The sequence below is a fragment of the Rhinatrema bivittatum genome, chromosome 6 (genome assembly GCF_901001135.1).
Source record: "Rhinatrema bivittatum chromosome 6, aRhiBiv1.1, whole genome shotgun sequence".
NCBI lineage: Eukaryota > Metazoa > Chordata > Amphibia > Gymnophiona > Rhinatrematidae > Rhinatrema > Rhinatrema bivittatum.
In genome coordinates, this window is record NC_042620.1 from 218,649,747 (window position 1) to 219,599,035 (window position 949,289).

General features: G+C 42.9%; 2 protein-coding genes across 2 annotated transcripts in view; both read left to right on the plus strand.

The window, feature by feature from the left end:
- Positions 1-284,428: 284,428 nt before the first annotated feature.
- On the plus strand, positions 284,429-830,257 carry LOC115094679 (connector enhancer of kinase suppressor of ras 2-like). The gene is made up of 13 exons (XM_029607931.1): positions 284,429-284,592; positions 285,239-285,300; positions 332,993-333,156; positions 440,779-440,981; positions 472,926-473,013; positions 545,852-545,893; positions 595,733-595,852; positions 665,789-665,848; positions 723,248-723,316; positions 778,979-779,125; positions 796,457-796,581; positions 804,892-805,103; positions 830,157-830,257. The coding sequence occupies exons 1-13, from the start codon at positions 284,429-284,431 to the stop codon at positions 830,255-830,257; spliced, it is 1,557 nt and encodes a 518-aa protein (XP_029463791.1).
- A 14,384-nt stretch (positions 830,258-844,641) lies between these two features.
- Positions 844,642-949,289, plus strand: part of LOC115094680 (connector enhancer of kinase suppressor of ras 2-like) — a 334,885-nt gene continuing 230,237 nt past the window's right edge. Inside the window, exons 1-2 of the mRNA XM_029607932.1 lie at positions 844,642-844,734; positions 851,615-851,854. Coding sequence (XP_029463792.1) covers positions 844,642-844,734; positions 851,615-851,854 — 333 coding nt within the window. The remainder of the gene's footprint in view (positions 844,735-851,614; positions 851,855-949,289) is intronic.

Below are 949,289 nucleotides of genomic sequence, written 5' to 3' on the forward strand. Positions count from 1 at the left end.
TTATCTATGTGTTCCGTGATTTTGTTCTTTAGAATAGTTACTTTCCACTGTTTTTCTCAGCACTGAAATCATATTCACCGGTCTGTAGTTTCCTGGATCGCCCCTGGAGCCTTTTTTAAATATCAGGGTTACATTGGCCACCCTCCAGTCTTCAGGTACAATGGATGATTTTAATGATAGGTTACAAATTTTTACTCAAAGGAGATAACAGGAGAAGACAAGTAACACAGGTGTCTAATAAAGAGAAGAAGGATGAAGAACTACTGGAGTGGAGAATTGGAACTATGTTGTAAGTAACATATAAAATGGAGTAGAGACTATACTTGCCAACCATATGGGCGAGAAGTTCACCCAACCACCCTAAACTATAGAACTGACAAATACGAATGGAATTGGCTTTATTACCTAAACTGCTGTAATGGAAGTTAAAGTCGCAAGTCTATTAGGAACTGAGAATGTAACGTCAAATTGTGAATGAGAACTGTAAAGAACTTTCATCATTTTCACCATTCCTCAACAAAAGTTATAGTGGAAACCATATCAGCTTCCAGCGCGATTGTTGCTGCTTTCTACACTGAAGTAATCATCAATGCTGTATACAAGAATTTTACAGGAGGAGCAGAGTAAATGCTATGCACAGGGCCTAGAAGATTATTCTTCCCCACCCCCAGCTCAGGGAAGCATGGGCACTCGGATGAATCAACACTTGGGAAGATTTAACCTGTCTTGAGGTTAAATACTGACCCTCTTGGGCCCAGAAGCAAGTTGCTTCCCAACTCCCCCTCCCCCCCGTTTGGAGAACCACTGGAATTGTAGTGAGTTTGTTTCGCTAAAGCAGTGCCCAAAGGTGTGCCCCTCTATCTAGGGAAGACCTGACAAAATGGGTTAAATATCTATTTACTGAAAGCTGCAGAGCTAAGAATCCACAAACTTACCCTCGTAAAACTCTCTCTCTCTCCAGGCTGTGTGCCTGTATAACAGATGGCAGCTGCCTGAGCTATGCATTTAGAGGGCTAGAGGCGTGTTTAGTGGGAAGCCAAGGTTAAGAAAAGTCAAACTCGTGTTACGTGTTTCTTTTGTGGTGCATGTGTATATTTGTAATAGTTTCAGAATAAAAATGTAATGGGCCAGTTTTTAGAATAATATATTTGCTTTTTTAGAAGGGTTTTCTTTTTTTTTTTTTTCTTTGTGCCCCAAGCCCTATGGTGGAATGCTACATAATGTCATCATAGAAAGGCAGCCCGATATTTCCCCATGGTCTACTAATGAGGGGTTACGTTAGAGAACACAGCTTTGGGCTCACGTGCTGAGCCTGAACTGGGCACGTTTTTGCTATCTAAATTAATCTGAGTTAAAGAAAAGTATTTCTTGCTGGTCAGAGAAGGGGGGAGAGTATACGAAAGATATTGTTCTTATCATTATGTATGGTTTTTTTGTTCATTGCCCAGGCCTTTTTATGTTGGGTGAGCCACAAATTCAATAAACGTAAATGTAATACCAGGAGGCCTAGTAAGGATCCAAGCATTCCAGCTGTACAACAGGAGGAGTCAGCAGAATACAATAATAGAACACACACTAATCAAGAATAAACATAACTCCTCTTTCAGTGACTGAAAAGGGACACAGTTTTATTTAAACTTAACAAAAAAATTTTTAAACCATAACTTATCATCAGCTACCCCATAGAGCTGCACTGTCAATATAAAGCAACGGAGGAAAAAAAGAACGTTATTTATTTCGATTGTGTGTCGTTTCTAAAATGACAGAAATAAAATAAAAAAATTAAATAGAAAAACGAAAGGAAAGATTTTCCATGTGCACCCCTGCTAACCCACTGGCAAACAGAGTGGAGTGTGGATGAGAAATTAACTTGTACATTCTAACTGATCAGTGCTCTATAGTAAGCCGACTGTCCAGGATCATATTGCACTGTGGGTGAGGCTCAGAAGAACCTGTGGCCATGCCTGCCCCATGCTGTGTTGTGCTGCCTCACCTTCCCAGGGTCTTCCCCAGTATGAGGAAACAATTTCACAACATCAACCTTAACTATCACACCCCTCACAACTATTAGTGGCCCGGGCACTAAAGTAATAGTGGGCACAGTCAGCTTAGGTGCCTAAGTGACTAAGATCAACACATAACCACCTTGTTGTGCCAGTGAGGTGCCACCACAGGAAGGACCAGTAAAGCCTTACTTGGTTCCAGCTTGCCCCAATCTTTAGGTGTCAGTGTTTCGATGGGCATATTTATTTATTTATTTAAACATCTTTATAGTTCGAAGATCTGAAAGTCTTGTTCTCGGTGAGGCATAGCATAGTGGAAGAGTAGCCTAGACCATTGCTATTTTTCATCAAATTGTAGGGCCTGGGGCCTGGAGCCTAGGGGGTGCTGTGGGCTCCATTAGCCCACCAGTGATTCTAAGGTATGATGGGGGGGCCTGAGGGGTGGGCTAGAGTGGGGATAGTTTTGAGGCTGGGGTGGTTGGAGGTCAAGGGCACAACTTTTTCAATGGGGTGGAGTTGGGAAGGGAGGAGAGAGATGTTCACCATATGATTTACAAAAAAAAAAAAGTGTATATATATATTTGGCATTAGGACCACCTCGAGAGGTGACGGGGGTGATGGTTGGGAAAGGGGGTCTCAAGATGCCCATGGTTTTGGGACCCTAAGGAGAAAGGAGATTCCTTCTGGCTGTTTGGACTCTATAAGATGCCCAGGAGCATCGGATGCATGTTAATGTCCCAAAGCTTCCAGGGAAAGTTAGCTACAACTCCTGAGTTATAGCTACAGTAACTTTCGGGATTCAGCTTGACATTATTCAGGCAAACAAGGTTATTCTTTTTAACCCCCTGATAGAGCACATAAAATATTGAGCAGCTTGGACACCATTGGACTGCTAAGTATCAGGCTCTCAGGTTTGAAGATTCAGTCATTTGGGTTATGCAGATGGTGAATGAGGCCCATGCTAGAGGCAGTGGGGTAGGTTGCTCCTCTTGGGCTGGACAGGGAGATCCCTTCTTGGATCTCCCATCTATGAATCTTGGTCCTTCTATATGTCTCTGGATCCTCATTGATGGTCATTCAAGGTGTGTGACTAATCACTAGGGATGTACAGCCTCTAAAATTGTTTGATTTTCTTTCTTTCATTTTGTTTTTTTCCCCATAATTATCATTTAGTTTAATGATTTTTTTTGTTTCTGTCCCTTACAAAAATGAAATAGATATTCAAAATTTAAAACCTCAAGAAAACAAATGAAAAAGGGTCCTCCCCAGGCCCTCATGTACTCCTCACCCTCCCCAAAACATCTCAAGGCCTTGAATCAATGCAGCCCCCACTTACCCATCTGTGAGGGTCTATTGTTCCAGAGAGCAGGAGGGATGCCCATTCACCTGCTCCTAGGTCCTCAAATTTCAATGCTGCCAGTCATCCCCGAGTGGCACAATATTGTGATATAACATGGCATATTCTCAGAGCTAGCTGGTGCCATTTTCTATACGGAGTGGCAGAAACATAAAACAGACATGAACTTCCAATTCTGCAAAGAGCATGCAAAGAAGTATAGAGCAGAAGTATAGATGAAAAAGGTTTACACCTCCTAACAGCTTGAACTCTATATGAACCATCCAAGTAAACAGTTTGAACTAGTTAAGTTATAAAAACCTATTTCTCAGACCACTTTTATATTCACAGGGGCCACAAAGCAGATCACTTCACCAAATTCTTTATGGATAAGATCCTAGTGATATGTTCCTCCTTTGACAACTTTTCCTCCTTCACACCTTCCTTATCCACATCCTCTCTATCCACAGGAACATCTCAACTACTTCTAGCCAACACCAACCTAGCTGACTTTAGAACCATCGCCCCTAAAGAGGTGGAAAATATCCTCCAGAAAATTAACCAGGCCCTCAGTCCACTCAACCCAATTCCTCGAGTTCATTTGCAGCCTTAAGCAAGGACTAGCCCCATGACTTTCCAATATAATCAATAGCATCCTATCCCAATGCTTTCTTCCTGACATGCTTAAGGAAACAGCAATTAAACCAATCCTGAAGAAGCCAAACTCTGACCTCAAAATAATTGATAACTACTGTCCAGTCTCCAGCATCCAAACTAGTTGAAAAGGTAGTCTACTTCCAACTACTTGACTTCCTCGAAGACAGAAACATCTTCCACCTCCACCTCCACCAGTCTGATTTCAGGAAAGGCCACAGCACTGAATCTGTCCTACTTGACTTAACCAATGGAATCCATCTAAACAGAGAGCAAGGTGATGACTCCATCTTAGTATTTCTGGACTTTTATGCTGCCCTCAACACAATTGATCACAACTTTTTGATTCAGCACCTAGAGAATATCTGCAACAAAAGTAATGCCCTTAGGTGCTTTAGACTTTTATGTCCAACTTTTTATGTCCATGCCTAAAAAAACTGGTATGTGGAGTACCTCCGGATTCTTTCACTAATTCTTTTCAACATCTACATCCATCCTATCTGCGATCTGATTCTGCCCTTCAACATTGAATGTCACCTGTATGCGGATGATATCCAACTTTGCGTTAAATGTAGGTCTGACCAGTCCTCTCCCATCGCCAATCTCAATAACTATATGACAGCAGTGGCCCAATGGCTCAATGACTATAAACTCAAACTTAACCCCTCCAAATCTGAACTCCTCTGGTTAAGTTGATGATGTCACCCCCTACAGTCCATTCTCTCCCTATCAGGCACCCTTCTTCAACTCAGAGACTCGTACGAAACCTAGGGGTCGAACTTGATCATTACCTCACTATGGAAGCCCACATTTCTGAAGTAGTGAGCGCCTCCTTTATGTACTTCCGCCAGATCTGGCAACTATGTTGCTACTCAAGTCAGCACAACCTTGCATCAGTTATCCATGCACTCATCATTAGTCATTAGATTGTAACTCTCTTCTGAACAGTATCTCTCCAAGATCTGCTTGAAATGACTACAATGTGCAAAGCATGGCAGCCAGAAGCCTGGAATGGACCAAACCATCAGACCACATAACACCCATCATCTACAGACTACACTAGCTACTATTGAAACCAGGATTAAATTAAAAACCTTCTGCTTCATCTTCAACTATGTGATCAAAAAGGGCCTGGAGTATCTCTCTGTTCTCCTGCACCCCAGCTAGAGAACTCCAATCTTCACAAAAGGCCCTTCTTTCCTCCCCACCCCCTGACTTCTGCAAAATTGAACTGCACTAGACTATTTATTTATTTACTTTCAGCTGCTACGCTCCCAAAATCTGGAGTGAGGTTTCTTTACCCATCCACCAGGTACAAGCTACCTCACTTTCTGGAAAAAAGCCCCAAACCATGACTATTCAACCAGGCCAGCTTATTAGGAATATTAAAGTTTTTCCCACTCTTAGTCCTTATGCCATACCTTGAATATGGTTAACATTGAATGCCAATCATGTTATAATTCTTAATTTTTGTAATGCTCTTTGAGTCCAAATGGCAAAAGCAGATTAACATTCGAAAGTAAATAAATAAATACATCTCCCACCAAACTTGACCTAAGTTATATACCCTCCTAGACCACTCCTCTATAGAATCATCTTACCAGCTCCCGTAAAGGGAAACCCACAGTGGAACCTCTTAACAATTGTATCTGGAATATTCCCATTAACCAGCATATAACATACAGTAGGTCAACACTTTACTTTGAAATCGACAGCTCAGTGTGCTGCAGCAGTCAAAAAAGCAAACAGAATGTTAAGAATTATTAGGAAGGGAATGGTTAATAAAACGGAAAATGTCATAATGCCTCTGTATCGCTCCATGGTGAGACTGCACCTTGAATATTGTGTACAATTCTGGTCGCTGCATCTCAAAAAAGATATAGTTGCGATGGAGAAGGTACAGAGAAGGGCAACCAAAATGATAAAGGGGATGGAACAGCTCCCCTATGAGAAAAGGTTGAAGAAGTTAGGGCTGTTCAGCTTGGAGAAGAGACGGCTGAGGGGGGATATGATAGAGATCTTTAAGATCATGAGAGGCCTTGAATGAGTAGATGTGAATCGGTTATTTACACTTTCGGGTAATAGAAGGACTAGGGGGCATTCCATGAAATTAGCAAGTAGCACATTTAAGACTTATTGGAGAAAATTCTTTTTCACTCAGCGCACAATTAAGCTCTGGAATTTGTTGCCAGAGGATATGGTTAGTGCAGTTAGTGTAGCTGGGTTCAAAAAAGGTTTGGATAAGTTCTTAGAAGAGAAGTCAATTATCTGCTATTAATCAAGTTTACTTAGAGAATAGCCATTGCTATTAATTGCAGCAGTAGCATGGGATCTTCTTGGTGTTTGGGTACTTGCCAGGTTCTTGTGGCCTGGTTTGGCCTCTGTTGGAAATAGGATGCTGGGTTTGATGGACCCTTGGTCTGACCCAGCATGGCACTTTCTTATGTTCACTGTTTCTTATGTCATGCAATGGTGCTTCACTGATACTGCAGCCCATACTATTTTCCTCTTACAAATCTCCCAAAAGAGACTCCATAGGGTTCCTCCACCCAAAGTCTCTCCAAATACCTAATCTCCAGATGTGGCCCCAATTTGGGAGTCCCGTCATATTTTATTTCCATGAAATTGCATAGTCATTGAAAGCAGCTCATTAACATTTGCGATACTGGAATTAAAAATACCGTACATTAGTAAATGCCTTAATGCAGTAATACACAGTAAATACCAAACACAGCTTAGCAAATATACCTCTGAGAATGTAAGCCCTCTAGGGATAGGGAAATACCTACAGTATATGAATATAAACCACTTTGAAATGTTGAAAGGCAGAATATAAATCAAATAAATACACAAATAATAAAAATATAAGCATAATAGTACACACAGTCAAACATAAAAGTACAATGATCAAATTCTCAATTGGTTACAAAAAAACTAATATACTGTAAATATGTCCAATCTAGCATCTGATTGATGCTGTCGATGTGCCCTAAATAGATCTGTACATAATTTATTTTTGTGTACTATTATTTATTTATTTAAGCATTTTATATACCGTCATTCCAGAAGAAGATCACAACGGTTTACAAAATCGACATTCATATTATAGGTCCACCAGATATTTAAAACATATTAACCCTAGGGTTAATATAGTAAATTGTGCTACATAATTTCCATTTCAGTAGTCTTTATACCTTAGTCAGAGTTGTTTCACTCATTCCTTGTCGTTCATTCTTCTAGCATTTACTATGTTTTCTTAATATTGTAGTTCTCTGAGTATTGATATATTATGTTGTATGCATTTTTGAAGAGCCAGTTTTTCAGCTCATATTTGAACCTCTTTCTTTCAGTTATCAGACCAATGTCTCTGGTAGAGAATTCCACAGTTTGGACCTGCTATTGAAAACATTCTGTCTCTTATTTGTGTTAGGTGTATATTTTGTGTTGTGGGCACAGTTAATAGACCTTTATTTTATTTATTTATTTATTTAACAGTTTTATATACCGACCTTCATGGTAAATAACCATATCAGATCGGTTTACAATAAACAAGAATATAACTGGGGTCGCAATTCAAGTAAACGAAAGGTAAACAATAGGTAGAAATGAGTCAAAGTTACAATCAACAGGGTAAGAGAACTTGGAAGCTTGCAGGAAGCTGGAAGGAAGACAAGGCAGGAATTAAATAAATACAAAGTGATAACATATGAATGTTACTGTATCGAGCTGTATCAGCTCGATACAGTAACATTCATTTGAAGATTTCTCGTCTGTAACGAGCTCGCTGCGCACAATTCGGACGCGTAAGGCAAACCAGCGATACAGTCTCCAGTTTCGCGCGTCCGTAGCGCTTCTTAAAACAGACGCGTAACCCTTCCCCACCCGGCATGTAAATGAACAAATTAGCTGGATAATGAAGGAATTAGCTATTCCCCTCCGATACCGTAACGCGTGCTCAGGTTATCTCATTAGTAATGCACTGTTTTGCCGCGGCCGTAACGTCTTAGTTTACCGCCTCCCCCTAGTAGGAGTTAGGACTGTGAGTCTAGTAACAAATCCATCGACACCGCTTAAGACACTCAAAAACAATAAAACACAATAAAAAAAAAAAAGCGATACAGAGATGATCGAGAAAATGTAATGATGTGGGACACATAAAACCTGTCAGAAAAAAAAATAAAAATTTTTAAATACCTGTCGGAGGGCCGCGTGGGTCCAGGCGGCGGCGGGAGCCGGGTGGTCGCGTGTTAAATCTAGGCCGCGGGCGGGTGGGCGCCTGTTCCAGGCGGCAGCGGCAGCGGCGGCGGGGGGACACGAGTTAGTTCGAGACGGTCGGTGGGCGGCGGGTGGTCACGTGTTAAATCTAGGCCGGGTCCGCACAGGCGCGCATTCATTCACTGCCGGTGGGGCCCCCACCGGCAGTGAATGAATGCGCGCCTGTGCGGACCCGGCCTAGATTTAACACGTGACCACCCGCCGCCCACCGACCGTCTCGAACTAACGCGTGTCCCCCCGCCGCCGCTGCCGCCTGGAACAGGCGCCCACCCGCCCGCGGCCTAGATTTAACACGCGGCCCTCCGACAGGTATTTAAAAATTATTTTTTTTGAACACTCAGGTTTTTACAAATTTTGGTATTTTTTTTTTCACTTCATGGTGCCTGTCATTTCAAATGACATTTGAAATGACAGGTACCAGCGCACCCTGGTTACTGTATAGGCGCTGTATTAAGCGCCTATACAGTAAAATGGGTTACGCGGGCATAACCCTTCCCTACCGCTTTAAAGCCGCGGCATGCATTTGCATGCGATTAGAGGAGAGTATCGGGGAGTTAGTGAAGAGAACTGTGCGTGCGGGGAGGAAGGGTGCGCCTGACACTGCCGCACTGTTATTACCGCGGCCTTACAGGATCGACCCAATAGTGCGTACGGGTTAAAGCATAATGGTGCCTTAATCTGGAAGAGTCAGAGTCCATTTGTGAGAATAAACACCATGACGGGTGAAGGACAACTAGTGCTTGTTTGGTGGGTCGGCGAAGGCTTGGTGAAAGAGCCAGGTTTTAAGTCATTTTCTAAAAGTTAACAGGCAAGGCTCTACTCTGAGGCTTGATGGGATGCTATTCCAAATAGATGGGCCAGCTATTGAAAAAGCTCTGTCCTTTGTCATCGAGAGGCGTGAGGCTTTAGTAGGAGGGAATTTCAGAGTGCCTTTGAGAGTATCTCTGGTTGGTCTGTTAGAGGAGTAGAGTTTGAGTGGGATTTCCAGGTCGAGTTGAAGATGATGATGGATAGCTTTATGAATTACTGTGATTGATTTGTATAGAATTCTGAAATTAACTGGTAACCAGTGTAGGTTCCTGAGGATGGGAGAGATGTGTTCGCTGCGTCTGGTACTGGTCAGCAATCTCGCAGCCGCATTTTGTAACATCTGCAGTGGTTTGGTAGTGGATTTGGGGAGGCCTAGGAAAAGGGCACTGCAGTAGTCTATTTTGGCGAACAGTAGCGCTTGGAGGACTGTCCTGAAGTCGTGGAAGAATAAGAGTGGTTTAAGACGTTTCAGAATCTGTAATCTGAAGAAACAGTCTTTGGATGTAGTGTTGACCATTTTCTTAAGGTTTAGTCGATTGTCTAGTATTACCCCAAGGTCTCTAACCTGCTTGCAGGTAATGTGAGGGCTGTGTGGTGATGGTGGGGAGATATTGATTTCGTTTGAGGAGATATGGAGCAGCTCTGTCTTAGAGGCGTTGAGAACCAGGTTTAGGCTGTTAAGTAGGTTAGTGATGGATAGAAGGCAGTTGTTCCAATGGGTGAGCGCTTTTGAGATTGATTCTGTTATTGGGATTAGAATCTGTACGTCGTCTGCGTACAGATAATGAATTAGGTTGAGGTCTGTTAACAGTTGGCAGAGGGGGAGGAGGTAAATATTAAAGAGGGTAGGAGATAGGGAGGAACCCTGAGGTACGCCAAGAGTTGATTTGTTTATGGGTGACTCTTTATTGTTGATTTTAACTTTGAAAGTCCTATTGCTGAGGAAGGACTTGAACCAGTTGTGGGCAGATCCGGAGATGCCGATGTCTGTTAGGCGATCCAGCAGGATGGTATGGTTGACGGTGTCAAAAGCCGCTGAGATGTCTAACAGGATTAACAGAAAGGAGTGTCCTTTGTCTAACCCCATGATAATATGGTCAGTGAGTGAAATGAGAAGGGTCTCCGTGTTGCGTGATTTACGAAAACCATATTGCGATGGGTATAGGATCTTGTGGTCTTCGAGATATTCAGAAAGTTGGGTGTTTACCAGTTTCTCCGTTAGTTTGGCAACGAATGGGAGGTTCGAGATGGGTCTGAAATTAGCTAAAACATTCAGATCTAAGTTGTGTTTCTTGAGGAGGGGCTTGAGTGAGGCGGTTTTTAGACTGTCTGGGTAGCTTCTATGCGTTAGAAGACTGTTTATGATACTGGTCAGAGGTCCTGAGATCGCATTTGGGATGAGAAGCAGGAGTCTCGATGGGATGTTATCGGCCGGATGGCTTGATGGTTTCTGCCTTTTTAAAAGGGATTCAATCTCTTTGGTGGAGATTGACTCAAAACTGTCGAATTTAGGTCTAGTGAGAGACTGGGGATTCTCACGTGACTTGGGAGGTGTAGTATTTGAGGGCAGGAGGGCGAGAGTATTTAAAATCTTCTGTTGAAAGAATGAAGCGAGTTCATTAGCCTTGTAAAGAGCATGTTCATCTGGGATAGGTGATAGATTTTGTGATCTTAGTGTTCGCTGTGGTGTATATGGTTGGAGATTCCATCTATTAAGCAGGGGTTTCTTTCGCTGATGATGTTAAAAATTATTGTTAGTACTTTATAATGGATTCTGGCCTGTACTGGGAGCCAGTGCAAAACTATCTGTGAGGGAGTGATGTGGTCAAATTTCCTTGCCCCTAACAGAGGCCTTGCAGATGCATTTTGTAGTAACTGTAGTTGTTTTAGAAGTCTTGAAGAAAGACCCAGTAATAGGGAGTTACAGTAATCCAAATTTGAGAAAATTAGTGTTTGCAAAACAGTGCAGAAGTCCTTGAATGTTAGTAATGGTTTCAACCAATGTAATATTCACAGCTTGGAGTATCCTATTTTAATTACTTTGTTTATGTGCTTTTTCATTGTAATATTCTCATCAATATGTATTCCTAGATCTCGTACTTTTCATAGGGTGTAATCTGAAAATTGCCCAGGTCTATGGGTGGCGGCTTAACTATAGCCATACGATTTCCGTTTTATTTGTGTTTAGTGTTAGTTTAAGCTGTGTCAGTTCTTACTGTGTAGCCTTCCTGTACGTTGACAGTGTTGATGTTGTATTTTCAATTGATTTGGTGAGTGGAATCTAGAACTGTATGTCATCTGCATATAAGAAGAAGTTTGATTCCTAGTTTTGTTAGTAGTGTACACAACAGAAACATTTAAATGTTGAAAAGTGTTGCTGATATTACTGAATCCTGGGGGACACCTGTATCGACAGGAAAAATGTCAGATATGTGGTTGCCCCATTTGACTTGGAATGTCTGGTCGGTTAGGAAGGAAGAGAATCATTTGAGAACACTTCCTTCTTTTCCAATTTTTCTCATCTGGTCCATGGTGTCACAACCTGTTTTTAGGCCTTTTAGAACCAGGGAATATAATTCATCATTGTCAGACTCTATACTACAGGGGTTTATTAAAAATATGATTAGGGTTTCTGTTGAACAGTCTTTTCTGAGTCCGAATTGGTTTGAATATAGAATATCATTGTCTTCTAGGTAGCTTTCCAATTGAGATAATACTGTTTTTTCTAGGACTTTTGCGACAAAAGGTAAGTTGGATATTGGTCTATAATTTTCCCAATCATCCGTTCTGCCATTTTTATTGTTTAGGATTGGTTTGATCACAGCTTATTTCATTCTATAAGGGACCAAGCCTTCTGAGAGTGAATGGTTGACTATGGTTGCAATTGTTGGAGTGATTGTGTTGTGTACTATTTTCAGGGAACTTGCTGGGATTGGGTCAAGTGGATGGGTAGTTGGCTTAATTTTGGTGATGATTTAATTTATTTCCATTTTATGTACTATGTCGAATGTGTTCCATTTAGGCTGCCCAAGTTTTTCTTCAGATTCTTTAGTTGGCAAGCAAATGGGAAATTGTGTTTTTAGCTTATTTATTTTATCTAAGGGTGAGGTGGCATATTCATTGTAGGCATTCATTGAGAAGTTGTATTTTTGTGTATTTATTTATTTATAGGCTTTTATATACCGAAGTTTAGCTAGCCGCCTTCACTCCGGTTTACATTTAAAACAACTCGTTACAATTGAGAACACATTTTGGATAAACATTTAACTGGCTTGCAACAGGGGGAAGAATGGGTTGGTATAACCATATAACTGGATTAACACAGGGGGGGAGCAAGTTAAAACAGTTTAAGCAAAGCGGGAATAATTATCGGCAGGATATTCAACAGGGATGGGAGATCGCCAGTGATGCAATGAATTATTTATTCGTCAGGTTACTTGGAGGAGGATGGATCCTTGATTAAGTGTTTTACAGTTTCAAAGTGTAGTTTGGAGTTGAATATTAACCTGTGAATCTGCTTTGTATAGTATTCTTTTTTTGATTTGTTTGTGGAATTTGCTAGAAGAGATCTGTATTTTTCTAAGGATTCTGTAGATGGGCATTTTCGCCATTGTTTCTCAGGTTTTCTCAGTGTTTGGTTCCTCTTAGTTCTTCGTTGTACCATGGATTCTTATGTTTAGGGATATTCTGTTCATTTTGGACCATTTTTTGTCTGTATAGGGTTGCAATATCATTGACAGTTTTTTCCCAGGAGTCAAAGGCTGAGGACGTATTAGTTTGTTTAAAATTAATTTGCTTGTTTTTTATTGATTCTTAAAGTACATCTGGTTTTATCTTTTTTCTGAAGGTTAAGGTTTGGTTAATATTGAAGTTTGTTTGCTTTGTGTTGAGGAGGGTTATGTTTGCTTTTATTAGTTGGTGATGAGACCAGGGTAATATTTTGTGGGAGGTATTGATTAGACAATTATTGTAGTTGACAAATATTAGATCTAGTATATGTCTTGCTTTATGAGTGGGGTTGTTTACAAACTGTGACCATCCCATTGCTTCCATTGTATCTAAAAAGGTTTTGTATGCTGTGGTTTTTGGTATTTTATCAACATGTAGGTTAAAGTCACCTACAACTATTATGGAGTCAGGTGATGGAAATGCTTTGCTGAATAATTCAACTAAAGATGAACAGTCTTTTTGAAGTATTCCAGGGGGGCAATAGATTAATCCTATGTTAAGTTGTGGTGCTTTTAGTATGGCCACTTCGTAGGGTGGGTTGATCTGTACTTTGAAGGTTTAAGTTTAAGATCTTTTTTTTTTTTTTTTTTTTACAGATTATTAGTAGACCCCCCCACCGTTACGCTTTTGTCTGGGGAAGTGAAAGACATCATAGTTGGGTTGATCAATTTGATATAAGAGGACATTATCTTTGTCGTTCAACCAGGTTTCTGAAATGCAGAAGATAGTAGGATTTAATTCATCTAACAGATCATTTATCGGTGGGATTCTTTTTTTTGACAATGACTGAACATTCATTCGTAGAAGTGTAAACATTAAGCAGGATGAGATTACAGTAGAGTTGTAAACATTAAGTGTAAACATTAAGCAGGATGAGATTACAGTAGAGTTGATATTCATTGTGGGGAGGGTCTCCCTTGTATTCCTTATTTGCTTCTTTTTTTGTGTTTTCCTTCTTAGTTCACCACGTATGCCCTGACCAAGTATGGGCTCAATGGTATGCATATGCTCCCTTGTTAGGGTGGCCTCAGTGAACTGTGCGGAAACTACCAAATGTCACCAGGGCTTAGGTTTCGATTACTTAATGCATATTCAGCAGAGGAGAAGACAGCTTGTGCCTATGTGTAGGTTTGAGACATGTTAGCCTTCCTTTATTGTTTTAACAACTGGCATAGATCAATGATAGGGAACAGAAGTTTCAGGCATTTGGAGGTTAGTTAGAAAATAATTGGTTAATCTATTGGATGTCCAGGAAGCATGGTTATCTAAGCATAAGGCTGCTAAAAGTTACTGTGGAAAGAGAATCTCAGGCTAGTACATCAGGCACGCACAAAGGGGAATGCTCCTTTGTGGTGCTCCTTGCGGGCACCAAGGGCACGTGCCTCCGGTGTTGCCACTGCTCTTTTGCCTCCTCGGTGGTGGGTGGGATGAGGTGGTCCAGAGGGCGAGCGCAGTCCCTCTGGTGCCAGCTTCCTCAGTTGGGAGGGGGCGTCCCTCCGTTTGGTGCTAGGTTCTTCTGAGGCCTCATCTGTGCCTCGCAGTTCCCTCCTCCAGAGGGAGAAACACTGTGGAAGCGAGAGCCGGTGTTTATGGCTCTGCGCCGGTCGAGCTGGTTCCTTTGCCATTGCCACTGCTCTTTTACCTCCTCAGCTGCGGTGGGCAGGATAGGGGCAGTACTGAGGGTGGGCGAAGGCCCTCTGGCGCCAGCTTCCTCAGTTGGCAGGGGGAGGGGGGGCGTCCTACCATTGGTGCTGGGTTCTTCTGAGGCCTCACCTGTGCTTCGCCGTTCCCTCTCTAGAGGGAGAAACGTTGCAGAGGCGAGAGCCGGTGTTTGGCTCTGCACCAGTTGGGCTGGTTCCTCCGGCATTGCTGCTGTTCTTTTGCCTCCTCGGCGGCAATGCCGGAGGAACCTCCAATGTTTTAACAAACTTACAAACTTCTTTATTTAACTTTTTCCTGCTTCTGTCTATACCCTTCATGCATTTGTCACCTCTCCATGGGGACCTAACTGAAACTGCATCCAGCCATATTACTTTACAAACATTAGATCTTATGTTCATTCTAATGATTACATTTATGCCCTTTACAGATCTCATTGTTCCTCAGGAGTATAACTGAAATGTCTGGCTTTTGACTGCTTCCTAGCCTGTTGTAATTGTCAGGGCAGTCGCTGGACAAAATGGCACCCCAGACCAGGGTTGCTTTTGGTGGATCTTCTTCCCTTTTGAGCTTCCATGCTCACAGATTCACAGACAGTGAGTAGCACCCCTAGACTTGGCACCCCTTGCGACAACCCTAATAATAGATCAAGTATCATCTGGTGCCACCTCATTCCCTTTCTTCCCATCTAATGAAAGGATGCTTTGTAATGTGGAAGCCCCATCTGTACTGCTTGGTTTGTCAACTGCTCTTTTCTGCTCAGAGTATAAATGAGTGACCAGAGATATAAACTCTTTTTGTTGCTGCTGTTGTTGTTGCCTCTCTATTAATTCAAATGCAATCCTTGTTTTGGAAATAGAATTTGAACCTGCTGAATTCAACCTCCCAGTTTCAATTCGCCCATCTGTCAAGTCTTAGATGCCAGCCAAAGCTGGCTCCTCCCCTACAGTACCCAGACATTTGTTTCGATAATTAATATCCTATTAAATTTAAAACGCAATAGCCTGCTGCTATTTCCGTGTTTAAGAAATATTTCCCTTCCCTCAGGCCTGATCTGACTGAAGGACTCAACAGCTCCCCCTGGCATAGAGAAGGTAATTTGGCTCTTAATAAGTGCATCCATCTGCTAACTTCCTGCTGGTCTGTTTCTGATTTCTTTAGAAGAGTCTTTATCTGCTGTTGGCCTACATGTACCTTATCTGCTGCTAGGCTGGAATCAGAAGGCACATGCTCCATTCTGGCCCCTAATTCATTGACCCAGAAAAAAATTAACAAGAATGTCATCTTTTAAGAGTTTAACTTTGTAATCAGCCCACGCTGTACACAGCGGAGCTCTGATCACTACATGTAATATGCTGGGCATGATTCTCTCTTATTCTCCTCCCTAAGTCCTTTCTATTTGTCGGTAATGACCTCTTAAATCCTTACTTCCCTCTAATTTAGCAAAGAGGTTGATGCCAGCCAAATATGAGCCAGTTTTTGCCTTTGAAGCACTCTCCTCTAAAGAAACTAAAAATTGGTTACACAGTATTATTGTATGTGTAATAGGGATGTGCAGACAAAAAGTTTGCGTTCATAAGTTGATAAGTTGAAGGTGAGGGTCCATTTCGTTCAATATGGACATATGGAGAATCCCATAAGTTGAGGGTCTGTCCATACGTTCACCGGTTCCCTAAATAAAAATTTAAACCCCTCACCCTCCTTAATCTCCCCCCAAGACTTACCAAAACTCCCTGGTGGTCCAGCGGGGAGTCAGGAAGCCATCGCTGTTTTCCTTTGCGAGGAGCACGTGACGTTGGCGTCACGTCGGAGTGACGCGGACGTCACGTGTTTCTCCGCGCCTCCGCTCTGGGACCCCCGTCGGACCCAACCGGAACTTTTGGCCAGCGTGCCTCTCGTCTGTTCTTCAAGGGCCAGCCAGGTGTGGCCCCTGCTGGCTCCTCCCTGGGCGTTGTCTACCTCAGCTCTACAAAGGGATTCAACGTTCAGTCTCTTTGCCTTCGCAAGGCGTTGGTCACTCCTGAGATCCTCGTTCCAGGAGCTGCCTTGTGTTCCAGCCTTCTGCAAGGTCCAGTGTTCCATGTCTCCAGTTGTTCCAGTCCTGATGTCTCCAGTTGTTTCAGTCCTGATGTCTTCAGTTGTTCCAGTCCTGATGTTCGCTTGTTCCTGTTCCTGCCTTGAGGTCTGATTCCTATCCGGTATTCATGATCCAGTCCAGATATTACAAGCCTTGCACCTTGTTCCTGAAACTCGCCTGAAAGCTAAGTGCATTGCCTTTGAACCTCTTGAAAGCTAGCACCTTGATCCTGTGTCCTCCAATGTCCTGGTACCTCGCGGCAAGCCACGCAGTGGTCCGTGACCAGCCCTCGGGGCGGGCTGATTAAGGCCATCTGTGACGCAAGCCATGTACCTCGTTTCTAAGTCTCTGAGAAGTCCTTGTTCCTGACCCTGTCTCCTGCCTTGCACCTTGTTCCTGAAACTCACCTGAAAGCTAAGTGCATTGCCTTTGAACCTCTTGAAAGCTAGCACCTTGATCCTGTGTCCTCCAATGTCCTGGTACCTCGCGGCAAGCCACGTAGTGGTTCGTGACCAGCCCTCGGGGCGGGCTGATTAAGGCCATCTGTGACGCAAGCCATGTACCTCGTTTCTAAGTCTCTGAGAAGTCCTTGTTCCTGACCCTGTCTCCTGCCTTGCACCTTGTTCCTGAAACTCGCCTGAAAGCTAAGTACCTTGCCCTTGAACCTCTTGAAAGCTAGCACCTTGATCCTGTGTCCTCCAATGTCCTGGTACCTCGCGGCAAGCCACGCCGTGGTCCATGACCAGCCCTTGGGGGGGGGGGGGGGGGGCTGATTAGGGCCATCTGTGATGCAAGCCATGTACCTCGTTTCTAAGTCTCTGAGAAGTCCTTGTTCCTGATCCTGTTACCTGCCTTGGCTGCCGGTGTGCAGCAATCCTGCTTTGGCTGCCGGTGTGCAGCAAACCTGCTTCTTCTCTGTTGCCTTGATGTCGGTGCCTGATCCAGTTCCTGATCCAGTCCCATATGTTCTGCCCTTCGTCTTCATCTGGCTCCTGAGCCTTCTGGCCTGTTGGGCCCAGGAGTGGCCAACAGGTGGGATTCGTCCCTGTGCTTTGGAGCTTCCCTTCCTGCCAGCCGACGGGGCTTCGGATGTCAGTATTCCAGCATCGGAGTCCGCTTCGCCTGGATCTCTCCTGCATTTTCCCGTTCTCTGCGTGGTCCGTGACCTGCCCTCCAAGGCAGTGTTAGGGATGCGTGGGACAGGGTGGCTCGTGTCTCAGTCCCAGGAGTGGTCTGAGCAGGGTGCCCTGAGGGACTGTGCTCATGTCTTCCTTCAGTCCTTGTTCCTGAGTCTACATCTGCACCTTCAGTACCTCGCTTCAGAACCTACCTCTGCATCTTCAGTACCTGGCTTCTGAATCTACCTCTGCATCTACAGTACCTCGCTTCAGAACCTACCTCTGCATCTTCAGTACCTTGCTTCTGAATCTACCTCTGCATCTTCAGTACCTTGCTTCTGAATCTACCTCTGCATCTTCAGTACCTCGCTTCAGAACCTACCTCTGCATCTTCAGTACCTGGCTTCTGAATCTACCTCTGCATCTACAGTACCTCGCTTCAGAACCTACCTCTGCATCTTCAGTACCTTGCTTCTGAATCTACCTCTGCATCTACAGTACCTTGCTTCTGAACCTACCTCAGCATCTTCAGTACCTCGCCTTTGAATCTACCTCTACACCTTCAGTACCTTGCTCCTGAGTCTACGTCAGCACGCCCAGTATCTTGTCTCTGAGTATTCATCTGCACTCCCAGTACCTTGCTTCTGAGTCTACGTCTGCACTCCCAGTACCTTGCTTCTGAGTCTACGTCTGCACTCCCAGTACACTGCTTCTGAGTCTCATCTGAATCTATGTTCCAGTCTTCGCTGTCCTGGCCTCCGTCCGACCTGCCGCTTCGTGCCGTACCCTGCGGCAGGTCCGAAAGGGCTGGGAACGGTCAGAGGACTGTTCACAAGACCAACATTGCGGCGTTGGGTCTTCCGAAGCGTGCAGGTCCGGAGGAGGGCCTGTCGCCTGGTCATCACTCCAGTCTTGCTTCCGTCCTACCCATGCTCGGGCATGCCACGCCTCCTGCGGCCCTCTTCGGAATCCTCTGGGGTCGAGCCGCGGCCCAAGGACACACCTCTCTCAGGAAGTGGGATCGCTCTCCGAGCGCTCCACAACAGTTAGGGCTGGTCAGCTTGGAGAAGAGACGACTGAGGGAGGATATGATAGAGGTCTACAAAATCATGAGAGGTCTAAAATGGGTAAATGTGAATCGGTTATTTACTCTTTCAGATAATACAAGGACTAGGGGCGGTCCATGAAATTAGTAAGTAACACATTTTATTTATTTATTTATATATATATAAAATCATTATATAATTTATTTTTCATCTACTATATGGACACCTACTCTTCCAGTCTCACAAGATAAAATATTTACATAATTTATTTATATAAAATGTCTAAATAAATAAATAGCAAGTAGCACATTTAAAACAAATCAGAGAAAATTATTTTTCACTCAACATTTAAGCTCTGGAATTCATTGCCAGAGAATGTGGTTAAAGCAGTTGTGTAGCTGTATTTAAAAGGTTTGGATAAATTCCTGGAGGAGAAGTCCATTAACTGCTATTAATCAATAGGGAATAGAAATTGCTTGTTGCTGGCATCAGTAGCATGGAACTTATTTAGTGTTTGGGTACTTGCCAGGTACTTGTAGCCTGGATTGGCCACTGTTGGAAACAGGATACTGGGCTTGATGGTCCCTTGGTCTGACCCAGTATGGCATGTCTTATATTCTTCAGGTAAAAAATATCCACAAAAAAAAAAAAAATCAGATGAAATCTCCATGGCTGCTTTTCCCTTAGGCAGTTTTCAAAGGGACTTAGTGCAAAGTCTGTGGGGAAGAGTAACTTCAGACTTTGCAACAATCTGTATATCTTTGAAGATTGCTCCCAAAATAATAAGTATTAACCAACAGGTATACATATGGGAAAAATGTTTAATCAATAGAGATGATTGGGAGGAACAGTAGATACTGGAAAAGAGTTTTCCATGGGTAAAGAAATGCGCGTCCTATAGTGAGAACCTCATTCAGCACAGAATTGTACAGAAATCATATCATATGTCAAAGCCGGATAGTATCTATGAACATGACATCAGATTTATTGGTAATTGGGGTATTTTAATACTTCAAACAAGTTTTTCAAAATTCCTGCCAGTTGATAAAATCTAATATATGCCTCATTGGCCTGGATCATTGTTCTGGGGAGGACCAGATAACAACAAATAAAATGCATGCTTTTAGTATAAAAGATAAGGTATTGTTAGCTCTTACATAGGGGGCCGATGCTATAAAAAGCACGGAAAGCGGGCGCAGAAAAGTTTGCACCCGCTTTCTTAACATGCACATGGCGCCTGCAAGGGGGGCGTCATGCTATAAGCAAATCATGGGGTTGCGCTAGCAAGGAGGTGCTAGGGTCGCTTGCGCGACCTTAGCGCCACCTTGCTAACGTGACCCCGCGGTTACCGTTAGTCTGCCGGTTATGAACACTGACGCCGAGCATGTCGGCATCTGTCTTCAATGCGGCGGCTGAGGTTTTTGGTTTTTTTTTTTTTTAACTTTTAAAGAAGTACAGAAAAGCAGTTTTCTCTGCTTTTCTCTACTTCTTTTCAATGCGCTCAGCTATTAACGCCTGCTCCAGGCAGGCGTTAATAGCTGAGCGATAAATGGGCGCCTGAGATGCACATTTATTTTTTTGCATTGGAGTGAATGAGTAATAGCCTCATTCACATGCATTTGCCTGTGATGAGCGCTATCTCATTCACTCTGCTTCGGACGTGCGTTAAATAGGCGTTAATCCCCCTATTGCATTAGGGGGAGGATTAGGGCCTAATTAACCCGCGTCCGACTGCGGGTTATATAGCGCGCTCGGCTGAGCGTACTGTATTGCATCGGCCCCATAGTGAATTAAACATTAGATATCACTGAGATTTCAGAAAGGTGAGAGTATTCTGAGGACAGTCACTGTACCTGAAAGCAAATCTCTTTTCTATGTGTTCTTCTTTCTCTTTCTCTTTCTCACATTCAGCCTCTCCCTCATAATTCTTCTGCCTTTCTTTATCGTCTTTCGTTTTGTATACCCATTTCTCTTTCCCTTTTCTCCCTCAACTAGTTGTCGATCCACTCACATGTTTGTACCGAAACAAATTTTGCCTTATTTCATGGCATCAATATATTTTATGCAGGCATATAGAAATGATAGGTAGTAATAAACATCTTTCTTAAGGCACAACACTTAAAATGAAACACAAATTATATTTTTAATAGCAGCACAAATCAGTCCAGTAGTGTACAAACCATCTGCTTCTTTGTAAATTATTCAGTTCAATAGTTCATCTTTAACCCTTGTAATATTTATGAAACATTGCTCTTCCTGCCTCCTTCTTTTCAGAAGCTGTCAGGCAATGTCCTTGCACTGAAAAGGCTGCCACAGGTTCATCCCAGAGGTGACTGAATGCATGTCTTCAAAATGGTACGAGTGTGTACTCATCTGGATTGAAGCTTCTATAAAAAGCCTATAGAAGGAGCCTATTATATTTTCCTGATTCTTGGAATGCATTTGGGCGGAGCAATCTGATTTGTAACCTTTTGTTATCCAAGTTTATAATTTGAGGAACGCAGAAAAATCACTCTGATAAATAACAGAAGCCATGTCACAAACAAGTCTGGTTTTCAGGATATCTACAATGACTATCCATGAGATAGATTTGCATACGATAGAGGTTGTGCATCCAGATATACCTCATGCATATTCTTTGTGAATATCCTAAAAACCAGGCCTGTTTGTGGCACTCCAGGAGCGAAGTTGCTTACCCCTTGATTAGAATGTTTGCTTATCTTTTAAAGGAAAGGCATCGCAAAGCTCAAGCATAAAAAAATAAAAATACATACCTTTTGGGTTTTATCTTTTTTTTTTTTTTTTGTCTGATGTGTTTTGAGAATTTTTTTTTTGCTTTCTCAGCAAACTAACTGGGTCATTTATCAATATGCGTTAGGGCCTTAATGCGCGCGATAACACCCTAACGCACATGATAAATAATGCAACACAAAATGAGTATGCAAATTAAAAAATGAGCATTCCAGTGGGAGGAGTTTGGGTGGAGTTTATGGAAATGAGGGTCTGCTAGGGCGGAATGTGATAGGGTAATGCATACTAATGCGGGATTTAACCCCGGAAATAACTACACCTTTTTTTTTTTTTTTTCCAATATAGTGAAAAAAAACTTTTTTATTGTGTTGCTGCGGCCGTTATTATGGATCGCGTGGATGATTGTGGCTATTATTGTGCACGATAAAAAGAGTATTCTATCAGACACATGTACCAGGCCCTCCTGGGCCAATAAAAGCACCTGATCTTACCCGGTCTAGCTTCCTAAAGCCATAATGTTTTTGGCAAGTTTACTGGATGCTTTGGGAGGCTTTGTGCAGACAACAAGCGGAAGAACAATAACCTTAAGAACAGGCAAGGACTGTTCCAAGCCCTCTTGGAGAAGTCCCTGCACCGGAGGCTGAGCCACAGGCCCGGGGCCCAGGGCAGCACCTGCCATGCAGGTGGCCACGGCAGAGAAGATATAGGGAGCGTATCTGTCTTCCCCAAGTGTTGTTGCTGGAAATGCCAGAGGATTATGTGGTTAGAAGATATTGCCTCAGCTCTCGAGCTATCCTGGAATTATATGAAGAAATCCAAAGGGACCTGAATCCCATCACAGAAAGTTCCTACGCTGTGCCTGGCCTCACCAAACTGTTGGCCACCCTGCAATTCATGGCAACCGGCTCCTTCCAAAGACAGTAGGGATCAAGGAGGGGGAATGTCTCAAACCTCTTTTTCCCACTGTCTGGACCAGGTCTTCACAGCAATCTCTGACCACATTAATTGCTACATAGCATTTCCTTGGGACAGTCAGGACTTGATGGACTTGAAGAGAGGCTTTTATGCCTTCACAAACTTTCCCACTGTTCCTGGAGCTATCAACTATGTGAGCCAGACACTTGCAGCTGCACATTTCAGCTCCCTACAGATCAACCACACCTTGGCCATGAGTCACTTTTCAAGTAGGCCTATGACAAAAGAGTGATGTAATGAGAGCATTCAGTGTCATAGCCAGAGAGAAGGGCCATTGTATGGTCAGAAGTGATATATGTTCACTATGGAAGAAGCTAATGGGTTGTTATAACGTCACTATGACCAGCCTATAGCTGTACAACCCATTGGGCCCCCACAGAGTGAAGACATAACTACTAAACCTATAGCCAAGCATTTGCACACCTATTGTATTGGACAGTGTATGGAGCTGAACACTAGCTAGGGTGTCCTCCCTTTCCTCACTCTCCCTCCCTTCCCCTCTGCCCTTTTCTCTATCTCTAGCCTGTTGTCCTCCTCCCTCTGTCCTCGCCTGCCTATCCCCTTCTCCCTCTCACCTCCTCCTCTCCCTTTCCTCCTGCCTAACTCTACTCCTACTATTCCTCCTCCTAGCAGTCTTGCCTTTGTCCTCCTCTCCTTATGCCTCTCCTCTCTTCTCTCCCCATGCCTCTCCCGCTCCATCCTTCACTCTTTCTCACCACAACCACCACTCCTCTACTCCTCCACCACCACTCCTCCTCACTCTTCCACAAAAAAGACTGACAGTCAAATGTGACAAACTAACGAAAACTTTCACACAGAGAAAATCACTAAAGACAAAGGAACAGGGAATCAGATGCGAAACACAAAATAAAGGACACAACACTCAGAAATCACTAGCTAAACTCCTACTCCAACCTCTCTCCAACAACTCACCTCCTCTCCTCTGTCTCTCTCACACCTGACACACCCTCAAAAAGGCAGCTTCAGGAAGCCAGGAAATATAAACTGCAAAAATAATGCGCCACACACTATCAACGCTAGCAGCGTCAAATGACGTGCTACTTGCTGATGCGAGGTGGCACACGATAACGTAATGTGCTTTGTTACTTGCCTATGCGATGTGGTAGACAGGAAATTAGCTTAACCATGCGTTTTTTTTTAATCGTGGGTGCTATTTCCTCTATATTTATAGCATTTTGATAAATCTAGACCTAAGATACCGATGTAATAAGATCCACTGGGCCGTGCGTGCCTTTTTTGTCAACACACCTTACTCATGATGCAGTAAATTTTGCATGCAACAAATGCATGCACAAACCAGCATAAAACTGTGCACACAAATTAGTGCTCCTCCATTTAAATCCCATGTTAATGAAGGCATTAGCTATTACTCCCTAGTGCAAAGAAATGCACAGACTTAATCACATTTTCTTAATACTGGAACTTTAACTCTTGGTCAGAGATGGAATGAAATTAATGTGGCTAATGTCAGTCTATGGGGCTGAACCTAAAGTTCATGGTGCAGGGGTCCCGTATTTGGAATTTGAGTGTAAAGCAAACTTTTTGCATGAATCAAGTTTTCTCTGCCTGAAGCATATTTTAAGAGCAAAGAATATGCTTTGCATACAAATTTTTTACAAGCGCTCCAATTGTGTTTTGTGCACATTTATGTGAGAAGAAACTCTTTGTGTGCAGAAAACATGTTTTAATGTGTATAAATAGTGTTTTCTGCGCACATTTTCCGATTAGTGCCCTTTTTGTTAACTTCCATTTGAAACCACCAGAGGTGGCAGTAGTAAGTTGAAGTGTCCGGCAGGGCTGAAGTCCCTCAGATACTGGAACAGCAATCCCAGGATGGCTGAGCTGTTGAGAAACTGTAGACAGTGAGTAGGCAGGGTATGCAGAGTTCATGAACAGAACTTAGATGACAACACTCACAATAATGGTCTCGGAGAGGCTCAGCAGCTGGAAAGGGTAGGCCCTCGAGGAGCGAGTACCTGGTTTCCAGAGAAAGTTCTGAGAGAGCAATGGCAACTCACAATGATGTAGGCAGCGATAGCTTCCAGGCAGAAGAGAATCAGCAGAGAGTCAGGAACGAGGGCCCTCGAGCGAGTACCGCTTCCTGTCTGTAAACCTGAAGGGCAAAAAGAGAGCGACGCCCCCGAGGAGCGGGTACCTCTGGTAAGTCTGAGGAGGCAGAGTAGCTTGGAGGAATCCTTGCTAACTCTGTTTGTTAGCAATAACAATGACCTTTAAATATTGGAAGTGGATGACGTCATCTCAGGGGGACGCCCCTGAGGTTTGCGCCCTTGCTGGTACTTCAATCGGAGCGTGTGTGCCCTAGGCTTCAGGCAACATGGCGGATTTGCAGTGTCGAGCCTGTTCGGGGACGCCGGAAGGAGTCGGCAGGGAGACGCCACGGCAGCCAGTCATCCTTCAACCCCGGAGGGAGTCGCCACTGAGGTAAATAGGGCGGAGTGAAGACGTCTGGCAGCGACGGTCGCAACAATATCGGAGCTTCTATGATGCTAGGTTGTCACACATTCCATTCCAACCATTGCAGGGACTGGAGCTGAGGGGCATAAATAACCATAGTTGTCCCTATGAAGGTTATATAGTGGTGACAGTCGAGTTTCCCCAGCACCTTACTGGGGGAGCACAGCAGCTAGAAGCTTTAATGCTAGTGTGTCTAGATTCCCAGTTTGGAATCCATATCCCTGTAGTATTAAGTACCAATTTGCACATGTTTGGCCGATTGGCACAGGCATGCCAGGAGGCTATGGAAGGCCGAGACTGGCATCCCTCCCCAGATGTAATGCTGTTACAAGTGTACTTTGTAGGTGGACAGCACAGAAGTGAGGTGCTGGACTTAGTGGGGGAGATAAATCAAAGGAGCAAAACCCCTATTGAAATATCCTCAGGAGGTGTGAAGGAGTTAAATAACCACTTGATAGTCGATGCCACCTTTGCACACAGCACAGTGATAATTGAGGCACCAGCAAAGGACCGATTGCCTGCAGGATTACTGGTGCAGAATGGTGTACTAACTCTAGATGGGGGACGGACACAGAAAGTATTTGTTAGGCTGACGAATGAGCCTAACCACTCTATCCACTTACCCCCAGGTATCAGAGTGGCCACAGTGAGCCAAGTGGAGGCAGTCAGAGAGTAGAGTCTAAAGGGAGGTGTTTTCCAGCTTGGGAACTCCCTGATTCCCCCATCTTGGAAGGTCAGACTACAGGAAAAATTAGCACAACATGCTAACATGGTCTGAGTGGGATGGGGTGTGTGCAAAGGATGTAGAACACTGCATACGTCTTATCGATGACACCCCATTCCAGGAAAGATCAAGGAGAATAGCCCCAGGTAGGGGTGTGCATTCGTTTCTAACATATTGGTAATCCGCAACGTATAGGGCCATATTCGTTGTATTTGTGGGGAAGCGAAACGTATCGTGATTCCCCACGAATACAATGAATCTTCGCCGAATTATTCGGCCATCTAAAGGAGCAAATTTAAACAAACCCCCCCCCCTCCTGACCCCCCCCCCCCCCCCCCAAGACTTACCAAAGCTCCCTAGTGGTCCAGCAGGGGGTCTGGGTGCCATCTCCTGCACTCACGCCCTCGGCTGCAGGTATTCAAAATGGCGCCGATAGTCTTTGACCTTACTATGTCACAGGGGCTACCGGTGCCATTGGTCGGCCCCTGTCATATGGTAGGAGCAATGGATGGCCGGCGCCATCTTGTGCTCCTACCATGTGACAGGGGCTGACCAATGGCACTGGTAGCCCCTGTGTCATAGACAGGGCAAAGGCTATTGGCGCCATTTTGATTACTGGCAGCCGACGGTCCGAGTGCAGGAGATCGCTCCTGGACCCCCGCTGGACCACCAGTGACTTTTGGCAAGTCTTGGGGGACCCTCCTGACCCCCACAAGATTTTCCAAAAGTCCCTGGTGGTCCAGCGTGTTCCTGGAGCAACCTCCTGCACTCGGGCCATCGGCTGCCAGTATTCAAAATGGCGCCGATAGCCTTTGCCGTCACTGTGTCACAGGGGCCGACCAATGGCACCGGTAGCCCCTGTGATATAGTAAGGTCAAAGGCTATCGGCACCATTTTGAATACGGCAGCCGAGGGCGTGAGTGCAGGAGATGGCTCCCGGACTCTCTGTTGGACCACCAGGGAGTTTTGGTAAGTCTTCGGGGGGAGGGGTCTGGAGGGTGGGGGGTTGTAGTTAATTCAATTTAGCCAGGAAACGAATAAGAATGAACGCATGAACGTATCTGGGGCCCCCCTTGCCGAATGCAACGTATCTGCCCCCTGACGAATACGAATACCGAATGCAACGTATGGTGTCCCTCTGCACATAGCTAGCCCCAGGTGACTTAGCTGTTGTGAGAAGACATCTGGAGGAGCTCAGACAGGCAGGGATTATCACTGAATAACATAGTCCTTATTCCCCCCCCCCCCCCCCCCCCCCCATTGTAATTGTTAGGAAAAAGGATGGGACAGTACGTCTGTGTGTTGATTACCTTTCCCTAAATTCCAGGACCATACCTGACCAGAATACTACACCATGAGTTGAGGTTTCCCTTGACTCTGGTAATACCTACTACGCAGGTCCAGGACAAATATTAATGAGCGACGTTGACAAAGAGAAGACCACATTTATATGTCAACTAGGGTTTTACCAATATAATTAATTCCCCCAGGGGGTCTCAGGTGCCCCAGCTACATTTTAAAGGTTAATGGAGAAGCCTGTGGGGGAGATGAATCTATTAGAAGTGCTAGTATACTTGGATGACCTGATAGTCTTGGACAAATGCAAATTTTGTCAAGCTGAAGTTAAGTATGTTGGGTATATTGTTTCTAAGGAAGGAGTGGCCACAGACTCTGATAAGATAGCTGCCCTCACTACCTGGCCCCATCCAGCCAACCTCAAAGAGTTACGTTCCTTTCTTGGATTTAGCAGTTATTACAGACGGTTTGTGAAAGATTATTCAAAGATTGTAAATCCATTTTTGGGGCTGATGCATGGTTACCACCCATGAACAAGAAGCAGAAGCATAGGGTGTCTGAAAAGAGGGAATATTAGAAGGTGTCAAAGTCCTTTGGCATAAGATGGCGGGCAAATGGGGCGAATCCCCAGTACCGCGCCTTCCGGAAGACAAGTCAAGGAGAGCCCAGCGACAGCCTTCCAGGGCCTCCAGGGGCAGAAGCTCGCAGCGCTTCAACCCATACAGGAGCAGCTACCAGGCGCCCCGCCCTCCGGGTAGGAACCAGTCCTTTCGGAACAAGCACAACAAGAGGGGAAACAGCTCGGGCTCAGGGCCCGGCCGCGCTCCGCAATGAAAATCAGCCAACCCATCCAAGGGAAGCCATAGGGGGCAGACTGGCCCTATTCTACCAAAGATGGGTCGAGATAACTTCGGACAAGTGGGTCCTAGCCATCATCCAGGAAGGGTACTACCTGGACTTCATACGCACTCCCTGGACAAGTTTGTGGAGTCTCCCTGCCATGACCCCACAAAAAGGCGGCAGTGGAAGTTACACTGGCCAGGCTACTGAACCTCGAGGCCATAGCTCCGGTGCCTCCTCAGGAGAGAAACTCTGGTCATTATTCCATATATTTTCTCGTTCCCAAGAAAGAGGGAACATTTCGACCAAGCCCAGCCACATGAACAGAGGCTCAATGCTATCATCCCCAACCTGGACTCTGCTAACTACAGATGCCAGCCTACGGGGATGGGGAGCATACTGCGAGGAATTAACTGCCCAAGGGCAGTGGAACACAGAAGAGGCAGGATGGAACATCAATCGCCTAGAAGCGCAGGCAGTCAGACTCGCCTGCCTGCGGTTCGCCCAAAGACTCCGAAGCAAAGCGGTCAGGGTGATGTCCGACAACGCCACAACGGTTGCCTACATCAACAGACAAGGGGGAACCAGAAGCCAACAGGTGTCACTGGAGATAAACCCACTGATGGCATGGGCGGAAGCAAATCTACAGGAGATCTCCACCGCCCACATCGCCAGGAAGGACAACATCACGGCAGACTTCCTCAGCAGAGAAAGTCTAGACCCAGGAGAATGGAAGCTGTCTTCCGCAGCCTTCCGGATGATAGTAAACTGGTGGGGAACACCGGAAATGGACCTTCTGGCGAACAGAACCAACGCCCAAGTACCCAGATATTTCAGCCGCAAGTGGGATCTACAATCCCAAGGGATCGATGCCCTGGTGCAGGCCTGGCCACGGGGGACCCTACTATACGCCTTCCCGTCGTGGCCCCTCTTGGGCACAATCATTCACAAGATACAGCTTCACAAGGGACTAGTTCTTCTGGTGGCCCCGGATTGGCCAAGAAGACCATGGTACGCAGACATGAGAAGACTGCTGGCAGGGAATCCTCTATCCCTGCCCCCTCTCAGGGACCTGCTACAACAGGGTCCGGATCTTCCACGAGGACCCAGCTCAATTCTCTCTTACGGTCTGGCCATTGAGAGGGCTCGCCTGAAGAAGAGCAGATACTCGGGGGCGGTAATAGACACCCTCCTCCGAGCATGCAAGTTCTCCACATCGTTAACATACATAAGGATCTGGAGAATATTTGAAGCCTGGTGCGAAGATCACGACATCAAGACATGTTCACTTAAAGTTCCCGTGATGCTGGAGTTCCTATAGAGCGGACTCCAAAAAGGACTGTCCCTCAACTCCATCAAGGTACAGGTGGCAGCACTGGCATGCTTCGGCACCAGGGGCGAGAGCGATAGCCTAGCCTCTCACCCGGATGTATCACGTTTTCTGAAAGGGGTCAAACACATTCGTCCATCTCTGAAGTGGCCAGTACCTCTGTGGAATCTCAACCTCATTTTGGACTTCCTATCGGGAACCACCTTCAGACCTCTTTGAGGGCTATCACTCCATCAGCTGACCCTGAAGATTGTCTTCCTACTGGCAGTTTGTTCAGCGCGACGCATATCTGAACTACAAGCGCTGTCTTGCCGTGAACCCTTTCTTAGGTTCACTCCGGGATCCATCCAGCTGCGCACGGTACCGTCATTCCTTCCCAAAGTGGTCTCCCACTTCCATCTGAACCAGACCATCTCGCTCCCGTCAGCGGGAGCCCTGAAGAATTCGGAAGAAGCCCGTGGTCTGCGTCACCTCAACGTTGGCAGAATCCTTTCCAGATACCTAGAAATGTCAGAACCCGTACGGAAGACGGACCACTTTTTCGTCCTTCACAGCGGGAAAAGACTAGGGGAAGCAGCCTCGTGGGCAACCATAGCCCGATGGATCAAGGAAGTCATCAAGGCGGCCTACGTAGAAGTAGGGAAACCTCCGCCTCTACAGATCAAGGCCCATTCGACCAGAACCCAGGCAGCATCCTGGGAAGAAACAAGAATGATGTCACCCGCCGAGATTTGCAGGGCGGCGACATGGTCCTCCATCCGTACCTTCTCCAGATTCTACCATCTGGATGTTCAGGCCCGGGAGGACACGGCATTTGCAAGGGCAATACTGAGTGGGTCACAGGCAGCCTCCCACCCGGTTTGGAAGTAGCTTTTATACATCCCATTGGTTCTGAGTCCATCTGCTACACGCTAGGAAATGGAGAAATTCGTTACCTGATAATTTCGTTTTCCTTAGTGTATTCAGATGGACTCAGCAGCCGCCCTTGGCTGCCGTCATGCATGGTATTGCAAATGATTCAAGGGTAAGCCTCCTTTTTGTTTACCTAGGTCTCCACCCGGCTGGGTGTCGACGCTTTCCGGTTGAGCTCCCTGGTGGTCTCCAGCTATACTCAATCGACTAGTTCAAATTAATCCAGTTAATCAAGTTATAACATTTATATAGTTACGAAGTTATACAAGTTAATCAAATTAACCAATCGGTCAGTCAAACATATATCCACAATGCTTTGCAAGGAAGAATACTGAGGATCTGCACTTCCTGCAGGGGTATATGTACTAGGGGCTGACATCAGATTGAAATCTGATCCATCTCCAACTGCTAGCACGAGTACACTATACCCATTGGTTCTGAGTCCATCTGTCTACACTAAGGAAAACGAAATTATCAGGTAAGTAATTTCTCCAATGTACTGCTCCCTTGGGTTTTTGCAAACCAAATGCATGAGCCTGCATTTTTTAGCATGAAATCTTAGCTGCCGGACATACACTACTCCTCGAGTTTTGCTAGATCCCTTCTCATATTTTCCACATCTTCCTAGATGTCTATGCTATTGCATATTTTGGTATCATCTACAAAAAGACAAACCTTTCCCAATGGTCCTTCAGCAATATTACTTAAGAAAAGATTGAAAAGAATCAGTCCAAGGACCAATGCCTTCAACACATCACTAGTAATGCCCCACTGCTTGGAGTGAACTAGTTACAATTTCATCTGCTGTGCAGCCTCATTGTACTTTGATTCTGACTACTATGCTGCCTCCCTACTTACAGAGGCCTCTAGTGAGCTCTGTTCAGAGCTATCCAAGCCATTCTTCAATGGCCTCCAGACTCAACCTATATTGTAACCTCTGCCCCACTAGAAGTCCTCAGTGAGCTTAGCCTCCAGTCTTGCCAAGCTCCTCTTCACTGCTTTCACATACCCAAGCTCCTGTCCTATGTAAATCAGCCGTGTCATCGTATCCTTGCCTTCTCTTGAAGTCACCCTTGGCTCTTTGACCTGGCCGCTGCTCCTTGCCTTGCCTTGTGGCCTCCATGCCATCTTACTCCTTGCCATGTGGCCTATCCGAGCCTTCTTGTTTCCTGCTCCTTGCCTTGTTGTCCTGGACCTTCTGCTACCTTCTACCGTGCCCTGTGGCCTTCAGGCCTGCTCTCAGTTCTTACCTTGCTCTGTGGAACCATGTTAAAGGCCTTATTGAAATTCAAATATACTACATTTAATGCTCAGCCTACTATGACTTAAGCTGTGCATTGCTTTAATAAAAATATAAATGATAATTTTAAAATGAACTTGTGCATATCGCTGTGCGAGCAAAATTATGCTGGAATTTTTAATTGTGCCCACATGTTTTAAAATACACCAACCGCGTGTATTTATTTATTTATTTAAAAACTTTTCTATACCATTGCTAAGTTAAATACCCTCGCAACGGTTTACATGTAGGCACATATTTAATGTCGATAAAAGTGTACTATAGTACATTCTAACAGGTGCCATTAAAGGTTCGGTTACAATATATCAATATACATAGTCATTTAGCGAAGTAGATCATGACCAGATGTACCAGGGTACTTACTCGGGTAGTTTTATTACACATAGTATTATATTTATGTTTATTGTGGTGTAGAGTTCATAGACTAATCTACTGCAAAGTCCTAAGTACTGTGTGTCGGTACCTTTCTATCTTTTCCTGACTAGTTTCGCTCTTTTTACCCGTCTCTTTGTAAAATGCTTGTCTAAAAAGCCATGTTTTTACACTTTTCCTGAATGCCTTGAGATCACTTTGTAGTCTGATCTCTGGAGGCATTGTGTTCCAGATTATGGGTCCTGCTAGTGATAGGGCTCTTTCTCTCACTTGGATCAGTCTTGCTGTTTTAACTGATGGAATGGTTAGGAGTGCTTTATTTGCTGATCGGAGGTTCCTGTGTGGAGTGTGTACCCGTAATGCTGTGTTTAACCTATCTGATTTCTCATCATAAATTAGTTTGTGAATGATACAAAGGGTTTTGTATTTAATTCTGTGTTCAATTGGAAGCCAATGTAACTCTGCTAGGGTTTCAGTTATATGGTTCCTTCTTTGTTTTCCTGTTAGTATTCTGGCTGGTGTGTTCTGAAGTATTTCAGTGGTCTTAATGTCGTATTAGGTAGTCCTAGCATAAGGGTGTTGCAGTAGTCCGTGCTGGAGAAAATTAGTGCCTGTAGTATTGTTCGGAAGACATTTTGAGTTAGTAGTGGTTTAAGTTTTCTGAGTACCATGAGCTTTGCATACCCTTCCTTTACTTTTAGTGATATGTGTTGTTTCAGATTGATTTCGGGGTCTATAATTATTCCCAAGTTACATACTTTTTCAGCTAGTTCAATTTTCTGGTTACCTTTGAGTATTATTGAGGTTTGACTGATTTCAGAATTTTTTCGTTCTAAGTGTATAAATTCTGTAAGTGTAAGTATGCTCCTAATTTTAAGAGGTTACTTGAGCACAGTTTGCGTGCGTGTCTTTCATAGAACTTTGAGGAGCTTTTATGCGCGTGTATAAGCGGATTTTAAAACATGTTCACGCGAGCCACTATCCCAGTTTTCCAATTAGTCCACCAGTTTGTCCAGTTAACATCAAGGTCTTTCAGACTCTTCTGGTTCTTCATGCTGCAGGCCCCCCCCAGTTGATCCGGATCACTCACCTTGTTCTATAAGCTCTAAAGTTCGGGATCTATGGACTTGCTCCTCCTCAGGAGCAGCAGTAAAAGTAAGCGGATATCTCGCCGTACATGCACGGCTGAGTGTTGGCACGCCCCCTGAGCACATGCTGAGCTTGCATGCGGCCACATACATGAGTATGTAGCCATTTTTGTGCAAGCAATGCTTTTGAAATCAACCTCATATTGTATAACGTTTCCTTTTAATTGGGTATATAGTGCCTGACACAAGCCACTGGAAATCTGATTTGATGAATGCTAGATGTAAAAAAAACAAATAAATAAAAATGAGGGATTCCGATTTCTTTCCAGTACCGGACAACTCCAGAAGTTTAAGATTTTAATAAAGTGAAAAATGAAGTAGACTGAGAAATAGTACAACAGGAAGGGAGACTGGACAGATTAGAAGGCTCTTATGGCCTTTATCTGCCTTCGTTTTCTCTTTTTCTAGTGTGGCCATTTTTATTTATTTATTTGATATATATTCCACCTTTCAGCCATGGAGTTTGCAAAAGGGAAAACTGAACCATTAGATAGTGACAGCCCACTGTGGACAAAAATGATTTACAGTGCTTTATGCACCTGTATGGATAAGCTGGGCCCTACTACACGTTACAAAACGGTAAAAGGAAGCAACGTTTCTCCCAGTTGGCTATAAATTAACAGAGAATGAATCTGTATGAAGACTAGTAAATAAAATGTTCCTTTTTATACACATCCTTCTAGGAAGATGATCTATAATCTCAGTTACGTGGATAATGTAGCAAAACTAATGGCCTCCATTTGTTTCCTATAATGTCATCCCTTCCCCCTATTATTTTAGTTGCGAATAACTTATGTGAGGGGCAATGATGTCTTCATCCATGTAGGCTAACTCTGGCTGTCCAAACTCACTGCTGTTTCTGAATAATTGACCTTTTAGAGAAAGTGGAAGTAATTGGACCCATAAGAGTTGTTTTGGACACTGGCGCTGCATTTATGTTTTAATAACTCTTTTACATGTCTGCTGAAAAGTCTGTTTAGAGTCCCCCAGCCTAAGTACACTGGAGGGCAATTTCCTATATCAGTTATTAGAAAATTGCCCCATAATGCCTTGAGCCCACCTCTGTCTTTGGTTTCATGTTCTTACAGTCAGCATGTAAACAAACTGGGGATGGGTGAGCCTGCTCAAATTCCATTTCAAGTTTTATGACTTTAATTTAAAATTCAGCTGACACGGAAAAGTTATTTTGTTGTAGTGAGTAATAACTTACATTAGATTTACTTCAGTAAAGTCCATTAAAATAGGAAAAAACTGAGTGGAAAAATGTGCTATTTCATTGTGGTTGTACTAAAGGGAAACCTAAGGTCATTGATGACATCCCCCAGTTAACAAAAAAAGCTTTTACATATTAGGCAATGAGAGGTAGTGCTCGCCTCAGTAAGCTTTTTGGGGTGAGATTTGAATTCTCTCTGCTTCCCGGAGACGAGGTGAGAAATACAGGCCGTTTTTCTTTTTGTGTCCATGCAAAATTACATTATTTACAGGTCACAATTCAATTCTGCATCCTACGTCATCAATTTATCTCAGGCATGCATATATGGGATTAAATATCAGTCAGCATAACTCTATGTGGTGAAAAAGCAACCCTTGCTTCTATTCACAGGCAAAGTGCCAAAAACCTCTAATGGCCATCTGCCTAGGCTTCTCAAATTGAAATTCACTACCAATATATTGACTCTCAGGCTATCTAGTCTGAAGTGTGGGTTCTGTCTTCCTAATGATATGCCAGCCACTGTTTCTTTTTGACTGCTGCTCTCTACTCTTCTGTCTAATTACTTTCACTTGGACCGTAGGCTATATTCCCTTCAAACTACAATTCCCAGCAAAGGTATATGGGTATGCAAAAATCTACTCCTGTATTTTATAAACTATGGCTATATAATGCACAATAGTTGTAAAATCCGTGTAAATGTACTCTGCAAGATGCATGAGCATGCAAAAACAATGCGCAAATACATAGTGCTCTTATCTGGATATATTTGAACCTATCTGGCTATTTATCTTCTTGTAGATGCCAAGTGAAGATTTTGTTATTTTTACAGGCTTTGGATGATTAATTGTTGACAATGTCATTGATGGAAGTATATGTATTTTTGGTGATTTGCTGTACTGTTTGATAGAAAAGATGGCAGCCGACGGCCCGGGAGCGGGAGATCGCTCCAGGGACCCCCACTGGACAACCAGGTACCTGTAAAACGTTTTGGGGGGGGTCAGGAAGGTGGGAGAAGCTAAGGGATTAGTTTTAAAGGGTCGGGGTGGGTTTAGGGGTTATTTTTGTGTGCCGTTTTTCCTGCTCTCCCCCAAAACAATAAGAGAACCCCCCACGAACAATATTGTGGGGTTTTCCTATCATTTTGGGGGAGCCCCCAATTTCTGACTTTTTTGAAAATATCGACGATATTTTCAATATTCCGAAGCCCGATTCACATCCCTAGTGCAGTAATAATGGGAGATTTCAATTACCTTACATTAACCAGAAACGTGGTATCACGCTCTTTTTGTTGTAATTAATTAAGGGAAGTAACATCTCTTATATTTTAAGTAAAAATCAAAAAGTATACATAAAAAGTTTCGCTTTGAATATTGGGCTTCCTGGACCTATGATTAAAGAGGACCCATCAAAGTGCATAATACAAGTGTAACCTTGAAGCACAGTATTTACATTAAGTCGAAGAAAGTTTAAGAAGAGATATTGCATTTACAACAAAAAGAGCGTGATACCACGTTTCTGGTTAATGTTCATATAAGTCGTGGGTTCACACATAAAGAGATATTTCTTATATTTAGATTTCAGTTACCCCAATATTGACTAGGTAAATGTAACATCATGACATGCTAGAGAGATAAAGTTCCTGGATGGAATAAATGACAGTTTTATGGAGCAATTGGTTCAGGAACTGACGAGAGAGGGAACAATTTTAGATCTAATTCTCAATGGAGCACAGGATTTGGTGAGAGAGGTAACGGTGTTGGGACCATTTGGCAATAGTGATCATAACATGATCAAATTTGAATTGACAGGAAGGGGAACAGTAAGTAAATCCATGGCTCTAGCACTAAACTTTCAAAAGGGAAACTTTGAGAAAATGAGAAAAATAATTTTAAAAAACTGAAAGGTGCAGCAAGAAAGGTAAAGTGTGTGCAACAGGCATAGACATTGTTAAAAAAAATACCATTTTAGAAGTGCAGTCCAGATGTATTCCATGCTTGAAGAAAGGTGGAAAGAAGGCCAAACAATTACCAGCATGGTTAAAAAGTGAGATGAAGGAAGCTATTTTAGCCAAAAGATCTTCATTCAGAAATTTGAAGAAGGATCCATCAGAAGAAAATAAGAAAAAAGCATAAGCATTAGCAAGTTAAATGTAAGACATTGATCAATAAGACAGGCTAAGAGAGAATTTGAAAAGAAGTTGACTGTAGATGCAAAAACTCATAATAAAAAACTTTTAAAAATATATCTAAAGCAGAAAGTCTGAAAGGTTGGACCATTAGATGATAGAAGGGTTAAAGGGGCACTTAGGGAAGATAAGGCCATCGTGGCAAGACTAAACACATTTTTTGCTTCTGTGTTTACCTGAAGAGGATGCTGTGGGAGGTGTATTTGGATTTTCAGAAGGTGTTCAGGAGACAGTTTTCAAGGGTGGTGATTCAGATGAACTGAACCAAATCACTGTGAGCCTGCAAGATGTAGTAGGCCAGATTGACAAACTGAAGAGTAGTAAGTCACATGGACCGGATGGTATAGACCCCAGGGTTCTAAAAGAATTAAAAAATGAAATATCAGACCTATTTCAATTAATTTGTAACCTATCATTAACATCAACTATTGTACCTGAAGACTGGAAGGTAGCCAATGTAACCCCGATGTTTAAAAAGGGATCCAGGGTGATCCAAGAAACTGTAGACCGGTGAGCCTGAGTTCAGTGCCGGGAAAAATCGTGGAAACTGTTATAAAGAATAAAATCACAGAACATTTAGATAGATATGGTTTAATGGGATACAGCTAGCATAGATCTACCCAAGGGAAGTCTTGCCACACACATCTCCTATATATTTTTGAAGGGGTGAATAAATATCTGGACAAAGGTAAACCGGTAGATGTAGTGTATTTGGATTTTCAGAAGGTGTTCGAAAAAGTCCCTCATGAGAGGCTTTTAAGAAAACTAAAAAGTCATGGAATAGGAGGCAATATCCTTTTGTGGATTACAAACTGGTTAATAGACAGGAAAAAGAGAGTAGGATTAAATGGTCTGTTTCCACAGTGGAAAAAGGTAAATATTGGAGTGCCTCAGGGATCTATACTTGGACCAGTGCTTTTTAATATATTTATAAATGATCTGGAAAGGGGTATGATGAGTGAGGCGATCAAATTTGCAGATAACACAAAATTATGCAGAGTGGTTAAATCTCAAATGGATTGTAATGAACTTCAGGAGGACCTTGTGAGACTGGAAGATTGGGCTCCAAATGGCAGATGAAATTTAATGTGTTAGGCTCCATGTTAGGAGTTACCACCCAAGAAAGAGATCTAGGTGTCAAAGTGGATAATACATTGACATTTTCGGCTCAGTGCTGTGGCAGTCAAAAAAGCAAACAGAATGTTAGGAATTATTAGGAAGGGAATGGCGAAAAAAAAATGGTGGGTGTCATAATGTCTCTGTATCGCTCCATGGTGGGACTGCACCTTGAATACTGTGTGCAATTCTGGTCATTGCATCTCAAAAGAAGTTATAATTGCACTGGAGAAAGTACAGAGAAGGGTGACAAATGATAAAGGGGATGCAATGGCTCCTCTATGAAGAAAGGATAAAGAGTTTAGGGCTGTTCAGCTTGGAGAAGAGATGGCTGAGGGGGGATATAATAGCGGTCTACAAAATCATGAAATAACTAGAACAGATAAATGTGAATTGGTTATTTACTCTCTCAGACAATAAAAGGACTAGGAGGCATTCCATGAAGTTAGCAAGAAGCTCATTTAAAACAAATTGGAGAAAATTCTTTTTCATTCAATGTATAATTAAGCTCTGGAATTCATTACCAGAGGATGTAGTTATGGAAATTAGTGTAACTGGATTTAAAAAAGGTTTGGATAAGTTCCTAGAGGAGAAGTCCATAAGCTTCAATTAATCAATATGGAATAGGAGCTTGGGATCTATTTAATGTTTGGGTACTTGCAGGTACTTGTGACTTGGATTGGCCACTATTGGAAACAGGATGTTGGGCTTGATGGACTCTTGGTCTGGCCCAGTATGGAATGTTTTATGTTCTTATGTAAACCTGCCTTGCCATTGTATCTTTGCCTTCTCATGGGTGTCATCCTTGGCTCCATGACCTGGCCCCTGTTCTTTGCCTTGCCTTCAGGCTTTCCTGCTCCTTGCCTTGCCTTGTGGCTTTCGGACCTTCTTACCTTGTGGTCTTTCAGCCTTCTTGCTCTGTGCTTTGCTTTGTGCTCTTCAGCCCTCTAGCCCCTTGCCTTGCTTTGAGGCCTTTGGACCAACTCTGCCTTGTATCCTGCCTTGAGGCCTTTGGGCCTACTTTGCCTTGTACCCTACCTTGAGGCCTTTGGGCCTACTCTGTCTGGTACCCTGCCCTGTGTCCTTTCCAGCCCTTCCTGTAGCCTTGTGCCTTTGGGCCCCTTGCCTTGTTGCCTTCAGACTTCTATGTTCTCTGTTCTGCGATATCCATGTCTACCTTGTCTAAGTCATGCCCTAGTCTGCCTTGCCTGGTATTGTCTTTGTCTACGCTTTGCACCTTGCTCAGTCCAGCCCTTGTATTCTTGCCTTGCATAGTCCTTGTCTGTACCTGAGTTCTGACCTTGCCTTGCCTTAGTCAGTGTTCTTGACTAGTTCCAGGTTCCGCCCAGTATCTAGCCTTGCCTGCACTCCGTGTCTGTTGCGTCTGTCGGTCGCAGATGGCTGAGACCGCTCTGCCTCACCTCTCTTTTACCCTTTTCCTCCTCCATTGGAAGAATGGCTGCCTCCGCTACTGTTTGCCGAAATCTTCAGTGTTTCTGAGCCAGCATGGGTGTCCCTGTCCGCCATGCTTCTTCCTGAGGCCTCCTAGGGCATGCGCATGCACGCTGCCTACGTTTTTGAATACGTCATGGCGGGAACCTCGGGGGCGGCCCCAACGCATGACGTCAGTACCACAGGGTATTTAAACCTCCGCTCCAATTGAATGAGTTAGCAAGGACTTCGGTTTTGCTACTCTGACCGCTTCTAAGCTGCTCGCTTGGATTCCTCACTGCCCCTCCGGGGTATCTCGCTACTACGGAAGCTCTGGGTACCCGCTCCTCGGGGCCTCTCGCTTCTATTTGTCCTCCAGGGTTAATCTGCCTAACCTTAAGGACACCCGCTCCTCGGGGGTCCTGTCTGCTTTCTTTCAGGAACCCTTGGCGCTCCTAGGTACTCACTCCTCGAGGGCCTATTCTGCTCAGGGTATCCTGCATCACAGACCTTGGGTCCCTCTCTTCATTCTACCACCGAAGGAAGTATCAGCATTGCTACTCTGTGAGTATCGCTAAGCTCCAGCTTTCCTTATTCCACCCTTCAGGTTCATGGCCTATCCCGTGCTGTGGAACACTACTGGACCTTTGCTACATCTGGGTGAGACCATCATCTACAGAGACTGTCTGAGCACTATATCTCTGGACTACAGCACTGTCCGCTCCTTGGGCAAGTTTCTACTCATCAATTGCAGTATAATAAAGCTTTCTCTCCTCAGTGTCTGCTTACTAGAGTCTAGCCAATCATTGTGGTTCCCCACGGGGCCCCTCCCCATGGGAGGAGTCATCACCACTTCGACCAAGAATCCACAGTATGCCATAAACCCATCAGTGTCCAAGTCTTGCCTGCATTCCATGGCCAAGCCTTGTTCCCGTTTGGCTTTGCCTGTCCACCCATGCCTGCCCAGTCATGCCTATCCAGTTTGCCTTGTCTAATCTGGTTCCAGCCTGTACAGACTCAGTATCATGTACTGCCACCACAAAGACCTACTGGCCCCCAAAACCCAAGGGCTCAACCTGTGGGGGAGGAGGCTGGCTAGGCAGAAGACTGGTCCTTGTCTATTTCAGAGTCCTGCCTTACAGTCCTGTGCTACTCTCCAGGTGGGTTTCCCTGATTCCAGAAACTGTGATAATAATAAGAAATCAATACAACATTGATTATAGAAAACAAACAAAGCAACAGGAAAAAAGAAGACACAAAATTGGGTACGTATTTTCTTTAATACGACGCTTTAGTCTAAAGTGTTTCAAGAGTTATTTTAATCACCATTTCAAACTCTCAGCAGACTTCTTGCAAATGCAATGTGTGTTCTTTTTTTGAAAGAGAGTAGCATGAAAATGTAAAAATAATATTTCTGTGAAGATGCATAGAGGACGGAAGTCAACTTATTAGGTGGGGATTATTTTAGGGAAAGCAAGTAACTAAACAAACATTCATAAAGGAAAATCTGCATGGTGCCTGCTATGCAAGTCCTGGTAGTATGTTAACAGCTGGAAACCATGTATTTTTAAACAATGCATGTCAAAGTATCAACAAACAATGTCATTATGTTTAAATGAGGCTTTGGAATTGTTTATGTCTGGCCAATTTATCATTTTCAGGTCGTGTTTGCAAATTACACTGTTTTCATAGTTGCTTTTTCTGAGCCAGCTACATGGCTCAGACTGCATATTTCTGTTCTGTGGTATGGGGAATCTGGGTTTGGGTCCCTTTCCATTGAGGTCATTTCAGCTTGTTCAGAGATGGTAAATTTAGGACCAAAAAGGAAAAGAAGACTGTGATGGCCAAAATTTTATAAGATTTTATAAGATACGCGGCTACGCGCGTATCTTATAAAATCCAGCGTACTTTTGTTCGCGCCTGGTGCACGAACAAAAGTACGCCCGCCCGTACATTTATAAAATCTACCCCTTAGTCAAAGTATTAGGAAGATAAGAATGATTATTTCAAGAACTGATACCATTAGACTCTAAAGAGATGTAGGGGTTGATACACCTCTGGCTTTTTTGCCTCCTGAAGGTGAATAGCAGCTGAATATCAGGTTTTCTTGAATATCTACTGTTATAAAAGGGGATATTCAATTGCAATTTGGTGAATTTTTAAATTCTCAAACAATTGTTCATAAGGTACAGATGTTCATTTCTTTAAAACAAATGAAAATGATACAATAAATGAGGCCATTTTTGGTTTGTTCCAAATGGAATGAACTATAAATGACCTTCTATGAAAATATCTGAACAGTTTGGGGTATTTTGTATCCGTTGTTTAAAAATGAAAAAGCAAACAAAAGCAGGCCTCCTGTGGCCCTGTAGATGATGGTCTCTTACTCTGCCACTATAACTTGGGGCTTGGGCATGCCAGCTAGACCTCCCTGAGCCTAGTCAAGGCCTCCCCAAGTCATAAAGCACAGTTTCCTGTTTCCAACAGTGGCCAAGCCAGGTCACAAGTACCTGTCAGGATATATTCCATGCTGCTTATCCCAGGGATAAGCAGTAGATTTCTGCAACTCCAGCTTAATAATGGTTTATGAACTTTTCTTCCAGGAACTTATCCAAACCATTTTTAAATACAGCTACACTAATAGCTTTCACCACATCCTCTGGCAATGAATTCCAGAGTTTAATTATGCATTGAGTAAAAAAAATATTTTCTCTTATTAGTTTTAAATGTATCACTTAGTAACTTCATTGCATATCCCATAGTCTTTGAACTCTTTGAAAGCGAAAGCAATCTATTAAAGTTTACTCCTTCCATTCCACTCATTATTTTATAGACCTCTCTCATATCTCCCCAAGCCATCTCTTCTTGAGCCTTTCCTCATAGGGGAATTGTTCCATCCCCTTTATCATTATGGTTGCTCTTCTCTGTACCATTTCTAATTCTGCTAAATCATTTTTGAGATGCAGGGACCAAAACTGCACACAATACTCAAGATGAGGTCGTACCATGGAGCGATTCAGAGGCCTTATGATAATCTCTGTTTTATTCCACATTCCTTTCCTAATAATTCCTAGCAGTCTATTTGCTTTCTTGGCTGCTGCTGCACACTGAGCAGAAGATTTCAAAACTCTCTGATCCCCGCTCTTGCCACAAACGTAATCCAGCTCTGCACCTGAGCCTCCCCAGGCCTCTCTCAGCCCCTTTTAAAATCTGCTCCCACATGGTTCTCACTAATCCCCCTTCCTGTGGTCATAGTAAAATCTTTAAGGGCAGGATTGAAACCCACTTGCTCCTGCCTTAAATCCTAGAACTTTAAAAATGGTGCTGTCCATCTGGAACACTGTACCAAAGGGATGAATGGTGCCATTCTTAAAGGTCCAGGAGCTGGGACAGGAGCAATGGTCTCCTGTCCCAGCACGTGAAGGGGGTAAGTGGGACGGGGTTTGGTGTTGGAGGTACCTGACCCTAGAGGTTTTTAATGGGAGGGCAGGAGGGACTTGGGGAGGCGTAGCAGTTTAGGCCTGGGCACCAGACTGAATTACGTTTGTGGCAGAACTGGGATTCTGAGGGGGCCTAGGGAGGCCCAGCCAGGCAGGCCTAGGTCCCGTGTTAAATTATGGCAAGGCGGGAAGGTGCATGAGGACCATGGACAGCCCATTTTTTAAAACAGTTCATTTTGTTTTGTTTGGGGTGTTTTCCATTTAATGTTTTTCTTCGGTTTAGCAAATTAACTGAACATTAAAAAAAAACCCCCCAAAAAAACCATAATGAAAAATGAACCCAACTGATAATTTAGGGACTGCACATCTCTATCATAAGATCATGAGTACAGATATTAGGAATAAGCAAGTGGTTGAACACACCTATACTTTCCATTGTTGGATTCTCCTCTGCCTTTACACTTGTCCACACATGACTATCCACTAGGGATGTGCACATTCACTATTTTGAAGCATTCCTCTTTTGGATTTCAGAAAGAGAGAGAGTCTATTTCTGTAGCTCTATGTATTTCAGAGTGAAAAAAAAGGTTTAAATATTTACTTAGGATTTAGGAGAGAGCACAGTAGGCTACTAGGCTTAGGTTGTGGTTGCCTCTTGTCAATGAGTGATCTATCTTTCTATTTAGGGTTACAATATAAAAAAGAATTTGAGGTCTGTGGAGAGACAGTGTTTCACCTTCTCTAGCAGATACGAGGACGGATCTTTGTGTTTTGTTATTCTGACTAGAAGATGTATAAAACTGTGGCCTTCTCTCTCAGTGTTTGTGTTTGTGTCTCTTGTTGTACAAGCACACAATATAGTAGTCCGTGTTTTGTTTCATAAGAAAAGTGTCTGCCTGCTGTATGTGTGTATCCCCTCATTACTGGATGTATTGTAAAATTAGCAGTGCCAGTAATCATCTGAATAAAATTGCATCATGTAATTGCCAAAGCCTGTGTCATCAAAAAGTAAATTTGTTAGCAAGAATGGGATAGGAAGGGGTCTAAAGGGAAAGCCTATTCCTGTACAGGGAACTAGTGCCAGCATGGATAATTTAAGGACTAGGGGGCACTTCATGAAGTTAGCAAGTAGCACATTTAAAACAAATTGGAGAAAATTATTTTTCACTCTATGCATAATTAAGCTCTAGAATGCATTGTCAGAGGATGTGGTTAAGGCAGTTAGTTTAGCTAGGTTTAAAAAAGGTTGTTGCGTGGGTCAGCCATCCTGCCTGGCATCCGATCCCGATTACCTTCACTGGGGCTTGCCACTGTCATCGGGGTCTTGCCTCTCCACCCCGTCGCTGTCGTCCCGCAGCTGGCCTGCTTCTCTTCCGGTTGGCAGCGTGGCAGGATGCTCCGATCTGGGCCGTGGCGCGGCTGACAGGATTCCAGGCCATGGTCGGGGCCTGCCACTGCCATTGGGGTCCTGCTACAGGGCCCGAGGAGGCATGGGGCTGCTGTCAGCCGTCTCCAACATTCTTCTGCCTCGCGTCCATCTTCATCTCCTGAAAAACAGTCGGAAGAACCCATGCAGTTGGGACGTGATTGCTTGACTCCTGAGGAACATCAGAGGTGCCACCAGGCTGGACTCTGCCTGTACTGTGGAGAATCCAGTCATTTAATCGCTCGCTGCCCTGTCCGATTGGGAAACTCCCAGGCCTAGGACTCACCGGAGGATTGATCCTAGGTCTGACCTCACCTGTTCCCCCATTAACTTTGCCAGTAACACTCTCCATATGAGATTGTGATTTCTCCACCTTAGCCTTGGTAGACTCCAGAGCTCGTGGGAATTTCCTGATACATGATCTTGTAGAGCAGTTGTTAATTCCTACTCGTTCCTGTCCAGTATCATTGACTCTCTCTTCCATTAGAACATAAGAACATGCCATACTGGGTCAGACCAAGGGTCCATCAAGCCCAGCATCCTATTTCCAACAGTGGCCAATCCAGGCCATAAGAACCTGGCAAGTACCCAAAAACTAAGTCTATCCCATGCTACTGTTGCTAGTAATAGCAGTGGCTATTTTCTAAGTCAACTTAATTAATAGCAGGAAATGGACTTCTCCTCCAAGAACTTATCCAGTCCTTTTTTTTTAAACACAGCTATACTAACTGCACTAACCACATCCTCTGGCAACAAATTCCAGAGTTTAATTGTGTGTTGCGTGAAAAAGAACTTTCTCCGATTAGTTTTAAATGTGCTACATGCTAACTTCATGGAGTGCCCCCTAGTCTTTCTATTATCTGAAAGAGTAAATAACCAATTCACATCTACCCGTTCTAGACTCTAATGATTTGAAACATCTCTATCATATCCCCCCTCAGCCTTCTCTTCTCCAAGCTGAAAAGACCTAACCTCTTTAGTCTTTCCTCATAGGGGAGCTGTTCCATTCCCCTTATCATTTTGGTCGCTCTTCTCTGTACCTTCTCCATCTCAATTATATCTTTTTTGAGATGCGGCGACCAGAATTGTACACAGTATTCAAGGTGCAGTCTCACCATGGAGCGATACAGAGGCATTATGACATTTTCTGTTTTATTCACCATTCCCTTTCTAATAATTCCCACATTCTGTTTGCTTTTTTGACTGCCGCAGCACACTGAACAGACGATTTCAATGTGTTATCCACTATGACGCCTAGATCTCTTTCTTGGGTGGTAGCACATAATATGGAACCTAACATTGTGTAACTATAGCATGGGTTATTTTTCCCTATATGCATCACCTTGCACTTATCCACATTAAATTTCATCTGCCATTTGGATGCCCAATTTTCCAGTCTCAGAAGGTCTTCCTGCAATTTATCACATTCTGCTTGTGATTTATCTATTCTGAACAATTTTGTATCATCTGCAAATTTGATTACCTCACTCGTCATATTTCTTTCCAGATCATTTATTTATTTATTTTTTTTTTAATTCTTTATTTATGAATTTAAGTTTACAAACAAAACTATTCATATTCGTATTCAATATTACATTGAATTCTTAGGAATCAGGAACACATAATGAGTTTCTCATATATCATAACAATTATACAACTTAAATCTTAATAACTTATTGTCCTGATTCCATGTTACTAAACAGAGTGGGGAGCCATAGAGCATTTTTTAAACTAAATTATTCAATTCTATTAAAAAAAGAGACAGAATTAAAACAGGATCATTTAATCCTTATTAATATTTGGATCCGGAGTTTCTGCCCCCCCTCTCTGGTTTCTATGTTCTTCTAGAAATCTCTCTAAATCAGTTGGATCATAATATATATATTTTGTACCATCCACATACATAATGCATTTACTGGGAAATCTTATAAATGCACGCAACCCATATGTTCTGGCAACATTTGCTAAACTAATAAACTTTTTTCTCTTTAGTTGAGTTTCCTTCACCACGTCAGGGTAAACCCATACTTTCTGACCCAAATACAGAGAGGATCTATTCTGCATAAATAATTTTAACACTTTATCCCTTTCCGAAGAATTGGCAAATTTAACCATTAATGTTCCTCTTTTTTCAATTTGGGCAGAGTATGAGGTTTCTAATAGATCTGTTACATTTAAAGTAGACTCTTGTGGAAGTACTTCTATGTTTGAATTTGGATTTCTTTCCTTCAAAAAGTAAGCATTCATGATTATGGGGAAATTTTCAGATGTAATTGATAAAATTTCTCTAAGATAATGCTTAAGTTGTTCCTTTGGAGATGTTACTCTACATTGAGGAAAATTAACAAATCTTAAATTACAATATCGTACTACATTTTCCAAATTTTCTATTTTTTTAATTAAGATATTTTCTCCTTTTATTATCGATGTCTGAACTTCTTTTATTGTATTAATTTCTTCTGTTACCTTCACAAGAGCCACTTCATTATTTGTCACCAAAGGACTTATATTTAACAGTGTGGATTGCATATCTTTTATGTTGGTATTTAAACTCACTATATTATTCTGTAAAGATACTATCGCTGACCATAACATCTCTAAAGAAACATGCTTTGGACTCCCAGCATTTGCATTTGAAGTAGAGGGTAATTCTATTACATTAGATAGATGTTGTCTAGAGTCCACCCCAAGGAGGGGGGCTGGCATACTTCCTCCAGTTACCAAAGCTTGCCCACTTATGCTCTCAGTCTTTCGCATCACCATTTGTTTTGGAGGATCAAGTCCTTCCGTTTCTTCCGGCCTTGCTATCAGCTCACCATCATCCTCCTCAAACGGGTTAATCCCATCAGACGTCATCCGTACTATGGGTAAACCTGGTTCTCTGGTGATTACATAAGGATTCGAGGGGAGCAGCCTGAGCGGACCCACAACGAGGCCAACGAGTGACGTCAGTGCAGGGCGTCTGCTACCATAAAGGAAGCGGCAGACGGCGCGCAATTGCCGCCGGCGCGCTTCCTAAGCCGCGCGCTCCGTAAGGGGCGCGCTGGCTTGGTCCGGCTTAGGCTGGTGTAGGCTGGTAGGCGGCCTCGGACTTTGGCCTTGAATGAAAATCATTCCCCTCGTCTCCAAACCTGGATACGTTTGTGATTCGACAGAAGAGTGAGTAAAGACTTGCAGTTTTGTTATTAAATGTTTGTAATTGAACTATGCCGCATACTAAAAGAAAAGGTAGGGTAAGGCAGGATGCCTCAACCCCAGCCAGACCTACCTTGGTTCAAACAACACTAGTAGGTCTTTACTCAAACACAGGAAATAAGACCCCAGAGAGTCCCATTACAACAGAGGATATAGAGCATATGTCCTCTTTGTCGGGAGAGGTCAGTCTAAGTCCTGGGGTCCCAACCACACCCGCACCACCAGATCATTTATAAATATATTGAAAATTAAGGGTCCCAATACAGATCCCTGAGGCTCCACTGCCCACTCCCTTCCACTGAGAAAATTGTCCATTTAATCCTACTCTATGTTTCCTGTCTTTTAGCCAGTTTGTAATCCACCTATCCCATGACTTTTTACTTTTCCTAGAAGCCTTTCAGGAGGAACTTTGTCAAACGTCTTCTGAAAATCCAAGTACACTACATCTACTGGTTCACTTTTATCCACATGTTTATTAACTCCTTCAAAAAAGTAAAGCAGATTTGTGAGTCAAGACTTGCCTTGGGTAAAGCCTTGCTGACTTTGTTCCATTAAACCATGTCTTTCTATATGTTCTGTGATTTTGATGTTTAGAACACTTTCCACTATTTTTCTTGGCACTGAAGTCAGGCTAACTGGTCAGTAGTTTCCCGGATTGCCCCTGGAGCCCTTTTTAAATATTGGGGTTACATTAGCTATCCTCCAGTCTTTAGGTACAATGGATGATTTTAATGATAAGTTACAAATTTTTACTAATAGGTCTGAAATTTCATTTTTTATTTCCTTTAGAACTCTGGGGTGTATACCATCCTGTCCAGGTGATTTACTACTCTTCAATTTGTCAATCAGGTCTACCACATCTTCTAGGTTCACCGTGATTTGAATCATTACCCATGAAAACCTTCTCCAGTATGGATACCTCCCCAACATCCTCTTCAGTAAACACAGAAGCAAAGAAATCATTTAATATTTCCATGATGGCCTTATCTTCTCTAAGTGCCCCTTTAACCCCTCGATCATCTAACGGTCCAACTGACTCCCTCACAGGCTTTCTGCTTCGGATATATTTTAAAAAGTTTTTACTGTGAGTTTTTGCCTCTACTGCCAACGTCTTTTCAAATTCTCTCTTAGCCTGTCTTATCAATGTCTTACATTTAACTTGCCAACGCTTATGCATTATCCTATTTTCTTCTGTTGAATCCTTCTTCCAATTTTTGAACGAAGATCTTTTGGCTAAAATAGCTTCTTTCACCTCCCCTTTTAACTATGCCGGAAATCGTTTTGCCTTCTTTCCACCTTTCTTAATGTGTGTAATACATCTGGACTGTGCTTCTGGGTTGGTATTTTTTAACAATGACCACACCTCTTGCACACTTTTTACCTTTGTAACTGCTCCTTTCAGTTTTTTTCTAACATTTTCTCATTTTATCAAAATTTCCCTTTTGAAAGTTTAGCACAAGAGCCATGGATTTGCTTACTGTCCCCCTCCAGTCATTAATTAATATGATCAAATTTGATGATCACTATTGCCAAGTGGCCCCATCACCATTACCTCTCTCACCAAATCCTGTGCTCCACTGAGAATTAGATCTAAAATTGCTCCCTCTCTTGTCTGTTCCTGAACCAATTGCTCCATAAAAATGTCATTTAGGGGGAGCGAGGAGAGGAAGTGGAGAAGGGTTTCGCCCAGCCCCCAACTTACTTTGCTGCATGGAACCTGTTTATTTCATCTTCGCAGGTGAGAAGAACCGACGCCGGCTGATGACGCAGAGGAGGCGGGGTTTAGCCCTATAACCTCGGCGGCCCAGCGGCGCTTAGTTGGGGAGCGAGGGGAGGAAGTGGAGAAGGGTTTCGCCCAGCCCCCAACTTACTTTGCTGCAAGGAACCTGTTTATTCCATCTTCGCAGGTGAGAAGAACTGACGCCGGCTGATGACTCAGAGGAGGCGGGGTTTAGCCCTATAACCTCGGCGGCCCAGCGGCACACCGCAGCCGCCGGCGCGTCGCCTAAGCCGTGCATGCCCCTTCGGCGCACACGGCTTGGTCCGGCATAGTCTGGGGTCTGGCCATAATTCTCACCTCTCTATCCTGATGGGGAGGAAGAGAAAGGCGAAGGTCTTCACTTCATCACCAGTCCCACAACAACTGAGAAAACAGCGGTTCCCAAAAGACTCCAGAACAAGGTTTTGTCTTGGTCCCATGACTCCCATGTCGCTGGTTGCCCAGGATGTGCCAGAACCCTGGCCTTACTTCAGCAGTTCTATTGGTGGCCTAATATGCGGAAAGTTATCCGGGCAAACGTGGATTCTTGCCCAGTCTGCATGCATCAGAAAGCTCTGGTGGGATGCCCTTGGGGGCAGTTACAGCTGCTGCTGGTCCCCAAGGAACCGTGAACACACATATCCACTGACTTCATCGTGGCCCTCCCAATTTTGCAAGGCAAGACAGTTATTTGGGTAGTTATTGATCACTTTTCAAAGATGGCCTACTTCACGGCATTACCTGGCCTTCCTTCGGCTCCCCAATTGGCTCAATTCTTTGTGCAGCATATCTTTCACTTGCATGGGCTTCCTAGGCACATTACTTCAGATCAAGGCACTCAGTTCACTGCGAGATTTTGGTGGAACCTCTGTAAGTAGTTTAACATAGCTCTAGATTTCACGACCGCTTATCACCCCCAAGCTAACAGTCAGGCTGAGCATATTAACCGTTCTCTAAAGCAGTTTGTGAGAAACTACATCAGGGCTTGACAAGATGATTGGGCTGATTTCATATCTTGGGCCAAGTTCTCACATAACTCACATCCCTGCACAGCCACAGGACCTTCGCCATTTCAGATCGTCTACGGCAAACAGCTGCTCCCACCATTGCCACTGCCTTTGTTCTTCTCATCTCCGACAGTTCAGCTGACGACCAAGAAGTTAAAACAAATGTGGATCCATACCCAATATATGATTCAGGAAGCAGGCTTGATGGCCAAAAGGTTCACAGACCACCACCGCAGACTGGCACCCCAATTCCAACAAGGAGAGAATGTTTGGCTCATCACCCGCTACATCTGCCTGAGGGTGCCATCCATGCGTCTGGCTCTTCGCTTCATTGGATCCTTCACAGTGCTCAGACAATTGGAACCAGTGACATACCAACTTTGGCTACCTACTTCCATGTCTCTCTTCTTAAGCCCCTCATAATCTCCTGGCCTGCCTGGAGAGTACCTGATCCACTGCAGCTTGCTGCTTGGAGCCATGCAATCTATCAAGTGAGAGAGATCCTGGATGTATGGAGATGAGGTTGAAGGTGGGAGTACCTTCTGTCCTAGGAGGGATAAGGGCCAGAGGAGAATTCATGGGAACTGGCTTCCAACATCTTAGACAAGAACCTAATTAAGCAATTCCATGTGGATCATCCAGGGAAACCCAAGACTCCAGGAGGAGGGCTTAGAGGGAGGGGTACTGTTGCACAGGTCGACCACCCTGCCCGGCATCCAATCCTGCTTACCTTCGCTGGGGCCTGCCGCTGTCATCAGGGTCCTGCCTTGGGGGCCTGCCTCTCCTCCCCGCCACTGTTGTCCCACAGCTGGCCTGCTTCCCTTCCAGTCGGCAGAGTGGTGGGACTCTCCAGGCTGGGTCGCAGCGCGGCCGATGGGATTCCGGGCTGTGGGCGGAGCCTGCCACTCTCATCAGGGTCCTGCTTCTCCTCTCCACCACTGTCGTCCCATGGCTGGACTGCCAGGCAGCAGCACAGCGGGACGCCCCAGGCTGTCTTGAAGTGGCACTGCCAGCGTTTCAGCTGGCTACCTACTATAAGGATAGTCCCTGCACTCTACCAGTGCCTTGGCAGCAAATCTCCTAGCCTGGCTTCCTGAGCTTCCTGAATTCCTGAGTTTTCTGGGCTTCCTTTGTGTTTCCTGAGTTTTCCGAGTTCCTGTTCCATCCTGTTTTTCAGACTGATTCCTGCCTCAATCTTTGCCTGGACACTGACCAAGAGTATCACCACCTGCCTTGATCCTTGCCTGGACATCGACCACAGAGACCCCACGTAAGTCCAGCCGGCCCCGATTCCCGAGGGCTCAACCTAAGGGGAACATGGGCTGGTAGTAGTGAAGCTCCAGCGGGGTCTCTGCTCCTCTCCAGCCTTGTATGCTGAAGGTAGGGACTTGTGGGGTTTTTTCTCACAGATAGCAACAACTCCCCTTTGGTCCAAGGGTTCACTGCTAGAACAAAGGTTTAGACAAGTTCTTGGAAGAGAAGTCCTTAAACTGTTATTAGTCAAGTTGATTTAGAGAATAGCCACTGCTTATTACTGGCATTAGTAACATGGGATGTATTTAATGTTTGGGTACTTGCCAGGTACTTGTAACTTGGATTGGTCACTGTTGGAAACAATGCTGGGCTTGATGAACCTTGGTCTGACCCATTATGGCAACTTCTTATGTTCTTCTTATGTTCAGTGATCATACTAGAAGTACCCTAAATAAGATAAAGAGAGGATATTTAGGCAGGGAGGTAAAAATAACTGGTAGAGCAGCTGCCTGCTCCCATTTCCTCCTCTACTGTGGTGAAGTAGGGACAGAAAAAGGCAGAGTCACTTCATAGTGGGATCAGTGGTGGTTGGGAGTCAGTGTCACTAGGAGTGAAGAAGCCAAAAGCAATACAGTACCTCCACTCACTTCTGCTTCCTCCTGAGAACTTTCTGAAGAAGGTCTTTAGAGGAAGTAGTGATTCAGCTCACCATTTACGGGATTTCCAGAGTCAAAGGATATTGGACAGCTAGTAACTGAGGAACATACGGGAAGTCTAGTTGCAAGCATGCTATTCAGTGAGTGGCTGCAGGAGGCAGCACGTGATACTGTCATGGCAGAGAATACTCAGTAGGTTGAGCAGGCAGTGGACAGCGTGATAGATACCTCTGGCCTTTTCCCTCCTAGTTCACCTTCAATTCCAGCCTCAGCTGCGGCCTACTTGGATCTAGAGAGGGAAAGGGGATCCTGCAAGACATTGGAAATGTGGACGCACTTTAGAGTTGGGGAAGACCAGCATTTTGCAGAGTGCATTCATTGCTGTAAGGCCATTAGACGAAGAAAGATACTGGGCCACCTTACAAATAGTGGCATGTAGTATCATTTGAAAAAGGAAAACCCGATAGTATTGGTTCTGGGGAGGCCACCAATACCAGTCCGGGGACTCATCTTCCACTCAAAGTAACAATAGCAGGAAACCCAGAGAAAATGTGATGTCTCTTATTCCTTACCTATGGTGACATCAGCAGAAAGCCATCGTGGAGCAGATGGCGTAGATAACCAAATCACTTTCCTATAGTAAGAGGCGGCAGAATCAAAGGCGGTGGCACGCTGCATTGGGAAAATGATTGCCCTGGATGACCAGCCCCTGTAGATCATGGAAAATGCAAGTGGTTGATGTATTCTTAACCCCCCCCCCCCCCCCCCAATTATAAAGTGCCCTCTAGGACAACATTCAGTAAGCATGCTATCCCCATCCTATACACTCAGTACTGTACTTGCATGTAGGCGCAGCTAAGGTGAAGGGGAGATGCATCCGTTTCACTAGCAACAGCTAGACCAGCCAGAATGTATACTCATACCTGCCTCTACCTGATGGCACGCTGGTGGCAGCTAGATGAGGCAGAGGCAGGCAGTAGCTCTAGTCGGGGTTGACCAGCAGGATACAGAGGGCCCGTAGTGCACACTCAGGTGATAGACATCATCCTTGCCAATGGAGATGGAATGAATAAGTGTTTCAGAGTATGCAGATAAGACGGTGTGGAAATATTAGTGTCGGCAGATGTTTGTGTCCTTCTTACCCTTAGATTATACTGACATCCTGCTACGAGAGTGGTTTCCCTGACTTCTGTGAGGGAACTGATGACCTTACCAGAGCAACTTTACTTGCATGATAAGGGAGAATGAGGTAACTAATGCATTATGTAACTTGGAGCAGGACAGTCCCCCAATACTTGACTATATACTTATTTTCACCCTATTTGACCTCCTGTACAGTCTCTGCCCAGCTTTGAATAGTAAATATTTGTATTTACTGGTCTCACAACTGGTCATCATCTTTTTTAAGCCCATTTTTTATATGTTTGAAGACTTCTCCCTAGTCAGCCCTCAGCCTCTTCTTCTCTATCTCCTTCACCCTTTCTCTTAAATCACATTACCTAGAGCTCTTCATACTTTGGTTGATCTTCTCTGACTTTCTCCAAAAGCTCCATGCCATTCTTACATTTTGGAACCCAGAGCTGACACTGGTAGTAAAAGTCCCACTCCCTACTAATGTCACATGGCATGTGAGAATTACTTCCCTTCTCCTACATGTGATACTCCTATAAATATATCCTGAGAGGGAACATCACTCTATCAGAGAAACATTATGCCAACACCTCCAGGGCATTCATTTGAGTGGAAGCAGTTGTCCTTTTTTAAACTTCTTTGAGAGAGTTTTGAGTTTGGATTTTTTAAACAAAAATCATTTGAAGCCTTTCTCAATAAGCACTTGCATAGTTCTGAAATAAAATGAGGCTTGGTTATGCTGTCATGGTAACAGGCTTTAATGAACATATTTAAATATCTAACATTAGAAGACTGTATGCATTTTTGAACAAGGCTACTATTCTGTGGCAAACTGTTCCAGACCTGCATATTTCATAAAAGCCTCTGAGTAGAATAATTCTCAGAGGGATGTCTAGTGGTTTGATATTGTGAAGAGACACTCACTGGTCAAGATGCTATTATGCAACATTTTTAATTTTAATTTTTTTTTAAAGAAAATTTGGTGCAAAGGAAGATTATGGGGCCTAGGCTAGCACACGAAGACCATTTATTATGTATGTGGAATGCAATCCTATGTGTGCTAAACCAGTCCCTGAAGGTGTCAATCTATTCATACTAAAATTAACATATAAGTGCATGTAAATTAAGGTCTGTCAGATGCAAATTAGGCTTTAGTAGACACATGGGAAATAGCTTGGAATGCTCTCCTCTACCCACTATTTAAAATGTGCTTTCTAAGGCCTAAAATTTAACAGCTGCTATACCCCAGTCAGGGTATGTAGTTTTAGCATGCATTCTTAGTTAACACCAAGCATTGTGGCTAAGGGATAAAGGTGATATGCAAGAGGTGACACAAAAGTTTACTCACAGGCATTTTGGCTATAACATTTTTATGCAGTTTTCTTTCAAAAAGAAATCTACACAAACACACACTTTAGATCTCCTTATACAAATCACATTAATTGACAAAAAGAAAATATCTTTGCAAATACAAGATTAACGTATGACAAGTGGTTTTCAAACATTGTTGTATGTGTAAGGCACTGATTTTACTGCCTTTAATAAAGGGTCATGCCTCAAGTTTCTATAAAATGGCATGATTATGATTCCCATAGTTGTCCTCGATGTGGTTCGTTTATCCAAAGAACATTGTAGTCATTCTGAGCCTTGGGCCAGAATAGCAGTCTGGGTGACAAAGCTGATATGAGGTCGACAATTACTTTTGTTTGACTGCAGAGTTCATCTCAAAGAGCTTTAAGGTCTTCTTGGATTGTGTCATTCTGTTACTGTATCTCCAACCAGACCTGGCATTACTTTGAGGTTTCCCCACCACTCTTTGGTTCTCTAGAGTGATCCAAACCCACCTTCATATATCTTCAGGTTGCATACACAAGACACTACTGGGACTAAGGCCACTCCATGCCCCACCACTGCAGGGTGACCATAAAAGATGGGTTGAATGCTAATGCCCTCTGGAGTCAGAGCTGGCAGATTCCCTCCTTGGCATCAATAAGATGGATGTGCCAGAACTGTGTGAGGCACCTTCTAATGACAGATCTTCTCTTTGCAGACTGTCCTGAATGGATATCATGTTAGGGTAAGGGTTGGTCATCCTGAGAGAGTGTGGCACAGCCTCCAAGATGATGATGTTTCATGTTCTCTACAGTTTTCCTGAGGTACATGCATTTGATCTGATTTTTGCTTCTGAACTTGTGTAGCATCTACATGAGATTTGGTGATCTCTAGGATAGAATATGGAAATTGTGCTTTTTTAGGATTAGTTGCATGTAAATAATGTTAATGCTATTGATGCTGTTTTGTAGTGTGTGTGTTAAATAATTTGATGCATGACATTGATTTTTAGCACTTAATATAAGACCCACGTAATATAGCATGTAAAAGAAATCACTGTTAATACAAAACCTGCTATATAAGGAAATTCTTTGTAGGATCAAGTTTACCTTCATATAATGCCATTAATGAAATAGCTATCGTCTCTGTGAGCCCAAAAGTTGTTGGGCTTCATTAATCATTAGGTAACTTGATCTAGTCTGTTTACACTTGTGCGGATGTATTTTGTTAAAGTCCACTTCCCAAATAAAAGTTTTTTACAGTAACGCTTATCTTGTGCTGCTAGATTAAGTGTGGCCAATTCTGTGAGGCCGACATCTGGATGTTTCGGAGCGAAAAGGCTCCTTCTTCAAGGGCTTGACATTGGCAGTGTAAAGCACTGTCGATTTGTAAATTGTCAAGTCAGCGAACTGTTCAATGACCAAAATTTCGGCAGGGCTGGCTGTGGATGGTAAACTGTCACTGCGGTCTGGTCTGCTTCGCAATGAACTTGGCGATGCACAAGGTTTACACTCGTACCTGTGAGTTGTGATGTCAGAATGCTGTTCGGATGACAGCAATTTCAGCTCACCGTGGCTGCAGGTAGTGAACTGTCACTGCGAGCTGTGCTGCTTCGCGAGTAGTCTGAGTGATGCTGAAAGCTATCGCTGCAAAGTATGTGAAAAAAGTATTGGCGGCTCTCAACGGTGAGGAGGTACTACACCTTTAACCGGCCTGCACTCCTCTTTCTGGTTTTTTCAATGTTATGCGGCGGCTCATCGGATCACCTTCCGGGCCAGAAATGCGCCTACTTGGAAACCGACATTGAGCATTGAAACAACATCCCCTGAAGACAAATCTTTAGATTTGAAACGAGGCCTCGTTGGGAGCAGTAATTCGATTCATATAAGTCGGTGTTGTTAAAGCTAATGATTTCGTTAGAACGAAGGATCAAGTAATTCATGCTGGAAACACAATGGTGCTGAGTATAGGCAAGATATAAGAAACCTTTTTGCAGGAAAAAAGTCTTTTTAGAATTTTATAAATCACATTGGTTGTTTAAAGAGTGTGGCACGCAAAAAAAAGCATAATAGACACAAAAAAAATTCAAAAAAAGTAGAAGAGGTTGGTTAATGATTATAAGAGCAGAGCACATTACATGGTGGTAATGGCATAACATCATTGTATGAAACCTTCCACCGCACTTAAAAAAAAAATTTTTGTCATTAAAAAAAAGGTTTTTTTCAAATAGAGACGTTGTCCATTATAACATTCAGTTAAGATTGAGTAACACCACGGTGTAACAGAAAAACATAAAGATTTAATAAATTAAACAAAGTGAGAATGGAGGGGTCAGGAGTGGTATTGGTTTAAGAAATATTTTTATGCATCATATGATTAATCCTACATCATCCTGATAAAATACAATTCTCAAAAGTATGCATAGCGTCAAATCAGTAAGCTATACATATATCACATGAAAAACACATTAATACTAAATATTACTCAAACACTCATAAATGACAATAGACTCCTCATTCCTATCTCATACCATTCATACAGTATATAATCCCAACTTATACATAAAACAGACAATGTTTAATAACAATTTATGATCTTACTATCCTAGTAACTTAGACTCAGATATTCATCTTGGATATGTTGTCACAAAGTTACATCATAATGAAGTATTCTTCATGTCTGCTGTTATAGTATCACTGTTATAACTTTAAGAGCCTCGAGTTGTCCCTGGTCTTCCCTGGAGATTGGATAAGTAACGGCCGGGGTAGGTCCTGGCAAACAATACCTTAATCTTTTGGGTGGGTGGAATTGGAGGTCCACTTTAAGAGCCTCGAGTTGTCCCTGGTCTTCCCTCCAGGGTATTGTTTGCCAGGAACTACCCCGGCCTTCACTTATCCAATCTGTGGGGTTACAGATGGGTAGAAGTAATGCCAACTCACCTCCTACCCTAATGAAATCTATTAGCAATGGCATAGTTGACCGATGCCATAGTGTAATGTCAAAATTATGCCTTATCAGGGCCGGCTGGTGCCATTTTGTTGTTCGGATCCCTGTGGATGAGGTAAATGGGGTTCACTTATTCCTGGCCCCAGGAACGTTTTGTAAAGGGTGAAGGGGCAGAGAGGAACTTGGGAAAGGCCCCATTTTGTATTTTTATGGTATTTTTTTTAGTTTATTTAATTTCTGAAAAGAAACAGAAACAAAATTTTCATCAATGAAACAAAACCCAGGCAAAAATTGAAACAAAATTTTTGAGGCTGCATACTCCTAATAGGCAGCAGCATTCTGCCATCATCTGATGGACTTGGTCGCCTCTCAGTCTGAAGCTTTAGGCAGGCCAGGATTTATCAATGGGCACACTAGGCCTGTGTTTAGGATGGCAAAAATCTGAGGGCAGCAGGATTACTGATGATTTGCTGCCTTCTAGCTGTGCTGAATCTTACTCCACAGAGAACAGTGCCCTGCTTTCTGATCCAGCCCCTTCCCTCCAGGCAGTGTGCAGGAAACAGGAGGAGAGGGGTTGAGCCTGGAGCAGATATAGCAGAGCAAAGAAGAGCTATTCTGCTCTAAAGTCCATCCCCTCACATCCTGTCATTCAGGGAGGAGGACAATGTTTGGGTGGGAAGTTAGAGAAGGGATGCAAGAGGGAGCAGGACCTAAGCAAGATAGGGACATCTGTCTCCTCCTCCTCCCATTTCCCTCCCCCCTCCCCCCTTCAACTACTGTAATTCAGATCCTTTTGCCCTTGATCTTGGTTCCTATCTCCCTGGTACTGGAACCTCCCTACTTTGCAACATCTCCTTTCTCACTAGATTCTGGAACCCAATCCCTCCTACTGCCTCCTTCCCTTCCTCAATCCCAGAACCACCCTCTTTCTCTTCCCCATCTCGGATTCCTGATATCCTTACCCCCACATTCATTACTTCCTCGATCTTCCCCATCTCTCATACTTTCCATCCCTGCTCCTCTTTCCATCTTACGCTCCTTTCCCCCCCCCCCCCCCCCTCATCCCCAGTCCTCTCGCCTTCTCCTCACCCCATTCCTGGTCCTCCTCCTTCCTTTCTCCGTCCCTGGTACTCTCACCCTCTCCCCCATCCCTTCCTTTACCGAAATCCCTTTTTCCTTGCTCACTAAAAATATATAATTTATACAGACATAAGCACTGTTGGAAAACTTTTTTTTTTTATAATGAGATATAAAAGATGGAAATGTTTGTCAATGTGCTTCAGAATATTCACATTTTGGGGTTTTTTGTTTTTTTTTGCCACAGAATTTACCCCTGAGCTGCCGCAGATCACTGTGGGACTGTGCCTTAGACCTTCTACACCCTGCTGCCTGTCCTAAGGGGGTGGCAGCACCAGCGGTGCCTAGGGACAGCAAAGCTTGAAATCGGTGAACGATTTCATTTTCAGGTACTGAGGCCAGCCAGAGAAAGAATTGTTGCTGCCGACTTGTTACATTTTTGATAAAGGCAGAACCCCAGGGTTTGTTGTTTTGTTTTCAAATGAAAGCAGCAAGCAGATTAAAAATTCTAGTTTGCACTTCTTTTCAAAACTCTCCCTGCCCACTGTTTTCTGTGGTGGCGCCCCCTGGATAACAGTCTTGACAGAGGTTACCCTCAGTGAAGATTTTGTATGCGCTTAATGGTATTTAATTTCCCTAATGCAAGCTCAGCATCTCTCCTGTTATTTTCAAGTGCCCTGCATTATAGAGCAGCTGGGAGAGGAGCTGGGCAGGAAAATGGCTTTTTTTTTTTTTTTACTTCTCCCAGGTGTCAGGCGGGAGACGTATAGGATTAATCAGGGCTGCGATCTAAAATTCTACCAGCAATTTATTTTTTCCTTGCCTTTATAGCACCGGGGAAAAAAAAAATGTGTTCTTTATTCTCATTCCAGATGATATGATGACATTGCTATCCTGTCTTTTTCTGTGACAGCTTATTTCGAGTGACCCTAGCGTAAAACCACAACAATTTGGTCGTCATAGCAGTCGAGTTTTCTCTGACGGGAGATCCCACATCTGATTAGGAGCAGAGAAGGATGAGCTTTTCTTGGCACAGGCCCGGACTGCGCTCTGTCAGCTATCATTTTTATACTGCTCTTAGTGCAATCAGAACATCGCTGGGTACAGCCTTGTTGTAAGCGAGTGTATATAGAGTACGTACTGCACCATCTCCTGATTCAGTGTGCTTCAGTGTATTGCAGGCTGAGTGCAGTGGGGGAGGTGCTAGAGCTGATCAAGCAGTGTAATTTTATACATTACTGAATCAGTGCAGGAAGAACCTGGAGGGACACAGCATCAGCTCCTCTTCGGACTGCATTGTAAGGTATCCCCCACAGCTCTCTCTCTCTCTCACCCCAGCCATGCTCTGAGAGATTTATTTTTTTACCTTCTTCCCTGATCTTAGTGTGAATGATAAAGTGATCCTAATGATGGCTCTTGTCATGGAACCTATTAGCAAATGGACGCCCAAGCAAGTGGTAGACTGGATGAAAGGTATGATCAGTATAATAATATGTTCTATTGTGATTTGGCTGTTTGCAATTGATAACTTTTGCATTTACAATTTGTCATTGCATAGGTTCCAAAGATCTGCAGTGGCTGCTGTATCATATTATACTTCTCTGAAAGGGGAATGCACACAGCCTTGTAAAGTGTGCAACATCATGTTGTAAATCCGTGCTTAGGAAGTAGTACTGATATAATGCAATTGTGGGCATATGCAGGTAGAACTAACAAGTATGTGCAGTAAGACCCCTCCTGCCTTGCAAAAGCATGATCAGACTGGGTTTTTGCTTTATCTTTCAGTTTGCCCTGATTGCATCTGGCTTCTGAAATCAAGTGATATGATGCAGTGGGTTAGGCATGCATGCAGTACTTCGGTATAGTTTCAGAGCAGTGTGCGGGGGGGGGGGGGGGGGAATGAGTGATACAGCAGGTGTTTGAAATATGGGATTGTAATGCACTCCCACAATGACAGGTTGGTGCTGGGGTGAGCTCTCTTGCATGATCTCGTTGGCAGGTGCCTCTCCGTTTTGTGTGTGCACACATTCTGTCAGCATCGCAAGTACTGTTTTAGGAAACGAGAAGGGGGTGAGCCGAGCAGAGGCATCTCTGGGGGAACTCTTCCAGATAACTTAACAGGAATCAAGATACACAATGAAATGTTTTCCTCTTCTGTCTTCTGCTGTGTTAAATAAGATTGATTTGGGTAAAAGGAGGATGACACTTATGTGGTACTATGTCTTTAGCAAAATATTTGAATGTGCTTTGCCTTAATAAATTAGAACACGCTACCATATTTCTATGCTATTCCTACCAAACGTCTTCCAAAGGCCACTTATTTTTGTTATCCGAATATCTTCTGCAACAGCATATTGAAGAAAATGAAGGCAGTTTCTGAATGCTTGCATGTTATTGGGGAGGAGATGGTGTTACACTAGTTCTTAGCATAGAATAATTGACTTCCAATAAAGTATAGGGCTAAAAGCAAACACATTTCCCTAAGTGTAATCCTTTCAAATGTCGTCCTGACTAGGAGATTGGCTTGGATTCTATTCCACTTCAAAACACTTTCAGAATTTAATAACTGAGGATTATCTTTGATAAAACATTCTTCCTGATAATATTTAAAAATAGGATGTACACTTGATTGCCTTAATGCGGTCAGCTTCTGTGGGAATGCTTGAAGCTGGCTTTTTGTCAGTCCTGGGAGGAAGAAGTTGCTAATTATCCCAAACAGTTCATCCAGGATACAGACTGAAATTGCTAGATATGCTTTATATCTACATCCAATTGACATTAATTGAAATAAGACACTGCATTTGAATGAGACGGGATTTTTATGTAAATGCACAGGTAGAGATAACACCTAGCAGAACTGATAATCCAAAAAATATACTTGTTGGTTCATTTCAAAAGCTTCACAGAAACCTTTGCGAAAAGCTTGCCTTAATCATTGGGAGGACACCATAGTGAGACTGGCAGACGTTCCACCAGGAGGGATTCTTTCTTTTATACTACACTAACTGGAGATATTACTGTGTTATTGGCAATTGCATAGTGTTGTTCTTCAAACCTAAAAATGCCCTCAGTGTATCTATCTATATATATATATATATAGATAGATAGATATAGATAGATATAGTACATGATTGTTAGCAATTAGATAAAGGTTTTATTTTCATTGACATGAGCAAGGGGATATTTCTGTTGGTTATAAGCCCCCTCCCCTCCTCTCAATAATACAGAGCAGAGAGAACTCTAGTTTAGTCCTGCAGCAAAGCATGTCTTCCACTTGAGCACATGTGCATTTCTGTAGGGTTGCAGCTAATTGACATCCATTATGCATGTTTGTTCCATAGATGAATGACCTCATACTTGAAAGCATGCTAAACTAGGAGATAATGTGGACTTTCAGGCTGTTTGATTTGGTTCTTGCTAACTGGCAGTGCCTCTTTAGATGTCATCAACTGCTATGAAAGCTGCTGGGCAAGTGACATCAGTCATATTTGAGTGGTCGGAAATAATTTTGAATCATTACTGCTCTCCTGATACCAGTGCAGTGCTGAAAGTTTGAAAACTAATGCTGCTTCTACTGTTGTGCTTCTCAAAAATATCCTGACCTCACAAGCAGGATATCCATGATGAATATACATGAGATATATTTGCAGAGACTGGAGACCCAGCACATGCTAATTTATAGATATCCTGAAAACCCAACGGGTCATGAAGTCATTAGGAGAGATTTGAGAACTACTGTCCTACTGCATTCACCTAGCCATCACTGAACAGTGGCATCTACTGGCTAGACTTGGTGTATATACCAGCTAATGGTTGTTGCTAGGATGGCTGGACTAGACGGGATGGGCAGGTGGAAGACTAAAAAAGGGGGAAGGGATTGGAACCCCCTCATGGCATCATGGCCTTAATAAAGACTATTTCCTGTTGAACTGGAAGCCAACAGAGTAGAAGGAGCCTCCCAGGTGAAATATCAAAAGCTCGAAAATGCTTCCTTGGTAGTTTATTTAAAGGTTTTTATATGGATTGTGTGATGACTGAGTCTGCATCCATTACTTGCTTGCTACCTAATGAGTTTGAAAAACAGCTTCATACTGATTGTAAACCACTGATTGTAAAGCACAAGATAAATGGCCTTCAGCTCTCACAGAATGCCTTTCCAACTGGCCTGAAAATAGTTTCAGATATATTGTGAGAAAACTGAATGAGGTCTCGCTTGGGAGAATCAGCCATCTCTTAAGGTATGGCCGATGATGTGCATCACATATGTTTGTGCGTGTGTGTGTGTATATAGACAGGCAGACAGACACATAAATGTACACAGATATATGTGATGCACACCATCAGCCATAACTTAAGAGATGGCTGATTTTTCCCCTATACTGTTCATGATCTATAAACATTAATATATAAAGAAAAAATTGAATTGTAGTCTGATATACAGTACTAAATTATTGCTTAAAGTGTTACGTGAAAATAAAAAACCCCAAGCAGCCCTTAATCCATCTTGGATAATCAAAGGGATACTGTAAAAGCTCACAGAAATCTGGATGGCTGTTCACCTCAGGTGCTGGATCTGACTGCATGCATACGCCACTCAAAGAAATAATGTCTGCTGTACCTTAGCTAATAATTTAACAGGCAATTCATAAACAGTAGGAAATGTTTAACTTTACTGCCCGGGTGCTCAACAGTAACATGCATTCTACAATTTTGCTGTAGCCATTTGAGTCCTTTAGTTATTTGGCATACCGCAGTTTCATTAATTGTATTTATTCATTTAAGTGCATTTGAATACAGTAAACAGGGCGAAATCCTGCAGCGCTTGCCAATGCTCTTAAAAATATAATCTGTATGAATCATTGTGGAATCACCAAAATTCAAGTGTGTTCATATGACAAAGTCTGGCAATTTCACCCTAATTAAGTTAATCATATTGTGACACATATTGCATGCCCTATTTAAAGCTATAGATTTGTTCAATAAAAAGTTGTGTATGTTAAATTAACTTAAAAATTCACATGGTTAATAATCCTTAACAAGAATAAAACTATAGTCAGCTGAAAGCACCTGGTCTCGTAATTAAATGCCATTGTGATTACCTTTATTTGACAACAACTCTTTATAGCAATTACAGTACTTGCTTTACAAGGTTTGTGATAGCTACAAAAGTTGTGGGAGAAAGGCAGCGGATTATCTGAAGGCATTGGGGGAGTATGTGTTGGGGACGGACCCAGCATCTGCACCTTGTAAGTCTCTGCTCTGCAAAAGGATGGTGAAATTATTTGTTCTAGGAAAGCTAGCACACTGGGCAGCTTGACGTTCCATGCATCATGCCCAAGGTGTGCTTGCTTGATCAAATTATCGTGATGGCGCCCCCTGCTTTTGGCAATCTCACACAAAACAAAACTCTGCTGCCAGCATCCCTGGCAAGGGCACGTGGCAACAGACTGATGTTCTCTGAGGTGCAATCAACAGGTCATTAGCATATCCCCACAAAAGAACTTCAAAGATCATGTGGAAAGTCAGTAAATGGCAAGTGGAAATTTGGATGTCAACTGGAAGAATAAGAACTACTCTAAATGGAATTTAAAAGTCAAATGACTGCTATAGCCAGCCTCTTGTAACCCTATAAATACATATACTCAAAAGAACTACCACTAGAATTCACTTTGAACAAAAGATAAATAACATTCATTTTCTACACTAAGTACAATGCTCTTTATCATTCCATTCCCAGCTTGCTTGTCTGAGTGTGTTGGTTGGTTGCTTCTTGATGAAAAACTCTTGTTTGACTACTGGGCATGCTTCTCCTTTGTGAAGCATCTTTAGTTTTCCTAATTGGATTTATTACTCCTCACTACCTCACTTTTGGTTTGGTTGGCTCATGGCACTGATCCTTGGCATGATCCTCTTGGCTTGCTTTGTTAGATGTTCTGCTTTTGTATTCCTTGCTCCTGGTTTGGTGAGTTCAGTAGGATGCAGGTAAGAGAAGGCACCAGCAGGGTTTGAAGCAGTGCCAGTGTGGAGATGAAGGGCTGCGGCCTTAGCAACAGAGCTACCTGATATACCGAAAGTATATACTGTATCGCGTGCACAGGCCACTCTCCTGTGCGCGCAATACAGTAAATAAATTTATTTAAATTAGGGCCGGCGGTAAACGGAGGCGCTAGGGACACTAGCGCATCCCTAGCGCCTCTTTTCGGACAGGAGCGGCAGCTGTCAGCGAGTTTGACAGCCGACACTCAATTTTGCTGGGGTCGGTTCTCGAGCCCACTGACAGCCACGGGTTCGGAAACCTGACGCCAGCAAAATTGAGCATCCAGTTTTCAACCCGTGGGCCTATTTCAACATTTATTTTTTTTTTTACTTTTTTTAACTTTTGGGACCTCAGACTTAATATCGCCATGATATTAAGTCGGAGGATGCACAGGAAAGCAGTTTTTACTGCTTTTCTGTGCACTTTCCCAGTGCCGGCAGAAATTAGCGTCTACCTTTGGGTAGGCGCTAATTTCTGAAAGCAAAATGTGCGGCTTGGCTGCACATTTTGCTTTCTGAATCGCGCGGGAATACCTAATAGGGCCATCAACTAGGGGTGTGCATTCGTTTTGAACGCATATGTAAAATGCAACTTATTTTTTTTTTAAACTTAAAAAAGTGATGATGCGCAACGCATCGCGATTTTCAACTTATTCATCATAGCTATGTTGAATACGTTGAACCTAAATAAACACTTAAACCCCCCACCCTCCTGACCCCCCTAAGACTTACCAAAACTCCCTGGTGGTCAAGCGGGGAGTCAGAAAGCCATCCCTGTATTCCTTTGCGAGGAGCACGTGACGTCGGCGTCACGTCGGAGTGACGCGGACGTCACGTGCTCCTCCGCGCCTCCGCTCCCGGACCCCCTTTGGACCCAACCGGAACTTTTGGCCAGCTTGGGGGGGTCAGGAGGCGCGGAGGAGCACGTGACGTCCGCGTCACTCCGACGTGACGCCGACGTCACGTGCTCCTCGCAAAGGAATACAGGGATGGCTTCCTGACTCCTCGCTTGACCACCAGGGAGTTTTGGTAAGTCTTGGGGGGGGGATTAAGGAGGGTGAGGGGTTTAAATTTTTATTTAGGGAACCGGTGAACGTATGGACAGACCCTCAACTTATGGAATTCTCCATATGTCCATATTGAACGAAATCAACCCTCAACTTCAACGTATCAACGCAAACTTTTTGTCTGCACATCCCTACCATCAACATGCATGTGCATGTTGTGGGCGCTATTAGGTTCAGGGGGTTGGACGCGCGTTTTGGACGTGCTATTACTCCTTACTGAATAAGGGGTAAAGCTAGCACGTCCAAAACACGCGTCCAATTGCGGGTTAACAGTGCGCTCCGGTGGAGCGCACTGTTAACCCGCAATTAGCGCACTGTACTGTATCGGCCTGAAAGAGAGGTTAAACTAGTTAAGGGTTTTCAGCTTGGTGGGGGTGGGGGAGGATTCAGGGCTACGAAATTGTGAATGGAATATAACAGGAGAATAAGGAATGGTTATTTACCTTTTCAAATAATATTAGGACTAGGGGACACTCCTTTAAGCTAACAGGAAGCAGATTTAAAAACCAATTGGAGAAAGTACTTTTTCACTCAATGCACAATGGAGCTGTGGAATTCGTTGCAGGGGGTGTGGTCGAGGCAGCTAGCATAGCTGGGTTTACAACGGGTTTGGACAAGTTCATGGAAGAAAAGCCCAAAAATAGTTACTAACCAGCTGGCTCTAGGAGATCACCACTTGACATAGGGAGTGAGCAGCAAGAAGTTGGATCTAGGTATAGCATGCTGGGCTCAGTGGACCTTTGGTGTCACCCTGCATGGCCAGCCTTGTGTTCTTTCCAAGAAAGGAGATAGTGGCCATTCCCTCTGCTGAGCTGGATTGCTCAAAGCCAAGTTAGATTTCTGGGAACTAGGAAGTTGATCCAAGAACCTGAATACCCCCTGAATTCCTTAGTCAGGCGCACTCTCTCCTCTGCTTCTGGTCGATTATCCAAGCTTCAGTTTCCGTTTCCAGCTCCAGCACACTGGACCTCCTCTCCTTGTGACAACCCAGCTCCTGTTCATGCTTTACCAATGCGGCTAGGGAATCTAACGGATGCTTGTTGGAGCAGAGCTCCTGGTTTGAATGGTGCTGCAGCATACTCCTTGGTACATTATTTATTAGTTTAAAATATTGCCCACATCCTCTAATAGTCTGGGCTTGAGTACAATGTCCCAGACATAAAAAAATAAAGACCCATTACTCCTGGTTTCACTGGCTGGAAGTAAGGGTCTAACCAAAAGTGATTTTTTTTGGGGGAATGCAAGATTAACCTGCGTGGGCACTGTAGTCATCCCCCTGCCCTGCTCTGTCCTATCCCCACCCCTGGAAACAAAAAGGAAGGCGATCAAGAAAAGCCGTGAGGAACAAAAAAGAAAGTGACCGGAGGTCCTTCAGGAGTTCTTTATTAGTTGCCCGACTCTAGGCCTGAGTTTCGCCTAAAAAGGCTGCTTCAGGGGCTTCTTTAAATATCTCCAAAGGATTTAGAGATATATTCTCTAATGCAAGCAGGTGTTATTAATCCTTCCATCAATCGGGATTTCCTCGATTGTGGTCAAGAGCAGTTTAAAATTCAATGCGCGTCTGGAGTCACACAAAATTAAACCAAACACTTTGATGGCCTCAGACATTTACAGGCCTAGCCCAAAGGCAGTGGTGTTTCTCCTCCTCCTCCTGAAAGGAGCAGAGGATCATGGGCTGGCAGTGATTCCAGTGCCTTTAGGCCCTCTAACTGCTCTCATTTTAAGGGCTGAATCAGATGGGACGCGACCCAGTTACTAGGAGTAGGGACTTGAACCTAAAGTGAGGAGGCAGAGGCCCCTGAGAGCCACCCTTTGCTACACATCTGGTTGGAAGTGCAACTATATGGTGCAACGCTCCTAATGCCTTAAGGATTTTATATTGTGACCTGCTTGAGGAGAAAATAAAGACAGCTGCAGAGGCAGGGTGTGGCTGAGGCATAGTTTATAGTGTCAGGGGCATGCAAAATGAGTGAATATGACCCTCAACATCCAGAACAGCAGGAATAGAAAGGATAGTGTGTTCCCCTCTAGGCCATTCAGAACCCCTAGAAAAAAGAAACCCAAACAGCTGTGGATGGACTCTTTCGCTTTCTTTTCTACTTGAGAACTCCACCCCCCTGAAAGAAATCCATTGTCTACCTGATAATAAAGAAAGACCTTTTTATATATATAGGGAGAGTGTTTCCTCAGGTAAAGCAGTGTGTAGCCCCCTTTTCTAGTGGTTGCTGTGAAGGCAGGGACCACACTCAGTCCCAGAGCTTAGGCCTTGTAAAATCCACTAAACCCTGCAATGTATTCTCCAAATGTGTGTGTGTCTGGGGGGTTGGGGGTGGGGAGCTAGACTTCCAGGGCCCAAGGCATGATGTGAATGTCTCTTTCTGTGGCTGCAAGCTCAGTACCAGAGATGGCCAATAACCAAGATGGATACATGAGTAGGGTGCTCCAAAATACAAGTTTACTGTTCAACGTGTGCAAGGTTAGTTAAATGCCACCAGGTACATTTTCTTCTTGGTACATCCATAATCACTTCAATAAATAAAGTCACAGTGATTTGTGTCCGTGTACCCTTAGTCTCTTCGCAGGGGTCCCCCTTTCTTCCTGTGTGGAATATAAGGCTGCCCAGAGTGCAATAAAAAGGGTTCTCCTATCCCACATGGATTTTCCCTTCCAAATATCTGTAGTCCACAGCTTGACTCTGAAATATGCCGAACTCTTCTTTCCTGTTTCTCCTTGGCAGAAACACCTGATGGGCCTCCGGTTCCTCCGCTTTCCTCCAGATGGCATTCTTTCACTCTCCCAGCCTCCTTCTAGAAATCACTGGGACCCTTCAGACTGAAAGCTCCAAAATTAATGCAAAAAGGGGGAGAAAAATCCTTCTTCTTCCCCACTCCTCTCTCATGGACAGGAAGGGGGTGTGCAAGAAACCTCCTCTCAAACTAAAATGAAATCACACTTCCAAAACACTCAAAAATCATTCAGACCACAATCACTGGCTGTTGGACATGAGCCTACAAATTGATCCAATTGCTTCCTAACCTTCCCAGCAAAGCAGTTTTAAGTAATACTAAGAAAAAATAGGGGGACCACAAAATCAGATCCTTCTCTTCCACTCCCAGACTAAAACATGGCAGACTAAAGCTAGGGGGTGTCCTGCTCTTATAGAGGCAGGAAACTACCATTGCAACAACCTCCAGTGGGGGTGCTGTGGCAAAATGGTACCCTCCTCTGCCCTACATGACTTGGTCCTAACATTAAACTAAATGACTAGCAGAGATCCCACAGGAGATCTACAGGTGCTTTACCTATGGAAATAGCCTGCCTGATGAGAAGTGAGTAAACTTCCAGCCTACGTTTATCCATAGCCAGCAGAAGTGCTCCCAGAAGCAGGGTTGGCAGGGAGTTGCACTTAAGCAGCATACTTTTGCATTTTCCAAAGTATGCACCTATATTTTGCTGAAAAATCTGTGCACAAATTAGCACGTGTAATTGTGTGCAAGTAGTTTGGGTGGGGTATATTTTCAAAGGGAACATATGCACATAATTGCTTTCAAACTCTTGCAGGCTGTTACAAAATTATTCCCACAAAGGCTAGTCTTATATCTTGATCATGTTTTAATTTCTTATGTTGCATATCAGAGCTTGATTAAAGATGTTCCCAGTCGGATGAGGACTTTGATTTTGCAAGTGAGGTGAGAAGTACTGATGTTATTGCTATCCAGCAGCTATGAAATTCCAAGATGCTCCACTTTGCAGCTTTATTTTTGAAATCCATGATAAGTCATTTGCTTTGCTTGCCTACTTTATCAGGGGCACATATATTTGCTTACTACATTCTGGAGTACATGAAGAGGTTTGCTAATTCATAGATTCCTGAAATACACATTGAACTGTTTTCCATTCAAAACGGTGTCTTTGATACTTCCAGCTTCCTTTCTATTGTCCATGAGGATCAACTCATAGACCACCCTCCTCTCAAATACAATGATCTCTTGTTTTTCCATGCATTAGTCCAGGGTCGGCAAACTTTTTTTAAAGAGGGCCACATTACTGGCATTAATCAGAGCCGAGGGATGGAATCCCTGTGAGCAGGGGGGATGACCCCCTTAGAACTCCACAAGCCGAGGGGGAGAGGGGGATTAAAGTAGCAAGTATACCCTACAGTGAAGAGGACCAACGCAGCAACCATACCAATACAAATAATAATTAAACAGAATGAATACATAGAATAACATCAAACAATAAAAAAACTCATAAAAATGTTCCAAACACCCATAAAATATTTCAAAACAGACACATCAAATAATACCCAATAATTAAAATTTGGGGAATTTTTTAAAGTCATTACTTTCTCCATTCCTGGGAACTTTTGATTTCCAGATGGCCTGAGATTGTTATAGATTAGCATTAGCGGGCAGAGAGGAAGGGGGATTGTTGCATGCACACACATGTGCTCTCTTTCTCCACCCACACAGACTTCCCAGGCAGACATCCATTCATTCTCTCACCCTCCCCAGGCAAGCTCCCATTAATTCTCTCACACACCCCCAGGCATGCACCCATTCTTTCTCTCTCTCTTTTTTCACACACACACACTCACACACAAACCCCCATTCTCTCTCACACACACAGACTCCAATGCAAGCACCCATTCATTCTTTCACACACACCCAGAACCCCAGACAGGCACCTGTTCAGTCTCTTTCACTCACGCACATACACACAAGGCAGACTCAGGGCCTTTCTTACTCCCCCACTGCTGTGTGACGATCCATTGTCCCTGCAGAAGCCCTCTGCTTTACTTTTCCTCGCTCTGCAGGTCCCGTGGTATAAAGAATTTGCAGGTGTAACAGTTTCTGCATCCTGGTCTCGTGTATTGCGAGATATGAACTGAGAAAGTGCTGCCTTCGTGAGCTTTTAATACCAAGGCCTGCAGCAACGACAGTCTAGCTCAGTTTGCCTGGCAGTGCAGATGCACAGCTTCTGTGCTGCTGGAAGAACTGAAGAGACAGGCCTCTCCTCATCTTCGCCACCAGTGGGATGAGTTCCACTGGCAGCCTGTCGGGACTTTCCTTATCTTTGCCGCCGGTGGGATGAAGTCCACTGGCAACCTCTCAGGTCTCTTCTCTTCTTCATTGCCGGTGGGATGAGGTTCACCAGGGTTCTCTTCTCCACCAGTGGACAGCAGCCGCACGGGGGCTCCCTATTTTGGCTGTCAGTGCACAGATGATTCTAGCTGGGTGATACTCCTTCTCTTTCTGCCCCGCTGTTCTTCCTATAATTGGTGGGGCCACGCTGCTTTCCCTACACTGACGATGTCACCTCCGGCTGCCAACATCCAGGTTGAAGTCATCAACAAGGGCCTGGGATGGCATCGTTGGCCATCAAGGGCCATTGTTGATGACATCGTTGGAAGGTGCCAGCGGGCTGGAGATATTGAGGAAAATTGAGGAGGAGTGCTGGAAAAAATCTATTGTCTGGCCGGGTTTGGCTTGCGGGCCGTAGTCTCATTAGTGCCCTTAGAAACTCTACTGCAATGGACTTTGACAATTTCTTGAAATGTAAGTAGTTGGTTGCTCAAAAAAGTAAGGTTTTGAACCAGAATATTCTCATTTCGTTAATGGACTTTCTTCTTTGGGGGGAATTGATTAACTCCAGAGGTTTGGGCCTTCATTAGGTAAATAGTAATGGATGGGTTTTCCAGAATATGTACTGCTATTTGTTTGCTATTTGGCATGCTTTCAAAAAAGAGGCTCAGAGCATACAGGAGGCAGATCCCACCTCTAGTTTCCATTATTTATTTATTTATTTATTTATTTAAAATTTTTATATACCGACGTTCATCAGGGATATCACATCGGTTTACAGTGTAACTGAAATTGGCGCCTGGGAAGGCGTTTTACATCGAACAGATATAACGAAGTAACATATAAATAAATGAGGATGCGATTTACATCAAACAGATATAACGAGTTAACATAAGAACAAATGAGGGGGGGAGATAAGGGCGGGAGATAATCAAACAAAACGTTATGAGCAAAATTTACAAAAATTTACAAATATATATAGAGAGTATCAATATATACAATGTACAATGTAATTATTGAACAATAGTAATTGAACAATAGTAATTATTGAACTCCTCTCCATTGCTGCTCCTATCCACAAACGGTATTCACTGACCTGGATAAGCAGCTTTTCTTCACCTTCATAAGGCCTCAACCCCGACTTCCTCATTTCTTCTGGACTCACTATTGTCACCTAAGTCCCAGCGGTCCGGGTGCTCATGGGCTCTTCCCGGGGGTACCGCGGACTTCCAGGGTGAAGCTTCTTCACAGTTCGCTGTCTGCAATCTGCCAACCTGGCCTTCTCTGCTGCGGAGTCCCCTTTCCAACTCTTCTCCGCACGGCCGGCCCAAGGGTCCACATCTCTGGTCACAACACCAGTATTAAGACCTGTCATTCAGATACATGCATTACTGAGCCCAGAAGAAAACCACAAAGGTCATCAAATGTCAGAGAAAAAGAAGATGATTTCTTTATTGCAAATCAACAGCAAATTTGTCGTTATAATTTTTTCACCCTTCCCCAGTGGCAGTGTCATGTACACATGCTGCATTCTTCCATAGACCGAAGCACGCCTCTGGGTATGCCTTTCCGGAGTTCATCCGAAAACGTATGCTATGGAAGCCTATACATACTTTCATCTGGATAGAGAAAGGCAGTTTTCAGTTAAGCATTTTACCTGGGTAAATGGGAAATTGCCCTCTTAATAGACCTATTAAAAAGCAACAGGTGTATAGCAGGAAAGAAGTCAAATACTGTACAACTACACCTCCTTAACAAAGCCCTGGGAAGGAATGCATGCATGCATTTGTTTATGGGAGACATGCCCAATCTGCAGCACACCAGATCTCTGGAGAGGCTTCTGCAAGCATCAGGTAGTCAGGGGAAGAAAGTCAGATACAAGGGGTCTTAGAGTTACACTCAGAAGCATGAATAAAGAATGCAAAGACAGGATATGCAGAAGAGAGCAAACATACAATGTAACCAAGAAAACACAAAGACTAGAAACATGATGACACTACTTAGGGAACAAAGGAACAGCATGTAGCTTCTGCATGCAGGAGAAGACCGCATAGAAAGCAGAAAAAAGAAAACACACCACAGCATACACATGGACAGGCAGATGGACAGAAGGAAGGAAGGAGGCATTGTGTTAGATGATTCACACAAAAAAGAGAGGAGAGCACAGCAGGTACCACACTAGTAATCTAGATAAAGACAGGCAACATATTAAAAGACACTTGCAGACACATCCTCACACATAGTTATAATTATTCTAATTATTTATATTTTATTAACCATTGTGATGGTATTTCCGAACGACGATATATAAAACTAATAAATAAATAAATAAATAAATAAATGATGGAGGTCCAACATACAGGGAAAAATACATGGGGTTGGTCACTTCCAACAGATCCAGCTGGTCCTGTGGTCCCTTGTACCTTTTGAGGGTCCTCCATCAATCTGGGGCATCTAGCCCTCTCTACTTCTGCCTCAGTCCAACCTCCGGACCATTAACAGGCACCTCCTGAATTCTGGTTTTGTTTGAAAAGACACTCATTAGTGCAGTGTTTCCCATCTCTGTTCTAGAGGCACATCTAGTCAGTCATATTTTCGGGATTACCATAAATGAATATGCATGAGATAGATTTGCATACTATTTCTCCAATATATGAACATCTACCTCACGTGTATTCATTCTGGCAAACCTGAAAAACTGACTGGATAGGTGTGCCTAGGAGATGGGATTGAAATTATCTCTTAAGTATATCTGTACAGTGCTTCTTATGTCTAGTAGCACTTTAGAAATGATAAATTGTAGTATTTATTATTATTATTATTATTATTATTTATTGAATTTATATTTTGCTTAGTTCACAGTACATGATAGTATTAGTAGTAATAGAAACACTGCATTAGTGGACTGAGTCCAACAAGTGCAAAGCAAGTATTAGTCGATAGAAAGACTCACTTGTACTCTAGCAGCAAGGGTAGCTGATTGAGTGATAGTGCCTTTGTGTCTGATAGATAAGGCTCCAGTGGCCAGTGTTCCTTGATCCACTGTTTATATGGAAGTGGTTTGTGACTTTTTTGAAATCATAACAGTAACATAGAGGGTTAAAGTTTGCATGGTGCATATAAAAGAAAAGTGCATGGCTAATGTGAGTGAAGAATGCAGACTGAATATTGTGTAGATGGGAAGAAGGGTTTGTTTTTTTATATTTTGACGCATGCTGGCTTTTCATAGCATCAGTTCTTCCCGCCCTCCCGCTTGCATTGGTAGTTTCTTTTCAGACTGACATACATGTTTATTTTTTAACATGTGTCTGAATGCTGTGATTTCCCTCATTGGTTCCTATGGACTTAGGGTGAATACGTGTTTCTGAGAGGATGCAAATGAGATAGTGTGAAGCTAAAGGTGTCAGCAGGCATTTTTGTCGTCTTGTCCTTTGATAGAATTTATATTACAGCCCAAGCATGCTCAGTGTGGTTTTTCTGCCTTTTTCTTTAGGGGGCTGAGCTATTTTGCATGTCAAAAAAGGAATAGTAGGTTCCTGCAGGGGGAAATGAGAGAACTACTGCATTCAGCAACTCGGAGCAGGATTGGCCTGAAATGCCTCATTAAACGTGCATGTTCCAATTCAGCCTCCTATGCAACCTGTTCCAGTTTTTAATAACAAATATTTTTCTTGTATAGGTGCCCAAACAGCTTTTCACCTTTCTGGGTTCAAAATGTGTGAATGGAAACCTAATTATTTATTGTATTTTTAAAACATACATGATAATTTCCACAGGCTGGCACATGCATACAGCATCATATCCTACTCACATCCTAAGGTAGAGTTGTATGTTAATGAATGAAATCTGAAATGTAATCACTTGATCAGGCTGCTGTGTGATATCCTGGATGTGTTGTAATGACTAGGAAAGAAAGCACTGGTATAGCATTGCACTTATTTTAAATCCAATAATAATATCAAGAAAGGTATATCAAAATAACCCTGTTATAATCCTATTAAAACACTTATGCTGAATTATGCTGAATCCAGATATTGGAACTATGCAATAGAACTTGTGCTAAAAAGTTTGAGCATGCAAGCTGGTAAAATATTTTATGTTCAGGTTAAAACCACACTTAACATGTTGTGTAATAAATTTTACTGAAGGTATGCTACATTGTGCCCTCAGTAGCATGGCTGTGGAATTAACATGGATGTTAACACAAAAATGTTTGACATCCACTTTAGCTGTGGCCCAAAATGCCCCATGTTAACTGTCCCTTTTACTTTTGGCTGGTTAGCACAAGAGATTTCATCTCTACTCAAACTGCTGTACAGAGATGAAGTCCTTCTCGGTATAGCATTACCTGCCCCGCGAGATAGGTATCTCTCTGGCACAGCATCGCCCACCTCTGCCAATGGGCATCACCCTGGTGAGTCAGGAACCACAATATACATCATTCGTTATATATGTTGAAGGACCTCCTAGTGGCATTATTCGAGAGGGCAGGTGGGCTCTGACCTCCCTCCTGCTCATGAAGATCCTGCCCCATTTAACTGACAAGACCTGGGTTTGGAGAGGGGGGCACTCTGGAGGTGCAGGTGCTATGAAGAGGGATGTACTTCATGCACCAGGTGGGGATGTACCAGTCGGGAAGGGCAGGTCAGACTGTGCCGAGTGGGGATTGTGGATGTTAATGCTGCTTGGGGAGTGGAGATCGAGAGGGGACTTCTTTCTCTGTGTCATAAAATCTCCCATTCTAGCCATCTGAAAAAGAAAGGACTGGGTAGCCTGGGGAATTTTAAGCCATTGTGCATTCAAAAAATGTAACACTTTTTTTCCGAGGTAGTTAAAGTTTTTCCTTTCACTGTACTTCATGTTTAGTATTCAATACTTTTATCTTTGTTTTTATACCTTGTTTGATTGTTATGCATGTTCCTTTTAATTGTAAACTGCCTAGTTCCACTTTATGTGTACATTTGCGGTATATAAAAACCCTTTAAATAAATAAAGAAATCATGGGTATAGAGACCATTTACATATAGGTATGCATAAGTTTTAATGCTTACCCACTAATGTTCTGAAGGACTGTTTTTAGCATGCACGATAAGGCCTTCTTGCATAGTGTACTGTTTTTAGAGTACATAAAAGACCCTTACCAACCATGCCCCATTATAACAGTTCATGGATATCTAAGTCCTTCAGCTTTCACTCTAACATTACACTTAGGGTGTGTTGTAACAGCCGGGAAAAGTATTTCATGTGTAATCCACTAAGGGTGGAAATTTAGACCAGCGGAATAGAAATGCTGTAAATAAAATAAATATTTCAGGGGTCCATTCTCAAATGCCTACTTGGGAACTATGAGAGTTAAAATGGGGTTTCCATGGGTAGAATGACTGAATCTGCCAGAGTGGTTTTCCCACCAGCTCATGGGTAGAATGACTGAATCTGCCAGAGTGGTTTTCCCACCAGCTAAAAATCTGCATTTACTGTAGTTTTCACAGTGCTTTTAGGTGCAGTTAAGAGAAGCAACTGTAGCTTGGTCAGTGGGAGAAAAGCAAATGCATATATTCAAGTTTCCAAAAATGTATGTGCAGAGTGGATGTATGTATTTTACACTTTCTTTTGAGATGATTTAATGTATGCATGTATTTTTTTCCACATAACTATCTCATCTTCATACACAACCTAGAGAGAGAGTTTGTGTTTGGCTGTCAAGTAGGTTTGTGAAGACTGAAAAGCACCTAGGCATTTTATTATCATAAACATTAAGTATCTTCACGAGGCACCACCTGAAGAATAAGAGAGATGTCTCCTACTGAACATATAAATCTATATGAATATGTATTTTAAACAATTATATTTTGATATTATGGCTATGCATGCAATAAACTAATAGGGCTTTATTGTTTGTTTAATGGTTTTTTAAAAATTCTAATTGAAATTTGGACTCTGGTAACCTGACAGGTATTCCATTGTTAATCTTTCCATATATGAAAATATAGTGCAAGTCAGAGTTTGGGAAGGACATAATATAAAGTAAGATGGGTATAAGTTGAGAGGTTAAGTAGTTTAGTGGTTAGAGTAGCACTGAGAACCAGGGAAACTCCTTATGACCTTGAACAAGACACTTCATCTTTCATTGCCTCTTGTATATACTTATGCCCTAGTATAATAAGGTGTTCACGCATCTTTCTGCTTATAACTTTGCTCCCAATTTGACGAGGAGTTTAGCACATGAAAGTTATGTGCACAGATGTGAGTAAAACTATGTGTAGAAATTAGTGCTCCTCCATGCAAATCCTATGTTAATCAAGGCATTAGCTATTACTTCCCAGTGCAGCAAGGTGGGTAGGCTTTACTCTTGTTTCCTAACAGTGGAAATGTAACTCCTGGTCAAAACTGGAGTAAAGTTTCTGGGGCTAGTGTTAGTCCATGGGCTGAACCTGGAGTTCATGACAGAGGGGTCCTGTATTTACAGGAGAATTTTTAAATGAGTTATGCACATAATTTATTTATTTATTTGTTTTTATATACCAACATTCGATCGAGATATCACATCGGTTTACATGAAACTGAAAGGACGAATAAGGCATGGGCAGCTTATTTTTACAGGATAGCTTAGAACTTTACATGTTACTATTAGGTTAAGTAAGGTAGGGCTAATGGAATATGTTAGCAACTTGGTTTCTTGAGTACTTAAACATGATAACGTAATTTAACTTGAACTTAAATAGGATAGCTTAGATTAATTAGAACTTAATAACTTAAATAATTTAACAGATAGGAGCAAAAATATGTTAACAGAGAGACTGAAGAAATTACGGAGACAATTGGATATTTCATTGAGAGTGAGAAACTATGTTGTTATAGTGGGCATGGGGGGGCCTTTAATGGACAAGCTTTGAACTTATTAGTTTGTTCACTAATATCCATATTAGTGGAGGATTTCCTGGGGTTCAGGAGGCGGGTTGATGGAGTTCTGGTAGTTGGAGGTGTGGTAAATGTTAGGTTTCTGGAGGAAAGGCTTTTTGGAAGAGCCATGTTTTCAGATGTTTTTTGAAGATTTGAGTCGAGTGTTCGATTCTAAGTTGTGGTGGTAGATTGTTCCATAGTGAGGGTCCTGTGACTGATAGAGAGCGTTTCCTGATTGTGGATAAGTGCACTGCTTTTGGAGGGGGGATTGTGGGGAGCCTGGATTCGGTGGAACGAAGACTCCTTTGTGGGGTGTAGAGGTGGAGGGATGTGTTAAGCCAGTCCATCTTGCCATTGTTCAGTGTTTTATGTATGAGTGTTAGGGGTTTGTATTGAATTCTGAAATTGATAGGTAGCCAGTGAAGGTCCTTGAGGATGGATGTGATGTGGTCAGATCTTATGCTGTTTGTGAGGGATCTTGCAGCTGCGTTTTGGAGTAGCTGCATAGGTCTCAGGGTGGAGGCTGGGAGGCCGAGGAGGAGGGTGTTGCAGTAGTCGAGCTTAGAGAATAGTAGAGATTGGAGGACAGTTTCATAGTCTTGGGAGTGGAGAAGCAGTTTGAGTCATTTTAGGATCTGTAGTTTGAAGAATCAGTCTTTTATCACTGTGTTGATGTGTTGTTTGAGGTTTAGTTCGTTGTCAAGTATGACACCAAGGTCTTTTACTGAGGGGGTTAGCTGCTTCTCCGTGTGGGTTGGTGCGGAGTCAAGAGGTGTGGTGGGGTCTTTTCTTTTTTGTCTGGGTATGGAGTAGATATTGTAGATAGCTTTGAGGAATATTGCGTTGGTGCTTTTAAGCCAAGATTTGGTGATACAAAGAATATCCGGACGGTTGTCTAGTAGTAGGTCATATAGAATAGGAATTTTCTTGGTGATGGATTGGGCATTGATTAGGAACAGGGTGAGGACAGTGAAGGTGGACCAGTGCGCATTAGGGTTAATGTGGATAGAGGTGATCAATCTTGAGTGGAATGTGTGGTTCCTGTGGTTTCTATTGGGTTTGTTGGTGTGAGGTAGTATGGAGATGGGGTGTGTCTCTGCCATGTTGAGGTGGTTTGTATGTGAGGGTGCCGTGTCAGATGGAGGGCACCTTGAGTCGGTGGTGAGGCGGGGGTTGTGTATTGTAGAGGTCGAGGGAGAAGGTCTTGTGGGCAAATTGTTTGTATCGGATTCCTGGGAGGGACTGGAGGGAGGTAAACAGGTGGGGTGGCACAAAGGGGCGCACTAAGGGGCAGGCCCCTTTATCATACTCCTTCGGCGTGCGACGCCTGCAGCCTGCGTTCACTCTTTAAAGGGCTCGAGTCGCGCCGATGACGGTGTTGCGGTGGGTGGAGCTTACCGCCATTGCGAGGAGGTTGCGTTGGCCTGGCTGGGGAGCCGGCGATGTGCCGGGGTCGGCGATTGTGGAAGCAAAGCCCTGTTACATTCTATCATAGCAATTTTCAAAAGGCATTTACGCGGGTAAATCCTATGGACAATTCAATGGCATATATTGTAGCAATTTTCAAAAGCCACTTACACACATAAAAATAAGTTTTACATGTGTAAATGCACTTTAAGTGTATAAATGCTTTTGAAAATTAGGTCCTTAGCCTTTATGCACATAAAACATGGTCTGTACACAAGTGTGCAGAATATTAGGGATGTGCAGCAGGGACGGATTTGTCCCATTCGGTATTCGTATTCGTTGGGACCCAAATCCGTTGCATCCATTCTCGGGGGACCCCGATCTGTTCATTAGTTATATATGTATTCGTTTCCCAAAAAACCCCCCATCCCAACCCTTTAAATTTAATTAACTACAACCCCCCCCCTCCTGACCCCCCCCCCCTAAAAGTCCCTGGTGGTCCAGCGGAGGTGTTGGAGTGATCTCCTGCACTCGGGCTGTCAGCTGCCGGTATTCAAAATGGCGCCAATAGCCTTTGCCCTTACTATGTCACAGGGGCTACCGGTGCCATTGGTTGGCCCCTGTCACATGGTAGGAACACAAGATGGCGCTGGCCGTCTTTTGGCACCCATTTTCAGCTTAGCGTGCTTTTTTAAAAACTCCCAATGCATTAGCATACCATTAGGTTATTACAGTGGGAGTTAGCTCTTTTTTTAGCACATGAAGAAAGAAAATGTGCACTGATTTTCAGCACACATTGTTTTTTTACTCCTGTGGAAAATACCTACTGTCCCTGATTTTAACTTGCCTTGAGCTTGGATTTGGAGAGATGTGTTATAGGCCCCACATTGTGGAACCCATTGCTTTCTTCCCTGCATTTCATTAATGATTGTTGTGTGTTAGAAAACAATTGAAAGTCCACCTTTTTCAAGAAACTTTTCAGTAAAATGATTGTGTATTTTAATATTATGATTGTGTGTGATGTGTGTATATTGTATTATGATTTATTATGCATTTTACTTTGATTATGTGATTGTGTTTTGATATTGTATTATGTAAATGAGGTAAACAGTCTAGCATAGTGGTTCTGATATAGGTGGGTAGCAAATGTTTTTAAATAAATCTAAAATTGTAAACCAGTTGAACCGGTCCACTCTGAAACCTGAAGCCAGTTTGAAAACCAGAGGTGACAGTGATCATAATAAGCAGTGGAGCAGAGTAGAGAATTCAACTACAAGGTCTGTGAAGGGTGCGCCTCTGTACAGGCTTCTCCTGAATCTTCGCCAAGTTATCAGCTTCATCTTCCTTGTATCTGTCTGGAGCCTGCCTTGCACTCAAGCATGGTCCGCGACCAGTCCCGTGGGTCCACCCTGTGGTGGGCTGTGTAGGGCGTGCTGCGACGCAGCCTCAACCTAGTACTTGACTTTGATCCTGAACCTTGTTCCTGAATCCTCATCTTCAGTACCTTGTTCCTGAACCCTCGTCTTATTTATTTTTATTCATTCATTCATTTATTTATTTATTTAGAATTTTTTATATACCGACAACCGTTTGCACATCATATCAGTTTACAAGTAACTTGGAACTATATAGGCGGGTGCCTTTACATAGAACAGGCTTCAGTACCTTGTTCCTGAACCCTCGTCTTCAGTACCTTCGTCTTCGCCTGAGTCTTCGTCCAAGTACCTTCGCCTTCGCCTGAATCTTCGTCCAAGTATCCATGTCTTGCCAAGCCTCCGTCTGCCCTCATCCTTTGTCCGGCCTGCCCCCTATTGCTGTTCCCCAGCGGTAGGTCTGAAAGGGCTTGGAACGGTCGGAGGACTGTTCATTGATCAACATTGCATTGTTGGTCATTCTGGGGCATGCAGGTCCGGTAGAGGGTCAGACCTCCCGTCTCCTTGTCTTTGTTCCAGCCTTGTCCTGCTCCTTATTACCCGTGCTAGCACCAGCTCACCTCCCGCGGTGTGTCTTGGGGCTGCTCCCTGAGTCATGCCAAGGCTCAAGGGCTCACATCACCCGTTCCAGAAACAACCGCGCCTCCTCGCTCGCAACAGAATCCGAAGGACATAAGCTTGGTCTCGACGAGTGCACGTTCGTAACAGTCTGATGTGATGGAGCCTATTGAGAGACCTTCCATTTTTGTTGTAAATATTTGTACAGGTTTCCCAAAGGTGCAGGAAAAGATTGTTTGCCCTCCCGAATACCCTACCACTGGATCTTGGCATCAGCTATCCTCCCATACTGGGTCTCTGGCTGCAGTTGGTTCTCTTTTTCTCCTGTATCTTTCTTATGCTATGACTACCATCCTTCCTCTTGTCTTTCTTCCCATTCTCTCTGTTGTCTCTTTTTATCCCATTCCCTGCTCCTTTTTGTCTTTCCTGCTGTTTCTGGTCTCCTGTATCTACATTTCTCTCTTCTGTTCTCTCTTGTGATCCTGTGGCTTGGCAACAAAAAAAGAGAAAAGCTCCTAGATGTTTTGAAGTTTTTGATGCTCTAAAGTGCAAGCTGATAACAATTTCTGGTGTACTTAACACCTAGACAACTCAAGAATTTTGTAGCAAATTGTATATAATAAACAGAACACAATGACTTAATTGCAGTCCAACTACTTTGAAGAACGTTTTATGAACATACATAAATTAACTTTTAAGATTCTCAGAGCGTGCTTTAAAAGTTAATTTGTTTCGTATGCCCATTAAAATTGTTTTTTATAGTTGGATTGCAAATCCAATTCTCTGAGTCAAATCTCTGGCTGCTAGAATGGCAATCCTGGAGGAGTTGAGGCAGACAGAGAAGTTCATACAGGAGACCTACAGAGGCATAGTAGTAAATTAAAACTCCAGTCTGGCAGTCCCTGTTCTGCCTTGGAGGAGGAGGAGCAGCAGCAAAGTCAACTAGAAGGAAAACATCACATTGGTGTAGCAGGAAGTGACCTTGTAACTAGGACCTGCTTTCCAGGCAATGCAATATCCTCTCGTGCTGAGGTTGGGTCTTTAAGGGCTTGTGCCCCAGAGGGATGGTTAAAATGGCCGCCATAATTGGTGATTCTGTCATTTGGAATATAGGTAGCTGGATTTGCTGGTGGACATGAGGATTGCTTGGTAACTTGCCTGCCTGATGCGAAGATGGTAGACTTCATGTGTCACCTATATAGGACTTTAGACAATTCTGAGAAGGAGATGACTGTCAATGTTCATGTGGGTACCAATAACATAGGAAGGTGTGGGAGGGAGATTCTGGAAGCCAATTTTGTTCTTTTAAGTGGAAAGTTTAAATCCAAAAACTCCAGGGTACCATTCTCATAAATTCTCCCCGTTCCACACACAGGACTTCAGAGACAAGCAGAGCTCCGGAGTCTCAAAGTGTGGATGAGCTGATGGTGCAGGGAAGAGAGCTTTAGATTTGAAAGGAACTGGGCAATATTTTGGAGAAGGTGGAGTCTATTTCAAAAGGATGGGCTCCACCTAAACCAGTGCAGAACACAGCTGCTGGCAAAGGAGATAGAACATCATTTAATCTAGAAAATGGCAGAAAGCTGACAGCCACTCAGCAGTGTATGATTTGGAGAGAGGTATCTCTGAGTGATACAAACAAAACAGGGGAGTTAGACCATCCCAGTACAGAGGTTCCAATAAATGCAAAAGTAAGCCAGGAACCTATGAGAACAGAATGTCAACTGCTAGAATGTACAAACAAATGCATACTTTGAAATATTTGTATTAAATGCCAGAAGTCTAAAAATAAGTTGAAAGAGTTAGCATGTGTAGCTTGATTGAAGAGGGTGACATTACTGGCATTTCAGTCACCTGGGGAAGAGGACAAACAATGGGACAAATTGTATCACAGTGACAGAGTGGATCAAATTGATGGGGGGGGGGGGGGGGGGGGGAGAGGGAATGGCGCTATATGTTAAAGCTGGCACAGATTAAAAAGAGGATAAAGATCCTGCAACAGACCAAATGCACTGTGGAATATTTATAGATAGATAGAAATTTATGTGTGACTAGGAAAAGTATAATGGTGAGGGTTTATTACCTTCCACCTGGCCAGGATGAACAGACAGACAATGAAAGGCTCACAGAAATTAAGGAAGCCAACAAGTTTGGCAACACAATTATGATGGGAAATTTCAATTACTCCAATATTAACTGGGTAAATATCACATCAGGACATGCTAGGGAGGTAAAGTTTCTAGATTAAATAAATGACTGCTTCATGGAGCAGATGGTCCAGGATCTGAAAAGAGGAGGAGCTATCTTATACTTAATTCTTAGTGGAATGCATTATTTGGTGCAAGAGGTAAGTGTAATGGGGGCCACTAGGCAATAATGCGATCAAATTTGACATTAAAGAAAACTACTACACTAGCATTTAACTTTCAAAAGGAAGACTATGATAAAATGAGGAAAATGGAAAAAACTAAAAGGTGCAGCTGCAAAAAGTAAGAGTTTACACCAGGAGTGAACATTGTTTCAAAATATGATCTTGGAAGCCAGACGCATTTAAAAAGGCCAAACAACTGCCAGCATGGTTAAAAATTAAGGTAAAAGAGGCTGCATTTAAAATGAAGAGAGGGTCCAGGTGAAGAAAATAGAAAAAAAGCATAAGGATCTGTCATGTTGAATACAAACCATTGATAAGGTAGGCAAAAAGAGAATTTGAAAAGAAGCTTGCCATAAAAGCAAAAACTTTTTCTAATGAGTATGTCAAGCACATCCAAAGTAAGAAGCCTGTGAAGGAATCAGTTAGGCCATTAGATGATCAAGGGTTAAAAGAGACACTTAGGCAAGATAAGGCCATAGTGAAAAGACTAAATTAATTCTTTACTTTGGTGTTTATTGAGGAGGAGGATGAGGAGATACCCATGCTGGAAATAGTATTTAATGGTCATGATTCAGAGGAGCGGAAGTCACCTGGATAAGATGGTATATACCCAGAGTTCTGAAAGAACAACAAATGAAATTGCAGAACTATTACTATTAATTTGTAACCTATCATTAAAATTGTCAATTGTACCTGAATATTGGAGGATGGCAAATGTAACACCAGTCTTTATAAAGGGCTCCAGAATTGATCTGGGAAACTACAGAGCAGTGAGCCTAATGTGAGTGTCAGGAAAAATTGTAGAAACTGTTCAAAAGAACAAAATTACTGAACATATGAATAGACATAATTTAGTGGGACAGAGCAAACATGGATTTACCCAAGGGAAGTCTTGTCTTGCCAGTCTGCTACTTGTTTTTGAAGGGGTTAATAAACATGTGGATAATGGTGAGCCAGTGGGATATAGTGTATTTGGATTTTCAGAAGGTGTTTCACAAAGTCCCTCATGAAAGACTCTTGAGAAAATTAAAAAGTCATGGGAGAAGGGGCAATGTCCTGCTGTGGATTGTGAATTGGTTAAGTATTAGGAAACAGAAGGTAGATCTGTACTGGCATAGGTGCTTTTTAACATATTAATAAATGATTTGGTTAAGCGAACAATGTCTGAGGTATTCAAATATACAGACAACACATTTTTCCAAGTTGTTAAATCACAAGTAGATTGTGAGAACTTGCAGGAGGACCTTGTAAGACTGGGAGACTGGGCATCCAAATGGCATTCAGACCTGGGTGAGCCCTTAGCTAGAGAGAGTGCAGGTTGGTGTGAGGGGAGGTTACCATTCAAATGCAGCCTCTCCCTTTGAGGGGTCTGGAATGGCCATCCCCCATAGAGTCTATTTAGGCGCTCTCCACAGTGAGCTTGGGAGGCAGTCCTTTGGGTTTTGCTGAGAGTTAGGAGGCAGAGAGGGGTTGATATTTTTGTTATTTTTCAGGCCCAATCAGAAGAAGCAGGCTAACCCAGCCTAGGCATACCTACCAGGGTCGGGAGGGATTTCCTCTTCCAGTCCACAATCTGGCGGGTTGGGATTCTCCCTCTGGGTCTATTTTCAGGGATTTTGAGATGTTTCATGGTAGGATCCTTGCGAGACACCTGGGCCTTTCCTGGGTACAGGGATTGGGGGGAACCCTGTGTCTGGGATGCCCAGGGATAAGGAAGAACCTGCACCTGAAGTGGTGGTGACCCACTGCAAGGAACAACTCCGTTGTTATCATTTTTTTTGGGGGGGAAAAGAACTATTTTGTTAGAAGATCCAGGTGGAAGTTTTGGCTGCCATTCCTTCCTGCCAGAAACAAGAGAACTGCTTGTTTCAAAGGGGATCCTTCCCATCAGGGATCCAGGGAGAGAGTGAAAGAGACTGTGTAACCTCAAGGAGATCCAGAAGATCTGCTAACTGTGAGTGAAGGAAAGCAACATCACTGGGGACACCTATTTGGTGATTTACCACCTGGGGAGAAAGAGAGAAGATCTACTCTTTGTGCCATAGACTCATCATTTTTATCAGTTCTGGATGGGGTTTGGACCATCCTAAAAGACCCTGCCCATCTGGAACTCCACTTCATTTAATCCAAGAGAGTGGATGTTTCCCTTGCCGTAATATAAGTGAGTCCTGCACAGATAGAGGGAAGAGTCATTATAATTAAAGAAAATTTTGTGGTGCTGCAGTTTGAGTTTTGTGCCATTCATCATTAATGTTTAAACAGTGAAGACCTTATTTTGGACACTAACCCAGTAACTCCAGAGTATTTCTTTTGCACTCACTGTGCCTATCTTAAGGATAAGTAACCTCCAAAAGGGACTTCAGAGAACATCAAGGAATGTGCAAAAAGGTCACCCCTGTCACATTGGGTCATGTAAGTGTATCTCCCCCTCCCCCCCCCCCCCCCAACTACAAAGGACCAGGCCCTGGGAGAAAGAGGAAATGTGAAAGAGCTAGCCGGTGACAGGTTCCAGCCCCAAGGAGTAACAAATTCTTTTATGTCCCCACCTATGCAGGATATGCCCACTGGGGTAGGGATACATGAATAAGTGCAAAGCAATGCATTTAGAATTTTATTTTACAATAGCACACACTATTTATTTATATTTATTTATTTAGGATTTTTATATACCGACCTTCTCAATACAAGTATCAAATCAGGTCTGTTTCCATAGAACAAAACTGTCGCGGTTAAGGCGTTACAATAAACAGAGTTTCTGAACATAAGAACATAAATAATATTACTTAGACAACAATAACTCGTCAAAATAATGTGAATAAATATAGGGAATGGCTAAAAAAGGGGTAGTGTAACTTGGGATATACAGTTAACAGAAAACTGTGTTGATGGGCAAAAACATGAGTAATGCATGAGCTCGAAGAACTAATGCATCAACAAAAGAGTATTTTCAAAACAAGTGGGCTGTCCAGATCAGGCGTGATTGGGCCTAGAGGGGGTATGCACGGTCGAGGAGCTTATAGTGGACTATTTTGCTCTTTGACTGGTGTCAGAACGTTCCTGCAATTCTGGATAGGCTTGCCGGAAGAGCCATGTTTTTAGGTTTTTCTTAAAGGTTAGATGACAAGACTCTTGGCGTAGATCCGGCGGTAATGAGTTCCAGAGGGTGGGCCCGGCTGTGGAGAGTGCTCGTTTTGTTAGTGAAGTTTTCATCAGGGGAGCATATAAGGAACCTTTGTAGTTGTATCTGATAGGTCTTTGTGATGTGTGAGGGCGGAGTTGCGAGTTTAGATTTAGGTGGGTGATGCCCATAATATCCTTGTGGATCATTGATAGTGTCTTGAAGGTAATTCTGGCTTTTATAGGAAGCCAGTGAAGGCTGTGAAGAATTGGAGTGATGTGGGCTCTTTTATTTGTGTTGGTGAGTAACCTCGCCGCAGCGTTCTGCACCATCTGTAAGGGTTTTGTAGATAAGAGCGGAAGACCTAGCAGTAAAGAGTTGCAGTAGTCTAACTTAGACAGAATTATAGACTGGACTACTAGACGGAAGTCACTAAAGTGGAGGAGTGGTTTCAGATTTTTTAGCACTTGAAGTTTGAAATAACATTCTTTAGTTGTGTTGATAATGAAGGATTTAAGGTTGAATTTATTGTCGAGACGTACCCCTAGGTCTCTGATGGAAGGGGAAAACACTAAAACCTACACCATCCCTCCCATGGCCTCCCTCAGCTTACCTGAAATGATAAGGGTACAAAGAAGGGCATGAGTGATCACAATCACGCCTGCCCTGCCAGTGAGGTATTTAAAAATAGTGCCAGCTGACCTGAATGATCTGTACTTCAAAATAGCACCAACCTCAGGTCAACCAGTGCCATTTTTAAATACCACACTGGGAACACAGAAGCAAGGGGGGATCAATCCTGCCCCTCTTTGAATCTCTATCATTGCAGATAAGCTATGGAGGAGAGGGACTGGAGGGTTCAGGGAAGGGGTGAAAGAAAGCCCAGGCAGACTTTTGTATATCAGATGGCATGGGATTTTATTTAAAATGACAGCAGGGGGTTCATAGTGAAAGAAAACAGAAACCAAATGCAATTATGTATGCTTTTCTTTTGTTTCAGAGTTGACACAAAATGACATAGGGAATGTTGACATTGCCTATGTCGTTTCAAACAGCTGCATATCCCTTGCAGACAAAAATCTGATGGCACCTTATAGCCGAACCAACATATTGAAGCACAAGCTTTTGAGGTCAAGAGTCCACTATTTCAGATGCATGTGGCGACGTGGACTCTTCTCTGGGAACACTCATCCCTCAGTAAATCGTTTTGTCTAGACCAGTGATGGCGAACTCCAGTCCTCGAGTGCCACAAACAGGCCAGGATACCCACAATGAATATGCATGAGAGAGATTTTCCTACCTAGGAGGCAGTGCATGCAAATCTATCTCATGCACATTCATTGTGGGTATCCTGAAAACCTGGCCTGTTTGTGGCACTCGAGGACTGGAGTTCGCCATCACTGCTCTGGAAGGTGCCACCAGCCTTTGTGCCATTTTTTGCTGTTATATACAAACACAGCTCCCCGTTTGGAAGTTTTGATTCAAAAGCAGTTTATGTCATTCCAGATTCTGTTTGAGATTTGTTAGGTGCAGCTGATTTATTTTATGTCTCCAAAGACATAGCTAAAAGCTTCTTATTCGTTCAGGTCAGACTAATTAAACTCATGGGTCGATACTGAAAAGCTAGCTGGCTAGCTCAGTGAGCCAGATAAACTCATTTGGCTAACTTAGGGCTAACTTCATTTCCCAGTTTGTGTCTATGGGAAAACCCCTTAGTGAATCAGTACTTAGCTAAGATATCAGCGGTGCGGCCACGCCACGGAATATACCTGGATAAATTTAAAGAGCCCACTTTCGGTTTTTGCAAAACTTAGTAATAACAATATACCAATACTCATTCCTAAAAAGAATGAAATGAGAATGACATCGATGATCTTGAGCATCTTTCAGTCTAGAGCAGCCTTTCAGAACGTTGTATTGTTTTTAACCAGAAGGGGCCATATTAAGCAGAAGAGAAAGGAATCTGACCTGATCTCGTGTGCATGCTCAGAGTAAAAAAAAAAAAAAAAAAATGGTTAGCAATGACCATTCTTTGCAGAAAACCATTTCAAAACGTGCAACTGCAGCTCTCTAGAACCCACTAAATTCAATCTCTTCTGTATTTTTTTTTAATTTGAATTAAATACATTTAAAAAAAAGAAACCAATAAGCACTTAGGATTTCCATAGCAACGTGTATTGTGGCCATGCGTATAGAGATTGCATTAGACAATTTCAAATGTATCCCCGTGCATACTGCGCGTTGCTAGAGACCGATAAGACTGGGAACTTCTTTGGAACCACTCTTGCTCGTTTTATAAACCTGCTTTATTGGCTGAGATGTGAAAATCAGAATTAGGATAAAATAAGGGTCTCTAAAGTACAAATTTCAGTCGGTAGCATTCCTCTAGTTTCTAGTAGTAATTTCACAGGTTGTTCAAAGACAGGGTAGCCTGGCTGCAAAAAAAAAAAAAAAAAAATCTGCAGTGATATTGCTTCCAGTAAGCATGGTTCAGATAGAAATATCAGCTATTGTCCAAAACATGAGTGCATCTTGAAAAACAAATTTCTTCATTACCAGCAAGGGATGCAGATATATTAAAAAAAAAAATTAATTCAGTTGGTACACTGATTAGGTATATTGCATTGATCCTGTTCAGAATAATTATATGTTTAGCTGAAGGGTTTCCTTAGTATGTAATTCTCTGATTTTAAACTGGCTCATAACAGAAGGAGGAGGAGAAGGCGAGCGAAGATGCTGATGACGCCAGTGAGCTTTGTTAACATTCACAGCGTGCCGCAGGCTCTGGCAAACCCCTTTCAGCCTTTCCACTTTTCATTAAATCGCTCCCTGCATCGTGGCGGTGTGTGACCGGCAGTGAATCTCCCTACTACGTAATGCATGAGAGCTGAAAGCGGGCTGAACCCACTGTGATGACAAAGCCGCACCTGCAAGATTACATGTGCTGAATTTCAGAGTACTATGCTTTTTCCCAGCTTTCTTCATGGATTTCACAGATGTGAACTTGCCGGTAGCCAGTGTGTTGCACAGCACAGCATGATTGATGGTAGCAGCTGGCCATGGCTAATACCTATAATATTTACAGATATAGATACACTATGCAAATAGATTTTCTAGCCCCAGGTGTATACAGGCACATACTAGGTAACCAGTCTTCATGTACGGCAATGTTGCCTGGTCAATAGATGATACGCAGGAAGATGGAGCCTATGGGGGTTTTTTTGGGTTTTTTTAGAACAGTTTGGTTTTTCAGTTGAAAGTGTTTTAAAAACCTTGCCAACATCTAGGGCTTGCCTGGTGTCTTACTGGCAGTGCTGCGCGCACTGCCAGGCAGAAAGCCTACAGTTCAGTCCCTGTGTCGGGTCAGCTGAGGCTAGGGATGCTGCAGAGGCAGCGTTCACAGCCCTTGAGGGATTGGATAGGAGGTCGTGATTAAGGTTGATACAGAATGGCTCCCGGCCTCAGGCCCGTTGCTGCGGCGACCAATCTAGGAAGAGGGGGAGGGAGGGGGTCTATGGTTCTAGAATCCCAGCATTGGTTCCAGTTGAGCTGGTAGAGAAAAAGTCAAAAGAAGGACCGACCAGGGTGCCCCCCCCCCCCAAAATAACACATGTAATTTAATATGCTTTGGTTTTCCTGTGTACAAAGAATGCAGGGTCTCAGACTAGAAAAGTTCCGGTGCCACAGGCTCTCCATGCTGAAGGGACAATGACCTCCATAATTAGGAAAGAACTTCCATTAGCACAGTGGATGAACTGCAGAATGGATGAGCCAAAGGTGGACGGCTGGGAGCGGCTGAGAAGAGACAGAAAGGACGATCCACACAGATAAAATCGTCACCAGCCTCTCCCCCTTTCACATTTCCCCATCCAAAAGTCAAAATCGAAAATTTTTCATAAGCTACTATATTTTTCTTTGCTCGTAAATTAGGGAAACTGAATTCCAATGGATAATTACTTAAATAATCATTCAGATATTTAGAAATTTTAATCAATATCCAGTAATTGTGGGCAAAAGAAAATATTCTGTAGGTGCATCATGCTCTCCATTCTTATATAGAAATATCTAATAATAATAATAATAATAATAATAATAAAGAGGAAAGTTGCCCCACACCTGCATTGCCAGTATGCAAATTGAGCTCTGCCCCCTCCCTCCCTGTACTCTCCAGCTACACCCCTGTCTCTCTGTATGGATATTGAGCTCTTCCTCTCACTCTTCCTGTATGCTCCAGCTCTGCCCCCCTCTCTCTCTCTGAATGGTACAATCCCCTTCCTACTCCCACACAGAACCCCTAAGCTCAGCCTGCACTCTCTACTACCACACATCTCAATAATTCACTTCCTACACTCCACAATATTTCCCCATACTTGGGACAGGCTTTTACTACGGTACTAGTAGAAAATGACAGCAGATAAGAACCATGAGGCCTATCTAGTCCACCCAATTTCATTCCTGGTGCATGCTACATACTCCAGTTGATCCCTGCCCTTCTTTTCACTCCTTTGCATCTTGGCATCCTCTGTGCTTGTCTCACGCTTTCCTGAACTCTTAACGTTTCTGTCTCTATCACCCCATTCCATGCACCCCTATTCTTTCTTCCAGGAAAAAATATTTTCTGATGATGCTCCTTCCTTGGAGCCTCATACTGTGATATCTTGTACTAAAGCATTCTTTACACTGAAAAAGGTTTGTTTCTTGTGCATTATTTATACCTTTGACATATACGTATTTAGGTCCTTCAGTCTTATCTCATATGGCTTTTGTTGTAGACCCTGCACTGTTTTGGAAGCCCTTTTCTTGACCACTTCTAGCCTGTCCATATCCTTAAGCCCATTTTGATACTCTTGAACTTTTACATGCAATATATTGTTTTTATTGATTTGTGCCTCAGTGTACTATGAAAGATGTATCTTTAGTGTATATAGGACCTTTTTAAAAAAAGATAATTACCGTCAAACACTGCAGTTTCTCAGCTGTAGTTGTGGCCCTGCTTTGAGTGGCTAATAAACTCCCCAAGTGTAGTATACATTTTTGATATTGTGAAAAACACATAAGAAGGCATTGTTGATGTGCATAATCTTAAAAAGAAAATGTTCAGTTCATCCAGGTCAAACTACTCACTATGTCCTGGCCAATGTAGCAGGACATATGTTCTGATTTAAGTCAAACCAAGAGATGGGTCTTAAAACATGATGAATAATAAATTGAGAGCAATTTGCTGTTAAATTGTGTTAAGAGCTAAATGTAGTTGTGCAACTGAAAAGTGTTTGATTTTTATTGAATGCTAATAATAGTAATGAACCATGCCTTTAAACACAGGGCCAAAATAATTCTGGAAGCATAATAGAAACTGATGTAACTTACTTCTGTTTTCAGACAGGCTGTCAAAGAATAGAACAGAATAGAGCAAAGGTTCCTAAACCTGTCTTGGAGGGCCCCCCCACCAGCCAGCTGGGTTTTCAGGATATCCACAATGAATATGCATGAGAGAAAATGTCCATGCTTTGGAGACAGTGAATGCAAATGTATCTTATGCATATTCATTAGAGAGATCCTGAAAATCTGATTGGCTGGGGTTTCTCCAAGACAGGTTTGGGAATCACTGCAACAGAGCTTGTGGCCTTTCTTTATCTGCCACCTTAAGACCCATTTTCCCTTAGTGTAGCAATATCACAGACTATTCGGTTTCCAGCTTTCTAGAATTGTCCCGAAGCCTCCAGGGATTAAAAGGTGACTTCCAAGACACTTTTGCTGAAAACTCAGGGAATTCTCAAAGCAAGAAAACTGAATGGTGTTAACTGAATTGTTATCCGCTGCTCATCGGTTTTACATATACCTGTAGACTACATATAAACCAGGACTACTAAATACAGCGCCAAGGCTTAAAGACAATGATAACAAGACAACCAACTTTTTAGGATAAATTCAAAAGCCCTTATTTAATTTTTTAGCCCAACGAATGCAGTTTGGATATAAAGTTTACAGTATTTCTAGCGACTTTTTGATATTGTATTTTTCTAATGTACTTGAACTTTCTGTACATATGAAAACGCGATTCTAACAGACATGGTGCTTACTTTCAACTGAAGAAGACAGCTCTTGGTAATAAATGAGTTACAGAAAGCCTATCTCTTAAAACCATTACATCGTTTGCCAGGAACTGGTCGAAACCAGAGTTGGCCTCCTTCTTTCCAGCTTTGTTTTCCCCCCACAATGAAGGATTGCTCTGCTTGTCTCATGCTTTCCTGAATGCTGACGCTGCTTTTGCCTCCACCACCTCCACTGTCAGGCTGTTTCAGGCAGGGCTGGTGCTTCCATTAGGCGAGCTAGGCTCTCGCCTAGAGCACCAACTCTCGTTGGGGGGGAGGAGCAAACTCTCCAGTGTGAGTTCCTGGCTGCGGTGGTGGCTGAAGAAAAGAGGGGAGAATCCCAGCAGGGCTGCCAGTAGGAATCGATCTGATGGTGAATGAGTAAAAGAGGGAAGACATCCTGGGGGGTGGGGGTGGGGGCATGGCTGGGGATGAAGGGAGGCAGGAGGCTGTAAGAGTCACCTAGCCTAGGGGGCCTCATACTTTTCCCATCAGCCCTGATTTCATGGATCTACCACCCTTTCTATGAAGACTCCTGAGCTTATCTCCTTTGAGCCTAATATCTTGTTCTAGAACCTTCTTTCTACAAGGAAAATACTTGTCTTTTGTACATTTTTCATTTGACTGCCTCCACTTTTCTTTGAGGGGATGCATATTTAATTCTTTAAGTTGCACTTCAAAAGGATTATGAAGCAGCCATCCACTATCTATGTGAATTTGACTGAATAGTAGGGTTTTTAAAAAAATATTTTCATTTAATTGCATTGTATTTGTTAACTTTTATGCTGCCTTACCAGTTCACCAAATCATTATCTGATGAGAGTTCCACTTGCAGTTGCTCAGGTAATCTTGTCTAAACCAGCAGTTAGTGGTGACTGATAAACACTTACTTATAATTTGTATCTATATTGTATGAATACTAGCTGAAACCTGCAAAACCTGCCATCAAATGTGTATTTGCATTGAAACACCCCTCTTCCTTCCCCACCTCTTCCTATCATTCCCCCCCATTTCACCCCTTTCTACCCTTCTCCTTCCACCCTCATCCTGTCGTCCATCTTCTCTTTCTCCTTCACCATCACGATAAGATTTCCTTTGTCACCGCAGCCTCAGGCTCTCTACCAATGTCGAATTTATGGCCTCCTGCTATGCCATTATTCTCACTGTGTGTGTGGTCCATGCTGCCAATGGAGCCCTTTGATGAAGTGCATGACAGCGCACATGTTGCTTTTACCACTGGCCATGCTCCTGAAGCCTTGCCTGTGATTCTGATGCAGTTGAACTGCTGCTAAGGATAGGTGTAGCCATCTCTCCTGCACCTTGCTCTCCAGCTCTCTCACACTGCTGGCTTGCTTCCTCCCGCCTTCCGCTTCTGTGGCTGCTGTGTTCCTTCTTCAGCCTGCGCAGAACGAGCCAGCTGATAAAGCCATTTGCTGCATTTGCCAGCCCATGTTGACCTGTGGCACGGTTTTCCCACAGTGCCTCCTCCTAGCCCAGGTGCATAGGTCCTCACAAGTGGAGTCTGTCTGTCAGAGATACATAGGCATGTGCGTACACACTGCTGTCCCCAAACGAAAGGATACTTGCAGAAACCTAACCACATTTTATGAATACACTAGCTGAAACCTGTTGAAATGCCCAAGAGGCCCTATTCATTATTGTCTTCCCTAGTCTGAACGCAGCACTCCCTTCCACTCTCCTAAGCCCTACTCTAGCATTTCCTTCCCTTTTCCTCAACCTGACCCCAACACACTTGGAACCCCCTCCCAAGCTCCACCCCAAATACTTTCATCCCTCCTTCCCTCCTCACTGGTCCAGTGTCAGCACACTATGATGCCCTCTCAAAATCTAACCCCAGCGCACTCTGACCACCCTCTCCCAGCTGGATGCAGCACACTTTGACTCCAACCTACCTAAGCTGACTTCGGCACACTCTGACTTCCTCCCCTACCCAATCCTATCACACTGTGACCCACCATCCCCAACTCAATCCTAGCAAAATCTGATCACCCCCCAACTCCCCAGCCTGACCCAAGCACTCTCTTCTCCCCTGTCTAGCCTGGCCCCAGCATATTTCTGACCACCCTCCCTAACCCAAACCCAGCACACTTCTCACTGACTATCCCTGATAGATCCAAGCACTCCTTCTCACCTGCCAAGTCTGACCCCCATCCCTAAACCATTCTACCCACCCTCTCCCATTACCCAAAACAAATGAAACACCAGGAAAACCCCAAATACTCCACTTAAAAACCAAAGGAAACAAAATTATCCCTCCCACCAAACCCACTTTAGCCAAGGGCCCCGGGTCCCTAACCTCCCCCCACTCCAGCCCTTACCCTATCACGGGTGTGTTGGTCTTCCTAGGGCAGGAGCCATTCCCAGTCACTCCTACCCTTTAGTTTTGCAAAATAGCTAGTGCCTTTTTGTTGTACGTTAGATTTTATCATACAATATAATGGCGCTGACCTTTGGGTTGACCAGGGGCCATTTTGTAAATCCAGAGGAGCAGAAGAGAAGAGGTAGAGGATGGCTCCTCACCCCAAAATCCATGTGGAACTGTGATGGGGTAAGTGCTGGGGTGGGATGAGGCTGGGGGGGGGGGGGGCATGGAGGATGGGAGTCCTGGTTGAAGCAGGTGCAGTGGATGGGGGGAGGGACTGGAACCTTGACCCACATTTTTTTACATTTTATAATTTTGTGGCACCCTATCAGTTCCCAGCCAAGACACTGAAGCCATGCATATTTAATATATATATATAGTACCCCAAGAGTACAATGATAATTTTTACTGTAATCTGAGAAAGTCCATTCCTAATCTGTTTTATTAAGTCTTGAATAGACAGAACACAAATGACTGAAGCTGAGTTGTCTGTTCTGATTGTGGGTGCTATGACAATCAGGTGCAACATAAAACAAGAAAACGGAATTGTTGCCCATCCACCAGAATACATGTACGTTTCTCAGCTTGGTGATCCTAACCAGAAAGGAATAATGTGCTCGTTGACCGCAACATTTTTCATATTGAAATTGCAAAAGTGCAATAGTGTGAGTGTATACCTTCTATATAATAATAATAAAAAAGTTTCTATCTGTCATATCCCATATCTGTCATCCATTTTATGACGTCATAAAATTTTTTTAAATCAGCTTTTAAAGTGGCTGTGAAGCAACCAGGCAACCACTCTGACAGCCAGTAGCTCAAAACCCCAATTTTGTTTCTCTTTGACTTGCTGAAAAGATCTTCTCTCCCCACCCCACACCGACATGGACACACAAAGACACACACAAACAGGGAATTTAGGGGGCTTCTGAGGCTGAGGGAGGGAACTGAGGCTGAAGGGAACTGTTGACCCTTTCTGCTGAGAGAAGGAAATAAACCGTTGAAGGGGGACAACATTAAGGCTTGGCAGGGTGGGGTTGGAGAGGTAGAAATCGAAGCTTGGGGTTGAGCGGGAATGACTGAGGCCAAGAGGGGGGTGAGCACTGAATAAAGGATGAACTGAGTGGATGAGGAGAGAAAAAATTTAGGATTGAGTGGGAGGAAGGAGAAGGGTGAGGAAAGGTCTTCAGATTGAACAGACACACACACAACACATGCACATACACAATGTAATGAATTCCTTTAGAAACATTTATTTATTTAAAAAAGTCTTGTATTCCACAACCTCCTGACACTTAGCATTCGGTGTGGATGACATAACACTCATAAAATAAACATAAAATTCTGCTTACTCCTTGGAGTACACCTTTCCAGTTTTGAGAGGGAATGTATTGCATCTGTATGACGCCATAAATGTTTCAAGCTCTCAAATCCAGTCTTTACTAATAGAATACTCATCATAAAACACATAGGGGCAAATCTTTAAAGGTACGCGCGGGCGCAGATTTGTTCGCGCAATCTGACGCGAACAAATCTATGCCCGATTTTATAACATGCGTGCGCTGCCGCGCACATGTTATAAAATCCAGGGTCGGCGCGCGCAGGGGGGGTGCACAATTGTGCAACCTGCGCGTGCCGAGCCACGCAGCCTGCCTCTGTTCCCTCCGAGGCCGCTCCGATTTCGGAGGGAACTTTCCTTCCGCCTCCCCACACCTTCCCCTCCCTTCCCCTATCTAACCTATGCAAGATAGGCTCAGCGCGCCCAGGGGGAGGTTTGAAAATCTACCCCATATTGTGCATGCATATCCCAGGCTACCCAGAAGCTGCACACACCCGCAGCTATCTGTAGATTATCCCAGGTTATCTGCCACTTTTTAGTAGATTGAAGTTTACACAGCTTGCAAGGTTCAATACCTTTTATTTAATTTTTCTTTTTTTAAATTGCCCTTTCAATAATGCATAACATATATGCATACAAAAGAAATACAGTATCTCAAAAGAAGAAAACGATATAAGAAAGTAAAAAGAAAATATTTAAAAAAGAAAAAAAATCAAGAAAGAAATTCCATTACTGTGTTATCTCTCACTAAAAGTCATGAACAATGTAAAAAAAAAAAAAAAAAAAAAAAAGTACCTTTTAGCCCTTGATATAGCAGGGGAGCTAAATTGTTGTTGTTGTTATTATTATTATTATTATTATTACAACTATTATTATTGTAGAAACCCCAGGTCTTCACCAGATGGCCCTAGATCCCTGCCCTGGTAGTATAGCTAGCAGGACAGACCATTCCATATAGCACCTCCCCCAGAGGATGGCTGTGATGGTTTGATCTCTGCCTATGAGGAGGGACTAGGAGTAGAATAAGTATGATCAGTTTGAGTTAGCTTTTGAAGAATGAGGATCTCTTTTTGATTTCCCTGTCTGGGCCTATCATCCTCCTGGACATTTTTTGTAAAGAGGAGATTACTGTCATTGCCTGTGTGGATCTTCCCCTAGTGTCTGAGAATGGACATTTGTTAGAGTTTGGCTATTTTTGGAATTTGACTAGTTTGAAACTCTGGTCCAGACCCAGAGAAGGACATACCTTGGATCCACAAGCCAGGGAACTGAAGATCTGTTTGCAAGAGAAAGAACAGTAATGACAGTGTCACCCCAGAGGTGATGTTTTTCTTTTTTTTTTTTTTACTTTGAAGTGATTTTCCCAATTTTCTTGTTTTGAGAAGAGGTTTAGAACCACCTCTCCTCACAGGGGATCTGGGCTGTGTATAGCCTGGTTCCCATTCAACTCCAAACCTTTCCTCCAGAGAGGTCACACTAGCAGAAGAGAAGAGAACAGAAGCAAGATTCCACCCTTGGGACAAAGGACACGGGCTGGGGTGACAGAACAGGACTCTGGGGACCTCAGGTATGATTTTTTTTTCTATTACAGAGATTTTCCACACACATAGGAATCTCCTTGCCAGCAGGATATCTTGTCACTCAACTGTGGGGATGAGCTCTATCCAAGACCTAATTCTGAGGGCATGTACATTGAGGAAAAAAGACAGAGTCTACCGTGTGAACCCCAGATTTGAGCAGAGATATAACAAGAACTAAGCATCAGTAAGTTTATTTTGAACTCCCAAACTGTGTCCTGTCCGGTCCCTGCAGCACCATCACACAGAGAGATAGTATAGTTCCACCCAGGAAGGAAAAAGACACACCACTGTCTGGACCTAGGAGGACAACCTTCCCCCCAGAGCAAAGACCCATACCTTAGGACAATTAAAGAGGGGAAAAGATGCTAATGGAATCAACCCCAGCTACAAATTTTTTTGTGTTCTCTCAGGAAAGCGTAAAATCAACCAAAAAAGGGTTACATTATGACTTATTAATTGCCTTTTCAAAAGCATACTTTCACTCAAGGCAGTGTATAGCAGGGAAGTGTATAACAAACTGTATTAGAATTGTACAGTAGGTATAAAATAAGAATATGATATGGATAATTAATTATAATGCATGATAGAAGATTGGACATATAGCTAAAGTCAGAAGTTATTATGAATGCATAATTTTAGACAGTCAGCTGTAGGATAGGCATCAATATAAATAGAATTCAAATATTTATTTAGACTGATTTGATCCTATATAGATATTCATAATTAAATTGCTGAAAAAAATGTAGAATATAGGCTCGGTGTGTGCAGGGAGTGATCAGTTGCTCTTGCCATTGAATGCTTGACTAAAGAGCCAGGTTTTAACTTGCTTCCTGTAAAGGAGATAGTTGTCATTTTGGCATAGTATTTCTGGTAGTGAGTTCCGGGAAACAGGGGGTTGCTGTTCCTGAGAAGGCCCTATAACAAGCTTCAGAATGTTCATTCCAATTGGTAATATATAGTAACTCAATCTATAACAAGTATATCAAAGCAGCAGAAATATCTAAAACTGTGAATCAATGTAACTATCACAATACAATCCCTTAATAGTATGACTCAGAAAGAATAATATTAGGGCTGAATACACTTCTGGAATATCCATAGATGTATTTCTTAGGAAGGATTTCAAATGAAAGGGATTATAAGATGAGTCCCTGACATCCTGAATCTTAGTGAAATATTTACAAGGAATCCTAAATACCATGGGCAAGAACCTCTTGATGCAAAAAATTGAACTTTCTATGCCTTTCCTGGCTAGCCTTAGAGTTGCTTGGAAGATCCAAATTTTATGTCCCATAAAGAGTTTCTCAATAACCAGAAGAGTTTTCAATATCCAGTCTCCTTCAGGCTGAAAAACATTGGAAAACAACAGAGTGGCCATGGTGATATCCTCTTCCAGTGGTGTCTCGAACAATTGGTTCATGTCAAGATGCCTGTACAAATCTGACCTGGCAAAAGGTTTTCCCCAGACAACTTGTGTCTCTTCTTGGAAAAGAATCTTATACATCATGAGAAAAGATTCCACTGACATTCTCAGAGTTTTAACAAGATACTTCTTAAACATATCCCCGGGAGAGATTAATGTGGATTTGGTAAAGTTCAGAAGCTTTGAAGCCTTGAGGTGTCTGCTGGTATTAGGACTGTATTATCTTTAGTAGTCATCAGTTTGTCAACCTGCAGTTCTGAAATGTGTATTTCAAGAGGTAAATGTCTTGAATCATCAGAGTGAAACATAGGAGGAAGATTTAGAATGTAATTCTTTTATAGATCCTGAGATATCCAACCGTTTAGAAATTGACTGTTCCATATTTGTAACAGCCATCCAGAAATAGTATAAAGTTATTGTCTTAGGACATATTAGAGTAGTATAATCTAGAGTAGTATAATCTGTCCAACTGCAACTGCAGAAAGAGGATGAAAGCTTGTTTTCCAATTCTTAGTTTTCACAGATGGCACACCTCCCACAAAATTCCAAGGGCCTGGTTTGCAATAAGACCAGGTCCCAAGGGAAATCTATCTTCCTTTTTCTGGAAACCAAAACATTCTCTTCAACAATTTAGCCAGGCACCAGCGCACTGCCCAAGTCTTGTGGTAGAGTTGATTGACCCTCCTTGTCTATCTCATTTGGCTTCTGCATACAATCTGATGGGGCTAGGTAGGGGCACCAGTACTTTTAGCACAAGTGAAAGTAGTCACACCTTGGGACTAAGTGGCATCTCTATCTCCAATGGGGAATGTAAGTCTTCTGCCAAGGTTCCAGCTTGGGTTACAGCATCATGAGAAGTGACTTGGTCCATTGGACCAGTTTAATGGGAAAAGGACTTAGAAGGGAAAGTCCTCAACTTCCCCTGTCTCATCACCATATCGAGTCAAGTTTCATGGTTCAGTAGAATGAAAAAAAAAATACCAATATGGAGCTCATGCATGTGACCGTCTATTATGGCCATCTTGGAATCTGGCATAAAACATTTTATATCATGCATTCATGTGTACACATGAATATTTTGTATTGTGCATCGGCTATATAGTATAAATTTCACTATGCAGTTACTGCAATGCATAGTTTGAATCAGGCCATTAAATTGATCCTGCATTAATTTCAGTAAATATACAACTGGAGATGATTATATACTCTGACATCATTAAACGAGAGGATAGTCATTAAATAATTATGTCGATTCAGGGAAAACTATTTTTCTGATCCCCGGTCATTTTTATTGTGTACTAGTTCTAAGTGTGAAATTCTAGTAAAATGAGCAAATATAACCAAAAGGTCATAGAGCAGCCACTTGTCAGGGATCCAAGTGACTCATATTTTCAAAGTGTCTGTAATCATTGAAGGACCACTTTACTATCTATACAGTTAACTGGTGGAAAAGTTATTGAAAATGCAATAAAAGTTATGAAGGGTATTTTTTACAGAGGCTGTAAGGGATTGTAGATGTGAATAGAATTTAGATTTGTTTTAGGGTTGATATTATTATTATTAATTTTTTTTTTTTGCTGTTTCATTTGTTTCTTTTTCTGGAATTTAAGAGCAACACACTTCTTTATGACATAATAAATAGTAGAGTTGACAGTTTCCTGTTGTAAGCTACAGCATGGTAGAAGGGAAACAAATTAGTGCTGTATCTGCACATACAGAAGGCTGCAACATAAACAAGGCTTTATAAATTGCACACTAAAAATAAAAAGCAGATTAGAGGTGACCTTATTTTTCTTTCTCCATAGCCTGGAGCACTTTTATTTCCACAGCATTTTTCTATCCATCAGTGTGTTCTGATATAACTGCTCTGCGTTTATTAGAGGCAGCCATCATGTTCTGGAAATCTAAACAGTAATAGGCATTTGGGCTGTCAGTTTTGAAATGTCCACTGCAGAATATGGGACTCAGGTTTCCATTACACTGCACCTACCATTGGTGAGAGATACTGGTTATCTACTGGTATTGTCTCGAATAATATATCCATTGGTACTATATTTAGAACATCCTTGCAAAAAGCCCAGACAACCTGTTCTCAGTTTATGGCATATGATAATAGTCATTATGAAGCCAGATCCCAGCGTGGATTGGAATGCTGACCCTTGCATCTATTTAATCAGTTTGTTATTTGATACTTCAATATTCTGTAGCAGGCTGAGTGCAAAGGAGGGTGTGCTAGAACTGAATCAGTGCAGGAGGACCCTGGAGAGGGAACATAAGAACATAAGAAATTGCCATGCTGGGTCAGACCAAGGGTCCATCAAGCCCAGCATCCTGTTTCCAACAGAGGCCAAACCAGGCCACAAGAACCTGGCAATTACCCAAACACCTAGAAGATCCCATGCTACTGATGCAATTAATAGCAGTGACTATTCCCTAAGTAAACTTGATTAATAGCAGTTAATGGACTTCTCTTCCAAGAACTTATCCAAACCTTTTTTGAACCCAGCTACCCTAACTGCACTAACCACATCCTCTGGCAACAAATTCCAGAGATTTATTGTGCGTTGAGTGAAAAAGAATTTTCTCCGATTAGTCTTAAATGTGCTACTTGCTAACTTCATGGAATGCCCCCCTAGTCCTTCTATTATTCGAAAGTGTAAATAACCGAGTCACATCTACTCGTTCAAGACCTCTCATGATCTTAAAGACCTCTATGATATCCCCCCTCAGCCGTCTCTTCTCCAAGCTGAACAGCCCTAACCTCTTCAGCCTTTCCTCATAGGGGAGCTGTTCCATCCCCTTTATCATTTTGGTTGCCCTTCTCTGTACCTTCTCCATTGCAACTATATCTTTTTTGAGATACGGCGACCAGAATTGTACACAGTATTCAAGTTGTGGTCTCACCATGGAGCGATATAGAGGCATTATGACATTTTCCGTTTTATTAACCATTCCCTTCCTAATAATTCCTAACATTTTATTTGCTTTTTTGACTGCCGCAGCACACTGAGCTGACGATTTCAATGTATTATCTACTATGACGCCTAGATCTCTTTCTTGGGTGGTAGCTCCTAATATGGAATCTAACATCGTGTAACTACAGCTAGGGTTATTTTTCCCTATATGCAACACCTTGCACTTGTCCACATTAAATTTCATCTGCCATTTGGATGCCCAATCTTCCAGTCTTGCAAGGTCCTCCTGTAATGTATCACAGTCTGCTTGTGATTTAACTACTCTGAATAATTTTGTATCATCTGCAAATTTGATAACGTCACTCATCGTATTCCTTTCCAGATCATTGATATATATATTGAAAAGCACCGGTCCAAGTACAGATCCCTGAGGCACTCCACTGTTTACCCTTTTCCACTGAGAAAATTGACCATTTAGTCCTACTCTCTGTTTCCTGTCTTTTAACCAGTTTGTAATCCACGAAAGGACATCGCCTCCTATCCCATGACTTTTTAGTTTTCGTAGAAGCCTCTCATGAGGGACTTTGTCAAACGCCTTCTGAAAATCCAAATACACTACATCTACCGGTTCACCTTTATCCACATGTTTATTAACCCCTTCAAAAAAATGAAGCAGGTTTGTTAGGCAAGACTTCCCTTGGGTAAATCCATGTTGACTGTGTCCCATTAAATCATGTCTTTCTATATGCTCTACAATTTTGATCTTGAGGATAGTTTCCACTATTTTTCCCGGCACTGAAGTTAGGCTCACTGGTCTATAGTTACCCGGATCACCCCTGGAGCCTTTTTTAAATATTGGGGTTAGATTGGCCACCCTCCAATCTTCAGGTACAATGGATGATTTTAATGATAGGTTACAAATTTTAACTAATAGGTCAGAAATTTCATTTTTGAGTTCCTTTAGTACCCTGGGATGCATACCATCCGGTCCAGGTGACTTGCTACTCTTTAGTTTGTCAATCTGGCCTACTACATCTTCCAGGTTGACAGTGATTTCGTTCAGTTCGTCTGACTCATCACCCCTGAAAACCAACTCCGGAACTGGTATCTCCCCAACATCCTCACTAGTAAACACGGAAGCAAAGAATTCATTTAGTCTTTCTGCAATGGCCTTATCTTCCCTAAGAGCCCCTTTAACCCCTCGGTCATCTAATGGTCCAACCGACTCCCTCACAGGTTTCTTGCTTTGGACGAAGCATTATCTTGGCTATGGACTGCACTGTAAGATCCCTTCAGCTCCCTTACCTCAGTCGTGCTCCGAGAGATTTGTTTGTTCCTTTTCTTTTCTGATTTTAGTGTACTTCAAACTTATTAACAGCTAGAAACCCAAGCAGACTGGATGAGAGGTATGATCATCTCAAACACTTATTTTGAAGTTTGCTTCTGGACAGTTTCCACCTCTGCTCTTGAAGTAAGTTATTTCAGTGTAGAAACAGATCTAGGAGGTGCATCAAGCTGGCCTACTGCCATCACAATCTGTATGAAAATATGTACAATCCTTTCTTATAAAAATAGTACTCTAATGCATTAATGGGATATATGTGTGCTCTAAAGAGCAGGTGTAACTTATGGAATAATATTCAAAGAGAGCATACGTGTGTATTTACTCTAAAACCTGTGCTCGATGGTTTAAAAATTAGATTCTACATGATTATATTTCAAAGGAAAAGGAAACCTTACACATCTAAAACCATCCTCAGAACCTAAGAGTAAATTACAGAATAAAATTTATATTTCGCAATGTATGTACATTATTTTTTTTTGCTTTGTAATTTTGTACTGTTTGCTGGTTGCACACTGCTTCAAATGGTATGTTTCAGGAAATAGTATAGAACAGTGGTTCTCAACCGTGTCCTGGGGACCCCCCAGCCAGTCGGGTTCTCATGCATATTCATTGTGGATATCATGAAAACCCGACTGGCTGGGGGGGTCCCCAGGACAGGGTTGAGAACCACTGGTATAGAATATTGAATATGGAGTCATTTATCTGGCTAAATATTAGACAGATAAAAGTCATTATTCAACTTAAATTTAGGTGGATAAAAAGAGGGTAAAGTTATCCAGCTAACTTAGCCAATTTTTAACTATAATCAGCTAAGTTATCTGGCCTTCTGCTTAAAAAAGCACTCTTATGCTTAAAAAAAAACAAACTTGACCATGGGTCTACCAGAACCCCGAGGGCCTTCGTTTTCAGCACAGGGATAGCAGTAGGCTGCAATTTCAGGCCCTTCCAGCATTGTTCTGGCAGAGGGCCTCATTTTCCAATATCGCATTGGATACCAAAAAGGGGTGTACCTTATGCTAATAAGCATGTGTATTGCAAAATCTTCTAACAGGCCTGTTTCGAGAGAGAGAGAGAGAGAGAGAGAGAGAGAGAGAACACCTTGCTATAGTTCCTCCTCCCTAGACAGATATTTGTATCCCTATGGGAGGCCCACCTAGTAACTCGAGGTGAGGTTTAGGTATTAGTGTAGGGGCTAGGGGCCACTTTGACATTCAACGTGAGATGTACGAACAGAACAGTGGTCTCTTGTGAAGATTTGCTGGCCTTCGGAGTGAGGAAACTCACTCCAAGATGAGATTTGTGCAATGTTCTCTCCACCTAGCTTGTTGTTACCCAGGTAGAGAGTCCATCAAGCTAAGTGGAGAGAACATTGCACAAATCTCATCTTGGAGTGAGTTTCCTCACTCCGAAGGCCAGCAAATCTTCACAAGAGACCACTGTTCTGTTCGTACATCTCACGTTGAATGTCAAAGTGTCCCCTACACCCCTACACTAATACTTAACCCTCACCTCGAGTTACTAGGTGAGCCTCCCATAGGGATACAAATACCTGTCTAGGGAGGAGGCACTATAGCAAGGTTCTCTCTCTCTCTCTCTCTCTCTCTCTCTCTCTCTCTCAGGCCTGTTAGGAGACATCATGAACTGTGATAAACCTTTACCAGCTGTAACACAAATGAGAGGTGTAGTTATTGGCCACCCTAACAGTGCAGCTGTTTCACAGCACACAATAAATTCTCCCTACTTTACATTTACTCCACTTCCTGAATACAAAATTTGCATTCGCAAATCACGTTAACTGCTGTTAGCGCGATTTGCAGAATTATCACACGCAGTAACTCCTTGGAAAATGAGGCCCTTAGCCAGATAATTTTAATCAGGGTATTCAGTAGAACATTTATCCCACTGAATATCTGGCTAAATTTAGTTGAATAACTTGTCCACTGGATGCTTTACTGAACATTAATCCCATACTTTATAAAACTGAAAAGTGTACCCCCTAAGTGAAAACTCCACCCCCAGCCGTGCCCCCAGGGACACCACTGTACAGTCCTGATAAACATACATGCAATCACACCATTCGCATGCAAGTTTACCCTCACATCGGACAGGCAAATAAAACGGTGTTTCATTCAATTCAGACAGGCATGTGGAATGATATTTTATTCAGGGAATGCATTAGAAAATTACTCCCTTTGAAATCTTCATAGGGCTTTTGAGTTGTAAACATGATATAAACAACGATGCCATTGTAATGTCATGCGCAGAAATTATAAAATGTGAAATCATATTTATTTTTACTTGACTGCTGAGTATCCCTTCAGCAACCAAGTCCCCCAAGTGAGAGAGCGTCTTTAGGTTAGTCTTGGCATTGTGACTAGGGATACCAAATGGATCCAGATACTCAGAACAGATTGATCCAGTCCTGGTCTTTCCCCAGGGCCTGCAATTCTGATTTCCCCAATGCTTTCTTTAAGATAAGCAAGATTTCAAGTCTCTGGATGCAGTGGAGTAAAACGGGACTGTTCCAAAAATCTGAAGCAAGTTTGCAACTCTAATTATAACACCTTTCCTAATGCATTTGGGTATTTGCTGAGTTGAATTCCAGTGGTTGAAGCAAGACCATTGCAATGCACATGGACTAAAGGTCAAAAGCTGAGAGTGACAACAATCTCCCTCCAACATATGGGTCACTTGTAAGCATTACTCCTCATAGGAAATTGATCAGTTGTAAAAATCACCAATAACAATTCTACTAGTCATTAATAACGATATTTTAGTTTATTGCTGCATTTGACTTAGCATTATCCATTTAAATAATGCCTGTGATAATGAATGCTCTTCAGCTTTAAGAAAACCTAAATTCAGTTGACCCAAATGCAAAAGCACACAATCAGGAAACTTCAGTAAATTTAGCTACAGAGTACTTGAAGACACTTCACTTGAAGAGCTGTATTTATTGTTTAAAATGGAGAAATCCCACAACAGTGCTAGTGGTGTTTAAGAGACACTTTACTATTATATATGAATGAGTCACTGTGGAAATATACATATTTATGGATTTACCTTATATTAAATGGCATATATTATCCTCCTAGTTATACTATGACACATATGCTAAGCCATAGTTAACCCTTTGGTGCCCATAGCCCGATTTTCACTGTCAACATGCATTAGAAATAATGGTAGTATGTCAGTACCTGAGGATTCAAAGGATTAAGGGGCTTATGTACTAAGGATTTTTGCCATAGACAAAAAAGGAATAATTTTCCAACAGCCTCCACAGCAGTAAAGTCTGCGTGTACATTGTACGCGCAGACTTTACTGAGGATTTCTCGAAGCAAACTTATGTGTGTAAGTTCACTTTGAAAATACTTGGGTAATTAGTCAAGAAAGCACACATAGGGCCGGATTTTAAAAGGGTTACGCGCATAAGGTACGTGTGTAACCCTTCGAAAACGGCCCTGTGCGCGCCGAGCCTATATTGCATAGGCTTCCGGTGCGCGCAAAGCCCCGGGACGCGCGTAAGTCCCGGGGCTTTCTTGGGGTGGGCGTGTCGGGGGCGTGACGCAGTTGGTGCATCACCCGGGGGCGTGTCAGGGGGCGTGACGCGGTCGGTGCATCATCCGGGGGAGGTGCCGTGGGCGTGGTTTCGGCCTGGGGGCATTCCAGGGGCGTGGCCGCGGCCTCTGGACCAGTCCCCGGACCGGAACATGGCGCGCGGCAGCCAGCCTGGTGCACGCAAAATTACGCCTGCCTCTAGCAGGCATAACTTGTGCAACAGAGGTGGGGGGGGGGGGGGTTTAGATAGGGCCTTCAGCCAATGCTATTTTGATGTATGGCAATACAGGCTTTGGCACTAGGCCTGGCCTAGGACTAGATCTCAGTACTAGCCCAGCCAGGGCCTAAGTTATGTCTTTGGGCCTAAGTACTAGGCACTGAGGCTAAAAGTAGGCGTTAGTGCTGAGTCCTGGCATAGGCCTATGCTTAGACCCTGGTGCTGGGCCCAGACCTGTCCCAGGCCTAGGTTTTGGCCCCAGTCTCCAGCCCAGGCCTAGGCTTCAATACTGGGCCCAACCTGGCACTAGCCCTGGAATTGGGCCAGGTAATTTTTTGGCCAGAAATGCCCACCTAGGGCCACTGGAGGTGCATTTTTTAAAAAAAGGCATGAATATGAAAACATTCCAAAATGTTTGTGTATTTTCGTAGGATACTATTTTCTGTCCCTATCATTTGGAACAAATAAAAAACCCAGCATATATTAACCCTATCATCTTCTCTGCCAATCACCATTCCTTAAATTGCATATGATTCATAGGAGAGATACGATCTGCAACAAAAAGCTGACTTTACAATGGAAGCTAGCTAAGAAGCCATGTTTTAACAAGTTTTTGGAAAGTTAAATAATCTGTACAGGCTGTGGCTCTTAAAAGTAATTGATTCCAAATAGTCCGGGCTTTACAGCTAAAGACCCTTTCATGAGTCCTTGAAAGATGGGCCCTTGTCAAAGAAGGACTCCTCAACCAAGTAGATTGCGAAGACCATAAATGGTGATGCGGAGTAATAGACAATTAGAAAAATAGATTGGCTCCTGACCTTGTAATGACTTAAAAGTCAGACAAGGTATCTTAAATATAATACAAAATCCCACAGGATGTCAGCGGAGATTTTGCAGAATAGGGGGGGCGTATGATCCCTGTAATGGGCATCAGAAATAACACAGGCGGCTGTGCTTGAAGAAACAGTCTGAAGGTAGCGTAGATTCTTCTTGGGCAATCCAATCAGCAAGCTAATACAATAGTCTGCCCTTGAGGGAAGACGTGCCTGCATCGCTGTTTGTAGCAGCTATTTACCTTGAAAAAAACTAACTTGCTTTATCAGATGTATGAAGACAAAGCAGGTTCTGCAGTCAGCGTGGATATGATAAGACATGGAGGACCTCTCTACCTAAAGTAGAAGAATTGCAACTGAGAGGACTGGATGGGCCAATTTGGCCTTTGTTTGCCATCATTTCCTGTGTTACTATCAAGAAGCCAAAACATTTATCCATGCTTCATTCAAGCACTTAGATGTGCCAGCTCCAAGGAATTCCATGGAGAAAAGGAAATGAGGAAAAGAAATTGGAAATCTTGTCAAATATGACTGGAAAAGCAATTGTATTTGCGTATTGATGTCAGAAGGGCTCTGGAAGGCTCACATGCAGGTAAAAAAAATAATTGTAAAAAAAAAAAAAAAAATTCTCTCTTATCTTGGCTGCACATTTTTTTCCTGCTCTCGCCCATTCATGACCAGCAGGGTTTGATTATTGCTGCCTTACAGCATGTGCACTTTTTAACCCATCTGGAAATGCGGGCAGGGTTTGGCCAGGGGAGGGAAGGTATGTGTGCAGGGATTGCATTTTCCATCAGGGAACCTGCTACAACATGGGGCACAAAGCAGGCGAATGCTTCGTGGCTCTCATTGTGCCTGTGCCCGCCATTCCTCATTTTCAAAGGGGAGACTTACTCTTACCTTGCCCATGACTGCCTTGAATTGCTCCTTCTCAGGATAATTGCCCAGCCTTCTGAAGGGCTTTCCTTAGCCAGTAATTGCCCGATTTCATACTGGCTCATGAAAAAAAAAAAAAAAGACAGAGAAATAGGTAGTAGCTGGGGTGCAGTTGTTGTTGTGGGCTTGTTAACATTCCCCGCACATAAGCAGCTCTGGCAACCCCTTTCAGTCTATGATGCTGATTACATCCTTCTCTGCTTTATACCATAGCAAAGTGCACAAACAGTGACTCACCCCCATCTACATCATGCACGAAAGCTGGAACCGTGCTAAATATTTCCAGCTGATCACTGGCCATGCCACTTTGCTCAAGTCTGCCTAGAATTCTGCTGGGGAGAATGAATATGAATTGTGTACAGATAATCCTGGCGCTTGACTTGAAAAATATGTTTTTAGGAGATTGTGGGTGTTAGTGCACTCAGTTTACTTCTACCATGCTCAGCAAAAAATTGGTTTAAGAGAAAAATAAGCAAATAAAATTCAGTAATATTGGTAAATCTGATCTTCTTTCTGGAGTTAAAAAATAATGTTTGTAACCAGTTATGATGTATTTAGAACTTGTGAAAATTGCTCAACATTGCTTGGGTGTCTGGTCCATAATAGCTATACATTTTGAAATTGAACAAAAGTGAAAATGATAAATATTGCTTTATCTTGTTAAGTAACTAACAGAAGGCACATAGACACTTAGGGAACTTCTTATAAACTACTTTGGCAGTATATTAGACGTCTCTCATTGCCCAACTGTAGAGAGCGCTAAATAGCAATTGTTACAGAGGAAGATAAAACGCACCGGTTCCAGTACAGATCCCTGGGTTACTGCACTGTTTACCATTCTCCACTGAGAGAAGTGACCAGTTAGTCTTACTCTCTGTTCCCTGTCTTTTAACCAGTTCACAATCCACAACAGTGGCATAGCCACAGGTGGGCCTGGGTACACAATGGCCCAGCCATTTATGGCTCTGGCTCATGAAATAGGACTGCCTGACCCCAGAGGAAGAGGCCTGCAGGATGACTGCTGTGGGACCCCATCCTGTGGTGGCTGAAGAAGGGGTCTGATGGTGCCTGACGAAGATACCGTGTGTGTGTGTGTGTGTGTGTGTGTGTGTGTGTGTGTGTGTGTATGTATGTATGAGTGAGAGTCTGTATGTGTGTGAGTGGGGGTCTGCGTGTATGTATGCATGAGTGGGTGCTTGTATGTGTGGGAGCGTGTGTGTGTGTGTGAGACCCTGTGTGTATTTATATGTGTTTGAGTGCATATGTGTATGTGTGTGTGTGTGTGTGTGTATGTGTGCCTATCTGTATGAGCCTCTCTCTGCCTGTGTGTGGGAGCCTGAGATACAGGACTTTGCAGACAGAGCATATTAGTGAAAAGTACCCAGTGTGGCATGGGTTGTCTGATTCACAAATGCGGTACATTTTCAAAAAACCAAACAAAAATGGAAAAGATAAAAATGTACAAGTACATTTTCAAAGGGTCGCACACGTAAAAAGGGGTTACGCACAAGTGCCGTGCCCTGCAAAAGAGGCGGGCTGTGGGGGCAGGGTCTGGGCAGGGAGGGGTGGGGCAGGGGGTGGGCCAGGACTGTGCCATTAGCTGCTGTCCCAGGGAAGTGTGCTGGCCAAAAATACTTCTGCTCGAGAGGAACAGCAAGTAATGAAATAAAAAAATTGGGGGCAGCAAGGTAGGGGTTAGGGGTCGGTGTGGAGAGGGGAAAGGGAAGGAAGGTTAAGCAGGGGATAGGAAACTTCCCTCCCAGTCCGCTCCTTAATTGGAGCGGACTGGGAGGGAACTGGAAAAAAGGGCAATCGTTTCGCCGCTCGTAATTTGAAAATCCCCCCCCCCCCCCCGTGCGCTCGCACATGCGCGTGTGGATGTGAAAATCCAGCGTACATGTGTATGTGGACATCAGATTTTTTTAACATGCACGCACCAGCACGCATATGCTATAAAATTGGTGCATCCATTTGCAAGTGCGCATGGTTTTGAAAATTGACCCCTTAATATTCACAAATTAAGAGAAGAGCCTATATGTGTTTGTTTGTTTGAGAGCTTGTGTGTCTGTGTGTGTTTGTGTGTGGGTAGGTGCCTGAGAGAAAGGGCTTTGCAGACAGAGCATATTGTCTTTGCACAGTTCACTTTCCACTGTTCAGGGTGCCACCTGGTGGCACAGACAGACAAAACAATGTGACCGATTGATAGATAGATTACAAACAAACTATTTTACCCTTAGAATTAATGCGGTCTTTAATATGGATCATCTGGCTTAACGGAATGTCACAGAATCTTTCACCTCTAAGTCATTGGTTCAAATTCATCTCAGGTCAGTAGGGACTTATAAAAGTGATCTGTGGGCAATCAGTTGGTGGTAACTCAAAAGCTAATATTCAAAAACTCTCTGAGCAGGTAATATAACTGACTATCTTCAGATGAAATTTTCAGGTGAAAATTTGCCATTCAAAATGTGACTGGCTAGATTTAGTTCTGCTGAGTTCCCAGACTACATTTACCTGGTTAGTAGTGAAATTCAGGCACTAAGTGACTAAGGTCTCTTAAAAAAAACAAACTAACAAAGGTGATCCCTTCCTCCCTCCTACACCCAATATCAAAATGTAAAAACATCCCTCAACAATGCTGACACATTTCCTGTCTGCCTCTTCCAGCCTGCCAATATTTGTTAAAAATAATGACAGCCAGTATTCTTAAAAAATGACAACCTAGGGGTCTTGAGTCCTTCCTTGCTTCCTTCCTGCCGACCCAAAGTTGAAAAAAATAATGACTTTTAGGAGCCCGATGCCCACTTTTCCTTCTCTCTCTCCTCTAAAAGTAAAAAAAAATCCCCTCCGGTCAGGGATTCCCTGCCTCCCTCCTACTATCATTAAAAAAAAACCTGCCCAAAATAGGAGAGTGCCAGTTAAGGATATTACCCCTCCTCACCTGCTGTCCTCAAAAGGAAACACTATTTAGTGGACAGCAGAGAAAAAGGGGGAGGGTTTCTAGAAGGCCCTCACCTTTCTGGGGTAGGAATACATCCTAAGGAGGGAGGCGAGCAGCTGGGGAGATTTTGGTTTAATGATAGCAGGAGGAGACTCCCATACTAGAAGGGATTTTTTGCAACTTTTAGAGGAGGGAGGAGGGAGGAGGGAGGAAGGAGGGGGACATTGCCCTCCCGTCAACATTATTTTTTTCTAAATCTGCCTGGCAAGGAGGAAGGGGTTTCTGGCCCCCTGGGCTGTCTTTTTTTTTTTTTTTTTTTAAAGAATATCAGCTGAGCGGGAAGGAGAGCTGTAGTTACCTGGGTAACTTTGCCTAATCACTAGCCAACACTGAATATCAGGTGTAGTTGACTTTGGCCAAAATCATAAGCAGGCTAACACATCTGTGATGTCTCACAATCCCCGTCCCCTAGTGAGCAAAATAGGGCCATGTAATCCCTCCAAAACCTTCTCCCCCTAGCAGACACCTTCCTTCTCATGCAGGCAATCTCCTCCTCCAGCGACGATATCTCTTCTCCATCAATTTTTCCAAGCATACACCACTTCTCGGAGTAAAACCCACCCCCTACCCAAAGGTCAAAACCCCTCTCTCTCTGCCTGGCAAAAGCCCCCACCTCTTTCTTATTGCCTCCTGGACCTCTTCTATGTTAGGATGCCCCCCTTATCTGAAATGTCTGGTGGCAGAGTACCCTAGACAGGGCAATCTCCACTTGCTCCTGGCTCACCACTGCGGGCCTTACCCAAGGCTCTGCTTTTCCCTGCACATGTGGGCCAAAAGAAAGCCTTGGGTTAGCCAACATAATTTTGAATATTGGTGCAGGCAACTGGGGGATCACTCCTGTCCACGTGACCCTGTCCCCTCACATTTCGAGTAAGGGTGGCGTCCTAGGGAAAGAAGGTCTGGGGAAAAGGGGAACTTTTGGCCTTTGGGTGGAGGAGGAGCTTGCTGGGGGAGCGGGTATGCTTGGAGTATATCTCCAAGGAAGAGGAGATACCTGCTGAGGGAAGAAAGGCTCAGGGGAGAGGAACTCTGGGCTACATGCTCCCTTTTTGCGGGTGGATGCCTCACAATATTAATTTTGGTAACTTCCTAACATGGTATTAACTAACATGGCATTATTTAACACCCTTTAATAAATATCACACTTATGGTGGGACACTAAGGCACAGCCTCTTAAGTCCCCTTGGATTTAGTGGACAATAGTTGAGCAACAGCAACCTGCCAGCACCGAAGCAGATGGTTTCTGGGGAGTTATAATCTGCTGGTTCTAACGCAGCCACCCCATGGCCTGCAGTGTCACCAGGTCATGCTTTCTTTAAGCTCATCCAATCTGCCTAATTTTACAGCATCTTTGGCACAATGCCATAGACTGGCTATGCCTTCATTCAAGTTCCAGAAGCATTCACATTGCGGCCCCTGTCAAATTCCTATAAATCAGTGAATTCTGCTGGATACCTTGCTATCAATTTTTGATGAAGACATGGAAACAGAGAGAGAGAGAGAGAGAGAGAGAGAGAAGTAGACAGAATTAGTTAAAATGGAGGTCTATTGTAAAAATAATTTATAATATCCATCATTGTTATCAAATGAAGGTTGGTAACTATGGTGTGCCAGTATATGATCTAATGAAAATATTTTAATGATGTCTGGATTTTCTCCCCAGGGTACTTGAATTGCGTTAATTCTTTCTATTATGATTCAAATGATCCTTAATAGAAAGCAATTCATTTCATATTATATTCCAGGCGTTTAATATCTGTCTGTCATTAGATATCATTAATAAATCCTTTTATTTTCATTATAGATTATGTTAAGGGTTGCCCATAAAGCTAGAAAATGTAAGAGGCCTGACATATATGAAAGACATCCAGAATTTTAACAAGGGTATTATTTATTAATTTCATTTATTTTGTAGAGTATTTCTGGAGAAAGGATCAGATATTCAGGTAGCTGATTAACATAAATTAAAATATACATGCCAACACCCCCTCTAATAGCATGATTGGAAGTCCCCCTGTCTAAATCCCACATAATACAGATATGTTTATTTCACATTCAAGCACATTTTCAATCCTTTATGCTTGGTTAGTATTATTTTGTTTCTTGCTCCCTTCTAAAAGAAGAGATATTGGCCAATACACAAAATATAAAGGCAGGCTGGAAATTAAATACATGAACATGGTCATACACACATATACGCATCCTGTACCGTTTCTCTGAATACGAGTAAAAAAAAATTGAAATGTATGTCCTTTTTTCAAAAGGCTTTTGCCACAGACTTAAAATGGATGCTCTTTGCATGAAATTTCATGGACGGAAAACTCCATACTTAAATTATTTTAAAAAATTAAAAAAAAAGAAAACAACACAAGAAAGATGACTTAAATTCTCATATTCAGAGCCAAGTAATAAAAAAAAAAGTCTGCATCTGCGATGTCATTTTTTGTGACCAAAACAATATCATGGCTGGATCTATTTCCAGGCCCTTTGTGATGAGCTTGTTGGCGGACATGCTGGCTTTTCACAGAGATTACACACGGCAGACTGGCTCATGACAGGCTCGATGAGTCATAGGGGACCTCCAGGCAAATTTCTCTTTCCGCTTCTCCTTGCCTTTATGATACCGCTAATAGCTAACCAGAGTCTTTGGGAATTTCCATCGTATTCCCTCTATCTCATTTCCAGTTTCTGCCGGCTGATGCACATTGAAACAGATTCTTCTTCCACCGTACAAAGACAGTGCACAGAGAAGGAGAAAAATGAAAAATCCTTTGATTTTAAAAAAATACTTTATTTATTTATTTCTGTTGAGAGCAAGTGACAGTAGTTAAAAGAATGCAACATATGCTGGCATAATCTCCATAATGCAGGGTATAGGGTCAACTTCATACTGAAATACAACTGCCAACACACCAAACAATGAAGCCCCCAACTCATTTTCCATATTAGCTAAGAAACACACAATAACTTTGCTCTTAAGACCTCCACTCCCTTCCACCCCCCCACACACCCCCATCTTGGAATTATTTCAGGGTTTCAATCAGCATGTTGATAAGGGGAATCCAGTTGAGATAATATATTTTGATTCCCCCCCCCCCCCGCCCGAAAGATTTTGATAAGATCCCTCATCATAGGTTCTTAAAGAAAGTAAAATAAGAGAGATAAAATAAAATGTCATTTCATGGATCAAAAACTGGTTTAAAGATAGGAAAAAAAAAAGGTAGGAGTAAACTGGCAGCTACCACAATAGAGGAAGGAGAACAGTGGTGTCCTATGAGGATCTGTGCTGCCAATAGCGCTGTTCAGCAGATACATAAGCGAATTGGTAAAGGGAGTAAGGTGGCAAAGCTTGCAGGCAGTACAAAATTATTCCTGATAAAGCCAAAGCTGAATGGGTGTCACAAACCCTACTGAGTGGGTAATAAAGTGGCAAATTAATTTCAGCATAGATAAGAGGAAAGTAAGACACATGGGCAAAAAAAACCCCCCAAACCTCTTCACTTCTCATGCACAACAATGGGATTTAGTGTGGCTCTTGCCTTTCAAGAAAGATCTTGGAGTCATTGTGGATAATTCTCTTAAAAAAAAAAAAATCAGTTCAATGTGCAGCAGCACACAAAAAGCTAATAGATTGTTAGGAATTAAGAGAGAATTAACAAACAACAACTGAAAACATCATAATACTATTATATAAATCCATGGTATGCCCACATCTTGAATACTGTGCACAGTTCTGGTTGTCCCATCTCAGAAAGGGCAGAGTACACTTAGAAGGTATAGAGAAATTTTGGAAGACAGATCAGTCACAGGCTATATAACATAACAGTTAAGGGGTAGATTTTCAAAACTTACGCGCATGTGTCCATGTGCTGGCACTACCCGGCGCGCACACATGGACGTGTGATTTTATAATATGCGCGCGCATGTTATAAAATTTTGGGTCAGCGCGCACAGGGGGGGGAGGGGGGGGTGGTGGTGGTGGTGGTATAAATTTGCTAATACGTGCATCGACACATCGGGGCCTTCCCCAGTTCCCTCCCAGTCGGCGCTAATTAAGGAGCGGACTGGGAGGGAACTTCCCAACCCCCTACCCTAACCTTCCTTCCCCTTCCCCTATCCTGCCCTCCCCCTATCCCTATCCTAAGCATCCCATTTTTTTTTTGTTTTACCTTTTGCTCTTGCCAAGGAATAGGAGCAAGTTGTGCGCGCTGGCACCCTGCCGGCTCGCGATCCCCTGGCACAGTGGCAAATGGCCATTGTGCCGGGCACCTGTAGCCCCCCCCTGCTCACCTCAAATCTCCAATCTGGCCTCTCCGCTGATTCCCAAACCTCTACCACAGCCCCTGTTACCCAGTTTTATAGAGAAGGCTCTCCCAGGGCAGCAGAGACCCTCAGTTACTCCTTCTCCTCTAATGCCATCATTCATAATAGCGCCTGCCAAGCTGAAGTTATTTTTTGCTCCATATCTTAGGGGCAAATGGGAGAATTGGGTCAGCATCGTTTTGAATGATGTTGCCAGCGGAGCAGAAGTGACTGAGGATTTCTTCAGCCCTTGGGGTATTCTGCTTTATAAAATTGGGTAGGGGGGGCAGTGTGTCCTAATTTTGGAGATTTCAAGAAACAGGTTTACATCTAGGTTTAGGGCTTCATGGTATTTTTATGTTGAACGGGGGTGTCAGGGGAGAGCAGGGGGACCCAGAGAAGCATTTCATATGTGTGTGTGTGTGTGTGTGTGTGTGTGGGTGGGTGGGGGAGGAGGAGGAAGGGTAGGGAACTGAGAGGTGGTGCATAAAAATGTGGGGTTAGAAGCTGTCCTACTCTCATCTTATTGGCCTTTTACGAGTATAGCAGCAGGTGCCCTCTAAAGCATTGACAGGCATATGAGCCTGCAATGCTCTAAAAAGGAAAGGTAATTATATCTCTTGAGGTGTAGACAATCTACCAGGAATAATGCAGCTTGTGAGGTTTATTGCAAGACAAGGTACTCCATGTTAATATTAATGATCTGCTTTGCATACATTTGCATGTGATGCAGCTCATTGATTTGTGTATTTCATCTGATTTTTTTCTGCATGATAACAAAGTTTTAGTCATAATATGAGGTGATATTAAGGGTGAAAACCAAGCAATACTCATCGCACACAATAAAATATACAAATAAAATGTCATTTAGATAACCTAAACTCCTAGACTGAGCCTTTAGCATTGAACAATTTGAAAATACAGTATACCGTGAGGAAGTTTCTGCCATACACATAAGTTGGGAAAGCCTCTTGCTCTGTGTCCTTAGGAAATGAGAACATTTGAACCATTGTAAGATCCTTGGGTATTATTTCTTCCCTATGAAGCCCCTGAGCAATATGAAATGTTCCTGAGACAGAAGGGAAGCCCAGTGTTTTTAGGGACGGTGGTGATCCACAGAGGGATGAGCATTGTCTTGGGGAATGTGCTCTGTTGCAGGGAGAGGAGTCTTGGTGTTTTATGTGTGCTGAGCTGGAGCATGCTGCAGGAGCTGAGAAGATACTATTCGCAGGAAAATGCCTGGCTCCTGGTGCTTACACGAGGACTATGAATACAAACAGTGGGGCGTTCCCATCCCAGTGATGACAGAATCCAAGACTGGGACAGTAAGAATAATTGAAATCATTTCAATTTGTGAAACCTAGGAACACAAACAGTGAGATTAAACCTTAATAAGCCCTGAAAAGAGAGGGATTTGAGAAATATATAAACCTCTTAAAAACTTGGAGAAGCAAAACATTATGAGAGTATGATCTAGAGCTGAAAATGTGAATCTGAACCCTAAAGCTTAGCACAGCAGCTTCTGATGTCTTATGCCCCCTCAAATGTTCTTGTGGAGCCTCTTATAAATGTATTTCCAATGTAAATAAAAAATCAGACCAGTGGGAACCACATTTGTGGAGTGTCTGCAGTTTTTCCAGGATCATGACTATGTTGAAATCAGATGCCACAGAGAGGACTTGGATCTCCTGTGGCTTTAAGTGCTTTCAACGACAGTCCACACCATCTGATTGACCAGTGAAGAAGGAGCCCTGAGACCATCAGGCTTGGCCCCCCTGAACAAATGATTACACATATGCAGCCCCTCTTCCGGTGGTTATCCTGGAAGGAAGGGGGGTCACACAGGATCTCAGAGCTAAAGCCACCATAACAGTCTCCAAGCCCTAGGGTCAGAATTCTTCCATCTGGGGGAAAGAATACTCCTCCAAAGCCCAAGGTGTAGTGTTCACTCTATTTCTCTCCAACGTCTGTTCAAAAGATGTGAGTGCCACCATAATAACCTAGACTTGGAGGATGGATGTCCAAACAAAGCTTTACCATGGCAATTCTTCAAAAGCAAATTCTGGCACTATGCACACCAGCTCCGAGCACAGCGAATTGTTGTCATAGTTCTCCAGCTTTCCTTATCAGTGCAAGTGTCCCTCAGCAGATGGACCAGGGAAGAACTTACCCTCTAGGGCATGAAAAAGCAAGACTTCCCAAATAGGAAGAAATCCTCTTCCAAAATATTGGCAGACAAAACAGCCTCAACACTGAACAGCTCCCGCTTGTAGTGCTTCTTCCCAGGGTGAAGACTCCGAGAGTCTCCCGATGAATCAGAAGGCTCTTACTCACAGTTCCCTTTCTCCCGATGACACATGGGATCTTTTGGATGAGAGGGTCCGGGCAACAGAGAACACGCCACTCTTCTAATTTTCCCCACTCTAGGGCAGGATGGGTGACAGCGAAAATCTTTCTCCCAGATCCACAAAAACAAAGTCCTTGCTCAAATGTCCAAAACTGGAATTCTCTTGCATCGACCACCAACTACAGATTGTGCCCTGCAGCAGGCAGAGTCTTCCCTATCCTGGCCACCCTAGGAGAGGGGACATCCATGTAATCCCTTCCTAGGCCAAAACTAGTGAGTTCTCTCAAGACACTCCAAAAAAATTCAGCAAAATCTTAGAAACACAAAACTGGAGACAACCCAACCAGACAAGATGGGCTAGAAATGTAAGCCTCTCTCCCCTCCTGGCATATAGACCGTGAGGCCAGGTCCTTGGAGTAGGCCCAACTACAAACAATGAAAAGCTCCTTCTGCTTCTAAACTCCACAACAGAATACTGCCATTGCCATACTGATCTATGATGTCATCTGCTTTTCTATAGACAGGAGGGCCTCAGTGGAGGTGCTGTTCTGAAAATGATACGCCCCTCCCTCCACTGCCTAAATCCCACGCCTAGCTGAAAAAGGTTGGGAACTAAGAGCATCTAGTGTGATCCTAAAAGGCTGCCACACAAATCACAAAAATGAACCTGCCTGCTGAAAATAGAAAGTAGCTTACTATAGCAGGGCCTTTCTATGATGCTTTAGATTTAATTCTGCAATGCTGTTCCTGAACAGGATCATTAAAGGATCTAGTTTTCTGTTTCTTTCTGTTGGAAAATTCATGCACAAAAGCCATCAAAACAACACCATATTAGCTTCTGATATTAGCAGTGTGAAACCTACTGTTGATAGAAGTAATTACAGCAGAATGCAAGCAGCTTTTGAACTTGCAGATTACAGTACAATCAAGCCTAAAATAAAATAATTAAAGAGCAAATGTGTATCTGGTTTTTTTTTTTCATGTAAATGACTGATATTTTCCTACTTCTCACAGATTGGATGTATAATGGATGTATAATGGGTATGTTTTCAATGCACTGTCTTTAGTGCTTCTAGCTGACTGATTTATTGGATTGCTTGGGTTATTTCCTGTGTTCAAGGTGGGTATATCTTTAGCAACATGGGTCACTGAAGCATTTTGCATAGCGGTGATCAGTTGTGATTGATGCTGGCTGAAAAATAAGCATAGCTGCCATAGTTTTTAAGGGTGAAGGTACATCACAATGACCTGCTTTCAGCAAAATATGCCAGAGGTTTTAGCAGAAGAAACACGCCTATGTGGGGATATTGTGATGGTCTTCTCATCTACTATATATTCTTGTAAGAAATACATTTTCCTGAAACTTACTTCTGATTAGTTTCTTGCCCTACTTTTGCATGTTTGAGTTATCGACAGTCTCTATGAAAGGGAATTCCAAGTTATTTGCTTTCATCATAAGCAGCTGTGAATATTAATTTATGGTCAGGGTCCTTGTTTTGTAGGCTCCTTCTGTATAATTTATCTAGTCAAAAATTTCCAGACAGAAGCTTCTGAGCTGGGTGGCCTGAGACAGTATTCTTTTTTTTAACCCAGCAGTTTTCCTCCTGCTTCTTCGGGCTTTCCTGTTCTATTGGAACCAGGGTTGAGATCTGACACCATGAGACTTCATTTGCAACTATGCAGGGATTCCTGCCCCTACTTTATATCCTCTCTCAGATTACTTTTGTCCAAGTCATTGCAGCGCCAGCCCTTAGCTGGGGACCAGACACTAAGGCTCCTTCTGGAACCCTACAATCATGGCCCCCAAAATCCAGCCATTAGGTGTCACAACTGCATGATAACTATGATTCCCTCCCACCCAAGGGCTGTAAAGCAGGCAGCATTCCCAGACCTGGTCAAACCAGGTAATGGAAGATCTGTGCTAGGAATCAAACCCTGGTCCCTCTCCATAGCAGTGGCCAGTACTGACACTAAATCCCCAAGCTGCCCTAGTTTTAACATCCAGGCTGCATGATATTTTTCCAAAGAGGTAAGAAATGAAGGAATGATATTTTTGGAGTTGCAATTGAGCAAACTGAAGCAGCCATTGATGATGTGACCTGCACATGGTTGCACATTAAAAGAATGGAAAATCATTTTAACAAACCTCAGGAGTTCTCCTCACTTCTATTTCAACAATCTAATCACTAGACCACGCCTCCTCTAAAGCCTCCTCTAAAGCAAGCAAACCTGACCTTATTTTATGGGAAGCATTGATGAAATGAGGTATTCAGCAGTGGCCACCATAGAACCCATGTTCTAACTGAGCAAGAAAGAAAGTAATCTTTTTGCAGACCTAGTCTGTTTTATAGCCCCCTGTATTTTGCAAATCCGTTAAATATATCTCTAGCGGAAGCCTAGTTGGGTATTTTGCCAGCATCTTGATTGTATCTTTCTGTATTAATAATCCTTTAATAGTTGGGAAGCTTTTTTAGCTTCTGCTGCTTTATCTGTTCTGTTTAGCAATAAAGTATTCTTCCTTCATCAATAGTGCACTAGAAGCATTAGATTATTCATACTTTGTTTTCTAAGCATACATTAACTATGTGTGTGGGGAGTAAATTTATGACCCTTGCTTCTGGGGAATTTATAACAATAACAATATATATGTGTTGCTATAATAATCTATGCAAAATATCTAAATGTTGAACATCCCCCAATAGACAATACATCCAAAAATTGAATCCAACTAGTCTGGGCATTACATTTGGATGATTGCAAATGGTGATTATTTACTTAGACTATATCATTAGATAGTCAGACCATGGGACTTTGTGCTAATATTCTTTTAGCCTCTTATAAAGTCTTATTAATCCAAATCTGCAGGATTCACTGTGGAGGGGGGAGAATAACCTCCTGGGCCCTGGATGTTAGTAGTTGCTCACTGTAGTTGGTGCCAGTAATCAACTCACACTAGACTAAAATCTGATATTCCAACACAGCTTTTCCTGATAAGTTTCTTTAAAGATGAAACATGGCACTATGTGAAAGACCTTTCCCAGTTATAAAGTCCATAATACAAAGTTTCTTTAACAATGAAGTCCCAAACAGATCCTTTCCTACTCTGGGGCTATTTCCAGGGGAAAATCATTACAAACTGTGACCTGAAGCTGAAGAAAACTCTGGTGAAGGTCTTTGCAGATACAATGTGCAAATCATACCTCAGACCCGTATATGTATATATAGGATAAATGACTAATCGAACCATCTAGAAGCTAGAGGATGGTGAACTTACTATTTCTGGGGGTGAGTGAGAGGGAGGGGGACAATGAAAGGAAAGGGAAAGGAGGAAAGAGCAGTGGGTGGAGAGGAGAGCATGAGTGACATGAATGGGAGAGGAAAATGAGTGAGTGAGGAGGAAAGAGAATGGGGTGAATGAATGGAGCAGAGGAGGTGAATAAGAGGGGAGGGGTGTGTGAAAGAAGTGGAAGATGAGGCGAGGGGGTGAAAGGAAGGGGAAGAGTGTTGGTGAAGGGAAAGGAGAAGAGGGGCTTAATGGGAGGGGAGGGCATGAAGAAGAAGGTGAGTGAGAGGAGATGACAGATGAGGAGGGGTTGAGGGAAAGGGATGAGTGAGAAGGGAGGGAGAAGTGAGAGGATAGGGATAAGAAGTGAAGGAGTGAAATGGAGGGGATGTTAGAGAGAAGGGAATGAGGAGAGGGGGTAAGTGGGAGGGGAGAGTGTGAGTGGGAGTGGGAGAAGAGGAGGTTGAGTGAGAGAAGAGGAAAATCAGTAAGGAAGGGGGGGGGGGGAGGGAAGGATGAAAGAGAGAGAAGGGAAAGAAGCATACCACAGAACTTTTGATTTCCAGTCACCCTGAGATTGTCGTGGATTAGTGAGGAGAGAGGAGGGAAATAATACACTTACATGTTCACTCATACTCTTTCACACTTATACATGCTCACTCTCACACCACATTCACTCACATACACACACTCTCTCACACATGCATACTCACTTCTCTCCCTTATCCACACACACACATGTACACTTACCATGCCCCCTCACACTCAGATCCCCACAAATATTCACTTCTCTGCCTTTCACACCCATACTCATTTATTCTCACCTCGAACCTAACAGTCATAGCAGCCTTCTCTTTCCTCAAGCACTTGGGATCCCCCCTCCTCCTTCTTCTGTATCATGGGCCTGCTGCTTCTGTTTTGGCTTCCCTGCACGGGCCTGACACTACTGCTCTTCCTGTTAGGAGGGCCAATGTGGCACATTTTTCAATCCCCCGAGAAGGGAGCTACTGCTTCTGCTTTTAATCCTTCTGTCATGCAGGAGCCAACACTCTTCTTTCTCTTCCGAGAACGGGGCTGACACTCCACCTCCTTCAGGCCCATGCTGCTCTGGTGACATTCTCTGTCAGGTCCTGCTCCTGCAGCACCCGGAGTTTTTGGGTGTTGCCCTGGAGACCCGGCAATTCATTCAGGATTCTGGAGTCTCCGAGCCAAATCTGGAGAGTTCCCAGATATGAAAAGGAGGGGAAGGAGTGACTGGAGGGGATGGTGAGTAACAGGAGCACAACTCCTAGTGTGTGTGTGTGTGTGTGTGTGTGTGTATCTATCTATCTATACAGATATATGTATATCTATATACTGTACATGCATAAACACACACAGTGCATTCCACTTGTGTGTCTTGTTATTATTAAAGGTGTTAATATGAATACTTAGCAATCATAACACATGGATGACAATTGAACTGCTTTCCGAGTGGCTTAAAAGAATAGATCAGTGGATGCAGCACTAGACGGAAAAACATTGCCATGACTATGGCCAAGTATCCTTCACATAATGAAATAACCATGACACTTTTTTTCTTATCACATATATGCACATCCATAATTCAACTCGTGGATCAAGGGTCATATACAGCTTGAAACAGTGGTATAGCCAATTAATTGTCTCAAAGACAATAACCACCAAAGCACAGTTACTTAACATTTTAGATGCTATTGATTTAATTTAAATCATTAGTTATTTTACTTGCCTTTCACAAAAGCACTTCAGGATGAGTTACAAAATATGTAGCAAAAAGTTATAATATACGTCACATAACTAAAGGTTCTGATTTGCAGTTAGAATCAAAAACCCTCCATAAAACACCCCTGCTGAGGAATTTGGGTTTTTCAGTTGTAAAAGAAACCATCAAAAATATTTTTGCCTCCTGGAGCTCTGGCTCCAGTCAAGTGATTTCATCAGAGCAGGGAACAGGGCCGGCGGGGAACCCAAGCCACATCTGATCAAGAAGAAGTGCCACAGGAGGAGTGGGATTGGCAGAGAACCCAAGCCCTGCCGACCCAAGAAGTGGTAACCCTGGAAGAGCTGGGCTAGTAGAGAACCCAAGCCTCCAGCAGTCTAGTGGTTAGTTAGAGCAATATGTTACAAGCATAAATTTACAATTTATGAACACATAGGATCAGAAGCCCTAAATGTAACTCACCAACAAACAGGAACCACCAACCCTGCAAGAACACCTAAACCAATCCTGATCCACCCTACCAGGCTACTCTTAAAAATAAAATCACAAATAAGGCACCAAAGCCATTGAAGAGAAGACCAGTTAGCTCTAGTAACCTTCATTCTTAAAATGTCCCAGAACCTGCCCTAACATCAGAGGGAACCCCTGACCCACAATTCCCATCAACTGTCATCCAAAAGTAACCACCAGAGGGAAAAACACTCTCCCTCCCTCCAACCATTCATCCAGCCCATCACTACAATGCCGAAACTCAAACAATGCTTTCCTTATGACACACACACAAAAAGGATTTTAATTGGCATCTGAAAAAAGTCAAATCCCCAAGTAACTTTAAATGCTGCAATAATTTATTCCATAGCAATAAAACTGCCTGGGGAAAAGATTGATTTCAAGTGGAAGCAAAATAAATATCTTTTTTTTCAGTGAAGGAACCTGCAACAGGTTTTCTCCCCATCAACATAAAGGACGCCCATGTATAATGTTCTGGATTCAGGATATCAGAAAGATCTCATTAATCAGTCCCGTCTGGATGTTACCTCAGACACCATCCAAAACACTTTCCAGAAAGCAGGTTTGTATATGTGCCAAAAACTGGCCTGTCTGAGGAATCCCCCACTTCCTGTCATCCCATGAATTTGAAGCATGCATGGCTAATTGGCTGCAGATATTAATGAGTCAACATATGCAGAGCTCACAGATACAAAGATCTATTGCTGGCAAAGATCTGTTGTTGGCAAAGCTGAAGACACTGAAAAAGGGAGGACGTGAAGATGATGATGATGATCTGCCACCAACAACGGCTGAGATGTTGTTCTGAAGAAATATGCATGATGGGGGTAATTTTCGAACTGCGCCCCAGTTTTCAAACTGAAAGCTCAAAAGTATGCAAGTAACTGTAAGCCTCTTCCTATCCCCACACCTGCAAGCGCCTCTTCTCAAGGCCGGTAAAGTTATGCACGCAGTGGTACTATGCATGTATGTTCACCCCTCACGCAGGGAGGGCAATTTCCAAAAACCCATCTCCACAGGCAAAACACTTTCATCCCGTGGGAATGGCTTTCAAAATTACCCTCTCTGTGTGTTGAGACAAGTGATTTCTATTGGTTTCATGAATTTGAATAAAACCTGGAGAGGCTTGTCTGCCACAACGACACAGCAGAAAATAAAAATTCACTCACTTCATCAAATGAGAAAGCGCTGTTGCGAGGTTAGAAATTGCAGATAGTTTTAGCTTCAGAATGGTGCAGTAGCACATAACTGGTGTGGTTATGGAGCACATTTAAGGCAGTTACATAGGTAATGCGGAGGCAGCACAGACAGTGAGATGTGGAAGTAGTGTGAGATTAATAAAGGCTTTTAGCATTCAAACCTCAGAGCCAAGAAAATCTAGCACATATAGGTAGGACAAATGGAGTGTAGAGCTTGAAGGGTAAACGTTATTTGTTACAAAATGTGATCATAAGAAAATGCACACATAAGACTGATAGTCATAGAGAAGGTAAGGAGGTTACAATTTGCTATTTTAAACATCATTCTTAATTTCAAAGGAGAGAGTTATGATAATCAGCTATTCCAAGCTTGAAGAGGTATGGCGGACAGTAGTTAGAATGAAATATTAGGATGTTTGAGAGCCCCCAGAAAAAAGAGAGAAGGGGAGGAATGATGAGAAATTCACAAAAGGAATTTCCCATCAATATCTCGAGTGAGAATGTTTAATTAGTGAATTCTGCCTCATTATATTGTGGTAACTGGAGGAAAGGGAAAATAAGTGTGCTAGTCTTTAACTGCTTTCTTAAAGGGAATGCTATGTAAGCATCTCTGTAAAATGTCACTACTGAATCTCATTTGCATCCTTTAATCAAACACTGCATATTGCTGCTGTTTAAGTAGTTCTCATAGGTTATTAGAATTCAAGCCAATAGATATCTCACAACAGATTCCTACAGCCCTGACACATTATAATAGCTCCCTAGTTACTCAGTCTCAGACGTAATGGCTAGCAATCAGTAGTTTGATTGGTAACCTAGGCATGACCAGAATTTCATAAGTATCTTTCCAGCCCTGTCATACACTTACGCTGTACAAACCATGGATAACTACCAAACTAGCTCAAAGTTAAAATAGGGATATAAAGTCCCTATTTTATTGCTAGGTAAAAACATTTCACCACCAGTAGAGGAAATTATGTGCCAACATTTAAGCGATAATTTTATAACATTGTGCATAAGTCACTTCCGTTTTCAAAGCATTCTTATGCATTTATATTCACTTTGGGAATCATCCCACCAAATCTACCGGCGCACAATTACACCTGCTAAAAACATCCACACAAATTTCCATGAAAGTTTACGCACATAATTTATAAAAAGCAAATGTACACGCACAAGTCCAAACTCCTCCCTAACTCCTCCCCCTCAATCCAGGTAAACCAATGTGTATAAAGGACACAACACATATAAGTTTACCTGAATAGTGGGCAGGCAATTTCATAAGAGGTCATTTCCACACGTTAAGCACTGTTTTACCCTTGGAAATTGCTTTGAAAACTATTCTTAAAAGTTGCATTAATGTGACATAAATGGAAGTGCAGACTTTCTTTGTTTTAAACTGCTAGTTTATTGATTACCTGGATGAATGAGCTGAGCTGCTATTTACAAAATAACAGAAAGCGACATCAACTTCTCAGTAAATAAGAGAAAGAAAAGGAGAGAAAAGAAAGGGAATGGCATGCTAGTACATTCAAAAGATCTCTAGCCACCTAACTTAGAGCCAGATTCTTGAGAAAGTAAAATTTAAAAAGAACGTGCTGATTTTATAACATGCGTGTGTCGCTGCGTGCATGTTATAAAATCCAATACCTGCATGTACATGTGCGCCCGATTTTATATTGGTGCGTGCATGTGCACACGGGTTCCCACTCACCCGCACAAGGGGGGATATTTTGTTTAAAAGTGCGCGATGACGCATAAGGGATTTCCCCAGTTCCCTCCCATTCCGCTCCAATTAATCCCTAATCCCTCTACCAATCCTTCCTCCCTTTCCCCTCTCCTCTCCTCTCCTCTCCTCCCCTCCCCGTAAACCCACCTACCTACCCACATTTTTTTGTTTCAGAACTTACCTGCTCGATGGAGCAGCAGTAAGTTCCACACACCGGCCGGCTGCCGGCGCACACTTCATCGGGACAGCCCCTAATGGCGATGTCCTGGCCAGCTCCTTGCCTGCCCTGCCACGCCCCCACCCCGCCCCCTTTCAAAACCCTGCTCTTTCGCGTGTATCAGGAGATAAACGCTTCGCCGGGCTGTTTTGAAAATGCACTCAGCCCAGCTACACACATATCTCCCGATATTTGCACACGGCAGCTTTTAAAAGTTGGCCCCTAAGGCTTTTCTCCCATTTTGTGTCTATGTGAAAAACCCTTAAGGCCTGATTTTAAAAAGCATTTACTTGAGTAAAATTGGGTTTTACTTGAGTAAATGCATTTTACTCGACTAAGTAGGCTTTTGAAAATTGCCATAATATATACCATTGAATTGTCCATAGGATTTACTTGTGCAAGTGCACTTTACTCAAGTAAATGGCTTTTGAAAATTGCTATGATAGTATCTTACAAATTCTCACATAATTCCTTTGACAATTACCTTCTTAGAGAATCAGGTACTTTTGCACCTAAATCTTCCAAAATGAAAATTTCTCTCCCCCCACTTGAGTACCTAAATTTAGAATTCCTATTTTCACTAGGTTCCTAAATTAGGTCCCTAAAAAGTGGATAGGGCCACCTTAGGGGGAACACATTTGCCGGCTAGCACTGATTATCTGTGCTAGACCCCAAACTTACGGCTAGATTTATCAAAATATTACCTGCATGTTCCATTGAGGGGTGGGGAGAAAGAGAGAAAGAATCTACCTACAAGCCTCATGTAGTAGTTAGCTATTTATGCTACTATAGGAAGCCCATCTAGTAACCCGAGGTGAGGTTTAGGTAGTAGTGTAGGGGTTAGAGGCCACTTTGACATGCAGAGTGAGATGTATGAATAGAACAGTACACTCTTGTGAAGATTTGATGTCCTTCGGAGTGAGAAAACACACACAACAATGAGATTTGTGCAATGTTCTCTCAACCTAGCTTGATGTTACCCAGGTAGAGAGTCCATCAAGCTAGGTTGAGAGAACATTGTACAAATCTCATCTTTGGGTGAGTTTCCTCACTCCAAAGGTCATCAAATCTTCACAAGAGTGTACTGTTCTGTATGTATGTCTCACTCTGCATGTCAAAGTGGCCTCTCTAACCCCTACCCTACTACCTAAACCACACCTCGAGTTTCTAGGTGGGCATCCTATAGTAGCATAAATAGCTGTTTACTATAGCACTACAGCTAGAGGCTCTCCCTCACCCTCCCACATCTAAGGCCCCCTCCCTAGCCTAAAAATGCCCAAAACAGAATTCATGGAAAAATCACAATTTGCATTATGGGCATATTGCACAGCTTAATAATTTTCAGTGTTAAAACTGCAATATCATGTGCAATGGCTTTGCACTTTGTGAAGCCAGCCCACTTTTACAAAATTTCTGCCCCCGACTCCTCCCCAATCCCTCCCCTTTTAAAATTTAACATCGCACCATGCATTATGGTGCTTTTCACATGTGTTAAGGCATTTTTCGCATGCGAAAGTGCCTTAACGCATGCGAAAATGCCATAACACGGGTTGGAAAATGGCCCTATTAGGTGCCAAAATGTAGGAAAATAAATAGCAGGCCTAAATTTAAAGGCCTCTGAACTAGATACCTAAACTTAGGAGATTTTTGAGCCAGAAACATAGTTGCCTGAGTTTGGCTAAACATTTCCCTAACTGGGATGCACAGGTCAGTTGCTCAGCTTTCTTTGACTTCAGTTTATTGTAATAATCAGCTGTATGAAAGACTGTTCACCCTCACATTTCTCAACATGCTTTCATTGTCATGGGATGGAGAGTCTAATGTTAAGACCTTTATTTGGTGCATCACCTTGCTTGCGATATCTCACTCCCTGTTTGAAATATAGGGGACAAATTTCAATGACTCATCTGGCAGCAAAGTGTGTGGGTACTTTTGTACCTGTGCACTTTTCGCCAGTTTTCACAGAGAAACTAGCTGAGTGGATACAAAAATATCTGTGTACTTTGCAACCAATGTTTGCGTGCCTGGGGCTCTGGGGAGAACGTGAAATGACATTCATGCTTTCTCCGTTGTCCAAACATGCTCCCATTTACAGTTAAATATAGCTGATGGTGTATTTTTTTTTTTTATATCGGTTAATGTTGTCAAACATGCTTTAAAGAACAATCCATGCAATTCAGCTCTGCAGAGTAATTATTGCTCCTGAAGCACACATATATTGCTAAAATGGAAAGTAAATAGCTGGAAGGATATATCTACTATATACATGATCCATTTCACCTGCTGAGTGACATAAGCTGCTTGATTTACAGAATGGCGCTGTCCAAAACCCCTATGACTGGAATGCATCTTGCTCATAGGGGCAGATGTAATAAGACTCGTAGCACGCCGCAAAAACCAGTGGAAGCGCGGGATGTAATATCGGCTGCATATGCTAATTAGATACATGCATAAAATCCACATATACCAAAGACATGCACCGTTATGCACGCAGTAATGCGCACACATGGCCCTTTGTAGTAAATTGCCCAGACATCAACGCAGAAACCCACACAGACATCCATTGGGTGTGAGCACCCACGACTGAGTCTCGGAACAAAAGCCTTTCTTTTTAAAAAAAATGAATAAATTAGTGGTCTGGAAGTTGATGAGAAGGTGGGTAGAGCAATATCCAACCCCTTCATGATTGGATACCGACCACTGGCAAGAGCGTGAAATGCAGATCGGCGAGTCTGCCTCATCAAGAAGCTGCCTTCTCTCTACCAGTTCCGTCCGCTGCTTATTTGCCAAAAAAAAGCATCAAAAATGACCTCCACACTGGCGCTTTCACTTAACTCCTGCCCTGACCAAGGTGCTAAAATTCTGCATTAAAAACCCCGCACTAACCTGATCTCCCTGCTAGAGTGGCTCCCCTGCATTCCCATGATTAGATAATCGCCTCCTTTGCATATCATTAGCATGCACTCACACAGAACCTGTTAGGGGTTTGAAAGCGGGTTTATACACGTGTTTTTTCACACACACAAACCCTTATTACATACCCATCTAGGGTTTACATGGGAAACCGCTCGCATAACCACATGTAACATGCACTCACAAACCCGTGACAGCTTTAGCATTGCTTATTACATTGACACTATGGTGAGGATGTAATGCTTGTGCTTATCTGGCCACCATGGCATGCAAATTTCTTTTTTTAAGAAATATTAATAGGTTGAAAGTTCATTCTGCCTTATTAAAGCTTCTTTTATTTTCATATGGTAAAACAAGTTTAATTACATTCAGCCTCAATTTAGTTTTTAGGTTTGTAGCTACTGTAAATCATGTTTCATGCATTTTTCCATGCATACAAGATTGATTGCCTTCATTTGATCTTTCTCCAGCTATTTGTCCTTGAGGAGCAAGTGTGTATGTTTGGGATGAAGAGAGGTGGCTAATAAAAGTCAATGGGAGAATATACTGGGAGAAGTAAAAGGGGCATATGGTCTAGTGGCTGAGCATGGCCTATAAATCATCTGGGTTGCCCAGTTTGCATATAAAACTTTCCCTGGCCTTCACTGGCCAGGTTTGGTTGTCAGCTCTTTTACTGAGATCTAGAAGAAACTAATGCTTTAACATGTTAAATACTGGTCTCTGTCACTACTGCAAATACAAATACATAACTTTGCATACCCACATCCAAAAAAGTGTGCTGGGATTTCACATATAAATTCTGTTCTAGCTTGGGATGTCACACATAGACTGTGCGGAAAGCTCGAGTCAGAGCTAGGGCATAGTCTCCTGAAGGAGTTTAGATCAGGGTTAAATGATCTCCGCTTCAGGGAAAAGCTGGTTATTCCGTTTCTGAAGGGTGATTTTTAAAGTATCAGGGGCTGAATACTGTCTGAGAAGTGGGGAGGGAAAATGATATTGCTTGATGGATGGCATCCCATGGCTTGGTGGCTTTAGCTGCTATAGTGTTTTTAATGCTTATCATGATTTTTAATTCTTTTCTATTTTGTTCTTTGTTTTTTTTTTCTGTGTCTTTTCTGTTGGATTGTGTTTTATCAATGGCGAAATGGCCTAACCTGCATGTGGGCACACATGTGCACGCATTCGTCAGCCCGAACCCAGGGACATGGTCATTTTATAACATATGCGCATATATGCATGCATGTTAGAAAACAGCCTGACCGCGCACACATGTGCGTGCAATTTTAAGTGGGCGCATGCCTATGTGTGCTAGTGCCACTTCGACCATGTAAGTAGGGAGATTGTAAAAGACACGTGCGCTGTTGCATTTGTATCTTTTCCCAATTCATTACCAGTTGGCACAGGTAAGGGATAGGACTTCCAAACCCCGCCTAGTTTAATAGCCTCCCTTCTCCCTTGTTAGCCCCGACCCTTAAACCCCCACTGATCTATTTATCTTAATTTTATTACTTACACATCCTCCATAGGAGAAGTAACATTTTCTGCCCACATCCCGCCCTTTTTATGGAACTTTTCATTTGTGTGCTCAGTGAGAGATATGTGTGTACTCGGACAGCTTTGAAAATCTGCTCGGCATGCGCTCAGCATGTTTACATATTTCCCAGTTTTGGCATGCGTCGGACTTTTAAAATTCAATCTTATTTGCGTATGGAACCACATTAAATTACAGCTACACAATGCAATGCAAGGTTCCACATTGGGAGTTACCATTCAGGAAAAAGGATATTATCGTTGTCATCATTGATAATATGTTGAAATCCTCTGCTCAGTGTGCAGCAGCAGCCAAGAAAGCAAATAGAATGCCAGAGATTATTAGGAAAGGAATGGAGATTAAAACAAAGAATTTCATAATGCCTCTGTATCAGTCCATGGTGTGACCTCATCTTGAGTATTGTGTGCTAGGGATGTGAATCGTGTCCTCGATCGTCTTAACGATCGATTTCGGCTGGGAGGGGGAGGGAATCGTATTGTTGCCGTTTGGGGGGGTAAAATATCGTGAAAAATCGTTAAAAATCGAAAAATCGAAAAACCGGCACATTAAAACCCCCTAAAACCCACCCCCGACCCTTTAAATTAAATCCCCCACCCTCCCGAACCCCCCCCCAAATAACTTAAATAACCTGCGGGTCCAGCGGCGGTCCGGAACGGCAGCGGTCCGGAACGGGCTCCTGCTCTGAATCTTGTCGTCTTCAGCCGGCGCCATTTTCCAAAATGGCGCCGAAAAATGGCGGCGGCCATAGACGAAAAAGATTGGACGGCAGGAGGTCCTTCCGGACCCCCGCTGGACTTTTGGCAAGTCTCGTGGGGGTCAGGAGGCCCCCCCACAAGCTGGCCAAAAGTTCCTGGAGGTCCAGCGGGGGTCAGGGAGCGATTTCCCGCCGCGAATCGTTTTTGTACGGAAAATGGCGCCGGCCATACGCGTATGGCCGGCGCCATTTTCCGTACAGAAAATGGCGCCGGCAGGAGATCGACTGCAGGAGGTCGTTCAGCGAGGCGCCGGAACCCTCGCTGAACGACCTCCTGCAGTCGATCTCCTGCCGGTGCCATTTTCCGTACGAAAACGATTCGCGGCGGGAAATCGCTCCCTGACCCCCGCTGGACCTCCAGGAACTTTTGGCCAGCTTGTGGGGGGCCTCCTGACCCCCACGAGACTTGCCAAAAGTCCAGCGGGGGTCCGGAAGGACCTCCTGCCGTCCAATCTTTTTCGTCTATGGCCGCCGCCATTTTTCGGCGCCATTTTGGAAAATGGCGCCGGCTGAAGACGACAAGATTCAGAGCAGGAGCCCGTTCCGGACCGCTGCCGTTCCGGACCGCCGCTGGACCCGCAGGTTATTTAAGTTATTTGGGGGGGGGGTCCGGGAGGGTGGGGGATTTAATTTAAAGGGTCGGGGGTGGGTTTTAGGGGGTTTTAGTGTGCCGGCTCACGATTCTAACGATTTATAACGATAAATCGTTAGAATCTGTATTGTATTGTGTTCCATAACGGTTTAAGACGATATTAAAATTATCGGACGATAATTTTAATCGTCCTAAAACGATTCACATCCCTATTGTGTGCAGTTCTAGTCAGCACATCTCAAAAGAGATATAGCAGAATTAGAAAAGGTACAGAGAAGTGGGACCAAGATGATAAAGGGGATAGAACAATTCCCCTTTAAGGAAAGACTAAAGAGGTTAGGACTCTTCAGTTTGGAGAAGAGGTGGCTGAGGGGAGATATGATAGAGGTCTATAAAACGAGTGGAATGGAACAAGAAAATAAGAATTGGTGGTTTAATCTTTCAAAAAATACAAAGACCTGGGGACACAATGAAGTTGCTAAGCTGTACATTTAAAACTAATAAGAGAAAATATTTTTTACTCAACACATAATTAAGCTTTGGAATTTGTTGCCAGAGGATGTGGTCAAAGTTGTTAGTGTAGCTGCATTTAAAAAAAGTTTGGACAAATTCCTGGAAAAAAAAAATCCCTAAACCATTATTAAGGTGGAGTTGTAGAAATCCACTGCTTATTCTTGGGATAAGCAGCTTGGAATCTGTCTACCCCTTGGGATCCTGCCAGGTACTTGTGACCTGGCTTGGCTACTGATGGAAACAGGATACTGGGCTCCATGGATCTTTGCTGTAACCCAGTATGGCAAATCATGTTCTTATATTATTTGTCTTTGCTTTTTTTAAATTGTACACTGCTTTGAACTGCTTTTATCTAAAAGCCAGAGAAGCAGTTATCAAATTATTGAAAATGAATTTCATTCTGAAACATTCTGAATAGAGCTTTGTTAAATATGCTATGTATGCTCTTTATAAATAGCTCCAGAGGTTTCAGAGGTGATCCTGGAACTACACACTGGTGAGTCTGATGTTGATCCTGGGTAAAATTGTAGAAACTATCCTGTAAAACAAAATTACTGACAATCTGGATGGACACAGACTAATGAGACAGAGTTAACATGGATTTAGATTTTTTTGAAGGGATTAACAAACATGTGGACAAGAATGAATTGGTTAATATAGTGTATCTGGGATTTCAGAAGCAGTTTGACACAGTGGCGTAGCCAGAATTGATTTTTTGGGTGGGCACAAGGTTAACATAGGTGGGCACAAGGCATGCAGGTCTACTAGTTGTTTTCTTACTGATAAATAATGCCATATACTGCACCCTAGAATGGCTTTCTAAGTAGTTTGCAACAGCCATTATGTGTCATGTATGAAACTTTAAAATAATTTACTTCAATTATTTCAAGTATAGAAAACAATCAAATCCAATCATATAATAAAACAAAAATTAATGTATTCTTTCATGAACCATCTTTGCAGAAACCCAGAAATCTTCATAAATACAATAAAATATAATTAATCATCAGAACAGGTGCAGCGCAAAGCTAGGGCAATTCACATTACAAGTAACATGAAAAAAAAAAATTTAAATTCTGGTGTAATCTCAGCAAAAAATAACCCTCCACTGCTATTTTGTGAAGTAACAAACTCTTGCAAAGAAAGAGGCATCTGGAACCTTGCCAAACAATCACAGCACTGACTCTCAGGATTCAAACAGCAACCTTATGAAAAAGCAGCAATGCAAATACTACCCCAGGCCCTAGAACATTAATACATCACCTACGGGAATAACAGAACAGGCTGGACTACTACTACAGAGAAACTATATGCTAGAAATACTCATTTCTGTCACAAACAGGCAAAACTGAGACCGACCCTTACCTAATATAGAAATAAGAGACTATAAATTAGAAACAGAAACATGTAGATAAAGCCAAAATAGAAAGCCTGAGAAACTAAAATGTCTGAACAGTGGAATACTTAAGAAAGAGCAAAATACAAAAATATAAGAATGCACATTCCCAAAGATGACATATTTAAATTGCTAACATCTCTCTCTCTCTCTCTCTCTATATATATATATATATTTTTTTTTTTACCTTTGTTGTCTGATCTTTGTATTTTTCTAATCAGTTGGTCCTGGTCTCTCTTTCCCATTCTTTCCCTTGTCGCTCATTTCTTAATTCCTCTTCAGTGTCTTTTCTACTACTGTCTTCTTCCCTTCCACACACACACAAATATATACATAAATGCTTTCTCTCACAGACTCCCTCACACACTCAGGCTCTCACTCTCATATTCTCTCCCCCCCCCCCCCCAGCTCACATTCTCTGCAGACACACATACAAGCTCTCACTTTCTCACCCCTCCCCAGGCTTATATTCTTATGCACACACAGACGCACATCCAGGCACCCATTCTCATCCACACACACAAACCCATTCTCACATTTAAGGTCCCATTCTCACCCACACATACACACTTTCAAGCACCCAATCTTTACCCACATATTCAAGCTTCCATTCTCACCCACACACACAAACCCAGGCTCCCATTCTCACCCATATATATACACATTCAAGCTTCCATCCTCACCCACATATTCAAGCTTTCATTCTCACCCACATATTCAAGTTTCCATTCTCACCCACACACACAAACCCAGGCTCCCATTCTCACCCATATATACACACATTCAAGCTTCCAACCTCAACCACATATTCAAGCTTCCATCTTCACCCACATATTCAAGCTTCCATTATCACCCACACACATTCAAGACTCCATTCTCACTCCCATACACACCCAGGGTCCGATTTTCACCCACACACACACAAGGCTCCCATTCTCATCCTCACATACACATTCAAGCCTGTGCACAGTTTCCGCTTCCTCCCCCCAGAGCAGGAAGATCAGCTGACCTCTCCTGCTGCCACTGGCCTCCTGCTATCTTCGGGCCGTATGGCCGACCGATCTTCCTGTTTGGGGGGGGGGGGGAGGAGAGCGGAAGCGCCGCGCACAGTTTCCGCTTCCTCCCCCCAGAGCAGGAAGATCAGCTGGCCTCTCCTGCTGCCACTGGCCTCCTGCTATCTTCGAGCCATACGGCCGACCGATCTTCCTGCTGGGGGGGGGGAGCGGAAGCTGTGCGCAGCGCTTCCGCTCTTCTCCCCCCCCCCCCCCCCCAACAGGAAGATCGGTCGGCTGTACGCAGGAGACCAGTGGCAGCAGGAGAGGCCAGCTGATCTTCCTGCTCTGGGGGGAGGAAGCGGAAACTGTGCGCGGCGCTTCCGCTCTCCTCCCCCCCCCCCAAACAGGAAGATCGGTCGGCCATATGGTTGTAGGACCGCTTCCCCACGTGTGCCGTGATGGCGCGCCAAGCATGGGTTCTCCTCTTCACTGTCGCGGGGATGGGATCCCGCGACAGCCTTGCAGTTCTGGTGTCAGTTGGGTGGGCCTGGGTCTAAATTGGGTGGGCAGCTGCCCACCCAGGCCCACCCGTGGCTACGCCACTGGTTTGACAAAGGCCCTCATGAGAGACTCATCAAGAAATTAAAAAGTTATGTGATAGGAATCAATGTCCTATTGTGGTTGGTAATTGGCTAAAGGATTGAAGACAGAGAGTAGGACTGAATGATCATTTCTCTCAATACTGAAGTGCCCAAGGGATCTTTAGTGGGACTGGTGCTTTTTAATATATTTATAAACGTTCTGGAAAAGGGAGGTGATGAGTGAGGTGATCAAATTCATGGATGACACAAAATCATTCAAAGATGCCTGATCACTAGCTGATTATGAGGAATTGCAAGAGGATCTTGCAAGATTGGGGGATTAAGTCTCTAAATGGCAGATGACATTTAATGTGGATAAGTGTAAAGTGATGCATTTACGGAATAATGATCCAAACTATTGATATACAATACAGGAAAAAGATATTAGAATCATTATGGACAATAGTTTTAAAACCTTGCCCAGTGACCAGCAGCGCTCAAAAAAGGAAACAGAATGTTAGGTATTATTAAGAAATAAACTGAGGATAAAACAATATCATAATGCCTCTGTATCAATTCATGGTGCAACCGCACCTTGAGTATTCTGCATTTCTGGACATCACATCTCAAAAAAGATAGTGGAACTAGAAAAAGTACAGAGAAGGATGACCAAAATGATAAAGGAGATGGAACAGCTACCCTATGAAGTAAGGCTAAACAGGTTTGGGCTCTTCAACCTGGAGAGAGATGACTGAGAGAAGATATGATAAAACCATGAGTGGGGTGGAATGAGTATATTGGAAACAGTTATTTACTCTTTCAAATAGTACTAGGACTAGGGAACACTCTAATAATAGGGAGCACATTTAAAACAAATTGGAGAAAGTATTTTTTTCACGCTGGGGTACATTTTAAAACACAGCGCGCGCACGTACTTTATAAGATAAGAGCGTAGCCGCGTGTATCTTATAAAATCCGGGGTCGGCGCGCGCAAGGGGGTGCACATTTGTGCAACTTGCATGCGCCGAGCCCTGCGCGCGCTGCCCTTTCCCTCCACCTCCCCCACCTTCCCCTCCCTTCCCCTACCTAACCCACCCACCCAGCCCTCTCTAAACCCCCCCACCTCTGTCGCACAAGTTACGCCTGTTCGAGGCAGGAATAACTTTGCGTGCGCCGGGCCGGCTGCCGCGCGCCATGTTCCGGTCTGGGGGCTGCTCCGGAGGCCATGGCCACGCCCCTGGAATGCCCCCGGGCCAAAACCATGCCTGTGGCACCGCCCCCGGATGACGCACCGACCGCGTCACGCCCCCCGACATGCCCCCCGATGATGCGCCGACGCGCCGACGGAAGCTTATGCAATATAGGCTCGGCGCACGCAGGGGCGTTTTAAAAGGGTTATACGCGTACCTTATGCACGTAACCCTTTTAAAATCCGGCCCAGTGTGTACAATTAAACTATGGAATTTTTTGCCAGAGGTTGCGGTGAAAGGAGTGTAGCTGGGATCCAAAAAGGGTTTGGAAATGTCCATAAACCTTTATGAGCCATGTAGATGTGGGAAAGCCACTGCTTATCCCTGGTTATAAATTAGAAGGATTGGATCTATTCTTTGGGATCCTACCGGGTACCTGTGACCTGGACTGGCCACTGTTGGAGACAGGATGCTGCCAGATGGACCTCTGGACTAACTCAGTTTGGCATTTCATATGTTCTTATGCTCTAAGAGAGCTCCTGCCAATCAGTGTCTGTTATTATGTATAGTACCGGCTTCCTATACATTTTTTACCTCGTGAGTTTTGTGCAATTGCTTTGAAAGAGTTTCAGACTAGATCATCAAGGAATGGATCAAAATTAGTTTTGAAACTGGTTTCAAATGCATTGCGGGAAAACTAAACGAGTTGTTTAAATCTTACTGTTCTTGCTTGTCTGCACAATGCAGACATGCATGCATCTGCAAACGATGGTCATACTCGCAGATAGACCGCTACAGCACTAGAAATAGAGAGCTGCAAAAAAGTGGTCCCCTTAATTCTTACAAAGTACTATCTCATAGTTTTCCTGCATTATGGGGCAATTTTGTAACAGCACACCTAAGGAAGTCGGTAAATAAATGACATTAATGTTCAAATCAAACTTACGTGCATACGTTTGCTTTGAAAATGCCCCCCCCCCCCCCAAAAAAACCCCCAAAACCTACGCACACACACAAATATACCTGCTAATTTGCATGTATACAATTTTTGGGGAAAATTACATGCACACTTTTGAAAATGTAAAATGATGCATGTAAGTCCAAACCCCTCCCCAACTCCACCCCCAGAATGCCTCTGCTCACTCTGCCTTTGCTCACTCTGGGTGAACCTCTGAGCCCACAGGGCACAAGCATGGAAGCTTTCCCACATGTCAGGCAGGAAATGTTATATCAAACCATTTTTGCTGATAAAGCACAGTTTTGCCTGCGGAAATCACTCTCTCTATTTCCTCATGATCAGAGCTCTTAAGTATTGCATGACTAATCCGCTGTTAAAAAATGCTGCTCATACCCACTAAATTTTTTTTTTTTTTTACAAGATTTGGCAACTGCCAAAATCTCTCACACTTGTTACAACCAAAAACAAGTTGGAAGCAAAGGAAGGGGGTTGGGGGAAGCAGTCATAATTAGAATAGCTACTAGGAAAGTAACACAAATTAGAGTTGAGGTGTATGGAAGTGGTAATCATTACAAAGTGGAGTGAGCTAGGAAACATTCAATCACATTGAAATGAATTGAAGTTCCTTTGCTTTTTTCATTTGCACTGTTTTAACAAAACAGTGCTTAGCATTGTAGCTTACCTTGCTATTCTAATCAACAAGCTTTGTTCTCTAATAGTATAATTTTCTTACCATGACTTAATGCCTGTTTCATAACAAAAAAGTGCTATGTATGTGATACTGCAAGGAGAAAGAATAACAGGAATGGTTATTGTCCCCCTCAATAATGGATTCCTTTCTTGCCTGCCGACACATGCTGGGCTATCACTGAGTCCAGAGCTAGAGAACTATTACAAAGTAGGTAACAGATCAGTGAGGTACTGCATTTACTAAAGCCCATGGAGGTCACTCTTCCCTTTTAGGGGTCAGTAGCTTTCTATCCATACAACAGTATTGTGTCACTAATTTCCCTGATGGATAAAAATATCACATGAGCTATAAGTGATCACACGTACATAGCCAGAAGCATAATAGTAGTTGGTACTGTAGCTAGTAATGCCTCAACATTTTGGAAAGTGTGTATGTATATATATACATATATATATATATATATACTTTTCCAGCACATGCAAGTTTATCAAAATATCTTTTGAACATCAGATTGGATATTTGTAGACATACACTGAGAAACCTGAATTGCTCATTAAACTTTACAGTACATTGGTTAACACTTGTACAATTTTGCAATGTTTTAGCTGTTAGTAGTAATATATGTAGTGAATGAAGGCAGAAAAAGACCAAGCAGCTCAGCTAGTCATGCCAGTTATTTCTGTCCACACTGTTAAGGACATATCCCAGTTGGCAGCCATAGGGCGTGACTGCTTGTAAGATATCACTCCCTAACCAGAATGGTTTATATTATCCTTCTTTTTAGCACTCCAGCATCTGGAGATGTGTAATGTATTTAGTTGTGTATTGATTTATTTTTATTGTAGTAATATCTTATAATGTAAATTGTTTCTACCTGCTTGATACACGTGATCCATAAATAGAAAGAAAACAATAAATAAATGAGCATGTTTAGTTCATACCCAGTACCCCTCCTATGTGAAATGACAAAGCTGTTGCCCAAACATTTGGCCTTCTAGATCCCCAGCATAGCTTGAAGTTCCAACATGGAGAATCCTTGTCTTCTCAAAAAAGATAACTCAATAAGACAGTTTGTCTCATATCTAAATCCTTATCCCTCTGAATGAAGCTTAAAGGGGCCAATGCAATACCATGTGCTAGGTGTAGCGCATGGCTTAACCTGCGATTGGACACGCATTTTGGACGCGCGTCCATAAACCCCCGATGCAATATGGGGATTAGCACATCCAAAACGCGCGTCCAAATCAGCGCATAGCTAATAGCGCTCAACACATGTAAATTCATGTTGATGAGGCTATTAGCTATTACCCACCTATGCAAAACAAAATATATATATTATGCACCCTACATGCACATTTTTACTCTCAAAAGTTAACGTCTGCCCTGGAGATATTAAGTCGGAGGAACAGAAAAATGAATAAGGTAAAAAAAAAAATTTTTTTTAATGGTCTGACCACCCCCTGATGGGCTAAGCGGTCCTGGTCGTACCCGGGGATCCTATATCTGAAAACAGGAATCCAAGGTCCGTATAATAAAATCGCCCTTGCCAGATTCCAAATCTCCTCCCTCCCTGCCGGGAACACCAATAAGGAGTGAATAAATTAATATTAAGTGCCTGACACTTATTATTCATTTTTTACTCCTTCACTTACTGCTGATTGGTCCATTCACTGTCACATTTCAGCGAAAGGGCCAATCCCTTTTCCCAAGGCTGTCCTGAAAGGGGATTGGTCCTTTCACTGACAAATGTCAGTGAAAAGTACCAATTGGGAACAGCTCCAGCAGGAGTTCCTGGCCAGGAGGGAGGAGATTTGCAGTCTGGCAAGGGCGGTTTTATCATATGGACCTCGGATTCCCGATTTCAGGTTCAACCCGGACCGCTTGGCCCATCGGGCTAGAGCTAGGGGGGAGGGAGCTTAGGTCAGGTCAGCTGCTGGGCACCCATTCATGTCTGCTGCATGCCCAATGCCAAGGACGTGCTAGGGACGCACAATTTTCCCTAGCACATCCTTTTTAGTACGGCAAGTCATTTAAATATTAGATTGGGCACCCAGGAGAGGTGGTTGGCTGTGCGTTAGGAAAGTGGGCGCTCAGTTTCTAAGCGACGATATTTCATCAGCCTGAAAGTTTCTCCAGAATTGAAAATCACTAAGAAAAGCATTCCTTTCTCTTAGTCTTTCAACACAATAATCCATAACTCCTCTAGGTATCTCTTTCTAATATAGAAATAGAAAAAAAGCCATTTTAGCAGCCTTATAACATGTTCCTTTCTCCTACAAGGCCACACCTTTGAGGAGAGCCCTACATATAAATACATATAGAAACCCCTTAGATTCCCCACTAAGTAATACGTACCCTATAAACAGGACATATTTTAGCGTATAGAGTAGTTGGTGTGATCCATTTGTAAGAGCAACCAGAATGGATTGTGCTGTGAACAGGAGAGATACCCCTAGCCTAGAGCTCTCTAGAAGTAGTTTTGTGATGTAGTATGTCAAAGAGAGTTCAGTTTTGCTCTCTCTCTCCTGCAGTGAATTGCAGGAGGCACCCAGGCAGCAGGGAAGTAACTGCAGACAAAGATCTGCAGGCTCTTTCCATACTATTTTGGAGAGATCCAGAGGGAAAAGCAAGGCAAAGCTAAAACTTTCCATTCCTATTTTTCTTCTCTAAAGATCCAAGGTCATGGATGTAAGAAGCAGCGAGGGTTTCCCATGTGTGGATGATGGTTTTGCTCCTTTTGTCTTCCAGTAAGGAAAGAATCCTAGTGTAGAGTTGGGAAAGTTCCAGTCTGTTTTCCAGAAAGGATCTAGAAACTGTGCAGCTTCCCTTTGTGATTTCTTCAAGAGAGTAGGCATTTTCATTCTGATTCTTCCCGACAGTGTGAGCTATTACCAAAAATATGCTTCAATCCATTGTAAAGGAAAAGCGTCAACATCTGAAGGAGAGGGGACTCTCCTTCTCTGGAGCAGTACAGCTAAAACTGGATCCTAGATACCAGGGATGTCCTCTTGTGGTATAGGATTATTTATGTGAGAGGCACTAGTTTGTCCATTTTCAGTAGGACTCCTAGACAATGTTGTAAAATGCTGGATAAGGGGGTGATCAGCCTTTTTATTGCTTTGAAACCCATTTATTTATAATAAATTATACCCCACCTAATTGCCAGACATCTGTTCAGTTTTTGACATGGTGGAACATTCAATTTTACTGGACCATCTGTCACACTTGGGTATAAGCAATACAGTTAAGAATTAGTTTTGTTCATTTTTGGACAAGAGATCTCAAAGAGTATTTTGGAACAACTCATGGCTGTTAAAATGGGGAGTTCAACAGGACTGAGTTCCATCTCCTTTACTTTTTAATGTCTGTCTTTGGCAATTATGGAAAATCATCAGACTGATTTATTTTTACTATATGTATGCCGATGACATTCAGCTGTGTCTCCCATTGAAGTCGGATCATACTGAATCACTGAAAAGTTTAAGAGAATGTCTTCAGGCTGTAGGGAAGTGGATGCAGGCTAATAAATTAAGCCTAAATCTGAGAAAGTTGGAGCCCCTATGGGTAAATAGAAGCTCTGAAACAATCAGTGATATTGATATTTTATTACATAATGTTTCCATCTCTCTTACCCAGTCTGGGTTTTATCTTAGATTTGTCACTTAATATGGAAGCTCAGTTAACAACAGTATCAAAGAAGGCAGTTGTTAAATTACATTTTTTGGGGGTAAATCCACCCATTCTTGGAAAAGGCTGATTAAAACAATAGTCATGCACTGCTGTTATCAGGTCTCAGTAATTGTAATGCCTTCCATGTGGGGATTCTGAAAAAGAGTACATAACTGTAGAAACTTCAAGTCCAGACTGCTGCTGCTGGAATGATTGCAGCAGGAAATTGGAGAGAAACGATTACTCCTACTTTTAAGGACTTTCACTGGATTCCTCTAATTTATCATGCTCAGTTTAAAATTCTGTTTTTCATTTTGACAGCATTGCATGACATGGAGCCTTTTTATTTCAAAGACTGCCTGCAACATTATGTTCCTGCTGGACTTTGCTTTCTGTTAATGAAACCCACTTATATTGATCTTTTATGTCTTCTTGGTTAAAACTGGTCTCAGGTCTCTATCCCTGTTCAAGCTAAGGGGGTCATTTATCAAAATGCGATTTTGCATGTGTTAAGGGCTTATCGCATGCGAAAAGCCCCGTTAACGCATGCGATAGTACCATATCGTATGGTGTGATGCAAATTCAGAAAATAGGGGTGGAGACTGTGTGGTAAAGTTTCATTGCCTTTTGTGATGTCTCCTGTAAGGAGGGAGGGAGGGAGAGAGAGAGAGAGAGGGAGGGAGGGAGAGAGAGAGACTTTGTTGTTACCCAGGTACAGAGTCCATCAAGCTAGGTTGAGAGAACACTGCCCAAATCTCATCTTGGAGTGAGTTTCCTTACTCCGAAGGTCATCAAATCTTCACAAGAGACCACTGTTCTGTTCGTATGTGTCACATAGAATGTCAAAGTGGCCCCTAACCCCCTACACTCATACCTAAACCCCACCTCGAGTTACTAGGTGGGCCTACCATAGGGCTACAAATACCTACCTATGGGGATCTCTCTCTCTCTCTCTCTCTCATAATGTGCACTAACCTAGCTCTTCACATAGGTAATTAGCACAAATTGCAATAAACTGAATTTTTGCATAAACCACACCCCTTTTGCAATCGCATGTGGTACTTACTGCATTTTGATAAATCCAGGTCTAAGTTGGAAACAAATCTTTGAGTTTTTAGATGTTCTGTGAAAAGCTGGTTCTTTCATTTGGCATTTGCTGTGTGATTTTCATCAGGATTTCATTTTCTTTTTTAGCATGTTATGTTTTTCATTCAAGGGCTCTTGCAGTGAATTATATTGTCGATGTCATTATTTTAATCCTGTTGTATTAGGTTTCTTATTCTCTTTTATGCTTGTTAGAATGTAGGACCATAAAGCCCTGAAATTATACACTGCAGATATATTGTGAAGCTCAAGCCACAGGCAATGGAACATTGGCTTACTTGAGAAGTGTAATTTTACCATGGTAATTCAGGCACAGGAAAATCCTTTTACTATTATAAAATATACCTGTGCTGTATTATTGTATCGTCCATGGCAGGTTTTGAATATTCTAAATTCTGTAGTAGAGTTAGCAAACAATCAGTAAGAGGAAATGAAGTTTATGATGTCATAATTATGAACTTGTAGCCCAATAATTGCATTTCTAGCTATCTGGTCTGTCAGTTTCAAATTTTAGTTATATAATGCAAAATATAAAATATTAGAGAGTATTTGGATACAGGAACTATAGTATTGTATCAGACAATTCCTTTTGTTTTCCATACATGGTTGGCATATGCAGCCTACCAAATGATAATACTGAAACTACTGTTTGCAGCTTCTTTTTTTTTTTTTTTTGCTTCGCTTATGCTCTTTGAAAGCTCTGCTTTCAGATTTCCTTTTGCCAGTTTCCTGTATATAAGGTCGGACACTATCATCTGCTGTTATAATCAATGACATTTCACAAGAAATTTCTAAACATTGCAGATCAGGGGTTGTATGGCGAGTTACCTGTAGAGATCTGTATTGTAGTTTGTAATACTGCAGCTACTATCACTTGTTTCCTGTTAAGCACATGCATACAAAAGTAAGTGTGCTCTGTAAGTGGAGAAATAATGTGTGGAATAAATGCTTAGTTTTAGCATGACAGGGAGGGAGAATGCATTGATGCTTTGCAGATGCTGGGTTTGATGGGGAGCCTGGCACTTTGCCAGTGCTACCCCATTCCACCATGATTCCCAGTTTTTTTGAATGGTTCTTCATCTTCTCCGTGTTACTGGCCATGGATTGCCAGTTTTAAACAGCTTGCACCATGTGTTCAATCTTTCTTTGCAAGTAGTTTTGTGTATCCCTCTGGGGTAGGGGAATATCTACAGTACTTGAATGTAATCTGCCTTGAAGTGCCAGAAAGGTGGAATATAAATCAAAACAATAAATAAATACACCTAAGTTGCAATTCTGTTTGCGAATGATCAGCGGATACTTGCCATTGTGAATGCTGGCGGTCCTCAGCAGTGCAGTTTCCTACTGCTGATGGCACTCTTTGGATATTTTTTTTTTATCTCGATTATTGTTCATTTAATAGCAGAACTGGTGTTTTATGGTATTATGTTCAGACTGTGCTTTAGGAAATCCAGTCAGAGATAGTAATTTCACCCCATGGCATGTTATTGAGGTAGTGAATGATTGACAAGTATTTTTACACTGCAGAGAGTGCAATAATAACACATCAAAGAGTCATCTGTATGAATCATGCAATTGTGTAATCAGTACGTAAAGTGCTCTGGTTAAAGCGCTATATGAGAACGCATATTTTCTATCATCACTGCTGGACCCACACATCTAAATTTATGCAACAATTTAACAAGGAAACAGAGAATATTATGCCACTTAAAGATTCTTCCCTTTTTCCCTATCTACTACTATACCGTAGATCCTTTTTGTTCTTTGTGTTTACTCTTGCTTCTACACCACTAAAAGTCTTCTGAATTTGTTCAATGCTTGCTTGAATTCTGTTAGGGTATTTGGTTCTGCCTGCCCCACTGGGAGGCTACTTCCTGCAGCTGATCTCTTTCTGCTAAAGAAATACTCTCTTATATTCTTCCTATATCCTCCTCCCCTGTGCCAAAACTAACTTTCTGCACAGCAAATGCTTTGCCTTTACATTATTTATATTTAAAGGCTCTTGAGTGCCTCTGTTAAACCACTTGTTCCCCTCCCTTCAAGCTATACTTACTTAAGATCTTAAGTCTCACTCCTAAGCTTTAGGGTGCAGAATTCAGGTACTGTGACCATTTACAGCTGTGTGCAAAAGTTTAGGCACCCTGTAGTCAAATTGTATATTTTTATGAATCTCTAAGAGAACAGAAGTTGATACACAACCTCTACATGGTACAAAATTAAGCATACACACAGTGTAAACACTATAAGAGAGGGAAATAGTATCACAACTATTCACTCAAACGTTATATTAAACTAGACTAGAGACAATATCATAGGCAAAGTGCTCACACTCAGTTCTCGATCTGCTGTCTCTCGCCCTCAATGGGCCGCAGGCAGTAATCAGCCTGTGAGCTCAACGGTATTTAATCATTTATTGTCTCCTGTCTACCCACCCCTCACTCCAAAGAACATATTTTATTTAATCAAATAATCTGTAAACCATGAAAATACAAAACTAAACAACTCATGTATTTATCCAAATCTATAAAATTTGCTACCGGTTGGGTAAGTAACCCACTACTAATCAACAAATATTAAGCCACATCAGTGGTCATGTAAATATCAAAAGTGTACTTCCATTATCCACCCCGACATGGTCCATGTTTCGACTCACAAGGAGTCTTTTTCAAGGGGAATGAAGATGATAGATCACTATATCACCGGTATATTGTTTTCATTCAGTTCCTGTGGAAACATTATGAAAAAATATGCGATTAAATTAAAACCAAAATCCTCAACCCACACACACACATACTAACACTATACTCCCAACTACTGTTCAACTGAACAAACTACGTTTGGACTTAGAGGCTAACAAAGCGATGCAAACATTATCTTTGGAAAGGCTCAAACATTCAGTCTGAAACATATCATTCAATGTGAATTGAATGATATGTTTCAGACTGAATGTTTGCCTATGATATTGTCTCTAGTCTAGTTTAATATAACGTTTGAGTGAATAGTTGTGATACTATTTCCCTCTCTTATAGTGTTTACACTGTGTGTGTGAGTTAATTATTGAGAGGTGTTGCTTCTGTTTGAGTGATTTTCTAACAAAATTAAGCATAGCATCTTTCTGCAAATCATAGTGCAAAATCACTATTTGCTGAATTTAACAAATCAAAAATTTATTTATTTATTTATTTATTTATTTAAAATCTTATATACTGAAGTATAGCAATCTGCCTTCATTCCAGTTTACATGAGAACAACTTAATACATTATATGAACATTAGAACAACTTATTACAGTAAGGGGTAGATTTTCAAAAAACACGAATAGGCGTACTTTTGCTGGCGCATCAGGCGCAAGCAAAAGTACGCTGGATTTTAGTAGATATGCGCGGAGCCGCACGTATCCACTAAAATCCTGGATCGGCGCACGCAAGGCTATGAATTCTGTATAGCCGGTGCGCGCCGAGCCGCGCTGCCTACCCCCGTTCCCTCCAAGGCCGCTCCGAAATCGGAGCGGCCTTGGAGGGAATCCTCTAACGCCCTCCCCTCATCTTCCCCTCCCTTCCTCTATCTAACCCACCCGCCCGGCCCTGTCTACACCCCCCCCTTACCTTTCTCTGGGGATTTACGCCTCCCGGAGGGAGAAGTAAATCCCCGCGCGCCAGCGGGCCTCTTGCGCGCCGGGCCGCGACCTGGGGGCGGGTACGGAGGGCGCGGCCACGCCCCCGGACCACCCCGGGCCGTAGCCACGCCCCCGTACCCGCCCCCAAAACGCTGCCGACACGCCCCCGAAATGCCGCGACGACCGGGCCCGCCCCTGACACGCCCCCCTCGAGAACCCCGGGACTTACGCGAGTCCCGGGGCTCTGCGCGCGCCGGTAGGCCTATGTAAAATAGGCTCACCGGCGCGCAGGGCTCTGCTTGCCTAAATCCGCCCGGTTTTGGGTGGATTTAGGCGAGCAGGGCTCTGAAAATCCACCCCTAAATGTACATTTGAACGAGAGACTCATTAATTGAACGTCTATTACAGTCTAGGAAACTAACATTTCTAACAACACGTGAATTAAACATATATATGAGTGGACCATAAGATAATTTATCCAAGTTACGTAGTAACTAGAGTACATCATCGAACATATGGTGCGTTCATCCTCAGACATAAGGTGCATATAGCTTTTTCGTGTATGGGTTTGTTGGGACTGAGGGAAGAGTCTGAATTCGGTAGGCGGAGGGGTCAAGACTTATTATTAACTGAAAATGATAAAATAGTGAATATGGTATGTGCAAAAGTTTAGTCACCCTTTCAGTCAGTAATTTGTAATACCTCGTTTGGTGCTTCTAAACGTTTCATGTAGTCATCTTTCTTTCTTGCTTTTGGAATTTTTTCCAATTCTTCCTTCCAGATCTCTTCTAGCTCAGAAATATTCTTAGGTGGCTTTGCATGCACTGCATATTTCAGATCTCCTCACAGATTTTCAAATAGTCTTCAAGTCTGGAGACTGTGAAGGCTGTTCCAAAACTTTCATCTTTCTGTGCCATTAGCTGCCACACAACCCCAAAGCATAATAAATCTAACACCATGCTTAATGATTGGCAAGATTTTCTTTTCTTCAAATATTTCATCCTTCCCCCCCTTCCAAATATTTCTTGTGTAGTTGTGACCATATAGCTCAATTTTTATTTCATTAGTCCAAAACATTTTATTCCAAAATGTTTCAGGCTTATCAAGGTTGTGTTTTTCATACTTTATTTAGACAATAACTTTTATGATGAGGCTATAGGAAAGGCTTACTTCTAATAACTCTCCTATGCAGATCATTGCTGTATAAACGATGTTGTACTGTGGACTTGTGGACAACTATTCCAGTGTTAGCTGAACTTTTCAGCAGGCTGTTTGCAGTTATCTGTGGGTTCTGTTTTGCAGATTTCACCAATTAGGCAATTCAGAGATTTTTATTGGTTTTTCCATATCTTACCTTGACTTCAATAGCTCCATGTAACTACCATTTCATAACAATGTTTCTGACAACTGAAATTGTTAGCTGGAAGCCTTTAGAGATTTTTTTATAGCCTTCTCCTGATTTCTAAGTGTTCTTCGTTTTCAAATGCTTGGAGAGCTGCTGCTCAGATGAGCCCATGGTTGTTGAAAGTAGACAGAACAACAATCAAAACTGAAAGGTTAGAAGGGTCAGAGTATTTGTTCAACTGTATAATTGTCTTCACCTGACCAATTGAAGGTCTAATGAATCATTCAAATTTTTGGATCTTATTAACAACTTAAAAAAAAAAGTAGAAACAAATGAACTGGAAGGGTGTCCAAACTTTTGCACATAATATATTTTCAATCTGTTCAAATCAGCAAATAAATAGTAATTTTGCATTTAAAAATTGCAGAAACATGTCTTTAACTTTGTACCCTACAGAGGTTGCATTACTTAGAGATTCATTGAAACATACAATTTATCCAGGGGTATCTAAACTTTTGCACACTACTTTTATATCTTTATGCAGCCTCCAGAATTAGGTGCAATATTCCAGATGAGATGTCACCAATGAATTATACAGGTTTTATCACTTTGTACCTTTTTGTCATTCCCAGGGCTTAAATTCAGCCAGAGCTATCTGTAAATCAATTCTAGAAAATATTTTTAAACAATGGTAGCGCTGTAAGTAGGTATTTTCACTTCACAGGCAGATCAACACAGCCAACTCATGAGCTTTGAAAATATTCACTCGCAGTGCCAGCATTGTGTGGATGGGAGGAACGGCGGGTGATGAAAGAATTGTGACACGCTGCCCGAGAAGTCTAATAATGCAGAGATTCCTTGGAAGCAGGGCCATTGCAAGCATGTTTGGTGCCCTAGGTGAACCTTTGGTCATTTACCCCCTCCCCCAACTTAACTACCAGTGGCAGTGGCTCTAGCACAGCACTCTCTTCTTTGATAATATTGGCTGTGATACAGCACCCCTCTAGATCTCATACTGGCAGAATTTAGCTGCCCTCCAAATTTTGCTGCTCTATGCAATTGCCTAGTTTGTCTAATGGAAGCACCAGCCCTGCCTAGAAGTTACGAGATTGCATAGGGATCCCCCCAGAAGTTACAGGATAGATTCATCAGTGGCAAAGGGGGACAGAGAGCGGTTTGAAGATTCAGAAAATAATTTAGGAGAATTTACTATAAGCCCTGGTAATACCTTTTGCTGTGCATGGTAAATATCTGATGTGAACATCCCTAAATCCGTCTATTTGATGTTCATTAGTGCTGTGCACCAAAATGTATGACTATTTTTGCATTAAATCTCTGTTTTCATGTTGTTTAAAACTCCTTTTTTGAATTTACATATTTTTCCTCTTCCTTTAGAGTGTCAGTCTTCTGACAGATTTTAGTGTCATCTGCAAAAAGACAAACCTTCCCTTCTAGCCTCTTTACAATATCGCTTACAAAATCAATGAATAAAACCATCTCCAGGCCTGCTTCTTGTGTTACCCCACTGATCACTTTCCTCTCTGGTGTCTGTCATTAGATTATTACCTTAGGCTGTCTTCCTTGTTTCTTAGCACTGACTTATCTTTTTTGCACAGAATAATATAATATTTTTTCCTCTGAATTGTACTGTGTGGCAGTAAAAATGGTCAAACCCAAAAAGACTGTTATAAAGATTTAGAAATGTGCCCTTTCAGAGATATTTGGCATTGTGCATAACATCTTAAAAGTTAAACCAATGGATTTCAAAGTTCCTGCCCCAATAAACTATGCTACATTAAAGCCCAGGGTGGTATTTCTCAGATACAGAAGCCCTTAGTGGCTAGTGTACTGGATATCTCACCCAGTACTCTGGCTCAAAAGTGGGAGAAGGACTCTAATGTAGTGTTATCTTCTGAACAACTCTGTCTCACCTTTCTTAGGACTCCCAACTTGACAGATAACATGGAATTGAGAGAGATTCAATATAAATTCCTGCATAGGGCTTATTTTTCCCAGGCAAGAGCATTCAAAGCTAAAATGACTGAATTGGCTACTTGTGTAAAATGTATGAATCGCAGAGGGACCTTGGCACATTCCTTCTGGTTTCGTCCTGTGGTTCAATGGTATTGGGGGAGAATCATTGGATTCTTAAGTGATCTGTTGGGACAATTATTATCACTTACAATGGAAGCAATACTTTTTGACAATCGTTCAGGCCTACGCATTAGGTGATGGAGAGGAGGAGGGGCTTGAAGTTTGTTCGAAAAGCTTTTCTAATGGGGAAGTGGGGGATTTTGCTCATGTGGCGAAGCCTTGATTTTCCACCTTTTTGGCAGTGGCGTAATCTGTTGCACAGCATGTTGCATATGGAGAGCCTGACATGCAGAACCTCCTTTTGGCACAGACAGGACTTTCTGACTTTTTGGGATCCCTGCCTGCAAAGGTTGTTGCCTAGGAGCCAAAGCAATATGCTTAACTATCCGTGATGTTCTCAGTGTCGCTTGTGGCAGATACAATGCTCCATAAGTGGGAATCCAAATTTGAACCCAGCGAGGGAAAAATTTATAGGGTGTTTCTTGTAGGCCAATCGTCTATATGAGATTGAATAGGAGAAGGGAGAGGGAGAGGGGAGAGGGGAGAGGGGAAGGGTGATGTGAGGGGAAATTGATGATATCTGTAACCAAATATTGTTTGAATGTTCACGGATCCTGGGATACCCAAGAAATAAATATATGCCTGGTTTATGGTTTCATTAGATTTGGGATTATCAGTAAAAAAAAAAAAAAAGGTTCCTTCTTAAGAGGGGGATATAAACAGTGATAAATTGTGAAAGTATTGGTAATTGTACCTTTGGAAATTACTCAGAGAGCATAAGGAACAAATGTACACTGGGTCTTGTTTGTATTGTTTCTTTATTTCAATAAATTCAATGATTTTCACTTAAATTCCAGGGAGGCTAAGTAATCTGAAAAGGTGAGAGTTGAACCTTTGCCTTCAAGGCTTTAAGCTTTGTGCTCTAAATCAGTGGCAGGGCAGAGCCAGGGTACTTTTGTAATCAAACAGAGAGTTGTCTTGCTTGACTCTTTTTTTTCTTTTTTTAAATGACAAAGAATATACCCTAGCTCCAGTGAAAAATCCTCAGAGAGAAGTTTAAATGACAGATGGAGTTTCCATCCCAGCTTCTTACACCGCACTGTTAACAGATTACGTATTCTGGAACTACAGTTGATCTTTTTTTATGCTTCCTAACATACGGGAATGTTGGAAAGAATTATATGAAAGGGATCGATGTCTGTTCCTCCATCCGTCTGTGCGTCCATCTGTAGGCAAAAAAAAAAAAAAGGGGGGGGGGGGGGGGAGAGACAGGAATTCACCATATTTGTCAGGCAGGAAGAAAAGGTGAATATCTCTAGACGAGTTTGAGAACTGGAAACATCAGGCCAGTATTTTCAGAGAACTGAGCATCCTGAAAAACAACCTTGCTGCTTTTGTGCAGGAAATTATTAGAAGCTTTCAAACTGTTTCGAGTGCTGACCAGTGATCCATTCCAAGGCCCCCTCTCCTCCCACCCTCCCAGCACTTTGCCACAGAGTAATACAGGCAGAGAAAGGCAAGAGACAAGGAAAAGAACGAAAAGAACTGGCAAAGGATGCACAAAAGTTGCTTCCAAAGTACATGCACACTAAGGAAGTGCTATCATTTGAAACAGCAACATTTCCTATTTTGTTTCCTTTCAGTTTCAAAGCAAAATAAAAAAAAAAAAAAAGAAATTTAATTCATTGTATTTTGTTCCATTTTACATATTGTTGTGACTAAATAAATACAAAAAAACCCCCCTCTTAGTCTGGGTAGAGGTGCAGGTCCAAGACTTTCCCCCAGTCCACCAAACCTACTTAAGCAGGTTTAGTAGCATGGGGAGACGGGTACTTTTATTTAGTTTTGCTTTTCAGGTTTATTTTATTTTATTGTGGATAAACAAAACAAAATGAAAAAAAACAAGAAAGAAATAAAAGTAAAAAACAAATACAAAACTAAATGAACGTTTCTGATGTTCACAGCCCTCTACACTACCCTCAAACACATACACACACTCCACATTCAGTCACACATCCTTCCCCCACACATCCCATACTCACACCCACTCCACACACCCCACCCCAATCCACAGCCTCACACCCACCACCCCACACACATAAATCTAGCCCCCCACACCCCTCTCTCTCACACACACACACACACACACATCTCTCATGTACACCCCATACTCATCTCCATATGCCCTCACATGCACCCACCATATACACAAACACCTCCACACACATACACCTATCTCTCTACACCCCACACATACACCTGTCTCTACAAACACACATCACACACACACACACACACACACACACACACACACACCTACTTCCAGCATACCCATATACAACTATACCCCTATAGAGACAGATAAAATAGATTATCCTGCTTCTCAATTCAACTCCACAAACTCTTGTACACATACATACCGCCCCAGACACTTTCCTCAACTACACAAAACTCCTGCACCCACACCTCTTTCCTACACACAGACAAAGCTAAGCCCCGCAAAACTCCAACACTCTCCAACTCCCCTTACACACATAACCCGGCCAAATATTTTCCCCCAGAGAAACCCCTCCCACAAACCTACCCAAAGCATCCATCCCCCAACAGTCTGCGGACACCTACACACCCCCTCTTACAACCTCCACATACACACCCATACCTCCTATATTCCCCCACATAACCCTTCTACACATATCCAATTTACACACAATCCCCATAAACACCCCCCATACACACATTCCCTCAAAACTACATGTGCTACCTGCAGGTGCCCAGTCATACCCCTCAAAACACACCCCACAATCCCATACATACAACTCCCACAAACCATGCAACACAGCCTCCTACTGACCCAAAAACATACACCACATATCCACTCCTCCAATATCTCTCACACACATACATACACACACTACACATAGCCCTATACCCCCACATACACACCGCCACATTTCCAAAAACACATCTGTCACCCAACCACATGCACACATACAGATGTCCTCCCACACACAACCCGCCCACACCGCACATCCCACTTATAAAGTTCCATACACCCACATCTTTCATTCCTCCCACAGACACCTATTAGAACATAAGAACTTATAATCAGAATAAAGAATTTCAATCATTAGAATTTCCAAATTTAAAACTGTTGCCATACTAGGTGCTCATGTGCCGAATCTGTTACCATACTAGTTGCCATACTAGGTCAGACCGAGGGTCCATCAAGCCCGGCATCCTTTTTCCAACAGTGGCCAATCCAGGCTACAAGAATCTGGCAAGTACCCAATCCAGGTTACAAGTACCTGGCATGTACCCATTCTACAAATCTATGTTGGAAAGAACTCCTGAAGCCACACCTCTGCATGCTTTCCCTGCTTGCTAGATGCCTGGTGCTAACATAAAAGTACACACTGTTGTGTCAAATAAACCTGTTCCTTCTAGAGGGGAATTTTGCTTTGTGTCTAATGAGCATTATTTTAAGAGAAGGTTTTTGAGAATGATTGGAGCAGTAGAAATTGACTAACCTATTTCTGGAAGACAATCAGCCTTTGACATGATACTGTATATTGATTCTATTCTGGGCAATGCTAATTGAACAGACTCAGGATTTCACAATGTTTTCAACTTTTAAAAGAGGTCATATCCGTGCACTGAGATGGTAAATGGGCATACTCAGACATCCTTGCATTTTCTTAAGATATACAGTGTAGAAGATTCACTCAAATAAGAGGACCATGAATTCAACAAAATGTTCTGTACTATTTATATAGGCTATCTATTGATCTGTAAAATGTAAGCAAACATTAATACATTATTACAGTTGTCACTTTCAGTAATGTCTCACAGTAGCTACTCACAGATTCTTTCTTTCTCAATACGGTTGCATTTTAAACTATATTTCTGTGATGCATTTACAAGAAGAATGGAGTAAGGAATTATGCATAAACAATAAACGTAAATTTTGATGACCCATAAGCATTATATACCAAAGAATATAATACAGTTTTAAATTTGGAAATTCTGATGATTTAAATTTTTTATTCTAATTATTTACCTGGCATTTGATTCTGACATCTGCTTTTTACAATTTAAACCTTTGTTATATATATTTTATAAAATCTACTCCAAGAATACACTTGTACCAAAAAGCATAGATATCTCATATAATCCATACATATACAAATAAAGATTAAAGAAATACAGTCAAAAGAGCCTAGTCCACAAAAAACTTTGTGCGGTTAAGAATTCAAAATACAAAGAAAAGAGAGAAATCCTTCAAATAGGAACATTAAAGGATGTAATGCTAGGACAATTGTAAGATGAGAACTTGAAGGAGAGGCAGGGCAGATTATGAAGAAACCACAACAGGAATTAGATTAATATTGTTACTGAGGAAGGCAGTCAACTAAGAGGGCTCAATAAAACATATGTATACCCGCCTTAGGGCATATAAAATGATGGGAAGATTTTCCCTACTGAGATAAGGGCCATCTCCCAAATTTATTTAGTAAGCTCCAGTTCTATGGTTCATGCATATGGTGAAGTGGGCCCTGAGGAAGACAACAGGGGTATTTTACAAATCTCTGGACTAAAATGAAGAGGGATCTAGGAGCATTATCCTCCCTTCCATGAACTCTGACCCTTACACTACCCCATAGTGCTGGCAGCATTAAGGCAATAAGAAGAGTCCTATCACGCTTAGATAAACACAAACTCAACTATATTTCTGGTTTTAATCCAGCCACTACATACAGGAATAGCATAGTGTAAATATATAAACACGGAATACTCAGAATTCATGGGATACAAACACAGTAACTCTTTCCCACAGTATACTATGTGGTAGTACATAGGATGAGTGTACACAGTCATTCAGTGTACCCTTGAACATCACTTAGATCTCCCATCTCCACATTCCAAACATTCTACAGGAATATAAAAATTACATTTTTACACCTGTAAGTATTCTTCCTCTTCTATATCTCAGCCATGAGGAACATGTACAACACTCCTAGATCCCTCTTCATTTTAAACACCAGACTCCGATCCATGGGTGACATATAGATTTTAGGGATGTGAATCGGGCTTCGGACGATTGAAAATATCATATGATATTTTCAAAATCGTCAGAAATCGGGGGCTCCCCCAAAACAATAGGAAAACCCCACAATATTGTTCGTGGGGGTTCTCTTATCGTTTTGGGGGAGGGCGGGAAAAACAGCACACAAAAATAACCCCTAAACCCACCCCGACCCTTTAAAACTAACCCCTTAGCTTCCCCCACCCTCCCAACCCCCACAAAAACTTTTTACAGGTACCTGGTGGTCCAGTGGGTGTCCCAGGAGCGATCTCCTGCTCCCGGGCCGTCGGCTGCCACTAATCAAAATGGCGCCGATGGCCCTTTGCCCTTACCATGTGTCAGGGTATCCATGCCATTGGCCGGCCCCTGTCACATGGTAGGAGCACTGGATGGCCGGCGCCATTTTTAAAGATGACGCCGGCCATCCAGTGCTCCTACCCTGTGACAGGGTATCTGTGCCATTGGGAGCATCAGCAGACTAATGCGCCTGCCAACATGGCTGCCCTCTCTTACCTCACCCTCGCCCCATATCCAAAAATAAGTGTTTGCTGGTTTATTCTTATTCTAGCCCTCCATAATTAGGTCTTGACTTGGTGATGTTTCCATGTTTTTTCTTAATTTTTTTTTTCTTATTATTATTATTGTGTAATTACTCACTACTTTCTTATGTCAAATAATCTTCATTTGTAATTTGGAAATCCAAATAAAAATAGAATGCCTAAAGAAGGTTTTGTTGGGGCTCAAAGCTCACTCCCTCCATTGTCAATAAAGGGTCTGCTGTAGACCGATCCCTCCACCTGCCTCATCCATCCAAGTATCAATAAAAGGGTCATTTTCAAAGCTCTGTCCATAAGGAAAATGCTGCTTTACCTGTGAAAATGAGCTTTCGCAAACTGGCTTGCCATATATTTGGGTAAACTTACATGAGTGTGACCTGCATGCATATAAGCTTACTTGCATTGATCAGAGGTAAGCCTTGGGGCAGGCTTGGAGAGGGATTTGTACTTACATGCTTACTTTTACATTTACAAAAGCATGTGTGTAATTTTTTCTGAAAAAGCAAAGTGTGCAAAAATTAAGAGGTGTAATTGTGAGCAAGACATTTTGAAGGGATCATTTTCAAAGGGATGCGCTTTCCTTTTGAAAATTTTTGTACACTCCGCAAGCCATTGACTTTAAATTTATGCAAACTGTTACAAAATGAGTCTCTAAAAAGCCTGCTTCAGCTCAATCCTCTGCTCCCACCTCTTCCAATCAATGTCATTGAAAAGCCTTTATGTCCCAGTGTTGCCTCTCCTGACCTTTCCCTACCAAGAATCCACCCTACCCCATCTAGTGCTCAATAATCACAGATGAAGGCAAGAGAGATCCTCACTCCTTCTGTGCCCACTTACTCTGATGGGCAAATTGACATGGACTCACTTGATGTGCTCTTTCGCTTCACATATCAGGTTAAGCTGAAGCGTTTGGAGTGAGTAGCACAGGAGGGAATTCCTCTTTTCCCCTATCTGCCATTATTGACCATTGGATGGGGTAAGACAATATCTGTCTCTGGGGATGGGGAAGGATATTGGCCCATAGGGGGTATTCATTGATATGATTGGGTTGGGGGGGGGGACGGGGACAAATTGGTTCCCAGATTATTCTTCTGGGGAAAGGAGGAGGATGTTACGTAATGAAGGTCCTTCAGAATTTGACTTGGGGGAGTGGTCAGAGACAGGACATCTGGGTTGGCGTACTACAACTGTTACAAGCCACAATAATGCAGATATGTTATTGTCTTTGTGTTGCGGTCTCCACCGCTTCCCCCCTATCTGCTGTGCTGGGTGCTCACCTCCAATGGGAGAAACGCCGCTTCCATGGCTCCGCAGGACCTTCGGGGCGTCCGCCATTGCCAGATCATCTCGCTGCTGCCACGCGCGCGCGCAAGGACGCGCATTATGGACGCATGGCCGCCGGAAGTCTGGCCCCGCCTGGGTTAACGACGCCACGCCCCAAGCCAGATTTAATCGGCGTTCGCCTGCCTTCTCATTGCCTTGCAACGAGGGTCGCTACTGTTAGTAGTTCTTAGTTGCGCTTCTACTGTTCTGCTTCCCGGTTGACCTCTGCTCGTTCCTGACTCTGCTTCTGCCTGCCGCCTGCCATTGACCACTGCTCGTTCCTGACTCCGCTTCTGCCTGCCGCCTACCTTGACCTCAGCTTGTGCCCGACTCCGCTCCTGCTTGCTGCCAGCCTCCGACCTTGGCCTGTTCCTGAGTCTGCGTCTACTGGCTACAGTATGACTGGGGTTCGTCTCCATTCCTAGTCTCCACCCGTTCCAGCTCTTTTGCACGTTACAGACTCCAGTCCTGCCTTCAGCTGGTCACAGTCCACCATTTGCTACAGACTCTGTTCCTGTTACCCATCTGCTCCGCTCCACGGCTTATTACAGACCCAGGGCCTGCTTTCAGACTGTTTCCATCCAGCAGGCTAGAGACTCTATCTGACCGCCCTGCTTGCGTTGGGTCTTCCAGCTCCCTGATTACTGGACTCTGTAGTTACCCCTTGCCCAGGCCTTCTTTTCATAGAGACTGTACTGAGCTCCTAAGTCCCAAGGTTCTAGGACCCTACGGGCTCCTCCTGGGGGGTTCCTGGTTCCCGGGTGAAGACCTTTGCCTGCGGCTCCGCCTCCCGACCTACTCTGCCTTCGGGGTAGTTCGGCTCAAGGGTTCACAATAGAACTGCAGCTTCCCAGACTGCAACACTTTGGTGACACATATGCATTCCTGGCACCAGTAAAACATCCTGTTAACACTGATGTAATAAAGTTTTATCCCCTTTAGTATATCAAACATTAAATCAGGACTAACACCTTTGATAAAATTGGTACATTATCAGTCCATTGCTATCTCCAGGGATGTTTGACTGCCTGTTAAAATGGGTGCCTGGTAAAAATCTGGGCGTTTTAATTTCTCCCAGTGTCTAATGATGTCTTGATTTGATAGTCTTCTTTCTGTAATGACATTTGATGTCAGGAAAAATTGACTTAATTTAAGTTCTTGAATGTATGAGCAGCACCAGTCCCCGAGCTGTCCTGGACTTGGCTGAATTTGTATTTTGACTACCTATACTGAGCTCTAGATTCTAGCTCTTTTCTTTCTTTGACACTTTTCCTAAACACATTTGGGTTCATTTTCAAAAACCCACTGAGCAGGAAAGATAACCGGGTAATTTTACCTAGTTTTGGTTAGCTGGATTTTCATCCTAACCTGTCTGGTTAAGTTTTCAATTGAAAATTTTCCTGAATTTAGCCAGAAAAAAAATTTCACAGCTAGCTTTAAACCTGCTATATTTCTTCTTAAAGTTAAGTGGGTAATTGAACTAGCTAGTGTTGCCAACTGGCTCCAGATTTTCAGGACAGGTTGATCCAGTCCTAGTTTTACTCCCCTGCATGCAAGTACTTATATTATTGCTTTTTTTTTTTAGGGAATGCAACAGGGAAAACAGAATAAGTTCTAGTATGCAATGGGGTAAAAAACAGGACTGGATCAACCTGTCCTGAAAATCTGGAGCCAATTGGCAACCCTAGATCTAGCTAATGCTAAAATTCAAGGCTCAGCAGATCTTCAGTTATCTCTAGGTCCAATAAAGCTACTAGAAGTCTACATTGCAAATTAAGCATATGAAATAACTTCTTGTTAAATGATCTGAATAGCAAAAGAAGGTTGATAAAGAGTTATTCCTTTAGGAGCCAAGACACTGAGTTTTAATATCTTCCATGTGCCAAGCAAGAGGAACATTAAACTGATGAAAACATCTAATGAATTTGCACTGCAGAATGCTGGATTACTTCATTGGTCTGTTTTTTTTTATTTTTTTTTATTGCACTGCTAGTGATTGCCACTAGGGACACCAGTGTGTCAAAACCAAATCCATCACTAATGGGGTGGAGGCATGGGGAGAAGACCACATTGCTGAAGCAATATGCATTTGTGGGAAGTCAGACTATTATATTAGAAAGCTATTAAAAATGACACTCATAAATCTTGCCAAAGAAGAATTTATAAGCCAGGTTTTGGCCCAGGTGCAGGAAACAGATAAAGATAATAAGGGGATGATTCCACAAACTTGCCAAGAACCCCCCCCCCCCCCTTGGTTGAAGACATTATGCACTCTGCAGAGCAAGATTTCATTTCTTGATGACTACTCTAATTACAGACTTCTAGCAGCTTTCAGTTTATAAAGGGATTGGTTTAGTGAGCAGGCACCTGCTTTGAAACAAGCGCCCTTTATGGATCACATGGTGGTAAGGCAATGCTGTAGGGAAACGTGAAGTAAAAAGAAATCTTCAGCATTTTCTTTTGTTGGTAAAGTATGCGTGATTCGGAGCCATGTGCACTTGCATATATTCTTCTTACAGGCACACCACCTGCATTCAGCAAGCACATTGCGTATTTTTAAGAGTGAAGTATGTGTACTGCATACCTACATATTTGTAGTGGCTTACATCAGACTACTAAAGTGTATACAATTTCAGAGATGCTGGCTGTCTTAACAAAAAGGGACAGACCTGCATTTACAACAAAAAAACCCACCTTTTCTGTTTCATCTCTCATGTAGTTTATCATGTTCAGAGCATTTAATTGGGAATGATTAAGGGACTGGTTAAGTTTTGCCCACAGCCTTTCTGCTTCTCCCCCACCTTCTCAAAAACCTTACAGTATAACTTAGCCCCGCTCCGATTTCATAAGGTGCACTTGGCAGTGCACCCATTTTTGTGCAAGCAACTTTATTCACGATTTAACAAGGAGTTTAGCACATGAAAACGTGCGCACAGATTAGGCCTCGGTCATGCAAATCCTCTCTTAAGTGTTATTCCCTAATGCAGAGAAGTGCGAAGGCTTAACCCATGCTTCTTTAGTGCTGAAAACTTAATTCCTGGTCAGAGGTGAAGTTTCTGGGTCTAGTGTTAGTCTATCAGTCCAAACCTGGAGTGTTTTTTTTTGTGGGGCTCCGATATGCAGGATTTATGTGCATAGATCAGGATTTGTGCACAAATCATGTTTTCCGTGCACAAATCATGGTTTATGTGGCTTGCATTTAGCCACATGCGGCTACAAATGTTGCCACTTTGCTTTTTAGACAGATAACTTTTCAGATATCCATCTAAACGGCTTCTGAATATCGGGCTCCTAATGAATAAAATATTGTTTGAATTGTTCCTATATGTCTGGACCACGGCACTGTAGAGGGAATGCAAACTAGTGGTTGGAACTTGAAGCTCTAAAACATGGAGATCCCCATATAAATTTCATTCCTGCCACAGAAGCCACTAGGGATGTGAATCGTTTTAGGACGATTAAAATTATCGTCCGATAATTTTAATATCGTCTTAAACCGTTATGGAACACAATACAATACAGATTCTAACGATTTATCGTTATAAATCGTTAGAATCGTGAGCCGGCACACTAAAACCCCCTAAAACCCACCCCCGACCCTTTAAATTAAATCCCCCACCCTCCCGAACCCCCCCCAAATAACTTAAATAACCTGCAGGTCCAGCGGCGGTCCGGAACGGCAGTGGTCCGGAACGGGCTCCTGCTCCTGCATCTTGTCGTCTTCGGCCGGCGCCATTTTCCAAAATGGCGCCGAAAAATGGCGGCGGCCATAGACGAAAAAGATTGGACGGCAGGAGGTCCTTCCGGACCCCCGCTGGACTTTTGGCAAGTCTCGTGGGGGTCAGGAGGCCCCCCACAAGCTGGCCAAAAGTTCCTGGAGGTCCAGCGGGGGTCAGGGAGCGATTTCCCGCCGTGAATCGTTTTCGTACGGAAAATGGCGCCGGCAGGAGATCGACTGCAGGAGGTCGTTCAGCGAGGTTTCCGGCGCCTCGCTGAACGACCTCCTGCAGTCGATCTCCTGCCGGCGCCATTTTCCGTATGAAAACGATTCGCGGCGGGAAATCGCTCCCTGACCCCCGCTGGACCTCCAGGAACTTTTGGCCAGCTTGTGGGGGGCCTCCTGACCCCCACGAGACTTGCCAAAAGTCCAGCGGGGGTCCGGAAGGACCTCCTGCCGTCCAATCTTTTTCGTCTATGGCCGCCGCCATTTTTCGGCGCCATTTTGGAAAATGGCGCCGGCCAAAGACGACAAGATGCAGGAGCAGGAGCCCGTTCCGGACCGCTGCCGTTCCGGACCGCCGCTGGACCCGCAGGTTATTTAAGTTATTTGGGGGTGGGGGATTTAATTTAAAGGGTCGGGGGTGGGTTTTAGGGGGTTTTAATGTGCCGGTTTTTCGATTTTTCGATTTTTCGATTTTTTCACGATTTTTCACGATATTTTACCCCCCCAAACGGCAACAATACGATTCCCTCCCCCTCCCAGCCGAAATCGATCGTTAAGACGATCGAGGACACGATTCACATCCCTAGAAGCCACTGGTCTGTGGACAAGTCTCTCATAAGAAGAGTCAAATTGTATCCGGTTAACATTTTCCAGCCTTTCATTAAATCAGGCTTGTTAATGAGCTCTGTCCCATGCTCTGTAGTTCCATTCAGAACTGCTTATTACATGGCGACTCTTCTCAATTGAAAACTTGTACAATGAAAGCGATTTGTTTTCCAAAATTGATTTCCTGCCTTCTATGCCTGTGACAAAGCTCCTTGAAAATAAAGTCCACAGAGTTTCACCCAGCGGGGCACTAAGCCACTGCTTTCCATGCATTTCCCCCCAGGTTTTGACTTTTAGGAGTGCAACTGAGAAGTTGCCATGTCAAGGATTCAGCTTACCCTCTAATGAAGGACTTTTGTCCTGACCTATTTTTGTAAAGCTTAACGGAAGCAATCCCTGCAGGATAGCTGGTCAGAAGAGATCAAGGGACACTGGGAACAGGAGATCATCTGGAGAGAATAGCCAGGAAGAAACCAGAGCGGCATAACAAGTCGATGAAAGCAGCATTGCTGGCATCAGCCTGCCACAGGGCTCTGATCCTAGCTGGATGTTTCTGTTAAAACCTATGATTTGCTTTCAGTGTAACTTCTGAAAATATTTTTCTTTTTCTTTTTTTTTTTTTTTGGTTTATTCTCTCTTTGGTTTCATTTTTTTTGTCTGTTTTGTTTATTTAAAACAAAAGAAACAAAATAAAAAAAAAATAATGACGTGAAATAAAAAATGGATGTGTCCCCTTTCCCCGCCAACAAAAATATATTAAAAAAAAAACAAACCTCTTCCCCACCCTGCTGATCCACCTCGGGTCCCCCCTTCCTAGCATCTTAGCCCATCCGTTGACTCCAAATGAGGCAGGGGTTACCTCCAATTGCTCCTGCTCCCTCATTGCCATTTTTCAAAATGGTATTGGCGACCCAAAGCCAGTGCCATTTTACTGTACAAACTGGAGAGCCGCCAGCCTTCTGTCACCAGTTCCATTTTGAAAAATAGCAGTGGTGGGGCAAGAGCAACTGGAGATCGCCCCTACCTCATGTGGAACTGATGAATGGGGTAAGATACGGGGGAGGGGGGGCCATGTAGAGGCTCGGAGGAGGGGGATAGAGAGAGGGGAGCCCAGGATTTTTTTTCCAAAGCAAAATGAGATGAAAACGCTTTTCTTTTTCAGTTTTCATTTGTTTTGTTTTCAAAATGAAAGGAAAATAAACAGGAAATTTTGATGAAATGTCATGTTTCATTTCCAACAAAAATATATCCCTAGTAATTTCATGAGCACAGTCATTTAAGAGTAGACTATGATGGGGGCCAGTCTGGGCAATCTTTTACAATAGTGGCATCAGAAAAAAAAAAAAAGGATACATCACATATTCCACCCAACCAATAGCATTTTTTCTAAACTATTTTCCCACCCATTTTATGAATTTTATTGCAGAGTATGAGGTCACTGTATTAAGATGTGTTAACATCAGCTGTTAATATGTTAATTGGCTTATGTTAATGGCCTATGCTAATGATATGTAAATGATTTTTGTATTAATTTTACTACTGTTAAAGGTAGAGTGTTAATACAGACGATATTGAAAAAGCATAACTACAACTTCCTAACTACACCTACCTGTTAAGCTCCGCGGCCACAGACGGCTGTGGCCACCATTGGTCACCTCCCATTTCACAACTTTGGCTCCGTTGGGTGAACTCGCAGCTTCCGCCAGCTACCACCGGCCTTCTGGCCTCCGTTCCTGGGCCTATCTGAGCAGCAAGGAAGCTCCCGACTGCCATCTTACCCATGGGGTTCCTTAGGCGCGCGTGCGCACTCCCTGACTAGCCTTAACCACTTCTTGGCGGGAACCTCGGGGGCGTCCCTACCAGATGACGTCACTCTGCTCTAATATTTAAACTGGCCTGCCCAGACAGCCCGTGACTTGCCAACGAGTTCACTTGCTGTTCTTCAGCTTCTACTCGGCTTGTTCCAGTTTTGCTTCCATGGTGTGAGACTACTGGGTACCCGCTCCTCGGGGTTCCCCCTTGTCTCTTGGCTATCCGCTCTTCGGAGGGCCTCTCACCCGGATTCCAGCCTGCCTTTTGCCTGAGGCCTTCTATTGGGCTTCTACTTACTTCCTGTCGCTGTGAATACCACTTTCTGGATCTTTGTTCTGATTGCTATGTGGGATTCCTCGCCGGTGTACCCCACCCTGTGGAACATTGCTGTGAGGACTCACTTCTGGGTTCCCCCTGCTCTGCAGACCCACACGGTGATATCATCTGAGGAACTCTCGCTGGTGTACCCCGCTCTGCGGACCATTGCCATGAGGACTCACTTCCGGGTTCTCCCCTGTTCTGCGGACCTGTGCTGTGTTTTCATCTGAGGAACCCTCGCCAGTGTACCCCGCTCTGTGGATCACTACAGTGTTCTCCCACCAAGGAACCTTCCTGCATTCTCCACTACTGATTCAGTGTGTTACAGTGACTGTACTTTTCGGCACCCCCGCTCCTTGGGTAGTGTCGCTTCCCCCTTTGACTCTTGTCTCAAGCAAGTCTGACGTCAGCTTTGTGCTGCCATTCCGTGGCCCACCTCCAGGGGTCATCCTCTATATCTCCACCTCTACGTCTGCTGTAGCTCCATCCTGTAGCCGAGGCTCCGCCTCCTGACGGTGAGGCCCAGTGGGGCTCATCCCCCTGGGTGACTCCACCTCTCATCTCGGCCAAAGGGTCCACTCACTTATTTATTTATTTATTTATTTAAAAACCTTTCTATACCGTCGTTTAGTGATATACCATCACAACGGTTTACAGATAGGCAAGTAAATAAGTTAGGTTTGGATTATAATTTATCTAGTAGGTGTCAATAAACTTTTTCAGTTACATGATTCAAATAATATACGCTATATGTGATGTGGATTGTAATTCCATTTATGGAATATCCATACATGAGATATACAGTACTTTCTTTTTAAGAATGATAGAAAATAAAAAGATAGCATATATGTTATCTGGTGACTTTTACCTGTGTGTAGGAGTTCCTTTCTTGTTTATTAGTACTACCTATTCCCCACTCTCACTTTGAAAAGCTTTTTTGAAAAGCCATGTTTTAAAACTTTTTTTGAAGAGTTTTAAATCTCTTATTGATCTTATTTCGAGTGGCATTGTGATCCATAATATTGGACCGGCTAATGATAGTGCTCTCTCCCTCACTTGGGTCAGTGTAGCTGTCTTTACAGAGGGTATGGTTGGTAGAGCTTTATTTGCTGATCTTAGATTTTTCTGGGGGACATGTAGTCGTAATGCAGTGTTATCCTAACACTACCACTTTGTTCTTTGTGTTAACAGCTCTGAGCTTACTTTTATATGTTTTAACACGTTATTTTTCTATGCACTAATAGATAATGAGCTGTTTTGCATCTTATTACCTCATTTGTAGAGGTTCTTGATTTAAAAATCTTGCGCGCTAATTAATAAATGTATACTAGCTGCTGACACCTGTAATCTAGTTTATATGTGTTGACAGAGCTTTTAATATGTTAATGCTTGCAAAAGCATTAGTGTATTTAGTACATCAGCCTATAAATCTGCTAAACAAATGGTTCTATAGAATATATAATAATCAGAAAGGTTAAGATATACAAATGCCTATCACATTTTACTGTTTTTCTGTCATTTATAGTGTATTATCACTGATATGCTAATATCAAGTCAAAATATTATTTATTCATGACACACTTTTCCAACAAAAAGAGTTCAAAGCGAGTTATATCAAATTTTCAGAAGAAATTCAGATACAATTTCATTAAAACATCTTTGGGTACAGTCTACAGTGTATTGGGATTTCACTGGCATTTCATAAGAAAAAGAAAAGAAACACATTTCAGGATTGCATATTTGTAAGGCCAGGAGAGTAGTGTAGTTTTCTTTGGTGGGAAAAGTGGCTTAGTTGGAGTGACTGGACTGGTATCTTGTGGGGGAGTTTGAGAGTTTTTCAGCAGATCCAACATGGATCGACATGTAACCCTTACCTGGGGGGTTTAGTCCTAAGGGCACACAGTATTTATAACCTCTGGGTCTGCTCCGGATAGCTGAATCCTTCCCAGTTCGACTCTTGATCCGTGGCGGGTAGGATTCTTTTTATGGGGGAGACTCTCAACTATGGCCTAGACAATGACAGAAACGCTAGTGTGTCCCTTGTATGTATTTATAGCTGTGGCATCCCCGGGAGGGAGATGCTTGAATAAACAAACAGGACCAGGTGCTGGGTGTTAAATAATAATTTACTGATTGGTTTAAGGCAAATAGAAGTCCATCTTTAAATAGTTGTGCAGTTACAGATGATGTCTTTACAGATAGAGGGTTTCACTGTGAGTAGGTGTCCTTTTCTTTCAGCACACTGGTGGAGCTTCCCATGGTGGTGTAAGTTGTGTACTCAGAGCTCTTCCTAGATCAAGGATCTCCTGCTGGCATAGTAAAAATCTTACCTTACAGTCCAGCATCTTCCTGAACACCCAACCCTATGTTCTGGTCCCAAATTAGTGGAGAATCCGGTTGGAGTCTCCTTGCTCTTCCTTGATTCTATTAAGCTGCTCTGCAAGGGTGACTCCTTGGCTTGAAATGTCTTTGGGTGAGAACCTGCTGATCCAGCCAGGCTCCCAGTGAAGACGGGTGGCTTAAAACATCTTCCTTCTTGAAAAAAACAGGATACATTTTGACCAACAAAAATCTCACTCAGAATGATCTGTCACCGGTCTTGCCCACCTAGGGAGTAGAGTGGTACACATTTATTTATTTATTTATTTGTCTATTTATTTATTTATTTAATTAAGATTCTTATATTACGACATTCCTGTATAAAATGCAAATCATACCGGTTTACAATACAACAGAACAGACGCAAGGATGCGATACAAGGAGCTTTTGAACATTTGAAACCTTGAAACATTTGTACATGAAAAAAAGGAACAAATACAACCAATAGAACAAACAGAGATTCAAAACAAGTCAGAAAGTGTTGATGTGCCAAATACCTGTATCGAAAAGATGTAGAAGAAAGACGAGTGCATAATATAGGTTAACTAGGTTAGGAAGCTAGAGCTTAGGTCTGCGGGTCTGAGGTGTAACTAAAAGTAAGACTGAAGGGGAGGGGCTGAGTATGGGGCAGGAAAAGAAAGGGGGGGGGGGGCAGAGAAGGTATGAAGGATGGAAAGAGGGCCCCAGATAATGCATAGGATGAAAAGACGCGAGAGTGGCGTGCAATTTGTCTGGGGGGCCCTTGTCAGTGTCCGTGTAGAGGCTTCAGAGAGTGCTTAAGTCTCAGGGAAAGCTTGACTGAAGAACCAAGTTTTGAGTTTTTTTGAATGTCTGAAGGCAGAGTTCTTGACGAAGGTCCGGGGGGAGCGTGTTCCATAGGGTGGGACAATCTGTGGACAATGCTCGCTTTCTTAAGGAGGTTTTAGCTGGGGGGGCATACAGTGAACCTTTGTAGGCACTTCTGACCGGTCTGTCTGAGGTGTGCGGACGAAGTTGGGTGCTTAGCTTGAGGGGAGAGAGGTCATGGATGTCTTTGTGGATCATCATGAGAACCTTGAAGGAAATCCTAAATTTGATAGGTAGCCAGTGAAGTGACTGAAGGATGGGAGTGATGTGGTCTCTTTTTTTTGAGTTGGAGAGAATCCTGGCATCGGCATTCTGAACCATCTGCAGTGGTTTGATTGTGATCACAGGGAGACCTAGGAGGAGGGAGTTGCAATAATCGATTTTGGACAGGATAATGGATTGCAGCACCAGGCGAAAGTCTTGGAAGTGAAGAAAAGGTTTCAGTTTTTTAAGAACTTGTAATTTGAAGAAGCATTCTTTGGCTGTGTTTTGCACAAAGATTTTGAGGTTATATTGGTTATCAAGCAGAACTCCTAAATCTCTGACGGAGGGTGAGTGGTTAATGGAGGTTTTTGCGAATTGTGACGAACTTGAGAAGGTGAAGAGTACATTGCTTTCGTCCGGCAAAATGATGAGAATTTCCGTCTTGTTAGTATTGAGGACCAGGTTTAAGTTGGTGAGAAGGTGGTTGATTTCTTGCAGACAACAATTCCAGTGGGACCAAGTTTTTTGGAGAGAGTCTGTGATTGGTAGAAGAATCTGAACATCGTCAGTGTAGAGGTAGTGTGTTAGTTTTAGGTTAGTGAGGAGATGGCAGAGAGGGAGCAAGTAAATGTTGAAGAGGGTGGGTGATAGTGAGGATCCCTGGGGAACTCCGAGGTTGGATCTGATGGGGTGTGATTCCTTGTTGTTGATCCTGACCTTGAAGAATCTGTTGTCAAGAAAAGATTTGAACCAACTGAGTGCCACTCCCTTAATGCCTATGTCTGATAGCCGCTCTAGGAGGATGGAATGGTTCACCATGTCAAAGGCTGCAGATAGATCTAGGAGTGCTAAGAGGTAAGGTTGTTTTTTTTCCAGGTTTAGGAGGATGGTGTCAGAAAGAGAGGTTAGGAGGGATTTGGTGTTAAGCATTTTGCGGAATCCAAACTGGAATGGGGAAAGAATATTGTTATTCTCCAGGTATTCTGAGAGTTGTTTGTTTATTATTTTTTCCATAATTTTGGCGATCAGAGGTAAGTTTGCTATGGGTTGAAAATTTTCTGGGTCTGTAGGCGAAAGGTTGGGTTTTATTTAGTAGGGGTTTAAGTATTGCGAGTTTTAGTTGGTCTGGAACTCACCCTTGTGCCTCTTCAGTCCTCTGGCTTGAGAACCCTTTTGCCTCTTTTGCCTCTTGCCTCTTTTGCCTTTTGCTTCTTCAGTCCTCTGGCTTGAGAACCCTTTTGCCCCAAAGGGAAATGCGGTAAAAATCTAACTTAATGAACTAAATACTTAGGGATCCTCTGGCAGGTTGTGCACAGAGGCCAATCCCCTATGTGTTTCAGATGTGTGTCTTTCTTCAGGGGAGTCTCACGTTGGAAATCTCCAACTTTGCAGGATTCTTGCCTCGCTGGAAAGTTTACTTCACATCGAATTATCGTTGTTACTTCCTTTTCACCGCTTTATCTTGTTGTTCACCGCTCCATACCAACGAATGGATATCATGAAGATCAAACTGATCCCATTTAAATATCCAACGTGGATGCACCAAGGAGACAATCATAAGCGCTCTAACCATTGAATAAACTCATACCAAGTTCACCTGTATGTTGATTGCCGCTTACTTCACATTGAGGGGCGTATCTTCGATGACATCACGGCTTTAATCGGACCTGACAGGGAACTGCTTCTGGCCTCCTCCATAGAATGTGCGGACCTGGTAGGTACTATGCAGCGCTGCACATCCTCCGTTGTTCTGTATGGCTGCGATACTGACAATGAATCACTGCGGAGACTTTAAAGTTTTATAACTAGCCATACCTTAAACCACAAAATGGCTGGTTATTAGGGATGTGAATCGTTTTAGGACGATTAAAATTATCGTCCGATAATTTTAATATCGTCTTAAACCGTTATGGAACACAATACAATACAGATTCTAACGATTTATCGTTATAAATCGTTAGAATCGTGAGCCGGCACACTAAAACCCCCTAAAACCCACCCCCGACCCTTTAAATTAAATCCCCCACCCTCCCGAACCCCCCCCAAATAACTTAAATAACCTGCGGGTCCAGCGGCGGTCCGGAACGGCAGCGGTCCGGAACGGGCTCCTGCTCCTGCATCTTGTCGTCTTCGGCCGGCGCCATTTTCCAAAATGGCGCCGAAAAATGGCGGCGGCCATAGACGAAAAAGATTGGACGGCAGGAGGTCCTTCCGGACCCCCGCTGGACTTTTGGCAAGTCTCGTGGGGGTCAGGAGGCCCCCCACAAGCTGGCCAAAAGTTCCTGGAGGTCCAGCGGGGGTCAGGGAGCGATTTCCCGCCGCGAATCGTTTTCGTACGGAAAATGGCGCCGGCAGGAGATCGACTGCAGGAGGTCGTTCAGCGAGGGTTCCGGCGCCTCGCTGAACGACCTCCTGCAGTCGATCTCCTGCCGGCGCCATTTTCCGTACGAAAACGATTCGCGGCGGGAAATCGCTCCCTGACCCCCGCTGGACCTCCAGGAACTTTTGGCCAGCTTGTGGGGGGCCTCCTGACCCCCACGAGACTTGCCAAAAGTCCAGCGGGGGTCCAGAAGGACCTCCTGCCGTCCAATCTTTTTCGTCTATGGCCGCCGCCATTTTTCGGCGCCATTTTGGAAAATGGCGCCGGCCGAAGACGACAAGATGCAGGAGCAGGAGCCCGTTCCGGACCGCTGCCGTTCCGGACCGCCGCTGGACCCGCAGGTTATTTAAGTTATTTGGGGGTGGGGGATTTAATTTAAAGGGTCGGGGGTGGGTTTTAGGGGGTTTTAATGTGCCGGTTTTTCGATTTTTCGATTTTTCGATTTTTTTAACGATTTTTCACGATTTTTCACGATATTTTACCCCCCCAAACGGCAACAATACGATTCCCTCCCCCTCCCAGCCGAAATCGATCGTTAAGACGATCGAGGACACGATTCACATCCCTACTGGTTATAAAGGGCCTGAATAACCAATCCAGGCTCTCCTCAATGGGAGAAGTGCGAGAGGGATGGATAGCTCAAGATGCTATATTTCTGGAAAAGGAACTAGGGATATTTAGTGATGGACTGGAAGGTCTGGCCATAGACATATTAGAGGTCAATATGTAGCTGTTATGGGTTTAGGTTGGCTGGTACAAAAGCTACTTCAAATAGCCAGACTTTCACTGTTTTCCTGAGGATAAGGAGGTCTGCAGAGGTTCTGATGTATGGGAGTAGGGAGTTCTAGATGGAAGGGGCAGAGCTTGGGAAGATCGCTCTCATGGTCCTTGGGGATGGCATCACAAGGCGGACCTGTGAAATTGAAGCATTCAGGAGGGTTCATTGGGGGAAGAAAGAGCTGCTGAGGTAGGTAGGGGGTCCGACCTTTGAGAGATTTTTAGGCTAGGGTCAGAATCTTGACACTGGTATGGTAAACTGTTGGCAGGTAGTGCAAACTTTTCAGGATTGGTGTTATTCTATCAGACTTGTGTGTGCTCATTATCATGTGAGCAGCAGGATCTTGAATAAGCTGTAAGTAGTGGCTTAGGGTGCTGGGGATTCTTACATTTAAAGTATTATAATAGTCCAGGCATGGTCTGTAGGTGATATTAGCATACAATGATTTAGATTAGGGGCTGGTAACTCTGGTCCTCGAGTGCCAGAGAGAGACTGGATGGGGTGGTGACTGGTGAGCGAGGCAGCCTTGTGTGTGTGCGGGTGACTGGTGAGACGGGAAGTGAAGGAGTGACTGTATGTGGAGACAGCATAGAGACTGGATGGGGTGGTGCTTGCTGAGAGAGAGGCAACCTGGTGTGTGTGGGGGTGACTGGTGAGAGAGAAGCAGCCTGGTGTATGTGTTTGTGTGTGTGTGGGAGACTGGTGAGTGACTGGGATGGTTGGAGGATGTCATATCACCCCATTCAATCACACCAAGCTTCCTTTCTTTCCCACCCTCCCACCTTCCACCACCCCATCCAGTCTCACTTCCACCTGTTACCACATACATTCACCACAGTCACTCCCCCTCTCACCAGTCACACCCCTCACACTATGGATATTCAAAGTATACATATCCCAAAATGCCAGAGCCCCTTTTCTAAAATATACATCAGACTGCCTCTCTCTCAGCAGTCACCACCCCATCCAATCTCTCTCCCACCTGTCACCCCATGCAGTTAACCAACTCATTCCTCCCCTTACAGTCTCCCCCTCACAGTCTCCCCCCCCACACACACACACCAAGCTACTTTTCTTTCACCACTCACCACATCTTCCACTCTCTCTCCCACCTGTCACCCCATATGTCAGCCCAGTCACTCCTCCTCTCACCAGTTACCTCCACATACACCAGGCTGCCTCTCTCTCACCAGTCACCACCCCAAGTCTCTTTCCCACTTGTCACCACATACAGTCATCCCAGTCACTCCCCCGCTCACCAATCACCCCCACAGATCAGGGGAATTCAAATTATACATATCCCAAAATGCCAAGGCCTCTTTCCTAAAATACAAAGTATTGGCGAATTCAAAATATGCATTTATATTAAATGCTTTTGCTGACTTGAACTTGATGCTATTATTACATTACTTGTTTGTTTACACTTGTTACCAGACACTGGCCACCCCCCCACAAGCACCATCTTGTAATCTTGGCAACACAAACAAGTAACTAAGGAGACAGCCAATGGGAATGCAGAACCATACTTCTAGCTAACAAACCGCTCCCCAATTGACCCTTTTTAACTTATGGTAATATCCAGTTAGTGTGCATTAACTCCAACATTAGAGAAACCAGAAATTACCCCCCCCCCCCCCCCCCGAACCATTAAAAAAATGAAATCAAATAGAAAATGACACGAAACAAAAAAAAACCACAACCCCTTCACCCCCCCCCCCCCCCCCCCCTCCAAAACACACCACTACTAGTTTCAACTCTCCCTTAGGGCATTGGCAGATACTACAGACTTTAAGAAGTACTGAGGAAAAAAATAAGGAAAGACCTTAAGCAAGTAAAAGAGCATGAAAAAAAGAAAACAAAAGGAACAAGGATGCGAACTAAATCAATAGTGTGCATTCATCCTGAAAGGTTAAGGGTTGTTTCTGGTTAAAATTGATTTGGTAATTGATTTCTGTTGCATGCAGCTCTAATAAATGCACTTCTAAATGGACCATACTAGTATGCTGCAGGCCTGCTGTGTACCATTTATTCTATCTGACTGAGGCTATTATTTTTATAGTTAGAGGTCTCTTTGCGTACAGCAGCATTATCTGTGTTATCGATGAGCACCTGTGAAGAGTACACCACTGATCCCTGTTTGTTAGGTTTAAATGGCAAACTTCCCTTTTGGTGATAAATTGAAAAAAAGAACGCTGATTACCTTTGCTAGAGATGATTGATACTGCAGTTTCTATAACCTGCAGTTCGTGGCATTTCTAGAGAAAAAGTTTCAGGCCTACTCTCTAGGCTCACCCACCTAAGGTTCATTAGGGGATGGTGACAAAAGCTTACAGGTAAGGAAGAGACATTGCAAGCAGAATGTATCCAAGTTTTTTTAAAGCTTTTATTTTCCTAACCTTCCTTATTTTTGCTCACGAAAGATTATGCTCTTTTCAGTGCAAGGTGATGACGTTTTACATATGCCGAGCCATTGTAGAAATGGTATTTGGTTCACATGAACACTGAAGTGAGATAGAACAAGTGACTGGTACTTTAAGAAAGCAGTAAGAGGTTACAGTTGTAAGAGCCAGATTTACTGATTGATAAAAACAAACAGGAAATCCCACCACAAAATTGCCAGGTTTTTCTGACCAGAATGATGTTTATCTTTTACATTAAATGTAATATTTTAAAAAAGTAATCTTGCAGCTACACACAAAAAAACAAAAGTTATCCTCTTTCTCAGAGCGCTCCCTGAAACAGGTAAGAAGCCATATTTAGATGCTGAAAAATAGGAAAAAACTGGCTCGAGCTCCAGATCAGGATTCTCCACTGGGGGACAAATAAAGCTGCAAGACTTGAGGTCTGCCACATAGTCTGTCGTTAATAGAAGTTCACACAATGAGTGCAGTTCCAAAACAAAATATACTTTTACTGAATCCAAAATCCAAAAACTTTCAGTAGCTCTGTAAAGTAATCTCCAAGCTGGCATCTTCCAGGACCTCTAACTGGGTGCGAATTGATGAGGAACCAATAATGGGAATTATGCCAATTTTACTACTAAATAGAGTTAGAAGGCTTTGCATGCCTTTCTTTGTTCTTACTTTAATTTGTCTCACAGCTCTCCTCAGTCCTTCTCGATCTCACTCACAGTATTCAAATCCCAAGCTGGAGAGAGATCCCCTGGAGCATGCAGCTCTCGATGCTCCTTCTCAGGGTGGGAAGAAGGGGCAGCAAAATTCTTCCTCCCAGACCTTCTAACCAAAATGTCTTTTTACCCCCCAAAACTGATCTTAACCCCAGAGTTATTCCTTGCTTCAAGTCACCACTTCTGAGGGGCAGGTCTTCCCTGTCTCTAGGCACCCCAAACATGGGGTTCCCTACATCCCATGCTCAGGAGAGGCCCACAAGGCTCCTACCACAAAAATTCAAAGAATCCCACAAAATATCCTAAGAACAACCCAGCCAACAGGTTAGTGGACTGAAAAGGATGCTCCTTAGACCTTGCCCAGGAATTGCAGGCAGATGGTACCTGAGTCCAAGTAGGCCCAAAAACCAACGAAGGCAAAAACTCCTACATTTCCTCCTAACTCCAACTCAAAGCTACACTAATCCCAGAGCTCACGGTTACAAGCTGCTTATATTAATTCACAGGAGGCCAACCATCCCAGCACCCTTAAAGCAAGGGGCTGTATTGAATGGTTCCACCTCTTTTCCCTTCGCTAATCTAAACTGCTTTCTGAATACAGGAATACCCGGGACTTAATGGTAATGCGACTGTAGTGCCAGTTACATCAGCAAGAGGCTATCTTCAGATGCTGCAGAGTGGGGATAAACTGGCTGCAACTCTTGATCAGGATTTTCCTCGGGGGGGGGGGGGGCACCAAACGATCTGCAAGGCCTAAGGAGATTACCACATAATCTCTCAGTAAAAGAAGTCCACACAATGGGTATAGTTCCAAAACAAAATCATAGTTTTACTGAAGTCCAAAAGATAGGTAAAGAAGTGCAGGACATACAAAATTGCAACAGTTTGTAAAATTACACAGTCCAAAATAACCAAAGTACAGCTTCTCATGCATCTTGATTAAATGTAACTACATCCAATAAACAGAACCCCCCCCCCCCCCCACCTCAATAGTCTCTTCTATTTATGTGGAAAAAACTGTTTTATTTATTCAAATGTCTCATAGATGAAAGGTGGTAGTTTCATATATTTCAAGGTACCATCCAGGTTACCACCAGCCACCTGTATTATATATTTGTAGTGCCACAAAAATATTTCAGATTTTTTAAATATTTTTGAAACAGTCCATATAGCTGCTTATTTCAATATAAACCATGTTACTAAATTGCTCAACCGAGCTGTACTTAGCTTCTTATTATTCCAACATGGCCACGTTTCAGAATCAATCCTTCTTCAGTGGCAGCAACGTGGTAAAAATCCCTCTGATTATAACGATGTCATAGCAGCTGCAACAGTGTAGCCTAAAAAATGGCAAACAAAATGCCTTTTTACCCCCAAAACTGATCTTAACACCAGAGTTATTCCTTGCTTCCAGTCACCGCCTCTGAGGGGCAGTTTTTTTTTTTACCATGTTGCTGCCCCTGAAGAAGGATTGATTCCTACAAGAAATCTCTTGATATGATTTCCATTTGCCTCTCCAAAATTAAAAGATGGCCTGCGGAGAATAAACTTCAATTAAATATGGGTAAAACTGTAATTGTTTATTTGGCTTGTTACCTTTTGCAAGAAGTCCCTAAAGTTATGATGGTGGAGAGAAAGAACATTCCAGAAGTAAATCATGCTAGGAACCTTGGTGTAAAAATGGACTCCTCTCTGTCTATGAAACCCCACATTAGTGATGTTGTGAAGAATGCATACTTTAAGCTCCATATGTTGCACAGATTAGGTCCATATTTGAATGAATCAGACCTGAAGACTGTGGTTCATTCTTTGGCCCTGAGCTGACTCGACTATTGCAATGCACTTTACCTCAAATGACCCTCAAAACATTGTAATGTGTGCAGAATTCTGCAGCCAGAATAGCATTAGGGACCTCAATCCGCCAACCTATATCACCCATTCTCTCAAAATATATTTGGCGGATTTGATTTAAAATATCGATGTTAGTTTTTAAAGGCCTACATGGCCTTGTGCCTGATAGCTTTAGTGCTTGTCTAAAAATGTATCATCCCTCTAGGTCTTTGAGATCTGCCTCTCAGATTTTATTGGACATTTCCTCCTTCAGACTTATTAGATTGGATGGGTCACAAGAAAGATTGTTTTATGTACAAGGATCTGAGCTTTGGAATGTGCTGCCACTTCCTAAAAATGAAGAATCTTCTTCATTTTTAAGTTCAGGAAATTGGTCAAGGGTTTTCTTTTTCAGCAAGTTTGTAATTGTTTTTAACTGATTTTATTACCTGATGAGCACTAGATTTAAATGACTGCTAATACTCTATTTTTACAGCCTTACTTTTAATATTTATGCTGGGTCTTGTACTATGTGTTTTTATAATGTGTTCAGTGAGTATGATTTTAATTTTTTGCAGCTTGTCATTTTTTTTCTTTCGATGCAGAAAGACTATAGCAGGATATATATTTGCTTGGCAGCAGGAAATGTGAAGGGCAGGAAATATAGAGTGCTGGATAGATATTAAGCTCTTTCTTTAGCTTGTTTTTACCATTTTTGTTATGTTTTTTTGCCTATATTGTTTTATGTTTTTTATCTTATGTTCTGTTTTAAATCATTTTCTGTTTGTTTTATATAACTTTATGAATTGTTAAACTTGTAAACCATCTAGACTTTATGATAGGCATTATATAAATATTTCATAAAACATTCATTAATACATTAATACATGTATTAATCATAATTATATTGTATAATTGATATCAGACTCGTTTATGGTGTACTATTGATTGGGTGGGAACTCTGGATGAACTGGGGGGAGTTCAAGCTCAAGTCAATGTGATATTAGAGAGTCCTCAATACATGCATGTTTAGATTGGTTCTTGATGACCTGGAGAAGGACTGGATGAACTGGTGGAGGAATTGGAAAACTTGTAATTTCACTTGTGTGTGTATGTTTAAAATATACTGAATTAGGCACATAAATCAGGTTTTACATTTGTGCTACTTTATTTTCATGCATAAAATATATGCATATATATTTTTTAAATTAGAAGGAAATGCATTCAGTGCATTGAAACACTTGTTTTCAATGCATTGCATGTATTCATGCTTAAGCATACAAACGTGTATATTGGGATACACTTGCATGTATTTTAATAATACCCACATATAATAAGGTGCCTGAGCTGTTCTCCTGTCTTCTGTGATATTTGATATTTCAGTAAATCAATATATATTGGCTAACAAACTGCTGCCCTAGAAAAATCTCTCAATACCACATTAAGGGAAAGTATACAATCAATAAAAAAAAACATCAAATAATGTACATTCATAAAAAAAAATTATTTACTTAAACATCTTATAATTTAAATCAAATTAACTATACTTATAGGCAAATGTAAAGAAATGTACATGTATACTATTTATACATCAAAAACATGTAGAACATATACATAAATAAGTGCCAGTCATTATCCACATATAGTACACGCATACTATATAAAAACTAAACAGAAAAAGTCCAACAACAGATATTACTAGATTTGCAGATAAGTGATGATATTAATATGTGAATTCCTTCTAAAGGAACAGTCAGATCTTTAAATCATGAATTCCTGCTATATGAACGATCAGAACTTCAGTTTATCCCATAGATCATTATATGGGAGATTGTCCCTAAATAAATATGCTGAAAATATAATCCTTCATTGAAAACAAATCTCAACTAGGGCCCAAGTTTCACCTCTAAAAAGAGGCTGCTTCAGGGGAACTGAAATAAAAAGAAATATAAATGACCAAAAACATTTTTTTATAATTAATAATTCTTTATATTTTAATATTTTCTCATCCAAAAAAAACTCTTACTCACCAACAACGATCTTATACCAAAAAAGAAGCGAAAGGAATATCTGAAGTGAATCAAGCAGGAAGCATTTTAAATACAATTTTACACAGTAACTCCCGATCAGCATGGGTCTTTCTTTGTTACATGCCTTGGCTGTACTGAAGCTGTCTACAGAAGATACAAACCAAAAATGCTTCACACAATTCAATCACATAAATTTTGCCAAACCACCACAAAATCCCTAAATCAAAAATTATCCCTTTCTGCCAGAACACAGATTCGTCTTATCGCGCAAAGTAATAAGCAAGTGAGATATAAAGGCAATTCAGGGAACTAAAGACACTGCTTACTAAGGGGGTCATTTTCTAAAGGGATTGCAGGCGAAAAGTCCTTTTTTGCATGCAATACCTAGATTAGGGCGGAGTCGGGGTGGAGTCCGCACCGGAAGGGGAGGAGTCAGGGTAGCAGGGGAGGAGTCCGGGTGGACTCCGTGATGACTTCACTGACGGAGAAAGGTAAGACTCCTTATCGCCTCCAGTAGCATGCCCAAAAGCGCCACCTTTCACGGTGGCGCTATTGGGTGCGAAAGCCGGCAGCGATAACACCGTGGTGGTGCAATCGCTGTTGGATTTCGCAGGCCCGCCCCCCGCTTCGCCCCCCCCTCCACCCCCGGTGCTGCACGATTCTCAAAGGCCTGCAATTTTAGAAAATCCAGGCCTAAAGTGGGAAAGTTTAAAAAAAAACCACATGAAAACAGCAATGACTGAACTTAATATTAGCCTGAAAAAATACAGACGAAAACTATGAGTAAATGATATATCCATATGAAATCACAAAATAACTCTTTTAGATATTATTTATATAAAGTGTGTGCTGACCTAATTGAAGTAACCCACCTTTTACAGAAAGAACCTCATATGACTGCGATAAGAATGCTTCAAACGGCTACAAATAAACAAAAAGCATTTTGTTATAACTAGAGCAAATAATGATGTGAAAAATAAAAAGACAACACAACAAACCTACCACAAACAACCGGCAGTGTAGCGATTTCTACTAAAAATAGTTCAGCCAACGAGACTGCAGGCAAGCGATTGCCGTGTTTTCTTCCCTTTTAAAACTGACCGGATGATACAAAGTAGCCAATCAGAGAGAGCAAACAGGTGTAAAAATCAACCAATTACAATCTGCCAAACCAAAACCATGACAGAAACTGGAATGTTGTTACTGCTATACTTCAACATGGGATCATCCCATGGCTATTTTTATCATTGCTGAATACACAGTATTAGTCACCCATAGCAATATAATTACTAATTTAAAAGAAATATTTTTTTAAAAGATGAAGTGTCTTAAATATAATGTATGAAAATAGGAAACAACCAAAACATTTTTTAATATAGCACCAAAAAATAAAATGTATAAAAGTAAACAAAAAACACTCAGCAAAAAAACAAAAGACAAAATAATAAGATTAACCCTTCTAAATAAAGAAGAAAAAGATGTTATCCACAGAAATAAAAAAATTGAAGAATAAAAGAAAAATCATAGATTATATAGAAGTATTATATAAAAATGCCCCACTCTATCTTTTCATTGAGTCCATTCAGAATCACTGAATTCAAGCGAAAAATCAATTTTTGCTCCACCTTAGATACAAATTTAGATAAATCTCCACTGTGAGTATGCAAATGGACCTGCTGTATAGCAAAAAACTGCAAATCTGTGGGTTCATGTTGAAGCTCAAGCCAATGTGATATTAGAGGGTCTTCAATACGTGCATGTTTTAGATTTCTACAATGTTCAATAATCCTTGTTTTCAAAGAGTGAGAGGTCTTGTCTACATATAGCAATCCACAGGGACAAATGATAAAATAGATAAGATGTTTAGACTGATACGTAGTGGATGTACATAATCAAAATACTTGTGATGTCCTAGGATGTTTAAAAATCTCTAAAGAGAGGGACAAAGTACATCACTACAATTGCCGCAAGGGTGATGTCCTTCAGAAATTTCAGCCTCTGGATTCCTGGGGTCAAATAAAAAGGAAGAAACCAGTTCATCTCTCAAGTTTTTCCCCGCTTGTAAGCAAATAAAGGGAATTCCTTAAAGATATCAAACTCCCTGAGGATTGGCCAATGAGTTTTGATAATCTGCACAACCTTATGTACATTAGGAGTGTGTGGTAAAACACAAACAATCCTATTGGTGGGGGAAGGGGAGCCTTTGTGTAACAACCATTCACAATCACAAAAATGTGCCCTCTTATTATGCTTTCTTAATCACCTTATAAGGATATCCCTTCTCTATAAATGTGGAACACAGAATTTCTGCCTGTTCTTTAAATTCCTCCAATGTTGAACAAACATGATGAAGACTGAGGAATTGGCTCACAGGTATGGCTTCCTTCATTTGATGGGGATGGCCCCCGATATAGCATGTTTGTAATTATCAGCTTTTGAGGAATGTTTTATATATCCTAGTCCATTCTGGAATTGTGACAAGTTATGGCTTCACTACATTGATGATGTTTTTTGATTTGGAGTGGGGATGAGACTTTATTCAAAATGTTTTTTAATTTTCTAAACTCTTGTGATCCTAATGTACATTTTTTTATATACCACCAGTCCTTCTTGAATAGCTTTTTTGGACATGTGGGTTATGCACACAAACTCTGGTCTGGAAACAACTTTACATAGAAAGAAAACAGATTGTAATTTCCTATTAAGATTTGATAGTTGCCATCCCCGATAGTATTGGAGATATTCAATTGTTTTATTGCCTGAGGTAGTGCAGAGTAAACCCACTATAGGGTGACTTGCTGTTGTAATGAATGTTTAATTCAATCAAAAATATTGAAATGTAAAAATATCATATTGGAAGCCCAGATTAGATGTATTCCATGCCTTAAAAATGTAGAAAGATGTAAAAAAAAAAAAAAGAAAAGAAAGAAAGATTCATAGGCTTGCCATTGAAATTATCAAATTGTGCTTTTTTTTCAAAAGCAATGTAGATCTGGCTGATTAAAGTTGCCAGCTGGCCCTATTTTTTTTCAGGCCAGTTTGAACCATTTCTGCTTTCATGCCATTGTATGCAGGGACTTATAGTCTTAAGTTTTCTATGGGAAATTACTAAGTATATTACAACTGCAATTTTAGGCATTTAATCAGGGGAAACCAGAACTGAATCAGCCTACTCTGAAATTTAAAAAAAGACAATCAAACAATGGAGTCAATTGGCAACCCTTGGAAAAATATAGTTGTACAACTTTTTGTCCAAGACTTGAATCTTGTATGCATGTTTGTGCTACCAACAGAGCTGTAAACAGGCCAATTGGAACCTTTAGCCAAATGAAAACATGCACCCTCACCTCTAACACAACAGACAATACCATAAGCTGGGAGACACTGTTAAATGTAGGGGGCTTTGATTTTTATTTTTATTTTGACCCAGCAGTTTCCTCCTACCCCTTTGGGTTTCTAGCTCAGTTGGAACCAGTACAGATTAGTAGGGATTAAAATACCTGTCTAGGACATAGGCACTATAGTAAGGCTCTCTCTCTCTCTCTCTCCCTGAAACAGGCTGTCTGGTACTATCGTGGACCGCGATAACCCTTTACTGGCCCGTAGCGCAGTCCGTAACACAAATTTGAGGGTTGTAGTTATTAGCCGCGATAGCAGCCGCGCTAACACTGTGGCTGTTTCGCCGCACTAACACTGCGGCTGTTTCGCCGCACACGATAAACTGGTTCCTGCTTTACATATGCTCCGCCCCAACTCTGCCCCCTGAATACCAAATTATTAATTTGCATTTGCAAATTGCGTTAACAGCTGTTAACGCGATTTGCGAATTTATCGCACGCGGTAAACTGCTTGGAAAATGAGGCCCTTAGTGTTTGGGTACTTACCAGGTTCTTATGGCCTGGATTGGCCACTGTTGGAAACAGGATGCTGGGCTTGATGGACCTTTGGTCTGACCCAGTATGGCATGTTCTTATGTTCTTATTATTAGACATCTTTATAATACAATGACATGGATAGCGGAGTAAAAACTTTGCTCCTATCGCTGTTACTTCAGGTTTTAATAACAAAAACTCTTTTCGTCTTATTTGAGTGGGTCTGGCCAGATCCGAAAACAGTCGAACTGTTTGACCATGGAACAGAGCACTCAAATTTTTGAAATATGCTTTCATAATGAAGGCAAAATCCTGTTCTGAATAACATGACACAAACAATACTGCTCTGTCCACTACTTCAAAGCCCGAAATTTCAAGATATTGGGTTAGATTAAGAAAATCTGGGTGGTAACAGCTTTCTGAGACAGAAAGTTTATCTTCTTGAATGATGGAATTTTTTCTTCTTGGAGTTTTAAAACCTCTTTGAGATATCTTTTTAATGTTAGCAAAGGTAATTCTCCCATTATCTTTGGAAAATTCAGAATTCTAATATTCAAATATCTTAAGTAATTTTCAACCGCTTCCAGTCTACGCGATAGAATAGAATTTTCGCGGGCAAGACCGCCAGTAGTCTCCTGTATATTCTTGACATCTTGTTTAATTGCTTCCACAGTTTGTGTCTGCTGTTGTAAAGCTAGACAAACCTTTTTTATCATTTGGTCTAATTTCTTCTCAACATTTCCTACCCGAAGTGTCTGTTCCTGTAGCAGTTTCGACATACCTGTCATGAACTCCGATACGGAGTCCATAGTCACCACCTCTGGTTTAGTAAAATCTTCTGACTGCGCTCTTGATGTCCTGGGGAGATCTCCCTGTGCTCCTTCCTCCTCCACAGTGGTTTGGGGCTTCCAACCGCCCTTCTGCTCACGGGGTCCCGGAGTACTGAGTCTCCTGAGGCTGCAATCGCTTCCGGTTCAGCTACGGAGATCCCAGTCGACTCAGAGCGTCCGACGGATAAACCATCTTTCACCTCAGCATCTACCGACGCTCCCGGTGAAGAAGCTAGTGGTGGTGGTCTGGGGTCTGGCGGGGACAGCATAACATCCCCCGACGAGAGTAAGTCTCCTCTCCTTGCTCCGTCAATGGGGCTTAGCCCCGGCGTTATTTGTATCGGCACGGCGTATTGTGAAATTAACCTCTGCTCTGGGGTGGTAACGGGTTCTGCTGGGTACACCCGAACCTTACCCTTGCATTCATGCAGCATATCAACAGCTTATCTTAATGAGATACAAATGAGGTACATCTTACTGCGGATGGTAAAGTATGTGTATATGAGTACACACACATGCATGTGGACAGTAAGGTGCAGTTAAATTATTTATATTAATGCATTTTGAATTTTGTAACACATGCACTTTGCTGAGCTAATGCTGTTTTGCATACTTTTGCATATAATTACCTCATTATCACGGATTCACATTACTGCTATCACAAGCTAGTTTACCAGTGCTAACAGCACTGTTAATGCACATTTACCGTTTGTGATCCATGATGCAGGCGTTTAATGCGGGTTAATGCTTGAGATAGCATTCATGGGAAAAGCCCTGGATCTCATAGTTCTTATACTAAGGATGACTGGCTACAGGAGTACAAGAAAGTATTGAGCGTGCATACTACAGACAGATACTAAAGCCCCTTTACTGAAAGCAACCTGATATACAATCCTGTAAATAATATATGCATTGATTTTGCACCAACATACTTTGTGAATGAGACCGCATGCAGTAATTTGTTAAAATGTAGTACTGTAGTAATGGCTGTAAAACATATTGACCCCATGCTGTCAATAAAATAAAGAGGTCACCTTGGCCAGGCCTATGGTTCTACAACTAGTTTCTGAAATGTTAAAATATTTTTGGAGTATAATCCTCATTAGTCTCTCTAAGAACAATACTTGTACTGTAGACATCTACTTCATAACAATTTTTGTTTTGCTCTAGAAGAGTAAATGCACTGAAACATTTAATGTGATTGCTAGGGCTACTTGTTTGTGCTGTACAACAGTATATTTCAATTGCTTGCTTGTATTGTTAGATGCTTATTAACAAAAACATGCATTTAAAGGCTTAACAACTGTGGAAAATACACCTTACAATCAGCAGCAAATAGATGAGATCAAAACTGTTCAAGCAAACAGAGTAGTCTTAAATAGATGAACATTGCATGGGTTATTTAAATATTATCTGACCCAAAACAAACTCATGAACTATCTTCATATGTATCAAAATATGTATTAAACATTCAATAGTATTTTAATAACCAATTAACTTCTTGAAACATTTCATTAGATGCCACTTTGCTGTGCTAAAATGCTTACAGGTTTAATGAGCGAACAATTGATTCATTTTATAAATTTATGATAATATCGCTATAACTAGAGATACTGTATGTCAAGCATATTAAATTCTGTAAAGCCACTTGAATACGTGCTGGAATTCTATTAAGGCACAGTTCAATGTACATTTGATGCCTACTTTGAATGGCTCCAAGTTTTGCATACACTGGGAGATATCTTCTCTTGTGAATTGTTCATTGTCACACAATTATAGCCATTTTCAGAATATGCAGGGTAATCCACTCACAATATATTTTTGTGGCACCTTTTTCTTCATTGTTTATCCTGGATTGATCAGAGAGCAACACAATATTCAACAAACACATCTGCATTGATACTTGTGTCACTTTATTTGTGACCAGTGAGAATTACTGAGGGTATAGAAGTTTATTTTTGTTCAGTATGTAATAATTTATCATTTCAACTTAAAGTAACAGCACTATAAGTTTGACTTACTCCAGAGGTCTGGGCCGCACGTGGATGAATAGTGTCCGAAGATGGTGTTTTTACCAAATATCTATTTTCATAAAGGAGGATATTCAGCCACTGAATGGATCTGAAAGAAAAACAACTTACTGGGAAGAGTCCATAAAAAAGGTTTTATTCACCTTCCCAAGGCCTCTCTCCCAAACAGATTTACTCCTACTCTGAGCAGCAGTAAAACCTGACAGCCTCACTTTTGACTGTGTAGCTCCCATTATTTCCTATGGGAGGAAAAATGTATTTTCATTTTCTTTCCCTAATTTGGAAAATCATGGCAGTGAGCCACTGTCGTTTTTTTTTTTTTTGTTTTGTTTTGTTTTAACTCTGATTCCATTGGCTTGAAGTCAGAAAAAAAATTCTCAGAAAAGATTTAAGAAAAAGTCCCATTTCAGTGCTCTTCCTTGCCACTGAAAGAATTGCAAATACACAATTTGGTATAAATATCATCATTTGTATGATAGACCCTTCAAGCCCAGGGTCAGGCATTTAGCCTGGTCAACCTTAAGCCACAGATAGGAAGAGAGTTCGGTTCTGAGGGCATTTTCTTAGAAGAGGATAAGAAGCTAGGCCCGAGGAGAACAAGGAACCCCAGTGGAAGAGGCACAAGCTGAGGAAAGGCCGATACGAAAAAGTAGTGAATTACATTACTGTATTCTTGCTTTTGAAACCTGCTAAGGTAAGCAGCACTGTTTCCGTTTGTTTTTCTGCATATAATAAAAAAGTTTATGAGTAAAGAGCCAGAATCTAACCTGAATCTATTCTCTAGTCAGTCATAGACTGCTCATGGTGCCACAACATGGTAAAAATATTATCATTATTCTTTTATGTTGCTTCTGTGTGAAAGCACAAGAAATGAAACAAACATTTTGCCAGTGTTGCACTTTTCCAAGAGCAATAGAAATCTTCAGCATCCTATACTTCTGCTGATAAACCCAATAAACATCCTCAGCCAGCACTCTAGTACATTGGAAATATACCTGTTTCTAGTGGCAACAGCATAATTTGTAGTGTCTGTGCTATCCAACCTCACTGCAGCAAGTGCAGTCATCAGTAAAATGCAAGGATCAATTGTCTCATACCATGTACCCATTTAGAACTGCACACAAAGGAGGGAAATGTTTTTTCCTAAATCAGCTAAGCTCCCAACTTGGAATATATGCTATGGTTCATGATGACAAAACTGTCTACTCAAGTCATCCTTGGCTACTAACCACAAATTTGTCCTCAGTATAAGGCATACTAATGCATGCAGTCAGCATGAACAACTGCTTCGGTTTCCATGTTGCTATAGCTCAAGTTGAAGATATATGACTTCTCTCTCCTGATGTACAGATACTAGGAATATGCATTCATTTGAAATGAAATGGAAAATTTTATTGAAATTTCGCATTTTGTTTCAAACACAAAAGAAAAGTAAACATTTTGCATGTTTTGTTTGTAAAAACACTTAACACCCTGTAAGTAGACATCCCCATGACAAAATTTATGCCACCCCTTCCCCCCCCCCCCCAAGTCCCATGGACTCCCACATGCCACATCTGCATTATGTGATAATGGCACTGGTCTTGAGTCAACTGGCAGCCATTTTGAAAACCAGGATAGATGGGGCAGGAGCGACTGAGGATTGTACCTGCCCATGGAAGACTTGTGGATGGGGAAAGATGTAGCATGGGAGGTCTGGCAGAGGAGCAGCTTTTTTTTTAACTTTGCCCATGCCCACCATTTGCTTCTTTTTTTCATTTTTACTTTTTGTTTCTTTTTATTTTATTTTTTGTTGTTTATTTCACTTTTGTATTCTGCCTTTCTAACCAAACTATGAGAGTCAAAGTGGTTTACAGAAAGCATAAAATACATCATTTAAACAAAATATAATATAGAAGTCAATATACATCATCATTAACATCAATCAATCACAATTACATAAAATATGAAAAACAATTAATAAGTCCTACTATGGCATGTCCAACCCTTACTTTTATTAGGGAATTCGATCATTAATAAATACACTTCCTCCTTGTAAGTAACAATAATTCAATTATATTACCTACTAAAATCACGAGTTATTTGCCTGAAAACCTATGACAAAATAAAAATGAAACAGAAAAACAAAAGCAAAACAAAAAGCACAGCAATGAGCACTTTCTCCAGCAATCTTCCTTTCCCACTGCAGCAGTATGCGCAAAAAAAACAGAGTTAGTCACCATACCTGAGTCAATATCCATGTTGCTTGGAGACCCTACTCTGTGCCAAATGTAGTACAGGCCCAAAAAAAAGCCTACTGATAAAATTGCTATTAAGTTGGCTGCATAACTTACATGAGAACTAGTCTGCTATGACCTGCCAATGCGCCTCAGTCCCCCTCACAATACTGTCAGCAGCTGCATTGGGGGTGGGCAGATGGGATCAGGCCCCAGGTTAGGATTCACATCATCTGGCATGCCAAATTCAAAGCAATGTTGTGCAGTATGCAACATACCACAATAATATCAGGCACATTCTCTGGTGTGTATTGTAATACTCCATCAGAACAGTCTATGCAACTTCAGTACTCCAGTTGTCTGCTCAGTGACCAGCCTTGGGGTGGCGTGTGCTACATTATATCATCCCTTGATGAAAGCAGAGGAGTTAGCAGCCGTGGTTTGCATTTATGTCTTGCATCTCCTATCAAAAAAGGAAGAGGGGTATAACAATACAAATAATGTGAATAATAATATGTATCTTTTGAAAAACATAACTGCAGAATGGGAACAACAAAATTTCTGATATAATAGGTGCTTGCCCTAAAGAGCATTGTTTGAACACTTGTTAACTTACCTTCCCTTCATTGCCCCTCCTCTCTCTCGCATCCCTTTCTCGTCCTTCTTTTAATCCACAAGAAGTATGTATGTGCGAAGGGCACACTTCCCTTCATGGACTATCTTCAGAAAGGGCACATATCTCAAACCATCATTCTGGATGTCTCTTCAGCTTCTTCCCTTTCTTCCCTTTCTGAAGATAGTCCTTGAAGGGAAATGCGCCCTTAATACAAGTTCTTTTGGGAATCATTAAGTAGTCCCTATAATGTGACATGGATTTTTGAGAAGCAGTTATCAGTTGTTGGACATTAGAAGTGTTTTCTAGAAATCAAGATTGTTTATGGACTACCTGGTTAAGAACAATGCTTTAGGTGTCTACCTTTTGAAATATTTGTTATAAGGGTTCTCCTTGTTTTAAATTTGTTGTCTTTGGGGCACATTGTATTTGTGTGGGTAGGTTGTTGATGACACAGGTGAGAGTATTTGTTGGAATTTTTAGTTTGTAGTTTTTTATCTTTGTGACGAGTAATTGAGGTGGGGTGGGCTTTTGGATGTCTGGGGAGACATCCAATTTGTTGTTTTGGGTACATGTTTTGGGTACATGAAAGCCTTTCCAGATACCAACTGAACCTACTTTCAACCTTTGACAACTCCATAATGTTCTTTCTCTTTTAAATTGGCAGGTTTTATTACCTTGGTTATTCTTTTTTATCTCATTGTTAATTTTTCTCTCGCCTTCTCTACATTCCAAGTTGCATTTTGTCCCTGTTTTATTGTAACTGCTACTTTCTTCTTCTATCACATGTTAATGTTTTAAGTTTTTTAAGTATTTATCCTTTTGTCACACCCTGTTATTTGTAAACCGGCATGATACGACTTCCATCGCGAATGCCGGTATATAAGAAATTCAAATAAAATAAATAAATAAAATGTTATGTGTAAAAAAAAAAAATTGTATTCATGTTAAATTGTTCTAAATTATTTTGTAATTGTTGTGTAAAAAATATATAATTTATTTTGAATAAAAATTCTATGGAAGGGATTTTTGTGCCTTATAAATTATATTAGTAAGTTATGTATACCTATCCTATTTCAACTGATTTGCAATAACTTAGGTGGGTTAGTGTTTGTTTAGTGATAGCCAGATTTTTTATTTACCAGATTGAAAGCACAACTTCAGCTATGATGTTTAAATATCTGGTCTTGTTTTAAAACTATTTGTAATAATTTTAACAAATACATTTCAAGCACATATTTGAAGAATATAGCAAATATAGGGGGTCATTTTCAAACGCTCATCGCGTGCAATACCATGCTGGGGGAGGAGTCGGGGCGGAGTCGGGCTCCGCGGCGTCTTCGCTGGCGGCGATAAGGTAAGCCACGTTATCGTCGCCAATAGTGCGCCCAATAGCGCCACCTTTCACGGTGGCACTATTGGGTGCGAAAGCCGGCAGCGAAAACTCCTCGGTGGTGCGAAGGCTGCCGGCTTTCGCAGGCCCACCCCCCTTCGCCCCCCCTCCGCCCCCGTTTTTCTGGATTCACCATTCTGCGATAGAATGGTGAATCCAAACCATAATTATCTAAGTACTGATTCACTAAGGGTTTTTCGCAAAGACACAAAGTGGCATAAAAACCTTGAAGGTAAATTTTAAAAGATACGCGCAAGCGTCCATGTGTGCGTGGTTCCCGGCACCGATTTTATAACATGAACACATTGACGCGTGCTTGTTATAAAATCAGCTATCCTTGTGCACATGCGCACTCAATTTTATATTGGCACGCGAGAGTGCCGACTTGTGCACACAAAGGGGGGGGGGGATTTTCTTAGAAATGGACGATGATGCGATAGAGCATTTTCCCAGTTCCTTCCCAGTTCGCTCCAATAAAGGAGCAGACTGAGAGGACATTTCCTATCCCTCTAGCTAACCTGCCTGCCTTTTTCCCTATCCTTCCTGACCCTTAAAAACCTCCCTAACTACCCTTTTTTTTTTGTTGTTTTTCAACTTATCTGCTCTACGGAGCAGCAGTAAGTTACACAGGCCGGCTGGCTGCCGGCGCGCACTTCAGCGCTTTATTTTGCTGTCCCAACCCACCCACGCCCTGCACACAGCCCTCCCCTTTTGTCTCCTCCGGTTTTTCCATGTGTACCGGAGATACACACGTGGCTGCGGGCCTTTGAAAATGCCGGCAGTGTGCGCGCGGCCCAACCATGCGCGTATCTCCTGGTATAGGTGCTCGTAGGGCTTTTAAAATTAGCCCATTAATGAATCTGGCTCTAAGATAGGTGATTCTTAATAAAAGCCATCTTTCTATAGAGTCCCCAATAAAAGAGGGGGAGATTAAAAAAAAAAAGGAGACAATAGTATTAACTTTATATAAGATAAAGAAAAAAAAAAGGAAAATAGCTTAAAGGAGAGGACATAAACTAATCAAGTAATGAGTCCTAAGGTATCCTGTTGGTCTATCCATTAATTTCCATCGTCAGTCTGAATAGAAATTCTTGCTTCAAGAAAACTCCTAAGCTGCTTAGGGTCAACATCTATCTATCTATCTATCTATCTATCTATTTGAAACCACATATATCCCGTGCTCTCCAAGACTTGGGTTGGGTATAACATATCAGGAAAAAAAATCAGCTCCCAGGGTCAAAATTTCATGATACATCTGTGGAAACCCTTTCCACTTATTCTGCATCATCCTACAAAGGTCAGTAAAAATCCATACCTTTTGACCCCAAAACAAGTTCTTCCTAGTTCTAAAGAAAAGTCACATAATTGAATTCTATCTGATTTGAAAACAAAGGAAACAAGAAGGGTGGCACAGCTAACATCTTCCTCCTGAGAATTCTTAAGGAATGCTGTTATTTCCAGTCTGTCCACAGTCACTTGTTCCTGATCTTGCTTGCCTCTGTCTGTAGGATCCTACACAAGTTTCTTGCAAAGAGTCCCCATGTACCTTCAAAATATCCCTCAGGTATCTTCTAAAAAGGTCAATAAGGCTCCTCAAAGGAACTTGCGGAAAATTAAGGACTATCAAATTGAGGTCCTTCAATCTGTTTTCCAACATCTTTTCCTTGGGGCGGAGACCCATACTGTCTGGTAAGATAGTAATGTTAACAGTCTGCATAGATGATAACTGCACCTCAAGGGTCTCCAATTTACTGCTATGAAGCATTTCTGTATTTTCCAATCTAGGCACCTCTCAAATGGACTCCAACATATTCACTTCTAGTCTCCACAGGCTTCTGTTTTCTGACTCAGAAGCCCCAGTGGGCCTCCGTTTCTTAAACTCTCTCGCAGCAAGGCCCGCTCCTCCACAACACTTCCATGTTGTCCTGGTGTTGCTCTAATCTCTAATGCAAAAGGCTGTGGTGTCCTCAATGACTCTGTCCTAGCAGGAACAGATGCCAAAGATTTTCTGAAGAGTTCCCTTGCACTACTCCTCCCAAGGACTTCCACAGTTCACTGCTTCCTGGAAGTGGAAATAAACCACGGCCATTGGGGCTGAGGGAAACCTCAAGCTGGAAAGAAGCTCTTTTGTCTCTATCAGCAACACTAATTTCTGGCCCCAACGCAGCTGAACCTCTTAGGACTACGAAATGGCAGATAGACTGCTGCAAGGATATAGAGTCAAAAGTGAGCAAATATACTCGACCTTTTTTCTTCTTCCCCTTTGAATCATAAAATTCAGATAGAAAAAAAAAAAAAGGAAAGCACTGCAGAAAAAGCCCAAGTTGCACTGTCCTACACTTCAGACACCATTTTGGAATCTCCATAACCTGATCTTTTACATTTTTTAATTTTGAAAATGAAAGTCAACATACATATACTAAAGCAAAATGCTATTGGACAGCTCCATACACTTATGCTCCTGTATCTTACATGTGCAACTTGCGCATTGCCTTCTAGCTAACCTAGAAACACAGAATATAATGGCAGAGAAGGACCATTAAGCCCATCTAGTTTCTGATGAATATTTAAGGTCAGTTCATGTGAGTATAAAGTATACAAGACTATGAAATATTCAATTTTTTGGGTAGATTTTCCCATTTGAAGAATTAATTAGGATTTGTTAAGATTTTTTTCAGCAATCAGCACAAATATCTATTTTAATCCAAATTCTTAGCAATTAGGGCCTGATTTTTTTTTTTTTTAATTCCAAAGCACATTACAGGAGGAAAATACTCTTGAGGAATTATCCATAATTGTTTGGAAGGGAGGCAGATACCAACTCCGTAAGAGAATCAGCAAACAAGTAGTTGTGCAGAAGGACTCATAGCCACGGATTGTATTGTCAGTTATTTTCTTTTCAGTCTAAGTAGGGGATTTTTCTTCTGACATGCTTGCAGGAAAAGAAAATGCCATGCAGAAGCACTTGTCTCACTTAAGTGGAAAGAGAGCTAAATTAACATGCTGACCATGATAATGAAAACCAGCCATGTGGTGCAAAACTGCTAAAGTAGGTTAGATTTAATGGAGGAGTGCAGCAGAGCTAGAATAATGAAGAAGTGGAACTGGAGGATCTGGCACTTACTGCTCTGGGTTTTTTTTTTTCCCTTTTAGTTGGCAGCTAATGGCGTCATATATTATGGCTGGTTGGTTACAACCTTTGTGAGAACCATGGACCAGGAGAGAGTTGATCTCTTTCTTGCTGCTCTTTGTACCGCATTTCGTTCAGTCCATTGCTTAGGGTTTTCTTAGTTGCTCTTTGAGGATCCTAATTTTAAGAAGGTGTCTCCAGTTCTGTTCCCATGGGGAAAGCCTTTGGAAAGCATGGTTGAAGACAATAGAAGAAAATCCTGCATGCAAGTATAGTCTTCGGGAATTCAAGAAATTACACTGCTTCTGTTTCTCATTGGACATACAGGAGGATTGATTTGTCAGGATCTACTGTGACAGGGTTGCTGCACTGTTATGCAATTTTAATGATTTCTGCAGCTATTGCTTCTGATAGCCTCAGTTTTGGAAGGCTCCTGAGTCACATAAAAGACGCAATATCTGCAAATATTCAACCCATGGAATCTTTCTCATGCTGTAAGAACATTCAAGGAATATTTGATTCTTTCCCAAATTGATGTATTGCTCTGAAAATTATTTAGTATACGTCAGACTTATGGAGAATTACAATCTATTGAAATATTGGTTTTTTTTCCTTTTCACCGTGTTCAGCATGCATCATAATACACGGTGCAGCACACTGCATTTGATTAGAAATGATATGACCTGGGATAATGAGGTTGCTTTGGGATGTGCTGCCATTGTAATGGCCAGGGAAAAATTGCATAAACATTACAAAGCCTTAAAGCTAAACAAAATCAGTGAAATTGCTCAGGGATTTTGTCAAGGTACATGCAATAGAACTATATAGTAAGGTGCACGGACTGATTCTCTTGAAGGAGAGAAATAATGTGAGCAAAGGTCATTAAACATTTACTTTTAGCTGCAATTGAAGCCTCTACAGTGGCAATACATAACAGAGCTTTTTTTTTTTTTGCTTCCTAACAATAATGGATAAGGATGTCTGAGCTGCAGAATGCTCAGAGTGCCCAACATGAAGGCTGAAAACATTAGACAAATGTTTTCTTTCAGTCTGCTCTTTATGTTTCTAGATGGTTTCTTTAGATTATAAATGCTGTATACAGAAGTATATATTTTATTTTGACATTTGATTTACATTTATTTACTTTAGTATTGGCATAATATTTTAGACAATTTTGCTTTTTTTTTCTCGCCAAAATGTATTTTGCAAATTGGAGAGAACATGAGTGACACAGTAAGGCTTCCCTATGGACTACAGAGCTGGACATTTATGTCCTTAGAATTGCTTGCTACTATAGACAGACCGAAATCTCTCAGCAGCCCATGTTTTTGGTCACATATTGATGGGTTAAAAATGCTTTATTTGCTTACATTGGGGGTAGATTTTCAAAGGGTTGCGTGCGTAAGATACGCACGCAACCCCAGAAAACCTACCCCTCCCTCCCCCTGCGTCGCCGAGCCTATCTTGCATAGGCTCGGCGACGCACGCAAGCCCCGGGACATGCGTATGTCCCGGGGCTTGCAAAAAGGGGCGGGGCATGGCCTGAGCTTCCAGGCACAGCGGCTATTTGCTGCTGTGCCCGGGATCGTGGGCCGGCTGTTGGCCGGCGCGCATAAGTTACGCCTGCCAGGAGGCAGGCATAACTTCTTCAACAAAGGTAAGGGAGGGGGTTCTAGGTAGAGCTGGGGGGCGGGGTTAGGTAGGGGAAGGGAGGGGAAGGTGCCGGGGGGCGGAAGGAAAGTTCCCTCCAAGGCCGCTCCGATTTTGGAGCGGCCCTGGAGGGAACGGAGGCAGGCTGCGTGGCTCGGCGCGCACAAGTTGCACTATTGTACACCCCCTGCGTGCGCCGACCCTGGATTTTATAACATACATGCGGCTGCACACGCATGTTATAAAATCGGGCGTAGATTTTAAAATCTGACCCATAGTTTACAATAGCAATTAGACCCTCTACGGAAAATGTCTTTTGGGGTCAGTGATGTTAGGGAAAATTAGTGGTAAGTGACCAGATGAGGTCTACTCCTCTGGAAATTATTAATTATGATGACTATACATGTAATAAACCACCTCATTTTGAGAAGGTCTGCTTTTGAGTTAGGATGTCCTTGACTTTTGTGTATGATCTACAGACTGTGTATCATTTGTAACATGGCAATTGATCTTCTACTTTATTAATTTTTTTCCCACTTTTTGGTACTTCAAAGCAAGTTATGTTCAGGTACTGTAGTTATTTTCCTATTCCCAGGGGACTTACAATCTGACAGGGTCATTTATCAACTCGCGTTATGGCATTTTCATATGCGAAAAATGCCTTAATGCATGTGAAAAGCACCATAATGCATGGTGCAATGCTAATTTTTAAAAGGGGAGAGATTGGGGGTGGGAATTTTGTAAAAATGGGCTGGCTTTCCAAAGCTATAACATTGCATAATTTTAATGCTGAAGATAACTACACCTTTTTCATTAGTGTTAAGTTGAGAGAGAGAGAGAGAGAGAGAAAGAGAGAGAGAGACTGAGACTATCTATAAGGCCCTTGTAGTAGTTAGCTATTTAGGCTACTATAGGAGTCCCACCTAGTAACTTGAGGTGAGGTTTAGGTAGTAGTGAAGGGGTTAGGGACCACTTTTACATGCAGAGTGAGACGTACAAATAGAACAGTACACTCTTGTGAAGATTTGATGTCCTTCGGAGTCAGGAAACTCAGACAACGATGAGATTTGTACAATGTTCTCTCAACCTAGATGGGTTCTCTAGGTTGTCTGAGTTTCCTCACTCCGAAGAACATCAAATCTTCACAAGACTGTACTGTTCTACTACTACCTAAACCTCATCTCGAGTTACTAGGTGGGCCTCCTATAGTAGCATAAATAGCTAAACTACTACATGAGGCTTGTAGATGGTCTCTCTCTCTCTCTCCCTCTTTCTCTCTCTACTGAGCACTTTGCAGGTAGGAAAATGCAATTATATAGATATTACTGCAAAGTTAACACACTTTGCTGTAATACCTATGCAAAGCACTAAGATAACACACATTGTGATAGATAAACTATTACCATAATAACACACCCCTTTTTATATCACATGCAATATTTACTGCTTTTTGATAAATTTGGACCTCAATTTGTACCCGATGCAATGGAGAGTAAAGTGACTTGCCCAAGGTCACAAGGAACAGCAGTGGGATTTGAGCCCTAGTTGCCAAACCTGCTGCTCTAACCACTAGGCTACTCCTCCACTCTACTTCAGTAGGAAACTATTTTTAAGCTAATTTCTTTTAAAGGAACATTGAGCTATATTAAAAGACGACAGAAAGGGCAATGTCCGGAGGTCTCTAGATTTCCCTGGAGATGCAGGCTGAAGATAGCAAAGCTTCTGCTTAAAAATGCTTGGGGTCTATTGAAAGAATATATGTTATTGCATAAAAAGAACAAAATAAGTGCTACTACATACACTTAAAGATATGGAGTGAGAGGATGAAAAAAATGCTTTATTTTAAATATTCTTCCACTGTGTTGATCTGAACTAATCAACTGAGGAAAGGTCGATTGTGCATCCATTGGCATTAATGGGAGCCTGAGACTCAGTGGACTGGCATTGAGATAACATGGAGCCTTAGTTTTCTCGATCGATAGATATAAATATTAGCACAGGAAAGATACTAAGATCAGTGGATCTCACTTAAGCCTTGGTGGTCTTATACAACTAAGCTTTCCATTTTAAAGCTTTCATACCTTAGCTGGAATTCCCTTGCATTTAATGCCTTTCCCGGTTCCTTTATATCATTTTCCCCCTTATTTTAATTGTACTACCATCCTTGAACTGAGAATCTACTGCAAATAGAATATCCCATGTTAAGAAATTCCATGTTGTGTGGCAAACTGGCAAGTGTGTTAGTACAGGGTGGCCCATGGAAAAGTGGCCCACCTCCAATACCAGTGCCACACAGGCAGGTTACTTTTCCATGGGCTACCCTGTATATATGATTTCTAAGCATGTCTATACAATAAATGAAGCATAAACCATTCACATGACTTTATAAAAACATTATAATTGCTGTACTGGGTCAGATGGAAGGTCCATCAAGCTCATTATTCTGTTTCCAACAGTGGCCAATCCAGATCACCTGAATACCTGGCAGGATCCCACATAGTAGATAGATCCCATGTTGCTAACATCCAGGGATAAATCTATCTGGTTAATATTTATGGACTTCTCCAAGAACTTGTCCAAACCTTTTATAAACCCAGCTATACTATCTGCTTTTACCACATCTTCTGGCAATGAATTCCAGAGCTTAATTCTGTGTTGAGTGAAAAAGAATTTTCTCCAATTTGTTTTAAATGTGCTACTTGCTAACTTCATGGAGTAACCTCTAGTGTTTGTATTATTTGAAAGAGAGTAAATAACTGATTCACATTTACCCATTCTATTCCACTCATGATTTTTCATAGTTCTATTATATCTCCCCTCAACTGTCTCTTCTTCAAGCTGAACAGCTCTAGCCTCTTTAGCCTTTCCTCATAGAGGAACTGTTCCATTCATTTTGGTTGCCTTTCTCTGTACCTTTTCCAGTTCAGCTATATCTTTTTTGAGATGAGGCAGCCGGAATTTCACACAGACTATAGGTGCGGTCTCACCATGGCACGATACAGAGCTATTATGACATTCTCTGTTTTATTCTCCATTCATTTCATAGTAATTCCTAACATTTTGTTTGATTTTTTGATTGCCACCCGTACATGAACTGAGGATTTCATGCATTGTCCACTATGATGCCCAGATCCTTTTCATGGGTGAAAACTCCTAATATGGAATTTAATATTGTATAACTATAGTGTGGGTTAATTTTCCATATGGGCATCATTTTGCACTTGTCCACATTAAATTTCCATTAATTCCATTAAATTAATTGCCATTTGGATGCCCAATCTTCCAATCTTTCAAGGTCTTCCTGCAGTTTTTCACAATCTGCTTGTGATTTCATTACTCAGAATAATTTTGTGTCATCTGTAAATTTAATCACCTTAGTGGTTGTTCCCTTTTCCAGATCATTTATAAATATATTAAAAAGCAATGGTCCCAGTACAGATCCCTGAGGCACTCCACTGTTTACCTTTCTCCACTGAGAAACTGACCATTTATTCCTACTCTCTGTTTCCTATCTTTTAACCAGTTTGCAGACCACAACAGGACATCACTTCCTATCCCATGTCTTTTTATTTTACCTGTAAATACAGAATATGCTGCATGCAAAGGTCTGAAGGAACGACTATGATTGATTTTAAATCTAATAGTGATGATAAAATAAACTTTCCTATTTACAGAGGTTTGTTATGTGTGAATGAAAAAGCGTGCTTTATATAAAAGTTTTCTTTATAGCATGGCCAATGAATGATACTCAGAATAATAGAATATATTTAGTTCTATTTTATACATTTACACCAAATATTCTACTTGACTTTTATCCAAAGACTGCTGTACATGATTTTTTTAGGTCAGTTGGCAGTCACTGTGCAGATGCCGCCTATAATAAGGCATTTGTGCTCCCCACCCCAGGGCTACCTCGGACTTACCCCACAGGCCCTCGTTGTCCTCAGTAGGGGGTGAGGGCAGTCTTTGTTCTGACCACAGGTAATGGTGCAGGCCATGTGGCTCAGTGGCCAGGGTCTAGTCTCTCCTCAGTGCACTGATGCATTGTGATTTTCTTTTTATTTGATCTGATTTTATATTCCACTTTCCAGCACTTCAGAGTGGATTATATTCAGGTACTCTAAGGTATTTCTCTGTCCCCAGAGGGCTTTCAATCTAACCCCTAGATTAAGCACTAAGCAGCGATGTTTTATCGCAGGAGGGTGTTGCCGCGATAGTGGGGGCCCCCTCCCCTGAAAAGGCTTTGTGGCTGTATGGTGCACTCTTTTGTCTCAAAACCAAACACCGTGGCACAAAATAATGGGGCGATCAGCCCTTTAATGAGATGGCAGCCCCAACCTCACAGGATTGCCATCACCTTAAAGGGCTGCTGGTTTGAAAAATAAATGTTGCGGAAAACGAAGAGGTTGAGTGGGGATCAGAGCTGAGCTATGTCTCAACCCGGGAACACCAATTGGGTGGCCCCCAACTTCCCCTAAAATATAAATTTAAAAAATGCACCTGTGTGGCAACAGTCCCACCCCCACCCCCAAATCCCGCCAATAAAATAAATGCTCTGGCTCCAACCCTCCATTCCCATCCCCATCCCCCACCCTCCAAGTGACACTGATGACCCTCCCAAGTGACACTAATGGCCCTCCCAAGTGACACTGATGACCCTCCCAAGTGACACTGATGGCCCCTCCCCCCCAATTTTTAAAAAGTCTAGGGTCCACCCCCTTTTCACATCTGAATGTACCTTAAAACAGATCTTGCGCTTGGCTGAGTGCACCCTCGCACCCAGACCAGTTGGCACCATTTTTCAAAATGGCATTCACCTAACCATGCTTCAGCCATGTGACTGGGGTAAGGGCCAGGGATAGGACCTCAGCCAAGTGGCCTGCATCTGATCCTCAGACCTTACCCTAGTGCACTTGGCCCCGAAATGGGATCTGTTTTAAGATACGAGGGGGAGGGGGTGCAGGAGAGGATTAGGGGAGAGTGTGTGTGTGTGTGTGTGTGTGAGGTTTCAGTGTTTTGTCATTATTTTTTTTCTACCACTTTAAATCTGCCTTGGGATTCTCATGACCCGCATTAAGGTCCTGGGCCTCCCACAACACACATTTCAAATAGGTGTTATTTTATGTGGCTAGACCACCTTCTCGGTCAGCCGTGATAAAATGTTAGCAGCAAATTGACAATGCATAACCTTATTTGTATGCATTTGCATTATTCATGCTTTCAAATGCATGCAAAGGAGGTCATTGTAATAGGGGAGGGGATCTGGGCGGGTTGATGCAAATTATCATCCATATTGTGCACTAGAGCAGCGCTTCTCAACCGGTGTGTCGCGACACACTAGTGTGTCGCCAAACACCGCCAGGTGTGTCGCGTCTCCCGGTGTCCCACTGCCCCATTGTACTTTCCTTCTCCCTTTTTCCAGCCCCCGCGGTCCAATTGAAAGCTTCCTTTCTTCCTACCCCCACTGCCCAATGGGAAGCCTCCTTCATTTTGCCTTCCCCCGCGCAGGCCAATCGGAAGCCTCCTCCCTGCCAGTGGTAGTAGGAAGAAGGGAGGAAGCCTTTGATTGGCCGGTGAGGCAGGCATGGCACTGTCCGGGAGGTGGGTGGGAGGAATAGCAGTGTAGGACCCCGACGAAGCAAGGCCGCTAAGGGAGCCCAGCCCCGTAGCGGTGAAGAGAAAACCCAACCCCGACGGTGCAAGGCCGCTACGGGAGCCCAGCCCCGTAGCGGTGAAGAGAAAACCCGACCCCGACGGTGCAAGGCCGCTACGGGAGCCCATCCCCGTAGCGGTGAAGAGAAAACCCGACCCCGACGGTGCAAGGCCGCTACGGGAGCCCATCCCCGTAGCGGTGAAGAGAAAACCCAACCCCGACGGTGCAAGGCCGCTACGGGAGCCCAGCCCCGTAGCGGTGAAGAGGAAAACCCGACCCCTAGCGATGAAGAGGAAACCCGACCTCTGACTGAGGCGCCCATCCCCGTGGTGCCGAAAAAAGAAGGCCCGCCGGATTAAAGCCACGGCGGAACCGGAGCCTATCCCTGCAATGAAGGAAGAAGTTATTTTTGGTGAGAGTTGGTGTGTCTGTGTGAATGGGGGCCTGGGTGAGAGCTTGTGTCTGTGGGTGTGAATGGGTGCCTGGGTGAAAGCTTGTGTCTGAGGGTGTGAATGAATGCCTGGTGAGAGCTTGTGTCTATGGGTGTGAATGGATGCCTGGGTGAAAGCTTGTGTCTGAGGGTGTGAATGAATGCCTGGGTGAGAGCTTGTGTCTGTGGGTGTGAATGGGTGCCTGGGTGAAAGCTTGTGTCTGAGGGTGTGAATGAATGCCTGGGTGAAAGCTTGTGTCTGTGGGTGTGAATGGATGTCTGGGTGAGAGCTTGTGTCTGTGGGTGTGAATGGGTGGCCTGGGTGAGAGCTTTGTGTCTGAGGGTGTGAATGGGTGCCTGGGTGAGAGCTTGTGTCTGTGGGTGTGAATGGATATCTGGGTGAGAGCTTGTGTCTGTGGGTGTGAATGGGTGCCTGGGTGAAAGCTTGTGTCTGAGGGTGTGAATGGGTGCCTGGGTGAGAGCTTGTGTCTGTGGGTGTGAATGGGTGCCTGGGTGAGAGCTTTGTGTCTGTGGGTGTGAATGGGTGCCTGGGTGAGAGCTTGTGTCTGTGGGTGTGAATGGGTGCCTGGGTGAGAGCTTGTGTCTGAGGGTGTGAATGGGTGCCTGGGGGAGAGCTTGTGTCGGAGGGTGTGAATGGGTACTTGGGGGAGAGCTTGTGTCTGTGGGTGTGAATGGGTACCTGGGTGAGAGCTTGTGTCATTGGGTGTGAATGGGTGTTTGGGTGAGAGCTTGTGTGTAGGGGTGTGAATGGAAGCCTGGGTGAGAGCTGGTGTGAATGGGTGTAAGAGCTTTTGTGTGTGATTGAGAGCTTGTATATAAGAGAACATGAGTGTGATTGAGAGAGCGAGACTGGTCAGGGAGGTGATGTGTTTCTGTGTGAGAGAGAAACTGGTCAGGAAGATGACTGGTGTGAAAGAGACCGAGACTGGTCGTGGGGTCTATTTGGGGGTGTGTGTGTTGTGAGTGACTGGTTGTGGGTGCTAAGGAAGAAGATTGAGGACAGAGCTTCAGCAGCCCTTGCTGCTTCTGGTTAGTGCTATTGGCCTGGAAGGGAAAGGAGTAGGAGAGTTGCTGGAGAAGGTAAGTAAAGGTGGCTTTTTAAATTTATTTTTCTTGATTGACTGCCATTTTAATTATTGGGTATTATGCGATGTCTGCTGTTTTGAAATATTTTATTGATATTTGGACATGTTTTAATAATTTTTATGAGTATTTAATTGAATATTATTCTGTTCAGCAGCTGCTTTGTAACATTTTTGTTATAACTTTACAATGATTTCTGTGGGGCTCTGTAGCAGCTTGGCTTATTCTGTTTTCCCAATAGGAAATGTTTTTAGTGTTTAGGGCCTGGTTTAATAGTTGTATTTCTTAGATAGGGTTGTTACTGTTTGCGTGTGTTCCGTAATACAGGTGTAACTTTGTGCAGGTTAGTTTGTGTGCATTATTGCAAATCCTGAGTCCGTTAGGTGCTATATTTCTCTTTCCATTTCTCCAGGTTCGCACTGTATGCAGAGTGGCTTTTTTGGTTTTCCGTTCCAGTTTCTGTCTCTATATTTATAATTTGTGTTTTTTCTGTACTTGGTGAAGGTCAGTTCTGGGTGTGTGACCAAAGTGAGGTGTTTTACTAGCATGTAGGCATTTGTATCAATCTTATTTGATGTGTTTTCTCAATAGGATATGCATTAGTGGTAAATTACTGTCTTTTCATAAGGAAGGCTATTGTGCCTGGTAGTAAAGGGAGTTTGTTTTTGCTTTTACTGAGATGTCATCAGAACCAGAATATCTTTTTTTTTGTACGGTGAGTTGTACGGGTTATGCCCTAGATCTGCTCTGCACTCATTGCTGAGGGTTGAGGGGAGTCCTGTGGATGCAGAGTGCATGTTTACACTTAGCCCCGTGATGGTCACATGTTCAGTGTGTCACGCATATGAGAACCATTTGTCAGGTGTGTCCCGGCCAAAAAAAGGTTGAGAACCACTGCACTAGAGCACTAACACAGCCCGAGGCATTACCCATAAATTTTGTACCTGAGGCATTGGATTTATTTATTTATTTATTTTAACATTTTTCTATACCGTCGTTCAGTGGGTACCGTCACAACGGTTTACATTAAGGCACATAAAAATGATGCTAAAGTATATCAAGTTACACTGGTGCCATTAGGGATCAGTAACATAGGGCCTCATTTTCTAAAGTATCGCAGGCCTGCGATACTTTAGGGAATGAGGGGCGGGGGGCCGAAACGGGGGGCGGGCCTGCGCTGCTGGTTTCGCACCCAATAGCGCCACCATAGGAGGTGTAGCTATTGGGAGCGAACTAGGACGTGAAAAGGGCCTTACCGTTTCGTCGTCCGTGGCGTCTTCGCGGAGTCGGCTCTGGTGATGCCCAGACTCCTCCTCTTCCGGGACCGACTCCGCCCCCATTTTGGTATCACACACGAAAAGGGACATTTCATGTGCGAAACGTCCCTTACCGCGTGCGATACGTTTAGAAAATAAAGCCCATAGTTTGTAAACAATAATAATTGGTAAGTGTAATGAATCATGTCCATTTCTCCTTGTAACAGTTTAGGATACGAGATTAGCTTTATCATTGTACTTTTGTCCTTTATTGATGAACTAAAAATGAAACTGAAACTAAAATAACAAATAACAAATTAAATTATACACATATTGATTTTGGTTATGTGTTTGTTGTGCAATTGTTTGTACCTGCATTCCCCTGGGTACTATTCTCCTTTCTCTTTTTGATAAGCTTATTTAAAGAGCCAGGTTTTTAAATTTTTTCTAAAGGTTTTGATGGCTTTAGGATTTGAATGCTGGTTTCCCTGGTTTATGGTCTACTGCTCTAGCCATTAGGCTATTCCTCTACCTCATACATGGTTGACATGCTGGGCATGCTGGTGATGATGCAGACATTGGCAGGTCCTGTGACTGGTTTCAATGGAGAGCACCATCATAGGAAGGCACTGCCAGCATGCCTTCTTGATGCATCAGGTGCTTTGGTGGTGACATTTGCTTTTGCATGCCCCACTATTGGCTGCAATAGGCTGTGCTGATGTTGGTGTATGTGTGAGTGTGTGTTGGGGGGCAATGCCAAATTTAAAAACAGAACCAACCCCAGCTCATGCCCTCTTGCATCCATCACTCCGAGGGCTCTGTTGATAATTTACCTGCCCCTCCCAACCTATTGCTATATTTATTTATTAAAGAAGGACACTTAGGCTTCCCCTACCTTACAGGGCTTGGGCCTATTAATAGATGTGTACATGTCAGAAGAGTTTGTTGTCTTCTTTCTTTATTATCACTGTTGTGCCGAGATATTTGAGCCTAATACTGGGAGAGGTAGGGTAGGGGAAGATCTAAAGGGCTCACATGAGAAAGACACAACTTTTGTCAAAGCTTTAGTTCAATCAAGTGGAGGATCCTGAGGCATAGCAGCAAACAGGCCTGGCAGAAAGGGATGAGAAGGCACATAACGCTGCTGAAGATGGCAGGGCCGGCAGTCTTGCTGTGTGTGGCAGCCTGCCTAGTGTGGCCACCTCCCTGAGGATTTCAGCATTAAGAAGGCTCAGCTGATCAAAGGCAGATCTTGGAAGACTACTGAGTGGCGGCCACGTGGTGGCCTGAGAGCTCCTTCCAGGGGTAGGGGAAGAGCTTAGGCCATAGGTAGGCTTCAGTACCTAAAATTAGATTCCATTTTTAGGTATCTAATAAAGGCTACAGCACATGTTATCCAATATTATCTGGTTTTAACTGCTCTTGTGTAATCACTATATAAAGTAGGGAACAGCACAGCCAAGTGTATCATTGATGCCACAGTTACATAGCACTCTCATATTCAGCAATGTTCTTAGATAATTCTCAGGTCAGTCCATTAGAAAGATAGCAATCACAAAAAATCTAGTTTGGTCTAGAACTAATATGATTACTAAGACGCAGTGCTTTCTCGTCCAGATTTATAAGTTTTTTGCTTATAGACATAGAATAGAAGAAATCCTTTAGTACATATGATCAATCAAATAATTAGGTCCTCAACACGCAGGAATGAACACACTGCAATGACCTACACTTGAAGCTTTGGATAGTTTCTTCACTGAATTATCACTCCAAGAAAAATCCTCTTCTTTTATTTGCAAAGTTAATTAGAAACGGCCCGGGGGAAGATTTTATATCAGATTGTATGATTGTGGATTTGCTGATTAAATAATTCATGCTACTCTGCTTATGGTACTCAGTTCACCAAGATTTATGATTTAGAGGTTTCTGGCAGAAAGATATGCAAAGATTTTGATGAATAGAAACATTCAAATCCTAAGTTAAAACATTTTGCTCAGTGGTCTAGTGCATCTAATTAAATCTTATTTAGTCTGGTCTATAGCCCAAGCCTTGCTTGGAATTATGTAATACATTAGCAATTTGCATGAATCTCATTATCCCTTTTCTGATATGCAACATTGTTCTGATATCACCTATATCTGCAATTGGGCAGAAGCATTCTGAGCATGCTCCATAAGAACATATGAACAAAGAAATTGCCATGTTGGGTCAGATGGTTCCATCAAGCCCAGCATCCTGTTTCCAACAGAGGCCAAACCAAGCCACAAGAACCTGGCAAGTACCCAAACACTAAGAAGATCCCATGCTACTGATGCCAGTAATAGCAGAGGCCATTCCCTAAGTCAACTTGATTAATAGTAGTTAATGGACTTCTCCTCCAAGAACTTATACCAACCTTTTTTAAACCCAGCTACACTAACTGCACTAACCACATCCTCTGGCAACAAATTCCAGAGCTTAATTGTGCGTTGAGTGAAAAAGAATTTTCTCTGATTAGTCTTAAATGTGCTACTTGCTAACTTCATGGAGTGCCCCCTAGTCCTTCTATTATCTGAAAGTGTAAATAACCAATTCACATTTACTCGTTCAAGACATCTCATGATTTTAAAGACCTCTATTATATCCCCCCTCAGCCGTCTCTTCTCCAAGCTGAACAGCCCTAACCTCTTTAGCCTTTCCTCATAAGGGAGCTGTTCTATCCCCTTTATTATTTTAGTCGCCCTTCTCTGGACCTTCTCCAATGCAACTATATCTTTTTTGAGATGCGGTGACCAGAACTGTACACAGTACTCAAGGTGCGGTCTCACCATGGAGCGATACAGAGCCATTATGACATTTTCCATTTTATTCACCATTCCCTTCCTAATAATTCCTAACATTCTGTTTGCTTTTTGACTGCTGTAGCACACTGAGCCAATGATTTCAATGTATTATCCACTATGATGTCTAGATCTTTTTCCTGGGTGGTAGGTCCTAATATGGAACCAAACATTGTGTAACTACTGCATGGGTTATTTTTCCCTATATCAACACCTTGCTCTTGTCCACATTAAATTTCATCTGCCATTTGGATGCCCAATCTTCCAGTCTTGCAAAGTCCTCTTGCAATATATCACAATCCGCTTGTGATTTAACTACTCTGAATAATTTTGTATCATCTGCAAATTTGATAACCTCACTTGTCGTATTCCTTTCCAGATCATTTGTAAATAGATTGAAAAGCACCAGTCCAAGTACAGATCCCTGAGGCACTCCACTGTTTACCCTTTTCCACTGAGAAAATTGACCATTTAATCCTACTCTCTGTTTCCTGCCTTTTAACCAGTTTGTAATCCATGAAAGGATATCGCCTCCTGTCCCATGACTTTTTAGTTTTCTTAGAAGCCTCTCATGAGGGACTTTGTCAAACACCTTCTGAAAATCCAAATACACTACATCTACCAATTCACCTTTATCCACATGTTTATTAATCCCTTCAAAAAAAATGAAACAGATTTGTGAGGCAAGACTTCCCTTGTGTAAATCCATGTTGACTGTATTCCATTAAACCATGTCTTTCTATATGCTCTGTGATTTTGATTTTTAGAATTGTTTCCACTATTTTTCCCGGCACTGAAGTCAGGCTCACTGATCTATAGTTTCCCGGATCACCCCTGGAGCCCTTTTTAAATATTGGGGTTACATTGGCCACCATCCAATTGTCAGGTGCAATGGATGATTTTAATGATAGGTTACAAATTTTAAGTAATGGATCTGAAATTTCATTTTTGAGTTCCTTCAGAACCTAGGATGCATGCCATCTGATACAAGTGATTTGCTACTCTTTAGTTTGTCAATCTGGCCTAACAAATCTTCCAGGTTCACAGTGATTTGGTTCAGTTCATCTGACTTATCACCCTTGAAAACCATCTCTGGAACTGGTATCTCCCCAACATCCTCATTAGTAAACACAGAAGCAAAGAATTAATTTAGCCTTTCTGCAATGGCCTTATCTTTCCTAAGAGCACCTTTAACCCCTTGGTCATCTAACAGTCCAACCGACTCCCTCACAGGTTTCTTGCTTTGGATATATTTTAAAAAGTTTTTATAGAAACATAGAAACATTTATTTATTTATTTATAACTTTTCTATACCGAAGTTCAAATAACAGCGTTACTTATCACTACGGTTTACATTGCAACCATAAAACAGACAGTAACAATAATTGTCTTACAATGAACAAGGAGGAAATAAACTTGGATACAACATAAGCAAGGGGAAAAGCTAAGTGTCAAAACTAGTAAGAACTGGATTATTGGGGTAGTGGCCAACGGGTAGGGAGGTTGACTGCTGGAGGGGGTGAGGGAAGATGGTTATTACAGCTTTATTGGAAATCAGAATTGTACTGCAGGGAAAGTCACGCTTGAGGTGCTAAAAGTGATCCTTCCCTTGCACGGGTGCTGCAGTGTGACCCCACTTCTGAGCACCACAGGGTGGGGGCCTCGGGAGAGCAGCGTCCTGTGCTCCTTAGTGGGAAGGGGCACGGATTCCTTCTCACCCATGAGCTCTGGCTTCTGGCTTTCAGGAGAAGCTTATGCCTAGCGGGCTGGAAATTCACCTTTAATTCTTACAAAAAACAAACCCTCACACCACTGAAACATAGAAATGACTGCAGAAGAAGACCAAACGGCCCATCCAGTCTGCCCAGCAAGTTTCACACTTTTTTTTTTCATGCTTATCTGTTTCTCTTGGCTCTTAGTAACCTTTTGGTTCTATTTCCCTTCCACCCCCACCATTAATGTAGAGAGAAGTGTTGGAGCTGCATCTAAGTGAAATATCTAGCTTAATTAGTTAGGGGTAGTAACCGCCGCAATAAGCAAGCTACACCCATGCTTATTTGTTTACCCAGACTATGTAATTCAGTCCTTGTTGGTTGTCTGTATATAGATCCACTTTTCTTCATTCCCCCTCCATGGCCAACTTCCCCCTCCATGGCCAACTTCATTTTAAATTCTCTCTTCGCTTGTCTTATCAATTTTTTACACTTAACTTGACAATACTTATGCTTTTTCTTTTTTTCTTCAGATGGATCCTTCTTCCAGTTTTTGAAGGATTTTTTTTGGCTAAAATAGCCTCTTTCACCTCACCTTTTAACCATGCCAGTAATCAGTTTGCCTTCCTTCCACCTTTCTTAATGCGTGGAATACATCTGGACTGCGCTTCTAAGATTGTATTTTTAACAATATCCATGCCTCTTGAATGCTTTTAACCTTTGCAGCTGCACCTTTCAGGGTTTTTCTATTTTCCTCATTTTATCAAAGTTTCCCTTTTGAAAATTTAGTGTTAGAGCTGTTGATTTACTTATTGGCCCCCTTTCTGCTATTAGTTCAAATTTGATCTTGTTATGATCACTATTGCCAAGTGGCCCCACCACCGTTATCTCTCTCACCAAATCCTGCATTCCACTAAGAATTACATCTAAAATAGCTCCCTCTCTTGTTGGTTCCTGAAACAATTGTTCCATGAAGTAGTCATTTATTACATCCAGGAACTTTGTCTCTAGCATGTCCTGATATTACAATTATGAGGTCAGCTTAAACTAAGCGTAAGAAACTAAAAATACACATTTCAGTCACACAATGCCTCAGTTCAATATACTCAAAAGCAATTATGCAACTCAACTCCCTAGAAATCAAAGGGGAATTAAAAATAGAAATCTTGTTTATATGCATAAAATACATATTTGTAAAGAAAATGCCATAAAAATTGTCGGATAGGAGTTAAAAAAGTGTCTCATTTTGTAGTAATACAAATATCAAAATGAAAAAAAAGGTCTCATGCACCTAGTAGTTTTCACTTTAGAGTTTAAAGTAGAAATTTCCAGCATTTGGGAGTTTCCTGGGATAAAAATGATTTTGATTGATTTCTCTGGCCCATCTCCGAAAGGCTGGGCTTCTGTCCAAAATTATAAAAGTGATTCCATGCATCAGCAGAGGTGTCATCAACCAGGAGGGCTAGCGGCAGCAGAATGCTGTGCTCTCTGAAGCTCCACGGAAGGAAAGGGAAGCTGTGTTTCTAGACCCACAGGGAGAGAGTGTTTGCTCATTAATTCAAATGGATGGGATTCCTAGAGAAGTCCTGCAAGGAGTCAACACATCTACTTTCCCAGCGAAAAGGAACAGTGTGCATTGTCCTCAGATCTACTTGCACCAGCCAGGTATTTTTGATACTGCACTTTTCTATGTAGAAGAAGAGGATCTGCTAGTTCCAGAGGTGCTTAATGGGAAAAAAAAATAGCCTTTGTGGGAACACAAAGAAGTCCCAGTTTCTCAATCAGTTTTCTCAATCTGAGTGAGAAGTGGTATTTTTGGTCAATCTGGACTGTGTAAATATACAGACTGTTTCCTGTATGATTTTCTTTTCATCCTGTCCTGCTTTACTTCATTTTTGACATCAGTAAAACGTTATTTTGGCTTTGGAATGCAACTCACTGTGTGGACAATTTTCATTAAGAGATGTGTGAGTGATCCCCTGGGTCTTACAGCTATTTTTCCCTCATGGAAGAATCCTAATCCAGAGCGGCAGCCAGGTGTTTCTCAACCCTGTGGCATCTGAAGATGACCCTGTTTCTGGGCGTGCCCTGGACAAAAGGCAGCGGCATGTGTGGCAGATTCCCTGGTCTGCCACCAGATGGCCCTAGCTCCTTTATTATAAAAATAATACTCAGTGAGACGTCCATTCCTTTTCAGTCCCTCACAACCTGGAAGGCTGTGATTGGTTGTCTCAGGGTATTTAGTGAGGTGATCAGCAGGTTTGGTGTGGTCATTTCTAGTTAGCTCTTGGAGAGGCAAGCAGCTCCTTTGTGCTTCCCTTCTAAGTTGGACCCCCTAGTCCAATTTAAGGAGCTTTATTTTTTTTTTTTTTTCGAGGAGGTTAACCTCAGTACACTCCCTGACTGAGAGGTCCCTCCTCATTTTTGGATGAGAGAGAGAGATTTTCCAGATTCCTCTTGGATTTTCTTTCTGGGGAAAACCTTGACTTCCTTGGCGAAGGTCCAGGGGCTGAAGGCCTGTGAGTCTTTTTCTACTCCCTAAAAGAGGCAACATAACATCAGCCACAATGAGATTTTTGAAAATAAGAAGGTAATTCCCATTTTGTTTGTGGGAAGGTTTTTTTCATCCACCCCCCCTCCTCACTGGGAAATAGGGCTGGGACAGATCATGGAGAGCCTCCACAGGATCTCCACAGGCTGGGAGACCGGGAATAAACAACTGGACTCAGGTAGGATTTTTCTGGTTCTAAGGGGATTCCCCCAAAAGTAAGGTTTCTCTGGCCCCTGGGACAGCTTATGCATTTAAAGCACAAGGTCTGCACTCAACCCCAGGAGCCTGAGTCAAAGGACACATACCCAGAGGAAGAATAACATCTGTAAGTCAGGCAGCTGAAATCTCACACATGTGGATAAAATTTAACTTTAAAGAACCAGTAGATTTTTATTTTGAACACCCAGTACCTTGTCCTGCCTGTTTGTCCCAGGAACAGCATTACATTTACTGAGGAAGAAGGAGCTAGAAATGCACCACCACCTGGGCCAAAAGCTTAAGCTTCCCCCACAGAAAGAACCCACCCCCTTGGGACAAAGAGAGAGAGGGGAGAAGCACTGGCCAGCGTAGCCCCAGAAATAGAAAATTAGTTTGGGTGCCCTCGGGAAACTGAACTCCCCGGCCAAAGGGTTACACATGCAGATAGAATACTTTTCCAGGTAATTGAGGCAGAAAAACTGCAGTGTGATTCATGTAGCAAAAATGAGTTTTCACAAGGCTGGCCATGTGCTCAATAGCGCTGGTGAACTGATGAGCACTGCTGTAGCACTTTTCAGAGCTAACAGATAAGTGCAAGAACAGAGGTAACAGCAAGGACAGTGCAAGGGTATTAGGCACCCTAGGTGAACCTTAAATCTTGCGCCCTTCCCGTTACCCACCTATCAGCAGCATCCACTTCTCATTCTCCCCTCACCCTCTGCCAAGCCCAGCATTCCCTGTTCCCTTTGCCACTGGTGCACAGTGACTAGCATCTCCTCACTCTGCTTCCCTGCCCAGAACCAGTCTTCTCTTTTTCTCCCTCACTCAGCATCCTCCTCATTCTTCATGAAACTCCCTGCTCAGCACCCCAGCATCACTCCAGTCTCCTTGCCGCCTTTTTGCAGTGCTCAGCATTCGCTCTATCTGCCCCCTATTGCCCAACATCCTCTCAGCACCCTTTCTCTCTCTACCAGCCCACAACCTCCCTTCACAGCACCCCATCTACCCAGCTTCCCCTGTGTCTCCCCCCCCCCCCCCCCCCCCCAACATCCATCGATCATCCATTCCCCCCCTCTCTTGTGGTGCCTTGCCTTAAAAGTAGGTAGGTGGCCCCTGGAGGATTTCAGAGATTTATGCTGCCCCTCAAAAATAAAATAAACATTTTGGTGTTCTAGCAAACTGCCTAGTTAGACTAATGGAAGAACCGACCCAGATTACAACCAGGGCAGGAGAAGATACCAATTATTACCAGCATACCACATAAGAATTAAACCTCTCCTTCATCATCATGACTTCCGTTTAGTTTTGCAAATTCTACTATTATCCAAATTAGACTATTGCAATTCTATACTCCTTGGACTACCTTCTACTACCATCACTCCACTTCAATTATTACAAAATGCAGCTGCACGACTACTCGTTAATCACAAAAAATCGGATCACATCTCCCCAGTACTAAAATATTTACACTGGTTACCTATTCTTTATAGAATACAATATAAGACTATGTTTCTTATTCACAAAATATCATATAATAATATGACAAACTGGATGGTAGGGATGTGCAGAGGGATGCCATACGTTGCATTCGGGATTTGGATTCGTCGGCGAGCAGATACGTTGCATTCGGCCGTATGGCGCCCTGATGCGTTAATACGGCGATTTCTATTCGTGTCCCAGCTAAAATTAAAATTAACTACAACCCCCCACCCTCCTGACCCCCCCAAGACTTACCAAAACTCCCTGGTGGTCCAGCGGGGGGTCGGGAGCCACTCCCTGCACTCTCACATCCTCGGTACCGGTTTCATCATGGCGCCGATAGCCTTTGACCTACTCTGTCACAGGGGCTACCAGTGCCATTGGTCAGCCCCTGTCACATGGCCATCGGCGCCATCTTGTGCTCCTACCATGTGACAGGGGCTGACCAATGGCACCGGTAGCCCCTGTGACAGAGTAGGTCAAAGGCTATCAGCGCCATGATGAAACCGGTACCGAGGGTGTGAGAGTGCAGGGGGTGGTTCCCGGAACCCCCGCTGGACCACCAGGGAGTTTTGGTAAGTCTTGGGGGGTCAGGAGGGTGGGGGGTTGTTTGAATTGATTTATTTAGGTGGCCGAATAATTCGGCGAAGATTCATATATTTGTGGGGAATCGCGATACGTTTCTCTTCCCCATGAATACAACGAAAATGGCAACATCCGTTGCGGATTGCCAATACGTAGGAACCAAATGCACACCCCTACTGGATGAATACAATCATATCTTTCCAAATCTCAAGGTGATCCCTACGATCCTCTGACACTGGTCTTCTTGAAATACCACCTTCGAAGAGATCCCGTCTTACCTCAACAAAGCTACGTGCGTTCTCAATTGCTGGTCCAACATTGTGGAATTCACTTCCTATTGAATTAAGACTGGAAAATTCTACTCAAACCTTCAAAAAGAATTTAAAAACTTTACTATTCCTAAAAGCTTTTCCAATATAGTTATTATAATTATATATTAATTTTTACTCTACTTTAATTTTTACTCTATTTATTCTTTTTCATTTTTCTTCTCCACTATAATTCTCTCTATTATTCTATGTAACACAATTATTTTTATATTTTTCACATTGTAACTGTTTATCTTTTTTGTTGTATGTGAACTGATGTGACGGATATGACTGAATGTCGGTATACAAAAAACAAACAAATAAATAAATAAATAAGGAGGACATCACCACATACAATATTCATATCAGACTTCCGTCACCATACAACTCCTGCTCTTCCATTCCTACTAAATGGAACTCCATCCCAAGGATCACAACTACACCTGTTCATCTAGGCAGGGAGTGGAGGAGGGGCTCTGCCTACATATATGAACCTCACAGCCCTTCTCAGGAATGGTGACCCCCAGCATGGGGTGTGAACGAGCGATATGACTTATGGGGTTGAACAAGCAAAACAGGGCACATTTAGCCATGGATTTGCACCAGTAATCAAGGCAAAGTAGTTTTGCTTTGATTATTGCCCAAGGAAATATTAACATGCAGAGATTTGCATCTGACTAATCTGTATGTAACTGCTCGGCACAAAAGGCATGTTTTTTCATTCTCCCTGCCCCCCCCACCAGACGGTTTCTGCAGTATGTGGGTAAATATAAATGTGTTGTTGAAGTGCGCATGTACCTTTACCCGCTTACAGGGTGGGTAATAATCAAGGGACCCATTTCCATGGATAAAACAGCTTTACCTGCAGAAGTGACTTTGATAATTGCCCTCTCTGTGTGTACATTAGCTTGTGTGATTGAGAAATGACTGTATGTTGTAGTGCTGACTAGTGTTGTAAATTACCCAGCTACATGCTGGATTTTGAATATCCCTGGCACTTATCCGGCCAATTGTTAGCTGGATAAGTCATTATCCAGCTAAAATTTAGCTGAATGAATAAGGGGCGTTTTGGAGGCATTCTGGGGTGGAGCTGAAACAGCCGAAAACGTATTCATTTAACTTCGATATTTGGAGTTACTGGATACGTTATTCAGCTATGTGTATGTGGGCAGGAGGAGGGGTAAAGTTTTCTGGAAACCTGTTCCCAGATAACTTGAAAGTAACCGGTGGTATTGAAAGAATATTGCCGGTTAAACAGTGACTACCGTAAAAAACAAAGAAAGAAACAAAAAAATCTCCCGAGTTAGCCTCATACTCCAATTCTCCACCCCACTGGAAAGCTTTCTGGACCTATTGGCTGATCCTGGAGCCCCCAGAAAAAGTAAATCATGGGGCTTTAAGCCCGAAAAGCCTTCTGCTCTCCCTCCAAATGACCAAAACACTATTAATCTGAGGGCCATCTCACTAAGCCCCTCTCCCCTTTCTCCCCACCACTGCCAAGAAGTCCCCAGCTATACCCCCCCCTCCCCCCCGAAACCTCAAACCGTGACTGGGAGTTTAGAACTTGCATTCAGCTCCTAGTGTTTCTCTGACAGCAACGCTGATTGCTTACATGACCAATGTTGCTGCCCGAGCATGATTGGATGCACCGGGAACAGGATGCAAGTTCTGAGCTTCCAGTCCTAATTTGAGGTTTGGGTGGAGCAGGGTCTGCTTGACAGGGTGTGGGGTATATTGATGCAGCGCTCAGATTAATAGCGTTCCGGACTTTGGGGGAGGGGTGGAATGGTTTTAAGGCCTAAAGGCCTTAAAACCATTCCACCCCTCCCCCAAGGGGGTTATTTACTAAAGGTTTTCTCCCATTTTGTGAGCATGGGCAAAATGCTTGGTAAATATGGCATTAAGTTTGTACCTGACGCACTGGAGTGTGGTATGATTCACCCAAAGTTGAATTTGAACGCTGCCTTCCCTGAGTTTTTAACCTGCTCCTCTAACCACTCTGCTACTCTTCTCTAGTCGGCTACACTTGTCTCTGCTCCACTTTTGCCTCTTACCCCTTTAGCATAGATTTTATGTTAAAATGAATGTGAGCAAGCTCACATGCATTATCTGTGCTGTTAATACACATTTACCTTGTGAGATACATAATGTAGGTGTTTAACATGCATGAACACTCGTGTTACATTTGATACAGTTTAGTACGTTCATCCCTGTATAGAAAAGCATTTGCATGTATGTAGAAAGTGTGTGGTATTCAAATGCAACCATCAGGAATGACTGAATGCAAATAAAAGAAAGCTAATCCCAGAGTTGGATAAGCAAGATGGCATGAATGTTATCTAGGCTAATGAAGATGCCAGAGCAGGGTAAATCAGCTTTTGCAAAGGCAAGTAACACATTTCCTGTTGGGAAACACAGCACTGGTTCTTTAAAAGTGGGTCTTGTATGGGAAAATTAACCAGTGTTTTTTAAAAAAAAAGGATGATGACAACTTATTGGAATGTTACCTAATAGAATAAAAGAAAAGAGTTTGTTTCCTATTTTGACCCAGGGAAGAAAAGTTTCAAACATGATCAATGTTTCTCCTTTAGGAAGGACTAGGAGCAAGAGTAACTGTATTTAGGTCTAATGATTGACAGAGATGAATAAAAAAGCTCAGATATATTTGAATAGGAGTTTGTGAGCAGGTCTGTGGGTGGAATGGAGGACAAAAAAATAAATGCTATGTCGTTCCTCATTCTACATACTCAATATCATTGGGAGGCGCATCTTTATATTGTTTTTGGTTTTGCCAAATATTTCCTGTATATATATATTTTTTTTTTTCAGCATTTGATGTTCAGGGCCTTTTTGCTCTTTGTCTTCCAGAAGCCAGACTTTTGGGTAAACTGAGCCATAATAAGTTACATATACATTTATCTTTCTAAATTTAGGGAGTTAATTACTTGAATGTCTGTGCTTGAGAAAAGTTTTCATAAATGATTAAATTAAAGTGATCATCATGAGGAATCTTATGCTTAAAGCTTCTGCCACACATCATCAAATTTGGATCAGAGTAGCTTGTAGCTAAAATATGATCATTTAAAGATATTTAGATTACTCTCCAGCACTCAGCTTATTGCTGTTCAGACAGAAATAATTAGTACTTTGAACCATGGATCTTATGAAGTGCAAATATTGAGGGTTCTGGCCTGCATGCGTTATTGGATTGTTTTGTTATTTTATGTATTGTAGTGTTATGTTCTACACTGCCTTGTGCGTCAAGCAAGGTGGTTAATAAGAACTTAAAAAATAAATAAATAAAATATGGAAGCCTGCATGCAACCTTAATTCAATACTTTATATTTTTTTTTTATTTTTTGAGTTTGCTGTTGCACCAGGATTGCTTTCTTTTCAGGAAGCACCTGTCTTTTGAAGCCATTTGCTCTTTTGCCAAGAAACCTCAGAGCAGTTCCTTCAAAATCTGACATTGTTGTGGAGTCTGAAACTCATGGACCCTGGCAGCTTGTTGGTGTCATCCCCATAAGCCTAGGGATGGACTCTAAACGGACTTGAACCACTAAGAAGCACAAACAAATCCTGGTCTGGACCACTGGGACATGACAAGTCTTGCAAGGACATTATAGGCATGTCATGGAGGTGATGTGCTAGGGCCTGGGAGGTGCTATGACTGCCGCTACAGGAGGTGTCCCTGCTGATAGAAAAGCACCTATCAAGGGCTCAGTCACAGAGGTCAATTACCCTCCAGTTCTCACTCAGCAATGGAATCTGAGCCATACTAGGTTAGCTCTCTGAATTGGAATCTATGCTAGGTGCCCTCACCTTCTAACTTCCGGTGCTGGCCATTTTCTGGCATTTGCGCTTGTTTCCATGGGGACTGGAACTTAAATATTATTCTTCTGTAATTTCTTCATCTTTTGTTTGCAAGGTTGATTTGGGGAATTTCAAGTGTACTTTTCTACTCGCCATGGTGCTTGCAGACCCATAGATACCCACTGCAAACTTTGAAAATCCTCCTCTTCGTGTATATTTTCTTTCATGGACATGGGGAAGGCGATAGCAAGATTTATCAATTTTACGCACCTACGCCAAATAGTGCAAGTCCTGATCGCAAGCGTTATCTTTCCATATACTTGCGACAGCTCACCTTGCTTGAAACAGGCATTAGGGCTGTGCATTTAATGTAAAGCAAATAGTAATTAGAACCAAATTGGGCATTTTCATTTTGGTTCATTTTTCCCCTAAACAAATGTAAAATCCCCCAAATTTTGGGGGTTCATTTGTTTCTGAAAATAGTGCACACTAATTTTCTTTATAGTTTGTTTTATATAAACGTCTGGTAACACCACCCATCCCTCGTAAAAATTGGATTGGTACTTTTAGGTTCTTGTTCCTCTTAGTTTTGTACTGTACTGTTTTCTCATTATGCATATACTGATTGTAATCCATTTTAAACACAATTTGTGGATTATGTGCAGTAGAAATGTTCGAAATAAATACTTCCTGTTTCCTAATTGAAAAATGAAGATCCAATTCCTCAGTGAGGTCAATGTTCAAAGCCATTTACTCTGGTACAAAGCATTTTGCCTACATAAGGCGGGTGCAGCTCTCTGTGGTTACGTGGGACCCATGGCAATTTTCTTTTTTTCTTTAATCTGTTTATTTGAGCCAACAGACAAACAAACATCCCAGACTGCCACTTTCACTTTGATACTTGGAACAAAGCCCAAGGCCTTCATCTCAAGGCAGACATTGAAAATTGCCCCCAGTGCGTTGAAGTCTGGAGCTGATGTGCAAGAACAAACATTCACCACCTCTAATTGGTCAGTGGAGAAGGAGGCAGATTGCAGAAGCATGACTTCGGCAGGGAGGCAAAGTAGACAGATTATGCCAAGTCAGTTTGGAAATGAGAAAAAAGTAAAAGGACAGAAACCTGATCAGAGTCTTTAAGGGCCTGCAAGAGAATTTAGAACAGATACAGTGCCTGGGGGATGGGGGGGAGAGCGAGGAGGCTTTCTCAGGATGCAGGAGGAGAGAATAGACTTACCTGCTTAAGCTGTCAGAGTGAGAATGACAGATAGTGCAAACAAGCTGCCAAAAGGAAAAAAAAAGTACAGTAACACCAAACAAGATGAATTTGTGCAGCACGAGCTTTTCGAAGAGTCCATCAACATAAGAACTAGAACATTGCAAGGGTTTCCTTATTTATATTTTATTTTTTGATTTGGGCTATTTTTCTTTCTCATTTGAGCTCCCAGCAAAATTGGCACTAGTATTTATTAGGTTATGGCGCCATGAGCCTTTATTCACCTCTTGTTTGCTTCTACTACTAATAATCATCATTATTAAAGCACTACTAGACATACTCAGCATTGTACAGATACATAGAAAAGACAGTCCTTGCTCCATGGAGCTTACAATCTAGTCAAGATAAACACACAAGAAAAAAGGAGGTGATATTTTCCAACTATAAGTCCCTGGTGAAACATCATTTGGAATAATGTGCATAATTCTGGAGACTGCACCTTCACAAGGATATCAACAGGTTAGAGTCAGTCCAGAGGGGCTAATAAAATGGTCAGTGGTCTTCATTCTAAAGCACATGGGAACAGACTTAAAAGATCTAAGCATGCATACCCTAGAGGAAAGGTGGGATAGGGGAGATATGAAAGAGACATTTACCAAATACCACAGAGGTGTCAATGTACAGGAGGCAGTTCTCTTTCAATGGAAAGGCGGCAGTAGAACAAAGAGGGGTTATGGGATGAGTGTGAAAGGGGGCACATTCAGGAGGAATCAAAGAAAACATTTCTTTAAAGAGAGGGTATTGTATTCATGGAACAGCTTTCCAGTGGAGATTGTGGAGACAAGGACAATATCTGAATTCAAGAAAGCATGGGACAAGAAGAGTGGATCTCTGAGGAAGGGGTAGGAATTCTACATACACAGTAAATAGTAAATACATAAGAATTGCCATATTGGGTCTGGCCAATCCAGACTACAAGTACCTGGTGGCAGGGATGGATTTAGGATTTTGCTGCCCTTAGGCACTTTTGTTGCTTTTAATCCCCCCACCTTCTGTAACAATCTCTTACAGGGTAGCAGAAGACAATTTTCTGCAGAATAAGATTCAGCAGAGCTGGAAGGAAACAAATCTTAGCCATCCTGCTGCCCCTAAATGTTTGCCACCCTAGGCACAGGTATAATGGGTGCCTATTGACAAATCCAGGGCTGCCAGATGGGATCCGAAGCAGTAGATATATCCCATGATGGTAACACGCAGGGATAGGTAATGACTTTCTCTACATCTATCTAGTTAATAACAGTTCATGGATTTCTCCAGGAACTTATTCAAACCTTTTTTTTAAACCCAGCTAGGCTAGCTGCCTTTACCACATCCTCCAGCAAAAAATTCCAGAGCTTAATTGTGCATTAAGTGAAAGAATTTTCTCCAATTTGTTTTACATTTGCAACGTACTAACTTCTTAGAGTATCCCCTACTTTTTGAATTTTGAGAGAGTAAATAACCAGTTCACATTTACCCTTTCTAGACCTCTCATGATTTTAAAGACCTCTATCATATCCCCCCTCAGCCACCTCTTTCTCTAAGCTAAACAGCCCTAATCTCTTTAGCCTTTCCTCATAGGGGAGCTATTCCATTCCCTTTATCATTTTTGGTTGCCCTTCCCTTTACCTTTTTCAGCTCAGCTATATCTTTTTTTGAGATGCTGCAACCAGCATTCTCCATTTTATTCTCTATTCCTTTTCTAATAATTCTTAGCATTCTGTTTGCTTTTTTGACTGCTGCCACACAATGAGCCAAGGATTTTAACATATTATCCAAGATGATTCCTAGATCCTTATCCTGGGTGGTGACTCCTAATGCAGCTATAATTTGGGTTCTCTTCCCTACATGCACTTGTGCTTTTCCACATAAAATTTCATCTGCCATTTGGATGCCCAGTCTTGCAAGGTCCTTTTGCAATTTCTCACAATCTTCTTATAATTTAACAACTTTAAATGATTTTGTAACATCAGCCAGTGTTATCACTTTACTCGTTCCCATCTCTAGGTCATTTATAAATATGTTAAAAAGCAATGGTCTCACTATGGGGCACTCCCAACTTTCTCCATTGAGAAAATTGACCATTTAGCCCTTCTGTCTGTTTTATATCTTTTACCTAATTCACATGCCACAAAAGAACATTGCCTTCTATCCTATGACTTTTTAATTTTCTCAAGAGTCTCCCATGAGGTACTTTGTCTATCGTTTTCTGAAAATCCAGATATACTATATCAACTGGCTCACCTTTATGCACATGTTAATTCATGCCTTAAAAAATATGTAGCAGACTGGTTAGGCAAGACTTCCCTTAGCTAAATCCATGTTGGCTTTGTCCCATTAAACTATGTCTATCTAAAATTTCAGTAATTTCGTTCTTTATAATAATTTCAACTTTTTTTCCTAGCACTGACATCAGGATCACTGGTCTGTAGTTTTCTGGATCATCCCTAGAACTCGTTTTAAAAACTGGCGTTACATTGGCCACCCTCCAATCTTCATGTACCGTAGCTGATTTCAAAGATAGTTTACAGATTACTAATAGTAGGTCTGCAATTTCATTTTTCAGTTCTTTCAGCACTTGGGGATGTGTATATGTGGAAGGTTGTTTATTTTTCAGGGTATATAATACTGTGCTGTATACTTTTCTAAAGAAAACATTATTTTCCTATTGAAACAGAACACTGATCCCTTGTTCGGTCCTAATAAGAGATGGCTTTGATTCCTTGAGATAGCACAGGGGTGGCCAGCTCTCTTTCTCAAGAGCAACAAAACAGGTCTGGTTTTCAGGATATTCACAATAAGTATACATGAGATAGATTTATATTTACTGCCTCCATTGTATGCAAATATATCTCATGCATATTTGTTATGGATATCCTGAAAGCCAGTTCTGTTTGTGGCTTTTAAGGACTAGTGTTAGCCATCCCTGTTATAGTGTGTCCATATAAAGATAATGTGTTTGGGAAAAAAAGATTGGAGGAAGAGACAAATTGTCCCATGTAATAGTATTGTCCTCCCTTGTGAGAACATCTACTTTGGTTGGGTTTCAATTCTGCTTTTAAAGCTGCATCTGAATTTTAGGAAGTAAAAAGGGGTTAAATCAACACCTGCATTTAGAAGATTAAAATATCAAAATGAAATAGAGGCTTTATACAGAGATACAAGGAGCTTGCAACTTAAAATATTGAAACTATAAAAGTATAATTGAGAAAAATGAAGCATTCCCATCCATCTAATACAGTAGAATGCTCTGTTATTCTATTAAAAATATGGTAACTTTTTTTTATTTGGAAAAGACACAGTGATAAAATGTTCAGCTGAGTAGAGTGTCCATATGCAGTGCTATATGCTCTGTTGCAAACCAAATTCCCATAAGTAGCTTAGGTTTTTAGCATTTTTACTGAGTCTACATTTCTTAAGAAGTGGTGTCACCTCATTTGAATGTCGCCATTTAGGAAAAGCTACAAGATGAGCTTCGAAAAGTCTTCAAAGATGAAAATTCAGTTAAAGAATTGGAGAGCCAAGGTCCAGTTTAAATAGTGTTGTAAGAAAGAAGGCAGGTCATCTGGATGAGTTATTATTAGATTTCCCTGCTGGTAATTGCATGAGTCATCCATTTTTCATCTGATGACAACAAGAGTTGTACTTCACTAGCAAGTTTAATTTATTTTACGATGAATCAATCTTGCGTTTGAGCATCTATATAGGTATAGGGGGATCTCTTATACCAAACCTCAAGGGAAACTGTGCCAACGACAGTGATTGACATACAACCCATCAGCCAAAATGTTAACTAACCTGACCATTATAAATTCCTTTTTAGCTGCATCTTGAAACAAGTTAAGACTTTTATTGGTTTTATTCTTGTTTTCAAATGTGAAAACAATGATTTAAGGTAATGCAAGTAGTAGATAAATTCCACAGTAGCATAGTAAATGATGCCATCAAAAAAGACCAATTGACCCATCTAGTCTAGCATCTAACTTATTAAGGACATATCCCAACTATCATAGATTGTATTTGCTTATAAGATATCTATTGCTATCCAGAACACATTTTTCTTGTTTTCCTCCTTTCCAGTCCATCAGCTTGGGTAAATAAGTATACAGGATGCCCTTATCAGTTCACATCCAGTATCCTTCCTGTCCCATGCTAAAGCACAAAGCTGTTGCCTGAAGGTCTAGCTTCCTAGGCTCCCTTACATAGCCTGCAAGATAGATCCGGCTATGTGAATGCCTGCAATTCCTCTGGAACTTATAGTTATTACTATACTTGTAGCCTGCCAGACAGACCCAGCTAGTTTGATTCTAGGTCCATTCTGTAGCCTGTCAGACAGATTTCTTTTTTTTTTTTTATCCTTTATTGATGTCCTATTTTTTTGTTTGGCACCGTGGTTATGTGAGTGATTAGAGTGAAATATTGTATGCAAGGGATAACACATGAAAAGGTATCCTTGCAAACGAAAGGGGGCCACTGAAGCAGGAGGCTGAAGACTGAATATCTTCAGAGATCAAGAAGTTAGATATCATGTTTCAAAAAGGGAAAAGCACTATTAATTTTGATGTGGCTATTTGTGTCTGTGCCAGAGGAGCTATGCAGATTATGGTGTTGGACAACAGTAAAATGCTCCTTTTGAGCTGTAGATAGATATATATAGTCATTCATCATAAAAAACAACCTTTGAGAATATCTCTATCTCCTTCCTCTGCCCATGAAGTGCACTTTACTAAACCTCCTAGATTTTTGAGTCATAAACAATGGCTGAGAAAGAGAGAGAGAGAGAGAGGCATTGATAGGAAGGGCATTGAGAGAAAAAGACTGTTAAGGATAGGGGGGTTTGATAGAGACTGCTGATGACAGGATGGGACGGGGGATGCGACTCATCCAAATACCCCACCCTGTCCCCAGCAGTCTATCTCTCAATTCTCATGTGTTCTCAGCAGTCTCTCAAGTCTATCCCCACATCCCTAGCAGTCCTCTTAGTTTCAAGTCTCATCCCCCTACCCCTGTTCCCAGCAGTCTCTCGCTCATTCTCTATTCTCCACCCTGTCATCTCTATCTCAACCACCCATTGCCTCACCCTGTCACCAGAGCCTCTCTTCTCTGAACACACCACCAGGACCTTCCAGTGGTCTTGCTAAGTATTTAAAAGTCTAGGTGTTTGGGCCTACAGGCCTCTGCCAAGATTCTGATAGCAGAATCAATCATGATCACCTCTCTCCTCCCTCCCCCACCCAGAGAATGAACCTATAAAAAACACATGAATGGATAACAGATTTTTAGGGAGCAATTTTCAAATGATTTCAGCAAGTAAAATGAGAAGTTATGCATGTAAATGGCATATACGTGCTCAAGTAGTATTTTGTAAAAACCTGAAGCATGTGCATTGCACGTAAATGCAAATGAAAAAATAAATGAATGATTTAGGGGCATGCTGGGGAGGGGTTCAGTAGTTCATGCACAAGTTAGCATTTTGTAAGCGGTATATCCCCACACCTTGTCAGACTTATAGGCACACTTTTACACTGGCTAATTGAGTCACGGAAATCAAACCACTCTTTTTGAGTTAAATGGTAGGAATCAGGGCAAAGTTGTGGATGGTCTAATACTGCATTGGCCTATCGGCGCTTGGAAAACGGGTTTTTATGATTGAGCACTCTCTTTTCTAACGCATGTCGATGCACCTCTCCGGGGCATCTGATGTAATATTTAAATGGGCTGCCGTGGTAAAAAAGAGGTGCTAGGGGAGAGGTGGCTGTCAGCGGGTTAGGAATACAGACACTCAATTGCACAGCCACGGGTTAGGAAAATGAACACTCGTTAATTGAGCATCCCTTTTCCTAACTTGAGTGCTAGCATACTTTTTTTTTTTTTTTTAAGGTTTTTCCTTTTTCGGTTCCTCTAACTTAATATCGCCACGATACAGCAGTATTTTTCTGCTTTTCTGTAAACTTTTTGGGCTCTTCAAGAATTAATGCCTGCTCCAGGACAGGCGTTAATTTTTGAGGGTAAAAAATGTGTGCGTCGGGTGCACATGTTTTTATTGCATTGGGGGGAAATAGCTAATGGCCTCATCAACATAAATTTGCATGTGATGAGCGCTATTAGCTATGCACTCGGTTGGACGTGCATTTTGGACACACTAACCCCTGTTTTGCATCGGGGTTATGGAGGCGCATACAAATTGAGTGTCTAATCACAAGTTGAGCCGTGGGCTGTGCCCAGAGCATGGTATTGCATCAGCTTGTAAGTGAACTGGTGGAAGTGTGAGTGAACTGGTGGTGGTGTGGGTGAACTGGTGGTGGTGTGGGTGAATTAGTGATTAAAAATACATGCACAAATATTTTCATACGTGGAGTACACCCATACTTTATAAAACACTTGCCTCTGCGCGGTAAATATGCACTCATCTTACAATAATTGTGTGCGCAAAATATGCGTGTACTTTAATAGATATAAAAAGTATGCAGCTTTCCATCTTAAATAATGTATATCTACTGAAACATAATGCATGTACTTTTGGGACAGAGATATGCAGTATTTTATAAACTGTGCAGCCCCTGCCTTCACTTTACTAAATTTTGTGAATAACATATGCTGAAACTACATAAATGACAAATAATATTTCAATACCTTTGTGTCATTTTGGATGGGGGAATACACAAATGATATAACAAATGTTGATATTTTCATGTCATTTTAAAATGACTGCACATCCCTCGAGGTTAATCTTCAGCTCTCTGTGCAATTCTCGTACTATGAATATGTCAAGATGATAATATTAGGTTTCTTTTATGAAATAATAAAGCTGCCATAAAATTTGCTCGGCTCTGGAATTTTTGGAGTAGGCTCTGAGAAGAGCTTTTTAAAAACATCATATTTTATCTCATGAGCACACAACAGAAAACCCACTGAGATAGTTACATTGCTGATTTTGGTTTTTTCTAACTTCAGGGAGAATCTTTTAGAAAAATATTGCAGCCTGATATTCAACAGAATTGAGAGCAGACAAGTTATTGAGTTAAAATTAGCCAGAGAACTTGTCCGGGATATGCAGCAGAACACTGCTAATTAATAAGTGCTTTGATGAATATAGCCAGACAGAGTCATAGTTAGTCAGTTAAACTTGTCCAGCTACCTTTAGGAGTGTTCGCAGACAAGACCAGACTCAGCTGGACAAATTATATTAGCTCTGAAAACTTATCTGGCTAACTTAAATTCATCCCTGACTGACCCCGGGACTGCCTCCAAATTATATGCATAAGTTTTATCCCACTAATTACTTAGCCAGATTACTTGGAGCTGGTCAGAGTGCAGGAATTTTAAATGCCTATGGTTTGTCCAGTTAGGTCCCAAATTTAGCTGGACAAACCATTTAAATATTGGCCACTTATAGATCAATTTTTAAAAACGTGTGAACAATCCAGATTTTAAAAAGCCATAAAATAGGCATGTAGGTACCTGTGCAAGGAATAAGGGGGTAGAAAGAAGGCGAGGCATTCTGAGGTGGAGGGGGGGGGGGGGGGGTCAAGACTTACACGCATAACTCTGAAATGGAAAACCACAAATTGCAGCACAAGTATGCTAGATATCCACATAACTTTACTGATGCTCCTGATGAGATGTAGATGTTGAGTTTTAGAGCTCATACAACAGGGTCACCATCAGCTGGATAAGTATTTATCCAGCGAATTAGTGGCAAACCTCACTAGATACCCTAATTGACAGTGGCTCGTCGCTAGCAGACAACCAGATAGATCAGTCCTTAATCTGGGTAAGTGGCCGTGATGGTCACCACTTACCCAGATACAACCCTAAATATTAGAAGATTAAGGAGCTATGTACAAGAGCAAGAGCTGTGGGTTCATGAAAGGTCAGGCCCCCGATGAAGAAGGGAAGGTGGCAAGAATCCCATGATGCTTTCCTCTCACTTTCCTGCGTTAAAATATGCGTTCAGCTGATGCTGAACGTACATTTTACAGTTTTTGCTTGCCTTTTAACTCTTGATGCATTTGCATGCCATTATCTTACTGCATCGGGAGTTAATAAAAAAATTAATCCGAGCGTTAATTACTAGCGCACATTTTTTTTTTATGGTCATATTATTGCATCAGCCTGTGAGTTTGGAAAGAATGAAATGGAAACTTGCACACCTTCTCCCTACCCTATTGTACCAACGAGTGCATTTCACTGTGAGCTGAGGATGGATCACATGCAGTTGCTGATCTTTTTGACTTCTGGGAACTGGACCCACATCAGCTAAGTTCCTCCCAATGGTCGTTGACTGGCAGATTTGACAGGTTCCGGGAAATCCCTGTATCCGCTGTTCTGTAGCGCATGCCCTCAGCAGCAGGGCCGGCACGTCCATTAGGCGAACTTCGGCGGTCGCCTAGGGTGCCGAGCTGTAGGGGGCGCCGAAGAGCAGCCACGTGGTGCCGCGGGCGGGGGCCTATCCTGCTCGCGGCAAAGAGAAATAGAGACTGTGTGCCGAAACAGGTAGGGGGGTGCAAGGGTCACCTAGGGTGCCCAATACCCTTGCACCGGCCCTGCTCAGCAGGGAAGAAAAGCAGATGCAAACCGTTCTCTGAATGGAATCCTAGCCCTGTACCCATTCTACGCAGGAAGAGAGTTTTCTGCCACATTCAAACATGTCAATGGGACTGCTTACGTCCATGGTGCTAGTAGTCAGGTTTTGCTAAGCAAAACGTTTTTTGAAGTTAATTTGTTCTCTCAGAATCCCCTTTTCTGTTCAAGGCTTTCATAAATGATTCCTACTTGTGAGCAAACTGACATTTGCAAAATGACTAGAGCTGTCACGCGGCCAGTGTTCCTTCGAATTTTGTTGCTAATGGAAAAGAAAAAGGGCTTCTGAATTTGCTGCTGATGTCATTCCTGATCTTGCTGTTTTTTTTTTTTTATGGGGTGTGTGTTGGCAGTGGGGAGAGCGCTAGGGGTGGATTTCAGGTATGTCACTATACATTATGGGATAGATTTTTTAAAAGGTGCGCACGCACGACCATGTGCGTGCGGTTCCTGGCGCGCACACATGGATGCGCAGAATTTATAACATGCGAGCGCCAGAGTGGGCATGTTATAAAATCTGCAGGCTGCGCGCACATGCGAGCTGGTTTTTAAAATCCGCGTGCACATGTGTGGGCGGCACACGCGGGTAAAGGAATTTTAGTAAGTTACGCTGGGCGATGCAATCGGGCCTTTCCCAGTTCCCTCCCAGTCCGCTCCAAATAAGGAGCGAACTGGGAGGGAACTAGCCTACTCCCCCTACCTAAACCCCCTCCCTCTTCCTCTCTCCTTCCCACCCCTTAAACCAGTCCCAGCAACTTAGTTTTTTTGTTTTACAACTTACTGCTCCCCTGGAGCAAAAGAAATTTGCGCTCGCCAGCCAACTGCCAGTGTGCGCCATCCCAGCCAGCCTCTGTCCCGCCCCCACCTCTCCCTGCCCAGTCTACGCCCCCTGGCCCGCCTCTTTTTCAGGGACTGGCAATTGTGTGCATATCAACACTTTCGGATGTGGCCGGGCTCTTTTGAAAATGCGCACGATGTGCGCAGGGCCCAGCCACACGCGCAAGTGCCAATATTTGCGTACGTGGCTGTTTTAAAATTCGGCCGTATATTTCCAGAACCTGAAGATTTTGTGGTCCAAGTTCTAATCCTTTCAGTATTGGAAATCTCACAATGGCAGCACTTGTGCTACCTTAAACTCAACTCATTTCCTTGAGTCTCAATCAATTCTATGGGAAATGGAATGAATACTTTTTAGAATTCGAGTTTGATGTTATTATTACTGCTCTCCTCCTCAGCAGATCTGAGGCTGTTGGGTTCAGGTACAAAAAATAGTGGAGTAATATTCAATTTGCTGGCAAAGCAGACAAGTTATCCAACTATGGTTAGAAAGATAACGTCCCAGATATTCAGTGGGATAAACGTCCCACTGAATATCCCTGATTTAAGTCTGTCACGTTTGGCCGGCCATGGGGCAAGCCTGCAAGTGGCTGCACTTACCAGTGGGCCCCAGCGCTCCACGCAGCTCTGACACTGCCATCCTCTTCCTTCCGGCATCCCTCTTTAGGTGTGTGCGCGCAGCAATGCATACCCTAAATCAGCACTATGGCAGGAACCTGCAGGGCCAGCCCGCTGCAGTGATATAATGTGGCTGGGTTTTTAAACCCAGCTGCGACTCTGGCTATATGCTTCAGCAAAAGGACTTCGCAGTGCAAGTTGCCTTGTGTTCCTGCATTCCTGTGCCTTATCTTGTCCAGCCTTGACTTCTAGTCTTGCCTCGTCCAGCCTTGAAATGTCCAGCCTTGCCTTTCAGCCTCACCTCGTCCAGCTTTTCCTTGTCCTATTTGTCTTGTCCAGTGTTTCTGTGTGTCTTCGTCCAACCTTGGCCTGACTCTCTGGATCTTGACCTCTTGCTTGGACCCGACCACAATTGCCTGCTACTTAGACTTGACCCCTGGCTTGGAACTGACCATTCTTGCTAGCTGCCTGCTCCGACCTTGGCCTGTTTGACTCTGTTAATCTGTTGCCTGCCCTGACCTCACGTGCTTCTGGACTTTAGTTCTTCACTACACTGGGGACCTGCCTAAGTCCTGCCGGCCTCCAGAACACAAGGGCTCAAACTGCAGAGGAAGTAGCTGGTAAAAGGTGAAGCTCCAGACTGTTCCGCTATAGGGCACGTTCACTAGCTCCCGGCATAGGCCTAGTGAGTTTGCCCTTGAGGCTGAGCCAACCATACCGCAGCACAAAGGGCTCACACACCCGCTACCCTTCATAAAGTTATCCAGCAAATTATAGCCAGATAACTTTAAGCTGATATCTTCTGAATATCACCAGTTAGGTTTAAAGTTATCTGGCCTTATGAGGCTAGATAAATTTAGCCTTAATCAGCTATATTCAAAATAATATAGCCAATCAGTGCAGGCAGCAGATTAAAAAAAAAAAACAAAAAAAAACATTGTGGTCCTAATGGCCCTATCACTGCCCCACTCATCCAAAGTAGAACATAAGAACATAAGAAATTGCCATGCTGGGTCAGACCAAGGGTCCATCAAGCCCAGCATCCTGTTTCCAACAGAGGCCAAACCAGGCAAAAGAACCTGGCAATTACCCAAACACTAAGAAGATCCCATGCTACTGATGCAATTAATAGTAGTAGCTATTCCCTAAGTAAACTTGATTAATAGCAGTTAATGGACTTCTCCTCCAAGAACTTATCCAAACCTTTTTTGAGCCCGGCTACACTAACTGCACTAACCACAGGGTCATGCCAGGTTGAGCCTGCAGCCCTTCCAAAACCCCCTCCAACTCATAAAAAGTTACCTTGAAGGGCTTGTTCCGCCTCCCCCTTTCATCACCTGCTTCCCAATCCTGTCAAATATAAACCAGAATATGGCCTCTAGGGCCCTCCTTCCTCCTCCATCCAGTACCCCGTCCCAACCCTTATCCTTCCAGAACAGGAGGAAAATGAGAGGAGGCGAGGGTAAGGAAGAGAGAAAGGGACGGGGGAAGACAGAAGGAGAGACAGGTGGAGGGGAAGGGGAAGGAAGAAGAAAGAGTTAGGTAGGAGAGTGTGAGAGGATTGAGGGGGGAGGCAAGGAGAGGGAAGAGAGGAGAGAAAGGACTGCACAAGGCTAGGGTGGTGAATGGAGAAGGGAGGAAAAGACTCCATCTAGGAGGGGGAGAGAGGACTGTACTGGCCCTCACAATAGGAGATGCATTGATAAGGTGCATTTAGGTGAGTACCGGCAGGAATGGACACTGACTAGGAAAGGGTCATGGAAAGAGCAATGTAAAGCAAGAGACCCATCGTACGATCAGTGACATTACCTTTTATTTATTTTTCTATAAATGTAAAGGAGAGCTAGAAACAGAAGTTTGAGAGTAAAACAGAAAGCAAGATGGCAGAAATCCAGAGGTTTTGTATAAAGCAAAATTATTTCTCCAGTGCTGACGTAGTTCTAGAGCCTTAAACTGTCATCATCATTCGCACTCTTAAAAATAACAGGAAACATTGTAGCATAGTAAATGCTGGCATACAAAAAAATCCACTACCCAGTTCTTCCCATTCACACTGCCAGGGATATAGCCCAGCAGCTGCCACTCAGATATTTCTCCCTATCTAGGACAGTTTTGGTTGTCTTCCTCCTTTGTACTTTACCCTTTTGGGGAGCTGAGCACGTGAGATCCTTTATTTAATTCACATCCAGCACCTCTTCCTTCCCATGTCTAAACACAAAGCTTTGTATTGATCACGAGAGAAGACGGCACATGAGTGAGCTGGAGAGTGAAGGAAGGGATTGAACTGGCTAAAGGGAGGGAAGAGAGAAAGGGAGAAGACTGCATCCGGGTAGGGGAGAGAGGAAAGAGTATTGAACCGGCTCTCTTGCTAAGAGATTCACTGATTCCAATGTAGAAATTCTTGTATCAAAGTGACAGGACAAACCACACTGGTAGAGGATGGCACTGTAAGTTAAGGATGGCATAGAATCAAGCAGGATAAAAGTTCTCTGCAGGAAACAAAGCACACTCTGGAATCTTTTTGGATAGAAATTCCATGTGTGATGGGGAAGGGTATAGCAATGGTGATATACTATTGTCTGCTTGGCTAGAAAGAAATGTCAGACTGTGAAATGCTAACAGAGATTAGATAGGCTAATGAAATTGGCAACACACTTTTATATTGATTGGAGGTAAGGTTCTAGATTCTATTAATGACTGTGTCATGGAGCAGCTGGTTCTGGGGCCAACAAGATGGGGGAACTACTTGAGATATAGTTCTTAGTGGAACTCAAGACCTGATACAAGGGGTAAATATCATAATACAAGGAAATGACATAATGACTAGAAAAAGGCTATCAAGTTAAAATACTGCAGTAGCATTTAATTTAAAAGGTAGACTGCTTATATGCTAAAGGCCCTTCAATATCTTCATAATGTCACTGTTCATTTTATTACTGGGCCACACATCCTTGAGCAAATCACAAATGTTTTGGCTAAGTTGCACTGGCTTCTAATTCAATGGTGTGTGAAGTTTAAGTTTGCTGTCTTGGTGCATAACCTTCTTCAGCTCCACTCCTTTTCCCTGGGCTAACGTACTTTTGAAAATGAATACTTCTGTAAGAAATTTATGTTCTCTTAATTGGGGCATATTAGTAATTCCATTGCATAAACGGGCGTAATTGCAAGAGACACAGGAGAGAACCTTTTCTGTTGCAGTTCTGAATCTTGGAATTCTCTCCCCATCCATCTGCGTCTTGAAACTGAGACAAAGAAATGTAAGGCTAAGGTAAAAAATTCCCTATACAGATTAGCATTTTTGTAAATATGCTGTTTTTTTTTTCATAAAAGGATTTAACTGGCCAGGTATTGTAAATTTAGTACCTTTTGACCCTGTCAATTATGTGTGTTTTCATATGATTATGTACATACCTTTGTAAATTGTTCAGAGCCTCATGCACCAAGCAAATCATACATTTTTAATAAAGATAAAGGTAAAGCCTATGATAAAATGAGAAAATAAAAAAAAACTAAACTAAAAGAAGCAGTTGTCAGAGTTAAAAGGTTGCATGAGGTATGGAGATTTTTTAATAATGTAATCTTGGAAGCCCAGATAAAAAGTATTCCATGCATTAAAAAAGATTGAAAGAAGACCAGCTGTATGATTAAATGGTGAGATGAAAAAAGTTATTAAAGGAAAAAATGGCGTCTTTCAAAAAATGGAAGGCAGATCGAAATGAGAATAGCAAAGAATATAAGCACTGGCTAGTAAGGTATAAAATATTAATAAGTCAGGCTATGAAAAAATTCAAAAAGAAAAATGCCATAGAGGCAAAAGCTACTAAAAGCTTTTTCAAGTACTTTAGAAGCAAGAGGCCTATGAGGAAGTCATTTACCATAAGCAGAAAGGGACGATCAGGGAGCACAGGGCCATAACAGAAATACAAAATGAGTTCTTTGTGATGTCTTTACTGGTGAGGATATTGGGGAGTCACCATAACCAATAGGATCTTTAATAATGATGATTCAGAGGAACCCTTTCAAATACTACTAAGAATAGGTGACACTCCCTGAAACTAACAAATAGCAGATTTAAAATAAATTGGAAAAATTATTTTTTTCATTCAGTGCACAATCAAGCTGTGGAATTTGTTACCAGAAGATGGGATCAAAACATCTAGCATAACTGGAGTAAAAAGCAGTTTGGACAAGTTCCTGGAGGAAAATTTTATGAACAATTGATATCCAGGTAGACTTGGGAAAGCCACTGCAAATTCCTGGGAATAAGCCACAAAGATTGGATCTACTCTTTGAGATTTTCTGGATACTTCCTATTGATTGGCCACTACTGTGCTTAATGGACCTTTGGTCTGACCCAACATGGCATATCATATGTTCTTATGAATGCTAGTATTGCCATTGCCTGAATATCTGATCTCCGAATCTCCCATGGACTTTCCAGATGGTACCCTCTTACTAACAACATTTTGCATCGACCCGGTCAACATGATTGCTAGACAGATTAACTGCATGAGCATCTGGGTTTCTACTAGGACTTTAGTTATTATTGTACTTGCAACCTGTCATACAGATCCCGCTACTAGTTCATTCCATCATCACATAGAAACAGTGGCAGAGAAATGTGCTTTGTGTCAGTCTGAACCTCTTTGCTTTTAAGAGCTATGACTTGTACGTTTTTCTTGGCACAATTATGCCATGTCATCATATGGTAGCTTTAATTGATTACTTGAGCAGAGATGACCAGCAAACTCTAATTGCTTTGTGTGTACGAATTATAGAAACCTTCTGCACTTACTCTCACTGTATTCAAACACTGTGATGTCACCATCCTTCAGGAGATAGTGAATTGTGATGTCATGAGCACTAAACAGCACTGAATAATTAGTGAAGGTTAATAAACAAGTACAAAGGAGGTTTCTTCCCTCAAATCATTCAGCAATCATTAATCTGAAGTAATTAGGCAATACAAATATGTAATGACAAAGCGTTATTTAATATATAAGTATGAATCTCTTTCATATATATATAAAACCTATTATATACACCTTTATGTGTATCTTAATTTAACTCTATTTCTGTCTATACACACTGTATATAGATAGATATCACTCACAGTATAGAGGTAAATATTTGTTATATATTTTAGAGGCTTATCCTGTGTGATCTCAGCTGGCCTCAGAACAAAATAACTACATTTAAAATTTAATTCCATTCATTAGATTTATCATTTCCATGCTAAAAGCTGGGGATCATGCCTAATTCAATAAAATCTTTAGAAGTATAAGGGAAAAATACATTTTAGTATTCCAAATGTTTTCCATAAGAGGTGGAGATTTCAGTTTGATTCATAGCAACATCAAAGTGCAAAGTTCTACAATATTCTGTCTTGCTTTTGATTTCATAAAACAGTCTGTGTGCTGTACTACTCTATTTCTCATCATGTGCAATATTCTTCATAAACCTCTCCTTGAGAGACATGACCCCTAAGAAAGAAGCATGTGAAACGTACATTAGTGTTGTATCCAGAGGAGAAAATTCAGGGTGACTTAATAACATTCACAGCAGGGCATAAAGAGGAGACTGAGGATAAGACAAGAAGAAGCAGGTTTAAATTGCAGTACAAGGAACAAAGGTAGATTCTAGGAGGAACCTTCTAAATTTACGGTTAGGCAAGTAATGGAACAAGTTACATAAGAAGTGGATATCATTAAAGGAAGGGTTTTTTGTTTTTTGTTTTGTTTTGTTTTTTTAAGAACAGATTAAAAGCATGGGAAGAGAAGGGTGGAATATAGACCCTCTTGAGCAGGTCTGGATTTATGTAAGACCTACTAGGCCCTGTGCTTAGGGCAGCAAAGTTCTAAGGACAGCAAAGTTCACCTCTCATTCTGCACCTCTGCACACCCTTGCCTCCGGCTAATTACCAAACCAATTTGATTTTCATCTCTCCCAGCCAAGTCTCAAGTCTTTTCATTCCGGACGATCTCAGGGCTCCTTCCAGCAGTGCTGTGAGCAGAAGTTAGCATGCACGAGGACAGCTGAGTCAGCCCGTGCCCTGAAGCTTAAATACCCCACAGCGTCCCGGTTTCCAGAAGGCTTCTGTGCAGGAGTAAGGCCTGTTAGCATGCCAGCCATAAGCCAACTCAGTCCCCATGGAGAGACGGAGCTAGCTCACTGACTGACGGAGAGAGTGCTGAAGTCTACATTTTAGGGAAGGGAAGGATTGGAGATCGGGTCGGAGGGAGAGGATGCTTATCTGATCAATTTGAAGGTCTTGGGGAGGGGGAAAAAGATCTGTTGGGGGGGAATGGGAGGAAACTGAAGTCCTGGTGGAGAAGAAGGGGAGGAATTCAGAGGTCCATGGGGAGGAAAGGAGAGGCAGCGCAGTCTCGACAGTTAGTGATGACCAATGGCAAAAGGGGAAAGCTGTCATTACTCATGACATTAAGTTCAGCTTTATCTTTCTATGATTCTGTGATCTAGTTCCCAGCATGAATAAGATGGATTCCTTCATTAATTGTTTTGTTTTTTGGGAAGAAATGTGCTTTCATCAGTCCAGAAGGTACTATAGTTTGCAGTGGTCTTTGGCCAAAGAGATTGGTATTGCAGTGGCTGGGTTACATTGGTGATGGGTGGGGGGTAGGGATGGGAAAGGTGGGAGAGGGGATATAAAAACATTGGAAAGAGCCCTGGCTAGTTCCAAATGAAGGCTCATATTGCCACAGCAAAATAGAAACCAGCTCCAATTGAACTGGAAGCCCAAAGAAGCAGCAAAAAAACCGCTGGGCCAAAAAAAAAAAAAATCCACCCTTTATTAATTAATGTAATTTATTTCTTTATTTCCCGCCAATCCATAGGACTGCCCCTAGCAGGGTGCATCATAAAAATATAAACTACAGCAACGTGTAACAAAACATTGCAATAAGGACTACAAATAACATCCTGGCACAAACAAACAGACTTAATAGGCTTATAACCTGAGTAAACTGATCACAGCATACTTACAAAGCCTGACTGGTATTTGGTGCTTTCACCTGTTTATAAAAACAAAAATGAATGTTTTATTTTTTTAAATATTTCTTACCTTTCTTATTGACAGCTTCCCTGACTCAGCTGTTTGAAAGCAAAATGTCAGTTTACAGCCGAAGCTCTAGAGCAGTGGTCCCCAGCCCTGTCCTGGGGGCCCACCAGCCAGTCGGGGTTTTAGGATATCCACAATGAATATGCATGAGAGAATATATGCATGTTATGGAGGCAGTGCATGCAAATTTTCTCTCATGCATACTCATTGTGGATATCCTGAAAACCTCACTGGCTGGTGGGGACCACTGCTCTAGAGGGAGAGAATTCCACAACAGGAGTTCTGAAAGGGGATTGGTCCTTTTGCTGCCAGCTGCCAGTGAAGGGAACCAATCAGTGGCCAGTGAAGGAGGGCCTAAAGCAATATTAAGCACTGGTACAGCTCTGAGCTTTATCTGCATTGACTGCAGCCCGGAGCTAAGGTCTTCTCCTTCTCCAGCTGGGAGTCAGGGCAGGGGGGAGGGTTTGGAATTTAGGTGCTCTGATTTAGAGCTCACTACTTACATTTTTTGGACGTTGGTGGGAGGTCCATTGTAGCCTGCTTCTTTTCTAAAATTATATATTGTATGTCGTCTCTACCTCAGGAAGTTTAACTCCAGCTCTGGAAAAATTCACGCTAAAACAGGAGTAAAAACCAGAGCTAGGATTAGCATTCCTTATTACATCTGCCCCCTAGAGAATGTTTTCTGGCACATTCTACTGTTGGTAAAACTGCGTTTGGCTGAATGCTCCTCTCTGCATTGGTCTGTGAGGAAGAGAAGCTGTAAATTGCATTTTGTTCTTTGCTGTGCTGCTTATCTCTGCTGTGGGAATCCTGGGAATTCATCCATTGTTCAGGCTTTTTTGTTATTTTTGCTATTGGCTTCTGGAAATACCAGAAAGGAAAAATAAAATGTTCCTATTGTTTTGGAGATTCCCTTTAGCGTGAGACATCTTACTTAATCCTAAGGCATGGGTTTCATGGAGTGAGCCTATTAATCAAGGTAGGGGGGGGAGAGAGTGAAGAGGTGTGGCCCATGGGGTACAGTCAGATAATTCACAGAGGGGAAGGGAGGATTTATGGTTGCTTTCCTTATTCATCAAGAGATTATTCAGCCCTTGTCTCTGGGCAAAGCCCACGTCACCATCTGCTTGACATACTTTTACTTTTGAATCCACATAGACTGGTGTGAGGCTCCAAAACCAGTATTAGATACTCTCCCACTGTATGTGCCACAACAGGGGGGTTACATATGCCTAGGGACCACAGTGAATTTCTTCCGGGTCAGCTCTGGTTGCTGTTCCAGAAGCTTTTTAACTGCAGCAAATTCACTTTTCATGAATTTGCTGCAGTTCAAGGCTCCAGAGACAGGGAAAAGCTGCCACACGCAAGCATTTTTCAAATCTGTGGAGCAGGATGCTGGCACTTCCTGCCTGCTGATTTCATAAGATCAGGAGCCATGAAGTGCTGGCAACTGGTTCACAAGCTTCAAGACAAGTCATGGTGCTAGCTGAAGATATTAGGCCAATGCCCACCTGTCCCAAGCTATGGTGACTGATGGAGCTCACCCCCATCAGCTGCCAAAGAAAGATACCACCACCCACCCAACTCATCACTTCCCGTGGTGGCTGACAGAGCTCATCCCACCAACCTCCAAAGAAGGATGCCACTTGACCTGGTGCAGGAAAGTAGGATAGGAAGGGGAATGGGAGTGGGAGGAAGAGGAGAAAGAGGAGGAGGAGGAGAAAGAAGGTCTTGGAGGGTGGGGTGGAAAGTCAGCACAACCCACAACCCTCAACCTGGAACCGTTTTTCATACAAAGTGACCAATGCATACAGAAAACAGCATCATATGGCAGATTTAGGAATATAGAGTAGAGATGTGAATCATGTCTTAACGATCGATTTCGGCTGGGGGGGGAGGGAATCGGATTGTTGCGGTTTTGTTTTTTTAAATATCGTGTAAATCGTAAATCGGGGGAGGGCGGGAAAACCGGCACACTAAAACATCCCTAAAACCCACCCGACCCTTTAAAATAAATCCCCCACTCTCCCGAACCCCCCCAAAATGTCTTAAATTACCTGGGGTCCAGTGGGGGGGTCCCGTTGTGATCTTCCACTCTCGGGCCACAGGTGCATTGATAGAAATGGCACCGGCGCTACCTTTGCCCTGTCATATGACAGGGCAAAGGTAGCGCCGGCGCCATTTTGCTTCCTGTCCCCCGACGTCACGAGCATAGGAGATCGCTCCCGGACCCCTGCTGGACCCCCAGGGACTTTTGGCCAGCTTGGGGGGGCCTCCTGACCCCCACAAGACTTGCCAAAAGTCCAGCGGGGGTCCGGGAACGACCTCCTGCACTCGAATCGTGTTGCCGTAATGGAAAATGGCGCCGGCCGTATGGCCATATTGCCGTACTGCAAAATGGCGCCGGCCATACGGCGCCATACGGCGCCATACGGCCGGTGCCATTTTCCATTACGGCAACACGATTCGAGTGCAGGAGGTCATTCCCGGACCACCGCTGGACTTTTGGCAAGTCTTGTGGGGGTCAGGAGGCCCCCCCAAGCTGGCCAAAAGTCCCTGGGGGTCCAGCAGGGGTCCGGGAGCGATCTCCTATGCTCGTGACGTCGGGGGACAGGAAGCAAAATGGCGCCGGCGCTACCTTTGCCCTGTCATATGACAGGGCAAAGGTAGCGCCGGCACCATTTCTATCAACACACCCGTGGCCCGAGAGTGGAAGATCACAACGGGACCCCCCCACTGGACCCCAGGTAATTTAAGACATTTTGGGGGGGTTCGGGAGGGTGGGGGATTTATTTTAAAGGATCGGGGTGGGTTTTAGGGATGTTTTAGGGTGCCGGTTTTCCCGCCCTCCCCCTTCCCCTCCTTCTTCCCCCGATTTACGATTTTTGACGATAAATGGGGGGAATTCCTATTAAATATCGCCTCTAACGATTTTTGACGATTTAAAATATATCGGACGATATTTTAAATCGTCAAAAAACGATTCACATCCCTAATATAGAGGGAGATATTTTAAAGAACCCATCTATTAAGTAAGCCGGATGAGACCTATAACTTATATGGGATATTCAGCATCACAGCTATGCTGCTGAATATCCCCACTTTTGGCACTATTTAGCCAGATAAGTTATATCCAGAAAATTTAAACCTGCTTTATGGCAGGCCTAATTTATCTGATTAACTTAACCGGATAAGTCTGAATATTGGCACTTATCCAGCTAAGTAGCACCGCCCCGTTAAGTCCATTGCCTTCTCCCCAAGTTAGTTGTGTACGAACTTACCCCTAAATTTATCAAAATGCTATAAATATAGCAGAAATAGCGCCTGCGATAAAAAGGGGCATGGTTAGGCTAAATTTCTCTTTTCCCGCATTGCATAGGTAATTTCCACAAGATGCGATACATTTATCACACCTGCGCTATTTTTAGCTTCATGCGCTGATCAATGCATCACAGAGTGTGTTACCAGGAAAAAGTTTTTATCGCATATTTCATTCAGGGGAGGAAGAGGGAGAGAGAGGGAGAGAACACCATGTCACTCTACTATTTATTCTTCCGAATCCAATATAAATCTTACACAAAACGGCTCACTGCCTCAAAATTTATCAACTAACAAAAAACAATTATATTTGAGGATTAATGCTTAAAGGCATATGTTGTGATTTGTAACGCTGTTTAGGCGCCATATTTGAATGCTGTGAGAGAGCGGGTGAAAAAGTGCTAACGTGAATAGTGAGTACCATTGAGTGTTTAGTCATTAAGAAATGTATTTATAAGAAGATAATAACAAAAATGTGTTTTTTGTAGAATATTGAGCAGTAAGCCCCTGAAGCAGGCGCACTTGTTGCGCCGAAACATTGACAATGTCGGGCAGGAAGCCAGCCGATAACAAACAAATGAGCACACAATAAGCGAAGATAAGTAATTTTATTAAGTTACAGTACTAAATAATTTTATTGAATAGAGAGATCACATAACAATATAATGGTGATTAGTTTTCACGGGTAAAAAAGAAAAATTTTTTAAGAAAAGTTTTTGGTGATTTATTATAAAGAACACAAATAAAACAGGCTTACCAAGGGGCAATGGTAGATGACGTGATTTAACAGTGCCGATACATGAGAAGGGTTGTAGCCCTGTATAGGGCAAGAGCCTGTGAGACTGTGAGCACTTCTATCTGATACCTCCCCCGGTATAGTTTGTTAAAGCGTTACAAATCACAACATATGCCTTTAAGCATTAATCCTCAAATATAACTCTACTATTTATACCACTGTAAGAGGGGGGGGGAACTTTTAACTCAGAATGGGGTTTGGGGGTTAGGGTAGGTTGGGGGGCAGTTTGCATACACTTTTGGCAAGTCTTGTGGGGGTCAGGAGGGTCCCCCAAGACTTGCCAAAAGCCCCTGGTGGTCCAGCGGGGGTCCAGGAGCGATCTCCTGCACTCGGGCCATCGGCTGCCAGTAATCAAAATGGCGCCGATAGCTTTTGCCCTTACTATGTCACAGGGGCTACCGGTGCCATTGGTCAGCCCCTGTCACATGGTAGGAGCACAAGATGGCACGGGCCATCCAGTGCTCCTACCATGTGACAGGGTCCGGCCAATGGCACGGATACCCTGTCACATGGTAAGGGCATGGTAAGGGCAAAGGGCCATCGGCGCCATTTTGATTAGTGGCAGCCGACGGCCCGGGAGCAGGAGATCGCTCCAGGGACCCCCACTGGACCACCAGGTACCTGTAAAAAGTTTTTTAGGGGGGGTCGGGAAGGTGGGGGAAGCTAAGGTATTAGTTTTAATGGGTCAGGGTGGGTTTTTTGTTTATCAGCTCGGGCACAGCCGATAAACAAAACCGCGATCGGGCCCGATGAAAAAAAACCCACATGTGAATCGGAACCGGAATCCGAACTGATTCCGGTTCCAATTCACATCTCTAGTGGATAATACATTGAAATCATCAGTTCAGTATGTTGTGGCAGTCAAAAAAGCAAACAGAATGTTAGGAATTATTAGAAAGGGAATGGTGAATAAAATGGAAAATGTCCTAATGCCTCTGCATCCCTCCATGGTGAGACCGCACCTTGAATACTATATACAATTCTAGTCACTGCATCTCAAAAAAGATATAGTTGCAATGGAGAAGGTACAGAGAAGGGCAACCAAAATGATAAAGGGGATGGAACAGCTCCCCTAAGAGGAAAGGCTAAAGAGGTGAGGGCTGTTCAGCTTGTAGAGGTCTTTAAAATCATGAGAGGTCTAGTACGGGTAAATGTGAATCAGTTATTTACTCTTTCAGATAATAGAAAGACTAGGGAGTACTCCATGAAGTTAGCATGTAGCACATTTAAAAAACTTATCAGAAAAAGTCCATTAACTGCTATTAATCAAGTTGACTAAGGGAATAGCCACTGCTATTACTGGTATCAGTAGCATGGGATCTACTTAGTGTTTGGGTTCTTGCCAGGTACTTGTAGCCTGGATTGGCCTCTGTTGGACACAGGATGCTGGGCTTGATGGACCCTTGATCTTACACAGCATGGGGCAGATTTTCAAAGGGATACACACGTAACCCCCAAAAAGCTGCCCCTGCCTGCCCCTGCGCGCGCATAGGCTCGGCGGCGCAGGCAAGCCCCGGGACGCGCATATGTCCCGGGGCTTCGAAAAAGGGGCGGGTCCGGGGGCATGGCGGCAGATCAGAGGGGGCGGTCCCGAGTCCTCCGGCACAGTGACCTGTGCTGGGGACTGGCGAGCTGGCGCGCGCAAGTTACGCCTGCCCGGAGGCAGGCGTAACTTCTACAGTAAAGGTTAGGAGGGGGTTTTAGATAGGGCTGGGGGGCGGGTTAGATAGGGGAAGGTGCAGAGGGGCAGAAGGAAAGTTCCCTCCGAGGCCGCTCCGATTTCGGAGCGGCCTCGGAGGGAAAGGAGGAAGGCTGCGCTTCTTGGCGTGCGCAAGTTGCACAGCTGTGCACCCCCTTGCGCGCCAACCCTGGATTTTATAACATGTGCGGCAGCATGCGCATGTTATAAATTCGGCTGTGGATTTGTTTGCGCCGGGTTGCACGAACAAATCTATGCCCCCATGCAGGTTTAAAGATCTGCCCCATGGCAATTTCTTATGTTTTTATGACTAGTGAATGCCAAGAAAAATGCAGTTCTCAAAGTGAAACAGACATTGAATGAGACAATGTCAAGGCCTGGAAAACACTTGTCATGTGTTATCACATCCTGTTTCATTTGAATGACTTTTTTTTAAACATTGCTCCAGCCCACACTTTTTCTTTATGATCAACACTGTAAATAAAGCCATTAAAAGGTGAAACTCATTTAGTTTGCCTGTGTTACATTTCTTGGCTGCTAAAACTGAGAGAACAGTTGCTTGGGGGGCCACAAACTGATATCGCCATTGCATCTTGGATAGCAGAGAAGGAGAGTGCTCTCCAATCCAGTTCCCCTAAATCATTACTTACTAGGAGAAATGGGAGCATGAATAATGCCGATTGAAAGATGCAGGCTGTAAGAAGGCTGAGGGAAACTCATATAATTGTGCTAAGTGGCATTGTGACAGTGACATCCTGTTGATTTAATTTCAGTTGCAAAAAACCCCAACACTTTCTAGGTCAGAGAACCTCTACATACAACCCCGGCAATGCTGTGCATTCATTCTTTATCCTGTGCATTCATTCTTTATCCTGTGCAAAGGCCCATTATTTCTATCAGTAACTACTCATTAAAAGGTAACACATTTTATTTGATAATATTGTTGACCCCATTTTCAAAAGACGTTTTGCAGTATTGGTTGCTTTTTTTTTTTTTTTTTACTATTCAGATACTGAGTTTTATGTTTTTGCCTTTTTTTTTTTTATGCTTGGTGAATCATTTTAATGGAAATAATGGCTGGCCAAATCAAACAAAAAGATCAGCTCTTGTTTGGTTTAACAGATTGACAATGCCCCTATGTCACTGATTTTTAGAAGAAGGTTATTGAAGATTATACAATTTAAATAGGATTTAATTATATAAAAAGTGAAATTACACTGACCAGCATTTGGACAAACAGTATTTGCCTTGCTTCATTTGTTTTTACAGTGTAGGGCACGAATTATTTTTCTGTTTTTGCTACTTTGAAACACTGTAGCTGGATGCTTTTGTAAAGGAAATCCAACAACTTTTCCAAACATGTGCGTGCCCAGCACTAAGAATGCCAGGGGATGCAGGGTTTGGGGGTTTTTTTCACATATATTTTGGTGCTATAAAAAGGTGATGGGAATAGTTCTCTTGAAAAATAATTTGCCAGACCGGAAAATCTTCCAGTACCGATAAAATGATGAGCTGAACTAATGACTTTCTTTCCACATGACTTAGTGAGAAGAAAACAGCTTTATTTAGGTGAAGGGTCTTTGTGGCTTGATGTGCTTCATTTTTGTGACTGTCACAGTGCTTTGTGGTGTTCTCAAGGTAGCCTCCTCTTTTTATTTGTATTTTATTAGGTGAGAGCAGAAAATGCAATTGGTATATCCTCTGGCTTCTCTTTGGTGAACACTCATACAGGGTTAATTCAAATATCTGGGCCCAGAGAAGCCTTTTCTGCAACCAGATAGCAGCAGTGCCTCAAAATCTTATACTGGGAAAGCCTGAATCAGACTGATTTGCCCAATGGACCGCTCTAGGGAATAGTCTTGGTATATCCCTGATAAGTGGCTGAATACAATCATTTTCTTGAAGGCAGATGAATTAATTATCAGGAGTACATTTGGAATCATTTCAAAATTTCAGCCAAAAGAAAAGACTTCTGCAAAAGTGAAACCATCAGTCGTTGTTGGGTTTTTTTTTGTTTGTTTGTTTTTAGTAATACTGCATATTACAGTATTTCCAAAATATATGTTTTTGTATTAGTTCTTACAGTGTTTAATATAGTGCATTTTATTGAAGCAAATAAGGTACACACTGCAGAAAATGTAACTGCTAAAGCAGATTTTAATGAAATGAATTTCTCTCATATGAACATCTTCTAGACTAGTTAACTCATTCTTTATAACAGAATTTACTTTTATAGGAAAGACAAACTGTAATCTGGTAAGATTCTTAGACATGGAGTAGCATGAGGTTCTTTAAAAAATGCTTGAGAAATGCACTATAGTTTTGCAATAGCATTTTTTTTAGAGATTGAATGGAGTATTTCAGTTTATTTTTCTATAAAACCATAGAGAATATGTTGATAATTAAAAGGATTCTTGGCTCTACAATTGTATACTGCTGGAATTCTATATGCAATTTAAGCTGACTAGGACCTAATAGGTCACTTATTTAGCAAACAAGAAAATTCATTTGCTAAAAAAAAAGCTGGAATATACATTAAAGGTTGCAGTGATTGGGTTGCTTTGCCCTTGTGTTTCTGATACTTTAGAAGAAAGGAACAAAGCAAGCTGACATGGACACAGTGTGCAGTTTCAGGAAGATTTGTGTAACCTGTCAGTGTGATTTGAAATGTGCGGAGGACTTCCACCTTGGTTAGTTTAAACCATTAACCTCAGTAATAACTAGAAGGTTGTGCCTGAGGATACCTAGCCTTCAGCTGTAAATTTATTTTTTTGCAATTACAGATATAATTCAGCTGGAGCTATCTGATGGCAGCCTATTCATGTCAAATCACAAGTCATGGAGAGCATTTGAAGTCTGATATCAAACTGAACCAACCCTCCGTTGCATCTTAAACTATTGGCCTGTAAAATTACTAAAGGTCTTTTTAAGGAAATCATCTGACTCAGATCAAAAGGCATCTATTCTTTTGGTTGATGAACACTGAAGGGAAAGAGAATTAGGAAGTGATATTTTGATTACCCATAATGACTGGTCAGAGTAGTATTAGAAGTAAGGTAGCTGCATCCAGTTTTCAAATTCACATAAATAGGTAAATAGTGGGAGAGAGAGAAGAAAGCTCTGAATTAGAAATACAAGCGTATGTGAGTGAAAAATGTAAGCTCTGCATGATAGATTTCCTATGAGAGCTTGACAGATATAAGTGAAGAAGTTATTAGAAGAACTTCAGATATGTTAGCCCATTTTCCTAAATCCTCTTGCTCAAGTGTAGAGTGCTTCACTTCAAACTAATGTCATTAGGATTCTACTGAGCACATTAAGTAAGATACTGGCTTAAATAAGACTTAGCATTGAAAGCAGATCAGATCAAAGTTATTAGGGCACAGGACCAAACCTAAGTTCAACTTCCATTTAATACTGTTTACTGTTTGATCATATTTTTAAGGAGAGAGGCACATCTGTTACAAATTCACAGCTATGTGTCAGTAAAGGAGGATGCCAGGAAATACAGGCAGGTTAGAATGACTTATGTGGTGAGTAAATTAATGGAATCACTGCTAAAACAGAGGATAGTGTGGTTTCTGAAATCCAGTGGATTAGAAGAGGCAGCATGCTTTTACTAGAATTAGATTTCTTTGCAGACAAATCTGACTGATTTCTTTGACCAGGTGATCAGAGAGTTGGATCAGGAGAGCACTAGATATTCTGTACTTGGATTTCAGTGAGGCCTTTCACATGGTTCCACACAGGTGACTTATAAATAAACTGAGCACCTTTGTATGGGCCCTGAAGTGACTGACTGGATTAGAAACTGATTGCTTGAGAGGTGACAAAAAGTAGTGGTAAATGAAGTTCATTGTGAGGAAAGAGGCATTACTTGTGGTGTGTGCCACAAGGATTGGTCCTTGGACTGATACTTTTCAATATTTTTTGTAAGCAATATTGCTGAAGGACTATTACAAAGGTTGGTCTTTTCAGATTTTACCAAAATCTGCATAAGGGTAGACACCTAGGAAGATACAGAAAACATAATAAGGGATCTAGCAAAACCTGAGTCTGCAGCTAAGATTTAATGCTTAAAAATGCAGAGTCAAGAATTGCAACAGCAAAAACCCAAGGGAGTGGTACAGTAAAGGAGGTGAAATTCTTCAATGAATGAAACAAGAGCGGGATCTGGGAGTGATCATATTTGATGATTTCAAGGTGGCAAAACAGATGGATAAGTTGATGGCAAAAACCAGAAAGATGCTTGCGTGCATAGGGAGAGGAATTAATCAGCAGCAAAGGAGATGATATAGCTCTTCTATAAGTCGCTGGTGAGATCACATTTGGAAAACTGTGCACAATTCTGGAGATCGCATCTTCAGAAAGATATAAACCAGATGAGGCTAATTCAGATGGTGGCTACTAAAATGGCCATTGGTCTTCATTGCAACATTTATGGAGAGATATTTAAAGAGCTAAATATGTATATCCTAGAGAAAAGGCTGGATAGGGAAATATGATAGACATTTAACCTTCATCCTACCAACATATTTTACATCACAATCTTACCAAATGTGGTCTAAATGGACCCCATGCAGTTTTGCTGATTGTCCTGTGTGCCATGATAAGTTCTGTGTGCCCTTGATGGACATCTTCCTCTTGCAGGAATATCATTTGGTTGACTAACAACAGGTGGCTTACTGGATTCGGTGTCACAAAGTTCCGATTGCTCTGACATGTGATCAACCTCATCATCAGAGTTGTCTGTATCTTCAAAATCAGAGTCATCATTATCCTTGAAAATTGCTTTCAGAACATCTGCAGTAGAATACCGAGCATATTTCTGCCTAGAAGACCCTCTTGTAGACATTTTTACCAACTGAAAATGCAAAGAATCAGTAGTTATACATTTTTAAACTTGCTTAATTGAAGGTCGCAAATTCTGGGGTCTTTGGACTCCAAATTAAAAAATAGCTGCTGTAGTAAGAATAAAGAAGAATAGTTTAGAATAACATTTGAATCAGACTTAGCATAAGCTAAGTGACAAATTCCTAAAATGGCGGCTGAAAATAATTTCTGGTGTTTATATAGCAGAAGCATATTAGTGCGTGGGGTCCAATTGGACCCAGTTGGTAGGATGAAGGTTAAATACCTCCAATATATCAATGAATGGGAGGCAGGCCTTTTTCAATAGAAAGGAGGATCTGGAATGAGGGATCAAGAGATGATGGTGAAAGGGGGTACACTCAAGAAAATATTCCTTTACAAATGGATGGTGGAACAGCCTCCCAGTGAAGTGGTGGAGACAAGGACAATAGCTGAATTCCAGAAATCATTGGACAAGTGCAGGGGATCTCTGAAGAAGTGGTAGGGATTGTAGAGTTGAGCAGTTGGTATGGATGCACAGATCGCATAGTCTGTATGGTCTTTTTCTGCCATCATGTTTCCATGGTTCTATGACAGCAAGCTCTTTTTTCTGGAAAAAGTCACGTAAAAGTGGATTAAAGTTTTGTATTTAAATAACTTTATAACCCCACCCTTTCATACATTGCATTGAATTTAGGAGGTCACAAAGTTCCTCAGGCAGCTTTTCTATTTTCTGGACCTCTCTTCCTCTTGCACATATCTCACAGTAGTGGGGAAGTTCTACCTCTGGGCTCCTGGTCCAGTCATGGATACAGTCACTCACCCCTCTCTTCCTTGTCACTGATCAGTAATATGCACAGGTGGGAGATCTTCCATTAGGGTCCAGCTGGTAATAAACCATGGAATCAAAGGATGGAGGTCAAATAAAAATTTACTTAAAGTTTGAAAAGAAAGATCCAGGCCAGTATGGCAAAAATTGAAAACAGCATCAAGAAAAACATAATCAAGAAAGCAAGAGTCTCTTTATCCATGGTACATCCCCCAAGTTGTTCTCCCAACTGAACCAGTGTCCAACTAAAAATACCTTCCCCTTGAAGGGAAGAGTAATCATTTGAAACCACTAGCATCAAACAAGGGTAAGATAACCAAACCTCTTGATTCAAGAAAAACGTCAAAGAGGGTAACCCCAATAGTCTCTTCAAAAATCTCTTCAAAACAGCAATAAATCCCCAAGGCTTCTCCTCTGCCATTATGTGAATGCAAAGATAGAAAACCTCACGGACTCAACCCTTCCAGATGCCAGGGGTTTGCCCTTCTCTCAGGGACTGGAACAAAACTTCCAAAATGTAATATTGTTCCAAAAAGACTCACAAAACTTTTCCACAGCTCCACTCAACTTTGGGCATAATCCACCAGGGAAGCAGAAAGACCCTCAGGATGACTCATCTTTGGGAGAGGCAAGGACTCATGAGGAAATTTATATCTCTGAATCACAGCCCACATAAAGCTGGGGATATAGCAGGGGGAAAACCCCAGAAATGCAAAAATCCCTAAGATGCTGAAAAAACAGGGCAACTTGAACTAGCAGGTGCTATAATTTTAAGGGCTAAAACTCAAAGCTTGATGGTGCTACATTTAAAAGAACAACAAGGTAGCAAAGTAGATCATGAATGCATCAGCTGAATAATCATAGCATCAGTTTGGATCCTAGAAGTGGTTCCTTTCTGACTAATTTGGGAATCTGGTGAGTGGAAGGGCATAGTAGTCTGATGGAATAGGAGGTAAATGAATCTGGATATATTTATATGATAATTCGTACTAGAGAAGTGAAAGAGAGTTATTGGGAAGTATCTCACCATGTTGGTTACATCTCATATTTTAAATTGACTATATATACTGTAACTGTGGGAAGCTTACATTTAGAGGACAAAGATTGAATGACGAATTGTAATAGCACCATAGTAATGCAGTAAGTGACATTCTTAACATTACTAAGACTTTGATGGGAATTGTCATTAACAATAAATGGACAACTGTCAATCATAACCATATGGTAAATCATAACATCCTCCTAAACCGACTCTCAGACATAGGAATTATAGGTTCAGCCCTCAGATGGTTTGAATCTTTCCTCAGTAATAGAGGCTATAAGGTAAAAATTAAAAACATGGAATCACCTCATACTAATGCTCCTTTTGGCGTCCCCCAGGGCTCCTCCCTTTCACCCACCCTGTTTAATATCTACATTCTCCCCCTCTGCCACCTACTTTCAAACCTCAAACTCAAATTTTATATTTACGCAGATGACCTTCAAATTTTAATCCCTATATCCAAATCATTGGACTCAACACTCAGGTTATGGAACTCTCATCTACAAACTATAAACCACTACTTATCCAGCCTCAACCTTGTGCTCAACACTTCTAAAACCGAACTCTTGCTAATTACTCCAGAAGGTAGTCCCATACTTCTCCAATCACAAAATATTCCACATATATCACACGCCAGAGATCTTGGAGTCTTAATCGACAGTCACCTGAACCTAAAGCATTTTATAAAACACACTACTAAGGAGTGCTTTTACAAGTTACAAGTACTCAAAAAACTCAAACTGCTCCTATTCCACTACGATTTCAGATCCGTCCTCCAAGCCATTCTGTTCTCCAAGATCGACTATTGTAACTCCATTCTGCATGGTCTTCCAGCCTCTACCATTAAACCGCTCCAGCTGCTACAAAATGCAGCGGCAAGGATTTTGACAAATACCAATCGGAGAGAGCATATTTCTCCCATTCTAAAAGATCTCCACTGGCTCCCAGTAAATTTCCGGATCCTCCATAAATCTCTCACAATCATTCATAAAAATATCCACCATCAAACCCCGCTTGACCTGTCTCATTCTCTCAGACTGCACTCGACAGCCAGGCCTTTAAGGGATGCTTACAAGGGATCTTTACACGTTCCTACAATCAAATTAGTGCACCACGCATACCTCAGAGACCGGTCTTTTTCTACCGCAGGCCCTTCCATGTGGAACGCCATGCCTCCGGACCTCAGACTGGAGACTTGTCTAACAACTTTTAAAAAGAAACTAAAGACATGGCTGTTCAGCCAAGCCTTCCCCTCTACAAACTCCATTGCCTGATCTAGAATTGTACACCACACATCTCTGTAAACAAAACTCTCCAAATTTTTCATGCATAATATCCATTAAAGAGAGGTTGGCCCCTTGCCCCCTCTTCTGTATATAGTATTTATTCTATTTTATTTCATTTTATTATATATTTATTACTCCGTTCACCCCTTCTTTATTTTCCTACTCCAAGTTAAGGCTTCCTTGTTATAATGTAACTGTATGCTCTGTATCTCTTGTTGATTGGTTAATTGTATATTCTGCTTAGTTCATTGTAAACCGAATTGATTTGATTTGTATCAAGAAAGTCGGTATATAAAAGCCTTAATAAATAAATAAAATAAATATGCAACCCCAGGCTGGATTCCTCAATGAGGAGTCCAATGAAACACTTAACTTTCAAGAGCTCAAGATGTCTTCACTTCCAATACCTTCCATAAGCCCACTCTTTCCAGGATTCCATGTCTGAAGTGGGGGAGAGATTATTCTTCAAGGCCCTGGGTATTCTAACAGTCTCTGAAGTGACCAATAATAAGCATAACTTACATCAATATAAATCAAATAAATAAATAACTTTACTGATAATTGATAGTAAAGTGATGTGAATGATAAATTACATAATTGTTTTCCAATAAATCTGTGACTCTGCAACAATGGTATTATCTGATCTTTATTTCTATATCCATCCCAATTTCAGGGGCAGTTTTGGAACTTCCTCCCAAAATGATGGATATGATACTTCGGCTGGACTTGACACAATTCAATATCCCATTTCTTATATCTTAAGATGTATTGGGTAGGCTTCTTTCTGCTTCTCTAACCTTCCATATTCTCTTGATGGCACCACTTCCACTCCCCCCCACAAATCCTCTCCAGAATATCTTGATGATATTTCAAGTAGTTGTCATTGGATGGGTGCCACTGTTCTCTTTTCCTTCTCCCTTCCTCTTCAGGGTCTTAGTTGGATGTCTATGTTTATTATCAATCTTCAGATCTAAGTTCACTTCTCCTTATCTATTTCTGAGTATGACTTTGATCCACATGGGGTTTCTGAAGTAACTCTTTGAGTTTCCCAATATATTTATGCTTTTGCAAATTGATTTTCATTGTCTGCTGGTCAGATTCCTTATATAGGTTTTTCTCTTGTTTTGCAAATTCTGTTGCCTCTTCCAATCATGTGCTGGCAAATCCTCACTCCCTTTCACTCATTCAAATGATTGTCCAAGCTTCAAGATGGAGATCCATTTTGGCCAATTACTTTCATACTTCAGCATTTTTTGAGTACTAGGATCTATCGATACTATTAGGTGTACTTCAAGGCCTTTAATAGGAGTTCTATATGTTAAATCCATTTCTATAAGGCTCATACCACCTTCAGCTCTTGGAATGTACAATTTTGGCAAACACCAATTCTTACAGATTACCTGATGTGCATGAAGAAGTTTTCCTGTTTTTACATTCAACTGTTTATGATTTTTATTAGGCCAGTATACTATTCCAAAATTAGAGGAGAGAGCAGGAATTGCAAGTTGAGAGTTTTCTTAACCTGGCTTACAACTCTCTTGTTGTTATTTCAGACCGTTCCATAGTTTTGATGTTCGCCCATTACATATTTTCCTGTATGCTGGGTAACATTTGTATCTCTTTTGTACTCTACAGGATCCCTATATAAAGTTTTCCAAAACTCTTTTGTTTCAGCTTTAGTTAGTGGTATTTTAACTGCACTAATGGTCTTTCCCAATTCCCTATAGAATTGATTTGGGCTCTGCCTAAATATTTTATTTTGATATCTTCCCTTTCTAGTTTCTTATTATCTTTGCAGCTCTTGTAATTCTGCTGCTATTTTCAGTTTATTATTGCAGTATATGAATTTCAGATCTTTGGTTAGTGTAGTATATTTCAGCTTGAGATTCTGAATTTTTTTCTTCATTTTTGATGTCTTCATCCTTTTGAGGTACTTGTTTCAGTGACACCTCCATATGTAATGAGTTCATTTTTCTTCTATATAATTTTTCCAAGGAGGGGTTGGTTTTTCCCCCCTTGCTTCTGACCTTGCATCTTTATTGGTTGGACTCTCTCAGGAATACTTTTTACTGCATAATATTGACTTCATTTATTGCTGTGGTATCCATAGATGGACTCTTTAGACATATTCTAACCTTCATCTTACTATTTTTTCTTTAATAATATGCACTTTATGGTATCCTTCAATGTTATTTTTATTTTTAGAATTATTGATGCATGGACTTATAAGTAATCGATACGCACAGATTTAAGGTAGATTGTAAGTAAATAAATAAGAAGTGGGGTACCTTAGGAAGGAGTAAGGAAGTAGATGCATTGGGTATAAACTGCATATATTTAATTAAGGAATAAGTTTTAGGAAGCTCTTAAAAACACATTTATTTCATGGTGCTTTTGCACAATGTGACTGAAGTTATCGTGAGCAATTCTCTATATGTTATGTAAGCTAACACGATGTTTACTGATGCTGTCTTACTGTTTGATTTTATTTAAAATAATGTATGCCTTTGTTGAATACATTGTATTATTTTACTGTGTTTTTATGTTCTTTCTTATTGTAATCTGCCTAGAAGAGGCCTTGGCAATAGGTGGAATAAAAATCACTGTAGACAAATAAATAAATAAATAAATACATAACATTAAACATCAGTTGGATAAATGTATCCCAAACATGGGTGAATCTGTGGTCAGGAAGACTTCTGGTGGGTAAGTACTAAAGGATGAGTCTCTGCGGTAGAGTCTAAGGGAAGGCCTAGTTAAACAGCTAAGCTTTCACTTTATGTACTTTACAACTGTAAAGTACATTAAGACCCTACTTGGTTGGAAGGTGTTAAATACACACAAACTTTTACTTTTCCATGAGGAATGTTGGAGAGTTTGTGTAAGACCTGGATTTTGAAGGAATTCATGGTGCTAAATTCAGATTTTGTAAGCTTCCCATGTTTAGCTAGTCCTATTAATCCAAGATTTGAACTTGGTATTTCTTATTGCTTGGTCAGTGGGATTTAAGATTATTTAATCACAGTCGTCTGACTAAAATAGTCATGTGTCAACTGGCATCTTGGGCATAACTGATTCCATACAGTCTGTATTAAATCATCTTGGATTTAGGGTTAAAATGGGCCGAAATGGACTTTGTCCTCAAAAGCTCATGCCTCAATAATTTGGTTAGTTTTTGCTACACCAGACTAACACAGCTATCCCTCTGAAGTTCTTAAGAGTTCTCAGTTTCTGTACAGAGCAGTTAATTATGATGTATCAGTTTTCATGTGAAATCTCCTCAGTCAGACATATAGAATTCCCTGGTAATCCTCATCTTCCAAAAGCAATTGTGAGAGTCATTCCTTTTAAAGTTGTGCTAACTTTACGTTGTCTCTAGGCAACCAGCATCACATTAGGATCACATCCTTCTTTACTTTTGGTCACCTAGTTCTATGGACTTGGTTGCTTCCAACCTCATCTCTTTTCAGTCCTGAAGGGACAACTAACCCATAGTACTCACATTTAGTGGCTTGGGTCCTCATACTTCCTCCAGACTGAAATTTCAAAAGGGTTGTTCTACATGAACTAAACAGGATCATTATTTTGCACAGCATGGGAGCTGAATAGCGTTCCCCTGTTCTATGCTGTCTACTTGCTCTAACTGTCTTAGGCAGGGCATTCCTTCATCTGTCTAGATAAACAAATTCCAGCTCCAAATTCTTTCCCTCAGCTGGAGTTATGTAATATAATCCGGGTTCTAGTCAAAATGTACAAGTCTCTCTTACAGATACGAGTTCAAATCCAGTCCAGGAGAGACAAGGAGGAAAATGTAAAAAAATATATTGCCAGCAGTTCTGATGTAGGATTCTGAGTATCTTGTAAGTTTCCTTGTATCCATTCTCATTGTCTTTGCTCTGTAGAAAACATAGTTCTTTGAAAGCTGAGATTTTTTAAATCCAGACAACAACAAAAAAACTGAGGCAAACCTCCACAGATTAGTGCTCTGAAGACCTGTATATGTTATGTTTTGGTATGGATGTGAACCCTGGGCCAAGGGGAGAGATGACTCCGCCCACAGGGAGGAACCCTGCGGGCCTCACCATCGGTAGGCACAGCCTCAGAGGCTTAGGACACAGCTGTAAGAGAGAATTTATTATAGAGGAGAAAGAGCAGAACCCGTGGCACGGGGAACTGCAGTTAAAGAACAGTTCTTGAGCAGAACCCGTAGAGTGGGGACTGTAGTTGAAATACAGTTCTTGAGCAAGGGGTATGCCCAGGGTGATACCTCAGATGTGAATATCCGGTAGAGGCCCACGGAGCAGGATACGCCAGGCAGCCTTCTCAGAAGTGAAGCAATTACCTCAGGTGTGCAGATCCGGTAGTGGCCCGCAGTGCGGGGTACGCCAGACAGTCTTCTCAGTGGTGAAGCAATTATCTCAGGTGTGCAGATCCGGTAGTGGCCCGCAGCGTGGGGTATGCCGAGGATGACTGTACAATGATGGTGATGCTGAGGTAGTCAGAGGTACGAAAGCTCAGAAGGTTCCTGAAGAAGTTGAGGCAGCAATCTGCAGCACAAGGTATGGTGAAGCGAATCCTGCTGAGGAGGAGGGCATGGTAGTGGCCCGAGGCATGGGGTGCACCGCAGGGAATCCCAGCAAGGCTTGGTAGAGTTGAAGTACGAAGAAAGTACTCACGAGACGTGGTTCCAAGAGAAATCCTGAGAAGTAGAATAAACAGGAGTTCAAAGGCAGGAAGGCACTCCAAGGAGCAGATAGCCTAGGAAGGCAGAAGAGCCCCTGAGCAAGCCAGGAACTGGAACTGGTAGTCCAAGAGAAGTGGATTCAGCAATGAGGAAACTCCTTGCTAACTCGTCAGTGCATAGGGCCAATGTATAGGGCCAATGCATAGGCCAGTGCATAGGGCTAACTCGTCAGTGCATAGGGCCAGTCAGTGCATAGGGCCAGGTAGCGAGACTACGTCATCCGGAGGGGACGCCCCCCGAGGCCCACGCTGTCCCGGGAACACCACTCGTCCTAGATTTGATAGTGCAGTGAAAAAAAGAGGTGAGCATGAAAGGTCGCAGTCACAGAGGATTACGCCACCTCCTGGCACTGAACAACCCAGGTTTTTTCCTTTAAGGCAGTTAAAATTTTACAAAAGAAGTGCTCATAGATATAACTTAGTCTATAATTTGCAGTCAGCCTAAGCTAAATTGCAGATTACTAGTTGGCCGCCATCCTTTAGGTAACTGAAGAAAGCTTATTTTACAAAACCTCAGTTACCACCTTCCACAGCCAACTTCTTACCTTCAATTTTTTTTTAGGAAGGATGCATACTACAGGTTGCCTGTTGTGAATGGCCTCGAAAAGCCTTGCATTCTGTTGTGAGTGAGCTGTTTTAGTGTGCCCTTGGGCCTCAGCCCGACCCCAGGCGAACCCAGGACCGACCCGAGGGTTGACGGCGTATTCCAGCGTGGCTGGTGGGCTGACCCTCTGCCAGGCCTGCAAGCTCCCAAGGCCAACATCCGAGGATGTTGGAAGTTGAATGGTCCTCCGACCATTCTGAGCCCTTTCGGACCTGCTGCGAACAGCATGGAGCAGCAGGCCTGGCCTGAGGTAGAGGGCAGTCGAGAACCTTGACACGAAGACAGGACACTGGTAGATATATACGGTAACAGGGTTCAGGTACTAGAACCAGACAGGAGCTGCAGTAAGACTCAGGTACAGGAACTGCAGCAGGACTCGGGAATGAAGACATCAGGAACTGTAGCAAGACTCAGGTACGAAGACATCACAGAAGACACTTGGGCGGAAGGACAGTTGCACAGTCTCTCAGGGCGCCCTACTCAGCCCACCCGTGGGACTGAGTCGGGGACCACCCTGTCCCACTGCGCGCCCTACACAGCCCAAAGGCTGGTCGTGGACCACGAGGAGAGCGGGACATGCGCAGGGAAGATCCAGGCGAGGAGGAACTCCGATGTCGGGACCAATGGCATCCGAAGCTCTGACGGCTGGCGTGAATGGAAGCTCCAAGCACAGGGACGAATCCCACCTGTTGGCCACTCCTAGGCCCAACAGGTCAGAAGGCCAGGAGCACATACGAAGAGGCAGGGAAGAACATCCGGGAAGGAAGGAACATCTGGACGAAGGTCAGGACCGATACAACAGGATACCTGGACGGGATTTCTGAATGGGACATCTGGACAGGACATCTGGATGGACATGTAGACAGGAACCTCAGGCACGAAGACAAGATGAATGAACAGGAACTGAACAGGAACTCCATGGAGAAGACAGGAAGTCCTGATGGAGCTCTGGCAGGCAGGAGCCTCCAGAAGGGTGACACTCCGATGCAAGGCGAAGAACAGACTGAAGTTGAAGTCTTTACAGGGCAGAAGCAGGAAGTCCAATTAGAGGTGGGGTCAGCCACACTTCCTGTGGCTGGCCCCTTAAATCAGGCAGAAAGGTGCATGCCGGCACCTAGAGGAAGCAACAGGAGAGTACAGGACTGCGGACAGTGGCACTCTCCTGCATCTCAGCGCGGAGACCAGGAAACGGGCAGGCAAGCTTCGGGGCAGCCTCCAGGCCATACCACAAGGACCTCCCTGATGGCGTCGCGGCTTCCCGCCGGGAAGGGTGACCCGGGGCGGCTCCCGGACTGCGGGAGAAAGAGCAAGGCCGCGGCTCCGGCCGCACAGGAAGGCCCAACTTCGGGAAGATGAGGGTGCGGCTCCAGCCGCGTGGCAGGCCCGACGGCGGCGTCCCTGCCGCGTCGGGGAAACAGCGGCTTGGGGTAAGTGAAGCAGGCAGATTCACAACATTTCCTCTGTAGTATGCATCCACTCCTCTTTTTCTGTGGGGTAACATGCTTCTCTCATTTCCTGTTCTCCGGAAACCTCTGTGACTGGGGAAGAAGGGAGATACTCCATCTCCTCTACTTCCTGTGTGCATCCCCTTTCATTCAGTACAGGGTCTCCTCCTTCAACTTCTCCCCTATTACCGGGCCTAATTCCCCATTGGGTCTTCCACAGGGGTCCTCTGTTCCCTGGAGGAGACACTCATTTGGGTGATTTTTCCCTCTTATTTCCCCTATTTCTGCTTCTTTTTTCCCCAGCTTAGCTCTTTTTTTATGTTTTATACCTAGAGAGAGCAATAGGTTGACACATTCTCTGGCCTTATTTCAAGTGGGTCAGGGTCCTGTCATCACACTAACATATTTCTATGTTCCACCAGCATATCTCTACATCTGTTCCTTAGATGTCTGGCTCTGTTTTGTCTATCTAATCTGAGCCCTACCACTAAGAGACTCAAACATAGGGTTCACTGGGTCATTCTGCGTTGCCCAGGAGTTAAATTCCTATAGCATCTAAAATGGATATGCAATGTTCCTGGTATTTCCACCATTTTGTTACTATTCTTTGATCTGTTGTAGTCCTTTCTTCAATAATACTTGTCACCATTTCCGATGGAATCCCGGTGGTTCACTAGTCAATGGTTGGTAATGGAACCATTTTCATTAGCTTATAGAGATCGAGTTCTTATTGAAAGAATAAAGACTGGTAATACATCTCCCTTCCCAGATAATGCAAATAAATTTAATAAAGGTGGGGGGTTCTTTCCCACTGCGGAATAATAATTTCAATAATGACAAAACATGCATTTCATTCCCTTCTCTATTTCTCATCCTTTTCCCTTCTTACAGCAACCTGGGGAAAGTTAACAGCTGAGCAGGAGGCCTAACCTGCCCCTTATCCTACCTAAAATGTCCCCTAAGATTTCAGAAATCCTTGTGTATGCAGTAAACCATGCTAATCAGTGGGCAGGAGTGTGGCACAAAGACTAACGGAAGGCCCAAAGGGGAGATAGGAGATAAATTAAAGTGGTGGCTCTTTTTAAACGGTTATGACAAGATTGATAGAGGAAAGATGCCGCCTGTTTAGGCTCATTTCATTGTGACTGCAGAGGAAGTAATTACAGCGGCAGGGCAGAGGTGGAAAGAGAATCCCTGCACTGTGAGAGGACGGTTAAAGAATCCATGGCCTACCTTTGCACTGGGATATCAGTAGGAATCAGAATCTTCAGCATCCCATGAATGTACAGTGTGGGGATGTTTTCTTTCATTTTTATCATTTACAAAAGAGATCTAGGCCTATGAGAGGTCAATGTATTTTCTCAACTTCAAGAAATACATTGCTAGTTTTCAGTTTTTCCAACTAGATCAAAGTTAGCATGAACATTTTTGGAGATTTTTTAGTTAATGGAGGAATATGAAAGATGTAATTGATTATCTTTTGGACAATGTTAAGAATAAAACCATGAGCAGTTAATCTCATTAATTAATTAAGAGACAAAGGGCTAGATTTAAAAATATACTCGCACGCAGTCCGTGCGCGCGCGCACATGGACGTGTGATTTTATAACATGCGCGCGCTGGCATGCGCATGTTATAAAATACCAGGCAGCTCGCGCAAGAGGGGGTGGAATATCACAAAATCGTGCGGCGATGAGGTCGGGGCCTTCCCCAGTTCCCTCCCAGTCTGCTCCAATTAAGGACAGGAGCGAACTCGGAGGGAACTTTCCTACCCCTTACCCTAACCTCCCTTCCCCTCTCCTCACCACCCTCTAAAACCCTTTAAAACATTTTTTTACCTTTTTAAATTTAATTTTACTTTTTGCTTTGCAAGTTACTTCAGGGCCTGACCTCAAGTAATTTGCGTGTGCCGGCAGCTGGCCGTCGCGCGAGACTCTGGGACAGTGAGGAATGGCGCTGTCCTGGGCCGCCCTGCTTCTCCCCCCGGACCACCCTGCTCTGCCCCCCAGACTGCCCCCTTTTGAGGGCCCCGGCACTTACACGTGTCCCAGGGTTTACGCGCAGGGCCAGGCCTGTTTGAAAATTGGCCCGGCACGCTTAATACCCGGCCACGCTCGTAGACCCCGGGATTTATGCGCGCTGGGGCTTTAAAATCCGGTCTAATATGTTTTTTTTTGGGATAAGAGAGATGTCTTCAACCTATTAATTAAGTATCTTTGAAAATATTAATTACTGAAACATCTGTTGGGGTTGTTTTTAAATTTAATTTTATGTTTTGATGATGTTTTTTCATTAACCGAGTTTCTGAATAAAGATATTTCAATTTTTTTGATGTGTTTTTCAATTTTATTTTATTGAAAGCAAATTTTCTATCAATGTACTTGAATGGAGATTAATTTGTGGGGCAAATGATGAAACATCTGCCATTTTGTTATTACTTATTTTATTTTGTAAACCATTGTGACTGACAACAGATCAGTGGTATATAAATACTATAAATAAAATAAAAATAAAAAAGTGGTATATGCCTGGCAGCATCCATATGTATATGATAACACTTATAGATTGCTCTTTACTTATTTATTTTCAGTACTTATAGTCTGCCATCTTTACCCAGCTTGTTGGTTCATAATGAATATTCATGAGATGTATTTGTATTCAGAAACTGAAGTTTATGGTCAATCTCTTTCTATTGTTTATCCTGAAAGCCAGACCTGTTTGTGGCCCTTGCTGACCAGAGTTTTAGTCCCCTGGTTTAAAATATTACATGAAATCTTAGTGCTACTATGAGGTCCATGTGCTGAGAGGGTAGTTTTCAAAGGGACTTCTAGTAGTGCTTTACCCTCAGAAATGACCCGTTAGAAAATTGCACAACTGATAGGTGTGTAAAATTACCTGGATATGCATTGTATGCAAATATTTTTGCATGCATAGGGGAGAGGTATTCCAGGAAGTGGTATCTGGGTGGGGCTAGGGCTTACATGCATACTTTTTTATTTTAAAATATATGCACATAAATTCTCTCAGCAAAACTACACACACCAAATAGTGAATGTGCATGTGGTTTTGCTGGGATAATATCAAAACAGACTCAGGCATGTAAGTCCGCTTTGAAAATTGATGTAACTTGTGCCCATATTTGCCAGCTAATTTGTTACCCTATAAGCTATGTCAAAACTGGCATGATAATACACATTATTGGATGGTTTTAATGGAGCCAGTATATTGGGTTTTAGCTTCTCTTTTACTGTACTACATTAATGATAGAATGCATGGTGTTCCCATGGCCATGTCAATGCTGCTGTGCTCTGTAGCCAAGTATTCCCCATGCTAACCAGCAGAAAATAAAAGGGACAATTATTGATAGGAATCCCTACCTGCTGTGCAGAAAAAAAGGCCTCTGGACCTCTGTTCTCTAAACACCAGTACTGTAAAAGGCCTCTAAGCCTTGTAACCACCCCTCTTCCAATATAGCAAAAGGCCTTGTTCCTCTCTGGTACAGTAAAATGCCTTTAGGTCTTGTTCCCCACCCACTACTGCAGAAAAAGGTATTTGGGCCTTCCCTGCATCACCCCACCAACTAATTTCTTACCTCCCGCCTTCCCCCAGAACCTATGAAGGCATCTAGTTGCAGAAGGGAGAGTGTCTCTCCTGACAAAATTCATACTTGTGCTGTGCTATTTTGAGTTTGGCAGTGGCTAGATATGTGTGAAACATTCTCCCTCCTGACACCGGTCACTTTTACTGACTGCAGAGTGTTACGTCCGTCGAATGCAGACGGCTGCGACCACTTTTGCTCACCTTATGCCTTCCTGCATCGACTCCTCTGGGGATACTGGCGGTCTCTGCCAGCTACCACCGACCTGCACACCCTAGTTCTCGGGCCCTCCCGCATGGCGTGGACGCTGCCGACCGTCATCTTGCCCTGGGAGTTCTCTAGCCGTGCGCGCGCTCTCGGGCCAGTCTTATTCCCGTCATGGCAGGAACCTTGGGGTGTCCCCTCCCGGATAACGTCAATACTCTTGGACATTTAAGCCGGCTGGCCCTGCCTGCCTACGACTTGGCAATGAGTTCCCTCATTGCTGAATCCACTCACGTCAGACTTGCGTTCCAGTTCCTTCTTCCTTGATGAGACGTTCTGGCCCTATCCTGTCTCTGGCTGTCCGCTCCTCAGAGGGCCTTGCTTCTTGGACTGCTATTTGCCCCGTTCCCCGGGGCTTCCTCTGGAATGCTTGCTCTACTACCGTGAGTACCCTGCTTTGCGGACCATTGCCTTACATATGCTACTGTGGACCCTCATCGATGTACCCCGCTCTGCGGACCATTGCCGTACCAATGCTATTGAGGATCCCTCATCGGTATACCCCGCTCTATGGACCATCACCGTTCATCTCTACAGAGGACTCCTCCATGGGGATTCCCCACTGCACAGATCTGTGACACATCAGTGTCTGTGTGACTTTCTGTTTCACTCTCCGCTCCGCGGGCAGTGTCACTCTGCTCCTTTAATAAAGAACTCTAAGGACATTCTAGCTAGAACTGACGTCAGTTCCCTGTACTGATGTCCTGTGGCTCCACCCCTAGGGGTCACCATCTCTAGCTCTACTGCCCTCTTCTCTCCACTCTCTCTCTCTCTCTCTCTCTAGCACCTGTTGCTATGCACACCTCTTAGCTGAGACCTCGCCTCCCGACGGTGAGACTCACAGGGCTCCTCCCCATGGGCAGTACTATCTCTCACCTCGGTCCAAGGGCCCACATACTCACAAATCCTAACACAGAGTTGGGGAGGGGAGGATAAGAACAAGAACAGGAGGCCATTTGATGTGGAGTGAGAAGGCCAATATCTTTTGGATTGCAGATTTATTGGGTGCACCTTCACCATACTTACTTATACCTTCTGAGTTGTAATTAACTTTGGTGGACTACGTGATCCATGTTAACAGTTGTTAGGTATTCATATTGGAGAGTACTTGCGACGTGAAATCCAAATGAGCAGATTTCAAATCTTTTCATATTTCTAATTTACATGTGCATTAACATTGCCCTTGGGATGTCAGGTTCTCAGGCTGAGTATATTGAAACCCATTCTCATTCAGATTCTAAACATAACATTATTTAAAACACAAGAACAGCAACTTAAGTTCATTTCACCATAGAGCTTGAAGAATTCAAATACAAGCTCTCCTGAAGCATGGGTTATAACTTAAGCAAGTTCAATATCAGTTTCAGCTAACTATAGTCCCAGTCTTAGGTAATTCAGTCAGCAAACAAGTCCTCACAAACGGTCCAATTCCATGGCCATCAATTCTAGATAGCCTCAAATAGTATTCAAAAATAGAGCCAGGTATCCAATACTTCACTTCATCTCAAGCGTCATGGAGCTTACTCTCTGAGTCTGGCAGTATAGGTAAGTAGTCAGCAAATAGCTTGAAATATCTTTTGTGTTCCCAGCAGCCCCTTTTCCAGTCCCAAGAACCCATTTGGTTCCTCAGAGACAGGGTCACTGGTTCTCCCGGTAGAGTCAGTAAAAGATTTCCACCCTTGTATTAGCTTACTTTTCCAGTGGTTCAAGGGCAAAGCACTAGCCTCCCACCTAGGCAGATCCATGCCTGAAATCCACCAATGCATGAATGTAGTAGTACCTGAATATAATCTACTTTGAAATGTCTGAAAGGTGGAATATAAATCAAATATATAAATAAAAGGTGGCCAGCCTTGACGTGGGGTACTGGTGGTAATGCTAATCCGCACATTGCATTGTATGTGGACACCTTCATTTAACACACGCATCTACACTAATGACAATTAGTACATTGGCCTCTTAATCCACAAGGGCAAACTGATTGGCATTTGCCATATCTTGTTAATTATACTGACCAATTACTCATACCTGTATATTACAGGTGAGCAGAATGTCCACTACATCTTTGATAGAAAGAAGCTACAGGATTTTCTTAGAAAACCTGTTTACTAATGTCTTTCAAAGTGATGGACAGTATAATACATTTATTAGATAGTATAATGATATAATTAAATTAATCTCAAACCCTTGAGGTATTTTATGGATTTGCCAAAGAAGCACTAATATGAGAGAAGAAACATTATTAAATAGAACTCTAGGGAAAGAACACATTAATTAAGGAATACTGGAAATAGTAATTTGAGCTAGATCTAAATCAATAGTTTGGATCAAGTACTGTAACATGATGGAATTAAACAGGTTATGTAAAAATGCGTTCAGTACCTGCTGACCAGATGGAAGCTTTATGTAGAATATATTACAGTAGTTTTTATACATATACTACTATATCTCTGTATGTGGATTAGAGCAAAGGTGGACAATTATGATACTCGAGGGCTGCAAACCAGTCAGGTTTTCAGGATATCCCTAATGAATATGCATGAGAGCTTCTTTTGCAGCAGTTCAAGATGCTGGGGTCTGGGGGCCGATTTGGTGGGAGACATGATAGATTTAACCTGCCCCCAGACCCCAGCATCTTGAACTGCTGCAAAAGAAGCTCTCATGCATATTCATTAGGGATATCCTGAAAACCTGACTGGTTTGCAGCCCTCGAGTATCATAATTGTCCACCTTTGCTCTAATCCACATACAAATCTTTCTTTTATTTCTGGTTGGAAATCTGAGGTCTGCAGCGGTTCTAATCCCTACAGCAGAGATTCTCAATGCTGTCTCAAAAACATCAAAGATAGAACAGATCATGTGTTTTCCAAACTCTAACCCTTTGTCTACTAGTGACTGGAGAGCATCTTGTTGCTTTTGAGGAAGCTACTTGGCCACACCCTGATTTTGCTTCAGCAAGTCCCACATATACTGACTTATGAAGAGCTGGAAAGAAGCTAATCAGTCGTTGAGCATATCCCCCTGTTAAACGTTTTCCTAAGTGTCTCAAGGGTTCTAGAGTCCTTTCCTAATGGCACTGAGGAATGGGTTCTAGAAATTTTGACATCATTTTCCCAAGCCGGGGTCCTTCGGATGATGTCATCCATATCTGTGGGTATGTGTGAAGACTGACATTCTACATGTCCATGGAGAAATAAATCCATATTCATTGTCAAAATCTTGAAAATCTGACTGGGTTATGGCCCTCAAGGACTAAGTTTGGAGACCTCTGATATAGAAGAAAAAGAGGGAACAAATTTGTGTGATAACAGCGTTTCAATTTTATAATGGCAATTTTTGTCAGCTAGTCAACTCTGAGTCCTGTAATTCTAGTTCAGTCAGATGTTGTGCCAACCCAACTGCTAACAAATTGGCAAAGCATGGGCCTAACAAAAGATTACTTTCTGGTTTCATCCCATTTTATTGTCTCCACTCATCAACTCAAGTATTATAGCAGCAGTCCTATGGATGGATGCGAAATGCATATAGATTTTTTTTTTCTGAAAAAAAAAAAGCAGTGCTCTTTGCTTTACTGAAAGGTTTCTCAACTGAGTAACATCTGTGCATCCTTAGGAAAGGAAGCCATGACTAGGAGCAATGGCATATTGCTATACTGGCAATGATCATTTGAGGCTCCTTTTTCAGAAGTGATCAATAAAAGGTCTCACAACTTCCAAAAAATCTATTTTTCTTAAGAATCAGTACAACTACTAGTATTCTGCACATTTAGACTCAACATTATATTGCTTTATCCATTCTACCTTTCTGACATAGAAATTCTGTTCCTTTCTCAGTTTAGGTCCTTATTACATCACCATTTTGTAAGCAAGGTAGAGCAATGGGTTTTGAAATAATATACAATAATTACTCTGCAAATGGTAACTGTATGTACTTCACAAGTCCTCTTATCCAAGTAATGTGTATTGATGGTGCATACTTCTGGCTAAGCGAAGGTGTAAGTTGCAAGGAATCCTGTGAAATCCTTTTAGCATGGAAATGTTGAATCTTCAGCTTTGGATAATTGGATGTAAATTATAAACCACCATATCACGCCTCTTTAAATTATATTACAAAATGTGGGAGCTGGTACCTTAAAAGCATCACTTTGTCTTTGTTTTGTTTTTGAATCTATCATAGGTTTATGTAAAGAATTGTTCGTAATGGTCATTCTCATTTAGCATTTTCCAGGTCTATAGTTTTCACTACAATTACATATTTTTAAACAATTAATCCATTTTACACTTATAAGAATATACATTTATGGATGTGAATCTGTATTTATAGAAGGCAATATTTTCCTTGTGTCTTCTTTGTTGACAGTTGACTGAAGGATGCTAATATCTTTGTCCGAAGACTAAAATGAAGATATCATAGTTGATATGAATGCTATAAAACTAGCAGTGTTCCTTAACCCTTAGATTCAAAAAGTCAAGGGAGTCATCTGAACAGTTGAAAAGATGGCTGTAGGTTTAAGGAGTGGAGGGATAGCCTAATGATTAAGCCAGCAGGCTATAAGCAAGGAAAGCCAGAGTCCAAGTCCTACTAATATTTCTTTTGATCTTGGGCAAGTCACTTCACCCTCCATTGTCTCAGGTATAAACTTAATGCCCTCTAGGAAGAGGGAAATGCCTCGCACACCTGAATGTAGTCTGCTTTGAAGTAATAAAAAAAAAAGGGGAATGCAAATAAGTTATTAATAAGCTGACTCCATGGCTTAGCAGCAGTATTGTGCATACCTATGCAGCACCCATGTAGATTATTTGGGTTTAGATGTAATACTCACCTTTCCAAATCCAAGTTCATGACAAATTACAATTGAGTACAGTAGGTAGTTCCTTCCCCCCCCCCCCTATTTTGCATAGGCTCGGCGGCGCGCACAAGCCCCGGGACGCGTGTATGTCCCAGGGCTTGCAGAAAGGGACGGTTCGGGGGCATGGCCAGGGGGCGTGGTGTCGGCTCGGGGGCGGGTTCGGGGGCGTGGCCGAATGCCCCGACACAGCGGCCTATGTCGGGGCCTGCCGCGCCAGCAGACATTCGGTGTGCACAAGTTACAACTACCCGGAGGCAGGCGTAACTTCCTGGATAAAGGTTAGGAGGGGGATTTAGGTAGGGCTGAAGGGTGGGTTAGATAGGGGAAGGGAGGGGAAGGTGGGGGGAGGTGGAGGAAACGGGCAGCGCGCGCTGGGCTCAGTGCGCGCAAGGTGCACAAATGTGCACCCCCTTGCGCGCGTCAACCCCGGATTTTAAAAGCTACGTGCGTATCTATTGAAATCCGGCGTACTTTTGTTTGCGCTTGGTGCGCGAACAAAAGTACGCGCTCACGCTTTTTTTTTAAATGTACCCCTGTGTTTTTGAAATTTGTTTGAAACAAATGCACATTTCTAACCAGCATTCCTTACAATATAAGGACAGAAGAGAGGATTTACAACAAAGAAGTCCTTGAAAAAGCGCCAGATATCTATTGTGGAAGGAATGGTTGTGAAAGCTGAGCTTTGGTAGGCTGGTCATGTTAGAGAACACAATTTCCAAATATGTGCTCTACAGACAGCTAAAAAGTGGGCACAGATCACAGGGAAGAAAATGCCTGCAATTCATGGACCCCTTCCTGTACCTGCTGAAAATTGCAAGGTACACCTTAACAGCTGGGAGGAATGGCCTTAGACAGGGTCAGATTGAGGCAGCTGTGTAACTTGGCCATCCATAGGGGCCGATGCAATACAGTGCGCTCAGCCGAGCGCAATGTTTAACCTGCTGTCGGATGCGGGTTAAATAGGCGCTAATGCACCCCACTAATGCAATAGGGGGATTAGCGCCTATTTAACGCGCATCCGATGTGGAGTGAAGGAGTTAGGCTATTACTCATTCACTCCAAATGCAAAAAGATAAATGTGCGTCTCAGCAGGCATTAATAGCTGAGGGCATTGAAATGAAGTACAGAAAAGCAGAGACATTTTTTTTAAAGTAAAAAAAATAAAATAAAATAAAATAACTCGGCCGTTTTCATTACTGGCAGACAGGCAGGTTATGAAAACCAAGGCTGAGTTTACCGGCGTCGGTCTTCATAACCGGCAGCCGCAGCGGGTCGCATTAGCAAGGAGGCGCGAAGGTCGTGCAAGCGAGCCTAGCGCCTCCTTCCTAGCGCGACCCCCTAATATATATATTGCTTGGTGCCCCCCCTTGCGGGCGCCATGCATGTGTTAAGAAAGCGGGTGCTGAAATGTCAGCGCCCGCTTTCTGCGAAGATTATTGCATCGGCCCCATAGCTTGGAAACTAAGCAAATAGAAAAGAAACCGAATGAGTGAGGAAAGATTAACTCTGCCACATCTTCAACTGTAGGTTTCACCTGTGACACCTATGGTTTCATTTGCAGGTCAAGGATTGGCCTTGTATCGCATCAACAGACACAAATATATTTCGTCAAAAACAGTTGCTGAGAACTCATATGTTATCATCAACCAGTGACTCCATCATATATATATATTAATACCATGCACAAATTGTGCTAAACTCTGATCTGTAGCATCTGATTAATTTAATACATTATACTTGTTAAAATTGTAAAAGTATTTTATTGTGGCAATTGTTGGTCAGATTATATTGCTTGCAGGACTGTGGGGACATAATCTTTACAGGCCTGCAAGTTCATTTTCAAGAGGTTTTTTTTTTTTCCCCCATGGATATCCCTTTAAAAATTCTCTTCTACGTTAAGAACATAAGAACATGCCATACTGGGTCAGACCAAGGGTCCATCAAGCCCAGCATCCTGTTTCCAACAGTGGCCATTCCAGGCCATAAGAACCTGGCAAGTACCCAAACACTAAGACTATTCCATGCTAGTAATAGCAGTGGCTATTTTCTAAGTCAACTTAATTAATAGCAGGTAATGGACTTCTCCTCCAAGAACTTATCCAATCCTTTTTTAAACACAGCTGTACTACTAACTGCAGTAACCACATCTTCAGGCAACAAATTCCAGAGCTGCTTTTCTAGTAGGAAATCATGTCCTTACATGACAGAAAATATCTGTGAAGGAGAGTATACCTCATTTGGCTGTATTCCTCATCTATTCCCCCTTTTTTTTACTCTCATTCTTCTGCTTCCAGGTCCTTGTTCCTCTATTACCCCTGCAATAACCTCAGCAAAAAAACCTGGCAGCTCCTGCAAGGTCTTGATAAGGCAGAATTATTGCTCACTGCCATCTGCTTTGCTTTCTGCCCTCCCAAGCTACAGTGTCTATGTCCTGGAGGTCCCCCCTTGGCCTCACTGTGTACACAGCCATTAGTACCACCAACCTTAACAACCACCACTGCTCCCGTCTATGGCTGGCAGGACCTGTGCCCCAATTTGTGTCCCCAGCATGGCGTAATCCAGCACCGCTGCTCAGCTCCCCCAGTGCAGTCTAATCTAATACCGTCGCTCAGCTCCCTCAGCATGCCATAAGCTTTGACTGATGGATCGCATGCAGCACCGCATGCTATGTGCTGTCTGTTCTCCCTGGCGCAGGGCACAGCAGTGAATACAACACACACCATGCAAAGTGACTGCTTTATAAATGTATATAGTAATGTGATAAAGATATGATTTTTACATCACAACGTTTATAAAACGAACTTCACTTCAGTCTATCCTTTTCCTGGTTGAATGCAATGTGAAACTGAAACATAGAAAATATAGAACTAAAAAAAAAATAATAATTTTTTCATATTGTGATCGTCACAGGATCTACATTCCACACAGGAAGCAACAACTAGAGAAGTGAAGCCGGGATACCGGGGGGAGGGGGGCATATTTCTGTGAATATTTATATTGTTTGTAGATGTGCACCACTTTGATATCAGTTTGAAAGATAGAAAAATCTAATCAATAAGCTAAACTAAGCTCAAGGGCATAGAAGTTAGGCTTCCCTCCCTCCCCGCTCAGAATGAATCTACGCCTGGAGCCCCCCCCCCCCCCCTTTTACAATTAGGGCACCGGGAACTGGGCGGTTTACACATGCAAAGGTGAAAATTCCCGAGAGAGATATTTCCAGCCTAAAACAGAGCCGTCTGATTTTTTTCATGAGGACAAAAGGAATGTTCCCAGCTATTTTCTGGCAGCGGTAGGGACAGAGAGGTAGGGAGCCACAGTAGTACTGACTGTCTTAGTTTAAATTTTCCTTTACCTGTGCTATGCATAGTGAAAAATAGTTTTGAAGAATACTTTCTAGTCGGTGAAGGTTGGATGCCACAAGAGCTGAGTGCATGTGTTATCATATTATCACTATTGAGTTTGTCTTTATGTTAATGTAAAGACAACTCTTGAAACAATCATCCATGCACTGCTTGTTGATTTCAAAACGGGCCGCCCAGTTTGGCTCTGGAGCAGTAGCTTCCCCTCTATGGAGATGGCCCCTGGTACTCATCTAGCACCTTTGTTAAATTCATGCAACTTAAAGGGCCGGTGCATCATGGTAACATTTCATAACCTCCCTCACACATAGGTTTTTGGCCAACCTTACTTAGAATCTTGTCATTTCCAGATAAACACCGTTAACTTTAGGTGCTTGGATTTCCCCTGCTATACTCTTCCAAAGATCCCAACAGCTGGAGATCTTCACTCCCAGTCCTCTTAATCTGCAGATATGCAGGTAAGACTCCTCAGTTCACTGTACTGGATTGATACTCTTACTGTGGTTTTTCTCTATCTCTTCCTCACCGCAAAATGCTGCTGGCGCTCCCAGTGCGATTCTGGAGATAAATTCTACAGCCCTTCTCCTATCCTGGGGAGATTTCCAGTCTCCCTCAGTTAGGGAAGAAATGAGAAACTTTTCCTGCTGGCAAGTCAGCAATGCGCTAAATTTCTAGGTGCCCCTATACACCTTGCGGAGCATCCCATAGTTGCACACCCTGGCAGAGGTGCATAATACAAGGACTGATCCATTATTATTCCTGTGCTATAGAGTATAATAAATGCTAAGAAACCAAGTGGTCCCACAAAAAATTAAATGTTCTTAATGTATACTCAAGACATATGTGGTTTCATATATATATGCATTTTGGGTTTTTTTTTTTAGCATTTCTGTACAGAGATACAACAGAAATCCATGGCACACGAAATTATTTCCAAAACCAATCTTTTACTAGCATTTGGTATGACTTTGCAAAACAAGAAATGGAACTGAACTAACAGTAATTTATTTCTTTTTAAACACAGAGAATTTAAAATAGATTTCTAATATTTTTGAGAAACTGGAAAACAAAGGACTTTTTGTTTTGGTTGTGGATAGTACTGTATGAGAATCAGATTTATTCAGTATTTGGACACTGTGATTTTATGTATTATACATAATACACCCAGCTTAACTTTCAGCTCATTTTTATTCACATTTCGCTGGGCTCCGTATCAAAAGGATTTTCCCCATTCTGTGTTTTTGGCAAAACTGACTTTGTGGTGCCTTGTTTTACTGTTTTGAAGCAAACAATTGAAATCCAGTGGGTCTGCAGACGAGAAATGGCATCTTCCTGACAGAAAAGCATCGTTTAGAAGCCTAATAATACCACAAGGACAATAGTAGACTGGATATTTAGTTTGTGATTTGTTGTGCGCAGCTTTAAATACATAGTCCAGCATACTCACGGGTCATCCCATATTCATTAAAACAGTTACTCTGCTTGCTTATAAGTGTAACAGGGTGACAGATTCTCAGCTGGTCTGCAGGCCCTCAGTATGCGTCAGATCCTGCCCCTGTAGTGATGTCAGTGCGCTATAGGCATGCACAGAGTGGGCTCCAGGAGACTGAGGACAGTGGAGGAAGTCCTGGGACTCTTAATTCACAAGAGTTCTGCATTTGAGGAGGTCTGAGAAGAAGAGATGCTTTTCAGCACCAAGCCTGAGAGGATTATCCTTCGGAGATTTCAGAAAAAAACAACAACAGCTTGCCCTAGGAATGTTCTAGGGCATTGCTGACTGACACCCCCCCCCCCCCCCCAAACCAGCCAGAGGCTCCAGCAAGAGTGAGACGTGAGAAAGAAGGAAAGAAACAAGTTCTGCTTTATCGAATGGAACTGGGAGAGCCCAGGGAGGAAGGGTACTCACCCCTTTGGGGAAGGCTGTAGGTTTGGGAGAAAAAAGACTGACTTTATTTTTAGCTTTATTGAATCTGGATTTTGTGTTCCTGGATTGGTGCATTATTCACTGGTATAACAGATTGTTGGAGTTTTGTATTGCTTGTGAGGCTACACAATGCAGTTTTTAGGCCATACACTAAATATAAATTAGCTGGATGAGAAAAAAGCATACTTATTAGTGTAAGAAGGCCCCAAACTGCCTCTTACTAGAATTTTAAGGTCTAAAGTGTGAGACAGAATACAAAAGGAGTGTTTAGAAGAGGTTTGACATTTCCCAGTGCACATACCTGGGAACTTTTGTTTTCTGAGATATTGCCATGAATTAAGGGTGAGGGTGGGCAGTATAGGCACCATCTTTCTCTTTTTTTGATACCTGTACACATTCATGTTCACTCTCATACTGCCTCACACAAATACACACGCTCACTCACACTCTTCTCATTCTCCCACACACATATATACTCTCACTCACATGCTTATTCTCATACATTGCTCACTTGTACTCTCTTATACTTCTCCCTCACACATATGCCCACTCATTCTCACACACAGTTGCCTATTTGAACGTTCTTATACTCACATAACCATTCACACATGCACATGACATCTCACATTCACACACTGTCTCGCACACAGATGCCCACTCACTTCTCTTCATCTTCCTCACACACTAGGGATGTGAATCGTGTCCTCGATCGTCTTAACGATCGATTTCGGCTGGGAGGGGGAGGGAATCGTATTGTTGCCGTTTGGGGGGGTAAAATATCGTGAAAAATCGTTAAAAAATCGAAAAATCGAAAAATCGAAAAACCGGCACATTAAAACCCCCTAAAACCCACCCCCGACCCTTTAAATTAAATCCCCCACCCCCAAATAACTTAAATAACCTGCGGGTCCAGCGGCGGTCCGGAACGGCAGCGGTCCGGAACGGGCTCCTGCTCCTGCATCTTGTCGTCTTCGGCCGGCGCCATTTTCCAAAATGGCGCCAAAAAATGGCGGCGGCCATAGACGAAAAAGATTGGACGGCAGGAGGTCCTTCCGGACCCCCGCTGGACTTTTGGCAAGTCTCGTGGGGGTCAGGAGGCCCCCCACAAGCTGGCCAAAAGTTCCTGGAGGTCCAGCGGGGGTCAGGGAGCGATTTCCCGCCGCGAATCGTTTTCGTACGGAAAATGGCGCCGGCAGGAGATCGACTGCAGGAGGTCGTTCAGCGAGGCGCCGGAACCCTCGCTGAACGACCTCCTGCAGTCGATCTCCTGCCGGCGCCATTTTCCGTACGAAAACGATTCGCGGCGGGAAATCGCTCCCTGACCCCCGCTGGACCTCCAGGAACTTTTGGCCAGCTTGTGGGGGGCCTCCTGACCCCCACGAGACTTGCCAAAAGTCCAGCGGGGGTCCGGAAGGACCTCCTGCCGTCCAATCTTTTTCGTCTATGGCCGCCGCCATTTTTCGGCGCCATTTTGGAAAATGGCGCCGGCCGAAGACGACAAGATGCAGGAGCAGGAGCCCGTTCCGGACCGCTGCCGTTCCGGACCGCTGCTGGACCCGCAGGTTATTTAAGTTATTTGGGGGGGGGTTCGGGAGGGTGGGGGATTTAATTTAAAGGGTCGGGGGTGGGTTTTAGGGGGTTTTAGTGTGCCGGCTCACGATTCTAACGATTTATAACGATAAATCGTTAGAATCTGTATTGTATTGTGTTCCATAACGGTTTAAGACGATATTAAAATTATCGGACGATAATTTTAATCGTCCTAAAACGATTCACATCCCTATCACACACACACACACTCTCTCTCTCTCATGCTCACATATTTGTTCACTTTCTTTCCCTGTCCCAAACCCTCACTGGCAACAGTGACCTCTTTCTGGCCCACAAGGCAGACAAGATTCCTCTTTCTTCTGGCCATGTGCATTAATGCTGCCTCTGCTCCTTCCAGCCATGTGACTGATGCTTCTCCTTCTTCTGGCTCATGTGAGCTCAGGTAACTTCCTCTTCCAGGGCCCATGGCCCACACAAGCCCCTTTAGCAGCAGCACTGGAGTTTTTCAGTGTTGCCTGGAGACCCAGCAATTCATTTAGAATTCTCTGGGCCAAACCCGGAGATTTTTGCTGAGGATTTCTAAGTTTCCTGAAGATTTGTGTCAGAAGGATTGCTTCAGAGGCTGGTGAAAGAGAATTGGCCTTTGTGGGAGTGTGGCCGTAATAGACCAGTTGCCAGCAGTCTAGGCCTGGTCCACCTTAGCACAGGGCATTCTGGGTCCAGGGCATCTCCTCTGAGCAGGAATAAAGCATAGACTCAGAGGAGAGCAAGGCATGCCTGGAGAGAAAGAGAAGGCAGCTCCTTATAACATAACTGACTGTGACGGGGTCTATGTCCCAAACCTGAGAGGTCAGTTAAGAACCCCGGAACCAAGGATTCAAGAGAAGGGGGGAAGGAAAATACGGCAACACCCGGCTAGAGACGTCCCTTGGTTCCTTCCCCCGGAGGTTATAGGACCAGAGGAACCACAGGTGTGGGAGGTTGAGGGTGGAGTCTGGGAACCAATCCTTGGCTTCAAGGGGAGGGCCAAATTGAGGAGGAAACTTTTCCAAAGCCAATCGCCTACAATTGGGGGAGGAGTTTCCACAAGATAAAAAGGACTCCCTGGGCAAGCAGTGTCAGTCTCCTGCTGGGGACTGAGGAGGAAGGAGTGGATTACCTGGCTGCCCTGGGAGACTGTGACACTGGATATTCCCTGACTGTGTGAAGGACTGCAACCACTATCACAAAGAAGGTGAGCGTGGGGACTTCTGTTTGTTTGGATGTATGACAAGGATATTTTTGCCTGGAGAACTGCCAGCGGGTGGTTGTATCTTAGGGAAGAGGAAAACATCCCGAGAGATATGGTGGTTGGTGGCAGTTAGGCCCAGTGGGGCCAGACTCTGGAACAGAGTATTTAAGTTGGTTGGAGATGAACTTTTGAAGCCAGCCTTCAGGAACTGAGTTGTTGGCTCAGTGGGGAAGGCATCTGCCTTCTATCCAGGTGGAGGGGGTTCAAACTCCACCTGAGGACTTTGTAAAGAATATTAACTTTTAACCTGCTATTTGAGTTTCTGAGTGACCAGGGAAGCTCATTCAGGGATTAGATCCTGGGAACAGACATGGACCGGTGAAAACATCACACTGACCTATTGTAATTGTTTTACGGATGTTTCAGACAGGCATATGATTCCTAATTTCCTTTAACAGCCATGCCATGCTCACAGTGTATACTTTTGAGACTATTTCTTTTCCTTGTTTTTACCTTGCATGCTTTTATTCATTTTTTGTCATTTCTACTTTGTCCTTTTATTTTGTATGTTTTTATTCATTCCTTAATTACTTGTACCCTTTATTAATTTTATATTGTAATATAGTGTTTATTGTTATAACCTTGTACACTGTTAAGATCATCCCCACAGACTGATGGTTTATAAAAGCAATAAATAAGTAAATAAAAGTACTGCCAGATAAGCAGTCTTGAATTATGTTTGTTGTGCAAGAGAAAAGTGGGGTCCAGACTGTGATTCTGTCCTCCAGCCAGCCACAGACTGCTTGTGCTCTGACAGGGAGCTCAGATGGAAAACTGCCTAGCAAGGGAAGTTGCTGAGAGCTACTGACTGAAAAAGGAATCGGTCAGAGGCTCATCTGCTTGAAAGAAAAAGATCAGCAGGGAAGAGCCCAGAGAGGAGGGTTCCTGCCAGAGAGAGCTTACCTTTAGGGTGTACCGAATTTGATACTGTGATAGACTGTTTCTTTTTTGTGTTAAGGGACTTCATTTTTCTATAGCAAATGGTGCCCTACACGGTATTTATTTATTTGATTTATATTCTGCTTTTTCACACTTTTTTCAGTGCTTCAAAGTGGATTACATTCAGGTGCTGTGGATTTTTGTTTCCTGCAATTAAGTGACAAGTAAAAGATTTTCTTTTTTGAACTAGAGTGTTTTGTTCCTTGCTAAACTGCTTACAGAAGAGCTCCAGGTGAGAACAATCCTGAAAGGTCATGAGGAAAGCCTGCTTCCCCCCCCCCCCCCATATGCAACAAAATGGCTGGAAACCATCACCCAATGAGGAGAAATGACATTTTTTGACCTACACACCTGCAGTGATAACTTTATTACTACCTCCTTTGTTCAGATGGCCCTATAAATGGGATATTTGTTTGATATCATGGACCTTTTAATGGCTGAAACATTTAATGTACCATAATTTAAATAAAAAGCACTACATCTAACTATAATAAAGCGGAAAGTTGCCCTGCACCTCCATTGCTAGTATGCAAATTGAACTCTGCCCTTCTCCCTCCCTCTACTCTCTAGCTATGTCCACCTCTCCAACTCTTCTCTGTATGGGAATTGAGCTCCACCCCCATCTCCAGTTCTGCCCCCTCTCCCTGTATTGTCCAATCCACTCCTTACTACCACATATGAAAATAGAGCTGTACTCTCCAGCTCTGCCCCTCTCTCAGAATACTCCGTCCACTCTCTACTACCACATAGTACAGGCTAGCTGTGTACACTCCTTGCCCAAATGGTACTCACGTAGGCCCTCTTTAACCAGGTCTTAAGTAGTGAATATAGGAGCAAAAGCTACACAGTAGACTGGCAGTGGTTTTCAAAACAACTGGTTTATTGTAACTTAAAGAACAATATCCATGCAATGACAGCAAACATAATCACCATGAACAAACGAACAATGGCTCCTAAGATTTATTTATGCTTTTTATATACCATCGTTCCAGCGAATGATCACAATGGTTTAAATAAATTGCATATAAGGCCAGTGTATAAGTTCATATTCATTAAAGAAGAAATAATTAAGTAACAGTTATAATATTAATATGTTCAATAACATTATTTAGAGGATGCAAAACAATTCATTAGGTAAGAGTTTTTGTTAGGAAGAGGTTCTGATATATTAGACTATAAGGGCCGGATTTTAAAAAGGTTACGCATGCTGGGCTTATTTTAAAAAGGCCCGGTGACGCACGTAAAGCCCTGGGATGCGTGTAAGTCCTGGGGCTTTACTAAAGGGGTGGTCCAGGGGCAGGGCCAGAGGCCTCCAACACAGTGGCCATTGCCGCTGTGTTGAAGGATTGCGTGCTGGCAGCCTGCCGGCGGGCGCAAAAGGTAAAATTAAAAATTTTGGGGTGGAGGGGTTAGAGTAGGGCTAGGGGGAGGAAAGGTTAGGGGAAGGGGTGGGAAGGTCAGGTTAGGGGGGAGGGAATGGGGGAAGGCCGCGCAGCTCGGCGCGCGCAAGGTGCACAATTGTGCACCCCCATTGCACGTGCCGATCCCTGATTTTATAACTTATGCGAGCCTGTGTGTACATGTGCGCTTGCACACCTTTTTAAAATCTACCCCTATAAATCTATAACCAGGGTAAAGAGAGAGGATTTATGTTCGTTCATAGGCTTTATTGAAAAGCCAGGTCTTCAGTTCTTGTTTGAATCTCTTTTTTTTTCTGTTAACATTCTTAAAGGACCGGGTAGTGTGCAAAGTTTTGGTCCTGCAAAAGAGAATAGACGATCTCTTATATGAGATAGGTGAATGTTTAGATTGGAGGGAATACATTCTTAAGCATCTCCCAGTTTGAATCAACATCCTTCTCCCAAAAGATGAAAAAAGGGAAATAGAGCTTCAAAACTGTGGGATAAGAAGGCGAAGAGGGGATATAATAGAGGTCTATAAAATCATGAGAGGTCTAGAATGGTTAAGTGTGAATCGGTTATTTATTCTTTTGGATAATAGCAAGGCTAGGGAGCACTTCATGAAGTTAGCAAGTAGCACATTTAAATTAAATTGGAGAAACTTCTTTTTCACTCAGCGCACAATTAAGCTCTGGAATTTGTTGCCAAAGGATGTGGTTAGTGCAGTTAGTATAGCTGGGTTTTAGAAAAAAAAAAAAAGGTTTGGATAAGTTCTTGAAGTGCATTAACTGCTATTAATCAAGTTGACTTAGAGAATAGTCACTGCTACTACTGGCATCAGTAGCATGGAATAGACTTAGTTTTTGGGTACTTGCCAGGTATTTGTATCCTGGATTGGCCACTGTTGGAAACAGGATGCTTGGCATTTATTTACGGATTTTTTATATACCGGGGCATGTAAGTAACATCACCTCGGTTTATATTCAAACATTAATTCAGCATAGTGCTTTACAGTATAACATTATAACTGAAAGAGTACAAAACCATGTATAACTTTGTATAAAGAAAATAAATATCAATTTTGGTTGCCTGTGGAAGTAAACTAGAAATGATGGACCCTTGGTCTGACCCAGTTTGACAACTTCTTATTTTCTTACGCTCTTAACATTAAATCCTGTATGAAAACAGGAAAACTCCAAGATTTCTTCGGCCTCCTTAACTGTCAGACAAGCATTCTCATTCCTGCTTCTTCCAGGAAGGGGGAGGGGCTTCCCTTCAAGACTGGTGAGATCAAAATAAAAGGCCCATTCTCTAAGGCAAAACATCTTTCCTCTGTGCTCGCCATATAGGGAAATCCCCTTCTAGTCTGTGAGGGCACAAAAATAGGATTTCTCTCCGATATCCCCTTTTGTAAACTGTGGGGCCAACTGGAATCACCAGCAAACAAAACTCCAAGCTTTGCCAAAACAAAACTATAATCAAAGCTATAGCCAAACACAAGTTGAACATCTTCAACTGCAGTTTATATAGGGAAGCACCGACCAACCCCAACACCCGGGGAGGATCTAAAAATGCAAAAAATCTCCCAGCAGACGAAAAAGGGAAAATGTTTGGTAAGGGACAGGGTACAAAGCCACCATTACACATGAATAGTAAATCACTTAACATTGGGGCAGGTTTTAAATCTTACACGCGCGGGGTACATTTGTGTGCACTACCCGGCGCGCACAAATGTACACCCCATTTTATAACATGCACGCATCTTGCGCGCCCCGAGCCCTAGGGGAGACCCGATGGCTTTCCCCGTTCCCTCCGAGGCCGCTCCGAAAGCGGAGCAACCTCGGAGGGAACTTTCCTTTCGCTCCCCCCACCCCCATGCCCTATCTAATTCCCCCCCCTACCTTTATTGCAGGAGTTACGTGCGCCGGCTGGGTGCCGGCGCGCCAACCCCCGGCACAGCCGCTATGCCGGAGGATTCGGGACTGTCCCCGGCCTGCCCCTTTTTGAAAGCCCCGGGATATATGCGCGTCCCGGGGCTTGCGTGCACCGCCGAGCCTGTGCAAAATAGGCTCTGCGCACGCAGGGGTAGGTTTTAAAGGTTTACACGTGTAACCCTTTGAAAATCTACCCCATTATGTTTTTCTCACTAATGGAAGTGTTTGCCACACTAGCATGGTCCAGTAGTAGCATGCATGATGACCAAAATCTGTCTTGCATGCTAGCTACTTGTCAAACTCCTGCAGTGTAACTGGCCCTTTTGCTTTGTCCAGCACTGCCTGGCCAGAGAAACCATCTTCTAAATCAAGACTTGATGTCACTAGCACTTATATTTCACACTATATCTTAATTTCAGTGTGTGTGAGGAGCTTACACCAAATTTAAAGTCCACTAACCATGCCATGGAAATGTCCAATACAATCTCATTGTACCTGGCTAAATTTTAAGTGGATCACAAGCTCCTAGACAACAGTTTGCAGGGGAGTAGGGGGAGGGGAAATATTCAAATTTCAGACAAGCCCTTTGAACTTCTAAGCTTGTTCTCCCATTCTGTGTCTATAGGAAAAAAACCAAGTCAATCAGACCCTTAATAAACAGTAAAGCATTTATCTCTCTAATATGCCAGAAATATTTGATTCAAAGCTTTATTTTTCAAGAACAGATTAATTATATTTCTATTAGAATAATGCTATTTTCCATGGAGAAATAATGATTGTAAGGGAAATGAACTATTGAGAATATAGTATATCTACAGAGTACTCCCATTTCAGAAATAAATAACCTTAAACATCCTATTGATATTATGTCAGAGAATTCTTTGCACCATGATATCTGTAGAGAGACATCCCACAGGTGCATGACCAAAGCTCGAATCCTTTGACTGGACATTATTATTAGACATGGACTCTAAAACCAAATGCAATGTTATTGTAAATAATGCAAAAAAAAACAGGACTTTTTCAATACTGCCTAATTAGAGCTATGCCCAGGAAGGACTGGTGTTCAATGTTAGTGCAGAGCGAATCTGGTTTTATGAGAGGACACAGAACTTAACTTGTTCAGGTCCAACCACTTTCTATCATAGTGCACATAGCTCTGCCTCAGAGTTTAAGACCAAGTCTGGTTTTTGGTTTTTTTTTTTACTGCACATAAATACCCAGCCAAGCTTATTATTGTCATGTTCAAAATGCTGTCATGTTTGGAGACATTCTGGGACTTTGACAGTGGCTTTCGATATTTTTCCCATTGTCAGCTGCCATACTGTTTGCACCATTAAGTAAATGTCTTCTAAACAGTACCTCAGGGAGCTATTATAGAGTAGGATGACTCATAACAGCAGGTTTTGCTTTTCTTCCAGAAATTCTACCTGGCATAAAGGCGCATTTAGTTAACCAACCAAACAGATTTTTGTCACTCTTGCATGTGGCTTTTATTTTTTATCTGTTTTGTTATTTCCTTTGTTTCTTTTTGTTCTGTGTTTTTTTTTAAGTGGAAGGGAAACAAAACAAAGGAATCCTCTTTTATCCTTCCAAATTCAAACTTCACTTCATGGAAATTGATTCACTAAATTCATTGAACTTTGAAACAAACCAGAAGTTGCAAAGTACACTCAAACCTCAAACTTAAAGGTCCATATTCAAACGCCATTTAGAATTTAGCAGGATAAGTCGGGAGGCGATCCGGTGGTGGGCAGGAGCTGTTCCAATATTTGGAGTTAGCTGGTTAACTTATCTGGCTAATTGCATCATTCATCAAAATGCGTGCATTAATACCATAACGCAAGCAAAAAACACTGTGGTGCATATGCAAAATATTTTTTTTGGGGGGGGGCAGGATCAGGGAGGATTTTGAGTGTGATTTAGGTAAATGAGGGCAATATTGCATGCTATTGCACCTTTAATGCCGGAAATAACCACCTTTTTTCCTGGTGTTAGACTGTACAATAAGCCTGAAATGGCCATATGGTAATACATTTTTGGAATTATAGGGGGGGGGAGAGAAATCCTCTGGGGAGGGCCTCACTCTGTGCACCTATTTATATCTCTATAGGAGGGTCACCTAATAGGTCAGGGTGAGGTGTTGGTGGTGGTTTAGGGTTTAGGAGCCTGTTTCGCATGTAGAGTGAGACGTACGAAGAGCACAGTACACCTTGGTGATGATTTGACTCTGTTAGTCCATCAAGCTAGGGTGAGATGACATAGCACAAAATTTCATCTTTTTTAGACTTTCCACACTCCAAATGACGTCAAATCTTCACCAAGGTGTACAGTGCTGTTTGTACATTTCTCTCTACATGTGAAACTAATTGTGGGTGTTATCAATGCGTTAGTAACACTTTTTGATGAATCTAGGGGTAACTCTGGTCAGGCCATAGGGCTATCCTAAAGTTAGCCGGTTATACATAACTGGCTAATTTTAAGATATCTGGGTATGTTCAGTGTCCCCTAAACTTCATCAAAAAAAGGGGCTTCTTGGTGTTACCCCCTGCTGAGCACTAGGTATGTCCACAGCCTAAATTGGTTCATGCATTCATTTTTCAGGAGGTTTTTATTTTTCATTTTTTAGGCTTTTATTTTTATGGTTCATTACTTAACTAAGTATTGCAAATAGCATCCAGGCTACAAGAACTTTGCAAAAAAAACAAAAGCTTAACATTTTAATTTTTGGGGGCCAAATTCATTTCATTTGATATGAAACAAAAGCAAGTTCATCTGTTCCATTTTTATTTCAAAACAAATGCACATCCCTAATAAGCAGTGACACATGTTGCAGGGTTCAGGCATGCAGCTTTTGTGAAAGAGATCAGGATAAACCTGTCGGGCCCTATGAGGCTCACACTCCACCAAATAAACTGTCCATACTCGAGGTGCTGTGTTCCAAATAAAAACAGGAGTTTACTGAATAAAGCAAAAGTCTGAGCAATCAGAAAACAGCAAAGAGTCTAGAGCATAGTTTCCTCAAAGCCATGTAAATGGCTTTTGAAAATTGTACCCCTAAATATGTATTTTTACAGGATTGTTCTGGGAAGGCTGGTGGTGGGGTCATCGTGACTGAGCTGGATTATGAAAATCACAGAGGAGGCGGTGACCTAAGGGTCTGAAAGCTAATGGGGGAGGGGATGCAAAGCTGAAAGTTCACTAGAGTGCCTAGCCTGGTGTACAAGGTAGCCCCCTCCCCTATTTCTGGTCTTACAATAGATTTCCCTCTCCTGTGGACACAAAGAGAGCGCACAGCAGAGTCCAGTCCCTTGGCTGCTCTCCCTGGTCTTTTTAACACCTCATCACTAATTGTCTCTTTTCCCTACTGCCTGCCCCCCCCCCCCCCCCCCCAATGACTCCTGTATTCCTCCTCTGACCCATCTTTTGTGGGATGGACCACACTGTCACTCCTGGATGACACTGCTCCTTAAGAAGCTCCCAAGATTGGAACACTCCCCATTCTGAATACAGTGAAGCCAGGAGGGCGTCACATTGACTAATTATAAGCAATATCTGGAAATTCTGCAGCAATTATACCCTTTCCAGTATTTTAGTCAATTTTTATCAGTCAGGCCAAGCATTGGAAAATCAGCAATACATAAAGCTGACCCCCCCCCCCACCCCCCAAATAAAAAAAAAAACCAACTAACATCTTACGTCTTCTTGTTTTTATTAATCCACACTTATAGGGCTGATGTAGAAAGAATTACAGGAATTTCTAGCACACAAATTCTTTCCTAGCATATGGAGCATCTTCATGTGTGCATACATGTAGGGATTAATATGTACGAATCAGGCCTTTTACATGTAATCACTGTGGGATCAATTTACTCGCACTCATTCTGACCTTTGGAAGCTGAATAGAGGGCGTATGTCTTATGCAAATCCATGAGAGAACAAAAGAACATAAGAAGTTGCCATACTGGGTCAGACCAAGGGTCCATCAAGCCCAGCATCCTGTTTCCAACAGAGGCCAAACCAGGCCACAAGAACCTGGCACGTACCCAAACATTAAGTACATCCCATGCTACTAATGCCAGTAATAGCACTGATTGTCCCTAAGTCAACTTGATTAATAGCAGTTAATGGACTTCTCCAGGAACTTATCCCAACTACACTAACTGCCTAAGTACATCCTCTGTCAAATTCCAGAGCTTAATTGTGCATTGAGTGAAAGAATTTTCTCTGATTTGTTTTGAATATGCTACTTGCTAACTTCATGGAGTGCCTCCTAGTTCTTCTATTATTTGAAAGAGTAAATAACAGATTCATATTTACCTGTTGTAGACCTCTATCATATCCCTTCTCAGCCGTCTCTTCTCCAAGCTGAACAGCCCTAACCTCTTTAGCCTTTCTTCACAGGGGAGCCTTTCTGTCAATGCACCTCACTCCTACCCTGTCAGACACCCTGCTATTCCAGTACTGTGACCCCCCCCCCCCCTCACCCACAGCTGTCAATGCACCTCACTTCCATCCTGCAGCACCTCATGCTGTTCTTTGACTAGGTCTCTCTTAAGGAAGCTGCAAGCTTTAGTGATTGTTTTGCAATGCCTGAACTGTGCATTAAGTCCATGGACAGTTGCAAGGAGCGACAGAGAAGATCACCATTTATGAACAGTTTTGGATCTTTCATTGCCCTTGTCTCCAGTTTTATCAGAACTGTGGAGCACTGCTAGACATAGGGAGGAGGGGCATCCAGTCTACTGATCCCAGCCAATCAATGCAATTCCTGGCTAGATATCTCCTCCCTAATCCTCAGATCAGCAGATGAATGCAGTCTCCTGTCCTGTCCCCTTTTCCTGCCTCCCTCAGGACCGGTATGGGGAAAGCTAATGGAAATGCCTGCTCTACCTGCCAGGCCAGCTCAGCTAGGATGCCACTAGAACGGATATTTATAATCCCAGCCTGGGTCAGAGTATCCCAGGATAAGTTCTCACTGCAACAACACATGAAAAGGAGGAGGCCCAAGAATCTGACGCTAGGATTTCCCTCCCACACCCAGAGGAGATGAATGGCCGTGGACACCAGCTCAGAGTATTTCCAGCAGGCCAAGCACTACTTTAGAAATGAGACTGCCCAGGATCTCTTGAATGAGATTAGAATATTGACCAACTGGTCAACATTCAGTGACCTGCTTGCTCAAAGCTAGTCCAGTCTAATGACCTAGCCTGCCTTTTCCCATTCAGAGTTACAAGTCCATGCTGCTATAGAGCAAAACCAAGACTGGGTCAAACTGTTCTTCAAAAATGGAGCCAAGTGGTCCCTTTAGCAAAGGCCAGATACTCCCAGCATGCTAAGTTCCTTCTCCATCAGTTCCTTCTCACTTTGCCAGCCATTCTCCAGGCTCATAAACTGCATCTCTGCAGGGCCTGCCCAGGTTTGTCTTCTCCAGCAGTCTGCAGGTTGACTTTCAATGGTCCTTTAATTGAGACTGCTTGTACCTGGCCGAACCTGTCAGGTTGGAGTTCTTCACCTGCCTCTGCCTAGAGACTTTTTATCCTCTCTGAGCTGGCCTCTGCCAACATATTCGGAGGCCAGTTCCTCCCCTGGGGCTGTTTGCTTGATGCCTATTTATTAATAACCCTGTGCAGGGTCCGTTCACCCTGCCAGATCAAGCATTTAATTTCGTATAATCTCTGAAAGAGAACACCAGAGAGAAACTATAAAAAGCAAAATCGTTTGCAAAAGAAAATGTGGACCTTTTTGGTCCAGTTCTTAAACTTGGCATTATGGGGGAAAAGTCAAGCAACACTTGGTAAGATTTTTTTATTTTGATAATGATAGGAAGTTTGACTGCACTGTTCTGAGGCTTATCTAATACCAAGCTGACTGTGACTTAGGATGCTTTGGTGCATGTAAGGTACTAATTTTTGTAAAAACAAAAACAGTGGTATGAATAAAAAATATTTCAGGTTTTTTTTTTCAAATACCAGGGAAAGCGGTACAGAAAGAAAAACAGTAGCAAAAATAAGAACATAAGAAAATGTCATACTGGGTCAGACCAAGGGTCCATCAAGCCCAGCATCCTGTTTCTAACAGTGGCCAATCCAGGCCATAAGAACCTGGCAAATACCCAAAAACTAAGTCTATTCCATGTAACCATTGCTAATGGCAGTGGCTATTCTCTAAGTGAACTTAATAGCAAGTAATGGACTTCTCCTCTAAGAACTTATCCAATCCTTTTTTAAACACAGCTATACTAACTGCACTAACCACATCCTTTGGCAACAAATTCCAGAGTTTAATTGTGCGTTGAGTAAAAAAGAACTTTCTCCGATTAGTTTTAAATGTGCCCCATGCTAACTTCATGGAGTGCCCCCTAGTCTTTCTACTATCCGAAAGAGTAAATAACTGATTCACATCTACCCGTTCTAGACCTCTCATGATTTTAAACATCTCTATCATATACCCCCCTCAGTCGCTCTTCTCCAAGCTGAAAAGTCCTAACCTCTTTAGTCTTTACTCATAGGGGAGGTTTTCCATTCCCCTTATTTTGGTAGCCCTTCTCTGTACCTTCTCCATCACAATTATATCTTTTTTGAGTGCGTCGACCAGAATTGTACACAGTATTCAAGGTGCGGTCTCACCATGGAGCAATACAGAGGCATTATGACATTTTCCGTTTTATTCACCATTCCCTTTCTAATAATTCCCAACATTCTGTTTGCTTTTTTTGACTGCCACAGCACACTGCACCGATTTCAATGTGTTATCCACTATGACACCTAGATCTCTTTCTTGGGTTGTAGCACCTAATATGGAACCCAACATTGTGTAATTATAGCATGGGTTATTTTTCCCTATATGCATCACCTTGCACTTATCCACATTAAATTTCATCTGCCATTTGGATGCCCAATTTTCCAGTCTCACAAGGTCTTCCTGCAATTTATCACAATCTGCTTGTGATTTAACTACTCTGAACAATTTTGTGTCATCTGCAAATTTGATTATCTCACTCGTCGTATTTCTTTCCAGATCATTTATAAATATATTGAAAAGTAAGGGTCCCAATACAGATCCCTGAGGCACTCCACTGTCCACTCCCTTCCACTGAGAAAATTGTCCATTTAATCCTACTCTCTGTTTCCTGTATTTTAGCCAGTTTGCAATCCACGAAAGGACATCGCCACCTATCCCACGACTTTTTACTTTTCCTAGAAGCCTCTCATGAGGAACTTTGTCAAACGCCTTCTGAAAATCCAAGTATACTATATCTACCGGTTCACCTTTATCCACATGTTTATTAACTCCTTCAAAAAAGTGAAGCAGATTTGTGAGGCAAGACTTGCCCTGGGTAAAGCCATGCTGACTTTGTTCCATTAAACCATGTCTTTCTATATGTTCTGTGATTTTGATGTTTAGAACACTTTCCACTATTTTTCCTGGCACTGAAGTCAGGCTAACCGGTCTGTAGTTTCCTGGATCGCCCCTGGAGCCCTTTTTAAATATTGGGGTTACATTTGCTATCCTCCAGTCTTCAGGTACAATGGATGATTTTCATAAGTTACAAATTGTTACTAATAGGTCTGAAATTTCATTTTTTAGTTCCTTCAGAACTCTGGGGTGTATACCATCCGGTCCAGGTGATTTACTACTCTTCAGCTTGTCAATCAGGCCTAACACATCTTCTAGGTTCACCGTGATTTGATTCAGTCCATCTGAATCATTACCCATGAAAACCTTCTCCATTATGGGTACTTCCCCCAACATCCTCTTCAGTAAACACCGAAGCAAAGAAATAATTTAATCTTTCCGCGATGGCCTTATCTTCTCTAAGTGCCCCTTTAACCCCTCTATCATCTAACGGTCCAACTGACTCCCTCACAGGCTTTCTGCTTCGGATATATTTTTAAAAGTTTTTACTGTGAGTTTTTGCCTCTACAGCCAACTTCTTTTCAAATTCTCTCTTAGCCTGTCTTATCAATGTCTTACATTTAACTTGCCAATGTTTATGCTTTATCCTATTTTCTTCTGCTGGATCCTTCTTCCAATTTTTGAATGAAGATCTTTTGGCTAAAATAGCTTTTCACCTCCCCTTTTAACCATTCTGGTAATCGTTTTACCTTCTTTCCACCTTTCTTAATGTGTGGAATACATCTGTAACAATAAGTACTACATTGAGAACAAAACCAGCAGAGCCTCTATACCATCAATCCCTGAGTTTTTTTTTTTTTTTTTTTTTTTTTTTTTTTTTTTTTTTTTTGGTTTCCACCCAAACCCCCCGGCCCCACAAACATACTACACTCAGCCCCCATTCACACCCTAACCTCCCCATGCCGCTCCCTCCTTTGGGGACCAGTCCAACATGTATCCATTGAGTCGCAGTCCATCTTGTAGGGATGTGGGAAAGGATTCAAAACAAGCAGTCCAGCAGGCACAATAAATTTTGTCCGGCTGCCGTTTGCTCATCAGGAAGTCCAGTCGCTCCAGTTGTGCTAATGAGGCCATTCTACCAAGCCAAGCTGCCTCCGATGGTGCAACCAGCAGCTTAGTCCATCCAGCCAGGATAGCACAACAAGCCATCATAATGCCAACACATTCAAATTTAGACTTGGAGCGGCTGCCAGGGGTCGGGTTGGATGATACGCTAGTTATCAACATCCGATCAGAGACGCTGGGAGGTACTCCAGTACAAGTTCCGATCACTGCCAAAACGGCCTCGGAGGACAACTTTCAAAGGAATTTGCTCAGGTAATGAAGCAATTACCCTCATTTCCTGGGCAGAAAATCACCCTCCCTTCAGAGGTCAAAAATATGGAAGTCCATTAACTGCTATTAATCAAGTTTACTTGGGGAATAGCCACTGCTATTAATTGCATCAGTAGCATAGGATCTTCTTGATGTTTGGGTAATTGCCAGGTTCTTGTGACCTGGTTTGGCCTCTGTTGGAAACAGGATGCTGGGCTTGATGGACCCTTGGTCTGACCCAGCATGGCAATTTCTTATGTTCTTATGGTCCGTAGAGCCTGAAATGGTCGGGGACATTTTAGCAGTGGGAATGAGGTAACATACACACAATTGGAAAACTCAGAGGGACTTTCATACCCTCAGTCCCTGCCGGCCCAGAACTTTCAAAGGAAATCTCCAGGGGAAGCTTTCCTTTGGCAATTAGCTTGCAGGTCTGTGGGGATGCTACAAGGTCTCCACAGGTGCGAAAATTGCCCCCAAAATGTGTATTTGATTTGTTTTTCCTAGACCGGTATTCCTCAATGAAAGACCAGTGAGGCAGTGGCACCTCCTGCGGACTCCATTCGTGGCTCTTGTTGCTGTTGCGTTTTTTTTTTTTTTGTCAATCCCCTGGTTCAATATCTTTTTTTTTTTTTTTTTTTTTTTTTAGCCAGTTGGCACAGAATCATCTGCAGGTGGCGCGGGCCAAACAAAAGGAAGCTTCCTGTGCTGGTCAGTGAGGGAAAGGTGTGTTGGCTGGTGCTGGCTGCGGTGGAGTTGTCGGTGTGGGTTGATGTGGAGACGTTTATTTATTTTAGAGTCATTTTTTTTATACCGAAGTATAACATATTGCCAGGAGAGTAAAATAAAAGAAGTTAAGAGGGGAGGTAGATCTGGACATGAGACATGTCAGTGGACTGCAGGGGCTGAAAAGGAGCAGTGTAATAGGCTGCTGCACAGTGGTCAGCATTCCATACCTCAAGGTCCTGAGTCCAGCATGGCTCCTGGCATCCTGATCATCTGATGCAGCCTGCCATTCTGTCTAAGGGGGCCTTGCAAACTCGGCTGTTTTAGAAGCCCAGCACACAGGGTTTTCTATAGGCACAGCCTGGTGACATCACTGCTTTATTATAAAGGAAACTCAATCATGAGCAACAGGTTTTGGTTCTGTGTGTTCCTATTCTCATTGCATCTTTCATCCAGGGCACAGCCTGATCCTTTCCCTTGCCTTGCCCGCTGCCTGTCTTGACTTCTTGCTCGCCTCTTGACTCAAATTGAACTCTGCCTGCCCCCTGATGTGGCATGAACCCTGCCCTGCCTGTAACTAAGCCTCTGCATCCTGATTCTGTTTTGGTGCCTTGTTGCTCACTGTCAGCTACAGTGGGTCCAATGGAAGGGAAGGAGGAGGCAGCAGCGAGTCATCAAGCACCGCTGAGGGGGAGATACCATTGGTGGCTGGCTATGTGTGCCAAAGGAAGCAGTAACCAGAGGAGGAGATCTGTCACCTAGCAGGGATCCAGTGTAAATTAAGATGCTGTTGCTTTGGAGCTGGGGCAGAGTTGAGCTGGTTGCAGCCGTGAGGGTGGGAGGGTTGAGAGGGTGCCTGAGTAGGGGGTTTAAGAGACTTCTGGAGTAGGGGGTTGAGAGGCTTTTGCAGTAAGGGGTGGAGATTGAATGAGAGAGAGTCTACTGAGCAGAGGAGGCTCAAGAGAGGCTGCTGCTGCTGTGGACTGATTCACTCTGACCCACCACAGAACAGGCAGAGCACAGGCAGCAGCAGCACAAGCTACACTCGGAGGTGGGTGGGTAGATGATGGCATTGACACACGCCAGTCAGCAGTGTTGCTGGCCTGCTAGTACAATACAGGATGACGTTTGTTGGCTCCTCCAGCCCTTTTGGTTTCAAAGTGGGCCCTGCTTAAAAATTAGTGAAGACCACTGCCCTATAACATATTTAGTTATAGACTAAATACCCATGTCATTACTTGCTGTGCAACCACAATTTTTTCCTAGTCTCTGTGTATTTGATACGTTGGCAGCATCTGTTCTTGTCCTCCTACTCCACCCCCACCTTCACCCCCTTACCCATATGTTAGTACATCTGCAATCGTCAATAACTTATCGTTATGAATTGTGCAGATTTCACACAAATAACTTGCAGGAAAAAAAATATGGAGACCAAATATTTTAAGGTGAAAAATATTAATTGTGGTGAGGACACTGTCAACATGTAAGATTACTTACTGCAAATTATGTTTATGAAGGAAAAAAATGGCATAAGCAACAGTAATTACAGTAATTTTTCACCTTACCCCATATCAGTGTTGATGTGGAAACATTGCCGGCTTTCTGTTTTGTGTCTGACATGGGCATTTGTTCATCTCCAAGAGAAATTCTGCATGATTCATCAAGTCTTCTCATTATTCTTGCCTGTGTGCTATGCAATCTCTGGAGTTGTAAACATGCCACGCATTAATACCCACTTCTGAGCAGGCAGTGGCCAACTAAAGGGGATAACCCTGGGGGGAAACTTTCAGTCCTGCCTGCTGCAGGTTATAAACTGGGGGACATTTTCACAATGTGGCAAAATACACATTTACACTTGTGCCCACTTACGTTTTTATGGTTTTTTTATTTGTAATATTCCGCAGTTATGAATTCTCATTTAACGCTGGTACAAACGTCCCCATGTTGTTTGCCCCTGCGTTATCTATAGAGAGCGTGGGGAAGGAGGGAGAGAAGAAAAGACACGTATACATTTGAATATTCAATATACCGGTACTTTCCTCCCTGACCAAGTTATGCCCACCAAGAACACAGAACAATTTTCACCCTGGGGATCCAGCTTATTATCTTGCTAGATCCCTTTGAAAATTCCCGATTGTGAGAACAATTTTGAATGGCCATCCTAGCTGCAAAATCTGCAGGGCCTTTTGACCTGTTGCCCTTGTAGCTAATTTTGCAGATGGCCTACAAGATTTGTGGGAGAAAATTCCCCCAGTAGACTTTTAAACATGATTTCTGTATGGGCAAATGTTTCATGCAAGTGTTTCTATGCATTTGTAACCTGCTGCCATGCTGTCTCTCTAAGCAGGATTTCTCCAAGGGGGGTAGGCTTTGGGTGTACCTTATTTTCTAGTCTCTCCACCTTGCTTGCTCTCATTGACACCAAATAAAACTACAGGATTCACTCACTTTGAGCCCAACCATCTCATTTACTTTCTAGCACATCTGTGATTCAGAAAGTGCAGATTCCTGTTATGAGGCAGTTGAATTCAATAGAATTCCAAACTGTTAGCACATCAAATAGCTGTTATTTCCATCTGATGCAATTCAATAGATCAACATCAGAGGCTAATTTAAAACAAATTTGATTCTTTTTTAATTTAAAAGGAATTTGGACAAGTTTCTGGAGAAAAAGTTCATAAATCATTATTAACCAGGTGGACTTGGGGAGGGACTGGGGTAAACCACTACTTATTCCTAGGAGTGAATAACAAGGAATTGGATCTACTCTTTGGGATCTGTCAGGTATTTCCTAATTGGCCACTGTTGGAGACAGGATGCTGAGCTTAATGGACCTTTCAGCTGACTCAGTATCTTATGTTCTTATTCCCAGGTAAATGACTTTGGAAAAGTTTACTCTGTATGACTGAAGGAAGATTGCCGCCACATGGGTGACTGATGTTACTGCAATATTAACATAGATAACATTTTGTACTGAAATTTTAAATTGTGGAATACAGCTCAGATGATGCCACTGCTTTGTCTTGCTGGGAGAAACGCGCTACAGTTTCAGTGCTATCATGCTATGATCCGTCCATTTTCCATCCCGCTAACATTACTTTTTTCTACCCAAGAAGATTTTAAGATTGTATGAAACAATTTTCTAGCAAAATACTACTATGAGTAGAGAGATTGTATGCACTTGGTTTTGATGGTGGTGAAGGGGAAAAGAGAGGTTTGAAGGAGGATTAAAAAGAGAGAGCAGGCTTTATTGTGGGTTTTAGAAATGTTTCCGCAGCACTGAGTTTTTACTAGGGCCACAGCCCCTGGTTTCCTGCAGCAGATTTTTCAAGATTCTGCAGCAAGAGTTGGCAAATTCTGTGACAGATTTTTTTTTAAAATTCTGTGGCAAATTAGCCTAATTTTGCTGCCACGGTTTCACCTGTTACACAGGCTCTCCATGTCAAGGTTCAGCCTGCTGCAAAGTCTTCCCTCCACCAGGAGTCCTCGGTGAACCTTGCCTATAGCCTTGCCCTGCAGAAATGTTTAGTCAGGAAGAGATGATTAATGGTGCCACCAGATCCCAGCAGTCTCCACTTGCAACTCATAGGCTGCTAATGACTGCAGTTCAGTCTCCTAAGAGAGTAGCATGCACTTTTTTTCTCTCCTGTCATTTGCAGGGATTTTTCTAGTTACAAAATCTGGTTTTGGTAATTAGCTCTGCTCCTGCTACTCAGAATCCTCTCCAGCTTTCTGCTTCCACCACAGCATTAGTTCTGCTGTCCAGGAAAGTTAGTGCTTTGCTCCAGTCAACAGGGAATGAAACTTCCTGTAATACCTTCTGCACACCCCGTTTCCTCTTCCCAGCCTAACAGAAATGAACTCCCACCACAGAGAGACTCTGAGCCAGTGCTCCACCCCCAGAGAAACTCCGAGGGGCCGATGCAACAAGACGCGCAGTAGGAAAACAGGCACTCGTATCGCGTGCCCGTTTTCCTAATGCGTGCGCAGCCACATGCACTGGGCACCCAATGCAGTTCTAAAATGAGATGCTGCGTTAAAAAGGATGAGCTAGGGAAAAATTGTGTGTCCCCAGTACTCAAATGCATTGGGCACCCAAACTGCAATGGGCATGCATCAGTTTTATCCCGCTTCTGGCCAATTTCGCCCCCTTCCTATTTTGCGTGTATACTTTGCGTGTAAAAGTGTGTGTGGAAAGTATGCATCCATTTCATTTTTTTCTTTTTACATTAAGCCATTACATTATACCTTTTTATTTTTAAACACCAAGCAGTAGATTTAAGTGTCACAACAATACTGAAGTAGGAGGAACCACAGAGGACAGTATTTTTTAAATTTCTTATGAGCCCTTGACTTGCAGATTGACATTAACGCCAGCAAAGGGGCTGGAGTTAAATTTGCTGCATTAAATGTTTGCGTTGGGTGCCTAGAAATTTTCTGCATCGGGGGGGTTTAACAGCTAATAGCCTCATCTACATGGCATTTACATGTGATAAGCACTATCGGCTACGCATTTGTTTGGGCATGCGTTTTGTACGCGCTAATCGCCTTATTGTAACAGGTGCTAGTCTAGCGCATACAAAACGCACGTAAACCTGTGTGCTAGGCTGGGTGCACTTTATTACATCGGCCCCTGAATTAGCACTCCAGCTAGAATGAGTCTCAGAACCAGTGCTCCAGCCACAGAAGGACTCTGAATAAGAATTCCAGTCAGGCAGAGACTCTGAGTCTGTAACCCAGCACCAGAAGAGAAGCACTGTTCCAGATGCCAGCTGCCAGAAGGGAGATGCTGTTCCAGATGCCAAGCACCCAGAGAGTGGTGCTATTCCAGATGATGAGCACCCAGATGGAGGCACTGTTCCAGATGCCAAGCACTCAGAGGAAGTTGGTTTCAGATGCCCAGTCTTCAAATAACCCTGAGCCGGTCCAGCCACCTAGAGACCCTAAACCAGTGGTTCCACCATCGAGATGCCCTATGTCAGAGACCCAGCCTTCGACAGTCTGTGTCATAGGCCCAGCCTTCAAGTCATCCTATAAAGGAGGCTCAGCCATCGAGACATTCTGTGCCAGAGGCCCAGCCATCAGTCCAGCCTTGAAGAGACTCTGTATCATGAATCCAGCCTCAGAGAGACCTTGACTCATTAGTCCAGTCTCGGAGGAGTCCTCAGCCCATAGTCCAGCCACAGAGGGGCTCTAAGCCAGCAGCCCAGCCTCAGAGTCCTTGAGCCAATGGTCCAGCCACTAAGGAACTCCAAACCTGCTGTCTAGTTGTGGAGAGATGCTAGCACAATCACTTGCTATCTGGCCCTATATCTCAACACTCTAGAAGCATTTATCTAGCACTTCAGTACCCCAGGGAACCTAATCCAGAGCCTCAGTATTACAGAGAATCTGACTCTACAATTCAATGTGCCAAAAGTGCTAACAATACATGAGTGAGAGACGCTTTAATTATGTAGTTGACCATTCATAATAGGCTTCATCGTAGGAGCAGTATCGTTATATGACTTAGCTTTATTTATAATCATAGGTCAGTTCCAAGTGAACATATATTTCAAGTGAACATATATTTTTTGATTTTTATATTTGCTTAGTGTAATTCCAACTTTACTTAGATATGCATGCTATTTTTAAGTTGACTCTGAAGCCTCACATTCTCAACAAGCCCGGCAGGGGTCCATGTTTCGAATGAAGCTGCTCTCTTTCAAGGGCTCAATAAGAGTCTATGGATAAAATGTATATAATGAAATGTGTATCACCAAAATTATCAAAGGGTTTAAATCTTTGCTACTCTGTAATATTGACGCACTCCCTGTAACTCTCTACTTGTATACTGATAAGGTATGTCCTGACACACTTTTATGGTTGAAATTGTTTTTGTTAAAAGTTATCTCAATGTCGGCTGTTTCCTATATATATTGTTGATCCAATTTCTTGTATTCATTTATACACTTGTTTTTGCAGAATTTATGGTTTAACGGTGCTTTCCCTCCCGACGCAGCCAGTTGGCAAAACACAGGGTCCGTGTCGGGGGACCCTGACTTTGCATTGGAATATTATAATTAACAATGGAGTTGCCATATCAATACAAATAAAAAATCAATTCGGATCAACAAAATATTGACTGCATATCTTATGTAAGGCCTGGAGACCACAAAGCATAAAGCAAGGAAACTGTGGCTAAGTGAAAGAGCCAAGAATTACTCTATGAAGAGCAAACACTGGCAAGGCAGGGTTATTTAGGGCTGGAGCTTGGGTGTGATGTGAGCAGTAAGGAGAAGCTTGGCAAGGCTAGAATTGAAGCTCACTGAGATCCCCTGGTGGAGAGGAGGCTGCACCACAAGCTGAGACAGAAGGCCAGTGAGGATAAGGCTTGAATAGCTCTGAACAGAGCTCTCTGGAGGCCTCTGCTAGTGAGGCAGTGTCATCGCTGTCAGACTCAGGGCAGGGTGAGCCTATGAAAGGTGGTAAAATCTTAACTTAAGGCATGACCTCCCTTTGCTAAATTCATATTGCCTTCTCCTGATTAAAGCATGCTTATCCATATGTTTATCAATTTTGCTTTTACCAATAGCTTTTATCATTCTGCTTGCCACTGAGGTCAGGATCATTGGTCTGTGGTTACATGGTTCATCACTGGAGCCTTTTTTGGAAATTGGTATTATGTTGCCCACCCTCCAATGATCAGAGGCAGACTGAAATGATAATTTACAGATTACTAATAACAGATCTGCAATTTAAAATTTGAGTTCTTTTAGAACACTGGGGTGAATACCATCAAGTCCTAATGATTTGTTACTATTTAGTCTGTGAGTTTGCTCTAGCACCTCTTCAAGATTCACATTGATTTGTTCCAGTTCCTCCAAATTATCACCTAGAAAGATTGTTTCTGGTATGTGGATGCCCCCAAAATCATTCACACTAAAGACTGAAGTACAGAATTCCAAACATATTAGAATATAACTCAATACATCTGTAATTAGCTTTCAAGATCTTGTAAACTTATTGTAACTGTTCTGTTACTTCACTGACCTAACAAAGAAACATATAGAAACATAGAAATGTCGGCAGAAGAAGACCAAATGGCCCATCTAGTCTGCCCAGCAAGCTTCACACATTTTCTCTCATACTTATCTGTTTCTCTTAGCTCTTGGTTCTATTTCCCTTCCACCCCCACCTTTAATGTAGAGAGCAGTGATGGAGCTGCATCCAAGTGAAATATCTAGCTTGATTCGTTAGGGGTAGTAGCCGCCGCAATAAGCAAGCTGCACCCATGCTTATTTGTTTTACCCAGACTATGTTATTAGCCCTTATTGGTTGTTTTTCTTCTCCCATGCCGTTGAAGCAGAGAGCCATGCTGGATGTGCATCGAAAGTGAAGTATCAGGCACATTTGGTTTGGGGTAGTAACTGCCGTAACAAGCCAGCTACTCCCCTCTTTGTGAGTGTGAATCCTTTTTTCCACATTTCCTCTTGCTGTTGAAGCTTAGAGCGATGTTGGAGTCACCGTAAGCCTCTGTATGTTTATTTAATAAGGGTATTGACTCCAATCAGTAGCCATCATTCTGGCAAGTCACCCACTCTTCATTGGCAGCCTCTTGACTTTATGGATCCACAGTGTTTATCCCACGCCCCTTTGAAGTCCTTCACAGTTCTGGTCTTCACCACATCCTCCGGAAGGGCATTCCAGGCATCCACCACCCTCTCTGTGAAGAAATACTTCCTGACATTGGTTCTGAATCTTCCTCCCTGGAGCTTCAAATCGTGACCCCTGGTTCTGCTGATTTTTTTCCTTCGGAAAAGGTTTGTCGTTGTCTTTTGATCATTAACACCTTTCAAGTATTTGAAAGTCTGTATCATATCACCTCTGCTCCTCCTTTCCTCCAGGGTGTACATAAAGGTAGCATTAGCTTTCAAAAGCTAGTCAAAGATGTATTGAGTTAGTTGCTTACAATTTGTTCGTTGATCCTTATTTCTCCTTATTGAGCCGAAAAGATTATAAATTTCAGTGAGCTTTGCAATGGGAGCTGAAAGTCCAGGAGTGAAGCCCAATATGTCATATATAGAAATGAAATGTCTGGTTGTCCTAAATATGCTGCTTAGAGCTCTATTTGTTAATAAAATAAAAATAAATGTGATTACCCTTAATTGGATGATAATAGTCCAACATTCAACTCAACTATCCCATGACCCATGTTCTTGTACTGGATAGTTACCTGAGTACAAACAGATCTAATTTATCAAGTGTGTTTTTTTTTTTTGTTTTTTTTTATTCCCACAGGCTCAAACGTTAAGAAAACCCTTGATAAATCATGCCTGAAGTTTTCAATTGCTTCTGTTGTAAAGTAACAAGCAATTATGAACAAACTGAAGATGGCATTCTTGCCAAATGCAGAAATAAACTTCCTACATTTAATTAGTTCTATAATTTGGGAAGGATGTGCTGATTAATCGACTAATGGATTGTAATCATTCTCAGTCCTGCCTAGTGACTCACGGGAACTTTGGAATTAACTCGATTCATCATCCTGGTTAGCCTGTTCAGCATTTCTATGTTACCTTAGAGAGAGGAGAGTGTATGTGTCCCTGATTATCATCGCCAAACTGCTTCCAGTCTGAAACTAAACAAAATCGACTTGCTGAAAAGATTAGCTTATTATGGACAAAGAGCAGCATCTAAAAATAAAGTCACCAAATAATTTGATGTTCTTTTGCACTAGTTGGCTTCATTGTTATCTTGTCAAATGTTTTCTAGTTAATCAACATCACAGTTTCTACACTATTTTACTTCTGTTATGATGTTGAAAGATTTATTTAATAGAAAGCAGAGGACACACAAACAGGCCAATACAGTAAAGTGGTGAGCGCCCGCTTTCCTAAGGCACGTTCAGGCACCTCTCCTGGGCGCACGATACCATATAGGGATGTGAATCGTTTTTCAACGATTAAAATTATCGTCCGATAATGTTAATATCGTCTTAAATCGTTATAGAACACGATACAATAGAAATTCTAACGATTTATCGTTAAAAATCGTGTTAGTGCGCACTAACGGGAGTTAGTGCGCACTAACTGAAAATGATACAAATAAACACTTTCCAGGTCACTGAAGGTCAGTTAGGAATGAATATGTGTTTGTATTGGCTGGCTGCCCTCTTATCTATTGATGTTACCAAGGTTACCACTGAGGTGATGGTTGGGGGGATGGGAAATGGAAACAGTTGGAAGCTTGACAAAAAAAGTAATGTAATGATCAGCACTCACGTGACTAGAACTTGTTTGTTTATTATTTTTGTTAGCAGGCACCTGAAATGCTAGTGCATGTTGAATTTGCCAATCACTGTGCATTTTAGAAAGGTGGTCCTGGCTGGAACTGTACACAGTTCAAATATATGTAATTGATTGTTGGTAAGTGTATTTTTTAAGTAGCCACACTGGCACAAGTATGTTTACTTTTTCCTCCTACTTAACTCACTAGCTCAGCTTTGTAAGAAGGGCTTCTCTGCTTGTGTGTTTTTGTTTGGTGTGAGGAGAGCAGAAACATCAGATCTTTATTCAATCTACTACAGTCATCTCTTACAGTGCCCTATCCCTATTAATACCAGGAGTGTTGTGATCTTCCTGCACACAGTGCCCTAACCCTGATACCAGTCTGAGACAGCTCCCTCCCTGCATTACTAGTGAGAGGCTGGCTTCACAGACAGGGGGGAGCTGCCTGACCCTCACTCAAGCAGAGAAGCCCTTCTTACAAAGCTGAGCTAGTGAGTTAAGTAGGAGGAAAAGTAAACATACTTGTGCCAGTATGGCTACTTAATAAATACACTTACCAACAATCAATTACATATATTTGAACTGTGTACAGTTCCAGCCAGGACCACCTTTCTAAAATGCACAGTGATTGGCAAATTCAACATGCACGTGTCTGCTAACAAAAATAATAAACAAAGAAGTTCTAGTCAAGTGAGTGCTGATCATCACATGTCAAGCTTCCAACTGTTTCCATTTCACATCCCCCCAACCATTACCTCAGTGGTAACCTTGGTAACATCAATAGATAAGAGGGCTGCCAGCCAATAGGAACACATATTCATTCCTAACTGACCTTCAGTGACCTGGAAAGTGTCTATTTGTATCATTTTGAGTTAGTGCGCACTAATCGGAAAAAACAATTTTTAACGATTTTTCAACGAAATAATCGTGCCAAACACGATTTTCTTCTCCTGCCACACGATTTCTATCGTTAAGACGATATGGAAAACGATTCACATCTCTAATACCATATTTAAATGAGGTGTCGCACTAAAAAGGAGGCGCTAGAGACAATAGCTTGCCCCTAGTGCCTCTTTAGCAGCGGAAACCCAGGAGAGATGGCTGTCAGTGGGTTTGAAAAATGGATGCTCAATTTTACGAGCGTCCATTTTCCTAACCTGACCCGCCGGCACATTTGTGTTTTTTTTTTTTTTTGTTTTTTTTAACCTTTTGGTTCCTCCGACTTAATATTGCCATGATATTAAGTCAGAGGATGTACAGAAAAGCAGTATTTTCTGCTTTTTTGTACACTTTTTCGAGCTGCTCAGAAGTTAATGTCTGCCCTTGGCCAGTCGCTAATTTCTGAGCATAAAATGTGCAGATCAGGTGCACACTTCTTTTTCTGTATCCCGGGCGAATAGCTAATAGACTCATCAACATGCATTTGCATATGATGAGCGCTATTAGTTTCGGAGGGTTTGGATACGTGGTTTGGATGTGCTAAACCCCTTGTTGTATAAGGGGCAGTGGACGTACGTCCAATACACGTGTCCAACCATGGGTAAAACAGTGTGCTCAGCTTAGCGAACTTTACTGTATTGGCCTGAAAATTAACTGTAGAATGAATGTTGCCACAACTAAGGATATTTATTTGTCTAGAGTTTTAGAGTTCTTTCAGACTTAGGGCTATCAGTTGTAGAAATGGCCTTGGGTGGTGACTCAATGTGAAGAATAATCTCTCTGTGGCTCTGAACGCCAAGCCTAGAAAAGGACTACATACAAATTAGGGATGTACCTTCATTTTTTGAGATTTGTGCATATAAATTTCTATGTGTTTAAAATTTGATTTTCTGCATGTAAGCATAACTTAGGCAAATAAAATTCAGTGTTATGCATATAGAATGGCATTTACACACAAGGATGGTAACTTTCCATCTGGCGCATGGGCTCAATTTGGCGCGTGTGCGTCAGTGTACATCCACATACATGGACATTTTATAAATTGTGCACACGTATGCATGCACGTTATAAAATAGCCTGGCCACACGTACATGTGCCCAATTTTAAATGGGAGTGCGCCTAGACGAGCAAATCCTGATTCTACCGCATAAATTAGGGTATTTTGTAATGGACGCACACCCTCACCATTGCCAGTTCATCCACAAGTTCACCCAGTTAAGAGCTTGGTCCTTTAAACCCGGCCAAAATAGCTAAATTCTTTTATTTTTAAAGTTGCACCTCCTCCATGTGTCAGAGGACTGGGGCACTCTCTTGGCCTTGCCCTGAAATGCCCATACCCTGCCCCTTTAAAAATCAAGTGAGATGTGCACCTAGTAGGAGATGCGTGTGTATCTGGGGGCTTTTAAAATTCAGTGGGTGTGCGCAAGCTCAGCTTGTGCACACATCTCCTGATTTTTGCCTGCTCTGGGTTTTTAAAATTCACCTTAACTTCTAAAAGCAAATGGTATATTTGAACCAAGCAACATGAGAATGAACAGAAACAAAATTAACTGAACACACCTACACCAAATAAGAATAAACTGTACTGCATGAATGGTTCCATACTGGTCTCAACTGTCTGTAGATTATATATACAGCTTGCATCCTATAGGCAATCGATACATTTTCAACTTTTATCTAGAACAATTGAACTATAAACAGGATAGAAGAGGGAATGCCAAAAAACATTATACTAGTATCGCCTCTTCTTTCTCTGACCTGATCAATAGGACAAAATGTTCTCTTTTATGAGAGGACCCTAGGGTGTTCAATACTTTTGAGGGACTAATTTTAAAGCAATCCTTCTGAATGGAGAGTCCACCTGAGTGCTTTATATTTACCTCCACATAAGAGTGAAGTTTCTCATCCAGGGAACTAGATCTCGCTCTTCTTTTATGCTGGCTCTTTTCTGCAACAACTTCTGTCTAACTATAAGCTATAAGAATGCAAGAAGTACCATGCTGGGTCAGGCCAATGGTCCATGACCGAGAAAATACTTTCTTAATTTTGTTTTAAATCTGTTACTATTTAGTTTCATGGAGTGTCTCCTATTCTTGGTACAATTTAAAAAGGTAAATAAGTGCCCCCTATTAACTTGTTCAGTACCACTTATGATTTTATAAACCATCTATCGTTAGGGTTGCCAACTGGCTCCGGATTTTCAGGACAGGTTGATCCAGTCCTTGTTATACTCCCCTGTATGCAGGTACTTATATTCTTGCTTTTGTTAGGGAATGCAATAGGGAAATCAGAATTCATCCCAGCATGCATTGAGGTAAAACAAGAACTGGATCAATCTGTCCTGAAAATCTGGAATCAGTTGGCAACTCTATCGTGCCTCTTCTCTAAGCTGAAGAGTGTTAACCTGGTAAGCCCTTCGTCATAAGGAAGCAGTTCCAACCCCTTCATTATTTTTGTTGCCCTTCTTTGTACCTTTACTAATCTTTTTTTTTTTATAAGATGGGGTGACCAAAATTATGCACAATATTCAAGGTGTAACCACACCATGGATACATACAGAGACATTATAACATTTTCAGTTTTATTCACTATTCCTTTCCAAATTTCCAACATTCCATTTTCTTTTTTGATTGCCATCACATACTGAACTAAAGATTTCAATGTTCTTTTACTGAGTGGAAATGCCTAATGTGTACTTGTACTTAGGAGTATTATTTTTCCTGTGTATATTACTTTGCATTTTTCTACATTAGTACCCATATTCATAAGTGTGCTATGTTTTAACACTTAAAAAAATGCATGTTGTTATAGCACTCTTTACTTCTAATGGCATGCATTTTTGCATGCTAATGCATAATGCACCTTTTTTGAATAGGGGTGTATATTTCTTCTGCTATTTAGATGTCCAGTTCCCCAGTGTCATAAAGTCCTGAAATAATTTTGTGTCATCTACAGATTTCATCACCTCCCTAATTACACCCCTTTCCAGATCAGTAATAAATCAGTTAAAAAGCACTGCACCTAGTACAGATCTCTGGAGCAGTGTTTACCAGCTCTCTCCTGGAGGCACACATCAGGCTCGGCATGACCGGGTGTGCATACTGCGCATTTACACGGAGCGGCACACCCGGGGGGGAGGGCGTTAGGCCGGCGGCAGCAGGAGAGGCCGCAGGGCCACTGGCAGAGTTCAACCCGTCGGCAGCTAAAGAAGGAGGGAGGATGCCGGCAGGATGAGCTCTGCCAGCAGCCTCTCTCCTTCTTAAGCTACCGGCGGCCTGCAGCTTCTCTCCTTCCTCGTCGCTGGTGGGTCTGAGGCCAGTGGAAGCAGAAGGCAGGTACCTAGATGGGCGGTGATGACATGGCCACTCCTTCATTTTGCCTGCGTAGCCAGAAATGCTGGATCCAAGCGGGTGGGAAGAAGCAGCAGAGAGTGTGGCGTGTACGCCCTGCCGGGCTGTCACAGGCAACGACAGCATCGGCTCTGTCTGCGCAATTATTTGAGCATAGAAGGAGGAACAGCAGCAACAGCGGCCCCCTCTGGTGCAGGAAGCAGAGCAGCAGGAGCCCCGAGGCCTCAATAAAGAGGAAGAGTCCCGGCTGCCAAGGAGGCTGAAGGAGAAGGCTGCTGCTGTGCTTCTGACAGGGAGAGGGCAGGAAGTGAGTGAGTGTGTGTGTGTGTGTGTGTGTGTGTCTGACAGCATGCCTGAGTGTTTGTGTCTAAGTGTTGGAGCATGTCTGTGGGAACGTGTGTGTACGTCAATGTGAGAGAGAGCATGTCTGTGTGTGTAACGCCAGCGGCAAGGAAGGAGAGAGGCCGCAGGCTGCCAGTGGCTGAAGGAGAGAGGCCATAGGCTGCCAGTGGCTGAAGAAGGAGAGAGGACCTGGTGGAGCTCAATCCACCAGCGATGGAAGACGGAGCCACCGGTAGCTGAAGAAGGCCGCAGGCAGCTGAAGAAGAAGAGAGGTCACTGGTGGCTGAAGGAGAGGCCCGTGTTTTGGGTGTCCGTGCACAATTTCCGCTCCCCCCCCCCCCCCCCCCCCAAGCAGGAAGCCTTTGGGCCATGGTGGACTCATCCCACCACAGCCTGATGACAATAGGAGGCCCTGTTTGTAAATATGACTTTTTCAGGCTCTCCCTAGAGCCCTTATTCTCTTACTCATTTTCTCCCAGTTCTCCCCTCCCCTGTTCCATGTAATTTCAACCTTTCGTTACAATGTAAACCGATATGTGTACTTTAATGTCGGTATAAAAAAAGATGTTAGATAAATAAAATAAATAAATAAAATGTGTAAGCTTGTATGTGTGTGAGTGAGAACCTGTGTGTGTCTGTGATAGCATGTGTGTGTGTGTCTGGTTGTGAACCTATTTGTGTGTTTCTATGAGAGCCCGTGTGTGTGTCTGTGTGACAGCCTATGTGTCTGTATGAGCACATATGTGTGTGTGTTTATGTGTCTGTGAGAGCCTGTGTGTTTCTGACAGGCACACAAACACATACATATATAATGTATCTGTAAGGGAGAAGGAGCCTGTGTATGTGAGAGAGAATGTGTGAGAGAATAAATGGGTTATTGTGTGTGTGAGAGAGGGACGATAAAATATGTACAGCCCTACCTCCCCCAAATCTACAATGATCTCAAGGTGACGATCCCAGGTATGGCGAGCAGGAAATTTTTAAATCCTTATTAGTTTTAATTATTGGGTATAATTTGATGTTCCTGCTCTCTTAAAATATTTAATTTAGGAGGGGGGAATAAAACATTTTTTAATTATTATATTTTGTTACTCATCAGATGTTTTGAAATATTTTATTGGTGTTTGGGAAATTTTGGATACTCTTATTAACTAGTTTGAAATATTTATTCTTTTTATGAATATGATTTTACTATTATGATTTATTTCTTGATTTTAATATTTAATGTTTTATGAAGTATGGTAATGTTTCTATTTTGCCATTGTTCTGCATGTAGGGGCTGGATTTTTGTGGGTTCCAGTTCAGTTCTTCTCAGCACGTTTCTGTTTATACTTTCTGATCCCTTCATTCTGTATTTGTTGAGGTTCTATCTGTGTTCTGCATATGTGATGGAGGTGAGGGGGTGGGGTGGGGTGTGTCTCTTTCTTGGTCTACCACAAGCAACTGTACGTCCTTTACAATTAATACAAAATGCAGCTGCTCGCATGTTATACAATACGCCACGGTCAGAACACATTACTCCTGTTTTACAACATCTGCATTGGTTACCAATTACATATCGCATCACTTACAAAATTTTAACTACAATACATAACCTACTTTATAATATCAATTCCATCTGGTTATGCTCTTTATTGCGAATCTACAGACCATCTCGACAACTCCGTTCTATTGATAAATGTATACTTGAAGTACCTTCTATAAAATCTGTCAGTTTGGCACTCACCCGTAAACGAGCTTTTTCTGTTGCCGGTCCAGTACTTTGGAACTCACTGCCTGAACATATTCGTCTAACTGCTAGTCGTACAGAATTCAAGAAACTACTAAAAACCCACCTTTTTACTCAGGCTTACAATATATATTAAGTTTACCATAACATATATATTCCTTTGTATTTTACGTTTATTTTATGATTTTAATATGATTGCATATGTTTATGATCTATTTGTCAACGTATTGTTAGTATAATATTATTTGTGTATGTATTAATATGTAAACCACCTAGACGGATAGTTCCCTACCCATTGTGCGGTATATAAGAACTGTAAATAAATTAAATAAATAAATTTTAAAAACTATAGATTGCAGGAGGGAGCTGGGCTTTAGTTGATGGGCCGGGACAGAGACTGAAGAAATCGGGAGGGTGGGGGGGGGGGGGGGGGGAGCACAGTAATTGTTCGCACAGGGCAGCAAAAAACCTAGCACCGGCCCTGACGCACATAATGAGTCAAGTTATCAGGATTGCCACAATAAATGTGTATGAAAGATTGGCATACACTGGCTCTCCAATGTATGCAAATATTTCTCATGAATATTCATTATGGATATCCTGAAAAGTAGACAGGTTAGGAAACACTTCTCTGGAGCACTCTACTTTTTACCTACCTCCATTGGAAAAAAACAAATATATAATCATCCTGTCCTTTAACCAGTTACTAATCCACAATATGACATTGGCTGCTGTTATCTCAATACCTTTTAATTCCTGAGGAGTCCTCATGTCTTCTGAAAACCCAGATGCACTATATTGACTGACTCACCATTGCTCAGTGGTATCCACTGTGGTGAGGCCTGGCTGGCATTGTGGCGAGTGCCGTGAGCTGTGAAATGTAACATTGGTCTTCTTTCATCCTTTTTTAACTTGTAGAATACATTTTATCTAGGTTTCTAAGAAGTAATTTTTAAATAATTTCCATGCCTCCTGCAGACTTTTTAACCTTCAGAATGGCTTTTAGATTTTTTGAAATTTCCTTGTTAGTTATATTCTAGTCTTATTTCTTAAATGCTACTATTATAATGCTATTTATTATTTTTCCTGCTGTGATTGTCAAACTTTTTACCAAATGATTCCACTTTTGACACCAGATCCTGTATTCCACTATTACCTCTTGAACCAGGTCCTGCATTCCACTGAGAACTAGATTAATTAGCCATCTGGTGTCAGGCTGTAGGCACTATACAGGAGTACATTCACTAAAAAAAATCACAACATAAAAACAAGAGAAAGATAAAACTAATATGCATAGAGTAACTTCTCTGTTCATCCTTTCCAGGACTGGTTATTCTGTGAGGAAGTCATTTAAGCATCTAGAAACTGTATTTCCTTAACATGCCTTGAGGACAAACTCACCCAATCGATATTGTGGTAATTGAAATCTCCCATTATTATTCTGTTTCCAGTTTTAGTAGCCTCTCTAATCTCTGTTGGCATTTCACAGTCTATTTCATCATCCTGGTCAGCTGGATGGTAATATGCCCTGACTGCTATATTCTTCCTCATCACATATGCAATTTCTATCCAGACAGATTCCAGAATGCAGTATGTTTCCTGCAGACATTTTTATCCTACTTGATTCTATGTCATCCTTAATAAATAGTGTCACCCAGCAATAGGGTGATCTATTCTGCCATTCTGTTGGTTATTGCCCAAGATTTAGTTTAAAAACTACTCTCTGTTGCTGTCACAGAAACGTGGTTTACGGAATCTCATGACTGGGATACGGCAATACCAGGCTATAACTTGTTAAGGAAGGACAGAGAGGATAGGAAAAGGGGAGGAATGGCTCTTTATGTCAGAAACAATATCCAAGCATCTTAGCTGCAAGGAAGATGGGGCAATGAAGAAGCACTATGGGCCGATCTAGAAAAAGATGGGGCATCCATTTTTATTGGAGTGGTTTACAGGCCTCCAAACCAAAAGGAAGAACTGGACAGAGATCTGGTTAAAGACATCCAAAAGATAGGAAAGAAGGGAGAAATGGTGATCGTTGGAGACTTTAATATGCCAGATGTAGACTGGAGAAACCCATCTGCAGAATCTAATAATAGTAGAGAAATAGTGGATGCCCTGCAAGTAGCTTTGTTCTAACAAATGGTAATGGAACCCACGAGAGAAGGAGCTATACTCGACTTAGTGAGCACTAATAAAGATAATGTCTCTGGACAGGTGGGTGCCCACCTCAGCAGCAGTGATCATCAAACGATATGGTTTAATATCACAAAAAGGATATGGAAAAGAAGCACAAAGACCCAAGTTTTGCAGTTCAAAAACATGGACTTTGATGAAATGGGGAAGTACCTGGAGGAAGAACTAAAAGGCTGGGAGAACGAGAGAGATGTGGAACAACAGTGGACCAAACTAAAAGGAGCAATTACCAAGGCAACTAATCTATATGTTAGAAAAGTAAAGAAAAGCAAAAGAAAAATGAAACCTATCTGGTTCTCAAAGGAGGTGGCTGACAAAATAAAGGCCAAAAGAACAGCGTTCAAGAAATATAAAAGATCCCAAAGGGAGGAGCACAAAGAAGAATATCTGGTAGAACTGAGGGAGATGAAGAAATTAATCAAGATGGCAGAAATATTAAACGAATACTTCAGTTCTGTATTCACTAAAGAGGACCCTGGAGAAGGACCATCGCTAGGTAACAAGAAACTGGAGGGGAGTGGAGTAGATGTAACTCCATTTACAGTAGAGAATGTATGGGAAGAGCTGGGGAAACTGAAAGTGGACAAAGCCATGGGGCCTGATGAGGTTCATCCCAGGATACTGAGGGAGCTCAGAGATGTGCTGGCAGGTCCGCTGTGTGACTTGTTCAATAGATCCCTAGAAACGGGAGTGGTGCCGAGTGATTGGAGAAGAGCGGTGGTGGTCCCGCTTCACAAGAGTGGGAACAGAGAAGAGGCTAGTAACTACAGACCAGTGAGCCTCACTTCAGTAGTGGGAAAAGTAATGGAGTCACTGTTGAAAGAGAGAATAGTGAACTATCTACAGTCGGGAAAATTGCTGGACCAGAGGCAGCATGGATTCACCAGGGGAAGATCCTGTCAGACAAATCTGACTTTTTTGACTGGGTAACCAAGGAATTGGATCGAGGAAGAGCACTCGATGTGTTCTACTTGGATTTCAGCAAAGCTTTTAATACAGTCCCGCATAGGAGACTGGTGAATAAAATGAGAAGCTTAGGAGTGAGTGCCGAGGTGGTGGCCTGGATTGCAAACTGGTTGATGGACAGAAGACAATGTGTGATGGTAAATGGAATTCTCTCTGAAGAGAGAGCAGTTTTAAGCAGTGTACCGCAAGGATCGGTGTTGGGACCAGTCCTGTTCAATATCTTTGAGCGACATTGCGGATGGGATAGAAGGTAAGGTTTGTCTTTTTGCGGATGACACTAAGATCTGCAACAGAGTGGACACGCCGGAAGGAGTAGAGAGAATGAGACGGGATTTAAGGAAGCTGGAAGAGTGGTCGAAGATATGGCAGCTGAGATTCAATGCCAAGAAGTGCAGAGTCATGCATATGGGGAGTGGAAATCCGAATGAACTGTATTCGATGGGGGGAGAAGGGCTGATGTGCATGGAGCAGGAGAGAGACCTTGGGGTGATGGTGTCTAATGATCTGAAGTTGGTGAAACAATGTGACAAGGCGATAGCTAAAGCCAGAAGAATGCTGGGCTGCATAGAGAGAGGAATATCGAGTAAGAAAAGGGAAGTGATTATCCCCTTGTACAGGTCCTTAGTGAGGCCGCACCTGGAGTACTGTGTTCAATTCTGGAGACCGTATCTCCAAAGAGAGACAAGATGGAGGCGGTCCAGAGAAGGGCGACACAAAAGGTGGAGGGTCTTCATCAAATGACTTATGAGGAGAGATTGAAGAATCTAAATATGTACACCCTGGAGGAAAGGAGGAGCAGAGGTGATATGATACAGACTTTCAGATACTTGAAAGGTTTTAATGATCCAAAGACAACAACAAACCTTTTCGGTCAGAAAAAAATCAACAGAACCAGGGGTCACGATTTGAAGCTCCAGGAAGGAAGAATCAGAGCCAATGTCAGGAAGTATTTCTTCATGGAGAGGGTGGTGGATGCCTGGAATGCCCTTCCGGAGGAAGTGGTGAAGACCAAAACTGTGAAGGACTTCAAAAGGGCGTGGGATAAACACTGTGGATCCATAAAGTCTAGAGGACGTGAATGAAGAGTGGGTGGCTCGCGGGAATGATGGCTACTACCTGGAGATAATACCCTTATTCAAAAAATGTACACACGGTTAATGCGACTCCAACATTGCTCTAAGCTTCAACAGCAAGAGGAAATGTGGGGAAAAAAGGATTTGCATTCACAAAAAAACAGGGAGTAGCTTGGTTGTTACGGTGGTTACTACCCCAAACCAAATAAGCCTGATACTTCACTTTCAATGCATATCCAGCATAGCTCTCTGCTTCAACGGCAGGGGAGAAAGAGACCGATATTTCACGCATATCCAACATAGCTCTCTGCTTCAACGGCAGGGGAGAAAGACATATCCAGCATAGCTCTCTGCTTCAACGGCAGGAGAATGAAGAAAAGTGGATCTATATACAGACAACAACCAACGAGGACTGAATTACATAGTCTGGGTAAACAAATAAGCATGGGTGCAGCTTGCTTATTGCAGTGGTTACTACCCCTAACTAATTAAGCTAGATATTTCACTTAGATGCAGTTCCAACACTGCTCTCTACATTAATGGTGGGGGTGGAAGGGAAATAAAACCAAAAGGTTACTAAGAGCCAAGAGAAACAGATAAGTATGTGAAAAAAAAAAGTGACGCTTGCTGGGCAGACTGGATGGGCCTTTTGGTCTTCTGCCATCATTTCTATGTTTCATTCTGGTATATTTCTTACCCTTGCATCAAGTGTACCTCTTTGCATCGTTCTCTGAGATGCCTATGATGGCTGCAATCTTTGTTTAGTACTATACATTCAAACTCTTCAATTTAATGTTTTATACTTTTAGTATTTGCATATAGACACTTAAATGCATTCTTTTTATTCCTATCTACAATCCACGTATCAGCAGTTGTTTCAGATAATATGGAATCATTCATATCGGCTGTTCTTCAGTTAAATCCACTTAACCTGTCTTAGCTTTTTCTATATCCTCTCTAGCAGGATACTCTAATTCCTCTGTTTTAATAGTATCTTTCAAGATACCATGTGCCACTGAGTGACTGTTGGTTATTCCCCAAAATTTAATTTAAAAACTACTCTCTGGCAACCAAATTCCATTCTGTTTAAGATAAAGCCCATTTCATCAGAATAGACTCTTCCTTCCCTGGAATGTTTGCCAGCTCCTAATTAATCTACAGCCTTTCTCCTAGCACTCTCATCTCATCCATGAATTAAGAATCTGAAGCTCAGCCTGCCTCCTGCGTCCTGTATGTGAAATGGGGGTATTTCTGGGAATGTCATCCAAGAGGTTCCAGATTTCAATCTCTTACTAGAAGCCTACATTTTGGCTCCAGGATCTCTCTTCTGCACCTTCCTATATCATTGGTTCCCGTATGTGTGATGACAACTGATTTCTCCCCAGCACCCTCTAATCTTATCTAGGGATGTGAATCGTTTTTTGACGATTTAAAATATCGTCTGATATATTTTAAATCGTCAAAAATCATTAGAACCGCGATACAATAACAATTCCCCCGATTTATCGTCAAAAAATCGGGGGGAGGGGAAGGGGGAGGGTGGGAAAACCGGCACACTAAAACAACCCTAGAACCCCCCCAAAATGCCTTAAATTACCTGGGGTCCAGAGGAAGGGCTCCGGTGCTTGTAGAAATGGTGCCGGCGCTACCTTTGGTTTTTCCATACGGAAAAACGATTCGCGGCAGGAGATCGCTCCCGGACCCCCGTTGGACCCCCAGGGACTTTTGGCCAGCTTGGGGGGCCTCCTGACCCCACAAGACTTGCCAAAAGTCCAGCGGGGGTCCGGAACAACCTCCTGCAGTCGAATCGTGTTGTCTACGGCCGGCGCCATTTTGCGCAAAATGGCGCCGGCCGTAGACAACACGATTCGACTGCAGGAGGTCATTCCGGACCCCTGCTGGACTTTTGGCAAGTCTTGTGGGGTCAGGAGGCCCCCCAAGCTGGCCAAAAGTCCCTGGGGGTCCAACGGGGGTCCGGGAGCGATCTCCTGCCGCGAATCGTTTTTCCGTACGGAAAAATGATTTGCATGCAGGAAGTCGTTCCCGGACCCCCGCTGGACTTTTGGCAAGTTTTGTTGGGGTCAGGAGGCCCCCCCCAAGCTGGCCAAAAGTTCCTGGGGGTCCAGCGGGGGTCCGGGAGCGATCTCCTACGCTCCTGACCTCGGGACAAAAAACAAAATGGCGCCGGCGCTACCTTTGACCTGTCATATGACAAGGCAAAGGTAGCGCCGGCGCCATTTCTACAAGCACCGGAGGTCCGAGAGTAAAAGATCACATTGGGCCCTTCCTCTGGACCCCAGGTAATTTAAGGCATTTGGGGGGGGGGGTTCGGGAGGGTGGGGGATTTATTTTAAAGGGTCGGGGTGGGTTTTAGGGATGTTTTAGTGTGCCGGTTTTCGATTTACACGATATTTAAAAAACCCAAACGGCGACAATCCGATTCCTTCCCCCTCCCAGCCGAAATCGATCGTTAAGACTATCGATCACACGATTCACATCTTTAATCTTATCCAACTGACACATGAGTTGTGTTATCAGGCAGGTAAATTACTAAGCAATCCTCACAGTCACCAACTACCCAACTAATGATCCACAGAAAATATTACAACTACCATTTTGTAGAAGATTTGAAACTTTACAGCTCCTGTGATTATCATTTATTGGAACAAGTCTGAGTAATGAAGACCTTTTCAGATGACATCAGGATGACATTTGACCTGGAGAATTGTGCTAAGGCAATCTTGTTTAGTGGAAAAATAAGCAAAACTGAAAACAGTTTTCTGACTGAAAACTGTTATATACAGGAACTTGAGTAGGATGTTGCAATAAATATCTAGGAGTAGATGAAGGTGCAACAATCCAGCACAAATCATTGTGTGATGGGGACCCTAAATCAGGTCCTGGTCATTTGAAATGGTCCTTGGGAAAATTCAGGGATGTCACTTGGGGGTTATGGTGATGAATCATCATGGAAGGGATTTATTAACGGGATTTGCGATATTATTTTAAGAGAGTATTATGAGGGAGAATCACGAGAGGTTTCCTTGAGGTCAATGTAAGGTGGTTCTCACAGCTGGAATTGTGGTTCCTGCTGCAGAGTTCTGAGAGTTGAGTGGGGAACTTCACAGCTCCTTAGGGGACATCTGCTTTATGCAGTCCAGCCAGACAAAGTCATGAGAGGCTAATTAAGCACTACTTGGGACCTGAGTGGTGTCCAGTGGCAACCCTGGAGGGATATGTACAATAACCATGTGGAAATCTAGGGATGGTAACTTTCAAACTGGCTTGCAGGCACACTTTGGTGTGTGTACCTGCAGCCATTTTATAACTTGTATGCACATGTGTGCCCATTATAAAATAGCCTGGCTGCTCACACATATCCACTCAATTTTAAGTGGGTGGTACCTAGATGAGAAAATCCCAATTTGACCTCGTAAGTCAGGGTATTTTATAACAGGCGCACATCCATGCCATTGCCAGTTTCACTAGTTTGTTCACCAGTTCATCCAGTTAAGAAATAGGTCCTCCAAACCCCCCTGGTTTGATAGTCTGCACTCCTTCCCCCCCCCCCCCCCCCCCCCCCCCCCGTCACCCAAGCCCTTTAAACCCAGTAGACATTTCTAATTTCTTGTATGTTTTTGTTACACCACCTCTATAGCAGAAATAAAGTTATGCGGCAGTGGCCCTAGGTGGGCACATCTCTTGGCCATGCCCCACCCAGACCATGTGCATGCAGTGGGAGATATGCGCACATCTGGGTGGCTTTTACATTTCAGTGGGTGCGTGCAAGCCCGACTTGTGCGCATATCTCCCAATTTTGGAGCGCGCCGGGCTCTTCAAATTCACCTTTAAGGAAAGGATGGCGCTTTGATTGATAAGAATTCTGTGAACAGATGTGAGTGGGTACTGACTCTCATCTGAACTGAGGAAGAATAGGAGGCATGGTTTGTACTATGGTATTCAAGTAAAGATTTGGAGGAAAGTATTTTGTTTTTGCTGATGTTAGTGCAGTGTCAATACCGTGAACCTGTGAACCCTGACTTAATCAGTGAATTTTAATATTGTTCAACTCTGACTGCTGAAAACCACAGAAATAAAAGTTTTGTTTTATTTGATGATACCTTTTGAGTGAGACCTTCTTTTATCCCAAGGGGTGGGTTCATGAGAGGTATCTTTCAGTGATAGAGCAGGATCTTAAGAGTTTGGATTTTTTTTTTTTGCAATAATCTTTTTATTAACATGATCACAATAACAATCATGACAAAGTTACAAAACATTTTGACCATAACATTTCCAAAACCCCAAACTTTTAAACACTGTCAGTCAATCCCTCAAGCAAGGAAACACTATATCAGGAAGCTGCTAGAGATACTCTTAACCCTGCTATTGTTCACACTCGATATACAACAAAATATGTATCACTCATCCTTATAACAAATTTAAATCACCTAAAATGTCTCTTCTTTCTATACATGCACTGGAAGGGACATAATATATGAGCCCCGGATTTTGCTAAATATAATTCATGCTTTTTCAGGTTTCATAGTTGTCTTAAATTCCAAATACAGCAGATTTAATATCCCTGCTTTCCACATTAAAAGGTCAGGGCCCACTTCCTTAAGCCATTTCATCAACATCCATCATTTTGCTACCAAAAATACCTTGAGTAGAAATAATTTGTGATATTTACCAATAAGCATATTATCCAGTGTATGCCCAAGAAGACAAAGGACATTGTTCTTGGCACTGCTTCCTTAGAGTTATAACATGATGAGAAATAACTTCCCAAAATCTCTGTATATCTGAACATTCATAGAGACAATAGAATAATGTCATCCATCCCACATTTTAGACATCTACCAGATTTTGTACTACTAGACTTAAAGGCTCTTAAGGGCAAAAATATCATCCTACGCATAATTAGAGCTCATGAAAAGCCTCATTCTCTGTGACTTTATATATTAAAGTTTTAATACTATACATAACTTCTTGGATAAGTTGTGTATTCATGTCTTTCCCACATACATCAGCTAATGCAGAGAAAATATTATAGTCTTTGACAGTGTACAGAAATTTGTAAAGGCTGGACATTGTACCTTTATCAGCTTTAGATTATTTTAAAAATCTTTGAAAAATTGGTAAGGTATAATTAGAGAGAGGTGATTTACATTTTGCAGCAATATAACAAGAGTTGAAGGTAGACAAAAAAAGTCTTTCTACTGGAAACCCAATTAGTAAACAATATTTAAGTGGCAGTATGGGCTCTGTGTTTGGTGTTACTTTTGAATTGTTCTAATACCTGAAAACTCAAGAACCTTAAATGGATACATCTTACCAGGTACAAATAAGCTACCTCCTATAGGTAGAAAATATGAGAGGGGCAAGAGAGGTTCAATAGACTCTCATGAACTTTGAAGCATATCTAGCATCATTTATAAGCAGAGAATTAAACCAATATTGTAGGATGTTATTTGTACCCCATTCAACAAATATTTCAGATTTATAGGCAAAGCTAGTCACTTCTCCATCTCTAGATCTGAGTAGCTATTTCTGTCCAATAGCCAGTCCCCTAAAGATCTTAATAAACAAGGCATATTGTAAAATGGAAACCCCATGCCACCCTCGTCTCTGGGTATCATTAATTTCAAAAGAGGTAACCTAGTTCTCTTATTTTTCCACAATAATTTTGCTCATATACAATTTATTATTCCAAAATCTTTAAACATCACCAGAGGTAGCATCGAACAATTCTACCTTACAGCGATAAAGAAAAAAACCATCCAGGTCTGTAAATTATTCTTAGGGAGATTCATTTTCAGTTTTTATTTTATTTTGCCTGGGAATTTTATGCCAAAAAATAAATTACTGAAAAAGTGACTTTTCCAATTATTTTTCTCTTCTACGTTACAACAAAAGTCTTTTTTATCCACAGATTCTTTTGTTATAACCTTGAAATTCTCAGGAAAAATAAAAACATATTCTTAAAATCCCACATCAAAGTAGAGAGATTACACAAATATCAAAATTTTGGATTCTTATAAATCACAAGGCCCAGATACTTAATAGTTATCTCCTGCTTATCTTAAAAGGAAAATCTTAAAGATTTTGGATTGAATGGGATGCAGTCAGGGGTGGGGGTAGGTCACAGAGGGGAATGGAGTAACGTGTTTACTAGTACCCTAACTAGCTTGAGGAATACAACCCTAGCCTCTGTGCCAGGACCATTGACAATTTTTTTTTATTTTTGTGAATCCACAGAGATGAGTGCTTAGCACACAAACTGGCACCAGACAGGCAGAGATCTTCATTTCAGTTTTTATTTTTCTTGAGAATTTATCCATTTTTATTACAGAAGGAACAAAAACGGGAGAGATCAGTGGAAAAAATGCCATTTTTCTGGGCAAATATAATGTTTGTTTTTGTAATAAAAATTGATAATTCCCAGTAAAAATAAAATAAAAATTGAAAATGAAATCCCTACAGGCACTCTATCACTAAATGTGTCCCAAAAGTGGGTGTACAATTGAGAGAAAAGACCCACAAAGAGTAGTGCTAGAGACTGAAGCTGTTGAAAAGTGCTTTAACAGCAAGGAATCAGATCGCATTATTAATTAGTTTGCAATCCCTTGCTCTGTCATACTGCTTTGGAATCAGACTAGTCCCAGAGATTTCAACCAGTTGAATGGAAGAAGAAATTTTCTCCATGCCCACCAGCTGATTTATAAGAACCATTGTACATCTCAAGAGCTGAAGGAGGAGTGGGTCTTATAGAAATAGATTATACATAAGGAGTAATTATCATAAGCCTCCATGTACAATTAACAGCATCAACAGACCAAAATATTCGAAAGTGCTGATGACAGTAAATGACCAGAAGCAGCCTCCATGCTTAAACTTGGACAAGCATTCTGAAGAATAGAATGAATCTAATTTAATCCAGTCTTAGGTTTATACACCAACTTTATGGTCCACCAAAGGACTACCCAATACTGTTTACAACAACATAAAATATATAATAAATACATAAGACATTAACACAATCAAAATGCATAAGCTAATAAAAATATTGTTTTTGTAATACTTTATTAACACCGTTCCTGGCCTCTCAACAAGTTCTATGGGGAAATCAAGTGCTGCCCTTACAATCTAAAATAAAATAATGAATGAATGAGAATCCACCTATACACATGGGGAAAGAAGCAACAAAGTTGGCACAGAAGAGACAAAAATCTCTTTAAAGAGTTAGAGCAGCAAACAAGGAAAAGCTAGTGGCAAATGCACAAATTCAGCAGGAAAATAAAAGTTATTTCAACAATTCCTGACACAGGAATGGTTGGTTGATTAAACAGGGAAGAACTTAAATCTAAAGATGAAAGACTGATAATTTCAACACAGGACAGTGGACAAAGACAGATGGTTCACAGCCAGCAAAGAAAAAATGGCCAAATGCACAGTCCTGGAAAGGGTTACACATCTCATTGCTGGGTGCGATGTGCTGATGTCAGAAGAAAAGAACAACACGGTGGCATGGTTCATCCACTGGAAACTGTGTAAACACTCTGGGATCATGATCCTGACAGAGCTGCAGATTAATGAAGAAGTTTTGACCACATAGGACACTCCCATTCCAACTGAGAGAAAGCTTGATGCTGGAAAACCAGACACGGTGGTAAGAGAAAGACAAGCACGGTATTGCTAATGGAAGTGTCAGTAGCAAGCAACTATTTTGTTCTATGCATGGAGAAGATGATCGAGTATCAAGAGATGCAATGAGAGATCAAGAAAATATGAAAGAAATATAGAGAAATAATCCCAGTTAGATTGGGAGCCCTTGACTTGATTAAAAAGCTCTTTTTGGTGCCATGCAAGCATTAAGAAGAGTACTGCCAGTAAATGTGAGACAGGGATGGTATCTTTCAGTCTGGTATGTGGGCACACATTTGGACACATGCATCAGACCACGCCCATGGATGCTTCCATTTTATAACATATGCACACAAAACATAAGAAATGCCATATTGGGTTAGACCAAGGGTCCATCAAGCCCAGTATCCTGTTTCCAAAAGTGGTCAATCCAAGTCACAAGTCCATGGCAAGTACCCAAACATTAGATAGATCACAAGCTACTATTGCTTATTAATTACTGTAATAGCAGTTTATGGATTTATCCTCAAGGAACTTATCAGAATGCATTTTAAACCCAGTTACAATAACTGCTGTAACCACATTCTCTAGCAATGAATTCCAAAGCTTAACTATGCATTAAGGGGAAGATTTTCAAAGACCTATGCGCGTAAATCCAGGAGCATTTACGCACATAGGGAGGGTTATGCGTGCCGGGCCTATTTTCAAAAGGCCCAGTGGTGCGCGTATGTCCCGGGGCTTTTCTGAATGGGTGGGCATGTGGTAGGGCAGGGCGCAGCAGGGGCGGGGCAGATGGTCTGGGGGCGAGGCTGGGCAGTCCGGGAGGCTTGGCCGAGGACTCCAGCACAGGGGGATCACGCACCGGCAGTTGTGAGATAAATGTATGGATTTTTTTTTTCTGGCTGGGGGCGGGACAGGTAGGGGAAGGGAAGAGAAAGTGTGGGGGGGGGGGGGGGGGAAGGAAAGTTCCCTCCGAGGCCGCTCTGATTTCGGAGCAGCCTTGGAGGGAACGGGGAAAGCTAGCTGGTCTCCCTGAGGGATCGGCACGCGCAAGGTACACTAGTGTGCGCCCCTTGAGCGCGCCAACCCCTGATTTTATAACATGCACTGGCTGTGTGTGCATGTTATAAAATCGGGCGTGCATTTGTGTGCATCGGGTAGCGAGCACCAATGCACGCCGCGCACGTACTTCTTAAAATCTGCCCTTAAGTGAGAGAGAATTTTCTTTGATTTGTTTTAAATGAGCTACTTGTTAACTTCATGGAGTGCCCCCTTATCTGAGAGAGTAAATAACTGATTTACATTAACTTGTTCAACTCCTTTCATGATTTTGTAGATTTCTATCATTTCCCCTCCTCAGTCGTCTCTTCTCCAAAATGAACAGCCCTAACTTCTTTAGCCTTTCCTCATAGGGCAGCTGTACCATGCCCCTTATCATTTTGATTGCCCTTCTCTGTACTTTCTCCAGTGCAGCTATATCCTTTTTGAGATGCAGTGACCAGAATTGCACACAGTATTCAAGGTGCGGTCTCACCATGGAGCGATACAGAGGCATAATGCATCCTTCGTTTTATTTTCCATTCCCTTCCTAATAATTCCGAACATTCTGTTTGCATTTTTGACTGCCGCAGCACACTGGGCTGACGATTTCAACGTATTATCCACTATGACACCTAGATCTCTTTCCTGCACGGCTGTTATAAAATAGTCTGGCCATGTGCACATGTGTGCCATATTTTAAGAGGGAAGAACTACAAAAATACAAATCCTGAAACATGAAAGGAGTGGGAAACAAAGCTCAAAGAGACCTCATATTTAAATGCCAAAAGGCTAAGCGATTATGAGCTTATGGTAGCATTAAGATGTTCTAATCATTGGTCTCTGTGGGCTATGTGTAGAGGGCGCTTCACCATGAGGCTGCCCAGTATGCACTTTAAGTCTGTGAAGTTCTTGAGATACGGATCGCTTGAATATTAAAGCTTAAATCCGATGATGTACTTATCTTGTGGAGTAATGTCCGTTGACTAGCCTTGGGATGATAAAAGAGTGGTAAACACCGACATAATCCCGACACTGAGTGTTTCGGAGCAGACCTCATTCTTCAGGGGGTCGGGTGCCACTGAGACCGGCTCTGTCGTGATCTGGAGGGTAAATTGCTTACTAGAAAAGAATAAGTACAAAAACATATGTGCAAAATGGTCCCACTAAAATGTAAGTACTGGCGCGAAAGTGCAGAGGAACACTTACTAGTGCAGAAGTAAATTATTTGTGCGGCGATGCCGATTGTGTCCAAATGTAGCTCTAAAATAGAACAATTTAAAATCTGTAATAATTGAGCACAAGGATAAGTTTTATGTTGAGAAGGAGATAATAATACCTGGTCCCCACAAGATACTGACTTATGCGATGCTGGTCTGTAGTCATTCGCTTAGCCGTGAGACATCTATCGGCGGTGAATGACAAAAATGAACGCTGACCTTTAAAGAGGTAAGAAGCCCGACAATTTTAAATCCCCATTTAAAATTTTCTATGACATTCGACAAACATCAATTATCGTTTTTGGACATTCTCATCTCCAAAAGCTCAGGTGGTATTCAAACATCCCTTTTCAGAAAACCCACTGACAGAAACAGTTTTTTAAATTTGAAAGTCACCACCCACGAAGGTTCAAGGAAGGACTCCCTGTGGGTCAGTTTTTCTGCATTCGCAGGATTTGCTCTGACCCGCAAGATGTTTTGCAACAAAGCATTACCCTGAGCGAAAGATTCCGAGAGAAAAGATACCCCATAGGCACCATCAAGAGGGCTTTTAAAAGGGCCAAGTTTTCCCTCCGTGAATCCCTCTTACAGTATATGAGCAAGAAACAGACTTCTCCCTTAATTTGCGTCCTGGAACACACTAATCTCACCCAACAGATTAGACAATCCATCCAACGGAATTGGCATGTTTTAAGCCCTCATCAGATTTTTGCTACATCTCCCATGTTCGCATATAGCAGAGGCATCAACATTAGACAACAGGTGGTTCGTGCCACCCAAGATCTTGATCAGACAATTGGACCCCCTGGACAGACACATTGCGGGAATTGCAGTTTTTGCATTCAAGCTATTACAGGTATCGAATGGCAAGACCCCAATACCCACGTACGCATTACACGCAGACATTCTGTTCACTGCAATTCCGATTTTGTAATCTATGGACTTTTTTGCCCATGTCAAAAAATATACGTAGGCAGAACCAAACGTAAAATCAGGACCCGACTCGCTGAACATTGGAGTCGTATCAAGAATCTGGATCTTAAAGCCCCCATTGTACAACATTGTGTTACCCATCAACACAAGTTTGAGCAACTACAGTGGCTCATCATAGAACAAGTAATATCTTCATGGAGGGGTGGAGACAGGCTCTCAGCCTTGAATTTAAGGGAACAACAATGGATTCATCATCTACGATCTGTGGAACCACTAGGTTTAAATGAAAAAATTGAATGGTACACTCTCATTTAAGCCTCCTAGTGACGTACCTGCGTGTCAATGTTCTCTCTCCTCATCAAATTTGCATCAATGCATTGTGTTCTCTTTCTAAGATGGCGTTGGGTATGACGTACATGACCATTTATGGACAGTCTTGGGTTCTCCCGAACAGAGAAACATCTAATATGGCGCCCGTTGATGTCAGTTTCCTTTTTTGGACAAGTGGTCTGTTCAAGATGGCGCCCATAGTGACGTTATATACCCATCTAAGGACACATCCTCCAAATTGGCGGGCTTCTTACCTCTTTAAAGGTCAGCGTTCTTTTTTTGTCATTCACCGCCGATAGATGTCTCACGGCTAAGCGAATGACTACAGACCAGCATCTCATAAGTCAGTATCTTGTGGGGACCAGGTATTATTATCTCCTTCTCAACATAAAACTTATCCTTGTGCTCAATTATTACAGATTTTAAATTGTTCTATTTTAGAGCTACATTTGGACACAATCGGCATCGCCGCACAAATAATTTACTTCTGCACTAGTAAGTGTTCCTCTGCAATTTCGCGCCAGTACTTAAATTTTAGTGGGACCATTTTGCACATTTTTTTTGTACTTTATTCTTTTATAGTAAGCAATTTACCCTCCGGATCACGACAGAGCCGGTCTCAGTGGCACCCGACCCCCCCCCCCCCCCCCCTGAAGAATGAGGTCTGCTCCGAAACACTCAGTGTCGGGATTATGTCGGTGTTTACCACTCTTTTATCATCCCAAGGCTAGTCAATGGACATTACTCCACAAGATAAGTACATCGTCGGATTTAAGCTTTAATATTCAAGCGATCCGTATCTCAAGTACTTCACAGACTTAAAGTGCATACTGGGCAGCCTCATGGTGAAGCGCCCTCTACACAGAGACCAATGATTAGAACATCTTAATGCTACCATAAGCTCATAATCGCTTAGCCTTTTGGCATTTAAATATGAGGTCTCTTTGAGCTTTGTTTCCCACTCCTTTCATGTTTCAGGATTTGTATTTTTGTAGTTCTTGCTACTGACTTCCTGTCCTTGTGGATTCCTTAATTTTTGTATTGATATTTTAAGAGGGAACATGCATGTGCACATTTATCCAGCTTCTACCTTGTAAGTTGAAGGATTTTAAAACTGGCGTGCACTGACGCCATTGCCAGTTAAACCAGTTCATCCTCAGTTTGCCCAGTTAAGGGGTAGGTTCTCCAAACCCCCCTAGTTTAATAGCCTTCACTCCCCACAGTTAGCTCTGCCCCTTAAAACCCCACTGATCTGCCTATTTTTCTTTATTTTATAACTTATACCTCCTCATAGCAGAAGTAAGCTTACATGGCAGGGATTCTGGGTGCACGCACGGGTGCGTAATTATTTGCACGGGCATCTCTCTTTCATGCCCTGAAACGCCCATTGCCCCAACCAGACCATGCCCATGCCCCGCACCGCCTTTTGAAAACTTTGGAGATGTGTGTGCTGTGAGAGATACGTGTTTATCCAGGACGCTCTTAAAATCCACTGCCTGACTTATTCACACATCCCCTAAATAATATGTGCACCAGGCTTTTAAAATTCAGTGAGGTTCATTCTTACTATTGTATACGCATTAACAAATCCATTTGGAGACACTGCCCTAACAGCCACCCAGTTATCTGCATTCCTAATGATTGAATCACTAGTAAAACTGGCAATCTTCTCTCTACACTCCTGGGTACACAACTCTGGAGACATTCTCTCTGCAAGAGAGAATAACATATCACCTGGAAGGCAGGTCCCAGAAGCAGGATCGGTTCCTGCCAAATTTTGTTTCTCCAAAATAGCACAGAGGCTGCCAGGTGGGGCTGCTCTATTATGTTCCTGAAGTTCTTTTTTATTTTTTTGCCTCACTATATCTCTGGGTCTGCCACGCTAGCCTCTAGACTAGAGACCATACTCATTCTCAGAGCTAGAAGCTCTTTCCATTAGAAGCAAACATGCTCTCTCCAGAACAGGCAGGTAATCACACTTGTGGCACTCAGTACGAAAGACTGGATAGTCCTTGTCCCGCTGCTGGACTTCTCTCTATCTTTTTTTGGTTTTTTTTTTTAATACAGGATGTTAACTGTTAAAAGGCCGCGTAGGTGCACAAGTATGCGCGTATGCCAGCTTGCGCCAAAGGACGTGGCCATTTTATAACATACGCAAATATATGCACGCATGGTATAAAATAGGCTGCATGCTCGCATATGTGCGCACAATTTTAACAGGCGCACACCTGTGCCTGCAAATGCCGCTTCTATCACGTAAGTGGGGGGGATTTTAGTAGACAGGGGCACCGACGCAATTACCAGTTTTCCCAGTTCACCCAGGTAAGGGATAGGACTTCCTAACCTCCCTAGTTAAAAAGCCTCCCTTTTACCCTATTAATCCTGACCTTTAAAACCCTGCTCACCTCATTACTTTTTTTTGTTTTCTGACTTAGACGCCATCCATAGCAGAAGTAAAGTTATGTGGTAGGGGACCCTGGTGCGCACTGGTTTCATTGAGAAATCCAAGAATGCCCATCCCATGCCCTCACCCTGCCCTTTTTTTAAAAAACATTTGTGTGCATAGCGGGAGATATGCATGTACTCAGGAGCCTATTAAAATCCGCTCAACATGCACCAGCCCGACTCGTGCATGTATCTCCAGGTTTTGGCACGCCGGGCTTTTAAAATTCACCTATTAGCTCCTGTTTTTGCTTCTGTAGAGGATTCTAGCCAGAAGATTTCAATGTATACTACCAGCTATGTCTCAGCCCCTCCTACAGCCTATTCTTTAATGGGATTAAGTAATCCCTTTGAAGCCTCTGATTTAGGATGAGGTATATTGGTTGTTTAAACAATCAGGTACAATGCCCAACTGATTAAAGTAACCCATTTGAAATCTCTGATTTAGGAGGAAGTTTATTGACTAACTCTTTTCTAATACAATGATCTCTCTGGAACATGCAGATGAACTCAGATTGGCTAATAGTTGTCCCTGCACGGAATTACCTGGAACATATCAGGAGACAGGGGTTATATTAACAAAGGAATTATTAGCATAATTATATTCAGACTAGCAAAAAAAGGGCATGTAAAATATCATTTCGAGCCTCTGTGCTGCTCAAACAATTATTGAATAATACATTTTACAAAATTTGAACTATGATACTATTATAATACATTGTATGGCTGACAGTGTCCTAGTTTATTGTTTGGTCTTGGTCTTATATGGTAAAAACATGTAGTAATGTCATTAGTTATGCAACCAGTTGTTCCATATTGAAGGAAACTGGGGTCGAGTGGCAAATTTGTATTGATACTTTTGAAATTAGAATATGGTTGTACAATTGATATAGGTACATGAGAGGAAATATGTTTTAAAAAAATTACCACAATATTTTTAGATATGGTGTAGCTTGCCCGTGTAGCTTGCCCGGGTAAGTTACCCAAATAAATGTACCTTGGTAACTTGCACTCTGCATTGACTGCATTGCCAAATAGACTGAAATAAATCCAAAATTAACAGGATAAGTGTAACCAGGTAACTTAAAGATTTCCTCTTGGCATGATTAAAGTTATTCAGATAGCTTAGCCAGACAATTTTGAATATTCATGTTATCTGGCTAAGTAGGCCACATAACTTTGGCCCACCCAGAAATGTCCCTGAAACACCCCCCCTTTATCCAGGTACATTTTATTCAGGTAATTACTTAGCTTGCTTAAAGGGGCAGAAACATAAAACCTCAGGGTTTGTCTAGGTAACCTGAAATTTACCCAGACAAGTCCCTTTGATTGTAAACTTTTTATTGTTCAAGAAGGAGAGGTGAGGATTATAGCAGTAGCTAGCATGCAGGAAAATGTGAACACATATTTGACAGTATATCTCTATCTTTATCTATGGTACACCTACTCATCAATGATGCTGATGTTAATGAGCAATATAGCTGTTTTGTGATATGGATGAATACTTGCTAGAAACTAAACCTTGGGTCCATAGCCGGGGCAGCACAGAATAATGAAAGAGGGATAACCAAAAACAATGTGGATGTTCATACTAATATAGTAGTGCTACATGGACTGCTTAATGCTCCTTAATAGAGGCGATGCTTATAATGTGACAGTATGACCATGGTGAAATGTATTGCTGTCAATTGAATGACTTTGAGGGACATATAGAAGAAACACAGTAGCCATGAAATTCATTATAAAAAAAAATATTGCCTTAGAGTAACATTGTGAATCTAATATAAATACTCAAAATTAATGAAATTGAAAGTCATGAATGCCCTGACAACCCCAAATTCAGTACCCCTTTGCACTTTCATTAAATCAACAACATCATAAATGGTTTTCTATAATATTTAATATTTTCCTTGCAGGATACTTTATAATTGTGCTAGTGCATTCAGCACAAGCTATTCTGTTACCATACATTGTAAGACGTGTATTATAATCTCTCTCTCTCTCTAGTCTGTAAAATAAAACGGAGATATTGAATTCCATTGTTTATATGCAGTATCTGATATTCTCTTATATATATATATATATATATATATATATATATATATATATATATATATATATATATATATATATATAGTCCTTTTGTATTTCCATTACATGCACTTACAGTTTTAGTCACATTTCCATTTCAGTTGACTTCCATAGTACTCACAACTCTGAAGACAAATATATTGGACTTGGCAAGTGAAAACAGGAGTAGGCTCCCTTTGTGTTAATGTTTCCATTTTCCCCCTGCATCTCTCTGCAAGTTCCTTTATTCCCATGTCTTTAAACAGGGGATTTACAGATGACCCCTCGTTCTCTCACCAGATCTTCCTCTTACAAACTTTCAAACTTCTCAATGTGAAGAGCTCAGTTGACTAGAAAGAAAAAGGCCAGGGCGGTATTGATCCGAGCTTGTGATCACTCTTTCAGCACTGTGTTCCTCTTGCCTGCAAGGCCTTGGTAAACGTAGTAATACAAATGTGGAAACAGTGTCTAGAAGTGTTTTTCACACCAATGTTTTTTTACTTTCACAAAAGAGCATACAGTTTCAGAGGTGGCAGTCTTACCTAGGTGTCACTGTATGTCACTGTACATCTGACATACAGTAATTCATAGCTTCAACTTTCATAAATGATGCACCTCTTTAACTCTTTTCTGTTTGGTCAGTCATTGCAAGTCTTAGTGGTGATGAATTTTGGAACTGATACTTAATGATATTCTAAGGATTAATTAGCTGGCATTACTAGAACCTTAAAACAACTAGTCTAGAAGCCTCGAGTACTTGAAGCGATATTGCTATAACTGTGATATTCCTAAGAGAATAGATTCAAATGGAAGCTATACTGCACACAGAAAGGAGCAAAGTAAAACAGGCCATTATTATCAGGTATTCTTTGTTTACTCATTCAAATAACTTCTATAGCATTAATGCTTGGATTGTGGAAATCTAGGCGTGGTACCGAAGTATTGCTCAAAATGCAAATGAAAATTAATTGTGCCAAGCTGTTGATCATATTCCTTTTTCAATTCTGTATCCCTGAACAATTTGCTGAAGACAGGGAAAGTAGGAAAAGGAAAATAAAAGGCATGCACATTACAGACATCAATTATCTGCTGCAATGTCACAGTAATATGATGTTTCTTGAGCAAGACATTGGTTAAAACCCTTGAGCATCATTTCTGGATTTTCTTGTTGTGAGTCTCTTGCAAATTTATTGTGCTATTATGATCAATAAAAGACAGCAAGACAGTACAATGTTCGGTCATTGCTACCCTGAGGCTTAGCAATTTCATATCTACTAACTTACTAGTATAATGGGTCTATATAAAAAGCCAATAGTAATAAACATGATGCTTATGGTAATAATAATTGCCTTTTATACAAATAGGTTCTCCAACATTTTTTACAATTTAAACTTCTAAAATATAAGACAAGACATAATTGAATGTAAATATAGTTGTGATTCCTTTTACAAGGTCTAACACTGTAATCAAGAAACTTTTTAAAAAGGGATGAAAAGATTACTCCTATGGAGGACAATTTTCAAAGCCATTTACACAGGTAAATTGGTATTTACCTGTATAAATCGATCTGGCTGAAAATTGCAATCCTCCGTGCAGCTAAAAGTAGGTGTGGACTTCCATACTTCTAACTGGTTTAAGAGGAATTAGTGCATGCGTGTGTGTGTGAGAGGGCAAACACCATGTTTAGGTCAGGGGAGGAAAATCAATCATGTACATGGGGTTATAAAGGTTTGCATGCTATTTCTCCCCCCCTCCTCGTACCACTGCCACCAGAATGAATAGGTGCTCTTAGTACGCTTAGTTTACTTTCATTTTCAAGGAGAAACTACTTGGATAGATCCTCTGTGAAATTTAGCTACAATGTACATGCGGTAAAAATATTTACATAGGGGCAGATTTTACAATCTACGCGTGGGCGTAGATTTGTTCGCGCAACCCGGTGTGAACAAATCTACATCTGATTTTATAACGTGTGCGCTGCCGCATGCATGTTATAAAATCCAGGGTCGGCACGTGCAAGGGTGTGCACAATTGTGCAAGTTGTGTGCGCCGAGCCACGCAGCCTGCCTCCGTTCCCTCCGAGGCCGCTCCGAAATTGGAGCGGCCTTGGAGGGAACTTTCTTATCGCCTCTCCCCACCTTCCCCTATCTAACCCACCCCCCAGCCCTACCTAAATCCCCCCTACCTTTATTTGAGAATTTAAGCCTGCCTTCGGGCAGGTGTAACTTGTGCGCACCTGCCGGCTGCCGGTGCGCGGTCCCTCAGCACGGCAGCTGTTCTGGAGGCCTCGGCCCCACCCCCAGAACGCCCCGAGCATATGCAAGATAGGCTCAGCACGCGCAGGGGCAGGTTGGGGCAGCTTTTCGGGGGTTACGCGCATATGTTACACGCGTAACCCTTTGAAAATCTGCCCCATACTCTGCAACTGGGAAGGCTACTCAAAATGGTCCATTTAATAAACATTTTAAATGCCCAATGGAATTTACTGCAGATTGTAGGATTTACAAAGGTTAAATATTCATCTCAAACAAAGAATTAATAATGTCTAAAAGCATTATATCTGAGATTTTATTAAGCACATTTTTCTAGTACCAGATAATTATGGGTAAAAATAGAATGGCTAAAAACACATAAATGGATTTTAAGCCAACAAAGTACATGCATACTTTCACAAAGTGCATATTTTAGTTGTAGCAAAAAAACAAACAGAGGTGTTCAAAGGGGTATAAATTTAAAGAATGTATTCGCAGAACCCTAATCAACGCATATTTTTTTACACTCTTATTTGAGACGACTTTAAGTACATGTGCACCTTTTATCTGCATAACAACTTGATCATCAAACAAAAACTAGAGAGTTTATTTGAAAATTAGGTTGATTTGTGTGCGCTGAAAATCACCCGTGTTCTTTGTTGTCAGGTTGCTTATTGCAAATGTACCCTTTAAACTGTATATACTTGTAGAGAACCTTTGGCAGCTCCACTAGTTGGCCTAAGTCAAGACCTGGGTTAGAGAGAATGTGAAATTGGAGCAAATTGCTTACTACAGCAATCTCTCTGAGAGGTCTGAAGTGGCAGGGCAGATTGTTTCAGTCTTGTGGGTGGCAATTTTGGTTAGCAGTTCAAGGAATTCTTTTTGTTGGTTTGCCAATGGCTGGTGGGCTAGGCCTCCCAGGAGAGGAAGGAGGCTGCAGTGTATGGCTCTGGTCCACAACCTGGCTGATGAGGTTGCCTCTGGATTTTATAATTATTTGAAGTACATTTGGACTTGATTTTTTTAATTTATTGGAATCCCTAGCCCTGGCTCAGGGAGGAAAAATTCCCTGCCCTGGGCAGACTAGAGAAAAACAGATCTGCTATCACCATCTCATACCCAGTGGATGGACAGTGGTGACTGTGCTGAGAAGTCTGTTTTGAATATTTTTTATGATTTTTTTTTTTCCCTTTTTGTTTGAGAGGAAGTTTTTGCCACCCTTCCTATTCAGAAATGGAGAAAAGGACAGGAGTTTAATTTCCCTGCTATGGCTGCATCTTTCAGTCCAAAAGACCCTGCTTTACCAACTGGAGAGGGGAATAAGGAGTAAGAGGATTTTATCTGGAGACCCTCCCACTGGAGTCTCTGCCCCAAGAAAGAAGAGTTTGAGAGACTTGCAGGAACATTTGGATTTCAGGAATGTTTTTTTTTTGTGGGAGGGTAGTTCTGCCTACAGCTAAGAGACCCCTAGTCTACCTGGGATTCTTGCTTTTCCATTGACCTGGATAGACTCCAGACGCTGAGGAACACTTGCATAGATAAGGAAAAGTTGTTGGAAAATCTGAATCTAGACATGAATATTTCATGAAATAAAGGTGTATGATATCAATTAATTACACCTGAAGATCTGTTACAGCAAAGTTTAATTTTGGAACACCCATCCAGAGTGTCCAGCCTGTTTATTCTGGTATCTATACACACACCCAGCTTGCTCCAACAGTTAGAATATCAAGTGAAGAGTTTTTCTGCCTATACCTCGAATCCTGGAGGTCTGTCTTCCTACTTCCCTCCCATTTGGAGAATCCATGCCCTGGGGCTGCTGGACTGTATAAGGACTTATCCTTGGGATTTAGTGTGACCTCTGCCTTTTCAGAAAAATCTAGACAAGTGGCTACACAATGTACAACTTTACAAATAAGAAACGCTTGAAAAGCTAGATTAAAAATCCAAAGTAAATAAGAATATCAAGTGATGCTATAGAAGGAAGCCCTGAAAATCTAAAGGGAGAAAGTGGTCAAAGCAACCAATCATTTTAAGGGGGTCATCTGATTCAATATCTGTTAGTCAAATTCTTAATTCCAATTTCCTTTATGTATCTGATTTTTCCCAGAATTTTCCTGTTTTTCCTTGTAGATCTCTATCTAACTTTCTTAGACTGTGATTTATCAAGATATTTTCCTATAGGCCAAGAATGGGAGAAAAGCCCCAGTGAATCAGACCCATAATGTGAGAACATGTCTTAGCGTTACCTTAGCATTATTCCTTCTGCTATGAGCCAGTAAAGTTTGATTCTAAACCATCTCAGATCTATTTGCAAATTCTATTCTTTTATCAATTTAAAACAAACTTCCTCTTATATTTATTTATAACTTTTATATACCGAGGTTCAATTAACAAGATTAATTATCACTTTGGTTTACATTACAACTAGCGACATTAACAGAGACTGAGTCTTGATTTACAATGAACAGGGTAGAAATAACTTGGATAACCTGGGTAAAAAAACAATGAACAGGGAAGAAATAATCTGGAATAACATTCTGGGATACATAATGTTGGGTGAAGCAAAATAGAGAATTGGGTCTGTATAACATGGGTGAAGAACAGGGAAAATTGAGTAGGGGAGGACTATGAAGTCCTAAAGTTGGTTAGTGTACTCATGATGCAGATAAGAAAATGGCTGAGGTGAATAATTATGGAAAGGCTTGTTCGAACAACAAAGTCGTAAGTCTCTTCTTAAAGGTGATTGGACATTGTTCCAGCCTCAGTTCAGGAGGGAGCAGGTTCCATTGCTTGGGGCCCGAGGCGGATATAGCTCTCTTACTGAAGGAGGTCTTGGTGGTGGGTGTTTGAAGGATTCCTCTCTGGGCAAGTTTGATTGGACGGACCGAGGTGTGGAGTTGCAGAGGTATTGTAAGATCCAGAGGAGTAATGTTGTGTATGGCTTTGTGAATGACTGTTAATAGTTTATGAAAGATTCTAAACTTAATTGGGAGCCAATGAAGATTCTTTAAAAAGGAGTTATATGGTCCCTCTTGTTGGATTTTGTGAGGATCCTGGCCGTAGCGTTCTGTAGTAGCTGGAGAGGTTTGAGTGAGATATCAGGCAGGCTGTGAAGGAGTGAATTGCAATAGTCAATTTTGGAAAATATAATGGCTTGCAAAACTGACCTAAAATCGTGGAAATGGAGAAGGAGTCTTAGGCGTTTTAGAACTTGGAGTTTGAAATAACACTCCTTTACTGTGTTGTTGATGAAGCCAGATAAGTTCATTTGGCTGTCTATGATTACTCCGAGGTTTCTTACCTTGGGAGAGAAAGTAGGGGACATTGGCTGTTGAACGTAGTTTAGTGGTACACTGCCATTTTGTGTGATTAGGATGTATTCAGTTTTGTCGGTGTTGAGTAACAAATTGAGCTTTGAGAGGAGGATGTTGATGTGGATGAGACAGGCATTTCAATGGAGAAGAGTTTTTTGCAGCGAGTAGGTGATCGGTATCAGAATTTGGACATCGTCTGCATAGAGGTAAAATGTAAGTTTCAGCTCAGAGAGTAGATTGCAAAGGGGGAGAAGATATATGTTGAATAGTGTTGGGGATAAGGATGAACCTTGAGGAACTCCTAGGGAAGAGATGAAAGGGGGGGATTATTTGCTGTTAATCTTAACTTTGTACTGCCTATTTTGAAGGAAGGACTTGAACCTGTTTAGTACGGTATTTTTCTGGCCAGAGATACTAACCACAGCTCAAAATGAACTCCTGCTTGTGTAATCTGGCCTAAAGATCACAAACCAGGGCTTTCGCTGGAATCCTGGTCCAAGCTATCCAAGCAGGTGCTACATCTCATCCATTCTAGAGGCAATGGGGCCGATGTAATAAGACCTGAGGTGAAATCGACGCTAGTTGTCTGCTCTTAATTAATTATTTATTTTAGTGCGCGCAGCAAAAGCAGGTGCCTCTGCGGAATGTAATGAAGGACAGGTACGCAAATGAGATGTGAAAGAAAATCCACGCTAAAGTAAAACCTGCGCAAAATCGCATGCAAACACGCGCACCAAGGCCCTATGTAATAAACTGCGCAGAAACTCACATGAATGTGGTGACCCATGAGTGATTCTCGGGGCAAAAACCTTCCCCTTTCATAAAACAGTGAAGACGTTAGTGGTCTGGGAGTGGGACTGAAGGTGGATAGAGCAACGTCTAACCCCTTCATGTTCCATCTCCGACCACATGGAGCCGTAGCGATGGTTACCAGTAAGTGTGGGAAATGCAGCAGAGGTTTCTTCAGCTAATCCGCAAAATGTACCACAGCATCTGGAAAAAGTGAAGGTAATCCACTGTTATCCCAGGCCTGCATGGACCCACAACCACACTAATGCTGGCAAAGGAGAAAACCGGCCTCTAGACATGGCGCTTTAACTTAACTCCTGCCCTGACCCAGGCGCTACAAAACCCCCGCACTAAACGCTGCGCGACTCCCTGCACAGCCCGTGACGTGTTTGTTTGCCTCCTTTGCATGCCATTTGAATGCATTGGTGCAAAGCCAGCATCAGGTTTTTAAGCGAGTTTAGGCAGGCATTTTCCTCACGCCGAGCATGTTATTACATCCACTCGTAAGACTGGCCCGGGAAAAACGAGCACAGACCCGTGCAAGTACGTGCAAAAAAAAAAAAAACCCCGCAGCAGCTTTAGTGCAGCTTATTACATGGGCACCAACGAATGCTGACACCTCAGCAGGAACAGATTTTAGACTCAAAGCCCAGCTTGGTAATGTAGAGAGCAACTGTTAAGGTCTTTCAAAACCCAACCTGTGGCTTGGAGGCGCTCAGTGTTCTCATGAAGGTCGTTAAGTTTTAAAGAAGAGAGAAATAGCACTCACTTTAGGTCCTGCATCATTTAACCACCCATTCCTGTGGAATGTATATTCAGCACTTCTACTTATGGTATTTCTGTACTCAGTTTTGGAAATGATAAAATACTTTTTCCAAGCTTGATCACATCCAGTTTTTGTGGTGGCAGCTTCAGAGAAACAATTATTATGCATGTGGAAAACAAAGGAAACATGAATAATAAGCAAAAGCTGAGCATAAATCTTTTTAGGCTCTGGTCAGGACATCTATGAAAAAGATGTTAGAGTGGGCAGATAAAAACCCTGGCTTTGACAAATGAATTAGTTCAGTATTTATTTACACCCCGCATTGTTTTATAAGCTACTAATTAATAAAGCAAATGCAGGCTTGATTCTTTCGCAGCTACTCGAGATATTTTCAACAGAATCCAGAATACAAGTTTGTCCTATTTCTTCTGCATCTATTGGTCTTTAGAAACCTAGGCTGCCAACGGCAGCTGCTAGGCAGAAAAGAAGTGGTAGAAAAGGGTGAGCTTTCTCCTCCTACTCATCTCCTCTCTATCCCATAACCCTCAGCCCTCACCCGCCTTTCATTCTCAATTTCCTTTCTCCTCCCCACCCTTATCGCTCCTGCGGCGGCAGTTCTCAGTTATTCATCTGTCTGGCTCATTTGCAGTAGATAAAATATATAATCAGAGGTCCTATACGTGACACAATATTCACCAAATGAATCATTTATTTATTATTTAACAAATTCAATATAAATTATCCTCCTCTAATACATAGGAACTCCTAACTAGACAATGGAATAAAAACCTCAATCATTCATTACCCCCAGTCATACTTTACACATACATACCATCCTCTAAAAAATACTCCAACATGATTAGTGTGTTTACCACATATCTTGTGAACATTTCATATAATATACAATTTGCTCTCTCTCAGTGTATACCTCATGAAATATTAAATGTCTCTCTTATATGTTTACATGCCCGACGACGATCTCGTTTCGTCCACCGTAGCAGACTTCCTCAGGGATATATTCAAAAACACAATAATCAATCACGTTGAAGTTAAATATTGCACTTCCCGATCACCATAAAAAACACCCTGTTTCTTCTCATAACCCTACTCCATAAAGTGCCTTCCCACGTCCAGCAGGAACTCCAAAACTCATAGCGAAGTAACCGAACAAACTCTTTCTACTTCCGTGTCCACATTACTGCCGTACTTCATCAATTATGGCTTCCCTTCACCTCCATGTCTCATGGCGAGATAACCAGCTGCACTCTTTTCACTTGCTTCTCCGTATATTCTTAAAAGGACTATTAGTATTTACGATATTGTCAAGCTTCTTCAGTTGAGACTTCCCTTCATCTCCTTTCACTAAGACCACCAAACACATCTACTTCTTGAATATTTCTTAAACCCGACACGTTGTCTTCTTCCGATTCGGCATGCTATACTCAAACGGTCGAAGCGTGCCGAATCGGAAGAAGACAACGTGTCGGGTTTAAGAAATATTCAAGAAGTAGATGTGTTTGGTGGTCTTAGTGAAAGGAGATGAAGGGAAGTCTCAACTGAAGAAGCTTGACAATATCGTAAATACTAATAGTCCTTTTAAGAATATACGGAGAAGCAAGTGAAAAGAGTGCAGCTGGTTATCTCGCCATGAGACATGGAGGTGAAGGGAAGCCATAATTGATGAAGTACGGCAGTAATGTGGACACGGAAGTAGAAAGAGTTTGTTCGGTTACTTCGCTATGAGTTTTGGAGTTCCTGCTGGACGTGGGAAGGCACTTTATGGAGTAGGGTTATGAGAAGAAACAGGGTGTTTTTTATGGTGATCGGGAAGTGCAATATTTAACTTCAACGTGATTGATTATTGTGTTTTTGAATATATCCCTGAGGAAGTCTGCTACGGTGGACGAAACGAGATCGTCGTCGGGCATGTAAACATATAAGAGAGACATTTAATATTTCATGAGGTATACACTGAGAGAGAGCAAATTGTATATTATATGAAATGTTCACAAGATATGTGGTAAACACACTAATCATGTTGGAGTATTTTTTAGAGGATGGTATGTATGTGTAAAGTATGACTGGGGGTAATGAATGATTGAGGTTTTTATTCCATTGTCTAGTTAGGAGTTCCTATGTATTAGAGGAGGATAATTTATATTGAATTTGTTAAATAATAAATAAATGATTCATTTGGTGAATATTGTGTCACGTATAGGACCTCTGATTATATATTTTATCTGTGATATAGACAGAGGCACTGCACTAATTGTGTGTACCTGTTCATTTGCAGTAGAGACTGAATCCTGCCTCCACTTTTCTGAGTCTTAGGCAAACAAAGGGAACATGGGTGCCAGTCCTCTCAGCTGGGAAAAGCCTCTAGCAGTTGTACCATTTGGTCTCCCACTCTATCATCCGGGCAGCCACCTGAGCAGCTAAGCTACGTTCACAGTCACTCCTGGGTCTGGTTACAGCAAGGCTGCTATTGGATAAAGGGAGCTCTGTCCATTGGAGCTGCCCCTTCCCTCTGTCTGCTGTACACAGAGCAACTCAGGAAGTGCTCATAAATATTGCTCTAATAAATGAAACAGAGAAAGACAGACATTGGCTTGCTCTGTGGAGAGTTGGTCTTTCATTTAAGGAAAGATATTTGATGGAGTGATCACACCATTGCACCTTAACACCAGCTGCCACTGTAGAAAATGATGGCAAATAAGGATTTCTTTATTTATTTTTAGACATTTGAAATTCTACTTTTCCCCAAAGTGGATTACCACAAATTTAAATGGAGAGGCATTTGAACAGTGTATAATCAGAACCAGAAATTATAATTAGAGTGGAACTGGGATCCATGATCCAGCATAGCAAACCCATGTATTTAACCTGGAGTCCCTTTTGTATATGGCAAAGTCCCTAGTCAGGATACCAAATGGTTAATTTGGGAGGTTGAAGGTCTCTGAGGAGAAGGCCTAGCTGAAAAGCCATGCCTTTGCCTTTTTTCCCCTGAACTTAAGTTAGCATGGCTTCAGGCACAGGGTTAGGGGTTAGGGGTACTTTGTTCCAATTTTTTGGTGCATAACTGCTGAAAGTGTGAAGTCTGGTGCAGGACAATCTGGGGAAGAACCATTTGGGAGGAGGAAAAAAGTTGGGAGAGGTACTCGGGGGCCTGTTTATTCACGTATTTGAAGAAAAAGCAGAGAGTTTTACATTTAATTCTGCTTTTGACTGAAAGCCAATGTAATTGATGTAGACTAGATTTGATGAGGTCAATTTCTTTGGCACTTACTGAAATTCTAGTGACAATACTTTGGAGGAGCCGGTGATGCTTTGCACTAGAGATGTGAATCGGAAACAGAATCGGTTCTGATTCCAGTTCCGATTCACATCGTGGGTTTTTTTTCATCCGGCCCAATCGCGGTTTTGTTTGTCGGCTGCGCCCGAACCAATAAACAAAAAATCCACCCAACCCTTTAAAACTAATCCCTTAGCTTCCCCCACCCTCCTGACCCCCCTCAAAAAACTTTTTACAGGTACCTGGTTGGTCCAGTGGGGGTCCCGGGAGCGATCTCCCGCTCTCGGGCCGTCGGCTGCCACTAATAAAAATGGCGCCGATGGCTCTTTGCCCTTACCATGTGACAGGGTATCTGTGCCATTGGCTGGCCCCTGTCACATGGTAGGAGCACTGGATGGCCTGCGCCATTTTTAAAGATGGCGCCGGCCATCCAGTGCTCCCTCCATGTGATAGGGGCCAGCCATTGGCACGGATACCCTGTCACATGGTAAGGGCAAAGGCCATCGGCGCCATTTTTATTAGTGGCAGCCAACGGCCCAAGAGCGGGAGATCGCTCCTGGGTCCCCCACTGGACCACCATGTACCTGTAAAAGGTTTGGGAGGGGGGTCGGGAGGGTGGGGGAAGTTAAGGGATTAGTTTTAAAGGGTCGGGGTGGGTTTAGGGGTTATTTTGTGTGCCGTTTTTCTCGCCCTCCCCCCAAAACAATAAGAGAACCCCCACAAACAATTTCATGGGGTTTTCCTATCGTTTTGGAGGAGCCCCCGATTTCTGATTTTGAAAATATCGTACGATATTTTCAATTGTCCGAAGCCCGATTCACATCCCTACTTTGCACTGTATTGTGAGATGCCATAGAACAGGGAATTTCAGTAGTTGATTCAGCTGCTGATTAACGCATGGATTAACGTAACAAGATTGCGTTTATCATGTAAATTGCGGAGCCCACCCAATTTGCTTCCTTGTGCTGTGCCATAGACCACAGTCAATCTCTGGCTTTCTCATCAGCTTTTTTCAATGAAGGATTTTCTGTGCTTATCCCAAGCTTTTCTGTAACAGTAGTTTTGGGGTTTTTTTGCCTCCACACCCCCCCCCCCCCAGTAAGCTTCCAGAGCCAATGAATGATCCAATATCTGAAGACAATTGGGCTCTGTCATGTTTTTTTTTACACGTTGCAGAAAGATAAATGGTTCAAGGAGCTTTGAAAGTTGTCCTGAAAGATTTGCTTCAGTACATAACTTCCTGCACACCTTCACATTTTGTAGACTAGAAACCAAGGTGTGCAGTCTTTGTATACTTTTGGAAATCTTAGGTTCTGTCCTGTTTCTGATGGCATCTTGCACTTATTTATAAGGCAAAATCTTCTGGATTTACAGTTATATAGAGATGTTGAGATCTTGATGAAAATGTATTTTCTCAGTAAATGAAAGTTTACTTCTCCTGCCAAATGTCACACATGACTGTGAACGCCTTTGATCTCTCCAACACTTAATACTAAATTATGCAACATTAAAGTGTTATTCTTTTTATAACTTATAGTAGTTAATTAACCATGTGCTTTAAAACTGTCAAAAGACTTCAGAATCTAGACCAGTTCTTACAAATTAAAAAAAAAAAACACAGGAAGTCTTACTTCCACAGCTTTCCAGTGGAAGATGTGCAGACATGTTAGGTATTTTTTCCTTTTGCTTCCTTTTCTGAATTTTCACTTTTCTTTGGTAGGCCTTGATGACTGTCTCCAACAATACATTAAAAACTTTGAGAGGGAAAAGATCAATGGAGAACAGCTGTTGCATATCACACATCAGGAACTTGAAGAATTGGGTATTACCCGCATTGGGCACCAAGAGCTCATTTTAGAAGCAGTTGATCTGCTCTGCGCATTGGTAAGTCCTTTGTTTTTATTTGATTCTCCATTTGATGAGCCAGTCTGGCTCCAGCAACTTCCAGTATGGAGTAAGATGATTACATTTCCTCCAAATGTATTTTCACACTGTGAGAGACAGGATACTAGGCTTGATGGACCATTGGTCTGACCCAGGATGGCACATCTTAGGTTCTTAAGCAGTTCATCTTCCCAGATTAAAGCATTACTACTGCACCAGTTGGATCCATTTTGGTTCCGCCATGACTGAAGTTTGTAGTCTCTTTCTCTAATAACACAGGCAACATATCAAATTCCAGAAAGTTTTCAGAAAAAAAACCCCAACCAGAGAAAAGTAGCTGCTGTTTATATCAACATCTGGTCATCTAAATCTTCTACAAATTAAATGTAATTCATATTTTCAAAAGTTTATTTTATATGCATGTTGAACTCTCTTTGCAAAAAAGAATTATCCTGTTTTTAACTTCTGGTGAAACCCTTGGCAATAGAGTCCATAGTAATGAGTGTATTTTATTTTATACAATTAAAGTACCTTTTGTCCTTTGTAAATATAATGTATGATCTTTATTTAATGCACATGTGCCAGATGGCATAGAAAATTGGACTACAAAATGATGAAAAGAAAAAGAAGAAAACAATTATTTATCCTTGTAATGCAAGATTACCTTGGTACCAAACAGACATCCCTGACGTACTAAATATTCAAAAGGTATTCTGAGTAGCCTAATGGCTTTGCAGAAATATAAAGTATATTTTGAACAGGCAATCTGAATTTGGCAAGTGATTAACTGAACTCTAGCAATTATGACCAATGCATACAAAATGAGGTTTTCAGCTAAAGCTATAATCATCTATTTCAACCATTTCTCATGCTTCCATTGTATATTTGTTAGGTTAGTGCCTTGGAAAACGTACTAGATTAATAAGAAAAATAAAAATAACATCATTAGATTGCTAGTCTGATGTACAATATTTATAGAAGTCAATATGCTGAGTCATGACATTTCAATATTCAGCTACGAGCAGTGGCCACCACTTATATGAATCGCTTTTTATCCCGATAAAAAGTTTTCCAGATAAGTGAACGACAGAATGGGGGTGTTCCAGGCGGACCTACTTCTCTGGCTAGCTTGAGTGGAGAAATGCCAATATTTAGCCTTAACCGGCTAAGACCTGGATTTCTCATTTTGCTATAAGCTTCGTATGAATACGTTTTCTGGCTAGCTCTGAATATCGGAGTAGCTGGATAACTTATCCAGAATGCCTCCAGAATACCTCTACGTAATCCAATGAAGTTTTAGCCAGATAATGAGATATCCGGCTAACGTTTAGCTGGATAAGTGGGGCAAACGTTGAAAAGTCGGCATTTAGCCAAATAACTTGTGAGTTATCCAGCAAATTGCCACTGCATATTGACCCCATTTTTTATTGTGTACATAAATGGGAATAATGCACAAGTATGAAGAAGTATACATCTCTGTATTATAATGCAAATCAGTTAATTTGTGTTTGTTGAGCAGTTGGCCAAGTTGCATACATCCATCTACTCACCTTTTTTTTTTTTCTGTTATACATTAGTACGATTCCTAAATTCAGAAAGACAAATCAAAGACAATAGGTTAAAGGTGCATTTCAAAGGAGTTATGTGCATAAAACTAGCATATATGTGCATATACATGCTATTTTATAAACATCAAAATTATGTGCATATTTTTGGTATCACATGCACATTTACCTGAAAAAAAGAGTGCTCTAGGGATGCTCCAGGGCAGGACCAAAAGCAAAGTGTGCAAGTTGCTGTTTTATAAGAGATGAATGTGAACACATTCGGCAACTTATTCACGCAATTTTATACCTGCTAATTGTCTAGCACAAATGATATTGAACTCATCTGTTGTCTGCTGTTGTTGAGTGGGAGTTCTGGGTAGTCTAGAAGGAGCTCAGGGTAAGTACTAAGAGATCTCGATGAACTGGAGACAGACTAAGTGAACTGGTGGCGGTATCGCGTGCATGTCTTAAAACATACCAACTTTCGCATATAAATCAGGGTTTTACATAGGCACGGAAAAAAAGAACTTGCTTATGTTGATAAAATAGGTAGAGAAAGTGCACACTTTCAATGCATTGCAGATATTTGTGTGCAGCCAAACATATATGCCCGATATGTGCGGGTTATAAAATGCTGTAGTACATCTCTGTGTGATCATAGATGCTCATATATGGGGCCATATGTAATCAATCCCCACTATTAATGAGGTCAAATGTATATATGACAAACTCTCTCTACCCCACCATGTAAAAAATTAATAATGTAGGACAAGGAAGGTTTCATACATCATCTGCAACATGCCTCCACAGCCTTGTATACAGAATATTGTAAATAGTAATCATGAACCAACCTCCCTCCTACCTTTGATTTTTTTAGAGCATTTTTATGTGAAAACAAATCTTTCGTGTGAAAATTTTTTTTTTTATGTGTGTAGTGCTTATTTAAAAAATGGCTATACAGCTCAGCCTGCCTAAATCCATTTAAACATTCAACGCTATCCCCTTTTTTTTTTTTTTTTTTTTTTTTACCGCTGCTGACACACTATTGTGATAGACTATTGTGATAGACTGTGTAATTGAGGAAGCATTTGGAGTGTCAGCAGCGGTAAAAAAAAACCGTGGATAGTGTTGAATGTTTAAATGGATTTAGGCAGACTGAGCTGTATAGCCGTTTTTAAAATAAGCACTACACACAAACAATTTTTTTTTTTCACATGAAAGATTTGTTTTCACATAAAAATGCTCTAAAAAAAAATCAAAGGTAGAAGGGAGGTTGGTTCATGATTACTATTTACATTATTCTATATACAAGGCAGTGGAGGCATGTGGGTAGAGAGACTTTTTGTCATATATGGGGCCAAACAGTTAATTTTGTATGTCACCTGAAACATTACAGCCTGCTCAGTAACGCATTCTTATCACTTAAAGATTTAGATTGTTTGACATTGAGCACAGTGTTGCTGAAAGGTGAGATATAAGGTTATTCAATAAATAATAATTAGGGCTTCTGATTTTAAAGGTGAATTTTAAAAGCTGGACGTACACCAAAATAGGGAGAATGATGTGCATCTGGCACTTGCGCGTGTCTACTTGATTTTATACGCGTGCACAAATGTCGATGTGTGAATATTTCGTAAAGTAGAAAAAAGAGGAGCAGGCATTCTAGAGCCCAGCCAAGACATGTGCGGGACGCACGCCCAGGTCTTCTGCTATGGAGGAGGTGTAAGTTTAAATTAAAAAAAATGACAGCCATCTGTGAGGTGTTGGAGGGGTCTGGGTGAGCTAGGAGGGCATGCAGGCTAAAGAACCAGAGGAGTTAGGAAGGCTTAGGAGAAAACTGGGCAAACTGGTGGAGGACCTGGTGAAACTGATCCTCGGCTGGATGCCTGTCTGTTGTAAAATAGAGGCAGTTGCACGGCTGTAAGCCGACTTGCGTTGCTGGTTGCCCACAAGCTTAAAATTAGGTGCACAGATCCTTGCGCCTAGGTTGTTTTATAACGCGTTTGCCTATGTGCGCACGTTATAAAAGTGCCGCGTCTCTGGGCACCCGCCGACACACGCATGTATATGTGCGCCCGTTTGAAAGCCACCGTCTTAGGTTTTAACCGATAAGCACCACTAACACAACCCAATGGAGAAAAAAACTGAAAAAAATCACCACTTCCCTTAGTGTTCCCTCATTCTTCCTCTTGCCTGCCTTGGATCCTGTGTGCTGTTTTGGGGCCTTTTTTTTTTTTTTTTTTGCACTGATGACTTTTCAGCTGCACAATAGTTATGTATTGAATTCAACTAGGAAAAGTATCCAGCATTGGTATCTGTATAGCAACAACACTGTTAAATGCTGATTGTCTGCACTCTCAAAGAACCCCTGATTACTTAGCTGAAAAAGAAACACTACATTTACAATCTAGAAGCACCTAAGAAATGAAAGCCTAATAATAATAATACGCTGGTTCCACTATTAAAAGCAAACTAGAACACTCATTAAAAAAAAATCAAATGAAAAAGGATAAATGTGTGACTGACACCTTGCAGAGTTATTGGTCGATACCAGGCTGCAGCATTTAGCATATTCTTCTGTCTAGATGAGAGCCTCATGTTTATGCAACACTGGCTTCTTATTTTTCTCATTATCCAAAACAAGTCTCACGTCAGGTATCCTTATTTAGCCATTCCTCATATCATACCATCTGTTCCTCTCCTTGCATCGTTTTCTTCCAGACAAATTCATGAGAATTAGACAAATATATTATTCACACTGGTATATAAGGTCCACAGGGATACATACTTTGACTCCTGGTCTATGCTAACAGTCTTCCCCCCTCATACTTGATTTTTCATGCAAATTGCACAGCTGAGATAAGATAGGAGAAGCACGCTTTCATTTTTTTGGCTCCAAATTGGCTGTCATCCAGTGGAAATGCTAATATACCTCTTCCTGTGGGAACAAGAGAAGTGCTTTAATGTATCAGTTCTAACCTTCTGCATTGCTTTCTCTCCCCAGGCCCATTTGATCCCGAAAGCACAACATAAAAAAAAACTTGATTCCAACAGTGTGACTAGAGATGGTGAATTTCTTCACAATAGGTTTGTTAAAGTATTAATTCAGCAAACATGGAAAAATGTTGCTGATTTCTCAAATTGTGCATTATGGATCTTAATGGAAGGAATTAAAAAAAAAAAAAAAACCTCTGCAATCCAAATATCTATTTTTGATCTTTTAAATATATCCACAGCAGATTTTTCACAAAGTCAAACAGATCCATCGGATTCAATTTGATAGAATTTCCCAGATGATCAGGGTGAATTGCAGTTTTTTCAGGAAACCCTAACCTGGCTGAAATTGGTCTAGTTTGAGTTCCACTGAGAATTGCTCTGCTCATGACAGGTGACTTATGGCATGAACAGTTTACAGTTAAATTTGCATCAGAGGGATTTTGGCCTTATATGAATTGGATGGGAATTTCAGATTATGTCCAATTCCACTGGTGAATTCTGTTGAATTTCCCTCAGTGCATCTGGTTGAAATTCTAAGGAAATCAAACAAATTCAGTTTAGAATTTCAGAAAATCTGAAAGCAGGCTCATGAGCCGAGTTTTTTTTTTTTTTTTTTTAATGCATTTCTGATAGGATTTTCCTTCAAAGGTTTAGACATATAGCCCCCAATATGGGGGCATATAGGGAGGGCCACAGACCATGCAAGGTCCCCATGACCTCCAGGGGTTCCTGCAGAGGGTGGGGAAGTCCAGTCCTTTCAAGGCCTTTCGGGTTTTGTTTGGTCACCTAAGGGGCTCTTCTTCCTCACCAGTGCAGTCACACCACAAAAAACCCTCACTCTACACTCCCAGGCTGTTCAAATCAGAAGTTCTTTACTGTAACTGATGACAGGGTAAAACAAAGTCCAAAGAAATTTTCTGGTACAATGCACCAGAACTGCAACACAAATCCACAATACTGGGAAAAAAATAACTCTTGGTCTCTTCTCACACGCCCTCCTCAAAAGGTAGGCTCTTCGGAGAGGTACCCTTCTACCCCGGGCCCTCCCAGTATCTGTGGGGTAAGGCAGACCTTTTATCTTCTCTGTTCCCCTTTCTCCGTTTTTCTCTGATTTGCCTTTGATCAATCTTCGACTCTGTGGACTTTTCTAGATAGGATGCCTCTCTTCTGGCATTCATCCCTCACATTCCAGGGAATCCCTTTCTCCTTGGAGCTCATTAGGCTCTGATGCACTTTAGGAAAACGTTAACCTTTCACTCTCTTGATTCCCAGGAATTCCCTCTTCCTGTAGCCTTTTCCCTCAGATGAGGTCTGGCCAACCTCTCCCTAGGTCCCAGCCACCTCCTTTGAGCAAGATCAATTCTCTCCTGAACCTTTCCTGTGGAGCGATATATCCACTCTGTGAAGAGGCAGCCCCAACACACAAGAACTCAGGGTCCTCTCCTTCTTGCCCTCTGCATTATATGGTGCAGGGGTTTTTATATATTCACAATACCCCTCCCAGTGGGGAGGAGTATTCCTCCTTATCACACTGACATCACTCAAAGGGCAAAGGCTAGTGTGACCTCTGCCATTCTGAGGCACAGAAGGACATATTCGTAAGGGGCAGAACTACCTGGTAAGGGCACCCCCGTCACATAAGCAGTTTGCCAAAACTGCTCAATTTCATCAAATGATTTGAACCTATTTGAAGAACTTTTCACATCTCTAGTCAGTTTCAAAATGCAAATAAAATTAACAGTACAAGAAGCCCCACAAGGAGGCTCATGCAAGGCAGATACACAAGATACTTTGATTCAGACTACAATCAGGCAGATTTCAGCCTAATGTGAATAAAATAAATTCTGCTGATTTTTTTTCAAGATCCATGGGAAAATTCTGCATATCTTAGGTAAATCTGCTGAAATTCCTGGTAGATTGAGTGGATTTACTGACAAATTATTGTGATTCTGCTGTGAATTTTCCCAGCAGTTGCCCTTCCTTCTTTAAAAGAGGTTCATTAATCAGTTTGTTGAACCGGCAGATTATCAGCATAATATAAAGAAGTTTGCACATCCCTGAAATTGTACATAACTATTGATATAATTAGGAACTATTGCACTACATTATCAGTTTTAAAATGCCACAAACCAATACTCAACTTTCTACCTATTCAAAGGCAATAAAATTCAGTTAAGCAAATGCTATTATTATGGAAGTGTTGAGTTTGGCGGTCCGCAAGCTTGTTCCGCAGACCGCCGCTCTTACCTCCAGCCCCGGACTCAAGCCTGTTCCCGCAGATGCCGGGGGAGACCTCCCAATTCTCTAGCTACATCCTGATGTGAGCTGCTGGCCTTCCCTGCTCCAGGGACCTCCGAAGTTGCTCCTCCTCATCAGAGTGGCAGACCGCCATGTTCAGCCAGCATCCGTTGCCGCCTCTGTCCCGGGTTCTCCTAGGAGCAATCATGCGCCGAGCCAGTTGCGGGAAGCCATGGCTGGCGCTGCCTGATGTCATCACGGGGTCTCCACTATTTAAAGCTGGCCAGGTCACCTCCTGAATGTCTTCTTGTTTGGATCAAGTCCCTCGTCATGCCTGTGATGCCGTCGCATCAACCAAGTGTCTCTGGCGGTGATGCCGTCGCATCAACCAAGTGTCGTCTTGGGTGATGCGACGGCATCACCCAAGTGTCTTGTCTGTGGTGCCGTCGCATTGCCCATAGTCCTGTCTACGTGTCAAGGCCTCAGTCTGCCCTGAACCTCAGGCCAGGCCTGCTGCTCCATGCTGTTCCATGCAGCAGGTCCGAAAGGGCTCAGAATGGTCTGAGGACCATTCAACTTCCAACATCCTTGGGTGTTGGCCTTGGGAGCTTGCAGGCCCGGCAGAGGGTCAGCCCGTTAGCCACGCGGAGCCTGCCATCAACCCTCGGCTTGGCTCTGAAGGTCTGGGCCTGGGTTGAGGCCCAAGGGCACACTAAACCACTAGAGTGTAACAATTTTACTATTGGTTAGGTGGGAGGACTGGGTGAACTGGGGGGAATTCAAAGTGAAGAACTAGGAGGTCTTGCTGACCTGGAGAAGGATTGGCTGAATTGGTGGAGGTATCGGCAAACTGGTGATTTCAGTTTCAAGGGTATGTTTTAAAACATACTGACTTCTGCGCATAAACGGGGTTTTAATCGAGCAAGTCGTGATTATTTTATTTTTTTTTGCATAAAGAATATAAACGCATATGTTTTTATAAGTAAGAAATATACATACTTTAAATCTATTGAAATATGTGCTTTCAATGCAGTGCAGGTATTCATGAGTAACCATACATAGACATAATGTTTGGAGCTGGACATATGCATATTTTATAATCTATATGTACCTCACATGTACAGGCTATAAAATGCTGTCATAGACTTCCACAGGGTCATATACATACGGATATGGAATTATGCAGAGTTGTTTGAAAGTTACCTTCTTAGCCAGTTAAAACTGATTTTTAGTGCTGGCTGGCTGAGGTTAGTCTCCCAAATCTGAGTGACTTAAATCTAGGTGGCCATATTTTGATTACCTAGATTTTAAGCATATTTTCAGATGAAAATATACCAGCCTAAATTTGACAGAAAATCTGAGTGGCTAAGTTAGGTGCTCAGCTACAAAGTGAAAATCAGCTCAACAGTGATTGGATGACTTAGAATTCCTAATACTCAAACAATTCATACTAATTCAGTCAGGAGCATCACTAGGCACAAGCACATGGGTCCCATGCATTCATTCAATTTGAAAGTGCCCCAAATTCCAAGAGAACCCCAGTGCCGCTGGGAGAGTCTCCAGCCACCCTAAGTAGTGATGTCATGGAGTCACATGTGTGTCTCTCTCTCTCTCTCTCTCTTTCTCTCTGAACCCCCAAAATTGCATACCTCTTGTGCTCGATCTCTACCTTTTCCTTGTCTCCCGTTCCATGAACTACTTGCAAGCCCCGATCTCTCTCATGCTTCCATTGTACCCCACCCACTACCAGTACCTTAGGTGACTGCCTAGTCCCATTTAATCCTTGTGCTGGCCCTGGAGAATCCAACAAAGAGAGACAAGGCTCTGTTGTTGTTACGTGTGTTATAGTGGATCCTTGGGTGCTGTGGAGATGACCATGCCCACGGGGAGGAGCCCTGTGAGGAGCCACAGCACTAGTTTAGACTCTGATACACAAAACACCAGAATTTGAACTCTTTTATTATACAGCTTGTAGTAGCCACCAGGTGGCAGTGGTGAGTTGCAGGCTCATGGACCTCGGCAGAGGGAGCCCTTCTCTCCTGGATGATGTCAGGAGGTTCCACAGCAGGTTACCCAGCATGGAGTTACTGTGGATGAGACAGATGAGAGATTAGATTACTCACTCGGTGTTTGCTGTTATGGATGTTATTCCACCAGATAGTTGTAGATGGTACAGGCACTGAGGCAGGGAGAGCAGGCCCTCGAGTAGCGAGTACCTGTTCCCTGAGTGGCACCTGAAAATAGAACAGAGGGCACCCAAGTTAGTAGTAACCCTGAAGGGCAGAGGTAGAGTTTCCTGCAGGCAGCAGGGAAGTGGTAGAGTAGCGTAGACAGGAACAATTCAAGTCTAGTTCGAGCCTTTCGAGCCTTTGCCAACTCAATGAGCTAGCAATCTTGAGAAGTAGATATACCCGGATGGCGTGACATCAGATGAAGGAATGCCCTCGAGGTTCGCGCCACTGGGCGTACATAGATGTGGGTTGCGTGCGCACGCGCACCCTAGCAGTTACCTTTGAGGAGCAATGACATATGGCTGCATCATAGCCATTCCGGGGACACCAGAGAGGTTGGCTTTACGATGCTGTGGTAGCCATCTTGCTCAGGTAAGTGGGAGGAGCCGAGATAGGGGTGCAACAAGCGGGGCGAAGCCGTTGAAGACCGATGGACACAACAGGCTCAAGCTATCTTCATGTGAGGTGGTGAGCCTCCTGTGCAAAATTACAGACCATAGGTTTCCCTGCCTAGACTGTTGCTGCTGCCACTTGTTCATATGCCAAGAGCAGGTTGCTCACTTGCAGGGTCATTCATCAAAATGCATTATGGCGTTAATGCACACGTTAATGCCATAACGCATGTGATAATAGCACTATTGCACAGTGCAAATGCAAATTTTGGGAAGGGGTGGGATTAGGGAGGAGTTTGGGTGGGATTTATGAAAATAGGGGTGCTATTGCATTGTTTTAACACTGGAAAATAACTACACATTTTTTCCTGGCATTAAGCTGTGTAATATGCCTGAAATGGCTGTAATGCAAATGGTATTTTGGCCATTTCTGGGCTTGGGAGAGAGGACGGTGAGAGAGAGAGAGTAGTCAACTATTTATAAGCCTATAGGAGGGCCAGCTAATACCTCGAGGTGAGTTGTTGGTGGTGGTTTAGGGTTTAGGGGCCAGTTTTTCATGCATAGTGAGAAGTACAAACAGCACAGAACACCTCATTGAAGATTTGACGTCATTTGGAGTGAGAGTCTCACAAAGATGAAATTTTGTACTATGTTATCTCACTCTAGCTTGATGTTACCCTATTATAAAGTCCATCATCTAGGGTGAGAGAATATAATAGAAATGTCATCTTTGCGAGACTTTCCTCTCTCCAAATGACATCAAATCTTCACCGAGGTGTACTGTGCTTTTCGTACTTCTTAACACCTCACCTCGAGCTATTAGCTGGCCTTCCTATAGAGATATAAATAATTGACTACTATGAAAGCCTTCTAGATAGACAGTCTCTCTCTCTCTCTCTCTCTCTCTCTCTCTCTCTCTCTCTCTCTCTCTCTCTCTCTCTCTCTCTCTCTCTCTCTCTCTCTCTCTCTCTCTCATGTAATGCTACCTATGGAAAGTGCTATGTCACCACAGGGTGTGGTAACTCTAAACATACTCCTGCAGTATTACAGCATTTTGATGAATCCAGGGGTTGGAGAGGAAGCTTCAGTTTCCCCATCTAGCAATGCCTCTGTCTTCTTTATAGGCTGTTTTGCCAAAACAATATTCTCAGTGGGGAAGAGAGGTCATTCAATTTTAAATTCTTATCATCTGATTCATCTTTATTCATGACATGAAAATAATTGTAATAGAGAAGAACTGAAAAAAAATAGCTTGTTAATTTCATAATAAATATTCATATTGTTACAGGCTAGCAACAAATATGTTAGTCTAAACTATTCTATTAATAATGTCATTTGTGTACATAGAGATACTTCATGTCAATCTTCCTGCCAGGTGTTTGAACACAGGGATGTTCAGAGAGTTGCTCAAGGTCATCACAGGGACTGCTGTGGAGAGAAACTGAATGGAGGTGCCAGATTTACAATTCTTTCCTCTAATCATTTTAGCAGGCTTTGTGTACATACATTTAGGGGATAATTTTGGAGCAGCTCACATATATTTCAGAGGGAAAATTTGTGCATGCTCTCTCTTTGAAAATGATCTCACCAAAACTAACTGCACACATTTACATCTGCTATTTTATGTGCAGATTTTTTCTGTAACAATTTACAAGCATACTTTAGGAAAAATAAACCCACTCCTGGGAATGTCTCTGCTCATAGTGGGTAAAATTATGCTATATGCTGATAAGTTTACCTACACACCAGGCGGTCAGTTTTAGTACATACTATTTCCATGGGTAAAGCACTGTTATATCCGTGAAAATGGTTTTGAAAATTACTCTCTGTGAAAGTAATTTTATAATAGTGTGCAGTAGGTTAAATTCTGTGAATATCATTTATGTGCAGACTTTACCTCAAATTTTCATAGCACACTTATGCACATAAATTTACTTTGAAAATCTGTGTATAAGTGGCATTGGTGATGTCCTCTGAAACTTCTTACAGGGTTGTGGCAATGGGATAGCAATACAGTTCCATTGTGCCTATGTGTGAGGATGCATATGTACATGTTCCACCTTTTCCCAGGCTTCTGTGCAAAACTGCATGCAGAATGCAAAAGCCTGCACCAAGTTCAGGTGATTGTTTTGCACATCCACCCTAGTTACCCGTGTTGGGTTTTTTTTGTTTTTTTTACTTCCTAGATCACTTGAGGTACTTATGCTCCAGGGGTAGAAGGCTTCACAGTTGAAATTTCTGTGAAGGCCCAACCAGGCCTCCTTCATGGTCTAAGCATTCCTTCAGAGTCCCCTGGATGGGGAACAGTATGTCCTCATTGGCCACCACCAGGGAGACCAGCCTGGCCATGTCCCTGGTGGTGAAATCTGGCTGTCTTGTTGGGAAGATACTCAAAGCCCCAAATTGGTAAAACCAGAAGTCTTGCAAACAAGGGGGAATATCACACCATGCCCCTTTAGATATGAGAACAGATTTAGTATAATCGAGCATATATCCTGAGACACTATTATTGTCCTGCAGTACCTGAAGAAAGGCAGCCACTACCATCACCACCACCTCATACTGCAGTGGCACAGCAGCTAGACCCGCAACCCAACTGGCAGTCCTAGATCTCTGCATCAGCACCCTCCCCTTCTTGTCCCCATCCTTGTAGAACATACACCCCCCTTTTACCCTAGGGACCTCAGGACACAGGTCCTGATGGTAGCCAATCCTGGTTGTGCAGCCTCCCTTTGAATCTGGCCAGCACCCCATAGCAGCAGAGGCTGGCTCTGTGGCTGGAGCTGTGGCGCCAAGCCCAGACTCTTGTGCCCATGTGGGCAGCTGTCTAGATGATGGGGGAAGATGCCCACAAGATGTGTGCTGATCTACAGTGGCTAGTGGATGTGGTGGAACATCTTGTGCAGGTTCAAGAGGAATTCACAGCTGCTCTTGAACTGGTGGGCATGAGGCAACCACCACAGCCCTCAGGCCCTAAGCCTATTAGGACCTGTCAACCAGAGGTTCCTGGAGCCTTTTGTTTATGAACATAGTTATCTTCCTAGATTTTTCCATTTCTATTCCATTTTATTTTTTCTAAAATGTAAACTGCCTCAGGGTGGAGACCTTGTGCTTTGGTGTCCTAAGCCAAGGGAGTGAATGTAAGAACAGACTCCCAGTGTTTCCTTGAGGGGCACCCCTGAAAAGCCCTCCTTGCTACTGGGCTTTGCATGGTTAAGTATAATCCACCCAGTCAGTCTCCTGGATGTAGAAAGGGAAAGCAGGGAGGGGTAAACACCCTAAATTTACCCCTCCTCTAACAGGCAAACCCCCCCCCCTAACTTTAATATTTAATTGTTTTCTTCTTTTGTCCACAAAGATTATAAGAAGATTTGAAAAGAAAAATAATTGTATAATTGTTTCCTCCAGTATGTGTCATCTTCTTTTGCATGCCTACCAGCATTTCATCCCAGAATCCAGACCTTTTCAGGAAAACAGACTGTAATTACTCTCACACCTATACACGGCCTGCATGCAGCTAGACAGGCAGCCCTTTCCTCTGTCCTCTATCCTTCACTCATCTACTGTTACAGCTGCCTCAGTTTAGCTGCTGTTTATTTGAGTCAGAATTTTAGGCTTAAGCTTCCCTGAATGACCTTGTTGTAATGGGCTCACCACTACAGATTTTAAGTCATCATGTAGGTCTGACTTACTCAAAGTGCCAGAGATGTGAGCGCAGCCAAGCCACAAACAATGGTTTAACCTACAGAGGGATACATCTTGTCTTCTTCAACACGACAAACATCACACAATGAAAATAAAAATGTTAGTGCGCACTAAAACGAAATTTGGATCTTCCCGAATTTTAAAGGCTCGAACCGTGGTGGGCCAAAACGAAGTCCGAACCAATAGGTTCGGGCTTCGGACATCCCTAGTACTTACTGATTCTTTTCAGCCACCAGCAAGGTGATCCAATTTTCTCAGTGCTCCCACTGGAGCATGTTTTAAAATTTGCTGACATAGCATGTAAAAGCCAACATGGTCCTATTGAAGACACATGTGAGCTAGTTGTGCTCGAGTAAGCTCTTAAAATTAGGAGCAAACCTACACGCGGTTGGTGCGTTATAAAACATACACGGGTAATTGGGCACACGATTAAAAATTCTAGCGTATCCTCACTCACACGCCGATACGTGCGTGTATGGGTGCATGCGTTCTCGTTTTAAAATTGACCTGTAAGTTTATAATATTCATGTTGAATATCACTTTACTGACACCCATTATCAGCCCCAGTGACTCTTGCACCCCTCCAGTAAGCTCCAGTGACACTCACATTCAGCTGCATTCACCAGACACACACAGAAACAGAAATGCTGTGTTATTCCTGGAAAAGTTCCCCCAATGAATAGAAGTAAACCTAATATTAAAAAAATGGACTAACCTAACAAAAAAAACCCCCATTATAGCCAAACTCACCTCTGGGCAAGGACATAGATTTAGCGTCCATACCCTCTTCCTCTACTTCTAGATGGCGCCGGCCATCCATTGCTCTTACCATGTGACAGAGGCCGGCCAATGGCACCAATAGCCCCTGTCACATGGTAAGGGCAAAGGACCACTGGCGCCATTTTGATTACTGGCAGCCAATGGCCCGAGAGTGGGAGATCTCTCCCGGGACCCCCGCTGGACTATCAGGGACTTGCAGAAGTTTTTTTTTTGGGGGGGGGGGGTCGGGAGGGTGGGGGTTGTAGTTAATAGAATTTGAAGGGTTGGGGTGGGTTTGGGTTTTTTTTTGGGGGGCAGCCAAAAAAATCTGCCCGAACCGCAGGAAAACAAAATTTCCCATGGCAGGCAGATAACGAAGGCTGAACCGAAAAGTTCGGCTGAATCACATCTCTAGTTTTGAGGTTCAGAACAAATTACCATGTTTCCCTTGACCCATGATGGTTTCAGTGAGGATAGTTGGTTCCATTATTCTAGCTGTATGGTATGGTATGGGCAGAATTTAATTAATTTTATTCAGGCGTCACTTCAGGCATGCACAAAGGGGCAAGCTCCTTAATCGTGCTCCTTCATGTGTACGCCTCACGGCACAAGCACGTCTGGCGTTCATGCCAAAGTCTTATCTGGCGCTGGGCTGTGGTGGGCAGTCTCAGGGGTGGGCAGTGGGTGGGAACAGTCTTGCAGGTGCCAGTTTATTGATTCCTCTTTCTGGTTGGGATGGGGAGGAAGCGCGCCTCTAGTGCCTGGCCAGCCTTTTCTCCCACCTCCTACCTGCTCCCATTGGTCCTGGAGTAGTCCTCTTCGGCACCTGATGGTCTTGGTGGGCAGGCACCGTGCTCCTGTGCCTCTGCTCCAGCGTTCACACTGAGGACTTGTCTGGCGCTGGGCTGCAGTGAGAGGTCTCAGGGGCAGGCAGTAGGCGGAAACAGTCTTGTAGGAGCCAGTTTGTTGATTCCTCCTTCTAGGGGGGTGGGGGAAGGAGCACATTTCTAGTGCCTGGTCAGCCTCCTCTCCCATCTCCTACCTGCTCCTGCTGGCCCTGGAGTTGTCCTTTTTGGCACCTGCTGGTCTTGGCGGGCAGACACCTCGCTCCTGTGCCTCAGCTCCGGCGTTCACAAAACCCTTTAAAAATTGACTCCTAAGTGTACAATTTTCAAAACTGCATCTTGGTGTAAAGTCCACAGGTATTTTTACCTGCAGGCTTTGTACTAATTCTCAAAGGGAATGAACATGCTTACCTACTCTTTGAAGATTACCTAGGGAAAAAGTACCCCTAGAGGTCTGCACCTTCTTTTCCTGTGGATACCTTTTCCCTCTAAAACAATGTGCCCAGTTTTGAAAATGCAAAACTAGATGCATTATTTCATTCCCCAAACTGACCCCTGCTCCTGGGAATGCGTCCAGCCAATATGGATAAAAATATGCACATTGTGGCCCAATCCAAGTTCTTTTTCCTGCGTTTGGGTAAATAACCATTTACACAGGTAAGTAGCTTTTGAAAATTGACTTCCCTGGCAACCAGTCTATAGTCATGTCTGAGTAAATATAAACCATTCAGATTTATTTTACTATCAAAAAGGGCTCATAATTCAGTGGGTTAAGGTCAAGGAAGCCTTACTAAGAATATGATCATTTCTAATAACATTGTTATAGTTGAAGACTAACAGTATCAGTGTCTTGGTGACAGACATAATGAGCACTATTTGTAAAACAATTTGCAGCAGACAGAGTGAAAAAAAACTCTTCTGAAATCATATCCCAGTATCTCCATAATCAGAATGCTCCTCTTATCTGTTTAGTATTATTGCATCCTGATGGCAGGCCTAATCTGTTTCTTACCAAGTTTTTACAACACTTTCTATCTCCTTTCTTCTCAGTGTCCTATTTCAGTGTAACTTTAAATATAAGGTAGATATCTGATTTAATTGCATAGTTAAGCTACCTTATAATGCATCTATTATATTACAGATATAAAAATGTTAAAAGTTATCATTTATCAGTGGATCAATGGTTGTAAATATTACAATAGATGACAATAAATACGAATTCTAAGTTTTAAATGTTAAGTCTATGAAGACAGACATAAATCTGACGTATAGTAGAACTTCACAGGGATTAAAGCCTGGCCAGCATGCTGTAGATGAGCTTGCAGCATCAGCTCAAAATGTCTGTTAATGGGTAAATATAATATACGTTTATTGCAGGCCATAGCTATATTTCCGGGTCCAGCCTGCAAAAAATGAAAATGAGTACAAGGTAGACCATATTTCAGTAAATGCCAAAATGATTATTCTGTAATTAGTTAAGATTTCAGTATTTTGTGATTTTTCTTTTTAGACAGAAATATGAAATGTCAAAAGTAATAATGGACTGTGTGATGCCTTTGAAATCTGCAGACTTTGATGATGGGAAAACGGTTATTAGTCTTAAAGCTTCTCTTTCCTCCCCCATGTAACCCTATTTCCCTTGAAAAAGGGAGAAGAGACCATTGAATCACCTGGAAAGGACATTTAAAACTATTTAGCAGTTTTAACCATCTGCTGTATCTCCAGCCTGATATATATGGTTAACCACCTGCTGAGAGGGCTGGGATATGAATACCCCAATAGTTTGGGACAATTTTTCTTATATCCAGGGTAGCATGAAGAGACTTTTCAAAAGGTCTGAGTTTATTTTTGAGTGGGGGGAAGGGGTGAAGTCCTTCCTCCAACCATCTTTTTCTTTAACTGCCAAGTGAAATTATTTAGGGCAGATGGATAGTTTGTTTAGAATCAAGTGGTTGAGATAAGTGTGAGTTAGAAAGTCTGGCTCACAGTATTGCTATAAGAACCTTAAAGGAGGGATATAGGGGAGCAACATCCTTACTGTAATACAAGCTTAGGGCCGGATTTTAAGACGTACGCACGGGCGTACATTTGTGCACGCAACCTGGCAGGCATAAATATACGCCAGATTTTATAACATGCGCGCGCAGCCACGCGCATGTTATAAAATCCGGGGTCGGTGCGTGCGAGGGGGTGCACACTAGTGCATCTTGTGCGCGCTGAGCCCGTTCCCTCGGAGCAGCCTCGGAGGGAACTTTCCTTCTGGCCCCCCCACCTTCCCCTCTCTTCCCCTACCTAACCTGCCCCCCAGCCCTACCTAAACCCCCCCCCCTAAGATTTATTTTATAAGTTGCGCCTGCCTCTGGGCAGGCGTAGGTTGCGCGCGCTGGCCAATGACTGGCCCGCGATCTCGGCACAGCGCCAAAGGGCCTGGAGGCTCCGGCCCTGCCCCGCCCCACCCCTTTTTCAAACCCCGGGACATATATGCATCCCAGGGCTTTACGCACGCCGCTGGGCCTTTTGAAAATAGGCCTGGCGCGCGTAACCCCCCCTATGCGCATAAATCCAGCTGGATTTATGCGCGTAGGGCTTTTAAAATCTGCCCCCTAATGAATTACTATGGTTGAGAAAAATAAGGTAAAGTACTTTTCAAATCTATGTTTTATGTACAGCTAATAAAATTATATTTTGCTTTCCTTTACAAAGTGAAATGCAAAACAAAGGTCTGAGTTTTGAATATTTACTAAATGGAATGTGATGATATCTCATGCTTATTTGCCATCCTTGATTTCAATATTCATCAGTAGGGATGTGCATTCGTTTGAAATGAATATGCAATCTGAAATGAAAATGGCTATTTTCAGTTTGATTCATTTTAAAGAAACTGAATTCTTGCTTGATCCAAATCACCTCCTCCCCAAATTTGGAGTTTCCCAAGATATTTAAAAAACATCACTCATCCCTGTGGTCATACTGCAATATGGCCATAAAACAAGCTGGAGAAACTCCTTTGAATAAGGACCGCTCTCTCTATATATATCAGCAAACAAACCTAGCAACCACATTACAAAATTCAGGCCAGAGAAAAGTAGGTACTTGGTTGAATTTTCTATAATTAATAGAATTTGTAAAATCTTTCTGCCATTGCTATAGCTTTCTTTATTTTCCTTGACAATTTTCTATTGATCATTGTTTGTAATGGCGTTTATTTTTCATTTTTCCTGAGAAAAAAGTGTAGGGAAATTCTCACTGGTAGAACATACTCTTTTAGCACTACGGGTTACGGTACTAGGTATTATGCAACAGAAATCCTCCACATTCGGATTTCTGTTTAATGTTTAGCTAAAAAAGCCAAACATTTAGAGTAATTATTTTATAGTCTAATTTTGTAAAGGAAGATGACAGAAGCTGTGTGGGTGGCTCACTCTCTGCCCCTGAGCTCAGTTTACACTTGATAATTCATGGTTTTTCGGTACCTTTTTCAGAGGCCGTGAGGGACTTGGAGGGTACAGCTGGATATGTGAATGTCCTTAAGGTCACAGGTGAAACTGATTATTAAATTTGGTTTCTTTGAACTTCATCTAACATTTATTTTATTTAAAGAAGATTTTTGGGCCATGGTTATTTGTATTGACCACAGTTGATTATTATAATTCTCTTTGCATAGGCCTTCTCAAACATCTGCAATGGCCTTGCAGTTTTTATTGAATGCTGCTACCCATTTTGTTTCTAGTTGTGCTTTTCGAGAGCAAATCATACCTTTGCTGAATGAATTGCACGGTTGTCCATTGTACACAGGGTAAAGTTTAAGATTCTTATCCTAGTATATAGAGTCTTATGAGGGGAAGGGCTTTCTTATTTATCTGATTTGGTTTTGAAATATATCCCCTCTCATTTACCTTGGTTAGCCAATAAGCGACTATCTGTTCCTTCTTTAAAAAGAGTGAGCTTGTAGGGAACCTGATGAAATATTGCTGATGCAGGGATATTATTATGGAACTTCCTCCCCATTGAATTGTGGCTTTTACAGGATTACTGACTCTCCAGGAAAACGTTAAAAGCATTTCTGTTTGTAGAGGCCTTTCTCAGTTAAGGACATGATGCTTGAGGATTTTTCTGAGCAGTTTGTATTGTGAATTTTTTTTGTTTGTTTTATGTGTACATTATATGGGATTTTTTGGAATGTGCTTAGCATGCTTGCCCATTAAATGCAAAATACAAGTTATTTTAAACAGACAAACAAATACATATTTTGCATGTATATTTTCATATTGGGCCAGATTTTAAAACTTACGCAGGGCATAGATTTGTGCACACAACCCGGCGCGCACAAATCTATACCCGATTTTATAACATGCATGCGCTGACGCATGCATGTTATAAAATTGGAGCGGCCTCGGAGGGAACTTTCTTTCAGCCCCCCCACCTTTCCCTCCCTTCCCCTATCTAACCCACCCCCCAGCCCTAACTAAATCCCCCTCTACCTTTATTTTGGTATTTACACCTGCCTCTGGGCAGGTGTAGCTTGCGTGCACTGACCAAGTACTGGCACACGATCCCTGAGCCCAGCGGCAGTGGAGAGGCCTCTGGCCAAGCCCTGGGACATACGCACGTCCCGGGGCTTGCGCGCGTCGCCGGATCTATGCAAAATAGGCTCGGCGCGCGCAGGAGCAGGTTTTTGGGGTTAAGCGTGTAAGTTACGTGCGTAACCCTGTGAAAATCTGCCCCATTATGCTTTGTGGCTTGGATATGTCATAAGCCCTAAATATAAATAGAGATATACATTTGTTTAGAAGAAATAGGTAATCCAAACCAAAATAGACCACCATTTTTGTTGTGGTTTGTTTTATCTGAAATGAATGTAAAGAATTTCTGAAAAAACAAAAAAAAAATGTTTAGGTTATTTGTTTTATGAAACAGTATGCACTATTTGCAAATAGTGTACACTGTTTTCTGAAAACAAATAACCCCCAAAAATGAATGAAAATTGAATTGAAACAACCAAATTGGAAATATTTCCCATGTACATCCCTAAAATAAAGCCTTTTCAATAAGTAAATTCATTTACTTATTAAACTATAGGAAGGTAACATTTTCCATAATAAAGGTATTTCAAGTTTGAGGAAGAAAAATTCAGAGACAACATGTCACATTCTAGACTGTTATACAGTGGATAATTAGGTTTAATTAGACTCCATACCAGAGAGACTAAACCACACAATCTGAATAGGAAGAATTAACTTCTTTATTTCCCAGGGACCCTATAACCTTTGCTGACAACACATTTAACACAGCCTTTAACTGAATATGACACTCCACATCACAAATGAGGAAAGATTTCTTTATTGACAAGATGGTAGATGCCCAAAATAACCCACTAACACAGGTGTGGAAACCCAGTACTGTGACAGAATTCAAGCAGGCTTGGTACAGCTATAGAAGACAATGGTAGGGTCTGGGTTGGGAAGCTGCAGAATTGCAATCGAGCCACTCTTAACTCCCTCAAGAGCAGAGGCAAGGAGAGAGGTGATGAGGAGAAAACAAGAGATAGACAAAGGAAATGCAGTCCAGCAACATAGAGAATCATGGGATAGCTGGGTTGGAACTAGCAGGCCACAACTCCTCAGAAACCTACTGAGTTGGTGCTGGCAGGTTGGTAGCAGCTGGGTACTGTTCAGCAAGATGAGAACAAGAAAAGAAGGGGCAGATAAAGGAAACCGACCTAGTAACATCACAGGGCATGGGTAACAGTCTAAAACTCTTCACAAACCAAATAGGTTGATATTAGCAGGTTGGTGGTGGCCTGGCACTGTCCAGCAAGGTAATGGAACCTAAGCAGCCAGATGTTCAGGCAACAGCCTCATTAATTTTGGAAGCTGTTTAGATTAGCACAAAACTTGGTAGAAAGACATGAGGGGAGGGGATGGGGTTAGAGAGGTGCTGGGTGCTGGATTGTTTATGGGAACTTAAATGTTTATCTGCCCTGGATGGTAAAGAACCAAAGAGAAAAGCAATGATACACTTGGATAAGAAGTGATATCCTACAAGCAGTCAGACTTCTGTGGCTAACAGCTGGGATATACCCTTAGCAGTATAGACCATGATGACAGGGCAAACTGGTCAAGCCAAATAATCTTTATCTGCTGTCATCTACTATGGTACTATATATGTTACTAAGTATGCCTGTAATTCTAATTAGCAACTTTACAGAGGCTCAGAGTAGTGCGGTGGAACATAGATGAATGTGCTAAATACAGTGTAGTCTTGGCAGTATAAATCCTTCATTCTGCTAATGTTTATTGACTGACGTAGAACTTGATTTCTGGCCTTCATACAGATCCAAATTAATTTCCAGAGTCCACATTGCCAGATGTGCACCGACTGATTAACAACTAAGAATTATATTCTCAGTGATTTTAGTCACTGTTTTTTATGTCAGTTCTATTTATATTCTGTTTGTAATTAGCTAGGAGTAAATAGAAGGTCACATCCTCCTCTTGGAATTCCAGGCACAGTGTAGAACCTCCTCGATTTGCATAGTTCTGATCCACGGTGGAGAGTGCACATAAAATTGGGTGATGACATTTTTAGTACTTTCTATATATTTATTGATTGACCGCTGATACCAATCTACACAATTCTGGGGCTTCAGCACTGGTTGCTGCATTATAAAAACATGTCATCCCTTATTAGACAAATCTGAGATGTGAGATGTACCACAACTCTCAGTGCAAACTGTTGTGATATTTGACATGCATGTCGCTTTCATATTACAGCAAAGAAAGAAAGAATCCTAATTCAACCTGTTCTGTATTTATAAATGGAGAGGATTCAGAATTAAGGGTAAATATTAGCTTTCAGAAAAACCTAATGTGAAATGCACAGATGGCCACAGCTCATTTAGAACGGCTAATAAGGACAGAAGTATGTTTTACTACTTACTCCTATTTAACTGTGTGCTATTTCAGCAAATATACATTAGTGCACTGCAGCAGTCATTTTCTTCCTTGCTAATGTTCAATATATCTTAGATGTGCTACTAATAGGCTTGAGTACAGTTGTCCTAACAAAATAATATTCCACTCTAACTGTAAATTACTGGCACTTCTACCATGCAAAATCTCTTTATTGTGTTGGTATGCACAATGTCATATCTAAATGATGCGCTGGCTATAGTTGTACAGTTCACAGTACAAATCACAGATTGTTATACGTGTACAGTAGTAAATAAAGTATATTACTGTGAACTTGGATAGCCCAGTTCAGTTACTTTAACTACTCACTATAAACTATGTCCAAGTCACTTAATCTCCTTGTGTCCAGACTAAGGGGTCAATGCGAATTAAGGCTAATGCAGTATTAAATATGTTTTAATGCAAATTAATACTTGTTTTAATGTATATCACCTGTAAAGGAATTTATCCAAGGGGTTTTACATCAATAAAGGGCTAATAAGGAGTGGAGGTGATGAGTGGTATACAGTTAGGCAAACACCATAGAAGAGAGTATAGCGCTATGAAATTTCATGGATCCTTGTCTTAAGGGATTCAATAAATCAAACTTGAGAAAATTAATTAAATCAACATATTCTTCATTTATTAATTTGCTTGTAGGCAAATCTTTCGGTCCTCCGACACAGACCGTATTTCACCACAAGGGCTGCGTCGGGAGGGACAAAACAATAGTAAAACGGTGAAGTCTATAGCCTGGAAAAATAATAAGAAGAAACGTGCAAGTTTTTAACCAATTTGATGAACAGTATGGCGGCTCCCTGTGGAGCTTGCACGTTTCTTCTTCTTTGGGGTACCTTCAGAAACCCTCCCTTAAGGAGACGCTGCCGTTAGTAAACCTGCAAGCTGTTTTGAATTCCCTCCGTAGGGCTCAATACATTACATTCAACATTTTCTACTTTTCCAGGCCACAGACTTCACCGTTTTACTATTGGGCTTTGTCCCTCCCGACGCAGCCCTTGTGGCGAAACACAGTCCGTGTCGGGGGACCGAAAGATTTGCCTACAAGCAAATTAATAAATGAAGAATATGTTGATTTAATTAATTTTCTCAAGTTTGATTTATTGAATCCCTTAAGACAAGGATCCATGAAATTTCATAGCGCTATACTCTCTTCTATGGTGTTTACATCAATAAAAACATGCATAATAAAAATCAAACAGTAACTCACATCAACAAGAGAGATGATAAGAAACTGATACTCAAAAATGCTGGTAAGATATGAACCTGGCAGCCCAGTGGCTTAGTAATAAGTGCTATGCCCTGCCATGCTGCCATTCCTCAATTGGATTTTCTGCATCCCATTTAGGCTGGGAAAGAAAGAAATTTTCTTTTCTTCTCATAGAAAAGTATGGGATCCATACCATACTACCTTCTTTTCTCTCACTTTATATTTCATTTACATGGAATATAGAAATAGTCTCAGGACAGGGATCTAAGACTGAACAATTTTGAAAATATTTCTCAATGCTTTTAAAGAAAACAGAAATTGTGGTACTTACTTATAACCCCATCTTTGGGAGTAGTTTATTCTCCGATGGGACCATTAAAGAATTTCTTAATCTCTGGAGCTGGTTACTCCAACTAGTTGATACTGTCTCTTTTCCACAGGGCTGAATTCTTTGTTGGGTAGGGAGAAAAGTTTTACTTTCGAGGTCTGGAGTGCTGGAGGTCCCCTTCTTTTTAACCTTTATCCCTGGGAGAGGGAGTATTCTATCTCTTCCACCCCATTGTGTGTTATAGTACCAATAAAACACTGGAGACCTCAAGATTCGGTCCAAATCAAAGACTGTAAATTTAAAGCCTCCGCACGAGCACAAGTGCACGTGTGTTTCTTGGCACGTGCACATCAATGCGCCGATTTTATAACATGTGCGCGTTTATACATGCATGTTATAAAATCAACTACCTGCGTGCACATGCACGCCTGATTTTATATTGATGCGCGCATGTGCACGCGAGTGCCGTCTCAATCGCATAAGGGGGGATTTTAGTATGTTGCGGGGCATGCCCTCTGGCCCTATTAGAGGCTTGGAGGCGCAGTCCCATCTACGGTAGGATGTGAGCCCTTGGGCCGTAGCACGGCTCAGGGAGGAGCCCCAAGACACACCATGGGAGGTGAGCTGGTACGAGCACAGATGGAGCAGGAGCAAGGCTGGAGTGAAGACAAGGCGAGGATTATCCGGAACAGGAACTAGGCAGGCTCAGCCCTCCACTGGACCTACACGCACCAATGAGATCCAGCAATGCAATGCTGATCTCGAGAGTAGCCCTCTGGCCACTTGAAAGCCCTTTCGGACCTGCTGCTTGGGAACAACGAGTGTGTGAGGCTAGATGGAGACTGAGGGCAGGAACATGAAGACAAGGGCGAAGGCTCAGAATACTCAGAGGATTCAGATGAAGACTTGGTTACTCAGGAGACTCAGACTCAGACTTGGATACTCTGACAAGGACTCAAGATACTCGAAGACTCGGACAAGGGTTCAAGATATTCAGAAGACTCAGACAAAGATTCAAGTTGCTTAGAAGTTTCAGGCAAGGATTCAAGAGGCAGGTGAAAGTACTGGGTGAGAACTGCATCTCAGTGCGCCCTACACAGCCGCCCATAGCTGGTCGCGGACCACACTGTACGTGCAGCAGATTCCAGAGGAGGATGTGGAACTTGAGTCTGGAACATGGCAAAGATTCAGTAGAGGCCTGCACCGGGGCGTGCCCTACACAGCCGCCTGTGGCTGGTCGTGGACCATGCTGGAGTGGAGCAGGTTCTGCCAGTCATAGGCATGGACGGCTGCAGGCACAAGGGAACTCCATAGACTGGGAGCGAGATACTCAGGAACAAGGCTTTAAAAACAGAAGTCTCCTGGAGTCTTTCCGTTGCAGACGAGAAGAAGGCCTTGTACCATGAGAGACCCTACACAGCCATCCCATGGGCCGGTCATGGACCACGTCAAGAGAGGTGGACAGACGAGGGACCTGGGAACTGGATGAAGAGCTGAAGATGAGACGGACAGAATCAAGACAGGAACATCAGACATCAGGAACAAGGATCATGGCACCTCAGGACACAGGGCATCTGCACACAGAACATCTGGAACATCAGGAACAGAAGACAGGTGACGAGAGAGCTCTGACGAGGGACGAGACCAGGGACATCAAGGAGACAAAGTTCAGGAACACGAAGAACATGGAACATGCTATTACTAACAACGGTAACATGGAATAGACTTAGTTTTTGGGTACTTGCCAGGTTCTTATGGCCTGGATTGGCCACTGTTGGAAACAGGATGCTGGACTTGATGGACCCTTGATCTGACCCAGTATGGCATGTTCTTATGTTCTTATGAAGATCCATCAAGGCACAGGAGACCACGGAAGATCTGGAATGGAAGGAAGATCACAGACACTGTGCAAATCCAATCTGAAGGCCCTAAGGAATGACATCAAGGCCCTTTTATAGGGCTGAAGCAGGAACACGCTGATGATGTAATTGACGAGGGCCGCGGGGCTTTTCCCGCCGCTGGCCCTTTAAGTGTTGGAGAGAGGCACGCGCCCGCACCTATGCAGAAGCCAGGAAGCAGCAGAAGAGCATCGGCGGCATCCTTCCGCATGGGAGGCCCAAGGAGCGCTCTCTGCCACGAAGACTGAGGAAGACACAGGCACCAGCAGGGACAACTTCCCTGCCGTTCGAGGACCCTGGCAGTGCTCCAGCCGCGAACAAGAAACATCGGGCGGCTCAGTCCTGCCACGCGGAGCAGGAGACGGCTGCGGCCTCTGGGCCGCGGAGGACAGCATCAGTGATGGCCTGCCACGAAGACAGAGGAAAGGTAGGGAGACTGCCCGCGCATGTTGCGGGCAGGCTCACAACATAGATGTGTGCGGTGACACAATAGGCCTTTTCCCCAATTCTCTCTCAGTCCGCTCCAGTAAAGGAGCAAACTTCCTAAACCTCCTACCTAACTTGCCTACCCTAGATTTTTTTGTTTTAAAACATACCTGCAGTCCGTAGCAGCAGCAGGTTACGCGTACTTCAGATTCCCGGCATGCTTGTGCGGGACTGTGCTTTAATGGCGCTGTCCCGGCCCGCCCTACCCCTTTTTCGTCTTACCAAGTTTCTTCACATACCGGGAGATACATGAGTGGCTACAGGCTTCTGAAGCTCCGCTCGTATCTCCTGAATTTCACGTGCGCAGGGCTTTTAAAATTAACCCTTAAATCTTTACTGAAGGTGAAACAGAATTGGTAAATGGCACAATTAACACAGTCCGTAGTACCACAGTAGCTTTTATTTTACAGTCTCTTCCCTCAATCTGTGCACAGGTCTCAAATACTAAACAAAGGGAACTTCCACACTCTAGGGCCTGGATGAGTGGGATCCCAAGAGGGCAGGGTATTCCTTGTTGTAAAAAAGGAAAAAAAAAACTTTCCCAACTGGTAGTTTTAGCAAAAACAGTCACTGCATGGAGAGTTCAATTCTCTCTTTCCCCAGAGGGTGAAGACTCCTGATGGATGTCCTCAAGGTTCTTACGCTTGATCTTACTCACAGTTAGTAGGAAGTCACTGTAATTCTTTTTCTTTCTTTCAGGATCCCAGAGGGGAGGGATCCCTTCAGGAACAATCAGCTTCAACAGTTTCTCACCACAGGCAGGAAAAGGCAAAACATTCTCCTAGGCAGCAACAAAAATCTCTGTCCCCAAATCAGATTCAACACTAGAGGATGCTGCAGTGGGTTACCAGCATTCCTCTTATTCCAGAGTAGGTCCCAGTGGGGCAGGAGTTCCCTACCCAGGGCCCCCCAAGGAGAGACTTCACCAAGACCTCTCCCCAAGCAGTCCTCTTACAACAAATTCCCCAAACAGCCACCCTGCACCTAAGGTGTAGAGTCTGTGACCTGTGCCAAAAGTTGCAAGTTGGTTGGAGTATAAACCTCTGGATAGGTCCAAAAATCTAACTCAGACAAAACAACCTCCTCCAAAACTCTCAACTAAGACTGTCCCATGAGCTGCTTTATAACCCACTAGGGGGACATCCATTCCAGCACCTTCAAAGGGAGGGGCTGTACCTAATGGCTACTTCCCTAACTATTCCCTCTAACTACACTATCTCGAGCTGAGGATGCTCCCAGGCTTTACTGGTAACAGAACCAGGTGTCTGTTACATATATTTGTAATATACACCAGAAAGAGCACTAAACCTCGGTCCCATATATCAAATCAACATAAAACGGGGGAACCGGCAACAAAACAAACACTCGCTCTTCCATCAAAACAAAAGTTATTTGTAGAATATTTTGAATTACAAGAATTGTGGTAAAAAAAACAATGAGTTTTGTAAGATGCTGCATCAGCAAGCCTGACAACGTGTTCTGTAGTGTCCACTAGAATCATCCGGACTGATAATCATTTGCGGCTGGATGACAACTCCTTATTAGATGACATTCCTTAAACAGCTCCATGCTTTGTAAAGGTTGTAAATATTTATAAGCTGTGTCCCGTCAAACTTAATAAAGTCTAAACCCGCCCGACAAAGGCCGGTGTTTTGCTACAATACCATGTAGCTTCTTCAGGGGTAAATTGAATCAAATCTCTGAAAATGTTAGAGAAACCAAGTATCAGAGGTGGGACAATTTTTAAACAAAATTTGTTCTTAGCTTGTGTGTTGATGAAGAGCATCAACACACAACCTAAGTACAAATTTTGTACATCAACAAATTTGTTGATGGAGAACATCAACACACAAGCTAAGTACAAATTTTGTTTAAAAATTGTGGGTATTTGACCACAATTCTTGTAATTCAAAATATTCTACAAATAACTTTTGTTTTGATGGAAGAATGTGTGTGAAGTTTGTTTTGTTGCCGGTTCCCCCATTTTATGTTGACATATATTTGTAAAACAACTTTGGCAGAACCTACTTATTACATCAGTATCCTAACACATTATTTAACCACACATGTCCCTCCCTATCATGCATGTCTCATTCACACATCTTTTCATACATATCTATATTTCCTGTATCTACACTGTAGACATCGTGCATATTCTAGAGACATGCATTCGTTTTTTCCGAATTGGAAAATTTCAAGAAAATTGTCCCATTAGCACGCACTAACAAAAACTAACAAAAAGTAACAAAAAATAACAAAATCTAACTGTTTTTGTTAGTGCGCGCTAACTCCTGTTAGCGCGCACTAACTCAAAACGATTTTTCGCGAAAAAAAAAACCCGAACCACAAAAAAAATGACATTTTCAGTGGCGGCCAAAGAATAAAGAACGACATGAACACAAAAACGATTCACATCTCTAGCATATTCCTGCATTCATACTCATCAATCATGCTCACACATCACTAAACCTATCTATGTAAAGACACAGTACAGCAAAGCTAAACCAAATACATGTTTTAAAATGTTTAACCCCTTTCTAAGAGTACAGTTGCTTCCATTAGTTGTGGGTCATTTACATCTTTTTTTCATTAAGTAGGGCTTTCTCTTTTTTTAACCACTTCATCCTATCACCTCTCCTCTTCCCTTTCAGGGCTTCCTATTTTAATCTCCTCATCTGCCAATCAAACGACTAGCATTTCTTAGTAGGACTAAAAATGATGAAACATGAGAGAGGATTTTCCACAGACACAACAGAACCCAAATAGTGGAATGCTAGCACTACCAGACATATGCAGCACTGTACAGATAAACATACTGTAAAGGATAGTCCCTATTCCACAGAGTTTATATTCTAGTCAAAATGAATACTGTGAATTAGTTCTAAGCAGGAAATAATGAATAATACATAACTAAACACCTGCTCACTCAACTAAAGCTATGTTCCTCAAACACACTACTAAATCATTTAATTACAAAAAATGATTAGGACTCAAATTTCTGGGAAGAAACTATTTGCAGAAAATTCCATGAAACTTATTTACTAAAAATTTTTTAAAAGCCTTCAAAGAGTGTCAGAGCACTGTGAACTGAATATACAATTCTTTAGGCACTCTAATTTTCCATATAGCTGCTGACATCTTTCATCATAGTTCCCCATTTGGTGAACATTTTTTTGATAGAAAACCATTTATAAATACTTCTTTGAATTTTCAAAATGTCTTACATAGTCCCAATGTGCTTCTCAAATATCTCATAAAAGTTACCATATAAATGCAGTCTAATAGACAAAATCACTCAGCTTGCTTGAACCAGTCCCATAATGTTTCTTTTTAAAATCTCAACATGAGCCGCATTCGATTATAATCCTGCATCAGGGGATAGTCACTACATCCAAGTTTTCTTACTTACTGCTTTAATGGCATCTGCCACCAATTCATAGGGTTACTGCAAAATTGGAAAGCCACCATTATTCAAATACTTCCCGGCCAATCAGATGATAACAAGTGTCGAATTATGATTGGACAAAATTGCATACATTACATGCTCTCTCTATATGCCATTTTTTAAAAGTTCTAAACTTATCCAATCAAAAATGAACACGTGTAAATCTGTAATAGGTGCTTCTGTCATTTAATGAGTACGTGAGCAGTTTATTTATTTAGCACTGATCCAGATTGGTAAAATAAAAAAAACCACTTAATTAAATTAAAGAATACCATTCTACTTCACCATTGAGTCCATATGGCTGGACTGTATTCAAAGAATGGATCCAGAACTTTTCTCTTTCATTTAGTCTCAACATTTTATCACCCCCTGCCATGATGGTTAAACATGTTGTTATGCTGGTCTAATGACGCATTTACCGTAATTGGTTATTGCTTACAGAGCTACGGTGTTCATTGAGGTGGACTTTAATAGCCCAGCACGTCCTCCCAATATACACCAAGGGGCAAGGACAGACAATGACCCATGGAGAACAGTCCATGATTTCTTTTCATGAAATGCCATGAACAGTCCAAATGAATTCCTCTTTGGGCTGTGAGCAACTGAAAATGACCATTCTCAAACTCAGTTTCATCACACACATCCCTGATCATGGTATGGGTTACATACTCTTTAATATTTCAACTTCTAGTGAAGATGAAACAAGGAAGTTCAAAAACTTTTTTATGAAGAGACAAGATCGACTAATGCCTCTTAACTAGACAGAACCAAATATCTCAAAATGTGTTTAACCCAAGAGTCTTCCCTTTGCAATTGATAGGACCACAACAATTGTCAATTATCATATTATGCTTGCTTAACTGCTGTTTTAAGATAGTATTTTGGATAATCTCGCTGTGCCAATCTTTGGTGTAAAATGCATGCTTGAAATTTAAATTCATCATCTGATGAGCATAAGCATTGTAGTCTCAAAAATTGTCCAATCAGAAGACTCAACTTCTGCCTTCAAGGATGAATGCTTTCAAATCGCAATAATTTATTTTTCTCTGTAGATTTTCTATGAATAGTGGTGCTCAAGCTGCCAGCTTGCTTATAAATATTGATGTTCAAAAATATTTCCCACTGATTACGTTCAATGGAAACTTGCAAATTCTGGTTTAAAGAATTAAACCAATTTTGGAATGTGTCTATATATCTTTGCCAAAGGTGGATGTTTGCAAACCAATGTGATGAATACAGAAACTTCCAATGTATATTGGGAGGATGTTTCGGGCTATTAAAGTCCGCCTCTGTGTGAGCATGGAAAAAGTAAGCTACCTGATAGAAAACAGTTCTCATCTACTGCTTCTTCTGCTTTGCATTGGAATGCAGTATGTACTGTAGTTAGACATGTAGCCTAACCATAGCATGCAGAAGGAACTTAACACATCTGGAAACAGAAGAGTGACAGCTCTTCCTTTGAACCATATGTAGCAGAATATGTCCCTGCTGTGGGAACATTGCTATAATAGAGGTGAATCCTTTAAATGCCTTTTCAGAGCCACATTTGTGAATACACCACACATTATGTCTACAATTTAAAATAAATTGCAGGGAGTTTGCAGACCTGTACCTGCAGGCCTGCAAGCCAACTTTTAAAGTGATTGAGAACATTTCCTCTATTTTATCCTAAACTCTACCATATTATAGTACAATTGAAGCTCACTCAACTATGCTATCAATCTATGCAAATACAGAATAAATGCATTAGTTAAACGTTTATATGGAAATTAAATTTGGTTCTTCACCATCTGCATTGTCAAAACCATGTGTCAGTGAAACAGCTGCTAGTGTTAACATTCTTGGTCTAATCTGTCTGACTCTTTCAGTATTGAAAGAATACAGAGACTGTTATCATGATAAATCTTTTTAATTATGTGTTTACTGGAAGTTTTGTCCAGGACAGAAAGAAGACCAACAGAAGAAAACAGTAAGGGTGTGTACAGCCATTTTTTTCATTTTGTGTTGTTTTTATTTTTAGGTTTCTTTTTTTGTTTCATTTATTTGAAATGAAAAAAATTGAAATGAAAAAAAAGAAACAATAAACAAATTAAAACAAAAACTTTGTCCGAGCCCTGCCCTACAGCAAAAAAAGAAAAAACTAAAACAAATCCCAGGCCCTTCCCCAATGTTCCCAGCCTCCCCAGGACCCTCATACCCCATGATTTCTTTAAAATCCATTTAAATCTTCACAGGGCAGGAGCAATCCCTGGTTACTCCTGCCCTGTTGCTGCCACTGTTTCAAATGGAATTGGCAGACCAAGGCCAGCACCAATATTACTTCTTTTCATACAAAACTGCGCTGCCCAGCCTCAGGTAGTGCCACTTTATATGGAGCAAAGTAATAGTGGTGCCATTAGAGACAACGGTAGAGCAAAAACGATCAGGGATTGCTTCTTCCCCATGAAGAATTAAACAGACTTTAATGACTTCATGGAAAAGGAGGGATTGGGGAAGGGCATGGGAGGTGGGGTTTTTTTTTTCCAGTGAAGGAAAACTAGTAACATTTCAATCATTTTTCTTTCATTTTAAACTCGAAATGAAATGGGAAATGTGAATAACATTCTTTATTATGGGGCGGAATTTAAAATGAGCGCGAACAGCCTACTTTTGTTTGCGCTCCAGGCACAAACAAAAGTACGCTGGATTTTAGTGGATACGCGCGGAGCCGCGCGTATCCACTAAAATCCTGGATCGGCGCGCGCAAGGCTATGAATTTTGTATAGCCGGCGCGCGCCGAGCCGCGCAGCCTACCCCGTTCCCTCCAAGGCCGCTCCGAAATCGGAGCGGCCTCGGAGGGAACTTTCCTTTGCCCTCCCCTCACCTTCCCCTCCCTTCCCCTACCTAACCCACCCACCCGGCCCTGTCTAAACCCCCCCCCTTACCTTTGTCGGGGGATTTACGCCTCCCGGAGGGAGGTGTAAATCCCCGCGCGCCAGCGGGCCTCCTGCGCGCCGGGCCGCGACCTGGGGGCGGGTATGGAGGGCGCGGCCACGCCCCCGGGCCTTAGCCACGCCCCCGTACCCGCCCCCAAAATGCTGCAGACACGCCCCCGAAACGGCGCGATGACCAGGCCCGCGCCCCGACACGCCCCCCTCCGAGAACCCCGGGACTTACGCGAGTCCCGGGGCTCTGCGCGCGCCGGGAGGCCTATGTAAAATAGGCTTCCCGGCGCGCAGGGCCCTGCTCGCGTAAATCCGGGCGGATTTACGCGAGCAGGGCTCTTAAAATCCGCCCCTATGAGTTTTCTATGTTAAAAGATGGATGTTTATGTCTAATGTTCGGCAAGGGGCAATAAGGGAGGGATGACGGCCACGTGGGTTAAGGTGGCGGCTGCTCGCGTTAATGAAATGAAATGGGAAATGTTATCAACATTCCTGGAAGACAAGGACTGAATTTAATATAAGAGATTGGCTGGAAGCCAAATGGCTTCACACTTTTATAGATCTCCAGGGAGCACTTAGATGAACTCTGATTTTCCTCTGAGTCTAGGGCCACTGGCAGAGACAAGATGCTGAGCTTGATGGACCATTGGTCTGACTCAGCGTCGTATTTCTTATGGTCTTCTAATGGGATCATTTTCAAATTGCCCACTTAAGTGCAATGTCCATGGGTACTTTGTACTCATCAAATTTTTGCCCAGTTTTCAAGGGAAAAGTATGCGCATACTTTGTCTGTGAAATTTGATCCAGGTACAAAGTGCCCATTGACTTAAGCATCTGTTTTGGGTGTGGTTAAAATTTGTATGGAGGAAAACACATTTTTATTTTATTTTATGCTTTTTTATACCGACGTTCGTGGGTACATCACATTGGTTTACAAAGAACAGGAGATAGAACATGAAAGCTTACATATAACATGTTGAAACAGTTTGGAAAACGAGGGTAGGAGCAAAAAACTTGGGTGAGGGGAAAAAGTTGGGTGATTAAATTTAACAAGTTAACAAGAGTATACACAAGAAAAATATGTATTTGAAAGCAGGATGACAGGAGAGAGGCAGAGGGAGGGAGAGAGATGAGGGGTGAGGGAGGAAGTCGGGGTGGGAGAAGGAAGGTGGAGGGGGATGAAGGGGAGGGAGGATGTAAAGTAGATTAGTTAAATGCCTGTTGGAAGAGCCAGGTCCTACATTTTTTTTTGTAAACTTTTGTGAGCACGATTCCATACGTAAAGTAGGGGGCACTGAGTTCCAAATTGAGGGTCCTGCAATAGATAATGCCTGGTCTCTTGTGGAACTGAGGTGCGTGAGTTTGGGTGAGGGAGTGCATATGGTCCCTTTGAATGCAGATCTGGTGGGTCTGTTTGAGGAATGTAGATTTGAAAATACAATCTGCACACATAATTTTACAATTCTGCTGAAAACACCCCTGACTGAATGCTACTGCTAAAATCATCTACTTCTAATTGAATTGAGTAAGGGTGACTTTCTGAGATCCAGTTTATTGCCTACCCAGAGGTAGGCGCTAATTTCTTCGGGCACCGGGAAAGTGCACAGAAAAGCAGTAAAAACTGCTTTTCTGTGCACCCTCCGACTTAATATCATGGCGATATTAAGTCGGAGGTCCCGAAGGGTAAAAAATTTAAAAAGAAAAAACGAAAAACCAATTTGAAGTCAGCCGGCGGCTATCGGGTCGAAAACCGGACACTCAATTTTGCCGGTCTGGTTTCCGAGCCCATAGCTGTCAGCGGGCTCGAGAACCGACACTGGCAAAATTGAGTCGGCTGTCAAACCCGCTGACAGCCACCGCACCGGGCCAAAAGGAGGCGCTAGGGACGCGATAGTGTTCCTAGCGCCTCCTTTTGCCCGTTTCTACCTCCAGACCTAATTTAAATACTGTATCACACGCACAGGCGAGTGGCCTGTGCGCGTGCTGGGAGAGCGGGTGTTTGCCCGCTCTCCCGCAGACTTTACTGAATCGGCCTGAAAATTAGCTAACACTTATGCAGATACAAAACCCACATACTTTATTGCGAAGTGGGTGACATCAACAGATGTGGAGAGAGAGAGAGAGAAAGAGAGAGACAGAGACTTTTTATAAGACCTGCATAGTAGTCAACTATGTATACCACTGTAGGAGGGCCAGCTAATAAGTCGAAGTGAGGTTTTGGTGGTGGTTTAGGGTTTTGGGGCCAGTTTTACATGCAGAGTGAGATGTACAAACAGCACAGTACACCTCGGTGAAGATTTGATGTCATTTGGAGTGAGGAAAGCCTGACAAAGATGAGATTTCTACAATGTTCCCTCACCCTAGCTTCATGGACTCTATAACAGGGTACCATCAATCTATGGCGAGGGAACATTGTAGAAATCTCATCTATGTGAGACTTTCTTCACTCCAAATGGCGTCAAATCTTCACCAAGGTGTACTGTGCTGTTTGTTCATCTCACTTTGCATGTCAAACTGGCCCCAAAAATCCTAAACCAGCACCAAAACCTTACCTCGAGTTATTAGCTGGCCCTCCTATAGTGATATAGTTGAATACTGTGAAGGCTGCCCCAGAGGCTCTCTATCTCTTTTCTCCACACCACTCCCCCTCTCCGCTCTCCTCTCTCCCTCCCTCTCCCCAAGCCCAGAAATAGCCGAAATATAATTTTCAATCTTTATCACAAATTGCAATATGCCCATTTCGGGCATATCGCACAGCTCAACACTAGGAAAAAAGGTTTAGTTATTTTCGGTGTTAAAAGTGTGTGATAGTGTAACGTACGGTGAGATAGTGCCCCGCATTTTCGTTAATCCCTCAGAAACCCCTCCCCAATCCCTCCTCTTTCAAAAATGTGTATTTCGCCATGAGGTACTACGATTATCGTGTGCATTATGGCGTTAACGCATGTGTTATGCCGATATCGTGGGCGTTATGCCATCATCACGGGCGTTAAATGCCATAATGCATTTTGAATAATGACCCTGTTAGCTAACTAGATTTGATTGAAAATTGCTTTCTGTCTGTAACCCCCTTTTCCTCAGGGATCACCTTCAAAGCGATGTGAGTGCCACTGCTGCAACCCTAGGAATAGGTAATGTCTTCCAGTGATCTCCTGGGGATCAGACTGTCTCTGAGAGGCCCAAGGGAAGGCTTACCAGAACACAAATCCAATGTCTACACTTCTAATTGGTTCCAAAATAGAAGATTTTTATTTTGTAAATTCAAATGAAAACATATCATTTCTTCAGAAAAAGGCTTCTTAAATTTGTAGTAACAGTTCAACAGCTTTAATACATTTCTCCCCTGTCTTCAAGTATTTCTTTGAAGAAGAGGCTCCAATTCAGACATCAGCCCCAAGGCTTTCAGGGCAACATTCTTTCAGAATCAAAAACCACCAACAAAAATCTTTTCTTTCCTGGAGTTTCTCCAGCAGGAGTTCCATCCCTTTCTCCTCGGGTCTCCTCCCTCTGAATGGCTAACAGGAATCTTCAATATCTGCAGATTTCAGAATCCTACCAACTCTGGAGTACCCCTTGGCTCTTTTCTTCTTTCTCTCTCTTTAAGTTGCCTCTCCAGCATCTGAAAAAATGTCTCCCCAACTCCTTCCCCATAGAGGAATTGTACCTTCCCCTGACATCATCCTATCTTCCTCACGCATCTGTAACTTGGCAACAAGCATTACCTCCCCCCTCCCCCCCTTAGTACACCTCCTTACAAAGGATGCTTGCATAGGGCAAGAGGTCTGCACTTTGCACAGAACTCTGGGTAAACTCTTGACAGCAGGAACCATCCAGAAAGTGTTAGAACCTTTTTAGTAGGGTTACACGTCAAATCATGTTCCCAATTTCATGAAAGGGAGACAGTAACATATAAAATTGAAAAAGAGTACCTTAGCTAGTGAGAGGTAGCTTGCAGGAATCAGTAAGCAAGTTAGTAATAAAAACATCTCAGAGGGGGAAGGCTTCGGATAGGTACTGTGGCTTTATTCAATAAACAATGACTGGAAACAATATTTTATGAAAATAGAATCTCAAGTGATCTAAGACAGGTGAGTTTTTCAATGAATAATGTTTCCCAGATTTGTTGAATCAGTCCAATGGTTAGAGGGGTTTCAGTTTTTATAATAAATGTTTGGCTGCTATTAAAACATGAAGGACATTCTTGGGGGGAGGGGGGGGGTTCAGGGGGAGGGTATAATTTAGTTGCCATGAGGTCAGGGAATAAGGATAAAGGATGGTATTGTGTTAGAATTTTAATTATTGGCCTCCATAACCTCATTAAAAAAAAACACTGGATGATATGACAATACCTTCTTTTGTGAATAAAATTATCTGGGAGCCCACAACACATGCAGCATGCAGGTGAAGCAGAGGAGAACATTTTTGTGTGGCTCACTGGGTTGATATACTATCAAAAAGTATTGTATCTTATGTTTCTAAACAGGAAGTGTAGCTATGAGTCTGTATAATTCTTTTCCAAATATTGAACTATTGTTGGTTCATTAGTTGGATTTGGAAGTCTCTTGTTCACTAATCATAATAACTGTGGGCCTTTGAGTTCTTATTAATGAGTATATTGTAGATTAAAGATATCAAACCCTATATATTTATATAATGTTCCTGTAAAAATAGTTTATAAAGATGAAGTTTTGGCTTGAAGGGTAGATCTAGAGGAGTCACTGTCTTTTTAATATTTTTAAGTTGCATTCTCTGAGCCACTGCCGCTCCCCTAGGGCTTCAGCTGGAGTGCTATGGGGGATCCCTCCAAGCCATGTTGCTCCCAAGGCCAGGGTTCAATTCATCTCTTGAGTTATTGGGTCCTGGCTAAGCCCCACAGCGCCAGCACATGGTTCATTTAGTCTGCCTGCCTGTGATGTCAGCGTCACAGATGGCCAGACAAAACCGAACATATGAACACTTATTTTATTTTATAAAATGCAGAAAAAAATAAAATGTTACCTTCATTTCAAATTACAGTGTATTTCAAAACAGTCCATTATAAACTCTCCTCCATAATTTAATATTAATAAGAGATCAAGTGAGGTGCTTTTTCTAAACTTCTTTGGCAATTACAAGTATTAGTTATAAATATGTCACAATATTTTATGGCCAGTTTGCTACAGAACATTGCAAGTTAACATGAACAGGAATAGTAACAGTGGTTTTCTGTTAGCAATAGTTCAACATGCGAAAAGTGAAAGACTCATGGTTTTGCCTACAGAGCTGTCAAATGGCAAAAAGTAGGAGAAAATCCAGGTTGCTTGGCATTTTCCAAAAGGCTTAGATCTTATTTAAATGTTTGTTCCAGCAAAACTGTTATGTTATGAGTAAAGTCAATAGTGGACCCTTGGGCCGGCTGAGGTGGACAGCGTCCACAGGAGTTAATAAGCCGGGAGGCGGCACTCAGCTGGAGCGGACTGATGGCGTCTTCACCCTGGAAACCCAAGACCCCCCCAGGAGGAGCCCGTAGGGGTCCGAGTCGCTGGGACTTAGGAGAATCGTGAATGAGTCCAAGGTCTGTGGCTGGCTGAAGACAAAGGAGAATCGTGAAGAAGACCAAGGTTCGAGGCTGGCAGAAGACAAAGGAGAATCGTGAAGAAGACCAAGATTCGTGGCTGGCTGAAGACAAAGGAGAATCGTGAAGAAGACCAAGGTTCGTGGCTGGCTGAAGACAAAGGAGAATCGTGAAGAAGACCAAGGTTCGTGGCTGGCTGAAGACAAGGAGAATCAGGAACCGGAGCTGGAGTCAGGATATGTAGACAGCAAGTAGAGCCCAGAGCTGGAGCCAAGGCACAGCAGGACCAAACAGAACCTGACCTGGAAGCAAGGCACGGCTGGGACAAGCTGGAACCAGAGCTGGAAGCAAGGCACGGCTGGAACAAGCAGGAACCAGGGCTGGAAGCAAGGCACGGCTGGAACAAGCTGGAACCGGAGCTGGAAGCAAGGCACGGCTGGAACAAGCAGGAACCAGGGCTGGAAGCAAGGCACGGCTGGAACAAGCAGGAACCAAGGCTGAAAGCAACGCTGGGAAGCAACTAAGCACACAGTAGAGTGACCTCGTTGCAAAGGCAAAGCAAGGAAGTCAGACGCTGGTTTAAATAGCCGGCCAGCGTCTGACGTCAGGAACGGGGCGGTTCAGCACTTCCGGGTGCTGGACCTTTAAGAGCCCCCTGCTCGCGCGCGCGCGCGTTGCCTGGCAGTGGGAGGAGTCTGAGTCGTCCCTCGGCAGCGTCTCCACGTGGAGAGAGACGCTGCCATGCGGCCCTGCAGGCCCCAGGAGCAACGGAACGCGGCGAGACCGGGAGAGGCAGCAGAAAGGTAAGGACCCGGTCGCTAGGCTAGCGACCGGGACCGCAACAAAAACTGTGCCAGACAACCCTTCTGCTTTAATTACAACTGTCAAAGCAATGCTGGAAGCCTCCAAGACTGCGATGCAAGTGTATTTTTATTTATTTATTTGCATTTAGCTCATGTCTTTTCATTAGTAACTGAAGGTGAGTTACATTCAGATACAGTTAAGGTATTTCCCTGTCCCCTGAAGTCTTACAGTCTGAGGTAATGTTCAAATGTATTTACGTGCTTAAAACTTAAAACATGTAATTGGATAAGTTCTTGGAGGAAAAGTCCATTAACTGCTATTAATCAAGTTTACTTAGGGAATAGCCACTGCTATTAATTGCATCAGTAGAATGGGATCTTCTTAGTGTTTGGATAATTGCCAGGTTCTTGTGGCCTGGTTTGGCCTCTGTTGGAAACAGGATGCTGGGCTTGATGGACCCTTGGTCTGACCCAGCATGGCAATTTCTTATGTTCTTGTGTGCTTAAATGGTCTTTCAAAAATTGCTACTTTTAAGCATGTAACTCCTTTGAAATTTCACTGAAATTTCAAAAGGTCTATGTTCATAAATTAACTTTATGCATGTAAATAGGTTTCCTCCTCCAGCAGCTTGGAAAACCACAGCCCATGCTCTTCCGATCAACAGCTCCTCCCAGTGACTCATGTAATTTCCTTTATATTTTCTGGACAAATGAGCCACCCTGTAAGGATGGGCCCTAGCAAACCCTCAAAAACCACTTTACACGCATATAATCTCCCATTAATTAGCCTATGGTGGTAGCTTAATCAGCCTTACACAGGGAAGATTAATCTGAGCATATTCAGTACTACTTGCAGGAGTGAGGACAGGAAAGCTGAAATACCATGGTAATAACTGGAATAGGTAATTTTCATGGTAATTAGATGTAAGCTAGAACAAAAAAATGATCTATTCAATATCTGTGTTTGATGCATGACATTTCTCATGATAAACTTTTACTATCATTTTTAAATCACATTCCTCCAAAAGCACCAGATTGAAAAAGAAATACAAATATAGAATATAATAGCAGATGAGGACAGTAAAGCCCAGTGGTGATTTTTTTTGTGAGGTCGCTGCTTCCTTTTCCCCATTGGGAAAAAAAATGGAAGGTGGAGGCCACCGCTGACTCTGGCCAGTATTTTGCTTTTTTAAGAAAATTGCTACTAGTAAGGCCCATCAGGTCTGCCCAGAGTCTTACGTGCACATGGCAAATATGGCCATGGCCATAGGCGCCACTGTCAAAAGGCGCCATTTTAACGCTGCAATGTTGGGTCTCAGTAAGTGGAAAAGCAGATCGGCCCACCGGCCACGCTGATGATTCTGGTGGAGCCCCATTGCTTTTCCATTCATAGGTGTCGGAATGGGGGGGGGAGGGGTCACCAACAATAGGAGAAGCCTCATTGGTGGCAGTGGTGCCGACACATGATTTTCTTAACTCTGCTCACCACTGAAGTGCTGCCACAATCCCCTCCCTCACCCTCCCTGTTCCAAATAATGGAATGATTGCGGCCTTGCAGTATGAGCTGCTTCTTCCTCCTTGGCTGTCGGCATCTGATGACATCATTCAGGCACCAGCAGCGGGGGAGGGAGGAAGCAGCCCACACTGTAAGGCTGCAAGCCTTCCATTTTTCAGGAGCAGGGATGGTGAATGAGAGGATTGCGGCAGCACCATGGGTATGTGTACTGTTAAGGAAATCATGCACTGGCCACTTGCGGTGAGTGAGGGGACTGTGGGTGAGAAAGTGTTGGAGGGGAACAAGACTAGGGATTGGAAGGGGAGAGGGGACTGGGGAACAATATTTCTGGGCAATAGGGGGGCTGGGAGGGGAAAGGAAACTTGGGAGCTCAACTGCTGGGAAGTGGAGGTCTGGAAGGGGATGGTAGCTGTTGAGCAAGACTGCTGGGGAGTAGGGGGTATGGGTGGGGAGAGGAGGCTGTGGAGTAAGACTTCTGGGATGGGAGAGGGTTCTGGAATGCAAAACTGCTAGGGAGTGTGGGATCTGGAAGGGGATAGGCACTGGTGAGTAAGACTCCTGGGGAATGGGGTGTCTGGGAGTGGGAAGGAGAGGAGAGAGGAGCAAGACTGCTGGGGAGTTGGGGGTCTGAGATGGGAGAGGGAGTTGGGACCAAGAGTGCTGGGGAGTAGGGGGAATAGGAGCAAGACTTCTATGGAGAGGGGGCTTAGGAGCAAGATTGCTAGGAAGAAGATGTCTGAGAGGGGAGAGGGGGTTTGGAAGCAAGAGTGCTGGAGAGTGGGGGGTCTAAGAGGGGAGAGGGGACTTGAGAATAAGAGTACTGGGGGAGTGGAAATCCAGGATGGGAAAGGGGACTGGAGAGCAAGTCTGTTGGAGGTTGATAAGCATGACTGCAGGAGATAGGTATATGAGATCCTGGGTCTGTGTGTGCATGTATATGAGAGCCAGAGAGTCCATACATGTGTGTGTGTGAGAGCCAGAAGCCTGTGAATGAGGAATGAGTGTGAGACAGAGCCTGTGCGTGTTGGTGTGTGAAAGAAAGGGGTATGAATGAGAGCCTGTGTGAGAAAGGGGTTGTGGAATTTCCACTTACTAAGTCCCCGCTGACCCAAGCTGTCTATTTCGATGGGGCCATGCTGCTTCGGAGGAGGAAGAAGTACGTGCCCTGCTTTGCCCTCCTGAAAAGAGACCAAAGTCAGAGCTAGGTCGGCCCCTTTGCTGGAAGTTGTTCCCTTGGCCATGGGCAGGGGTGGATTGGCCTATCGGGGGATCGGGCATCCCCCGGTGGGCCGGTTGCTCTGGTCACATGGTCTGCCGAGCGCGGCTGCGACAGAGCCTCGCTCGGAAGACCACAGGGTATCTTCTGGGCCGGTTTTGGGGAAAATCCCCGGACTGACCTTTACCCGGAATCCACCCCTGGCCATGGGAGTTGAAGAAGGAAACTACTGCTGCTTCAATGGAGGGGGGGGGGGGGGGGGGGGGGGAGAGTGAGAGAGCGCATGTATGTGGGAGAAAGAAAGTACATATGTGGAACACAGAGCATGTGTGTGTGTGTGAGAGAGAGAGACAGCATGTGTGTGTGAGAGAGAGAGACAGCATGTGTGTGGGAGACTGACCCCACTTCCTCTCTGTCTGCTAATCCATGACAATTTTTAAGGCATCAGGAAATTAATAGTTTCCAGGTATGGATAATGGGGGATTTTTTAAAATCCATTAGTTTTAATTATTGGGTGTTATTCTATGTGGTGTTTGAAATTTTTATTGGTGTTTGGAAAATTTGTATGAGTTTTTAATTATTGAATGTCATTCTGTTCATTAGTTTTGAATTATTCTTTTTATTGGTATGGTTTTACTAGTTTTATTTTTTTTATGAGGAATGGTAATGCTTTTGTTTTTCCATTGTTGCACTGCATACAGGGTTTGGCTTGTTGCGGTTTCCAGTTCAGTATTTGTCTGTACAGTTCTATGTATACTTTATGTTCTCATTCTGTATTTGAGGGTCTACCTGTGTTTTGCATGTGTAACTGACATGAAGTATTCCAACAGTGTATAGTTTATTTGTAGGGATCTATAGCAGCTTGGCTTATTCTGTTTTCCTAATAGAGGGTGTATTGGTGTTTTAGGCCTGGTGTAATATTTGAAGTGCTAACTTTCATAGGTAGAGTGGTGTTTGAGTGCTGACAGTTTTGTTTTGATACAGAAAGTTTATTGCATTGTAATTCTGTTTGGTTTTTTTGTGGCTCTCTGAGAGTCATGCCTATGCCCAAGAAGCATTACAGTAGGCCTAATACTATATAGGTTCCAAGTGCCTCTTGCTTTTTTACAGGGTTTTCTGGTTGGCACCACAGCAGTGCATGTAAATATAATATACACATTATACGTGATATTTTTACCTCAGAAAACTCTGCTTTGAATGTCATTTTTCATGTAAAATGTTATAAATGCATAATTTTTAATTGTGTGAGAAGGGTGTTATGGGGTGGGGGTGGCAAAGCCGTAAGATTTTCCTAGGGTACTTAATATACTTACACCGGCCATGGGCATTGCTGTACAAATATTTAACAGAGTCTCCCAACTCATGGTGTCGTGTTGTGTAATGGGTGAGTGTGCAATTTTTCACTTGGGCATAGGTGCCACATTGCCAGGCTATGGCTCTGGGTCTGCCCAATTTACTTCCTGTTGCTTGTTGTAGAAACCATTTGATGTCTGGTTCTCCTTCCATTTTTCCGCAGCTATAGATCCTTTGTACTTATCGCATACTTTTGCTAATTCTGTTACTGATTTTGCTTCCAACATCTCCACTGAGTCACCATACCATGCATCTACCATTGTTTCTTTGAAGATATATTTTCTAATGTTACTCTTGGACCTATCCCCATATCTCTTGTCCTAGAACATTTTTTCTAATGTTTGCTTCTTGTACATCATTTATATCATTGAGATATTTGAATGTCACTAATCATATTAACCTTCTCGCTCTTCTCCCTTGGGTGTACATATTTAACTCTGTAATCTTATTTCAAAGGAGTTATGGGACAGACTCTGTACCATTTTGGCAGCCTCTTTCAGGACTGCTGCACCTCTAGCTATATCCTTTTGGAGTTATGGTCTCCAGAACTGGACTGATGAGGTCTCAACAATGACCTGTACTTCAAGCATTATCACTTGCATTTTCCAACTAATCATACCTCTCTCTGTGTATCTTAGTATTCCTCTGGCCATGACAACCAGTGCCAGACTTTGGATAGGATGCACTCTGTGGAAGCCTGAAGGCGCCTTGAGCTGAGGGATACCCTGGGTGCTTCCAGTATTGTCCATTATATTGAAGATCTGGTACAGAGCCGATTTTCATGCACAGTGTCAATTTTTACCCTGGGCGCCATTTTCTCTAGAGTCAGCCCTGGTGACAACTGTAACCTTTTAAGGTTTTGCAACCTTATAGTCAGCAGATATGATCACCCTAAGGTCTCTCTCCTGATTGGTTTAGGTTAGTATCTTACTGCCTATAATGTACTGCTTACTTAAACTTCTACATTTCAAATGCATGACTGTGCACTTTTTTGCATTGAATTTTAGAAGGTTTGGATTATCTGTAAAACTAGTAGAAAAATGACATAAGCAGAACTATTAATGGTCCTAAGAGGTAAAGTAGTTTTGTTATTTGTAAATTTCATTTTAATTCTACTTTCATAGGAGGCATGAACAAACATGAGGGAAGGTTTTAGGTAGATGGTTAACCAGTTCAATTCAGCAACTTTATAATTCAATGAGCTGTAAATATTTCAGCTAAATTCCCTAAACAGACTTTTCTTTGAGAATACATCCCACAACTTTGTATTGTATAACACTACCCGAGGTTAATATCACCAGGAGTACAACTGGACCCATTTATGATTTACTGAAATCAAAACCAGAGCATTATGAATAGAGGGGGCAATTTTCCAAGTGTCCACACTAGAACAAAGTCCATTAGTACTTTTTAGCAGCAGGCTTTGCACCACATTTCAAAGCAAAAGTATGTGCATGCTTTCATTTCTGTTTATCATGCAGATGCTTTTTTCGTGGAAAATAAAATGTGTATGGAGTTGAAAATGCAATATCTGTGTTATTTCCTTCCCCCGACTTAAACATGTCCCCTCCTTTCAATGCAGGTGTGAGAACGAGCGGTGATTCCTACAGGCCTGGAGACAAACTAGTCTGATTCCAGCCTTGCTTAAAACTGTATATCTTTATTACAGCTTCACACATGCACAACAGTAGACTGTCTTCCCTTCAGAACAGTATACTCCCTTTGCTTACAGTTCAGTAATGTTTCCCTCAGTACTCAAAGTTCAAATTTGTCTCAGCTCAGTGTTTGGATAGTGTTACGTTACAAGAGTTGCCTTCCTCCTGGAGACCAAGGCCTGAGCTAGTTATCCCCACCTGGATCCCAGCTCTTATTCCCCAGTGTTTGGTTATGCCCTCTGAGCTCCACCTGACCTGCAGGATTCTGCCCATAGAGCATACTCTCCTTAAGGAATTTAAGGTGGACCAGGAATCTAGCCTGGTCCTGCACAAGTAAATAGAAAAACACTAGGGGCATTGCCTCACATATATCTCCCCTCAACTTGGACCCATCAGGCCAAGTGTCCCTACTCCCTCCTGGATCCCATCCAGGAGAGTCCAAGACATCCCATTCCCCTTCCTCTCGCTTCCTACCAGCTATGCTGGGAATGGGGGCATAGTAACATGTTCACCCCATCTCTTAGGGTTACCCTCGACTGTATCACGACCACCACCCAGAGTGCCTTTCATACAGTGCTCATCCCCAGTTCTTTAACTAAGTCCTTTGCTGGCTTAGTTTGAATTTCACCCCGATGGAACTTTATGGACCGACTGGTGAGCCATCAGTGCTGGTTCCTCTATAACCTACAGTGTCTGCTTACTGGCATCTGTTATCTCTGATGTAGAGTCCCTCCTTGGCTCCTCTGGATCCTCAGTTGCTTGAATTTCCACAGTACCATCCTCTGGGATCTCTGTGGACTCTTCCTCCAGGTTCTCTACAGCACCTCCCTGTGGGCTCTCCGTGATTTCCTCCTCTATATACGCTATACTCTGTAGTGCCTCCCCCTGGGCTTTCCTCAGTTTCCTCATCTGTAAAGTCTGCAGTGCCTCACTCTGGGCTCTCTGCAGTTTCCACCTCTGTACAATCTGACCACTTGCCCACACCGATCTCTGGCTCTTCCTCAGCCTCACTTGCTGGGGTCTCCACAGCCTCATTCTCTGGGCTCTCCATGGAGTCTCTCACTTGCCTTTCTGTGCCCTCTCTCTCTGGGCTTCTCATAGGAGTTGTCTTTGGACACCCAGTAGTGTTTGGGCACCCTACAGGGTCTTCCTCTGGACCTCTTGTAGTGCCGATTTCCAACTCCTTAATACTGCCTTCTGGGAAGTCTGTGTTGCCCTTTCCAGGGCTCTATGACCCCTCTCTCAAGGCTCTTTACCACCCCCTTCTCAGGGCTTCTCATGGGAGCAGTTTCTGGACTCCCAGTAGTGTTTGGGCACCCTATAGGATCTTCCTCAGGACCACCTATAGTGCCATCCTCTGGCCAATTGGTGTTGCAGCCCACTGGCCACTCTGTAGTACTCCTTCCTAGGCACTCTGTGTCACCATTTCTTGACAAGGCCACAAGAATCCACTCCAAACAGAAGTTGACCATGGCCCATTGTGCTTCCTTGTTCCATTTTTACTCAGTCTAGGCCTGCTGCCTCCTTGCAAGGCTCTCTTATCATTTCCTATTTCCCTCCTGAGGATTCTAGATCAATGCTTGCCAGCTTCCTTCAGTCACAGTAACATAGTAATGATGGCAGAAAAAGGCCAAAATGGTCCATTTAGTCTGCCCAGCAAACTTTCCAAGGTAGTAACTGCTGCTCCATGCAGGCTACCCCCACATTTCTGTTAAGAGTAGTAACTGCAGGTCTGTGCAGGTTACTCCCAAGACCAGGGTTTGAGTCCTGCTGTTGCTCCGTGTGACCTTGGGCAAGTCACTTTACCCTCCATTGCCTCAGGTACAAACTTAGATTGTAAGCCCTCTGGGGATAGGGAAATACCTACAGTACCTGAATGTAAACCGTTGTGATATCTCATCTCAGATCGAATGTCGGTATATAAACAATAATAAATAAATAAAAATAAGCTTTTTTTATTTATTCCCATCCTCTCTCAGACTGCTGCATCTGCTGCATTCTGATGCTGCAGTACCCTGGCTACTCCATTCCAAGTTTTCTTGTGGGTACACACTTTCCCTGCAAAGTGGCTTTCTTGCTGGTAAAGGGCCCCACTCTGTTTCCATTCACTGCACTCACAGCCCACTCTGGGAGCTTTACCAGGGCCATATCCTATTCAGCACAGCTTGGTTGCACCAGTCTTCCTTTTTCTTTTCTTTTTTCAAGGCAAAAAAAAATGAAAAAAACCCTGCATAATCAGTATTAACTAAATCACTTTTAATTCCCTATCTACCTCCATCCAGGCTTCTCCCGTTAGCCAGTACAAACCTACCACTTTCTGGCTGTCCCTGCAACTAGGCCCAATCACAATTTCCTCTCTACCTGAAACCTTTTTAAACTTTTTTTTTCTTCAGGGCAGCTTCAGAGCCACACCCTTTCACAAACTACTGTGCTCTGTGCACCCCTGAGCTCTGTAATTTGTTTTAGAGACATAAGCCCCCTGTGTTCTATACTGTGTTTAGAACCACAGGTCCTCTTCAGAACTTTCTGTACTCCATACAGACACTTTCTTGGAGGCTGAGGTTTTTTTTTCTGTGCAAAGCTTTAGAAAAAAATCCCATGCATTACATCATATGTTGGAATGAACGGTGATTCCCAACAAGCCTAGAGAGTAACTAGTCTGATTTCAGCCTTGCTTAAAACAGTATATTATTAATAGTTTCACACATGCACAACAGTAGACTGGCTTCCTTTCAGAACAGTGTACTGCTTCCCTCGGTATTCACAGTTCAGATTCATCTCAGTTCAGTGTTTGGACAGTAGAGATGTGAATCGGAACCGGAATCTGATCGGTTCCAGTTCCGATTCAAATCTTTAAATTTTTATTGTCCGGCCCAATTGGGTTTTTGTTTATCGGCTGTGCTCGATCCGATAAACAAAAAACTGACCCCTTAGCTTCCCCCAACCTCCCGCCCCCCCAAAAACATTTTAAAATTACCTGGTGGTCCAGTGGGGGCGCGGGGAGCGATCTCCAGCTCTCAGGCCATCGACTGCGCTAATAAAAATGGCACCAATGGCCCTTAGCCCTTACCATGTGCAGGGTATCCGTGCCATTGGCCGGCCCCTGGTAGAAGCATTGGATGGCTGGCACCATCTTTAAAAATGGCGCAGGCCATGGCCGGCCATCCAGTGCTCCTATCATGTGACAGGGGCCGGCCAATGGCATGGATACCCTGTCACATAGTAAGGGCAAAGGGCCATCGTGCCATTTTTATTAGTGGCAGTCGATGGCCTGAGAGCGGGAGATCGCTCCCCGTGCCCCCACTGGACCACCAGGTAATTTTAAAATGCTTTTGGGGGGGTTGGGAGGGTGGGGGAAGCTAAGGGGTCAATTTTTAAAGGGTCGGTGTTTTGTTTTTATTTTATCGGGCCATCGGCGCCATTTTTATTAATGGCATCAAAATGGCACAGATGGCCCGAGAGTGGGAGATCGGTCCCAGGGCTTCCACTGGACCACCAGGTACTCGTAAAAAGTTTTGGGGGGGTTGGGAGGGTGGGGGAAGGTAAGGGTTTAGTTTTAAAGGGTTGGGATGGGTTTAGGGGTTGTTTTGGTGTGCCGGTTTTCCCGCCCTCCCCCCAAATCCCCGATTTACGATTTTTCATGATAAATCGGGGGAATTTCTATTGTATCACGCACTCTAATGATTTTTGATGATTTAAAAAATATCGGATGATTTTTTAAATCATCAAAAAACGATTCACATCCCTATTGGACAGTGTTACATCACAGGAGTTGTCTTCTTCCTGGAGACCTAGGCCTACTCTGATTATCCCCACCTGGATCCCAGCTTTTATTCCCCAGTCTCTGGTTATACCCTCTGAGCTCCACATGATCTGCAGGATCCCACCAATAGAGCATACTCTCCTTAAGGAATTTAAGGTGGACCAGGCATCTAGCCTGGTTCTGCACAGGTAAATAGGAGAATACTAGGGGCACAGCCTCACAGCAGGTAGAAACATGCATGCCATAGAATGCCACCCATACTTTAACACACATTGAAGGAAGCATGTTTTAGACAGACAATTTACACACACAAGTTTCTATTTATCTGCATAAATAGCTTTGAAAACTTCTCTCATACTATCTTACAGGGGCATAACCCTGTTGAAGCTTTCATGACTATCCAGTGATTGTGTAACAGTATAATTTAAAGCAAATATAGGTACTATTGTCCTGACAATACATTTTTCTATGGGTTTTCTTCCAGCTTTAATTTTGTTTAGTCTTTGGATATTTTTTTTAGAGAGTTGGATATTTCAAAACTATTCTTAGAGAGCACCATGAAAAACAATGTCACAGTTGACACTAGAGTAATTCATATCCTAGCTTGCAGCCTTATCTGAAAAGCAGATAACGGAATAATTAAGAAAAGTGAATTGCCTTCTCATCCCAAAGAGAGGTCCTCTAGAATAGAGTTGACATACATTGGCAGGACAGCTGAAGGTAGTTTGCATTTATTCACCTGATGTGTAGATACACCAAAGATTTCTGTTTTCAATATTGTCAGTTCAATATTATTTTTCTTTGAGTCTATGAAGCTCATGACTAAAAGCACCCATTATTTTGCAAATTTGCACTTCACATGCAAAAAGTGAAATTGTGTGCGTAACTTACAATTATGTTCACTATTTTGACTTTTAGCATGTGAAATACCATTTGTAAAATAGTTCTCATTTGCAAGTAGTAAAGTTTTGTGTATAACCTGCTATGTGCACACTAAAATTAGTATATCAACACAAGTAAATCTCTATATTTTTAATCTAGCTAGAATCCTGGCTTGAGTGTATTGAAATAACTGATTTTAAGTTTTAAAAAAAAGCTGATAGCCTCTGGGTCTAGTGCCTCCACAAGACACTGCAGGGGTTCATTAAGAATTAGTATATAGAAGTAATATAAATTGTTCAGATGCCTCTCCAGAGATACACATATTTGAGCTTATGGCCAGAGAAGTTGAATTTTTAATTTGCTACCCATAATATAGACTGATTTCTTGCTGACATTGTTCTATTTTCTGCTATATTTCCTCTGTTCCATGATTTGAAATCTCTTTATATTTAATCTAGCTAGTGTTTTTTGAATCCTGGCTAGTGTGTATTGTAATAACTGTCTTTGTAATTTATAGAACAAATGGCTGGTATCTGCAGGATACTCATTTATTGCACTGTGAAAATGATTATCAACCAATAATTGGGCCTATGTACGTATAGGCATTGAGGTTGATATTCAAAAGCCATTTAGATGGATAACTGAAAAGATTTGAAAAGTTATCCATCTAAATGGTTAAATTGGCATATTTAAAGACTTTAAATATATCAGTCTATATGCGCCAGAGAGAGGATTATTATTATTATATATATATATATATATATATATATATATATATATATATATATATATATATATATATATATATATATATATATATATATTATATATATACCATTCTCAAGCTCCTCCACTGGCTGCCTATAAAGCAAAGGATCCTATATAAAGTACTCACCGTAATTCATAAGTCCATTCACAATATCTCTCCTCTTCAATTATGTAACCAACTACGCCCTCACTCCTCCTCTAGACCCATCAGAGGAGCATATAAAGGCACACTCTATGTACCTTCAACAAAATCCTCGCATCATAAACGTGCCATATCTACAGCAGGCCCCATTCAATGGAATGCGCTCCCACCAGACATTCGGCTTGAGTTCTGCCACTCTTCATTCAAAAAAAAACTTAAAACCTGGCTCTTTAGCCAAGCTTTTCCAGGACCATGATCATCATTTTTTCCCCTCCAACCAGCAAGAACATATCTTCTTCACAAACCCCCATTTTCCATACCACTACCTACTTCGGTATCTAATCTCTTGCTGCAGGACACTTGAGACTTTCTCACTTATACGTTATAATTTTTATGCTCAATAAGACCTGTCAACTTAATTGTTTAAGTCTTTTTTTTTTTTTTTTTCTCCTTTATCTTTTGGTCATCAATGTTACAACGTTATTGTTAAATTTTGAACTTATGTACACTGTTCCAAGTTTCATAACCTTGTTCTATGTAATGCCTTTTGGCAATTTTCATGTTCTGTTTCAATGTAAACCGATGTGATCTTTATTTCATATAGGAACACCGGTATATAAAAATCTAAAAATAAATATTATTGGGCTAGAATTTAGCCACATAACTCAAGGGCATTTCTGAGGCAGGCGGGAGGTGTTTCAGGGAGGAGCAGAGTTAGCCACATAAGTTAATCGCTGACCTGTCCTAACGTTAAACAGATAAACATATTCAGCTATCTTTAAGATAGCTGGGTATATTCAACAGTGTGACTGTGCCGCTGAATATGCCCTACTAGTTAGCTGGATATGTTTATCCAGCTAACTAGCCGAGTAGCTCAGTGGCTGAATAATGTTCCCATTATTGCTAATGTAACCACTCCAATATTACTACAACAGTGTAAGACTCTTCTTTTAGCTAACACTGAAAGTTATTGGGGTTTTCATATATACTTTCTCTTCAAAACGGGCTCAGTTTATTGGGGTGCTGTTCTAGTAAAAGACAGTATACACAGCAATTTAATTGTTTCAAATAGTATTATGCATGGATCCATTCTGGGAGCAGTTACAGCTGTACCAGAGAGCTGGTTGAGAAAAGCAGCAGCCATTTCACTGATAACATCAGCTGCAGCTTCCTTCCTCTCTAGCTCCTTCTCAGTCTGCCTCGCATTCTTTGCAGGAGCATGCCTACTTCCTTCAGACTGGACAAATTTGCCTTCCGCTTGGGAATGACTGTATTCTATCAAAGGAGTTTTGTAATAGTGGATTATTCATTTATTAATTTATTTATTTATTTATTTTATTTAAAAATGTTTGTATACCACTTTTACAATTTGGAAATTAATCAAAATGGTTAACAAAAACATACATAATCTGTTTAAAACTATAAAATATAATTAACTAAAAACAAAATAAAATACGTAATAATTCATCCAAACAAAGACATACCAAACATAGTGCCATCATAATTATTAAATTCGTAGAGTAATTAATGAGGGAAATGTAATGAGGATATGAGAGTACTTTAGTGATTATTAATTTATGTTTGAGGGTTAGAGTGTTGTAAGCTTTCTGAAACAAATAGGTTTTTAATGTTTTCTTAAATTGTTGTACTGAAGGTATGAGATGGAGAGAATCAGGTAATGAGTTCCTTAAAATGAGGCCTGCTACCGAAAAAGCCTGTTTTCTAGTTAATTCAAGTCTGGCCAGTTTAACTGTGGGTATGTCTATGAGATTTTTAGAGAAAGATCTGAGTTGTCTAGTAGGCTTGTAAATGTGGAGATAAGTGCAAAACCATGTTTAACATCTACTTTAAATGCATGTTATCCTGGTACTAACTAGTTGCATGCACATTAGTATTAATGCCAGTTCCCTGGTGCTAACACTAATGCATATATTCATTAACCTAACTCCTTCAAAATATTTACATTACTTCATTAGGTATTTATGATGGATGTGCTATCCAGCATTAATATCTAAGTGGATGGGATCTGCCTTGCATATGCATATACCTCAACGCAGTTTAAGATCAGCCACCAAAGGATGTTAGTAATTCCCACAATTCATCAAGCTCATTTGGGAGAGATGATCCCCAATTAATTAATTAATGGTTTTAATTAATTAATGGTTTTAATTTAATTAATTTGGAGAGGAAGTAGTTCCATGCATTAACTGTCTCTTTCATTTCAGGCTGGTTAATACAGTGCCACACATGAGAGTGGTATCACTGCCATGCTATCTTTAATGCAGTCCTTTTAAAATTCTTCTTCCTAATAGCGTCATACATCCCACTTTAAAAATGGATGTGAGCTACCTGCATTACAATCTGTCAATCATGCATGTTGTTTGCTGATTTTTAACTGAGGATAGCACATAGACCTCCCCCCTCTCACGGCCCCTGCAAATTACAATAAGCTATTCTCACTCAGGTTATCAGAGAGAATGTTTAATGCAGTAATTTCCTGATGATTTTGAACAGAAAAAGCACAGCTTGAGTTTTTCATCTTTGCTAATATGGTAAGAGTGAGAGTATCAAAGTAGCTTTTGCTAGTAAATGAATTGCATATGACCCTGGAGTCAAATGACATACATTTAAATTTTGAAATACTTGGATGTGATGCAATTTACCATACAAAATAACCTTGCACAAATCAAATAATTTCCGAGTCACAGACACAAGAACCATTATAACCTTTGTACTAATTGGCTGCTTAGCTCTTGACCGCCACGCCTGCAGCTTTTTTTTGATTGTCAGATTTCACTTGACAATCACCACTGTTAAGTGCTCCAGCAATGCTGATTTGACATTTTGTCATCCACTCAGCTCGAACTAATTTTTTCTTCTTTCTCTGTGATACTCAGGGTTCCATCTCTTATATCCTATCCCATATCTTATATCCCATTCCACTCTAAAAAAGGACCTAAATCAGCTAACATTAAAAAATAGAACAAAATAACACAAAAATAAAAAAAACCATAAAAAATATATCATAAGCAATTAAATGCAATAACATTCAATATTCCTATATAAGCTTTCAGCCATTTTCTTTATGCATTGCCCTGCTTCTAGCTAGAGCACATTTTAAAGGAAAACACCATGCTCAAAATTCAAAGTAGTTGATTATCTAGTCAAGTGAGAACACTGTCTGACTGAATAACAAATCAGAATAGAGTGGGAGCTAGTTTACCTAGTTCTTTTCTATTGCAGGTGAGAACATCCAGTTTGTGCTTGCAAGGGCAGCAGAACAATGATGTCAGAAAGCCTTTCATATCATAGGATAAGAGGATATTTGACATTGTTGACTGAAGTTGTATCTGTTGAAATAGAATAGATAGAAAAAACATTTATCGAACCTACAACTAGCTCCCAATACCCCAAATCAATATTTGCAAAAATTAAAGACACAAAAAATGTTCACATGATATCCTTAAAAGTACTAAAGGGTTAACATCTCAGCAGTTGAAATGTATATGCACTGACTCAGAAGTGTACCCAAAATAATCCTTCAGAGATGTTACCAGGCATGGATAAGGTAATATACTTTTCTGTTACAGCTTAAAACTGTAGGGAGAACATCATCTGAAACAGCTGAGGGCAGACTGCTATAACATTACTAAGTAGCAAAAGTTGTCTGAAACTCCCTAAGAAGTAAAATTCATAAAAGGAATATCATATTACCCACAGTAGTGACTAAAGAATGAATGGAAGTGATTTTGTTAGCTTAATTTAATATTTAAAGTGCTGCTCAGGTAAGAAGGAGGATCAGTTTAATTAATAATAAAAGAACTGAAATGCAGAAAATGAATCAGCTTTAGACAGGGGAATGGCTTTGTGAAGCTCTGAGAGAATGTTTGCCTAAAACTGAGTGGATGCTGAGTTTATAATACAAAGAAGGTCTAAGACCACTAATTAGAGAAACTCTGCTAAGTCCCAAACCTGAGAGGGCCTGAAGCAATACTGAATACAGCAGTATTGCTGAATTCCATCAGTTGAATAGTGGAAACAGAATCACTTCATCAGTCACAATATCATTTCTTACATAAAAAAGTAAAATAAAATCACATTTTAAAAATCTATTTCCTTCATTGTATAATTTAAGATAGAGGAACTGAATTATTCTTTGATTTCTTATATTCAGGCCGATACAATAAGAATCACGGGAGAGTGGGTGCACCATGTTGGGTACCTGCTCTCCCGACGTGTGCCCAGTAGGGATGTGAATCGTGTCCTCGATCGTCTTAACGATCGATTTCGGCTGGGAGGGGGAGGGAATCGTATTGTTGCCGTTTGGGGGGGTAAAATATCGTGAAAAATCGTGAAAAATCGAAAAATCGCAAAACCGGCACATTAAAACCCCCTAAAACCCACCCCCGACCCTTTAAATTAAATCCCCCACCCTCCCGAACCCCCCCCAAATGACTTAAATAACCTGCGGGTCCAGCGGCGGTCCGGAACGGCAGCGGTCCGGAACGGGCTCCTGCTCCTGAATCTTGTTGTCTTCAGCCGGCGCCATTTTCCAAAATGGCGCCGAAAAATGGCGGCGGCCATAGACGAACACGATTGGACGGCAGGAGGTCCTTCCGGACCCCCGCTGGACTTTTGGCAAGTCTCGTGGGGGTCAGGAGGCCCCCCACAAGCTGGCCAAAAGTTCCTGGAGGTCCAGCGGGGGTCAGGGAGCGATTTCCCGCCGCGAATCGTTTTCGTACGGAAAATGGCGCCGGCAGGAGATCGACTGCAGGAGGTCGTTCAGCGAGGGTTCCGGCGCCTCGCTGAACGACCTCCTGCAGTCGATCTCCTGCCGGCGCCATTTTCCGTTCGAAAACGATTCGCGGCGGGAAATCGCTCCCTGACCCCCACTGGACCTCCAGGAACTTTTGGCCAGCTTGTGGGGGGCCTCCTGACCCCCACGAGACTTGCCAAAAGTCCAGCGGGGGTCTGGAAGGACCTCCTGCCGTCCAATCGTGTTCGTCTATGGCCGCCGCCATTTTTCGGCGCCATTTTGGAAAATGGCGCCGGCTGAAGACAACAAGATTCAGGAGCAGGAGCCCGTTCCGGACCGCTGCCGTTCCGGACCGCCGCTGGACCCGCAGGTTATTTAAGTCATTTGGGGGGGGTTCGGGAGGGTGGGGGATTTAATTTAAAGGGTCGGGGGTGGGTTTTAGGGGGTTTTAGTGTGCCGGCTCACGATTCTAACGATTTATAACGATAAATCGTTAGAATCTCTATTGTATTGTGTTCCATAACGGTTTAAGACGATATTAAAATTATCGGACGATAATTTTAATCGTCCTAAAACGATTCACATCCCTAGTGCCCAGCCACCTCTCCTGGGTGCGTGATTCTTAATTTAAATGAGGGATCACGCTTATAAGGAAGAGGTGGCTGTCAGCGGGTCCCGACAACCAATGCTCTATTTTACCGGCGTTGGTTTCTGAACCCACTGACAGCCACGGGTTAGGAAAACGGAAGCTGGTAAAATTGAGCATCCATTTTTCTAACCCGTTAACCAGCGGGCAGATTTCTTTTCTTTTTTTTTAATTTTTGGTTCCTCCAACTTAATATTGCTAGGATATTAAGTTGGAGGGTGTACAGAAAAGCAGTTTTTTCTGCTTTCTGTACACTTTTTTGGGTTGCTCAGAATTTAATGCCTGCCCTTGGGCAGGCGTTAATTTCTGAGAGTAAAATGTGCAGCTTGGCCGCATGTTTTACTTTCAGTATCCCGGGCAATTAACTAATAGCCTCATCAACATGCATTTGCATATGATGAGTGCTATTAGTTTTCGGGGGGTTAGCTGCACGTTTTTGACGTGCTAACCTCCTTATAGTATAAGGGGTAGTAGATGCACAGCCAATTGGGTGCTAAACGGTGTGCTAGGCCGAGCTCACCATTCTGTATCAGCCTGTTAGTTAGCTAGAGAAATTCAATAAGACTACAAGACACACAGGGAACATACTAGCATACCGGAAGATACCATCATAAATAGAGTAGATAGATATGTGTCTGTTTATTGATTTTGAAAAGAATAGGTTAGTAGGGTGAAGACAGCACACTCAGTATCCAAGGGAGTTACATTGAACCTGTGCTCAAAAGCTAGTAGCGCTCTCTAGCAGCTGAACTGGGGTAAAAAAAAGTGTGCACACTAACAGTCATGTAACTGGACAAGTTAAAATAATCAAAGAAAGAGTACAAAAGATACTGACATAGATGCAGAAAAAGAAAAGAGAGATATAACACACAAACACAGAAAGAATGAAGGAGAGACATTAAAAGGTATGTTTTAAAAGCCCAGCACATGCCAAAATCAGGAGATGCCCCATATACAAGTCAGGATCACGTATGCCCACCGAATGTTAAAAGCCACTCAGATGCACACTAATCTCCAACTGTGCACACATCTCATTTGATTTAAAAAGGGGCATGGTGTGGGTGTTCTGAGATTTGGGGCATGGCCAAGAGATGTGCACATAAATACTTATGCGCCCTGGCATGTGCCAAGGTCCATTGCCGTGTAACTTTATTTCTGCTATGGAGGAGATATAACTTAAAAAAATTAAAGAAATTAGCCATACACTGGGTTTATTGGGTCTGGGGTAACTGGGGGGAGTACAGGCTGTCAAACCAGGGGGATTTGGAGGACATAGCTTGTAACTGGGTGAACTAGTGGATGAACTGGTGAAACTAGCAATGGCATGGACGTGTGACCATCATAAAATAACCTGACTTACGAAATAAAATTGGGATTTGCACAACTAAGCATGCACCTACTTAAAATTGAGCATGTATATGCAGCAAGGCTATTTTATAATGTGCGTGCATATGTACATACAAGTTATAAAATGGCCACGTATTTGGGCATGCGCCGACACACATGTGCCAAAATGCATCCGTGTGCCAATTTGAAAGTTACCGTCTAAGGGGGTCATTTTCTTTTGCTTTTCACGTGCGATAGCTTGCCGGGGGCGGAGTTGGGGCAGCGAGGAGGCGGACGCTGTGATGTCTTCGGTGGCGGCGATAAGGTAAGCACAGTTATCATTGCCAGTAGTGCGCCCAATAGCACCACCTTTCACGATGGTGCTATTGGGTGTGAAAGCTGGTAGTGATAACACTGCAGTGGTGCAATGGCTGCCGGCTTTCGCAGGCCCGCCCCCCCGTTTTCGCTAGATTCACCATTCTGCGTTAGAGTGGTGAATCTAGGCCTAAGAGAGCATACTTACCAATAAGTGCTCCTCATACAATGTCAGGAAACCTATAAAAGAAAAAGAAAAACAAAGAATCAAATTCTTTTAATATATAACAATGGATAAGACAAGTTATAGTAATACTAGTATATTTATAACCTGCACTAATACAGAATGTGTTTGAGGCAGTTCATAGTAAGAGCAAAACATATGATGATGATATGAAAAGAACCAGTTCTACAACAAAGAAAAGAAAAGAGTTAGAATTTGTATTAAGTTAGTAGTTAACATTGGAGTTGCATATAATATTTTTGACAGTATTTTAATTATTCTTATAATAAATTTTAAAAAGAAAAAGGACACAATCAAATTATTTTGTCATTACCCCATTTCCTTTTCCTATTACCCCTGTTCTCTCTCCCTTCCTCCAGGAGACTAGATTGGGTAGGATTTTGACCCCATCAACTGCACCCAATAGGTGACAGAGATTTCTGGGGGTGGTCATGGGAGAACACCATGAGCTCCTAATTTACATCAGCACCTTTCCACTGGCCACGATCCCCTCTGGTGAAAGGGGTTTCACTCACAGGAGTTTTCACAGAACAAAGGATTACAAATTATAAAGATAAACATGCAGAGAAAACTGAAATGTAAAGTCCGAGAAGTCAGACTCTGAAAAGTGGAATATAAGAAATGCATATTCCCAAAGATGGCATATTCCAATCACTAAAAACGCTAAATAATTTTTTCTTTAATTTTTCTAATTTTTAATTGGTTGGTCTCTCTTTTTACTTTTCCCTTGTTGGTATTTTCCTAATTCCTACTTTCTAGGATCTGTTCTCTTTATGTTTTTTCTCTCACACACACACACACACGCGCGCACACACACACACACACACACACGCGCTCTCATTCTCACATATTCTCTCTCTCAAACACACAAGCTGTCACTCTTGTATGATTTCCCTCACAGGCCTCTCACATGCTCTCAAACCAGCTGGCTCCAGATTTTCAGGACAGGCTGATTCAGTCCTAATTTTATCTCACTACCTACATGGATTTGCAGTCTTGCTTTTCATAGGGAGAGCAGTAGTGACACCAGAACTACAAGTCTCTGCAGGTAGTGGGATAAAACTAGGGCTGAATCGGCCTGTCTTGAAAATCTAGTCAGTTGGTAATCCTATCTCAAAAATATACACACACATATATACACAGGCTCTCACACAGACAGGTTCTCACTCTTAAAAGGTCACACACATTCACACAAACAGGCTCTTGCTCTTTTAGGCTCACACATTCACACACACACATACAGGTTCTCCCTCTTCTAGGCTGGCATTCCAGGGTCCTCTGGCTGTCCAGGATGCCATGGACCGTCAGGGATTGCTCAGAAGGGCAGAATGGACAGTAGTTTTGAATCCAAGTATAATACAAAAATTAAAATTCCTATAAAAATAATGAGCTGCAGCTACTAGCAGGAATTGTATTGCTGCCAATGCAAAGGCTTTGATTTGTGAGTAAAAATACAGGCAGAATACTTTATAAACAATTTTCCTTCAAATGGCCTACACAACACGTTAAGGCTCATTTTTATATAAAACAATTGTAATTGAATCTGGAAAGGGAATATTCTTTTTCAGTAGCTAGGCTCCATACTTCATTTCAAATGGCAGCATAAACAAGTACAGGGATATTTTTAAGGATTAATATTTACATAATTTGCTGTCTTACATTTATTTTCAGAGCATATTTTTGTAGTTCAAATTTTTTTTTTTTTAATTATCAAGTAATACGTGTAACTATGACAGTACATTTAGGAAGATTGCATACCTTTAGCCTAATATATGAATGTTCATCTTTATGCAACAGCCAGAAGAAGCCATTATAGTATCTTGTATTCCCCTGATCTTGAGCTAAAGTGATGGAGTTGAATTTGTTTTTTGGTTGATCATCTCAATTTGTTACATCTCATTTTTATCATCATCTTATTTCTCAACAAGGTGACAGTAAACACAGCTACTCAGTAGGAGACTAAGCTATCATTTTCAGCCAACAGCCCTTTCTGGAAGTCTCAATAAACTGAAAAGCACTTGTGTGTTTAACAAAAGATATATCCATCTCACCACTGAATAAACTTGTTGTACATCTAGTCTCTGTCAAAGCTTCATTGCACAAGACAGAGAATAAGATCAGAATAAATGTTAAACAGAGCAACATAGAACATAACAGCAGATAAAGGCCATATGGCCCATCAAGTGGGGATGTGCATTTATTTGAAACAAATGCATTTTTAAGAACAAAAAAGCTGATTTTCAGTTAATTCCAAATCCTTCAAAATAAGAACATGCCATACTGGGTCAGGCCAAGGGTCCATCAAGCCCAGCATCCTGTTTCTATTAGTGGCCAATCCAGGCCATAAGAACCTGGCAAGTACCCAAAAACTAAGTCTATTCCATGCTACTGTTGCTAGTAATAGCAGTAGTTATTTTCTAAGTCAACTTACCATATTTTCCGGCGTATAAGACGAGTTTTTAACCCCTGAAAATCTTCTCAAAAGTCGGGGGTCGTCTTATACACCGGGGGTCGTCTTATAGGGTGAATAATTACCATATTTTTTACTCCATAAGACACACTTTTTTCCCCCAAAAGTGGGGAGAAAAATGTCTGCGTCTTTTGGAGCGAATATAAAAAATAAATAAAAATCTAACAAAACCCCCACCCTCCTGACCCCCCCCCCCCAGACCTGCCAAAAGTCCGTGGTGGTCCAGCGGGGGTCCAGGAGTGGTCCGGGAGCGATCTCCTGGACTTGGGCCGTCGGCTGCCAGCAATCAAAATGGCGCAGATGGTCCTTTGCCCTTACTATGTCACTGGGGTCGACCAATGGCAGCGGTAGCTCCTGTGACATAGTAAGGGCAAAGGGCTGTCGGCTGCCAGCAATCAAAATGGCGCAGATGGCCCTTTGCCCTTACTATGTCACTGGGGTCGACCAATGGCAGCGGTAGCTCCTGTGACATAGTAAGGGCAAAGGGCCGTCGGCTGCCAGTAATCAAAATGGTGCCGACGGCCCTTTGCAGTTACTATGTCACAGGAGCTACCGCTGCCATTGGTCGACCTCAGTGACATAGTAAGGGCAAAGGGCCGTCAGCGCCATTTTGATTGCTGGCAGCCGACGGCCCAAGTCCAGGCGATCGCTCCCGGACTGCTCCTGGACCCCCGCTGGACCACCAGGGACTTTTGGCAGGTCTTGGAGGGGTCAGAAGGGTGGGGGGTTGTAGAAAACTAATTTGGCAGATCTTGTGGAGGGGTCAGGAGGGTGGGGGTTGTATTTAATTAATTTGGCAGGTCTTGGGGGGGTCAGGAGGGTGGGGGAAGCTGAGGGATTAGTTTTAAAGGGTCGGGGTGGGTTTTTTGTTTATCGGCTCGGGCGCAGCCGATAAAAAAAAAAAAAACCCGATCGGGCCGGACGAAAAAAAACCCACGATGTGAATCGGAACTGGAATCAGAACGGATTCCAGTTCTGATTCACATCTCTATTACCGGTACCTCCTTCTCTGCCTCTCAGATCTCGCACATGCACGTTTGCGCCGCTTCACTGCAGTCCTCAGGAGCGAAATCTGAGAGGCAGAGAAGGAGGTACCGGTAATAGGATACAAGGGTGGGCCAGAGGGATGCGTTACTGCTCTGATAGTCTTGGAGACAGGGAAGGCTGGGCAAGCAGGGAGAGCTGACCAATCCAAGCAGAATTTGTATACAACAACCAGCCAATCGCCAGTAAGGTACATCGCTTGCAGTGATTGGCTGGTTGTTGTATACTGGGTACCACATACAGTATTGGTTATGTAGTGACACAGAAGGGTAGTCTTATACGGCGAGTATATCCCAAACTCTATATTTTAACTGGAAAAGTTGGGGGTCGTCTTATATGCCCAGTCATCTTATACGCCGCAAAATATGGTAATTAATAGCAGGTACTTAACCAGTCCTTTTTTAAACTCAGCTACACTAACTGCACTAACCACATCCTCTGGCAACAAATTCCAGAGTTAAATTGTGCGTTGAGTAAAAAAGAACTTTCTCCGATTAGTTTTAAATGTGCCAAATGCTAACTTCATGGAGTGCCCCCTAGTCTTTCTATTATCCGAAAGAGTAAAATAACTGATTCACATTAACCCATTCTAGAACTCTCATGATTTTAAACACCTCTATCATATCCCCCCTCAGCCGTCTCTTCTCCAAGCTGAAAAGTCCTAACCTCTTTAGTCTTTCCTCATAGGGGAGCTGTTCCTTTCCCCTTATTTTGGTTGCCCTTCTCTGTACCTTCTCCATCGCAATTATATCTTTTTTGAGATGCGGCGACCAGAATTGTACACAGTATTCAAGGTGGGGTCTCACCATGGAGCAATACAGAGGCATTATGACATTTTCTGTTTTATTCACCATTCCCTTTCTAATATTTCCCAACATTCTGTTTGATTTTTTGACTGCCGCAGCACACTGAGCCGACGATTTTAATGTGTTATCCACTATGACACCTAGATCTCTTTCTTGGGTTGTAGCATCTAATATGGAACCTAACATTGTGTAACTATAGCATGGGTTATTTTTCCCTATATGCATCACCTTGCACTTATCCACATTAAATTTCATCTGCCATTTGGATGCCCAATTTTCCAGTTGCAGAAGGTCTTCCTGCAATTTATCACAATCTGCTTGTGATTTAACTACTCTGATCAATTTTGTATCATCTGCAAATTTGATTACCTCACTTGTCGTATTTCTTTCCAGATCATTCAGAAATATGTTGAAAAGTATAGGTCCCAATACAGATCCCTGAGGCACTCCACTGCCCACTCCCTTCCACTGAGAAAATTGTCCATTTAATCCTACTCTGTTTCCTGTCTTTTAGCCAGTTTGTAATCCATGAAAGGACATCGCCACCTATCCTATGACTTTTTACTTTTCCTAGAAGCCTCTCATGAGGAACTTTGTCAAATGCCTTCTGAAAATCCAAATATACTACATCTACCGGTTCACCTTTATCTACATGTTTATTGACTCCTTCAAAAAAATGAAGCAGTTTTGTGAAGCAAGACTTGCCTTGGGTAAAGCCATGCTGACTTTGTTCCATTAAACCATGTCTTTCTATATGTTCTGTGATTTTGATGTTTAGATCAATTTCCACTATTTTTCCTGGCATTGAAGTCAGGCTAACCAGTCTGTAGTTTCCCAGATCGCCCCTGGAGCCCTTTTTAAATATTAGGGTTACATTAGCCACCCTCCTGTCTTCAGGAACAATGGATGATTTTAATGATAGGTTACAAATTTTTACAGTGCCTCTGAAAAGAACAAAAATGTTGTTTACATTAGTTTTTATAAGTTTGTGCATGCAGTTCATAGTAGTGTAGAGACTCTTAGGCCTCTACCAGATGATCCTATATCCCAGCCCTGGAGATAACAGCTAGGAGGGAGAAACCATTCCCTACAGCACCTCCCCCTGAGGATTGCTGCGATGATTTCATCCCTGCCCAGAAAAGGGGGCTAGTCTAGGAGCAAGTGTAGTCTTTTGGTTTAGAGTTCGATGAGTGAGGGGCTGAGTTAGGGCCTACCAACCTAACTTACCATTTTGTTAAAGAGGAGATGCCTTGCAGTGCACTCCCTGCCTGTGAGGATCTGCACTTAGCTTGCCGAAGCTAACTTTTGTTAGAATTATAACGTTTTATTCTGGAGTTTGTGGGCTGAGACCCTGGCCCATTTTAGAGAGGTACAAGTCCCAACCCCTGGGCTACAGGTGAGAAGATGTGTATGCTCTTTTCCCAGTCAGTGAAGGGGAAACAGTGACTCCTAACATTAGAGGAAGACTTTTTGTTTGGACTTTGAAATAGTTTCCCCTTTTTGATGAGTGAGGAGGTTTTTTTGTACTACCCTTTCTCACACTGGAGCTGGGCTGTGATAGCCTGGTTTCAGTGACCATCAGACCTCTCCTCCAGAGAGGTAACATCAGGAGCAGTCCAGAGAGAAAAGCGAGATCTATTGGAGACCCACTACTGGATGGGTCCACCCTACAGGACATAGGACACAGGCTGGGGATGAACTAGACTCATGTGGACATTAGGTACCTTCTCACAGTTAAGGATTTCTCTGCCATCAAGGATATCTTAGTCTCACACTCCATGAGGTATAGGTTAATCCAGTCACTAACATTATCCCTATGTGATTTTTCTATATAGGGGCAGTAGGAAAGATTTTGATATTTTTTATTCCTCTCATTGCTATAACCCCACCTTTTTTGGGGATAGGCTTTTTGGGGTATAAAGAACTTTGGAGCATGCCCATAGTAGGTAAATTAGATTGTTTGAAAGAGCAGTTCCTTGAATAATCCCCTTCTGCTTCCTAACCTTAGTGAGAAGTAGTACCTAAGAAAAAAGAAGAAAATCAACCGCTTTACTAGACCCAATTTCAACACAGCACTAATGCAGCTGCCATCTTGGTTCCACCTGGTTGACTCTTGCTGTGAAAAATGTCCCTCTTGTTCTATTAATTGGAATAAGAATCTATAAATCAAAGAATATGCTTGGGATTCGTGGAAAAAAGACAGTGAAAATTAACCTAGCTTTATTTTTTTAAATCACACACACACTGCAAATTGACCAAGCTTTCTTTTTTAAAACAAACATATACTGACTGAAAACCTAGCTAATCTGTTAAGACAAATAGACAGAATATCAATTTACCCCATAATTTCTCTTGTCAACCAATCTTTAAGTCACAAAATTTCCCAGCAAAGTAATATTTAGATATCTTCAATCACCAGCAAAACCACCTTCTGCTCTCAGTACTCCCACCCCTTGGATTTAATTTGAAATGGTAGCAGAACAGTGTTACAAATTACCTTATGTGGAATGAATATGACTTGTTAAAGTAGTATGTGTGATATTTAAATATCCTATCCAGTTTTGTGTAAAACAATTTGTGACTCTTTTGCCAACATGGCTGCTCCTATGGGTTAAAAGGGAATTATGGGACTTTAGCTTGAAGAATTTAAAAAAAATATTGACTTAGTAAAATTGTTAATTGGTGCCAGATGAGTATCACTAATTACCATATGTACTCTTGAAATACTTCACAGTACACTGAGCACACAGCTATCTTTAAAGGCAAAATTCTATCTGAATACAAATTACTGCCACAAAGAGCTGAGATAACTATCACATTTTTTAAAGGTGTCTAAATGAGATGGCTTACCAACAAGTTAAATTTCCGGCTTTTATAAATGGTAAATGATGAAAAAAATGCAATATCAACATTAGCCTATGATGACACCACTAACAATGAAAACTAAAACTTTAGAAATGTTTTTGAAGGGTGCTCATATTAGTCAGGTTCCTGGTCTTGCAAACTTTACAGCAATGCTCTATGTATGTTTACTGCATTTGATATACTTCATATTTGTACAATTGTACATTTCAACCCCCCTTGAAAGTCCATAAGGGCACAGTTATTAAAATGATGTTGTGAATGGCATAAGCGTGAGACCCTCTTGCCGTGGCGTAGTTGATATGACCTCGTGGGCAGGGCTCTAAAGTCTACATGGGCCAGGCTACAAAAAGGTCCAGAAGTCTGTGACTAAGGTCAGATCAAAAATCAGGCAAATTAGACCAAACAAAGCTGAAGGAACAGGTAAGGTTGGAGAACCAGGCATGGCTAAAGACTGTGACTGGGGCTGAAGATGAGGATAGAGTGAAGGCTGTGGCTGAGGCTGAAGACAAGGCAGGCTGAAAACTGGGGCTGAAGCTGAAGACGAAGGCAGGCTGAAAACTGGGGCAGAGGCTGAAGATGAATGCAAGGTGAAAGACCTATGTGCTTCTGTGTTTATTAATGAAGATATTGGGGAGATACCAGTCCTGCAGATGGTTTTCAGGGGTGATGAGTCAGACGAACTGAACAAACTCACTGTGAACCTGGGAAGATGCAGTAGGCCAGATTGACAAACTAAAGAGTAGCAAATCACCTAGACTAGATGGTATGCATCCTAGGGTACTGAAGGAACTAAAAAAATGAAATTTCTGATCTATTAGTTAAAATTTGTAACCTATCATTAAAATCATCCATTGTACCTGAAGACTGGAGGGTGGCCAATGTAACCCCAATATTTAAAAAAGACTCCAGGGGCGATCCGAGTAACTATAGACCAGTGAGCGTGACTTCAGTGCCAGGAAAAATAGTGGAAACTATTCTCAAGATCAAAATCATAGAGAATATAGAAAGACATGGTTTAATGGAACACAGTCAACATGGATTTACCCAAGGGAAGTCTTGCCTAACAAATCTGCTTCATTTTTTTAAAGGGGTTAATTAACATGTGGATAAAGGTGTACTGGTAGATGTAGTGTATTTGGATTTTCAGAAGACGTTTGACAAAGTCCCTCATGAGAAGCTTCTAAGAAAACTAAACAGTCATGGGATAGGAGGCAATGTCCTTTCGTGGATTATAAACTGGTTAAAAGACAGGAAACAGTCAGAGAGTTAGTGAAGCTGGGTTCAAAAAAAGGTTTGGAATAGTTCTTGGAGGGGAAGTCCATTAATGGCTATTAATCAAGTTTACTTAGGGAATAGCCACTGCTATTAAATTGCATCAGTAGCATGGGATCTTCTTAGTGTTTGGGTAATTGCCAGGTTCTTGTGGCCTGGTTTGGCCTCTGTTGGAAACAGGATACTGGGCTTGATGGACCCTTGGTCTGACCCAGCATGGCAATTTCTTATGTTCTTATGAGGTGACAAGAAAGAATCATGCCTGGGTTTAAATACCCAGCAGGGTTTAAATATCCAGCTACCTGACGTCATCAAGAGGCTTCTCTCGGTGGGACGTCCCAGCCACAGGCCACCGCTGCAGCCATCGGGGTAAGTGCAGCCGCTCATGGGCCATCCCTTAAGTGGCAAATGTAACAACTGAATGGTGCTGTAAAGTATGTAAGACCAGCCACCTAATATGAGCACCCTTCAAAAACCTTTCTAAAACTTTGGTTATCACTGTTAGTGGGAGATAAAGCCATAAGCCACACACATATGATTGTAGTTTTCTGACATACCATATATAGCCTCTGTACCGATCTGGTCCTGGGCAAAGGGGCTCATGGGGAGGCTTATGGCCTATGATAGGCCCTATGATCTTTTGGTTTTCCTGCATAGGGGGCAAATAAGTCTATCTTTTGAGGGTTGGGGGCTGCTACTACTGCTACTACTGTAAAGCACTTTAATTGTGAACAAATTGAGCAGAGATTGTCTTTTTTGTGTTGGTACAGTGCTGCGTATGTAGGATAGAACTAAGGAAAGGTTAATTTCCTTAGTGCTACCCTACATACGCAGCACTGTACCAACACACAAAAAAGACAGTCTCTGCTCAACAGAGCTTACAAACTAATAAGACAAACATACAGGGCAAGGCACTTGGGGTATTTCATAAAGCAAGACAATGGTTAACAAAGAAAAGAAGGTTAGGTTGGCGATCTTATGCTCATCAGCCGAGTCAAAACACAAAATCACCACTCAGACTCCAATTTGTTCACAATTAAAGTGCTTTACTGGCACTGGTAACAGGTACAATACAAAATCCAAAACAGGGATACACCAAAAGCTAGTGAACCATTCATCAAAGAAAGGCCAAAAAATACTCAGTCTCTTTTATTGCAGTATGCTGTATCCCCACAAGTCAGGGGAAGAAACTCATCTTCCCTTAGGTATCCCTTTGTATTTGCTATGTAAGGCAGTTCTCCTTTCCCTTTCCCAAATATTTCTCCGACAGCAGTGAGCTTCTGGCTGACTGTTGTCTCAGAGAGGAAGTTTAATGGGACTCTTCCTCTACTGGGTAGTTCTTTTTGCAGAATCCCACCAAGGATCAAGCCTCTCTAGTACACACTTCGCCAAGAATTCTCTCAGGACCAAATGAGGTGTTTTCACTTGATCTCTCCTCGAAAGACTTCTTCTTGGCTCAGGAAACCCCTCAGAAGTTCATTATAGAATCCCAAAACTCTTTTTTTGTTTTTGTAAGACCTGGTGTGGGAGACCGAGCAGTGTTTCCCTGGCTGGAGACAGAAAGCCACACTGACTCCAGTCTCTCTGGTGCAGATAAAACTTTATTAAACAAACACAAAACTTCACAATGGACTTTCTACCTTAGCAGCAATCACTTATACACACAGTGGCTGCATACTGCCTTTTTCTGGGCAGTGTACACTCACTCCCTTCTGGTTTGGACAGAGAATTTTACAGAAGCTGCCTTCCTCCTGGAGGTGTAGGGGCCTCCTGAACACTGCTGGGCTTGCACTTTTATCCCAACCCTAGCTGGGTCCCACCCACAGAGCTCTCTCCCTCTGTGGGATTTAAGGTGGACCAGGCACCATCCCTGGTCCCATCGCAGGTTCAAAGGGGCGGCACAGGGTTACCCTGACCCTGGGCTATAGCCATCTTCAATGGTCAGGATCTCTTCTCCTGCAGCAACACTGCTCCTTAGAGAAAATGCACTTTCTTGGACCTCTCATGTAGAGGGACACAACCACTAGTACCGCTCTGTAAAGAGAAGGATGCCCTCAGACTGTGGATTATAGACTGGTTTCTCCAACCTCTGAACTTTTTCCCTCTAAGAGGGGAAACCCTTACTGAGCACTCTTCACAAGGAGAGGCACTCCTGATTCTCTCAGCCTTTGGGTGGCTAAGGCTGACTTCCTCAGTCTCTAATCTCGCAAGAATCCACTGCATACTACTCCTGCATCATATGGGTGCAAAAGATTTATTAAACAAGTGACCCCACCCACTGGAGAGAGTCAAACCTCCTAGCACACTCCAAGCAACATTCACCACACTAGCAGTACAGGGTCTGTTGAGACCACTGATCCTACACTGCTGGCACACTAGGTCTTTTGAGACCACTGGAACCCTAACAGATAAGGGCAACTGTACTAGTAAAGGGCAAATTTGGGGTCCCCCTTAGCAAAATCTAGTAAAAGGGTTTTTCCAATGTACTGAAAAAATTCTATGCACAAGGGGGCCACTGATATCCGATTTTCTGTGAGACTGTCATTTTTGAGAAACGATTTACCATTTAATTAGAGATGTGTTAACTTTCCTTTAATAGCTTTTTCAATAATATAATTAAAAAAAAAAACATTTTCTTGCACTTTTGTGCAATTATAAATCTTTTGAATGCATTGGGGGCTTTTAAGTGCATATATTTTCAAAGCAAATAATTGGTACTTCAAGGTAAATAAAGGAATGAATGAAGGAGGAATGAAAGAGAGACTGCATCTTGGTTGGAAACCAAAAGAATTCTAAAATGGGCCTATTGAGGCTAGAATATGAGTAGTTCCAGGGCAGTGGAATGTTTTTGGGTAGGAGACACCCAAAAAAAAAACAAAACCCCAAGCTCCGCCCTCCAGCTCTTTACTGCTTCCTCCCAGCATGCATCTCTCCCCTCTCTGCCCAGCAGCATTCACATTTATTTACTCCTCTTTATGGCCCCCCAGGCAGCAGAAATGCCTCCATTCAGGGCCTCCCTCCTCCATTCCCCTCCTTGCTGGGTGAGGTGTTGCAGCTCAGCTCTTTTCTTCTCCTTCGGGCCTGCAGCTACGACTGCAGCAGAAGGCAGCGTGGTGAGGAGGTGGTAACTCTCTCAGCCCAGTGGGAGAAGGAGATAGAGGACATGATGGCAGCAGGAAGGAGCACAAGGTAGAGGAGAGGTGGTGGCATGTACAGTGTGTGCCTCCTCCCTGTTTTCTTTAACTGTGGCTACGTCACCTGGCTCACAGAATGACGTGGGAGCTACAGGTGATCTGACTGGTTGCCCGGCTAAAAGCTAGTCAGCTCTGGCCCAAGTGGCCTACCCCATTACACAGCCTGTGAGTAGTTCTATCTCTAATCTTTGGGTATATTATTGTTAATTGCTTGCTCCGAAATATTTAGAAAAGTTACGTACAGTTGCTAACTAACAATATCGCAGTAGGGCACAGGTTAAGAGGTGTAATCTAATTGTTTGGTCTGTCATGCAAACTGTTTCCAAAAATCCATTTGAAATGAAATAGTTTCACTTAATTTTGAATACAAAACAAAATTAAACGGAATGAAATTAAATTTAAGCCAGCCCCCATCTCCAACCTGGGGCCCACACTGAAGAAAAACTGGGCCTGCTAAATTTAAGAAAAAGCTTCAGCTCTGGGGCTTACAGCCAGGCCCCCATCCTACTTCTTACCCCATCCACCAGATTTTAAGGATACGGGAGCGAGCCCCAGTCGTTCCTGGCCCATTGATGCTACTTCTCATAATAGCGCTAGCCATAGGTCAGCTGGTGCCATTTTGAAATTTTGTCCTACAACAAAATGCTTCTGGCCCCTTGGCTGGCTGGTTCCATTATGAGAAACAGCAGCAACGGAGCAGAAGCAACTGGGTATGGTTCCTGTCCGATAAATGGGCTAAGAGGCAGGATGGAGACATTTTGTTTAAAATTTAGAATACTTTTTTTTTTTTTTTTGTGTGAGATGGGGCCTGGATCTGGCATGCTTTTATTTTATTTTCAGGGGGGGTTTTTCCCCCCATTTTGTTTGTTTTTTTGTGCTTTAAATACAGAAAATGAAACAAAGACAAGAAATGAAAAGAAATACCCCCCCCCCCCCCCCACAAAATGAACAAAAATCGGTGCAAACCCCTAAAATTCAGCTGTCAGATATTTACCATATTGAAATGCCAGAAAAAAGAAAACAAAGGCAAACTGGTGCGGGGGAGGTTAATCCCTGGCAGACGGAAAGGTTTGTTCAAGGGCCACACAGAGGGAGAAGGTGGCAGTGATGATAGAGAAGGTCTTGTTTCATAGCTGCAAACACTAGACTATGTTGCTAAAACTATGAAGAAAAAGAAAAGTTTTTCATGAAATCTAAGTACCTATCTCTAGTCAGATGGCATCTAACAGGTAAACACAGCAGACAACAGAAAATGTGCAGAAAAAGTTCAGTGTCCACACAAACTTTTGTGGTATAAGTTTTTCATTTTAAACAGCAACTCCACAGTGTGTAAATTACAGCATCTTTGATTATCTGCTTGCAGAAGTGCTCCTGTTTGCTGTTTGGATTATCTAACAGGTAAATTCATCCTTGATAAGCATGGGATTTCACAAATTTTCCAGCTACAAATGGTTAATTTATGATTGAAAAATGAATTCAAATGATCACAATGTAGCTGTCAGACAATGAAAATACTATTAAACAACTGAGTAAACATTTGGGCAAGTTTAGTGATCTTACTTTAAATACCATGAACTTTGATTATATTTGAAGATACTTGATGTACTCAGCTGGGGTCTGCTGGTTTCCGTTCCCTTCATCAATCAAATGTACTGCACTGACCTTTTCTTTCTCTGATATTGATCTCACAGTTCTGTGAAAGCCACTAACAGCATTCTCAAATCTATCATGATAGAGGCCTTTACGGAAGCCTTGTGTGCATCCACAAGTTCATTACATAGGGCTGCTCTCTTATCTTTCAGAAAGCTTTGAATCATCAGTAATGCTTCAATTATTACCAGCTTTATGAAGAAATTGAGCGTGATGCCACTGCTTTAACTCTAGGCAGACGAAAATGCCACCTGTATTCTATGTTTTATCATTCAAGCTAATAGGTAGAGTGTCATCGTAAGGACACGTTTAAAAGGAAGCTTCTCTGATTTAGTAAATATGTACTGCAAGAAGTCATTTGAGCACCTCTCAGGGAGAAAAATGTGTGCTCGTCATGACCTTATTATACTACTATATTTCAGTCCTGGATTCTCCTAGGCCTGTGCCCAGGGTAGTAAAAATCTGAGGGCAGGGGACTTGCTGAAGATGTACTGCCTTCCTGCTGTCTGAATCTCTGAGAACAATCTTTGGTTTCTTGCTTCAGTCTTTCCCCTTTCAAGAGGCAGCAGAGAAAGGGGGGTGGGGTGTTAATGCTGGAACAGGCAAAGCAGTTGAAAGAAAAGCTTCTCTGCTCCCTAATCCAGCCCCCCCCCCCCCTTCTTGTTGTTATCCTTTGTCTGGTGGGTGTGGTGAGGCCCGAGGCGGTCCCTGCAAGAAATGATTTCGCTATTAAAGGGGTAGTGCAATTATCTGAAGTGTCGGCTGACAGTGAATATTGTAAGAGGAGATAGAGAGGGAAGGGGAGAGAGTGATGGCACCAGCTGTGCTCAGAGGTCACAAAAACCTGAGTCTCTGATTCAGATTTCTCTCTGGGCATGGCAGGTTTTACATTTAATACACAGAGTGGTTAAAATGAAAGGAAAGACGATCTTGGGACAATGGCAAGCAAAGAAACATAGATCTTGTTCATGTGTTGACCAACTGTTGCTGAATACTGTTTGTTCTGATTGTTTGCCACTTAAATAAAAAGCATTTTGGAAAAAAGAAATAAGAGGAAACACATTTACAAAATAGTGGTAACTGTAAAATAAAATTACAGGGTACAAAAGGAAAAATAGCAAAGATAATTCCCAGGTTTTGGTGCTGGTCCATATTGACCCTGGTTATATTATATATATTTAGTTGCTATAGCTGCTGTTTCTCCTTTCTCCTGTTCATTCTTTGATTTTCTATGTCAGTTTTGGGAAATAGACATCTCTGATTCCTGTAGTTTGCACAGTACAGGAGAAAAAGTTTTTCTGTTTCTCCAGTGTTGCATTACAAACTTTTCTGGCTTCTTGAGGTTTCCACTTCAGTTTTTCATCATCATCGTCTATTTATTCCATGCTTCTCCAACTAGAGAGCTCATAGCATGTTGCAGCAAATCAACATTTACATTTTTATTTTGTCTGCATATTTCTATTTCTAGTTTGGTCACTTATTTTGTATTTGGTGAGGGTCTGTCTGTGCTTTGCAATTTGAATATATGATAGCATGAAGATTCTTTATAGTGATCTGTAGCCATCCAGCTTGTTCAGTTTTCCAATCTGCACCTCCCACTAGGAGGTGTATTAGTGTTCTAGGTCACATTGCAATATGTTCCACATTTTCATACACTGGGTTGAAGTTTGCATTTTGGGTGTTAGTGCTGTTTGGGTTCAGCAGGCTTGCTACATATTTTATTTTATTTTGAAAGAATCTGTTACTCGCATGCTACAAAGATCGAAACAAGGTACAATAAAACATCCATAAAAATCAATACGAACAATTTAAATAAACATTCAACATAAACTGCTGTATGAAAAATCAGTATCCAGATACAAAACATAGAAACATTACATGAAAACTGATCACTATTGACCTTAGGCTATCCGTAGAAGAAAGCTTAATCTGTTAGACTGAATGCTTCCCTAAACAAATGTCTTAAGCGTCTTTTAAAACAAAGCTGTATCTGACATCAGGCATAGAATTTTGGGGAGGAAGTTCCACAAACATGGACCTGCAGCTGAAAAAAGCCCTGCTGTGAGTTTCAGCAAGATGTGCAAGTTTTGGTAAAGGTACCTCTAGGAGACAACAGCAAGCCATTCGGGATGGTTTGGAGATGCATAATACAGAGTTAATCCGCAAAAGAACAATATTGTCATCAATTTGTGAATCAGCATCATGATTTTAAATTGAATCCACCATTGAACTGGAAGTCGATGTAAATCAGAAAGTATAGGTGTTATGTGAACCCGAACTGGAGTGGCAGTCAAAATGTGCTGCAGAGTTTTGTGTTAGTTGTAAAACTGTCAGGGAATTAAGGAGATCAAGAAAAAGAGAGTTGCAATAGTCTTATAAGAAAAAGCAAGGCTTGTAAAATACTATGAAAATCTGTAGGATCAAACAGTGGCTTTAACCTCTGCAACAAATATAGTTTCATAAAGGCAGATGAAACTACAGCTTTTATATGTGGGCACTTAGACAAATCACTACTAATGATCATTATGTTCTGAACCTTGGACTTAAAGGGCAATGAGCAATTTTCAAATATAAATTCTCTAAGGGTATGTGAAAAGAGGAATCTGCTCAAGATGATTGATTCAGTTTTATTTATATTGAGAAGCAACTTGTTATGATGGAGCCAATGCTTGATAGCTGAAAGACAAATACTCAAGAATTTTAAAGAAGATGACCAAGACATTGTCACAGGTATATCATCCATGTAAAGTTTGTAATTTACAGCAAGTCTTACCAACAGCTTACATAGTGGGGTTAAATAGCTGTTAAACAGGACCACTGAAAGAGCAGAACCCTGTGGGACCCCTATACACATTGGCTGCCAAGAAGTATTAGATGCAATTCAGACTTGCTGTTTTCGACTGAACAACCTCTGCCAATTGGGAAATCATAATGTGATAGTTAATTGTATCAAAGGTAGCAGATATATCTAAAAGTACCAAAATGTATATGACTCCCATATCAAAACCATAACAAATTTTGTCCATACTTGATAAGAGCAAGGTTTTGGTGCTAAAACAATTCCTGAAGCCTAACTATTGAGGATCAAAGATCAAATGGTCCTCTATAAAATCTGTCAATTATAATACAGCAGATTCAATCATTTTTTACAAAAATGGCAAAGAGGAAATGAGACAAAAATTGGCCAGTACTGAAGGGTCCAACACAGGCATTTTTAATAGAGGAGGACAGGAGGCCAATTTTAATGAATTTGGCATGATCCCTTCAATTAAAGACGAGTTTGAAAGTGTTTGCAATAAAAGGGCTAATGTCCTCTCTAATCAATAAGGCTATAATGGGCAAGTAGAGGAATTAATTTTGGCAATAATCTGCATGACTTCAATGGATGTGACAGCATCAAGAGTTCAATAAACTCCTATCAGAGGCACTTAAACATATAGGCTCAGCAGAATAGTCAGGAAATCTGCATAAATCAACTGTTTTCTGTATAAAGAAATCTGCAAATAATTGACATTGCTCAGGATCAGTACTTGCATTTGTCTCATTATGTAAATAAGTCACATTGGTAAACATTTTTTCAGTTTTAAATAACTCCTGAATATTACTTATAGAGTCCCTGATTCATTTAGAAAAATCAGATGTTTTGCATCATTTACCTTACTACGGTATTCATCCAGCATATTTTGATAGATCTCAGCATTTTGGGCTGTTGGTATATGATGTCATTTGTGTTCCTTTCTACACAGTTGTCTTCTGGCCAATTTTAAATTGCTTGTCAACCATTGTGATGTATAACAATCGTTCTTTAAAGTGCCAATTAATCAATAGTAGACTGAAGCGAAGAGTGAGAACTATCAACTGCAAGAAGCAACATAGACAAATCAGTGGTTAAAAGGGGTGGAACTGAAGTATCCCTTAATAGGTCTATGTCAACATGCCCCCACTTCGTGACAGCATAATATGTGTTATTGTGTAAAAGATTGGATTTTGACAATGAGATGTAAAGGGATATCAAATAGTGATGTGACCAAGGAACTTTTTCAATAGTAAGTTTGGAGGCCTCATGAATGGAAAAAAGATGTTACAAAATATTAAATCAAGAGTATATTCAAATTTGTTCATAGGATGGTGAATACACTGTTCCCAACTTAGGGCAACCATAGAATCTAAGAATATTCCACAAGATGGAGATAAAGGCAGCTCATCTATGTATAAGTTGAAATCACCCAATACAATGCTAGAATGTAAATCAACATTTACATTGGATAACAACCCAATTAGGGAAGAGAAATTATGTAACAATAAGCCAGGGGGACAATATGCAAGGCAGGTGTCAAGAATAGGAGAGGACACCAAGGGCATTTCATATAAAGATGAAATATCAGTTATTATCTTAGAAAACTGAAATACTGTTAAAAAATTATCAAAAGTCCCCCTCCTCTTTCAAAATCACATAATTATGAAAAAAAAGAATACCCCGGGGGGCATAGTTGATTCACCAAAGCATTATCAGTATTAGTAACCAAGATTCAGTAATACAAACTCAATCTGGATCATTATCCCCAACTAAATTTTATTTATTTATTTTTATTTAGGTTTTTTATATACCGGCATTCATGACCAGGTTACATCATGCTGGTTTACAAAGAAACAAGGGGTGCATCAAACAGTAGAACAAAACTGGTGCATGGGGGTAGCAGTTACAAAAAACAGGGGTATAAAAACTGGGAGAGGAAGAAAAGATGAACGGGGAGGAGTAAAAGAACTGTATGGGGATAAAATAAATAACTTATTTTATAAAATAAATAACTAAATTATTCACAGTACCAAATGGAAGCATTGTTATAGGAATTTGAGGCGGTTATGAGTTGTCCGGGAAGGCTTGTTTGAAAAGCCAGGTCTTCAATCTTTTACGGAAAGTTGGTAGGCAGGGTTCTGAGCGCAGATTTGTGGGGATGGAGTTCCAAAGTGAGGGTCCGGCTGTCGAAAATGCCCGATCTCTTGCCGTTGTGTGTCTGGTGGATTTTGTGTTCGGTACCTGGAGGGCTCCTCGGTGGACTTCTCTGATTGGTCTTTGCGAGGTATGAAGGCTGATAGGATATTGAAGGTCCAGGGATGTAAGGTGATGGATTGCCTTGTAAATGATGGTGATGGATTTGTAGATGATTCTGGCTTGGATGGGGAGCCAGTGAAGATTTTTTAAGATGGGTGAGATGTGGTCTCTTCTTTTGGAATTTGTGAGGATTCAAATAAATAAAAAAAATAACTGGATTTTTCCCATGTAACAGATTGTGTATTGATTAAAAAAAATATATATATTTCTGAAAGGAGAGAAAATGCAATGAGTGATCCTTTAATAAAACATTTATGGAAATTTAGACCTCAGTGCCTTCTATTCCTGGTGACAGTAGAAATAGCTTGACCTGAACACATGGTAAAGAAAAAAGGCATCTGCCAAAATAAAACACTCCCAAAAGGTGCACGAAGGAGCGCCCATAAAACCCCACATAAAAATATTCAGCACATATGTCTTTTTGGCCTGTTACCTGGAAGGAACTGCTGCCGGATCCTTAGCGTACATCAGCAGGGATCCTTACTTCTCTTTTGATCATCTTCCCTTGGGCCTGAGTATGCTTTGTGGCACTCTTATAGCACTCCATGCATGCGATGAAGTGCCCACACACCTCTGCGTGCACGCCTTTGGCATCCACTCGAACCCTTATTCCATTGCCCTTGCTGACATCAGCAAGGCCCGGTGGGAGATGGATATGCAGGTCCAAGGGAAGATGATCAAAAGAGAAGTAAGGATCCCTGCTGATGTACGCTAAGGATCCAGCAGCAGTTCCTTCCAGGTAACAGGCCAAAAAGACATATGTGCTGAATGTTTTTATGTGGGATTTTATGTTCCTTCACAGATTTCCTCATAGTGGGAGGGAGTTTGTATCGCTGTTACTGAGATGACGCCAGAATTTAAAATGTATTTTTAGTATGACAAGTTAGGGGAAGCATCCTAATTCTCCTCTGCACCCATTATTAGGAGTGTTTCTATGGATAGGGAATATTTATTTGCAGAACTGGAGCTGCAGGATAGGGATGTGTATTCAATTGAAAGCAATATGGAATCTATCCCATTTTTGGTTTAGTTCATTTCAAATTAAATGGATCCCTTACTTTTTATTGTTGGCAAACAGCGTGCATTATTTGCCAAGAAATGTAAAACAAAATCATGTGCCCACCCCCCACATTCCCTCAATCCCTCATGGTCCCCTGCCCCCCCCCCCTCCCTATTACTGCTTTCATGGCTCTCTGTGGATATAAGCAGGAGCGATCACTAGTCAGTCCTGCCCACTCGTTAGGTTTTAAAAATGGCGCCGGTCTCAGAGTAGGCCAGCACCAAGTTCTTTACAACACTGTCCAAACATAGTGAAGGTCAGAATGATAGAGAAGGTCTTGAAGGTAATAAAAGAGAGGATCTGGGGTCCAGTGGTTTTGTTTCATTTTAATCCAGTAAATATAGAGGGGTAAATATTCAGCTGCTAAGTGGCTAGTTAAGTTAGCCGGATACCCATATGTGGCTAACTTAATCGAGATAGTCAACACCACTGAATATACTCGGATAAGTCACAATTAGCCAGATGTGTGGTATTGGCTAACTCTAGACCGGTCTATGGCAGACCTAGTTAGCCGGTTAAGTTAACTGACTAACTCCAGATATCGGAGATAGTCGGTTAATTTATCTGGCTGACTCAGCTCCTCCCCGGAACATGTACCTCCTGCCCCAGGAACGCCCCCAACTTACTCGGCTAAATTCTAGCCGGGTAACAAATTATCCAGCTAGAATTTAGCCCGTTAAGAATTTTAAAATGTGGCTAAGCCATTTAGACGGATAACTTTCCCATTATCCGTCTAAATGGCTTTTCAATACGTACCCCAAAATATTTTTTTTAAAAAAACCTTCATAACTTAACTAAATCTTTCTTTGTTGATTCCTTAGTTTCAAGATGGCAAATACAAATAATTTTCCTTCACACCTACAGTTCATAAAATGTGAAAGAGTTTCTTATATGATAATAGCCTGTCATCTGTGCATGGATGCTCTGTAACTTTAAGCTTATATATGCTTAACCTACTGTTAAAATCCCCCTTTTATGCTTCTGAATGTAAGGAATGTTGGAAAAAATTATGTAAAAGGGGTTCATCTCTATCCATCTCTGTCCTTCCATTGGCATAATAACGCTCCAAAAAGGGGATGAAAAGTCACCAAATTTGGCAGGCAGGAAGCAAATAGGAATATCTCACATGAGTTTAAAAAAATAAGCCAGTATGTTTGGAGAACAAAACCTACTAAACCCTCCATTGCTTCTGTGGGAAACAGAAGCTAACATCCAGTAGGGCTTCTCACTCTGCCAGCACTTTGTCAGAAAGCAACAAAGGCAGACAGAGATAGTTAGCGAGAAAAATAAGTGAAGCAGCTGTTGAAAAATGGAGCTGAAAGGTACCTTCCAAGCCACTTTGTCCCCCTACCCCTACAATTTAAAGTCATCCCCACACACATATACCCACACATGCTGGGAGAAGATAATATGGGGCGATTGTAAATAATATGAATTATACACAGGGGATGGTAACTTTAAAACAGGTGCACGAGCACACATAATCAGTACATGTGTATATGGGCGTGCGGCCAGATACGAGGGCAGTTTTATAACATGCGTGCACATATGTGCACATGTTATAAAATAGCTTTGGTGCGTGTATGTGTGCACCTAACTAATTTTAAGCTTGCATACGCACAGCAGCACAAATCTGCTTTGGGATGCGTAAGTGGGGGAATTTTATAACAGGCGCGCATGCAAACGACGACCAGTTTCACCAGTTCATCCGCTAGTCTGCCCAGTCTGCAGCTAGGGCCTCCAAACTTCCCTGGTTCTTTAGAATGCACTTCTCCCGATTTAGCATCCCCCAGCTCCATAGAGTTGCCCAAGGCGATTTGCGGTATCAACTTGCATAAGAAAAACAGACAAAAACAAATCTTAAAAATTCACATCACATAAAATCAAGAAAGAGAAACAAGGTAAAAGCAAAATAAAGCTGCATCATCCACTCCTTGCGCAACAGCTTATCCAATTCTAGTAAATAACTATACTAATGTTAATGTGGAAACATAAATAAGTGCTTAGAACTGAAGGTTATGAACCAAAAAAGCCAGAATTCAAATCTTGCTGCTGCTCCTTGTGACCTTGGACAAGTCACTTCATCCTCCATTGCCACAGGTACAAACTTAGGTGGAGATTCACCATAACTGCTATATTTTACAGTGGGACAGGTGAAATATCGGAGGTGGCTTTCCTAAGTTATTGAGTCCCTCCCTGCAAAATATTTCAGCCATTTCCCCATAATATTTTTTATCGCAAAAAAAAACCCCGGGATAAAAAATATCACACGGGAACATGGAAAAATACGCGATGGTGGCCCACTTGGACTGGGGCTGTCATCGTGTTTCAGGGCCAGGTGAGCCAAAAATAAGCGCCCTTCCACTGTGCCAGAGTCCCTCAGGAGTCTGGCGAGGCCCCCCCCCCCCCCACCCCCCACTGTCTGTCGAGGTGGCTCCTTAGTAAAAAAGTAAAAAATAAAACATTTTAATGCCATGCGATGATGTCCTGCCCCCTTCCCAAACCCGTCCCTTTAAAAAAAAATAAATATATATATATATATATATGCCCTCTAGGCTCTGGGACAGTCGATGCCATTTTCCAAAAATGGCACCAAATGCCCTTTGCCCCTGTCATGTGATAGTATAGACTGGACACTGCTATTTCGAAAGATGCCAGAATATAAATAAATAAAAAATAAATAAAAAAATCATCTCACATTTCCCATACTGTCCTATAGTTTTGTGATAGTAGACTGGCTCAATGTAGATCTTGAATATAACTAAGAACAAGAAAACTTCTCTATACCCTTCAAGAAATCTATAAGAATCAGTGTTTACCAGGATTGTACATTCCAAGACCTGAAGGCAGTATGGATTCTATACATACGGAACTGCAAATATAGGCTTTCAAGCATACCTAACAGCATCAGCAGATCCCAATATTCAAAAAGCACAAAGGTACAAAAGCTGCAAAATAGATCTCCATCCTTAAGCTTGGATGATCATTGCGGCAAGTGGAAGGAATAAATGAGAATTTATCACCGCATGATGGGAAAGGGTTGAGGTAATTGAATTTGCCAAATAAGAGAAAAAAAACAAACACCTTGTGCTGCTTAGCCCTCTCTCCCCTCCCAGTCTCCAGCAGTCTTGTTTCCAGCCCCCTCTCCCCTACCAGACCTTCCAGGCAGACTAACATGCAGCACAATAAGGCATGAACCAAAATCAAGAAATATAAATCAATCATAATAATAATTCATTCTAATAAAAATAATATTTCAGAACAGATGAATAGAGTGTCTAATAAATAAGAATAAGGATAAAAAAAACTTTTAACATTTCCCAAAATTTAATTAAATATTTCAAAACAGCAGACATATCAAATAACACTCAATAATAAAAACTAATAAGTATAAAACAAATTCCCCCTCACCATACTTAGGAACTTTTGGGTACTTGACATGGACTTTTTGGGTTCTTGCTAGGTACTTGTAGCCTGGATTGGCCACTGTTGGAAACAGGATGCTGGGCTTGATGGATCCTTGGTCTGACCCAGTATGGTATATCTTATGTTAACTTTTGATTTCTTGTCATCCTGAGATTTTCATGGATTAGTGGAGGGGAGGAGGGAACATATACACACATGGCCATTCACACACACACACACACACATACACACACACACATGCAGCCTTCTAATTTCTCTTTTTCTCACTCCACTCACTCTCTTACTTGACAAAATCATGGGATAGGAGGCGATGTCCTTTCATGGATTACAAACTGGTTAAAAGACAGGAAACAGAGAGAAGGATTAAATGGTCAATTTTCTCAGTGGAAAAGGGTAAACAGTAGAGTGCCTCAGGGATCTGTACTTGGACCGGTGCTTTTCAATATCTATGTATAAATGATCTGGAAAGGAATATGATGAGTGAGGTTATCAAATTTGCGGACGAAAGAAAATTATTCAGAGTAGTTAAATCACAAGTGGATTGTGATACATTACAGGAGGACCTTGCAAGACTGGAAAATTGGGAAGCCAAATGGCAGATGAAAATTAATGAGGACAAGTGCAAGGTGTTGCATATAGGGAAAAATAACCCTTGCTGTAGTTACATGATGTTAGGTTCCATTTTAGGAACTACCACTCAGGAAAAAGATCTAGGCATCACAGAGGATAATACTTTAAAATCATCAGTTCAGTGTGCTGCAGCAGTCAAAAAAGCAAACAGAATGTTAGGAATTAATAAGAAGGGAATGGTCAATAAAATGAAAAATGTCATAATGCCTCTATATCGCTCCATGGTGAGACCACACCTTGAATACTGTGTACAATTCTGGTCGCCGCATCTCAAAGATATAGTTGCGATGGATAAGGTACAGAGAAGGGCAAGCAAAATGATAAAAGGGATGGAACAGCTCCCCTATGAGGAAAGACTGAAGAGGTTAAGGCTGTTCAGCTTGGAGAAGAGATGGCTGAGGGGGGATATGATAGAGGTCTTTAAGATCATGAGAGGTCTTGAACGAGTAGATGTGAATCGGTTATTTACACTTTCGGATAATAGAAGGACTAGGGGGCATTCCATGAAGTTAGCAAGTAGCACATTTAAGACTAATCAGAGAAAATTCTTTTTCACTCAATGCACAATAAAGCTCTGGAATTTGTTGCCAGAGGATGTGGTTAGTGCAGTTAGTGTAGCTGGGTTCAAAAAAGGTTTGGAAACGTTCTTGGAGGAGAAGTCCATTTACTGCTATTAATCAAGTTTACTTAGGGAATAGCCACTGCTATTAATTGCATCAGTAGCATGGGATCTTCTTGGTGTTTGGATAATTGCCAGTTTCTTGTGGCCTGGTTTAGCCTCTGTTGGAAACAGGATGCTGGGCTTGATGGACCCTTGGTCTGACCCAGCATGGCAATTTCTTATGTTATGTTCTTAAGTCTCAACCTTTCAAAACAAATCATTTTGTGACGCCAAGGAGGTCTTCAAACTATAGAGGGCTCTAATTTTCCCCTGGTTTTTGATTAGTAGATAATCTAGAGTTCTAAAGACACCTCCTGAAATACAATTTATATTGCAGGAACTATTAGGATGCAGTTTACATGACTTCCTCCCAGTTTAGCTCAATTTAGTACTGGTACTACTTGCTCCCCTTATTATTATGTACTTTTATGACTGTAAATTGCATCGAGTAGTCCTTTGATGGACCAGCAAGGCACTATATAAACATCAGATTGGATTAGATAACAAGCACAGGGCCAGCAGTCAAACAATCCCACATTTTCTCATTTACTACACTATTCTCAGTGCTAATGGATTCAATACTGCTTCACAGATGGATTTAAAAAAGCTATAAAATCTTAACAGGAGAACTAATTATTGATAAAGTAACTTCTATATAGACCTGTAATCTCTACACAAATTATTTTATTGAGGGTTCTTATATTTTGTATTTACCTCTAAAAGGAAAAGTGGAAGGGAACACTGTGAACAGAAAATCAGATTTAAAAACATGTTTACTAACCATCAGGAGGAGAAAAAAGCAAGGAATAGATATGGAAAATGACCCCAGCATGCTATAGAGCTAGCTAATTTGCATGTCTGTCTCCTTCTATTGATGGGTAAACAAAATGCTGAAAGGAGTGGGAAGCCAGTGACAGGCAACACAGAGCATCAGAATAACATTATATTAACATAGTTTTATGAAAACTACAAATCATGGTTTGATGCTTCCTATGTCCTTTATTTCAGAGGCAAAAGCAGACCAGTTGCTGGCCTTAAAATATCCCATGTGAAATGCTCAGGGATTAAGAGTCGACTGTCATGTTTCTATGCACATGCAATTCCTAGAATATATTTGGAAAATTAAATTCCAGGAATAATCTGTATTTGGAATGAAGGTGCTATAATCAAGTTGCAATTCTTCCCTCCCTCCCCTATCCCTTCCCACTGTTGTCTTCCGTACTGCTCTAACCAGTAATTATACAAATCACCGTACTTTCCTTGTCATGTTAGCAGTCTTTAAGAATACATTTATTTCCTTCCTTTTTTGTCTAAATCATGCCTTCCATGATCTACCTTTAATTGTCCATTTTATTCCAAGCTCTCTAGCCAAGCTTCTCCTTACTCATGAACTGTGCCTACAGATAGAGAGGGAGGGATGAGCGAACAGATAAGGGAGCCATCCAGGTTCATAGTTTAGGAAAATTGAGATTGAGTCAAAATGGATTTCCCATTCCAGTGGGAGGATTTAACTGATACAACCTCATCAAAAGAGTGAAGAAATAAGTTAATGTCATGTATTTATTTATTTATTTTGGATTCTTATATACTGACATTCTTGTATGATATACAAATCATGTCGGTTTACAATACAACAGAACAATCGCAGCAGAGGCGTTACATTGAAACATAAAAACATAGCGTCTAATAACATATAATATAATACAACCGAACAATCACTGCTAAGGCGTAACATGAACCTTATAGTGTCTAAAAGAATATAAATATGCAAACATATGTACAAATGCTAATATAGCATAAGGGGGGTCTTAAAGAATAATGGCACTTTAAAACTTTGACGCATAATAATCAACATTCACATAATGTAGATGAAAATATGACAGAGAGAAAAAGAAAGAAAGGTAGGTAGGTATTATAGTCCTTGTTTTTCACTTCATATCAGGAAAGGGCTTAGTAGTGTAGAGTATAATTCATTTCCCCATGCATCACCCTAATCCTCTATGACGTTTGTAATTTCTAAATTGGAATTGGTGCCATATACTACTGTAGGTATCACGTTTCCATACCAGCTAATGGGAGCGTATACATTTTTATTAGGTTGCTGAAGAAAATTTAGGGTGAGAGAATGGATACAACCAAAGTATACCTAAAGGGATCATCAGAAATAATAATAAACACCTCCTTTCCCTCCTCCCCCCAAAACGTGACCCAGGTTTACAGTATTTTGTTCCATCACCTTCCCAATCTCTCCATCTGTGGCTTAGAAGATGAAATGCTTTCTTTGTCATTGTGCTTTAGCAGTCTATGATTGTTTGAAAAGCCAATAATGTGAAAACAGCTGTTTTCGGGGCCCTCATTTCCACCCAGTCTCCATATCTTTCTGATTTCCTGTCTTCTGGATTGATGAAGTGTTTCATATTTGCTTGTGATGTTTTCCCTTTAGAAATAACCCTGCATTATGACTGTAGAGTAGCAACAATGATTTGTGATTGAATTTGCTTTCCATTTTTTTTTAATCTCTTTTCATGACACATAAAAGCAATGGAAAAATCAGTTGCTGTTTTTCATAAAAGATCCTTTTATGATTTTGTTTCTGACATGAAATATTGTATATACATGTGACTTGCGTTCTAGTTGTTTATTCATACAAATGGAAAATTATCTTTTTAATGAAGCCCTCTCTATCTCTGCTGGTTGCCTCTGTTGACCTATTGGGTATCTTTGGAGGAACAGCTACATGTTGTTCACATAATGGATTAATATAAAATTAGTTTCATGGTAGATGTGCGGCCAAAGCTAACTGTAAGCTTGTCAGCACTTAGGGATTCACAGAGTGAATATGGATTTGTTGGCTTTCCTTACGTATCAAACAGCCAAGAACATTTCTTCTGTTGCTTGATGGTGTCTACTAGAGGAACGCATGGGAAAAGTTTTGTTTCATTTAAGTTTTCTAGGGATTTTTTTTGGCTGCATTTAAAAAATATTTTTGTTTTATTTTGTTATTTACGAACATAAAATGTGTTTTTATGCATGCACCTGTTTGCATACATGCATAAAATCAATGTTATACATGTAAATACAATTTTTGGCACCTAAAGACTTGAAGATGAATTTTAAAAAAGACGCACGTGCACAAAATAGCAGATGCATGAGCAAATAGCGCATATTCACGCTCGTGCTAATTTATAAACCTCGATATACACGTGGAAGTACTGGTGCGTGAATATATTTGCGTACATAAAAAAGGGGCGGGCCAGGGGTGTTCTGGGACGAGGCCAACATTTACACTTATAAGTTGCAATTTTATAACCTGCAAACATAGTGGGGCGGATTTTAAAAGGAGCGCGAATAGCCTACTTTTGTTTGCGCTCCAGGCGCAAACAAAAGTACGCTGGATTTTAGTAGATACGCGCGGAGGCGCGTGTATCTGCTAAAAACCTGGATCGGCGCGCGCAAGGCTATGGATTTTGTATAGCCGGCGCGCGCCGAGCCGCGCAGCCTACCCCTGTTCCCTCCAAGGCCGCTCCGAAATCGGAGCGGCCTCTGAGGGAACTTTCCTTTGCCCTCCCCTCACCTTCCCCTCCCTTCCCCTACCTAACCCACCCGCCCGGCCCTGTCTAAACCCCCCCCTTACCTTTGTCGGGGGATTTACGCCTCCCAGAGGGAGGCGTAAATCCCCGCGCGTCAGCGGGCCTCCTGCGCGCTGGGATGCGACCCGGGGACTCTCCCGACCCGGAACTCTCCCGACACGCCCCGAAAACACCGCGCGGTTCGGGCCCGCCCCCGACACGCCCCCTCCGAAAACCCCGGGACTTACGCGAGTCCCGGGGCTCTGCGCACGCCGGTAGGCCTATGTAAAATAGGCTTACCGGCACGCAGGGCCCTGCTCGCCTAAATCCGCTCGGTTTTGGGCGGATTTAGGCGAGCAGGGCTCTGAAAATCCGCCCCAGTGTGTGTACAGCTGTTACCTGCGCATATTTACGTCTGCTATTTATCAGATGTAAGCCAGAATAGAATCCTTTATAGCCAAATACCTACTTAGTGAAGGGTCAAGGTAAACTGGGGGGTGCAAGCTGAATAATCAGGGGGGTCTAGATGATCTAGAGAGATAGACTGGCCCAACTGGCGGACTAATTGGTAAAACTGGTAATATCCTTCATGCGCGCATGTTACAAAATATGCAAAACCTGTGCGTTTAAAAGCCAAAAACTGCTAAGGAAAATCCGCAAGCAAAATTTCCTCGTTTGAATAGGCATATTTTAAATGTGCGTGCACTTGCATGGATGATACAGAATTCATCCGATTGTGCGCTCATACTACCATAGGCGTGTATATGGGCGCATGGGCACTTGTTTTAAAGTTACCCTTTTTATGCACGATGCAGGGCCAGTGCAAGGGGATTAGGCACCCTAGGCGAGCCTTCTTTCTTGCGTTCCCCCCCCCCCCCCCCCCCCCCGGGTTGCGCCACCACCCCCCGGTCTCTGCCCCGACTCCTACCTCATTCTCGATCTCGCCCGCCGACTGGGTGGTTTTCAGGGTCGCAAGCAGGTTGGGCACTGCTCGCAGGCTGCCAAATCTCCACTCCTCTTTGCCACCGCTCGCGGCCCCATATGACTCGCACCCAGTGGCGCACCAAGGGTCTCTGGCGCCCGGGGGCCAATGCATTTGTGCGCCTCTCCAGCATCGCCCCCTTAATCCTTCTTGTACTGATGCTTAAGGTCACAGAAAATCAGTGGCATCTTTAGACAGAAGAATTTGGGGGGGTGGGGAGCCAAAATGACATTTCTTCATCACACCCACCTCTATAGCATGGATCCTGCTTTAAAATTGGTTATAAAAAAAGTGTTGTTAAAAAAAAGTCCAAAGGGTCTTCTGCGTAATTTTAAAAAGCTGGCCAGTTTCACAATATAAAATTTTGATAGCCTCATTCAACTAATTCTATTTGGCTATGAGAGTGAAGTCTGGAATATATAGGAAGGGACAGAATGTCAATATAAATCCTGCACCTCCAGTTCTGTAACTTTCTGCATCCACTGAAATTCCCCCAAACAATGGAGCTTGGATATTTCCCTTACAGCTCATCATACTAAAAGATATTTTCAAATTCTGGTGTCAGCTCACAGTAACAGCAGCACAAACACCTTCCACTGCCAGACACATTGTGAACTAACACAAAACCCTGCAAAAAAGACCCTCAAAATCTATACTGCAATCCCATCATAACATAATAGTAATAACAACAAGGACTCAAACAACAATAACCCTACCTGTGAAAAAGGGCAAATATTACACTGGGTCCTAGAATAACAATACACTACTTACTGAGGAAACAAAACAAACCAGATTGCTATTGTTATAGTTAGTGAGGTTTGGGTGGACCCTTGGACACTGTGGCGGCTGACCACGCCCACAGGGGGAAGTCCCATGAGGGGCCACAGGTCATGCTCAGCTCTGGACACACAAACACAGATAGCTCTTTATTTAGACAGTTTGAGAAACCACCAGAGTTGGCGGTAGTGAGTAGAAGATGTAACCTCGCTGGGCTAGTATTCCCCAGAGCGCTGGAACAGTGGTTCTTCCGGTAGCAGTTCTGTAGTGGAGAGAACTGAGAAAGTGAGCACAATAGAACATTCACAGAGTCCCAGATATGGAGAAGCCCCGAGATACGGAGAGCTGGCCCTCGAGGAGTGAGTACCAGATCCCTGGAGGTAGAGAGACTTCTGGCAAAGTACTCACACAACGGTTCCATGTAGGAGATGGCACTGGTGCTGGAACGGGGGCAGGACCGCGAGGAGCGAGTACCTGGTTCCAGGGAGACAGCTCTGAGGAGTAGATGATAATAGTACTCACTGATGGTGTCTGTAGCGAATTCTTCCAAGTAGAAGAGGAGATAGATGCAGGCAGCGAGTCAGGGAACATGGGCCCTCGAGGAACGAGTACCTGATAGCGACCTGAAAGAAACAATGAGGACCCTGAGGAGCAGGTACCCCGTTAGCAGAAAGAGTCCAATGGGAGTTGGAAGGCAGAGTAGCTGTGTACGGAGAGCGAATCCCATTCATAAGATCACCCTTGCTAACTCAACGGCTAGCAATAAACAGTAGGCTTAAATATCCAGGCAGCATAATGTCATTACAAGGGGGTGCCCCTGAGGAACGCGCCAATGAGGAAATAAGAATGAGGGTCATACGGTGCGTGCGCGCCCTAAGGTACCTGAAGAGCACAGTGGGAGGCAGCGCCCAAGCTGGTCCACGGACGCCGGAGAGGATGGCAGGCGGACGCCACAGCAGCCAGGCGCCAATGAGGAGCAGGAGGAGTCGAAAGAAAGGAAAGGTAGGTGGAGTGAAGCTGTCGGGAAGTGACAGTACCCGCCCCCCCCTTCAAAGGGAAGTCTCCTCTGCGGGTACCAGGTTTTGGTTTCCAAGGATACGAGAGATGAAACTGATTGAGCATCTCTTTGTCAAGAATATTAGCCAGAGGCTCCCAAGAATTTTCTTCGGGGCCAAAACCTTCCCATGAAAGAAGGTATTCCCAAGCCTTGCCTCATCTTCGGACATCAAGGATAGCTTCAACCTTATATTCTAGGTCATCTTTTGCATTGATGGGAGATGGTTCCTGAGGCTTGAAAGAGAACTCACGGAGATTGAGTGGTTTCAAAAGTGAAACATGAAAAGCGTTATGGATGTTTAATCCAGGTGGTAGCTTCAGACTGTAAGTGATGTTGCCAAGACGCCGGAGGATTGGAAATGGTCCAATGTAGTGAGGAGCAAATCGAGCGGAGGGTATCTTCAGTCTAAGGTGCTTAATGGATAGCCAGACTTTGTCACCAGGTTGAAAGATAGGCGCTTTGGAATGGCTCGATCACTCGCTTTGGTAGCATTTCTTTCGTCTGAGTCCATAATTGATGGATATCATCAGCAGTGGATTGAGCTGCTGGGGACGTCACTGAGAGCTTCAGTGGAAGTGGCGATGGTGGTGAACATCCATATACCACTTCAAAAGGTGTTGATCCAGTGGATGAAGCTGGATGAGAATTAATGGTAAATTCAGCCCATGGTAACAGTTCAGCCAAGTTATTCTGACGGCAACTCACATAGGCCCGAATGAACTGTTTCAGAGTCCTATTCATCTGTTCTATTTGACCATTTGATTGAGGATGATAGGCAGATGTATAATCTAGAGAGATGTAAAAAAGCTTGCACAAAGCCTTCCAGAATTTTGCCGTGAACTGTGATCCTTGATCCGAGACTATGTGCTTCGGTAGGCCGTGAAGGCGAAAGATGTGGGTTATGAAGAGCTTCGCAAGCTCCAAGGCTGAAGGTAAGCCAGGCAGCGCCATGAAGTAGGCCATCTTGCTGAAGTGGTCGACTGTGACCCAAGTGGTATTTATACCTCCAGAGAGGGGAAAGTCAACTACAAAGTCAGTAGCGATATGAATCCAGGGCTGTTCCGGAGCTGGAAGCGGTTGCAGCAATCCCCACGGTTGGCCAGAAGTAGGTTTGTGCTTGGTACAAGATGCTACATACGAGACTGTATCTTCCTTGATAGTTGGCCACCAATAATACTTCTGGAGCTTTAGTAGGGTACAGCGTTGACCAGGATGGCCAGCTAGCTTGGAATCGTGCGCCCAAAAGAGCACTTTTTTCCTGAGGTGTTTAGGCACAAGACTACTTTCTTCGGGTCGATAATATGCTGAGGTTCTTCTGGAACATCCTCCAAGAGAAAGGAGCGTGACAAGGCATCAGCTCTGGTATTCTTGTCTCCGGGGCGATATTTGAGCACAAAGTCAAAACGGTTAAAAAATAAGGACATCTGGCTTGTCTATGGTTAAGACGTTGCGCATGGCGGAGATACTCTAGATTTTTATGGTCCGTAAACATGGTAATTTGATGTTGAGCGCCTTCGATCCAAGGCCGCCATTCCTCGAATGCCAACTTAATAGCCAGGAGCTCTTTATTGTGGGAAATATAAGCTTTGCCAGCAAGCCATATCAGGGTTTAAACACTAACTTCCCTTCTCCTTGACATTTGCCTGAATAAAAGCATCACTTGTGCTTAAGTCTCTGCCTGGGAAAGGATACCTGTTGGCCCTGAATTCCTGGGGGAGGGGCTGGGTGTTCCCTAGTCAGAGGCAGGACAAAGTCAGGAGGTATAGATTTCAGCAGCCAATGATATGATCCGTGCACACCCCCTGAGCCAAAGCCAATGGTGTAATGACTCTTCTGTTGGAATGGAAAAGTAGCCAATCATGTAATGACACATCATCTGCCTTTGTAAGAATGAACAATAAAAGAGAGGGCCACACTGTGCTCAGCCCTTTTGACCTGCCTACCATGAGAACTGCCTCAAGTGTCTTCTTTGCCTCCATACACAACATGTGGTGACCCTGACTGTGATACTCTTTGCTCATTCGGCTGGACATAGCTTAGATGCGCATCGTTCAACAGATCTGCTAATCGTAAGTATATTAAAGTACTTTTTAGTATATTTAAGTATTTTTTAGCAAGTTTGTTCCCCACACTCGTGAGCAAATGGGAGGTGATTTATCCATGCAGCAGAGGCTACATGCTAAAGAGCTGCAGAAGATCATCAAGAATCATTATTTTGTTACCAGGGGGGAAATAGCACAAGTGAGATTAGGGGATTTAGAAAAATTAATAAGTGAAATAGCTTGCCGCTGCCCTTGGTATTCAGATACAGGAACTTTAAATATACAGGACTGGGTGTCAATAGGCAATTGTCTTCATACTGCTCCAAGGTCCCCAATCAGGCAGTTATTGTTATGGCAAAAATGTACGGAAGCCATTGAGCACATGGGGATTAAAAGTCTCAAACAATCTTCAACCCATGTGCCTTTAGAAGCAGACAGTAAAAAGGCAGGCAATACACTCCATTCACCTACCCTTCCCCCCACCTTATCTTCAAAATCCCTCAGAGCCAGCAAATTCTTTGTATCCTCAGCTCCCCATACCTACACCCAAAGCACAAGCCATTCACACATCTCCGCCCTCTTTAGAAAACCAGTTCCAGGGCACAATTAAGCTACAACCTGGCATGGGAGGGGTGGTCCGCATGGGGTTTCAGCAGGAGCAAGAGAAAGGAAATCTTACAGGAGAAGAATTATTAGAAGGGCTTCAAGCCTTTCCCATTACAGAAAGGATCAATGATCAAGGCGGGACAGAATATAATTGGACCCCCCTTCCCTATAGTATCCTCAGAGAACTCCGTACAAGCATTAAGGAGACAGGTTTCCATTCCTCTTACACCCGAGGTTTGTTAGAGGGTTTGTCTAATGGCTACAAATTAGTTCCCCAAGATTGGAAGGATTTATCCCGCATGCTCCTTACCCCAGCCCAGTATGTAGTATGGGAATCTGAATATCAAAGGGAAGCATTAATAGCAGGAGCCAATTCGGGTGGCGCTTACCTCCCAGAACAGCTATATGGGTCAGGTCAATTTGCTACCATGGAACAACAAGCAATTGGCATACCAGCGGTCGCTTATCCAGCATTAGTCCGCTGCGTGAATAAAGCCTTTAAAAAGGTCCCCGATTCAGGGAAGGTTACAAAGTCATTCACAATGACCCGCCAGGCAGCCACAGAGCCCTATACACAATTTATTGATCGCTTGCAGGAAGCCATTCGGCGACAGGTAGACAATACAGAAGCAAGTGTGGAACTCATAACAAAGTTAGCTTTTGAAAATGCAAATGCCGACTGCCGTAAGGTTTTACAACCCATAGTTGGCAGACCTGATTACACCCTAGCAGACATGCTTAAAGCATGTGCAGATGTAGGTACCCATGCTTTTCAAATGGATGCCCTCGCTCTCGCCCTGCAGAAAGGCCAACCCAAAGGTACATGCTTTAATTGTAAGAAACCTGGCCACTTTAAGCAACAGTGTCGAGCCCCAGGTGGCGGAGCGCATAAGAGAACCGACTCTGCAGGGGACCCCAGATCACGGCCAAAAACTGTGTGCCCCAAATGTAAAAAAGGGTTCCATTGGGCTAATCAATGTCGAAGTACTGATCAGGGAAACTAGTTTCCGGGCCAGCAACAAGCCCCAGCCCAATTGTTGCCACCCCCATGATTCGAGTACAGACAGCCGCAGCAGCAACAGTCGGCAGCGCTGGCATAGATCTTGTTAATCAAGACACCAAATTTGTAGCATTCCCGGGGCAGGTCACCCTGATGCCCTCTCAGCTTACAGGCCCTTTGCCTGAACAAACCGTCGGGTTAATTCTACCTCGATCCTCTGCAAGTAAAGCAGGGATCTTTGTTATCCCAGGAGTAGTGGATTCTGATTATGAGGGTACTCTTATGATTCAATTTGAAACAAAATCCTCCCTCACATTGCACAAAGGGGACTCCTGGGCACAGCTAGTCATGGTTCCATGTGTCTTGCCCGTAGGAGAACAGCAGACTGCCAGAGGCTCCAGCGGCTTCGGATTTACCCGAGCCCCGGCACTGCACCCTAGTATCCTAGCAGTGACTCAGGCAATCAAAAAAGAGAAACCGAAGAGAACCTACTTGCTAGACGGTAAGCCCTTTGAAGGCATTTTAGACTCAGGAGCCGATGTCTCAGTCATAACCGCTGATAACTGGCCCACTGACTGGCCAACAGTAGACTCCCCCTCGGTGTGGGGGGTAGGGGGACGGCAGCCGGCTCGCCGCAGTGCTCGCTGGCTAACTGTGACAAATCCCTCTGGCTCAGGCACAGCAAACTTAAAACCTGTAATTCTCCCCATACATATTAACCTTTGGGGACGAGATTTGATGAGTCAGTTTCAAGCCCGGCTAGTAATAGAAGATTAAGCATGTCTCACAGTAAACCCACTGCTCTCCCCTTAGCTTGGAAATCCACCACCCCCATCTGGGTAGAGCAGTGGCCCCTGCCTAACGATAAACTTCAGGCTCTCAATGAGTTGGTAAATGATCAATTAGTTGCTGGTCATATTGAACCCACTGTTAGTCCATTTAATACACCTGTTTTTGTTATAAAAAAGAAATCGGGAAAGTGGAGACTCCTCCACGATCTTCGAGCCATTAATGCTATTCTGCAACCTATGGGTCCGCTTCAGTGCGGCACCCCAAACCCAAACATGATTCCTAGAGATTATCAAATTTTAATAGTAGATCTGAAAGACTGCTTTTTCACTATACCACTGTGTGAAAGGGATAAACAATTCTTTGCCTTTACGGTCCCTGTTTTAAATAATCAGAGACCTACTAAACGTTATCAGTGGACTGTTCTACCACAAGGAATGTTGAACAGCCCCACATTATGCCAACACTTTGTGGATAAAGCGCTGCAAGGGTTTCGAAAGCGTTTCCCACATGCATTGATATATCATTATATGGATGATATCTTAGTGGCTGCACCTCAAATCCCAGATGACTGGCTGCTCCATTTATCCTCAGAACTAGCCAAATCCGGGTTGAATATTGCCCCTGAAAAGGTGCAAAAACATGAACCATTTTTATATTTAGGTCATAAGATGCTGCAGACTTACTCAAGTCCTCAAATCCCACAGCTAGAAATGAATGATGCTTTTACATATGTACAATTACAGCAACTACTGGGATCCATCAATTGGCTGCGGCCCTATGTGGGTCTGCCTACCCATATGCTCAGCCCTTTATTTGATGCTTTAAGGAATAAGACAAATCCATCAGAATTGATCATGCTAACTCCTCAGCAGAAACAGATTTTCCAACAGGTCAATGAGGCACTGAAACTTATATGGGTAGACAGATGCGCTGACAATGTTCCCTTCACTTTAATCCTGATTCCGACCGCGAAACAGCCTACAGCAACCTTAACACAACTAGTCGAGAAGCAGACAGGGAACAAGACGCTAATCATTGAATGGTTATACTTGCCACACTCTCCTTCGCATACAATTAGCATGTTACCGCTTATGCATGCAGAACTAATTTTTAAAGGACGAGAACGTAGCAGAGTTTTGCTAGGACTTGATGTAGCAAATATAATAGTGCCTTTACCTCTTAGGGACTGGGAAAGGATGTTATGTCAATCAGCAGTACTGCAGGCTGCGCTGGCAGAATATGTGGGTAAGATTTCCTATCACATACCATCAGATCCTCGTATCCTTGCATTTAATCAGGTCCCACTCTCAGTCTATCCAGGACTATCGCCTACCCCTCTTCCCCAGGCACAGACGGTTTTCACCGATGGTAGTCCGAAATGGGGAGCGGTCGCCTGGCAAGTGCAAGGAAAATGGGTGACAAAAATTACACCACCTCAGCGGTCAGCGCAGAGAGCAGAACTAGCTGCAGTCATTCTCGCCTTGCAATGTTTCATGAATGCTGATTTAAATATTATTTCTGATAGCCAGTATGTTTGTAACGTTGTTTCTTCTCTTCCAGGAGCGTATGTAACCCCTTCATTAGATGAGAATCTGTTATCCCTTTTTCTTACCCTGCAGTCAGTCCTCCAACACCGCACACACCAACTCTACATTGCCCATATCAGAAGCCACCAGCCTTTCCGTGGATGGATTTCTGAGGGCAATGCGGTCGCAGATGCGGCCACAAAACAGGCAGTGCTTAGCGTCACTCCCTGGAATAGTCACTCCATGTTTCATCAAAATGCTAAGTCTATCGCGAAACAATTTGATATCCCACTAGAGCAAGCCCGAGCTATTGTACAGCAATGCCCCCAGTGTTCACAAGTCACCTCTGCCCCTTCCATGGGTGTGAACCCACGAGGCTTACACGCCAACGAAATCTGGCAGATGGATGTAACCCAATATCCCTCCTTTGCCCCCTGGAAGTTTTTGCATGTAACCATTGATACCTTCTCACATTTTCTATGGGCCACGCCCCAAAAAGGAGAAGCTACCAAGCATGTTATTAATCACTGTATAAAAACTTTTTCTATAATGGGGTTACCCTCTGTCCTGAAAACGGATAATGGCTCTGCTTATAGCAGCCATTCCTTTGCTGAATTTTGCCAACAATGGAACATTAGACACATATTTGGCATTCCCTACAATTCCACAGGGCAAGCCATTGTGGAGAGAGCCAATCTTACCCTTAAGACAGCTCTTGACAAACACAAACAAAAAAGGGGGAATGCCATTGGACTTCCCACTAAGCAAGACTGGCTGAACAAAGTATTGTTCACTTTGAATCATCTAAACATATCAGGTTCAAATCAGACCACAGCCATGAGTAATCATTATGGGACTAGGGTTAGTCACCCACAGCCATCAGTTTTGTATAGAATATTTAATGTCTGGTACGGTCCCGTCCCCTTATCAAAGGGACGAGGATATGTTTCTCTGCTTGCTTCCACAGGTATATCAAGCCGTGGAAAGATGGAAAGGTGTCCAGGTCTACAGGACCCGATCCCAAACTTCTCCATGAGTCTCCACAGCCCTCAGAAGGACAGAGATCGGACTCCTTGCAAAAAGCAGCACCACATGACCTGGGGACAGATCAAGGCCCTATCCAACAAATCTGCACAACTCTTAGAACAGCAAGGCCTTGAGAAAACTCCAGAGAACTTATTAGCCGCTTTTTCTTGCCTGAATGCCAACTCATTAACAATTGTGTTCTGCATCCTCCTCCTTTGCCTTATTTCTCCAGCTATGGCGATTTCAGAACAAGGACTCTGACAGAACAATATGTACATCCTCGATGCACAGAACTTTTCACACCTGTTGAATCGAACAGACTGTTGGATCTGCACACACATGCCAACCCAAGCCTGCGGAGAACTACTGATGCATGCTGTACCATTTAACCTTACAGTATGGACTAATTATCCTTTACAGAGAGGTTTTCATTAACTCTCCAGTTAATACTACCATACTACACATTGGTAGCGGTATTCAAGAGACTGCCGCTCTTTGTTGGGACTATGATACAGGGGATGGAAAGGGAATTCAGGTGGGAAATATCCATATTGTAACCGAAAATTTGTATTAATCACTGAACACTTGCATAGTTATACCACATATATGTATGCAATTGGCAGATTTCAGGATGTGCAGTGGGAGACCCAAGCAGGTACAGAAAGTATAGAGGGGATGAAGGATTTACCTTTTGTAGTTATATAGCCCAAATGATAACCAATGACATATCCACTAATCTGTTAGGAAACATATGGATGTTATGTGGGCGTAGAGCATATATGTACATTTCCCCAAGATGGAGAGACAGATGCACTTTAGGCTACATCCTCCCCTCTTACTATGCAGTCAAAAATTTACCCAAAGCAAGGCTCCGTAACAAAAGGGAGGCGATTAATAATCCCATAGAAAAGTTTACAGAAACTCAGATAGCTAGAAGCCTGTTTCCCCCAATGGGAACAGCTATAAATTACAGAGACTTACACATCCTAGCTAACTGGACGACTGCCATATTTAATCAGACAGTTCATGCATTAAAACTACTCACAACAGAAGTTTCTCAGATTAGAGAAGTAGCATTACAGAACAGCTATACCTTAGAAACCATTTTAGTCTTAAAGGGTGGTGTTTGTGCATTAATTGGATCTCCTTGCTGTGTGTACATATCAGTTTATAAAGCAAACCTCACACATACCACAGAGCAGATAGAAACCATGGTTGCTGATGCACCATTTTCAGACAGAATACCAACTTCTCCATGGGACTGGCTATGGTCCTGGCTCCCTGATATTTCTGGTCTCAAAAGGGTGATTTCTATTATAATTACTGTAATTGTCTTAATTATTTGCCTGTGCTGCTGTATTCAGTGCATACCCAACCTCATATCCTTACTGAAACCTTGCTCTCAGCCCAGATATAAAGATGTCTTGTATGCTGCTTAATGGGGAATCTTGAGCCCTGCAGAGTTGGCACACCACCTGCACCAGCTCTGGGTGATATGGAGATTCAGGAGCTCATCGGCAGCTGGCACACCACGTCGAATCAGCTCTCTTCTCTCCATAAGCCCCCTTCCCCTATTTCCAGCCCATACCATGACATAACAGATTTCAGTAAGGGTCTAAAGCTTTATTTGAGCTGCCCTAAACAAAAACAGAAAGGGTGAGATGTGGGAAATATAAGCTTTGCCAGCAAGCCATATCAGGGTTTAAACACTAACTTCCCTTCTCCTTGACATTTGCCTGAATAAAAGCATCACTTGTGCTTAAGTCTCTGCCTGGGAAAGGATACCTGTTGGCCCTGAATTCCTGGGGGAGGGGCTGGGTGTTCCCTAGTCAGAGGCAGGACAAAGTCAGGAGGTATAGATTTCAGCAGCCAATGATATGATCCGTGCACACCCCCTGAGCCAAAGCCAATGGTGTAATGACTCTTCTGTTGGAATGGAAAAGTAGCCAATCATGTAATGACACATCATCTGCCTTTGTAAGAATGAACAATAAAAGAGAGGGCCACACTGTGCTCAGCCCTTTTGACCTGCCTACCATGAGAACTGCCTCAAGTGTCTTCTTTGCCTCCATACACAACATTTATCTCCGATCCCATAGTTCTTCTCTGCTGAAGAGAAACGTCGCGAGAAGGAGCAGGGACGTAAGGATTTGGATTCTTCGGTTTGGCTCAATACAGCTCCCACACCGTCATCAGAAGCATCGACCTCCATGATGAATGGCTTGTTGGGGTCTGGATGACACAGGCATGGTTCAGTGGAAAAGGCAGTCTTTAAATCCTCAAACGCGGATATGGCCTCCGCAAACCATTTAGAAGCGTTGGCTCCTTTCCGGGTCATTGCAGTTAAGGGCACGGTTAAAGAAGAGTAGTTCTTTATGAAGCTTCTATAGTAATTAGTGAACCCCCCAAATCATCTCAGGGCCTTCAGGCTGGTAGGTTGGGACCAATTTTTAATACTCTCTAATTTTTGGGGATCCATCTGGAAGCCATCTTTAGACACAATGTAGCCAAGAAAAGGCACAGAGTCCTTATGGAATTCGCACCTGGATAGCTTGGCGTAGAGCCGATGTTCTCGGAGTCTTTGTAGTATTTGTTTGACATCCTCTAGATGAGTAGACAAGTCCTGAGAAAATATCAGGATATCATCTAGGTACACTATGACACTCTTGTACAACAGGTCCCACAAGATGTCGTTCATCATGTTCTGGAATACAGCGGGTGCGATGCACAGGCCAAACGGCATTACTAAGTACTCGAAATGACCATCTTGAGTATTGAAGGCTGTTTTACATTCGTCGCCACAGCGAGTGCAAACTAAGTTATAGCTCCCTTCAGGTCAAGATTCGAGAATATCTTGGCACCTTGAAGTCAGTCGAACAGCTCTAAGATTAAAGGCAGGGGGTATCAATCTTTGATCGTGATCTCGTTCAGACCTCGATAGTCGATACAAGGACGTAAGGTACCGTCCTTCTTCCCCACAAAGAAGAAGCCTGCGCCGGCTGGAGACTTTGATGGTCTAATGAATCCTTTCTGTAAATTCTCCTCGATGTCCTCGGACATAGCCTTATTCTCTATTACAGAGAGTGGATAGACACGTCTTTGGGAGGTTCAGTGTTCGGTTTCAGCCTTATGGCACAGTCGTAAGATCTGTGCAGAGGGAGGATGTCAGCAGCTTCTTTGGATAACACATCAGCGAATGATGCGTATTGAGGCGGCAGTCCTGGCATCACTGGAGTTGTAGGCATGCAGAGGACAGAAGAAACATCCTTAAGGCATTTGCTATGACAACCTGGGCCCCAGCGGGAGAGTTCCAAGGTGGCCCAGTCGAATTGAGGCTGATGTGATTGCAACCAAGGTAACCCCAGAATGATAGGGTGCATGGCCTTCTCTAACACAAAGAAGGAAATCGACTCAGTATGGAGGGCTCTGGTGCTGAGGGTTACTGGTTTTGTGCGATGGGTCATGTCACCCGGCAAAGGCTCTCTATGGATAGATGATATGAGCAGTGGAATCTTCAAAGTGACGAGGGGAATCCTCATATGTTTCACTAGGCGTCGAAGTATAAAGTTGCCTCCTGCCCCTGAATCCACCAGGGCAAGAGTTTGAATTTCGGATGGTCCGCAGATCAGGGAGACTAGGAGAGAGAGCGGAGGAGAGGGCGTAGTAAGGCCTAAGAACAGTCCTCCCGCAAGACTTAGGCCCATCCGTTTCCTGGATGAATTGGGCATGTTGAGACATTGTGACCAGCTTGTCCACAGTACATATACAGGCCATGCCTCTTCCAAAGTCTTCTCTCTTGTAAAGTCAAGTGACTGCGACCAAATTGCATCGGTTCCTCTCCACTGGCGACAGGTATTGCTGGAACCATCTGAAGTGCAGGTTTAGCACGAACCTCCCTCTGAACCGGTCCTCTACTAGGCTTGAGTTCTTTCACCTTATCACGAAGCCGGTGGTCAATTCTAGTAGCCAAAGCCACTAGTTCATCCAGCAAGTCAGGTGTCTCACGAGCGGCCAGCTCGTCTTTCAAGCGAGTATCTAGACCTCTGAAAAAGAGGGTTTTCAGACATTTGCAATCCCAGCATAATTCGGTAGCAAGAGACTTGAACTCTATTGCAAAATCAGCCAGTGGTCGGTTGCCTTGCTTCAGGTCCACCATAGGAGAACCAGCAACAGTCACTCGAGCAGGATCATTAAAAACGGATTTAAACAAATCCAGAAATCTGTCAATATTCTGCAGAATTGGATCGTTACGTTCCCACAGCATTGAGGCCCAAGACAAAGCCATTCCATCAATATAAGATAGAATATAAGTAGTCTTGGCGTAGGCTGTGGGGAAGTGAGAAGGCTGTAATGCAAAATGCATGCAGCACTGATTTAGGAAACCTCTAGTTCTTTGAATCTCTCCAGAGAACGAACTGGAGCAGCTAGAGGTACCATAGTCTTTATAGTTACTTCATTACTGGAAGCAGCATTTTGATTCTTCTGTGCGTGCAGAAGTGAGTTTCTCCAATGCGTCCTGTTGTTCAGCAATGCACAGGGCCAGGCCGGGAATGGCCTGCAAGGCATTGAGCTGTGCCGGATCCATGGAGTTAGCAATCTGTTACAGTTAGAGAGGTTTGGGTGGACCCTTGGACACTGTGGCAGCTAACCACGCCCAAGGGGGGAAGTCCCGTGAGGGGCCACAGGTCAGGCTCATCTCTGAACACACTAACACAGATAGTTCTTTATTTAGACAGTTTGAGAAACCACCAGAGGTGGCGGTAGTAAGTAGAAGATGTAGCCCGGCTGGGCTAGTATTCCCCAGAGCGCTGGAACAGCAGTTCTTCTGGTAGCAATGCTGTAGTGGAGAGAACTGAGAAAGTGAGCAAAATAGAACATTCACAGAATCCCAGATATGGAGAATCCCCAAGATAGGGAGAGCTGGCTCTCGAGGAGCGAGTACCAGATCCCTGGAGGTAGAGAGACTTGTAGGCAAAGTACTCACACAGTGGTTCCACATAGGAGATGGCACTGGCGCTGGAACGGGGGCAGGCCCTCGAGGAGCGAGTACCTGGTTCCAGGGAGACAGCTCTGAGGAGTAGATGATAATAGTATTCACTGATGGTGTCTGTAGCAAATTCTTCCAAGTAGAAGAGGAGATGGATGCAGGCAGCGAGTCAGGGAACATGGGCCCTCGAGGAGCGAGTACCGGTTACCTGATAGTGACCTGAAAGAAACAATGAGGCCCCTGAGGAGCGGGTACCGCGTTAGCAGAAAGAGTCCAATGGGAGTTGGAAGGCAGAGTAGCTGGGTACATAAGAACATAAGAACATAAGAAATTGCCATGCTGGGTCAGACCAAGGGTCCATCAAGCCCAGCATCCTGTTTCCAACAGAGGCCAAACCAGGCCACAAGAACCTGGCAATTATCCAAACACTAAGAAGATCCCATGCTACTGATGCAATCAATAGCAGTGGCTATTCCCTAAGTAAACTTGATTAATAGCAGTTAATGGACTTCTCCTCCAAGAAATTATCCAAACCTTTTTTGAACCCAGCTACACTAACTGCACTAACCACATCCTCTGGCAACAAATTCCAGAGCTTAATTGTGTGCTGAGTGAAATAGAACTTTCTCTGATTAGTCTTAAATGTGCCACATGCTAACTTCATAGAGTGCTCCCTAGTCCTTCTATTATCTGAAAGAGTAAGTAACCGATTCACATTTACCTGTTCTAGACCTCCCATGATTTTAAACACCTCTATCATATCCCCCCTCAGCCGTCTATCATATCCCCCCTCAGCCGTCTCTTCTCCAAGCTGAACAGCCCTAACCTCTTTAGTCTTTCCTCATAGGGGAGCTGTTCCATTCCCCTTATTTTGGTCGCCCTTCTCCAGTACAACTATATAAATCCCATCTGTAAGAACAGCCTTGCTAACTCAACAATAAACAATTGTTGAGCAATAAACAGTAGGCTTAAATATCTGGGCAGAGTGATGTCATCACAGGGGGACACCCCTGAGGAACGCGCCAATGAGGAAATAAGAATGAGGGTCATGCGGCACGCACACCCTAGGGTACCTGAAGAGCATGGCGGGAGGTAGCGGCCAAGCCGGTCCGGGGACGCCGGAGAGGATGGCAGGCGGACGATGCGGCAGCCAGGCGTCCATGAGGAGCAGGAGAAGTCGCAAGAAAGGAAAGGTAGGTGGAGTGAAGCTGTCGGGAAGTGACAGTCTCAACAGCTATAGATCCCTATACAGACACTATGGGGTGGATTTTATAATTTTGCGAGCGCGTACTTTTGTTCACACACCAGGCGCGAACAAAAGTACGCTGGATTTTATAAGATACACGCGTAGCCACGCATACCTTATAAAATCCGGGGTTGGCGGGCGCAAGGGGGTGCACATTTGTGCAACCTGCACGCGCCGAGCCCAGCGCGTGCTGCCTGTACCCTCCGAGGCCGCTTCGAGGGCGAAGGAAAGTTCCCTCCGAGGCCGCTTCGATTTCGAAGCGGCCTTGGAGGGAACTTTCCTTCGCCCTCCCCCCACCTTCCTCTCCCTTCACCTACCTAACCTACCCCCCCGGCCATATCTAAACCCCCCCTTACCTTTGTTGGCCGATTTACGCCTGCTGAAAGCAGATGTAAATCTGCGCGCACCAGCGGGCTGCTGGCACACCATCACCCGACCCAGGGGCTGGTCAGGAGGCCTCGACCACGCTCCTGGGTCGGCACCACGCCCCCGGGCCCGCCCCCGAAATGCTGCGTCATTTAGGGACCGCCCCCAACATGCCCCGACACACCCCTTTTACGAAACCCCGCGAGGGCCCTGCGTGCGTAAATCCGGCCGGATTTACGCGTGTAGGGCATTTAAAATCTGGCCCTATATGCTAGCAGAATCTCTCATCATGGTCACACACACAGAGCAGAGACAGACCCTCACCAAATACAGAATACAAAATAAAGGAGCACAAATTAGACAAAAACTGAAATGGAAACCCCAAGAAGCCAGACTCTGTGTATTAACAATGGAAAAACAGAGCTATCATTCCTCATAAAACAAATAAAATCAAGAAACATAAAGCATCAGTTATAATAGTAAAACCATACTAATAAAATAATATTTTAAAACTACTGATAAATAGAATTTCTATTAATTAAAATCATATACATTTTTTACAATTTCCCAAACACCAATAAAATATTTCAAAACAGCACATATATCAAATAACACCCAATAATTAAAACTAATAAGGATTTTAAAAAGCCCCTGCTGTCCCTTTCTGTAGGAGCTCTTGATTTCCAGTCACCCTGATATTGTCGAGGATGAGGAGGTTATCCTCTCTCTCTCACACATACTCACATGTCCATTCTCTCTCACACATACACTGTCACATGCATATATATTCATGCTCTTATACCCATCATAACCTCTTTCTCTGACACTGACACACCCTCAGGCTCTAAGACATTCTCTCCCCCTCCACCCCCCTCCCCACACACACACAAACTCTTACTCCCCTGGATTTTCTCATACACACTTATGCTCTCACTCTCACTGGCTCCCTCACATACACACCCAGGCAATCTCCCAATCATTCTCACACAAACACACACACCCAGGCAAGCTCCCAGACAGTCTCACACCACTCCCTCACCATCCCCCAGGCATGCACACATTCATTCTCACACACAGACCCCCAGGCAGGCATCAATTCATTCTCACACACACACACACCACACACAGGCAGGCACCTATTCTCCCACATACAAACCCCAGGAAGATACCCATTCATTCTCATACACAGACACACCCTCAGGCCAGCGCCATCTTGTGCTCCTACCATGTGACAGGGGCTGACCAATGGCACCAGTATCCCCTGTTACATAGTAAGGGCAAAGGCTATCGGCACCATTTTGAATACTGGCAGCCGACGGTCCGAGTGCAGGAGGTCAATCCCGGACCCCCGCTGGACTTTTGGCAAGTCTTGTGGGGGTCAGGAGGGTCCCCCAAGACTTGCCAAAAGCCCCTGGTGGTCCAGCGGGGGGTCCAGGAGCTATCTCCTGCACTCGGGCCATCGGCTGCCAGTAATCAAAATGGCGCCGATAGCCTTTGCCCTTACTATGTCACAGGGGCTACCGGTGCCATTGGTCAGCCCCTGTCACATGGTAGGAGCACAAGATGGCACAGGCCATCCAGTGCTCCTAGCATGTGACAGGGTCCAGCCAATGGCACGGATACCCTGTCACATGGTAAGGGCAAAGGGCCATCGGCGCCATTTTGATTAGTGGCAGCCGACGGCCCGGGAGATCGCTCCAGGGACCCCCACTGGACCACCAGTGGGGGTCCAGTGGGGGTCCCTGTAAAAAGTTTTTGGGGGGGGTCAGGAAGGTGGGGGAAGCTAAGGTATTAGTTTTAAAGGGTCGGGGTGGGCATTTTGTTTATCGGCTCGGGCACAGCCGATAAACAAAACCGCAATCGAGCCCGATGAAAAAAAAACCACATGTGAATCGGAACCGGAATCGGAACCGATTCCGGTTCCGATTCACATCTCTATAAATAACTGCTTACTATGGTGCCACCCTTAGAGGCTTTCTCTCTCTCCCTCTCCCTCCCTCCCCCCCCCCCCATCTCAGGCCCTTCCCCAGCCTAAAAATGCCCAAAACAGAATTTGTGAAAATATCACATTTTGCATCATGGGCATATTGCACAGCTTAATGCTAATGAAAAAGGTGTAGTTATTTTCGGCATTAAAACTGTGCGATATCATGCGTTGATGGCTTCACACTTTTCAAAGCCAGCCCACTTTTACAAACTTCCCGCCCCCAACTCCGCCCCAATCCCTTCCCTTTTACAAATTAGCATCGCACCAGGCGTTATGGTACTTTTTGCATGCGTTAAGGTGAAAACACCTTAACGCACGCGAAAACGCCATAATGCGAGTTGGAAAATTACCATATTAGGCAGGTAGATTGGGTTGAATACTTTTTTAAAGCAGACTTATGCACATAATTCCCCTTTGAAAACTGGCATAACTTAAATAGGTTTTTGTGGACTTTCTTTTGCAGGATGTTTGAAATTTAACCTCCATATTAGTGGACTTGAAGAAGACGATACATTGAATTGTTATGTATTATTTTTGTGTGGTATCAGTGTTGTTCTCAACAAGAATTTCTTGGATGTATACATTTTAAATTTCAATAAAAATACAAAATAATCACAATAACTTGGAAAAAGATTTCTTCTTGACTAGACATGGAGCTGGGCATTAACAACCAGCGGACATGCATTACGTATTGTAATGTTTTTTCTTTTCTCAATAAAACAGATTTAAATATAAAAAAGTAAAAAATAATAGCATTTTCATGTTCACAATTGTGTCTTCCTGACTTCAGTCACCCATGGAAAATCAGAACAATCTGTAGCAAATCGCTCTGCACAATAAAATACTAACACATTGAGAGTCTGGGTTTTTTTTTAGAATGGGGATTAAATTCCTTTTGGCACATTCAATGCTCATACAGTTTCCCTTTTTTTTTTTTTTTTTAATTGGGTGACATTAGCATGACCGTGGGTCGACATATTATGGCCAGTTTCATTTTAACAGAAATTTCATTGACTTTCTGCAATAAATGAGCCCAAATACTGCAAGAGTTATTTATGAACCTGCAAATGTTTGTAAATTTTTACTTAGGACCAGGGGCGTAGCGAGGGTCTCCGGCAATGCATGTGTTGTCTCCCTTAGCGCAGTTGTACTCCTGTTTAGCTTGGGTAGGTATTTGACACCCTAGGACTTATGCCTAAATCTGATCTGAAGTCGCTATCGCTGGCAAGAAGTTTGAGAAACTTGGGAAAGCTCGTCTTGGAATAAGACAGTACTGAAAGTACCAGACAGACATAACCGTACACAATTAAATGGGCAGCCACACCAGTGATCAAGGAAAATGTTCTGTAAGGACGTCTGCCCAGTGCTGTGAGACAAATGAGAGGACAACATACCGGTATCTCCTGTCTATGTAACTGCTGATCAGGGGCCTACAAATTCTATACACTACTGATCTCATTATAAATGATCTTCTGTTTCATACCCAGAAAACAGAAAATGAACAAATGCAGACTACTGTATGCATTAAGCTGCCACAAGAAACACTTTGCATTTGATTTTTATAAGAAAATAGCCAGTAGGTTTGCATTAATTGAGAAACAGTGTTAAATACATAGAAAAGTTGGTGGCTGTTAGCTTGCTATCCGTGTTTAAAATTCATAGGAATGTGTCTTTGGTTTTTGATTGCTGTCTTCTCCCTGATGTCTTTGGAAAACTACATGTGTGGTTATGGTACAGTCATTTTTTCATTTCATTCTGATTAAGGGGGTAATTTTGTAACTGCCAGCAGACTTTACACCAATTTTCCTCCAAATCTGGATAGTATTTGGGGGGGAAAATACATGCATACTTTTGAATTTGCCAGAGTATGTATGTAATTCCAAACCCCTCCATGACCCCACCCCTGGTAACGCCTCTGCTCACTACAGGAAAACGTCCGTGCATACTGGTCTTACATGCGTTCAATTGCCTGCATGTCAGGCAGGCACTTTTGTAAAAGACTTTGAAAATGACTCTCCTTATGTCATTATAAAAACTTATGTTGGAGATACCAAGGCAAAGATCTGAATTTGTAGGGCGTTTTGAATCCGTTAGGAGTAGTTTCCCAGAGAGGCGCACAGGTATGCTAGATTGTGCACAATAAAGACGTAAAGGTGAATTTTAAAAGCCTGGCGTACGCCAAAATCAGGAACACATGCACATGCAGGGCTTATATGAGCCCACCGTATTTTAAAAGCCGTCTACATTCTGCCCATTTAACTCCCGCTGCCGAGCACATCTCACTCAGAATCAAAAAGGTGCACGGTGTGGGCGGGGCCAAGAGATGTGCATCCGAATATTTACGCGCCTGGGCGCGTGCCCAGTTCTAGTGCTGCGTAACTTTACTTCTGCTATGTAAATAAAAAAAAAAAGCAAGCCATTCCTGAGGGGTTTAAAGGGTCTGGGATAACTAGAGGGAGAGCAGGCTATTAAACTAGGGGGATTTGGAGGACCTAGCTCTACACTGGGCAAACTGGCGGACAAACTGGTGAAACTGGTCTTGGCATGGAATCAAGACGGTAATAAAATTCCCTGACTTATAGAGCCAAAACCTGATTCGCGTGGTGGGGCGTGCCTACTTGCAAAATTAGACGCAGGCATATGTGCGCCGAGGCTGTTTTATAATGTGCATGTATGTTATAAAATCGCCGTATCCCTGGGTGCTCTTTGAAAGTTACCGTCCCTCGCTGTGCGGTTTCGGCTAGTCTTGTTGCCCTGCTGGGTCTCCTCACCACAGGCAACACCGAAGTGGAGAAGAACTCTTCAACTACATATTGCAAACCTTCTTCACCAAAAACTGCATTTCAAGCTTCCCTCTGATTAAAGAAAGTTCAGACTGGGCTGATCTGGGGATGGAGGCTGAGGATAAGCTTCACTTCGTTGGGGGAGGGGTGGGATATGCTGAAGTTTGCAGGAGAGAATTTCCCATCCTAGCTCTTCAGAAAGGCGCTCAAGACTGCAGAATCCTTCCCGAGACTGCAGCGTCACTCTCTGTAAAATTCTGGGTTATCTCTTTCTTAGTGTATTGTTCCAACTTTATATCTGGGCTCAGCTGTGTCTCTGTTTTTTTCTCTGATTGGAGTGTCACTCATACTCGCACTCTGTTGAATATAGATTATCCTTCTTTTCAAGCTTTAATAACAGAAAAATTTCTTCTCGGCTATCGCACTTTTCCACTTGATCAAACATTGTAATTAAAAGGATGCCTCACAGTATGAAATAATGAAACACCTTTTTAGACATTTTCTTTTCCTTTCTGACTGAATTTAAGAAATTGAAGCCATTTTCCTGACCTGCCTGATGATAAAATTCCTTGGACACTGTTTTCAAAATATGTTTGTAACAGATACAGAATGGGGAAGCGTTTCTGAAAGTAGGATGCCTTGCTCTAACTACCTGGCCCGAAGAATTTTCCTTCCTTAGCGATATGCTGCACAGCACACATTAAATACATTTTGTATGCAGGGTAAATATAGCTATAGATTTATTCTGTCATTTCATGGCACCAAATGAATAAGATGTGCAGATGCTGTTTGATCAATGATATATGTTATGCTAATCTGAATGGCCTTTAGTCCAGATAAAGTTTATCTTGGCCATTGGTTTGCAAAATTTGGAGGTGTGGAAACATTTGTACCCAGGAGCAAACCTCTACAAACAAAGCTGAAGATTCCCCAAGCCAGCACCACCATCAATTTTGCTCGGCATCTGACACCAGAGTGTGGGGGCAATTTTGAAAGCTACACAAGGAGTTGCAAAATCCATCAGTCCATTAACCCAGGGACCTTTGCACCACTTCTCAAAGGGAAACTACGCATGTCCTTTCCAGTTGAAAATTGGGCCAAATGTCCTCAGAACTTTGCACCTGCTTTAACGATGGATACTTTTTCCCTGAAAAACAACATGCATTGTTTGGAGAATGCAAAATTATGTATTCAGTGGCCTCCCTTAACCTAAGCCCGCCTCTGAGCTCACTTACTTTGCCCATGGATAAAAGTACCCTCATTGAGGTCCATATTCAAAAGTCATTTAGGAGGATAATGTAATGGTTATCTGTCTAAATGTCTTACCTGGCTATATTCAGCCCTTATCCAGCTAAATTCTTGCCAGGTAAAGGGGCGTTCTGGGGGAAAGTGGAGTTAGCTGTCTAACCAGCCAACTAGCACAGCCCAGACCACATTCTTCATCCCCATGCTTACTTTAACCAGGGGAAAGGGTGAGCAATTTTCAATCAGCTTATATACCCGGGGAAACTGCTTTTTTTTTTTTTTTTTTAAATTACCCTTCCTATACTAGTGCTCACTTGCCATTTGCACTGTGATATTACACAGCCAAAATGATAAAACTGTAATTCCTCCTCTGAATTTTGATCTTGCACTTTTTTGCACTTTATTAGTGAACAAGCATAGCAATTATTTTAGTTTATTTTCTTTAGAACAGCCAAATAAAAGTCATGGATGCTTCGGATATGTAATAATAAAGTCCTTAGAAAATCTTTTCCTTTTATTCTATTTCAGAATTATGGTTTGGAGACAGAAAACCTGAGAACGCTTTCTCACAAGCTGAATGCCTCAGCCAAAAATCTTCAGAACTTCATAACGGGTAGACGGAGGAGTGGCCATTACGACGGCAGAGCCTCCAGACGACTGCCAAATGATTTCCTTACCTCTGTTGTTGATCTGATTGGTGCTGCCAAGAACTTACTAGCCTGGCTGGACAGGTAAGCTGGAATCATTCTTCCTCTCTGTTCCTTGCTCAAATATGAAATTTGAATTATGCTAAAAATACAAATATATTAAAATATAGTTGCAACATGAATTAACTGAAAACATGCCTTGATATTTTGTGGCGGATTACTATGGTGTATCTCAAATTCACATGACCCTGGATCATTTTGGTCTATGAATACAGACTCCCTTTTAATTCCATGTCTCATGACATCTCACAGGATACCACGAAATATATAAAAATGAAATACCAACTCACCCATGTTGTTCTATCTATAATACAGAAATACTTACAATAATGGCTATAGTAAGGAATAGTTTCTGGCTTCTGTTTCCATAAAGTTATCCTATTCTATGTCTATACATTTTGAAAGTAAGGCCCATCAGATCATATTCCACCTTCAGAACTTGCACTTTTTGCCAGGTTTTTGAGGAAGTCTGCGACTTTCCATGTCACATGTGCTGCAGGACCATAGTGCAACAGAACCCCTTGCATATAACGGGGGTCAGGAACTCATGCTGAAGCTTTAGTGTATTTAGGGGCAGATTTACTAAGGCACCTTTTCCCATTCTGTGGGAAAAATGTTAGCAAACCAGGCCCATTGTATGGCTATGATATTTCAGAAAATTCAGGATGCTGGCATAATGCAAATGAGCCTGTGAGAATGAATTTCCTTGGTTTACAACAGGTGACTATGAGGCTGATTTACTAGAGTGAGAAAAATATTGTAAAATCCCTTTTGTATGGAAAAATGGAAAATAGTGTGCGGCATTTGTAATAGCATGCACCATTTTCCTTTTTAGTATGTGAAGTGAACTTTGCAAAATGCTTTGGCTTTGTAAATAGTAAAATTTCATGCAGAATTTTACACTTGCAAAATGTTATTAAAATTAATAGGTATTAATTGCTGCAGTGTAAAATTATCCAATGCAGCTCATTAACTATTAATGCATAGTAAAGCAAAGCATAAAATTTGCTTCACAAAAAAAAAATTAACTACATCTCAAAGAGGTGTATTTAACAATTTTTGCAAAACCAAGCAGCAAACTTATCTGTAATTTTTTCTACTGGTCTTGTTTGAATAAAAATCCTGGTAGAGAAATTGCATGTGCACATTCGCAAATAGTATGTGAAATCTGAGGAGCATTAGTACATTGGCCCCTTTGTGTCCCATTATTTAGGTTAATTAGTAAAAAAAAAGAAATATACAAATGTAATTAAACTGATAGGCATGATGGGAATACATTCTCATTCTTATATTGACAATGAAATAATGAAATAATTCCAGTGTAAATATGAAAGCCATACACTGAAGTTGTAATCAGTCTGGCATAAGTGAACCAACTATTTTACCAGTGATCCATGGTGGAAGTGTTAAGTTCATTATGAGAATGCCATTTCAACACCTGCTGTGAGTGGCAGGTCATACTTGTGAAGACTGTTAAATATAACAGCTGTTTTAAGTTCTTAACCTTATATATGTAATTGTACTGTAAACTGCTCTGATGGTTTTGTTAATTGAAGTGCGCTATATCAAATAAATAGTAATTGTTGCGTGTGCTGGCCGCGGCAGGCCTGCAGCCAGGCCCTCTTACCCTTTGTTGCCTAATCCAGTGTCTGGATCCACTTCCCGAGCCGGCGGTAGGCCACCGACTCTGTCCTCGGGCCACCCCCGGTATTCCTGATGCTACGACAAACTCCTGTGGTCCACGACGGGCCTCTCCGCGTGGCCCATGGAGAGACGCCGCTGTCCAGCGCCTCACTCCTCCCTAGGTGCGTGCATGTGTTTCACTGTTTCTTTTAAAGAGCCCATGGCGGGAACTTGGCCGCGGCCCCAGATGATGATGTCGCTGAAGCTCAGGTATATAAGGCCGGGCTCAGCTCCTGTTAGTCGCCTTTGCAACAGGTCTCCACACTGGTCGTGCACTTAAGAACATAAGAAATTGCCATGCTGAGTCAGACCAAGGGTCCATCAAGCCCAGCATCCTGTTTCCAACAGAGGCCAAACCAGGCCACAAGAACCTGGCAATTACCCAAACACTAAGAAGATCCCATGCTACTGATGCAATTAATAGCAGTGGCTATTCCCTAAGTAAACTTGATTAATAGCCGTTAATGGACTTCTCCAAGAACTTATCCAAACCTTTTTTGAACCCAGCTACACTAACTGCACTAACCACATCCTCTGGCAACAAATTCCAGAGCTTTATTGTGCGTTGAGTGGAAAAGAATTTTCTCCAATTAGTCTTAAATGTGCTACTTGCTAACTTCATGGAATGCCCCCTAGTCCTTCTATTATTTGAAAGTGTAAATAACCGATTCACATCTACTCATTCAAGACCTCTCATGATCTTAAAGACCTCTATCAAATCCCCCCTCAGCCATCTCTTTTCCAAGCTGAACAGCCCTAACCTCTTCAGCCTTTCCTCATAGGGGAGCTGTTCCATCCCCTTTATCATTTTGGTTGCCCTTCTCTGTACCTTCTCCATCACAACTATATCTTTTTTGAGATGCAGTGACCAGAATTGTACACAGTATTCAAGGTGTGGTCTCACCATAGAGCGATATAGAGGCATTTTCCGTTTTATTAAGCATTGCCTTCCTAATAATTCCTAACATTCTGTTTGCTTTTTTGACTGCTACAGCACACTGAGCCGACTATTTTAAAGTATTATCCACTATGATGCCTAGATCTTTTTCCTGGGTGGTAGCTCCTAATATGGAACCTAACATTGTGTAACTACAGCAAGGGTTATTTTTCCCTATATGCAACAGCTTGCACTTGTCCACATTAAATTTCATCTGCCATTTGGATGCCTCCCGGTGATTCCTTTGTGTTCCTGTTCCCTTTCAAGTTCCTGTTCCTGTTATTTATTTATTTATTTATTTAAAATCTTTTCTATACCATCGCTAAGTTATATACCATCACAACGGTTTACAAGTAGGCACGTAAATTAATATAGGTGGATGCGTACTATAGTACATTCTAACAGGTGCCACAAAAGGTTCAGTTACAATAAATCATTAAAGACAATCAATTGTTTAGTGAAGTAGGTCATGACCAAGTGCATCTGTAAGGTACTGTTCACGGTTAAAATTCATATTCATAGTGTTTACAATTAAGTTTATTTTGATGTAGAGTTCATAGATTATTATAATGCACATTCTTAGAATAGTGCTGTGTGCTGGTGCTCTTCTGCCTATTCCTGTATATTTTCTACTCTCCAGTCTCTTTATAAAAAGCTTGTTTAAAAAGCCATGTTTTTAAACTTTTCTTAAAGGTTTTGAGATCTCTTTGTAATCTGATCTCTAGAGGCATTGTGTTCCAAAGTGTGGGGCCTGCTAAAGATAAGGCCCCTTCTCTCCCTTGGGTTAGTCTTGCTGTCTTTACTGAGGGAATGGTTAAGAGTGCTTTATTTTCTGATCAAAGATTTCTGTGTGGGATGTGTACTCATAATGCTGTGTTTAGCCAGTCCGATTTTTCATAATGTATTAGTTTATGTATGTTACATAGGGCTTTGTATTTAATTATGTGTTCAATAGGTAGCCAATGTAATTCCACTAGGGTTTTAGTTATATGGTCCCTCCTCCTTTTTTTGGTTAGTATTCTAGCTGCTGTGTTTTGAAGTATTTGAAGTGGTCTTAATGTTGTATTTGGGAGTCCGTGCTGGAGAAAACTAGTGCCTGAAGTACTGTTCTGAAATCAGCTAGTGTTAATAGTGGGTTTTAGTTTTCTGAGTACCATGAGTTTTGCATAGCCTTCTTTTACTTTTAGCGATAAGTGCTGCTTTAGATTGATTTCTGGGTCCATTATTATTCCAAGGTTTCGTACTTTTTCAGCTAGTTCAATTTTCTGGTTGTCTTTGAGGATTATTGGAGTTTGGATGATTTCAATATTTTTCCTTTCTAAGTGTAGAAATTCTGTTTTTTCAATATTAATCACAAGTTCCATTCAGTTTAGCAGTTGCTTTATAAGCTAGGTTTAACGTTTTCTCTATTCCTTGATTGGTAGAATTAGTTGAATATCATCTGCATAAATCCTGCTAGCAGATGGCATAAGGGCAGCATGTATATGTTAAAGAGGGTCGCAGACAGGGCTGATCCCTGCGGTACTCTTGTTTTGAGATTGACTTTTTCTGATAATACGTTGTTGATCTGAACTTGAAAGAACCTTTTATCTAGATATGAACTAAACCAGTTTATTGTTTTGCTGTGTAATCCAATTTCTTCTAGTCTTTTTAGTAGTATTTTATGGTTTACTGTGTCGAAAGCTGCTGATAAGTCTAGCATTATTAGAATGTAATGTTTACCACTGTCAAAACCTCTTAGAATGTTATCTGTTAGTGAGAGAAGTAGTGTCTCAGTGCTGTAGTGCTTTTGAAATCCATGTTGCAATGGATACAGTATGTTATTATCTAGGTGTTCAGCTAGCTGTTTCTGTACTGTTTTTTTCTATTAGTTTAGCTATTAAGGGAAGATTTGAGACTGGGCGGTAGTTATTCAGGGTCAGGGGGTCACTGTTTTTTTTCTTTATGATTGGTTTTATAATTGCCCCTTTTAGAATATCTGGCATAGTTCCTTCTTCTAGGGATAGGTTTATAATCTTAGCTAATGTAGGGGAAACTGTGTTGGCTGTTTTCTTGAGTTCAAATGTTGGTATTGAGTCGATTTTGTGTGGAGCCAGGTTTATGTTTTTAAGCATGTATTCCACTTCATTCCTGTGTTCCTGCTACCCAGCTTTCCATACGGACTGATCTTCTCCTGGACTCGACCACTGCTTTGCCCAACTAAGCTATTGATCTTCTCCTGGACCCGACCTTTGCTTTGCCCGGCTACGCTATTGATCTTCTCCTGGACCCGACCTCTGCTTTGCCCGACCATGCTATGGATCATCTCCTAGTCCAGAACTCTGCTTCGCCTGACCATGCTACTGATCATCTCCTAGTCCAGACGTCTGCTTTGCCTGACCATGCTACTGATCATCTCCTAGTCCAGACGTCTGCTTTGCCTGACCACACTACTGATCATCTCCTAGTCCAGACCTCTGCTTCGCCTGACCACACTACTGATCATCTCCTAGTCCAGACATCTGCTTTGCCTGACCATGCTACTGATCATCTCCTAGTCCAGACCTCTGCTTCGCCTGACCATGCTACTGATCATCTCCTAGTCCAGACGTCTGCTTTGCCTGACCATGCTACTGATCATCTCCTAGTCCAGACCTCTGCTTCGCCTGACCACGCTACTGATCATCTCCTAGTCCAGACCTCTGCTTCGCCTGACAATGCTACTGATCATCTCCTAGTCCAGACGTCTGCTTTGCCTGACTATGCTATTGATCATCTCCTAGTCCAGACCTCTGCTTTGCCTGACCACGCTACTGATCATCTCCTAGTCCAGACCTCTGCTTTGCCTGACTACGCTATTGCTTCTCTCTTGGACTTGACTTCAGTCTTGCCTTGACACCGCTCCTTGTTTGCCGCCTGCCCTGAATTCAGCCTGTTCTATGATGCTTCCACTGTCTATGTCCTGGACTTGGCCTTTCAGGCTTCGGCCTGTTCTTGCTCGGGCGCCCCCTGTCAGACTTTGGTTCCTATTGGTGCCTGGGTCTCTGGGACTCTGACTCGTCCAGTACAGACTCTTCAGTTCCGCTGTTGCTGCCTCTGGGCTGACCTCTCCATCTTCTCATCGATGACTACATACAGAGGCCCACCTAACTCCAGCCAGCCACGGTACCTAAAGGCTTAACTCATGGGGAACGAGGCCTGGTATTGGCAAAGCTCCAGCCGGCCTCCATCAGTCAGCCCACTCCGCCTCCCCATGGTGGGGACCCGTAGGATCCCTCCTATGGGTAGCGTCAACCCCACCTCAGCCCAATGGTCCACCTCCTGCGCAACAGTAATACAAATTTTTGTTTAAAGTATTCTTCTGTTTATAATGATGTTATACAGAACCTTTTCTTTTAAGCAGTTGCTTGTATTTACTTATTTTGAAGTTATAAATAAAGAGTCTAAAAATAGCAATAGTAATAAAGTATTCACCACTTTCACTCCAGGCTTTCACTCCCACTCTATCAACTGCCAGTACCACTATCATTCCATTCTCTGTAGCATTAAATGTTTACTCCATTGCAAAAAAAAAAAAATATATATATATTTCTACATGATCCAAAATTAGAATTAAAACAGTTTAAATAAAAACATTCTGAAACACACTTTGCTGTGATGGCCCTTAAGGAGGATTGGGCCAGATAGCTATGGCTGGCCTGTTCTGAGGGAGTTTCTTATACACCTCCTCACAAGTTCACATTGAGGAAAGGGGCGCTACTACTGGTGTGCCTGAGTTTATCGGTCCTTGGACCTGTTCTTTTCAAAATTTTCATACATGATATTGCAAAAGGACTATTGGAAGGTTGTCTTTTTACAGATGATAGGGATATACAATCGTTTTTCCCAAAATAGGCAATGTCAATGATATTGCCTAATTCGGAATGGTTTGGGAGAACCAAAAAATGATTGAATTTTTTCCGAAATTTTGGAAACAATTCATTTTTGAGTTAGTGCGCGCTAACCTGAAAATCGGGGCCCTCCAAAAAAAAAAAAAAACCCCAAACCGCGGGAAAAATGAAATTACTGCTGGGGGGGGGGGGGGGCCCGAAACGAAGCCTGACACAAAATTTGTACCCGAAGCACATTGCTAACAGATGAACAGATGATACCAATATCTGCAACAGCTCAGACAGCCAGGAAAGTGTGGAAAACATGAGGAGAGATCTAGCAAAACTTGAGGAATGGTCTAGAGTCTGAAAGCTAAGATTTAATGCTAAAAAATGCTGAGTCATGTATTTGGGCTGCAAAAACTCATGGGAGTGATACAGTATATGGGTGAAATTCTTCCATGCAGAAAACAAGAGTGGGATCTGGTGGTGATCATATCTGATGATCTCAAGGTGGCAAAATAGATGGATAAGGCAATGATCAAAGACAGAAATGCTTTGGTACATCGAGAGAAAAATTGATCAGCAGAAAAATGGAGGTGATATTGCCCCTGTATAAATTCCTGATGAGAACTCATTTGGAATACTGAGTACAATTCTGGATATAAACCAGATGGAATTGGTCCAGATGGTGGTTATTAAATGGTCAGTGGTCTTAACTGTAAAGCATCTGCAGACAGATTTAAAGATCTAAATATATATATCCTAGGAGAAATGCAAGATAAAGTAAATATAATAGAGACATTTAAATACCTCCAATGTATCAATGCCCAGGAGGCAGCCCTTTTTCAACAGAACATAGGCTCTGGAATAAGAGGTCATGGAAGGTGGATGAAATGGGGTAGATTCAGGAGTAATCTAAAATATTTCTTTACAGAAAGAGTGGTAGATGCATGGAACAGCCTCCCAGTGGAGGTAGTGGAGACAAGGACAATATCTGAATTCAGGAAAGCAATGAACAAATACAGGAGATCTATGAAGGCATGGTAGGGGACTGAAGAGCTGATCAGCTGGTGTGGACAGGCAGACTGGATAAGACATACAGTCTTGTACTGCTATCATATTTCTATGTTTGTGTCATTAAACTCAAACTACATTTTCTCCTTCACCACTGCATGAGTCCGAGAAGATTCTCAACTGTTTAGGATCATAGAATATATATCTGTCTGTCATTATTTACTTACTTCAATTTTTATTCTGTTTTACTTATTCAAGCTCAAAATAGATTACAAAAATTTGATCAAAACATGGCTAATATTTAACACACAGAGACTTACTCTTCAGATTTATCACATACAGTAAAAGAACTAAAAAACAAAACACACACACACATATATAATACTAAATCTGCATTATATATCCTATCAATTAATTAACACATTTGCAATCACTAACTGCAAGAATATAATACATCAGTAAATAAACAGGGCTTCAACAGAAATCTTGGACAATGCAGAGTGCCCCCAAAGTAACCACATTTCTAGGAGCCATTTAAGGGACAAAACTGTTTCTGCTTCTCTAATTTCTCTTAGAGGTGTTTTCCACAACAAAGAAATGGCTAAGGAAAAAACACTGCTTTTAGGTTGCCACCAATTTAGATGCCTTCAGCGAAGGAATGCAAACCAATATAATCCTTATTAACAGAATAAATTTACAACAGCCTGCACAGCAGTAAAGTCTGTGTATACATTTTACATACAGGCTGTACCGAGTATTTTCCAATCAAATTTATGTGCATAAACTCACTTTGGAAATTCAAGGGTTATGGATGAGCATGTGCATAAACGATCTCACACAAATGTACACCTGTTCCAAGTAGGTATGGGGTAACTTACACATAAAAATAACTTTAAAAAGCAAAGGTATGTGCACAAGTTGCAAGTGTGCCCCAGCTCTGGCCCCAGAATGCCTCTCCTCAGTGTGTGCAGAAGTGCTTGCTAAGCCAAGTTACGTGCATATTTTTATGCAAATAGAGCCCCAGCCAATTTTGTAACACCCTTTTGCGTGCATAAAGCCATGTTTTATCCATATAAATGGCTTTGAACATAAGGCCCAAGAGGAACCCAGAATATGACCTGGAGCGTAATTACTCAAGCGACAAGCCAAATAATCTGGGGCAATGCCAAGTTGACATTTAAAGGTTACAGTATTGGCTTTTAACTTAATTCTAGTTGCAGTAGCCAGCCAGGGAAGCTTAGTTAGTATAGGCAAAATATAATCCCACCAGCCACAGCCTAAAAGTAAACGTGCAGCAGAATTTGGAATCAACTAAAATATCATCATCTTGCTTGCTGCCAGCTCTAGATATTATATTACAATAGTCTAGACGTGCCAATAAAACAGCCTGGACGATGGCTGTAAAACATTTTAAATCAAACTATGGACATATCACAGGTAACAAAACAAAAACAAAAGCATTTTTGAGTAAGATCTGATAAGCAAGGTTCCTTGGTAAGGTTACCATATATTAACTAATTAATAAATGTATTTATTTATTTTGAAACACTTATAAACCACATAATTTGTTCAAAGACAACCAAAGTGGTTCATAAAATTTCACATTCATAATTTCCAGAGAACCCCCAAAATAATATAATTAATTAAATTAATATAGCAAAATACATCAATAAAAATAATAATAAAAACTAATAACAGGTTACTGCTGCCCCTCATATAATGCTCATCTCCTATTTATGGAAATAAATGAACCTTCTCCAACTTTCTGAATTTCAGGTAATTACTCTCATTGCTAACTGTCCCTGGGAGACTATTCCATAATAGTGGGCCACTGACATGAATGCTCTGTTAAAACCACAACTTGATTTAAACTTAAAACCATGGTATTTATTTGCGATGGGAATTGTTTCAAAGTTATGATGGTTCTATTTGCCTTAACTTGAGAATGTTGGTGTTACTAGGGTGAGGTAGGTTAGATGGGGAGTAGCTCCCAATGCATTTGAATGTGCTCTACCCCTATTCAAAGGACACGTGTCATTAGGAGGGGGTTTGAGAAGGGGGGAGGTAGAGGGATGGGTTGGTGTGGATTTCGGGCTCAGTTGGTGGTATAATTGAATTCAGAGTCCAAAGATGATTCAGTGCTGTAAGAAAGTTAAATGGGTGAGAACCTGGGCTGGGAGGTTCTTGCTCTTGATATGGGAATCTTAACAGATTTGTTTTCATTTCTTAGATAGAATAAGTATCAAGGGAATTAAACTGAACTCCTTCAGACATTGTGGTTTTTTCAGGAGACATTTGATTGACGGTGAACCAACCAAACTGAAGCACTGGTGAATGGAAGATATGCATTTTGCTTTTGCATTCGCCAGATCAGCCAGCGCTGCCATTTTAATTCTTAATTTACATCTGGTCATCAGGCAGGAAATTAAGGATTCTGGGAAAGCAATGTCTGATCTCGATAGCTGAGCTGTTCCACCGATCAGTAATTTTATGTAATTTATATGGCCCTAATACTTAGGAACATTTTTTTTAATGTCAAAATCATGAAGCTTCTGATTAATCATATGGATGACTGCCTGCTAGTGGGGTGGGCAACATCAACTGCATCCATGATTCTTTTTTGGATAAATCTAGTAGTCCACCTTCAGAACAATTGAATGCAAAGAAAGGTATTCCTTTTCTGAATGATAATTTGCATCTAATAGATGCTTGGAGAATTTTACATCCTTTTGAAAATGATTTTACACATCTACCTAGGTCTCATTCTGCTTTCTCTAGAATTAATTATATACTAATCTCTAGGAACAGTTTTTCTAATGTTATTGATTCAGGAATTGGAATGATGATTTTTTTTATTGTACTAGTTTGGGTCCAGGAAGCAGTGGGTGAGGAAAAAGGAGGGCAATGAAGGTGGAGATTCCCAGTTTATCTGACTTCTGAGCAGGAATTCCAAGAGTTTTTAAAAGAAAAATGATCTGATTCTGTGAATAGAGATCACCTTTATAATCCAGTCCTATTTTGGAAGATCTCCAAAGTAATCCTAAGGGGAGACATAATAGTGGTTGTCATAAAAAGGAAACATGACATTGATTAAAGGCTATTAATTAGAGCAATAACTAGAAAAGGACAAACAGAATCAAGCCCAGTAGAATACTAGAGAATAAAGAGAAGCTTTTTTAGCCATGCAAATAGCAATTAATTCTCTTTTACACTTTTGTCAAAAAAAAGTATATTTTATTATACATTTAAACTTTACCAGCATAGAGACAAGGCAGGGAAGTTAATTTCTAATTTAATTACAATCTCCAAACTAGTCATCTTGAGGTTCATAATCAGAAGCATTTAGGGGGTCATTTTCAAAAGGGGTCGCATGCGAAAAGTCCCTTATCATGTGCGATACCTAGATCGGGGTGGGTTCTGGGCGGCGTCTGCACCAGAAGGGGAGGAGTCTGGGCAGCACTGGGGCGGATGCTGCCCGGACGATGGTGCTATTGGGTGCGAAAGCTGGCAGCGATCGCACTGCGGAGGTGCGATCGCTGCCGGTTTTTGCAGGCCCCCCCCCTCCCGTTATTGCTGGATTTTCTAAGGTCTGTGACCTTAGAAAATCCAGGCCTTAGCCTGCTAACTCAGAAGTTAACCAGCTAAATGAATATTTGAGCACTTATCTGGCTAAATTCAGGACACATAACTGGGAGGAGTTGAGTTAGCCGGCTAACAGGGTCATTTATATAATTACTATAAGGCGTTAAGCCCCTTTAATGCATGTTAAAGCACCATAACACATGGTGCTTGTGTAAAGACATGCAATAGGGCTTTATCACAATTTGTGATTTTTTCACAGATGCCATTTTTAGCTCCTGGACAGCCAGCCTAGCTGGCAGGGCCCTTCTACAACCATGGGGGGGGGGGAGAGAGAGAGAAACTAGCCACAGTGCCCTCATCCTAGGTAGGTATTTATATCTCTATAGGAGGCCCACCTAGTAACTTGAGGTGAGGTGTAGGTATTTGTGTAGGGGTTAGGGGCTACTTTGACATGCAGAGTGTGATGTACGAACAGAACAGTGCACTCTTGTGAAGATTTGATGACCTTTGGAGTGAGGAAACTCACCCAAAGATGAGATTTGTGCAATGTTACCCAGGTAGAGAGTCCATCAAGCTAAGTTTTTCCCAGATTTCCTAAAAATGCCAGTCACTGGTTATAAATCCCAGATCTGCCACTGTATAATATGCTTTTGTGAACTCCAGAACTGCTATTGTATAATGCACTGGTTTTTTCTTCCCTGTTCCCCTCCCTGTATAGCATCAATTCTTGCCCCCCCTTGGAATATGTAACTTACCTTCTGTAACTCCCCCTGTATAGCATTAACCCTGCCCCCCTTGGATTATGTAACTTACCATTTGTCATTTGAACTCATTTTATCCCTCTAGATATATATATATATATATATATATATATATAAAAAACCAGAAGACATCGCCTCAATCAACCAACTCCCTACCCACTTGTACAACATATTCTCTATACCTAGACTCAAAAAACGAGGAGGTGGTCTCCTTCTTGCAGCAAAAAATACACTAGGAATGTCACTACAAACTACAACATCCTCTCACTCTCTAGAATTTGCCGTATTCAAATCATCCCACCTACAAATAGGTCTTATATACGCCACCCCAGGATACCTTGAAGCTGATCCATCACCGTTGATTGAAAACATAGTAAAGCATATCAATACTGACAAACCAGTGATACTCCTGGGGGACTTTAATCTCCACGTGGACACATCCCCTCGCTCACCCAGTTGTGAAACCTTCCTAGACACACTAAACCTCATGGGTTTCAAACAATTAATTAATGAACCCACCCATAAAGCAGGTCATACGCTGGACCTCATTTTCATTAACCATGAACTTACTCCTGCCACCCACCCAACATGCCTTCCAGTTCCCTGGTCGGACCATAAGCTGATCAAAGCCGTACTAAACATAAACCTACCTACCCCCCCAAAAAAGCAGAACAACATAATACAATTCAAGAAATTGTGCAGCCAGGAAACGCTCAGCAACAGCCTATCTGGAGAACTTAACCAACTGAACCTCACAAACACGGAATCAGCCATATCTTCCTGGAACAACATTACCAAAAAAGTGGCCGATTCTACATGCCCAACTATTACCAAAGCCTCTCAAGCAAACAAAGACAATAGGAAACCTTGGTATACACCAAAACTAAAATCCATCAAACAAGAACTCAGAAAAAAAGAACAACTTTGGCGTAAAAACCCAACATCTGCGAACCTCACGGCTTTCAAGTCTACGATGCACCTATACAGAATATCCATCCTCCAAACAAAAAGAGACTTTTACTCACAAAAAATACACCACTTCATCTTCGACCCCAGAGCGCTTTTTTCTTTGGTTTCATCCCTCACTAAACCACCACTGACAGCTATACCAGATGAGAAAGCGGCGAGCAAAGCAGAAGAACTTGCAACCTACTTCAAAAACAAGATCCCAAACCTACTAACTCAGTCCAACAATAACAAAAACACTACGACAGTAACACCACTAGTCGCATCTCCTTCACAAAAGGCAAGACTTGGGGAATTCGAACAGACATCATCTCTAGAGATCGAAAACATCATAAAGCTCAAACCTTCCTCACATCCTCAGGATACCATCCCAACCAACCTCCTCATCACTTGCGCTAAAACCATCTCCAAACCCATTGCACAAATCATTAATTGCTCCCTCGCTCAAGGGTTAGTCCCTGACCCTCTCAAAATGGCAATCATAAAACCACTCCTAAAAAAACCTAATCTGTCCCCAGATAACCCGGCCAATTTTCGCCCAATAGCTAATCTACCCTTCATCGCAAAAATCTTGGAACGAGTGGCAAATAAACAACTAACAGAATACCTAAACAATAACAACATCCTCTCCCCATCGCAGTTCGGCTTCCGCAAATCTCGAAGCACGGAAACCCTCCTAATCTCATTAACGGACTCCATCTTACTGAATCTTGAAAAAAGACAGCCTTGTCTTCTCATCCTTCTAGACCTAAATGCAGCATTTGACACTGTAAATCATAACACTTTAATAGATCGTCTGTCAGACATTGGTATAAGAGATGTGGCCCTCAACTGGTTCAAATCATTCCTACAGAACAGACATTATAAAGTCAAGGTCAACAACAAGGAGGAATCTCAACCAGTCACCTGCAACTTGGGAGTCCCACAAGGATCTTCACTCTCACCAACCTTATTCAATATATACCTGCTCCCACTCTGCCAGCTCCTCCTCAACCTAAATCTTATCTACTACTTATATGCAGACTATGTTCAGATACTGATTCCAATTACCGAATCTCTCCAAAAAACTCTGGACTTCTGGAACACATGCCAACAAGCCATCAACAACTTGCTCACAAGCCTCAATCTGATCCTCAATCAAAACAAAACAGAATACCTACTCATCTCCCAAGACGAAACCTACACACACCCAATTACCAACCTGTCTTCTCAATTAATATTGTCACCACAAGTCAGAAATCTAGGAGTTATACTAGATAACCAAATGAACTACAGATCTCTCATCAAGAACATCGTAAAGGATGGATTCTTCAAATTACAAGTCTTAAAAAGACTGAGACCTCTCCTCCATTTTCAAGATTTCCGATTAGTTCTACAGGCAATCATTCTTACTAAAATAGATTACTGCAATTCACTACTACTGGGCCTCCCTGCAAACGCCATAAAACCTCTTCAGATGTTGCAAAATGCTTCAGCAAGGATCCTAACCAAGACTAACAAAAGAGAACACATCTCACCCATTTTAAAAAGCCTACACTGGCTTCCCGTCAAATTCAGAATACTCTTCAAAGTGCTCTCATCAATCCACAAGGCACTACATAACATTGCCCCACTCGAGCTCAAAATACCTCTCCAACTCCACACCTCCACTAGACCAGTGAGACAAGCCTACAGAAACAACCTTCAGATTCCACCGATGAAGTCAGCATTAAGCAAAAGAGCCTTCTCTACAGCCGGTCCCAAACTCTGGAACGCTCTCCCGTCAGACCTCAAATCAGTGCAATGCCCTACTACATTTAAAAAAAGACTAAAGACCTGGTTATTCAACCAAGCTTTCTCATAATCATCAATCTGCGGAACTTTCCCTGCCAAGGATCCCTTCTTTGGTAACCAGTAGAGAACTATATAAATCATCTCTAGTTCTCTCTAGTACCCCCAAAGAACTATCAGGTCATCTATGAATCCTTGGCAGTCTAAAAATCAAATTCCCAGCCTTATACCTATCACCTATTTCCTTAGCCAACATTTGGCTCCGTAGCATTTACGTTATGTTATTAACCCCATATATCTGTATCCAAGTTCCTGCTACCTGTTCATTGTAAGACATTAACTTGTCAACGTTTCTGTTTAGAATGTAAACCGAATTGATCAGTAACTCTGTTATTGGAAAGTCGGTATATAAAAGTGCTAAATAAATAAATAAATACATAAATAAATAAATAAATAAATAAATATATATAGTTGCTCTTCATTCGTTGTTGAATCTATTTAACCAATGTTTACATTCCTATTTTTCTTGCCTCTGCTTTAGTTATTCTATTCAGTCATCTTCCCTTTACCCGTTATAATGTATTTTCCTCGCTTTGGTTAATATGTGAACCGACATGATGTGCCTTTCTAATGTCGGTATATAAAAATTACTAAATAAATAAATAAATAAATAAAAATGTATGTATCTATCTGAGTGTATATATATATATATATATTTGATATTCTGCCTTTTCTTAAAGGTGGCCCAAGATGAAGAGAACTTAATGAGGCCCAAGAGACTCCATAAGAGAACAAATGAGGTTCTAACGAATATCCTGTCAGTGTATGTCCTGTCACTAGTAAATGGTACACTGAAAAGAGGCATACCTGAAGAGGCTGCATGACTCAATGAAGATTAAGCAAAAGCCAATAAAACTAGGCTTAGCTTAGGATGCATCTAAGCATGTAGCTATAACTGTAGCAGCTGTAACACTGGAACAGGCTCAGGATCAGGAACCCAGGAGAAAGGCATGAAGCAGAAACAATGAAGCAGGACTGCAGAGCTGGATGTAGAGTAGGAACACTAGAGCAGGACTGCAGATGTAATGCAGGAGCAAGTTCAGATAAGCAGAGGTTCCGGAGGATGTATCCCAGGAGTCTGTTTTATCAGAAAAGGTGTGCCTCTGTCACTGACCTTATATACTGTCACCAATCAGGACATACCCTGTGATGAATCAATGGGACCTTCCAAGGGTGTATCTATCTGGCAACTGGAGGGTAAATGTCCTTCGCTCTGTTGCTGCCTCTGTATCTCCTGTGGATGCTCTGCAGCTACTGGTTTTGTGGAAACTGGGACCCTAGACGGTCATACTTCTCCTGAGTGGAACCAAGGATGAAACCCACCATTGGCAAAGAGCAAAGTTTTCATTGACTGACATTGTTATATGTGAATTGGATCTGGTCATTCTAGTGATTGTTACAAAATCATCAAAGGTACTGCTCCAGGGTTTGATTTGCTAGTTTAATCTATCTATTGCATTATGGATTATACACTGATAAGTAGACCTGGATGTCCTGTAGTCTTATTATGTCTCTACAAAATCATGCTCTACCATTACCTGTGATCAGAGATCACAGGTAATGGTAAACCATGGAGCAGTATCAGCTATCTTAACAATATCTCTGCAGTTTCCCATGCTGAGGGAAAGCCCTCCACTGCAATAAAGTACACCATCTTTGAAAATGAGTCCACTGCTACTAGTATCATGAATTCTCTTGAGATAGGGGTCATTTTGTGATGAATTCTAGGGCTATCCATTCCCATAGTATGGATGAAACTGGTACTAATACTGGCATCAAAAGTCCTTGTGGGCTTTCCCATGGCATCTTGGTTCTTGTGCAGATGTCATGGGACATTACATATTCCTTGAAATCCTGACCCCAATCCTGGCCACCAGAAATTACAGCTTAAAGCTCTCTCGATCTTCATATGCCAAGGTGTCCTACTAGTTGGGAGTCTGTAACACTTCTAAATGTAAAGCCCCTTTTAGCAATTACAACTTGTTTCGCCAGTCCATTTCCTCTTCTTTTCAAAATTCTGCCGTTCTCTATTTCCAGTCTTGATCAAATTTCCCCCTCGTTGATTTCTGCTTAATTTGTTCCATGATATTCTGCTATCTAATGCCCATTGGTATCTCCTTATCAGGTGCCTCTTCCCCTTCTCGCTGGAACAGAGCATCTGCTTTTCTGTTTTGGGACCCTGGTTGATTGGTCAGTACATAGTTGAATCAAGAGAAGAGCAATGCCCAGCACTCTTGTCTGGAGCTCATATTTTGGGTGACCTTTAGGAATTCTAAGTTCTTGTGATTTGTGAATGCTTAGATTTTGTTGCTATTCCCCCTTCAGGATATGGTGCCATTCCTTAAATACCATCTTTATTGCTAGCAGCCTTTTATCGCTAGTAACTCTTTATTATAAATGAAGTTCTTCTTGGGTGCTATCAACTTGCTAGAGTAGAAGGCACATGGGTGGAGTAAGTTCCTTGGCACTTTTCTCTGAGACAGAATTGCTCCTATGGCTGAAGTATCTGCTTCTGCCTCAGATGGTTGCTCCAGATCAGGGTTTACCAAAACCAGGACTTTTAGACATTTGAACACCGGTTGTTGTTTGGAGGTCCATTTGAATGGGACACTGTGATAACAGTAAAGTCTCATCTAGAGAGCTATGGCTGTAGCTTTTTGAGAGCCCACACTAAGGCCATGCATTCTTTTTTAATAGTGGCACTTCTCTGTCCAGAAGTGTAATGCTTAGGTGCACCATGGAGGGCTCTTCTCCTTTACTATCCACTTGACTTTATACAGCTCTGATGCCATAAGTTGAGGCAACAGTCTGAACCACAAATCTTTGATTATAGTCTGGTGCAGCCAGTACTGGAACAGTAGCCGGTGCAGTCTTTAGAGCAAGAAAGACTGTTTCACATTCTGGTGACAGGAGATGATATGGGGTAAGATTTTTTTTTTTCTTTTTTTTTTTTTAGTAAGATTAGTCAGGAATTTGGCTGTGGCTCTGTACTGGGGCACAGAATTCCTATAATAACCTATAGTCCTTAAGAAGAATAAAACCTTTGTCACAGTCTGAGGAGTTGACCAGTTCTATATTGCCTCTATTTTAGCTGGTTCAGGCTTTAACTGTCCACTTCTTACCCTGTGTCCTAGATACTGGACTCCTACCTGATATGTGCTGGGTTTGATTGTCAGGCCTGCCTTCTGGAACTGATCTAATACCCCAGTTAAATGGGTTATATGGCCATCCCACATCTGACTATACATGATTGTTGTTTATTTATGTATGTGCATTTGTAGACCTCTTTTATTGCAATCATTGTTTATATGGCATAATCATTTTTAAATAAATGTCATCTGGATATGCCCACTACAGGCTGCATATAACTAGCACCAAAGCCGTGTGGTCAGCCTTTATCATATTTACATGAAAAGTACACTGTTTTTGGGGATTCATAGATATTGTTATGATCCCTGGTTGCGGGATGCCGTGACTGGGCCCCTACCTCTCCTCCAGCCAGCCCCGAAGCAGCACCCGGTGGTCCGTTGCTCCCTCCGGGCCGCAGCCTGGCCTTTCTGCAGCAGCGTCTCCATGAGGGAGACGCTGCTGAGCTCCTGAACATCCTGCCCCGACTGGGCTCCGCCCCCATAGACACATGCGCATGCAGAGCCAGCCCATTTAAAGGGACCAGCGCGGGAAAACTCAAGTCACCCTTCTCCTGACGTCAGATGCTGGCAAGTATTTAAATTGTGCTCACTGTTCCTTCTTTGCCTTGCAACGAGGTTCCGTCTTTGAGGTTGGCTAGTTGCTGTCTTTGTCCTTGATCCTGCGTGTTCCTGGTTCCTGCTCCTGCCTTTCCTTACCATCTCCTGACTTTGACTTCGGATTGTCTTCCTGGCTCCTGACCTCGGCTCGTCTCCTCGCTTTGACTTCGGATTGTCTCCCTGGTTCCTGACCTCAGCTCGTCTCCTGGCTTTGACTTCGGATCATCCTCCTGGCTCCTGACTTCAGCTTGTCTTTGGCCTCTGCTGACTGCCACCTGCCCTGTCCCTTGGCCTGATTCTACTTCTGGCATCTCTGCAGCCCACCTTAATTTGGAGTTCTTCTCAACCTTCGTCCTCCAGAGACTGCTCCTAAGTCCAAGCGGCTCGGGTCCTCACGGGCTCCACCCAGGGGGATCGTGGGCTTCCAGTGGTGAAGTTCCTGTTGGTCTCCTGGCTCCAACTTCTTCTTTGCGCCTAAGTCCAAGCGTCTTGGGGCCCCAAGGGCTCCTCCCGGGAGGATCTCAAGTCTCAAGTGGTGAAGACTCTCTTGGATCTCTGCTTCAAGTCCGCCTCCCGGCTACGACTCCATTGTGGGTTTTCCTCCAGCACTGTATTACCATCTTCTAGCCGGCCCAAGGGTCCACAATTGTAACAGATATGACATAATTAATATCTTCTGTGTGCTGAATGACCTTATAAGGCCCCACCCAGTTAGTCTAGTTTATTTTGACTTACTGGGACTAGGACAAATACTTCCTGATCCTCTAAAATTTCTCTGAGTTCCCTATTCAAAAGCCATTTTGGGGGCCCTGACCTGTGAGGAGGGAAGGAGCTGACATGGCCTGCCTGGCACAGAGAAGTGGTGAGAATCAGTGAGAGACCAGCTACAGCTGAGGGACTCTGACGTCATCCGCCAGTGACCACGAGCTGAAAAGCCCGCGGGAAAAGCGGCGTACTGCATGTGACTTAGATCGACTTTAACCATCTTGGATCATTTTGGGAGTTATTTTGTAGTTTTATGGGGCATAAAAGAAAGGAAAATTTGTCACCTCCTCTCCAGCCCCACAAAGATCCAGCCCTATGGACGCTCATATTTGCAGGATTTCGCCGCAAAGGGACTGCGGTAGGGACTCTTCTGAAGTCTCGCTGAGTCCTGGCACAGGCCCAATCCCTCTACAGCCCCCACCCGGAATATCAGGAGGAGAATTTAACTTCGAAGAACATGCAAAAGTAAGTGATTTAGATATTGCTTCTCAATCACTGAATGCTGCTGGGACATAATGTCTTTATTGGAATTTTCAAAATTAATAAACCAAAAAATTAACATTATTATGCATAATTCATGTAAATAAATATAACAGCAATAATTTTCAAATATCTGAAAAATGTTCTTAATACAATAAAACAAACTACTGCTATATTTAAACATATAATGTGGGGGCCTCATCATGAAAAGTAAACATTTCATAGTAAATAAAATAACATCAATAGAGGGTAGGAACTATGACATTTTTATTCTATTTGGCTTAACATAGGTGATACCTCGTTCCCTAATTTTACTTGACTTTTATCTCAAGAATTTTTCCAAATGTAAGGGTTGTGAAAAAATAAACTTTTTCCCTTAAAAATTAATAAAGCATTTGCTGGGGTACTTAAAAAAAAAAAGTTGCCCCCAGCTCCAGTGCTCCATTTTTCAGGGCTAAAAATTGCCTTCTCCTGGCCTGAGTTGGCTTGGAGACATCAGGAAATATATAAACCTTCTGTCCGCAAAACAATATATCTTTGTTCTTGAAAAATTTATCCATAATGAGCTCCTTATCTCTTTCTAAAACAAAAGACACAAACAGTGTTGCTCTCTTATTTATCAAATCTATGGACTCCTCCAAAAAGGTAGATACACCTGGAGTATTCTCTCCTTCCCTTCCAGGTGCACTACCTGTTTGGAGGGGAAAATAATAAATTTTCGAGATAGCTGGTACCTCCTCACATGCTAAGATTTCTCTTGCATACTTCGCAAACATCTCAAATGGCGAAAGCAGTCTGGTAATCGGGAAGTTTACAATACGCAGATTTTTTATACGCATAAAATTTTCCAAATTTTCCACATTTGCATGTAAAACTTCCATTTTCTTAACATTATCCACTTCCATAGATAAATTCTGCACAGATGTTTCTATACCATTTAACCTTTTCCTCTGCTCTTGTATAAGAATCTTATTCCGATTAACAATGGCACCAAGGGACAGGTTCATTTGTTGCATATTAGAGTCCAATTTAATCATCATCCTCCAGATATTCCCCAACGTCACATTGGTTGCATCAACGGTGTCCAACCTTGCGCTACCAATGCTAGGCATTAGAGTTCCCTCACCTGCTTTTTGTCGATCTAATTCCGAAAAGCCATTTAGAAACATAATTCAAAAGTTATCTGTCTAAATGGAAAAACTCAGGTTTGGTGACTCATGGGCCTTCCCCGCGAGCTGCCTCACTCACCCCAACGATGATGGCAATCCTCTGTGGCTTGGACGCCACCAGCAAAACGGCCCCGCTGGGCATGGTATAGGACATTACCATGCCGCCGCTCCTCCGTCTACCCTTAGGCACCGGTGCGCAGCACCTCTTAAAGGGCCCATAGTAGGAAAAGCTCCATGGCGCCTCAGGATGACATCAGCAGCTCTACCCTATATAAGGGCTCACCAGACCTCCCTGTCTCACCTCACCAACAAGTCCTCCTACCCTTGGCAGTGCGTGTTACTTGTTCCTGATCATCATGCCTCGTCTCTCCAGCCTGCTCTGCCTCATCTTGTCCAGCTTTGCCTCGTCTCTCCAGCCTGTCCTGCCTCGTCTTGTTCAGCCTTGCCCACTCTGCCTGCCCTGTTGTGTCAGTTCCGTTTGCCTTACCTTTGCCTTCCTTCAGACTGACTTCTGGATCTGACCCATCAGGGGTGGCTCAAGGCAATCTGCTGCCTGAGGTGAAGGCTGAAATGATGCCCCCCCCCCCACTCATGGCCCAGTGCAGGTGAAATCACCAAGGGCCAGGGCAGGGGGAAGGCAATGGAGGGTGAAGTGACTTGCCCACGGTCACAAGGAATGGCAATGGGATTTGAACCCTGGCTTCCCCTGTTTGCCACCCACTGCTCTAACCACTCAGTTTTTGGGCTGTTCTTTTGTTCTCAGTCTTCAGCGTCCACACTAGGGGGCACTGGAGAAATGGTTAATGGGGCAGGATGGCCTTTGGTTGCCCCACCTCCTGGGTCTAAAAATAGAACTCCTCCATTCCCTATTGCCTGTCTCCCACCCTTCTCCAGGATCTGCTGGGGGTGTGAAGGGTTGGTGAATGGTGGGAGTCTGTGTGTATGACACAATTTCTCTTAGGGCTGATACAAGGGTATTAGATGCCCTAGACAAACCTTACAGCCTTTCATTCCCCCTTTTCTCCCCTCCCAACATAATTAAAACGTATGCATTATTTTCCATGTTAAAATGCATTAACTTTCCCAACATAAAAAGGCAGATTGCATATGGAAAACAGATATTTAAAGTACAATCTTCTGAAGTAAAAATATCACTTACAACAACATATATATTATATAGGCATACACTGCAAATAAAACCCCACACTTTCAATAATAAAAGTTTAATAGGCTTAATAAACTCCCTTTCTCGTAGTAATCAAGGTGGTTTACTGGATCCCATATGGTGTTAGGCCTATGGTAAAGTGCACTGGGTGTGGACTTGGCCCTCAGAAAGCCAGGGATAAGCCTTCCATATCATAATTGCCAGCACACAACCTATGAAAAAGCCATACTGTAAATATTACATCAGGCCCTAAACACCAATACACCTTCTATTAGGAAAACAGATTAAAGCCAGCTTGTTGAAAATCCCTACACAGAAACTACATGCTATCAGAATACCTAAAGCCTAAGTCACATAAGCAGAACACACATAGACTCTCACAAATACAGAATAAAGAGATCTTAAAATATAAATTGAAACATGCAGACAAAAACTGAACTGGAACTCACAAGAAGCCAAACTCTGTAAGCAAAGCAAACACAATCAATAAATATAAAACATTAAACATACCAATAAGAAAAATGTCAAATCTGCTAATAAATTCAGCCAATTAAAAACACATAGAAAAATGTTTAAAATATTACCAAACACTAATAAAATATTTCACAACAGCAGATACATCACATTCAATAATTAAAACTAACAAGTATAAAAAACAATCTCCCATGCTCCTGGGAACTTTAGATTTCTAGTCCTCTTGAGATGGTTATAGATTGAAGGAGGGTGCACAAACTTTAACCTCTCTCACACACACACATATATACAGGTACTCTCACACTCACACACATGTGCGCAGGCACTCTCTCTCTCATAGACACACACCACCCACTCAAACACACACACAAACCCACCCTTACCCTCACACACCCTTACCCACCCACTCTCTCATATACACATACCACCCTCACATACACACACACACCACCCCCACCACCCTCTCATATACACACATACCCTCACCCCCTCACAAATACGCCCACCCTTAACTTAACTTAAACTTAACTTAAGCGGCTAATTCTGATCGTGCTGCTGACCTGTCCTAAAATTAGTTGCATAAAACACATGCTGCTAACTTTCAGAAAATTACCCCTCTATTTCTAGCTAAATTTAAGATTATTGCCTCTCTGTTTCTAACTTTATGAACATACCCTGTCTTTTGCTTGTTTGTGTTGTGAACCTGCCCGCGAGGAGCCCGGGCAGGTCCCTTACCGCCCGCAGCCAGTCGGGCCGCTGGCGCTGTGTCCTTCGGCGGGTGTGCCACTGTCGCCGGGCTCCTCCCCGACTGCCTCCGGCCCTACGTGGCGGGGTCGAGCTGCCAGGAGGTCTCCCTCGCAGCCGGGACAGCCGCTGCCGCTCCTGTGCCTCCTGACATGGCTACAACCGTCCTTGGGGTCCTTGGATGGCAGGGAGCCGTCCTCACCGATGCCGGGGTCTTCAGCCGGCAGGGAAGCCGTCCCTGCCGGAGCCTACTGCTGCCCAGGTGCTTGCCCGGCAGGAAAGCCGTCCCTGCCGGTGCCTGCAGCTTCCTGCTCTTCCTGCAGCCTGCTATCTCTCCACCTTCATGGCAGGGCTGCCCCGCTGCCTGCCTTGCTTCTCCTCAGGCCTTCCACGTGGCTAGGGACGCCACCAACCTGTCCTCCCAGCTCTCCTTAGGCGCGGGCACGCACCTATCACCTGCTCTTCATGGGCCAGCCAGGTGTGGCTCCCTGATGGCTCCTCCCTGGGCGTTGTCCTCTTCAGCCCTACAAAAGGGCTCAGCGTCCATTCTAGCGTTACCTTCGCAAGGAGTTAAATGCTCCTGGGATCTTCCTGGCCTTCGCTCCAGGAGTCGTCCCTGTTCCAGCTCTTCTTCAAGGTCCTGTGTTTCCTGTTCTTCGTTGGAGCTCCTCGTCTTGTCCAGTTGTCCATGTTCCAGTCCAGATGTCTGCCTGCTGTTCCTGATACCCATGGTCAGTCTTGTTGTCTGTCTTCCAGTTCTTGCAATGCGTGATCCAGTCCAGACATTCATCTCCTATTCCTGATGTCTGTGATGTTCTTCTCCTATTCCTGAAGTCCGTGTTCCAGTCCAGTTGTCCTGAACCCCAGGTTCCTCGTTGTCACCCTTCTTAGCATGCCACGTCGTGGTCCACAACCAGTCCCATGGGCGGGCTGTGTAGGGTGCCTCATGGTGCAATGCCTTTCTCACTTCTGCAGCACAAGCCTCCGGGAGACTTCCGCTTGTATCCTTGTCCCTGGTCTACGGAGTCCCTTGTGCTTGCTCCGTCCATGCCAAAGATTATGCTTGTACCAGTGCCGTCCCAGCATGGTTCGCGATCAGCCCCTGGCGACTGTGTAGGGCGTGCCCCGGTGCAGGCCTCTACAGCTTCTGAGACATGCTCCGTTCATAAGAACATAAGAACATAGGAACATAAGAACATGCCATACTGGGTCAGACCAAGGGTCCATCAAGCCCAGCATCCTGTTTCCAACAGTGGCCAATCCAGCCCATAAGAACCTGGCAAGTACCCAAAAACTAAGTCTTTTCCATGTTACCATTGGTAGTAATAGCAGTGGCATTACTCTTCTCATCTAGAGGCTACTTCGAGTCCAGCGTGGTTCGTAACCATTCCCGCGAGTGGACTGTGTAGGGCGCGCTGCATCGCAGTCTCAACCCAGTACTTTGATTGAGTCTTCTGAATACCTTGAACCTTGCCTGAGTCTTCTGAATACCAAGTACCTTGTTCCTGAGTCTCGTTTGTGCATCCAAGTACCTCATTCCTGAGTCTTGTCTGTGCATTCAAGTACCTCGTTACTGAGTCTTTGTCTGAATCTCCATGTTCCAGTCTTCGTTGCCCTGGCCGCCATCCAGCCTGCCGCTTCTTGCCGTTACCCAGCGGCAGGTCTGAAAGGGCTTGGAACGGTCGGAGGACTGTTCATATGACCACCATTACGTTGATGGTCTTCCTGAAGCGTGCAGGTCCGGAGGAGGGTCAGTATCTTCAGTCATCTGTTTTCAGTCCAGCTTCACTCCTGTCCAGCCCATGGAGTGCATTTCAGTGCAGGCTTGGTTTCATCAGGGCAGCCTGGTTTTTACTTGAAGTTTAGTAAAGCTTTTGATATGGTTCCATATAGATTCATGAACAAAATGAGAAACTTAGGAGTGGGAGCCAAGATAGTAGCGTGGATTGCAAACTGGTTGACTGACAGTAGACAGTGTGAAATGGTAAATGGAACCTACTCTGAAGAAAGAACGGTGTTGTTGAGTACCAAAAGGATCGGTTTTGGGACCGGTTCTGTTCAATATCTTTATGAGCAACTTGGAGGGAAGGGATAGAAGGCAAAGTTTGTCTATTTGCGGATGATACTAAGATCTGCAACAGAGTGGACTCGTCTGAAGGAGTAGAGAAAATGAAAAGTGATTTAAGAAACCTCGATGAGTGGTCAAAAAATTGGCAGCTGGGATTTAATGCCAAGAAGTGCAGAGTTATACATCTGGGGTGCAGCAATCCAAAAAAGCTTTATGTGATGGGCGGTGAAAGACAAATGTGCATGGACTGGGAGAGGTAACCTTGGAGTGATAGTGTCTGATGATCTGAAGATGGTGAAGTAATGTGACAAGGCAATAGCTAAAGTCAGAAGAATGCTGGGCTGCATAGAGAGATGATTAACCAGTAAGAAAAAAGAGGTGATAATGCCCTTGTACAGGTCCTTGGTGAGGCCTCACCTGGAGTATTGCATTCAGTACTGGAGCCTGTATCTCAAAAGGGATAAAGTCAGGATATAGGTGGTCTAAAGAAGAGCGACCAAAATGGTGAGGTGTCAGCTAGGGATGTGTTCTTTTTTTCTGACAGATCGGGCTACGGGTCGTTTTTTTTTCTCGGCAATTTTCACCAAAAAAAACCCCCACCCCAACCCTTCAAATTTATTTAATTACAACCTCCCCACCCTCCTGACCCCCCCCCCCCCAAAACTTGCCCAAAGTCCCTGGTGGTCCAGCGGAGGTCCCAGGATCGATCTAAAATGGTGCCGGCCATCCATTGTTCCTACCATGTGACAGGGGCCGACCAATGGCACCGGTAGCCCCTGTCACATAGTGAGGGCAAAGGACCACAGGCACCATTTTGTTTATTGGCAGCCGACATCCTGAGAGCGGGAGATCGCTCCCGGGACCGCCGCTGGACCACTAGGGACTTTAGGCAAGCTTTGAGGGGGTTGTTATTAACTAAATTTGAAGGGTTGGGGTGTTTTTTGTTTTGTTTTTTTTAAATAAATGTGCTCCTCCTCCCCACACTAACCTGAACAACAAATTTTCCATGATGTTTGGGAAAAATCCGTATCGGGATTTGGGTCCTCTGCCCCATGACGAATTGGACTATTTCTTTGAAATTTTCCAATTCAGCAAAAACAATTGCACATCCCTAGGGTCAGCATTGGAAGACTTATGAGGAGAGGCTGAAGGATCTAAATATGTATACCCTGGAAGAGGGGAGGTATGACGCAGACCTTCAGATATCTGAAAGGTTTTAATGATGCACAATCATCAAAACTTTTCCATTGGAAAGAAATCAATATAACTAGGGGTCATGAAATGAAACTCCAGGGAGGATGACTCAGAACCAATGACAGGAAATATTTCTTCATGGACAGAATAGTGAATGTCTGGAAAACCCTTCCAGAAGAGGTGGTGAAGTCAAAAACAGTCAAGGAATTCAAAGGAGCTTGGAATAAACAATGTGGATCCCTAAAGGCTAGAGGTTAGAAATAAAGAAAAGAGTGCATGGGGGTAACTGGGGGCAACTTGCTGGTATGGCTGTTGCTACCCTTAAGACATAACAGTATCAAGGTTTAATGAAACTCCATCATTGCTCTCTGCTTCAGCGGCAGTGAGTGAGAAAAGAGAAATTGGATTCAGACAGCAACCAACAAGGGCCCCAACATTTACGGTTTGAGGAACAAATAAACATGGGGGTAACTAGCTGTTGAAGCTTACTACCTTTAATCATTAAACCTGATACTTTTGATGCAACTCCAACATTGCTTTCTGCGTTTACAGCAACAGTTAAGGGAAATTGGATTCAAAGAGTATCCGAGGGCCCCGACTTTTATGGTCTGGTAAACTGATAAGCATGGGGGGGTAACCTGCACAGTGCTGCAGATACTGGCATAAGCTTGCTGGGCAGACTGGGTGGATCATTTGGTCCTTTTCTGCCGTCATTTCTATGTTTCTATGTAAGTGCTCTGTGCACCTGCACTGCTAACAGATTTTCTCATGTCTAAAATCCTTAGGTTTTTGAGGAAGACTTGAGGTTTTATTGACTGAACCCAAGGTCACAAGAACATTAGACTTGGGACCTTAGCTGGACTTAGGTCCTTGCTCCTGCAGATACTGTCTTCTTCTCTTAACCAACCAAAGATCAGCTAGCTCACCTGCTTTTTCAGAAGTAAGAGTCTAGTAATCTTATATTTACTCTCACACATCCGGATGGCATGTCTACAGAAAATGCTCTGGGACCATCAGGTAACAACAGTCCTCTAGACTTTAAAGTTAAGAACATAAGATTTGCCATATTGGATTAGACCAAAGACCCATCAAGCCCAGTATTTTGTTTCCAATAGTGACTAATTCAGATTACAAGTACCTGGCTGGATCCCAAAAAGTTGATAGATTCCATGCTTCCCATCCCAGGGATCGGTGGTGGATTTCTCCAAGTCCACTTTAATAATGGTTTATAGATTTTTCTTCCAGGAACTTATCAAACCTTGTTTTAAACCCATCTGCACTAACAGCTTTTACCACTTCTTCCAGCAACAAATTCTGGTGTTTAATTATGCATTGAATAAAGAAATATTTTCTCCTGTTTATCTTAAATATATTAGCTAGTAACTTCATTGCATGTCTCCTAGTTTTTGTACTTTTATAGATTTCTATCATATCTCCACTCAGCCGTCTCGTATCTAAGCTGAAGAGCTCTAACCTATTTAGCCTTTCCTCATAGGGGAATCATTCCATCCACTTTATCATTTTGGCCACACTTTTCTATACCTTTTCTAATTCTGCTCTCTTTATTGAGATGTGATAACCAGAAATGCACACAATACTCAAGATGTGCTCACACCATGGAGCAATACAGAGGCATTATAATATTTTCTGTTTTATTCTCCATCCTTTCCTAATAATTCCTAACATTCTATTTGCTTTCTTGGCCACTGCTACACACTGGGCAGAGGATTCCAACATATTAACCATAATGATGCCTAGATCCTTTATCTGGGTGATGAGTCCCTGTGAGGCAGTGCCCCTATGTTCCCCCTTAAACCAGTGCAGGACCAGGCTAGGTGCCTGGTCCCCTTTAATTCCCTTTGTGAGAGAGAGCTGTGTGATTGGGGCCAAACAGGGGAGGAATAAGAGGAGGGACCCAGGTGGGTTAGTTAAACCAGGCCCAGGCCTCCAGGAGGAAGGTAGCTCCTGTAGAATATTGCTGTTCAAACACTGAGCTGTAATGAAGCTGTGTGATTACTGAGGGAAACGGTACTAAACTGTGAGTAATTGGAGTACACTGTTCTGAAGGTAAATGCAGTCTACGAATGTGTATGTGTTAAAGTGGTAAATAAAGATAAAGTGTTTTAAGAAAGGCTGGTGTCAGTTCAGGTTTGTGTCAAGGGATCATCGTCCGTACCCACACTCTTAATATGAAAACTTGCATTGTGTAGCTATAGTTTGGGTTGTTCTTCCCTATGTGCATCACTTTGCACTTGTCCACATTACATGCCATCTGCCATTTGGATGCCCAGTCTCCCAGTCTTGCAAGGTCCTCTTGCAATTTCTCACAATTCTCTTGTGATTTAACAACTTTGAATAATTTTTTATCATTAGCAAATTTCCTCAACTCGCTCATTGTTACCATTTCTAGGTTATTAAAAATGTTAAAAAGCAGTAGTCCCAGTACAGATTCCTAGGGCACTCCACTATTCACCTTTCTCTATTGAGAAACCTAACCATTTAGACCTACTCTCTGTTCTCTACCTTTAACCAGTTCTCAATTCACAATAGAAAATTGCCTCCTATCCCATGACTTTTTAATTTTCTCAAGAGTCTTTCATTAAGTACTTTGTTACATGCTTTCTGAAAATCTAGATACACTATATCAGGGGTGGCCAATCCTGGTTCTTGAGAGCTACAAAAAGCCCAAGTTTTTAGATATTCACAATGAATATGCTTGAGATAGATTTGTATACAATGGAGACAGTGCATGCAAATTTATCTCATGCATATTCACTGAGGATATCCTGAAACCTGGCCTATTTATGACTGTTGAGGACCAAAGTTGGCCACCTCTACAATATATCAACCTGCTCACCTTTACATGTTTATTTATACATTTTAAAAAAAATGTAACAAACTAGTGAGGCAAGACTTCTCTTGGCTAATTACAGGTTGCATTTGCCCCATTAAACTATGATTATCTATATGTTCAGTAGTTTCGTTCTTTATAATAGTTTCAACCATTTTTCCTGACACTGTTCTCAGGCTCACTAATCTGTAGTTTCCTGGATCACCCCAGAACCATTTTTAAAAACTGGTGTTACATTGGCCACCCTCCAATCTTCAGGTATTCAAGCTGATTTTAATGATAGTTTATAGATTACTAATAGTAGGTCTACAGTTTCATTTTTCAATTCTTTCAGCACCGGAATGAATACCATCTAGTACAGGTGATTTGCTACTCTTTAGTTTGTCAATTTGCCCCATTACATCTTCCAGATTCATGGAGATTTTTTTCATTTCTTCTGAATCATCACTTTTAATTATCACTTCTGGCATGGGTATCTGACTTACATCTTCCTCAGTAATGACTAAAGCAAAGAATTCATTTAATCTCTCTGCTAAAGTTTTACCCTTTTACTCCTCAATCATTTAATGGTCCAACTGACTCCCTCCTAGGCTTTTTGCTTCAAATATACCTCAAAAATGTTTTATTATGAGTTTTTGCTTTCGAAGTCAGCTTGTTTTCTAATTCTGTCTTTGCCGTCCTTATCAATGCTTTGCATCTAATTTTCCAGTGCTTATGCTGTTTCCTGTTTTCTTCATTCACATCCATTTTCCATTTTTTGAAAGACATTCTTTTGGCTAGAATAGCCTCTTGCCTCACATTTTAACTATATGGTAGTTGTTTGGCCTTTCTTCCACCTGTTTTTATGTATGGAATATATCTGGTCTGGGCTTCCAAAACGGTATTTTTAAACAACGTTCATGCCTGATGTAAACTCTTAACCTTTACAGTTGCTCCCTGTAGTTTTTTCCTAACCATTTTCTTCATTTTATCATATTCTCCCTTTTAAAAGTGAAATGCTATCACAGTAGATTTCCTTAATATCCTCCTCCATTTATCAAGTTAAATTTGATCATGTTATGATCATTATTGCCAAGTGACTACAACACCATTACCTCTTACATCAAATCATGTATTCCACTAAAACTCATTAAAAATGTGTTATTTGCAACTATTTTCAACAGTAGAGTGAATGACTGAGAGGACTAGGTTGTTTATACAAGACCTTCAATGGTCGCACTCTGGCTTAAAAGTATCCCAGCTTACTGACACCCACTTTTTAATTTTACAGTAGATCAAGCTGTTGGTAGCAGACAAATATTAACAGTTAACCCCAAGTAGAATTACATCCCTTTCATTTTGTTTGGAATTGGCCATTCCTTCACTCTTGAAATTTTGTACAGGTCCATTTGTAAGTCTTCTGGTAATATTATGTAGCTTAAGAATTCTAAGGTTTTTTTGTTGAATTTCCATTTCTCTAGTTTCACAAATAGCTTATGTCTTCTTAGTCAATCTCGAGCCTGATGTACCATTGGTCATTGTCTGCTAGATTCTCTGAAAATATCAGAATGCCATCTAAATAAACAATAACATAATGTTCTAGAATTGCATTAAGAAGATTTTGGAATGTAGCTGGAGCATTCCTTAATCCAAATAGCTATACTAGGTACTCAAAGTGTCCATATTAGGTAGGGAATACCATTTTCTATTCTTCCCCACATCAGTTGAACTAGGCTGTAGACTCCCTTAAAATCTAACTTGGTGAGGATTCTGGGCAACCTGGAGGCACTCCAGGAGCTCATAAATGAGAGGGTGTGGGAACCAACATATTTATCAATATAAATACCAAAAATAAAATATTAATAATTGAGGACTTGAGGGAGTAGTCACTGGAATTTTAACAGAATCCTGGATCAGCTGTATTCCCTGGTCATTTATTTTCAGTCTATTCATGGGAGCAAGAACACGCATCTTGACTGCTCATTTTCAGCTAATGGATGAAGTGTTAGGCATGACTGTGAATTGCACATTTTTTGCCCACCTCCATATTACATAGAACAACTTTTACTGTCTTCTCTCCTAGTGAATGTGAATTGTGCCACATTATTTTTAAGTTATGCTGAAGAAACTTTTTTCTTAGAGTCAAAATCCATTCACCAAAAAGCCATCTAGCTTCAGTTATTATGACTTCCACTGACAAATTGGTGTGTGATGTGAACGATGCCTTAGGGAAATCTTCAGACATTGTGGTCATGTTCAATTTCATGTCTTTTAAAGTCTTGTCCTTCGTCTCTTCCTTTGCCACAAGGTAGTGGACAGAAACTTGGATTTGTACAGTTAAATTCAGAGGAGTACTGTTTCTGTGGAAACAGCTAAGAGTTAAAATAAATTGTCTGAGCAGCCAGCCATTAAATCATACCACTGACCCTTTGAGTAAATCCTAAACTCAGTCTGCCTGTAAACTGCAATGCATTCAGTAGCAAAATACATTCTTTCGACATAGCACTGGGATATTTTAAACCTGGCAAAGTCCTGGAGATTTTGATAAGGCGCTATAAGGTTATTATTGTTGCCGGTTGTTAATATTCCCAGCTTCTCCAGGAAATAAATAAGCATTCTTATGACATTAAAAATAAATGGCAATAGGCGCATCACATTGTATCATGGATTAATAGGAGTTCCTAAAAATCTATTGTCCCTCTTTGGCAGGTCTCCATTTGTCAGTGTGACCGAATATTCACTGCTGAAAAATAACATTGTTCAACTGTGCCTGGAATTAACCACCATTGTGCAACAGGTAAGCGGTGATATATTAATTATTGTATTGTACTGTGCTGGAGCTGTGTTACCTCACTTTCACATAAGAGTAAAATACAGAAAGCAAGGTGAATTCAAGAACCTTTATAAGTGTGAAAAGGGATGATGAGAGTCATCATAATGAAACTGATATTGTATTGCACGATTCAGAGTAGAAGCTGAACTGAAAAGATTTGCAAATTGTGTTGATGTCCCTTTTCTAAGATAGGCAGGGCCAGGGGTGTTAGGGAATCTGCTACACAATATATGTGTGAGAGATCTGCTTTTTGAAGAATGAGCCAAAAATCATTATACCCCACAAATAAAAGTGCTGTATCTTACAAATACTTATTCTGAGAGAACTGTCATGGTCAACGGTAAATTGTTCAACACAAAAGTGACTTTTACTAAAAAAAAATCCAAACACCACCGCATTCTTTGTATTCACGCATTGATTTTTTTTAACTTCCAATTCCTTAATCTCTAAGATAACCTCTGCAATGATTTGCCCCATCCTAATATCACATCATGCAGCTATCACGCTCACCTGCAATCTCACTCACTCAATTAGTATCAATAGACAATGGCGGTTCAATCCAACGCTCCTTGTGGAGTCTGAATTCTCCACTATAATTGAACAGATCTCAGAATATTTTCAATTTAACACCACTGATAATATTTCGGCTACTTCTTTATGGGACACTTTCAAGGCTACAATACACGGAGAGATTATCAGCTATTCCATTCGACGGCATAAACTACAAAAAGCAGAATTGAATATTCTCCAACAACTAGTCACTTCTCTTGAACAGGAACACATCAAATCTCCTTCTCCTTCTTCTCTGTTTACATTAGTCAAACCCTGATATCAATATAATCAACTTCTCAGCTCCCAAGTTCATCTTTACACCTTTCACTCCAAAGACAATACTACACTGGCAATAATAAATTCGGTCACTTATTATCCTCTTACCGTAAAATGAAATCTGAGAAAAAATGCATCGTCAAGATCTTGTCCTCCTCTAATGAGCTGCTGACTAAAGAAGCCAACATCCTGCACACATTCCAAGACTTCTATGCTACTTTATATCAGTCGGAATTTTCTCTCTCAAACATCACTGCAAGACTTTTTCTCTATCATAGCTCATCCTACTTTGACACCTGATCAGATGGCTGCATTGGATGAAATGATTTCTTCTGGGGAAATTACAACTGTTATTTCTTCTCTTGCTCCTAAGAAAGCTCCTTGACCTGATGGATTCACCTCAGACTTTTATCAAGCATTCAAGAAGACCCTTGTTTCTCATTTACATGATTATTTTTCTTTTCTTTCTCAAGGTACCTCTCCTTCTTCTTTCACGTAAGCTTGTATAGTAGTGCTTCCAAAGCCAGGTAGAGATGAAACACATCCAGCTAATTATAGATCAATTTCTTTATTTAATACTTACTGATTATAAGATATTCACTAAAATTCTGGCTACTAGACTCTCCCGAGTTTTAGGTATATTGATTAAACCGGATCAATCTGGATTCATCAAGCATTACCTTATAGCAAATAATACCCGTCTCTTTTTGCATATCCAACAGGCTGTCTTTTCCGCTCTGACTCCGGCAGTTGCAGTCTCTTTGGATGCGGAAAAAGCTTTTGACCAGGTTGAGTAGCCTTTTCTATTTGCTACCCTTCAGTGATATGGTCTCAGTCCAAAGTTTTTAGCTTGGATACAATTTTTATATACTTCTCCCACAGCTTTTCTTTATATCAATCAACAGATGTCTCACTCTTTTCCATTATATAGGGGCACTCATCAAGGCTCTCTTCTTTCCTCATTTCTATTTAATCTGGATTTGGAACCATTGCTTTTGGCTCTAAGACAAACTGCTACCATTCAAGGTATACAAATTGGTTCCGAAATTTTTAAGTTATCCGCATATGCTGATAATGTCCTTCTGTTCTTACTGGATCCTTCCAAGTCACTCCCACATCTATTTAACCTCATTTCGGCTTATTCTTCTATATCTGGATATAATTGGCATAAAACTGAACTCCTTCCCCTGAACTATTCCGCCTCTACAATTGACCTCACACAATTCCCTATAAAGTGTCACATGGCTTGAAATATCTAGGGATCAAATTTTTTACAGATCCAGCAGTAACGATAGCTCAAGGGGAATCCAATATTTTTCAAAAATTAAAAGATCTAATATTAAAATGGTCACCCCTGTATCTCACCTGGTGGGGCATATTAGACACTATAATAATGGTCCTTGCGCTCAAAATCACGTATACTCTGTCCATGCTAGCCATTTTTTTCTCTACAGATTTCTACAAGCAGATCGATAAATTGCTAGTTAAATTTCTTTGGCAAAATAAAGCATCCCAAATTGCCCTCTAAATTAAAAGCTGCCAGAAATAGAGGTGGAGTTAATTTTCCTGACTTCTACGCTTACCCCTAGGCATTTATTTTTAACAAGGATATCATTATTTTAAGGTAGACCAGATACATAAAGAACTACCTCACTGGATATCAATAGAACAATGTTGTATAGCTCCCTTTCCACAGTATTGTTTCCCCGGTATGACTCTTCCATCTAAAATTTCTGTCAATCCCATATTAAGGTCCTTGCACAGAGCTTTCACAGAATTGGACTCGCTTAAACCAGCTCACACTCCTTCTTGGCACACGTCCAACCTAGCTTCTATTTGGCACAATCCTTTAAATATGATTGGGGGCCATCCCCTTCATTGGCCCTTATGGCAAGGGAAGAATATTTGGTTACTATCCTCTGTCCTACCATCCGGTTACTATATGTCCTTTAATCAAATGAAAGCTTGCTTTGATTTACCTATTACTCAATTTTATGCTTGGTTACAACTACGGACTGCCTTACAAGGTACTGTCTTATCTCAATTTTCTCTTGATAAGTCGCCATATCTTTTGACGTTTTATCAAGAATATGGGATCAAAGGTCATCTTGCCTCTCGCCTATTCAAAATCATTAAAAGCTTTTCAGTACGGCTCCCTATGCAGTCTTTACAGCCAGTATGGTCCTTAGATCTTGGTCTGGAACCTACTTATTCCATGTGGGAATACATATGGATGACTTCTATTCGCATCTCGCTCTTTTCTAGTTTGTTACAGACTTCCTTTTTTTCATGCACAGAGCAGTTTGGACTCCTTGGAAGCTTCACAGGGCGGGTCTCATATCTTCTCATGCTTTCTGGTTCTGTTCAGCTGCCAAGGCCACATTGAGTCATATGCTCTTCTCTTGCCCTTATGTGAATACATTTTGGCAACAGCTCTGGGCTACAGTCTCCTTAATTTTGAAGTTGGATCAGCCCATTTCTTACTCAATAATAATATTAAAAGGAACTGATCCATCCATACAACTTCCACTACCTCATCATAATTTATTAGATTTTTTTCTTAACAATTGCCCAACATAATACCATGTCCAACTGGAAGCGTAGCGAGTTGCTATCTGAACATTTATGGTGGAATACGGTATGTTTATTTTCTAAATATGAGAAGGCAATGGCAATTAAATTTGGTAGACTTACTAAATGATCAAAGGTGTGGAAGCCTTTACACGACTATATAGCTTTGTTATAACTATTCTGCTATTGTGGACTGTGCTTGTTCCCTCAGATGATGTGTTGTTCATTTGCGTCTATAACTTCCCTTTTCTTTCTTATTTTCTTTCCTTTTTCTTTTCTCTCTTCTTCTACCTCTTCTAGTTTTTTCTCTTCTGTCTTTCCTTGCTCTCTTATTCTTTCCTATCATATTCTTATTGTCTGAATATGTGCATTGTAATGACAAACCATATGCTATGCACCGTGTATTTGTTGATTATTCGGTTGGCCTGTTTATTTTGTAAGTTGTCCAATCTCAATAAAAATATTTCAACAACAAAAAAAAAAATCCAAACACAAACAAGACCCTATGTCACCAAAGAAAAAGGCTGTTGGTAAGAAAACTGACACCTCCCTTACTATGAATAGAATAATAATAATAGAATATCACAGTGTAACTAATAATAGAATACTGCAAATAATTGGTACACTTGGTATTCTTTAAATCATTACAATATTTGCTACAATGTGTTTGTAGGACCTTTCCTCACAGAGTCAAGACATTTACCAGGCTCCCTCTCATGGTAATTGGTCCGTTTTACTTTGTATTTTTTCCATTTTTTTAAACATTATTTTTAAAAACTCTTTTCTCATTTTTTCATTTTTTCACACACCATTTTCCTACAAACTTAATCCCACGCTTGAAAGTCAGTCACTTTTCAAAAATTAATACGTTCATGAACAGTACTTATCTGGGATGTACAGATAAGTAACTTGGCCAACTTGTTTCTGGAGGGGTTCAAATGTTTGTCTAATTACCAAACAGAATTCTGAAATGGGTATATTAACAAGATCATTATGGTCTCAGGACAAGTTGATATCCTATCTTGATTAGACCAGAGGCAACATATTCTACTAATTCTTTGACATCTGTCCTCAGATTTTGATTTGGTCGACCATTTAATTGTGCTGGAAAGATATAAAATGCTGGGTTTAGAAAGGAAAGTTCTTAAGTGGTTAGCCTCATTTTTGCTGATATTCAGCTCACGATCTCCTGAAATGTGCTTACTGATAATAGAGAACTTTAGATTAATTTATTTGAAGATTCAGACTACTGTAGACTGGGTTAAACAGAGTAAGCTTATTCTGAATGTGCAGAAAATGGAAGTTTTGCATTTTCATAGTTTTAAACCTGAGCCAGGATTAGCTCTACCCAATGGTTAGGTAAGTATCATTGAAGTGGTGGGTATATTATTAGAGGCAGACTTGGGTATGGCATCTCAAGTTGCACAGTTAGTCCAAACTGCTTTTGCTAAATTCAAATCGATCAGGAATCTCCAGGTGTACTTAGAAACACAGAAACATAGAAATGATGGCAGAAAATGACCAAATGGTCCATCCAGTCTGCCCAGTATGCTTATGGTAGTATGCGCCGTGTTTTGCAGGTGACCCCCATGCTTATCAGTTTCCCAAATCATAAAAGTCAGGGCCTTCGCTGGTTACTGTCTGAATCCAATTCCTTGTTACCCCTTGCCATTGAAGTAGAGAACAATGATAGAGTAGCATTAACAATATGTATGCTTATTGGTTAAGGGCAGTAGCCAGCGCACCAGGTTACTCCCATGTTTATTTGTTTCCCCAACCATAAAAGTCAGGGCCTTCGCTGGTTGCTTTCTGAATCCCATTCCCCCTTTCCCCTGTCATTGAAGGGGAGTCAATATATAGAATGGTAGTTCAAGCAGCAGTGTTTTCATACTTTTTCTATTGCAATTGCTTGTCTGTGGACCTTCCCTAGAGGCTCGCATGCAGGCTACAAAAGGTTTGAGATATAGCTGCAAGAATTGTTCTTGTATATCCTAAATCGAATCCTACATCTCTTTTACAAAGAACACTTCATTGGCTACTCGTAGATCTTCAGTCTCATTTTAAACCTTTATGTTTAGTTCTCCATGCTCTAAGAGCACACAGTCATTTGTATTTAAAACAGAAGCTGAACAGATATATCCCTGGGTGTTAACTGTGCTCTAGCCAAGCAATATTATTGCATATTCTATCATATAAGGAGGTGAGAAGATTGCTTCTGAGATCTGCAAGTAAGCTGTGATTTCTCCTGTATTTCTTTAGTTTTCAGTATATAATAGGGACCCCGTACTGTATTTTCCTCCCTAAGATCCCAGGTATTTTTAGTGTCACTGGGGCCAATATTTAGTGCCACTTAGCCAACTAAGGGGGTTATTTTTCAAAGCGTTATCACGTGCAAAAAGGGCCTTTTCGCATGCGATATAATGCAAATTAGCTGGAGGGGAGGAGTCGGGGTGGGGAGGGGTAGGAGTTGGCCAGGGCACCACTGCCGGCGGGTATGTTAGGAACATTCTTGCCAGCAGTAGTGCGGCAAATAGCACCACCTTTTACAGTGGCGCAATTTGTGTGAAAGGCTGCAGCCGGCCACACCGCGGCCAGCAAAATCGCGCCATGGCCATGTGAATGGCTGCAGCCTTTCACAGTCCTGCTCCCCTTTGTCCCCCACCCCCTTTTTTACAGGATTCATCATTTTGCGAAGAATGATGAATCCAGCCCTAAGTCTGAATATTTGCCATGCTCAGTAGCCACCACTTAGTTTTTGTTTATCCAGCTAAAGAGTTAGCTGGATAAGTGAGGGGCAGGATGGGGCATTCCTGGGTGGAACTACTTAGCCAGATAATGTAAGTGCCAAAATTCAGGTTTATCTGACTTAGGGCCAAGTCCATTGAGACTTTTCTCCCATTTTGTGTCCATGGGAAAAACCCTTAGTAAATCAGGTAATTAGCCAGATAAATCTAAGACATATGTTGACTGCCTAATTATAAAATAGTTAATCATATTCAGTGGTGTGGCTGTACCACTGAATATCTTGGCCTAGTTAGTTGGATAAGTTTATCTGACTAACTTGTTCAGCTGGATAGCGGCTGAATATTGGTAGACTTCGGTTTTAAGCTAGTAGTAACTTGTTTTTTAATAATAATTGACTATGCATTTTTTAGAGTAATGCTTTTTACTGATGTTCCTGTTTTTGACAAACGTTTGAAGGAGGGTAGATGGTATATAAATGTTTAAATAATTCAAGTTTATATGGAAATTTTGCAGATATGTGCTGATGCATCTTTTATCTGTGAACCAATGAAATTTGCCAGCAAGGTATGGCTTTACTAGATAATGTGAAGATGATGTATGAGAGTGCAGGAAGTAATGAAGATCATCTGTGGAGTATGCGTTTGCATTACAAGGGGTGTGAGAATCTGTGCACTGACTTAAAAGTGACAAACTTAATGGACGTCAGTGTTTTACATACACAGAAAAAGAAGGTAGACAGATAATTTCAGAGAGATTTCTTGAATCTGTGTCATGCACTCAGAAGAACTACCATATATGTGGCTTCAACTGTAAAAAACAAAACAAAAAAAAAACCCAAGAAGAACCTGCTGATTTATTTGCAAAAGTGTAAAGGTTTTAAGAGATCTCCTGGGAAAGACAGTGAACACATGGAGAAGCAACTTTTCATACAACTAATAGCGAACACATATCTTGACTAAATGTGACTGAATGAGCTTTATAAATAACCACAGGTTCACTTGAGAATCTGTAGGAAAGGGTTTAAAATGCATGATGCAGTAGGCATCATATATTCATATATGGGAGCATGCTCTGTGTAATAGGGGTTGTAAAAATGTAAGTATGGGTCTTAAAATATATCATAAGGGAGGGATATCATTAAGAAGTGTACAAATTAATTCTAGGAAATTCTTGGAGGTATATAATGAAATATACTTAACTAAATGCAGTGAGTTAGATACTTATGTAACCCTCCCTAGGGAAGGCATGTGGGTGGGTAGGGGGCAGTTTGCACTTCCACGCACTACTAAGCACTGACCCATTTGTTGCAGCATTGGAGGACATACTAATTCTCTCATAGGGACAGGATAAACTGTAAACCCTAAAAGAAATCACCTTTAAAAATAACCAGTCCATACCAAAGTGTTATGTTACAAATAGAAAAATAGCTTTTGCTTAAAAAAAATCAGAGTTCAGCAGGTATAAAAAAAATGGACACAGTCCAGATTTACAAAAATTACAGCAGAAAAAATTGTTCTTTAAGTTCCAGTACTCACTATAAAGCAGATGAATTCCTTAGGCAGCTTAAGTATTACTCAGGAATTCTGGAATCTCTTTACATTTTCCCAAAAGCCTTTGACTCTTTAGATCCCAATAAGAATATAAGAACTGCCATACTGGGTCAGACCAAGGATTAATCAAGCCCAGTAACCTGTTTCCAACAGTAGCCAATCTAGGATCCAAAATAGATAGATTCCATACTGCTTATGCCCAGGATAAGCAGTGGCTTTCTCCAAGTCTACCTGGTTAATAATGTTATATGGACTTTTCCTCCAGGAACTTGTCCAAACCTTTTTTTAAGCCCAACTACACTAACTGCCTTTATCACATACTCTGGCAATGCATTCCAGAACTTAACTATTTATTGAAAGCAAAAATATTTTTATTGATTTGTTTAAATTTTGGTAATTAACTTCATGGAGCCTTCCCTGGTCTCTGTATTTTTTGAAAGAATAAACAACTAATTCACATTTACCCATTCCACTCCATTCATGATTTTATAGAATTCTGTCACACCTCTCCTCAGCCTTCTCTTCTCCAACCTGATGAGCCCTAATCTCTATAGCCTTTAGGGATGTGCAGACCAAAAGTTTAAGTTCATAAGTCCATAAGTCAAAAGGGGGTCCCATTTGCGGTCAATATGGACATATGGAGAATTCCATAAGTTGAGTCTATGTCCATATGTGCAAATAAAAATTTAAACCCCTCACCCGCCTTAATCCCGCCCCCCCCCCCCCCCCCCCCCCAAGACTTACCAAAACTCCCTGGTGGTCCAGCGGGGTCAGGACGCCATTCCTGAACTCCTTTGCAAGGAGCACGTGACGTCGGCGTCATGTCGGAGTGACGCGGCGTCACGTGATTCCCCTCGGGTTCGCTCCCGGACCCCTCGTTGGGCCCAAAAGGAACTTTTGGCCAGCTTGGGGGGGCCTCCTGACCCCCCCAAGCTGGCCAAAAGTGCCTTTTGGGCCCAACGAGGGGTCCGGGAGCGAACCCGAGGGGAATCACGTGACGTCGGCGTCACGTCGGAGTGACGCGGCGTCATGTGATTCCCCTCGGGTTCGCTCCCGGACCCCTCGTTGTGCCCAAAAGGCACTTTTGGCCAGCTTGGGGGGGCCTCCTGCTTCAGCATGAATGTATGAGCTTTATCATAAATATCAATTTCCTGAATCTTGCTGGTTAATCACCAGCAAATTCACTGGATTATCTAGACTGGAAATTCTGCGTCTTCTGAAGATTATATCAAGCTAAACACTTTGTAAATGCTATTGCATTTCATTTATTCTAGGTTTTGTTTTTTTGGTTTTTTTTTTTGCTAGGAGAGGTCATAGTAGTCTGTAAAGAAATACATATTAGACCCCGAGGGGAATCACGTGACGTCGGAGTGACGCGGCGTCACGTGATTCCCCTCGGGTTCGCTCCCGGACCCCTCGTTGGGCTCAAAAGGCACTTTTGGCCAGCTTGGGGGGGGCCTCCTGACCCCCCCCCAAGCTGGCCAAAAGTGCCTTTTGGGTCCAACGAGGGGTCCGGGAGCGGAACCGCGATGGACCACGTGACGTCGGAGTGACGCGGACGTCACGTGATTCCCCACGCGTCCGCTCCCGGACCCTCACGGAACTTTTGGCCAGCTTGGGGAGTTTTGGTAAGTCTTGGGGGGGGGGATTAAGGAGGGTGAGGGGTTTAAATTTTTATTTAGATCAACAATCGCGATTTCCAACGTATTCAACATAGCTATGTTGAATAAGTTGGAAATCCGATCGTTTACGCCTCATCATTTTTTTAAGTTAAAAAAAAAAAGTTGCGTTTTCCATTTAAGTTCAAAACGAATGCACACCCCTAATAGCCTTTCCCCTTTATCATTTTGGTTGCACTTCTCTGTACCTTTTCTAGTTCTACTATATCTTTTTTTTAGATGCGGTGACCAGAATTGTACATAGATCTCTAGATGAGGTCACACCTTTGTGTGATACAGAGGTATTATGACATTTTCCATTCCTTTTCTAATAATTCCTATGATTCTGTTTTGCTTTTTTGACTGAAGTTGCACATTGATCAAAGGATTTCAAAATGTTGTCCACGATGATGCCTAGATCATTTTCTTGGGTAGTGACTCTTAATATGGAACATATTTGGATTATTTTTCCCTATGTGCCTCATTTTGCATTTATCCATATTAAATTTTGTCTGCCATTTGGATGCCCAGTCTCCCAGTCCCTTAAGGTCTTCTTGCAATATCTTTGGTTGTAATTTAACAACTTGGAATAATTTTGTCTTGTCTGCATATATGATCAACTCACTTTCCAGATCATTTATAAATAGGTTATAAAGCACCAATCCCAGTACAGATGCCTGGGACACTCTACTATTTACCTTCATAAGAATATGAGAACATAAGATATGCCATACTGGGTCAGACCATGGGTCCATCAAGCCTAGTATCCTGTTTCCAACAGTGACCAATCCAAGTCACAAGTACCTGGCAAGTACCCAAACATTAGATAGATCACAAGCTACTATGGCTTATTAATTACTAGGGGTGTGCATTCGTTTTGAACTTAAATGGAAAACGCAACTTATTTTTTTTTTTAACTTAAAAAAAAGATGAGGCTTAAACGATCGGATTTCCAACTTATTCAACATAGCTATGTTGAATACGTTGGAAATCGCGATTGTTGATCTAAATAAAAATTTAAACCCCTCACCCTCCTTAATCCCCCCCCCCAAGACTTACCAAAGCTGGCCAAAAGTTCCGTGAGGGTCCGGGAGCGGACGCGTGGGGAATCACGTGACGCCGCGTCACTCTGACGTGGCGCCGACGTCACGTGATTCCCCTCGGGTTCGCTCCCGGACCCCTCGTTGGGCCCAAAAGGCACTTTTGGCCAGCTTGGGGGGGTCAAGAGCCCCCCTCAAGCTGGCCAAAAGTTCCTTTTGGGCCCAACGAGGGGTCCGGGAGCGAACCCGAGGGGAATCACATGACGCCGCGTCACTCTGAAGTGGCACCGACGTCACGTGAGTCCCCTCGGGTTCGCTCCCGGACCCCTCGTTGGGCCCAAAAGGCACTTTTGGCCAGCTTGGGGGGGCCTCCTGACCCCCCCAAGCTGGCCAAAAGTGCAGAGGTAAAAGTGCAGAGGTAAATTAAGTAGCCATCACTTGGGAGAACCATCACCAATGAACTCTCTAGAAATAGAATGGTGAGCTGAGATACAACAAGATAATATATCTCAATTGCTTAAGTAGGCCATAACTTTTGATGAGCATAAAAAATAATCAGTATGACTATGTGAGCCATGTCAAAGCATAATCCCTACTAGAGGGATGCAAACCTCTCTGTACATCTCTAAAATTCTTAAATTTGAACAAGCTGCCAAGAACTGGAAACTACAACTGCAGAGGACCTATCTTTTAAGATATCCATGCATAGTCTTCCCCCAATCCCCTCCCCCCCCCCCCCCAAAAAAAAAAAATAGACCTGGGAGAATGTTGGGCTCAAAAGGAACTTTTGGCCAGCTTGGGGGGGCCTCCTGACCCCCCCAAGCTGGCCAAAAGTGCCTTTTGAGCCCAACGAGGGGTCCGGGAGCGAACCCGAGGGGAATCACGTGACGCCGCGTCACTCCAACGTGACGCCGACGTCACGTGCTCCTTGCAAAGGAGTTCAGGAATGGCGTCCTGACCCCGCTGGACCACCAGGGAGTTGTGGTAAGTCTTGGGGGGGGGGGGGATTAAGGCGGGTGAGGGGTTTAAATTTTTATTTGCACATATGGACATAGACTCAACTTATGGAATTCTCCATATGTCCATATTGACCGCAAATGGGGACCCCCTTTCGACTTATGGACTTATGAACTTAAACTTTTGGTCTGCACATCCCTATTAATTACTGCCATAGCTGTTTATGGATTTATTGTCTAGGAACTTATCCAAACCTTTTTTAAACCCAGTTATACTAACTGCTGAAACCACATCCTCTGGCAATGAATTCCAGAGCTTAACTATGTGCTGAGTGAAAAAGAATTGTCTTCGATTTGTTTTAAATGAGCTACTTGCTAACTTCATGGAGTGCCTCCTGGTCCTTCTATTATCTGAGAGAGTAAATAATTGATTTACATTAACTTGTTCAAGTCCTTTCATGATTTTGTAGACTTCTATCACATCCCCCCTCAGTAGTCTCTTCTCCAAACTGAACAGCCCTAACTTCTTTAGCCTTTCCTCATAGGGCAGCCGTTCTATGCCCCTTATCATTTTGGTCGCCCTTCTCTGCACTTTCTCCAGTGCAGCTCTATCCTTTTTGAGATGCGGTGACCAGAACTGCACACAGTATTCAAGGTGCGGTCTCACCATGGAGAAAACTGACCATTTTGTCCTACTCTCATTTTCCTATATTTTAACCAGATCCCAATCTATAATAGGACATTGCCTCCTATGTCATGATGTTTTAATTTTCCCAGGAGTCTCTCATGAAGGACTATGTCAAACAGTTACTGAAAATCCAGATATACTGTATCCAATGGCTTAGCATTATCCAGATATTTATTCATGCCTTCAAAAAATGTGGCAGATTGGTAAGGCAAGACTTCCCTTCAGTATATCTGTGTCAGCTTTGTCGCATTAAACCATGTCTATATATATGTTCAGCATTTTAATTTTTTTTTTAGAATAGTTTCTTCCTTTTCTTTCCCAAAGTTACTCAAAGATGGCTATATCAATTCCTTTGCCAGACTATCCTTTCTTCCTTAGAATCAGGAACTCAGCTTAAATCTGAACACTTTGGGTCTCCATAGAATCCCTCTTCTGTTTAGAGATTAGAAAAGAGAGGCCAATAACTCTCTCTCCTTCACGAACTCATTGAAAGCCACAGCCCCTTGGTTGTCCCTCACTGGCTTCTTGGACAAACCTATCTGGAACCTTTTACAGCAAACTCCATACACAACTTTTGAATCCCCCCCAGTAACCCATAGAGTTCCCATTTATCGTAATAGCCTAATGCTAACCAGCCAATTGGGATTTCAGGATATCCACAATAAATACCGTATGTATGAGATAGATTTGCAAACAACAGAGGCAGTGCATGCAAATCTATTCATGCTTATTCATTGGGGTTATCCTGAAAACCCAACTGGCTGGCTGTGTTCCAAGGACTGCATTGAGAGCAACTTGCCAAATGGCCTACCCTTATGGCAGGAGTGACCAAAACGGGTCATCAAATGCCACAAACAGGTCTGCTTTTCAGGATATTCATGTGAGGGAATGTACAGGAAACTCCCCCAGAACATCTTAAGGGACTGGCCACAGCTCAGGGTTCCCCCAGTTTCCTACCCCCACCCTAACCTCCCTTCCCTTTCCCCTCTCCTACCCGCCCCCTATCCCTATCCTAGGTACCCCCAATATTTTAAAATTACCTTTTGCTCCTCCAAAGGAGCAGTAGCAGGTTGCGCGTGCCGGCATGCGATCCCCCAGCATAGCGGCAAATGGCTGCTGCACCAGCACCTCCAGCCCCGCCCCAACCCACTGGAACGCCCCTTTGCTGAGGCCCGGCTCTTGCCCGTGTAACAGAGGTTTCGCGTGCGGCCTGGCCTTGCGTGCATATTAAAAGGGGCCCGGCCGCACGCGTAACCCCTGTTTTTTTACGCACGTGGGCCATTCAAAATCAGTCCTTAAGAGCAGAAGGTTTGTCTTAAAAAAAAAAAAATAAAATAAATAAATAATTCAATGCTGTTCATCTCGTAAAAGATCTCAACTGCTGAGTAACAAAAAAGCGTAATTCCTCCCTTTATGTTTGTTTAGCAGCCATCCAATGTTGTGTCAATGGAGCCTCTACTTGAAGAATATTTAAATTACTGAGATGTTCAATTATCCTTGTTTTTAAAGGATATCTAGTTTTCCAATCTACATTAAAGCACAGGGACATAGAGTAACATATATAACACACCTTGAAAGACAAATAATAGATGACCTTATAGATGACCTCAAGAATTATTATTTAGTTGTCCGTGGATGGACAAAAGAAGTTATGAAAGTGAAAATACACTGCATGTACCCAAGGATGATGTTCCCAATCGCCACCAGGCTCCAATGTGTTAACAGATGGTGGATTATAAGATGACAAGAAACCTCAAAGATTTCTAGCATGTTTAAATGCAAAAAGGGGTGGTTTGCGAAACACAGGATGGTCCTGGAGAACAGACCAATGAGGTTTTATACTGTCTGTATCTACCTTAATTCTATCATAGTTCAATAACACTCATGCCATCTGGTCTGAATGCACCACAGGTTTCTTCTTTAACAATAACTCCCAATTGATAAAGAGAGCCCTCTTATTGGCTCTTTTAACAACTCTATATGGATAACCATGCTGTCAAAACCTTTCCATCATATCTTGAGCTTGGACCTTGAAATCAGCCAATGAAGTAAAGAAGCTATGTAGTCAAAAAAAAAAATTGACTGACAGGAATGTTATTATCCTTCATTTACCTAGGATAACAACTGTCAGAATGAAGAGAGCATTCCTGTTTGCAGGATTCTAAAAATGGAGTAAGAAACTCACCATCTACAAGCCTAAACCACATATCTAAAAAAGAATTTTCTGAAGCATTCAATGAATATGTTAACCATAAATATGGATCACAAGATTTTAAAAGAGAATTAAAAACATTTAAACTCATCAAGGGATGCCATAAAAAATGTCATCAATGTACCTAAACAACAAAAGTGAAAGCTGATAAACCACACAGAATCAAACGGGAATGTGAACACCGTGAGTGGAACAGATTTTTTATGCTCATTTAATGGACCTCATACAAGGGCATCAGATAATGCTAAATAGCTTATAAGTTAATGCGCCGTCCAGTATAATCATGGGTCATAAATGAATTTTTTCTTTGCTTCGTGAAAGAGTCCAATATACAAGGTGAAATACAAATATCATATAAGGCTTATTATGAGTTGTTCCAATATGCCAAAATAGTCAAAGGTTTTTTCACTTAACTTAAGGTACCACAAAGAAACACTATCTTTTTTTCGTGTAGGAGCCTATTCTGCAATGCAAAGAATCTGCGTTGAATTCCCCTCCAGAATTCTGCATGTGCCCCACAGAATTCATCACAGTGACCAGGAATAGCAATGACAGAACAGCAGACTGGGGAGAGTTGGTGTTGGTCTACACATTCTGGAAGAGATGAGCTTGTAGTGCTGGCTTTGGCCTGCACTTTGCGAGCAAAGGAGGAAGCAGTAGGGGATAGAGTGGAGCCTGAACGAGGGAGGTACTAGACAGCAAGCTTAGAGGTAGATAGGAGAGTGCTAGGGTTCTTGCTAAAAAGGGGATAACAGACAGAGATAAAGCTAGTGGGTGTTTCTGGATTGAGAAGGGAGAACTGGGGTAGAGGAGCACTTTCTGTCTGTTCCCACTCCCAATCCAGGAGTCAAGCTTGGGTGGCAGACAAAGAGAAGCTGGGACTCCTGATTAAAAGAAGGGGCAGACATAGAGAAAGCTAGAGGTTCATGCTGGGGTGAGGGGATAGAACAGGAATGGATAGAGAGAGAGCTAGGAAGAGGTTCAAGACTTGTGGGGGGAGAAAGAGAAAGCTGGGTATTTGGCTGGGGGGACCATAGAGACAAAGTTGGAGAAGGAGAGTCAATACTGGGGGGAGAGAGGGAATTTACTCGCCATTGAGGTCAGACTAACTGGCCTGTAGTTTGCAGACTCCTTACTTCCACTTTTGGGAAGAGGAACCATATCTGCCCATGTGATGTGTCCAATCCTTTGGAACCAGGCCGAACCCTAAAGAAGCATTGAAAATGTCAGACACTAGTGGAGCTGCCAGAAGACCCCTAATGCCCTTGGAAAATATGATAGTACTGTCTTTCCAGACAAGTTCATCCTTAGTTAAATAACTGGAAATTGTATTTAAAATTCTGCTAAATTCAATAAAAATATATGAACACACACAAACAGTGATACATAGATCACTGAAAAGGTTAGGCTAATATAGAATGCAATTAATTTTATTCATCAATATTAGCAAATAACATTTGGAGGGCAATAAGTATCAAATTTGTTTGATACAAGCTCATTATGTTTTATTTTTTGTGTGTGTATTAAACCAAAGCTTCCTGAGCTGAGGCATAGAAACTTGCAATGCTATATTTTGGAAAGCTGAGGATGGCTATGAGCAACTTCAAGTCAGTTATGGCCAGCCATTCAAATCCTTGGCAACTTCACTGAGGTCTCTGAAGCCACTGAAGAATTCATGTTTCCTGTAGCCTCAAGAAGTTCAGTAGACAACCTATGACTAACTGCACCATTTCAGTGACGTAAATTGAACTGACACATTCTGTTGTAGGCATGGATCTTTGGGCTAAGGTAGAGTTGGCACAACCTGCTACAAGGAGCCCTGAAGGTCCCCACCGTCAGCTGGCAGAGCTGGCCATGGCAGAGGCCCAACTGGAGCTTCACCTATACCAGCCCTCGTTCTCCTTAGGTTGAGCTCTCGGGTCCCGGGGCCAGCAGATCTTAGGCGGGGGCCTCTGCTGATGAGCTGGATGTCCAGAGAAATGGTTGGGCCACAGGCCAGAGTCTGAGGCAGGCTGGGTTCAGGCATAGTTAGAGGTAACCAGTGGTCAGTGGCAGGCAGAGATCAGGCAAGTTGACAGTCAAGCAGGCCAAAGTCAGAACCAGAGATCCATCCAAGGGAAGGCAGGACAGATAGGCAGGCAGGGAGATGAGGAATAGCACAGGTGAGCAGAGATGACACAGAAGAACTGAAGACTGATTTCAGGATGAAGACAAAGACCAAGAACTGACCTAGACCACAGGAATGAACAAAAACCAGGAACATGCTGAGGCAACTTGCTCTACCAAAGTAGTGGACCTATTGCCAAGGTGTCCTGAAGCAGGGGAACTGCCCTTTTATAAGGTAGCATTGATGAGGTCATCCGTAGGGGCCATGGAGGCTTTCCTGCCATGGTCCTTTTAAATCTGGCAGAGTGTCGCGTGCCTGCCTAGGAATGTCACAGAGCAGAGGCAGCACGAGCAGAGCGGCCTGCCGCGGATACTCTTGGGGCTTTTCCTGGCCTTGGGGCTGGAGGTAAGTGTGGCAATCTGCAAGGCAGGCCTACAGACCGCCAAACGCAGTGGGGTAGATTTTTAAAAAGTGCGCCTTCGCGTACTTTTGTTGGCGCACCAGGCGCAAACAAAAGTACGCTGGATTTTAGTAGATACTCGCGTAGCTGCTAAAATCCAGGATCGGCGCGCGCAAGGCTGCCGATTTTGTGCAGCCGGTGCGCGCCGAGCCGCGCAGCCTGCCTCCGTTCCCTCCGAGGCCGCTCCAAAATCGGAGCGGCCTCGGAGGGAACTCGCTTTCGCCCTCCCCTCACCTTCCCCTCCCTTCCTCTATCTAACCCACCCCCCCGGCCCTATCTAAACCCCCCCTACCTTTGTCGGGGGATTTACGCCTCCCAGAGGGAGAAGTAAATCCCCGCGCGCCAGCGGGCCGCTAGCACGCCGAGACGCGACCTGGGGGCGGTTCCGGAGGGCACGACCATGCCCCCGGGCCCGCCCCCGAAACACCGCGTCCTGCCCCCAAAACGCCGCGCCGAACGGCCCCGCCCCCAACACGCCCCCAAGAAAAACCCCGGGACTTACGCGAGTCCCGGGGCTCTGCGCGCACCGGCAGGCCTATGGAAAATAGGCGCGCCGGCGCGCAAGGCCCTGCTCGCGTAAATCCGGGCGGATTTACGCGAGCAGGGCTCTTAAAATCTGCCCCAATACATTTATCTGTACATAGTACATAGTTGGACTGAAAACATTCTGTGGAATCAGAGCAGGATGGTCAACATGCAGACAATTTAGAACACTGGAGAAAAAATGGTGAAAGACTGACATCTTATCTTCTTTTATCCCTTTAAGAGACTTTTCTTTAATTGAAGAGAGAACCTACTATAACTTTCAGGAGAAAGTTTGGTTTTGAATTTAGAGATATGTGTGTGAGCTCCTTAGTTTTTTAGTTATAATTAATTTCTCAGTGGACAGATTTCTATTAAAATTATATTTAGTTTCCATGTAAAAAATATTAGAAGACAGTGGGAGGCCTAGTTTCATCAGCTAAAGAAGCTGGGAACATAGAAGATTATCTATTTGCACTTTTGGGTCAAATATTCCTTTGATGCCTCTGCAGCATTCATCCTGATTTCTTCTTCAGTACAGAAAGTATTCAATTAGTCTGCTGAGTTGGAGGTGCCTAATACAATTTTTTTCCTTGGTTAACATACTAGCAACAAAATATCTATTTTATTGGCTATAATTGTCTTTTAACCATTCTTGTTCCTGGCAAAAATATTTTCAAGTTAGACTTCCAGTCTGAACTGGCAACTGAAGCCTAAATCTAAATTATTTCTTTAATTTGTTTATCAGAACTTCATTCTAGACATGCATAATCTTTTAAGATCAAAGACTACAATGTTCGTAAACATGAAATAATAAATTTGAAATCACCCTGCTTTGTGAAAGACTATATTTTCTTAGGATTTTATCATAGATACAAGAGTTGAAAAGCCAATTTAAAATAGTTCTATAGCAGTGGGTTTTTATCTTTTACCACATTAAGATCCTCCTCACTCCCCAAATAGTTTCAGACACTGAGCTCCCTTTACCTCCTATTTTGTTTTGTTTCATTTCAATGATCCAAAATAACTAATCTTACTGATCAAAGGAATACATCCTATAGAAAACCTCACTAGGCCCTCTCACCTTCAGCAGTGAAAGGGCAGGTGGCTGGAGCTAGATATGGGAAGGGAGGGGATTTTATATGCTTTTCTGCCCAGGAGAAATATCTTACAAGTGGACAAGTTCTATGGGCGTGATGTAATAAAAGCCACACTGAAATAGGAGTAAAATTTTAGCCTGGGTTTTGGTTAACAGGCACAGGATGCCTGTTAACCAAAACCCATGGAAATTGAGCAGGAGTAAAAAAAAAAAAGTGCACCAAACAAAACAAAAAAACCCACACTAAAATGTGAGTGAACCTGTAAAATCCACACTAATGCAGAAAAGTGCTTTAACACTGAACTAGGGAGATAAGTGCATGAATTTGGAAGGAGTGTGACCAAAATGGCCTTGCATGCAAGATTAGCGCTGGGCATCTCAACCTGAACACAATTTCGCTTGCAAGACCATTTGGACAAGGTATGCCAAGTGAAATGAAATAGTAAACTCTCTGTGGCAGGCACCTTCAGCTGATCAGTATGTACTTTGGAACTGTGCATCCTGATTAGGGTACAAATTAGTGTGAACTGTAGTACCTGGTCCAGAGAGCTTACCCTTTCATCTCACTTGGCATGCCTTGCTCAAATGACCTTGCATGCAAGGAAATGCCCAAGTCAAGTTGCAATCTTGCCTGCAAGGCCATTGCGCCACAGCGCCAGAGCATACTGGTTAGCAGTAGATGCCAGACCCAAAGAGCTTACATATGAGTTTTTCTTGCCATGACTTGCCACAATGGGGCAGGCACCTACAGATGAACAATACACACTGGCACTGCGGCACAATGGTCTTCCATGCAAGACTGGCACTGTGCACTGGGGAGGAGGTGTGCGTGTGGGTGTGGGTGTGGGTGTGTGTGCACTCTGTCTAAGCCCATTACACTGTCCCTCTCCCTCCCCCATGTGTTTGTGTGTGTGTGTGGGGGGGGGGGGGGTGGGGGGGGTGGAGGGGCAAGTGAAGGGTGTGTTATGTGCTTGTACATGGTTGGGGCAACTGAAACTGCTTCAGCTGGCACATTGCTGGAAATGTAATTCCTGGATCTTAGGTAGCGTAAAAGCTAAGTCACATTTCTGGTGCTGTGTTCATAAGGTAGTGTGTTCCTACCAGACTGGTGCAATAATAGAATAACTTTGGTCACTAGAAATGTGAGTTTACTCCACCTCAGACCAAGGAAAGAGTTAATTTTCCAATGTAAGCTCTCTGGCTCATACACCTACAGCTGAACAAAATGTAAGCTCTTTGGGGCAGGCACCTTCACTTCAACAGTATGCACTTTGGTGCTGTGAATCCTGACCTCATTATGCTGATCAGCTGTAGGTACTCTCACCCCTACCCCCACCCCAGAGAGCTTAGGCCAAAATGACCTTGGAAGTGAGAATGTGCCCCAAAGTTGGGATGTACACTAGAAATGTGAATTAAGTTTTACTCCTGCTTTGACCCAGGAGTTACATTTCCAGCATTGAGAAAATGTGCTTTAAGCTGTCTGCCCTTTGACACATCTCCCTGCATTGCTGGGGGAATAGCTAATGCCTTCTTTTACATGGGATTTGCATTCACCCATGCTCCTGTTTTAGCTCCCGAGGTCAATTTCCCACGGACAAATGCACGCTAAAATAGGAGTATAAACCTGTGCTAATGTCAACATTCTTTATTACATTGGCCCCTATGGTTGGCAACTGGGATATATCCTTCATAGCATGAAGAGTAATAACTGGCAGACTAAATGGGCCAATTGGTCATTTTCTGACATCATCTACTGCCTTACAAACGTAGTGCATTCCTGAAAATGACGTTAAAAGTGAGCTGTACATTCCAGTGCATTACCAATGCTTCCTTATATTTTACTACATTATGCAACTTTTATGCACAGCACTAAGTCTTAAACCCCAAGAGCCTTGTATCCTCATTTCTGCGCCAGAAGGCGTTGCTTTCATAGAAACATAGAAAAACATAGAAATGACGGCAGAAAAGGACCAGCAGTCCATCCAGTCTGCCCAGCAAGCTCATGGTAGTTTCTGCCGTGCCATAGAAGTCACCCCCCATACTTATCAGGGCTCTTGTTGCTTGCTGTTTGAGTCCAATTCCACGTTACCTTCTGCCGTAGAAGCAGAGAGCAATGTTAGAGTTGCATACACATAAAGGCCAGTAAACATTTCCACAAAGCTATGTGGATAAAAATGGCAAGTGCTTTGCTTCTGTTATATTTGCTTTTATGGAATTCAGGTCCATTTTATCCAGCGGGCCAAACAGGCAATTGCCCACTGCCTGGGTACCACCACTGTATCAGAATGCCTTGTCAGACACTTGGTTCGGTGATTGTTGGCATTCATCATCACTATTTCAATGAATCATGAGACACTGTGATGCATGTTTCCAAAGTGTGAAAAACAGTTTTCAAAGATGACATGCAGAAGATTGCATCGACACCATGCCTGCCATGTCATGCTGATGAGTTGGCTATCACAATTTATGCTGATAAAATTACTGGTGAACCATCGGGGAGGCTTTTGACATCTGTGCCTGTGCAATTCCACCCAGGTAAATACCATCACCTGATATGATTATTAAGACCCAGAAGATCACAAGATAGCAATGGTATATAGTATTTTCTTAAAAGTAAGTGTAAACAAGGATAGGTCCATTAGTTTATACTTTGCCCAGCACCCAGCAGTGCCTTAACGCGGCCCTGATATTGTGGCATGTTTTAAATAGGAAAGGTGCATAATAAAGCTCCTTTCCTGAATATCACACTGTTCTGCCTTTACGTTCTACAGTCCATAATCTGGGGCTAATGCTAGACTCCAGAGAGATTATCTATGGAGGACCAGATCTCCAAACTCACTTTGGTCAGCTTCATTTGATAAGACAACTGCAATCATATTTATGCTCAGCTGATCTCACAACCCTTATTCAAGCTTTGGTCATTTCTAGATAGGACCATTGCAATGCTACCTACACTGGCTTACCGCAGACCCACATTAGAAAGCTGTAAAGAACTGATCCAAGCATGGCAGTAAGGGTGCTGTGTAATTGCAATGATAGATACATTATTAGTCCCATATTGAAAGACCTTCACTGGCTCCTAGTTGACTTCAGGGTTCAGTTTAAGACATTATATAATATATATATATATATATTTCTATTTTTTTAAGTAGGGAATTCTTGATGTTATGACTTTGCATATTTTTATTTTTGTGCTTCTTAAATGTTTAAGTTGTTTTATGATACTGAGGGCCTGCTTTATTAAGCATTTCTGCCATAAATCAGGCCCTTGGATTGTTCTTAGATTCAGTTTTAATGAGTTTTACAGCATCTTTTAAATTCTGGATTACTCAGAGGTCTATATTCAGACACAGTCCAGATAACAAAGTTACTGGGTCATCCATCAAAATGTGTTAGGGCCCGAACGCACATAATCAGAGGAATTAATTACAAATTTGAAACCACCGAAGAATTTCTATCATTTGAATTGATGAAAAGTAGGTCCCTGAACCGCCCCTAACGTATCTGGCTAAATTCCAGCTTCCTAGCATATTAACCGTCTTGAATTTAGGGAGAATAAAGCTGGGTAAGTCATTTAAACGGATAACTATTAAGTTATCCGTCTAAATGGGTTTTGAATAGGGAACTCTTGATGTTTTGCACATTACATTTCTTTTAAGTTTAATTTGATGTCAAGGCTTTATGATGGTTTTTAGTGATGAAGTGTTTGGATTTAGTACACACCTTTTCATCGGTGGCTCACGGTGAGTTATATTCAGGGACAGTAGGCATTTCCCTATCTCCAGAAGGCTTACAATCTAAGGGCCTGATTTACTAATTATTTTTTCCAAAGATAGAGAAAGGCAGAAAAGCCTTCGTAAATAAGGCCCTAAGAGGCTGATGCTATATTAAATGCAGATTGTGGGGCTGACTTTTCAGCGCCCGCTTTCTTAATGTGCGCATGGTGCCCGCAAGGGGGGGGGGCACATGCTATAAACAAATTAGGGGGCTATGCTAGCAAGGAGGCGCTAGGGTCGCTTGCGTGACCCTAGCGCCTCCTTGCTAACGTGACCCAACGCGGCTGCCGGTTACGAAAACCGACGCCGGTAAACTCGGCATCGGTTTTCATGACCGGCCTTCTGCCAGCAATGAAAACGTACACGTTATGGCCGGTCATGAAAACCGATGCCGAGTTTACCGGCGTCGGTCTTCATAACTCGGCGGTCTGCCAAGGTATTTTTTTATCTTACGTAAAAAAAAAAAAGTACAGAAAAGCTGTTTTTTCTGCTTTTCTGTACTTTTACATGCGCCCAGCTATTAAAGCCTGCTCCAGGCAGGTGTTAATATCTGAGAGCTAAATGTGCATCTGAGACGCACACTTTTTGTTTTTAATGTGGAGAGAATGAGTAATAGCCTCATTCATATGCATTTGCATGTGATGAGCGCTATCGCATTCACTCCGCGTCGGATGCGTGTTAAATAGACGCTAATCCCCCTATTGCATTAGGGGGTGGATTAGCGCCTATTTAACCCGCGTCAGAGTGTGAGTTATACAGTGCGCTCGATTGAGCACACTGTATTGCATCGGCCCCTAATTTTGCCCAAGGTCACAAAGTGCATCAGTGGGATTGGAACCCTGGCTTCCCTGATTCACCGCCTGCTGCTCTAATCAAGGCTTTGTGATGCATTATCTATTTTTAGTGATGCTTTTATTATTTTTATCATGTTGAACATCACTCTACGCATTGTTTGGAAGGTAGTCTAAAATTTGAATAATTAAATAAGCAAATAAATTAAATGGACTCTCAATATCAAAACTAATTTCATTTGCATATTCCCAAATGTTGAAAAGAACTCTTCTAATCTGACTTTCCAGCTAGATAATCTTCTACATTTGAAAGATATAACCTATCTCAAGTTGTATTCCTTAATATTCTGGAAGCCTTCTGGCTTTCAAAGAAAGCATACAGATGAATTTTAAAAGCCTGATGCCCACATCAACTAGGGGATGCGTGAATATGCTGAGCTGGTACGCGCCGAGCAGATTTTAAAAGCCAACCAGATTTGCGTGTATTTGCCGAAGGATGCACAAATGAAAAGTTTTAAAAAAGGGTTGGAGCATAGGCATGGACTAGGCAGAGAATGGGTGTTCCTGAATTGTAAACTAAAGTTTGTGCCTAAATACTTATGTGCAGAGGCGTGTGCAGGGTTCCCTGCCACGTAACCAACCAGAAAAACATGGAGCATCTGGCTCAGGCTCAGAGACTGAACCCCAGGCAGGCTCACTGGTCCTTATTTTTTTATCAATTCGATTTCGAACTGCGCTACCGGCTTGCTGCCAAGAACCACTGGGCAGATGCTCTCTCCCAATCTTTCAACACTGAAGGAACGCTGGATCTGCCACAGTCTATCATTGACCCAGCCAAGATTGTGGTCTCCACCACTTGTACTGTATCCCCTGGCAAGATAGTAATACATCGCCACCTGCGACTAAAGGTTGTAGAATGGGCACATGATCCCGTCTCTTTGGTCATCCTGGTATTGTTTGGACATTGGAATGTATAGTGCCACATTACTGGTGGCCCCACCTAAAACTGACATTCGGCGTTATGTGGGATCTTGCTTCACGTATGCTATGCACAAAAGTATCAACGTATGATCATGGGAGACTGCTGCCAGCCCCCATGGAACCCTGGACCCATGTGGGCACAGATTTTGTCTATGATCTTCCTCTCTCTAGCGGTAACACCACCTATAGGTGGTTGTGGACCGATTTTCGAAGATGACACATTTTATTCCTTTAACTGGTCTTCCATCCGCTCCTGAACTGGCCAGATTGTTTGTGCAGCATATCTTTCGATTACCTTGCCACATTCTCTCCAATCGTGGGGTCTAGTTCACTGCTCATTATTGGAAGGCTTTGTGCCAGTGATTCAGAATCACCCTGGATTATACTTCTGCCTATCACTCTCAAAGCAATGGGCAGACTGAGCGGGAGAATCAGGAACGCAAGGTGTTTCTGCGAGCATATGTCAACTGGGCATCATTACTAACCTGGGCTGAGTTCACCCACAAAAACTTCTAGGCAGATTTAAAGGTCAGGGTTAACAGGGGGGAAGGAAGGCTATTTTAAACTAGGGGGGGGGGGGTTTGGAAGTCCTATCCTTTAATGGGGCGAAATGGGATTCAACTGGTAAAACAGGCAATAGCGTCGGCATACGGCTTTTAAAATCCCCCCACTTATGCAGACGAAGCGGACTTGCATGCACAGGCACGCGTCTACATAAAATTGCGCACACATGTACATGCGGTCAGGCTATTTTATAATATGCACGCATATATGTACACATGTTATAAAATGACCACATCTCTGAATGCGGGCCAACGAATGCACGCACATGTGTGCCTGCTCACCACTTTGAAAATTGCCATCTAAGGGTCCTAAATTACTAACCCCCTGTAAAATAGCACATTTTCATGCTGAATACCACAGTTCAGTAAATCCCACATGAACTTTGGGGCTGTTGCAATAGAGTGTGCTCAGCTGAGTGCACTGTTTAACCCGCAGTCGGGCGCAGGATAAATAGGCGTTAATCCAACCCCTAATGCAATAAGGGGATTAGCGCCTATTTAACGCACGTCCGACGCGGAGTGAATGAGAGAGCGCTCATCACATGCAAATGCATGTGATGAGCCTATTACTCATTCACTCCGAATGCAAAGAGATAAATGTGCGTCTCAGATCACTCAGATATTATCACTCAGATATTAACGCCTGCCTGGAGCAGGCCTGCCTGGAGCTGGTGTTAATAGCTGAGCGCAATGAAAAGAAGTAATGTAAAAAAAAAACTCGGCAGACCGCCAAGTTATGAAGACCGACGCCGGTAAACTCGGGCTCGGTTTTCATAACCGTTTATCGGCGGCCATTTTCATTACTGGCAGATGGCCGGTTATGAAAACCGAGGCCGAGTTTACTGGCGTCGGTCTTCATAACCGGCAGCCACGGCGGGTCGCGTTAGGAAGGAGGCGCTAAGGTCACGCAAGCGATCCTAGTACCTCCTTCCTAGCGCGAACCTCTAATTTACATATTGCATGGCGCCCCCCTTGCGGGCACCATGAGTGTGTTATAAAAGCGCACATAATTTCATCGACCCCTTTGTTTTGCCCTGGCACCACTGGGGTAGGAGCAAGTGGGGAATGTGAATGCTCTTGCACCCTCTAGACCACCAGGATGTAGGGGTAAACCTGGGGATGAGCCAGAAGTTGGGGGGGGGGGGGGGGGGTTTGACCTTTCTGCAGGGGGTGAACGTTTTTCTCAGGAGTGGGCCTTTAGGCATGGGGCAGGGCTTCATTGTTGCTAACATTTTTTTAAATGTATGGGCTGGGTGATGGTATGGAGGGTTCACACATGGACCACCAGAGAATTATTACCTAAAGAGGGGAAGGGGGGATTCTTATAGGGCTTTTCAGCCCCTTTAAATCAGTGTCCCTGTTAGCATCACCAAACACCTTAGCCTGGCAATAATCCTGGGGGGGAGGGTGGGGTATAACTAACTTCACTGCAGTGGTGCAGTTTGTGAAGTTTCACCACTGATTGCTAGGGCAGGGAGCTGTTTGTCCCTGATTTTGAGGCCAGCAAATAGCTTTCGTAAGTTTGCAAAAATTGCAAATTCTGGGCCAGATTCATTAAGGCTTGTCTCCTATTTTGTAACCATGGGGAAAACCCGTATAGGTGAATTTTAAAAGCCTGGTGCCTGCCAAAACAGGGAGTTATGCAAGTATGACTGGCCAGTGCATGCCGAGAGGATTTTAAAGCCGCTTGTGCACGCACGTATGTCCCAGTACTATGCGCACAAGTGAGAGCCCAAAAAGAGGTGGAAATGGGCATTCCAGGACTTTAACATGAAATGTGTGAGTAAATATTTATGCACACAAGTGCACACCGGGATCCCCTGTTGCATAACTTTACTAATAATGATGGATCTGTAGTATTAAAACAAAAAAATGAGGCTAGTCAGCAGGATTTCAAGGGTTGGGGATAACTGGGGGAAAGGGAGGTTAATAACCTAGGGGGGTTTGGGAGTCCTATCCCTTAACTGGGTGAACTGGGAATGAAATGGGAAAACTAGTAATGGCATCAGCACTCGTCCCTTCTAAAATTCCCCCACTCACACAGTGCTGCATCCGTCGGTCTTTGACAGCTTCGCCCCGCCTACCTCTCTCTACTTGACGCTCCTCCTGCTCACCTTGGACTGATGGCCGCCACGGCGTCTGCTTGCCGACCTCTCCAGTGTCCCTGGACTGGCTTTGGTGCTGCCTCCCACCATTCTCCTTCAAGGTACCTCTAGGGTGCGTGCGCTCTTGCCAACCTCATCTTTATTTCCACGTTGGCACGAACCTCAGGGGCGTTCCCCTGTTCTGATGTCAAAACTCCAGGGTATATCTGCCTACAGCATTTGCTAGCTCATTGAGTTAGCAACAGGACTCTTACGATCAGGATTCTTATGATCGGATTCGAACGGATGGGATTCGCTCTCCGTTCCTAAGCTACTCTGCCACTTCAGCTCTATCTGGAACTCTTACTACCCTTCAGGGTTTCTAACAGGGTACCCGCTCCTCGGGAGCCTCTCTGCTTCTTTCAGGTGCTATCAGGAAACTGGTACTTGCTCCTCGAGGGCCCATGTTCCCTGTGTCGCTGCCTGCAACCTCTACCTTCTACTTGGAAGAACTAACTACAGTTTCCATCAGTGAGTACAGTCACCATCTCTCTCCACAGTGCTGCTTCACTGGAATCAGGTACTCGCTCCTCGAGGGCTTGCTCTCTGCTCCGGTGCCAGACCTCTCATCTAGTGGAATCTCTGCTACTGCTAGTGAATACAACGCTACTGAGTCTCTCTGCTCTAAGGGATCAGGTACTCGCTCCTCGAGGGCCTGCTCTCCCTGTCTCGGAGTTCTCCTATTTCTACTTGGGACTCTGAATGCTAATCTTATTGTGTGCTCATAACTCTGTCTCTTTCCACTACAGCACTGCCTACAGAGGATCTGCTGTTCCAGCATTCTGTGAGAGATGCGCCCAGCTGGGCTCCACAACCACTACTCACTACTGCCATCTCTGGTGGTTCCATATACTGTTTAATAAAAGATTCAAATCTGTGTTTGTCGGTCCGGAGTTTAGTCTGACACAGTGGTCCCTCACGGGACTGCCCTCATGGGTGTGGTCAGCTGCCACAGTGTCCAAGGATCCACCCAAACACCATTAACCATAACACGCAGTAGAGGTGGCATTTGCGCACATATGCACGTGTCCATATAAAATTGTGTGCAGATATACATGCATTCAGCATTTTATACCATGCACGCATATCCTTTGGCATGTGTTCTGACTGGTGAAATGGTGGACTCTTGAGCTCAGACGAGATGGATACTACCGCCGGGGGAGACCCCTGACAGTCCCCATCGTCGGGAGGCAGTTCCAGGAGAGAAGAACCAACTGGACCTTCACTTATACCAACCCACGTTCCCCACAGATTGAACCCTTGGGTACCGGGGCAGGCAGGACATAGGCGTGGGTCTCTCGAAGACGACAATCCCAGAAGACAGAAGGCTGAAACGACATCAGATGTGCCAGAAGTCAGGGCAGGCAGCAGACAAGACAAATCAGGGATAGTTCAGAGGTCAGGGCAGGCAGCCAACAAGCAGAAATGAAGAACAGACCAAAAGGTCAGGAAGGCTGGCGATCAAGCAGAATCCAAGGACAAAGCAGGGTCAAAACCAGGAGAGCAATCCAAGGTGGAACAAGGAGCAAGGACAGGAACCAGGAGTAGGAATCAGGAATGCATCAGGCAGACAACTCGCATTCTAAGACAGAGCAGGACCGGTTGCTGAGGCGATGGAGAAGTGGTAAGACAGGGTATTTATACCTGCCTTGCCTGATGTCATCTTCCTGGGCACGGGGGACTTTCCCACCTCTGGCCCTTTAAATCCTGGGGAGTGGCACGTGTGCACACCTAGAGGGCCTGCGGAGAGCATCAGTGTCGGCAGCGTTGTGGAACTCCCCAAGGGCAGGCTGCAGTGGCAGAGGCTGGCGCCGACGGTAGGAAGCGGTGAAGGACGGAGCAGGAGCGAGCCTCCTGCTCCGCCAAGGTGAGGGGGCCCGGGCGCGGCCTCATGCTGCCACAGCACCTAACAGCATGAGCTGGCATATGCGCATATTTGTGTGTCCGCACACCAGTATCAAAGTTACCTTCCCTGTGAATCAGGTGCTCTTTGTATGAATTGCATTTACCATAAGATAATGCCTTTTACCACATGGTAATCACAATTTGCAGCTTAGTAAATAGGCCCCTTAAGTGAATTTCCAAAATTATAGTCCTAAGTGGTAGACTAAGTTTTTTGTTTAGTTTACAACTTTAAAATATATCTTTTCAGTCTCTGATAAGTAGATCTAGAAGGATTATAGAACTTGGTATGAGCATGCTAATCTGCAATATCAGGTAGGGGTGTGCATTTGTTTGCAACGTATTGGCAATTCACAACGTATCTGCCATATTCGTTGTATTTTTGGGGGTCACGAAACATATGGTGAACCCCCACGAATGCAACATGTCACCAACTAATAAACCCCCACCCTCCTGACACCCCCCCCCCCAAGACTTGCCAAAAGTCCCCGGTGGTCCAGCGGGGGTCCTGGAGCGATCTCCTGCCCTCGGGCCGTCGGTTGCCGGTATTCAAAATGGCACCGATAGCCTTTGCCCTTACTATGTCACAGGGGCTACCGGTGCCATTGGTCGGCCCCTGTCACATGGTAGGAGCACAAGATGGCGCCGGCCGTCCATTGCTCCTACCATGTGACAGGGGCTGACCAATGGCACCGGTAGCCCCTGTGACATAGTAAGGGCAAAGGCTATCGGTGCCATTTTGAATACCGGCAACCGACGGCCCGAGGGCAGGAGATCGCTCCAGGACCCCCGCTGGACCACCGGGGACTTTTGGCAAGTCTTGGGGGGGGGGGGGGGCAGGAGGATGGGGGGTTATAGTTAATTAAATTTAAAGGGTTGGGATGGGGTTTATTTTGGGAAACGAATACATATGTAACTAATGAATGGATCGGGGTCCCCTGAGAACGGATGCCATGGATTTGGGTCCCGACAAATACAAATACCGAATTGGATGAATCCGTCCTTGCTGCACATCCCTAATATCAGGTTCCATTAGTGGTTTTAGCAAGTCATTCTGTCCTTTGGATACATTGGACAAGGCACACTTTGCCTCTGTCTGATAAAAATCCAAATAAATTATTTTATAGGAAGGACATTAGCCTGTATAGATTGGCATTGTGCTCTTTGTAGCTCTGCAGTACATGCATGTGTCATACGCATATGTCTGTTTCATTTGTTCTCAAATACAATGTGACTTATCCAGGCAAAGCAGACAAAATCTTGCCAATACTGCAACTTTTGCCCGAGAGAATTCTATTCACACATAAGTATTGGTTGCTCTTGAACAAAGATGTCAGTGATTCAATTGCTACTTTTATTTTTACAGGTTTGCAGCTTTTGTCTTCAGCTACTTTCCAAAGGCCTTTATTTGAAAGAAAAACAGTGTTTTCACATACGAGCTGTGACTAACCAGTGTCTTATTTGCCATTGATTTTATTGCTTTTTGCTCTTCCAGTTTTGCAGTATTTTCTATAGCTTTCTCTGTTAGGCACACAGTATTTTCACACACAAAAGTACTCATTGATTAAATTCTCTTTTCAGTCTCTTCAGAAGCTCACCAGATTTTCCAGCATGCTAGCTTTCCACTTCTAAAGTCTTTTTCTGTGCATTTCAAAGCTAAATCATCTCAGTTTCTTTCCCTGCTGAACTTTATTGGCACAAATTACAAACTTTAGGTAATTTCTTATTTGCTGTTCTAACTCAGTGTATTCTGAGTTATTTCATTCTGAATGTTGCACAAATCATTCTTTACAATGAACCTGCATTGTGTTGCATCATGTCGTATGGCCACTGCATTCAGAGACGGATTTAGGAGTTTGCCAGCCCCTAGGCACGGTTGCTGCTGTCGTTGCCCCTTGGGTAAGGTCAGACAACAGGGAGCAGGAGGTCTAAGGCACAGACCCACAGTTTGCTGTGGCAGCTCAGGCATAGATTCAGTGGCAAAACTGGAAAAATCTGAAGCACATCGGCAAACATTTCCATCTTTTTTACTATAAAAAAATGAAGTAATTTTCCAACCTTGCTTCTGTCTGCATAAAAGCAAGTTTGCTTACCGTAAATGGTGTTTCCGTAGATAGTAGGATGAATTAGCCATGCTGTCTGGGAGCATCTTGTGACCGGTCAGTAGGCGGAGTTTTCTCAGTTAGTACAGAGTTTTGAACTCTGTATGGCTGCGCAGTAAGCTTCCCGCGCGATTGCCTTGTTACCTCATTCTCTTGTAGCCAAGCGAGATGTACGTGGAAATGTTTTTTGGTAGAATCTGTAAACTGTCTAGGGAGGTGGGAAGGGATCGCATGGCTAATTCATCCTGCTATCTACAGAAACACCGTTTATGGTAAGCAAACTTGCTTTTTCCCGTCGATAGCAGGGCTGAATTAGCCATGCTGTCTGGGAGTCCCAAGCTCCCAGGTTGTGTCCATATAGTAAGTTTTTATGATTTGAGGACACTATCCTTCAATAAAGGTAGACAGTCTTATTCTGTATTTAGGGTTGACAGAACTGCCGAACCCAGAGCTGCATCGGAAGATGTTTGCTGTCCGAGTAGTGAGATGTGAAAGTATGAAGGGAAGACCAAATTGCCACTTTGCAGATGTCCAGTAGTGGAACTTTCCTTAAATGTGCAACAGATGCTGCTGCTGCTCTTATCTGGTGTGCTTTTGGTTTGTTGCTCAAAACAATAGAACATTTATTGTAGCAGAATTCAATGCATTGGGATAGTCAACTAGCAATGGTTCTTTTGGAGACAGGCTGGTTTGGATTATTAGGGTTAAAAGAGAGGAACAATTGAGATGGTCTTCCTTGAGATTGAGTCCTTTGTTTGTAATAAGCTAACGCTCTTTTACAGTCTAAAGAGTGCAGAAGCTTGTCTAGGTCATTATGATGAGGTTTAGGTTTGAAGATTGGCAATGTAATTGACTGGTTTAAGTGGAAAGCCAATACTACTTTAGGAAAGAAAGTAGGATGAGGCCGAAGAGTGACCTTATCATGGTAAAATTCTAAATAAGGAGAATAGTGAACCAAGGCTTGTAGTTCATTTACTGTCTGTGCTGATGTGACGGCCACTAGAAATACCGTTTTCCATGTGAGGTATTTATTTTTATTTATTTATTTATTTATTGTTTTTGTTATACCGAGTTTCATGATAGGCATCACATCAACCCGGTTTACAAATAACAAGGAGTGTAAAGCATAATGTAACGTAAAAAACAATATTTTCAATAAGAACCTTGAACTTTAAATACAGTGAATCAGAAAAAGGGAGAGGGAAAGTTACAAAAAACAAGGAAAATAAACTTGGGATGGAAGGGGAGAAATTGAACAGCACAATATTTACATTTCAGCCTATTGATACATTAGAATAGCAAGTGAAAAAATAAGACTATGAAACAGTACATAGGTAATCAAATGAATAAATATGACAGTTGTGAATGGTAATAGTATGATAAATATTTAATAATATGTATGTATATATGATATATATACATATATATATATATATATATGATATATATAATATTATGTATAATATATATAATATATATTATTCCCCACCATTATGTACCATATTATGTATAATATATATAATATTATGTATAATATTATGTATAATAGTATGATAAATATTTAATGTGGCATGAATCTAATGGCTCGAAAGGAGGCAGCATTAGCTGTTCAAGGACTATATTGAGATTCCATGGTATAGGTGGCTTTGACACCAGTGGCCGTAGACGTAGCATGCCCCGCATGAATCTGGAGATCAGCGGATGGTTGGAAATGGGAAGTCCATTATGAGAGTGGTGGAAAGCTGCAATAGCGCTAACATGCACACGAACGGAAGCCAACGCTAGACCAGCAAGGTAGAGTGTATGGAGATACTCTAGAAGTTACGTGGCTGTAGATGAGAATGGATCTAGTTGTCGCAGTTTAGACCATTCTGTGTAACGATGCCATATTCCTGCATAGTTACGTCTGGTTGAAGGTTTCCTGGATGCAATGAGAGTGTCTTCAAGTTGAGATGGCAGACCCAGGTGGTTTAATAAATGCCTTTCAACCTCTAAGGTGGAGGGAACGATACATTGGATGAAGGAGGGACCCCCCTTACTGAGTTAACAGACGTGGATGGTTCTCTAGTGGAATTGGTGGGTGAATGGAGAGCCGCATGAGATACAGATACCAGGGCTGCCTTGGCCATGCTGGAGCTATGAGGATCATATCTGCTGTGTCTCAGTTGCATTTCTGAATTGTCCTTGATATTAAAGGAATGGGGGGGGGGGGGGGTAAAGCATAGAGCAAGCCCTCCGCCCATGGGATGAGAGAGGCATCCGGAGCATGACGAAGTTTTCTCAGGTAAATGGAGCAAAATGCTTGTGTTTGATGGTTGCTCTCTGTGGCAAAGAGATCTATTATCGGGTTGCCCCAGCGTTGAAAAATCCTTGTTGCTACTTCTGGATTCAAAGTCCATTTGTGTGGATGAAATATTCTGCTGAGGTGATCCGCTGTGACGTTGTCTAAACCCAGAAGGTAAGTGACTTGCATTGAAACTTTGTTTGCTATTGCCCATGTCAGTAGTCAAAGTGTTTCCTGACAAAGGATCCATGAACCTGACCCTCCTTCCTTGTTTAAGTAGAACATGGTGACTTGGTTGTCTGTGTATACCATGAGATGCTTGCCCCGAACTTGAGGGGAGAAGGTTTGAAATGCTTTCCAGATGGCTCGAAGTTCCAGGAGGTTGATCTGTTGTGTGCTCTCTTGAGGAGACCAGAGACTTTGAGTCTTTAGATTGCTCAGATGGCCTCCCCAGCCCCTCCTGGATGCATCCATTGTGAGGGTAAGTTGATGGGAAGCTAACCGGAAAGGTGCTCTTGAGGTCAGGTTGTTGGTGTTTTTCCACCATTGAATGTCGATGTGCATTTGAGTCGTAAGTTGTATCCTGGTTGAGAGGGGTTGAAAGTATTGAGACCATTGATTCTTTAGTCCCCATTGTAGGCGGTGCATGTGTAGTCTGGTGTAGGGAATTACATGGATAGCTGCCGCCATGTGACCCAATAATTGGAGGACTTGACGTGCCAAAGTATATGATCGGTTGCATAGACGTCGAGCTAGTGAGGATAGTGTTTGAATCCTGTCCTGCGGAAGGTACGCTCTCTGTTGTGTTGTATCGATGAGTGCTCCAATGAACTGTAGTGTTTGGGTCGGTTGCAGGTTGGACTTCTCATAATTTATTATGAAGCCCAATGTCTAAAGGCAATTGATTGTTTGGAACATGTGATTCCATAGAGTAGCCTGATCCGAGGCTACTTAAAGCCAGTCGTCCAGATAGGGGAATATCTGGATTGACAATTGTCTGAGGTGAGCCACCACCACCACCGCTAAACATTTTGTGAACACTCTTGGGGCCGAATATAGGCCAAAGGGTAGAACTTTGTATCGATAGTGGCTGTTCTGAGCTTGAAAGCAAAGGTATTGCCAGGAAGAAGAGTGCATGGGTATATGGTAGTACGCATCCTTCAAGTCTATGGAACATAGCCAGTCATTGGGCTGTAGGAGGGAAAGAATAGTCTTTAGAGACTTCATCTTGAATTTTTCTTTCTGAATATATTTGAGATTCCGTAGGTCTAAGATGGTTCGAAGACCTCCAGACTTCTTTGGAATGAGGAAATAATGGGAGTAGAATCCCCGATTCTCCTGTGATATTGGAATTCTTTGGTTTTGTAGATTTTGTAACTGTTCCTGAAGGTACAGTGAGTGGGTTGATGTATTCTGGGGGGAGGGAATATGAGGGAGGCATGGGAGTGTCACAAAATGTATCTGGTAGCCTTCCCTTATGATGATCAGCACCCAAGAATCTGAGGTAATTGCCTCCCAATTGGCTTAGAATAGCCGGCGGCGACCTCCTATGTATGTGGTAGAGGTGGCTTGGGATAGCTGAAAAAGATAGTCTGTTTTTGAGGGAGTGCTGGTGCTGGCTTTTGAGGTCGTTGTTGATGAGGTCGTCCACGGGATTGATGAGTCTGAGATTGGTATCTCTGGTGGGAATAATTTTGCATTCGATAGGTATTGTATGGTTTAAAGGGTGCCCTTGAGTAGAATTTCTTCCTGAATGAAGGGTAAAATTTTCTGGATGAGGTATGGGGGTCCATAGGAGAAGTGAGTGACAGTACCGTGGTACTCTGTTCTTTAAGAAGGGTAACGGTTTCCACAAACTTCTCACCAAAAAAATTGTTTCCTAGACATGGTATATCTGCTAATTTATCATGGACGTCCTCTCTTATAGCACTCGCTCTCAACCATGCCATTTGTCTTGCTGCTAAAGCTGTAGCTGAAGATCTTGTGGAAGATTCAAATGACTCATACACAGACAGAAGTAGATGATGAAGTCCTTCTTCCATGTCTGTAAATGGCTGTGGAAGAGTATTATCAGAGGCTAAACATATGGGCTGTAATCTCTGAAGACATTCAAATAAATACTAGATTACGTAAAACTGATGGTGTTGAATTTTTGTTGCTAGCATGGATGAATGGTATACTTTATGGCCGAAGTCATCCATGGACTTATGGTCCTTCCCTGGTGGTGAATTGGCATGAAGTTTTGACCTTTTCGCCTTTGATAGTGCAGATTCCACTACTATTGAGTTGTGTGGCAATTGTGTGACATCGTAAATTGTTGAATTACGCATACTGTACTTGAAGTCCATTTTCCTTGATGTAGCTGTGGTGGTAAAAGATTTCTCCCACATTTTATGAAGGACTGTATCCAGTACTGTATGTGGTGGTAGAGCTGTTGGATCTGGAGGCATTTCGAATATTTTCAGTATTCCAAGAATCTCTGTCCTAGGATCAGGAATCTTTCCCGTCTCTATATTTAAAAGAGAGCCTACTTTCTCGATGAACTTTGTGTAGGACAAGTCTTCGGGAAGGGAATAAGGTTCCAGGAGACCTTCTGGAGGGTCAGATGGAAAACCTGTAGATGAACCAGGGGATGATGGCCATGGCGAGTCTGGAGAGTCCGGTCGATCAGCAATTGGAGATGGTACTGACAGCTGAGAGGGAAGGAGTGGAGTTGGCGAAGGCTGAGAAGGCGCAAGTGAAGGCTGAGGATGTACTGTATTGAGATCTTGAAGAAAAGTATTTAATGCTTGCAAAATCTGTAACATCGCTTTAGATGCGAGAGGTTGTGCAGGTCCTGAAAAAGGAGCTGGTCCTGAAGGCATTGTGCTATGAGCGAGTCTTGAGGAGGGGATTGTGGTCTACTAAGGGTCATCTAAGTACCAGGTAGGGGAAGAGATGAGATTTAGCGCATTGACTGAATTGCAAGAATCTGAAGGGGAACGCAAAGAAATGAGTGAATGCAGGTACAGGGAAGCCAAGAGTGAAACAGGCATGTGAGGTGCTGAATTATAAAGGACAGTCTTGGACAGTTGCTGTTTCATTATAAAAGTGAATCCCCTGAGGCAGGACTCTGTCTGAAACACGATCGTGTCGGGATTGGAACTCCTAACGGATGAGTATTTAAGTTCTTCTGGTATTTTGAAACATAGCAAACTGTGAGCCAAAGTTGGTGTTAAAAATTTTCAGCAGCACGTTGGTGACAAAGATTTTATTGAATGGACAAAAAATATAAAAAAAAATACATTAAAAAAGTTGTTGTAATAAAAAGTAAGGTGACCCTATACCATATTAGAGTCTGTGGTCAATCACAGACCCTTAGAGTAAGGGGTCTACATATGCAATTTTGAGGTTGGCTATGGAATTGTGTTAAATTGATATTGACCAGTTGAACCACGGTTTCAGAGTTGTGGCTACTAAGGGAAGACCCATGAGAATCAGAATCTTCACTAGAGATGTCTGAGTCATGGACAGAGACTAGTCCCAGATGCTGGTCAGAATCTGTGTCACTAGGTTTTGAAGATGTTAAATGTTTCATTTTTTGTGACTTTTTAAGTCATTCGTGACTTAGCAGTATAGGCTGCATCAAGGCTGGTGTCCTGTTATTTATTTATTTTATTTTATTTATTTATCAACTCTTATATACCGTTGTTCAGAACACAAGGTTCTATCTTTACAGTTTACATAATACAAGTAAAAATAGTAGGAAACGGGATAAGTACAATAAAATATCAATAAAATAATAAAATAGTTAAAACTATTCACAGTAAAAACTAAAAAAGTTAAACAATAAGGATAAGATTAATATAGTTAAGAATATAAAAGATAAGCTCTACGAAATGGATTGCAAACTTATATATTGTCCTGAGCACTAGTTCCATATGCTTGTTGAAAGCACCACGTTTTCAATTCTTTCTTGAATTGCTTCAGGTCATCCTGCACTCTCAGTTCTAAAGGTAAATCGTTCCAAAGCTTCGGTCCCGCAACCAAAATAGCCCTCTCTCTCACCTCCTGGGTTCAACTCCCAGATGAGCCCTTTGGTTTATGCATCGGAATTTGAGGTTGACTCGATAGCTTCGCACGTTTTAAACCATGATGTTCTGCTGCGTCGTGTGGCATAGACGCTGTATGCTTAGATGCGCCTTTGTGTGCCGAGTGGTGCACCAATGTGTTGTGCACGCCGATGTGTTGTGCGCACCATTGTGCGCCGATGTGATGTGCGCGTCACTGTGCCCCGATGCGTCGTGTGCGTAATTGTGCACTGATGTTTTGTGCGCGTATCTGTGCGCTGGTAACTTATGCGTGTAGCCGTGCGTCGATGTCTTGTGTGCAGAGCCGTGCACCAATGTATTGTGCATGGAGTTGTGCGCTGATGCATCGTGCGCCGACTTGTGTGCCAATGAGTTATGCACAGGGCTAAGCGCCGTGCGCATCCTGGCGCCGACTCGCCGTCCAGCTTCGGCCGATTTGATTTTTTATGACCCGATTTCTTCAGTGGCGATGAGTGGGATCGAGCGAGTTCAGTAAACTGAAACCCACACAGCTCATGAGGGGATTCCTGTGAAAGAGGAGTTGCGGCCTCAACTCCCTTCACTGGCCTTGGTGGATTGACCGACCTGGTCGAGGTATCCTCTAGCGATGCAGACCTTTTTGACAGATTCTTCTTTGGTCTCTTCGGTCCCGGTGAAGACAGCGTTGACGATACATTTAGACGCGCAACTTTTTCTGCACGCTTCCTTTGGGCTCTGGAAGACATACGAGCACAGTCCCGGCATGAGACTTGGTTGTGTTCCGGTCCCAGGCAAATATAGCAGTAATTATGTCCATCTGTAATGGACATAATTTTACCGCATTGGCAGTACTTAAATCCGGATGGCTTAGGAGCCATCACTGCCTAAAAAAATTGAAGAGAAAAACAAATTTGAGAAAAAATCTCTTCAGAGACGAGGAGGAGAAAAACCCCGCGTGCAGACTTGCTTGCGGAAAAAAAGAGACTGAGGTAACAAGGCAATCGCGTGGAAAGCTCACTGCGCAGCCGTACAGAGTTCAAAACTCTGTACTAACTGAGAAAACTTTGCCTACTGACCGGTCGCGAGACACTCCCAGACAGCATGGCTAATTCAGCCCTGCTATCGACGGGAAATGTATTTTTTTTAAGGTGAGGAAAAGGGATCTTAAATATCAGAACAGGGGTGAGATCTCAGGGATGGACAAAAGAGAAGGAGAGGGGGAGAGGACTAGGGATGGGGAGAGGAAAGGAAGGGGACTAGGAATGGGGAGGATGGGAGGTGGGGAAGATAGAGAAAAGGGGGAAATCGGGACTGAGATGGGAGGAAAAGAGGGAGAACAAGGGAGGTTCTGAGACTGAGAAAGGAGGAAAGGGAGTTGGATATATTGGTGGTGGGAGGGGTTCTAGGAACTGGGGAGAAGGGAGAGGAAGAAAGGGAGGTTTCGAGATTTGGGGGATAGAATCTGAGATCAAGGGAGAAACAACATGAATTGCAGTGGGTGGGGGAAGGGGAAGGGGTGGAGGGAGGTGTCCCGACTGTGCTCTGGTCTTTCCCCCCCTTACAGTTCCTCTCTAACTTCTCAATCTGACATACATGCACACCAGCACCAATCTCTTCTCTCTCACCCACGCACACACACACACACACTGCCCCCTTCCCCACCCCATCTGATCCACTCTCTTCTCACCCCCAGTGATCCCCATTCAGCCCCTTCCAATCTTACCAAAATGATCCCCCTTCGCACTCTGTGATCCAGGTTCACTCCCCTCCAATTTTGTTTCCTGCCTGCTGCCTGGGAAGGGAGGGGCTGGATCAGGAAGCAGAGGGCTATTCCCTCCCTGCTGAGAGAGATTCAGCACAGCTGGAGGGCAGTAAATCTTCAGCCAGCCTGCTGCTCCCCCCCCCACCCCCCAACTAAGCATAAGCATAGGCCTAGTGTGCTTATTGACAAATCCAAGCCTGACTGCATTACTTAACTTTAAAAAGTATAACTTTTTCATACCGGGCTATATTTCAAACACATATTTGGTTAATAGTTAAAATTAATAGTTATGTCCCCCTTCACCAACTGGATAGTTTACCTTTAAGAAACATTACATGATCTGTACAATGTGCATTAGAGATGTTCCAAAACTTTTCTTTTATAACCAAAAGGTAGAAGTAATGGCCTGTTCATCACTAGCAAATATTCACAAGGAATGGCTTTTTATATTTCCCTGTCATAGAAAGAAATCATGTAGAAAGCAAGAGAAGGAAAAAAATATATATATACACAGAGAGAGAGAGAGTATCATTGTTTTTATGTGTCTCAATGAATAGTTATACATCAAAGATCAGCCCCTTTTTTCACTCATATCTGCACTGCCTCTGCTCTGGACTCTACAGTGCTGTGTAGTTATGAAGAGATTTTCAGGAGTTGGTAATCTATGACCATTTATTCCTTATTGTTTAGATCCTTGACTGCATTCTGACTGGTTGCAGCAATGTAAGTAGGGTTCCACTGGTGTGCATTTGGACTGCTGTATACATTAGTCAGCACCAGAGGGTCACAGCTGGTGGTAACTCCCAAGCAGAAACAGAGCTGAAATACTGTTGTGCTAGTCTCCTATCAAAGATCTAACCGATGTGCATTCTTTTCAGAGCCTGTTTCCTTTGCTTCTCATGCAAGGACAGAGACACTTACAAATAAATTACAGTCGGGGTTGTAGAAGTACCCCAATATAACATGGAAGAACAATCAGCTACTTCTTTGTGTGCAGGTTAGCTGAAATGACAAATTTTCCATTATACATGGTTCAATGTTGGTATAATATTTTCCAAGCTACCTAGTCAGAAATGTTAAAAATAGAGAGTGTGTGTGAGGGAAGGGGGAGGAGGGGAGAGAGGGGTTTATACTACACTCACCTGGTATACTATACTAATAATTATTTCACTGCTGTACTTTATAGGGATGTGAATCGTTTTAGGACGATTAAAATTATCGTCCGATAATTTTAATATCGTCTTAAACCGTTATGGAACACAATACAATAGAGATTCTAACGATTTATCGTTATAAATCGTTAGAATCGTGAGCCGGCACACTAAAACCCCCTAAAACCCACCCCCGACCCTTTAAATTAAATCCCCCACCCTCCCGAACCCCCCCCAAATGACTTAAATAACCTGCGGGTCCAGCGGCGGTCTGGAACGGCAGCAGTCCGGAACGGGCTCCTGCTCCTGAATCTTGTTGTCTTCAGCCGGCGCCATTTTCCAAAATGGCGCCGAAAAATGGCGGCGGCCATAGACGAACACGATTGGACGGCAGGAGGTCCTTCCGGACCCCCGCTGGACTTTTGGCAAGTCTCGTGGGGGTCAGGAGGAAATCGCTCCCTGACCCCCGCTGGACCTCCAGGAACTTTTGGCCAGCTTGTGGGGGGCCTCCTGACCCCCACGAGACTTGCCAAAAGTCCAGCGGGGGTCGTGTTCGTCTATGGCCGCCGCCATTTTTCGGCGCCATTTTGGAAAATGGCGCCGGCTGAAGACAACAAGATTCAGGAGCAGGAGCCCGTTCCGGACCGCTGCCGTTCCGGACCGCCGCTGGACCCGCAGGTTATTTAAGTCATTTGGGGGGGGTTCGGGAGGGTGGGGGATTTAATTTAAAGGGTCGGGGGTGGGTTTTAGGGGGTTTTAATGTGCCGGTTTTGCGATTTTTCGATTTTTCGATTTTTCACGATTTTTCACGATATTTTACCCCCCCCAAACGGCAACAATACGATTCCCTCCCCCTCCCAGCCAAAATCGATCGTTAAGACGATCGAGGACACGATTCACATCCCTAGTACTTTATCTTTATTTGTACTAGGCAGGGATGTGTAGACCAAGATTTTTCATTTTGGTTTATTTTTTCATTATAGGGGGGTTTTTTTTGTATGTTTGTTTGTTTTATTGTTCATTTTGGTTCAGTTTATTTGCCAAACCAAATTAAACATTAAAAAAAAAAAACTAGGGGCACTAGAGAGCATCATACAAGATGGGTGCTTAGACATGATGTTCTAATAAACATAGGAAGGTCCATTTTCAACCACTGTGCAACTCGGCTAGTTAGCCAGATAAACTTATCTAGCTAACTAGCAGGGTATATTCTGCAGTGCAGTCATGTCACTGAATATACTCTACTATCTGAAAGTTAGCTGGACAAGTTTAATTTTAGGAGAGGTCAGTGGTATGAACAGAGTTAGCCAGATATATTATCTGGCCTACTCTGAATATTGAAGTTAGCCAGATAATTTATTTGATTAATTCCACTCCTCCCCAAAACACCTCTTGCCCAAGTCTGGAATGCCCCTTAATTCAGCTAAATTCTACCTGGTCTAGTTATTCAGCTAGAATTTAGCTGGATAAATCACTGAATATGCAGTTTTTGCCATTTAGATGAATAACGGTTAAGTTATCCGTCTAAATGGACTTTTGAATATGGACTTCAGGATTTCTTGCATCTTTTTGCCTAGCTTTTATCTTGCTATGCATAGGAATATGACTCCATCCAAATTTGCAAAGGAAGAATCCATTTCTTTATGCCATCAGTGGGTAATTATGAATAAACTTCGTTAGGTCAAAGACTTAATAAAAAAAAATTTGGATACAATGTCTAAAACTGTAATGAACCTGATAGAGTTTAAGGAGAATTTTCCACTATGGAAAAGAAATCAGAAATATTAGAGCAGAAAGTGCATACCATTCTTAAACTGCGGGCTTGCAATGTGTAGTTAAGAAGATTGCAATGCTGGAAAAGAATTTGGAGGACTTGAGCAACAGAAGCCATAGAAATAGCCTGCTGATTTTGGGAATTTCTGAGCTTGCTGAAGATTCTAATGCTATTGGGTTTCTGCAGAATTTTCTTATCAAGCTTTTGGATCTTAAATTTGATTAGCCTTTCGTAATTGAGTGGGTCCATAGAATGCCATCTTCTCAACCTCAAAGATCTAAGTTCTCAAGAGCATTTGTCCTGTGACGTCCAAAGTACCCCCATGCACTGGAGATCTTACAAAACGTTAGACAGAGGGCTCCACTCAGATACGAAGGGCATTCAATTCTTCTTTTTCCTGATTGGAATAAAATGATGGTGCAACATCAGAAACAGTTCATAGTATTCAAAGGCCAATTGAAATGTGTAAAAGCTTATTAATCGGTATTATCCTGCAAGGATGAGGGTGACAGTCAACAACACTACATGGAACTTTGATAATCCATCGGTGCTTCAAGCCTTTTTCAAAGAGCTGCCGGGACCTGCTATGAAGGTTAAATGACCTTTGTTTCACAGTTAACTGTTGCTGCTGCCTTTGGACCTGTTGGGGAACAGTTGGACTGTTACCGGACATTTAATGTGCTTGACTTAGTATTACAAATATGCAGTATTTTTAAATTTGTTGCTCAACCATTAGTATTGGACGCATATACCTTATCTGACTGATGCATTATTATGAGAGTGTCACTGATATGGTTGAGTACAAGTGTGACATACACTTATGGGACTGTGCTTCTTTAATAGTGCTTTTCATTTGGTTATATGTTTTGAATGGTATGAGTATGTCCATTAGCTTGAGCAATTTGTAGATGTGAGTTATGCTCTTACGGGAGGATTTTAAAAGCCCTGCTCGCGTAAATCCGGGCGGATTTACGCGAGCAGGGCCGGCGCGCCTATTTTGCATAGGCCGCCGAGGCGCATAGAGCCCCGGGACGCGTGTAAGTCCCGGGGTTTTTTGAAGGGGGCATGTCGGGGGCGAGATGCGGGACCGGGGGCGTGGTGCCGGCCCGGGGGCGTGGTCGAGGCCTCCGGACCAGCCCCCGGGTCGGATGACGGCCCGCCAGCAGTCCGCTGGCGCGTGTAGATTTGTCTGCTTCTTGCAGGCGTAAATCTAGGGACAAAGCTAAGGGGGGGTTTAGATAGGGCCGGGGGGGTGGGTTAGGTAGGGGAAGGGAGGGGAAGGTGAGGGGAGGGCGAAAGAAAGTTCCCTCCGAGGCCGCTCCAATTTCGGAGCGGCCTCGGAGGGAACGGAGGCAGGCTGCGCAGCTCGGCGCACGCAGGCTGCCCAAAATCAGCAGCCTTGCGCGCGCCGATCCAGGATTTTATAAGATACGCGCGGCTATGCGCGTATCTTATAAAATCCTGCGTACTTTTGTTTGCGCCTGCTGCGCGAACAAAAGTACGCAATCGTGCTTTTTTTAAAAATCTACCCCTCAGTGTTTCAGTGTATGCTGGACCAGTGTGTGCATCTGCGTATAATGGTGGTGGGTTTGTATAAGAACAACACTGTCCCGATATCTGTGGGTACATTTGTTATTTTTTTTTCTCTGTGAAGTAAGGCTGTTTTTGTCTTCTGTACCTGTTGGGTTGATATTGTGCTCAGCATTTATGGGTTTATGTGGTCCTGCCACTCAGGTAGCAGCATCGTATGCTGTGGTGTAGAGAACATGCAATGTAGATCCCCCATTCATCGCAGTTGGTTGAGCCTTTGTGCGCCATGGAGTTGGAAGGTGGGAGAGAAAGTGGTTGCCGCTACTGTGGTAGTCACTGTTAGTCAACAAGCAACACTGGGGATATGCTTCAGAGGAATCACCTCTTAGACCACAGGCTTGCCTTTTAGGAAGGGGGTTCAAAGCTGGAGAGCATAAGGGAGGAAATTCCTTAAAATATCTGTATCTATAAACCTAAGAAAAAATATATTCACATGAGTCCTAGTCATAATTGACATGCTACCCTATGGTTAAATAGTTTTCTTTCCTTAGTTCTGTATTTCCTCATGGTTGTTATAGTATAGCTGGAATGTATTTTATGTGATGTGCACAAAATGAAACCAATATTCTTTCCATTTAAATGTTTACCTTAAATGCCATGTATCAGTCATCAGACAGTAAGATATCTTGCAGCTAGCATGTGTATTCATAAATTAGCTTTGTAGGTATCATAAATGCCTGAAGATACAATCTATCTGTATTAAATAAAAGTTATTGCCATACAATTTCACAGAAGACTCATTCAGCAGATACCACTATTGAATCCAAGTAATTAACACAGAAAACCTCAATGGAATGCAAATATTTCAGACCTGCTACTTTATTAAGGAAACATTAGTCTCACTAATAACACAACATTCTATTCTCTCCATTTTGCTTGCAGTCTATCAGAACATACTTTCAACATTCCCTCAAAACACCTGTACTAAAATGAAGCAGATAAGATACATTTTCTCCATTTAAACCTACTTCTAAAATATTATTTTTGGATTTATTGTAATCCACAAGTGCTTTTACGTACCTATATCCTGAATTTAGTCTTTAATGATGATTACATTTTCCTTGGAATAAGGAAGCAGCCCTGAGTTATTTATTTATTTATAACTTTTTTTTATACCGAAGTTCAGGTAACAGAATTACTTATCACTCCGGTTTACATTATAACAAGTAGAAAACAATGACAACATATGTCTTACAATGAACAAGGGAGTGAACAACTTGGATAATATAACATAACATAACTAGGAACAGTAGCAGTATGCACTATTAGAGCGAGACTAGCGCATGGGGAGGGAGGTTTGCTAATGGGCGGGGAGGGGGAAGGAAGGTTGTTCATGGAGGGGGGGAGGAGAGGGAAATTTCTTATTGATGAGTAAAAACATGAGCATAGGTTCTGGACGTCAACAGTATGAAAACAGTCTATGGGACAGTTTTCATACTGTTGACAGTTACATATGTGAATGGATTTCCTGTTACAGTAGGTTAATGTTCTACTATATTGTCCTTTCAACTCTGAAGATGTATTTCAGAGCTAAGCCAGGGCTCATGTCACATGGTTTTCTGGCTTCCAGCATAGGCTAATATGGGTCAACCCTATCATCATGAAACTACCACACATTAAAGTATGATTCAACGTACTTGACCGTGTCTTGTCAGAAAAGGACTGAGCTCAGTGGCAGTGCTGTGCACTACCATGCAGAGGAGCTGAGTTTGATTTCTGGGTCAGACTTTCCATTCCTTTGGTGGGCTGAGGATGTTACGGAGGCAATGTTCACAGCCCCTGGAGGGGGGAGGGAAGGAGCTCTAGTCTTCACATGATGCCATGGTCCAAACCTAGGGGGCCATAGTCGAAGAGCTCTAGAAGAGGACCTGGTCTGTGGCCCACAGCCGAGGATTATCATCGCAATAACTGATCTAAGTGAGTTAGGACTCAGGAGGGGTAATATAGAAAAGGGGGGAAAAGCCAGGTAATTGAATAAGAAGGTTCATGAACTCGACAGCAACTGGTTACAGTTTTAGCTGGGAACCCAAAGGAGCAAGAGGAAGCTGCCTCCTTCGCCTGCACCCAGAAAGAATTAAAAGACCCATGACAGATAGGACAGGGGGTAATATCAGGCTAAACCGATGCTTTGGCAGAACTGTGCTTGTCTGTAATATGCAATATTACTCTCCCATTTTTTTCCCCAACAGTAAAGCATCTCCACAGTTACGATTAAAATACTCATAAAAATACAGCACCATTTTTGCTAACAGTGAGTTCAAAATAAACAAGAATGAATTCATCAATCGATCAATTAATTCATTAATTTTGTTGCCATTTAGTTGCAATAATATAAACCACTGTCTTAGAGTGGAAATTGATCGTGCATTCGTGCATTCTTGGTATTGCACGTTACAAAAACGCCAAGCTTCTAGATTTATAAACACAGGGACAGTAGACTTCAAACCGGTGTGTGGGCACACTTTTACGAGAGTGCATCAGTGCGCGCCATCTTTGCGCATGTTATAAAACAGCCTGGCTGCGAGCACATGGGGGGTCAATTTTACGTGGGCATGGCACCTAAGCACATAAATCCCACTTCTACCACACAAGTTTGGGGAATTTTAAATGGGCCGCATGTCCAGGCCACAGCCAGTTTCACCTGTTCATCCACCATTTCACCCAATTAGCAGCCAGATCCTCCAAAACCTCTCTGGTCTGATAGTCTGCACTTCCCCCAGCTACCCCAGACCTTTCAAACCCCTGAGAAATGGCTCTTTCTTTTTCTTTTTAAATTTACCTCCTCCACAGCAGACATAAAGTTGCACGGCAGAGGATCTGGGCACGCGCCCAGGCGCGTATTTACGCACACACATCTCTTGCCCATGACCAAAGCACCCTTGCCCCACTCCTTTTTGAAACCTTTTGAGATGTGCGTACAGCGGGAGATCCGTGCCCATCTGGGCGGCTTTTAAAATTTGGTGGGTGCATGCTTATCTCATGATTCTGGCACACACCGGGCTTTTAAAATCGAACTCTGTATGTGGAAGCTTCATTAATATTAAACTAATTTTAGAAAAAAAAAAAAAAAGGTCTTTTTAGAAATAATCGACTCCAGTTTCTGGAGGTTTATGCACTTTTTTTTTTTTGTTAAGTAAATTCAGCATCATCGAAGACCTGATTATAGCAAACCCACCTGATTTGGCTAGGTTGAAATTAGCAAATACCATACAAAATCTTATTATTTTGATTTTTTTGGCTTCCAAAATTAGTAATTGAGATCCAGGTAATTTGTTCTTCGATATAATATATATGATACATATACAAGGGGAATAGAAAGAAGCCTTGATCATTATCCCAAGCACTTCTTATTTTAGTTCCCATCAATTTAGCTGGTATTCTGTCCAAACTACCCTTATTCCGGGCTAATAGTTACAGTCGAGGTTCTGTCATTCTCATTAGAAGAACATTTCCGTTTAGCTGTTGTGTGAAATATTTAGGGACCCATTAGTTCCTAAAGCTAACAGTGTCTCTTTGGCCTCCTTTCAAATTATTTGCAGGGGAAATTAAAAAAAATGTTCAAGGTAATTTGTAGGTTACTAAAAGGCACACAGTGGGTAGAGGTTGATTATTATATTGAATTTTTAAATTTTGTAGCGAGCATGATGAGCTTGCTTTCCCTTCCATCTGTAATTTATGTACCTCTTGTTACCAAAGTATCACATTTTCACTGCTGTGTATTTTATGGAGCTAGAGTGTGGGAAAAGATTTGGGTGCAGGGCAAAACCAGTAACAGAAATTTAAAAAGGTATGGGATAAGCAGAAATCATTCTTACAAAGTAACACAGTAAATAACAATAAAAAAAAGACCAAAATGGTCCATCCAGTCTGCTTAGCCAGCCTCATTTATTTATTCTGTTACTTTATTGATTTTTATTCGGTTAATATAGTAACTGCAGCTCCATGCAGGTTACCCCTAATCTTCATTCCCATTCTTTAGCCACTGTGTTTATTGCAAGCTCTTTTGAATTCCTTTCCCATCCTTGTCCTCACTACCTCTTCTGGGAGAGCTTTCCATGCATCCTCCACCTTTCCCATGAAGAAATATTTCCTGATGTTGTTCCTGAATCTACCCCCTTGGTGGATCACATTATGATCCCTACTTCTGCAGCTTTCTTTCCACTGGAAAAGGATCGATTCTCATGCATCATTTTATACCCTTCAAGTATTTACTTGCCTGTATCATGTCCCCACCTGTCCCTTTCTTCCTCCAGGGTGTACATATTTAGATCTTTCAATCTCATCTCATATGGCTTTCGATACAGGCTGCACATGATTTTGATTGCCTTTCTTTGGACCTCTTTGATCCTGTCTCTATCTTTTTTACAATATGGTCTCCAGAACTGAACACAGTGCTCCAGATGAGGCCTCAGCAATGATCCATTCAGAGACAATATCACTTCCTCTTTCCTGCTGGTTATGCTTCTTTCGATACAATCCAGCATATTTCTGGCCTTAGCTACCACCTTGCCACGTTGCTTTTCTGCTTTCATATCATCCGACACTATCACCCCGAGGTCTCTTTCCCAGTCCGTACATAGTATTTCTGGCCCCCATCACACACAACTCCTTTGGATTTCTGTACCCAAGATGTATGACTCTGCACTTCTTGGCCTTGAATCCCTTGTGCCAAACCTCTGACCACTCCTCAAGCTTTCTTAAATCACTTTTCATTCTCGCCATTCCTTCAGTGTGTCATGTTCAAATCTTTTTATTTAGTTTCCTTTTAACATATACAAGGACTACATACATGCCATACAGTGATGAGTGGTTTCTGCACACCATCATGTGTAAGGCAAAGTCAACATGTGTGTCTTAGAAACAGAAATGACAGCAGAAAAAGACCAAATGGTCCATCCAGTCTGCCCAGCAAGCTTAAGGTAGTAACTGCCACTCTCTGCAGGTTACTCCCATATTTCTCTTAAGGGTTGTAACTGTCGCTCTGTGCAGTTATCCCCAAACCTTATGATACCCATAAAAATTTCAGCTAGTAATATTTTTTACTGGGTGATGAATTTCCTTGAAAATTCAGACAGTGTTGCTTGATGTGCTCTGCTTATGGACTTGGCCTAAAGAGCAGTCCTGTGCATCTTCCCTTTTGTCTGCATATCAGACCCCAGACCATAGAAGTCAGGGCCCTCTTGGTTGTTTTCTGAATCCAATTCCCCTTTTCCCCCTGCTGTTGAAGCAGAGAGCAATGTTTCAGTTGAATTTACAGCATCAAGGCTTATTGGTTTAGGGTAATAATCTCCCTAATATTACCCTAATTATCCCATACCCCTAATTATTACCCTAATTGGTTTAGGGTAATAATTTAAGGGTAGTAACTGCTGCACCAGCAAGTTATCCCCATGCACACTTTATTCGTTCCCTTTAGAACTTGGCCATGGAAGCAGTCTTGTGCTTTTTTCTCTAATGTCTGGGTATCAGTAACGGCTGACCTGAAATCAACTGTGGACAATGGTATTGGAAAAAAAAGTAAATTGGGCACATCAGATGGGTTTTACGATCCTTATCTGCGATCATATTCTATGTTTCTATGTATGTTCAGAGCGTTAGGAGAAGCAGAAATGTATCACCAGCAATGAGGTGCATCAGACTATACACCCCTGATGTACTGATATGATTTCACAGTACATTCATCTGTTTTGTTATTTCAATGAAACTACAGAAGGGACATCTGCTCATGTATACAATACTGTAAAAAAACCAATTCACACTTCATATTACTGCAGCAAAATTCACTGTTCTGGATATTGACTTTTACATGAATGAATGCTAATATCAGAAACCTGAAAGTGATGTGAAGAGTAGCTTTAAACATGAAGATGGGGGAAAGCAAACAGTTGCTCAGCAGAAGAGTTAGAGCATCCCAATAGAGGTTCCAATAAAAGCAATAACAATCCACCTGAGTTAAGAGTCCAAAACACTCCTGTCAAGCAGATTGTTAATACCAACAAAAAACATAGGCCTAGATTTATCAAAATGCGGTAAGTATCGCAAAAGGGGTGTGGTTTATGCAAATATTCAGTTTATTGCAATTTGCGCAGAGCTAAGTTAGTGCAAATTGCGATAACATTTTCAGACTTTGTGGTAGGTGCCAGGCCTGTTGTATTTCCTGCATACAACCACTGGGGGGGGGGGGGGGGGCAGAGAGAGAGAGAGAGAGAGACTGGCCATAATGTCATCTCCCTAGATAGGTATTTGTATCCCTATGGTAGGCCCACCTAGTAACTCGAGGTGAGGTTTAGGTATTAGAGAAGAACATAAGAAAATGCCATACTGGGTCAGACCAAGGGTCCATCAAGCCCAGCATCCTGTTTCCAACAGTGGCCAATCCAGGCCATAAGAACCTGGCAAGTACCCAAAAACTAAGTCTATTCTATGTTACCATTGCTAATGGCAGTGGCTATTCTCTAAGTGAACTTAATAGCAGGTAATGGACTTCTCCTCCAAGAACTTATCCAATCCTTTTTTAAACACAGTTATACTAACTGCACTAACCACATTCTCTGGCAGCAAATTCCAGAGTTTAATTGTGCGTTGAGTAAAAAATAACTTTCTCCGATTAGTTTTAAATGTGCCCCATGCTAACTTCATGGAGTGCCCCCTAGTCTTTCTACTATCCGAAAGAGTAAATAACCGATTCACATCTACCCTTTCTAGACCTCTCATGATTTTAAACACCTCTATCATATCCCCCCTCAGTCGTCTGTCTCTTCTCCAAGCTGAAAAGTCCTAACCTCATAGGGGCCACTTTGTTCTCTCCACCTAGCTTGATGTTACCCAGGTAGAGGGTCCATCAAGTTAGGTTGAGAGAACATTGCCCAAACCTCATCTTGGAGTGAGTTTCCTCACTCCGAAGGTCATCAAATCTTCACAAGAGACCACTGTTCTGTTCGTACGTCTCACTTTAAATGTCAAAGTGGCCCCTAACCCCCTTCTCTAATACCTAAACCTTACCTCGAGTTACTAGGTGGGCCTACCATAGGGATACAAATACCTATCTAGGGAGATGATATTATGGTCAGTCTCTCTCTCCCTCTCTCCTGATGCTCTGGGAGCTTCACCTAAAATAGGCCTTGCAGGAGACATCACAAAAGGCAATAAATCCTTACCACCCAGTCACCACAGCCTAACACAATTCAAAAAGGTGTAGTTAAGTCTGTCCAATAGCTCTTTGCAGACAGGCAAACCCAGCCCACTCCTATTTTCCAGATTTGCATCGCACCATACGATAAGGTGCTATCGCATGCGTTAAATACGTTTTTGCATGCGGAAAGGCAATCAGTCCTTAACGCATGTGAAAATGCCTTAAAGCATTTTGATAAATGACCCTAATACTTTGAAATGTGTGTATGCTAATGCCAGAAGTCTAAAAAGTAAGCTGGGAGAGTTAGAATGTATAGTATCGAATGAAGAGGTAGATATAATTGGATCTCAGAGACCTAGTGGAAGGAGGATAACCAATGGCATACTGCTTTACAAAGAAAAAAAGCATAATAAAAACTTTTTAAAGTATATTCAAAGGAGAAAGCCTGTGAAAGAGCTGCTTGGACTGTTAGATGATCAAAGGGTTAAAGGGGCATTTAGGGAAGATAAGGCCATTGCAGAAAGACTGAATAAATTATTTGCTTCAATATTTACTAAAGATGATGTTGGGGAGATATCTGTATCAGAAACTGTTTTCAATGGTAATTCAGAAAAACTGATACAAATCACTGTGAAGCTTAAAGAGTAGCAAATTGCCCAGTCCAGATGGTATATACCCCAGAGCTCTGAAAAACTAAAAAATGAAACTGTAGCTCTGTTGCTTGTAATTTGTAGCCTATCATTGGGATCATCTGTTGTGCCTGAAGACTGGAGAATGACCAATGTAACCCCACTCTTTAAAAAGAGCTCCAGGGATGATCCTGGAAACTATAGACCAGTCAGTCTCACTTTAGTGCTGTGAAAAATTGTGGAAACTATTCTAAAGAACAAAGGGCCTCATTTTCTAAAGTATCGCAGGCCTGCAATACTTTAGGTAATGAGGGGTGGGGGCCGAAACGGGGGGCCGTCCTGCGCTAGCGGGCAGCGATCGCACCGCCACGGTGCGATCGCTGCCGGTTTTGCACCCAATAGCGCCACCATAGAAGGTGTAGCTATTGGGCGCGAAGTAGGACGCGAAAAGGCCCTTACCTTTTCGTCATCCGCGGCGTCTTCGTGGAGTCGGCCCCGGTGACGTCTTGACTCCTCCTCTTCCGGGGCTGACTCTGCCCCCATCTTGGTATCGCACGCGATAAGGGACTTTTTGCATGCGAAACGTCCGGTAAATGACCCCCAAAATCACAGAACATATAGAAAGACATGGTTAAATGGAACACAGCCAGCATGGATTTATACAAATGAAATCTTGCCTCACCAATCTGCTACATTTTTTTGAAGGAGTTAATAAACAGTATGGGGTAGATTTTAAAAGGGTTACACGCGTAATATATGTGCATAACCCTTTTAAAACCCTCCTGCGCACGCTGAGCCTATTTTGCATAGGCCCGGCGACACGCGCAAGCCCTGGGATGCGCGTATGTCCCGGGGTTGGAAAAAGGGGGCAGGCTGTGGGCAGGGCAGGGCGGTCCGGGGTGGGGACAGGGCCAGAGCCTCCAGGCACAGCAGCCATTTGCTGCTGTGCCCAGGACTGCGGGCCAGACATTGGCCGGTGTGTGCAACCTGCGCCTGCCTCCAGGCAGGGGCAACTTAGAAGTTAAAGTTAAGGGGGAGTTTTAGGTAGGGCTGGGGGTGGGTTAGGTAGGGGGAGGGAGGAGAAGGTGGGGGGCAGAGGGAACGGAGGAAGGCTGCGCAGTTCGGCGCGCGCAAGTTGCACAATTGTGCACCCACTTGCGCGCGCTGACCTTGGATTTTATAACAATTTCTGATCATTACAGTAGTTCAACTTGCCTGAAATGACGTGAATATAGAACAGTGGTTAACAGCCCTGTCCTGGGGACCCCCCAGCCAGGCGGGTTTTCAGGATATCCATAACGAATATGCATGAGAGAAAATGTGCATGTTATGGAGGCAGTGCATGCACATTTTCTCTCATGTATATTCATTGTGGATATCCTGAAAAGCCGACTGGCTGGGGAGATCAGGCTTGGGAACCACTGATATAGAAGAACTGAAACTATACTGTTTCTATTCTGGATCTAATTCACACCCCTATGATTTGCCCTGAATTTTGGTTGGTAACAATTTTCAGTTTTGATCCATCTCAATGACGCTGAATATAGTGACCTCATAGTATTTTCTTCTGCTAGATCTTTCAAATATTCAATTAAATATCTCAATTGAGTAAATCTGTAAAAAATCTTCAACACCACAGCCTTTTCTTAAAATATTTTTTTCAAAAAAATTTTTTTATAGCTGGAGAGGAAAGTTTCATACTTTGCTTAAAATGTTTAAAAAAATGTTTTGAGAAAAGGTTGTGGTGTTGATGAATTTTTACAGATTTACTCAATTGAGATATTTAATTGAATATTTGAAATATCTAGCAGAAGAAAATACTGTTCTATGAGGTGATTTGTTGGTGAAATTGCATAATAAATTTTGGTAGGGATGTGAATCGTTTTCCATATCATCTTAACGATAGAAATCGTGTGGCAGGGCAAGAAAATCGTCTTAGGCACGATTTTTTAGTTAAAAAATCGTTAAAAATCGTTTTTTCCGATTAGTGCGCACTAACTCGAGTTAGTGCGCACTAACGGGAGTTAGTGCGCACTAACTGGGAGTTAGTGCGCACTAACGGAAAATGATACAATTTGACACTTTTCAGGTCAGTTAAGGTCAGTTTAGGAATGAATATGTATTCCTATTGGCTGCCCTCTTATTTATTCATGTTACCAAGTTTCCTACTGACAGTATATGGGGGATGGGAAATGGAAACAGTTGGTAGCTTGACAAAACAAGTAATGTGATCAGTCAATGTGACTAGAACTTGTGCCCTAACCCTGATACCAGGGGTATTGTGATCTTCCTGCACACAGTGCCCTATCCCTATTAATACCAGGAGTTTTGTGATCTTCCTGCACACAGTGCCCTATCCCTAAAACCAGGGGTGTTGTGATCTTCCTGCACACAGTGCCCTATTCCTGATACTGGGGGTGTTGTGATCTTCCTGCAAGCAGTGCCCTATTCCTGATACCGAGGGTGTTGTGATCTTCTTGCACACATCCCGGTATCAGGGATAGGGCACTGCATGCAGGAAGATCACAACACTCCTGGTATTAATAGGGATAGGGCACTGCATGCAGGAAGATCACAACACTCCTGGTATTAATAGGGATAGGGCACTGCATGCAGGAAGATCACAACACCCCTGGTATCAGGGATAGGGCACTGTGTGCAGGAAGATCACAATACCCCGGAGGAGTGAGGGTCAGGCAGCTCCCCCCTGTCTGTGAAGCCAGCCTCTCACTAGTAATGCAGGGAGGGAGCTGTCTCAGACTTCACCATCCTCCCCCCCCCCCCTCACCCACACACCATTCACTAGCTGGGACATGGGGGAAGTCAGGAGTGAGGGTCAGGCAGCTCCCCCCTGTCTGTGAAGCCAGCCTCTCACTAGTAATGCAGGGAGGGAGCTGTCTCAGACTTCACCATCCTCCCCCCCCCCCCCTCACCCACACACCATTCACTAGCTGGGACATGGGGGAAGTCAGGAGTGAGGGTCATGCAGCTCCCCCCTGTCTGTGAAGCCAGCCTCTCACTAGTAATGCAGGGAGGGAGCTGTCTCAGACTTCACCATCCTCCCCCCCCCCCCCTCACCCACACTCCATTCACTAGCTGGGACATGGGGGAAGTCAGGAGTGAGGGTCAGGCAGCTCCCCCCTGTCTGTGAAGCCAGCCTCTCACTAGTAATGCAGGGAGGGAGCTGTCTCAGACTTCACCATCCTCCCCCCCCCCCTCACCTACATACCATTCACTAGCTGGGACATGGGGGAAGTCAGGAGTGAGGGTCAGGCAGCTCCCCCCTGTCTGTGAAGCCAGCCTCTCACTAGTAATGCAGGGAGGGAGCTGTCTCAGACTTCACCATCCTCCCCCCCCCCCTCACCCACACACCATTCACTAGCTGGGACATGGGGGAAGTCAGGAGTGAGGGTCAGGCAGCTCCCCCCTGTCTGTGAAGCCAGCCTCTCACTAGTAATGCAGGGAGGGAGCTGTCTCAGACTTCACCATCCTCCTCCCCCCCCCCCCTCACCCACACACCATTCACTAGCTGGGACATGGGGGAAGTCAGGAGTGAGGGTCAGGCAGCTCCCCCCTGTCTGTGAAGCCAGCCTCTCACTAGTAATGCAGGGAGGGAGCTGTCTCAGACTTCACCATCCTCCTCCCCCCACCTCACCCACACACCATTCACTAGCTGGGACATGGGGGAAGTCAGGAGTGAGGGTCAGGCAGCTCCCCCCTGTCTGTGAAGCCAGCCTCTCACTAGTAATGCAGGGAGGGAGCTGTCTCAGACTTCACCATCCTCCGCCCCCCCTCACCCACACACCATTCACTAGCTGGGACATGGGGGAAGTCAGGAGTGAGGGTCAGGCAGCTCCCCCCTGTCTGTGAAGCCAGCCTCTCACTAGTAATGCAGGGAGGGAGCTGTCTCAGACTGGTATCAGGGTTAGGGCACTGTGTGCAGGAAGATCACAACACTCCTGGTATTAATAGGGATAGGGCACTGTAAGAGATGACTGTAGTAGATTGAATAAAGATCTGATGTTTCTGCTCTCCTCACACCAAACAAAAACAACACACAAGCAGAGAAGCCCTTCTTACAAAGCTGAGCTAGTGAGTTAAGTAGGAGGAAAAGTAAACATACTTGTGCCAGTGTGGCTACTTAAAAAATACACTTACCAACAATCAATTACATATATTTGAACTGTGTACAGTTCCAGCCAGGACCACCTTTCTAAAATGCACAGTGATTGGCAAATTCAACATGCACTAGCATTTCAGGTGCCTGCTAACAAAAATAATAAACAAACAAGTTCTAGTCACGTGAGTGCTGATCATTACATTACTTTTTTTGTCAAGCTTCCAACTGTTTCCATTTCACATCCCCCCAACCATTACCTCAGTATTAGCCTTGGTAACATCAATAGATAAGAGCACAGCCAGCCAATAGGAATACATACATACATATTCATTCCTAAGTGACCTTTACTGACCTGGGAAGTGTGAACACTTTGTTTCATTTTCTGTTGGTGTTCGTTAGTTTCCAGTTCCATTTCCCATCCCCCCAACCATCACCTCAGTGGTAACCTTGGTAACATCAATAGATAAGAGGGCAGCCAGCCAATAGGAACACATATTCATTCCTAACTGACCTTCAGTGACCTGGAAAGTGTTTATTTGTATCATTTTCAGTTAGTGCGCACTAAATCGAGTTAGTGCGCACTAACGGGGAGTTAGTGCGCACTAACTCGAGTTAGTGCGCACTAACACGATTTAACGATTTTTAACGATAAATCGTTAGAATTTCTATTGTATCGTGTTCTATAACGATTTAAGACGATATAAACATTATCGGACGATAATTTTAATCGTTGAAAAACGATTCACATCCCTAAATTTTGGATCCCTCTTAAAAACGTAATAGTTCAGTGCGTTTGATTGCTGAATACAGTGAAACACTACCAACATTTGTGAACAAAAATTCTAAAGGTTTGTGCATTAGTGTTTCTGGGAGTAGAGGTCAAATGACCTCTACTGGTCAACCCAAAATAAATAAATTACATTAGTGTATGTTTCATCTGAGTCTGATAAGGATCATGTTAAGAACATAAGAACATAAGAAAATGCCATACTGGGTCAGACCAAGGGTCCATCAAGCCCAGCATCCTGTTTCCAACAGTGGCCAATCCAGGCCATAAGAACCTGGCAAGTACCCAAAAACTAAGTCTATTCCATGTAACCATTGCTAATGGCAGTGGCTATTCTCTAAGTGAACTTAATAGCAGGTAATGGACTTCTCCTCCAAGAACTTATCCAATCCTTTTTTAAACACAGCTATACTAACTGCACGAACCACATTCTCTGGCAACAAATTCCAGAGTTTAATTGTGCGTTGAGTAAAAAAGAACTTTCTCCGATTAGTTTTAAATGTGCCCCATGCTAACTTCATGGAGTGCCCCCTAGTCTTTCTACTATCCGAAAGAGTAAATAACTGATTCACATCTACCCGTTCTAGACCTCTCATGATTTTAAACACCTCTATCATATCCCCCCTCAGTCGTCTCTTCTCCAAGCTGAAAAGTCCTAACCTCTTTAGTCTTTCCTCATAGGGGAGTTGTTCCATTCCCCTTATCATTTTGGTAGCCCTTCTCTGTACCTTCTCCATCGCAATTATATCTTTTTTGAGATGCGGCGACCAGAATTGTACACAGTATTCAAGGTGCGGTCTCACCATGGAGCGATACAGAGGCATTATGACATTTTCCGTTTTATTCATCATTCCTTTTCTAATAATTCCCAACATTCTGTTTGCTTTTTTGACTGCCGCAGCACACTGAACCGACGATTTCAATGTGTTATCCACTATGACACCTAGATCTCTTTCTTGGGTTGTAGCACCTAATATGGAACCCAACATCGTGTAATTATAGCATGGGTTATTTTTCCCTATATGCATCACCTTGCACTTATCCACATTAAATTTCATCTGCCATTTGAATGCCCAATTTTCCAGTCTCACAAGGTCTTCCTGCAATTTATCACAATCTACTTGTGATTTAACTACTCTGAACTTTTTGTGTCATCTGCAAATTTGATTATCTCACTCGTCGTATTTCTTTCCAGATCATTTATAAATATATTGAACAGTAAGGGTCCCAATACAGATCCCTGAGGCACTCCACTGTCCACTCCCTTCCACTGAGAAAATTGCCCATTTAATCCTACTCTCTGTTTCCTGTCTTTTAGCCAGTTTGCAATCCACGAAAGGACATCGCCACCTATCCCATGACTTTTTACTTTTCCTAGAAGCCTCTCATGAGGAACTTTGTCAAACACCTTCTGAAAATCCAAGTATACTATATCTACCGGTTCACCTTTATCCACATGTTTATTAACTCCTTCAAAAAAGTGAAGCAGATTTGTGAGGCCCTGGGTAAAGCCATGCTGACTTTGTTCCATTAAACCATGTCTTTCTATATGTTCTGTGATTTTGATGTTTAGAACACTTTCCACTATTTTTCCTGGCACTGAAGTCAGGCTAACCGGTCTGTAGTTTCCCGGATCGCCCCTGGAGCCCTTTTTAAATATTGGGGTTACATTTGCTATCCTCCAGTCTTCAGGTACAATGGATGATTTTAATGATAAGTTACAAATTTTTACTAATAGGTCTGAAATTTCATTTTTTAGTTCCTTCAGAACTCTGGGGTGTATACCATCCGGTCCAGGTGATTTACTACTCTTCAGTTTGTCAATCAGGCCTACCACATCTTCTAGGTTCACCGTGATTTGATTCAGTCCATCTGAATCATTACCCATGAAAACCTTCTCCATTACGGGTACCTCCCCAACATCCTCTTCAGTAAACACCGAAGCAAAGAAATCATTTAATCTTTCCGCGATGGCCTTATCTTCTCTAAGTGCCCCTTTAACCCCTCGATCATCTAACGGTCCAACTGACTCCCTCACAGGCTTTCTGCTTCGGATATATTTAAAAAGTTTTTACTGTGAGTTTTTGCCTCTACAGCCAACTTCTTTTCAAATTCTCTCTTAGCCTGTCTTATCAATGTCTTACATTTAACTTGCCAATGTTTATGCTTTATCCTATTTTCTTCTGTTGGATCCTTCTTCCAATTTTTGAATGAAGATCTTTTGGCTAAAATAGCTTCTTTCACCTCCCCTTTTAACCATGCCGGTAATCGTTTTGCCTTCTTTCCACCTTTCTTAATGAGTGGAATACATCTGGACTGTGCTTCTAAAATGGTATTTTTTAACAATGACCACGCCATGACCATGTTCTTGTCTGAAAGAGTAGATTTGCATCCTACTTTGGTTGTTTGACCTCAGAACTGAGTTTTTAACATAAATCTTTGTCCTCATTGTGTGCCCAGTCCTGGTTTCATAAATCTATCCCACTAAGAGCATCCAGGGTAGTCATGCAAAATCTGGTCGAGTCTAAAAGCTACATGTGCATCAAGGCCGGGAGATACACGCGTAACTCATCCTAGTGCACGTTGCATGGATTTTAAAAATGACACGAGTTTGCATGTATCTCCTGCTACGCGCATACACATTTTTTCACAAAGGGGTGTAGGCATGGTCCGGGCGGGGCATGGGCGGGACATGGGTGGGCCAGGACTGCACCATGAAGTCTGCACGTAAGTAGTTACATGCACAAGCGTGCGCCAAGGTCCCCTACCATGTAACTTTACTTCTGCTATGGACCGCGTGTAAGTCATGTAACAAAATAAATAGGCTGGTCAGTGAGGTTTTAAGGATTAGAGCTAACAGGGTAATAGGGAGGCAAGTTAACTAGGTAGATTAGGAAGTCTTCTCCTTTACTGGGGCGAACTGGGAGCAAACTGGGGAAAAGGGCACTTGCGTCAGTGTGCGTAGCTACTAAAATTCCCCCCACTTAAGCACATGAGGTGGCATTTGCGCAGATATGCGCGCATCAATAAAAAATCATGCACACATGTAAGCACGTATAGCTGATTTTAGAACACGTGCATGAATGTATGCATATACGCGCAGATGTTATAAAAGCTTTGCATCCATGTGCCCGCACTGGCAAATGCGTGCACATGTGCGCCCACGCACGGATCTCAAGATTCACCTCAATATACTTAATAAAAGTTGTAAGTTAGTGAGCCTACAGCATTTTATCTCATGCTGCAAAAGTATACAGTATATTTGGGCCCACTTGAGTGATATTTGATCCTTTCCTATGGAGATTTACAATGTATACCTAAATTTATTGCAGTGTGCTGCATAACCAGTGTGCTGGGTGTGCCAAAGAAAGACTAGAGTCACTAGGTTAGTATCTAAATGAATATTTACTGATGGAAACAATGAAACTGGCACAATCTTAATTCGCAGCAGCACAATGATTTCTCTAGTCACAATTTCCTCCTTAATCTGTGCAGGAAGTTCAAATGCCAGCCAGGAGAATTCCTACCCTCAAGAGCTTGGAAAAATAGGATCCCCAGTTGGGCAGGGAGTCCTTTTGATGGGCAGAACCACCCCCTCCAACTGGCAAAGATATTATTTTGCAGTCTCTGCACAGAGAGATAAACTCCTCTCTCTCGCCAGGGTTTGGAAGCACCGGTTGGTTGGCTTCTTGAACAGTAGGCTTTGCTTTTGCTAACAATTTGTTGGATTAGTCTTGCCTAGTGTTGCAGTCCTTGTTCTTTTCTTTCTTTTGGATCCCCGATGGGAGGAACCCCCATGAGGAGGACTCTTAATGCTCCCAGCAGGACAGAAGGGGCAGTCAGAACTTCCCACCTGGATCTTGAAATTAGGTTTACAAAACTCAGGAAAACTCTGGGGGTGGCTCCCAGCTGGGGCCTACACCCCCCTTCCTCACCGAGACTCAAACGGAGGGCAGGACTTCCCCTAACCTGCCCAGGCCCAAACCCAGGGTTCCCCCCTGAGTCAGGCTCTGGACAGGCTCCAGAGAGGCCCCAATACTTAAAGAGAAAAAGTTCCAAAAAATGCCCCAGAGGGGACTAACCCAACCAGACAGGTTGTGTGCTGGAAGGGAACCCCTCCCGACCTTGCCTGGCTGGCTGATACCAGCTGGGCCTGTAAAATAACAAAAATCTAACTCCTCTCTATCTTCTGTACTCAGTTCTAAACCCAAAGGACTGCCTGCTTAGCTGTAGCAAGGGTGCGGTTATATAATATTACAAGTGGGATGGTCATGGCAAACCCAGCAGAAGGAGGGGCTGCATCTGCATGGACCTCCCAACATCCATCCTCCTCCGACTAGCTGACACTGTCACTAAATACCATGGGCTTGCTGGTAACCCGAGAAGTGTCTGGGTTACATTTGGCTAAATTAGCCCTGGAACGCCCGTTTTCTCTCCGGTTAAATTAAAGCCAGATAAAAACATATCTGATTAGAATCCAGCTGCATAACTGGCTGAAATTGCCATCTAAACGGCTTTTGAATATCTACCCCATTATATTTATCTATAAGGGACTGAAATTGTGGAATCTTGAAATGCAGGCTTATTTAGAAAACTGATACAGAAAAAGTTCAATGTAAAAACTGTATCGGTTAATTCAAAATGATGTCCTTAGCTGAAGAAAACGTGACTGGGATGGAATATCTCAGTAGACCCGAGAAAGTACCTTTTTTTTTTTTTTTTACTGCTATGTTGTTTCATCCATGCTCTCTTGAAACTTGATAGGACGGCTTTTAGAATAAATTGTTGACTGTTAAAAGCTTATACCCTTCTAGTTAGACTGCCGGGGGAATCACTGATGTTCACATTTTGTGCTTTCCACTTGACAAGGAGAAACATCAGTTTCAGCTTCAGAGCTGATCTTTGACTAAGTAAAGAAACTGCAAAGAGCTGGAAAAAATCCCATGTGGGACGAGGGCTGTATGAGATATGTGGGGTCACAGATGAATGTGTTCTTTCAGTTATAGGCCAGCATTTAGGATAGGAAAGAATTTCCCATAAAATATTGTTTTTGCTTTTGCTAGGTTATTTGAATTTATTGAGGCATTCTATACTGAAACGTTTTGTTTTATTGATTGTTTTCTGAGGTAAACTAATGCCTCGCCTAGTACAACAGCTGTGACATGCTGCAAAGGAGCAAGAAAAGTCTGTCAAAATACATTGTCATATTAGAGAATGTAGGGTTTTGTTGCTGTTAACATTTTTAAAATATAATACCTTATATCCGTATTTTAATTCCTACATTCCTGTTCATTTTCTTGTCATTTCTGACATGTCTAGTGGTGGAATCATTTATCTGACATACTACGGTCCTTATTACAACAAGAATTTCCTCCTTTCTGTGCCTATGAAAAAAATATTTATTGAATAGGGCCCTAAGAATCCTAACTCATCCTGATAACATCCTTTATTATTACAAAATTATCAGAACATAGTAGCACAGATGATAGCAGAAGGCCTTCTCCGTGTGCAGCCCAGTATAAGAATACGACACCAGCACAAATACATTTGACAGCTTGTCCAAGACTTTCAAGATGCTACCGAAAACTTTGTTGTTTTAATAGGCTTTTAGTTGAGCAGCACAGACTTCTTATTGATAATTATCTGCTGTTAAGATCACATTCTCTAGTTTACTTTATAGCTTTTCCCATGGGAAGCAGGAGGTCATGTTTTCTTACGTCCTACTATTATTTATTGATTTTTTTTTTTATTGTAAACCATTTTAAATAGAATATTATTAAACAGGATGTCATCCAAAAGGAGAAAAAAGACCTCAGAGACTCTATACCTGTTCTCAACGGAACAATATGGTATTCAAGAGGTTGTGTCAATCGTGGGTCTTAAAAAATCTCCAGCCACCTCATTTACATTTATTATTTCAAACAATTTTTTAAATCATATTTATTGCTTTTTTATTTTCTATAAAAATTTCATGAACGATTCAACACTAGTACTAGGATTCATGAAACCATTAGGGTACTTAATGTATCATCAAACACTTCTTTCAAATGAAGCATCTGAATGATATAGTGTTTAGAAAAATACCCTTATCTGAAACTTGATGTTGCATATATCCATCTTTTTACATGCAAAAGCAACTGTTTTCCATGTTGTTTTTACTAGTAAATGTATAAACCAGATAAGTGATGGGTTATTAGCTTGTAAAAATACAACAGCCAAGAAGACCTTGTTCAGAATGAGAGCCAATGTCGGCTAATGTTTCACCATATAGGTTGTGTCAAGGCTCAAACTTAACAGGAAATTTCTGCATCCATAGTTTTATCTTCAGTGAAGTATCACTACTATAATTTTCTGATTCAATTAAAGGTAGAGTTTCATAAGTTTTTTTTTTTTAGTTTAATTGATTAAGTTATATTTTGCATCAAAGCCCTGTGGCTAAATAATACTGATGAGATTTTCTTATCCCAGCTTTGCCCATCCTGTCATCAGGTTACAGCAAATACAGAAGGGGAGAGGTAAAGCTGTTCTTGTAATTTATCATAATGTTTTAGATGTGAGGTTGAGTCCAACCCATCAGCTACTCGGTGCAGAATGTCCTTGTGAGGGAGTGCCCCTATGTTCCCCCTTAAACCAGTGCAGAATCAGAACATAAGAACATAAGAAAATGCCATACTGGGTCAGACCAAGGGTCCATCAAGCCCAGCATCCTGTTTACAACAGTGGCCAATCCAGGCCATAAGAACCTGGCAAGTACCCAAAAACTAAGTCTATTCCATGTAACCATTGCTAATGGCAGTGGCTATTCTCTAAGGGGCGGATTTTCAGAGCCCTGCTCGCCTAAATCCGCCCAAAATCGGGCGGATTTAGGCGAGCAGGGCCCTGCGCGCCGGTGAGCCTATTTTACATAGGCCTACCGGCGCGCGCAGGGGGCGTGTCGGGGGCGGGCCCGGTCGTCGCGGCGTTTCGGGGGCATGTCGGCAGCGTTTTGGGGGCGGGTACGGGGGCGTGGCTACGGCCCGGGGCGGTCCGTGGGCGTGGCCGTGCCCTCCGAACCTGCCCCCAAGTCGCGGCCCGGCGCGCAAGAGGCCCGCTGGCGCGCGGGGATTTACTTCTCCCTCGGGGAGGCGTAAATCCCCGGAGAAATGTAAGGGGGGGGTGTAGACAGGGCCGGGCGGGTGGGTTAGATAGAGGCGGGTGGGTTAGATAGATAGTTCCCTCCAAGGCCGCTCCGATTTCGGAGCGGCCTTGGAGGGAACGGGGGTAGGCGGCTCGGCGCGCGCCGGCTATACAGAATTCATAGCCTTGCGCGCGCCGATCCAGAATTTTAGTGGATACGCGCGGCTCCGCGCGTATCTACTAAAATCCAGCGTACTTTTGCTGGCGCCTGATGCGCCAGCAAAAGTACGCCTATTCGCGTTTTTTGAAAATCTACCCCTTAGTGTACTTAATAGCAGGTAATGGACTTCTCCTCCAAGAACTTATCCAATCCTTTTTTAAACAAAGCTATACTAACTGCACGAACCACATTCTCTGGCAACAAATTCCAGAGTTTAATTGTGCGTTGAGTAAAAAAGAACTTTCTCCGATTAGTTTTAAATGTGCCCCATGCTAACTTCATGGAGTGCCCCCTAGTCTTTCTACTATCCAAAAGACTAAATAACCAATTCACATCTACCTGTTCTAGACCTCTCATGATTTTAAACACCTCTATCATATCCCCCCTCATTCGTCTCTTCTCCAAGCTGAAAAGTCCTAACCTCTTTAGTCTTTCCTCATAGGGGAGTTGTTCCATTCCCCTTATCATTTTGGTAGCCCTTCTCTGTACCTTCTCCATCGCAATTATATCTTTTTTGAGATGCGGCGACCAGAATTGTACACAGTATTCAAGGTGCGGTCTCACCATGGAGCGATACAGAGGCATTATGACATTTTCCGTTTTATTCATCATTCCTTTTCTAATAATTCCCAACATTCTGTTTGCTTTTTTGACTGCCGCAGCACACTGCACCGACGATTTCAATGTGTTATCCACTATGACACCTAGATCTTTCTTGGGTTGTAGCACCTAATATGGAACCCAACATTGTGTAATTATAGCATGGGGTTTTTTTCCCTATATGCATCACCTTGCACTTATCCACATTAAATTTCATCTGCCATTTGGATGCCCAATTTTCCAGTCTCACAAGGTCTTCCTGCAATTTATCACAATCTGCTTGTGATTTAACTACTCTGAACAATTTTGTGTCATCTGCAAATTTGATTATCTCACTCGTCGTATTTCTTTCCAGATCATTTATAAATATATTGAACAGTAAGGGTCCCAATACAGATCCCTGAGGCACTCCACTGTCCACTCCCTTCCACTGAGAAAATTGCCCATTTAATCCTACTCTCTGTTTCCTGTCTTTTAGCCAGTTTGCAATCCACGAAAGGACATCGCCACCTATCCCATGACTTTTTACTTTTCCTAGAAGCCTCTCATGAGGAACTTTGTCAAACGCCTTCTGAAAATCCAAGTATACTATATCTACCGGTTCACCTTTATCCACATGTTTATTAACTCCTTCAAAAAAGTGAAGCAGATTTGTGAGGCAAGACTTGCCCTGGGTAAAGCCATGCTGACTTTGTTCCATTAAACCATGTCTTTCTATATGTTCTGTGATTTTGATGTTTAGACCACTTTCCACTATTTTTCCTGGCACTGAAGTCAGGCTAACCGGTCTGTAGTTTCCCGGATCGCCCCTGGAGCCCTTTTTAAATATTGGGGTTACATTTGCTATCCTCTAGTCTTCAGGTACAATGGATGATTTTAATAAGTTACAAATTTTTACTAATAGGTCTGAAATTTCATTTTTTAGTTCCTTCAGAACTCTGGGGTGTATACCATCCGGTCCAGGTGATTTACTACTCTTCAGTTTGTCAATCAGGCCTACCACATCTTCTAGGTTCACCGTGATTTGATTCAGTCCATCTGAATCATTACCCATGAAAACCTTCTCCATTACGGGTACCTCCCCAACATCCTCTTCAGTAAACACTGAAGCAAAGAAATCATTTAATCTTTCTGCGATGGCCTTATCTTCTCTAAGTGCCCCTTTAACCCCTCGATCATCTAATGGTCCAACTGACTCTCTCACAGGCTTTCTGCTTCGGATATATTTAAAAAAATTTTTACTGTGAGTTTTTGCCTCTACAGCCAACTTCTTTTCAAATTCTCTCTTAGCCTGTCTTATCAATGTCTTACATTTAACTTGCCAATGTTTATGCTTTATCCTATTTTCTTCTGTTGGATCCTTCTTCCAATTTTTGAATGAAGATCTTTTGGCTAAAATAGCTTCATTCACCTCCCCTTTTAAACATGCCGGTAATCGTTTTGCCTTCTTTCCACCTTTCTTAATGTGTGGAATACATCTGGACTGTGCTTCTAGAATGGTATTTTTTTAACAATGACCACGCCTCTTGGACATTTTTTACTTTTGTAGCTGCTCCTTTCAGTTTTTTTCTAACAATTTTTCTCATTTTATCAAAGTTTCCCTTTTGAAACGAGAGCCTTGGATTTGCACACTGTTCCTTTTCCAGTCATTAAATCAAATTTGATCATATTATGATCACTATTGCCAAGCGGCCCCACCACCGTTACCTCTCTCACCAAGTCCTGTGCTCCACTGAGAATTAGATCTAAAATTGCTCCCTCTCTTGTCGGTTCCTGAACCAATTGCTCCATAAAGCTATCATTTATTCCATCCAGGAACGTTATCTCTCTAGCATGACCCGATGGTACATTTACCCAGTCTATATTGGGGTAATTGAAGTCTACTATACAGAAACAGTTAATAAGTATTGTGCAACGAACCACACTTATCTCACAACACATGTTGCAAAAGATTTTTTAAACTTTTATGTGCAGAAATTTATCTCACTATGTGGACCATCATACCACCCTTGGTTGATTCAGGCAGTAAGCCACGCTTTCAACCACAATGGGTCACTTTTATGCATCGGTCCGATACAGTCTTTTGAATTGCTTCAATTTTCTACTTTATTTAATTTGCTTTTTTTATTCATTTTTTGTCCATTTATAATAAAATGTCTTTTAATGATGTTAGAAGCGGAATTGCCTTACTTGAGCGGAGCGCCGCCGCACTTCCGAGCTGTTACCTTCACTCACTTGTGCAGAGCGTCACCGCGCTTCCAAACCTCTATTTTCAACACTGCCGTGCTTAGTGGGCAGGGATTTCCGATCAAAGGTGCTCGTGTAACTTAGAGCTCCTGTAGTCCGACGTACGTTTCGCAGTTGTGCTGCTTCAGGGATTCTGTCCTAATCGGAAGATTTGGGCTTAAAAACGCAAGGTTAATTCCCGCCAAAATTTCTTCAATGTTTAAATGCCTTCATGTTGGCTTTCGTCTAATTCATGCAGTATGTAATGCCTACGAAAATGACAATAGATGTGAAACCACATATATTTTTTGCATATACTTTTTGCACTGACATTTTTCAACAGAAAATGTGCACCTCCCAAATGAATTGTAAATTAAGCATGGTTGTAGTCTTCTCTTACCGCGTTTGGTCGCCTAGTCCTCTTACCGGCATTCTACTGAATTGCCGCGAGATCTAGGCTGATTTTATAGTATCACCCCACCACACCTGTATAACTGATTTGACAGGGGAGTGGATTCACATGAAGTGAATCCACTCAATTTCCTTGTTGAGCCCACCAGGGGTCACTGTGTGTAATTCGAAAATCCATCGTTGTTCACATTGTTGCAATTTTTTAATTCGGTCTCCCTTTCTCCAATGTGGATGAATGATTTCTAAAATGGTCCATTTGATATCAGAGAAATTGTGATTATGATCTCTGAAATGTGTCACCAACGGTTCTTCAATGCGCCCCGTGTTGATGCAGCATTTATGTTCAGTCAATCTGGTTCTGAACGGGCGCTTAGTCATGCCCACGTAAATAAGTGGGCACGGACAAAAGATGGCATACACAACAAAAGAAGATTTGCATGTTGCTTGAGGCAAGACTCTGTCATTACCACTCTGTATCGAAAACCCAGTGACCGCAATAATCTTTTAAGATTCGATAGTTTTCACCTGACCACATTCAAGTTAAATTTACCCGTTGGTCAGTTCATGCGTATACGGCGATTGTGCACAGACAATTCGGAATTTAAGAAGCAGTCTCAAATCTTGGCAGAAAGATTTTTGCAACGAGGATATCCACTGTCGAGCGTCAAAAAAGCTTACCAACGAGCCCTTTACTCCAACAGGGAATTTATGTTTTTGCCAAGACAACGTGAGGATTCGAACCAACAGACCATGGTGATGAGGCACACACTGGCCACCCCAAAGATCAGTAGAGCCATCCGGAGACACTGGGCAATTCTTCAAGAAATCCATCCTTCATTCAAGGAACCTATTCGGATCGCTTATTCTCGAGGCAGAAATATTAAAGACCAAGTGGTTCATTCCAGCCTCCACAAGTCCCTGAATGTCGAGGATACAATTATGGCCTGTGCAAATTGTGCCCATTGTGCTTTAAAATCATCACAGACTGTCATTACTTTACCATCAGGTCGAACAATCTCCCTGCCTCAAGCAACATGCAAATCTTCTTTTGTTGTGTATGCCATCTTTTGTCCGTGCCCACTTATTTACGTGGGCATGACTAAGCGCCCGTTCAGAACCAGATTGACTGAACATAAATGCTGCATCAACACGGGGCGCATTGAAGAACCGTTGGTGACACATTTCAGAGATCATAATCACAATTTCTCTGATATCAAATGGACCATTTTAGAAATCATTCATCCACATTGGAGAAAGGGAGACCGAATTAAAAAATTGCAACAATGTGAACAACGATGGATTTTCGAATTACACACAGTGACCCCTGGTGGGCTCAACAAGGAAATTGAGTGGATTCACTTCATGTGAATCCACTCCCCTGTCAAATCAGTTATACAGGTGTGGTGGGGTGATACTATAAAATCAGCCTAGATCTCGCGGCAATTCAGTAGAATGCCGGTAAGAGGACTAGGCGACCAAACGCGGTAAGAGAAGACTACAACCATGCTTAATTTACAATTCATTTGGGAGGTGCACATTTTCTGTTGAAAAATGTCAGTGCAAAAAGTATATGCAAAAAATATATGTGGTTTCACATCTATTGTCATTTTCGTAGGCATTACATACTGCATGAATTAGACGAAAGCCAACATGAAGGCATTTAAACATTGAAGAAATTTTGGCGGGAATTAACCTTGCGTTTTTAAGCCCAAATCTTCCGATTAGGACAGAGTCCCTGAAGCAGCACAACTGCGAAACGTACGTCGGACTACAGGAGCTCTAAGTTACACGAGCACCTTTGATCGGAAATCCCTGCCCACTAAGCACGGCAGTGTTGAAAATAGAGGTTTGGAAGCGCGGTGACGCTCTGCACAAGTGAGTGAAGGTAACAGCTCGGAAGCGCGGCGGCGCTCCGCTCAAGTAAGGCAATTCCGCTTCTAACATTAAAAGACATTTTATTATAAATGGACAAAAAATGAATAAAAAAAGCAAATTAAATAAAGTAGAAAATTGAAGCAATTCAAAAGACTGTATCGGACCGATGCATAAAAGTGACCCATTGTGGTTGAAAGCATGGCTTACTGCCTGAATCAACCAAGGGTGGTATGATGGTCCACATAGTGAGATAAATTTCTGCACATAAAAGTTTAAAAAATCTTTTGCAACGTGTGTTGTGAGGTAATTGAAGTCTCCCATTATTACTGCACTACCAATTTGGTTAGCTTCCCTAATTTCTCTTAGCATTTCACTGTCCATCTCACCATCTTGACCAGGTGGACGGTAGTATACCCCTATCACTGTAGTCTTCCCTGACACACAAGAGATTTCTACCCATAAAGATTCAATTTTGTATTTAGTCTCATGCAGGATGTTTATCCTGTTGGACTCTATGCCATCCCGGACATAAAGCGCCACACCTCCTCCTAAGTGCTCCTCTCTGTCATTGCGATATAATTTGTACCCCGGTATAGCACTGTCCCATTGGTTATCCTCTTTCCACCATGTCTCTGAGATGCCAATTAAGTCTATGTCATCATTTACTGCTATACATTCTAATTCTCCCATCTTACTTCTTAGACTTCTGGCATTAGCATACAAACATTTCAAGGTTTGTTTTTTGTTTGTATTTTCATTCTGCATTTTAATTGATAGGGATAAGTTAGAATTTTTTAGCTCAGGTGAGTTTTTAGTTACAGGCACTTGGACTACTTTTCTAATTATTGGAACCTCACTGTCGGGATGCCCTAATTCTAATGCATCATTAGTATCCTTTAAAGATACCTCTCTCCGAACCATGTGCTGCTGAGCGACTGTCGGCTTTCCCCTTTGTTCTAGTTTAAATCAGGTTAGGTGCCTAGTCCCCTTTAATTCCCCTGATGAGAGAGAGCTTTGTGGGTGGGGCCCAGCAGGGAAGCATAAGAGCTGAGATCCATGTAGGGATAGTTAGACCAAGGCCAGTTCTCCAGGAGGAAGGCAGCTCCTGTAGAATATTGCTGTCCAAACATTGAGCTGTAACAAAGCTTATTGAGTACTGAGGAAAGCAGTACTAACTGAGAGTAATTGGAATACTCTGTTCTGAAGGTAAAGACAGTCTACTAATGTGCATGTGTTAAAGCAGAACATAAAAATAAAGTGCTTTAAGAAAGGCTGGAGTCAGGCTGTGTTTATGTCTCCAGGCCTGGGGGACCATTTCTTGGTCCCACATATGGTGTCATGCATGGGATTTTTTTCTCTAAACCAAGAATAGAGGAAATCCCAGCCTCCAAAGAAAGTTTGGTGCATGTGTTACCTGCCAGAAGCAGTTTGGAGGCCAAACAGTTTGCAGAAGAGAGAGGGATGTGTCTGTTTGGAATACAGAAAGTTGTGAAGAGGACCTGTGGTTCTAAAATGAAGTACAGAACACAGAGTCCTGTGGCTCTAAAACAAAGTAGAGAGCACAGGAGCACAGAGCATGGTGGCTTGTGAAAGGGTGTTGCTCAAAATCTGCACTGAAGAAAAAAAAAGTTTCAGGTAGAGAGGAAACTGTAAGTGGACCTGGGTGCAGGGACAGCCAGAAAGTGGTAGGTTTGAACAGGCTAGAGACAGAAGTTCTGCTGGAGATAGATAAGGATTTAATAATAAGCTAGTTAATGCCAACAGGGATAACAGCATACATTTACAATTTCCTTTACTTTATAATTATCTTCACTACACTCTATGACCTGTTCATCAGAGTCAGGACCATCATAGTTGAAGAAGAATTCTGCAGAAGCTCTTTTAGAGCCTGTCAAACTGATAATAAATGCTTCATTGAGAGAGGAATTTTACCATTTGGCCTTAAATCAGCAGCAATTCATCTGATCCTGAAAAGCCCTTATTAGATCTAAAATGAAGTAATAATATCAAATATTCTTTTTATAAAATTATAAAGTGGGCTGTGACTTCTCAAATGACAGACTTCCTAGAAGACAATAGTCTACTAGATGACCAGCCATCTGGCTATTGTTGGAGTCACAGAACTGAAACAATATTGGTGGTTTTAATGGTTCACCTGTATAGAGAGTTTGATAGAGGGAAAGATTTACTATTTTTGCTGCAGGATTTATCCACTGCTTTCGATGTAGTGGGTCATCATATTCTGTTAAGCAGGCTATTCAAGCTGGGGATGACTGGTATACCATTTAATTGGTTTCAATATTTTTGCTGGAACAAACTTACAAATTATTGTTGGTGAAAACTCATCTAGTCCTTAGATATCTATGTGTAGTATTTCACAGGGATCACACATTTAACCAGATAGATGTGGAATCCCTAGTTAGTTTGTGGGATCAGAAGGTGTCCTTGGCAATTGCCTAGATAGCCTCAACTAAATGGTGTCACATCATCTTACTGCATGGTTTACAGATAACCTTAGACAAATGAAACAGGGACATTGTCCTGAGCACCTTTATTGCAGAATCTTGATCTGAGAAATCTTCATCTATGCATATCTTCCACTAATCCCAAATCACCCCTCCCCCTTTTTGAGTGCTCAGAGGTAAAATCAATTTTTGAAAACTGTGTACTTCACTGCTTTTCCCCCCAACCTTCCTCTATTATTATTATTATTATTATTATTATTTTGTTTACTAGTCATATGAATATATTGGTTGCCCTTGCTAACAGGCCATATTCAGTGTTATTTTTGCATTGCTCGATTTAAAATAAGAAAACTGCAAGTTCATATTGCACTTCACTACATTTAGAGGTAGATTTTAAGACCTGCGCGTGCGCGTCCATATGCATGCGCTACCCAGCACACACACATGGACATGCGATTTTATAACGTGCGCGCAGGCACGTGGATGTTATAAAATCGGGGGTCGTCATGCGCAAGGGGGTGCACAGTTGTGCACCTTGCGTGCGCCGAGCCCGCGCTGCCTTCCCCCCCGGCCTCAGAGGGAACTTCCCTACCCCTCCTACTCCACCTTCCCTTCCCCTAACTCCCTCGCCCCCAGCCCTAAGCTAAGCCCCCAAAAACATTTCCCACCCTGTTGCGCCTGCTGGCCAACTGCAAATGGCCACTGTGCCGGGAGCCTCTGACCCCACTTCGCCCCTGGACCGCCCTGCCCCACCCCCGCCCCGGGATTTAGATGCGTCCCGGGGCTTTACGCGCGTCACCGGGCCTTTTTAAAATAGGCCTGGCGCACGTAAGTCCGGTTACACGTGTAAATACTCCAGATTTACGCATGTAACGTTTTGAAAATCCGGCCCTTACTGTTTACTTACATAATATTAGTAAAATGGTTAATTACAGTTTAATTCTGGTGTGATGATTTTATCTGGTCTGTGGTGCCATAAGTGAGAGGTTGTTTGGGAAGGGCACAGAATTGTGTATTGGGGTGTCTCACCCCCCACTCAGGCTACAAACCTGAAGATAAATCATATTAGTAAATATAATTTCTCATGTGGTACTCCCCCACCCCAAACACAGTCCGGACTGGGGGGGGCAGCACACGATATAAATATTCCAACCTTTCTCAGTTTATTCTTTGCACTATAATATCTAGAAAGCTCTTTAATCCAAAACCATAAACATAATTCTAAGATGAAAATAAAGGCATGTACCAGAAGTGTATCCAAACTGGGCTCCATTGAATTCCAGTGCAAAACCTGGTGGAGATTGAACCGAGCAAATATCCTAATACTCTCAAAGGAACTTACTGAGGCAAATCTGGAGGCAAGTTGCGAGCAGAAACAAAATGTCCAGAAACTTCCTAAAAGTAATTCAAAACAATGTAAAACTGTGTAAATTGCAATATAATATGTCATACATAAAGAACGATTAAAATATTTCCTATGGCTAGCTCTGTTCTGTTTCAGACAACTAATAAGATCCCAGTCAATTCTTCAGAACGGTGATAAAGAATGTGAAATATCTGAGATCGTAATAACTTTCTTAGAATTTCATTAGGCTGTTCATCCCCTACTGTAGCAGGCAGAGCACCCTGTTGCTTCCTCTCGCTTTTTGCTATATTCCATTTATTGCCCAGTTCTGTAGAACAAGATGCTTTTCTCTCCACGTTCCTCTAACTGCTAATTCATATACACTGTACATTTTCCTGGGTATTTCCATTTCTATCCAGTCTCAAAACCTATCTTTTACTCTGGATTAATCAATGGATATATCATACATTCCAGATGCAGCACCAAATGTCTCCTTCAGTTACTCAATGAAAACATACAAAATCAGTGCATACAAATGTTACATTTTTGTTATTTTTTTGTTTTACTATAGGATTGCACAGTGTATGAAACAGAAAATAAAATTCTTCATGTGGTAAGTAATCCCTAAACTATTACTGCTTTATTGTATAAAAACCTGCTAAAATAAGGTCTCTTTACAATTCCCTACAGTTTATGTTATGATTTATTGCTGTATTGTAAAATACAAAAATAACCCTAATACAATCCAAGGACAGAGTATACAATGGTTCCTTACAAATCGCATTTGAATGTGAACTATATCCTAGCCTAACCTGGATGAATTTTCATGCTTTATGTATTATGATACATAGCAGTCAAACATGAAGTCTCCAGACTACAAACATTGTTACAGGTTCACTCTGTGTGGATATGGTAAGGACACAAGGACACAGCAAAATCTGCCACTTTAAAACCCAAGGCCAGTATCCTGCAGACTCCCTTCCTGACAGGCTCCACTACTCAAAACCCTTCACACCACAGTCACACATGAGCCAGCACATCTCCAGATACCAGTATAAGCAGATTTTTATTATCAATGCTAAGTTACACTCCAGAAAGCAAGGCAGCAAAGGTAATGTGCAGATATAGCAAAGATAATAGTTGCAATGATAATAATTTAGTACAAACAATTTTCTTGCTTCTGTCGATGAGGATGCTCTCCCTCCGTCTGTCCCTCTACCATCTCCCTCCCCTGCCTCTGTTGGTTATACCCTTTTTGTCTGTATGTCAAAAGGCATGTTTTGAAGAGACATATAATTTCCCAAAACACGGTTCAAGGTGAGAACTCTTTCTCCACAGATGCTGCACATCTAATGTTTACTTCTTCTGTTCTCACAGTTGTTATACAGTCAAGTGATGTGGGGTCAGTGTGAGAATTGTTGAGTTCAAGAAGGCCTTCCTTGTGAATATACCCTTAACCAAACTTGTCAGACTTTGGCCAATCAATTCCATTTCAAACATGTAGAGGAATATCAGATCAATACCATTATTTGCACCAAGTTACAGTAAGAATTGAAACCTACTTTAGACTTGACTAGCTTCTACAATAAGGATTTTATAGAAACATAGAAATGACATAGAAACATAGAAATGACGGCAGAAGAAGACCAAACGGCCCATCCAGTCTGCCCAGCAAGCTTCACACATTTTTTTCTCGTACTTATCTGTTTCTCTTAGCTCTTTGGTTCTATTTCCCTTCCACCCCCGCCATTAATGTAGAGAGCAGTGATGGAGCTGCATCCGAGTGAAATATCAAGCTTGATTAGTTAGGGGTAGTAGGGGTAGTAACTGCCGCAATAAGCAAGCTACACCCATGCTTATTTGTTTTACCCAGACTATGTTATTCAGCCCTTATTGGTTGTTTTTCTTCTCCCCTGCCGTTGAAGCAGAGAGCTATGCTGGATATGTGTGAAGTATTAGTTTTACTTCTCCCCTGCCGTTGAAGCAGAGAGCTATGTTGGATATGCGTGAAGTATCAGTTTTTCTTCTCCCCTGCCGTTGAAGCAGAGAGCTATGTTGGATATGCGTGAAGTATCAGTTTTTCTTCTCCCCTGCCGTTGAAGCAGAGAGCTATGCTGGATATGCATTGAAAGTGAATTATCAGGTTTATTTGGTACTGATATATTTTTTATTTTGTATCCTAATAAAGAGATGCACTTGTTTTTATTCCTCATGTCTCCTGCAGTGTGCTTTATGTTCATAGCTTCTACAGCCTTTGAATGAACATGCTGCAACATTTTTTGAATCTTGTTGGGGCACTAAAGCTTACCGAGTGGCTCCAGGCTATTCAATTCAATTTCAATTTATATCTTACTTTTCCAGTTCAAAGCAGCTAACAACAACAATTAAAATACAGTGCAAAATCACCATGAATATACATCAACTCATTCTCCTGCCTCTCAGAGAACGAGTCCACTCTCTGGAGGCCAGAGTGGCAGACCTGGAGGAGCTGAGGCAGAGAGCTATGTAGAGGAGACCTTAGCGATGTAGTAGAGTGGTCCCAATGGCTGTCTAGCATCCCTTGCTGTGGCAGGGATTGATCCTGTAGCTAGGATCTTCCCTTCAGATGATGTCTTATTCTCTCTCACTTAGGATGTGTTTCCAAGGCCATATGCCCAGGAGGGAAGGTTTAGAATGACTGTTATAGTGGGTGATTCAACCACTAGAAATGTAGCTAGCTGGGTGGCTGATGTGTGTAAGGACTTCTTGGTAACTTGCCTACCTGATGCAAAGGTAGCTGATCCCATGTGCTTCCTAAATAAGATTTGAGAGTGTGCTGGGGAGGATCTGACTGTTGTAGCATATATGAGTACCAAAGATAAATGAAGGTACAGGTTCTGGATGCTAAGTTTAGGTTCTTAGGTAAGAAACTGAAATCCAGAACCTCTATGGTTGCATTCTCAGAAATGTTCCCCTTTCCACATGAGGACCTTAGAGGCAGGCTGAGTTCTAGAACCTCCATGTGTAGATGAGACGATAGGTTAAAGAAGAGGGTTTCAGATTTGTTAGAAATTGAGGAACATTCTGGAGAAGGGGAAGTCTATTCCAATGAGATGGACTCCACCTTTCCCAGAGTGGAACCAGGTTGCTGGCACTAACCTTTAAAAAGGAGATAGAGCAGGTTTTAAACTAGATGATGGAGGAAAGGTGACAGTTGCTCAGAAGTGCATGATATGAAATAACATATCTTTGAAGGATACTAACAAAACATGGAAGTTAGAGCATCCTGATAGAGAGTTTGCAATAAATGCTAAAGTAACCCAAGTACCTTTAAGTAAAGATAGAGCAGAAAGATTCCAAATTATCTCTGTCAACTGATAAGTAGGTTGTTAATACAAACAAATAAACATACTTTGAAATGTCTAAAAAGAAGATGGGAGAGTTAGAATGCAATGACATCTGAGAGACCTGGTGGAAGGAGGATATCCAATGGGACACTGTGATACCAGGGTAAAAATTATATCACACTGATAGGATGGATCAAATTGGTAGAGAAGTGGCTCTATAAGTTAAAAACAGCATAAAGTCAAACAGGATAAAAGTGCTATAGGAAACAAAAAACACTGTGGAATCTTTATTAATAGAAATTCCATGTGAAAAGGGGAATAGAATAGCAGTAGGGGTGTACTACCATCCACCTGGCCAAAATGAATAGTCAAATGAAATGCTATCATAAGGAAGCTAACAAAATTAGCAACACAATAATAATGGGTGATTTTATTTACCCCGGTATTGATTGCTTAAATGCCACATCAGGATATGCTAAGGAGGCAGAATTTCTAGATGAAATAATTGTCTGCTTTATGGAGCAACTGGTACAAGAACTAACAAGACAGGTAGCTATTTTAGACCTAATCATAGTGGCACACTCAATTAGGGATGTGAATCGTTTTTTAACAATTTAAAATATCGTCCGATATATTTTAAATCGTCAAAAATTGTTAGGGCCACGATACAATACCAATTCCCCCGATTTATCATTAAAAAATCGTAAATCAGGGGAAGGGGGAGGGCAGGAAAACCGGCACACTAAAACCCCCTAAAACCCACCCCCGACCCTTTAAATTAAATCCCCCACCCTCCCTAACCCCCCCCCCCAAATGCTTTAAATTACCTGGGGATCCAGCGGTGGTCCAGAACGGTGGTGGTCCGGAACGGCCCCCTCAATTGAATCCTTTTGTCTTCAGCTGGCGCCATTTTGCAAAATGGCCGCCGCAAAATGGCGGCGGCCATAGACAAAAATGATTCGACGCAGGAGGTCGTTCCGGACTCCCACTGGACTTTTGGCAAGTCTTGTGGGGGTCAGGAGGCCCCCCCAAGCTGGCCAAAAGTTTCTGGGAGTCCAGCGGGGTTCAGGAAGCGATTTCTTGCCGCGAATCGTTTTCCGTACGGAAAATGGCGCCGGCAGGAGATCGACTGCAGGAGGTTGTTCAGCGGGGGTTCCGGACCGCCGCTGAATGACCTCCTGCAGTCGATCTCCTGCCGGCGCCATTTTCTGTACGGAAAACGATTCACGGCAAGAAATCGCTTCCTGAACCCCGCTGGACTCCCAGAAACTTTTGGCCAGCTTGGGGGGCCTCCTGACCCCCACAAGACTTGCCAAAAGTCCAGCGGGGGTCCGGAACGACCTCCTGCGTCGAATCATTTTTGTCTATGGCCGCCGCCATTTTGCGGCGGCCATTTTGCAAAATGGCGCCGGCTGAAGACAAAAGGATTCAATTGAGGGGGCCGTTCCGGACCGCCGCCGCTCTGGACCACCGCTGGATCCCCAGGTCATTTAAAGCATTGGGGGGGGGTGGGGGATTTACTTTAAAGGGTCGGGGGTGGGTTTTAGGGGGTTGGCTCACGATTTTAACAATTTTTCACGATATTTTTAAAACCCAAACGGCAACAATACGATTCCCTCCCCCTCCCAGCCGAAATCGATCGTTAAGACGATCGAGGACACGATTCACATCTCTACACTCAATTTGGTGCAAGAGGTAATGGTGTTGGGACCTTTTGGCATTAGTGATCATAACATGATCAAATTTGACTTTATAACTGGAGGAAGGACACTATGGCAATCTATTGCAATAGCATTCAACTTTCAAAAGAAAGTCTATGATAAAATGAGAAAACTGAAAGAAGCAACTGCAAAGGTTAAGAGTTTTCATCAGGCATGGACATTGTTTAAAAATAGCATCTTGGAAGCTCAGATCAAAGTGTTTCATGCATTAAAAAAAAGTGTAAGAAAGGACAAATGGCTGCCGGCATGGATAAAAGGTGAGGTGAAATAGGCTATTCTTGTCAAAAACACATCTTTCAAAAAATGGAAAAGGGATATGAATGAAGAAAACAGGAAACAGCAATAGCACTGGCAAGTTAAATGCACACATAAAGCCCATAGTAATATGGCATAAAAAGACCAAATGGTTCATCTAGTCTACCCAGCAAGCTTTCCATGGTAGTAACTGCCGCTCCTTGAAGGTTACCCCCATGTTTCTGTTGAGGGTAGTAACTGCCACTCTGTGCAGGTTATCCACATTGTTCTGTTAAGTGTAGTAACTACCAGTTACCTTCAAGCCTTATATTAAGGGTAGCAATAATTACAATCCAAACCATCGATAAGGAAGACAAAGCTAGAATTTGAAAACAAGCTTGCTCTGGAAGCGAAAACACATAATACAGCAAAAAGCCTGTGAGGGACTCATTTGGACCATTAGATGATTGAGGGGAAAAAGAGGCAGACAAGGCCATAGCAGAGAGATTAAATTAATGATTTGGTCTTTACTGCGAAAGATATAAAGCAGATGCTAGACATGAAACTTGAAGGTAATGATTCAGAGGAACTAAAACAAATCTCAGTGAACCTGGAAGATGTAAATGGGAAAATTGACAAACTAAAGAATAACAAATCACTTAGACAAGATGGTATATATCCCCAAGTGCTGAAAGAACTGAAAATTAAAATTGAAAATCTATATTAGTGATCTATAAACTATCATTAAAATGAAGATTGGAGAGTGGCCAACATAACCCTAGTTTTTAAAAAGGGTTCCAGGAGTGATCCAGGAAACTACAGACCAGTAAGCCTGACATCAGTGCCAGGAAAATAATTGAAACTATTATAAAGAACAAAATTACTGAACATATAGATAGTCATAGTTTAATGGGAGAAAGCCAACATGGATTTAGCCAAGAGAAGTCTTGCCTCACCAAACTGCTACATTGTTTGGAAGGTGTGAATAAACATGTGGTTAAAAGTGAGCCAGTTGACATAGTATATCTAAATTTTCAGAAAGCATTTGACAAAATATCTCATGAGAGACTTTTGAGGAAATTCAAAAGTCATGGGATAAGAGGCAGTGTTCTGTTGTGGACTGAGAAGTGGTTAAAAGATAGAAAGCAAAGTAGAGCTCAATGGTCAATTTTCTCAATGGAGAAAGATGAATAATTGAGTGCCCCAGAGGTCCATAGTGGGACTACTGTTTTTTAACATATTTATAAATGACTTAGAGATGGGAACAATGTGTGAGGTGATCAGATTTGCTGATGATACAAAGTTATTCAAAGTTGTTAAATCACAAGAGTATTGTGAGAAAATGTAGGAGGACCTTGCAAGACTGAAAGACTGTGCATCCAAATGGCAGATTACATTTAATGTAGACAAGTGCAAACTAATGCACATAGGAAATAGCAACCAAAAATATAGCTTCACAATGCAAGATCCTATATTGGGAGTCACCATCCAGAAAAAGGATCTAGGTATCATCATAGATATGTTCAAATCTCCTGCTTACTTTGTGGCAGTGGCCAAGATAGCAAATAGAATACTAGGAATTATTAGGAAAGGAATGGAGAATAAAACAGAGAATGTCTTAATTCCTCTGTATTACTCCATGGTAAGACATTGCCTTGTGTGCAATTCTGTTAGCCACATCTCAAGAAAGATATAGCAGAATTAGAAAAGTTACAGAGAAGGGCAACCAAAATAATAAATGGGATGGAACAATTCCCCTCTTCAGCTTGGAGAAGAGATGGCTGAGAGGAGATATGATAGAGGTCTATAAATTAATGAGTGGAGTGGAACAGATAAATGCAAATCAGTTATTTATTCTTTCAAAATGTACAAAAACTAGGAGACCCACAATGAAGTTACTAAGTAATACATTTAAGACAAACAGGAGAAAATATTGTTTTACTCAACCAATAAGTAAACTCTGTAATTCGTTGTCGGAGTAAGTGGTAAAAGCTGTTAGTGTAGCTGAGTTTAAAATTGGTTTGGAGACGTTTGTGGAAGAAAAGTCCATGTTACTTATCCCTGGGATAAGTAATATGGAATCCATCAACATTTTGGGATTCTGCCAGGTAATTGTGACCTGAATTGACCATTATTGGAAATAGGGTATTGGGCTTGATGAACCTTTGATGTGACCCAGTAAGGCAAATCTTATGTTCTTAATGTATATCGCCACAATAAATAAAAATCATTCTAAAGATATCTCCACTGATATTTATAGAAACAGTAAGATACAATTAAGATTCACCCACCCCTGGCTAAGCCTGTCCTTTTTGTCCCCTACTGCACCCAATGGACTTTAGTTCTTCTTTTCCATAAAGATTGGAGCTAAGAGTTCACTGATACAGTAGAATAAAAGGAGGGCTGGCTCACCCTGATCCTGATGACCTGTAACCATCTGGGAGCCCGATGGCCTGGTTATAATTGTGTATGTGTAGGACCACTATTAAGTAGAGAGTAGACTTCTCAGTTTGGATATTATATATCAGGTTGTAGCTGTTTGTGTATAAAGACCTGATTTATGCGCTCCACTTGCCTTAAAAAGCACTTTATGGTAACAGCCCACTCTCACTCTCACTGCAGTTTGGCTAAGTGAAGTCACTTTTTGGGGAGTGGGAGTGGAGTCAATATTCAGAGATCATGTGAGCGGATAACAGGTTAATTTTAGCTTTGTATCTTTAAGGGGATTTTTAGCAAACCTATCTTGCTATATTTTCCACTGAAAATTCACCGAAATCTAGCTAATTAAAACTTGACCGTTTGCCTTTAGGACAGCTGTTTGTGTGGCTGGGGTTGCCTGCTTAAACCTAGCCTGTCAGTGCTGAAAAACAGGGCCCGCCAGCAAAGTCATAATCCTGCCCCAAGAAAACCCCTGGAGATGCCCTTTTTTTTGTCTGGCTAAATTTTCCCTAACGTGTGAATTTGGGGAGAGTTAAATTTAGCTAGTCAGCAGGGGACATTTTTTTTTAAATGCAGAGATTTAACTGGCTGTCGAAGTTGACTCCATACTGGACAGCGGTGATTTTTCAACCATTTCTGCCAGTTTGTTGAGCAATGGTGATTGCAAGAGGATGAGGAGGAGGAGGCAAGGCCTGCCCTGCAGCTGCTCACACTGCACTGCACTCCGCACCAGGAACTCCGCCAGTAGAAATCTTTACTAACCCTCTCCTCCTGTCCTGCCCCCCCCCTTTTTTTTCCAGTTGGGGCAGAGTTCCTAAGCAGCTGTAGCTGAAAGTTAAGGTGCCCTCGGTGAGATTCAGATTCAAATTACTTTACTGGCATGACAATTTAACTCGTGAGCCTGAGTCGGGGCCTGCTCCCCTCACATTCCACCTCCTGGACAGCCAAAGAGCAGAGCAGATGCTGCCTCATTCTCAAGCCAGCTTGTTAAGATTTAGCTACAGTTGCTCCCCTGAGGACCAGCACCAAATAGGAAAACGGTCCACGGCGTGGGGGTATTAACTGTAGTCGTTTGGCTGGCTGGCAGAGGGGAGAGAAAGGGAGGGTGGGATTTCCCTCTCTCTTTCCCTCCATCCTGACTGGGATGGAGGGAAAGAGAGAGGGAGATGTTTTTTCTTTCATTGTAATGACCAACTGGTGGTTGACTGGATGGGGGGGGAAGGAAAAAGAGAGTGTAACATTTGTCCGGTCACGAGGCTGCCCCATGACCAGTCTCACTCACCGCAGAATGCCTCCGGTCCTTCCCAACGCCACGCGGCTCCGGCGCAACTGGGATGCCACCACATCTGTCCTGGCTTGGGCCTCTCTAGGTGCGTGCGCACGCTGCACGGTGCCTCTTAAAGGCCCCATGCTTGGAATTCTCCTTCGGCGCCTCCCAACAACATTAGCCAGCCCAGAGCATTTAAGGACCAGCTGTTCAGTCAGTCGTCGAGTCAGCAACAGGTCTTCCTGCCTTGCAGTGCATGTCGCTAGTTCCTGTGTACCTCATCTTGCTGTTCCAGTTCCTGCATTGGGTTCTTGCTGTCTTGCCTTGTCCTCGTGCCTTGCCGCCTTGTGTGGCCCCCTACCTTGCCTACTCCTCGCCTGTCTTGCCCAGTTCGTCCTGCCTTGTCTTGTTTCCCTGCCTTCTATTTGGTCTGTCTTGTCTATCTTAGCCTGACTTTCCGATTCTGACCCCTGCCTTGGATTCTGACTTCTTTGGTTTACTGCCTGCCCTGACCCTTGGCTTGGACCTGGACATCATCTACTCACTGCCTGCCTCACCCCGTGGACTGCACTTGACCTCCGCTCTGCATGCTGACGGCCCTGACAATTATTGCTACCTGGACTCTCCCTATCCACCCCTTCAGGTAATCTTGCCTAAGCCCTGCCAGCCCCTAAAGGCTACTGACCTGCGTCAACCATGCCACAGACTAAGGACTCTCTGACTGTGACAAAGAGGAAGAGATTTTTTTCAGTGATCAATTGATAGCTGGCTGGAAGGGAAAAGGCAGTATTTTTTTTTCTTTCTTGAGGACAATACTGTTGGCTGGCTGGGTGAGGGAAGGGGGAGAAGAGAGAGAGAGAGAAAGCACTTTTGTTTTCATAAAAGCAACCTTTTTTTTTTTTTTTAGAAAATAATTTTCTTAAACAGGCTGGCTACCTTATTAAAATGACTCTGACCAGCTGCAGGGATGACTCATGAAATTAGACTGTGTAGAGGAGGGAAGATGGCCTCCCCCCATCACATTTTTAATTTTCTGGGGGACACCCTTTGCCCCCTGTTCATCAACACTGCAGCCAGTCCAAATAATTTAAGGAAAAGTACCTGATCCCTGGCATACAAAAGATTGAGGAAAAACTGCTGTACAGAACTACAAAGTCTAAATTACTCTAGGGTTTTTTTTTTTTCTGCATTTATTAAGTGATCCAGTCTTTTCTGCATTCAAGATCACATTCTAACCCTCAAAGCATGTAGGGTAGCCAAATCCATCTTTCTAAATAATCTTGCACGGGAAATTATCTATTATACTTCCATTCATTATGAAAAGGAAGTGCTTAATCATTAAAAGATAACAGCCACAGCAGAAGCAATTCCTGGCAGGTCTTCATAAAGGTGGCACAAACACAAAATTCATGGCATAAACACGGTGCAGCACTCAGTGGCATACACTCTGGATCGTATTACACAGAGTGGGTTAATCTGCTCTATTAGTGCAAAGAAGAAACTATTGCTGCTGAGAGGGAATTGTCTACTCATGTTAAACATGTTTTTTTCATATATTTTTCAACACGTGCAAAAACCTTTACTTGTCTATTTCAAAGGCTGTGTTCAGCTAATGGCACTCCATTTCCTGGAGGGAAATGTAACAGATGTAAGCAGCGTGCAGTCTATTTTGTCTGATTTTCAAAAGCATTGATGCACAGAAAACCTGGTTTAGGTGGACACATTGCCGTTTGGACAGCAATTTTGGGGGCTATGCATGGAAACAATACTCATGAAGCATGATTTTCCATGGGCATTTAGCGGCATGGAAAGAAGGCATTCTGAGAGGAAAGTTGGGGCTGGGACAGTATTTATGCAAATACTTTTGATTTTCAAGGCATGTGTGTAAAATTCCACATGCACAAAGTTGTAACTTCTCTTGAACAGGTATAATTTTGTGCATGCGCACCACATCGGATTCTGCACACACTGGCAAAATTTTCAAAGTGGATTTATGAGCAGAAAATTGCTTAGAAAATTCAGGGTAAATTCTACCACTAAAAAGTGCCTGCAGACAGAGCTGGTGATACAAGGTGTGCAAACTGTGCATTTGCACGGGGCAGCAACTCTGAGGAGGCGGCGTCTCATACCAGAGTTGGGTCAGTGTGGTATGCAGTGGTGGAAGAACACCAGCTCCGTTTGTCCTCCTCCTCTATACAAGCAGCAGGAGTAGCCGCGCATCACGGTGGAAATTTATCCTAGATTACTGCCTTTATCTCTTTCTCTCACTCCTCCCTCCCCACAAATTCTGTGCTGGTCATGCTCAGCCTCTGCTTACCTGCACAAAAGAGGATGGGTCTGCTGGAGCCTGAAAATACCCCCAGTATATACTGACATTATGGAGATGCAAAGAACAGGAAGTGCTCCCCTAAAAAAATTGCTTGCCACCCTGGTTCCATTCCCTTTTCCACCTTGCGGCAGTGGGGGGATCTAGAAAACAGGAAGGGTGTGCTTGCAAAAAGGCTGCATTGCCAAAAAGCAGCAGCAAGCAAACAGAAAATAAATGTGGGAGCCAATCCGTGAGCAGGAGCACTCAGCCCTGTGGCGACCCCACCCCTAGCATGGATTTCCTAGGTAGCAGCAAGCAAACAGAAAATAAATGCAGGAGCCAATCAGTGAGCAGGAGCATTCAGCCCTGCCCCTTCTTCCACATGGGTTTCCTGTTACCTAGGAATAGCATCATTATAAACCCAGGGGCTTTGGTTATTATTAGGCCGGAACAGGCAACTAAGGCACTCTCTTGAGAGTCTTCAGAATCGTAGTGGGGTTCAGTCCCCACTCTACATTTCTCACTAAGCTCTACCTACTCTCAACTCGTTCTACCTCTTTCTACCCTCTGAACTCTTTCTACCCTTTCTCATCAATATACGGTTGCCAGGTCTTGAATACAGCCTCCCGCTTAAGAGGTGGGAAGGATTTAACTGAGATATATTCAAATGTTAACAATCGGAGCATTCTATTTTCCCAATGTGGTAGACGTGGAATTTCCTTTCCTATCCAGACTGCCAAAATAGTTTTCTTGGCTATTAGTCCTGCTTTATCTGTAAATAGCTATTGACTCCTATGTTTAATATTTACCTCCAAAAGCGAGGAACATCAATTTCTTATTGACATCCAAAAGGAGGCAATGCCCAGGCAGGTCCAAAACCCATGCAGAATATCACTTGAAGAATCTCCGCAGTTAGAACATATTGGCTTTTTACATAATTTGGCCTGGTATGCCCTATTTGGCAAATAATATATTTTATTTATTTATTGTTTTTATATACCGACATTTGATCTCAATCAAGATATCACATTGGTTTACATTCAGGTACTGTAGGTATTTATCCCCAGAGTGCTTACAATTGAAGTTTTTGTACCTGAGGCATGGAGAGTAAAGTGACTTGCCCAAGGTCACAAGGAGCAACAGCAGGACTTGAACCCTGGTCTCCTGGTTCATAGTCCACTGCTCTAACCACTAAGCTATTCCTCTCAAATTGTAATTCTCTCAAATCAACATTTTCAGTAATGTTGATAATATGTTTGAAACAATACTGCATGTTTATGGGTGTTAAGTTAAAATCTGAGCTCCCTGACCAACGTTTGAGAATTTCAGAGAAATCATTCTTCGCTTCGAAATTCTTAATTGCTTTTGAAAATGTAGCACACTTGGGTTTATGTACTCACTCCCCGAGAAGAGCTCTTCTAACTTCACCCAGGGTTCTAATTAGGAGTTAGTAAAACCAGTAGATGTAATGTAGTGTCTCACTTGAAGATACGCGAAAAAATCGGAATGTGGTAATTTAAACTTCATTTGTAATTCGTGAAAGCTATGTAGAATATGAGAGTTAGGAGAGAACATATGGTGGATGCGTGTTAAACCTTTCTGGTACCAATCTATGAAAACCTTATTCTCCACTTCGGGTCAGAACTGGGGGTTTCCATAGATAGCCAAAAGTGGAGAAAGTGTCCCAGCAAACCCACAGATTGACAAATGTGAGACCCTGCCCGCCTACAGGAAACAATGATTAAATAGCAATTGAAGCCAAAGGGGATTGCTCTGGCCTCCAATTGTAATAAAGCAAACAGGGACAAGTTCCCAAATGACCTTTGTAAATGGAGTACAGGAGAGAAGTTAGAGGTTCCCAAGAACCAACCCCTTATGTGTCTCAACATACAGGTGAGGTTATATTTTTGAAGATCTGGATAATTCAGACCTCCCTGAATAATGAGTTTGTGTAAGTGTGTCAATGAGAGCCTAGTCTTTTTCCAGTTCCATATAAACTGTCTGAAGACTTTATTAATCTTCTGCAAATCCGTTCTACATATACAAATGGGTAGCATCTGTAATAAGTATAACCATTTAGGTATCTCCATCATCTTTATTAATTGAATCCTACCGCTCAGGGATATAGGAAGTCGAGAACAGTGGTGTAAATTTGTCTTCATTTTCTGAAGCAGGGGACCTACATTAATTTGATACAATTGACCAAAATTCATAGGAATCTTGATTCCTAGTATCTCATGTCCATACAAACCCATCTGAGCAGGACCCCCATTCCCTCTTTAAGTCCCCATAGACTTCTAAAGCCTCAGACTTATCTCTATTAATTTTAAGACCTGAAAATTGCCCAAAACACACCTGATGGGCCAGAACTTTTGGCAAAGAATTTAAAGGATGTATGAGAAAAACTAACACGTCATCTGCAAACTGCAATTTGAAAGATGTATCCTTAACTTCTAAGCCTGTAATTGAGCCATCATCACTGATTTTTCTTAATAGCGGGTCTATGGACAATAAATAAAGCAGAGGAGATGGGGGCATCTCTGACGTATACCTCTTCAGATATTAAAAGCTAAGGAATTACCACCATTAGCTAAGATATGGGACACCGGATTAGCATATAAGAGTGAAATCCTTTTAACAAAATCTCACCAAAAACCAAATCTTTCTAGGATCAAAAAAAGATGAGGCCAGGAGACCTGAACAAAGGCTTTTTCAGAGTCAAAATTAACTGCAATGGATGGAATCAAACGATGTTTGCAGTAAGCTATTGCCATAATCAACTTTGTAATATGGGACCCAGCAGTCCACCCTTCACAAATCCTACCTGATTAAGAGAAATAATGGATGGAAACACTAAACTTTTAACCTATCTATCAGCTAAAATTTTAGCATAAAGTTTTAAATCACAGTTTAATAGGGAAATGGGTCTGTATGATGCTGGGTGTGTTGGGTCTTTCCCAGGCTTTGCCATCACGGTTATGTAGGTCATATTGAAGTCTTTTGGGAATGCTTTCTTAGATAGAGCTTCTGCATAAAACGACTCATAAGTGCAATAATCTGTCGCTGTAATATTCTGTAGTAATCATATTAAAGCCATCTGGGCCTGTGGCTTTACCTTATTTACTCATTCTGATAGTATTCAGAATCTCAAAAGACTGAATGTGTTTACTGAGAGAGTCCAATTGTTCAGTAATTTGTAGAATACTCAGATACTGGAAGAAAGAATTCTCCTCAACCATACCCCCTGTCCTATCATCACAGAATAAGAACTCATAAAGTCTCAAGGTCTCGCATATGTCTGAGCGCTTAATAGCCCATGTGCACTGGCTAATCTTTAATTTTTCTATATAAGTTTTACCATGTCAAGCCTGCACTGCATTATTAAGAATTTTACCTGCCTTATTCCCATATTTGAAAAATGTGTGTCCAGAGTATTAGAGCATCTCTTGTGCTCGCTGGTATAAGCAGGCCTGCAAGCTGGCAAGAATGGAATTTTATTCTGACTGAGTCTCATCAGTCAATTGCCGTACGGTCGGCGCCATTTTGCAGTACGGCAAAACGATTCGAGTTTAGGAGGTCGTTCCCGGACCCCCGCTGGACTTTTGGCAAGTCTTGTGGGGGTCAGGAGGCCCCCCCAAGCTGGCCAAAAGTCCCTGGGGGTCCAGCGGGAGTCCGGGTGCGAGCTCCTGGACGCGTGGCATCGGGAGCTAGGAATCAAAATGGCGCCGGCGCTACCTTTGCCCTGTCACAAGATAAGGGCAAAGGGCCACCGGCGCCATTTCTCTTCACAGCAGCCGTGGGCAGAGAGCGGGACATCGCACCGGGATCATTGCGCCGGGACCCCAGGTCATTTAAAACATTTGGGGGGGGTTTGGAGGGTGGGGGTTTGTTTTAAAGGTTCGGGGTGGGTGTTAGGGTTTTTTTGGTGTGCCGGTTTTCCCACCCCCTATTTAACGATACAATACAAATGCCCCTGACGATAAATCGTGGGCATTTGTATTGTATCGTGCACTCTAACGATTTTGGACGTTTTTAAAATTATCTGACGATAATTTTAATCGTTCAAAAACGATTCACATCCCTAGTGGGGGTTCCCTTATCATTTTGGGGGAGGGCGGGAAAAACGGCACATAGAAATAACCCCTAAACCCACCCCAACCCTTTAAAAGTAACCCCTTAGCTTCCCCCCCCCCCCCCAAAACCTTTTTACAGGTACCTGGTGGTCCAGTGGGGGTCCCGGGAGCGATCTCCCGCGATCTCCTGCTCCGGGCCGTCCTCCCGCTCCAGGGCCATCGGCTGCCATTGGCCGACGGTCCGGGAGCAACCTCCTGCACTCGGACCGTCGGCTGCCAGTATTCAAAATGGCGCCGATAGCCTTTGCCCTTACTATGTCACAGGGGCTACCGGTGCCATTCGTCAGCCCCTGTCACATGGTAGGAGCACAAGATGGCGCCGGTCATCCAGTGCTCCTACCATGTGACAGGATCCGGCCAATGGCACGGATACCCTGTCACATGGTAAGGGCAAAGGGCCATCAGCGCCATTTTGATTAGTGGCAGCCGACGGCCCTGGAGCGGGAGGATGGCCCGGAGCGGGAAATCGCTCCCAGGACCCCCACTGGACAATCAGGTACCTGTAAAAAGTTTTTTGGGGGGTCAGGAGGGTGGAGGAAGCTAAGGGGTTACTTTTAAAGGGTCGGGGTGGGTTTTTTGTTTATCGGCTGGGGCGCAGCTGATAAACAAAATGCGATTGGGCCCGATGGAAAAAACCCACATGTGAATCGAAACCGGAATCCGAACCGGTTCAGATTCACATCTCTATAAACTAATGCATGAACTGTTGGCAGGCCGGGAAACTTTATTTACACTGTTCATCAAGAGCAAGGAACAAACGATGGCCGGCCATTTTCAAACTCCAACATAAAACAATAGGGAGATAGTTTACCAAGTTTTACCACTTAAGGCAAGCCAGCTACAAATGAGCTTGCATCTTTTGCTTCCTCAAACATAAGTATCTTGCCAGCATGCCATATTCAAAGTTTAGCCAGAAATTGCAAATGGAATCAATTGAAATTGTTTTTTCTTAAGCTCTGTATAAATTGGGGTAAACAGTTTGTGGCGCTGAGCCACTTTAGAAGAGAAATCCTGGAATAGTTTAACTGAAGTCTCCTGGTAGTCCACTTCTCTTTTTTTTTTTTTTTTCAAAAGGCTTGCATCAGCTGTTGTTTGTGGAGCCAGTTTAATGCCTTGGCAATGAATATGTGGGGTTGGTTATCTCCCTCCCATCTATTCCCTAGGCGATGGGCTCTCTCAGTTTCTAAGACCCCCACAAGTTCTGTCAACTCTAAAGCCTCAGGCAGCCAGGTTTCTAAAAAGGATTCCAGATTTCTATCTTCAATAGTCTCTGAAATGCCTACCAATCTTATATTGCTGCTTCTCAACCTATTCTCCAAATCATCAATTTTAACTTCCTGAGCTCCCAGTACCTTTTCCAAGGCTGAAAATTTATTTGTAATCTCAAGGGAGTCATCTTCTCAACTTGATATCCTCCCTTCAGCAAGTTCTATTCATGGATATAATTCAGAAATTGCATCTTTGAGATCAGTAATCTGTACTGCTAAGTCCTTAAATCTAGAGTCCAATGCAGAAACTACAGCATTCGTTACCTGCAGAGTGAGATCTGCAATAGTGTTGCTGTTTAGAGGTGGAGAGGCTGGTTTCCATAAGAACATAAGAAATTGCCATGCTGGGTCAGACCAAGGGTCCATCAAGCCCAGCATCCTGTTTCCAGCAGAGGCCAAACCAGGCCACAAGAACCTGGCAATTATCCAAACACCAAGATGATCCCATGCTACTGATGCAATTAATAGCAGTGGCTATTCCCTAAATAAACTTGATTAATAGCAGTTAATGGACTTCTCCTTCAAGAACATATCCAAACCTTTTTTGAACCCAACTACAATAACTGCACTAACCACATCCTCTGGCAACAAATTGCAGAGCTTAATTGTGCATTGAGTGAGAGAGAATTTTCTCCGAATAGTCTTAAATGTGCCTCTTGCTAACTTCATGGAATGCCCCCCCCCCCCACCCCAGTCCTTCTATTATCTGAAAGTGTAAATAACCAATTCACATCTACTCGTTCAAGACCTCTCATGATCTTAAAGACCTCTATCATATCCCCCCTCAGCCGTCTCTTCTCCAAGTTAAACAGCCTTAACCTCTTCAGCCTTTCCTCATAGGGGAGCTGTTCCATCCCCCTTATCATTTTGGTTGCCCTTCTCTGTACCTTCTCCATTGCAACTATATCTTTTTTGAGATGCGGCGACCAGAATTGTACACAGTATTCAAGGTGCGGTCTCACCATGGAGCGATACAGAGGCATTATGACATTTTCCGTTTTATTAACCATTCCCTTCCTAATAATTCCTAACATTCTGTTTGCTTTTTTGACTGCTGCAGCATACTGAGCCGACGATTTTAAAGTATTATCTACTATGATGCCTAGATCTTTTTCCTGGGTGGTAGCTCCTAATATGGAACCTAACATCGTGTAACTACAGCAAGGATTATTTTTCCCTATATGCAACACCTTGCCCTTGTCCACATTAAATATCATCGGACATTGGGATGCCCAATCTTCCAGTCTTGCAAGGTCCTCCTGTAATGTATCACAATCCGCTTGTGATGTAACTACTCTGAATAATTTTGTCCGCAAATTTGATAACCACACTCGTTGTATTCCTTTCCAGATCATTTATATATATATTGAAAAGCACCGGTCCAAGTACTGATCCCTGAGGCACTCCACTGTTTACCCTTTTCCACTGAGAAAATTGACCATTTAATCCTACTCTCTGTTTCCTGTCTTTAGCCAATTTGTAATCCACGAAAGAACATCGCCTCCTAACCCATGATTTTTTTAGTTTTCTTAGAAGCCTCTCATGAGGGACTTTGTCATATACCTTCTGAAAATCCAAATACACTACATCTACCAGTTCACCTTTATCCACATGTTTATTAACCCCTTCAAAAAAATGAAGCAGATTTGTTAGGCAAGACTTCCCTTGGGTAAATCCATGTTGACTGTGTTCCATTAAGCCATGTCTTTCTATATGCTCTACGATTTTGATCTCTGCAGCAACAGCCATTTTGTCTGGGATCTCTTTCACTTTTTTTCCTTTTTCCCCTTTTCAAGAGCATAATGCCAGGTGATTTTTTTGCATATATTTGTCTAAGGACATAAGTTCTGTCCATAGATGTAGAAGCAGATAGTAAAGAGTCATGGATGCCAGAGATAAAGAAGGAGAATGGGGGGGATGGTGACCAGATCCTGAACCCACAAGTCTATCCAGGCTGCACCACATCACGTGACTCCAAAATTTGAATACTTTTGTTGTATTATGAGTTGTAAGAGGGCAGGGGAGTTTCAATGGGAACTAATTTATCTGAAAGAAATGATTATGTAAAATATTATGGGACTTAGTTCAAAATGGACCAGAACCTCCTACATTGAATTTACATTTTGGGAACAGCAGAATTTTGTTTGATTTGACTTTTCTGGTGCATAATTCATTCTTTTGTCTGCAGGACATACCTGGTATCCCTGAGATTTTTGTATTGGATCTGAAATATTTTGTGTTAAAACTTTGACTGTGAGGCCAATTTCATTGTGTTTTTACTCCTAACTTTCGGAGTTAGGCTTCTACATTGACCTTTATGAAAAATAAGTGGGGCTGACTTTAAGGTTTTAGTTTCATTAGGATCCTACATTTAAGGATCCTAAAATGTGGGTAGCTACAGGAGCGGAGTAAAGGCAGGGGGAAAAAGTTAGGAGTTTAGTTCTAATTTTTATCTCTAGGCACCTAATTTAGGACCCTAAGTCAAGGCAAATGAATAGCAGGTCTAAATTTAGGTGAATTTTCATCTGAAAACATAGGAAGCTTATTTTCTGCTGAACTTAGGCTCCTAACTTAAGCATTTAATTTAGGAATCTAAATTTAGGAGCTTGGCTTTTTTTGAGTAATAGCTTTTATGTATATTTTGAGAGTAAATGACTGCAGTTTTCCATGGGACACTCCATTTGACAGCCCCCTCCTCTTCCCTTCCAATGAATGCTTGCTCAGTACTTGTACAGGGAATAAGTATTCCAGATTCACCCAACAGGAATCTGTTAGTCTTGCTTTAACCCTGCCACAACAGCCCCCTATAAATAGGATCAAGGCACTCAAAGTTATTGCTGAAAAAAAAAGAGAAGCTCATGAAGGGCTCCAATTGAATCCAGCGATGGTGGTGCATTCACTTTGCTGCCATATGTTGGATTCACACATTTACATAGGGAACGGTAAGCACTGAAAACAATCCTAATTTAGCAGCACCAGATTGCTATCATATTATTACTAAGATGGTTGGTTTTCCGGTGGACCCCACCCCTGAGCTTGGTTTGCCGGGCTTTTGCTAAAGTATTATTAGCAGCAAGATTCCCTTTTGCTAAACACTGAAAAACTCCCCTGTTATTATCATTGGCAAACACTGTTATTCTGACCAATCCCTTGCACAAATGCTATGCTATGAAGTGAATTTTGAAAGGGATTTCAAGGATAAAAATACTATATACTCTTATAAGTAGCAAGTACATGCATATATGCTATTTTATAAACCCATAGGGGTAGATTTTAAAAGCCTTGCGCACGTAAATCCTGCCAGATTTATGCACGCAGGGCACTTGCACACCGGTGCGCCTATTTTGCATAGGCCGCCGGTGAGCGCAAAGCCCCGGGATGCGCATAAGTCCCGGGGCTTCGTAAAAGGGGAGGGAGGGGCGTGTCCGGGGGAGTGTTGGCAGGCAGGAGGTGTGTCTGGGGGCGTGTCCAGGGATCAGGGGGCGGTTTGGGGCGGTCCCGGGGGCGTGGCGACGGTTCGGGGGCGGGCCGGGAGGGCGGTCCCGAGTCCCCCGGCACTGCGGCCTGTGCCGGGGGATGCCGAGGCGGCACCCTCAAGTTACGCCTGCCTCAAGCAGGTGTAACTTGCACAACAAAGGTAGGAGGGGTTTTAGGTAGGGTTGGGAGGCAGGTTAGATAGGGGAAGGGAGGGGAAGGTGGGGGGGATGCGGAAGGAAAGTTCCCTCCGAGGCTGCTCTGATTTTGGAGCGGCCTCGGAGGGAATGGAGGCAGGCTGTGCGGCTCGGCGCACACAGACTGCCGATTTTGCGCAGCCTTGTGCGCGCCATCCCCGGATTTTATAAGATACACGTGGCTACACGCGTATCTTATAAAATCCGGCCTACTTTTGTTTGCGTCGGTTGCACGAACAAAAGTACGCACATGCGTACTTTTTTAAGATCTACCTCAGCGAGTTCATACATTCTACATGAACATCTTACTGGGGAAAAAAAGTGGTGATCCAAGGCTATTTCAGGATGGGGTTCAGACGGACTTGTGCAAGTTGCTATTTTATAAGAGGTATACACGCATACATTACCGAATTTGTCCAAACATTTTTATACCTGTTAATGGATTTGTGAAAGTAAAATCAGATTTGTCTTTTATTTGCAGTTTTGGGTGGGAGGTCTGGGTGAACTGGTTAAAGTTCAGGGTGAAGTGTAAGAGCATCTTGGTGAACTAAACTTTGTGCACTAGAGGTGATATCGGCAAACTGGTGAGTCCATGTACATGTGCAAGAATTTTTAGAACGATATGTGCACATACTTTTCATATTTAAATCAGGGTTATTAAGTGGACATTATATATTTTTAAACACCTAAAATATAGGTGGCTCTGGTTATAAAATAGGTAGGGAAAGTATACGTTTTCTGGCATTAGAAATACTCGCATATGTTACAACATAAATCTCCATACATCCACTTAAATGCACAAATTACATACCATGGACCATTTTTAAAGTTTTTGCTCCTAATAAGGTTCTTTATGGGACTATTATTCCATAATGAGAGTCACCACGGATTAATCCAGTACTATTTCAGATTGACTTTTTACATTTTCGTTATGAATTTTGCCATAAAGAGAACTCTTGGAGAAATGAAATGGTGCCTTGAAAGCAGATTTTAGCTTACTTTCACAAATCTATAGTTCACAGCAGGTTCAACATTTGTTTTTGGTTTGGTTCTCTGGGACTTTCATTATGGCAGAGGTGCCAATTTGTAAAGCTCCGATATTATATTTGTCACAGTACATCTGTTGTATTATATTTTATCCCCTGGATATTAATGTTACATTTTCTGATTTCTGTAAATGTCTGTCTGAATTATAAATACTGTTTTGTTTTGTTTTTTAAAGAAACGTGACCTGATTCACATAAGAGCAAATCTTTAAACTTACGCGAGGGCGCAGATTTGTTCGCACAACCCGGCGCGAACAAATCTACGCCCGATTTTATAACATGCGCACGCTGCCGCAATCATGTTATAAAATCCAGGGTCGGCGCGCGCAGGGGGTGTGCACAATTGTGCAACCTGCGCACACTGAGCCGAGCAGCCTGCCTCCATTCCCTCCGAGGCCGCTCCGAAATCAGAGCGGCCTTGGAGGGTACATATTTTTGGTCCCCCCCCCACCTTTCCTTCCCTTCCCCTATCTAACCCACCCCCCAGCCCTAACTAAATCCCCCCCTACCTTATTTCGTGGAGTTACGCCTGCCCCAGCACAGGCCACTGTGCCGGAGCACTCAGCCCCGCCCCTGGACCGCCGTCACGCCTCCTGCCCCGCCCACAGGCCGCCCCAGGACATGCGCGCTCCGAGCCTATGCAAGATAGGCTTGGAGCGCGCAGGGGGAGCTTGGGGCAGGTTTTGAGGGGTTACACACGTATCTTTCTTGCGTACCCCTTTGAAAATCTGCCCCTAAGCTTTTTTCCTCATACATGCAGAATGGGAACAAAGCTTTAAAGGTGAATTTTAAAAGCCTGACGCATACCAAAACCGGGTGATACATGTACAAGTTGGGCTCGCGTGCACTGAGCAGATTTTAAAAGCTGCCTGGATACACGCGTACTTGCCTCTATGTGCACAAATGAAATGTTCACAAAAAGGGGCGGGGTTTGGGCATGGTATGGGCGGGGAATGGGAGTTCTTGGATTTTAACTTGACGATAGCGCTTATATACATTTCCACATAATCTACCCCGAAACCATCCAAACTTATACATTCCCACATAATCCCCCCCCCCATTCAGATTCCCAGCCTCCATCCCCCCCACCCCACCCGCCCTTTTTCCCCCCCCTCCTAAGGCTTTCCCTTTTTTTCCCCCTCCTTAGGCCTTTTTTTCCCCCTCCTTAGGCTTTTCCCCCCCTCCCAAGGCTTTCCCCTTCGCCTCTCCTTGCCCGCCCTTCCCCCTTTATCTTCCTACAATTCTACAAAATTGTTCAATTTAGTCCGATATAATCAGTCCTATGCTAATTGTCACTAATGTAAATATTCCTTTTTTCTGTAAATAAGTTCCTTCTATTTCTTATGTTAACGGTTGTTTTTTTATACTCTCACTCATGTTACCTATCTTTCCCTCTCTTCTTCCTGTCTCCCTTCCCCCCCCCCCCCCCCTTTCTGGCCTGCTCCCATCCCCCGGCCCCCTGTTCATTGTAATTTCCTCCTTTAACTGAGTTACTTGTAAACCGGCGTGATGTGCCTCACGAACGTCGGTATATTAAAAGTTGTTAAATAAATAAATAAATATACTTATGTGCTCAGGAACTCGCTGGGAGTCCCTTGCTGTGTAACTTTTCTTCTGCAATGGATGATGCGCAATTTATAAAATAAATAGCAGATCAGTGGGGGGTTTTAAGGTTCAGGGCTAACAGGGAAGAAGGGAGGCTATTAAATTAGTGGGGGTTGAACGCCTATTCCTTATCTGGGTGAACTGGGAATGAACTGGGAAAACTGGCAATGGAATCAGCATGCGTCTTTTAAAATCCTCCCACCGACGCAGTAGAAGTGGTATTTGCATGCTTGGGCGGGCATCCACTTAAAATTGCATGCACATGTGCATGTGGTCAGGCTATTTTATGACTTGCACATGTACATGTGTATGTTATAAAATTGTTGCGTCCGTCTTGTGGGCCAACAAATGTATGCGTATGTGTGCCCACACACTGGTTTAATAGTTACCTTTTCTGAAAACCAGACCCTTAATGTGAAGGATGCATAAAAAGTACATTTCTTATTTTGTAAATAATTTTGCAAGAATGTGTTAATGTTTTCTATTTTTTCACCACAAAATTTGATGCTAAATTTTTCCCTAAGTGCAGTAACGAAATCTGCTGAAAGTTTTTGCAGAAAGGTGAAAACCTATTAGGGCAATGTCTAGGGAAAATGGGGAGACTAAGAATTATGGCTAATTCTTGCAAAAAATAATGTGAGGTAGGTCATTTATAATGTGCTGTTCTGAGCAGTGTTTGAAAAATGAAGGCAAAGAGATAGTTTAATGAATAATTGCAAGTGTGAGAACTCCACTTTTGGTCCCCTTTGCTTTTGGTATGACTTTTTTTTTTCACATCGCTCCTTCATTTTTCTTACCTGTATAAATGGGTTGCTTGTAATGAAACATTGATTGCTCTGGCTTGCATTTTTCCAGGTCTGTTTTTCAACTCACAGCACCATACATTCTGGCATTTGTAGTCTCGTTGCCCAGTAGAATGGTGAATCCAGGCCTAAGTTTGCACCTGAAAATGAAGTGACTTGCCTAAGGATATAAGGTCCAGCAGCAAGACTTGACCCCTGGCTTCTCTAATTTTTAGTTTATTGCTCTAATCACTAGGCTACCTCTCTATTCCATGTTGCCTCTTATCTACAGGCAATTGAGATGAGGTTCCTCAAACTGAACTTTTCTACCTAGTTTCTGTTGCGACCGTAGCTGCTTGATGTCCTCACTCCACCCTCTTTACCTCTGTGGCGACTCCCTCCAGATCTGATGGACGGCTGGATGCAGTGGCATTTCCATGCCATCTCTCTCCGGCGTCCCCAGACCGGCTCGACATTGCAGATCCGCCATGTTGCCTGAAGACCTAGGGTGCACGCGTGCGCTCTGATTGAAGTACCAGCAAGAGTGCGAACCTCAGGGGCGTCCCCCTGAGATGACGTCATCCGCTTCCAATATTTAAAGGTCTCTATTTTGCTAACAAACTGAGTTAGCAAGGAATGTCATCAGACTCGCTTCGGCTATCCTAGCTACTCTGCCTCCTCGCACTTACCAGAGGTACCCGCTCCTCGGGGGCCTCGCTCTTTTTCTTTACTTTCAGATTACAGATAGGAACCGGTACTCGCTCCTTGAGGGCTCATGATCCTGGATACTCTGAAGATTCTCTACTGCCTGGAAGCTATCGCTACTACAAACATTTGTGAGTTACCATCGCTCTCTCAGAGCTTTCCCTGGAACCAGGTACTCGCTCCTCGGGGGCCTAAACCTTTCCAGCTCTTGAGCTTCCTTGAGACCTTATGTGAGTTTTGTCATCTAATTCTGTTCATGAACTCTGTCTACTCTGCCTACTCACTTTCTACAGTTTCTCAACAGCTCAGCCATCCTGGATTGCTGTTCCAGTACCTGAGGGACTACTAGGGATGTGAATCGTTTTTTGACGATTTAAAAAAAATCGTCAGATATTTTTTAAATCGTCAAAAATCGTGAGTCGCGATACAATAGAAATTCCCCCGATTTATTGTGAAAAGTCGTAAATCGGGGGAGGGGGAGGGCGGGAAAACCGGCACACCAAAACAACCCCTAAACCCACCCCGACCCTTTAAAACAAATCCCCCACCCTCCCAAACCCCCCCAAAATGTTTTAAATTACCTGGTGGTCCAGTGGGGGGGTCCCGGTGCAATCTCCCGCTCTTGGGCCATTGGCGCCATTTTGGCTGCCACTAATATAAATGGCGCCGATGGCCCGATTAAAAAAAAAAAAAAAAAAAAAAAAAAAAAAACACCCGACCCTTTAAAATGACCCCCTTAGCCTCCCTCCCCCAAAACCTTTTAAAATTACCTGGTGGTCCAGCGGGAGCGCGGGGAGCGATCTCCCGCTCTCAGGCCATCGGCTGCGTTAATAAAAATGGCGCCGATGGCCCTTTGCCCTTACCATGTGACAGGGCAAAGGTAGCGCCGGCGCCATTTTGAAAATTGGCAATACGGCCCGAGTGCAGGAGGTCGCTCCCGGACCCCCACTGGACTTTTGGCAAGTCTTATGGGGGTCAGGAGGCCCCCCCAAGCTGGCCAAAGGTCCCTGGGGCTCCAGTGGGGGTCCGAGAGTGATCTCCTGCACTCAGGCCGTATTGCCAATTTTCAAAATGGCGCCGGCGCTACCTTTGCCCTGTCACATGGTAAGGGCAAAGGGCCATCGGCGCCATTTTTATTAACGCAGCCGATGGCCTGAGAGCGGGACATCACTCCCCGCGCTCCCGCTGGACCACCAGGTAATTTTAAAACCTTTTTTGGGGGTTCGGGAGGGTGGGGGAGGGTTTTTTGATTATCGGATCAGGCACAGCCGATAATCAGAACTCAAATCGGGCTGGGCGATAAAAAGTTTAAGATTTGGATTGGAACCGGAACCGATCAGATTCTGGTTCCAATTCACATCTCTAGGGACTACAGCCCTGCTGGGCATATCAGCTCACTACTGCCACCTCTGGTGGTTTTCAAAACCTGTTTAATAAAAGAACTATGTGTGTCTGTCTCCATACTCAAGCCTAGCCGGTGGTCCCTCTCGGGATATTTTCCCGGGGGCGTTGTCATCTGCCACCAGCCCAGGGATCCACCTACAACTATATCAGATTCATTACAGATTGCTACTCCTTAGCAAGACGATATCTGAGACAATACAAGACTGCTGACTCCTCCTCCTTGGGAGCCAATAATAACAGATTGCTAACTCCCAACTCTAACTGCTGATACAGTACAGTGCGCTCCGGCGGAGCGCACTGTACTGTATTGGCAGCGGAGCACACTGTTAACCCGCGATTGGACGCGTGTTTTCAACGTGCTATTACCCCTTACTGAATAAGGGGTAAAGCTAGCTCGTCTAAAACGCACGTCCAAACCTCCCGAACCTAATAGCGCCCACAACATGCTAATGCATGTTGATGGCCCTATTAGGTATTCCCGCGCAATTCAGTAAGTAAAATGTGCAGCCAAGCCGCACATTTTACTTTAAGAAATTAGCGCCTACCCAAAGGTAGGCGTTAATTTCTCTCAGCACCGGGGAAGTGCACAGAAAAGCAGTAAAAACTGCTTTTCTGTGCACCCTCCAACAGTTAAAAAAGTAAAAGAAAAAAAAATTTGAAATAGGCCTGCGGCTCGCAGGTTGAAAACCGGACGCTCAGTTTTGCCGGCGTCCGGTTTCCGAACCCGTGGCTGTCAGCGGGCTCGAAAACCGACGCCGGCAAAATTGAGCATCGGCTGTCAAACCCGCTGACAGCCGCCGCTCCTGTCCGAAAAGAGGCGCTAGGGATGCGCTAGTGTCCCTAGCACCTCTTTTTACCGCCGGCCCTCATTTAAATAAATGTAATTACTGTATTGTGTGCACAGGAGAGTGTCCTGTGCGTGCGGTGGGAGAGCGGGTGCTCGCCCGCTGTCTCGCGATTTTTACTGTATCGGCCCGACAGAGCTTTCCTACAGATTGCTAGCTCCTCTCTTCTTCAGGAGCCCGCAAAACAGATTCTAACAGTTTCTTTTAACTCCAGAGAGGTTTTTATTGTATATCTGTTTGGATAACATGATTTACAGGTGGTATATAACATTTTAATAAAATAAAAAGGTGGTGTCTAATTTTAGGACTGTGAACATATTTACATTCCCTTGGCTATCAATGAAGGAAGAAATGTCTTGTAATTTGTTTGAGGACATAGCTTCCTCACTACAGTAACTGGTACAATGATTTTTGCCTTAAAGAGAGCACTATGAAGACATGAAATGTTGCCTTGAAAGCAGATTTCAGCTTACTTTCACAAATCTATAGTTCACAGCAGGTTTAACAGCTGTTTTTGGTCTGGTTCTCTGCAAGCTCTTTCAGTGCTTTGCAACATATTTTGTGCCATGAGCACAGAACACCTAATAAGGGTGTGATATCACCTAATAGGGGTGAGTATGGCAAAAAATGAATTGTGTTTTGTTTGATTTCTTTGTTTTTTGTTTATTTTACTTTCTGCCTTAGGAAGAACAGGATGGTAGTGTGAGTGGTTAACTCCCCCATGAGGGAGAGAGTAAATGGTAAGATCCTATGCTCTGTGACTCATTGGCACTATTTTATGTAGTGAACGTTTGTGTTACCCTTATAGGGCAGCATGTCATGGCTGCCTCTGGTTTATTTTATTTGAGGATAAAGCCTCTGTGGGATCAGGAGATGAGACCTGGTTCAGTGGAGGAGTCAGATAGCTTTCCTTCATTTAAGGATCATGCTTATACAATGGGATGGGAGTTTTATTTATTTATTTTCCCTGCTTTTTGGGACTCCATGACTCACCCCTTTCCCACCCTCCTTGTCTCAGTTGTTTGGTTTCCCCTTTTTGTATTCTTTTGGGTTTTACTGAGTTTTTTCCTGCTCTAGGGGCTCAGTTGTATTTTGGTTAAACATCTAAAGGAAGGGGTTTCTTCACTGGGAAGGAACCCAAGATCATCAGTATCCTTGAGGAGGGATGATGTACAGTCATCCAAAAGTGAGAAGAAGAGAGAAAGGAGGAAAGAGGAGTCATCATGGATCCTGATTAGGGTTCACTCCTATCTATTGAAGGTAACTGGAGAAGAAGAGTATGACCAGGCCCATCATAGGTACTATGAAATGGGAGTAAATTTCTACTGGAGAGGAAGGAGACAAAAGACTGCGTTATTGGCTACATCTACATTGGACTATAATTTTAAATTTCCATTTACATGGAAGGGAAGCTAATGCTTTTCCTGAACCATGCACGAAGGGAAAAGGATGAAATTTAGGTGATTTCATAATTTGACAACAGAAGAGACGTCACAAATTTTATTACGACCTAACAGTGTAACCTCATGACTCGGAGTCACTGCTGTAAAGAACATTTAATCATTACACTATACTTCAGTAAAGATTTTGTTGGAAATCATCATCGCTTCCAGTGTAGTTATTGCTGCAGTATATACCTTAGAGAAATCATTAGTGCTGTTTACATAAACTGATAACTGAGATATAAACCAAAGCAATGCACAGGGCCTAGATCTTTCTTCCTTCCCACTCAGGGAATCATGGACACTCAGATAATTTGACATCCTGGGAATATCTGACTGTGAGAACTGGTTCAACGGGTGGACCTCTGGGGCCTTTATGCAGTACTTACAGCCCAGGGGTTATTCATATTTTCATCTATTTGGTTTGTTGTGTACATTTTGTTTTTAGCCACACAATTGTTTTTTGTAGCAAACCCTACTTTTTACAGTTCATGTCAATTTTGGAATGACAAAAATAATATTTTGTTGGTTTTTTTGTGTCATTTCAGATGGGAAACAACACAAAACAATATAACAAATATTGTTAATATTTTCCTGACTCTCTAAAATGACTGAACATCCCTACTGACTAACACTTTTCCTGATTTTGGTCAGCAATAGGTAGATTTTGGAATTCCTGTCTTAAAGAACCCATGCACTGCCAACCACAGAAACACCATAGTCCAGGCTTCCCAAACCTGTCCTGGGGCCCTCAGAGCCAGTAACGTGTTCAGCATATCTACAATAAATTTGCATATCATGGAGATTCTGCATATGCAAATGTATCTCATGCATATTCATTGTGGAGAACCTAAAAACATGACTGGCTATGGGGTCCCCAGGGCAGGTTTGGGAAGCCCTGCTGTAATTTGTTCACTTAATTGCTGATCCCTCGTTATTGTACAGTTGGATATATGTTGAAGATTTAAATACTTTCTAGCAATAAGTTATGAAGGTAATTTTAAAACAAGAGTGCATGAGCCCATACACACATGTATCGGTGCACAAGCAAAAATACTCTGGAAGTTTTAATCATGCACACACTTGCATGCACATGTTTTAAAATACATCTAAGTATGCTCCTAATTTTAAGAGATTACTCAAGCACAGCGTGTTCCATAGGACTTTGTCGGCCTTTATGAGCATATATAAACTGATTTTAAAACATGTTCACATGAGCCACTTTCCAAGTTTTCCAATTAGTCCATCAGTTTTCTATTTAATATTGAGATCTTTAAGACTCCTCTGGTTCTTCATCCTGCAGCCTGCCCAATTGAGCCAGACCACTAACCCTGTCCTATAAGCCCTAAAGCTTGAGACCTACAGACTCGCTCCTCGGCATAGGCCAAGTTTGTGGTGACCTGCCATGGCCTTGGCCTACACAAAAACGAGGCTTCGGCCTGGGCCTAGGCCTTGCCAGTGGATCCCTTACCGGACAGGGTAAGTGGAGGCTGTGGGGATTCTTGCTCCAGTATTTTTTCTGGGTGGGAGGGATGGGTGGAGGGAATGGGAGGCCCCATTTCCTTTGGGGTTTTTTTTTTTTGTCTTTGGGTTGTTTTTTTTAAAGTTTGATTTATTTATTTTTTGACTAAAGAAATGAATTAAATATTCAACAAAATGAAATTCATGGGGAAAAAACCTCCCGAAAAAGAACCAAAAAAAGAAAACGATTTTTTTAACCCTGCACATTGCTAGTTGATTCTCCCCCATTAAAGTATATTTATGTGATTGGTAATTTTGTTTTTCAGAATATCTTATACCATTTTGAGGGGCATTAAAATCAGGCTCACTGGACTATAGTTTCTCACATCATATCAATGACCTTTTTAAAAATTGGTATCACATTGGTCACCCGTTAGTTTTCAGGGTATTGTGGTTATTTTAAATGATAGGTTGCAAATCACTAGAAACAGGTCTGAAATTTCATGTTAGATTTCCTTCAGAACACTGGGCTGAATACCATCCTTTCCTAGTGATTTGTTATTCATTAGTCTATCAATCTGATTTTTACATCCTCCAGTTTCACAGTGATTTTGTTCAATTGTTCAGTTGTCGTTCTGTTGTGGGTATGATCCTAACATCCTTTTCTGTAAAGGCAGAAGCAATTCATTATTTTAGTTTTCTAATATTGCCTTGTCCTTCCCAAACATTCTTTCACCGTTTTATCATCTAGCAGCTCAAATGACTCCCTCACAGGCTTTTTGCCTTGGATGTACTTGAATACATTTTTATTTATTTATTTATTTGTTTTTAGTTTTTATATATCGGTGTTCCTGTATGACATACAAATCACATCGGTTTACATTGAAACAGAGAAAGAATTCACCCGGAGGTGGTACATGGAACAAGGGGTACATGAACTTGGATAGGGGAAACTGTTCTAGCTAAATTATAGCTTGGTCCATAAAAACAAACAACCAGATAACTGTCTAAAGAATAAAGTAATCTGTACAACGATAATGGGGAGTAGATATAAATACAGCTTGTGAGAGTAACGATCGGTAACCTGCGGCAAAGAAATGCTGGTAGGGAACATTGTGCCTAGAACGACCTGGCCTAGAAACGACCTTAATTAGATCAGAAAATGAGAATAAGCAGAGGAGCTAGCAGGCTTGATGCGAACAGGGGGCTTATGTTTCTGGAAAAGCTTGGCAGAAGAGCCAAGTTTTGAGTTTCTTTCTGAAGATCGAATGGCAGGGTTCTTGTCGGATGTCTCGAGGGAGCGCGTTCCACTGTGTGGGGTCTGCTGTAGATATGGTGTGTTTCCGAAGGGAGGATTTTGTTGGGGGGGGGGGGGTTCATAGAGTGTGCCTTTGTAAGCTCCTCTGATAGGTCTGGTTGATGTATGAGGACGGAGTTGGGAGCTTAGGTGGAGCGGGGAGATGTTATGCGTGGCTTTATGGATAGTTGTGAGAATTTTAAAGAGGATCCTGTATTTAATGGGCAGCCAGTGGAGGTTCTTAAGGATGGGGGTGATGTGTTCTTTTTGTTGGTGTTGGTAAGAATTCTGGCTGCGGAGTTCTGAACCATCTGGAGGGGTTTGATGGTACTGGCCGGGAGCCCAAGCAGGAGAGAGTTGCTCTGGAGGCAGTGTTGCTCTGGAGGCAGTGCATACAAATTTATATCATGCATATTCATTCTGGATATCCTGAAGACCTGACTGTCTGGGGATCCTCTAGGACAGCTTTGTGAACCTCTCGCTTGAACCTTGAAAGGAGAGGGTAGGATAGAGATGGGGAAATTTTATTTTAGGTGTAAAACTGTGTTACTTGTCCAGAAAGAATGAAGCCAGTAGGTAATCCTAACTGTGGTCCCATATGCAGTATTTTATGTTGTATGCTGAGCAGTTATTTGAAAACTACTGCATTGTTTTGAACCATTTTTCAACTTTTATAATGGCTCTTTTTTGGTGGGGGGAAAAAGGAGAAGCCATGTCACAAATACCCAGAATAGGAAACTAAAATAAATCTTTAAAAATTTAGCTTGAAATGCCCATGCTAGTTCCAATTCTGCTGGCAAGTTACTTACTAAGTCATGATACATGGAGCAGCCCCGTGACATCCTGGGATTGTTTTTCCCCATAGCAGCCAGTCCCAGATTACTATGTATCCTGTTCCACACTCACAGCCCTCCAGCAATTTCTAAACAAATCACTGTGGGAGTGGAGCAGGTACTGACATTCAGAAACGAGAAAAGTCAACTAAAAAAAAAATGTCCATGCTGAGAACTTTATGCCTCTATTCTTTCCCAGGCACAAGTTGTCCACCAAGGAACATAAAAAAGCTGCAGTGTCTGCACATATAAAAGTTAAAAATCACTATTGCTACCATTGATATGCTAGAGTGCATAATGTTGCTCATAACTTTAAATTTCTGTTGAGAAAGGAGCAGCATTGTCTTCAGAGATATACAGCGCTTTTCATTAGAATGATGATATTTTTATACAGGGAAAGAGATCACAATGATGCCCCTAGGAAAAAGAGGCTGCTGTTATTGTGTTTGAAGATGATATTTTGTTATTTCTTTCATGGGCACACATTATTAGAACGCCACACTAATGAGGCTGCAGCTCTAACAATATACAAAGCTGCTACAGCTCAGAAGACAAGTTCATATTTCTTTTCAGCATCATTAAAGTGCATACCTATGGTAAAGAAGGCAAAATCTCACTAGAAAGAAGCACCCAGCCCCATCTTTTCAAAAGGCATAGCATTTCGACAGCAGTGCTCCGAGTAACCTGTCTGCACAGGTTCACTGGCTTGATGCTCTCCCGTAGTGTTGTTTTTCCAGAATATTCTGTAACAATTGCTTCGTTATGAATGCTCAGACTTAGCAGTTTTATTTGGCGCTAGCTGTACCCAGCCACGCGTTGCCATGGCTCAGTCTGGTTTAATTTCACAATGCGCATTAGCTCTGCTCCTGCCGTCCCAACTCCCTCCCCCCCCCCTTCCCCGGTGGTGAACGGACTGGCTCGGCGATTCTTCTACCCTTTCCTCCTCCTGTGTGTAACTGTCCGGCAATCCCTACTCCCTCCCCCCTTCCCCAGTGGCGGAGGAACGGTCTGAGCCATTTCTCGGAGCGGCGACTCGTCTGCCCTTTCCTCCTCCCCTCTGTGACACCCAGCACATAGCGCAGAGCTCTATGGTCCGCACATGCGCGGTAGAGCTGCTCTCTACTGTGCATTTGTGGTCCGTTGGTCAGAGCCCATTTATATTGTAGATAGCGTGTGTTGCTTTATCGTCCAACAGATGGTGCTGTTTTTCCAAAAAAAACATGGTTTTACCTTCACAGGTGTGACATCTATATAATATAGGTATGTAAAAACACGCGCGTATTCGAATGCAACGTTGTGTCAAAATTTCAAAGCAATCGGTGAAGAACTTTTGGAGAGTTAAGATTTTGAACAAACAAACATTTACCTTTTTATTTATATAGATGCTCCAATATTTTGGACTGTGCTAAAATTCTCACCTGGACCTGTCCTAGTTGATATGGCTAAGCTGCGTAGGTACATCCGACACTACAGCAATCCTTTTTCACAACTTTTAAATTTATTTTTCATGTAGTACTTGAGTGACAAAAGGGATACTTTTAGGGATTTAGATACACAAGGTCAAGCATTAAAATATTCTTTTCTTCCATTGAAAGTGACTTTGAATCAGTGACAAAAAGATTTTTTGCTTCTTTCACTTTTCAAGGAGAAGGTGCTCACACCTCCCTACTGAATTCTTTCTAATTCTATTCCTGGTCCAGGGTTAAAAACACAGCAGGATACTTCTACCATGAAAACTGAAATGTTGACCTTTTTCTTGTAGGCATTTCATCAAAGTTGATGTCCCTTTACTCTCAGATTTAATTAACTTTAACAATATTTTTAAAGAGGAAGGGTAAAATGGGACCTTTATCCTCTGCAAACAAGAAAACTGGACCACAAATATATTCCTCCTCCTCTCTCCACTGCTTCCTTGAGTAGATTTAGTGATCCAAACTGACTATGAAGTAATGGTTTTGAGAAGGCTAATACTTGATCTATCCTTTGCAAATTACATGTACTGCTACAAAAATCCACTCTGGCATGTAAAGACATAGGGGCAGATTTTAAAACTTATGTGCGGGCGTAGATTTATTTGCGCAACCCAGCGCGAACAAATCTACGCCCGATTTTATAACATGCCCGTGCTGCCGCGCGCATGTTATAAAATCCAGGCTCGGCGCGCGCAAGGGGGTGCACACGTGCACTTTGTGCGCGCTGAGCCTGAGGGGAGCCCCAATGGATGTCCTCATTCCCTCCAAGGCCGCTCTGAAATCGGAACGGCCTTGGAGGGAACTTTTTTCAGGCCCCCCCCCCACCTTCACCTCCCTTCCCCTATCTAACCCACCCCCCAGCCCTACCTAAATCCCCCCCTACCTTATTTTATTTGTTAAGCCTGCCAGAGGCAGGCGTATCTTGCCGGCGTGTGAACCCCCGACATGGCCAGAATGGAGGAGGACTCGGGACCTGCCCCCGGACTCGCCCCGGACCGCCCCCTGACCCCGGATGCGCCCCTGGACCGCCGTCATGCCCCCCGGACCCGCCCACTTTTGAAAGCCCCGGGACTTACGCGCATCCCGGGGCTTGCGTGCGCCACCGAGCCTATGCAAAATAGGCTCGGCACGCGCAGGGGCATATTTTATCAGGTTACACGCATAGCCTTTGAAAATCTGCCCCATAGATTTTAAAAGCATTGCTTGCGGAAAAATGTCCACATTCATGCATATGTGGGCTGCGCGTGAGCAATGCGGATTTTAAAAAGCCACAAATTATGCATGTATGTACCCATGTGTGAGTGAGGAATAAGGGGGCATAAAAGGGGCAGGGCATGGGTGTTCTAGAGTGGGGCCAACACTCACGCACATAATTCCGTATTTTAAAATTGAAAACCGCTGCACGCATATTCTAGATATCGTGTAACTTCACTGCTGCTGAGGTTTGGAGGCCTGGTCCTGGTGCCTTGACCTAGGTCTGATGCTGGGGCCTAAGCTGGACGTTGGTCCTTGGCAAAGCCTAGGCCCAGGCCCAACTGGTCCCAATGCCCCAATGAAACAAATTGCCCTTTATTCATTGCGTTTTGCAAATTCAGTTAAATGTATGCAAATCCCTATAATCAACATGTTTTTGGAAAGGGATGACTTCCCCTACCAAATTATTAGATTTTTTTGATGGTGTTAAATAAACTTGTGAATAAAGATGAGCTGGTTGATATAATATATTTGGATTCTCAGAAGGCCTTTGACAAAGTCCCTCATAAGAGACTCCTCAGGAAATTGGGACGTCATGGGACAGGAGGCAGTATCCTTTTGTGGATCGGTAACTAGATAAAAGACAGGACTAAATGGGCTTTCCAAATGGAGAAAGGTCATTAATGAATTGCCTAGGAGGTCTGTACATGTGCTATTTAGCATATTCATAAATGATTTGGAGAAAGGAAAAGCAAGTGAGATGATTAAATTTGCATCTGGGACAAAATTATTTTGAATCATTTAAAACAGCAGTAGATTGTGAGGAACTATAGAAGGAGACTAGGCATTTAAATGGCAGATGCCATTTAAGTGGAAAGAAATGTACATAGGGAAAATAATCCAAACTAAAGGTACATGATGCTGGTTTCCATGTTAGGAGTCACCACACAGGAAAAGGATCTCAGAGAACTTGTAGACAACACCTTGAAATCTTTGGCTCAGTCTGCAACAGCGGTCAAAAAGTCAAATAGAATGTTAGAAATGATTTGGAAAGAAAGAGAGGAAAAAAAACCGAGCATATCATAATTCCTTTGTATAGATCCATGGTACGACCACACCTTGAGTATTGTTTGCAGTTTTAGTTGCCCCGTGTCAAAAAAAGACATAGTAGAAGTAGGAAAAGTACAGAGAAAGGTGACACGAATGATAAAGGGAATGGAAAAACTCCCTTATGGAGAAAGTTTAAATAGATTAGGACTCTTAACTTGGAGAAGAGATGATTAACAGGGAGACTAACAGAATGATGAATGGGTGGGGGGGGGGGGGGAATTGATAACTAGCAAATGGATATTTACTCTTTCAAATAATACTAGGACTGGGGGATGCTTCATGAAACTATCAACCAGCAGATTTAAAACATATCCTAGGAAGTGTTTTTTCTCTCAGCGCATAATCAAGCTATGGAATCTATTGCCAGAAGTAGTCAAGGCAACTACAACAGTGGGGTTTAAAAGAGGGCTGGACAAGTTCCTGAAGGAAAGATCCATAAACATTGATTAGCCAGGTAGACTTGGGAAAGCCTGCGCTTATCCCTGGGAGTGAAATACAAGAAGTAGATCAACCGTTGGGGATCTGCCAGGAGCTTGTGACGCAGACTGGCCAGTATCGGAGACAGGATGCTGGGTTTGATGGAGCTTTTTATATGGTATTTATCATGAAATATCAGACTGTAAAATGTTATGCCTATTGTAAAATGCATTTTAAGACCAAATGCTTTTATTGACTTATGGTTAAACGTAGATCTAAGACAGAAATTAAAGTAAAGTAATGTTATATTTTTTTATTGAATGCTAGAAACTGAAGCTGAGTTATTCCTAGAGTAAACCATTTATAATATATTTATAAATGACCTAGAGATGGAAACAACATGTGTAGTGATCAAATTTGTTCATGATATAAAATTATTCAAAGTTATTAAATCACAAGAAGATTGTGAGAAATTGCAGGAGGACTTTGTGAGACTGAGAGACTGGGCATCCAAATGGCAGATGATATTTAATGTGGACAAATGCAAAGTGATGCACGTAGGGAATAGCAACCTAAATTATAGCTATACAAGGCAAGGTTCCACACTGGAAAGTCACCACCCTGGAAAAGGATCTATACATCATTATGGATAAGATATTGAAACCATCTGCTCAGCATATAGCAGTGGTCAAGAAAGCAAACAGAAAACTAGGAATTATTAGGAAAGGAATAGAGAATAAACAGTGTCATAATGCTTCTGTATCACTCCATGGTGAGACCTCACCTTGAGTATTGTGTGTAATTCAGGTCCATAAAGATTTTGCGGAATTAGAAAAGGTACAGAGAAAGGAGACCAAAATGATAAAGGAGATGGAACGATTCCCCATGAAAGGTTAAAGAGATTAGAGCTCTTCAGCTTGAAGAAGAGACGGCTGAAGGGAGATATGATAGAGGTCTATAAAATGAGTAGAATGGAATGGGTAAACGGAAATTGGTTGTTTAATCTTTCAAAGTACAAAAACTAGGGGACACAATGAAGTTACTAAGTAATACATGTAAAACAAATAGGAGAAAATATTTTTTACTCAATGCATATAAACTGGAATTCATTATTGGAGGATATGGTAAAAGCTGTTTGTGTAGTTGGGTTTAAAAAAGGTTTGGACAAGTTCCTGGAAAAAGTCCATAAACCAAAGGTGGACTTGGAGAAAATCCATGCTTAACCCTAGGATAAGCAGCATGAAATCTATCAACCTTTTGGGATCCTGCCAGGTACTTGTGACCTGGATTGGCCACTGCTGGAAACAGGAGTCTGGGCTTGATGGACCTTTGGTGTGGCCCAGTATGACAAATCTTATTTTATGTTCTAATCACCAGAATCCATTCTGAGTCTAGTACTATTCAATATTTGTATTAATGATTTGCATAATGGACTATAGAGTGCACTTGCAAAACTTATGGATGGTATTGGGTTGGTTACAATGGGCAGGACACTAAAGAGAGAGATTAAAATTCAAATTATTCACATTTTGGAGACATGGATAGTAACAAATTGATACTATAAAGACAAATATAAGGAACACTACCTTACAAAAAAAATCATAAATATGAAATGGGGAATGACTGATTAGGCAGTAGTACTGTTGAGAAAGATCTGGGAATTATGGTAAAAACCAGGAAGTAAGAGGCCAGTGTACCGAAATGTATTAACAGTACTGTTAGCTTGCATAAAATTACTTGCAAAAGTTTTAGAATGAAATCTATGTTAATAGGGTAATGAGATGCAAAAGTATGCAAAATAGCTTATTACCTTTTATTGCAGCAAAAAAGTATACATTCAAATGTGCAAAATGTACCACAGACACATTAACTCCAAAAAGCTCTGGGAGAAGAAGTAATGTTTTTTGCGTTACCATCTGCATCTATGTGCATACTTTGCTCTATGCCATAATTAATGCATGCCTCATTTCCATCTCAACCCTTGATTCACACACAAAACACAGGATTTGTCAGCATTAATGACCTTTAACATATTTTGTGCATCCCCTAAATATGAAGTGACAATATGGTATTGTTATAAGTAGAGTTCTAGGATTCCTGCAATTCTACAGTCATGACAAGGACTGGTCCTTGCCATGGAATTGGCTGGTCTCCCACCGAATCACAGGAAATGGGGGACCAGGTCAGGGGGCAGTGGCTGGCCAAGCACACACATGCACAGCAGGACATCCTAGCCCCACCCCGTTGATCTCTTTTCACACCCCCCCCCCCCCAATTCCCATAATAGTCCAGACCAGCAAGAGGCGTCGGAGAAGAAGGAGATCAGCAGTGCCTCCCCTCACCCCAGGGCCTGATCCATGCTTTCAACCACATGGTTCAGAGCATGAGACACTAATTCTGGGTGGTAGAGGATGAAGAGTTTATGGCTTGAAGCAGCACCACCTCTTTTCCTTCCTGCACTCCAGGAGCAGCATGGGGGAATGTAGAGGTGAGGAGGGATTAGCACAAAGAGGGGCATTTTCTATATTTTTTTATTCTCTCTGCATCACATAAGTAATGATGGGATCATGCTTGGCAAATCAGAATTTGAAGTCATCAGAGGGATTTGTAGTGAGTTATGGGGGTAACAGGCCACCTAAATTTGAAATGAAATACATGCATAAGTCACACCAATTTTCAAAGCATTCATTTTTAAAATTATCCTGCCAAAGCTACCCACACACTACTGCACTTGTGCTATTAATGTGCATGCACATTTTTAAAGAAATCTTGCTGCATATTTCTGAAAATATGTGCTTAATGTAAACTGGTCCACAAGCCCACCTCTAGGAACAGCTCTACTTAGTCCAAATAAACGTATGCGCATAAAGGACAGATGCACATAAGTTTATCCACATATTGGCAGGGCAAATTTTTATCAGGCCATTTCCTTGGGTAAAGTGCTGCAAGACATGCCTTTGAAATTTACTCTCCCTATGGGTGATCTCTGGCTGAAAATACTAATTTTAGCTGGGCAATAAGTCTATTTTATGAATACAGAATGCACATATATGGAGACGATAGGAAATGTCTTTTTTTTTTTTTAAGATTGTGATTTATACTTTTGCAGTTTTATAGCTGAAGCTATAGCATTGGCAGAACCTGCCATGCAGTGAATCCATGTGGGATTTTTATAACCTCCATCAAGATATATTTTAGGACTTTTCAAAGACTTTGCTAACAGTCATGAAAGCTTTAAACATCACTGGCAAGTCACAAAGTTGCACACTACATGGAAACATAAAAGGAAAGTACTGTTAGCTTGCCAAAAACAAAATTAGTAAACAAAAAAAACCCTGCAAAGTATTTGGCTAGAGATGATACCTTTATTAAGCTAATGAATATTTAAAAGAGATTGGATGAGGAAAAGATGGTCATGGTGCCAATTGCTGGTATCTGTGAACAGTTGTTGGCCTCATGTAGGTATTATCCCCACTAAACTGTTTTGGGCTTTTAACTAATACTGTATCATGTTTATGTAAAATAATAAGTAGACTTTAACAAAGTTACATCTCTAATGACCATGTCTGAATCTGGTCTAATTCCTAGGCTGCGTAATTTGATCACGCCTAACTTGGTTCCAGTAACAGTCAACCACCAGGAAAAAAGTCAGTGGGGTGAATTTTGAAAATGTTATGCACATAAAAATTTCCAGTATCGCACAGGAGCAAAGATGCACTTAACACATGTGCTGTATACACCAAAGCGCAAATAAACCTTTACTTGGTCAAGTGTTGCATTATAAGTTTTTTTTTTATTTCACCACGGTAACTCCTTCCAGTGAACCACAGTATTTTACAACAGTCCCCAACACGGACCCGTGTTTCGCCAGTCCGGCTTTTTCGGGGGGATAATTTCAACAACAATCTGAAATTAAAGAAGAATTTTGCATTGACCAATATACAAACACTGGGTAAAATTGAGGCAGAACGAAAAATCCAACAGTTAACATACCTGTGTCACAGTGATTTCAGAATTATCAGGAGCACAAAGTGCGGTCTCAGGTGACTGAATTTAAACCCTGACAGACTGTTTTGGCGCGAAACTGCGTCGATGACAAACACAACCCACCAACCAATCAGCAGCCACTTCCCCTAACGTCATACCCAAACTTAAATAAAATAACTCCATTCAAGCTCAGCATTGAGGCCATTGGGGGCTACTGTATTCAAAATAAAGATCCATTTTTGCTCCCTTCTGATCAAAATTGTAGAGAAATCACCTCCTCTAGCCACTTGACCAAGTAAAGGTTTATTTGCGCTTTGGTGTATACATGCACATAAAAAAACACTAGCGCATCCCTAGCGCCTCTTTTTCGGACAGGAGCGGCGGCTGTCAGTGGGTTTGACAGCCGACGCTCAATTTTGCCGGCGTCGGTTCTCGAGCCCGCTGACAGCCACGGGTTCGGAAAACGGACGCCAGCAAAATTGAGCGTCCGGTTTTCAACCTGCGAGCTGCGGGCCTATTTCAATTTTTTTTTTCTTTTTTCTTTTACTTTTTATAACTGTCGGAGGGTGCACAGAAAAGCAGTTTTTACTGCTATTCTGTGCACTTCCCCGGTGCTGAGAGAAATTAACAGCAGTAAAAACTGCTTTTCTGTGCACCCTCCAACAGTTATAAAAAGTAAAAGAAAAAAGAAAAAAAAATTTGAAATAGGCCCGCGGCTCGCAGGTTGAAAACCGGACACTCAATTTTGCTGGCGTCCGTTTTCCAAACCCGTGGCTGTCAGCGGGCTTGAGAACCGACGCCGGCAAAATTGAGCGTCGGCTGTCAAACCCTCTGACAGCCGCCACTCCTGTCCGAAAAGAGGCGCTAGGGATGCGCTAGTGTTTTTTTATGTGCATGTATACACCAAAGCGCAAATAAACCTTTACTTGGTCAAGTGGCTAGAGGAGGTGATTTCTCTACAATTTTGATCAGAAGGGAGCAAAAATGGATCTTTATTTTGAATACAGTAGCCCCCAATGGCCTCAATGCTGAGCTTGAATGGAGTTATTTTATTTAAGTTTGGGTAGGCGCTAATTTCTTAAAGTAAAATGTGCGGCTTGGCGTGTCGGGGGGCGTGTCGAGATGACGCGCCGTTTAAGGGGCGCGGCATTTCGGGGGCGGCGACATGGGCGTGGTTTCGGCCCGGGAGCATTCCGGGGGCATGGCTGCGGCCTCCGGAACAGCCCCCGGGACCGGACCACGGAGCGGGGCACCCGGCCGACGCGCGCAAAGTTACGCCTGCTTTCAGCAGGCGTAACTTTGCCAACAAAGGTAAGGGGGGTTTTTAGATAGGGCCGGGGAGTGGGTTAGGTAGGGGAAGGGAGGGGAAGGTGCAGGGAGGGCAAAGGAAAGTTCCCTCCGAGGCCGCCCCAAAATTGGAGCGACCTCGGAGGGAACGGAGGCAGGCTGCGCGGCTCGGCACGCGCAGGCTGCCGATTTTGCGCAGCCTTGCGTTCGCCAACCCCAGATTTTATAAGATACACGCGTATCTTATAAAATCAGGCGTACTTTTGTTCGCACCTGCTGTGCGAACAAAAGTACGTGCTCGCGCAACTTTTTTAAATCTGCCCCAGAGGCATTTAAATCTACGAGTATTAAATTTTCCCAGGGTAGTGGGAGAGATCCCACTACCCTGGGATTAACTTAAGAAGATATTTCCTCGATGTTTTGGAGTTTACCACAGAATCTGCTCCCCCCCTGGATAAAGTGAACTTTCTAAAAGGAAATCAAAATATTGCAGCTAAGAAGATCAGTTAAAGTACTTTGGAATGAAATATCATGACAGGATTAAAATGGCATGATATTATTTGATCACAAAAACAGATTGCTCCATCTGGGAAAATGTAGTTGAAATGAATGACATCTCATGGGATGTCATATATCACATTGACTTAGATCTTTGTTGAAAATTACAAACAAATCTGCCTTGTGAAAAATGCCCATGAACTGGGTTCAAACTGTAAAATAATTCAAATTACTGTCGTCTTCCAACTGTTTTTGGAGACTTTGTGCTGAGTAGTTCTTTGACGCAAAAAGAGATTTCTTGTTTGTGTTTCTAAGTACATAACCATTTGGGGATTCTGGCTATTATGATTGACTTTCATCTTTTTTTGTCCTTTGAAGGTTAAGTAGATTTCTAATTTAAATAACTTTTTTTATTTAATTACTAATTTATAAACCACCTTTCCAAAATTGTGCTCAAGGATAGAACTTTAAAACTGCAGCTGGATTAGCATCAAGTAGACAAGTAACAATACTAGAATAATACATATAGTGCAATCTCTCTTTAGGGATTCTAAAGATTATTATTTTTATTTATTATTATTTATAAACTTTTCTATACTGCTATTAGTGGTGACATCATATCGGTTTACAGCAGAACGGCAGGTGGAAATTACAATAAACAGGTATCAGGGGAGGGATTACCTAGGAATAGAGAATTAGCAAAGAAATGTAACCAGTAAAAAACATCAACTAATTGTATAACAATAATTATGACAGAACTGTGTACAAGGATTCAGCTACAAGCTGGCAAGGCGGGAAAGAGGGGAAAAAGAGAAGGGAGGTTTAATTCTGTATTTGGATGAGGCCCTTATTATTATTCAGCAATTTTATGTATCACCATCTTAATTTTATGATGAGTTCATAGTTATAAAATGTTGTTTGATAGATTTTATTTTATTGATATATGTTTTTAGTTCTTTTTATTGTAAGTTTTAAATATAATGAATGCTTTTAAGATGTCAATTGCCCTGAGCTGAGGCAGTGGGTGGTATATAAATGTTAGTAAAGATAAAGATCTGCAAATCTTTCAAAAACAAGATATACCAGAGATCAGCAACTCCCATCACGACATGCAAAGCCCTCCCAAGTGGAATATCACTCACTGCAAAACGGAGGAAAGGTTTTTGAAAATGCTCTTGTTGCCGACATTTTGCAGCCAGCAGTGCTGGATAGGGTGCAGTGGCAGAGGTTTGTTGGCTAGGATCAGAGAAGGATCAATCCCCTTTGTGATAGCAAACATCGAAGGGGGTCACAATCATCCCTCCCCGTACTGCTCCTTTGTCAAGCTTTTATTGAGGTGGATGGACCTCTCCCTGGTGGTACAGCAACCGCACTAGTGGTTTATTGCTAGAGAGAGAGGGGCAGCTTGGACCAGGCCATAAAAGGTGTCTGACCCCCCCCTCCCCTCCCCTTGGTTAGATGCAAAAATTATGAATTTCCAGTTGCATTTGAAAAATCTGAATAGTTTAATTAGCTGCGTAAGTTCAAAGTAGTACTGAATATACTACTGAGGTTTTAGAAAGATTTTCAGATAATGCTTCATGGCTTATGAAATTAATTTCAGGTGTTAGGACACTCTAAATTGGATTTCATGGGATTTTACGGAACCACATTTAGGTGCTTTTTTTCGCTTTAGATTCACTTAGAGAATCCACTGGGGTTTTCCAACAAGCTTGGGCCAGGCTGAAATCAGACTTCAACCTGAAATTATTCACACATCTCTCATTCTACCCACTTGCAGTTTAAGGGATTGGCAGTGTAAGGTTTGTAGGACAATAGAGGCATAGGGTAGACATCTTATAAGACAGACACTTCTAAATTCAGATAAATGAATATTCTCAGATGCATTTCATGGCACATATTCTGATATACTCAAGAAATGGTTGAAAACTGATGGATGTAGCTTTCACTATGACTTTCAACTAAGAATTAGTAGACAGAATCAAGTTCATTTTCAAAGGCCGGAGCACGTAAAAACTGGGAGATACACACATGGCCGGGCCACACGCATGCCGTGGGGATTTTTTAAGACCCGCAGCCACGCACATATCTCCCGGTACATGCGGAAGAACCGGGAAAGCAAAAAGGAGAAGGCCATGGGCAGGGTCTGGGCGGGCCTTGGGCAGGCCTGGACAGCGCCATTAGACAACACTGTCCCAGTGAAGCGTGTGCCAACAGCCAGCTGACCCATGCAAGTTAGTGCTGATCCAGCAAGCAGGTAAGTATGGAAAAAAAAAAATCCTAGGTATAGGGGTTTTAGGGGTCAGAGAGGATAGGGATAAAGGGAAGCAGGTTAGCTCGGGGGTTTAGAAAGATCCCTCCCAGTACTCCCCTTTATTGGAGCGTACTGGGAGGAAACTGGGGAAAGGCCTAGTCTGTCGCCATGCATATCTTGAAAAATCCCCTCCCCCCCTTATGCACGCGAGTCGGCACTTGCACACACGTGCGCGCGCCGATTTTATAATCTGCTCGCGCATGCGAGTTAGTGGATTTTATAACATGCGCGTGTTGACGTGCACGTGTTTATAAAATTGGCATGTCCATGTGCGCGCGCCGAGAACTGAGCACACTTGGATGCCCGCGAGTGAATTTAAAAATTCACCTTTCTGATTTTTCTTTTTAAATAGATAGGCTATTTTGAAAATCAGCCCCATTCAACCTGAGAGGTAGATTTTAAAAGCCCAGCGTGTGCGTCAGTTAGGGGATGCGCGCACAAGTGGGGCTTGCATGCGCTGTCCGAATTTTAAAAGCTGCCCGGATGCACGCATATCTCCTGCAGAGTGCCCATTTCACTCTGTTTCAGAAAGGGGCATGGTCTGGTTATGGTCTGGGCAGGACATGGGAACTTCAGGACGTGTCCAAGAGATTTGCACGGCGCTCGCCCATGTCCACTGCTGCATAAGTTTATTTCTGCTCTGGAGATGGTGTAAGTTTAAAAAAAACCCCAAAAAACTAGCCGTTTTGGATTTTGTAAAGGTTTAAAGGGTCTAGGGCAGAGCTTTCCAAACTTTTCATGTTGGTGACACACTTTTTAGACAAACATTATTTCACGACACGGTAATTCAGTCTACTAGTAAACCAGAGGTTAAAGGTTAAACGAACGAAACATATTTCGACAATTTATGTATGTTTCCTTAAATATATACATAAATAAAATGTTTCACTACACAACCTATCTCATGAAAACCTTAAATTTATATTAAAAATATATATTCCAAGATTCGTTATTGTTATAATTTATGAGAAACAATAATAAAACAAATTGTCTGTCCCCCACACACTCATCTCTCTCCTCCCCCCAGCACATGTCTGGCCCCCACACACTCATATCTCTCCCCCTCAAGCACATGTCTGTCCCCCCAGCACGTTTGCCCCCCACTCACTCATCTCTCTCCCCCCAGCACATGTCTGGCCCCCACACTCATGTACCTCGTCTTTTTGATTGTTGCCAGTTAAGTGCTTCACTCCCTTCCATGATCACCAGACACTGCTGCTTGCAGTCAGTACTCCTCATGGCCAGGCCTCATCGGCAGCAGCAGCCAATGCAAGGATGGCTGGGCTCGTTCCACCCACCAAGCCCCCCCAAAAAACGCGATTGACAGCAAAAATCACCCAATAATAAGCAACCCATAAACTGAAAAAAAAAGTGAATCTCTAGAAAAAAAAAAGTCCAAACTCGCATCAGAGTTGACCGGGCTTGCGCGACACACCTGCACACTGCAGGCGACACACTAACGTGTCCCGACACACAGTTTGGAAAGCTCTGGTCTAGGGTAACCAGAGGGAGTGAAGGCTATTAAACCAGTGGGGTTTGGGGGACCCAACTGTAGAATGGGCAAACTGGTGGATGAACTGGAGAAACTGGCCAAGGCATGAGTGCGCGCTCACCCTGACTTATATGCTAGAAACCCGATTTATGCGGCTGGGTGTACACACTCTTAAAATTGCACACATGTGAGTACCCTGGCTATTTTATAATGTGCACCCAAGTTATAAAATGGCCATGCACCTGGGCGTGCACCGATGTGCGTCCACGCGCCACTTTTAAAGTTACTGATTTAGGTTCTGATTTACTGACGTGTAAGTCATGTAACAAAAAAAGCTAGGCAAGTCAGCGGGGTTTTAAAGGTTGGGGCTAATAGTAAAAGTGAGGCAAGTTAGCTAGGGGGTTTAGGAAGTCCTCTCCTTTACTGGGGTGAATCGGGAATGAACTGGGGAAAGAGGTAATTGCGTCAGCGCGCCTACCTACTAATATTCCCCTCCCATTTATGCACTTGAATCGCCTATTTGGGCTCAGATGCGCACATCAAGTAAGTCTTGTTCAATGTAAGACAAGACTATGTCATTGTCGTTTGCTGCTTGTAATGTAAACCGAAGTGATAATTAATTCTGTTAATTGAACCTCGGTATATAAAAGTTATAAATAAGTAAATAAAAACAAATCAATATAAAATTATGCGCACATGTACACACGCATAGCCGATTTTATAATATGCATGCGTAGCTGCGCATATACGCACATATGTTATAAAATTGCCGTGCCCATGTGTGTGCACCGGCAAACGAGCACACATGTATGCCCACATGCGGGTCTTAACGTTTACTTCATTCTGTACCTATGGGAAACATGCTTAGTAAATGAAGCCCTAAGACTGTACCTGACTGGTCGATTTTCAAAGGCTTGTGCATGGCAAAACCAGGAGATATGCACCCGACTCAGCTGTGCGCCGGCTGCGCGGATTTTAAAAGGGCCGCGTCCATGCATGTATTTCCCAGTACGCGCATAGAAAAAGTTTTGTGAAAAAGGGGCAGGACATGGGTTTGGTCTGGATGGGGCATGGGTGGCCTGGGACTGCATCATGAAATCAAATACATGCACAAGCGTGCACAAGAATCCCCTACCGCTTAACTTTACTACTCCTATGGACAGTGTATACGTTGTGTAACAATAAAAACAAAGCTGATCAGCGGCGTTATAACACTTGGGGCTAATAGGGTAAAAGGGGGGCAAGTTATGTAGGGGGTTTAGTAAGTCCTCTCCTTTACTGGGGCGAACTGGGAGAAAGGCCTAATGCATCGTCACACGTTCCTAATAAAATTCCCCCTACTTGCTTGCTCGAGACTGCATTCATGCGCAAGTATGCGCAGGTAGCTGATTTTATAACATGCGTGCGTATATGTGCATATGTTATAAAATTGGTGCATCTAGGTGCGCGCACCGGAAAATGAGTTCACATGTGCACACGTGCGCAGGTCTTAAAGTTTACTTCTGAGGCAATAAGAGGGTGAGATGACTTGCCCAAGGTCACAAGGAACAGCAAATTAAAGCCAGCTCATAGGAATAACCACTATACTTAGCCAGCTAGTACTAAAAATCAGTGAGAGCAAGCTAAGGACCTGATTCATGAAGGCATTTTCCCATGGACACAGAATGGGAGAAAAGTCTTAACGAATCAGGCCCCAAGTTCTCTCTAGTAATTCCAGAATCCAGAAAGCCCACAGATTGAGTGGATAACTAAGTAGATACCAGGCTGTTCAGCAGGAGAAAATCTCATCCTAAGAGATCGAGCCTTCCAGCTCTGTAGGCAGGTGGCTAAATCACTTTGAAAAATCTTCCCCAATGTAAATATCCATCTGTAGTGACAAAGAAAGAGCACCATGTATAAATAGCAATTAAAAACAAATACCTTCAACTATTATAGAATGCCACCACCAGAGTACTTACTAATACCCGAAGAAATGAACATATCACCCCCATCCTAAAAGCCCTAAACTGGCTACAGATACACTTCAGAATACTCTTCAAAAGCCTAACTTTAATACACAAGACCATACACAATCGAAGCATACACTGGCTCAATGCCTCCTTCCATCCTCAATCCAACCAAAGAACCACCAGATCCACCAACGGAACCATACCAATACCCTCACCTAAACTAACACCCCTATCCTCTACCCGTGAACGAGTTCTATCACTTGCTGGTCCTTCCATCTGGAACTCCATGCCCCGAGAACTAAGACTAGAACCCAACACACAAAATTGAAAAAAAAAATTGAAAACATGGCTGTTTAAACAGGCCTTCACATAACACCCACACACACTGACATCCAATACACAAGACCATACACAATCAAAGCATACATGGGCTCAATGCCTCCTTCCATCCTCAATCCACGCAAAGAACCACCAGATCCGTCAACAACGGAACCATACCAATACCCTCACCTAAACTAACTGTTACGTCCATCGGTCTCAGACGGCTTCGACCTCTGTGCCTCAGCTTTCTTTCTTCTCTCTCCTCAAGCCTTGGGAAGATGGCTGCTGTCGGATCTTCATGCCACTCTCTCCGGCGTCCCTGGAATGGCAACGGCGACGGTGTTCGTCATGTTTCTCCTGAGGGCCTCCTAGGGTGTGCGAGCGCACGCCACCCACATCTTTATTCACGTCATGGTGGGAACATCGGGGGCAGCCCCCTCGAGTGACATCACGCCGTCTGGGTATTTAGCCTGCCCTTCGTTTGCTAACAAACTGAGTTAGCAAGGATTGGATTGCCTCCGGTCTAAGCTACTCTGCCGCTTCCTTGATGCTGCTGGAAGCCCTCTCTGCTCTCCGGGACCTTTCACCTCTAACCTGGGTACCCGCTCCTCGGGGGCCCTGTGCTTTCTTTCAGGTGCCTATCTGGGATACTGGGTACTCGCTCCTCGAAGGCCTGCTCTCCCTGTCTTGGTGCCTACAATTCAACTACTTCTGCCTGTCAGGATCTCCATCACTACAGCTATCTACTTCAGTGAGTAATCTAACCTTACTCGCAAGCTCAGCGCTGGGTGCCTGCATCCTGGACTTCCTCTTCTACCTTGCGCTGCCTACCATCTATTAAGTGTGGGACTGGTATCCTCTGCCGAGGACCCCTGGACTCCTTCTACTGGGTTATCTCACTGCTGCCACCTCCTGGGTAGTATCACCAAGCTGTATAATAAATACAAATCTTCTGTGTCTGCGTGTATAGAGTCTAGCCTAGTACTGCGGTTCCTCACGGGGCTCCTCCCCGTGGGAATGGCCATCACCGCAGTACCCAAGAATCCACTCCAACACCTCAAACCATAACACTAACATACCTCTCCTCTACCCACGAACGAGCTCTATCACTTGCTGGTCCTTCCATCTGGAACTTCATGCCCCAAGAACTAAGACTAGAACCCAACACACAAAATAAAAAAAAAAATTGAAAACATGGCTGTTTAAACAGGCCTTCGCATAACACCCACATACACCAAGCCCGAAACACTAGTCTCTTCACAAAAAGCATGGTATAAAGTTTCTTTGTTGTTTTCGCACTAATAATTTTTCATTCTATATATTGCAAAAGCATCGATGATTCTTTTCTCTCTCACTGCTTACCTTAAAGCTTCAGCCTACCTCCTATAACCTAACTACCTTTTAATTTGTTAAGATGTTTCTTGAAATTCTGAGATGTAATTCCCTTTCTTTTTCCTCTAATTGTTCCAATGTAAACCGATGTGATGTGCAAACAAATGCCGGTATAGAAAAATTCCAAATAAATAAATAAATAAAAATATAGACAAAGAGTTTGGTTATTTCATGTTTAAATCGTCCATTAGCCATGCAGTGTACTGTTTTGAAAGAATTTTCCCATTTTGTGCACATGGCATACATTATGAAGGTGGCAATTTTTTTTAAGATGACATTAATTCTGCTTCTGGAATACATATAATATACATCCTGCAGGTATATGGTCCACACTCCTGTCAGTAAGAGAGATGCGAATATATTTGAGTAAAAGCTCTGACAAAATGACCGCTTCAGCAAATTAATTTTGAGCATGGAGTTCAATGGAGAAATGGACAAAACAGGTGAAAATGGAAAATTCACGTTTCACTGCATTTGCAGACCTCATTTCTTTTGTTAGCATTGCATTCATTTTTCCATTTTCTGCTTTCCATACAAAAAAATCTCCCATGAATGGAAAACTTTTGTGACTTTGCAATTTTTATGACATATTCAGGTAAAGAAAATGTGCCTTTTGAAGCATTCTTGACTGTAGCACAAAAGAACAGCTTTCTTGCCTCTGATCTGTATGTATTTGACCTTTGGATTAATGCAGTGCTTTATATATATATATATATATATATATATATATATATATATATATATATATATATATATATATATACTGTCATAAGCAAGGTGAATTAAGAGGGTAATTTTCAAACAGCCTGCCTACGTTGTACACATAGATTTTCCCACATATTTTCATAGGGAACTTGCGCACGTAGGATAGCTTTGAAAATACTCAGGTGATTGGCCGAATATGTGGACACATTCACTTACGTAAAGTTACACCCCCTTTTTGAAGGGCATAATTTACGTCTACATACTTCCATGCGTTCTTTTTAAAAATCACAATGTATGTGCTGACTCCACAACCAAATTGCCCCACAGAACACCGGGTTCCGTAGGTGCTTCTATATGCGCCAAGTCCGGGTTAGTTTGAGAACCTCCATTTGCACACGAAAAGCCAGGTTTTATGCACGGAAGTGGCCTTGCAAATTACCTCCTAATTACTCTACCAAGATTCAGTGTTATATTTTGCTCTGTGCTATCCTTCAGTGTGCTAAAGCATTGCCTGTCTGTTTTGCTAGTGTAAAACATTATCGGGAATCTGTGACCACATCATCTCCCTCTCATCCGATTCCCTGGTGTCCCAGTCAGCACATCTAGAAGTTGTTCACCTCACCAACATCATGCCCAGCGAGGGTCTGGTAAGTAACATTTCCTCTTAAGTAAAGGAATATTGCACCCCAGAGACAATACATTAGAGAGTGCATTTCTCAATTTGCATTTTGCTGTGTGCTTTCTTTGCATTTGTTAAATGCAGAGGCTTTTTTCACTTTCGCAGTGCTTTTGCAAGCCTCAGCTGGTTTCTTGAAGTACTTTAGCTACAGGGAAAGTCTGATTTGTCTCCCATAGCAAATACGTGATGAACAGGAATGGAACTACAGAATTCCTTACGTAGACAAACTGGAAACACAAAATATTTCTTGAGACTTTCTGTCAGACCTGTTCAACAAATAATCTTTTGAGATGTACTTAGTCTTTTGGTTTTGTTTGATTTTGTTATTTGTCTCATAACTCTAGCTGAATTATTGTATTTACCTGTATTGATTTTTGAGCCATGTATTTTGGAGTCATTGAGATACATTTTAACATGTACTTTGGTCTGGGTTGCCTAGAAAAAAATGCAAGTATCTAAGAAGCCAGTGTACTAAAGTGCGATTAACATCACCTGAGTATGCATGTAAATGCTTGCTTTTTTGCTCATACTAACAGGCGATGTTAATGACATGCAAATGAGGCCAGATGGTAAAGTATGTGCATGTTTTATCTATAGACCTTATAACAAAAATCTTAACTACACCTCCCCAGGTGTTAGCTCATTTTCTCACAACAAAGCATTTGTAAAATAATTTGCACATATACTTTACCTATGCATTAATAGGTAATGAGATGTTAGACATAATTTTGTATCTCATTACTTTCCAGCCTGCTTTTTGCGTATGAATGTGAAAAAGCTAAAGTTCACATGTAGCGCAAGAGCACCTGGTTTACGTATGTACTTATATTTGTAAGTTTAAGCATGCTTTAGAACATTGGCTTCTGCATTTTAACTGTAAATCCTGAACTCTGCTGGATAAAAGATATCAGTAAAGTATACCAGTGCTCTAATATTTTCAAATCTTTATTACATTTAAATGTACCCACCACTCATAAATCATCATAACTTAACTTATATAGAAAATACACAAGGCATTCACAGATATCATAGAACTACCACACACAAAAATCTTTTCATCTACATCCATTCAATCACAATTTTATAAAAACGTTTCCCCAACATGTTTCACTTATAAAAGCTTCTTCAGGGAAAACACTTAAAGGTGAATTTTAAAGGCCTGACGCGCGCCAAAACTGGGAGGTGAATATGTCGGGCTGGTGCTTGCCAACTGGATTTTAAAAGCTGACCGGAAAAGTGCTTATTTCCTGCTGCGTGCACAAAAATATGGTTCCAAAATGGGTCGGGCGTGGTCTAGGCAGGGCATACGCATTTCAGGATTTCACATTGAAACCAGCGCGTAAATATTTCTCCGAGGACAAGCAGGATGCTAGTCCTCACGCATGAGTGACAACATCAGATGGAGCCCGATGCAGACAACTTATGTCAAAGTTTCTAGAACTTTGACAAGGCACACTGAGCATGCCTAGCATGCCCTATACTACTTGACCACGTGGGATCCTTTCTGAGTCTCTTTCTTTCCACATAGCTGTGAGCCGCACGGTTAGATTGAGCTAAAAACTTGGCTTTTTGCCTTGTAGAAAACTATTTTTTGCGTTTTTTCACAATTTTTTCTCTTTGATCCATCGCCAGGTCCCTCTTGGTGCCTTCTCATAGTATCTCCAGTTAGGGTTTTCGGCATTTCGGTAGGTTTCCCTTCACAATCGATTCCCCCATGGTAGCAGTGTCTCAGTGCCATAAATGCTCGCTGCCATCATTTGACTTTCAGCCCTTTAGTTTTGCCTCATCATGGCCATGTCCATTTTTTCCAATGCCCCCAGTGCCTGAGGGCTATGTCTATCACTGATCCTCATGAGGTTTGTAGCCTCTGCCTGAGTGAGATTGCATGATGTCTAGGGTTTGGCACTTGTGCGCCCAGATGTCCTTGAAGGGATGTTGGCTTAGACTCGACAAGATAGATCAGCTCTTCGGGTCGAGAAAGCCTGAGCCATTGGCATCGGTGACATCGGCATCGAAGGACCTTGGAGCTGCACTGATGGGCACCATGCCATTGACATCAGTGGGACCGTTGGTTCTGTTGAGGGGCACTGGAGACAGTCCGTTATCGATTTCCTCTGGGCCGAGGATGCTGGGTTCATTGTCTTCGATCTCGACACCGGGGAAGGATCTGGGCTGAGCATCAAGGGAAGACTAAGAAGCATCACCACCGGTCCCCATTGATGCATGGTGCTCCTAAAGCAGCCCTGTGGTGAGGAATTCCAATTCCTCCATCAATGCCTGGGGACCGCGGATCCCCCTCACAGATCTAAGGAAGATCTGACCACCCCTCTGTCCTCTCAGTCAGTGATGGTATTGGAAATATTTGAGAAGGAGCTGGAGTGCCGAGTCCAGCTGACAGTGGAGCAGGTGCTGCAGGGCTTTGGTCCTGTGGCACCAACGTCACCGGAGCCAGGCTGCCCATCCTTGTACTGCATCTGGAGAATCTCAATGTGCTCATCTGTGTTTTACTGACCAAGCTGGCATCTGTTCCTGTAGTGGCACTGTTGCCCAGAAGGGCACCAAGGTGTCCCCCTACTGATACAGTGGTCATCACCGGATCCTCCGAGGAGGAAGCTCCACTGGGGTCAGTGGAGGCACCAAGGCCTGTAGTTTCCTGTCCAATTCAACTAGTGCTTGCACCTCTGGGCATAGGTTGAGCACCTAGGGCCCCATCTCCTGTGGCATACAGTGAAGATGCGAGTCTCTATGACCCCTGGGGGAATGATCAGATAGAGTCCTCCTCTGAGGACTCAGATGGTCTCCTATCAAACTCTTTTCCTCAGATGAGTTAAGGAAGTCTCCACCTGAGGACTTAACTTTCGCAGAGTTTATGAGGGTGATGGTGGAGGTCATCCCATTCCAACATTTTACAGAGGAGGATGCATGGCACAAAATGCTTGAGATGCTTCAGTTTATGGAGCCTTCTAAGGAGATTGTGGTGGTCCCGATGCATGAGATCCTTAAGGATTTGCTGTTGAGAATTTGGGAACCCCCCCTCACAGCAGTGGCATAGCCACGGTGGCCCACCTACTTTGCACTCAGGCCAACCCATTCAGAGTTACCCAGCACTTGAGAAGAGATGCCCGATATAAGGCCATCGTGAAACTCATCCTGACCTTCGCAGGGCCATCATGGAGCTCATCCCACGTGGCCCAAGAACAAGCTTGACCATGCAGGGCTATCGTGGAGCTCATCCCACATGGCCCAATGCCCAAGAGCCCCAATCATCACAGGGCCACCGCGGAGCTCCTCCCGCATTGCCTGAAGAGAGCCCCAACCGTCACAGGGCTGTCGTGTCGTTCATCCCACGTGGCCCAATAACTGAGGCCCAACCATCAAAGGGCCATCGTGGAACTCATCCCACGTGGCCCAAAAAGAGAGGCCCGACCATCAAAGGGCCATTGCAGAGCTCATCCTGCAAGGCCCAAGAAGAGGCTCGCCATCACAGGACCATCACGGAGCTCATCTAGAATGGCCCTACACCTGAGAAGAGCCCTGATCATCTGAGGGCCATCGCAGAACTCATTCTGCATGGCTCAAGAAGAGAGGTCTGACTGTTGAAGGGCCATTACAGAGCTCATCCCATGCAGCCCAAGAAGAGGCCCCACCATCACAGGGCCGTTGCAGAGCTCATCCCACGCAGTCCAAGAAGAGAGGCCTGATCATTACAGTGCCATCTTGGAGCTCAACATGCAAGGCCAGATAAAAGGCCTTGCAGCAAGGAGGCACAGAAGAGATGGAGAGGCCCTAATAGAGTGTGTGTTTGTGTGTGTTTGTGCATATATGAGACAGAGACAGAATGGGAGTGAGAAGCATCTGTGTGAGCATGTTGTCAAAAAGCATGGGATTGAGAAGCCGATGTGTGTGTGTGTGTGTGTATGAGAGAGAGCATGAGAGTGAGAAACCTCAGTATGTATGAAAGAGAGCATGAGAGTGAGAAACCTCAGTATGTATGAAAGAGAGCATGAGAGTGAGAAACCTCAGTATGTATGAAAGAGAGCATGAGAGTGAGAAGCCTGTGTGTGTGTGTGTGTGTGTGTGTGTGTGAGAGAAAGCATGGAAGTGAGAGGCCTGAGTGTGTGTGTGTGTGTATGTATGAGAGAGAGCAAGGGAGTGAGAAGCCTGTCTATGTGGTGTGTATGAGAGAGAGCACTAGAATGGGAAGCCTACCTGTGTATGTATGAGAGCACAGGAGTCGAGAGCCTGTCTGTGTGTGTGTATGAAGGAAAGCATGTAGGTGTGAGAGACGGTTGATGTGAGAGAGCATGTGGGAGTGGAAGCCTGCATGTGGGAGAGAGCATGTAAAATAGCCTGTGTGCGGGGAGTAAGAACAAAGTGATCTCAAGGCATTTAAGAAAAGTTTAAAAACATGGCTTTTTAAACAAGCAATTTACAAAGAGACGGGAGAATAGAAATTATTCAGGAATAGGCAGATAAGCACCGACACACAGTACTTAGGACGGTACAGTAGAGTAGTCCCTGAACTACACATCATAATAAGCATATTGATAACACCATGTATGATAAATTTACCTGTGAAAATACCTTCAGTACACTCGGTCATGACCCACTCCTCTAAAAATTATTTTGTCTAATGATATATTGTAACTGAACCTTTGACGGCACCTGTTAGAATGTACTATAGTACACTTTTACCCTACATTAAATATGTGCCTACATGTAAACCTTTGCGATGGTATATAACTTAGCGACGGTATAGAAAAGATTTTAAATAAATAAATAAATAAATAAATAAATGTGAGAGTGGGAACCTATGTGTACGAGTGGGAACCTGGGTAAAAGAGAGTATGTGGGAGTGGGAACCTGCAAGTGAGAGCCTGCATGTGAGAGTGAAAGCCTAGATATGAGAGAGAGCATATGAGAGTGAGAGCCTGTATGTAGAGAGAGTATATGAGAGTGGGAGGCTGTGTGTTTGTGAGAGAGAGCATGCAAGTCGGAGCCTGTGAGAGAGAAAGCATTTGTTTGCGAGAGTGCATGTGAGAGAGAATCTGTGTGTGTGTGTATGATGGAGGAAGGAAAGAAGAAACAGAATAATAGGGACTCTGAAAAGGGAACTAGGAAAAGACAGACAAAGGGGAACAAAGAGACTGAGACCAACCAATTAGAAAAATAAGATCAGACAATAAAGGTAAAAAAAATTACTTTGACTTTCAGCAATTGGAATATGCCATCTTTGGGAATGTGCATTTCTCATATATTTGTATTTTGCTGTTTCGTCAGTATTCCAGTGCTCACAGAGGCTGAGACTGGTTTCACAGGCTTTCCATTTCAGTTTTGTCTGTGTGTTTGTTTCTAATTTGTAGTTCCTTATCCTGTATTAGGTAAGGCTCTGTCTTTGTTGCACATGTGTGACAGAACTGCAGTATTTTGGCTAGTGTGTAGTTTCTCAGTAGGGATTTGTAGCAGTTCAGCTTGTTCTGTATGCCCACTACATAGGGGACGATGCAGTACAGTGCACTCAGCTGAGCGCACTGTTAACCCGCAGTTGGACGCGGGTTGTAGAGGCGCTAACTAATCCCCTTATGCAATAAGGGGATTAGTGCCTCTACAATGCGTGTCCAGCGCGGAGTGAAATTAATAGCGCTCATCACATGCAAATGCATGTGAATGAGGCTATTAGCTATTCAGTCCCAATGCAAAAAAAAAAAAAGTGCGTCTAGGACGCACATTTTAGCAATCAGAAATTAACGCCTGCCCGGAGCAGACGTTAATTTCTGAGCGCTCCTAAAACTAGTACAGAAAAGCAAAAAAACTGTTTTTCTGTACTGCCTCCTACTTAATATCATTGGGATATTAAGTAGGAGGAACAACTCTTTTAAAAAAAAAAAAAAAAAAAAAAAAAAAAGTTAAAAAAAAGCACGGCAGTCGGGTGCAGGAAGCGGACGCTCAGTTCACAAGCGCCCGGTTCCTGAAGCCCTGGCACATCCATGGGTTAGGAAAACAGATGCTGATAATTTCAGTGCCCATTTTCCAAACCTGACTGCCCACAGTGTAAGGAGTGAATAAATCAATATTAAAGTGTCGGGCACTTAATATTAATTTATTCACTCCTTTACTTATTGCCCATTAGTCCTGTTCACTGACATTTGTCAGTGACAGGGCCAATCCCCTTTCAGGACAGGCTTCTGAAAGGTGATTGGTCCTGACACTGACATGTGACAGTGAAGAGACCAATCGACAATAAGTGAAGGAGTGAATAAATTAATGTTAAGTGCCTGATACTTTAATATTGATGTATACACTCCGGTGCTGGTGGTCAGGTTGGGAGAATGGACGCTGAATTTATCAACATCAACATCCATTTTCCTAACCTGTACATGTGCGCTAGTTAGGAAAACAGTTGTTGATAAATTCAGCGTCCGTTTTTTTAACCAGCAGACAGTCGTCGACAGCATACCTCTCGGGCTCACGCTGTCAAGGAAGCGCTAGGGGCGCGCAATCGCCCCTAGCACCGCCTTGACAGCGCAAGCCCTAATTTAAATATTGAATCGCGACCTCAGGAGAGGTGCCTGGGGACACATTAGCGCAACGTTTTTGCATCGGCCCCATAGCGTATTAATGTTCTAGGTCTTGGTGTAATGTTTGCCTTTGCTGCCTTTTGTTAGATAAGGTTGCTGCTGTTTTGAGTCCTGAGAGTTAGTGCTGTTATGGTATGGCATGGGAAGGTTCTAGGTGTTTTGTTTTTTTTTAGGGATTTATCTTATTTCACAAAGTGTTTGGCACTGGAGGAAGTTTGTTTTGCTGCCACTGAGGTGGTACCAGCATTTGAATATATTTTTTTTGCATGTCCTTGTTCTGTTCTGCACTTGTTGCAAATCTTAAGCTCTTATGATGATTAATATGATTATTGCTGTTTTATTGTGCATATGATATTCTCTGCATTTTTGGAAAGAGGATTCATAAAAGAATACATTTATATTTGTTTTATTTCATAATTGGATCTGATGTTTCTGTTAAACGTGTTACCTTTTTTTTTAATTTTATTTTTATGCTTTCAATGGTTCACACAAGGAACACCTTGATCTGAAATAGGTTGTACAATTCAAGATATAACAAAGAAAAACGGTATTTTACAAAAATATTCATACAGCCTCAATTATTAAAAAACAAAAAGGGGGCGGGGAAGTCTTACATCAACGAGCAGATTTCAGGAAATAAAGTAAAAAGAAAGCAATGAGAACCGCCAGTTTCCATCTTTTTACCGGTTTAAGCCTCAGGAGAGTCTAACAGCATACGTTCGGGCTGATACAGTAAAGTGCGCTCCAGCGGAGCACACTGTTAGCCCGCATTTGGCCATGAGTTTTCAAAGCGCTATTTTTACCCCCAAAACTAATAGTGCAACTACCCAAAATCCCATCTCAGCCCATCACCTCAATTGGACTTCATAGGAGCCCTACTAGATATGGCTCAGGCCAAGGCCTTTCTGCCTTTCCAGAAAGCCATCACCTTGGCAACCATTGTGGCAGAGATTCAACAGAGCCAGCAAGTGTCAGTCTGGCACATGTTGAGGCTGTTGGACCACATGGCCACAACTGTCCATGTTTACTCCCTTGACACGCTTACACATGCATAGAGCCCAATGGACCCTGAGGTCACAGTCGTGCCAAGCCTCTTAGAGCCTCCAAGATTTCATCCAAGTCACCACGTCTCTCAGGAACTCATTGTCCTGGTGGTGGGTACTTTCCAATTTGGAATAGGGGATCTCCTTTCGGAGTCCACCTACTCAAATTGTTCTAACCACGGATATATCTACCCTGGGGTGGGGAGCTTATGTAGATGGGATCAGCACCCAGGCTCTGTGGTCCACTCAGGAATGTTCTTGTCAGAATAACTTCCTGGAGCTCAGGGTGATCAGGTTCGTACTATGGGCTTTCAGAGATTGGCTGTCCAACAAAGTTGTCCTGATCCAGACCAACAACCAAGTAGCCATGTGGTATGTCATCAAGCAGGGAAGCATGGGATTGTACCTCCTGTGTCAAGAAGTGGTCCAGATCTGATCATGGGCCCTGTCCCACAGGTTGGTGCTCAGGGCCATGTACCTGGTTGGGACAGAGAATGTAGTAAAGGACAGGCTGAGTCGAGCCTTCAGACCAATGAGTGGTCCCTGGACCATTAGGTAGAAAATTGGATATTCTACCTCTGATGGAGCCTGGACGTAGAGCTATTCATGTACCCCTGCAACAGGAAGGTGCCTTGGTTCTGCTCCCTGTACAGGTCAGATGGCAAACCAGCCTCAGATGCCCTTGCCCGTCATTGGGGCCAGGGACTTCTGTATGCATTCCCTCCGATTACCTTAGTGGCAAAAACTCTTTTGAAGCTTCGCAAGGACAGAGGGATTATGATCCTCATAGCCCTTCAATGATCAAGACAGGTCTGGTTTTCACTCCTGCGGGAGATGTCCATCTGGAAACCGATCAATCTCTGTACTTCTTCAGATCTCATCATGCAAGATCAGGGCAGGTTGTGGCATCCAATCTCTAAGCCCTGTCACTCACAGCCTGAATGTTGAAAGGATAATCCTGCAGCCGCTTGATATTCCAAGGGATGTGTCTTGGGTCCTGGTGGGAAACCCTTCCACTAGAAAGTCCTGTGGACTGAAGTGGAGGAGGTTTTCAATGTAGTATGAACAGAAGGCTCTAGATCTGTTCTCTTGCCCCACACAAAAACTGCTTGATTACCTTCTACACCTATTGGAAGCTGGCTTAAAAAACAACTCCATTCAAGTTCATCTTAGTGCAATTGGTGCATACCATCACAGTGTAGACGGTACGCCCATCTCTGTACAGCCTATAGTTGTACATTTTATGCAGGGCCTGCTTCATTTGAAGCTTTCCCTAAGATCTCCCGCTGTGTCTTGGGACCTCAACTTGGTGTTAGCTCAGCTGATGAAAGCTCTTTCTGAGCTGCTGCACACCAATGATCGGAAGAACCTGACCTGGATAGTCATATTTTTGGTGGCGATCACTTCAGCGCACAGGGTCAGCAAGCTACATGCCTTAGTGACTTATCACATTATACTGTTTAATCATGACAGGTTGGTCTTGTGTATACACCCTAAGTTCCTGCGTAAGGTAGTGACGGATTTCCTTCTTAATCAGTCAATCGTCCTGCCAATTTTCTTTCCCAGGCCCCTTTCACAACAAGGTGAATGATCACTGTACAGTTTGGACTGCAAGTGAGCCCAAGCCTTCTATCTGGAACAGACAGAAGCTCATAGACAGTAACCCAACCTTTTGTTTCTTTTGATAACAACAGGTTGGACATTGCCAATGCCAAACAGACACTATCAAATTGGCTAGCAGACTGCATCTCCTTCTGTTATTCCAGTTGGGACTGCATCTTGGGGCTCATTCTGCAGAGCCATGGCAGCATCAGTTGCCCACTTGTGAGCAGTTCCCATGGAAGAGATCTGCAAGGCTGTGACATGGAGTTCTCTCCACACATTCATATTACATTACTGTATGGATAGGGATGGCCGATGCAATAGTAGGTTCAGCCAATCTAGTCTGGAAGCTGTTTGAGGTATAGAACCCAACTCTCCCAACTTAGGGCCTGTTGTTTGGGTTCAGTCTGTCTCCCCCTCTGTTAACAACAGTACCAGTATTGTACCTATTGGCACCTGGTTTGGTGTCTGTTTCATTCCCTTTTGTGTTGGGGAGCAGCCTGTAGCTAGGGATTCACCCATGTGTGAGGACTACCATCCTGTTTGTCCTCTGAGAAAGCAGAGTTGGTTATCTGTCACAGGTGTTCTCTGAGGACAGCAGGAGGTTATTCCTCATGAAACCCGCCCACCATCCTATGGAGCTGGGTTTCTCCTATTTTTTATTTTAATCATAATTCTATGTTACGAGACTGAAGAGGGAACCTGTGTGGACATGTGGTATAGGGCATGCTGGCCTTGCTCAGTGTGTCTAGTCAAAGTTCTAGAAACTTTGACATACATTTTTCTTATCAGGACTAACATCCTGCTGTCCTCAGAGAACACCTGGTACAGGGAAGCAACTCTGCTTTACACACACAAGGGTGCACTGGGGTTCCCTGCTGCATAATTTTCCTTCTGCTATGTAAGTCATAAAACAAAAAAAAAAAGCAAAGATTAGCGGGGTATTAAAGGTCTTGGCTAACAGAGGAGAAGGGAAGCTAGTTAACTAGGGGGGTTAGGAAGTCCTATTCCTTAGCTGGGTGAACTGGGAACAAACTGGGAAAAAGGCCAAATCCGTTGGCTTGTATGGTTTTTAAAATCCCCCATCTATGCGGTAGAAGGGGCATTTGTGCATATAGTAATGTGCCCGCTTATTTCTATTTATTTATTTATTGCTTTTTTATACCAACGTTCGTTAACACATCACATTGGTTTACATAAAAATAAAAGCATTGAAAAATAAAATACAATTCGCATCTCAAAAATTCAAGAAAATAATTTAGCATAAGTAATAAAATAAAGCAAACAATATCACTAAAACATATTCATTAAGAACAATTGAGAACATCAAATATATACCAAGATTAAAACCGTTAAAGCATTAAAAGACTAAAAAAACTAAAAGGAAGGCTCTAAGGCTTTGACTATCAAAGAGAGTAAGATATCAGGGGAAGGCCTGCTGGAAAAGCTAGGTCTTCAACTTTTTCTTAAAAGTATGTGAACTAGTTTCAAGCCTCAGTTCCTGTGGCATGGTATTCCAAATAGATGGACCTGCAAGTGACAGTGCTCATTCATGAATGGAGATGAGATGTGCTAGTTTTGGTGATGGGATTGGTAAAGTTCCATTGCTGGAACATCTGGTGATTCTTTGCGGGGTCTAGAAGTGAAGGGAGGCATTGAGCCACTCAACTTTTTGATTATAGAGTGTTTTATAGATTAAGGTTAAAGACTTAAATAGGATTCTCTATGAAATCGGGAGCCAATGAAGATCTTTTGGAACGGGTGTAATGTGGTCATTTTTTCTTGTGTTTGTAAGTACTCTGGCAGTAGCATTTTGCAGGAGTTGAAGAGGTCTGAGTGTAGATGCTGGGAGTCCAAGCAATAAGGTATTGCAATAGTCTATTTTGGGAAAAATTAATACCTGTAGAACTGTCCTGAAATCTGCTTGGTGAAGGAAGGGTCTTACTTTCTTTAGAACTTGGAGTTTATAATAACAGTCTTTGATTGTCATACTTATGAATTTTTTTAAGTTTAATTCAGAGTCGAACATTACACCGAGGTCTCTTACCTCTTGTGCAATGTGATGTGATGTGCAATGTGCCCACTTAAAAATGCACGCACATTTGCATGCGCTCAGCCTATTTTATACCATGTGTGCATATACATGCATACGTTATAAAATAACCGTGTCCATGGGCACGAGCCAGCAAACTAAAAGTTACTGTCTTAATAAGGTAAATTTTGAAAGCCCAACGCTTGCCAAAACCTAGAGCTACATGAATATGTTGGGCTGGTGCATGCCGAGCAGATTTTAAAAGCCATCTGAGTGCACACTTTCTCCCACTGCGTGCACAAATGAAAAGTTCCAAAAAAGGGGCAAGGCATGGGCGTTCCTGGATTTCAACATCAAATTAGAACATAAATACTTATGCGAATAGGCATGTGCCAGGGTCCCCTGCTGCTTAACTTTACTTCTGCTGTGGAGGACGTGTAAGTAATAAAATAAAGATAGATAGATTGGCAGGGTTTTAAGGATCGGGACTAACAGGGGAGAAGGAAGGCTATTAAAATAGGGGGGTTTGGAAGTCCTATCCCTTACCTGGGTGAACTGGGAACAAACTGGGAAAACTGGTATTGGCGTCGGTGCACATGTATTTTAAAATCTCCCCACTTATGCGGTCGAAGCAGCATTTGTGCGCATAAGCACACATCCACTTAAAATTGCACACACGTGTGTGCACAGTCATGCTATTTTACAACATACGTGCATATATATGCATATGTTATAAAATGGTCATGTCTCTGGCCAATGGGCTGACAAACGTGCGCACATGTGCTCCTGTGCGCCTGTTTAAAAGTTGCCATCCCTATCTCTTAAATGTTAAGTAATTTTGCAAAGAATCTGTGAAAATGTAGAATTACATAATATCCATCACAAATACCACAATATAGGTGAATACAATTTCCAAATTTTCAAAAAAATTATTCAACAAATAACATCATTTGATTCATTAATTGGCCAGATGTTCCCAGACTCAAACAATAGAGTTCAAAAGCAGTGGACTATGAACCAGGAGACCAGGGTTCAAGTCCTGCTGTCGCTCCTTGTGACCTTGGGCAAGTCACTTTACCCTCCATTGCCTCAGGTACAAAAATTTAGATTGTAAGCCCTCTAGGGATAGAGAAATACCTACAGTACCTGAATGTAAACCGGTGTGATATCTCGATTGAGATCGAATGTCGGTATATAAAAATAATAAATAAATAAATAGCTGTACATTTATAATTATCAACAAAGCAGCAAAAGTTCTTTCATTTTTCAACTTATGATGGCCGCTCAAGTATATTTTTATGAAGATCTCACACAATTTGCTTCGTATAATTTTCTTCAAAAAAAGCGCCACAACACTGGAAACCTTTATAATCGTCTACAGAAACACCAAGGATGCCTTCAAATAGTTCTCTTAACAGAATGACAGATCTTTCAAACGCTATCACCAAATTAAACGTGTGTGGAACCAAGATGGCGTTGTGTTTGAGGAGAGATTCCACACACGTTTAATTTGGTGATAGCGTTTGAAAGATCTGTCATTCTGTCAAGAGAAGGCGTCCTTGATGTTTCTGCAGGCAATTATAAAGGTTTCCAGTGCTCTGGTGAATTTTTTGAAGGAAATTGTATGCTGCAAATTGTGTGAGATCTTCATAACAATACACTTGAACCGCCTTCATGAGTTGGAAAATGAAAGAATCTTTGCCGCTTTGTTCACAGAAGCGGTCTTCATAATTTGGAGAGTGAAAAGTACTTTTGAACTCTGATGTTTGAATCTGGGAACATCTGTTCTGATTAATGAATAAACTGATGTTAATTGTTGAATAATTGTTTAGAAAGTTTAGAAATTGTATTCACCTATACTGTGGTTTTTGTGATGGATATTAATAAATTCTACATTTTCACAGATATTTTGTATAATTGGTTGATATTTAAGAGATAATAAGTGTTTCCCCTGGAAAGGCTTTTATAAGTGAAACATGTTCAGAAAATCTATATAAATAAAAATGTTAAATAGTTTGGACAAAATCGCTAATCTCAGAAATAACTGAACCGATTGCTTTCAAATTTGGACACAACCTTCATTTTGCATACAGGAAGGTTCTTCTGTACTTACAGTACAGATATGTCACTCCTGTGACAGGTAAAATAGGTTTAAAACATTTTTCCAGAAAACAGCGACATCTGCTGGACGTAAGCGCCATCTGTTACACCTTACACTAACACACGCTACACTAATCATTTCGCCAGTCCAAGTCCACACTTCACTTCCATTTTAACACATTTGCGCACTTTTTTCGCCGGAAGATAACTATTTCCTTTACAGATAAAATACACCCACCACCCTCCTCACACCCCCCACACACATGCCAAAATGATTTACTTCCCACAGCCTCCCACCACACACAAAACCACCCACACACATGCCAAATTTATTTACTTCCCAGGTCCTCACAACACACACAAAACCTGACAGAAGTCTGGGTGGCTCCAGCGGGGGGCCAGGACCGGTCCGGGACACATCTCCTGCACTACGGCCGTCGGCTGCTAGCAATCAACATGGCGCCGACAGCCCTTTCCCTTACTATGCCACTCTGGGACACCAATGGCGGCAGTAGCCCATGTGACATAGTAAGGGTGAGGGCTCCTCTGCGCCATTTTCAGGACTGGCAGCCGGCAAACCTTTGCCCTTACTATGTCAGAGGACCTACCACTGCCATTGCTCCACCCCACTGACATAGTAAGGGCAAAGGGCCGTCGGAACCCGTTTCAGTGCTCGCGGCCGATGGACCTACGCCAATACATTGCTCCCGGACCGCTCCTGAACGCCCGCTCCATTGACTGACAGTTTTATCAGGTCTCTGGGGGTCTGGAGGGTGGGGGGGGGTGATAAATTTATTGCGAACATCTTGGGGAGGAGTCACGAGGGGGAGGGCAGGTTTCATTCATTCAGCAACTCTGGGGGGCAGGGGGTGGGCTACTGTTTTTCACATGGCTGGGGGCGGGAAGGGGGCAGGAGAGTGTGGGGTGGTTAGTTTAAGAGAAGTTTTTTTCATAGGGTTGTTTTTTGGGGGAAGGGGGAGGTTCATACACAAATACATACACTAAACTTGCACGATCTTGGGAACACACCAAAATAGCCCTCCCCAGACCACAAAACAAATTTGGAAATGCAAATTTGGTTAGGCACTCCCCTATTTGGCTACATAATGCGCACAGATGCCCAGGGACAGACCACAGGTAGCACCAACAATTTTAATTTCCCAGGTCTTGGGAGGGGGCAGGAGGGTGGGGGGTTATTATTTGATTTAAAGGGTTGGGATTGGGGTTTTTGGGGGGGGGGTTCCCACAGAAATAGAAAGACTAAGGTTTTCTGATCTGAAGGGTAGGCAGAAGGCGGGGGGAGGTGATAGTGAGGGGAGGGAGAATGAGGGGGGAGGTGAGTGTCAGGGGAGGGAGAATGAGGGGAGAGGTGAGTGTGAGGGGAGAGAGTTGGAGTGGGGACAGGGGAGGGAAGGGTGGGTGAGTGACCAAGGGGGAGGAGGATGAGTGACTGAGGTAAATGAGCAAGGGGGAGGGAGGGTAAAGAACCTGACTCTGCCACTGCAACGCGTGGCCGGGTACCGCTAGTGTTTTTATAAAATTATGATTGAATGGGTGTAGATGAAATGATTTTTGTGTGAATATGATATAGATATGGTAATATGATATCTGTGAATATCATGTATTTTCTATATATGTTAAGCTATGATGATTTAGGAGTGGTGGGTACATTTATATGTAATGAAAATGTATTCAATTTGACTTAAATATTGTAATATATCATTTATTTTTTGTGATTATTTGGTTGATATATTATTTTTTGTCTCTTTGAATTTATCTGTAATATTATGAAAGGCAGCAATTTGTGTTAGTATGTACACCATGAATGCCACGTTATATTGGTTAGTCTACTAAAGCAGGGGTGGCTAGCTTCAGTCCTTAAGAGCCACAAACAGGCCAGGTTTTCAGGATATCCACAATGAATATGCATGAGATAGGTTTGCATGCATTACTTCCATTGTATACAGATCTATCTCATGCATATTCATTGTGGATATCTTGAAATCCTGGCCTGATTATGGCAGTTGAGGACCAGATTTGGCCACTTCTATACTAAAGTAAGTATGAGGAATTTAAATTCTTGTTGCTACACTGAGAAATTACATATTTATTTCTAGGTACTCTGTGTATTATATCAAAAGATATTCTAGTGACAATATAAATCAAAAGAATATAAAAAAGTGACATTTCACCTAGCAAACTAAGGCCTAGATTTATCAAAATTCAGTAAATATCGTATGCGATAGGAAAAGGAGTGTGTTTTATGGTAATAGCCTATTTATCACAAAGTGTGCTATGTTACCACAGAGTGCAATAACATTTTTGCACTAAGTACCACAATTCCTTCCTACAATATGAGAGAGAGAGAGACTAGCTTTAAGGCCCTCATAAATATAATAAATTTGATATTTATACCTCTATAGGAGGCCCATCTAGTTACTCAAGGTGGTGTTTAAGTAGTAGTGTAGGGGTTAGAGGCTCCTTTGACATTCAGAGTGAGATGTACGAACAGAAAACAGTACACTCTTGTGAAGATTTGATGACCTTTGGAGTAAGGAAACTCACACAAAGATGAGATTTGTACAATATTCTCTCAACCTAGCTTGATGTTTCCCAGGTAGAGAATCCATCAAGCTAGGTTGAGAGAACATTGTACAAATCTCATCTTTGTGTGTGTTTCCTCACTCCGAAGGTCATCGAACCTTCACAAGAGTGTACTGTTCTGTTTCTACATCTCACTCTGAATGTCAAAGGGGCCCCGCCCCCTAACCCGTACACTACTTCTTAAAACTCACCTCAAGTTACTAGGTGGGTCTCATATAGAGTATAAATACCTAAGTACTATAAAGGCTTTATAGCTAGTCTCTCTCTCTCTTTCTCTTTCTCTCTCTCTCTCTCTCTCTCTCTCTCAGTGTTTGTAGGTAGGAATGGCAACAATTGTGGTACTTGGTGCAAAAAAGTTATTGCAGTAATACCAATGTAGAGATGTGCATTCATTTTTGCCGAATTGGAAAATTTCAAAGAAATTGTCCAATTTGGCATGGATCGAAGGACCCGAAAAACGATTGGGTTTTCCCAAAGATTTCGGGGAAAAATCATTTTTCAGGTTAGTGTGGGGGGGAGGGGCACATGTATTTAAAAAAAAAAAAACCCAAACCCACCCCAACCCTTCAAATTTACTTAATTACACCCCCCTCCACCATCCCGATCCCCCCAAGACTTACTGAAAGCCCTGATGGTCCAGCGGGAGTCCCGGGAGTGATCTTCCACTCTTGGGCCATCGGGTCTGCCAGGAATCAAAATGGCGCCGGTGGTCCTTTGCCCTTACCCCTACCGGTGCCATTGGTCGGCCCCTGTCACATGGTAGGAGCAATGGATGGCCAGCACCAAATGCTCCTACCATGTGACAGGGGCTGACCAATGGCACCGGTAGCCCCTGTCCCTTGGTAAGGGCAAAGGGCCACCGGCGCCATTTTGATTAGTGGCAGCCGACGGCCCGAGAGGGAGAGATCGTCCCGGGACCTCCGCTGGACCACCAGGACTTTTAGTAAGTCTTGGGGCGGGGGATCAGGATGGTGGTGGGGGTTGTAATTAAGTAAATTTGAAGGGTTGGGGTGGGGGGTTTTTTTCGTAGACAATTGCCGAAAAAAAAAAAACGAGCCGCAGGAAAATGACATTTTCGATGAGGTACCCGACTCGAAAACCTAAAACGATGCACATCTCTATACCAATGTGCTAAGATAGTGCACTTTGTGATAAATAGGCTATTACCATAAAACACACCCCTTTTCCTATCGCATACAATATTTACTGCATTTTGATAAATCTAGGCCTAAGTGGACAGAAAAGGGAATGTTCTTCATGTTCTCTTTCTACATATTTATTTCAAAATAATTCCAAATTTTAAGAAATGTTCAAATGTTACTAAACTTCATAATCTATTCTGTGCATGGATATACAGTACATAAGAGTTTCTTTTATGAATTGCTGATTTTGTAAATCAGATTAGAATTGCTGAAAACACCAGTTTTGTTCTTGCACTACAGTTATAGAAAACGGAATCGGAAAGAGGAATATATGGACCTTAACATTTCAGCAGGTCAATGAGGCAAATATGAATGGAAAGATTCTTTAGGAGCATTTACAAAATGAGGGCTGGGTGCAATGCAAAATGGTGTTGCCTCTGCTGCCTTGTAGGTTAGAGATTGCTGAAGGAAAATACAAAATTTCCATTCATGTCTACAAAGATAGGAGCCCTACAAAATCATTCCAAGTGGACCATTTTGTAGGTTAAATGTTACACTTTGTAAAGAATTGTTTTCAAAGTAGAGGATTTACTAAGCTTTTTTTCCTTTCCATGGATACAGAATGGGAGAAAAAACTTTAGTCAATCAGGGCCTCATTTTCTAAAGTATCGCAGGCCTGCGATACTTTAGGGAATGAGGGGCGGGGGGCTGAAACAGGGGGGCGGGCCTGTGCTAGCCGGCAGTGATCGCACCGTCATGGTGCGATCGCTGCCGGTTTCGCACCCAATAGTGCCACCATAGAAGCTGTAGCTATTGGGCGCGAACTCGGACGCGAAAAGGGCCTTACCTTTTTGTCATCCGCGGCGTCTTTGCGGAGTCAGCCCCAGTGATGCCCCGACTCCTCCTCTTCCGGGGCCAACTCCGCCCCCATTTTGGTATCGCACGCGAAAAGGGACATTTTGCATGCAAAACGTCCCTTATCATGTGCGATATGTTTAGAAAATAAGGCCCTCAGGCTCCCTGCATTTTGGCAGCATCAAAATATGGAGCACAGGGAGGGCTACATAGATGTTTATTTTTGTAAACATTCATTAAACTGCATGCCCGTTTGGTTTTCTTGATTTTATATTTAAGTATTGTTTTATTGATTTAAAAAACAGATACAAGTCATACATAAAGAAAAGAAAGAAATATTACAGAAACAGGATCAGGGTCATTGGTTGATGCCTTCCAATGCCCATGTACCATAACATGCCCCACCAGAACCCTGTCCCCACTTGTACACCCTTCCTCTTCCCCTACCTCCCATCCTTCATCCCTTTAACCCACTTTAATCCCAAGACCCATTCTATATATACATGGTGTCAAAACAATAGTCATTTAAAATTAAACTCCTGGCCTAATGTGACAACCATTACAAGTAAGCGACTGACATTAACAAAAAAGAACTACACTTTCTGGTTAGAGCAATTTCATTTACATATGCCTTATTCACACACAGAAGAGGAACTGAATTCTTCTATTACATTAACAGTCATTATACAATAATAGGGTCTTCCAAATACAAAGCACTGATGCCAAAATCCCTATTGCATATATATGCAATATCAGTAGTCAATAATCATTTAAAATTAAGCTTGTGGCCTGGTGGGATAATGATTGTAAATATGCATCCAATACAAATAGGAAGGATCTACGATTCCTAGTTATGTCTACTTTATCAACCTATTTCTCATTCTCACACATGAGATGTATCTCATTTTTCCATTGTGTTAGAGACGGGGAGTCTTTTCCCACCAGTGCTGTGAAATAGATTTTTTAGCCACTAACAAGATCTTCCAAATCCAAAGCCATAGAAATCTCTTATCTAAAGCCACCCCTCATATATTGTCAAACAATAATACATCTGTATCCATTGGCAGTTGTATTCCTGTGACCCCAAAAATATGAGTTACAGATTTCCAAAAAGAATGTATTTTAGAGCATCTCCAAAATTGCTGTCCTAGAGTTCCTGGCATCTGATTGCATTTTTCAAAGAGATCAGAGTGTGTAATATGCATGCTTTCTTTTAACAGCAATAATATCTCATTAGAAACGTATATTGTATTTCCCTTAATTTATCTTGCAGGTAATAGATCTTATTTTCTTGAAACAAAGAGCATATTGAGATTCTATAATCTCCAATTTCCAATTTTGCAACATTCATCCAAAGTCAATTTGTGGTTTCAACCTCAACCTCAAAAGATGACAATAAAAGTAAGAGATAGAGTGCCAGGCAGAGTCCTCTAGCTCTCTGGTCTCCCCACTCCAATCTTGCACTTTTAGGGACCAAATGTAGCTCACAGTCTGCATATAAGCAAAATAGTGTTTATTATCTTGCCCAAACTCCTCAACCAGAGTTGGAAAAGCTTTCACAACCCCCTCTTCAGTCAAGAACTGTGCTATCACATGCAGACCTTTAATAGCCCATTGAGCAAAAATTGCACAGTGAGTGCCAGGCATGAAGGCTCTATTGCCAATCAAGGGTAAAAACTGAGATATATTGCTCTTTAATTTCAGAAATGAGCAGAAATTGCGCCATGATAGAATCAAGAGAGTGACTAAAGGAACACTCCCGCAAGGATCTAGGGCAGAGCTTTCCAAACTTTTCATGTTGGTGACACACTTTTTAGACAAACATAATTTCACGACACAGTAATTCAATCCACTAGCAAACCAGAGGGTAAAGGTTAAATGAACGAAATGTATTTTGACAATTTATGTATGTTTCCTTAAATATATACATAAATAAAATGTTTTATGACACAACCTATCTCATGAAAACCTTTCATTTATATTAAAAATATATAATATTCCAAGAATAATGTTATTGTTATAATTTGAGTAACAATAATAAAACAAATTGTCTGTCCCCCACATACTCATCTCTCTCCCCCCAAGCACATGTCTGGCCCCCACACACTCATCTCTCTCCCCCCCAAGCACAATGTCTGTCCCCCACACACTCATCTCTCTCCCCAAGCACACAGTCCCCCACACACTCATTTCTCCCCCCCCAAGCACATGTCTCACCCACACACTCATCTCTCTCCCCCACCAAGCACGTCTGGCCCCCACATTCATGTACCTCTTCTTTTTGATTGTTGCCACTGTTTCATGAAAAAACAAGCACTATTTAAAAAAAAAAAAAAAAAAAAAAAGCCCAAGCACATGTCTGTCCCCACATACTCATCTCTCTCCCCCCAAGCACATGTCTGGCCCCCATACATTTATATCTTCCCCCCCCCCCTCAGCACATCTGGCCTCCACACTCATGTACCTCTTCTTTTTGATTGTTGCCAGTGTTTCATGAAAAAACAAGCACTATTTTCCAAAAAAACAAGCCCAAGCAGATGTCTGTCCCCCACACACTCATCTCTTCCCCCCCCCCCAGCACATGTCTGGCCCCCCACACTCATCTCTTCCCCCCCCCCCCCCCCCCAGCACATGTCTGGCCCCCCACACTCATGTACCCTTTCTTTTTGATTGTTGCCAGTTAAGTGCTTCACTCCCTTCTGGGTTCAAGCCTGCCATGGTGCATAACACCTTCCATGATCACCAAACACTGCTGCTTGCAGTCAGTTCTCCGCGTGGCCAGGCCTCATCAGCAGCAGCCAATGACAGGGACAGCTGGGCTCAAGTCCCACCCACAAAGCCCCAAAAAAACACGATTGACAGCAAAAATCACCCAATAGTAAGCAACCCACGAACTGAAAAAAAAAAAAGTGACTCGCTGGAGGGGAGCGGCTATGTGGCCCGGGCTTGCGCGACACACCTGCACACTGCAGGCGACACACTAACGTGTCCCGACACACAGTTTGGAAAGCTCTGATCTAGGGAGCGCCTTCATCAGAGAATACAAAAGAATCCCAAGGCTACCACAAGAGAAAAGTTCTCTATCTCAATGGGAGTATAAAAATGAGTCCCCATCAACCAGTCTGCCACGTGGCGCAGATTACAAGCCACATTGTATAATTTCAGATCAGCTAAATCCAAGCCACCCTGATCCCATTTACGCATTATTTACTTATTTTATTAGACTTAGCTGCTATATCGATACAGTTAATCATCAAATATTGATTCACAGGGTGTCTGAAATAGTCCCTAATAGAACGACACTTCAGCGGTTCAGCTCCTAACTAACGGATTGGTCATTTCAAGTAGGAATAGGTAATTCGTTTTTGGAAAAAAAACAGTTTAGATTCAGGGATCCCCCAGGGGATCTTCTTTATCAGTAACTCTTTTTAATATTTACATATTGCCACGATGTAAACTTCTATCTGGACTAGGAATAGGAATTACATATTATATATATGCTGATGATGTACAATTGTTAATGCCAATTAATGAATCTATTGATAAGACCCTGAAATTGGTAGAAGTATATGCGTATGTTTCAGCCATTCAACAACTCCTGACTCACATGAAACTAATGTTGAATTATCAGAAAACAAAGATTTTATTACTAAATAGGAAAATGTCTTTAAATTTACCCATTGTTTTTAATCCTGGCTGCACTACAATTAAGTTAACTGATCGTGTTCGGGACCTTGGAGTAATGTTTGATAGTGATCTTAATATGAAGAAACATATTAACCTTAAAATCAGGGATGGTATTAACAAACTTCACATATTAAAGTGACTAAAGCCGCTTCTCAGTCAGGATGATTTTCATTCAGTTCTTCAAACCCCTAGATTCATCATTCTGCTATATCGTCCCCATAGCACCATGGGAAAAGGTGTAGTTATTAGGGGTGTGCATTCGTTTTGAACTTAAATGGAAAACACAACTTTTTTTTTTTTTTTAACTTAAAAAAAACATGAGGCTTAAACGATCGGATTTCCAACTTATTCAACATAGCTATGTTGAATACGTTGGAAATCGCAATTGTTGATCTAAATAAAAATTTAAACCCCTCACCCTCCTTAATCCCCCCCCCCAAGACTTACCAAAGCTGGCCAAAAGTTCCGTGAGGGTCCGGGAGCGGACGCGTGGGGAATCACGTGACGTCCGCGTCACGTTGGAGTGACGCGGCGTCACATGATTCCCCTCTGGTTCGCTCCCGGAACCCTCGTTGGGCCCAAAAGGCACTTTTGGCCAGCTTGGGGGGGGTCAGGAGGCCCCCCCAAGCTGGCCAAAAGTTCCTTTTGAGCCCAACGAGGGGTCCGGGAGCGAACCCGAGGGGAATCACGTGACGCCATGTCACTCCAACGTGGCGCCGACGTCACGTGATTCCCCTTGGGTTCGCTCCCGGACCCCTCGTTGGGATCAAAAGGAACTTTTGGCCAGCTTGGGGGGGGCCTCCTGACCCCCCCAAGCTGGCCAAAAGTGCCTTTTGGGCCCAACGAGGGTTCCGGGAGCGAACCCGAGGGGAATCACGTGACGCCGCGTCACTCCGACGTGGCGCCGACGTCACGTGCTCCTTGCAAAGGAGTTCAGGAATGGCGTCCTGACCCCGCTGGACCACCAGGGAGTTTTGGTAAGTCTGGGGGGGGGGGGAATTAAGGCGGGTGAGGGGTTTAAATTTTTATTTGCACATATGGACATAGACTCAACTTATGGAATTCTCCATATGTCCATATTGACCGCAAATGGGACCCCCTTTCGACTTATGGACTTATGAACTTAAACTTTTGGTCTGCACATCCCTAGTAGTTATTTCCCGTGGTGCTGCCGGCAATAATGTGAAAAACATTATCGCCCACAATGCTGCCGGGAGATAACTCTGCCCAAACCCCACCCACACTCCTCCCCTTCACCTAATTTTAATAATACTGCCGTGAAACCAGAATATCGCACAATAAAGGATAACCCTTTTAGATTACTGTAACACAAGTTTACTTGGTCTCCCATGTAGTACATTGAGACCATTGTAATTACTCCAAAATGCGACAGCCAGAATTTTAACAGGTGGAAAACAATTTGATCATATTATTTATTTATTTATTTATTTATTTAAATTCTTTTTAGTATACCGATGCTCAAGACAAGGTCTTATCGTACCGGTTTACAGTATACTGGGGGGAAACAGTTAACAATGAAAGCAAAAAAGTTACATTATAACAGGGAAAGTGGAACTAGGCTGTTAGAAAAAGAAGGATAGGTTAAACAATTTCTAACTGGAGAGAGGGGCAAATAAGCAGGAGAGAGTGCTTACAAGGTAGGAATTATATACAAATTTACATAGTGTATACGATTAAGCAATTTTTTATTATTATTATTATTTTATTTTTATCAGAGTGCAATAAGGCGAAAAGCAGTTCCTTTGAGTTGCGGAAAGGGACACAACCGTGGGGTGTGTGACTGTGTGGGAGACCCTGATCTCCAACATTGATCTCCCTACATTGGTTACCTATTAAATATAGGATAGATTATAAAGTCCTCTGTCTACTACATAGATCAATTTATAATAAAAAGATTGAATGGCTGAATGCCATTATACATCTACATACTCCTCAAAGAAACCTGAGATCTGCAATAAAGGCTTCTTAGTAATTCTCTCAGTTCATACTGCGCATTTAAGCGGGGTAAGGGAAAGAGCTATTTCAATTGCTTGACCAAAGCTCTGGAACACTCTTCCCACTGAACTAAGGCTGCAGAAAGATTTTTTAGTTTTTAAAAAAGACTTGAAGACATGGCTATTTAAGCAAACTTATGAGACAGATGTTTAAGTTTATGTGCAAGATCAATGTGAAAGACAAACAAGTTAACTTCATGTGCAATCTTAAGGCTGGATTTTAAAAGATTAAGTGGTAGATTTTAAAAACATACGTGCGCGTGTACTTTTGTTCGCGTCACCGGCGCGAACAAAAGTACACCAGCCCTACCTAAATCCCCCCCTTACCTTTGGGCAAGTTACGCCTGCTTGAAGCAGGCGTAACTTGCGCGTGCTGCCCCGGCATCCCCGGCACAGGCCGCAGTGCCGGGGGACTCGGGACCGCCCTCCTGGCCTGCCCCCAGACCCGCCCCGGACCGCCCCTGCTCCAGACACGCCCCCGTATACGCCCCCTCCCGCCCCTTTTACGAAGCCCCGGGACTTACGTGCGTCCCGGGGCTTTGCGCGCGCCGGCGGCCTATGCAAAATAGTCGCGCCGCTGCACGAGTGCCCTGCGCGCGTAAATCCGAGAGGATTTACGCGCGCAGGGGTTTTTAAATCTACCCCTAAGCGAATAAATCCTGGGAGTTTACGCACGTGGCCAGGCCTTACGTGCGCCGGGCCAATTTTCAAAGGGCCCGGCCACGTGCGTAAACCCCCGGGACGCACGTAAGTCCCAGGGTAAGCGAAAGGGGCAGTCCGCGGGGGCGGCATGGTCCAAGGGCAGGGTGGGGTGAGGCTAGAAGTGCCCGGCACAGCAGCCATTTGTTTAGACGCAGGAGCAAAAGGTAGGACAAAGAATTTGAGGGGATTTAGGATAGGAATAAGGGGGAAGGCAGGATAGGGGAAAGGGAATGGGAATGGAGGTTAGGCTAGGGGGTTGGGAAGTTCCTTCCCAGTCCGCTCCTTAATTGGAGTAGACTGGGAGGAACTGGAGAAGGCCCTGAGGCGACGCCACACATATTTGCAGATCTCTACCCCCTTGCACGTGCCGACCCGACATGTTATAAAATCTCGCATCCAAGTACGCGCGCCAGGTAGCGCAAGCACATGGACACGTGCTTGCGCAATGTTTTAAAATCTACCCCTTAATGTTTAAGTAGAACATGTATGATGGATCTGGAATGGTGACTGATTGAGGCTTATTTCTTTGATTACATTTTATTTTGTTTTGATTTTATTTTATTTAGATTGTTCTTAACTATTCATAGTGGGGCAGATTTTAAAAGCCCTGTGCATGTAAATCCAGCCAGGGCTTTGCTTGGGGGCGTGTCAGGGGCATGTCGTGACTTTCTTAACAAAGGGCTGGGGGGTGGGTTAGGTAGGAATGTTACGTAGAGCATTTACTTTTTACTTTTGCATGGGGCCCACAATTGTGAATATCTGTCCTAAGATTCTAAACAGAAACTTACGTATTAATGACTTTATGAAGTGCAAAAAGCGAAACATAAAACTCTAAATAAATAAATAAATAAATACATATTGAAAACTTGCTGCTTGTAGTACATCTTCATGAAAAGGAATGCATTGCATGTCACAACAGCACAGTTCATGACAACTCACAATGAACTAAATTAAAAACGCTAATAACCCCAGTATTTCATAAGCTCCTCAGAAGAGAATAGCTTTACATGACACGCTTAATTATTGCCTGCTCTCATTTACTGGTGCTTGCATCTGGTGTTTGGCCTCATCGATAGAACACGAGTGGAAAAATTGTCCTTGATATTTTTTCCCTTAATTAAAATATTTAATCCATCAATTAAATGAAAAATGCTGGCCTCACTCAGGCTTTTCAGTTTTTGAAAAGTAAAATAAAACAATAAGTTCCTGGCAGTGCCTTACTAAGGGGGGCGGTTTGCCCCGGGTGACGACAGGGGAAGGGGTGCCATCAGGAATGTTTTGTAGCACCAGCCAGCTGTTTTAAATATGATCTGGTGGTGCAGCTGCAGAAGAGAACATTTAAAAAGCATGCTTTGCCTGCCCTGAGCATGCGTTTCTCATGCCGACTGTGCTCTGCTCCCCGGCTCCCATCCTGTACCTTTCCGGGCTGCCAAATCCTGACTCCCAACTTGCACTATTGTGACGGGCAGAGAGGGCTCGTTGGGGTGCAGCCAGTTATTTGTTATGCACCTTGTCTTCGGTTTCTGACTGCATGGTGGGCGCATGCATGTGCACCATTAACCTGCTACAGCCAGATCCCTCCGCCCTGGGCCTACAGAGAGACCTCTGATCATCCACAGCCTCTTGCATTGGTTGTTGATGCACTGCGTGCTGCTGTACTGTCTGCTACAGCCTACGGCTGCCTGCCTCCCTCCCTCCTCTGCCTTCCCAGTTCCCTATAAAGTGTGTGTGCATGAGAGAGACAGAGGACGTGTATGTGTGTGTGAGGCAGACAGAGGAGGCATGAAGGGGTAGGTATGAGTGTATGCACAAGAGAAAGAGAGAGAAATGGAGGAAGCATGTGTGTGTGTTTCTCTCTCTCTCTCTCGGGGACACATACACACACTCAAGCTCCCTTTTTTCTCACCCAGTGTGTGTGTGTGTGTGTGTGTGTGTGTGTGTGAGAGAGAGGGAGCATATTTTGATTGTGTTTCTATGTGTGTGCATACTCCCAGTCCTCAACAATCTCAGGGTGACAGGTATGGCGAGCAGGGGATTTTGAAAATCCTTATTAGTTTTAATTATTGGGTATTATTTGATGTCTGCTATTTTGAAATATTTTATCGATGTTTAGGAAATTTTCCAATTTTATATTTAGGGGAGGGGGGGAGGGGTTACCAAAGGAAGTATCTGCCCCGTGTGCCAAATTCTATAGGTTTGCCACTGGTTCCTGGGAAATAGAAAATAGAAACTAGTAGGACTTGCCCAAAGCTTGTCTGACTGGCACAAGTATATAAGTACAAAGAGCCTAATTTCCAAAAAAAAAAGGTTTTCCTCATTCTCTATCCCTGGCAAAGTGTTTGAAAATAGAATACAAGGACTTGATATCACAAAGTAACTTTTTGCTGTGCATTACATTGCACATAGTATTTGTGGCATCAATGTGCCTACTCTGCCATGTCATCAATAAAGATAGAAATTATGAGCTGCCTGCTTTTGTACTGGCAAATATATTACTGCTTCCAGAGGAGAACCTGCGTATTTCAGGATTCAGAGTATGTAAGGCTTCATTATGTTTAATTAAGCTGCATTACCTGGCATTAACTGTAAAAGAGATCATTATCACTGTGAATGAGAGGTTTAAGGGCTTCCCCCCTTTCTCTCCAAGGAATGAAAAATGTAAAGAGTAACTCAATAACATGGGCAGCAGGATTTCCCATTTTCCTGTCTCCCTTCCCCTTAAGATAACACATCTGAGACCTAATTGCATGAAAAGGCTGTAGCCTGCTTTATTGTTTAAATATTTGAATATGTACACATTTACAAACTGTACCCTGAGTCAAGCTTTGTTCTTAAAATCAGATTGCCTGCTGTGCATAAGATAGACAACCTATGACTCTCAACTTGCCCATGGAGATTATAACTAGATTGACTCTTGTCATGTTTGCCAAGTTAAGTGTCCTCTACTTACAAGGCTGAATCCAGCTCATACCAGCTGTCTTCCTGAAGTTCCCAATACTGAGCTAAGCTTTCTGCGTGAGGGCCCACCATAGTACTTCATAGACACAATCATGCTACTCTAAGCACATGGATCTTGGAAAAAAGAGGGGCCCCCATTCTTAGGGGAGCACAGCTGGTCTACTCTACTCTCACAAAAAAGCACTGAGAACACATGTTCCTACATACTTGCAACTCCTTGGTTTGGGTAGTACTGCCATAGTCTTGAAGTAGTCAGAGACTTGCCTCAGTGCCCTACTCCCCTCCACAAAACACACACACACACACACACACACACACACACACACTCTCTCTCTCTCTGGCTGAGGTCTGCTCCAGCAATACATAGCTTTGATGCCTTTTGAATTGAATTATTATAAAGGTCCCAACAATATCTGATCAAGGGCTTTCTAGTTTCACAAGCATCTATCAGGCATTTTTATTTCGCTGTTTCTGGGGTTTGATAGGTCATGTATTCTGTAATTATTTTGTTGATTACATTTTTAAGGATTTTTCCAAGGTTTTGATTTTTCATACCTTATTATTGTACATGTTTTATGTTAATTTGTTTTTTATGCCTTTTATGCCTTTATCTTAATTTGCTTTTTTATGGTTTTTGACAGTTTTGATTTTGTTACAATTATCTGTATTTCTTTCATGTTTTGAATTTTATATATACTTTTATGTATTTGTTCATATTCAGAATTTGTATGTATGCTTTATTGTACAACAGTGTTTTTAGCTGTAGGCGATTAATAAGTACTTAATAAAGAGAAAGATAAATGGATGCTGTCTTTTCTGTAAACACAAGGGACAATTTACCACTGCCTATTTGTGGTGTATCTGATATCTGCTCATCTTGATAAGCCAAGTTCATGACTGCAAGGTTCATGATTTCACATTTTCAAATGCACCCAATGTGGGTGAAGTATAATGTCTGATCAACATGTGATGGGTCTCCCCTTTTTTCCTCACAAAGAAACCTCTGGAGAAGATTCTGGGTAGGGCAGGATACCTGCACCCAGCTTGGATTTGGATTTATTGATGTGGAAATTCATGGGGAGTGGGAATAGTCTGCTAATCACATGTGAACTGAAAGACCATTCTGAATGGCCATGAGATGGCATTTTTTCTGGTAAACTTGCACTATGTCATGGTGAAAGAATGGTGAATGGGCTGTATGAAAAGGTTCCCTTTTAAGAAGGATAAGGAGAAAGGCCCTTATAAAGAGAATGTTTATCCAGTATATGGAGTTGGAGATGGAGTAGGAGGCAGCTAGGGATTTGGAGAGACCCCAGCCAGAGTCTGAGTTTGTCTGGGGTGGCCTCTCTCCAGATTGGACCCCGCAAGGGGAACGGTTTGAGGCGGAGAGGTGTTTCTCCACAAGTGGAAGCAACCATGGGACTCACCTATAGTCCCAAAAGTGAAGGGGAGTCTGGAGATCCCACAATCGGTAGAGTGAGTATAGAGTGATGAATCCTACAAAGGGTGAGAGCAAAATCTCACAAAAAGTCTTGGTAATTGCTTGGATGGAGCAGAAGAAATTTCTGAAAAGGCACAGTTTCTATGGTGCATGGAGAAAAATACTAAGGAGGTAATTTTCAAAAGGATTTGCATACATAAAACATGTAAATGCACTTTACTCAAGTAAGTACAATATATGCATTGAATTGTCCATAGGTTATGTGTGTAAATGGATTTTGAAAATTTCTTCAATAGTATGTTATAGTTATACATCTAACTCCTTTGAAAATTATTAGATTGGCTTTAAATTATCCGGCTACATGTAGCTAGATAACTAAAAATCCTAACCAGTTATGTTTAAATAGATTTTCAAGTTATCTGGCATTATACATAAACAGCCCTGTTGAGCCCAAGATGCTTCGGCCCCAAAACTTGAACAATCCCTTCCTCCCATCTCCCCCCAATGCAACTCTTGCCTAGTTTCATAAAAAAACGCTACAATTGGAACCCCCCCCCCCCCAACCATCACATAATAAACACCCCACCCTAGACTCCCCATCTCCCCCTGATGGCTAAAATCCATCTCTGCCAGGAGCGAGGGTCTCACCCACTCCCGGCGGCTCCAGCATCTCTTCTGATAGGCAGCACTGGAAGAGTATAGTTTATGCTTCCAGTGTTAACTCTGCTTGGCCTGTTTTCCTGTCCTAAAGTTAGTCAGATAAACTTATCTCTGATCTGGCTAACTTTAAAGGAGTTGAATGTATGGGCTAAGCTAGTCAGATAAATTTATCTGGCTAACTAGCTGAGCTGCATAGCAGCTGAATATTGACCTCACTGTTTCTGATGTCATAGTGAATGATCATCTGGGATCCACTGTTCACCAGTTGTTGTAGTTCAGTATAAGAGTGTACGTGAAGGGCCTAGAATACAGAAAAACTAACTTTGTTAAAATGGGGACTCAAGGAGTCATTGGCTGGAAAGAAAAATCTAGGGAAGTAGAAGAGAAGTGGGAAAAAATAAAAACAGATATTGTAAAAGCACAGGTCTCCCAATAAGCCATTTTGCTCCACTACAATCTTTGGCTCCCTGTCTGTTTCCACATACAGTTCAAGATGTTCTTACTCACCTACAAAAGCTTTTGTTAGAACAGTAAATAATAAAAGTAAGAGTAAAAATAGGCCTCTATGGTTTTCTAAAGAATTAGCTGAAAGGTTAAGAGAAAAGGGCTAGTATTCATAAATTACAAGAGATTGCAGAAACAGGAAGGCAGGCAATGATATCTGGAATAGGTAAGAAAAACTAGAAAGTAGTCAGAAAAGCGAAGTAGTTACAAAGGCAAATGCATACGCAATATGATTTGACCTAGACAAGACTCATTGTAAATGACAACATAAGAAAATCAAATTGGCCCATCCAGTCTGCCCAGTTGTGATTCTTTCTCTGGGTAGATATATAAATTCCCATTCTCAACCCAACACTAGCTCCCCCTCCTCTATGTCTATTACCTGAGCTTTCGAACCCTTTTCTACCACTGCCCACCATATCAATTCCCAGCATGCCCAAAAAGTGCTAGCCTCCATCACCTCCACTAGTAGGCCATGTCATCTTTCTGTATGACTCCTATACAACCAGTACTAAGTTCTATAATACTGGTGGTGTATCTCCTTAGGAGACATGCTTCAGTTTGTTGATCTAGACTATCAATGATTATGCCATCGTTCTACTGCCAGACGGGGCTCAACATGTCTTTGGTGCAGGAGCACAAGCACCTTATTTGGGTGGAATTGTGCTCATGCAGCAGGAAGCTAGACCAAAGAATACACAGACTTAAAATCGCACGGCAGCTTGTGGTGATGTAACTTGCTCATGAAAGAGGCACCACTCAAATCACTAAAGTCACTTCATGAGAGAAAAGCATCCCTCAGTTTGCTTACTCACAGGAAACATCTCCCTGACCACCAGATAAGCTGAAGGGAACAGTCAGGCACTCACCATGCTCCTTAAAATCCAGTGAAGTGGCCTATTCCCACCCTTCCTATCATTTGTGGCAGGCATTTTCCTGCCACTGCTTGCTTACTTCAAGGCAGAAGGAGGGGGAAGATGCAGCATAGATACCCCATTATTTGACAGCTTCCCTGCACATGGGCAGGGGGCCTTACGACAACTAAATTATTAACGGCCTGAAAGAATCCAGTTCTTTAGCTACCTTTCACACAGTCTGGACTACATAAAAGAATGCATTTCTTGTGACTGAATTTTAAATTGAAGGAAATTTATCAAGGTCTCTTTTGATTATCTCTTAAAAAAGATGAGGTTGTGCACTGAAGTAAACAACTCCTCCATTATAGCTTGCACAGTAGTTATCGTATAGGGCCATCAAATTCTGCAATATGCAAAAAAATATCAAGAACAGAGACCTGGCATCCTAATTTAGGTAAAACAGTCTTGTTCCCTAAAGAAGTTTACTGCATTTAGCCACACCAAAACTTTGCTTTGTTATTCTTACCATCAATCTACCTGCCTTTGCAATACTACATTTGCAGCTAGCTAAATAGTATTTCTTCTTATTATAAAGGAAACCCTGTTAGGGCTACAGAGAATTGGAAGAATTCTTTAATATATAAAAGAGAGAGCCTGTTTCTAATTGGGTTTAGGGAGGTGGGGGAAGAAGAAAAGCATTTGTGGTAGAAAAGATTTTTTTCAAAAGGAGACTGAGAATCCAGAAGAAATAAAAGCAAAGTAAAGGAAATCTGGTGACTAGTACAGCATCAGGTCAGCATAAGCATCGCATTATGGGTTTCTCCTATCCCTCACCATGCACAAGGACAGACCCAGACCATGGATCCATTTTATACAGTAAAGCAATCATGTAAATGCCAGAACATATCAGCCATGTGACTGAAGGCCTGACGTAGTGAAACGCTTTGGACCTATTGGGTGGTTAATATGCATGCGCAGGGAGTCAGGCTGCTTGCATTTTGCTTTTTTGTTTCTTTTGAATTGCAGCTTAAAATGTAATATTTATAAGCCTGACATTGCAGGCTGGTGGCTAGAGCACCGAAGGATGAAAGGTAAGAAGGAAGGTTTGAATTCTCTCCCTCATTCATCACTGTGAACCCAAAGGCAAGTCACACACACCACACAGTGCACACATTTAAACTGCAAACCTTTTTTTCGGTTATGATCTACCTTGTGCCATGCTTTAGATCCTGATGCTGCTACTCAAATCTTATTGGGGTTTTTTCTATTTGAGTGAACTGTTTGGTTTTCATTTTAGTTCATTCTTGGTCTTCGTGTGTAATGTTATGAGTCTGAAAAATACCATCAACATGCTTTTGTGCTCATTTTGGCTGCAGTAAAGTAGACAATATTTTTGGTGAAAATGAGATGCATTGACTAGTAACCATTGAAAGGATCTAGGCCTGTGTATTGTAGGAGTATGGCCAGGTAGAGGTTTTCCTTCCAGCACATAAATCCCATCTATCAAGAAGATATGTGTTGTCCCAGAAACTTTGGCAAGTCAATCTTAGTATACACAGTGCTTTTGATGCAACTAAATTTTTTTTTTTTTTACATGCCCTGTTACTAACCAAAAGAGAGTTAAAAATTATTTTCCATCTATTTGTTTAATGTTGCATAGAAAATTGTTTTGTCTGCATAGCATCCACTTAAGCGAGCAGCAATGGAAATATCTAGAAAATCTGCTGGCACTGGGTGTGGTTGAGTAATGAGGTAGAGGTAAAGCAGAAAAGGATCGTTTGGCCCAATCAGTCTTCAGATTCCAGTGAGCATGCGGGTTCTGGGTAAACAGTATTGCTCATGTTGTTTAACGGAGCCAGTTTCAGTGAGGATAAGAATTCCTTATGGTGCACCATAAAAAATAGCATTCACCAGAGCACTGTAGAATTAATCAGCTGAATATAAGAGAACTGTCTGCTTCAATCCAGTCTATATTAACAAACATAAAAGCAACAATCTAGTACAAGACAAAATGGATGCAGTATGGAATACAGTCAGCAAAGATGGATGAATATTGCAATTATTTACTATTTTATTGTGATTATTTTCAAGATCATATTTTATGATGCATATTGCTTTGAGCTCCCTCTATTTTGAGTAGGGATGCATAAGTGTAAATAATAAATAAATGAATTATATTTTTACAATGATCTCCAGAACACAGATTATGATTATGGACAGATTTATGGTTGGTTCATGGACATAGATCGATAAGAATATGTGGGCAAAATCTGTACCAGTTCTTAAGCGACCCATATTATTTGATAAAGTAGTTTAGCTGCTGTGTTAGTCGACCTGAATGCACAGAAATAAAGGCTAACAAATAAAAACAATCTCTCTCTCTCTCCCTATATATATTTTAGTAGATACGCGCGGAGCCGCGCGTATCTGCTAAAAACCTGGATCGGCGCGCGCAAGACTATCGATTTTGTATAGCCGGCGCGCGCCGAGCCGCGCAGCCTACCCCCATTCCCTCCAAGGCCGCTCCGAAATCAGAGCGGCCTTGGAGGAAATCCTCTAACACCCCCCCCTTACCTTTCTCCGGGGATTTACGCCTCCCGGAGGGAGAAGTAAATCCCCGCGCGCGAGCGGGCCTCCTGCGTGCCGGGCCGCGACCTGGGGGCGGGTACGGAGGGCGCGGCCATGCCCCCGGACCGCCCCGGGCCGTAGCCACGCCCCGTACCTGCCCCCAAAACGCTGCCGACACGCCCCGACACGCCCCCGAAACGCCGTGACGACTGGGCCTGCCCCCCGACACGCCCCCGACACGCCCCCCTCGGAGAACCCCGGGACTCACGCGAGTCCCGGGGCTCTGCGCGCGCCGGTAGGCCTATGTAAAATAGGCTCACCGGCGCGCAGGGCCCTGCTCGCCTAAATTCGCCCGGTTTTGGGCGGATTTAGGCGAGTAGGGCTCTGAAAATCTGCCCCTATGGGCATCGCCCACCTTCACCTAAACACGCAACTCCGCCCACACACATCACAAAGACCCATCAGATACAATTACAAAGGATCTCTATATGCCCCCCAATCAAATCCCTATTAAGAAAACGAGCACTCTCCACAGCAGGGCCCACCCTATGGAACTCACTACCTCCAGAAGTCCGACTAGAAACATGCCATCAAACCTTCAAGAAAAACTTAAAAACATGGCTCTTCCGGCAAGCCTTTCCGGAACTGAAGCAACACTCAGACACTGGCCAACAGGCAATTTAGAACATCACATACCTCGTAAACTAATTCACTCCTCATACAGACTGTCACCAATATGTTCAGAAATTTTTGTTTGACATGCTCAGAAACTTGTTTGAGTTGCCTTAACTTGTTATTGATATTTATCTAATAACCATGTTCTTATGTTCAGAAATTGTGTTTTATATCTACGTTCTCATGTTCTATGTAACGCCTTATCAGCGACTGTTTTGTTTTATGGAAACCGACCTGATTCGATATGTCTATCGAGAATGTCGGTATATAAAAATTCTAAATAAATAAATAAAATAAATAAATAAATATATATATAAAATCCAATAATAATGTATATAGATATATAGAGAAAAATATTTAAAATGACACCTTATTATTGGACTAATTTAACACATATTTGACTAGCTTTAGAGAGCTAATACTCACTTCTTCAGATCCCAATTAAAATGAGCAAAAGATGACATTACCAGGAAAAATAATGTGAGGTTGCCATACATACTGGATTACAATTTAAAAAACCCAAATATTACTTATTTCATCCCACCAAATGGACAAAACAGTTTACCCCTGGGGGAATTCTGCGCAAAAAACATTTAAAATTCTGTGCACAAAAACTGAAAATTCTGCAAAATTCTGCAAATTTTATATTGGTCAAAATAACACAATTTCCATGACAGTCTTTAAGTAATTATGTTTTAAATTATTACAGAAAAAAGTTATTACTTAAAGTTGCAGAATTTTAAATATTTTGAGCAGAATTTCCCTAGAAATTCACTGTAAGAGTGTCCCTTCCACATACACACACCCTCATACAGGCTCTCTCACTCTCTCGCGCACACACAGCCTCTCATACAGGGCCCTCTCTCTTGCATACACACCCACACAAGCTCCCTTTCTCTTTCACACATACATCCTCACACAGGCTACCTATGTCTCTCTCTCACGCAGCCCTTCACACACGCGCTGTCTCACACATACACAATCCCTTCACATAGGCTAACACCCTCACATACACAGGATCCCTTTTTCATACACACAAGCTCCCAATCTCTCACACAAATACACACCCCTTCACAATCTTCTCATATAGGCTCCCTCTCTCTGAAACTCAAGCATCTCCCCAGCCCCCTTCTCTTACCTCCCATGCTCTCTCACACCCTCCTACTCTCTGTCACTCTCCCCTCCCCCACACCCCTCCCCTCATATAGGCTTCCTCTCTGAAACCCACACTCAAGCATCCCCCCCACCCACCCTCTCTTAACTCCCATGCTCTGTCTCACACCCTCCTGCTCTCTCTCATTCTCCCCACCCCCCTCTTACTAACCATGCTCTCTGTCACCCTCCCCTCTCTCACACACATTCTCTCTCACCGGCATCCGCCCACCAAGCTCTCTCTCACCCCTCCTTCTCTCTCTCACCCTCCCCTCCCCTCTCTGACACACATTCTCTCTCACCAGCATGCAGCGAGACGCACTCCATTTGCGGCGAAGATGGAGGCCCAGTGCACCATTCACAGCGAAAAGAAAAGGCCCCCATGTGCCATGGGATGTGCTCGGTTTGCAGCAAAGATGAAGGCCCGGCGCGCCATTCGCGGCACACGGAGGCCTTCCATTTTCGCTTTAAGCGGAGCACAGTCTGTTCACGGCACACGGGGGCTTCCCTTTTTGCCGCGAACGGCGCGCCGGGCTTTCATCTTCGCCGCGCTGTGTGCCACAGGACGCACTCCGTTCGCAGCATACTGGGGTCACCCCTACTATTTTCTACGCAGAATTTGGCAATTCTGCACAGAAAATGGCAATTCTGCGCAGAGGTGGAATTCTGTGCAAATTCTGCACTCTGCAGAATTCCCCCAGGAGTAGAAACAGTAAACTAGACAACTACATAGAGAGTTTCAGACACAGGGTAATAACACAATTTTCCAGAAAACTGAAGAAAGTTTTGTACAACTTTTCTTCATGAGAAAGAACTGCCATAAAGAACCCTGCAAAACCAGTGGCATGCAGTGACATTTATAGTAATGGATTCAGTCTTGCTCCCTCAGCCCTCTCTACACTTCCATCTCCATTCCACACTCCGCCAAGTCACTAGCAGTCTCACTCCCCCAAGTCACTAGCAGTCTCACTCCCTCTGTCCCTTCTCCCCAATGTACAAAAGACAGTTGGAACCCATATGGTATTAGGCCTTTTGTAACATGCACTGGATGAAGACTTGACCCTCAGAAAGCTATGAATAAACAAATTGCAGTATAGTAAACCTCCCGTACCAAAATAATACTAACTGCTGGCACTCAAACAGTAACAACCCTTCCTTTAAAAAGGCAACAGTGCTAATATTACATTAGGCCCTAAAACACCAGCACACCACTTATTAGGAAAACAGAACAAGCCATAAGAACATAAGAAAATGCCATACTGGGTCAGACCAAGGGTCCATCAAGCCCAGCATCCTGTTTCCAACAGTGGCCAATCCAGGCCATAAGAACCTGGCAAGTACCCAAAAACTAAGTCTATTCCATATAACCATTGCTAATGGCAGTGGCTATTCTCTAAGTGAACTTAATAGCAGGTAATGGACTTCTCCTCCAAGAACTTATCCAATCCTTTTTTAAACACAGCTATACTAACTGCACTAACCACATTCTCTGGCAACAAATTCCAGAGTTTAATTGTGCGTTGAGTAAAAAAGAACTTTCTCCGATTAGTTTTAATTGTGCTCCATGCTAACATCATGGAGTGCCCCCTAGTCTTTCTACTATCCGAAAGAGTAAATAACCGATTCACATCTACCCATTCTAGACCTCTCATGATTTTAAACACCTCTATCATATCCCCCCTCAGTCGTCTCTTCTCCAAGCTGAAAAGTCCTAACCTCTTTAGTCTTTCCTCATAGGGGAGTTGTTCCATTCCCCTTATCATTTTGGTAGCCCTTCTCTGTACCTTCTCCATCACAATTATATCTTTTTTGAGATGCGGCGACCAGAATTGTACACAGTATTCAAGGTGCGGTCTCACCAGGAGCGATACAGAGGCATTATGACATTTTCCGTTTTATTCACCATTCCTTTTTTAATAATTCCCAACATTCTGTTTGCTTTTTGGACTGCCGCAGCACACTGCACCGACGATTTCAGTGTGTTATCCACTATGACACCTAGATCTCTTTCTTGGGTTGTAGCACCTAATATGGAACCCAACATTGTGTAATTATAGCATGGGATATTTTTCCCTATATGCATCACCTTGCACTTATCCACATTAAATTTCATCTGCCATTTGGATGCCCAATTTTCCAGTCTCACAAGGTCTTCCTGCAATTTATCACAATCTGCTTGTGATTTAACTACTCTGAACAATTTTGTGTCATCTGCAAATTTGATTATCTCACTCGTCGTATTTCTTTCCAGATCATTTATAAATATATTGAACAGTAAGGGTCCCAATACAGATCCCTGAGGCACTCAACTGTCCACTCCCTTCCACTGAGAAAATTGCCCATTTAATCCTACTCTCTGTTTCCTGTCTTTTAGCCAGTTTGCAATCCACGAAAGGACATTGCCACCTATCCCACGACTTTTTACTTTTCCTAGAAGCCTCTCATGAGGAACTTTGTCAAACGCCTTCTGAAAATCCAAGTATACTATATCTACAGGTTCACCTTTATCCACATGTTTATTAACTCCTTCAAAAAAGTGAAGCAGATTTGTGAGGCAAGACTTGCCCTGGGTAAAGCCATGCTGACTTTGTTCCATTAAACCATGTCTTTCTATATGTTCTGTGATTTTGATGTTTAGAACACTTTCCACTATTTTTCCTGGCACTGAAGTCAGGCTAACCGGTCTGTAGTTTCCTGGATCGCCCCTGGAGCCCTTTTTAAATATTGGGGTTACATTTGCTATCCTCCAGTCTTCAGGTACAATGGATGATTTTAATGATAAGTTACAAATTTTTACTAATAGGTCTGAAATTTCATTTTTTAGTTTCTTCAGAACTCTGGGGTGTATACCATCCAGTCCAGGTGATTTACTACTCTTCAGTTTGTCAATCAGGCCTACCACATCTTCTAGGTTCACCGTGATTTGATTCAGTCCATCTGAATCATTACCCATGAAAACCTTCTCCATTACGGGTACCTCCCCAACATCCTCTTCAGTAAACACCGAAGCAAAGAAATCATTTAATCTTTCCGCTATGGCCTTATCTTCTCTAAGTGCCCCTTTAACCCCTCGATCATCTAACGGTCCAACTGACTCCCTCACAGGCTTTCTGCTTCGGATATATTTTAAAAAGTTTTTACTGTGAGTTTTTGCCTCTACAGCCAACTTCTTTTCAAATTCTCTCTTAGCCTGTCTTATCAATGTCTTACATTTAACTTGCCAATGTTTATGCTTTATCCTATTTTCTTCTGTTGGATCCTTCTTCCAATTTTTGAATGAAGATCTTTTGGCTAAAATAGCTTCTTTCACCTCCCCTTTTAACCATGCCGGTAATCATTTTGCCTTCTTTCCACCTTTCTTAATGTGTGGAATACATCTGGACTGTGCTTCTAGAATGGTATTTTTTAACAATGACCACGCCTCTTGGACATTTTCTACTTTTGTAGCTGCTCCTTTCAGTTTTTTTCTAACAATTTTTCTCATTTTATCAAAGTTTCCCTTTTGAAAGTTTAGCACGAGAGCCTTGGATTTGCACACTGTTCCTTTTCCAGTCATTAAATCAAATTTGATCATATTATGATCACTATTGCCAAGCGGCCCCACCACCATTACCTCTCTCACCAAGTCCTGTGCTCCACTGAGAATTAGATCTACAATTGCTCCCTCTCTCGTCGGTTCCTGAACCAATTGCTCCATAAAGCTATCATTTATTCCATCCAGGAACGTTATCTCTCTAGCGTGACCCGATGATACATTTACCCAGTCTACATTGGGGTAATTGAAGTCTCCCATTATTACTGCACTACCAATTTGGTTAGCTTCCCTAATTTCTCTTAGCATTTCACTGTCCATCTCACCATCTTGACCAGGTGGACGGTAGTATACCCCTATCACTGTAGTCTTCCCTGACACACAAGGGATTTCTACCCATAAAGATTCAATTTTGTATTTAGTCTCATGCAGGATGTTTATCCTGTTGGACTCTATGCCATCCCGGACATAGAGCGCCACACCTCCTCCCGAGTGCTCCTCTCTGTCATTGCGATATAATTTGTACCCCGGTATAGCACTGTCCCATTGGTTATCCTCTTTCCACCACGTCTCTGAGATGCCAATTAAGTCTATGTCATCATTTACTGCTATACATTCTAATTCTCCCATCTTACTTCTTAGACTTCTGGCATTAGCATACAAACTAGGGATGTGAATCGTTTTTCAACGATTAAAATTATCGTCCGATAATGTTTATATCGTCTTAAATCGTTATAGAACACGATACAATAGAAATTCTAACGATTTATCATTAAAAATCGTTAAATCGTGTTAGTGCGCACTAAATCGAGTTAGTGCGCACTAACTCCCCGTTAGTGCGCACTAACTCGATTTAGTGCGCACTAACTGAAAATGATACAAATAAACACTTTCCAGGTCACTGAAGGTCAGTTAGGAATGAATATGTGTTCCTATTGGCTGGCTGCCCTCTTATCTATTGATGTTACCAAGGTTACCACTGAGGTGATGGTTGGGGGGAAGGGAAATGGAACTGGAAACTAACGAACACCAACAGAAAATGAAACAAAGTGTTCACACTTCCCAGGTCAGTAAAGGTCACTTAGGAATGAATATGTATGTATGTATTCCTATTGGCTGGCTGTGCTCTTATCTATTGATGTTACCAAGGCTAATACTGAGGTAATGGTTGGGGGGATGTGAAATGGAAACAGTTGGAAGCTTGACAAAAAAAGTAATGTAATGATCAGCACTCACGTGACTAGAACTTGTTTGTTTATTATTTTTGTTAGCAGGCACCTGAAATGCTAGTGCATGTTGAATTTGCCAATCACTGTGCATTTTAGAAAGGTGGTCCTGGCTGGAACTGTACACAGTTCAAATATATGTAATTGATTGTTGGTAAGTGTATTTTTTAAGTAGCCACACTGGCACAAGTATTTACTTTTCCTCCTACTTAACTCACTAGCTCAGCTTTGTAAGAAGGGCTTCTCTGCTTGTGTGTTGTTTTTGTTTGGTGTGAGGAGAGCAGAAACATCAGATCTTTATTCAATCTACTACAGTCATCTCTTACAGTGCCCTATCCCTATTAATACCAGGAGTGTTGTGATCTTCCTGCACACAGTGCCCTAACCCTGATACCAGTCTGAGACAGCTCCCTCCCTGCATTACTAGTGAGAGGCTGGCTTCACAGACAGGGGGGAGCTGCCTGACCCTCACTCCTGACTTCCCCCATGTCCCAGCTAGTGAATGGTGTGTGGGTGAGGGGGGGGGGAGGATGGTGAAGTCTGAGACAGCTCCCTCCCTGCATTACTAGTGAGAGGCTGGCTTCACAGACAGGGGGGAGCTGCCTGACCCTCACTCCTGACTTCCCCCATGTCCCAGCTAGTGAATGGTGTGTGGGTGAGGGGGGGGGGGGAGGATGGTGAAGTCTGAGACAGCTCCCTCCCTGCATTACTAGTGAGAGGCTGGCTTCACAGACAGGGGGGAGCTGCCTGACCCTCACTCCTGACTTCCCCCATGTCCCAGCTAGTGAATGGTGTGTGGGTAAGGGGGGGGGGGGGGGGAGGATGGTGAAGTCTGAGACAGCTCCCTCCCTGCATTACTAGTGAGAGGCTGGCTTCACAGACAGGGGGGAGCTGCCTGACCCTCACTCCTGACTTCCCCCATGTCCCAGCTAGTGAATGGTGTGTGGGTGAGGGGGGGGGGGGAGGATGGTGAAGTCTGAGACAGCTCCCTCCCTGCATTACTAGTGAGAGGCTGGCTTCACAGACAGGGGGGAGCTGCCTGACCCTCACTCCTCCGGGGTATGGTGATCTTCCTGCACACAGTGCCCTATCCCTGATACCAGGGGTGTTGTGATCTTCCTGCATGCAGTGCCCTATCCCTATTAATACCAGGAGTGTTGTGATCTTCCTGCATGCAGTGCCCTATCCCTATTAATACAAACTCCCATCTCCTCCTAACTGCACCTCCCACCTGCACATCCATTCCATGGTCAGACCACTCGCTCATTAACGCTACCCTCAAAATAAACAAAACGCACTGTACCAACAAAAAACAAAACAATACTATTCACTATAGAAAATCCTGCTCTTTAGAGGAACTTTCCTTATCCCTTTCAAAAGACCTACAGAATCTAGACCTCAGCGATGAAGCTACTGCCTACAGTTCATGGAAGAACATTACAAACCATATCGCTGATGAAATCTGCCCCTGTATCTCTAAAGAAATTGCGCCATCCAACCCCAAGAAGCCTTGGTACACCCAGGAACTTAAGGCACTCAAACTGCAACTACGAGACAAAGAGAAAAATTGGCGTAAGAACCCCTCCCCAGCCCTCCAATTATCCTACAAACACACCCTCCACACCTACCGAACATCCATTTTGAAAACAAAAAGAGACTATTATGCTAGTAAAATCCACAATTATCAATACGATGCTAAAGCCCTCTTCGCTTATGTAACTTCCCTCACAAATTCAAACCACCCCCCCCATCACCGATATTGATGCAAGAAACAAATGTAATGAATTAGCCAACTTCTTCCACACCAAAATCACCAACCTTATCTCATCTCTCCCCCCTCCCTCCCCTCTCCCTTTCACCAGTCAGAAGAACCCCAACACCACTCTTAATTCTTTCGAACTCACTTCTGCCTCTGAGATTACTAGATTCCTAAAGAAAATGAAACCATCCTCACATCCTGAAGACTCCATACCTACTAAATCCCTCCTGGCTATCCCTGACATCATAGCCAAACCCATATCAGAAATCATTAACTGCTCCCTCACTACTGGTCTAGTCCCCCCTGAACTGAAACAAGCCATACTCAAACCCATACTTAAGAAACCTAACCTAGATCCCGCAGTTCCTTCCAACTTCAGACCAATATCCAATTTATCATTCATAGCGAAACTCATGGAAAGGGTAGTAAATGCTCAGCTTATAGAACACCTGGAAAATCACAGACTGTTATTCCCATCACAGTTTGGCTTCCGAAAGTTCTTTAACACTGAAACCCTCCTAATCTCCCTTTCCGACACCATTCTAAAAAGCCTTGATAAAGGCCAAACATGTATCCTGGCCATGTTAGACATCTCTGCGGCCTTTGATACTGTTAGCCACAATATACTAATCGACCGACTCTCTGACATCGGCATCTCAGGCCCAGCTCTGAGCTGGTTCACTTCCTTTCTGGCGGATCGCCACTTTAAAGTTAAATTCAGCAACTACGAATCAAACCCTGTTAAGCTATCCCATGGGGTCCCTCAAGGCTCCTCCCTCTCCCCTACCCTCTTCAATATTTACCTCCTTCCCTTATGCCAACTCCTTGCAGACCTAGGACTCACACACTATGTCTATGCAGATGACGTCCAGGTCCTCATTCCTGTCACCGACTCTGTGACTAACGCCCTCAAAACCTGGGATACATGCCTCAAGTCAATCAACAGCCTCCTCACTAACCTCAGGCTTGCTCTAAACACCTCAAAAACAGAACTACTTTTTATCTCACCTTCCCGCCATATCCCCACTCTCCCTGTCACCTCCAACCCCTCTCCACTTCATGTCAGGGATCTAGGGGTTACCCTCGACAACCACCTCAATCTCCAAAAACACATTTCTAATATAACAAGGGACTGCTTCTTTAAACTTCACATACTGAAGAAACTAAGACCCCTCCTTCACTTTAGTGACTTCCGAACAGTCCTCCAAGCCACCATATTCACAAAGTTAGATTATTGTAACGCCCTACTCTTGGGTCTACCTTCAACCACAATCAAACCGCTGCAGATGCTACAAAATGCAGCAGCTAGAATCCTCACAAACTCACGCAGATCGGACCACATAACTCCAATACTCAAAGAACTTCATTGGCTTCCAATCCCTGCCAGAATCCAACATAAATGCCTAACAATTATCCATAAAACTCTACACAATAAAGAGATGATTTGGCTAAATGATTCACTCCAATATCACTCCCCCAAGAGACCAACCAGATCCATTTATTTAGGAACTCTGTCAACCCCTTCCCACAAACTTTCACAGCTCGCCTCCACCCGAGAGAGAGCCTTTTCCATAGCAGGACCATCTCTATGGAACTCAATGCCCCCTGACTTATGTCTAGAGCAGAGCACAACAACCTTCAAAAAAAAGTTGAAGACCTGGTTGTTCAAACAGACATTCACCTAATCGTAGCATCCCTGGTCAACATAGCTCTGTATTAAAGTCTGTAATTTACAATGTAACATAATGTAATATACCTTCAGATAATGTTATATAATACTCTACTACTGTACCGTATTATAATGTGGCAGTAATGTAATATAGTTGCTTTCTTTCTTTCTCTCTTAACGTTAACTCTATCCCTCACTAAACTCTGCTTCTCTTTTTCGACATCCCGTTCCTTGGAATTTACCTTGTTAGATGTAACTATTTTCCTCCTACTGATGTTAATTGTTACCCCTGTTATAATGTAAACCGATGTGATATCCATTTGAACGTCGGTATATAAAAGTTTTAAATAAATAAATAAATAAATAATACCAGGAGTGTTGTGATCTTCCTGCATGCAGTGCCCTATCCCTGATACCGGGATGTGTGCAAGAAGATCACAACACCCCCGGTATCAGGAATAGGGCACTGTGTGCAGGAAGATCACAACACCCCCAGTATCAGGAATAGGGCACTGTGTGCAGGAAGATCACAACACCCCTGGTATTAGGGATAGGGCACTGTGTGCAGGAAGATCACAACACTCCTGGTATTAATAGGGATAGGGCACTGTGTGCAGGAAGATCACAATACCCCTGGTATCAGGGTTAGGGCACAAGTTCTAGTCACATTGACTGATCACATTACTTGTTTTGTCAAGCTACCAACTGTTTCCATTTCCCATCCCCCATATACTGTCAGTAGGAAACTTGGTAACATGAATAAATAAGAGGGCAGCCAATAGGAATACATATTCATTCCTAAACTGACCTTAACTGACCTGAAAAGTGTCAAATTGTATCATTTTCAGTTAGTGCGCACTAACTCCCAGTTAGTGCGCACTAACTCGAGTTAGTGCGCACTAATCGGAAAAAACGATTTTTAACGATTTTTTAACTAAAAAATCGTGCCTAAGACGATTTTCTTGCCCTGCCACACGATTTCTATCGTTAAGACGATATGGAAAACGATTCACATCCCTAATACAAACATTTCAAAGTTTGTTTTTTGTTTGTATTTTTATTCTGCTTTTTAATTGATAGGGATAAGTTAGAATTTTTTAGTTCAGGTGAGTTTTTAGTTACAGGCACTTGGACTACTTTTCTAATTATTGGAACCTCACTGTCGGGATGCCCTAATTCTAATGCATCATTAGTATCCTTTAAAGATACCTCTCTCCGAACCATGCGCTGCTGAGCGACTGTCGGCTTTCCCCTTTGTTCTAGTTTAAAAGCTGCTCTATCTCCTTTTTAAAGGTTAGTGCCAGCAGTCTGGTTCCACCCTGGTTAAGGTGGAGCCCATCCCTTCGGAAGAGACTCCCCCTTCCCCAAAAGGTTCCCCAGTTCCTAACAAAACTGAATCCCTCTTCCTTGCACCGTCTCATCCAGACTGCCTAAAAGTACCTGCAAAAAAAAACAAAACAAAAAAAAACACCTTGTAAAAAGCTTTTAAAACTACACAGGTCCCTTTTTCAGATGTCAGATCAGAGACATTCACATCTAAAAATGGGTTCCATATTGTCGCAATAGCTCATGTACAGTATTTTGGATAATACTTACATAGATCCAATAAAAACTTTCACAGTCTGTCAAGAATACAGTTACCCCAAGAGACAAATCTGCCATATCAAAATAACTCCCAGGAGTCAAACATCAACCATCCTACCCAAGAAAAAGCAACACTGCAAATATTACATCAATATTTAAAAACAGCAGACATATCAAATATCCAACAATTAAAATTAATAGGAATTTTAAAAACATCCACTGCTCTCCATACGTGGAAACCTTTTATTTCCAGTTGCCCTTAGAGATGTGAATCGTGTGATCGATCGTCTTAACGATCGATTTCGGCTGGGGGGGGGAGGGAATCGGATCGTCGCGGTTTTGTTTTTGTAAATATCGTGTAAATCGTAAATCGGGGGAGGGCGGGAAAACCGGCACACTAAAACATCCCTAAAACCCACCCCGACCCTTTAAAATAAATCCCCCACCCTTCCGAACCCCCCCAAAATGCCTTAAATTACCTGGGGTCCAGAGCGGGGGTTCCGGTGTGATCTTTTACTCTTGGGCCTGCGGTGCGTTGTAGAAATGGTGCCGGCGCTACCTTTGTCCTGTCAGGTCAAAGGTAGCGCCGGCGCCATTTTGTTTTTTGTCCCCCGACGTCAGGAGCGTAGGAGATCGCTCCCGGACCCCCGCTGGACCCCCAGGGACTTTTGGCCAGCTTGGGGGGGCCTCCTGACCCCCACAAGACTTGCCAAAAGTCCAGCGGGGGTCCGGGAGCGACCTCCTGCACTCGAATCGTTTTGCCCTACGGCCGGCGCCATTTTACGCAAAATGGCGCCAGCCGTACGGCAAAACGAAAAAAAGCACATGCTACTGACTGAGGTACCTATACAGGAATACACTAAACCAGTGGTTCTCAACCTTTTTTTGTCTGGGACACACCTGACAGATGGTTCTCACATGCGTGACACACTGAATGTTATGTGTGCCCTTTGTGGCAGACCCACAGCATGGCCCCTCACCTTTCTACAAGGACTCTAGCCTCTGGTTCCTCCTTGCTGGCGGCAGAGGCCGACAGCTCCATCCTCGGGCCTCCCCGGTGCCTCCGGCTTTGCCACAGTCCCCGGCGTTCCCGGTCCTACTACCACTGCTCGTCGAGCCTCTCTGTGTGGTCCACGGAGAGATGCCACTACCTAGGCACGTGCACGCATCACTGATCCTTATGTAGGGACCGCGGCAGGAACCTAGCCCCGGCTCCAGATGATGACGTCAACCTATTCATCATATTTAAGCTCAGGCTCCGCTCCATAGCCTTGCCTTTGCAACAGGTCCCCTCGCTGGTCAAGTACTTGTTGCTACTAAGAGATTCATCTCTTTCTTGCGTTCCTGTTCCTCATTGTTCCTGGTTTGTGTTTCCTTGTTCCTGCCCTGCTTATGCTTTGGGTTAATTACACAGACTTTGACTTTGCTTCACCTGACTACACTACAGCCTATCTCCAGACCCAGACCTCTGCTTCGCCTGACTATGCTACAGCCTTTTTCCAGACCTAGACCTCTGCTTCGCCTGACTACGCTACAGCCTATTTCCAGACCCAGACCTCTGCTTGTCCAACTATGTATTACCTATCTCCAGACCCTGACCTTTGCTTTATCCGACTATGCTATTGACTACCTTCATGATCATACCTCAGCTTTGCTTAGCTATGCTATTGTCTATCTCCGTGATCAGACCTCAGCTTTATTTGACCACACTATTGATTATCTCCGTGATCAGACCTTAGCTTTACTTGACTTCGCTCTTGACCATCTCCGTGAACAGATTTCAGCTTTACTTGACTACGCTCTTGACCATCTCCGTGATCAGACCTCAGCCTTTGTTGCCACTGAATCACAGCCAGCCCTGACTCAAGCTACCACTGGACGCCTCTTCTGCCTACTTCCTGAATGTGGATTCATCAGGCTTCGGCCTACCTTTGCTCGAGCACCCTCTGTCTGCCTTCGTTCCATTGGCGCCCGAGTTTCCAGGACATTATCCAGTCCAGAGTAGGACTGTACCATCTCTCTTCTGCTGTCTCTGGGCAGAACCACTTCTCCTGCAACTACATACAGAGGCCCACCTAAGTCCTACCGGCCCCGGCACCCAAAGGCTCAACCCTCGGGAAACAAGGACTGGTATAGGTGAAGCTCCAGCAGCCTCTGTCTATCAGCCCACTCCACCTGCTGACAGTGGGGACCCGTAGGTTCTTACCTACGGGTTGCGTCAACCCCATTTCAGACCAAGGGTCCACCTCTGACGTAACACTGAACATGTGACCATCACGGGGCTAAATGTAAACATGCACTCTGCATCCACAGGAATCCCCTCAACCCCCAGCAATGAGTACAGAGCAGATCTAGGGCATTACCTTGTACAACTCGCCATACAAAAAAGATATTCTGGTTCTGATGACATCTCAGTAAAAGCAAAACAAACTCCCTTTACTACCAGGCACAATAGCCTTCCTTATGAAAAGACAGTAATTTATCACTAATGCATATCCTATTGAGAAAACACGACAAATAAGATTGATACAAATGCCTACATGCTAGTAAAATACCTCACATCGGTCACACACCCAGAACTGACCTTCACCAAATACAGAAAAACCACAAATTATAAATATGGAGACAGAAACTGTAATGGAAAACAAAAAAAGCCACTCTGCATGCAGTGCAAACCTGGAGAAATGGAAAGAAAAATATAGCACCTAACAGACTCTCAGGATTTGCAATAATGCACACAAACTAACCCGCACAAAGTTACACCTGTATTATATGGAATACACTTAAACAGTAACAATCCTAAGAAATACAACTATTAAACCAGGCCCTAAACATTAATACATTTCCTATTGGGAAAACAGCACAAGCCAAGCTGCTTATAGAGCCCCACACAGAAATAATTCTAAAACTATACAAAAAATGTTACAAAACAACTGCTAAACAGAATAATATCCAACAATTAAAAACTCATAAAAATTATTAAAACATGTCCAAATATCAATAAAATATTTCAAAACAGCAGACATCGCATAATACCCAATAATTAAAATGGCAGTCAATCAAGAAAAATAACTTTAAAAAGCCACCTTTACTTACCCTCTCCAGCAACTCTCCTACTCCTTTCCCTTCCAGGCCAATAGCGCTCACCAGAAGCAGCAAGGGCTGCTGAAGCTCTGTCCTCTTTCTTAGCGCCCACAACCAGTCACTCAGACACACACACACACACACACACACACACACACACACACCCACACACACACACACACACACACACACACACACAATTAGACCCCATGACCAGTCTCGGTCTCTCTCACACCAGTCATCTTCCTGACCAGTCTCTTTCTCACATACGCACACTAGTCATCTTCCTGACCAGTCTCTCTCTCTCACACAGAAACATATTTATTTATGTACCGTATTTATTTATTTAACAGTTTTTCTATACCGACATTAAAATACACATCATATCAGTTTACATTATAACAGCAGGTAGAAAATACATAGAACGGGGAGGTGTGGGTGGGTAACCAGCAAAAACAAGAGTTAGAGTGGGCTCTAACAGGGAGCCTGAGGCAATAGTTAAAAAAGGGGGGCGTGATAAGAGGAGCTATTTACACAGGATGGGGTGGGGTGGGGTGGGGGGGGGGTAAAATTGGGTGGCTATTTACAGGGAGAAGGGAAGGGGGGCAGTTATTTAACTGGGGGTGCAGGGAGAGGGAAGAGAGTGGCAAAGTTAATCCGGAAAGGCTTGGTGGAAAAGCCAGGTTTTTAACATTTTGCGGAATTTATTTGGGCATGATTCCAGTCGGAGGTTTGAGGGCAGTGCATTCCATTGTGTAGGGCCTGCAATTGAGAGGGCCCGGTCTCTGGTTGAAGTTAGTCGGGCCCTTTTAAGGGGTGGGACTTGTAGGGTAGATTTGTGGTTTGCTCTGGTGGGGGCAGGCGGATTGTGTGAAACGGAGTGGTTCACTGAGCCAAGTGGAGTTATCATTGTATATAGCTTTATGAATGATGGTGAGTGATTTGAAGAGTATACGTGATGGGATGGGAAGCCAATGCAGGTCTTTTAGGATGGGGGTTATGTGGTCTGTTTTTTTAGCGTTGCTAATTATCCTAGCAGTGGCATTTTGGAGGATCTGTAAGGGTTTAATGGTAGAATAGGGGAGACCAAGGTAAGCGAGTTACAGTAGTCTAACTTGGATGACATAGTAGCTTGGATGACAGTTTTAAGGTCATGCGTATGGAGCAGCGGCTTGAGCTTTTTTATGATGAGTTTATAAAAGCCACCTTTGAGTACTGAGCTAATGTGCTTTTTTAGGTTAAGTAATGGGTCAATTAAGACACCGAGGTTCCGAACTGCGGGTTGTGATGTAAGAGAGAGGGCCATTGGGTCATTTGTGGGAATGGATTTGAGGGTCTGATGGTTGTGGATAAGTATAAGTTCTGTTTTGGACGAGTTGAGAGCAAGTTGCAGGGAAGTCAGGAGGGAGTTAATGGATGCGAGGCAGTCCTCCCAGTAGCTTATAGTAGCAGCTAAAGATTCAAGTAGGGGGATGATAATCTGAACATCGTCTGCATAGATGTAAAATTTGAGGCCGAGTTCAGTGAGGTGATGACAGAGGGGAAGGAGGTAGATGTTGAAAAGGGTAGAGGAGAGGGAAGAGCCTTGTGGGACGCCTTGGGAGAGGGTAAAGTGTGCGGATTCGTGATTTCCGATTTTTACAGAGAAACGTCTGTTTGTCAGGTATGATTTGAACCAGAGGAGGGCTATGCCTGAGATACCTATGTCTGCTAGACGGGAGATGAGTAGTTTGTGGCTTATCGTGTCAAAAGCCGCAGATATATCAAGAAAGGCAATGAGATAATTTTGTCCGTGGTCAAGACCGGTGAGGAGTGAGTCAGTGAGTGATAGTAAGAGGGTTTCGGTGTTCAAGTTTTTTCGGAAGCCAAATTGGGAGGAGTGAAGGATGTTATTCTCTTCGAGATAGTCCATAAGTTGGGAGTTTACTACTTTCTCTAAGATTTTTGCAATGAAGGGGAGATTTGAGATAGGTCGGTAGTTTGATGGGTCCTTGGGGTCAAGGGTGGATTTCTTGATGAGGGGTTTGACAATGGCGTGTTTTAGGAAATCAGGAACAGAGCCGGACGCTAGGGAACAGTTGATGATATGTGCTAGGGGTTTTGCTATGGTGTTAGGAATGGAGAGTAGGAATTTGGTTGGTATGGTGTCGGATGGGTGGGATGCTGGTTTGATTTTTTTGAGGATGGACTCAGTTTCCTTGGAGGAGGTGAGGTCGATGGTGTGGAGCAAACATTTAGAGGGTTGAGGGGGTTGATTGTGAGAGGGAGAGTTTGATAGGTGAGTGGTGGTGTGGGGGAACCTAAGGAGTATGTTGGCTATTTTGTTGTGGAAATACTGGGCAAGTTCTTGACATTTGGAGCTGGCTTCATCATGTGTGATAGAGGGGGTAATGGGTTTGGTGAGGGCTGTGATGTAAGAAAAAAGGACCTTGGGGTTGAATGTGTATTGATATCACCTCCCTGACCAGTCTCTCTCTCTCAATCACACACATGCTCCCAATCACACACAAATGCTCTTGCACCCATTCACACCAGCTCTCACCCAGGCACCCATTCACACCCACACACCGATTCACACCCACAAGCTCTCACCCAGGCTTTCCATTCCCACCCACACATACAAGCTCTCACCCAAGCACCCATTCCCACCAGCTCTCACCCAGGCACCCATTCACACCCACACACACAAGCTCTCACCCAGGCACCCATTCACACCCACACACCGATTCACACCCACAAGCTCTCACCCAGGCTTTCCATTCCCACCCACACATACAAGCTCTCACCCAAGCACCCATTCCCACCAGCTCTCACCCAGGCACCCATTCACACCCACACACACAAGCTCTCACCCAGGCACCCATTCACACCCACAGACACAAGCTCTCACCAAAAACCTCTTCTTCCTTCACTGCAGGGATGGGCTCCAATTCTTTCATAGCTTTACTCCGGCAGGCCTTCTTTTTTTTTGCCACAGTCAGGGTCGGGTTTCTTCTTCGCCACCACTGGGATGGGCTCCCCTGGTGGCCTCGATTGGGGTCAGGTTTTCCTCTTCACCACCATGGGCATGAGCTCCTGTGGAAGCCTTGCTTGGTCGGAGTCGAGTTTTCCTCTTCACCGCCATGGGGATGGGCTCCCATGGTGGCCTTGCTTCGTTGGGGATCAGGTTTTCCTCTTTGCTGCCATAGGGCTGAGCTCTTGTGGCGGCCTTGCTTGGCCGGAGTCGAGTTTTCCTCTTCACTGCCACAGGAATGAGCTCCCATGGTGGCCTTGCTGCGTCGGGGTTGGGTTGTCCTCTTCACCGCAATTGGGATGAGCTGCCATGGTAGCCTTGCTTGGTTGGAGTCGAGTTTTCCTCTTCACTGCCATGGGGATGAGCTCCTGTGGCAGCCTTCCTTCATCGGGGGTCAGGTTTTCCTCTTTGCTGCCATAGGGATGAGCTCCTGTGGTGGCCTTGCTTGGTAGGAGTTGAGTTTTCCTCTTCACCACCACGGGGATGAGTTCCCATGGTGGCCTTGCTTTGTCGGGGTCATGTTTTCCTCTTCGCCGCCATGGGGATGAGCTACCATGGTGGCCTTGCTTGGTCGGAGTTGAGTTTTCCTCTTCACCACCACAGAGATAAGCTCCCGTGGTGGCCTTCCTTTGTCGGGATCAGATTTTCCTCTTTGCCGCCACAGGGATGAGCTCCCGTGGTGGCCTTGCTTTGTCTGAGTTCAACACAGACATTCCTCCCACTCCCAGACTATGTGATGCCCCTTCTTCTTGCCTCACTGTCCAATCAAAGGCTTCCTCCCTTCTTCCTACTCCCACTGGCAGGTAGAAGGGAGGAAGCTTCCTATTGGCCTGCACAGAGGCAGGCAGAATGAAGGAGACTTCCTATTGGGTAGTGGGGGTAGGAAGAAAGGAGGCTTCCAATTGGCCCGTGGGGGCTGGAAAAAGGGAGTAGGAAAGTACAACGGGGCAGTGGGACACCGGGAAACGTGACACACCTGCCAGGGCTTGGCAACACACTGTTGTGTCACGATACACCTGTTGAGAATCGCTGCACTAAACTACTGAGAAGTCTTATGAACACATTTTGTAAACAAGCAGAATCGCAACTGAAAAATCTGATACCAACTCTACATGCTACCTCAAATCCACAAACCCGGAAACCGTGGCAGAGCAATCATACCTGGCATTGGCACACTCACAGAGGAAATAGCTGGACTTATAGAGAGGATTCTCAAACTCTTGGTACACAACATAAACAGCTTCCTACAAATCACCACCAACTTCTTGAACAAGTTAAAGAGCATTGATCAGCCACTGCCTGACACTCTCCTAGTGATAATGGATGTATGATCACTATACAGCAATATTCCCCATGCAGATGGCATAACTGCATGTGACAAATCTCTAAAGCCATCTACCATGGACAACCAAGTACTACAAATTGAATCAAATTCATCTTGAGGGACAGCTACTTCATCTTTAATAATGACATCTATCTAGTTTAATTATATTCCACTTTCCAGATGTGTCAAATAGAATTACACTCAGGTACTGTAGGTACTTCCCTGTCCCCAAAAGGTTTGCAATTTAAGGGGCTGATTTTCCAAGGCTTTTCTCCCATTCTATGCCTATGGGGAAAATACTTAGTAAATAAATGAAACCCTCAGTTTGTACCTGAGGCATCAGAAGGTGAGGTGACTTGCCCATGATCACAAGGAGCAGCAGTGGAATTTGAACCCTGACTCCTCTAGTTTGTCACCCACCGCTGTAATCACTAGGCTATTGCCCCACTCTGCAAATCATGGCACTTTCATGGGCATCAGGAAGGCATGACAATATGCCTTTTTATGGCAGAACTGGAAGAGACATTCTTGAATAAACATCAGACAAATCTCTTCACATATCATCAGTATATTGATGACATTTTTTATTATTTGAAAGAGGGACTGCATCCTTCAATCAGATTCAAAATGGTTTGCTCCTCTGAAAGAGTTAACTTTTTGGATATTAAACTTTCTATCAACAATGGCTATCTACAAACAACTGACAGATGCAGTTACCCTCACAGTTCCAGTTTCCACTCTTTACATAGAAAAAAAAATCCATTATACATAGGCAAGTCACATGGTATCACCATACGTGCTATGATCAAACAGACAGAGATGAGTTTCTCAAAGTTCTATTTTGTATCCTTCAAACTAAAGAGCTATAACCCCAAAATCATCTCCAAGAAGATTGCTTGTTCATTTAAAACACCCAGGATAAATCTGCTGCAATACAAAAAATAGAAAACCACCAGAACAAGTAACCTAACCCGTGTAGTTAGTTACATATAACCTAGAGCTGGAAAAAAATAAGAAAAATGATAAGACCTACAGCCACTGCTCTTGGAGAATGAAGCACTGAAAGAAATATTCCCTGCTCCACTGGTATTGGCCTTCAGGCATCTACCTAATCTGAAGGAAAAAAATTATAAAAAGTTTAGAAGAGAAATTCAGAAGTGAGAAAATGGCATACAGGCTTTCAATGTATCACACTGCAATCTATGCCAACACATATCACAAGACCCTACAATCATCCACATAGAAAATCATTCAACATAAGGGATCCTACTCATGTTTCTCTTCTAATATAGTCCAAATGATCAGCTACTTTGGAACTTACAAAAAAGGACTCAGATGCCTAAATTTCATAGAATATTATAAGCCATAAAACTAAACTGCCTGTCACCTTTTGCTCACCCATCAAACCCTCTAACCCTTCCCTCCGACACAATCCCATTCACCTTATCATTGGAAGACCATTTATAATTCAGCCACACTACTTTATATTTCCAGGTAATGTCATCTTTTGTTCATTTGAATTCTACTCTGAAGAAGAGAATATTAGCGCTAAAAAGCTAAGTCAAGAAATGTATTGAGCCACTCCTATCAAAAGATATCATCATATATTATATATTTTGTTTTATTTGTTAACTTTTATTTCTGCTGTGATATATGTTCATCCAAATTAAACAAAAAAATATTTTTTGTGCCTGAAAAATCTGTGGATATGTGATAAAATTTACACAACTTCTCTGAATGATAGGAAATAAACTTTTTGGCCTGAACTGTGATTGAACTCTTGAATTTAGCTGCAGGAAAAATTTGTGTAATTCATTTTGAAAACCAAACTATTCATCCTCCTTAACAGTGTCCAAAATAGCTGGAATGTACTAATGGCAGCGCAGTCACACAGCTCCATACAATAAATGCCTCTGTTAAAACATTGTCCATTAAAAGGAGCAGAATCTGCAATCATTGCAGCATCACGCCATCATGGAGAGAAAACAGTGTCCCTGATGAAATGCTTGTGAAGTACATCAAGCTTTGGGCAATTTTCTCTTCACAATGCCTTCATGTTGGCACTATAAAAGGTTCTTTTTATTAGATCTATCCATTTTTTAAAAAACAAAATTGAACATTGGACATTTTTATTTGTAAACATGCACATTAAATTTCATTGACTGAAACAAACTAAATTGTTTCCTCTGTTCTTTCTATAATTTGAATGTGCTTTTCTAGTTTGTTTCCTCAGTGTTTTTTAAATAGTTGCAGGCATTTTTTGTTTTTTATAGAAAAAGTACTTAGGTACTTTGATAGATTTCTACCTAAAAAGTCTTAAATATTAATTGTTCAACTTTGGGATCTTATTAAATAAGATGCAAAATGGGAGAATACCTTTCAGTATGTAGGCCTGCTAGATTCCACTTCAAAAGAAATAGTAGTACTTCATTTAAAACAAACTATACTCAGCTTGTGCAGTAAAAATAAAATGTGAATTTTAAATCTGTTAAATGCTCAGCTTGAAATTTTTCTCTTGCTGAAAACACTTCCAGACTGCAGTCATAGAGGGCTGCAAGCTAACCATTTTCAGGATATTCCTAAAGAATATGCATGAGATATATTTGCATGAACTGCCTGCATTGTATGTAAATGCATCTCATGCATATTAATGAAGAAGATGCAAAACTTTTTCTCAGGCTATGTCTATGTAATTTTGAGTCTTGTAGTGCAATTAGATTATTAAATATTTGCAATGATTTTAGTTCTTCCTCAGACACTATCAGACTTTTTAGGTTTGTGTTCCTTTTTGGGGGTAGAATGTGTTATAAAATTCTCATACTCTAATATTGTACGTCTGAAACTCAATACCCTGAGCAGTTGGGATGTACTTATTTCCTTTCATTTTGCCCAGCTTTTGTATATATATATATATATTTTTTATTTTTTTTTTAATAAAATTGAATCAACTGAAAAGTGCATGTAGCGGTATTACGCACAACATGAAAACACCTGTAAATCCCTATTTTCAAACACCTAATCAGCTGAAAAATAAACACCTACATTCAGAAGCCCTGGTTATAACTGTGCATTGTTTCCTACTTTTCAGATCTATCTTGGTATTCTCTTGGAAGGCTAAACACAAAATGGAACCATTCTTTTAAAAACAGAGTCCCCTCTTTATGATGCAGCTTATTCTTTCTTTCTTTCCTTATTAATTTGCAAACAACTTATCAACTTTGCTAAGTGGTTGATAGATAATAAACACAGTTGTTTTTCAATTAAATATACCATAAGAGATAAAGCATAAAAACAAATAAGATAAATAAACACCATTAAGACATAATACATAAATAATCGACGTAAATAGCTTAAACACAAAATTACAAATTATTAGCTTGCCCTCCTCTTAAAAGACACATTACTGCAGTATAATAATATTCCATCATATTCTGCTTAACATTCTGAGACAAAAGATAACATTCTTCTGCTTAAAAGACGCATTATTACAATCTAATAGTAATCCATTTCTGTCTGCTTAAATATTTTAAGATAGCATAAAAAATCATTCTAAAATGCTTGCTGAAATAAGAATTGTGAAATTTAAGCATGATACCCTCATCTTGAATTTCTTTTGGAAGTATATTCCATAGGAGCGGCCCCTGAACATAAAAAATGCTCTCTCATGTTTCATTTAGTTTCATTTGTTTTAAGGAAGGTATACAAACCCTGGGATGCTGACCTTAAATTAGGGTGGGCTGATATAGTTTCAAAGTTGCATTAAAAGTTGGAGAAACCAAACCATAAATTCCTTTAGAAACAAAAACTAGAATTTTAAAGGTAATCTGCCACTTAATGGGAAGCCAATGTAGCTCTGCAGATCTTGGTGTGATTTGTTCTTGAATAGGTAACCCTGAATTAATCTGGGCAGCAGAGTTCTGTACATGTTGTAGTGCACATAATGTATTCTGCGATAAAGCAAGGTACAATGCGTTGCAATAATCTAGGGGGGAGAACTTAAGTGCATGCATAATGGTCCTAAAGCTGTTAGTATTCAAAAGATGTTGCAGCCTACTTAGTAGGGATGTGCAATCGTTTCATTCGTTTAATTTGTTTCATACGTTTCCCATTACATGTCAATTAGATATGCATTCGTTTCATATGTTTCATATTACATGCTTGTTTAGGAAACATATGAAATGGATGAAACGAATGCACATCCCTACTACTTAGTATTACTTGTCATATCAATATGAGGGTGGCGTGAAAGTATAGTGTCCTTGATTACTCCCAAGTTACGAATTTAATTTAAAATAGGAACAGACACTCCATCAGCTAGGACGGCATCAGGAACACTAGTGGAAAGGGCTATCCAGCAAGGTAAAGAATTTCTGTTTTTACCATATTCAACAAAAGTTTACATTTGGTTGGCCATTATGATTGTTAAACAATTATGAATCTTGTTAAGAACATCTGGATAGAAGCTCTTAACATAAATGCAAAATTGTATGTCATCCACATACAATCTGTAGTTGACATCTAGTTTTGCTAATACTTGGCAGACTGGTGATATGTAAATTAAAGGTCATGGTTAAGACTTCCATGAATAAGAAGTCATTATTTTGCACACAAAACCATTATATTTCTGACCCAACATATTTGGCTCATCTCATGTTCTACAATTCCTTTGAGTAAAGAATATGCTAAGGTATATATATTTGCACGTCAGAAACCCTGATGTCATATTCACCAGGAACAAAGCATATATAGCAGCCTTTGGCTCACTACCAGAGCCCTGAACTCTGAGTTAAACAACTACAACATAAATTTTAATGGATTTTACACCCTAATCTGCATCCAGACTGGTGTTTGTAAGCTTACTACTGAAGTTCCCTATATCTGTTGTATTGTAATCCTCAGATGCTACTGTAACTCACATATCCTTGTAATATTATTATTGATATACCCTATATCTATTGTATTGTAAACACACACTCTACTGTAACACACTTTGAACTCTTGCTGGAAAAGTGTGAGATAAATAAACAATGATAATGATGATTGCCAGGGCAGTGGAAAACAGACCATTCTGTAGGAACATGGTCTGCAGTCTGAAGGAGCATCACCTTCACAGCTGGAGGTGCTAGACAGGCACATCTGAAACATGTGGGTTTAAAAGCAAGCGCTAGCCCATTCAGATCCAAGAGAATATATCAAGGTTGTATCCTTCTGGTTTTGCAGAAGGATTTGCAATAATGTCCGTGAGCCTGCATTCCACAGAGTCCAAAAGCTCGAAGGTAATAATCGTTAAGAGTGATCCATGGTTTTCAAGCTACACTTGCAATATGTTTTCGTCTGCAGTTAATGTAGGTTTCTTCATTTGAACCTATTTATGTAATACTGTTCTGATTGTTATAATTGTGTTTATTTATTTGTTATGGAAACTTAATAAAAACATTACAAAAAAAAAAAAAATAGTGATCCATGGTGTCCTGTTAACATATAGCAGTATAGTAAATTTACAGTGATTTCTTTAAAAGTCTTCTTCCGTAAATCCATTCAGATCACTTTTATATTCCACATTTCCTTGCCCTTTCTCACATAATAAACTAATGCTGTGAATGTTTCACTTTCTCGGTGATGGCTTCTTATGCAGATAATATGCACCTCAACTCATGTTCATTGCATAATTTAAATATTTTCTGTTTCAAGATTTTTTTCGTCTATCCAGTCTTTAGGATACACCTAGCCAGTTAGGTGTATTCCGAAGGTGCACTACCTTCATTGTATGCAAATCTATCTCATGCATATTCATTGTGGATATCCTGTAAACCTGATTGGTTAGATGTGGCCCAGGAACTGGGTTAAGAAACTCTGCTGTACATCGTGTGCCTAATAAAAGATATCATTCAATGAAAAATATGCAAGAGTTTAAAATTAAAATTGAGAGTAGATGTAAATATTTTGAATCATCCTCAAACATATTCAAATATTATCACAATGTAACTTTTATTATATCATTACACAAAAATGAAAAAATCTGACATGCCTGAAAAAGACATTTTCTGTGATAAACATGGTAACATTCTGATACGAGTCCATGACTGCTGAAAGCAGTAGTTCTTAGAGATGTGAATCGGAACCAGAATCGGTTCGGATTTCAGTTCCGATTCACCTCTAGCCATCTAATCAAAGGTCAGTAATATGGAGTTCCTGGGTAGACAAGTATTTTTATAGTATCTACAAGCAATTTATTGTTATCAGTTCACACATCTAGTATGCAACAATGTGAGACTCAGAAAAGAGAAGTAAGAGTGGAACTGAGTTGTAGGGTGCAGTAGATGGAGATGGACAGTGAAATGCTAAGAGAAATTAGGGAAGCTAACCAAATTGGTAGTGCAGTAATAATGGGAGACTTCAATTACCCAAATCACAAAAGTGCAGAGCATAGAACTTTTAGTCCTGATCAAAGGGGATTCCAATCATTTTATGAGAAAACAAATTCTAAATTTTATTGCGGCAACTCCACTGCATAGTGTTAACACAACAAGAAATTTCCAAGGTGCCCCAACACGGACCCGTGTTTCGCCGGTGGCTGCATCGGGGGGACCAAACAGGGATTCAATCAATCTGCAATTTTAAAATGGTTACAGATCAGGACAACAAACAATGGACTAAAGCCGATATAAAACTTAAACAGTAAAAATCAACATACCTTGGTGCAGTGTTCATAAGGTGGCAGGGAGTGCATTTACCCTTAGTCCAACCAGGTATTTTAAAGGCAGAATTTAGGCGCCAAACTGCAGGTGAACAAATCACCTTTCTCGCGGGAGCCACTCATCGGTTCCCAAGAGGCATGCGCGCCATATAGGTACATAGACGGACAACTCATGACAGTGTGAGAAATAATTTGAAAAGAACAGATTAAGAAAACAGATGCCACTCAATCTCCCGATTTAGTCCTTTAGGAGACACAGTGTCCAAAGTAAAAATCCATTTTTGTTCTTGTCGTCCCAAAAATTCTATATAATTACCACCCCGGGTTGGTTTCGAAACCACCTCAATTACAGCAAACCAGAGGTCAGCAATAGTATGGGAGGAACTTATCCAGTGTGCTACCAAAGGTTCTTGTTCACGGGATGTACGAATATTTGAACAATGTTCAAAGATTCGGGTTTTAATTTTACATGAAGTTTTCCCGACATAGAGTAAGGGACAAGGACACTTAATCACATAAATTACACCCTGTGATGTGCAGTCAGAGTTGGATTGTAGATAAAAAGTTCTATGAGTAATAGGATGTTGGAAAGATGAAAGGATCTCTGTATGGGGGCAAGCTGTACAGTGACCACACGGACGATGTAAAAAGTCTCCAGGGAAGGTCGCGTCCACCCTCCCTTGATGTGCGTGTACAAGTCTGTCCCTTAAATTATGCCCTCTACGGAAGGTGAACCGAAGGGCACCCTGGAACATATGGTGTAAGGACAAAGAATGCCAATGTGTACGAACAATTTTAGTCACTTCCCGACTTAGAGGAGAGAAGGGAAGTATACAATTATTAGAAGGCTCTGATGAAGAGGACTGAGGTAAGAAAAGTAAATCCCGGTTCACATATAATGCACGTTTAAAAGCATTCCGAATTACTTTTGTGGGGTAACCTCTAGCGACCGGCGAAACACGGGTCCGTGTTAGGGCACCTTGGAAATTTCTTGTTGTGTTAACACTATGCAGTGGAGTTGCCCCAATAAAATTTAGAATTTGTTTTCTCATAAAATAATTGGAATCCCCTTTGATCAGGACTAAAAGTTCTATGCTCTGCACCTTTTGTGATTTGGATTATTCTGTAGTGCAGCACCTTGCTTTTGTCTGTTTAGACTTCAATTACCCCAATAAAGACTGGGTAAATGTATCGTCGGGTCACGCTAGAGAGATAACGTTCCTGGATGGAATAAATTATAGCTTTATGGAGCAATTGGTTCAGGAACCGACGAGAGAGGGAGCAATTTTAGATCTAATTCTCAGTGGAGCACAGGACTTGGTGAGAGAGGTAATGGTGGTGGGGCCGCTTGGCAATAGTGATCATAATATGATCAAATTTGATTTAATGACTGGAAAAGGAACAGTGTGCAAATCCAAGGCTCTCGTGCTAAACTTTCAAAAGGGAAACTTTGATAAAATGAGAAAAATTGTTAGAAAAAAACTGAAAGGAGCAGCTACAAAAGTAAAAAATGTCCAAGAGGCGTGGTCATTGTTAAAAAATACCATTCTAGAAGAACAGTCCAGATGTATTCCACACATTAAGAAAGGTGGAAAGAAGGCAAAACGATTACCGGCATGGTTAAAAGGAGAGGTGAAAGAAGCTATTTTAGCCAAAAGATCTTCATTCAAAAATTGGAAGAAGGATCCAACAGAAGAAAATAGGATAAAGCATAAACATTGGCAAGTTAAATGTAAGACATTGATAAGACAGGCTAAAAGAGAATTTGAAAAGAAGTTGGCTGTAGAGGCAAAAACTCACAGTAAAAACTTTTTTAAATATATCCGAAGCAGAAAGCCTGTGAGGGGAGTCAGTTGGACCGTTAGATGATCGAGGGGTTAAAGGGGCACTTAGAGAAGATAAGGCCATCGCGGAAAGATTAAATGATTTCTTTGCTTCGGTGTTTACTGAAGAGGATGTTGGGGAGGTACCCGTAATGGAGAAGGTTTTCATGGGTAATGATTCAGATGGACTGAATCAAATCACGGTGAACCTAGACAATGTGGTAGGCCTGATTGACAAACTGAAGAGTAGTAAATCACCTGGACAGGATGGTATACACCCCAGAGTTCTGAAGGAACTAAAAAATGAAATTTCAGACCTATTAGTAAAAATTTGTAACTTATCATTAAAATCATCCATTGTACCTGAAGACTGGAGGATAGCAAATGTAACCCCAATATTTAAAAAGGGCTCCAGGGGCAATTCGGGAAACTACAGACCGGTTAGCCTGACTTCAGTGCCAGGAAAAATAGTGGAAAGTGTTCTAAACATCAAAATCACAGAACATATAGAAAGACATGGTTTAATGGAACAAAGTCAGCATGGCTTTACCCAGGGCAAGTCTTGCCTCACAAATCTGCTTCACTTTTTTGAAGGAGTTAATAAACATGTGGATAAAGGTGAACCGGTAGATATAGTATACTTGGATTTTCAGAAGGCGTTTGACAAAGTTCCTCATGAGAGGCTTCTAGGAAAAGTAAAAAGTCATGGGATAGGTGGCGATGTCCTTTCGTGGATTGCAAACTGGCTAAAAGACAGGAAACAGAGAGTAGGATTAAATGGGCAATTTTCTCAGTGGAAGGGAGTGGACAGTGGAGTGCCTCAGGGATCTGTATTGGGACCCTTACTGTTCAATATATTTATAAATGATCTGGAAAGAAATACGACGAGTGAGATAATCAAATTTGCAGATGACACAAAATTGTTCAGAGTAGTTAAATCACAAGCAGATTGTGATAAATTGCAGGAAGACCTTGTGAGACTGGAAAATTGGGCATCCAAATGGCAGATGAAATTTAATGTGGATAAGTGCAAGGTGATGCATATAGGGAAAAATAACCCATGCTATAATTACACAATGTTGGGTTCCATATTAGGTGCTACAACCCAAGAAAGAGATCTAGGTGTCATAGTGGATAACACATTGAAATCGTCGGTGCAGTGTGCTGCGGCAGTCAAAAAAGCAAACAGAATGTTGGGAATTATTAGAAAAGGAATGATAAATAAAACGGAAAATGTCATAATGCCTCTGTATCGCTCCATGGTGAGACCGCACCTTGAATACTGTGTACAATTCTGGTCGCCGCATCTCAAAAAAGATATAATTGCAATGTAGAAGGTACAGAGAAGGGCTACCAAAATGATAAAGGGAATGGAACAACTCCCCTATGAGGAAAGACTAAAGAGGTTAGGACTTTTCAGCTTGGAGAAGAGACGACTGAGGGGGGATATGATAGAGGTGTTTAAAATCATGAGAGGTCTAGAACGGGTAGATGTGAATCGGTTATTTACTCTTTCGGATAGTAGAAAGACTAGGGGGCACTCCATGAAGTTAGCATGGGGCACATTTAAAACTAATCGGAGAAAGTTCTTTTTTACTCAACGCACAATTAAACTCTGGAATTTGTTGCCAGAGAATGTGGTTCGTGCAGTTAGTATAGCTGTGTTTAAAAAAGGATTGGATAAGTTCTTGGAGGAGAAGTCCATTACCTGCTATTAAGTTCACTTAGAGAATAGCCACTGCCATTAGCAATGGTTACATGGAATAGACTTAGTTTTTGGGTTCTTGCCAGGTTCTTGTGGCCTGGATTGGCCACTGTTGGAAACAGGATGCTGGGCTTGATGGACCCTTGGTCTGACCCAGTATGGCATTTTCTTATGTTCTTATGTTCTTATTCTACCTTCCATTTGGAAACATTCTGAAAATACTGCGATTACTACAGAGCCTTTGAAAAAATAGAAAGTTACTTCTCAATGGCCTGTGAGACCATATTCACAATCTAGAGTTATATTACCTGAAACAAACAAGAAAAGACACTGATTTCAATAAATGAGGCTAAAATTCTTTTTCTGCTTCCCCCATCATATTTTTTAAATTAAATCTTCAAGGAACTAAGGGGTCGTTTTCTAACAGGATCGCATGCAAAAAAGTCCCTTTTTGCATGCAGTAGGTGCATCCACTCCCTTTGTCCTTGCCTGCAGAAAATGAGTTATATTTTTTCTGGGGAAGTTACTTGCGATACTACCTGTGCCAATCTAACCTCCACCCCTCTTGCCCACTGATCCGTTTTTGATTGGTGCAATATTATGTTAATGCTCTGACCCTGCGCCTGTACATTATTAAATAGTATACCGTTTATTCCTCTATCTTTTTTGGATGCAGCCACCAGCTCACTGACCCACATTGCCATGAAAAACGTCATGCAAAAGCAGCCCTAAATAATCCTGTTTCAAATTCTGATGTGCATACTTGTGGCATAGCATGCCATAAACGGACCAGTATGTCATGAGTTATTGGCCGCCTCTTATCCCCGTTCCATTCTAAACCCCTCACCCAACCTGCTAACATCTTCTTGACTATGAAGTTATCGAGCGGATCCCCGCACCCCTGTGCTTTCATGAAGAATGCAAAACCTGCTAACTGATTTAGTGTTGCCCCTCTAGACAACCCAGACTCCTTTGCCCAGGAGATGAACTTGACCATGAGTTTGCCTTCTACTGGTCCCGTTACCCATCTTTGTCCCTGTAAAAATTCTTGCACCCTACTAAAACCCCTGCAATATGTTTTCCATGTCACCGGGGCTACTGATGCCCTCACCAGCCCCACTCAGTAGCGTTCCAATCCACCATAAACAGTCTGGGATCGGTATTCCCTCTTCCTCTGCCTCTGGTACCTGTTGGCGAAAGAGATCCCACTTAGCGCGGGAAAGGGAATCCACTATTCTGTTACTAACCCCAGGTACATGCTTAGCCCTGATGGTTGTGTTAAATCGCAAGCTCTGAAGTATTACTTCCCTCAGCAATGCCGATACCCGAGAGCATAACGCTGCCTGCTTGTTAATAACCACTACCACAGCCTGATTATCACACCAAAAAAGTATTTTCTTGTTGTGCAACTTCAGGCCCCAAACTGTCAAAGCTACCAGTATTGGGAATAATTCCAGAAAGGTTATGTTCTTTACTAAACCGTTCGCCCTCCACTAGCTTGGCCACTGGGCTGCGCACCCTGACAGTACACACCGGATCCCCATCCGCCCAAGGCATTGGTATGTATGTCCAAATCCCGGTTTGTCACCACATCTTCCTACCATATGGCAACACCATTAAACTTGTCAAGGAATTCTAGCCACATCAATATGTCCTTCTTCATATGATCAGACATTCTAATATGGTGGTATGGGCGCCTCACTCCCCTTGTCGCATCCGCTAGACACCTAAGGAATGCCCTACCCATGGGAATCACTCGGCATGCAAAATTAAGGCTTCCAATTAATGACTGCATGGCGACCAAAGAGAACTTTTTTTGATAAAACTTGCTTGAGTGTGCTCCACAGCTTGTGCAATTTCTCTAATGGCAAACTTTGTCATTGCCTGTGTATCAAGCTCAATCCCCAAAAAGGATAGCATCCTAGTCGGCTCTTCCATTTTTCCCCGCGCTAATGGGACCCCGAACTCCTCTGCCATACTCTGAAATGTCAGCAGGGTTTGTAAACAAGTGTCCCTATCAGGCGGGCCTATGAATAGAAAATCATCAAGGTAGTGAACCATATTACGGTTCCTTGACTTTTTCTCTAATACCCAATGCAAGAACATGCTAAACATCTCAAAATATGCACAAGATACGGAACACCCCATAGGCATGCACTATTCAAAATAGTAAAAGCCTCTAAACTGAAAACCTAAAATTGGAAAACTGTTGGGGTGAATCTGGAGTAATCTGGACGCTGATTTTATGTCCGCCTTCGCCATTAATGCTCCTTTTCCACGATGTCTCAATAGTGTAATTGCTGTGTCAAATGAGGCATATTACACCAAACACACTTCCTCCGGCAAGTTGTCATTCACTGACTCTCCCGGTGGGTGTGATAGGTTTTGTATTAACCTGATCTCCCCCGGTTTCTTCTTCAGTCATGACCGCCAATGGTGATAACATCATTGCCCGGAACAGGGGGTCCGTGAATGGTCCTGCCATTCTGCCTACCTCAATCTCCTTATCCACCTTTTGCTGAACTATCTCTGCGTGACGGATGGTGGAAGGGGCGTTTACTGCAACTACATTACTAATTTTTCCTTGAAATGGTATGGTAAAACCGTGCTGGAAATCTTCCCTTAGCTTCTGGGCATCTTTGCACCTAGGGTATATGGCTAGCCATTTATCCATAGCTGCCAGTCGTACCGGTGAAGGAGCCCTGAGAAATTTACCATTACTTTCCTTTACTACCAATCCCTCCCGGATTCCCTGCGCCCCTCCTCACACACTTGGTCGCCGATATGGGGCGGCAAAGACCGAACAAATGTAATGTACACCCCGACTTGTTAAACCGCCATCATTTATTTATTTATTTATTTATTTAAATTCTTTTAGTATACCAATGCTCAAGACCACATCTTATCGTACCGGTTTACAATCATACTTTACTATTTCCGTTCTCCCCCCAATGATTACCCCCCCCCCCGACATAGCCGGGCCACTATATGTCCGCTCTGCCTTATTGGGTATCCCTGCATCCATGGCTTTGTTGGTCATTTGACCCACGTCTTGTGTTCCCCAAGATATAAATAGATTTTCCTACATCTTATCCCTAAACTTTTCATCGTAATTTAGCCAGGCCCATCCCTGGTATTCCTTGTATGCTTCCAGAATAGTGTCAATACTCAAAAACAAAGAACCCAACGAAGGGAGCAAGAAGAAATCAATACAGAAAAAAATGAAACTTGCTACCTGAAATTTCTCATTTGGTCTAATGGTCAACCTTGGTTTTGAGGTGGAGATACCCCTTCTTCAAGGACCCAACTTAAACTGGGATATTCAGTGGATGAGATGGTTCTGCGAAGCAATGCTGCTCGCTATTGCTATGTTGACTTAGCAGTAGCGGACACCTGTAATTCCTGGAAGTCGCCAAACTAATAACTTGTAAATATCACGGTTTACTGTATGGGTTGTTGACAGCCACGGTTGAAGAGATGAAACGACGTCTCCTTCAAAGATTTAAGGTGCCCAGAAGGCTACCATGCGTTGTCGGACAGCAAACATTTTTTCAAGTGGATTTCAAGATAAGTACTATTGGTACTAGACTGTATACATTATTTTCCTGGACTTAAAACCATAATCAGCACAATATCTGGTCACCTAATGATTTTCAAAGCTCTTAAAAAATGATAGAGCTGATCAGCATGATAACCCTTGTAGTGGTATCGTATGAAGGTTGACCATTAGACCAAAAGAGAAATTTCAGGTAGCAAGTTTCATTTTTTTCTCTATTTTTTCCAGAATAGTGTCCGCATAACTGAGCATTGGGGCAAACTGTGAAGGATCATCCCGTCCTAACACGCTAATCATTCTCAGGAATGCCCTGGTCCAATTGTTTATATTTCTGGGAACCTTCGATTCTGCCCCTTTTGTGTCCTCTTTCTTCCCTTTCCCACCTTCAAGTATTGTAAAGATGTCTATATATTCCCTCTTCCTTATCTTGCTCCTCAGTGCCTTGGGTACACTTTCCCAAATCTCAGATAAGTTAGGAAGAGGCGGTTGTGCTCTGCTTGTCTCCAGGGGGTCTCGTGCCAGCCGAGTGGGAGTGTCTGCCGGCGATTCACTCCAGTCAGAGTTGTTCCCCGATGACCCTGTACTTGAACCGCCCCTTTTCCTTTTTCTTTTCTTACCATTTTTCTTCGCTTCCCGTGATACCCTTAACTCCGCACCTCGGGCCTCTGCCGCTGTCTCCTGCTACACTCTTGTCGCGGTGGCAGCCCCGGGCACCCCTGAATCATTGCTGTCTCTGTTGGTTGATGTTCTGGCACTCACTTCTGCATCCTGGGGTGCCCGTACTCCCCCCCAGCTCGTCTGGAGTTGCTTGGTTCTATGGTCGCATGATCATTGTGGTATCCGTCTCAGTATCCCTCGTGCCCTCCAGTGGCACCTCCTGTCGACTTGGTGCTCCCGTATTCCGGCTGCTTCCTTCTACCGAGGCCATATTCCCTGCCTGCGCGGGATACTGTCCCGTACCACCCTGCCAGCTTGCCGTTGGCTGCCACCATGGGTGACACATCTGCGGGTATCCTTGCGGGAACATGTGTGGCAATGGTAGTGCTGTGCAGAGCAGCTTCTAACTATTAACTCATTCCCTTCACAGGTCTGAGGTCAAAACGGAGTTTAGTATGGGTGTTAGGACACTCCTTTGTACATTGGGCCGCCAAGAGGGCACAGGAGAGATTGAACGGCGCACATTTGGGCTTGACATGGTGGGGAGCCAAGCTGTTATGGATGGGAATGTGAGGAATGAGATGAGGGCAATTGCTACCAGAAGTGCGACGTAAGTTGAGCACATTCGAGAGACCCCACATTATAGTGATACATTTGGGAGGGAATGATCTGGGAGAGTGCTCATGCAAACAATTGATTAACATCATGAAGAGGGATTTGGCAGTATTAATGGAGTTGACCCCACAGACCATGCTGATATGGTTGGATGTCATACCCCGCATCAAGTGGCAGGAAGTCAAGTTGTGGGGCAGGGGTAGGAAGAAGGTGAATAGGCAGGTAGGATCATGGGTACAGAGGATGGGAGGACAACAAAGTAGGCATGACTGGGCTGATGAGCTATACGAAGGCTTATATGGGCCGGACAAGATACATTTATCCAGAGTGGGATATGACCTATTTAATAATGCCATAGAGGAGGCATTGGAACAATGGTTGAGTTGTGGGGGTAGGCTGCAGTAATGGTGGTGGGGGAAGGCCTGGGACAAGTAAGATACTATCCCAGGCTGGTGGCGGCGGTACCCGAGTCGATAGGCAAACAGGGAACTGGAGGACATAGCGTGGACAATCTGCAGGTCCTAGTGGATGGAGTAGTATGTCAAGTGGGCGTGGGCTGCCCGGACGCGATGGCCCCCTTGCTTGGAGCCATGGCGGGGAGCAGGGAGATGTTGGGCGGTCTGGCTTAACAGGGTGGACGCCGGCACGATTCCCGGGTCTTTAATCTTGTTATACACACCAGCGACTCGGGTACCGGTATTGTTATTTATGTTAACGGTGAATAAAAGCTGCGGCCTGTTTTCCCCAAAACTAAGTGGTGGCAGTGTTTTAATTGTGGTGGGGTCATTGTGGTAACGGGTGATGAGGCAGGAAAGGGGAGGACACAAAGGTGCAAGCTACCAATGTTAATAGCCTTCCCTCCCCCCAGTTAGCCCTGGCTCTTAAAACTTCATAGATCCGCCTAGTTTTCTTTATTTTAGAACGTACACCTCCTCCCTATCAGCAGTAAATATTTGCGTGCACATCTCTGGTTCACGCCCCGAAACGTCCATGCCTGCCCAGACCTCGCCCACATCCCACCTCTTTTTGAAAACTTTGGAGATGTGCATGCTGCGGGAAACATGCGCATATCCAGACGGCTTTTCAAATCCTCTTGGCATGCGTGAGCCCATCTTATTTGTGCATCCCCTAATTAATGCATGTGCCGCGCTTTTAAAATTCACCTTTAAAGTGGGTACATGAGGCAACAGGTGATAAAGTGACTTGTCCAAGGCCACAGTGAATGTCATTGGGAGAAGCAGGGTGTGATTTTCTGGTTTCTAACACGGTGCTCTAAATACCAGTCCCCACCTGTGTTTGTGCATTTCCATATTAATACATGTTAGTGCAATGGTACTTTAGCTTGAACCAAAATAGACATATTATACCATTTTGTACAAAACTGTTTTGCCCATAAACTGAGAGAGAGGGAGAGAAACATAGCTTTGGAAAATGTGGACCAACTGCACCTGCATGTGCACAATGAAAGTTCACTGTTTCAAGCTGGGTTTCCATTATTATCTGGCTCTCACCCATTAGGAAAAAAGGGAAATTCATGCATATTCATGATACTGTGAATAGTGCTCCTGTCCGGGCATATAGCATCTCTGTCTGGAGAAATACATTCCACGTTTGCAGGCATTTATCTTTTGGAAGTCCATAATAAATTTACCAAGTTTGTAGCAACTTCCAGACTAGCTCATCATCCAGAGACAGACAGATTCTTAAACAGTTGTTTCCATTTGGCCAAAGAAGGTCCTCCTTCCTCACCAGAGATGACTGGATAACTTTTTCTATCCACTTAGGGGTCGATTTTAAAAGGTCCGTGCGCTTGTCCATGTGCGCGTGGTTCTTTTATAACATGTGTGCATCGGTGCGTGCATGTTATAAAATACAGTTCCTGTGCACCTTCGCACCGGATTTTAATGTCCGCACGTGCATGTGTGGGCGGGTGGCCTCCGCGCGCAGGGGGGGAATTGTATAAAAATATTTGCGGCGTCGCAATCAGGCCTTTGCCCAGTTCCCTCCCAGTCTGCTCCAAAAAAGGAGCGGATTGGGAGGGAACTTCCCTAACCCTAAACTTATTCTTCCTTCCTCTTCCCCTCTCCTCTCCGACCCCTAAACTTACCTTAGTTATACCCAATGTTTTTGTTTTTATTCTCTCCTCTGGAGCAGAAGTAAATTCCGCACACTGGCCGGCTGCCAGCGTGCGCTTCCCCAGGGCAGAATCTAACTGTGCTGTCCCAGCCTGACCATTTTTTCAGGCCTGGCATATCTGCGCTTATCGGGAGTTACACGCGTGGCTGGGCCCTTTCTAAAATGCACTCGGCGTGCACAAGGCCCAGCCACACGCATAACCGCTGGTATTTGCACGTGCGGGCCTTTTAAAATCGATTTGTTAGGATATAATATAATTCTTTTTCAGTTTATTATTTCAAATAGCTAATACATGTCTAGAATTAACCACTCATCATTGATGCTAATTATATCTTTTCTTATTTTTTAGGGGATGTATATCAAATCAACTTATGATGGTCTGCATGTTATCACTGGAACAACTGAAAATGTAAGCTGGGGCAATCCAATGCAACATCCATTCTGCATTCTGTATATTTTAATGTTTCTGGCAAAACAATCACTTCAGATGTTTTAAATTTGTTGATATTATAAGTGCTCTTCTTCCTTCAATCAGTCTGCATCAACTGCATCAAATGATAAACCCATGTCTAGTTTATAAAATAGACAACTTCATTTTTATGAGTTGCACACAGTTTTTCAAGAAGTAATGCAATATTATTTTAGGTAGTTGAAGTATGTATATTTCCCAAAACTATATAATGGGATTTTTTACTTCAGTTTTTTTCTTATTGATATGTTTTCTAAATTGAGTCTCCAGTTTAAGGAATTGAAATTAACATATAGGTTAGGCATTTTGCTACTCTGAATTTCATTCATCTGGTAATCTTAAATAGTGCTGAGTGACTGACAGGTTGAATATTGCTTGATTTTAGTGTTTCTTCCTTATTGACATTTTTAACATACTTACTAGCAGGCCGATACAGTACAGTGTGCTCCGAGGGGTTGGGCGCATGTTTTCAACACGCTAGCGTTACCCCTTATTCAGTATGTTGATGGCCCTATTAGGTATTCCCGCACGATTCAGAAAGCAAAATGTGCAGCCAAGCCGCACATTTTGCTTTCAGAAATTAGCGCCTACCAAAAGGTAGGCGTTAATTTCTCCAGGCAATATTTTACCGGGGTCCGGTTTCTGAACCCGTAGCTGTCAGCGAGTTTGAGAACCAATGCTGGCAAAATTGAGCGCTGTCAAACCCGCTGACAGCCGCTGCTCCTGTCCAAAAAGAGGTGCTAGGAACGCGCTAGTGTCTCTAGAGCCTCTTTTTACCGCCGGCCCTAATTTGAATACTGAATCGCGTGCACAGGAGAGTGGCCGGTTCGTGCGCCGGGACTTACTGTATCGGCCAGAAAATTGTATTTGGACCTTCCATGATTTTTCAGTAAATATCTTGCATAAAAGTTAGACTGAATGTGTATGAGGTCCTCCAGATCTGGGGATATACCAAACAAAGGCCTGGATTTATCAAAATGCGATAAGTATCGCATGTGTGATAGCAAAAGGGGTGTGTTTTATGTTAATACGCGATTTATCACAATTTGCACTAAGACCTATGGAAAGAGCTAAGTTAGTGCAAATTGCGATAACATTTTCACACTTTGCGATAGGTGCCTGACCTGTTGTATTTCCTGCATACAACCACTGGGGGACCATTTTTAATGGGGGGGAGGGGGAAAGAGAGAGAGACTGGCCATAATGCCTGCTCCTAGATAGGTATTTGTATCCCTATGGGAGGCCCACCTAGAAACTCGAGGTGAGGTAGGGGGTTAGGGGCCACTTTGACATTAAAAGTGAGATGTACGAACAGAACAGTGCTCTCTTGTGAAGATTTGATGACCTTCGGAGAGAGGAAACTCACCCAAAGATGAGATTTGTGCAATGTTCTCTCCACCTAGCTTGATGTTACCCAAACAGAACTGTCCAACACCACAACAGTGCAGTAATGATGTGCCCATGGGGATCCCAGCTCCTGCAGGCACATAATCAGAACCGCGGCAGTGCAGTGAAAACCAGCCCACAAGGGTTCTACCCCCACAGGGTGAAGAAGGGACAGGCTACAGGAGGTGAGGGAGGCAGCCTTTAAGAGGGAAGGAAGGAGTGAGAACATCTCAAGCCCTCACCTCCTCTGCCCATCCCTTCCCATTACATCTGTCTCACTCGCTCAGCTGCCCTTCCTTCTGCCTGAGAAGGAAGGAGAGGAAAAATGAGCTTAAGCTGAATAAGTAAAAGGTGAGTGAGGGGAAGCGTTAGTGAGAGAGGAGGGAAGTGAGGAGGCATGGGTAAGGGGAAGAGAAGGGGGATAATAAAAGGAAAGGGAATGGAGGAGGAGTGCAAGGGAAAGGGGTGAGCAGGGATGCTAGTTCCTTTGCTATCAGAGAAATGATTTGCAGTTTTCAGAAGATTTTTGTGACCTCTTTTGGTTGGGAGGAATTTTTGGTGCTATCATTTCTGCTCCTGAGAAAGATGTTTTCTGGTTTGTTTGTTTTTAGACTTCTAGTCCAGTGGGGTCTAAGATTACCATGAGTTAGGAGTTCCCAGTCCCCACTACGAGCCTGCTTTTCCATCACTGGAAGTGTTGGGTCTTTTTCTGAGTGCCTGCCACCTGAAGGAGCACTAGCTCAGCTGTGCAGGTCTGAGATCAGCCGTGCTTTTGGAGTTTGAGAAGATCAATTGGAGGATTGTTGCTGGTCAGTTGGAGATAGTTTTGGTTGCATTAAATTTCCATTGGAACACCCCAACCATGTGCCCTGTGTCTTTTTAAGAGACCAAGGTGACCCCAAAGCCAGGACATTGAGTGTATATTTGTGAGGTAAAGAGAAGGAGAGACTGTATCCCCCTCGTGAGCCCAGGGCTTTGGAAGAGTATTCCTCCCGCCTCCATCCCCCAAGTGGAAAGGTCCCCAGCACCCAGGGCCTGTAGACTGAGAGAGAGAGGAGGAGAGAGTTTGTGGCCCCAGAACACCATGTACCTCTGTATTCTGGTTATTTGCCTGAATTGTCAAACATCATTCAATCAGAAATATTTCTAAGCCTCAAGTGGGAATAAATCAAACTCAATAAAAATACAGTAGTCTTCATTATCCAAACTGCTCCTGGTTTGGATTATTGGGAGTTTGGATAACCCATATTACTGTTCTCAGATAACTTTAACCTTAACCCACTGGGCCAGATTTTAGTAGCCATGCACGGGCGTAGATTTGTGCGCGCAACCCGATGCCCACAAATCTACACCCGATTTTATAACATGCGTGCGCAGCCATGTGCATGTTATAAAATCCGGGGTCAGCGCACGCAAAGGGGTGCACACTTGTGCATCTTGCGCGCGTTGAGCCCTAGGGGAGCCCGGATGGCTTGTCCTGTTCCCTCCGAGGCCACTCCGAAATCTGAACAGCCTCAGAGGGAACTTTCCTTCCGCCACCCGCCCCCCCCAGCACTAGGGATGTGCAGAGCAAAAGTTTAAGTTCATAAGTCCATAAGTCGAAAGGGGGTCCCATTTGCGGTCAATATGGACATATGGAGAATTCCATAAGTTGAGTCTATGTACATATGTGCAAATAAAAATTTAAACCCCTCACCCTCCTTAATCCCCCCCCCCCCCCCAAGACTTACCAAAACTCCCTGGTGGTCCAGCGGGGTCAGGACGCCATTTCTGACCTCCTTTGCAAGGAGCACGTGACGTCGGCGTCACGTCGGAGTGACGCGGCGTCACGTGATTCCCCGCGGGTTCGCTCCGGGACCCTGGTTCGACCCAAAAGGAACTTTTGGCCAGCTTGGGGGGGCCTCCTGACACCCCCAAGCTGGCCAAAAGTTCCTTTTGGGTCGAACGGAGGGTCCCGGAGAGATCGCGCAGGGAATCACATGACGCCGCGTCACTCCGACGTGGCGCCGACGTCACGTGCTCCTCACAAAGGAGTTCAGAAATGGCAGAAATGGCGTCTTGACTCCTCGCTGGACCACCAGGGAGTTGTGGTAAGTCTTTGGGGGGGGATTAAGGAAGGTGAGGGGTCTAAATTTTTATTTTGGATCAACAATCGCGATTTCCAACGTATTCAACATAGCTATGTTGAATAAGTTGGAAATCCGAATGTTTTCGCCTCATCACTTTTTTAAGTTAAAAAAAAAAAAGTAGCGTTTTACATTTAAGTTCAAAACGAATGCACACCCCTACCCAGCACTACCTAAACCCCCCCCCCCCCCCCAATACCTTTGTTCTTCAAGTTGCACCTGCCTCTGGGCAGGCGTAGGTTGTGCGCGCCGGCCAAGTGCCGGCGCACTATCCCTCGGCCTAGAGGCCTTTCGAAGGCCTCTGGTCATACCCCCACCTCGCCCGGACTGCCCACTCCCCGCCCCTATTTTTAAGCCCCAGGACATACGCGTGTCCCGGGGCTTGAGGGCATCGCCGGGCCTATGCATAATAGGCTCGGCGCGCATAACCCCCCTGCACACGTAAATCCAGCCGGATTTACGCGCACAGGGCTTTTAAAATCTGCCCCACTGTATTCAAATAATCAGTTAAGTGTCAAAAATTAAATTAAAAAAAAAGTTATGGGCCTTCAGGCCCAATCCCCCATCCTTTTAAACACTCGAAAGTAATGTTGGGCTTTGTACCCTATGTCACCCCTCCCCCCCTAGCCTTCCAAAAGACAATGCTAAAATTGCAGCTGCCACCATCTCACCCCTCCCCCATGCTCTCACAAAATATATGTAACCCCTGGGCTAGTACCCCATGATAGGACTTATATGACCACACCTCAATTATAGCTTAAGCTATTCTTTCTCCTCTACTGATGCGAAGCCAAGCTGAGAGTCCAGAATCCCCTGTCAGTCTCTGAGCATTGTTCAAGTCTTAACCAGGCATTAAAGACTTGTAAACAGCACTAATAATCACATTGTTATAAATAGCAGTAATAAGCACACTGGAAGCTGATTGTTTCCAACTCAATCTCTACTGATTAAAAATGGAAATTGATAAATCCATTGCAGCTCTCAATATTTAAAAATCCTTGTTTACACTTCGGATCATAGATAAATTTGTGAACTGAGTCCCTGGACCTTACAGTAATCAAGCAAACAGTACAAGAAAATTCTTAGGAAAATAAGAAGGGAAACCAAAACCAGAAGAAGGAAAGGTATAAAAAAACATTCCTCCTCCAAACAAAAGGGTTTGTTTGGAGGAGGAATATATGAAGTTAGGAAAAGGCACTCTGTCTCCTTTATTTCACCCAGGTCTCAATCCCAGAGATGCAAGGGTCCTTTGCTAAGAAAATGAACAAAAAAAGAGTAACAAAGAGACATGCTACCCCATAGGAGTGTAAACTAAAAGATCCACAACTTAAGATGGTGGTAGGGGTTTATATACTCTGAGAGCTAATCATCTTAGGCTCCCACATGGGGGAGCAAAACACTGATAAATTCCAGGGAAAAATATAATAAAAACTGAAAATGAAGGTCCCTAATCAGCACTCATTAATTTCCAGTCTTCATGCCAATATAAATTGAGGAAAATGCCTGCATAGTTGTGATGGGACAGGGGAGATCTGGAGATCGGCCAGTGCCATTTTGATTACGGCATTGGAACTGGAGCATAAAGGGCACTATGGCCTCCAACACCAGACCACAAAGGCTTATATATATATATATATATATATATATATATATATATATATATATATATATATATATATATATATATATATACTGCCTTCCTCAAATGAAATTTCTATGCAATTTTGAAAATTATGTGTGAAAATTTCCCAATAAACTTTTCCCACACAAAGTAGCATAAGTAAGTTTGTGCAGCTATTTTTTGGGATAATTTTCATGATATCTAATAGCATGTCCATCCATAACATTTGGCATTGCTCCACAAAGAGCAAACAAACATAGGGGGGGGGGGGGGGTCATTAATTAATTAACATTAGGCTTTACCTCATGGTAAATGCTATAATGTAGAGATAATATGTGGTGTTTGAAATACTGTGAATTATCTCCCCCCTCTCAAAACCTGGTACAACACAGGTATTATAATGAGTTGATTTTCATGAAAATCATCTCATTATTAGGTAATTGAATGCAAATCAAATAATGCAGCTTGCCTCAAAATTCACGAGCCACGTTATTTGATTAAAAGTTAGCATATCTCAAGGGGTGTAGCTAATCTTCCCTGGGAGCACTAGGACATTAATGCACTTCCTGAACATCCCAGGCTAAGGTCTTAAAGGTGCTGATGCAGCCTCTGATGTCCCCCCTTCTATCGGGGTGTATAAATCAGTGGGGGGGGGGGTCTATTGAGACCCCTCTCTCTCATCCCCCTCCCTTCTCCCTTCTACCCTCTGAAGTGGTCGAAGGTATAAAATGCAAAGAAAATTCCCCTAGGTAAGCCTCAACCCCATGGGAGAAACCCCTCCTCTTGTTAAAAAATTGCAGCCCCTATCCCCTAACCTCCACACTTCCAGGGCCTTTCTATGCCTCTCCTCCCTCCCAGCTCCCCAGTGCATTTACAATAAGTCCTCGTGGTCTGGTGTTGGAGGCCAAAGTGCCCTTTATGCTCCAGTTCCAGTGCCGTAATCAAAATCTCACTGGCTGATCTCCAGATCTCCCCTGTCCCATCACAACTATCCAGGCATTTTCCTCTTATTTTATACCCTCCCCTCTACCACACCCACACCCCTAGCCCAGCCATTGCAGAGAGTCCTTGGCCAAGGGCCACAGACTGTGTCTGCTGTTGGAACCTGATATACACAAACTGAATCTGTCCAGTAGGTGTCACCATTGTGCAATGGCCAGGGCTCCATGCCCTGCAGAAACTGTGAACTCTGCCTCAGCAGCATCCCAGCCCCACCTGGCCTGGAGAGCAGAAATCGGGTCTTTTAAATGGAATCATCCATGGTTAGGATTTGTTTGTTAATTTAGGCGTTTGTTAACATTCAATGTGCATTTTTTTCCTTGGACATATTTATCTCTTCACTTGTTTTGTCATCTAACTTCATCTTCTTCAGTAGCTTTTTGAGTTCTATTTGCATTTTGATTAAGGAAGCTAAGGTCCGGTCTGCCTATCTTGGTCTTGTGATGAATATAATAATAAAATTAGATGCAGGAAACTTATTCCTCATATTTTTTTGTTTTATGTATTTATAATTAGTGTACATTATACTTTAAAAAGTGCTAAGAAAACAGATAAATGATACAGAAACCAGTAGGAATTAGGTTATGGTTTGTTTGTCATCGGAGTGAACCTATTAGTTAGATTGTGTGCTTCTTTTATAGAAATTATACTAATAGAAGGTTTGGTTTGTTTCCATGCTGATAATTGCTGGGAACTCTATTTTCCTCTGCTTGAGGGTATTATTTAAAAAAGAAAAAGAATTGCAGGTGGATTTTATCCCTTGTTAGGTTTTGCAGTTTCGTTGAAAGCATTGTGTATGTAGTTTAGTATGTTGATGTGAAATTCCTTCAGAATGAATAGAACATTAGTTTGTGTTAAATTCTCTCTGATAAATAATTTTCAAACGATAATGCTATTTATGGAAAAATTACTACTGATTATTTTCTCTAATTTCAAAGCAAAGTTAATTGCAAGATGAAATTGATAAATGTTACCTATGTCATTTTGGTTTAGAGCCCTGTTCAGTATATATTTGCACTAGCTTTTTGCACAGTTTTCATGCCCTGTGCATGTCAGATCAGGCACCTTCAATCTTCTCTGATTCAAGAGTAATCAAGACAACTGTTAAAGAACAACAATCCTCAGCCATCTTGGACAACGGGAAAAAAAGTGCCACTGATACCTCGTAACATGGTCTGGTTTGTGAGTCAAACTGAATGACCATCCCTCATCTTTCCTCAGTACATAGCTATGTGAGAGTTGTGTTCCACTAATCATATTTTAGCGGGTGCTTTGATATACTTGTCTGGATGACGATAAGACTTAAATTTTGCCCCACAAAGAATAGATCAGAAAAAAGTCCAAATAAGAAACTTGTACGATATGAGGATAACTTTCAAAACTGCTTGCATATGCTTATTTACGCATGTATATGGGCGCACACAAAGTTGCTCCTGTATTTCATAACCTGAGCAGAAACGATATGCACGGGTTATAAAATCCAAGTACATGTGTGCAGAAATGCTTGCATATGTAAAAACTATGAGCCATGCAAGTTCAGACTTATCCAGATAAATGCTGATTTATCCAGCTATGTAGTAGTCTGAAAAGTACTACTAGATGGGAAAGTAGTGCTTTTCAGCACCAGCTATTACCTAGCCGGATAAACTGGAATATAGCCAGATAAGTGCTGCTACTTAACCTGATGTTCATATTCGTCTAAGTAATGACAAAGTCACTACTTAGCCAGATAAGTTGGAATTAAACCGGATAAGTGTATGCAAATGATATACCTGCATATTTATACTTTACATTTTAAAAGGATACATGAATAGATTTTATTTGCATTAATTAGATGCATTTAACCCCGTAAATCAGCTTTTACACCTGTAAGTCAGGGGATTCTTGTAACATGTGCATGACAATGGAAGAACCAGTTTTCCAATTAGTCCAGCAGTTTGCCCAGTCCATCTCCAGCTCATGAAGACCCTCCTGGCTCTTCAGCCTGAAGTCCCCCCCATTTCACCCAGACCCCTACCCAGTCTTTTTTTCACGTTTAAGATGTTTATGATCACTTATACAGGACATTGAGCAGAAATAAATATACGCAAGGAAAAGACTTAGGGGCATTAATTTGGCAGGTTGTAAAATCGCAATTTATATGCATAAATGTTGGCACCTCCCGGAGGCCCTGGTCCATCTCTTTTTTACATGCACAAATTTGCTCATGGACCCTGATTTATGCATGCATGTTGTGGTTTTTAAAATAGTATGCACTCACGTATATGCTTATTTTACGTGCCAGTGCTTGCAATGTTTGAAAATTCACCTTTATGGTCTTATACTCTTGTTACAGGTTCACGCTGGAACCTAAATATATGTTGTCTGAGACTTACTTTTTAAGTGTAACATTTTTTGAAAAGCTTATCAATTTTTAAAGTAGATATTTGTATATTTTCTGTATGGAATAAAGGAGAAGACAGTTTTTACCTGGATAAAGTTTATTTTCAAAGATGCTTATTCCTTGTACATTTAAGAGACTGTAGAAGAGTAACTTGATATGGCATATGTATTATGTATTCGGATTTTTTTTAAATTAAAAATTTGGCATCTTTCTTCCCTTCATTTGCTAAAATAAAATCTAAGGGCAATCAATATTTTAGCTTGAGGGCTATTGTATTAATTCTTATCTGATTTCTAATGAAGAAATCCAGCTCTGAGCTATGAATATTCTGCAGTTTTGATATAGACCTCCTACAGATCTACCCTTCTCTTACAATGGTAACCAGATTTTTATAACATTTTTACTTTGCTATCCCTGTGCCATTGTATGACAAATGAGGTTCCCACAGCATTAGTGCCTGTGTTAAGCACAAAATTCACACAGCTGCAGCTTATTTGTTGTTTGAATGATGTCAGAACAGCTTTATTACTGGAATATTAGACAAAGTGTCTTTTTAAAAAATGTCTTTGGAGTATTTCTCTACTGGTGGGAAGTACTTGGCACTGTAATCAAATGTTTCTGTAACAAATATGTGACCACATATCATAGCTTTATTCACTGCAAAGACTATAATCACCTGACCAAACACATTGGTTATTTCTGTCTTCTTTTTTCTTCCCTTCTTTTCCTATTACCCCCTAAAATATTTGATTGTGTTGCCATAATAACAGTGAAATAGTTGTTAATGATATTTCAGGAGGTATAGAAAAGGCAAGGCAGTCACTGACAATGCCAGGAATAAAGGTTAACAAATAAAAACATAAATGTGTATCAGATGGTACCTTTTTAATGTACTAATAATGCATTTCTTGAATAGATTAACAGAGCTAAAACTCTCTTCTTCAGGTCAGAATCTGAAAATACAATGCTTTTTATAGGAGAGTTGTGAGAGTCAGATAAAAGCACAGGATGCTATTTTACTTTTGGCCTTTATTCAACAGATTGAAATACAGAAACAGAGAAACATGGTAGCACAAAAGGATCATGCAACCTGTCTAGTTTGTCTATCCACACCATCTATTCAGTTTTACAATCCCTGCTACTCCCTCAGAATGTGAAGAGAGTTTTAGCTCTTGAAAGCTACTCAAGAAATGTATTGTTAGTCCAATAAAAAGATATCACCTGTAATATAGTTTTTTCATTTTTATTTATTAACCATTATTTCTGTGCATTCGTGGACTACCAGCCACCACACTGCTTCAACCAATGATTCAGTATTTTTCATTTTAAAAAGTCATAAACAACTCTCAGAATACAAAGATCAACATAAAACAAATGTTTAAATTTACCTGTAAGACATCAAACTGCTTTGTGTTTACTGCCAACTAAATTTATTATAAACCTATGCACTAGCACTTTGTTGTAAGGAATTATTAAGGATTTTTCACCATAAACACAAAGCAAATGGAACTCCTTATTAAATCTGGCCCTTGGTCCCTTCCAAAGGAATCTGCTAGACTTTCCAGTCATTAGACAGGTTGGTAAATCTTCAAATAAAATTGACTATCTTATTTTCTTTCTGGTCAGAAAAAGATCAATGAAAATGGAAGACAGAATGAATTCAGATGGGAAAGCAAAATGCAAACACACTTCAGCCAATAGCAATAGAACGAGGGGTCATGAGATGAGGGTGAATGGGAGTAGACGCGAGTAATCTAAGGATACATGGAGGTGGTAGAGACAAGGACAGGAGCTGACTTCAAGAAAGCATGGGACAAACACAGAGGAGGAGCAGGGAGGAGCAGGGATTGTAAAACTGAATAGTTGGTGTGGATGGACAAACTAGACAGCTAGTATGGGCTTTTTGTGCTATCATGTTTCTCCTTTTCTGTATTTCAATCTGTCGAATAAAGGCCAAAAGTAAAATAGCATCCTGTGCATTTGTCTGACTCTCACAACTCTCCTATGAAAAGCATTGTATTTTCCATTCTGCCCCAGAAATATTTAAGGGCTCTATAGATTGATCTATTTTATTTTTGTTATGGAGGTATGAAGTTTTGGTTTACTACCAGTAGATGCCGGCAGCTAAGAGCCCAGTAATCATCATAGTTTCCAGGACAGATGGCTTTTAGAGGCGTAAGTGCTACACTTTTCCTTGAAAAAAAAAAAAGGATTATATATACAATAGGTCAAGAAAAGAGAAAATACAGTTGCCATTCTCAGTCTCGTACCGAAATTGTGCATGTTATATATACAACTGCTTCTCAGATTATTTTCTGTTATAGTTCAAAGGATGAAATGGCTCAGCATAAAAGATTAAGGTGGGGGAGGGGGAGAGGATTTATTCTAAGGCAGTGATGCAGCTCGCTTCAAGCAGAGGATAGGAGGGTTCACACACGAGGAATTTAGTGCTGCTCTCATTGCCAGATGTATCTGAAAGCTTTAGCCATGTTATTGGCCATGGAGTTACTAACTGTCCTGGAAGCAAAGCACAGGAACCATAATGACATGCTGGGATTATTAAGGTGTCCTGAGACCTTGGTATACCTTTACCATGCACTGGCGTTTTGTCTCCTTTAGCAGATATAATTTAAAAGTGCTGTTCACTTCTAGATTAGATTATATTTTTTTTTTGGTAAATCATATAGCCCCAGGTGAATAGGGCCAGGCTGAGCCAGTCCTGGGAATTGCTCTACTGAATATTAATGGGCAATGTAATCCTGATTTTCTTAGGGTAAATAAGGACTGGCTCAGCCTGCCCCCTTTTTGACATGGAGCTATATGGTAAGCTTCAGTCAGTAGTTAAAAGAAATACGTTATCGATTCCTTTTTTTTTTCCTCAATTTTTCATCTCATTCCTGAGGAATAATGCATGATTGATTGAAGTTTTTGATCCCTCCCTTCCATAGCTGCTACTTCTGTTCCAGATTTAAGTAAATTGGGGGATACTGCTACATGGTCACTATCAGAAATGTTTTCTAATAAGCATCATGCATAAATAGATATAGAAAAACTGGTAGAAAGAAGGTTTCTAAAAAAAAATGGAAATGATCAGCTTTTTAGGATCTGCCAGGTACTTGTGAGCCAAACTGGCCACTGACAGAGACATGATGCTGGACTCAGTGGGCCTCATTCTGACTCATATGCTGTATCTTATGTTCTTGTGATCACTGTCTTTTTTTTTAAAGCACACTTTTGAATCCAAGCAATGTGAAAAACAAAAACATAAAATATCTTGGAACAAACAAGAAAGGAGAATTAGGTATAAGATCAACAAAAAACAAAACTTAGAGCCATATTTAATCCCTGGACAGGACAGATCCTGTAGCTGGCATCCAGGGGCACATAGGCAAGAGAGGATGGACCCTTTCTGCACACAACTCCTCCACTCTCTCTGTCTCTGCACTGATAGAGCTATTGTTCTTTCCAAATTTGGAATCTTGGAACTCAGAGTTCATGCGAATCCCCATTTCTTGCAATGCAAGCCCTTCTCCGTCCTCTGTACACAGCACTAGGGACGAGTATTCATTGGTTGATTTGTTTCCTTCATTTTGGTGGTATGCACTTATCTCACAAATGGAGAGTAGGCATGCAAAACTGATGGTATGCGTGAATGTAAACGGCCATCCACAAACGCGCATAGCATCAGTTTTGCATGCCTACTCTCCATTTGTGACATATGTGCATACCGCCAAAACAAATGAAACAAATAAACCAACCAATGCACATCCCTTCACAGAACTGATAATTATCACAGTCTTTTTCAGCCACAAAACATACTGAGATGCAGAATGGTTTCCAACTTCTTTTACTGATAGTTGCATGGATAACTAAATAATATTTATAGCTTCAATTCAGATTTCAATCAGCGTCAAAAAATTAAATAGCAGAAAGATTAATGACCTTGTGACCTCACTCCTTTAGTAAAGTCTCTCAATTTCTCTGGAAGCATGCCTTTCAACCCTTCAATTCTTTCTTTTCCAAGTTTTTCCATTTCTCAGAATTCTCAGATTGAAGGGAGTTCAATCATCTTTTAGATTCCTTATTTTATTCCAGCTTTTTCCCACTGTAGATGGTTAGAATATAGTCTCAATACTTTATCAGAGCATAGTCCCAGATACAGGGGGGAGGAGCCAAGATGGCGGCAGGACGCTAACACTGCTCTGCTCGACGCTGTTGTTTCTTCAATTTTATTGCCGTGAATTATAGCTATGTCGGCGAAAAGGAAGGGGAAAGTCAAAATCTTCCCTTCAGACCCCCCGACACCTTCTGGGCAGCAGACCATACAGCAATGTTTGGCGACGGCAACAGAAAAAAGGCCAGGAGGTCCGGCTGCCGAGGAGAGCTCCTCTCAGCTTCGGAAGAAGTGTCCCTGAGCCCGTTAGATGTCAGGTTTCCACTGCAGGAGCGAGAACGCCCGCAGAAGCTGACCAGTCAGAGGCCCGGAGAGGTAGCGACTGAGTTGTGCCCCAAAGGAGCGACTGTAGGGAATGGACTCGCACCAGAAATGCTGGAAACCTCAACCGGAGATACGAGCAGGTTACCGGCTGAGGGAACATCTGCTGGTGGAGGAGAAGATGAGAGGCTGAGTTCAGCTCGGATACCCTTTACTTTGATCCCAAAATCAGCAACAGTAACGCTTGAATCAATATGGGTTAAAAATCTGGGAAATGCGGTGACTGATTGTTCTATGAAAATATCAGTGTTATCTCAGCAACTGGAAACAGTGTCAAAAAATAATCAGGTGCAAATTCAAGAAAATCAGGAGAAATGTATTTGAATTGAGGAAGAACCGAAGGTGATTAAAGGGGTGCAAAGTTCCCTTATTCAGGATGTAGATACCCTGAATAGAAGGATCTAATATGTGGAAAATAGATGAAGGCACTTGAATTTACGCTTCTTAAACTTTCCAAAGGTGGTGGGGTGTAGTTACCGTGCATTACTTTGAGGAGGTTTTTCTTGGAAATACTAGAAATTTCTTCAGATCAGACTCCCCCCCCCCCCCCCCCCCCCCCTTGGATAATCTTTATTTTTTTATCAACTATCATGAAACCTCAAGTGCAGATACAAGCTGTGTATTTGGAAAATCTCACTGATTATTTGGAGTCTTCACATTATGAAATCATAGAAAGGGCCACATTATTGGTTACCTTTTTGACTGATGCTATCTGAGTACAGTCATGAAGAAGTACTTTAGAAAATCAAATAATCTATTTATGGGTCAACCAATAAGAATTTTCCCTGATTTATCAAAGATAACCCAGGAAAGAAGAAAAGGTTTCTTAGCCTTACAACAAGAAACCCTGATTTTAGGGGCCTCTTTCTTCTTAAGATATCCAGCTAAATGGTGACGTTGAGAGGAGATAACTTTGTCTTCACAGCGCCAGAACAGCTAAGAAAGTTCATTGATTCAAGGAAACTGGGAACAGTAAATGGGACCAATGTTCTGACATAATAAATATGGATGTAGCCGTTTATGCTATGCTATTTCTTATATTTGTTCCTTTATTTTCCTTATATATGACTCTCTCCCCCAAAGCTTGGGGTCTAATGGATACATAAGCTGTATTAAGAATGTGTATTTCTTTGTGTATTTTTAGTAATTTCCTATTTTTGTTTCATGAGATGTATCATGTTACTTAAGCAAAGATGGAGCTTTGTGATAAATTTTGTAATTCAGTAAAAAATAAATTTAAAAAAAACAGAACATAGTCCCAGCTCTTAAATATTTTTCTGAATTCTTCTTAAATACTTTAGCTCTCCAACCCCTAGATTCATCATTCTGCTATATCTGTCCACTATCGCCCCCACCCCTTTTTTTTTCACGCCTCATCATTCAGCTAAAAATATAGCAGAATGATGAATCTAGGGGTTGGAGAGCTAAAGTATTTAAGAGGAATTCAGGAAAATATGAGAGCTGGGACTATGTTCTGATAAAATATTAGGACTATATTCTAACTGCCGGGAGATAACTCCGCCCAAACCCAGCCCACACTCCTCCCCTTCCCCTAATTAGAATAATACCGCCACAATGTGGCCAGTACCGCATGCGGTACCAGCACATTGCAGAATAAAGAATTACCCTGCTAGTTAATACGTAACGGGAACATCCCTCTCAAGGCCTTCTCATTTACTCCAGCAGCATTTAGAGTCCTCAGAACAAATATTTCCAACTCCGTACCCCTTTAGATCCTTTAGTTTCCTTCCCTCTATGCCACTGGCAGGAATACTCATTTCCAGCTGGATTTCTCAGGATGAAAGACATCACTCTCCCAAGTTTTAGGTTACTGAGTCTCAGGTACTAAGGGCCATCGGCTCCCAGTGGAATAAAAATAATCTCTGAACCTAAAAAGGGGGAAGATCAAACAAGAGACAGGAAAGGTGGGAAAAACTTCCTTGCCTCACAACTGAGGAGATAGTGCAAAATAGCAATGATAAAGATTAACTCCTGTGCATCGGGTCACTGCCAGATCCATCCTCTAAAGGAGAGATAGTGCACTGCAAGTCTTCCCTACCCCATGATCCAGCCTTGAACACAGGGATGCCCTAATCCAATGTAACAAAGGGGATCCGGCTTTCAAAGGGAATTCTCCAAAATTGGATTACAAGAGTAAAATCAAGCAGAATCAGGTCAGATGGGAGGTTGACCCCAAAAAGGAAAATTCCTTACTCTGTTTCCATAAATAAGGAAAAAATAGAAGACAGGAGATTGAGAGATCCTGCTTTAATAAAATCCAAAATAAAATCCATGAGGATAAATGGTGCTAGGGGATGAAAAAACTAGATAAGCTAGAGCAAACTATCTGCAAGTCCCATATGAAGAAGTAAAACCCAAACCACTCTTTACTAGGGATGTGCATTCATTTTGGAGAACCTGAAAAACGAACGCAATTTTTCCGGGAGTTAGTGCGCAGTAACCCAAAAATCGGGGTCCCCTGAAAAAAAAAAAGAGGAGGTTATCTCAATTTTTAACAACTCCTAAGGTTGAAAATGTGACTTTTCTAGCATTATGGTGGAAATAATTTACTAAATAAGGAATCCCTGTGGCTTGCACTTTTTTAAAAGAACAATAACAATTTTGTGTATTTTCCCAAATCATGTATCATTTTATGTACATTTCTGATTTCCATTAAAACAGATTCTGCATATATTAAGAATGCTTATTTACCCAATTTGCAAATAAGCATTTAATTTGGAAATATAAACTATCCTTTGGGGAAAGATAACAGCATGTAATATGCATTGCAATTTTTTGTTTTTGTTTAAATATCTATTGCTTGCAAAAACAGTATTAGCTTGCAAACAGTAAAAGCTAATAGAAATGATTGCTTTCATAACTTTTACCCAGTTAGTGTAATTAAATAAAATGTTCTTTATTTGGGCAGTAAAGGATAAAAAAAAAGAATACAATTGTAGGATAACTGTAACTTAGTTTAGCTTCTGAGTTAGTCTACTTGAATGCATTGAAATAAAGGCCAACAAACAAACAAACACAAGTATAAGGTGGTACCTTTTTTTCAGACTAACTTATTACATTTCTTGATTAGACTTCAGGAAGTGACGCTCCTTTCTTCAGGTCAAAAAAAAAAGAGTAGGTCAGAGCAAAAGATGACCTTGACTGGACACACAATGGTGGTGCAAATGGGAAGGGGGAGGGTGGGGGTTGATGTGTTAACAGAGTGATAAGAAGGTACAAAATTATGTTTAGTCATGAGTTCAGAAAGAATCTCAAGTCTCTTATTAAGTTCTTTTATGTTAGCATTAAAGTCTTTGATCCTTTAAACTTGCTGGGGAGGGGGGGATTTTCAAAGTCTTATACAAGGGTTGTGTGAGTAAAATCAGCATGTATTTGACTAAGCAGCCTCTGTACGCAGTAAGCGAGTTTTCGGTAGAGTAGTAGAATGTGTGGACTGCTGCTGCCACACAGAAAAGTATGAGACATACAGGAGGGCATCTCAAGGGCATTCTGGGGTGGAGTTTGGAAGTAAGTGCTCATTTACATATTTTATACATGGAGTGTGTGCATGCATCTTCAAACTTGCACGCATGCTTTAACCCTTGATAATTAAGTCACGGATATTAAACTGGGCTTCTCTTGTGCCTGCAGTTGTTGGGAGGTGGGTCTGCAGCAAGTTGTGGAGGGTGTGGGTTAACAGGTGACGTCTGGGCCAACTAGTGGAGGTCTTGGTGGTGGATGGAAGAATACCAATAAGCATTTTTATAAGTGAGACACATGTATAGATCTGTTGTAAAATATATGTGTGTACTTTTATAAAATAGGTGAATAATCTATGTGGAGCCCTGCATCAAAGAAATGGGTGTGTATTGAAACATATGCATGCCCTTTCAGGAAAGGCCAGATTTAAGATTTTGGTGCCTATAGGCAAAGTGCCTCCTGTGATGCTGTGCCGGCACACTGCCCTAAAACCAGTGGGGTAGATTTTCAAAGGGATACGCGCGTACCCCCCGAAAACCTACCCCAAACCCCTCCTGCGCGCGCCGAGCCTATTTTGCATAGGCTCGGCGGCACGCACAAACCCCGGGACACGCGTAAGTCCCGGGGCTTGCATGGAGGGGCGTGTCGGGGGCGTGCCGGGAGTGACGCGCCGTTTTGGGGGCGTGAGTGAGTGACACGGCGTTTCGAGGGCGGTGCCGCGGGCGTGGTTTCGGCCCGGGGGCATTCTGGGGGCGTGGCCGCGGCCTCCGGACCAGCCCCCGGACTGGAACATGGAGCGCGGCAGCCGGCAAAGGTAGGGGGGGGGTTTGATAGGGCCGGGGGGGGGGGTGGGTTAGGTAGGGGAAGGGAAGGTGCGGGGGGGGGGGGGAACGGAGGCAGGCTGCGCGGCTCGGCGTGCGCAGGCTGCCGATTTTGGGCAGCCTTGCGCGCGCCGACCCCGGATTTTAATGGATACGCGCGGCTATGTGCATATCTATTAAAATCCCACGTACTCTTGTTCGCCCCAGTGAAAACAGGCTCCGCTTTGGCTTGGATATTTGGCACCTTCAAAATTTGGTGCCTTAGGCAGTTACCTATGTTGCCTATGCCTAAATTCGATCCTGCTTTCAGGTCAGTGTTGCGCAATATTTTATATACTGTGTGACTTCCGCAGCTCAGTTTGAAAAATACAGGCATAACTTTAGGCGCGCCTATTTCTGTGTTCATGTGCTGAGTTAAGCACACTATTGAGCATTACCCTAAAAATGTCTTAAGTTCCCAGATCGTTCTGAATTTCCCTTTCAGTATGCTTATCAAAAGGTCATTGAAACAGTGATGTGGTCATGGAAAATGTTCTTCCATGGAGGTGTTGTCTCGCTCTTCTTCACCATATTTAATTTTGTGCTTATGTGTAGGTTGATTGCTTTTAACTTCTGGCCTATTTGCCAATGTATCATCCCTCTTCATATTTTCTATGTTGAATAATATATAAGTGATTAGAGGAGCAGCATGAACAGGATCCCTTTATGGGATAAATATAGGATGCATATATTATATGGCTCAGTTCTACAGATTTTATAAACAATGGAGCCAATATTCAAACTGCGTTCAGTGCTCGATAGCCAGATAAGTAGGACTTAACTGGCTATCTAGCAGCTGCTGAATATCTGGTTACATTCAGTGGCCACTACATAGCCAGATAAGTCACTTATCTAGCTATCTCATAGCCGGCTAGACAGTGGGCGGGCAGTGGGCAAATCAGGGCTCTGTTACTTAACTTATCTGGCTAAGTAGAAATATTTAGGCTTAGTTGGATAAGTTATGTGGGTAAGATATACTTGCCAATCAGCAGGTTTAACTTAGCTGGATATAACATATCTGGCTAAGTCGCAGCTTGTACACAGACATTCAGCGGCAGAGCTGTGGAACTGAATATCTCTTGTAACTTAGCTGGATAAGTCATATCCAGCTAAGGCCTGGATTTATCAAAATGCCATAAATATCACATGGGATAGGCAAAGGGGCATGTTTTATGGTAATAGGCTGTTTATTGCAAAGTGCGCTATCTTAGCACTTTGCATAGGTAATAGTGCAAACTGCAATAACTTTTTCACACTTTGCAATGAATGCCAGAAGTGTATTTCCTGCCAGGGGAGGGAGAGAGAGAGAGAGAGAAATGGAGAGAGAGACTAGCCATAAGACTCTCATTCTAGGTAGGTATTTATACCTCTATATGAGGCCCACCTAGCTACTCGAGGTGAGGTTTAGGTATTAGTGTAGGGGTTAGGGGCCACTTTGACATTCAGAGTGCGACGTATGAACAGAAAAGTGCTCTCTTGTGAAGATTTGATGACCTTCGGAGTGAGGAAACTCACACAAAGATGAGATTTGTGCAATGTTCTCTCAACCTAACTTGATGTAGTCCATCATGTTAGGTTGAGAGAACATTGCACAAATCTCATCTTTGTGTGAGTTTCCTCACTCCGAAGGTCATCAAATCTTCACAAGAGAGCACCTCACCTCGAGTAGCTAGGTGGGCCTCATATAGAGATATAAATACCTACCTAGTATGACGGCCTTTTAGCTAGTCTCTCTCTCTCTCTCTCTCTCTCTCTCTCTCCCTCCCTCCCTCCCCCCCCTTTGGTGCAAGGCTAGGTTCTCTCTCCCCTAGCAGCTTAAAATGCTATTTGCAAAAACATCACAAAGTGTGATAAAGCCATATCACAAGGCTTAACTCAAATGAAAAAGGTGTAGTGCAAATCCGGCCCACTTAGCCAGAAATCCTCCCCTTTTCCTAATTTGCATCGCACCATGCGTTATGGTGTTTTCACTTTGATAAATGACCCCCTAAGTTACTTATCCAACCAGCTTTGAATATCAGGCCCATTTGTGAATAGCTGCCTGGAGATTTGCAGGCTGTGCTACTTTTTTTCTCCTGATTCACAAAAGGCTAGGTCAGAAGGGATGTTCAGTTCTATTTCATGAAATGCACTCCTTCCACATAGTGGAAAGGGACACTTTAAGTGTTCCACGTAAGTCCAAAACTCAAATGCCCAGAAGTCCAGGCAGCCTTCAACCAGATATGTATGTCTCTCAAATGAACACATGTACTCTGCTGCTGTCTGTATTCATGCAACTCTATTGGCATCAATAGATCTCCTTTCACACTTTTTTTTACACACTTACATTCTTATTGCTTCCTTTTCTTATCTCTTTTCTCATCTCCTATCTCATGCCACATACCTTTTCCCCACCCACATCTCTTTGCCCTTTGGTGTGAACCTATTTTTGCGATAAAATCCTTACCCCTACTATCCCCTACCTACAGCGTTATATACCAATATTGGCTCCTGCTATCCTACCTCATGTCTCCCTCCATTTTATTGCACTCTTTTTCTTTCTTCCTAATTTTATCCTTGGTTATTCCCTCCTCTGCTTTTCTTTAATGTCGATTTCCGTGGTCTGTCCTATGTCTATCTGCACTTTTTCCTTCTGCCTTCCACTCTGCCTTGCATGGCATATACGGTTCTCGTTCCATCTCTTCAGGCCCCCTTGTGGCACTCCATTAATTGTATTTGCTAACTCTCCACAGGGCTTGCGTTACCTGTAATTGGCCTCTTTCTCAGATTCCCTTGGATTCTGCACAAATACAGCTCACCCCTTCCAAATCCAGCCACCCTTATCTGCTCCACGTCTTCCACTATCATTGCATCCCCCCAAGACTGTGCCCATACTCATCCTCCTTCTGCCATGCCACTTTGTTTCCCACACTGCTCATGGAATAATGGCATTTTATTGCTGTCTGTGTCACCGTCATAACACCAATTCTATAATAATATAGACAAAAAAGATTTACATTAAATGTAATAACACTATGTTTTGCTTTACTTGCTTTTGCAAAGTTTTTTTTTTATAGTAAGTTAGCAAAATATGATATGATAATGGGGCTGTTAGGAATCTTTTCAAGTTTTTCCCCTTTCTCAATTTATAATGAAACTCCTTTGAAAACTGGACCCTAGCAAGATAATTTTCAAAGAAGTTGTGCATGTAAAATTAGCATATATGTGCATAAGTAGTTTGTATTCGCATACATGCTATTTTATAACATGAAATGTATGTACGCATTTTTTGTTTTTGCGTGCACATTTACCTGCACAAAAAAGGGGTGATCTGAGGTGAGGTCAAGAGGAACATGTGTAAGTTGCTATTTTATAACAGATTTACATGAATATATCAAGGAACATATTTGCGTGATTTTAAAACTGCTAATTAACTAGCGCAATTGACATCAGACTCTTGTCCGCTACTGTTGAGTCTTGGTGAACTGGGGGAGTTCAGGGTGAAGCACTGGGGGGGAGTCTCGATGAACTGGAGACAGACTAGTGAACTGGTAGAGGTATTGACAAATTAGCCATTGCAAGAATGTGTGTGTATTTTAAAATACACCTACTTTTGCATTTATATCAAGGTTTTATGCATACAAGTTATATTTTTTTCGCACATAAAATATATGCACATTTGTTTATAAAAAAAAGGTAGAGAAAGTACGCACTTTCAATGCATTGCAAATATTCATGCATACTGAAATATACACACAGATGTTGGGGCACGGATATACATGTATTTTATAATCTGTGTGGATCAGATACACACAGATTATAGAATACTATACTAAATCTCCACACGCCCATATATGTGCATATAAGGGGCCATGCATAGATCTTTGAAAGTTATCCTTTTTAAGTGTTTGTAAGAATAGCTGTAAGTTAAGCAAAGAAAGCTATTGCATAGCTCGGCTGAAAAAAAACATAGCAATTCATCAGATACAAACTTCTTCAAATTATCCCCTTATGGGCAAATATGTATATGTATGGAGCAGAAAAGTCTTCTGATACTTCAATGATTTTTTTTTCTCATGAAAAATTATTTTCTGACCTAGAGAAGGTAATGAGAAAATCCATGGTGCAAAATCTATTAAAACGTATCTCAGCAAATCTGAATGCCCCATAACAGGGGTTCTCAACTCTTGCCCTCTAGGACCCTAAATGTCTGGTTTTCAAGGTGATCGGGTTATACAAATGTAGTCTTATTTGTTATCCTTGCTGAGAATGCCTGCCCTAACACTTTAGGAATTTTGCTTAATTCTCAAAATGTTTAAAGTGGTGGTTTGAATCATCACAGTCAGCAACACAATCCCAACCAGAGAAATGCCAGCCTGGAATTTTGTTTTATCCCCCATCTGCCTTCATGTGTTCTTATTCCTTTCTGTATTTTTTATTAAGTTGCAACTATTTGGGGGGGAAATGTTCTAGTAGTTTTGCAGCTGTTTTTGTTTGCATGGTTTAATTTAGTTTGATTGCTTTTTGTTTTATTTGTTCACAGATTGGCTTTCGTACACAGGGGAAAAAAAGTTAAATAAAATGAGGAGGGGGTAGTGGTAGGGATGATGGAGGGAGAAGGAGGAGGAAGAAGGAAAAATATGTAAAAGCCCAGTCTGCATTTTCCCAGCCATAAATGCAAGAACCCTCAAGCATTGCTTTGCAGCATTTTTATGAATTAAACCGTTTACCTCCACTTTACTATTCTGAGCTTTCACTGCCAGCGCTACAAAACATTGTTATGATCCTTTGGAAGGGTTTACCCTCCTCCTGTACTGAAATCTATCATTACACTGCTATGAGTAATAACATGTCATCTATATTCACCTAGGTAGAAAGATCAGTCCAAATTGTAGTCATTAGCGGAGTGCTCCTAAGAGAGAACAGTGCATAAGGAGGCCTGAATAGTCACGTCTGAACTAACTCGCTCGCAGCGAGTGCCAGTCATGTTGCTTTACCCTGACTACAGGAAATCCTTTGTTTTTAATTTCTGTATTTTTCAAGTGCTTCACTTTCTTTAACCAAAACTTAAGGAAAAACCAACCTTTTGTGCAAACCAGCTCAGTTCCTTGCTGATTTTAGCAGAGTGGAGCCAAGGAGCAATCATTCTCTCTCTTTTTTTTTTTTTTTTTTTAAAGCTTTCTCATACCCCATAGGCAAATGCATGGAATCAGATAACAAGTGTGGGCAGAATTGATAACATCCAAGGAGGATTTATTTATATACCTTACCTGTTTGTGTAGGGTATGGTCTAGTAAGTAAGTCATATAGTGTAGCATAGAGGAATATACCATCTCTACCACAACACCTCCACTAGAGGCTGCTGCAATATTCCTGGTTTCATATTAGCAAGTGACTTTTAATGTCTGTGTGAATTTTGGAGTTTGGAGTTGTGGGAGAAGGAGCTTTCTGCTTTCAGTTTCCTTAAGTTGCATAATTCAGGCCAAAACCTTTGGCAAAGAAATCTTAAACACTTAAAGAGATTCATTTCAACTTACATTCAGTGGTTGATAATTATCTCCCCCTTTTCATTGAGTAGTTTACTTGTTGTGTGATTTTTGGTGGGAGGAAGATTTTAAGAGAGGGAGAGAGAGGAATGAAGACTTGATTTTTCACAAGTCATCCAGATGTCCCTCCATCTGAGGGATTATTGTTGCCAATCCAGCATTGGGTGGAAGGAGTGGATACCCGGCAAGAAGAGGAACTGAGCTCCTGTATGGGTGCTCACTAACAGCAAACAGCTAAAGATGTGGAATAAGGAAAGGAGAGGAGAAAAACTGGAAAATTCAAGAGCAAGTATTGGATCTCAAGTATGTCAAGGAGACAGGAGAACATTTTTCCAGGTTGCCCAGTGCATCTTCACATTCCATTCAAAGATTTAAAAAAGGGCCCTGAGAAATAGTTTCAGGGACCACAGATTCACAGATTTCCTGCTTTTAGATTGCATTTATGGATATTATCTGAAAGTTTTGTATTATACATTGATGCTGAACATTTCCTTTAGTAAAGTTTTATGTTGAAACACCATCACAAGGCCCATCTTCATTGGCATACAGAAGAAGACATCACATGGAATGCCCAAGGTCTTGAAGGTTTATCATACCCATGGTGGAGGACCTGCGATTCAGAACTGATAGAGTAAGTCCAGGACTTAGACTTGGTACTGAGTGGGAGCCCCATTACCTTAAGGAGAACACATGTCAGGGTTACATGTGTATAGGCAACCCTGACTCAGGTAAACTTCAAGGAGTCACAGAGCTCATATTCAATAGCAGGGCTAAGTCTCTATAAATAGTGTTCAACTTCTTTATTTCCCTGACTGATGGAATGATAATCTGCAAGACCCTAAGCATTAGGTGTATTCTTCTCTTCTGTGCCAATATAGATGGACACTGTAATAGTGTTTCAACATAAAAATGTACTGAGTAAATAGTTCAAAAATGAAGAATAAGACCATGCTCACCCTGGGTTCCCCTTGAATAAAGGTCTCCATGGATCAAATAATCCCCTCTTCTCCATACCTATGGGAAGGCTACCTGTGGGTCCTAGAACCACCCCTGGTCCTGGTCCCTTTCCCTCCTCCCTGAGAAAGTACCCTCACCTACCCCATTAGAAGACAATGAAAATATGAGGGGAGCCTGATATGGCAATCCTCTCCTCCCATGCCACCTGCTCTGAAATGCAAGTTGATACCAGCTGACGTAATGCATCACTGGAAGAGGGACTGGGAAAAGGGTTTTAGGTTAAGGGCACCTTCACTGAAGTGGGGGAGAGAGATGGTCATCCTTTGATCCTGTGGAGGTGTTCATTCAGAGAGACTGGGGGAGGGTCCCTCAGCCTGGGGGACATTCAGTCAGATGTGGAGCCTCCTTTGGACCATGGGACCTTTTACTATCATTCGAGAGGAGGGATTTGGGTGTCATCATGGACTTGCATTAGACCCCTGAGGCTAATTCTGATACCTTTCCAACAGTGATAATGCAGACACGTTATTACTGCAAATTGTCAAGTTTAATGCCATTTGTTTTATTGGGCTTTTAATGTGAGATTTTGATGGAGATAATGTTGACATTAAAACTAGCCATTAGCACATGTTAATGATCAAGTTTAGTGTGGCTTAATATATTAGCATCTAAGTATTTGAAAATTTACCCCTTAATTCATAACTTGAACAAGGCCAATTTTTTTTTCTCTAGAAACAATTACTAATATTTTCCCACTACCAAAGTGTGAGATTTTGTTAAACTTTTTTCAAGATAAAAATATATATAATTACAAGGAAATTATTTAAAAAGGCAAACTTTAATATAATCCTCTAAAAATAATTCTAAAAAAACAGAAAGAACAGAAAAACAACATTTAATTTTTTTTAATTTTTTTAATTTATTTATTATTTTATATACCAACATTCATCTCAATTGAGATATCACACCGGTTTACATTCAGGTACTGTAGGTATTTTTCTATCCCCAGAGGGCTTACAATCTAAGTTTTTTTGTACCTGAGGCAATGTAGGGTAAAGTGACTTGCCCAAGGTCACAAGGAGTGTCTAATGAACATTTCAGGCATGAGTCTCCATTATGGAAAATCTTATTAAAATATTACCTGCACCAATACTCCTCTTTCATTGTGGGTCCTGGATTTCTCTAGATCCCTAATGTGGCACCCCTACCAAGTCTGGCCACTGGATAACACTATCCCTGTCCTTAGAACACGCTTAGTGGGAGCCATGCATCTCTTCAGGCACTCCCAGCAGGAGGCTTTGGATTGGATGACTCAGTGCTATTTAGCCCAGCCATTTTAACATTCAGGGGGTTCAGTCAGAGAGAGCAGCGGCAGAGTAAACATGTATTTTTTCCACACTCTGGTAGGGCCTCCTGGCCTTGCCCTAAGGAGTTTTTCTTTCAGAGGGGAATACCTCATCATATACACTGCCTGCCAGAGGGTTCTTCTTACTTTAAATTAGCGAATGATAGATTGTTGAGCCTGATACCCTTTAGAGGCAAAAGAGTCCTTACCAAGGGACCAAAGACCCGTGAGTCTGCTCTTAACCAGTGATGGATCCTGCTGCTAGAGACAGTGAAGGCTAGAGGAGTTTTTATTTTTGAAAGGAATTGCTCTGCTTCTTTAGGGAAAGTCATCCTCTCCGGCCATACTCAAGGGACAGGGGCTGAAGATCAGTGAATGTGGCAAGCACCTGTGACAGCAAGAATCTCAGTTCAGGAAGATTTATCCAGTTAAACTTTAAGGCGCTAGTTATGAGCTTGGGTTTTGATCACCGTGTGCCGTCTATAGCTGGCGCCTTCGCAGGATGTAAAAAAAAAAAAATGATACAAATTATTTGCACGCAGAAATACGCACAAACATGAAGAAATGCACGTACCTAAGCGCAATAAGAACCTATATAATAAGCAGCCGCATCTGCATAGAAAAGCTGCGCAGATAGGGGCAGATTTTAGAAAAGTACATGCACGCGTACTTTCGTTCTAGCACCCGGCGCAAACAAGGGTACGCTGGATTTTAATAGATACGTGCATAGCCTTTAAAATCCGGGGTTGGAGCACGCAAGGCTGCGCAAAATCGGCAACCTGCGCGCGCCGAGCTACGCAGCCTGCCTCTGCTCCCTCCGAGGCCCCCCACCTTCCTCTCCCTTCCCCTACCTAACCCACCCCCCGGCCCTAACTAATTCCCCCCCCCCCAAACCTTTATTCCAAAAGTTACACCTGCCCGAGGCAGGCGTAACTTGTGCGGGCCGGGCTGGCTGCTGGCGCACCATGTTCCGGTCTGGGGGCTGGTCCGGAGACCGCGGCCATGCCCCCGGGCCGGAACCATGCCCGCGGCCCCGCCCCCGGAACGCCCCCCATGATGCATCGGTCTGAACGCCACCATACGCGCGTACTCCTTTGAAAATCTGCCCCATAATATGTGCATAAAAGCGAGCAAGCGAATGCGTCTCCCTATTCTGCTCTCAGTCTGGGTCTTTAAGTTACATATTTTGTAAAGATCCATTGTAAATGCATTTCTATCAATTCTTATACTCTCTTCTTCTTCTTCCCACTCTCCCAGTTGTATAATTCCTTGTTCATTGTAACTGTATTTTCTGCACCAGTTAGTTGTTCCAGTTCTATGTTTTAATGCACAAACTGTTCAATGTAAACCGGTTTGATGTGACCCCTGGTCATGAAAGCCGGTATAGAAAATAACTAAATAAATAAAATAAATAAATATTCAGTGAAGGTATGACCCTGGAATGTATTTTTAATATTTCAAATAACTGTGCTGCAGAAAACATGGCAAATATTTGTTCAATATTTCTGTTTCTTTCTTGTCACACTCCACATATCCCAGTTTTTTTTCTCAATCCCATCTCTTCCCTTCTTCCTTTAATTCAGGGATGGGCAATTCCGGTCCTCAAGGGCCGCAAACCAGTCAGGTTTTCGGGATATCCCTAATGAATATGCACGAGAGAGATTTGCATGTGCAAAATCTCTCTCATGCATATTCATTAGGGATATCAAAAAAACCAGACTGGTTTGTGGTCCTCGAGGACCCGAAATGCCCACCCCTGCTTTAATTGACATACCTGAAACAAGACTTGTCATCTGCCTTTACTGCCAAAACTATCTTTATCTTCCACTCTCACCCTTGCCATTCTGACTGCCTTCTTTGCTTCTTTCAGTTTTGCCAGATACTCTTCCTTATGCTGCCCTTTCTGAGATCTGTTGTACCTTTTTGGATGCTAACCTGTTGACCCTTACTTCTTCAACCACCTGCTTTGAAAAACACACAGGTTTCTTTAAGGCCAATATTATTCAGCCACTATCCAGCTACCGAAGATAGCAGCTAAATAGCTGTCCAAAACTTATCCACCTAACTTAGCCAGATAACACAGAATAGAGAGACTTTATAACGTGTGTATATAAGTCAACTATTTATATCACTGTAGGAGGGACAACTAGTAACTCGAGGTGAGGTTTTGGTGGTGGTCTAGGGTTTTGGAGCCAGTTTTACATTCACAGAGAGGCATACATACAGCACAGTACACATCAGTTTACATTTGATGTGATCTGGATTAAGGTAAGGTACACAAAGATGAGATTTCCACAATGCACACTCACTCTAGTTTGTGCTGTTTGTACATCTCACTATGAATGTAAAACGGTGGGCCATCCCAGAGGCTCTCTTCCTACCTCTCTCTTCCTCCCTCTTTCTCCATCTCTCCCTCTCCCCCCCCCCCCCCCCCCACCCCCACTCCACTCCTCTCTACCTGAAACAGATTTGCATTCCCATTTTGGGCCTATTGCACAGTTTAACACCAAGAAAAAAGGTGTAGTTAATTCTGGCATTAAAATGTATGTTACGCTATCGCACACAACATTAAACGTCCCTCATTTTCATAAACCCTGCCCAAACTCCTCTCCTTTGACTAAAATTTACAAATTAGTATACACATCTCGTGATAAATAATGCATTTTGATGAATGACCCTGTAAGTTAGCTGGACAAGTGGCACCATCCCAGAACTCCCCCACCCTGCCCCTCGCTTAGCCAGCAAAGCGGCGGCCACTGACCGCAGCAGAATTTTGAATTCCCTTCCCGCCATTTGTCTGGCTAAAGTCTGAACTTAGCTGGAGAAATGGCACTCAATATAGCCTCCCTTTTTAAAGTTTACTTTCCTAACATAAAGACGTTGCCTTTACTCTAGTTCACTTTAGGTCATCCCATTGATTTTCTACTTCATGAAAGGTTTTCTACCCTGCCAGTGCTTTTTTAAAGGAATGCCTCCATTTTTACAAACCTAGTACCCTTACAGTATAGGATTCTGATGTGTGAGATACCTCTCTGCCTTTGCTCTTACATTAAACTGCACCATCTGAATATCTGAGCTCAACTGACCATCTAACTGGGTATGAGAATTACTTTCTCTATTTGTAAGTGGGGATGTGAAAGGAAACATGTTATCGTCATTATGTTGTAATGTTAGTGGCATTTCATTTGTGTCTTTTTAGCCCCCTTTCATTTTGTTTCATTAGTTTCATTTCCTTCAAAAAATGGTATCAGATTTAGGGGACCCTCTCCTGCCCACCTTTTAAAATTATTAGTCAAGGGGGTTCCCTCCCTTTTGCCCTTTAAAAAAAAAAAATTGATGTTAGTACAAAAAATTGGCTCTGGGCCTCCAACTAGTGATAACTGATTCTATCTTCCCCTGCTGGGCCCGAGAGTGACAGCAGAAGAAAAAAAGCTTGGTGGCCCACGGGGGACAGAGAATGCAGCTTGTACAAAAATTTGTTATTTCTGTTCAGAGAAAGTATTCTTGCCTTTCCCTTATGTCATTCTTAACAATAAAAGAAATATTGAGGCTTTTTTTTTTTTAGTTTAGTTGTGGATTGTTTTGATTGGTGCATCACACAAGTGAGCATTGCCCATCAGGTGCGTCATGACGGGAAAAATGTTGAGAACCATTGCTCTAAGAAATATTATCTCCTTTTCCCATCCCCTGTGATGTGTGCACATGTTGATATGGGCCTGCCGGGGGATATAAAAACCACTAGAGGGAAGTAGAATTCACTTCTTGGATGGAAAGTAATGAGGACAGAGTGCGTCTAGGGCAGGGCTTCCCAAACTCGTCCTGGGGACCCCACAGCCAGTCGGGTTTTCAGGATATCCACAATGAATATGCATGAGATACATTTGCATACCATGGAGACTCGGTATATGCAAATTTATCTCATGCATATTCATTGTGTATATCCTGACAACCCGACTGGCTCTGGGGTCCCCAGGACAGGTTTGGGAAGCCCTGGACTAGGGGGCTCCCTATGAAATCACTGAGACAGTAAAGAGCTGCATAAGCTTGTCTCAGGAAAGTAAAAGATTCAGATAATCTAAGCTCTCTGTTCTTCCAGGCCTGGACTGTGGTGTCTTACCTGCACACTGGCAGGGTAAGACCTTCTTGTCTACATAGGTCACCAGTGTATGGAATCCTTGTAATGTTTCACAGCTGGATCCAGAAATCCTGATGAACATCTGTGGTACTCATCAGGGATCAAGAAAATGACTTTGTATAGAAAAACTATTCTGATTGAATTGACCTTTTAGAATGTGAGCAAGTGGAAAGTGTTCAGAGCACATGGAAGATTTCTAAATCTTCCTTTTGATTCTGCATTGCCCTCCAAGGCTAAAACTTGGAAACAACTTAAGTCTTCTTTTTATGTTACTAGCTATAAGAAGTGAATTATACTGAAAATCTATGGCTGTCGTTTGTGGAAGGATTTACAAAGACTAGGGTTACTGTTTAAAGTTAAGTTAAAACCTGACTTCTTTGGAAACTCCAATCTCCTTGCAGAAGAGGAGCTGCATTTGTTCCCCACCAGTAGGGCTTAGAAACATGGATTTCCTCACTAGGGACAAGAAGTTTGGAAAGTCTACCTCCATATGATATAAAAGCAAAAGGGCTTTATAGTTATATGATTATTTGAGGATTGAGCTACCCACAGCAGGTTGCAGTGGCTACTGGCTAGATGTAATCTGTCAGGGCATGACTGGGGGACTTGTTCCAGAAGAGCCACACGCAGTGAGAAATGTGAGACTGAGAAATGTTCTCCAGTAAACAGAGAATTTCCATGCATGTGTTTGTAATAAATTGGTGCAGCTGCCCTGCTAGTCCTTTCTTTATGAAATAAAGGTCAGTGTCTAATGAAGGGGATACAACTCTCTAAGGCTAGCCTCAAAGATAGTCCAAAAAAGTATCATCTGCCACTTTTGACTTGACCTCTTGCTGCATGTGTAATATGTAGTCCTTATTGGCAATCTGGCACTGAGCTGATAGACCAAGGCACTGGGAAAGAGCAGACAACTGACTTCTAATTATACCAATCTCTCCTGGGTCTTATTTGATGTGTGAGTCTCTCATAATGCAATTATACAAAAAAAGTGGAGGAGTTGCCTAGTGGATAGAGCAGCAGGATGAGAGCTGAGGAAGCCAAGGTTCAAACCCTGCTGAAGCTCCTTATGACCCTGGATAGTTCACTTCACCTTCTGTTTCCTCAGCTACAAACTTAGAGGATTATTTATCAAGCCACAGTAAGTATGTATGATGTGGTAAACACATTACTGCACAGATAACATGCGGAATTTCAAATTCTGTGTACCGCCTGCAACATTGCAAATCCGGCACAATGTGGGAATTCAATGAGCTAGTTTGTATGCAAATGCACCAAAATGCATGCAAATCAGTTCATCCATATGTTAATCAAATTTTGTGGCTTGTGGTGAAGTAGGCAAGCTGCGGTATTTGATCAAAGGTTAGTTATAACTCAGCAGGTTACTTACTTAAAGGGCCTGCACAGCACACAATCTCAACCCTCTATCCATAGTTAAAAAAAACTCTAGGGAGTCAATTGAAATCTCCTTCTCCCACTCATTCCCTCTACCCCTCTAGGTGGTCAAAGTGTGAAAAATTAAATAGTAGGGGAACGAGGATTTGGAACTGAACAAGATGGCTTTGTAGAGACTATACTCCAGCTGTTTATTTTGGATTAGTACCTTCAAATTCACACCCATTTGCTCACTATTATTTCTAATTACTACTTTTGCTTCTTCATCATGTCCAGCAACAGCCAGCATAAGCTGCTTTTGCATCATCTATGTTACAGTTGAACCACGAGCCACCTTGCTTACCCCCAACATCACTGGAAGACGTTCGCATCTGGGAAGCTGCTCCAAGCCATCAAAGCAACTCTGCGTAGCTCACACACCAGCATGATGCCAGAATGCCGTCATTTTCCTCTCCTATCCAGGGCTTTCTCTAGGTGCATGCCTATTATTAAGGGCCTCTTGGGAAGTACTCCGCAACACCTCAAGATGTCAGTCTCGTTGTCCTATATAAGGGCTTTCCAGACTTTACCTCTTTGCTCAGCAATGGGTCTCCTGCCTAGCAGTGCATGTTGCGACGTTCCAGATTCTTTGTCTTCATTCAGCCTTGCCTTCAAGTCCAACCTTATCCAGACTTGCCTTCCAATCCAGCCTTGTCTTCCTTATTTGTTCTCCAGTGCTCACTGCCTTCAGACCTGAAGTTGCCTGCCACCTGGACATTATCCCTTGCCTAGACCTTGCTTGCTGCCTGCCCTGACCTTGGCCCTTCTCTGACTCTGTTAGCCTGCTGCTTGCTCTGACCCTGGTATGTCTCTAGACTCTAGTTATCGCCACTGCCCTAGGGATCCACCTAAGTCCTGCCGGCTGCCAGAATACAAGGGCTCAACCTGTGGAGGAGGCGGCGGCTGGTAAAGGTGAAGCTCACACTACAGAGCATGCTAGCCAGCTGCCGGTGTAGGCCTTGGGGGTTCACCCGCGAGGCTGCATCAACTACACCATAGCACTAAGGGCTTATACATCCACTACCACTTACAGTCTGGAGGAGTGAAGAGATCAAAACAAGATTTCCCATCTCCATCCAAGATGGTGCCTTCTAAAGGTCCTCTGGATCTTCTAGCTCCTGTTTTGTCACAGCTTCTGAATTTGAAGGTGATACTAAAGGCTAACAGTGACACTATTTTAGATTTTAGAAAAAATTATCATTAATCTTCAGCCAAATTCCTCTTGCCACAAGAGAAAGAATGGATTAAGAGAATAATTTCTCATCTGGAAGACATGTTACAGACCAAAAGGGATCAGAAAGTTATTATTGAAGTTGAAAAAAAGAGTTGGAAGAGACCAATAACCATAGCAGGCAAACATTCATCTACTGGGCCTACCTAAACAGGCAGAAGGTACTGATCCAATTAAATTTATTGAGGAGTTTATCTCGCAGCAGTCTGACATAAACTTTAGCAGGCCTTTCAAGGTGGAATGAGCCCATCATATTCCCTCTCACCCTTCTGGCAACAAAAATTATCCAAGGCCATTCATTTTTAAAGTTTTGAGATAACCTCAAGCCTTAACAATTCTAACTAAGGCCAAATGCAAAACACCACTTGTCTGGCAAGAATGCAAGAATTTTTGTGGTAACAGATTTCACTAAAACCAGCACTGCTTGTCGCAAACAATTCCTGGCTCTGCGCTCTCAGTTGAAGTCTATGGAAGCTCATTATGGAATCTTTTACCCAGCCAGAATGAGAGGCATTTTCAAATTTTCTACATGTAATTCACCGATCCAGCTGCATTAAGAAGATTTATTGCTGATCAGTCACCTGCTGGGATGGATGTGCAGTGAAGTCACTGACACAGTTTTCTTTGAAATGTTGAGTTCAGTTTCCCGCAGTGGATTTATTGCTTCACTTCCCCTTCTATGTGTATACTGGAATGCTTCATAATCCCAAATGGTTTCTCCTTTGAATTTTCTTCTACTGGTTGATCTTGCTGGACACAAACTGTGACTTTCTTTTTTTATGGAGATATGTACTGTTTTTTCTATGCAGTTCTATGGGATTCTGAATTTTTTTCTAGTGTGCATACTAATGTATTTTCCCTTCTTTTAGAAAGTTTGTTGTCATAACTATAGTCAGCCTGTGCGTGGTACTTCTCTTCTCTAAATGGTAATTTTTCAATATGTGTTCTTTTTTCTTAGGCAAAGTTCTATTTTTCCTTTTTTCACATTTTTAGACTGGACAAGGGATAATTGGTTCTCTTTTCTTCGCTGGTCTCTCAATGGCTATCAGTTTTGGTTTCATAGTGTTTCTCTTTTCCATATATATGGCCACTGGTTGATTTTTTTCTTCATGTGTAAACTTGGATTCATTCTGTTTTTCTCTATGGAAATCTTGCTCCATGCATTGTATTGCTAATGTACTTTCACCAGCCTCTTCTTTTGGCGATTTTCCCATCCAGCCCGCCCATCTCAGGACAGATTTGTTACGAGCGCGCGCGGGCGCGGTCATCTCCAGCGGGTGGTGAGCCCTTGGGCCACGGCAGGACTCAAGGAGGAGCCCAAAGCCACACCGTGGGAGGTGAGCTGAGCAGGCATGGGGAGCCAGGTGGGTACAAAAGCAGGGAGTCCGACCCTCAGCCGGACCTGCACGCCCATGGTAGCCAACACTGGGAAGTTGACTGAACGGTCCTCCGACTGTTCCTGGCCCTTTCGGACCTGCCGCTGGGAACGGCAATGGGCAGCAGGCCGGACAGAGGCGAGGGCGGATAGAGGCGAGGGCAGACAGAGTCCTTTACACTGAAGACATCGTAGACAAGGCAGGAGCAGACATCGTAGACAAAGGCTAGTGCAGACATCGAAGAGGAGGGCTGGAAGGAGACACGGGCACTGTCTCTGAGGGCGCCCTACTCAGCCCACCCACGGGACTGAGTCGCGGACCACCCCGTCCCATACGCGCCCTACACAGCCCAGGAAGGCTGGTCGCGGACCACGTTGAGAACAGGAGAGCGCAGGGAAGATCCAGGCGAGCAGGAACTCCGATGCTGGGATACTGACATCCGAAGCCCCTTCGGCTGGCAGGCAGGGAAGCTCCAGAGCGCAGGGAAGAATCCCACCTGTTGGCCACTCCAGGGCCCAACAGGCCAGAAGGCTCAGGAGCCAGACAGGACGTAGGGCAGAACAAGCGGAACTGGATCAGGACGTCAGGAACACATCAAGGCAGACGTCAGTAACATCAGGAAGCAAACATCCGGACAGGGACAGGACAAGGAGCCATCAATACAAGGCAGACCACGGAAGACCTGGATCGAGGAAGAGGTACAGGCAACTGTAGCACTCAACCCGAAGGCCAGTTGCAAGTGACAAGAAAGTCCTTATATACTGGAGGTTGTAGGCAACTCCCTGGGAGGAGTTTGCCAGGACCGCCCCTCGCTGGCCCTATAAGTGGGGCAGAGAGCTGCGGGCCGACCCCTAGGAGAAGGGCGTCGCCAAACAGGAAGTCCAAACGCACGCATGCAAGCCACAGGCAGGCCACAGGAACAGCTAGGCCTCCCAGGCCCTGGAGCAAGTCCCGGATGGTGCACAGGAGATGCCCTGCCTTCGAAGCGGCCTCCGGGGAGGAAGGTAAGATACCTCCTGTAGCGCAGCAACAGGGGGGATCGCAACAAGATTTTATGATCTGGTAGGGTGCTGAAAAGTCGCAGAGTGGGAGTGGCAGAATTGATCATGCCCTAAGAGTGCATGGCAAGTGCTATTTTAAAGTTGGTCAGAGAATACCAAGTGGATACTCCTGCTGCAACATTGTGCATGGCAGATGCGATGGGAAAGCTGGCCAGGCAGTGAATACCAAGTGGGTATGTCTTGACACTGTGTTGCATGAGTGGGTGAGAGTGTAGACGAGTTGCTTGTAAAGTCTTCAGCTTCGACAGCCGGGACTGTCCTGATCACCCCCCCCACCCCCCTCAATACTTCAGCTGCATCCTAAGCAAGTGAGTCCTGCTCTTTCTATGGACCAGGACATTGTCGAAGGGTGAGGTTTCAACGGCCCTCGTCCCCAGCATCAGAATATTGCATTAGCATGATATTGAACCCTAATGAAATGCAACGGTGAGAGCGTGGTCACCCTATAGGAAATGATTAATGGTCTAGCATTTAATACATGATTGAATTTAGTAGTGTAAATTGACTTATGCTGATGGCCATAATCATCCAGTAAAGATCTTCTTTTGTGAATAATATACCAGAGAGCTTCTTCATAGTAAAATTAACTGGAATTTGTGGGGGAAGGTGGAAAGGTGGGATTGGAGATATCATATGTGATTTGAAAGGAGGAGGCTAATATGTACCTGACACAGTTGTGAGTAATAGATATTTTATTTATATGTTTAAAATACTTATCTCAGTCAGAACACTATGATCTTTGTTTCTATTTTTTCTCTCTACATATCATGGCGAATATTCTTAAAATAATCTCATTTAATGTTAATGCACTAATCATCCTAGAAAAAGGAAAAAAGTACTGAATTTTCTACAGAAAACTAAATCAGATATATGTTTGCTTCAGGAAAATGCTTACCTTATGAATCCCTCAAGATATTGCAGGACTAGGTTAAATATAGATGTTTATTTATTTATCTGATTTTTATATTCTGCTTTTCGGCACTTCAAAGTGGATTACATTCAGGTACTGTAGTTATTTCTGACCCCAGAGGGCTCACAATCTAACAGGGTCATTCATTATTTTTCAGCGATATTATTAAAATTAGGTGAAGGGAAGGATGTGGACAGGGTTTGGGGGCAGTTATCTCCCGGAAGCACTGTGGGCGATAACATGAAAAAAGTTTGGAGATAACTCCACCTTATCGCTAGCAGTACCTGAGGCAATGGAGGGTAAAGTGACTTGTCCAAGGTCACAAAGTGTTTTTCCCCTACTATTCAAAAAAAGTATGATGCAACCCTTTTAATTCATAAATCATCTACTATTTGTGGTTTCACAAATCTCTGACCTATAGTGTAGATGGGTGAAGATAAATGTGGAAATAATCTGGCAGAAATCTTTAATATATATATTCACCCACGTCAGATACCCCAGATGTTTTCAGGATATCCTTAAACTAATCGTATCTTCTAGTGGTGTTCTGCTTATTATTGCAGGTGACTTTAATTAACCCTTAGATTTGGCTCTTAATAAGCAGCCTTGCATTAGACTGTACCTTCTAAATCTACAGGAGTGATTAAAGGGGCAGTACCAAGAGATATGCGTGCAAGTAACTACGCACCTTGACACACACCCAGGTCCAGTGCTGTGTAACTTTACTTCTGCTATGGAGATGATGTAAGTTAAAAAAAAAAAAAAAAAAAAAAGCATCTGGGAGGGGTCTGGGGTAAATGGGGTTGTATACCAGGGGGTATACCAGGGGGTTTGGGAGGACCTAGAAAACACTGGGCAAACTGATGAATGAACTGGTGAACGGTTGGATAAGCGTCTGTTTTAAAATACAGTCAGTTATATGTCTGTAAGCCAATTTACACTGCTGGGTGTACACAAGCTTAATATTATGAGCACACATACCCACATCTAGGTGCTCATGTTATAAAATGGCCTTGTCTCTGGGCGTGCACTGATGTATATGTGCACCTACACACCCGTTTGAAAATGACCATCTAACAGGGTCATTTATCAAAAAGCGTTATGGCATTTTCGCATGCATTAAGCACCTTTAACGCATGAGAAAAACCCTTTAATACATGCGATAGCACCATAATGTATGGTGTGATGCAAATCAGAAAAGGAGAAGGAGTGGATTCAGCAAAGCCCTATTGCACGGCTTTAACTACACCTTTTTCAGTAGTGTTAAGCCGTGTGTTAGGTTGTGTTAAGGCTTTATTGCATGTTGTGATGTGTTCTCAAATGCCAGTTTTAGTAGTTTTGAGAGAGAGATGGACTCTCTACCTGGATGATTACTCTGTTCGTACGTTTCACTTTGAATGTCAAAGTGGCCCCTAACCCCTACACTAATACCTAAACCTCACCTCGCGTTACTAGGTGGGACTCCCATAGAGATATAAATACCTATCTAGGGTGAGGACATTATGGCTCAGATCTCTCTCTCTCTCATATTTATTATTGCAATAAACTGCCTATAACCATAAAACACACCCCTTTTTCTATCGCATGCGATATTTAGTGCATTTTGATAAATCCAGGCCTAAGTGTAAAGGAATTTTCTTCAATTTATTTTAAATGTACTACTTATTAACTTCATGGAATGTCCCCAAGTCCTTTTGTTAGCTGAAAGAGTAAACAACTGATTCACATTTATCCATTCTATTCTACACATGATTTTGTAGACCTGTATCATATCCCCCTTCAGCCATCTCTTCTCCAAGCTGAAAAGCCATAATTGCTTTAGTCTTTCCTCATAGGAGAGCCATTCAATCCCCTTTACCATTTTGATTGCCCTTTGTACACAATACTCTAGGAGCAATCTCACCCTGGAATGATACAGAGGTGTACTATATTATGACATTCTCTGTTTTATTCTTCATTCCTTTCCTAATTAATTCCTAATATTCTGGTGCTCTTTTGACTGCTGCCACACACTGAGCAGAGGATTTCAAAGTATTGTGCACGATGATGCCCAGATCTTTTTCCTGGGTGGTAACTCCTAATATGGAATCTAACATTCTGTAATTATAACATGGGTTACTTTATTCTATGTGCATCACTTTGCACTTGTCCACATTAAATTTCATCTGCACTTGGATGCCCAGTCTCCCAGTCCTCCTGCAAATTCTCATAATATGCTTGTGATTTAACAGCCTGGAATAGTTTTATGAGGACTTCAAATTTGATCACCTCACTCATCATTCCCTTTTCCAGATCATTTATAAATACATTAGAAAGTACCAGAATCAGTACAGATCCCTGAGATACTCCATTGTTTGTTTTTCTCCATTGAGAAGATTGACCAATAAGTCATGCTCTCTGTTTTCGGGATTTTAACCAGTTTGCAATCCACAATAGGATATTGCCTTCTAACCCGTGACTTTTTAATTTTCTCAGGAGTTTCTCATGCGGGACTTTGTCAAATGCCTTCTGAAAATCTAACTACACTACATCTACCAGCTCACTGTTATCCATATGTTTATTAACTCCTTCAAAAAATGTAGCAGATGGTTTGGCAAGACTTCCCTTGGGAATATCCATGCTAGCTGTGTCCCATTAAACCATGTATTTCTATATGTTCTGTGATTTTGTTCTTTAGAATAGTTTCTACAATTTTTCGTGGCACTGAAGTCAGACTCGCCAGTTTATAGTTTCCCAGGACAGCACCCGCCGGCAGCCGGCCGACGCATGGAAGTTGCTTCTGCTCCAACAGAGCAGTAAGTAAAAAAACAAATAAAATGGAGATAGGATTAGGTTAGGGGTCAGATAGGAAAGGGGAAGAGGTAGGAAGGGTAGGGTTAGGGATAGGAGCGGACTGGGAGGGAACTGGGGGAGGTCCAATTGCATCACCATGTGTAGTTTACTAAAATTCACCCCTCCCCCGTGCACCACCCGCACATGTGTGCGTGGATTTTAAAATCCAGCACTCATGTGCACGTGGACATGGGATTTTATAATATGCACGCACATGTTATAAAATCGTTACGTCCATGTGCACGTGCTGGGAACCACATGCGCATGGATGCACATGCACTTATTTTTAAATTGACCCCTTAGTGTGTATGTGTGAGAGAGTGAACCAGTGGAAGAGTGTGTGTGTCAGCATGTGGGTCTGGGACAGTGTTTTTCAGCATGTGAGTGTGTGAGATGGCATCTATGGGGTTAAGAGCATATGTATGTGAGTGTGACAGGAAACCTGTGGGCGTGTGGGGGTGTGTGCGTGTGTGCATGCTTGCATGTGTGAGAAATAAATGGTTATAAAATTGTGTATATATCTGTGAGTGTGAGAGAGAGAAGACGTGTGTATGAGAATATACATGCGTGTAAGAGAGAGAGGAAGTGTGTATGAGTGCATGTGCCTGAAAGAGAGGTGTGTATGAGAGCATGTATGTGTCTGTGAAAGAGAGAGGAAGTGCGTATGAGAGCATGGTGTGTCTGTGTATGTGTGTAATAGAGGAAGTGTGTGTATAAGTGCATGTTTGAAATAGAGAGAGAGGAAATAAGTATGAAAGAATATGTGTTTGTGTGTGACAGAGAGAGAAAGAAAGACGAAGTGTGTATGAGAGCGTGTGTGTGTATGCATGGGTGGGTGGGTGTGTATGTATGATTGTAAGGGAGAAAGAGAAAGAAAGTGCATATGAGAGCATGTACGTGTGTGTGTGTGAGTGAGAAAGTGTGCATGAGAGCATGTGTGAGAAACAGATAGAAAGTGTGTATGAGATCATGTGTGTGTGAGAGAGATGAAGTTTGTATGAGAGTTTGTGTGTGTACATACATCAGATAATACTCTTTTGGTTGAAATTGATAGAATTAATTGCTTTAAGAACTATTTGTTGCATTTTGTGGTCTGCAGGCTTCCCCTGCAAACTGCTGCTCTTATGCCTCAGGCCGGACCTCGCTCATCTTTCACCGCTGCCGTGCTTTTTCAGTATCCAGGGCAACAGGACACCGCGCCAACGCAGCAGGTCACCTTTGATGTTCTTCATGGTAGGAAGCTGCTGACATTGACCCATGCTTCCCCTAGGAGCTCGCCCACGCCAAACCTCTTGCCATTTAAAGGGCTCATGGTGGGAAAGGCCCAGTGGTGATACTTGATGACCTCACACCCTTAGGTCTATAAAAGGCCCTCCTGTTCTCCTCTTCTTTGCCTCAGCAACAGGTCCCCCTACTATTCAGTTAATGCGAGTTGCTCCAGCATTCTTCAGTTCCAGCATCCTTGTCTTCTGTTCCTCAGTTCCAGCATCCTTGTCTTCAGTTATCTTCATCTCCTTGTTACCCACCTGTTCTTCTCCTCATCCTCCTGCCCTGCCTATCCATCCCTCCTTCCCTTCAGACGGATACTTCATAATGACCTTAGCCTGACTTCTGGATATTCTTTAACGCTATCTGCCATTGATCTCTGCCTGTTCCTGGATATTCTTTACCGCTGCCTACCATTGACCCCTGTTTGTTCCTGGATACTCCTGACTGCCGCATGCCACTGACTACTGCCTGCTACCCCATTTCACTGACCTAAGACTTTTCTGACCCAGTGACCTCGATAGATCTCTCCACTATCGGTAGAGTCCCCCAACTAAGACCTGCCGACCCTGGCACCCAAAGGCTCAACTCGATGGGAATGTGTGCTGATAAAGGCGAAGCTCCAGTTGGACCTCTGCCTCTTCCAGGACCACCTAATGACAGTGAGGACCTGCAGAGCTCCTCCCTGCATGTTGCGTCAACTCCACCTCGGCTCAAGGTTCTACTAACTCAACACTATCTTACTGAAGAAAATGATGAAGTACAGGACTGCTCTGCATTTTTAATTTATTTAAAGGGTCCTTCTTTGTTTGAATTGGACAGGCTTATGTTAGAAATCCCTGTTTCTGAACAGGGGGATCCTTGCAGCAACACATTCTTTGCAGATGTGTAAATTACTGGGTAATGATGGTTTTTCTGTGAATTTTTTAAGATGTTTGATTCTTGCCCCAAATTTAGTTCAACTCTACCAGGAAGTTTTTGTAAATAGTAACCTGGAAGATATTTTGCTGAAGCCTCAATGGTGATATTGGATAAACCTGGTCATGATCCTCTAGATATGCAGATCTATAGACTGATTTCGCTTCTGAATGTAGTCTGAAAAATCTATGCAAAAGGTATGGCTTCTAGATTAATTCTAATTCTGGATAAGTTGATCCATAGTAGTGATCAAATAGGTTACATGCATAGCAAACACTCTTCAACAATATTAGTCTGTTATGTCATTTATTGTATAAGACCAAATCAGTTGGCTTTCCTGCCTTTCTAATCTCTTTGGACACAGAGAAAGCTTGTGATTGTGTGGAATGGAATTAGCTTTGTAGAGTTCAAGAATGATTTGGTATTGGTCCAACCTATTTACACTTAGTCAAAATTTTATATACCAAACACCAAAAAAGGCAAAATCAAACAATAGCAAATATCAAATTAGATTCTAATGTACCAGATGGTTAGTGCCTACTATAATACACGCATCAGCAAGCCTTTTGGTGTGCCCCTATTTAAATGGGCCACCCAGTCTGCTACATCATTTGCATACTGTGAAAGTCTCTTTTATTCAGAAATGTATTTTTTTTCAAAATAATTTTCTTGCACGTAAAGAGTAACAATGATCACAGCTCAACAAAGGCCAGTGTTTCGCAAAAACGCTTCTTCCGGAGAATCTCGATCATGTCACCATCATGTTCCTCTTCCCTTGAAAGTGTTATGAGACCCTTGGCCCGGCAGCTATGACAATTGATTTAATCTGGTGACATGATCGAGATACTCCTGAAGAAGCATTTTTTGCAAAACACTGGCCTTTGTCGAGCTGTAATCATTTTTACTCTTTTTTTATGTGCAAGAAAATGTTTTTCAAAAAAATACATTTCTGAAAAAACGAAACTGTCACAGTACGCAAATGATGTAGCAGACCGGGTGGCCCATTTAAATAGGGGCACACCGTCAGGCTTGCTGATGCATGTATTATAGTAGGCACTAACCATCTGGTACATTAGGATCTAATTTGATATTGTTTGATTTTGCCTTTTTTGATCTTTGGTGTCATTGTTTTTGGCAATTTTCTTGGCTCTTTCTTTGTGTTTTTTCAAAATTTTATATAGTAATCCTTCTGCCAATTATTGGTTAATAATTTAATTTCCTTTCTCACAAGCACAAGACCCTCATCAAGGTTGCCTACTTTCTCCTCTCCTTTTTAATTTAGCATTGGAAACTTTAACTATTGCTATTTGCTATCTCAAATTCCAGGACTGCATGTTGCTGATTGTGAATAGTCTGAATACAAATGTTCTATATATGTAGATGATATTCTGTTATATCTTTCTTTTCCAGGCAAGTCTATCCCTAATTTGTTACAGTTAATTAATCAATATGGAAGCTTTTCTGGTTTTAAGATCAACTGAATGAAGTTTGAGGTCATACCTTTAAAACTGAAGGCTTTAAATATCTAGGGGTACAGTTTAAAGGGAATCTTGAGTCTTCCTTAGAAGATAATGCCAGATTTCTTATGCCTCATGTACAGGAAATGTGTAACAAATGGACTCCATTATTTATATCATGGTGGGGGAGATTTGAGTCCATTAAAATGTGTATAACCCCATCCTGATGTACATGTCCTGCACGGGTGGGGCGATAAACTAATATATATGTTCTTTGGGGCAGAACCTTGACTAGCTCTTCTCTGTTGCCCTTCCCCAGGGTGTGGATTCTTTTGGTTTGAGGGCAAGATATCCTTTCAGGGCCAGTGCAGGGCTGGCTTACTTTCTTCTATTGTTGCCTGGGAGAGGGGGTCAATTCTCTGTCAGTGCTGCATACCAAATGAATACACTGGACACATTGTATTAGCATCCAAACTTAAGTTTACTGAAAGAAATAGCTGCAAATGGCACAATAAATATGACTCCAGTACTATAGTCTCTCTTCTTTTGATTATAGCATTCACCTCTATCTGTCCAGGAATATTTCAATAGGCAAGGGAACCTACCACCCTCCTAGATTAGGTGAAATGGAGGCCGCGATGGGCAGGGTAACCTTTAAGCTGGTCAGGAAAACTGCTTCCATTAGGGATGTGCAGCAGGGATGGATTCATCCAATTTGGTATTCGTATTCGTGGGGAGCCAAATCTGTTGTATCCATTCTCGGGGGACCCCAATCCGTTCATTAGTTAAGTATGTATTCGTTTCCCAAAAAAAAAACCCCATCCCAACCTTTAAATTTAATTAACTACAATCCCCCCACCCTCCTGACCTCCCCAGGACTTACCAAAAGTCCCTGGTGGTCCAACGGGGGTCCTGGCGCGATCTCCTGCACTTGGGTTGTCGGCTGCCGGTATTCAAAATGGCACCGATAGCCTTTGCCCTCACTATGTCACAGGGGCTACCGGTGCCATTGGTCGGCCCCTGTCACATGGTAGGAGCAATGGATGGCCGGCACCATCTTGTGCTCCTACCATGTAACCTGCGTCCGACTGCAGGTTATACAGTGCAGTCAGCTGAGCGCACTGTATTGCATCGGCCCCATAATTTTTTTTTTATTTAGAACTTATCCGCTCCTCTGAGCAGGAGTAAGTTCTGCGCCCCAGCCAGCCACTGTCCCAGTCGACCCCCACCCAGACCCTGCCCTGGCCTGCCCCTTTCAAGGAGCTCGTTACTTCTGCGCATATCAGCCAGGCCATTTTTAAAATGCGCTCAGTGGGCGCATGGCCCAACCACACACATATCCCCCGGTTTTTGCACACACCGGACTTTGAAATGTTTGACTTTATGAAAGAACCATATTTATAATGAAATATGAACCACCCTTAAAAATCTATCTAATAATGGACCTTCAGCTCTTTTCAAAAAAAAGAGAACAGAAACAAATTCAGCTTAGAGTGGGTAGGTCCTAACAATCCTAACACCAACTTCAGGGAGGACATCTTCAACAGGCTGAAAAAAGATCCCAGGTTTGACACAGGATAACTGTAGAATTAGCAGCACCCTAAAACCTTAATAGTTCCTTCAGATACTACAGCTAAGAGATCACTATCATCTAGAGGTACTACATTCTAGGGATGTGAATCGTTTTTTGACGATTTAAAATATCGTCCGATATATTTTAAATCGTCAAAAAATCGTTAGGGCCATGATACAATACCAATTCCCCCGATTTATCGTTAAAAAATCGTAAATCGGGGGAAGGGGGAGGGCAGGAAAACCGGCACACTAAAACCCCCTAAAACCCACCCCCGACCCTTTAAATTAAATCCCCCACCCTCCCGAACCCCCCCCCCCCAATGCTTTAAATTACCTGGGGATCCGGCGGTGGTCCAGAACGGCGGCGGTCCGGAACGGCCCCCTCAATAGAATCGTGTTGTCTTCAGCCAGCGCCATTTTTCAAAATGGCCGCCGCAAAATGGCGGCGGCCATAGACAAAAACGATTCGACGGAGGAGGTCATTCCGGACCCCCGTTGGACTTTTGGCAAGTCTTGTGGGGGTCAGGAGGCCCCCCCAAGCTGGCCAAAAGTTTCCTGGGAGTCCAGCGGGGTTCCGGGAGCGATTTCTTGCCGCGAATCGTTTTCGTACGGAAAATGGCGCCGGCAGGAGATCGACTGCAGGAGGTCGTTCAGCGGGGGTTCCGGACCGCCGCTGAACGACCTCCTGGCCAATTTCGGGAGTCCTCCTGACCCCCACAAGACTTGCCAAAAGTCCAGCGGGGGTCCGGAACGACCTCCTCCGTCGAATCGTTTTTGTCTATGGCCGCCGCCATTTGGCGGCGGCCATTTTGAAAAATGGCGCCGGCTGAAGACAACACGATTCTATTGAGGGGACCGTTCCGGACCGCCGCCGTTCTGGACCACCGCCGGATCCCCAGGTAATTTAAAGCATTGGGGGGGGGTTCGGGAGGGTGGGGGATTTAATTTAAAGGGTCGGAGTGGGTTTTAGGGGGGTTTAGTGTGCCGGCTCACGATTTTAACGATTTTTCACGATAGTTTACACACCCAAACGGCAACAATACGATTCCCTCCCCCTCCCAGCCGAAATCGATCGTTAAGACGATCGAGGACACGATTCACATCTCTACTACATTCAACTCCTTAATACCTAGGACCACAGATTGAAAATGCTGTACAAACTCATCACAGAGAGTTGAAGAAGGTTTAGAATGAGGTCTGAAATGGGAAGTCATCTAATTTAACAATGAAAAATCTCTCTTGGGTCTTTTAACTAACTGATCAAGTTTCCCAGACATGCAAGATTTCTTAGTTATCTTACTTGCCTGAGAACTTTTAATTTGATATTATTTATATGCAGATCCTCTCTGAACCAGGGTTTAGACTATTTCCCATGCCACAACAACTTAGTTTTAAGAGGAGTAGTATTGCTCCTACAACAATGCCAGTAGTTTTTATGCTACCAACATTGCTGTCCAGGCAATGACTTATACCACCACGAGTCCTAGCTTGTACCATGGACCCTGCTGCCTTTGGAATTTCAAGGTGCCAGGACTAGAAGGTATTATGGGATAGCCTTTGGGGGTGGGGGGGGGGAGGAGGATGGGACCCCATCAAAGCCATGTTTTAGAATCCCAAGTAAAGTGGGGGGCTGGCCTGTCTCCTCAGACCTTTCGACCCCATACATTTTTTTAAGAGCATGGGGAGCTTGTAGGGGGATGAGGGACATGGGCATGTCAGCCTGATTTTGGAATCACTTGGGGAGGGGAGTTATGGCCTCCAAGCCAAACTTCTTTTACTTGTTTCTGTGTCACTGTTTAACTGAATATATACTTTGGAATATAACTGCTTAAACCTAAAATTATCTAGCCACATATGGCCAGATAACTTGGGGGCTCCTCTGAGGCAGTTCTAGAAGCTATCTGACTCACTTAGGAGGATACATTTTAATATTGGATAAGTTAGCCCAATAACTCTGCTTTGGCCCGGAATGCCTCTTTTTTTTTTATCCAGTTAAAATTTTAGCTGAATAAGTGCCCCAGATATTCAAAAGTGGGCATTTAGCTAGGTAACTCACAATTTATCTGGCTAAATATCTTTGAATGTAGATCTCAAAGATTCCCTGATAGGCAAAGTTAATTTTAAATAGTGACATCAGCATCCTATACCCAGCACTCTGTAATCCCAATAAAATCTAGTGCATTATCAACAATGAGATCAAGAAGAATAGCAGCCAGGCTTTTTCCTGACTGAATGAGCCTTAATCAATGATTCCTGCAAGTTCAATGGTTTAGGACAGGAGGTGTAGCAAGATATCTTATACAATGGAAGAGAGAGCAAACAATTGTGCATCCTCACTTGAAAACTCTTTTATTGCCTATGTGTAATGATCACAGGAATTAAGGTTGGAAAGGGAGCCACAGTGCAAATTGCCTCTGGAGAAGACAAAAATCCAACTACCAATTAAATTACCTGCATCCTTATTGGTATCCCCAGCATTGTTGTCAGATTGCATAAATTAACAAAACAATTAAATAAAGATCTATGATGGAACCAATTAAAATTGTTCTATTTTCTTCTATATCAGCCTGGACCCCAAAGGCCCAGAGAAAAGGCATTAACTTACTCTTGAAAAAGTAACCTATCCTCACCCATAATAATAATAATAAAAATAATAATAATACAAGTTTTCTGTGCCTCGGGATCCCGAATGGCTTGTAAGGCATATGGGGTTTAATTATTTCATATGTATCTGAATTGATTAGATCAGATAAAATTAACCAAAGTTCATTTACGAGATTAGAATTAAGTCGTGCTTTTTTTTAAGGTAAATTATAGGTATATATTGCATATTAAAATATACAATAATTTCATGTTATTAGCAGCAAAAGGTAATTGTTTTATTCTTATTTAAGCACATGGAGAACAACCTATGCCTTTCTAATATCAACTTTCACTTTAAAGATTCATTGCCTATAAACACCCACATAAAAGTAGTAACCAACCAGTTGGTTTTACATGTGTCCGAAGATATCTGAGCAATTTATTTCTCTCTGCAGCAATTCTGGCTCTCCGCTCCAAGATTCTGGTCCGTATATGGTCTCCGCACTCAAGCAGTAGGCAGCAAGTTCACAATACTCCAGAGATGCAGAATTGGAGTAGAGGGAACCCTTTAAATATTCTTTCTCCTTCAAGGCAACCCTCTCTCTTGAGCACCTCTTGGCCTGAGCGGTAGTGTCCCATCAGGCCCACCCCCTAAAAGGCCCAGGGGTTGATGGATGGTGATTCTATTTGTAGTGCTCTCTATGCCAATGGGATGCTGCAAGACAAGCTGAGCAGAGCTTGGGAGAGAGGGCTGCCCAAGCAGGAAGGCCACTCTTTCATGGTGGCAGCCTTAGGTTTGTCCCTACTCTGCCTAACTGGAAATCAAGATTAGCAAGACATCATGTATTTCAATATTTAGTGAAGCGTCAATAAATAAAACATTTCTAAAAAAAAAAAAAACAGATTGTGAAGAATTATGGGGTCCATTTTCAGCCGCTGTGTGGCTTGGCTAGTTAGCCGGATAAACAGATACGGCTAACTAGCAGGGTATCTTCAGCAGCACAGTTGCAGTGCCGAATATGCCCGGCTATCTTAAAGTTAGTCGGGTTTGTATAACTGGATAACTTTAGGTCAGCCCTCCGACCTAACCAGAGTTCGGCTAACTATACTCCTCCTAGAAACACCTCCGCCCCCCACCAAATTATGCATCTGCATTCTAGACGCATAACTCGTGGCTAGAATGTAGCCGCATGCAGCATTGAATATCGCCATTTTACCATTTAGAAGGATAACTTTTCAGTTATCTGTCAGAATGGCTTTTGAATGTTGACCTCAACACGACTTTTTATTAGTTTACAATGAGCTGTAGAAAATTTGTGTGACACCGCTAAAAGATAGCTATATATGATTTTCCTACAAACCAAATGTATGTTTTTCTAATGGCAATAAGTTGTATGTTTGAACACACCATTACCAAAGATTTTAAACTGAGTCTCCAGGTGTCTGGAACTTTCATACTTGAGAGTTGCAATTCTAGACTGCGGTTCACTCGCGGTTGCTACAGTTCTTGCAAGGTTGTCTCCACTGTTCTGCCTTCCCTTCCCTGCCCGTCACCCCTGCAGTAACAATGATCAGGCTGCACTGGAGGCAGTGCAACAGCAGCAGGATAATGCTCATTGCTCCTCCTGCATCCTTATGGGATTTTCTATTGGTCTGCACTGGAGGTAAAGTTGCAAAGGCAGGACGCAACTTCTCCATTCCTACAAGAACTGCTGGTAGGGCTGCGCTACAGATAATGCAACAGGGGCAGAATAATTCTCCTCTCTCCTCCCCCAACCCAGCAGGAACTATTGTCAACCCACTACCATAGTCAGTGCTGCAAGGGCAGTGAATTGATATTTTATCTGATTACCAACTTGTCTTCATTAGGTACATTTTTACAGGTGCAATGTACCCATATAGTAAAAATCTTGCATATGTCTTCTGTCTTCCCTACTCTCGGAGCCAAACCTCTGAGGAGATGACCCTGTATAAACTCAAATAAAGAGCTTTACAGGAAAACATTTTAATGTAACTTGCTAGGAAACACCATTGCAATATTTGCAACTACAAGACGACTATTTTATTGCCAGCAAGGAGTAATGATTCCTTTAGAATGAGCTAATGAATTTTTTAATAATTAAAGCTACATACCAATCAAACAAAAGAAAACCATAAATCTTTTATTAGCTAATCTCCAGTCTTCAAACTGCTGTGTCATTAACATAAGGAAACTGAATATAATGTCTGTTCCTGGCAAAAATAGGATGAAAGAAGAGATCTACTTCAAAGACCTTCGTTTTGCTCAGGTTTGCAAACTGATTTCCTTTTATTTTTCTTTTGTGAAGAGATAACTGTATTTAATTAAAAAAAATATGTAATAGCTTTTTCTCTCTGAAAGCCAATCCCATCCCCCTCCCCAATTTAACATAAAAAATGATCAAACCTTAGCTCACATGTGAAAGTCTGCAAAAATCTGGCAAATTAAAGATAGAGGATGTGCTCTTTCTTACTGCCTTACTTCTGAGAGTTGGGGGTTGCATGTGAGAGCACTGAGAGGAGAGGATCACCTTGCTGGTGGCTGTAAAGAATCAGTAAATACTAGGAATGTGCATTTGTTTGCAATGAAATAGGAAATAAAGATGATATTTCCTATTTCGTTGCATTTCGGGGAGCTGACAAAACGAAAGGAAAACCCACAATTTTGTGTGGTTTTCCTATCATTTTTTTGGGGGGGAGAAAGGGCACATTTAAAAAAAAACCCAAACCCACCCCTTCAAATTTAATTACAAACTCCCACCATCCTGACCCCCCAAGACTTGCCGAAAGTCCCTAGTGGTCCAGCGGGGGTCCCTGGAGCGATCTCACCCTCTTGGGCCATCAGCTGCCAGTAATCAAAATGAGCTGAAGACTCAGATAGGACTATTTTTTTTCTGTGTTTGAGGGGCCCCTCCAGTAGGATTCCTGTTAGGTCGCTGGGAGATTTTTGTGCACTTAAATATCACCATGGGAAGCTCTGCCCAGATACCTGAAGTGAAGGGCACCTGCCCAGAAAGGAAACCCATATCTGTACCAAATTCAGCTGTAACTTCATACTTATTGATAAAATGAACTTTAATTTGAATTTTTACAAATCAATAAGCTTATAATTTAATACCCAGTGCCTTGTCCTGCCTGGTTTGTCCCAGCACCTCTCCCCTCGGGATGCTGCAGCTATCAGCAGACACAGGGAATAACACTCCACTGCCTGGGCCATAAGCGAGAGCTTCCCCCCCATAAAAGGAATCCACCTCTGGGATAAAGAGTGCAAGACATGGAAGGAGCACTAGCCGGAGAAGCCCTGAAGACAGAAATAAGTTTGTGTGTCCTGAGAATAAACTCCCCGCTAAGGGTTACATGTTTTTTAGACTTTGTCCATGCTTTATCTGTACTAGTGTGACGCCTGTGTGGAAGCCTTCTGAGAATCGGCACAGCTGCTCACTGATTTATTTAGATTCATAATGGGAGGGGTTTTTGTTTTTGTAAGGCAGAAGAAGTTTCTAAAATTCTTTGAACATTTATTGTATTTCCTCCTCCGAAATGAAACACAGATCAGAACTAGAAAGGGTGATTATAATGATTCTCTTTTGTCTAAGCTATGAAATGAGCCATCTTCAGCATTTTGGGTCTGATTCACTGAGGCTTTTCTGCCATCCTTTGTCTATGGCAAACAAGCTTCGTAAATCAGACCCTTTATTTGGTTACTGTTGTTGCTGATTTTGCTGTTGTCTTTGTTCTACCGCATCCTGGAATTTGAATCTTGATTACATGACCTGTTTTCTCTGACTTCTTCTCCAACACATGTTACCCACCTAATGGCATCCCCAGTCTTATCTACTCCTTTCCACGCTACCTTGTTCTCTTGCTTGCACTTTGGGGCTCATTATCCTGGGGAACAGTATTTATCCACGTCTTTTTTTTCTGAGCTCTTCCCTCCACCTGCGTTTCCAGTTATCCCTTAGCATCTTTTTTTCCTTTATATTGTGAAAATGAGTGTTCTGACTAGAAATGGAACAGATCAGAATACAAGCGTTTATATTTCCTCCATGTAGAGTATATCTACTAGAGAAAGGCGTTAGTAGCGAAAACCTCTCTTCAACCACTAAAGAGCCATTAATACTTTATTTGTTTCTGAGGGGTAGGGAAGGGTAAGGAGCATTTCATGTTGCTCTTCCATGAGCATTTTGCCAAACAGTAGTCCAGCAAAACCTGACATAGCAGAACTGGAAATGGTATCAGCAACATCCAGGTGTGCCTTTTCATGTCTGGAGCTATATTAGTCCGAAATGTATGGAGTCTGCTAAAATAGTATCTTGTTTCACCTCTCTACCTGGATGATACATTTGATAAATGGCTCATGCCAACAAGTATGCAGCAGTACAAAAAGGAAAGAATCTGCTTGATAGCGTGCGGTATGCTAAAAAGGAAATTACTGCCAAATCTACTTTCTGAAAGATAGCCACTGTGACATCACCTCCAGCAATGCTATCTAATGATAAACATTATTTCAAATGAAGGTACCATCTCTGGCAACAATAATCGGGAAGCTGAATTTCTGGATATGAAGCAAAGCTGTAAGGGATCTGATTAATTCTTTTTCCATGGAAACAGAATAAAATAAAGCTTTGACCGAGTAGGCCTTGGGCATAACTAAGTTACTGCAGGCATAAAGAACAGCAGATCTGAACTGAAGAATTCTGAGAATATATGAGTTCAGAATTCCTGTACTTATGTATAGAAAAATGGATTGGGCTTCTCTTTTATCATCTGTCTCCTGTTTAGAAGGTTTGACACTAAATGTAAATACTCTTAAAAGCTATTATGTAGTTTCATGTGATCTAATAAGTGATACGGAAGACTGTTCTGTTGAGAATATGGAACTGTGAGGGGATATTTATTAGGAATATTCACAGTATGTATACTGTGGAATGCCTGACCATGTCCATCTGTGTCATTTTTCAACTGTCTGTGTCAAGCACTTTCAGGTTCCCCAGCCATATTGGTACATACTGGTAGTAGTTTGAAATTGAGGCAGGGAGAAGGACCTGGTATGCTGAAGCAAGGAGGCTGGGACTGGAACCAGAACTCAGACTAGGAACTGGAGTCTGCTCTGGACTATAGAACTGGAGCTGAAGCTTGGAGCAGAGATTGGAACCTAAGAAAAGGACTGGATCTGCAGACTGGAACAAGGACTGAAACTAGGCATTGCAGCTGGAGCTTGAAACAAGGTGGCTTGAACAAAACTAGGTTCATGAAATCGATAGGTAGGAGGAAACTGAAACAATAGTCCTGCAATGGGCAGTTTAGTACCAAAGGAATCCTTAGCAGGGAGCTTTGTAATGAGAAATTGGCTTCCATTAGTATCCCCCGGGAGGCTTACAGAGAAAAGCATGAGACCTCCATCTGATTAGGCCCCCAGATCAAGACCTGTCAAGGTGTTCTACAATATACACAGGGACGGTAATTTTTAAACAGGTGCGCAGGAGCACACGTGCGTTCACATGTTATAAAATAGCCTGATTGCCCGCACATGTGCACACAATTTTAAGTGGTCGCATGTCTATGGGGTAGATTTTCAAAGGATTGCGCGCGTAAGATTCGCGCGCAACCTCCGAAAACCTACCCCTGCCTCCCTCTGCGAGCGCCGAGCCTATCTTGCATAGGCTCGGCGGCTCACGCAAGTCCCAGGATGCGCCTATGTCCCAGGGCTTGCAAAAAGGGGCGAAGCGTGGGCGGTCTGGGGCGGTCCGGGGGCGGGGCAGGGCCTGAGCCTCCAGGCACATGGGCCATTTACTGCTGTGCCCGGGATCGCGGGCCATCCATTGGCCGGCACGTGTAAGTTACGCCTACCGGGAGGCAGGCGTAACTTCTTCAACAAAGTTAAGGGGGGGTTCTAGGTAGGGCTGGGGACCGGGTTTGGTAGGGGAAGGTGCGGGGGGGGGGGGGGGTGGCAGAAGGAAAGTTCCCTCCGAGGCCGCTCCAATTTCGGAGCGGCCTCGGTGGGAACGGAGGCAGGCCGCGCGGCTCGGCGCGCGCAAGTTGCACAATTGTGCACCCCCTTGCGTGCGCCGACACTGGATTTTATAACATGCATGCTCATGTTATAAAATCGGGCGTAGATTTGTTTGCGCCGGGTTGCGAGAACAAATCTGCGCCCGCTCGCAGGTTTTAAAATCTGCCCCTATATGTGCAAATGTCGCTGTTAACAAGTAAGTGGGGAGATTTTAAAAGACATGCGTGCTGATGCCATTACCTGTTTTACCAGTTCGTTCCCAGTTCAGGAATAGGAATTCCAAACCCCTCCTAGTTTAATAGCCTCCCTTCTCCCCTGTTAGCCCCAACCCTTAAAACCCCACCAATCTGTCTATTTATCTTTATATTATAACTTGCACGTCATCCAGAGCAGAAGTAAAGTTACACGGCAGGGGATGCATGCCTGAGTGTGTGCTTATGCGCACAAGTAACTATGCGCAGATTTCAATGTGAAATCCAGGAATGCCCATTCCCCGCCCCCTCCTTACTCTTTTTTTTAGTACTCTTCATTTGTGCGTGTAACGGCAAGTGCGCGCATACTAGGGTGGCTTTTTAAAATCCGCTCGGCGCGTGCCGGCCTGACTTGTGTGCATATCTCCTGGTTTTGGCACGCGCTGGGCTTTTAAAATTCGCTTTACTATCAAGAACCCCTAAAACAAACACAAAAGGCAACATCCCACAGTGTAGGAGCAGGCAGTCTTCAATCCAATTGGGGCCCAGGAGAAATAGAAAAGTGCTCACCCTGAGTGGTGCCACAAAGAACAAGCCATGTTTTTGGCCCCATCTTGGCTATCAGGAAAGGAGAAACTGCAGCAGGCATGGGGGGGGAAGAAAATTAGAGCAGGTGAGGAGGTAGTTGGGAGATAATAGAGTGGGGAGCTACATGTGGAAGAGGTGAGAGAGGGAGGGCTGCATGGGGAAGGAACTATTTTATATAGACACAGCAGGTGTCCAGTACATGCACACATACTGGACACATGGTAGGACAATAAGGTGTTGAATTACCACAAGTCTGAAGCTTGTGAGCTGTAGCTGTTAAAAGAAATCTTTGAGTAACCTTTTGCTGGAATTGTAGCGTTATTAAAATGGCATGCTGCACTTATCAGTTGAAAAAGTCACTGCTAAGATGTTATATTTATTTTTCACTCTTTTAAAGATTCCTTGCAATAGCACAGCAACCCTGAAAATCATCCTACTTGCAAAAATCAGATTTACCTCCCAGGCACTGGATCTGATCAATCCATTCTGACTGATGTATCATTGAACCAATTGAATCCTTTTCCATCTGAGAAAACTGGAGACCCTGATCTAAACGTGGTTGTCTCAAGTGTTCAGGGAAGAAAATCAGCTTAAAGAGTTTTAAAACTTGAGATTTAACAGTGCATATTTAATTGAAAAGGGCTTATTAGTACTTGCTGTGTGTATTTTTTAAATATTGCATGGTGAAGAGGGGAAATTTTAAGTTTGCATAGCATGCATTTTTCATAAAGGCATCGTCACAATGGCTAATCAAAATGCCAGCAACCAACCAGTAAAGTTTGTGCTGCTTCTGAAGGCAAGTGGTTGCTGTCACCTGAAATTGGTGGAATTATTGTAGGTTCAAAAATGATAAAACTATATTCTTTTATTACCCTGTATTGAATTCTTATATTACATATTGCATTATAAGGCATTTCTCAGTGGAAGATGGAAGAAATGTTTGTAAGTAGTTTAAAAATGACAAAAAAAAACAAAACAGAAAACAATGAAACATTCAGTATGAAAAGTAAAGAAGTCAGCTGATAAAAGATGTGACATTTACAGGGAGTAAAGGTTATAAATGTATTATGTATGTAATTGGCCAGATCAACAAAGCAGAACTGGAGTTTATTTGACTTATTCTCTCCTATCTTTTATTAAATGTATATTCAAAGGCAGAGGGTCCTCTTCTCCTGTACATATGCCATGTTTATAGATAATAGAGTTTTATAGACTGCTGCCTAATTCTAATCATTAATCTTTTCTGCTGAATTCAGGTTAAGATGTTACATGCATTTTTGTATTGCACTTCTGCATTTTTATTTACCTCCCTTTCCACCACCCATGCCTTACCTCACCAAGACAACATGTCCTGTGACTCTGGGGAACCCTTTTAAGACTGAGGACTGTAGCTTAGGGGCACCTTTTCTTACGCACACCCTCAGTGTTACTCTTCCCTCACTCCCCAGGGCTAAATGCACCACTATAGCAGTACGGCCTGGCTCTACTGCTCCCAACACATAGGGTTCTAAAATCAGAGTTCCATGCCATAGTATATCAAAGTCATGGGGCTGGCCCAACTGCGTGCATATTTAGTAGCTATCTACCTCTGCGTCGCTCTCAAAAAGTGCTAAACTTTTATCCTGCTAAAACTGTAAATTAAATAGCTTTATCTCTATATATAAAAGGCTTGTGTCAGTTGGTAGGTTGGTAACATTGTCATGTCTATCTGTGGCCACCAGATGGCACCCTGAACAGTGGAAGGTGCACTGTGCAAAGACAATATGCTCTGTCTGCAAAGTCCTGTCATATACACTTACGTGCGAACACATCACACGCACACTCATATGCAGGCAGGCACAGGCACACACACAAAGGTAGACATACACACAGAGGCACAGGCAGACACCCTAGACTCCTCTCAAGTTCACACATATATGTGCAGGTACACATACACATATGCAAGCTGTTGTGGAAATGCGGGTAGCGGTTCCATCTCTGGTGTTTTCGTGTGCCCTGGGCCCCAATACAGCCGCAGAGGAGCTCCGGCAAGCACCGAGGCAGGTGAGAGGTGCCCCAGCATGGGTTGAAGATGGAGACCGATGACCTCAACCACAGCCATACCTGTACGCAGCAGAAAGAGACCCAAACAATGCAATGTTGGTCTCATGAATGGTCCTCCGACTACTCCAAGCCCTTTCGGACCTGCCACAGGGAGCAGCAACTGAGACAGGGCGGACAGTGTTCAGAGGATGAGGACATCAAAGACGAAGACTTAAAGTGAGACAAGACCCAGGATATGTGAAGTGGAACATCACTCTGGTTACGAAGTAAGATGAGACTTCGACACATGAAGAATGCAATCTGGATACGTGGAATGAAAAGGAACTCACACAACCTAGCCAGACTGGTCTTGGACCACGCAGGCAGCATGCCCTACACAGCCGGGGTAGGCTGGTCGCAGACCACGCTAGTGGTTCCCCACACAAGTTGGCAGAGCTCAGTCGGTACTGCACATCATGCACCCATATGCTCAGCCAATGAAGACAGGTCACGGACCACGTTGGTGGTTCCCCACACAGAGAAGATAGGAAAGGAAGTGAAGACTCTGATGAAGCCTGTTCCAAATGCACCCTGCACAGCTGATAAAGGCCAGGCAGGGCCACGCCGGAATGGATCGGATAAATAGAGTTCATTCGTGAAATGGAGGCAAGGTGCAGACTCCGAGGATCCAGGCAAGGTTTAGGGTTCGAGGGGATGCCTCTATGATGAAGGTTAAAATAAGAAGCTGGAACCTCTTGGAGACTTGCGCTGCCTGGACGAAGATGTACCGGACAAAGAAGACATCAAGACGAAACATCTGGAGACCTTGAGACGATGAAGACGAAGACGTAGCATGAGGACATCATGAAGACACAGGACCCTACATACAACGAAGTGCCTTGAGAAGCAGATGACAAGAAATCCTAAAGAGGACTGGCTCCTTGCGAAGGCAAGGAAGGAATGAAAACAAGACTTTTTATAGGCAGAAGAGGCGACTCCTTCAATGGCATCACTGGTGGACCTCCTCCGTCGCTCTCCCTTTAAGAAGGGAAAGAAGAGCCGGCCTCGCCCCCTAGGAGGAAACAGGAAGCAGAACAGGACCCTGGACAGCGGCCCTGCTATGATGCCAAGGACTGCAGAAGAGAAGCAGGCCTCAGGGCAGGCCCCGGGATGGCCGGCGACTTCCCTGCCACGAAGGATGGACCAAGGGCAGCTTCCTGCCGCAGGAAAGACCAGGGATGCAGGACCTCACCCCCGGAGGGGTGCAAGGTACGTCAGTGGCCTCCGGGTCACATGGGAATGCTGCAGGCGGTTTCATGTCACAAGAAGAAAACACGGGCGGCCTCCGGGCTGCAGGGAGAAGCAGCAGCGTGGCCCACCATGCTGGGAACACCGGTGGCCTCTGTACCACACAACACTGCCCGGGAGCGGCTCCTGCCGCATAAAGAAAATATGGACGGCTTCCGAGCCATCTTAGATGTGAAAGCGCAGCTCCAGCCATGATGGTCGACGTCGGCGGCCATCGGGCCGCGGGGTGATACAGCAAGCATGGCTCCAGCCGCATAGGGTATGCGTCAGCAGCCTCTGGGCTGCAGATGAAGGCAGAAAAGAAGGCTGAGAAGAGGCCCGGGAGGGCAGAATCGCAACACAAGCATAGGCATACACACAAGTTCATAGACACAGGCACATGCATACTTAGGCTGTTACAGACCAGACTATCTGAGCAATGCCAGGCACTTTTTGTTGGTTTAATGTATATGCTAGTTGTACCTTCACAAACCTGATCATTTAAGTGACCAGCTGATTTGAAGGTTCACTAGTCCTTTACATACACAGGGACAATTTCGAGCCATCCACTTTGGGACAAAGTTCATACATACTTCTTACCCACAGACTTTGCCCTAATTTTCAAACAAAAAGTACATGCCATACTTTCACTTTGAATGTTTAATTTTCACCTGTTTTTTGTGCAGGTACTTTTTCCAGGAAAAATAACCTGCGCAGACTTGGGAATATCATCCACATGTGTTGTTTTCTTTCCCTGACCTCAATACACCCCTTGGAATGTCTCCTCTAATGCCGCATTGAGGAAGGGTAACTTTCAGACAGCCAACTTACATGCAAAAGTCGTTATTTATCCCTACTAATTGCCTTGAACATTGTCCTCCCCATATAATCACCTCACACACAACCATTAACCTTTTTTCTCTGACCCTATTGTTTTGTTGGGGGTTTTTTTTAGCAAATTAATTTGTATTTTATTCAACTACAAAATCTATATTACATTCACTTCATGCGAAAAGTGCCTATTTTCATAACAATATATTTTTTTATAGTATATAAAATATAATATATAAAATCTAGATGACTACTATACTAGGGTATAGTAGTCATCTAGAGCCAATTTAAAGGATTGTGTATGTTTGTTTTTAATCCACACTGAATATTACCTTATGGAAAACTATGGAATATAAGATTTTATAAATAAAAATACATTTTTCTGCAGGCTCTTTTGGTGCAGGAATGCTAAGCCAGTTGTTATCTTTTGCCTTTAGTCTCCTGCAGACCAGTGTAAGAAGATCCATGCAGGGGATGAAGTGATTCAGGTCAACCATCAGACTGTGGTGAGTACTGCATTTCACAGAAAAGTTTCAGTACTGGGAGCATGGTGGACATTCGTTCCTATCCTTTCCTCTTTCTGCTCAGAAAGGCTCGCTAAGAAGTGATGTGTGGGGAAGGAGGGCAGTATTTTAACTAAATATTCTAAATTGAAAGAAATAATCATGCATTACTAAAAGCTTTGACACCTCAACCTTGGAATAGTTTGCCAAACTTGAAAATATTGTGGTTGCTTTTTGGATGTGGCTTCTAATTCATTTTCCTCAGATAAATGTAGATGTTTGTCAGTGTTTCAAGAATAAGCGAGAGAACCAATACGCAGTAAAAAGCAGATAAATGACATGGTAAAAATAAAGTGCCACGAGAAGTCAGGTTATTGTTTCCTAAGTAGCTGTATGTCAACAGGGGCTACTACTGGTTTTGTAAGATGTCATATTGTTTCCATTAGTCTAGCATGGTGTGCACGTCCTACTATGGCATTATGCTTTGATTTGCTTTATGCTGCCAGCACAAAATGTTGATGGTAAGTGCTGTTAGACCTCAGAATCAGCTCACTAAAATTTAAAAGCAAATCTGGTACTATATTAGGTAATTTACAGATACGGAGAGGAAAATGGTCTATGAGAGTAGAAGCTCTCATTGTTCCAAAAAGCGGAATATATATCAAACAAATAAACAAATTCTTTTCTTTTCTAAGTAGTTTTCAGAAAGCACTTTAAATACCATGATTGGAGCTATAACCCGGTGCCTAGGAATTAGGAGCTACTTACATGAACCCTCAGGCATTCAATCTGTTTCTTTTTTTTATTTTTAGCCTTTTATATAGTACTGACTAAAACTATCATAGCAAAACCACATCCCTTTTGGGTTCTTACATCATAAGAATTTACTGGTCAGATGATATGAAACATTAAAGTGGGACAGAACGTTCTCTATCCCCTGGTTCCCCATGAGATAGCCTTATTCATTTTACTTCAGAATATGAGTATCCCAGTAACTCTTTCATAATATCTTAGAAATGGAGATACTGGAGCTGCAGCCAGTCCAGTGAACCACGGAAACTGAATGTTGATGTGGCATAGTTTAAAAGAATTAAATTACCAAAAGGTACTAATATACCACCAGGTTTTTCATACTGATATATTTTAGACATTCTTAAATATGAAAGCATAGTTCATCCTGACTCTTTTGGAGACCATATGCTGTATGTTAGTTTTTAATGAATCATTTTAATCACAGGTTTAATTTTAAAGCACAAAAGAACACTCAGTAAACCACATTTCTTGGATGACTGACATACCTCCTGTCTAATTCTGGTACAGTGTTGGCATGAACAATAGAACAGAAATTGGACTGCTCCATATGGGTCATAGGGCAATTTTCCCAATGATGCCTTTTTAAAAAAACAAAAAACTTAAAACTAAGTAATTATTAAATGCCTACCAATGTGTACTCTGTGGGTGTTTAACAAAACTTTTGCTGCTTATTATGCGATCCTCATGTGGCTGATGACACTCATATGAGGAGACAATGCTAAAAGCACATATGCAAAGTGAGGTATTTGTACTGCAGAGAAAACCATCACAGGATTTCCCAAACTGCTGTACGTTGTACCACTATTTACTTCTTTAGTGAATGCTGCTGCAGCCAGGAATATTGCATTTCCCATCGATAGCAGGGCTAATTAGCCATGCTGTCATGGGATCTGTCAATCAAGTCCGGGACGCGGAGCTTTACCAAGCAGAGATTTAGATTTTAGCTCTCTGCGGCTGTGCGTGTGTTCCCGCGCAGGAAAGTAATAGATTCTCCTCAGTCTGTGATTAAGCTGTATTATAGTCTGTTTTTTCCATGAGCAGGATCACATGCAGGGCTGATTTCTCCTCAGAGTTTATTATTTTTTCTTACAATGTCAAAAAAAGTCTGGGTTTAAACCCTGTACCTGTGGCAAGGTAATGTCAGTCACGGATGGCCACGACTGATATTACCGATGCCTGGGGCCAGAGCACAATTTAAAAAATTGTGAATTTTGTTCCCGAATGTCCCCAAGAGCCCAAAAACAGCGAGCGTATAGGACACAGGAACTTTTCAGTTTTTCGGAGCCATCGGAGGCTCATTCTTCACCTGGCCCCTCGACAACCACGGCTCCATCTCAAAAATGAGCATCATCATGGGATCCTCAACCCTCCAGGCTTGGAGGTAAGGACTTGCTGAGTCGACATAGGCCATCGGATCCGATAGGAACGAAAGAGCCTCAGAGACCGGCGCAGGAAACAACGGCGCCTGAAACTTTGGTGCCTATGATTTAGGCGCCCAAAGTACCTTCTGCGCCCAAATCACCATCGGCGCAGAAAAGTTCTGCGCCCAAAATGACATCGCCGCACAAGACATCGCTGCACAAGGTGCCGAAGACATATACGCGCACGGCACCGAAGTCGTCTGCGTGCAGAGAGCTGGAGCCGTCTGCGCGCACATCGCTGGCCACTTCTGGTCGCTCAGCGCCGGAAACAACAGCGCCAATGACATCTGCACGCACGGTGCTGAAGACTTATGCGCACAATTCGCCATATGCGCACAACTCACAGAAAACATCGCTCACATGGTGCTGAAGACATCGGTGCACACGGCAGTAAAAGAATCGACGCATAGTGGACTACAACAATCCACTCACTCATCTCATTCAATACCACATCGTTTAAAATGAAGACATCAGTTTCCAGATATACCTAATTCCACCTCTTCAGATTCCAATTCTATAAAGGTGAAATCAAAACATACATGACAATCGCCGTCGGGATGTGGAATCCACACAGGATCATCGTCACGTCATTACCATAGGCGATCACGTTGCTCACATCAAAAGGCGGTGAAGACGAGGGACACATGGGAAGTGAGCCCTTCTACTTCTAGGTCATCTCACCCACGAAGTACAGACAACTTATCTGGTAGAGACATAATACAAATCACTTCCTCTGCTGCATCTACATCCTCAGATAATTCTGTTAGGATAGCAAAGCATAAGGTGGGGAAGAAGTATGATGTGCCAACTGCTTCCCCTCACATTCCTCCAGTGCAACCTAAGGCATGTGAGTTACCGAAACAGTCTGGTCATTCAACAATGCCTCCTCAAACAAAAGAGGCATTTTTTCAATTATCCCAATCATTGGCAGGGTTTTAAGAAACCCTTCAATCATCCTTTAAGATGTCTACCAAACTATCGGGGAGTTCCCCGGAACACAACATACCCACCTCTAGAGAACCATCGGTGGAGCCTCCGGCATCCCCAGTAGCAAAATGACCAAGTTCACCAATTCAACAGCAAAATACACTTAGCGATTCTCTGTCTCCGCAAACATCCCCATCGTCATCTACTGGATTCCCATTGGATCCACAGGAACAAAGTCAGCATTGCTTTACCCAAGGCAAGTCTTGCCTCACAAATCTGCTTCACTTTTTTGAAGGCGTTAATAAACATGTGGACAAAGGTGAGCTGGTAGATGTAGTATACTTGGATTTTCAGAAGGCGTTTGACAAAGTTCCTCATGAGAGGCTTCTAGGAAAAGTAAAAAGTCATGGGATAGGTGGCGATGTCCTTTCGTGGATTGCAAACTGGCTAAAAGACAGGAAACAGAGAGTAGGATTAAATGGACAATTTTCTCAGTGGAAGGGAGTGGGCAGTAGAGTGCCTCAGGGATCTTTATTGGGACACTTACTTTTCAATATATTTATAAATGATCTGGAAAGAAATACGAGTGAGATAATCAAATTTGCAGATGATACAAAATTGTCCAGAGTAGTTAAATCACAAGCAGATTGTGATAAATTGCAGGAAGACCTTGTGAGACTGGAAAATTGGGCATCCAAATGGCAGATGAAATTTAATGTGGATAAGTGCAAGGTGATGCATATAGGGAAAAATAACCCATGCTATAGTTACACAATGTTAGGTTCCATATTAGGTGCTACAACCCAAGAAAGAGATCTAGGCATCATAGTGGATAACACATTGAAATCATCGGTTCAGTGTGCTGTGGCAGTCAAAAACAGAATGTTGGGAATTATTAGAAAGGGAATGGTGAATAAAACGGAAAATGTCATAATGCCTCTGTATTGCTCCATAGTGAGACCGCACCTTGAATACTGTGTACAATTCTGGTCGCCGCATCTCAAAAAAGATATAATTGCGATGGAGAAGGTACAGAGAAGGGCTACCAAAATGATAAGGGGAATGGAACAGCTCCCCTATGAAGAAAGACTAAAGAGGTTAGGACTTTTCAGCTTGGAGAAGAGACAGCTGAGGGGGGATATGATAGAGGTGTTTAAAATCATGAGAGGTCTAGAACGGGTAGATGTGAATCGGTTATTTACTCTTTCGGATAATAGAAAGACTAGGGGGCACTACATGAAGTTAGCATGTGGCACATTTAAAACTAATCAGAGAAAGTTCTTTTTTACTCAATGCACAATTAAACTGGAACTTGTTGCCAGAGGATGTGGTTAGTGCAGTTAGTATAGCTGTGTTTAAAAAAGGATTGGATAAGTTCTTGGAGGAGAAGTCCATTACCTGCTATTAATTAAGTTGACTTAGAAAATAGCAACTGCTATTACTAGCAACGGTAACATGGAATAGACTTAGTTTTTGGGTACTTGCCAGGTTCTTATGGCCTGGATTGGCCACTGTTGGAAACAGGATGCTGGGCTTGATGGCCCCTTGGTCTGACCCAGTATGGCATGTTCTTATGTTCTTATGAGATGAAACAGGACATAACATGGTGGCTCCTAGACTTCACCCTGTCCAAAGGAGCATTATTCAGTCCTCCTCCTCACAATGCAGTCTTAACCACAGATGCATCTCGCAAGGGATGGGGAGCACATTTCGAGATTTATGAAACCCAAGGGTTATGGACAATCTCCGAGCAGACTCTGCAGATAAATTTATTGGAGCTCAGAGCAATTCGCAATGCATTACAAGTGTTTCAAGATCACTTAAAGGGCCGCAGGGTCATGATCTACACAGAAAATCAAGTGGCAATGTTTTATATCAACAAACAAGGAGGGTCCGGTTCATGGTCCCTTTGCAAGGAGACCCTGACAATCTTCAAACATGCTCACCAACATTGCATACATCTGCAAGCAACTTACCTACCAGGAGTAGCAAATACAAGAGCGGACAGGCTAAGTCGCATCTTTCATCCTAACGAATGAACACTCAATTCAGAGGTAGCCCAAGAATTCTTCATACAGTGGGGGACGCCTGTGATAGATCTCTTTGCAACAGAGATCAATGCTCAGGTTCCCAAATTCTGCTCGATAAAACCAAGTCAGTTCAGGATCGCCCAGGGCGCCTTCCTCATTCTGTGGATGACAGGCCTCCTGTATGCCTTTCCTCCCATACCACTCATAACAAGGACACTTCAAAAGTGCATAGCAGACAAGGCTCAACTGATACGCATAGCTCCAGCCTGGCCAAGGCAACCGTGGTCCAAGAAAACAAACCGGTAGCCGATCCAAGGCAACCGTGGTACAGTTTCCTTCACCGATTGTCCATCACGGACCCAATTCGGGTACTGAATCACCCAGATCTTCTCCTCCAAGATCAGGGAACGCTTCTACACCCGCTACACTCATCTCTACATTTGACAGCATGGAGATTGAGATGCTCCTTTTAACAGAACAGTTTCCACTTCGGCACAATCCATTTTGTTAGAATCCAGGAAACTCTCAACAAGGAATAACTATAGCTACAAATGGAAAAGATACTCAACTTGGTGCATTTCTAATGGTGTACCACCATTAGACTGTTCATCTGAGCTACTCATGGATTATCTACATACACTGTACACAACTGGTCTTGCAATATCATCCATTAGGGTTCATCTCAGTGCCATAGCAGCATATCATAGACTACTTAACAATATTCCTATTTCTAATCACCCCTTACTATCTCGTTTCATCAAGGGGTTAACTCACCTTCGTCCTCCGATCTCTAAACCTCCAGTTCCGTGGAACCTCAACATAGTTCTTGAACAGTTTATGCTTCCCCCGTTTGAGCCCATGGACTCAGCACATATTAAATACCTCACATGGAAAGTAGTGTTACTGATTGCTGTAACATCAGCACAACGAGTCAGTGAACTACAGGCCTTGGTCCATTATTCTCCGTATTTACAGTTTCATCACCAAAAGGTGGTTCTCCAAACTCACCCGTCCTTCCTACCAAAAGTGGTTTCTCAATTCCATCTCAATCAGACCATAGAACTACCCATCTTTTTCCATAAACCTCATAAAAATGACAGGGAAAGATTACTGCATACATTAGATTGCAAAAGAGCTTTAGCATACTACAAAGAAAGAACAAACTTGGACTCCCGTGTTTCTCAACTCTTTGTCACTTTCGACCCGAAGGCGCCTGGACTACCGGTGGCTAAATGCACCATCTCCAGCTGGATAGCACAGTGCATCAAGTTCTGCTACGACAAACAGAACCTACAGCTACATTCTGTTCCCAAAGCTCACCAAGTTAGAGCAGTGGCGGCCTCCTTGGCACACCTTCAACATGTACAACCCATAGACATTTGTAAGGCAGCTAGATAGTCATCGCTCCATACCTTCACATCGCACTGCTGCCTTGATCAACAAGCAGCCGCTGATGCGAAGATAGGGCACGCAATCTTCCACTCTCTATCCTCTTGAACACATTGACTGCCACACTGTTCATGATCACGTACAAACATACATAGCATAAACAACGTGATCGGGAACTTGGGACTCCCATGACAGCATGGCTAATTCAGCCCTGCTATCGATGGGAAAAAGCAAGTTTGCTTACCGTAAACGGTGTTTCCGTAGATAGCAGGATGAATTAGCCATTCTGACCCACCCTCCTCCCTGGCAGTCACTGTCTTTTTGACTACACTACAGCTTAATCACAGACTGAGGAGAATCTGTTACTTTCCTGCGCAGGAACACACGCGCAGCCGCAGAGAACTAAAATCTAAATCTCTGCTTGGTAAAGCTCTGCCTCCTGGACCTGATTGACAGATCCCATGACAGCATGGCTAATTCATCCTGTTATCTACAGAAACATCGTTTACGGTAAGCAAACTTGCTTTTGTTCGCCATTGTGGCAGTGCACTACAGCAGTCCCCATTCCAGGACCGTAAGCCCCAGAAAAGCTCCCCCACCCCCCACAGGGAGTGTTCCAAAGATCCCTGGGATTCTATTGGTACCCCCTCCTGCATCCTGACCCATAAAAAAAATAAACATTAGTAGCCCCCTTGGGCCTCATCCCCAACTATGGAGCCATAAAATGCCCACCTATGCCCTGGATTCCTGGTAAAGCTTACTTGAAGTCCTGGAGATCTGGTAGAGGCAGGAACAACCCCCATTGGCTCCTGCCCTGCCAGTTTTTTTTTAATGGCGCCAGTTGACTCCATCTGCTACTTTACCCTTCTCACATCTCATGTGAGAGAGGGGAAAGGAGCACCTGGGATCAGCCGGTTCCATTTTGGAAACTGGTGCCAGCTGGACAGGAGTGATTGGGGGGTCACTCCTTCTTCCCTCACTAGATCATCAGGATTTCAAGCAAGCTTTCAGGGTGATGTGAGTGGGCGAGAGGGCATGTTTTTCAAGGGAGTGGGGCTTCTTAGCTAGGGTGGCGGAACCAAAGGCAGTTTATGGGTTAAGGAACAGGAGGAGTGTTACAGAGGTGTGCCACTAGACACCCCCCCCCCCCCCCACCGGGGATTTCGAGGACAAGCCAGTGGGGGAGCTATTGTGGGATCTTGCAGCCCCTTTAAATTCCCAACCAGGGATCATCAGAACACATAATAGCATTACAATACTCCAGAGAGAAAGTTAACTTCACCTCTTGAGGTGTAGTTAATTTTCAGCAACTAGCATGACTTGGGAAGTTTAATGCAAGCCTTATTATTCGATTTGCATAGTAGTGAGTTGCTTTGCAAGTATTTACATGTGAGACAACTCTTTACCAAACCTGCATTGCGTAAGATTTATGGGCCAGGAAATACTGGTATGTTTTACATTGAATATTTGGATGAGGGCTACTTTATTTGTGAGATCCTTTTTATGTAACTCTCGCATTGCTTATAAATAAGCATACAAATGTCTTTTTGGAAAGATTTCAAGAAATTTTAATTACCTTTATGTTGTCAAAATACCGATTTTACTGTGTCCAAATGATTGTGTTTCTGGTAGGAAAATAATGTCTATTTCATATAATTATGTCTTGAGCTTTGCTATGCCACAGAGTGTAATTATTGCATTGTGATTTTAAGGGAGAGAAAAAAAAGCCAGCTTTCAAAGAAACAAAGCTATCCTGGCTTATCCTTTCATAAACTGAACCAGCCTGTTTGCCTTTAAATGCTACATGCCAGAAAAATGAAAGACAATCATTGTGTTTTCAAGAGAAATATTCTGAATGAAGAATGGCTCAATGAACAGGAATACTGTTTTTCACATGCAAGATGTGTTGTCAGACTCAGAGCATCTTCGTATAGAAATTTTTCATTGGTAGACTAGATGCAACAGTAGTTACTCTGTTTAAGTAATCAGATCAGTGGCGTAGACCTTTGTCACAGAATAATGGGCTATCAGTGCGGCAGAAATGCCATGGTCCAGTGAGAACTTGTACAGCAAATCAGCATTGAGGTAAAGCTAAAATTGTTCTTAGCAAACTGGGAGGAGACTTTTATTCTATCTCAGCTTCAGTTTTTTCTTACATTTCTGTTGTAACATATGATGGGATTTAAAAAAAAAAAAAAAAAAGCCAACAGAACAAATAGAACTGAACAGCTGGATATCCGCATCCATACTGAATTGCTGAGAAAATGTCTACCTTTTGAAGCAACAACATTCAGAATGGATAAAGGAATGGCTCACATAAAGAATAAACTAATTCTGAGTATTGGATGCGACTGATTTTGCCAGGATACTCAGGTGTATGTGAGAGATAAAACTAAATGTTTTATTCCAACCTGAGAACTGTAGCATGGATTCAGTTACCACATACTCAGGAGTGGTCTTTTGCTTACAAAATGGTCATTTATGGCCAACAATTTAGTGGTTTAATAAGACTGGATAGTGATACTACTACTACCACTACTACTGTTATTATTTATTATTTCCATAGCTCTACTAGATGAATGCAGCACTCTACAAATATACATAAGATCCTGGATGATCTTGTGGTAAAAGGGAATTTTACTATCTGGTCATCTGATGTATTCTGCCCAACCATGGTGCTCCATTTCCAAATATTCTTCCGAAAAATCAAACTAAGGGCCTGATTTTTAAAAAGCATTTCCACCCGTAAAACAAGGTTTTACTCAAGTAAATGCACTTTACTCAAGTAAGTGGGCTTTTGAAAATTGCTACAATATATGCCATTGAATTGAGAATTTACTTATGTAAGTGTACTGTACTCAAGTAAATGGCTTTTGAAACTTTTGTTACATTTTTGCGCATAACTTCTTTGAAAATGACCCCCTCAGTATTTGAGAATTTTCACTTTTTCACATGTATCTTTTAAATTTTGGTAGACTACCAATCTTATGGACTAATATGGATTTAATTTAGTACAATTAAGAATATGAACATAGGATGTGATGTCACTGTGAGAACAGTAGAGCCAAGGCTGGATCCAAATACTGATTTTTAGTATTTAATTTCCATGTTTTACAAGTCTGACATTTTATAGGAACAGTTTTTGTTGTTTGAATTGATAGGAGACCTTTGGTAGTCACGTAGTCTCCTGTTTCAAAGGCAGTTTTTGATACGGCTGCTCATGCGAGCAATGGCAAAGATGAACCTCAGTAGTCAGGATAGTAAAATGCTCCTCAGCATTCTTTATTGAGGAAACAAATCATGATGTCAGATTTCCAGCCCCTTAAGAGAGTCTCTAGACCACACTAACTGGGCGAAGGAGGATAAAGGTGAAATAGATAGGTCATTCTGTGCATAGAAATGAGAAGATTTTTTTAAGAGTCCTGCAGGATGAAATGTCTTTATCCTTAATATTAGAGTAGGTTGCCTTAAAACTATCAGCTTTTCCTTGCAAACATGCCTTCTCTTCTAACTTTGACAAGCAGACAAAACTCCCACCCCAACTTACTACTACTTTTCTTTTTTGTTTTTTCCCAGAAGGCTGTTTCTAAGCACGACCTGGGCCTCTTAGGGTCTACAGAATAGAACGGGTGAATTACACGTTACTCTCATGCAAGATAATGAGAGGTATCACAAAAAAATTCACAAATTATGAAAAGACATACAAATTTTTATTGTGATTTTCATAGGAAATTGTAATATTACCCAAGCATATTTAAATAACAATGTTATCCACTGGCATCACCTATGTAAATTATGATCCATATTCTCTTTGATATTGGTGCACTATTGTAAACTGTTATGATGGTAAATAACTTAATGATGGTATATAAAAACTCTTAAATAAATAAATACCCAAATTCTAATTATATTATATATAATATAATATACAACCTTCTCATCACAGTATCATCTCAACTATCTTCAATGTTATCCACAAGTTTAACACAACCCCACACATATATAAAACTCAACCCCAATATCAATCATATCATAACACACTCCATTCATACATATAAAACCGTATAAGTATGATAACTTCCAAAAATATCCTCAGCATGCAGTTTCAAAGGCTCTTCTCCATCGTTCATATCCTTCTGGACTGCACAAAATGTTTTAATCTTTAAATCTTGCTGTTATCTCGGTAAACCCTGATCTTGCTGATGTTTCAATAATCCCGAACAAGGACCATCGTTTCACCCTACTGAGCTTCCTCAGGGGGCAATCTCCCTATAATCACAACTCATAATGAACATACCACTTTTCACCAAAACCTATAAAATATAAATCAAACCATAAATACACACCTCAAACTCATATGTCCTACTCAAGAGTAGTCAATGATACAAATGGAATAATGCCAAATACACTTAATGGTCAGCATTAATAGCTTATCAGCTCTCTCAAGGTATCCCATCTATGAAACAGAAGCACAAAACATATCAAAATTCACTATACTTTAAATTATATAAGACTAGGTTTTCTTCTCTAAATGCTGCTTACAAACTATTCATATACTGACAGATGATGGTTAGAACCTCTTCAAGGGATACTTTCATAACACCTTGGTTGAGAATTTGTTATACATGAATGAAGGTGGTATTTATTTATTTATTTAAACATTTTTATTACTTGCTCCTCCAAAAAAGTTTGGGGCCGGGAACAATAAAACATATATAGTTAAAAACAAGACAAGATACAGCAACAACAAAATAGATATTGTACCGACAAGGTGGTAAGGAACAAGTATGAGCATACAAGCGGGAGTCTCAGTTGACGACGGGTCTACATGTATGTTGGGGAAGTCCAAGAAAGATAAAGAGGCAGCAGTATTATTTACCGGGGAATGCTTTAGAGAACAAGTGCATTTTAAATAGTTTTTTAAAGCCTTTGCTATCCTGAGTCAAGCAAATTCCACTTGACAAAGAGTCCCACAAAATTGGGCCATGCAGGGAGAAGGATGATTCACTAGTTGCAGAGAGGCATGCTACTCCCAGAACTCCAATCCCTAAATCCTTTCAGGTCAAGTGACTGACAACTTTCTAACACACGTCTCCCTGGATGGGGCTAGTTTATGGTTCTCCTTAGATCCTAGAGATTTGTATTCTCCATTCCCCCCTTTCCTGTTATAAATGTTGATCCTCTTAGTGCAAGGTGTAGTCGCTCTGCTATTATGTGGCACCACCAAGGATTTCCTATGGTTGGCAGCAGCAGGCTCAAGCATTTCTTCAGGAATTCACAAGTTGCAATGTTATAATTATATAACATTATATTTATAAATCATGTTATATTTGATCATTCTTTACAAATGATGACTAAAGAAGTAAATACAATTCTGCTGTGTGTGTGTGTGTGTGTGTGTGTGTGTGTGTGTGTGTGTGTGTGTCAGGAGTCAGAAAAATGATAAGGGGTATGGAAAATACTACAGGCAGCACTAGTGAACATTATTTATTTTATTTATTTATTTAGAAGCTTTTATATACCAATGAATGTTGGGAACATCTCATCGGTTCACATCAAACAAAAAGTAGCAAAACGAACTTTACAATGAAACAATAGAAGAAGCACATAAAATTGATCAACAGTGAACAAGTTAACAAAATATACAAAATATACAAAGGGAGAAAGCAACTAGAGCATAGGGCATACTGAACAATTTACAAAATATGTGGAATCAATAAAAATCCATTTACATAAAGAATGTCATATAAGTTAGAGTTAGATCCAGTATGGCACTAGAAATGCCATACTGGGTCAAACCATGGTCCATTGAGTCCAGGATCCTGTCTTTGACAGTGGCCAGTCTGGGTCACAAGTACCCCTGCAGATCCCCAATAGTTGATCTATTTCTTAAATCTCACTCCCAATCTCACTCCTATGAATAAGTGCTGGTTTTCCCAGGTCTAACTGACTAATAACTGTTTATGGACTTTTCCTTCAGTAACTTGTCCAACCCTCTTTTGAACCCCACTGTGTTTGTTACCTTGATCACATCTACTGGCAACAGATTCCACAGCTTTATTGTGCACTGAATGAAAAACCTACTTATGATTTGTTTTAAATATGCCAGAAATGGAAACAAGTGAGGCGATCAAATTTGCCAATGACACAAAATTATTCAAATTTGTTAAATCACAAGAGGATTGTGAGAAATTGCAAGAGAACATTGCAAAACTGGGAGACTGGGCATGCAGATGGCAAATGAAATTTAATGTGGACAAGTGCAAAGTGAAACACTTAGGGAAGAGTAACCCAAATTATGGCTACACAGTAGCCAGGATTATTAGGAAAAGAATGGAGAATAAACAGAGAATATCATAATGCCTCTGTATTGCTCAATGATGTGACCTCATCTTGAGTATTGTGTGCAGTTGTGGTCACCACATCTCAAAAAAGATATTGCAGAATTAGAAAAGGTACAGAGAAGGGCAACCAAAATAATAAAGAGGATGGAACAATTCCCCTATGAAGAAAGGCTAAAGAGGTTAGGACTCTTCAGCTTGGAGAAGAGACGGCTGAGGGGAGATATGATAGAGGTCTATAAAATGAGTAGACTAGAACAAGTAAATGTTAATCAGTTGTTTACTCTTTCAAAAAGTACAAAGACCAGGGGACACACAATGAAGTTATTAGGTAATACATTTAAAACTAATGAGAAAATATTATTTTAGTCAATGCATAATTTAGCTCTGGAATTTTTGCCAGAGGATGTGGTTAGTGTAGCTGCATTTAAAAAAGATTTGGACAAGTTCCTGGAGGAAAAGTCCATTAACCATTATTAAGGTAGAGTTGCAGAAATCCACTGCTTATTCTTTGGATATTAGCTTGGAATCTGTCTACCCCTTGGGATCCTGCCAAGTACTTGTGATCTGGATTGGCCACTGTTGGAAATAGGATAGTGAGTTTGATGGAACTTTGGTCTGACCAAAGTCTTATATTCTTATGGTTGATAGTCTCATGGAGTGTCTCCTAGTCCCAGTGTTATTTAAAAGGGTAGTCATTCCCTATTTACCTATTTCGGCCCACTCATGATTTTATAAAACTCATTATCTTCTCTCAGTTGTCTCTTTTCCAAACTAAAGAGCCCTAATCTGTTTAGCTTTCTCCATATGGAGCTTTTCCATCCCTATATCATTTTTGTCACCCTTCTCTGACCCTTTTCTATATCTGCTATGGCTTTTTTGAGTTAGGGCACTTTAAGGTATTATCTTGAGTTCACAGAATAATTTATGGTGATAGTCTGGCTTACCTAAAGCAATTGATCAGTGTATATCATCCCCCAAGGTTTTTGTGTTCTGAATTTCAACAATTGCTAACACTTCCAAGTGTTAGTGAAGTCGTAGGCAATGAACATTGCAATGGGCGTTTTCCTATATGGCGCCTAGACTGTGGAATGAGATGCATTAGAAATACAATTGATAGAAAATCATTATAAAAAGTTTAAGAAGATGTTGAAAACTCATCAGTTTAGAGAAGCTTTTATGTAAAGTATTTTTAACCTGTGTATTTTATTTAGATGAACAAATTAATTTTATTGTTTTAAACTGTGTATGCACTTATTGTTGCAATCCATCTCGAACAATTTGGTAATGAGTGCGGATTATTAAGACTTTGTAAATAAATAAATATCATAGATCTATACTAAAGCATTATGATATTCTCAGTTTTGTTCTATGTTCCTTTCCATATTATTCATAATATTCTATATGACTTTTTGAAAAGTCGGTGTCGCACTCAGGCCTAGGCCATGCCCCTGCTTTGGGACTCATCCTATGCCCTAGGCAAGGCCCCAGCTTTGGGCCTAGACTTAGACCCAAATCTGTGGGTTAGGTTGCAGCATTGGGCCTGAATCTGGGGTGAGGCCCTGGCATTGAGACCCAGCTTCCGGGCAGGTCAAGGTGTCGGGCCTGGGTTTGGACCAAGGCCCCAGCATTGGGACCCAGCCTCTGGGCCAGGTCGCGGCATCGGGCCTGTACCTGGATTGAGGCCCTGGCATCAGGACCCAGCCTTCGGTTAAGCCTCAGCAATGGATCTGGGTCCAGGCCTAGGCCCCCCGGCATTGGGACCTGGCCTTCATTGGATACCTGATGGATAAGATAAGATTTTTTTTGGTTTGTTTGTTTCATTTTTGGGGGGTGTTGGCTGAGGCTGAGATTCCAATGTCATACACAGACCTGGGCCTAGGCCGTAGCCCCTGCTTTGGAACTCGCCTCATGCCCTAGACAAGGCCTCGGTTTCGGGCCTAGGTTGAAAAGTCGGTGTCGCACTCAGGCGTAGGCCATGCCCCTGCTTTGGGACTCATCCTATGCCCTAGGCGAGGCCCCAGCTTTGGGCCTAGACTTAGACCCAAATTTTAGTTTAAAACAAAATGAACAAATAAGATTTGTTTCATTCGGGTGGCCCTCCATTCATTTCGGGGGCCCCAAATGAAACAAATTAGCCTTATTCGTCACATTTTGCAGTTTAATTTTAAATGAAAGCACATCCCTATTATATGCCCAGTCTCCCAGTCTCACAAGTTCCTTCTGCAGTTCCTCATAATCCGCTGCTGTTTTGACAATTTGAAAACAATTTTGTCTCACTGCAAATTTGGTCACGTTACTTGTTGTTCCTTTCTCCAAATCATTATAAATATGATAAATAGCCCAGGTCCCAGTACAGACCCGTGGGGCACTCCACTAATGATCTTTCTCCATTTGGAAAACTGACCATTTAGACATATCCTCTGTTTCCTGTCCTATCCAGTTACCAATCCACAATAGGACACTCTCATGAGGGACTTTGTCAGAAGTCTTCTGAAAATCCAAATACACTATGGGGCAGATTTTTAAAAAATACGCGAGCGCGTACTTTTGTTCGCGCACCAGGCGCGAACAAAAGTACACTGGATTTTATAAGATATGCGCGTAGCCGCACATATCTTATAAAATCTGAGGTCGGCGCGCGCAAGGAGGTGCACATTTGTGCAACCTGCGCGCGCCGAGCCCAGCGCCAGCTGCATATTCCCTCTGAGGCCGCTCCGATTTTGGAGCGGCCTCGGAGGGAACTTTTCTTCGCCCTCCCCCCACCTTCCCCTCCCTTTCCCTACCTAACCCACCCCCCCAGCCCTATCTAAACCCCCCCTTACCTTTGTCGGCAAAGTTACGCCTGCTGAAAGCAGGCGTAACTTTGCGCTCGTCGCCGGCAGCCCCGCTCTGTCCTCCGGTCCCGGGGGCTGGTCCGGAGGCCTTGACCACGCCCCCGGGCCGGCGCCACGCCCCCCGGGCCCGCCCCCGAAAACGCCGGGGCATGCCCCCGAAACGCTGCGTCGTTTCGGGAACGCCCCCGGACACGCCCCCTCCAGCCCCTTTCCAAAGCCCCGGGACTTACGCGCGCCGGCGGCCTATGCAAAATAGGCGTGCTGGCCTTTTAAAATCCGCCTCTATGTCAACCAGCTCACTATTATCTGCATGTTTATTAATACCTTCAAAACAATCTAGTAAGTTGGTAAAGTAAGATTTCCCTTTGTAAATATCATATTGACTCTCCCCTATTAATCCATGTCTGTCTGTGTGGTCAGTAATTTTGTTTTAGCTTCTATAATTTGGCCCATCTCTGAAGTCAGGCTCACTAGTCTCTAGTTTCCCAGATCATCCCTGGCATCACATTATCCATCCTGCAGTCTTCTGGTACCATAACTGTTTTAAATGATAGATTGCAAATCAGCAGAAACATGTTTACAATCTTATGTTTGAGTTCCTTCAGAAGTCTGGGGATGAATACTATCTGGTACCGGTGATTTGTTATTCTTTAGTCTGCCAATCTGATTTATTATATACTCCAGTTCCATAGTAATTTTATTTAGTTGCTCAGAGTCATCACCATCAAAAAATGTTTCTGATATGATTATAACCCTGATATCCTTCTCATTAAAGGCAGAGGAAAAGAATTTATTTTTTCTGCTATTTCCTAGCCTTCCTGAGCACCTCTTTTACCTCTTGATCATCTAGCAGCCCAGCTGGTGCCTTCACAGCCTTTTTTGCTCCAAATGTATTTGAAAAAGATTTTATTACTTATTTTTACTTTTATGGCAAACTTCTTTTCAAATTCTCTCTTAGCCTGCTTAATTACTTTTTTATATCGACTTGCCAGTTCCTATGCTTTTCCCTATTCGCCTCATTTGGATCTGTTTTCCATTTTTTGAATGATGCCCTTTTGGCTTTAATTGCCTCTTTCACTTCACTATTTACGCCAGCAGTTTGGTTTTCCTTTGACCTTTTTTAATGCATGGCATATATTTTATCTGGACTTCAGGGATGGTAATTTTAAACAATATCCATGACTTCTGTTCTTTTTTAACCTTGTGAACTGCTCCTTTTAGTTTTTTTCTATCAATTTCCTCATTTTATAATTGGTCTCCCTTTTTATAGTTAAATGCTACTGCAATATTTTTCCTTAGTATTCACCCTGCAGTGATTATGTCAAATTTGTTTCCTTATGATCATTGTTGCCAAGCAAATCCTCCACCTTTATCTCTTGCACCTGGTCCTGCATTCCACTGAAAACTAGATCTAATATAGTTGCCCCTTTCATTGGTTCCATGACCAACTGCTGCATGTAGCAGTCATTGATGGCATCTAGGAACTTTAATTCCCTTGCATGTCCTCATGTGACATTTTCCCAATCAATGCTCAGATAATTGAAGTATCTCATTATTACTGTCATCCTTTTTACCAGCCAGCATAATCACTGTTAGCATTTTACAATCTATTTCTTCATCCTGGCCAGGTGGGTGGTGATGTATCTCTACTATTAATCTCTTCCATTTTACCCTAAGAATTTCTATCCATAAGGATTCCAGAGTGTAGTTTGTTTCCTGCAAAACTTTTATTCTGCCTAACTCCATGCCATCCTTAATATATACTGCCACCCCTCCACCAATTTTATCTGCCCTCTCATGTCAATATAATTTGTACCCTGGCATCACAGTGTCCCATTGGTTATCCTCCTTCTACCAGGTCTCTGAGATGCCTATTATGTCTTTATCTTCTTTTAGTGCCATACATTCTTGCATTTGCATACATACATTTTAAAGTAGGCTTATTTGTTCTTCTATTTTTATTTGTTCTGCTTATTATCAGATGATACAGGCAATTTAGAGTCATTTTTTATTTGCGTTCTCTGTATTTAAATATAGCTGGGATTTTTCAGCTTTTACAATCACCACTCTATCAGGACATTCTAACTTACTTGCCCCTGGATTCATCATTCTACTATAAATATATAATAAATATAAATATAGCTATAAATATAGCGGAATGATGAGCTGCGGGAAAAAAGGGGCAGGGTGATATTGAGGTGGAGGCTGCATCACAGGGGTGCATTTTCGCCTGCCACGGTTGCAAGCATGCTGTACACTTTCACCCCCCTACTGCCAATGGGAAAGGTGTAGCTATTTCTGGCAGTACTGCCGGCAATAATGTGTAAAACATTATTGCCCGCAGCGCTACTGGGCCCTACATTTCATTTATTTATTTATACTTTATTGTCCATCATTAACATATCAAAATACATGTAAACATGAAATGAGAGAGATGGAAACATTTTCATGAATACAATACAGATGGATACATGTTAAACAATTGGTCTCTATGTCAATGTCTAGTTGATTAACTTGAAAACAGTTATTGTTCATGTCATCCACTTCTGCGTTCCAAAGGTTCTTGTCCACATTGGTAGGAGTGGAGGAAAGACATTACAATTTTTATACAGTAAAGTCAATACATTGCCTTATATTACAATGACATTTTCGTACTCCTATGAAGCATTAAGGAGCTAAACAAGTGCCTCCAAGTTTGTAGGGTTGCCATATCTCCATAAATCTAGGGAAATTATGGTGTTTTCTAGCAGTCATCTTATAAAGTTCACACATTTTATCAACTTTTGCAATAAGCATATTCAGAGTGAGTGTGGTGAGGTTTTTCCAATTCACAGTGATGACACATCTTGCTGCTATAAGGATTTGATGTATCAACCTCCATTTGTATTTAGAGCTAGGTACTGGTGCATTCAGTAAAGCTTGTTCTGGGAGTATGTTGATATCCTTCTTAAGCATTTGTGTGATCAGAGTAGAGACTATCGCCCAAAATTGAGATATTATGGGGCATGTCCACAACATGTAAAAGTATTTTCCTCTACCGCCACATCCATGCCAGCAATCATCATAGCCTCTGATTTTGCCTTGCTTTAATTGGATGGGAGTGTAGTACCACCATAATAACACCTTATAACTATTTTCTATCAAAGAAGCGGAGATAGAAGTTCGCTTTGTGTGAAGGAATATTAAATCCCATGTTTCTGCTTCCAATTGTTTCCCCAAGTCCTTCTCCCAAGCTGATACAAAGGTTGGGTGTTGGTTCTTATCGGTGTTGAGGAAAGTATATATTTTTGTAATAACTCTTTTTAACTTGTTAGCTTATGCACACCACTTTTTGAATTGAGTTGGCCCTTGGGACAGATCTTCTGCTATATTGGAAGTCCGTAAAAAGTGGCATATTTGAGCATAGGAGAATATATCCATATCTGATAGCTGGTGGTGGTCCTTGAGGGTCTGGAAAGGGACAATGACCCCCCCCCCACCACCACCACCATATCAATTGTCTCTATTCTGTTTTCTTTCCATTTGGTGAGCCCAGAAGAAGCCCATCCTGGAGTAAATTGATTGTTATGGTATAGAGAGGAGCTAAGAAAATACTGTCTAGATCCTACTAACTTGGTTTTCCACTGCCTCCACACTGTCATGGTAGTTAAAAAGAAGGAGGTAGCTCACCTCCAACCCTCCTTGTTTGACGTGGTTGCCAAGGAGAGCCCATAATGGAATATTACCTAACATAGCCTGTTCGATGTCCACCCATCTTTTTTGCTCACTTGTGTTGTTCCAGTCTATGATAGCCCTTAGTTGAGCAGCTGCATAGTACTGACCAAGGTGTGGGACACCCAAGCCTCCATGCAATTTATGTTTATACAATGTACTGCGTGCCTCTCTAGGAGGTTTCCGCTTCCAGATGAATGCAAACAGTTTGTTTTGCCAGCATTTAAGCATCGTATTGGGGACATGAATAGGGAGAGTTTGGCAGAGGTACAAAAACTTGGGAAGTACTGTCATCTTTATAGAAGCCACCTTAACCCAACCAGATAGCTGCTTCTTCTGACCATTCATCCAAATCCTTAAAATCTTGGACGCAGAGGGGAATAGTTTAAATGAAAAAGATCTTCCACTTTGTTGCTGATCATGATTCCTAAATATTTGATTTTGCAGGGCCCCATTTAAAAGGAAACATTGATTGCAACTGTGAGCTGTGTTCACAGGAAGAGAAATTGTTCAAGATCTCGGACTTGTCAAGATTCAGTTGGAATCCAGACATTGAGCTAAAATCCGATAATAGCTTCACCAATAGGGAGGTTAGTGGATTAGATAGAGTAAACAAAATGTCATCAGCGAATAATGACATCTTATAATCCTCCCCCCCCTATGGCAATACCTGTAATTGTGTCCGCTAATCAGATTTGAATAGCCAGGGAATAGAGAAATAGAGCGAACAGCAATGGAAACAATGGACACCCTGACAGGTGCCTCTCTCTATGGGGAAATTATCTGAGTAGGCACCATTGACCTTAACACATGCCTTGGGTTGTTCATATAGTGCTGTCAACCATCCTAAAAAAGACTAACCAAAGTTCATTCTTCCCATAGTTTGGGATAAATATGGCCAATGAACCATATCAAATGCCTTTTCCGCGTCCACTGAAAGTAGAACAGCTGGATTTGTGTTCACTTAGTCCACCATATGAGATCAATGATCTTGCACACTTTATCTGCCGCCATTCTCCCGGGTATAAACCCCATTTGATCTGAATGAATTAAGTTAGATAGAACTTTATTTAGGTGATTAGCCAGGATTTTTGCCAGTATTTTGAGATCAATATTGATGAGGGAGATAGGATGGTATGATCCACGCTTCATAGGATCTCTCCCCGGTTTTGCCACATTGGATCCCTCTTACAAGACTGAATCTTTATTTAAAGGAAGAGGGCTAGAAGGGGTTCTGTTACCTCAGGTGAGAATTTTTATAGAAGTGGGCCTGTAAATCCGTCTAGGCCCAGGGCTTTATTAGTCTTGAGATCTTTAATGACCTGCCAAGAGTTTCTCCAAGCGAGATATCTTGGTCCAGAAATTGTCGGGCCTCTTCAGAGATTGTGGGGAGTGGGACCTGATTGAAGAAATTACTTAATCTTAACCTCCTGGAGGCCACGTCCCTCTCATATAAAGTTCCACAAAATTCTGAAATCATCTATGAATGTCTGCCGTGGTGACGAGTAGTGAGTTATCTTCTCCTAATATTCTAGTGATTTGTGACTGGGCAATGCGGTGCTTCAGTTTGTGTGCTAATAGCCTACTCGCTTTATTGCCCCATTCAAAGTACTCTTGTTTGGTAAGGTTCAAATGATGAGAGGCTTTGTCTAACATGAGAGAGCTAAGTTGTGTCCTAGCTTGTTGTAGATGGAGAAGAATTGTATTGGTGGGTTTAACCTTGTGATCAGCTTCTAACTTAGCAATGGTCTTCAATAAATTCTGTTGTTGGGCAGATTTCTCCTTTTCTTTTAGACTCCCTGGGCAATAAATCTGCCCCTCAATACCGCTTTGAGGAATTCCCAGAAAAGTGGAGGATTGGATGATGCCTCGACGTTATTTATTTTGTATTCCTTAATCTCATCCCTTATTGTACCACAGAACACCTCCTCTTCTAGTAAGGTATTGTTCAGTTTCCAAACTCATCTTCCAGTTTCCCCTACTCCTCTCAACTTTATCCATACCGGGGCATGGTCAGACCATGTTATCTGTCCTATATCTACCTATTCAATGCGCTGGGCCAGAGTTTTCTCTATCAAAATAAAATCAATCCGAGAATAGGATCTATGGGTGATGGAGTAAAAAATATAATTTCTATCCTGGAGGTGACATGATCTCCATATATCCAGGAGTCCCCATTTAAAAATAAAAGAGCTAAGTCTTTTCCTATCCTTTTTTACACCTAGTCACCCATCACCCACGATGGATATTTAAGGTCTTAGTCATCACTCTAGTGGTGATTCCTTTAATGGTTATAGCGAGTCCGAGGGGAAAAAGCCAGCGGTATCTGATGCCTTCATGGCGAAGAATGGCATTCAATTCCCAAAATTCCATCCGTTTTTTAATGGTCGTGGGTGATAAATCAGCAAATGTAGCAATAGAGTGTGATTGCCACTCCCACGTCTGCTGGGCTTTTGCCGCCATGCTTACTTTCTCTTTCACTTGGTAGTGATTGAAACATGTGATGATGCCTTACGGCTTGTTTCCTACTCGCGGACCTAAGGATCGATGAGCCCTTTCAATTAGAATCTCTGGAGGACTCTCGGTAGAATCCGAATCCTTCTGCAAGAAGAAGTGACAGATTTTTTTGACAGTCTCCTCGCAATCCACATAGTCGTCGGTCTCGGGATTCCCGCAAAATCGTAAGTTATTTCGCCGGCTTCTATTTTCCAAGTCTTCTAATTTTAATTGAAGGGCGGAGGAATCTTGATCGAGCTGCTGACAATGTGATTGTAATTTTTCCAGCTGGACGGTGTGTGCGTCTATCCGGCAATCACAGTCGTCAACCCGCTGTCCTATGTCCGCTATCTCCTCCCTCATGTCGGCCATCATCCCCAGTAGTTCTTTTTTGTTAGCCTTCATGTCCTTTCTTAGGTCTCTGAACCAGGTTCGGAATTCATCCCTGGTCGGGGTTTCTCCCAGTGCCGCAATCGCATTGCTGGGGCCGATATCTCCCTCTTCCTCGTTCTCATCAGGGTGCGTGGTCTCAGTAATATCAGAGGGCCGTGTTACTTCCAATTCATTTTTAGAGTATGAATACTGGTGAAAATCCACTCCTCTCTTTTTCTGAGCCATCCTTAGTGTCAAATAGCTGGGCACCACTGCTTAAAAGCGATCTCCAGTGGTAAGGTCTGTGGTAATTTGCTGTTAAGAGCTCGAGAGGACAAGGAGCACTGGGTTAAGCATTCATTTTGCTCCGTGGTGCTAGCGCCCCCCGGGCCCTACATTTTTTAAACCCCGCCCAACCCCTCATATTTCCCTCATTTAAATTTTAAAGTCACGATTTGAAGAATGATCCTGTGGTTTGTTAGTAACCTTTGCAGTACCTGAATATAATCCTTTTCCCTAGCGCTAAAAAGCAGAATATAAATAAATAAATACATAAATAAATACCTCCTTCTGAACCTCTGTGCAACTGTCAAATTTCCCCCATGTTCTAGTTTAAAAAGTTACTTTATCTCCTTTTTTTAAAGTTAGCACCAGCAGCTTGGTTCCCACTATGGTTAAGGTGGAGCCCATCCCATCAGAATAGGCTCTCTCATCCCCAGAATGTTGCCCAGTACCAAGAAATCTAAAATCCTCTTCCCTGTACTACTGTCTCATCCACGTATTGAGACTCTGGAACTCAGCCTGTCTCTGGGGTCCTGCATGTGAAACAGGGAGCATTTCTGAGAATGCAAACCCCTGGAGGTTGTGGATTTCAATTTCCTACCTAAGAATCTAAATGTAGCCTCCAGAAACTTCCCTCTTGCACCTTTTTATGTCATTGGTACCATATGTACCATGACAGTTGGCTCCTCCCCAACACTCTCTAAAATCTTATTTAGGTGGCATGTGAGATCCCTACCTTCGCACAGGCAGGCAAGTTACCAAGCCATCCTCACGCACAGGCACCCCTGCTATTTATTTTCCTAATGAACAGCAGCTGTTCTGACCATTCCCTCCTGGACATGGATCTCTGGAGGCACGTCCTTGGTGCAAGAGGCTAAAGCATTACCTGGAAGGCAGATACTAGCTACAGAATTATTTCCTGCCACACCAAGAAGATAGTTTCCTGCCAAGTGGCTTTGATCCTCCAAAGTAGTAAACAGCTGCTTAGACTGCAGTTGGGACCACTCTACTATGGCCTTGAAGGTCTCCTCTACATATCTCTCTGTCTGCCTCAGCTCTTCCAGCTCTGCCATTCTAGCCTCCAGAGCTAGAAGCTCTTTGCACCAGAGGCACACATACAACCTCTCACCATGTGCATTCGGGGCAAAAGACTGGATAGTCCCTATCTCACTGCCGGGCTTTTATCTGCATTTTAATTTGTTGAGTTGCTAAAGTCTGGGTATGTCTGAATTTAAGGGTTGTTAAATATGACTATGGTTTTTCAATGTATTTGTAACGCCTTTTTAAGAGTATTGTTGCTCCATAGGGCACACAACAAATTTATATCTTCAGGGGCTATTCCGGCTAACAATTCCATCCCACGTTGACTCTTAATCCCTGGGTGGGGGACACATTTTATGGGGGGAAGTTCTTGCTATGGCTCAGATGATGAGAAAAGGTCGCCAGTGTGTATGTTGTCATTTGGTACTTCCCATAAGGTGAGAGGCTGTAATAACTCAGACAGAACTAGGTTTGGGTGTTAAATAAAAGTTTACTGATTTAATACTCATAAATTAAAGTCCATTATCCAGAAGAGTGAATTTCCATTTGACTGATGGTATAGGTATATTTCTGGGTAGGTAGATTTACTTTTACTAGACCTCTGGGTAGAGCCCATGATGATTTTAAATGTGCTCCTAGTGGAAATATCCCCAACTTTAATGAAAAATTCTATCTTTGATCATCTTCTCCTCAGACACCCAGCCCGTCCTGGTCCTTTGGTGGTAGAGACCCATTTGAATTCTGCTGCTCATTTGCCGCTGTGTCAAAGGATCACGTGCTGGCAGGCTGCGCAAGATGAATAAAGATTTGGGGGGGGGAGGGGGTAGAGTAGGGCTGGGGGGGAAAGGTTAGGGGAAGGGATGGGAAGGTTAGTTACGGGGAAGGGAAGTTCCCTTCCAGGCCGCTTCCCCTTGCGCGCTGATCCCGGATTTTATAACTTGCAGGTAGCGCGCGCACATGTACGCCGTGCACGCATGTTATAAAATCTACCCCCTTAGCTTTAAATTTCTTACTAGGTGACTAATGATAGTGACTAAACAGGACTAAAATCAGTCAATAACTAAAATAAGAGTTAATTGAATGGTATTCTAAATCACTAATTGGCTCTTATTTTGAAGATTTTCCTCCTAGTGGGAGTAATAATCTATTTATCAAAAAATTTGACTGGCGAGGCTGGGAATCAAACAAGTGACTAGTTGCTTAGGAACCAGAACTCTCATCTTCTCAGATCAAGTAAGGGACCTTTGCAAACTCATGATTCTAGCACTGGCAAAAAAATAACTTTAATTACTCACAGAATTAATCAAAGCCTATTTTTCCAGTACATACACAATTCTAATACTGACAAACAAATACTAACCTTAAAACTAGCAACTCTTGGCAATAGATTTGTTGGGTTCATTGTTGCACTTTCTTCTTGTTCTGGCTTTTCCTATCTGTAACACCTCAGTGTCTTTTCTGGAACAACTCTTGAGAGCTAAGTAGGTAACAGAACCTTATCTGTTTATCTCTGCATTGTGTATACAGTTTTGAGAAAAATTTCAAAAGGGTTTTGCATGTAAAAATACCTTCTACATGCATAGATTTGGTGAATGCGTGTATAAGCAATTTTCAGAACAGATTGAGTCGCCACATACTTGCTTGATCACATGGGAAAATACCTGCAAAAAAATTGAACATTTTTGGGGTATGTTGGGCTATGGGTTTGGATATTCACAAGTACTTTACTATTACATAACAAGCATACATGAGAACATCATCAAGAATGCACAAATACTTTTACACCTGCTATTTAATACACCAAATTCAAACCTGCATTGTTTTTTTCGACCTGGTGTTTGGCATGCTCGCTTCCCTTAATGAGTGGAAAGTGCAGCTTGAGAGGAGTAAAGGAGAAGAGATGAAAGGCTTACTGGGAAATCGTTAGAGATGTGAATCGTTTTTTGTGTTCATGTCGTTCTTTGTTTTTCGGTGGCCGCAGGAAATGTCTTTTTTTTTTGCAGTTCGGGTCTTTTTTTCGCAAAAAAATCATTTTTTGAGTTAGTGCGCGCTAACTCCCATTAGCGCATGGGAAAATCTCGATCGTTTTTCGGGCTCCCCAAAACATGCCGAATTGGACAATTTTGTTGAAATTTTCCAATTCGGCAAAAACAAATGCACATCTCTAGAAATCATTGTCTTTGCCAAGAAATGTGTTTGGATGTAATGTTTTCTGTTGGGTTTGTTGTTCTTTCTATTACTAGATTTAGTAATTATTAGATTTAGTAATTACTAGATTTAGTAATTACTAGATTTAGTTCTTTGGGAAAAACTTTCAGTGGATGGCACACAATTAAGCTCTGGAATTTGTTACCAGAAGATGTGGTTAGTGCAGTTAGTGTTGCTGGGTTTAAAAAAGGTTTGGATAAGTTCTTGGGGTACAAGTCCATTAACTGCTATTAATGAACTTGACTTAGGGAATGACCACTCCTATTACTGGCAGCAGCATGGGATCTGCTTGGTTTTTGGGTACTTGCCCCGGGTGTTACGGTTGTGGACCCTTGGGCCGTTTGGGACAGAGGATGGTATGCTATGGATGACCACAGCAAGCGTCCCAGCCGGAAGGCGGCGCGGAAGAGGGTCAGGGAAGGTTTCGTCGCTGGAACTCTGAGGGCCCCCTCGGACTAGGTGGAGTCCTATGCGACCAAGGACCCTAGGCAGTGGCTGAAGAGACGGACGACGGTTAGGTCCGGGCAGCTGGAGAGTCTTCACCCGGGAAGCAGGTACTCCCCCAGGAGGAGCCCATAGGAGTCCGGCTGCTGGGACTTAGGAGATTCATCCTGGAAGCCGAAGCCACCCCGGGAGGAGCCCATAGGGGCCCGGCCGCTGGGACTTAGGCGTATCTTCTGGGCCAGGGAGCTCTGAGTACCTGAGGTGCAGAGGAAGCCGAGGGCGGAGTCCAGGAACAAAGCCGGGTCGGAGGCCGGGAGACAGCGATCCAAACCAAAGCCAGGGATGAAGCAGGAGACGGAGACGAGGACAGAGCCGGAGTCAGAACCAGAAGTCAGAAGTGTAGCCAAGCCAGGGACTGAAGCTGGAGACGAAGTCGTGGGACGAAGCCGGGTTGAAAGCCAAAGGTCAGAAGTAGATACCAGAACCAGGGGACGGAGGCAGGAGACGAGTCAGGAGGCAAGCCGGGTCGAAGACAGGAAGCAATCACCAATACGCAGCAACTAGCAGTCAGGAAACCTGATGAACCTCGTTGCAAGGCACTGGAGTAGTCTGGATGCAGGGTACTTATACCCTGAGGGTGTCTGACGTCACCTACGGCAGGACTGAGGTTTTTCCCGCGCTGGCCCCTTTAAATGGAGCTCCTTCCCACGCACGCGCGTGTCAGGGGGCGGGGTCAGCCGCGCCGGACCGTCGGCATCTCTCCCGAGGAGGGAGAGACGCGCTGGAGGGCCTGCAGGCCCGAGGAACCCCCGAAACAGCCCGGGCAGTCCCCGAAGTAGGTGGAGGGACCGGGGCACGGCCCGGGACCGTAACACCGGGTACTTGTGACCTGGATTGGCCACTGTTGGAGATAGGATGCTGGGCTTGAAGGACCCTCGGTCTGACCCAGTATGGCAATTTCTTATGTTTCTTATGTGTATGTGTGTGTTTGTGTCTGATGAATGAGGGCTGACTGGGACTGAATGGAGATGTGTGTGCGAGTCACTGGGGCTGAATGGGGCTGTGTGTGAATAGTAATGAATACTACAAACTTAGGGATACACAGGGCGCAACATTTGAGGAGGGAGAGAGAACAGAGGAGGAAGAGGAGGTATTTCTTAGAGAGTATACAGAACCAGGACACAGTTTCTGGATCAATCTAAGGACCAAGTGTTGTGCAGGTTCAGGTGCAACAAAGAAATCATACTATACCTTTGCCGGCAGTTAAAGAAGGAACAAAGCCCTTCTACTCAAAGAGGCCTCGCCTTGCCAGTCCACATCAAGGTCACTACAACCCTGGCTTTTTTGGTCACCTGCACCAGCACCTTCCAGATACCTCTAGTGGAGGTGGAATAAGTCAATCTGCCACCTCCATATATATATTGATCACTTTCTGACTGTATTTCTCAAGTAAATACAACAATATATGACTTTTCCTCAGAGCGCACAGCAACAACAACAGTTTATGATTCATTTCAACCAAACTGCATGGTTCCATTCTGTTTTGAGGGCTAATGACTGCACTAATGGCCTTATAAGAGCAACAGCGTACAATAACACTACCTTCAGCAACTGTAAATGCTTCCACTCCCTCGATCTTTAGGTCATCTGCAATGCTAAGGGGGATCATCATGGACGTAGCACCCAGGTTTCTGAGCTCCTGCCATGATGCCTACATCCTCTCAAAGTCAGGAATTCATAACCACTTCCAGGATGGTCTTATTACTGGAGGTTGGCTTCTAGGTAGGTATGCTGCTTTCTCTACAATGACACAGCAACTACCCTTTTTTCTTTTCTCTTCTTCTGTCTCTAGGTAGTCTTACTGCATAGGCCTAGGAGGGCCACTCCAGGATCTAACAAAGGACAGTGTCACTGCCTAGTGCCTTCCTCTTGAAATATTTCACTCTCCTCTTCTTTGCCTTCTTCCCTACAGGGTATATAGGATATCCACTCAAAACATAGCTCATAATCCTTCTGGCATACCCGCAGACTAAATCAGATGTCCACCACAACAGTACCCACCAGCAGACTAGGACAGTCATTGAGAGGACCTTTGGCTTATTCAAAACATATTTTCACTAGCTGGAGAGATGTCTTCTCTACAATCCTAGCAAGGTCTGTGACATCTTTCTAGCCTGCTGCATTCTTCATAACCTGGCCAAAAGGCAAGGCCTGCCTCCTCCAGAGGGACAGGATGCTCATCTTACAGTGCCCTATGATGAAAAAGAAGAGGAGGTATATGATTAGAGGGGGGGGGGGGGAATGCAGAAGATACATCGCCAGTCTCACCCTCACCAGCAGGCTGTAGAGGAAAGGAACACTCTGATAGAAAGAAATTTCAAAGGTGAAGGTGCATTTATTTTCAATTTGCAGGTGATATTTGTGCATGTTCTCTCCTTTTGAGGGGTGCTTCTGCGCAGAGGTATGCAGTTGCTACTGATAATGCCTTTGGATGCCAGAGACACAGAAGGCAGCGACAACTATTGCAAACTGCAGGAGGGCTCCAGAGGTAAGAGGGGCTCCTGGGGGCCCAAACATGAAGGCTTGTCAACACTGGTGTGCCTCTCCTTTTCAGCTTGTGTCCACAATGATGCCATCCCTATGTCAGCAGAGGGGATGTCTCCATCTGTGTCATCAGAAGGGGGGGGGGGGAATCCTTCTTCAGAGGAGGTGGATGTGTTGGTGGAGGAAGCATCCTGGGAGGTAGTAGAGCCATAGTAGGAGGCAGCATCATAGGTGTCGTTGAACACATGGGGAGAGCCTCCCTCTCAGCAGACAGAACTAGAACTGGTTGAGGAACAAACCATGGGGGTGGTGGTGAAAATGCAGGGGTAGACTGCATCCAGGGGCCCTGTGGCTGCCAGGGAGCATTCCATTTTGATTGAGGCTAGCATGGAGGCATCTGCTGAAGCATCTCCCTCCAGACAAAAGTCATGGACTGCAATTCCTTCTGCAGTATCGGCCCAAGCTCCTGCATCTCCTATCTTACACCCTTCTGCTCTTCCTGCAGCTCTTCATTCAGGCCATATATGTCCTGCCTTATGTCTACAATCAGATCTGGTACTCTTTCATTTTGGAACAGCATGCAGCTCTCCACTGGAGTGCATGGCATCTCTTCATCAGCTCTTGGAGTCCGCTACAGATTCTGCAGACCCCTTCTTTTCTGACTCGTTCTGTGCCTCTGGGCTGGTGATAGTGCTACAGGACACCGCCTAGGCCTTCCTAGCTCATTGGGTCCAGGTTCAAATGAGTTATATTGTGTAGCATATCCTTCAAGAAGGTAAAGTACACAAACTGTCACTCATGAGTCTTTCCATCTCACTTCTCTTTTCTCACTCCCTACCCCTTCCTTACAAGCATAAAAACAAACTACATGGGTCCCACTCTACATCCTCTAGCTACTGTATCATTTTCTACTCTAGCAATCCCTAGGGTGTCATAGCTACCATTAAGCATTTTTTTTATAAACCTACAAGCTTGAAAATAAAGAGCGCTGGCAGCAATGTGTTGCCCATGATGGCAGGCTATATCTGCCTTTTGAATCATATACTATCTATTAATATATAATTATCTATATATTTTATTTGTATTATTGAGAGTGCAAGGTGTCCTGGTCACCAACCCCCTCAAACTTTTGCCTTTGACATAGGTGCTCAGGACCAGTGAATTCTGCTTGGGTAAAGTTTATCTGGCTGGTGGGACCCTCTGCCCTCATTCTGGCCTGTTTGTTCTTACTATGCATGTAAGGTCTCGCTACTTTTGACTTTTTTAACTTCTGTTATTGTGGAAGACTACATTCAGTCTATGGTGAATTTTCTCCCAGGTCTGGTCCTATGATTATGATCCCATTTTCCAGGACTCCTTTCCATACAAGATATTCTGGACCTTTATGAACTCTCTGACAAGAAGGTCTACCTCCCATGGCTGGAAGATAGGTTGCCTAAGCAGGAGTCCCTTTCCTCCAGCCATGGTGCAGTTAGAAAGAAAGGCTATGACACCTGCCCTTATGTACCCACATTCCTGCATAAAGGTGACATAATTGCATGTATATAGGTTCAGAGTTTGTGCACATAAAATTTGCAAGTGTATTTTATACATTAGCATTATTTAGTGCAGAACCTGTACACACATGCATTTATAAGATGTACACATGTACAGTGACTTTTTAGAAATGGCCTATCCATGTTGTTATATGCATGTGTGTGTGTATGTGAGTGTAAAACTGGATTAATATGCTAAATATTGGGTGTAAGGAATCCATGGGAGGCATAGATGGGAGATTTTTAAGGGTAAGAGGGGATCCAGGTGTGGGGTAGTCCATTGGACAACCAGGGCTCTATTGTTTTACAAAGGAGGAGGGTCTGGGGGTGGGTTATGGTGGGGGGATGGGGGGGGATGGGGTAGCAGCCTGGGGGGCTGGGATTGTGCACTAAAGAGCAGAGGTTAGGAGTGAGGGATGGGTCTCACGCCCATTATTTTTTCTTTCTGGGCAGTATTTAAGACTAAGAGTAGCCAGGGGGTGGGGTGAGAGAGTCTATCCAGACCCTTGGTGGTTTTTACTTCTTCGGGAGAGGGGAGGCCTTCTTAGGCCCAAACGGTCCCTCTAATGCTAGGCCACGGGAGCATCAGGATGTGCTTTAGTGTCTTGATGTCCCGCGGTCAAATAACATCTCAGGGGTTGTTAAAATAATGCAGTTTGCCATATTTTTGGCAAGCTGTGTTATTTTATTTGCATAGGATTTCCTATGCATTAGCTGCTTTACATACATTAGAAAATTGTATGAATAGAAATGCATGCAAAGCAGTTAATTTCAACAGAGACTTTATTTAAAAAGAAAAAAAACAAAAACCCTGCAATATTGGGTATATTGTATGACAAACCGTTTATCGCACGACTTATCCTTAGGAGGAAATTTTAAAAGAAGTTACATGTGTAAATATAACATACTCTCATAGCAATTTTTAAAAGCCATTTACATACATAAAGTATACTTACACGTGTATAACCTATGAATAAGTCAATGGCATATATTGTAGCAATTTTCTAAAGCCCATTTATCATGGAAACATAGAAATGATGGCAGAAAAGGACCAGTCTGCCCAGCAAGTTTATGGTAGTTTCTGTTGAGCCGAACAAGTCCCCCATTCTTATCAGTTTCCCAGGCCGTCAAAGTCAGGGCCCTTGTTGGTTGGAGTTAAAGTCCTAATTCCCTGTTACCTTCTGCCGTAGAAGCAGAGAGTAATGTTGGAGTAGAAAGTACTGTTGGACTTCCATCAAGAGTTTCAGGCTTATTGGTTAAGGGTAGTAACAGCCGCATCAGCAAGTTACCCCCTATGTTTTCCCCAACTGCAAAGTTCAGTGTCCTAGTTATTTGTTATCTATATTTAATTCCCTTTTCTTCCTTTATCCCTGCTATTGAAGCAGAGAGCAATGATGAACTTGTGGCTTATTTCTTAAGGGTAGGTAAGGGTATTAACCGCCACACCAGCAAGTTACCCCCGTGTACTCCATTCTTCGTTTCTATCTTCTAGGCTGTAAAGATCCGTAATGTTTATCCCATGCCCCTTTGAAATCTTTCACCGTTTTTGTCTTCACCATCTCCTCCAGGAGGGCATTCCAGGCATCCACCACCCTCTCCGAGTAAAGTGCATTTACACACGTAAAACCCAATTTTAAGCACATAAATGCTTTTTAAAATCAGGATCATAGTGAATGACCCCCTAAGTTAACAAAATATACACCAATTTTCAGCATTATCTGGCTTACATAACCAGATAACTTTAGGACTGCTGAAGAGCTACGTTTGCTGAGAAATAAAGCAATTAGAATTAAATATGCTATAGAGAACAATTTTGGTCTCTAGACCCATAACATGACAGCCTCCAACCCACATCCTATTAGTTCAAAAGCCCTTGAGCTATAAATTCGAGCTGCAACTTATGATTTACCTCTACCAGCATTACTGGAGGTATTGATTATATAGGAGTTCACTGAGCTGCAACCAACAAATTATTCTGGTCCCCTAATGGAAATGATGGTAATTATAAGGATGATATTGATTCATGACAGCTTGTGACATCTGAGACAATAACAGAGTACTGTATATGGCAAAAAACACAGTGCTTTCCATATGATCTAATCCTTAGTGACAGATAATGTTTCTTCATCTTTTGCCCTTTAGAGTAGTCAATGATAAAATGTTATGTACTTGGCTACAACTGTACAGCTGCCTCCGTGCAGATAAAAAGATAAGCAATCTAGAAAGTTATTATAGGAATACTTGCAGAGATCTGAGAGGGTTAACTGAAATTATAAGTGAAAAATAACTGAAATTGTAAGACAGAGATGGAATCCAGGCTATTTATTTATTTACAAGAATTTATATGCCACACAATATAACATGGGATACAAATTACACATAGAAAATAAAACAGGGAATCAGTGTACATACTATCCTCAATATGACATAAAACATATTTCAAATGGGACATTATGCTGATTGGCCAAAAACCTTCAGCAAAGTATAAACAATGTGTCTTACTTGTATGATGTGACATATTCATCTTAATCCCTAAGAGCAGGATTATTTGTTCATGTATGTTCCATAGCATCATTGCCATGACTGTGAATTTACATCATATGATAGTCACTATTTTGTAGCAGAAGCATATATTAATGAGACATAAGCCGGAGGAATAAGCTGCAATTATCTTGTTTCTTGGAAGGCTTGGCAAAGGCTAAACAGCTAATTAGGCTATGTAGTCGCCATCTTAGAAGACAAGATGGACTTGGATGAATAAAACAAAGAAAAGAACTGAGAACTAGTGATGTTCATTTGTTGTGTTAATTTCTTTAGGAGGTAATGAGTTATGAGCTAACTGGGTGTACAATTCTCTGATGACATTTTCTCTTGCAATAAAAATATCCTTGGGGCCTTCCATTCACTTTGGCTTTAATATTGTACTTCTTGAAGTCTTTTTTTTTTAAGAAATTAATGCTTCTGAAATGTATTAAATTACAGAAAGAACTATATAGACAGGATTGGAAGGGACCTGAAGTGGTCATCTAATCCATCCCCCTTTCTCAAGGAAGGAGAAATATAAGCTTTCATATGTTAAGTGTTGGCAGAGCTAATTTGCCTTCATTCCCTTGTTAAGATGACATAATCCCTGTATGGAAGAACCAGCTACAGTTGCAAGGGATACTATTCAGTTTTCATTTCCCTTCAAACCATAACCTGAAATTAATCAGGTTTCTGATAGTAATATAAGTTTTGCTGATCTGGGTACCTGTGCATTTGGATTAGAACTGAGACCATCAGTGTACAGCAGGGGTAGGCAACTCATGTCCTGGAGTGCCACAATCACGTCTGTTTTTCAGGATAACCACCATGAATATTCATGAGGTAGATATGCATGCCCTGCCTCCATTGTATGCAAATATACCTCATGCGTATTCATCATGGATGTCCTGAAAACCAGACCTAAATGTGGCAATCCAGAACCAAAGTTGCCTACCCTTGGATCAGTCAATGGTTTGCAGATGGTGTGATTGATTAATACCACCTTAAGCTATATTTGAACAGATGATGTACTGCAGATTTGAAAGTGTCCTATATCTTGACATCAGTCCTGTAAGCAATACTGTGACTCTGACTAATTAAATCCGACAGTACTATAACAAGTTTAACTGTTCTATGAATGGAAAGCATTCATATAGTATGTCTACCAAGGATTTCCTTTACAAAAGTGATACTTCAAAATAATGCTAAAACAACAGAAAAATTATTAAGGTAGACTATAGGCTCTTGCCCAGCCAACAGTATTTTCTCTTACTTCTCCAGGAAATCAGAACTGAATTTATTTCACATGTAAACTTGTTTAGAAATGCACGATAACTGCACCTTCAATACCTGTCTCTTTTTAACTCACTCTCCAATATATTCCATGTGATCAGATGCATTTCAATCTCATTGGCAGGAAAGTTGAAATGAAGATAAGATGGGACCATATTGTAGTACAGTTAATTTTAGCCAGAATAGTATGGACTGGGTTTTTTATGGACAATATTTTTCCGGATGATAGATTTTTTTCTGGTAATGGAAATTTCTGCCAAAAGAATTTTGGATTAAGGAAGTTTTTCCAGATAATGGAATATATGAAACCATCCAATTTTCTGTTAATGGGAATTTTTTTCAGGATAATAGGTAGCAGGCTGAAGCCCATGATTTTTTTCAGATAATGGGAGCTTTTGGATATAGAAATTCAGATATAAGGTGCTCTACCATAAACTGTTCGTGCAAAAGAATGGATAACCAGAAATGATCATTCTGAGGAGCAATGCCAGCCTTAAGGAACTCTCTAACTAACTAACTGGCTAACTTTGGAACAGCTCTTTGATCCAATCAGACTGTCAGCTAAGAAAGCCATCTAACCCTGAATATCGAAGTTAGACATTTCACTTAGCTAGCTAACTCAACTCTTCCTAGTTACGCCTCTGAAACGCCCATTACTTATCCAGCTAAACTCTAGCCAGCTAGAATTTAGCCACATAAGTGCCCAAATATTTATTTAGCTGGTTAACGTCTGAGTTAGCCAGCTAAATACTTCTGAATATAGACCTCTAGATGTTGTTTATCTATCTTAAGAGTAGTCATTGGTCAATTTTAGCCTTAAATGCACTTTTAACAAACCAGCAGGGTCATTTATCAAATTGCGCTAGGGCCTTATTGTGGGTGTTAGGGCCCTAACACCCACGCTAACACCATAATGCGCCAGAATAAATAACGCATCATAAGATGCATATGCAAATTTTAAAATTTTCCTAAATGGGAGCAGTTTGGGAAGAGTTGGGACAGAGTAAATTAAAATGAGGGGTGCTTAACATTGCGTTATTGTGGATTTTAACATCAGAAATAACTACACCTTTTTTCCTGGCATTATGACCAAAACAGGATTTGTGCTAAAATCACAAATTTGGAAAGAGAAAGAGAGAGAGAGAGAAACACTTTATAAGGTATGCATATAAGTAAACTATTTACACCACTGTAGGAGGAGCAACTAGTAACTCGGGGTGAGATTTTGGTGGTGGCCCAGGTTTTGGGGGGCAGTTTTGCATGCACAATCAGAGGTGTGAACAGCACAGGACACATCAGTGAAGATTTGATGTGATTTGACATGAGGAAAGGTTCACAAAGAAGAGATTTGTACATTGTACTCTCAACCTAGCTTGATAGCAAATTCTCATCTTTGTGTACCTTTCCTCACTCCAAATCACATCAATGCACATTGTTATACTTTTTCCACAATTGTCAGAGAGTTACAATTTAAATTTTGTAAACCGTTATGATGGCTTTACCGAATGACGGTATATAAAACTCAAATCAACCTAATAAACGAAGGTTGACCGACGTGCCGCAAATGCGCAGTAGAGAGCAACTCTACCGCGCATGCGAGCACGTCGGTCACAGTGTGCCTCTTAAAAATAAAAATGGCGCTGTAGGAGCGGCAGGAGCGGCAGGAGCGGCGGCCCGAAGACCCGGAGCAGCGGGAGCGGCGGCCCGAAGACCCGGAGCAGCGGGAGCGGCGGCGGCGGCACCGGCCCGAAGACCCGGAGCGGTGGCCCGAAGACCCGGAGCGGCAGGAGCAGCGGCCCGAAGACCCGGAGCGGCGGCCCGAAGAGCGGCGGCGGCGGCACCGGCCCGAAGACCCAGGCTGGAGCGGTGGCCCGAAGACCCGGAGCGGCAGGAGCGGCGGCCCGAAGACCCGGAGCGGTGGCGGCGGCGGCATGCGCGCAAGGGAGGGACAGACGGACGGAAGTCTGTCCCTCCCTCGCGCGCATGCCGCCGCCGCTCCGGGTCATCGGGCCGCCGCTGCCGCTCCCGCCGCTCCGGGTCTTCGGGCCGCCGCTCCTGCCGCTCCGGGTCTTCGGGCCGCCGCCGCTCCGGGTCTTCAGGCCGCCGCTCTGGGTCTTCGGCGGAGATCGACTGAGGGGAGGAGGGAGGGGAGGGGGGAGAGAGGAGTGACTCAGGGGAGGGGGGAGAGAGGAGTGACTCAGGGGAGGGGGAGAGGGAGAGAGGAGTGACTCAGGGGGAGGGAGGAGTGACTGACTGAGGGGAGGGGGGAGGGAGGAGTGACTGAGGGGAGGGAGGAGTGACTCAGGGGAGGAGGGAGGAGTGACTGAGGGGAGGAGGGAGGGGAGAGAGGAGTAACTGGGGGGAGGGGGGAGTGACTGAGGGGAGTGACTGGGGGAGGGGGAGATAGGAGTGACTGAGGGAGGGAGGAGGGGGGAGTGACTGAGGGGAGGAGGGAGGGGGGGAGAGAGAGGAGTGACTGAGGGGAGAGAGTGGGGGAGGTGGGAGGGAGCATGAGGGGGAAGGAAATGATCCAAAAAAAAAAATGTTAATGTAGCCCGTTTTAACGGGCTTAACGGCTTGTAAATAAATAAATCAAATCAAATCTTCACTGCTGTGTACTGTGCTGTTTGCACCACTGACTGTGCATGTAAAACTGCCCCCCAAAACCTAGGCCACCACCCGAGTTACTAGTTGCCCCTCCTACAGTGGTGTAAATAGTTTACTTATATGAGAGCATTGTAAGTCTCTCTCTCTCTCTCTCTCACCTGAAATGGAAGTTTGCCATGTTAAATTTAGCACACATTGTGGTATCTGAAAAATTACCCTAACCAGGCCCCTTTTTATTGCAGACACTATTCTTGCGAAGTTTTTAGCAAAATAATAAATCTAGGTCCAAATTTGATAAGCTGCGATTGATCTCTGACAGTATGCTTCTATTTCTAATTTGTTGTACGCCACCTTGGGCGAAATACTTATTCAAGAAGGCAGGTATTGAATCTAAATGAGGAGTAGCCTAGTGGTTAGAGCAGTGGCCTAAGACCCATAGAAACCATGGTTCAAATCTTGCTGTTGTTGCTTGTAATCTCAGGTATAAAATTAGAGTGTAAACCCTGTGAAGAGAGGGAACTTCCTGTAGTACTTGAACTTAATCTGCTTTGATGTACATGTTAAAGTGCCAAAAAGCAGAATATAAAAAATTAATTACATAAAGTAAGTAGGTAAATAAATAAATATTTGACTGTGAAACTGTTGTGCTGGTCTGTTGCGACCATGCGTACTTACTTCCTGCACCACTCTCCTGCCCTCCCTGGGTCTGCTCATGGACCAGGCCTACATCCACTGCTGCATTCCCTGGGACTCTTCATGGTGGACGACACCGCTGCCTCCCACGTTGACTTCAGGCCTTCCTGGCTGTGTGTGCGTTCCACCGAGCCCTCCTTTGAAGCCTCTTCGGCAGGAACCAAGGTGGTGTCCCTGTTTGATGTCATCAGAATTGTGTATGTAAGCTCCACCTTTGCCCTCAGCTAGCCGACTTGGCAACAAGTTCTGTTTGTCTTCTACTACTGCCTTCGTGTTCCTGTGACTATGCTTCCGGACTTGGACCCTGTCTGGTATCCGCTCCTTGGGGGGCCAGAGTGCGCATCGGGGACTCACTCTCTTGGCCTACCCTGGTCCTCCTGTTCCTTGGGACGAACTCTGGAACACCTCTGCTATCCATGAGTTCTACAGCTGGGCTTCCCCACCCCTCGGGGTTGCGCCAGCATTCCAAGCAAGACTGTCTGCTCTTCCCGCTCCTCGGGGTAGCCTATGTGTTACTCAAGTGACTTCCAGGGCTTCCATGCTCCCAGGGTAGCATTCTTGGCTTCCCTGTGATAATCTACACTTCCCCGCTCCTCGGGGTCGCGTCTATGTACTATATTGAGACTGCCAACACTTCTCTGCTCTTCAGAGCTGTGCATATGTCACCAGTAGAGGCTCAGCTCGGGCTTCCCTGATTGATGTGGAGGAGAAGCCGAGGGGTTACGATAGCAGGCTACAAACTAGGGAAGCCAAAGTTCAAATTCTACCAGTACTCCTTGTGACTTTGCCTTCCATTGCCTTGGGAGCAAACTTAACAGTTCATTCACAAAGCTATGTTAGGCTGTTTATTGCATAGTAAATGGCTTAATGCAAGATAGCTACAATAACTTGTGTTATTTCAGCCTCAGCATCGCATGTATTATAATGAGCTGATATACATGCTAATCAGCTCATTATTACCCTAAAAAATTCAAATCAAATAACACGGCTTACTTAAAAAAAAAATTGCAAGCCGCAGTAGTTGACTTGAAGTTAGCTACAATTCAAGAGCTGTAGCTAACTTCCCCCAGGAGCATTGGGACACTAACGCAGGTCCTGTTGCTCCCAGGACCATTGCTTAAAGGGGTCGATGGCCCCAAGTAAGCTTGCCCACCTGAAAGCTGCCAAAAGCTCCTGGGTCCTCCACAGACTCCCTGTTTCACCTCACTACCCCTGGAAAAATCAAAACATTTTTAAGGCTGGTCCAGGTCCAGGTCCTGATCACATCCCCTATCTCCATCCCTCCCCTGCAATGCAAAAATACAGCCCCTGGAGGCCAGGATCCCCCAACCTAGTCCACTCACTGGACCACCCCCCTCCCCCCTTTCTCACAAAGTAAGCCCTGGTTGTCAAGTCTAGGGGACACTCCAGGACCAATAGTAGCAATTTTACAAAATGGCATTGCTTGGCCTTTGCCCATATCCCTTTATTTGATGGTATTTGCTTTTGAGGTGTGATTTTTACTTTTTGCTCCCCTTTTCGATCTGGTTCTCCTATATAACCTTTAACAGGTTTGTTCATTAGGGTGAGCAAAATATGCACAGCAACCTGGTTATTAGACGAACTGGTTTACTAATGCTTTTTTCCCCATTCTAAGGATAATTTTAAAAACCATTTACTCCGGTAAAACAGATTGTCCAAAAGTTGCCCTCTGGAAGGCTAAAAGTATGTGTGTGATAGGGCAAAAAGTACAGTGTCTGGCCTTGAATCAGGGATCTATTTGTTTTGGGACTGGTGTGATCGGTGTGGAGCCACAGAATGGCTCTGAGAAATGTAGGCCTAGACTACTGATACCCTGGTATAGGGTACCTTGCCTTATTCTGAGGGGACTGGAAAGGCACATGGGATACCAGGAAGCTTTTCCCAGCACTTAGAAGAGTCAGAGGCCAAGTGATGGTGTTGGATCCTGATGGAAGAACTGTAAGCAATTAATCCTGATATTATGTGAAAAGTACTGAAGCTCTGTGTTAACCATGTAAGTCAACGTTGCATTTCAAGTATTTACTGTGTCTGTTCATAGAAAGAAATTACTGTGGAAACTGAGCTGTACTCGATTTAAGTTTTGCCCCAGCTGCAAGTGTTTGCAACCTTGATTGAATTTACCTTTTCTTTTCTATCTGCAGTACATTGTAAGTCAGGGGATGTTTCTGCTATCATTATCTGTTAACAAACCAGCATTGTTACCCCATCCCCACTGGGGTTTGCATATAGAAACTTCCACCCTGAATGCATAGTCTTCTATAGCATGTGTCAGGTCAATATTGAGATGGTTTGTCCAGCTAACGGGCCGATACAGCAAGGAAGCGTAAGAAAAAGTGCGGCAGTGCCGGGTGCCCGTTCATTTGACGAGCGCACATTTTGATTCACAAGCTGATCGATTCAGTATTCAAATTAGACGCAAATCCAAGTGGCAGTAAACGAGCGTCCAAAGCGCGTCAATGAAGCGGTAGGCATCCGCAGTCCATTTTACTGTATAGAGCAGTATACAGCACCTATACAGTATCCAGGGTGCGCTGGTACCTGTCATTTGAAATGTCATTTGAAATGTCATTCCTCCAGGTAGGTGGATGGTTCTTTTCTACATGATCGAAGGCCCCGCTGCCTTGAGCGCCGTTCATGGATGTCCAAGGTCGGGGCTTCCATTCATGGACCTTCCCGTCTGTATCCAGGCGTCCATGATCGTAGGCTGGACGTCCAAAGTCGGGGCTTCCGTTCATGGACGTCCATGAACGGAAGCCCCGACCTTGGATGTCGAAGAACAGACTTTGGACATCCATGAACGGATGTCCAAGAACAGACTTTGGACGTCCATGAACGGAAGCCCCGACCTTGGACGTCCATGAACGGACATCCTGACCTTGGACGTCCATGAACGAAAGCCGGACGTCCAAAGTCGGGGCTTCCGTTCATGGACCTTCCCGCCTATATCCAGGTGTTCAGATGAAGGCGTCCGTAAAGGCATCCATAGAGAAGTCCATAGAGGCGTCCCTATAGGCGTCCATAGATGCATCCATACAGGCATCCATAGAGGCGTCCATGCCTCCGCTGGACCACGGAACCTCAGGACGCCTAGCAGACAGATGAAGGCCTAGCAAGCCTCCCATCTCTCCGGCTTCCATAGAGGCGTCCATGTCCGGAGCCTCAGAGATGCCCAGAGATGGATGGTACACTTGAACCCTAACAGAATACATACCTCCTCCAGTCTTGCTGCTGGGTTCTCCAGTCTTGCTGCTGGGTTCTCCGGTTGGCTGGGTTCTACAATCTGCCGAGCAAAAATAGCACCAGAGCCAATATATGCATGTTGTCTATGGTGTTGTCCGGTACGAAGCTGACTGAACACCACACTAACGCCAGGATCAGGGTAGGTGGTAAATATGCAGGTTAAAGACGCGGTAAATAAGCGGGTTAAAAAGGCGATAATTTGGGCGCACGTTACTGTATCGGAGGGAATAGCTAATCAGATCATTAACATATCATATACATGCGGCGGGCGGAAAGAGATACGCGTCTTTTTCTGCAAGCGATAAGGACGCGTAAAAGTGGATACTGAATCACGGGTCTGCCTTATGCGCTCAAAACACGCGTCCAAAGTGGGTTAAAAAATGGCGGCCGTGCTTTACTGTATTGGGCCGTTAGTTAGATACTTAGCCTGACAAACCACAGTATTTCAAAATCCTGCCACATAACCAGGGCCAATTATCAGGTTAAGTATTTATCCAGATTAAACTTACCTGGATAAGGAGGAAGTGTTCCCAGTTATTTCAGGACATACCTAGCCAGATAACTTACCCGGATAATTCCCATATTCAGATTTATTCAAGTAAGCTATTCAGATAACGTTAGCCATGCTGTGATGGGCTTGTCTGCCTATATTCAGCCGCGCAGCTATGCTGCTGAATATAAATTACTCAGGTAGATTTATCTGAGTAACTTACCCAAACAGCCCGTGACTGAATATTGCCCTCTGAGTCATTCTCCCAGGGGTATTTAGGTTGATGGGGAAAAAGAGCATGTGTACGTGACATTTTCACATGTCCGCACAGCTATCTTTGGCCCTCTGCACAAAAGAATAGATGGCAAGTGTGTGGTCACTTTTAATACGCATATTTTACGGTCTTTGTGGAAGAGAAAACTGCTGATGGTGTTGCTCTTTTAAAAGTGCCCTGAACTTCACAACTCTGTGGGCTATTTGAAAAACATCCCCTTTCCTGGGGGAAAAAACAAAGCTTTGTAAATCAGGTCTTAAATACTGTGTTTGCAAATGTATTTCATGAATATTTATTTTGTGGGGGCCAAAAAAAAGCCTCATGCCTTTGGGGGGGGGCTCTTGTAGATCTGCTTTGAAACATGCGGCTTTCGAACGTCGCCCTGATGAGCTGAGCCCTTTCTGTGGTGCGGGAGTCTCAGAGCCTTTGAAATGACTCTGGCTCCTCAGAAATGCTTAAGACTGTTAGCCAGGGATGTCAAAACCTTTCTTAAGCAGAAGTACTCATCTGGGATTGTCAAGTCTTCAAAAACACTGTTCTTTCAGTTCAGAATATATATATATAACAGCTACATTTAATGCAATGAGGTTGCAATAGAGCTTTTTTTTTTTTCATTGCACCAATGAGATCCCTTATGGCCATTTTTGAGGATACTTTAATAATATGAATTCCTAACCTTTTAAGGGCTTTTTTCCCCCAGAATAATTTTACGACCAGAAAATTAATTATTCATAATTCTCATATTGAAGGACTTAGAGTAACATCAGGGAGTCTCATAACCTTAAATTATATCTGTCTGTAAAATTAGGAAATGGATATTTCTTTCTGGTATAATTAATTTATAATACAAACAGTAGTGATATTAGTGCAGGATCCCTTCAGTAAAAGCTGCAAAGCCATATGCTTGGGTCTTTTGGATTTACAATGTATTACAATATCTCCCCATATTGGTCCAATTATATTACCAAGGGGGGGAGGGGGGTGTTATATTCTGCTTTTCCAAAAACCTTACTCATCTTATATTCGCTGACAGGCACATCCTCCACCAGCATAAGAAGCTGTGCTTACCATGCTGTTTCCTGACACTACCCCCCATCAAAATACAGTTCTTCTGATTGGGGTCGCATTACACAGAGCAGCATCATATACCTCTCCCTATGTCAGAGGCTTCAAAGGGGTTGTTTAATTCAATAGGCTATAGTATAAAGTCAGTAGTATAAATTGAAATATCCCTCCAAAGACCTCTACTTGAGTGGTGAGAGCATCTTATGGAGTGGGATATTGACAGAGTTAGAGTACAAGGGGAGGAGGTTCAGGGATCTAGGAACTGGGCTAATAAAACGAGAACAGCATCGAACCCTTGAAAGGCTAGTTATATTAATATCAAGGCCAAATGCTGTTGTTGGTTGGTCTTAAACTAGTGAGCCTGATTGGCTTGGAGACCAGAGTGCTTCCTAGGGATGTGAATCGTTTTTCAACGATTAAAATTATCGTCTGATAATGTTTATATCGTCTTAAATCGTTATAGAACACGATACAATAGAAATTCTAACGATTTATCGTTAAAAATCGTTAAATCGTGTTAGTGCACACTAACTCGAGTTAGTGCGCACTAACTCCCCGTTAGTGCGCACTAACTCGATTTAGTGCGCACTAACTGAAAATGATACAAATAAACACTTTCCAGGTCACTGAAGGTCAGTTAGGAATGAATATGTGTTCCTATTGGCTGGCTGCCCTCTTATCTATTGATGTTACCAAGGTTACCACTGAGGTGATGGTTGGGGGGATGGGAAATGGAACTGGAAACTAACGAACACCAACAGAAAATGAAACAAAGTGTTCACACTTCCCAGGTCAGTAAAGGTCACTTAGGAATGAATATGTATGTATGTATTCCTATTGGCTGGCTGTGCTCTTATCTATTGATGTTACCAAGGCTAACACTGAGGTAATGGTTGGAGGGATGTGAAATGGAAACAGTTGGAAGCTTGACAAAAAAAGTAATGTAATGATCAGCACTCACGTGACTAGAACTTGTTTGTTTATTATTTTGTTAGCAGGCACCTGAAATGCTAGTGCATGTTGAATTTGCCAATCACTGTGCATTTTAGAAAGGTGGTCCTAGCTGGAACTGTACACAGTTCAAATATATGTAATTGATTGTTGGTAGTGTATTTTTTAAGTAGCCACACTGGCACAAGTATGTTACTTTTCCTCCTACTTAACTCACTAGCTCAGCTTTGTAAGAAGGGCTTCTCTGCTTGTGTTTGTTTTGTTGGTGTGAGGAGAGCAGAAACATCAGATCTTTATTCAATCTACTACAGTCATCTCTTACAGTGCCCTATCCCTATTAATACCAGGAGTGTGTGATCTTCCTGCACACAGTGCCCTAACCCTGATACCAGTCTGAGACAGCTCCCTCCCTGCATTACTAGTGAGAGGCTGGCTTCACAGACAGGGGGGAGCTGCCTGACCCTCACTCCTGACTTCCCCCATGTCCCAGCTAGTGAATGGTGTGTGGGTGAGGGGGGGGGGGGAGGATGGTGAAGTCTGAGACAGCTCCTTCCCTGCATTACTAGTGAGAGGCTGGCTTCACAGACAGGGGGGAGCTGCCTGACCCGCACTCCTGACTTCCCCCATGTCCCAGCTAGTGAATGGTGTGTGGGGTGAGGGGGGGGGGAGGATGGTGAAGTCTGAGACCGCTCCCTCCCTGCATTACTAGTGAGAGGCTGGCTTCACAGACAGGGGGGAGCTGCCTGACCCTCACTCCTGACTTCCCCCATGTCCCAGCTAGTGAATGGTGTGTGGGGGAGGGGGGGGGGGGAGGATGGGGAAGTCTGAGACAGCTCCCTCCCTGCAATTACTAGTGAGAGGCTGGCTTCACAGACAGGGGGGAGCTGCCTGACCCTCACTCCTGACTTCCCCCATGTCCCAGCTAGTGATGGTGTGTGGTGGGGGGGGGGGGGGAGGATGGTGAAGTCTGAGACAGCTCCCTCCCTGCATTACTAGTGAGAGGCTGGCTTCACAGACAGGGGGGAGCTGCCTGACCCTCACATCCTGACTTCTGCCCCCATGTCCCATCTAGTGAATGGTGTGTGGGTGAGGGGGGGGGGGAGGATGGTGAAGTCTGAGACCAGCTCCCTCCCTGCATTACTAGTGAAGGCTGGCTTCACAGACAGGGGGGAGCTGCCTGACCCTCACTCCTGACTTCCCCCATGTCCCAGCTAGTGAATGGTGTGGTGGGTGAGGGGGGGGGGAGGATGTGAAGTCTGAGACAGCTCCCTCCCTGCCTTACCAGTGAGAGGCTGGCTTCACAGACAGGGGGGGAGCTGCCTGACCCTCACTCCTGACTTCCCCCATGTCCCAGCTAGTGAATGGTGTGTGGGTGAGGGGGGGGGGGAGGATGGTGAAGTCTGAGACAGCTCCCTCCCTGCATTACTAGTGAGAGGCTGGCTTCACAGACAGGGGGGAGCTGCCTGACCCTCACTCCTGACTTCCCCCATGTCCCAGCTAGTGAATGGTGTGTGGGTGAGGGGGGGGGGAGGATGGTGAAGTCTGAGACAGCTCCCTCCCTGCATTACTAGTGAGAGGCTGGCTTCACAGACAGGGGGGAGCTGCCTGACCCTCACTCAAGCAGAGAAGCCCTTCTTACAAAGCTGAGCTAGTGAGTTAAGTAGGAGGAAAAGTAAACATACTTGTGCCAGTGTGGCTACTTAAAAAATACACTTACCAACAATCAATTACATATATTTGAACTACAGTTCCAGCCAGGACCACCTTTCTAAAATGCACAGTGATTGGCAAATTCAACATGCACTAGCATTTCAGGTGCCTGCTAACAAAAATAATAAACAAAGAAGTTCTAGTCACGTGAGTGCTGATCATCACATGTCAAGCTTCCAACTGTTTCCATTTCACATCCCCCCAACCATTACCTCAGTGGTAACCTTGGTAACATCAATAGATAAGAGCACAGCCAGCCAATAGGAATACATATTCATTCCTAAGTGACCTTTACTGACCTGGGAAGTGTGAACACTTTGTTTCATTTTCTGTTGGTGTTCATGAGTTTCCAGTTCCATTTCCCATCCCCCCAACCATCACCTCAGTGGAAACCTTGGTAACATCAATAGATAAGAGGGCTGCCAGCCAATAGGAACACATATTCATTCCTAACTGACCTTCAGTGACCTGGAAAGTGTCTATTTGTATCATTTTGAGTTAGTGCGCACTAACTCGAGTTAGTGCGCACTAATCGGAAAAAACGATTTTTAACGATTTTTCAATGAAATAATCGTGCCAAACACGATTTTCTTCTCCTGCCACACGATTTCTATCGTTAAGACGATATGGAAAACGATTCACATCCCTAGTGCTTCCCTCTGAGCCACTGGAAAGCACTGAGAAAAATGAGCTGATCTGTTTGTAGAAATCTTGTATTGATTGCACTGGGCTAACTTGTGATTCCACTCTTTGGGTGCCAGATTGGTTCCGAGGACCAAAACAAAGGGTTGCTGCAAACAGAGATAATGTTCCCAGCATCTTGATGGCCACTTGGATATTCTGCCAGACCCAATGAGCTCTGCAAAGCTTGATATGATGTATTGGTTAAGTGGAGCTAAGCATAAGTACTAAGAGTACTAGAATGAAACCTGTGCATGATTACCTGGATTGGATGACCTTGGTTATGAGTACCTATTTGCTGATTGAACTGAAGGTATCTAAAACTGATATTGAACCATGCTCAAGGACAGCTGGTGTCTGAATTATTGAAGCCTTGGGGTGAATTGAATCTTTATATTGTGCTATCCCTAAGTTTATAGTTAAGAAAAGAACCTCAAAGACTGGGATTTCAATGTATTCAGGCTATTAACCTTACAATTAAATACCTATTAATAAATATATAATCTATTCTCGTAGGTCACAGTATTTAGTATTTTAAGAAATGTAAACTTGGTTAAGCATTTCCTACACTCTTTACTAGCTATACATGCAAAAAACAGGCAGACAGTGGTCCAGCAGCAGGATAGGGCTAGTCAGGATAGAAGGCAATGAACCATTGTGGATCACAAACTAAGAGTAGAACTAAACAGTCAGTTTTACCAATGGAGAAAGGTGAATAGTGGAGTCCCCTGGGATCTGTAGTGGGACCAGTGCTTAACTTATTCATTAATGATCAAGCGAAATGAGTGACGTGAGCAATTTTGCAGATGACACACAATTATTCAGTTAAAATATGAGCAGACTGGGCCAGACTAGTGGCTCAAGGAACACGTGCTGTGTCTTGCCAGATAGAAGGTCACCAGTTTGATATCCAGGTTGTAGTCTTTGTTTAAGGTTGATGCCTAGAGGCTGGATTCAGGGACCATGATTGTAGGGGTCCTTAAGGAGCCTTAGTACATGGACCCTGCCAAAGACAATCCATGCAATGATCAGACTAGTACATTGGACAGGGGAAAATCCTTGAGTATTTGCCAGGGAAGGCTCATGGTGCCAGATCTCAGCCCTGGCTCTGATTGAGCTGGAAGTACAAAAGAGCAGGAAGAAACTGCCAAGTCAAAAAAAAAAAAAAAGAGCAGAGTGAGGACCTGGGCATCTAAATGGAGTGGCTCCCAGGTGGATCCTCAGTGGCAGAACTCAGCCCATCATTTTGGCTCCCCCTGGAGTTCCTCAGAACTCAGCAATCTCATCAGTCCTTTTGAATATTTACATCCTGACAACCTGTGACATCATTCAGTCCTATAACATCAGATGTCATCTGTTTACTGATTATATGTGCATACTCAGCTATGCGCATGGGCGCGCATCCGGTACCATTTCAACACAAAGGCCTGGATTCTCTAAGGTCACAGACCTTAGAGAATTCGGCGGTAATGGAGGGCGGGGGGGGGGGGAAGCAGGGGGCAGTCCTGCGATAGCCGGCAGCGATCGCACATCCGCGGTGCAATCGCTGCCGGCTTTCACTCCGAATAACTACACCATAAAAGGTGTAGTTATTCGGCGCAAAACTGGCGGCTATAAGGAATCTTACCTTTCGCCGCCAGCAATGTGTCCGCAGCGTCGACCCTGGTACTGCCCCGACTCCTCCTCTTTCGGGGCCGACTCCGCCTTGATCCACCCCAATCTATCGCACGCAAAAAGGGACATTTCGCGTGCAAAACATCCCTTTTTGCATGCAATAGCGTTAGAGAATGACCCCCAAAGTTACATCTGCTAATGATAAGGTGTATGTCTGAATTAAACTATTTCTAGCCATTTATGAACTGACTGAGGGGTATGGCTCACTAGGGGAGTGCAGGTAAAGAACCAGAGGGGTCTTGAGAACATAGCTATAGACTGGAAAAACTAGTGGGCAAACTGGTTAAACTGGTCAATTCCTGAACGCGCGCATCTTATAAAATTCTCTCACTTGTGCATCTAAATGCCGTTATTTCCCTACTTTTCATCTACATGCTTAAAATTAGGAGCACACATAAATGTGCCAGGCCTATTTTATATAATGTGCACATATGTGCACACAGGATATACAGTTTCAGTGCATCATCTTGCCGCACGTTCATATACACGTATATATGGGCGCACATGTACACGTTTTAAAGTTATCCTCCCTGTGTGTAAGTGGGCTTTTGAAAATTGCTACAGTATATGCCATTGAATTGTCAATAAGTTTTATGTGAATAAGTGCATCTTTAGAGGTAGATTTTAAAAGCCCAGTGTGCACCAAAATCAGGAGATATGCACGCAGGTACAGCATGCGCACAGCCACCAGCAGATTTTAAAAGCCAGCTAAATACATGCACATGTCACTCAGAATTAAAAAGGGGCATGGTGTGGGCATAGAATAGGTGGGGCATGGGCATTCCAGGGCTGGGCCAAGAGATGGGCGCACAAATACTTAAGGCACCTGGGCGCAGGCCCAGGTCACGTGCCACATAACTTTACCTCTGTTATGGAGGAGGTGTAAGTTTTGGAATAAAAACCCATTCCTGAGGGTTTTAAAGGGTCTGGGGTAACTGGGGGGAATGCAGGCTACCAAACCATGCGAGTTTGGAGAATCTAGCTCGACACCGGGTGAACTAGTGGACGAATCGCTGAAACTGGTCTTGGCGTGGATGCCTGCTGGTTATAAAATTCCCTGTCTTACATGGCTGAAACTCTATTTGCGTGGTCGGGCACGTTTACTTGCAAAATTAAGCGAGCACATACACACACCAAAGCTATTTTATAACCTACTCATGTACGTGCACGTATGTTATAAAACTGCCGCAACCGTGGGCAAGCGCCAATGCACGTCTCAATTTGCACCCGCTCACCCTTTTGAAAGTTAACATCACTGCATGTAAATGGGCTTTTGAAAATTGCTATAATAATATGCTACATGTAACTTCTTTAAAAATTGCCTCATCACATTTTAAATGACACTAATTAACTAAAAGAGACAAACACAAGTCACCTAGCACCTCAATCACTAAGCCATATTAGGCCACTTACCATGTGACAAACACTGTTGTAATGAGCTCATTACAAGCTTAAACTATGCCAATCAAATAACATAGCTTGTGGAAGAATTTGCAAGCAGCTTTATTTGAATTGAAACTAGCTGCATCTCAAGAGCTGTAGCTAATTTTTCGTGGGTGCATTGGGACGTTTGCACATGCCCCGAAGCATCTGCGGCCTAGTCTTAAAGGGGTTGCTTGGCCCCAAGAATGCACCCCTCCCAAGGAATGTATAAACTCCTGGAGTCTGCAAAAGCCTCTGTCCCAACCCTTCGCCACCCTTGCAGGCGGCCCATAGTTGATCAAACTTATAAAAAAGCACAGTTTCTGCCCAGTCACTGAACAATCTGGACCCCGAAGGCCAGGAGGCTGGAACCCCCTCCTTGCACTTTAGCATCCCCCCAGACCCCTCTTTAAAAATAAATAAATAAATAAATGGCCCTGGTGATCCAGTGCCTGCTCCCACCCCCTGGACCTCCCTTGCACAAAAAATGTTCCCTGGTGGATCCCCACCCCCACCCTAGCCCAACCCCAGACCCCCATCTTACTTGTAAAATGTGCATCGATGGTCCAGTGGGGGCCCGAGTGCTCCCGTGGCTCCTGGCCCAGACTATGGCCATTTTCCAAAATGGTATTGCCTAGCCCAGTGGTTCTCAACCTTTTTTCTGTCGGGACACACCTGACAGATGGTTCTCACATGCGTGACACACTGACCCATGATCGTCACAGGGCTAGATGTAAAAGTATAGTTTGCATCCACGGGAACCCCCCTGACCCACAATAATGGATGTAAAGCAGAATTATGACATTCCCCATACAACTCACCCTACAAAAAAAGATATTCTGGTTCTGGTGTCATCTCAGTAACAGCAACTCAAACTCCTTCTTCCAGGCTCAATAGCCCTACTTATGAAAAGACAGCAGTTTACCACCAATGCATGTCCTCTTGAGAAAACACAACAAATAAGACTGATACAAACGCTTACATGCTAGTAAAATATCTCAGTAACAGACACAGAACCGACCTAACATACTCCCAGGATCTGTAGTAATGCACATAAACTAGTCCGCACATAGTTACACCTGTATTATGGAATACACTCAAACAGGAGCAACCCTATCTATGAAAAGGCAACACTACAAATATTAAATCAGGTCCTAAAAACCAATACACCTCTCATTAGGAAAACAGAACTAGCAAGCAGCTATAGATTCCCACACAGAAATAATTGTAAAACTATACTAATAAGCAGAATAAATGTTTCACAACAACTATGAACAGAATAACATCCAACAATTAAAAACTCATAAAAACTATTAAAAATTCTCCAAACACCAATAAAATATTTCAAAAAAAGCAGACACATCACATAATATTAAATAATTAAAATGGCAGTAAATCAAGAAAAATAAACTTAAAAAGCCACCTTTACTTACCCCCTCCAGCAGCTCTCCTACTCTTCCATGCAGGCTGTAGCACACACCAGAAGCAGCAGTAGTGGCTAAGCTCTATACTCATGGTCCTCTTCCTTAGAGCCCATGTCTCTCACACACACACCATATCAGTCATGCCCCCCATGACCAATTTCTGTCTCTCACACACCAATCATCTCCCAAACAGTATTTGACAAACACACCAGTCACCTTCCTGAACAGTTTCTCTCATGCCATACACACACACAGGCTTCCCACTCCCGTGTTCCACTTACATATATGGGCTTCTCACTCTCATAATCACTTTCTCTTTCTCACACACACTCACCAGTCTCTCACTCCCATGCTTGTTCTCTCCACATGCACAGGCTTCTCATTCCCATAATCACTTTCTCTGTTACACACACACACACCAGTCTCTCTCTCATTTCCATGCTCGCTCTCCACGTGCACAGGCTTCTCATTCCCTGAATCACATTCTCTCTCTCTCACATTCACATACACACCAGTCACACCATCACCTTACCAACCAGTCTCTCTCTCATACATGCACACACTCACAGGCTTCTCACTCCCATGCTTTCTTTCACATACACCCCCACAACACCAGGCTTCTTACTCCCATACCCAGATTTCTTACTTCCATGCTTTTTTTCTCTCTCTCACACACACACACACATCAGTCACATCCCTGACTGTCTCACACTCTCTCATACACATCAGTCATCTCCTTGAGCAGTCACTTTCATTGTCTCTCACATATACACATACATCAGCTCTCTGACCAGTTTCTCTCAATCACACACATACTCTCGATCAAATACATTCTCTCACTTACACACAGGCTCTCAATCACACACATTCTCTCACACACTGGCTAGCTGGCTGCTTCTCTCTCTCTCTCTTACTCACTTCCTCTCTCTTCCCCCCCCCCCCCCCCCCCCCGAGCACAAATGGTAGCTGCAGCAGCCTCCTCCTCCAGCCCCCGCAGGCCAAAAAGGAAGAATTCCATCGACCGCGGGAGGCTCATGCTGCTGTCTCCTTTCCCGATTACCGGCTGCTTCAATTGCTCGGGGGCCGATGCTGCAGCGGCCGCTGCTACTTTATCACGCGGCACGGCTCTTTCTCCTTCCCGCGCACCGCGTATCACTTCCTGTTCCGGGTCACGGGGGGGGGGCAGGGGGGCAGGCGCGGGAAGAAGAAAAGGCCAGCCACGGGTGCCACAGCTTCTTTCAGCACTGCTGCCATTCCCACTGGGCTTGAACGTGCTGATAGCCCAGCGGCAACGGCAGCAGGGAAGAAAGAGCAGCGGGAGAGACCGGGAGCACGCGACACACCAGCCGGTGCTTGGCGACACACTGGTGTGTCACGACACACCGGTTGAGAACCGCTGGCCTAGCCTTTGCCCCATCATGTTACAAGTAATACACACAGATACAATCTAAAGGGTGAATTTTCAAAACTTTATGCACATACAAATTAGCATATACGTGCATAAGTAATATCTATTTGCATATTCCATATTTAGAAATATCAAAAATATGCACATATTTTCACTTTTGTGCACACGTGTAAAAAAGGGGCAGGCTAGGATTTTTCCGGGGCAGAGCCAACACTTATGCATGTTCATTTACCAACTTGCTCGCATATTTTTACATCTGCTAATTATCTGGTGAAAGTGATATTAAACATGCTTACTGTTTACTGTTGGCTGAGTGGGAGGTCTGGGTTAACTGGGAGAGTTCAGGCTGAAGATCCAGGAGGGTCTCGACCTGGAGAAGGACTGGATGACCTGGTGGACTAATTGGTAAACTAATTAATTTATTTTACATATGCATGTTTTAAAAGGTGCCTACTTGCACACGTGAATCCCGATATACGTGAGTAAATCCTAATTTACTTTCACGTGAAATATACGTATGTACATTTTTAAAATAGGTAGAAGTATACACATTCAGGGTCATATTTTAAAACATACGTGCATGGGGTACATTTGTGCGTGCTACCCAGCGTGCACAAATGTATGCCCAATTTCATAACATGCGCACGCAGCCGCGCGCATGTTTTAAAGTCAGGGGTCGGCAGACGCAAGGGGGTGCACACTAGTGCACCTTGCGCGCGCTGAGCCCTCAGAGAGACCAGCTGGCTTTCCCTGTTCCCACCCCACCTTCCCCTCCCTTCCCCTACCAGTCCCGCCCCCCCAGCCCAAAAACCCCCATACCTTTATTTCAGAAGTTACGCCTGCCAGAGGCAGGCGTATCTTGCGCATGCCAGCCAACTGCCGGCGCGCGATCCTCCAGCCCAGCGGCAGTGGAGAGGCCTCTGGCCACGCCACGCCCCACACCTGGACTGCCCCACTCCACCCCTTGGACCGCCATTTTTTTTACCCCCGGGAATTACACGCGTTCCGGGGCTTTCCGTGCACCGCTGGGCCTTTAAAAAATAGGCCCGAAACGTGTAGGTCTTTTAAAATCTGCCCCTCAATGCATTGATATATGTGGTTTTAATGCATTGCATGTATTTGCACATAAGCCTACATATGTGTTGTGGGGTAGAGATTTTATAAAATGATATATATCATATAAGTGTGTTATAAAATATTGCATCACTCTGCTTGCTCCCATGTACATGCATATATATTGTCATGTGCATTTGTTTGAAAGTTATCCCCCAGTGCATTATTTTTTTATTTCACCCAAAATACTCCTGCAGAAATGTCTCCCATAATTGCGACAAAAAGTCTACGTGTTGTGAAATATCATGCATACTTTTAATTATATTGAGGAAGTGCAGTTTATAGACAGGTAATTTATGCATGTAAATTGCTTTTAATCAGTGCAAATGCTAATTGAAAATTATCCTCTGTATGACCCAATTAAACCCAAAGACCTTGGGGGAGGGGGAAATAATCAAAACTACTTGCAATTCTGCAAACTATTCAGGTACTTGGACCTGAATAGTTTGCCGTTTGCACCAGCAAACAAGCAACCAGCAAACACCAGCAAACAAGCAAAGCACCAGCAAACAAGGCAGAAGTCTATACAGACTTTTGCTCTGATTTCCCCCAGAAAAATTGTCAGCAGAAATTGACCATTCTTCACCCGCTGGAAATGGCTCCAAAATCTGCAGATAAAAATGTGTGCATTTTTTAAATACACATAACCTTTAACTGCAGGCTGCTTGTGCAAAATTCAAAGCCCCCACTTTTATGAGTAAATTGACCTCTTTACCTTTATTTTGCAAAGCATCTCTGTGCAATCTGTGACAAATTGCTGTAATATAATCTGTGGTTCAGCGCTCTGGTAGTCACATAGGTCCTGGAGAAAACTTTGCAGGTTATGATACCTTCTGATGCAGGTGTACATTAGGGATGTGCTGTCATTTTAACATGACAAAAAATAATGATGCCATTTATTGTTTTATTTTGTGTCATTTCCTATTTAAACAACACAAAAGGCAATGAAATGTTTTGTTTCTGTTGTTTTCATTCAGCATGTGCTAAAACATTTTAGCATGCACTAAAACCATTTAAGGTGGGCTAAATGATAGAAATAAAATGAAATACATAGAAAATGAAGTGACAAATGAAAGGAAAGTTTTTCACATGCATGCCCTTTTATTCATTTATTTGAATTAATTAATTTTTTATTTATTTACAGTGCTTCTATACCACATACTAAAAAGAAAAAACCATAGCGGTTTACAATAAAAACATTCACAGTTTAAAAGCATCTCTTACATGTCATAACATGCATTGTCCTGCAACCTTAACACGCCTTCTCACCTAATTTATTCTGCAAATTCAGCAAATTACTGTCCAAAAAGCCATGTCTTAAGGGTCTTTTTGAAGGTTTTACAAGCAGATATTAATCGTAATTGTTCCAGCAGAGAATTCCAGAGGGCTGGTCATGCCATTGAAAAGGCATGTTCCCTCACCTCCCCTAGATGTGATTGCTTTAAGGTTGTTGATTATTCCTAGAGTGCCTTATTCTGCAACCAAGGGGCTTTCGAGGGAGTGCAAGTCCGAAGAACAGCACCAAGCCACGGCACTTTTGTATTATGAATCAATTTGAGTATTAACATTGCTATTTTACATTTTATTCTTGCTACTATCGGTAACCAATGTAATAAAGCCAAAACTGGAGTTACATGGGTCATATTTTTCTTCCCAGTTAACAGCTGGGCCACTGCAGTGCATTCTATAATAATAACTGCAGTGGTCGAATTGTGGAGTGTGGTACAGCTAGCAATAAGAAATTATATTAATCTGAGGCTGAAAAAACCAGAGATTGCAGGACTCCATGAGCGCTCCAGACCACGTAGTCTCCCTCTGAGAAAGAAATCTATGTGGTCTGGAATGCTCATGTCTGATAATGCACTTTTGCATTATTCTAATGTTGCTCCAATTAAAGATATCACAACCAATGACTTATCTAATGTACTTTAAAAAGCAATCACTTTAGACCTTTTGAAAAATCGAGCACTACTTGCAATTTATATATTAGAATTAAATTAGCAGAGGAAAAAATGGTTTTGTTAAAAAAAAAATATTTTTTTTTTGAAAGTTAAAACTATTTCTGGGTGGTAAGAGCATAAACGGCACATAACTCAAATGTATCTTCGGAGCTAATACTTCTGTGTTAATGATGGTAGTTAAAGTCTTTAAGAATTTCTGGAAACCTTGTTCTTTTCAGCAGTGATAATGATCATGTCTGGGATAAATGATTGTTCACCTTTAATTAAGACCTTCAAGACACTGCAGTACTGTTAACCTACAAGGATTCGAAAAAAGGAATTAACAGCTTCCACAATAGTACTGAGAATGCATTTTGTAATTATTATTCCATAGCTATAAGTCTTAATCCTACAGTGCGGCATAATGATATCTATGTGGAATGGCGTGGATTATTAAAAATAATTTAGTTTGTCCAGAGAGAAGAGAAAATGATGCCTTTGCGCCATTGTTCAATGAAACTTCAGGTCCATGTCTAATTTTAGATGCATTTTAGCATCATTTCGTGCGCATTATCAAAAGTACCATCAAGGCATCAACATCATTTTTGCCAAGAAGAGGTCATGTGCAATTTATAATAGGAACTCTGATGTAGTTTTAGTATAACTGGCCATAGTAATTAGCTGTGGATTTCTTTCTAATTTAAACTGAAATCTTTCAAAGTTCTGCTTTGGGATTTCTCCTAAGGTTGGCTGGCAATTAAAGAATCTAGTGAATGCATTGCGAGAAGATCCAAATGGAGTGATTTTAACCTTGAAAAAGCGTCCTCAGAATACACTGGCCTCTGCCCCTGCACTTCTGAAGAACGTGAGATGGAAACCTCTTGCTCTCCAGGTAAGCAAGAACACTGCTGCAAGCATAGATTTTGTATTTCATAATTATGCAAAGTGAAAAATGTCTTTTGTTGTTGGCCTGACTTGGCTTCTGCAACACCTACGTTTCCAGGCAAGTCAGAATGTGACCCAACCCTCCTCACTGCAATTTGAGAAGGGGGCTTGGAGAAGACCTAAGGCTGAAGCACCATGTGCCCCCTTTTGAGCCTTCCATGGTTTTCCCCACCTGTAGGGGGCAACATTTATGTGATAAATGGCCTCACCCAGCCCACCCCCACCCCTGGTCACACAGGCCTATTAACTCTTCCTTTGCAGCATAAGAACATAAGAAATTGCCAAGCTGGGTCAGACCAAGGGTCCATCAAGCCCAGCATCCTGTTTCCAGCAGAGGCCAAACCAGGCCACAAGAAACTGGCAAGTACCCAAACACCAAGAAGATCCCATGCTACTGATGCAATTAATAGCAATGGCTATTCCCTAAGTAAACTTTATTAATAGCATCCTGAGCCCCTACTAGTATGATGAGCAGAAGCTGGGGTTTCTCTCACGGTGGTACATAGTGCTGCCACTGGGCTAATCCCAGTTTCATCTTTAAATTGTTCACAGTAGTCCCAATGGGATGTCATGCTTGTAACTCTGTCAAAAGATAATGTGATGATAACAGTGACAAGTTACAGTGGCACAAAATAACACAGGCAAGACATTGTTTAGTGCTATCATTTGTTAACATATTTATAAAATGATTAAGGGAAATGTGGAATTATGTATGACAGAAGACAATAGATTCAAGAATTCAATAAATAGTGAGAGCTCTGTTATAAATATCTCAAACTAAGCAATACATTAATGGGTTGGTTAGACAAAAAAAATGATACTGAACATGATGATAAAGTCTTATGATAATTATCATAGAAGCAACTATTTGCTTGTTTAATGTACATTGGGTAAAGATAATCCATTTTAACAATAACAAGGAAACAATCCCAAAGCGGGAATGTTTTATTACAGCTGAAAAAGGGGCATGTGTGAGCTTGTAAGCACAGGTGCATTACTCATGTTGGATCTTTACATGCAAATAATCTAATCTAATTTTTTTATGTGTGCATTTGTGAGCAGAACTAAAATATATGCACAGTTTGCATATTTGTTCATAAATTCCTCTAAGTCAAATGTATTAATCTAGTTAGCATGGAAACACATCTGGAACTTATCATTTCAAAAGTAAATGAAATTGGCTTGTTTTGAATTCTGAAAGACTTGTGCATGTACTGAAAAATGCATATAACTAGCCAATAAAAATAACAACTTTAGTCAATTTTGTGAGTCTTTCTTCTGAATATCAGTCTATTGTATACACTGCAAGATAATAAGGAGGCAATATTCAGCCACTGAGCGGCTCGGCTAGTTAGCTGGATAAACTTATTTGGCTAATTAGCAGGGTATATTCAGCAACGAGGTCGCACCTCTGAATATACTCAGTTATCCTAAGAGTTAGCCGAATATGTTTATCCAGCTAATTTTAGGATAGGTTAGCGGCTTGATCAGAGTTAGCTGCATAAGTTAACCAGCTAACTCTGCTCCTCCCCAAAACACCTCCCACCCTCCCTAGGAATGCCCCCAACTTATCCAGCTAAATTCTAATCAGATGACTCATTATCTGGCTAGAATATAGCAAGATAAGTCTTTAAATATGCCGATTTAGCCATTTAGACAAATAACTTTTCAGTTATCCGACTAAATGGCTTTTGAATATCGACCTCAAGATGTATAACTTGCAACTAGAAATACAGAACATGGTGAATGAATGTTTGGCCATGACACCACCCTGTAAAACAATGAGGGGTGAATTTTTAAATGAGTTGTGCATGTAAAATTAGCATATATGCACATAAGTAGCTTGTACTCACGTGTATGCTATTCTATAAACGAAAAAGTATGCCTATTTTTGCTTTCACATGCATACTTATGCAAAAAAGGGGTGGTTTAGAGGTATTCCAGGGCAGGACTAAGATTATGCACATAAATTGCTATTTTATAAGAGATTACACAAATATATATGATAAATTATTTGCGCAGTTTTACACCTGCTAATTATCTCACGCAATTGATATCAACTGTCATGTACTAGTTGGGTGGGAGGTCTGTGTGAACTAGGGATGAATTCAGGCAGAAGAACTAAGAGGGTCTCGATAACCTGGAGAAGGTGAGCTAGTGGAGGAATCAGCAATCTGGTGATTTCAATTACAGGTACATGTTTTAAAATACTCCGAAGTATGCACATACATTAGGGTTTCATGCAAAAACGTAGGTTTTTTTGCATGTAAAATATATGTACACGTTTATAAAATAGGTAAGCAAAGTACGTGCTTTCAATGCATTGTAGGTATTCCTGCATATGCACTATATGGGGCAGCATGGAGTGGTTTGAAAATTTCTAAGTGCATACATCATTCCTCTCTGCTCCAGCATTTCTGAACTAGCACTAGTTCAAGTATAGATGGAACCCAGCAGTGACCAGGGACAATCCCACATGCAAATACTCTTGCACCTTATTTGAGCAGCATTTTGGTACTACATGTAAGAGTGAAAAAGCCTGTCCCCCCTTTGGAGAAGCTTCAGCCAGATCTCCCCCACTGTAAAAATTCCTCCCTCCCTCCACTTCCCAACATAAGGGATCACAATGATGTAGAGCTCAACCCAGAGAGGCTGAGGCATTCTTGGTTTTGCCCCATTGCATTCCTAGAGTTGTGGTCCTTATTCCCCTAAATAAAAGTAAGACTACATCACCACGTGTGTGTAATGGGGAGGGACTAACTACTTCTTTTGCAGGGCTGCCAAAAGCTAGTCAGTCAGCTGAGTTTTCAGGATATCTGCAATGAATATGCAGGAAGTAAATTTGCATACACTGGGTTTCCAATGTATGTTCATTGTGGATATTCAGAAAACCCAGCGGCGTGTGGGGTCACCAGTTTGTGCAGCCCTATTCTTTGGCATTATCTAGGTGAGATGGCAACTCTAATGGTGTACAAAGGACAGCTCTACGGACGCCCTGCTGTGTTTATGATGAGATATACTGAGGGATACCGTCTTCAGTAACACTTCACCTGAGCGTCTGAGCATGCGATTCGGAATAACACCGCAACACTTTCTGCAGCTTTTGTTGCTTTGGATCCATGGTCTTTTAAAATAATATTGAGATGCTGTCTTTTAATGGCAAGCTAAAGCTATGTTCATTTGTTCTCTCTTATCAAAGAATCCTCCCAGAGTTTAGTGCATTTTAATCAAGTGATCGAGTGATAATACTTCCCCTTTGATGAATATTCATTTTTTATGCTGCCAGTTTTCTTATTCAGAGCATGGCACTGCAGTTTCCTTCTTGAACTAGTACCACATTAATTCTTTAAAAGCACCAAAAAATGCAGGCTAGAATTCACAATGGTTTACATAGCCAGTGTGTTTAAAAAGACCATTGTTCCAGTTATTCTGGGTATGCACACACAGCTTTGTTTACAAATCTAATAAATGTGATTCAGGAATCATGTCTTGATATTTTGGACTTATTAGTTTTACTTAATGTAACCTTTTTTACAATTAGCAGAACTGGTATTTGTGTACCCTTTTTAGGCAAGCATTCTGTGTTTTTTCATGCTAATTACATCATTAAACCGTCAGGTTACATTTGGAAAGCTTTACTAAGTGGCGTTAATTTTGTGCATACATTTATTACTTCCATGCTCACTGATCACTGTGGGTAGCACAGGCCCTGACTTTTACGGTCTGGGGTACTGATATGCATACATATGGGGAAAAGCACAGGACTCCTTCTACGGCTAAATTCATAAGCAAAGCACATCAAGTAGCACTATCTGAATTTTCAAGAAGGCTCATCACCCAGTAAAAATGTTGTTAGCAGTAAAATTATTTTTGGCGATAACTGCACAGAGTGGCAGTTGCTACCCTTAAGAGAAACATGGGGGTAACCTGCATGGTGCAGCAGATATTACCATAAGAACTTGCCTGGCAGACTGGGTAGACTATTTTATCCTTTTCTGCTGTCATTACAAGGTTAATGCAACCAGTTAGTTAATGCAACCGCATCATGCCTGAGACATTCCCTTTTCTATTAGCAATACCCATTACTACAGTTTCAGGACTCAGTGACATTATCTGAGAAGAAGTATAATAAAATATTATTTCTTTGGAAAATAATGTGTTTGAAATATAATATATTATGATAGGCGTCTCCAGTTTCTTTGGTGTTTTATCCTTATAAGACCAGGCCTGCTAAGTTTTGCTTTGATGTTCATGCCTCAGAAAAAATATGGCTTGTGAGACCATATTCCTAGATCGCTACCTGAGATGTTCTTCTCTGTTTGTATACAAGTAATTGATTGGATAACAGTTTTAAAAGTTACTTTTAGCTTGCAGTGTGCCATAGTGGCTAAGACAACGATCTGACAGGGAGATGCATCGCTAAATATTTGTTGTTTATTGTGCAATATCACCCTACTGCGGCGATATCATGCAATATAGTATATGTGATATTTTGCTTAGCCCTGCCCAGATTCCATCCCCTATTACAATGAGCTGCTTTGCATTAAAATTTAGTTCCTGCTCAGGAGGTCTTAGCACTGTTGCGCTGGAGGTGGACCCTTGGCCTGGTGCAGGATTGGTATGGCCCTCTGGTCGGACCCAGAGAGCGCCTGCCACCAGGAGGCGGAGACACGAGGAGACAGAAGCTAGCTGGAGCTTCGCCAATAACAGTCCGGGGTTTCTGCAGGTTGAGCCTTTGGGTACCTGGACCGCCTGGACTTAGGTGGGCCTTAGATGGTCTCCCAGAGAGGTAGCGGAGGGGTGTGCCCACCACGATCAAGGGTGCGCGGCAGACGCAGATAGGAGGGACTAGACCCGAACTGGAAGCTCCGGAAACCTCAGGGAGGTCACAGTTCAGGAAGGTTCTCCAGGCGAGACAGGCAGCGCCTGCAGGACTAAGGTGGAAGCCGCAAGTGGATTCCCAGCAGGTTGGTCTGGTAGTCACAGTAGGCCAAAAGAGAGTGTCCGAGTGACGCGCAAAGGTCTGAGCCAGAGTATCAATTCAGAGGTAGTCAGCCAAAGCAGGGGTCAATACCAAGGTCAATCTGAGCGTAGTCAAGGCAAGCAAGGGTCAGTTCCAGGCGGCAGACAAGAGAATGGTCAGGCAGGCAGAGATCCGTTCTAGGTGGCAGGCAAGAGAGTGGTCAGGCAGGCAGAGGTCAGTACCAGAGATCAGTCCATAGGGGTACTACCTGGGAAGGACGCAGGAACACACAGAGACTCAGGAATAGGGAGACGCTGGAACGAGGAGACGCTGGAACAAGGAGACACTGGAACACGGAGTTAGGCAAACTAAGAACAATGGGTGTCGACCCGATTGCCAAGGCAAGGTCCTGGGAGACAGGGCCTCGCTTTTATACGAAGTCTATGTGACGTCATCGGGCTGCGCTGCGGAGCTGGTTCCCGCCCTTGGCCCTTTAAAGGGCCAGGCGGTCCACACGCGCGCGCCTAGGAGTGGGGCCGGTGCCGGATGGGACGCCGCTCCGGCATGGAGCTAGGCCCGAAGTGGAGGGCCTGGGAGACGCCACTGCGGCGCGCTGTGGACGGGAGGCACTGGCAGCAGCTGCGGGAGAGGATGGCCTGGGGCCCGACAGCGCAGGAGCAAGATGAGCAGGCCCGGGCGCGGGCCTAGTACGGACGGAACGCGCAACAAGCACATAGCATGTTCTTCATTAGTGAAGTGATTAACATGCTATGTACCTGTTTAGCACATACAGGCATGTCAATATTTAACATTCATATTTTCCTTAGTTTTGGGGGCCTTTAACATAGTACTTTAAAAATTCATAGTACAATAAAATTCATACAAAAAATAATAGTGTGAGCTCACAAAAATGTTTAACATGCTCACAAACACTCTGCTTAACATGCCATAGAAAGAGATTTTGCGTCAGTGAGCTATGGACAGAGTAGGCAGTCCTTGGTATTGGTACACATGCCACTACCATCTGAAATCCCCTGTACTGAACAGCCCAAAGTGAATGAGACACTTAGCATTAGTTTCCTCCCTCCCTCCAGTTGCAATATCAAACCCTGTCTGTGGCATTCCCATTTTTCTCTTCCTTTCACAGAATAAGAACATAAGAACATAAGAAATTGCCATGCTGGGTCAGACCAAGCATCCATCAAGCCCAGCATCTTGTTTCCAACTGTGGCCAATCCAGGCCATAAGAACCTGGCAAGTACCCAAGCACCAAGAAGATCTCATGCTACTGATGCAATTAATAGCAGTGGCTATTCCCTAAGTAAACTTGATTAATAGCAGTTAATGGACTTCTCCTGCAAGAACTTATCCAAACCTTTTTTGAACCCAGCTACACTAACTGCACTAACCACATCCTCTGGCAACAAATTCCAGAGCTTAATTGTGTGTTGAGTGAAAAAGAATTTTCTCAGATTAGTTTTAAATGTGCTACATGCTAATTTCATGGAATGCCTCCTGGTCCTTCTATTATCTGAAAGTGTAAATAACCGATTCACATCTACTCATTCAAGACCTCTCATGATCCTAAAGACCTCTATCATATCCCCCCTCAGCCGTCTCTTTTCCAAGCTGAATTGCCCCAACTTCTTCAGCCTTTCCTCATAGGGGAGCTGTTCCATTCCCTTTATCATTTTGGTTGCCCTTCTCTGTACTTTCTCCATCGCAACTATATCTTTGTTGAGATGCGTCGACCAGAATTGTACACAGTATTCAAGGTGCGGATTCACCATGGAGCGATAGAGGCATTATGACATTTTCCGTTGTATTAACCATTCCCTTCCTAATAATTCCTAACATTCTGTTTGCTTTTTTGACTGCTGCAGCACACTGAGCAGACTATTTCAAAGTATTATCCACTATGATGCTTAGATCTTTTTCCTGGGTGGTAGCTCCTAATATGGAACCTAACATCGTGTAACTACAGCAAGGATTATTTTTCCCTGTATGCAACACCTTGCACTTGTCCACATTAAATTTCATCTGCCATTTGGATGCCCAATCTTCCAGTCTTGCAAGGTCCTCCTGTAATGTATCACAATCCTCTTATGATTTAACTACTCTGAATAATTTTATATCATCCGCAAATTTGATAACCTCACTCGTCATATTCCTTTCCAGATCATTTATAAATATATTGAAAAGCACCTGTCCAAGTACAGATCCCTGAGGCACTCCACTGTTTACCCTTTTCCACTGAGAAAATTGACCATTTAATCCTACTCTGTTTCCAGTTTGTAATCCACAAAAGGACATCGCCTCCTACCCCATGACTTTTTAGTTTTCTTAGAAGCCTCTCATGAGGGACTTTGTCAAACGCCTTCTGAAAATCCCACTGGGGCATCCCTCCCTCCCTCCTGTGAAAGAGGAAGGAATCCATGTGCATTAGGCATCACCCAGTTTGACAAAGACCCCCAGAACCCTCTCCCCCCTGCTTGAGTCTACGGTTGCCAACTGGCTCCAGATTTTCAGGACAGGTTGATCCAGTCCTGGTTTTACCCCATTGCATGCTGGGACTTATTCTGATTTCCTTATTGCATTCCCTAAGAAAAGCAAGACTATAAGTGCCTGCATACAGGGGAGTAAAACCAGGCCTTGATCAATCTGATCTGGAAATCTGGAGCCAATTGGCCACCCTACTTGAGTCCAGCATCCCCTTACATGACAGAATCTTCTCCTTCTTCAAATTGGGTGTTCATCTGCAGGACCAGCTCTCCTCACCCCTTCCCTCCCCCAAGTATTGCATTCACCACTCCAGAAGGCTCCCCAAGGCTCCAAGCATTTCCCCACCCCATACTCTCCCGGCACGTTTCCGGAACATGCACTTACCTTTTCACAGAGTCTGAGGTCTTCACAGGCTGAAAGAAAAGCTGAAAGAAAAGCCCGCTAAGAGGGCTGCTCCTTACCAAATGGCACCAAGGGCGCTTTAACAGTATCACATGATAGCAGTTAAGGTGCAAAGGGCACATGATATTATTGACGTGCCCCTAGCAATTCCATTCAGTGAGGAGTAGTACTGTAGGCAGGAGGGCTTTGCTGCTTAGCATGAAGGATTTTAACCCTTACTCTGCATGATAACTAGTTAACACCAGATCCTAGATGGTATTAACTGGCAGCCAGTTTGCAAGTTCTCACTGAAGAGCTTGAAGAGTAAACATACCACGCTATTTGGAGAGAGCTCAAAAAGTCCTCATTTGCATATGATGTTACTAACCTCTAGATCAGTGGTTCCCAACCTTGTCCTGGGGACCCCCCTCCCCCCAGCCCAGTCAGGTTTTCAGGATATCCAAAATGAATATGCAAGAGAGAAAATTTGCCTGCACTGCCTCCATAACTTTCATGCTGCTGCTGCCTAATCAGCACAGGAGGTGGGTGGAGGAGAGGATGGGAAGGTGGAATCATCCTAGGTATGAGGAACTGGGAGGAGCTGAGGATGGGTTTTGGGTGGGGGTTCTGAAAGAGGGGCTGAGCGGATATGGGGGTTAAGTGGAAGAGGGGATGGGGTTGAATGATTGAAAGGCTGAAACTTAGGGCTGGGCAATTCTGGTCCTCCAGGGCCACCAATTGGTCAGGTTTTCAGGCTATCCTAATGAATATGCATGAGACATTTGCATACAATTGAGGCAGTGTGCAAAGAAATCTCTCATGCAGGGGCAGATTGGCTTATTGGAGATTTGGGCATACTCCAGTGGGCTGGTCCAGCCAATAAAGTGGTTGGTGTTAGTCATAGTTGTCCCATGCCTGTGGGGGCGCTGCAAACAAGACCAGGTAAAGAACCGGGCTTTCATGCCTCCCCTTAGGCTCTCGCTCACTAATTATTTGTTTACTAATTTTTTCTGTGGTGTTGGTAGCAGTGGATTCTTAGCCCTCTTCTCACTGCTCTCTTGGACCCCTCCTCTACTTTCAACCATAGTGGCAGGAAATAATCCAACTTCTTCCCCTTTCCAGCTCTGCCTCTTTGTCTTTTGGTGGGAGGCAGCCATTAAGCCTCCCATGGCTGTTTCACTGCCAACTTTATTCCTCATTCTCTCCTATGTCGCAGGCCCCCTTTGTCCTGGGGCTGCAGCAAAAAAAAAAAAAAAATCTAAATGACACGACAAGGGATGCCTCCTCCGGCAGAAACAGTTAGCCCACTGAGATCTTGTTCTCCTGTGGCTTTGTTTGGATCTCCTAACCACCAATGTGAGTAAAAAATGTTTTTATTTAATCAGAGGGATTGCTGCTGCTTCTGCATTCTGCAGGAGGGAGAAGAGTCAGTGAGTGAGTGGACATGTATACGCAGTCAGAGAGAATCTCTCACACACAGTGTGTGTGAGAGAGTATGTGTGAGCATTTATGTGTGTATCAGTGAGCGAGTGTGTGTGATTGAGCGTCTGTATTAGATAATGTGTAACTGAGCAAGTGTGAGTGTGACTGAGTCTGTGTGTGACTGAGTATGTCAATGTCAGTCAGTCAGTGTGTGACTGAGAATCTATGTGTGTTAGTGTGAGACAGTGTGTAAATGAGTGTTTGTATGTGTCAGTAAGTGTAAGAGAGAATGTGACTGAGCAGCTGTGAGTGTGAAATAAAGTGTGTGCATCTGAGAGTGAGTGTGAGAGAGTATCTGTGTGTGTATGTTAGTGAGCATGAGACTGACACTGAACATCTGTGTGTCAGTGAGTGCGAGAGAGTGTGTGATTGAGCATTTGTGTGTGTCAGTGTGCATGTGAGAGGGTTGTGACTGAGTGTATGTGTGTGTATGACAATATATGTATGTTAGTGAGCGTGTGAGTGTTGCGTTCGTGTCTCTTCTCACCCTCGCTCCACCCTCTCTACCTTGGGAGCAACTCCCTTCGGCTCTGACAGGCAGATGCAGCCACAGCTTCTCCCTGCCTCTTGGTCCCGGTGTCCCCAGGCTGGCTTGATGCTACGGATCCGCCATGTTCTTGATGACGTAAGGGTGCGCGTGCGTGCGTGCACGCTCCAGACTTTGTACCAGCAAGGGCGCGAACCTCGGGGGCGTCTCCCCGTAGTGACATCATCCATTTTCACTCTAAAAGGTCTTTGTTTGCTAATCTCTAATGAGTTAGCAAGGAACTCCAATAGGACTTGCTTCGGCAGTCTACGATACTTGCAACAACAATCCGAGTCAGCAAGGGGAATCCTTCTCCACTGCGCGCCTTTTCAAACTTACCAGGAGTACCCGCTCCATGGGGGCTCCGCTCTCTCTTCTTGATTTCAGATTGCCAAGATGGGATCCGGTACTCACTCCTCGAGGGCTTACGTCCCTGAATACTCAGAAGACTCCTCATTGCCTGAAGCGATCGCAGACGTGAACACAGTGAGTTCTTTTGTAGATAGGAATCGGTACTCGCTCCACAAGGGCCTAATTCCTATAGCTCTGAAGACTCCCTTCCGTCCAAGACGTTATCGCAGGTATGGAGATCGTGAGTTACATTGGCAAAATTGCAGATAGGAACCGGTACTCACTCCATGAGGGCCCATGTTCCTAGAATCCTTTACAGACTCTCTTCTACTCTAGAAGCCATTTCATATACAGCTATTCTGAGTTCTTATTACAGACTTTATAAGAACCAGTGCTCGCCTACGGCTCCTGTTCTTGAATGTACTGAAGACTCTCTGTGGCATAGAGACCATTGCAGACATCTACTATTGTGAGTGTACCATCTTGTATCCAGTATACCCTGTCTACTCACTACTTCTAGTCTCTCTCTACAGCTCAGCAACCCAGAGATTATATTCCAGTATCAGAAGGACGTCAGCCTTGCTGGACACATCGTCTCACTACCTCCACCACTGGTGGTTCAGCTTCCAGCCCAATAAAGAACTATTTGTGTTTATTTCATATTCTAGCCTAGCCAGTGGTTCCTCTCAGGATCTCCTCCTGGGGGCGCTGTCATCTGCCATCGGCCCAGGGATTCACCATTTCCTCCAAGTGGTCATTCCTTACACTACTGTCACTCTGTGGGAGCCAACCACTACTGACCACTAACACCGCTTACGGAAGTATTATATAGATAGCTAACTTCTCTTTCTATGGGACTTGCCAGCAGCCTATATATAACAGATTGCTACTGCGCAGCGGAGGCATGATAGATTGCTATCTCAGTAGCGAAGTACAATATATCTATTGTTAGCGCCTCTCCTTAGAAGAGTATCATTGAACAGATTGCCAACTCCTCTTCCCTGGGGAGTTTATCCATAACAAATTGCTACCTCCTTCCCTTACAGGAGCATCTAACAGTAGTTCGCTAACAGATTACTAACTCTGCCCTCCTGGTGGGGTATGCACTACAGATAGCTAACTCCTCCCCTCTGGAGGAGGAGAGTGTAACAGTGAGAGAGCATGATGTGTATGTTAGAGAATGTGTGTATATCCCTAACCCCTGACAATCTCAGGGCGTTTGGAATCAAATGTTCCCAGGTATGGAAAGCAGAGAATTTTTGTATCCTTTTTGGTTTTAATTATTTGGTGTTTGATATATGTCTGCTGTTTTTAAATATTTTATTGGAGTTTGGGAAATTTAAAAAAAAATTATGTTTTTAATTATTGGTATTCTATTCATCAATTAATTTGAAATATGTATTTTTTTATTAGTATGGTTTTACTCAAGAAGCATATTTTATGCTTCTTGATTTTATTGTTTGATATTTTATAAGGAATGGTGGTGATTCTGTTTTTCCATTGTTGCATTGGATATAGAGTTTGGCTTGTGGTTTCCAGTTTGGTTTTGTCTGCACATTTCTAGTTATACTCTTTGATCTCTTTATTCTATGTTTGTCGAGGGTCGGTCTGTGTTCTGCATGTGTGACTGATGTGAGGTATTTTGCTAGCATGTAGTCTCTGTGTAGGCTATTGCAGATCCCTAACTTGTTTTGTTTTCTTAATTGACTGTGTATTTGTGTTTTAGTGCCTGTGTAATATTTGCAGTGTTGCTTTTTCATAGGTAGGGTTGCTACTGTATGAGTGCTGGCAATTAGTGCTATTTTGTTATGGGAGGTTTACTAAATTGTAATTCAGTTTACAGTACATTAAGACATTTGACTATTTAAATGGATAAAAAAGTGTTTTTGCATGAATATTCAAAAGAGCACATTAAAATAAAGAGGGGTTTTTTGCCCTATGATTATATTTGAGAGCATTTTCAAGGTTTTGTACCTGTTCTTCTCAGGTTCTGAGGTCTTTTTCCTCCTTTATGGTGTAATTTCACTCCATTACTTCTAGCGAGCTATTTTGTTAGCAGATTTCGGCAGTGTATGTAAATATAATATACATGTTACTGTAAATGATATTTTTTACCTCAGAAGATTGTACTTTGAAAGTTCTTTTCATGTAAAATCAGTTATTATAAATGCAAAATATGTAATTGTGGGTGAGGAGACTGGGGGGGGGGGGGGGGGTGCAAGGCTGTAAGGTTCACTAAGGGTTCCTCATACCCATGCACCAGTCTTGGCTGCACTGGCTTCATGTGGGAAATCAGGATTCCATCTCAAACTGTGCTGCTTTGAGTCAGTGGCTGTCCCTAGTCTCCGCCACAGCAGTGATGCATGCAGTATCAGCCATGGCTAAATTATTATTTTTTTAACCCCAAAGGAATCTGGCAGCCTAGATCACTTCTGGTCCTCCATACTCTGGAGTAGGTAGGCAGAAGAGAATCTGGAGACCATAACTAAAAGCTGCAGACACTGTGTAGCACACAGGGTCACTGAGAATTGTGCTGAAGCAGGGAGGGGGGTGAGGGACCGAAAAAGCGGTGTTATGACTGTCGGTCACAGACTGCTGCGAACGATTCAACTCATGTCATGTGCTGCCCTTCTCGCCTCTCTGGGTATGCTCGCAGCTGGGGCTAGCTGCTACTGCCGCATACTCCAGGTTTCCCAAGGCTCCCTGTGGTGGTCAGGATGTTGCCGCCGTCCATGCTGACACCGGGCCTTCCTAGGCACGCGCCCTCCTTTGAAGACTCTATGGTGGGAACCTCAGGGCCATCCCCGATTGATGACATCACTAGGTCGGGGTTCTTAAGCACCGCCTTCGCCCCTTACTACTGACTTGGCAACAAGTTCCTTCACTACTGGTGCTGCTCCTGTCTCCTCAGACCTGTGGTTCCTATCTCAGATCTACCTGCAACTCTGGACTCTGACTCGGGTACCTACTCCTCGGGAGCCTGCTTGCGCTCCAGTTGGAGACCTTGTCTCCAGGCTTTCCCCACTCCTCGGGCTAGCCCTACATCTGCCGGCCTCCCTGCTCCTCGAGGTTGCCTTTCAGAACTACCTTACTGCTTTGGAGACTCGACTCTGTGCTTCCTCACTCCTCGGGGCAGTGCCTATGTACTACACCAGTGACTGTACCTGCGCTTCCCCGCTTCTCGGAGCAGTGCCTATGTACTACACCAGTGACTGTACTTTGCACCTTCCCGCAACTCGGGGTAGTGTCTCCGTTCCTCTACCAGAGGTTCCATCATGCGCAGCCCCGATCCTCGGGGTTGCTTATGTCATTACTTCAGAGATTCGACTTGGGCTTCCCCGCTCTGCGGGACAGCCTACGTCATCACACCAGAGCCTCCTTTGCTACATAGCCCCGCCCCTCGGGACTGCCTCTGCGGCATACCTCCTGAACTTCCTGCCTCGCGCTCCCCCCTCCTCGGGGCCTGCTTAGCGCTTCTCTCTCAGAGGTTCCAGCTCTGGCACTTGCATCTCCAGCTCAGCCTGTATACTGTGGGTTCCCTCTGAACTATATCACTCACCCCACTCCTTGGGATTCCCCACAGAAGTCTCTCTACAAACTCCTGTGATCACATGGCTACGACGAGGGATGCTCTGTTCCTCTACATACTACTACATCTCCTGCTGCATCTGACCTTGCCTCCCGATAGTGAGGACCTGTGGGGCTCCTCCCTGCAGGTGTTATGAACCCTCACCTCGGGCCAAGTCCATGGACCCGACAGAGGTCTCAGCTATCCAGGCCATCCCTGGCCTGGCACAAAGAATCAGTGAGCAACAAAAGTTTCTGGAAACACTGGCAGCAGCCATTGATAACTTGAGCACTCGTTTAGACGCCACCGTGACTGCTGCCACTGCCGTCTACCAAGCTCAATTCTTCCACCTCTATGCCGGTTCCTCAACCTACCGTGCCCTTGCCGGCATCTCCACACTTTTCAGGGAACCCTCTTATGTGCAGGGGTTTCTTGAATCAATGTAATATGCACTTCTGTCTGCAACCAGCTTACTTCCCAGATGTGATCACCAAGACTACCTACATCCTTCCCTTCTGAATGGTAAGGCCTTGGCCTGGGCGTCACCTCTCTGGGAACGTGCTGATCCAGTTCTTTGAGACCTTCCTGGGTTTCTAGCCTTATTTCGCTCTGTCTTCAATGATCCAGGCAGAAGAGCTGTTTCTGGGTCATCACTTCTCCATCTCCAACAAGGGTCTCGTCCATTAACAGACAACGTTATAGAATTCAGGACCCTTTGGTCAGAACTTCACTGGGACTCAGACTGCTTACGATCCATCTTCCTTGAAGGACTGAGTTCCCAGATTAAAGATGAATTGGCGGTGTGTGAATTGCCTGTATCCCTGGACTCTTTGATAGACCTTGCTGGTCGCAACGACTGCCGCCTGCAAGTGCGGTCACAGGAGGCTAGAGCACCAGGCTCGTCCTGAACTCGACATTCATCTTCACCCATGATGAACGCAGCTCGGAGCAAAGCTGAGGATGAGCCAATGCAGATGGGCCAGAGTAGACTTTCCACCAAGTAACGATGCCATCTCCAGCAATCCGGCCTCTGCCTGTACTGCGGCAAATCCGGACATGTCATAGCCTCGTGTCCAGTCTGCTGGGAAACTCCCAGGCCTAGGTTTAGCGGGAGGACTGCTCCTAGGCCTGACTTTGCCATCTCCTCCGTTGACAGTACCCATCTCCATTAAAATGGATAACCAGGAATTTCACACTCTGTGGACTCTGGGGTTGGTGGAAACTTTATTTTAAAACAATTAACTGAGCACCTCCGGATCCACACCATCCACTCCCCAGTGCCCTTACTCCTCTCTTCCATCCATGGAGAACCTCTACCTGGTGAGGTTACTCACCCCACGGCACCTATTTGGCTCCGTACAAGGTCTCTGCACGTAGGAACCATTTTCTTCCACATTCTGGACAAAGCCATACATCCTGTGGTCCTGGAACTGCCATGGCTACAATAACACATCCCTGGACTAGGGTGTGCTCTTCTTCTTAGTTATATAGGAAAAAATGTGAAATTAACATTAGAAATATTTTGGCTCCAAGTCACATGATGGACCTCTCAAGGGTCAGCTTGGCATGTTTTTGGGAGCTGTTGAAGCACATATTGCACAGAAAGCACACAAGGCAGTCAGACGTATAACCCATGGGCCTGTTTTGAAAAAATCCCCCTGGGCTATTTTCTTACAATCTACCCCTGCTCTCATGCATATTTATTAGGGATAACCTGAAAAACTGACTGATTCGTGGCCCTCAAAGAATGAAAATACCCATCCCTGCTGTAGCTGGGGTTTATATGAAACAGGCTGGGGGCACGGGGGGGATGTGAAAGTGGGGTTGGGAAAGAATGGATGTCTTCATGTGTGTATATTTGCATTTGGTTATTGGGATGAGAGAGGAAAGGAGAGGAGAGGAAGGAAGAGAGATAACCAGAATGAGGATGGCAAGGAAGACCAGAGCTAGAGCCAAGGAGGAACATCTTTCTCACCAGATCACCCCTGCTCAAGATCCTAGAATGTCCCAATATTTTCTCCTTCCCCATCCCTTAATCTTTTTCCTCATCCCCTCTTTCCTTCATCCCTCCCTTCTCCTCATTCCCAATCCTCCTTTGTCTCCTCCCCCACACCAATAGCCCTCACCCTTAAAACTACTAAAGGAAAAAAAATAAATTATATAAATTCAAGGCAATTTTGGAAAATTATTTTTATTATGCACTTAAACTTTATTATAAATGTAAACATGCAAAATGAATCAAATTTATGCAAATATGCCACTGAATTTCCTAACTCTTGCTGCAGAATCTGCCCTGGAGATGCCAGAGGAAACTAGAGGCTTTGCTTATAATATAAATCTCTGAATGATTCAAAATGATTTGTGACTATCCACATCCAAATTGGGACAGAAAGATGTATCGTGAGAGAATATGGATATTGAAGTTGGATGACAACTGATCTGAATTCCTAAAGTCGCATTATGTATGGCATAGATTTTATACAACCTAAGTGCCATGTTCCAATTTGACTCTAATTATCCAAATCTCCCCTCCTCCGACCCTCCTACCTGTCCTGGATATCCCATAGCAGGTTTTCAGAATATCCACAATGAATATGTATGAGATAAATTTGCATACACTAAGGGGTAGATTTTAAGAGAAGCGCGTGCAGGGTACATTTGTGCACGCTACCAGGCATCACTTGCGTGTGTCGGGCTGCCGGCACGCCTTCCCCTGGCACGGCCTCTGTGCCTGAGGCCTTGGTCCCGCCCCCGGACCGCCCCAGGACTGGCACCACGCCCACGGCCCTGCTCCCGGACCGCCTCTTTTTCAAAGCCCCGGGACATATGCGCATCCCAGGGCTTGCGCGTGCCGCTGAGCCTATGCAAAATAGGCTCGGCGCGCGCAGGAGCAGGATTTTGGGGTTACGCGCGTAACCCTTTGAAAATCTACCCCTAAGTCTCTATGTTATGCAGATTAATCCCATGTATATTTATTGAGGATATCCTGAAAACCCAACTGGCTATGGAGGCCCCAGGACAGGCAGGTTTGGGAAACTCTGTTATGTAGGTTTCAGATTTAATCTGAACCAGTTAGCCCATCCACCCACAACCTTATTTAAAAGGTTTCTTGATGAGAAAAGAAATTGAAAACACAATCTATAAGCGATGTCACCATCATGAATGGTCTAGATCAGAAATCCCAAACTCAGTCCCCCAAGGGCCACAATCCAGTTGGGTTTTCAGTATTACGCAATAAATATTCATGAAATCTATTTGAGTGTATTACTTCCTTTGTATGCAAATAGATCTCAGGCATATTCATTGTGGCAGTCCTGAAATCCCAATTGCTTTACAGTCCTTGAGCTCAGAGTTCAGGAACCCCTGATTTTTAGATGAGCAATATTCTCATGTAGTCTGTGGAGTTTTCTGATAGGTCTGTATTTTAATCTTGGTAATCTCTGCCTGTAGAAAGAAGAGAATTGTTTGGAGATTATTTAATTGTTTATTTGTTGGTCTTCTCCAGCCTATAATCCCAACCAGCCCAACAAGTTGCTCTACCACACCAACCAGCACAATAGGAATGACCCCCAAAATGGACAGCTCTACGCTCCATGATGTCTTCATCCTTTCTCCTGTTTATGGACCAAGGTAAACTTCACTTAGAATCAAAAACATACAGCAAGCAGAAGAATGAATGCTTATACTCTAGGCTATTGATTACAAACATTTTAATCTTGCTACACTGTGTTATAATTTAAATGTGTCAATGTGTTTTACCTGCTACATTACATACTATTAATTCATACATATTCTGAATAAACTGAAATTTATCCTGCATTGGAAATCATCTCTTTTTATTTCAGCTTAAATTGATTTTTCACTCTAAATTGTGTATTTAAGGGTGTTCCCAAATAATATTGCCTTAATATGCTATTGATATTGTAGCAAAGCTGATGTTAAAAGTTCAGGTCTTGCACAGTAAGAACATTAAACAAATGTATGTGCTGTCTTGCAGTGTAGGCTTCTGTAGCGCCGTACTTGTTGCAGTCAATTCAGTGTTAATGCGGTTACTCCAGGCAGTTCTAAATTCCTGCAGTGATAACATTAACTACTACTGAGTAGAGAAATTAAGTCGCAGGGGATTGTGGGCTAAGATTCCATCATTATCTCCTTTTCTAAAGACAGTCATGGACCATTCAGATTGAGCAAAGGAAACATGAGTTTAGTTTGTATTTTGTGTAGAAGATGGCATTTCTAGCAGTTAAGTTCCTCTCAAAATGTCATTTTGAGTTAATGATATCTGCTGTTAGTCCACTTGTGTCACAGCTGGAATTCTAACCTGAAATTTTGAGGATTGCAAGGCAAGTGTTTCAGTCAGAGAGAAAAAAAAATCCTTTTTTTCAAAATAAATTGAACTTCAAGTGGAATGTATTTGAAATTGACTTGCTGTGACACAATCCTTTTGGTACCAACATTATTTTATTTTAATTTTTACAATTTTTGGAATAAAAAGATGTTTAACTTTTTATAGTGTGACCACATCTTCAGTTTTTAAACATCTCAAGTTCACACTTCTCCTATTTATATCATATTCAGCATTTACCTACACCAGTATAATACTTGCATGGCCTTGTGCTATGGATCAATACAGCAGCTTCATAGTTTAAGTAGATTCACAATGATGAAGGTTAATATATACTAGCAGATTCTTTTCAGAAACTTCAAATGCTAATATGTCCTTGGGAATGAAATGTGAAAATTAATGAAAAAGAATGTAAATTCATAGAGCACAATTCTTTCAAATTTGAAACTTAGGCAATTTTCGGGGTGGAAGATATTTGGCAACTTCCAGGAAAAAAATAGAATTGCATGCCATGTATATAAAATATGGCCCAAAGACCCTAAGTATCTTGGGAAAAGCAAAGAGTCTTCTTTCACGTGGGTCTTTAGGATAGTCCTCACTTGGAATAGATTAGTATAATATTACCTTTATTATAATATATATAGTATGACCCACATTATCCCTTTTTCTTCAAATTCTAATAACCCAAGCCAAAACAAAACATTAATAAGAACATGTGAAGGTGCAGTATTCAGCAACCAAGTAAGAGATAAATAGAACTGGTAGGCAGCAAAACAAAGAGAGAAAAGGACTCGGTTTTGGGCTAGGTTTAGGCAAACATATATGGTACCTGACAACATTTTTGTCCAAATTAGGCCAGTTCTCAGCACCTCTATGCACATTTGATTACAACCCCCTTAGATCTTTATACCATTTTACAATACTATCTAACTACCCTTTCCCCATCATTCATATTGGTAAATATTGAGGCCAACTTCAGTCAAAAGGTTAGCAAATTTTTGGGACATCATAATAAAAATCTATGGCATGGAATTTTGTAATATTCATCGTGTATAAACTTCCCAGAACAAACACAATGAAGAATACAATGAAGGCGCTATGGAGATCTCCAGTGACAGTCTAACATATGTAGGACTAGCTTAATTTTGCCTCATGTGGAAGGTAGAGTCTAACATCTGTAGGACTAGCTTAATGCTGCCTCATGTGGAAGGTAGAGTCTAACATATGTAGGACTAGTTTAATTCTGCTTCATGTGGAAAATAGAATCTAACGTATGTAGGACTAGCTTAATTCTGCCTCATATGGAAGGTAGATTCTAACATATGTAGGACTAGCTTAATTCTGCCTCATGTGGAAGGTAGAGTCTAACATCTGTAGGACTAGCTTAATGCTGCCTCATGTGGAAGGTAGAGTCTAACATCTGTAGGACTAGCTTAATGCTGCCTCATATGGAAGGTAGAGTTTAACATATGTAGGACTAGTTTAATTCTGCTTCATGTGGAAAATAGAGTCTAACGTATGTAGGACTAGCTTAATTCTGCCTCATGTGGAAGGTAGCCCTCCACCAGATGGTAGGCCTAGGAGAGCTAGCAGAGTCCAAGGATAGCAGGATCCCTAATATGCAGTACAACCATGATATAATTTATGACAAATATATCTGGATTGTCAGGTATGTTCATCAGATGTGAAAAAATGAGCTTTTCCCTCCAGAGTTATGCCAAAACCTATGAGGAAGGAGACCCATCTTAACCACTCAATCAGCTGTATAGTACGAATAGCACAAGAATGTGTACCCATTTTCTTACTAATGACACAGAGTTGCCCTTATTTATTCTTTGAAGTTACCTCATAGTCCTTGTTTTTCACCTACAAGTGCTTAACTCTCTTCAGAGAGCCCCCCCCCCAATTCCTGCATTTGCAAACCAATCTTTGGCACCTCCCCCCCCCCCCCCCCAAGTCGGTTGGGTTTTCAGAATATCCCGAATGAATATGCATTAGAAATATTTTTATACATTGGAGGTAGTGCATGCAAATAAATATCGGGGTGAATTTTAAAAGCCCGGCACGTGCCAAAACTGGGTGGTATGCGAGTATGTCGGGCCAGCACACAGCGAGCAGATTTTAAAAGCCACCCGTGCACAAGCGTATCTCCCAGTTTGTGCACAAATATGAAGCTGCAAAAAAAGGGGCATGGCATGGGCATAGTCTGGGCAGGACATGAAATGTACATGTAAGTATTTACGTGCACAAGAAAGTGCCAGGCTCCCCTGCCACGTAACTTTACTACTGTTATGGATGGCATGTAAGTAATAAAATAAAAAAAATCTAGACTAGTCAGTGGCGTTTAAGGGTTGGTGCTAACAGGGTAAAAGGGAGACTATTTAACTGGGGGGGGGGGGGGGGAAGGCGGTAGGAAGTCCTATCCCTTACCTGGGCAAACTGGGAATGAACTGGGAAAACTGATAATTGCATCAGCGTGCATCGCTGCTAAAATCCCCCCACTTACATGGTAGAAGCAGCAATTGTGCACACATGCGCCCGTCCATGTAACATTGCATGCACATGTACGTGTGTACAGCCTGTTATATACCATGTGCGCTTCTACGCTCATATGCTATAAAATTGCCGCGTCCTTTGGAGTGAGCCGGCATATGCATGCACAAGGGCGCCTGCGCGCCGGTGTCAGTCACCATCATTAGGGATGTGCATTCATGTGTCCATTTGTTTGATTCGTTTTGCCACGGGGATGGTAATTTTCAAACAGCTGTGCAGGCGTACATGTACGCATGTATGCCAGCTTACCCCAATGAATGCAGCCATTTTATAACATCTACACGTACATGCATGCAGGATATAACACCGGCTGTGTGTGCGTACATGTGCATGCAATTTTATATGGACGCTCGCATGTGCGTGCAACTGCCAGCTCTACAGCGTGACTGGGAGGATTTTATTAGATTTGTGCGCCGATGCAATTACCAGTTTCTCCAGTCCGTTCCCAGTTTGCCCAGGTAAAGGACAGGACTTCCCAACTCCCTTAGTTAATATGCCTCCCTTTTACCCTTTTAACCCTAACCCTTAAAACCCTGGTGACTAGCCTCGGTTTTTTTGTCCTCACACACCAAAGCCATCCTCAGTCTTCAGCAGTCCGCGACCTGAAATATTCAGAGAAAAGGAAAATAATGAACTGGACTTCAACATACACCACCCAAGACACTTAAAAAGAGTCTGTAGCCAAGCTTTTTTCTTTTCATTTTCCTGTAAATAATAGTTTATGTTTTGTTTATTTTTTTTGTGTGCATTACACTTTATATGCCATATGGTGAGAAATGCTATGTATGGAAGAGGAGTAAACTGTAAGCTGGTGTTATGTGAAGGAGGTGAGATAGTGACATAATTGATTCTTAGTTTGTCTGATAAAGAACTGGTAGTATTATAACTTGTCAGCATGCAGGCTGCAGTAGTAATATAAGCAGATTGAGTGGTTCATGCATGTTAATGTAGCATTGCTATACGGCAGTAGTGTTTGTGTCTTGCAGTCTTGAGGGTCCAGATGCATAATGCCTCAGATGGATACTCTGTGACAGAGAAGATGAAAGATGTACAAAGTGTGTGAAATACAAGAGAAGGAGAGAGGATACAAAATTTGAAATGAAACGAAAAAGATTTAAATTAGAATAAGAAGGTGTGTGACTGTTATCTGAGTATATGTGGGGGCAAGAAATGGTTTTCAGATGAGTGCCTGACAAGAAGTGACATTGGCCCTTTCAAAGAGTCTTCGATGAGAAACGTGGACACTGTTTAAATATAGGTTATTAAGATGTTGGGGGTGTTTATGTAATAGGGTAAAAGAATAGAGTTTGTTCTAGCTATATTTTATATATTTCACAATTTCAAATAAAGTTGCAATTTACTCCCATGGCAATAAAGAAGCGTAGCTGCCATGTTTGTTCACCTGGATATGTAAAAATAAAGATCAACAAACAAATTAGAGGAGGAGACTTTTGTACTGGACAGATTTAATACATTTGGTTTGATGAATTAAAGGCAAGTATATTCTTCGATGAATGGGTGTTGGAGATGAAGTATTAGGTATTAACAGTATTTAATCTATTGTGCATCCTTCTCCCTGAATATCTTATGTTAGGATATAAATGTATTGTCTTTTTTTTTTTTTATCAAATGTATTATTTTTGTAATTGCTGTTCTGAAGAACCTAAATATTTCCTTTCATGCATCCTTCAGAGACCAAACAAAATTTGGGTGAATAGGTAACTGTATTTTTAAAAATGAATGGTAAAAACTATAATTTCCTTTCATAAGGAAGCTATTTCAATGGGTTCTCTCTAATTACCTGTTTTCAGGAGTTTTTATTTTCAAGCTTTAACCTTGGATAACGTAGTTTGCTTCCTGATCTAATTTAGACTTTGGAATATTTGTTAATTTTAATAGAGGGACAGTGGACTGATGCCTTTACTTTTATGACTCTAATTTAGACACTAGAACCCGATGTCCAAAAGGTTGTTCGCATTGTGTCCGAGGGTAAATGCTTAGTGCATCAACCCCACTTTAATACATCTGGCCCAGGTGGAGGGGCGTAGTAGCGCCCATTTCATCAGTAATGCCTGGATCAACCAGAGCAATATACACATTCCTACCTTTCCCAGACTGCACACAGGTGGTAGCTGGACAAGGCAGGCAGCAGCTCTAGCAGAGGGGCAACAGCAGGGTAGGGTGGGCTGTGATGCATACCCAGGTGACAGACTAGAGGTATGCCCTGGCCCATATCTTTGTGGAGATAAGGGGAATGACAGATGGCTAGGCTGGAAACATATGACTATAATTGAAAAATAAAAAGAAACAGGAACAGATAGTGGAAGGAACAGGACTAGGATACTGAGAAGTAGGCATTATCAGGGGATTTGGTGTTTGCATACTTGCTGCATATAGGGTTGCCAACTGGCTCCAGATTTTCAGGACAGGTTGATCCAGTCCTGGATTTACCCCAATGCATGCTGGGACTTATTCTGATTTACCTATTACATTCCCTAAGAAAATCAAGATTATAAGTACCTATATGCAGGGGAGTAAAACCAGGACTGGATCAATCTGTCCTGAAAATCTGGAGCCAGATGATAACCCTAGCTGCAGTTGACAGTAAGGGACACCCAGAGAATGGAGGCCAAGGATAGAAAGTGCAGGAAAATAGGTCATTTTAAGCAGAGCATGAAAGGCAGGCTGCAGCTAGGTGAGAAGCAGGAAGCAGTCAGGGCACCTGTATCCCACTTTATTCAGGATAATAGGCACCAGGTGGAATTCTATTTGATGATGTAGCGGTTATGGAAACAACAAGAGACACTTCTTCCTAAGTTGTCAGTGAATGCTGAGATCAGTTTGAATAACCCTTGGGGTGTTGGGATTGATTACGTAGAACATATGTGGCACAAATCCTGATGCCCTTCAAGGATGCCATGGAGTTTAACAGCCACCCTGTTCTCCTTGAGGAGAAGTTACAAGGTATTTGGCAAGAACAGGTACTAGCAGTGGAGGTGCTTATGCTCATAGACTCTTTTCACCTGTAACTACCAAATCAGCTCAAATCCCTCACACAGCAGCATCCTTGAATGTTAGCCGCCCCATGTGACCCATGGGTGAAAGGGAGTCTGGCACTCTGGTATACTGAAAGGAGAAGCTAGTATCTATGGTGCAAGAATAGGAGAGCCAGAGGCAGAGGTGATGCTGTGCAAGAAAGAATAGGCACCCCACACAGTACTGTCAGCATCAGAAGCACTCTGAAAGCTACCACTTTCTCCCTCATTTTTATCCATGCCCATTATGGCCACCACACAATGCACTCTCCTGCCACAGGCCATAACTTCAGTAGTTGGCAACAGAGACCGTTATCTCCCCCCCCCCCCCCTCCCCACCCCCAGCAAAGTAGATCCTTGCACAAAATGCAGTCCCCTTGGAGTGTCCATTAAGTTCATGGACCAGACCTATAGGCATACTGAGCACACAAGGCTGCAGTCTGGCTGGAACTCATCAAGGCTGCCCAGCATTTCCTTTTCTGCCCACTAACCACATACCTAGTGAATGGGTATTCTCAATGGCAAGGAACATTGTAAATCTACTTCATTCAAGGCTGGTACCAGAATTGGTATAAAAATTCATCCTTCTTAAGATAAATCTCCTTCCTCTGGGTTTCCCTGAATTTTTGTGCCAGTGGCAGGAGGACTGAGTGCACAGCTTCACCATACTAACACCTCAGTGCCTTGCTGTTTGTTGTCAGTTGCTACTCTTGCTGCTGCTGGCCAGTATGCTCCTCATGCCTTGTCTCTCTTCTGGCTCAACACCTTGATCTTCTTGATTCCTTACCCCTGTCTTCAGATCTTGATGCCACTGTGCTTGCTACCATACTCATTTTGGGGCCGATGCAATATAAATCGTGGAAAGCGGGCACTGAAAAGTCAGCGCCCGCTCTCCTAACATGTCCATGGTGCCTGCAAGGGGGGCGCCATGCAGTATCCAAATTAGGGGGTCATGCTAGCAAGGAGGTGCTAGGGCCGCTTGTGCGACCTTAGCGCTTCCTTGCTAACGTGACCCCACCGCAGGTTTATCAGCGGCCACTTTCATTACTGGCAGTTATGAAAACCTGCTCCAGGCAGGCGTTAATAACTGAGTGATAAATGTGCGTCTGAGACGCACATTTATTTTTTTGCATGCGGAGTGAATGAGTAATAAGCTCATTCACATGTATTTGCATGTGATGAACACTATTACATTTACTCCATGTCCGACATGGGTTAAATAGGCGCTAATCCCCCTATAGCATTAGGGCATGGATTAGCGCCTATTTAACCTGCGTCAGAGTGTGGTTTATACAGTGCGCTCGGCTGAGCACACTGTATTGCATCGGCCCCTTTATGCCTTAAGGTGTTCATGCTACTGTTTATGTCTTTCTCAGTGCCTTGGAGTGCTCTTGTTATTGGCTGTGTTGCTTTGTCCCTCTCACAGTGTCTTGGGGTGTTCATGATATTGTTCATTCTACTTGGCCTCTCTCATGGTGTCTTAAGCTATTCATGCCATTGTTGGTATTCCCACTCTTGCTGTGTTGGAGTGCTGTTGCTGATACCTTACTGCAAATTTCATCAAACCTGGATAAGAAACCCTAATGTTAGAGTCAAAAATAGGATGGAGTGCTTGAGCTATTGATTTTAATGGAAATGAATGAAATGACACAACAAAATAAATGAATGAACTTGGGAACCAAAATGAGTGGAACAAATAAAAATAGCAACCAAACCATAATGAACTGAAAATCTTTCTATGCGCATCCCTAAAAAAGTAAAAGAAAATGTTTTATAATTTCTGTGCTACTTTAAGTAAGTTTGAAATGAATTAAAAAATGGAATCATTCACACATTTCGTACTTGTCTACCTTATTATAATAATGAGGGTTTTAAATATACAAATCTAATGTCTGGAATTTCTTATTCATTTTGCCATATGGTTGAGGAAGGGATAGATGCTGACCTTTTGATATATTTTTTTTAATTATATGTCTTCAGTTTATTGGGCTATTTTAATATTTATAGGGATGACATTGGAATAATGTCTTGTGATGACATCAGCAAATATGGAGTGGGAAAGTCAGGAACAAAAGGTTCAGAGTCTCCGAGCTACTTTCTGGAACATGAAAGTGGAAAGTACTACACATTAATTGAAGGAGAGGGCCATCCTACGGGTTCAGACTATGAAAGAGGCAGAGCTACTGGGGTTCGGCGAAGAGAGAAGACACCTACTCATGGTATGCTTCATTGCTTCAGCTTTTTGAAGTTAGCTTTGTTTAGATTTCTGTATTATCGCTGTACTGCTTCCAAATCACGATTGCGGTCTACCAGAAAATATGGTCACTTTGAGACTGAATAATATATACTTCACCATTAATTGGACAGGATTGGGAAGCATTAGGTTAACTTAAGTGTAAATTATCCAGATATTGGCATCTGACCAGGACAAAGGGTATCAGCATTTTCCTGCCAGCTTTTATGTATTCACATAGGCACCCAAGCCATTGATTAGTAATTGGGAAGTTCTGCTCTCTCACATAAGACATTGAAGAATAAACTTCAGTGCAGTCAAGCCGCTTTAGGCATGTGCAGCCATGCAGAAAAATAAAGTTATATATGATTGATTTCTGTTTTGATCTCAACCTGTATTAAATCTATATATGTATTACAATCTCTCTTTTAATCTTTAGCTGCCTACACTACTTTCTCCCTCCTCTCTTTCCTCCCCTCGCTCTACTCTTTTTATTCTAAAAAAGAATCATTATGGACAGACACAATGTACTATTTTAATGCCTATAAAACAGATGATGCAATTGAATATTTGCATATAAAGTCAGGCAGACTTGTAAAGTGTTCTATTTTTACAATGCATGGAAATTCCTGGCACATGCGATACTCTGCAGTTCTACTCTACTATTAGTAATACTGCATTCACTTAAGAATAAAACTTCGGAGTTTACTCACAGAATCCAAAGCAGGAGAACATAACACATTCAAGTACCCTATGTAAAATTAAGGATTGTGGTTATAGAAGTACCATAGGAGTTCTCAAGGGGTAGAAACATACCACCAAGCACTAAAATGATTGAAGCGTATTGGCTTGCATATTTATTTACTAATAAGCATGTGATATTCTTTCTTTTCCTAAGGGTAGGCTCAAGGTGGATTACTCGCAAGGTACTGAGTACATAAGTAATGGATACATACAGATAGGAGGCAGATTGCAAATAGATAAAAAGTGGGATACATTAGGGAGGAGTAAGGAAGTAGGGGAGCTGGGTATATATTGCATATATTTAGTTAAGAATCAGTTGGATAGATGTTGCTCGGAAGCTGGTGAAACCTTGTGGGATTCACAGTCAGGGAGACTTCCAGTGGATAGGTACTAACTAGAGGATGAGTCTGTGGTGTAGAATTCAAGGGAAGGTCTAGCTAAACAGCCAAGCTTAGACTTTTTTCCTGGAAGGTAAGGTAATAAGCTTCCATTTGAAACACTATCTTATTCCATATTTTAGGGCAGAGCAGCTGATTGGGCAAAGTCTCATTCATGTTACTCTAGCTAAAGCCAGTTGAGGGGAGGGTAGAAGGGCCTTTTGGGAGAATTGAAGTTCCCTGATGGCAGTGGAGAGCAGAAGTTGAGAAAGATACTCAGGGATCAGTTGGTTCACACATATAAAGGCAAAGCAAAGTTACAGAGTAACCACAACCCAATGTGACTGCATAGTCTAGTCCATTCTATTATCTTTTAACTGGATGATCCAATTGCCTTCATCTGCTTTCTTACTGTGTTAGTATGTTTAGTGAGAAGAATAGCATTATCTTGACCTAGAGGCTAATGTATTGAAGTACATTTGCAAATGCAGTTATGCATGAAAAACTCATCATTAATGCAATTATGCACATTAGCAGTGCATTTAAAGTACAATATTTTGCATCTGAAAATGCAACTATATGCAGATTAGGTAATGAGTTGAAATATCAGGCAGATAAGCTCATTAACAATATTCATAAAGTTAATTTTTGTGTGTTAAAACGTGCAAAATTGTCTTTTCGCACAAACCTTAGCTACACCTCTGGGTGGTATACTAGTTTTTTGTGATAAAGTTTATGATTTCATGTGAACTTTAACACTCGAAAATTCATGTGAACCTGATTTGCATATCAGTGGTGTTGCAACTATTTCTTTTAGTTTCCTTCTGACTTATTTCCTTACTTTATCCGTCTGTTGTAGTAGGTTTACTTATTCTTCCTCCAGTATTTGTCAAAATGTGATTGCATTATGATCATTGTTGCCAAGCGGTTTCACCACTGTTACCCCTTGCACCAGGCCCATGTTTTTCCTGCACCCAGGGATGACACTAAACGAGTGTGGGGTCAAGGCCAAATATGCTTGAGTGGGGGTGGGAGGCCAGAGGTTGACTAGAAGGGAGAAAGGAAGTGGAGGGTCATTCGTTTCCTCTCCACCCCCAAAAAGATTGACATGCAGGCCAGGTTCCGGCGATGAAGAACAGTCCAGTGGGAGGAGGAAGCCAAGAGAGGCAGCAGCATCAGGCTGACCAACAAATCCAGAAGTAGTGGTGGGAGCAGAGTGCACAGCTCCTGCCGTATCTGTTCCCTCACCCCACCCCCTAAGGACAGCCCTACCTGCACCTCTGTGACTGCTCAGTTAACAATGTTTAAAAATGATCTACATGAGATTCTCAAGATCTCCAAGGAGGTGATACCTCCATTGTTAAAGTGCTTTCTCGAGACCAAATAAAATGTTTGGAATTTGTACAAGAGGGTGGTGGGGAGAGTTATCTCTCATTGGACAGTATGAATTTCTCTCAATATTTAGAACCTTCTTAGGATGAGAAGATGCTTCGGGCCTCCTTTATTGTTACCTATGTATTTGAATCAAACACGGACGCAACCCTTAATATATTTTTCTGAAATAAAGATGTACTTTTATTGGATATGAGAGTGCATGTATTCCCACATGTTTTCTGGGCCACTCAGTTTAGATGTAAAAATATCTTGCTCTGCACCAAGAAGTTGCTGCAAATGGCACAGAATGAATGGTCAATGTTCCCTGTAAATGTGTCTTGTCATCAATAAGGAATAAATATGTTTTCTCTGGATATTTTATGACTTTTGCAGAGTAAAAAAAATGTGATAGTTTCTATATGATGTCATGATGAAGTATTGAAACATTTTGCCTCCATCATTAGTTGGGTATCGATGTAATAAGATCCAGTTTAATTGTATAATGCTCAATTAGGCCTTTAACTTCTGATTGTTGATTGAGTACTTGATTGGCTGATTTAATTATGGAATTTAAGTATACAAAGGGTTCTCATTTCAGTGATAAAAAAAACTAAACAAATAATTGAAAATGTATTCCTTTAAAACATAGTCACCACCCATCTGGGTTTTGATACTAATGAATCCTGTGTCTGCATTGTCTGTTCAATGAAGGATACTTTCTAACGCTTTAATGAGTGTTTGTCAGCCATGAGTGCATTGATGTGGTCAAAGAAACTGAAGTTGAACTCCAATAAAATAAAGATGGTGTAGGTAGGTAGACATATGGCGCTGCCTTTTGATCCACTTCCCTCAGTGGAAAGAATGTCTATTATTCCATGCCAAGAATCTGGGAATCACTTTGGACTCCATGTTAATTCTGGAGTCACCGCTCAAGTTAACAGTCAGAAAGGCCTTCCTAAAGCTAAACCTATATCTAATTTAAAAAAAAAACTGAGGCTCTTACTCTAGATATCAGAACTGAAAATAATAATGTAAGCAGCATGTCTGTCACATGTAGACTATTGTAACAGTTTATCTAGATTTACTTAGTAAGATGGTATTTCGTCCTTATGTTGCACAGAACACCACCACTAAAGTTAACATGGGTGCTTGAAGGTGGGATAGGGCAGCTCCATTTTTAATTTTCTTACACTGGCTTCTACTGAGTCTTAAAATTGTTTTCAAAACAATGTGTTTGGTTTTTAAAGCCATCACACGGCCAGGTCTTCGCTATTTGCAGGAAGACGTTAAATGGTATTCACCATCTTGATTGCTTTACTCTAATAAATTTTACCAGTTAAATGCATCCTCTCTTAAAGACCCCACATTGACCAAAATATGAAAGTGCTCATTTATAGGGAGAATTCCTGTTTTGTAGAATTCTATGCCGCCTGAACTTAAACGTGAGTTCAATTACTTGACATTCCAAAAACCACAAAAAAATCTATTTAGCCAGATTTGATTCTGTGATATTAGTCAGATAAGCTATGATTTGGCATTTATGAGATCTGCTGGGGAGACAACTTGCTTTAGTGATCCTTTTGTGGTCAAGTTGTTTTTCCATCTGCCACGAAGATAGGGAGGCTGTACATTAGTACACCAGATACTCACTTGATTATTGAGCTAGTGGGTTTTATCTTGGAGTTGATGAGTTTATCTACTGTAGGGTCTTCTTCAAACAAAGCCTGGGGACAGGGAAATATCTACAATACATGAATGTAATCCATTTTGAAGTTGCTAAAAGATGGAATATAAATCAAATTAAAATAAATATAGATGAGAGAGGAATATGTAGGCAGCAGGAGTTGAGTTCTAATTAAGGGATTTGATTTTATGATAATTTGTTAATTTTTGGGGGGAAGGGCTGATAGTATTGCATATTTTATTGTCTGTTGCAATAAATATTTTTAAAGTAATATTTTTATGATTTAATAAAATTTTATATTTGTAAACTTGCTGTAATCTGCATTGAATGAATTTGGTACTTGGATAGTATGGAATATTTAATGTTTATCATGAATGTGTAGTTGGAATCCATACCAAAAATTGTATAGTGGAGAATGGGGAATATAAGAATGTTAAAAGTAAATACATAAATCTATATTAAACTAAATATCTCAAAATCTGTAACATAGAAAATTCTTATTCTTCTTGTATTCCTGTTAAAATTCTTTTAGCCCTCTGCCATGGCTGTTCCAGTTCCAGTTTGAGTAGAGACAATGAGACTGACAGACTCTTTCTTTAGTATATTCACACACCAAATTCACTTCTATTTGTAGACAGTCAATTTTCAACAGATGAGACATACCAACAATAGATAATGATCCCCATTTATATTTGCTTCAATGTAAGCCCAAATGTAATACTACAAAAAAGTAGTGATGGAGCTGGGGAGAAAGAGTCTTCAAAGTATCTCCTCTGTGTTTAGATAAATCCTCAGAGCAGAAGTTTTTGTTTGGAAAGCAATCTTGATCCTTGGATTAATATTGCAGTGGCCCAGTCAAATCCTTTTTTCTTGTTCAGCTTGATAGTACTTACATGTGAATGTGCTTAGATGTGAATGAATACTAACCTAAAAGGGCTAGAATAGAGAATGGAACTTACAGATTTTACAAAGCAGAGATGAGATGTTGTGAAAGGAATTCAGTGCTGCTCTTTTTTCCTGATTTCTGCAAATATAATAATCATTTTTATAGCATTACTGGATATATGCAGCACTGTACAATGGTAATAAGTTCCTTTATCATGGCCTGCTTCACTGGGGACAGATAATAGATAGGGATGGTAACTTTCAAACCGTCATGTGTGTGCGCACATTATGGCGCATACTTTGGCCCACGCCCATTTTACATACACACACATATGTGCACATGTTATAAAATAGCCTGGCCACCCGCACGTATGCCAAATTTTAAGTGGGTATGCACATGTGCAGTAAATCCCGTTTCTACTGCATCAAATCGGGAATTTTAAAATGGGTGTAAGCCAACGCCATTCCCAGTTTTACCAGTTTGTCCCCAGTTCGCCAAGTTAAGAAATAGGTCCTCTAAACCCTCCCAGTTTAAAGAAGTAAAGTTACACAGCAGAGGACCTCGGCACACACTGGGGCACATAACTATCTATGCGCACATCTCTGGTTCATGCCCCGAAATGCCCATGCCCCACCCACACCCCACCCCTTTTGAAAACTTTCGAGATGTGCACGCTGCAGGAGATACACACATAAGAGCATAAGAACAAAAGAAATGCCATACTGGGTCAGACCAAGGGTCCATCAAGCCCAGCATCCTGTTTCCAACAGTGGCCAATCCAGTCTAGAAGTACCTGGCAAGTACCCAAACCCTAAGCAGATCCCATGCTACTGATGCCAGTAATAGCAGTGGCTATTTTCTAAGTCAACTTGATTAATAGCAATTAATGACTTCTCCTCCAAGAACTTATCCAAACCTTTTTTAAACCCAGCTACACTAACTTCACTAACCACATCCTCTGGCAACAAATTCCAGAGCTTTATTTTGAGTTGAGTGAAAAATAATTTTCTCTGGTTAGTTTTAAATGTGCTTCTTGCTAACTTCATGAAATGCTCCCAGTCCTTCTATTATCCGAAAGAGTAAATAACCATTTCATATTTACCTATTCTAGACCTCTCATGATTGTAAACACCTCTATCATATCCCCCCTCAGCCATCTCTTCTCCAAGCTGAACAGCCCTAACTTCTTTAGCCTTTTCTCACAGGGGAGCTGTTCCATCTCCTTTATCATTTTGGTCACCCACATATACCACACATCTCAGTAGCTTTTAAAATTCTCTTGGCATGCATAAGACCAACTTATTCGTGCATCCCCTAAATAAGGCATGCACTGGGCTTTTATAATTTACCTCTCGGCATCTAGGTAGGGGCATATGTTAAAGAGGTCAGGTGGTCCAGAGCCACTGTCTTCTGCCTGAAGCAGCTGCCATTCCCCATGGGTTGAGCTCTTGTGTGCAGGCAGGTATCAGGACTTCCCAGGCAGAAATTTGAATCAGGAAGGACACAAAGACCAGGACCAGGGCAAGAAACAGGAGAGTAGCTGAGGACCAGGACCAGAGTAGAAACCAGGAGAATATCCGAGGCACTGTTCTCTCTAAGCTGTGCACAAGTGTGTGTGCACATAGGTCATGAATCCTGTGCAGACAGCAAAACATAGTGGGGAACATTTTTTTAAAAAGCACGAGCGCGTACTTTTGTTCACGCACCAGGTGCAAACCAAAGTACCCCAGATTTCAATAGATACGCTCGTAGCCACACGTATCTTTTAAAATCCAGGGTCGGCACGCGCAAGGGGGTGCACATTTGTGCATCTTGCGTGCGCCGAGCCCTGCGTGCGCTGCCTGTTCCCTCCGCCTCCCCCCACCTTCCCCTCCCTTCCCCTCCCTTCCCCTCCCTAACCCCCCCCCCCAGCCCTATCTAAACCCCCCTACCTTTATCGCAAAAGTTACGCCTGCCTGAAGCAGGCGTAACTCGCGCGCGCCGGTGGCCTTTGTAGGTGAATCTCTTTAACTTTAACTTTAGTTTGTCTAGCATTTTCTGTAGAGTTCTTAGTGATTCATAATCCCTGTTGTTCCACTGCAAGATCCCCTGGCCTTAAACACCCAGAGCCACAGTTTTGATCCACACTGCTCTTGAAAGAATAGCTCATCTTCCAGTAGCTCCTCCTGGAGCCCTTAATCTTGGCTTTTCTGGATGCTCCTAACAACATTTAGCTATCAGTTCTTTGGCATGAACATTTTGGGCCAGCTCCCAACTGCGATCCTCAGGATGTGCAGTCATCAGGCTCGTACCCTTTCCAGTCCACCAAATAATGGTAAGCGTCCTCTGATAACCCTGGCATCCAGAATCTGGTGGACAGTGAACTCTTGGTGCCCTTTCATCATGACTGATGCTAGAGGAGGGGGCTGTCTTCCTAGGAAGAGATTAGGTTTACAGGGCTTCAGAAGGGCCACATGGAATACTGGATGAATATGCATATTGGCTGAAAGCTGAAGTTTAAATGTCACTGGATTTATTTGCTATTCAATAAGTAATGGTCCCATAAACAACTGCTTGAGCTTACTTGAGGGTCTCCTGTTCCTTATGTGCTTTCTGGAAACCCAGACTTTGTCCTCTACTGTGAATTGTGGAGCTTCCTAGCATCACTTATCTGCAAATTTCTTCTGCAACTTTTTAGCCCATTCCAATTTACATTAGATTTGCACATGTAGCTACTGTGGGGACCCTGGACTTCTGAGCAGCCCCCAAATGGAAGCGAGGGTATATACCATAGCATGCAAAAAATGAGGAGGCTTAAGCTGATGAGTGCTCAGAGTTTTTATATGCAAATTCTACCCACTGCAGCCAAAGAGAGGTCCAGGGATGGTGGTGCCATCAGTTGGGGAGGGACACAATTTGCCCAGGGCACAATTTTCCCTAGAGCTAGCCCTGCCATTTTGTGGGAAGAGGGAAGTCCTGTAGTGGCTATTAAATGGGCTATCTTGGTAAGTGAATCCACCACTGCCAGAATCATGGTATTCCTTTTCAAGGTGGTAAATTGGTAATAAAGTTCATTGATACCTATTCTTATTGTCTCAATGGTACTGGTAATGGCAAAAGTAATCCATAAGGACAATGATGTGGTACCTTGTTCTGGATGCATATTTCACAAAAAGTGAAATACTCTGTTATATCCTGGCTCCATCCTGCCACCAAAATTTATGGGCAACTAGTTTCTTAGTTTTATACCAACCAGAATGACCTGCCAATGGGGAATCCTTTCAGCTTTAAAAGACATCCAAACATGAAGTATCCTCAAGTATATAAAGTTGATACATTCTATAAAGGAAGGTTTCTTACTGTCTCCATACAGTATCCATTTCTCCCTTTTCAAGTTCCTACAGCCGGGCCTGTGCAAATTCATATTGGTGCAAGTTTCCAAGTATTACCTCCATCAGATCAGAATTTCTGGTTCTGAAGGTGAAATCCTCCAGTCTGAGGATTGTGGTGGGAATTTCTTGCTCTGCAGATTCTTCCCCTTCCCTCTGGAACAAATTGTCTCCTTTACTGTTCCTGGATCCTGTAAGTATGTTAACACAAAATCAAACCGGGAAAAGAAAGAGGCCATCAAGCTTGCCTGGAATTTATGTTGCATGTGATCTATAGGAATTCTAAATTTTTGTGATCTGCAAAAAGCTGGATTTGGTGATGGGCCCATTCCAGAAGGTGACACCATTCCTCAAAGGCAGTTTTTTATAGCCAGGAGTTCCTTGTCATAGACATGATAGTTCTTTTCTAGAACAGTAAGTTTATGGGAGTAGAAGGCACATGGATGGAGGAGGTCTTTGGATCCCCAGTTTTGTGCCCTTCCTCAATACATCAGCCTCCACTTTGCTCTGGGGCTAGAGGGTACCAGAATCACGGGAACTGTAAAAGTCTTTTTCAGATGATCAAATGCCAGTTGCTACTTATGGGTCAACTTAAAAGAAGTCCTTTTCCTCAGAACCTCTATTATTGGAAGCTTCAATTTGGAAAAACCTGTAAAAGTTTTCAAACTCCAGAAATCATTTAACTTTTTAGGGGGGCATTGAGCCACTGTGCTGTCCTTACTGGGGTCCATCCATATTCCTTCAGGAGACATTATGTATTCCAGGAATTCCATTGACCTCTTGTCGAATTCATATTTCTCAAGCTTGACATATAATTTGTGTTTGAGACAGTCCAGAACCTGGAAAAAATGCTGGTCATGCTCTGCCAGATCCTCAAAAAATATCAAGATTTCATCCAGATATATAACTAAACTCTGAATCAGCATATCACGAAATATTTCATTCACCAGGTTTTGAAAAGTAGCAGGTATGTTTCTTAATCCAAAAGGCCACTAGATAATCAAGTGGACAAGATATGTTTGAAATGCCATCGTTCATTTATCTCCTTTCCTGATCTGGACAAGATTATATGCTCCCTTCAAATCAAGCTTAGTGATAATTTGGGCTGCCTGGAGGCATTCCAGCAGTTCACTAATAAGAAGCAAGGGGTAGCAGTTCGTAATAGTTATGGCATTCAAGGCTTGATAATCCATACAAGGAACCATCCTTCTTTGGTACAAAGAAGATAGGTACCCCCACTGGTGAAGCTGAAAGTTGGATAAATCCTATCTGCAGGTTTTTCTTTAAGTACTCATGGAGGGCCTTCAGTTCTGGCACTGACAAGGAATAGATTCTGCAGTCATATGGTCTATGTGAGGGAAGGGTATCAGTTCCCTTTTTATCAAGTCATCTTAGTATGTTGCAATCTTTTCCAAAATCCATCTTCGAATGCCAGTCAATATAGATTGCCCGAATTCTCTTTAGAGCCTTCTTCCTGGGCTTCTTCATTAAGCTGACAATATATGATGATGGGAACATTACCTGCCAGATCTTCCAATTGATGTGCTGCTCGTGTCGTTCCAGCCATGGAAGACTGAGAATGACTGGAAAATGTGGCACTCTGATGAGGTCAAAAACAAAAGTTTCCTGGTTGTTATATATCATAGTTAAAACAAGAGATCGAGTTTCAGTGGTTACAGGCCCTGATGTTAAGGGTTTATCATTGATAGTGTCTACTGTGATGATTCCTTTCTTCTGTCATAAGGGAATCTGGTGTTGCTGAATGAACATGGGGTCCAAGTAGCAAATATATGCTCCAGAGTCGATCATGGCTAGAGCGGGAGGAATGGAATAGTAAGCTGAGAGAAATGTGTCCCTAGGGCAATACTGATACTCAGAGGGATAGCTACCTCTCAACAAGTTCCCTCTACTGGGAGACAGGAATCTGTATTTACCTGCTGAGGATGACCCTGATGTCTACTGTGACAGGAATTTAGAAAATTCTCTGAAAGGTTGAAATAGAAGCACAAACCCTTTTCATGGTGTCATTCCTTTTTCTTCCTCAGAGAGTTGGTATTTCCTGCCATCAACAAGCATGGGCTCCTCAGAGGTTAGCAGCCTATTAGTGGGGGCTACCTGCCCTCTCATGGTTTGTAACTCTATTTCTTTCTCTTGATTTCACGCTCCCAAGTATCTCTTGATTCTTGTTTATAAGGTGAGCAAGGCCTCTAAATTGGCTGGGGCTCGTGCTGACAAGCACCTTCTTAAAGTACAGAATATTATGTACAGGCTTTGAGCCAAGCCAATTCAACCTTGATGTTTGCCACTATACCTAACCGGAAATGAGCAAGCAGGGCTGGTTCATTCCAGTGTATGTGCATATACAGAGCCACACAGTTTATAAAATACGTATTTCTGTCCCCTAATTTATGCACGTATGTGTACCATTACACACATACATTTTTTGTGCACAAAAGTCTATTTATTTATTTATTTATTTATTTATTTATTTGTTTGTTTGTTTATTTTAAAATTACTTATTACCCATGCCCTCCAAAGTTCAGGACAGGTTACAATAGAAACATACATAATAAAATATTCATAATAAAATAATCACAATGAGGTAATAAATATAATGGTAAAAATAAAGCATAAAGGAAAATGAACTGTCATACAAGGATAGACTTGAAAGGAAAAACCTAAATGGTTTAAAGAAAATTGGACTGTGGACATGGAGGAGAAAAGTAGCTATAGTCTGTTAAGATCTTTATATGCCTGATTTGAATAGATTGTATTTCAAAACTTTTTTGAAATCCCTAGCAACAGGTATAGATCTTATGTGAAGTGGTATAGAGTTTCATATTATGGGGCCAACAATGGAAAAAGCACTCTCACGAGTTGCTGAAAGTCTGGTTGATTTTAGCGAGGGTATTTCGAGCAGAAATTGGTTTGGGGGATCTAAGATTTCATGTAGGAACATAGAAGTGAAGAACTGCATGCCACAATGGACTGTTGACATTGTGAATTAGATTGTGAATTGTGGAAAATGTTTTATATATTATCCTCCATTGTATGGATAGCCAATGGAGAGAATGGAGAACACCAGTGATATGATCATGTAGTCTAGTATTAGTGAGTAGACGAGCAGCTGTGAGTTTTGCACAAGTTGTAGGGATCTTATTGTAGAATGAGGAAGACCAACATAGAGAGAGTTACAGTAGTCAATATTAGTAAGAATCAGGGACTGAAGTACAGTTCTAAAGTCGTCATGTTCAAGAAAGGGCTTAACGTGCCTAAGAAGACAGAGCTTGTAGTATGAAGTCTGAAGTACTGATTTAATATGCATTTTCTTGTCTGGGGTCAAAGATAATCCCAAGATTATGAACAGATTGTGAGATTTGGAGTGTAGTATTCTGAAAACAGAAAATTGTTGATGGATCAGAAAAAGCTGGATTACCAAGAATTATTATTTCTGTTTTTGACATTTTCAGACAGAGCTTATGGTGAGACAGCCATTTGCTGACAGAGGATAAGCAAAGAGAGATGAATTGGGATGTTAAATGCCAAGTCTAGTATGTTGGAAAAAAAGAAGTGAATGTCATCAGCGTAAAGCCGGTATGAGAGACCAAGAGTAGCAAGAAGTTTACAGAGAGGTGCAAGATAAATGTTGAATAGGATGGCTGAAAGGGCTGATCCTTGCGGAACATCCATATTGATTGGGAACCATGTGGAGGTTGTAGTCTGAAGACAAATTTGTTGTGAGCAGTCCTGTACATAGGATTTAAACCAAGAGAAGACAGTGCCTGTAATACCAATGCCAGTGAGTCGAGAGAGGAGTAAGTCATGATTAATATGCAAGTTATAAGCAGAACTTTTGGGAATGCACACAGACATCATCAAAATGATGCCATAGACCTGCAAGCTTCATTTCAGAATGTGGGATGTGCAGCTATTCACCTAGTTGATTGTGGCAGGTGAAGGTTGCCTCTCCCCCACCCTAACATCAGAGGACAAGCAAGGAGAGCATCACATACCTGGCTGGCCCTTCTCTGCAACTTTAACTGTCAGGCTCCCTGCCCCAAGCAATGATGTAGACTACGGAGATACTCTGTGTAGGCATAGGAAAAGTGGGTTCTGATGGGAACTAAGGGGGCCATTTATTAAAGGTTTTCTCTCCTTTTGAGTCCATAGGAAAAATGTTTAGTAAACAGAGCCTTAAATGAGGAACTTGTATGCTGTCTGAGATAAGGAGAAATCTGGTAGGTGGTTGCAGTCTGGTAGACAGCTAGGATATATTCTTATCAATTGGTACATTATAACTGGGCAGTGTTGGAACCTGTAGGAGGGAGCACTAGGAAGTGCTCCCAATTCAGGGGAGATGTGTGCCCTTGGACCACAACGCGACTGCAGAGAAGAGCTCCGTGGAAGCGCCATGGCAGGCAAGATGTATCCAAGCATGGGTGACCACCACCCTAACCTCTGCCGAACCTGCAGGCACCGGTAGAGAACCAGCAATGCAATGCTGGTCCCTGGGGTAGCCCTCTGGCCACTTGATAGCCCTTTCAGACCTGCCACTAGGGAGCGGCAGATGCAGCAGGATGGACAGAGGTCGAGGACAAGCGATGGTACTGGAACTAGGAACAAGATGGGACCTCGAACTTGGACCAGGCATGAAGACTTGAACAAGGCGAGGATACTTGGAACTTGGAACTCAGACGAGACGAGGACACTTGGGACTTTGAACTTGGAACTCAGACGAGACGAGGATGCTTGGGACTTGGAAGGACTTGGACGAGGACTTGGAACTTGGAAAGGCTCACACGAAGGCTTGGAACTTGTAACTCAGATAGGATGAGACCATTTGGAACTTGGAAGGAACCACATGAAGACTTGGAACTTGGAAAAAATTCCACGAGGACTTGGAACTTGGAACTGGGATGGGATGAGACAAGGAACTTGGAAGCTCAGACGAGACTAATACACTTGGTACTTGGGAGCTCAGACAAGACGAGGACATGAGGAAACTTGGGACTCGGATAAGAAAAGGACACTTGGAAACTTGGAACTCAAAACTTGGAACTCAGATGAGACAAGGATATAAGGTAGCTTGGAACTCAGATTAGACATAGATATGAGGTGACTTGGAACTCAGACGTAAGATGCTCAGACATAGGTGAAGATCATCGGTGGATTCTATTTATTTATTTCATTTTATTTATTTATTTATTTATTCTAGAGAGTCAGGCGAGGATCCAGATACTCCGATGAGGATTTGGAACTTGGGAAGACTCAGGCTAGGATAAGGACTCAGGATACTCAGAGACTTAGACAGGCGCTGCTCCTCAGGGCGCCCTACACAGCCAAAGTGGGCTGGTCATGAACCACCCTGTCCCATGGCGCGCCCTACACAACCTGAAGAGGCTGGTCGTGGACCACGCGGGGAGTGGGACATGTGCAGGACTGAGGCTCAGGATGAAGGAGGAATCTGGGCAGTGCTTGAAGACAGATCCAACTGGAAGAGGGCTCCAGCCACCAAACTCAGACACTGGATAGATACGGATTTACTCCCAGGAAGGTCAGCTGAAGACAAGGACTGGGGCGAGGTGAAGCTGAACCCACAGCTTAAGGACTGATGGTACTTCAGGATTAGGACTCGGAACATCAGGGCTGGAACGTAGGACATCGGATACAAATGGACACCGGTACCTCAGGACATCAGGACATCTAGGCATCTGGACCTCCATGGCATCTGGACATCAGGGACCTTTGGAGAGGAGGACCTCAGGGACATCTGGAACATGCCGTGTGAAGACATCAGAAGATGGAGACATCTGTACATCTGAAGACTAGGGGACGTCAGGATATCCGGAGATAGGGAGACGTCTGGACATGGAGACATCAGGATATCTGAACTCAACAGGATGGGATCTGTCGAGAGACCAGGACATGGAACAAAGATAAAGGTTCAGGAACCATGGACGAAGACAAGGAGGACCAACAAGGAACAGAGTGCCTTGAAGAAGTGAAGAAGGATCACGGAGGACTCCTGGAATCAAGAGCTGGACCTGAAGATCCAAGAGAGGTATGACTCCATGACCAACCCCTTGCGAAGGCGAAGAGGAGCTGAAGGCTGAGCCCTTTTGTAGGGCTGAAGAGGAACACCCAGGATTACATCACAAGAAGGAGTCAGAAGGACTGGCCCTTTAAATCCTGTGGAGAGGTGCGGCCCCACACTTAAGGAAGAAGGCAGGACCTTGGACAGCAGCCATGCTGTGAAGAGAAGCAGAAGCAGGAGTAGGCCTGAAGCTTCGGAGGTGGCTCCTGCCGCAGGAAGGCTGAAGATGATGGCGGCTTCCAGGCCGCAAGAAGAGGTGTTCCGGAATGGCCTCCTGGCCGTGGAAGAGGACCTGGATGACGGCGGCCTCCTGGCCGCGTGGAGGAGAACTTCGGGGTGGCCTCCAGGTCGCTGAAGAGGAAGGCTTCGGTGGTGGCCTATCCACAAGAAGATGGTGGAGGCGGTGTTCAGGCCGCGAAGAAGGCAGCGGCGATGGCGGCGGCTTCAAGCCGCAATGAAGGGCGTCAGTGGCTGCCACTGAGCCGTGAAGAGGAGCGGTGGCCCCAGGCCTAAGGAAAACAGGCGTCGACAGCCTCCTGGTCACGAAGAGAAACAAGGACGGCACTTGACAGTGGTCTCCTGCCATGGGGAAACGGCAAAACTGGAGGTGGCCTCCAGGCTGCGAGAGGCAGGCGTCGGCGGCCTCCAGGCTACATGGGAACTTCGGCCGTGTCGGGAAGCTGGCAAAAGGTAAGAAGCTGCTCGCGGGTAAGTCCGCGGGCAGCATCACAACAGGCAGACTGGAGGGTCAAGATGGGGTATTTTTCTGCCAGCGTGTACTATGTAACTATGGCTATGGAAAGGGTGGTGGGTGTAGGGAATGCTTGAGGCAGAAATGTAATCGAGTTTTAAAAAAATGTAATCAAGTTTAAAAAAATACGGGAGAAGCACAGAGGATCCACAGATACCAAAAAGGCAAGGAAAGTCCAATAGCAACTGAGGTCTATAACAATCTGCCTCATCGGGGGAGCAGGACTAAACCCCCACTTTTACTGTGACCTGCCGCTGAGAAAACATTGGAGGATAGATGAAGCCATTTATTGTTTTTTAAATTTTTTTTGCTGATATATGAGGATTTAGTTGAGCCCTTTGTGAGGCATTGTTTGTCTGATCATGTAGGATTATTTAATAATATTGGGGTTTTAGTTTATTGGGCAATTATGTTTTCTCAGGAAGGAACGTTTTTGCAGTCCATTTCAGTTGTTATGGGATGTGGTTGGTATATATATGGCATTTTCCTTGAAGAACACATATTTCTAATAGGCTACCAGAACTGGTGACCATACATCCTGTTAGCTCTCATTTTTCCAGGAACTGCACCCATCTTTTGGGTGCAGTTCCTGGGATGATGGATGATGAATGCCCATTTTCGTAAGCCTAAAACAGCATCTCTACATGGCTTGGTAATTGATAATAATTTAGATATGTAAAAACAAAGGCTTGGAATACTAGTACAGACTATGTGCCTATTTCTCAAAGTTGTCTGATGAATCTACTCAGAAATAAAAAAAAATGTATAAAATAATGTTAGGAGGGAGGAATAGCTATTATTGTTTGTGATGTTCTACCTTCTAACCAAACTGATTTATATCAACCTGTTGGTTCAGAATGTCTATTAAGTTTGATTATCCATTTAATGCTGCTAATTTTATTAGTTTATAAAGCTCCATATGATAAATCGTGTTTCCCTCTGTAGACTGTTATGGTCAATCGCTAAATAAAATATGAATTTGGAAATAACATATTTCGTAGTTATGGCCAATTTTAATGCTCATTTTGATTGTAATGCCACTGGCCCTGTAACTGATATGTTGCAAATGATGTCCTACAAGGTTTTAGACAATTCATTAACTATTCTACACATGACAAAGGTCATATTTTAGATTTGGGATTTTTAATCAGACTCAATATTGGATGACCTTTCCTTTGAAGACCTATTTATTATTCTTATGATTTGGAGAGATCATTTTTTAATAATTTTTTTTGCTTAGCCATAACCAATGTTTACAGAAGAATTGTACTTTTGATTAAGTTTAGGAACAAAGATATAACCCCTATAGATTTACTAAGCCACTAACTGATTTATCCAGCTTTTCGAAGGATGTTCCTGTGGATCATCTTGTTAAGCAATGGAATAGTTTACTTTCATAGGCTTTCTCTCAAGTAGCACCAGAACAGATTCACAATTCAATAATAAAAACTTATTCTCTCAGGAGATTTGCATCCACTGAGGAGATTTGTCAGTAAATCTCATCAAATTTGGTGGAGTAGTAAGAAATCTGAGATAGGATGAATTATAGAAAGCATGTTACAGTTTACAAATTTCAAGATTAAAGAAGCAAAGAAGGCTTTTTATGATACTAAAAATTTTAGAATTAAAGAACTGACCAAAAGTACTTTTTAAGTTACTTTAAACTCTTAGCAAACCTCCAGTTCAGGTAAATAAAGAAAAGACACCAGCTAGATTGTTAGGATCCCCAGCTGCGCAGGGCCGTGACCTGGTCCCCTCACCTGGGCAGGCTGGAGGCCAGTTCAAGCTCCCTCCATCGCCGCTCCCCGGGCCACCCATGGCCTCCTCCTCTCGCGGCACCCCACTGACACTCAGGCTTCAGGGCAGGTCTCCTAGGCACACACCAATTTCTGGGATTTAAAGGGCCAGCGGCGGGAAAGTTCCCTATGGCCTGCAGAGATGACGACAGGCTAGGTGGGTATTTAAACCCTGCCTTGTCACTTCCACTTCGCCTCAGCAATGGGTCCTGCTCTGATTCCTGCCTCGCCTTCTGTTCCTGACTCCTATTCCAGCACTCCCGATCCTTGCCTCCAGTCCCTGCCTTGCTCTTCTCCCCTTCAGATTGTTTTCTCGGCCCTGACTTTCTGCCTGGTTATTCGACTCTGCTCGACTTCCACCTGTCCTGACCCTCTGCCTGGTAATCTGACGCTACTTGACTTCCGCCTGCCCTGCTGACCCCCCTGCCTGGCTTCTCGTCGCTGCTTGCTCGCCACCTGTCCTGACCTCTGGCCTATTCCTGGTTCTTCTCATCAGCTGCCTGCCTCGACCCTTGATTCGCCCAATGCTTCTTCAGCCTCTTGTCTTCTGGTTCCTTGCTTGAGAGACCCTGCCAGCCCCGGTACCCAAGGGCTCAACCAGCAGGGAACAAGGTGAAGGTCATTTTGGGTCTTCTCCCCAGAACTGGCTCCTGATGACGAGGACCAACAGGGGCTGTCCCCCTGTAGGTAGCGTCAATGGTGTCTCGGCTCAAGGGTCCATTTCCCCTATACAGGCTTAACTTTAAAGTATTTGCAGATTCATTTTCACAAAAAAATTGAACATATTTGCATGGAACTAGACATGATCTCATTGCCTGTGCATTTTCTCACTTTAAAATCATGAGAGGTCTAGAACAGATAAATGTAAATTGGCTATTTACACTTTTGGATAATAGAAGGACTAGGGAGCACTCCATGAAGTAAGCAAGTAGCACATTTAAAACTAATCATAGAAAATTCTTTTTCACTCAAAGCAGAAGAGGAAGAAAACAGGGAAGACGAAAATTACATTATAACAAATAACTGTTTAAATTAATGAAGCTAAGATATTTATTTATTTAACACTTTGCTTTGACATAGATTTGCAAAATTCATGCATGTAAATACCATGTAAAGCAGCTCATTGTAACAGGGGAGGAAATCTGGCAAAATATTGCAAATATTGTACAATATACAGTGTTTATTGCATATCATCTACTGTTTAATGTGATTATAGCCCCAACGCAGCTTAATGACTTGCTCTTCATGTTTGAAAAATATTTTCGAGATCTGTTATTTTAGTACTATGAAATTAATGAGGTAAGCTTGTTTAGAAAGCCGGTTAAGGCCTTTTATTTTAATGAAGAACATGTTAACTGATGTAATGTTTTATTATTATATGTTGCTGGATGTTTTGTGTCTTTATTGTGTATGTTGTTTGTGATCCTTGTCAATCAATTTCTAGAGATAGCGGAATGCATGAATTGCTAAATAAATAAATGGCATTTTATATGAATGATCATTGTCTTTTAATGTGAATTTGGGGAAATAGTGTGTATGTCCCTTTAAAAATTTGGGCTGTTAGGATTGGATAATCAAGGTAACAGGAACTAAAAAAGTGGAAACCTTTGGCGAGTTTTGCCCTTTGGTTCCTAACCTTTCCAGAGTAGGTGGGCAAAAGGGACCCCCAGACATGTGACCTGCTGGAATAATCAGTCTGCGGGCTGATGGGTCCAAGGACTTTGTTAGTGGGAGTGAGGCCCTATAGGGCTTTTTCCCCTCAAGGGGAGAGGCCCGAGGCCATGAAGAAGGAGAGGGATTTTTTTTCCCTTCCTCTCGATGAATTACCCAGGAGATGGAAGTGAGAATGGAACAGGAGATGAAATGAAGAAGAGGCCATCCCTTCTGAGGGAAAGATGCCAGGAAACTGAAGAATATTCCTTGAGTTCAGTAGTCCATGGAACCTGCACAGGGAGGGAAGGTCAATGACTAGACGATGAGTGGGTAAATCATGTTAATGGGAAGTAGCATTTGTTCCCCTTTGGATGTGAATTTTGATATGGGTGTGCTGAAAGAAGAACCCCATTTCTTAACCATGGTTGGGATTTAGATATAGCTCAAAAGAAGTTTGAGAGTTCAGGCTAACTCTTATGGTTGGTTCAAGGAAAGATAATCTTGTGGGAATAGAAAATGGAGGTGGAGATATTATTATGTTTCAGATGTAATTTCTTATGTATGTGATTCTGACTGTGGAAGCCCATGAAATTCTGATGTATTCAGTGATTTAACATGAAACCTGCTTCACATCCATGTAAATAGTTGCTGGCTGGTTCATCTAGAAAACTAAAGTTAACAGTTTGAACGTTTGAAACATGGTTTCATTCATCTTTATTGAGCCAGCACTGGGGTGAGACATGAGATCAGAGTTCATGGAGGGGAGTTAAAGGGAATCCTTCTTATCCAATCTAAGAAGAGAGTGGTTGTTGGATACCCAGGCTGTCATTATACAGGTCCACTTTACCATCTATGTCTCATCTAAGAACCCACCTGTTGCGATCCCCCCTGTTGCTGCGCTACAGGAGGTATCTTACCTTCCCTCCGGAGGCCGCTTCGAAGCCAGGGCCTCGCCTGTGCACCATCCGGGACTTGCTCTAGGGCCTGAGAGGCCTAGCTGTTCCTGAGGCCTGCTTGGGGCTTGCTTGGCTGTTTGGACTTCCTGGTTTCCGGCCACGCCCTTTTCCCTAGGGGCTGGCCCGCAGCTCTCCACCTTAGTTATAGGACCAGCGAGGGGCGGTCCAGGTAAACTCCTCCCAGGGAGTTACCCACTTCAGCTGTATAAAAGGACTTTCTTGTCAGTTCCTGCTGGCCTTCGGATTGAGCACTACAGCCGTCTGTACCTTTGCCTTGATCCAGGTCCTCCATGCCTTGTTGGCTCCCTGTCCAGTGTCTCTGCCTTGATGTCTGTTCCGGATGTGCCATGATGTCTGTTCCTGAACCCATGCCTGATCCAGTTCCCGCTGTTCCTACCTGCTTGAGGCTGCCAGGAGTGCAGCAACCTTTCCTGCTTGAGGCTGCCAGGAGTGCAGCAACCTTCCCTGCTTTGGCTGCCAGGAGTGCAGCAACCCACCGCTTCCTCTTCCCTGCGCATGTCTCGCTCCCGTGTTTGTGCGACAGGGTGGTCCGTGACTAGTCCAGCCGTGCTGGCTGTGTAGGGCGCCTTGAGAGACAGTGCCCATGTCTTGCTTCAACCCTTGCCCTGATGTCTTCCATGTCTTGCTTCAGCCTGTCTTGGATGTCTTGCTTCAGCCCCCGTCTGATGTCTTCTGTGTAAGGACTCTGTCTGCCCTCGCCTCTGTCCGGCCTGCCGCCCATTGCCATACCCAGCGGCAGGTCCGAAAGGGGCAGGAACAGTCTGACGACCATTCATCAATCAACTTCCCCGTGTTGGTTGCCATGGGCATGCAGGTCCGGCTGAGGGTCAGACTCCACTCCTTACTCCCTGCTTCTGTACCCGCCTGGCTCACCATGCCTGCCCAGCTCACCTCCCACGGTGTGGCTTGGGGCTCCCTAAGTCTTGCCGTGGCCCAAGGGCTCACCACCCGCTTGAGACGACCGCGCTCCGCGCGTGTTCGTAACACCACCAAACAAATTTGGGAGGGATGACCCTTCAACATTGGAGAAGCCACTTCCATTATTTTACGTACCCCCATGAGTGGGTTACATTATAAATCGCCAAGTTACCCTTTGCCAAATAATACTTATTTTCCTGTACTTTCCCCAATTTAGTTTCTGAAGTATCCACACATTTCTTACGGTCCAGAACTGCATCATCCATTTCCTTCATTTTCCCAGGGATCTATTGCTATTGAATAGAAAATAACTGAATCTGCTCAGAGAGATTTCTCCAAAGATACAATTACTTCTCGTTTTCCTTCCAAATTGACAATTTAATACATGTGGGTTCTCATTGGTCAAATGAAGCTGTTCTTTAAATTTGATTGGTTCATGTAATATTCAAAACTTGAACATTTCAAAATGAAGAGGTTTGGTTTGTTGGCATTTGAGCAATGGGGAGTTTTTCCTAAATAACATGCTGGGTCCTTTTTTTAAAGTGTGAGTTTTGGATTACATCTTGTAGGTTATTATATTTTTTTTTCTCTAATGCTTGTTTTGTTGACTTTTTTTCAGTATGAAAATTATGAATAAACAAACTGTAACTGCCCCTGAAAAAGATGCAAAACACATAGGGGCAGATTTTTAAAAAGTACGCGAGCATGTACTTTTGTTCGCACACCTGGCGCAAACAAGAGTACGCCGGATTATAAAAGATACGCACGTAGCTGCGCGTATCTTTTTAAATCCAGGGTCGGCGCGTGCAAGGGAACTTTCTTCCCGGCGCCCCCACCTTCCCTTTCCTTCCCCTAACTAACCTCCTGGCCCTAACTAATTCCCCCCCTACCTTTATTGCAAAAGTTATGCCTGCCCAAGGCAGGCGTAACTTGCGTGCACCGGGCCGGCTGCCAGCGCGCCATGTTCCGGTCCGGGGGCTGGTCCGGAGGCTGCAGCCACGCCCCCGGAACGCCCCTGCACCAGAACCACGGCAGCGGCCACGCCCCTGGAACACCCCCAATGACACGCCGGCCACAACACGCCCCCAACACGCCCCCCAGGAAAACCCTGGAACTTACGCACGTCCCGGGGCTTTGTGTGCGCCGGCAGCCTATGCAACATAGGCTTGGCATGCGCAGGGGGAGCTTGGGGCAGGTTTTCGGGGGGTACGCGCATATCTTATGCGCGTATCCCTTTGAAAATCTGCCCAATAGTGTGGCGAACAGGGGATTAGACCCAAAAAGGACTCTGACAATTAAGATAAATAAAGCAAAATATTTAGGAAATTTTAGGATAACAAGTACACCTTTATTATTTTTAATTACAATCAAAAAATGTTTTATACAAAAATCTTTGAATGTGATATTGTTTGAGACCTATGATTAAATGTAGCAAGTGAAGGATAAATGCCTTGGGGGTCCACGTTTCTTGTAAATGTGGTACATAGCTGAGTGATTCATTTATTACTCCATCATATGAAGGTCTCTAGATATATCCTTCCTAACTTTGAATTCATGTCCACTTGGTTCTCGTGGTATTGATTTGCCAGTAGGATTTAAATGGTTATTAGTGAGTGATTATAGATGTGATTATAGATATTCCTTTGAACAAACTGAACTGTAAACCTTTTTATTTTATTTTTTTTTTAATACCTCATATGTGTCCAACCAGCTTCTTGGAACAGAAGAGAAAATAATGCTAAGCCTTGAGCTTTAGAGGTCTATACTCTAGCCCCCCCCCCCCCCCCCCCCCCGCTCCCCTTTCAGAGAATTCATATCAGGGTTCAATAGGACTGTGCATGGACTAAACCTGTTGCGCCCGTCAATCGCAGATGGCTGCGACCTCTCATGCTCACCTCTTTTTTCCCTGCACCATCAATCATGGGAAGAATGGTGGTCTTCACCAACCAATGCCGACCTCTCCAGTGTCCCCAGGACGGCGTGGGCACTGCCGACCGCCATCTTACTTCCGGAATCATCTAGGTGCGCGTGCACGTGTGCAGGGCCTCCTTTTGTATACGTCATGGCAGGAACCTCAGGGGCGTCCCCTCCCAATGACGTCAAACCCGCTGGTGTACTTAAGCTGACTAGCCCACTGCTAAGGCAAGTTAGTAAGGAGTTCTCTCATTGTTAAATCTGCTCCATTCTTGGATCTCCTGTTCTAGAATCTCCTTGTGGCATTCGGATGCTCTGGGTAACCGCTCCTCGGGGGCCCTTCTGTGTCTTGGCTATCCGCTCCTCGGAGGGCCTTCCTGCCTTGGACTTCACCTGACCCACTCCTCGGGCCTCTCTCCTAGAACTTCCTTGTGTGAGTACCTTTTTCAGTTTCCTATGATACCAACATTGTTGAAGTCTCCACTGTGTACCCCGTGCCTCGGGCCACTACCGTTCTTCAGCATTATCGCTTCTACATATCCTGAGTTACAGGGTATTGCTGCATCTACTCAAGTTCCTCTGCTTAGTTCCTGTATCTCAAGACCTAATCTACCTCGTCACCTACAGTACAGTCATCCTCGGCAGACCCCGCGCTGTGGGCCACTACTGGATCTGCACTTCTGAGGTATCACCACCAGCCTGCAGGAACCTCCTGGTGTACCCCATGCTGCGGGCCACTACCGGACCTTCTCATCTACAGTACCACCCTAGGTATATCTTAATGCTCAAGAACTGTGTTTATTGCATTTCCCGCTCCTCGGGTTATGCCTTATCTTTTCTCCTTAATAAAGTCTCTCTCACAGCTGTGTCCTACATTGCTGAGACCACGCTCACCAACGGTGAGGCTCACAGGGCTCCTTCCTGTGGGCGGAAACATCTCTCATCTCGGCCCGGGGTTCACAATTTCCTACAAAACCATAACAAAAGCCTGGTACTGAATATGCCCTTGCCTTTATAGTTATACCTAGAATAGGGGACATATTTATATAAAATAAATTGATGGGTTCCAGATGGAGCCTTGATATATGGTCCCCGGCATGGCCCCCAGCTATATAAGTTGGGAGGGGATATAAAAAATTAGGACAAAATCCCAGCATAGTTGCATGGGATCATGGCATCAGATCCCAGCCCTTATGGAAAACTTTCAGACTCTCTCTCTCCTTTCCTGCCTCCTCCCCCCCCCCCCCCCCCCCCCCCCCCCCCCCCAAACACACACAAAAAATAATATTTATTATTTATAAAGTTTACTATTTTTCTGCATTCAACAAATTTTCTAATGACAAGGACTATCCTTTGGATTTGATGATTAATAATTCTGGGTTTAGATTTCAGTTTCAAGTATTAATTTATGAGTGTCTCATAGAATTTAGCTGTGAGCTTTACTCCTATCTTTGCTTGATAGTATTTTGGCCTATTTGTTTGATGTTGCTCTGACAAGCAGCCAGCCATGATTTTAGAAAATGTAAAGCTAAATCAAATCAAAGGAAAGCAACAAAATATGTGTTAAATTCCAGGACATCAGTGTAAGATTCTGCACACACAACGTAAAAAAGAAAACAAATTTTTTTAGGTATTTCCCCATACAGACAATATAATTGGACCTTGAAATTAAATGATGCATGCCTATGTTCCACATCAGTATTTATTCTGCTAGTATCAGGTCTGCTCAGACCCTAACACTGCCTCCCCAAGTCTTCCCATCCCCAGCTGGTAGAAGCACCTCCAAAAGACAGTTTACTAAACTGAAGCTATGCATCACTGACAGCATCCTTGTTTCTATGGTGATGACTGAGCTCTCCAGCACCTCATCTCAAACTTGATAAACCAAGCCAAACGAGAAAGGAAGACAAACAGAGAAGCTAAGAGGATAGTCACAGAGATGGGAGTAAGGTAGAAGGTCAGAGTGGAAGGATATTGGAAACTAACTCTGGTCTAGGAAGGGAGTGGGGAGGCACTATGCTAAAGAGATAAGCTGGTGGGAACATGAGAGAGAAAAGGAGGAAGGGAGACAGGCAGACTAAGTTGGGGAGGGGAAAAGGAGAAAAAAAGAAGACAGACTGTGGTGGTATAAAGCGGGGGTGGGCAATTCTGGTCCTCGAGAGCCACAAACCAGTTGGGTTTTCAGGATATCTCTAATGAATATGCATGAGAGAGATTTGCCTCAGTTGTATGCAAATCTATTTCATGCATATTCATTAGGGATATTCTGAAAACTCAACTGATTTGCGGCCCTCGAGGCCTGGCATTGCCCACCCCTGGACTAGAGGATGGATAGGGTATAGAGTTTGAAACTGCACTGAACATTTCCAATCCTGAATACAATTAGTTTGAATGGTTGTCATCAACAGCAATTATACTGAGATTTGTTTGATCCATATAATTCAAAACAGCAACCATAGGCTAGTGTACAGAAACATTTAATTGGTCCTTCGGTTGTTTCTAGGTGACTTGAGGCCTGTTTCCATGCCAACAGACCACGGCTGGATGGGAGAATCCAAGGAGCCTAACATGTACAAGAGAGGTAGCCGAGGTGAGTACCTCTAAGAAGATCTTAGAAATCGTGTGTATGCATCTGTGTAGGGATGACCAGTTTGTGAGAAAGTAGCATTAGATCTCTGACCATTTAACATATAGGGCTTGATTTATCAAGTGATTTCTCCCATTCTCTGCCAATGAGAATCACCTTTGATAGACTGAGGGTCATAGTACTTGTTTGCTCATAAGTTCTGGAGGGAATACAGAACATCGCCAGCTTTATTGCCATCTCTGTACAGCTTCACCATAGTGTAAAGTCAATTTATGATTGGTTGTAGAGACATGCAGGAAATTCAGTCTTAAGGTGTATACGTTGCTTTTTAATAATATGTAAAAAAAAAAAAAAAATCAGTTTTAAGTTTACTACCATTTAGAATGCCATTTTGTGGAAATGCATTCAGTCTACACTGCCATATGATTGTTGATGCTGACCTGGTGCATTCTATATGTAGATAATATAAAAAACAAATTTAAAAAAAATCTAACATTTTTAAGATTTAAGAGCTCTATAAAGTAATGGTGTTCTCCCATTTTATGGCAAAAAATCTTACTTGCCTGGAACATAATTTTTCGAAATCCATTATTTTGTATAGCTTTGTTTTTTGTTTGTTTTAAAGGGTTTTTTTAATTGTGGAGGGCAATGTTCTTAACCATGTAGCTGGATAAACTGGCCTGGCTGAAATTGCCTTTCTCTGCCTAACTAAGCGCTCAATTTACTAAGAATTGTCTTCCATTCTGTGTCTATGGGGAAAAGCTTAGCAATCAGGCCCTAAAAGTGCACTTTTTTAGTGCACTGAGATTGTGACGTTCCCTAGGACTGGTGGGAAATATGCATAGATTGGATTTTCCTATCTACATGCATCATGTTTCCAGTCATTTTCCCTGCAAAAAAATGTAGGGGCAGAGTCTATAGGTGCTCTTATCCAGAATAATATTCAAACAGAAGCTAGCCATGCAGTTTTTCTTTGAAAATTAGCTACATGGTTTGCAGGTACAAAGTTCCTACTGACTTTGCATCTGCATGGGCTGCCTACAAATTGCCCCCAAAATGACTTATGGGTAGATTTTCAAAGGTACACGTGCGCGTCCGTGTGCGCACCACCTGGCGCACACACATGGATGCCTGATTTTATAACATGTGTGCGCAGGTGCGCACATGTTTTAGAATCGGGGGTCAGCACGCGCAAGGGGGTGCACACTAATGCATCTTGCGCGCGCAGACACCCGAGGTCTTCCCCCGTTCCCTACCCCTATTCTAACCTTCCCACCCCTTCCCCTAACCTTTCCACCACCTAGCCCTATTCTAAACCACCCCCCCGCCCCCGACCTCTATCTTACCTTTTGCGCCTGCCAACACATGATCCTCCGACACAGCGGCAAATGGATTTACGCGTGTAGAGCTTTTAAAATTCGGCCCTTAGGGGGGGTCATTCTCTAAAGGGATCGCACGCGAAAAGTCCCTTTTCGCGTGCGATACCTAAATCGGGGCGGAGTCGGCCCCGGAAGAGGAGGAGTCGGGGCGGCACCAGAGCTGACACTGCGGGAGACATCACTAGCAGCGAAAGATAAGGACCCTTATCGATGCCAGTTTCGCGCCGAATAACTACACCTTTTATGGTGTGGTTATTCGGTGCAATGGTTGCCGGCTTTCGCAGGTCCACCCCCCCCCGCCCCCCCATTACCGCCGGATTCTCTGTCTACGACCTTAGAAAATCCAGGCCTTAATGTGGTAACTTTCTATATAAACTGTTATAGCCAGCAGTACATTTACTTATGCAGGCTTTCCCAGAAATGTACTGTGCACAAAATACCTAGAGGATGAATTTTCAAAATAATGATACATGAATATTTTCATGGCCTGCTTTTATTTTTCCAGCAAATGTATAATTAAGTTGAAGTAGGCATACACTGTGGGGCGGATTTTCAGAGCCCTGCTCGCCTAAATCCGCCCAAAACCGGGCGGATTTAGGCGAGCAGGGCCCTGCGCGCCGGTGAGCCTATTTTACATAGGCCTACCGGCGCGCGCAGAGCCCCGGGACTCGCGTAAGTCCCGGGGTTCTCCGAGGGGGGCGTGTCGGGGGCGTGTCGGGGCGTGTCGGGGGCGGGCCCAGTCGTCGCGGCGTTTAGGGGGCGTGTCAGCAGCGTTTTGGGGGCGGGTACGGGGGCATGGCTACGGCCCGGGGCGGTCTGGGGGCGTGGCCGCGCCCTCCGTACCCGCCCCCAGGTCGCGTCCCGGCGCGCAACAGGCCCGCTGGCACGCGGGGATTTACGTCTCCCTCCGGGAGGCGTAAATCCCCGGAGAAAGGTAAGGGGGGGGGTGTAGACAGGGCAGGGCGGGTGGGTTAGGTAGAGGAAGGGAGGGGAAGGTGAGGGGAGGGAGTTAGAGGATTCCCTCCAAGGCCGCTCCGATTTCGGAGCGGCCTTGGAGGGAACGGGGGTAGGCTGCGCGGCTCAGCGCGCGCCGGCTATACAGAATTCATAGCCTTGCATGCGCCGATCCAGGATTTTAGTGGATACGTGCGGCTCCGCGCGTATCTACTAAAATCCAGCGTACTTTTGCTGGCGCCTGATGCGCCAGCAAAAGTACGCCTATTCGCGTTTTTTGAAAATCTACCCCTGTATATATGTGTGTGTGTGTGTGTGTATATATATATATATATATATATATATATATATATATATATATATATATATGACAGTAAAGAATTCAAATTTTGTTCCCCTATAACAGCAAAGACAAAACAACATAGAAAACACTCAAATAGTGTGAATATGTGAAAAACAATCTTTTTATATAGAATAATTTTTATTTCTTTAACAAATTATTTAATCCAAAATCTTAAATCTTAATATGGATGAAAAAGACAGTTCATACCACTAACTCTGTGGTTATCTTTCACCTTTCAGCACTCCAAATCACAGTAAATCTTCACTGATGGTAACTGTGCTGTTCGTATGTATGACTGTTCATGTTAAACTGCCCCCCAGAACCCACCACAACCTCACAAACCTCAAAATCTCACCCCGGGTTACTAGTGGCCCCTCTTACAGTGGCATAAATAGTTAACCTTTTGGTAAGCATCTACAGAGGTTCTCTCTCTCTCTCTCTCTCTCTCTCACAGCCAAAAGGTAAAATTCTTCAATAATCTTGATTTATATGGAAACTGTCACATGCTACATCTATTAGATTTTCAACTTCATGTTATAGAGTTTTACATGGATTTTTTTGCAGGTGCTATAAAATGATATGACTGCAAGATAACCACAGAGGTAGAGGAATGAACTGTCTTTTTCATTAATATTAAGATTTAAGATTTTGAATTAAACTATTGTTATTAAACAAAATAAAGAACATTTCTTCTATATAAAACAAATGGTTTTCATGTGTTCACATTTATTTGGGTCTTCTCTATGTTGTTTTATATACATACACACACTCACACATACATATATAATATCTGGCTTTTTCCAACAGCTATTTAGCCCTGTGCATTATTTTTTGCACATCTTCAAATTCCATAGATTAGAAGTCAATAAGAGATGATAATTTGCATTTATAAAATAATGACTCCAAACTGGATCCCAATTCACTTTTCCAGCAAAATGTTAGTCACCAGTTTAACAAAGATGGAAAGCATGCAGAGTCAAGTTTCAGGAAAGCTTTCCAACATAGATCTGTAGAAAGGGATGCTGGGCTTCTTACATTACATGTTGAGTAAATGCTAAGCCTCGGCGTAGTATATCCATCTGATGCAGCATGTTCATTCCTTAATGTCCTGATTACCAAGAAAAGAAAAATCTGCTGGAAAGGAGATGGTACTGTTTTGGATTAAAATATTTTTATTTAAGACCCTATTTAGGTCCTTTAAACATTTGTCCCTAAGCCGTCAACTTTGTTGGAGGGAGAGATGGGGAAGAAGAAAGGCTCTTGCCCTTGTAGTATAGGAGCTCCAGCCTCAGGACCCATGAGAAACAGAATTATGTTGCAAGGCTGTCAATCACCACAGGCCGATTTAAGGTCACTTTCCCCAGCTCCAAATGTAACACCCTCCTCCTTGACTTGGCACATGCAGATAAAGTACATTTCTCCTGCACCAAGGAGCCCATTCTCCCTAGCTTAATTTCTATTATGTGAATTTATCCCAGAGTGTTTTGCAGTAACTGAGCAAACTTTCGTAAACCCCACCAGCCCATGGAAATGGTGGTAAATATGTATCTATCTGTGCATTTATATTAGTGGTGCTAGTTGTGGCTGAACATTTCATCTGAATTTCCTGAATGTAGAAAAATTATTTTAGGTTATTACAACCGCATTTAATGTTAAGTTTAATAATAGTCACCAGCTTCTATCTATTTTCTACCTGTAGTCACAATTTATTTTAGCAAATCGAACAATGTACTGCGACTTGCTTTGATTTGTACATTACGGAAATATTTATGTCTTTGTATAGACTGAGCAACAGTGTCTGTTGGGTTTTGATTAATGTCCATGTTTTGGGCTGATGGTGTCATCATAATTCTCATGAAAGCTGTTATTTCATCTGTTTTTCTTTGTTGTAGACATTCTGGTATTTTATTTCCTCAAAACCTGTTATTGTTATTTGGTCATTAGCTAAGGACAAGCTTTTGCAAATAATAGAATGTATGATAACCATGCAACATACATCAATTTTCATGTCTGCAGTGTTTTGGCAGGCTTTGTTATTTTGCATAGTATAGGAGAAGATGCATTCCTGTTTCTATTTCTGCAGAGTTATACTGCATTCAGAGTCTGTCTTCTTAGGGTTTCCAGTTCAATGGAGAAAACACCCAGAGACCTCTACAAAAAAGCAGTTTTTTCTAGAGATGTGAATCGTTTTTTAACGATTTAAATTATCGTCCGATAATTTTAAAATCGTCATTAATCGGTAAGGGACTCGATACAATAGGAATTCCCTCGATTTATCGTGAAAAATCGTTAAATCGAGTACAGGAATTATTTGGGGGGAGGGCGGGAAAACCGGCACACCAAAACAAACCCTAAACCCACCCCGACCCTTTAAAACCAATCCTTTACCCTCCCCCACCCTCCCAAACCCCCCCAAAATGTTAAATTACCTGGTGTCCAGTGGGGGGGGGTCCCGGCGCGATCTCCTGCTCTGGGGCCATCTGCGCCATTTTGGCTACCACTGATAAAAATGGTGCCGATGGCCCGATAAAAAAAAAACCCACCCGACCCTTTACAAATTACCCCTTTGCTTCTCCCACCCTCCCAACCCCCCCAAAAAACTTTTACATGTACCTGGTGGTCTAGCGGGGGGTCCGGGAGCCAATCATACCCTCGGTGCCAGTGCCGGTGCTGGACTGGTTTCAAAATGGCGCCGATCGCCTTTGCCCTCACTATGTCACAGGGAGCGATGGTCACTCCCTGTGACAAAGTGAGGGCAAAGGCGATCGACTGCCAGTATGGCACTGATCGCCTTTGCCCTCACTTTGTCACAGGGAGCGACCGTCGCTCCCTGTGACATAGTGAGGGCAAAGGTGATCGGCGCCATTTTGAAACCAGTCCAGCAGCACCGGCACCGAGGGTATGATTGAAGGGATGGCTCCCGGACCCCCTGCTAGACCACCAGGTACATGTAAAAGGTTTTTTGGGGGGTCGGGAGGGTGGGAGAAGCAAAGGGGTAATTTGTAAAGGGTCGGGGTGGGGTTTTTTTTATCTGGCCATCGGTGCCATTTTTATCAGTGGTAGCCAAAATGGCGCCGATGGCCCCAGAGCGGGAGATCGCGCCGGGACACCCCCCCCCCCCACCCACTGGACCACCAGGTAATTTAACATTTTTTGGGGGGGGTTCGGGAGGGTGGGAAAGCAAAGGGGTCATTTGTAAAGGGTCGGGTGGGGTTTTTTTTTATCTGCTCAGGCCTCACTAAAAAATTAACGATGTGAATGGAATCGGAACCGATTCCAATTCACATCTCTAACGATCCGATTTTTTTCTCCCTCCATCCGAACCTGATCGTTAAAACGATCGGGCACACGATTCACATCTCTAGTTTTTTCCTGATTCCATTTCTCCAGAACTAGAGTATTGGCAAGTATAGAACCTGAGCTGCTCATTGCAGATTGTCCACAATACAAACCTTTAAGAGTCAGAAAAGTCCTTCTGTGTGTGGGGGGTTTTTTTCGACAGGAGGGGAGAATGTGTAGGTTGTCTGTTTGTATGTGGGAGGCGGGAATGAATGTGGATAGGTGTGAGTAGGTATATGTGCGCTGTGTTGTGTTGTGTTTTAACACAGAGCCTAACAAGGGAGGAGGAATAGCCTAGTGGTTAAAGCAGTGGACTATGCGCCAGGAGACCAGGGTTTGAGTCTTGCTGTTGCTCCTTATGACCTTGGGCAAGTCACTTTACCCTCCATTGCCTCTGGTACAAAACTTAGATTGTAAGCTCTCAGGGGATAGAGAAATACCTACAGTACCTGAATGTAAACTGGTGTGATATCTCAATTGAGATTGAATGTCAGTATATAAAAATAATAAATAAATAACAAGTGACTAAATAAACAACTAACTGTTCTACCCCTTACCTTCTTTGACCATTCACTTGCTGAATTTCATTTACGTCCATTACATTTCCAAATAGATTCTGTTATTGGTTTAAGGAATTTTGACTGCTTCATAGATAGGTTTTATAATTAGAGCATTAGAACATGATCAGAACAGAGGTTACTTTCTCAGACTATCTCCAGCATGAATTGTGGGTCTGTGTTGGCAGTTAGAGATCATGGAATGTTGGTGATCACGCCATTCTAGACCAATCACTCCCTCCCCCTATATCTCATAGCATGCTGTCCCACCGCAAGAAATTAGGGCAGGGGTAGGGAAAGTAAATGTACAAATCACTCCAAGTTTCCTAACCCTAACCTCTACTGAATGAGGGATAGAGTTACCCTACAGAGCCGTAGCGTGCCTATGGTCAATATGGCCTCGACCATAAGCGCCACTATCTGAACACCACCATAGCGCCACCAGTGCAGAAGGGAAAATATTGCGTGCTGCAGCTGTCAAAAGTAGCATAGTCCCACTGAAATTGGAAGCATAGCCAGCAGGGCCTAGGAAGAAAAGTAAATGCGTACCAGTGGGGCCTTAGAAAAAGGAATAGCTGTGCTGTGTTGTGCTGCCCCACTAGAAGTGGCAGCATCGCCGGCAGGGCCTAAGAAGAGGAATAGCTGCACTATATTGTACTGCTCCACCGGAAGTGGCAGCGTCACTGGCGGGGCCTAAGAAGACGAGGAACTGCACTGTGTTGTGTTGCCCCACCGGAAGTGGCAGCCTTGCTGGCGGGGCCTAGCAAGAGGAGGACATACACAGAATGCCCTATAGTAACGAACACACGGACATAGCAGGATTGGTCCTGGTGGCCCAAAAATGTAGTCCTGTCAGCTGCGGGCAGGGGGTTGCTGAAGAAGGAGACTATTCTGCTGCTTTGAGTGAATGACAGAGGGGGGTGAGCATGTGGATGTGAAAGAGAGCATCTGCATAAGTTTGTGTGTGAGTAAAAGAGTGCCTGTGTCTAAGCATGGGAGTCAGAGAGTGCCTGAATGTGTGTGGGATTGAGAGGGAGAATATCCTTGTATGAGAGTAAGAAAGCGCACATGTATGAGAGCATGTGTGTGTGAGAGCATGCATGTTTTGTATGTGTGCGAGAGTGATAAACATGTGTGCGAGAGCACGTGTATGCATGCGAGAGCATGCGTGTGTGTGAGACAGCATTCATGTGTGTGTGAAAGAGACCACATGTATGGGTGAAAGAGAGCATTGTGTGAGATAAAGAGAGAAAGAGGGAGAGAGAGCATGTGTGTGTTTGTCAGAGAAAGAGAGAAAACGTGTGTGTGTGTGTGTGTGTGTGTGCGTGAGTGAGAGAGAGAGCGAAAAGAAAGTCTATGCAAAACAATCCCCCTTCCCCTCTGCCTGCTGATGCAAGACAACCTCAGGGCATCTGGAAATCAAACGTTCCCAAGAATGGAGAGTGGGGTATTTTTTTAAATCCTTATTAGTTTTATTTATTAGGAGTTATTTGATGTCTGTTTTGAAATTTTATTGGTGTCTGGAAAATGTTTATATGAGTTTTTATTTTTTGGATATTATTCTGTGCCTTAGCTGTTTCAAAATTATTTCTTGTTATTAGTATGGCTTTACTACTATTGATTATACATATATTTTTTTATTTTATTGTTTTATGAGGAATAGTGATATTTCTGTTTTTCCATTGTTGCACTGTATACAGAATTTGGCTTGTTGTAGTTTCCAGTTCAGTTTTTGTCTGCACATTTAATATTTTATGGTCTCTTTATTCTGTATTTGAGGGTCTATCTGTATTTTGCATGTGTGACTGAAGTGAGGTATTCCAATTATGTGTAGTTTCTATGTAGAGATCTATAGCAGCTTGTTCTGTTTTCCTAGTAAGGGGTGTCTTGGTGTAATACTTGCAGTGTTGCCTTTCCATAGCCACTGCTATTACAGGCATTAGTAGAATGGGATCTCCTTAGTGTTTGGGTACTTGCCAGGTACTTGAAACCGGGATTGAGCACTGTTGGAAACAGGATGCTGGACTTCATGGACCCTTGGTCTGACCCAGTAAGGCAAGTTCTTATGTTCTTATATTCTTAGGTATTCCAAACTTGAGATGCAAATTGTTAACCTTGTTTATTGAATGTTTAATGTGACTTGAGTACCCCATGAACTCTGATAATTTCAGCATGCACTGTATATCCTCAATATAATCCGTACATAGTTGCTAACTGGACATCTCAGAAAAATAAAGTGTTTGATTTAACCTTGGAGTGGCTTGAAATCCATGAGACTCCAAGGGTAACAGACACTTAAACATCAAATGAGGGTCAGGGTTCATGTAAGGGAGGATATTGGATTTCTTGACCAGTACAAGCAAAGCTACCTTCCCCACTGCATCTAGCAAGGTCCACGTCACTCTTTGCATGACCCCAATTGCTAAACTCACCATACAAATTTAGAGAGACTGACTCAGTGCCAAGTGGTGTCTATTGTAGGAGTAACGAAAACTGTAGGGATGTGGATTCATTTTAAGTGAAATGGGTTTCATTTCAAGTCATTTTTAAAACAAAATGAAAAATGAATGAAATTTCATTTGTTTCTATTTCACTACAAACACAAAAGCCCTCAAGTCCAGCCCCACCCCAGACTTCCTCCATCTAACCCTCTTAGCATATTTTCTTTTCTTTGTAGGGCAGGAGTGATCGCTGGTCATGCCTCACCTGCCAGTGATATACTTACAAATGGCACTGGCAGACCAAGGGCATACAAAATGGTGCTGGCCAGGCTGCTGTCATCTTGTACAGAAGAAATTAATAGTGCCAGTTGTGGTCTGCCAGTGTCATTTCTAAGCAACCGGGGATTGCTCTTGCTCCATGAAGAAACAAAATTTGGGAAGAGGATTTGGGAAGGGGGACCAGAATGGCTTTAATTTCTTCTCTGATGAGGGCTGACATTATTTTGTTTTATAATTTTTTTTCTTCATTTTTCAATTTCATTTCTTGTTTGTTTTTTTTTCATTTTAAATAAATAAAAAGAAATGAAAAAAAAAAAGTCAGGCTAATTTTAAAAGGAGCGTGCATGCAGCCATACATGCGCACATGGGCGCGCAAGCAGACGAGCTGGAATTTTAAATCATGCACGCACTTGAGCGCGTTTAATTTAAATTATGCCTTACTGCATGTAAGTATGCTCCTAATTTTAAGAGGATACTCGAGGAAACCTACTTTCTCTATCTTCCATAGGATTTTGCTGGCTTTAATGTGCATATGTAAGAAGATTTTGAAACATGCTTGCGTGAAGGACATTCCAAGTTTTTTCAATTTGCCCACCAATTTGCCCAGTTAATCTCGAGGTCATCCAGACTCCCCTAGTTTTCATTCTGCACGCCATTCAGTTGAGCTGGACCCCTCACCCTGCCGTGAAGGCCCTAAAACACAGTTTCTGCAGACCTGCTCCTCATCAGGAGCAACAGTAAATATATGCGCCTAAGTAACAAGCCACTGTGCGCTGCGGCCTCCCGTTTTAGAATATGGAGTTACACACAAAACTGTTGGCCCTGTCCCGAAACATCCATGCCCTGTCCCTTTTCCGCCCCCGTATTTTCTGCTCGTGCATGTGCATATATGCACATAGGGGCAGATTTTCAAAGGGGTACACGCGTACCCCCCGAAAACCTGCCCCAAGCTCCCCCTGCGCGTACCGAGCCTATGTTGCATGGGCTGCCGACGCGCGCAAGTCTCGGGGCTTTCCTGGGGGGGTGTTTTGGGGGCATATTGGGGGCGTGTCGCGGCCAGCGCGTTATCGGGGGCATTCCGGGGGTGGAGCCACGGGCTTGGTTCCGGCCCGGGGACGTAGCCGCGGCCCCCGGACCAGCCCCCAGGCTGGAACATGGCACGCCAGCAGCCGCGCGCAAGTTACGCCTGTCTCGGGCCTCGGGCAGGCGTAACTTTTGGAATAAAGGTAGGGGGGAATTAGTTAGGGCCGGGGGGGTGGGTTAGGTAGGGGAAGGTGGGGGGAGGCGGAGGGAACAGAGGCAAGCTGCGCGGCTCGGCGCGAGCAGGCTGCCGATTTTGCGCAGCCTTGTGCACGCGCAACACCGGATTTTAAAAGATACGCGTGGCTACGTGTGTATCTATTAAAATACGGTGTACTCTTGTTTGCGTCTTGTGCGCGAACAAAAGTACGTGCGCGCGTACTTTTCTAAAATCTGCCCCATAATTTGTGGCTTTTAAAATCCGCATTGTTCACATGAGGCCCACACACTCCCATATAAGAACATTTTGCTGCAAGCAAGACTTTTGAATAGTAATAAAACAGGAAGACCGTTCATGGAGCCACACACGTGTACATCAAACACAATTCCATCTTGCAGTCACCAAATGGGAAGAAATTCTGCCACACCTCTACGCTTTTTATATTGACAACCCTTTACAGATATCCTTTCGCAAATATCTTACACAAAAGACAGGAATTTAAGAAATGTAAATAACGAAGGCCTAGATTCATCACTCTGCATGAAAAAAAGGGGCGGGGAAAAATTGTGCAGCCAGCTGCATCGCGACGGTGCATTTTTGACCACCACAGCTGCGGTTGGGCCGCACGGTTCTGCCCCCATAGCACCACGGGAAAAGATGTAGCTATTACCCACGGTGCTGCCGGCGATAATGTAGAAAACATTATCGTCCTTAGTGCTGCCAGGATATAACTCTGCCCAAACCCCGTCCACACTCCTCCCCTTCCCCTCATTTGCATTGTACCGCTGCGATTCGGCCGGTATCGCGTTACCGGCACATTGCGGTTTGATGAATGACCCTATTAATAAGTAAAATGATCTGTATCTGCTGTATGAATTAGAGCAGCCGTACCGTGACGAGGAGCAGAGACCACCCAGCCACCATAGCAGCAGTAGCCAAGGAGACAGGAAGATTTCAAGTTCCATTCCAAACTCCTTAATATGCCAGAATGTGGGCAAGTGTGTAGTTTTATTTTTAATTTTTAATGTTATGCAAATATGTTTCATTAGTGTTTAATTTCTAGTATATGGTATTGGTTCCTATATAAAATATTTTGTAATGTAATGTGTATATACTAGATCTGAATATTTGTTAGTGGCAATCTTAGGTATATGCCACAAGGGAATGGCATGAGTATAAATGTTTGGAGTTCGTTGTACTCTAAAAATATGATTGCATTTAGAGATGTGAGTGGCAAGTGTAGCTGTGTGATGCTTGGGAATGTACTTGAGAAGTATGACTGTACCATAATTGTCTTCTGATACTCTACAGTCCTGGAAATACATAGTTGAATGGCTGTGTATTATACTGATTGTGTAAGAAGATGAGCAGTGAGCATGCATGTAGAAAGTGCATGGAGTTTAGTTATGAGTATATTATGCAATGTGATTGAATGAGTCTAAAAAAAGAGGAGTAAAAGATGTGAATATTTGAAGACGAAAAATGGTGTGCATGTTGCAAATAAGATTTTAGCTATAATTGTATGTAAGTGTTCCCATCCCTGGCAAGAAAAGTGGCAATGCGTCTAAAAGCTGCTTTTGCCTTAGAAGCTTTAGGCAGAGTTTAAAAACAGGCAAAAGTTATTAAAACTTTTGTGAGAATGTTACATGATAGAATAAAAAAGAAAATACATTCCTGGTATCTTTCTTATTTTTTCTCTCAGTATAAAAAAGCTTTCAAAGTGTCTAGGCGATCTAGAGAATTAGATTGAAGGCATGCACTGGATTTGGTTTACTTAAATTTCAGCAAAGCATTAGATACTGTCCCACACAGGCGGCTCGTGAATAAATTAAGCAGCTTGGGGATAGGTAGACTGCATCAGAAATTGACTGAATGATAGATGACAGATAGTAGTGGTAAATGGAATTCACTCAGAGGCAAGAGAGATGATTAGTGAAGTGCCTCAGGGTTCAGACCTGAGGCCAGTTCTGTTCAATATCTTTGGGAGCAATATAGTGGAAAGGTTAGAAGGAAAAGTTTGTCTTTTTTTGCAGATGATACTAAGATATGCAAGAGAGTGGCTAGAGGAGTGGTTGCAAGTTTGGCAGTTAACATTCAATACAATAAAGTGCAGTCATGCATTTGGAGTGCAAAAATCCAAAGAAGCTGTACATCATGGGAGGAGCGATGCTGATGTGCACTGATCAGGAGAGAGATGTTAGCACCGCCGGCCGCGGCAAGCCGCGACCGGGGCCGGGTGTGATGGCCGCCGGCCGCTGAAGAAATAGTTACCCGGGACGTCTGACGGTGTTCGGGGCAACTGCGGGGCAGGCTGCCCTCCTGCTTCTTCCTGCGGCCGCCGCCGCGTTGCCAGGCTGGCTGGCTCCTCGGGGTTCAGCTCCGCCCCCATTGCTTCCCCTAGGGCCGTGCGTGCGGCTGAAGATTGTTCTTAAAGGAGCCATGACAGGAAGTTGTCATGGCTCCTCCAGAGTCTCCTCTCCTGGCTTCTGGTACTTAAGGCAAGGTCTGAGCATTCAGACCTTGCCTTGGTATTGAGGTTCCTGCTTGAGTTGCTCCTGTGTTCTCGGTTCCTGGCTCTTCGTCCCGCTCTGCTTCCCTGCTCCATGGATTGCTTCTTGGCTTCTGACTTCTGGACTGGTGGACTTGTCTTCTCCTGGCTTGATCCTGGTACGGCGTTGGACCCTTCTCCTGCTTAGACCCTGGACTGGATTCGGACCTCATCTGTGTATCGAACCTCGGGCCTGCTTTGGACTCTTCTACGACTCCGTCCTCAGACTGCTACAACCTGCTGGAGGCGCCAGCCGTCTGGAACCCACGACCTGCAAGAGTCGCCTGTATCCAGACCTTTCTACAGTCTTCAGAGGAGTTTCCTAAGTCCCAGCAGCTGGACCCCTACGGGCTCCTCCTGGGGGGGTTGCATGCTTCCAGGGTGAAGTCTTCAGTCAAGTTTCTCCTGACCAAACAGCCTTGCCCTTTGACGGTAGCTGTCTACCTCGAAACAGGGGTCCACTTTCATAACAAGAGACCTCAGGGTGATGGTATCTAATGAGCACGAGGCAGCAAAACAGTGTGACAGATGCTAGGCTGCATAGAGAGAAAGGAATAACTAGTAGAAACAAGAAAGTGATAAAGCTGCTGTACCCGTCATCATTGGTGAGGCTTCATTTATAATACAGTTCTGGAGGCCATATCTTGAAAAGGATAGAGATAAGACTAGCGGACATCCAGGGAAAGGTAACCAAAATAGTGTGGAGTCTGCCCCACGAAGCATAAAAGATGAGACTTCATGAACTAAACATGTATACCCTAACAGGGAGGAGAGACAGGGGATATGATATAAACTTCTAAACATCTGAAAGATATTAATGCATAAATTAACCTTTCCCAATGGAAAGAAAGATATAGTACTAGGGGCTCATAGCTTGATGATACAAGGAGGAAGATTTGGGAACAACATCAGAAAATATATTTTTCACAGAAAGGGTGATGGATGCATGGAATGCCATCCTGGAGAAGGTGGTAGAGACAAAGAAAGTAGCAGAAGTCAAAAAAGTGTTGGCTAAATACAAAGGATTCCTTATTGGCAAGAAGACAGAAATAAAACTCTGGAGTAACCTGCATGAAGCAGTAGTTCAACCCAAAAACCTCATTTGTTATGGCTAGAGTAGTGGACCCTTGGGCCGGCCGTGCGGAATGAAGAGGTAACGTGAAGAAGACTCCGCAGAGATGAGATGGCTGGGAGGTGGCACGAAGCCGGGAGACCAAACAGGAGCTTTGCCACTGGAAGCCCGAGGTTCCCCCGTGAGGAGCCCGTGAGGACCCGGGCTGCTGGGACCTAGGAGGGGTCTCCCGGAGCAGAAGACAGCATTATGGAGGACGATCTGAGATCAGGGCTGGCAGCAGACAAAGACAATCAGCAGATGAACCAGAATCAGGAACCAGGAAATCAGTCCGAGGGTAAGGCAAGGCTGGGACTGGAATGGAGGCTGGATCAGGAGCGGAGGCTGGATCAGGAGCTGAGCCTGGATCAGGAGTGGAAGCTGGATCAGGAGTGAAGACTGGATCAGGAACTGCAACTAGACGACTCCAGGAGTGAACCTCATTGTAAGGCAATCTTCTGGAGCAGGGTTTGGGTTTAAATACCCTGCCGGCATCTGACGTCACTCTGGGGGCCAGCCGAGGTTTCCCGCGACTGCAGCTTTAAAAGCTGCCTCTTCGCGCACGCGCGTACACGGTGGGTGGGGCCTTGCCAGAGAACTAGATGGCATCTCCCTCATGGAGACGCCGCAGCAGAGAAAGGCCCGTGCAGGCCCGGAACAGCACCGGAGGGACCGACAGACCGTCGGGGCCGGCGGTGGAGGTAAGAGCCGGGTCGCAGGAGCCGTGACTGGAATCACAACCTCATTAAAATGCTTGTTTTGAATTTATAATCCAGGATTTCCTCTGACTCATATTGCCCATGGAACATCTCTTTATCTGGCTAGATTTTAGCTGCATTATGGCTTATCCAGTTAAAATCTAGCCGGTATGAAGACTAGGGGACACACAATGAAGTTTCTAGGTGATACATTTAAAACTAATAAGAGAAAATATTTTCTTACTTGCATAATTAAGCTCTGGAATTCATTGCCACAGGATGTGATGAAAGCTATTAGTGTAGCTGTGTTTAAAAACAGTTTGGACAGGTTCCAGGAGGAAAAGCCCATAAACCATTATTAAGGTGGAGTTGCAGATACACACTGCTTATTCTTGGGATATGTACCTTGGAATCTATCTACCCTTTGGAATCCTATCAGGTACTTGTGTCCTGGATTGGCCACTGTTGGAAATAGGATACTGGGCTTCATGGACCCAGATGGCACGTCCTATGCTTATGCTTATGAATATTCCAAAACTTACCATTTAGATGGATAACGTTAAGTTATCCATCTAAATGGCTTTTGAATATCTACCTCAGAGTATATGGCAATAGTCTTCACAATCTTTTAGGATCAAAAGACACAGTTGAAAAAACTGATGATGAGGCCGAGTCCTTTTTAGATAAGAGTCCAAGGTGTGAAGAGCCCATTCTCCTTTGTGCGCATGTGATCTTGGAAAGAATGTAGGTAGCACAATAACTTCATTAATGTGAAATGCAGATACCACTTTTGGAAGGAACTTGGGAAGAGTTCATAGAATCACTCTACTATGAAGAAACTGAAGGTATGATGAATATTAAACCAGAGCCTGTAGTTCACTTACTCTTCATGCTGAAGTGCCAGCTGTGAGAAACAACATTTTCTAGGTGATAAACTTCCATGTCCACCAATTTGAGAAATTTGAAAAGAGGTTTTATGAATTGAGGTAGAACTACATTGAGGTCCCAAGGCACTGGATGTATACTGACTGAAAGTTTGGAATGATACAGTCCTTTCATGAATTTTGATACCAAAGGACAGAGAAAGATTGGAGCCCCTTCCACCTGCTGGTGATAAGCTGCAATGGCACTGAGATGAACTTTGACTGAAGAGGTGCTAAGGCCTGAGGACAAGAGGTAGAATAAATACTGAAGCAAGTCCCTTGGGCCACAAGAGAAGGGCTGACAGGTCCTATGCCAAGTTAAGAACCCCTTCCATTTGAAACTGTAGGGTTTTCTGGTTGAAAGTTTCCTGATGAAAATCATAACATCCTCCACCTCTTTGAGAAGGAGTAAGAAGATGACTACTGTGAATTCAACATCCACATCGTGAAGGCTAGTGTTAGCAAAATTGGATGTCAGAGCCTGCCTTTCTTTTGTGTGATGAGAGATGGTCTCAGTGGACCCAGAGAATATAATGAGTCAGACAAGATATGGATCCCACACTTGGCCAGGCTGATGCTATGGGGATTATCTTTGTCTTGTCACAAAAGACCTTCTGGACAATCCTGGTGATTAGAGAAATCTGTGGGTACACATAAAATAGACTAATGTTCCAGCCTAGCACAAAAGCATCAGGAGCAGACTTATAGCTCTTCAAAAGCATGGAACAGAACTCTCAAACGTTTTGTTGTCTTTTGAGTGAACAAATAGATCACCGGCCTTCCCCAGTAACTGAATAAGCCATTCATAATTACTTGATCCAAGGGCTGCTTGTGTGATTGTAACACTATGCTCAAGTATTTTGCCAAGATATTATGGATTACTGGAAGGTAGGTCACCTGGAGATGGGCATTGAGATTTCCTGCCCATGACCAGATTAAGATGGCCTCCTTGCAGAAACATAAGAACTCATACTTCTCAGTTTGTTCATGTTGAACATGGCCATGTGGTTGTCCATCCAGATCAAGATTCTCTTTCCCAAAAGGTGAGAGAGAGCCTTTAGAGCATAGTGGTGGCTTACAGTTCCAGGTGGTTGATTTGTAGTTGACTTTCCACTGAGAACCACAATCCTGGGTCCACACCACACCGGTACATGCCTCCTGGGTTTAGGCTGTATCTGTTACTGAGCCTTTGGCTGATGCCTTTCCCTTTGTCAACCTCAAGTGGGCAGCTGCTGCTGCTGAAAAGTGGAAGGAGCTCAGTGATGCTGAAAAGAGCAGAAGGGATGTCTTTAGAAGAATAGACACTTGTAGGAAAAATATTGGTATCAGGCAGTAGCCAGCTGGTCCCACGCTGCAGCTGATAATGACTGTAAGGTGGATTGATGCTCCTTAATCAGAGCCACAATCTCTTGAACTTTGTCACTAAATAACTTGACTCCTGTATAGGGTACATCCACAACACAATCATGCACATCTTCTTGAAGATCACTCATGAACAACTATGTGAGTCTTCAGGCTCCCTATGGAAGTGGCTGAAGTCCTGGCCATGGTATGAAAAGCTTTGTAAATGGAATGGATGATGTGCTTCTTATATTCCTCCACATCCACTGTCTGATGGAAGTCTGCCTGTTCTGATCTGGTAATTCTGTGAAAGGCTTTAGCTTCTACACACATTCATACAAAAACTGCACAATGTAGAACTTGTGACTCTGTCTGGACTCTCAGCATGGATCCCTGAAAGACCTTTATTTAACTGTGGCCAATGCTTTTGAATTCTTCCCAGGAAGAGTGTTAAATTAATCATGGATGTGCTTAGCATGTTTCAGTGCTGACTCAATCACCACAGAGTGGTGTGGTAGATGGATCACACCATACCCTGGTGAGGCCTGGACCCTGTACTTTGTCCAGCAGCCGGACCACCAGAAGGCATAACATTGTCTATCACATCCTCATCTGCAGATCCTCGAGGAATTTTGGAACCGAGATAGCTGCCAAGTCTTTTGGGAGTTAAAGGAACAGAAGAAGCCCAAAGACATCTGCTCTTGGGTCCTTTTTTTTTTTTTTACCTACACTGATGGACAAAATCTTTGCCAGCTTATCCAAAGACTTGAAGTAGAGGAGATCCTCCTAAGGAGAGATTTGCTGAGGCAAGTCTGGCAAGGGATCTGAAGGAATCTTCCTCTCCCTTGCCTGCCCCTCCCCCCATGACCATGGGGGAACACTGAGCCTCACTCACATAATGATGATCAGGGTGACCGAGGAGGAGTCTCCGTTAGTTCAAGGAGGAGATATTCTGTATGAACTCAGAATGAACTGATCAAACTTCTTTTCCTTCCAATTTATGAAGGGACTCTCCTAGAGAAAGAAAATCTACCACCTCATGGATTTGAACTAGGGTCTGCTCAGTTTAGGGCTGATGTTTTATGCACAGAGCCACAGAAAAAGCAAACTTCAGAAAAAGGATAGCCTGCTATATGGCCCTGCCCCTGAGGATCTGGATTGGTCTTCAGGGCTTTCAAAAGCAGTGCTGGAATATCTGGAGAGAGTTCCCAGCATTTAGATAGCTAGGAGGACAAGAAAGGGTTGGAATCCCACAGTAGACTTGTGAGTTCTTTCTCTGATTATATATTAATATTCTATTGTACTGTTAAGTTTGGAAGTCTTTTTACCTTGTCTATAAAAAGAAGTTTGTCTCCAGTTGTGTTATGTGCTATCTCTGAAGAAATGACCCAGACTGATTACCAGGACTGGAAGTATGTCTTATCCAACTGTGAGTTACCTGTTTATATACCTTCAGTGCATAAGTCAGAGACTGTTATTTTGTCACTCTTTATTTAAAAAAAGTATTGAGACACAATATCTGTGTGAGTGTGCTGCAGGGGCCTTCAGCCTGACACTCCCAATGCTGGAAGCTTTTGAGGAGATGTACACAATGTTGTGGAACTTGGGTGGCCCCACTATGTAGGAACATTTCCTCCATCTTGGACAACAAAGGTTCTAATCTCCCTCTCTGGCCTTCAGGGCTTAAAGAGGCAAACCCAACCATACAAGCAAACCCAGTTTGGCTCATCCTCACTAAGGACTGCCTGTATAGTTGAGGAGGAACTTGGTGCCATGGTAGCTGTATCTGCTGTGGCAACAACCAGTCCTGAGGTGTTACATCAACAATTCTCATCAAATAGTGCCTTGGACAACACAAGCAGTACTTCCTTCCAGGCCATAGTGCCAGCAGCAGGACCCTGGGGCTTACGCACTCAAAATCTCCACTTTGACACAATCGATGGTGCTTGGTTTGCCACCCCAAGTGTGTTGACTGTATCCTAGAATGCAGCTCCATGCTGATGACATGGACAGTGCCCTGGTCGGCCCTGAGTCTAGGTAAAAGAAATGGCTCAGTGCCAGGGGATCTTATGCACTATGAAATAAGACCTATGCAGATGAGGCTATTTCCAACCTCTGCATCGAGAAGGGGCCTGCTCCAGTGGAGCTCTGTGCTGATGGCACCAACATTTTCTTCGGCTGTGAGGAGGATGGCCCCAAAAGGGAGGTCTTGCAATTTTTAGGCACTCTTCATGGCACCTGATCTGACACCATAGGCTTCCATGCAAGCTCAACTCCTGACCTAAGATTGATCTAGGAACTGGTAGCATAGTGGGGAGATGAGGGGGTGGGAGTTTTTCTATGCTTGTGAGAAAGAGAGGGGGAAGATTCCTGCCTCAATTTCCTGTGCTGAGAATCTGACGATGCTTTGCTCCTGGATGAAGAGTGGCTCTGCTGCTCAACTTCATGTCAAGACTGATTTCTTGCCCACTGGCAACTTCCTTAGGGGCCTCCCTGTTATAGGCAAAATGTTGCTGTGCCCTAGGGGACATCCAGCTATAGCTGTAATAGGTGAAGGAGCCATGGTCTGGGCCCAGGCAGTGAGAACAGATGGAGTGCATATTTGTGATGGACATCTAGTGCCCACAGATGCAGGCCTTGAAACTGCTGACCACAGGTTTCTTGGCCTTGGGCTTTTCCATACTCATTTAATTTAGTTTTTAAGAACTGAAAAGTTCTGATTGAGGAGCTGCAAGGCAATGGCAGAAAAATAAAAGAAGAAAGAAGGCAGTAAAAGAGCACTACAACCAAAACCCAAACAATGTATAAAAGAAAGACTGGAGCTCACGAGACAATGTGCACCCATAGGAAATCCCTTGCATGCTCAATAAAGACCTTACTGAGCTGGGTGCGAGTCAGTGCCGTCAGATGATGTCATCCATGCGTTATGACTAATTTATGCTTGCTTGTCGATGGAGAATCCAACATCCACCAACCCATTCCCTCCACCCCCTCCAAAAAAAACCCTCTCAGTCACTCATTATGTACACACACAGTTCGTGTTTAATTATAGGTACAGAGCCCAGTGTTGTACAGCATCTTGTACTTTGCCTGGGAGCTGTACTATTTGGTGCTCCATACTTCTAGGTAGAATCATAGATGTGGCCATAACCATACAATTCTGAAAAGTCACAGCTGCTATTCAGATTTCTGCATCCACCATGAACTTGTGCATGTGTGATGAAACTGTAGAGTTGGGTCTGCCTTTATCCAGTGACCAGTTGTGAAATGGGCAGGTCTAAAACAGAGGATAGCTTTAGGTGAGGCACATCTTGTTATCTTATGTCCAGACCTGCATATGGTAACACCCAACTGTGGTCATCAATTGTCTTTGATTAGAAACTGAGAATTAACCCTCAAATAAAAACCAGAGGAATGAGATCTAGAAATAAAGGTTAGTAAACAAATAAATTGTCCTCAAAATCTACATGGAGTAATTAATTGAAATGCAAATATAAACATGAAAAAAAAAAGAAATAAATACATTGTAGGTTGGTTGATTTACATGTATATTTATCCTTAGGTCCTCTGGTGACTCTGATGAAAGGAGTATAACTCTCAAAAGCTAGTCTCAAACATATTAACTTAGTAAAAACATAACCTGTCACCTACAGCTTGTTTGTTGACCTGTATTTGTATGCATCTAAGTGGACTAACATGGCAAATGCTACTTTATTCAAGGAAAGATATTTGAGAACAGGTGAAGATTGTTATGTGCAGAGCATGTGTGAACTGAATAAATGGATGTAGCCTCTGTGTTTGTGTAAACAGCAAATCAAGTAATATGCATCTTTACTCCTGGTGCCTGTTTGGAATGATGAGTTCAAGAAAGCTATGCTGTCCAAGAAATGTTTGATTTAATAATGGCTGCTTTTCTGTGGCACATGAACTATATTTAAGGATTATAAAATGCTGAGAAGATGATTGTCATTCTTATGAATCTTACCTAGCACACTTAAAGTGACTCCCACTTAAATATAATTCAGTAGGCTGTTGTCTCCATGTGAAATGTCATGTGACACTCATCTGCAATTTAAGGAATGCTCTCAGGTTGTTTGTATAAATGTATGTGGATGTGCATTATACAGATTATGAGGCTCAGTTAGCAGTTGATTTTTTTATTTTATTTTACTTCTGTTTTCTTCTTCTTTTTTTGTTTCCCCTACGACCACTGACTCTGAGAATTCCCTCCTGAGATACTTGAGTGATGATAAGATCCTGGTGACTCAGGAAGAACCTGTGACGCAGAAAGACAACAAGAGGGACACGGGGCGAAGGTCAAGGAAAAAGTGCAAAAACCCAGGGAGCCCCAACTATCCCATCAGCCCATCTATGCTGACATCCACTGTGAGGCTTGAACCTGGCCAGCAAGACATCTTGAATTTTTCATTACCTGAAAACAACACGGTTCCACTATACCATGTAAGTCCATGGAAACTGTACAATTTAATTCATTTTTTCAATAAATAAATATTTTTATTATATGCTTAGACAAACATCCACCATTAGTCTATGGGGTAGATGCACTAAAGTGTGATGAATTTTGTGCAGAAGCTGCTATTTTAAACAGGTAAGTTTTTCTACCAGAACTCATATTCAAATAATCCCAGCAGAAAACTTACATGCAGAAGTTTTCTATGGATAACTTTGCAAAAAACGTTATCTACATCTCATTGAGGTGCAGATAACATTTTTGTAAAAGCCAGCCTGCAAAGGCTTTGTGCACATATCTTAGCATTACAAACATAGTTAATGAGCAGTTTTGCATGAATTTGCATTGTAGCAGCTCATCAACTTTGATTTTGCATAAGATATTGCAAAAATAAACTTTCAGGAAGCCAAAACCTGTTGTAAAGTCTCCATATGTAAAACGGGAACAGCATATGTCTAAGCCCTGTTTATTTGCACAAGTTACTGTTTTTATGCATGAAGCAGACACTGTGAAATTCGGCATACTTTATTTATTTATTTATTTATTTACTTATTTGCCATTTCTTCTATCCCACAACTTCATAATCTGATTTACTTATTTATTTATTTTACAAATATTTGTATACCGCTGTTCCAAACAGAAAAGGAGATCAAAGCAGTTTACAACTAAACATATATAATGAGGTGACATAAAATAAACAGCTATCACAATATCATCAAATCATAAACACATTAAAAATCAAAAACAAAATATTAAAAATATTAAAAAGTAAGACAGGAAACAAAAAAGACAAATTTACACTCTGGAATGTAAAATTATATCTTGAGAGTCTAACCATATTCTTCTTTGAATAGCCATGTTTTGAGTCCTTTTCTGAACAATTTTAAATCAGTCGTTGATCTCAGGCAGTCAGGCAATGTATTCCAAAGTATGGGTCCCACAATAGAAAAAGCTTTCTCCCTTACTTCACCAATATCTGCTATTCTGATAGATGGAATTTCAAGCAAACCTTTATTTTGAGATCTTAGAGAGCGAGTTGGAATATAAATATGAGGTAGATTTTAAAAAAAAAACAAAAAAACCCAAGCCCTCATGCCCTGCCCCTCCTCAGCCAGACCACGCCCCCAGTCCACCCCTTTCCAAGAGCCTGGCACTTCAGAACATATCGGGGTTTACAAGCGTGGCTGGGCCCTTTAGAAAATGCGCACAGAGCTGCAGGGCCCAGCCACACGCGGAACCCCCGAATTTTGCGCGCGCGGGCCTTTTAAAATTAGCCCATATATGTCTAGTGCAGGTTACAAAAATTGCACTCATAAAAATTCAACATAATATAAACTTACAGACACAATATTTCCTTATCCTAAAACAATAGGTTATATCAGCCCCATGCCAGCTAATTTTTTTAGATAGAGTCTCTATATTAATGGAATCTCAAAGCTTAACCTTTTCTAGCTTTGTCAAATTTGCCACCTGCAAACTTACCACTGGATGCACTAAGCCATGATGTTTTATCACATGATGGGTCCCACTATCACAGGGGAGCTTCTCCACGATAGTGGGACCCTCCCTCAAAAAAGCATTGTGGCTGATTGGCACCTTCTTTTGTCTCACATGAAAACACTGTGGGACAAAAGAATGCAGTGAGCAGCCTTTTAACAGACCTCCAACTACTCATCTTCTCCAACCTGGATTACTGCAACTCCCTGCTATTCAACTTACCTCTCACCACCATCTTGACCTCTCCAAATCCTTCAAAATACAGCCGCCAGAATACTCACAGGAAAGAAAAAACACGATCACATTACTCCGACTCTCATTTCACTACACTGGCTCCCAATAAAATACAGGATAGACTACAAAATGCTATCCATAATTCACAAAATAATATATGAAGAACAAACAAACTGGCTAAGTGCATCCATAAAACTACACTCACCAAACCAAAATCTCCGTTCAGCTAATAAAGGTCTATTAAAAATTCCACCTACACACCACAAACAACTTACCTCAACTCGGAAGAGAGCCATTTCCCTAGGAAGCCCCGAACTCTGGAACACCCTCCCAACCGAACTGGGAACACAGCAAAACTTAAAAACCTTCAAAAAAGAACTAAAAACTTGGATGTTCACTAAAGCCTAAGAAAACACCCAATGACTCTACGCTACATATAAACATGCAGAGCCAATCCAATGCACGCAATTAACCTGTACAGTTTATCAAATGAACTATGCTTATAACGACTACAGTAACAATGTTAACAAGCTTGTGAATTTCTGTACACCCTGTTAAACATCGATACTTTGTAAACCGTTGTGATAGTGAAACCGAACGACGGTATATAAAACTCGATAAATAAATAAATGGTGGCAACCCCAACCTCACGGGACCAACATCGCCTTAAAGGGACGCTGGCCCAAAGAAAAAAGGCGTGTGCAAATGGGCAGGTAATGCAGGGGTCAATACTGACCTCTCAATCTGGGGCCACCAGTTGAGATGACCCTGACTCCCCCAAAATGTAAATTAAAAAAAGAACCATATGGCAATGGCCCTGCCCCCCCCCCCCCCCCCCCCCCGCTTCCCCTCTCCTGCACGTGTAAAATCCGGGCTTTGGTGACTTCAAGGATGACGTCACCGGGGTCGGCAGCATAATCAACGCGCTCCAGACCCCTCCCCCCCCCCCCCCCCCCCCCCATCGATCGCCATCCCCACTCAAAAAATTTATAACTTCCCTTTCTTTTTTTGTTGGAAGACTGCTGAGGACTTCTGGGGCTGTTGTTTCGCCGTGAATTGCAGCGAAAATGAGCCTTCTACAGCTGGTAAGGCAGCATAGACCGGCGTGATCCTTCCCGCAGCGTCAGCGAGTTAGGCCCGGGCTCCCCTCATTCATATCAGCTGCCATCCTACCTCCTTCCCTTTGCATCTGCTCTCCTGCTCAGAGGGGATTGTAGAGGACACTCGGGGCTGGCGATTCGCCACATTTTGTGGCAAAAATTAGTGTTTCGGGGCCAGTAATGTGCCAGAGATCGGCGTGATCCTCACAGCCACATCAGCATAGTGCAGCCAAGATGGTGGCCGCGACCACGGGAGAGCACATAGCCCCAGTGGCAGAGGTGTCGGAGGAGACCCTGCTTAAAATCTCAGCCAAGGTCACAGATGTTTTGGATGCCCGGCTCCTAAAACTTCAAACTTCCATGGAAGATGTTATCAATGCAATTGAAGGGCAGGCTAAACAGATGGATGAAGCAGAGCACAGGTTGTCTGATCAGGAAGACTGGTTACATGAGGTGAAAAGGCAAGTACAAACGCTTTCTGAACAGCATTCCTCGTTGCTAGAAAAGATAGAAGATCAAGAGAATAGAAACCGGCGCAATAATCTTAAAATAATAGGCTTTCCTGAATCTGTGCCAGACCATGAATTGTATGATCTTATAGAAACTTGGTTACCCAGTCACTTGGGCCTGAATTTGACCACCGGTCACCTGTGCTGTGAAAGAGTGCACAGAATGGGGCTGCCCAGGGCTGATGCCAATAAACCTCGGCCCGTGATGGCCAGAATCTTAAACTGGTCCCACAAAATTCAGCTTATGAGAGCCTTCCGACAGCACTCTGGAGTTGAATACCAGGGGCACAAGATCCTGATGTTCCATGATTTCTCCACCGCAGTATCTGCACAACGGAAAGCCCTGTCCCCTGCCTGCACAGAGTTACACAAAAGGGGGATACCGTTTGCTTTACTTTTTCCTGCTAAGCTACGAGTTCAGCACAATGGTACTGTCCACTTCTTCTGCAAAAAAGAAGACGCCAATTCCTTTATATCTTCGCTAGAGCCAGGCAATGTTACTTGAAGGCAAAGCTGTCCTGGGCTTTAATATGCCAGTGCCTCAGTTTTCTCTGTCCTTCCAACTGAACACATAACTGACTGTTTTTGGCCCTTTCTAGAGGGGTGAGCCGTTGTCTCTATATCACCTCTGTTATTTAAATTTTTATGTTTTTATTTTTTCTGATGTCCGGGGGCTGGCTTTGTTGGCTGTTTAATTTCCCAAGTTCTCTTTAATCTGTTTTAACTACCTGAAGTTGTATGTTTAGCATCAGGGGGATGGATGGGAGAGATGCTAAGGGGGGAGGGGGCAGAGGAAAGCCAGTGTGCCCTCCAGGGACACTGGGTACTCTGTGCCTCTTGAGGAGCATGGAGTTTTGGGTTTGGATGTATCTGGTGTGTGTGGGGTATGTGTGGATATGGCTGTGGTTTGAGTGAGCAGCAGACTAGAAGGGAGGGGGGTATAGGGGGAACCTCTTTAGGTTTGCAGGAAGTTTTCTATTTCTGGCTGTTTCATTACATGCCCAGCTGCTTTCTAAGACCCAGGCTGGGGGGCCTTGGAAGCCCAAACGTGCATACTGACATCTTTTTATGTGTCTCTCTGGATTCATGGTATGGCACAGGTTAAAATTGTCTCGCTGAATGTGGATGGGGTCCACTCCCCGATTAATTAAAGAAGTTATTCACAATGTTTAAGCGCATGCGAGCCTAGGTGGTATTCCTGCAGGAAAAGCATCTTACAGATAAGGAACATGCTAAACTACAGAGAGATTGGGTGAGTCACTGCTACTATTCCTCGTTTAGTTCGAGGCAGCGTGGGGGTCGCCATTCTCATCCATAAAAATTTACCATTTCAGCTGGCACAAACATACCAGGACCCAGAGGGAAGATACGTGATTGTTGTAGGTGCATTACATGATCAGAAAATGGTACTGTGTAATATTTATGCTCCAAATGTACATTCTCCTCTGTTTTTTACTTCCTTGGTGAGTCAGCTGGCTGAGTTCCCTGACTATAGTTTGGTTGTTGGGGGGGACTTTAACATAGTCGCGAATAAGCAGATAGACATCAGACCCCCCAAGCCTGTGCATAATCAGGACAGGAATAAAGGGGTCAAGCTCTTATGTGACGAATTGCAATTAATGGACATCTGGCGGGTATTGCATCCCGGCGACTCTGACTTTACGTTTTTTTCCAACCCCCACCAGTCTTATTCTAGGTTGGATTACTTGCTGGTATCAGACAGCTGTTTCCCGAGGGTGATGGAGGCCAGTATTGGTACTATTTCTATCTCTGATCATGCCCCTGTGACGGTAACAATACAATGTGGCTCCAGGGCTCGTCCTCCATTCTCCTGGCGCATTCGTCCCGATTTATACCTGGACCAAGTATTTCATACTTATTTGCAAAATCAATGGCTGGACTAATTAAAACATCATGCGACCCCAGATATGAGCGCAGCGACTGTATGGGAGGCCGGTAAGGTTGTGATGCACGGTGCAATAATAGCGCATGTGGCCAAAGCAAATAAAAAATGCAACGCTGAAATTTTGCGGTTAACTGCTGTTCTCAAACATGCTCAGCAACAACACATGACAACCTTGACCGGGGAGTCCAAAGCGGTGGCTGATAGGGCTAGGGCTGCTCTCAATGGCTTACTTCACCAAAGGGTGTCTAAATCGCTCCGCTATTATCAATACCACTTATATAAACAAGGGAACAGGGCAGGTAGAATGATGACCCACCTTATTAGGCCTAGGGGCCAGCGGGCAGCCATAACGGGGATCTGAAATAGCCAGGGGGTCCATTTGAGTACACCCACAGACATTGCACGTAGATCCAGGGAATATTATATGTCTCTATATGGCTCTAAGCCTATGGACGCCGATGTCGCTGAGTCCCTTTTTCAAGGGATCTCGTGTCCTTCGCTAACTGTAGATCAGGTTACTGCACTGAACAGCCCCATCACTGAGGGGGAAATCCACGCTGTTATCCACAAGCTTAAATTGGGGAAGGCAGTGGGTCAAGATGGACTAGGCTCCGAATTCTACAAGATACTGAAATTTACAGTTCTGTCCCCGATGCAGAAATACTATACTGATCTTTTGCTTACTGACCGCATTGCTGAGGCATCCAACCAGTCTGTCATTGTCGTTCTCCCAAAACCAGGAAAAGATGTGGATTCTTATAGACCAATTTCCTTACTAAACATAGATGTAAAAATCCTGGCAGCTGTCCTGGCGGCACGGTTAAATGGAATTTTGCCCCTCCTTATTCATAAATATCAGACAGGGTTTGTCAAAGGGTGGCAGGGGGTCTGTAATGTCCGGCGTTTGCTGGCGGTCTTAAGCTATCGATTGCCACCGGAGGATTTGGTTTTGAGTTTAGATGCGGAAAAGGCTTTTGATTCCTTATCCTGGGAATATATGTTCTGGGCTGTGCAACGTTACGGCTTCTCGGGGACCTATCTCCAATGGTTGAAGGCTCTGTAACGTAACCCTAGCGCCTCTATTCTGCTTAACGGGGAGCCTACTGACCCTTTTCCTTTATATTGCAGAGTTTGGCAGAGATGTCCCCTTTCCCCATTGCTATTTGCATTGGCCTTAGAACCCCTGGCTATCCGGCTGTGAGGTGATCTGGGATTCACTGGATTAGTGTAGACGGCCACCCTTTGAAGATTGCTTTATTTGCGGATGACATCCTTTTGTTTGTGGGATGGCCTCGCACCAGTATGCCTACTATTATGCATCTTTTTGTTAAGTTTTGCCTGGTGGTGGGGCTGAAAATTAATTATGGAAAGTCAGAAGCTTTGGCCCTAAATGCTCACCTGCCTGGCTCTTGGGACAGTCCCTTTCCTTTTCCATGGGCTCCTGACAAGATCAAATATCTGGGCATATGGGTACCCCGACAGCTTGTACAACTTTACGAGCTGAATATTACCCCATGTCTCCTTCAGCTTTGGCGCAGCTGCAGCTCTGCACCCCATTGCCACTTTCCCTACATGGTAGGAGTGCTCTTATCTTATTTGCTGCACATGATTTCCTGTTGGTTGAAAGCCGGGGATCTTCAACAATTGCGTGCTAGTTTACAAAAGTTCCTGTGGAAGGGGAAACGGGCTCAGTTGGCTTATACCGTCTTGGAGTGCCCCCGGGAGCAGGGAGGGCTCAATTTGCCAGATTTCAGACTTTATAATGTGGCATGTCAGTTTTGGTATGTGGGTGAGTGGATTACAGAGACATACTGCTATTGTGCACCAGGGATGTTAAATAAGATGTCTCAACCTAGCTCCCCTTTATGTATTATTCAGCTGCGCCCGGGGCTGCGGAGTACTATGATATACCCCAGAATATTCTTACAACCTTGTATCTGAGCCTGTCTTTGGTTGTGGAGACAATGGGGCTTGCGGGGCATAGCCTCCCTTTTTTTGCCTTTTCTGGGGAATGCAAGTTTTGTGCCGGGGCAGGACAGCAGGGCTGTCTTCCAGGCTTGGGCTGATAAAGGGGTGGTATACATATTTCATTTGTTTGAACCGGACTCCCACATCATCCAAGATTTTGCTACTCTGGCCCGCACGTTTCAACTGCCTACTAACAGCTCGATACAGTAACATTCATTTGAAGATTTCTCGTCTGTAACGAGCTCGCTGCGCACAATTCGGACGCGTAAGGCAAACCAGCGATACAGTCTCCAGTTTCGCGCGTCCGTAGCGCTTCTTAAAACAGACGCGTAACCCTTCCCCACCCGGCATGTAAATGAACGAATTAGCTGTATAATGAAGGAATTAGCTATTCCCCTCCGATACCGTAACGCGCGCTCAGGTTATCTCATTAGTAATGCACTGTTTTGCCGCGGCCGTAACGTGTTAGTTTACCGCCTCCCCCTAGTAGGAGTTAGGACTGTGAGTCTAGTAACAAATCCATCGACACCGCTTAAGACACTCAAAAACAATAAAACACAATAGAGATCACGTGATGCAGTGAGGGGATCAGACGCAGGATTTCCCTCGCTGGCCCAGCCGCCTCCATCCTGACCCATCTAGCCTCCCCAAACCTGTTTTCCTATTGCTAAATAGCTTTGTTTACATCGGGGGACCCCTTTGGCTAGCAATTTGGGCGGCATGACTTCCCGGGCGGCGAAGAAAGACAAAGATAAGGAGAAGGCCCGACCACCCGAACCAGCCATGGAGGAGGAGCACTCACTCCCGGAGCCAGCTCCCCCGGCAGCGTTTGCTGACATTAAGTTGGCTGTGCGGGAGGCTTTGGGCCCTGACCTCCTTAATATCTCCAATCAGCTACATGAGCTGCAAACGTCCATCGCAGGGTTTGAGTCGCGATTTTTGGGACTCGAGCAACGGGTCTCTAACCTTCATGATGACCAAATTGGGACCCGGTGGGAGCTGGACGCGCTGAAAGTCGTGGTGAAACAACAGACAGATCGCCTAGAAGACTTGGAGAATCGGGCACGACGCTCGAATTTGCGATTAGTCGGGCTCTCCGAAAGCATAGCTGAGAAAGACTTAGTAACCTTCCTGGAGGAGTGGCTGCCGCGAGCCTCGGAGATCCCTCGGGCGCATGGGCCTGTACGGGTTGAAAGGGCGCACCACCTGGGGCCTAAACGGCAGGGCGACTTGAGACCACGAGTCGTCATAGCAAAACTTTTGAACTTTCAGCACAAGTCAGCGATCCTGCGGGCTGCGCGATCTGGATCTGGGCTGCACCACGAAAATTCTAAAATGTTGGTCTTTCAAGACTTTTCTGCCAGCCTGAGTCAACAACGGAAAGCCCTGACGCCATTTTGTGCGCGCCTGTTTGCGCTGAAGCTTCGGGCCACCATTATCTACCCGGCCCGACTCCGCGTCCCAACAATGAATGGAATACGATGGCTTAACACACCGGAGGAAGCGCAGCAGTTTTTGGCCACCGTTGAGAGATCTCCTGCGCGGGAGGACGACGGCCCCGGACCAGCGCCGTGAATTTCTTGGAGGCAGCGGTAATGATTCGCTTGGGGAAGATCCGTGAGTCCTCGGGGTCAGAGTTTGCGGAGGCTTTATATATATATTTTTTTTTCCTCTTGGTCTGCAAATGTTTGCCATGGTTCATGTTTTTTTTTTTTTTGAGAGTTTCCCGAGGTTGCCCCTGACTGGCGGCAGCTCTGGGAGCACAGACATGTCTGGACTGCTGCTCCAGGGCCACATTGTGGAACCATTTACATCTTTTTGAACTGCCCAGGTAGTGAGGAGAGCGCTTTGGTATGGGACACAAGCACTCCCTGGGTTTATTGTCTTCCTTTGCTGGCCTTGGGGTTAAATTTTTTGGCCCTCGCTGACCGGACCTCAGAGGAATAGTCTGATGTTGGGAATTCATGTCAGCTTTGGGAGGAGGCTTTGTGTTTCCTGGTTGCGGGGGGATACAAAGTTGTGTTCGTTTTCCAGATCCAATTTTACAGGACACTGTTTGGCTCACCATTTTGGTTTTTTACAGGTGGGGGGGATGGATGGGCTGGGGGAGGCGGGAGGCTGGTATGTGTCTGAGTGATCTCCTTGGTTGAGGGGTTGAGTATGGCTTTTGTGGTAGGGGAAGGGGGGGGGCACCTAGTGGGGGGAGGGGGGGAGGGCGGGAGTTGAGCTTGTGTGTTTGTGGAATTGTATACTGTGATGTGAGTGTGGAACTCTATTTTGTTGTTCTTTATGCGGCCCAGACCTACACGATGGGTGGTACGGGGATCTCTGCTGGGAGGATTCCCGTTTCAACTGGTTACAGTCCTTTTTCTTTTACACTGTTTGATGTTTTTGACAATGGTTAGGCAGCAAACCCGTCTGGTTTCATGGAATGTTTGTGGTATAAATTCTCCCATTAAGAGGACGAAAATTCTTTCAACATTGAAGAAAAAATCGGCGGATGTGGTGTTCCTTCAGGAAACACATCTCACTGATATAGAACATCAGAAATTGTGCCGGGACTGGGTGGGAGCGGTGCATTTCTCTTCGGCCACTTCCAAGGTAGCTGGGGTGGCTATTCTGGTCCATAAACGCTTGGCTCTCTCTGTTACCTTGGAGATTAAGGACCCCCTGGGACGCTATATTATTTTAGTTGCGGAACTTTTTCACCGCCCGCTAGTGCTATGTAATTTATATGCGCCTAATAATCCCCCAGGGACCTTCTTTCAGACCATACATGATCTTTTAGTACCCCACATGGATAGGGGTCTCATAGTTGGGGGGGACTTTAACACTGTCCGGGACCCCCAGTTGGACAGGGGAGGAACGGGGGGCAGGGGGCGGAGTCACTGGGGTAAACCCTTTGCCATGTTTGAGCAAAGTCTCAATTTACTAGACGCCTGGCGCACTCTGAATCCTACAGCTGTTGACTTCACGCATATCTCCCGGGCCCATGGTTCTCACTCGCGCCTTGATTATGTTTTGTTAAGTGGTACTCTGTTCCCCCTACTCACGGATACAGGCATCGATGACATTATACTCTCTGACCACGCCCCCACCTGGGTGGAGCTTACCTGGGCTGGCGATAAATCTACACAATACCATTGGAGATACCCATATTTTTTACACGGCCACTCGGAGTTTAGGGCGCATATCCAGTCTAAATGGAACGATTACGCTCTTCAGAATGCACAACATTCAGGGGACCCCGTGCTATATTGGTACGCTTCCAAGGCTGTCATGAGAGGGGAAATAATCTCTTACGTGGCTCATTGGAAGAAAATGCTTAACAAACGGATTTTGGACCTCGGCAAGCAGCTTGCGGGGGCCAAACGGAAATTGCTTAGTGTAAATAACGCGGAGAACAGAACACATTATTTTTCGATACAGAGTGCCCTTAACTCCTTATTACATCAGAGGGCAAAGAAAAGTGTCTTATTTTTCCAGCATAAACTTTTTCAAATGGGGAACAAACCCGGGAAGCTGATGTCCAATTTGCTTCGGGCTCGGCGAGCCACGGCTTTTGTGGCTTCATTGAAATCTCCCCTGGGGCAGGTGGTCACGGACACCCCTACGATTTTACAGATTTTTAAAGACTACTATGCTAATCTGTACTCCGCAGGCCCTAAGGATTTAGAGCAGTGCCGACAGTTTTGTACTAACATAGAGTTGCCCAGGCTGGCGCTGGACCAACAGGATCAGCTCAATAGACCAATCTCTGAGGCTGAGACCCGGGTGGTTATATGGCAGGCTAAAAGTTTTAAGACCCCAGGCCCAGACGGGTTTACTTCTGAGTACTATAAGGTCTTGATGGATTCTTTGGTGGGCCCTCTGACCAGCGCATTCAATGCTTTAGTGGCTAGTGGGGTGTACCCGACAGGTAGTAACGAAGCCCACATAACTTTGATTCCCAAGCCGGGGAAGGACCCCCAGTCCGCATCGGCCTATCGGCCTATTTCCCTTTTAAATGTTGACCACAAGTTTCTAGCGAAAATTTTAGCTGACAAGCTGGCTTTGCTGCTCCCTTCTCTCATCCAGCCTGGCCAGGTGGGTTTCATTCGGAGACGCTATGCATCCACGAATATTCACCGAGTACTGACTGCGATGACGCTCTGTACCCAATTTCAAGCCCCTTATTTGGCTATCAGCTTTGATGCGGAAAAAGCCTTTGACAGGGTGGAGTGGGACTATTTATTCTTTGTGTTGGATGCTATGTATATTACTGGCTGGTTCCAGAATGCGATTCACCTTCTATACCGGGATCCGGTGGCGCGCATAGTGATAAACCAGTCCCACTCGGATGCCTTTCCCATTTCTTGCGGCACTCGCCAGGGTTGCCCCTTGTCCCCCTTGCTATTTGTCCTTCAATTTGAGCCGCTGCTTTTAGCTATCCAAGCGGCTCGGACTGTAAAGGGGCTTCGGTTCCAAAACCAGGCCTTTAAGTACGCGGCCTTTGCCGATGACCTCTTGGTCTTCCTCACGAATCCGGCTGGGTCCTTGCCTTCTCTGTTGTCCATCTTGAGTGGGTTTGGGTCCTTCTCCGGCTTTTGGTTGAACAAGGATAAGTCTGAGGCATTGGCGTTTCCGCCTACTTTGCGAAGTGGTTGGAGTGGCCATTTTCCACTGCTTTGGGCGGAGGGCGGTATGCGCTACCTGGGCATTTACTTGCCTGTGGATTTATCCCAACTTTACACTTCAAATGTAGGCCCCTTGGTTACCTCCACCTTAGCTTGTATGCACCGTTGGGGCTCCCTGCCGCTGTCCCTTGCTGGCCGTGTTAATTTGTTTAAAATGACCATCCTGCCTCGGTGGTTATATGTATTCCAAAATTTAGCCATCCGGCTTAAGGTTCGTGATATTAAACGCGTTGAAGGTGGCATGCGGAGGTTTTTCTGGCGGGGAAAAAGGTCTCGGATCCCCCTGCAACGACTCCAGAGTAGATGGGGTAGGGGTGGCTTGAGCGTTCCTGACCTGGGTCTCTATAACTGGGCTAGTAATTTACGATTGGCTAGGGAGTGGTTACTTGGCGAGGGATGCTTTATTAATCTAGATTCTGAACGGGAAATGAGTGGGGCTCTAGACCTGCGGTATGTCTTGCAGGCTGCCTGGGATAGGTTGGCCTTCCCTGCACCCTTGGCTGCCTTGATACGTCCCATACGAGGTGCTTGGCTCAGGCTGTTAAAAATTTTGCAATTCCCTCAGGGATGTGCTTTTTTGCTTCCCCTGCAAGGTAACCCAGATTTTTCTCCGGGGTCGACCTCTGTGGTGTTTCAACGCTGGGCTACCCGTGGGATTACTCAGGTGGGACATGTTTTGGATAGGGATGGGCACCTGTTGACACCGTCCCAACTATCATCTCTTTATGGGTTTGGCAACATTTCAGTGTTTTCCTACTTACAAGTGGCTCATTATATACGCTCCCTTCCGGAGGCCAGTTTTCAGCTACCTGGTTTCCAGGCTTTGGTGGCCTGTTTCTTGCTGGACAGGACCACTGTACCCTCCCTCTCCCATTATTATGCTCATTTGAGGAAGCTCGCTTACCAGAATCCCTGCTTGGATTTAGCAGACCGGTGGCAGAGAGACGGGGTATTTCACGTCTCGGCCACACAATTGGGCAATTGTTTCCGACGCCTAGCGAAAATTTCCCCTAACTCCTACTATCGTGAAATGCAATTTAAGTTTCTTTGGAGGGCGTATGTCTCCACTTCTGTAGCGTTCCACTCTGGATTGGTCCCTACGGCCATTTGTGGGAAGTGCGGCAGGGAGGAGGGCACTCTCTCGCACCTTTTTTGGGGTTGCCCCATAATCCAGCAGTTTTGGAGACGGGTGGTTGCTTACCTGGCCCGGTTGTTGGACACGAGTTTGCGAGCTTCCCCACTTTTGATTCTTTTTGAGTCTATCCCCTTGGCCCGGTTGCGGCTGGCGGGACAGCGTTTGCTCTTTATGAAAGCTTGCTTTGTGGGTAAACGGATGATTCTCCTTCAGTGGCGAGATACTGCGGCTCCCTCCTTCTGGGCATGGCGAAACCATCTCCACAGATTAATGCAGATGGAACATTTGACAGCACGTGCCTCTCCTCGGCAACTCCGATCATTCCTGGATATCTGGGAGCCGTATATTCAAGCCTTGCCTCATCACGCACGCAGCTTGATTTTGAATAATTGACACTTTTGTTTGGAACTCTGGGAGCCTGGGCCGCTACAATGTTATTCCTTTCCATCGCAGTATGATAGATGGGGTTGTTGGTTTGGGTGGGGGGGGGGGGAGACAGGGAGGGGGGAGGGTGATTTGAGATGTTTAGTTCTGTTTGTTTTGTATGGCGACATACCTGTCTTGTGGCCTGTCGGGCACTGAAGTGTACCTCTGTCTGCCAGCCTAGTTTTTGCTATGTATTGTTTAAAACGCAATAAAAATTGTTTATACTAAAACACAATAAAAAAAAAAGCGATACAGAGATGATCGAGAAAATGTAATGATGTGGGACACATAAAACCTGTCAGAAAAAAAAATAAAAATTTTTAAATACCTGTCGGAGGGCTGCGTGGGTCCAGGCGGCCGGCAGGCGGCGGCGGCGGGAGCCGGGTGGTCGCGTGTTAAATCTAGGCCGCGGGCGGGTGGGCGCCTGTTCCAGGCGGCAGCAGCGGCGGGGGGGACATGCGTTAGTTCGAGACGGTCGGTGGGCGGCGGGTGGTCGCGTGTTAAATCTAGGCCGGGTCCGCATAGGGGCACATTCATTCACTGCCGGTGGGGGCTGCCTCTCCTGCAGCCCCCACCGGCAGTGAATGAATGCGCGCCTGTGCGACCCCTGCAATTCGGCGCTCAAGGCAGTCACATGCTGTGACGTCACGGCATGTGACTGCCTTGAGCGCCGAATCGCAGGGGTCGCATTCATTCACTGCCGGTGGGGGCTGCCCCGGCAGCCCCCACCGGCAGTGAATGAATGCTGTGACTGCCTTGAGCGCCGAATCGCAGGGGTCGCACAGGCGCGCATTCATTCAGGCGGGGCTCCTCCGCCTGGATGAATGAATGCACGCCTGTGCGACCCGGCCTAGATTTAACACGCGACCACCCGCCGCCGCCCGCCCGCCGGCCGTCTCGAACTAACGCATGTCCACCCGCCCCCGCCGCCGCCGCCTGGAACAGGCGCCCACCCGCCCGCGGCCTAGATTAAACACGCGACCACCCGGCTCCCGCCGCCGCCCGCCAGCCGCCTGGACCCACGCGGCCCTCCGAAAGGTATTTAAAAATTTATTTTTTTTTAACACTCAGGTTTTTACATATTTTGGTATTTTTTTTTTTTTCACTTCATGGTGCCTGTCATTTCAAATGTCATTTGAAATGACATTTGAAATGACAGGTACCAGCGCACCCTGGTTACTGATTAGGCGCTGTATTAAGCGCCTATACAGTAAAATGGGTTACGCGGGCATAACCCTTCCCTACCGCTTTAAAGCCGCGGCATGCATTTGCATGCGATTAGAGGAGAGTATCGGGGAGTTAGTGAAGAGAACTGTGCGTGCGGGGAGGAAGGGTGCGCCTGACACTGCCGCACTGTTATTACCGCGGCCTTACAGGATCGACCCGTAAGTACTTTTATGCGTACCTGCAAACCCGTCATTATATCCAATGCCTCGCATGGTCTGTAGAGGACCTGACAGCAGAAACGACATTTGCTACTAAGGTTTTTGACACTACCTGCCTCAATAATATGATTACTGGTTGGAAAAAGCTAGGTCAATCACTGGGTCAACCAAGTTGATTGCAGCCTCTTACGACCCGCTGGACTGCCTTGTTGGACTCACCCATGGCCCCAAATTACCTGAAGAGCTGTTTTACGGCTCTTTACCAGTTGCTGCCTGACGTGGGGCTCCGGGAAGTCCAATTCAAAATTCTTCATAACATTTACTGTGGTGATGTTCGCCGGTTTCATATGAAGCTTATACAGTTTCTTCTATTTAGCTGGTGTGGCGCTGCTGAGGGCAATTTATACCATCACTTGTTGGCATGCCCACGCATGGAGCTTCTTTGGAAGTCAGTTCTTGATGTGATTATTAAAAGTACTGGTACAGTCATTTCTCATGCGGGTCGCCTTTTACTGGCCCACCAACAGACTGCTCGGGTTCCTGGTACACGTTCCAGAGCAATATTTGAACGCCTAGCGGTTACAATGGCATGCCGCACCATATTGGCTCTCTGGACTGATCCCTTGGCACAACCCTCCGTTGATGCGTGGTTTGGCAGGATGGCCTCTTTACTACAGATGGAATATATGGACTTCCGCTCGGGCAAGAGAAAATCGGACAAGATATATAGTGCTTGTTGGAATGCATGTTATGCCTTGTTTCCTCTTGCTCTACAAACTGAGCTCAGTAACACTTGCTATCAGCCCATATGGTCTTAACTGAGGTTCCGAGGGAGGGTGGTAATGGGAGAGGGAAAGGGAGGTCTGTATGTAGTATGCCTTAGGTGTGAATGGGGATGCTTTGGAGTTGGTTCTGCAGGGAGGGGGTGGTAGGGCCAGGATTGGATGGTGGGGATAAAAAAAAAAGAAACTAGGAATACATTTACAGTGGGATTGGTTGTTGGAAAAAACATTTATGTGCAATGCTTGTATCCTACACTGTTTTCTGTATTGCATATGCTATTGTTATCCCATGTGTGTGTAATGTCTTCCGGTAATAAAAAATTATTTTGAAAAAAAATCCGGGCTTTACGCGCCTGGCCGGTCCTTGCCCAGCCAGGCGCGTAAAGCCCGGTACACACACAAGTGCCAGGCTTCTTCAAAGGGAGCAGGCCGGGGGCGTGTTCTGGGCGGGGAGGGGTGGGGCAGCGCCATTGTTTGCTGTCCCAGAGACTCGGGCACTGGCAGTCGAAACTGAAGTAAGTTGCAAAACAAAAAAATACCAAAAAAAGGTAGGGTTTAGGGGGTGGGGGGAAGAGGGAAGGAGTATGGGTAGGGGGGTACAGAAGTCCCCTCCCAGTTTCATTAGAGAGGACTGGGAGGGAACTGGGGAAGGCTGGAATGCATAGCCGCATGGAAATTGCTAAAGTCCCCCCCCCTTGCGTGTGCCGCCCGCACATACGTGCATGGATTATAAAATCCAGCACGCATGTGTGCACTGCCCACGGAGTTTCTACCATCTACACACTGGCATGCGCATGGTAGAAAATTGATGCATCCATGTGTACACGCCAGGAAGTGCACACACATGGACGTGCATGTGCAAAGTGGAAAATCTACCCCTAAATGTGGCCCCAGCTCCCTGCTGCCATAGACTCCCACCCCTCATATAACAGCATAAGAACATAAGAAATTGCCATGCTGGGTCAGACCAAGGGTCCATCAAGCCCAGCATCCTGTTTCCAACAGTGGCCAATCCAGGCCATAAGAACCTGGCAAGTACCCAAAAACTAAGTCTATTTCATGTTACTGTTGCTAGTAATAGCAGTGGCTAATTTCTAAGTCAACTTAATTAATAGCAGGTAATGGACTTCTCCAAGAACTTATCCAATCCTTTTTTAAACACAGCTATACTAACTGCACTAACCACATCCTCTGGCAACAAATTCCAGAGTTTAATTGTGCGTTGAGTGAAAAAGAACTTTCTCCGATTAGTTTTAAATGTGCCACATGCTAACTTCATGGAGTGCCCCCTAGTCTTTCTATTATCTGAAAGACTAAATAACCGATTCACATCTACTCATTCTAGACCTCTCATGATTTTAAACACCTGTATCATATCCCCCCTCAGCCATCTCGTCTCCAAGCTGAAAAGTCCTAACCTCTTTAATCTTTCCTCATAGGGGAGCTGTTCCATTCCCCTTATCATTTTGGTCGCCCTTCTCTGTACCTTCTCCATCTCAACTATATCTTTTTTGAGATGTGGCGACCAGAATTGTACACAGTATTCAAGTTGCGGTCTCACCATGGAGCGATACAGAGGCATTATGACATTTTCCGTTTTATTCATCATTCCCTTTCTAATAATTCCCAACATTCTGTTTGCTTTTTTGATTGCCGCAGCACACTGAACCGACGATTTCAATGTGTTATCCACAATGATGCCTAGATCTCTTTCTTGGGTGGTAGCACCTAATATGGAACCTAGCATGGGTTATTTTTCCCTATATGCATCACCTTGTACTTATCCACATTAAATTTCATCTGCCATTTGGATGCCCAATTTTCCAGTCTCTCAAGGTCTTCCTGCAATTTATCACAATCTGCTTGTGATTTAACTACGCTGAACAATTTTGTATTATCTGCAAATTTGATTACCTGTAATGCTCTCTGTATAGATGTGCAAAAGAAAAACATGCAAAAGCTTCAACTAGCCCCCATGGAGTGGTCCATTCGATAACGGGCTAAGTGTTCTGAGAATATTACCCCAATCCTGAGAGCTTTAAACTGGTTCCCAAGTAAATCTTGTGCTCATTTAAAATTTTTACGTTATTTTTTAAAACATGTTAAAGGTTTGGCTTCCAGTTATTAATCAAAACGAATAATTGAATATTGAACAAGGTGCTCATTAAGATCGGCAAATGAGACTTTCTTTACTATTCCCCCACTATCTGAGCTAAAAGTGTTTTGCATTCAGTCAAGAAGCTTTTCATGTATTGGCTCTTGTTTATGGAATTCATTAAGAATTAGAAAAGCTCATTTAGCTGACAATTTCTCCTTTTTCAGAAAATTGGTTAAAACTTGGTTATTTGAGAATGCACTTAAAAAATGTGATCTGTTTTATTTTCTCAGGTTTTAATTATTTTATTGTAGGCTTTTATTCCTCTACTCTGACTGTTTTTGATCTCTCATTGCTCTTATTTTATTATGTTTGTTTTATGATATATATATACTGAATTTGTTGTATTAGTTTGTTATGATATTTGCTTTTTTTGTTTATATTATTGTTTTACTTTTGCTCTCTACCTTGAGCTCCAGTAGAAAAGGCAGGTGATAAATACATTTGATTTGATGTAATTGCTCAATAAATCATTAAGCATCATGTATACGATTAAGAACTACAACATGAAAGATTTAGCACTAGCAGTGCCAAGAATATGCTAACTGGTTTGCTGCAGATGTAATTTTCTATTAGACTAAACGCAGAAATATGAGGAAATTTAAATACGAAACCAGTCAAAAAAATCAAAGACTAAGGAAAATATTGTATCTGGAAGACACTAAGGGACGGATATTTTCCACTACTTAACAAATGTGGCTGTCAGTCTCCAATACTGATCTATGAAAATGCAGGAAAGGAGCCTATAATGTCATCACGCAAACTCTTGCTTATTATTGATCTATTGATCAACATTTTATACTGTTATGAGTAGCTCATTTTATGCTGGGTCCTGTAAACGTAGTTACAACAGTGGAGCGAACTGCTGCATTATACAATAGTTTTTCTATTTGTGTGAGATTGTGGTTTGGCTGTGTAGAAATGAAGCCTGACTTTGATAGGTAGTCATGGAACCGTCACTGTACAAAGTTATGTAGAGCTTTATTCAACAAAGTAACATTGCAGTGTATGTTGTGTTTTAAAATATCCAAATTGTAAACAAGCAGATAGAACAGAATAATGTAGATTAAAAATGCTAGCTGTGACTTATTTATTTGCCTGTTTGTTTATTTCTTTATATTTCGTCATTCCAAGTCTTAATCACCGCGGTTTACAAAATAAACCATACATAAGATGATCTAAACAATACATAGGTGCTTCTCTCTCCTTCCATCAATCTTTGTTCATTTTCTTTGTATGTATCCTCTTTGCATAGCTATCGTGTTACCCCCATAACATTTTTGAGTCTTCAGCACCTTTGTTTGTTTTTTTCTTAGATTTATATCCTGCAAATGTTAACATTGTTGAAGTGCTATTTCCCAATGCATTTTTCTAGATGAAAAATCATGAAAATAGACACGTGTAGTCCCATCCAGAGGTGTGATCTGTATAATGATTGATTCCTCCTCAGTGAATAGACTTCTGAAGAGAACTATTCTTAAACTTAGTAGTGCACTATGAGCAAATAAATACTCCAAGATAACAGAGGGCAGTTTTAATTTAATTGTTGCACTAATACACATAAGGGCCAACCATAAACACATAAAGGGTTAACCATAAACAGATGTAAATAAACACAGCTAAACCAGTTTTCAGTGACATTCTGCATTAGGACAATACAATCCTCTTAAATCTGCTGATATCAAGGCCTTGTACTCCTTTACATTATTAGTGAGCTCACTATATTGCTCATAGGTATATATTTACACTAATAATTGGGTCCAGTAATATACATGCATAAACATATACAATTTCTCCCAGGCTTTTCTCCCAGCTTTACCCTTGAGCGTTAGCAGCAACCTGATGGGCCTTCGGTTCATCCGAGAGCAACAGGCAACAATGGAGCATGTGAACAGTTCAACTGGGATGTGCAAAGGGATGCCCACGTCCACCCCTAGAGTACAGTGGTGGGACCAGGGATTCATGTGCTAAAATTAGAAACAATAAAGAGCGTTGATTAACTCTAATCCACAGGCGTACTTCTGGTGAAGATGAAAAACTGTGTTTTTATTTTGGTGATAGTTGTTGTCACTCGTTTATGCAAGGGCCAGGTATGGACTTCTTTTCCTGCAGATGTTAGAGAGAATGGTTACTCACATTCCATAGACAACTCCTTGAGATGAGCTTTTTCCCTCCAGACTATGGGACCTTTATCCTCTGTGACTACATTGCAGCGAACAGTGCCCTGGTAACAGATCACTAGAGGCCTGGTAGCAGCTTTCATCTATGACAGAAGTCGAGTTCAGCAGAGAATTGGCACTGTTATCTCCTACTGAAATATAGCTAATCTCTTCCCAACCCATCCAGTAATCTCCTGCTACCCAGTCTAACTTGAATACTCACTATATAAGTTCCTGCAGGGAACAGCAGGCCTAAAGAACAAAGTCGGAAGCAGTACTTCTGCTTTTCTACTCTCACTCTCTCTCTCTCTCCAACTTCATATCAGAAACCAAAGTAGATTTTAAATCTTTGTCCTCTCATCTTTCTCAATGGCAAATCCTCTCCTGCGCTCCATTGGCTCTTAGGTTCATGTTATTAGGGGCATAGCGCAGTCCCATGAGGAACTGACAGGCTGAGGCAGCTGTATTGAAAAGGGGGTAGATGTCCCAGAAACAGCAAATCAACAGTGACCCAGCTGCATATTTTTTGACAGGCATGAAGGTGCATGTAACTGTACAACAAGTAAGTTAAGAGGGAACTATACACAAAAGAATTAACTTCCATGACTCCTCCCCATTCCCAGCTCTCACACATGTTTTTAAAAACAAATGTAAACCAGGGGAAGACAGCCTTCAGTCCTCATGGTTACCCATCCACTTGGCTTTTCAAGATATCCCTAATGAATACGCATGAGATAGATTTGCTTCAGATACATGCAGTTTTATCTTATGCGTATTCATTAGGGATATCTTGAAAACCTGAACAGATTGGTGACCATAAGGATTGAAGATTGCCTACCCTTTCTGTAAACATTTTTGGGGGGAGAGAGTCAATGCAAAGTACTTTCTTCTTAACAATTTTCAGAACCCTTAGGAATGCTCCAAGGTATTTGCTATGAACTTAAACAGTAGACATATGGAGGTTAATCACCTATGGATTCCTATGCTCTTTTTGGGCCAGATATACTGAACACTTTTCTCATAGACATACAATTGAGAAAATCTTTATATACATCTGGCCCTGTGTGTAAATTCCTCAGAAAGCCTGAGCAAATAAACTAAATCTAATTATTGTATCCTTAACCCAAAAGTATCAGAGAAATAAAAATTACTGGTCATAGCCTTTATAAGCTAAATCCTAACATAAGCAGTTTCAATGGAAAGAAACACAACAGTGAAATTGTAAACATGAGGAAATTGATTAAAGGATTTAGAGATGAGAGTGGAGTCCACAGAATATATTTAATCATAAGCACCTTGGTGCTTCAGGATGAGTCAGTGCATCACTCATGCTGGAGGCTTCTGTTTCCTTGGAGAAACATAGATTTCCTCTCACGTGATCTCTATTCATATGATAGACTTAAAGACAACCCTTGCAATGAATGAGCATTAGGGATGTGAATCGGGTTTCGGACGATTGAAAATATCGGACGATATTTTCAAAATAGTCATAAATCGGGGGCGCCCCCAAAACGATAGGAAAACCCCACGATATTGATTGTGGGGGTTCTCTTATCATTTTGGGGGAGGGCGGGAAAAACGGCACACAAAAATAACCCCTAAACCCACCCCGACCCTTTAAAACTAATCCCTTAGCTTTCCTGCCCCCCCCAATAAAAATTTTTACAGGTACCTGGTGGTCCAGTGGGGTTCCCTGGAGCGATCTCCCGCTCCCGGGCCGTTGGCTGCCACTAATCAAAATGGTGCCGATGGCCCTTTGCCCGTACCATGTGACAGGCTATCCGTGCCATTGGCCGGACCCTGTCACATGGTAGGAGCACTGGATGGCCGGTGCCATCTTGTGCTCCTACCATGTGACAGGGGCTGACCAATGGCACCGGTAGCCCCTGTGACATAGTAAGGGCAAAGGCTATCGGCGCCATTTTGAATACTGGCAGCCGACGGTCCGAGTGCAGGAGGTCGCTCTTGGACCACCGCTGGACTTTTGGCAGGTCTTGTGGGGGTCAGGAGGGTCCCCCAAGACTTGCCAAAAGCCCCTGGTGGTCCAGCGGGGGTCCGGGAGCGATTTCCTGCACTCGGGCCATCGGCTGCCAGTAGTCAAAATGGCGCCGATAGCCTTTGCCCTTACTATGTCACAGGGGCTACCGGTGCCATTGGTCAGCCCCTGTCACATGGTAGGAGCACAAGATTGCACAGGCCATCCAGTGCTCCTACCATGTGACAGGATCCAGCCAATGGCATGGATACCCTGTCACATGGTAAGGGCAAAGGGCCATTGGCGCCATTTTTGATGAGCAGGAGATCGCTCCAGGGACCCCCACTGGACCACCAGGTACCTGTAAAATGTTTTTTGGGGTGTCGGGAGGTGGAGGAAACTAAGGTATTAGTTTTAAAGGGTCGGGGTGGGTTTTTTGTTTATCGGCTCGGGCGCACACATGGATGCTCAATTTTATAACATGCGCACGCCGGTGCGCGCATGTTATAAAATCAGCGGCAGTGTGCAAGGGGGGTAGTTTTTATACACATTCACGCAGCGACGCATCGGGGGCCTTCTCCAGTTCCCTCCCAGTCCGCTCCAATTTAGGAGTGAACTGGGAGGGAACTTTCCTACCCCCTACCCTAACCTCCCTTACCCTCTCCTCCCCACCCTCTAAAAATCAAATTTAAATTTTTTTACCTTTTTTTTTTCAAGTTACTTCAGGGCCCGACCTGAAGTAACTTGCGCGCGCCAGCAACCAGCCGGCACATAACACTCTGGGACAGGAAACAATGGCGCTGTCCCGGACCTCTCCTTGCCCGCCCCTCTCCACCGAAAACATGCCCCCAAGAGGCCCGGCACTTGAGGGCGTCCCGGCCTTTACGCCCGTGGCCAGGCTTCTTGGAAGATTCACCCAGCACACATAAGACCCGGCCATGCGTGTAAAGGCTGGGATTTACGCGTGCTGGGCATTTAAAATCTACCCTACTGTGTTGATATATTTCAGTTCATCATCCTAAATTATTTGAATAAGTGAGTAAAATGAAAGACTAAATCTAGGAATAGGAGAGCATAAATGTTTGGGTTTTTTATAAGCCTCTTGACTTTTGAAATGCTTAAGAAGGGTAACAAAACATTTTGAGGTTGTAAGAGCTGATATATTAAACTACATGATACAGTTTGAATAAAATAGCTCAAAAGCAAAGAGACAACAAAAGAATCAATAATTCAAGCATGAACACTGTAATGTACTTATATTTATGACACAGCTGAAGAAATGCTGTGATGGACCAACATAACACCCATGCACGCATATTCACAAGCATTTGAACATGAGTCACATTTAATCATAGGTCCGTGGAAAAGTGTGCTCATTTTTTAGAATTTTACATTTTGCAAATAAAAACTGGAAGGTTATTTCCCTTTCACAAACAGCAATCAGGCAGCACCATGACAAGTAAAATCCCGACACAACATCATGTTTCGAAGAAGACTCTTCAGGGGTGAATATTACCAAACTAGCACTTTTACCATACCTGAGGTGATAACCCCAACATTTCTACAGAAGAGGATGTCTATATCCTAGCAAATGTTTAGTGCATTGGACATTTTAAGGGATACATTTCAAGGCCATATAAGTGCATGTAGCCCGGTGCATAAATGGCTGTTCTAAAAATGACCTGGGCTCAGTATGTGTACAGTTTTGCATACTTTTATGTGTGCTGAGGAGAGGCATTCCAAAGGGTGGAATTGAGGGGTCAGTACTGACATGCATACTTTTCAATTTTAAACAGTGTGCACATAAGTTACGCCCTGCGAAAAGGAGGCAGAATTCTGTACGAATGAATGTGGGCATGTACTCAGCCAATTATATGAGTATTTTATCCTCTTGCTGCTTAACAGCAGAAAAAGTTCACAGTAGGGATGTGAATCATTTTTTGACGATTTAAAATATCGTCCGATATATTTTAAATCGTCAAAAATCGTTAGAGTCGATATTTAATAGGAATTCCCCCGATTTATCGTCAAAAATCGTAAATCGGGGGAAGGGGGAGGGCGGGAAAACCGGCACACTAAAACAACCCTAAAACCCACCCCGACCCTTTAAAATAAATCCCCCACCCTCCCGAACCCCCCCCCCAAATGTCTTAAATGACCTGGGGTCCAGTGGGGGGGTCCCGTTGTGATCTTCCACTCTCGGGCCACGGGTGCGTTGATAGAAAAATGGCGCCGGCGCTACCTTTGCCCTGTCATATGACAGGGCAAAGGTAGTGCCATTTTTCTATCAACGCACCCGTGGCCCGAGAGTGGAAGATCACAACGGGACCCCCCCACTGGACCCCAGGTCATTTAAGACATTTGGGGGGGGGGGGGTTCGGGAGGGTGGGGGATTTATTTTAAAGGGTCGGGTGGGTTTTAGGGATGTTTTAGTGTGCCGGTTTTCCTGCCCTCCCCGATTTACACGATATTTACAGAAACAAAACCGCGACGATTCGATTCCCTCCCCCCTCCCAGCCGAAATCGATCGTTAAGACGATCGATCACACGATACACATCTCTAGTTCACAGTAAAATAATCTATTAATGCGGTGTTAACAGCCAGTTTTACCTTGGCATAACACATCAGCCCTTAAATGCATTTCATCATATATAATGCTGTCTCCTGTTAGCTGGACAGGTATCAGCAGAAGGGTAATTTAGCCTTAAAAGCAAACATTGAGTATCTTCTTTCTCTCACTTGTTAACAAAATCAAAAGAATTCATTTAAATGAAAATTAATGGGGCATGTGATATTATGGCCTTGCTAGCATACCAATTTGGCTTAGCTCATGCAATTTTTATTTTTCTGTGTTTGGGTGATTTAAATACAACCTAAAGGATATTTTTTAGTGGTTACTGTTATAAACTGCTATAGTTCACTTAGTTTTCCTTGGACAATGTTCATAACTCTTGTGATTAACAAGGAGTCCATTCCATGTACTGTGCTGCAACTTTTAATTTCCAGATCGTTCACGTGACATTTTTATTACAGTCCTAGTTAAATCTAATATGCATAGCTGTTATTTTTCTAAAACATTCAGGAAATTTCAACCTGTAGAAAGCACTGAGGAGATTTGTTTTAAACAGTTTAGTGACCTGAGTGAAGCACTTGTTACCTGTCAGGCAGCAAGTGTGACCATTGCTGCATTATCTCTGAATCTCTTGCAGGTCTCTAGAGATGCACAAAGCAAGTCCCACCCTGAAATTCTATTTACCTTCAGAAAGATTAATAATAGAATTCTTATATTGTAGAGCTAGAATCAGGCATCAAGAGTTTAGTCTTGTTACATGACTGAACTATTTTGTAATTGCTAAGAAAATATCTATGAATTTGAGCAAAGAACATGCATGGCATGAGTAGAAAAATGTATCCAAATTGGGATGCCTGGGTGAAAAATGCATTTGTTTTTTAAGCAAAAAGAATAAAAGCAGTATTTTTATATACAGAATAAATAAAATACAATTTATTGTGCACCATTCTTTGTCAAAAATAAGTTTAGCATTTTTTGTTTTAGGTGAAATATATGTCTATACAGTTCATCATCAGCTAAAATTTAGCTCCTGCCTCAAAGTGCACTTGAGGCATATATCCAAATTTATGCATCAGACCTGATAATGCTCTGCTTGATAAGTTTTCAGTAGGACACCTACCTTCAAAAGCAGACATGTACTTTTCAGCCTTCACATATCCAGCCAATTTTCAAACACAAGGTACCCATGTAGACTGTCTCTGAAGAGTGGCTTGTTATGTGGCTAGAATTACACATGCATATGTAAGCTGTGTTGAATGACAGTGTAAAGTGCTAGTGGCACATCTATTATGTGTGTATATATCTTTGCTAAAGTTTCCAACCACACCCCCTAGAATGACTCTTCCATATAGCTGAAAGTCCTTCCTTTCTAACAGTTCATGTGTACTTTTAGAAAAGTAAAAATCTACATATAGGACCTGATTTTTAAAATCATTTACATGCTTAAAATTGGGTTTTAAACATTTATTTTATTTATCGAGTTTTATATACCGTGATTCGGTTTTGCCATCATAACGGTTTGCAATTCTCGATGGAATAGAGTAAGTTAATGAGTTATCATATGCATTATGTTCTGAATTACAGTTATAGCAATGTTGAGATGTTATACATTTTCAATGTTAGTTATACAGTTTCTAATGGTTCTAATGGTTGTAAATGCACTTTACTTGATTAAGTAGGCTTTTGAAAATTGCTACAATATATGCTATCGAATTGTCCATAGGATTTATTCACGTAAGTGCATTTTGAGTAAATGGCTTTTGAAAATTGCAACAATAATATGTTATATTTATACGTGTAACTCATTTGAAAATTACCTTCATAGAGAGTAAGACAATCTACCCACAAAAAAGTGAATTTGAAAATATGCACACAGGTGTCCATGTGTGTGCAGTTCCCAGCTCTCATACATGTTATAAAATCCGTTACCTGCGCACCCATGCGCACTTGATTTTATATCGGCACACACATAAGGAGGGGAAATTTTATATGAACCGCGCGGCAATGCAATAGGCCTTTCCCCAGTTTCCTCTCAGTCCCGCCCTAATCCCCCTAGCTAACTTGCCTTCCTTTTCCCATATCTGCCCCGACTCCTAAAACCTCTCTAACTCTCTTTGTTTGTTTTCATACTTAGCTGCTCTCTGGAGCAGTAGTAGGTTGCGCGGTTTTGGAATTAGCAGGAAACGTGGTCTCCCAAATTCACATTATAAGTATTCTGCTGACACCCACTGCATAACTGACTCATGAACTTGTATTGTTACTAAGCAACAATTTTCTGGTATAAATCTCATATAGCAAAACACACCAGCACAATGCATTTATTTATTTATTTCAAGAAATCTGTAGCCTGCATGCCTATAGTCCCGGTGAACAACAAATAATGTACATAATCAAAACAGACATAATAAAACATGTTCATAGTCCATATAATATAAAAGCAGCATGGTATCGCATATGTAAAAATGGATGAGTATAAAAATCGACAGAAAAACTGCTTATCACCCTCCTCAATTTCAAATGTTAACACAAATGTGCTTTCAGATATTTCTTAAACATCTTAGAACCCAGATAGGGTGTTCCAAAATATAGGGCCTGCAGTTGAAAAGGCTATGTCACGGGTTTCTCCAAGGTGAATAGATCAGAGATGGCCAACTCCAAGCCTTGAGAGCTACAAACAGGCCAGGTTTGCAGGATATCCACAATGATTATACATGAGTTAGATTTGTGTACAGTGGAGGCAGTGCATGCAAATCTATCTCATGCACATTCATTGCGGATATCCTGAAAACTTGGCCTGTTTATGGCTCTTAAGCACTAGAATTGGCCACCCCTGGAATAGCTGGAAACTTGGTTTGCAGAACGCAAGGATCTGCTGGGATGATAAATACATAATATAACACTGAATGCAGTTGCAGCATGGGTATTCATAATTTTATGGATCACACAGGCAATTTTAAATTTTACCCTCCATTGTATGGGCAATCAGTGTAGGGTTTTCAATATTGGAGAAATATGTTTCCGTAAAGTCAATATATGTACTGTCAAGTTTTGTAGTATCTACAACGGCCAAAGGGATTGCGGGCAATCCAAGACAGAGGGCAATAGTCAATCCCTGTTATACCCAGGGACAGTAACTTTTAAACCAGCTCAGGGTCATGGCCATTTTTTAACATATGTGCGTATATGCGCGCATGTTCTAAAATAGCCTGACCACATGCACATGTATGCACAATTTTAAGTGGACGCACACCTGTGCACACAAATGGCACTTCTACCACATAAGTGGGGGATTTTAAAAGACATGTGCTCAGACTACATTGGCCGTTTTCCCAGTTCGCTCCCAGTTCATCTAGTTAAGGGATAGGACTTCCAAACCTCCCCAGTATAATATAGCCCTCCCTTCTCCCCAGTCAGCCCCGACCTTTAAAACCCCGCAGACCTGCCTAGAAGATTTTTGTTTTACAACTTATATGTCATCCATAGCAGAAGTAAAGTAATGCGGAAGGGGACCCCGGCGCAGTGCCAGTGTGTGTAAATATCTGCACACAAATTTCTAGTTTAAATACAGGAACGCTCATGCCCTGCCCAGACCACGCCCATTCCATGCCCCCTTTTTTTGACCGTTTCATTTGTGTGCGCAGTGACAAGTAGGCGCATAGTCAGGTGGCTTTTAAAATCAGCTCGGCGCTCATCAGCACGACATATTCACGCATCCCCTCATCTCAGCACTCGTTGGGCTTTTTTTTAATTCACCTTAAAACCTGTAAGACGGAACGAAAGCATTCAGGGTGTAAAAAAGGCTTCGGCTGCCTTAACATACAGAGCTTAAACAGGGAAGACTTGGTCATGTGTTGTGTATGTGTATGCATAGATAAGTCAGGAACAAGAGTGATTCCCAAATTACAAATTTGTTGAAATATGGACAGTTTAAGACCATCAAAAACACAGCTCAGTAATTAGATCAACCACAGGAGTTCTGGATAGAATATCAACTCTGTCTTGCTTATGTTTTAAGGAGAATGTGTTATAACGACGCCATTGTTTAATGGAACTTAAATAAACTGTAACAAGATTGAGTGTGGTATGCCAATAGGCATAAACAGATGTGAAAAACTGTATATTATCCTCACCATATATTTTATAACAAACTCCCAGCCTAGCAAGGAGCTTGTAAATGGGAGCTAGCTAGACAGATGCTGGCAGATAGAGCCGATCCTTGCAGAACCCCTGTGGTTAGATCACGCCAGGCCGAGGTTCTAGGTCTGATACAGACTTGCAGTATATAAGAGTAGGATACGGCGTTTTGAGATCTTCAAGTGTAATACGAGTGAATTTAAGGAGCCAGAAAGGTATACAGAATTGACCTGATAATCTTGTGACCATTTTCTCGCTTGCTGCTGAAATGCGACTTACAGAGGACATGGGTAATACCTAGTGATCTGAGGAATATACGGCAGCAGCATAGAAAGTCAAACTGCTCATACCTGTATTATGGCAGCAAAATATTTGTCAGCCTGTACCTCATTCAGGTCAGATTACTAATTTGTTTCCATTGGGGGGGAAAAAAAAAAAAATCATGGCACATCTGGTCTTTAATCAAATTTTCATGAAGAGGGAAATTTAGCTTTTTTTCCCTTTTAAATGGAAAACATTTTCCCAGCTACAGTGCTATGTTGTACACCGAATAAGGTCATTATTCGTGTTTTTCTGTTTGATTTTTTTCCTGTCATGTCCAGCTATGCTCCACATTGGACACAGTGATTTAAAACAGGGATAAGGCAAAAACAAAAATGTAATTCCTGCTATATAAGATCAGGTGACATTCAGAATTTCAGGCACACTTTGCTGAAGGCCATTTAACCATCATTTTTGTAAGGTATGGGACTGTACTGATATGGTCACCAAGGGCCCCTTGTAATAAATGTTTTCCTCCATTTTGTATCTTTCAGAAAATGCTTAATATATAGTTCCTAACTACACTGTAACAGAAAAAAAGGTCAAGGTTAATTTCTTTGCACACAAAAACAGCAATAAAAAAAATCCATCAAATACCCCTTTCACTAGCTTGCATTTTTTTTTATTTATACTGCAAGCCTTTTTTCAATTCTGAAAACATAAGAAACCAGTAAGACATATTTTTCATCAGATCTCAGCATGCATGTTTGCCTGATGTGATCTCTAAAGAGATTTTTATGTTAGCAATTTGAAAGGCTTATTTATTTTTCCGTGGCATGTAATAATATTGTAACCCCTGGGAGGGATGGATTTTTGAGCTGACACACAGGGGCACACAGGAAGGAAGGAGGTGATGGACACTTTTTGTACACTTTCCTAATTACTCGCTCTCTCTCTCTCTCTCATCTAGTCGCTCCATGGATAGCATTTACATTCTGAGTTCCAGGATTCCCAGTTGGGAAAGAATAATATATCTAATACCCATTTTGCAATACAAGCCCTTCTCTGTCCTTGGTATACAGCACTAATAATTATTACAACCTGATGTAGATCTTTTCCTCCAGAGAGAAGGAGTAGCAATCTGTTATAGAATCTGCTCCCCCGAGGAGAGTAGGCAGCAGTCCGTTGTACTCCGTAGATGGAGTTAGTGATCTGTTGTGGGTTGGCTCCCCACAGAGTGGCAGTCTGTTATGATACCACTCTAGTAGTGTAAGGAATGAACACTTTAATGTAAATTGGTGAGTCCTTGGGCCGATGGCAGATGACAGCGCCCCCAGGAGGATATCCTGAGAGGGACCACCGGCTAGGCTGGAGTATGGAGGCAAACACAGATAGTTCTTTATTAGACAGGAAGTAGAACCACCAGAGGTGGCAGTAGTGAGCTGATGTGCACGGCAGGGCTGAAGTCCCTCAGATACTGGAATTGCAATCTTTGGGTTGCTGAGCTGTAGAGAGAGACTATAGGTAATGGGTAGACAGAGTATGCTGGATACATAACCAGTAGTAGATGATACACTCACAATTGTAGATATCTGTAATGGCTTCTATGCAACAGAGAGTCTTCAGTATATTCAGGAACAGGAGCCGTAGGCGAGTACTGGTTCCTATATGCAGTCTGGAATAAGAACTCACAATATCTGTGTATGAAATGGCTTCTGGAATAGAAGAGAGTCTTTGGAGGGTTTTAGGAACATAGGCCCTCGTGTAGCGAGTACCAGTTCCTATCTGCAATCTGTAATAGTAATTCACAAGATATAGGTATGCGATAGCTTCTGAGATAGAAGAGAGTCAGTGAAGGGTTTTAGGAACATGGGCCCTCGTGGAGCGAGTACCGGTTCCTATCTGCAATCTGCAATAATGACTCACGATCTCCGTACCTGCGATAACGTCTTAGTCAGAAGAGAGTCTTTCAGAGATTAGGAACATAGGCCCTCGAGGAGCGAGTACTGGTTCCTATCTGTAATAGAACTCACAGTGTTCACGTCTGCGATCGCTTCCAGGCAGTAAGGAGTCTTCTGAGCATTTAGGGACGTAGGCCCTCGAGGAGCGAGTACCGGATTCCGTGTTAGCAACCTGAAATCAAGAAGAGAGAGCAGGGCCCCCGAGGAAAGGGTACCCCTAGGTAAGTTCGCAGAGGCAGAGCAGCAGAGAGAAGAATTCCCCCCTTGCTAACTCGATTCATAGTTGCAAGCAAAGAACATTTAAGTTGGAAGCGGATAATGTCACCACAGGGGGACGCCCCTGAGGTTCGCGCCCTTGCCGGTACAAACTCTGGAGCACGCGCTCTTACGTCATCAGGAACATGGCGGATCTGCAGCGTCAGGCCAGCCCGGGGATTCCGGGAAGAAGCGGCGAGGAGAAGCCGCGGCAGCATCTGTCCGTCAGACCCGAAGGGAGTCGCCACCAAGGGAGAGAGGGTGGAGCGAGGGTGAGAACAGGCACGAACAGTTTCCTTCCCTTTATACCATTGGCAGGGATCCTCTCCTTCAGATGACGTCCTCCACACTTACAGGTTCCTTCAAAGTAAAAGACACCACTCTCCCAAAGATTTGGTTACTAAGTCCCAGGTACCAAGGGCCATCAGCTCCCAGTGGAACAAAAATAATCTTTGACCCCAAAAAGGGGAAAAATCAAACAAAGGACAGGAAGGGTGGAATAAAACTTCTTGCCTCAAAACAGAGGAGATAGTCAAAAGACAGCTAATTTAAATTTGAAACTCCTGCATCAGGTCACTGTTAGATCTATCCTCTGAGGCAGAGATTGTGCGTGTGATGGGCAGGTAAGCTGAGCTGGTATTTCCCCTAGCAGGAGTAGGGCCAGACTCGGGGGCAGGACTGGGCAGGGTCTTCTGTTTATACCAGCCACTTCCCAAGCACCAGCCATGTTGGAGCATGTCACAGGCTTGGAGCTGGAACAAGGTAATGGCTGGGAGCTGGATACAGACAAGGCTTGGACCAGAGGCAAGGGCAAGGCCTGGGATAGCATACAAGGGACTGGATTGAGCAGGGCAAGACAAGGCAGGACTAAACAAGAACAGGATCAGGACAGGATTGGACAAGGATAGGACTAGAACAGGCAACAGGAAACAAGAAAGCCCAAACAGGGCACAGGGCTGGCTAGGCAAACCGAGAAGGCCTGAAGGCCGCAAGGTAGGACTAGAGAGCCCAAGAGGGCACTGAGCATGGTGGATGGGCCTGAAAGGCTTCAGAGGAAGGTCAGAAGGCCTGGAAGGGCCCAAAGCAAGGTAGATAAGCCTGGAAGGCTGCTGAGTAAGACCAGAAGGCCTGGAAGGCCCATGAGCAAGGCAAGTAGGCCTGGAATGCCAGAAAGTAAGACAAGAGGCCAAGGTAGTCCTCAAGGCAAGGCAGAAGGCCAGGGAAGGCCACAAGCCAAGGCAGAAGGCCAAGAAGGCCACAATACAGGAATGGCAAGACAAAGGAGGCCAAGTCAAAAAGCTAAGGTGACTCAGTGAAGAGGCACTGAGGGAATGGACAGGCTTGATTTAGGCCTGGAGTCACTGCCCCATGGGATCAGCAATAGGGTGGCTAGATCAACTGTGAGTGAGGTTCGCTGACTATCTCTGCTGGCAGGGGGGGGAGGGGGAGGGATGTGTAGATGACTCAGTCGTGATTGTGTATTGCAAGTCTTCCCTACCCCGTGATTCAGTCTTGAACACAGGGGATGCCCCAATCCACTGCAACAAGGAGGGCTAGGCTCTCACAGGCAATTCTCTAAAAATGGATTAAAAGATTGAAAAAGCAAGCAGAATCAGGTCAGATGGGAGGCTGACCCTAAAAGAGAAAATTCCCAGCTATTTTCCAATAAATAAGGGAAAAATTATACAGAAGGAGGCAAAGAGCTCCTGTCTAAGTGAAAGTCTTACTAAAAATCTGTAAGGATTGATGGTGCTTGGGATGATAAAAAGCTAGCTCATGCTATCAGCAACTCCCACATGGGGGAGTAAAACACAAAGCTCACTTTACTAATACCTGCACTGAACCTCATCAGTTAAATGGTATATTCCTCTTAGTGAAGGAAACCAAAGATTCCCTACAATATGAAAGGGATGTTTATTTTAATGAGGCTCAGAAGACTCTATGAAAGAAATGTCAAGCTCTGGTCCTTGAGTTCCCTAACCAGGTCTGGTTTCAGGAGAATCTATTATACAAATTTGTAATGGTTCTTGAATCGAGTCATTTACATCTCTACCCATAGGCAGCAGAAAAGGGGGGCCATAGGGGTCATGGGCCCCCCCCCCCAAAAAAAAAATAAATTTGGCCTACCACTGGCAACCACTGCTCCCTCCTCCTCTTCTAAATTTCCATCAGGAACCCTACTTACTAAGTAGATCTGGAAGCTGAAAAGTGCAAGAGAGTGAGACCTCCTTTGGCTAGAGTGCTGCAGGAAAGTGCAAGAAAGTGAGATTTCTGGCTAGAGTGCTATGCTTGCTGGTCCAGTCCCCTCCCTCCTCAGAACAGGCTCTGCTGGTTCAGTGTCTCCCATCTCCTCCCCTCACCCTGGAGAATTAGATGATGTCACAAATGAGCTCTCTCAACTGGAAGGAGAGCAAATCACAGCCAGCAGAAAAAAAAAAAAAAGCAGTAGCTACAACTTTATTATCACCTTGTGACAGGATGACAACAGCAGAAGAACAAAAGACAAGGCAAGGGCGATGTTTTTTCATCAGTAATCTTTTATTTTGCTGCTCTACTGCTGTGAGTCAAGGAAAGTTCTCTGCCCTGTTTGTCAGGCCTCTGTGTAAACTGACTGGCCTGATCTCAGAGAAGGGCAGTGTAGTGGGCCATTGACAGAGCAAACGAAGACACTCAGTGCCTGAAGAGAGAGTGTAAAGATGGCTGCTCTGGGCTGGCAATAAGGGCAAGAACTTTACATGACAATGCTGTAGTTCCCTTAGTTAGCTAAGTCCAGAGGAAGGGATACTAGCAAACAAGTGAATTTTCAAAGGAGTTATGCACTTAAATGTAACATACTATCTTAGCAATTTTCAAAAGCTATTTACGCGAATAAAGTGCACATATGTGAATAAATCCTATGAACAATTCAATGGCATATATTGTAGCAATTTTCAAAACACACCTACTGGAATATAGGGCATTAGAGATGTGAATCGTGTGCCCGATCGTCTTAACGATCGGGTTCGGCTAGAGGGGGGGGGGAATCTGATCGTGGGTGATGTGGGTGATGTGAATCGGAATTGGTTCCGATTCACATCGTTATTTTTTTTGTAGTGAGGCCCGACCCTTTAAAATTAACTCCTTACCTTCCCCCACCCTACCGAACCCCCCCAAAACATTTTACGATTACCTGGTAATCCAGTGGCGCCGATGGCCCTTTGCCCTTACCATATGACAGGGTATCCGTGCCATTGGCTGGCTCCTGTCACATGGTAGGAGCACTGGATGGCCGGCGCCATCTTTAAAGTTGGCGGTGGCCATCTTTACGACGGCGGTGGCCATCTTTAAATTCGGCGACGGCCATCTTTACGAAGGCGGTGGCCATCTTTAAAGATGGCGGCGGCCATCTTTAAATACGGCGGTGGCCATCTTTAAATACGACGACGGCCATCTTTACGAAGGCGGTGGCCATCTTTAAAGATGGCGCCGGCCATCCAGTGCTCCTACCATGTGACAGGGGCCGGCCAATGGCATATGACAGGATACCCTGTCATATGGTAAGGGCAAAGGGCCATCGGCGCCATCTTTATGAGTGGCAGCCGACGGCCTGAGAACGGGAGATCGCTCCCGGGATCACCACTAGACCACCAGGTATGTTCTGGGGGGATCGGGAGGGTGGGGGAAGCTAAGGGGTCATTTTTAAAGGGTCGGGTGCGGTTTTTTTATTGGGCCATCGGCGCCATTTTTGAGTGGCAGCCAAAATGGCGCCGATGGACCGAGAGCAGGAGATCGGTCCCCGCGCCCCCACTGGACCACCAGGTACTCTTAAAATGTTTTGGGGGGGTTCGGGAGGGTGGGGGAAGGTAAGGGATTCGTTTTATAGAGTCAGGGTGGGTTTAGGGGTTTTTTTGGTGTGCCGGTTTTCCCCGCCCTCCCCCTCCCCCGATTTACGATTTTTCACGATAAATCGGGGGAATTTCTATTGTATCGCGACTCTTAACGATTTTTGACGATTTAAAATATATCTGACGATTGTTTTAAATCGTCAAAAAACGATTCACATCCCTAGCAGACATTGCATAATACCCAATAATTAAAATGGCAGTCAATCAAGAAAAATAATTTTAAAAAGCCACCTTTACTTACCCTCTCCAGCAACTCCCCTACTCCTTTCCCTTCCAGGCCAATAGCACTCACCAGAAGCAGCAAGGGCTGCTGAAGCTCTATCCTCACAGTCCTCTTCCTTAGTGCCCACAACCAGTCACACACACAGACAACCCCAGTTAGACCCCACGACCAGTCTCGGTCTCTCTCACACCAGTCATCTTCCTGGCCAGTCTCTCTGTCACACAGAAACACATCACCACCCTGACCATTCTCTCTCTCAATCACACTCATGGTCTCTTATAAACAAGCTCTCAATCACACACAAATGCTCTCGCACCCATTCACACAAGCTCTCACCCATGCATCCATTCACACCCACAGACACAAACTCTTAGCCATGCATCCATTCACACCCACAAACACAAACTCTCACCCATGCATTCACTCACACCCACAGGCTCTCACCCAGGCACCCACAGACACAAGCTCTCACCCAGGCATCCATTCACACCCACACACATAAGCTCTCACCCAGGCACCCATTCACACCAGCTCTCACCCAGGCTTCCATTCACACCCACAGACACAAGCTCTCACCCAGGCACCCATTCACACCCACCAGCTCTCACCCAGGCACCCCCCCACACACAAACACCAGCTGTCTCCCAGGCACCCATTCACACCCACCAGCTCTCACCCAGGCACCCACTCACACCCACCAGCTTTCACCCAGGCACCCATTCACACCCACCAGCTCTCACCCAGGCACCCACACACACACCAGCTCTCACCCAAGCACCCACATACACACCAGCTCTCACCCAAGCACCCACATACACACCAGCTCTCAGCCAAGCACTCATTCACACACAGACACATAAGCTCTCACCGAAAACATCTTCTTCCTTCACTGAAGGGATGGGCTCCGGCGGGCTTGGTCGGGGTCGGGTTTCCTCTTCGCTGCCATGGGAATGGGCTCCCATGGTAGCCTTGCTTCATCGGGGTCAGGTTTCCTCTTCGCTGCTACGGTCCCATGGCGGCCTTGCTTCGTCGGGGTCGAGTTTTCCTCTTCATCGCCATGGGAATGGGCTCCCATGGCGGCCTTGCTTCGTCAGGGTCTGCTTTCCTCTTCGCCGCCACACTCCCTTGGCGGCCTTGCTTCGTCGGGGTTGGGTTTTCTGCTTCACTGCCATGGGAATGGGCTCCCATGGCGGCCTTGCTTCGTCAGGGTTGGGTTTCCTCTTCGCCGCCACGGTCCCATGGTGGCCTTGCTTCGTCAGAGTTCAACACTTGTATTCCTCCCATCCCACCCCCGGGTATTCTGATGCCTGCCTCACCAGCCAATCAAAGGCTTCCTCCCTTCTTTCTACTCCCACTGATAGGCAGAAGGGAAGAGGCTTCCGATTGGCCTCCGCGGAGGCAGGCAGAATGAAGGAGGCTTCCCATTGGGCAATGGGGGTAGGAAGAAAGGAGGCTTCCAATTGGCCCGTGGGGGCTGGAAAAAGGAAAGTAGAACGGGGTAGTGGGACAACGGGAGATGCGACACACCTGCCGGTGTTTGGTGGCACACTAGGGTGTCGTGACACACCGGTTGAGAAGCACTGGAATAGGTCATGTACCATTCTGAATTGCCTCTGCCTTGTCATTGTCTTTTTGGATAGGTGGTATCCAACTGAATGGAGTTCTGCAGGTGAGGTGTCACCAATAATCTGTAGAGATAGACATTACTTCCTTCTTTCTACTAGTGATACCTCTCTTTATGTGTCCAGGTATATTATTAGCTTTCCCAACTGCTTTGTTACACTGACTGGCTTCCTTGAGGTCATCAGAGATGATGACCCCAAGGTCTCTTTCCTGTTTGGTAACTGCTAATTCTTTGACCTACTTATCAATGAAATGTAAGAACATAAGAAGTTGCCATATTGGGTCAGACTGAAGATCCATCAAGCCCAAGATCCTATTTCCAACAGTGGCCAACCCAGGAGACAAGTACCTGGCAAGTACCCAAACATTAAATAAATCCCATGTTATTAATGCCAGTAATAAGCAGTGGCTTTCCCTACATCAACTTGATTAACAGCAGTTTATGGACTTCTCCTCCAGGAACTTGTCCAAATCTTTTTAAAACCAAGGTACGCTAACTGCCTTAACCACATCCTCTGGCAATGAATAACAGAGCTTTATTGTGCATTTAGTGAAAAAAGAATTTTCTCCAATTTGTTTTAAATGTGCTATTTGCTAATTCAAGGAGTGTTTTCTAGACCTTGTTTTATCTAAAATAGTAAATAACCGAATCATATTTACCCCTTCTAGTTCTCTCATGATTTTACATAAGAACATAAGATATGCTATACTGGGTCAGACCAAGGGTCCATCAAGCCCAGTATCCTGTTTTCAACAGTGGCCAATCCACGTCACAAGTACCTGGCAAGTAATCAAACATTAAATAGATTCCAAGGTACTAATGCTGGTAACAAGCAGTGGCTATTCCTTATTGAATAGCAGTTTGTAGACTTCTCCTCCAGGGGCTTATTCAAACATTTTTTAAACCCAGCTACGCTAACTGCCTTAACCACATCCTCTGTCAATGAATTCCAGAGCTTAATTATGTGCTGAGTGAAAAATAATTTTCTCCAATTTGCCTTAAATATGCTACTTGCTAAATTCGAGTGGCCCCTAGTCTTTCTGTTATCTGAAAGTGTAAATAACCTATTTACATTCACCCATTCAAGTCCTTTCATGATTATGTAGACCTCTATCATATGCCCCCTCAGCCATCTCTTCTCCAAGCTGATCAGCCCTCACCTCTTTAGCCTATCCTCATAGGGGAACCTTTCCATGCCCTTTATAATTTTGGTTGCCCTTCTCTGTACTTTCTCCAGTGCAACTATATCTTTTTTGAGATGTGGCAACCAGAATTGCACACCGTATTCAAGGTGCGGTCTCACCATGGAGCACTACAGAGGCATTATGACATTTTCCGTTGTATTCACCTTTCCCTTCCTAATAATTCCTAACATTCTGTTTGCTTTTTTGATTGCTGCAGCACATTGAGCTGACGATTTCAATGTATTATCCACTGTGACGCCTAGATCTTTTTCCGGGGTGGTATCTCCTAATATGGAACCTAACATCGTGTAACTACAGCATGGGTTATTTTTCCCTATATGCAACACCTTGCACTTCTCCATATTAAATTTCATATGCCATTTGGATGACCAATCTTACAGTCTTGTAAGGTCCTCCTCCAATTTATCACAATCTGCTTTTAACCAGTTTGCAATCCACAAAAGAACATCGCCTCTTATCCCATGACTTTTTAGTTTTCTTAAAAGCCTCTCATAAGGGACTTTGTCAAATGCCTTCTGAAAATCCAAATACACCACATCTACCGGTTCATCTTTATCCATATGCTTATTCACCCCTTCAAAAAAATGTAGCAGATTTGTGAGGCAAGACTTCCCTTGGGTAAATCCATGCTGGCTGTGTCCCATTAGATCATGTCTATCTATATACTCTGTGATTTTCTTCTTTATAACAGTTTCCCTGAATTTTCCTGGCACCGAAGTCAGGCTCACCGATCTATAGTTTCCCAGACCACCTCTGAAGCCCTTTTATCATATCCACCCTCAGCTTTCTCTTCTCCAAGGTGAAAAGCCCTAACCTCTTTAACCTTTCCTCATAGGGGAGCTGTTCCATCCCCTTTATCATTTTGGTCACCCTTCTTTGTAACTTTTCTAATGCAACTATATCTTTTTTGAGATGTGGTGACCAGAATTGTAGGGATGTGCAGAGCAAAATTTTATGTTCATATTTTTTATGTCCGAAAGGGGGTCCCACTTGCGGCCAATATGGACATAAAAAAAATCCAATGAGTTGGGTATATGTACATATGTGCAAAAAAAAATTTAAACCCCCTCACCCTCCTTAATCCCCCCCCCCAGACTTACCACAACTCCCTGGTGATCGAGCGAGGAGTGAGGACGTCATTTCTGCAATCCTTGGCGAGAAGCATGTGACGTCGGTGGCACGTCGAGTGACGCGGCGTCACGTGATTCCCGGCTCGTTCGCGCCGGACGGCTCGTTCGGCCCAAAAAGAACTTTTGGCCAGCTTGGGGGGGTCAGGAGGCCCCCCCAAGCTGGCCAAAGTTCTTTTTGGGCCGAACGAGCCGTCCGGCGCGAACGAGCCGGGAATCACGTGACGCCGGCGTCACTCGACGTGCCGCCGACGTCACATGCTTCTCGCCAAGGATTGCAGAAATGGCGTCCTCACTCCGCTCCATCACCAGGGAGTTGTGGTAAGTCGGGGGGGGGGGGGATTAAGGAGGGTGAGGGGGTTTATATTTTTATTTTGGCTCAACAATCGCGATTTCCCACATATCGAACATATCTATGTTCGATATGTGGGAAATCCGATCGTTTATGTCGAATCAATTTTTTAAGTAAAAAAAAAAATGAGTTGCGTTTCACTAATGCGGTCAATCCGAATGCACACCCCTACAGAATTGTACACAGTATTCAAGGTGCGGTCTCACCATGGAGCGATACAGAGGCATTATGACATTTTCCGTTTTATTAACCATTCCTTTCCTAATAATTCCCAACATTATGTTTGCTTCTTTGACTGCTGCAGCACACTGAGCCAACTACTTCGATGTATTGTCCACAATGACACCAACATCTTTTTCCTGGGTGTTAATTCCTAATATGGAACCTAACATCGAATAATGATGGCACGGGTTATTTTTCTCTATATTCGTCACCTTGCACTTATTCATATTAAATTTCATCTGCCATTTGGATGCTCAATCTTCTAGTCTCGCAAGGCACTCCTGCAATTTATCACAATCTGCTTGTGAAAAATATCTCTGAAAACGTCCCCCAACTCTGATGCACTCAGCTGTGGTCATGCTAATTTCCTGAAGAGCATCTTGTAAAAGTATCTTGTTTGCCTGCTGTTAGTGGGCTGGTCTTGTCAGCAGTACTGTTTAAAACCATACTTTGCTATGGAATATTTTGTATGAGAAATATTAAAATGTTGTGATAGATACACAGTTCAAAAGGCTTAATTCTGCTCTTCCAGTCTGTCAACAAATGTTATGCATCCTGTGTTTGCTATAATTTTAGGTATGTGTTTTTATATATTATAGGTGTGTAGACAGATTATATACATGCTGTTACAATATGCTAGATTACAAAGGTTTTAAGAAAGCCTGCCATTCACTGAGAGCTTAGAAAATGTATATCCAATCAAAGAAAACTGCATTCCAGCTGAGTTTCTTTCTTTCTGTTTCTGATGCTGCACAGTAGGTTCTTGGGTAAATTACTGTTTTCATTGCAACCACAGTGAGAAATGAAGGCAGCCCAAGAAAGCAGGAGTGTAATAAGAAACACACCAAGTTAATAAATGTACTATAGTTGGCCAGAAGCAGCTGTGCTATTGATTTAGTAGCCACAACTTCTCAGGTTAAACTCAGATTCTAAGTTGGAAAAAAATGACCTTACATAATAACATAGCAGAGGGCTTACATATAGCAGCAAATAAATGTTGCTTGAAACAGGAAGGAGGAATGAACATGAGGCTATGAGAAGTATCATCTGGTTTGGCTGCTGATACCACCTTCCTTTTATCCTGCAATCTCCTATCTTGAGACAGGATTGTCAGTTGGTTCCATATTATCTGGAAAGATTTGAGTCAAGCCTGGCTTTGCCTCATTACATCTATGGAGTTATAATTACAATTTTCTAAAAAAAAAACAAAAAATGTACCTACAAATTCATAGAATCATTGGGGCGAAACAAAGTCTTACTGTAATAAATCTGCTCCCCAGAGGGGTGGAGTTAGCAATCTCTTATAAATCACCCCACCAAAGGGAAGGAGTAGCAATCTGTTAAAGTCCGCTAGGGAGTTAGCAGTCTGTTATGGATCACCCCGCCAAGGAGAGGAGTTAGTAATCTATTAAATGCTGCTCCCCCAAAAGGAGGAGCTAGCAATTTGTAATACTCAGTAGGCGGAGTAAATGATCTGTTGTGGGTTGGCTTCCCACAGAGTGGCAGTCCGTATGATACCGCTCTAGTAGTGTAAGGAATGAACACTTAATGTAAATTGGTGAATCCTTGGGCTGATGGCAGATGACAGCGCCCCCAGGAGGATATCCTGAGAGGGACCACCGGCTAGGCTGGAGTATGGAGACAAACACAGATAGTTCTTTATTAGACAGGAAGTAGAATCACCAGAGGTGGCAGTAGTGAGCTGATGTGCCCGGCAGGGCTGAAGTCCCTCAGATACTGGAATTGTGGTCTCTGGGTTGCTGAGCTGTAGAGGGAGACTATAGGTAGTGAGTAGATAGGGTATGCTGGATACATAACCAGTAGTAGATGATACACTCACAACGGTAGCTATCTGTAATGGCTTCTATGCAACAGAGAGTCTTCAGTATATTCAGGAACAGGAGCCGTAGGCGAGTACTGGTTCCTATATGCAGTCTGGAATGAGAACTCACAATATCTGTGTATGAGATGGCTTCTGGAATAGAAGAGAGTCTTTGGAGGGTTTTAGGAACATAGGCCCTCGTGGAGCGAGTACCAGTTCCTATCTGCAATCTGTAATAGTAATGCACAAGATATAGGTATATGATAGCTTCTGGAATTAGAAGAGAGTCTTTGGAGGGTTTTAGGAACATGGGCCCTCGTGGAGCGAGTACCGGTTCCTATCTGCAATCTGCAATAATAACTCACGATCTCCGTACTTGTGATAACGTCTTAGACAGAAAAGAGTCTTCAGGGATTAGGAACATAGGCCCTCGTGGAGCGAGTACCGGTTCCTATCTGTAATAGAACTCACAGTGTTCACGTCTGCGATTGCTTCCAGGTAGTAAGGAGTCTTCTGAGCATTCAGGGACATAGGCCCTCGAGGAGCGAGTACCAGATCCCATCTTAGCAATCTGAAATCAAGAAGAGAGAGCAGGGACCCCAAGGAGCGGGTACCCCTTGGGAAGTTGAGGAGGCAGAGCAGCAGTGAGAGAGTTATCCCCCTTACTAACTGAATTCATAGTTGCAAGCAAAGACCTTTTAAGTTGGAAGTGGATGACGTCACTATGGGGGGGATGCCCCGAGGTTCGCGCCCTTGCCGGTACAAACTCTGGATCGCTCGCACGCCCTTACATCATCAGGAACATAGTGGATCCGCAGCGTCAGGCCAGCCTGGGGATTCCAGGGAGAAGCGGTGAGGAGAAGCCGCGGCAGCATCTGTCCGTCAGACCCGAAGGGAGTTGCCACAAAGGTAGAGAGGGTGAAGAGAGGGCGAGAACAGGCACGAACACAATACTTACTCACCCTGTCCAGATGTCAGTTTGTAACCAAACCAAGTCTTAGGGGATCTGGTCACAGATGCAGAGGCAGCAGCAGTGGCTGTGGGAGCAGAACATTTCTTTGGGTAAAAGCTGGGGTTTTCTAACTTGTAAAAGTAGTTTGTTGATCGAAGAGTGTGATAAAACTGTTTCCTTAATTGATAGTAATTCAGTTGTGTTGCTTTGAATGAGATGGAGTGAAAGGAAAGTTACATACCTAAGAGAGGTTATTTTGAGTAGTTGCTTGCTTTAAGTAACTGCTCGACTAAGGTGTTTATTGTACTGTTTAGGATACACTTCAATAGGAAGGCAAGGTGGGCTGAAAACACATCAGTTTAAGGGTTCTGCTTATAGCATCAGCAATAGCAGCATTTGTGGGGGCATGAAATTACTCTAGGTAAAGGTTGGGGAGTTTCTATTTTGTTGATGGGGAAGTATGGTAAAACTCTTTCCTTTTTTGTTAGTGGTTCAGTGGTGTTTGTTTTTCCTAATTCCACCCATCTGAGGGTGCAAAGTAAGAGTCAATTGTGCTTTAGATAAACAAGGTATTTTATTTATTTATTCTACATACTTGATTCATCTTATATCTTACATATAGTAACTCTAAGTGATGTACAATAAATAACTGAATACAGGAGAACAGATACAAAATACAAATAAAAAATCATTAAAATAGCAGGTAAATACATAAATCAAACATAAACATAATAAAACAAGAAACATCATATTTAAACAATACTAAAAAGAAAATTTGTAGTACCATCAATAACTAATAAATAAAATAAAATAAATAAGATATTTAAAACTAAACACAAAACAAAAGGGAGGAATAGCCTAGTGGTTAGAGCAGTGGGTTACAAACCAGGAGACCAGGGTTTGAGTCCTGCTGTCACACCTTGGACAAGTCATTTTACCCTCCAGTGCCTTAGGTACAAAACTTAGATTGTAAGCTCTCTGGGGATAGGGAAATAGCTAACAGTACCTGAATGTAAACCAATGTGATATCTCAGATCAAATATTAGTCTATAAAAATAATAAATAAAAGGTATAAATTAGCTTGACCATAATGTAGCTAAATAATAACTCCATTTTAGGTCATTGGCAAACCTAGAAAGTGAAACAAACTAAATTAAATTGAGGAGGCAGAGCAGCAGTGAGATGTAAATTTAAATTGTCATTTGCATACAAAGAAAATAGAACAATTGGCTAAGTACATTTTCAGAGGAGTTTAAGGTTATTATGTTTTTCTAGGGATTTCAGCTAGAAAGACTTGGCTCTTCTTAATTTTCAGGTAACAAGAACTAATGAAAGGGTAATTTCAAAAGCCATTTTCCCAGGTAAATGATTATTTACCTAGGTAAAAGTTTTTTGAAAATTGCCCACCATCCCTATGAGTGGGCAGCTTTATTTTCCCCTGGGCCAAGATTGTGAACCTGCCTTTTATAGGTTACTGTTTTGTTTGGCAAATATTGAAAATTGGTTAGATCATAATCTGCTACAAGTCAATTTAAAGAAATACTAAGATTTTATGGATTGGGAAAGATGACTCAAGTAGACTGGAATTCCTACATTTGAACAATCAACTGTCAATGTCTGTAGGATGGAATCGGTTCAGAATGCAGTTATTAAAATGTTCAGCAGTTTTCACTATAAAACATATGGGGAGAAACTTAAAATCCTAAACGTGTATAATGGAAGAAAGGCAGAAGAGCATGATATGATAGAAATGTTCAAATACCTTCAAGAAATAAATAAACAGGAGGCAGGCTTATTTCAATGGAAGGGAAGCTCGAGAATGAGAATTCATAGGATAAGGGTAAAAGAGGCAAGACTCAGGAGCAATCTGAGGAACTATTTCTTCACTAAAAGAGTGGTGAATCCAGGAAATAATCTCTCGCCAGTGGTAATTGAGACAAAAAGTTCTGATTTTAAGAAAATAGGGGACAAGATCTCTGGATGTGGGGAAAAGAATGGAAGTGCCAAGGATCGATTAACAATAAGTGGGAGGAAAAATGGAAATGGGCAGAATGGATGGGCCTCATGGTCTTTATCTGCCAACAAGTTTCTATATTTCTAAATGTCATGGGGTGGTTGTGGTCCTTTTATAATCCAAAATCAATGAAAACATGCCAGAGAAGTCAAAGTAAGACTTCTATATTGTCCTTGCTTTTATAATTTGGAGATAGCTTCATCTGTTAAATATATATGTAACCCCCATCCCCAGGTGTGGACGGCAACCCACAGGGGCCATTTAAGAATTTGTTCGACTCTTCCAGGCTGGAGCCTCACCAGGCTAGCTTTTACACAATCTCTTATTTTCAGGGCCTGGATTCTTTGTAAAGTGTGTGTGTGGGGAGGGGGGGGTGGAGGATATTACTTCCAAGGCCCCGAGTGCTAAGGGTAACCCTTTGTGTCTTTGTTCTCATCCCTGAGAGAAGGGTATTTGTCTTCCAAAATATGTGCTTATTGTGCTAAATAAAACCACTGGAGCCACTGAGTTAGGGTCCAAAATTAAAGTCTTTAATGGTGAAACAGGTGGATGTAGTGTATTTGGATTTTCAGAAGGCATTTGACAAAGTTCCTCATGAGAGGCTTCTAAGAAAACTAAAAAGTCATGGGATAGGAGGCGATGTCCTTTCATGGATTACTAACTGTTAAAAGACAGGAAACAGAGAATAGGATTAAATGGACAATTTTCTCAGTGGAAAAGGATAAACAGTAGAGTGCCTCAAGGATCTGTACTAGGACCTGTGCTTTTCAATATATTTATAAATGATCTGGAAAGGAATACGATGAGTGAGGTAATCAGATTTGCAGATGATACAAAATTATTCAGAGTAGTTAAATCACAAGCGGATTGTGATAAATTGCAGGAGGACCTTGTGAGACTGGAAAATTGGGCATCCAAATGGCAAATGAAATTTAATGTGGATAATTGTAAAGTGATGCATATAGGGAAAAATAACCCATGCTGTAGTTACACGATGTTAGGTTCCATATTACGAGTTACTGGAAAGAGATCTAGGCATCATAGCGGATAATACTTTGAAATTGTTGGCTCAGTGTGCTGTGGCAGTCAGAAAAGCAAACAATGTTAGGAATTATTAGGAAGGGAATGGTGAATAAAACAGAGGATGTCATAATGCCTCTGTATCGCTCCATGGTGAGATCGCACCTTGAATACTGTGTACAATTCTGGTTGCCGCATCTCAAGAAAGATATAGTTGCAATGGAGGAGATACAGAGATGGGCAACCAAAATGATAAAGGGGATGGAACCGCTCCCCTATGAGGAAATAGTAAAGCGGTGAGGGCTGTTCAGTTTGGAGAAGAGACAGCTGAGGGAGGATATGATAGAGGTCTTTAAAATCATGAGAGGTCTAGAATGGGTAAATGTGAATCAGTTATTTACTCTTTCAGATAATAGAAGGACTAGGGGGCACTCCATGAAGTTAGCATGTAGAACATTTAAAACTAATCAGAGAAAATTCTTTTTCACTCAATGCAAAATTAAGCTCTGGAATTTGTTGCCAGAGGATGTGGTTAGTGCAGTTAGTGTAGCTGGATTTAAAAAAGGTTTGGATAAATTCTTAGAGGGGAAGTCCATTACCTACCATTAATCAAGTTGACTTCGAAAATAGCCACTGCTATTATTACATCAGTAGCGTGGGATATACTTAGTAGCCTGGATTGACCACTGTTGGAAACAGGATGCTGGGCTTGATGGACCCTTGGTCTGACCCAGTATGGCAATTTCTTATGTTCTTAAGTATGGCACAACAACTTAATCATAGCACCACTCAGTCTTTTACAATCTCTTCCCTCGATCTATGCAGGAATCTCTGGCACCAGAACCAGGGAAACGTCTACCCTCTGGGGCTTGGAAAAATGAGTCCCCAGGTGGGCAGGGTATCCCTTAGATGGGCAGGACACCACTTCCAAACTGGCAAAAGTATAAAGTTATTGTCTCTGCACAGAGAGCTCAATCTTCCTCTTGGATCTTTTAACTTAATGTTCTTTCCCTTTCAAACAAGATTAACACTGGAGTTTCTCCTTGCAGCAAGCCACTGTCACCTCTGTCCTCATTTAGGGTTTGGAGGGCAGGTCTTCCCTAACCTGTGCACCCCAGAAACAGTGTTCCCCATTCCCTGACTCCAGGTGGTGTTCAGGCTTTCAAAAGGCTCCTTCCACGAAAAATCTTAAAACCTGAAAACAATACAGAGGGATGTCCCAACCAGCTACTAAGCAGGCTGGAAGGAAAAACCATCCCGACCCCGTTCAGGATCCCCAGGCTGGATTAGACTGCTTCCTCTGACTGGGCCTGTAAAATCACAAAAGAAGATACGCTCCTCACCACCTCCTAACTCTCCAAAAATCATAAAGGACTGGCCACAGATTCTTGGGAGAGAACTGTTATAAAGCCTCTCAGGGGACGGCCATTCCAGACCCCTCAAAGGGAGGGGCTGTGTTTGAATGGTGCCTCCCCCTAATTACTCACTGACTGTATGAAACAGGAGTTACCCAGGACTTATTAGTAACGGAACGGTAGTGTCCATTACATATAGATAGTAAAGTGACATCCCTTGATAACCATATCCAGTAATAGTCCCCAGGTTCCTATAGAGAAAATAAGCCAAACATGAAACCCTGGGATAAGGACTGTTGATGCAATTTTTTTTTATAACTTCAAGTTTAAAATAAAGCAATAAACTAAAACCTTTGTTCTCACAATATTTAACCCATCTGGAAACCGGAAAGGCTCACAGACAGTGCTACTAGATTGCTGCAAGCTCAATACCATATCATGTTTCACACATCATACCTTTTGTTATCCTTGATAGCCACGACTTTTGAGAAAGCATGCCCAAGGTCAAGAAACCAGATGGATCTGAGTCACTTTGCCTACTCTTTTTAATACGAACAGAGTGAAGCCATTCATTTGTCTGGTATGATTGAGAAGAATTTGGAAACATATGCTATATCTGTTTTTTTCTTTAAGGATAGTGGATCCTTGTGCTGTGGCATGGTTGACGCAGTCTAGTAGGAAAACCTACTAAGCCCACGCCGGCAGCTGGCGAACATGCCCTGAACAGAGATTAGACTGGAGCTTCACCTATACCAGCTCTGTTCCCAACAGGTTGAGCCTTTGGGTTACAGGGACCAGCAGGACTTAGGCGAGGGTCCCAAGGGCGTATAGAGAGAGCGAGAGTACGGGGCAAGGCCAAAGTCTGGACAGGCTGCGTTGAGACAATTATTAGGAGCTCGCCAGAGGTCGAGGCAGGAGTCAATGGGTCATAGAGTTTGTAGCTGAAGTAAGAAGCAGGCAGCAGGCAAGAGGGAGATCTGGGTCCAAGGCAGAGGTCAATGTGGATTGAGATTGAAGAAGAACTGGTATGGAGGGAAGCCAGGGACAGAGCAAGCTGGACTGAACAAGACAGGAAAGGCTGGACAAGGCAAGGCAGGGCAGGGCAGGAACCAAAGCAGGAGCAACATGCACTGCATCCAAGCAGGGAGACTTGCTGCTGAGGCAATCCTGTGGCACGCAGCTGGGCCTTTTATAACCAGCCGTGTGAAGTCATTGCTGAGCACCAGCAGCTGGGTTTCCTGCTGCGGGAACTTCATAAGGTGTTGCGCTGTGTGCACACACGCACACAAAGGGGATCCCAGGGAATAGTGTTGCAGACAGCTTCATGGCGGCTTTTCTGCCTCTTCGGAGGCCATCAGTATCCTGGGGTGAGTGCTACTGGTCATGGGACAACCCCGCAATCGCAATTGTGTTATAATTTTTCAGGAGGATAAATTTCAAACAATTTTACCCAGGTAACTAAACAATTAAAATCAGTGACTGAAAATTGCCCTTCCCATCTGCAGATGAAAGTACCTATGCAAGCAACATACAAGGATTTCATTTTGAAATCCATGCATGTACCAACTTTGAACCTGCTGTGAAGCAGGTACAGAAGTATCCATGGCGCCAACTGACACCCACATTTTCAAAGGGAAACTCTGTAGGGAGTTTCTTTGAAAAATGTCTTGCAGGTCCATGGGAACAAAATGCCTGTGGGCCTGGCCTGCAAGCAACACTGGGATTTTAAAAATTGCCCCAGGGATTCTAACTTTCAAACCTATTTGCGGTACTGCATTTGCATGCATAAGTGGATACGTAGAGATTTGTCCTTTATCTCATAAACTGTGGGTTGCATTTCATGGCTCGCGGGGCCCTGGACTCCACTATTTCACATTCTTCCAGAGACCCTTGCCTAAGTCCTGTCAGCCCCAGCACCCAAAGGCTCAACCCAAGGGGAACAAGGGCTGGTATAAGTGAAGCCTCCACCTTGTCTCTGTCTCACCAAGGTATGCCTGCTGGCTGTGGGAACCTGCGGGTCTCCTCCCCGCAGGTACAACCAATCTCACCCCAGCCTAAGGGTCAACACTGTGCAGCAGGTTGCTGCAGTTTATAAAATATTGCATAGTTCTGCTCTAAAAGTACATGCATATGTTTCAATAAGCGCAATGCAAGAAGGTGCTCACTCTTTCTACCTAATTTATAAATAGACATATATGAAAAATATAACATATACACATAAAAATCCTGATTTATACATGGAGGCAGGTATTTTATGAAGTATGGATGTATACCGTTTTGAAAATACTTGTGTGCATACTTGAAATCAGCAGTTTGCTGATACCTCTGTCAGTTCACCTAGTTTGTCTCTAGATCACCTAGACCCTCTAGCACTTCACCCTGAACTCCCCCAATTTACCCAGACCTCCCACCCAAAAATTGCAAACAGACAAGTCCAATTTCACTTGTGCTATTCAATCAGCAGGTGTAAAATTGTATAAAGTTGGCTAATGTATACATGTAAATCTCTTATACAATAGTAACTACCATGCATGCTTCTTGATCCCCACTCCAGAACACCCCTAGAGCACTTCTCTTTTATGCCGTTAAAATGTGCACATGAAACAAAAAATATGTATTATATAAAATAGCATGTGAGCAAATACAGGCTACTTATGCATGTATATGCTATTTTTACGTGTAGAATCCCTTTGAAAATGTGCTCAGTAGTTATTAAATGGGTAGGTAGCCTATAGGTCTTGCCTGAATATTGTCCTTTTTGCTAAATTGGCTTTTTATTTCAGGTCTGCTGATTTAGCAGAGCTGATAACGTGTGTCCCTGTGTGTCAGAGCTCTCACAGGTGAATACCGTAGAATAAAAGCTATGGGGACAATTTTTTAAAAAGCTGAACTGGCTAACCTGGGGCGTTAACTGGTTAGGCTTCTGTTTTCAAATTTTTCCCCATACAGACCAGCTAAATTTGCCTACCTAAATTCACAAAGTAAGGCCCCCACTAAAACCAGCAGGGCCAAAATGAGGCAGCAACATGGGCAATGATGCATAGGCTTAAGACTTAGCCAGTTAGCACTGATTTTTAGTGCTAATCAAACTAGTTTAGCCGGACAACCCCAACCTCAAAAATAACAGTCCTCAATCCAGCCTGTTGAATTTTGCCTGCTAGATTTAGGTGAATTTTCTGCCAAAATGTTAGCAGTTTAAATTTGATTGAAAATTCAGCTAAAGATAGCCAACTGCAAAGATACATGACATGCTTTAATACTGAGGCACTCAAAGAAAGATACAGTGAAACAGCAGCAGAGAATAAAAATAAACCACGGGAAGACTAGATGCCAAATGTATGGAAAAGACCACTATACAATTGTTAACAGCAGCGGCCAAGTCGGCAAGTGGAGTAAGCATAGTGTTAGCAAAACTGCTAATAGAACATATCACACAAATGTCAGAGAGGAAATATAAAATACCACAAATATAGACAGATAGTGGAAGCGTGCCGAAGTTAGAATCCACAGTCTGACCCACAAGCATAAGGGAAGTGGTACTTAGCAAGCACAGGCTTGCTGGAAGATCCATCTTTTGGCCTGCCAGCAAAGACTAACAGATCAGAGGAGAGTACGGCTTCATTCAACAGCAAGTTCCAGAGCTAAAATTAACCAGTAATTTCCGCTGCTCAGCAGCTCTTTGAAAATTGACCCCAATGTGCTATAACTGGAATCAGCCAGAAGACAACTTGACAAATGGTGTGAAGTCTAATAGCGTATCTGAGTGCCAAGGAAACATATGAAACAAAACAGCTCAAAGAAAAATAGGATTTACTTTCTCCTAGAAAACGGTAATTTGGGATTTGCTGCTGGCACTAGGTATGTGAACAGCGAAGATGAAGGTTGCCATATTCAAAACTGATTTATGGTTAATCAAGCAAATAAACTGTGGTTTCCAGGTCTGGAATTCTCGCAGTGCTCCAGGTGTTTGCTGCTAGATTTCTACATTTACTTGGGTTCAGTTGGCTAGATTGTTTTACAGAAATACTGTAGAAAGAAACCGTGCTAAAGGATTATTGGAAACCACACTGAAAAATAAAGGACAGCAAAACTTAGATGATATAGATTTACTGCTGTGGCACAAAATGCGAACTTTTGAGATCTGACTCATTTGATGCCATGATACATATCATGTTCTATATGCATATGAGCTAGGTTACTTTTATTAATGCAAGTGCATACAGTAGACACTAGGGACTTTGCCATTTTACCCCTGCCATTTAATGGAACAGATTTTCATCATTAAGTATGGCAATCCAATAGTCTTTTTTAAATAGGAAAAACTTCACATTAGTGGTGAGGTTTTGAATAACAATCATTTGTCATCATCTGCACCACTGACAGCACTAATTGTCATCCTCCCTATCAAACAAATGGCAGGAGAACAGTCTTATTTGTCATTTTACCTTGCTGTCATCTCTTCGCCTAAAATAATATGGAAATTCCCAGCTGTATCTAATGTGCCCAAAGATGATATATTGATGGTATGTTCTATACTGGTCTGAACAGGCCCAGATTTAGGCAGAGGTAACCCCAGGCAACTGCCTCCAGCACCAAATTTTCATAGGCACTGGAATGCCTTGCCTTGCCTTGCCTTGCGGCCAGTCCAGGCCTGCAGACAAACAACTGCCCTGCATACAGGCACCAGCCCTACAGCAGCAGCAGCAGCTTCAGGAAGGAAATTCAGCACAGGGCCTGCGAGTCCTCACACACTCACAGGCCCTGTGGCGTCCCGCCTCTTGAATGGACAGGCGGGGTGCGGCAGGGCCTCTAAGCATAGGAGGACGCGCGGGAACCCACGCTGAGCTTGCTCCGTGAAGTCGTTGCTGCTGTGGGGCTGGCACCTGTATGGAGGACAGTGGTGGCGACCACAACTCTAATGTGTGTGTGTGTGGGGGGGGGGGAGGGGGTTGGGGAGGTTTGGTGGATACTGTGAGAAGGGAGGATTTAGACAAGTGTGATGGCGGGAGCGACTCTTCCCACTCCCTTTCCCCGCCTATTGGCCCCGACTTAGTAAAGCTGGCTCTGGGTCTGAACTCATGATTCCATGTGAGGTTTTATATATTTAGTATCAATGAAGGCATCACTGAATGCTGTACCTAGCTTTTTCTACAGCTGCACACACCGTGCCAGCAGCATCCCCTGGATATAAATTTTAAATAAAATCACTAGTCAGTCTAATCACCAGGTCATCTCTTCTCTTCCACCCTCCCCCCTCTCCCCCTTTTATGCAGATTTTCTTTATAAAAGAAATAAAGAATATGATGTCAGATAAGGTTTTTAAGGTCCAAATAGTCTGCCCAACTCCATTCCTGCAGCAGTGCCATAGACCCTGATCAATCTTTGGCTTTCCTTTCACTTCCTCTTAACCAGGAGTCTGGTCTGCTTATCCTATGATTTCTTGAATTCTCTCCCTCTCTCTGTCTCAACCACCTCCCCTGGGGGGCATTCCATGCACCCACTTGAAGAAATACTTCCTGATGTTGCTCCAGAGTCTGCACCTTTGGTGACCTTTTGTTCTGGAACATTCTTTCCTCTGAAAAAGGTTTCATTCTCGTGCATTTATACCTTTGCGGTATTTGAATGTCTCTATCATATCCCCCCTGGGGTGGGTTTGTTTTTTTTTTAACTCAAAATAGTTTACAATTTCAGATACATGCAACCAAATAAAAAGCATACTTTATTGATACATAACATAATATACATAATAACACAGTAGATATCAGCAGACCCAAGTGGTCCATCCAGTCTGCCCAGCAAGCTTTTTTTTAGTATTATTTTATTTTTATGGTAATTAGTGCTCTGCGCAAAATTACCCTAGTTATCATTGGTTATCCCTTTTCTTCATCTCCATCCTTTAACCACTGGGATCCTTTGTGTTTATTCCATACCTTTTTGAATTTCTTTACTGTCTTTGCCCTTGCTACCTCTTCCAGGAGAGCATGCTATACATCCACCACCTTTTCTGTGAAAAAATACTTCCTGATATTGGTCCTGACCCTACTTGGAGATTCATAAAATGACGTCTTGTTCTGCCATGTTCTTTCCATCGAAAAAGATTTGATTCCTGTACATCATTAATACCTTTCAGGTATTTAAAAGTCTGTATCTTATCATCCCTGTCTCTTCTCTTCTCCAGGGTATGCATATTCAGGGCCTTCAAGCTCATCTCATAACTCTTTGATGCAAATTTAGGTGTGGGCCTCTGTAGAAGAACAGAAGATCCAAAGGCAAAGCAAGCCAGGATCTGAGCAAGCGGGATTCAAGGAAAGTCCGGTCAGACAGTGGTCAGTGGTCAGTGGCAGGTGGCAATCAAGAGAAGGCCCATAGTCAGGCAGCAGTCAGTGGAAGGTGGCAATCAAGAAAAGGTCTGGTAGTCAGGCAGTGGTCAGTATCAGGCAACAATCAAGAGACAGGAGGCAAGCCAGGGTCAAAAGCCGAAGATCTTTCCAAGGAAAACAGGACAGAAGAGCAGGGCAGGAGTGAGAGGAGCAACACAAGAGGCAAGGCACATTGCAGGAGTGAAGAATTGAAGACTGACCATAGGAACTGACAGACGAAACAAAGACCAGAAGAACTGAAGACCAGGACAACAATTAAGAACTGAAGACAACAAAGACTAGGAGCTGAAGACAACAAGGACCAGGAACTGGGAACACAGGAGGAATGCTGAGGCAACTAACTCTACACAGCAGTAGACCTGTTGCCAAGGCGAGGACTGCAGGGTGAATGGGCCCTTATACAGGCCAGGGCTCATAATGTCATCTGAGGATGCCATGGGGGATTTCCAGCCACATGACCTTTAAATTGGAGCAGGTCGGGCTTGCATGCCTAGGGGCGGTCATGTTTGGAGGCCGGCAGCATCTTGCTTGGCATCATGCCTGGCGTCATGCCTGGCCCACACAGACACAGCAGTCTGCCACACTTCTGCCAGGGAAATCCTGTTCAGCATCGGGGGTCCGTGCTAGCAGCTCGGGGCTGGAGGTAAATGCGGTGATTTGCGGGAGAGACACATGGACCATCAAATGCAACAGATTGTACTTCTTGGCATTGAATTGCAGATCCGACAGTGAAGACAGCAGCCATTTAATTGAAGAAAATTGTGTTCAACTCTCCCCAGCCCCTGAAGCAGATGCGTTGTGTCGAAACACTGCCAATGTCAGGCAGGCATTTTTCACAACTTAAGAAAAAGTATTGAGTAAAAGGACGCTAAGGATATCCATTTACAATGATTTTTAAGTTAAGTGCATAAACTTTATTATTATAATAACTGTGAGTGAGTGGACATCGAGAAAGTTTTGCATCTCTACATTTCAAGAGAGAATTTTATTTGCATGTACAAAAAAATTAACAAATTAGAGATTTAAATCACACTCTGCTGTTCAATGAAAGCAAATCAGTACATTTACAGTTTGGATCATAAACAGAGAGCCGCCCGCACCACCACGGGTGGGGGACCCTATACACAGAACAGTGCAGAAGCTAGCATCAGCCCTGCCTAAGCAGGACAGTTTACATGTAGACAAATTCACCTAGCTTTTCTCTTGATCGCCTCTATCCTGTCTATATCCATTTGGAAGTGCGGCTTCCAGAACTGGACACAATATACTAGGTGAGGTGTCTCTGCTGACAGGCATTACCACCTCTGTTCTTATACTGGTTTTGCCTTTCCCTATGCATTCTGCCATTCTCCTGGCTCTGGCCACTGACTTATCACACTGTTTTACTGCCTTATTTTCTCACTGTCACAGTTTTGCCCTTAGTCCTTTTTCTTCATCTCTCTAATTCTTTCTCAGTTTCTTATCAACCCTTCCCCCCCCCCCCCCCTCAGCATATACAAATTTGTTCAGCCCGACCTTCTCCACAGAGCTCTTCTCTACAGTGGCAGGAGGGAGAACAGTTGTGTAGGTTCAGAAGTGCAGAGAAGCTACAGGAATAATCCAAAGTTGCAATGCAAACTAGAGCAATAAACAATCCAACCCAGGTAATGATTTGCAGATCAAATATCTGACAATTCATGCTTTCTAGATCTTTCTGGATCATGTCCAAACATCCCTGGACCAAAGGGTGTTTTGATTGAATTTGTAACACTGCATTCATCTAACATACAGGCGGAGCACACTGTTAACCCGTGTTTGGACGCGCGTTTTCTACGCGCTAGCTTTCTACGCGCTAGCTTTACCCCTTATTCAGTAAGGGGTTATAGCGCGTCAAAAACGTGCGTCCAACCCCCCCGAAACTAATAGCGCTCGCAACATGCAAATGCATGTTGATGGCCCTATTAGTTATTCCCGCGCGATTCACTAAGTAAAATGTGCAGCCAAGCTGCACATTTTACTTTCAGAAATTAGCGCCTACCCAAAGGTAGGCGTTAATTTCTGCTGGCACCGGAAAAGTGTACAGAAAAGCAGTAAAAACTGTTTTTCTGTACACCCTCTGACTTAATATCATAGCGATATTAAGTCGGAGGTCCCAAAGTAAAAAAATAATTTAAAACTTAAAAAAAAAAATTTAAAATTGACCCGTGGCTCGCGGGTTGAAAACCGGTTTCCGAACCCGTGGCTGTCAGCGGGTTTGAGAACCGATACCAGCAAAATTGAGCGTCGGCTGTCAAACTCACTGACAGCCGCCGCCCCTGTCAAAAAAAGAGGCGCTAGGGACGCGCTAGTGTCCCTAGCGCCTCTTTTTACCGCGGACCCTCATTTAAATACTGAATCGCGCGCACAGGAGAGCGGGCACTCGCCCGCTCTCATGCGACTTTTACTGAATCGGCCTGATAGTAACATAATAGCTGATGGAATTGTCTTCCTCTGATTCTTTGTCACTTTAGATAAATGAGAATATAAATTCCCATGCTTAAACCTAGACCAGCTTCCCCTTCCCCATGTTTTGTACTCAACCTCTCAGACCTGTTCCTCGATCCACTGCTCTCTACAGGGGCAACTTTTAAACTGCCTAGGGACTTGCAAGATAAGTTTACAAGGGAAACTCAGAGCCAGAAGTGGAATGCAGGTACAAAGTGCACATGTGGAAGTACGTGCAGTGATTTCAAAATGAAAACCCCATGTGTGCTTTCCATCCCCTATCATAATCCCACCTCTTTTTCTCCCCATAGAAGTATGCATACTGTGAACTATGGGGTGGCGGTGGGCAAGTCTTGAACAAATTATTCATGCTGGTAAACACCTGTTTACCTGAATAAAAAGTTCTGAAAATTACCCTCTGTGAGGACAATTTTCAAATTGTCTGCATTGGGTATTATCCATGGACTTCATCCAAGAAGACAGTTTGCAGGGCATTTGAACCTGCATTTTGTGTGTAGGAAGGGTAGTTTTCTTATGGAAAATAATACGCATGGAGTTGATAATGCAATTCACACATGTTATTTCCTTCTGCCAGACCTAAGCACACCCCTGGGAACGCCTTCTCTCGATGCTGCTGAAGGTACACACAGGTGGAATACCACGTTTGCAGTTTACTGTAACGGAGGGAAGTTTTCAGCTAGCCAGTTGACATGGGTTAATTGCCTTTTACCCATGTGAGTGACTTTGAAAACTGCCATCCCCATAGTTAATTGCCAACTCATTTGCTAAATATTTAAATACAAACTGCATTATGTATGATCTTCCTTGATTCTCTTTGCTTTTCTCTGACCACAACATGCGTAAGCATTTTCCCAGACTGAAGTCCCCCTAGACACATAAAAGCAGACCAGCTGAAAAATATAAGCTGTTTTGCCTTACTCTGCAAAGAGAAATAATCCATGGATGAAAGAAGTCTTGGGAACTAAGGATCTAGAAATATGCCCCTGCAGTGATTGTATGGAGCCCTCCATGTAGTAATCTCTCTCATCTTTTCTTAGTATTATGCTTATAAATCAGCTGCTGTGGTAAGGAATCTGAAAAATGCAGATGTGCAGTAGACCAGTGATTCTCAAATCAGTCCTCAGGACACACCCAGCCAGTCTGGTTTTCAGGATATCCGCTGTGAATGCGTATAAAGTACTGCACCGAGACCTGTCTAAAATCCACTGGTCTACACTAAAGATAAGATGTATTAGACCTTCTTTTAAATATATAACCCAACCTTCAGTAAGGGGAGGAAAACGTGCGTCCAACCCGCGGCACCTAATAGCGCCCTCAACATGCAAATGCATGTTGATGGCCCTATTAGGTATGCGCGCGGGATACAGAAAGTAAAATGTGCAGCCAAGCCGCACATTTTACTTTCAGAAATTAGCGCCGACCTTTGGGTCGGCGCTAATTTCTTCCGGCACCTTCTGGCACCTTCCGGCGCTAAATTCTTCCGGCACCTTTCCTGCTATTTCTCTCTTCGCCCAGTTCAATCACCCTTGTTATTTGTAACTGCTTTTCTCCGCACCTTAGATACAGTTAGAAGTTATTTGCACCCCTGTTATACTGTAAACCAGCATGATGTGATTGTATAAGAACATAAGAACATAAGAAATTGCCATGCTGGGTCAGACCAAGGGTCCATCAAGCCCAGCATCCTGTTTCCAACAGAGGCCAAAAACCAGGCCACAAGAACCTGGCAATTGCCCAAACACTAAGAAGAACCCATGCTACTGATGCAATTAATAGCAGTGGCTATTCCCTAAGTATAATTGATTAATAGCCATTAATGGACTTCTCCTCCAAGAACTTATCCAAACCTTTTTTGAACCCAGCTACACTAACTGCACTAACTACCTTCTCTGGCAACAAATTCCAGAGCTTTATTGTGCGTTGAGTGAAAAAGAATTTTCTCCGATTAGTCTTAAATGTGTTACTTGCTAACTTCATGGAATGCCCCCTAGTCCTTCTATTATTCGAAAGTGTAAATAACCGAGTCACATCTACTCGTTCAAGACCTCTCATGATCTTAAAGACCTCTATCATATCCCCCCTCAGCCGTCTCTTCTCCAAGCTGAACAGCCCTAACCTCTTCAGCCTTTCCTCATAGGGGAGCTGTTCCATCCCCTTTATCATTTTGGTTGCCCTTCTCTGTACCTTCTCCATCGCAACCATATCTTTTTTGAGATGCGGTGACCAGAATTGTACACAGTATTCAAGGTGCGGTCTCACCATGGAGCGATACAGAGGCATTATGACATTTTCCGTTCTATTAACCATTCCCTTCCTAATAATTCCTAACATTCTATTTGCTTTTTTGACTGCTGCAGCACACTGAGCCGACGATTTTAAAGTATTATCCACTATGATGCCTAGATCTTTTTCCTGGGTGGTAGCTCCTAACATGGAACCTAACATCGTGTAACTACAGCAAGGGTTATTTTTCCCTATGTGCATCACCTTGCACTTGTCCACATTAAATTTCATCTGCCATTTGGATCATGAATGCCGGTATATAAAAAACCTAAATAAATAAATAAATAAATAAATAAAATAAAGTGCACAGAAAAGCAGTAAAAACTGCTTTTCTGTGCACCCTCCGACTTAATATCATGGCGATATTAAGTCGGAGGTCCCGAAGAGTAAAAAAAAGTAAAAAAAATAAAATAAAATAATTTGAATTCAGCCCGCGGCTGTCAGGCCGAAAACCGGACGCTCAATTTTGCCGGCGTCCGGTTTCCGAGCCCGTGGCTGTCAGCGGGCTCGAGAACCGACGCCAGCAAAACTGAGCGTCGGCTGTCAAACCCGCTGACAACCGCCGCTCCGGGCTAAAAGAAGGCGCTATGGACGCGCTAGTGTCCCTAGCGCCTCCTTTTCCCCGTTTCTACCGCACCAACTAATTTGAATACTGCGTCGCACGCACCGGCGAGGGGCCAGTGCGCGCCGGGAGAGCGGGCATTCGTCCACTCTCCCGCGGACTTTACTGAATCGGCCTGATAATTTGGTAATTGTTGCCCTCAGAACTAGCCTGTCCAAACAGCCTATATCAGACAGATTACTCTTCCTCAGAATTGACTAAGAGGGTTTTCTATACAGAACCCCTGAATATGACAGCCTAAGATTTATGTTCTTTTCAGTCCCAATTTTCATAGTCCCTCCCTCTTGTCGTGATACCGTTGCTTTCTGCCTAATTTTAATAATTTTTAATTATGGATGCTGTTTGGTAGGTGCCTTTGTGATTCAGCATCTCCTTTTTCCATTTGATGGCTTGCTTCTTCATTTTCTTTCCCTTAATGTAAAAATAAAGCAGCCTCGGAGCTGCAGATGTAAGTAGCTTGAGAGCATCTTCCTGTATCCGCCCCCTCATCCTTGCACCAGTGTATAGAAAAAAAAAACCCCTCAAAGGCTGCATCTATTTTTAGTCTTGCATAATAAATCAGTGTTGTAGCTTTGATGGGTTAAGCTCCTGTTCAGTGAACTAGAGAAATAAGTTAAAGCCTCCAGCATCAAGGCTGAGGCATTACTGTGGAACATGACTCCCGAAGAAAATACTATGGATAAAAATACAAGGGGTGTGGGGAAAAAAATTCTATTTTATTTCAGGGCCTGAAAAAAATGGATCAGGATCTTCTCCTTTGATCTGTTTCTGCATCCTCTCCTACCATCTGCTAACTGCTCTCATAAAACCAAGTGCTGCATTGTATCTCCTATTTTGGATAGCCACTTCCAATCCTCAGGAACCACAGGCATATCTTATTTTCAGGACATCCATAAAGTACCAAAGTGATGTTAATTCAGCGCCTTTGTCCACACAGATGGCAAAACGTATAAAGCACGGGTACCTGGACAAGAGTGACTGGATATCCTGAAAATCAGGAGATGGGGGAGATGGGAAGGGGCAGGAGGATGGGAGGGGGGGCAGACGCCACGTGTGTTTCTTGTGGGTGAATGGGTGGGGGGAAGGCAGCCCAATTGTATTTCTAGTCAGAATCGGGAATGGGTTTTGGCACACAACGGCGGCCCCTTTCTTAGTGGATACAAAGGTTTCGGTGGTTGGGGGAGTTTGAAAAGCACGGCCTAACAGGGCCTTACTATCACGCTTTGGGGTGGGGAGGGAGGGAGGGGATTGCCCCGCTGACATGTGAGGACAGCACTTATCTGGCCACACAAGGCTGGAGAACTCCAGACCTGCTTCTGAGCAGGTCTGGAGTTCTCTGGCTAACCTAGCCGGATATAGCCGATATTTGGCTAGGTTAGCTGGATATCCTTGCCCCGTCTTGGAACATCCCCGAAATGCCCCTTTTTTATGTGGTTATAATTTATCCAGCTAAGTGGCTGAATATGCCATAGTTGCCTTTCAGATGGATAACTTTGGAGTTATCCGTCTAAATGGCTTTTGAATATTGACCTCCAGTCTTATCTGTGGCTCTGGAGGACCAGAACTGGCCATGCCTGTCCTCTTGCTTGTAATTTAGTGGACCAAGTAACTCATCATGACCCAGTTCTAACATTTTACAGGGCTGCTATATGATTATTTGAAAGGAATACCTCAATAGACCAATCTGATGACAAGCTTGCAGAATATTTGAATCTGAACCACTAAATGTAAGATATGCTGTTTCTTGAATAACCATCTAATCTAAAGAATTCTGAATTTAGATTCCAGAATTTGCATTGGTAATTTTCTAAACAGAAATACTGGTCAGGACCAGCAGCAGCCTCCACTCTCCATTTTTTCACAATGCCACTTATAAAAGGTTCCACGTTTCCGACAAAAGGTTCCAGGTTGGTGAACGAGCATGACCTGGCAGAAAGTCACTGCTGAGAACTTATATATTGGTCACTCTCACAAACATATTTTGATTTCAAATGAAAAGTTATAGTGTTTTTAACACTAAAATAGTCAAATATGGCAAAACATTTGCAGTCAATATAATATCGAATTTCAAGTTATTATTACATTGAAGACTTTAATAGAATAAAAACTTCAGAGGATGAGACAGTTTGGTATGGGAGGGTGGAAAAGAATTTTTTTTTTTTTTTTTTTTGAGGAATCCTCTCCTTCCTTGGCTCCAGTCCTCCATCTCCAATATCCTGCCCCTTCTCTCCCTCCATACCCTGAGTTCTCTTTCTCTCTCTTCCAATCCCCATCTCTTGTGTCCTTTTTCACCCTTCCTCCCTTACCCTTTCATCTCTCTCAAATCCACACACAATTCCTCCCTCTGATGCACACACACACACACACATATGTATATATAGATAGATAGATAGATAGTATATACACTGGTCTTTTATCTCTCCCCAGCTGATCGCCACTTTCACCCTCTTACGTACGTCTCTCTCTTACCCTCCCTTCTCTCACATCCCTCAAACCACTGTGGATCCCCTCTCCCACCTCCTCCTATGTTGCACCTGGGGTCTATGCAATACCATTTCTGCAGCACACCAGCCATGGCCTAACACTGCTCCCAGAGTGAAATGTAGCTAAGCCGTAGTTCTCACTACCACCACCACTATCACACCAAACCCCTCACTGCTGCCATAGCACCAAATCCTCTCGTGTCACTGTTAGTACACCTAATGCAGCCTGCCTCTTCTCGTGCTAAACTGCTGCATGGCACCAGATTCGCTACCGTCACTGTTAATACACCTAATGCAGCCTGCCTCTTCTCATGGTAACACTGCTGCCATGGCACCAAATCCTCTCGCGTCACTGTTAGTATACCTAATGCAGCCTGCCTCTTCTCGTGCTAACACTGCTGCCATGGCACCAGATCCTCTAGCGTCATTGTTAGTACACCTAATGCAGCCTGCCTCTTCCCATGCTAACACTGCTGCCATGGCACCAGATCCTCTAGCGTCACCTTTAGTACACCTAATGCAGCCTGCCTCTTCTCGTGCTAACACTGCTGCCATGGCACCAGATCCTCTAGCGTCACCTTTAGTACACCTAATGCAGCCTGCCTCTTCCCATGCCAACACTGCTGCCATGGCACCAGATCCTCTAGCGTCACCTTTAGTACACCTAATGCAGCCTGCCTCTTCTCGTGCTAACACTGCTGCCATGGCACCAGATCCTCTAGCGTCATTGTTAGTACACCTAATGCAGCCTGCCTCTTCTCGGGCTAACACTGCTGCCATTGTGGCCTGCCTCAGCATCTCTCAATTTTCACACTGGCCATAACTGGCACTCTTGCCACTAATGAGGTCCATTTTAGCACTACAAACCCACAGCCTGATTATTAAGAGGTGATTATAAAAGAAGTTACACATGTAAATGTAATATACTATTGTAGCAATTCAAAAAAAGCTATTTACACTTGTAAATGGCATTTACACACAAATATCCTATGGATAATTCAATGGCATATATTGTAGCAATTTTCAAAAGCCCATTTACACAGATAAAGTGCATTATGATAACCTGGGCAATAGTGGCTCGGGAACAGCCAGAGAAAGGAAGAGGCAGATTCTGGCTCTTCCTTGGGTACACTTTATTTACAGTGAAAAAGTAAATTCAAAACAGCAGCTCATGTTAGTTCCCATAATAGTCCCTACACATAACAGATCTTAGCATATGGTGGATCTCTGCCTGCTCCCTGGGCCTGTTTAAACCTTCCAGGCCCTCAGTTCTTAATCTCTGGTGAGGAGTTCCTCCCTTCACCCAGGATTCCCTGTGGGTTTGGATTTTAAGGAGGACCGGGCAAGACAGCTGGGCCTGGTCCTTTAAAATAGTCTGAGGGAGCTTTCTCTATACTCCATCACATGCATTCACACATTTAAAACTCAATTTTAAGCATGTAAATGCTTTTTTTTAAATCAGGGCTCAAGTGTGCAGAGAGTACATATACCCAAAGTGGCTTTTGTTTTAGTCTTAGTTCATGTTTTTATATTTGGGGAGGGTGAAAAATCATCTATACTGTTGTTTGACATTAATTTATGAGCAATGTCACCATTTTTGTGTCATCTCTGAAAATGTGCTATTCTTATCCAAAGACTCATGATGTTTTCAGGGAAAGGTTACTAGCAAAGCCAAATACACAGTGAATGTAAATAATTACACAGAACAGTAGCATAGTTCAAGCCAAACTGGAAGTTTCCCAGGATTTGGTTGCTGCAGTGTCAATGGGACCTCTAGTGGTCAGGAACCAGGGATCTCTCTGTTTCTTGGCTCCAAAGCTGATTTTTGCACCAGTTGGTGTTATAGATATAGAAGTTATATGATGACACATGAGAGAACATTTTTACACTTTCATTACTGCTTTGCTATTTACATTCTAGACATTTAAAATTGTATGCACAGATTACACACTCATATATACTGTACACAAAGGCAAAGCCTGTCTTGATTGGACAAAACCCTACATTTTCTAAGTTGACTCAAAATCAAATAACATTTATTTATTTTTATTTATTTATTTGCCCTTAAGTACCTTCTACTATAAGGACATATTCTAGCAGTAAGGATTCTTTTACAGTTTGTGACTACAGATAACTCATATTTGGTATGTGAAGGTACTGTACTTGCTTTATTTTCTGCAGGTCTTAACATGAACATTTAAAAAAATGGTGCATATATAAAACATAGTGAGCCATATTTAACCTTTAGGCAAAGGTCTTGCAATCATTTTTGTGCAAGGTTTTACTTGCATAATTTTTTTCCCATGTGGGAAACATAAACCTTGAGGAAGAGACATTCTGCTTCAAGACTGCTAGCAAAATGACTCATGAGTTTTTGTGTTACCTTTGGGGAAATTTTCTAATGCATATTCATGTTAACAAGAATCCAAGCTGAAATAATATATACATGTAAGCAAGAAGTTCCTTGCAGAAATAATGAAGGCTACTTTCTGGGACGCATGCGCACATCTGCACAATTAAGTGGATCCTCAGAAATATAACCATTGGTATCCTTTTGGCTTCCTTGAAGCTTTGCTATGCAAAGGATACCAAACAAAAGTTTTTAGTGGGGACACACAGACATGGCGATCTCATAAGCTTTCTTCCCCTCGGAAAGTAGATCAAAAGGGGATATTTTTCTTGTAATTTTGCCATATCAAATATTCGTGATTCAACCTTGGTTTTATGTACTTTGTCTAGGCAGCCTACTTTCTCTTAGGTAAGAAGGCTTGTGAGATTGATGTGGTAAAGGTAATATTTATTTCAGTATACTGATTTTCAAAAAATTTCAAAACGGTTTACAATAAAATTAAATAATTGGTTACACCATATAAAATACAAATACAAAATATGTGTATGCATGTCCCTCTCAATATCTTTTTTGTTTTGCGTTCTATACACCCCAAAATATTCAGAATATATCTGAGGGTGGAAGAAGATTCTGACAGGGTTTTCTAGGGGGTTGAAGGGAGATCCATGTGTGGCACATCCCAGAAAGCAGACTCCATTAATTCTGCATGGAAGTTTTCCTCTTGTAATTTGAAAGTTACATGAGCAAATAAGGAAGTAATGTGCACATTTGACATACATATTCACTCTATTACCTTGGTAGAAGGGAGATTGAAATACACGCCTTATCAATCTTGTTATAACATATTAAGATTTAAAATAATTACTTAAAAAATGGTTAATGTACATAGAATTTGAACATTACTATGTGAAAGTCGATATTAAGCGCCATTTAGCTGGATAAGTTCAGACTTATCCAACTAAGTGGAGGTGTTTGAATATTCAGGCATGTTCAGTGGTTAATACTTAACCAGATAATTATTTATCCAGCTAAATAGTTATTCCTCTAAGTGGCAGATTGGACAGGGCATTCCAGGCAAGCCTACTTATTCATCTAACTTAGGCCTAGAGCCACTAAGCTGCGATGTATTTTTGTGGGAGGGGCTGCCACAATAGTAGGGCCCCTCCCCTGAAAAAACATTGCGGCTACGTGGTGCATTCTTTTGTCTCGCAGCCAAATATGGCAGGACAGAAGAACGTGGCAAAGGGCCCTTTATCGCAATGGCGGCCATAATCTCAAAGGACCATCATCACCTTAAAGGGCCACTAGCCCCAAATACAAGATGTAGCAGCAAAATGGAGAAATTGAGTGGGGATCAAAGCTGACACCTGGTTCAATCGAAGGCCACAACATGAGGTGACCCTGACTCCATAAAGTTTAAAAATAGAAAAACGTGTTTGTGCAGTGACAGCCCCCAATCCCCCTTCCCAAAAGTGAATTAAAAGTAAGCAGTGTTGGCTCAGTGTACCCTCTTCCCCCCTCCACCCCAAAAAGGGGCGGATTTTCAGAGCCCTGCTTGCGTAAATCCGCCCAAAACCGGGCGGATTTACGCGAGCAGGGCCCTGCGCGCCGGGAAGCCTATTTTACATAGGCCTCCCGGCGCGCGCAGAGCCCTGGGACTCGCGTAAGTCCCGGGGTTCTCCGAGGGGGGGCGTGTCGGGGGCATGTCGGGGGGCGGGCCAGGTCGTCGCGGCGTTTCGGGGGCGTGTCTGCAGCGTTTTGGGGGCGGGTACGGGGGCGTGGCTACGGCCCGGGGCGGTCCGGGGGCGTGGCCACGCCCTCCGTACCTGCCCCCAGGTCGTGGCCCGGCGCGCAGGAGGCCCGCTTGCGCGCGGGGATTTACTTCTCCCTCCGGGAGGCGTAAATCCCCGGAGAAAGGTAAGGGGGGGGTGTAGACAGGGCCGGGGGGGTGGGTTAGGTAGAGGAAGGGAGGGGAAGGTGAGGGGAGGGCGTTAGAGGATTCCCTCCAAGGCCGCTCCGATTTCGGAGCGGCCTTGGAGGGAACGGGGGTAGGCTGCGCGGCTCGGCGCGCACCGGCTATACAAAATCGATAGCCTTGCGCGCGCCGATCCAGGTTTTTAGCAGATACGCGCGGCTCCGCGCGTATCTACTAAAATCCAGCGTACTTTTGTTTGCGCCTGGAGCGCAAACAAAAGTAGGCTATTCGCGCGCCTTTTAAAATCCGCCCCATAGTGTATTAAAAAAAATCAGTGGTCCAGGCCCAGGTGCCTTCCACCCCCATCCCCGCATCAACAAACCTTTCAAAGGAATATGGGATTCCGTGTGGGCTTGAGGCACCCCCTCGCACCTGGCCTGGTTGGCGCCATTTTTCAACATCGCACCTACCGGGCCCGGTGTGTGGGGGTGCCCTGGCTCAACTGAAAAATCCCATACCCCTTTCAAAGGTTCAGGAGGTGCAGGGGGCATCCAGGACTTGACTACTGACTTTTAAAATACACCTTTGGGAGAAGAGATGGGAAAGGGAGGCACTGAGCTACCACTGATTATTTTTAATTCACCTTTGGGAGGAGAGGTGGGGATTGGGGCCTTTAAGAACATAAGAACATGCCATACTGGGTCAGACCAAGGGTCCATCAAGCCCAGCATCCTGTTTCCAACACTGGCCAATCCAGGCCATAAGAACCTGGCAAGTACCCAAAAACTAAGTCTATTCCATGTTACCGTTGCTAGTAATAGCAGTGGCTATTTTCTAAGTCTACTCAATTAATAGCAGGTAATGGACTTCTCCAAGAACTTATCCAATCCTTTTTTAAACACAGTTATACTAACTGCACTAACCACATCCTCTGGCAACAAATTCCAGAGTTTAATTGTGCGTTGAGTGAAAAAGAACTTTTTCCGATTAGTTTTAAATGTGCCACATGCTAACTTCATGGAGTGCCCCCGAGTCTTTCTATTATCCGAAAGAGTAAATAACCGATTCACATCTACCCGTTCTAGATGTCTCATGATTTTAAACATCTCTATCATATCCCTCCTCAGCTGTCTCTTCTCCAAGCTGAAAAGTCCTAACCTCTTTAGTCTTTCCTCATAGGGGAGCTGTTCCATTTCCCTTATCATTTTGGTAGCCCTTCTCTGTACCTTCTCCATCGCAATTAGATCTTTTTTGAGATTCGGCGACCAGAATTGTACACAGTATTCAAGGTGCGGTCTCACCATGGAGCGATACAGAGGCATTATGACATTTTTCTGTTTATTCACCATTCCCTGTCTAATAATTCCCAACATTCTGTTTGCTTTTTTGACTGCTGCAGCACACTGAACCGACGATTTCAATGTGTTTTCCACTATGACGCCTAGATCTCTTTCTTGGGTTGTAGCACCTAATATGGAACCTAACATTGTGTAATTATAGCATGGGTTATTTTTCCCTATACGCATCACCTTGCACTTATCCATATTAAATTTCATCTGCCATTTGGATGCCCAATTTTCCAGACTCATAAGGTCTTCCTGCAATTTATCACAATCTGCTTGTGATTCAAATACTCTGAACAATTTTGTATCATCTGTAAATGTGATTATCTCACTCGTCGTATTTCTTTCCAGATCATTTATAAATATATTGAAAAGTAAGAGTCCCAATACAGATCCCTGAGACACTCCACTGTCCACTCCCTTCCACTGAGAAAATTGTCCATTTAATCCTACTCTCTGTTTCCTGTCTTTTAGCCAGTTTGCAATCCATGAAAGGACATCGCCACCTATCCCACGACTTTTTACTTTTCCTAGAAGCCTCTCATGAGGAACTTTGTCAAACGCCTTCTGAAAATCCAAATATACTACATCTACCAGTTCACCTTTATCCACATGTTTATTAACTCCTTCAAAAAAGTGAAGCAGATTTGTGAGGCAAGACTTGCCTTGGGTAAAGCCATGCTGATTTTGTTCTGTGATTTTGTTCTGTGATTTTGATGTTTAGAACCCTTTCCACTATTTTTCCTGGCACTGAAGTCAGGCTAACCGGTCTGTAGTTTCCCGGATCGCCCCTGGAGCCCTTTTTAAATATTGGGGTTACATTTGCTATCCTCCAGTCTTCAGGTTCAATGGATGATTTTAATTATAAGTTACAAATTTTTACTAATAGGTCTGAAATTTCATTTTTTAGTTCTTTCAGAACTCTGGGGTGTATACCATCCGGTCCTGGTGATTTACTACTCTTCAGTTTGTCAATCAGGCCTACCACATTTTCTAGGTTCACCGTGATTTGATTCAGTCCATCTGAATCATTACCCATGAAAACCTTCTCCATTACGGGTACCTCCCCAACATCCTCTTCAGTAAAACACCGAAGCAAAGAAATCATTTAATCTTTCCGCGATGGCCTTATCTTCTCTAAGTGCCCCTTTAACCCCTCGATCATCTAACGGTCCAACTGACTCCCTCACAGGCTTTCTGCTTCTGATATATTTTAAAAAGTTTTTACTGTTAGTTTTTGCCTCTACAGCCAACTTCTTTTCAAATTCTCTCTTAGCCTGTCTTATCAATGTCTTACATTTAACTTGCCAATGTTTATGCTTTATCCTTTTTCTTCTGTTGGATCCTTCTTCCCATTTTTGAATGAAGATCTTTTGGCTAAAATAGCTTCTTTCACCTCCCCTTTTAACCATGCCGGTAATCGTTTTGCCTTCTTTCCACCTTTCTTAATGTGTGGAATACATCTGGATTGTGCTTCTAGAATGGTATTTTTTAACAATGACCACGCCTCTTGGACATTTTTTACTTTTGTAGCTGCTCCTTTCAGTTTTTTTCTAACAATTTTTCTCATTTTATCAAAGTTTCCCTTTTGAAAGTTTAGCATATATATATATATATATATATATATATATATATATATACACACACACACACACAAGCTCAAACGCACATAAGTTCCCTCTCAAGGAAACCCGCAGGTGTCTCCAGCTCTTCTTTGGTTGTGATCTACCTGCAGCCCCAAGCCCTCATCTTCATTTCAGCTGCTGGCAGGTGGAATCCACTTGCAGCCCCCATTTTCTTTTCTCTCTCTCTCTCTCACACACATACACATACACACACACAAACACACACAGACGAGCTCCGATTTACACGCAGACTCCCATTCACATCCTCCAAAATCTCAGGAGAACTCCCATTCTCACACACACATACCCCTGCTCATCCCAAGAAGGCTCCCATGCACGCATGTGCACACACACACACACACACACACACACACCCCAGTTAAGCTTCCATTCACATACACACCCATCTCAGGCAGGCTTCCATTCACACACGCACATATACACCTATCCCAGGCAGCATCCCATTCACACACAAACACCCATCCCAGACAATCTCTGGTTCACATACACACATCTATCCCAGGTAGCCTCCCGTTTACACACAAACCCATCCCAGGCAGCCTCCCATTTACACACACACACACACACACACACACACACACACACATATAGACTAGGCAGTCAGGCTCCATTGGTCATTCCTCTTATGCTGCCGCTGCCAACCTGTTCCTTCTTTGCGGAGAAAAGCCGTTCTGCAGCTCCTCTTCCTGTGCTGCCACTGCGGTAATTCAACACCACTTCCTGTATTCTCATCTTGCAAGAATACAGGAAGTTTTAGCACCACGAATGTTCAATAACTGTTACGCTCGCTGCCCGCATCAGCCCCACGGTGCGGTCCTCTCACCTCTCTGCACAAGCTTCAGGCTCCAGCTCCTTGTTGCTGGCGGCAGTGGGCCGCCAGTCTCGACCTCGGACTCCCGCCAACACCTTCGGCCCTGCTCCGCTTCCCGGGACCTCCAGCCAGGATGCCTCCACTCCTCGGGCCTCTCCGCAGGCCTCGTAGAGACACACCATCGGCAGCGCCGCGCCCCCTCCCTAGGTTCGCGTGCGCATCAGTGAATGATTTAAAGGTCCCGCGGAGGGAACCTGTTGCGGATCTGAATGCTGACATCAGATCCTTCAGCACATAAATACTCAGGCTGTGCTCCTCAGCATCGTCTTTGTAACAGGTCTCCTTGGTTTCCTGTTCCTGGTTTCCAAGTGCTCGTTGCTGCAGTACTTGTTTGTTCATGTTCCTGATTCTCCAATTTCCCGGTTCCTGTTCCACTATTCGCCTCGTCTTGTGTTTGATTGACTTCCTGGATTCGACCACTACTTCACCTGACTTCGCCTATCTGCCTTCTCCAAGCCTGACCACTGCTTCACCTGACCTCGCCTGCCTTCTCCATGCCTTGACCATTGCTATGTCTGACCACACCTGCCTTCTCCATGCCCTGACCATTGCTACGTCTGACCATGCTTGTTTTCTCCGTGCCTTGAACTTTGCAACATATGACTTCGCCTCAGACTCTCTTGGGTCCAGAGTTCCACGTTGCTTGCCACACCTTCCAGGTGCCGCCTGCTTCTACTCAAGTTTGACAGTGATGCCTCTGTCCCTATCCTCTGGACACGGACTATTAAGACTTCAGCCTCCCTTTGCTCAGGCACCTTCAGCATCCTCATGTTCCCTGGTGTTTGGGTTTCCATTCCGCATCCTGTTTGGGATAGGATCACGCCACCTGCTGGCTTCTGTCTCTGGGCTGAACCAGCTACTACTGATATTCCACCTCGAGGCCCACCTAAGTCCTGCCGGCCCCGGCACCTGAAGGCTCGACCCTAAGGGAACGTGGGCTAGTATAGGTGAACCTCCAGTGGCCTCCAGCTTTAGCCCACTCCACCTGCTGATGGTGGGGACCTGTAGGCCCTTGCCTATGGGTTACATCAACCCCACCTCAGCCCAAGGATCCACCTCCTACGCAACAATACCTAGGGGCCAGCACCAGAGGAGGAGCTGCCAGAAAGGCTTCCTCTGCTGTGGCCTCCTGCTTCTGCTGTTAGTGGGATCAGGTCCACCAGTGGCACCATGGACATCCTTCCACCATCGGTGGGACCGGGTCCACTGGCAGCACCACGGAACTCCTTCTGCTGCCGGTGGGATCGGGTCCACTGGTGACATCACAGGCCCCCTCTTCTTCCACCTCTGGTGGGATTGGGTCCACCGGCAGCAGCACGGGCCTCTCCCTGCTTCCGATGCTAACCCACCAGGTGTACCACCCTGTGCAATTGCACGGTTTGCACACCCGGTGGTGCTGGGCCTGAGCGTATCTCTCTTTTTTTGCAAGTGTTTAATAAGGAAAGGGCCAGCATTAGGAATGCCAGGCAGGAACAGGGAAGGGAGAGAGAGTAGCCTCTCAACCTGTATCTACTTCCCTTCCTATCCCCTCCAACTGGCTTTTTCTGCTAACCAGAGCCAATCAGCAGCTAGAATAGGAAAAACAATGACTGTTGACTTGACCACCTGCTGTTTCAGCTCTACTAGTGACTGCACTGACCAAACAGGTAAAGAAAAAGAGAGCGAGAAAGAGAAATTGAGAATGACTGAGACAGTGGGAGGATAGAGCAATAGAAGAGAGAGGCAAGCATCTGTGTATGTGAGAAGGAAGACAAATGTTGTTGGGAGGAAGAGTGGGCTAAGAGAGAATGGAGAGCAAGATTAAGGAAACAGCAAAGAGGGACAAAGATGTGATCAAGGGAGAGGGGAAAGAAAAGGTGGGAGATGGGGAGGAGGAGGACGATAAAGGGGAGAGAATGGCAGGAGATGGAGAAGGAGAGAACTTTGGATTGGGGATGGGGGAATCCAGGAAGATAATGGAGGGAGGAGAAAAAATGGTGAAAGGAGAGAAGGTACAAAGAATAGGAAGAGGGGAAAGAAGGAAAAAAGCAGAAGAGGATAGAAAAAGGTAGAAAAAAGTATTAAAATATCCTCTGCTGAGGGAGGTAAAGAAGGAAGAGAAGAACTGGGACAGAAAAAAAAAAGAGGGGGGACACCAAAATGAAAAAAAAGAACAAGATAAACGAATAGAGACAAGGGCAGAGAATGTGAAGAGAGAGATGCTAAGTCAGAAAATCAGGTCAAAAACATCAAAGATTGGAAACTATTTAATACACAATATTAGTTAAGAAGAAGAGCAGTTCCCTGGGTGGGGGGAAGGAAGAGAAAATATTCTAATGCAAAACCATGCCCCCCATCTCTTCCCCCTTCTCATCTCAGGGTGAGCAGAGCTCAAAAGTTCCCAGGTATGTCTCTATATCATACATAGGCTGTGAGAGTTGACAGTGAAAAAACAGGTGATAACTGGAAAGTCATAAGTCATGTGCAGAAAAGCCAGAACCACAAATAATAGAAATGCCAGCATGGAAGAAACAAGAGACCTGAGAGTGTATCAACGTTATGGTGTCACAATAGGCTTTGACATCACTATATACACAGAGATATACATTAGGGATGTGTATTTGTTTATAATGCCAAAATGCCACAAATGAGGCTATTTTCAGTTCATTTCAAATGAAACAAATGGAAAATAGCCTCATAACAAAATACCCCAAAATTTTATGATATTTTCGTATTCATGGTATTTTTTAAAAAATGGGCCTCCAGTGGCCCTGGTTGGTCCTTCCCAGCCAAAAATCTACCCAAGCTCAGTGCAAAAGCCAAGGCTCAACTGGGCCTGTGCCAAGGTCTAGCCCAGACCAGGGCCTGGTGCCAAAGCATGCGCATGGTGTTGAGGCCTAGGACCAGGCTGGAACCTGGTTTCAAAGCCTAGGCCCAGGCCGGGGCCTCCAGTTGCTCCTGCCTGGATCCCAGTATGTTAAAAATGGCACTGTCTGCCCGAAGGATGGTGTTAAAGTGCCCATAGAAATGTATGGCTATACTTCAATTTGGTACCAGCCACACCAGTGGAAGATGCCAAAGTGACATCACTTTAGCTCCATCTTCCAGGTGGACAACACCATTTTAAACCACCAGAACCTGAGCAGGAGAGACTGAGCATCACTCCTGTCATTTTTCAAGCAGGATCCAGAAAGGAGTAAGTGGGGACCAGAATGGGAGCTCCCCAACCCCAGAAGTTTTTCAGGGGAGGAGGGCCCCTGCCCTTGCCTCAGCACCAGGCCCAGCCCAGGCCTTGACCCAAAGCTGGGTCCAGGGTTCAGCGTTAAGCCAAGGCCTAGACCTCGGTTTCAGGTCTGAGCCTGGTTTTTAGCGTGCAAGGACCCAGCCAGGTCTGCCAGATGCCAATTTATTTTTTAACAGTTTGGGTTTTTTGCTTTCTTTAAATTTTATGTTCAGCTTGGCAAATGAATCAAACAAAAACAAAAAAGGTCATTATAAATTAAGCTGAATTTTAAAAAAATGAGCTAAACCCAAAAATGTTGGGCCGCACAACCCTAATATGTATGCATAATTAACTATAATATTACTGTTTTGTTTCCTAAATTATTTCTTTAACATGTAGTGGCATATGGAATTGTTTAAATGATGAATATTATATGTGCTAGATAGTTCATGTTAGGAATTTCTTGAGAAGCAGATTTTGACCATGAGCTAGTATTGATCTATATTTAGTTTGTGTAGTTCATAGGGACTGACAGCACCAAGAGCTGAATGTTTGTCTAAATGTGAATGCAAATATCTGAATTCAAGAAAGCACAGGATAAATGCAGGGGATCTCTGAGGAGTGATGGGAATTGTAATGGCTAGATAAATTAGATGAATAGGCAGACTAGATTAACCGTATGGTCTTTTTCTGCCGTCATGTTTCCTTATTTCTAAGTTTGTGGTTAGGAACTTCATCCAAGTTCTACGGGGGTAAGACTGGGACTTAGCTGGCTCAGTATTTGTGCACAAAGATGAAATGGGTCAAATAAAAGGTCACTTTTGAAGGTGCTGATGCATGCAAATCTGCATAAACCTTTAGTGCACATACCTCTGCTGAATAATGTATTAAGATTAGTGACTCTTTTCTAGAATCAAGGTCAGAAAGTGTTGCAGAAGTTATTTGTGCCTGGAAGAATTATGTGACAGGAATTTGAAGAGAAGAAGATAAAGTAGAGAAAGTTACATTCTGACTATAAATCTCTCTTGATTGAAAATAAAAAGGGAACGTGAATAAAACATATTTTAGGAAAACTAGATTAAAGTAGATATGTCAGCAGACTGGAACAGGGATACCAAGGACTTCACTTTTAATCCATTAGTTCATGTCTGACCATATTTGTTGCCCTCTGAGAGTAATTTGGGGACCTATGTGAAAAGCATTGATAACATCCAGTTCTAATTATTTTTTTTCCTTTTTATTTATTGGACTCCAGTTAAAATTTTACTTTTTTTGGATATCAGAAAAAAAAATGATATCCAAATCTAGAATTGTCCTATTTTAAATCTTCAAAAATGGTTCTATATGTTTTGGAAGATATACATTTGGTAAGACAAAAAAGTTTCCTCTTCTGTTTATGGACCTCACCCTTCAAAAGACCATTGTGGCATTGTAAAGAAATAAGTGACTTGCACATAAGTGACTTGCGAAGTGTGCTTAATTGGTAGTCTTGCCAGAGAAATCTAGATAGAAATATAAAGAAAATTGTCTTCTAATCCTCAGGTGTGGGGCCTTCAAAGTAGGATTGAGATTTTTCTACCTTAAGAGGACTGCTCCTGGACTCACTGGTGGCTCACTGGCAGGGCTTCATGCTGAGAGACCTAGGCTCAATTCCCATGGTTCTGGTGTTGGGGATGCTGTAAAGGCAAGGGGGTCGAGGACAGGGCCGTTTTATTAATAGTGCAAATGGGCACTTGCCCAGGGCCCAAAGCCTTAGAAGGGCCTAGCTTGATCCCCCAAAACAATTAAAGAAAGAATAAAATGGTAAGACGAAATAAAAAAGAAGACAACGTAAAATAATATAGCTAACTAATATTCCATATTATATTCTTTAGGTCTTAATAAGGGTTGTTGAATCCATGGTTCATAAATTGCACAATTATTTTGTATGGTAAGGAGTGGGTGAAGGCCCATCCTAGTGAGATTTTCCCAGGACCTCATAGAGGTTTAAAATGGCCCTGGAGGGGGCAGAGGAACATGTGAGGTCAGTGGGCACCATTTTGTATTAAAGCAGCAGCAGTGGGACAGGAGGGCGTCATGCTCTCTCCTGCCCATCTTCTGACCAAGACTTAGAAAGGGTAGATGCAGAGCACCTGTTGGGAGAGGGAAGGTATCAGGGCACAGAGGCCCCTTGTTTCTTGATTTGGGGTGGTGAGGGTATTGGAGAATGGAGGTCTGGTGAACTTTGTGTCAAGAGATGGTGATGTGTTGGGACGTGGAGGCTCCTTGATTCTTCAGTTCTGGGTAGGGGATGTCAAAACATAGAGGCCACTTGAACTTTGTTAGAGGTGGGGCTGTGGGGCATGGAGATCACATGATTGATGTGTTCTGAGAGTAGGTAGGGTTCACAGTCAACCTTAAGGGGGGTTAGAGGATCCTTTGTGCTAAGGGGAGGACCCAAAGGCATAGATCTCGCCTCCAGCTTGCATCTAGTTATTTATTTATTTGTTTATTTATTTATTTGCTCTATCTTATAGAGGCCATGGAATTTACCTTGGTTTAGCAGCATGTATGTGCTGACTCCACCCCAGCTCTGCTCCTCAGAACTCTTATTTATTTATTATTTATTTACACAATTTTTGTATACCGCAATCTTACCACACTTGTGTTCAAGCGCTTTACAGGCAACTGTCATACCACATACATAAATAAATATCACAATAGCTTAAAAAACGAAATCATTAAAGAACATAATATAAAAACATTTTTTAAAAAGGTTTTCAAACTTTTCTTCAAACACGTAGTCTGTTATTAAAAGTATTTCTGAAGGAAGCTTATTCCATAATACAAGAGCTATCTGTGAAAATGCACGATTCAAGTTACTTTAAGCCATGTAATTTATGGCACCTGGAACTAACAATTTGCTGAGCATTGACTATGTCGAGGGCAGTATTCTTGCACTAAATTTAGTAAATACGAAAGGTATGTCCCATATACAATCCAATGTACCAGCGTCAAAATTTTAAATTGGACTTGAGATTTGACCAGGAGCCAATGTAGCTCTTTCAGCGCTGGAGTTATGTGAGCCGATAACGCACAACCTGTGATCACCCGAGCCGCAGCCAGTTACAGTAGTCAAAAGTCCAATAACACAAATGCCTGCATCACATTTTAAATCATTTTATTTAATATAGATTTCAATCATCTAATTTTACTTATTTAAAAAAGCCAGTTTGCATAAAAATATGCATGAAACTGGACTATGTGCATACTTTTACATGAACAGAGCCCTGGATTTTGTAGCAGCTATTTAAAGGTATAAAACCAGGTATTATGAAGCGTAAATGACTTTGAAAATGACTCCCAGAAAGCAATGATGATGAGTAAGAGCTATAACAACCTGAATAGTAGGAACGCTTGTAATATTTCATCAGAAATAAAGACATTGAAAAAAACAATACCATTTCAGAACCATATCGAATGATCCCAGGATTGAATCTGGCAGCTGCACAGAAATGGACAGCTCCTGCACCCTGACCATGGCAATACATTTGTGGTACTTGGGGTGCTTTCTGGTACTTACAAAACTTGATATGAATTGGGGGTGGAGGGAGACACTAATTAAAATCCTTTCCTAGGGCAGAGTACAGAGCAACAGTGTTCAAATCTTTTGCAACACTGAAGAATAAAGTTGCAAAGAGCAGAGCAAAGAGCCAGGGCGCAGGTCTCTCAGCGCTAATCCTCTATTGCCTTTCTATTAGTCTCGTGCTTCATCTGCTGCAGATAAAACTTGTAGGGGGGATAAGTTTACATCATTATTTTTTGCTCTCATTCCTGTCATGCGTTTGTTGGCTGTGTTTAGGATTCGATTTCCAGCTCCTTTTGTGCAGCAGGTATTGACCATAACTATGGTTTGGTGCCCTGTTTGTTTGCCTTATGCTATTGTCAGTGCCAGCGCACTGATCATCACTTTTGCAGCTAAACAGATATCTGATATGCACGAATAAACTGACTTTAACCCCTGTGCAACCCTAGTTGTATAGGACGTGATCAACTAAATATTCATTGACTGCATCTAGCAGGTGCTGTGATTCAGTGAGCAAACTTTGTATTTTTAATTGAATTGCATGCTCATCTGTATATGTAAACATCTGTTATTTACTGTTATGATTTCTCAGGGGTAGATTTTCAAAGTGCTGCTAAGTATGTCACTTAGCCAGCCAGATTTTGGCAGGCCAAATAAAGCTGATTTTCGGTCAAAACCCAGCTGGTTAGGTTTGCAGCTGATCTGAAAATAGGCTTAAACCAAAGTGGCCAAAATCTGTCTGGCTAGATTTAAGGCTGCAGTTGATTAACTCAGATTCCTTCCCTGACTTAACCATGGCCCTAATCACATCTAAAGAAGAAACCAGTGCAGTCTTGAAAGGACATGCTCACCACCACCTTCAGAAACATTCTTATGCTACATCTATTACATAGTAACATAGCAAAGGTGGCAGATAAAGATCAAATGGTCCATCCAGTCTACCCAGAAAGTGGCTTATGGTAGCAACTGCCTTGATGTGCAGGTAACCCCCATGTGTTCTGTTAATGGTAGTAACTGCTGCGCCATGCAGGTCAGCCCCATGTGTTCTGTTAAGGATAGCAACTAATACTCCATTAAGAGTAGTAACTAGTTACCATGCTCTGCAGGTTACTCCCTATGCAGAAATGTTACACCTAAAGTTAACATAGGTTACCAACCTCAAGTCTTCAGGGATCTGCAATGTTTACTCCAAGCCCTTTTAAATTCACCCTCTGTTCTCATCCTCTCTGCCTCTTTCGGGAGAGCATTCCAGGCAACCATCACCCTCTCCATGAAGAAATATTTCTGATGTTGGTTCTGAGTCATCCCTCTGGAGTTTCATATCGTAACTCCTAGTTGTACCGTTTCTTTTCCAATGGAAAATGTTTCATGTTTGTGCATCATTAATACCTTTTAGGTATCTGAAGGGCTGGATATATCTCTCCTGCTCCTTCTCTCCTCCAAGGAATGCATATTTAGATCCTTCAGCCTCTCCTCATAAGTCTCCTGAAACAGACCCAACACCATTTTTCTCACCTTCATCTGGACCCTTTCCCTCCTGTCTCTATCCTCTTTGAGATATATTCACTAGAACTGAACACAGTACTCCAGGTGAGATCCCACCAAAGACCTGTACAAGGGCAATATCACTTCCTATGTTCTACTGGTTATTCCTCTCTATGCAGTCCAGCATCCTTCTGGCTTTAGCTATTATCTTGTCACACTGCTTCACTGTCTTCAGATCACCCCAAGATCCCTCTCCAGGTCCGTTCACACTAGTCTTTCCCCTCCCCCCACCCACTACCACATAGAGTTTTTTGGATTACCACACCCTAAGGGGTAGATTTTAAAAGATTGCGCGCACGAGTCCATGTACACATGCAACCCAGCGCACACACATGGAAATGTGATTTTATAACATGCGCGCCAGCACACGCATGTTTTAAAATGCTAGGTTGGCGCACGCAAGGGGGGGAAGGATTTTCGCAGTTATACATGGTGATGCATCGGGGCTTTCCCAGTTCCCTCCCAATCTACTTCAATTAAGGAGCGGCCTGGGAGGGAACCTCCCAACCCCCTAGCTAAACCTCCCTTCCCCTTCCCCTATCCTGCCTCCCCCTATCCCTTTCCTCAACCCCCCAAAATCTTTAACCTACTTTTTGTGCCTGCTTTGAGCTGGCTGGTTTTATGCCCATAGGTGATTTAAAATCTGGCCCTAAGTGCATGACTTACATTTCTTGTCATTGAATCTCCTTCAAGTGTGTCCACTCTGTTGCAAATGTTAGCATTATCCACGAAGACAAACTTTTCCTTCCAAGCCCTTCACGATGTCGCTCATGAAGATATTGAGGCAGAACCGGTCCCAAACTGATCCTTGAGGCATTTCACTTAACACCATTCTCTCTTCAGAGCAGGTCCTTTTACCATTACACATTGTCTCCTGTCGTTCAACCAGTTTGTAATCCACTCCACCACCTTGGCGCCCACATCTACATTTCTCATCTTATTCACATGCTTCCTATGTGAGACTGTATCAAAAGCCTTTTTTTTTTAGGACAGCCATAATGCTTCTTTCCTACACCATGTCCCTCCCCCTTTTCTGTCCATTCTGTTCTTCCTTAACAGGTTATATCCTAGGTTGGACATATCCCAGTCATGAGCCTGACTGAATCATGTCTCTGCAATAGCAACAGTGCCCAAGTCTGCCTCCATCATTAAGGCCTGCAGATCTGGGATTTTGTTTCCCAGGCTATGAGCAGGGCCAGTGCAAGCTTTTTTACTGCCCTGTGCGAACAATTACTGGGCTGCTGCCCCCCGACAACCACCAGTTATTCATTCTCTGTCCCGGGCCCACCAAAAAAATGCCCAGCTCCCTTCAGTGATACAAACTTGTAAAACTGACACCATCCCCCCTCCCTCCGAACCCATGGTTCATGCAAGGGTATTAGGCACCCTAAGCAAACTTTACAGCCTTGCATAATGCCCCCTGCCCCATTCCACACACACAATTAAGAGTTATGCATTTATATTTTACATGAAAAATATCAAAGTACAGTATTCTGAGGTAAAAATATCAGTTACGGTATATTATACAAGCCGTTAAGCCCGTTAAAACGGGCGACATAACATTTTTTTCAGTCCATTTTCAAACACAGCCCCTCCCCCTGCCCCTCCCCCCTGCCCCTCCCCCCTCTTTCTCCTCCCCCTGCTTCTCCTCCCCCTGCCCCTCCCCCCTCTTTCTCCTCCCCCCTGCCCCTCTCTCCCCTCCCTCTCTCACTCCCCCTCCCTAACCCACTCCCTCTCACCCTCCCTCTCCCCTCAACCCTCTCTCCCCTCAACCCTCTCTCCCCTCCCCTCTCCTCCCCTCCTCTCTCTCACCCTCCCCTCCCACTCTCACCCTCCCTAACTCTCACCACCGAGTTCACAGCTCCTCCCCCTCCCCCCCCTCCACCGAGTTCGCTGCTCCTCGCCACCCCCTCTCCTCACCACCGAGTTTGCCGCTCCTCGCTGCTGCCGCGCCCTCCAGCCTCCCTCGCTCACCACCGAGTTCGCCGCTCTCACTGCCACCGCCGCCACCCCCCTCCCTCACCACCGAGTTCGCCGCTACCGCTGCCGCCCACCCGCCCTCCCTCACACCACCGAGTTCGCCGCTCCTCGCTGCCACCGCCACCGCCACCCCTCACTCACCACCGAGTTCGCCGCTCCTCGCTGCCGCTGCCGCCTCCCTCACTCACCACCGAGTTCGCCGCTCCTCGCTGCCGCCACCCGCTCCCTCCCACCCACCCCCCGGCGCCGTCCCTCACCACGAGGGTTCGCGCCCGCTCCTGCCGCCGCTCCCCTCCCTCACCAACCGAGTTCGCCGCCGCTCCTCCCGCCATGTTTTTCAACAGCTGACGCTCGCTTGACTGACGTGCTTGCCCGCACATGCGCTGTAGAGCTGCTCTCTACTGCGCATTTGTGGCACGTCGGTCAACCTTCATTTATTAGGTTGATTTACACGCACTGCTGTGATGCCACCAGAAATCCTGCAAAAAAAAAGGCATTTGGAACCCATATAGTACTAGGCCTAAGTGATATGTTTTGAGTGTGGGCTGACCCTCTGAAAGCCCTACATCACTAATACACTTCCTATTAGGAGACGCCTCACCTCAGTCACACATGCAGAACATAAACAGACCCTCACCAAAACAGAATAGAGCAACCATAAAGTAGAAATACAAATGCCAGACAAAAACTGAACTGGAAATGCAATAAACCAGACACTCTATGCAATGCAAAATGAAAAAACAGAACCATCACCATTCCTCAACATCAAAACATAAAATCAAGAAATAAATACATAATCATAATATTAAAAGCATACTAATAATATTTTTTAAAAACTAACGAATAAAAGATTCAAATAAATTAAAAACTCATATTCAAGTTTTTTTAAATGCTAAATACCAATAAAATATTTCAAACAGCAGACACGTCAAATAACACCTGAAAAATAAAACTAAAAAGGATTTTAAAAATTCATGCTCTCTATGCCTGGGAACTTTGATTTCCACTCCAGTCACCCTGAGAATGTCATGGATTAGTGAAGAGGAATGCACAATTTTTCTCCTCGCTTCTTATATAACGCACAGACAACACCACAAGTCTCATACACACATACGCTCCCTCTCAGATGGAATCCCCAGGCATCTCCAGATTTTTCGGTTGGGATCTACCGGTAGTGTTAGGACCTCATCTTCATTTCAGCTGCTGGCAGGTTGGAATCCCTGCAGCAACCATTCTCTCCTCTCACCACCCCCCACCCCCCCCCCCCCCCACCTCCCCAGACAGCTCCCATTCTCTCTCTCTTCTGACACACACAACCCAGGCAGCTCCCATTCTCTCTTTAACTCTCACACACACACTAGACAGGCTCCCATTTACACCCACATACCCCAGGCAGGCTCCTATTCTTCATCCACCCAAATCCCAGGCAAGCTCCCATTCTCACACACACTCCAGGCAGGCATGCATGCCATGCCCACACACCACACACACAAACACACACACATCCTACCCATCCAGCCAGGCTCCCATTCACACCATACATCATACCCATCCCAGGCAGGTTTCCATTCACACACACACACACACACTCTTACATATATGCAACCCAGGCAGGCTCCCATTCACACACCCATAACCAGGCAGCCTCCTTGTACATCACAAGATCAGCATAGAGAAAGTGCTACTCTTGCACATTCCTGAAGATAATGCCAATCACTAAGAATTAAAAAAATATTATTTTTTTTTACTTTTGCTGTCTGATCTTAGTTTTTAATCAGTTGGTCACAGGCTTATACATACACACACTCTCACTCTCAAATGCTCTCTCTCATACATAAATACACAGTCTCTTTCTTTCACATGTTTCCTCACTCTCATACACACAAGCTCTCACTCCACATGCTGTTTCACACACACACACACACACAGGCTCTCACATGTGTCTCTCCGATCTTACAGGCATTCACTCCCACACCAGTCACATACACACATTCTACAGGGCCTCAGCCTCCTCTCACCTCTGGGCCTTCTCTTCGTGAGTCACCGTGGGATGGGCTCCACTGCGGCCTGATCTTCTTGGGCTGCTGCAAGATGGGATCCACGCAGCCATGCCACAAACGCTGTTCCTGTTCTGCATGCAGCTGATGTGCTTCCTCCTTCCTGCCCACATGGCTCCGGCAGTTTTTTTTTCCGGGCCAGAGCAGGAATGGGGAGGATTATCTGGAGGTTACTTTTTCTTTGGGCCATGGTGGGATGAGATCCATTATGGCCCGATGATCTTAATGTACTAGCTTCCCTGCTTAGCTTCCAGTTGGATGAGGTCCACTGGCGGCTGCATGGACCTCCCTGTCAGCCCAGTGCCCCCTATAGCCCTGCACCCAGGAGCATTCGCCCCCATGCCCCCCTCCCCCACCAGTATGCCACTGCCACCTGCTTCTTCTGCCACTAGTGGACCTGATCCCACCAGTGGCACTACGGGCCTCCACTTCTTCCGCCACCAGTTGGGATCAAGTCCACCAGTGGCAACACGGGCCTCTCCCTGCTCCCATTGCTGCCCCACTGGATGTGTCACCCTGTGCAATGCACGGTTTGCACACTGGTGGTGCCGGGCCTGGCTACGAGCATTTGTGGTCATAACTTTCCATCTTCAGTTCTTAGTTTGCTGCTCTTCGTAGTCACCTTTTCTGATCGTTGCTGAAGCATGGAATATTAAGCTGATTGAGTTTCTCCTTCACTTCCTGTTTTGCTTGGGAGTGACATTACCATTTGATTGGTCACCTTCTGCCCCCCCATCCTCCAGTTTAAATGCCTGATGTACGGCTGGAATTTCTCACTTAGGATCTTCTTTCCTGCCACTGACAAATATAGGCCATCCTTGCTGCATAGTGTTGTTCTGTTCCACATGGCTCCAGCCTCCAATGTATCCAAATCCACTTTCTTTACACCATGTTTTGAGCCATGCATTTAAATATTCTATTGTGTCTTAGCCCTTCCTTGCCCTTTCCATGAACAGGTAATATTTCAGAAAAGGCAACAGTCTATGCCATATGTCTTATGTCTTTCCCTAGGATCTGGAAATCTTTCTGTACCACTTGGATACTTTTTCTAGTGAGGTTGGGTCCCCAGATGGATGATTGTTAAAGGTATCAAAACCTATAAAGATCCCAGATCTTCTGAACTAATACAGGTTATAAAATCCTGTGCTAAAATATGTTTAAAGTAACGCAAAAGCTTTACTTCCAGTTGTAAAGGAGTTTGCACATTTCCTTTAATTGATGAACACATATGCAGTACAAAAGATCATATAAATGTGAAGCGAGTTGTCCTGTGAAGGTTCTAAGTTGCAGACGGCAGTAAGTAGCCTTACCTCAAAACCTCCTATCCGTATCCTTCTCCCTTCTAGAGAAGGACAGTTTAGCCTGCCTGTCAGACATTCCATTTCGTTAATCTACATGTGGGGTGAGGGAATTTCATCTGAAAGCTGCTTGCAATGTCAGTAAATAGTGCAGCAGGGTACACTGAGTAGCCCTGCCATGAATATTTTTGTTTGGACACAAAGCATCACAGCAGACAGCAGGATCTATAGTGTTATCTAAATCTCTAATGCTATTTAGCTTTGTAATGATTATCATCATGTCCATGATCAGTCTGATGTACACTGAGTCAGCAGGAAGCATTAGCTAGGTACACTGGCAGTAAGCATTTCAATTGTTTCCTAATTTTATGGCATTTAAAAAAGTTCAAATGTTTGGTTAACTGGGACAAGAGCTGAACACACCATTTGCAAGTGAACCCAAGTGAGAACTGAATGATTTGCAATGGAATGTGGTTACTGATATTGGGGGGGGGGGGGGAAATGCTAGAAATGTCATTGATAATTATGTATTATTTAGAAAAAGGCAAGTAGGTCCAACGCTACCAGGTGTGCAAACTGTGCAACTGCACAGAGCAGCCACCCACGGGGCAATGGCAAAAGAAGCTGAGTGTGAGTGGTGCCTCCATGGCCCAAGAAAGGAATTAGATAGAGGCCCGGGATGCTGCTGGTGATCCCCATCCTAACGGCGCTGAAGAAAAGCCTGGGTAGCCACCAAAGAACCCCATTCCTTCAGTGACTGAAGAAAGAATACAAAGAGAAAGAGAAGCCCAGGAGGCTGCCGGTGGACCCATACCATAGTGGCAGAATTAAAAATATATAGAGAGAGAGGTCTGGGCACGACTGAGTCAGCACATGTGTGTGTGAAAGCATGTATGAAGGAGAGAGTTATCATGTGTGTGTGTGTGTCAGTGAGAGCTTGTGTGTGACAGTGTGTGTGTGTTTGTGTTTGTGTATGTACTAGTGACAGCATGTGTAACAAACAGGGAGTGTGTGCATGTGTCAGTAAGAGCACATGTGAATGAGAGATGCAGTGTGTGTGTATGTGTCAATGAAAACATATGTAGCAGCATGTGTCTGCATCTCAGTGAAAGCATGTGTGAGTGATAAATGGGGCATGTGTCAGTGAGATTGTATGTGAGAGAGGGGAGCATATGTGTATGTGTGAGAGGCCATGTATAAGAGAGAGGGAAGTATTTCTGTGTTTGTGTGAGAGACATTGGTGAGAGAGAGAGAACATAAGAACATAAGAAATTGCCATGCTGGGTCAGAACAAGGGTCCATCAAGCCCAGCATCTTGTTTCCAACAGAGGCCAAACCAGGCCACAAGAACCTGGCAATTATCCAAACACTAAGAAGATCCCATGCTACTGATGCAATTAATAGCAGTGGCTATTTCCTAAGTAAATTTGATTGATTAATAGAGGAAGTGTATGAGCATATAACAGACAGATAGGGAGTACATGAACATGTGAGAGGGAGACAGGGCATATATATGTGAGAGAGAGGATGCATGTGTGTAAGAGAGAGGGAGCATGTGTGTGAGAGAAAGGGTGCATGTGTGAGAGTGTGTATGTCCATAAGAGAGAGCATGTGTGAGGGAATGATGTGTGTGTAAGAGAACGTTTGTGCCTTTTCCTTCTGAGGCCCCCCATACACACACACACACACACACACACACACACACACACACACAGACATAATCTCAGCCTCTAATAACCCATGACAATCTCAGGATGACTGGAAATTAAAAGTTCTAAGGTATGGATAGCAGGTAATTTTGTAATCCTTAACAGTTTTCATTCTTGGATGTTGTATGATGTGACTACTATTTTGAAATATTTTATTGGTGTTTGGGAAATTTTTTTAAATTTGTGTACGAGTTTTTAATTATTGGATATTCTATTCATTTACTATTTTGAAATATTTATTCTTTTATTTAGTATGATTTTACTATTATGATTGATGTTTTACACAGAGTGGCCCATGGAAAAGTAGCCCGCCTCCAATACCAGTGCATGGACCACCCTGTATTTCTTGATTATATTTTATGTTTTTGAGGAATGGTCATGTTTGTTTTTTCATTGTTGTACTGCATATGGAGGTCCATATTCAGTAGGCCGGTTAGAGGACAAGTTATCCAGCTAAAGTTGGCTGAATAACTTGTCCCATAAAGTCAGCGGAATGAACATCCCACTGAATATCCAAGCCTAAAATTACCTGGCTACCTAACTAAAAACCTACCCAGCTATGTTTGAATATAGCTAGATAGATTTATTAGTTATCTGGCCTTCTGTGGCCAGATAATGCATTACTTAACCAGATATCACCCAAGAACATAAGGTATCAGTGGGGCAATGCCCTCCTTCCCCATAATAGTAAAGCCCTTTGTCCTTTTTCACATAAAATCTTTTATTATATTGCATCATTTCTAATTAAGTATGGGGAGGGCCAGGGTTGGGAGGTGGGGTGCACAAGGCTATAAGGTTAGCCCAGAGTGCCTAATACCCTTACACAGGCCCTGATTGGAAAACCAATAAAAATTAAGTGATTAAAAAAATAAAAGAAGAAGGAGAGGGGCAGCACAATAATTGTTCTGACAGGGAGAGAAAAAAGCTAGCACCGGCCCGGAAGGCAGGGGCAGTGAGATCATTGAATTTGTCAGTAGGTTCAAGCTGGATGCAATAGTTATATGGAATAAATTAATTTACCCTTTTCACCATAGACCACATACTGTATTCAGAAGTCAGTGATTGGTAATTAGTACTCCATTGATTGCTGTGTCAGTTAAATTGACTAAAAAAGCATCCAGTTTGTCAGTGCCTAAGCCTAATGACTTCAGAATGAAGAAGCAGATAAAAATCATTTAGTCTTTTGTTATGAATAAATTATAGGTTGATGGCAGGCGTACAGAAGGTCTGGAGATCACGGAAATCTTTTTTATTAGGTTACATGATCTTTGGACAGTGGTGCTAAGAATGGGATAAGATATTGGTTCCTTCATATTTTAGTAATGGCTTTAACAACACTAGAAATCTTCAGCATTTATTATTCAGGCTCTTTGCAGTAACCCTTGTTAACTCGTAGGAGTTGCCAAAATGTACGCTGTATGGATTCTGGACATTGTGTCTCCACAATGTACATCCGGCGTCCTGTAATCCCAGTTTGTTCTAACATAAATGGTAAACCTCCTGGGTTTGCTAAAATATGCCCCTCTCCTGCTGTCTGAAGACAATAGGAATGTCCATTGCATTCACTCCCTTCATGTTTCTATTGTTTTTATTTTAAAGAGCCTGGCTGTTTGCCTTCCTCCTCTAAAAAATCTCATGGTATAATGAACATGACCATGGGAATAATTAAACAAATTGTCGGCATGTGTCCCCACAGAAAGAATACCTTTTTTTAAGCAAATAGCTCCTAGCTGAAATCTTGGAAACATTACCAAGGTAAACAGTCAGCATGGAAGATTAATGAGCTGCTTGGCACAAATATCCAGAAAATGTATTGTACAAAAACCTTTACAGGTGATAACAGATAAAATATTGAAATTGTATTTTTCTAAACTTTTGATAAGTCTACAGCAGTGGTGGCCAACTCTGGTCCTCGAGAGCCACAGACAGGCCAGATTTTTTAGGCTATCCACAATGAATATGCATGAGATATGGAGGCAAGGCATGCAAATATTTCTCATACATATTCATTGTGGATAATCTGAAAACCTGGCCTGTTTGTAGCTCTTGGGGACCGGAGTTGGCCACCCCTAGTCTACAGCATATATTGGAAGTATCTTAATCCTATTTTGTTGCGCTCGGGGGTGGACTCCTGTTCTGTGGCAGTACAGGGACTGGCCACAGGGGGTGGAGCACGGAAGGAGAAAGAGGCAGTGTAGGTCTTCACCACTGGAAGCCGAGGTCCCCCCGGGAGGAGCCCATAGGGACCCGGGCCGCTGGGACTTAGGTGGGCCTTGCAGGGTCTCCTGGGAGAATCAGAGTCCAGCATGCCCACAGACACTGGAAGAGCGCTATCGGGTTCGAAGCTGGAAACAGGTTGGAAGAGAGCGAACCAGAATAGTGTTGGTGAGGACAAGGCTAGGGACAGAGCCAGAATCAAGCAAGGTCAGGCGAGCAGGGTCAAAGTCCAAGAATCAGTCCGAGGAGTGGTCAACGTAGCAAAGGTCAAGATCCAGAGGTCAGGCAAGGTCGAAGAGCAGGCTGAGGTCTTTGGCAGGCGGCAGGCAGGCAGGTCAGGAACAAGCTGAGGTCTTTGGCAGGCGGCAGGCAGGCGGATCAGGAACAAGCTGAGGTCTATACCAGAAGTCAGTCCGAGGTAAGACCAGGGAGATGAACAATGAAGACAGGAACAAGCAGGCAAGGAGTAGGTACGAGCAGGAACGGAACTGGAACAGAAGGATCCTAGAACGAGACTAGGAACAAGCAGGAGCACGAACAAGGGCAATTCAGGAACAAACTGACCCGATTGCCAAGGCAAGGAAGTGGGGCCAGGAACTTCCTTATAACAAGAGTTCAATCAGGGTGCGCTGTGGAACTAGGCCCCACCCTGGAACCTACATCAGGGCGTCTAGTCTGCACGCACGCAGGGGCGTGGCTAGCTGCTGAGATGTCTAGGCCTGGCGTGAGGCTCGGTGCGACTGAAGGCCCGGCAACCGCCGCCGCAGGACGCCGGGGCCTAGCTGGACTTGCAAGGGCCGCGAGGGAGACAGGACCGGGACCCGCTGTGTGACCCCCAAAGGTGAACGGTCCCCTGCGCGGGACGACCATGGGTGGGGCGCGTAACATATTTTGACCAACTAGAAGACGGCTATTGTTTTTTATTATTGATACAGAAGTTGACACACCCATTTTGCAGCCAAAAAGGAGACTGAAACAAATATCTATAAGGGAAGGGTGAGGGATGAAAATCTTTAGTATTCAGTGCTGGAGCAAATACTGTGGAAGAGCTGAACATGCACAAATAGAGTGAAAATGGATGTTTAATGAGACATTTTGGGACCACTGTGCTCCATGATGTGGAATGAATTCGTTGACTCATTGCTCAATTTCAAACATGCAGTTACACTAGTGACATTGGTACCTTATAGAAAAAGGTAGGGAATAATATGGAGCATGTTCAGGCTATGGTGTCAGTGTGATCTAATGCTATGAAGCCAAAAAAACTTTTTCGCACCTCGTCTTTTAAACTTCTTTTTTGCACACTTCATGAAACACTTATTCACCCTGGCTCCATAGAAATCAATGAGGAAAACACCAGCATCACAAAGCCAATAAATGATAACCATACCATAGTCCAGTGATGGTGAACTCCAGTACTCAAGTGCCACAAACAGGCCAGGCTTTCAGGATATCCACAATGAATATGCATGAAATAGATCTGCATACAATGGAGGCAGTGCGTGCAAATCTTTCTCATGCATATTCATTGTAGATATCCTGAAAAACTGGCCTGTTTGCGGCAAGTACTGGAGTTTGCCACCACTACCATATTTATTTGTATTTATTTATTTAAAAACTTTTCTATACCGTCGTTTAGTGATATACCATCACAACGGTTTACAAATAGGCACATAAATAAGTTCAAAATAGATTTACTTTAACCAGAGGGTGCCATAGTTGTTCAGATACATGATTCGGTATTATAAACTATATGTAGCTATATGGGCCGATTCAGTAAAATGAGCAGGAGAGCCGGTGCTCCAAGGCAAGCGCCCGCTCTCCCGACGAAAGCCCAGGCCACTCTCCTGGGCGAGTGATTCTGTATGCAAATGAGGGTCCGTTCTAATAAGGAGGCGCTGGGGACACTAGCGTGTCCCCAGCACCTCCTTATTGGCAGAAGCGGCAGCTGTCAGCAGGTTTGACAGCCAACGCTCAATTTTACCAGCATCGGTTGTCGAACCCACTGACAGCCATGGGTTTGGAAAACAGCTGCTGGCAAAATTGAGCGTCCATTTTCCAACCCGCAGGCTGCGGGCAAATTTTTTTTTTTTTTTTTAATTTTTGGGGCCTCCAACTTAATATCGCTATGATATTAAGTTGGAGGGTGTATAGAAAAGCAGTTTTTTCTGCTTTTCTGTACACTTTCCCAGTGCCGGCCGAAATTAATTCCTGCCTTTGGGCAGGCGTTAATTTCTGAGAGTAAAATATGTGGCTTGGCTGCACATTTTACTTTCTGTATCGCGCTGGACTAATAGGCTCATCAACATGCATTTTCATGTTGAGGGCGTTATTAGTTTCGGGGGGGGTTGGACGCACGTTTTCCACACTCTATTATTACCCCTTACTGTATAAGGGGTAATAATAGCGTGTCAAAAACACGCATCCAGACGGGGGCTAACGATGCGCTCGGCCTGAGTGCACCATACTGAATTGGCCTGATAGTTTGTCATTACATCTCTCACCTCAATTTTAAGAGAAGAACTATTCTATAAATAACGAAAAAATGTATAAAGGAAAATATAGAAAAACATTGTTGAGTAGGTTGCTACCACACAGGCTGGAACTAAATAAGAACCCACTTTGCATGTCTATAAAATGATAATGAACCTCATGTATATTGTAATGAGGCAGATAATACATTCTGTGCTGTGGAATAGAATTTGCATAAAATCCTTCATGTGCTCATTATTAGCTTATTTATCAATAGTCAGACTCTCAGAGATCCTCTTTCCAAACTCAGGATAGTATGCTCTCCTTTATGTAAAAGGCAATTTGTGTGTATATGATATTTGTTTTGATGTGGCAGGTATGCACATGCATAAGCTATGTCTGTGCATGCAGAATGTGTACTATCCTTGCCTCTTTACATACTGATGTACCTGTGGTAACTTGGGCTAACCCCCTTGACCTGTTGTAGTTTCAGCTAGGTGAGTGGAACTGGAAGCCCCAGGGAAAAAAACCCTATATGGATTTTATTTTTTTTGCATTCTGCAGCAGCTATGGGCTCCTGCCTGTGCTTCCTGCTTAGGCAAGCGATCCCACTACAGCCACCATATATGGTAACTTGGGCGATAATGGCTTGGAAAACAGTCAGAAGGAATAAGGAGGCAGACTATGGCTGTTCCCTTTGTACAATTTATTTACAGTGGAAAATGAAGTACAAAGCAACAAAACAAATGATGTAGCTTACCTTATAGTTCAGGTTGCACAGAGCCATCACACTTAGCAGGTTTTCTCATATAGTGTCTTCTTGCCTGCTTCTCAGGCCTGTCTAACCCTTCTGGGCCTTGTCTCCTTATAGTATGGTGAGGGGAGCCTCCCTTCACCCAGAATCCCTTGTGGGGCTGATCCTTAAGGAGGACCAGGGTTAGGGTTGCCAACTGGCTCCAGATTTTCAGGTCAGGTTGATCTAGTCCTGGTTTTACTCCCCTACACGCAGATACTTATAGTCTTGCATTTTTTAGGGAATGCAATAGGGAAATCAGAATAAGTCCCAGCAGGCATTGGGGTAAAATCAGGACTGGATCAACCTGTCCTGAAAATCTGGAGCCAGTTGGCAACCTTATCTGGGGTAGATAGTTGTGACCGGTGCCTTAAGTTGGGTTGAGGGAGTTTCCGGTATACTCCCTCACAGTGCCCCTATCAAACAGAAGCAGCAGTGTGCATGGAGGTGATATACATACAGTGGTTGATTTTTTGAAATGAAAGATTCAAAAATTAAATAAGGATGAGCACTCGATGAGTTTACCTGGATTTCAGCAAAGAATTTGACACTGTCCCACATAGGAGGTTTATGAATAAAATGAAAAGATTGGGAGTGGGTCACAGGGTGGTGCAAATTGGTTGACTGACAGACAGTGGTGATAAAGGGAACCTACTCTGAAGAGAGAAAAGTGAGGAGTGGAGTGTCTCAAAGATCGGTTTGGGGCAGGTTCTGTTCAATATCTTTGTGAGCAACACAGTGGAAGGGTTAGAAGGAAATGTTTGTCTTTTTGTGGACCATACTAAGATCTGCAACAGACTGGATTCACCTAAAGGAGCAGAAAGAATATAAAATTGATCTAAAAAAAAAGCTTGAGTAGTGGTCAAAGGTTTGGCAGCTTGGATTCAATGCCAAGAAGTGCAGAGTCATGCATTTAGGGTACAGAACTCCAAAGGACCTGTATGTAATGAGGATGAAAGATTGATGTGCATGGACAGGAAAGAGACCTCAGGGTGATAGTGTCTGATGATCTGAAGGCTGCGAAGCAATGTAAAAAGGCAGTGGCTAAGGTCAGAGGGAAGTGGGGCTGCATACAGAGAGGCATATCCAGCAGGAAAAAGAATGTGAGATGCCCCTTTACAAATCCTTAGTGTGGCCTCATCTTGAGTACTGTGTTCAGTTCTGGAGATCGTACCTCAAAAAGGATAAAGACAGGATGGAAGCGGTACATAGAGAAAGGCAACCAAAATGGGGTGGGGGTCTTCATTGGAAGACTTAAGAAATGAGAATGAAGGACTTAAATATGTATAGTCTGGAGGAGAGGAAGGACAGGGGAGATATGATACAAACTTTTAAATACCTGAAGGGTATTAATGATGCACAAGAACTGAACCTTTCCAATGAGAAGACAACTGTAGAACTAGGGATCATAAAATGAAGCTCCAAGTAGGTAGACTCAGGAACAACGTTAGAAAATATTTCTTCACAGAAAGGGTGATGGATGCATGGAATGCCCTTCAGCAAGAGGTAGTGAAAACAAACACAGTAATGGAATTCCAAAGGGTATGGGATAATCACAAAGGATCCCTAATGGCTAAAGGATAGAATTGATGAAAAGTGGTAACCTGTGTTACCTGGGGTAACCTGTACAGTTAACCCAAGTAACACAGGCAGTTACCCTTAGCAGAAGGCATGGGGGTAATCTGCATGGAGTGGCAGTTACTACTCTTATCAACTTGTTGGGCAGATTGGATGGACCACTTGGGTCTTTTTCTGCCATCATTTACTATGTTGTTCTAGATTCTAAGAGACTGGGAAAGAACAGACCTATTTCCAGTCCACAAGGGTGAGAAAAATGAACACACACACACACATTTTAGTTTAATATCAGTAGTGGGCAAAGGAAAAGATACACAACTGATGGATAAATTAGTTCAATAAAGCAATTGGGATACAGGATCATAAGCAATATGGTTTCACAAGGGAAAGATATTGCCAAACAAAATTGATAGATAACTTTGATAAAGTCACCAGATCAGTAGATGAAAGGGGTGAAATATATGTGGGCTATCTGGGGGTAGATATTTAAAGCTGGCCGTGTAAGTAACTGAGCCAGTTAGAGCTTATCATTTCTTGAGGTAAACAGTCAAGGCCTGATTTTCAAAAGGTTACACGCACCGGGCCTATTTTCAAAAGGCCCGGCGATGCGCGTAAAGCCCCAGGGCTTTACAGAAGGAGCGGGGTGGAGGCAGGGCGGGGGCAGGGTCAGAGGCTCCAGCACAGCGGCCATTTGCTGCTGTGCTTGGAATCGTGCACCGGCAGTTGGCCGGCACACACAACTAACTTCAGCTCCAGGGCTGAAGTAAGTTTTGTAATAAAAGACAGAAAAAAAAAAGGTAGGGGGGAAAGGGCGGGGGAGGTAGGGGAAGGGATGGGAAGGTGGGGTGGGGGGGTAAGGAAGTTCCCTCCGAGGCCACTTCGATTTCAGAGCGGCCTGGAAGGGAATGGGGGAAGGCAGTGCGGCTCGGAGCGGGCTCGGCGCATGCAAGGTGCACAATTGTGCACCCCCTTGCGCACGCCAACCCCGGGTTATATAACATGCGCGCGCCTTGAACTTGAATTGCCCCAACCTCCTTTGCCCTCTGAGGGCAGCGTGAGCAGTGGGAGGAGTCCATTGTGCAGGAGCTCCAGGTTGGGGCAGCCTAAGCTTCCTGAAGCCAGAAAAAGAGACTGGCCAAGGAAGTAATGCTTTACTTTATCATCCTTTTTTTGCTGCACTTTTTTGTAAATAAATGCGCTATCACCTTCTGAAATGTTTTTCAGTGAGAGTGCTCCTTTGTTTTATAGCCTGCCTTTGACTCAAGCAATGTATTTCCTGCAATTCTTCCTGAGTCAGATGGTCTTCCTCCTCCTCCTCCTCATTCTCTTGATGGGTCTCTTCCGGAGAAGGCATGTGTCTGTTTAGTGCAAGGTTATGTAGCATCAGCAGGCTAGAAGATCTCACACACTTTAGAGGAGCTGTAAAGAAGGCACCCTCCAGATTTTTACAGACAGCGGAAGCAAGTTTTAAGTAAGCCAAAGGTTCTCTCTATGACAGCCCTGGTCTTACAGTGTGTCCTGTTGTAGCGACACTCAGCTGCAGTTCATGGGGTGGCAATGGGGGATCATGAGCCAGGTTTTCAGTGGATGGACTCTGTCACCTGTAGGAGAAGACACAGAATCAGAGTTGCATATACCTTTTGGGTTTGCATACTGGCACAGCTCACAGGGCTAGATTACAGCTGCCCTGCATAGCCAACCTAAATATAAAGGTGACAAACGTTAGCAGGGAAATGGGTAGGTGATATAAGCGGTGCATGTCTTCTTACCTAGAGGCCATCCCCAGTGATGTGTCCTTGCTGGAAGTGGTCATGAATTCTTGAATGTGAGAGAATGTAGGCATCATGAGTGGATCCTGGAAACCTGGGCACCACATTCATGATGATCCCCTTGGCATTGCAGACCACTTGCATATTTAAGGAGTGGAATTCCTTGTGGTTGTGGTACGTGGCCTTATCTCCTCCTGGTGCCCTTATGGGGACATGAGTGCAATCAATAGCTCCCAAGCCTGAGGGGATGCATGCAATTTGATAGAACTCTGTCATTATTTGGTGCTGTTCCTGTCTTCTGGAGGGGAAGGAGATAAAGTGTCGTGTTTTCCTCATCAAGGCAGCCTGGTTTCCTTGTTAAATCTGAACCTGTGCATTACTTCCTCCTCAGACAGATCCAGAATCTGTGACTGGCATTACAAACGCACATAAGCCAATGATTTTGCGCGCAGAGGTTTGAAAATTTGGCCTTAAATTTAGTTATTTAAGTCTAGTCTTTCTCACTGCACGTCTAAAGTTATCTGGGTACGTGTACCAGGATAACTTAAGCCTTAAACTGCTATTCAGCATATAGCTGGTTAAGTAGATGCAAAACTAAAAAAAAAAAGGTTTGGTGGGAATTCAGGCCTGATCCTGCAGCCCCATCCCAGAAAAAGTTTGGAAATAAGTGTGGACTATCACCCAATCCCGCAAACCCAAGCCCACCAATTTTAAAAAATGAAAAAAAGCAGCTGTAGTGTCCTGAGGCAGCACCCCTCCCCCATGATATTTTTGGACAAATCTCTGAACCCCCTCCTGCCCCCATCCCACCCACACCCTCTACCGACATCCCGAAAACCTCATCCTGGAAGCGTAGAATATTTACATTACTATTACTGTTTATATATAGCAAGTTGTTTTTATAAATCAAAGCAAATTCAACTTCTGCCTCTCCCCCTGAGTTATTCTGTATGAGTGACGGGTGGGCCTCTTAAAATATAGATTTCTCTCTCTCCATTCTCTTTTTCTACTCTCATATAATTCAGACTCTGTATATTTTTCTGCTAGAGAAGAGCATGTTTTTCAAATACATTTAGCAACATACAGAGTAAACGGATGGCTCCAAGTCATTCTGGACAAGCTGAACCATTCTAGTTCTCCCTGCTTTTCTTAGAAAAATTGGAGCCACAATTCCCTGCGCATAGTGGAGCAAAACCTATACTGCCTTTGCTTGTCTCTGGTGATCTGGAGATATCTTGTACCCCACATGTTCTTGATGGGGGATTGGGGGTGTAATGAACCTCAATAAATTAGAGAGAGATTGACCATTTGGTTCAGAAACAACCAGATGGCATTTAGTTAATAATTTTTTAAATAAAATGTTTATTAATACAATTATTAGAAAGAACCAGCTAGTATTTAGAACTAATTCCTTAGTCTCAGTTTGTTCATGTTTATCATGTGGGTTTGTTTTATTTCTAAGTTCACACATTTTACTCCTGCTCAGGAATCATTAGGCAAATGGCATAGCAATTACACAAGTTGTAATGTGTTTATGGCTTCAAGCTGGGTTTTTTTTTCAATTATGAGAGGAAACATGTTACCCTATCCCCTACTAGTGAAAAAAGGAAACTACGTTTAGATTCTTAATGAGGAAGCTAAGAAAAATGTCTAAAGTCTTCTTCAGGACTGGTGAATCATTTTCTTCTAGAATGAAATTGATTCAGCATTTTATTGTTAGAATACAAAACTCACAGTGCCCAGCTGGAGGAATTTAAAAGCCTGAGGTGAAGCTGCAGTCTGTAATCTAGACCACGCATTTTGCCAGCACAAGCACCCAGCACAGTGGGGATTATTGCTACTGCAAGCGAATATCCTGGGCCCGATTTGCAAAGGGACTTATGAGCATTACACCCTGTTTCATACATTTAAGTGGCATTTTGAAACTCAGGGGCCAGTGCAAGAAAAAGTACACGTAAGAGGGAGGCATTGCGGGGGCTAGAGTTCAGAAGGGGATATAACTGATGTGCACAACTGTAGATTTTAAAAGGTAAGGAGGTCATTTTCAAAGGAGTTACACATGTAAATGAAACATACTATCGTAGTAATTTTCAAAAGCCATTTACCCTCGTTAAGTGCCCTGAATGCAGATAAACCTATTGACAATTCAATAGCAATTTTCAAAAGCCCACTTGCACAGATAAAGTGCATTTACATATGTAAAACCCAGTTTTAAGTGTGTAAATGCTTTTGAAAATCAGACCCTGCATGTGTAAGTTACCCTGTTTAGAGCAAGTGTAGCTTTGTACAAGTTAGTGTGCACACTTGACCAATTACCCAAGGATTTCCAAAGTGAAGTTAATGCACGTGCTTTACTGCTATGCAGGCTGTTTATAAAATTAGCCCTTCTTAGGGCCAGGTTTTAAAAAGCATTTACATGCTTAAAATTGTAAATGCACTTTACCTATGTAAGTGGGCTTTTGAAAATTGCTACAGTATATGCCATTAAATTATCCATCGGATATTCACATGTAAGTGCACGTTACACGTGTAAATGGCTTTTTACAGTTGCTTCAATAGTATATTACATTTACACATGTAACCCCTTTTAAAATTACCTCCATAGATTTTATTTTATTATTCACAAAAAAGCCTGTCTTAAAATTTTCAATAGAATCATAAATAATAGCTAATAAATTTTGCATTATTGTTTTACAAAAATGTGCCATAACTCTGAATTTCCAGTTTCTCCTGGACTTTATAGTACTGTTGTACTTTTGCCTTTAAGGGATGGAACCAGAAAACAAATCGGAAGCCGATCCAAAATGCTGATAAGCGAAGGGAAACAAGCGGATCGGTAAAAAGCAGCCTTTATTAGGTTAAGCCCGACTCTGGCCGAGTTTCGCTCACATAGGAGCTGCCTCAGGGGCTATTGTTGATGAGTGTCTTCAATGTAAGAGGATGACTGAACACATCATTAAATCATACAATCCAGGCTGAGCAACTTGGTGTTGTAAACTTCAAAATGTAGTTTTATCACACGATGAGATGAATTGGGGTACTTGCCAGGTTCTTATGGCTTGGATTGGCCACTGTTGGAAACAGGATGCTGGGCTTGATGGACCCTTGGTCTGACCCAGTATGGCATTTTCTTATGTTCTTATGTTCTAATACTCTTTCCATGTGTTTATAGCAATGCATGTCATTTTCGCTCAATGACATGCCCAAGATTTTTCAACAGAATTTTACTTAGACGCCGTGTTCTCCTACTGCGGCTACATAAGGACTGCATTGCTATAAACACATGGAAAGAGTATTTATCTCATCGTGTGATAAAACTACATTTTGAAGTTTACAACACCAAGTTGCTCAGCCTGGATTGTATGATTTAATGATGTGTTCTCATCCTCTTACATTGAAGACACTCATCAACAATAGCCCCTGAGGCAGCTCCTATGTGAGCGAAACTCGACCAGAGTCTGGCTTAATCTAATAAAGGCTGCTTTTTACCGATCAGCTTGTTTCCCTTCGCTTTTGCCTTTGAGACAATGCTTACCAGATTTTGACTAATCAGAGGAACTATTTTGACTCAAATCCAATGGTAAAAGTGTGAAAAGGAAAACAGAACCAATTTCTCACAAAATAATTTGTAAATCCAGAAATTTTCTTTTCCACATGTTTACATAGGAAGTTCAATGCGTACATATCTAATTTATAATCTAAAGCATTGTACCTTGCTGTCTGTAATGTTCTATGCAAATAGGTGTATTTTCCCATCACTTTACAAGTGAATTAATTATAGAATACAGTGGAATTAGAATTGTAAAACTAATAAAGACACCGTATAGTTCTGCATTTAATGAGCACATAATATTGCATAGTTTGAACCATGCATCATGTTTATATACTGTGTTTAACACCATATGACAATGGTGCATTGACAGGAATAAACACTACATCTCTTATTAAGGTGTTTTCCAGAGTCAGTTTTGC

Excerpts from the sequence above, each read along its gene's own strand:
- LOC115094679 (XM_029607931.1), top strand. The coding sequence starts at position 284,429 with ATGCCAACACATTCAAATTTAGACTTGGAGCGGCTGCCAGGGGTCGGG. Across the intron at positions 779,126-796,456 it reads GGAAACCTCTTGCTCTCCAG|CCTATAATCCCAACCAGCCC; the intron begins GTAAGCAAGAAC and ends GGTCTTCTCCAG. Across the intron at positions 796,582-804,891 it reads TCTCCTGTTTATGGACCAAG|GGATGACATTGGAATAATGT; the intron begins GTAAACTTCACT and ends TAATATTTATAG.